Source organism: Hemitrygon akajei, chromosome 7, assembly GCF_048418815.1.
Source record: "Hemitrygon akajei chromosome 7, sHemAka1.3, whole genome shotgun sequence".
NCBI classification, from domain to species: domain Eukaryota; kingdom Metazoa; phylum Chordata; class Chondrichthyes; order Myliobatiformes; family Dasyatidae; genus Hemitrygon; species Hemitrygon akajei.
In genome coordinates, this window is record NC_133130.1 from 125,154,572 (window position 1) to 126,274,906 (window position 1,120,335).

The 1,120,335-nt window shown below is 42.3% G+C and overlaps 3 protein-coding genes and 1 pseudogene across 23 annotated transcripts in view; 3 read left to right on the forward strand and 1 right to left on the reverse strand.

The window, feature by feature from the left end:
- Positions 1-24,434, forward strand: part of LOC140730890 (catechol O-methyltransferase-like) — a 250,646-nt gene extending 226,212 nt beyond the window's left edge. For 3 of the 4 annotated variants that reach the window (XM_073051904.1, XM_073051903.1, XM_073051902.1), the window contains exons 4-5: positions 8,220-8,351; positions 24,089-24,434. In XM_073051904.1, coding sequence (XP_072908005.1) covers positions 8,220-8,351; positions 24,089-24,268 — 312 coding nt within the window. In that variant the 3' untranslated portion in view covers positions 24,269-24,434. The remainder of the gene's footprint in view (positions 1-8,219; positions 8,352-24,088) is intronic. The other variant, XM_073051905.1, reaches the window with a different exon arrangement.
- A 24,450-nt stretch (positions 24,435-48,884) lies between these two features.
- On the reverse strand, positions 48,885-587,590 carry arvcfb (ARVCF delta catenin family member b). 14 transcript variants are annotated; one of them, XM_073051883.1, is made up of 23 exons: positions 586,953-587,590; positions 488,939-488,996; positions 437,888-438,180; positions 387,565-387,660; positions 375,031-375,091; positions 374,656-374,905; positions 257,061-257,219; positions 237,009-237,604; positions 219,708-220,207; positions 189,395-189,578; positions 160,723-160,840; positions 142,821-142,992; positions 142,125-142,142; positions 138,821-138,892; positions 94,284-94,411; positions 90,079-90,229; positions 81,262-81,454; positions 75,288-75,399; positions 73,280-73,379; positions 65,409-65,456; positions 63,884-63,975; positions 61,790-61,902; positions 48,885-49,061 (listed from the first exon to the last, which is right to left on the reverse strand). In XM_073051883.1, exons 6-22 carry the CDS (start codon positions 374,863-374,865, stop codon positions 61,801-61,803), a joined length of 2,955 nt encoding a protein of 984 aa, XP_072907984.1. In that variant the 5' UTR covers positions 374,866-374,905; positions 375,031-375,091; positions 387,565-387,660; positions 437,888-438,180; positions 488,939-488,996; positions 586,953-587,590; the 3' UTR covers positions 48,885-49,061; positions 61,790-61,800. The 14 variants fall into 14 exon arrangements, 13 of the variants coding, with proteins under 13 accessions (XP_072907984.1, XP_072907985.1, XP_072907988.1 ...); XM_073051884.1 differs by lacking the exon at positions 437,888-438,180 and adding an exon at positions 479,037-479,277; XM_073051887.1 differs by lacking the exon at positions 586,953-587,590 and adding an exon at positions 585,428-585,649.
- On the forward strand, positions 424,877-424,959 carry LOC140731288 (U2 spliceosomal RNA; annotated as a pseudogene).
- Positions 587,591-587,946: 356 nt separating the features above from the next.
- Positions 587,947-846,946, forward strand: tango2 (transport and golgi organization 2 homolog (Drosophila)). Of its 5 annotated transcripts, none has more exons than XM_073051897.1 (9): positions 587,947-588,067; positions 725,503-725,616; positions 744,729-744,817; positions 793,294-793,413; positions 804,879-804,993; positions 822,583-822,653; positions 835,186-835,339; positions 839,968-840,072; positions 845,452-846,946. In XM_073051897.1, exons 2-9 carry the CDS (start codon positions 725,567-725,569, stop codon positions 845,570-845,572), a joined length of 825 nt encoding a protein of 274 aa, XP_072907998.1. In that variant the 5' UTR covers positions 587,947-588,067; positions 725,503-725,566; the 3' UTR covers positions 845,573-846,946. The 5 variants fall into 5 exon arrangements, with proteins under 5 accessions (XP_072907998.1, XP_072908001.1, XP_072908002.1 ...); XM_073051900.1 differs by having other exon boundaries at positions 822,586-822,653; XM_073051898.1 differs by lacking the exon at positions 587,947-588,067 and adding an exon at positions 675,851-675,920.
- The last annotated feature ends 273,389 nt before the right edge of the window (positions 846,947-1,120,335 follow it).

The window sequence follows — 1,120,335 nt, forward strand, 5'->3', positions numbered from 1 at the left end:
TCACCCCTTACTCTAGTAGAAAGCATCAACCTCCCCATCAACCCTCCCCCCTCTCCCTCACCCCTTACTCTAGTAGAAAGCATCAACCTCCCCATCAACCCACCCCCCTCTCCCTCACCCCTTACTCTAGTAGAATGCAACCTCCCCATTAACCGTCCCCCCTCTCCCTCACCCCTTACTCTAGTAGAAAGTATCAACCTCCCCATCAACCCTCCCCCCTCTCCCTCACCCCTTACTCTAGTAGATACCATCAACCTCCCCATTAACGCTCCCCCCTCTCCCTCACCCCTTACTCTAGGAGAAAGCATCAACCTCCCCATTAACCGTCCCCCCTCTCCCTCACCCCTTACTCTAGGAGAAAGCATCAACCTCCCCATCAACCCTCCCCCCTCTCCCTCACCCCTTACTTTAGTAGAAAGCATCAACCTTCCCATCAACGCTCCCCCCTCTCCCTCACCCCTTACTCTAGCAGAAAGCATCAACCTCCTCATCAACCCTCCCCCTCTCCCTCACCCCTTACTCTAGTAGATACCAACCTCCCCATCAACGCTCCCCCCTCTCCCTCACCCCTTACTCTAGTAGAAAGCATCAACCTCCCCATCAACCCTCCCTCCTCTCCCTCACCCCTTACTCGAGGAGAAAGCATCAACCTCCCCATCAACCCTCCCCCCTCTCCCTCACCCCTTACTCTAGTAGAAAGCATCAACCTCCCCATCAACCCTCCCCCTCTCCCTCACCCCTTACTCTAGTAGAAAGCATCAACCTCCCCATCAACCCTACCCCCCTACCTCACCCCTTACTCTAGGAGAAAGCATCAACCTCCCCGTTAACCGTCCCCCCCTCTCCCTCACCCCTCACTCTAGGAGAAAGCATCAACCTCCCCCTCAACCCTCCCCCCTCTCCCTCACCCCTTACTCTAGTAGAAAGCATCAACCTCCCCATCAACCCTCCCCCCTCTCCCTCACCCCTTACTCTAGTAGATACCATCAACCCTCCCCCCTCTCCCTCACCCCTTACTCCAGTAGATACCATCAACCTTCCCATCAACCCTCCCCCCTCTCCCTCACCCCGTACTCTAGTTGAAAGCATCAACCTCCCCATCAACCCTCCCTCCTCTTCCTCACCCCTTACTCCAGTAGATACCATCAACCTCCCCATCAACCCTCCCCCCTCTCCCTCACCCCTTACTCTAGTTGAAAGCATCAACCTCCCCATTAACCGTCCCCCTCTCCCTCACCCCTTACTCTAGTAGAAACCATCAACCTCCCCATCAACCCTTCCCCCTCTCCCTCACCCCTTACTCCAGTAGATACCATCAACCCTCCCCCCTCTCCCTCACCCCTTACTCCAGTAGATAACATCAACCTCCCCATCAACCCTCCCCCCTCTCCCTCTCCCCGTACTCTAGTTGAATGCATCAACCTCCCCATCAACCCTCCCCCTCTCCCTCACCCCTTACTCTAGTTGAAAGCATCAACCTCCCCATTAACCCTCCCCCTCTCCCTCACCCCTTACTCTAGTAGATACCACCAAACTCCCCATCAACCCTCCCCCCTCTCCCTCACCCCTTACTCTAGTAGAAAGCATCAACCTCCCCATCAACCCTCCCCCCTCTCCCTCACCCCTTACTCTAGTAGATACCATCAAACTCCCCATCAACCTTCCCCCCTCTCCCTCACCCCTTACTCTAGTAGATACCATCAACCCTCCCCCCTCTCCCTCACCCCTTACTCTAGTAGATACCATCAACCCTCCCCCCTCTCCCTCACCACTTACTCTAGTAGAAATCATCAACCTCCCCATCAACCCTCCCCCCTCTCCCTCACCCCGTACTCTAGTTGAAAGCATCAACCTCCCCATTAACCCTCCCCCTCTCCCTCACCCCTTACTCTAGTAGATACCATCGAACTCCCCATCAACCCTCCCCCCTCTCCCTCACCCCTTACTCCAGTAGATACCATCAACCTCCCCCTCAACCCTCCCCGCTCTCCCTCACCCCTTACTCTAGTTGAAAGCATCAACCTCCCCATTAACCGTCCCCCCTCTCCCTCACCCTTTACTCTAGTAGAAACCATCAACCTCCCCATCAACCCTTCCCCCTCTCCCTCACCCCTTACTCCAGTAGATACCATCAACCTCCCCATCAACCCTCCCCCCTCTCCCTCATCCCTTACTCCAGTAGATACCATCAACCTCCCCATTAACCGCCCCCTCTCTCCCTCACCCCTTACTCTAGGAGAAAGCATCATCCTCCCCATTAACCGTCCCCCCTCTCCCTCACCCCTTACTCTAGGAGAAAGCATCAACCTCCCCATCAACCCTCCCCCCTCTCCCTCACCCCTTACTCTAGTAGATACCATCAACCTCCCCATCAACCCTCCCCCCTCTCCCTCACCCCTTACTCCAGTAGATACCATCAACCCTCCCCCTCTCCCTCACCCATTACTCTAGTTGAAAGCATCAACCTCCCCATCAACCTTCCCCCCTCTCCCTCACCCCTTACTCTAGTTGAAAGCATCAACCTCCCCATCAACCCTCCCCCCTCTCCCTCACCCCTTACTCCAGTAGATACCATCAACCCTCCCCCCTCTCCCTCACCCATTACTCTAGTTGAAAGCATCAACCTCCCCATCAACCCTCCCCCCTCTCCCTCACCCCTTACTCTAGTTGAAAGCATCAACCTCCCCATCAACCCTCCCCCCTCTCCCTCACCCCTTACTCTAGGAGAAAGCATCAACCTCCCCATGAACCCTCCCCCCTCTCCCTCACCCCTTACTCTAGTAGAAAGCATCAACCTCCCCATCAACCCTCCCCCTTCCCCCTCACCCCTTACTCTAGTAGAAAGCATCGAACTCGCCATCAACCCTCCCCCTCTCCCTCACCCCTTAGTCTAGTAGAAAGCATCAACCTCCCCATCAACCCTCCCCCCTCTCCCTCACCCCTTACACTAGTAGAAAGCATCAACCTCCCCATCAACCCTCCCCCCTCTCCCTCACCCCTTACTCTAGTAGAAAGCATCAACCTCCCCATCAACCCTCCCCCTCTCCCTCACCCCTTACAGTAGTAGAAAGCATCAACCTCCCGATCAACCCTCCCCCCTCTCCCTCACCCCTTACTCTAGTAGAAAGCATCAACCTCCCCATCAACCCTCCCCCTCTCCCTCACCCCTTACTCTAGTAGAAAGCATCAACCTCCCCATCAACCCTCCCCCTTCCCCCTCACCCCTTACTCTAGTAGAAAGCATCAGCATCCCCGTTAACCCTTCCGCCTCTCCCTCACCCCTTACTCTAGTAGAAAGCATCAACCTCCCCATCTACCCTCCCCCTCTCCCTCACCCCTTACTCTAGTAGAACGCATCAACCTCCCCATCAACCCTACCCCCCTCCCTCACCCCTTACTCTAGTAGAAAGCATCAACCTCCCCATCAACCTTCCCCCTTCCCCCTCACCCCTTACTCTGGTAGAAAGCATCAGCCTCCCCGTTAACCCTTCCCCCTCTCCCTCACCCCTTACTCTAGTAGAAAGCATCAACCTCCCCATCAACCCTCCCCCCTCTCCCTCACCCCTTACTCTAGTAGATACCATCAACCTCCCCATCAACGCTCCCCCCCTCTCCCTCACCCCTTACTCTAGTAGAAAGCATCAACCTCCCCGTTAACCCTTCCCCCTCTCCCTCACCCCTTACTCTAGTAGAAAGCATCAACCTCTCCATCAACCCTCCCCCCTCCCCCCTTACTCTAGTAGAGAGCATCAACCTCCCCATCAACCCTTCCCCCTCTCCCTCACCCCTTACTCCAGTAGAAAGCATCAACCTCCCCATCAACCCTCCCCTGTCTCCCTCCCCCCTTACTCTAGTAGAAAGTATCAACCTCCCCATCAACCCTCCCCCTTCTCCGTCACCCCTTACTCTAGTAGAAAGCATCAACCTCTCCATCAACCCTCCCCCCTCCCCCCTTACTCTAGTAGAAAGCATCAACCTCCCCATCAACCCTCCCCTGTCTCCCTCCCCCCTTACTCTAGTAGAAAGTATCAACCTCCCCATCAACCCTCCCCCCTCTCCCTCACCCCTTTCTCTAGTAGAAAGCATCAACCTCCCCATCAACTCTCCCCCCGCTCCGTCACCCCTTACTCTAGTAGAAAGCATCAACCTCCCCTTCAACCCTCCCCCCTCTCCCTCACCCCTTACTCTAGTAGAAAGCATCATCCTCCCCATGAACCCTCCCCCCTCTCCCTCACCCCTTACTCTAGCAGAAAGCATCAACCTCCCCATCAACTCTCCCCCCCTCTCCCTCACCCCTTACTCTAGTAGAAAGCATCAACCTCCCCATCAACCCTCCCCCCTCTCCCTCACCCCTTACTCTAGCAGAAAGCATCAACCTCCCCATCAACTCTCCCCCCCCTCCCTCCCCCAACGTATTCCAGCAGAAAGCATCAACCTCCCCGTTACCCACCATGCAGTCAATAGCAAAGCCCCCCAAAGAGAGACCATGATCTGCAGTCCAGTTAAAACCATTGTTGACCCAACAGTTCGATGTGCCACAGGCTCTCTCGCACTAACAAGAATAGCGAGGCCTTGCCCCTTCCACAGCAAGTGGGGAGGCGAGATGATCTTCTAGCTTGCGACAGTGTCACCCTGAGATTATTTGCTCTGTGTGAACCAGTGCTTCACATCTACTGGCTACTCACTTCTTGAAGCACTTTAGGTGTATTTGAAGCACTTTGGGATATCCTGATATTCAGAAAATTATTCATATTTCAGATCCTATCCAACTCTTTTTCAAACATATCACATTTAAGGATCTTTCTGACATTACAGTCTGAAGCAATACTTAGTCAATCACACCCAACTTCAGAACCAGTAGTCTCTCCCCCAACTCTCACTAAGAGAGACAGAGAGAGAGAGAGAGAGAGATCTCTTGAGTGTAGAAGGTACATATTTTCCAACCCGCTTCTGGAACTATCAGCTGGTCAGCGAGCTCTGGGAGCAGGAACCCACTGCCACGAAGAACCACAGTTTGAGTGCAGCTATAAATGACGACTCTGACAGGATCCCGACCACCTTGAAAAGGAAAAAGAGAGACATTAAAGGCAGCAATTTAAGCTGTTTCACTGATGAGCCTGAAGAAATTGCCATCTTAGCACCTCCCCCAGTGATACTAAGCCTGATTCTGATACCTGCTTGAAGGATGAAAATGGGAGTGGGTAACTATGATTGGGAGACCTGTCCCATGTGCAGAAAGTCAACAACAGAAACTATACCATTTAAAGATAAAGATTGGCTTTGATTGTCACATGTAAGTTGAAACGTACAATGAAATGCGTCATTTTGCATCAATGACCAACAGTCTTGGATATGCTGGGGGCAGCCAACTCAAGTCACCATGTTTCCAGCACCAACACAACATGCCCGCAACTCTTTTAACTCAATGTTTCTGAGAAAAAATAGATAAAATTATTTGCCAGGATTCTAATGCCTCAAGGGAATTCAGGGAAGGAATGGGGAGGTACTAATTCTCCTGCAACAGGTTCATGTGGAATTTGAAGTGGAGATTGATAGGTACTTGATTATTAGGGCATCAAAAGTTACAGCAAGAAGGTAGGGGAATGGGGAAGAGGGATAATAATCACTCCTATGGGTCAGCACGGTAGTGTAGTTGTTAGCACAACACTTTACAGTACCAGTGACCCGGGTTCAATTCCCATCACATGGTAGTGTAGTGGTTAGCACAACACTTTACAGTACCAGTGACCCGGGTTCAATTCCCATCACACGGTAGTGTAGTTGTTAGCACAACACTTTACAGTACCAGTGACCCGGGTTCAATTCCCATCACATGGTAGTGTAGTGGTTAGCACAACACTTTACAGTACCAGTGACCCGGGTTCGATTCCCATCGCATGATAGTGTAGTGGTTAGCACAACACTTTACAGTACCAGTGACCCGGGTGCGATTCCAATCGCATGATAGTGTAGTGGTTAGCACAACGTTTTACAGTACCAGTGACCCGGGTTCAATTCCCATCACACGGTAGTGTAGTGGTTAGCACAACGCTTTACAGTACCAGTGACCCGGGTTCGATTCCCATCGCATGATAGTGTAGTGGTTAGCACAACGCTTTACAGTACCAGTGACCCGGGTTCGATTCCCATCGCATGATAGTGTAGTGGTTTGCACAACACTTTACAGTACCAGTGACCCGGGTTCGATTCCCATCGCATGATAGTGTAGTGGTTAGCACAACGCTTTACAGTACCAGTGACCCGGGTTCAATTCCCATCTTTTGATAGTGTAGTGGTTAGCACAACGCTTTATAGTACCAGTGACCCAGGTTCGATTCCCATCGCATGATAGTGTAGTGGTTTGCACAACACTTTACAGTACCAGTGACCCGGGTTCGATTCCCATCGCATGATAGTGTAGTGGTTTGCACAACGCTTTACAGTACCAGTGACCCGGGTTCGATTCCCATCGCATGATAGTGTAGTGGTTTGCACAACACTTTACAGTACCAGTGACCTGGGTTCGATTCCCATCGCATGATAGTGTAGTGGTTAGCACAACGCTTTACAGTACCAGCGACCCGGGTTCAATTCCCATCACACGGTAGTGTAGTGGTTAGCACAACGCTTTATAGTACCAGTGACCCGGGTTCGATTCCCATCGCACGGTAGTGTAGTGGTTAGCACAACACTTTACAGTACCAGTGACCCGGGTTCGATTCCCATCGCACGGTAGTGTAGTGGTTAGCACAACGTTTTACAGTACCAGTGACCCGGGTTTGATTCCCATCGCATGGTAGTGTAGTGGTTAGCACAACGTTTTACAGTACCAGTGACCCGGGTTCGATTCCCATCGCACGGTAGTGTAGTGGTTAGCACAACGTTTTACAGTACCAGTGACCCGGGTTCGATTCCCATCGCACGGTAGTGTAGTGGTTAGCACAACGTTTTACAGTACCAGTGACCCGGGTTCGATTCCCATCGCACGGTAGTGTAGTGGTTAGCACAACGCTTTACAGTACCAGTGACCCGGGTTCGATTCCCATCGCACGGTAGTGTAGTGGTTAGCACAACGTTTTACAGTACCAGTGACCCGGGTTCGATTCCCATCGCACGGTAGTGTAGTGGTTAGCACAACGTTTTACAGTACCAGTGACCCGGGTTCGATTCCCATCGCACGGTAGTGTAGTGGTTAGCACAACGTTTTACAGTACCAGTGACCCAGGTTCAATTCCCATCACACGGTAGTGTAGTGGTTAGCACAACGCTTTATAGTATCAGTGACCCGGGTTCAATTCCCATCACACGGTAGTGTAGTGGTTAGCACAACACTTTACAGTTGCAGCGACCAGGGTCCAATCTCTACGGCTGCCTATCAGGAGTTTATATGTTGTCCCTGTCACCGCATGGGTTTCCTCCGGGTGCTGCAATTTCCTCCCACACTCCAAAGATGTACCAGTTGGTTGGTTAGTTATTCATTGTAAATTGTTGTGTGATTAGGCGAGGGTTAAATCGAGGGATTGCTGGGTGGCACAGCTCGAAGGGCTGGATAATCGATTCGTGCTGGATCTCAATAAATAAATAAATAATCAGCCATGATCAAATGTCAGAGCAGACTTGATGGAATGAATGGCCTAACTTTGCTCCTATGCTCTTACGGAGCTCAGCCTCCTGTTAGCTTGAATTGCAATGCAAAGGGAAAGGGCTTTTTCTCGGAGAGAGCGAACAGCACAGTTTGATGTTGCAGTGTTTGCTGAGCTCGGCCATTAGCTTGCAGACATTTCACTGGTGAACAGTCCATGGCCTGAACACGCAGTTATGAACTCACACTAAATGCTGGTGGAACTCAGCAGGTCAGGCAGAGTCTGTGAAGGGGAACAAAGAGTCAACACTGTTAAGTCCTTGATCTCGGTCAGAAACATCGACTGTTTATCCCTCTCCACAGATGCTACCTGACCTGCTGAGTTCCTCCAGCATGTTGTGTGTTGCTCTAGATTTCCAGCATCTGCAGAATCTCTTGTGTTTTCCAGTTTATTAATCTACTGAAAGAGAAAAACTCTGTTACAGCTGCTGTTTCACGATGAAGCAGAGTTTCAATGTTGGGGCTCAGGTGGAATCTGGGTCTCGCCCTTTCTTGCCGTCTACATCCCGGTTTACTCACGCAGTCTTGTCCAATATTCCCCCCATCCCGTTGTCTGTCTCCGGCTTTGTGGCCTCAGGTGGAACTTCTGGAAGGTGCATCTGGTGATATTATTCCTCAGCTGAAGAATCAGCACAAGGTGGAGACGGTGGATTTTGTTTTCCTCGATCACTGGAAGGACCGTTACCAACCTGACACCCAGCTCCTGGAGGTAAGACTTTGGTTCACAGGAAGCTGCTGAAAAGAGGCTGTTGGGCCCACCAATCTCTTACTAGAAATTCAGTATCTCTTTCAGGGATGAGAGTAAGCAACAAACCACAGGAGTCTGAGCAGTACCTGTGACTTTACCGGAATAGAAATCACAGATCTGGTCAAATCACATCTCAAGACATCATTTACGGCATGCTCATACTCGTCACTATTTCGAAATGATAGTAGTTATTCGACCTGTCCTTAGAATCAGAATTACGTTGATCATCACCGACATGTGTCATGAAATTTGTGAACTGAACACCAGCAGTTCACTGCAATACATAATATAGAAAATAAATAAATTAGTTACATCAAGTATATATGTGTATATTAAATAGCTAAATTAGATATAGTGCAAAAACAGAAATAATATTAGAACAAAGTGAGGTAGTGTTCATGGGTTCAATGTCCATTCAGAAATCAGATGGCAGAGGGGAAGAAGCTGTTCCTGAATTGTTGAGTGGGTATCTTCAGGCTCCTGTACCTCCTTCCTGTTGGTAACAATGAAAAGAGGGCATGTCCTGGGTGATGGGGGTCCTTAATGATTGTCCTTTCTGAGGCATTGCTCCTTGAAGCAGTCTTGGATACTACAGAAGCTAGTACCCAAAATGGAACTAACGAATTTTACAACTTTCTGTAGGTTTTTTTGGTCCTGTTCAGTAGCCCCTCGCCTCACACTGATGTCACCTGTCAGAATGTTCTCCACAGTGCATCTGTAGAAGTTTTCAAATGTTTTGGGTGACAAACCAGATCTCCTCAAACTCCAAATGAAATATAGTCGCTGTCGTGCCTTCTTTGTATCTGCATCGACATGTTGGGTCCAGGTTAGATCCTCGGAGGTATTGACACCCAGGGACTTGGTCAAATGTGATTGCGGTCTTCCTGTCTGCAAACACTCGTGTGACGTAGCTGGCCAACTGCCCGGCAGCTCTGGGCCTAGGAGGTGTTGAGCCACCAAACAGCGAAGATGTGTGTGACCCAGACATCTATGTTGCTCTCCCTTATTCTCCATCTACAAGTGCTGGGTGACCAATGCGTGGAAGGAGGTTAAATCTTGAGTATTTTATTTTATATGTTTAAACACATTTTTCCGAGGAGGGTCTAGACTAACAAAGGGTCCATAGGTTTCACTGGACTGACAAAGGGTCCATAGGCTTCACCGGACTGACAAAGGGGCCCATAGGCTTCACCGGACTGATAAAGGGGCCCATAGGCTTCACCGGACTGATAAAGGGGCCCATAGGTTTCACCGGACTGACAAAGGGGCCCATAGGCTTCACTGGACTGACAAAGGGGCCCATAGGCTTCACCGGACTGATAAAGGGGCCCATAGGCTTCACCGGACTGATAAAGGGGCCCATAGGTTTCACCGGACTGACAAAGGGGTCCATATCATAAAAAAGGCTAAGATCCTCGATTCAGAGATGCAGCACAGTAAGATGTTCTTCTTGCCCAACGAGCCCATGCCACCTAATTAGGCTTCATGTCACAAATTAAACTACTAACCCATGCATTTTTGGACCGCAGAAGGAAACTGGAGCACCCAGAGGAAACTCATCTTAAATGTGATGTGGGTTTTTTTTTACCTTCATTTTTCTTTCTGAACCTGAACTTACTTTCTGGCTGAAAATATTTTTTTATTGAACTTCCTTGTGGCACTTTGATACATGACCTTTTACCTGTGTCATGCTAAGGGTGCCAAAAGTTATGGGGAGAAGGCAGGAGAATGGGCTTGAGAGAGAAAATGACTGAATGGCAGGGTGGACTCAATGGGAGAAGTAATCAACCTGCCAGTTTCTACACCTTCCCCTTACCCCACCTTCATATTCTGACTTCTGCCCCCTTCGTTATCAGTCCTGACAAAGTATCTTGACTGTTTATTCCTCTCCATAAATACTGCCTGGCCTACTGAGTTCCTCCAGCATTTTAAGTGTGTGTTCCTCTGGATTTCCAGCATCTGTGTTGTCAGATCTCTATTCATTTCCTGATCTTTGGGGTACTTCCAGCAGTCAGGAATGACAAACAGGCTTAATTCCTAGTATTCCGTTTACTTTAGAGTACAACCAAATATACAAATACTAAGCAATCTAAATAAAGAGTTGAGAATTGATGCTAAGAGGTGTATGGACGTGTGGACTATGGAATAAAGAAGACAAGAAGGAGCCTCTGAAAAATCCAGCACTCTTATAGATAAGAGAAATTCCTTAGATCGGAATAAACTAGTTAATAGGCCACATAATTAAAACAATTACAAAAACAAATAATAAAATAATAACAATCACTTGGGTAATGTGCTAGTACTTAGCCAATGAAAAATGAGGAAGATGATAAACCGTTAGTTTAGCTGCTATACCGCTTTCTGACAGTGAGTATGAAAAATACACAAGCTTGTTAAAAAATAAAAAAATCATATTAAAAGTATAATTAAAACAACAGTGGTTTCCAACAGTGTTTAAATATAATACTATATAAAGCCCTAAGTCCCATGCTCTACACCCTGTGATCCGAGAAGGACAAGTATTTGGAATTGAAACAGAAAATGCTGAAAGGATTCAGTAGGTCAGGCAGCACCTAACAAGGGACTGTTGATTTGAAATATTAACTCTGTTTTATTTTCTACAGATGCTGCCCGACCAGCTGAGTATTTTCTGTTTTTATTTCTGATTTCCAGTATCAGCCAATTTCCAGATCATGTTTTGTTCTGGTTGGTGAGGCCTTCTTGGATAATTCTGAGTTCAGTTTTTCGCTTCCCTATTTGTATTTTCCTGTGCAAACAGCTCCAAGTCTTCCAGCTGTTCAACTTAAAACTTGCAACGCACTCCCTATATTCATAGAACAGCACAGCACAGCACAGGAACAGGCCCTTCAGCCCACAATATTATGCCAATCCAGCTAAATCAAATTACCCCATAAAAATAATCCCTCCTGCATAGATAATGTCCATCTCTCTCCATCTTCCTCATTTTCATGTGTCTATCTAACTGTCTCTTTAAAGCCTCATCCATTATGTGCTGTGTCATATGACATGGGTGATCATGGTCTTTTGACCATGATTGTTCTTGGCAAATTTTTCCACGGAAAAGGTTTGCCGTTGCCTTCTTCTGGGCAGTGTCTGTACAAGACAGGTGACCCCAGCCGTTATCAATACTCTTCAGAGATTGTCTGCCTGGCGTCAGTGGTCACATAACCAGGACTTGTGATCTGCACTGGCTGCTCATACGACCGTCCACCACCTGCTCCCATGACTTCACGTGACCCTACGGGGGACTAATCAGGTGCTACACCTTGTCCAGTGGTGACCTGCCGGCTAGCGGAGGGAAGGAGCACCTTACACCTCCTCTGGTAGAGATGAACCTCCACCCCACCACCCAGACACTCCCTACACCTGCATTGATTCGCAGAGCCAGACAGCCGGGAAACAGGCCATTCAGCCCGGCTGGTTCTTGTTGACCCTGATTCCCATTTAAGCGAGACCCATTTCCCCATGTTTGATGCATGAGAATCAGGGTTCTCGTGGCTTGATGGTATTGGTCCATGGCATTAAAAGGGTTGGGAACCCCTGCGCTAAACAATTCCTATCCATTAGCCCACCCCAGCGCCTTTCAATAGTTCCATTTAATATCAGAGGAATGTATGTAATACACATCCTGAAACTCTTGCTCTTTGCAAACATCCATGAAAACAGAAGAATGAGTGTCAATAAAAATATTAGAATTCTGAACCCTCCCCTCCCCCTACACATTAGCAACAGCAAAACAATTACCTTCCCCATCCCTATTTCAGCAAAAACAATGGCATCAGCACCCTCCACCCACCAAGCCAGCAATAACAAAGCCCCCAAGACAGACCATGATCTGCAGTACAACAGAATCTCATTGTTCACCCGACAGTTCGACATACAGTGAGAAGGGACACATATACAAAACATTCACTGATATGCGATGATAAAGTCTGTCCCTTATTTATCCCCTGAGGTCTCTGACTCGAAAGTTGGCAACAAACTCTCCCACCAATGACAGGGAAAGCATGTTGTGCCAAGTTCAGAGGCCCTGACGTCTGTTCCACAGTTCCCAATCTTCCATTTTCACAGCTCATCCACGGAGCCGTGACGCCTCAGAACCCCGAAGGCACCCTCGTCTTCTAGGCTGCATCCTTGGGATCTCATAACGCCCCCAGGATGGGTCCCAGCAACACAAAGAACTAAAGTCTGAGTGTAATTCCACATCAGGGTCTCCAACAGAACTCCATTCACCCTGAAAAGGAAAAAGAAAGACATCTGCTGATGAGCTCGAAGGAGTCGCTGTTGTGCGCTATCGTAGCTCTGCCCCAGGATCCATTTTAACTGGGAGGGTCCAGTTTCCTCCCATATTCCAAAGCTAGAGTTCAGCTCAGTGAGTTGCCGGCATGTTATGTTGATGCTGGAAGTGTGACGACACTTGTGGCTGCCCCCAGCACATCCTCAGATTGTGTTGGTCACTGACGCAAAAATTTACGCATTTGACTGCAAATTTCGATGTTTCATTATAAATATGACTAATAAAGCTAATGTTTAAATCTCTCTTGGGTGGGAGGGTGGAGATACATCTCTACCAAAGGAGGTGTAAGGTGCTCCTTCCCTTCGCTAGCCTGCAGGTCACCCTTAGGCAAGGTGTAGCACCAATGACATAGGTAGGAAAGGGGAAGAGGTCCTGAAACGAGAGTATAGGGAGTTAGGAAGGCAGTTAAGAAGAAGGACCGCAAAGGTAGTAATTTTGGGATTACTGCCTGTGCCACGCGACAGTGAGAGTAGGAATGGAATTAGGTGGAGGATGAATGCGTGGTTGAGGGATTGGAGCAGGGGGCAGGGATTCAAGTTTCTGGATCATTGGGACCTCTTCTGGGACAGGCGTGACCTGTTCAAGAAGGACGGGTTACACTTGAATCCTGGGGGGACCAATATCCTAGCAGGGAGGTTTGCTAGGGCTACAGGGCAGACTTTAAACTAGTAAGATGGGGGGGGCGGAAATCAATTTGAGGAAACTATGGGAGAGGAGGTTAGTTCACCAGTAGAGCAAGTAAGTAGACAGTGTGTGAGGGAGGAAAGGCAGGTGATGGAGAAGGGATGCGCTCAGCCCGAAGATGTAGGGGAGAAGAAAGAAAAGGATAATAAATTTGAATGCATTGCTAGGGATGAAAAGAGAGGAGGAGGTGGAGAGTATCTTAAATGTATCTATTTTAATGCTAGGAGCATTGTAAGAAAGGTGGATGAGCTTAAAGCGTGGATTGATACCTGGAATTATGATGTTGTAGCTATTAGTGAAACATGGTTGCAGGAAGGGTGTGATTGGCAACTAAATATTCCTGGATTTAGTTGCTTCAGGTGTGATAGAGGAGGAGGTGTTGCATTGCTTGTCCGAGAAAATCTTATGGCGGTGCTTTGGAAGGATAGATTAGAGAGCTCCTCTAGAGAGGCTATTTGGGTGGAATTGAGGAATGGGAAAGGTGTAGTAACACTGATAGGAGTGTATTATAGGCCACCTAATGGGGAGCGTGAGTTGGAAGAGCAAATGTGTAAGGAGATAGCAGATATTTGTAGTAAACACGTGGTGATTGTGGGAGATTTTAATTTTCCACACATAGATTGGGAAGCTCATTCTGTAAAAGGGCTGGATGGTTTAGAGTTTGTGAAATGTGTGCAGGATAGTTTTTTGCAACAATACATAGAAGTACCGACTAGAGATGGGGCAGTGTTGGATCTCCTGTTAGGGAATGCGATAGGTCAGCTGACATGTATGTGTTGGGGAGCACTTCGGGTCCAGTGATCACAATAGCATTAGCTTCAATATAATTATGGAGAAGGACAGGACTGGACCTAGAGTTGAGATTTTTGATTGGAGAAAGGCTAACTTTGAGGAGATGCGCAGGGATTTAGAGAGAGTGGATTGGGTCAAGTTGTTTTATGGGAAGGATGTAATAGAGAAATGGAGGTCATTTAAGGGTGAAATTATGAGGGTACAGAATCTTTCTGTTCCTGTTCGGTTGAAAGGAAAGGTTAAAGGTTTGAAAGCGCCAGGTTTTCAAGGGATATTAGAAACTTGGTTCGAAAAAAGAAGGATGTCTACAATAGATATAGGCAGCATGGAGTAAAGGAATTGCTCGAGGAATATAAAGAATGTAAAAGGAAACTTAAGAAAGAGATTAGAAAAGCTAAAAGAAGTTACGAGTTTGGTTTGGCAAATAAGGTGGAAGTAAATCCGAAAGGCTTCTACAGTTATATTAAAAGCAAGAGGATAGTGAGGGATAAAATTGGTCCCTTAGAGAATCAGGGTGGTCAGCTATGTGTGGAGCCGAGGGAGATGGGAGAGATTTTGAACGATTTCTTCTCTTCGGTATTCACTAAGGAGAAGGATATTGAATGGTGTAAGGTGTGGGAAACAAGTAAGGAAGTTATGGAACCTATGACAATTAAAGAGGTGGAAGTACTGGCGCTTTTAAGAAATTTAAAAGTGGATAAATCTCCGGATCCTGACCGGATATTCCCCAGGACCTTGAGGGAAGTTTGTGTAGAGATAGCAGGAGCTCTGACGGAGATCTTTCAGATGTCATTAGAAACGGGGATTGTGCCGGAGGATTGGCGTATTGCTCATGTGGTTCCATTGTTTAAAAAGGGTTCTAGAAGTAAGCCTGGCAATTATAGACCTGTCAGTTTGACATCAGTGGTGGGTAAATTAATGGAAAGTAATGATAGTATTTATAATTATCTGGATAGACAGGATCTGATTAGGAGTAGCCAGCATGGATTTGTGCGTGGAAGGTCATGTTTGACAAACCTTATTGAATTTTTTGAAGTAGTTACGAGGAATGTTGATGAGGGTAAGGCAGTGGATGTAGTCTATATGGACTTCAGCAAGGCCTTTGACAAAGTTCCACATGGAAGGTTAGTTAAGAATGTTCAAATCTGGAGTAATAAAATGGATTCAACAGTGGCTAGATGGGAGATGCCAGAGAGTAGTGGTGGATAATTGTTTATCGGGATGGAGGCCGGTGACTAGCGGGGTGCCTCAGGGATCTGTTTTGGGCCCAATGTTGTTTGTAATATACATAAATGATCTGGATGATGGGGTGGTAAATTGGATTAGTAAGTATGCTGATGATACTAAGGTAGGAGGTGTTGTGGATAATGAGGTGGGTTTTCAAAGCTTGCAGGGAGATTTATGCCGGTTAGAAGAATGGGCTGAACGTTGGTAGATGGAGTTTAATACTGAGAAGTGTGAGGTTCCACATTTTGGCGGGAATAATCCAAATAGAACATACAGGGTAAATGGTAGGGCATTGAGGAATGCAGTGGAACAGAGAGATCTAGGAATAACAGTGCATAGTTCCCTGAAGGTGGAGTCTCATGTAGATAGGGTGGTGAAGAAGGCTTTTGGAACGCTGGCCTTTATAAATCAGAGCATTGAGTACAGAAGTTGGGATGTAATGTTAAAATTGTACAAGGCATTGGTAAGGCCAAATTTGGAATATTGTGTACAGTTCTGGTCACCAAATTATAGGAAAGATATCAATAAATTAGAGAGAGTGCAGAGACGATTTACTAGGATGTTACCTGGGTTTCAGCACTTAAGTTACAGAGAAAGGTTGAACAAGTTAGGTCTCTATTCATTGGAGCGTAGAAGGTTGAGGGGGGATTTGATGGAGGTATTTAAAATGTTGAGAGGGATAGATAGAGTTGACGTGAATAGGCTGTTTCCATTGAGAGTAGGGGAGATTCAAACGAGAGGACATGATTTGAGAGTTAGGGGGCAAAAGTTTAAGGGAAACACGAGGGGGTATTTCTTTACTCAGAGAGTGATAGCTGTGTGGAATGAGCTTCCTGTAGAAGTAGTAGAGGCCAGTTCAGTTGTGTCAGTTAAGGTAAAATTGGATAGGTATATGGACAGGAAAGGAGTGGAGGGTTATGGGCTGAGTGCGGGTAGGTGGGACTAGGTGAGATTAAGAGTTCGGCACGGACTAGGAGGGCCGGAATGGCCTGTTTCTGTGCTGTAATTGTTATATGGTTATAAGTGTATGGCATATATGTCATGAAATGTGTTTTTTGCAGCAGTACGGTGCAATACATAAAATTACTACAGTTCTGTGCACCCTAACTATATACACCTGAGACTTTTGCACAGTACTGTACGTCTTATGGCCTTAACATGCTGCCAAGCTAAATATATTTTGAACAAACACCAGGAAATCTGCAGATGCTGGAAATTCAAGCAACAACACACACAAAATGCTGGTGGAACGCAGCAGGCCAGGCAACATCCATAGGGAGAGGTGCTGTCGACGTTTCGGGCCGAGACCCTTCGTCAGGACTAACTGAATGAAAAGATAGTAAGAGATTTGAAAGTGGGGGTGAGGGGGAAATGCGAAATGATAGGAGAAGACAGGAGGGGGAGAGATGAAGCCAAGAGCTGAAAAGGTGATTGGCAAAAGGGATACAGAGCTGGAGAAGGAAAAGCATCATGGGACGGGAGGCCTAGAGAGAAAGAAAGGGGGAGGGGAGCACCAGAGGGAGATGGAGAACAGACAAAGTGATTGTGAGAGGAGCAGAGAGAGAAAGGAAAAAAGGAAGAGAAGGGGAAAAAGTTAAATAAATAATAAATAACTAAGGGATGGGGTAAGAAGGGGAGGAGGAGCATTAAGGGAAGTTAGAGAAATCAATGTTTACACCATCAGGTTGGAGGCTACCCAGACGGAATATCAGGTGCTGATCCTCCAACCTGAGTATGGCCCATTTTAATATATCTATCCATGGCGTCCTCTACTGTCAAGATGAAGCCACACTCAGGTTGGAGGAACAACACCTGATATTCTGTCTTGGTAGCCTCCAACCTGATGGCGTGAACATTGATTTCTCTAACTTCCGTTAATGCCCCTCCTCCCCTCCTTACACCATCCCATACTTATTGCTTGTTTGTTTGTTTGTTTATTTATTTATTCTCTCCTTTTTCTCTCTCTCTCTGCCCCTCTCACAATGGAGAACTCCTTGCCTGTTCTCCACCTCCCTCTGGTGCTCCCCTTCCCCTTTCTTTCTCCCTAGGCTTCCCGTCCCATGATCCTTTCCCTTCTCCAGCTCTGTATCCCTTTTGCCAATCACCGTTCTGGCTCTCAGCTTCACCCCACCCCCTCCTGTCTTCTATCATTTTGCATTTCCCCCTCCCCCTCCTACTTTCAAATCTCTTACTAACTTTCCTTTCGGTTAGTCCTGACGAAGGGTCTCAGCCTGAAATGTCGAGGGTGCTTCTCCTTATAGATGCTGCCTGGCCTGCTGCGTTCCACCAGCATTTTGTATATTTTGAGCAAAGTACATGGGTGAACAATGTTCTGAAACTAATCCTCCAAATCATTGTTTGTACAATGATAAATAGATTCATTTCCACAAATAACCACAGTAGTTTATATATCTAATCTACCCAAGAAAAGATGTCACAACTGTGGAATGAGTTTATCTTTTCTAAATCATGTGTATATAAAAGCTGCTTTACCTATGATTTCTTTCATTAACAGGAATTTGCAAAGGAAATTCATTGTTAATACTTCTGAATTCAACAGAAGTTCAAAGAAAACTAAACTAAATCAAAAATGTCATAATCACTTTCGCTTGTCCTAAACAAAATCCTCACCCACCAGCTGTTGATTTAATTGAAACCGACCATCATTTTTTAAAAATATAATCAACTGGTTACAATTGGATTTCACCAGGTGAAACACATCAATTTTACACAACTTTATACAAGGTAATTTGTTTTGTAAGATATCAAATAACTATTATTGCTTCTAAGAATCTCACTTATCTTTAACTGATAAGACATCCTGTTGATAAAAACCAGCTCCCTTTGGATATATATTTAATTTTACGAAGTTGGAATATTGCTGGAATTGGAATAAGATGTGAAAATTATCATCAGGCCTGCTATTTGCTTCACATTGAAGAATTCTGCCTGCCCAGCATTCGTTGCCTCAGCTGCTAATTCAATAACATGAAGCAGCTGCTCAGTGTGTCACATTCTCAATTGTCCTCCAAGAGGACCACAACCTTGTCATGAGGTTTGGAGGCTTGTGTGCCTCAATGACCCAGAGAGCTATGCTGGCTGGAATCAGGGCTTTATGCTTTGGCTCTCGGTAGGGTCACCCATGCCAAACAAGTCAAAGGGTAGAGGCCAGACTAAGAGTGGTCCACTGGTCTTCCAGGTTTAGGGGTTCAGCTCAGGGCCAACAACCCAGACTGGTCAAACAAAACTATTACGGAAACAGCAAAGAAGATGGAGGACCTTTATTGTTGCCCTAAGCGTCAGCAGCGTTAAGGGCAGTAAGAAAGTTACTCCATTGCCTGCATAATTAAATAAAATTCCACAATGCAGGAATAGATTCAAACCCCACTAGATGAGATACCCCAAGCCACAGGAAGATCTGTGGACTGAATGGCCATCCTAGTTTTGGAGTGCAATTGGTCGCAGGGAATTGTTCTCTCCGTTCTCCCTGGCTGATGAAGCAAAGCATCCACTGTTCCTTTTAACCACCCTGATCCAGCAGCCCTACTGCCAATGTGGAGTGGAGAGTGAGTTTGTAAATTTGGCAGGAGCAAAGGATGTTGGGTGGTGTGGGCCAGGTGACAGAGAAGGAGTGCCAGGGGTTGTTGTGGGTGCAGACACCAGACAAGGTCACTTGACTCCAAACAGTTGGTTTATTGATGATTACAGAATCTCTCCTTGGTGCTTCCCACTTCCTCCCCTCTCCCTGCCCCTTCTCACTCTCAGTCCACAATAGAGACCCATATCAGAATTAGGTTTATCATCACTCACGTATGTCATGAAATTTGTGTTTTTTGTGTGGGAGTAGTACAGTGCAATGCATAAAATTACTACAGTACTGTACAAAAGTCTTAGACACCCTGGCTATATGTATGTGCCTAAGACTTTTGCACAGTACCGTACATTACAAAATATGGAGGACCAAGTGTTGAGACTTGTAGAAAGCATCAATAACAGTCCTCTAGACAAAACCCTCTTGTTTCTTGCCACTGACCCAATCTTAATCAGAATCAGGTTTAATATGACTGACATACTGCATGTCGTGCAATTTGTTGTTTGAAATCCTAAATCTCCTTTGATTTGAGGAGATCTCGGGGCCATGAATAGGTGTGGGTCGAACAATGTTTGTACTCCAATTTCCTGGTGAAATTGGCCCCTCCTGCTCCAAGCCATTGATTTCAATAGTAACCAGCACTGATCATCAAGGACCCCATCAACCAGACCAGGCTCTCTTTCTCAATACTCCTATCAGACTCACACCACCAGGTTCAGGAACAGGTATTACCCTCAACCATCAGGCTCCTGAACCAGCATGCATAACTTCTTTAGAACATTGAATGTTTGTCAGTATCTGTTATTTATGGTTTTTCATAAATTCTGCTGCATTTCCTTATTTTCCTGTAAAGGACTGCAAGCAAATGAATCTCAGGCAACGTACCCTCTAAGCAATTTTCCTCTCAGTCTTCTGTGTTCCAAGGAATAATGTAGGTAGGTGACCAAAACTGCACGCAGTACTCCAAATTAGGCCTCACCAACATCTTATGAAGGCCAATGCCAAAAGCTTTCTTGACGACCCTATCTATCCGTGATGTCACTTCCAATGAATTATGGACCTGAGTTCCCAGATCCCTCTGTTCCACCGCACTCCTCAGTGCCCTACCATTCACTGTGTTAATTTCTATGTGTGCAAAATAGAAATATTTTGAGCTGTAAAGTTCTACAGTGAATTCACTCGCAGTTCCTATCTCTGGGAAATTGAATATTATTATTTTAATAATTTAATGTGCAATAATTCTAGTTTATTTTTTTTTAAGTGTCTTTTTTTTGCTGAGAAAGGTCCAAATACAAGGACAGACACATGGTGAGCATGTTCAGAATTGTGATTGTTGGAAGAAGGGAAGGTAAAGAGAGATGGAGAGAAAAAAAAGAGGAAAGGCAAGGGAGATTGGAATGGAACAGAGAGAGTTCAGTGGGAGAGCTGTATAAAACAATTTGGATTTATCCAGAAAATGTTGGCACCCTGGGATATCTAATCGATACCGAGCTGACAAGTGCTCACTGCTGTGAAGTCAGTTTGCACAGCCCATGCTCTTACAAACCTCAGCATGCACGGGACCAGGCAGTGACTTAATAAGCTTGATGCAGGAATAAATATTGGCCAAGACATACCCACTGCAGTCAAATTGATTGCCTACACATCAAGGCCAAGCTATTTAGGTGAGGCTGTGGAGAGGGTAATTTAACACCTTTAAAGTAATAATGCCTTCAAGGCAAGAAGATTGATACAACATTATTTCACCCACAATTCCTTTGTAGAATCAGACAGATGCTGGTCACCTTTCCATGAATGCTTAGGGTTAATTTCTATGTGTGCAAGTTCATAATGCCCGAGCAGCTCAATTTTCAATACTGGGTCTGGCAGAGAAGCAAGATCTACAAATAAGTATTCGATTTCATCGTTTACCAGGATGCTGCATGGTTCAGAGGGCATGTGCTTATCACGAGAGGCTGGATAAACATAAGTTGCTTTTTTCTGGAGAGGCAGAGGCTGAGGGGAGATCTGATGGAGGTTTACAAGATTATGAGAGGCAAAGACCCAACAGAGTGTTCCTCGTACAGGCCGATCTCTCTGCTCAATGTTGATGTAAAGATCTTAGCTAAAGTGTTGGGTCATAGATTAGAAACCGTTATTCCCTCCATTATCTCTGATGACCAAACAGGCTTTATTAAAAACCGTCTCCCTTTTTTTAACATTCGGCGTCTATTTAATATTTTATACTCAGTTCCAACTGGGACTCCTGAATGTGTTATCTCCCTTGATGCGGAGAAAGCATTTGACCGTATAGAGTGGAACTACCTTTTTGCAGTCTTAGAAAAATTTGACCTCGGCCAAAGTTTCATCTCTTGGATCCAATTGCTGTACCTGTGTCCTACTGCTTCTGTTCTAACTAACTTTCAGAAATCCCAAGTATTCAATCTCAAACGTGGCACCCGTCAGGGATGCCCCTTAAGTCCCTTTCTCTTTGATTTGGCTATAGAACCTCTGGCGATAGCGTTTTGAAAATGTCCTGAACTGACTGGGATTTGGAGAGGGGGTGTTGAGCATAAAGTCTCTCTCTATGCTGATGACCTACTACTCTTTCTCTCATATCCGTCTACATCCTTACCTCTAATGTTTTCACTTCTTGACCAGTTTAGCCAGATCTCTGGCTATAAACTTAATTTACATAAGAGTGAACTTTTCCCAATTAATAAAGAAGCACAAGAACTAATATTTCGTGATCTCCCTTTTAAAGTAGTCCATAATCAATTTACTTATCTTGGAATTACAGTCACAAGGAAGTTTAAAGATCTCTTTCGTGAAAACTTTGTCAATCTTTCATATGCTACAAAACAGAGTCTGGTACAATGGTCACCTCTATCTATGTCCTTGGTAGGTCGTATCAATGTTGTCAAAATGTATGTTCTCCCCAAATTCTTATACTTATTTCAATCTATCCCAATTTTTATTCCTAAATCTTTTTTTGATTCCTTAGGCTCTATTATTTTGTCATATCTGTGGCAGAATAAGCGCTCTAGAATTAATAAAATCCACCTCCAAAAATCTAAAAAAGAGGGTGGCATGGCTTTACCTAACTTTCGCTTATATTACTGGGCAGCTAATATATGTTGTGCTGCCTTCTGGTCTTTCTTCCACGGTCAACCTGAGTGCCCTAACTGGGTGGCAATGGAGTTGAGCTCCACTAAAGAATTATCTATATCTGCACTTCTTGCCTCTGCACTCCCTAGCAGTCTGCCCAGATCAATAGCTAATCCTCTGGTTAGACACACTTTGCATATATGGGCTCAGTTCAGAAAATGCTGTGGTTTCCAGGGGTTTTCCATTTCTAGCCCTGTCGCACATAATCATCTTTTTTTACCTACCACGTTCGATTCAGCATTCCATGTTTGGTACAGGAAGGGCATTAGACATTTTGAATATCTCTTCATTGATAACCGCTTCGCTTCTTTTCAACAGCTCTCTGTTAAGTTCAACCTGCCTAACGCTCACTTTTTCAGATATCTCCAAATCCGACACTTTACTGCTCCTTTAATTCCTAACTTTCCTGAAATGCCTGCGAAAAATGCTATGGACCTATTTCTCTCCATTAATCCACTAGGTAAAGGTTTAATTTCAATTATCCAAGATAAACTAGCAGCCTTACGACGGGCCCCTGTGGATAAAATTAAAATGGCCTGGGAGCAGGATTTAAATATCTCCTTATCCGAGGAGAGCTGGGACTCAGTTCTCAAATCGGTTAACTCAACCTCTCTTTGTGCTCGCCATTGTCTCTTACAGTTTAAGATTGTTCATAGAGCCCATATGTCTAAATCTAAACTATCTCGATTCTACCCTGGCATTAGTCCGCTCTGTGATAAATGCAAGAGGGGCGTGGCCTCTCTCATCCATATGTACTGGCTCTGTCCTAGCTTGGAGAAATTCTGGAAAGATGTCTTCACTACACTATCGGGTATCCTGAATCAGCACCTAGAACCTAACCCCTTAATTGCTCTGTTCGGTTTTTGGTGCGAGACAGATTTATGTCTGGGTCCGACCAAATGCCGAATACTATCCTTTGCCTCTCTCCTGGCGAGACGCTTGATCCTCCTTAGATGGAGAGATGTTGCCCCGCCCACTCATGCACAATGGCTTAACGACATTATGGCCTGCTTGGACCTCGAAAAAATTCATTATTCAGTTCTCAATTCGGATTTAAAGTTTCATAAGATCTGGGGGCCTTCTATCGAGTACTTTCATAACCTTCCTCTTGACTAGGGTTTTTTTTTTCTTTTCGGTCCCTTGCTTTCAGCTCCCTTTTTTTTCTGGTAGTAGGCATTATTATCCTCTGTTGCTAAGTGTATTCACAGTCTGGGAGTTTGACTGTCCGGACTTATACTCTTTATACTGTGTGGTGGTTGGTCTGGAATTATTGTTTTTTTTTGTGTTGTGGGGTTTGGGGAGGACACTAAGCTCACTTGTCTTTAATTTAGGTGCTTTTTTGTTAAATTCTCTTCCTCTGTAGCATATTGTTATTGTATGCTTAATCTTGCACTGTATTAATGCTCCTCACTGGGATTTGGGGTTTTTAATTTTGTAAAATGTTTTGAAGAACTAATAAAAAAATTAAAAAAAAAAAAAAAGTTTATGAGAGGCATAGATAGAGTGGACAGGGAGTATCTGTTTGCCAGGGTTGAAATGTCTAATACCAGAGGGCATGCATTGAAGGTGAGAGGGGTTGTGAGGGGTAAGTTTTTTACTCAGGGAGTGGTGGATGCCTGGAATGTGCTCTCCGGTGTGCTGGTAGAGGCAAATGGTGTGGAGTTATTTAAGAGATGTTTAGATAAACACAAAATGTGAGGAAAATGGAGGGATATGGATATTGTGTAGGTAGAAAGGATTAATGTTTTGGTGTTTTTTTAAAATTTGCTCTTTAGCTGGTTCAGCACAGCATTGTGGGCTGAAGGGCCTGTTCCTGTGCCGTACTGTTCAATATTCTACATTCATCGTTCGCATTGTACTCAGTGCCAGAATCATACTGCTCCTGAATCAAATTCTTGTCCTTCTGCATTTGTTGACCATTCTTTGCCTTCCCTCCAGGAATGTGGTCTGTTGAGAGAAGGCACAGTTCTCCTGGCAGACAACGTCATTTCTCCCGGAGCCCCGGAATTCCTGCAGTATGTGCGGAACAACCCTCGCTACGAGTGCACTCACTACGCTTCTCACCTGGAATATACAAAGTTAAAAGATGGGATGGAGAAGGCTGTTTTTAAGGGCTAAAATGTGCAAGAAAAGTAAGTTCAGAGTGGTTGTAAAAGTTCTCACGTGCTGTTATACCATATACTGTATATGCAAAGTGTGTACCCGTGATTACTTTCAGCCTCTGGCCATGCAGAACACCTCATGTTTGTGTTTCAATAATAAACCTCAGTCCCATTTGTTGGAACCTGTTGAGTTGTATCTTGAATCTTAATACTTAATGTAACACACACAAAATGCTGGAGAAATTCAGCAGGTCGGGCAGCATCTGTAGAAATGAATAAACAGTCAATATTTCGGGCTGAGACCCTTTATCAGGACTGGAAAGGAAAGGGGGAGGCGCCAGAATAAACAAGTGGTGGGGAGGGGAAGGAGGATAGCTAGAAGGTGATAGGTGAAGCTAAAAGAAATATTGCCTGCTACACCGCTGGCATTCAGGGCAGCAATGAAGATCCTCCATCTCTGGTGGTGTTCAGGGCTTCCTTCATCATGTCAGTAGCTTCCTCTCGGTTTTCATTACTGCCAGCCCAGGCAGGAGACTCGGGAATACCGTCACACTCAGATGCCGAAGGATTCCTCATCGCTGTTTCCATAACAGTTTTGTTTGACCAGTCAGGGTTGTTAGCCCTGAGTTGAACCCCCGAACCTGGAGGACCGGTGAACCACTCTTAGTCTGGCTTTACTCTTTGACATGTTTGGCATCGGTGACCCTGCCAAGAACCAAAGCACGAAGCCCTGACTCCAGCCAACATAGTTCTCCAGGTCATTGAGGCACGCAAGCCTCCAAACCCAGTGACAAGGGTATCCTCTTGGAGGATAGGTGAAGCCAGGTGGGTAGGAAAGGTAAAGGGGTGGGGAGAAAGGAATCTGATAGGAGAGGAGAGTGGACCAAGGAGAAGGAGGGGATCCGGAGGGGTGTGATAAGCAAGTGAGATGAGGTAAAAGTCAGAGTGGAGAATAGATGGGAGGAGAATGGAATTTTTTTTACCGGAAGGAGAAATCAATATTTATGCCATTAGGTTGGAGGCTACCCAAATGGAATATAAGGTGTAGCTCCTCCAAACTGAGGGGGGGGGGGCCTCATCTTGACACAAGAGGAGTCCATGGACCGACAAGTCCGAACAGGAATGAGAATTAGAATTAAAATATTTGGCCACCGGGAAGTTCAGCTTTTGGTGTATGGAGCTGAAGTACTCATTGAAATGGCCCCCAGTTTACACCAGGGCTTCCCAGGCCACATCGGGACAACTGGACACAACAGACTACCCCAACAGATTTGCGGGGAAGTTTTGCCTCACCTGCAAAGACTGTTTGGGGCCATCAGTACTTAATGGAACAGACACAATCTCTGGAGGAGCTCAACAGGTCAAGCAGCATTTATGGAAAAGAGTAAACAGTTGAAGTTTCAGGCCAAGACCCTTCATTGGGTCTGGAAAGGAAGGAAGAAGGAGTCAGACTAAGAAGGTGGGGGAGGGAAGGAAGAAGTACAGGTGGCAGGTGAGAGGTGAAACTGAAAGGAGGGAGGAATGAAGTAAAGAGCTAGGAAGCTGATCGATGAAAGAGATAAAGGGCTGGAGAACAGGGAATCTTATAGGAGAGGACAGAAGACCATGGAAGAGAGGGAAGGGAGAGGAGCATCAGAGGGAGGAGATGGGCAGATAGGAAGATTAGATGAGAGAGGGAAATCAGAATGAGGAATGGTGAAGGAGAGGGGAGTTCATGACCGAAAGTTCATGTCATTAGGTAGGAGGCTATCCAGGTGGAATATAAGGTGTTGGTCCTCCACACTGAGGGTGGCCTCATCTTGGCACAAGAGGAAGCCTTGACTGACATGTTGGAAAGGGAATGGGAATGGGAATTAAAGTGTTTGGCCAGTGGGATGTTCCAATTTTGGCCAATGGAATGAAACTGCTCGACCAACATGGCCCCCCAATTTACAATGGGTCTCAACAATGCAGAGGAGGCCCAACGAAAGTACCCGACACAATAGATGACCCCAGCGGATTTGCAGATAAAGTGTTACCTCACCAGGAAGGACAGCTTGGGGCCTTCAGTGCTTAATGTGTCCTCTGCTCTTGATTATAAACAACGTGGAACATAGCAAGTCCACCCACCCATGGTGGATTCCTCTGAGTCAGATTGGAAAAGGAGCAAAAATAACAAATTGCAAATGGTTGAACAATGGTAGATTGGTGTGAGCTTGGTGAAGACCAAGGTAGTAATTGTTGACTTCACAAAGATGCAGGTGAACCATATGCATGGCTCCTCCATACAGAGAGTTAAGTGTGCCAAGTTCCTGGGAATTCACATCACGGATGAGCTCACCTGGTCCCTCAATGTCACCTCCCTGAACAAGAAGGCATAGTAGTGTCTGCACTTCCTATGGAGACTGAGGGAAGAGAGGCTCCCCCTCCCTCTACCATCTTAACTGAATTTTACAGGAGTACATTGCATCTCCACCTGGTCTGGGAGCAGCCAAACGTCGGACCAGTAGTCCCTACAAAGGAAAGTGAGAACAGCTGCGAGGATCATAGAGGTCTCCCTACAAATCATCAGGTACATTTACCCGTGCCTATAAAATGTATTCACCCCCTTTGGAAGTTTCCACATTTTATTGTTTTTCACCATTGAGTCACGATGGATTTAAATTGGTATTTTTTGACACTGATCAACAGAAAGAAACACTTTTGTGTGTAAGTAAAAACAGATCTCTACAAAGTGATCTAAATTAATTACAAATATAAAGCACAGAATAATTGTGGGACATGAACACAGAAAGCACAGCATTCTTCTCTTTAATATGACACAACAAATCGTCACTGGTGCAGCCTATTGGTTTTAGCAGTCACATAATTAGTTAAATAGAGATCTGTTTTTGGAGACCTGTGCACAAAGTGTTTCAATTTATTGTAGTGAGTCAGTATCCTGGCAAAAACTACACCACGAAAACAAAAGAACACTCCAAGCACTCTGCAAAAAGGTTTTTGAAATGCACAAGTCAGGAGATGGATACAAGAAAATTTCCAAATCACTGAATATCCCTCAGAGTACAGTTAAGTCAATCATCAAGAAACAAAAAGAATATAGCATAGCTGTAAATCTGCCTAGAGCAGGCCATCCTCCAAAACTGAGTGACTGTGCAAGAAGGGGACTAGTGAGGGAGGCCACCAAGAGACCTGTGACATCTCCGGAGGAGTTACAAGTTTCAGTGGCTGAGATGGGAGAGACTCACATACAACAACTGTTGCCCAGGTGTTTCACCAGTCGCAGCTTTATGGGAGAGTGGCAAAGAGAAAGCCACTGTTGGGAAGAACTCACATGAAATCTCAGCTAGAGTTTGCCAGAAGGCACGTGGGAGACTCTGCAGTCAGCTGGAAGAAAGTTCATTCTATAGTCTGATGAAACCAAAATTGAGCCTTTTGGCCATCAGACTAAATGCTATGATTGACAAAAGCCAAATATGACACATTATCAAAAACACACCACCTCTACCATGAAGCATGGTGGTGGCTGCATCATGCTGTGGGGATGCTTCACTGCAGCAGGCCCTGGAAGGCTTGTGAAAGTAGAGGGTAAAATGAATTGCAGCAAAATACAGGGAAATCCTGGAGAAAAACCTGATGCAGTCTGCAAGAGAACTGCGACTTTGAAGAAGATTTGTTTTCCAGCAAGGCAATGACCCCAAGCATAAAGCCAAAGCTACACAGGAATGGCTTAAAAACAACAATGTTAATGTCCTGGAGTGGCCAAGATAGAATTCAGACCTCAGTCCAATTGAGAATTTGTGGCTGGACTCAAAAAGGACTGTTCACTCACGATCCCCATGCAATCTAAGGGAGCTTTAGCAGTTTTGTAAAGAAGAATGGGGTAAAATTGCAGTGTCTAGATGCGCAAAGCAGACCTATCCACACAGACTCAAGGCTGTAATTGCTGCCAAAGGTGCATCTCTACTAAATACTGACTTGAATGGAGTGAATAATTATGCAATCAATTGTTGTGTGTATTATACTTGTAATTAATTTAGATCACTTTGTAGAGATCTATTTTCACTTTGACACAAGAGAGTCTTTTTCTGTTGATCAGAATCCACTGTGATTCAATGTCGTAAAACAATAAAACATAAAAACTTCCAAATTGATTTAATACTTTTTATAGGCTCTGTATCAGGAGTGCTGTGTATGCAGGACCCTTGGTGTTATCAAGGATCCTACCCATCCATCCAGCATCCTCTTTGACTTTCTACCAATGGGGGGTGGGGACCAATATTCTTGTGGGCAGATTTACTAGAGCTGTTGGGAGTGGATTAAGCTAATATGGCAGGGCGATGGGGACCAGGATGATAGAAATGAGGATGAGCCAACAGGTTTACAAGTAAATGATGGGTATAATATGAATGTAAGGAATGATTGGGTACAAATGCAGACAGAGCAATGAGTTAAATTGTGCCACAGAGGCAAAATTCAAAAGGGTGAAGAATGCAGGACTGAAGGTGCTGTATTTAAATGCACAAATTCAGAATAAGGTGGACGAACCTGTGGTGCAATTAGAGATTGGTTGGTGTGACACTATGGGCATCTCTGAATTGTGGCTGAAAGAAAGCCATAGTTAGGAGCTTAACATCAAAGGATATACTTTATATCGAAAGGCAGGCATGAAGGCATAGGTAGTGGTGTGGCTCGGTTGGCAAGAGGTGGAGTTACATCTTTAGAAAGAGGTGACATTGTGTCAGAGAATGGTGAATCTTCATCGGTGGAGTTAAGAAATTGCAAGGGTAAAATTACCATTATGGGAATCATATATAGACCTCCAAATAAGAGCCAAGATGTGGGGTTGAGATTGCAAAGGGAGCTGGAAAGGCATGTAATGGCACAATTGTAATGGGGGACTTCAATATGAAAGGACATTGGGAAAATCAGGTTGGTGTCAGATTGCAAGAGAGGGAATTTGTTGAATGCCTACAAGATGACTCTTTAGAGCAGCTTGTGCTTGAGTCTACTCAGGGAAAGGCTATCTTAGATTGTGTGTTGTGTAATAACCCAGATCTTATTAGAGAACTTAAAGTAAAGGAAACCTTAGGGGACAGTGATCAGAATATGATTGAATTCATACCGCAGTTTGAGAGGGAGAAGCATAACTCACATGTATCAGTATCGCAATGGAACAAAGGGAATTACAGAGGCATGAGAGAGGAGCTTGCCCAGGTGGATTGGAGGGGGATACCGGCAAGGATGATGGCAGAGCAGGGGTGGCTGAAGTTTCTGGGAATAGTTCACAAGGTGCAGGATAGACATGTCCCACAGACGCAGAAGCTCAGAAGTCTCAAATGGCAGGGGTAGGCAATCATGATTGACAAAGGAAGTTAAGAGCTGCATGAAAGCCAAGGAAAGGGCATATAAGGCAGCAAAAGTGAGTGGGAAGTTGGATGATTGGGGAGCTTTTAAAATCCAACAAAAGGCAACTAAAAAGCTATAAGAAAGGAAAAGATGAAATAGGAGCACAGACTGGCCAATAATATAAAGCAGGATGCTAAAGGTTTTTCAGTTATATAAAGAGTAAAAGGGAGGTGAGCGTTGATATTGGATGACTGGAAAATGATGCTGGTGAGGTAGTAATGGGGGACAAAGAAATGGCAGATGAAATTAATGAGTTTGTCACATCAGCCTTCACTGTGGAAGATGCTAGCAGTGTACCAGAGGTTCATGAGTGTCAGGGAGCAGGAGTGAGTGTCATTGCTATTACAAAGGAAAAAGTGCTAAGCAAGCTCCAAGGTCTTAAGGTGGATAAGTCACCTGGACCAGAGGACTACATCCCAGAGTCCTGAGAGAGGTTGCTGAAGAGATAATGGATGCATTGGTCATGATCTTTCAAGAATCACTTGATTCTGACATGGTCCAGGAAGGCTGGAAGATTGCAAATGTCACTCTGCTCTTTAAAAAGGGAGGAAGGCAAAAGAAAGGAAATTATAGGCCAGTTAGCCTAACTTCAGTGATTGGGAAAGTGTTGGAGTCTATTAACAAGGATGATGTTTCTGGACTTGGAGACTAATGATAAAATAAGTCAAAGTCAGCATGGTTTCTGTGAAGGGAAATCTTGCCTGACAAACCTGTTAGAGTTCTTCAAGGAAGTAACAAGCAGGGTGGAGAAAGGAGAGGCAGTGGGTGTTATTTACTTGGATTTTCAGAAGGCATTTGATAAGGTGCCACACATGAGGATGCTTAACAAGACTGTTATGCCTGCAGCCCCCTCCTTTGTGAGAATCACAAGATCACTATTGGGTTGGGTCAGGGGACCCAGGAAATGAGAGAGAGACGTGCAGAATGTCTCGTTCCCCGGTGATGTAAAGCCACGGGACATGGCCATTGTCTCTTAGAGACACATTTGTGGATTGAGATGCTATGCTGCGTGAACGCCCTCAGGCAAAAGTGGGCTGGGTGAGAAAGAGATTGCATCACCCCAACCTGATTGACATCTACAACCCTGCAAGTCAGGATAAAAGAGGGTCTGTAGGAACAGCCCCTCAGACGCACCAGAAGGAACGCTAGCGATCCCGTAATAGCGGGAAGCCATTTGAAGGAGGCCATGTGCGTTCAGTTCCGTTGCTTGGGACTGGTGGCTGGGACCACGGAAAACGGCTTTTAGCTAGCAACGGGGAAATCAACTCCCCCGACTCAAAGGACTGGCATCATAAAAGACCTGGGCAAGTTTAAAACCGTCTCTCTTAAACCCAAAGAGCTGCAGCTTGAATGACAGTGACTTTTATATTTCCATCGGACAATACAGTATCCCCTAGACAACGATAGAGCTATTTCCTATTGATTATTATTATACCCACGCTTTTAGAGTTAGTATTGATGAAGTATATTATCTGTATGTTTGCATTAATATTATTTTGTGTCTTTTTATCAATAAATACTGTTAAAAATAGTACCATCAGACTTCAACAGACCTCTCTATCTTTGCTGGTAAGTGACCCAGTTACGGGGTACGTAACAAGATAAAATCCTACGGCATACAGGAAAAATACTGGCATGGATAGCAGAATGGCTGACAGTCAGGAGGCAGTGAGTGGGAATAAAGGGAACCTTTTCTGGTTGGCTGCCAGTGACTAGTGGTGTTCCTCAGCGGTCAGTATTGGGACTGCTACTTTTCACGTTGCTTGTCAGTGATTCAGATAATGGAATTGATTGCTTTATGGCAAAGTTTGCAGATGATACAAAGATAGGTGGAGGGGTAGGTGGTGCTGAGGAAGCAATGCGATTGCAGCAGGACTTAGACAAATTAGAAGAATGAGCAAAAAAGTGCAGATGGAATACAGTGTTGGGAAATGTACAATAATGCATTTTGGTAAAAGAAACAAAAGTGCAGACTAGTATCTAAATGCAGAGAAGGTTCAAACATCAGAGGTGCAGAGGGACATGGGAGTCCTCGTGCAAGACTCCCAGAAGGTTAATTTACAAGTTGAGTCTGTGGTAAAGAAGGCAAATGCAATATAACCATATAACAATTACAGCACGGAAACAGGTCATCTCAGCCCTTCTAGTCCGTGCCAAACGCTTACTCTCACCTAGTCCCACCGACCTGCACTCAGCCCATAACCCTCTATTCCTTTCCTGTCCATATACCTATCCAATTTTACTTTAAATGACAATACCGAACCTGCCTCTACCACTTCTACTGGAAGCCCGTTCCACACAGCTAACACTCTCTGAGTAAAGAAATTCCCCCTCATGTTATCCTTAAACTTTTGCCCCCTTACTCTCAACTCATGTCCTCTTGTTTGAATCTCCCCTACTCTCAACGGAAAGAGCCTATCCACATCAACTCTATTTATCCCCCTCATAGTTTTAAATACCTCTATCAAGTCCCCCCTCAAACTTCTACGCTCCAAAGAGCATAAATGTTGGCATTTATTTCAAGGGGAATTGAATATAAAGCAAGGAGATAATGCTGAGGCTTTATATGACACTAGGCAGGCCTCATTTGGAGTATTGTCAACAGTTTTAGCCCCATATCTCAGAGAGGATGTGTTATCATTAGAGAGAGTCCAGAGGAGGTTCACGAGGACGATTCTGGAAATGAAGGAGTTAACATATGAGGAGCATTTGGCAGCTTTGAGCCTGTACTCACTGGAATTTAGAAAACTACGTAGGGATCTCATTTAAACCTACCAAAAGTTGAAAGGGCTAAATAAGGTGGATGTGGAGAGGTTGTTTTGTCTAGTGGGGGTATCTAGCACTAGAGGGCTGGGCCTCAAAATTGAGAGGTGACCCTTTAGAAAAGAGGTAAGGAGGAATTTTTTTGAGCCAGAGAGTAATGAATCTATGGAATGCTGTGCTGTGGAGTATATGGGTATATTTAAGGCGGAGGTTGATTGTTTCCTGATCGGTCAGGGCATCAAGGGATATGGCGAGAAGCCAGGTGTATGGGGTTGAGTGGAATCCAAGATCAACCATGATGGAGTGGTGGAACAGACTTGATGGGCTGAATGGCCTAATTCTGCTCCTTTGTCTTATGGTCTTAGCATGCAGAATAATCCAATGCAAAAAGCCAGGAACGGTCAGGATGAGAAGCAGATTCCTCAGGCTATTAGGCTTTTGAACTACTTGCCGTATTGCATTCAAAGTGTCACCGGTTAATCTGCTGTGTATCTTATAATATTTAATTCATGCACTTTACTTATTTATGCGTAATTCATCTTTAGATTTTATTCTTAACTTTGCACCATGGTTCGGAGAATCGTTGTCTCATTTGGCAGTATACAGTATATAGTTAAATGACAAAAATCTTGACTTGACTTGACTAGTAAAATTGTACCCAATCTGGTTCCTAAGTGTGCAGTAGCAGGGCCAAAGAGGGTGACTGGAATTCCTACTGTGATCAAGTTGAGCTTGATGTGAGAAGAGTCAAGGCTGTGCTTTGTGAAACACATATCTCATTCTGATCCAATCCCTTCATCTTTACCTCTGTCAGATAAGAGGCTTTTGTTGCATATCTCTGGTGGAACATTAGTTGAAAACACCATCTGTCACAGCTAACAGCCAAGCTTAAGGATCTCCATCCAGGGCAGGCTTTGCCAAATGTGACCGAGCTAACAGTTGGGATAATTAACCTTAGAACAAGGTCAGGGCAAAGCTACAAAGAAAATTTTTAGAAATCTTTACATTAATAAAGTATCCTCCACAGAATAAGACAAGTCAAACGAACAGGTTTAATCCTCAGCCAGTAGAGGAATGGGCTCCTGAATGGACTGCAGTGATGACTGGCTTCCTGGCTGTGGACTCACTTTCATGAACTTCAGTTCTGAAGGTTACTTGCTTATTTTTACTGTTCACACAACTTGTTTTTTGTCCGGCATTTTGGGTGTTTGATGGTCCAATTTCCCTCAGCTCAACTGGTCTTCAAATAATATACTGATTCCATATTTTCATGCACCCCAATGAAGTAATTTCTGAACTTGAAAGTTAAAGTTCAAAATAAATTTTATTATCCAAATACATATATGTCACCATATACAACCCTGAGATTCATTTCCCTGCAGGTGTACTCAGTAAAACTAGAGAATAGTAACTATAACACGATCAATGAAAGATCAAACAGAGTGCAGAAGACAACAAACTGTGCAAATGTGAATATAAATAAACAGCAATAAATAATGAGAACATGAGATAACAAGATAAAGTGTCTTTAAAGTGAGACCATTAGTTGTGGGAACATTTCAATAGATGGGCAAGTGAGTGTGGTTATCTCCATTTGTTCAGATATATATATACACACACACATACATATATATATATATATAACTATGAAAATATTAGAAGTACACAAGGGAGAAAGGGAAATGGTTGGGGGGGGGGAAAGAGGTCGAAATTAGGATGGAAATAAGCTGCAGAAAGTTGTGAACTCAGCCGGCTCATCTTGGGCACCAGCCTCCCCTGCACCCAGGACATCTTCCAGGAGCGAAGCCCCCAAACAAGGTGGCATCCATCATTAAGGACCCCATCACGCAGAACATGCCCTTTTCTCATTGTTACCATCAGGGTGGGGGTACAGGAGCCTGAAGACACTCACTCAGTGATTCAGGAACTACTCCTTCCTATCTGCCATATGATTTCTGAATGGATAGTGAACCTTGTTCAGGAAGGCACAGAGTCGACTGTACTTCCTAAGAAGATTGGCGTCATTCAATGTCTGTAGTGAGATGCTGAAGATGTTCTATAGGTCAGTTGTGGAGAGCGCCCTCTTCTTTGTGGTGGCGTGTTGGGGAGGAAGCATTAAGAAGAGGGACGCCTCACGTCTTAATAAGCTGGTAAGGAAGGCGGGCTCTGTCGTGGGCAAAGTACTGGAGAGTTTAACATCGGTAGCTGAGCGAAGGGTGCTGAGTAGGCTACGGTCAATTATGGATAACTCTGAACATCCTCTACATAGCACCATCCAGAGACAGAGAAGCAGTTTCAGCGACAGGTTACTATCGATGCAATGCTCCTCAGACAGGATGAAGAGGTCAATACTCCCCAATGCCATTAGGCTTTACAATTCTACCGCCAGGACTTAAGAACTTTTTAAAAGCTATTATTAATGCTTTTTGAGATAGTGATTTAGATGCATATCATATTTTTTACTGAGTTAAGTATTGTATGTAATTAGTTTTGCTACAACAAGTGTATGGGACATTGGAAAAAAGTTGAATTTCCCCATGGGGATGAATAAAGTATCTATCTATCTATCTATCCATGAACACTACCTCACTATATATATGAAGTTAAATTAAATAGGTAGTGTAAAAAATAGTGATGGAGCTAACTGAGTTTATAATTCTCTGCAATTTGTTTTGATCCTGTACCGTAGCCCCCCCCCCCCCCCATACAGACAGTGATGCAGCCAGTCAGAATGCTCTCCATGGTACATCTGTAGAAATTTGCCAGTGTGTTTGGTGACAAACCAAATCTCCTCAAACTCCTAAAGAAATATAGCCACTGGCGTGTCTTCTTTATAATTGCATTGATATGTTGAAGCAGGTTTCAAAGATTACAGGGGGATCTTGATCAGCTAAGTGGCAAATGAATTTCAATACGGATAAATATGAGGAGATGCATTTTGGGAAGTCAAACGTATGAATGGTAGGGCTTGAGGGGTTATAATAGAATAGAAGGATGTAAGACCATGAGACTGTGCAGAAGTCTTATGCATGTATGTATAGCCAGGGTGCCTAAGAGTTTTGCACAGTACTGTATTTGTCAATGTGGAGAGCAGAGCGAGTTTGTAAATCTGGCAGGAGCAAAGTATTTTGAGAAACTTGAGGGTGCAGCACCATGGGAGGCGCGTGGTAAAGGTGGCAGAGGAGTGCCAGGAGCAGCGGGGAGGGGTTGTGCATGGGTGGGTGCAGACACAAACAGCCCTGAGACACCAAACAAAGTCATGTGATTCCAAACAATTGGTTTATTGATCATTACAGAATGTCTCTCTGGTGCTTCCTGCTCCCTCCCCTCTCCCTTCCCCTTTTCCCAACCATGATTCCCCTCTCCCTGCCCCCTTCCCACTCTCAGTCTGCAATAGAGACCCATATCAGAATCAGGTTTATCATCATTCACAAATGTCATGAAATTTATTCATTTTTGTGGCAGCAGTATGGTGCAACACATTAAATTACCACAGTACTGTGCAAAAGCATTTTGTGTTCACATACTGAACATGCTGTGTTAGGGACAGTCCATAAGTGTTGCCACACATTCTGGCGCAAACATCGAATGCCCACACTTCTGAAACGCTTGCTTCTAAAAGAAATGAACCTAGCAGAGACATCCCTCACCGTGACAACCTGCACAATGCCAACACCTTTGAAGAGACATTAAGAGTTTGAGGAGATTTGATATGTCACCAAAGACACTCACAAATCTCTGCAGATGTACCATGTGGAGATTTCTAACTGGCTGCATCAATTCGAAATAAGTTGCAGAGATTTGTAAACTCAGACAGCTCCATCATGGGCATTAGCCTCCAGAACATCTTCAAGCAGTGATGCCTGAAAAAGGTGGCATCCATCATTAAGGACCCCCATCACCCAGGACACGCCCTCTCCTCATTGTTACCATCAGGGAGGAGATACAGGAGCCTGAAAGCACACACTCAGTGATTCAATAACAGCTTCTTCCCCTCTGACATCTGATTTCTGAATGGACATTGAACCCATGAACACTACCTCACTAATTAAAAAAAAAATATTTTGCACTCCTAACTTAATTTAACTATTTAGTGCATATATACTTCCTGTAATACACATTTTTTCTCTATTATTATGTATTGCAATATATTGCTGCCACAGAGACAACAAATTTCATGACCTATTCCAGTGATATTAACCCTGGTTCTGATTCTTAACCATCACCTGTAATACTAATACAATTTTTAATCAGTTCCAGTCATTGAAGATAAACAGGAAACTGTTCAGTGCTGCTGTTTTGGAGTAATGTCGGCTGAAGCAGTTCATATAACATTCACATGAATATATACTTGGACTCTGAATGACAATCCCATGAAATTGATCTCATCTGCTGAAATAAGCACTGAAGTGAATTTCTCTGGGGAACGGGTTTACATCTCCAGATTGCTTTTGCTTTATTACGAGAACCTTCACTAAGTGAGTTAACATTTCTAGATTTAATAATTGAATGCTGGAGACTCAGTACTGAGTGATTCTTCAGTTCCAAATACTGAAATCAAATTGCAAAACCAATTATTTGAGAGGAAGTAAATATACTTGTAGTTTCAGAAAATTAAATTTTAATGGACGAATTGTTTTTTAATTAGCATTGGTTACTGCATCTATTCCAATTAAGTATCTAATTATATTATTTCTTAATTGTATTTAATTCTGGACTCTAGGAGATAATTGCTGAGAATATTTCTGCCATTTAGGAAGTAGAACAATATAATATGGTATACAATGTTGTGCCGACCTTTTAGCCTGCTCTAAGTTCAACCTTAACAGATTCCTCCTACATAGCCCTCCATTTTTCATTTGTCCACATGCCTGTACTCATAGAGCTGTCCAGCTAATGACATTTTATCCCCAAAGACATTTGTACAAAGTCCATAGATTTACCACCAGGGACAATTTCTAAACTGAGTCATTGGATTAGAAATGACACAAGGTCATTTTTTTCCTGTTTTTACACCCCCTCTGTTACCAGATGCGGCAGAAACTCGTTCTAATCTCACCATCCATCTTGGGGATGAGGTGCTTGGAACTGGAAGAGTTACTTTCCGTCTCAGTTTTGTGCATTATGGCCAGGTCAAGTTCCTGTGAGTGTTTTTCCAGGAATTGATAGGCCACACTGCAGTCATATTTACTGCCATCATATTTTCTTGGGTCATTTTGCAGAAGCGAAGGACTCCTGATGCTTACCCATAGTTGCAGCTCTGGGGCAGCACCCCTCAGACCAAGGGTGGATATAATCCGGGGCTAATCTGTATCATATCCTACTGGGAACAGCCATTTACATCACAGGCAGGAGAATGGGGTTAAGAGAGATAACAACTCAGCCGTGATAGAATGGTGGAACGGGTTTGATGGGCCAAATGGCTTGATGTTGCTCCTATGTCATAGAGTTACAGAAAACTACAGCACAGAACAGGCCATTCAGCCCATTTAGCATTTATGTAGCTCAGTGTTTAGCCAAGGTTGATGCCAGGTTAACTGGTGTATACCACACTTAGGTCTCTGCACATTTATTGTGTTTAATTTCCTTGACATTGGTATGATAGAGGTTCCTGAAGGTTGTTATAGCTGGGGTAGGTAGTTAGGATAAGCTGTCACTACCTATTAAATGCTCCCAATGGTATGCATCTCAAATAGCCTCTGACAACCAGCTCCTGGCCTTCATGTTGGCCAAGTGGAATCATTTCTGAGAGGACAAGGGGTTAAGATGAGTTACTGGCACCTTCTGGCAGATGATGGTTGGCAGCTCACGTGGGAAGGAGGAAGACTCTTATCTCAAACCACTGCTGCCTTCTTGCTATACAAAGGCTTTGGGAGTAAATCCAGAGCTGGAGTCCGTAAGGCAGTCCTATGTTGAACTCAGTATTGACTGACAACTCCTGCCCACTGCATCAATCTCTGCCATTCCTTTGGGTTCATCATGAGTGTGGAGAGGGGTAGCCTACTACTTGGGGAACAACTTGCTCTCCATATTGTAACTGCTCTGGTTTCAATCTAGACCGCAAAGACGCAACATCCATGGTCAACCCTGACCAACAAAGGCCGCAGAGATATGATGGAGGAGAATGGTGTTGAGATGAGAAGACATTTCCTTAAGCCAGAGGATGATGAATCTGTGGAATTCGTTGCCACAGGCAGCTTTGGAGGCCAAGTCATCGGGTATATTTAAAGCAGAGGTGGACGGATTCTTGATCAGTAAAGGTGTCTCAGATAGGAGAAAGGTGTTGAAAGGGAAAAGAGCTGTGATTGAATGGCAGAACAGACTCAATGGGCGGAATGGCCTAATTCTGTTCATTGACTGTTTGTCCCATTCTGGATTTAAGGCCTTGTGCATCAAAGTAGTTGGCCAACTCCACAGGCTGAATAGTCCTCAACTCAAAGTTACAACCTGCAGGTTGTAGGCTGATACAATAATTTATATTAGTTGAACTGAATAAAACACAGTAGTGTAGCGGTTAGCACAATGCTTTACAGTACCAGCGACCTGGGTTCAATTCCCATCGCACGGTAGTGTAGTGGTTAGCACAACGCTTTACAGTACCAGCAACCCGGGTTCAATTCCCATCGCACGTTAGTGTAGTGGTTAGCACAACGCTTTACAGTACCAGCGACCCGGGTTCAATTTCCATCGCACGGTAGTGTAGTGGTTAGCACAACGCTTTACAGTACCAGTGACCTGGGTTCAATTCCCATCGCACAGTAGTGTAGTGGTTAGCACAACGCTTTACAGTACCAGCGACCCGGGTTCAATTCCCATCGCACGGTAGTGTAGTGGTTAGAACAACGCTTTACAGTACCAGCGACCCGGGTTCAATTCCCATCACACGGTAGTGTAGCGGTTAGCACAACGCTTTACAGTACCAGCAACTCAGTTCTGCCGAACGGTTTCAGCCCCAAGACGTCGACTGTACTTTCTTCCATAGATGCTGCCTGGCCTACTGAGTTGCCCCAGCATTTTGAGTGTGTGAACCAGGTTCAATTCTCTTCGCATGGTGTCGTAGTGGTTAGCACGATGCTTTACAGTGCAGACAACCTGGGTTCATTTCCCGCCACTGCCCATAAGGAGTTTGTGCATTCTCCTCATGATCACACGGGTTTCCTCCGGGTGCTTCAGTTCCCTCCCACAATGCAAAGACATAGCAGCTGGCAGATTAATTGGTCATTGTAAACTGTCCAGTGCTTAGGCTAGGGTTCAATCAGGAGTTGCTGGGCATCGTGGCTGGAAGGGCCAGAAGGGCCTATTCCATGCTGTATCCCAATAAATAAATAAATATCATTAAATATGGGGAAGGGACCTCGTGCTTATCCCCAGTGGCTGTAACCATGGTTGGATCCCAGTAACCAAGAAAGCACACATTAAATAAACCTGATGAAACACATGAGCACATTACTCATGTGATATAATTGTCTTAATTATGTAGCCTATTAACTAATTCATTCCTATCTGAGGAACTTTTTTATCTTATCTATGAAAGAGAGGGGTTTTTCAGAGGCACCATCTTGGCTTCTTCTTTATCTGTTTGATTTAACATCAAGACACCTCTTGGCATCTATTTTGGTAGCCACTTCCCATTCCGACATGTCAGTCTGTCACCTCCTCCAATGTCGCAATGAGGCCTCACTCAGGGTGGAGGAGCAACACCCTACATTCCATCTGGGTAACCTCCAACCTGATGACATGAACATTGATTTCTTGAACTTACGGTAATTTACCCCCCTCCTCTTTACCATTCCTGTTTCCCTCTCACCTTTTTCCTTACCCGCCAATCACATCCCTCTAGAGGGTATTTTCCTCCTCCCCTTTTCTCCATGGTCTCCTACCCTCTCCAGCCATTTATCTCTTTCACCAATTAACTTCAGTTCTTTACTTCACCCATCCCCCTCCCAGTTTCATTTATCACCTTGGACTTCTTCCTCCCTTCACCCACCTTCTTAATCTGACTTCTTATCTTCCTTGCCCCCCAGTCCTGATGAAGGATCTCTGCCTGAAACATTAGCTGTTTGTTTATTTCTATAGATGTTGCCTGGTCTGCTGAGTTCTTCCAGCATTCTGTGTGTGTTGCTCTGGATTCCCAGCATCTGTAGACTACATGTTTTTTTTTACCTCTGAGCATTACTTATCAAAGTTTTATTTAGTTTGTTTAATATTTGTATGTTTGTTTGTACTCTTAAATAAACTGAAATATTGGAATTAAGACTGCTCATCATTCCTGACTCCCCAAAGAAATCTTTGATTGGAGTACAGTGCAGACACAGTAAAAGTGTTCCCACGCATTCAGGCAAAGAGCTTTAAAAACTAGCTTCCGTAGAAGAGGGGTACCCCATGTAGCAGAGCGGTCATCGTGGGAGTGGTCTGAGTCAGAGTGGTAAGGCTTGGATCAACAGGGGTTCCGCGAGAACTGGTGGAGGTAAGGTAAGTAGGCAAGTTCATTCCTCATTATATATTATTATTTAACTCTTGAGAGAACAGAGGATATGTTCTGTTCTGGGTATCAGATGTGGGATTTCTGGGAGACTCCCAGCCTCTCTGATGGTCACATCTGCACCAGATGCAGCTCCTTAGAGACCGTTTTAGGGAACTGGAGCTGCAGCTCAATAACCTTCGGCCTGTTAGGGAAAGTAAAGAGATGATAGACAGGAGCTACAAGGAGGTAGCCACCCTGGAGCCACAGGAGACAAATACGTGGCTGTCAGGAAAGGGAAGGGAGAATGTCAGATAGAGGAGACCACCCCTGTGGCCAACCCCTTCAACAAAAAGTACTCCATTTTGAGTACTGTTGGTGGGGGGTACACCTACCTGGGGGAAGCAACAGCAGCTGTGCCTCTGGCACAGAGGCTCAGAAGAGTAGGGAACTGAAGAGGACAACAGCAATAATAGGGAACTGTATAGTTAGGGGGACAGATGACGATTCAGTGGATGTGATAAAGGCCACAGATGGGTCGTTTGTCTCCCAGCTGCCAGGGTCCACAATGCTTCTGAACACATCCACAATAGCCTGAAAAGGGTGGGTGAGCAGCCATAAGTCATAATACATATTGGTACCAACAACATGGGTAGAAACCAGAATACAGGGAGTTAGGACAGAAGCTGAGAAGCAGGACCTCAAGGGTAGTAATCTCAGGATTGCTGCCTTTGCCACACAACAGTGAGGATAGGAATAGAAATGAGGTGGCAGATACATGTGTGGCTGAAGGATTGCAGCAAGGCCAGGGATTCATATTTCTGGACAAAAGGGATGGGTTGCATGCATCCGTAGTGGTTTAAACTAACATGACAGGGGGATGGGAACCAGTATGATAGAGCTGAGGATGAGCCAGCAGGTTTACAAGCAGATGATGGGTGTAACATGAATGTAAGCAATGACAAGCCCATGATTGAGTACAAATGCAGACAGAGTAAAAAGATAAGTTGTATCACAGAGGCAAAATTCAAAAGGGCGAAGAATGCTAGACCTAAGGTTCTGTATTTAAATATGCATAGCATTCAGAATAAGGTGGATGAACTCATGGCGCAATTAGAGATTGGTCAGTGTGATGTGAGCATCACTGAGTCGTGGCTAAAAGAAGGCCATAGTTGGGAGCTTAACACTACTTAGTATTGAATGGACAAATGATCTATGCAGGAAGGCATAGGTGGTGGTGTGGCCCTGTTGGTAAGAGGTGAATTTACATCTTTAGAAAGAGGGTCAGAGAATATCAAATCTTCGTGGGTAGAATTAAGGTGGAGCCAGGGTTTTAAAAAAAATCATATGGGAATCCTATATAGGCCTCCAAATAGTAGCCAAGATGTAGGGTTGAGATTGCAAAGGGAGCTGGACAAGGCATGTAATAGGGAAATGACACTATTGTAATGGGGGGTCTTGAATATGCAAGGGGATTGGGAAAATCAGGTTGGTATTGGATTGCAAGAGAGGGAATTTGTTGAATGCTACAAGGTGGTTTGTTAGAGCAGCTTGTGCTTGAGCCTATTTGTTGAAAGGCCATCTTAGATATGGTGTTGTGTATTAACCCTGATCCTATTTGGGAGCTTAACGTAAAGGAACCCTTAGGAGGCAGTGATCATAACATGGTTGAATACATACTGCAATTTCAGAGGGAGGAGCATAACGCACCTGTATCAGTATCACAATGGAATAAAGGGAATTACAGATGCATGAGACAGGAGTTTGCCCAAGTGGATTGAGGAGATACTGGCGGGGATGATGGCAGAATAGAGATGGCTGAGGTTTCTGGAATAGTTCACAAGGCACAGGATCGATATGTCCCACAGAAGAAGTTGTTCTCAAATGGCAGGGGTAAGCAACTGTGGCTGAAAAGGGAAGTTAAGGACTGCATAAAAGCCAAGAGAAGAAAATATAAGGCAGAAAAAGTGAGTGGGAAGTTGGATGATTGGGAAGCTTCCAAAATCTAACAAAAAGCAAATTTAAAAAGTTATAAGAAGGGAAAAGATGAAATATGAGGGCAAACTAGCCAATAATATAAAGCAGGATACTAAAAGTTATATAAAAGTAAAAGGGAAGTGAGAGTTGATATTGAAAAATGATGCCAGTGAAGTAGTAATGGGGGACAAAGAAATGGCAGATGAACTCAATGGGTACTTTGCATCTGTCTTCACTGTGGAGACCGGGTGTCAGAGTTCAATGCAAGTCAGGGAGCAGGAGTGAGTGCCATTGCTATTACAAAGAAAAAAGTGCTAGGCAAACTCAAAAGTCTTAAGGTGGATAAGTTACCTGGACCAGATGGACTACATCCCAGAGACCTGAGAGAGGTTGCTGAAGAGATAATTATGGATGCATTGATAAATAGATAGATAGATAGATACTTTATTCATCCCCATGGGGAAATTCAACATTTTTTCCAATGTCCCATACACTTATTGTAGCAAAACTAATTACATACAATACTTAACTCAGTAAAAATATGATATGCATCTAAAATCACCCTCTCAAAAAGCATTAATAATAGCTTTTAAAAAGTTCTTAAGTAGTTTACTTAAATACATTGAGTCCTAACCCCGGCACTTTAACATATCTTACTTCTGGCGGTTGAATTGTAAAGCCGAATGGCATTGGGGAGTATTGATCTCTTCATCCTGTCTGAGGAGCATTGCATCGATAGCAACCTGTTGCTGAAACTGCTTCTCTGTCTCTGGATGGTGCTATGTAGAGGATGTTCAGGGTTTTCCATAATTGACCGTAGCCTACTCAGCACCCTTCGCTCTGCTACCGATGTTATACTCTCCAGTACTTTGCCCACGACAGAGCCCGCCTTCCTTACCAACTTATTAAGACGTGAGGCGCCCCTCTTCTTAATGCTGCCTCCCCAACACGCCACCACAAAGAAGAGGGAGCTCTCCACAACTGACCTATAGAACATCTTCAGCATCTCACTACAAACATTGAATGACGCCAACCTTCTAAGGAAGTACAGTTGACTCTGTGCCTTCCTGCACAAGGCATCTGTGTTGGCAGTCCAGTCTAGCTTCTCGTCTAACTGTACTCCCAGATACTTGTAGGTCTTAACCTGCTCCACACATTCTCCATTAATGATCACTGGCTCCATATGAGGCCTAGATCTCCTAAAGTCCACCACCATCTCCTTGGTCTTGGTGATATTGAGACGCAGGTCATGATGATCAAGAGTTATTTGATTTTGGCATGGTCCCAGAGGACTGGAAGATTGCAAATGTCACTTCACTCTAAGAAGGGAGGAAGGCAAAATTGAAAGAAAATTATAGGCCAGTTAGCCTAATTTCACTGGTCGGAGTCTATTATAAAGGATGAGATTTCTGAGTATTTGGAGACTAATGATAAAGTCAAAGTCAGCATAGTTTCTTTGAAGGGAAATCTTGCCTGACAAATCTGTTAGAGTTCTTCAAGGAAATAACAAGCAGGAGAGGCAGTGGTTGTCATTTACTTGGATTTTCAGAAGGAATTTGGTAAGATGCCACATGAGGCTGCTTAACAAGATTAAAATCCTATGGCATTACAGGAAAGATACTGGCATGGATAGAGGAATGGCTGACAGGCAGGAAGCAGCGAGTGCGAATAAAAGGGGCCTTTTCTGCTTGATTGCTGTTGTTCCTCGGGGTCAGTATTGGGACTGTTACTTTTCACAATGCTTGTCAATGATTTGGATAATGGAATTTCTGGCAAAGTTCGGAGATGATACGAAGATAGATAGAGGGGTAGGTAATGCTGAGGAAGCAATATGATTCCAGCAAGACTTAGACAAATTGAAAGAATGGGCAAAAAAAACATGGCAGAAGGAATACAGTGTTGGGAAATGCATGATAATGCATTTTGGTAAAAGGGACAAAAGTGCAGACTATTATCTAAATGGGGAGAAGGTTCAAACATCAGAGGTCCAGAGTGACTTAGGAGTTCTTGTACAAGACTCCCAAAAGGTTCATTTACAGGTAGAGTCTGTGGTAAAGAAGGGAAATGCAATGTTGGTGTTTATTTCGAGGGGACAGAATATAAAAACAAGGAGATAATGCTGAGCCTTTTTAAGACACTAGTCAGGCCACACTTGGATTATTGTCAACAGTTTTAGGTTCCATATTTCAGAAAGGATGTGCTATCATTGGAGAGAGTCCAGAGGCTCACAAGGATAATTCGGGAGATGAAGGGGTTAAGAGCATAAGAGGAGAATTTGGCAGCTTTAGACTGTACTCACTGGAATTTAGACAAATGTGTGTGTGTGGGGGGTGGGGGGAGGAGAGAATCTCATTTAAACCTACCAAATGTTGAAAGGGCTAGATCAGGCGGATGTGGAGAGGATATTTCCTATGGTGGGGGTATCCAGAATTAGAGGGCACATCCTTAAATTTGAGAGGTGACCTTTAAGAACAGAGTTGAGGAGGAATTTTGTTATAGCCAGAGAGTAATGAATCTGTGGAATGCTCTGCTGCAGACAGCAGTGGAGGCCAAATCCACTGAGTCCAACAATTAAAGTGGATGTTGATCATTTCCTGATCAGTCAGGGCATCAAAGGATATGGTGAGAAGGCAGGTGTATGGAGTTGAGTGGGATCTGGGATCAGCCATGACAGAATGGCAGAACAGACTCGATGGGCTGAATGGCCTAATTCTGCTCCTATGTCTTATGGGAGGGGGTGGGTTAGTAGGTGGAGGTGTTGATCAGCCTTATTACTTGGGGAAAGTAATTGTTTTTCAGTCTGGTGGTCCTGGTGTGGATACTATGTAACCTCCTCTCTCAGGGGAGTGGGACAACAATCCATGAACAGGGTGGGTGGGATCATTCATGGTCATGCTATTAGATAAAATAAAAACAATGTTGGAAGCACAAGGGATTCTGCAGATGCTGGAAATCTTGTGCAACATACACAAAATGCTGGAGGAACTCAGCAGTGTGGCAGCAGCTATGGAGAGGAATAAACAGTCAATGTTTCGGGCCAAGTGTTGGCCCAAAACTAAATGGTTGGAAACTCTGCGAAAAAGACAACTACCTGGAAAGGTAAAATAATTAACTTTTCAGTCCCAAAATCTTAAAGAGTTCCAGAACTGCTAAGTGCTTCCAAAGTTTTCTATTTTAATTTCAGATTTTTAGCATTACAATTTTCTTAATTCTCATTATCTGGCCCAATGTGCATTAAAAAAAATCTGCATTTGAGGCATGGGGACAAGCCACCAAAAAACATAATCAAACATGAACGTTTTAAAAAAAGGTCTTTTATGAAAAGAAAGATGTTTCATGAGGGAATTCAAAAGACTTTGGCCATTGAAACATGGCAGCCAATGGATGATAAAAGAAGATTATGGTCTCATGTCTTTCCTGTAATAGAACATTACAGCACAGTACAGGCCCTTCAGCCCTCCATGTTGTGCCAGCCCATATAATCCTTAAAAGTACTAAACCCACACTACCCCATAACCCTCTATTTTTCTTTCATCCATGTGTCTGTCCAAGAGGCTCTTAAATACCCCTAATGTTTTAGCCTCCACCACAATCCCTGGCAAGTCATTCCAGGCACTCACAACCCTCTGTGTAAAAAACTAACCCCTGATGTCTCCCTTAAATTTCCCTCTCTTAATTCTGTACATATGCCCTCTGGTGTTTGCTATTGGTGCCCTGGGAAGCAGGTACTGACTATCCACCCTATCTATGCCTCTCATAATCTTGTAGACCTCTATCAAGTCCCCTCTCATTCTTCTATGCTCCAAAGAGAAAAGTCCCAGCTCTGCTAACCTTGCTTCATATAATTTGTTCTCCAAACCAGACAACATCCTGGTAAATGTCCTCTGCACCCTCCCATAGCTTCCACATCCTTCCTAAAATGAGGCGACCAGAATTGAATACAATGTAGGTGATATGAATGAAAGGTAGAATACTCAATCTTATACGTTCTTGAAAACACTTCAATCATCATGGTATGTATTTGTGAGAAAGAAGCAGAGACTTCAGGCAGGGTAAGTAAAAGATCCTTCAACATGAGCACAACTGGAAGGCAGCACAAGCTCAAATGCTGAGCCTGGCTCGGCAATGAGAAGGATTTATCGCTGATTGAAGAGCTTAGCTGATCATTGGACATTAATTTGCAGAAATAAGCTATGCACGCCCAAAGAACAATCTGAAGCAGCAATAATTTCAAGGCATTGTTTATTGAAAACACACCAAGTTGATAATTCTACAAACCTGGTTTAACAAGCTTTCTATTTGCTGCAGGGTATTAGTGGAATTAAACATAATATATTCGGTCTCTGTAGCATAGGGCTAAGAAAGCATAAGTCATTGTTAAATGTAATTTATATTACAGTGTAATGCAATGCAATATCCACCAGTATAAACTACAGTTATGCTAAGAGTAATATATATTATATATATATTTATAAAAACACATTATCTTTTTCTACCATGAAAAGTTTAAGGCACATGATAGTACAAACACATTTGCCACTAACAACCAGAAGTTTCCAGAAATCCAAACAGTAATATCTACAACCAGAATGGCCGACCTCGCTTACTGATTCTTCAAAGCAGTCAACTGCAGCACGGACTACACAAAAGAAACAGAATTAAAGATCACAGACAGCTCTTATAAGTGTACTTAAGAGACCACCTCCATTTTCCTACCCTTTGGTAACAGAAGAGAATTAACAGCAAACGTCGCGTCTCTGCCGTTCGACGGCTCTGTTTTGGCAACTGCCGTTTCCCAGTTTCATCCATCAGGTAGATTATCCGAAAGAAAACTTCAAAATTATCCCCCCCTTTTCCCCCAAAATAAAATGTTTTTAAAAAATCACAGTTCTGCTTCAACATGGCATTGCAAACGTCAAGCCAATCAGTATTGTTAGACAATGATGGATATGTACTGTACATGTCAGTTATTATGAATGCTGAGTAAACTTCAATTATTTTTTATCAAGTGGTTGGCGATTAACCTGTGTGGTCTCCAGTGACGTGGGATGAAACTTCAGAGTTCAAAACTCAGCTGCTATTAGTAAAAAATCAACTGGAACTTCACAAGTATTTTTGGAGTAAAATGATGTATTACAGTTCAAAGTACAGACACAATTTTAATTGCACCGGAACAGCATTGTTAATTCTTGGATATGCACTGTGGGTATGTTTGTGGGGCAGGAGGGAAGGGGGGGAAAAAGTCTTTCTGCTGCATTGCAACACTGGTCTAATCCAGCACCGCTCAGTGTCATGCTGGTCTTGAAGTTACAAAACAAAGTGAAGAGGGTCATAAATCAGAGCATTCCCAATAATAATTCTGGGCTTCATCATAATTCCACAGGCAGTAAAAATCCAAACCGGAACAGGGTAACATTTACAAAATGGGGAAAAGGTTATGCCACCTGGGAATTAAAATTTCCTTTCACATTCAAAGAACTGGCATAATTCTGCCCCATTCAATTGAAATATTTTGTACTTTCTTAATGAAACTTGTAATATCTCAGTTATAGCTGTATATACACACGAATTCAAAAAATCCAGCGGTCTATGTAAGGTTAGGTCACTCAGGTGATTAACTTCAACGCTTTCTTGCTTCACATATCAAACTCCTTCCTCTGACTTACTTTCTTCCAGTAACTGCACGACATCTTCAGCCTCATTCTGAATAAAAACCCATCATAAAGTGAACACAAATTTAAACTTGATTTTTACAATCCAAAAAAGTTCTAGCAAAGGGTTTCTATTGTGGAAAAACTACTCTGAATCCAGTCGGAAAAGCATAGAAAAGTTGTATTGTTTATAAAAAAGAAACACGCTCTTGGCTTCCCTTCTCTTCACCACATCACATTCTCTGCACCTTTCACATTCCTCTTCCAAAAGATAAATGGATCCAACCAGACTAAAGCAAAGTTTTGGCTTGGGACCGCCGCATTTGGAGACTGGCTTGCAACAGCTGACTCCTTCCCTTCCCTCCCCACCCCAACCCGAACCCTCCCCCCACCCTCTCTTGTATCCCTGGAAACACGTAGCACTTTAAAATTGGAACATCTGGGACTTGTCTGCTCCTCTGTCAATTTAATTGATGGCTTCAATGAAATGAAGTCCTCCAAATCGAACGGCAATGGTGAACAATGAGATAGATCCTTGGTATAATGTTCATGACTGTTGCATTTCATGCCTGGAATAAATTGGTTTGAGAAAACAGAAACAGGTTACACAATGTAGAAATGGATCAGCATCTTCAAATTACATCTGATCCTGTTGTCACTGGACTCAATACCATCAGTCATACATCCCAGCTTTTCTTTTACTTATTGGGCAATGCTACCTGGTGAGTCCGCACTGCCCAATTACACCATGTGATCAATTAGCCTACTAACCGGTCCCTCTCTGGAATTCGGGACGATACTACATTTTAGAGTTCAAGAGTTATGTTGCAACTTTATAAAACTCTGGTTAGGCCATATCTGGAGTACTGTGTACAGTTCTGGTCACCCTAAGGATGTTCAGGCTTTGGAGAGGGTGCAGTAGAGGTTTACCAGGGTGCTCCCTGGTTTAGAGGGCATCTGTCATCATGAGAGGCTAGATAAACTTGGGTTGTTTTCTCTGGAGTGCTGGAGGCTGAGGGGAGATTTGGTAGAGGTTTACAAGATTATGAGAGGCATAGATAGAGAGTATCTGTTTCCTAGGGTTGAAATGTCTAATACCAGAGGGCATGGATTGAAAATGAGAGGTGATACGTTGAAAGGGGATATGAGGGGTGAGTTTTTTTTTAAACTCAGAGAATGGTGGATGCCTGGAATGGGGGTTGAAGTAAATACATTAGAGGCTTTTAAGAGACATTTGGATAGGCACATGGATGTGAGGAAGATGGCGGGATATGGACATGGTGTAGGTAGGAGGGATTAGAGTTTGGGTGTTTTTGATTTGCTTGTCAGCTGGTTCAGCACAACATTGGGGGCCAAATGGCCTGTTACCGTGCTGTACTTCTCTGTGTTCTATGCCTATGTGGTCACATAGGAAACATGCAAACTCCTTACAGACAGTGGTGGAATTGAACCCAGGTCACTAACCACTATGAAACCATGATGTGTCACCCTCCCAAAAGTTTTGACAAAAATGATTTTGACAATCAGGATAAAAATCCTCCTCTTTGAAATAATTCCTTGCAATTTTTTGGTAAGCAGTTCTCCAGAAATTTCCCAGCCCATAATATTAAGGTATCCTGGATTATTGCATGAATTTTAAGATTACTGAAACTCAGAACTGAATAATACCAAATGATCCCTATTTTGTCATTTACCTTGCTAGCATTCTTGAGCATAGTTTCTGCAAATTTAAGCACCATTTCCTATAAAACATTCCTTCATTAAACATATTCTCTAATTCAAGCAGCCTAAGAGGAGATTTACCAGGATGCCGCCTGGAACTGAGAGCATGCCTTATGAGGAAAGGCTGACAAGCGAGGGCTTTTCTTTTTGGAGTGAAGGAGGACAAGAGGTGACTTGATAGAGGTAGATAAGATGATAAGAGTGGACAGAGAAAGACATTTTCCCAGGGCAGAAATGACTAATACGAGGGCATAATTTTAAAGTGATTGTTGGCAAGAAGCATTAGGGACTCAGATAGGCTCATGGATGAAAGTAAAATGAAGGGCTATGTAGGAGGGAAGGATTAGAAGAGGCTAAAAGGTCAGTACAACATTGTGGGATGAAGAGCCTGTGATGTGTTCCATAGACCAGGAAAAATAGAATGACATTGATGAAACAGAAAATGATGTTTATCTAAATTAGAACAGTCCAAAATTGAGATATTTTGTGTCTTGGGGAATAAAGTCTACGCATTAAGATGCTACAGGATCAATTTTCTTTTTGCCAAAACAGCTAACTAAATGTCAGTACTCCAATACCAAGTACACTGGATCAGAATTAAGCGTTCAGAACTGTAACACTTTTTAGTATCCATGAACTGAGGAGAGGGCTAATCTACAGAACTGAGCAAAAGCCTTAGACATTATATGTGCCTAGGCTTTTGCACAGCACTGTAGTAATTTTATGTATTGCACTGTACTGCTGCCACAAAAAAACTAATTTCTTGACATATGTGAGTGATGATAAACCTGATTCTGATATGGGTCTCTATTGTGCACTGAGGGTGGGAAGGGGGTAGGAAGAGGGGAATCATGGTTGGGAAAAGGGGAAGGCAGAGGGGAGGGAGTGGGAAGCACCAGAGAGACATTCTGTAATGATCAATCATCCAATTCTTTGGAATCAAATGACCTTGCTTGGTGTCTCAGGACTGGGTGAGTCTGCACCGTCACCCCTAACCGCCACCCCCGATGTTCCTTCTCTGCCACCTGTCCCATACCCCTCCCATGGCACACCATCCTCACCATTCCCAACATCCTTTGCTGCCACCGGATTTACAAACTCGCATTGACAAATACGGTACCCTGCAAAAGTTTTAGGCACCCTAATTATATATGTGTCTTAAGGCTTTTGCGTAGGACTGTAAGTGGATAGACCTGTTTATACCAGCTGAACTTGTGGGCGACCACTTACGATCGATAATATGTGATCAAATTATCTACCATTTAACAAAACTGTGTAACCAATAGCAATTGACAAGGCTTATTAAATGGACACCACGTTTATCCAGTTGAATGGATTTCTCAATAGATGTGTTTGATACAAAGAAATGTTCTGGAAGGTCAGTGTTAAAGGAATTTGATATCTTTGGCAGTTTTCCTATAAAATTTACAGACTAACAAGAGATGTGGCAGACCAGTAGAGAGATTAGAGGGACAAAAAAATGTTAACTGAATGACCATGCGGACTTGGACCCCGGACAGAAAAATGGTGCTTGCATAATGGAGAAATTGATTAGTGGATAACAATGCAAACACAATTTTTCTACAACTGCAAGTAGATTAAAGATATTTTAGGCCTATTTATGAAAGTATACAAGATAAAAAGGAAGGTAACTGTGGAGTTCTACAAGTCATGTGTAGCAAAGTTTCTCTGGGCTGAGAAGAGAGACAAGACAACAATGATTTGACTTGAAAGTCCAAAGACCGAACTGAAAGTTATTAAAGGAATTTTTAAAAAGTAAAGTCATACCCTTTTTTCTGTGCCTTCAACAAATGAGTGCACTAACTTGCAAAAAGGAGCAATCCCAACTCCAGTTTTTGATTCAGACACCCATTGCTGGAATGGTCTGGCAAAAATAACATTCCCTTAACTGAACAACTTACTGTATAAAAGTCAAGATTTTTAAAATCCATTTCATGCTGACCTACAAAGGTAATTTAGAAGTAAATTCATACTTTAAATTCAATCTATTCAATCCATGGCATTTATAAATTTAGGAAAGAGGCAAGTTACAAATAAAGCAATAATGATTCAATTTGTAGACAACATTACATAAAGGTGAAAATCTATCAATGTTAAACCAATTAGAGATCAGATCCAAGCAATTTAAATTTGGCAACAGCCTAGGCTGATATTTCACTAAATATTAATGGAATGCTACACCGTCTGGAGCACGGGGGACGACGACAGATAAACTGTTGCAAGGCCTTCACTTTCTGTGGAGGAAAATGTAAAAGATACCAAATGCTGCTGTGCCTAAATTTACCTGGTCCATCTCTGACACTTCTCTCCCCTTTCATGATCTCTAGAGACAAACTGTTTACCAATCTCTTTTATAAACCTACCAACTCCCATGGCTATCTTGACTATACCTCTTCCTGCCCTGTCTCCTGTAAAAGTGCCACTCCCTTTTCTCAGTAACTTCATCTCCCAGAACAAGGCTTTCCTTCCCAGGGCAGAGATGTGCTCCTTCAAAGAACAGGGTTTCTCTTCCCCTGCCATTGATGCTGCCCTCACCCACATTTCCTCCATTTCCCGAACATTTGTGTTCACCTCAACTTCCAGGTGCCTTAACAGGATAGAGTTTCTTGTCCTCACCTACCACCCATGAGCCTTCATGCTCAGTACGTCATTCTCTGTAACTTCTGCCATCTTCATCGGGACCCATGAGTACATCTTTAATTCCCACTATTCTCTGCTTTCTGCAAGGATCACTCCTTCTGTGATTCTCTTGTCAATTTGTCTCTTCCCACTAATTTCTCTTCTGGCACTTTCCCCTGCACGTGGCCAAATTACTATACCTAGCCATTCACCTTCTCCCTCACCTCCATTCAGGGCCCCAAACAGTCCCTCCAGGTAAGACAACACTTCATCTGCGAATCTTTTGGGATCATTTACTGATGTGGGGATCGCTTCGCTGATTAACTTTACTCCATATGGAAAAAGCAGGATTTACCAATGGTCAACCACTTTAATTCCAATCCACATTCTGATTCTGACATGCCATGATGAGGCCACTTTCAGATTACAGGAGCAACCCCTCATAGTTTGCCTGGGTAGCCTCCAACCCGAAGGCATGAACATCGATTTCTCCAACTTCCAGTGATTTTTCCTTCTCTACCCCCTTCTTCAATTCCCCCCTCTCTTACCTCTTCTCCTCACCTGCCCATCACCTTCCCCTTGGTGCCACTCTTCCTTCCCTTTCTCCCATAATCTACTCTCTCCTATCAGATCTCTTCTTCTCCAGCCCTTTACTTTTTCCACCTATCACCTCCCAACTTCTTTACTTCAATCCCCTCACCACTCACCTGGCCTCACCTATCAGCTTCTAACTTGTAATCCTTCCTTTCCAGTCCTGAAGGAGGATCTCAACCCAAAATGTTGACTGTTTATTTCTCTCCATAGATGCTTCCTGATCTGATGAGTTCCACCAGTATTTTGTGTGTTGCTGCTGAAAGATTGACTATTTTGCTTCCCTGAACTATCAAGAACAGTTTTAGCAGCTACTCAGCAGATTTTGTTTCATTGATCATTGATTATTCATCTTTCACTTTAGGTCAATGTTTATGAATTGAAGAGGCAGCTGAAACAAACCACTTTATTATCTCAAGATGTGCCAAAACAAGCACATAGGTAACCACAAAGGCCCAGAAAGAGAGGACGCGGAAAGGATGTTTCCAATAGTGGAAGCGTCTTGTACATGAGGAGTGTTTGATGCCCTGTACTCACTAATTGCAGCTCAGAAGAATGGGGAGGGGGTGCCGGGAGAGGGGAAATGGAATCTCACTGAAACCTTAGGAATATTGAAAGGCCTAGATTGAGTGGATGTGCAGAGGTTGTTTCCAATAGCGGGGAAGTTTTGGACCAGAGGCACCGCCTCAGAATACAAATACATCCCTTTAGAACAGAGATGAGGAGGGATTTGTTTAGCTGAAAGGTGGTGAATCTGTGAAATTGATTGCCACAGGCGGCTGTGGGGAGGGCAAAGCGTTGGGTATACCTAAAGCAGAGTTTGGTAGGCTCCTGATCAGTCAAGGCATGAAAGATTATGGGCAGAAAGCAGGAGAATGGGGTTGTGAAGGATAATAGATCAGCAATAATCCAATGGCAGAATTGATGGGCCAAGTGGTCTAATTCTGCTCCCATGTCTTATGTCTAATTTTCCCACCACAGGTCAGCACAACACACCCAAATCTGTGCAAGTCATCCAGGAGCTCAGGGTCCTTTGAAGTCTAGGGAAAAAATACATCTCAAATTGAAAACTATCGAAATGAAAAGGATATTTATGATCTGTTGTTGACTCAGCCAAAGACCGAGGTATCTGCTTTACTGGCTCTCCAGGCAAAGAGGCAGCAGTCTGAAAAGTCGTTGATTCTTGGGTTTAAACAGTGAGGCAAATTTAAAGGTCAGGATAACATCAAAATTAAAGTAGAGCATCTGAACTGGAACCAACACCAGCAGTGCTGGAGTGAATTTTGACTGGCAGCAGGGAAAAGAACATTAAATGTGAACTGTATCAACAATGGGCAAGAGCAACTCTCAGCCTTTTCTGTCACGATGATATGAACACAGAGTGGATTCAATGATACTAACTATTTGATATCATTTGCAAACCTTTAAACTAAGACAATAATAACAAAACCAGTTGCTGATTTTGCTTGTAAATCCAATTTAATTGTTAAGTTTTGTCCATATTACTAGTGACCTTGAAACGGTGGGTAATTTGAGACTTAATAGTGAATTCAAAAGTTTCAAGATTCTTGTAGCAGCCAGACTCCTGAAAAGTTTTCTTTGAACTAATTGAATAGAAACCAAAGGCATTCTCTAATGAGAGACTTGGCACAGTATCTGCAAAGTATAAAAAGTTACTGACTGTATGCCTGGCCACTAACAGAATGAGAGTGGCCTCTTGGTGGCAGAAGAGGAGGCCATGGACCATATGGGATAGGAATTAAAATGGCTGGCCACCAGGAAATCCTGCTTTTTGTTTTGTACCACTCTCAGGTTTGAGGACAAACATCTCATATTCCTGTAGCCTGCAACCTGATGGCAAGAATATTAACTTCTCCAACTTCCAGTAACTTTTTCCCCTTCACCCTCCCCTCTTCTTTAATACCCCACTTTGTATATTTTACCTCTTCTCTTCACCTGTCAATCACCTTCCCCAGTGCCCCCCTCCTCCCCTTTCTCCCATGGTCCACTCTGCTCTCCTATCGGATTCCTTCTTCCCCAGCCTTTCCACCTATCAGCTTCCAGCTTCTGACTTCATTCCCCCATCCCCCACCACGTGTCTTCACTTATCAACTTCTGGCATCTTCCCCTTTCCTTTCCAGTCCTGATGAAGAGTCTTGGCCCGGAACATTGACTGTTTATTCCTCTCCATAGATGTTTCCTGACCTGCTGAGTTCCGCCAGTATTTTGTGTGTACTGATCTAGATTTCCAACACCTGCAGAATCTCGGGTTTATGATTAGCTGGTTAAATCAGCTTGGACAGGACACCAGGGCATCAGGAGCATCACTCCAAGCCAGGAGTTCCCAACCTTTTTTATGCTGTGGACCAATACCATTAGCAAAGGGATTGGTGAACACCCAGTTGTGAAGATCCACACTAAGCAATAAGTAGAAGCTGCAAGTGTTAGTGATGGCACAGTTACAGATTGAGTGAGCAACCTGTACCTGGTCCACAGGCCGGAAAGAGAGGGACAGATGATAGGCACAGATCGAATGGACAGCCAAGGACCTTCTCCCCAGGAAAAATGGCTAATACAAAAAGGGTGTAATTTGTGAAAGGGTGTGATTGGAAGAAATTTGGGGGGGGGGGGGGTAGATTGTTTTAAAACACACAGCGAGTGGTAGGTACATGGAATGCACTGCTGGGTGGTGGTAGAGGCAGATACATTAGGGACATTAAAGAGACTCTGAGATAGGCAAATGGACTATAGAAAAATGAAGGCTATGGAGGAGGGAGGGAGGGTTAGATTGATCTTGTAGTAGATTAAGCAGTTGGCATAACAATGTAGGCCGATGGGCCTGAACTGTGCTGTAATGTTCTATGACTCCCAGAGGGCAAAAGCATAGAAATTATTGGATTACTTTCACTATTTGTGAGATGGATGCTCCCAATAAAGGGTAATATTGCTTGGACATGATATATTGGCATCATTACAAGATAAACGTATGAATTAGAGCAGCCATGGCCCAAGTGAATATGCTAGAGGTTCCTTAAGGTAGTTATAACCAGGGGTGGTAATGGGGATAAGCTCCCACTACCTATTAAATGCCCCCAGTGGCTTGTATCTCAAGTAGCTTCTGACAACTAAGTCCAGCTCCTGGACTTCATATGCGGCTTAGCTACTAAACCCAGTGCAACTGTTTCTACTGACAGGAGAACTGGCACCTTAAAACCAGATGCTTTAGACAGATGAAACTTGTCAGCTGTGGTCGGCAGCTCATGGAGGAGAAGGAAAGCTCTGATCTCAAACCTCTGCTGCCTTGTGGCTATGCCCACTCATGGGGATGAACCCTGAGCAAAACTCTGGAGCTGGATCAGTTTCTGCCGTTCCTTTGGGTTCATCAGATGCGTGGAGGGGGTGAGCCTACTGCATAGGCATCAGCTTGCTCTCCATATTGTACTGCCCTGGCTCGCGTAGCTAGACAGCTAGGATGCAACATCCGCGGTCGACGGTCGGCCCTGACCAATGGAGGCTAGATAGCCTATCATTGTCTGTAAAGAATTTTTTTTTGTAGCCATTTTAAGACTGTACTAGAGACCTATTGTGATTTAAAGAAACTGATCAGGACAGTATATCGCCTATTTCATACTGCGACTTCAGTACAGCACTGTTCAGGCCCTTTGATGCACAATGTTTAACCTCCTCCAAGGTCAGTCTAACCCTCCCTCCTACATAGCCCTCCATTTTTCTTTCATCCATGTGCCAGTTGAAAAGTGTCTTAAACTAACGCATCTGCCTCTGCCACCGCCTTTGGCAGTGAGTTCCATGTAACTGGTCCTTCCCTGTGGACACAAGGCGATGCAGTGTGACCTGTCAGCACCGTACTGTGATCAGAAACATTTATTCTCATTGTACAATCCAGGAGGACTGGAACTACGACATAAATAAAAACCCAAGAAAAATAATCTTCCAAAAGCAAGATTACTGTACATTGTAAAGCAAACATTTGCTCAAGATTACTGTACATTGTAAATTACATTTGTTCAAGAACTTTCAAAGGACAACTTACGAGTTCCTCAAAACCCTGAATGTAGGGGGTCATCTTGTGAGGAGGGGTGGGGGGGACCTTTAAAAATTGACTGTTTCTAAAGTGATTTGGCAGAAATGGAAGGGTTACCAAATGCATGTTAAGCACAAATATAGACAGAGCAAGATGTATCTGTAACACAAGGAAGTCTGCAGGTACTGAATATCCAAAGCAACACAAACAAAATGCTGGATTAACTCAGCAGGTCAGGCAGCATCTATAGAAATGAATAAACAGACGACATATCAAGCAAAGACCCTTCTTCAGGGCTGAGAAAGAAGGGGGAAGATGCCAGAATAACAAACACAAAGTGCACTGCAGATGCTGGGGTCAAAGCAACATGTACAACATGCTGCAGGAACTCAGCAGGTCGGGCAGCATCCGTGGAAACGAGCAATCAACGTTTCAGGCCGAGACCCTTCGTCAGGACTGAAGAGGGAGGGGGCAGGGGCCTATAAAGAAGGTGGTGGGGGGAGGGTGGGAAGGAGGAGGCTGGTAGGTATTAGGTGAAAAACCATTAAGGGGAAAGATCAAGGGGTGGGGCAGGGGAAGCAGGGAGGGGATAGGCAGGAAAGGTGAAGAAGGAATGTAAGGGGAAAGCACTATGGGTAGTAGAAGAAGGCAGAATCATGAGAGAGTTGATAGACAGTTGGAGGAGGAGGCAGAGTGAAACTGGGATGGGGAAGGGAGAGGGAGGGAATTATCAGAAGTTAGAGAATTCAATGTTCATGCCAAGGGGCTGGAGACTACCCAGACGGTATATGAGGTGTTGCTCCTCCAACCTGAGTTTGGCCTCATCATGGCAGTAGAGGAGGCCATGTATGGACATATCTGAATGGGAATATGAAGCAGAGTTGAAGTGGGTGGCAACCAGGAGATCCTGTCCGTTGTGGCGGACGGAGTGGAGGTGCTCGACGAAGCGGCCCCCCAATCTGCGTCGCCGATGTAGAGGAGGCCGCACCAGGAGCACCGGATGCAATAGGTGACCCCAACAGACTCACATGTGAAGTGTTGCCTCACCTGGAAGGACTGTTCGGGGCCCTGAATGGTGGGAAGAGAGGAGGTGTAGAGACAGGTGTAGCACTAATGCCTGCAGGGATAAGTGCCAGGTGGGAGATCTATGGGAAGGGACGTGTGGACCAGGCAGTCACGGAGGGAACGATCCCTGCGAAAAGTGGAGAGGGGTAGAGAGGGAAAGATGTGCTTAGTGGTGGGGTCCTGTTGAAGGTGGCAGAAGTTGCAGGGATAATATGCTGGATCTGCAGGGTGGTGGGGTGGTAGGCGAGGACAAGGGGAACTCTGTCCCTGTTGTGGTGACGGGAGGATGGGATGAGGGCCAAAGTGCGGGAAATGGAGGAGATGCGGGTGAGGGCATCATTGATGACGGCAGAAGGGAAACCACGAACCTTAAAGTAAGAGGGCATTTGAGATGTCCTGGACTGAAAAGCCTCAACCTGGCAGCAGATACGGCGGAGATGGGAGGAACTGGGAATAGGGAATAGCATTTTTGCATTTGGCAGGGTGGGAAGAGGTATAATCAAGGTAGTTATGGGAGTCAGTGGGTTTATAGAAGATGTCAGTGGACAGTCTATCTCCAGAGATGGAGACTGAGAGATCAAAAAAGGGGAGAGAAGTGTCCGAGATGGACCAAGTGAATTTGAGGGCTGGGTGAAAGTTAGAGGCAAAGTCGATGAAATTGACGAGCTCAGCATGGGTGCAGGAAGCAGCACCTTCTTCACCTTTCCTGCCTATCCCCTCCCTGCTTCCCCTTCCCCTTCCCCGCCCCTTGATCTTTCCTCTGATTGGTTTTTCACCTGGCACCTACCAGCCTCCTCCTTCCCACCCTCCCCCACCTTCTTTATAGGGCTCCTGCCCCTTCCCTCTTCAGTCCTGATGAAGGGTCTCAGCCCGAAACGTTGACTGCTCGTTTCTGTGGTTCCTGCCCAATCTGCTGAGTTCCTCCAGCGTGTTGTACGTGTTGCCAGAATAACAAGGTGGGGGAGGGGAAGGAGGATGGCTGGAAGGTGATAGGTGAAGCCAGGTGGGTGGGAAAGGTAAAGGGCTGGAGAGGAAGGAATCTGATGGGAGAAAAGGTAGGAGGGGATGACCCAGAGGGAAGTGATAGGCAGGAAGTATCTGTGTTATTTGCGAGAGCTGAAAGATCCAGTCAAAAAGCCACACAATTCCGCCAGTGGCTCTTCAGAAAAATCTTATAATTAGCAACCTGAAGTTGCAGTTTGGAATGGTTCCTGATCTGTTTCTTTAAATAACAAGTAGGTGTATAGTACAAAGGGTTAAAACAACTACAAAAAAACTGTGATCAGAATCAGATTTAATATCGCAGGCCTAAGATGTGAAATTTGTTGTTATGTGGCAGCACATTGCAATACATAATAATAAACTAAATTACAGTAAGTAGATATATATTTAAAAAGTTTGTGCAAAAAGAGAAAAAATAGTGAGGTAGTGTTCATGGGTTCACTGTCTGTTCAGAAATCGGATGGCAGAGGGGAAGAAGCTGTCCCTGAATCATCGCCTGTGTGTTTTCAGGCTCCTGTACCTCCTCCCTGATGAGAAGAGGGCACGTCCTGGGTGGTGAAGGTCCTTAATGATGGGTGCAGCCTTTTTGAGGCATCAAAAAGGACAAGGGTAAGCTGTCTAGCACCTCAAGAATATTCATTAAAACTGTGGCAGCGCTAACTTGTATCCGTATCTTGTAATGTGGTGATCTGTCAGGTCTAAGCACCTTGACATAACCTGATGCAAGAAATTCTTTACATCCTTTCACTCCACTGAGAGTTAACAACAATCCTTTACACCCTGGGGGTGTCCAACAGTCAGGACATAAATAACCTGATCACTTATAAACTTAAATATGAGAAAATCTGCAGATGCTGGAAATCCAAAGCACCACACACACAAAATGCTGAAGGAACTTAGCAGGTCAGGCAGCATCTATGGAGAAGAGTAAACAGTCAACGTTTTGAGCTGAGACTCTTCACCATTCCCCATTCTTGCATTCCTCTCACACCTTCTCTTCTTACCTGTCCATCAGCTCCCTCTGGTGCTCCTCCCCTTCCTTTTCTTCCATGGTCTTCTGTCCTCTCCTATCAGCCCTTCATCTTTTCAACCAATAAACTCCGCCACTCTTTACTTCACCCCTCCCCCTATCCTGGTACTTCTTCCTCCCCTCCCCCCACCTTCTTAGTCTGACTCCTCCCCTTCCTTTCTAGTCCTGAGGAAGGGTCTCAACCTGAAACATCAACTGTTTACCCCTATCCACGGATGCTGTGTGGCCTGCTTGTGAGTTCCTCCAGCATCTTGTGTGTGTTGCTTCTAATTTTTAATGGCAGCTGGGGGTAGCAATTTTGGACAACAGACACCAATGATCTGCTCCACATCACTACTATGGAATCATTGCTTGGTCCTGCTGGAAGTTAAATGGAATACTGTTCAAATTCATGTGGCTGAACTTGCACTCTTGATAAATTTGATATATTACCAAGTCAGCTGACAGGAGAGGAAAAGAAATTGTTGACAAAAATTTGAGGCATCAAATGTTTTCTGTCGTAGTCAGAAACAGAATATTACAATAAGTGTTACATATATTCTCAGTTGATCTAGCTATTTGCAATAATGTCCTTCTGACTGATGTGGCAAAACCAGGAAAGCTAGTGGATTCGGCCCAGTCCATCACAGGCAAAGCCCTCCCAGCCACTGAGCACATCTACATGAACTGTTGTAAGAAAGCAGCCTCCACCACCAAGGCCATGCTCTTTTCTTCAGCTACAGTCAGGTAGAAGATACAAGTGCCTCAAGACTCACACCACCAGGTTCAGAAGCAGTTACTCAACCATCAGGCCCCTGAACAGAAGAGGATATACTCATCTATTCAGATATTCTCACAACCAATGATTTCACTTCAAAGACTCTTTATCACGCTGTTTCATGTGCGTGTTATTTATTGCTGTTTAGTTATACTTGCAGAATTTGTTGTGTTTTGCACTCAGGGTGATCTTTCATTGAACCTGTTTGCAGTTACTGTTTTACAGATTTGCTGAGAATGTCCACAGGAAAATGAATCTCAGGGATGTATATAGTGACATAAATGTACACTGATAATAAAGTTTACTTTGAAGCTTTCTGAACTTTGAAGCAATCCAGCGCAAATTCGTCTCTGCAACTTTAAAACAAGTTACACGATTTACAATTTTACTTTAATGTGATCGGAGGTTATCACTTCACAGACTATGATTGCAACCCAAAGACACCTACCATGCATGCACTTAGACCCAGGAGTCAACGGGCTGAGGTTTAGTGTCATGAGCATCCACAAGATTCACTGAGGCCCTATTAATCCTGTCAAAGTTTCTCTTATTTGTATCATTCTGTGGCAACAGGGAAAGGGTTAATTGCAAGAGAGCTGGCCTTAAAACAGGTATAGATAAAGGCAAGTTAGTCAAAAAATGAAAGCAATAAAGTATACTCAACAGTTCGAAGATCAAGACCACATAAAAATTTCTCATATGGAATTTGCATTAGAATTTAGCAAGATACAGTGTTGACATACAACAATCTTTTAATTTTTTTTCAAAACACAAAAGGTGAAGGCAGAGAAAATACTTCACTTGATATCTTAACATATTAACATAAACTATTAAAATATTACAGTGAAGTTTCAAATCAATGAAAGGTCTTGATTGAAAATAATGTGAAAATCCCTTTGCACCAGGGGTTCCCAACCTTTTTTTTTATGTCATGGAGCCTTATCATTAACTGAGGGGTCCATATATCCCACATTGGGAACCCCTGGTTTGCACCAACACAGAATATTTAACAATTTAAATATGCAGAATTTATAAAGCATTTGATTCTCCAGAATATTTAATTCTCCTTTCCCTTCAAGTTTAATTTTTGAACTTATTTTTCCAAACATCCTTGAAAAATAATTTTAGAAAAGGGTTAACTTAAAAATTTGAACAATCATTTTGTTGTATAAGATTAGGTCAAAAACCATTCCACCTCAAAGACTGCATCTGACTGTGCTTGGTCCAACTACACCATTTCCCAAGTGCAAAAGCCATCTTGCAGCAACTTCAACAGAAAGTAATTAAAGAATAAAATCTGCAGCTGAAAAAAATACTAGGTTGGACTGCAGATTATTCAGAAGTTATTTTACAACATCTTTAATGGAGTGTGTCATGATTATTCTAACCACAAGATGTTATGTTGAAGCTGTATAAGGCTTCAAATTAGTAGGGCTAATTTGGGGTATTATGTACATCCACCTGCGGGTAAGCTGTAAATAATGTTGAAAGAGAACAGAGAAAATTTACAAGGATTTTTGCTGAGTCTGGAGGACCTGAGTCATAAGGGAAGACTGAATATGTTAGGACTTTATTCCTTGGAACGTAGAAGATTAAGAGAAGATCTGACAGAGGTATACAAAATTATGAAGGGTATCGACAGAGTAAATGCAAGCAGGGTGAGAGGTGAAAAGTTTAAGGGGAACATGAGGGGGAACTACTTCACTCAGAAGGTGGTGAGAGTGTGGAATGAGCTGCTAGCACAAGTGGTGCACAAGTGCTTGATTTCAACTCTTAAGAGAAGTTTGGATCAGAGGGTTATGGAGGGCTATGGTCCTGGTGCAGGTCAATGGGAATAGGCAGTTTCAATGACTTGGCATGGACTAGATGGCTTGAAGGGCTTCTTTCTGAGCTGTACTTTGCTCTGACTCCACAAGACCATACTGATCTACCAGATGAAACCACTTTATTTTTAAAAAATACTTAGCTTACTAGTAATGCCGTCAATTTTAGAAACTAATTTTTTGCTGTTTCCAAATCTGAATGTGACTTACTAGCTTGTAAACCTGGAATGGTTTTGCAGAGGACTGTTGCAATGAAAGGAGATCAAACATGCTTCTCTCAAAAGTTGATAGAACCCCATGAAGCTCAGAGATACTTTGAAAATACATTTTTGTGTGGCCTTGACATTTCTGGAGCAAACTGAGGATGCAGTTCATGCAAAATTTATGCACACACTTAAACATTGTTCTGAATGAGGAAACGTTAAACATTCATGCAAATAGCTAACGTATTAAATGCAGAAAGGATAACTGCAGGATAAGAGATTTGTAAGGGAGCAAGAAAGCAGATAAAGCATAGAGGTTATCACCAACTATGACAGTGAAAACAAGTGTCATTTTTCCCTTCAGAACTGCTTTTACAAACAGATGCCATAAACAACAGCCATTGCCAACAAAACATGCTACAAAGGCAATGTCGAAATGATTGTCCCAACAAGACCTGCCTCCTATGTGTGACAGCATTTTAATTCATTGCACTGGAAGACTGTAATGAACCCTACCCGCAATGGTTGCCGTTCAAAGGCGTCCCCAGAAATATCTGTAGTCTTGTACTTGCGCTCTTTCTCGCTCTGATCAAGAGTAGAATACGTATCTGTGGTGACAAATATATAATTCAAATAAGCATTCTGCAGTATAAAAATTAATTTGTCATCCAGTGCTGTTTATATCATAAAGAACATCACATTTTCAGTTAAAGAAACCAGACAAATTCCCATCCAGTTAAGGCTTAGCACCCAGTGCATGTGAAGACAATGGAATAACCAAGGCACCGCCCCTGCTCCCTCAAGCAGATTTTGAACAAAATTAGTTAAGCCACGTATAAGAAAGAGGCAGGTATAGAATGCCAGAGGGTAACAAATCTGTGGAGTTCATTGCCACAGGCAGTTGTGCAGTCCAGTCATTGGGTATATATAAAGCAGAAGTTGATGGGAAATTAATTAGTAAGGGTGTCGAAGATTATGGGGTGAAGGCGAGGAGAAGAAAGCCATGATCAAATGGTGGAGCAGACTTGATGGACTGAAATGCCGAAATCTGCCCCTATGTCTTATACAATGCAGTGAAAAGATATAGTCATCTGATGGACATAATACACTAAGTCTTAGGATATCAAAATGCCCATTGTAGAAAAATTCTTAGACAAGATATTATGAAAGTAACAGGGGTGGTATGGTAGTGTAACACTAATTCAACTCCAGTGATCTGGGTTCAATTCTGTTGCTGCCCTTAAGGAGCTTGTACACTCACCCCATGACCACTGGGTGTTCAACTCCTTCTATATTGCAAAAGTATATGGGTTAGTACATTAATTGGTCACGTGGGTGTAAATGGGTGTTACGGGCTCGCTGGACCAGAAGGGCTTGTTAATGTGCCATATCGCTAAATAAAAGTCTGAAGTACATATCAATAAAATCAGTGGAATTCAACATATTACAAAGTGCTTAATCCAAACTTAAAATGACAAGTCAAAATAATTTGCAACTTTATCTATTTTCCAAGTTCAGTTAGAAAGTGCTATAGGAAAATTTGATCGATGGTTCTCCATCTGAAATGTTAACTGTGCATCTCTCTACAGATACTGTTTTGTGTTCTAAGCATTTCCTGCCTTACTTTTTTCTTCAGGTCTCAAGTACCAGGAGTGTGTTGCATTTATGTCGTAGCACAGCTTATTGCAGTACCATATTGCACAGCCAGAGGGCGCAGTTGAACTGCTATGAAATGCCCCTGTAGCTACTTCAAACACTGCAATGTAAGTTGAAAACAGACCACACCCTAAAATATCTGAGCTCTAATTAGGGAATTTAAATCACTTACTGAGGACTCCATCTCAAATTAAAGCAAAATATTTGTTAGCTTATTTATTTGGTGCCAAATTAAAATATAGTTGTTGAGAAGAATAAAATGCATGCTGCCTTATAGATTAGGTGTTGAAATATCATTTCTGCCTGCTTAAAGCGTGGACATGAGGAACGCAAGCAAGAGGAATTCTTGAGGACAAGAGCAAGAGGAATTCAAAGCCATATTTACCTGGACCAAACTGTTCCATGGGTATCATTTCACCAGACCATTTGTTACCTAAAAACAGAACTGACCATGAGGCTCCTAGTATGGAAAAAAGCTACGTGCTGTGCTGAAGCCAGTAAACTTCCAGCATCCAATGTCAAAACCTTGAGGAACTGCAGGGCATTTCTGAGGTTCTAAGAATCTGACAGTTCAAATATTTTAATCGCTTCAGAAATACGTGGCAATCACAAATCTGTTTAGGAAGCATGGCTTGATACAGAGAAAGAACGAGAAATACCCTTAATTACAAATTCAAAAACAAACTCACTGCTTATTCCTGCCTGTAAACTTCATTCCATCTTCACAGGGTTTATTTTTTGTCTTTATACCTTTCCACAATTGGCAGACAATACATTCCTTTCCCTTCGTTTTCTGATCAGACATAAGACAACTGCAACTAATCTGCTTCCTCAACTGTACAGCATTACCAATACATGCTTTATTGTGGCTGCTAGTGCAGTGGTTAGTGAGATCACTTTGCAGTGCCAGTGACCACCCATTAGAGTTCGGTTCCCACCACTGCCTGGACCTGTGACCACATGGGTTTCCACAAGGTGGTCCAGCTTCCTCCCGTATTCCAAAGATGAAGAGTTAGGATTAGGGTTAGTAAGTTGTGGGCATGACATGTTAGCGTAGTGCCCGTTCTTTGCTGATTTGACAATGTAAATGAATTTCACTGTATGAGTCGAAGTGTCAATGTACATGTGATTAACAAAGCTAATCTTTATCTTTCCTCTTTAATGGATGAAGGAAAGCCAAGGTCTACCCTTTGGGTAGAAGATATCTACATTGACCTCATTCATTAAATACAACTCATCAAGAACTCTATGGCCCAACAGCTGCCTCACTTTTAAATTTACTTCAAGGTGTCACAGAACTGTCATTCCAAAACACTCAAAACAAATAAAAATAATTAATTTGAAATAATTAGACCATCTGCTGGTGACATTCAAAACAGATTAGAACATTATCACTAATAAAAAATAATTATGTAAATGGTTTTCCTTCCTTGGTTAGCTATGAGAGAACAGAGACTGAGTCACCGTTAGTAAGGCTGAGAGGTGACCTTACGTTGAAGGTATTCACACTGTAAATGCCAAGTTTGCCCCAGAACTGCAGCAAAATACATCCTGGGCTGCAAGCATGCAGCTACAAATGGCTGCTCGATTTACATCTCATTACAGATGGTCACCCTCTGGTATTCCGAGGGCAAGGGTTCCCTTGCTAAATGATATGGTCCAAGGCATAGAAGGGGTTGGGAACCCCTGGTGTAGGGATTCCATCCAACACTAGTTTCATCCCGTCACTCTCCCAACATCAGCCATTCTCCCAAAAATGCCTTTCGCATTCTGTTTCGGACCCTGCATTAAAATAATGCTCAAACCCCGTTTTAATACTAAGCTCATCTCAGATTCATGTCCCTGGCATCTACTTTAGAATCAGAATCAGTTTTAATAACACTGGTATACATCGTGAAATTTATTAACTTTGCAGCAGCTGTTCAATGCAATACATTATAACAGATAAAACTAAATTACAGTACGTATATAAAGTAGTTAAATTAAATGAGTAGTGCAAAAAATAGGAAATATAAAAAGTGGTGAGGTAATGTTCATCCAGCGTCTACTCAGAAATTGGATGGCAGAGGGGAAGAAGCTGTTCCTGAATAGTTGAGCGTGTGTCTTCAGGCTCCTGTGCCTCTGTCCTGATGGCAGCAATGAGATGATATTGTATCTATTAGTGTGACTTGGTTGCATGAGGGTCAGGACTGGCAGCTCAATATTCTAGGATTCCGAGCTGGAGGGATTAAAGGAAAATGTTACAGCAGTGCTCTGTCAGGACAGGCTGGAGCATGCAAATAGTGAGGTGTTACGGGTGGAACTGAAAGATATGATCATGTTAATGGGGCTATGTTACAGACCATCCTACAGTCCTAGGGATTTAGAGAGATCACAAACTGTTGCAAGAAACGCAAGGTTGTTGTAGTAGGTGATTCTAACTTTCCACTGGGAATCCCATACTGTAAAAGGGACTAGATGGGATAGAGTTTGTCAGATGTGTTCAGGAAAGTTTCCTTCGTCAATATGTAGAAGTCCCAACGAGAGAGTGTGAGATACTGGATTTGCTGAGAGACGGCACGTGACAGAAGGTTGTGTAGGGAAATGCTTTGCATCCAGTGACCACAGTGCCATTAGTTTCAAAATAAATATGCAAAAAGACAAGTCTGGTCAATGGATTGAGATTCTAAAATGGAGAAAGGCCAATTTTGATGGTATCAGAAATGCTCTGGCAAGTGTGATTGGGACAGGCTGTTTTCTGGTAAAGGTGTACTTGGTAAGTGGGAAGCCTTCAAAAATGAAATCTTGAGTGTACAAAGCTTGTATGCGTCAGAATAAAAGGTAACTATAACAAGTATAGGGAACCTTGGTTTTCAATAGATCTTGAGACCCTAGTTAAGAGATAAAGGGAAGTACATAGCAGGTATAGGCAGATGGGAACAGGTGTTTGAGGAGTATAAGAAATGCAACAGAACACTTCAGAAAGAAATCAGGAAGGCTAAAAGTAGGCGTGAAGTTGCCTTAGCAGACAAAGCGGAAGAGAATCCTAAGGGATTCCACAGTTATTTTAAGAGCAAAAGGACTGCAAAGGACAAAATTGGTCCTCTGGAAGATCAGATTGATAATCCATGCGTGCAGCCAAAACAGATGGGGGAGATCTTAAATGAATTCTTTGCATCTGTATTTGCTCAGGAGGCTGACATAGAGTCTATAGAATTGAGGCACAGCGGCATCAACTTCATGGACTCTGTACAGATCATAGAGGAGGCGTTTACTACCCTGAGGTAAATCAGGGTGGTTAAATCCCCAAGGCCTGACAAGGTTTCCCCTTGGACCCTACAGGAGGCAAGTGCAGAAATTGCCAGAGCCCGAGCACAGATATTTAAATGATTCTTACCAACAGGAGAGGTCCCAGAGGATTGCAGGGTAGCCAATGTTGTTCCACTATATAAAAAGGCTCTAAACATAAACCAGGAAAGTACAGGCTAGTGAGTCCAACATCAGTTGTGGGAAAGTTATTGGAAAGTGTTCTCAGGGACTGGATATACAAGTATTTGGATGGACATGGACTGAGTAAGGATAGTCATCATGGTAGGTCATGTCTAGCCAATCCTATAGGAGTTTTTTTGTGGAAGTTACCAGGAACGTAGATAAAGGCAAGGCAGTGGATGTTGTCTACTTGGACTTTAGTAAGGTATTTGACAAGGTCCTGCATGGGAAGCTGGTCAAGAGGATTCAGTCGTTCAGCATTCAAGCTGAGGTAGTAAATTGGATTAGACATTGGCTTTGTGGGGGAAGCCAGAGAGTGGTAGTAGATGGTTGTCTTTCTGACTGGAGGCCTGTGATTAGTGGGGTACCACAGGGATCGGTACTGGGTTCATTGTTGCTTGTCATCGTTATCAATGATCTGGATGATAATGTAGTTAACTAGATCAGCAAATTTGTGGATGACACCAAGAATAGTGGTGTAGTGGACAGTGAGGAAGGCCATCATGGCTTGCAGAGAGGCCTTCATCAGCCGGAAAAATGGGCTGAAAAATGGCAGATGGAATTCAATGCAGACAAGTGCGAGGTGCTGCATGACCTTTGACACCGTCACTGATCAAGAACCACTTTAAATTAAACATACCCAAAGTTTTGGCCTTCCAAGTTTGATTTGTGGCAATGAATTCCACATATTTGCCACCATCTGGTTAAAGAAATTCCTCCTCATCTCTGTTCTACTCTGAAACTGTGCCCTCCAGTCCTAGACTCTCCCACTATTGGGAACATAATCTCCATTTCATCTACGCTTTACATCCTTGCTTTTATATTCGAAATGAATGATATTGTATTTGCCTTCCTTACTCCCAACCCATGGTGGTGGGGTAGAGATATGTCTTTACCAAAGGAGGTATAAGGCGCTCCTTCCCTCCACTAGCCTGCAGGTCACCCTTGGGCAAGGTGTAGCACCTGCTTAGCCTCCCCCCACCTCCCCCCCCCCACCACCACCACTGATCAGGGCCACGTGAAGCCAAGGGAGCAAGTCGTGGATGCTGCATATCACAATTCCTGGCTATGCAACCACTGATGCCAAGCAGACAATCTCTGAAGGGTATTGATAAAGACAATGCCCAGAAGGCAATGGCAAACATTTCTGTAATAAAAATTTCCAAAAACTATCATGGTCATGGAATTACCAGGATTGCCCACATCATATGATATGGCACATAACAAACAAATGAATTACTAACTCAACTTGCAAGTATAACTTTAGGGAATCCTGCACAAGGACTCCCAAGTCCCTTTGCACCTCCGATTTCGGAATTTGCTCCAACTTAGAAAATAGTCCACATCCATTTTGTTCATTCAGTGATTTTGGTCGAAGAGAGATTCAAAACTTGCCAATAGACAAACTGAAATTGCAACGAGTCAAGCAAAAAATCTTTATTCTTATTAAACAGGATATCATCATTTCACTGGACTAAGTAAAAATACAGTTGAGCTTCATGTCCATAGGGGTCCAGAAGACCGCTAACACAACAAAAAGCACCTCATTTCTTCTTTGACTTCCCTTGCAAGTGGGTTAGATTCTTGCAGAACTAAGTTGCAATGTAATAACATTGAAAAGTTTAATTGACTGTCTAGTACAAGGTTATGGAGCAACAATGGGTGAACTTGGGAAACTAATCGCCTCTTCACTGAAGTTCTTTGGGAAATTGTAAGGGAAAGCAAACCCTTAAATATTAAAGAAAACAGTTCAACATGCAGCTTTGTACAAATCAAATGCTTCATTAAAATTTCAAACACTGGAAAACAGCTTGATTCTAAAATAATGCACATAAAATGCTGGAGGAACACAGCAGGTCAGACATCTATGGAAATGAACAAACAAACAGTTGATGTTTTGGGCCAAGACATTTCTTCAAGACTGGAAAGTCCTAATGTCAACAAGTTTATTCATTTCCATAGATGCTGCTTGACCTGCTGAGTTAGTTCAGCAATTTGTGTGTTTCTTTGGATTTCCAGCATCGACAGAATTTCTCACGTTTTTGATTGTAAAATGCATACAAGTTGAACAGCAGGTTGCAGTTTCTTCTACAACAGGGGCAGAACTGAGCTTGCTGGGACTGGAGGCTTATCTATGCTAGACCTGGACACTTCCTCTGTAAGCTCAAGGTTTATTAAATAACAGAAATAAGCACATTTATCATTCCAGGTCTGTTGCTAAGTTCCAGACAAAAGGTGGAGCATGATCAGGGGGTTAATCTATCTGATCCTCCATCAGCCAGGATCCAAATACACATTCATATGATTGGGAGTTACAGTTCCTGAGGCTGAGAAGGAAATACTCATCTTCAATAGTCATGGTTCCTTAAGGTTGCTACTGCCGGGGTGGTAATGAGGGCAAGCTCCCACTACCTATTAAATGCTCCCAATGCCACGGGTCCCAAATACCCAGCTCCTGGCCTTCATGTGTGGCATAGCTACTAAGCCCAGCAGCACCATTTCTACTGACAGAAGAGGCAAAGGCAGGTTACTGGCATCTTAAAACCAGCTGCTTCGGGCAGATGGGGCTCATCAGCTATGGTTGGCAGCTCAGCTAGAAGGAAAACTCTGACCTCAAACCTCTGCTGCCTTTTGGCTATACCCACTCACGGGGAAGGCTTAGGGAGTGAACCTCGAGGGAAAAATCCAGAGCTGGTCCCTAAGGCAGTCCTGCATTGAGTTCAATGCTGACCGGCAACTCTGGCGACACTGCTGGTACCAAACTGTATCGGTCTCTGCCGTTCCTTTGGATTCATCAGATGCGTGGAGAAGGGGGAGCTTGCTATGTGGGTAACAGCTTGCTCTCCATATTGTACTGTCCAGGCTTGTGTATCTAGACAGCTAGGATGCAGTATCCATGGTCAACCTTGACCGACGGAGGCCTCAGACAGTCATCTTCAAAAGGCGGTACCTCAAAAAGAGCAGCACCCATCATTAAGGACCTTCACCACCCAGGACATGCCTCTTCTCATGGCTACCATCACGGAGGAGATACAGGAGCCTGAAGGCACACACTCAATGATTCAAGAACGGCTTTTTCCTCTCTGCCATCTGATTTCTGAATCAAGTGAACCTATGAACACTTCGGTTTTTTCCCCCTTTTCTGGCTCTCATTTTTGTACTACTTATTTAATTTAATAAGTAATGATTCAGACTCACTCGCAGTTTTCTTTGTTGATTACTAGAATGTTACCTGGGTTTCAGCACCTAAGTTACAGGGAAAGATTGAACAAGTTAGGTCTTTATTCTTTGGAGCATAGAAGATTGAGGGGGTACTTGATAGAGGTATTTAAAATTATGAGGGGGATAGAGAAAGTTGACGTGGATAGGCTTTTTCCATTGAGAGTAGGGGAGATTCAAACAAGAGGACATGATTTGAGAGTTAAGGGGGCAAAAGTTTAAGGGTAACACGAGGGGGAATTTCTTTACTCAGAGAGTGATAGCTGTGTGGAATGAGCTTCCAGTAGAAGTGGTAGAGGCAGGTTCGGTATTGTCATTTAAAGTAAAATTGGGTAGGTATATGGACAGGAAAGGAATGGAGGGTTATGGGCTGAGTGCAGGCCAGTGGGACCAGGTGAATGTAAGCGTCGGCACGGACTAGAAGGGCTAAGGTGGCCTGTTTCTGTGCTGTAATTGTTATACGGTTATATTACGACAAGGTGTTGGATGTTGCTTGTTATAAGGCAACTGCAGAATCATTACTTGAGACAGTAGTGTCCCAGAATGAACTGGACTCTGATACACTGGCGGACTGTTTGCCAGTCTTTATGTATAGTTTTTCATAAATTCTATAGTATTCCTTTTTTTTATAAATGCCTTCAAGAAATTGGATTGCAAATTAGTATATGGTGACGTATGTAGTTTGATAATAAATTTACTTTGAACACGTCGACTGAGTCAGTTGAAGCTCCTCAACAACATGGTGACATTAACAGATAAATAGCTAGAACATTGCATAGGAAGACAATGATCTATAAAGAAGGTTCTGCCAGACAATTTAATATAAATACATAAAATTATTGATAAGGTTTAAATAATGGATGATATTTAATAGACCTCAGAATAGAAAGTTCAGGCATGGTAGCATAGTGGTTAGCACAACGCTTTACAGTACAGGCAACCCTGGTTCAATTCCCGCTGCTGCCTGTAAGGAGTTTGTACATTCTCCCCGTGACTGTGCGGATTTCCTCTAGGTGCTCTGGTTTCCTCCCACAGTCCAAAGACGTACTGGTTGGTAGATTATTTGGTCATTGTAAGTTGTTCTGTGGTTAGGCTAGGATTAAATCAGTGGGTTATCAGGCAGCATGACTCGAAGGCCAGAAGGGTCTGTTCTACATTGTATCTTAATAAATAAACAAATAAATAAAAGGCAGGGAAATTCCTGTCAATCAAATGTGCATTGCTGCAAGTGACTCAGACTGATTCCATCCACTTAATTCATTCATAATCATGCCCTACTCACTAAATTTCATTGAAGAATATTACATTACTTGTACTGAGAAGTTTCCTCTAAAGTTAATGAGTAAATTGGTTTGGTTTGCCAAGAAACAGGTCTTTGCCATCAATCATGCCCCCCTCCCCAACGCCCCAACCTCTCTAACAACTCATTGGCTGACAATTATGTGACTGCAGTCTGTTTTTAAGATTTACCATTTTCCAAAATTCAAAACCAAATTGCAGGCAGACTGCAAAAATCAACAGATAAAACAGAGATAGAACAATACTTAAATGCTGGCAATTGACTCTCACCATCTTTCTGGTTCCTTTCAATTAATGGCAGGGTGCTGTCATCATAACCACTTGACTTTCCACCAGTTTTAGCTCCTTTGGGAAGCGTAGTCACATTTGGCTACATATAGCAAAAATGAAAGTAGTTTAACAATCTCACTTACCCAACAAAAACACCTTAAAAATCTGTTTTATTTATGGTTTCACATGTGCCAAGCACACACTAATAATGAACCAATAATCCAAGTCTAAAACATTGGGAGGAAAGAAATTGTCAATGTTTTGAGTTAAAAGCCTGTCAATCAGAAACAATAACAATTTCTTTCCTCCCACAGATGCTGCTCAACCCACTAGGGTTCCTCCAACAGACTGTTTGTTGCAACAGATTGTATATTCACATATTCTGCAAGAAACCAGTTTGTAGACATCATTAAGAATCAGAGCTCTGATTTATTGGCACACTCCCAATCTCAGACTAAGAGGAGATCTCGGGATTGTTAAGATCCTATTGGGAATCCAATTTTTCTGAGCTCTTAACAGGTGAGAAACACATCAACACCAAATCAGGGATTACAATTCGCTGATGAAGGGTTTCTCCTGAAACATCGACTGTTTATTCTTTTTCATAGACGCTGTCTGACCTTCTGAGTCTCTCCAGCTTTTTGCGTGTGGGCATGCGCATGCGTGTTGTTTTGGATTTCCAGCATCTCCAGACTTTCTTGTGTTTATCACAGATTTCTGAATTATTCAAAATTATTTGAATATATTACAACATTACATAGTATTGGCTGACACAAATCCCAGGCTTCTTTAATTCAGAGATTAAAATTATTTTTTCTGTTCCCAATTTCAGGCCAACAACTGCCAACTACCACTTAAATGATTAAAATCAAAGAACTGCATGTGTTGAAATCCAAAATAAAAATAGAAAATGTTGAAAACACTCGGCTGATCAGGTAGCTTGTCTAAAGGAAGAAACAGAGTACGTTTCAGGTCAAAGACCCTTTGCCAGATGCTGTGTGTCTTTAGCACTTAGACTGTAAGTGTTTGCCAAGGAACCCTTGACATCACATTTAAAATCATTTGCCTGTATATCAAGTTGGCATTAAAACAAATCTTCTGTTCAGATTCAAAATTGATATTCTCTTCTGTGCCTAATGATGCATCAGGCGGCAATCTTGCCATTTCTTTAACATTTGTCTTTTTTAGTTTTTATGAGGCCAAGCTGCTAGCTCAATCCTCAACACAACACAGATAGAAAGTGTTCAAGGAGCTGGCCAGATTCAAACCCAAGACCACTCGCCTCAAAGTCCAGTGCAGACTTCACTACACTATCAGCCGGTCAGATTTAAAATGCATTCATGGCAAATATTTCTCATTCTGATGATCGGTCCACATTAACGGTATTTTCCTCTTATTATTGCTGCCTGGTTTGTAGAGAATTTCCAGCACATTTATTTTTATATTTACTGTCACCTTTGCCCTCTTGTCTTGGAACGCAAAGATTTTTTAAATTTAGATAATAAAAGTCAAACAAGGGACTTTAGAGGTGGGTTAAATAAGGGGACTGTAGACCTTGCTACAAGTTCAAGTTTAATGCTCTACAGTGCAACCAGTTGCCAAGTAGGGTTCAATTTCTGCTGCTGTCTGTAAGGAGTTTGCATGCTCTCCCTGTGACCGTGTGGGTTTCCTCCGGGTGCTCCAGTTTCTATCCACATTGCAAAGACACACATCCTCGGACTGTGTTGGTCGTTGGCACAAAAGATGCGTTTTGTCTTGCTTTGATGTTTCAACGTGAGAAAATGAAGCTAAATCTTTAATGCAGTGTAAATGGCTCGTTAAACTGAAACATTACATCATGAGAGGGTCTTGTAGCATCTGATGAATGAGTTCATAATACACTAATGGTATAACTCCACAATTTGCTATAACCTTGTGTATTGTACTCAGCTAATCTATCCTCCAAAGTAGCACCACAAACATGCAGGGATAATCAAACCTTCAGTTATATTGAAAAGATGACCCATACCTGAAAGTGGGACTTGTTCCAACCATCTTTATGCAAAGGGTTTCTCAACTCCTTGTAACTCCATACAGTTTGCAAGACATGGGCCGCAGCCTTCATCTCCCTCACTGACTGGCTAAAATGTTGAAGTCAAATAAATACAGATGGGTTAAGTGCTATAAAATTAAACCTAAGCTCAGGCAGGTCCAATGTATAGGATCGACAGCCTTGGATTGGACATTGGAACTGCCTTTGTTTCAGTATCTATGGGACAATCATTAGTTCTTGAAAAATGCATGTAAGAAACAGAGATAAGAAAAAAAAAATGAGCCTGAGATTTGTACTCTTTAATATCAGAGAATGTATACAGTACAATATATAACCTGAAACTCTGACTCTTCACAGAGTATCTACAAAACAAGAAACCTTGTCAAGAGTGCAAATGTCAAGTTGTATACTGCATAGATTCTCTGATGCTAAATGAACTTTTGAAAGGTGCTGGAAAATTACAGAAGGGACCAAACGCTGAGCAGCCAAGCTTTCAATGCAGGAAGGCTAAATCGAGACTCATCACTGATGATGAGCAATGGATCCCATCAATCAGCTAAAATTCTAATTTGGCTATAACCCATTTTGGATAAAACATAGCTTTTATTAAATATCAGCAAATTTAAAAGCAACTCTCCTTCTAAGGAGATATTGGAATGTGTGATATCCTTAGATGCTAAGAAAGCTTTTGATCAGGTTGAATGGCACTATTTATTTAAAATTTTAGAAAAATTTAATTTTGGGCCCAATTTTACTCAATGGATTAAATTATTTATCTCCTTCTGCTCAGGTTCTTACTAATTCTCAGAATTCTAAACCATTTAAACTTCAACGTGGAACTAGTCAAGGTTGTCCTTTGAGCCCTTTGCTCTTTGACCTGGCCTTAGAACCCTTAGCTATTGCCTTTCGAGAATCTAGTGATATCACTGGTATTTTGCGGACGGGTACTACCCACAAAGTTTGACTTTATGCGGATGACTTATTTTTATTTCTAACGTTGAGACTCTGTTACCTTCTGCACTTTCTCTACTCTCTCGTCTTAGCCAGTTTTCTGGACATAAATTGAACCTACATAAGAGTGAACTTTTTCCTTTGAATAATTTGGTATCAACTAATACTAATTTTCCTTTTAAAATTGTAAGAAACCAATTTACTTATTTGGGTGTAACAATTACAAAGAATTATAAGTAACTATTTAAAGAAAATTTTCTTACTTTATTAAATTATATAAAAAGAACATTATCAAATTGGTTGCTTCTTTCGTTATCATTGATTGGTTGAATTAATTCTATTAAAATGAATATCTTACCCAAATTTATATATCTCTTCCAGGCCTTACCCATCTTTATTCCTAAATCCTTTTTAGATTCTCTTGACTCTATTTTATTCTCTTATATATGGAAAAATAAACGTTCTCGACTGAATAAAGTTCATCTCCAGAAAGTTAAAAAGAATGGAGGTTTAGCTTTACCAAATTTTAGGTTTAATTATTGGGCAGTTAATATACAGAATCTTACGTTTTGGTTATATTATATTAATCATGAGGACTGTCCAGGGTGGGTTTCTTTAGAAGCTAACTCTGTTGATAAATTCTCTATCATCTCTCTTTTGGGATCTTCACTTCCTTTATCTTTAAGTAAAATAATGTGGTAGTTAAACATATCTTGAGGATCGGGATACAATTTAGAAAACACTGGTTTATTGAGATTTTCCCTTTCTAGTCCCATTTTCCAATTATTTTTTAAGCCCCCCATGACTGATATAGTTTTTAAACAATGGGATAAGACTGAGTATTAAATGTTTCCAGGATCTGTTTGTTGGAGGAAGTCTTTCTTCGTTTGAACAACTGTCAACTAAATATAGTTTACCAAAAATCCACTTTTTTTGAATATTTACAAATTAAGAGACTTTTTGTGATCTCAATTATATACATTTCCTAAAAGTCCTGATAAGAGCTTGTTAGATGAAGTTCTTAATTTGAAATCTTCTTATAATGGTTCGATATCCAATATTTATGATATGTTGATGGGAATGAGAAATGATTCTTTAGACAATCAAACATTTTTGGGAACAAGATTTACAGACTTCAAATTTCTGAAGAAACTTGGAATGAAATTTTTAAACTGGTTATAATGCCCATCATTCCCTCCTACAATTTAAAGAGGTCCATAGAGCTTATATGACCAAGGATAAGCTATCTCGTTTTTATATGGATATATTTCCCTACTGTGATAGGTGTAACAATGGAGAAGCTTCATTCGTATGTTTTGGACATGCCCAAGTCTTGAACAATATTGGAAGGAGGTATTCCAAAATTTTTCTGTACTTTTAAAAGTAAATTTTAAGCCTCATCCTTTGACTGCCTTATTTGGTATTGTTGTTGGGAAAGATATAATTTTGAAAACATCTGACCTGCACATTCTGGATTTAATCTCTCTTATGGCGAGGAGGATGCTCCTGCTTAAATGGAAGGATACTGCTCCGCCTAATCACGCTCAGTGGTTACGGGAAGTTATGGCATGCTTAAATTTAGAAAAGATTCACTGTTCAATCTCTGAATCTAACCAAGATTTTCAAAATTTGTGGGGACCGTTTTTGAATTATTTTCAAAGCCTTTGATTTCCTGTTAAAGTACAGGTGCTGGTTAATAGAATATTTCATTATCTGATAAGGTTTTTTCCCTCTTTTTCTGTTTACTAAACAGCTTCGGCTTTGGTAGTGGGTATAGATTTTTTTCTATATATATATATATTCATCTCTCAACATACAAATTAATCTAATCTACATGAATATAGGGTAAGGTGATTCAAATATAGTGTATTTGGTATTATTATATAACCATATAACGATTACAGCACGGAAACAGGCCATTCGGCCCTTCTAGTCCATGCCGAACGCTTACTCTCACATAGTCCCACCAACCTGTACTCAGCCTATAACCCTCCATTCCTTTCCTGTTCATATACCTATCTAATTTTACTTTAAATGACAATATCGAACCTGCTTCTACCACTTCTACTGGAAGCTCGTTCCACACAGCTACCACTCTCTGAGTAAAGAAATTCCCCCTTGTGTTAGCCTTAAACTTTTGCCCCCTAACTCCCAAATCATGTCCTCTTGTTTGAATCTCCCCTACTCTCAATGGAAAAAGTCTATCCACGTCAACTCGCTCTATCCCCCTCATTATTTTAAATACCTCTATCAAGTACCCCCTCAACCTTCTATGCTCCAAAGAATAAAGACCTAAATTGTTCAACCTTTCTTTGTAATTTAGATGCTGAAACCCAGGTAACATTCTAGTAAATCTCCTCTGTACTCTCTATTTTGTTGACATCTTTCCTATAATTTGGTGACCAGAACTGTACACAGTACTCCAAATTCAGCCTTACCAATACCTTGTACAATTTTAACATTACATCCCAACTCCTGTACTCAATGCTCTGATTTATAAAGGCCAGCATGCCAAAAGCTTTCTTCACCACCCTATCCACATGAGATTCCACCATCAGGGAACTATGCACCATTATTCCTAGATCTCTCTGTTCTACTGCTTTCTTCAATGCCCTACCACTTACCATGTATGTCCTATTTGGATTATTCTAACAAAATGTAGCACCTCACACATCAGCATTAAACTCCATCTGCTTTCTTTCAGCCCACTCTTCTAACTGGCCTAAATCTCTCTGCAAGCTTTGAAAACCTACTTCATTATCCAAAACGCCACCTATCTTAGTACCATCTGCATACTTACTACTCCAATTTACCACCCCATCATCCAGATCATTAATGTATATGACAAACAACATTAGACCCAGTACAGATCCCTGAGGCACACCACTAATCACCGGCCTCCAACCTGACAAACAGTTATCCACCACTACTCTCTGGCATCTCCCATCCAGCCACTGTTGAATCCATCTTACTACTTCAATATTAATACCTAAAGATTGAACCTTCCTAACTAACCTTCCGTGTGGAACCTTGTCAAAGGCCTTACTGAAGTCCATATAGACAACATCCACTGCTTTACCCTCATCAAGTTTCTCGTAACCTCTTCAAAAAATTCAGTAAGATTTGTCAAACGTATTATATTCCATGCATTATATCTTTCTTTTGTTTTATAATATGTATTTTCTTGAACTCTGTATTCTTCTATGTAGAAATTAATTAATAAAAATATTGAAAAAGAAAAGCAACACATCTTGATTTTGTATAAAAACATGCAGAGCTTTAGGAATACATGAAATAAGAGGAGATTGTTAGAAATGATGGAGACAGAATGAGATCTTGGTCAAACTATTGGACAGGAGCTCAATGCATCATCGATTTGGATTTTCTTTTAAACAAAATGAGCTTTTGGTCTGTAGATGTTTCAGAATAATTAATATTCCTCCACTAAAAGAAACAAAGCCTTCAAATTCATAAAAATAATTCACATGTAAATTCCTTAGAATATCTCAAGTTTCCCAGATAATTCACAAGCACAAATGCCAACTACATTAAAAAATAAAACTAATTTTGCTCAGAAATGAAGAATCTGGTAGAGGAACAAAAAGATTTGAGAGGAAAAATAAATCAACAAAATCAGCCTGAGAGTTTTTAAAAAGCCAAAATAAGCACAAAGGTTTAATTTTACAGAAGGGTTATGAGTGGGTGGAACAAGCTGCTAGTACAAGTGATGCATGCGAGCTCGATTTAAATTCTTAAGTGAGGTTTGGACAGGTACGTGGATAGTAAGGTATGGAAGGCTCTGGTCCTGGTGCAGATCGATGGGACCTACACCCAGAGAGGCATTTTAAATGGTTCAGCACAAACTAGATGGATTAAAGGGACAATTTTTGTGCTGTACTTTTCTATGACTCTACAAACAGAAGTTGTAAGAGGTGAAATTATGTTCCATATAAAGCTTGAGTACTGTGTGCTTATTTGGTACTTTAAGGTGCTGTGTACTTTTTAATGCTTTCTAAATTCTGGCAACCAGATTATAGAAGGTATTATAAAGTACAATAGAATAGAGAAATATAGAAGCCTGGAAAGACTGCAGTGAAGATTTACAGGAATGGTAACACCCATCAGTCATGGATTTAAAGGCAACATCTCTTTTTCCTCTTTAAGGGAATGACTAATGCATTTAAATTTAAGCTGCCAGACAGAATAAGGCACTGGGAGTGTGATAATCAAAACAAGATGATGACTAAGATATCAAAAAGAAAATTATTCAATTGAAGTTTGTCATTCAATCATACATAATCCCCATGAATACAGCCAAACAAGACAGCATTACACCGAGGCCAAGGTGCAAAACACAGCAAGTACAAGACAGCAAGCACATGTGAGGTATCTGTAAAACACAGCCATGCAGAGAGAAATAGTCCAGACCCTGAATCCATGTACGCCACAGAAATCTGTGGGTAAAGAACATTCCTTGCCCACAGAATGCAGAACTCACCACGACAGTGAGAAAGAGGGCCTGTTGAGATATCGATGTGTTGGGATGAACAGTATTTTTTGATGGACTCTTTTGGTGGTTTAAGATTGCTTGGTGGGTGGTGGGAGGAAGGCTAATGCTTTCTGCTGGAACAAGTGGAGAGAGGGGGAGAGGGAGGGGTGATGCTTTTGCTGTTGCCTGTGCATGGGAGGGGGAGCAGGGCTTGGAGTTCTAACATTTTTCTGTCATTCATTCCTTTTTATTTCTGCTTCATGAATGTCTGCAAAGAATAAGAACTTCAGGTTGTACAGAGTATACATTCTCTGCCATTAAATTGAACATTGACACAGAATGGCTAGGTTAAATGGACATCTAAAAGCAGATTGGACGAGCCAGAAAGGGAGAAGTAAGGTTATGCTGATGGGTTGAGAACAATGGGAAGAAATTAATTAAAGCTGCCAAATTCCTGTTGAGCAAAGCAGACTGCTTCTCTGCTGTAGTATTGTAAGTAATTGAGTTCACCTTGACTTGTTAATTGCCACCAGCTTTTCAATGCCCTGTGCTTGAATGAGGGACCTTGCATTTGACGAACTGTCGGTCACAATCTCATGGATAGTGTTGAGTATCGCCACTATCGTGTCTTCTTCAAGGTTCTTGGCAGGTCTTTGTTGGCCACCTGACAGATTGCTAACCAGATCATGCATGGCATAATTACCTGCAGAGGAAACCAACAATAAATTCATATTCAAATATTTTATTTCCTTCAAAGAAATTCCAAGGGAGCAGAAAGTGATTGTCATAAAAATAGGCCTTTCAGCCTAGTGATCCCATGCTGACCATCAAAGATCCATTAATCCCATTTCATTCTCAAGTTCCCATCAACTCTCCACCACCCCCCCTCCACTGAGACAACCATTTGCTGTAACACCAATGACCATATACAGTGGCCCATTAACCTAACCCCCCCACCCCCACACACACACACACACACATACACATTTTGAGACATGGGAGGAAACCCATGCATTCCCAGGGAGAACAAGCAAACTCCACAGAGATGAGATCTGGGGTCAGAACTGAACATGATTTCTGATGCTGTAATTGACGAACTGATCACAAGACCATAAGACATAGGAGCAGAATTAGTCCATTCGGCACAACGAGTCTGCTCCACCATTCCATTAGGGCTAATTTATTATACTATAAAAAATCCCTCTCAACCACACTCTTCTGCCTTCTTGTTTGACACCCTGGCAAACAAAGAACCTATTAACCTCCATTCTGAATATACCCAATGACTTGTCCTCCACAGACTCACTGCCTATGGCAATGAATTCCACAGACTCACCAATCTTTGGCTATAGAAATTCCTCCTCATCTGTTCAAAACAGACGTTCCTCTATTCTGAGGCTGTGGCCTCTAGTCCTAGACTCCGCCACTATAGGAAATATCCTCTCCACATCTATTCTATCTAGGCGTTTCAATATTCAATAGGTTTGGAAAGTTGAATTTGAAGTCAGAATACAGGGTTAATGGCAGGATTTTTAGCAGGGTGTAGGAGCAGAGGACAGGTGCTATCACGAGAAGCTGGATAAACTCTGGAGTGCTGGAAGCCGAGGGGAGACCTGATAAAGTTTTACAATATCATGAGAGGCAATAGATAGAGTGGACAGAGTATCTGTTTCCCAGGGGTAAAATATCTAATACCAGAGGGCATGCATTGAAGATGAGAGGGGGTAGGTTCAAAGGGGTTGTGAGAGGTAAGTTTTTTTTGTGAGACTGGTGGATGTTTGGATGTGCTGCCTGGTATGGTGGTAGAGGTAAATACATTGGAAGCTTTTAAGAGACATTTGGATAGGCACATGGATGTGAGGAAGGTGTAGTGATTATAGACTAATGCATCAGTGATAGGGTGTTTCTCATTTGCTTTTTAACTGCTTCAGCACATCACTGTGGGCCGAATGGCCTGTACTGTTCTGTGTTCTGCATTCTAACAGAGGGATCTTGGGGTCCGTGCTCATAGATTCCTCATAGTAGCCACACAATTTGATAAGAGTTGTTAATAAATCACTCTGAAAGTACAAAGTGAATTTACCTTAAGAGTTGGGTCAGGAGGCATATTATTGACAACAATGCTGAATATGAAAATTAAACTGTCAAATTAAAATTAAACTTTATGTCAGGTTATCCATTAAACAGAATAAATCAGGTTGATTAGTTCTAGTTTCTCTTGTAATGATGTGTTGGCCTTTATTAGCCAGGGGATTGAGTTCAAGAATCACGTTGTAATGTTGCAGCTCTGTAAAACCTTGGTTAGACCACAATTGGAATATTGTGTTCAGTCTAGTTCCTCATCATAAGAAGGATATGGAAGCTTTAGAGAGGGTCCAGAAGGAAGTAACCAGGTGTTGCCTATATTATACGGATAGGTTATGAGCTAGAGTTTTTCTCTTTGGAGCAAAGGAGGATGGGCGATGATATGATAGAGGTATACATGAATAGATGCATAGATTGAGGTGAAAACAGGGACACTTTCCCAAAGAGGAAATGGCTAATATGAGGGGACATAATTTTAAGGGGATTGGACAAAAGTATGGCGGGAGGGAAATGTCAGAGGTATGTTTTTTTTTAAAACTCAGGGTTGTGGATGTGTGGAATACCCTGCCAGGGGTGGTGATAGTGGCAGATATAGTAGGGGCATTAAAAAAATTCTTAGGCACATGGATGATAGAAAAATGGAGGGTCAGGAAGGAGGGAAGGGTTTAACTGGTCTTAGAGCAGCTTAAAAGGACGGCACAGTATTGTGAGCCAAAGGGCCTGTCCTGTGATGAGTATGGTCTATATTCTTTTACCTGTACCATCTTTATATACAGTACTGTGTACAAGTCTTAGACACATGCATACAGCTAAGGTGCCTAAGACTTTTGCTTATTACTGTAGTAATTTTATGTACTGATTCTGATATGGGTCTCTATTGTTGACTAAGAGTGGGAAGGGGACAGGGAGAGGGGAATCATGGGAGGGAGCGGGAAGCACCAGAGAGACATTCTGTACTGATCAATAAACCAACTGTTTGGGATCAAATGATGCCTGGTGTCCGCATCCACACCCCACCCTTGACACTCCTTCTCTGCCATCTGTCACACACCCCTTCTGTGGCGCTCTCCCCTCACTATTCCCAGCATCCTTTGCTCCCATCAGATTCACCAACTCACTCTCCACTTCATGTTGGCAAACACAGTACCGTGTAAAAGTCTTAGGCACCCTAAGACATTCTGTGTCGAAGACTTTTGCACAGTACTGTATGTTGCAATGAAATTACCTGTGTGGTTTTTCCACTGTACCCTGGAAGTTATGACATTAATGAACCAATTCAATTCAACAAATAATACGTACACAACGCTGGAAGAACTCAGCAGGTCAGGCAGCATCCATGAGAAAGAGGAGCCAACGTTTCGGGTCGAGACCCTTCATCAGGACTCAGCCCGAAACGTTGGCTACTCTTTTCTCACAGATGCTGCCTGACCTGCTGAGTTCTTCCAGCGTTGTGTTTCTATTCCTTGATCCACAGCATCTGCAGTTGTATTTTTGTGTTTCAATTCAACAAATATCCATTACACTTGGCATCACCTCAGATGGCTAGACCAAGTGGAGCTGGAAAATTTTATACTGCACTTCTGTGTTAATGGGGAACAAAACTGAAATAAAATTAGTTCCTTAATGCTGTTCAACTTGGCTAGTCTCGAATACAAGACTAAACAAATTATGAAGTACATTCAACAAAAGTAAGCGAGCTTGTAGAAAATTAAGGAAGATGGCAGTGCAGATACAGACAGGAAACTGAATAGAGGATTAAAATTTAAATCAGATATAATCTTATAAAATGACACCAATAGTACTGCCTCTGCACTAAAAATACAGGGGCCCTGTACGAGAAGGGACAGAGCCGACTGTACTTTCTGAGGTGACTCTGGTCATTCAATGTCTGCACTACTATGCTGCAGATGTTCTACAACTCAGTGCTGGCCAACATTCTATTCCACGCTGTGGTCTGCCGGGACAGCCGACGCCAAGAAGATGGATAAGCTCGTCAGTAATGCTGATTCTGTTCTGGGGGTGGAACTGGATTCCCTGGTGGTTGTGTCTGAGAGGAGGATGCTGCAGAAGCTATGGAGCATTATAGACAATCCCCTCTCACCCCCTCCATGACAGACTAGACAAATGGAGAGCACCTTTAATAACAGACTGAGCAAGCTACACCACTGAACCACAGGAGATCCTTTCCCTGTGGCTATAAGACTCTACAACTCCTCTTCATTAAGTAGATAAGTATATGGTTTCAATGCATATCATATTTTGCACTATTATATTTTAATGCACATTTTGTATTTTTTTGTACCTCAATGCTTACATTTTGTAATTTTGAAGTATATATTTCTGACTGAGCAAACTTGCAACAGTAATTTCCTTTGGGATAAATAAAGTTTTAACTTATCTTATTTTGTGCCTTTTATCTACTGCGTTGTTAAGAGAATATGGGCAGCACAGTAACATAGTGGTTAGCACAACACTTTACAGTACAGGCGACGCGGATACAATTCCCACCACTGCCTGTAAGGAGCTTTCTCCCTATGACTGCGTAGGTTTCCTCCAGGTCCTCCTGTTTCCTCGCGGTCTGAAGATATACTGGTTGGTAGGTTGATTGGCCATTGTGCACTGTCCCGTGATTAAGCAGGTTAAATCGGAATTGCTAGGTGGTGCGGCTCAAAGAGCCAATTCCTTGCCACATCTCAATAAACAAATAAATAAAACAGTGGCCTGTGTTTCAACAAGGTAAAACAAAATTCAAATAATTTGTTATTTTTCAACTCTAAATACTCCAAAAAAGAATCAAGGTTGCACCAGAAAGCATGAAGCCAGTCAACTATCTCCTCCCAAGACATTGCAGTCACCCATTCAGAGCTATAGAAACGCAACAGGGCTGTGTGGATATCCTTACTGCCCGTTATGCTGTTGGTGTTTAGGACAGTAATGAAGCTCCTCCATCTCTGGCTGTGTCCAGGGCTTCTTTCATCGTGTCAGTAGCTTCCTTCTGGTTTTCACTACAGTCAGTCATACAAGTCCCACATGGAGACTCAGGAATACCGTTACACTCAGAAGTAGAGGATTCTTCATTGCTGTTTCCGTAAGAATTTTGCTTTACCAGTCGGGGTTGTTAGTCCTGAGCTGAACCCCCAAACCCAGAGGACTGGTGGATCACTCTTAGTCTGTCCTCTACCCTTTGACCTGTTTGGCGTGGGTGACCCTACAAAGAGCCAAAGCATAAAGCCCTGACTCCAGCCAACATACTGCACTTCTCCAGGTAATTGAGGCCTGCAAGCCTCCGAACCATAACAATGTTGTGGTCCTCTTGGAGGTGGATCTCCTCAGTTGCTATGAAAGATGTAACAAAATCGCCCTGCGGATTTTCTTTTTCCTTTTGCAGCTGTCTGACGGGTAGCCTGGTACAAGTTTAAAACATCCTGCTTCAACACTCTCCAACAGCCTTTCGCAATCAAGAACCAGATTCAAAATCCCCAGTAAAATTGGATTAGAAGGGGAAGGGAGTTTTTGTCATTGCTGAACAGGGCACCATGTCATGTGCAACCTGTCAGTTAGGAAGGAGAGAAAGTACAGACAGGCCTTTTCCTCCCTGGCAAGAGAAACAACACAAGTCTGCAGCCAACTGGCCCATCAATTCATCCTCAACTGGTTCTATAATCGCCTCCATGGTTTCTTCTTGGCCCGTTGCCTCGTTTAATTGCAACAGTAAAACAGTATGTGCTGAGGACCTCCAAAGCCATTGTTCATACCATGCTGTCATCAGATGAGAGATGTTTCACTTGGACAGGATGAGACAATCATGACAGTTTCCCTTTGCCAGGACCTTCAGTTCCCCACTATAATGCAGTCTATTCAAGTATATCAAAACAAAATTGGCAAAACTGAGACAGGCCAGCCCAGTTCAATTAATAACAGAACTGGGCTTAGAATTTAAATAAATGCCCTCTGAATTTCAATAAATGCATTAAACTTTACTAAAATATGCCTTTTGATTTGGTGTTTCTATACTCTGTGTCTTTGCTCATTTGTTCTTGCTGCCGTTTGCGCGGTATTTTTAGTGCGGGGTGGGAGGGGATGTTTGACATTCGATGTTTTTCTCTGGGCAGGTTGGTTAAATGACCCTTTGCTTCATGACTGTCTGTGTGAAGATGAATTTCAGAGTTGCATACTGCATACATACATCAATCATAACTGTACTCCGAACCTGCCCCTACAGCAGTGCAATCAGCTCAATAATATTATAGGGTCCCAGTGAACTTCAGGGAACCAGACACACAGGGACTGCTGAGGCAAGCTGATAGACAAACTAGGATCATACCACAGTGACATATTGGGAAAGATTATGTGGGATGGGAAGTGGGAGGCAGTAGAAAATAGATCACTACAGCAGAGTACAGGCCCTTCAGTTCACAATATTATACCGATCTTATAATCTACTCCAAGATCAATCCAGCCCTTCCCTCCATATAACCCTCCATTTTTCTATCAACTGTGAAGAGAATTCAGTGATGAGAGAGGAAGAATCCAAAGAGAGAAATTATACTAATGGATTAATCATTAAGGGCAGCACAGTAGTGCAGTGGTTAGTACAACACTTTACAGTACCAGTGACCCGGGTTCAATTCCCATCACACGGTAGTGTAGTGGTTAGCACAACGCTTTACAGTACCAGTGACCCGGGTTCAATTCCCATCGTACGGTAGTGTAGTGGTTAGCACAACGCTTTACAGTACCAGTGACCCGGGTTCAATTCCCATCGCACGGTAGTGTAGTGGTTAGCACAACACTTTACAGTACCAGTGACCCGGGTTCAATTCCCATCACACGGTAGTGTAGTGGTTAGCACAACACTTTACAGTACCAGTGACCTGGGTTCAATTCCCATCGCACGGTAGTGTAGTGGTTAACACAACACTTTACAGTACCAGTGACCCGGGTTCAATTCCCATCACACGGTAGTGTAGTGGTTAGCACAACACTTTACAGTACCAGCGGCCCAAGTTTAATTCTCACTGCAGCCTGTGAGGAGTTTGTACATTCTCCCTGCAACCGCATGGGTTTCCTCCCACAGTCCAAAGACATACTGGTTGGTAGGTTAATTGGCCATTGTAAATTGTCCTGTAACTGGAATTACTCTAGGGGTTGCTGGGCAGCATGGCTCAAAGAGTTGGAAGGGCCTATTCCACACTGTATGTCAATAAGTAAAAGATACAGTTCTAATAGTGTACAGTAAAAAATATGTAGGCATGTTAGGAAAACAAGTAAAAATTATTCTAGGGGACTTCAATCACCCCAATATTGATTAGAAAGAGAAACAAAATATAGCAAAGAAGGAACTGACGATCTTTGAATATATACACAACACATTCAAATCCAATACTTAAAAATCCTAGCAAGGCAAGATTCATTATTCAAGTGGAATTAAAGCAGAGCTGGAATGGGAAAAGTAAGGGAACATTTAACCCAGAGGTTTGCAACCTTTTTATATGGCATGGACCAATGCCATTAAGCAAGGGGTCCGTGGATTCCAGGTTGGGAACCCGATCTAAACCATAATGGTCAATATAATGGATGATCTGTATGATATATGCTGTTGTCAAGCTGTATCGGCCCTTGCCCTTCCCTTGGACAACATCAGTGGCATGGAGAGGGGAGACTAGCAGCATGGGCAACTGCTGGTCTTCCATACAACCTTGCCCAGGCCTGCACCCTGGAGAGGACACTCCAAGACTCTCCAGGCACAGATCCATCGTCTCGCAAGACTAACGGATGCTACAAAAAAAAGGATGATAACAGGATACATAATAGGGAAGGGTCAAGAGTCTGGGTCTCAGCTCTATTGCGAAATGAAAGACAAGATGTGAGAATTAATGTATCCAGATGTGGACAAGAGCATATCCGCAGACCATGCGGAAAACCAGCAAGCTAACTTGAAACAAACACCTTCATTTAGGGAAAATGGAACTGTTCCACAGGCCATGGTTAAAGCATTGCTGCACATTGAAGAGGGAGAGGTGAACAGTGGAATATATGTATTGATTTGACTGGGGAAAGGTGGGTGGAGTTTTGGGTATTGCATGTACACTAACATCCTTGATTTCCTCATTCACAGACCCCCAAGTCAGTTCCGATTGGGAACAACAACATCTCCACAATTTCCATCAGCACAGGTGCATCACAGGCTGTGTGCTTAGTCCTCTATTCTACTACTTTACACTTATGTCTGTGGCTAAGCACAGCTCCAATGCCACATTCAAGTTTGCAGATGACACCACTGTTGTAGGTCGAATCAAAGGTGGTGACAGATCAGCCAATAGGAGGGAGATTGAAAATCTGGCTGAGTGCTGCCACAACAATCTCTTACTGAAGACCAAGGGGCTGATTGTTTACTTCAGAAGGAAAAAAAATGAGCCATGAGCTAGTCCTCACTGGGGGATCAGAGGTGGAGAGGGTTAGCAATTTTAAATTCCTGTGTTACTATTTCGGAGGACCTGTCCTGGGCCCAACACGTTAAGTGCAATCATGAAGGAAGCACAGCAGTGCCCCGACTTTCTTAGGAGTTTGCAAAGATTTGGCATAACATCTATAACTTTGACTAACTTCTACAGATGTGTGGTGGAGAGTGTATTGACAACAATACTCCTGAATGGAAAACCCTACAAAAAGTAGTGAATATGGCCCAGTCCATCACAGATAAAGCCCTCCCCACCATTGACTACATCTACATAAAACACTGTTACAGGAGAGCAGCATCCATCATCAGGGTTGCCCCTCACCAGCACCCATGTCATACTTTCTTCTCGTTGATACCATCAGGAAGAAGGTACAGGAGCCTCAGGAACAGTCATTACCCCTCAACAATCAAGTGTTTGAACCAAAGGGGATAACTTCACTTCCCATCACTGAACTGTTCCCAAAACCAATGGACTCACTTTCAAGAACTCTTCATCTCATGTTCTCAAAACTTATTGTTTATTTATTTTTTCTTTTGTACTTGCAGTTTGTCGTCTATTGCACACTGGTTCTCCACCCTATTGGTGCAGTCTTTCATTAATTATTTTATAGTTATTGGATTTATTGAGTATGAAATGAATCTCACGGTTGTACAAGGTGATATAAATATACTTTGATAATAAATTTATGTTGAACATGGGCTGACAAAATAGCTTGTTGTCCTACTGCATGACCAAGGAATAAACGTTTTTAAACTGAGGACATTCATCTTTGGAACCATACCTATGAGATCCTTATTACGCCCATCCACTGAGAGATTCCGTAACGCTATTGCCACTGCTCGTACAACCTTATCAGAATCTGATCTCAGCAGTTCCACCAGGATCGGGAGGCCTTTCTCTTTACGCACAGTCGAGCGAATGTAATTCGACCACTGGAATTACAAGGAAAGTAACCACAACTTTGAATCATCCTCATGCTGGAGAAAACAAGTATCGTTTAAGCCACTATTTACAGTAGGTTAGTGATGCTCTGTAGTACAGGAAGAGGGTTACTCAATTAATTTTATTTGACCCTCATCCACATCAAACAGCAAGACAGACAACAAAGGGAATTTGCAAAAAACTCTGTCTTTAAATGCAAAATCAGACAATCAAATCTAAATGGGGGAAAAAAAACTTCCAGTAACCCAATATTTCTTTATTGATCAAGCTACTAGTTAGCGGTTTGCATAAACATGTTTTCCCATAAACATGATCAACAAGGTTAAGGGTGAAAGGTGAAAAATTTAAGGGGAACAGGAGGGGAAACCTCTTCACTCAGAGGGTTGAGTGTGGAATATACAGCCAGCACAAGTGGTATATGTGAGCTTGATTTCAACGTTTAAGAGAAGTTTGAATAGGTACATGGATGGTAGGGGTACAGAGGGCTATGGTCCCAGTGCAGGTTGATGCAAGCAGGCAGTTTAAATGGTTTTGACATAGATAGGCTGAAAGGCCTGTTTCTTTGCTGTACTTCTCCATGACTCTAAAACATATCAGCATCATCCTGTGCCATGCGTAAGGTGTGGACAATCATGGCACCTACTCTACCAAATGACAGACACCTGCTTCTATTTCTTGAAGAATTTAAGAACATGTTTTTCTACTCACTTGCAGGTAATTGTGTCTCTATAACCAACATGGCAAGCTAAAAATTTCCACTGCATGATAACGCAGTGGTCGGCACAATGCTTTACAGTACCAGTGAACTGGGTTCAATTCCCACCGCTGTAAGGAGTTTGTATGTTCTCCCCGTGACCATGTGGGTTTCCTCTGGGTTACATGTTTTAGAATCATAGAACCATAGTCTTTAGGCCCCCAAATAGCCCTCGGAACACCGAGGAGCAGGTAAGTAGGCAGATTTTAGAATGGTGCAGGAAATACAGGGTAGTAGTTATGGGTGATTTCAACTTCCCTCATATTGACTGGCACCTCCTGAGTGCAAGGGGGATAGATGGGGCTGAATTTGTCAGGCGTGTTCAAGGAAGATTCCTGACACAGTATGTGGAATGGCCGACGAGAGGAGAGGCTATACTGGATCTAGTTCTGGGTAATGAACCTGGTTGGGTGACAGACCTTTTGGTGGGGGAGCATTTTGGTGAGAGTGACCACAACTCCCTTAGCTTCAGCATAGCTATGGAAAGGGATAAAATCAGTTGAAATGGTAAAATACTTAACTGGGGAAGGGGTAACTTTGAAGGGATGAGGCAGGAACTAGCAAGAGTAAATTGGAAACAGATGTTCAAAGAGGAAAGCAAGGAAGTAATGTAGGAGAAGTTTAGGGACCACTTGAGCTGGGTTCAGGATAGGTTTGTCCCACTGAGGCAATGAAAAAATGGTAGGAAAAGGGAACTGTGGCTGAAGAAACATGTGAGGCAACTTGTCAAGAGGAAAAAGCACATGTTAGATATATGAAGCAGGAAGTAGGAGGGGCTCATGAGAAATATAGGGTAGCCAGGAAGGAGCTAAAGAAAGGACTTAGGAGAGCTCAAAGGGGGCATGAGAAGGCCTTGGCATGTAGGATTAAGGAGAACCTCAAGGCGTTCTATGCGCATGTGAAGAACAGGAGGATGACGAGAACCAAGGTGGGACCGCTAAAGAATGAAGAGGGCAACATGTGCCTGGAGGTGGAGGAGGTTGGGGAGGTCCTACATGAATACTTTGTTTCAGTATTCACAAGTGAAAACGATCTTGATCAGGGTGAGGTTGAAACAGGGCAGGCCTGTGTGCTAGACAATGTGGAGATTATGGAGTGCTGGATCTTCTTAAAAGCATCAAGATTGATAAATCCCCAGGGCCGGATAATGTACACCCCAGGTTGTTGTGGGAATTGAGAAGAGATCGCTGGAGCATTAGCTCTGATCTTTGAATCCTCTTTGGCTACAGGGGAAGTGCCAGAGGACTGGAGAATGGCAAATGTCATTCCCTTGTTTAAAAAAAGGTAATAGGGAGAAACCTGGGAACTATAGACCAGTAAGTCTTATGTCGGTGGTCTGCAAACTACTGGAAAGGATTCTTAAGGATAGGATCTACGAGCATTTGGAGAAGTACAGTCTACTCATGGATAGTCAACATGGCTTTGTGAAGGGAAGATCGTGCCTCACGAGCCTGACTGAGTTTTTTGAAGAGGTAACAAAAGAAATTGATGAGGGTAGGGCAGTAGATGTCGTCTACATGGACTTTAGCAAAGCATTTGACAAGATCTTTCACGAGAGACTCATCCAGAAAGTCATGAGGCATGGGATAAGTGGAACCTTGGCTGTTTGGATAAAAATTGGCTTAAAGGAAGAAAGCAGAGGATAATTGTGGAAGGAAAGTATTCTGCCTGGAGGTCGGTGACTAGTGGAGTGCCGCAGGGATCTGTCCTGGGACCCCTGCTATTTGTGATTGTTATAAATGACCTGGTTGTAAAAGTGGAAGGATGGGTGAGTAAGTTTGCGGATGACACAAAGATTGGAGGAGTTGTGGATGGAGCTGCAGGTTGTCGAAGGTTACAAGTAGATATAGACAGGCTGCAGAGTTGGGCAGAAAAATGGCAGATGGAGTTCAATCTGGATAAGTGTGAGGTGATGCATTTTGGAAGGACAAACCAGAAGACTGAGTACAGTGTTAATGGTCAGTTACTTACGAGTGTGGATGAACAAAGGGACCTTGGGGTTCAAATCCATACATCCCTCAAGGTCACTGCGCAGGTTGATAGGGTAGTTAAGAAGGCCTATGGGACGTTAGGCTTCATTAACGGGGGATTGAGTTCAAGAGTTGTGAGGTCATGTTGCAACTCTACAAATCTCTGGTGAGACCACACTTAGAGTATTGTGTTCAATTCTGGTCACCTCATTATAAGAAGGATGTGGAAGAGGAGATTTACCAGGATGTTGCCTAGTTTGGAGAACAAGTCATATGAAGCAAGGTTAGCAGAGCAGGGACTTTTGTCTTTGGAGTGTAGAAGAATGAGAGGGGACTTGATAGAGATCTACAAGATTATGAGAGGCATAGATAGGGTGGATAGTCAGTACCTGTCTCCCAAGGCACCAACAGCAAACACCGGAGGGCATATGTACAAAATTAAGGGAGGGAAGATTAGGGGAGACATCAGGGGTAAGTTTATTTTTTCTTCTTTTACACAGAGGGTTGTGAGTGCCTGGAATGTCTTGCCAGGGATGGTGGTGGAGGCTACATTAGGGGTATTTAAGAGCTTCTTGGACAGGCACATGGATGAAAGAAAAATATATGGGGTAGTGTGGGTTTAGTACTTTTTTTAAGGATTATATGGGTCGGCACAACATGGAGAGCTGAAGGGCCTGTACTGTGCTGTAGTGTTCTATGGTTCTAAGTTATAGAGACCTCTGCTTGGTGAGAAGGGTCATTGGCGATTGGGGTTGTGTATAGTAATTGAAACAGATAATTCTCAGCAACACACACAAAATGCTGGAGGAACTCAAGCAGCATCTGTGGAAAAGTGTAAACAGTCCTTTTTTTAATGCAGGTTTACAAAAGATGTCAGTTGACAGTTTGTCTCCAGAGATGGAGAAAGAGATCAAGAAAGGGAAGAGAAATGTCAGAGATGGCCCAAGTAAAGTTAAGAACAGGGTGGAAGTTAGAGGCAACATTGATAAAATTGACAAGCTCAGCAGCACCAATGTAGCAGAGGAAGAGTTGGGGAGTATTATTGAGGAAGGCTTCAAATGTAGACTGTTCTCCATAGGCGACCAAGACCCGGGGCCCACGCGAGTGCCCATGGCTATCCTTCAGGTTTGGAGAAAGACGGAGGAGCCGAAGGAAAATTTGTTCACGGTGAGGACCAGTTCTGCAAGGTGGTGGAGGGGGACAGGTTGGCTCTTTCTCGTTTAAATGGGATCAGTAGGTTTCTAAGATGTTAGTTGACAGCTTGTGTTCAGATAATTTGTTGATAGATATTTCTCAGTGTCATTATACATTTACACTCACTGTCCATTGCCCAGCACTCAGATTTTGCAGGGCGCCTGCTGCTGCCTCCAACGTGTTGTAGTTTCGGCTTTCTGTGAGCAAGGACAGGTAGAGTCGCACCACTTCAGGCTGGTACAGCAGCTCATAACCTGGAGAGAGAAAAAGTGACATTTAATCTAGATACAATGAACTGAACTTACTGTCTGTTCCATGGAAACAGGTTCACGGGCTCAATGAGTGAGATACAAGAATAAACACACTAATCCATTTATTTACAGACAGTAAAAGATTCAACCAAACATCAAAGTTCCCCAGGTTACACAAACTACAACTAAATATTCAACAAGCAGATACTTAACTAAGAGTGCCTGTGGGTGCTCCTGTATCTGCCAGCAAACGTTCCCAATGGTTTTTTAGTGACCTCAGTGTGAGAATGGATGCCTGGGGCCAAAGGAAGGAGGCCAAGCCTCCCACACACGTTATTCTTATACCAGAGTTGCCTGAAACCGGACCCTTGTGCCACGGCACATAAGGGAACCAATGGGAAAGAGCTGTTGTGTACTTCAACAGGCCAATCAATAAAAGCAGCTTTCGACCAACAAGTAAACATAACACTGTCAACTTCATTGTAAAAATAAAAAGAGCACAAACACACAGAAGTGCCAATTAGAGTGAATAGAACTGGTGAGCAAGCAGCATTAAAGGTGATGCAGGAACAAGGCATAAGGGCATTATCATATGGGTCTTAACCTGCCAATGAGTGGAGGCAGAGCAGAGTTCCTGCTATAAATATGGGAGCTAATGTCACAGTGACATTTACTCCAATGACAACACATGGATGAAAAGACAAATAATACATCTTATTTTCAGTTATTTATCTAGTTATGTATTTCTTTTGCACAACTTGTCTTCTCATGCACATTGCTTATTTATCAGCATAGCTACAAAACTAATCCAAAACAATTGCTGCTAGCCTGTAACCTTCATGGGGTTGTTATACTTGCATGATGCGTCCTCAGCTCTAATGAAATGATTCTTCCAGAGAGCTGAATTCATTTATTTGACCCTTTATTGGCAACTAGCAAACATACAATTAAGCATTATTGAGCAATATTAAGCTGTCAGCAAAGATTTGACCTCTGCCAGTCCCAAGCCACAAACTGCCAAGAAATAACCAAGAATACATAACTAATTCCCTTTGGTTTTACCACTCCCCCACTCACGTGACTAGTTACTATAATAACCATGCAACACCAAAAACATCAGTCTTTGTTTATATGTAGTTTTTTGAAAATTGTATCATATTTATTTATTTTCCTGTAAAAGGCTGCAAGAAAATGAATTCCATTGTAGTAAATGGTGACATACATGTTCTTGGATAATAAACTTACTTTGACTACAGCTGTTAGTACAAAAAGAAGTTTGTTAAAATATAGGGAATGTGGCCACTGAAGAGACAATAATAGGACTCTTCATATCATCATGTGCCATGTCGTATGTTGTGGGTGATCATGGTCTTGACCATGATTGTTCTTGGCAAATTTTTCTATTCTTTACAAGACAGGTGGCCCAGCCATTATCAATACTTTTCAGAGATTGTCTGCCTGGTGTCAGTGGTCACATAACCAGGACTTGTGATCTGCACCAGCTGCTCAAACGACCATCCACCACCTGCTCCCATGGCTTCACGTGACCCTGATCGGGGGCTAAGCAGGTGCGACACCTTGCCCAAGGGTGACCTGCAGGTTAGCGGAGGAAAGGAGCGCCTTACACCTCCTTTAGTAGATCCATATCCCAACCCACCACCCAACATTTCATATAGAAAGGACTGAATATGGCTCAATACAGGTCTGTGGAACAGCAACAGCAACTGTATGAACAATTAATATTTATCTAAATCCTGCAACTAGTAGGAAAATACATTTTTACAGCATCCCTTTGCAGTACTTTCTGAAGCTCCCACAAAGAGCAATGTGATAACCTGCCCTTCAGTAATGGGAATTGACGAATAAATATGGATAGGGACACTCAAGTTAATAGATCTGGGCTTCACAACAATGGCTGGAGTTTGTTTACATTCCCCCTCAGTGCTTGTACATCTCAATGAAAGACAGCACCCACCACAATTAAGAACTTCCTCAAGATTGAACAGAGGCATCAACCTAGATTAGTTGATCAAAGGCAGAGGAAATTAAAAGTAAACAGGTATCTACAGATTTTTATTTAGAGATACAGTGTAGAACAGGGTCCAACAAGTTTAAATTAACTTTTAAACTGGAATGTCTTTGGACAGTGGTAGGGTACCGGAGCACTCATGGGAAGAACGTACAACTTTCTCACAGAGGATGCCGGAATTGCTGAATGACTAGGGTGAATCAAGGATGGTGACAAATCAGCATAGAGGAGGGAGAATGAGAATCTGGCTGAGCAGTGCCACAACAACATCTCACTCAATATCAACAAGACCAAGAACCTGATTATTGACTTCAGGAAGAGGAAACCTGAGGTCCTTGAGCCAGTCCTCATCAGGGATCAGAGGTGGAGAGGGTCACTAACTTTAAATTCCTCAGTGTTACCATTTCAGAAGACCTGTCCTGGGCCCAGCGCTAAATGCAATTACAAAGAAAACACAGCAATGTCTCTACTTCCTTAGTAGTTGCAAAGGTTCGCCATGACATTTAAAACTTCAAAAAACTTCTATGGATGTATAGTGGAGAATATATTGACTGGTTGCATCACAGCCTGCTATGGAAACACCAATGCCCTTTGAAAGGAAAATCCTACAGAAAGCAGTGGAATTGGCCCAGTCCATCACAGATAAAGCCCTCCCAACCATTGAGCACGTCTACACGGAGCACTGTCATAGGAAAGCAGCGCCCATCATCAATGACCCACACCACCAGGTTCAGAAACAGTAATTACCCGATTCATAAGGCTCCTGAACCAGTGAGGAGAACTTCATTCAACTTAAACTCCACAACCCTATCTCTTCCAGCTCCACATAGATACATCTCTCAACTCTACCCTCAAACCTAACCCTAATGTCCAAGGCAACACACGCCCCCCACTAAACTTAAGCACACCCCAATTAACCCTGGCCACACCCCCAAAAACCCGTAGACGTGTAAGGAGGAGGAAGATCCAATAAAGACTTGGACATGGTCAATGAAGGCGTGGGCCAGATCAAAGAATACGTACACGTCGCTGGAAGAGCTCAGCGGGTCAGGCAGCATCCGTGAGAAAAGAGTAGCCAATGTTTCGGGCCGAGACCCTTCATCAGGAATGGGGGGGGAAAGAGAGGGCTGAAGCCCAGTAATAGAGATAGGGGAGGGGGAAGGGCTAGAGGCACCAGGTGGAGAACCAATCAGAGGAAGGATAAAGGGGGGAGGGGATAAGCATGAAAGAACTGCAGAGGTAAAGGAACAGAAAGTTGAAAGGGGAGAGAGGCAGAGAGGGACTTAGGATAGGGGAAGGGGGAGGGAGAGGGAATTACCGGAAATTGGAGAATTCAGTGTTCATACCACCAGGCTGGAGGCTACCCAGACAGCAGATGAGGTGTTGCTCCTCCAACCTGAGTTTGGCCTCATCATGGCAGTAGAGGAGGCCATGTATGGACATATATAGATGGGAATGAGAGGCAGAGTTGAAGTGGGTGGCAACTGGGAGGTCCTGTCTATTGTGACGGACGGAGCAGAGGTGCTCGACGAAGCGGTCCCCCAATCTGCGTCGGGTCTCGCCAATGCAGAGGAGTTGCATGACACAGAATCTCGAGTGATGAGATCAAGAAGCACAAGAGAGATGATTTTCCCACTGCCCGAATAATTTTAACCTAACCTCACGGTGACACGATCTTCATTCTCCTGGTCCACGAAATGCCAATAAAAAAGCCAAGATACCAACAAGGTGACAGAGAATCAGTAAGTTAAATCTAAGATGGGCCCACAGAAAACAAGTCACCACTAAACTCAGTGACAGGGTGGCGTGAAATTAAATCTCCAGCAAACCCTGTTAATTTAACCCATGCAATCCCAGGCATACAGACGCAAAATAAAGACCAGTATAAATTTAAAGTAGGGAATATGAACCTTCCTTTAAGATAAAGCCTCATAACTAGGCCTCAGAACAACCTACTCCCCAAATGGTCAATTTAGAACCAAGTAACGAGGTCTAAGATACCATAACCCTCAAAATTACATGCCTCTCATTATCTTGGTCCATGGGATAAACACAAGCCAGGCCTGATCAACCCTGGCTGGGTCACCCGGGTGAGGGTATCTAATGATTAAAGACCTGAAACACCCAATGATCCCAAGTTGCATTACTGAGGGCTGTTGATTTAACAATTATTCTCACAGGTAGATTAAACCATACAGATACAGCTGTGTAGATATGCATCAACGGTCCATAAGATGGGTTTAAATTGATGACAACCAAAGGAATAGGCCCATTTCAAGATTGCCAGCATGATTTGTAGAAGACATATAATGGCTGGCAAAATTCACAAAAAAAGCTGCAAGTTATGGTGAACAGATGACCTTCAGACCAGGGGATGCAATAAGTGAGATCTTTTCTTCCAGATGTAAACAGATGAGGAAACTTGCCAAGTTAAACTCGTGTATTTAGAGAAACAGATGAATTATATAACTATAGTTGTAAGGTACAGGGAAAAATGTGAAAAATCTACACATACCTGACATAAGAAAACTAGTGTTCTGCAGTACCAGTGACCCAGGTTCAATTCCTGCCACTGCCTGTAAGGAGTTTGCATGCTCTCCCCATGATCGTGTGGGTTTCTTTCAGGATTCAAACATCAGTAGAATATTTTGAAATTGGGCTAATTTAAATAAATCATAACGAATATTGTGCAGAAGATATGGTGCATATGAATAACTTGTTTTCATTCAAAGTGCTTATCGAAATATGAGATCTATTTAAAATTACAAAGCAAACCGGGGGGGGGGGGGGGGGGGGGGAGAGAGAAGAGACTTTTTGAATGAATTAAAATTTAAATATTAGTGCCAAAACAATAAAGACATTGCCAAAGTCGTATATTTTATACAAAAGCAGATTATTCGTGCATGGATGCGCTCTCAACATCAGTAGGAAAAGCAAAAATAAGTTTTTGTTTAAAAAGGAAATGGATAAATATTTGAAGAAGTTAAAAGCTACGCAGACAAAGAACGTGGGTAAAAGGCCAAGGACAGCCCTTGGAGAGCTGACATAGACACAATGGCTGATAGAATTGTATAGCACAAAAAGAAGCCTATGATCCTATTGTGTCCTTACAAAGTGAGCCCAGAAGATTAAATAAATTGATCCGTTTGGTTGGCTAATGATTCTGGATGCATTCAAGGGACATTTATAGAATAGTACCAATCAAATAACTTTCTTTGTGGGGGGGGGGGGGGGGAACCAAAGATATTTGCAGGAAGCATCTATATCCAACTCTTGAGGGTGAGCAAAGGATTAGTAAAATCTAGATTCAATCCATCATTCCACAGCGCGATTCCTGTTAAAGGAGTCAATGCATGAGATGCCAGCAATTGTTTTAAAGTCCAAAGGACAAAGTAAATTTCATTTTCAAAGTACATATATGTCACTACATACAACCCCCGAGATTCATTTTCCTGTGGGCATACTCAGCAAATCTGTAGAATAGTAACTATAACAGGATCAATGAAAGATCAACTAGAATGCAAAAGATAATAAACTGTGTAAATGTAAATATGAATAAATAGCAGCAAATAATAAGAACATGAGATACTGAGATAAAGTGTCCTTAAACTGAGATCATTTGTTATGGGAACACCTCAATGGATGGGCAAGTGAGTGTAGTTATCTCCTCTTGTTCAAGAGCCTGATGGTTGAGGGGTACAGCGGCCCTCTTTATCCGTGGGGGATTGGTTCTGAGACCCCCCGCAGATACCAAAATACGTGGATGCTCAAGTCCCTTATTTAACCTGTCTTCGTGCAGTGGACATTAGGACCTGGCATCGCAGCTCTGAATCTGCAGTGTTTCTGTTCACGAAAAGAATCATGATCACGATTGAAAATAAGGTGGAAGTAATAAAGCAATCGGAAAGAGGTGAAATGCCATCGGTCATTGGAAAAGTATTAGGCTACAGTCGGTCAACGATCGGAACCATTTTAATGGAGAATGTGAAAGGCCCTGTCCCGATGAAAGCTACAATTATTACTAAGCAATGCAGTGGTTTAATTATTGAAATACGCATGTTTCTTAAGTGTCTTATATGCATAGAAAGGTAAAATACGTACTATATACTAAGAAAAACGTTTGACTAACTGACGCTAAATAATACCGGATGTACCTGCTCCGGCTTAAAATCCGACTTAAAGACGGACTCAGGAATGGAACTCATTCATAACCCGGGGACTGCCTGTACTTTTGACTCATTTCTAGATTACTTATAATAGCTAATACAATGTAAATGCTATGTAAATAGTTGTTGTACTGTATTGTTTAGGGAATATAGACAAGAAAAAAATAGTCTGTACATGCTCAAACAACGAGTGCTGGAGAGAGAACTTCCGGGTTTTCCCGATCCGTGGTTGGTTGAATCTGCGCATGCGGAATCCGCGGATAAGGAGGGCCGACTGTACTAACTGTTCTTGAACCAGGTGGTGTGAGTCCTGAGGCTCCCGTACCTTCTTCCTGGTGACAGCAGCGAGAAAAGTGCATGGCCTGGGTGGTGAGGATCTCTGATGATGAAAGCTGCTTTCCTATGACAGCGTTTCATGTAGATGTGCTCAATGATTGGGAGAGCTTTACTTGCGACATACTGGGTTGAATCCACGAGCTTTTGTAGTATTTGCTGTTCAAAGGCATTGGTGTTTCCATACCAGGATGTGAGGCAGCCAGCCAATACTCTCTCCACTACACATCTATGGAAGTTTGTCAGCTCTAGATGTCATGTCCAATTTCCACAATTCCTAAGGAAGTAAAGGCACTGTCGTGCTTTCTTCACAATTGTACTGATGTGCTGGGACCAGGACAGGTCCTCTGAAATAGTAACACCCAGGAATTTAAAGTCGCTAATCCTCTCCACCTCTGATCCTCCAAAGAGGACTGACTCATGGATCTCTGGTTTTTCTCTCAAGTGTAGAATCAGTTCCTTGGTCTAGCTGACATTCAGTGTGAGGTTGTTGTTGTGGCACCAATGAGCCAAATTTTCAAACTCCCTCCTAAATGCTGATCCATCTCCATCTTTGATTTGGCCCACAACAGTGGCGTCAAAAGCAAACCTGAATATGGCATTGGAGATATACTTCACTACACAGTCATGAGTGTAAAGCAAGTAGAGCAAGGGGCTAAGCACACTGCCTTGTGGTGCACCTGTGCAAACTGACTGGGTCTACACACATTTTACAAATGTGGCAGCTATGTGATTTTAATCCAACCATCACATTGATTTTAATTGGTTTCAAGTGGCACAGATCTCCAGGTACACTTCTCTTGCCTACAGACACACTGCAGTGTCAAATACAACATACATACAGATAACATTGTGTCCCAAAGTTAAATTTTGCAGTGAAACTCAGAGGGGCTTGTTGTACAGGATGGATGAAGAGCTTTTCTTGAAATGGAAAATGGAAATTAAGTTCTCCCCACCACCTCCAAAAAGAAATAGTCAATGAAGTACTTGGTTGGCACCCAAGTGATAAATGTTTCTTCAGAGAAATTCATTGTCTCAGGAGCTTTAAGAAAGGATTTCAGGAAAGAGAGCAGCTTGAAAAATTATTAATGATAACCTTTGCTCTCTGACTGCCAAGAACTTTACAACAATGACTCCAGTTTCGACTTGTGAAGCCAGAATGATCATGAATCATGAAGTGTTCAATAAGCGGATTCCTCAGCCTTAAATATAACTTATACCTTGCTGAACCATTGAACAATCCATAAAAGTTGATACTGAAGGTTAAGGAACACAGCTTACCGAATACTTCAGGTTCTATTACAATTATGAACAAATTCTTTTGGATTATTGCTGCTGAATATGTTGTTTTTCTCTCCCTCCAACGGTTCATTCATGCACACAATAGACAAGTGGATTTCAATCATTTCTGTAACGTTTATAATTGCCCACTTCCTTAATTAAATTAAAATATGCACGAATATAGCATTTCAGGAGCAAAATTAACACTAACTTTATGAATACAGTATCACCTACTCATCGACATTTAAACAAAATGGAAAATATTAAGATAAACAGGATTGTCTTAGTTGAGCGTGTGAATGTGGATCCAGAACAATCATCCCATGCCATCAATCTACAAGCCAACACTCAGGGACTTGGGATATATTGTTATTTTTTGTGACTGTATACTCTTCTGCTTTCGGCATTATACGTGCCTTGATCTGTGTGTGACTGTGTGTGTTGCACCTTGGACCCAAAGGAAGGCTGTTTTGTTTGTCTATATTCAAATGTATAGTTGAATGACAACTAAACCTGAACTACAAAGTCAATTCTACGTTGAGGTAATTTACCCATAACTCCGCAGATTGCAACATTGAAACAGCGAGCTGTTGGTCTCCCTCTGTGGAAGGAGTGAGACCTCTGAGAGAGAGAGGGAGAGGGAGAGAGAGAGAGAGAGAGAGAATGTGGGATGTTGAACTGCTGGGATGAGCAGTTGTTTTTGATGGACTCTAGATCATGGTCTCATGGGGGTTTGCTATTACTTGGATGGTGGGTAATAGGGGGGCGGAGGTGTTTTCTGCTGGAACAAGTAAGAGGAGGATCGATGCGTTGTTTCTGCTGCTGCTTGTGCGTGGGGGGGAGGTGGGCTTTGGGTTTCTAATGTTTTCTGTCATTCATTCTTTGGAGGTTTTCTTCGGCTTTGTGGATGTCTGTGAAGAGCAAGAATTTCAGGTTGTAGAGTGTATACATGCTCTGATATTAAACGGAACCATTGAACTATGTTTTAATAGCTCCTGAATGAATTTTTTGAGGATGTGACTAAACACATCGATAAAGATAGAGCAGTAGATGTAGTGTACATGAATTTTAGCAAGACATTTGTTAAGGTACCCCATACAAGGCTTATTGAGAAAGTAGAGAGGCATGGGATTCAAGGGGACATTGCTTTGTGGATCCAGAACTGACTTGCCCACAGAAGGCAAAGAGTGGTTGTAGACTGGTCATATTCTGCATGAAGGTCAGTGACCAGTGGAGTGCCTCAGGGATCTGTTCTGGGACCCCTACTCTTTGTGATTTTTTATAAATAACCTGGATGAGGAAGTGGAGGGATGGGTTAGTAAATTTGCTGATGACACAAAGGTTGGAGGTGTTATGGATAGTGTGGAGGGCAGTCTGAGGTTACAGCGGGACATTGATAGGATGCAAAACTGGGCTGAGAAGTGGCAGATGGAGTTCAACCCAGATAAGTGTGAGGTGGTTCATTTTGGTAGATCAAATATGATGGCAGAATATAGTATTAATGGTAAGACTCTTGGCAGTGTGGAGGATCAGAGGGACCTTGGAGTCCGAGTCCATAGGATACTCAAAGCTTCTACGCAGGTTGACTCTGTGGATAAGAAAGCATACAGTGTATTGGCTTTCATCAATCGTGGGATTAAGGTCAGGAGCCAAGAGGTAATGTTACAGCTATATAGGACCCTGGTCAGACGCCACTAAGTACTGTGCTCAGTTCTGGTCACATCACTATAAGAAGGATGTGGAAACCATAGAAAGGGTGCATTGGAGATTTACAAGGATGTTAATCCTGGATTGGGGAGCATGCCTTATGAGAATTGGTTGAGTGAACTCGGCCTTTTTTCCTTGGAGCGATGGAGGATGAGAGGTGACCTGATAGAGGTGTATAAGATGCTGAGAGGCATTGATCATGTCAGAGGCCTTTTCCCAGGGCTGAAATGGCTAGCACGAGAGGGCACAGTTTTAAGGTGCTTGGAAGTAGGTACAGAGGAGAGGTCAGGGGTAAGCTTATTTTGCGCAGAGAGTGCTGAGTGCGTGAAATGGGTTGCCGGCAACGGTAGTGGAGGCAGATACAATACGGACTTTTAAGAGACTCCTGGATAGGTACATGGAGCTCAGAAAAATGGAGGGCTATGGGTAACCCTAGGTAATTTCAAAGGTAAAGACATGTTCGGCACAGCTTTGTGGGCCAAAGGGCCTGTATTGTGTTGTAGGTTTTCTATGTTTCTAACTCATTTTACAAAGGTTAAGCTCATTTATTGCAGCATAAAGCACAGGTACTCCAGCGTTCTGCCGAAAAGTCTTAGAAGACAGTCGAAGTCATATTTATCGAACAGCGACAAGAACTTAAGAGTCATTTACTGCAGGTTAACCACAGGGAACAAAATGGCAACTGGGGAGGTGTCCCTGGCCTGGAAAATCGCATTTTAATCATCCTGCAAAAATAGAATACCAGGAACACATGAAATGCCTCATCAGAAAAGAACAGTTTGTTGTAAAAATATCCATCCATTCAGCCTTCCCTCAATGATTCTAGTATTTCATTATTGAATTGTATCCAGAAAACTTCGCTAGGAAAGCAAAAGTCCTCATTTACATCTCAAAAACATCTATTCATGAGATCATCAGCTGGCAATAGGATTGTTCGAAAGACTACATATCTTTGCTTGGCAAACACGAGGAAATTTGCAGATGCTGGAAATTCAAACAACACACACAAAATGCTGATGGAACGCAGCAGGTCAGGCAGCATCTATAGGGAGAAGTGCTGTCGACGTTTCGGGCCGAGACTCTTCGTCAGGACTAACGAAGGGTCTTGGCTCGAAACGTAGTGCTTCTCCCTATAGGTGCTGCCTGACCTGCTGCATCCCACCAGCATTTTGTGCGTGTTACTACATATTTTTGCTTGGTTGATAACTTTTTATTTATTTATTGAGATAGGGCATGGAATAGGCCGTTCTTGCCCTTCAAGCCACACTGCACAGCAATCCCCTGACTTAACCCTGGCCTAATCATGAGACAATTTACAATGACCAATTAACCTACCAACCGGTACATCTTTGGACTGTGGGAGAAAACCGGAGCACCCGGAGGAAAACCATGTGGTCACGGGGAGAATGTACAAACTCCTTGCAGGCAGCGGAGCGAATTGAACCTAGGTCGCGCTGTGCTGCAAAGCATTGTGCTAAGTTAAAGTAAACATTTTATCTTTGTAAGATTTGTAAACTTAATATTCTTTCTACATTGACCAGTTAAATTGTAATTCAATTTGAATGTACAATTCTCACATGTGAAAATTAGATTGTTCCCATACAACATAAGAACAAGCCACAGAATCTAACAATTGCACACAAGATGTTTCAAGAGAAACCAGAGAATCACCCATATGGAATGGCAGCTGAGGTATTTAAAGAATTGTGTGTTCTTCAGAACTAACATCTATATAAGGTAATGCATAGAATCAGTACAGCAGGTTAGAGTCAGACGGCAACAGCGGAGAACTAGATACTTCTGATTTTCAAGACTAAGCACCCACCTCCACATTTATACACTATGTTACTCTCCCTCACATTCCCACCAACCTATAATCACCCTTTCCACAACCACCCAGCTAGGGATCTTTTATAATTGCGAGTAAGCCCAACATCTTGCATATTTTTGGGATGTGAGAGAAAACCAAAGCACCTAGGAAAGATCCATGTGGTCGCAGGAAAAGTCAAAGTCACCATATACTGCCTCCAGATTCACTTCTTGTGGGCATTTACAGGAAAATAAAGAAATACAATCCTCCAATCCACACTTTGTCATAAGGTTTGGAGGCTTGTGTGCCTCAATGAGCCAATGCTGGCTGGAGTCAGGGCTTTATGCTTTGGCTCTTGGTAGGGTCAACCATGCCAAACAGGTCGAAGGGTAGAGGACAGACTAAGAATAGTTTACCGGTCTCCCAAGTTCGAGGGTTCAGGGCTAACAACTCTGATTGGTAAAAGAAAACTGTTACGGAAACAGCAGTGAAGAATCCTTCTATATCTGTGTAACTGAGGACCCTGAACCATGCCTGTGGCACAACAGAGAAGATGGCCAAGGACAGATAGAGGAACTTCATTGCTGCCCTAAATGCCAGCTGTGTAACGGGCACGAAGTAAGCAAAGAAATACAATGGAATTTATGAAAAACTATACACAAATAAAGACATAAATACAAAAATCTTAAATAAATAATGAGAATATGAGTTGTATAGCCTTTGAAAATGAATCTAAGTTGTGGAATCAGTTGAGTTGAGATGAGTGAAGCTACCCACACTGGTTCAGGAGCCTGATGATTGAGGGGTAATAACTGTTGGTGTGGAACCTAAAGCTCCTGTGCTAATTCCCGATGGTATTAATGAGAAGACAGCATGACCTGGATGGTGGGTGTCTTTGATGATGAATGCTCCTTAATAACAGGCAGAATAACAGTCTGGCATGGACTAGATGGGCCAAAGTGTGCTGTAGTGCACTATGACTCTATACAACAGAGGGGGCAATGGCACAGCCTCACATCACCATGTGCCTGAGTTTAGATGCTGATCCTTTACCTGTTTGGAGTTTGAGTCTTTAGGAGTTTCCCTGGGAATTATGCTCTCTTCCCACATCACAAACGCCATACTGGCTGGCAGGTTAACTGACTATTGCAAAATTATTTACTTATTTAGAGATACAGAGTGGAACAGGCCCTTTGAACCGTGCCACGAACAGTCGTTGATTTAACCCTAGCCTAATCACAGGACAATTTACAATGACCAATTAACTTATTAACCGATACATCTTTGGAATGTGAAGGAAGCCAGCTCATTCCATGGGGAGGACAGACAAACTCCTTACAGAGTGCGCTGGGATTGAACTCCCCAAGCTGTAATAGTGTCGTTCTAACTGTCAGGCTACTGTGGCGCCCATTACCCCTAGTGCTGGTGTGCTGAAAATTTATGGGCATGCAGGATCACTGTAATCAATGAAGGAATAGGAGTGAGACTGTTGTGTTGACAACCAGCCGATCCATGTTGTATGATTATGATATCTAATGCTACATCACTACAAAAGCAGCAGAAAAATTGATTCTTAACAACTCTTAATTATTTCTATAAAGTTATAAATATAGCAAAGGCAACCAGACATTGGGAGATAGGAGACAGAAACAGATGGCTGTTTTTCATTGGGAAAGTAAATAATTGGATACATTGAGACTAGATCTCTCTCCTCTCTGGACCTACCCTAGGACTACTACCATTCATGAATCCTCCAAGGACCCACCCTAGGACTACTACCATTCATGAATCCTCCAAGGACCCACCCTAGGACTACTACCATTCATGATCTGCAGGCATTGGCAGTCAGCTGTTACAAGTAATCCAGTGATGCCCATTGCTACATTCACACTACTTCCCTCAACATCTTCATACTTTTCAGGCTGACTGACTGATCTGTTATCTGAGAAAGGTCTCCACGCCCTTCAATTAAAAAATCTCTAGGATCAATCAACATACAAAACTTGGGATGCTGAGGAATAAATACACCCGCATTTCTGTTGCACTTTTTCTGGATAGTCTGGATATTCAATGTATGGCACAGCCAAATGAGTAGAGTTTGGTTCAACTTGGCCTCAGCAAGGAGATGAGCAGTGATCATGAACAGTGTTTAGTTGGTGATATTTTAATGATAAATACTGGCTTGTGATATCAAGGAGAATTCCCCTGATTACAGAGCTTTTATATCTGTTTGAATTGCCAATTTAACCTCATCCTCAGATGCCAAATTTACAAAAAATAGATTCAAATGCAATAAAGCAAAAATATTTGTTATAAATGAAGAGTATATAATGGGGAATTTACAGCATCATTGCTTTGGGAGAGTGCAATTTAAATTAATTCCTGTTGTGATTTTTCTGTTAAAAAGGCTCAACTTTTATTCTCAGCATTAAGTGCTGAAAACAAAAAACTACCCCAGAGAAGAACAAATCTTCACATTTCCTTTCAGCAAGCTTCATTATATAACTGTCAATTATCTCAACTATTTCTCAAATAAATAGAAAAAATTTATGCTTTAGAAATGATTTGCTGTTATATTAATGTACAAAACACAGACGGTGTATGCCCAGACAATCTTCACTTCAATATTATTCTGAATTACGATGAACCAGCAGGGACCAAATAAAGTTTTTTTAAAAATTCAATCTTGCAGAGTAGCCACCGATCAAGTGGTACTTTATGTCTCTCCAGTGACAAATGTTGTATGTACAGACTTAAAATCATGCACTATTGTGGCAAAAAGCCCTGAACAAGCTCAATAGCCATACAATTTATCCAATTCAACTGATGGTATTCTGATATTAACATTTGCTAAAATTGGAACTGAACATTTGGTGGAAATTGATGCAATATATTTTTCTACATTCCTAAGCTATCAAGAATGGTCATGTTGTGATAACACTGGATATAGCAGTATCATTTAGCGCTACCAGCCTCTAGCTCTCTGCTGCTGGAGAAACTGTCCGTGAATGGCGGTCTCTCGCTCTCTGCTCCCAAAGGAAGGTCCTTGCATTTGAGTGACCCCTCTCTCCCTCGATATCGTCGGCGGATGGTGCTGAAGCAAGGTTTAATTGCCAAGATTTGTACTCTAATTCAGGTTTATGATGTGTTCTAGTTTCTAGTTCTATTCGCTCTTTCTTGTCACCACGTTTGTGTGACTTCTGAATGCAGATAATGAACCTCTGAGCTAAACTGAACTGAAATATGCCTTTTGATTTTGTGTTTTACATTCTCAGTTTTTGATCATTTTCTTTTGTTGCCAGTTGCATGGCTCTTATTGCATGTGGGGGAGGGGTTTTTCCATAGTTTTCTTTGTTTTGTGACTGTGGAGAAGACGACTCTCAGGGTTGTACTTACTTTGATAATAAATGTACTTTGAATCTTTTGAATCTTCTGAAACCAAGTCATTAATTATATTTCCTCAGTCAGAAACTTAGGTCGCACATTGTACATTGGTCATTTGTTGGTCTTTATTTACGTATAGTTTTTCCAGAAATTCTATTGTATTTCTTTATTTTCCTGTGAATGACTGCAAAAAAACTATCTCAAGGTAGTATATGGTAACAAATACGTACTTTTGATAATAAATTTGACTTCGAAGTCATGCAAGAATATTAATTAAATTTAAACAAGAATATCAGTCGCAATTTAAATGAAAAACTTGTTCAAACCATTTGTATCTGAACACCACAATACTAGAGTATTGTTACTATGACTGCACCAATATACAGATGCAGAGTATGACATACTTGGCGGCAGGGTAGTGTAACGTTAGCTCAACATTTTACGGTATGAGTGACTCAGGTTCAATTCACAGTTTGCATGTTCTCCCCGTGACTGTCTGGGATTTCCTCCGGGTGCTCCAGTTTCCTCCCACAGTCCAAAGACATACTGGTTAGCAGGTTAATTGGCCATTTTAAATTGTCCCATGATTAGGCTCATATTAAATTGGGGGACTGCTGGGCAGCATGTCACGAAGGGTATTCCGCGCTTTATTTCAATAAATAAATGTCAGTAGCTGCAAAAGCGGGAAACATTCCAAATTTTGAAATACGCATCAAAGAAAGTACACCACCCTTTCTCATAGTTGTTTGGCTCCACCTCAGAAACTGTGGGATTTCTTGGTCTTGTTCTTGATTCATAAGAAAGTGATCTAAAATCTTAAATTGTTGGTGCTCTGTATGGCTGATAGCTACAGACCAACAAATGATTACAAATGGATCCTGTGTCACTATCTATAATTGAACATAAATTGAATAATTCTCCACATTTTACTGACACCCATACTATCCTGATGCTCTAACTCTTGAAGTACAATGAGTATTGCAATTGTCCTGAAATTCCAAGTTAAATGACAATTAAGTGACACATTCCATTGACTAGAACCACAAAAACATTAACCAGAAATTAAGTTTTGAAAGTTTCCATTGATTTTCAACTTCTTTAAGTCAGAGTGTAATTGGATTCATTGGAAAGAGATTTGGAGAGGAGAAGGTTACTGAATAAGTAAATACCGTAGATTCCGGATTTTAAGCCGCTACTTTTTTCCCACATTTTGAACAGCTTTGAACTTTGCGGCCTTTAAAACGGAGCAGCTAATACATGATTTTTTTCATGCCGCCTCGTAAACATTTTGCCTCGTAATAGTAGACCAATAAAATTGATGAGTAGTTCACAGAGGTCCAATGAAATTGTACGATAAATCAAGCACACTTTCACAATTAAATTATTGTAAATCAGTCATTTGTACTCACCCTCATCAACATGGAAAACACTCGAAGAAAAGCATTGTGCTGCCTTTATGGCAGTTATTTAGTTTATAATATTTTCGCTTAGTAATTCATTTTCTAGTTAAAGTTAGAAGAGTTTTAACTATATTTGTTTTCTGTACTACATCGTGGGATGCTATGACGTCACACCCGGTTTCGCCGCGTCTTGTGGGAAAAATGCCGTTTGCATTTGCGATAAACGGAAAGGAGGGGGGGAGCGCATTACGCGAGCGGCATTGGATCTGAGCGAACGCTGCTTTTAAGTTACAGGCGATCAATAACTTTTCCTGGTAGGCTGCAGTATATATATTTTTTACCAGTCGTTAGGAGATATTGGAATGTTGTTCAGTAAAGAAGTATACGCAACGTATATTTAAAAGTAGCCGCGTTACGGGCACAGTTCGAAAAAAAGCATTTGCAATATGTATTTGTTTTTGTTACCATATGGATTTAATTAAAATTCAATCATGACTGAATTAAGTTTTGCAAAACATAGACATGAAATTAAATCATCGAGTAAAATACCAACAACTGAAACATCAGGGAGTCAAGTTGTGAGGCAGGATTGACTTAAGAGGTCATTTTCACATACTAAGTTAGAAAAGAGAAGCAAGAGTAGTCTACAGTCCTTTGAACAAGCACACTATTCAGCAAGATCATGTGCATCTTCATGCCACTCTAAAAGCAGAAATTGACAGGTTCATGCTTGGAGCATCAAAGTTTAAAGGTGAAGGCAAGAGAATGGGGTTGAGAGGGATAAGAAATCAGCCATGATGGAATGAAAGAAAAAGAATAAAGGGCCAAATGGCCTAATTCTGCTCTTGTGTCTTATGGTTCAGAGAGATATGGGCCAAATATGCAAAAATGAAGCAGCTAGGTGGGAATCTTTGTCAGCAGCAACGGGTTGGGCTGAAAGGTCTGTTTCCCTGCTGTACATAGTCCCAAGTCTACTAAATAACTCCTCTCATGGCAAAACCCCATCCCTTGAAGCATAATGACATCTACATGAAGGAGTATCGTGGCAAGGAAGGATATATATCTATAGATTTATGCACATAACACAAATTTATAAATTATATAAAATATAAATATAAAAACACTGGAGGGAAGTCTCAGCAAGTATTCTCTAACTGCCTCTTTTCTAAATTCTATCTATACTGTTAATCTGACCCTCCCTCCCTGCCATGTACTCCTTCATGCAGGTTCTATTATGATGTTCCAGAAGGAGGGATTGCCTCGAGGATACTGTGCTGAACCCTCAAGCTCCTAGGCCTCTGGTAGAGGACCCGACATTGAGGGGAAAAATATGTAAAAACACCACCCATAAGGGCTGAGAAAAAAATTATATACAGTTGCCCGCCCTTTATAAAGGTTCCTATGAAACCTTTCTTAAGCAGAAATGGCGTAAAGTGAAGAACTGTGGTGACCCACTTTCTGCGCGGGCGAACCGGCTCACAAATAGCCAGCACACAGGGGGAGACTTTGGTAATGCATCTCTGGCGTCATTTCTGCCCGGAGAGGGCGGGCGCTAGGGATTAAATGCCAGCACCACGAAGTTTGAATAAACTAGTCTCGTAACGACTTACTGACTGCGTGTCATTATTTCAGCGCTGTGTGTAGCACATCACTACAGAACCATAATTTATATGGGAAAAGTTTTCGGAAAAGCGAAAATCCTCTTTGTAATGCAAAAACAGATTACTAATGTAGGTGTTTCGTAAAAAAGAAGTGGCGTAAAGCGAACATTTGTAAAGCGGGGGACACCTACAGCTAGATTTCTTTTGTGTGACTGTATGTTTGCTTGTTGTTTTGAACGTGCTGTGTATGTTTTGCATCTAGGCTCCCGTTCAACTGTAATCGTCTATGGTTGAATGATAATTAAACTTGAACATGAATACTTGATTGTGTTAAGTACGGTCAGTCATCAAGATTCAAACATGTCATCAGAACTTTGGCTGCAGACAAGTAACAACAGCAATCTTTGGAATTCCAGCATCTGCAGAATTTCTCCCGTTTATGAATTCCATAAAAACGTTGGAAAGAAATTAAAAGTCTGTGGTTTGCAATATACTAAGCAGGAAAATGGTCGAAGTCAATAGTAATTAAAACAAAGCAAAGCAAAGCAGTTCACCTTTAATTGCTTGTGAGCATAAACTACTCAGTGGCATTCTGACAGATCCAAAATGCATTCCACATTTAACCATACACACTGAAACCAATTAGTGGGCAGGGGATGGGTGAATCCTTGGGCTCCTGCGAGGAAGGGAGTGCCAAGTTTGAAACTGTAACAAAAAGCAAGGTCAAAATAGACAAAAGAAAATGTTGAACTAAGAAAGTATGTGGCAATTTTAGTGGCTCCAATGGAACAGAGAACAAAATTTGAAATGAGAGAATGGTTTCAAGATTATAGTTCTACCGAGAACTTAGAAAATAACTTTTCAAAAGGATGAAAACTATAAATTTTGGTCTTAGTTTTGTAGCGGTTTTTTTGTAACGTAATTAAAATTGGTAAAGTGGTTGAAATTACTTAAAAAGTTCCATAAAACTTACACAGAAAATTAAATGTATTGAAGCAAAGAAATTATAGAAAATAAACTGAAACTCAAAAGGCAATAGAAAAACTAAAAATATAATAGTATTTCTAGCTATAGAGATGGCTATGGAGGGCTATGGTCCTGGTGCAGGTCAATGGGAATAGGCAGTTTAAAAGGTTTTAGCATGGACAGGATGGACTGATGGGCCTGGTTCTGTGCTGTACTTTTCTATGACTCTGAGAGCTTGCAAATGTAGATAAAAAAAGTACAAGGCAAAGCCTTCTGAAATCAGTTAGATTTAAATTACTGAGCTCAAGAGATGTGATGACATATCCCAGATATCCCATAAAATATTAAGACCATAAGATATAGGAACAGAATTAGGCCATACCGCCCAATGAGTCCACTTTGCCATTGCATTGTGGCTGATTTATTATTTCTCTTAACCCCTTTTGTCAATTTTCCCATAACCTTTGACACCCTTACTAATCAAGAACTCGTTAGCCTCTGCATGTTGGCCTAGAAGCATGACAACATTTGCAGGCTGTCCTTGGCACATCTTAGACTATGCTGGTCATTAACACAAATGTTGCATTGCACTGTAATATTTTGAAACATGTGACAAATAAAGCCAACAATAATCTTGTAGTGCAGTCAGAGACTGGCAGGCACGACCTTGTGAGCATCACCGAGTTGTGGCTGAAAGATTATAGTTGGAAGCTTACCTCCAAGAATACATGTTGTATCGAAAGAACAGGCAGGTAGGTAGAGGGGACCGGATGGCTCTGTTGGTTAAAAAATGAAATCAAATCCCCACTGTTTACGAATCTTTATATATTTGGAATGTGGGAGGAAACCAGAGCAGCTGGAGGAAACTCCAACTTGCAGTCACGTGGATAGTGATGGAAATTGAACCCTGATTTAAGATCAATGGCACTGAAAAGTGATTGTCCTAATTCAAAGCAACCATGCTAATAATAGTAATTCCAATATTCAAGATATCAAAGATAAAGCAATATTGCTGAACCCAACACCCCTGCTCAACAACACTGCACAGATACACAAGTGATAAGAAATGGCAGGCCTCACAAATTTACTGGAATTTCTTTTAACCAAAGAGACTAAATGGATTAACTTGGCCTCGCAGAACACACTTAATGAAAGTTCTGTAAAAAGCTTGAACAGATGATCAAAATGAACAGGATTGAAGGTTCTTGGCTCAGGATTTAAGATTAAGATTAGCTTTCCATGTCATGTGTACATCAAAACATAGGAGACATTTGTGTCGTTTGCTTCCGTAACCAACATGAAATATGCTGGGGGCAGCTCGCAAGTGATGCCATGCTTCTGGTGCCAACACAGCATGCCCACAACTATGAACCCTGAATAATCTGTACATCTCTGGAGCACCTGGAGGAAACCCAAGTGGTCATGGGGAGAACATACAAACTCCTTACAGACAGCGATGGGAACTGAACCCCGATTGCCGTGAAGTGGTCACGGGGAAAAATGTAGAAATGTACATACTCCTTAGAGACAGTGACCGGAATTGTGACTGATCGCAGTGAAGCAGAGGCAGGGAGAATGTGTGAACATAGAAACTCCTGACAGACAGCGATGGGATTTGAGCCCCGATTACAAGAGCTGTGAAGTGCTAACATGTTGCCCTCATGGCAGCACTGTGCAGCAACTAATTCAGAAGTCTCCACAAGGAAGATGGTGGTTATTTCATCCATTCAGAAAAATCTCTCGCACTGCTCCAGATTCAACACAAAATAGGAACAGGAGTAAGCCACCTTGTTCCTCAAGTCTACCTCACCATCCCCTATCAGAGCTACTGTAGCGATGTGCTACATACAGCGCTGAAATAACGACACGCAGTCGGTAAGTCGTTTCGAGACTAGTTTATTCAAACTTCGCGGCGCTGGCATTTAATCCCTAGCGCCCGCCCACTCCGGGTGGAAATGACTTCAGAGGTGCATTACCAAAGTCTCCCCCCGCGTGCTGGCTATATGTGAGCTGGTTCGCCTGCGCAGAAAGTGGGTCGCTACACTACTTCATCATCCATATTACAGCTTCTAACTTTTAGGCAATTTTTCAGCTTTCTTATTCTCATTCAACATGGAAGCCCTTTAATGTTAATAATGAATAGGACATTAGGATTGCCGCCATGCAGCAATTGTCTATGAGTATTATCAATATGCATTAAATTCTCTATTGATAATAATTGCTTTATCATTATTTTCTCTGAATTACATCAGAATCTGAATCAGAATCAGGTTTAATATCACTAGCATATGCCGTGAAATTGTTAGTTTTGCAGCAGCAGTAAAATCCAATACATGATAATAGGAAACAAAACTGAAGTACAAGAAGTATATATTTATATTAAATAGTTAAAATAAAAGAAAGTAGTGAGTAGGTGGGTTCATTCAGAAATCGGATGGCAGAGGAGAAGAAACTGTTCCTGAATCACTGACTGTTTGTCTCCAGGCCTCTGTACCTTCTCTGATGGTAGCAATCAGAACAGGGCACATCCTGGGTGATGGGGGTCCACAATGATGGATGCTGCCCTACTGAGGTACCTCTCCCTGAAGGTTTCTTGGACACTACAGAGGCAAGTACCCATGATGGAGCTGACTAATTTTACAACTCTCTGCAGTAGCCTCCCCACCCAATACCTGATGGTGATGCAGCCAGACAGAAAGCACTGAGATCAAAATATCCATTTTGTCTAAGTCTCCTAATGTTTTATCTGTTAATACACACAAAATTCTGGAAGAACTCAGCAGGCCAGGCAACATCTAGGGAAAAGAGTAAACAGTCGATGTTTCGGGCCGAGAACCTGCTTCAGGACTGAATACCTTCTCTTGTTTTATCTGTTAACTTGGTTCAGATTTTAAATCTAAGACCTTACTATGGGGTTAAGCTCCCAGTAGATGGCATCTCACTGAAAAATACCCCAAATTCCCTCAAGTTAACATTACAAAAATTCTATCTTCTAATTCCTCATGCCTCCCTACAGTTTTCTGAAATCATTAGAAAATCTGGAGTTTAAAAAGCAACATTCATGCATAATTGTATTTCCACATTAAAATATATCAGAATAGATCTTTTCCACAGGCCACTTGGTATGCCATTGTTCAATGATCAGGGAGAAGCTCCAGAACTTGGGCCTCTGTACCACCCTCTGTAACTGGATCCTCTACTTCCTAGCTGGAAGACCATAATCTGAGCAAATGGGAAATAACATCACCTCGCTGATGATCACAACGCTGGAGCACCTCAGAGATGTGTGCTTAGCCCACTGCTCTACTCTCTCTATACCCATGGCTATGTGGCCAAGCAGTGCTCAAATACCATCTTTTAATTTGCAGATGACACAACTATTGTTGGCAGAATTTCAGACGGCGATGAAAGTTGTATAGGAGCAAGATCTATCAGCTAGTTGAATGGTATTGCGGCAGCAACCTTGCACTCAGTGTCAGTAAGACCAAAGATCTGATTGTGGACTTGCGAAAGGGTAAGACAAGGGAATGCACACCAGTCCTCTTAGAGGGATCAGAAGCAGAAAGAGTGAGCAATGTCAAGTTCCTCGGTGTCAATTTCTCTGTATCACTAACCTGGATCCAACATATCAATGCAGCTACAAAGAGGGTATTATAGCGGCTACATTTCATTTGGATTTTCAGGAAATTTGGTATCTCACTAAAGACACTCGCAAATTTCTACAGATGTACTGTGGAGATTATACTAATTGGCTAGGCCACCATCTGGTATGTGGGGGGTGTCTATTGCACAGGATCAAAACAAGCTACAGAGAGAGTTGAGAACATTCAGTTCCATCATGGGCACTAGCCTCTGTAGCATCCAGGCCATCTTCAAGGAGCGATGGCTCAAAAGAGCCAAGTGTCCATCATTAAGGCCACCATCAGCAAGGTCATGCCTTGTTCTCATTGTTACCACCAGGAAGGTTAAACAGAAGCCGGAATACACTACTCAACGATTTAGGAACAGCTTCTTCCCCTCTGCCATCCGATTTCTGAATGGACATTGAAGCCATGAACAGACAGATAGACATACTTTATTGATCCCGAGGGAAATTGGGTTTCATTACAGCCGCACCAAGAATAGTGAAGAAATATAGCAATATAAAACCATAAATAATTAAATAATAATAAGTTAATCATGCCAAGTGGAAATAAGTCCAGGACCAGCCTATTGGCTCAGGGTGTCTGATACTCCGAGGGAGGAGTTGTAAAATTTGATGGCCACAGGTAGGAATGACTTCCTATACTGCTCAGTGTTACATCTCGGTGGAATGAATCTCTGGCTGAATGTACTCCTGTGCCTAACCAGTACATTATGGAATAGATGGGAGACACTGTCCAAGATGGCATGCAACTTGGACAGCATCCTCTTTTCAGACACCACTGTCAGAGAGTCCAGTTCCACCCCCACATCATCACTGGCCTTATGAATGAGTTTGTTGATTCTGTTGGTGTCTGTTACCCTCAGATCCCATGAACACTACCTCATTACATTTTTATTTCTATTTTTACACTGTTTTATACATGCATATATATTTTATTTTGTTAACCATCTTCCTGAACTGCTCTATTCTTTGGGAAGGTACTCACACAATACTGTTAGGTATGGGGCTCCAGAACTTAGACCCAGTGATGACATCAGGAAGGTACAAGAGACTGCAGACGCTGGAATCTGGAGTAGCAAACAACCTGCTGGAGGAACTTCAGAAGATTCAGCAGCATAGAGGGAGGGAAAGGAAGTTTTGGAATGAGATCCTGCATCAGGAGATGATTTGAGAACCTGCAAATGGTTGTTCCCCAAGGAACCTACCGCACTTTTCCGTTTTAGTGTTAAGACGCTCCTCGGGTGGGAGGTGCTGTCAGATTAGAGCAGGGGGTCCCAACCTGGGGACCATGGACCCCTCAGTTAATGGTACGGGTCCATGGCATAAAGAAGGTTGGTAACTCCTGGACTAGTAACATCCAGCAGTGTGCGCCAGGGCCTCAACTAAATGTTTCAGTTGAGGGATATTAAGTTAATAAAGCAGGCTGCATTTGTCACAGATGGTTTCAGGTTTGAAAATTTTGTAGCTGCTCTTAGTTGGTCTAGTGAAGAGCATGTCATCACACTCCTGACCCACACCGTGTAGAAAACGGAGAGCCATTATGGGGTCAATCACTCCATGAGCTACCCAGTCCCTGATGCTTCTGCAGCCCCAGTATGACCTGGGCTCGTCCAGTTCTGCTTCCTTTCAGTGGTGGTCACCAGTACAATTTATGGTGGGAGTTCCAACAACCATAATGACATCGAATATCTTTAAAACTAGCAAGCAGAAGTGACTGGATCATATTTATCAAAACAAAGACTGCATAACTTTTTCCAAAGTCCATTGAGGTGACTTGTGGTTTGCTTTATTACTTGCATTTTTGAATTTCTCAAATTAATGTGCTTGGTCTTGCTGAATGAGCTCTGAAATGTTCTGTCCAATTTGTAAGTGCACATAGCAAATATCTGCAGTGGGTGGCATAATTAAACCTAACTTGCTTCCTTCCAAAATAAAAATTCGACCTGAGTCACAGAGAACATTCTGGATGGAGAATGCAAGCCAATTTGACCCTCTGTTAATTGGGGTCAAATATCTAAAGAGAGTGGCATTCCATCTAATATCCAGCTAAATGCAGCAGCAAAGACTTTATTCTGTCAGACTAATGGCTCCTGTAGTCCTTTGGAATTCATTTTACTCCACCAGACCACAATTAAGGCCCAGGCTTCCTTCTGGACCAGACTAACATTAACATCCCAATAACCTGAAATTAACAGATTCCATGGTGAAGCTAAAATGGTGCTAATTGGCTGCTTCTTCAAGCTCATCTCTGGAAACAGTTTAAATTCTCTCTTTTTGTTCTTTTTAAGGTGTCTGGGGAAGTCCATGATCTGCAACTGCTCTGGAAACAGCGGTTTTTCACAGTGGATGAGTTTCTGCTCCTGGAGCTCGCTGACCGGCCATTTTCTGACATTCTCCAGGAGCGGCTCAGAAGGTGCAGGCCTCCAGATGGCCAATTCCATGCCAGTGTCACCGACTGAAGCATCACAAGAGAAGGAACATCTGAATTTCAGGGTGGTAGATGCAGCTGACAGAGGTCTCTGTACTTGAGTAATTGCTCTCTCTCTCTCGCAATGTTGGGGAGAGTTTGCTGCGATTCTCGAGGCAGAGAATCTCGGAATAAAAAGTGACGTAGCAGACTGTAACATCGCAACACCAGCTGTTTGTTAGTCTCCCCTTTTGCTGTGATATAGGCTCGGTGTCCTGTATTAGTGAGTGTGTGACAGTGAGAGAGTGAGAGAGAGACATTGAGAGATGTCAAACTGTCAGGTAAACAATAGTTTCTGTTGACTGCAAATTATGGTCTCTCTCTGGGGTTTTGCTGTTGTTTGGTGGGTAGTGGACTGATGCTTTCTGCTGAAATGGGTGGGGGGAAGACAGGAGGTTGATGCTTTGCTGATGCTTGAGCGTGAGAGGAGGGGAGAGGGGGCTTTCAGGTTCTAACATTTTTCTGTCATTCATTCTTTGGAGTTCCCTTCTGTTTTCCACGGATGTCTGTGAATAGTAAGAAATTCAGGCTGTATACTGTATAAGTTCTCTAATATTAAAATGGAACCGTTGAGTACTTCTCAGAGAGACTGAAGGTGATGGTGGGGGTGCTCATGGCTCTGCAACAAGCTTTAACTGGGTGGGAATGCAGCTCATTTGGGGGAGGAAAAAAAGGCGAAAAGTTATCATAAACAAATTGTCTAAACTGTACTTCAATATTAAATTTCTTTCTCAGAAACCAAGCTGCTGACACTGACATTTCTAACCAAATGTTGATTTGGCCCAAACAAAGAAACTTTCCAACTAAAAATATGAGAATGTGCATTCCCATGGGCATCAAAGATTATCCTGGAATATCTGTATTCAAATTCATAACAGATTTCTCTGAAATCTTTCTTGAGGCAGCAGCCAACAAGATACTGTGTTAAAGAATTTGCTATACAAGCATAAGTAAAGAAGTGAATAAGTACCAATTTTTTAAGTTCTATCACCCACAACTAAATTCTGAAGGTGCCTCTTTAATAGCCACAGCTACTAAGCTTCATCTAAACACAGCTGCAACTTCATCTAAAAGTTCTCTTTGCAATATCTTACTTTAAAAACACAGGAACATCACAACTATCATGCAACCATGTATATCTTCTAAACCTATGCCCTGTCCACACTGCCTTTCTTTATCTGTCAAATAAATGGTACAAGTAAAGCAACATTAAAGTTACAGGGTGAATTATAAAAGATTATTAAATAGATGCCAAAAAGTTCTGGAGCCAAATAATCCAGAACTATTCATGCACATAATTCAAGGATTCAAGATTGTTTATTGCTATTTTCTGTACACAAGTGGAAAGGAGAATGAATAAGCAGTGTTACAAACAGACTGTTTGTCTCCCCTCTTGCTGTGGAAGGAGTGATGTAACTCTCTCCCTTGTTAGTGAGAAAGAGCCTGTGGGATATCGATCTGTTGGGATGAACAGTAGGTTTTGACAGGCTATGGATCATAGGCTCTCCTGTTGCTTGCGCATGGGAGGGACAGGGGCTTTAGGGTACTAATGTTTTTCTGTCATTCAGTTTTGTTTTGTTTTCCTGTCTGTGAAGAGTAAGAATTTCAGCTTGTATACTGTATACATTCTCTGATATTAAATGGAATTATTGCTGCTGCTGATCTGAGAGAAAGAGAGAAATTGCCTTTCAACTCACAAGACCATCAACTTTTTTTGTTTTGATGTTTCTGCAGCAGGCAGTTTCTTTTTTACAAGGTCGAGTTGCTAGTTCAACATTCAACCCAGCATGGATGGAAAGTGTGCATTGGAGCTGGCTGGATTTGAACTCCGCCCCAAAGTCCAGCATTGATGCCTCTACGCTACCAGCCAGCCGCTGATCTGATGCAGCATAAAAAACACAATAAGTAAGGTGCTCTTTCCCTCCACTAGCCTGCACAGGATTGAAGCAAGCTGCAGAAAGTTGTAAAAACTTAGGTCAGCTTCATCACGGGCACTAGCCTCTGTAGCATCCAGGACATCTTCAAGGAGTGGCGTGTCAGGAAGGCTGCATCCATCATTAAGGACCTCCACCACCCAAGACACACCCTCTTCTCATTGTTACCATCAGGAAGGAGGTACAGAAGCCTGAAGGCACACACTCAATGATTCAGGAACAGCTTCTTCCCCTCTGCCATCTGATTTCTGAACAGACACCGAACCTATGAACACTACCTCACCACTTTTGCACTACTTATTTAATTTAGCTATTTAATATATACATGCTTACTCTAATTCAGTTTTCTTTTCCTCATTATCATGTATTGCACTGTACAGCTGCCACGAAGTTAACAAATTTCACGACATATGACGGTGATATTAAACCTAATTCTGGTAAGCTGTGGACTTGTGGATCTTCATAACTTTAACAACCTTGTTCTTCCAAAAATTCAGAGCAAATTAACTTTTTTCAGCTCAAGTGAATCAAGCTCCTAGATGTAATGTTGGGATTAAATCATTATGATTGAAGCAGCTCCTGGTTTATTTTCTTTCAGAACGTCACAAAGCAAGAAGAGACCAAGAATTTGGCTACACAATTACAAAACTCCTTAAAATTGAATTTATCCAGTTCACAAATGAACCTGCTAGCCTCAAAACAACACAGCAATAATTTAATACAATTCTAAGATTAACATTTTGTTAAATTACCTCAGTGCTTCAAAGTTTCTAAGTCTTGCAATTTTTTCATGAACTAAACTTCATTCCACATTCAGCAAGTAAGCCAGATGTGCACTCATTTAGAGACGTTTCACTGCTGTGTAAGTTTAAAAAATCTAGTCCAGCACAGTACTGAGGCTATGCTACAGAGTGACTGACACAAGTGCTCAAATGGGCTTAAAATCATGGTCCACCTTCTCTCTTAGCTGGATAGAATTCAGTTCATATTTCATAATGCAGTTATGGACGTTTCCCACACCAATATTGACAGCATTATATAAGGATTAAACTTACACAAGTAATACACTTTAGTGATTATTTCTTTGTTCTGAGGTTTTGAGAGGTGCTACAGAAATCAAAGTCCTTATTTGGAGGTATTAAAGCACACCAGTGGTTAAGGCTTCATACTGATCTTCTGAAATCAAGTTAAAGATAAAGATTAGCTTTATTTGTCACGTGTAGAGTACAGTATAAAAGTCTCAGGCACATATATATAGCTAGGGTGCCAGAGACTTTTGCACAGTACTGTATTTGTCAATGTGGAATGGAAGCAATTTTGTAAATCTGGTGTGAGCTACGGATATGAGGAATGGCAAGGGTAGAGCACCACAGGAGGGGTGTGGGTCAGATGGCAGTCAGGAATGCTGGAGTGGGGGGGGGGGGAGGTGGCATGGGTGCAGACCTACCCTGAGACACCAGGCAAGGTCATTTGATTCCAAACAATTGGTTTGTTGATTATTACAGAATGTCTTTCTGGTGTGTCCTGCTCCTTCCTCTTCGCCCTTCCCCTTTTCCTCAACCATGCCCTCTCAACCTCTCCCTGCCCCTTTGTACTCTCAGTCCACAAATGACCCATATCAGAAATCAGGCTGAACATCACTCCTGTATCATAAAATTTGATGTCTTTTTGTGGCAGCAGTATAATGCAACGCATACAGTTACTACGGTACTGTGCAAAGGTCTGAAGCTCCCTAACTATATATTTGTGGCTACAACTATATCAAAACATACAGTGAAATGTACATTCCCTCTATATGAGACACATTCCGAGGATTGCGCTAGTGGGCAACCACGCTTCCACTGCCAGCTTAGGATGCCCACAACTCACAAATCTTACTGTATGTCTTCGGAAGGCAAGAAGAAACTGGAGCAGCCAGAGGGATTCCGGAGAGCAGATAAACTGGTCACAGGCAGCAATGGGAAATGACTCTGATCGGTGATCGAGGGCACTGTAAAGTGATTCGCTAACTATCGCTATATTGTGCCACACAGTACTATGTACCATGCTGACTACTAGAACAGACCATAGGCATGCAGCATCTTCCACAATGCATGAAATTCAGTCAAAATCTGATCATATACTCACATCTTTGAAAGAGACTTAAATTTTCTAACAAAGAAATTGATACAACCAATTACTATTTAAAATCTACTTATTTTTCAGCAATGCATTTATATATTTAACCAATTTACTTGACTGGATTGAAAGGCATATCGTGTGATGAGCTTTAGATGGCTCTGGGCCTCTACTCATTGGAATTCACAAGAATGATGGGGGACCTCACTGAACCCTATTGAATGTTGAAAGGTCTTGATAAAGTGAATATGGAGAGGATGTTTCCTATGGTGGGAGAGTCCAAGACCAGAGGACACAGCCTCAGACTAGAGGGGTATCCTTTTAGAATGGAGATAAGGAGAAATGTGGTGAATCTGTGGAACTTCTTGCTACAGGCGGCTGCGGAAGCCAAGTCAGTGGGTATACTTAAGGCAGAGGTTGATAGATTCTTGATTGGCCATGGTATGAAGGGATATGGGGTGAAGACAGGGAATGGATTAGCCATAATGAAATGGTGGAGCAGTCCCTATTGGCCAGATAGTCTAATTCTGCTCCTATATCTTATGGTCTTACAGACTGATGCTTGATAATGATCAGTCTATAACTTTTGATTTGGCCTTTAATACTGTAGCCAATTTTTCCCTGCTGCTTAACAAATTCAAAACCCACTTTCAGGAAACCTGCACATTTATTTTTCCATTAACTCCTGTCGGTGGGAAACATTGAACAAGCCAGCACAGTCTAACACATCATCTCTGTTCGTTCTGACAAAATCATACAAATATTACACAAAGATAGACTGTCCAGCCCATTGCTGGAAAAGCTCAGTGGATTATGTAGCAACTATGGGCTGTCTATTTCCCTACACAGATGCTGTATGAGCCCGTGAATTTCTCCAGCAGTATTCTTTTGTCCAGATCACAGCATCTTCAGTGTCTGGTGTCTCTTCAGCCACTAATTCCATACTAGCCATCAAGCACACAATTTACACAATTTTAAGTATTAACATCTAACAGATAAGGACTTTGGCAACCAAAGACAAGCAAAGCACATTGTTGTCACATGGCCCCTCATCCCATTAACAAATTACCCTGGGGACTGAAAGAACATCACATTTCTTTTGTCCATCTTGTTCCATGGATTTCTAAATACTATATAGAGATTAAATGAAGTTCAAAGAAAAGGAAAATTGTGCAACCCTTTTGTGAGACTATTTGAATTGGTAAGTTTCACTATGCTGTAATAAATTTTTCACAAAGCTTTTAGGGTTATGTTTAACAGCAGGAATAATGAGCTGACATGAATACTCGAGCTTCCAGCTTGCAAAATACTTGCTGAGGGGAACAATTCTAGTGGCACATTTCAGAAGCTATTTTATATGTTTCAACAGAAGAATGCCAGAGGAAAGCAGCATCTATCATCAAGGTTTCTCACCATTCAGGGCATGCTCCCTGCTGCCAGCGGGCAGGTGGTACAGGAGACCTTGGTCCCATTCCACCAGGTTCAAGAACAGTTTTTACCTCTCAACCATCAGGTTTTTGAACTAAATGGGATAACATTACTCACCTCAATGCTGAACTGATCACTGAACACATGCCATGGACTTACTTTCAAGGGCTCTAGAACTCATGCCCTCAATATTAATTATTCATCTATTTATTAATTATTTTGTATTTACACAGTTTGTCTACTTCTGCACATTAGTTGCTGGTAAGTCTTTATTTGTTTGTAGTTTTTCACTGATTCTCTTGTATTTCTTAATTCCACTGTGAATGACAATAAATTTACTGTGAATACTTTGATTTGGATGACAGACCAATATTTTGTTGCAGTTTCTTAAGGCTGTTATAGCCAGGGGTAGTAATGGGGACAAGCTATTAAATGCTCCCAATGGTGTGTGCCTCAAATACCCTCCAACAATCAAGTCCAGCTCCTGGCCTTCTACAAAGCCTGGTGGAACCATTTCTACTGACAGGAGAAGGGGCAAAAGTGGGTTACTGGTGCCTTAAAACCAGTCGCTTTGAGCAGATGGAGCTTGTCAGCTGTGACTGGCAGCTCATCTGGAGAAGAAAAACTCTGATCTATGTTGTGGTTGTAACCATTCACAGGGAAGGCTTTAGGAGTACATTTTGAGGAAAACTCCAGAACTGGAATCCCTAAGGCAGTCCTACATTTATTTCAACACTAACTGGCAACTCAGATGCATGGAGAGGGGGAACCTGCTACATGGGCAAAAGCTTGCTCTCCATATCACAGTGTCCTAGCATGCATATCTAGACAACATCCGTGGTCAACCTTGACTAACAGAGGCCCTTGCCATATTTTGCTGCCCACTGTGATCATGCAGGAACAACTTCAGAGAAAGAAAATGATTCAAATTCCATTGCAGTGCATTTCAGTTAATTGGGCCATCGATTAATCATGGAAGCTGCTTATTTGCAACAATTCTTAAAGAACAAAAACTGATCAGAAAAATAGCCGGGATTTTCTTCATTCATTTGGGAGACGAGGCTGTGTAATTGGGGCAGGCAACTGTTGCCCAAAAATTTCTAACTACTGTCAGTCATGTGCAGTTGTATGCCATTAAACACTTCACCACATTCAGAGTGATCCATTTTTAAATAGCATCAGTTGCATGTGTTTGTGTTCAAAAAGCAGCGATTTTTGTCACTGGTAGTTAGCAAGAAATAAGCGGTAAGATAATTCAGAACCGTTTTGCTCACTGCAGTTTCAAGCACTCAGGCTTGGAGAAGTCAGAATTAGCTGGGAGTGAAAATGAAACGAGTGCACTTCTTCAACAAGTTGGGGACTACAAAGAATTTGAAGGTATCAACAATCATCTTGAATGGTACAATGAAAATGGAAGATTTGGAGGATGTAATCGTCAAAAGCATTGTTTGAGGGCAGAGTATTACCTACTGTGTCTGCACTGATCTTGTTCATTTACATTATAGTTGGATCAGTCCTTGGAGCTATGATGTGGTGGCCATTACAGACACTTGGATGGCTCAGGGACAGGATTGGTTACTTCAAGTGCCGGGTTTTAGATGCTTCAGAAAAGACGGGGAGGGAGGCAAAAGAGGTGGGGGCGTAGCACTGTTGATCAGAGTTAGTGTCATGGCTGTAGAAAAGGTGGACGCCATGGAGGGATTGTCTACGGAGTCTCTGTGGGTGGAGGTTAGGAACAGGAAGGGGTCAATAACTTTACTGAGTGTTTTTAATAAGCCACCCAACAGTAACAGGGATATCGAGGAGCAGATGGGGAAAACAGATCCAGGAAAGGTGTAATAATAACAGAGTTGTCATGCTGGGAGATTTTAATTTCCCAAATATCGACTGGCATCTCTCTAGAGCAAGGGGGTTTAGATGGGATGGAGTTTGTTAGGTGTGTTTAGGAAGGTTTCTTGACACAATAAGCCTACAAGAGGAGAAGCTGTACTTAATTTGGTATTGGGAAATGAAGCTGGTCAGGTGTCAAGTCTCTCAGTGGGAGAGCATTTTGGAGATAGTGATCATAATTCTATCTCCTTTACAATAGCATTGGAGAGAGATAGGAACAGACAAGTTAGAAAAGCGTTTAATTGGAGTAAGAGGAATTATGAAGCTACTGGCAGGACATTGGAAGCTTAAATGGGGAACATATGTTCTCAGGGAAATGTACAGAAGAAATGTGGCAAATATTCAGGGGATATTTGTGTGGAGTTCTGCATAGGTACGTTCCAATGAGACAGGGAAGTTATGATAGGGTACAGGAACTGTGGTGTACAAAGGATGTAATAAATCTAGTCAAGGGAGGAGATTGCTGAGCCTCTGGCAATGTTCTTTGAATCATCAGTGTGAACAGGAGAGGTTCCAGAGGATTGGAGGGTTGCAGATGTTGTTTCTTTATTCAAGAAAGGGAGTAGAGATAGCCCAAGAAATTATAGATCAGTGAGTCTTACTTTAGTGGTCGGTAAGTTGATGGAGAAGATCCTGAGAGGCGGGATCTCAGGGATCTGTTCTGGGACCCCTTCTCTTTATGATTTTTATAAATGACCAGGATGCGGAAGTAAGGGATGGGTTAGTAAGTTTGCTGATGACATAAAGGTTGGAGATGTTGTGGACAGTGTGGAGGGCTGTCAGAGGTTACAGCAGGACATTGATAGGATGCAAAACTGGGCTGAGAAGTGGCAGATGGAGTTCAACCCAGATAAGTGTGATGTGGTTCATTTTGGTAGGTCAAATATGATGGCATAATATAGTATTAATGGTAAGACTCTTGGCAGTGTGGAGGATCAAAGGGATCTTTGGGTTCGAGTCCACAGGACACTCAAAGCAGCTGCGCAGGTTGACTCTGTGGTTGAGAAGGCTAACGGTGTATTGGCCTTCATTAATCGTGGAATTGAATTTAGGAGCCGAGAGGTAATGTTGCAGCTATATAGGACCCTGGTCAGACCCCACTTGGAGTACTATGCTCAGTTCTGGTCACCTCACTACAGGAAGGATGTGGAAGCCATAGAAAGGTTGCAGAGGAGATTTACAAGGATGTTCGGCACAACACTGTGCTGTATTGTTCTATGTTCTATTGAAATGAATGATCTTTATTGTCATTACAATGAAACTCTGGCTTCCTCTCAGGCAATCAAACAAAGCGGTAGATAAAAACAAGACAGTAATAGAAAAACAGTATTAAATAGATAGTAGCAGAAAATAAGTTGCAGCAGCAGCACCAGAATATCACAATAATGCACAAAGTGCAGTTAGTGCAAGTATTTGAGTCCTATGTTCTATGTTGCCTGGACTGGGGAGCATGCCTTATGAAACTAGGTGGAGTGAACTCGGCCTCTTCTCCTTAGAGTGATGGAAGATGAGAGGTGACCTGATAGAGGTGTATAAAATGATGAGAGGCATTGATCGTGTGGATAGTCAGAGGCTTTTTCCCAGGGCTGAAATGGTTGCCACAAGAGGACGCAGGTTTAAGGTGCTGGGGAGTAGATACAGAGGAGATTTCAGGGGGGAGTTTTTTTACTCAGAGAGTGGTGAGTGCGTGGAATGGGCTGCCAGCAACGGTGGTGGAGGCAGATACGATAGGGTCTTTTAAGAGATTTTTGGATAGGTAAATGGAACTTGGGAAAATAGAGGGCTATGGGTAAGCCTTGTAATTTCTAAGGTAGAGACATGTTCAGGACAACTTTGTGGGCCGAAGGGCCTGTATTATGCTGTAGGTTTTCGAAGCTTCTAAATTTTACAGTCAATCAAAAGAGGGCAGCAGCGTATACTGGATGAATTCCTCCGCTGATGACTATTAGGAACTAATACAGTTTTATAGTACTGCAGTAGAACTGGTAGCATTTTAATTTGCTCTGCAGTTCATTTAAATACATCATTTGTTATCAGTTAAATGATAGTTTATCTTTTTTTAATATAGCTTTTCAACTATTTTCATAAAACTTCTGCTAATTGGGGCAGCCTCTTAATTGGGCCAAAATGTACTGGTCCTAAATTAAACGGAATCCATTGTATTACCAACAAAACTATAAACAAAGGCAAGTCATACTGAATTTAATAGCTGGAAGGGGAAATTCAAAAGAAATGCACATACTATGCAGAATCACAATTCCTCAGACTAATTCGGTTGGACGTATTTGTATTGTAGTCAGAGACAGAACATAGTTCAGACATAGTTGTCAAAAATCATTCATCCATTAAACACATTGTTCACAAGTATTCAAGAGGAAAAAATGACTGATAATCACAGTTCCATCTCTCAGGCGAACAACAGGCAAATGTATTGCAGAATACATGAACTTGTCAGCATATCACAGGGGACTTCAGAAATGAAAACTCACTGCATGATGTTCAATGAAACAAAGCGGTGCATTCATTTGTTCAGTTAAGTGGAAAACAACGAATTTGTCCTTACAAATTTACTTCATTCCAAGCAGATCTTAATCTACAAGTCCAATTCCAGTTTTGCACTCTGCTCGCCAGTCTTTGTTCTTTCAAACATTTGAACTGTTCGAAGTAAATTTTATTATTAAAGAACATATATGTCACCATATACAATGCTGAGTTTCATTTTCCTGTGGGCATACTCAGCAAATCCACAGAACAACAACTATAACAGGATCAATGAAAGTCAGAGTGTGACAACAAACTGTGCAAATGCAAATATAAATAAATAGAAATAAATAATAAGAACATAAGATAATGAGATAGAGTTCTTAAAGTGAGATCACTGGTTCTGGGAAATCTCAAAGAATGGGTAAGTGAGTGTTGAGCATGATGGTTGAGGGGTAGTAACTGTTTTTGAACCTGGTTGTGTTATTCCTGAGGTTCTTGTTCCTTCTACCTGAGGGCAGCAGTGAGAAAAGAGCATGGTCTGGGTGGTGGGTATCTCTGATGATGGAAGCTGCTTTCCTATGACAGCGTTTCATGTAGATGTGCTCAATGATTGGGAGGGTTTTACCCATGATATACTGGGATGAATCTACTACCTTCTTTTAGAATTTTCCATTCAACGACATTGGTGTTTCCATTTTAGGCCATGATCAGCTAGTCAGTACATATATCTATAGAAGTTTGTCAAAGTCTTTGATGTCACGTTGAATCACTGCAGACTTCTAAGGAAGTGCAGGTGCTGTCGTGCTTTCTTCACAATTGTACTTGTGCGTTGGGTCCAAGACAGGTCCTCTGATCTAAGATGCAGGAATTTAAAGTTGCTGATCCTCTGATGAAGACTGGCCCATGGGCCTTTGGCTTCCCTCTCCTGAAGTCTACACTTAGTTCCTTGGCCCATGGATAAGAAATATTTAGAGAGACGTAGCCCATCTGCAGGCACATGGGACTCGCTTGGAGTAGGCAACTTAGTTGGCATGAACATATTGCGCCAAAGTGCCTGTTTCTGTGCTGTATAACTCAAACTCTAATAGTATACTGAAGTAAAAGATAAAGTTATTAAAAACTGGGGAATTAGTTATTCAACAGAGAACTGTATATGATAAAGAGAAAGAACACACCTCAAACACAACACAACACTTCGGGTCAGCAATATTGGAAATTCAATTTCCAGTTTCTCTGTACACTCGAAGTGAACCAATGGTGTTTTTGAGGGCTACTGTTAAAGTGAGTACGTCTGTCAATTATCCCCTGGAGTTACTTTATCAGTGTTGTGAAAGCAAGGAGATGTGTTAATAGGACTGGCCACCCAGAGTGGTCACAATTTGAGACTGGGGAAAATGGACTTCTCGCTCCTAATTGTGAGCCATCAGTCTTAGTGTAGAATTAGCAGAATCCTGATTTCTGCAGTGCTGATTGAAGACTGGTTCCTTAAGGTTGCTATAGCCAGGGGTGGTAGTGGGGATAAGCTCCCATTGCCTATTAAAAACTCCCAATTGACTGCCTCTCATATAGCCACTGACAACCAAGTCCCGCTACTGGCCTTCACGTGTCACTTAACTACTAAGCCCAGTGGAACAGTTTCTACTGACATGAGAAGGGTTACTGGCACCTTACAACATCACTTCAAGTAGATGGGGCTTGTACACAAGTGGTTGGAAGCTCATTGAGGAGAAGGAAAACTCTGAGCTCATACTCTCAGATGCCACGGAAACCAGCATAAGCACTGGCCTGATGAGCCTATAAGGCTCAGGACAGACTTTAACTAACTAACCAGGAAAAAGTTAGTCATGGTCAGCTCAGACTCATATTAGAGATAAAACTAAATTTTCAGTGAGAACAACTAACCCAGGGGTTCCAAACCTTTGTTATGTCATGGACACCTACCATTAACTGAGGGCTGTGTGGACCCCAGGTTGGGAACCCCTGAATTAACCGATAAAAAAAGACAGACTCAAGTAACCTGACACCTGCAACTGAAAACCAGAAGTTTCTAGAAAATGAAGAATCAACTGTACCATAATAACTGAAAAATACTTTGAACAACTACATGTAAATATTGAAATACAAGCAAGTGCAGAAAAATTAAATTCCAAGAAAAATAACAATTCTATATCCAAATCCAGCAGAGAGTACTGGTGGATAACTGTTTGTCAGATTGGAGGCCAGTGACTAGTGGTGTGCCTCAGGGATCTGTATTGGGTCCAATGTTGTTTGTCATATACATTAATGATCTGGATGATAGGGTGGTAAATTGGATTAGTAAGTATGCAGATGATACTAAAGTAGGAGGCGTTGTGGATAATGAAGTAGATTTTCAAAGCTTGCAGAGAGATTTTGGCCAGTTAGGGGAGTGGGTTGAACGATGGCAGATGGAGTTTAATGCTGATAAGTGTGAGGTGCTACATTTTGGTAGGAATAATCCAAATAGGACATACATGGTAAATGGTAGGGCGTTGAAGAATGCAGCAGAACAGAGTGGTCTAGGAATAATGGTACATAGTTCCCTGAAGGTGGAATCTCACGTGGATAGGGTGGTGAAGAAAGCTTTTGGTATGTTGGCCTTTATAAATCAGAGCATTGAGTATAGGAGTTGGGATGTAATGTTAAAATTGTACAAGGCATTGGTAAGGCTGAATTTGGAGTATTGTGTACAGTTCTGGTCACCGAATTATAGGAAAGATATCAACAAAATAGAGAGAGTACAGAGAAGATTTACTAGAATGTTACCTGGGTTTCAGCACCTAAGTTACAGGGAAAGGTTGAACAAGTTAGGTCTTTATTCTTTGGAGCATAGAAGGTTGAGGGGGTACTTGATAGAGGTATTTAAAATAATGAGGGGGATAGAGCGAGTTGACGTGGATAGACTTTTTCCATTGAGAGTAGGGGAGATTCAAACAAGAGGACATGATTTGGGAGTTAGGGGGCAAAAGTTTAAGGGGAACACGAGGGGTAATTTCTTTACTCAGAGAGTGGTAGCTGTGTGGAATGAGCTTCCAGTAGAAGTGGTAGAGGCAGGTTCTGTATTGTCATTTAAAGTAAAATTGGATAGGTATATGGACAGGAAAGGAGTGGAGGGTTATGGGCTGAGTGCGGGCCAGTGGGACTAGAAGAGTGTAAGCGTCGGCACGGATTAGAAGGGCCGAGATGGCCTATTTCCGTGTTGTAATTGTTATATGGTTATAGGACAGAACCTCTTTGTTAATAGTCATCAAGACAATGCAAGGAAATGGTTCACATTTTGAGACAGCCACAGAACTGCGCCCTGCAGTAGTGAAGCATGTGGTGCAAAAGAGATGGACAACTGTGGGCTAATTGTAATTTGAGATCTAGTTCAATGAGGAAAGAGGCCAAATGAGATGGATCACAATCTTGTTGAAATTGAAAAATGTTCAACAAGCTAAAAAATCAAAAAAAAAAGTCAGATGCTTGGAATCTGCAATAAAAACAATAAAAGTTGGAAAGACTCAGTAGGTTAGGCAGCATCTATGGGAAGAAAAGCAGTTAACTTTTCAGGTCAATGACCTGTGTCAGAACCGTTAATGCTTACACCATGTAAAAATACTTTGGCTTCCTGACAATTTACCCAATCTATCCTTGAGATAGGGTTCATTTTGTACAAGATTTGGAATTATTTCAATGACCAGCTTTTATATTCAGCAGCCACTCCAGAGAGAGTCCTTTGCACTTCAATGACACATTCTGATTTGGAGCCAAAATTCCAGGGCTTTCCTGAAAACTACAGATAAGGTGCTAAAAATACACTGTCCAGGCTGTACATACTATCGCTTCATTACTTCCTTCCCTCAACTTGAAGTATGGCATATCCTTTACTCCCTCAAGCCTTGGACGCCTTTCCTGTCAACATAGTTATTTGGTCGTTATGTGCCCTGTTGTATGATATGGGCAATCATGGTCTTTCAATGACCATGATTGTTCTTGGCAAATTCTTCTACAGAAGTGATTTGCCATTGCCTCTTCTGAACAGTGTCTTTAAAAGACCCGGCCATTGTCAATATTCAGGGTTGTCTGCCTGGTGTCAATGGTTGCATAAAAAGATCTTGTGATATGCACCAGCTGCTCATATGACCATCTACCACCTGCTCCCATGGTTCACATGACGCTAATCCGGGGTGGTGGGGGGGGGGGGGGGGGGAGAAAGCAGGTGCTACAGACTCACGCATCCCAATTAAAGTTCAAAGTACATTCATTATCGAAGTATGCATACAATTGTTCAATGGATCCATTTAATATCAGAGAATGTATACAATGTACAACTTGAAATTCTTACATTCTTACTCCACGAATCAGAAGGAAAGAATGCATGACAGGAAAAACATTAGAACCCCAAGGCACCCCTCCCACACACAAGCAGAAACAAAAACATCAACCCTCCCCTCCTTATTCCAGCAGAAAGCATCAGCATCACCATGCAAGCGATAACAAAATCCTCAAAGAGAGTCCATCAAAAACCACTGTCCACCCTACAGTTTGACATGCCATAGGCTCTTTCTCTCTCTCTCTCTCTCTCTCTCTCTCTCTCTCCCTCTCTCATTGACAAGGGAGAGAGGTGAAGCACTCCTTCCACAGCAAAAAGACCAACAGCTTGCTCTTTTGATGTTAACAGCCTGCACAGCCACTTTTATTTCGAGTTCCCCAACTTGAGAATCAACAGCAAAATTATACAACCTTGAGATGTGTCTTCTAACAGCAGCAACAAAGAACCTTTTCAATCTGGTCCGGGCCCTAAATTGTTGTCCAAACATTGGGTTCTGTCACTTCACTATGTCTGGGACCTGGACCTGCCCATACCCAACCTTTCCAATTGGGCCCAATGCCTAAATCTTCAGCAAAAAAAAAATCACCTTATATTTAAAAAGCAATAATTACTCCACGAACAGAATCACGATTATCGCCTTTACTGGAAGAGCAAATAGTTATCAAATGACTATGGCAACAAATGTGATGCTCCCATTCAATATTTTGCATTCCCTTCAGCTGTTCCCAATAGTTTACGACCAAATTTTAAATGTTACTGTTTCTGCCTCAGCTGACACCAGATGACCTTTCTATGTTTAAATAATGCACTGAGATTTAGTTTGAAGTGCTAATGGCAATTAGAGCTGATGCTGGCCTGTACTAACCAGTATTCAACAATTATGATTAATTTTCCACAATTTCATATGCCTCTATTTCAAATGCCATTAATAGGAGACACCAGGAACTGTAGATGCTGGAATATGGAGCTACAATCAATCTGCTGGAAGAACTTGGCGGGTAAATCAGCACTTCCGAGGGGATAAAGAGTTGTCAACATTTTGGGTTGAAACCTTTCATCTACGGATGCTTCATGACCCACTGAGACTGTTTCTTACTCCAGATTCCAGCTGCATTTTAACAGTTGAAAAGTAGCACAAGTACAATCCTCCATCAATCGGAATCAGCCATAGGTATTGTGTCCTAGCTTTCTACGTACACAGAAGACAGGTAAACTGTACAATATGGAGAGCCCATGTAACAGGCTTCCCCTCTCCACGCAGCTGATAATCGAAAGGAATAGCAGAGACCGATACAGTTCGGCACCGGTGGCGTTGCAGGAATTGCCAGTCTGCATTAACCTCAACATAGGGACTCCAACTCTAGATTTTCCCCTCGGACTTTACTCCTGCAGCCTTCCCTGTGTGTGAGGTTTGAGATCAGAGTTTCCTTCTCTTAGGTGTGCTGCCAAACACTTCTTATTCCTTTGTGATTTTTTTTCGTTTTCCTTGTGAATTTGGAATTACAGCCAAGGAAATGGGACACAACATTTCAGCTATGGAGCTAACATTTCTATTTCAAAGCCACCCAGGCGTCCAGCCAAGTAATAACTCTGGCATATACCTTGACATACAATAAATAACCAGATACGTAACAGGCAGAGAAATTGTAGAGAAAACTCTCCATATGCTGAAGTGAGACAAGAACCAAATACAGCAGAAAGAATGATAGCTGTGGTGGCTGAAGTCTGTCTCCTTTCTAGGACTTTGATGCCAAAATTTGCCAGGCTATGAATGACATCTGCCTCATCAATGACTTTCTCTACATCTTCAAATGGGAAGCATGAACTTCTCTAATGATTACACTGCATTTTATTCCACTCAACTCAGTTCCAATTGCATCGTTGGTTGATAACTTATATAACCAAATTGACAATTCATTCTCATTACCAACATGATGTGGTTACAAGTGCATGTTTGTGCTGTCTACAAGATGTGCTGCAGATGATTGCTTCATCTATTTTTAATGGCCTCCAAGAGGATCATAACCTCTTCATGGCTTGAAGGCTCACCTGCCTCAAAGACCCAGAGAGCTATGCTGGCTGGAGTTAGGGCTTTATGCTTTGGATCTTGCTAGGGTCAGCCATGCCAAACAAGTCAAAGGGTAGAGGCCAGTCTAAGAGTGGTCCACTGGTCTCCCAGGTTCAGGGGCTCAGCTCAGACCTAGTAACCCTGACTGGTAAACAAAATTGTTACGGAAACAGCAATGAAGAATCCTTCCACATCTGAGTGCAACAATATTCCTGGGTCTCCACCAGGGTCAGTAGAGTAAACCAAAAGGAAGCTACCGACATGATGAAAGAAGCCCCGAACATCACCAGAGATGGAGGACCTTCATTGCTTCCCTAAACGCTAATGGCATAACAAGCAGTAGGAATCTCTAATGGCGCACCCTAAATCCCCAATCTACCACTCAGGAGAAAAGCAGGCAGAAATTGTACCATCTAGTTCAAATTCAGTCACACACCATGTTGAGTTGCAATACTCAATCTAAATACATGAACTCTCTGCTTACAGCATGAATGCACCTTCATTTTTAAGAACTTTGGCAGTTCAAGGAGTAACATGCTTGTCACTTCTTCATACAGAATTGGGTTTGTACAATAAATAACATTTTTACCAGTAAAATATCCACATTCCTTGTTTGAGCTAAAAAAAAAGCATCCACGAAAAGCAAGGATGTAATATTGAAGTTTTATAAAGCACTGGTAAAGCCTCACTTGGATTGTGAGCAGTTTTAGGCCCCTTATCTAAGTAAGGATATGCCGACATTGGAGAGGGTTCAAAGGTGGCTTATGAAAATGATTCCAGGTTGAAAGGCTTGGCATATGAAGACCGTCTGATGGCTTTGGACTTATACTAACTGGAATTCAGAAGACTGAAAGGTGACTTAATTGAAAACTATCGAATATTGAAAGGCCTCGATAGAGTGGATGTGGAGAGTCTAAGACCAGAGTACACTGTCTCAGAATTTAGGAACATCTACTTAGAACAGAGATGAGGAGGGATTTCTTTAGCCAGATAATAGTGAATCATGTGGCCACAGGCAGCTGTGGATGTTAAGCCATTGGGTGCATTTAAGGCAGATGTTGGTAAGATTCTTGATTTGTCAGGACATGAAAGGATACAGCAAAAAGGCAGGAGATTGGAGCTGAGAGGGAAAGTGGCCCAATTCTGCTTTTATATCTTATGCTCTATTACTGTTTTATTTCCAGCTAATATTCACTCCAAGCAGTCTTTTGTTCTTAAGCAGTGGAGTAAACAGAATACAATAATTGAAGGAGGCCCATTCTCTATGCTTACGTAGCAAATACAAGATCCACTTTATGATTCCTATAAACCAGTGCTCATCTTTTGTAAAAACAACATCCAGATGATATGGAAAGCACCTGACCTTTTTGAAACTACCCGCTGCAAGAGCAGATAACCTTGCCGAAATCCTCACTGTATGGAAGATTGCAACATCGGGACAGTGAGCCGCTGATCTGTTCTTGTTGCAGGAACGTGACCTCTCTATTCCTCGATGGAGAGAGAGAACCTGTCTGAGATACCAAACTGCTGGGTTATGTACTGTAGTTTTTTTGATGGACAGTAGGTCAAGTTCTCTTTGGGACTCCTGCTATTGCTTGCATGGTTGGGGGCAGTGCTTCTGCTGGTGCAAGCAGGGAGGAGGGGAAGGGGGAGGGTCAATGCTCCTGATGATGCTTGTGTGGGGGAGGGGAGGGGTGGGATTCTGATTTTACTATCATTCATTCTTCGGGGGGGTTTCTTGTTTCATGGATGTCTGTGAAGTGTAAAAATTTCAGGTTGTATACATTCTCTGATATTCCGATATTAAATTGAACTAGTTGATTTGAACCATTAAGCAGATGAAATCAGCAGAGGTCGATTTAGGATACTCCTTTCTGACTTAAAAAAATGTAAATGATTTCAGCAATGCAGTTCAAAGGAATACTTGAAGGATACTACTTGGTCGTACTTGTCAGGTAGGAATAGCATAGTGGTTAGCACAATGCTTTATAGTAGAGGCGACTCAGGTTCAATTCCCGCCGCCCGTAAGGAGTCTGTACATTCTCCCTGTGACTGCGTGGGTTTCCTCTGGGTACTCCGGTTTCTACCACAGTCCAAAGGTGTATTGGTTGGTAGGTTAACTGGTCATTGTAAATTGTCTTATAATTAAGGTTAGGGAGATTACTGGGCGGTGTACCTCAATAAATAAACAGCAGAGAGATTACAACAACTACAATCTCTGAAATCCAATATTTGGTTTATGTGCTTGCTCAAAGCATTGTATTATATTCCTTGCTGTTTGGATACATTTCTTTAAAAATGCAACCAAGTATTTAAGTATGTACAAAACAGTATGAAGCAAAATTGTTTTTGGCTCATCCCCATTACATAACCTTACAGTTATATACTCATTAGAAAACAACCTTCAACATTAAAGAACAAGCAGAACAGAGCTGAATTCACAAACACAGAATTGGTTTATCATGAGTCTGTGTTAAATTTAACTGATGTTAGTCAAAGGTCAAATAGCATACATAGTACACAACAACGCCCATGGAACAGAAAAGGGTACAGAAAGTGGTGGATACAGCCTAGTTCATCACAGGCAAAGCTCTCCTCACCAAAATGGTTAAATTAAATAAATTGTGCAAAAATAGAAATCAAAAGTAGTGAGGTACTGTTCATGGATTCCATGTCCATTCAGAAATTGGATGACAGAGAGGAAGAATCTGTTTCTGAATCTTTGAGTGTGTGCCTTCAGGCTCCTGCACCTCTTCCCTGATAGTAGCAATGAAAAGAGGGCATGTCCTGGGTGGTGGGGGTCCTTAAACATGGATGCCACCTTTTTGAGGCACTGCTCCTCGAAGATGTCTTGGATATTATGGAGGCTGATGCCCATGATGGAGCTGACAAAGTTTACAACTCTCTTTGGCTTTTTTCGATATTGTACAATAGTTACCCCTGCCCCCCCCCCCACCCCACCCCACCATACCAGCCAGTTGGAATGTTCTCTTCTGTACATCTGTAGAAATTTGTTATTTCTGCAGTGAAATTTCACATTTTTCCTAACATAATTTGGTATGAACTTTTAATATTGTTCATAAATCGCAACAGTAAATGATGAATAAGGGTCATGAAATAGCCTGGCATTCATTCAGCAAGTTCCATTCACATTAAGGTGCGACTGAAGAACCTTATTTTAAAATAATGCATAATGTACAAATGTGTGAGAGGTTGAATCTTGCAAAATCTAACTTAAATCCTTTAGAGCAGCGGATCCGAACCTTTTCATTAAATGTCATGGACCCCTACCATTAAGTATCCCAGGTTGGGAACCCCTGCATTAGAGCAAGGAGAGCACCCGGATATTTTAGTGTATGCAAGATACCTTTCACTGGTTCAATCCGTTTTGGCAAGTCCAAAGTATCGAAATTTTTGTCAGTGTCCACATTCCTTTTGCCTAAGCATGGAGGAGAAACACAAAGGCAGGATGTCACTGAATTGCAAACATTTTTTTCAAAAGCATTCAGATGACGACGTTTGATGTAATGCATTTCCTTACTTTAACAATCAATGCCAAAAATCTCAGCAAATACACATAGACACAATACAGTGGTAATTAACTCGGCCATTTGCTTGCCTGTTTACAACAGGCAGTGTATGCTATTTAGTCCTTCAAATTTTCTCCAAAGTAGACCAAAGCTGAAATGCATCTCAATATCCTTTCATGATTTCACAATTATTAATGTTTTGAAATTTTCAATATGCCTGGCCAAAGAGCATTTATTTTTTTGGGAAAGGAAGTTTACAATACCTTGTGTTAAGGAACTGTTTACTGAATTCACCTTCGTAGCCTAGATTTCATTTTCCCCAAAGGAATGAGTAATTACTTTAATCCTGTTCAACACTTCAATCACATGACCTCATAAATTTTATATTTGAGTTATACAAGTCACACAATACAAGCATTCCTTGTTAAAAGCAATGATTTTGCATTAGATCCAATTCAAGGAAGACATATCCATTGAGGTGAACTATTAAGTTGTCTAATTGGAGCTTTATAGACAGTACTGTGCAAAAGATACCTACAGCTCGGGTGCCTAAGAATTTTGCACGGCATTTTTTGTCAACATGTAACAGGGAGTGAGTCTGCAAATCTGGCAGGAGCTAAGGATGTTGGGAATGGCAAAGGAGGAGCGCCATGGGAGGGGTGTAGGACACATGGCAGAGGAGTGCCAGGGGTGGGGGGGGGGTGGGGCAGGTGCAGACACACCCAGCCCTAAGATACCAGGCAAGGTCATGTGATTACAAATAATTGGTTTATTGGTCCTCACAGAATGTCTCTCTGGTGCTTCTGACTCCCTCCCCTCTCCCTTCCCCCTTTTCCAACCATGATCCCCACTCCCTGCCCCCTTCCCACTCTCAGTCCACAATAGAGACTCATATCAGAATCAGGTTTATCATCACTCACTTATGCCATGAAATTTGTTTCTTTATATATAAACACAAGAAAAAATTTTAACTTGACATTTTATTGAAAACTCTTGAACTATATAGTACTGTACAAAAGTCCTGGGTATATATACAGTTGCAAAAAATGTTTGTGAATCCTTTGCAATTACCTGATTTTCTGCATTAATTTCTCATAAAATGTGGTCTGATCTTCATCTAAGCCACAATAATAGACAAATACATTCTGCCTAAACTAACAATTGTACTTTTCATGTCTTTACTGAACACATTGTTTAATCATTCACAGTCCAGAATGAAAAAAGTATGAACTCTTGTATCTAATAATTGGTAGAACCCCCTTTAGCAGCAATAACCTCCAAAAACATTTCCTGTAGCCACTGATCAGAGTTGCACAACAGCAAGGACTTTTAGACCATTCCTCCATACAAAACTGTTTCAGTCCATCAATATTTCGGGGATATCTTGCATGAAAAGCTCTCTGCAGGTCATTCCACAGCATCTCAATTAGGTTAAGGTCTGGGATCTGACTTGGCTATTCTGAAACACAAATTTTCTTCTTTTTAAACAACACTGTTGTTGATTTACTCTTGTGTTTTGAATCATTGTTTTGTTTCATCATCCAACTTCTATTAAGCTTCAGGTGACTGACTGCTACCCTGACATTCTCTTGTAAAATGCCTTGACACAATTTTGAATTTATTGCTTCCTCAATGATTGCAAGCTGTCCAGGACCTGAGGCAGCAAAGCAGCCCCAAACCATGATGCTCCTTCCATCATGCTTCACAGTTGGGATGAGTTTTTGCTGTTGGTCTGCAGTGTCTTTCTGCTAAAAAAAACAATTTCACTTTTGTCTTATCTGTTCACAGAACATTGTCCCAGAAGTATTGTAGAACATCCAGGTGGTCTTTTGCAAACTTGAGACATGCAGCAATGTTTTTTGGAGAGCAGTGGTTTCCTCCATGGTGTCCTTCCATGAACTCTATTCTTATGGTGGACACATGAAAAGAGACTTTAGCAAGTTCTAGAGATTTCTGCAGATCTTTTGCTGCTCCCCTTGGGTTCTTTTTCACCTCCTTCAGCATTGCACATTGTGCTCTTGGTGTGATCTTTAAAGAATGCACACTTCTGGAGACTGAATTTATTGTAGACAAATTCCCTTACTGTGGACTGATGAACACTCAGGTCTTTAGAAATGCTTCTGTAGCCTTTTCCAGCTTCATGCATCTCTACAGTTCTTCTTCTAAGGTCCTCCGAAAGTTGTTTTGATGAAGTCAGTGTGCACATAAACAGATCTTTCTTGAGAAGTACAGGCTCCGTCAGTAATCTGACTCTGGGTCCTTTTTACAGGGCAAGGCATCTCTACAATCCATTGATTGCAACAACTGACTCCAAATAGCTTTTGTAGAAAGCATTAACCCACAGGTTCACATACTTCTTTGAACCAAGACTGTGATTGTTTAAAAGGTGTACTCAATATTGACAAGAAGTAGTATAATTGTTTGTGTGTTATTAGCTTAGGCAGATTATGTTTGCCTATTATTTTGACTTGGATGAAGATCAGACCACATTTTATGAGTAATTAATGCAGAAAACCAGGTAACTTACAAAGGGTTCACAAAGTTTTTTTGCAACTGTATATATACCAATGACTTTTGTACAGTACCATATGGTTCAAGAGTTTTCAATAAAGTGTCAAGTTAAAATTACTACAGAACTGTGCAAAAAAGTGTTAGGCATCCTAGCTATGGGGAGGAAGGAAACTACGGTAGGTGGTTTGACATGTTTTGTAGGATGGCAATGTACTGTATATGTGCATGTCACATCATAGCCAGGCTGTACAAGTGCCTTGTTTGTAAACCCATTTCATGGGAAAGGCAGGTCTGATAATGTGGCATTTATATAATTATTATAATATATGTGCCTAAGGTTTTGCACATTACTGTATATTTGAGTGTTACAAGTCACAAGATATAAGTGCTCCCAATTAAAAGCAATGATTTTGCATTAAATCCAATTCAAGGCCAACATATGTATTGAAGTGAAGTATCAGTTGTCCAACTTTACATAACTGTACAACTTCCACACTGTTATAGTAAAGTACAATACTGGAATTATTCTCAATTAATTCACAATAGCTCACACACCACATCAACCTGAACAAATTAACTGTTTTAGGAACAAAAATCAGCCAAACAACAACAGAAAGAAAGGCGTCTTACCTTGATTAAACCACTCCTCTAAATGGTATAACAGCAAACAAGAAAAGTGCAGAGAAGAAAGGAACAGTCAAATGACACATGAAAAAAAGCATTTGAGATTTACTAACTGGGAAAAGAGTCACCTTTGGCAATGACAATTTAAAAACATTAAACCTTTCTATTCCATTTCAATGCCGTCAGCTGAATGATTTATCTCAAGTGGTTTCCAATCCTAATATTGTTTTACAAATATACAAGCTTGGATACCATATGCCAAATTGAGGACAAAACATTAAAGTATCAAATGAATGTTTTTGACAGCTATCACCAGAACCATCACGGGGGGTGGGGGGAGACATTCTCTTCCAAACTTGTACAGTACACTGAAAAAAAATCTTTTGGCCATTGTTCATGGCTGCAATAATATATCACAGAGACAGGCAGTTAACAAGACAGCCTTCGAGATAATTGGACAGGGAGACAAGGATGGCCCAGTGGGAGTTGCAGCTTCATGCGTTTACATGCAATCTTTGTACTTGTGCTACACTTCAACTGAGACCAAGCAAAACTAATATTTATTTCCAATTAAAAATATTTCCTCTTATTTTTCCTTGCAGTCCGATCTTCCTAATAATCCAACTAATGTGCTTGTAGAAGCATTGATACACGAGGCAACAAGTTGCAAGCCTTTTCTCTATTTCACTGCCACATTCTTACCTTTTGCCTTCTTTCCGCCAAAACAACCAGAATCATCTTTCTTTTTCTTCTGCGCACCCCCGGTTCCAGTTTGTTGCTCGGTGAATGGTTCACGAAACTTGTCAGCTCCTGGTACTTCTCTGTGGACTTGGTAGGAGAGGTTCCTCATAATGCATACACAATTCTCAACTGACTGGTAGATACAAAAAATAAATTAGGCCACAATGAGTATCAATGCCACACATTTCAAATGGATTAGAAACACTCAGACTAACCTGGGAGATATTTTATTCAATTATTCTTGGCCACAGTCTGTGCAGATTGGAAATAACATCTTCAGCTCAATGATAACCAATACTGGTGTACCTTAGTGATGTGTGCTCTACTCTCTCTACACCCATGACTGTGTCTAGGCACAACTTCAATGCCATCTATAAATTTGCTGTTACACACAATAATTATTACACACAAAATGCTGGAGGAACTCAGCAGGCCAGGCAGCATCTATGGAAAAAAAGTACAGTTGACGTTTTAGGCCGAATCTCAGAGGGTGATGAGAGGGCATACAGGAGTGAGATGTATCAGCTAGTTGAGTGGTATCACAGAAACAACCTTACACTCAATGTCGGTAAAACCGAAGTAACTGATTGTGAACATCAGAAAGGGCAAGATGAGGGAACACACACCAATCCTCTGAGGGATCAGAAGTGGAAAGAGTCAGCAATTTCAAGTTTCTGGGTGTTAGCATCTCTGAGGACATAACCTGGTCCCAGCATATTGATGCAGCTATCAGAAGGCAAGACAGCAGTATATTTAATTAGGAGTTTGAAGAGATTTGGTACATCACCTAAAACTCTTGAAAATTTCTAAAGATGTACCGTGGAGAGCTTTCTGACTGACTGCACCACTCAGGACATGCCCTCTTCTTGTTGTTACCACCAGGGAGGAGGTACAGAAGCCTGAAGGCACATACTCAACAATTCAGGAACAGCTTCTACCCCTCTGCCATCCGATATCTGAATGGACATTGAACCCATTTTTCACTACTTTTCATTTTTATTTTTGCACTATTTATTTAACTATTTTATATATATATGTTTACTGTAATTCACAGCTTTTTCTCTATTAAGTATTACATTGTACTGCTACCGCAGAGTCAACAAATTTCATGATGGTGTGGTGGCCTGCACACGCGGGACTCAAAGCGCCATTGGGAGCTGTCCCTGCTCAGGGCCGACCTTCCGGGGATAGTTAGGTCATGGGTCATGGGTCAGAGGGGCCCATGGAAGGGAAGATTTAAGCGTGCGATTTTGAATCAGTAAAGGCATTCCGAGTTCAGCTCTCTCTGCCTCCATGTGTTTCTTTAGTAGCGCACTGCACGCGACTACATTGGTGACCCCGATGTTCCAGACGGCATCTGGAGCCGGCGACTCAGCAACCAGCTATGAGTTCGAGCAACTCGCACAGCGCGGTCTCTCTGAAGCTCCCGACTTTCCGGGCCACTCATCCCCACGTTTGGTTCGAGCAGGCTGAAGCCCAGTTCAATATCAGAGACATTACAGCCGACACCATGCGGTACTACTACGTGGTCAGCACGCTAGACCAGGAGTCGGCAGGCCAGATCATCGATTTCCTATGCCAGCCACCAACAGAGGACAGGTACACTAAGCTTAAAGCGCTCCTGATCCGTACCTTCAGACTCTCCCTCCACGAACGGGCCATCCGGCTCCTACACATGGACGGCCTGGGCGACCGCACGCCATTCGAGCTCATGAATGATATGCTGGCGCTCATGGACGGTCATAAGCTGTGCCTTTTATTTGAACAGCTGCTCCTTGAGCAAATGCCACAGAACATTCGCCTCCTCCTCGCGAGTGAGGATTTCAGCGACCCACGCGGGGTCACGGCTAAAGCAGACGTCCTTTGGCAGAGCAAGCAACGTGGAGCAGCCTCCATTGGCCTAGCCACGATCGTGTGCCCCAAAGCCCAGGCCCTGCAACCGAAGCCGTCGAGACCCATGGGGGAAAAGATGAAAGTTTGGAACAATGGTGTTTCTATCACCAAAGAGGGGGCTCAAGCGCGCGCCGCTGCCGTCCACCATGTGCTTTTTGGGAAATGCCAGGGCCAGCCGTCGCTAATGGCTACGATGGCTGGCCACCGAGACAGCCTCCTGACCCTCTGGGACCGACACTTCGGATGGTGCTTCCTGGGAGACACCGGGGCCGAAGTCAGCGTATCCCCCCCCCCCCCCCCCTTGAACATAGACACTTGTAACACGGTCCCAGGCCCCAAACTTACCACTGCAAATGGCACCAGTATTCGGATGTACGGCTCGCGAACTATCTCACTGCATTTCAGGTCCAGCCATTTCACTTGGACTTTCACATTGGCAGCAGTGTCACAGCCACTACTAGGGGCAGATTTCCCATGAGCCAACTGCCTCCTGGTCGACCTAAAAGGCCGGCGTTTGGTCCACGCCGAGATGTTCAAGCCTTTCCAGCTCGGAGAAGCCAAGCTATCGGCCCTCCACCTGGATTCCTTGACCCTCTCGGGTAACGAATTCGCCAGGGTGTTGGTGGAATTCCCCTCCATAGTTACCCCGCAGTTCTCCACGGCCGACCCCAAGCACAGCGTGCAGCACCACATCCCCACGCAAGGACAGCCACTGCACGTCTGAGCTCGCAGGCTCCCACCCGACAAGCTCCACCTCGCCAAGGAGGAGTTCCGTAAGATGGAAGAGCTGGGATCGTACGCTGCTCAGACAGCCCGTGGGCATCCCTGCTGCACGTGGTGCTCAAGTCCACAGGAGGATGGAGGCCCTGAGGAGACTACAGAAGGCTCAACAACGCCACAACTGCCGACAGATACCCGGTACCCCACACCCAGGACTTCATGGCGAACCTGCACGGAGCGACCATCTTCTCGAAAATCGACCTGATCAGAGGATACCATCAGATCCCAGTGCACCCCAACAACATGTCCAAGACAGCCCTCATCACCTCATTTGGCTTGTTTGAATTCCTGACGATGCCTTTCGGTCTCAAGAATTCAGCCCAAACTTTCTAAAGGCTCATGGACTTTGTGGGACAGAGCCTGGATTTCGTTTTCATTTACTTGGACGATATCCTGGTGGCCAGCAGTTCGCACCAAGAGCACGTGGCACATTTGCGCCAGCTCTGCCAACGCCTGAGCAACCACGGACTGGCAATCAATCTGGCGAAGTGCCAGTTCGGGCTAACGGAGATCGACTTCTTGGGCCACAGAGTCAACCGACATGGCGCAGTTCCCCTACTGGACAAGGTCCAGGCCATCCGCCAGTTCCCCAAGCCCAGCACGGTCAAGGGCCTGCAGGGGTTCGTAGGGATGGTCAACTTTTATCATCAGTTCGTTCTGGCAGTGGCATAAATCATGAGACCCTTGTTCAGCCTGATGGCCGGCAAGGCCAAAGAAGTGACATGGGACGCGGAGTCCACGGAGGCGTTCGAGCAGACCAAGGAGGCGCTGGCAAAGGCAGCCCTCCCCCTTCACCCGAGAGTCGATGTACCCACGGCACTCACAGTCGATGCTTCCGACACGGCCGTAGGCGGAGTCCTGGAGCAGCTCGTCGAGGACCAGTGGCAAGCACTCACTTTCTTCAGCCATTAGAGGTGAAGTACAGCGCTTTCGACAGAGTTGTTGGCGCTCTAACTGGCTGTCCAGCATTTCCGGTACTTGCTCGAGGGAAGGGAGTTCACTGTGTATATGGACCACAAGCCCCTCACCTTCGCACTGGCCAAGGTATCGGACCCATGGTCGGCTCGGCAGCGGAGGCACATGTCCTTTATTTCAGAATTCACCACGGACGTCTGCCACAACGCAGGGAAGAACAACATCGTCACCGACACACTGTCTCGCCCCTGCCTCCACTCAGTAGGCCTATCGTCCTCAGAAATAGACTATGCAGCACTGGCGGAAGCACAACGGTCCAACACCGAGATCCCGGCTTACCGCACCACCGTTTCGGGGCTCCAGTTCTCCATAAGCCGGGCAGCGGATCGACTCCTGTGTGACGTGTCTACCGGCAAACCCCGACCGGTGGTACCAGCAGCATGGAGGCACCGGGTGTTCGACACGCTGCACAACCTGGCCCACCTGTCCATCTGGCATCCATTAAGCTGGTAGCGGACAGATTTGTCTGGCACGGTTTGCACAAACAGGTCAGACACTGGGCCAGGACCTGCGTGCACTGCCAGACCGCTAAAGTCCAGCGACACGTGAAGGCTCCCCTCCAGCAGTTCCAGCCAACGCACAGGAGGTTCCAACTCATCCACGTGGACATCGTCGGCCCCCTGCCAATCTCCCGGGGCACCAGGTATATCTTTACCATGGTAGACAGGTTCACCAGATGACTGGAAGCCGTACCGCTGGCAGACACGTCCACTGAGTCCTGCGCCAGGACGCTCATTGCAAACTGGATCATCAGGTTCGGCCTCCCAACGGACATCATCTCCGACAGAGGGGCGCAGTTCACGTCTGGTTTGTGGAAAACACTGGCACAGCTCCTGGGCACCCAGCTGCATCACACCATAATGTACCATTCCCAGTCCAACAGTTTGGTAGAGCGATTCCACCGGCATCTCAAGTCGGCCCTGATGGCGCGCCTCAGGGGCCCCAACTGGACAGATGAGCTTCCCTGGGTCCTACTGGGCATCTGCACAGCCCCCGAGGAGGACCTGGACACCTCCTCAGCGGAATTGGTCTATGGCGCCCTCCCTGACGGTCCCAGGCGAGTTCGTAGCAGAGGCCTGAAGAAACTCCATCAGCGGTGCTAATGAGGTTGCGGGACAAGGTAGGGACCCCGGCACCGGTCCCGACCTCCAGGGATGGTCCCACGCTGTAGTTCTCAAGAAAGATTTGTTAACGTGTACTATGCCTCCATCAAAACAACTTTCAGAGGACCTTAGAAGAATAGTAGAGAAGCATGAAGCTGGAAAAAGGGTACAAAAGCATTTCTAAAGAACAGAGTGTTCATCAGTCCATGGTAAGGGAAATGACTACAAGTGGAGGAAATTCAGTACTGTTGCTGTTTTCCCCAGGGGTGGTGTCCTGCAAAGATCTCACCAAGAGCACAACGTGCAATGCTAAAGAAGGTGAAAAAGAACCCAAGGGTAACAGCAAAAGACCTGCTAAAATCTATAGAACTTGCTAAGGTCTCTGTTCAAGTGTCCACTATAAGAAAAGCACTGAATAAGAATGGTGTTCATGGAAGGACACAATGGAGGAAACCACTGCTCTCCAAAAAACATTGGTGCATGTCTCAAGTTTGCAAAAGACCACCTGGATGCTCTACAACACTTCTGGGACAATGGACAATGTTCTGTGAACACATAAAACAAAAGTCGAACTTTTTTTTGGTAGAAATGCACACCATGTATTGAAGAAAAGAGACACAAACTCATCCCAGCTGCGAAACATGGTGGAAGGAGCATCATGGTTTGGGGCACCAACATCCCAGAGATGAAGCAGTTGTATAAGGTGGAAAGGTCTAAAATACATCCAAGCTGATGTGCAGGACTGATCAACAGTTACCGGAAATGTTTGGTTGAAGCGTTTCATTGGAGCGTAGAAGGTTGAGGGGGGATTTGATCGAGGTATTTAAAATGTTGAGAGGGATAGATAGAGTTGACGTGAATAGGCTGTTTCCATTGAGAGTAGGGGAGATTCAAACGAGAGGACATGATTTGAGAGTTAGGGGGCAAAAGTTTAAGGGAAACACGAGGGGGTATTTCTTTACTCAGAGAGTGATAGCTGTGTGGAATGAGCTTCCTGTAGAAGTAGTAGAGGCCAGATCAGTTGTGTCATTTAAGGTAAAATTGGATAGGTATATGGATAGGAAAGGAGTGGAGGGTTATGGGCTGAGTGCGGGTAGGTGGGACTAGGTGAGATTAAGAGTTCGGCACGGACTAGGAGGGCCGGAATGGCCTGTTTCCGTGCTGTGATTGTTATATGGTTATATGGTTATATGGTTAAAGTTATTGCTATACAAGGGGGTCACACCCATTACTGAAAGCAAAGGTTCACATACTTTTCAAACAAATACATGTAATATTGGGTGATCTTTCTTAACAAATAAATGAACAAGTATGTTTATTGAATTGGGTTCTCTTTCTCTAGTTTTAGGATTTGTGTTAAGATCTGATATCATATTTATGCAGAAGTAGAGAAAGTTGTAAGGATTCACAAACCACTGTACATTCTGGTGGCTTGATGATAAGATGCTCCATAATACTGGTAACTTAATGCAGGAGATACACTGACCAATATAGCAGTTTACATATTACACATGCTCTACCTTAAGAAGAATAATGGCTTAACAGAATAGTTCAGAATCAGAATCAGATTTAATATCAGTGGCATAACGTCATGAAATTTGTTGTTTTGCAGTAGCAGTACAAATCAACACAAAAACCTGTAAATTATAAAAAGAAATATATATATTAAATTCAATAAGTAGTGCAAAAAGAGAGAAAAATAGAGCAGAGAAGGTAGTGATCATGGGTTGGTTCATTGTCCCTTCAGAAATCTGCTGGCAGAGCATGTCAGATATGTCAATATTGTCAGATCTTTCTCCTTTAATAATGACAATGATAATGATAGATAAAGAGGAATCAATTTATAGGTGGAGATTTAATTCAATATTATTAAAACGTCAAGATTTTTGTGATTTTATGAGAAAGCAGATTCAGTTCTTTTTAGATATAAATTCACATTCAGTTGATGAGAAATTTATAGTGTGGGAAGCAATGAAGGCATATTTGAGAGGTCAGATAATAAGTTATACTTCTAAAATTAAGAAGGAATATATGATAGAAATAGATCAATTGGAAAAAGAGATTACAAAATTAGAAAAAGAATCTCAAAGAAATATGACAGAAGAAAAACGAAGACAACTTATTAATAAAAAGTTACAATATAATACACTCCAAACATATCGAACAGAAAAAGCAATTATGAGAACTAAACAGAGATATTATGAACTAGGTGAAAGATCACATAAGGTTCTTGCATGGCAGTTAAAAACAGACTTCTAAAACAATAAATGCAATTTGAACAAGAGTAAATAAAATTACTTATAAACCTTTAGAAATTAATGAAGCTTTTAAGAATTTTTATTCTGAGTTGTATAAATCAGAATCACAAAATGACAATGTCAAGATAGAAAGGTTTTTATCACAAATAACTCTTCCAAAATTAAATACGGAAGAACAGGAGAGATTAGATATGCCTTTTACATTGAAAGAGGTCGAAGAAGCCCTAGGATCATTTCAAAGTAATAAATCTCCAGGAGAAGATGGTTTTCCGCCTGAATTCTATAAAAAGTTTAAAGATTTATTAATTCCTCCTTTTATGGAGTTAATACACCAAGCGGAAAGAACGCATAAACTTCCAGAATCTTTTTCGACAGCTATTTTAATAGTATTGCCAAAAAAAGATAGAGATCTTTTAAAGCCAACATCATATAGACCTATTTCTTTATTAAACACTGATTATAAAATAATAGCAAAAATCTTATCTAATAGATTATCTAAATGCTTACCAAAATTAGTACATATGGATCAAACAGGATTTATTAAAAATAGACAATCGGCAGATAATGTAACCCAGTTATTTAGTATAATTCATTTAGCGCAAAAGAGGGAGGAAATGAGTGTGGCAGTTGCTTTAGATGCAGAAAAAGCATTTGATAGATTGGAATGGGATTTTTTATTTAAGGTATTGGAAAAATATGGATTAGGAGTATTTTTTATAAAATGGATTAAAACCTTAAATACTAATCCCAAAGCTAAAGTAGTGACAAATGGTCAAATTTCAACACCATTTCAGTTAACAAGGTCAACTAGGCAAGGTTGTCTATTATCACCTGCTTTATTTGTGTTGGCGATAGAGCCATTAGCTGAATTGATTAGAATGGACCCAGACATTAAGGGTTTCAGAGTTAATCAGGAAGAATATAAGATTAACTTATTTGCTGATGATGTTCTGCTTTATCTAACAAATCCATTGCACTCGTTGCGTAAATTATCCTATAGATTAGAAGAATATGGGAAAATATCAGGTTATAAAATAAATTGGGATAAAAGTGAAATTTTACCTCTTACTAAAGGAGATTATAGTCAATGTCGATTAATAACCCAATTTAGATGGCCGGCAAATGGTATAAAATATTTAGGTATAAGAGTTGATAATGACATAAAGAACTTATACAAATTAAATTATTTACCACTATTGAAAAAAATTCAAGAAGATCTTGATAAATGGATGGTATTACCAATAACATTAGTAGATAGATAGATACACTTATTGTAGCAAAACTAATTACCGTAGATGTCGGATTATAAGCCGCTACTTTTTCCCCACATTTTGAACAGCTTTGAACTCTGCGGCCTTTAATACGGTGCGGCTAATTAATGATTTTTTTCATGCCGCCAAAAACATTTTGCCTCGTAACAGTAGACCAATAAAATTGATGAGTAGTTCACAGAGGTCCAATGAAATTGTACGATAAATCAAGCGCACTTTCACAATTAAATTATTGTAAATCAGTCATTTGTACTCACCCTCATCAACATGGAAAACACTCGAAGAAAAGCATTGTGCTGCCTTTATGGCAGTTATTTAGTTTATAATATTTTCGCTTAGTAATTCATTTTCTAGTTAAAGTTAGAAGTGTTTTAACTATATTTGTTTTCTGTACTACATCGCGGGATGCTATGACGTCACACCCGGTTTCGCCGCGTCTTGTGGGAAAAATGCCGTTTGCGATAAACGGGAAGGAGGGGGGGAGCGCATTACGCGAGCGGCATTGGATCTGAGCGAACGCTGCTTTTAAGTTAAAGGCGATCAATAACTTTTCCTGGTAGGCTGCAGTATATATATTTTTTACCAGTCGTTAGGAGATATTGGAATGTTGTTCAGTAAAAAAGTATACGCAACGTATATTTAAAAGTAACCGCGTTACAGGCACGGTTCGAAAAAAAGCATTTGCAATATGTATTTGTTTATGTTACCATATGGATTTAATTAAAAGTTAAAAAATCCTCACGTGTAATATCTTTCTGTGTAAATATCTCATATTACAACGTGGGACACCTGCGGCCGAAAATCCGGTGCGGCCTGTACAAGTAAAAAATTGATTTTCTTTCTAAAATTAGAGCCAGCGGCTTTTAATCAGGTGCGCTCTGTAGTCCGGAATCTACGGTACATACAATACTTAACTCAGTATAAATATGATATGCATCTAAAATCACCCTCTCAAAAAGCATTAATAAATAGCTTTTAAAAAGTTCTTAAATAGTTTACTAAAATACATTGAATGGTAACTTAAGCTCAGTCCTAACCCCGGCACTTTAACATATCTTACCCCTGGCGGTTGAATTGTAAAGCCGAATGGCATTGGGGAGTAATGATCTCTTCATCCTGACTGAGGAGCATTGCATTGATAACAACCTGCCGCTGAAGCTGCTTCTCTGTCTCTGGATGGTGCTATGCAGAAGGGTTTTCCATAAAAATGAATATATTCCCTAGACTACAATACTTATTTCAATCACTACCAGTACAATTACCCCAGAAGTTTTTTCAAGAGCTAAATAAATTTGTGAGGAAGTTTCTTTGGAAAGGTAAGATGTCAAGAATATCGTTGGAAAAATTGACATGGAAATTTGATCTAGGAGGGTTACAACTTCCAAATTTTAAGAATTATTATAAAGTAAATCAACTTAGATTTATTGCATCTTTTTTTGAGAAATATAGACCGGCATGGATTAGAATAGAACTAGATAAAATAGGAGAAAACACACCAGAAGATTTTATATATAAATGGGAATCTAAATGGATACGGGAAAAGAAAGAATCTCCTATATTAAAACATTTCATTGACTTATGGAATAAGATAAATGTTGACGATGAGACAAAGAAATCCTTATTAGCAAAGAGATCTTTAATTCAAAATAGACTTATTCCTTTTACAATGGATAATCAATCTTTATATAATTGGTTTCAAAAAGGGATTAGATATATAGGAGATTGTTTTGAAGGAGGTATATTAATGTCATTCGATCAATTAAAGAATAAGTATAAAGTATCAAACAACACTCTTCTTTGTTACTTTCAACTAAGGGCTTATTTAAGAGAAAAATTAGGTCAAACAATGTTATTGCCGAAATCTAATGAAATAGAAACTTTAATTCAAAAAGGAAAGATTAAAAAATTTATCTCTTGTATGTATAATTTGATTCAAAAACAGGCAATTAAAAAAGGAGTCCATAAGTCAAGACAAAAATGGGAAAGTGACTTGAATATTAAAATTGAAGAAAAAAATTGGTCAAGACTATGTCTTGAGAGTATGACAAATACAATAAATGTCCGATTAAGATTAGTGCAATACAATTTTTTACATCAATTATATATTACACCACAAAAAATAAATAAATTAAACCCAAATTTATCTGATCAGTGTTTCCGATGTAACCAAGAAATTGGTACTTTTTTACATTCTACTTGGTCTTGCTCTAAAATTCAACCTTTTTGGACAAATTTAAGAGTTTTATTGGAACAAATTATTGGAATACAACTTCCACATAATCCAATATTACTTTTACTAGGCGATATTGAAGGGATAAAACCGATATCCAAATTGAATAAATATCAGAAAGAATTTATAAAAATTGCATTGGCAGTAGCCAAAAAGGCTATTGCAGTTACTTGGAAATTGGATACATATTTAAGTATAGATCGTTGGAAGAAAGAAATTTATGGCTGTATTCCACTTGAAAAAATTACTTATAATTTAAGAGATAAATATGAAACATTTTTGAAAATTTGGCGCCCTTATTTACAAAAGATAGGATTAAATATATAGGTGCTCCGAAGATGAAATAATTGGTCACTTGGGGAAAGAAATAAATATATATACTAAAGTTATTACGAACTCCATGGAGCATGTGGGGATCTTCCAATATCCAGGCATTCTTTCTTTTTTTTTCTTTCTTTCTTCTTTTTATTTCTATAGGGATGTTAGGGGGGAGGGGTTAAGGGGAGGGGGGGATGGGTAATATACATTTTCTTTTTCATACACTTTTATTCTGTAATTACTTGAAAACACAATAAAAAAAGTTTAATAAAAAAAAAATCTGCTGGCAGAGCATGTCATCAGGCCTCGGTACCTCCTCTGCAATGGTAACAATAAGAGGGCATGTCCTGGGTGAGGGTGGTCCTTAATGAAGGATGACATCTTTTTGAGGCATCAACTTTTGAAGATATGATCAATGCTAGGGAGTCTAATGCCCATGATGGAGCTGGCTGAGTTTCAACTTTCTGCAGCTTTTTCCAGTCCCTGTGCAGAGGCCCCTCCATACCAGATGGTGTTTCAACCAGATAGAATGTGCTCCATGGTACATCTGTAGAAATTTGCCAGTATCTTTGGAGACATACTCCCAATGAGATATAGCCACTGTCGTTCTTTCTCACAACTGTAATTTTTAAATTTGGTCATTGGTTTCAAAGTTCAAAGTAAATTATCAAAGTAAGTACGAGTCCCACATACAACACTGAGATTCATTTTCCTGTGGGTATATACAGTAAATATAAAGAAGCACAATATAATCAATGAAATTCAGCACACAAGATGGTCAAACAACCAATGCATAAAAGACAATAAACTGTGCAAATAAAAAAGAAAAAAAATATCATGTTAATACAGATTGTATGAACGCGTAGCCTAAGCCAGCATACAATCAAACCTTTCATAGTCATTTGTTTTTGAACAGAGTAAGGGCTTCACTGCCAACTGGATGTTTATTACATGGACAGTTGCTATACCACTGTAACAGCCAAGCCTCTTGGACGTATTCCTTTTCTGTGCAGTAAACAGGTCTACAGCTATGAAAGCGTCAGACATAATACCTACTCAATGTTCAACAACTGCTTTATTCTAAATTAAGATATCAACTAAGCCATTAATTTTTATTTCTATCTGGGGCAGTGGAAACCTGATTGGTTGAGGACTAACCAATCAGGAGGAATGGATGACAAGAGTTGAGTATATGTACCACTGGACGAGATGTGCCTAGGCATTATCTCTGATAAGATGGCAGAGTTTGACATCAAAATATTGGTTAAAATCAACACCTGTATCAGCTGGAAGCCCACACACGCTGGAAAGCACTAGACCCTGTTTGGTTTTCAATTAGTTAAATAATATGACAATACTCTAATTTTTTTTCCCAAAATGTATCTCGAAAGCCTTCACGCAGTTACAGAACAGTCCCATCAATGTCATCAGTCATTCACAAACACTTCAACTCAATGTACTGTTAGGGTGCATTCTGGAGTTAGAGGATATAACAGATATTAAGTTTGACAGCAGCCATTCTTCAGACATGAACATGGAATGTAGATTAAATTTAAAAAGCAGCCCTGAACAACATTTTTCCTGGAGCTGTGGACACCAATTGATCAAAAACCAGACAATGCTGATTAACATTCACTTTGGGTATCTGAAGTGTGGGTCCGAAGGAGGTGGTGTGTGAAAAATATATGTAATTCAAAGGAAGCATTGTAACTATAAAATTGTTCTGCTGTTACCCTTGATCTTTTGCATCTAAAATGTCATGTAATATTGGATCAAATGGACCTCTTCCCAAAACAGTCCGTCATTGTGTTGAATAAAACACTTCCGTATCCACTAGCTTCAATGTTTCTCCAGTGACATTGTTCAATGTTACAACGATAACTTCTGGTACAGCAGTGGCTAATGTAATCCTCTTACAGCATCAGTGACTGATTGGAAGCTCAAAGTTAAATTCCTGTAGCTAGCTGTAATGTGTTTGCACATTTTCACTGTGACTATGTGGCTTTCTGTCAGCCCTCTAGTTTCCTCTCATATTCCAAAAACATACAGGTTGGGGTTACTAAGCTGTAATCATTCTAGAAGCAAAGCAACACTCGTAGGCTGCCCTCAGCGCACTGTGTTGGTCTTTGACACAAGGGAAGCATTTCACTGTGGATTGCTACGTTTCGATGAACACGATAAATAGAGCTAATATATATCTTTAAAACTGGTCATTCTTGATCAAGAATCCTGAAGTTCTGAGACTTTATTGTAGTATGTCAGTCCTTGCTCTCCAACACTTGTCCTTGGAAATTTCTTCAGTTAACTTCAGACTTCCATGGAGAAATTCTAATTGCTCCCAATTTTTTAAAAAAATTTGGTAATTGGTTTCAAAGTTCAAAGTAAGTTATCAAAGTACATACATGGCACCATATGCAACCCTGAGATTCATTTTCTTGCAGGCATTCACAGTAAGTGCAAAGAAACACAAAGAATCAATGAAATACTGCACACAAGGTCAAACAACCAATGTACTAAATAAATAAACAAGCAAGCAAGCTTAAAAATTGAGAATATGAGATGAAGAGTCCTTGAAAGTGAGTCCATTGGTTGTGTTCAGTTTAGCATTGGGGTGAGTAAAGTTAACCCCTCCGACAGGTCAAAGATTTTCTTTTCCATAAACAGCTATCCACATCCTTTGCCAGTGTTAATTAACTTTCCTTAAAATTATTCTTTTCTCAACTAAAGATTAATCATGTTAATGCAAATTTCATGAATGCACAGCCTAAGCCACCATACCATCAAATCTTCCAGAGGCATTTGTTTTTGAACAGGAAGGATGCCCCTATTCCATTCCACAGAGATGGTAAACCTTCAAGAGGCTGGCAAAATCAATATGGAGTTTTGGCTGAATTAGCCTTTACTTGAGGCAAACCCAGTCAGTAAAACACAACAATCCAGCGCAGTGGGGATTGTAATGGTGCTAGACTTGCTTCCATTTATACAGCAACATACTTTAAATTCACTTTATAAATAGAAGTTATATAGTAGCATAATAAATTTTACAGTGGAATAGGTGAGTTTTGCAACAGCTCTGGGAAACTGAGCCATGTAAGGCAGATGCCAAACCATCAAAATTTCTCAATAAAACAATGCCAAGTTATAGGAGTTTGGCTCAGTTTTGCTTTTAAATGATTTCTCTAGTTGACATGATCTGGCAAAGTGGAGAAATCTTTAATCTGTTTAACAGCAAAGGTAAATTAAACACAAGAATTTCCCAGGCAGAAGGTTCCTAATATTAGAAATTGATAATGCCTCAGAATGATTCTAGCTTTTTAATGATGCAACAAAATAAAAATTTTCAAAGCGAAGTACAACCATCATGCTTTTAACAATGGGTCTAATTTACATCCAAATCAAACTGCAAATCTTTTTTCATGCACACATTCAATGTATGTTGGTGGAAGTGTGAAACGGGGTTTGTTTGGCAGCCAGATGTTGTACAGCTGCCGCTAGGCTGCCAGTTGTGGGCAGCAGACTGTTGCACAGCTGAAAATCTAAGGAAATGACATCCACTGCCTCTCCTTTGTCCACCCTGCTTGTAACTTCTTTAAAGCATTCCAAAAGATTTGTCAGACAACATTTCCCTTTACCGAAACCATGCTGACTTTGACTTATTATACCATTGGTCTCCAAGTACCCCGAAAACTCATCCTTTATAGTAGACTCCCACCACTGAGGTCAGGCTAACTGGCTAAAGATTTCTTTTATTTTATCTTCCTCCCTTCTTAAAGAGTGGTGTGACATTTGCGATCTTCCAGTCCTCCGGGACCATGTATCCGTTATCTCTTCAGCAACCTCTCTCAGGACTCTGGGATGTAGCCCATCTGGCCCAGGTGACTTATCCACCTTAAGACCTTTCAGTTTGTCTAGCACTTTTCCCTTTATAATAGCAACAGCACTCTCTCCTGCTCCCTGACACTCAGGGACCTCTGGCACACACCTAGAATCTTCCACAGTGAAGACTCATGCAAAGTACTTAAGTACTTTTCTTTGTCCCCCATTATTACCTTACCCTGCATATGCAGCGCTCCTCGTAAAGGTCCTCAATGGATGGTAGGGAGACCCCTATGATCCTCTTAGCTGTTCTCACAGTCCTTTGTAGGGTCTTCCAGTCCAATGCTCAACCACTCTCATGGATAGAGATGCAGCTTGCCAAGAACCTGTCAATGGTGGTCCTGTAAAATGCAGTTAAGATGGGGGGGGGGGCAGCCTTGTTTGCATCAATCTCTTTCGGACGTGGAGTGCTGCTTTGCCTTCTTGTTCAGGAAAGTGATATAAAGGGATCAGGTGAGGTTATCTCAGGAACTTGGTGCACTTAACTCTCTCTACGCAGAAGCCACATATTTGCAGAGGGGGATAGTTCATCTGCAGCTTCCTGAGGTCCACAATGATTTCCTTTGTCTTCCTCATGTTCAGGCTTACGTTATTCTTCTCACACCAGTCTAACAGCCACTCCACCTCCTCTCTATACTCCGTCTCATCATCGTTCTTGATAAGAACAACCACTGTTGTCATCTGCAAGCTCGATGCCAGTGCTCAGCGTAATGGGACGAGAGACATTGCTGCCCACATGGACTGACTATGGCCTTACTGTTAAGAAGTCCATATCTAGTTGCAGAGGGAAGTGTTGAGACCCAGCAAGGACAGTTTCCCCAGCAGTTCCTGGGGTAGGATAGTGTTGAATGCTGAACTGAAGTCTATAAAACAGCAGTCTGGCATACAAGAACCCACTTTCCAGGTGGGACAGGACAGAGTGGAGGGCAGATGCTATTGCATCATCAGTGAATCAATTTGAGCGATAAATGAACTGGAAAGGGTCCAATGTAGCAGGAGAAAAGCTTTTATGTGCTTCATGACCAGCCAGTCAAAGCATTTCATTATGGTTGATGTTAATGCCACTGGACAATAGTCATTTAGGCAGGTCCCTGTCACACTGGACTGATGGCTGCCAAATTGAAAACCAAGGGGACAATAGATTATTCCAGAGAGATGTTGAACATATCCATCAGCTGGGCTGCATGGTCTTTCAGAACCCGCCCTAGTATATTATCGGGACCTGCAGCTTTACGTGGGTTGACTCTGGGCAGGGTCTTCCACGCCTTAGCTTCAGCCAGACAGAGTACCTGCTCCCCTTGGGGGAGGGGTGCCTTCCTCACCAGCACTTTGCCCTGTGCATCAAACCGTCCGTAGAAGACATTCAGCTTTTCAGGGAGTGAAGCATCCTAGTCACTGACATGCAGTAGAAACTTGTAGTCTATAATCCTCTGAACTTCCTCCCACATGCATCTCATGTCTCTGGAATTGCAGAAGTGGCAGTAAATTCTCTGAGAATGCACCCAATTCGCCTTCCTGATGGAGTGAGAAAGCACAGCTCTCGTTTCCCTGAGATCTAAGAGCAGCATCACAATCCCTCAGCTTGCCATGGACCTCTGCAGTAAGCCATGGTTTCTGATTTGACAGTGTCTGGATTTATTTCATGATAGTAACATCCTCTGTACTCTTCTCTATTTAGTTGGCCACAGAATCCACATATTACTTGATGTTAGCATGGTTGCCATAGAGAGCAGCCTCCCTGAACCTTCAGGCCAAGTTTTCACCACCTCTAGAACTAGTTTGACCCACCTGATCACTGGTTTGTTTTTGCTGGAATTAACATGACATACAAGTGATCTAAGAGTCCAATGTGGGTTCAAGGGACTGTCTTTAGATTCGCATGGTTAAAATGGCCTGTGTAAATGAAGATACCATCGTGGTGTTTGGTTTGAAAGTCACTGGCACTGTAGAGCTCAGTCTGTCCCTCACCAGCATTAGTAGAGAGAGATATATATGCAGCTACTAACATGATTGCAGCGAACTTCCTCAGCATATAAAACTGTCTGCATTTCACAATTATGAACTCAATCATCAGTGAACAGTGGGATGCCACAGCTATAACGTCTATACACCAGTTCTTATAGATGTAAGCCTACCACTCACTATGTAATTGATAGTGGCCAAATAACTGATCAACCTACATGCGTTTGTGACACGGAAGGAATTGGAAGCACAAGGAGGAAGCCCGTCGAATTACATATACTATGAATTTATACACTCAATGGCCACTTTATAAGGTACACCTGCTCATTAATGAGAATATCTAATTAGCCAATCATGTGGCAGCAACTCCGTGTACAAAAGCATGCAGACATGGTCAAGAGGTTCAGTTGCTCCAGTTGCTGCTCAGAGCAAACATCATAATGGAGAAGATATGTAATCGAAATGACTTTGACCGTAGAATGATTGTTACTCACAAAGCCCAACACAACATCGCCATTGTGAAAGGTGGAAATGGGTAAGGCTGGCCAACAAGGCTCTGGTGAAGCTGAAGAGACCAATGGATATGATACAATGTATTACAGGAATATTGATAAACTCCAACCATAGCATCAACTTTATATAAAGCAGATGGGAGGTCATCAATGGCCTACGTTCCACGGAGACCAAGGACCCAGAAAGACCAGACTGGGTAACTTAAGCACCTCAGGAATTGCTGATCTTTTGGGATTTTCACACACAACAGTCTCTAGAGTTTACAGCGAATGGTGGGAAAAAAGCAAAACATCCAGTGAGTGCCAGCTCTGTGGGAGAAAATGCCTTGTTAATGAGCGAAATTACAGGAGAATGGCCAGACAGGTTCAAGCTGACAGGAAGACCAAGTAACTCAAATAACCACACGTTACAACAGTAGTGTGCAGAAGAGCATCTCTGAATTCACAACATGTCAAACCTTAAAGCAGATGGACTGCAGTAGCAGAAAACCACACTGGGTCCACCTAATGCAGTGGTGAATGAGTGTATTTCATAAACAGTAGCAGAAAACCACACTGGGTCCACCTAATGCAGTGGTGAATGAGTGTATTTCATAAACAGCAGCAGCAGCTTAATATTGAATAATATGTAGTCTGTGAAGCAGAGGTTTTTTCTTATAAATATGCAACTGTAACTGTGCATTACCTTCCGGTCCATGTCCTTCTTACCCACTGCTGACTGCAGTGCGTGCAGAAGTGCGTCAACCAAACCCTCGCATTCGCGAAGCCTTCGACGAGCATCACTCCCATCTGAACTCACATTCCTACAAAATAAAAAAGAAAATAACAACAAAAGGAAAATAAATTCATATTGCCTAAAGGGAGCCCAGAAATAGGAGCTTAATAAATTCTTACTCTGATTTACTTAAATGCATTTGAACACTTTTAGAAATAATGAGGCTGTTCAGCCTTGATTCTGTTTTCAACGCACCACTTCAATGATTGCCTATTTGAAAAGCTAAGGCAAGTGGCATAATTTGAGTTTTATATTTAGCATTATAAAGAGTCCATACAGCTAGTTCAGTTTGGATTTTACAAAGAGTGAAAATTATACAGGAATCTCTTGTTCATTATGTGCCATGTCGTATAGCGTGGGCAATCATGGTCTTTCTTTTTGTTCTTGGCAAATTTTTCAACAGAAGAGGTTTGCCATTGCCTTCTTCTGGGCAGTGTCTTTACAAGATGGATGACCCCAGCCATTAACAATACTCTTCAGAGATCGTCTGCCTGGCATCAGTAGTGGCATAGCCAGGGCTTGTGATCTGCACCAGCTGCTCATACGACCATCCACCACCTGCTCCCATGGCTTCACATGACCCTGATTAGGGGCCAAGTAGGTAGTACACCTTGCCCAAGGGTGACCTGCAGAGGAAAGGAGTACCTTACACTTCCTTTGGTAGGGATGCATCTCTACCCTGCCACCCTTTTACAACTCGAGGTGCTGGAGTTCAGAGCTCAATTTCAATGACACCTGTACCGAGTTTGTATGTCCTATCCATGAATGCATGGGTACACTCCAGGTGCTCCGGATTCCTCCCATCATCCAAAAACCTACAGATTAGTAAGTTAATTAGTCATTATAAATTGTCCTGTGATCAGAAAGGTATGTTACATCTGGAATTTTCTGGTTAGCGGGCAATTTCCTTCCACGCCGCTCTGTCGTATTGGGAAATCGTGTACGAGGCAAGTTACATCAGTGATTTGCCATTGCCTTCTGCTGGGTGAGTTTTCTTTTAAGAGATCACCAGCTCTTCACCCAGCACGGATGGAGAGTGTGCAAGGGTGCCGGTCCTGTGATTAGGGTAGTTTAAATAGGTGGATTGCTGGACAGCCTGGCTAGTGGGCCGGAAAGATATCTTCCATGTGGCATCGTTAAATAAAAGACAGACAGAGCAGAATTAGCATCATCACTACTTCACCATGGGTGGTGGGGTGGAGATACATCTCTACCAAAGGAGGTTTAAGGCACTCCTTCTCTCCGCTAGCCTGCAGGCCGCCCTTGGGCAAGCTGTAGCATCTGGTTCACTTCCCAGTCAGGGTCATGGGAGCAAGTGGTGGATGGTTGTATGAGCAGCTGATGCATATCATAAGTCTTGGTTATGTGTTCACTGACACCAGGCAGACAATCTCTGAAAAGTATTGATAATGACTGAGGTTACCAGTCACATAAAGACACTGCCCAGAAGAAGGCAATGGCAAACCACTTCTGCAGAAAAATCTGCTAAGATCAATCATGGTCAAAGACTATGATCACTGACAGCATATGAAACATAATGATGATGGTGACAACTGCCTCTCCAAATGATAACTTGCTGAACTTTCCATATCTGTTAATGGATATCATCTTTTTACATTGTTAAATAGCAAAGATGGGTTCATTATCATTCCATTTCATGGCCTTCATGTAAATATGGTAGATAGATAGATACTTTATTCATCCCCATGGGGAAATTCAACATTTTTTCCAATGTCCCATACACTTATTGTTGCAAAACTAATTACATACAATACTTAACTCAGTAAAAATATGATATGCATCTAAAGTCACCCTCTCAAAAAGCATTAATAATAGCTTTTAAAAAGTTCTTAAGTACTTAAAATGAAGTATATTTACCATTCATTTTCACCAATTGGAGAAAGCATGCCTTGAAGTTGTTTCCCCAAGAACGATGCCTCAATTTTTAAACTCTCACAAGTTTTAAAATTGCTCCCTGACTCCACCTTTGCCATCCCAGTCCCCCATTTCAGTTGTACCATCTCCTCAAATCCTGCACTCCTCCAGTCTGGGTCTCTAACATTTCTCACAGCACTATCAGCAGCTGCCTTGTCACTAAGCTCAAATTCCCTCCTTAAACCTCTCCATCTCCTTGCCTCACATAGAACAGAACAGCAGAATACAGGCCCTTTGGCTCATGTGGTTGTGCTGGCTTTTTAACCTACCCTAAGATCACTCTCAGACATAAGAGATACTGCAGCTGCTGGAAATCTAAAGTAACACACACAGTGTGCTGGAGGAACTCAGCAGGTCAGGCAGCATCTATGGATGGGAATAAGCAGTCGATATTTTAGGCCGAGACCTTTCATCAGGACTGCACTGTTACTTTGTTCAACATTGATTTACAGTGCAATGATCTGATCTGTATAAACAGTAAGCAGGAAAAGCTTTTCATTGTATCTCAGTATGAGAATAATAAACAGTCAATGAACTCCAGTTCCTCCAAGGAAGGAATTACTTAAAATCCACACAACTGTCTGTTCAGATTTTATTTTAAAAAAAGTACATTTGTGAAGCATACAGATATTCAGGAAAAGTGTCGTGAGTACATGGAAACAAAATTTAAAGGAAATGTTGGGCTAAGTTTTTAAAAATATATACACAGAGTGGTCAGTGCCTGGAACACACTGTCAGGATTGGTAACGGAAGCTAATACAATTGTCGCATTTATGATGTGTACAGACAGGCACATGAACACACAAGCATTGCAGGGATATCACGCAGGTATCGATTTCTTGAATTTCTGGTAATGTCACCTACCCCCCCTTCACCATTCCCCATCCTGTTTCTCTCTCTCTCACTTCATCTCCACACCTGCCTCTGGTGTCCTCTCCTCTTCCCCTTCTTCCATGGTCTTCTGTCCTCTCCTATCAGACTCCCTCTTCTCCAGCCCTTTATCTCTTTCAGCAATCTATTTCCCAGCTCTTGACTTCACCCCTCCCCCTCTCCCAGATTCACCTATCAACCAGTATTTTGTACTTCTTCTTCCCTTCCCTCCCACCTTCTTACTCTGACTCCTTCCCTTCGTTTCCAGTCCCAATGAAGGGTCTCAGCCCGAAACGTCGACTGTTTGCTCTTTTCCGTTGATGCTACCTGATCTGCTGCGTTCTTCCAGCATTTTGTGTGTGTTGCTTTGGATTTCCACCATCTGCAGATTTTCTTGTGTTATTGCGATATTGTGCAGGCAGAGAGATTTAGTTTAATTTGGTAAGACCAATTCCTGTACTGTACTGTTCTACATTCTATAAAACTGCAAATTAAATTGTCAAACTTATCCAAAGCCATTTCAAGCAAGTGCATGTGCTACATTCTTCACCATGACATTTAAAGTAGAGGTGAGCTCAACCTCAGGGGGTGAAGTGATCACGGGTAAAGCCCTTCCCACCACTCCGCACATCTACATGAAGTGTTGTCGCAGGAGAGCAACATCCATCATCAGGAAGAAGGTAAAAGAGCCTCAGGACTCAAACACAAAGTTCAGGAACAGTTATTACCCCTCAACCATCAAGCCAAAGAGCCCACCCACCACGAATAGTCCCTCTGCTCCCTCTCCCATCAAGCAGAAGATACAGAAGTCTGAAATCATGTATCACCAGGCTCAAGGACAGCTTCTACTCCACTGTGATGTGACTTTTGAAAGTACCCCTTGCATGATAAAATGGACTCCTGGCCTCCCAATCTTCCTCATTATGACCATGCATTTAACCATTTACCTGCACAGCACTTTTCAAGAGCTTTTACACTTTATTCTGCATTGTAATCAACTTACCCAATTCTAGCTCAATGCACTGTGTAATGTAATGATTTGATCTGTATAAATATTGGGCAAGACAAGCTTTTCACTGTGTCTCACTACAGGTGGTAATAGTACACCAATCCTCCATAATCAAACAACGAATTAATACATTAGTTATTGAGATACCATGCAGAATAAGCCCTTCGAGCTGCGCCACCATAAGTGCCTCCATTTACTCCTAGCCTAATCACAGGACAATTTACAATGACCAAATAACCTACCAACTGGTATGTCTTTGGAACGTAGGAGGAAACCGGAGCACGTGGAGGAAACCCAAGTGGACACAGGGAGAAGGTTGAAACTCCTTACAAGTAGCAGTGGGAATTGTACCTGGCTACGGATACCGTAAAGTGTTATGCTAACCACATTGCTACTGTGCCTCCCCAGTTAGCAGATCAAAGATAAATATGCCCATGAATCAGTGATCTTATCAATATCAATATGTGCTGATTATCTTGTATGTGTTACACTTATCTTATATGTGTTCTTTGTGTTGTGTGTGACCGTTAGCACCGTGTTTTGCACCTCAGCCCCAGAATAAAACGCCTTGTTTAAAAGTATTCTTGGGTATTCATTATGGTTGAATGACAATTAAACTTGCACAAGAAAGTCTGCAGATACTGGAAATCCAAAGCAATACACAAAATGCTGGAGGAACTCAGCCAGTCAGGCAGCATCTATGGAAAGGAATAAACAATTGATGTTTCAGGTCGAGATGCTTCTTCAGGACTGGAAAAGAAGGGGAGAAGTCAGAGTAAAAAGGTGGTGGTGGGAGGAACAAGAGGAAGATGTACAAGTGGCAGATGATAGGTGAAACTGGGAGAAGGATTGGGGTGAAATAAAGAGCTGGGAAGTTGCTTAGTGAAAGAGATAAAGGACTGGAAAAGCGGGAATGTGATAGGAGAGAACAGAAAACCATGGAAGAAAGGGAAGGGGAGGAGCACCAGGGGGAGGTGATGGGCCGATAAGGAGGTAAGGTTAGAGAGGGAAACAGGAATGGGGAGTGGTGAATGATGAAGAAGAGGAAGGGAGGGGAGTGGAGGGAGGCAATTACCAGAAGTTTGAGAATTTGATGTTCACACCATCAGGTTGGAGGCTATCTAGCTTAAACATTTAAACTTGAAATTGACTTGAATTGAAAATGGAGTCAACACTTTAATGGAACTAAAATCAGTAAGTTCAATCCATCGAAGCACAATAAGCCCTTGGTAGATATAAACCAAGCAGTCTTTTTTTTTTAAATACTGCAGTGCGTAAAATACAAATAGCAGCTCAGGGATAAATATCTTTCTCTTCCTTTAAATTACTTGAAATATAGAATGTATTCAACCATTTACAAAAATTGCTTTTTTTTCAGTTTCTAACTGTGATGCGATTTACCATTCGCGAGTGATGAAAAGCAATTATATAGCTGGTTTACCATTAATATTGAAGAAACTCTTTTCCAGGGCAATAACCTAGCACTCACGGCAATTCGAACAGACAAATATTTAGAATATAAAATTAAAACAAACTGACTCAATATTAGCTAAAATTTGCTAAATAAATACTTAGACAAGCTAAATCAATTAACAACCCTTCTGATTATGACTTGAACAAACATCAATAGACCTTTTCTCAAATTATTCATGTTATTAAATCATTTTCCTCACTCAGGCTTAATCTGGGTAAACTGCTAATCCTGAAAACTTTTTTTAGAACTGGCAAAAGAGACAACAGTAAATTTAGGAATAGATAATGCTTTTGAGCAACACATGGACGATGGCATACACACTGAATGCCGTTCGGATGGAAACACAAAGAATAGATCTTTGATTCACACATTCTCAAAACAATGCTTTCTATCTGTTTTGGCACGCTGCACTGATCTCTCCTCACCCGTGATTCAAAGAAATTTGCTTCTTTGCACCCCGGGAGAGAAATAGTTGGTAATTTCCAGCAACATTTGTGGGAATTGTGCTCTTGTGCACATCTAATCTTATTTTTAGGTGTAATTTGAACAACTGCAATAATGACATGAAACAACATTGTTAATTACTTTTCTTTAAGTAATGCCTGCACTACCATCAAGTTAAAAAGGCAACAGAGAAGACTTAAATCTTCTGTTTTGAGAACTGTGCGCCATTTAACTTTATATTTACCTTGTAAATGAAACTTCCTAGGTCATTGAAAGAACAGCAGGCTGGATACTTTTAGCCTGCCTATCACCTTCCCATGGGGGCTCCCCTCTTTCCCTTTCTCCCACGGTCTACGCAAAGTTCAAAGAAAATTCTATTATTAAAGTGTATATATGTCACCATATACAACCCAGAGATTATTTTTCTTGTGGGCATACTCAACAAATTTACAGAACAGTAACTATAACAGGATTAATGACAGATCACCCAGAGTGCAGAAAACAACAAACTGTGCAAATGCAAATATAAACAAATAGCAATAAATAACAAGAACATGAGATAAAGAGTCATTAAAAGGGAGTCCATTGGTTGCGGGAACATTTCAATGATGGACCAAATGAAGTCAAGTGTAGTTATCTCTTTGAGTTGAGCAGCAAATGTTCGTGAACCTGGTGGTGCAATTCTTGGGGCTCTCTTCTTCTCTCCTCTCCTCTCAGATTCCTCGTTCTTCAGCCCTTTACCGTTTCCACCTTTTGCCCCCCAGCTTCTTGTTTCATGCTCCTTCCCCCACCCACCTAGCTTCATCTATCACCTTCTTGCTCGCCCTCCTTCCTCTGTCTGCACCTTCTTCATCTGGTTTTTTTCTCCTTCCATTCCAGTCCTGATGAAGGGTCTCGAATTGCTCTGGAATTCCAGCATCTGCAGAATCTTGTGTTTATACTTTTAGGCTTTCAATCATTTGCAGAAGCACGCAGCTGCAAAATTCCTTCTCTGGCTGGCTCAAATCCAAGTAGTGCGAATTGTTTAATCTCCCTACTGACAACTGTTAATACCACAGCATTGGTCGATTCTCTTCCAATTTGTTCCACATGGTTTTAATGGTGTGGACTCATATCAAGTAGCTACATCTAGTGTTCCAAAGCCACCAATAGCACAGTTCTTGGTTGAGGGTGTACATTTTAAGGAATACCCTTTCCCCTGTAAGATAAATATTCCCAAATCCAGCCATATCTAAATTACTGTCAGAGATCTGAATTCACAGTCCTGATCAGGTGACCAATACAACAGCAGAGTTGAGGAGATTTGGTATGTTACCAACAACACTCGTAAATTTCTACAAATGTATCATGGAGAGCATTTAATTGTCTGCACCACTCCCTGGCATGAAAGGGCCACTGCACAGGATCAAGGAAGGCTGCAGAAAGTTTTAAACTCAGCCAGCTCTATCATGGGCACTAGTCTCCCCAGTATCCAGGCCATCTTCATGAAGCATTGCCTCAAATAGGTGGCATCCATCATTAAGGACCCCCATCACCTAAAACATGCCCTCTTCTCACTGCTACCATCAGAGTAGAGGTTCAGAAGCCAGAAGGCCCACACTCAACAACTCAGGAATAGCTTCTACCCCTCTGCTATCAGATTTCTGAATGGACATTGAACCTATGAAGAGTGAGTGACTGTGTGTGTGTGTGTGTGTGTGTGTGTGTGTGTGTGTGTGTGTGTGTGTGTGTGTGTGTGTGTGTGTGTGTGTGTGTGTGTGTGTGTGTGTGTGTGTGTGTGTGTGTGTGTGTGTGTGTGCGCGTGCGCGCGCACATATATATACTATATATAAAATAAAATCTATACTGTTATAGTATATATATATATTTAATACAATATATATTTTTTATTTTGTATTGCAATGTACTGCTGCTACATAAAAACAGATTTCACAACATATGCCGGTGATATTAAACCTGATTCTGATAACTGCTAACCATAATGCATTGATTCTGCTGTTTTCCACAATAGATTCTACACCATAAACACAAGAGATTCTGCAAATGCTGAAGATCTAAAGTAACACACAAAATTCTGGAGGAACTCAGCAGGTCAGACAGCATCTATGGAAGGGAATAAAGAGTTGCTGTTTTGGGCTGAGCCCCTTCATCAGGACTCCACTCCAAAATTCCCCACATACAGTGCTATTATTTATGTCATATTTAGCTGGTGTTGAGCGTTCTCTGGGAATAGGTCACCCGATGAACCTTTGGGTTTGAGTGAAATGGACTGATGATTGGCGGAAACTTCTAAATAAATAAAGGCAACTGTTTTACTGAAGTTGCAAAAAAAAGTGGTGTGTTCCAACTTGATTTCCTCTTTGGTTATATAATGGTGCCATTGTTCCTATCACAAGGTCTTTGTATAATTCATGAATATAAATGATTACTCCTTGGAGTTCACAACCTCAGATATTCAACTCTGAGAGAATCAAGCAGAGCGGATCCACTTCTACTGTTTGCGCTTGGGCTGCAAGCCAAACACATGTCACATTGCTGGGATTCTACAAGTGAGCTTTCAGTCACATTAGAATTATGTTGGAACGGCAGGCTCCCTTCAAAGCATTAAAACCACATAGACATTTTGCACATTTTCACGCTCCAAGTACATTTTTAAGATCATTTACATAGTATGCAGATATGAAAGGCTCATTCTGAATAGTTTTTCTGCTTATTATGTGAGGTAACTGGATTTTAGCTTTTCAATATTAGAAATGCCAGATCAGCAAGATAAATGTCAAATCAATGATGACCATTTCTAAAGACATGATTCAACTCTTCAATATTTGGATTCAAGTACAGAAGCTATAAATCCCCCAAAGAAAATTGTTACAGCTTGCCTATGTTTTAATTGAAGATTCATTTTCAAATGGTTCAATTTAATATCAGGGAACATATACAGTACACAACTGGAAATTCTTACTCTTCACAGACATACACGAAACAGAAGAAATACCCCAAAGAATGAATGACAGGAGAAAGTCAGAACCCCAAAAGTACCCCCACCCATGCACAGGCAGCAGCAAAAGCATCAACCCCCCAACCACACAAACAATAGTAAGGCCCCCAAAGACACTACGATCTAGTCCATCAAAAATTACCGTTCATCCCAACACCCCCCCCCCCCCCACTCACTAGAAACTAAATTTAAAATCAGATAATAGAAGTGAATTGTACATGGTTAAAAGAAACTCCGATCAATGAGCAAACTTTTCTGACTTGACTGCATTTCAACTGGTCATTCCAACAACAATCTGAGTTCAACTCAAATTCAGTTTCTTAACACAGTACCGTAATTACAACAGCTCCTAGTTGGCTATTTGACAACCACAGCTGCGATCACAGCACAGGAATTCGACAACTTCAAAATATGACACCTGCAAGGTGTTTTGACATAAAACTGCAACTCAGAGATGCGTATGAATCTCCCAGTTATAAACAATCTCCAGCATTTTAATTTCTGTTTGAATATTTACGGTCAGAGTTATTGACATTGTTAGTCAGCACATCTAGAGCAAGATCTCAAAAAGCATAAACAATCTGTGGCAACTGGAAGGAAGTTCACATACGAGGGGAGATTTTAGAGGTATGTAAAATTATGAGGGGTATAGACAGGGTAAATGCAAGCAAGCTTTTCCCACTGAGGTTGGGGGAGACTACAACTAGAGGTCATGGGTTAAAGATGAAAGGTGAAAAGTTTAAAGGGAACAGCAGGGAAAACTTCTTTACTCAGAGGGTCATGAAAGTGTGGAACGAGCTGCATACAAGCTTGATTCCAATGATTAAGAGAAATTTGGATAGATACATGGATAGTAGGGGCATGGAGGGCTTTGTCCCAGTACAGGTCAATGGGAGTGGGCAGGTTAAATGCTTCGGCATGGGAAGGGCCTGTTTCTGTGCTGAAGTTTTCCATGACCCTATTTCTTGAAAGTGGCAGCACAAGTAGATAGGATCATAAAGAAAACTTTTGGCTCATTGGCCTTCATAAATCAAGACACAAAGTACAGGAGTTGAGATGTTATGTTGAAATTGTATAAGAAGTTGGTGAGGCCAAATTTGGAGTATTGTGTGCAGTTCAGGTCACATACCTATGGGGAAGATTAAGATTGAAAGAGTGTAGAGAAAGCTTACAATGCTGTTGCCAGGACGAGAATGTGAGTTACAGGAAATAGGTTATTTCGTGAAGTGCAGGAGAATAAGTGGAGATTTTATAGAGGCATGAAAAACAGACGTGTATGGTTAGGATGACTATCTGCAGGCTTTGTCCACTGAGCTGGGTGAAACAAGAACTAGAGGTCATGAGTCTCGAGTGAGAGATGGGATATTTGAGGGAAAGCTGAGGGGGGTAGTATGAGTGTGGAATGAGCTCCCAACAGAAGTGGTGGATGCAATTTCAACTGGAGCATTTAAGGGAAGTTTGAAGAGGTACGTATATGAATGAATATGGATAACATAGGACTAAGTGGAGATAGATGGAAATAAGCACAGGCCAGCACAGACTAGATGGGCCAAGGAGCTTGTTTTTGTTTCTGTGCTGTAGTGCTCAATGATTGTAATCATCTTTTTCATCTTCAAAATTGCTGGTAAACCTGGCTCACAAGACTACTTGCTGGGACAGAGCTCAATACCGGGTAGGGCCAAGAAGCAGTGAGGACTGATGGCAACGTTTATCTAGTAAACAGTCAATTCAAATTCAAAAAATATTGCCAGAAATTCAAAGAACATTGTGAAAAAGCAGCATCCATCATCAGAGATCCTCACCAACCAGGCCATGCTCTTTTCTCACCGCTGCCATCATGGAGAAGGTACAAGAGCCTCAGTACTTGCAGCACCGGGTTAAAGATCAATTACTACCCCTCAAGGGATAACTACACTTACTTGCCCATCCATTCAGATGTTCCCACAACTAATAATCACACTTTAAGGACACTTCATCGTGTTATTTCATGTTGTCATTATTTATTGCTATTTATTTATATTTTGCATTTGCAGTTTGTTGTCTTCTGCACTCTGGTTAACATTTCCCTGATCCTGTTATAGTTACTCTCCTACTGACTTGCTGACTATGCCCATAGGAAAAAGAATCTCAGGGCTGTATATGGTGACATATATGTACTCTAATTCTAACATTTATTTTGAACTTTGAAACTTAAAATCTCTCCATGTTTGGATTTTTACAAAACTTCAGCCGGAACAAAGAAACTGCATACCATAACTTAAGCGTTGAATAAACGGGCTTTGAAAATTTCAGTTGATTCTCCCTCCTCAACATTATTCATCCAAAGGCTTGTAGGAGGAAAACTAAATATATTTTAAATTTAGCTAACTAATGCTCTAATTCCCTAAAGGAATAAGCTGATCATGGTATCCTAAAAATGGGTCTAGTGCAGTACGCTGCAGTTTAGCATGGATGTAGCATGAAAGACAAATCACCTATTAACCACAGCAGAATCCACACGACAAAGTATATCACTTGTGATAGAAACTTCCAATGGAATCATATACCACTACACAACACAAGACTGTCCTAATATTCAACACTAAAGATGGTGTTGTCATTCTTGGATTAAGCTAGCACATTGATCATACACTGACCAACTTTCCCAAAATAATCTTTGATTTGTGCCATTACAGAATCTAATTAAGGCAACTGCTTCCTTCAGTTAATTTTCCCAATTATTTATGAATTTCAAGATTTCACAGAATCAAGAAATTCAAAATCAACTATCATTTTAAACATTCGCACCACGGAAGTGTGACGCTATTACAACACGGGGTGTTGGTGTTCAATCCCAGAATCCTCTGCAAGGAGTTTGTTTGTCCTCTCCGTGGAAAGCATGGGCTTCCTCCAGATGCACCGGTTACAGTTTTAAGGATGAGGTCTCAGGGTACTTGGAGGAAAATGATAAAATAGGCCATAGTCAGCATGGTTTCCTTAAGGGAAAATCTTGTCTGACAAATTTCTTTGAAGAAATAACAAGGATATACAAAGTAGAATCAGTTGATATTGTGTACTTAGATTTTCAGGTCTTTGACAAGGTGCCTCATGAAGCTGCTTGAAAAGCTAGAGCCCATGGTATTCCAGGAAAGATTCTAGCATGGAAAAAGCAGTGGCTGATTGGTAGAAGGCAAAAGGAGCCTTTCCTGGCTTGCTGCCAGGGACTAGTGGTGCTCCACAGGGGCTTGTGTTGGGATCGATTCTTTTAAGTTATAGTCAATGATTCAGATGATGGAATTGATGGCATTGCTGCCAAGTTTGCAAATGATATGAAGATAGGTGGAGGGGCAGGTGGTTTTGAGGAAGTAGAGCAGCTACAGTAAGACTTAGACAGATTAGGAGAATGGGCAAAGAAATGGCAAATGGAATACAGTGTTGGGAAGTGTCTGGTCATGTATGTTGGTTGAGGAAATGAAAGGGTTGACTATTTTCTAAATGGAGACAAAATACAAAAACTGAGGTACAGAGGAACTTGGGAGTCCTTTTGCAGGATTCCCTAAAGGTTAATTTTCAGGTTGAGTCTGTGTGAGGAAGGCAAATGCGATGTTAGCATTCATTTCAAGAGGACTAGAATATAAAAACAAGGATGTAATGTTAAAGCTTTATAAAGCATTGAGGAGGTCTCATTTGGAGTATTACGTGCAGGTTTGGACACCTCATCTCAGAAATGATGTACTGAAACTGGAGAGGGTTCAAAGAAGAGTCACGAAAATGACTCTAGGATTGAACAGCTTGTCATAGGAAAAGCATTTTATGGCTCTGGGCCTGCATTCACTAGAATTCAGAAGTTTGAGAGGTGTCCTCATTGAACCCTGTTGAATGGTGAAAGATCCTGATAGAGTGGATGTGGTGGGACAGTCTAAGCCCAGAGGACAGCCTCAGAACAGAGGAGCATCCTCTTAGAACAGAGAGTGCTGAATCTGTGGAATTCTTTGCCACAGGCAACTGTGGAGGCCAAGTCTTTATATACATTTAAGATAGAGGTTAGTAGATTCTTGATAGGTCAGGGCATGAAGGGATGTGGGGAGAAGGCAGGACACTGGGGCTGAAAGGAAAATTGGATCAGCCATGATAAAATGACAGAGCTGACTGGATGAGCCAAATGGCCTAATTCTGCTCCTTATGGTCTTATAGCAATAAGTAATAAGAGGGTATGTCCTGGGTGATGGGGGTCTTTTATAATGGACACCACCTTTTTGAGCCACCTTGAAGATGTCCTGATTACTACGGAAGCCAGCGCCCATGATGGAGCTGACTGGGTTTACAGCTCCCTGCAGTTTACTTTGATCCTGTGCAGTAGCAACCTCCCCCACACCCCTTACCAGATGGTGATGCCATCAGTATGTTCTACACAGTACACCTGTAGAAATTTGAGTGTTTTTGGTGACATACCAAATCTCCTCAAACTCCTAATGAGATTTAGACGCCCACACTGTACAGAGTTCCATACCAAATGCTGGTAGCCTGCAGCAGTGTGATCTGGCTTGAAGCATTGGACCTTGATAAATGACTGCCTGTTTAAATAAAAAACCTTTCATTTTAGTTGAACGAACATTAAATCATAATTAAAATAGGGTGGCAGTTTCATGCCATAAAGCTTAATGGAAATCTGAAACACACGTCCCTAAAATGTCAAATTAAATTTTAAAACCGCAGAGCTATTAGCTTTTCTTGGGTAACAATCTCAAGAGATTGTAATGGCAGTGACACAGTAACAAAGTAGAGCTCTTCTCTGATCTAACTAAATGACAGAGAAGGTGAACGAGTTCTCTCTCTCCTTACAAAGCTTTCCCCATTTCCAGCTCTGCCTCTCCCTGGCTCTAGAGAACCTGCAAATGCAAACACTGTTGAGCAAGCTTCCAGCCTCCCTTCCTCTCCCACTTCAACCAAGAAATTCTAAAACGAAAAATCCTGCAGTCATCTAAGAATCTATCTTATGCCATAACATTACTGAATCCTGCTGCTGGAGCAAGTCCTACAAGGAGGTTCTGTGACATTGAAGCCTAGAGAACCGCGTTGGGTGGATGGGACGGAGGAAAGGAGCTTGATTTTTGCTGTTGTTGTCTGCAGAGCATTGTGGGGACAGTATGTTGACACCAGAAAGTGTGGCGATATTTGTGGGCTGCCCCCAGCACGTCCTTGGACTGTGTTGACTATTAATGTAATTGATGCATTTCACCAAACGTTTCAATGTAAAATTTCAAAATTCAAATTTCAAAGTAGATTTATTATCAAATAACTTGCATGTCATCCTGTCTGATGCTCATGAACCAGTTCCTCAGCCATGGGTAAATTGCCTTGTGGGCACCCTCAGGAGAGATGAAAGCTATGGGAGTAAACCAAGACAGAAAAGCCTGAACATCCATCTGGCAGCTCCTGCAGCCAAGCTGGAGCTAAATGCATTGCTTCATAAGCTTTCCTTTGGACTACACCAGCCAGGCTAATGGGGATAACTTGACCACTGGGTTTCCAAGATCTCCATACCTTCTGCCCAGGATTGTGACCTGTAGAGATCACTTCAGCGCTGCTGTTAACAGCGAAAGAACCAACTTACAGACTGATCCAGAGCACACACTAAATAGTCCTTCGAGACAGAAGGATGCCATCAATTATCATATACCTGTTTACAGCTGCCAGGAGATGGGCATTAGGACCTGGTGCACTCCACTGGGGTTGGTGTGGTGTGGCATCCAGGCCAGAGTCGGTGCTGCCTTCCTCCCTCCAGTGTTCATTCGGCAGAAGACAAGCTGTATTGTGGTCGACTGCAGATTTATGCGGCATTCATGGACCCAGGGTCAGGACTATTTTTTGTCTGTGGGTATACTTTACTGATACAAGTACAAGATAGCAAGCACATGTAAGGTACTTGCTTTGCGCTGTGTGTGACTGTTGGTACTGTGTTTTACACATAACCAATGTACAAAAGATGACAAATTGTGCAAATCACAAAAACGACAATTACAAGAAATTACAAAAATGATAGTGCACCCTATCCTTGTTATATGCGGGGATACGTTCCTTGCAGTCGACGCATAGTATGGAAAATGCATAATGCGAATAATTATTTAAATGGAGAAAATAGGGATGCGTTCCAGAGGGCTTCCTAAGTCTGTTTTATCTGTAATTTATTCACATTTTCATACCAATACGACACAAAAGCAGTACCACAAGGCACATTCATATTATATTTCATCAATTTAAGGTAATATTTAATGTAATAAATCATAGAAAGCTAACATACTAGGGCGTGGTAGGTCACGTTTAACAAATCCAGTAGAGTTTTTCCGAGGAGGTTACCAGGAAAGTGGATGAAGGGAAAGCAGTGGATGTTGTCTACATGGACCTCAGTAAGGCCTTTGACAAGGTCCCGCATGGGAGGTTAGTTAAGAAGATTCAGTCGCTAGGTATACATGGTGAGCCCCTCCCCGATCAGGGTCATGTGAAGCTACGGAGCAGCTGGTGCAGATCACAACTCCTGGCTATGTGACCACTGACACCAGGCAATCTCTGAAGAGTACTGATAATAGCTGGGGTCATCCGTCTTGTAAGGACACTGCCCAGAAGGTAACGGCAAATCACTTCTGTTGAAGAATTTGCCATGAACAACCACGGTCCTGAGGCCATGATGGCCCACGGCACCTAACGATGATGATGAAATTAAATAACTGACCTCTAAAGACAGCAAAGAAGCTTTTTAAAAATTAAATACCACTTATCATGATAAAAATCCCAGGCATATTTTGGACTCTCTAAAAAAAATGCCGAGGCTTTGATGTTTTTAGATTGCTGGCCATAGCCTTCTCTTTCATCTAAAACATATAAAACCACAATATAAACAGAATTCCTACACAGTTCTGCTTAAACTAAGCTGAAAGCAAGTCAGGTGCAAATCATTAGAGTCTGACATCTTCACTAAACGTCAAGACAAGTGAGGAAAGCAGTAATATTTTAGATGGATAGATGACCACAAAGACTAATTGTACAAATCCAAACATCCAGAATTCAGCAACCACATTGCACAATTTTCCCTTCAACAAAGGGTATGGAGAAATAATTTCAAAAACCTTACAACATTCTTTTATTCTTCTGTATCACACAACACTTAGAGGATGCAATCACAATGTTCAGATAATTCAGTTTTACAATATGACCCAACAAGAGATATTGGGGGAGTTTTGTATGTGTGATAGAGCACCATTCCTACAACCATTAGGATATCAATGAAAAGGGAACAGCAATTTTAAACCTTCATCTTAATCCATCAAACATAAAATTCAATATATTAAAGAATATTTTGAAATTTGTATTGAATTCTCCAACAGGACCACAACTTTGTTGTGGCTTGGAGGCCAGTGTGCCTCAATGACTCGGAGAGCTACGTTAGCTGGAGTCAGGGCTTTATGCTTTGATTCTTAGTTGGGTCACCCATGCCAAACAGGTCAAAGGGTAAAGGCCAGACTAAGAGTTGTCCAACGGTTCTGACTGGTAAAAAAAAATTGTTATGGAAACAGCAATGAAGAATCCTTCTACATCTGAGTATGATGGCATTCCTAAGTGCTCACCCAAGACTTGCATGAGTGACAGTACTGAAAATTGAGAGAAAGCTACTGATACGATGAAGGAACATGCCAGAAATGGAGGATCTTCATTGCTGCCCTAAATACTGGCAATGCAACAGCAGTAAGTATACAGTCGGCCCTCCTTATCCGCAGGTTCAGCATGCGGTGATTCCACCAACCACGGATCGGGAAAACCTGGAAGTTCTCTCTCCAGCACTCGTTATTTGAGCATGTACAGACTATTTTTTCTTGTCATTATTCCCTAAACAATACAGTATAACAAATATTTACATAGCATTTACATTGTATTAGGTATTATAAGTAATCTAGAGATGATTTAAAAGTACAGGCAGTCCCCGGGTTATGAATGAGTTCCGTTCCTGAGTCCGTCTTTAAGTCGGATTTGAAGTCGGAACAGGTACATCCGGTATTATTTAGTGTCAGTTAGTCAAACGTTTGTCTTAGTATATAGTATATATTTTACCTTTCTATGCATATAAAACAGTGAAGAAATAATTAAACCACTGTGTTGCTTAGTAATAATTGTAGCTTTCATCGGGGCAGGGCCTTTCACATTCTCCATTAAAATTGTTCCAATTGTTGACCGACTGTAGCCTAACGCTTTTCAAATGAGCAATGGTGTTTCACCTCTTTCCGATCGCTTTATTATTTCCACTTTATTTTCAATCGTGATCGTGATTATTTTCGTGAACAGAAACACTGCAGATCCAGAGCTGTGCCTGCTCCTAAAGTCCACCGCACTGGTCAGGCTAAATAAGGGACATAAGCATCCATGTTTATTGGTACCTGCGGGGGGTCCCGGAACCAATCCCTTGCAGATAAGGAGGACCGACTGTATATTGAATAAGTAATGCCGTTTCTTTCACCAGTTTCCATGTATGCTTGAATGATAATTAAACTTGAATTTGAATTTATTTGAATAAAATCATAGCCAGATAACAACAAAGGGAATTTTATCTCTTATCAGTAGTGTGGTGTCTGAAATAAGTAGCCACAGGAATCAACATTTTCTTAAGTGTACTTCAGATCTAACATGCATTCAGGCTGTTCAAAATCAAAGCGAAATTAAGAGTGGATCTGCGGGTCTATTCTTATTTTTAGTAGCAGGTACTTGGCTGCTTGGGGCAAAGTGACAGAGTTGCACCAAATTAGGAAATAGTTCAAAACTGTCCACATTGTCATAGAAAAGAACAGGACAGAACCAGGCCCTTCAGCTCATCTAGTCCATGCCAAACCATTTAATTTGTCTGCTCCCACTGACCTGCACCAGAACCATAGCCTTCTATCCACTTACCATCCACATACCTATCCAAACTTCTTAAGCACCGAAATTCAGTTTGCATGTATCAATTGCACTGGCAACTTATTCCACACTCTTGTGACCTTCTGAGTAAAGTTTTCCCTCATGTTCACCTTAAACTTTTTACCTTTCACCCATAATCCATGTCCTCTAGTTGTAGTCCCATCCAACCTCAGCTGAAAAAGCCTGCATGCATTTATCCTATTGATACTCCTCATAATTTTGTATACTTCTATCGTATTTCCCCTCAGTCTTCTATGTTCCAAGGAATAAAGTTTCCTTATAACTCAGGTCCTCCAGACCCAGCAACATCCTTGTAAATTTTCTCTGTACTTTTTCAACCTTATTTACAACTTTCCTGTAGGCAGGTGACCAAAACTGCACTAAAACCTCTGCGAGATTTGCACTAGCTTTAAGCTCTGTTCAAGTGTGTTCCTTTTCATTTCATTCACAGGATGTGGTTGTTAATGGTAAAGTCATGTATAATTAGGCATTAAGTTTGTTGTGAGTCTTGCCTTAAAAGTGTTGCTGTGCACATGGTGAAGGCTCTCTTCATCCCCAAGTTAAATGAGTAACAAATTTGCCAATGAAAAGTTACAGCAAGAGATAAAACTGAAATATACTCATTCTGTCCTTCCAGCTAATGAGAAATATTGTTCAAACAGTTTCAAACACAACCAAATTATTAAAGCTAGTCAAGAGCTTCACAACAGAAAGACATTCTTAATAGCAATTTATTCAAAATACTTCAAGGTTTAATATACTTTTTGTCTCAAAACTTAAATTTTTACCCATCTCCCTTTCCTTTCTGAATCCTTCATTCAACAGTCCCATTTCATTACCTAAAAGAAAGGGACTCCTTTGCCAATACAATCCAAAGGGTGAATCAGAATTTAAAAACTCATTTGTCATCATGCTCTTTGCAAAATATTTTCTGTACAACTACCACACCTGAAGTCATATCCCATGTACCTTATTAACATCTAACCAACAGTAAGTTGTATTTTCAGATCTGTCCTGTGGGTTGTCACAACAGTGGTGGAAGATGACCAATAAACATTAATCGAGAGTTTATTTTATTAACATCTGTTGATTTGAACTTATTTGACTTTAAAATGTCAGCATTGCCTGCAATGTTCAGTCTTAATTCAGGCTCAAGTGGCTCAGAATAAACCATGCGAAATATGTGCTAGGGCAAAGACACCGATGTCATTCAAGGAAGAGCTGTACCTGTTAGAAACTGAGTAAAAAGCTTGAGGATGTGGTTATGACTTACAGGAATGGGCGATCTGAATATTGTCTATTTACCAGAGCTAATGAGCAATATTTTATGAACATCTGTTGTGGATTTAACAGAGTATTATACTAGGGCAAAAATAATTTAAACAGCTGGGCCTGAAGAAAGAAATCTCCTGAAAACATTGGTGAGCTTTGTTTATACCACAAGAGCATAACAAAAAGGAGCAGATTTAGGCCATTTGGCTTTATCAAGCCTGCACCACCATTTCATCATGGCTGATCCATCTTCCCTCTCAGCCTTCTCCTCATAACCCTTCAAGCCCTGACGAATCAAGAATCCATCAACCTCTGCCTTAAAAATACACAATGACTTGGCCTCCACAGTTGCCTATGCCAACAAATTGCACAGATTCACCATTCTCCGGCTGAATAAATTTCTCATCTCCATTCTAAAGGGCACCCCTCTATTCTTCTGGTCCACCACCATAGAAATCAACCTACTCTACAAAGGCCTTTCAACATTCAATAGGTTTCAATGAGATTACCCCTCATTCTTCTGAATTCCAGTGAACAGAAGCTCTTCATATGACAAGCCTTTCAATCCTGGAATTATTTTTGTGAACTTCCTTTGAACCCTCTCCAACCAGCACATCCTTTCTTAGCTAGAGGACCCAAAAATGCTCACAATACTCCAAATGAGGCTTCACCCGTATTTTACATAGCATCAACATTACATCCTTTCTTTTATATTCCAATCCTCTCGAAATGAATGCTAACATTGCATTTGCCTTCCTCATTACTGACTCAACCTGCAAATTAACCTTCAGGGAATCCTGCACAAGGACTCCCGAGTTCTTTTGTTTATATAGAGGGAAATTAAGCCACTTTACAGAATCTTATGTTTGCATCCATGGCTTAAGATTAAAGAGAGATCCAAATAATTTTAGGAAAAAAAATTCAAGAAAGAATGACAATAGGCTATGTCAGTTATGATCATGGAGTGATACAGGTGTCCATGCGTATAACATTGTGCTTCTAATAAAAGGAATTGGATTATGCAGGATTAAAACTAAAAATTATACATAGAGCTCACTATCCAATGGACTAATGGCTGCATCATAGCCTGGTACAGAAACACCAGTGCCTTTGAATGGATAATCCAACAAAAGTCAGTGGATTTAGCCCAGTACATCACGGGTAAAGCCCTCCCTACCACTGAGCACATCTACATGAAACAATGTCACAGGAAAGCAGCATCCTCCGTCAGGGACCCCCACCACACAGGACATGCTCTTATCTCACTGCTGCCATAAGGTAGAAGGTACAGGAGCCTCAGGACTCACACCACAAATTTCACATATTTACTGCCCGTTACACTTGCTGGTGTTTAGGGCAGCAACAAAACTTCTCCACCTATCTGTTCTTGGCCATTCAGATGTAGAAGGATTCTTCACTGCTGTTTTCTAACTTTTTTTTTTAAACCATTCAAAGTTGTTAGCCCCAAACCTGGAGGACTGGTCTGACCTCTACCCTTTGACCTGTTCGGCATGGCTGACCCTACCAAAGCAGAAAGCCCTGACTCCAGCCAGCATAGCTCACCAGGTCATTGAGGCACACAGGTCTCTAAACCATCACAAGATTGTGGTCTTCTTGGAGGACAACCAGGTTCAAGAACAGTTATTACCCCTCAACCATCAGGCTCTTGAATAGTTGGGGACAACTGCATTCCCTTGAAATGTTCTTACAACCAATGATCTCACTTTATCTCATTATTTACAGCTATTTATTTATATTTTCAATTGCACAGTTTGTTGTCTTCTGCACGCGAGTTGATCTTTCATTGATCCTGTTATACTGTAGTTAGATTTTATAGATTTGCTGAGTATGCCCGCAGGAAAATGAATCTCAGGGTTGTTTGTATATGGTGACACACATACACTTTGATAGTAAAATTTAATTTGAACATTGAAATTTAATGGCAATCTACTTCAGGAAACAATCAATCAAAGGTGATAGGGCAGCAAGGACTGCAGATGCATCAATATTCCTGCATCTGCGTTATTTGGCTTAACCACCTACATGGTCAGAACTCTACATTCATACCATTCTCAGCACGGATTTCCCGAATCCCTTATTCATGACTATCCTGCACTTATGGATGGAAATTTTGATCATCCTTATGTACACCAACAAAGCTCAGAATTTAAGTCTTACATATCACCAATTAGACAGTTTTCTATAGAGACACAGTAAACCAAATACACAGGGTTAATTTTTAAAAAAATAAAAGAACTATTAAAATGCACATAGAATCTAAAGCAGGAGTTCCCAATCTTTTGTATGTCATGGACCCCTCCAAGAGGACCACAACCTTTCATTGTGTTTGGAGGCACGTGTACCTCAATGACCCAGAGAGCTATGCTGGCTAGAGTTAGGGCTCTTGGGAGGGTCACCCATGCCAAACAGGTCAAAGAGTAGAGGCCAGACTAAGAGTGGTTCATGGGTTCAGCTCAGGGCTAATGACTCTGACTGATTGGAAACAGCAATGAAGAATCCTTCTACATCTGAGTGTGACAGTATTCCTGAGTCTCCACCCGGGACTTGAGTGACTGACAGTAGTGAAAACTGAGAGGAAGCTTCTGACATGATGAGGGAAGTTCTGAGCACTGCCAGACATGGAGGACCCTCATTGCTACCCTAATCACCAGGGTGTAACTGCAGTAAATTAAAGAATTAAATTAATGTGATCTGACGGCCATTGTAGAGACAGATTACAGGGAATATAAAGGAGAATATGCAATCAGGAATATTGAAAATTGAGGAAGAACAGAAGGAACAGTGAACATAACAACTTGCTGGAGAAGCTTCTCAAGCCAAGCAGCATCTGTGATGGGAGATGGAGTGGGGTTTGCAGTGACATCTCAACCAATAAGAAATGAGAAGTACAGCTAAGCAGACAATTTAGTTGTAGAATCCATTGAGATGGAGATAGACAATAGCAAGGGAACGGAAAGCAGTTCTGCGGGAGTACCCAAAATAGTAGCCACTGTGTCGGAAAGAGTAGATACCAAAAAATAATGGACTACGTATTAACCATGGATATCTCTAATCTTCATGCAGTTTGTGCCAATCAAATTTAAAATGGTAGACACAAGAATGAATTCATAGAAACTATCCAGAATAGTTTCTCAGAACAATACCTCAGAAAGCAGTAAGGGATCGTGCTATTTTGGAGCTGCATTTATAAACAAGTTTAATAAATTATCTGAGAGTAAAAGATCCCCTAGGAAGTAATAATCACAGCCTGAAGGATACTTTCCCCCCATTCAGCTGACATGAGAAACTTGGGTCTAAAATAATTGTATTAAGTGAAAGGACTAAGGACAGATTGCTGAACCGGACTGGCCAAATAAATCAGCTGCAAAGACAATATAAAACCAGTGGGGAGATGTTTAATGGGACAATTCATAACTCCCACAAAACAAGATCACACCAAGGAGGAAAAATTCAAAAGGTGTGGGAGGGCAGCTGTAGGTTTTTGCAAGGAATGAACCAACCATAGCTAACCAAGGAAGTTAAAGTAGAAAGCTCACAAGATGGCAAAATAAATTGAGTAGTTTAACTCCCTGATAAGTTTAGAAACCAAAAGAGTAGAAAAAAAGTCAGAATATAAACTGAAGAAAACTGGCAAGAAATATTATATTTTAAAAACTTCAATAAAGAACCGAAAATGAGCGGACATCTCAGAAAATAAGGTTGGGGAAATGGTTTTGAGTTAAATATAGTTGCAATGAAAAATTTGTGAACTCTGCGCAATTACCTGATTTTCTGCATTAACTACTCATAAAATGTGCTCTGATCTTCATTTAAGTCACAATAATAGACAAAAACAACATGCCTAAACCAATAACATTGGTGTCCTGGCTGATGGTGGGGTGAGAGAGCTGTGTGGCCTTGGTAGTAGCCAGGACAAGTTCTCAAGCCACAGTGTCACTTGTTTGCAGCTGCCCAAGTCAGAATCGATACGTTCCACCGGAGTGCCAGAGGCAGTGTAGTGTGGATGCACATGCTGGAATCAGTGCTGCCCTCCAGTGTTTGCTCAGCAGAAGACAAGATGAATGTTGTTTGACTGCAGACTGTTGCAACATTCATGGACTCGGGGACTTGGACTATACTTTTTGTGTGACTGCATTTTACTGCTGTCTTATATGCGATATGTGAATGTTGTGCTGCGTGTGAATATTGGTCGTGTTTTGCACCCTGGCCCTGGAGGAACACCGTTTCGTTTGGCTGTATTCATGTATGGTTGAATGATAATTAAACTTGAACAGCACTGGAGATAAAATGTGAGCATGGACAGAGAATTGAGTAGGAAGCACTGATCAGCGACACAAAGATTATTTTCAGGTAAACCTGCTACTCGTGTGGTGCCACAGGTATCAGTGCTGGGATGGGACCACAACATCTTACAATAGATATTAATGAGTTAGGAGTGTAACCAAATTTGTAGATGATACCTAACTGGTATAGCAAATCAAGCTATGCTGAGGATACAAAGATATTGAAAAGCTAAGTAATTAGGCAAAATGTGGCTAAATATTGTGTAATGTGGCAAGTTATGAAACATGAAATAAAGACAAACTACAGAAAACTAGAACACAAAAAGAATTTGTGGTGGGGGTCCTCTCATAAAATAGAGTAAGCAAGCAATTTAGTTACAACAAGGAATCAGGAAGGCAAAAGCAACGTGGCTTTTATTACAAGGGAATTGGACATAAAAGTAAGAATGTCTTACTCTGCGTAGGACACAAGTGATGCCACATCTAACGCACAGTGTGCAGTTTTCAAAGATTCAAAGCACATTTATTATCAAAAGTATGTATGCAACCCTGAGATTCATCTTTCCACAGACAGCCATGAAGCAAAGAACACTATGGAACCTGTTCAAAGAAAATCACCCCATCCCCCTCCATGTTAAAAAAAAGAGCAAAAAAACCAGAAAATAAAAAACACAAAATCGATAAGAGTCCAGGCACGGTCAGTTCATTTCAATCAGCTCTGTGCTGTTCAGTATCTGCAGGCTGCCCTGATCAAAATCACCCAACACAGCAACGGTAAAAAAAGGAGAACAAGAAACTGGAAATACATCATAATGTGAACTGCAGAGTTCGATTCACAAACAGCATTGAACAAACCTTCCCAAAGACCCAGGACTCAGCACAATCCTCTGGTCGCACTGAGCGAGAGGGAGTGAGACCAGTCCAGTGCAGCCACCTTCCTCTGGGAGCAGTGCGTGAGAGGGAGTGAGACCAGTCCAGTGCAGCCACCTTCCTCTGGGAGCAGTGCGTGAGAGGGAGTGAGACCAGTCCAGTGCAGCCACCTTCCTCTGGTCGCACTGAGCGAGAGGGAGTGAGACCAGTCCAGTGCAGCCACCTTCCTCTGGGAGCAGTGCGTGAGAGGGAGTGAGACCAGTCCAGTGCAGCCACCTTCCTCTGGTCGCACTGAGTGAGAGGGAGTGAGACCAGTCCAGTGCAGCCACCTTCCTCTGGGAGCAGTGCGTGAGAGGGAGTGAGACCAGTCCACCTTCCTCTGGGAGCAGTGCGTGATAGCAAGAGAGAGTGCATCACATGCAGACACCCTTCTCTGGCAGCAGTGAGCAAGTGGCTGGTAGACAACACTAAACACCCACTCGCCTTCCTCTCACAGTTTCACTGAATGACAGGCATCTTTATTGAGCCAAGGAGCTGGTTAAGAGTAAATCTGGGAGGACATTTCCTCTCATGGGTGTATTTTAGACCAAATGGCAGTTGCAGAACAAGGATGGGCTGAGACAAGGAAGAATATCTCTTCTGAAATAGCCCAGAGTCTTAGGAATTCTTTGCTCTAGAAAACTTGGGAGATTGAATACTTCAACATAAATTTAAAATGAGACAGATTTTTAAATCAGAAAGAGGTAAGTGGACTTCAGGCAAACTGGATTACCTTGAATAAAGGACCAGGCTCAAGAAGCCAAAGAGTCTACTCATCTCCATTTCCCATTTATCTGTTTCAGAGTTACAGTCTCTTTCGTATACCTCGCCCCACCTCCACACTACTATATTGTGATAATACTAGCCAGAAAAGCATCTGCAAGAGCTTCTCTTCTCATGTCTATACATAACTTCAGGACTCATGTATTTGACCTTTCATGATCATTTATTTCATTCTACTGTTAATCACTGAAGGTACGAGTCAAGTAATAAACATTCACTTTCGCATGGCTGCTGTCAGTGTCCAGCAGGTTGTTGTCAGACTTCCTGTCCAACAACCAGCTTGGGCAGCATGGTGGTGTAGAGGTTAGCACTACACTTTACAGTAAGGTGACCTGGATTCAACTCCCGTGGTTTCCTTCGGGTTCTCCGATTTCCTCCCACAGTCCAAAGACGTACCGGTTGTAAGGATAAATGCTCATTGGAAATGGTCCTGTGAAAAGGCTAGTATTAAACTGGGGGATTGCTGGGTGGCCGGATGGGCCTATTCCGTGCAGTACAGGCAGTCCCCAGGTTACGTACGAGTTCCGTTCCTGAGTCCGTCTTTAAGTCGGATTTGTACGTAAGTCGGAACAAGTACATCCGGTATTATTTAGAGTCAGTTAGTCAAACGTTTGTCTTAGTACATAGTATATATTTTACCTTTCCATGCATATGAAACACTTAAGAAACATATGTATTCCAATAACGAAACCACTGCGTTGCTTAGTAATAACTGTAGCTTTCATTGGGGCTTTCACATGCTCCATTATTCTCACTTGATCCATTATCCTTTAAAATTGTTCCAATCATTGACCGACTAAAACCTAACGCTTTTCCAATGACTGATGGCATTTCACCTCTTTCCAAACGCTTTATTATTTCCACTTTATTTTCAATCGCGATAGCTTCCCGTCAATGGAACAGAAACACTGTGGGTGGCGGGTCCCGAGCTCCGCTGGGTCCTAAGGACCACTGCACTGAAATCCCCGGGTTCTAAACTCCGCTGCACTGAGACAGGTTAAATGGGACAAGTGGGGGCTGTGCTGGGTTTGGGTATTTGATCCTCCACAATATTCCGCGTGGGAATTTAAACTGGAGGTGGCAGTGTTATTTTTAAACGAGGTCAAGTTGCAAGCTCGACATCAACCCGACATGGGAGCAGTCTGTCACTGGATTGAACTCGGAAACCTCCGTTTCCAAGCCCGGCGCTGATCTCACTGTGCCACCAGCCGACTGGAATGGGGGGGGGGGGGGGGAGAGGGTGGTGTCAGGGTGAATCTTGCTAAGAAAAAGTTAAGCCAAATACAAACTTACACACTCAACACAGTGTCAATGGCAATGACTTAAAATGGCAGATGGTGTCGCGATCCAACAAAATGGTGGACGGCGGTCTCCTTCCTCAGTTCGAGTTGTCTGTAAGTCGGATGTTCATAACTCAGGGACTACCTGTATCTCAATTTAATTTAAAAAATGAACAGAAATTTCCTACACTGAAATGTGGGCAAGACCACACTGAAGACCTTCAATCTCAATCACAAGACTATTTACACAGTTGTAAAATCTACCAGTTGCGCTGGCACTATTCTGGAACTGATTGAAGCTGTTTGCAACACTGTCAGATTTGGGCCATAGATCAACACCATTTCTCTTTAACTTGACCCTTCCCCTTGACCCCCACCCTATCCCCATCATTTCTGCTACTTGTTTCTTCAACTGGGCAATTCCAATATCATGCAATTAAATTGCAGCCAGCAACCTCCCTATAAACTTGCACATCCAAAAGTCTACAGATCCCATCACAAAAGATATCATCATTCCAAATTTCCTCTGATTTGTTCAAAGATTTGCTCAAAGAGTTTTTGTTCAAAGATCAAAAACTTAACTTCTCAGCCTTAGTTTCAAATCCATCCGAGACTTATACCCAGAGTCAGGTTTAATATCACTGGCATATGTCGTGAAGTTTGTTGTTGTTGCGGCAGCAGTACATTGCTATACGTAATAATAGGGAAAAAAAGGAATTACAGTAAATACATATATTAAATAGTTAAATTAAATAAGTAGTACAAAGAAAGAAATAAAAAAGTAGTGTTCAAGGTTCAATGTCCATTCAGAAATCGCTTGACAGAGGGGAAGAAGCTGTTCTGAAATCATTGAGTGCATGACTTCAGGCTTCTGTACCTCCTCCCTGATGTTAGCAATCAGAACGAGGCATAACCTGGATGATGGGGATTCTAAATGATGGATGCCAACTTTTTGAGGCATCGCTCCTTGAAAGTTGAAAGCTCCTGGGTACCACAGAAGCTAGTGCCCATGATGGAACTGGCTAAGTTTACAACTCCCCCCCCCCCCCAATAGAAATCTGCAAGTCTTTCTGGTGACATACCAAATCACCTCAAACTCCGAATGAAATATAGCCATAGTCGCAAGACTTCTTTGTAGCTGCATCAATATGTTGGGTCCAAGTTAAATCCTCAGAGATAATGACACACAGATACCTGATCTCCAAATTTATATCCTCTGTTCCTATAGTCACAGAGATATTACCATTCCAAATAAGGTCTTTTGAGCATCGCCAAATTTAATTAACATCGTCCTATCTGCTAGACTCAACTTCAGAAACACATCCCTACAGCTCTTCTCTGTACCTTTTGATCCTCTTGGAGTCTTTGATGATGGAAACAGCCTCTTTGGCCCAATCCATCACAATGAACACAATGCCTTTCTGAAATAGCTCTATTGGCCCACATCTCTCAAAACCATTGAGGCCAGGTACACAGATAAGAATATGGGCCAGGTGCAGGCAACTGGGACTGGCTTGGATGGTATGGAACAATTGGAACAGTTCCTGCATAAACTCTAGGACAGGGGTTCACAACCTTTTGTCAATACAATGGACTCTGACCAATACCCTGACCAACCTGGCCCGAGGACCACAGGTTGGGAAGACCTGGTCTAGGACTTCAAGTGTCATGAAAAGTACCTTTAAAAGTTTTTTTTGGATAAAGTTAAGATACAAATACATTGTTCTATTATTATAAATATGGCATTACAAATCATCTTGGGAGAAAACAAAAATCTTTAAACTGGAATATCAGAAAATTATGTCAACATATTTTAAAAGATGGGGGGGAAATAGCAGCATTTTTAATGGTATTTATAGAGCCTTGAATTCTTTCTCCCACCGTGAAGGCAGACATAGTATAATGTGGGCAGCATGGTAGCATAGAGGTCAGCACAATGCTTCATAGTACCAGCAACCCCGAATTCAATTCCCGCTGCCGTCTGTAACGAGTTTGTACATTCTCCCTGCGACCGTGTGGAGTTCTGTTGAGTGCTCAGGTTTCCTCCCACAGTTCAAACATGTACTGGATGGAAGATTAATTGGTCCCGCGGTTGGGACAGCATTAAATTGGTGGGTTGTTGTGTGGTGCCACGCTGTATCACAATAAATAAAAATGTGCTCTCACATCACAAAATGTCTTTGTCATTCAGGATCTCAGTTTGATATCCAACTAAAAGATAGCAATTTAGCCAATACAGTGGCAGCTGAAGAATTAGCTCAAACCCTGCAATAGTGTAGGATATTAAGCAACAACCTTCTGTTTCCAAAGCTATAATGCTACCAACTGAGCCATGATGAATCAAAAAAACCCTAAGAAACACAAAAAACCCAGCAAATTCACCTCAGACATCCTGATGTGTTTTTGAAGACTGTTGTCCATTCAGCATCACGTGGCTTGGAATCCTCGTTGGGTTCATTCTCCCAGCCCGAATGTGGGATGATGACCTCGTTTGTGAGAGTCTGGAGGCCGTGATTAATAATCACAATTTTGAGGGGTTCATAAGATGACAGGTTCCACAGTGTACCTACAACAAGAATCAAAACACCTTGTCATAGCATGAAGACGATTGTGCATTGTGCATCTACGCAACAGCAAATGTATGCAAAGGAATCACAGAAGATAGAACAGTACAGCCCTTCACCTCACAATGATTTGTTGGCACAGCTAAAAAGTAAATCAATAACACCCCAACAAAAAAACCCTCCTACCTACACAACCTCCATATCCCTCTATCGTCCTCACATCCATGTGCCTATCTAAACATCTCTTAAAAGCCTCAGATGTATTTGCATCTACCACCATACCAGGCAGCACATTCCAGGCATTCATCACTCTAAAAAAACTTACTCCTCACATCCCCATGAACCTACCTCCCCTCATCTTCAATGCATCCCCTCTGGTATTAGGCATTTCCACCCTGGGAAACAGATACTCCATGTCAACACTATTTTGGCTCCATCATGTTATCAGCCTTCATAGTATCCAAAATATCTTTATGGAACAATGCATCAAAAAGGTGGTGTCCATCATTAAAGACCCCCCCCCCCCACAACCCAGGACATACCTTCTTCTCATTGTTACCATTTTGGAGGAGGTACAGAAGTCTAAAGCACACACTCAAGGATTCAAAAACAGCTTTTTCTTCTCTGCTATCTGATTTCTGTATGGACATTGAACCTATGATCACTACCTCACTATTGTTCCTATTTCTGTTTTTGAACTACTTATTTAACTATTTGATATACACATATATACGCAAGTGCAATTTTTAAAAAATATATTTTCATGTATTGCATTATACTACTGTTGCAAAGTTAACAAATTCCATGACATATGCCAGTGACATTAAATCTGGAGGGTAGGGAAAGGAAGAGGATGGCAACAGTGATAGGGGATTCTATAGTTAGTGGGCCAGACAGGCAATTCTGTGTGTGCAGGAAAGAAATGCGGATGGTAGTTTGCCTGCCAGGTGCCAGGGTCTGGGATGTTTCTGATCGCGTCCATGATATCTTAAAGTGGGAAGGTGAACAACCAGAGGTTGTGGTACATATTGTTACCAATGACAAGGTAGGAAAAGGGAGGAGGTTCTGAAAAATGACAACAGTGAGTTAGGAAGAAAGTTAAGAAGTAGGACCTCAAAGGTAGTAATCTCTGTTACGACGGGCCCCTGTGGATAAAATTAAAATGGCCTGGGAGCAGGATTTAAATATCTCCTTATCCGAGGAGAGCTGGACTCAGTTCTCAAATCGGTTAACTCAACCTCCCTTTGTGCTCGCCATTGCCTCTTACAGTTTAAGATTGTTCATAGAGCCCATATGTCTAAATCTAAACTATCTCGATTCTACCCTGGCATTAGTCCGCTCTGTGATAAATGCAAGAGGGGCGTGGCCTCTCTCATCCACATGTACTGGTTCTGTCCTAGCTTGGAGAAATTCTGGAAAGATGTCTTCACTACATTATCGGGTATTCTGAATCAGCACCTAGAACCTAACCCCTTAATTGCTCTGTTCGGTTTTTGGGGCGAGACAGATTTATGTCTGGGTCCGACCAAATGCCGAATACTATCCTTTGCCTCTCTCCTGGCGAGACGCTTGATCCTCCTTAGATGGAGAGATGTTGCCCCGCCCACTCATGCGCAATGGCTTAATGACATTATGGCCTGCTTGGACCTTGGAAAAATTCATTATTCAGTTCTTAATTCGGATCTAAAGTTCCATAAGGTCTGGGGACCTTTTATCGAGTACTTTCATAACCTCCCTCCTGATTAGGGTTTTTTTTTCTTTCTTTTTTTTCTTCTTTTCGGTCCCTTGCTTTCAGCTCCCTTTTTTTTTCTGGTAGTAGGCATTATTATCTTCTGTTGCTAAGTGTATTCACAGTCTGGGAGTTTGACTCTCCGGACTTATACTCTTTATACTGTGTGGTGTTTGGTCTGGAGTTGTTGTTGTTTTTTTTCTTGTGTTGTGGGGCTTGGGGAGGACACTAAGCTCACTTGTCTTTAATTTAGGTGCTTTTTTGTTAAATTCTCTTCCTTTGTAGCATATTGTTATTGTATGCTTAATCTTGCACTGTATTAATGCTCCTCATTGGGATTTGGGGTTTTTAATTTTGTAAAATGTTTTGAAAAACTAATTTAAAAATTTTTTTTAAAAAAAGGTAGTAATCTCGGGATCACTGCCTGTGTCACGTGATAGTGAGTATAGGAATAGAATGCGGTGGAGGATAAATGCGTGGCTGAGGGATTGGAGCAGGGGGCAGGGATTCAGATTTCTGGATCATTGGGACCTCTTCTGGGGCAGGTGTGACCTGTACAAAAAGGACGGGTTGCACTTGAATCTGAGGGGGACCAATATCTTGGCGAGGAGGTTTGCAAAAGCTCTTGGGGAGAGTTTCAACTAGAATTGCTGGGGGGGTGGGAATCAAACTGAAGTGACGGAAGAAAGGGAGGTTGGCTCACAAATAGAGAAAGCTTGGAGAGTGCGAAAGGGAGGATAGGCAGGTGATAGAGAAGGAATGCACTCAGACCAATGGTTTGAGATGGGTCTATTTTAATGTGAGGAGTGTTATGAATAAAGCAGATGAGCTTAGAGTGTGGATCAGCACTTGGAGCTATGATGTTGTGGCCATTACAAAGACTTGGATAGTGCATGGGCAGGAATGACTATTTCAAAGTGCCAAGCTTTAGAAAGGAGAGGGAGGGAGGCAAAAGAGGTGGGGCGTGAGACTGTGGATCAGAGATAGTGTCACGGCTGCAGAAAAGGAGGAAGGCATGGAGGGGTTGTCCACGGAGTCTCTGTGGGTGGAAGTTAGGAATAGGAAGGGGTCAATAACTCTACTGGATTTTTAAAATTTTTATAGACCACCCAAAAGTAACAGAGACATCGAGGAGCAGATAGGGAGACAGATTCTGGGAAGGAGTAATAATAACAGGGTTGTAATGGGTGGGAGATTTTAATTTCCCAAATATTGATTGGCATTTCCCTCGAATGAGGGGTTTAGATGGGGTGGAGTTTGTTAGGTTCAGGAAAGTTTCTTAACACAATATGTAGACAAGCCGACAAAGTGGAGAGGCTGTACTTGATCTGGTATTTGGAAATGCATCTGGTCAGTTATCAGGACTCTCAGTGGGAGAGCATTTTGGAGATGGTGATCACAATTCTATCTCCTTTACTATAGCATTTGAGAGGGAGAGGGAATGACAAGTTAGGGAAACATTTAATTTGAGTAAGGGGAAATATGAAGCTATCAGGCAGGAACTTGGAAGCATAAATTGGAAACAAATGTTCTCAGGGAAGAAATGTTCAGGGGATATTTGCGTGGGGTTCTGTGTAGGTACGTTCCAATGAGACAGGGAAAGGATAGTAGGGTTTGCTGTTTGCTGTTGTGTGCTGGGGCAGCAGGCTGAGGGTAGCAAACACCAACAGAATCAACAAATTCATTCGTAAGGCCAGTGATGTTGTGGGGGTGGAACTGGACTCTCTGACGGTGGTGGCTGAAAAGAAGATGCTGTCCAAGTTGCATGCCATCTTGGATGACGACTCCCATCCACCCCATAATGTACTGGTTAGGCACAGGAGTACATTCAGCCAGAGACTCATTCCACCGAGATGCAACACTGAGCGTCATAGGAAGTCATTCCTACCTGTGGCCATCAAACTTTACAACTCCTCCCTCGGAGTGTCAGACACCCTGAGCCAATAGGCTGGTCCTGGACTTATTTTTTCCACTTGGCATGATTAACTTATTATTTAATTACTTATGGTTTTATATTGCTATATTTCTTCACTATTCTTGGTGGTGCGGCTTTAACGAAACCCAATTTCCCTCAGGATCAATAAAGTATGTCTGTCTGTCTGTCTGGTTCAGGAATCTAGTCAAGAAGAAAAGAAAAGCTTATGAAAGATTCAAAAAACTAGGTAATGATGGAGATCTAGAAGACTATAAGGCTAACAGGAAGAAGCTTAAGAATGCATGAGAATGCAAGGGGCCACGAGAAGGCCTTGGCGGACAGGATTAAGGAAAACCCCAAGGCAATCTACAAGTATGTGAAGAGCAAGAGGACAAGACTTAAGAGGAGAGGACCAATCAAGTGTGACAGTGGAAAAGTGCGTATGGAACCGGAGGAGATGGCAGAGGTATTTAATGAATACTTTGTTTCAGTATTCACTACGGAAAAGGAACTTGGTGATTGTTGGATCTTGACTTGCAGCAGACTGAAAAGCTTGAGCATGTAGATATTAAGGAACAGGATGTGCTGGAGCTTTTGGAAAGCATCAAGTTGGATAAGTCACCAAGACCGGATAGGATGTACCCCAGGCTACTGTGGGAGGTGAGGGAGGAGATTGCTGAGCCTCTGGCAATGATCTCTGCATCATCAATGTGGACGGGAGTGGTTCCAGAGGATTGGAGGGTTGCGGATGTTGTTCCATAATTCAAGAAAAGGGAGCAGGGATAGCCCAGGAAATTATAGACCAGTGACTTACTTCAGTGGTTGGTAAGTTGATGGAGAAGATCCTGAGAGGCAGGATTTATGAACATTTGGAGAGGCATAATTTGATTAGGAATAGTCAGCATGGCTTTGTCAATGGCAGGTCGTGCCTTACAAGCCTGATTAAATATTTTGAGGATGTGACTAAACACATTGATGAGGGTAGAGCCGTAGATGTAGTATATATGGATTTCAGCAAGGCATTTGATAAGGTACCCCATGCAAGGCTTATTGAGAAAGTAGGAAGGCATGGGATCCAAGGAGACATTCCAAGGGAAGGCAGAGAGTGGTTTGTAGACAGGTCATATTCTGCATGGAGGCTGGTGACCTCAGGGATCTGTTCTGGGACCCCTACTCTTTGTGATTTTTATAAATGACCTGGATGAGGAAGTGGAGGGATTGGTTAGTAAATTTGCTGATGACACAAAGGTTGGAGATGTTGAGGATAGTGTGGAGAGCTGTCAGAGGTTACAGCGGGACATTGATAGGATGCAAAACTGGGTTGAGAAGTGGCAGATGGAGTTCAACCCAGATAAGTGTGAAGTGGTTCATTTTGGTAGGTCAAATATGATGGCAGAATGTAGCATTAATGGCAAGACTCTTGGCAGTGTGGAGGATCAGAGGGATCTTGGGGTCCAAGTCCATAGGACACTCAAAGCTGCTAGGCAGGTTGTTTCTGTGGTTAAGAAGGTGTACGGATTACTTGGAAATCTGATTTATATTTAACTATGGATTGTTGGAATAATGAAATACATAGTTGTATTCCACTTGAAAAAATTACATACAATCTAAGAAATGAATATGATATATTTTTGAAAATTTGGCTCCCATACCTACAAAAGATAGGATTAAATACATAGGTCCTTTGAAGATAATATTATAAAGTAATTGGGGAAAGTAAAAATAAATATTAAAATTATTTTGAACTCCATGGAGCATGTGTGGATCCTCCGATATCCAGGCAATCTTTCTCTTCTTTCTTTCTTTTCTCTCTTTAGATAAGGGTTAAGGGGGGGGGGGAGTTAAGGGGAGGGGGAGGGTTAGTATTATTTTCTTTTTCTTACTATTTTATCATACATTTATTCTTTGTAATTTTCTAAAAATTTAATTAATAAATAAAAAAAGGTGTACGGAGCATTGGCCTTCATCAATCGTGAGATTGAGTTTAGCTGAGAGGTAATGTTGTAGCTATATAGGACCCTGGTCAGACCTCACTTGGAGTACTGTGCTCAATTCTGGTCACCTCACTACAGGAAGGACATGGAAACTATATAAAAGGTGCAGAGGAGACTTACAAGGATGTTGCTTCGATTGGGGAGCATGTCTTATGAGAATAGGTTGAGTGAACTCAGCCTTTTCTCCTTGGAGCGATGGAGGATGAGAGGTGACCTGATAGAGGTGTATAAGATGATGAGAGGCATTGATAGTATGTGTGGATAGTCAGAGGCTTTTCCTCAGGGCTGAAATGGCTAGCATGAGAGAGCACAGTTTTAAGGTGCTTGGAAGTAGGTACTCAGGAGATGTCAGGGGTGGGTTGGTTGGTTATTTATTTATTTACGCACGCAGAGAGTGTTGAGTGCGTGGAATGGGCTGCCGGCAGCGGTGGTGGAGGCAGAAATAATAGGGTCTTTTAAGAGACTCCTGGATGGATACATGGAGCTTAGAAAAATAGAGAGCTATGGGTAAGCCTAGGTAGTTCTAAGGTAAGGACATGTTTGGCACAGCATTGTGGGCCGAAGGACCTGTATTGTGCTGTAGGTTTTCTATGTTTCTATGCCTCTCAATCTTATAAACCTCTATCAGATCTCCCCTCAGCCTCTGCTGCTCCAAAGAAAACAAGTTTATCCAGCCTCTCATGACAGCATCTTGGTAAACTGCACACTCTCCAAAGCATCAACATCCTTCCTCTAGTTGAGCGACTGGAACTGTACACAATCCTCCAGATGTGGCCTAACTCGAGTTTTATAAAGTTGCAACATAACCTCTTGAATCATCGAACAATGCAGCACAGAAAACTATTATTCAGTTCACTGTGAGTGTGCCAGTTCTGCAATTAGTATATAATTTACCACAGTCCCAACTCCAAACCCCCTGCCCTTTCCTAGAAATCTCAGATGCAATTGCACAACTCATCTACAACCAAATGACTGAATCATATCAAAATTCTATGCTTAACATTTATCTAAATGACTGAAGCAGCTGTAAAGATCTACAAGCACATTCAGAACATGTTCTACTTCAGTGTTCATTCCCTGGTTACCATTACCACATTGCCAATTCTTCTCAAAGGGATCCTCAGCGATCGGTTTCTCACAGATCTTTTTACATCAATGATGAAATGTCTCATGCAAAATGCAAGACCTGCTAGCTGCCCTAGTTTAAGCAACACTTAGACTGACAGATATTCATAACTCCCAAGGATCACATCTCCGGTGTTTCAAATGGAAAAAAAAAGTCATTTTATTCCAATTAGAATACAACAAGAATAAATTAAAGGCTCAGGATTTCAAGGAACAAATTACGAACAGGTAGCAGAAGTGTTCCTTTGTATGCTTATTGATCAAAAGGCTAAAAGTACGTTAAGATGGATTGTTAAGCCCAGAGTTGTACACTTCTTTTATATGTTTTAAGGAATGAATCAGTATCCTAATCAGAATCAGGTTTAATATCACCAGCACACATTGTGAAATTTGTGGTCTGCAGCAGCAGTACAATGCAATGTATAATAGAGGAAAATAAACTAAATAGTGCAAAAACAGTAATTTTTTAAAAAGTGAGATCGTGTTCATAGGTTCAATGTTTATTCATAAATCAGATGGTAGAGGGGAAGAAACTGATCCTGAATCATTGAGTGTCTCTCTTCAGGCTTCTGTATCTCCTACCATACAGTAACATTGAGAAGATCAAAACAGAACAGTAACTTCATTCAACTTAATTTAACTATGCCTGCCAAACACATCAAACATTCAGTGATTTAGCCTTCGGTCTTGTGCCAATTCAGAAAATGGATATTGGGATCCTGAATGGATTTTATTACCAGCTTCTTTGTTGTAGAATTCTTCATTCAGCACATTCACTCGATCTGCCATAAAGACAGAATTTCCCAGTCTGGTGGTTACTCATTTCAATTCAATTTCCCATTTCTATTCTAATATATCGGTCCATGGACTCCTCTACTGCCCTGATAGGTCACACTCAGGTTGGGGGAGCAACACATCACATTCCATCTGGGTAGCCTCCAACCTGGTGGCATGAACTTCAATTTTTTTCAACTTCTAGTAATTTTTCCCACCACCCTCGCAATCCTCTTTTCCAACCCCCAATTCTGGTTTCCCTCTCACTCCTCATCTCCACCAGCCCATCACCTTCCTCTGGTACCCCTCCTCCTTCCCTTTCTCCCATGGTCCACCATCCTCTCCTATCATATTCCTTCTTCTTCTTCAGCTCTTAACCTCTTCCACCTATCACCTCCCAGCTTCTCACTTCATTCATCTCCCTCACCCACCACCATCCTCCTCACTGTTCTCACATATCACCTGCCAACTTGTATCCTTGCCCTTCCCCCACTTTCTTACTCTGGCTTCAACCACTTCTTTTCCAGTCCCGATGAAGGACCTCTGCCTGAAATGTCGACTGTTCATTTTCCTTCATAAATGCTGCGTGACCTGCTGCATATACTCAAAATATTAAATAGTTAAATTAAATAAGTAGTGCAAAAATAGAAAAGAAAATAATAGTGGGGTAGTGCTCATGGGTTCAAAACCCATTCAGTAATCAGATAGCAGAGGGAAAGAAGCTATTCCGGATTCATTAATTGTGTGTTTTCAGGCATCTGTACCTCCTACTGATGGCAACAATGAGAAGAGGGCATGACATGTGTGATGGTGGTCCTTAATGATAAATGTCACCTTCTTGAGCCAACACTCCTTGAAGATGTCCTGGATACTACGGAGGCCTGTGTCCATGACGGAGCTGACAGATGAAGGAATGTAGGCCAGTTGCAGAATTAGTGTGAGGGCCTAAAATCAAGTACTGAGTACTCTTCAAGATGAATTACTATCACAGCTCCCACAGCTGTGACCAAAGCTTGATAAAGTAATCACTTTTTAAACTAAAACGAGTGCAAAAAACAATTCACATCAAGTTTGGACCACACACACATACAAATCGAGTTACTGGCCGCTTCCAATTTGAGTGAGGTTTAACTGTGATTACCCGTCTGGATTGGAAGCAAATCCAAAATGATACAGCTGATGAATTACACACACAAAATGCCAGAGGAACTCAGCAGGTCAGGCAGCAGCTTTGAAGGGGAATAAACAGACAATGTTTCACGCCAAGACGCATCATCTTCACCGGAAGGGGGCAGAAGCCACAAGAAGATGGTGGGAGTAGGGGAAGTAGTAAGGTGGGGGGTGGGGGGCAGGGATGAAAAAGGACCAAATGTTAGAAACTGATGCACATGTCATCAGGTTGAAGGCTACCCAGATGGAATAGGAAGTGTTGTTCCTTCATCCCAGTTTAGCCTTATCACGGCAGTAGAAAATGAGAACGGAAAGTCGAATTGAAATGGGTTGTCAACAGGAGATCCTGCCCCTTGCTGCAGTTCAAGTGGTCCCCAATCTGCATTGAGTCAAACTGATGTAGAGGAGACTACACCAGGAGTACCGGATATATTAGATGACCCCAGCAGACTCACAGGTGAAATGTCATCTACCTGGAAGGATTGTTTGGAGCCCCCAGTGATTGTGAGGGAGAAGGTTAAGCAACAAGTATAGCACCTGTCCTGCTTGCAGGGGTAAGTGTCAGGAAAGAGATTAGCGGTGAGGTATGTGGTCAAGGGAGTCAGATGGAAAACAATATCTTCGTATAGCAAAGTCAGGGGATGAAGGGAGGGAGAGAAAGTTGTGCTTAGCAGTAAGATCCCATTGGAGCTGGTGGAAGTTATGGAGAATGATGTGCTAGATATTAAGTCTCATGGGTTGGTAGGTTAAAACAAGGGGAACCCTATCCCTGTTTTGGCAGCATAACAATGGGATGAGAGCCAATGCTTGGGAAATGCAACAGATGCAGAAGGTAGTATCATCAGTGGTGGACGAGAAACCCCATTCTTAGAAAAAAAAAGAGAGAACATCTCAGATGCTGTAGAATGGAAAGCCTCATTCTGAGAATGGAGATGGAAGATCTGAGAGAAGGTGATAACATTTTTACAAGTGACAGGGAGGGAACAGGTTTAGTCAAGATAACTGAACATCAGTAGGTTTTTAAAAGATAACAGCAGATGGTCCTTCTCCAGAGATGGAGAAAGTGAGATCTAGGAAATGGAGAGAGGTATCAAAGATTTGTGAGAGTAAGCGTTCGGTACGGGCTAGAAGGGCCGAATTGGCCTGTTTCCGTGCTGTAATTGTCATGTGGTTATATGGTCCAAGTAAAGTTGAGGACAGGATTGAAGCTGGAGGCAAAGTTGAAGAACTCTACATTGGTGCAGGAAGCAGCACCAATGCAGTCATCAATGTAGCATAGAAGTGTTACCAGCGCAGGCTTGGAACATGCACTGTTCTATGTAGCCAACAGAAGGCAGGTATAGCTGGAGCCTGTGGCCACACCTTGGATTTGGAGGAAGTGGGTAGAGCTAAAAGAGAATTTGTTGAGGGTGAGGACCAATTCACCAGACGAGGGTGGTGGTGGTAGAGGAAATCTTTTTAGATCTGTTATCAAGAAAGAAACAGTGACCTTTAAGGACTTCCTGATGGAGAATGGAAGCGTGCAGGGACCGGGTACCTGTAGTGAAAATAAGGTTATCGGAACTAGAGAACTGAAAGTGATTGAAGTGACAGAGAGCACATTAAGTGTCACAGATGTTGGTAGGAAGGGACTGAACTGCAAAAGACAAAACATAGCGAGGTATGCGGACAAAAGTTCATTAGAGCAGGAACAGGCAAAAACAATAGGCTTACCAGAAGAATTTGGTTTGTGGATGATGAATTAATCTGTGTAAGATTCGAGTAGCAGAGGTACTGTATCAAACTCATCAGAACATGTCTGTTGAGGAGATAATCACAACTCCTGTTCTCCCTGCATCAATAAGCACTCATCCAAACACAAGATTTCTAGTTATAGTGCTGTACCTAAGATCACTCACTTTGCATTCAGAAGCCTTATAGCCTGATGCATATTAAATTCACGTTGAGAGCCAACAAGAGCTTGAAAACTGCCAGTAGGAACAAGTTCAGAGCACGATTCCATTCATCAATGAAGCAATGTTGCAATTTTGTATTCATTGCAAGTGGTAAAATAAATTACAAAATTCATGTTTAATAATATTGCCAAGCAAAACTCAGAATTAAATTTATATCTCTAGATCTCACAACTGACAACCCACATCAAAGAAATTCCTTTTATTCCACCTCCTGTCTTCCTGCTCAGACAAACTTATTTTCTCTTTGTCAGTTCTGATCAAGAGTGTTGGATCTGAAAGGACTGTTGGTACTCATTTCAACTCAATTTCCCATTTCTATTCTAACATATCGGTCCATGGACTCCTCTACTGCCGTGATAGGTCACACTCAGGTTGGGGGAGCAACACATCATATTCCATCTGGGTAGCCTCCAACCTGGTGGCATGAACTTCAATTTTTTTCAACTTCCAGTAATTTCTCCCACCACCCTCGCAATCCTCGTTTCCAACCCCCAATTCTGGTTTCCCTCTCACTCCTCTTGTCCCCACCAGCCCATCACCTTCCTCTGGTACCCCTCCTCCTTCCCTTTCTCCCATGGTCCACCATCCTCTCCTATCATATTCCTTCTTCTTCTTCAGCCCTTAACCTCTTCCACCTATCACCTCCCAGCTTCTCACTTCATTCGTCTCCCTCACCCACCACCATCCTCCTCACTGTTCTCACATATCACCTGCCAACTTGTATCCTTGCCCTTCCCCCACTTTCTTACTCTGGCTTCAACCACTTCTTTTCCAGTCCCGATGAAGGACCTCAGCCTGAAATGTTGACTGTTCATTTTCCTTCATAAATGCTGCGTGACCTGCTACATATACTCAATATATACTGTATATACTAAAGTATCTACACAATATTTTAAATAGTTAAATTAAATAAGTAGTGCAAAAATAGAAATAAAAATAATAGTGAGGTAGTGTTCATGGGTTCAAAACCCATTCAATAATCAGATAGCAGAGAGAAAGAAGTTATTCCGGATTCATTAATTGTGTGTTTTCAGGCATCTGTACCTCCTACTGATGGTAACAATGAGAAGAGGGCATGACATGTGTGATGGTGGTCCTTAATGATAAATGTCACCTTCTTGAGCCAACGCTCCTTGAAGATGTCCTGGATACTACGGAGGCTGGTGTCCATGACGGAGCTGACAGATGAAGGAATGTAGGCCGGTTGCAGAATTAGTGTGAGGGCCTAAAATCAAGTACTGAGTACTCTTCAAGATGAATTACTATCACATCTCCCACAGCTGTGACCAAAGCTTGATAAAGTAATCACTTTTTAAACTAAAATGAGTGCAAAAAACAATTCACATCAAGTTTGGACCACACACACATACAAATCGAGTTACTGGCCGCTTCCAATTTGAGTGAGGTTTAACTGTGATTACCCGTCTGGATTGGAAGCAAATCCAAAATGATACAGCTGATGAATTACACACACAAAATGCCGGAGGAACTCAGCAGGTCAGGCAGCAGCTTCGAAGGGGAATAAACAGTCAATATTTCAGGCCAAGATGCATCATCTTCACCGGAAGGGGGCAGAAGCCACAAGAAGATGGTGGGAGTAGGGGAAGTAGTAAGGTGGGGGGTGGGGGGCAGGGATGAAAAAGGACCAAATGTTAGAAACTGATGCACATGTCATCAGGTTGAAGGCTACCCAGATGGAATAGGAAGTGTTGTTCCTTCATCCCAGTTTAGCCTTATCACGGCAGTAGAAAATGAGAACGGAAAGTCGAATTGAAATGGGTTGTCAACAGGAGATCCTGCCCCTTGCTGCAGATAAAGTGGTCCCCAATCTGCATTGAATCAAACTGATGCAGAGGAGACTACATCAGGAGTACTGGATATAGTAGATGATCCCAGCAGACTCACAGGTGAAATGTCATCTACCTGGAAGGATTGTTTGGAGCCCCGAATGATTGTGTGGGAGAAGGTTAGGGAACAAGTTTCACCTATCCTGCTTGCAGGGATAAGTGCCAGGAGGGATAAGGCACTGCTGAGGCCTCACTTGGTGTATTGTGAAAAGTTCTGGGCCCCTTATCTAAGAAAGGATGTGCTGACATTGCAGAGATTCACAAAAATTATTCTAGGTTTGAAAGACATATCATATGAGGAGCATTTGATGGCTCTGGGCCTCTACTCACTGGAATTCAGAAGAATGAGGGATGACCTCATTGAAACCTACCGAATGTTGAAAGGCCTCAACAGAGTTGATGTAGAGAAAATGTTTCCTATGGTGGGGGCGTCTAAGACCAGAGGACACAGCCTCAGGATAGAGGGATGCCCATTTAGAACAGAGATGAGGGGGAGTTTGTTCAGCCAGAAAGTGGTGAATCTGTGGAATTCATTGCCACAGAAGGCTCTGGAGGCCAAGTTATTGGGCATGTTTAAGCCAGAGGTTGATAATTCTTAATTAGTCAGGGCCTGAAGAGAGACGGAGAGAAGGCAGGAGATTTGGGCTGACTGGGAAAATGAAATGGCAGAGCAGACTGAATGAGCTATTTAGCCTGATTCTGTTCCTATACTTTATGACCTATGCTTGTATTTCACAAGACTAAAGAGCACTCAGCAGAAATACTCACCACAGAAAGTTTCATTCAAAAATAATGAGCATGCTGGTAAACAGCACAATAGGAAGAAGGACAAGGAAGGAAGATTTTACTCAGCTTATAAATCCCAAAGTCCAAAATCATCAAGTACTGGTATCCTGCAGCCTATCACTCAGTAACCACACCCACAGACAATATCCGCCTTCAAAAAAATTACTGGCTCTGGCTCTCATTTGCAAGCAGCATCTTAAAAAGACAGCTGGAAATCGTTCATCAAGATGACATTTGAAGACAACTAGTCTATTTCAGCCACATTGCAGCATTAATCCATTTACTGTTGGGGGAAACCACATATATATGCGGAAGGACATCTTTTAAAACTTCGCTATCGTTGTCCTTTAAAGGACAAATTCAACCAACAAAGCTAAAAATAATTTTGTAAACCATTTTATTGAATTCTCAAAAACATTTCCATCAGTCACAAGGTGAGCATAAAATCCAGCATCAGATCTTGCCAAGCAGCAATGTTACAGTTTCAGGACAGGACAAGATTGCGGTGGATTACAGCAATATCACATTGAAATGATAAATCCGTACTAATCCTTAGGTTTTTGCAATTCTGCAAAGGGAAACTAATCATTACTGAGAGAGATGCTCAGCATCACTCATTGTCTAATATGCCATGCTTGAAAATTTTCATTTGAAAGTTAAAGATGCTATTTGTAATATAAATGAGCAATACTTAGGAGATATCTGGCAAATTACTGAGGACTTGGGCAGCTCATATCATTGAAACCTTGTCTTACAATAACCCTACAGCCTTCTGAGGGCAACATGGGGCATAGCCTATGCACCAGTCAAAGCAGCTGAGCCTTTGTAAGAGCTTTTAATTAAAGAAACATAAAATCATAGAAAACCTACAGCACAATACAGGCCCCTCGGCCCACAATGTTGTGCTGAACATGTATTTACTTTAGAAATTACCTAGGGTTACCCATAGCCCTCTATTTTTCTAAGCTCCATGTATCATTAACTGATCTGGAAATCTATTAATATTATTTTAAAATGAATATTAAAAATAAGTGCATTGAACCGAGGTGAAAACTCAAGTAACTGAGTGTTGGAGCAGTGTCACGGCTTTCTGTCACTGACCTCTGTACTTGAACGATCTCCCTTGTTGGGGGGAGGAGGGGCAGGAAGAGGTGATGGATACACTCCTGTCTGTAACTCTATAAAGAATTTGCCTTTCAGCGACTGAACATGAGCAACTCATGGCAAACTCAGGTCAATCCCTTCTGGTGAGATTCTGCTGGCGTGACACGAGATTAACCAAAACGGTCAACAATGGGTAAATTCTGCAAGGGAGTATGAAATACAATTCTGCTTGAAACCAAAATAAACAACAGTTTTCCATCAGCTCCTAAAATCTCAAATGCACAGGTACTGATTTCCATTATGCCAATGATCTGTTTGAAATTACTTTTAAGTCATTCATCAACCTCCCTGTAATAAAGCGGATCAGCTTGGTAAGGATAATACAGACAACCTAAGCAGTTTTGCTAAACTATTGAGTTTAGAGACTTTACAACATTCAGATTCAGATTTATTTAATCGTTTGTACATCAAAACATAACAGTGAAATGTATGTTACTTTCAGAAGGAGAATCAGGTTTGATAACACTGGCACGTATCATGAGATTTATTATCTTTGTGGCAGCAGTAGAAAGCATACTGCATGTACACATATATATTCACTAAATACTTAAATTCAATAAGTAGTGCAAAAATAAAAATAAGAAAGTAGTGAGGTAGTGTTCATGGGTTCAATGTCCATTCAGAAATCTGATGGCATAAAAGAAGCTGTTCTTGAATTGTCGAGTCCGTGTGTGTTTTCACATTTCTTTGCCTCCCTCCTGATGGTAGCAGTGAGAATCAGGCATGTTGTGGGCATTGGAGGACTTTGATGATGTACACCGCATCTCTAAAAATTTGCGAGTGTCTTTGGTGACGTACCAAATCTTCTCAAACGCCTAATGAAGTATAACTGCTGTTGTGTGTGGCTGCATCAAGGTGTTGGGTCCAGGTTCGACCCTCAGAGATATTGACATTCAGGAGCTTGAAATGATGGCACTGTGGCGACCCACTTCCTAGCGCACTCGAACCGGCTCACAAATAGCCAGCGCGCAGGCACAAAGGCCAGGTCCGCAACAAAGGGAAAAAAGCCTGCGGGGGTTTGTGAGTACGTGTCCCTTAGAGCATCCGCGCCTGGGGAGGGCGGGATGAGGGAGGCTTTAAAGCAAGGCTGTGAAGTTCGAATAAAATCATCTTTAATTGCAGTTTACCGACTCCGTGTCGTTATTTTAGCGCTGCGTGTAGCACACCGCTACAGCACGCCTTTTGCAGCAGCCTCTCTAGGTCCAACAAATGCTGCTAATGGTGTGTCCTAAACTTATTTTTTGTGATTGCAAGACCTAGATAGACATTGGTAATATAAAATACCCGCAGGTCCGGTTCATTGATTCATTTGCAAATCTGACGGCGGGGGAACTGCGTGACCTTGGTTGTTGCACAGACCAGGACCTCAGGCCAGTGCATTCCCTGTTACAGCCACCCAGAGAGAAGGTGCTGGAGGTGGTGTGGAAGGGGAGAGCAGTGTGGTGGGGGCACTGTAAATATCATCTGTGCTGGGTTGAGACTGGTCCCTCCCACAGGTACAGCTTTCCCATGTTCACTCCCAGGAAGAAAAGCTGACCCAGTGCAAGACAAACTGATTTGCCTTCGTCTGAGATGAGGAACTGCTGCACACTTGTTCATGCAGAAACATGGCTCCAGGACAACACCCCATATAACCATATAACCATATAACAATCACAGCACGGAAACAGGCCATTCCGGCCCTCCTAGTCCGTGCCGAACTCTTAGTTCCCACCTACCCGCACTCAGCCCATAACCCTCCACTCCTTTCCTGTCCATATACCTATCCAATTTTACCTTAAATGACACAACTGAACTGGCCTCTACTACTTCTACAGGAAGCTCATTCCACACAGCTATCACTCTCTGAGTAAAGAAATACCCCCTCGTGTTTCCCTTAAACTTTTGCCCCCTAACTCTCAAATCATGTCCTCTCGTTTGAATCTCCCCTACTCTCAATGGAAACAGCCTATTCACGTCAACTCTATCTATCCCTCTCAACATTTTAAATACCTCCATCAAATCCCCCCTCAACCTTCTACGCTCCAATGAATAGAGACCTAACTTGTTCAACCTTTCTCTGTAACTTAAGTGCTGAAACCCAGGTAACATCCTAGTAAATCGTCTCTGCACTCTCTCTAATTTATTGATATCTTTCCTATAATTCGGTGACCAGAACTGTACACAATATTCCAAATTTGGCCTTACCAATGCCTTGTACAATTTTAACATTACATCCCAACTTCTGTACTCAATGCTCTGATTTATAAAGGCCAGCGTTCCAAAAGCCTTCTTCACCACCCTATCTACATGAGACTCCACCTTCAGGGAACTATGCACTGTTATTCCTAGATCTCTCTGTTCCACTGCATTCCTCAATGCCCTACCATTTACCCTGTATGTTCTATTTGGATTATTCCTGCCAAAATGTAGAACCTCACACTTCTCAGTATTAAACTCCATCTGCCAACGTTCAGCCCATTCTTCTAACCGGCATAAATCTCCCTGCAAGCTTTGAAAACCCACCTCATTATCCACAACACCTCCTACCTTAGTATCATCAGCATACTTACTAATCCAATTTACCACCCCATCATCCAGATCATTTATGTATATTACAAATAACATTGGGCCCAAAACAGATCCCTGAGGCACCCCGCTAGTCACCGGCCTCCATCCCGATAAACAATTATCCACCACTACTCTCTGGCATCTCCCATCTAGCCACTGTTGAATCCATTTTATTACTCCAGCATTAATACCTAACGACTGAACCTTCTTAACTAACCTTCCATGTGGAACTTTGTCAAAGGCCTTGCTGAAGTCCATATAGACAACATCCACTGCCTTACCCTCGTCAACATTCCTCATAACTACTTCAAAAAATTCAATAAGGTTTGTCAAACATGACCTTCCACGCACAAATCCATGCTGGCTACTCCTAATCAGATCCTGTCTATCCAGATAATTATAAATACTATCTCTAAGAATACTTTCCATTAATTTACCCACCACTGATATCAAACTGACAGGTCTATAATTGCCAGGCTTACTTCTAGAACCCTTTTTAAACAATGGAACCACATGAGAAATACGCCAATCCTCCGGCACAATCCCCGTTTCTAATGACATCTGAAAGATCTCCGTCAGAGCTCCTGCTATCTCTACACAAACTTCCCTCAAGGTCCTGGGGAATATCCGGTCAGGATCCGGAGATTTATCCACTTTTAAATTTCTTAAAAGCGCCAGTACTTCCACCTCTTTAATTGTCATAGGTTCCATAACTTCCTTACTTGTTTCCCACACCTTACACCATTCAATATCCTTCTCCTTAGTGAATACCGAAGAGAAGAAATCGTTCAAAATCTCTCCCATCTCCCTCGGCTCCACACATAGCTGACCACCCTGATTCTCTAAGGGACCAATTTTATCCCTCACTATCCTCTTGCTTTTAATATAACTGTAGAAGCCTTTCGGATTTACTTCCACCTTATTTGCCAAACCAAACTCGTAACTTCTTTTAGCTTTTCTAATCTGTTTCTTAAGTTTCCTTTTACATTCTTTATATTCCTCGAGCAATTCCTTTACTCCATGCTGCCTATATCTATTGTAGACATCCCTCTTTTTTCGAACCAAGTTTCTAATATCCCTTGAAAACCATGGCGCTTTCAAACCTTTAACCTTTCCTTTCAACCGAACAGGAACATAAAGATTCTGTACCCTCATAATTTCACCCTTAAATGACCTCCATTTCTCTATTACATCCTTCCCATAAAACAACTTGACCCAATCCACTCTCTCTAAATCCCTGCGCATCTCCTCAAAGTTAGCCTTTCTCCAATCAAAAATCTCAACTCTAGGTCCAGTCCTGTCCTTCTCCATAATTATATTGAAGCTAATGCTATTGTGATCACTGGACCCGAAGTGCTCCCCAACACATACATCTGTCAGCTGACCTATCGCATTCCCTAACAGGAGATCCAACACTGCCCCATCTCTAGTCGGTACTTCTATGTATTGTTGCAAAAAGCTATCCTGCACACATTTCACAAACTCTAAACCATCCAGCCCTTTTACAGAATGAGCTTCCCAATCTATGTGTGGAAAATTAAAATCTCCCACAATCACCACCTTGTGTTTACTACAAATATCTGCTATCTCCTTACACATTTGCTCTTCCAACTCACGCTCCCCATTAGGTGGCCTATAATACACTCCTATCAGTGTTACTATACCTTTCCCATTCCTCAATTCCACCCAAATAGCCTCCCTAGAGGAGCTCTGTAATCTATCCTTCCAAAGCACCGCCATAAGATTTTCTCGGACAAGCAATGCAACACCTCCTCCTCTATCACACCTGAAGCAACTAAATCCAGGAATATTTAGTTGCCAATCACACCCTTCCTGCAACCATGTTTCACTAATAGCTACAACATCATAATTCCAGGTATCAATCCACACTTTAAGCTCACCCACCTTTCTTACAATGCTCCTAGCATTAAAATAGATACATTTAAGATACTCTCCACCTCCTCCTCTCTTTTCATCCCTAGCAATGCATTCAAATTTATTATCCTTTTCTTTCTTCTCCCCTACAACTTCGGGCTGAGCGCATCCCTTCTCCATCACCTGCCTTTCCTCCCTCACACACTGTCTACTTACTTGCTCTACTGGTGAACTAACCTCCTCTCCCATAGTTTCCTCAAATTGATTTCCGCCCCCCCATCTTACTAGTTTAAAGTCTGCCCCGTAGCCCTAGCAAACCTCCCCGCTAGGATATTGGTCCCCCCAGGATTCAAGTGTAACCCGTCCTTCTTGAACAGGTCACGCCTGCCCCAGAAGAGGTCCCAATGATCCAGAAACTTGAATCCCTGCCCCCTGCTCCAATCCCTCAACCACGCATTCATCCTCCACCTAATTCCATTCCTACTCTCACTGTCGCGTGGCACAGGCAGTAATCCTGAGATTACTACCTTTGCGGTCCTTCTTCTTAACTGCCTTCCTAACTCCCTATACTCTCGTTTCAGGACCTCTTCCCCTTTCCTACCTATGTCATTGGTACCTACATGTACCACGACCTCTGGCTCCTCACCCTCCCACTTCAGGATATCTTGGACGCGATCAGAAACGTCCTGGACCCTGGCACCAGGGAGGCAAACTACCATCCGGGACTCCCGATCACCTGCACAGAACCACCTGTCTGAACCCCTGACTATCGAGTCCCCTATTACTATGGTCCTCTTTCTTCTATCCCTACCCTTCTGAGCTACAGGGCCGTCCTCTGTGCCAGAGGCCCGGCCACTGTCACTTCCTCCAGGTAGGCTGTCCCCCCCAACAGTGCTCAAACATGAGTACTTATTGTCAAGGGGTACAGCCACTGGGGTACTCTCTAGTACCTGCCCCTTCCCCTTCCTGACCGTGACCCACCTATCTGCCTCCCGTGGCCCCGGAGTGACCACCTGCCTGTAACTCCTCTCTATCACCTCCTCACTCTCCCTGACCAGGCGAAGGTCATCGAGCTGCAGCTCCAGTTCCCTAATTCGGTCCCTCAGGAGCTGCAGTTCGGCGCACCTGGCGCAGATGTGGACGTCCGGGAGGCTCGGAGACTCCAGGATCTCCCACATCCGACACCAAGAACACCCATATGCCATCAATCCCTGGCTATTCCACTCAAGAACTTGTGCAAATATTTTTGTGACTGTATGTACTGTATCTTGCACCTTGGCCCTGAAGGAACAGTGTTTTGCTTAACTGTATACATGTGTATTATTGAATAACAATTGAACCATATATCTGCATGGTACGGAAACAGCAAAACCCTTGAAAGGAAAATCCTACAAAAATTAATAGATATTGCCCAGTCTATCATGGTAAAGCCCTCCCCAACATTCAGCACATCTACACGTAATGCTGTCACAGGGAAGCAACATCCATCATCAGGGATCCCCACCACCCAGGTCATGCTCTCTTCTCACTGCTGCCATGAGGAAGAAGGTACAGAAGCCTCAGGACTCACACCACCACATTCAGAAATAGTTATTACCCCTCAACCGTCAGGCTCTTGGACCAGAGGGGAAAACTTCACTTGCCCCATCACTGAAATGTGCCCACAACCTCTTCACATTATTTCAAAATTTATTGCTTATTTATTATTATTTCTTTGTTTTTGTATTTGCACATTTATTATCTTCTGCACTTTGGTTGAACGTCCAAGTTGAGCGGTCTTTCATTGATTCTGTTTATGATTTATTGAGCTTGCCCATAGGAAAAAGTATCTCAGGGCTGTACATGGTGACACATATATACACTTTGATAATAAATTTACATTGATCTTTAAACTTCAACTTGAAATACAACCAACATGCCCAAGGATACACTGGGGGCAGTTTGCAAGTTTCTTATTCCTCCATTGTCAATTCAGATACACAGTGGTCCACATCAATCACACAGCATATAGTCGGCCCTCCATATCTGCGAGGGATTGGTTCCGGGACCCCTTGCAGATACCAAAATTCGTGGATGCTCAAGTCCCTTATTTAACCTGTCTCAATGCGGTGGACATTAGGACCCAGCGGCAGAAATCTGAATCCGCAGTGTTTCTGTTCACGAAAATAATCACGATAATGATTGAAAATAAAATGGAAATAATAAAGCAATTGGAAAGAGGTGAAACGCCATCGGTCATTGGAAAAGTGTTAGGCTACGTCGGTCAATGATCGGAACAATTTTAAAAGATAAAGTGAGAAAGGCCCTGCCCCGATGAAAGCTACAATTATTACTAAGCAACGCAAGTCCCAAGTCCCAAGAACTTCCATTCCCGAGCCCGGTGCTGAAACATGCGTTCTTAAGTGTTTTATATGCATAGAAAGGTAAAATATATACTATATACGAATGCAAACGTTTGACTAACTGATGCTAAATAATACCAGATGTACCTGTTTCGACTTACTTAGTAAGAACTTCCAATTTTTTTTGATCCTGATCCATGATAACCCACGCACATCCTCCTGTATACTTTAAATCATCCCTAGGTTACCTATAATACCTAATACAATGTAAAAGCTACGTAAAATAATTGTTATACTGTGGCGACCCACTTTCTGCGCAGGCGAACCGGCTCACAAATAGCCAGCGCGCGGGGGGAGACTTTGGTAATGCACCTCTGACGTAATTTCTGCCCGGAGTGGGTGGGCGCTAGGGATTAAATGCCAGCGCCGCGAAGTTTGAATAAACTAGTCTCGAAACGACTTACCGACTGCGTGTCCGTTATTTCAGCGCTGTGTGTAGCACATCGCTACAATACTGCATTGTTTAAGGAATAATGACAAGAAAAAAAAGTCTATACACGCTCAAATAACAAGTGCTGGAAGAGCACTTCTGGGTTTTTGCGATTCGCGGTTGGTTGAATTGGCGCATGCGGAATTCGCAGATAAGGAGGGCCGACCGTAACTAGTACATTGGCAAATATAAACAACAATTTTGCATACTGGGTCCCTAATTAAGCACGCAAGGTCAGGAAATCAGCATGCAAAATGGTCGTCCTGTTTGATTCACCCGTTTCATTGCTGCTGGGTAGTGTTCATGAGGGGAAGACATAAGCAGAGTTAACAACCGATCTCAGTCTACGATTGCACTGAAGTGCACAACCCTTCTAAGAAGCACCACACCTGTTTTAATACTACTGAGGTAGTTCACAAGAAAAACAAATACTGCAGAATTACAAGCTATACTCAAGAAGTCTCAAGAGCACACTAGATAGATAGATAGATAGATAGATACTTTATTCATCCCCATGGGGAAATTCAACATTTTTTCCAATGTCCCATACACTTATTGTAGCAAAACTAATTACATACAATACTTAACTCAGTAAAAATATGATATGCATCTAAAATCACCCTCTCAAAAAGCATTAATAATAGCTCTTAAAAAGTTCTTAAGTAGTTTACTTAAATACATTGAGTCCTAACCCCGGCACTTTAACATATCTTACTCCTGGCGGTTGAATTGTAAAGCCGAATGGCATTGGGGAGTATTGATCTCTTCATCCTGTCTGAGGAGCATTGCATCGATAGCAACCTGTCGCTGAAACTGCTTCTCTGTCTCTGAATGGTGCTATGTAGAGGATGTTCAGGGTTTTCCATAATTGACCGTAGCCTACTCAGCACCCTTCGCTCTGCTACCGATGTTATACTCTCCAGTACTTTGCCCACGACAGAGCCCGCCTTCCTTATCAGCTTATTAAGACGTGAGGCGTCCCTCTTCTTAATGCTGCCTCCCCAACACGCCACCACAAAGAAGAGGGCGCTCTCCACAACTGACCTATAGAACATCTTCAGCATCTCACTACAGACATTGAATGACGCCAACCTTCTAAGGAAGTACAGTCGACTCTGTGCCTTCCTGCACAAGGCATCTGTGTTGGCAGTCCAGTCTAGCTTCTCGTCTAACTGTACTCCCAGATACTTGTAGGTCTTAACCTGCTCCACATTCTCCATTAATGATCACTGGCTCCATATGAGGCCTAGATCTCCTAAAGTCCACCACCATCTCCTTGGTCTTGGTGATATTGAGACGCAGGTAGTTTGAGTTGCACCATATCACAAAGTCCTGTATCAGTTTCCTATACTCTTCCTCCTGTCCATTCCTGACACACCCCACTATGGCCGTGTCATCAGCGAACTTCTGCACATGGCAGGACTCCGAGTTATATTGGAAGTCTGATGTGTACAGGGTGAACAGGACCGGAGAGAGTACGGTTCCCTGCGGTGCTCCTGTGCTGCTGACCACCGTGTCAGACCTACAGTCTCCCAACCGCACATACTGAGGTCTATCTGTCAAGTAGTCCACTATCCAATCCACCATGTGAGAGTCGACTCCCATCTCCGTTAGTTTGTGCCTTAAGATCTTGGGCTGGATGGTGTTAAAGGCACTAGAGAAGTCCAGGAATGTAATCCTCACAGCACCACTGACCCCATCCAGGTAAGAGAGGGATTTGTGCAGCAAATACGTGATAGCATCCTCCACTCCCACCTTCTCCTTATACGCAAACTGAAAAGGATCCCGGGCGTGCCTGGTTTGTGCCCTCAGATTCTGTATTATCAGCCGCTCCATGGTCTTCATCACGTGCGACGTCAAGGCAACAGGTCTGAAGTCATTCAACTCCTTTGGTTGTGGTTTCTTCGGTACAGGGACAATACAGGATGTTTTCCACTGTCTGGGTACTCTTCTCTGCTCCAGGCTCATGTTGAAGATGCGCTGTAGTGGTTCTCCCAGCTCAGTTGCACAGGCCCTCAGTAATCGTGGGGAAAAACAAAGAGAAAATCTACAGATGCTGGAAATCAAAGTAATACACAAAATGCTGGAGGAACTCAGTAGGCCAGGCAGCACCTATGGAGAAGAGTGACCAGTCGATGTTTCAGACCAAAACCCTTAGTCAGAATTCAAGAGAACTCCAGCTCTCTTCAAAGTGCAGTACTCTTATTTTACTGAGTGCAAACACAGCAATTTCATTCCAGCAGGTAGGAACTTGCTCCAGATTGAGTGAATTACCATGCCAGAGGAACATCAATGCACACTTTCATTCAGGTCAATTTGATTGACATTTGCTCAGTTACGAATATCGGGAAACCATAAAATAGGGGAGTTAAAACAGTTAAGAGGATACTTAGTCAAAGAAAACTACAGCACAGAAACAGGCCCTAGGATGCCATAGGTTGCCTCCCACAGGGTCTGAAGAAACACTTTGTCAGGCCCTGGGGATTTGTCAGCCCTAATTTACTTCAAGACACCTCCTCCTCTGTAATCGGTAGCGAGTCCTTGATCTCACTGCTGCTTTGCCTCATTACTACAGACTCTGTGGTCATCTCTCAAGCAAATACAAGTGCAAAAACTCCATCTGAGATCTCCTTCATCCCTTCTGGCTCCATGCATGGATTACCACCTGATCTTCCAGAGGAGAAATTTGTCCTTTACAAATACAAATGAAACTTTTCATCTAACAATGTACATTTGAGGACAGCATGGATTCAGATGACACATAGGCACAGAAGCAGTCACTTGCAGTAAAAGATCCCGCTCTTCAGAATTTTAATACCTTAGTTTACTTCCCAAATGTTGAAAAACCTGTTGCCTATAGAACTTCTATAGAATACCAACTGTATTTTCAAATGTACTCTTTAAGTGAGCCATTTCAAGGCTGCCTTCTAATCATCTGAGGATGCTCACATTAATTGAAAAGCATTTCATGCCATGGATACAGTTTTGCAATAGGCATCACATCTTTGGAGACATTCCAAATGCATTAAACTTTAGAAATATGCCCTAAATAGACTACCCAAATCCTATAGTACATGTCAGTCCCAGAAAAGCAACTCAACAACAAACAATGAAATGCACAGCAGACAATTTTGGAAAACATTTAATTGGGGCAGGGGAAATATGATGCAATTAGGCAGGAATTAGGAGCAGATGTTCTCAGAGAAATGCACAGCAGAAATGTAGCAAATATTCAGGAAACATTTGCATGGCATTCTACATAGGTATGTTCCATTGAGGCAAGGAAAGGATGGTCGGGTAAAAGAACCATGCTGTACAAAGGATGTAGAAAATCTAGTTAAGAAAAGAAAAGCTTATGAAAGGTTGAAGAAACTAGGTACTGTTGGAGCTCTGGAAAATTACAGGAGTGCCAGGAAGGAGCTCCAGAATGAAATTAGGAGACTAGAAGGGGCTAAGGAGAAGGCCTTGGCGAACAAGAGGAAGGAAAACCCCAAGGCATTCTACACATATGTGAAGAGCAAGAGGATGAGCCATGTGAGAATAGGACCAATCAGGAGTAATAGTGGAAACACGTGCATGGAGCTAGAGGAGGGAAGAAGAGGTACAGTACTTAATAAGTACTTTGCTTCAGTATTTACCAGTGAAAAGGACCATGGCAATTGTGGGGATGACTTACAGCAGACTGAAAGGCTTGAGTGTATAGACATTAAGAAAGAGGATGTGCTAGAGTTTTTGGAAGGTATTAAGTTAGATAAGTCGCCAGGACTGGACGAGATACCGTGAGAAGCAAGGAAGGAGATTGCTGAGCCTCTGTCGATGATCATCAATAGGGACAGCAGAGATACCAGAGGATTGGAAGATTGCAAATGTTGTTCCCTTGTTCAAGAAAGAAAGTAGAGATAACCCAGGAAATTATAGACCAGTGAGTCTTATTTCAGTGGTGGACAAGTTGTTGGAGAAGATTCTGAGAGGCAGGATTTACAAGCATTTGGAGAGACATAATCTGATCAGGGATAGTCAGCATGGCTTTGTTGAGGGCCTTACAAACCTGAATGAATTCTTTGAGGATGCAATAAAACACATTGATGATGGTAGAACTGTGGATATAGATTTCAGTAAGGCATTTGGTAAGGTTCCCCATGCGAGGCTCATTCAGAAAGTAATGAGGCATGGGATCCAAGGAGACCTTGCTTTGTGGATCCAGAACTGGCTTGACCACAGAAGGGAAAGGGTGGTTGTGGATGGTTCGTGTTCTGCATGGTGGATGGTGACGAGTGGTGTCCGCAGGGATCTGCTCTGGGACCCCGCTTCTTGGTGATTTTTATAAATGACCTGGATGAGGAAGTAGAAGGGTAGGTTAGTAAGTTTGCTAATAACACAGAGGTCAGGGGTGTTGTGGATAGTCTGGAGGGTTGCCAGAGGTTGCAGCGTGACATCGACAGGATGCAGAACTGGGCTAAGAAGTGGCAGATGGAGTTTGACGCAGATAAGTGTGAAGTGGTTTATTTTGGTAGGTCAAATTTGAAGACAGAATATAGTATTAATGGTAAGACTCTTGGCAGTTTGGAGGTTATACAAGATCTTGGGGTCCACGTTCACAGGACACTCAAAGCTGCTGAGCAGGTTGACAGTGTTCTTAAGGTGGCGAATGGTGTTGACCTTCATTAACAATGGGATTGAGTTCAAGAGCCTTCAGGTAATGTTACAGCTAACGTAAATTCCGCTGCATAAGCTGAGAATTTGGCCCTAAATTTTGGTCCTAAAGTTAGGAGGTTGGCTTATACAGAGGGTGCCAACTTTGGAAAAACGAATACATGGAAGACAGGTCATATTTATTGGCTGTTTTTGAGTCAAATTTATTCCACTGTCGATGCATGAACTCTTTGAATGGTTTGTTTAAACTCACATCTAGTGGCTGGAGCACGGACATCAAACCACCGGGAATGACTGCAATGTCCGTATTTTCAGCTTTCAATGCTGCTTTTGTCTCACCTGACAAGTGCGTTTTAAACATGTCCCAGATAAGTAGCAACTTTTCCTTCCTGAAACCTTCGGAACGTCAACACCACACCTCTTTAACCCACTTCAAGCAACTGGCTTCGTCCATCCAAGCAGTAGCGTTCTTGAATGTAAACAACACCCTGTGGGAATTTTCTGAACAATCTTTGTTTTTTTGCCTCAACACAAGATCACACCTATTCATAAATCGGGTGCACCAACTTTGCGTAGCTTTGAAATTTTCGCTGACTTCACGGTGTTTTTCGGCCCATTTCAACGCTTGAACTCGAATCATTTCGCTGGTAACAATGTATCCAGACAATCGCTGGTGATTCACCCACTCTAAAACTTTTTCTTCAGGTTCTGACCGCTGGCATGTTTTTCTGCGGTTTGCACATTTCATCTTCGGCATTTCCCTCAGCGTGTCCTCTGCCTTTCTCCACTCTCTCACTTGTTTCTCGTTTACACTAAACTTCTTAGCAGCTGCAGAATTATTTGTTCCTTTAGCAAAATCAACAACCTTCAGCTTGAAGCCAGCATCATATCGTATTTGTTTTAATTTTTTGTACATGGTGGTCGCAAACTCAATACTGAGTACACGTACTGATCCCGCCACCCCGTGTTATGTTTTAACGAGATTACGATGGGCACTAAATGGTTTCACAGGGGTTACATTTCAGAGGATTCGTTACCATTGGGAACCTAATCCAAAACTTCCCTCCCTGATTTATTTATTAAGAATTTGCGTGTAACGCTCTACAATGTGTAGTCCTGTTTTCTTATCAGGTACTGGTTCACAAAATTTCCAGGTTCCAGATCCCGCAAAGCTGAGTACCGGCATGTGAGATCTTGTGACCTTTTCCAGTTAAATCAAAAACCTCTACAAAAGGGGTCGGCTTATACACCAGAATTTACAGTATATATGACCTTAGTTAGACCCCACTAGGAGTACTGTGCTTAGTTCTGGTCACCTCACTACAGGAAGGATGTGTATACTACAGAGAGTACAGAGGAGATTTACAAGGCTGGTGCCTCGATTAGAGAGCATGCCTTATGTGAACAGGTTGAGTGAACTTGGCCTTTTCTCCTTGATGCGACGGAGGATAAGAGGTGACCTGATAGTGGTGTATGAGATGCATTTGATAGCCAGAAGCTTTTTCCCAAAGCTGCAATGCCTAAAATGAGGGGGCATAGTTTTAAGGTGCTTGAAAGTTGGTACAAGGGGAATGTCAGAGGTAAGTTTTTTCACACAGAGAGTGGTAGGTGTTTGGAATGCACTGCCAGCGAAAGTGGTAGAGGTGGATACAATAGGGTCTTTTAAGAGACTCTTAGATAGGTACGTGGAGCTTAGACAAATACAGGGCAATGCTGTAGGGAAACTCTAGGCAGCTTCTAGAGTAGGTTACATGGTCAGCACATCATTGTGGGCCAAAGGGCCTATAATGTGCTGTAGATTTCTATGTTCTATGAAATCTACCTGTGCTGTTGACGGTATACATGAAGCATCGGACTCAGTACTGCTGTGGAAAGTAAGGTGGGGCCAGAATTCTGATGAAGTGCCTCTGCCCGAAATAAGACCATAAGATCTAGAAGCAGAATTGGGCCCATCAAGACTGCTCTGCCATTTCATTGTGGCTAATCCATTTTCCCTCTCATTCCCAATTTCCTGCCTTCATGCCCATCTAATCAAGAATCTATCAACTGCCTTAAATATACCCAATGACTCGGCCTCCATAGCCCCGTGGCAACAAATTCCACAGATTCACCACTCTGGCTAAAGAAATTCTTCCTCATCTCCATGCTAAAAGGACACCCCTCTATTCTGAGGCTACCTCCTCTGCTCTTCGACTCCCCTACCATAAGAATTATCCCCTCAACATCCACTCTATCGAGGCTTTTCAATAAGGTCACCTCCTCATTCTTCTGAATTCCAGTGAGTAGAGGCCCAGAGCCATCAAACACTCCTCATAGGACAAGCCTTTCAATCACCAAATCATTTTTGTGAACTCCTTTGAACCGTTTCGAATGTCAGCATATCCTTTCTTAGATAAGAGTCCACAATACTCCACAAATGTCGGCTCTTTATACCTCTCCATAGATACTATCTAACCTGCTGAGCTCCTCTGTGGAAATCTTAGAAATCTTAAATATAAGACATAGAAATGTAATATCGATGAGAAAAGACTGTTCCTTCAACCAAAGACTGAGAAGAAACATTTCAACAGCTTTCCTCATTCTCCTTCTCTCCTTCAATGTAATCAAGCATCACCAGTAATCTCTCCCTATGTGGTCAGGAAAAAGTGACTTCAGGTCATGGCCTTGTAAAGACTTGGCTTTTCATATCTGCCAGTTGGCAAAGAGCCACACACAGCATGTAAACGCTTGAGCCTTAACAATAAACTGTATCATTTCCAACTTTGAACAAGCTCTCTGAAAATTCTCTAGCAGATGGGGACTGCTAAAGTGTATGGTTGGCAATGAAAACAATTTACAGAAAACTACCAGCTGGGAACATTTGAGAATGACGTACAAGCACTATTGCTCCTAGGCTGCGCAGTAACTGAAATGCTCCCGCGCAGCTGGAATTTCCTTCTTTATAATGTTAATAGAAGTCTGAAATCTGTTAATATAATTGTGACATACTCTATAACTGTATTAACAAATATAGTCCATACATTTTCCAAATAAAAAATATACTACAACCTTTACTTTGAAACATTTTAAAGTTTCAACAATGTACATTGTCAGTGTTTCAAATTACAACAGCCACAAATTATAACAACAAACACAGAATGGAAGTCGGTAGCTCATTGTTAATAAACTGTCAGCCTGCTAGACACCAACACCACCTAGTCAAAACATTTTACTTCTGCCATTCTGTCAGTCACTTTGACTACCTGACATTGTTGATATGTGTTGTGAGGTGTGGTTTGTGTTCTTTTCAAAAATTTTTAAAATTAAAGAATTGTTAGAACAAGGCAAAATTCATTTCTATAAAATTGTCTGCATGTGTGTATTTTATTAAAATTATGACTTACCTTGATAAATTTTCACAGTATTTATTGGTAATGGATTTGTAATACAGATAAGAAAAAGTTTACAAAACATAAAAGATTTTCTTTGTTGTACATAAGGGTACATCACTATACCTTTCAATGAATAAAATCAAAAATATGTGATTTTTCGATTTTCATTCTAAATATTCATAGTATGCATGCTACAAAAAAAAACATTTAAAGTGCCCTACAGGCTATGCAAAAATGTCCTGCTCAGATCAATGGTTGGTCTGTGCAGCTGTAAAGAGGGAATGTTGCATACAAGGCCAAACTGTTAGACACAGCCAATGCTATGTAAGTTCAACCTTTCAAATGCAGGAATTAATCTCAATTTTCTAGAGTGAATGCTTGCTCTACTCACCTGTAATTAGTTCTCTAACTTCCATGTCATTGGTCTTCCGTAGCAAACGAACCAGTGCAGGAATTCCATCACAGTTCTTGATTGCCACTTTGCTGTCATGATCCTTGCCATAAGATATATTTCTCAGAGCACCGCAGGCCCGACGATGGACATCTGGCTTTGGGTGATCCAGAAGTCCCACTAGAATAGGAATGCCTTTCAGCTGTCTTACTTCCTTCTTTATTTTGTCATTTTCATAGCACAGATGCTGCAGGTAGGCTGCGGCATTCGATTTAACGGGGTCGAGGTGATGGCTGAGCATTGCAATAACCTCCGGCAGATCCGGATCACGCCACCGGGGATCTTTCCGGATGCTGTCTATTGAAGGTGAGCGCCTCCCAAGCCGGTCGAGGCTGGCCATGCTGCCCCTTTCAGGCTGAGCGAGTGGTGCATTGTACACTCCCGTCAAGTACGGCATCCGATCTTCAATGATTTCTGCTTCAATCGGGTCTTCATAGCCTCTGAAATAGAACCAGAAAGATGAACCACTGTGCAAAGAACCTTTCTGCCAACCTCAACTGAAGAACAGTCCATTATTTTGCAATTACTATCAGACGAAACACATAGTTCATAAAACAAAATATGGAATTGGTACAGAATTTAGGGCAGCATTGTAGCATAGAAGTCAGCAAGCCGGGTTCAATTCTACCACTGTCTGTAAGGAGGATGCAAGTTCTTCCTGTGACCATGTATATATCCCTCCAGATGCTCTGCTTTTCTCCCACATTCCAAAGATGCATGGATTAGTAGGTTAATAGGCCGCATGGGTACTATTGGGTGTTGAGGGCTCATTGGGTCAGAAGCGCTTGTTACCGTGCTGAATCAGGCAACACGGTAGAGCAGCGGTTAGCACAACACTTTACAGTACAGGCGATCAAGGTTCAATTCCCACCACTGCCTGTAGGAAGTTTGTGTGTTCTCCCCGTGACCACGAGGGTTTCTTCTGGATGCTCCAGTTTCCTCCAGCAGTGCAAAGTACCAGTTGGTAGGTTAATTGGTCATTGTAAATTGTCCTGTGATTAGGCTAGGGGTAAATTGGGGTGGCTGAGTGGCGTGGCTGAAAGGACTGAAAGGGCCTGCTCTTTGCTGTGTACATCTATTGATAGATAGAGGAATAGAGATTGATAGACACAGATAGACAGACGTAGAAATAGACAGGTATATTGATAAACAGAGACAGATAGACTGACAGATATAGAAAAACAGAGATGGCCAGACAGAAAGACAGAGGGAGATGAATAAAATTGGGGAAAGCAGGAAACAGGATCAACACTTAAGTGACAGGTTAAAGCAGACCAACCAGTATTATCAACAAAATGGTTTATTGACCTTGATATGCCATACACACTTGAAGTGTAGTGAGAACCTTTCGATGCATTCAGGCACATTGTGATTTATGGAATGTTTACTGTCTTGACTCAAATGCTATTTACAAAATAATTTTCAGACTCCTCCTTATCTGTTACCAGGTTTGATGAAATATACATTCTGTTTCCTTAAAACTGTATTCAACACTCCATAACAGTGAGAGATGAACTGTTTGAAGGATGAGGACACAACTTGTGCTTATCCTTCAGAGTCAGAATTAGGATCAGAAGTGGAGAGAGTGAACAATTTCAAGTTCTTGGCTGTCACTATTTCTGAGGCCAACTTGGAACCAATATATTGATTATTGATGCAACTACAAAGCAGGTACAACAGTGGCTATATTTCATTAGGCATTTGAGGAGATTTTGTACGTCACCAAATACACTTGCAAATTTCTACTGATGTACAGCAGAGAGCATTCACCGTCTGGTATCAGGTGAAGGGGTGTACTGTACAGGATCGAAGTAAGTCACAGAAAGTTGTAAACTCTCAGCTCTATTATGGGCACTAGCCTCTACAGCATCGAGGACATGTTCAAGAAGCAATGCCTCAAAAAGGAGGTGCCCGTCATTAAGGACCCCCTCCAATCACCCAGGACATGCCCTCTTCTCATTGCTACCATCAGGAAGGAAGTACAGAAGCCTGAAAGCACATACTCAATGATTCAGGGACAGCTCCTTCCCATCTGCAATCAAATTTCTGAATGGACATTGAACCTATGAACACTACCTCACTACTTTCTTAATTAAACACACACACATACAAATAAATACAAGCACAAATGCACACCTGTATATACACGAACACACACTCGTGCACACTGAGGCTCACACACTCAGGCTCGCACGTGCGCACACTCTCACTCGTGTATACATTCACTCTCACATGCTCATTTACACATACACACTTACTTTTTTTCTCACCCCTTATGGGTGGTTTGCACGTGTATTTTCCCTCAATCTCAGGTCCTCTACCAGAGGCCTAGGAACTTGAGGGTTTGGCACAATGTCCTAGTACTACGCTCTTCTGGTCCGAGATCTCAGGTGTTGTTCCCGGGATTTGTTGGAGCCTCTCTCCCAGTCCAGGTGTCACAACTCCAAGTGCTCCCATCACCACTGGGATTACTCTGACTTTAACCTCCCACATCCTTTCTATCTGCTCTTTCAAGCCCCGGTATTTCTCCAGCTTCCCATATTCTTTCTTTTTGACGTTACTGTCATTTGGGATTGCCACGTCTATTACTATTGCTTTCTTCTGTTTCCTGTCCAGTATTACTATGTCTGGTTGGCTGGCCAGTACCTGCTTATCAGTCTGTATTTGGAAGTCCCGCAGGATCTGAGCTCTGTCGTTCTCCATACCTTCTCGGGTGTTTCTTGTCTGGATTCCAGTGAGTAGAGTGAGCAATCCATACTCAGCACAGATGTTCCTGTATGTAATTCCTGCAACCTGATTGTGCCATTCAGTGTGTGCTGTCCCTGCCTGCACATTGCACCCAGCTACTATGTGCTGGATAGTTTCAGCAAATTCCTTGCACAGTCTTGCCTGGTGTGACAGACCCCTGCTCGTATTGCTCTTCCACTGAGTGCCTGTTCTTGTGCAGCCATGAGCACAGCCTCTGTGTTGTGCCTCAGCCCTGTCATTTCCAGCCATTGGTAGCACTTTCTTATGTCAGCCACCTCTGATATCTGGCAATGGTTCATCCTGTGCAGTGGCTTGTCCTGGCCATGACCTGTGGTCCTCCGGCTCTGCTTCACCCACTTCCATGTCCCTGCCTGCTGTCTGAGGTATTCTCCAAGCAGGTCGGCCTTAGGGACCACCTTCCTGACATACACATGGAGGTTTTGCATTTATTCCAGGACTGTGGCCTCTGTACATATATACACATACACGCGCACACAAAACAAATTTCATGACATATGCCACTGATATTAAACCTGATTCTGATTCTCTTGTGGCAATGTTATCCCAAAGTACAAGGTTTTGTCCAACTCCCTCCACTCTTTCTCAATGAATAATCTTAGCTCTAGCTCAGAATAAATTTTGACCACATGAAATTTACAAAACCTTTAATCTGTACTAAAGTCAAGTGCAGTCCTTTAATTGAACCCGAAGAGGCAAGATTTTAATTCACTACTATAACCATATAATGATTACAGCACGGAAACAGGCCATCTTGGCCCTTCTAGTCCGTGCCAAACGCTTACTCTCACCTAGTCCCACCGACCTGCACTCAGCCCATAACCCTCCATTCCTTTCCTGTCCATATACCTATCCAATTTTACTTTAAATGACAAACCTGCCTCTACCACTTCTACTGGAAGCTCGTTCCACAGTTACCACTCTCTGAGTAAAGAAGCTCCCCCTTGTGTTACCCTTAAACTTTTGCCCTCTAACTCTCAACTCATGTCCTCTTGTTTGAATCTCCCCTACTCTCAATGGAAAAAGCCTATCCACGTCAACTCTATCTATCCCCCTCATAATTTTAAATACCTCTATCAAGTCCCCCCTCAACCCTCTACGCTCCAAAGAATAAATACCTAACTTGTTCAACCTTTCTCTGTAACTTAGGTGCTGAAACCTAGGTAACATTCTAGTAAATCTCCTCTGTACTCTATTTTGTTGAGATCTTTCCTATAATTCGGTGACCAGAACTGTACACAATTCTCCAAATTTGGCCTCAGCACCACCCTATCCACCTGAGATTCCACCTTCAGGGAACTATGCACTCCACAGACTTTTATTTTTATTTTATTGAGATATAGCATGGAATAGGCCCTTCAAGACATGCTGCCTAGTAATCTCCCAGTTTAATGCTAGCCCAATCACGGGACAGTTAACAACCACCAGTTAACTTACCAACCGCTACATCGTTGGTCTGTGGAAGGAAACAGGAACTTCCAGAGGAAACCCCACGCAGTCACCGGGAGAACATACAAATTTCTTACAGGCAGCTGCGGGAATTGAACTCATGTCACCAGTACTGTGACGTGTTGTGTTAATCACTATGCTACCATGCCGCCCTCTTCATGAAGTTCTCAATTCTTTACAAACGGATGCTAAAGGTGAAGATTTAAACTAGCAATATTTAGAATCAGTGAAATGAAATAGTTAAGCTTCAGCTGGTGATTATCGGAATTAGTCCAGAAAGCACTGTTTCTGCCCACAGGGTCTCAGCTCAATTCAATGTCTCATCTTTGCTGAAGGCCATGTTCAAAAGATTGAATTCCTACTAGTGACTCAGGACACGTCCAATGCAGAAAATCACCAACAATGCAGCATTGATTTCGCAATTAGGCAGAGCACAGCTGCCGCCAAAAGAGACAGGTGTAGCTTTTGGTGCAAGGAACTGAAGTCAAAATAATCAAATTGAACTTGGCTTCACTTGTGGCTATAGTTTGGGAACATTTCAAACCACCACAGAATGAGAATCAAACCACTTTCTCCCCCAGAACTTGATATGCATAAATTTATAAATTTGGTCCAATAAAAAAATACAGAAGTATGTTTTTAAAATCATTCAAGAGCTTAGCTGAATTCGGAATGGGAAAGTTCCTTTACATTTCCTGCTTAATTGAATGTTTATATCAATCTTCCCTTGCCATTTGAACTGTTACTAAATTCAAGCAATTGTAACTAAGACTCCTGATAAACAGAGTCAGCAACTTACAAAGTAACAGTGTCAGCTTTCAAGGGCAGATGCAGTTCTTCAAATGAACTAAAGGAACAGGTCCCCTTCCCACTCCACCCACACTGCAAACTGCTGAACAAAGATATTCAATTGCCAAAATTTACATACTTGTATCTATTTGGCCATGACTATCAAGTCAAGGTTATATAAAAAATACTCCCAAGAGCAAGAACAGAGGCGTTCTGCTGTCCTAACTGTACCAGGAGTGAATCTAGGACCATTTTATGTCTGAGCTGTCAAATTCGGCTCCAATAATATATGGAAAGTATGTTTCTTCAAACCGATTTATTGCACCCCTATCCCTCACACAGAATTCCTATGTCATTCTGGAGGAAGTCTCTATATGCCCTCCCCTCAGAATGCATGGGGCTTCCCACGATGCTCCTGTTTTCTCCCACAATCCAAAGATGAACCAGCTAGGTTAATTGGACATTGTAAATTGTCCTGTGATCAGGTTAGGTTTAATCGGGATCGTGGGGTTGCTGGAGCGACGTGGCTCAAAGGGCCTACTCCGTGCTGTATCACTAAACAAATAGATAAAAATCAATACTGTTATATTTCTCTCTTGCTCCGATGAGATGCATGGGAATGAATACCATTTTGTTTTAATCAAAATGTGTTTTTCACATTTGTGTTTTAACAATGTTTACCCTGGTCAACATGTTGGTCATGGAGGAATTAAAATATGGAAGAAAACATTGAACTTGAATAGGCCAAGGGCAGTGAAAGTAGACAAACCAATTGTCTTTGTTCCTACCTTGTGTTTGAAGGAATGGAGGTTCCCATTTTGTGAAGCTGCTCTGTAGCATCCATCTTGTGAACAGTTTGAGAACTTACTCAAGGATAATCTAATCAGAGCAAATCAATGTGGACACAAGGAGTTTCTGCTATCGATCTGCTAAACCCGAAATTATTCTCAGATAAGCTGTGTATCGAGTACAATGGCAAGTTTACAGAAGTAATCTCATTATTTTGGTCTAGTATCTGGGGGATCTAATTTGACTAGTTTGAACCAGAGTCAAAGAGAATAACAGAAGTCCCCAAGGCATGAAGTTGTGTAGCTCTTGGACCAGAGACAATAAGAAGCTGTTATAGTCAGTCAGATGACCACAACCAAACACAGTCTCCACACCATGATGAAGCTATACCAGAGCTGTATTCTACCCACAATCTCATACAGATCAGAATCCCAGCGCACGACAGAATGACCATGCCAAGCTGTCTTCACTCCACAGCACACTCCAAGGGACCTCCAGAAGATCCTCCATATTTTCAGGCCAAGAAAGATCTCCCACCACACTCTACTCCTCCAGTATCACCAAAAGGATGCAGCCACAATCATGAGGAAACTCTGGAGATGGATTGAGCACCTGATAAGAGAGGCCAACTCTATCATCAAGATAGCACTTCACTGGATCCATGAAGGGCGGAGGAAACTCGGGAGACCAAAAACAACTTGGAGCTGTAACGTAGAGGCAGGAATGAGGACCCTGAATCACACCTGGGGCACAAAAGAGAAGATGACCAAGGACAGACAGAAATGGAGGAGTTTTCTTGCTGCCCTAATCACCAGCAGCATAATAGGCAGAGAGAGAGATGACCTCAAACCAACAAGAATGAAGCTCATCATTTGAAATGATAAGCGTTTAAAATAATGAGCTTCAAATGCAAAGGCACGACAACTCCGGAGACTGACCATCTCAAGGAAGAACCGTTATGCCAGGGGTTGAGAGAAGCAAAAATAGATCATCCAGCCAATGGGAGATCCCCTATATTGGGGTTACAAATTTGAGAAGAGGTCTGAGTGAGTATTGGTTCAGAGGAAACAGAAGAATTCATGTACCAAGTTGTTGGCTTGAGGTCAACGTAGTTACATTGTTGTTTGTGCAGAAAGTGCGAACATCTATTAATTTCCCTAACCTAATCCATTGATGAATAGTCAACAAATAAACACCGGGATTATTTATGTAGTGGGCTTCGCACATGCTTAATACAGCATCTCTCAGATACACTAACTTAAAATCGCTCATTATCCAGTGAAACCCAAAGAAAGGTAGGAACTTAAAATTAATACAAAGAGGGTGGGGAAGTGGGAATGTTGAGTGGGAAATGATAAGGAGTCAGGTTAGATAGATGGGGTAAAAGGCAGAGGCCTTGTACCTCATCAGCACCACAAAAAAACTGTGTAAAAACCAGGAGATGTTGACTCTTAATAAAACTCCAAGGATACCATGAGAAGTTTGGAGTGGATGTGGGAGAGTCTGTGACCCAGAGGGTACAGCCTCAGAATAGAGTGAGGTCTATTTAGAATGGAGATGAAGAGCAATTTCTTTAGCCAGAAGGTGGTGAATCTGTGGAATTTGTTGCTGCAGATGGCTGTGGAGACCAGGTATTTAAGGCAGAGGTTGATTGATTCTTGATTGGTCAGAGCATGAAGGAATACAGGGACATGTCAGGACATTGGGCTGAGAGGGAAATTAAGCAAATGACAATCGGGATGATGTACAAAACAAACAAAATGCATCAGACAGTCAAGCAGGTCAAAGTTCCTCAGTGGAGCCTGTTAGGGCACATTTTGGAGTTAGGGTATATAGCAAAATTATTTTCATCAGCAACCAATCTTTAGACATGAATGTGGATTGGAGACAGAATTTAAAATGCACCCCTCAACACTAGTTTTCTTGGAACCATGGACTAGAGTTGATTGCAAACCAGACAATAGTGATCAACATTTATTTTGGCTGTCTGGAGCATGGGTGCAAAGAAGGAAGTGTGTGAAAACTATATGTAAGGAAGCACTGCAGGTACATTATACAAAAGAATAGCCTGTACCTTTGATCTTGAGCATGTAAAAATATCATGTAATATTGGGTCAGGATGCCTGTTGCTCGTTTTTGTTGAATAAAATAGTTCTACATCCACTAGCTTCAGTGTCTCTCTGGTGACTTTGTTCACGTTACAGCAAAGATGTTAGATGATGCCTGATATTTCCCTTCCTTTTTGGATTGTGACCACACTGACAAGGTCAACAGGTATTACCCATTCTGCACTTCCTCTCAACTGTTGTCTCATGTACCTTGTGGTGCCCTTTGGCAGGCAGGCAGGCAGAACAGTTCAATAGCATTCTCTCTTTCTCCAGAACTGCCAACAGAAAATCAAATAGGTGGATCTCCTTTTTTTTGGCCATTTAATAGCACGGATGGGTTAATTTAAAGCAAATCACATGCCAAAACTGAAAGAATGTTGTACTGTTGCTTCAGACCTCTGAACAGGCATTTCCTTAGGAAAAGAAATTAGGGTTAGAGTAAGGGTGGAAATATTTGTTAAACAAATCACCATTTCTGGGATTAAGCTAGATAAAACGGCACTGACTTCCCCAAACCATTTACTTTATTTAAGAAACATGCACAAATGTCCAGCACTGCACACAATCTCTTTAAACCAGGGACTCCCAACCTGGAGCCCACAGACCTCTCTGTTAATGGTAGTGCTCCATGGCATAAAAAAGTTGAGAACCTCTGATTTAAACCCATTTGAAACTATAATAAGTTGCTGATATTCAAAGTTATATTGGCCAAACAAAAAAAAAGCTTCTTGAATGTGAAAACTGATAATGCAAGGAACTTTGACGATAACTATACACACAAAATGCTGGATGGACTCTGCAGGCCAGGTAGCATATTTGGAAAAAAGTACAGTTGACGTTTTGGGCCAAATTCCTCCGGCATTTTATGTGTTGCTTCGATTTCCAGCATCTGCAGATTTTGACTACAGCTGCTGCATACCAAAATAACTGCACTTACTAAAAAGCTCTAAAATTGCAGATCTTGTTAATCCAATATGCTCCTATAAAGAGTGATGTGCAATGGCTTTTAGTTAAACCTTCCTATTTTTAAGCATCAAACCACAATATCCCTTTTTGTGCTTGATCTGCACAAATAAGATATCCTGAATTACTTGCTAAAAGGCAACAAAAAATCTTGACATAGGCAATGACAAAGTTTCTTATTCTGAATAATCTACAATATGCAAGAAGACACAAGATCTTGGCTTGCTTTCAGATCTGCTGATTCTTATTAAAATAGTTATGACTTTGGCAGTATGCTGCACAGTCTATGGCTGAGCAAGTTATTTGGCACAGCACAGGTAGAAAGGAAAGAACCCACTTCTAGATAGTTCCTTGATTGTATCCCCAAGTTTAATACAGCAGGAAATTCAGACACATCAGTGTCCCATAATCAAAGGTTCAGAAAACATTAATCACAAACTCAAAAAGCATTAGATGAAACATTCCCTACTCCTCTTCAGATAATGCAAACAGAATCTTTCATCTTCACTGTGGAACTGGTGGAGTATTTCTTTTCTCTTTCATCTATTCTGCCAGTTCATGCGCCGTTCCCTCAAAAGTGCTCTCAAGTACCTGCCCAGAATGTCCTGATGAAGGGTCTCCGTCCAAAACGTTGACAGCTGCCTGGCCTGCTGTGTTCCACCAGCATTTTGTGTGTGTTGCTTGAATTTCCAGCATCTGCAGATTTCCTCGTGTTTGCCAAACAACAGAAGTCTTTTCCTCAACACTCTCTCCTATACCGAATGAATTTACTCTTGCAGAGGTCATTCTAACTGCTTCCATAATGCCATTCTCCCACAGCACTCTTTAACATTCCACTGGGACATTTCTATGCCTCAAGCCCAGGATAACCTTTTCTTCCAAATTCCTTTCCATCTATCTCTACTACTCTACGCTACTTCCCCTACCTACCCCCCACCACCACACCCCTTTGTCACTTTCTGTCAGGATGTAGTTTTCCACGTTTCTGCTCCCCTTTACCATTTTCTTTATCTTGCAATTGCTACTTCACTATACAGTACTGTGCAAAAGTTTTTGCCACATATACAGCTAGGGAGCCTAAGACTTTTGTACAGTACTGTAGTAATTTTATGTATTGCACTGTACTGCTACTGCAAAAAAAAATCATGACTTGTGAGTGATGATAAACCTGATTCTGATATGGGTCTCTATTATGGAAAGGAAACAGGGAGAGGGAAATCATAGTTGGGAAAGGGGGATGGAAGAGGGGAGGGAGTGGGAAGCACCACAGAGAAATTCTGTAAAGATTAGTAAGACAATTGTATGGATCAAATTACCTTACCTGGTGTCTCAAGGCTAGGTGTGCCATGCCAACCCCCCCACACCCCAAGCACTTTTTCGCTGCCACCACATACCTCCCAGAATATACATACATACCACCTTCGCCAGTCCCAACAGCCTTTGCTCCCGCCAGATTTACAAACTTGCTCGCTGCTCCGCATTGACAAATACAGTACTGTGCAAAAGCCTTTAGGCACCCTAGAGATTTATATGTATCCATGACCTTTGCAGAGTACCATATATCAAGTCAGCAAGACAATTAAGGTAATGGTTTGAGATTGAATATTGTCAGATGCCCGAAAGCACATGCACAGTCTACAGCTCTGGAAACAAAAAATTAAATTGTCCTTCAGACACATTTTAACAACCACTATGATAAAATAATAGGTGGCAGGCAAATTATGTTGGAGATTATTTGGAGTTAACACACCTTTAAAATTCTGGAGGAAGGAGTAATAGAGACAATTGAATTTGCAGCCATGAAATTAATCTTGAGCTCATGCCAAGGGCTCATTTTTAAAATACAATGAAAGACCACTTGGTTCAAATTTTATTATTTTAAATGATTGTGTGGCAACCCACTTTCTGCGCAGGCGAACCGGCTCACAAATAGCCAGCGCGCGGGGAGAGACTTTGGTAATGCACCTCTGATTTCATTTCCGCCCGGAGAGGGCAGGCGCTAGGGATTAAATGCCAGCGCCGCGAAGTTTGAATAAACTAGTCTCGAAACGACTTACCGACTGCGTGTCGTTATTTCAGCGCTGTGTGTAGCACATCGCTACACTGGTGACCCCGACGGTCCAAACGGGATTTGGACCAAAGATGACCGACTCTTCATCTGTTCATACAGTTTCGCTAAAACTGCCGACTTTCTGGACGCTGCGACCACGCGTGTGGTTTAGCCAAGAAGAAGCCCAGTTCCAGATTCGGCAGATATCCTCTGATTCCACGCGTTACTATCACGTGGTGAGCGCCCTTGACCAGGAGACGGCCACCCAGGTTGCGGATTGGCAAATATGAAGCATTCAAGGCGCTGCTCATTGGGACCTTTGGCCTCTCACGGTGTGAGCGGGGTGCCCGCCAGCTTCACCTGGACGGTTTGGGAGACAGACTGCCATGGGGCATTGATGAACGAGATGCTGTCCCTGGCTGACGGACACAAGCCCTGCCTCATGTTTGAGCAAGCGTTCCTAGAGCGACTGCCCGGGGACATACATCTGCTGCTGGTCGACGCAGATTTCAGTGACCCCCAGAAGGTGGCGACCCAGGCAGACGTGCTGTGGAAAGCCAAGAGGGAGGTAATCCGTTGGTCAGATTACCAGGCCACGCGCCCAACAGCGGACCAGACCAGGCCCGGCAGGGGGGCGCACACAACACAGAGGCAGGAGTGAGGAGGCCAGTGAACAGTGGTGTTTCTACCACCAGCGGTGGGGCACAGAAGCCCGCCGTTGTCGCCGGCCCTGCAAGGACCAGGGCCAGCTGCCACTAATGACTATGGTGGCTGGCCACCAGGACAGCCCCCTGTACATCTGGGACAAACAGTCGGGACACCGCTTCTTGGTCGACACCGGAGCAGAGATCAGCGTCTTGCCCCCAACGGGGTACGACACCTGCAACAGGAAGCCAGGACCCACCCTGAGGGCCGCAAACGGCAGCATGATTCGGACCTACGGCACCCGCACAGTGCAGCTGCAGTTCGGCACCAGCTGGTTCACGTGGGACTTCACACTGGCCGCGGTGGCCCAACCACTCCTGGGGGCGGACTTCTTGCGAGCTCACAGCCTGCTGGTCGACTTGCAAGGGAAAAGACTGGTACATGCCGAGACATTCCAGATGTTCTCCCTGGGTGAAGCCAAGTTGCTGGCCTCACACCTGGACTCCATCACGCTGTCGGACAACGAATTCACCAGAATCCTGGCGGATTTTCCATCGATTCTGGCACCGCAGTTCACGGTAGCCATGCCCAGACACGGGGTACAGCACCACATTCCGACCCAGGGACCACCCCTCCATGCCCGTGCACGAAGGCTCCCCCCGGAAAAGCTCCGCCTGGTGAAGGAGGAGTTCAAGAGGATGGAGGAATCTACGAAGGTTCGATAGCCCATGGGCCTCCCCCCGCACATGGTGCCCAAAGCAGCCGGGGGTTGGAGACCATGAGGCGACTACCGCAGACTGAACGAGGCTACCACTCCAGACCGCTACCCCGTGCCGCACATACAGGACTTTGCAAAAAACCTGCAAGGGGCAAGAATATTTTCCAAAGTAGACCTCGTCCAGGGATACCATCAAATCCCGGTGCACCCTGAAGACATCCCCAAAACAGCACTTATCACCACTTTCGGCCTGTTCGAGTTCCTCCGAATGCCGTTCGGCCTGAAGAATGCCACACAGACGTTCCAGCGGCTAATGGACATGGTGGGACGCGACCTGGACTTTGCGTTCATCTATTTGGACGACATCCTTATAGCCAGCAGTTGTCGTCAGGAGCATCTGTCCCACCTCCACCAGCTCTACTCCCACCTGAGTGATTTCGGCCTCACGATCAACCCGCCAAATGCCAGTTCGGTCTCGATACCATTGACTTCCTGGGCCACAGGATTGCCAAAGACAGAGCAACACTTCTGCCCGCCAAGGTAGATGCAATCTGCCACTTTGCCCGGCCCAACACGGTCAAAGGCCTGCAGGAGTTCGTTGGTATGGTGAACTTCTACCGCCGTTTCCTCCCCTCAGCAGCCCGTATCATGCACCCTTTGTACACCCTGATGTCGGGTAAAGGCAAGGACATTACTTGGGACGAGGAGGCCGCGGCCGCTTTCGTTAAAGCCAAGGAAGCCTTGGCAGATGCCGCGATGCTGGTGCACCCCAGAACGGACGTTCCGACCGCACTCACGGTGGATGCATCCAACACAGCAGTCGATGGGGTGCTGGAGGAACTCATCGAGGGGCGCTGGCAACCCCTGGCATTCTTCAGCAAGCACCTACAACCACCCGAACTCAAGTACAGTGCTTTTGACTGGAAGCTGTTGGCACTGTATCTGACATCCGATATTTCAGGTACTTCTTAGAAGGCATTCTGCATTCAGAATGTTCACTGCATTCACAGACCACAAACCATTGACCTTCGCATTCACGAAGGTGTCCGATCCCTGGTCGGCTCGCCAGCAGTGACATCTGTCCTACATCCTCGAGTACACGACGGACATCCAGCATGTCTCGGGAAAGGACAACGTCATAGCGGACGCTCTCTCCAGACCAGCTGTCCAGGCCCTGTCCCTGGGGGTGGACTATGCAGCACTGGCAGAGGTGCAGCAGGCAGACGACGAGATGCCCAGCTACAGGACCGCAGTCTCAGGTTTGCAGCTGCAGGATTTTCTTGAAGGCCCAGGTGATAGGACCCTCCTGTGCGACGTGGCTACCGGCCAACCTCGTCCCATCGTCCCGGCAGCCTGGAGGCGGCGAGTTTTCGACTCCATACACGGTTTGGCACACCCATCTATCAGGACAACAGTCCGGCTGGTCTCCAGCAAGTTCGCGTGGCACTGACTTTGCAAGCAGGTCAGTGAATGGGCCAGAACATGCGCGCAGTGCCAAACAGCCAAGGTGCAGCGGCACACTAAAGCCCCGCCGCAGCAGTTCGAACCCACCCACTGGAGGTTCGACCACATTCATGTGGATATCGTGGGCCCCCTACCAGTGTCCCGAGGAGCGCGGTACCTCCTAACTATGGTAGACCGGTTCACGAGGTGGCCAGAGGCGGTCCTGCTCACCGACACATCTGCCGATTCCGGCGCCCGAGCGCTGATTGCAACCTGGGTAGCACGTTTCGGGGTACCGGCCCACATTACCTCCAACAGAGGCGCCCAGTTCACCTCCAGCCTGTGGTCGGCTGTGGCCAGCCTGTTGGGAATGCAGCTACACCACACAACTACCTACCACCCACAGTCAAACAGACTGGTGGAACGCTTCCACTGTCACTTGGAAGTCGGCTCTCATGGCCTGCCTGAGCGGACCTAACTGGGTGGACGAGCTTCCCTGGGTCCTGCTTGGAATTCGTACAGCACCCAAAGAGGATCTGCACGCCTCGTCGGCCGAGTTGGTGTACGGCGCGCCCCTGGCTGTCCTGGGAGAGTTCATACCAGCCCCAAGGGGGCAAGAGGAAGAACCCGCAGCAGTCCTGGACAGGCTACACGAAAGGCTCGGCAACCTGGGCCCCGTACCGACTTCACAGCAAGGACGGACCCCGACCCATGTACCCAAAGACCTGCAGAACTCTAAGTTTGTGTTTGTACAAAGGGGCGGACACTGGACACCGCTACAGCGGCCGTACGAGGGGCTGTTCATGGTGATCAACAACAACGGGTCCACGTACATTCTCGACATTGGGGGGAGAGGGGTGGTTTTCACGGTGGACCGACTCAAACCAGCCCATGTAGACTTGGCACAGCCGGTCGAAGTTCAGGCACCACAGCGCAGAGGCAGACCTCCCAAACAGAGGCTGATCCAGACTATGGACATCAGGGGGTGTATCGCCAGTTCTGGGGGGGGGGTTTGTGGCGACCCACTTTCTGCGCAGGCAAACCGGCTCACAAATAGCAACGCGCGGGGGGAGACTTTGGTAATGCACCTCTGATGCCATTTCCACCCGGAGAGGGCGGGCACTAGGGATTAAATGCCAGCGCCGCGAAGTTTGAATAAACTAGTCTCGAAACAACTTACCGACTGTGTGTCGTTATTTCAGCGCTGTGTGTAGCACATCGCTACAATTGCATATTTCAGTATCTTCTAGGTATCAGCAATAGACTGAATCATTAACATAGAACAAAGAACAGTATAGCACAGGAACAGGCCATTCATCCCACAATGTTGTGCTGAACTAATTACATTAGTAATCAAATAACCAAGTACAGTACTATGCAAAAGTCAGTGCGTGTGTGTATGAGTGGCTAAGACTTCTGCATTGTACTGCACTATATGTGTTAATGTGGAGCGGAGAGTGAGTTTGTAAATCTGACAGGAGCAAAGGATGTTGGGAATGGCGAGAGGGGAGTGCTATAACCCTTCAATCCCTTCCACTCATATTCCTCTCCAAATGCCCCAAATATTGCAATTATACCCACCCTGAGCACTTCCTCTGGCAGCTCATTCCAGATACACCCTACCCTCTGTATAAAGATGTTACCTCTCAGGTATCTTTTAAATCTCTGTGGCCTCTAACTTTGATTTCAGAGCCCTGGGGAAAAGAATATAAACCTCCACCTTATCCATACCCCTCATGATTTATACACCTTTATTCTTTCCTTTCATTCTAGAGGTGAGCAGAAAAGATGTGTCATCTAGCAAAGATCCAGGAGAAAGTGTAGATACAAATCCCACCAAGATTTTCTTCAGCTCAGAGTATTTTAAAGGTTTGGTCCAACACTTGGTTTCCCATAGCATCTTGCAACAGGAATTGTTATGTATGAGTACAAGAGATGGGATGTTATGTTGACGTTGCATAAGATGGTGGTGAGGCTTAATTAAGAGTACTGTGTGAAGTTCGGGTAACCTACCTAAGATATCAATAAGGTTGAAAGAGTACCAAGAAAATTTACAAGGATGTTGCTGAGTCTTGAGGCTATAGGGAAAGGTTCAATAGTTTCGGACTTCATTTCCTGGAGAATAGGAGAATGAGGGGAGACTTGATAGAGGTATACAAAATTAGGAGGGATATTGATAAGGTAAATGCCAGCAGACTTTTTCCACTAAGGCAAGTTGAGACTCAAACTAGAGATCATGGGTTGAGGGTGAAAGGTGAAATGTTTAAGGGGAACATGAGGGGGAATTTCTTCACTTAGAGGGTGGTGAGAGTGTCGACAGAGCTGACATTGCAAGTGGTGGATGTGGTTCAATTTCGACATGTTGGATAAGGACATGGAGGGTGGGGTATGGAGGCCTATGTCCAGATTGATAGGACGAGGCAGAATAATAGTCTGGGATGGACTGGATGGGCCAAAAGGCCTGCTATATTGCTCTATGAATTCTGGTCATTGCTCTGGTCAACTTTGGCTCACCATGAATTTTGCATTCTTGCCAAAACCATGACTACAAACATTGATTATTTTACAACTATTTAGGATCAATGTCAGAATAAACTGGATTAATAAATATCACTTTACATGCACTTAAAAGCAAGTCAAACCACTTGAACAAAATGATCATTGTTTTGACATTTGGTGCTGTATCCCAACACTCTGAAAACTCTAGCTATGCAAGGTTACATGGTACAAGTATGGTATTAGACATATCAACGCTGGGGGAAAAGGTACTGGCTGTTAACTTATCTGATCCCCAAACTGATTCAGAATCAGATTTAGTATCGCCAGTATATGCCCTAATACATAAATGTATATTAAATAATTTAAAAGTAGTGCAAAAACAGAAATTAAAAAGGTTGTAATGAGGTAGTGCTCATGGGTTCAATGTCTATTTAGAAATTGGATGATAGAGGGGAAGAAGCTGGTATTGAATCGTTGAAAGTGTGCTTTCAGGCTTCTGTCAATCCTTCCTGATGGTAGTAAGGAGAAAAGGGCATGTCCTGGGTCCTTAATGATGGACACCGACTTCCCAAGGCACCACTCCTTAAAGATGTCATGAATACTATGGAGGCTAGTACTCATGATGGAGCTGACCAATTTTACCGCTTTCTGCAGTTTACTTCGATCCTGTACGGTAGCACTTCTCCCCCCATAACAGATGGTGATTCAGCAGGTTAAGGTGACTGGAATTAAGAATTTTTCAGACATGTAACTCTGGGGAAAGGAAAGAACAACACTATACCAACATTATTATTACTACAATAAATTGCAATTAGCACAGCAAGGGGCATTAAATAATAAGCTACAAGCTTATACTAATGTTGCTGAGAAACAATTACAAACTATTTGGAAAAAAAGGAAAACATTATTAGAATGGTCAAACCTCTGACAAAATACCAGCTTTCACATCTCAGGCACCTGCAGCGTATTGTAGAATGCATAGCAAAGCTAGTAACATCACCATAACTTAATTATAATTTTACCTCCTTGGTCTCCTTCCATTAGCCCTTGTGGGTGCTCTTCGACCTGCTGTGGAGTAATCAGGTTCTGGCTCCCCATCCAGTTCGTACCCATCATCATCAGGTCCTAGACTTCTGTGGTCATCTTCAAGTCCATACGGCTCTGGCTGGAAACGCTCTGGCTGAGACCGATTCAGGTCAAGGGTGCCATCTGGTTGCACTTGTGGCTGGGCAACAGGATATTTATTTCTGCTAGGCAGTGTGTAGGTTTCATCTGGTCTGTAGTTGTCACGTGGCATATAGGCATAGCGAGGGCGGTAATGGACTCCTCGTGACAAGCTCCCGTAGTTATCAGATACATCTGCAAATCCATCCTGGCCTGTGTATGAGCGATACAGGTCATGATGATTATCATACGAATCTGGATAACTGTTGTAGACTCTAGTTAAAGTGGAGTTGGCCTGCGGTGTGATGTAGCGGTCTCCATTTTTCATGTATCTTCTGTCGATGGAATCTGTACAACTGCCAGCAGGGGAGGAACCCTCCAGGGGCAATCCATCTGGACCAAGTGGTACTTGGCGAACTGTTCGAGTTGTCACAGTTTTAACCACTTTAGTAACCTGCAGATTTACAAAATTAATAAGGGATCATTGATATACAAATCACGAAGAACTTTGTACAGTAAAAATGTTTATTATTAACTCACTACAAAGTATACTACAGAGAAACTAAATGTAGGTACTAGTTGATTATCAACGTAGCAAAAAGTAAATATTGGCAACTTGCAGTCCTCCAAGCTTATGATAATAGCTTATTTTATTATAGTACTGATGGTAACCTTACATGAACATGCACCACGTACTTTATGTCAACCTGTCAATCTTCAGGCCATGCCACTCAGGGACCTTTGCTAACATTATTGTGTAACTGTTTATGTGGGATCAGAACTATATGTGCTGTGTACGACTATACAGTACTGTGCACAAGCTTCAGTGATGATGCAGGTCTGTATTGTGGACTGCGAATGGGAAGGCGGGCAGCAAGAGGGGAATCATGGTTTGGAAAAGGGAATGGAGAGGGGAGAGAGCAGGAAGCCCCAGAGAGATATTCTGAAATGATCAATAAACCAGCCGTTTGAAATCAAATGACCTTCCCTGTGTCCCAGGGCTGTGTGCATCTGCTCCCCTGCCATATCCACACTCCCCCCCCCCCCCCCCCCAACCCCGGCACTCTTGCTCTGCCACCTATCCTACACCCCTCCTGCGGCGCTCCACCCTCGCCATTCCCAACATCCTTTGCTCCCACTAGATACACAAACTCACTCTCTGTTGACAAATACAGTATCGTGTAGTCGTAGGCACCCTAGCTAAGATTTTTAAACACCAACAGAAAACTGATCTCTGCAAACAATTAAGGTTCCCTGACTACATCACTTCACTATCCCTGAGGCCGAACATGGTCATTCCGTCAGAAACCTTGAAGCAGCTGGTCGCAGTAGAACTTCGGGCACTCTCGTTATATATACACATACACACTAATTAAAACAAATACATTGCACAGTACCGTATGTAATGTGTTTTGCACCTTGGCACCAAAGGAACAATATTTAATTTAATTGTATCCATGAGTATGGTTGAATGACAATGAACTTTAACTTGAAATTGAAGATATTTATAATAAAAGATCAAACAATTTTAAATGTGTTAGGAATGAAAAGATTGATATGAATTTTTTTCTTTCTGTTGATGAACAGGATTATTTGAATGTACAATTATAAACAGTAGATTTGTTGTGCAAGCATACAAATGAAATGCCAGTGATTAGCAAACAAGGAATTGGCAGAAAATACCTCTAATGTTGTCGTCTTGTTGAAAGATTCGCTGATCTGATATGTAACTGGATTTATATTACAACATGTCCGACTAGATGTTCAATCTATTTAAACATAATGATTTTTACCACACTAGGGACAGAATATTTCATGCAGAAATGGCAATCTTTTTCTCCAATGTCCTTGGGGTAGAGAGAAAATACACTGATTGCCTAAGGGAACCAACCTCTTAATAAGAAATCGAGCAGGTAACCCTCCAAGCAGTGCTCCACCTGAAAACTTACACCGCAGGCTATTCAAGTGCCTGAGAATTCTGACATCTCACTTGGAGTACAGTTCGATGGATTGGAAAGAGCAGCAACCCTGGGTTATTTATGCCCCACAACTCTCTCAACCAAGAGTACACAGAAAGAGAACTAAAACAGTGCAGGCCATTGATCTGTACAGCTCAGCAAGTTGCTGTATGAATCAGCTGAGTTATTGGAGGGGAGGGGGTGCTGAAACATTTTGGAACACCACCAGATTTCAATGGAACATCTTGTCATAACTCCTCCAGTTAAAGCACATTTGGCCTCAATATTAAGAGGGCACTAGAGTAAGAACAAATAATTTAGTGAGCAGAGTCTGGACTATTAATTTGGGAAACAAGTATGAATTGCTCCTCTGGGAACTGAGGAAGATGAAGTCTTGGTCTAACTTAAATCAGAATTCATAGCTTTGTCCATGTATTAGTTGAAGTCAAATTAGTGGATTAATGTAAAGCTCCATCTATCACTCATCCCCTTCAGTGAAATCAATCTGTCTTCCGGTCAGTCTAAACTGGATACCCTAACAAAAATAAGATTGTAACCCATGCTCAGATGTGGGCCAGAACTGAGTCAGCTCAAGGTTATCGAGGCAGAGGCAAATTGGAATAATTGGCATCAGTTTCTTCAAAACCATTTTAAAAAGCTCAAACTCCTAATTTTTTGGCCATGCAAAATATGCATTTCCTATAGCTACTTAACGGTTCATTTATTATCAAAGTATGTATGCAGTATACAACAGACTTGTACTCTCTAGATTGCCACTAAACAAAGAAAACTATGGAGCTGTTCAAAGAAAAAAATCAACTAACTTCCCCACACAAAAAAAAACTTACAAATCACACCAAATTTAAATCTCTTGTCCATTTTTACACAAACTTGCAAAAAACTAGATCTTAAACTCAAAGAGATTGTACAGATGCTGAAAGACCAGACCAAACACACACACAAAAGGAGGAGGAATTCAGCAGGTCAGACACCATCTATGGTGAGGAACATTTGTTTAGGCCTTATAAGGCATTGGTCAGATCTTACTTGGGATATTGTGAATAGTTTTGGGCCCCTTTTCATAGAAAGGATGCACTGGCAGTGGAGCGGGTTAACATACGAAGAATCTTGACACGCTAGAGTTTAGGATAATGAGGGAAGATCTCATTGACACCTATCAGATGTTGAAATGCTTCGATAGTGTGGACATGCAACTGATTTTTCCAATCACGGGAGAGTCCAGGACCAAAAAGCACAGTTTCAGAATACAAGTATGCCTCTTTGAAAGAGATGAGAAGGAATTTCTTTATCCGGAGGATGTTGAATCTGGAATTCTTTGTTCAACACAGCCGGGGAGGCCAAGTCACTGAGTACATTTATAGAGGAGATTGACAGGTCCTTGGTTAGTCAGGGCATCAAAGTTTAAGGGGAGAAGGCAGGAGAATGGGTTGAGGGGAAAAATAAATCAGCCATGACCAAATGGCAGAGCAAACTCAATGGGCTGAATGGCCCAATTCTGCACCTATGTCTAATGGTCTGTGTGTTGCCTTTATGGCATTTGTTTAGTTTATAATATTTTCGCTTTAGTAATTCGTTTGCTGTCATTTTCTAGTTAAAGTTAAGATTGTTTAAAGTAAATTCGTCGTCTGTGATATATCGCGGCATGCGATGATGTCACACCCGGTTTCGCCGCGTCTTGTGGGAAAATACCGGTTTGGAGAAACGGGAAGGAGGGGGCTCACATGTGCAGGATCAGCGCACAAAAAGTTTTCTTTCTACGCACTAGAAACATCAGTGAAGCAACGCCGTAAGTTCATGAGATAATCGATATGTTGAATTAAAAATGTTAACGCTGATTGATAACGGTTGATAAGGTTTATGTTTTTGTTATTTAAAGAGTTGCGGATAGTTTGTGTTGAAGTGTATTTAAAGCAGTCAATGGCGTAGGTAGATTCTGACTGTATGTTGCACTTTAATGTAATGTAGTTGTAGTTTTACTTTTGCAAGTATTTACGATGTAAATGTGATATCGAGAAGGAAACAAATACTGTACATATTTTGTATTGTTTTATCAACCGTTTTCACCATACGTTAATGTGGAAGAGTGAACAGTAAACGGTTAATCTTACTGTGATCCTGTCTTCATTGACTACGGTTTACCTCGGTGTTTAGTTCAGAGTTCTCTTACACCTGAGCGAGAACACTACAGTCTGAACAAGTTGATTTTTCAAGGCTGAACAGGCTCAACCTGAATTATCTCCATAGATGCTGCCTGATGTGCTCAGTTTCTCCAGCATTTTGTGTGTTACAAAATTAAATATGATACTTCTTCCAATTCAGCAGTGAAGGAAATTTATCTCATTTACACCAAAGACCAGCATCTGTGTGAATAGCAATCATTTTTTATGCTGAGGTGCTGTATAAGACGGAAATATTCAATGTGTGCTCTCTGTGTCTAAGACATAGTTATTCATCAATCTTTCCGCACCCACAATTATGTATGTGAATACATACAATAACTAATAGTTCACTATATCAAGACTACTAATGATAATGATGTTATTCCTCTAACCAGGTAAATTCATCAACTCTATACCCGACATTTATTTTTTCTAATTTGGTGATGTCTCAGTTTGTTAGCAAAACACAAGTACAGGTTGAGTACTCCCTACTTGAAAGAACTGGGCCAAAAGATTTTGGAATATATGATGAGATAGCTTGGAATCACCATTATTCACAACTCTGAATTTATGGACCACAGTCATTGTCTTACAGCCTCCAAGAGGACCACAACCTTGCCGTTGGGTTTGGAAACTTATGTGCCTCAATGACCCGAACAGTTATGCTGGCTGGAGTCAGAGCTTTAGCTCTTGGGAGATTTACCCTGCCAAACAGCAGAAGCCAGACTAAGAGAATTCCACCGGTCCTCCAGGTAAGAGGATTCAACTCAGGGCTAATAACCCTGACTAGTCAAATAAAACTGTTAGAGAAACAGCAATAAAGAATCCTTCTACATCTGAGCTACTCGGACCTTCACTGCTGCCCCAAACACCAGCAGCATAACGGGCAGTAGAGAGAGTCTTTGTGCCTTAGTTATTCATCATACATATGTACTTGGAGTAAAAATTATTATATTAATGGTATATAATGTATGCAGGGTAACAAAAACAGCACAGCACCGACGGGAGGATACTTGAATTAGCTACTGAATGACAATAAACAATGGCAGGCTTTCAGTCCCCACTTACGATATGTGTTTTGATTAAAAGGTTACAGTACACAGCATTTGTATTTTATTTTTCTTTGTTTTAAGTATAAGAACTTAAAACATCCTATACTTGTTCTGTTGTTAGACTTTCATCAGAAGATGCTTCAAAAATTTAATGCTGTGTCTTAAATTTCTGCAGCAAGCCTACTGAATATTCACGATTACCTTCAAATTTCAGTTTGCCGTGATAAATCTTTGCTTGTTTCATGATCAGCATACCATTAAACATCATAGGCTGACTCTAATGCTGACAATATGCAATCCAGAGCTTCATTATTCAGTGTTTTTCATTAACTTCTGTTCATTTGTAAGGTCACTTCTCAGAACGGCAGTGCACACAGATTTGCTTATCACTGGGAAAACTTCCTAGCGCCTTCTGGAACTTTCCATTTGGGATACTGTGTCACCACTCAAAGTGGCACAGTAGCACATGTTACAGTACAGGCGACCCGGGCTCAAATCCCACCGTTGCCTGTAAGGAGTTTGTGTACGTTCTCCCAATGACCATATGGGTTTCCCCTGGGTGATCTGGTTTCCTGCCACAGTCCAAAGACGTACAGGTTGGTAGGTTAACTGGTCATTGTAAATTGTCCCGTGATTAGGCTAGCATTGTAACTGGTGGGTCACTGTGCAGCATAGCTCGAAGGCCAGCAGAGCCTACTCCATGCTGTATCCCAATAAATAAATAAATATGTTCAGGTTTCAAAGGTTTTTGGACTTCGGAAGTTCAGATAAGGGCTGTATTATTAGTTTTTCATGGGAGAGGAAAAGAAAAGCACATGGATTTGTGGATATCTTCAACCACATTAATGGTCTCATTGCAAGGAATCTAATCACGACCCGGTTCCTTGCCGACGTCACCAACTGAAGCGTCACGGGAGACTGAAACACCCAGACAGCAGATGGTGTGCAGTGCTGTTGGAAGAAAGCCCCTGTACTCAAGCGATCCTCTCTCTTTTTTATGGTGAGTGAGAGCATGTCAGTCCTCAAGTCAGGGGTTCGGGGAAGTCATCAAAACAGTGAGCTGCTGGTCAGCTGCTCTCGATGTTGTCACAGGAGTGATCTCTCTCTCTCCCTCCCTCTCCCCATCACCAGTGAGAGAGAGGGCTTCTCTGAGATACCAAAGTGTTGGGGTGGACTGTAGTTTCTGATGGACTCTAGATCAAGGTCTCTTTGGAGGATTTGCTATTGCCTGCATTGTGTTGAGTTTGGGGTGAGGTAGAGGGGGTGGGTGCTTTTGCTGTTGCTTGTGTGTAGAAAAGGAGGGGACTTAGAGATTCTGATGTTTCTGTCATTGTTTCTTTTGGGTTTTTTGGTTTTATAGATATCTGCAAATATAAGAATTTCAGGTTGCAAACTGTATACATTCTCAAATATTAAATTGAACCAGACGTACGTCTCTTTACCATAACGAACCAGAGATTTATTACCACTAATACAATGATATAATATGACATTTATATGGATGGATCTAAATTTCATGAAGAACCATATCAAGAGGCCATCCTGCCACATGCAAAAATGCTATTCCCTATTCCCTATTCCTCCATCTCTGCCGCATCTGCTCCCAGGATGAGGCTTTCCATTCCAGGACATCTCAAATGTCCTCTTTCTTTAAGGATCGTGGTTTCCCTTCTGCCGTCATCAATGATGCCCTCACCTGCATGTCCTCCATTTCCCGCACTTCGGCCCTCATCCCATCCTCCCGTCACCACAACAGGGACAGAGTTCCCCTTGTCCTCACCTACCACCCCACCAGCTTCCGGATCCAACATACTATCCTCTGCAACTTCTGCCACTTTCAACAAGACCCCACCACTAAGCACATCTTTCCCTCTCTACCTCCTCCGCTTTCCGCAGGGATCATTCCCTCCCCACAGATCTCCCACCTGGCACTTATCCCTGCAGGCGTAAGTGCTACACCTGTCCCTACACCACCTCTCTTACCACCATTCAGGGCCCCAAACAGTCTTTCCAGGTGAGGCAACTCTTCACTTGCGAGTCTGTTGGGGTCATCTTTTGCATCCGGTGCGGCCTCATCTACGTTGGCGAGACCTGATGCAGATTGGGGGAAGTGCTTCATCAAGCACCTCCACTCTGTCCGCCACAACAGACAGGATCTCCCAGTTGCCACCCACTTCAACTCGGCTTCACATTCCCATTCGGATATGTCCATACATGGCCTCCTCTACTGCCATGATGAGGCCAAACTCAGGTTGGAGAAGCAACACCTCATATACCATCTGGGTAGTCTCCAGCCCCTTGGCATGAACACTGAATTCTCCAACTTCCGGTAATTCCCTCACCATCCCTTCTCCCATCCCAGTTTCACTCTGCCTCCTCCTCCAGCTGTCTATCACCTCCCTCCTGGCTCTGCCTCTTTCTACTACCCATAGTGCTTTCCCCTTACATTCCTTCTTCACCTTTCCTGCCTATCCCCTCCCCCACCCCTTGATCTTTTCTCTGAGTGGTTTTTCACCTGGCACCTACCAGCCTTCTCCTTCCCACCCCCCACCTTCTTTATAGGGCCCCTGCCCCCTCCTCTTCAGTCCTGACGAAGGGTCTCGGCCCCAAATGTTGACTGTTTGTTTCCATGGATGCTGCCCGACCTGCTGAGTTCCTCCAGCGTGTTGTACATGTTGCTTTGACCCCAGCATCTGCAGAGTATTTTGTGAAATAGAAAAGCAGTAGGAGCAAAGCAACTGGCTCACAGTAGGCCAGAGGTTTAACGTTAGGAGTGGGAGAAGTTTCTATCTATTCATTCCCCAACAGAAGCATTGCTTTTTCACTCCTTATTCACAATGCCATGCCATTGAGAGCTAGGATGTTATAGCATGACTTTCATGTCATTTTTTAATGGAATTTGGCTGGCGGTATAGTTGATGTCACAACACCTTAGTGACTGCAGTACAAGCACATGTTTCACAGTTGAGAACAGCCAGGAAACAAGTTGAATAAGAAAAGAGAAAATGATGTCTATGAAACCAACAAGACATGAACCAACTTCACAAGACTACTACAGGCACATGTGGAGGGGCATATCATTCAAACTGATTTCTGGAAACACAAGCATCTTTTTGCCCCAGGCTGTGATGGATTAGTTGTCAAAGAAGAGAGAGACCTCCACAGGACAGTCATTAAAACATCAGCTGATCATAACACAGATAATTAATAGCACATTGAACATAGGGGCAGGATGACAATATGGACTGAAAGAAAATCACAGACATTTATACATGGTGCACATTTATTATGAATAAAGATTTTTTAAAATAAAAAACAGACAATCCAATGAACACCTTGTTCTACTCGAGTTTAATATCAGCCTTGTTTTTAAGCTTTTGTTCTTCAATGCTTTACAGTAATATTCTCAAAGTATTAAATGTGTGTCCATGCATGATCTAATAGCATTATTGTTACAGGTGATAGAACCTCCATTTCATGCACTTCTGTTGCTGTCTTTAAAAAGAGTGAACCCTCGCAAGGTGGAAGGCCCCAATGACAATGGAGGTAAGGCTTTGAAAACTGGTGCCAACTAACTGGCGGGAGTATTCAAGGATATTTTCAACCTCTCATTGCTATGAACGGAAGTTCCCACTGTTTCAAAAAAGCAACAATTATACCAGTGCCTAAGAAGAATAATGTGAGTTGCCTTACTACCGCCCAGTAGCACTCACATCAACAGTGATAAAATGCTTCTAAAGGTTGGTCATGACTAGACTGAACTCCTGCCTCAGCAAGGATCTGGACCCATTGCAATTTGCCTATTGCCACAATAGCTCAACAGCAGACATAATCTCTTCACAGGCCTTTGACCACCTGGACAATACAAACAGCTATGTCAGGATGCTTTTCATCAACTATAGCTCAGCACTCAACAACACCATTCCCACAATCCTGACTGAGAAGTTGCAGAACCTGGGCCTCTGTACCTCCCTCTGCAATTGGATCCTCAACTTCCTAACCAGAAGACCACAATCTGTGCTGACTGGTGATAACATCTCCTCCTCGCTGATGATCAACACTGGCGAACCTCAGGGGTGCATGCTTAGCCCACTGCTCTACTCTCTCTATACCCATGACTGTGTGACTAGGCATAACTCAAATACCATCTATAAATTTGATGATACAACCATTGTTGGTAGACTCTCAGATGGAGACAAGAGGGCATACAGCAGTGAGATATACCAACTAGTGGAGTGGCGTCACAGAGACTACCTAGCACTCAACGTCAGTAAGGTGAAAGAACTGATTGTGGACTTCAGGACGCAAGACGAAGGAACACATACCAATCCTCACAGAAGGATCAGAAATGGAGAGAGTGAGCAGCTTCAAGTTCCTGGGTGTCGAGATCTCTAAGGACCTAGCCTGGTCCCAACATATAGATGAAGCTATAAAGGTGGCAAGACAGCGACTATACTTCATTAGGAGTTTGAAGAGATTTAGTATGTCAACCAGAACACCCAAAAACATCTATAGATGTACCGTGGAGAGCATTCTGACAGGCTGCATCACTGTCTGGTACGGAGGGGCTACTGCACAGGACTGAAAGAAGCTGCAGAATGTTGTAAATCTAGTCAGCTCCATCTTGGCTACTAGCCTACAAAGTACCCAGGACATCTTTAGGAAGCAGTGTTTCAGAAAGGCAGCATCCATTATTAAGGACCTCCAGCACACAGGGGCCTCCATGCCCTTTTCTCACTGTTACCATCAGGAGGGAGGTACAGAAGCCTGAAGGCACACACTCAGCTGTTCAGGAACAGCTTTTTCCCCTCTGCTATCAGATTCCTAAGTGGACATTGAATCTTTGGACAATAACTCACTTGTTTAAAAATATACACAGTATTTCTGTTTTTGCACGTTTTTCAAAAATCTATTCAATATACGTAACTGATTTACTTATTTATTATTTTAATTTTATTTTTTCTCTCTGTTAGATTATGTATTACATTGAACTGCTGCTGCTATGTTAACAAATTTCACGTCACATGCCGGTGATAATAAACCTGATTCTGATTTTATCTGCAGAAATTCTCGGATGACTCAGTAATAGTCGGGTGTATAAAGGAAGGAAAAGAGGATGAATACAGGATCCTGGTGAATGGTGCAAGCTGAATCATCTGCAGCTCAACATCAGTAACACAAAGGAGATGGTGATGGACTTCAGGAAGACTAAGCCTGCACTGCTTCCTGTTGCTATTGATGGAGAGGATGTGGATGTAGTGAGGGGGTCAGACTTGAGTGAAGCATGACAATTGCACTGCACCAAAGAGTGCGAGATGAGGTCATTCTTACCCTCGACCGCTGGGCTCTATAATGAGTCAACCTATAGCTAGGGAAGTGATGACTACTATTAATCTGTGTTTACTGGAGATCTGTCTAAGCTCTGTTTACCACACCCTTCTATCATAGACACCGTGTACAATACTACCATCACTTCTTATCCGGAGGGTGTGAATGTGCACCCATTACTGTATAATATTACGCTAGTTCAGTGTGAACTTGTAAATCTTGTAATCTTTAACTTGTAAATCTTGTACATCTTATTTTTAAAGTAACTTTTTTATTCTTTCTTACTTCTCTTCTAATATTTGTGTATCTGTGCTTCTGGGTCAATAAAGTATCTATCTTTGATGTTTCTTTTCTGCAAAAGCCCTTCTTGTAGATGAGCTCAATGGTGAGAAGGGCTTTACCCATGATGGACTGGGGTGTGCATGCGTGTGAGCCCTTAACTCCTGGTGGAGTCGTCGGGACGCCATCATGACAAGCTTTTTGCACCGATCTTTTTCGTGATTGCTTATCATAAGGCGTGTCATGAGCATCTGAAAGCTGGTGGAGCCCTTCCAGATGTTTTTTTTAAAAAAACGAGGTCGAGTTGCTAGCTCGACACTCAACCCAGACAGGGATGGAGAGCATGCAAGGGAGCCAGCCGGATTCGAACTCGGGACCTCTCGTCCCAAAGTCCAGACTGCGGCTTATCTACTACTTATTGTATTGATGTTTCCATACCAGGCTATACCACTCAGTGTACTTTCCACCACACATCAGGAGAAGTTAGATGTCATGCTGAATCTTTGCAAACTCCTAAGAAAGTAGAGGCCTTTTTTTGTAATGGCACTTACCAAGTCAAGTCACTTTTTATTGTCATTTCGACCATAAATGCTGGTACAGTACACAGCAAAAATGAGATGTTTTTCAGGACCATGGTGCTACATGAAACAGTACAAAAACTACACTGAACTACGTAAAATCAACACAGAAAAAAAACTATACTAGACTACAGACCTACCCAGGACTGCATAAAGTGCACAAAACAATGCAGGCATTACAATAAATAATAAACAAGACAATAGGCACAGTAGAGGGCAGTAAGTTAGTGTCAGTCCAGGCTCTGGGTATTGACGAGTCTGATGGCTTGGGGGAAGAAACTGTTACATCGTCTGGTCGTGACAGCCTGAATGCTGCGGTGCCTTTTCCCAGACGGCAGGAGGGAGAAGAGTTTGTATGAGGGGTGTGTTGGGTCCTTCATAATGCTGTTTGCTTTGCGGATGCAGTGTGTAGTGTAAATGTCTGTAAAAGACCCCGATGATCTTCTCAGCTGATCTCACTATCCGCTGCAGGGTCTTGTGATCTGAGATGGTGCAGTTTCTGAACCAGGGAGTCACGGGTAGATAGGGTAACAAAGAGAGCTTTTGGTACACTGGCCTTTATAAATCAAAGTATTGAGTATAAGAGTTGGAATGTTACAGTGAGGTTGTATAAAACATTGGTGAGGCCAAATTTGGAGTATTGTGTCACCGAATTACAGGAAGGATATTAATAAGGTTGAAAGAGTGCAGAGAAGGTTTACAAGGATGTTGCTAGGACTTGAGAAACTGAGTTACAGAGAAAGGTTGAACAGGTTAGCAGTTTATTCCCTGGAGCGTAGAAGAATGAGGGGAGACTTGATAGGGGTATATAAAATTATGATGGGTATAGATAGAGTGAATGCAAGCAGGCTTTTTCCACTGAGGCTAGGGGAGAAAAAAACCAGAGGAGATGGGTTAAGGGTGAAGGGGGAAAAGTTTAAAGGGAACATTGGGGGGGGGGGGGGGGGGGCTTCTTCACACAGAGAGTAGTGGGAGTGTGGAATGAGCTGCCAGATGAAGTTGTAAATGCGGGCTCACTTTTAACATTTAAGAAAAACTTGGATAGGTACATGGATGAGAGGTGTATGGAGGGATATGGGCCAGGTGCAGATCAGTGGGACTAGGCAGAAAAATGGTTTGGTACAGCCAAGAAGGGCCAAAAGGCCTGTTTCTGTGCTGTAATGTTCTATGGTTCTATGCTGATTTGTCTCCACTTTTGATTCAGCCCACAATACTGGTCTCACCAGCAAACTTAAATATGGCATTGGAGCTGTACTTATCCTCACATAAGTATAAAGCAAGTAGAGCAGAGGGCTAAGCACATAGCCCTGGGTGCACTTGTGCTGAAAGAGATGGAGGAAATGTTGTTGCTAATCCAAGCTGAGTAGAGCCTGAAAGTGAGGAACGAAGATCCAGTTGCACAAGGAGGTATGAGGGTTAGGTCTTGAAGCGTATTGACTAGTTTTGAGGGAATTATGCTATTGAATGGCAAGTTATAGTCGATAAAGAGAATCCTGATGTATATGTTTCAACTCCTCGTGGAGTTGCTTTGCTAAATGTAACCTGTATGCAAGTGCAACCCAAGGTCAGCCTTGCTAATTAACAGTCAGTTAAGTCTCATTCATCAGGAAAGTGAAGAACGATGGCATTAATTCACTTACTGTACGCTGAGACTTCCAGTGTGGCTTTTGCCAGAATTATAACTCCAGACCACAATCACAGACTTTGTCCATCACAGCTTGGTTCAAATATGAACCAAAGCTGCAAGTTGGACAAAAAGGACAGCATTTGAAAGAGTAACATGCACAAAATTCTGGAGGAACACAGAAGATCAGGCAACATCTATTTGAAGGACTGGGACTAAGGAACATGGCCCAAAACATCAACTGCTTATTCCTTTCCATGGATGCTGCCTGACCTGCTGAATTCCTCCAGCATTCTGTGTGTCACAGAACATGGTAATCTGAAGTTAACAGGAGTCAAAGGATACACACAGATTTTCTTGCTGGAATAACCCCAGCCACACAAAGATCCCTGAAAATTAATACATTCTGTGCCATGTATAATCCAACTCCCAGTAATCCCTTTTCTAGACTTCCCACATCTCTGCAAACAAGTCACTGAAAATTCAGAGAACATTCCACAAATCCCATAATGGAACACTGGCCTCAATTATCAGGTCATAATAAGAGCTGACAGTGTTTGGATAGCAGAGAGTTTTGTTATTTAGTCAGTGACAGAGCTAGGAGATCCATTGCCTTATGGCACCATAGATACAAACACACACACACGGTTCTTTATTGTAGAATACTGTGATTGAGATTATATATAAAAATCACAGTAGCGGTCACACAAAAAAACTAATTCCATGTCATATGTGAGTGATGTTAAACCCGATTCTGATATGGGTCTCTATTGCAGACAGAGAGGGAAGGGGGAAGGGAGAGGGGAATCATGGTTGGGAAAGTGGGAAGGGAGAGGGGAGGGCGTGGGAAGCACCAGAGAGGCATTCTTTATTGATCAATAAACCAGTTGCTAGGAATCTAATGACCCTGCCTGGTGTCTCAGGGCTGGGTGTGTCTGTACCCCCCACCCCGGCACTCCTTCTCTGCCACCTGTCCCACACCTCTCCCACAGTGTTTCACCCTCACCGTTCCCAACATCCTTTTCTCCTGCCAGATTTACAAACTCACTTCTCCACTCCATGTTGACAAATACAGTACTGTGCAAAAGTCTTGGACACCCTGGCTAAATATATGTGCCTAAGGCTTTTGCACAGTACTGTATATCCATAAAGTGACGCTAGGCATAGGAGTGACTGACAGAAAATGATGGTGCAGTAGTGTTAGTAGGTGGACATGTTGATCAACCTTGCTGCTTGGGAAGAGTGACTGTTTTTGAGTCTGGTGGTCCTGCCATAGATGGTAAGTAGCCTCCTCCCCATTAGGTGAGAGACAAATAGTCCATGAGCACATGACCTATGACCACATGGGTTTCATCTCAGTCCTTTATCCACGGATGTGTGGTTTGATCAGTTAACTGGCTGAAGTAAACTACCTCTGTGCAAGTGAGGGGAAGAATTTCAGGGGTCATTGATGGGAAATTTGGGAGAAAATTGTGGGTGGTTTGGGTACAATTAGTGTGAAAGTAGTGGTTGGTAGTTCTCAAGGTAAAGAACCCATTTCTGTCCTGTTTTTTTTTCCTCTGTCCCTCTCCAGCTCCCCGCTACATCCTCCCCCTCCCAAACTACAACTCTAAATCACCTTGGATTCAGCTGTTACCTACCCTCCTCACTCATATACCACCATTCCTTTTATTTCACTGGACCACATTAACCTCTCTAATTTGAAGTAGGTGACTCAATACTGGCAGAATAGAGGTGGACATCTGAAAGGCAACTATGGATCTGTCCTGAAGAAGGGTCTTGACCTGAAACGTCAACTCTTTACTGTTTTCCACAGATGCTGCCTGACCTGCTGAGTTCCTCCAGCATTTTGTGTGTGTTGAAATGAAAACAGATTCCACAAAAATGCTACTATTATTTGAGGTGAAACCCAGTGGAATAGACAAGATGAATCCAGTTGTGAATGCGATTGATTTGGACTTTAAGGAGCATGGGAGGAATTTACCAAAAAAACACTCGGGAATGTTGGAATAGAGTGGCTTGGTTTGAGGACAGACAAAGAGAATGACTAAGCATGTCTTTTTCAGGTTGGGTGGCAGTGACCAGTGGAGGGGCAAAGGAATCTATATTAATGATTTGGGAAAGGGACAAAGTGTAGTCTGTGCAAATGACTGAAGATAAAGGTTGGTAACAGTGTGGGATGTTAGGAGTTGGTAAAGATCTCTCAAGCTGTTAAAAGCAAACTTCGTAAACAGCAAAGACACGGCAGATCATAACCAATGCTGCTAACAAAGTTGTCCGTTATGGTGGAAAAACAAAATAGATTCAGATTCAGGTTTAATGTTACTGGCATATGTCATGAAATCTGTTAAATTTGTGGCAGCAATACATAATAGAAGAAAAACATGAATTGAAGATTATATATTTAATAGTTAAATTAAATTGGTAGTGCAAAAATTAAAATAAAAAAGTAGCGAGATAGTGTTCATGGATTCAATGCCCATTCAGAAATCAGGTGGCAAGAGGGGAACAAGCTGTTCCTGAATTGTTGAAGGTGTGCCTTCAGGCTTCCGTACCTCCTCCCTGATGGTAGCAAGGCATGACTTGGGTAATGGGAGTCCTTAAATGATGGACGCCACTTTTTTGAGGCATCGCTCTTTGAAGATGTCCTGCATGCTACAGAGGCTAGTACCCATGATAGAGCTGACTAAGTTTACAACTCTCTGCAACTTAGCTCAATCCTGCACTGTAGCCCCCCAACTCCTCCCTCCCCATACCAGATGGTGACACAACCAATTAGAATACTCTCCATGGTACATCTGTAGAAATTAGTGAGTGTCTTTGGTGACACAGCAAATCTCCTCAAGCTCCTAAGAAATATAGATGCTATCATGCCTTCTTTGCAGTTGCATCGAAATGTTGGGCCCAGGACAGATCTGCAGAGATACTGACACCCAGGAACTTCATGGTGCTTACTATTTCCACTTCTGATTCCTGTATGAGGACAGGTGCGCTCTCCCTTGCCTTACCCTTTCTGAAGTCCACAAATAGTTCTTTGATTTTATTGACGTTGAGTGCATCTCTTTGCTGAGACATCACTCAACTGATAAATCTCACACCTGTATGCCCTCTCAGCGCCACCTAAAACTCTGCCAACAAGAGTTGTATCGTCAGTAAAATTATAAATGGCATTAGAGCTACAGTCATGGGTGTAGAGAGAGTTGGTTAGTGGGCAAAGCACACATCTCTGAGGTGGGCCAGTGTTGATTGTCAACAAAGTTGTTTTCGATCCACACAGGCTGTGGTCTGCTGGGTTAGGAAGTCAAGGATCTAGTTGCAGAGGGAGGTACAGAGGTCCAGGTTCTGGAGCTTTTCAATCATAACTGTAGGTATGATTGTGTTAAACGCTGAGCTGTGTTCAAAATAAACAGCATCCTGGCATATATATTTGTATTGTGATTCTAAGTATTTTTGAATGGGAAGAAATTAAAAGGTGATTTGTTCAGAGGGACAGAGATTTCCTTCCATACACATTGCTAAGACTAACAAGCTGGTGCAGCCAGTAAAGACAAAGGCAAACTGCATATTGATTTTTATTAGCATAGTCTTGGGCTACATTATTTGTTTTGTATGTATGCTTTCTGCTATCATAACCATATGTGCTGTGTGCTATGGGTAATGTGTTTTAGACCTTGGCCCAGAGAAATGCTGTTTCACTTGGCTGTAATTCATGTGTATGGTTGAATGATAATTAAACTTGAGCTTGAACTTACTACAAGAGCATTTGTCTAACTTTCTGCTAATTATAAGAGCCCCAATAGACTGCACCTGGAATATTGTGTACAGATATGGCTTTCTCCAAAACCATAAAGAGGGAGTGCATCAAGAGTTCACCATATTTATTCACTGGATGAGTTTTATGAGAACAGATTATATCTATTCTAAACAGAATTCAGAAGAATAGAATATTTTTCACTGAAGCAAAGTTCTTACAGCTCTGTTGGCCGGAGTCAGGGCTTTATGCTTTGGCTCTTGTTAGGACTCCCATGCCAAACAAGTCAAAGGTCAGAAGCCAGACTGACAGTGGTCCATCGGTGCTCCAAGTTCGGGGTTCAGGGGCTCAGGGCTAACAACACTGACTGGTTACAGAAAGAGCAATGTAGAGTCTTTCTGCATCTGAGTGCAACAGTATTCCGAGTCTCCACTCGGAATTTGCATTACTGACAGTGGTGAAAAGAGCGAGGAAGCTACTGACACGATAAAGGTACCTCTGAACATCAGAGACGGAGGGCCACCGGCTTAACAGGCAGTAAGTCACATACTAGTAACATTCATTTTAGTTCACCTTCCAGCATACACACTATGTTATTCTTTAGTTAGCTGGCATTAATATCTCAGCAGATATAGCTATGGGTATCACAGGTACAATTAAAATGTTAAATCCTATTATCTCTTTTCTACAAATCGTTGATTAGTCACAGTTCATTACTATATCACAATTAAGTCACGGGAAATGCTCCTTTGGTAAATACTGTTTTAAATGGTCAGATTTGTCTGATCATTTGGGAATTGTTGCTTTTTAACAAATGGGAATGAAGCTGACATCAACGTGAAACTGCTGACACAAGGACTAATGCTGATCGTCAAGCTGCAACATTACATATCCTTTTCTCTGATAAAGACAAGGTCTCACTCTTCTACTTATTTCTTTACTCACTTACTGCCTGTTCCATCGCTGGCATTTAGGGCAACAATTAAAGTCCTCCATCTCTGGCAGTGTTCAGTTCTTTCTTCATCAAGTCAGTAGCTTGGTTTTCACTATTGTCAGTCATACAAGTCCTGGATTACGACACAGGGATACCGTTGCACTCAGATGTGGAAAGATTCTTCATTGCTGTTTCCTAAACAATTTTGTCTGACCAGACAGGTTGCTAGCCCTGAGCTGAAACTTCAAACTTGGAGGACCAGCGGACCACTCTTAGTCTGGCCTCTACCATGTTTGGCATGAGCTCAAGGCCCTAACTCCAGCCAACTTAGCTCTCTAGGTCATTAAGACATCTTTAAACTCTATGACAAAGTTGTGGTCTGTTTGGAGGACTTACTACTTTGGGAGCAAACAACAGCTATTACAGGTTCACCATCGATATATATTGAACATAAATCGGAAGATGTGTGGCTCGGGCGGTTGATGGTTGGGTTGAATTCTTCCCTGATCTTGACAAGTTACTTGCAAATGTTTTGTTACCATGTGAGGAGACATTATCAGTGCGCTGTTGATTGTGGTGTGTTCTCTGAATGATTAGCCTTCATGTACTTCTCAATCATTTCATAAACTCATTTGTGATGTGGGCAGGTAATCACATCAATGATTGACTGTGGGCATAGCGACAAAATGTTTGCTAGTAAACGTTCAAGATTCAACCCAACCATATATTAAACAAGGAAAGGAAAATCTTCAAGACCATCCCTCAGCAACATGTCAGGTCATATATCCGTGACAATGTAAATCACAACAATCTCAATCTCATCATGGGAGCCTATGCCAAAAATACTATTTTTAAAAAATAGCTGGAATGAACCATAATGATCAAATTGAATTTGTGTTACAAGCAAATAGACGTAATTTCTCTGCTCCAGACCTTTGTGGAGGTAAGTATCATTTTTGGATGAATGATTTGAGAATTATGGGGGTGAGTTAGATCAGCCATGATCTTACAGGATTGGCAGAGCAGGTTCAAAGGGTTGGCCATCTGCTCTTATTCCTGTTCCTTACATTAAGACCACAAGACATACGAGCAGAATTAGGATCATGGTTGACTTGTTTCCCCTCTCAAACCCATCTCCTACCTTCTCCCTGTAACCTTACTACTTATATAACTATCAACCTCCCTTTTAAATATACCTAATTATTTAGTCTTCACTGCTGTCTGTGGCAATGAATTTCACAAGTTCAGCATCCTCTCGCTAAAAAAAAGCTCCTCTTCTAGGTTCTAATATGGTTCTGGTTAAACAAATGTGTCATTCCATCAAATAGAATAAAAAAGTTGGTTTCAAAGTTTAATACTAAGTACAACACTCAACGGCCACTTTATTAGGTACACAAGCTCATTAATGCAAATATCTAACTGGCTAATCATGTGGCTGCAAATCAATGCATTAAAAAACAGTGGAGGCTACCTCAGTAAATATATTTAAGACAAGGCTGGATAGATTTTTGCATAGTAAGGGAATTAAGGGTTATGGGGAAAAGGCAGGTAGGTGGAGATGAGTCCATTGCCAGATCAGCCATGATTTTATTGAATGGCGGAGCAGGCTCAACAGGCCAGATGGCCCACTTCTGCTCCTACTTCTTATGTAAAACGTGCAGACATGGTCAAAAGGTCCAGGTGTTACTCAGCCCAAACATCAGAATTGCGACTGACAGTGGAGTGATTGTTGGTGCCAGACAGCGTGGTTTGAGGATCTCAGAAAGTGTTGGTCTCCTACAATTTCACACACAATCTAGAGAGTTTCCAGAGGATGGCGCAAAAAAAACAATAAAACAAAAATAAAACATCCAGTGAGTGCCAGTTCTGTTTGTGAAACTTAATTATAAATGAGAGGTCAGAGGAAAATGGTTCAAACTGACAGGAAGACAACAATAACTCAAGTAACTACGTGCTACTACAGTGGTGTGCAGAAGATCATCTCTGGAAGTGGATAGGCTACAGCAGCAGAAGACCATGAACATAATAAAGTGGCCACTAAGCGTACATTAATAATCCTTCTATTATACTGCCAACATGGGACAACAGAAGCTGGAGAAAAATCTGCTTTTGGGCTGAGGTTGGTGCAACATTCTGAACATAGTGGGGGCGTGGCAGTATACAAGACAAACCATCCTAACATCCAAGTAGAATAACTGTGCTCTCTTAATAATCATATTTTCTTACCTTAGTTTCTGTTCGTCTTGTAGTTCCATCATCGGATGTCACCACTGACACGTGGGAGGTGGGAGTGCCTGGGTCCTCCTCAACAGTAACAGTCTCTTCCACCAACTCGTGTGGTTCCTGCATTGTTGCTTTACAAGTCTGATTATTTGGACTTTGCTCCTGGAAATTAAACATGACATTCTATAAGCTGTGGTGTACTACATGATCTTATTCTTACAAACTGTTAACTCATGTCTTCATTAGGGATCTTGACTACTCAACAGTTCAGAAACAGATTTCATCCCAGCATTTTTTCCCCCACTTAAGATTCATGAGTGAAAGTAGAGTTTATAATGAGAACAGAAGCTCAGGGTCAGGTTGTATGATGTGCTTCAGTAACTCTGCCATCCACAGTCCCAAGCCAGGCTGTGAAAGGAGGAGGATTGTGCATGGGGCTAGCAACTCCATCCTGTAAAATCCCAGTACTACCGAAATGCCAACAGAAGCTCCAAAGACCTCACCCCTGGGACAGGAAGGATCTGCAATTGGCTACAACAGGGGACAACCTGAAAGACTGGACCAAGACAGAGAACTCAGGCATAGGCTGCTGACAGCAGTTAGCCTCAACAGAGTTGATGGGCTTAAGTAAGTATGCTTCAATAGTCTTGGCATTAGGAAATACGGTAGTTTTTTTGTGAAGAAATCTGACAGGTCTTTCCTTGGCAGTTCAACAGCATTCTAAAGCCTGGTAACAAATCTCTAATTGCCAGAGTGAGTCACTTTGACAGCTGTTTCTGTTTACAACATGAAGAGATGAAATTCTGACATTTTTGGGGTCACAAATGTTGCACAAGATTCTTTTAAATATTCCACACCAATCCAAAAATTCTCACAGTTAAACTAGTTGTATTTAATGTCCCTCCTACAGCTGGTAAATACCTCTAAATCCACATTCTCAGTCAATCACTGGCCAGGCAATGTTAAGCCTTACAAAACTTCCAAAATTCCTCATCAACATCCTAGCAATAGCTCACAATGTTCTGTGCTGTCAGTCAGTGGATGAATGCAAAACTTGTTCTGGCTGGGTAGTGTCATAACAGCAAGCTCTCACTCAATGTCAGAAAGACCAAGGAACTGATTATAGACTTGAAAGGAGGGAAACCAGAGGTACACGTGCCAGTCCTCATCGGAGAATCAGAGGTGGTGAGGGTTAGCAACATCAAATACGAGGGTGTTACTATTTCAGAGGACCTGGCCTGGACCCAGCATACAAGAGCAATTGTGAAAAAAAGCATGACAGCACCTCTCCTTCCTTAGGAGCTTGCAGAGATTCAGCATGACATCTAAAACTTCGACAACTTTCTTGAGTCTTGACGAGACAAGTTTGACAACTTGTCTGAATGGGCAACTCTCCACTCAGTGGAGAGTTTATTGACTGGCTGCATCACGGCATGGTATGGAAGCATCAATGCCTTTGAATGGAAAATCCTACAAAAACCCAGTACCTCATGGGTAAAGCCCTTCCAACTATTGAGCACATCTACATGAAATGCTGTCATATTAAACTGGTAACCATCATCAGGGATCCCCACCACCTAGGACATGCTCTCTTCCCACTACTGCCATCAGGTAGAAGGTACAAGAGCCTCAGGACTCACATCAGCACATTCAAGAACAGTTATTACCCCTCAACCATCAGGCTCGTGAACAAAAGGAAAAAACTACATTCACTTGCCCCATCATTGAGACCAGAATCAGGTTTATTATCACCGGCATGTGATGTGAAATTTGTTAACTTAGCAGCACCAATTCAATGCAGATAATCTAGCAGAGCAAAAAATATATACAATAATAATAAATGAAATAATCATCATAATAATAAAGTAAATCAATTACGTATATCGAATATATTAAAAACAAGCAAAAACAGAAATGCTAGTCTTTTTTGTCTTCTGCACTCTGCTTGATCTTTCAATGATCCTGTTATAGTTACTATTCTATAGATTTGCTGAATATGCCCACAAGAAAATTAATCTCAGGGTTGTATCTGGTGACGTGTATGCAATCTGATAATAAAATTAACTTTGAACTTTGTATAAGTTGATGTAGCTACTACTTTTCTCAGTTATTAAAAAAAACTCCAGAATCAATTTACCCGTGAGCTGAAAATACATTGTGAGCTGGCACAATACACCATCATAAGGTAATAGTGACAAAGATTGATAAATAAAAGCTTACACAACCTTATTCTCCTACAAGAGAAAAGCACCTGCAATTTAAAGCCACACCTGACTGCATTGCTTATTGTGTAGGGGAATTCCAGCTGCTAGAATTGTAAATAATTCCAGCAGCCTTGTATGGGATGCAGAGAGAAAGAAGAATCGTACTGCTCCAGTTTTGAGTGTATAAAATAGATTATATACCTCCAAATATGACTTCTACACCTTCTTTCTTTTGCCTCTAAATTATTTTTAAAAATTCAGTTCATATCAATCCTCCAAGAGGACCGCAACCATGTCATGGTTTGGAGGCTTGTGTCCCTCAATAACCCTGAGAGCTATGCTGGCTGGAGTCAGGGCTTTGTGCTTTGGCTCTTGGTAGGGTCACCCATGCAAAACAGGTCAAAGGGTAGAGGCCAGACTAAGAGTGGTCCACTGGTCCTCCAGGTTTGGGGGTTCAGTTCAGGGCTAACAACCCAGACTGGTCAAACAAAACTGTTACGGAAACAGCAATGAAGAATCCTTCTATATCTGAGTGTGACAGTATTTCCGAGTCTCCACCCAGGACTTGCTTGACTGATAGTAGCACTGCTCCAGGAAATTACTAACTCCATCTCTAACTGAAGATAGTTAAATAAAGCCAGGGCTTCACATTGCAAAGCAACTTGTGAGTGTCCAAACATCTATTTCAAGAATGCAGCAAGTATTTCTTAGTCAAAGAGCCACACGCATGGGCAAAGATTATTTCTTAATGCAAAGGCCACACACATACAGAGAATATTCACCAAACGCCCACACAGATGCTTCTTACTTAAATACTCTCAGACCTTAAAATGATATGCTTCAATGTACTGTATGTAGCAGCATAAACTCTGAACGAAGTCAAAGACTTTCATGTTTGACTTTAAAAAAAATCAAATGTAGTGTGCTCTTGAATGCAAAATTATGAGTTGGATTACTATTGTCTCATGTGAAAAAATCTTTTGATATTGTTTACAAATCAATTCATTGTGACCGTATATTGAGGAAGCACAAGGCAAAACAGTAAAAGAGGAAAAGTGTTACAGTATAGAGTAAGTGCAGAGTAAATTGACGGTAAGGTACAAGGTCACAAAGATGTAGATTGTGAAGTCAAGAGTCCAGCTTATTGTAGTGGGGATTGTTCAATCATCTTCTAACAATGGGGTAGAAGCTGTCCTCGATCCTAGTATGATTTCGGGCTTTTGTATCTTCACCTTATGGGGGGGGGGGGGGGGGGGGGCGGTGGGGTTGAAGGGAATGGAGGAAACAAAGTGCCCAAGGTGAGTGGGGTCTTTGATTATGCTGGCTGCTTTACTAAGGCAGCACGAAGTGTAGACAGAGTCCATGGAGGTGAGATGAGGTTTTCATGAAGCGCTGAACTGTGATCAGTGCATCATGTAAACCAACGAAAGAAATAGCGCCGTTTATCTGCAGAGCAGCTGTCCTACCAAGCAGTGATACATTCAGAGAGGGTCCTGAAGAAGGGTTTCGGCCTGAAACATTGACAGTTTACTCATTTCCTTAGATAACCTGCTGAGTTCCTCCAGCATTTTGTTGTGTTGCTTTGGATTTCCAACATTTGCAGACTTTGTCATGTTTAGGATATTCTCTATGATGCACTGATAAAAATTGGTGACAGTCAAAGTGGGTATGCCAAATTTCTTTGGCCTTTTGACTACGCAGAGATGTTAGTGAGCTTTTTCAGCCATGGCATCAACATGATTGTACAAGACAGGCCAATGGTGACATTCAGACCTAGCAATTTGAAGCTCTCAATCCTCTTGATCTTTGTACATGCCACTGCATTCTCTACCCACCCCCCCCCCCTACTGAAGTCAATGACTAACATTTTTGTTTTTCTAACATTGAGGTAAAGGCTGATGTTATAATGCCACGTCAACAGCCTCCATCTCCTTCCTGTATTCCAACTCGGCATTATTTAAAATACAACCCACTACGGGTTGTAGTTATCTGCAGTTTGATGTGGTGTTTTCAGGGCAATTGAGCGAACTGGCGCTCAGCTGTCTCTGAGGAGGTTCCAAGAGGCCAAGAAGCCGGGCCCATGATCAACTCCTTTCCTCGGCCATCTCAGCAACCAACACGTTGAGGAAGTTTGAAACATCGAGGTGAGTGCAGAAGGTGAGAGGGTTCAGCACCGTCTACCAGCCTCTTGTTCGCTGCTGCTGGAGGAAGGTGTCATGTGACAGTCCCTCTCCCCCCCCCCACCCCCCTTACACACACACACAGAAGTTCCAGTTCTGTGGATTGGACTACAATCTTTCAATTCTGTGTCTTTAATATTGTGTTTTCACTCATTCTTTCTTTTTGCCACTTGCACAATGAGGGCTGTTGATTTTTTTTTCTTTGAAATAATTCCATGGTTTAACACACACAATGGTGGAGGAACTCAGCAGGCCAGGCAATACCTATAGAAAAGAGTAAACTGTAGACATTTCAGTCAAGACCCTTCAACAGGACTGCAAAGAAAGAGAGAGAATTCCTGATGTTCTTTCCAGTCCTGACAAAGGGTATTGGCCTGAAATGTCGACTGTTAACTCTTTTCCAGAGATGTTGCCTGACTTGCGGGGTTCCTCCAGCCTTTTGTATGCGTTGCTTTAGATTTCCAGCAACTACAGATTTTCTTGTGTTAGCTCCATGGTTTTCTTTGTTTCATGGTTGTGTGGAGACGACAAATGTCAGTGCTGTATACTGTATATATACTTTGATAATAAATGTACTTTAAACTTTTGAAATGTTGAATCCCAGGTGTAGGAGTCTGGAGATGAGTTTGCTTGGAATTGTAGTATTGAAGGCAGTTATGCAATCAACAAACATGTCTAACATAAGCATCCTGACTGTCCAGATGCTCCAGAGTTGAGTACAAAGCCAGGGATATGGTGTCTGCCATAGACCTGTTACAGCAATAGGCAGATAGTAGCAGATAGAGGTTATCTGGGTTTAATACATGCTATGCCCAGATCCCTGAAGCACTTTATGATGGTGCATGTCAGAACCACCAGATGGTAGTCATCAAGGCACGTTACCCTGTTATTCCTAAGTACAGCTAATGTTAACTTCATGCAAGCACTCCTTGCATTAACCTTCAGTGGCTAGCCCATAAAATCAACACTGCATAACTTTAGTATAAATAGGCAAGCTTCTCACAGACTGGCTAATACAAAAGATCAGCAGCTAATTATGCTTTCTGTACAATTTCTTGCAGTCAGCTACACTGTGCATTTGGTTACGACATTAATTAACTTCTCTTCCCCACAAAAAAATTGTCACACTTCATTCAGAGCCAGCCATTTCTGAGACAGCACTGTGCAGAAATTGGTCACCACATCCCCATCTGACTAGTAATGAATGACTGCTATTGGGAAATTAGGGGATTGCAAACACATTGTATCAAAATGTCTATTATCACATTGATGTGGTGCTGGAGACCAATACGGGCCAGATAGGGTGAAGGAAGAAAATTTCCTTCCCACGACAGACAACAAACCAGGAGAGCACAGACACACAAGTAATTAATTTATTGACACATAGGGTAACCTTCAATTACTCAATATGCGTTCCATATTTTGCAAGATGACACCAGTGAATAGCGACATCCTACAGACGGTTCACAAAACTATTTCTTTTACTACTTCTTTCAAATATAACTAAACTGCATGTGACTGGAACCAGAGATTTATACTTTGATAGTATGTTTTAGAGCTAATTGAGCAACCTGGCGAACTTGCTGTCTCCGAGGGAGTTCAATAAGGCATAGAGCGGAGTGTGCAGCCTGGGGTCCTGGGAGCTTGGACACAGGCACGAGCCCATGATCAACTCCATTGCTTCTCACCGACTGAGGTGTCAAAGGTGCAAACCCATGATCAACAATATCGTTTCTCACCATGGAAGTGTCAAGGGCTTGGTTAAAGTTGACAAAGACAAGAGCGGAGAACGGGCAGGTTTTCGGTGCTGTCTGCCTCGCCATTTTGCCAGCTGATGTCAGAGGAAAGTGCAGGAGTCTAGGGACCCACACTGCCAGATTGATCAGTGAGGCTATGGACTCGTTTTGGCGGACTTTAAGGTTCATGTTGCAGGGGTCCCTGGATTCTGGTCACTCTTTTTATTTCATTGTTTTTCAGCGGTTTGATGGAGCGGATTGATGTGGACTGGGGAGCTTTGGCAAGGAATGGCCCTGGGGCTTGCGTGGGCTAGCAGTGCAGCACTGAGCTGAACTAAACTGAACACTACCTGTGTGATGTTTGATACTTATGTGTTGCTCGCTCTCTTGTTGCAATTTACACAATGTGCTTTTTTTTCTGCGCTTTAGTTGCTTGATGTTTTCTTGAATTGGTTCTACGGTGTTTCTTTGTTTTACTCCCTGCGAGAGGATGAATCTCGGGCTTGCATTCTGTATACATACTTTGATAATAAATCAATTTTGAATCTTTGATTTAATTAACTTCCTGAATCACATCAGCATACAGCTCAAGCCTCTAGGCAATTGGTTTGCAACTTAACAGGCCACTAATTGGAAAGTACGTGGAATGATGTTTACCAAGCATTCCAAGCAGTTTTTTTGCTCTCATCAACGCACCAACACCATCTGATGTAGTTGGTGGTAGAGTAGAGCTTTCACACTTCATCCAAGACATTCAAAGATTCAAGATTGAAAGTACATTTATTATCAAAATATGTATGCGGGGGGGGGGGGGGGGCGTCACGTGATGATGTAGGGTCGAGATGTTGGGAATCCAGCTCCCTCGTAAAAAGTAATGAAATAGGGTTTAAATGAAGAAGAATTAATAAATACCTACTAGAAACTATTTATAAGTAACTCAGGATTATTTTTGGATATGGCTCCTAAATCGAAACAGAAGAAAGCTACTACTTTGAAGACTGCACAAATCGGCGGGGAAGAAGGCCTAACCGTATCAGCGAAGCCTTGGACTCAAGTTGGATCTCCTCCCGGCGAAGTGCTTCTGATGATGCGGGACAGGAAGTTGCAGCAATGTCGGCGGTCTCTAAGAAGAAACAGCAAGAACAACGCATGCGCGAAGAAACAAGTATGCATGAACAGATATTAACAAAACTACAAATCCCAACTACGGCTGGAAGTGAATCGGAAGTGGAATCCGTCTCTTTGGGAAATACAGAGGATGAAGAAAGAGATTAAAGGAGACATAAGAGATATCCTGATATATATGATGAATGAATTAAAAGCTATAAGAACAGATATATAAGGATGCAGAATACACTCGATAATGTGGTGGAAAAACAAAAGAAGGTGGATAATAAAGTTAAAGGGATGGAAGTAAAAATGGAAGAAAACACTGAAAGAATAGATAAGATAGAAGACAATAATCTTGCCTGGACAATAGAAAGAAAACGGATGTTGGAAAAAATAGATGCGCTTGAAAACTCTAGTAGACGAAATAATATTAAAATTGTTGGTCTTATGGAAGGTACAATGGGAGAAAATCCAAGGAAGCCAAGTAATTGAAATTGAAAGAGCACACAGAGCTTTAAGACCAAGACCTCAACAAGATCAAAATCCAAGATCAATTTTGATAAAATGCTTAAGGTATCAAGATAAGAAATGATCTTGAAGGCAGCTACTCAAGGTGCTAAAAAGTGAAATGGGCCATTGATAATAGAAGGGAAAAGAGTTTTTTTTATCCAGACATAAGTTATGATCTTCTGAAGAGGCGGAAGGAATTTAATCCAGTGAAAAAATCATTATGGGAAAAGGGCTTTAAATTTTTATTGAGCTACCCAGCAAAATTGATCATTTTCCTGGATAATGAAGAAAGATGATCTTTCGTTGATTACCGGAAAGCAGAGAAATTTGTACAAGAATTATTTGATGTCCACGAAGAGGACTAAAGAATTATAGAAATGAAGTGGACTAATGATGAAGACTGAAATAAGGTTGGACTTGATGGACATTTATAAGGAAAACAAAATTAGTTGAGGAGTATTAATTGGGAGTAGAGACATTAATTATTTTCTTTTTTTCTTCATTAATATATTTTCTTTCTTTTTTGCGGGGGAGCTGGAGGAGCTCCTGATCGATGGCTGCGAGTTTCACGTATACAATCATGGCGATTGCCATGACCCGTAAAATGGGGGGGGGGGGGGGGGGGGTAATGTTGTGTTCTTTTTATTCGCAACATTAGTGGGGGGGTATGTTGTTTTTTTCTTATATATTAGTTTTTGCCTGGATGGTTGGGGAGAAACTCATAGCAACATGGAGAATTTTAAAGAGTTCCCAAGGTATTATGAATGATTAATTTACTTAATTTTTAAAGTTTTAATGTTAATGGACTTAATGGACCTGTGAAAAGAAAAAGAGTTTTAACATATATTAAGAAAATGAAAGGAGATATAGCTTTTTTACAAGAAACACATTTAACAGAAACAGAACATAAGAAATTAAAGAGAGATTGGGTTGGAAATGTCATTGCAGCTTCATTTAATTCAAAATCGAGAGGAGTTGCAATTTTGGTTAATAAAACTTTACCAATTAAAATACAAAATGTAGTAATTTATTCTGTGGGGAGATATGTGATTATACATTGTCAAATTTTTCAGAATTATGGACTTTTATGAACATTTATGCACCAAATGAAAATGATGCAAAATTCATACAAGAAGTTTTTTTGAATTTGGCTGATGCACATGATAAAATATTAATAGGTGGAGATATTAATTTTTGTTTAGATCCAGTTTTGGATAGGTCAACTAAAGTTGCTACAAAATCAAAAGTAATAAAATTAACTTTATCATTAATGAAAGATTTAAACCTGATTGATATATGGAGAAAAATTAATCCAAGAGAAAGAGATTATTCATTTTATTCAAAGAGACATAAAACTTACTCAAGAATTGATTTTTTATTATCAAAAAATATTCAGGATAGAGTGAAAAGTGTGGAATATAAAGCAAGAATACTGTCAGATCATTCCCCCTTGATAATGACAATGATAATGATGGATAAGGAGGAATCGATCTATAGATGGATATTTAATTCAATTTTATTAAAACGTCAAGATTTTTGTGATTTTATTGAAAAACAGATTCAATTTTTCTTGGATACAAATTTACATTCAGTTGAAGATAAAATTGTATTATGGGAAGCAATGAAAGCATATTTAAGGGGTCAGATTATAAGTTATACATCTAAAATTAAGAAGGAATACATGGCAGAAATAGATCAATTGGAAAATGATATCATAAAGTTAGAAAAAGAATCTCAAAGATATATGACAGAAGAAAAATGAAGACAACTTGTTAATAAAAAATTACAATATAATACACTCCAGACATATCGTACAGAAAAAGTAATTATGAGAACTAAACAGAAATATTATGAATTAGGTGAAAGATCACAAGATTCTTGCTTGGCAGTTGAAAACAGAACAGGCTTCTAAAACAATAAATGCAATTAGAACAAGTGTAAATAAGGTTACTTATAAACCTTTAGAAATTAATGAAACTTAAAAAATTTTTTATACTGAACTATATCAATCAGAATCACAAAATAAGATTGCTGAGATAGATAAATTTTTATCACAAATAACCCTTCCAAAATTAAATTTGGAAGAACAGAAAGGATTAGATATGCCCTTTACATTAAAAGAGGTTGAAGAAGCTTTAGGATCACTTCAGAGTAATAAATCCCCAGGAGAAGATGGTTTTCCTCCTGAATTTTATAAAAAAATTTAGAGATTTATTAATTCCTCCTTTTATGGAATTAATATATCAAGTGGAAAGAATGCATAAACTCCCACAATCTTTTTTAACAGCGATCATAACTGTATTGCCAAAAAAAGATAGAGATCCTTTAAAACCAACATCATATAGACCTATTTCTTTGTTGAGTACAGATTATAAAATAATAGCAACAATTTTATCTAATAGAATATCTAAATATTTACCAAAATTAATACATATGGATCAAACAGGTTTTATTAAAAACAGACAATCAATGGATTGTAAGTACTAAGTAAAACCCAGTTACTTAGTATAATTCATTTGGCACAAAGAAGAGAGGAAATGAGTGTGGCAGTTGCTTTGGATGCAGAAAAAGCATTTGATAGATTGGAATGGGATTTTTTTATTTAAGGTATTGGAAAAATATAGATAGATAGATAGATAGATACTTTATTCATCCCCATGGGGAAATTCAACATTTTTTCCAATGTCCCATACACTTGTAGCAAAACTAATTACATACAATACTTAACTCAGTAAAAATATGATATGCATCTAAATCACTCTCTCAAAAAGCATTAATAATAGCTTTTAAAAAGTTCTTAAGTAGTTTACTTAAATACATTAAATACAATCAACCCCGGCACTTTAACATATCTTACTCCTGGCGGTTGAATTGTAGAGTTAGGAAAATCTTTTATACAATGGATTAAAACTTTAAATACTAATCCTCAAGCTAAAGTAGTTACAAATGGTCAGATTTCAACACCATTTTGCTTAACGAGGTCAACTAGACAAGGCTGCCCATTATCACCTGCTTTATTTGTATTGGCAATAGAACCATTAGCTGAATTAATTAGAACAGATTCAGACATTGGGGGCTTTAGAGTTAATCATGAAGAATATAAGATTAATTTATTTGCTGATGATGTTTTGATTTATTTAACAAACGCATTGCAATCTTTGCAAAGATTATCTTTTAGATTAGAAGAATATGGGAAAGTATCAGGGAAGTAAATTGGGATAAAAATGAAATTTTACCCCTTACCAAAGGAAACTATAATCAATGTTGATTAGTAACTCAATTTCGATGGTCAATAAATGGGATAAAATATTTAGGTATTAGAGTTGATAATGATGTAAAAAATTTATATAAACAAAATTATTTGCCATTATTAAAAAAAATAAAAGAGGATCTTGATAAATGGATGATGCTACCAATATAACATTGATAGGTAGAGTTAATGCTGTAAAAATGAATATATTTCCTAGATTGCAATATTTATTCCAAACTTTACCAATACAATTACCTCAGAAGTTTTTTCAAGAACTGAATAAATATGTAAGGAAATTTCTTTGGAAAGGAAAGATGTCAAGAATATCATTGGAAAAATTGACGTGTAAATTTGATTTAGGAGGGTTACAACTTCCAAATTTTTAGAATTATTATAAAGCAAATCAACTTAGATTTATTGCAACTTTTTTTGATGAAAAAAACCCGGCATGGATTAGAATAGAATTAGATAAGATAGGAGAAAACATACCAGAAGGTTTTATATATAAATGGGAATCCAAATGGATACGGGAAAAAAAAAGAATCTCCTATAAAGACACTTGATTGATCTATGGAATAAGGTAAATATGGATGATGAGATAAAGAAATCTTTATTAGCAAAAAGAACTTTAATTCAAAATAGGCTTATTCCTTTTATAATGGATAATAAACTTTTACATAATTGGTTCCAAAAGGGGATTAAATATATAGGTGATTGTTTTGAAGGAGGTATATTGATGTCGTTTGATCAATTAAAAAATAAATATAAAATATCAAACAACACTCTTTTCTGTTATTTTCAATTAAAGGCTTATTTATGAGAAAAGCTGGGTCAAACAATGTTGATGCCAAAACCTAGTGAAATAGAAATATTAATTCAAAAAGGAAAAATTAAAAAATTTACATCTTGTATGTACAATTTGATTCAAAAACAGACAATTGAATCTGGAATTCATAAATCAAGACAAAAATGGGAATCTGATTTGAATGTTAAAATTGATGGAAAAAGTTGGTCAAGATTATGTTCTGATAGTATGATAAATACAATAAATGTTCGACTTAGATTAATACAATATAATTTTTTACATCAATTATATATAACACCACAGAAAATAAATAGATTAAATTCAAATATGTCTGACCAATGTTTTTGATGTAATCAAGAAATTGGTACTTTTTTACATTCTACTTGGTCTTGTTTTAAAATTCAACCATTTTGGATAAATTTAAGACTTTTATTGGAACAAATTATTGGAGTACAACTCCCACATACTCCAATGTTATTTTTATTAGGAGATATTGAAGGGATAATACCGAAACTTAAATTAAATAAGTATCAGAAAAAATTTATAAAAATTGCATTGGCAGTAGCTAAAAAAGTTATCGCAGTTACTTGGAAATCTGATTTATATTTAACTATGGATCGTTGGAATAATGAAATATATAGTTGTATTCCACTTGAAAAAATTACATATAATCTAAGAAATGAATATGACATATTTTTGAAAATTTGGCTCCCATACCTACAAAAGATGGGATTAAATATATAGGTCCTTTGAAGATAAAATTATAAAGTAATTGGGGAAAGTAAAAATAAATATTAAAATTATTTTGAACTCCATGGAGCATGTGGGGACCCTCCGATATCCAGGCAATCTTTTTTCTTATTTCTTTTTCTTTTTTTTCTTTCTTTAGATAAGGGTTAAGGGGGGGGGGTTAAGGGGAGGGGGGAGGATCAATATTATTTTTCTTTTTTTTTCATTACATTTATTCTTTGTAATTTTCTTAAATAAATAAATAAATAAATAGAAAGAAAGAAAGAAATATGTATGCAGCACACAAACCTGAGATTTACCTTCCCCACAGACTGCCACAAAACAAAAAAACACCATGGAACCCATTCAAAAAAAAACATTAGCACTTCCCCCCACCCAGGTGGGAAAAAACAAATCCGATTAAATGGCATAGTGGTTAACACAGGTGACTCAAATTCAATTCCCACCACTGTATGTAAGGACTTTGTACATTCCCCCTTGTGACGACGTGGCTCTTTCCAGTTTCCTCCCACATTCCAAAGACGTACCAGTAGTACAATAATTGATCATTGTAAATTGTCCCATGATTACGGTAGGATTAAATCAGTGGATTGCTGGGCAGTATGGCTCAAAGGGCTGGGAGTGCCTATTCCATGCTGTATCAAAATAAAATATTTTTAAAAACCAGTGAATAACAGAGTATAAAACACAAATTCACAAACATCTAGGCATATCAGTTCAGCTTGGCCAAGTTCAATCCAGCACCACGTTGTTGATTATCTGCAGGCTGGCCTGATCAAAATCACTCAAAATAGCAACAAGAAACAACCAAAAACTAGAAACTCAAGCAGCAGAAAGAAACGTAGGTAGAGTAACTCCATCGCAGAACACCATGTGCCAACTCGTCAAATCTCAAGCAATGTAATTTTACAGTTACTACTTAGATTAGTAACCCAACCAGGATCTCTGCCAGTCCTGGCTTTATTGTATAAACAACTAATCTCACTTCAACATTCGTGTTAAACTTGTTTTCAGATGAAAGGATACTCTATTTCAAACAATAGTGTTTTATCCCAGTGCAACTCAACTTCCTGTTCGCTTGCCCACTACAGACGCTCCCACATTGAGTTGTAAACATTTGCTGTGTTTTATACAGGATGGGATAAAGTCAACTGTATTGAACCAAAGGAAGTAATCATTGCAACAAAACCAACACAAGATCTCTTTGTCAACAATGTTTGCTGTATGGTCACAGTCAAAAGGGCTCTCCTTTAATTGGTGTTTGGGGGGGGGGGGGGGGAGGAAAGGAAAGGGGAAGGCACCATGAAAGATCTGGGCCGGATACTGGTAAACAGATTTGAATGAATAATGACACAACAGGAAATTAGCCACATCAACCTTTGATTCATCATGGTAATGAAGATGACAATGACGACTATTGATGCTGCATTATGCACAGACAAAATACATTCTACAATGCAGTGTGGTGGTGGTGGGGGGGGGGGGGGGTCAGGGTTGCTATCAACAGCCCAGGCCCTCTGGTCAATTGTTTTGTAATTTAACTAGCAGGTCATTAATTGCTAGTTAATCAAACTGGAAATTATGTTAACATAACTTATAACATGCAATGTTGAAACTTTATAAAGCACCGCTGAGGCCTAAGTATTGTGAGCAGTTCTGAGCCCCTTACCTGAGAAAGGATGGGCTGATATTGGAGAGCGTTCCATGGACATTCATGAGAATGATTCCAGGATTGAATGGCTTGTCATTTGAAAAGCATCTGATGGCTCTGGGCCTATATTCACTAGAATTCAGAAGAATGAGGGGTGACCTAATTGAAACCTATCGAATGATGAAAGGCCTTGATAGAGTGCATACGGAGAGGACATTTCCTATGTTGGAAGAGTCAAAACCGAGGACATAGTCTCAGAATAGAGGAGCATTCTTTTAAAATAGAGATTTGGAGGAATGTCGTGAGCCAGAGAGTGGTGAATCTATGGAATTTGTTGCCACAGGCAGCTGTGGATGCCAAGTCATTGGGTATATTTAAGGCAGAGGTTGATAAGATTCTTAATTGGTCAGGACATGAAGGGATACAGGGAGAAAGCAGGAGACTAGGGTTTAGGGGGAAAATGGATTAGCCATGATGAAATTGCAAAGCAGACTCAATGGGTCAAATGGTTAATTCTGCACCTATATCCTATAAGCAACGGCATAAATCTCCATTGGGCTAGAAGGACTTGGTGTAAATCTCAATTATCAATGTGTGCAAATCAGGGCTCAAAAAATATCAAATTAAGTTGCCTAACAATTGTCTGGAAGTGAGCATTTTAAATGTCCAGGGGTAACCATCTAGCATCAATGGGATGAGTCAGAGCCTGTACAGGAATACACAGAGGGGGTAGTGTAATTAACCCTCAAGCCCACAAAGATACAACAAACCTGCCCATGGGTCTGGTAAGACTGTTGGACAATACATACCCTAAGTAGCAAACAATGGGGCAAGAATAAAGGAAATTCTCTCCAATATTCTAATCGATAGCACTGGACAACAAATTTTTTCAGAAGTGTTGCTTCTTCAGAAATTTTGTTTTGTTTATGATAGACAGCTTGAAGCTGATCACAAATACAATTTCAAATACTTGTATCACGTAGGAATTTGGAGAAAGAAGAAATTAACTTTCATGTGTTTAACTGCATAACAGTGTTGATGTTTTGCAGGAATTCAGCTAAACTAAAAATCTTTTGTTGATGATTTTGTTTGTATTCGGTGTCTGAGGCTTCTCACTTAAGTATCTAACAATAATCAGCCAACATTGATGGATTCCAGTTGCTCTGATACTGTTTCTCCATGACTGCAATGTCCTGGTAAAACCTTCCACCCTGCTTGTCACTGACAGCACCAAGATTTGCAGAGAGGAAGTCTAAATGGGAATGCAGAAAATGAATCTTTAGTAACATGTTGCACTTCATGGTTTTGTACATTTGAAGCATGTTTCAATCAGCTGCACATAGTTTGGTGCTCCGTACTTGCCCAGAAATTTTTCAGCAACATTCTTTACTGCCTTCCATGCGATTTTCTCCAGTCCCTCTTCAAACTGCCTGTCATTGATAATCTGTTTGATTCATGGACCAACAAAAAATGCCTTCCCTAATCTTGGTATCAGTTATTCTGACTTGAATTATCAATTAATAAATAAAGGCAATTTTTAAGAAAATGGAACTTTCATAGTGATTTTCATATGATCAGTAGCCCAAATCCATCAGATACACCCAAAGGTATTCAGGAAGCAAAATCTTTGTTGTCCAGTTTAACCAATTAGAACTTTGGCTGTGAAGCAACTTCTAGTGCAAGGCAAGCAAATGCTTTGAGAATGATCACCTTGCCTTAATGATATATGTAAAGAAACAGGCAGCTTATGTTCAAATTGAAACATGTACATTTTCTCCAGATTTGACAAGAAACGAAATCAATTGCTTTAATCAAAACTGATATGTCTGTAGACATGCAGTTCATCCAACTTGAAGGTGACCTTCTCCTCAACAAGAAGACTGCAAAGTTTGCATGTCTCTGAAACAAAGAATCAATTGCTGCAAAGAAATCAATTTGTTTTATATTGTACTGACAACTTCTCGAGCAATCAGCAAAATCACACTGATTGCTTATTAATGTTAAACACAGCTTCTTCCCCCCAAAAATTAGAGACATTAATAGGAACAAAATTTAAGGTAATTTTAATATTTATTAATAACACATCTTACAATGTCCTATTAAAACCTCACCAAACATTGAGAAACATGCACCATAGTCCATTACCATGTGAAAAGCAAATTAACACTTCCCTATTATCTTCAGCAATGTGCTGGGAAAAATGCAAGATAGCTTCATCATGAATTTATTAGATGCTTCAACGAGAGACTCAAAATAGATCATAAATTGTACACATCCAAAAAAATCAATTTATGCCTATTTTAATGATGATGTTAAGATGATTTTGTGAAAGGATAAAGTATCATAACAGAGCACATATGAAGATATTGAGCATGGGTGAAGCTTAATTTTAGGTATTTATCCTGATTGTGAAACCAACTGCTGGCAGCACCAACAGGAATCAGTCACCCGACACAGCTCTAAAACTTTAATCATTCACAAAGACTGGGACTTGTCTGACCACAAGACTATAAAGCCATAAAATATAGGAGGAGGATTAGGCCATTTGACCCATCAAGTTTGCTCCGCCATTTCATCACGGCTGATCCATTCCCCTCTCAGCCCCAATCTCCTGCCTTCTCCCCATATTCCTTCATGCACTGACTTATCAAGAATATATCAACCTCTGTCTTAAGTATACACAACGATTTGGCCTCCACAGCTGCCTATGGCTACAAATTCCACAGATTTATCACTCTTTGGCTAAAGAGATTCCTCAGCTCCGTTCTAAATGGACATCCCTCTATTTTGAGGCTGTGTCCTCTGTACTGAGATTACCCTAACATCGGAAACATCCTCTCCAAATCTACTCTAACAGGGCCTTTCAGCATTCGATAGTTTTCAATGAGGTCCCTTGCCCTCAATTCTTCTGAATTACAGTAAGTACAGGCCTGGAGCCATCAAAATGCTAATCTGTCGACCCACCCCAATGCCTGCTTTTGGGGCATGAGGCCCAGTCCTCTCAAATACAGGCAGCTATAGAATATTAGTAAAAACACAACCAAATATATCTGCATATACTCCCAACCCCTCAACCCAATTGAAATTTTCAATTTTTCACAACCGTGTTGCATGGTCCCGGTAGAGTACAATGGTTCGGACACATCTCCTGCGGCAGCTGGAAAACAAGTCACCCCAGAGGTTGAGGCCAGAATTCATTGAGTCCTGCCAAAAATAGGCAGTTGACCACAACACAGTTTGCCTTCAGCAGAGCGAAATCTGTGAGGGAAGCTCTGACTCCATTCTGGAGGCTGCACCAGACTACCCTTGTCTCCTCACTCTGCTGGTTGCAAATAGGCGACAGTCACCATGGCTTCAGGCCTAATCCTTGCTCCCACCATCCACCCCTGCTCTCACCCAATAAGTCAACGAAATCGAACATGCGGTGCACTGGATTAACAATGTCCAAAGCGGTCTTGCAATCACAAGAGAAGCAACCACGATGGTCACTCGCTATTTGACTGTTAACCTCCATCGACTCAGGCAGAATACTGCACAGCTCCTTTATTATCTCCACCATGGTGTAGACCTACAGTCCTTTTAAGTTCTTAATATATAGCAGGATCTTGTGATCATTAGAAGTACATTAAGTAGAATGGACGCTGTCTTACTGGAAAGGTATAAAGTATTTTTCACAACCACGGGGCCTTCCAACATACCAAGCAACCAATAATAATAGCCTTGAAATGTAGTCAATACTACAAAACAAAGTACCACAAACAGGCTAGATTCTGTTTTTTTTTGGTTATGCTAGTTGACAATTAGTACACAAAACTTATTCTATCGCTCTTTAAACAGTGTAATGTAAGTTTTGTTTACAATCCAAGAAGGGGCCGTGATATTTAATTGCAATCTGAAAAACTGGAAAACCAGAACAAAATTCAAGCTGAAATCCAGAGTAAAGTTTGAGCATTCAAAATGTCACACAAAGTGATTCCAAAACACGGGCATCAGAAATTAGTGCAAGCCAAAGGCTTCACAGCTCAAAGTGGAGGTTCTGATCTCCTCCGTTCCACTCTTTGCCAAGTACCTCATAAGCCCTAACACCAAGCCAGCTAAGGTTTCAAACACTTTTTGATCTCAGGAATCCAAATATTATAGCTGAATTGCACAAAAACAGCATTGTGTCTGAATTGTATTAGGGCGGCATGTTAGCATAGTGGTTAGCACAACACTTTATAGTTCAGGTGACCCAGGTTCAACTCCTACTGCTGTCTGTCAGGAGATTGTACATTCTCCTTGTGATCACATGGGTTCCCTCCGAGTGTTCCAGTTTCCTCCCACAGTCCAAAGATGTACCAGTTGGTAGGTTAATTGGTCATTGTAAACTGTCCCCTGATTAGGCTGGGATTGAATCTGGGAATTGCAGGGTAGCATGGCTCGGAGGGCCAGAAAGGCCGATTTTGTGCTGTATCTCAATAAATAAAGCAAAGTGAGACTCTTGCAAAATTAGAAGCCCACCTTTATTTAGTAGTCATAATCATTCTTAGACATCCTTACATCTAAATAAAAAGCTTCAATAAAAGATGAAGCAGCCACAGTCTCCGCTTCTAATCCACTCCAATGCTCAAAGTGAGCACTTCAGTGTTGAGATCTCAGATTATGTTTAATTATACTGTAGACTGAATTATTCAATCCTCATTTTGAAATTAGCTAAATCTAAATGAACCTATTTCTATCACGAGTGGGGTCTAATTAAAAAGGTACCTATCTTTCTGAACTGCTTCCAATTAGAAAACAGCTGAGCACACATCGTGCCGAGGACAGGGGTGAAATCCATCCACTCATTTGATAATTTCTCACTTGCAGCCAGTTCAATAAAACTAATAGAAGTGGGGAGAAAAAGTCATGCTCAGCACATAAGGCAGAGTCTAAATCTTCTGTATTTTTTCCCAATCCGACTATAATTACTTTTGGTGCTCCACGGTTTATTCTGCTAGCCCAATTAGCAGTTTCAATAACTTTTAATGGGGTCTTAAATTTAAAAGCACACAATTGCAGAATGCTTGAACAAAAAGCCTGAGCATTTATGATTATGCCAAAAGTAATTTTCATTCTCAAATCTCTGCCAGATGGAAAGTCGTCCATGTTAGCAGTGCTGCAAAGCAAGCTAAGGAATACAGGTGCATAATGAAGCAAAATGAGAGGCATACGGAACAATGTCCCTGTTGTAAATTGGAGGGAGCTGCTTTGTTGAGCACCCCGCACCATCTGCCACAAGTGGGACTCACCAGTGCCCAAACATTTTCCAATTCCCATTCCAACGTGTCAGTCCATGGTCTCCTCTTGTACCAAGATAAGGCCACCCTCAGAGTGGAGGAGTAACACCTTCTATTCCGAGTTTTATTCATATCATCAGGTAGCCCTCCAATCTGATGATATGAATATCCATTTCTCCTACTGGTGAACAAATTCCACACTCCTTCCTCTTTTCCCACCTCTGATATTTTACTTCTACTCACCTATCGAGCAATTCCCACCAGGCCCCCCCTCCTCTTTTTCTTTTGTCCACTCTCCTCTCTTATCAGATTCTTTCTTCTCTAATCCTTGACCCACTCACCTGGCTTCAACCTATCACCTTCCAGGGAGCCTCTTACCCCTCTCCCCACCTTTTAATTCAGACATTCTCTCCCCCACCCCCATCAGTCCTGAAGAAGGCTCTCGGCCCACAACATTGACTGTTTACTCTTTTCTATAGATGCTGCCTGACCTGCTGAGTTCCTCCCATGTGTGTTACTCTGGATTTCCAGCATCTGTGTAGCTGTGCATAACAACTTAAGGCTTCAAAATCATTACAAGTCTACAAAGGCTTTTTCAAAAAAAAAACCAGTACATGGCTTAGGTAAATAACTCCAAAGGAGAGACAAGACTAAAATTCAACAAGTACAGACAACTTCTGTGGCATTGGATATCTACCCCCTTTGCTGTAAAATGGGTGACATCTCTCTGTCCCTTGTTAGAGGGTGTGAGAGAGCGAGAGAGAGAGAGAGCGCAGGCTCGAGGGGGCATGTTGAACTGTCCGTAAGCAACAGCTTTTGTTGACTGCAGATCATGGTCTCTCTTTGGGTGCTTTGCTGCTGCTTGGTGGATAGTGGATGCTGATGCTTTTTGCTGAAATAGGTGGGGGAGGTTGGTGCTTTGCTACTGCTTGTACGTGGGGGGGGGGGGAGTTGATGGCTTTGGGGTTCTAACATTTTTCTGTCATTCATTGTTTAGAGGTTCTGTTTCTCGTGGATGTCTGCAAACAGCAAGGATTTCAGGTTATATATACTCTCTGATAATAAGTGGAACCATTGAACAACAGAATCAAATTGCCAATGATAAACACGGCCCTCCAAAACTTCCCTGTATCTATTTTATAACTTGAAGTTCTATTATGCACCATTAATTGGATAATGCAACTACTTTCAGAAGTACTTGAGCTTCTGTTAATAATTATCCAATTGGCTGCAGAACATGTCATTTGTAGGTGCTTAACATTCAAGTGTACCCTTGCATGTACAGCTAAGTGGAAATAAAACCTGCACAAAACAAGCTGTAAAATATTTCACATTTGTTGTTCAAGTTTGGATCTTTATAGGCTCAGCAGCAACGGAGGTACTGTGACAAGAAATGTTTGAAGTATAACCCAAGTATCTTGAGAAATAGTTTTGAACGTGTTAAAAGTTATTCTAATAATAAGGAACAGATTTTTCACACACTATATAAAAAACTGCTTCATCCAACATTGCCCAATTAATTTCCAAAAAAATAACATCAGAGCAAGAACCAAAAAGCTTTTCAGCCCCTTGTGCCTACTCCATCACTCAATAAGGTCACAGGCAATCTTTTACCTCTGCTTGACTGCCTTGCATTAATCTCAAATCCTCGATAGCCATTGACCTTTGTAATGAATATACTCAGCAACTCGGCCTCTCAAATGACAGAATTTTTCTGCAGGAACTGGGATTCCCAGTTCTGGACGCACCAAATGGGGAGACATCAAGTCCCATCTGTCTAATCAAATCCTTCTACTAGTCAAACCCTATGCTACAATAGCTAACTTTCAAGCTGCAGATTGTAAATAGCAATACCATGGTCAGAGGATACACATTGCCAAAAACAACAATTTAGGTCAATCATATTTAGCAGGGAATTGATATGACAACTCAAATGGCTGCCACCAGTGCTACAACTCTGACAGAAACAATTCCCTGAGCACTTGGCAAAATGTATCACATGCCAACACAGCAGCTCACTTCAACAGAGCTGCCTTTGAAGCATTCCATGCAGTCGCTTTTTGTCACCCTAGAAAATAGACAAAAAATAGCATTGAAGGTTCAAACATGGCCTTGACCACAACTCTTTAGTGAGAGTCCTGACGAAGGGTCTCGGCCCCAAACATCGACAGTGCTTCTCCTTATAAATGCGGACTGGCCTGCTGCGTTCCACCAGCATTTTGTGTGTGTGTTGTTTGAATTTCCAGCATCTGCAGATTTCCACTTGTTTGCACTTTAATGAGAGGACTGGGTCTCAAGCCGTGGTGTTGTCCGATGATGGGGGGCTGCAATTGGACTTGGAGCGGTGTGAGACTGATGGTACTGTGGATTTGCATCTTGATTCTGGAGTAATGTCTTGTTTGACTGCCTACATGAGTATTAATGTATGGTTGAATGACAATTAAAATTGAATTGAATAACATGGCAAATCAAATAGTGAATGAACTATATTTAGTGGATCTTGGATAAAATACAACAAAGCAACAACTGGTCTTTGAATGTAATGATTTGAGCAGCACAAGTGTTGTGGCTGATGAACTTTCTGTTGAATTGAATAACCATACGTAGATCATGTTTGAAGAAAACTTACTGACATGAAATGTTAGCAGTTTTCCTCTCCGCAGATGATGTCTGAACTGTTGAGTACATTCAGAGAAAAACTAATTCAGTTGCTTCTCAAATTGTCATTTTTGCTTTGACAACCAATTTACTGCTATAATGTTGAGTTCCAATCTTTCTTTCTCTGCCTGCCTATTTTCACAAATGCAAAACTGCCCAATTCTGATCATGCTTTGATTCAGCTGCTGCTGAAACTCTCAACATGCCTTGGATACAAACAAGTGCACGTGTAGCCTTATCATTCATTGGGATTACCACTGCCGAGACCTCCAAAATCACATCTCAGGGTCAACTTTGCATTAATATTGTAAGCTACAGAACAGATTAACATGTGACACTTCAAATGGGATGCAATAGGGAGGTCAGAAGCCTACTGGCTTGTTGGAAGAAACTGTTTCCACATCCTGACCATTCTTGTCTTTATGCATCAGAGTCTCCTGCCTGATGGTAGAAAGTCAAAGAGAATACTGGATGGATGGGTGGAATCCTTGATAAAACCAAAGGACCTACGTACGAAGCCCTCCTGATAAAGGTTCAAAGGCTCATTTTATTATTAAAGTATTATGCAGAACACAACTTTGAGATTCATCTTCTCCAGGTAGCCATGAAATATAGGAAAATCATAGAGCTGTTAAATGAAAAGACATCAGTCCCACCTCTCCCACACGAAAAAGGGAAATAAAAACTTGTAAACCCCAAAAACCCCCCAGCACAAAAACTAACACATTGAACACCCAGAAAATGGCAGTTAGAACATCAAACCCCCTACTTGCTACCTTGTAAAAAACTAACACATCACCTACAAAGGAAAAAACACAAGAACATCAACCCCAAATCCCTCTCTCATACATGGAAAAACACCAAGAACATCAGATCCTAAATCCCCAAACCCTCCTGGATGGATGGTAGGGAGGGCCCTGTGATCCTCTCAGCCCTATCTAATATAAAAAGGCAAAAGTCAGAATTATGATAGAATACTCTCAAATTACCTGAATAAATACAGCTCCAAGATCTCTCAAGAAGCCCATAGCACTCACAAAGCTCAAATCCATTCAGAGGAAAGAAGCCTGTCTGTTTGGTACCAAATCCACAAGTTCTTGCACAATCATACTCAGTGTGCCACACATGCTTTACAATTATTATTCCACTCTTCTTATCAATATTATTCCAAACACCATGAGCAACTGAACCTTTACACTATACAGTGGATTCCAGTTATTTGGTCCATTTGTTAATTGGAGTAGCCATTTATTTGGGACCACTCAAAGAACAAAAATGAATTGAGAAAAATAGCCAGGATTCCCTTAGTTTCTTTGGGACATTATGCTGCTTAATTAAGAAGGGAGACTGTTGCCAGTTTTTAACTCACATCATTTGTGTACACCATGCTTAGAACGAACAGTTTTAAATAGCATCAGGTGCATTGTTTGTGTTCAAAAACACAGTGAATTTTGTCACTGATAGTTGGCGAGAAATAAGCAAAAAGACAATTCAGATCTGCTTTGCTTACAAAACATTTGAGGCTTGGAGATACCAGAAACAATTGCAAATGAAAATGAAATGATTTTGCAACTTCAATGAATAATTTAAATGCATCAATCATCTTGAAGGTTGTAATGAAAATGAAGATTTGAAGGATGCAATCATTGAAAGCATTGCATGAAGGCAGTCCTTTATCTACACTAGGTGTCTGCACAGATTTTCTTCATTAAAAGTCAATTAAAACAACACAGCAGTGAATACTGGATGAATTCCTCTGTTGATAACTATTAGGAACTAGTACAGTTTTATCATACTGGATAGTTATTGGTAGTGTTCTCATTTGTTCTGCATTTAATTTAAATAGATAGTTACTCAGTTAAATTGCAGTGGTCTTTCTTTTTTATATCTTTAACTATTTCCATGAAACTTGAACTAATTGGGGAAGCAGCTTAATTGGTCCAAAACATACGCGCCCAGATGTGCCCCAATCCACTGTATTTCATTTAAACTCAAAGTAGAGATTTCATTTCTCTTTGACCGTTTCCAGCTGCTTTGATAGACGAGTTTGCCATCAAAAGTGAAACTATTTTAATATTTTGGCCTTCTGGTGGTATTACAAAATTAATTGATTAGTTTCCACAAATTCTCCTGTATGCTGATAAAACTATTACTTAACTCTTTAATGGTCTTGTTAATTCTAATTTGACCTAATTGCCAAATGAAAAGTGATTATTAACAGAAAAATCAAAGGTTTTATTTAAATTCTGCAAGCCCACTAATACATCTACAATCCCCTTTTAAGCAAACTTAACAATATTAACTTGATTGAATCAAAACTCCAATAGGAACTGGCTGATGCATAACTTGAATTAATTGGTCATAGTTTATTGCATGCTTAAGTATTGAATCACAGTAAAAGAGAGCAATGGCAGCTTTTAATAATGTGAGGAATTGGAGAGTAATCTAAATCTTATCCATTAGTCCTAGAGAATTAAATGTTCTAACAGGGATGTTTTGCTATCATTATAGAGGTCAGTGGTGAAACCATATCTGGGGAATAGATTCAACATTACTTTCTTAAATGGACCAATATAAGGAATTCTGAGAATATTTATTGGACCAATACCTGAAACAGCAAGTTGGTTTACAAGGAAAGTTGAACAGCTTAGGCTTGATTTTTGGAAGAATAAGGTGTCTTGATCACATGATATTGGAGGGTCTTGACATGGTAGATAAAAAGGATTCTTTCTCTATGAGAGGATCTAAAACCAGAGTTCCCTTTCCAGATCAAGATTAAACTTTTTCACTGGGTTTCAATAGAGTTTGAAACTCTGTCAAAAGAGTGTGGAAGCAGATTCTTTGAATACTTAAGGCAAAGATGGACAGATAGTTGATAAGCAAGTGTGTAAAAGGAGGAAACTAGGCAAGTTAAAATTACAATTCAATCATCTATATTAAATACAGAACAGCCTCAAGAGATTGAGTTGTCCTTTCCTGCATCTAATTTGCATGTTGATAAATTTCTGTGACATTTCATTCACTGAGACACCTTAAATACTCCCATCATTCTTGCTAACTGCATTCACTTTAAGATTTTGGTAAGATAGCAGCACTCTCAGACACAGCGGCCTTTCTACATCCAATCAAAGATATAATTGTTTGTCCTTTACATCTTTTTCATGATTGCAAGACGTTGCTGGTTATCAAGAACATCAAGTACTGGCAAGTACTGCAGATCTACCCCACTAGCGAGTTGTTGGATAGCCGTAGAGCTGGACTTGTTGCGTACTATGTTAAACCTACTTCAGCACCCAGTGCATGATCCAATGGACATTGCTTATGATGACCTTGGATGATTTTGTTGTGATTGCAAAACCTTGTTGGACATTAATATAGAATGCTGCAAGTCCAATCCACTGGTTCATTGGCAAAATCAATGGCGGGGTTGGCTATGTACTGCTGGATTCTACACTGGTCCTTCCCATCAGTGCTGCTCTCCAGTATTTACTCAGTAGGAAACAAGCTGGTTTGCATTCATCTACAGCTTCACTGCACTATACGAGGAACTACTGTGGATTTGATCTTACAGAAACGTGGCTCTGGGACAACATTCATGCATCATCAATCTACAGGTCATGACACTCACAGACCTGGGCCAGATCATTATTTTTTTCTTAACTATGATTTTCTGCCATCATAATTATATGTGTGCTGTGTGTCTGTTGTTTCTGTGTGCATCTTCACCCCAGAGGAACACTGCTTCATTTGGCTATATTCATATGGATGAATGAAAGACAATTAAACTAACTTTTCTTGGCTGCCATATTTAATCAAGCTTCAAATAATTTATTTGTAACAGACAAGTCTCAAAGGAGAATTAGTATTGATTTCTAAATGTGCAAGACACTTTATGAATATTAGTTTACAATGAATGACAGCTCCCAAGCTACAGAGTGTACAATCACAAGACCAAAACAAAAAGGAGCAGTATTCGGCAATTTGGCCCATCAAGTCTGTTCCGCCATTTCATTATGGCTGATTCATTTTTCCTCTCAAATCCAATCAGAATCAGGTTTATTATCACCAGTATGTGACATGAAATTTGTTAACTTAGCAGCAGCAGTTCAATGCAATACATAATCTAGCAGAGAGAGAAAAACAATAATAAAATAAAACAAAACATCAACAAGTAAATCAATTATGTATATTGAATAATTATTTTAAAATGTGCAAATACAGAAATATTGTATATTAAAAATAGTGAGGATAGTGTCCAAAGGTTCAAAGACCATTTAGGAATTGGATAGCAGAGGGGAAGATGATATTCCTGAATCACTGAGCTTATGCCTTCAGGCTTCTGTATCTCCTACCTGATGGTAACAGTGAGAAAAGGATGTTCCCTGGGTGCTGGAAGTCTTTAATAATAGACACCACCTTTCTGAGACACCGCTCCCTGAAGATGTCCTGGGTACTTTGTAGGCTAGTGCCCAAGATGGAGCTGATTAAATTTACAACTTTCTGCAGCTTTTTTCAGTTCTGTGCAGGTGCCCCTCCATACCAGACAGTGATGCAGCCTGTCAGAATGCTCTCCACAGTACAACTATAGGAGATTTTGAGTGTATTTGTTGACATGCCAAATTGCTTCAAACTCCTAATAAAGTATAGCTGCTGTCTTGCCTTCTTTATAACTACATCAATATGCTGGGACCAGGTTAGATCCTCAAAGACCTTGACATCCAGGAACTTGAAGCTGCTTACTCTCTCCTCTTCTGATCCCCCTATGAGAATTGGTATGTGTTCCTTCGTCTTACCCTTCCTGAAGTCCACAATCAGCTCTTTCATCTTACTGACATTGAGTGCCAGCTTGTTGCTGTGGCACCATTCCACTATTCGGCATATCTCACTCCTGCACGCCCTCTCATTATCACCTGAGATTCTACCAACAATGGCTGTATCGTCAGCAGATTTGTAGATGGTATTTGAGCTATACCTAGCCACACAGTCATATGTATACAGAGAGTGGAGCAGTGGGCTAAGCACACACCCCTGAGGTGCGCCAGTGTTGAACGTCAGTGAAGAGGATATGTTATCACCAATCTGCACAGATTGTGGTCTTCCGGTTAAGAAGTCGAGGATTCAATTACAGAGGGAGGTACAGAGGCCCAGGTTCTGCAACTTCTCAATCAGGATTGTGGGAATGATGGTATTAAATGCTGAGCTATAGTCGATAAACAGCATCCTGACATAGGTGTTTGTGTTGTCTAGGTGGTCTAAAGCCATGTGGAGAGCCATGGACATTGCATCTGCCTTTGACCTATTGTGATGATAGGCAAACTACAATGGGTCCAGGTCCTTGCTGAGGCAGGAGTTCAGTCTAGTCATGACCAACCTCTCAAAGCATTTCATCAATGTCCTGTCTTCTCCCCATATCCTAACTAATCTATCAAACTCTGCCTTAAATAAACCCAATGATTTGGCTTCCAGAGTTGCCTGTGGCAATGAATTACACAGATTCATCACTCTCCGGCTAAATAAATTCCTCATCTAGATGCCCCTCTATTTTGAGGCTGTGTCCTCTGGTCTTAGACTCCCCCATAGCAGTAAGCATCCTCTCCACATCCACTTTTTTCAGACCTTTCAACATTTAGTAGATTTTAATGAGATCACCCTCATTCTTCTGAATTCCAGTGAGTAGAGGCCCAGAGCCATCAAACTCTCCTTATATGACAAGCCTTTCCATCCCAGAATAATCTTTATGGACCTCATTTGAACCCTCTCCAATGTCAGTACATCCTTTTTTAGATAAGGGGCCGAAAACTGCTTACAATACTCCAAGAGGCCTCACCAGTGCTTTGCAAAGCCTCAACATTACATCCTCGTCACCAAGTCTTAATATACCAAACTCTTTCAATGCTCAACAGCAATGCAATCAAGTTACTTTTTAAAAAAAGTAACACTATTTAGAAATTACCACTGGATTTTTGGATTTCTGCAGATTAGCAGCAACTAAACAATGAAGAATTATTGCCAGACTTCAAGGCATTGTATAAAGGAATGCAGTCTAAGACTTGATTAAAACAGGTAAACATCTCCATTTATAGAACATTAAAACAAGCAAGACTAAATTCTCATTTCACAAGTATAATTACACAAGATTGAGCAATTTCCCTCTTTATAACTTGGCAACAAACTTAATTTTACAGTAAAACTTCAAAATGATGATAATGAGCACTTTGATTGGTGGCTGTCATTTCATTGCTGCTTTGCATAAAAAAGCATAAATTATCAGATTCAAAGTACATTTATTATCAAATATGTATGCAGTGTACAACCCTGAGATTCGTCCTCCCACAGAGAGCCACAAAACCAAGAAAACCATGGAACCGTCAAAGAAAAACATCAAACTATCAATGCGCAAAAAAAGAACAAATTGAACTAACAGCAAGAAAAATGAGTGAAAAACACAGAATGTAAAACATCAAAAATCCAAGTCAATGAAACAGTCCAGGAATATTCAGTTTCAATTCAATATGGTGCTGTGTCATTTGTTGAGCGCTGTCTGCAGAGCCACTCTGCCCTGATTAAAATCATACATAACAGTTGCAAAAAAAAGGAGCCACCAGACACAAACCACTTCAGTAACCCTTGCCCAAGACCCCAGCACCATCCTCTGGGTGCAGTGAGCGAAAGCAAGAGCCAATCAAACGCAGACACCTTCCTCCTCCAGCAGCAGCGAGCTGGAGGGAGAGAGAGACAGGTCACACACAAGAGATGGCACCAAACACCCATGTGCCTTCTACTCTTCCCCTCATTGATTTCAATCTTGCTCAACACTTTAATCAATGAGATCAGCAAGAAATGGAGTCGATCATCGGGTTTCTTGCTGTCAGGTAATACATTTAGCTTGAAAACTCATTGAACTCCTTCGGATACAGCAAAGCGCCAGATTGCTCAATCTGCCCAAAATCACATTTTCAAAATGTAGATAACAGGCTCCAATAATAGCTGAATCATATTTGAAAGCAGCAGTAGTAAAAGAAGTAAAGGAGGTAGTTTTGTGAACTGTCTAAAGGATATTACCTTTGGTCGCACTGTTCACTGGCACTATCTTCTTTCCAGATCCTAAACAGAAATTTACACACCAACTAAACAGTAGAGCCTTGGAGAGTGCAGTAGGACAGAAAGACCCCAGAAATACAGCTACATTGATTCCAGAAAGAGGCAACACAGGAAGACGGGTTGATAAAGGCAGCATTTGCACACTTGCCTTCATCAATCAGGGCACTGAGTATAGGAACTGGTACAAACTGCTGGCAAGTCTGCATTTACAGTTATGTTCATTTCTGGGTATCCAACTATAGGGAGGATGTCATTCAGTTGTAGAGCATTCAGAAAAGATTCATGAGGATGTTACTGGAACAGGAAGCTGGAGTTTAAAAAAAACAAGACCATAAGATATAGAAGCAGAATCAGGTCTTTTAGACCATTTCATTAGACTGATCTATTTTCCCTCTTAACCCAAATCTCCTGCCTTCTCCCCATATTCCTTCATACCCTGACTAATCAAGAATCTATCAACCTCGGCTTTAAATAGACACAATGGCTTGGCCTCCACAGCTGCCTGTAGCAACTAATTCCATAGATCCACCATTCTCTAGCTAAAGAAATTCCTCCTCACCCCTCTATTCTGAGGCTAGGTGAGCTGGACCTGGTTTGTTTATGCCAAACTTGACCTGTTTAACGACGTTGTTGCAAGACGATCATCTACCTTCTCCCCTTTCACTTTTTTATTTTATTTTCCCTGACCTTCAACTAGCTCTTTTTAAAATTTTGTCCACTTTGCATTCAGCTCAGCCACAGGCTTCCTTGGCCAAATGTTAATTAAGTGATTAATTCCATTCTGATAAGCCTCTTCAAATCTGCCATGATTCAGTTTTCAAAAATCCACATTAATCACACTGCATTCCGTAAACATCAATCCAACTCATTACCCTTCGAGTACTCTCACATCCTGTTACCATGCAAATTGCAATTTTTAAAATATCCACAATTATCATTTAAGAGCCTTTCTCTGAAATTCAATGGTTGAATTTAACATCATACAATGTACAATAGACAACTTGAAATCCTTACTCTTTGCAGACATCCACGAAACAGAGAAATCCAAAAGAATGGATGACAGAAAAACACTGGAACTCCAAAAGCTCCCTCCCACACACAGGCAGCAAGAAAGCATCAACCCTGCCCCTGCTTGTAGTGGCAGATAGCATCAGCACCCCCCACCCACAAAGCAAGCAATGGTAAAGCCCACGAAGCGAGACCATGATCAACAAGAGAGACAGTGGGCTCTTTCTAACAAGGGACAAAGAGGTGGTACCCCTTTCCACAGTAAGAGAGGAGATGTACAAACCACTGGTTTGATGTTACAGTCCAAGTCCAAAGCAATGACCATTCGACTCGAGAACCAGCAGATGACAGTAAGTGGGAGGGCACAAGGCTGGGCAGGAGAGAGCACAAGAGCGTGTGGGGAGAGAGTGCGGGAGAGCGAGATTGCTCGAGTGCGGAAGCCTCCCACAGCTGCACTACCACTTGCGATTTTCCAGTGTCCCTCGTGACACTTCAGATGGTGACACTGATGAGGAATCAGATCCACAGGGCAGCCTGAAATCCCAGGACACATCTCCAAGTCACACACCTTCCAGGCTGCTGTCTTTGCAATAAATCACCCATCAACAAAGAAAAGTTGTGTCCAAAATGGCCTCAAATTCTCCATTATTCTAGTCCATGATCAAGACCAAGAACCCTTTATGTCTTGAACAATTTGCATTATTAGAGCACATTTATTTTTAAATAGTGTTAGGAAGATGAGCACAGCAGTGGGATCACGTGTTCAAAACGGGAGTACCACTCAAACTTTTGGATGTTTACAAAGCTGTTATGTAAACTCAAAATATATTCACTCTAAATTAAGAGTTGTCACCTAACCAAGAGCTAATGCAGATCAACAAGCACAGAGGTGGTGGATGAAGAGGATAAATCCAAATTAGATCTTGTTTTTTCTCTCCTTTCACTTGAACGTCCGGTCTTGGTCTTTTATCTTTGTCTTTAATTGGGTTCTTTTGGGTTTTCTTGCTTTGTGGCTACCTGTTATCAAACAAATCTCAAGGTTGTTTAAGTTATACATTCTTTGTTAATAAATGTACTTTGAATATCTGAATCTTTGAAGTAGTACAGTTGTCAAGCTAAGATTACAAAGACCACAGGCCAACACAAGACTGAACACTGAAGTTGAAAAAGAACAATGGTAAAAATAATTTCAGAAAATGGGTGAGAATTAATGAAGCAGAATTGGGAGACCCTGGTTCGTGACCACTCAAAGGTTGAAAAGGAGCATTTTGAATGGTGTTCAGAATCTCAAGGGGGTACATTAGGAGTGCACAGGTAGGGGAAAGAGAGTACCGCCTCACAGCTGACCCGCCCACCAACTCCATTAGCCATCTGCTGAAAAAGAGCAGAGTTCTGCCTGATTACTGATAGAATATGGAATGTATACCTTGACTCAGAATTTTAAAAAAGATGCCATTGTTACAAACCCACCAAGAGAACCACAGCCTTGTCGTTGGGTTTGGAGGGTGATGCCTCAATGACCCAGAGAGCTACGTTGGCTTTTGGTTGGGTCACCCATGCTATAAGGTGGAAGGGTAGAGGACAGACTAAGAGTGGCCCACCTGTTCTCTAGGTTCGGGGGCTCAGCTCAGGGCTAACAACTCTTGACTGGTAAAGCAAAACTGTTATGGAAATAGCAATGAAGAATCTTTCTACATCTGAGTGTGATGGTATTCCTGAGCCTCCACTTGGGACTTGCATGACTGACAGCAGTGAAAACAGAGAGGAAGTTACTGACAAGATGAAGGAATTCTTGAACACCGTCACAGATGAAACACCTTCATTGCCGACCTAAACGGCAGCAGCCAAACAGGCAGTAATAGGTGGGACTATTACAAACCATCAGTTTCAGCCTCAGACAAAGGCCATAATAAAGAAAAAGGCTTTATTTTTCCATGAGATTTCATTAGAGGACATTCTCATTCTATTTTGGTACATTCTCTGGAGGAGTAATGTGATAAAGCAGAGGCAGTAGATGAGTTGGGAGTGATATTGCAAGGGAGACTGGACAACAAAGATTTTGCTTCCTGAATACTTTTTGGTGTATCTTATGGATTTTGGGCTGGTGATCATGAAAATCACCATGAAATTTCCTATCAATTTTTTAGAAATTGTCTATATTTGTTAGAAATTGTCTCTTAAGTCAGAATAACTGGATGCCAAGATTAAGGAAGGCATTTTAGTTGGTCCACATATCAAACAGGTTATCGATGACTAGCAATTCAAAGAACTTCTAGTGGGACTGGAGAAAATCACATGCAAAATCATTCAAGACATTTTCTTGGCAACTACAGAGCACTAAACTGCATGCAGCTGGTTGACAACATGCTTCAAGCATACAAAACCATGAAGTTCAGCACATCACTAAAAGTTTCTTTTCTGTATTCTTATTTAGACTTTCTCTGCAAATCTTGGCACTGTCAATGACAAGCGTGGTGAAAGGTTTCACCAGGACATTGTGGTCACTGAGCAATGGTGTCAGGGACATAAGTGAGAAGCCTCAGGCACCAAGTAGAAACGAAAATCACCACCAAAATCTTTTTAGCCTTGTTGAACTATTACAAACTGTCAGTACTGTTATGCAATTAAACACATTATATTCAATAAAAGTTAACAACTTGTTTTTACAAATTTCTATGTAGTCTGAAATTATATTTGTGTTCAGCTTCCAGCTGTCTATAATAAACAAAAAAAGTGGGGAAATCTGTTGGATGACAGCAACTCTGTTAATCATGAGAAGACCAAACAGACCTCCACTCAGGAATATCTTGGAACAACTGTTACATCTCCATGGATTTCATTGCACTGAGAGAATAAGACCAGTGGGGTTTTAATTTTGCTCAGAGCACAGCTAATTTTCTTTCTTTAAGATGAGGTGGGACAGGTGCAATGGGAGCAAAAGTCCTTTTTTTATACATATTGAGAAATCACAACAGAATCCAGTTTTGAACATTGCCATCCAGAATTTCAATTAGAATTCCCAAGTTTTAATTGTGGATCATGATGCAATGATGCCAGCTGCTTCCCGAGACGCACATGTGGCAATAAGTTTCAAAACAAAATCTGTGAATAGTTCGATCAAACCGGTATAAATGGATGTGATGCAACAATTTCAATCCCATTCAGCCAGCTTGAACACCCAAAAGATGATGGCATTCGTAACATAGTAGTACAGTTATAAAGGCTGCTACCTCACAGATCCAGCAACCTAGACTCAATCTAGTATACTGGTACTGTCAGTGTGGAATTCATACAGTCTGTGAATCATGTGGACCTCCCCCAAGTGCTCTGGTTTCACACCGCAAAAGACCTGAGAATTGGTGGGTTGATTGGTCTCTATAGGTCATCCCCAGTGGTAGAATCTGAGGGCAAATGATGCAAATGTGGTAAAATTGATTGAAGGGCAAAAGCAGTGAATGGATTGCTCAGAGCCAGCGGGGTGGGGGAGGGGGGGGTTTGGTAGGGCACGACAGTCCATATAGAAATGAAATATGAAAATAATGGAGTTTGCACCATCTGCCTCTAACAGGAAAAAATCATTGCTTCTGGCTAACAACAATTCTGAAAAGCAAAACCAATTGTGCTTTTCAATATTAATTTATGAGGGCTTCACCGAGAGACCAGCTGAGGATGACAACTTTGAAAACTGCTCTCTTCCAAACTGCATTCTTCCGCTGTGCAGAATCAAAGCACATATTCAAAAGTATATATACATTATACAGCTTTAAGATTAGTCTCCTTACAGGCCGTCACAAAGCAAAATAATCTATTTTTAAAAAAGACTGTCGAACACCCAATGGTAGAATGAAAAAAAAATGATGCAAACAATAAAAGCAAGCAAATAGCACTCAGAACTGAAGTCTCACTAAGAGAGTCTGTCCGCCATTTTAAGTCATTGCTGTTGACACGGTGTTGAGTGTGTAACTTTGTATTTGGCTTAAATTTTTCTTAGCAAGATTCACCCTGACCCCCCCCTCCCCCCCCCCCACTTTTCCGGTCGGCTGGTGGTGCAGTGAGATCAGCGCCGGGCTCGAGAACAGAGGTTTCCGAGTTTGATCCAGTGACAGACCGCTCCTGAGCACGCTCTCCATCCGTGTCGGGTTAATGTCAAGCTCGCAATTCGACCTCGTAAAAAAAAAACACTGCCACTTCCAGTTTAAATTCCCACACGGAATATTGTGGAGGATCAAATACCCAAACCCAACACAACCCCCACTTGTCCCATTTAACCTGTCTCAGTGAGGTGGACCGTAGGACCCGGGGAATTCAGAGCAGTGGCCCTTAGGACCTGGCAGAGCTCGGGACCCACTCAGTGTTTCCTTTCCATTGACAGGAAGTGATCACGATTGAAATTAAAGTGGAAATAATAAAGCGTTTGGAAAGAGGTGAAACGTCATCGGTCATTGGAAAAGCATTAGGCTACAGTCGGTCAACAATTGGAACAATTTTAAAACATAAAGGATAAAGTGAGAATAATGGAGAATGTGAAAGGCCCTGCCCTAATGAAAGCTACAATTATTACTGAGCAACTCTGTGGTTTAATTATTGGAATACATACGTTTCTTAAGTGTTTCATATGCATAGAAAGGTAAAATATATACTATATACTAAGACAAACGTTTGACTAACTGACGCTAAATAATACCGGATGTACTTGTTCCGACTTATGTACAAATCTGACTTAAAGGAGGACTCAGGAACGGAACTCCTTCGTAACCCAGGGACTGCCTGTACATACACACACACACTATAATTCAGTTTTCTTTTTCTCTATTATTATGAATTACACTGTAATGCTGCCGCAAAGTTAACAAACTTCACAACATAAGTCGATGATAATAAACCTGATTCTGATTCGGAGCAGCGAGCTGAACTGCTCCATCCCTCGCCCTGGGCTCTGACAAGGTGTCAATTTGCTTTCCAATTTGGCCCAGCACTTAAATTACCATCCAAACATCAGGCTCAGTCGAATCAAACTGTAGATGCAAATTTTAGGGCAACTAGGCACCTGCGGCTAGTGTACAGTCATTTCTAATTGGCGCTCTTCACACAACTTCAAAACTTCCTGAGACAGCACGATTCACAAAATCAGTTAATAAAACATGGCTTAATGTCATAAGCAAATACTTTGACATCGGCCCATAGATAAACAATCCAAAACAGAAACAAGCTGGATCAGCATACTGGCTTTAAGCTTTTCTTAATCCTTACCTCCTGCACTTTGCAATAGAAACTAACTTAAGATATAAAGGTCAAAATACATCAAATATATATATACATTATACCACCTTAAGATTAGTCTTCTTAGAGGCAGCCACAAAACAATGTAACACGAAAACAAAAAAAACACCCAAATCTGCAGAGACAAAAAAAATCATGCAAACAATAAACGCAAGCACTTTTGAACTTAAGTCCACAGAGCCCGTCCACAGTCCCTGAGTTCAGCACAGAGCAGAGCAGCGAACTGAACCAGCCTGTCCCTCACCTTGGGTCCTGACACCCTGACCTTTTTGATCTAGCCGGGCGCTTAAGTTGTTCAAACATCGGGTTCAGTCGTTTTCATACACTCTTGGACCTTGACCCTGCCGACTGAATTTGGCCTGCACCGACCTTTCTGATTTAGCCCATTGCTTAAATGGATTGAACCTCAGGTCTTCCTTGCTCTTGGTAATGGGCCCACTGCCTTGCCTTAGTTCTACCATGTTAAATTGCCTCCAAGTCCAATGGGAAGTTACATGCTATTGTTTGCGATGATCATTTATCAGTAAAAGAATGATTAACACAGTAAAAGGCTGCAATACATTTTTTAAAACATGTAAACTTCTCTCCCCCCCCCAGATCGTTGCTTAACACTTTCCTTTGCAGTTTTACTCAAAGCGACTCAATTATGTGTTAGTGTTTATTAACTCTGATCAAATTAAACTCATCTTGTTGCTCAGTAATATCCATCAGCTGTCTATGGAGGAAAAAAGCAATAGGAAGCGGAAGGTGATTGACACTGAAGTCATGGAGTAATTTCAACTAATATGACAATCAGATCAATCGCCAGTACACTCAAATTCAACAGTCAACAAATCCATCCTACCTTGTCCACAGGTCAGAATATCTCATTAAATCAGTGCCGTCAGAATCCTATCCACATTTCCAAACAACTTGATGAAACACTCAATTAGCTTCTTTCAGCCATAGTGAAAAACAAAATCCAAATAAATGACAAGATGGTAAATCTCAGTAAAACTGAATCTCAATGCTGCACAAGACCTGTGCTTTCATTGCTACATGATCCCTCCTTTAACAATAATGAAATGCCGTATCACATTACCCTCCGAGAGGACCCATAACCTTGTCATTGCGTTTGGAGGCTTGCGTGCCTCAATGACCAGGAGAACTATGTTGGCTGGAGTAAAGGCTTTATGCTTTGGCTCTTGGTTGGGTTACCCTGGCTAAACAGGTCAAAGGGTAGAGGTCAGAATACAAGTGGTCCACCAGTCCTCCATATTCAGGGGTACAGCCTGGGGCAACAACCCTAACTGGTAAAACAAAACTGTTATGGAGGCAGCAATGAAGAATCCTTCTAAATGTGAGTGTGATGGAATGTGAGTCTCCAGCTGGGACTTGCATGATTGACAGTAGTGAGAATTGAGGAAGCTACTGACATGATGAAGGAAGCCCTGAACACCACCAGAGATGGAGGACCTTCATGGCTGCCCTGAACACCAGTGGTGTAACGGGCAGATAAGATGTCACACCTCAACATTTTTTATCCCTTGGGTCAATACCATGAAACAAGGGATCCATGGACCCCAGGTTAGGAACCATAGAACATTACAGCACAGAAACAGGCTTTTTGGCCCTTCTTGGCTGTGCTAAACCATTTTTCTGCCTAGTCCCACTGACCTGCACCTGGACCATATCCCTCCATACACCTCTCATCCATGTACCTGTCCAAGTTTTTCTTAAATATTAAAAGTGAGCCAGCATTTACAGCTTCATCTAGCAGCTCGTTTCACACTCCCACCACTCTCTATGTGAAGAAGCCCCCCCTAATGTTCCCTTTAAACTTTTCACCCTTCACCACTAACCCATGTCCTCCGGTTTTTTTTCCTCCCCTAGCCTCAGTGGAAAAAGCCTGCTTGCATTCACTCTCTCTATACCCATCATTATTTTATATACCTCTATGAAGTCTCCCCTCATTCTTCTACGCTTCAGGGAATAAAGTCCTAACCTTTCTCTGTAACTCAGTTTCTCAAGACCTGGCAACATCCTTGTAAACCTTCTCTGCACTCTTTCAACCTTATTAATGACCTTCCTGTAATTCGGTGACCAAAACTGCACACAGTCAGTGAGCAATGGAGCATAGGTACAGGCGCTTCAGCTCAACAAGTCCATACTAAGACATCCACCCATTTTGTCCTAATTTTCAACATTCACACCATATACTTCTCTAAGTCCCTCCCCTCCATGTACCTATCCAAGTGCCTCTACCTGCCTCAACCACTTCCTCTGGCAGTTCATTACAAACAAATCTTCTAAATCATTCATTCCCCTCCCACTCTAAATATACCCATGTTCCATAGTTTGTGACTCGTCTTCCTTCAGGAAATGATGATTACCACGCACCTGATCTGTGACTTTATAAACCTCTGTGAGGTTGCTCCTCCTTCTCCAAACCCTCCAAGGAATAAAGGTCTAACCTGGTCAACCTTTCTTTTCACACTCGTGAGTCATTAATCATTCTTGTAATAGGGTAACTAAAGCACTGGGAATGTGGTCTTACCAGTGACTTGTACAACTACAACATTCTGTCCCAATTCTTCTACTTGATGCTCTAACTGAAGGCAATTATTCTAAATTTCAGACAGCCGCAAATACACTGATCATGCCTTGTGCATTCGCATCTAACTTATTTATAGGAATAACGAATAAACAAGGGTCTCAACGCTGACCTGTACAGCACACCAGCAGCCATTCCAAGAAACAACTTTCAAGTTGAAGTTTATTGCCATCTGACTGCACATATATACAAGCAAATGAAAGAATGTGCATCTGGACCGCAGTGGACCCACAATACATACACTATATCATGCATAGCACAAAGCAAAATATTATCACTATTTAGTGAATAAAATATCATTCGAAAGGCATGTGAAGTGTACAGCACAGGTAAACAGTACAGTAAACTTGAAGGGTCCTGAAGTCTTGAAGGGTCTTGACACGTAACATTGACTTTCTATTCTTTTCCATAAATGCTGCCTACCCTGCTGAGATCCTCCAACATTTTGTGTTACAGTAAATAGTGTACAGCTTGATGTCCTAGTGACAAAATCTCAGTGGTGGCAGGGTATTCATTAGATTCACAGCTTGAGGGAAGAAGCCATTATCCAATCATGCAGTCCTAGCCCTGATGATCTTCTACCTCCTTCCTGATGGTCGTGGGTCAAAGAAATTGTAGGATGGATGGCAGGAATCCTCATCAACCACATTCCTCCACATATTATCTCTGAACCAATTTTGAATCCACCAAAGTAGCTCTGCCTGGATTTCACCTAACCTTCCGCACCAGATTGCCACAAGGGACTTTGTTGAAGCCCTTGTTAAAGTCTAATTAGGCAACATCCCTACTCTCATCTATCCTTTTGGTTACCTCTTCAAAAAAAAACTCCTAAGGGTTCATCAAGCTTGACTTTCCATTAACAAAGCCATGTTGATTTCTTAGAATCTGATTCTGAGAAATCATCTGTTCTCCAAAACATTTCCACTTGTTTCCTTTATCTCCTGAGCAGCCATGATCGTCTCCATGAGATGCTAAAACTCTCTGTATACTCATTTGCTTGTTTTGTGCAGGGTCTTACATCATTGACGATTACAGTCATTCCATGACCATGATTGCTCTTGGCAAATTTTTCTACACAAGTGGTCAGCTGTTGCCTTCTCCTGTGCAGTGTCTTTGCAAGACAGGTGATCCCAGCCATTATCAATACTCTACAGAGATTGTCTGCCTGGCATCAGTGGTCACATAACCAGGGCTTGTGAGATGCACCAGCTGCTCATACGACCATCCACCACCTGTTCCCATTGCTTCACAAGACCCTGACTGGAGGAGCTAAGCAGGTGCTACACCTTGCCCAAGGGTGACCTGCAGGCTAGTGGTGAGAAGGAGCACCTTACACCTCCTTTGGTAGAAACACATCTCCACCATGCCATCTTGTACATTATCACATTTAAAATGATCAGATTGCATACAAAACAGGAAATTCTGAGGACAGATTCAGAGAGAACATTTCTCCTGGCTGATATGTCTAAAAACAGGGACAGACCATTCAGACATTTCTTCAAAGGTCCCTGTACTTGAGCAATCCCTCCCTCTCTTTCGAAGGATCATTGGGGACCCGAGTCAAAGTCTATTCCAAAATCTATTCCAGCTGCTACCATCCAGGAAACAGTACCGCAGCATAGAAGTCAGGACCAACAGGCTCCAGGACAGCTTCTTCCACCCCGCCATCAGACTGATTAATTCACATTGATTTGAGTGCACTCTATATTACATGAATTGCCCTATTTATTATAAATTATTATGATTGCACATTTTGAGAGAGACATAACAAAGATTTTTGCTCTTCTTGTATGTGAAGGATGTAAGAAATAAAGTCAATTCAATGGAGTGAGAGTGCCTGTCGGTCCTCAAGTTGGGGTAACTCGGGGAACCAAAGCGGAATATTAAAACTGAATTGCTGCTCTTCACTCTAGTTGTTGCAGGAGCGACTGCTTCTCTCTCTCTCTCTCTCTCTCCCCCTCCCCCTCTCCCTCTCCCTCTCCCTCCCTCGAGCACTTATCTGAGATACCGAAGTGTTCGTAGATGAACTGTCGTTTAATGGACTCCGGATCAATGGACTCTTTGGTGCTTCTGCTGTTGCAAGCATGGGTGGGGGGGGTTTCAGGGCTTCGATGTTTCTATCGTTCTATGGGCTTTCTTTGTTTCTGTGAAGAATAAGAATTTCACGTTGTATACTACTTACATTCTCCGATAATAAATGTACTTCTGAAACATTGAAACATTGAATGTTTGTTATTCTGTATGTAGGTTGTGGAGACTCGGTCATGGAGGTCAGTCAACGAAGATCTGGGAACATGGGGATAATGCAGGAAATAACTTAATGGTATCATCTTAATGAATGGTAGCTTAGCCTCAAAGGGGCAAATGCCTTTCCTACTCCATTTCCTGCTTGTGGTTGTGACGTTCCTGCCAGCAAATGGAAATACTGCACAACAGCAGCCACTGTGAGAATTGGAAAGGGATCTCTACACCTTTTCAAAAGAAATATGGCAACATTTAGGGTGGGTTACTAGAGAGAGAAAAAAATTCTGTACCATTGGGGTACATTGTTGAACCATAGTTGAAAAAACTACTGTACCATTTTAAGATGATGTTAAGATGTATGGGGTGTCCAGGAGGGGTAGCATCTCTGGTGAAGGGTCTTGTCATGTCCATTCTGGGGCAGCTCACTCACCTTTGATCCCCACCAGACACTCAGCTCTCACCCCAGTACACTGCATCAACAGGCAGGCTAAACCAGGGGAGGATAGTCGGCAGGCCTCATACCCTGGTGAGTTAGGGATATGCCTGTCCAAGCACAAAGTCAGCTCCGGTGGACTAGACGGATAAGATCTGCAGTAAGATCCAACTGCCAGGAAGGAGGTACTGCAATACTCCTTGGAGAGTGAAGTACACGACAAGGCACATAAGATATCATGATCATCCATTGGTATCAAGTAAGATCCCAGTTTGAGAGATTTGTTTGTACCACTGGACCCAGACTTCCGAGGTCAGGAGAGTGGAACTGCCCCACACAGGTTTCCTGTCGTTGTCAACATGACTGACAACCACTACACAATAAGCAGAACACTATCATATTCAAATTTACCAATTCTGACCCTGATTTGCACAGAACTGCAATTTTGAAGAATATTCTTCACAAATATTTTCTGAAGTTGACTTCATACATATTCATTATAGTTTTATTTTTGGGTAAATGAGAATTTGGGATTGAATTGCTGAGTGAACTTCTAGTATACACGAGGCTAAGAAAACAACTGACTCTTGTAGAGTCTCCAAATTCTCAATTGGCGTTGTTAATTGAACCCAGCAGCCGTGGATTCCACCCTTTGTGAAATTCTCAAAGGACAGCTGCAATAACCATAATTAGTCGGAACGAGAAATATGCCTGGATTCCCATTTACTGACAGCCCAAGAGCCTTCATGCAAAGTGTGACAAGGATATGCCTCTAAGTTAAACACTTCTGTGTATCGCATCCCATTATTTAAGTACTAAAGGAGTACACACATCTTACAAGTTCATTGCCACTAGTTTCCACCTAGTAATGAGACCACATAGTAATCAAAATGCTAATAACTTTAAAAAGCAAAAAAATCAAATCAGCAAAGGATGTGCTGACATTGGAAAGGGTTCAAAGGAGGTTCACAAAAATGAGTATATGATTGAAAGATTGAGGAACATTGAATGGCTCTGGGCCTCTACTCACTGGAATTCAGAAAAATAAGGATTGATCTGATTAAAAACTATCTAATGTTGAAAAGCAATGATAGAGTGGATGTGGACAGGATGTTTCTTGTGGTGGGGGAGTATAGGACCAGAGGATACTGCCTCAAAATAGAGGAGCGTCCCTTTAGAATGGAGATGAGGAAGGATTTATTTAGCCAGAGTCGTGATTCTATGGAATTCATTACCACTGCCAGCTACGAAGGCCAAGTTATTGGTTATATTTAAGGTGGAGGTTGATGGATTCTTGACTGGTCAAGACATGAAGGGATATGGGAAAAAGGGAGGAGATTGGAGTTGAGGGGGAAAATGGATCAGCCATGATGAAAAGGTAGAGCAAACTCAATGAGCATAATGGCCTGATTCTGCTCCTATATCTTACTTCAGAGCTCAATAAAAAGGAAAGAGGAAAGACAACATTTGTAATATTTAACTAACGACGTCATCTAGAATATTGGTATTTTCCACAATCATGTCAAAACTCACATTCCACAACAGAACAGCTATTTGACAAATTGTTCATATCTTTACGTAAACTTCAAAGAACAAGTTAAGAGCATATAAAAGTAATCCCATGAATCTCAAGGAACATCTTCCATCTGAGCTCAATGCAGCTTTCAGGACTCAATATAAATTTTCCATCTTAAGGTATTTCACTCGGACTTTCTGCACAAGAATAGCTGTTTATCCAGTCAACATTTTAAGACTATAAGATATGGGAGAAGAATTAGTCCATTTGGCCTATTGAGTCTGCTCCTCCATTTTATCGTGACTGATCTAATTTCCCTTTTCAGCCCCATCGCCTGCTTTCTCCCTGTATCCCTTCATGCTCTGACTAATCATGAATCTATTAACCTTGCTTTAAATATACCCAATTACTTGGCTTCTGTGGCAATAAATTCTAAAGATACGCCACTTTCTGGCTAATGAAATTCCTCATCTATGTTTTAATTGGATGCCCCTCTATCCTAAGGCTGTGTCCTCTGGTCTCAAGACTTCTCCACCACTGGAAACATCCTCTCCACATCCACTCTATCGAGGCCTTTCAACATTTGAAAAGTTTCATTGCTATCTGCCCTCACTCATTTTTTCTTATTTTAAGTGTTCTCTGGCAATGGTGAATAAATGCCCAGCCTCATAATCCACAACACATACAAACAAGGCAGTCTAACCTGTGTGTAAAAGCCACTTTAGGCAATTTGGTCTCAGTCTATAAAAGATATTTCCTTGTTCTAACCCATCCCTTTACCTATAAATTAATGTACTTTCTCTTTCTCAGTACTGATACAGAATCTCTGGCCTGCAATCATCAACTGTTTCACTTTCCATAGGTTCTGCCTAAATTATTCAATATTTTACAGCATTTTCTACTTCAATCAGAATTATGTTCCATTAGCAATTTTTTAAAGAACTATAATTTAAAATGCAACGATCACATTAAGAAGTTTAACACCATATCCTTGTGGGACCCCAAAGGAAATTACGCTTATTAAATATCTACCCAAGATTTCACTGCAAGTTTAACAATCCAAAATCCTCAGAACACTGCTGTATTCATCAAAATCACAATATGCCCTCAAATGGTACCCAAGCTAGTTATGATTTATTAATGCAGGAAGGCTTTCTATCTTTTACTTTCAAAAAACTGCAGCCTGCCACCCACCCATCTCACTTAAGTTGATAATTTAAAGCTAGCTGGTCTTATTGTACAGTTGTCTTCTTCTTGGGTCCTTAGTACCCAGGCCATCAATGACCTCCTGCTTCCATTGTCCTCTGTTCTGAGCCAGTCTCTCAAGGGTTTAATTTCAGCCTCAATGTCTCTCGTCCATGTGTTCTTTGCACGTTGCTGTTTCCTCTTTCCTTGGGGATTCCATTTTATTTACTTATTGGGATACAACATGGAATTGGCCCTTCAGGCCTTTTGAGCCTTACTGCCCGACAACCCTCCGATTTAATCCAAGCATAATCATGGGACAATTTACAATGACCAATTAATCTACCAACTGATACATCTTTGGACCGTGGGAAGAAACCAGAGCACCTGGAGGAAATTCACGTGATCACAGGGAGAACATACAAACTCCTTACACACAGCAGCAAGAATTAAACCTGGGTCAGCTGTACTGGAAAGTGATGTACTAACCACTACACTAGAATGTTTCCTCATATTAATGCCTGTCTCATGATGTTGTTGGTTGGCTTCTGAGGTGTGGCGAATCATTTCCATTTGTGTACTTGTATCTCTATGGATTCCTGGTTGGTGTTTTCCCACAGTATCTGGCTGGTTCCTCTGTCAGTCCAACTGATCCTTCTCAGGCACGTGTTGATAAAAGCCTGAGGTTTCTATAGTACCTTTGCTGTTCTCCAGCTTTCAGAGCCATATAGGATCACGGTTTTAATACTTGAGTTGAAGATTCTGATTTTGGCTTTCCTTGATATGACTCTGGATGTCCATGACCACACTTACTTCAAGATATTGACTACTACGCGGGCCTCGTTGATTCTGGCTTTGACACTGTCATCCATTCCACCATATATATTCACAATAGCCAAATCAATATAACTTGACTGATTTTAGGTAGAGGCAAAAGAGAGAAAAAAAATCTCATTTGGTGTTACTACATTTCATTTACAAAGAGACACTAACTACAAAACAGAACTGTATCTCAAAATTTTCCTTCACTTGTGCCATCTTGCCATAAACTGTCCAGAGAAATTCTCCTCCTACAACTTCTACCCTCACCCATCATAACAATCCACATTTCAGATTTATCCTTTTTTAATCTCCATGTAAATTCTGGGTTTGCTGCTGAATTTGAACTAACTACACCATAGAGGCAACTACACACAGGTTGGTGAGGCCCTGCTTTCCAGCCTTTGAAGGTTAACTAACATTAATTTTCTACCGGAACTAGTTCTGTTGCAGTTGGTACACCTGAATAATCCTCTCTGGACTGAATACCATACTTGTTTTTTTTTGCTTTACATCTCAATCAACTTGTTTGAGATTTCTTGCAATAAAGCTATGAGAGACCATTTAAAAATGCAATACTTTACATATTCTTGCACCTCTGCTGTCTGGTGACAGCAATTAGGGGAAAAAAGTCATATGGCTTCACACTGTAATGCTAAATGTTTTTAATTTATGATTATGAAACTTTCACTGCAGCTGCCTTTAAGCCTTGATATTAAATATCACTTTCCCGCCAATGACAAATTTATATGCCTACTCAAAAAACAAATCTCAGGTAATCACTGAGTCATACATATTAAAACTGTTTATGCCTAAATAATCCAAGACGTACCCTATCATTATCCCCGAGAATGATAGTGGGACATTTATACAAAGTGACAGGAACACAAATAAACATTTGGTTTCTCAGACAAGAAAAATGAAGGCATCAACCGTCACGAAAATACTGACCCAATTCGAACAAACAAACAAATCTTCTGATTCACCCTCAGGGTGAATACATAAGATATTCCATCGAGTACCCTATCATCTTCTAGTTAGCCTCCACCCTCTGCCCACCTTTTTATTCTGGTGTCTTCCCCCTTCTTCTTCCGTCCTGAAGAAGGGGCTTAGCCCAAAATGTCAACTGTTTGTTCTTCTCCATTGATGTTGCCTGACCTGCTGAGATCCTCCAGCATTTTGTGTGCGTGTTCCTACTAATTTGAACTTTGACTTTTGTCTTTTCAGTCACAAATTTTCCTGATGGTATCTCATAATGGTATTTTATCATTTCTCAATCAAGCCCATGTGCCGAGAGGATCATTACAAATCAAGAGCAAAATGAACTCATTATAAAAGGAAAGAGCAATAAATGATTAATTGTGACAAAGCCTGCGGCATGATGCATATTTTTGCTGATTTAACTTTCTTAAATTACTTAGAAAAATTATTGCATTTTTCTGATTTCCTGGAAGGTGCAAACACTTAGAAAGAGAGTCAAGTTGACCGTAAATGTTGTCAATTGTCAGATATTTCGCATTTAACACAGTGGATATACAATAATTCCCCATTTTTATAAAATACAAGCTACAATTATGAATTCACAATAGAAAAATATGGAATAGCCAGAAACAAAGCATCTCAAGATATGACATCAGAATCAGAGTCAGTAATAATATAAATATTAAATAGTTAAGTTAAAAATGGTGCAAAAAGAATTTTTAAAAAAGTGAGGTAGTGCTCAAGTGTTTAATGTCCATTTAGGAATCAGATGGCAGAGTGGAAGCTGTTCCTGAATCGCTGAGTGTGTGCCTTCAGGCTTCTGTACCTCCTCCCTGATGGCAGAGGGGAAGAAGCTGTTCCAGAATTGTTGAGTGTGTGTCTTCAGGCTCCTGTACCTCCTCCCTGATGGCAGAGGGGAAGAAGCTGTTCCTGAATCGCTGAGTGTGTGCCTTCAGGCTTCTGTACCTTCTATCTGATGGTAACAGTGAGAAAAGGGCATGCCCTGGGTGCTGGAGGTCCTTAATAATGGACGCTGCCTTTTTGAGACGCTACTCCCTGAAGATGTCCTGGGTACTTTGTAGGCTAGTAGCCAAGATGGAGCTGACTACATTTACACCTCCTGCAGCTTCTTTCAGTCCTGTACTGTAGTTTCCCCCCCCCCCCCCCAAATACCAAACTGTGATGCAGCCTGTCAGAATGCTCTCCACGGTACATCTGTAGAAGCTTTTGTATGTAGTTGTTGACATACCAAAATTTATTCAAACTCCTAATAAAGTATAGCCACAGTCTTGCCTTCTTTATAACTGCATCAATATGTCGGGACCAGGTTAGATCCCCAGAGATCTTGACACCCAGGAATTTGAAACTTCTCGCTCTCTCCACTTCTGACCCCTCTATAAGGATTGGTATGTGTTCGTTTATCTTACCCTCCCTGAAGTGTCAACAATCAGCTCTTTTGTCTTACTCACGTCGAGTGCCAGGTTGTTGCTGCCACACCACTTCACTGTTTGGCATATCTCACTCCTGTATGCCCACCTGAGATTCTACTAACAATGGTTGTATAGGAACAGAATTAGGCCATACGGCCCATCGAGCCTACTCTGCCATTTCATCACAGCAGATCCATCTTCCCTCTCAGACCTAACCTCCTGGCTTGTCCCCATATCCCTTCATGCCCTGACCAATCAAGAATTTATCAACCTCTGCCTGAAGTATAGCCAATGACTTGCCTCCACAGCTGCCTGTGGCAACAAATTCCAATTATTCACCATTCTCCACCAAAAAAAAAATGCCTCATCTCGGTTCTAAATAGAAACATAGAATACCTACAACACAATACAGGCCCTTCGGCCCAAAATGCTGTGCCGAACATGTACTTTAGAAATCATCTCAGGTTACCCATAGCCCTCTATTTTTCTAAGCTCCATGTACCTATCCAGAGTCTCTTAAAAGACGCTATTGTACCCACCTCCACCACCGTTGCCGGCAGCCCATTCCACGCACTCACCACTCTCTGCATAAAAAATGTACCCCTTACATCCCCTCTGTACCTACTTCCAAGCACCTTAAACACATACCCTCTCGAGCTAGCCATTTCAGCCCTGGGAAAAAGCCTCTGACTATCCATATGGATCAATGTCTCTCATCATCTTATACACTTCTATCAGGTCACCTCTCATCCTCAGTCACTCCAAGGAGAAAAGGCCAAGTTCACTCAACCTATTCTCATAAGGCATGCTCCCCAATCCAGGCAACATCCTTGTAAATCTCCTCTGCACCCTTTCTAAAGTTTCCACATTCTTCCTATAGTGAGGTGACCAGAACTGAGCACAGTACTCCAAGTGGGGTCTGACCAGGATTCTATACATTACCTCTCAGCTCTTGAACTTAATCCAATGGTTGATGAAGGCCAATGCACCAAATGCCTTCTTAACCATAGAGTCAACCTGTGCAGCTGCTTTGAGTGTCCTATGGACACAGACCCCATGATCCCTCTGATCCTCCACACTGCCAAGAGTCTTGCCATTAATGCTATATTCTGCCATCATATTTGACCTACCAAATTGAATCACCTCACTCTTATCTGGGTTGAACTCCAACTGCCACTTCTCGGCCCAGTTTTGCATCCTATCAATGTCCCGCTGTAACCTTTGACAGCCCTCCACACTATCCACAACACCCCCAACCTTTGTGTCATCAGCAAATTTACTAACCCATCCCTCCACTTCCTCATCCAGGTCATTTATAAAAATCACAAAGATAAGATGTAGTAGAACAAATGCCTGAGGTACACCACTGGTCACGAACCTCCGTGCAGAATATGACCCATCTACAACCACTCTTTGCCATCTGTGGGCAAGCCAATTTTGGATCCCACGTCTCCTTACTTTCTCAACCTGCTATTCCTGCTAACCTGCTATTCCTTCGGAATGTGTCTAAGACTACACAATTTTTTTGATTCTGGAAACATGAGATTGCAGAAGCACTGGTTATCATCTTCTGAAACATCAAAATCCTGAACAGTTCTGGTAGACTGCAAGACCACAAGGCATAGGAGTAGAATGAGGCCATTCAGGAATCTATATTACCATTCTATCATGGTGGAGTTATTTCCCCACTCAACCCCATTCTCCTGCCTCTGTCTGGAACTTTTGATGCCCTGACTAATCAAGGATGTACTAGCCTCTATTTTAAATATACCCAATGACTTAGCCTCACAGCCGTCTGTGATAATGAATTCCATAGATACACCAACCTCTGGGTAAAGGCATTCCTCATCTGCACAAAAGGACAAACTTCTATTCTGAGGATGTACCCTCTGATTAGCCCAGCGAATAGAGATCGAGAACCATAAAGCTCCTCATATGGTAACCCCTTCATTCCTTGCATCATTCTCATGAATCTCCTCTGGACCCTCTCCAACGCCAGCATATCCCTTCTTAGATATAGGGACCAAAACTACTTACAATACTCCAATGCCTTCCAGTCTTTCAGGGACCAGAAATGGCAATTTCAATTTCCTGGATATCAGCATCTATGAAGATCTATCCTGAGCCCAACACATCAGTGCAGTTATGACAGCAGCAATATTTCGTTCAGAGTTTAAGGAGATTTGGTACGTCATCAAATTAACTCAAATTTCTACAGATGTACCGTGGAGAGGATTCTAACTGGCTGCATCACCATCCGATATTTGGGGGGGGGGGGGTCTTTAAGGACCTTTTTCTCATGGCTACCATCAGGATGGAAGTGCAAAAGCCTGAAGGCACACACTCAATGATTTAGGAACAGCACGCCTTCCCCTCTGTCATCTAATATTTGAATGGACAGTGATTCCATAAACAGTACATTACTACTTTTAAAAAAAATCTTTGCAATACTTATTTAATGCACATATACATAGTGTAGTTCATGTTTTTAATTATGTATTGCAATGTACTGGTGCCACAGAAACAACATATTTCACAATGTATGCCGGTGATATTAAACCCAATTCTGATTTTAAAATCTCAGCATTACATCCTTGCTTTTATAACCATCCCCCTCAAAATTAATGCCTACATTGCATTTGCCTTCCTGACTAAGTTAAGTCCTCAATTAAAGAAAGATGAAAGAAAATTGCAAACTGCCAATCAGCTGACTCAATGTCAATTTGAGGGGATTTGCAGGAAGTGGCACTGAACAACGGTGAACAGACCCTTTGATAGATATTGATTCTGTTCAATCATTCGGTTATTTTCCCAAAGGTCATCTGGAAAAGAAAGGACAATAAAGGAGTCATTTTAAATGGGAGAAGCTTGAGTGATGCAAGCAATCAGAGGGCTGAGGTGTCCCAGTTCATTCATCACAGTCTACACTGCAGATTCAGCAAACAATTCGGCATGTCAGAGTATAAATATCTCCCACCAATTAAAACCAGAGACCACATCTGGAATGCTTTAGACTTCAGTGAATCCTGGGGTAGTAGGTTTATTGCTTGATGGAGTGTTCTGGGCTCTCCAGTACAGTATAATCTCAATGAAGCACAATGCTTAATAGGCTTACAAGGGGAAATACTTCCATCCGCTGCAGCGTCCAGCACCAGGAGTCAGGTTCTCAAAAGAGGGAGATGGCTATTCAGGGCAGAGGTGAGGAGAAATTTCTTCACAGGGAAGCTCTTCACTGGCAGAGCAGATTTGATGGGCCAAATGGCCTAATTACACTCCTTATCTTGTCACCTGAATCTGTAAATTCAGATTCATTTTTAATAATCCAATGCGCATTTAAACATGCACATTTGTGCTAACAGACAACACAATTCAGGATGTGCTGGGACAGCTCATAAGTGTCACTGCACATTCCAGTGGCAACGTAGCAAGCTCACAATCTTTGGCAAAATAACACCAAACACAACAAGCAACAACAGCCAAACAAGCCTGTTCCTCCCTAACCACAAATACCCACGTCTGCTGGTGATTAGGGCAGCAATGAAGATTCTCCATCTCTGACAGTGTTCAGGGCTCCCTTCATTGTGTCAGTAGCTTCCTCTCTGTTTTCACTACTGTCAGTCATGCAAGTCCCAGGTGGAGACATAGGAATACTGTCACATTCAGATGTAGAAAGAGCCTTCATTGCTGTTTCCATAACATTTTTGTTTTTCTAGCCAGGGTTGTTAGCCCTGAGCCGAACCCTGATCCTGGAGGACTGGTGAACCTCTACCCTTTGACCTGTTTGGCACAAGTGACCCTACCAAGAGCCAAAGCATAAAGCCCCGACTCTAGCCAACATCTCTCCAGGTCATTGAGGCATGCAAGTCTTCAAACCCTACAAGATTACAGTCCTCTTGAAGGAACCACATGTACACAGTCCTCTAACTCTAGAACAGACCGTCTACAGCCACCAGCCTCCAGGGGACTCGCTGATTCACAGAGTTTTCTACCAAAACAGTCTGATAAGATCCAGATATTGTGTATATTCCAGACAGATCAATACACGTTTGCATTTTAAGGAATCAGGGATTATGGCATTTGTTGTGTATTTAATAAATCAATTATATCTGAGTGTATATTGTTATGCCCTCGGCCCCCTCCTGTGAGAATCGCCCCCCTCCTGTGAGAATAGTCAAGGGGGGGTCAACTGACCCAAGAGAGAGAGAGACGTGCGGAAAACCACGTTCTCCCAAGAAGCAGAATAAAGGCTACATTGACTATTGTCCCATGGAGACCACGTGAAAAGCCCTCGGGCAAAGTGGGCTGGTTGAGAGAGAGATCGCATCACCTGCAACCTTGATTGACACCTGCGATCCCGTGAAGAAGTATAAAGGAGGGTCTGGGGGGGGGGAACCCTCAGACGCACCAAGGAAGCACGATACCGATTCCCGTGGGAGCGGGAAGCCATTTTGAAGGAAGCCACGTGCGTTAAATTCCAACTTTTGAATCTGTGGCTAGAACCAACGAAAGACTGCTTTTAACTAACAACGGGGAAGCCTGCTCCCCTGATTCCAAGGATTTGCTCTGCAAAGACAACGGGCAAGTGTTCATCTTTCCTAAATCATCTCTCTCTCTCTACAACGTGAAAACCCCAGCGGTTCCCAAAAGGGAAAAGCCTGCAAACTTCTGAGTGACTCTTTATATTTCAATTGGACTCAGTATTACCCCTAGACAACTATAGAGCTTATTTCTGATTGATTATTATTACACCGGTGTTTTAGATGGAGTTTTGACGATGTATATGATCTGAATGTTTTGGTATTAACCATACGTTTGTGCCCTTTTTGAATAAAACGTTTGAAAATAGTAGCATCCCACTCAGCTGATCCATCTATCTTTGCTGGTAAGTTACCTGGTTACGGGGTTACGTAACAATATGCACTGTGCCAAAAAAAGTATCCACTCCCTTAGAAGATTTCATGTTTTATTGTTTTACAATATTGAATCACAGTGCACTTAACTTGGTTTTTTTGGACACTGATCAACAGAAAAAGACTCGTGTCAAAATGAAAACAAATTTCTACAAGTTTGTCTAAATTTTAAACACAAATAATTGATTGCATACTCATCCCCCTCAAGTTAGTATTTAGTAGATGCACCTTTGGCAGCAATTACAGCCTTGAGTCTGTGTGGATAGGTCTGTATCAGCTTTGCACATCTGGACATTGCAATTTATCCCCCATTCTTCTTTACTAAACTGCTCAAACTCTGTCAGATTGCATGTGGATCATGAGTGAATAGGCCTTTTAATTCCAGCCACAAATTCTCAATTGGATTGAGATCTGTACTCTCCAGGACATCAACTTTGTTGTTTTTAAGCCTGTGTAGCTTTGGTTTTATGCTTGGAGTCATTGTCTTGCTGGAAAACAAATCTCTCAAGTTGCAGTTCTCTTGCAGACTGCATCAGATTTTCCTCTGGAATTTCCCTGCATTTTGCTGCATTAATTTTACCATCTGCAATCAAAAGCCTTCCAGGGCCTGCTGCCATGAAGCATCCCCACAGCCGAGATTTCATGTGAGTTTTTTTCCCCCCTAACAGTGCCTTTCTCTGTCACTCTCCCAGAAAGTTGCAACTGGTGAAGCACCCAGGCAACAGTAGTTGTATGCGCAGTCTCTTCCACCTCAGCCATTGAAGCTTGTGACTCCTCCAGAGATGTCATAGGTCTCTTGATAGGCATTCCTCACAAGTCTCCTTCTTGCACAGTCACTCCATTTTTGAGGGCAGCCTGCTCTGGGCAGATTTACAGCTGTGTCATATTCTTTTCATTTTTTGATGATTGACTTAACTGTACTCCAAGGGGTATTCAGCGACTTGGAAATTTTCTTGTATCCATCTCCTGACTCGTGGTTTTCAATAACCTTTTTGTGGGGTTGCTTGGAGTGTTCTTTTGTCTTCATGGTGTAGTTTTTGCCAGGATACTGACTCACCAGCAGATGGACCTTCCCGATACAGGTGTATTTTTACTCCAATCAATCGAAACACCGTGACTGCACACAGGTGATCTCTAATTATGTGACTTCTCAAACCAATTGGCTGAACCAGAGATGTTTTGATTTATCATATAAAAGGGAGTGAATACTTATGCAGTTAATTATTGTGTTTTATATTTGTAATTAATTTAGATCACTTCATAGAGATGTTTTCACTTTGACACGCAAGAGCCCTTCTGTTGATCAGTGTCCAAAGAAAAGCCAATTGAATCCACTGTGATTCAATGCTGCAGAACAATAAAACATGAATACTTCCAAGGGGGTGAATATTTTTTATAGGTACGGTATACCCTGTTTGATTAAGTTCTCCTGGTCATTTAAATAATTCACTATGGACTGAAAAAAATATATAGATTCACACATACACACACACACAACACATTAGATGCTTATGTCATCACACTGCCACGTGATACTCATGTGCCTTGCCTGAAGAAATAGAGGAAGCTACATCACCATTTTCAGGCTCCTGTGTCTCCCTTATGAACTTACAAACCATGTCACAGGCAAGTGGCACCAAGGTCACAGAGCACCCATAATATAGATTTGAACAAGGTTTACTACTTCTTTTCATTCTCTTGGTCCTTTCACATTCCCAAATTAAAAATCAAGATTAAATGTATTCCGGTACTTAGACACCATGAAATAGAATATGGCACTCAATGAACTTTCCCTCTAAACCTGTCACATCACCAAAGCTCAAACATGTCATCACTGGCTTTCACTCTGGTCCCCTTGATAATTTTGGTTTTGCATTATATTTAGAGTCTTCAAAATAAGCACATAATGGTAAAAAAGGGGTCATGTTACTTTCACATGATTACTATTTAGTTGCAGAGAATCACATTAAAATAAGGTCTCTTTCAAAGTTTGACTTGGCAGCATTCAGTAAAACACCACAAATATACAAGTTGACAAATTCCAACTAATTCTAAAAATGTGCACAGAAATAAAGTAGTTTATGTGTTCAACTTTGGTAGCAAGCAGAATCACGGCCAACAGGAAAAAAAATATAAAACTAAGTTGGCAAGAAATGTTTAATTCGACCCATCTATCCTTGTGATGAACTCTCTCCAGCTTGAAGGACAGCATGCCAGAGAAATTTAAACCATATCGCCTTGAAAACTGAGTTCATGAGAGTACATAAGTTCAAATCTATTTCCATGCATTGTAATTGTGAGCTTCATATGCTAATCAGAAATTGTTGATACGTGCTTGGCTTTTAAGTGTTTGGTAATACAATTCCAAGCCCCATAAAAAAAAGGAAATAATTCAATATCACACCAACACAGAAAAGAACGCACTGTGTCACAATGTACTTTTTTTCTGATATTAATACAAACATCGCCCCTCCTCTCACTTATTGGATCAGTGCCCCCACAATGAATCATCTTCAAAAGAGAATTCTCAAGGGAGGAAACAAGAATTCACACACTCTGCCTTGTCTCCAACATTTCAACAAGGTTATGAGAGCAGAAAATTGAGGGAACGAAAATTACTGCAGAGCCTGCCATTTGGAACAAAGTTCAAATGTAATATCTATGCCAAGATGAGGCCACCCTCAGGGTGGAAGAGCAACGCTTTATATTTGATCTGGGTAGCCTCCAACCTGATGACATTATTCCAGTAAACTAAATCCCCCCTCCCCCAACTTCCTTTATTCCCCACAATGACCACTTATCTCTTCTCACCTACCTATCACCTCCTCCGGGTCCCCTCTTCCTTCCCTTTCTCCCCTCCCATCAGATTCCTTCCTCTCCAGCTATTAACCTTTCCCATCCACCTGGCTTCACCTTCCAGCTAGCCTCCTTCCCCTGCCCCACCTTTGCATTCTGGCAAATTTCCCCCTCCTTCTCAGTCCAGAGGTGTCTCAGCCCAAAATGTCGACTGTCTATTCATTTCCATAATTGCCGCCTGACCTGCTGAGATCCTCCAGCATTTTGTGTGTGCTGTATAAAATTTTCCAAGTTCAAGGTTGAGACCTGAAAATACCCAAGAAACCAGTTGAAATTCAAGATTCACGATTACTTAATGTCATTTTCAGTACACAAGTGTAAAGGAGAGTGAAGTAATTGTTCATCTGGATCCAATGCAGCATTAAAAAAAGATTTAAAAAAAAACACAAAAATAAAATAAAACAATAAATATAAACACATGAGATGGCTTATATACTTGACTGATTGTATGTCCATAAAGTGGTGCTGGGCACAGGAGTATCTGTACATTAGGTGACTAGCAGGAAACTGACTGGTGGCTGGAGATGTGGATGGGGTGGGTTAGTGGGTTTCAAAAGTTTCAAAGGTACATTTAATGTCAGAGAAATGTTCACAATATACATCCTGAAATATTTTCTCTTCGCAACCATCCACAAAAACAGAGTACCCCAGAGAATGAATGACAGTTAAGCGCTAGAATCCCAAAGCACCCCCCCCAAGTTCCACTGCCTCTGCGTAAGCAGCAGCAAAGCAACCAGTGCACCCCACCGAGCACTCAAGCATGCGGCAAAACATCAATAAAGACACAGACTTGCAGTACCCCAAAGACTACTCGTTCAGTCAGTAATTAGATAGATAGATAGATAGATACTTTATTCATCCCCATGGGGAAATTCAACATTTTTTCCAATGTCCCATACACTTATTGTAGCAAAACTAATTACATACAATACTTAACTCAGTAAAAATATGATATGCATCTAAAATCACCCTCTCAAAAAGCATTAATAATAGCTTTTAAAAAGTTCTTAAGTAGTTTACTTAAATACATTGAGTCCTAACCCCGGCACTTTAACATATCTTACTCCTGGCGGTTGAATTGTAAAGCTGAATGGCATTGGGGAGTATTGATCTCTTCATCCTGTCTGAGGAGCATTGCATCGATAGCAACCTGTCACTGAAACTGCTTCTCTGTCTCTGGATGGTGCTATGTAGAGGATGTTCAGGGTTTTCCATAATTGACCGTAGCCTACTCAGCGCCCTTCGCTCTGCTACCGATGTTATACTCTCCAGTACTTTGCCCACGACAGAGCCCGCCTTCCTTACCAGCTTATTAAGACGTGAGGCGTCCCTCTTCTTAATGCTGCCTCCCCAACATGCCACCACAAAGAAGAGGGCGCTCTCCACAACTGACCTATAGAACATCTTCAGCATCTCACTACAGACATTGAATGACGCCAACCTTCTAAGGAAGTACAGTCGACTCTGTGCCTTCCTGCACAAGGCATCTGTGTTGGCAGTCCAGTCTAGCTTCTCGTCTAACTATACTCCCAGATACTTGTAGGTCTTAACCTGCTCCACACATTCTCCATTAATGATCACTGGCTCCATATGAGGCCTAGATCTCCTAAAGTCCACCACCATCTCCTTGGTCTTGGTGATATTGAGACGCAGGTAGTTTGAGTTGCACCATATCACAAAGTCCTGTATCAGTTTCCTATACTCTTCCTCCTGTCCATTCCTGACACACCCCACTATGGCCCTGTCATCAGCGAACTTCTGCACATGGCAGGACTCCGAGTTATATTGGAAGTCTGATGTGTACAGGGTGAACAGGACCGGAGAGAGCACTCTCTCCCTCTCTACCCCTCTCCCTCCCCCCCCCACCATAAGGCAGTAAGGATTGCCTTATACCCACCTTTGATAGAGGCACATCTCCACCCTGCTACTCCACACACAATGAGACAATACTACCTTGATTTCTGTTTACATGGCTGTGTTTCAATTACTGTTGATTTTGATCATCTTATCCTCATGGTCATGCCAGTTCTAGCTCAGAGACATCCCTCGCCATCCCTGCAGCTTTACAATCTTTTGCTCCCTCCTCAGTTCTAACAAAGAAGCTCTGACCTGAAATTTAATTGTTTCTGTGGCTATGAATGCTGCCTGGCTTTCTGAATATTTCCACAATTTTCTGTTTGTATTAAATAGAACATCTGCCATTTAAAAAAAATCAGATTTATTATGGGAAGATCAGTTCACACAGGCAAGTAACATCTAACTGAGAAGCAACAAACAATGACCATTTCCAAAGAGGGTATCTGACCACTGATCTCTAACATGAAGTGACATAACTACCACCCATCTTCAATCGCACAGGATCAGTCACAAAGCAAATCAGATGCTGGCTGCCGCACAACAAATGTACTGGTCTCTGATCACCAAGACGGTATAATGTCACTTGGGCTACGTAAGCACTGAATTGGCATGTGCACTTTCCTGGATATGGGCATGCCCGCAAGGGGTGAAGAGGAGAAAGTAAAGTTGTTTAAACAAATGAAAAACTCGTCTTTGAAAAACACAAAATGTTGGTGGCCAGCAGGCCAGGCAGCATCTATAGAAAAGAGTCATCAGTCGATGTTTCATCAGGACTGGAAAAAAAAGATGAGGTCAGAATAAGGTGTGGGGAGAGAAGGAAGTAGTACAGGGTGGGAGGTGATAGCTGAAACCAGAAGAGTGGGAGGGGTGAAGTAAAGAGGTGGGAAGTTGATATGTGAAAGAAATAAAGGGCTGGAGAAGGGGGAATCTGATAGGAGAGGGTAGAAGACCGTGAAAGAAAAGGGAGGAGGAATACCAGAGAGAGGGATGGGCAGGTAAGGAGATATGGTGAGAGGGGGTTAAATGGGAATAGTGAAGATGGGGAGGGGGAATCAATTACCAGAAGCTTGAGAAATCAATGTTCATGCCAACAGGTTGGAAGTACACAGACGGAATATAAAGTGCTGCTCCTCCAGTCTGAATGTGGCCTCACCACAACTGTAGGAGGCCATAGACTGACATGTCAGAATGGGATTGGGAAGTAGAATTAAAATGAATGGCCACCGGGAGATTCTGCTCTTTCTGGCAGATGGAGCATAGGTGCTTGGTGAAGTGGTCTCCCAATCCCATTTCAATTCTACTTCCCATTTCCATTCCAACATGCCAGTAGTCCATGGCATGAACACTGATTTCTTAAACTTCCAGTAATTGACCTCCCGACCTTCACTATTCCCATTTCCCTCTCTTGCATTATCTTCTTACCTGCCTATCACTTCTCTCTGGTGCTCATCCTCTTTTCCTTTCTTCCATGGACTTCTACCATCTCCTATCAGATTCCCCCTTCTCTAACCCTTTACATCTTTCACCTATTAACTTCCCAGCTTTTTAACCACCCATCCCCCTCCCAGTTTCACCTATCACTTACCACTTTGTACTTTTTCCTCCCATATCTCCAATTTCTTGCCTCTTCTTTTCTTCCCCCCCCCCCCCCACCCCCGGTCCTGATGAAGGGTCTTGGCCTGAAACGTTGACAGTTTACTCTTTCCCATAGATGCTGCTTGGCCTGCACAGCTCCTCCAGCATTTTGTGTATGTTGCTTGGATTTCCAGCATCTGGAGATTTTCTCATCTAAAAACTTGTCTTTGTCTTTGAGTGTTAACAACGTAGCCCTTAAAACGAAGAATAATTCAGAAGCCTTAGTTTTAAGTTAACCAAGCTAGTTCTACACAAGGTCAGGTCAAATTGACACAGATTCTTAATTTTTACTATTTTTCTCTCCCCGCCCCAAAAGTAGTGGTCAATGTATGTTATTGCATAGAAGTCAGTTTCAGCATCTTTGGGAAGGAACAAGATAATCTGAGAGGAATAGATAGAAGTTTTACGAGGCTGAGTGACCTTGCAGAAAACAGTAAATGCAATGCCAAGAATATCCCAAATGGCTACAACGTCAGATGAAGTTGAAGGTGGGCCAAGGCAAATTAAACTGGACAACACACAGCTGTTCACTCTACAATATTACTGAGTTGAATCACAGACCTCAAGAATAAATAGGTATTGATTCATTTTGTTCCTCAGGGAAGAGAAAATGAAAATGGTCCAAAAGTGTGCAGGGCCAATCTAAAAATAGATGTTGTGGGCTAAATAGCCTTCAAAGTCAAAAGCCAAAGTACATTTATTCAAAGATTCAAAGTACAAATCATTATCAAAGAATGTACAAATTATACACCTTGAAATTTGTCTGCTTATAGGCAGCCACGAAGCAAGAAACCTGAAGAACCTAATTTTAAAAGAGACCAAAACCACTGCACAGAGAAAGAGAGAAAAAAAAGATCATGCAAGCAACAGAATTCCCACCAAGATTGAGTCCTTAGATCCGCTCCATGGATTAGACCCAATCCTCACAGTTCACAGCTTCGGCGCCATGTACAGAGGAAGGAACATCACAGGAGAGCAAGTGAAATCAGCCCGACCCTTGCCTCCGGTCCCAACACTGGGCTTTCCAGTCCATCTGGACTGGTGCTGAAGTAGTCCAAGCACTTGCTCTAGGACCCGAACCATGGCACAGCGACATTATCAAAGTATGTACACGACATATAGTCTTGAGATTTATCTCCTTACTGGCAGCCACAAAACAAAGAAACCAAATGGAACCCATTAAAAAAATACCGTCAAACACCAAATGTTCAGGATGAAGAAACACAAATCATGCAAACAACTGAAGTTCATGAAAGTGAGTCCACAGCCACGAAGTCAGTCATTACTGCATTCTTAGTTCAGTGTAAAGAGTAAACCTCACAGAACAGCAAGCCAAAAGTCCTGTGTGAAATATATTGGGTGTTTGATGGCCTTTTCTTTTAAAAATAGGTCTTCCTGTTGGATGTCTTTGTTTTGTGGCTGCCTGTATTCACACATGGCTATGATGTACGGGCAAATTAAATCTGGTTTCTATTCAGAGAATACATACTTGCGACTTCCCTGAGACAATTTTTTTTAATGACAGCAATAAAGAGGAAACAAATTTCTGGGGCCAGCAAAGGGAAGCTGAATTAATAGCTGATATAAAAATGACAAAAATCACTGAAGCACACTTGATTAATAACAATCTACTAACATTAATTCATATGGCCAAACGTAACAGTTCTTCACAAAGAACTATATGCAATGGTCCTGCTGGAGTTTGCAAGAAATAATTTTAAAATATTCTTAAGAACAAGCAAACCCCAGGATTTTAAATTTTATTTTTCTATGTAATACCTCTAGTAGTGTCCATTAATACACAATCACAAGCAGGGAAATATATTAAGGCTTCCTTTATTTACTGATAATCTAGCAAACTAATTGCATGGGCATCAGGTGAAATCAGGATCAACTGGCAAGTTCCCAACAATGCCACCATCTGGACTCGTTTTAATAACAATCAGTTGGGCCAAGTTTCAAAGGTGACCTATTAAGTATGTTAAATTTCTGCACACTGAAATCCCAGGCACTATCATTAAGTAAAACAGTATTAAGGATCTAAAAAGGGTACAGAAATTATATATAAACATGGTGATACGAACTGTATCAGTCGACACCATCATAGGTACTAGCCTCCATAGTATCCAATACATCTTCAAGGATTGGTACCTCAGAAAGACTGCGTCCATTTTTAAGAACCCCCATCCTCTAGGACATGCCCTCTTCTCATTGTTACCAGCAGGGAAGAGGCACAGAAACCTGAAGGCACACACTCAGAGATTCAGGAACAGCTTCTTTCCCTCTGCCATACAATTCCTAAATAGACAATAAGGCTGTGAACACTACCTCACTTGTTTATTATTTGTTTTTGTACCATTTTAAACTTAACTATTTAATATTTATATTGTACTGACTGTAATTTATTTTTTCTATTTATAATGTATTGCATTGTACTGCTACACTTAACTAGTTAACAAATTTCACGACATATGCTGGGTGATATAAAATCCAAATCTGATTCTGTATTGATTGAGGGATAATTGTTTCTTATTGTCAGCAGGTACTGACACAAGTTGTCAAAATAAGTATAAAGTACTACAAAAATTAAAGCACTAACAAAGTTCAAAGTACGTTTATCATCAAAATATGTATGCAGTATACAACCGAGATTCATCTTCCCACAGTCACGAAACAAAGAAAACAGTGGAAACGTGCAAAGAAAAACATCAAACCACAGCCCTCACCAAAGAAAGAGGAAAAAGGTACATCCAAAGAACACATGAAGGAGAGATGTTGAGGCCGGAATTAAACAATGGGGACACTCCTGGTCAACCGTTGAGAAACTGGGTCAGAACAGAGGATGGAGATGGGAGGTCAGTGATGGCCAATGCTCCACTGAAAAATAAGAGCTCAACAACAACCCCCACCACCCACACAAAACAAATGACGTGTGAAAAACGCAGAATATAAAACACCAGCCCACAAAGTCATCGAAAGTGTCCAGTCATATTCAAATCAGTTCAATTCAATCTAGCGCTGTGAACCAGAACCACATTACAGCAAATCATGTTAGATTTGTTAGAAAGTGCAGTGCAGATGCAAGGAACAAGGTAGCAGATTGAGAAATCAAGATTATGGACCAAGACACCTCAGATAATACCACAACTTCATGTTTATTTATCACATGTACACTGAAACATACAGTGAAACATGTCAATTGCACTAACTACCAACACACTCAAGGATGTGGTGAGGGCAACTCACAAGCATCACCATACATTCCGATGCTAACAAAGCATGTCCACAATGTTTAGCCGACAAACACCAATGGAACAGCAGTGAAACCAGCCCCTCTCCCACCCACACCTCCGAAACAGCACTGTGGGATCTTTCATATCTGCCTATGAAGATGCATGCATGGTGTAATAGTAAAAAGAATGCAACACCTCCAACCATCCAGCAGCACTCCCTCAAGAGAGGGCCACACTCAGTTGTATCAAACCAGAACTGGCAGACCGGGGAGTACTTCAGAATCAGAATAAATATCACCGGCATGTGTTGTGAAATATGTTAACTTTGCAGCAGCAGTACATTGCAATACATAACAGAGAAAAAAAACTGAGTTACAGTGTGCACCTTTATTATAAATATAAATATTTACATTTATTTATAAATATTAAATACTTAAATTAAATAAGTAGTGCAAAAAAAAGTAGTGACGTGGTGTTCATGGGTTCGATATCCATTCAGAAATCATAAGACAGAAGTGAAGAAGCAGTTCTTGAATTGTTGAGTGTGTGCCTTCAGGCTCCTTGTACCTCCTCCCAATGGTAGCAATAAGAGGGCAAGTCCTGTGTGATGGGGGGGCCTTAATGCTTTTTGAGGCATCGCTCGTTGAAGATGTCCTGGATACTATGGTGCCTAATGCCCATGATGGTGATAGTGATGGTAAGAATTGGAGGAGATGGCAGTTGAATGCGTGGCTGAGGAGTTGGTGCAGGGGGCAGGGTTTTAGATTTTTGGACCATTGGGTTCTCTTCTGGGGAAGGTGGGACCTGTACAGATTGGATGGGTTGCACGTGAACTCGAGGGGGAGCAATATCCTTGCTGGTAGGTTTGCTAGCATGGTTCGGGAGGGTTTAAACTAATTTGCAAGGGGGATGGGACCCGGAGCAATAGAGCAGTGAAAGAAGTGCATGGAGTAAAGCCAGATCTAACAAATACAGAGGCTTTGAGGAAAGAGAAGCAGAATAAAGGGTGTAAAGGTAGTAAGGTAGAAGGGCTAAAGTGTGTGTACTTCAATGCAAGAAGCATCAGGAACAAAGGTGATGAACTGAGAGCTTGGATACATACATGGATTCTCAATATTCCTGGATTTCAGTGCTTTAAAAGGGATAGAGAGGGGGGAAAAGGGGAGGAGGGGTGTCATTACTGGTCAGGGATACTATTACAGCTGCAGAAAGGGTGGGTATTGTAGCAGGATCCTCTTTTGAGTCAGTATGGGTGGAAGTCAGGAACAGGAAGGGAGCAGTTACTTTACTGGGGGTATTCTATAGGCCCCCTGGTAGCAGCAGAGATACCGAGGAGCAGATTGGGAGGCAGATTTTGGAAAGGTGCAAAAAATAACAGGGTTGTTATCATGGGTGACTTTAACTTCCCTAATGTTGATTGGCACTTGATTAGTTCCAAGGGTTTAGATGGGGCACAGTTTGTTAAGTGTGTCTAGGATGGATTCCTGTCACAGTATGTTGACAGGCCGACTAGGGGGAATGCCACACTAGATCTAGTATTGGGTAACAGATCAGGTCAGGTCACAGATCTGTCGGTGGGTGAGCATCTGGGGGACAGTGATCACCGCTCTCTGGCCTTTGGCATTATCATGGAAAAGGATAGAATCAGAGAGGACAGGAAAATTTTTAACTGGGGAAGGGCAAATTATGAGGCTATAAGGCTAGAACTTGCGGGTGTGAATTCGGATGATGTTTTTGCAGGGAAATGTACTATGGACATGTGGTCGATGTTTAGGGATATCTTGTAGGATGTTAGGGATAAATTTGTCCCGGTGAGGAAGATAAAGAATGGTAGGGTGAAGGAACCATGGGTGACAAGTGAAGTGGAAAATCTAGTCAGGTGGAAGGCAGCATACACGAGGTTTAGGAAGCAAGGATCAGATGGGTCTATTGAGGAATATAGGGTAGCAAGAAAGGAGCTTAAGAAGGGGCTGAGAAGAGAAAGAAGGGAGCATGAGAAGGCCTTGGTGAGTAGGGTAAAGGAAAACACCAAGGCATTCTTCAATTATCTGAAGAAAAAAAGGATGACAGGAATGAAGGTAGGACCGATTAGAGATAAAAGTGGGAAGATGTGCCTGGAGGCTGTGGAAGTGAGCGAGGTCCTCAATGAATACTTCTTTTCGGTATTCACCATGAGAGGGAACTTGATGACGGTGAGGACAATATGAGTGAGGTTGATGTTCTGGAGCATGTTAATATTAAAGGAAAGGAGGTGTTGGAGTTGTTAAAATATATTAGGACATAAGTCCCCGGGGACTGACGGAATATTCCCCAGGCTGCTCCACGAGGCAAGGGAAGAGATTGCTGAAACTCTGGCTAGGATCTTTATGTCATCATTGTCCACGAGAATGGTACCGCAGGATTGGAGGTAGGCGAATGTTGTCCCCTTGTTCAAAAAAGTTAGTAGGGATAGTCCAGGTAATTACAGACCTGTGAGCCTTAAGTCTATGGTGGGAAAGCTGTTAGAAAAGATTCTTAGAGATAGGATCTATGGGCATTTAGAGAATCATGGTCTGATCAGGGACAGTCAGCATGGCTTTGTGAAGGGCAGATTGTGCCTAACAAGCCTGATAGAGTTCTTTGAGGAGGTGACCAGGCATATAGATGAGGGTAGTGCAGTGGATGTGATCTACATGGATTTTAGTAAGGCATTTGACAAGGTTCCACATGGTAGGCTTATTCAGAAAGTCAGAAGGCATGGGATCCAGGGAAGTTTGGCCAGGTGGATTCAGAATTGGCTTGCTTGCAGAAGGCAAAGGGTCGTGGTGGAGGGAGTACATTCAGATTGGAGGGTTGTGACTAGTGGTGTCCCACAAGGATCTGTTCTGGGACCTCTACTTTTTGTGATTTTTATTAACGAACTGGATGTGGCGGTAGAAGGGTGGGTTGGCAAGTTTGCAGACGATACAAAGGTTGGTGGTGTTGTAGGTAGTGTAGAGGATTGTCGAAGATTGCAGAGAGACATTGATAGGATGCAGAAGTGGGGCTGAGAAGTGGCAGATGGGGTTCAACCCGGAGAAGCGTGAGGTGGTACACTTTGGAAGGACAAACTCCAAGGCAGAGTACAAAGTAAATGGCAGGATACTTGGTAGTGTGGAGGAGCAGAGGGATCTGGGGGTACATGTCCATAGATCCCTGAAAGTTGCCTCACAGGTAGATAGGGTAGTTAAGAAAGCTTATGGGGTGTTAGCATTCATAAGTTGAGGGATAGAATTTAAGAGACGCGATGTAATGATGCAGCTGTATAAAACTCTAGTTAGGTCACACTTGGAGTACTGTGTCCAGTTCTGGTCGCCTCAGTATCGGAAGGATGTGGAAGCATTGGAAAGGGTACAGAGGAGATTTACCAGGATGCTGCCTGGTTTAGAGAGTATGGATTATGATCAGAGATTAAGGGAGCTAGGGCTTTACTCTTTAGAGAGGAGGATGATGAGATGAGACATGATAGAGGTGTACAAGATATTAAGAGGAATAGACAGAGTGGACAGCCAGCACCTCTTCCCCAGGGCACCACTGCTCAGTACAAGAGGACATGGCTTTAAGGTAAGGGGAGGGAATTTCAAGGGGGATATTAGAGGAAGATTTTTCACTCAGAGAGTGGTTGGTGCGTGGAATGCACTGCCTGAGTCAGTGGTGGAGGCAGATACACTAGTGAAGTTTAAGAGACTACTAGATAGGTATATGGAGGAGTTTAAGGTGGGGGGTTATATGGGAGGCAGAGTTTAAGGGTCGGCACAACATTGTGGGCCAAAAGTCCTGTAATGTGCTGTACTATTTTATGTTCTATGACTAAGTTTAGAACTCTCTGCAGCTTACTTCGACCCTGTGCAGTAGCCTACCCCACCCCCAACTCGTACCAGATGGTGATGCAGCCAGTTGGAATGCCCTTCACGGTACATCTGTTGAAATTTGCAAGTATTTTTAGTGGTTTACCAAAACTCCTCAAACTCCCAATGAAATATAGCAGTTATGAAGTACCCCAATGAGTACTTGTAACTGAAGAACAAGTACATACGGCATAAATTTAGCATGCTGTTAGTTGAGTTTAAACTTTCAATTTAAGTTGCTAGTGACGCTTGATTCGCAAATAATTAGTTTGCAGGGGTAAATGGCAATGATCAAATCTCAGTGAACATTACTATTTATTACTTGGGTCATTTAATTCAAAAGTAGGAGGCTATGCTTCAGTAGCTTAAGATGCCAATAATACATATTTAGAGTACAGTGGGCCCTGGGTTATGTAATTCTGAGATCAGTCTGAAACCTGACGTTTCCAGAAGGCAGAAATTAACAATGTTCAGAAGCCTAAAGGCTGATTTATACATGTGCGTACGGGCTACTCTGCAGCCTATGCCATAGCTCTGATTTTCACTTCTGCATTGCTCTACGCTGTAGTGAGCATGCTTTGGTGTGCGCCGAAACGTTAGTTGGCGGTGGGGTTTCTATGCCACAGTGTTGAGTTCCCTCATGAGAGACATGGATGAGGAAATACATTTCAAACATTTTCACATGTCAGCAGGCAGATTTGACGATTTGGTTAATCTATTTCGCATCGGTGTACAGACATGGTGGAGAAGAAGCAACTGGAAATGCGTCGGAGAAGATATGATGCTACTAAGCGGACCAATCACAGTGGTTGCGGTTTGCATTGCAGCAATGCGCGAGTTACTTTTTGGGAGAGGTGCACACTACCCTATGGCGTAGATGCGATGCACAAGTATAAATCAGCCTTAAGCCTCAACACTTGGGGAATGATTTGCAAAGAGTAGACTGGGAAAGTCAGAGATGGTGATGGGAGTTATTACTAACAAATGTTTGCCTGAAAGCAGCCAGGGTGAAGATGTGGGGGAAGGGAGGCAAAATGTTAATCAGCAAAATAATACCACTACTGTCAATTCAATACAAGTGTGTAAGAACAAGAGGTAATTTGGGCTTTGTAACATTTGATCTTACCTGAATTAAAGTTTGAAAAGTGTATTAAATTTTTCTATGGGTGATTTCTGATTGTTTCCTGCTGAAAAGATTCAATTTACCTGAGAGCTCTATCTGTAATAAAGTTGGGCTTCCCCAAGTTAAAGTTCACCACAGCCTGCAAGTCTCAATACTATGTACAATACTGGTCGTCTTTAAACTTCTTTAGGGTAGGCATCCCTTGAAGACTTTGCAGTAGAGCAGCAAATCATATGCAGATGCTGAGTCCAGAGCAACTCTCACAAAATGTCAATGCACTGCCCAACTCGCTGAGTTCTTCCAGAATTGTGTTTGTTATTCTGCACTTCCAGCATCTGCAAAGTCTTCTGTTCTGTCCTGAAGAAGCGCCTCACCTGAAACATCAACTGATTATTAAATTTCCATAGATGGTGCTTGAACTGCTGGATTTCTCCAGCATTTCATGCACCGGATTTCTAGCATCTGCAGAATTCTTGTGTTTGTTTTAGACCACAATACCATAAGATATAGAAGCAGAATTAGGTCATTTGGCCAATTGAGTCTGCTCCACCATATCATCATGGCTGATCCATTTTCTCTCTCAGCCCCAATCTCCTGCTTTCTCCTTGTATCCCTTCAGGCCCTGACTAATCAAGAATCTTAACCTCTACCTTAAATATACCCAGTAACTTGGCATCCACAACTGCCTGCGGCAATGAATTCCACAGATTCACCACTCTGGCTAAAGAAATCCCTTACCTTTGTTTTAAAAGAACATCCATTTATTTTAACGCTATGTTCTCTGGTCTTAGACTCCCCCATCATAGCAAATATCCTCTCCACATTCATTCTATCGAGGCCTTTCACCATTCAATAGGTTTCAATGAGATCACCCCTCATTCTTCTGAATTCCAATGAGTAAAGGCCAAGAACCATCAAATGCTCCTCACAAGACAAGCCTTTCGATCCTGGAATCCTTTCCATGAACCTTTCATTTAGGCTTATGTAAGATAAAGCAACATCTTCTCTGAGATTGACTTTGAAACATTCTTTCTCAAAAGGCAGTGGAAATAGACCTTTAGAACAGTTTTTAAGTTGGTAAAAAAATAACCAAAGAGGATGAAAGGTTGATTGTGATTACATAAACCACAGAAAGACAAGCAGGCTGGAGAGACCAAATAGCATGGTCCTGCTACAAAAATGCTTATGCTAAAATGATAGAGAGTTTACTGAAAAGATAAAGAAGAACTGCTTCTCATTAGAGAGCTGACAATAATCAGAAAATCTTCAAACTGCAGTCAAATTCAGGAAATACAATCAAGTAAAAGGTAGAATAAATTTGTAATTCAACCAAACCGTTAATAATTGCAGAGTTATTTTAAGTGTTCCATTAGTGCACGATCAATGCAGAAGAGGAGCTCATTCAGGACTGCTTCATAAATGATCAGTTTCAAGCCCATTTGTCTGCCCTATCCCCAATTAAAAAACAAACCCATCTTCCACACCTCTTAGAGCACTTAACTTGTTTACAGAATATGTGAGATGCGAAATGATGGTAAGACAGTTGACTGCTAGGTACTCAACACAGAAATCAAGACAGACAACAAATAAAGGCTGTTCATGACAATATTGAGTATTTGTTGGGGGTGGGTCACAAGGTTAATATCTACAGCTTCTTAAAATAAAAGATATGTGCACCATCCTTCACTGTTCAGTTCAAAATATACCCAGCTATCGCATCAAGATGTTAAAAAGTTTTGTCCCTACTTCTCTGCATTCAAGAGTCTACGAGGTTATAGATTCAGATAGCTTCATCATTGGTACTATCCTCCCCACCAGTGGGGACATCTCAAGAGGCAGCACCTCAAGAAAGACCCTCACCGCTAAAGGACAAGACCTCTTCTTGTTACCACCATCAGCAAGATAGTTCAGCAGTCTGAAGACACACACTCAAAAATCCAGGCACATGTTGTTACCCCTCCACTAGATTTCTGAACCGTCAATAAACATTACAGCTTTAGTGATGTCTGAGGTAAGTTTTTCCACAGTGTTGGATGTGAGGAATGCACTGCCAGCAAAGGTGGTAGGGTGGATACAACAGGGTCTTTTAAGAGACTCTTAGAATGGTACGTAGAGCTTAGAAAAATAGAGGGTTATGCGATAGATAAATCCTAGGCAGCTTCTAGAGTTGGCTACATGGTTGGCACAACATTGTGGGCAAAAGTACCTGTAATGTGCTGTAGCATTTCTACGGTTCATTATTGTTTTTTGAGGCACTATTTTTGCAATGTGGTGGATTCCAGTTAATTGAGGCAACCACTTAGTTTGGACAAAAAAAAGCAAATCAAGAAAATTGCCGACATTCCCATCATATATTTGTGACACTGTACCGCTGAACTGGGACAGGACACTTGTTGAACAGGTTGTAACTACCATCAGTCATAAGCACTTGAGCTGTCGTTAGATGCTACACCATGCTTAGAGTGAACAATTTTTAAATAAGGTCAGCTGCACATGTTTTGTGTTAAAAAAAACTGATCTTTGTCACTGATAGCTGAAAGTACAGTTCTTCGACAGGCGGGCTAAACTCTGAAGAGATAGAGACAATACCTCTCCTAGCATAGAAAGTCATCTTTGTCAGACTGGACCAATAAGGTCTAGAGTAAGATCCAATGGCCAGGAAGGGGGTTCTGCAACATTCCATGGAGAGCAAAGGGCACGATGAGGCACAGTAGTAGTCATGGTTATCCACTGCATCCAGGGAAGACCACAACTGTGACGACTACTTGCCCTACTGGACCTGGCTTCTGAGGTCAAGAGAGTGGAACTGCCCCAGTGCATTGGCATTTCCACTTTAAAATCTCTCCTGCACAGGTTTCCTGTCACTGTAGATATGATGGGCAATGACCAGTAGCATTGAGAGTTCTAATTGGTTCTGTATTTCATTGAAATAAATAATTTGTTACTCAGTTAGGTGGTAGTTTGTCTTTTTTTTAAATATACTTTTTTTTTAAAAAAAACCATTTTCATGAAACTTTGGCTAATTAGGGCAGCCACTAGGTGGGCAAAAATGTTCTGGTCTTGATGTGCCCCAATTAACCGGAATCCACTGTCTACAGTAACATTATGCTTTGCACTGTACTGCTGCTGCAAAAGAACAAATTTCTTGAACATTGAAGGGATAAATCTGATTCTGACTCTTAACAGAGAAAGGACAAACGTGCAAATGGAAATTAAGTCATTTAAAACCCGAGATTAGATAACAATCTCTTACTTTGGTGAAATCTATTTCTTTTATATATAATTATTGCTTATCACAATTTCCTGTGCTTCTGAAATCCACAGGCATGCATGTAAACTTGAATAGAGGTATGCATTTATTGTAAGCTATTAAAACTAGGCAGTGACTAGAATACAGACAGATAAGAGGCAACTGCAATGCTCACGGAATGAACTGGCAAATGCTTTTCCTGTTCACACAACACAAGAGATTCAGCAGATGCTGGAAATCCAAAGAAACTCGCACAAAATGCTGGAGGAATTCAGCAGGTCAGGTAGCATCTATAGAGAGGAATGAACAGTTGACATTTCGAGCAGAGACCTTTCTTCAGGACTAGAAAGGATGGGGGAAAGATGCCAGAATAAAAAGACTGATTGGGGGGGGGGGGGGGTGTCAGAAGAGAGGTGGATAGCTAGAACTTGACAGGTGGGTGGGAAAGGCAAGGGCTGGAGGAGAACAGTGGACCACAGGAGAAAAGGAACAAGGAGGAAACACAGGGGGAGGTGATGAGACATATTAGAAGTAGTAAGAGGCTAGACAGGAGAAATTGAAGAATTTTTTCAAGAGTCTTTCTCAAAAGTGGGAATTTAAAAAAAAAATCTATATATATAAATAAGGAGAAATCGATGTTTATGCCATTTGGTTGGAAGCTACCCTGAGGGGGTACCCAATTTCCCTTGGGATCAATAAAGTATGTCTGTCTGTATACAAGACGTTGCTCCTTCACCCCAAGGGCGGTCTCATCTTGGCACAAGAGGAGGCCATGAACCAACATGTCAGAACAGAAATGGGAATTTAAATTAAAACCACAAGATTATTCTTTGTAACTTGGGTGCAAAGTTAATTAGATGCACCTGCTTCTGAGTTTTCACCCATGAGTGTGTTAATGTTAGAAACATATTGAGGTTAAAGTTAACCAACCTACATTTACGTAGTACAACTAACATTATAAACAACAAGATAAAGTTCAGCAACAATGAAGAACTGTTGGACAGATAGTCAACATGACAGATTTATAGGAAAAAAAACAGAAAACCTACAGCACAATACAGGCCCTTCGGCCCACAAAGCTGCGCCGAACATGTCCTTACATTTACCTAAGGTTACCCATAGCCCTCTATTTTTCTAAGCTCCATGTACCTATGTGGGAGTCCCTTAAAAGACCCTATCGTATCCACTTCCACCACCAGCAGCCCATTCCATGCACTCACCACTCTGTGTAAAAAACTTATCCCTGACATCTCCTCTGTACCTACTTCCAAGCATCTTAAAACTATGCCCTCTCTTGCTAGCCATTTCAGCCCTGGGAAAAAGCCTCTGACTATCTACATGATCGATGCCTCATGGAACATTTCAGAAGAGGTACAGAGGCAGAAAGATTTGGGGAAGGAGCCCAAAATTAAGACCTAGACAGCTTGTCTGCCAAGAATGATGGCAAAAAATCAAAATCAATGGAGTAAAATCAAAAGGTATCCAGGCCAAGGTCAATCAGGACTGGTCAATACAGGGAACTGAACATTTTAAAATGAAGGTTTTACTTATCCATCAACTGATGTAGGTCAGTCGACACTGGGGGTGAAAAGTGAGCAGGGCATCATACTGCAGCATGGCTGTTAGCTCAACACTTTACAGTACAGGCAGCCTGGGTTCAATTCCTGCTGCTGTCTGCAAGGAGTCTGTGACAGATCGAGTTTCCTCTGGGTGCTCCAGTTTCCTCCCACAGTCCAAAGACATACCAGTTAGTAGGTTAACTGGTCATTGTAAATTGCCCTGTGATTAGGTTGGAATTAAGATCAGGGGTTTGCTAGGCTGCACAGCTTGAAGGGCAGGAAGGACCCATTCTGTGCTGTATCTGAATAAAACAATTTTTTTTCCAAAAAGACAGGATTTGGGCACCATTTTGATTGAGCCGATTCTTATGTTCGAAGGGAGACTGGCCAGGACCACAATCAAATAACCTGACGCATGTGTCAGGTTTCAGCAATCAGTTTACAGAGATCTTATCGATGATCAGAGATGGCAAAAGGTTTGAAGGGACACCTTGAATCAGTTTTCCCTATGTTCGAAACACAGTGTTTTAACTAATCAAAAATCAAAGAAACAAATAAAATCAGGAGGAAATTAAGAATGTAATCATGTCTTCCCTTCACAAACTGAATAAGCACCAGCTTACCAACCCTGCTGACAATTCACGGGTGTTCTCAAGCAACAAAGATGCTCCAATACACATTTATAAATGAAACTTATCTCCTGAGTTCAGATAGAACATATCAATGCAGCTACAAAAAAGGCAAGACATCAGCTATATTTCATTAAGAGTTTGAGGAGATTTGGTATGTCACCAAAAAACCTCGATGTACTGTGGAGAGCATCCTAATTGGCTGCATCACTGTCTGGTACGGGGGAGGGGTTGCTACTGCACAGGATCAAAATAAACTCCAGAGATTATAAAATTAGTCAGTTCCATCACAAGCACTAACCTCAGTAGTATCCAGATATCTTCAAGAAGTGGTACCTCAGAAAGGTGGGATCCATCGTTAAGACTATTACACAGGACATGCCCTCTTCTCATTGCTTTCATCAGGAAGTCGGTACAGAAGTCTAAAGGCACACACTCAGTGATTCAGGAACAGCTTCTTCCCCTCTGCCATCCGATTTCTGAATGTACATTGAACCCATGAACACTCCCTCACTATTTTTGCACTACTTATTTAATTTGACTATTACATACATATTTTATTGTAATTCAGTTTTATCTTCTATATGGTTATGTACTGCTGCCGCAAAGTTAACAAATTTTATGACAGATGCTGGTGATATTAAACCTGATGATTCTGACAATTAGCTGTACAGGCAACCCTCCTTATCCACGGGGGATTGGTTCCAGGACACCCCCCCCCCCCCAACTGATACCAAAAAACGCAGATGCTCAAATCCCTTATTTAACCTGTCTCAGTGCAGGTGGACTTTAGGACCCGGGGGAGCTCCTGTCCTGCCGCCCGCGGCTGCTGCTGAATCCACAGTGTTTATGTTCCGTTGATGTTAAACGATCACAATTGAAAATAAAGTGGAAACAATAAAACGATCGGAAAGAGGTCAAACACCATCGGTCATTGGAAAAGCATTAGGCTAGAGTTGGTCAACGATCGGAACAATTCTAAAGGATAAAGTGAGAATGTGAAAGGCCCTGCCCTGATGAAAGCTACAATTATTACTAAGCAACACAGTGGTTTAATTATTGAAATACACATATTTCTTAAGTGTTTTATATGCACAGAAAGGTAAAATGTATACTATATTCTAAGACAAAAATTGATTAACTGACGCTAAGTAATACCGGATGTACCTGTTCCAACTTACGTACAAATCCAACTTAAAGACTGCCTGTATTTTAAATCATTTCTAGATTACTTATAGTACCTAATACAATGTAAATGTTATGTAAATAGTTGTTATACTGTATTGTTTAAGGAATAATGACAAAAAAAAATAAGTCTGTACATGCTCAAACAACGAGTGCTGGAGTAAGAACTTCCATTTTTTTTCAATCCCGATCCACAGTAACCTATGCACATCCTCCTGTATACTTTAAATCATCTCCAGATTATTATAATACCTAATACAATGTAAATGCTATGTAAATAGTTGCTATACTGTATTGCTTAGGGAATAATAACAAGAAAAATAGTCTGTACATGCTCAAACAATGAGTTCTAGAAAGAAAACTTCCAGGTTTTCCCGATCCGTGATTGGTTGAATCCATGCATGCAGAACCTGCGGATAAGGAGGGCCGACTGTATAACTAAAAGGTCTGAAGAAGGGAACTGGCCTGAAACATCGACTGTTTATTCATTTCCATAGATGCTGCCTGACCTGTTGAATTCCTCCAGCATTTCATGCATGTTGCTCTGGATTTCCACCATCTGCAGACTTCCTTGTGTTTATGAATTTTTGACAGTTTTTGCCTTCAGATACAAGTTCAAAGCTGGTTTATGCAGCTCAAAACTCACTTGCTTTGAAAGTTGTTTGCCTGTATATCCAACTTAAAAGAGATTAAAAATAATTGTATTATACAGTTGGTTGGGTGACAGTGATGGTGGGAAATGCAATCTGAATTCATTGTACCAGGGAATAAAATTAACTCCAAGCCCAGACTCTTTGGAAGCCCTCAAGTGAATGTTTCAAAGTAGTTTTGAAAGGCCTTAATTTAGTTGAGCATTAAAAAAAAATCCACTTCCATTTTTGTTTATAAGAGAAAAAACTATTGTCAGAAAGCATAACAGGAAGCTAAAGGAGAGGGTGGCCTATGAACACAAAGTGGCCTAACTGTACAAAATAATAAATGTGCATAAACAAAAATATGGCTACAGAAATTTTCTGAAGTAAATACTGCTAGCAAAGCAACAAGTCAAATAAGGTGGAAGCATGTAAAAAATAATAAATTAACCTAAAGTAACTGCACATGGACAAACAAAATCTCCTAAAGCCACAGGGGTGTGGTTACATTCCAAATGACAACACTGGACAAAGAAGATTTTGCTTCCTGAATACACTTTTGGATGTATGTTATGGATTTTGGGGGGCTGATCATGAAAACCATGACATTTTCCGATCAAGCACAATTTTTTAAATTTAAAAAAACCTATGTTTGTTTTTCATAATTCAAGTCAAAATAACTGACACCAAGATTAAGGTAGGCATTTTTGTTGGTCCACAAATCAAACAGGTCATCAATGACAGGCTATTTGAAGAACTTCTAGTGGGACTGGTGTTACGTACCCGTGACACGTGACAGTGGTACCCTTGTCACGTGACTGGGGTTGAAGTTATACTGGACTTGAGGTAATGGTCTTGTGATGGTGGAGTGATGTCATTTTCCCACCAGTAGAGGTCATGTGACAGGTTTTTTCTACAGTGTATAAAAGGAAGACCCACCCTGTCAGGTGGGGCAGTTCGTGGCGGAATTTGCCAAGATGACTTCATGTCCCTGCGTGATTTAATGTGATGACGCAGTTTAGTTGAAAAATGAAGTTTTATATAATGCCTAAAGTTTAAAAGGTCATCGACAACAGTTTCTTTGCTGTGGAGAGTGAAGATAAAAGTTTGGAAGATAAAACTCGAGGAGAATCGATTTTCGACGGTGGATTGGTCTCGACCTTATTTGATCTTCATTCGGAAGGATTTCGTTGACTGTTCTCGTGTTAATCTCTGCTGGGAATAGCGGGAGATTGAGGACAGAGTGTGGAAGAAGAGGTTAGTGCCATTAAACCATTACGTTTTATAAAATTCTTTGTGGGAAAGTTCGACGCCGGGGAATCGAAGGACAACGACGTTGAAGAGAATTTAAATCGCTTTAAAAAGTCTCTCCTTTTAAAAGGACTGTGAGCTTTTGAACTTTCGGCATACCGCTTTAAAGAACTGTTTACTTTCGGCATACCGCTTTAAAGAACTGTTTACTTTCGGCATACCGCTTTAAAGAACTGTTTTTTTTTCAATACCGCTTTAAGGACTGTTTGAATTGCAGCACTATTAAGAACTGTGAATGTGTCGCACAGCACCTGAGTTCCGGTTACGTTTGAGTTTGTTTACTTTTGAGGGGGTTTGTTTTCAGTGTTTAATAAACGTGTTATTTGTTGTAAAAACCATTGCCTAACTCATCTATATTTATTGTTGCCTGAATACGTAACACCGGGAAAAAAAATCACATACAAGGCATTCAAGGATGTTGAAAATTTTCCTGTCAACTATACAGCACCAAAATACGTGCAGCTGGTTGACAACATGCTTCAAGCATACAAATCCATGAAGTGCAACATGTCACTAAAGATTCATTTTCTGCATTCCCATTTAGACTTCTCCGCTGCCAATTCTGGCGCTATCAGTGACAAGCACAGTGAAAGGTTTCACCAGGGCATTGTGGTCATGGAGAAAGTTTATCAGGGCAACAGGAATCCATCAATGCTGGCTGATTATTGTTGGACATTTAAGTGAGAAGCCTCAGAGACCAAGTACAAATGAAAATCATAAGCAAAAGATTTTTAGCTCATTTGAACTATTATAAAGCATCAGCGTTGTTATACAATTAAATGCAATATATTCAATGATAGCTCATTTCTTGTTTCACCAAATTCCTACATGATACACATGGCTCAGTGTTAATGGACCTGACGTAAAAAGTAAGTCAGTCACTGCAAGCAAAAACTGCAAATATGAGAAATCCAAAATTAAAAACAGAAAAACCTGGAAGCAGTCAGGTCACGCAGAGAGAAACAAGGTTAATTTTGATCAAAACAAAAGTTGCAGAGAAGGTGGGGAGAGGAATGAGCATAGCAAAAGAGGTATCTGTGATAGAGTCAAGCCAAGGTTGATGGGTGGAGAGGGAAGTGTAGAAACTGTTGAGGTCATCTGATCAATAGGTTAAATGGGGGCAGTTAAAGACTGAAAATACAAAGTGTAATAAATTGCAGGGCTCTACACTAAACCCAGCAGCGTCAAGTTGCATTAATGGAGAGAGAAAAAAACTAAGCCACCATCATGACTTGTAGCAGGTACTGCCAATACTAATACAGACCAGAGGAAGCTATCTAAAGTTAGAAGATTCAATGCTGAATCCAGAACAAAAGTAGGCTCCTTGAAACTCTTGAACTAAGATAGTTATGCTGTGCATTCCTTCTAACCCCCTTTTCACATCTCATTCTTTTAAACTTCAAGTTTAGCTTGTCTAATCATTGCTCATGAGCGTCTAGCCTCTGAACTGAATTCCAGGTATCAGTCTTGTTTTTAAATTTCATGAACATTACTTTTGGAAACTCTTATCTGGGTTGAAGAAAGCCCAACGTCCCTATTTAATTCTCTTGCAGCTAAAGTCTGAGAATACCTATTATTAAAGATAAATATACACTAATATTGAATGGCATACAAATCCAACATATACAAATCAAATTTACTAGCCATTTTTATGAGGAATGAAAGGTTAATTTTATATTTAAAGTCTTCCTACAAATGAAATATCAGTGACATGGGGTCTGGGAATAATGTAGACTTTACAAGCTTCAGAGACCCTATTTGATTAGTGGGAGACAACCACACAAACAGCAATATCTCACATGGAGCACAAATTCAACCTCAGATTCAAAGATCTCATCTTGTGCTATTGTTGCACTTGGCTAATTACACACCAAAATTAACCATATTGTGGTGGTCAATGCAATGCTCTTACAGCTCGGGGCATTATGAAGCTCAGAGTTCAGTTCCAGCGTCATCTGTAAGCAGTGTACATTCTCCCCATAACCGCATAGGTTTCCTCTAAGTGCTCTGGTTTCCTCCCACAGTCCAAAGACGTATTGGTTGTTAGGTTAGTTGGTCATTGTAAATTGTCCTGTGTTTAGGCTAAGGTTAAACAGGTGAGCTGCTAGGCAGTGCTGCTCGTTGGGGCAGAAAGGCCTTTTTCACACTGTACCTCAAAATAAATATCAACTACATGTGGCCTGGGAGTCATGCAGAGTTTACAAGTTTCAGAGATTGACACATCTTATATACACTCTTTATTTAAGGTTTCCAGTATCTGCAGTTGTCTTTTTTAAATTTTCATTTACTCTAACATTCTCACTGACTACATTTTACAAGACACACCCACACAAATAGCAATATTTTACACTGAGCACAAAATCAACCTCAGATTCATAAATCTCATCTTTGAATACCATTGAACGTGACTAAGTACACACTGAATCAACCAGAACGTTATGGGAGCAGAGTTGAATCCCCAAATACCACTCAGTAATCAAGGATATTTTAAAATTTGTATTGTGAATGAATTGACTTCCGATGTATTATCAGAAATTCTCCTTTTTATTTACAGGTGTCCCCCGCTTTCACATTACAAAGAGGAGTTTCGTTTTCACGAAAACTTTTCCCCATATAAATTAATGGTTCTTCACTTTATGCCATTTCGGCCTAAGTAAGGTTTCATAGGAATGCTCTACCTTTGTAAGGGGTGGGGGGGGGGGGGGGGGGGGGGCACCTGTATATAGAGATACAGTACGGAACAGACCCTTCCAGCCCAAAGAGCTGCACCATACAGCAATCCATCTATTTAACATTTGTAGGTTTGGCGGCTTGCATGTGTCACTGACCCGGACAGCTATGTTGGCTGGAGTCAGAGCTTTATGCTTTTGAGCTCGGTAGGATCACCGATGCCAAACGGGTCAAAGGGTAGAGGCCAGATTAAGAGTGGTCTATCGGTCCTCCAGGTTTGGGGGTTCAGCTCATTGCTTACAACCATGACTGGTAAAACAAAACTGCTACAGAAACAGCAAAGAAGAATTCCTCTTTCTGTGTGTGATGGTATTCCAGAATCTCCACCCAGGACTTGCATGACTGACAGCAGGGAAATCTGATCTATTGACATATTGGAGGAAGCCCTGAACACCACCAGAGATGGAGAACCTTAATTGCTGCCCTAAATGCCAGCAGCGTAACAGACAGTAGTTATTACAGGGCAATCTGCAAGACCAATTAACCTGCTAATCGGCAATTCTTTGGCTATAGGAGGAAACTGGAGCACCTTGAAAAAATTCACATAGTTCATGAGGAAAATGTATGAACTGCTCACAGACAGCACTGGAAATAAACTCCAAATACCAGAACACCACAAGCTGTAATAGCATCATGCTAACTGCTGTGCTTTACCATGACACTCAAATATTTCAGTGCATTTCTGATGTGGAGGAACTAATTTGACAATTATTGTTACAAATGCAGCAACTTAGTGAAAATGTAGCTCGGCCACTCTATGCACTTATTGAATTCGTGACCACAAATATAAGTTTAAGTATATCAATGGCACAGCATTCAAATGCTATCATCAAGGATTCTGTTAGCTGGCATGATAAGACCACAAAGCCTCCGGTCATCAATGGAAATGTAGTTATTAAAGATGAAATTTTGGTTTTATTGAAGTGGATCTTGCTTGCTGCATCACAGCTTGACTTCACTGTTATTCATCGCATAATTTTCTCTCCAGCTTGTGAAAATTGGAAGCAATAAAAGCAACAAGAATGTCTATTAATGTTGATGATCTTATCTGTGAGCCAGGCCTTGGAACCTGCAACAAGGCAAGTCTACAAAGCTTCACATGACTGAAACTAGTTCCTGGACATTTATTTTCTCTTTTCGCTCAGCACTTTGGATCGTACTGCTCAAAGTCAACAAAATAAAAGATCTGAGATCATGCACATGCTCCTCTCCACATCAAGGTTGACCTTCAACTAATTTGCCATGAACATCAGCAATTACCTGTCCTATTCCAACCATGCTAATTTCACAGCCAAGAAAGCTCACTAAAGCTTCAATGTCCTCAAGAGGCTAAAGAGATTCAGCGCTTCCAAAGTACAAAGTAAATTATTATCAAAATACATGCATGTCATCATATACAACCTTGAGATTCATTTTCTTGTGGGCGTACTCATTAAATCCATATTAGAATAATAACCATATCAGAATCAATGAAAGCCCACACCAACTTGAGCATTCAACCAGCATGCAAAAGATCTTACCAATTTTCAATTGATGGACCATAAAAAGCATTATGCCTGGGTGCAAAACTGTTCAGCACATGACTGCAAGAAACTGAAGAGTTGTGGACACAGCTTAGCACATCATGGAAACCAGCCTCTGCTCTATGGGTTGCTTACACTTCGCACTAGCTCAGTAAACCAGCCAACTTAATCAAAGACCTCACCAATCCAAACTAGGCATTCTCTCTTCTCTCTCCCATTGAGCAGAAGATACAAAAGCCTGAAAGTACGTACCACTCAGTTCAAGGACAGCTTCCATCCCACTGTTATCAGACTTTTGAACAAACCTTTTGTACAATAAGATGGTCACTTGGCCTCACAATCTACCTTATTATGACCATGCACTTAATTGTTTATCTGCGCTGTACTTTTTCAGTAGCTTTTAACAATTTTATTCTGCATTATTACCATTCTACATTATTCTAGCTCAATGTACTGTGTAATAATCTGATCTGTATAAACAGTATGCAAGACAAGCTCTTCACTGGATCTTAGTACATGTGACAATAATAAACCAATACCAATAACCTGTTGTCTCTTGTGTAACAAATAAAATTACCTGTTAGTCACAAATACATAAGTCTGCAGATGCTGGAAATCCAAAGCAACAATGCTAGAGGAACTAGCATCTATAAAAAAAAGAGTAAACCCCTTCCTTCTCAGTGCTGAAAAAGGCTCTCTGCCTGAAATGTCAACTGTGTATTCATTTCCATAGATGCTGCCTGACCTGCTGAGTTCCTCCAGCATTTTGTGTGTGTTGCTTTACTTAGTCTGCTTTTCAATAATAATTCAATAACTGAACCCCACAGCAAGCTGCTACATACTGCAGTACATCTGATCAAACCTTCAAATTGTGTCTCTTTTAATAATATAAATGAGAACTGCGCATCATTTAGCAATACAAAATCCCTGAATCATAAGCTGGAAACAAGTGAACAATGCATACAAACTGCCAAGGTGCATCCATAAAAGCCTAAGTAACACACACAAAATGCTGGAGGAACTCAGCAGGTCAGGTAGCATTCATAGAAATGAATAAACAGTTAATGTTTCAGGCCAAGACTCTTCTTCAGGATTGAGAAGTAGGAAGATGCCAGATGGGAAAGGTCAAGGGCTGAAGAAGAAAGATTTTGATAAGCAAGGAGAATGGGCAATAGGAGAAAGAGGAGGGAATGCAGGGGGAATTAATAAGCAGGTGAGAAAAGGTCAGAGTGGGGAATAAAGGCAGGGAAGGGGAAATTTGTTCACCAGGAGAAATCAATATTCATGCCATCAGGTTGGAGATGGTAAAAACATGGGGGGGGGGGGTGGCAGAGGAAGTTTGCAGTAGCAAATTAATCTATCAGCTTCCCTTGATTATGTGGAAAGAATCCAAAGCACTCAGAAGCTCAAACAACCTTAAGGAAACAACATGCAAAGATTGAACTCTTGAGGCACAAGCTCTGTCTGGTGTACTTCTGAGCATGCCACAATACAACGTGAAGGAAATATATCCCCTGATACAAGCCACTGATACAATATATATATCCCCTGATATAGCCACTGATACAAAAACTTTATTTATTATTCTTTATTGTGAAAGAAAGATCAAGAGGCATACGTTCAAGATCAGAAGATTCTGAATGATGATGTGGGATGAACAGCAGCTCATTGTCAATTTCTAGACAATGAGGTGGGCATGTCACTTAGGATTGCTGGATGACAATTAGTTTGCAACATTATTACACCGAGACTCAAATGTCCCGGACATCTTCAGAACTGAAGGATTGAACTGACTTTATTACATATAGTGTGCACAACAGGACAGTCAATATAGCATGGAAATACAATTGCATCAGCACGAATTAATTAGTCTGATAGCCTGGTGGAAGAAGTTGTCCCAGAACCTATTGGTACTGGCTTTTATGCTCCAGTACCATTTCCCGAATGGTAGCAGCTGGAACAGTTTGTGGTTGGGGTGGCTCGGGTCCCCAGTGATCCCTTGGGCCCTTTTTATCTCTGTAAATGTCCCGAATAGTGGGAAGTTCATATCTACAGATGTGCTGGGCTGTTCGCACCACTCTCTGCAGAGTCCTGAGATGCAGGGAAATAAGTTCCCATACCAGACAGTGATACAGCCAGTCAGGATGCTCTCAATTGTACCACTGTAGAAAGTCCTTAGGATTTGGGGACCCATACAAACTTCTTCAACCATCTGAGGTGAAAGAGGCACTGTTGTGCTTTTTTCAAACACACAGCCTGTATGTACAGACAACATGAGATCCTCTGTGATGTGTATGCAGAGGAACTAAAAGCTGTTCACCCTCTCAGCCCCAGATCCATTGATGTCAATAGGGGTTAGCCTGTCTCCATTCCTCATAAATCAGAGTGGAATTCACAATTGCATTGAAATAAACTTAAAATTGCTATGGTCAAATCCAGTCAAATACAAAGAACAGCGTACAAACAGCAAACACGAACACCACTTTGTTGGTTTAAACCTCTCTTTTGGCACTGACTGACAGCTGTCAGTCTCTGTGCGATGCTTATAGTAATTCATCTTTTTTTTCTATTATTATGTATTGCATCGCTTTGTAGCCACAAAGACAACAAATTTTATGACATATGCCAGGGATATTAAATCGAATTCTGATTGCTACTTATTTAATGTTGCACCTATGATGCTGCTGCAAATACATTTTTTCCATTGCACCAATGCATATGGCAATAAACTCATCTTTGACATTCATACAGGCATTTCATTTCAGACAGCCCGTTATGTCAGATGCCACAATGTGAAGTCGCACTTCATCATTACTATGTCACAGTGAGTTATTATTTGATTCAGCATATCCAAGAAAAATAACAAACGGTTTAAAAAGACAAAACGAAGGGTTTTACAACGACAGCAATGTTTAATGATTTTTTTACTTGACTTGAGACCCTACAATATGTAAAAACAAAGAGAAAGTGAGAGACAACAAAAGCAAACTGCCTCCTCCAGTCAGCCGTAAAAAGAAAAATGAAAGCAAACTTAATAGAATTTTCCAGACTATGCAAAGATAGAACAGGCCCATTATGGTTTATATACTTTTAAGAGTTTATTGAATCATGCAATACAGCAATGGGTCCATTGGCCCACCATGCTTATTCAAGATTACTTAATACTATTTCCACCAAAGGATAATGAAATAATTATTACTCCTGATCCAATGCAGCACAGAAAAACAATAATAAGAAACACAATAAATATAAATACTCAGGAGAGCCTATACTGTAGATAGATTCTATACCCATAAAATGACAAAGCACAGGAGCATCTGAACACAAGGCTACTGACGAGAAATCAGAAACATAATCAGGTTTAATATTACCAGCATATGCGAAATGTGTTGGTTTGCAGGAGCAGTACATTGCAATATATACTTATAAATTACAATTTCAATTCAGGTGTTCGGCGTAGGTGATCACATCTCTCCATCCATCATGGTCCCTGACCCTCCAAATTGCAGTTGTTGCCTCCCCTGTTTCTAACAACAATGTTAATCCTGTTACGAATGTGCCACAACTCTGAGGGGCCGAAGGGTACAAAGTAGCCCCTTCCTTTTTGAGAATCGCAAGATCGCTATTAATTCGGGTCTGGGACCCAGGAAATGAGAGAGAGACACGCAGAATCCACAAGGTTTTGGAATGTGTCCTGGCCTCAGTGAAAACAAAGCCACTGATAACGGCCATTGTCTCTTGGAGACGGAATTGTGTATTGAGTACTGTACTATTCATTGAAGCCCTCAGGGGATGACCAGAGTGGGCTGGTTGAGGGATTGCATCATCCCAACCTGATTGACATCTGAGACCCCGTGAGTAAGGATAAAAGAGGGTCTGGGGAACAACCCCTTTAGATGCACCAGGAGAAACGCTAGAAATCCTGTGACAGCGTTTAATAGCGACAGCCGGTGGGGGCCCGCGTGTGTCCTTTCCCTTTGCCGGGATTGGGGCCTTACCACGGAAGAACGGCTTTAGCTAAAGGAGAAATCAACACCAATGGAACTCTGGAAGGATCGACATCATAAAAAGGAAAAGCTGGCAAGTTTCTAAAAACTCTCTCTTGACTCCCACCAAAGGCTGCAGCCTGAATGAACTTGAGTGACTTTTATATTTCCATCAGACAATACATTATCCCCTAGACAACGATACAGCTATTTCTTATTGATTATTGTTATACCCGCACTTTTAGATCTAGTATTGATATATATATTATCTGTATGTTTGCATTGATATTATTTTTGTGTATTTTTACCAATAAATACTGTTAAAATAGTACCATCAGACTTCAACGGACCTCTCTATCTTTGCTGGTAAGTGACCCAGTTACGGGGTTCGTAACAATCCATCTATCATTTTCATTCTGTCTGCTTCTTTTTCCTTCCAGCTTTCCAGTTGTAACTAAACATTCTGATGTCTCTGTTCACATGATGTGTCCAAAGAATTTTGATTGCTGCTTTCTGATCTTTTTTAAGTAACGTACGTTTTGTTTTTGTTCTCTGTAGAACTTCTTTGTTGGTTATCCTGTCCGTATATGATATGCATAGAATTCTTCTGAGGAACCACATCTCTGCTGCATTGATTCTTTTCTCCATTGCATTTGTGATAGTCCATGACTCGCAGCCATTCATCAATATAGGAAGAATGCAGTGTAAATAAAAATTAATTTGTGCAAAAAAACTGGAAAAATACTAAGGAAGAAGAAAATTCAATTAAATTAGTGCAAAAAGAGAGCAAAAAAAACTTCAGGTGGTGTGCTCAGGTTCATTGTCTATTCAGAAATCTGATGGCAGAGGGAAAGCAGCTTTTCATAAAGCATTGAGTGTGTCGGACTCCTGTACCTCCTCCCTGTTGGCAACGATGAGGTAAGAGCCACGTCCTGGATGATGGGGTCCTTGATCATGGATGCAGCTTTTTTTGTAGCATCACCTTTCGAGAGTGTCCTGGATGCTGGGGAGGTTCGTGCCCATGATGGAGCTGACTGAGTTTACAACTTTCTGCAGCTTTTTTCCAATCCTGTGCAGCGGCTCCTCCACACCAGTTAGTGATGCAACCAGTTAGAATGCTCTCCACAGTCTATCTGTAGGAGTTGCAAATGTCATTGGTGACATACCAATTCTCCTCAAACTCCTGATGAAGTATAGCTGCTATCATGCCTTCTTTGTAACTGCATCAATATGTTGGGCCCAAAAAATGATATAGTGTGGTGGGAGCGGGGGGGGGGGGTGAAAGAGTGAGTTAGTAGGTGAAGGTGTTGATCAGCTTTAATGTTTGGGGAAGTAACTTGTTTTAGAGTCTGGTGCTCCTGACATTGATGCTACATAGTCTCCTTCCTAATGGGAGTGGAACAAACAGTCCATGAGCAGAATGGGCGGGATCCTTCATGATGTTACCAACTCTTTTCTGATACCACTCTGTACGTTCTTGATGGCGGTAGACTGGTGCCAGTGATGCGCTGGGCAGATTTGACTACCTGTTGTAGAGCCTTGTTATTTGCCAGAATGCAGTTTAAGTCCCTATCTATACTAATCCTAGTTTGTAGCCCTTGTCACCAAAAGGTAAAAGTGGCCAAGTGCTCATCTTATACTTATCAGTCAAAATGTTATGACGTACTTGCCTCCATAACCATTTCAGACAGGGGATTCCAGATTTTAAGCATCCTTTCTTTGAGTGAAAAACATTAATCCCCCAACCCTCAAAACCTTTGCCCTCTGGTTTTGGAAATCCTGAAAAAAGAAACCAATGTGTCTTTCTTTTCAAGTATTAAAAATATTTACAACATTCTTCAAATAATTCTTCAAAAACTGCTACAAAATTAGTATTGCTCCAAGCTTTCATTTTTTTGAAATTAAGTTTTTGATTAACTGAATTATATTCAAATACTGCAAATGAAATTTAAGTGCAAATTGGTTTTTTAAAAAAACCTTCTCAATTGCTCAGTCAAATTTAGGTCTACTGAGGATAATATAAATTTTCTGACCCACTTAATGGCGCAACTGCCATTGCAGAATTTATCCAGGGCTGTAAAATCTACAAAAGGTTAAATTCTTTCAATGGATACTTGCACCCAAAAATAATTTTATACTGTCTTGCTTTATCAATGATTACTGGACCAGGACTTCATCGCATTTTGCAATTTAAACAGCGAAGCAATCAATTTCACCATGAGAAAAATCGGCATTTAGAGCTACATTTTGTCACTGATCCATAATGAGTAAGGAAATGTTCCCCAAACTTGCCAAGGACAAACTCTGCTTTGAAGTGATACAAAACTAATGTTCAGCTATAAGGTCTGTAAGGGAAATAATCCAACCTGTTGACTTGTGGGGAGATACTGTTGTAACTGTGAACAAGGTCATCGGAGAGACACTGAAGCTGCTGGGTCACCTGCCTGACCCAATATTATATGATATTTACATATCTTAAAGATCAGTGGTAACAACAGGACAATTCTATAGCCACAATGTATCTATAATGCTTCCTTTGAATTACATAGTTTTCAAACATCTCCTCCTTTGCACCCATACTCCAGACACCCAAAATTAATGTAAATCCACACTGTCTCTCGGCCACATTCATGCATATGTGAGCATCTGAGGTCTCAGTGGAGCGTTTGATCCCAACCTGCAGCTCCAGGAAACCCATTGCTCTGAGCTGTGTTTTAAATTCAGTGCACAATCCGCATACAAAACTAAAGAATGACTGCTGTTGAAATTAACATTTGCTATACACCCTAACAATACTATAAAAACACTCTTCCCACTGCACTTTAAAATCAATCAATCATCATTTGTGTTGGGTCTGAGGAAATCAGTTCTAACATTTCAATTAGTAGCAATTACTCAGGACTCTCTTCCAATCAGCTGTACATCAAGTTTTTCTCCAACTGGTAACCAAATGTCCAATTGAAACACGCAGACCCACTTTCTTGTCAGTAATCCAAGAATATACAACTGCCCTGAGAATCAGCCTTTAGCTTGATGGCTACTGAAGTGAAACTCAGCCAAGGGTAAAATCTATTTGCAATCAAGTGTGTACAATCAGCAGCATATGACACCAGCCTCCAAAGTGAACACCTGGCTAAAACATGTGAATGTTGGTCTTGAATATCTATTTCATTTTGTCTCAATATGACAGCATGCCTCAGGGTTATCAATCTTCTTCTAAGCACTGCTCGCACCATCCATGCTGGGGATACACATTTAGAAATGTGACAACTGTTTCATAAAATATCCTTTAAAGCAGGGGTTTCCTACACTTTTTATGCCACGGACCTCTATCATTAACTAGGGGTTCCTGAACCCCAGGTTGGAAAACCCTGCTTTAAAAGGGTCTTTATGTCAGCATCTGAATCTACAACACATTGAAAGTTCAGAGTATATTTATTATCAAAGATTCTTCTCCTTACAGGCAGCCACAAAACAAAGAAATACAAAAGAACCTATTAAAAATAGTGCCAAGCACCCAATATGTGTGTGTGTGTGGGGAGGGGGGGGGGGGGGAGAATCGTGCAAACAATAAAAGTAAGCAAATAACATTCAGAACAAAAGTGATCCACTGACACAAAGCCCGAAGCGGGCCACAGCCTCTGCTCAGTGCAGAGCTGAGTAAACGTCATGGAGCCCTCAAACACTGAGCCCAGAGCCAATGGAGCAGACTTCAAAGCAGATTATCATGAACAGTCACTGAGCAAAACCATGTTAAAAGTTGGATACATTCAAATGTCAGTAATATTTTCTTTTGAAAGTGCTCATCTGCTCTCCACAATGCAAACCAAGGAAGATCAGACTGAAAAGGGAACTAAATAGACAACCAAAATCCTCAAAACATTTGGGTCTGGGCATTTGGTTTTGGATTTAATGTACACAAAATTGTTTCTTGGGCTGTTATCATCGCGATTTAAGGCTTTGAATCACAAGTATCTGGGTACAAGGAAATTGAGATAAAGAAGATTTGACTTTAGGGTATCCAAAGGCAACAGAACCTCAGCTTCAATAGTAAGCATTCCAGTTGACATGCAAATGATTAAATCATGTCACACAAGGACAAGGAAGGAAAACTGTCGGACCAATGAAACTGCTTTCAACAATTATTGTCCAGCACACAGAATAATTAACTTCAACTTAAACCAGTAAGAGTTTACAAACAATCTCATGAAAAAGTGTAAAATATTAAATAATATTCAAGTTGTTTCAAACCTACACTCACTGCAATTTCATATTTTAACTGAAAATGGAGGATCATCAGAATGAGCTCATAGATTAGGTGGAATAATACACATCAATTTCTTACGAAACTGACTGCAACACTGAAACTGAGCCCACTAATTAGGCTCGTCCATCATCTGCAGCTGTTAAACCCCGATGCATTCTGCAAATGAAGAAGTCTGACATACAACAGTGAGTTGTATTTTCAACACCGCCTCTGCTTCCTCTACCATACTCCATATAACCAAATACAGCCAGCAATTAGATGAAATTCATCTGTAAACCATACAGCATACTCGTTCTTCGAATCATTCCAGATTTCAGCCCTCGTGGATAAGACATTTACCTTTGCTTTGGATGTTGCAAACTTTTCTAACTGTTCAAACTTAATTCTTGCACAGGACAGCAATAGATTTTCCAACTCAGCGACCACATTTTCTACCTTTGAAGGAATTAGGAAGGAATCACTGAGCATTAAAAGAAACAGTTATTTATTTTTATGTATTTTGAGATACAGCGCAGAACAGGTCCTTCCAGCCCAATGAGCTGCACTGCCCAGCTACCCACCTCTAAAACACGAGCTTAATCACGGGGCAATTTGCAGTGATCGATTAAACTACTAACCAGTCTGTCTTTGGACTGACGGAGGAAACTGGAACCCTTAGAAGTTGAGCTGCCCTGATACACATCTTAATTCATCACCATAATTAAGGAACATTTTTCAATCAATTGTCTATAATCTTGTAAGAAAGTTTTCAGTTTAATATTAACAAATCCACTACAAACTGAAATAAATCAAACAGAAACCAAATCTTTGGTGCTGGTGAAATTTTCACAACTTTTTCCAGCATTTTCGTTTCTCCTTTGCACACAAAAACCTTACCACAAGCCTCCAGTGCTTACATTCTTTACACCCACCAGCTCCATTTATCAGGCTTCCCTAATAACTAGCATCAACAGATTATAATTCTAAAATCTCACTCATGCAGCCTCTTACCTTCACTTTAGTCTTCAAACAAGTCACTTAAATTCCTTGTATGCAGTTTAGTACTCAAATTGCAGCCATTCCACACACGAAAAAAAACAGCTTGGAGGACCGGCTCCTCTGCGGGGTCGATTCAGAGGTCAGTGTCAAGTATTTTTAAATGTTCCTTTCTGTTGAAACGCTGGTATTCTTTCTGCAAGTAATCCCTATTGTGCGCTTCATCCACCAACCTTTTCATTCCAAGCAGCAGTCAATCTCTAGCTGAGCTATTGATACATTTTGCTATAACAGCGCATTATATTCAGCACGTTTAGTCAACAGCAAAATAGTCACAACCAAAAATTCCAACTCATGCCAGATCTGGCCACGCCCTAATCACCAGAAACCGAGGACAGTACAAAACCAGTGTATTCTTAAAGCTTAGATCACAGAATTGAATACACAGCTGCTGTCCAAGGGCTTATAGTGAAGGTGCTAACAAACTCTTCAATACTGACAGAGTTTGTGGTCTCAACAATCTTCCAGATCTTCTACAAAGTCTTCTTAAAATGGAAAAAGCAAAACCTAAATCTGTTAAACACGAGAAAGTCTGCAGATGCTGGAAATCCACAACAACACACACAAAATGCTGGAGGAACTTAACAGGCCAAACAACATCTATGGAAATGTGTAAACAGTCAACGTTTTGGGTCAAGACCCTTCTTTAGGACTGAGAAGGAAGGGAGATGATGCCAGAATAAAAAGGTGGGGGGAGGGAAAGGAGGATAGCTGGAGGTGAAGCCAAGTGGATAGGAAAGATAAAGGACTGGAGAAAGAATCTCATAGGAAAGGAGAGTGGACCATAGGAGAAAGGGAAGGACATGGGACCCAGGGGGAAGTAAAAGGCAGTGAGCAAAGGTCGAATGAGAAATGGGGAGGTGGGGGGGGGGTGAGAGAATATATTGAGAAGAAGGAGAAATAGATATTCATGCCATCAGATTGGAAGCTATCTTGACAGAACACAAGGTGTGATACCTGAAGGTTACTGCAAATGTCCATACACAAAAACAATTATTGAGGAAAATTTTGTCCAAATAATTTGACACTATTGCTTGAAGATACAAGTATCAATGAATGCATTGCATTTGATAAATTGTACATGTATTTCCTAGAGCATACTTTAGAACAATACAACACAGGAACAGCCCATTGGGCCTACAATGTTGTGCTGAACCAGCTAAAAAGCAAATTAATAAAAACATCCAAACACTAATCCCTCCTACCTACACAAAGTACATATAGCTCCATCTTCCTCACATCCAAGCGCCTATCCAAATGTCTCTTAAAAGCCTCTAATATATTTGCCTCTACCACTATTGAAGGCAGTGCATTTCAGGCATTCACGACTCTGAGTAAAAAAAAAAACTTACCCCTCATGCCCCCTTTGAACCAAACCCCTCTCACCTTCAAAGCATACCCTCTGGTATTAGACAGTTCAACCCTGGGAAACAGATACTCCCTTATCCACTCTATCTGTGCATCTCATAATCCTATAAACCTCTATCAGAACTTTCCTCAGCACCTACTGCTCCAGAGAAAACAATACACGTTTATTCAGCCTCTAATGATCCAATGTTGCAGGCTACTCTAAAACTAAAGTCTGAGGGGCTGAATGAGGAGTGGTAAACTCAATGCAAGACTGACAGTGCAAAGACTAATGCAGACACTTGGATTTTGAGACTGAAAGGCTGCAAAGTTTGTTCATAATTTAAAGCTAAATTTAATGGACACACAGTTGACAGCTAAATAAAAAATATAGCTGTACGACTGAAAGAGATAAAACAAATATATGACCTCAGTCAGTACAAAAAACAGCAAATGGAATGTGATCCAAAGAATTCCAAGGCCATGCATTGAGGGAATGTGCAACAAGACAATGGAAATACAATAAATAGGCTACTGAGTGTTGCAAATTAGGACCTTGAACCATACGACATGAAAGAGTTGACAAGACTTTCAAAAAAATAAATCATGTTAGAAAGATGGGCAAAGTTAAGGTTATTATTTTTGCAACAGAAGAGGGTAAAGCCATAAGACATAGGAGCACAGTTAAGCCACTCTGCTCCACCATTTCATAATGATTGATCCATTTCACTCTTAACTCAATTTTACCACCTTCTCCCCATAACCTTTCATACTCTGACTAATCAAGAATATATCAACCTTCACCTTAAATACACTTAATTACCTGACCTTCACAGCCACCTGTGGCAACAAATTCCACAGATTCATCACCCTCTGGCAAAGAAATTCCTTCTAATTTCTATTCTGAGGTTGTGTCCTCTGGTCCTACACTCCCCCACCATAGGGAACCTCCTCTCAACATGCACTCTTATCTAGGGCTTTTGTCATTCAATAAGATTCAATGACATCCCCCCCCCCCTTGCCCTTATAAATTCCAGTAAGTAAAGACCCAGAGTCCATCAATCACTCTTCATACGATAAGCCTTTCAATCCCAGAACTGTTCTCATGACCCTCCTCTCAACTCTCTCCAATGTCAGCACAGGATATTTAATTGAGGTGCATTACAAAAATGTAAATAGAAAGACAAAATCCAGGGAACATACAGATTTAAACGATTGGTGGAAATTGAGGGGGGAAAAGAAAGATTATTTTCCAAGAGTAGTGGATGTGTGGAATTCATTGCTTATAAGAGTTGTAATGTCAGAAATCTTCATCATGTTTACATACGTTTGAATGCTTCTTTTTTTAAAAAAAAGAACAGTGACCTGTGGGACTATGTAATAATTGCTGGACAGAACAGAAAAGGCTCCTTCAACATTGCAGTATCTGCCATCAAGGACCCTCACCATGCGTTTCTACCAACATGGTGGTGTTACAGGAGCCTGAAGAACCACACTCAACATTTCAGAAACAGCTTCTTCCTCCTCAGTCTTTAGATTTCTGAATAGTCTATGAGCACGACCTTGTTATTCTGCTTTTGCGCAACTCACATATTTTCTAAGTATTTTTTTGAATTGCACTGTACTGCAAAACAAAATTTCATAACATATGTTTGTGATAATAAATCGAATTCTGATTCCACAATGATTTGACATTTGCAGTTCATGGTTATGGATGAAAGAATTTTTGTACACTTGTATTTGTTTAGACTACGATAGCCAAAAATTCAAATCCATTCAAAGGCAATTTTGCACTTGGTCACACACAATCATTCATAGTGTGTCATGTGTACCTACATGCCTGTGACACTGCAGCAAGTTTTTCATTGTGCCTGTACACATGGCAATAAAGTTGTCATATTTCTGTTTAAAAGACAAATGTCCCTAGGTGTGAAAGTAACAAATAAATCTAACAGAAATGCAATACAAGCTTTGTGTCAAAATCATCTTTTAAAACATATTCAGAATCAGATTTAATAGCACCAGTATATACCACAATTTTTGGTGATTTTGTGATAGCAGTACATTGCCATACATAATAATGGAGAAAAAAGAATGAACTACAGTAAGTATATATGCTAAATAGTTCAATTAAGTAGTGCAAACAAAAGAAGTATGAGGTTCATGGGTTCACTGTCCATTCTGAAAAAGGATGACAGAGGGGAAGAAACTGTTCTTGAATCATTGAGTGTGTGCCTTCAAGCTTCTGTGCCTCCTTCCTGATTGTAGCAATGGCAACAAGGCATGTCCTGGGCGATGGGGATGGGGATGGGGGGGGTCCTAAATGATGGAACCACCTTTATGAAGCATTGCTCCTTGAAGATACCCTGGATACTGTGGAGGCTAGTGCCATGATGGAACTGACTAAGTTTACAATTTTCTGTGGCTTATTTCGATCCTGTGCAGTAGCACCCCCATACAGACAGTGATGCAGCCAGTTAGAATGCTCTCCACAGTACATCTGTAGAAATTTGCAAGCATCTTTGGCGACATACTAAATCTCCTCAAACTCACAATGAAATATAGCCACTGTCGTGCCTTCTTTGCAGCTGCATTGATATGTTGGGTCCAGGTTATGCACAAGAACTTCATAATGTTGTATTTCATGTATGTCAGTGCCAAGATTTTGCTCTCAATTTTGAATTTTTCCAATTTGAGAAAACTCTGCTGCCAACTTCTTTACTTGGCATTTCATGTTAGCACAATAATTGACACTATTAGACTGCTAAGCATCTGAATTTAAAATGCAATTTCTCAAATGCCAAAGTCACCCCAAAACTGCTGTTCTTCAAACTGCTCCTAAAATTGTTATTTGTAAATGTGATGTAGTCATCTATTCTTCTATTTAATGCTGATTAGTATTTGAATCCAAGGTACTAGCTCAGAGCAGAACTTCAGTTTTTAAGTGAAACAATTTAAAAATCTAAAGACTAAAATTTCAGTTTGGAGGTCCAATTCCATTTGCCTCAAAAAGGTGGCATCCATCATTAAGGACACCCATCACCCAGGTCATGCCTTGTTCTCCTTGCTACCATCAGGAAGGTGGTACAGGAGCCTGAAGACACACGCTGAACAATTCAGGAACAGCTTCTTCTCCTCTGCCATCCAATTTCTGAATGGACATTGAGCGTATGAACACTAAAACATCCCCCAGAACAGTCAACTGAAATGACAAATTAAAACATCTTCTAAAACATTTATACTTTGTGTTTTAGAAAGCTCCCAATGAACAAATATAAGCTTAAGTATAGATGCATTACCCAATTATAGAATTCTACTCTTTCATGCTGTTGCCTTCAACATTTCACAGGGTCAGACACAATTTCTTTCAAGTTAATATTTGCTCTTCCAAATGGTTATAGATGCCGAATATCACTTAGTTTCTCCAACATAGTCACTCCTTCTGTCTATCATCTGTCCATTTGCAGATGACAGTCTGAACCAATTTTCTTCAAATAGAGTGTGCCCTCGAGGCCTAGACTCACTGCCTTAGTTGCACAATAGTCAAATTTCATGCTTCAAGTCTCTCTTCTCTGATTTAAGGGCTTGAATAACAGCTTGCAATCCATCAGCATTTAGCAATTTGATCACTGGTGCCTTTGATGGCTCCACTTTCAGTCCTCTGGTCCTAACATACAGTTGGACGCCCAACATGAAATATCCATCTCTGCATTTTCTTTAGGCTCTTTCTCAACAACATTGTTAAATACCAAATCCTTTCAAATATTTAAATTATGCTAGGCACCTGGTTTTCATGTTTTCTACTGTCACGTGCTCATCACCCAATCAGAAATTCTTTCCTCTACTTCAGTCCCAGACATCCCCAATCATCAACATTTTCTCTTTACCCCTGCAGTCAATACTCTTCTGAATTTCTCTCGTTATGCTAATTATGTCCTTTGCGGTACGAAACACCATGTAAATGAGAGATACCAGAGGAGAATGGCCAGACTGGTTCAAGTTGACTGGAAGGTGACAGTAACTCAAATAAACACGTGTTAAGACAGTAGTGTTCCGAAGGGCATCTCGAAACAAACAACACGTCAAATCTTGAAGTGGATGGGCTACAGCAGCAGAAGACCATACACACATAGTGGCCACTTTATTTGTACAATCCTCTACCTAATAAAGTGGCCACTGAGTGCATCTTACAGCAAGCCCAGGTCTTTAAATACTTCCCATTCCCTCTTCAAAGGAATCCCAATTCAAAGCTTAAAGAGGCACAAGGTTTTCGTGATCGGTACACTGGATTAAGAAATATTAAAAGACCACTTTAAAAGCTGGCCAGAACACATTTCATATCTATTACTTTTATCGGGGGGATACAGCAGACCTGTCAACTTCAACAAGCTACTGCAGCATAGCACACAGTTCTAACATTTGACAGTTACCAATTATGGTAGCAACAAGGGCTCTCGCATCCACAGCTATGCCAATTATTCACAGACTCCAAGATCAAATTCACTGAGTGTTTGTTTAAAAGCTCAGGAATGCATCAGGATAAAATATGGCCAGGGTTGGAATGAAGCATTATCCTAACCTTTTCCACATCAGTAACAGTGCGTTGGGCGTCAAGCCATGGTAATGTACTGTACTATAATGCTTATTTATTTACTGAGATACAGTGCAGAATAGGCTTCTTTAGCCCTTCGACCCACACCGCCCAACATCCGATTTAATTGCAGCCTAATCACAAGACAACTTACCATTAACCTACCGACCAGTACATCTTTGGAATGTGGGAAGAAACCAAAGCACCTGGAGGAAACCCATGTGGTCTCGAGGAGAACTTAAACTTCTTCGAGACAGTGGTGGGAATTGAACCCAGTTTGCTGGTACCGTAATGCATTATGCTACCAATACGCTACTGAGTGGTCTAAGATGTGACAACTACTAAAGTGATTTATTAACATTATCTAAATTTCTGAAGTTACCCATTGCTAATTTTCCCCCAGACTCCTTTTAAATGGGATTTTTTTTTTGTTAACATGATCTGGTGTCAGATTTAATCCATTTATTACTTTGTATCTGGTTTATGAAGAAACTCATTATGATCGCTGCAAACATATAGAAACTCACACAAAATGCTAGAGGAACTCAGCAAGCAAGGCAGCATCTTTGGAAAAGAGTAAACAGTTTCGAGCTGAGACCCTTCTTCAGGATTAAGGAGGAAGGGGCAAGATGTCTGGATTTAAAACGGGGGTGTGGGATGAGAAGGAGACTAGCTAGAAGGTGAGAGGTAAAGCCAGGTGGGTGGGAAAGGTCAAGAGCTGGAGAGGAAGGAATCTGATAAGAGTGGAGAGTGGACCACAGGAGAAAGGGAAGGTGGGGGGTGGGAAGCTTCTGCTGCTTCTTGTGCAAAGGGGGAGGAGAGCTTTGATGTTTCTATCATTCATTCTTTGGGGGGTTTATTGTTTCATGGATGTCTGTGAAGAGTAAGAATTTCTGGTTGTATATGATGAACATTTGAACAGCTGAGGTCTATCCAGAGCTTCAGAACCATGAAACCAAAGCTATGAATGACATAGTCAGCTTTCTGAAGACAAAAAGTCAAGGAGGGTGATGAGGGAGCAATTCCACAAAATTTCATAGCATGGTTTCATCCCATCTTAAACAACCTGGATTTTCATATTAGTAAAATTTCAAATCAGTTTATAAAGAGAATCCAAAGCCCTTCTTTAAAATCTGTGGGTTTGAAGAGACTACAAATAACTAGCTTTACTCTTTGAATCTTAAAGCATAATCAGAATGATATTATCTACAATAAACCTTTTTTAAAAAATTTTTTATTAGTTTTTCAAAACATTTTACAAATTAAAAACCCCAAATCCCACAATAAACTTTTTTGTAGGCCTTGGTGATATTTATGTTAACCACCATCATAGGGTTAGCACTGAGTTCCTATGAGGAGCCAGACCAGCAAATTACAGAACCCAACTTGAATAAGACTTAGTTTGCACACATGGTTACATTCAGATGAGATTCAAAGCACATTTATTATCCAAGAATGTATAAATTATACACATTGAAATTTAAACACAAAGTACACTGCAGATGCTGTGGTCAAATCAACACGTACAAGCTGGAGAAACTCAGCAGGTCGGCAGCATCCGTGGAAACGAGCAATCAACGTTTCAGGCCGAGACCCTTCATCAGGACTGAAGAGGGAGGGGACAGGGGCCCTATAAAGAAGGTGGGGGGAGGGTGGGAAGGAGAAGGTTGGTAGGTGTCAGGTGAAAAACCAATTAGAAGAATGATCAAGGGGTGGGGGAGGGGAAGCAGGGAGGGGATAGGCAGAAAAGGAGAGGAAGGAATTTAAGGGGAAAGCACTCTGGGTAGTAGAAGGCAGAATCATGAGAGAGGTGATAGGCAGCTGGAAGAGGAGACAGAGTGAAAGTGGGATGGGGAAGGGAGAGGGAGGGAATTACTGGGTTAGAGAATTTGATGTTCATGCCAAGGAGCTGGAGACTACCCAGATGGTTGCTCCTCCAACCTGAGTTTGACCTCATCATGGCAGTAGAGGAGGCCATGTATGGCCATATCCAAATGGGAATGTGAAGCAGAGTTGAAGTGGGTGGCAACCGGAAGATTCTGTCTGTTGTGGCGGACGGAGCGGAGGTGCTCACCGAAGTGGTCCCCCAATCTGTGTCGGGTCTCGCTGATGTAGAGGAGGCCACACCGGGAGCACCGGATACAATAGATGACCCCAACAGGCTCATAAATGAAGTGTTGTCTCACCTGGAAGGACTGTTTGGGGCCCTGAATGGTGGTAAGAGAGGAGGTTAGAGGACGGTATATGAGGTGTTGCTCCTCAGGTTTAGGAGGAGCACCTCATATTACGTCTGGGTATTCTCTAGCCCCTTGGTATGAACATCGAATTCTCCAACTTTTGGTAATTCCCTCCCTCTCCCTTCCCCCATCCCACTTTCACTCTGCCTCCTCTTCCAGCTGCCTATCTCATGATTCTGCCTTCTTCTACTACCCATAGTGCTTTCCCCTTACATTCCTTCTTCACCTTTCTTGCCTATCCCCTCCCTGCTTCCCCTCCCGCACCCCTTGATCTTTCCTCTGATTGGTTTTTCACCTGGCACCTATCAGCCTTCTCCTTCCCACCCTCCCCCCACCACTTTCTTTATAGGGTCCTTGCCCCTTCCTCCTTCAGTTCTGACGAAGGGTCTCGGCCCAAAACGTTGACTGCTCGTTTCCACGGATGCTGCCCGACTTTTCACATTGAAATTTGTCTGCTCTCGGCAGCTACAGATAAAGACATAAATGCATGGGATTGCAAGAGGCTGCAAAAGTTTGTCGACTCAGACATTGCTATTACAGCAACAACCCTCCTTATGATTGAGAACATCTTCAGGATGAGTTGCCTCAAGAAGGCAGCATACAGCATTAACATTCAGCTGTTCAATTTAATATCAGAGAATGTATACAGTGTACAACCTGAAATTCTTACTCTCTACAAACATCCACAAAACATTAAATTGTACCTTTGAACAGGAAAAAAAACCCCAAAGAACTGGTGTCCAGTCAGCGACACTAGTGAGGAATCAGGCTATCCACAAGACCATCAACATCTAGAAAACACCGTACTCTCATTTCTATTATCAGGGAAGGGGTAGAAGACCCTGCTGAACAATTTGGGAACAAGAAGCCTTTTCTCTTCTACCATCAGATTTCTGAACCACCCATGAGCAACACCCTCATTCTTTTTTACACTATAATGTAATTTACAGTAATTTTATGTCTTGGCCTAGTACTGCTGTTTCTCAACATTGAACTTCACGTCAGATAATACAGTGATAATAAACCTGATTCTGACTATTATTGTAAAACAAAACTCCAGGTAGGGGAAATAATAGTTTGAGGGAATGTAATTAAATGAGATCTGAAAAATAATCCCATCAAAAACATCAGGGATTTGAGCAAAGCTCATTTTCCCCCACTTCCTTTGAGCACTACATTGGATAATAAAATTACCCTTACAGTCAAGGAAAGTCACAACTCAAGCATGGAACTCCCTACTTTGATTGAAAGACGTGACAATGTGGTTCACCTTCTACTCAAAACTAATACAAGGGAAATAACACAAGCTATGCAGCACTGTAATGATTAATTCCATTAGAATTTTATTTAATTATTTGAGATACAGTGTGATATAAGACTCTTCTGGACCTTCGAGCCATACCGTCAGCAATCCCCCAATTTAACCCCAGCCTAATCACAATTTTCAATGACCAATTAACCTACCAACCAGTACGTCTTTAGACTGTGGGAGGAGTCTGGAGCATGTGGATGAAACCTACACGGTCACAGGAAGAATGTACAAACCCTTTACAGGTAGCGGTGGGAATTAAACCTGAGTCACTTGTACTGTAAAGCATTGTGCTAATCACTACGCTACCATTAAAATTACTTCTCATCAGCACATAATGCTTGCTAATATTGTGGCAGTGGGGATTCACAGCAATACAAGGGCTGTTGCACATTTAGTGTTCAATATAAACCAGTCATTGAATGAATGCAACTAACCCCAAATGTTATTTAACATTTCAACAAAAAGTCACATCAACTGACTGTTTGTGGGATTCAGCTGTTGGAGAAATGGCTGCTGCTTTTGCTGAGAAGGAAATTACTGTACTTAAAATTCCTGAAACATGCTGAGGTGCAGAAACTGAAATTTTGCAATGAAAATGCATTTTGACACAAAGCTGACTTAATAACAATACCTTCAGCAATAAATTCCAGTTATTGCACTTAAGTGTTCAGTCCCAGTGCCACTTCTAATTAAGACAGTTTCAAAGTAGGCCAAAACTGACTGATATTGTTTGGTGAGATTTTTATTTGCAAGTGAATGTAAGCTGCATGTAGTAACTGCAAAATTATAAACTGCTGATAGAGAAAAGTTAAATTTAAGCTACAGCGCTCATTAGTCATGGAACATAACACTTGACTTGCACTCGTATACCTATGCAGGCCACGAAGCACATGCTAAGACAATTCTCTCCCTTGTCCAGCAGTTGTTGACACACGCAAGTGGCTCAATTATCTAAACCAAAACCAAAATTCCAGCATGAGAACAGGTGCTGCCAAAACAGACTTAGTTTCCAAAAATGCCTCCTTAGCTGAAGTCTGAAGCATTTAAAAAGCTCAAGTCAAAGATACTGTGTGTTGACTGACTGTATTCATGATCTGGTTAAAACTAAATTCTTGAGCCCGATTCCAAACACCAAGAAGCACAAAACATCTTTTTTAAAGTGCTAATTCAAAACTATGCTGCAAGTTCACTTTCCAAGTCAGAATCGAGCCTGATGTAAATTTTGGTAACAATAATGTTAGAAATAACCAAGAGCACAAAGTATTTTTAAAAAAGTGGAACTCCAACATTCATTAAAGTGCTTATAGGGCAGCACGGTAGCATGCTTTCTAGTAGCAGCGAACCAGGTTAAATTCCTGTCACTATCTGTAAGAGGTTTGTATCCTCTCCCTGTGACCATGTGGTTTCCTCCCACAGTCCCAAGATGTACTAGTGGGGAGGTTAGTTGGTCATTGCAAATTGTCCTGTTAGGGTTAAATCAGGGGTTGCTGGGCTGAAGGGCCAGGAGCATGGATATTAGTGTTTATTGCAATAGAGGGGACACAGACCATAGAGTTAAACATTGTTTGCCCATCACAACTATGGCTATACCAGACTCAAAAACAGTTACTTTCACCAAGCAGTAAGGCTGCTAAAAAATTTCACCCACTAACTCATCCCTCCACAGATCCAATATCACTACTTTTTCTGCAGATGCTGGAAATCCAAAGCAACACACACAAAATGCTGGAGGAACTAAGAAGGTCAGGTAACATCTATGGAAATGAATAGACAGTCGATGTTTCAGGCTGAGACCCTGACCTGCAGGGTCCTCCAACATTTTGTCCGTGTTGCTTTATTATATCCTGTCAATCTCCTTGTGTACAGACACTACTGTTTCTAGGCAATGCACACGAAGAAGAGTAAACAGTTGACATTTCAGGCCAAGACCCTTTATCAGGATGGGAAAGGGAGACAAATTAGCATAAGGTGGAGGGAGGGGAGGAAGTAGTACAGGGTGATGAGTGAAACCGGGACAGGGAGGGGGTTTGAAGTAAGAGGTGAGAAGTTGGTGAAAGAGATACAGGGCTGGAGAAAGTGTGGGGGGGCGGGGGGGACTTTGACAGAAGACAGAAAACCATGGGAAAAAGGGGGAGGAGCACCAGAGGAAAGTGTTGGGCAGATAAGAGAGGGAAACAGGAATGGGGAATGGTGAAGGGGGGTGGCAGGCTCAAGTATTGGAAGTTCGAGAAATCAATGTCCCTGCCATCAGGTTGGAACACGAAGCATCGCTCTTCCAACCCGAGTGAGACCTCATCACGACAGTAGAGATGGATATATTGGAATGGGAATGGGAAGTTGAATTGAAATGGGTGGCCACCAAGAGATCCCACTTGTTGTGGCAGTGTGCTCGGTGAAGCGGTCTCCCAACATCTGTCGGACCTCACCGATATACAGAAGACCACACTGGGAGCAGCAGATGACCCCAACAGACTCACAGGTGAAGTGTCGCCTCATTTGGAAGGACTGTTTAGGGCCTTTACCAAGCATTACTCTATGGACATACCCATGTATAAAAGCTACCTTAAGAACTTGTATTTTTTTATTATTATGATATTTATCTTATTGTGTGTTATTTTTGTGCTGCATCAGATCCAGAGTAACAAATATTTCATTCTCTCTAACACTTGCAGACTGGAAATGATGTTAAAACAATCTTGAATTAACCTGCCAGTCTACTGAACTGCCATCATGCAGGAAATTATCTAATGCATCTAATGCAATATTCACACTTCCACATCAGCAGCAAGATCAAAAGTCAAGGCAGTAGCTGGGCTCACAACACATTTCCAACTACAGAGGAGCCAAACAGCATAAGTTGCAAACAGCTGACAAGCTGCCTTCAAGATCCTAACACACCCCACTTTAAATCATGGGATGTTTTGTCATGGATCATTCTGAACACTGAAAACCATCCTACAATCACTCCCACTCTTTGCGATTAGAGATTTCGCTCGAAGCAGTTGCCTGATCCAAAAGCACACAGCTCATCTTCAGAACTGAAGCACCACATCTTTATTCAGATGACTCATGTCACAATGCAAGATCAAATACCAGCATTTCACTAAAGATATTTCCCACTTAATCCTTAATTGCAAAGAGTTGAAGAGACTAAAAATAAGGTAAAATTATGGACAAACATAATCACTCAAGAATATAGACAAATCCTCAAAATAAAAACAAGATTTTAAGATAAACTCTACTTGTCACACATACATCAAAACATACAGTGAAATGTATCATTTGAGTGCAAGGATTGCGTTGGGGGCAGCAAGTTTCATCATGCTTCTGGTACCAACAAACTCACTAATCCTAACCTGTCCGTCTTTGAAGTGACGCAGGAAACTGGAGCACTCAGAGAAACTCACTTGGTCACAGGGAAAATGCACACAAGCTTCTTACAGACAAGCCAGGAATTGAACTGCAATCTTACGGTTGGTGCTGTAAAGCACTACATTTAACTGTTCCACTACTGTGCCATCGTACCAATCCTACCTGGCTTGTTTCAATCTTTGTCTGACGAGGGGTGATTCACAAGTTTCTGACCTAAGCTAGGAGTCAATTTTAGAAAACCTAGCACATTTATTTTCCCTACATTTACACACTTAGCCCAGCGGTCGTGGAGCATACGGATCCTTCTTTGTCGAAGTCGGCGTCTTGGACCTCCAGAAGTGATTCACGGCATGGGGTGATTGATAAGTTTGTGGCCTAAGTAGAAGGAGATGGGTTATTAACTTCAAACTTTCTGCATTTTCACTCAAAGAGTTGAACTGCATGTGCATGTAACGAGAGCTGTATAAATCATCTCCTTCTACCTTAGGCCACAAACTTATCAATCAACCCTGCTATGGACCACCTGGAGGCCAAGGCGCTCTCGTTACAAATTATAATGCCAAGTTAATAACTCATCTTCCTCTTCGGGCCACAAACTTATCAATTACCCCTGCTGTGGACATTTTCTGGAGGTGCTCCACAACCGCTGGACTAAATATGTACACGTAGAAGGGGTCTAAGTTGAAAAATAAATGTGCTAGGTTTTCTAAAATTGACGCCTTCTACCATAAGCCACGAATTTATCAATCACCCCTTGTACTTTGAGATGTTTGAAGTCACTTGTTGTTGTTCATCCTTCGGAGTCGAAGACGACCACGACTTCTGTCAGGTGGAGGGTTTGTGACTGTGGGTCCGGAGGTGACTGGTGAGGCCAATCCAGGCCCTGAAAGCTTGCCCACATGTGGGACACATGAGGGTAGGTGCTGCAGTGGAAGTGGAGGTAGCTCGAGCCTTGCGCGCGGCGCGTTTCCTCTGAGCCTCTGCGGTGCGTCTGATTTCTGCTGCATACGCTCCTTTAGTGGTCCTGCTCCACCAGGTTGGGCGGTCCAGTGCAAGTGATTCCCAGTTACTGGGATTGATGCTGAGGTCTTTGAGGGACTCTTTGAGGCAGTCTTTGAAATGTTTCTTCTGCCCTCCAACTGAGCGCTTACCCTGGCTCAGCTCTCCATACAGCAGCTGTTTTGGTAGTCGACTGTCAGACATCCTGATGACCTGGCCAGCCCATCTGGCTTGGGCTTTCTGTAGGAGGGTGTAGATGCTGTGGGTGCTAGCCCGCTCCAGGACCTCCGTGTCTGGGACTTTGTCCTGCCATCGTACGTGGAGAAGTCTGCGGAGGCAGCTCAAGTGGAAGTGGTTGAGCTGTTTAGCGTGTCTGCTGTAGACAGTCCAGGTCTCGCTGGCATAGAGGAGGGTGGTGAGAACAACTGCTCGGTAGACCTTCAGCTTGGTGGTAAGGCTGAGTCCTCTCTGCTCCCATACATTCTCACGGAGTCTCCCAAAGGCAGCACTGGCTTTGGCAATTCTGTTGCTGATCTCTGCATCTATGTTCACCGCTCGTGATAGAGTACTGCCCAGATAAGGTCGACTGCCAGTAGCTTCTGCCCCTTTACTGTGATGTGTGGTTCCTAGTAGGGTTTTCCAGGTGCGGGCTGGTACATAACTTCGGTCTTTTTGGTGCTGATTGTAAGTCCAAAGTTGTCACAGGCTCATGAAAGGCAGTCCATTTCTCGCTGCATCTTCTGCTCTGTGCTGGCGTTGAGGGCACAATCATCAGCGAATAAGAGGTCTCTGACAACGGTCTCCTTTACATTTGTAACAGCCTGTAGACGCCAGAGGTTGAATAGCCCACTGGCCAGTCCTGTATCTGACGTGTATACCATCCTGACAATCGCGGAAGGCATCAGTCAGCATAGCAGAGAAGACCATGCTAAAGAGTGTAGGGGCGAGAACACATCCTTGCTTCACACCATTCATCACTGGGAAGGCTTCTGACTCGTCACCATCATCCAAATCTTTCACCATCATGCCATCGTGGAACTGCCGAACAATCGTGATGAACCTGCTAGGGCAGCCAAACTTCTCCATTATCTTCCATAAGCCATCTCTGCTGACCGTATCAAATGCCTTGGTCAGATCGACGAAGGTCATAAAGAGGTCGCTGTGCTGCTCGACATTTTTCCTGGAGTTGGCGTGCAGCAAATATCATGTCGACAGTTCCACGCTCTGCATGGAAGCCACACTGGCTTTCTGGGAGGAGACCTTGCTCAAGGTGTTGGAGAAGGCGATTAAGCAGGATGCGAGCCAAGACCTTCCCAGCTATGGACAGGAGGGAGATGCCTCGGTGATTGTCACAAGACTGGCGGTTGCCTTTCCTCTTGTAGATGTGGACTATGCTGGCATCTTTCAACTGTTGCAGGACCTTTCCTTCGTTCCACATAGACTAGAAGAGCTCAGTCAGCTTCTGCATCATGAATGGGCCTCCTGCTTTGTAGACTTCATTAGGGATTGCATCTGATCCTGATGCTTTGCTACAAGAAAGTTGCCTGATGGCTTTTCTGACTTCTTCTGTGTCAAGGTCCAGGTTGATCTCCACCTGAGGTAGGCGAGCAATGGCCTCATCATTGATTCCAGCAGGGCAGTTGAGGACCTGGTTGAAGTGTTCAGCCTATCTCTCCAAAATCTGCTTTTTCTCTGTCAGCAGCCGAGTCCCATCTGCACTGAGCAGGGGGGAGGAGCCAGAGGACTGAGGTCCATACATAGCCTTCAAAGCATTGTAGAAACGCTTGGTGTCATGACTGTCTGCGTAGCCCTGGATCTCATCGGCCTTATTGCTGAACCAGACATCCTGCATCTCACGGAGTTTCTTCTGCACTTTCCATCTTGCACTGGCGAAGGCATCTATCTTTGCTTGTGATGTGGGATCATTCTGGGGCGCTCTGAACAGTTGGTGTTTCTCTGACAACAGTGCCTGTATCTTCTCGTCGTTCTCACCGAACCAGTCTTGATGTCTATGGATTGCTGGTCCGAGGTGTTTGAGAGCAGTAGAGTAAACTGCATCTCTGAAAGCCGTCCACTGCTCTTCAATGCTGGTGTGGTCATCCTGGGGTGTGTCAAGCAGCCTCCTATCTAGGTCTTCACGAAATTCTTCTGCAACTACGCTGCTCTTCAGCTTGGAGACATTGAACCTCTTTGCAGTCTTCTGACCTTGGGGTCTTCTCACAGGCCGGATGCGAAGTTTAAACTTGGACACTATGAGTCGATGATCCGTCCAGCAGTCGGCACCACACATGGCCTTTGTCACTCTCACGTCTTGCCAGTCCCTCTTTCTGGTGATGACATAGTCGATCAGATGCCAGTGCCTGGAGCGTGGATGCATCCAAGATGTCTTGTTACGGTGTTGGTGTTGACAAGGTCATGCGTAGCGCATGTCTTGAGGAGCAGCAGGCCATTGCTGTTACACTTGCCAATACCATGTCTTCCAAGAATCCCTTCCCAGGTCTGGTAATCTGTCCCCACTCTAGCATTAAAGTCCCCGAGGAAAATAAGCTTCTCTGACTGTGGGACTGCTGCTATGAGGGCGTCAAGTTCTTCATAGAACTTATCTTTGATGTCATCTGAGTTGGTCATCATTGGGGCATATGCGCTGATCAGCATTGCACTCCTCTTATTGTCAAGTGGGAGCTGAAGCGTCATCAGGCAATCGTTGATGCCCTCTGGAAGCTTGGCAAATTTTCGAGCGAGGTGGGATCGGATGGCAAATCCAACACCAGCCTCTCGTCGTTCAGTGCTGCTGTGACCGCTCCAGAAGAAGGTGTACCCACCACCACGTTCTGTAAACTGGCCCTTGTCTGCTAGGTGTGTTTCGCTGAGTGCTGCAAAGTGAAGGTGCTCAACCTTAGCACGTGGAACGTGCGAACTCTGCCTGACGTCACCAAGTCTGTCAGACCAGAAAGAAGAACAGCACTGGTCGCCAAAGAACTAACCAGGCAACATCTGCCATTTTCACTGAATACTCAAAGACTGAAGTAGAGTGCATGTAGAAAGAACATTTCCAATAGTGAAAGAGAACAGAAGGATGTCCCTTTAGAATCAGACGAGAAAGAATGCCCTTACCCAGAGGGTCGTGAATCTATGGTATTCATTGCCTGACAGCTGTGGGTGCCAAGTCACTGGATATATTTAAAATGGATTAGTCTGGGTGTCAAAGGTTATGGGGAGAAGAGAGTTGAGGATAGTAAATCAGCCATAATGGTATGGAGGAGTATACTTGATGGGCCAAATGGCCCACCCCACCCCCATGTCTTTTAGTCTTAAGATTTCTATATTGAGTGTGAGAATGTTTATCTATACCAGAGGTCCAATAAATACATTATAATTGATTATTGGCAAAAGAAAAATATTTAGATATCAACATTAATTCAAAGGCAAAGTGTTTAATTTTGATAATCAAAGGAAACATTACCTTTTCCAAGTAATTTGCAGAACTTGAAGTAATTTTTATCTTTAATTACTATATTATACTACCATAATAAATTAAGGCACAGCCCATGACACTATGAATACATATCACGCACAAGAAAATACTTGCTTCGATTTCAGTCCACTGCATAAACTTACTCAGCAGCTCATTTCCATGAACTGATTAGATGTCAAGGGTTACCGCCAGCTGATGCAAATGAAAATCAATCTTCTCACTCTCAGTAAAATCTCACTCAAGATCACAATACCCCATACAAACATGTTATCCCTTGCTCTGGCAGCACTGTTCAGTCACACATACATTCAATGGCCACTTTATTAGGTACCTTCCTGTACCTAATAAAGTGACCACTGAGTGCACATTTGTGGTCTACTGCTTCAAGGTTTGACATGTTGTCCAATCACAAGAAAATCTGCAGACGCTGGAAATCCAAAGCAAGACACACAAAATGCTGGAGGAACTCAGGTGGTCAGGAGGCATCTATAGAAAAGAGAAAACTGTCGATATTTTGGCCCAAGACCTTCATCAGACCACGACTTTCCCCCTTCTTACCACTTCTGATGAAGGGTCTCAGCCCGAAATGACTGTTTACTCTGTTCCACAGATGCTCCCTGCCCTGCTGAGCTTCTCCAGTATTTTGTGTGTTGCTTTCAACATGTGTGTTCCCACCTCTCCAATAATTTTAGTAACTTCAATCCCAAGTATTTAATCTCAAACGTGGCACCCGTCAGGGATGCCCCTTAAGTCCCTTTCTCTTTGATTTGGCTATAGAACCTCTGGTGATAGCATTTCGAAATTGTCCTGAATTGACCGGGATTTGGAGAGGGGGTGTTGAGCATAAAGTCTCTCTCTATGCTGATGACTTATTACTCTTTCTCTCAAATCCGTCTACATCCTTACCTCTAATGTTTTCACTTCTTGACCAGTTTAGCCAGATCTCTGGCTATAAACTCAACTTACATAAGAGTGAACTTTTCCCAATTAATAAAGAAGCACAAGAACTAATATTTCGTGATCTCCCTTTTAAAGTAGTCCATAATCAATTTACTTATCTTGGAATTACAGTCACAAGGAAGTTTAAAGATCTCTTTCGTGAAAACTTTGTCAATCTTTCATATGCTACAAAACAGAGTCTGGTACAATGGTCACCTCTATCTATGTCCTTGGTAGGTCGTATTAATGTTGTTAAAATGTATGTTCTCCCCAAATTTTTATACTTATTTCAATCTATCCCAATTTTTATTCCTAAATCTTTTTTTGATTCCTTAGACTCTATTATTTTGTCATATCTGTGGCAGAATAAGCGCTCTAGAATTAATAAAATCCACCTCCAAAAATCTAAAAAAGAGGGTGGCATGGCTTTACCTAACTTTCGCTTATATTACTGGGCAGCTAATATACGTTGTGCTGCCTTCTGGTCTTTCTTCCACGGTCAACCCGAGTGCCCTAACTGGGTGGCAATGGAGTTGAGTTCCACTAAAGAATTATCTATATCTGCATTTCTTGGCTCTGCACTCCCTAACAGTCTGCCCAGATCAATAGCTAATCCTCTGGTTAGACACACTTTGCGTATATGGGCTCAGTTCAGGAAATGCTATGGTTTCCAGGGGTCTTCCATTTCTAGCCCTGTCGCACATAATCACCTTTTTTTACCTACTACGTACGATTCAGCATTCCATGTTTGGTACAGGAAGGGCATTAGACATTTTGAAGATCTCTTCATTGATAATCGCTTTGCTTCTTTTCAGCAGCTCTCCGTTAAGTTCAACCTGCCTAACACTCACTTTTTCAGATATCTCCAAATCCGACACTTTACTGCTCCTTTAATTCCTAACTTTCCTGAAATGCCTGCGAAAAATGCTATGGACCTATTTCTTTCCATTAATCCACTAGGTAAAGGTTTAATTTCAATTATCCGAGATAAACTAGCAGCCTTACGACGGGCTCCTGTGGATAAAATTAAAATGGCCTGGGAGCAGGATTTAAATACCTCCTTATCCGAGGAGAGCTGGGACTCAGTTCTCAAATCGGTTAACTCAACCTCCCTTTGTGCTCGCCATTGCCTCTTACAGTTTAAGATTGTTCATAGAGCCCATATGTCTAAATCTAAACTATCTCGATTCTACCCTGGCATTAGTCCGCTCTGTGATAAATGCAAGAGGGGCGTGGCCTCTCTCATCCACATGTACTGGTTCTGTCCTAGCTTGGAGAAATTCTGGAAAGATGTCTTCACTACATTATCGGGTATTCTGAATCAGCACCTAGAACCTAACCCCTTAATTGCTCTGTTCGGTTTTTGGGGCGAGACAGATTTATGTCTGGGTCCGACCAAATGCCGAATACTATCCTTTGCCTCTCTCCTGGCGAGACGCTTGATCCTCCTTAGATGGAGAGATGTTGCCCCGCCCACTCATGCGCAATGGCTTAATGACATTATGGCCTGCTTGGACCTCGAAAAAATTCATTATTCAGTTCTTAATTCGGATCTAAAGTTCCATAAGGTCTGGGGACCTTTTATCGAGTACTTTCATAACCTTCCTCTTGACTAGGGTTTTTTTTTCTTTTTTTTTCCTTCTTTTCAGTCCCTTGCTTTCAGCTCCCTTTTTTTTTCTGGTAGTAGGCATTATTATCCTCTGTTACTAAGTGTATTCACAGTCTGGGAGTTTGACTGTCCAGACTTATACTCTTTATACTGTGTGGTGGTTGGTCTGGAGTTGTTTTTTTCTTGTGTTGTGGGGCTTGGGGAGGACACTAAGCTCACTTGTCTTTAATTTAGGTGCTTTTTTATTAAATTCTCTTCGTTTGTAGCATATTGTTATTGTATGCTTAATCTTGCACTGTATTAATGCTCCTCATTGGGATTTGGGGTTTTTAATTTTGTAAAATGTTTTGAAAAACTAATTAAAAAAAATTTTTAAAAAACAAAAACAAATAATTTTAGTAACTTCTCCCTCCCACTTTACATTCATGATAATTTTTTTGGGAATTCAGCTCAATTTTCAAGGCTGCTCTCTTGATTACAAGATAGCATTCCCCATTTCACCACCCAAGGTCATCAGAAAGCCAGGTTTTCTAGCCAAGTGCCAAACCATCAAATCCAAACATCCTAATTGCTTTGCAGTGGATTTGCAGAAAAACCTGTGAGCAAACAAACTTGGGGAAGCAGTAAATCATGACCAGTTTCTCCCTCTGCTGAACAAGCAGTGAAAGTAAAAAATGTAATGCACCATGGATGTGGGACTTCAGCAGCCAGAGGGGCGAGGGGCGAGGGGCGAGGGGAGAACTGAACCAGTACAAACAAGGCGGTTACAGATGCTAGAAAAGGGCCCGTGAGTACAGTGATTACTTGATAATGCTAATGAGAACACAGAATTGTAAATCAAAAGAGTCAGACTATTGTAATGCTAACAGCATGGATGAGGTAAAGAAAGTCTCCATACTTCCTAGCTTAAGGAGTACTAGAACATACAGTCGCTTACGCAACTCCTGAAGCCAGCAAGCAAGACATTCAATGAAATTGTTGCAACTTTACAATCACTTGAGCCCAAAACTGTTAATAATAGCTGGGAGATTTAGATTTCACAAAATGAACAACAGGATGAAAGCATTTCTGAATACACTGCAGAACTACATAAACTTTCCCAATACTGTGACTACAGAGATGGACTTTCTGATGCATTAAGGGAAAGGTTTGTATGTGGCATGCATAATCAAAGCACTCAAAAGAGGCTACTGTCAGAAAGAAACCAAAGGTTAGTATGGGCATTCACCATTGCAATATTGTTGGAGACAGCAGCAAAGAATGCAACAGACCTGTAGAAAAAAAATTAGAAAGTGAAATGCATAAAATGTCCCTGAATGGCGCAAAAAGCCAAAAACTTTACCGATGTGGCAAATCCTTCCATGATGCAAATAACTGATGTTCCAAAGAAATAGTTTGCAGAATGTGTTACAGACAAGGCCACATAGAGAGCGTGCAAGTCAGACAAAAAGCAGAACCAAAGAGAAAAAAGAGTGAAAAGTTTCAAACACAAAACTAAACAAATGTATAAAGTGACTGAATGTGAAACTGATTCAGACAACACAGAAGGTGACAAAAGTGTGTTGTCATGCCTAGAACTATATTTTTGAAGCACATTGCAAAGTCATGTGGATCACAACAGATATGCTGGTGTAAAACTGAAAATGGAGCTGGGTACAGGTAAGCTTTGTCTATAATTTCAGAGGCTGATTACAACAAACTGTTTACTAACCTACCTTTAGAAAATACCTCAGTGACACTAAAGACCCACACAGGCTCTGGTTAGTGCTACCGTTTGGGCTGCAGTTATCTGTTGATGACACATTGAGAGATTTGATTGTGTGCCAGTCTGATTGGACTTTTCTCAATCATTCACATCCGAAAAGTGCTGGCCCTCCTCTTTTCAATACACAAAGCTCGAACTGCTGTGTTTGGCCTCTGTAGATTACATACAAAGACAAAATGAAACTGAATATGATTTATGGAGCTTGGAGGCATCCAGCATTCTCTCCAAGGTTAAGTGGAGCAAACTGAGCCATGCCCATTGTACCAGTGATCAAGAAAGGGAAGGTCAGAGCTGTTCACATACATGTAGATTTCAAGGTAACATCAACCCAGCGCTGCATACTGTGCAGTGTCCCTTGTCACGAATAAAGACATTTTTGCATCTTTGGCAAGTGGGGAGAAGTTTTCAAAGATTGACTTGTCATCAGGCTGAGTGAGTACAGTCTGTGCACAAAGAGAGAGAAGTGCGAGTTTTTCAAGAATGAAATCTGATTGTGGATATGTTATTGCTAAGCATGGCTTACGTAAGTATTACAGGCACCCAAATCGGAAAATGTGTCACAACTTAGATCATACTTGGGCCTTGTAAACGACTATCGCCAGTTTCTCCCAAACATTGCTACAGTGCTGCACCCACTGAATGCATTGTTGTAGACAGAAGCAAAATGGGAATTGTCAGAAAGATGTGTGATGTCACATCCGTGTGACATTGGTGCAGTTCTGACACACACTATAAAAGATGGATCTGAACCTTCCGATAGCATTTGCTCCAAGATCACTGACAAGAACATAACATAACTATGCACATTTTGATTCAGAGGCCCTTAGTCTAGTATGGGGAATAAAGAAGTTCCACCACTAGCTCTATGGACAAAAGTTTACTCTGGTGACAGATTACCAGTCCCTTGTATTTATTTTCAATCCCAAGAAGAAAATCCCAGTGATGACTGCTACTTTCTGTGATCCAGCAGAGGTGTTTCACACATCATTGGTGGACCAGCTGCCAGTAACAAATTCTAAAATACAGAGAGAAACAAAGAATGACCCAACATTGTCAAAAGTCTATGATATCACTATGCAAGGATGGCCAGCTCTTGTCAAATTCTATGTTTCTACAGTGCTTAGTGAGAAGAGACCAATAGTCAATGGATGGAGATTGTGTTCTGGTTCCCTCTAAACTGCGCACCAGAGTGTTAGAAAATTTGCATGAAGGATACCTGGGTACCTGGGATAAAGAACCTTGCCCAGAGCTACATGTGGTGGCCGGGGATAGATAGACAGATTGAAGACTTCACCAAAAGCCATTCAGAATGCCACAAAGTTCAAAACACACCCGCAGGCACCTTCACACCTGTGGGAGTGGCCGTCTTCACCATGGCAGAGTGCATATTGATTTTACTGGGGCATTCACTGACCCCCCCATGTTTCTGATTGCTGTGGATGCTCATTTGAAGTGGCCAGAGGTCATACCAATGAAGTCAACCACATCAGTTAAGACTGTTTCTACAGTACACATTGGAAGAGCGCGGATGATTCAGGAAGGAAAATGACATAAAACATTTCAAGTAAGATCCTTACTACCTAGCAATGAATAGCTTAGTTGAAAGATTTATCCAGACCTTCAAGAAGTCCATCAAAGTATGGGCAAGGAGGACATTTCTCTACAGCATAAGGTGGCCAACTTCCTTTTTGTGTATTGGAACTCTGTTCATGTGACATCAAATCAAACACTTACAATGCTGTTCATGAGCAGGAATCTGATTCGCAGAGACCAGTTGAAACCAGATCTATGGAGAGAACCGCAGAACAAACAGTTCTGCCAGTTGCCAAGTAAATCACCAAGAAGCTTTGAGGTTGGACAGGAAGTCCTAGTGCATGATTATTGAGAAGACAAGTGGACACCCAGTAGGATATCTACAAGAACTGTACCACTGACATACACAGTGGATATTGGACATCATACATGTGTCCCTCTCGATCTTCACGGGTAGAGACTAGGAGAGTAGGCCATGCCACTTTACAGCCCATTATTGTTCCTGCATCTCCCTAACCTCTACCCATGAAGCTCACCGCACATCCAGTGATGGGATTCCCTACCCACATCACCAGTGAGTTTCCGAAATAATGATCAATCAGTTGATTGGTGAGTATACAAAAGATAAGCATTCAGAGGACACACCTCAATCAGCAGCACACTAAGAATGTCTCCTCACATGCAAGTAAATTGCCAAGATCAGAGAACAACTCCACACAACCATCCACCACGCAAGCTAAACATCTTTCGAATTATTTCCAACGGCAGAATTCTCAGCAGTTTGGAGGAAGAGAGGATACACTAAATGCTAGTGCCCTTGATAGTGATGACTATGTTTACAACCCTCTGCAGCTTATTTCGATCCTGTGTAATACTCTTTCCATTTTTGATCCCTCAGTGAGGACTGGTGTGTGTTTCCTCATCTTACCCTTTCTGAAATCCACAATCAACTCTTCTGTCTTACTTATGTTGAGTGCAAGGTTGTTCATCTCATTGGAAAGAGCCTCAAAACACGTACTTTCTTTTCTCATTTGTTTCTCGTTGATTCATTATTCTCAGCAATGTGTAGAAGACTTGAAAAAATAATTTTCGTTTCTTGCTACCCTCACTACTGCTCGAGATTAAAGTTAATCAAAGCAAAACAAAAACAGGTGTCTTTGCACTCCACAAGTTGTCAAGGTAGGTAGTTGCAGAGCTTTCCCTGGGGTTGATTTGCATTCCGCTGAAAGTGAATTCCTAGCTGACAAGGTCTCTGACATTCTTAAGTATATTATGCAAAATGCTTTTCCTTCAAAAAATATCCAAGGGTATGAACCACAAACCAGAATGACATACATGAAACAGAAAGGAGATAGCTATATTGATCACTGCATGGACAGGCAGTTGTGAATTTAACTTATTCAGTTTCTGGGTCTGGAGGAGTTGTAAAGAGAGAAGACGAGATTAATTACGATAGGAGGTAGCACACATGCAACCCAAATGTCACTCTTGCCCAAAAAATTCTGTGGTCCAGATTTTCCGCAAATCATAACACTATCAATGATCACCACTCTGCCATGAAGCCAACAAATTGCTGGATTATTAACTTAAATATTTAAAGTTGCTGGTCCATTGCCCACAGAGGATACATTGCTTCCACAATGCCAATGTTTCAAAGCAATTAAGGGTGTCAAGTTTCTGGTAGTCAGTTTATGGCAAAATACCTGGATTACATTTAATACCTTGCTGCTTAGTGTCCAAGCAAATTTTTAAATAATATTTTAACCGAACTATTGACTGTCTCGCAAACTTTATGATCCTAAGTGCAGATAATTCATTTCAAAATATATATACATAGAACTTCTCCTTCGACATTATAAACACAAGAAAGTCTGCAGGTGCTGGAAATCCAAAGCAACGCACACACACAAAATGCTGAAGGAACTCAACAGTTCAGGCAGTATTTATGGAAAAGAATAAACAGTTGATGTTTCAGGCCGAGTCCTGAAGAAAGCCGACTGTTTACTCTTTTCCATCAATGTTCCTCGAGCATTTTGTGTTTTGTTTTAACTTTAGGGGCAGCACAGTAGCGTGATGGTTAGCATAATGCTTTACAGTACAGGTAATGTGGGTTCAATTCCCGCTGCTGCCTACAAGGAATTTGGACGTTTGCCCCATGAATGCATGGGTTTCTTTTGGGTGCTCCAGTTTCCTCCCACAGTTCAAAGATTTAATTAGATATTGTAAATGATCCCGAGATTAGGCTAGGATTAAATCAGAGGATTGCTAGGCAGCATGGCTTGAAGGGCCTATTCCATGCTGTAACTCAAAAAAATCATGTCCATATGTCTACTTAAAGCTTTGTAAAATGCTTAAAACATCATATAGAAGTGGCACTATTTCATCGGTGAACTAAAACCTCCTGAAATCTTTAGTTTCTGCATGCCAGAGATCTCCAAACCAGATTCCCAATAGCAACTGTCATTGGAGAAAAGAAAGTCCTGACAATGGAGAACATCAGACCTTTGTTTTCACCCATTCAAACAAATCAGCAGCTTCTCAGTTGACTGAAATTTCAGGTCTATATTATCAATCATCCCTTCCGTACTTCACCTTAAGAATGCACTCTCTGTTGATTTAAATATTAACAGCTCTTAACAGGGGAAAAAAATACAAATGCAGCTCACTTTCAAACTTGTCCTGTCTCTAGGGAATTGAGTACAAATTAGTATAGTGCCACAGCAATTTGTAATTTCAATATGCTGCGCTAGATTGGTTGATTTGATTAGCCTTCAACTGCTTAATAAATGAATAATTAACTTCCTCCTGTTCATGCAATAAGCAACAAACCCAGTTCTATTGCAGTTCGACGTTTTGTCAGTCGAGACATGCTGATACCGTGTAACATTTAAGATTATTGGGTGACCATAATCTTTCATCACCGTACGTGGAGTCATCATCAGTGCAGTGTTGACTGTGCTGTATCCTCTGAATGCTTGGCCTTTATATATGTATCAATCAGCTGATAGGCCATCATTGCGGAAACTCAATTACAATGTGGGGAGGAAATCTCATTAATGATTAGCTGCATGGCGAACTTTGTGCGTTGTGGTCTGGAGTTTTGCCCACAATGGCTCATTAATAGGATTGAAGTCTACATGTTTGTTTATAGAATTGTTCACGGAAAACCACACTTCCAGGTATTCTCCTGCATTCTGTATGTTTGCTTGCACCATGACTTTCACTTAGCCCAGTCGAATGTGTGATTCTCTTGATTTTCTTCAGCTGATTGAAAAGTATATAAAGGCCAAGCATTCAGAAGACACACCACAATTAACAATGACTCCACATATGGTGACAAACTATTTGGAAGTAAATTGCCAAGATCAGAACACAACTCGCAACCATCAACTTCCTGAGCTACACATTTTATGAATTATTTCCAATGTTTAGGATCTTCAGAACCACGGCATATCCTTTGTTTATTTGTTCAAGTCCTTTTTGCCATTTCTTTAGACCAAGTCAGAACTGCATCCATTTCCATCAATTCCACAATCTTTAATACCCTTATTAAGAAAGGTTTAACTCCAATGGGAGTTCATCTTGCATTTTGTCCACCCACACTGTCAGCAATAAGAATTTTGTACTAAAAATGATTCTTCCCCCCTCTGAAATCATAGCTGCAACTGTAGTGGAGGTCAAAATTTCTTTTAAAAATATCTGCTTTTACTGTCCAATTCCATCAGTTCGGGAATTATCATTTTGAGCTTAAAGATAAAAGTTGTATATTTGTAATTCAGAATTACATTCACTGAAGTGCAATTAAAAGACAGAGCTTCAGTATTTTTAAGATTTAGATATAGAGATAGAGTGCAGTAACAGGCCCTTGAAGTTGAATGAGCCTGTGCCGCCCAGTGACACCTGTGTGACCAATTAACCTACTCATCTGTACATTTTTGGAATGTGGGAGGAAACCAGAGCATCTGGAAGAAACTAATATGATGACAGGGAGAATATACAAACTCCTTACAGTCAGCAGTGAAATTGAACCCGGATCGCTATTGCTATAATAATTGTATTATGCTAACCATTCCGCTACCTTGCCACCAACTGAGTTTTAGACTCAAGCTTTTACAAGTGGAGATCCCAACCTGGGGATCCATGGACCCCTTGCTTAATGGTATTGGTCCATAACAAAAAAGCTTGAAAACTTCAGCTTTAAAGTAAGTCGAATAAAAATATTAGGAGCTACTTTCCCATTTCCTCCCACACCTCTAGACTGAGCTGGTAGATTAACAGGAAACTGTAAATGACTTAAGTAAATTAATGGCATAAAGAACGCAAAGGAGTTGGTAGCCACAAGAGAATAAGCTGGACAGAGGGGGAAATGGGAGAAGTAAGTTTGGTCCCTGGAAAATGGCATGAATCTCATGGATTGAGTTCAAAGTTCAAAGTAAACTTCATTATCAGATTACACATGTCACCACATACAACCCTGTGATTCATTTTCCTGTGGGCATACTCAATCTATAGAATAGTAACTCTAAAGGATCAATGGAAGATCAACCAGAGTACAAAAGATAACAAACTGTACAAATGTAAATAAATAGCAATAAATAATGAGAACATGAAATAACAAGATAAGGAGTCCTTAAAGTGAGATCATTGGTTGTGGGAACATCTCAATGATGGGGCAAGTAAGTATCCACTTTTATTCAAGAGCCTGATGTTTGAGCGATTGTAACTGTTGAACCTAATGGTGTGAGTCCTGAGGCTCATGTACCTTCTACCTGATTGCAGCAGTGAGAAGAAAGCATGGTCTGGATGGTAGGGATCTCTGATGATGGATTCATCCCTATTTTGCTGGAAGTTTTCAGCTTTGAGAGAGGAGTCAAATATTATGCTGTAATTTGAAAGGGCTATGCACTAAATTTAGCTTTTTTCAACTGTTTGCTGGCCAAAGCAAGATCAGAGCATAGCCGAGGTGGTGAGTATCTCTCATGATGGATTCCTATAATGCTTTCCTATGGCAGGGTTTCATGCAGATCTGCTCAATTGAAGGACTTTACCTGTGATATACTGGGCTGGATCCATCATCTTCTGTAGGATTTTCATTAGATTTTGAGGAACAGTTTCAAAGCTTTGTGAACAGGGCAAAATTACTCAGTATCCTCTGGCTGACTTCACAAAGTCTGCTTCTCAAAGTTGGGTTTCTTGTCACATTCAAAGACTCAAAGTATGCACAGGCACAAAACATCACACAATAATTTTAAAATACAGCAGGATTTTAATTTAAAAAAAATATATTTTATTGAGATGCAGCATGGAATAGGCCCTTGTGGCCCTTGGAGCTGCGCAAGCCCAGCATTCCCCAGATTTAATCCTAGCCTAATTACGGGACAATTTACAATGGCCAATTAACCTATCAACTGGTTTGTCTTTGAGATGTGGGAGAAAACCAGAGCACCTGGAGGAAGCCTACGCAATAACGGGAAGAATGTACAAACTCCTTACAGGCAGCAGCAGAAATTGAATCCAGGTTGCTGGAACTGTAAAGCATTGTGCTAACTACACTACCATGCTGTCTTTAAGTATAATCAGCCAAGCCACCTTGAAACTTTAGCTCAACAAACCAGAACTCCTCTTGCATGAGAAAGAAAGACTGGCTTTCAAGTCATTCCTGACTGCACAGCTAAATTCCTGTGGAGAATTTTCACCATAAACACAACACACACAGATGAGCCATGACAAAGAATGTTAGTTATAGTTGTTAATTAATTATACAATATTATCCTAATGATATTTTTACAGAGACAATCAGCTTTTGATAAAGTCAATAAATGTATTGCCACAGTGCAATAACAAGTTTACAGACCTCAGTATTTGACTTGGAATTCTTATTATCATAAACAGTCTTTAGGTCTAACAGTGAGTGCCAATTGAATACAAGCCAGATGTATCATAATTTTTGTAGAAGATAACCATTTTTGACTCCAAACTATTGCACAGTACAGGCTCTGCAGCCGACCCTTTAACCTACTTCAAGAGCAATCTAACCCTTCCATTTTTTCTTTTCTCCATATGCCTATCTAACAGTCTCTTAAACAACTTTAAACAATTTCTGTCATGTGAAGATTAAAGGCAAAGTTACCTGTAACACTAGATGCTGCCATGCAAAGGACTCACTGTTGCCAATGTGGGATATACTCGCTCTGTCTGAGGGAATATTGGCACGCTCAAGTTGCATGGATACATTACGACGCTCCTCCTCAAGTGCTCTGGTCAACTTCTCAAACCGGGCTTCCTGTTCTTTAACCGAAGCTAGAATGCTAGCAGCAGATCTTACATCGTAATCATCCATGATCGTCCTGAGGCTCTTGCCTGCTGACTGATCAGGCAACCTTTGGGTTAAGGGTTAGAGGTTAGTAGTTCAGTGGAAGTTAGACAATCAAAAAGGGAATGCTCATTCATACTTAATAAATACAGTTTAGTCAAATAGCTTCTGAAGTTAAAGACCTGGAATCACCTGCTACAGTTGCAAGGAAGAATTGGAAAGCAGACCAACAGTCTCAAGCAGTATCAGGAAGCTGCAGAGAAAACCAAGGGAAGGAAAGAGAAAGAGGTTATAGCATGAAAACAGTTAATTATCAGGTAAGTAATTGAGGTTAGAATAATACGAGTTTTATGCACATGCAAAGCAAGAAGCAACTTTAAATGATAAAGGACATGCAGGGGGAAAAAGCAGTAATTTTTTGAAGCCACTTATGAAATTCCACAAAGGAAGCTCTTAATCTTAAACTACTCAACATTTATAACAAAATCCCTGTATCTTGTTTAAAATGATAAGCCTGCATCAAGAATTTTTAAACACTTGGTTGTTTATTGCCAAGAAGAAAACTAAAAAGTTTACAAAATAACTGGCAAATCATTCAAAACTTATGACTGTGTGGCACTTTAGGCTACTGAAAACCCCAAGTGTAGCAATACTAACTGCAGTTAAAGACCTGGAGGGGAGAAAAGTTGTTGAATCAAAGTCCCAAAACAATGCCAAACGTTCAGATTGAAAGACATGGCAAAGATGACAAAATGCTCCAGTTTTGGTTTTCAGTGAAACAGAGCCTTGATCATTTTTTTTAAAATGGGAAGAATTGGGTCAAAAAGCATATTTATTCACTTAAAGCAATTTTTTTGATGAAATCAAGAGCACAAATCATCACAAGGAGTGACAAGGCTGTAAGGGGACAGTGTTGAAGGAAAATTATTAACAATTAACAAAATATGCTTAAGGGTAAGGGAGATGTTGAAGAATGGAAAAGCAACAGAACAGGAATAATTATAGAAAACAAAATTTTTCAACAATTAACGACTAATTAATGACACTGGGAAAGTGAAAGTCATAAATATTTTGGAAAGAATGATGCCAATTTGACAATGGAACACAGCAATGGTGTCAATGCTCAGTGAGGAATTTAATTTGTTGACTGACAAGCTAAGATAGGCTTCAGTAGAACTACTTTAGCCTTGCTCTTTCTAGTCATCTTCCATTTAGTAGTCTTAGGAATGATAAGACTATAGCAACACCGAAGTAAGATCATCAAATTGAATTGTAGAAAGCAATAGATCTATCATACCTTGACCAACACTACACCTCTTAGCCAGCTGGTAAATAGAAATTCCTCTAAAAGATTATCTTTCATTTATAATATATTCCATTTTCTTTACATTAATCTTCATTCCTGTTGTAGTTAGAGAACATCAGGACCCTGTTTGACTCCAAACGTAACTGTTGAGCAAACAGTAATCACCCATTTCTGGACAGTCCTGGTCTCTACTTGAGCATAACCGTTCCTTTTGTTTCCCTTCCCTCTTCTCTCTGAATTCAAAATACCTTTGTCTTCTCAGTTTTCTAGTTCTGATACAAGGTCTGTTAACCCAAAAACCCTCCAGGAGGACCACAACCTTGCCATGGTCAGGAGGCCTGTATGCCTCAGTGACCCAGAGAGCTATGTCAGCTGGACTCAAGGCCTTGTGTTTTAGCTCTTGGTAAGGTCACAAATGCCAAACAGGTCAAAGAGTAGGGGCCAGACTAAGAGTGTCCTCCGGATTCGAAGTTCAGCTCAGGGCCAACAACCCTGACTGGTAAAACAAAATTGTTACAGAAAGAGCAATGAAGAATCCTTCTACAAAATCAGAATTATTCTCATCAGCATGTGATGTGAAATGAGTGCAACAGGATTACTGAGTCTCCACCTGGGACCTCCATGGCTGAAAGTAGTGAAAACCAAGAGAATGCTATGACATGATGAAGGAAGCCCTGGACACTGCCAGAGATGGAGGACCTTTATTGCTGCCCTAAACACCAGCAGCATAAGTAACCAAAAATACTTGTTTCTCCAACAATGTTGACTCATCTGCCAAGCATCTCCAGTATTTGCGATTTTTAAATCCCAAGCTCTCTGGACTTGGGTGGACAGTGGCCCAGGACCACTGTGAATGAGTTTGTGATTTCATGCAGCAAACCAACATGAGGGAATCTTCTGCACTGTGATAAGATTCTCCTCTGGCATATGGACAAAAAAGATGGCTGACAAAAATTAAGAAATCTGATCAGAAAAGATTTGCCATTGTCACCAAAAGCATGAGATGAATATTGGAAGAATGAGAAAGGATTGCAAGGAGCTACAAGACAACTTTGTTATGATTGATAAAGAGGGTCACCAACTCAAAAGCACCCTCAACAAAAGCAAATATTTTGAAAGCTAAGTTACTTTAACACAAAACACGTGGCTTTGCATCAATATTGATTGAACATTATTGATTTATTTAAACATTTGATAGTCAAGGCTTGAATCTTCCTTTCAACTACTGACAGGATTATTTATTGATTGATTGAGATACAGCACAGAATCGGCCCTTCCAGCCACGTCACCTGCCAATCCCTCAATTTAATCTGAGTCTAATCACGGGACAATTTACAATGACCAATTAACCTCCTGATCGGTATGTCTTTGGACTGTGGGAGGAAATGGGAGCACCCGGAGGAAACCCACGTGGTCAAAGGGAGAACATACAAACTCCTTAGAGGCAATGGCAGGAATTAAATTCAAGTCACCTCTTCTGTAAAGTGTTGTGTTGACCACTACACTACAATGTCGCACATTATGGAATTCAGTGCAACCATTTTGTCTTGATTTGCACATACTTGAGCCTAAAGTGGATAAAATTAGATAAGCACACTATTTCTACACAAATTCAGAAACAGACTACTCTGTCTGCCTCAGCAGAATGTTCCACTCCAAGACATAGCCTCTCCTGGAGAGTAAAGCCTTTATCTATGCAAGCTCTGAGCACCACAATAAGGCTGGGAACTACACCATCATCATCCTTCATTTCTAATTCTCATCTAGTTATCAGACAATACCCTCAAGTCTTTGATTGGAGTATTGCACAGACACAACAGAAGCATTTCCGTACAGATCCAGTGAAGAGCGTTAAAAACTCAGTTTCTATGAAGGAGAGGTACCACCAAGTGGAGCGGCCATCGGAGTAGTCCAAGTCAAAGCTGTAAGGCTCAGCAAGGCTTCAGCGAGAACAGGTGGAGGCAAGTACCCAAGTTCATTCCTTACTTTTTATACTTTTTCCTGAATTAACTCAAGAGAATAGTGGACATATGTCATGGTACATATTGGTACCAATGAGATAGGTGGAAAAGGGGAGGAGTTCCTGAAAACAGGACCTCAAGGGTAGTAATCCCAGGATTGCTGCCTGTGCCACACTTCAGTGAGATTAGGAATAGAATGGGGCGGATAAATGTGTGGCTGAACAACTGGAGCTGGGGGCAAGAATTCAGATTTCTGGATCATTGGGACCTCTTCTGGGGCAGGTGTGACCTGCACAAAAGGGATAGGTTGTACCTGAATCTCAGGGGAACCAATATCCTTGCAGGCAAGTTTGCTAGAGCTTTTGGGAGTATTTTTTCCAACCATATTTTTTTTTAAAAAAATAAAGAGAACATAGTATAAAGGAGAATTGTGCAGTGCATAACAAATGTATCAAATGTACAATTCACATTTATGAAAGAGGTGCACCCTTAGTACAAACATGCTTTAACGTCTCACCCCTCCCAGTCCCCAACTCCAAGCCATCAATGCATTGGCAAAAAGGGTTAAACAGAACCTTTGTCCCCACAGAGAAGGTGTGAGGTGTATTTTTCTAATACATATGCTGTAGTATGATAACAAATTTGAGTCCAAAGAGTTTTACTGGAAAATGCTGGAGGTCAGGGATTTATGTACTGAGGAAAGGGAGAGAGAATGGACCTTTAGTCTGGCTAGGAATTTTCAAAATATTCAAGAAAAGATCCCCACACCTTTTGGAACTTCATGTCCGAATTGAGGATTGAATAGTGGATCTTCATGGAGTAGGCTGGACATGATGTCCCTGAGCCACTGAGTGTGGGTGGGGGGGGGGGGGCAGCATCCCTCCACCTGAACAAAATTGCATGCCTGGCCAACAGAGAAGCAAAAGACAGTGTGCAACATTTAGTCGGACTTAGGTGCATGTCCCCCTCTCCGGAGGTGCCGAAAAGAGCAATCAAAGGGTTGGGTTCCAAATTGTAATTAAGTATTTGGGATCGAGTTTGGAAAACATCTTTCCAGTATTTTCCCAAACTAGGGCATGTCCAGTACATATGGATAAGGGAAGCCTCGCCACTTTTGCATTTGTCGCAACAGGGATTAACACCTGGGTAAATGTGAGATAATTTAGTTTTACACATGGGCCCTGTGTACAACCATGAACTGTAATAGGCATGGCGGGCACATAAGGGAGTTGTTTAAATTAATATGGCAAGGGTATGGAAACCACTATGACAGAGCTGAGGATGAGCTAGCAGGTTTACAAGTAGGTGATTATAATATTTAATAGAATTTATGGAAGGACAAGCCAATGATTGGGTACAAATGCAGACAGAATTAAATTGTACCACAGGCAAAATTCATAAGGGCAAAGAATGCAAGATTGAAGGTGCTGTATTTAAATGTACTTACATTTGAAATAAGATGGATGAACTCATGGCGTGATTAGAAATTGGTTAGAGATTAGAGCCAGGCAGGAAGGCATAGGCAGTGGTGTGGCTCTTTTGGTAAGAGATGGAATTACATCTTTAGAAAGAGGTGACATAGGGTCAGAGAATGTTGAATCTTTGTGGGTGAAATTAAGAAACAGAAAGGGTAAAAAACACCATTATGGGAATCACATATAGGTCTCCAAATAGTAGCCAAGATGTGAGGTTAAGTTTGCAAAGGGAGCTGGAAAGGGCATGTAATAAGGGTAATATTATAATTGTAATGCTGTCTTCAAAATGCAAGGGGATTAGGAAAATCAGGTTGGTGTCAGATCGCAAGGGAGGGAATTTGTTCAATGCCTACAAGATGGCTTTTTAGACCAGCTTGTGCTCCAGCCTACTCAGAGTAAGGCCAACTTAGATTGGGTGCTGTGTAATTACCCAGATTTTATTAGCCAGCTTAACATATAGGAACCAGTGATCATAATATGATTGAATTCATACTGCAATTGGAGAGGGAGAAGCACAAGTGACATGTATCAGTACCGCAATGGAATAAAGGGAATTACAGAGAGATGAGTAAAGAGCTTGCCCAGGTGGATACTGGTGGGGTGATGGCAGAACAGGGGTCGCTGAAGTTTCTGGGAATAGGTCACAAGGTGCAAGATACATATGTCCCACAGAAGTAGTAGTTCTCAAATGGCAGGGCTAGACAACCGTGGCTAACAAGGGAAGTTAAGGACTGCATGAAAGCCAAGGAAAGGGAATATAAGGTACCAAAATGAATGGTAAGTTAGATGACTGGAAAGCATTTAAAATCCAACAAAAGGCAACTAACAAAGCTCTAAGGGATAAGATGACATACAAGGGCAAACTAGACAGTTAACATAAAGCAGGATACCAAAAAGGTTTTTCAGTCATGTAAAGAATAAAGGGGAGGCAATACTGGACCACTGGAAAATGCTGCTGCTGAGGTAGCAATGGTGGACACAGAAATGGCAGATTAAATTAATGAGTACTTTGCATCTGTCTATCAAAGGTCTATCACAGAGCTGTTGTCCAAAACCATTCATGAATACCTATTTTTCTTTTCAGTAATTTTCCCCTTTCCACTCTGGCCTCTTAACTCCTCTCCTCACCAACCTCCTAACCCTCACCAACTCCTGGCGGCCCCCCACTTCCCTTTCTCCCATGGTCCATTCTCCAATCAGACTTTCTCCAGTTCTCTGCCTTTTCCACCTATGACCTCCCAGCTTCTTACTTCAGCTCCCTCCCCACCCATCTGGCTTCACCTATCAACTTCCAGTTTGTCTTCCTTCCCTTACCCCTACCTTTTATTTCTGGTATCTTCCCTGTCCTTTCAAGTTCTGATCAAGGGCCTTGACTCAAAATATCAACTGTTGATTCATTTACAGAGATGTTGTCTGACGTGTTGAGTTCCTCCAGCATTTTGTGTGTTTTGCACTGCTCATTCTCAGCTGCCCTGTTACAATGACTTCTGCATTTTACTTATACCTTTTCCACAATTGAAAGAGCTCTTCTATCCCATTCATCCTGACACTTAGCATGCACTCCAGATGAAAGAAAATGAAAAGAACTAAGTTTACTAAGTTGAAAAATGGCTACAAACACCAGAACACCACGTAATAATACCAGATATCTAAATCAACCAAAATACTTAAGTCAATGTATTAAGTACAGGAGATGGGATGTTATGTTGAAATTGTACAAGACATTGATGAGGCCTTATGTAGAGCATTTTGTGAAGTTTTGGTCATCTACCTACAGGAGAGATGTAAATAAGGTTGAAAGAGTACAGAGAAAATTCACAAAGATGTTGCTGGGTCTGGAGGACCAGAGTTAAAAGGAAATATTAAATAGATTAGGACTTTATTCTTTGGAGCATAGAAGATTGAGTGGAGATTTGATAGGTGTATACAAAATGATGAGGGTACAGAGAGAGTAAATGCAAGCATGTTTTTCCACTGAGACTACAATCAGAGGTCATGGGTTAACGGTGAAAGGTGAAAAGTTTAAGGGGAAAATGAGGGGAAACTTCTTCACTAAGAGGTTGTGAGAGTGTGGAATGAGCTGCTGGCACAAGTGGTTTCTGTGCTGTACTTTACTATGACTCTATAAGCAGTGCAACACAGAATTAAAATCGCTCCCGAGAGTCAAACGACTAGTAATTCATAATTGTAATGCAGCCCAATATGCCAAAGTTAAAATATCTTTTAAGAAACTTTCCATCACCATCTTAAAAACAATAAAACACAACCAAAGCACATGCAATGAGGTATGACACCTATGCACTAAAGTTTATTAAATCTGGTGACAAAAGGAGGTTTTAAGATAGGGAGAGACATGATGAAGGTTTTTGTATGAGGCTCTGAAACTTCTGAGAAGACATACACTATTTGCAGACTGACTAAAACAGAAAGCAAAGAGTACAGATATCAGAACTGCAGGACTGGTGTGGTTACAGATAAGCAAATGGTCGAAGTCCTTGTGGAACACAAAACAGGACAGGAATTCAAACAAAGGAAATGAGAGACCAATGCCAACCAGAACAAGGGTGAAGAATGATTAGGATCTGCTGAGTTTTTCCTGCCAGACCAGTAATCTGATGAACTCATCCCCCAAATCTAGCTGCATTTATTGAAAAACAAAGGTAACTGCATCAAGTCTCAATGCTCCCCCCACTCGACATTTAAGTTATGCTCTAAAATCTGCAATATCTTCTTGGATAGCTTTATATACACTAATAGATTACTGCTCTAAATCTCACCGAAAGCACTAATTCAGCACTTGTCCCATTCTCTCAACTGTTCTTTCACAAACGCATGTGAAGAACTGGGTTCTTTGCTCCAATTGTTTGCTAAGCCACAATAACTGAAACACTATACATCATCTAGGACACACATCAGTTAAAAACTGTACTTTTCTGATTGGCCATCAAATGTCACATTAAAACATGGTGCTAACAGTCACAAATGCTGTGTAAGACATTGGTGAGGTCTAATTTGGAGTACTGTGTGCAGTAACCCAGCAACTCCATGCCATATACGAAGTGACGGGCCATATACGAAGTTTGGATAAGTACATGGATGGGTGGGGTGTGGAGAACTACGGTCCAGGTGTGGGTCAAAAGGGACACAGCAGCTCGGCATGGATTAGATGGATTAAAATGACTGTTTGTGTATTCTCTGACTCTCAACTCCTCAGCTCAACTTGATGGCACCAAGTTCCTCCTCAACTGCTGAACTTGGTCGAGTCCAAAAGCAGAGCCAGAGATCAAACTTGGTGCCATCAAATCAGTGTAATTCTTAATTCACATCTGCAGGGGACAACCACTCACATCAGTAACAAGTTGTCACATGCACCGCAGCAACCAGTCTCTCCCTGTGGTACCATTGATGGCATCTAGCCCAACAGCTCTGCCACGTGGCCAAGTCTTCGGTGTCATGGCTTGGTACCGAGACTGAAAATGAATCTCACAGATCAGGACGGAGTTTAAGTTATATTAGGAAGTGACAGGCTGAGCAACGTTATTGGGCTTAAACAAAGAGGATTATACGTGTCTGGCACCCAATAACTTTTCCTGAAAATAAGCAAGCTTAAATGTAGGGTTCGATAAGTAGTCTTCACTACATTGCTTTAAGACTGGACAACATGTCAAAACTAACACAAGAATGATTAATATGAGGTACTCTTGTATACACCCGTGAGATTGTTGCTGTTCCTCTCTGTACCTCATGGTGCATCTATCTTTCTTTAGCATTTATCTGGGTTTTTAGGCTGAATTGCTAGCTCAATGCTCAACCCAGCAAGGATGAAAAATGTTCAAGGAGCCAGCTGGATTCGAACCTGGGACCACTCATCTTGAAATCTAGTGCAGATACAACTACACTACTGGCTGGTTACCCATGAGATTACATCCCTGTAAACAAAAATCTATTCAGGGACCCAAGAAGTGGCAGATAATGAAAAGAAATGGATTTTCTTTTACTGAATTGCATAATATTTGGAGAAGAAACAAAATAATTAGATTCTCCTTGAATCATCCTTCATGATTAATGGAAGTGTATAAAACAACTGCAGATTTGAATAAAATGTGCCACATTTTACAGTACATAAAGCAATGTCATATATATTGACGATGATGGCGCAAACAGAATCCTCATCTTCATGCACACACAACAAGCATTAAGATGCATCTGTTCTGGTGTCACTCACCTTCATATTCAGGACACGAGGTGAATTTCAATGCTTCATGAGACAAATGACTAATTGCGAAAAGATTACTGCAGGCATCCAACCCAGCTCAACTAAAATATCAACCATAACAGCACTAATTCACTGAGATCTTATAGGCACAGACTAAAACCTTTCAACTTAAAATCCACTTTCCATGTACCAAATACAACCTGATTTCCCATCCATCATAAATGGGAAAGTACACAATGATTGAAACCAAACATTCAGTACTTGTGTCGTATCCTGCATTTGAAAAGAACTGATTTAAAATGAGAGAATGTGCTATTATTTAAACTCTCCTAATATACAGAAAAAACACTGTGTTCAAGTATGTCTCAAATAAGTAAACATGTTCCAACAAAGGACTGTGAGAACGATAAAAGACCATAGCAGTTTCCCTACCATCCATTGAGGTCATTTATCAAGACTTGTGCATACACAGGGCCCTTTGTATTATCATGGATCCCATACATCCAGCATCCTCTTTGACTTTCTACCATCAGGCAGAAGACTTCGATGCACACAGACAAGAACAATCAGGATGGGAAACAGTTTCTTCCCTCAGGTCATTAGGCTTCTGAACTCCCTGCCGTATCTCATTCGTAATGTTGCCAGTTAATTTGTTCTGTATCCTACAACATTTAATTTATGCACTTTACTTTGTTTAACAATATATGCATATTTCATTTGTAGATTTAATTATTACTTTAAGTTATTGTGTATTATGTGTACTACTGTGCTATACACCTTGGTAAGGAGAAAAGTTGTTTCATTTGATGGTATACATGTATATATTAAATGATGTCAAACTTGACTTAATTTTTTACCAAAGAATGGTTTTATTGAACAGGATGCTGCATTGCTCTCAAACAGGGATTCCCAGCTGGGGTCCATGGACCCATCAGTTAATCGTAACAGTCCATGTCATAAAAAAGGATGGGATCCCCTGTTTTAAATAGAGAACTTTCCTTCTTAATTTTAATATTGGTGGTGCTCAGCTCAAGCTACATTAGAATTCACTTATCCCAACTCCCATAACAAATTCAAACCCATGAAGATCACTTATCAAACCTTTCACTCTTCCTTTCAGCTTGGTTGCCAGAATGATTTTCCCCCTTTCATACATTGTTGAAGAGACATCGTTAATCACCCTGTGATTGCTAAACAGCAAAGGACCACAGTCAACGCTCCAAATATGTTAAGCTAGTCTGAAATGGAATGTAGAGCAAGCTTAAAAATAAAAAGCTAATGAAAGATGAATCATTAAGTATTATGTCTAGCAGTAACATATTTTATTGAGTTCAAATAGTAAGTTGTACTCGTTTGTCAATCTTCAAAATATTGGAAAATGTACCTGTGGCTTTCATTGCTCAAGCCTGGACTTTATTATAGCATGGCTGTATCTTACCGATATTTTTATGTTCTTGCCATCTTGTATGTGCAAAGTGTGCTTTGTAATGTGTGTGACTGTTGGTACTGTGTTTTGCACCTTGGCCCCAGAGTAACACTGAATCATTTGGCTATATTTATAGGTATTTATGCATGGTTGAATGACAACTGAATTGAATCAAATCAAATCTGTCTTTCTGTATATCTTTTTCCCCCTCTATGTGCTTTGTGCTGTGTGACTTTGTACTGTGTTTTGTACACCTTGGCCCTGGAGTAACACCATCTCATTTGGCTGGATTCATAGGTATTCATGTATGGTTGAAAGAGAATTAAACTTGAACTGAATTGAATTTAAGGATGTATGCTGGTCAAGATACTGTCACAAAAAGATACCTGTTGTACTTTTCCGTGCCAAGAACTTAAGACTATAATTTTATCTTCCTTCGATGGATTCACTTATCAAAAGGTACATTTAACTTCACACAGACTTCAAGATTTCATGACATAAACTGAACTTGCCAATTGAGCAGCAAGATTATTTCCAAGGAAAAAGGAGCTAATTGCTTTCTTCTCACTGCTGCCATCGGGAAGTAGGTTTAGGAGCTCAGGACTCAAACTTCAATTATCAGACTCCTGAAACAAACTCACTCAACTTCACTTGCCCCATCACTGAAATGTTCCCACAAGCAATGGACTCACTTTCAAGGACTCTTCAGCTCATGTTCTCAAATTTATTGCTTACTTATTATTATTATTATTATTATTATTTCTTTCCTTTTGTACTTGCAGGTGTTGTCTTGTGCACTGGTTGAACACCCAAGTTGGTGCGGTTTTCATTGATTCTATTATGGATATTATTCCATTATGTATTTATTGAGTATGCCCACAAGAAAATTAATCTCAGGGCTGTATATGATGACATATATGTACTTGATAATTTACTTTAAACATTAGTATTTAAATTTGTTCTCCATTAAGAGAAGATAAAATCATGGAACAGTTTCAGTCCAACTCACATGATGAGCAACAGCCCTGAATTCAGTTAATCACCAGGTCCATGACTAATGAAGGAAATACAGAAATGTCACACTAATGGAACTCTTCAGAAACCATGGGGAAATATAGATCACTGGTACAATAGAAACGGTATTAACTATTAAACAAGACCCTTGTCCAACTACAAGCTTATCACTGCAATGCTTAAAACTCTTCACTCAATCCTGAACACAACTCTTTATCCTTGCACAAGAACAATTTAGTTTTAATTAACATATATAACTAGAGTAGTTTTTATGACTTCACCACCCTAACCATCTGATAATAACCTCATTTTATTTACGCTACTTTGATATTAATATCACTGGCTACAGTCGGAAGAAGGCTCCTGTACTGTAACAATCCCCCCCCCCCTGTCTTTTCATGGAGATTGAGAGCCTGTTGGTTCTCAAGACAGTGGGGGGGGGGGGGGGGGAGAGGAGGTGGAAAACCAACATGGAATATTGTAACATCGGAACAGTGAGTTGCTTGTCTGCACTCTCATTGTTGCAGGAGAGAGCACCCTCTCTCTTGATAGAGCCTGTCTGGGATACCCAAGTGCTGGATTATGGACCTTTTGCTGGACCTCCGGATCAAGGTCTGTTTACGGGATTTTTGCTGTTGCTTGCAGTGGGGAGAGGGGAGGTGCTTCTACTAGCACGTGGGGGGGGGGGGAGAGGGCTGATGCTTCTGCTGTGTAAAGGGAGGGGAGGGATTCACAGGTCTGATGTTTCTGTCATTCATTCTATGGGCTTATCCTTTGTGAAGTACGAATTTCAGGTTGTATACTGTATACATTCACTGATATTACAATGAACCATTGAATTTTATCATTTATAATAATTTTACATCTTTGCAGTGTACTGTTATCACACATGTCAGTGACTAATCACAAAAAAAGAGTAGAATGATCAACATAAAGTGTGGGAATGAAAACAATGTAAAATTCAGTTTTTAATGTAACATTCCAAGCAACCTGCAACAAAAGAAAACAAAGCATCTTTACAAGAGCATGCTTTTAAAAAAATACACAACACAATCAAAATAATTGATTTGTGTCCAAGGGAAATAGTTAAATTCCAATAGCATACGGTCTCACTTAGAGGATGTTCAACAGTATTTTATAGGTGAAGAACCATCTGCCCTACTTTCATGAACCATTCTTCGCTTCCCTTAACTTGATCATCCTTTAAAAGTTTGTGGATTCAGTTATTAAACATGAAGTGGAAAAGATCTGCTGCAGGAATGTGAAGATATGAAGTGCCCCCAAGGGCTTTAAGCCTGCACTCTGCAGATAAAAATATTAACGCTTACCTTATGCCACTTGTTCTAGAGGAAAATTTACTTCTGTAAGAAACAGAACATTTGCTCCAGGACTGGTCAGCGCAGACTTTTGGCAAATTTTTTGCTCTGGGGAAAGGGTGGGGGGGGGGGGGGGGGAGGTGGTAAAAGAGAGAAACAAAAGAAACACATTAGAGCCCAATATCTATTTCCTTTTGGGAAGAAAAACAACCAAAAAAAACATTGACCTTTAAACAGCAGTTAGCCCATAAGACATAGGAGCAGAATTAGGCCATTCAGCCCATTGAGTCTGCTCTGCCATTTCATCATGACTGATGAACACCGTCTCAACACCATTCTCCTGCCTTCTCCCATGGTCCTTGACAGCCTGAAACTATGAACCACCACTTTAAATACCAAATCACTTGGCCTCCACAACCATCTGTGGCAATGAATTCCACAGATTCACCACTCTCTGACTAAAGAGAATCCTCATGTCTTCTAAAGGGGCACCCTTGTACTCTAAAGCCCCTCTGGTCCTGGACTCTCCTACTATAGAAAGCCACTTCTACATGCCCACTATCTAGGCCTTACAGTTGAACCTGTTGGGTTTTTCTTCCACTTGTCCTTCACAAGAAAATCTGCTTTCAAGTGCAAGCATGCAAAATGTGTGCCCAACCCGATACTTCAGGTGCTGATACTTAGGTAAGCAATGAACTCCAATTCAAGCAGATTGGGTACGGAACACAATCTACCGTGCACCGATTCTCCATTGCAAAGCTGATATTTAAAAAGAAACCTAAAAGAACATATGAAGTAGTATTCATGGCATCAATGTCGATTCAGAAATTTAATGACAGAGGGGAAGAAGTTGTTCCTAAATCACTGAGTGTGCACCTTCAGGTTCCTGTGCCACCTCCCTGATGGTAACAGTAAGGATGCATGTCTTAGGTGATGGGGGTTCGTAATAATGGACGCTGGGTTTTTGAGGACCCTTGAAAATGTCCTGGATGCTGGGGAGGCTGGTGCCCATGATGAAACTGGCCAAGTTCACAACTTTTTGCAGCTTATTTTTATCCTTTGCAGTACACCCACCCTCATATCAGAGGGCGATGCTGCCAGTTAGAATGCTCTCCACGGTAGATCTATAGAAGTTTGCAAGGGTCTTTGGTGACATGCCAAATCTCTTCAAGCTCCTAATGAAATATAGTCGCTATCAGGCCTTCTTTGTATCTGCATCGATATGTTGGGCCCAGGATAGATCCTCAGAGATACTTGAAATTGCTCACCGTTTCCACTTCTAATCTCTCCATGAGGACTGGTGAAAAAAGATTTCACTAAGGACAGTCTTCTGTTCAGTAAACTTGTGTCCAAGGTGAACCTTGAAACAGTTGAATTGAACACCGCCCTCATCCAGAACAAGTATCATAATTGCATTCTGGGTGACTATATTTCCATGACAACTTAATCACAGTACAGTTTCAATGTTAACTGATAATGTTGGTGTATCAAATCCAGCAGTGGTTAACATATACCATTAGCCTTCAGCAGGGACACCTCATGTCATATTGCCACAGTATAGTACTCGTAGTAAAACAAAAGCAAGATCTCAGTTGCAACTGAAATTGGAAGAGTTCAGTCTTCTTATAAATAGTGAATTTCTCAATTATGAGCAACTTCTCTGTAACATTACTGCCCATGGAACAGAAATTGCTCTCGGTCAACAGTTTGGTTCCAGACCATAAAACAATGCCCACACATGACCATAAAACATACTGCTCCTTGAAAACAACAGTTGCCTTTTTCACCAACAGAGTGCCAGCGAGATTTGCTCTGTAAAAAAACATGATTGAAGTGAAACCCAGTGAATATTGAAAGGCCTAGATAGATTAAACGTAGAGAGGATATTTCCTATATTGGGGGAGTACAGGACCAGAGGACACAGCCCCAGATTAGAAAGATGTTTAGAAGAGGCAAGGAGGAATTTCTTTATCCAGAGTGATGAATCTGTGGAATTCACTGCCACAGATGGCTGTGAGGGCAAGTCATTGGATATATTTAAAGCGGATGTTGATAGGTTCTTGATTTAGTCAGGCTGTCAAAGGTTGTTTTCTGTGCAGCTTAGTTAGCCTACAAACCAATGGTTATCATCACATGCCATGTCATATGACATAGATGATCATGGTTTGCCATTGCCATTCTTCTGGGCAGTGTCTTTACAACACGGGTGACCTTAGCCATGATCAATACTCTTCAGAGATTGTCTGCCTGGCGTCAGTGGCCGCGTAACCAGGACCTGTGATATGCACCAGCTGCTCAAACGACCATCAACCACCTGCTCCCATGGCTTCACATGACTGATTGGATTGATGGGGGGTGCAGCTAAGCAAGTAGTACACAAGGGTGACCTACAACTTGTAGCACCTTGCAACCTCGTATCATGGAGACACATCTCCCTCCCATGGTCCAAAAGCCTAAAGTCCAAACACTAATTGGAAAACTAAGATAACCAACACCCACTGTTCCTTTATCATTCCCAGGCAACCCAAATTCCTCTCCAACCCTTCCCATACCCTTCTGACCAAGGGTCTCATTATCCTCTTGCTCGTGGATCCATCTGCCCATCAACTTTCAGATCTGATTCCACCCATAAGCCTCTAACCCTAACAACCCTTTTCCATCCACCTACTAAATGCTGTTTCATCCTTCCTCTCCCAGTTTCATCCATAGAATAGCAAATGCTTGCAAGAATTTCATAAATATTTTGACAAGACTTGCTTCAGTGAATCAAGTGGCCATTTTATGACCAAATAAGAGTAGGAGACAATTCTGTGCATTGAAATGAAATTTTATCACTGACCAATTGTAGTACTTGAGTGTCTGACAGCAGATCATGGCACAAGAAAGCACAAATCAAATGACAAAAATGGAAGACATAGTTGACATTCCATCTGATAAATAACTTGAGTTTTCATTTTACCATTCAAAAACAAAACCAAACATAGGTTTAAGGTACAAAAAAAATGTCTGCACAGCATTAAACTACATGCAATTTAGCAGGATAACTCATGTCATTAGCTTTTCAAAAATTTTTACCTTCATTGTGCCCGCTCTCAAAAATGATGGTATGCAACTTGACAAAGCGTACATTATTCCTCAGCTAAGTTTTTACCTTAAACACAAGAGTGTCTGCAGATTTAACATGCACAAAGTGCTGGAGATCAGCAGGTCAAGCAACATCTATAGAAGGGAATAAAAAGTTGATGTTCCAAGCCAAGATCCTTCATCAGGTCAGGAAAGGAAGCCAGAATAAGGTTTGGGGGGGGGGGGGGGGGGGGAAGAAGAGTGAGAGAGACGGGGGAAGGAGTACAAGCAGGGAGGTGATCGGTGAAATGAGGTAAGAGAGAAGGTGTGTAGGTCAAGTGGAGGAAATTAAGAAGGTAGGTGGAGGCAAAAGGCTGAAGAAGGAACCTGACAGGAGAGTGAACAATGGAAGAAAGGGAAAGAGGAGAGGCACCAGAGGAAGGTGATGGGAAGAGAAGGGTTAAGAAGGGAGTCAGAATGGGAAATGGATAAAAGAGAGAATGAGGATGGGAGGATTACCAAAAGTCAGATAAATAGATACTCATGTCATCAACTTGGAGGCTACCCAGTTGGAATATGCCGCATTGCTCCTCCAACCCGAGTGTGGCCTCACTGTGGCTGGACAGGAGTTCTGAAGAATGGTTGATGCCTCCTTTTTTGTTGTAAATTAAAACCCATTACTTGACAATTAAAAACAATTCATCTTAACTTGAAAAAAATATAAATTTGAATTTCTTTTGCACCTCTCATTCCCTCAGAAAATTTAGAAAATTTCAAAATAAGGCCATTAAGACTAGGAGCAGAACCAGGCCAATTGGCCCATTGAGTCTGCTCCACTATTACATTATGGCTGATTTATTATCCCTCTCAACCCCATTCTCTTGCCTTCTTCCCATAATCTTTTAATGCCCTTACCAATCAAGAACCTATCAACCTCTACTTTAAATATACCCAATGATATCAGTGGCAATGAACACCACAGATTCACAACCCTCTGGCTGAAGAAATTCCTTCTAGTCTCTGTGCTAAAGGGGTGTTCTTGTATTCTGAGGCTGTGCCACCTGGTCCCAGACTCCCCCACTTAGAAACCATCCTCCCCATGTCCACTCTGGTCCCAAACTCCCTCACTATAGAAATCACCTTCACCATATTCACTCAATTTTGGCCTTTCAATATTGGATAGGTTTCAGACTCCAGCAAGTACAGATCCAGACCCTGTAACATTTCTCAAAATGCTGTTAAATGTTCTAGTACAGGAAACATCATTGCAAACTTGCCTTTAAAGCAGAAATTCCCAACCTGAGGTTTATGGACCCCTTGCTTAACGGTATTGGTCCATGGCATAAAAAATGTTGGAAAACTCCTGCTTTAAAAGTGATGTTTTACTAATGGCTCAAGAACAAAATATTTCCAAGGCACTGGACAGAATTGTCCTGCTCATTTGAATAGCCACTATGGAATGTAATGTATTTTTTAATGTAGTGATTAACCTCCATCTAATATTTCACTTAGAAGATGAAAAATTCAGCACACTCTCAAGTTTCAATACCGCAATCCCTGGAGTGGGGCATCCACCCCAATATTTCCTCACTCAGCCAAGAAAGTAACCATGGACCCTAGACTGACATCAATTGTTAAACAGTTTTTAATATTGCATGAATCAGGATTTGCAACAAGTTTGCTTGAAATATTCGTATTAATCTGAATCTCTCTATAGCAAGATAAATACAGATTTTGAAAGCACTAGGTTTTCAAATGATTAAATGGAAAAAAAATGTACTTCAGGTTCTTACTAAACTCAGATTTTATTCTAAAATGTGTCACATTCCAGACACACTTGAAAATGCAAATAATATCGAAAGCTACACTACAATCCGCTGAAGAGATGTGGTTCAAATCTTCAAAGCAAATATATGTTAATCTTCTAAACATGCTTAGTTCAAGCTTTGCTGCTCATTTTAAAGACTCTAAGAACTGATGAAATAGAAGCAGGAGACTGACAGTCAGTGACACATGTCTGCTTCACCATTCTGTAAGATTATGGCTGACTTTTGAGTTGAGGAGGCGGAGCTAAGTAGTTGTGGCGCCCAAAGGCAATTCCTTTGCTTGCATCTTTGAAAACAGCTCTATTTCCATGTTTAATATCTCTTTTTTCCCTTTCAGGGTTCCTTTGAAGACCCTGACCTGGAGTTACATGCTGACTACGGTTCTTTGCGGGAATGGGACGCTCGAGGTTCCACAATCAGCCGCTATTCGACATGCCAAAGGCTTGGCTTAAGATTTTGGCTTGGATTCGTAAGTTTGGGATCGCGAAGAACTGGAAACAGGTGGCTCAAGAGACATGTGTTGTTGGGGGAGTGGGAACATCTGCTGTGTGCCTGAGGACCCAGGATCCTTGTGATCTTCAGGCAGAGAACCCGAAAAAAAGCGAAGTAACGGACTTTTAACATCGTAAACCAGCGAGTTGTTTGTCATGTCTCCCCACTCGTTGGAAAATGGAGTCACCTCTTTCTTCCTTATTAGGAGAAAGAGAGAGAGCCTGCAGCATGTCAAATTATCGGGTGAACAATGTAGTCTTTGGGGTAACTGCAAGTCTGTGTCTTTGATTTTGCTTTGTTCACACTGGTAGCAGGTGCACTTTATTTTGCCAGTGGGGGAGGGGGATTGTTGCTCGCTGCCGCTTATGCGAGGCAGGAAGGGGAGCTGGGGGGGTGCTTTGGGGTTCTAACATTTAACCGTCTTTCATTCTTGGGACACTTCTCTGTTTAATGTATGGTTGTGAAGAAAAAGCATTTCAGGATGTATAGTGTAAATTGGACCTTTGAAACCTTCCATCTCAATGACCATTTCCTATCTTTATTTAATTTACCATATACAATTACTGTACCCCAAAATCTATGTTCTTCAGTATGCTCATCTATTGAGCCTCCACATCTCCCTCGAGGAGAGAATTAAAAGGACTCTTCCCTTCATAGGTGAAGAAACTTATCTGCCAAGAATAGTAGGACTTTCATTTTGACATTGGTCTTGAAACTTGAGAACACAGCCAGGGAAACATCATCTCACAAAATAACATGTTGATTTCTACCCTTGCCCCCCCCCCACCCCCAAACCCCACAAATGAATTCACCTCTCAATTTTAACCCAAGTTGTGGATTTCAATTCAAGTTTAATTGTCACTTAACCATACATGAATATGCATAAATACAACCAAATGAGACAGCGTTACTCCAGGGTCAAAGTGCAAAACACACTGCTAACAATCACACAAAGCACAATTAGTAAGATGGAAAGCTACAGCCATTCAACAAGAGACCAAACTCAAGCTATTCAACTCAGCTAAAACCTGCAGTTCGTCTTCTGCCAGGACACCAGTGGGCGTGGGAAGCACCGACGCCAGCCTGGACATCGCTCCACATCGACCCTCCGGGGAAGCACAACGGTTTTGATGCTCTCTCCTGACAGCTGCAAACAAGTAACACCGTAGCTTGAGGCCTAGATGCCGCACATATAAGATAGCATACAGAACTGGGCTGAGAAGTGGCAGATGGAGTTCGACGCAGATGAGTGTGAGGTGGTTCATTTTGGTAGGTCAAATTTGAAGACAGAATATAGTACTAATTGCAAGACTCTTAGCAGTGTGGCATTTTATTATCCAGGGCTATTAGCGAACTGCAGAACGCACATCCTGATGGTCTGTTTATTGTCGCCGGTGATTTTAACCACGCGAACCTTAAGTCAGTGCTCCCCAAATTCCATCAGTATGTGGACTTTGCATCGAGGAGGGAAAACGCATTGGACCTGGTTTACACAAACATCCCCGACGCGTACCGGGCAGAGCCCCGCCCCCACCTCGGATACTCAGACCACATCTCTGTTATGCTAATCCCAGCATACAAGACTGCTCGTCAGGCGCTCCAGACCAGTTCAGAAGCAGGTGAAAACCTGGCCAGCAGGAGCCATCTCTGCTCTTCAAGACTGCTTTGAGAACACTGACTGGCACATGTTCAGGGAGGCTGCAACCGATGGCGACTCTACCAACTTAGAGGAGTACACAGCATCAGTGACCAGCTACATCAGCAAGTGCATTGATGATGTTACTCTGTCCAAGACCATCACTATACGTGCCAACCAGAAGCCATGGATGACCGCAGAGGTGCGTGCGCTGCTGAGGTCCCGCGACTCCGCCTTCAGAGCAGGCGACAAGGCAGCTTTAACAACAGCAAGGGCCAAACTGTCCCGAGCCATCAGAGGGGCAAAGCGTGCACATGCCCAGCAAATCCACAGTTACTTCCAGGACAGCGTTGACACGCGGCGCATGTGGAAGGGCATCCAGGACATCACCAATTACAAGACAACATCACCTGACTGTGCAGATGATGCCTCCCTCCCAAATGCGCTGAATAACTTCTACACCCGGTTTGAGGCGGAAAATGACATGGCGGTGAGGAAGTCCACCCCTCCTGCGAATGACCAGGTGCTGTGTCTCTCCGTGGCCGACGTGAGAAGAACCTTGTGCAGGGTCAACCCACGGAAGGATGCTAGACCAGACAACATCCCTGGTAGAGTGCTCAGAGGATGTGCAGACCAGCTAGCAGATGTTCTCACTGACATCTTCAACATCTCCCTGAGCAACGCCACCATTCCAACGTGCTTCAAGGCCGCCACCATCGTCCCCGTGCCGAAGAAGTCTTCAGTGTCCTGCCTAAATGACTACCGTCCTGTTGCACTTACATCCATCATCATGAAGTGTTTCGAGAGGCACGTTATGAGGCATATCAAGACCCTGCTGCCCCCCTCACTGGACCCCCTGCAGTTTGCGTACCATCCCAACTGCTCAACAGATGACGCCATTGCCACCACCCTCCACCTGGCCCTAACCCACCTGGACAAAAAAAGACACATACGTTCGGATGCTGTTCATAGACTTTAGTTCAGCATTCAACACAATCATCGCTCAGAAACTGATTGGAAAGCCGACCCATGACTGTGCTGCAACACACAGCTCGAACCATATCATCAAGTTCGCTGATGACACCACCGTGGTGGGTCTCATCAGCAAGAATGATGAGTCAGCTTACAGAGAGGAGGTGCAGCGGCTAACGGACTGCTGCAGAGCCAACAACCTGTCTCTGAATGTGAACAAAAGAGATGGTTGTTGACTTCAGGAGGGCACGGAGCAACCACTCCCCGCTGAACATCGACGGCTCCTCGGTAGAGATTGTAAAGAGCACCTGACGGAGAATCTCACCTGATCCCTCAACACCAGCTCCATAGCAAAGAAAGCCCAGCAGCGACTCTACTTTTTGCGAAGGCTGAGGAAAGTCCATCTCCCACCCCCCATCCTCATCACATTCTACAGGGGTTGTATTGAGAGCGTCCTGAGCAACTGCATCACTGCCTGGTTCTGAAATTGTACCATCTCGGATCGCAAGACCCTGCAACGGATAGTGAGGTCAGCTGAGATCATCAACGGGGTCTCTCTTCCCGCCATTATGGACATTTACACTACACGTTACATCTGCAAAGGAAACAGCATTATGAAGGACCCCATGCACCCCTCATACAATCTCTTCTCCCTCCTGCCGTCTGAGAAAAGGCTCCGAAGCATTCGGGCTCTTACGACCAGACTATATAACAGTTTCTTCCCCCAAGCTATCAGACTCCTCAATACCTGAAGCCTGGACTGACACCTTGCCCTACTGTCCTGTTTATTATTTATTGTAATGCCGGTACTGTTCTTGTGCACTTTATGCAGTCCAGTGTAGGTCTGTAGTCTAGTGTAGCTTTCTGTGTTTTTTTTATTACGTAGTTCAGTCTAGTTTTTTGTACTGTGTCATGTAAACCATGGTCCTGAAAAACGTTGTCTCATTTTTACTATGCACTGTACCAGCAGTTATGGTCGAAATGACAATAAAAGTTGACTTGACTTGACTTGACTTGAAAGCAGCATCCATTGTCAAAAAATCCCACCACCCAGGTCATGTTCTCTTCTCGCTACTGCCATCAGGAAAGAGGTACTGCCTCAGGATCCACACCTCCAGGTTCAGGAACTGTCATTACCTGTCAATCACTTTGAACCAAAGGCGATAACTTCACTTCCCCATCACTGAAATGGTCCCATGGACTCAATTTCAAGGACTTTATCTCATGCTCTCAAGATTTATTGTTATTTTATTTATTTATTTTTTTTGTTCATTGTACTTGCACAGTGGTTAACTTTCATTGATTCTATTATGGTTCTTGGATCTATTGAGTATGCCTGCAAGAAAATGAATCTCAGGGTTGTATATGGTGACAGATATGTACTTTGATAATGAATTTACAAATGACTGTTTTATTCCTACATCACTTTCTGATTATAATCCCTCCCCTCAAAAAAAATCACACCAGGTACGATAGCACGAACCCAATGTGCCCCATAGTATGGTTCATTACTAATGAATTTCAGAAAGTTCAAATGCAACATTACCACTGCATGCCCTTTACCTCTCATGGTGGTTAAAGCTTTAAAAGAAATCATTCAAACTGTTCCTTTCATACATCCACATTATATCTGCAAAATCCTGTTGTTTTAAAATTTCTATTCCTTCTTCCTTGAATGGGTTCCAGTTTTTCCTATAGTTGTCATGAGGCAAACTAATCTGTAACCACCTCCATTGGTTACCAGCCCCCCCCCCCCCCCCCGACCTTTCTCTTCTCCTTACACAAATAATAAGGGGTTAACATTTGTGATATTTGAGCCTGTGGGAATCTGGAGAACTTCAGAAGATGCATCAGAATTCTCCATTGCCATCACTTTCAAAACCTTGAAAAGTAATTTAAGATTGCCACGTTTCCTCAATGCTTACATTTTTTGCCCCAGCTCTTTCTAGGTCTTGCATGATTGTTCATTTCTTCTGCCTCAATCAAAACTCTCATAAACTTAAAATTCCTCCTCCTCAACATATCTGAAGCTTTTAACATCTTACTTTACATATTTCTTACTAAGGTAAATTGTGTTCTATTTTCCCTCTCAGTTTCTTGGTCTTACTATGCTGGATTTTCCAAAATCCCAGGCAAAATGTGGCAACACTGGAAGCCTTTCCTAGAGATACAAAACATTTTTCACTCTCCTTGCAATTTTCAGTTGGTCTACTTTGCCCATTTGCCTTAAAAAGGTGATATATTTATTAGTATAAACTACATACTAATTCTACTGGTGATATCCAGAATCATAGAAAAGTACATTACAGAAACAGGCCCTACAGCCTATCTAGTCCATGCTAAGCCATTTTAACTGCCTACTGCCATTGAACTGCATCGAGACCACAGGCCTCCATATTGGTCCAACCATATACCTAAACAAACTTCTCTTAAACAAAGAAATCAAAGCTGTATGCACCACATGTGTTGGCAACTTGTTCCACACTCTCACCACCCTGTGAGTGAAGTTTACCCTCGTGTTCCCTTTAATTATTTCACCCAGTCTAGTTGTAGCCCCACCCAACCTTAGTTGAAAAACCTTGCTTGCATTTACCCTATTCTACACCCATCATAATTTTGTATTGGTGAAAGAGATAAAGGGCTGAAGGAGGAATCTGATAGAGAACAGAAGGCCGTGGAAGAAAGGGAAGGGGGAGCTGTACCAGAAGAAAGTGAGAGGGGGAAATGGGAATGGGGAAATGGGAATGGGGAATGGTGAAGCAGGGGAGTGGAGAGGCATCACTGGAAATTGGAGAAATCAGTCCTCATGCCTTCAGCTTGGAGGCTCCTCAGATGGAGCACAAGGTGTTGCGCCTCGATCCCAAGTGTGGCTTCATCACGACAATAGAGGCGGTCAGGGACTGACATGTCGGAATGAAAAGTAGAATTAAAAATGGTGGCTACTGTAAAGTCCTTTTTCTAGTAGATGGAGTGCAGGTGCTCAGTGAAGTGGTCTCCCAATCTACATCAGATCTTGCCAATATACAGGAGGCCACACTGGGTGCACCAGATACAGTGGATGACCCCAACAGACTCACAGGTGAAGTGACACCTCACCTGGAAGGACTGTTTGGGGGCCTGAATGGCAATTTGTTCTGCTTGCAAGGATAAGTGCCAGGAGGGAGATCTGTGGGGAGGGACAATTGACAAGGGAATTGCTTAGGGAGCTATACCTGCAGAAAGTGGCAGGAGAGAAAGATGTGCTTGGTGGTGGGATCCCATTTGAGATAGAGGAAGTTACAAATAATTATATGCTGGATGCAGAGGCTGGTGGGGTGGTAAGTGAGAACAAGAGGAACCTTATCCCTGGTGGGGTGGTGACAGAATGGTGTGAGGGCATACATGCACAAAATGGAAGAGATGTGACTGAAGGCAGCATTGTTGGTGGAGGAAGAGAAGCCCCTTTCTTTGAAAGAGGGGGCAACTGGGCATTCTGGAATTAAAAGCCACACCCTGAGAGCAGATGCGGCAAAGACAGGGGAACTGAGAGAAGGGACTGGCATTTTTACAAGCAACAGGGTGGGAACAGGTATAGTCCTGGCAGCTGTGAGAATCAGTGGGTTTAGATAGATAGATAGATAGATAGATAGATACTTTATTCATCCCCATGGGGAAATTCAACTTTTTTTCCAATGTCCCATACACTTGTTGTAGCAAAACTAATTACATACAATACTTAACAGTAAAAAATATGATATGCATCTAAATCACTATCTCAAAAAGCATTAATAATAGCTTTTAAAAAGTTCTTAAGTCCTGGCGGTTGAATTGTAAAGCCTAATGGCATTGGGGAGTATTGACCTCTTCATCCTGTCTGAGGAGCATTGCATTGATAGTAACCTGTCGCTGAAACTGCTTCTCTGTCTCTGGATGGTGCTATGTAGAGGATGTTCAGAGTTTTCCATAATTGACCGTAGCCTACTCAGCGCCCTTCGCTCAGCTACCGATGTTAAACTCTCCAGTACTTTGCCCACGACAGAGCCCGCCTTCCTTACCAGCTTATTAAGACGTGAGGCGTCCCTCTTCTTAATGCTTCCTCCCCAACACGCCACCACAAAGAAGAGGGCGCTCTCCACAACTGACCTATAGAACATCTTCAGCATCTCACTACAGACATTGAATGACGCCAACCTTCTAAGGAAGTACAGTCGACTCTGTGCCTTCCTGCACAAGGCATCTGTGTTGGCAGTCCAGTCTAGCTTCTCGTCTAACTGTACTCCCAGATACTTGTAGGTCTTAACCTGCTCCACACATTCTCCATTAATGATCACTGGCTCCATATGAGGCCTAGATCTCCTAAAGTCCACCACCATCTCCTTGGTCTTGGTGATATTGAGACGCAGGTAGTTTGAGTTGCACCATATCACAAAGTCCTGTATCAGTTTCCTATACTCCTCCTCCTGTCCATTCCTGACACACCCCACTATGGCCGTGTCATCAGCGAACTTCTGTACATGGCAGGACTCCGAGTTATATTGGAAGTCTGATATGTACAGGGTGAACAGGACCGGAGAGAGTACGGTTCCCTGCGGCGCTCCTGTGCTGCTGACCACCGTGTCAGACCTACAGTCTCCCAACCGCACATTCTGAGGTCTATCTGTCAAGTAGTCCACTATCCAATCCACCATGTGAGAGTCTACTCCCATCTCCGTTAGTTTGTGTAGATATCAGTAGATAAGCTGCCTCCAGAGATAGACAGAGGGATTGAAATTTGAGGGCTGGGTGGAAATTCAAGGCAAAGTTGATGAATTCGACAAGCTCTGAATGGGTACAAGTAGTAGAACCAATGCAATCAATGTAGCATAGGAAAAGATGTAGGATTGGAACAGACTGTTCTACATTTAAATCGAAGCAAGTGGTGGAGAGGGAAGAGGTAAAAGAAGCTCGGAGAGAAGCTGTTTTTTTTTTAAACTGATCAGGGCAAAGAGGCTAGACTGCGCAGGCATGTGACATAGCGCGCCAAAGGTTTAAAAGAAAGACTGCCATATACAGCGGCCATCGTCGGAGTGGACTGAGGCAGAGTGGGACGGCTTTGGCTAGAACAGGCAGAGGCGAGGTTGAATGGGGCACGACTGTGCAAACACGTGAAAATCGGCCTCTGAGAGCAGCGGGGGAATTTAAAAAGTGAGCAGAGGCCGAGTACGAGCTTCACTCCAGGTGATGTAAGGCTGGGTAACTCCTTTAATTAATCTAATTAGCTTAGGAGTAGGTAATGGAGGCAGCAGTTAGGGCAGTTGAGTGCTCCGTTTGCAGTATGTGGGAAGTCAGGGCGAGCACAGCTGTCCCTGATGACTATACCTGCAAAAGGTGCATCCAGCCGCAGCTCCTGACAAACCGTGTTAGGGAACTGGATGAACTTCGGATCATTCGGGAGGCAGAGGCAGAAATAGACAGCAGTTTCAGGGAGATAGTCACCCCTAGGAGTCAGGTAGTTGGGTGACTGTCAGGAGAGGGAAGGGGAATAGACAGGAAGAACAGAGCACCCCTGTGGCCATTCCCACCAGGGACAAGTTGCAGTGGTTGCGTCTCTGGCACCGAGACTGGACCCTCAGCTCAGAAGGGAAGGAGGGAAAAGAGGAGAGCAGTAGTGATAGGGGATTTGATAGTTAGGGGGACAGATAGGAGGTTCTGTGGAAAAGATTGAGAATCCTGGATGGTCTATTGCCTCCCTGGTGCCAGGGTCCGCGATATCTCGGATCAAGTTCTCAGTATTCTCAGGAGGGAGGGTGAGCAGCCGGATGTTGTGGTCCATGTCGGGACCAATGACGTGGGTAGGAAGAGTGAGGAGGTCCTGAAAGGTGAGTTTAGGGAGCTAGGTGCCAAGTTAAAGGACAGGACCTCCAGGATTGCTACCAGTGCCACGTGCAGGTGGGTTTAGAAATTGTAAGATAGTGCAGATCAACACGTGGCTCAAGACATGGTGCAGGACGGAGGGCTTCAGATTTATAGATAATTGGGCAGTTTTCCAGGAAAGGTGAGACTTGTTCCGGCGGGACAGTTTACATCTGAACTGGAGGGGGACAAATATTCTTGCGGGTAGGTTTGCTAGAGAGGCTCCAGTGGATTTAAACTAGATACGAGGGGGGAGGGGAACCAGAGTGTACGAACAGATGTATGGGAGAAGGAAGAAAAAGACAGTAAAGTTCTTTGTACTGTTAGAGATAAACAGAGAGGAAGAGGTGGAGAATTTCTTAAATGCATTTATTTTAATGCTAGGAGCATTGTGGAAGAGCTTAGAGCATGGATTGATACCTGGAAATATGATGTTGTAGCTATTAGTGAAACATGGTTGCGGGAGGGGTGTGATTGACAACTAAATATTCCTGGATTTTGTTGCTTCAGGTGTGATAGAATCAGAGGGACAAGAGGGGGAGGTGTTGCATTGCTTGTCAGAGAAAATATTACAGCAGTGTTCTGGCAGTACAGATTAGAGGGCTCGTCTAGGGAGGCTATTTGGGTGGAATTGAGGAATGGGAAAGGTGTAGTAACACTTATAGGGGTGTATTATAGACCAACTAATGGGGAGCGAGAATTGGAGGAGCAGATTTGCAAGGAGATAGCAGATGTTTGTAGTAAGCACAGGGTTGTAATTGTGGGAGATTTTAATTTTCCACACATAGACTGGGAAGCCCATACTGTAAAAGGGATGGATGGTTTGGAGTTTGTAAAATGTGTGCAGGATAGTTTTATGCAGCAATACATAGAGGTACCGACTAGAGAAGGGGTAGTGTTGGATCTTCTGTTAGGGAATGAAATAGGTCAGGTGACAGAGGTATGTGTTGGAGAGCACTTCGGGTCCAGTGATCACAATGCCATTAGTTTCAATATAATTATGGAGAAGGATAGGACTGGACCCAGGGTTGAGATTTTTGATTGGAGAAAGGCTAACTTTGACGAGATGCGAAAGAATTTAGAAGGAGTGGATTGGGACAATTTGTTTTATGGGAAGAGTGCAATAGAGAAATGGAGGTCATTTAAAGGTGAAATTTTGAAGGTACAGAATCATTATGTTCCTGTTAGGTTGAAAGGAAAGGTTAAAAGTCTGAAAGAACCATAGTTTACAAGGGATATTGGAAACTTGGTTAGGAAAAAGAGAGAGATCTACAATAAATATAGGCAGCATGGAGTAAATGAGGTGCTCAAGGAATATAAAGAATGTTAAGAAGAATCTTAAGAAATTAGAAAAGCTAAAAGATACGAGGTTGCTTTGGCAAGTAAGGTGAAAATAAATCCAAAAGGTTTCTACAGTTATATTAATAGCAAAAGGATAGTGAGGGATAAAATTGGTCCCTTAGACAATCAGAGTGGACAGCTACATGTGGAGCCAAAAGAGATGGGGGAGATTTTGAACAATTTCTTTTCTTCAGTATTCACTAAGGAGAAGGATATTGAATTGTGTAAGGTAAGGGAAACAAGTAGGGAAGTTATGGAAACTATGACGATTGAAGAGGAGGAAGTACTGGCACTTTTAAGGAATATAAAAGTGGATAAATCTCTGGGTCCTGACAGAATATTCCCTAGGACCTTGAGGGAAGTTAGTGTAGCAATAGCAGGGGCTCTGACAGAAATATTTCAAATGTCATTAGAAACAGGGATGGTGCCAGAGGATTGGCGTATTGCTCATGTGGTTCCATTGTTTAAAAAGTGTTCTAAGAGTAAACCTAGCAATTATAGGCCTGTCAGTTTGACGTCAGTGGTGGGTAAATTAATGGAAAATATTCTTAGAGATGGTATATATAATTATCTGGGTAGACAGGGTCTGATTAGGAACAGTCAACATGGATTTGTGCGTGGAAGGTCATGTTTGACAAATCTTATTGAATTTTTTGAAGAAGTTACAAGGAAAGTTGACGAGGGTAAAGCAGCGGATGTTGTCTATATGGACTTCAGTAAGGCCTTTGACAAGGTTCCACAAGGAAGGTTAGTTAGGAAGGTTCAATCGTTAGGTATTAATATTGAAGTAGTAAAATGGATTCAAACAGTGGCTGGTTGGGAGATGCCAGAGAGTACTGGTGGATAACTGTTTGTCAGGTTGGAGGCCAGTGACTAGTGGTGTGCCTCAGGGATCTGTACTGGGTCTAATGTTGTTTGTCATATACATTAATGATCTGGATGATGGGGTGGTAGATTGGATTAGTAAGTATGCAGATGATACTAAGGTAGGTGGTGTTGTGGATAATGAAGGTTTTCAAAGCTTGCAGAGAGATTTAGGCCAGTTAGAAGAGTGGGCTGAATGATGGCAGATGGAGTTTAATGCTGATGTGTGAGGTGCTACATTTTGGTAGGAATAATCCAAATAGGACATACATGGTAAATGGTAGGGCATTGAAGAATGCAGTAGAACAGAGTGGTCTAGGAATAATGGTACATAGTTCCCTGAAGGTGGAATCTCATGTGGGTAGGGTGGTGAAGAAAGCTTTTGGTATACTGGCCTTTATAAATCAGAGCATTGAGTATAGGAGTTGGGATGTAATGTTAAAATTGTACAAGGCATTGATAAGGCCAAATTTGGAGTATTGTGTACAATTCTGGTCACCAAATTATAGGAAAGATGTCAACAAAATAGAGAGTACAGAGGAGATTTACTAGAGTGTTACCTGGGTTTCAGCACCTAAGTTATAGGGAAAGGCTGAACAAGTTAGGTCTTTATTCTTTGGAGCATAGAAGGTTGAGGGGGGACTTGATAGAGGTATTTAAAATTATGAGGGGGATAGATAGAGTTGACGTGGATAGGCTTTTTCTATTGAGAGTAGGGGAGATTCAAACATGAGGACCTGAGTTGAGAGTTAGGGCGCAAAAGTTTAATGGTAACACGAGGGGGAATTTCTTTACTCAGAGAGTGGTAGCTGTGTGGAACGAGCTTCCAGTAGAAGTGGTAGAGGTAGGTTCGGTATTGTCATTTAAAGTAAAATTGGATAGGTATATGGACAGGAAAGGAATGGAGAGTTATGGGCTGAGTGAGGGCCAGTGGGACTAGCTGAGAGTAAGCGTTTGGCACGGACTAGAAGGGCCGAGATGGCCTGTTTCCGTGCTGTAATTGTTATATGGTTATACTGTACATAGCCGACATAAAGCAGGCATAGCTGGGACCCATGTGAGTGCCCATGGCTACACCTTTTGTTTGAAGGAAATGGGAGGAACCAAAGGAGAAATTGAAAGTGAGGTCCAGTTCCACCAAATGGAGGAAAGAGGCGGTGGAAGGGAACTGGTTAAGTCTGGTATCCAGAAAGGAACAGAGCTTTGAGTCCTGATGGGGTTGGAGGTGAATAGGGACTGGACATCCATAGTGAAAATAAGATGATCGAGGCCAGGGAACTTGAAATAATTGAAAAGATTAAGAGAGTGTGAAGTGTCAAAGGTGTAGGTAGGAAGGGACTGAACCAGGGCGAGGGGAAGAAAACTGAGTCGAGGTATGCAGATATAGGTATGTGACTAACTGAAACAATGGATCTACCGTCAAGCAGATTTATGGATCTTGGGTAGGAGGTGGAAACAGGAAATGTAGGGTGAGGGAAGTACAAGGTTGGTGGCAGTGGATGGGAGATCCCCGGAGTAAGTAACGTTGGTGATGGTGTGGAAGACAGTGGCATGGTGCTCCTCCATGGGGTAAGTAAGAAAGAGAAGGTATCTGACAGTTGTCACCTGCCCTCAGCACCCTCCTTTTCTGCGAATTTGATGGCGAGTTACACTACGATGAAATATGAGGGCAAGCTTTCTCCATCATATGCATTTAACATGCACCAATTCTGGAACAGGGCATGAATCATTTACCGGTATCTTCATGTCTGAACAATTCAGCACAAACATCCATCATTAGGAAGCCCCACTACCCAGTCCACGCTCTGCCATCAGGTATTGATTTATTTCTTACATCCTTCACATACTTGGAGTAAAAATCTTTACATTACATCTAAATCTGCAATCATAGTAATTTATAATAAATAGAACAATGTAACATAGAATACGCTCAGGTCAGCTTGAGTTCATCAGTCTGATGGCCTAGTAGAAGAAGCTATCCCAGAGTCTGTTGGTCCTGGTTTTTATGCTGTGGTACCACTTCCCAGATGGTAGCAGCTGGAATAGATTGTGGTTGCGGTGACTCAGGTCCCCAATGATCATATCGGCCCTTTTTATACACCTGTCTGTAAATGTCTGAATCACGGGAAGTTCACAACTACTGTGCTGTCCACACCACTCTCTACAGAATCCTGCGATTAAGGGAGGTACAGTTCCCATACAAGGTAGTGATGTCGCCAGTCAGGATCCTCTCATTTGTGTCCCTGTGGAAAGTTCTTTGGATTTGGGGGCCCATACCAAACTTCCTCATCCATCTGCGGTGAAAGGGGAGCTGTGGTGCCTTTTCACAACACATGACCACATGAGATCCTCGGTGATGTGGATGCCAAGAAACTTAGAGTTGTTTGCCCTCTCAACCCCACATCCACTGATGTCAATAGGGGTTAGTCCGTCTCCATTCCTCTTGTAATCCACAAGCAGCTCCTTTATTTTTGTGACATTGAGGGAGAGGTTATTTTCCTGACACCACTGCATTAGACAGATGACTTCAGAGGGTTGAAGGTGAGGGAGCCCACTCTTACCACCTGCTGGCGATCTGACAGGAAGTCCAGGATCCAGCTGCACAAGGCAGGGTTAAGGCTGAGGTCTGAGCTACTTGTTGAGCCTGGATGGAATTATGGTGTTAAATGCTGAACTGTAGTCCAAGAACATCATTCTCACATAAGCTTCAAGGTGTGTAGGACATCTTCAAGGTGCAAACTCTCAAAAAGACAACATCCATCATTAAGGACAAATACATATACTTACAAACTTATCGTAATTCACCTTTTTTCTATTATTATATATCACAATGTACAGCTGCTACAAAGTCAACGAATTTCACAACATACACCAGTGATAATAAACCAGATTCTGAACTATCCCTCGTTGATAGATTTATCTTGTCTTACCTAGACTCTAAGTAAATTTCTATACATGTACTGCGTAGAACATTTTGGCTGGTTTTATTACCAATTGGTATGGTGGCTCCAATGTGCATCCATCAAGAGATGTTCCAGAGGGTGATAAGCTTAGTCAACTCCTTCATGGGCATAACCATCCCCACTATCAAGAGCATTTATTTAAAAAAGAGGTGCTGCCATAAAAAGGCAAGATTTTTCATTAAGGACACTCACAACCTGGGACTTGCCCTGTTCTCAATACTACCACAAATAGAAGGGACAGGAGCCTTAAAACCCACTCAATATTTTAGAAACAGTTTCTTTCCCTTCATCAGAACATTACTGCACCGTCTACGAACACCACCTCTAGTCCTTATTCTTTCCCAACAGATATCCAGTAGTCAAATACAACAGATTTAACAATTGGAAGATGACAAATACAAGTTGTTGCTGTCTTGAAAAGAGTAAATTTTTCCTAATTTTAAGCTACCAAGGAACTGAAGTTGACAGCTCTTCTCAGCAAAAGCTGGTAAAGCATCTAGGAATTTAGACACTGAAACCTGCTACATCTGGACAACAGGCTAGGTGATTTTGTGAATCCACTGCATAATACATTAGCAGGTTTGTTTTTTTTTAATTTTGGGAGTCCATGACAGCTATTTTTCTGCAAATTTCTACAAGAAAACACTGTATCAGGTGCCTTTTTATTAAGATCACAAAACATAGGAGCAAAATCAGGCCATTCAGCCCATCAAGTCTCCTCTGCTATCCATTTCAATCCCATTCTCCTGCCCTCTCTCTGTAACCTTTGACACCCTGATTAATCAAGAACCAATCAAACTCTGACTTAATGACTTGACCTGCTTTGCTGCCTGTGGCAATGAGAATTCCATAGATACGCCTCCCTTTGGCTAAACAAATGTTTCCTCATCCATGGATGTCCCTCTATTCTGAGGTTGTGCCTTCCACTCCAAGACTCCTCCACATAAGGAAACATCCTCTCCACAGCCACTATGTAGGACTTGCGGTAGTACAGTCGGCCCTCCTTATCCGTGAGCTCTGCATGCGCGAATTCAACCAACCACGATTCGAGAAAACCCGGAGGTGCTCTTCCAGCACTTGTTGTTTGAGCATGTATAGACTTTATTTTCTTGTCATTATTCCCTAAACAATGCAGTATAACAACTATTTTACATTGTATTTACATTGTATTAGGTATTATAAGTAATCTAGAGATGATTTAAATTATACAGGAGGATGTACGTAGGTTATCGTGGACTGGGATCGAAAAAACAAACGGAAGTTCTCTTACGAACAGGTACATCCGGTATTATTTAGCGTTAGTTAATCAAACGTTTGTCTTAGTATATAGTATATATTTTACCTTTCTATGCATATAAACCAATTAAGAAACATACGTTTCAGCACCGGGCATTACAGTGACAGATCGCTCCTGAGTGCGCTGTCCATCCGTGCTGGGTTGATGTGGAGGATCAAAAGGCCAATAATTAAACCACTGCGTTGCTTAGTAATAATTGTAGTTTTCATCAGGGCAGGGTCTTTCTCACTTTATCCTTTAAAATTGTTCCGATCGTTGACCGACGTAGCCTAACGCTTTTCCAATGACCGATGGAGTTTCACCTCTTTCCATTCGCTTTATTATTTCCACTTTATTTTCAATCGTGATCGTTATTATTTTCGTGAACAGAAACACTGCAGATTCAGAGCTCCGCTGCCAGGTCCTAATGTCCACCGCACTGAGACAGGTTAAATAAGGTCTGGGGTTCTGCTGGGTCCTAAGGTCCACCGCATTAAGAAAGGTTGAATAATAGACTTGAACATCCGCATTTTTTGGTATCCGCGAGGGGTCCCGGAACCAATCCCACGGATAAGGATGGCCGACTGTATTTGATTTGTTTCAATGAGAAATCCGCCCACCCACCCTATTCTTTTAAATTCCAGTGAAGGCAGGTCCTGGGCCATCAAACACTCACATGGCCAAGTATTTCACTTCAGGAATAATTACTCTGAACCCTCTCCAATGCCAGCACATCTTTCTGATAAGTGGCCCAAAACCACTCACAATACTCCAAGCAGGTCTAACCAATGTCTTATAAAGCCTCAACATTACATCCTTGTTTTTGTATTCTTGTCCTCTCGAAATGAATGCTAACATTGCATTTGCCTTCCTTACCAGAGACTCGATCTGCAACTTAATCTTTAGAGAATCTAGCACTAGGATTCCCAAGTTCCTTTGCACCTCTGATTTCTCCCCATTTAGAAAATAGTCCATGCCTTTATTCCTTCAATGAAAATGTATAACCATGCACTTCCCTACACTGTATTCCTTCTGCCACTCCTTTGCCCAATCTGCCCAAGTCTTTCTGCAAAGTCCTCGGTTCCTCAACAGTACCTGCCCATCCATGCTGCTTTGAATCATCTGCAAACTTGGCCACAAAGCCATCAATTTTGTTATCCAAGTCACTGACATATAACAGAGAAACACTGAAAAACCTACAGCACAATACAGGCCCTTCGGCCCACAATCCTGTGCCGAGCATGTACTTACTTTAGAAATTATCTAGGGTTACCCATAGCCCTCTATTTTTCTAAGCTCATGTACCTATCCAGGAGTCTCTTAAAAGACCCTATTGTATCCGTGAAAAGATGTGGTCTCAATGCTGACCCCTGCGGAATACCACTTGTCACTGGCCTCCAATCAAGAAGTTCCTCCATTATTTCCATTTTTTGCTTCCTGCATGCCAGCCAGTCTTTAAATCCTTGGTAATATCTTTCCTGTCATAACATGGGCTGCCTTATGTGTGACATCCCACTTTGTCATTCCTTACAATTTCCTTAACAAATTGCAACAGACATGTCAGAGAATATTTCCCCTCAAGGAAACCATGTTGACTTTGACTTATTTTGTCATGTGCCTTCAAGTATCCTGAAAACTCATCCTTAATGATAGACTCCAACATCTTCCCAACCCCCAGGGTCAAACTAACTCAACTATCATTTCTCCTCTTCTGCCTCCCACCCTCAAAGAGTGGAGTGACATTTGCAATTTTCCAGTCCTCCAGTACCATTCCAGAATCTTGTGATTCTTCTAAGATCATTACTAATGCCTCCACAATCTCTTCAGCTACCTTTTTTTGGAACACTGGGGTGTAGTCCACCTGGTCCAGGTGACTTATCAGCCTTCAGACCTTTCAGCTTCCCAAGCACTTGCTCCTTGGTACACACTCACTTCTGCCCCCAACACTTCTGCATTTCTGGTATTCTGCAAGTGATTTCCACAATGAAGACTAATACCAAATACTTCCTTAGCTCATCTGCGAGTTCTTCCCTACACCCTCCCACCCCAAGATCATTTTACAGTGGTCCAATATCCAGTCTCGTGTCTCTTTTACTTTCATATCTGAAAAATTTCTTTATATCCTTTTATATTACTGGCCAGTTTACCTCTTTTCATCTTTTCTGTCTACGGCTTTTTAGTTGCCTTCTATTGGCTTTTAAAAACTTCACATCAACTTTTGCTATATTATATGCCCTCTCTTTTGCTTCTATGCTGTCCAAAGGAGTTGAATGACTTCAGACCTGTTGCCTTGACATCGCACGTGATGAAGACCATGGAGCGGCTGATAATACAGAATCTGAGGCCACAAACCAGGCACGCCCAGGATCCTCTTCAGTTTGCGTATAAGGAGAAGGTGGGAGTGGAGGATGCTATCACGTATTTGCTGCACAAATCACTCTCTCACCTAGATGGGGTCAGTTGTGCTGTGAGGATTACATTCCTTGACTTCTCTAGTGCCTTTAACACCATCCAGCCCAAGATCTTAAGGCACAAACTAACGGAGATGGGAGTAGACTCTCACATGGTGGATTGGATAGTGGACTACTTGACAGATAGACCTCAGTATGTGCGGTTGGGAGACTGTAGGTCTGACACGGTGGTCAGCAGCACAGGAGCGCCGCAGGGAACCGTACTCTCTCCGGTCCTGTTCACCCTGTACACATCAGACTTCCAATATAACTCGGAGTCCTGCCATGTGCAGAAGTTCGCTGATGACACGGCCATAGTGGGGTGTGTCAGGAATGGACAGGAGGAGGAGTATAGGAAACTGATACAGGACTTTGTGATATGGTGCAACTCAAACTACCTGCGTCTCAATATCACCAAGACCAAGGAGATGGTGGTGGACTTTAGGAGATCTAGGCCTCATATGGAGCCAGTGATCATTAATGGAGAATGTGTGGAGCAGGTTAAGACCTACAAGTATCTGGGAGTACAGTTAGACGAGAAGCTAGACTGGACTGCCAACACAGATGCCTTGTGCAGGAAGGCACAGAGTCGACTGTACTTCCTTAGAAGGTTGGCGTCATTCAATGTCTGTAGTGAGATGCTGAAGATGTTCTATAGGTCAGTTGTGGAGAGCGCCCTCTTCTTTGTGGTGGCATGTTGGGGAGGAAGCATTAAGAAGAGTGACGCCTCATGTCTTAATAAGCTGGTAAGGAAGGCGGGCTCTGTCGTGGGCAAAGTACTGAAGAGTTTAACATCGGTAGCTGAGCGAAGGGTGCTGAGTAGGCTACGGTCAATTATGGATAACTCTGAACATCCTCTACATAGCACCATCCAGAGACAGAGAAGCAGTTTCAGCGACAGATTACTATCGATGCAATGCTCCTCAGACAGGATGAAGAGGTCAATACTCCCCAATGCCATTAGGCTTTACAATTCAACCGCCAGGACTTAAGAACTTTTTAAAAGCTATTATTAATGCTTTTTGAGATAGTGATTTAGATGCATATCATATTTTTTACTGAGTTAAGTATTGTATGTAATTAGTTTTGCTACAAGTGTATGGGACATTGGAAAAAAGTTGAATTTCCCCATGGGGATGAATAAAGTATCTATCTATCTATCTTTAACTTCACTTGTCAGTCACACTTACCTCATCCTTCGTTTCGAATACTACTTCATCTTTGGGAAGAATCTTTCTTGCGCATTCCGAACTACCCCCAGAAACTCCATCTGTTGCTATTCTGCCATCATCGCAGATAGTGCCCCTTCCAATTAACATTAGCCAGCTCCTATCTCATGCCTCAGTATTCCTTTACTCCACTGTAATGCCGATACATCTGATTTTTGCTTTTCTTTCTCAAAGTATGGGGTGAATTCTATCATACTATCACTGCCTCTTAAAGATTCCTTTCACTTAATCTCCCTAATCAAATCTGGTTCATTACACCACATTCAATCCAGAATTGCCGTTCCCATAGCAGGCTCAACCACAAGGTATTCTGAAAAGCCATTTCATAGACATCCTACAAATTCCCTCTTTTAGGATTCAGCACCAACCCGATTTTCCCAATCTGCCTGCATATTGAAATCCCCCATGACTAGAGTGACACTGCCATTTTGATGTGCCTTTTCCATCTCCCATTGTAATTTGAAGCCCACATCCTGGCTACTGTTCAGAGGCCTCCATACAAGTCCCATCAGACCCCTTGAAGAAATTTAAATCAAGTCCCATCAAGAAGTTTAGCAGGGGTTAAGCAGCTTTGAGAATCATGAGAACCCTCTACTCCTTGAAGTACTGGTAGGAAGCAGTCAAGATTCTCCTTCCTTTAGGGTGATCACAAAACGAGCTCCATTTCAGGGAAAGGACTCTTCATCTCTGTTTCTCAATATTTATTGGTTAATTATAATTTTTTCTTCTTCCGTATTTGCAGTGGTTGTTTGTCCACCCTGTTGGCAGCAGTTTTGCATTACAGGTGTCCCTCATTTTTCGAACGTTCGCTTTACGACACCTTGCTGTTACGAAAGACCTACATTAGTTACCTGTTTTCACTAACAGAAGGTGTTTTCACTGTTACGAAAAAAGGCAGCGTGCGCCCCAAGCAGCCAAGCTCCTCCCTCGGAACTGCATTCTAGCTGCCATTGCTTAAACACATGCCTGTGAGCATCCGTGCTTTATCTCGATTTATTTTGTGCATCCGTTAGCAAGATGAGTTCTAAGGTTTCAGAAAAGCCTAAAAGAGCGCGTAAGGCTGGTACACTTAGTGTAAAACTAGACATAATTAAGTGTTTCGATCGTGGTGAACGAAGCATGGATAAAGTGAGTTTGGCTTGTGGAAGCTGACGAAGATGATGTTGAAGAGGTTTTGGCATCCCATAACCAAGAACTGATAGATGAAGAGCTAATGCAATTCAAAGAGGAAAGGATAATAATCAAAACCGAATGCAGTAGCGAACGGACTGAAAGTGCAGTCGTCCAGGAAATGAATGTGAAGCAACTGCAATTGACAACGCTGCAATGATTGTAGAAAAGTATGACTTTAATTTTGAAATGGTATGTAGATTTAGGGCATATTTGTAGGTTATTTGAGTGCTTACAAAGAACTTGTATGATACAAAAATGCATGAGGTGAAGCAGTCAAGCATACTGTCATTTTTCAAGCCTTCTACATCAGCCACAGCAGACCATATAACCATATAACAATTACAGCACGGAAACAGGCCATCTCGGCCCTTCTAGTCCGTGCCGACGCTTACTCTCACCTAGTCCCACTGGCCCGCACTCAGCCCATAACCCTCTATTCCTTTCCTGTCCATATACCTACCCAATTTTACTTTAAATGACAATACCGAACCTGCCTCTACCACTTCTACTGGAAGCTCATTCCACACAGCTACCACTCTGAGTAAAGAAATTCCCCCTCGTGTTACCCTTAAACTTTTGCCCCCCTAACTCTCAAATCATGTCGACGAACCTTGACCTTCAACATCGAGGCAGGCAGACATAGAAGATGATCTGCCTGCCCTGATGGAAACAGACGACAATGAGATGACACTGTCCCACCACCCCAACCTCCGACGACTCAGCCTAACACATCATCATCATCAGTGTGCTCGCTGTCTTCCCGATTCCGGTAAGTGATACTACACTGTACATACATTATTTCTACTTTATATAGGCTGTGTATTTTTATGTTATTTGGTTTGATCTGACAGCTTCATAGCTTAAAGATTACTGGAGAGAGGGCTTCTGCTGAGAGCGCTTGCGTGAGATTGTCGCTACCATGGACAGAGCTGCAATTGCAGAAAAGTATTTCTACTTTATATAGGCTGTGTATTTATCATATAATTCCTGCTTTTGCTATAAGTTACTGTTATTCTAGGTTTTATGTGTTATTTGGCATGATTTGGTAGGTTATTTTTTGGGTCTGCGAACACTTACCATCTTTTCCCATATAAGTAAATGGTAACTGCTTCTTCATTTTACAACATTCCGGCTTGCGAACAGTTTCATAGGAACGCTCTACCTTCGGACGGCGAGGGAAAGCTGTAATTCTATTACAGCTTTTGGATGTATTTTGTATTTGAATAATTCTTTGTCCTTTGCACACTGGTTGAATGCTCAATATGCTGCAGTCTTTCATTGATTCTATTATGGCTATTGGATTTATTGAGTATGGCTGCAAGGAAACAAATCTCGGTTATATACGATGACATACGTACTTTGCTAATAAGTGTACTTTGAAATAGGAATCTCCTTCTACAGTTAATAGGATGAATGCTCAGTTTCAAATTAGTTTATTGTTATATGTACTTGGATGCAGCAAAATCTCTTGCTTGCGTGAAGCTCAAACTCTATGTGGTAATAATAAAAGCCTGTAAAACATCGAGTGCAAAGCAACAGAATGGTGCAAAAATGGTAGTGTAATCTGAAGTAGTGTTAAGAGAAATGATTAAGTGACAATAACTGAAATAGGTGCACAAGAATGTGAAATGGTTCACATAGAAGTCAAAGATTCAGAAGCTAGACAGCATTGGAGAAGCAACTGTTCTTTGTTTTGGTCATCTGGGGTCCAAGTGGCCTCGGGTCTTCTGGAATGCCTCATTCTATCAAGATTGAATCCAGACACAGTTTATTCATCTGCTACTAACTTTTTATGACCTGGTTTAGAAAAACCAATGCCAAATGGCCTCAGAAAATCCTACAAAAGGTTGTGGATTCGACCCAGTACATTGCATGCAAAGCCCTCCCAATCACTGAGTACATCCATTTGAAATGCTATCATAGGAAAGCAGCATCCATCAGAGATCCTCACCACCCAGACAATGCTCTTTTCCCGCAGCTGCCATCAGGTAGAAGGTATAAGAGCCTCAGGACTTGCACCACCAGGTTCAAGAACAGTTACTACCCCTCAACAAAAAGGGTTAACTTCACTCATTTGCCCATCCACTGAAATGTTCCCACAACCTATTATCTCACTTTAAGGACTCTTTACCTCATTTTTATTATTTATTGCTATTTCTATTTGCATTTGTACAGGTTGTTGTCTTCTGCAATCTGGCTGATCTTTCATTGACCTCGTTATAGTTACATAGATTTGTTGAGCATGCCTACAGGAAAATTAATCTCAGGGTTGTATGTGCTTACATACACTTACTCTGATAATAAAATTTACTTTGAACAACTCAACCAAACCAACTCTTTTCACCCCATCTATAATACGTCTACAGTAACAGAAAAGGAAATGCCCACACAGACATTTCTATAATTGCTTCCCAGAAATAACAAACATCAGCATGAAATACAGATGAAGAATATCACTAACTTCTGAGATGTAGCCACCAGCTCAAATTCCCTAGGGGCCACTTATGGAAACGAAAGATACATTATCAAAATCTAGTAAACACTTCCAAAAAGCCCAAACATATTTTTGTAAAAATGAGCCGAAACGATGAGAAGCAGCAACAAGATGATCACCAGCTGCTGCTGACAAAGCACTGATTATTTTTAACGCTCATTTGAAGCTTCGCTCTGGATTTGGCCACAATAAAAAAAAAAACAGACACACGCACACAATATGAATTCTATGTTGCTTGCTCTTTCTTCTTAGGAAGCAAACAGAAATGGAGCTGCATTTTCATATTAAGATTAGTTCAGTAAAAGAAATTAGTTTCAGTAAAACATGCCATTTCTAGAAATGATCTGTTCATTACCAACTCCTGTTCACAACTTGAGGACCACAGGTCACTTGCTCAATGTTATTGGTCCCTGGCACAAAAAAAATGGTTGGAAACCCCTGTTACCTAGATGAATCCTAAACTAGGACATGCACTGTATCCAGAAAGAACATGAAACAATGGGAAAGAGAGTCAACTGAATACAAGAGAAATGTTCAGGTACAAACCTTCAAGTGAAATATGCCCAAACTATAATCCCAGTAGAATGCTACTACCACAAGCTATTCCTATTAACTGTTCAAACTCAAACCAATTTAGTTTCCATTCCTAACCACTGCGCTCATAACAAGAATCCTCTATGTTACATGTGCATTCAAAATACAGTATCAATGTATACTTCCTTAAGGCAGCCAGAAAGAAACCTCAAAAGAGCCTATTAGGCTCAAAAGATAACTCAAAAGAGTTAATTTCCTTTGATTTATCTTTTGCTGTAAACAAGTAGTCGCTAGATCTCTAGCATACAAATAAAACACAATTTAAGAGCTTTATTTCTCTCCCGGTTTCAGCTATCACCTGCCATTTTCTACTTCTTCCTCCCCTTCCCCCACCTTCTTTCACCCTTTCCAGTCCTGATGAAGGGTCTTGCCCTGAAATGTTGACTCTTTATTCCCATCCATAGATGCTGTCTGACCTGCAGAGCTCCTCCAGCACAGTGTATTGCTCTAGATTTCCAGCATCTGCAGTACCTCTTGAGCCTATGTACATATCAATATGTAATATTTACATAACATTTGAATATTCTTTTCACTTTTTGGGTTAATATGAAAATAATGGCACTCCAGATAAGATCAGAACAGTTTCAATGGGCAGTTTTAAGAGTCTTGAAAACATAAAAAAGTGATTTGAGTACATCTACAGGAAATGCTACAGCAGGAAAGCAGAATCCAGAGATTGCCACCACCCAGGTCCATTCAGGATATGTTTTGCTTTCATGGTAATTTCTATCTGAATACTTTGAAGCATTTGTATCTCAGCACACCGATTGCACTAGAACTTTTACACAAGCCAAAATCTGAAAACAAATTTAGTAGACAATCTATTGTGATAGCTAGTGTCAAGACAGTCATGATCAGCACCTGTACTAGTTTAGCACAATAACTGAACTGTGCCCCAAAGCATATTTAACAAAATGTTAGCACATACTAATTGCTGGAAGAACTCAGCATCTTTGCATCTTTGGAACTCCACTGGGATCATAACCCTGCATACCCCTACCATCCACGTACCTATCCAAACTTCTCTTAATCGTTGAAATCAAGCTCACATGCAAAACTTGTGTTGGCAGCATGTCACACACTCTCACCACCCTCTGAGTGCAGAAGTTTCCCCTCATGTTCCCTTTAACTTAATCTTCCACTTGCCAAGGAATAAAATCTGAACCCATTTAATCTTTCCTCTTAACTTGGGTCCATCAGCTCTGGCAGTATCCTTGTAAATTTCCTCTGTACTCTTTCAGCCTTATTTACATGTTTCCTGCATGTAGGTGACCAAAACAAACTTTCACCCTTAACCCAAGACAACGGGTTATAATCTGACATAACCTCACTGGATAAAGTCTGCTTATATTTGCCCTAACCACACTACTCAATTCTGTACATCTCTATCAACTCTGCCCTCAGTCCTCGACGTTCCAAGCAATGAAGTCAATAAGACCATAAGATATAGGAGCAGAAGTAAGCCATTCAGCCCATTGGTTCTGCCCAAATCTATTTAATCTTCCTTTATAATCCAGGCCCTCCAGCCCCAGTCAGGTCCTTGTAAATTTTCTGTACTCTTTCAACCTTATTTACATCTTTCCTGTAGGTAGGTGAACAAAACTGTGCACAGCATGTTAGAGAGTCTCAACCCAAAAGATAGACTGCTCATTTTCCTCCAAAGATGCTGGCTGACCTGCTGAGTTCCTCCAGCATTTTTGAGAGTGGCTCTGGATTCTCTGACTACAGAATCTCTTTGTTTTTTAACAAAATTATATCAAACAAAAAACGTGTATGTTCTAAATATCAACACACACAAAATGCTGGTGGAACACAGCAGGCCAGGCAGCATTTTGTGTGTTGTTGTTGTTTGAATTTCCAGCATCTGCAGATTTCCTCGTGCAAGTTCTAAATATATTCACTTTTTATATATTCACATGAGAACAGCCAAGATTACATTTTTATTTGTCCTTCCTATTTTGATTCTGGGATAAGCATCATTTCATGCACTGATGAATAAATCAAATAATGACAATGGCTGCAATCTTCTCTAGTTGAAATGCAAGGATTAATATGCTCATTAATTCAAACAATAAAAACTATACTAATTTACCAAAGTCAATTCATTGAGGAAATTTTACAATAAAATTAATACAAATTGGGTTCACATAGTGGAGACCTATCATCATATGCCGTGTGGAATGACATGGACAATCAATATCTCAGATAGATAGATAGATAGATAGATAGATACTTTATTCATCCCCATGGGGAAATTCAACTTTTTTTTCCAATGTCCCATACACTTGTTGTAGCAAAACTAATTACATACAATACTTAACTCAGTAAAAAATATGATATGCATCTAAATCACTATCTCAAAAAGCATTAATAATAGCTTTTAAAAAGTTCTTAAGTCCTGGCGGTTGAATTGTAAAGCCTAATGGCATTGGGGAGTATTGACCTCTTCATCCTGTCTGAGGAGCACTGCATCGATAGTAACCTGTCGCTGAAACTGCTTCTCTGTCTCTGGATGGTGCTATGTAGAGGATGTTCAGAGTTATCCATAATTGACCGTAGCCTACTCAGCGCCCTTCGCTCAGCTACCGATGTTAAACTCTCCAGTACTTTGCCCACGACAGAGCCCGCCTTCCTTACCAGCTTATTAAGACTTGAGGCGTCCCTCTTCTTAATGCTTCCTCCCCAACACGCCACCACAAAGAAGAGGGCGCTCTCCACAACTGACCTATAGAACATCTTCAGCATCTCACTACAGACATTGAATGATGCCAACCTTCTAAGGAAGTACAGTCGACTCTGTGCCTTCCTGCACAAGGCATCTGTGTTGGCAGTCCAGTCTAGCTTCTCGTCTAACTGTACTCCCAGATACTTGTAGGTCTTAACCTGCTCCACACATTCTCCATTAATGATCACTGGCTCCATATGAGGCCTAGATCTCCTAAAGTCCACCACCATCTCCTTGGTCTTGGTGATATTGAGACGCAGGTAGTTTGAGTTGCACCATATCACAAAGTCCTGTATCAGTTTCCTATACTCCTCCTCCTGTCCATTCCTGACACACCTCACTATGGCCGTGTCATCAGCGAACTTCTGCACATGGCAGGACTCCGAGTTATATTGGAAGTCTGATGTGTACAGGGTGAACAGGACCGGAGAGAGTACGGTTCCCTGCGGCGCTCCTGTGCTGCTGACCACCGTGTCAGACCTACAGTCTCCCAACCGCACATACTGAGGTCTATCTGGCAAGTAGTCCACTATCCAATCCACCATGTGAGAGTCTACTCCCATCTCCGTTAGTTTGTGCCTTAAGATCTTGGGCTGGATGGTGTTAAAGGCACTAGAGAAGTCAAGGAATGTAGTCAATCATGACTATGATTGTTAGAACCATAGAACATTACAGCACAGAAACAGGCCTTTTGGCCCTTCTTGGCTGTACTGAACCATTTTTCAGCCTAGTCCCACTGACCTGCACCTGGACCATATCCCTCCATACACCTCTCATCCATGTACTTGTCCAAGATTTTCTTAAATCTTAAAAGTGAGCCCGCATTTACAACTTCATCTGGTATCTCATTCCACACTCCCACCACTCTCTGTGTGAAGAAGCCTCCCCAATGTTCCCTTTAAACTTTTCCCCTTCACCCTTAACCCATGTCCTCTGGTTTTTTTCTCCCCTAGCCTCAGTGGAAAAAGCCTGCTTGCATTCACTCTTTCTATACCCATCATAATTTTATACACGTCTATCAAGTCTCCCCTCATTCTTCTACGCTCCAGGGAATAAAGTCCTAACCTGTTCAACCTTTCTCTGTAACTCAGTTTCTCAAGTCCCAGCAACATCCTTGTAAACCTTCTCTGCACTCTTTCAACCTTATTAATATCCTTCCTGTAATTCGGTGACCAAAACTGCACACAGTACTCCAAATTTGGCCTCACCAGTGCCTTATACAACCTCACCATAACATTCCAACTCATATACTCCATACTTTGATTTATAAAGGCCAAGATACCAAAAGCTCTCTTTACTACTCTATCTACCTATCTATCTATCTTGGCAATTTTTTTTCCCACCGAACAGGTTTACCATTGCCTTCTTTTGAGCAGTGTCTTTACAAGACGGGTGACCCCAGCCATTATTAATACACTTCAGAGATTGTCTGCCTGGTGTCAGTGGCTGCATAACCAGGACTTATGACATGTACCTGCTGCCCATATGACCATCCACCACCTACTCCCATGGCTTCACGTGACCTTGATCAAGAGGGTTGGGCAAAGCAGGTATAACGCATTATCCTAGAGACACCTGCAAGCCATCACCTTACACCCCCTTTGGTACTTATTTCCACCCCGCCCACCAAGGAGAAAAATAGACATTACGAAATAATTATTGAAGAGTTTAGATGCAAAACCAAGAAGACAGTGATGGATGAATGAATGTTCAAACAGTTTAAAAATTCATTCAAAATGTGGGATTAGCAGCTAAGTTTACATTTCTGGAACAGAATATCATGCATCACAAAGTAATTAGTACTGGCAGGAATGAGAGGGAGAGATGGAAAAACAAGATTTAGTTTTAAGTGTTCTCCTGAAGATGACTGACAAAATACTTCTCATTTTGTGGAGTTTTGCAGACAAAGATATTTGTAAAAGCTGCAAGCCCTCTAGCTCAGAACAGGATAATTCTATCTGCGATTACATACAGGTCAAATTCATCAGATGAAAACAATCACATACATGCATTAAAATGATTTATACCATAAGAAATAGGAGCAGAATTAGACCATCTAACCCATGGAGTCTGCTCCGCCATTCAATCATGGCTGATCCTTTTCTTCTCCCCCTCAACTCCAGTTCCCAGCCTTCTCCCTGTGGCCTTTGATGCCATGTCCAATCAAGAACCCACCAATCTCTGCCTTGAATACACCCATGACCTGGCCTCCTCAGCTGCATTGACAACAAATTCCACAAATTCACCACCCTTTGGCCAAAGAAATTTCTCTGCATCTGTTTTGAAAGGCCACTCCCTATCCGTAGGCTGTGCCCTCGTGTTCTGGATTATCCCACCACGGGAAACATCCTTTCCACATCTACTCTGTTTAGGCCTTTCAACATTTGAAAGTTTTCAATGAGATCCCCCTCCCCACCCTTCTGAATTCCAGCAAGTACAGACCCAGGGCCATCAAACGTTCCTTATATGATAAACCTTTCATTCTTGGAGTCATCCTTGTGAACCTCCTCTGGACCCTCTCCAATGCCAGCACCTCTCTTCTAATGAGGCACCCAAAACTGTTCACAATACTCAAGGTGAGGCCTCACCAGTGCCAACACAGATGCCTTGTGCAGGAAGGCACAGAGTCGACTGTACTTCCTAAGAAGGTTGGCGTCATTCAATGTCTGTAGTGAGATGCTGAACATGTTCTATAGGTCAGTTGTGGAGAGCGCCCTCTTCTTTGTGGTGGCGTGTTGGGGAGGAAGCATTAAGAAGAGGGACGCCTCACGTCTTAATAAGCTGGTAAGGAAGGCGGGCTCTGTCGTGGGCAAAGTACTCGAGAGTTTAACATCGGTAGCTGAGCGAAGGGCGCTGAGTAGGCTACAGTCAATTATGGATAACTCTGAACATCCTCTACATAGCACCATCCAGAGACAGAGAAGCAGTTTCAGCGACAGGTTACTATCGATGCAATGCTCCTCAGACAGGATGAAGAGGTCAATACTCCCCAATGCCATTAGGCTTTACAATTCTACCGCCAGGACTTAAGAACTTTTTAAAAGCTATTATTAATGCTTTTTGAGATAGTGATTTAGATGCATATCATATTTTTTACTGAGTTAAGTATTGTATGTAATTAGTTTTGCTACAACAAGTGTATGGGACATTGGAAAAAAAGTTGAATTTCCCCATGGGGATGAATAAAGTATCTATCTATCTATCTTGCTCTTGTATTCTGGACCTCTTGAAATTAATGCTAACATGGCATTTACCTTCTTCACCACCGACTCAATCTGCAATTTTTAGGGTGTTCTGCATAAGGACTCCCAAGTGTCTTTGCATCACAGATTTTTGGATCTTCTCCCCGTTTAGAAAAAAGAGTCCACACATTCATTTCTACTACGAAAGTGCATGACCATACATTTTCCAACACTGTATTTCATTTGTCACTTTCTTGCCCATTCTCCTAATCTGTCTAAATCCTTCTGTATCCTACCTGTTTCCTCAACACTAACTGCCCTGCCTCCAACCTTCATACCATTTGCAAACTTAGCAAAAAAGCCATCTATTCCATCATCTAAATCATTTATATACAGCATAAAAGAAGTGGTCCCAACACCGACCCTTGCAGAACACCATCTGTCACTGGCAGCCAACCAGACAAGGATCCTTTTATTTCCACTCACTGCCTCTTACCATAAATCAGCCAATGCTCTAACCATGTTAGCAACTTTCCTGTAATACCATGGGTTCTTAACTTGGTAAGCAGCCTTGTGTGGCACCTTGTCAAAGGCCTTCTGAAAGTCCAAATATACAACATGCACTACATCCCTTTATCTATCCTACTTGTAATCTCCTCAAAGAATTAGTCAGGCAGGATTTTCCTTGAAGGAAACCATGCTGACTTTGTCCCATCTTGTCCTGTGACAACAACTACTCTACAATCTCATCCTTAACAATTGATTAACATCTTCCCAACCACTGAGGTCAGGCTAACTGGTCTACAATTTCCTTTCTGCTGTTTTCCTCCTTTCTTAAAAGAGTGGAGTGACATTTACAATTTTCCGGTCCTCTGGAACCATGCCAGAGTCCAAAGGTTTTAAAACGTCATTTCTAATGCCACCACAACCTCTAACACTACCTCTTTCAGAACCCTAGGGTGCTGTTCATCTGGTTCAGGTGACTTATGTACCTCTGGATCTTTCAGCTTTTTGAGCACCTTCTCTCTTGTAATAGTAACTCCACCCACTTCTCTTCCTTCACACACTACATCAGGCATACTGCTAGTGTCTTCCACAGTGAAGACTGATGCAAAAAAATTATTTAGTTCATCAGGCATCTCCTTGACCCCCATTATTAGTTCTCCTCCCTCATTTTCAAGTGGTCCTAGATCCATTCTCATTTCTCTTATTTTTAATCATACCTGAACAAAAAACTTATTATCCACTTTGATATTCTTGGCTAGCTTTCTTTCATATTTCATCTTTTCCCTTCTAATGATTTTTAAAGACCTCTGTAGGTTTTTAAAAACTTCCCAATCCTCTATCTTCCCACTACTTTTTGCTTTGATGTATGCCCTGCACTTTTTTTATTTTTCCCAGAAACGCACACCATTGCTGCTCTGCTGACATCCCTGCCAGCAGCTCCTTCCAATTTACTTTGTCCAACTCTCCTCTCATACCACTAATTTCACTTACTCCACTGAAACACTGCTTCATCAGACTTCACTTTCTCCCTATCAAACGGCAAGTGGAACTCAATCATATCATGATCACTGGTTCCTAAGGGTTTTTTTTTTACCTTAAGCTCCCTAATCGCCTCCAGTTCAGTACCCAACACCCAATCCAGTATAGCTGATCCCCTAGTAAGCTCAACGACAAACTGCTCTAAAATGCCATCCCTTAGGCATGCCACAAATTCACTCTCGAGATCTATTACTAGATAGATAGATAGATACTTTATTCATCCCCATGGGGAAATTCAACATTTTTTCCAATGTCCCATACACTTATTGTAGCAAAACTAATTACATACAATACTTAACTCAGTAAAAATATGATATGCATCTAAAATCACCCTCTCAAAAAGCATTAATACGGTAATAGCTTTTAAAAAGTTCTTAAGTACTTAAATACATTGAGTCCTAACCCCGGCACTTTAACATATCTTACTCCTGGCGGTTGAATTGTAAAGCCGAACGGCATTGGGGAGTATTGATCTCTTCATCCTGTCTGAGGAGCATTGCATCGATAGCAACCTGTCGCTGAACTGCTTCTCTGTCTCTGGATGGTGCTATGTAGAGGATGCTCAGGGTTTTCCATAATTGACTGTAGCCTACTCAGCGCCCTTCGCTCTGCTACCGATGTTATACTCTCCAGTACTTTGCCCACGACAGAGCCTGCCTTCCTTACCAGCTTATTAAGACGTGAGGCGTCCCTCTTCTTAATGCTGCCTCCCCAACACGCCACCACAAAGAAGAGGGCGCTCTCCACAACTGACCTATAGAACATCTTCAGCATCTCACTACAGACATTGAATGACGCCAACCTTCTAAGGAAGTACAGTCGACTCTGTGCCTTCCTGCACAAGGCATCTGTGTTGGCAGTCCAGTCTAGCTTCTCGTCTAACTGTACTCCCAGATACTTGTAGGTCTTAACCTGCTCCACACATTCTCCATTAATGATCACTGGCTCCATATGAGGCCTAGATCTCCTAAAGTCCACCACCATCTCCTTGGTCTTGGTGATACTGAGACGCAGGTAGTTTGAGTTGCACCATATCACAAAGTCCTGTATCAGTTTCCTATACTCTTCCTCCTGTCCATTCCTGACACACCCCACTATGGCCGTGTCATCAGCGAACTTCTGCACATGGCAGGACTCCGAGTTATATTGGAAGTCTGATGTGTACAGGGTGAACAGGACCGGAGACAGCACGGTCCCCTGCGGCGCTCCTGTGCTGCTGACCACCGTGTCAGACCTACAGTCTCCCAACCGCACATACTGAGGTCTATCTGTCAAGTAGTCCACTATCCAATCCACCATGTGAGAGTCTACTCCCATCTCCGTTAGTTTGTGCCTTAAGATCTTGGGCTGGATGGTGTTAAAGGCACTAGAGAAGTCCAGGAATGTAATCCTCACAGCACCACTGACCCCATCCAGGTGAGAGAGGGATTTGTGCAGCAAATGTTAAAATCTCCCATGACTACCACAACACTGCCCTTTTGACACACTTTTTCTATTCTCTGTAGTAATCAGTGATCTATCTCCCAGCCACTGTGGGGAGGCCTATATATAACTGCCATCAACATCCTTTTAGCCTTGCATTTTCTTAACTCAACTCACAAAGATTCAACATCTTCCAATCCTATGTCATCGCTTCTCGGCCTTTTGGCTAAGATCAAGTATAGTATCCAATCCTATGTCACATCTTTCTACTGATTTGATGCCATTCTTTCCAGTAGAGCCGCACCACCCCCCTTCCAATACACCCGATATAACATGTAACCTTGGACATTCAGCTCCCAACTACAACTGTCCTTCAGCCACGATTCAGTGATGGCCACAACATTATACTTGGCAATCTGTCCTACCCTGGGTCCCTTCACTCCGGTTCCCACTCCCCTGCCAAATTAGCTTCAACACTCCCCAACAGCTCTAACAAACCTGCCCACAAGAATATTGGACCCCTCAGGCTCAGGTGCAACAGGCTGTACCTCCCCCAGAATGATCCAAGAACCTGAAGCCCTGCCCCCTGCACCATCTTCTCAGCCACACACTTATTTGCCAAATCATCCTATTTCTACCCTCGCTAGCATGTGGCACAGGCACCAATCCAGAAACTACTACCTGGGAGGTCCTGCTTCTCAGCTTTCTACCTAGGTATCTAAAATTCTCTTTTCAGGAACTCTTTGCTTTTCCTTCCTATGTCATTGGTACCAGTATGTAGGAAGTCATCTGGCTGCTCTCCCTCCCTCTTTAAAATGTTGTGGACACAATCTGAGATGTCCCTGACCCTGAGGAGGCCACACACTATCCGGGTGTCCTGTTCACGTCCACAGAATCTCCTCTCTGTTCCCCTCACTATCGAGTCCCCTATCACTACTGCTCCCTTCTTCTCTCCCTTTCCCTTCTGCATGACAGACCCATGCTCAGTGCCTGAGACCCAGTCGCTGTGGCATTCTCCCGGGAGATCATCCCCCACAAAAGTATCCAAGGTGGTATACTTATTTTTGAGGGGAATGGCCACAGGTGTGCTCTGCTCTAACTGCCTATTTCCATTTCATGTGACAGTCACCAGGCTACTCGCCTCCTGCAACTTCAAGATGACTACTTCCCTGCAACTTTACTCAACTACGTCCTCACTCTCCCGTACATGTCAAATGTCGTCTAGTTGCTGCTCCAAATCCCTAACATAGTCTTCAAGGAGCTGCAGCCGGACACACTTCACGTAGATGTAGTTCCCAAGGAGACTCTGGGTTTCCCAGTTCTTCAACATCCGGCACGAAGAACACACCACAGCCATTTAAATGTTACAAGAGGAAAAAAAGGAAACCTTAACCAACACTTTACACAGAACTGACGCCTCTTCTGAGCCGAAACCTCTTTTGCCATCTACTCTTTCCCACTACTCGCTTTACACTTATGACTGTGACCAAGCACAACTTCAATGCCATTTTTAAGTTTGCTGATGACACCACTGTCGTTGGCCAAATCAAAGGTGGTCACAAAATCAGCACATAGGACTGAGGCTGAAAATCTGGCTGAGTGGTGCCACAACAATCGCTCAACTCTATGTCAGCAAGACCAAAGGGCCGTTTATTGATCTCAGGAGGAGGAAACCAGAGGTCCATGAGCCAGCCCTTATCAGGGGATCAGAGACAGAGATGGTCAGCAACTTTAAATTCCTTGGTATGATCATTTCAGTGGACCTTTCCCAGGCCCAGCACATCCACTTCCTTTGAAGCTTGCAAAGATCTAGCATATTTAAAATGTTGGCCAACTTCTGTAGATATGTAGTGTAGAGTATATTGACTGAATGCATTACAGCCTGGTATGGAAACACCAATGCCCTTGCACAGAAAATCCTACAAAATGTAGTGGATACGACCCAGTCCATTACAGGTAAAGACCCTCCCCCAATTCCTATGTAACACTGTTGCAGGAAAGCAGTATCCATCTCCAGAATCCACAGCACCCAGGTCGTGCTCTCTTCTCGCTGTTGCCATCAGGAAGTTGGTACAGGACTCTCAGGAACAGTTATTGCCCCTCCACCATCAGGCACTTGAACCAAAGGGGAAAACTTCACTCAATTTCACTTGCCCCATCACTGAACTGTTCCCATAACCAATGGACTTGCATTCAAGGATTTACTAATATTTTTTACTTTTGCATTGTGAACAACAGATGACACAATTGCCACAGCTCTTCACACCGTCCTTACACATCTGGAGAAAAGGGATGCTTATGTGAGAATGTTGTTCTTGGACTACACTTCAGCATTCAACAATATAATTCCCTTCAGGCTTGACTAGAAACTCGGAGACCTCAGCCTTTACCCTACCTTTTACAGCCGGATCCTGGTCTTCCTGTCAGGTCACCAGCAGGTGGCAAGAGTGGACTTCCTCACCTCTGCCCCTCAATACAGGAGCCCCCCAGAGCTGTGTCCTTCACTCCTTTACCCTCTGTACACCCATGGCTGTGCCACCACACACAGCTCCAATCTAAAAATTTAATTTGCAGATGATACTACATTGATTGGCCTCATCTCAATTAATAATGAGGCAGCCTACAGAGAAGTCATCACCCTGACACAGCAGTGTCAAGAAAACAACCTCGCTATCAATGTTGCAAAAACAAAGGAGCTGGTTGTGGACTACAGAAAGAACAGAGACAGGCAAACCCCTATTGACATCAATGGATCTGGGTTTGAGAGGGTGAACACCTTAAGCTCCTTGGTATACACATTACCAAGGATCTCACTTGGTCTGTACATACCGACTGTATGGTAAAACAAAAACAGCAGCTCAGACGGCCAAAGAAGTTCGGCATGAGTCCCCAAATCCCAAGGACTTTCTACAGAGGCACAATTGTGCATCCTGACTGGCTGGATCACTGCCTGGTTTGGGAAACGTACTTCCCTCTATCGCAGGATTCTGCAGAGAGGGGTGCAGACAGCTCAGTGCATCTGTGGATATGAGCTTCCCACTATTCAGGACACTTACAGTGATAGGTGCATAGAAAAGGCCCAAAGAATCATTGGGTACCTGAGCCACCCCAACCACAAACTGCTCCAGCTGCTACCATCCAGGAAATGGTACCACAGCATTAAAGCCGGGACCAACAGGCTCTGAGACAGCTTCTTCCACCAGGCATCAGACTGACACAATTGCATTTTCTAAACTATATTGACTGTTCTGTTGAATATCTTACTGTACATAATTTATTACAAATTACTATAATTTGCACAGTCAGAAGTAATGTACATATTTTTACTCATTTATATGAAGGATACAAGGAATAAAGTCAATTCAATTTGTCGTCTTTGGCACATTGGTTGGTTGTCACCCTGATCGGTGCAGTCTTTCATGCATTTTATTCAGGTTCTCCAATTTGCATTGTACTGCTGCTGCAAAGACCACAAACTTCACGCCATATTATGGTGATATTAAACCTGATTTGATTGTATACAGATGCTCTTGTGCTTGTGTCACTTTATGGACATACAATCAGTCTGTACTTACAAGATAGTGTATGTATTTATATTATATTTTCATTGTAATTTTTTTGCTGCATCAGATCTGGAGTAAAATTTTTGCTTGCCTTGTGTACTGGTAATTACATTAAATAATCTTTAATCGTAATAGTCACAATATTAAGGCAGTGTTTTAACAAACTAAGAAATAGAGATCATTTACAACTTCAATAAGTCCATCCATTGACTTTGGCTTTATGCTTCTGAGCAAAATGTATTGGTGTTTTTCTTCGATCAATTTAGGTAATTAGGCTCAGAGTAAAATCAGGAGATTACTGGGTGGTGTGGTTCAAAGGCCTGAAAGGTCTTTTCCACGCTGTATCCCAATAAAAATAAAATAAATTACCCTTGTGTAGATGAGTAACAGTACCAGTAGAAGCTTGTGGAAAGGGTGGTGGTATGGTTGGAGGGGGAGGGGGAGGGGGAGGGGGGGGGAGGGGGAGGGGGAGGGGGAGGGGGAGGGGGAGGGGGAGGGGGAGGGGGAGGGGGAGAGGGAGAGGGAGAGGGAGAGGGAGAGGGAGAGGGAGAGGGAGAGGGAGAGGGAGAGGGAGAGGGAGAGGGAGAGGGAGAGGGAGAGGGAGAGGGAGAGGGAGAGGGAGAGGGAGAGGGAGAGGGAGAGGGAGAGGGAGAGGGAGAGAGAGAGAGAGAGAGAACGCATTTCAAGGGGATTAAATGTGGGGATGGGATTGCACCGTGTGCCAGTGTAGACTCAACAGGCCAAATGGCCTTCTCCTACACTGAGGAAAGCAAAACCAAGCATCTAGTTACGGTAATGAACAACTCTTTCTGTTCACTTAATACCTTTTCTGCCCTCATGATAAACCAGAATATTTTCATATCAATGAATTGCACCTAAAGTGCAATCATCATGTTTAATAGACAATGTGAACACTCAATCTACCAATGGATTAAAATAAAAGTAATGACCAAAGGAATATGAGCAAAATTCACCCCATAAGTGATGCCATGGCATTTGAAATCACTGGTGAAACTCACAGTCATGTGGAGCCCCCATCGTGCCTCTGAATTCGTACAAAGCCCTGAAAGAGTTTGAGATGAGTTGAGGCTCCAGCCTCACTTCACATGAACAGTGGATAGTCAGTGGTGTGCCACCAAAAGCCTATTTACTAATGAGGCCTCTCCACATCTCACTGCATGCATCTTGAGTGGAATGAATCCATTTGGTTCTCTCTGTATGCTCAAGACTGAAAAGTGGGTATTAAGGACTACAGCCTGGCTATGGAGCTCAGTTCAACTCTATTCAGTCCATGAGTAAGAGACAGCTGAGAGGGACATAAAGTAAATTTGAAAAAAAAAACTTCAAGTACAAGCGCATGGTAGTGTAGTGGTTAGCACAGTACAGGCAACCCAAGTTTAATTCCTGCCGCTGCCTATAAGGAGTTTGGACATTCTCACCATGACCATCTGGGTGCTCTGCTTTCCTCCCGCAATCCAAAGATGCACTATTTGGTACGTTCAATCACAAACAAGAGAAAATTTGCAGATGCTGGAAATCCAAGCAACACACAAAGTGCTGGAGGAACTCAGCAGGGCAGATAGCATCCATGGAAAACAAGAGTATGGTCAACATTTTGGGCTGATTTTCTCTTGTTTGTGAAGCTAGTGATCAAGCCATTTCCAATAATATAAAAATAGTCAATGGCTGCTGCACTTCCAAAAAAAAAAATCAATCCTAAATAGATCTGTTTTAGATTCTATTTAAATTGATTTATACTTTGCAATCGCAATCTGAAATTGTTAATTGAGCTGTTTGGGATCGCTAAAAATAGTCAGGAAGGGAAATCCAAATCTAAATCACAATCTGAAAATTATGTCTAATTTGTGAGTTGTTTGGTGGAAGATGGGGAGAAAATCTATCTAGATGTTCAACTGAAGACCAGAACAATTTCCAATATATTAATAAACTCATAAAATGAGCAGAAATTTACAAAATGAATTTCACAGTGTTGAGAAACACAAGGTGCTTATATTCTAATATAAATGTGTTAGATGAACAAAAAAGGGATCTGAGGTATAAGTGCAAGATGTACCACAGGAGTGAAGGAGAGAGTATGGCCACAGAAGTTTATATTCTCACACCACACTGTAAGCAGCTTTGACTGAAGGGCAAGAAGTTTTACAAGTGAAACACAAGAAATGCAACATTCTCTCTCAGGAATGGATGAACAGTGATTCCTTGAAAGGCAAGTCCTTGTGGTACTTGGTGAAAAGAAGCAGCTCACCGTCTCAATGTGCAAAGGCAGTTTTGGACTCTGACCAAGAAGTCAATAAAGGGAATCTGCAAAAATGCTGATATCATTAGGTAGAGTTTGTGGAACTCAATGCACTAGAAATAGTTGAGGCCATGAGAATGGATGCAACCAAAGGGGTTTGATGAACAAGCAAAGAAGAATGGAAGAAATCTTTATGCTGTTAGGTGTGAGAGGGGTAAATGGGCGGGCACTGAAGTATTAATACAAGTACTATTGGATTATTCTTGTAAAGACACTGCCTAGAAGAAAGCAATGGCAAACCACTTCTGTAGAACTTGCTAAAAACAATCATGACCATAGATCATGATTGCTCACATCATATGACATGACATATAATGATGATGATTATTTGACAGGGTGAAATGTTCAGTTTCTCGGCTGTATGCTTTTGAACCAAACTTCAACCATATCCATTTAAAATCAGCAATCAGCAGTCTCCAATTAGGGCTTAATGAAAGTCCTATCAACGCACATATCATAAAGTGTAAACAGTATCACATTCCACCCAAAATTTTCCATTTACACATAAAAGCTAGATTTAAAGCAACTGATGAGGCAAATTGTTTAAAACTGCAAATGTTGAAAATATCAAGTAAAAACTAACTGCTGGCACAACTCAACATGTCAGACAGCATCTGTGGAAAGAAATTCACATTTCAGGTCCAGGACCTGTATTAGAACTGAGTTTCAACAGCATTTGGTTTTTAATTTTCAAGTCCAATCACTTTTCAACATTAATTGATACTTCTATCATAGTGCTCAAAAAAAATTAACACTATTTATTTGTTTCTTGGAGTGACTTGCAAGAAATAAGATATTTCAATTATAGCAATGGGGACTTAGTGGAATCATGCCTCACCATACAAATTGTCTTTGAAATCAGATATGCAACTGCTTCTTCACAAGACATCAATTTGAAAATACCAAGCAAACGGCAATGAAGCAAAAAGTTAAACTATATTATATGAAACCTAGAACTTCCTATTTCTTTAGCTCCTTTACTGAAGCAAAAAATGCCAACATGCTTTGAGAAGTCATGACCAAGTAAGAGTTTGTTTCTATGCTGCATTACAAATATTTGTTTTTAAGTTCAAAATAAACTCTCTTATCAAAGTACCTACAGTATGTGTCACCAGATGCAACCCAAGATTACTTTTCCTGTGAGGATACTCCATATATCTTATAGAATAATAACCATAACAGCATCAAGGAAAGACTGCCCAATTTGGGTGTTCAACCTGAATGCAGAAGACAACAAACTGTGGAAATACAAAAAGAAAGGTAAAAATAATACTAAGTAAAACAATAAGCGATAAATATCAAGAACATGAGATAATGAATCCTTGAAAGTGGTTGTGGAAACATGTCAATGATGGGGCAAGTGAAGTTGAGTGAAGTTATCCCCTTAGGCTCAAGAGCTTGATGGTTGAGGGGGCTTCTGTACCTTCTTCCTGAGGCAGCAGTGAGAAGAGAGCACGTCCTGGGTGGCAGAGGCTCTGATGTGGGATGCTGCTTTCCTGCGACATCGTTTCAAGTAAATGTGCTCAATGGCTGCTACACTTCAAAAGAATCATCAACTACATTAAGCAGAAATTTATTTCTATACCATCCCAAAATAATGGAAAGACATTGGTTCCCTTTTCATTTTAATTTACAGGGATTTTGGTATCACCATTAAAGCTAAAGTTACAACTGAGTTGTGATCTGCCTATTTGATCCACAGTAATTCTGCTAATGAAGCAGTGTTATTGGGGAGATGGTAAGAGTGGGCTCCCTCACCTCTGCCCCTCTGACCCTCAACACAGGTGCCCCTCAGGGCCGTGTACTAAGCCCATTCCTTTACCCTTTGTATACCCATGACTGTGTCACCACCCACAGCTCCAATTTGCTAATTAAATTTGCTGACAACACTACACTGGCCTAATATCAGATAGAGGCAGCCTACAGAGAGGAAGTCATCACACTGACACAGTGGTGTCAAGAAAACAACCTCTCAAGAAAACAACAACTTCGCAAAAACAAAGGAGCTGGTTATGGACTACAGGAGAAATGGAGACAGGCTAACCCCTATAGACATCAATGGATCTGGGGTTGAGAGGGTAAACAACTTTAAGTTCCTCGGCATAAAAATCACCAAGGATCTCACGTGGTCTGTACATACTGGCTCTGTGGTGAAAAAGGCACAACAGTGCCTCATTCACCTCAGATGGTTGAAAAAGTTTGGTATGGCCCCCCAAATTCTAAGAACTTTCTATAGGGGCACAATTGAGAGCATCCTGACTGGCTGCATCACTGCCTGGTATGGGAACTGTACCTCCCTCAATCACAGGACTCTGCAGAGAGTGGTGCAGACAGTCCAGTACATCTGCAGGTGTGAACTTCCCACTATTCAGGACATTTACAAAGACAGGTGTGTAAAAAGGGCCTGAAGGACCATTGGAGACCTGAGTCACCCCAACCACAAACTGTTCCAGCTGTTACCATCTGGGAAATGGTACTGCATAAAAGCCAGGACCAACAGGCTCTGGGACAGCTCCTTCCACCAGGCAATCAGAATGCTTCATACTGATACCAACTGTATTTCTATGTTATATTGACTACCCTATTGTACATAATATTAATTATAAATTACTGTAATTGTACATTTGAACAATTTTTACTCTGTATATATATATATGAAGGATACAATTAATTCAATTCACCTCAACATAATTTAATCCTACAGAATGAGCAATTTTTCCAGAACACAAGAGGTTCCACAGTTGCTGGAAATCCAGAGTAATGCACACAAAATGCTAGAGGAAGTCAGCAAATCAGGCAACATTTATGAAGTACAGTCAACATTTCAGACTACAACCCTTCACTGGGACTCACATTGTGAGCAATATTTATAGGTCAGGATGTTTTAAGAATCGAAAGGAAAGACCTTGCAATCCCCTGCTTTTCTTATCCTTCCTAGTGACAGATCACAGGATTCGAGACATACACTGTAACTGCTGTGAGGGAATCGAAACTCAGATTGTTGGATGCGACACCAATCAAGTAGATTGCTGTGTCTTGGAACTGCACTCATTCAAGAGTAGAATATTGCATCACAATGCACCACTATTAAGGGAAATACTTTGCATTGCCATGAGAAAAGTCACACACCTAAGGATATGCACCAGTGACCCACTAGTGTTGCCACTGAATCTAGATTTTAGTTTGTGGAAGTGTTCAGGGACTTTGCAACTGCTGGTGTTATTATTGAATACAGGTGGTTAGTGAAGTCTTGCTCCCCCATGCCAATGTGGCAAAATATGACTTGCCACTGATTTATGGACATTCTCACAATACCTGCTATGTGTAGGTGTGGATTATTATTTTTTTCAAATTGAGGACTTGTGAAAGGAATCAAATCAACCAAACCTCAAACCTTAAGTCATATCTGGAACAATTCACCACTGATCAAGCACACATGAGATGACTGCATATAGCTGGGTCATACTGGCAGCCCTGGGAATAGTCTACAATGATGTTCTGGGTCGATTGACCACAAACAGCCACAACCATCTCCTCTTACATGATCAAAATAAAAGCATTTTCCCTTGTTGCCCCATGACTTGATTTCTGCAGAGTCAAAATCAAAGACACTCAATCCCACTTCATTGTCAGACCCTCAATAGCCCAACTGTAAATGACCTAATAGATGGCTTCAGCAATTTGCTTTCATTTCAGTTTTTGACATGTTTTAGGTTTAAAATGTGTAAATTCCTGGCTTACTTCACAAAACCAATCAAAAGCCTCCACCACCTCAACTTGACAATAACATCATCACGTGCCATTTCACATGACATGAGCGATCACGGTCTCACGGTCATGATTGTTCTTGGCAAGTTTTCTGCAGAAGTAGCTTCCCATTGCCTTCTCCTGGGCAGTGTCTCTACAATACGGGTGAACCCAGCCCAGCCATTATCAATACTCTGATTGCCTGGAGTCAGTGGTCACATAATCAGGATTTGTGATATGCACCAACTGTTCAATGACCATCCACCACTTGCTCCCATGGCCTCGTATGACCCTGATTGGTGCGGACTGAGGGGGTAGTGGGAAGCAAAGCAGGTGCCGCACCTTGCCCAAGGATGACCTGCAGGCTAATGGAAGGAAGAGGTGTCTTACATCTGCTTTGGTAGAGATTTAACTCCATCCTGTCACCCCATAAACACACCAATCATGAATCATCAGGGGTGATACAGTAGCATTGTGGTCAGCACAATGCTTTACAGTACCAGTGACTCATGTTCAATTCCCAACGCTGTCTGTAAGAAGTTTCTAAGTTCTTTCCGTGACCATATGGGTTTTCTCTGGGTGCTCTGGTTTCCTTGCACAGTCCAAAGATGTACTGGTTGGTAGGTTAATTAATCATTGTAAATTGCTGTCTCCAACAGGATCTCACCACCAAGCACATCTCCCTCTCCTCCCCCACACTTTCTGCAGGGATCACTCCCTACTCTACTCCCTTGTCCATTCATCCCTCCCTACTGATCTCCCTTCTGGGAATTGCCCTTGCAAGTGGAACAAGTGCTACACCTGCCAACACCTCCTCCCTCACTGCCATTAACACCTTGGATAGTCCTTCCAGGTGACATTTCACCTGCGAGTGCGTTGGGGTTATAAACAGTGTCTGGTACTCCCTGTGTGGCCTCCTATATATCAGCGACACCCGATGTAGATTGCAAGACCATTTTGCTAGCACCAGCGCTCCATCCACCAGAAGAAGCAGGATCTCCCAGTGGTCACCCACTTTAATTCCACTTCCTATTCCCATTCTGATGTATCAATCCATGGCCTCCTCCATTGTTGCAATGAGACCACACTCAGGTTGAAACAACACCTTATATTCCATCTGGGTAGCCTCCAACCTGATGGCATAAACATCAATTTCTCAAACTTCTGGTAATGCCACCCCCTTCACTATTCCCCATCCTTTTTTCCTCTCTCACTTTATCTCCTTGCCTGCCCCATTACCTCCCTCTGTTGCACCTCCCCCCCTTTTCTCTCTTCTATGGCCTTGTCTTCTATTAGATTCTCTCTTCTCCAACCCTGTACCTCTTTCACCAATCAACTTCCCGGCTCTTTACTTCATCCCTACCCCTCCCGGTTTCAATGATCACCTTGTGTTTCTCTCTCCCCTCATCTTTTTAAAACTACTCATCTTTTTTCCTCCAGTCCTACTGAAGGATTCACCCCGAAACACCTACTGTAAATTTTCTCCCCATAGATGCTGTCTGGCCTGCTGAGGTCTTCCAACATTTTGTGTGTTGATTGGATTATAAACTGTCCAGTGGTAGGCTAAGGTTAAATCGGCGAGTGCTGGGCAGCACGGCTCGAAAGGCCAGAAGCACCTATTCCGCGCTGTATCTCAATCAAACAATAAAAGATATGTTATTTAAATTGAAGAAAATTACAATCTAACAGTTTGCAATGAAGTACAGTAAGTACAAACTAACAATTTAAATCAGGAGGTTTGGAGATGAGCAGCCCCACAACCTTAAATTCAAAACCCAGTGTTGAATTTACATCCAATTTACACCCTGAAACTAAAATTTTAAGATAAATATTTATGGAATTTGGAGTCCCAAGGCAACTATTCTCTAACAAAACTCTTGTTAAATGAACTCTGACATAATAGACACTAAATTAACTAGCTACGTTCCCACAAAGCAATCCATAATATATACTTTTGCATACTCAATCATTCCATTAAAATTCAAAAGCACTTAACCAACTGGTCAATGGTTCAAATGGTTAAATTTCAAATCAAATGGTTCAATTTAATATCACGAAAAGTATACAACATAAAATCTGAAATTCTTACTCTTCACAGACATCCACCGAACAAGAACACCCATAGAATGAATGATAGAAACATCAGAACCCCCAAGACCCCTCCCATCGCACAAGTAGCAACAGAAGCACTGATCATTACCCTCTCTCCACTTGCACCGGCCCCCCCCCCAACCATGCAAACAGTAGCAAAAGCCCCCACCCCCCAAAGAGACCTTGATCTAAAGTCTAGCAAAAACTACAGTCCATTAGTCCATTATCCAGCACTGTGGTATCTCAGTCAGGCTCTCGCTCTCCAGCAAAAGACAGGGGTCACTCCTGCCACAAGAGCAGAGATCAGCAACCCACTGTTCTGATGTTACAATCAGTTATCTGGAATAGTTCTTTATTAAAAAAGTTATTTCACTCTTTAAAATCAATTTCCGTCACATTAAAACCAAATTCTTTTCATTTGCCAACACTGCCAACACTGTTGTTGCAATATGATTAAGTAACATGGTAACAAGACAACAAACATTCCCTCAATGTCAGCAGAATAAAAGAGTTGGTCATCAACTTCAGAGGGGGTGGGGCAGTGCATGTGCTAATGTCTACTTATTTCTGGCTTCATCAACAATAGGATAGGAAAGCAGCTTCCTATCATAGGGATCCCAACCACCAAGGCCATTATCTCTTCTCACTGCTGCCATTAGGAAGGTGGTAGAAGAACCTCAGGACTTGCACACAAGGGTCAAGGACAATTATTACCCTCAACCATCAGGCTCTTTAACAAAAGGGGATAACTATACTCAACTTCAATTACCCCAAAAATTAAAATGCTTCCACAACTACTGGACTCACTTTCAAGGACTCTCCATCTCATGTTCTCAATATTTATTACTTACTTATTATTATAATTTTTTTTGTATTTGCAGCTTGTTGTTTTTTGCACTCTAGTTGAATGACCTAGTTGGGTGGACTTTCATTGATTCTGTTATAGTTACTAACTTTCATAAATTTGTTGAGTATGCCAACAAGAAAATGAATCTCAGGGTTGTATATAGTGACATGTACAAACCTTGATAAAGTTACATTGAACTTTGGTTGGACTAGGATAGCCTATTGATGATTGCTCCTAAGAACTTGAAGCTCTCAACCCTTTCACAGTGATACTGGTGGGCTTTCTTGTGACAGCTACTTCCTTAGGAAGCCAAACAAAAAATTTCAAGCACCATCGACTATTACCAATTTTTATTGATACACCACAGAAAGCATGTTATCCAGATGCATTACAATTTGGTATATGGCATCTACTCTGTCCTTGAACATCACAAACTGCAGGATCTGTGGACTCATCTCAGCCTGTTCTCCATGGAATCTGTCAAACTTCTCACTGCATCAGACAAGCAGCCAATGGAATTAAAGATCCCACCCACCTCTGACGTTCTCTCTCCCTTCTCTTCAGACAGAAATTACAAAAGCCCGAATGCACGTACCACCAGGCTCAAGGACAGTTCCCTAGTACAATAAGATGGACTCAAACTCGCATCTACCTTTTTATAGTCTTGTACTTTATTGACTACCTCCACTGTACTTCCTCTTCAGCTGTTGCACCTTATTCTGCATTGTTGTTGCCGTTGCTCTCTGCACCTTCTGGTGCATTGGCACAACCTTATTTATTCTTTAACATTTGTCTGTTTTAGGAGGTTGAGTTGCAGCATGGATGGAAAGCGTGCAAGGAGCCGGCTGGATTCAAACACAGGACCACTTGCCTCAAAGTGCAGCACAAATATCACTGCACCACTGGCCAGCTGTTATTGTTCTCCATGTAGGGTTATGTTTTGATCTGTATAAAAATAGAAAAGAGTCATCAGGACCATCACAGAGGCTGCTGAGTGAGCCATAAATGGCTAAGGATCAATAGGTGTGACCTGTGGATCAGTGCTGCTGAGACACAAACCAGGGCCTGATCAACCCTGGCTGCGTCACCTGATGACTCCAGGTTACACTGACTATGTGTCCCAGTGCATCAGAGCATGTATTTCAGCATCAAGACAAGTGCTCCACTGCATCATAAAACCAATTACAATTCACCAAGTTATAAATGATTGCCTTTGTGAATATGAAAAAGTGAATCCTTTCATCTTCATCTTCTCAACCTGACAGCAACCACAAAGTATATCAAGGATCTATTCCTATAAAACTCCTAATCCAAATGCAAAAAAAAGTTTCATTTCATCAAATGAATCTGACTGCTCTTCAAGATTTTATTCCTTGACAAAAGAAATTTATCAGTTTTGTTTATCAGAATCAGGTTTACCATCACCAACATGTCATGATATTTGTTAACTTTGCAGTAGTTCAAAGCTATATGAAAATAGAGAGAAATGAAAACAGAATTACAGTATATGGTGTATGTATATATCTGAATATACATATACACACACACATATATGCGGTGCCAATAAAAAGTATTCATGTCCCTGGAAGTTTTCATGTTTTATTGTTTTACAACATTGAATCACTGATCAACAAAAAAAACTCTTTCATGTCCAAGTGAAAACAGATCTCTACAAAGTGATCTAAATTAATCACAAATATAAAGCACAAAATAATTTATTGCTTAAGTATTCAACCCCCCACACCCCCAGGCCCCCAAGCAGCTTTTGGCAGCAATTACTGCCTTCATACATCTCTATCAGCTTTGCCCATCTGGACCCCGCAATTTTTTCTCTATTCTTCTTTACAAAACTGCTCAAGCTCTGACAGATTGTATGGGGATCATGAGTGCCCTTTTCAAGTCTAGTCAAAAGTTCTCAATTGGACTGAGGTCTGAATTCTATCTTGGCCACTCTAGGACATTAAATTTTTTGTTTTTAAGCCTTTCCTATGTAGCTTTGGCTTTATGCTTGGGGTCATTGTCTTGCTGGAAAACAAATTCTCTCCCAAGTTGCAGATCTCTTGCAGACTGCATCAGGATTTCCCTGTATTTTGCTGCATTCATTTTACCCTCTACCTTCACAAGCCTTCCAGGGCCTGCTGCAGTGAAGCATTCCCACAGCATGATGTGGTCACCACCGTGCATCATGTAGGGATGGTGTGTTTTTCATGATGTGCCTACGCCAAACAATGTTTAGTCTGATGGCCAAAAAGCTCAATATTTGTTTCAGACGATAGAACCTTCTTCCAGCTGACTTCAGAATCTCACACATGCCTTCTGGCAAACTCTAGCCAAGATTTCATGAGAGTTCCCCCCACCCCCCCAACAGTGGCGTTAGCTTTGTCACTACCCCAGTACTTCACCAGTGGCAGCTTTAAGGGAAACAGTTGTTGTATGTATAACCTCTCCCATCTCAGCCACTGAAGCTTGCAACTCCTGCAGATTTGTCATAGGTCTCTTGGTGGCCTCTCTCACTAGTCCCCTTCTTGCACGGTCACTCAGTTTTGGAGGACGGCCTGCTCTAGGCAGATTTACAGCTGTGCCATATTCTTTCCATTTCTTGACTGACTGATTTAACTGCACTCCAAGGTGACTTAGAAATTTTCTTGTATTTATCTCCTGACTTACTTTTCAATAACCTTTGGAGTGGTCTTTTGTCTTCATGGTGTAGGTTTCGCTAGGATACTGACTCACCAGCAGTTGGGTCTTCCAGATACAGGTGTATTTTTACGATAATCAATTGAAACACTGACTTCTCCAAAAACAGATCTCCATTTAACGAATTACAGTCAGCCCTCCTTATCCGCGGGGGATTGGTTCCGGGACCCCTCCGCGGGATACCAAAAATCGTGGATGCTCAAGTCCCTTATGCAACCTGTCTCAATACGGTGGACCTTAGGACCCAGCGGAACACCAAACCTTATTTAACCTCTCAGTGCAGTGGACATTAGGACCCGGCGCCAGAGCTCTGAATGCACAGTGTTTCTGTTCACGAAAATAATCACGATTGAAAATAATAAAGCGATCGGAAAGAGGTGAAACGCCATCGGTCATTGGAAAAGTGTTAGACTACGTTAGGTTAACGATCGGAACAATATTAAAGGATAAAGTGAGAAAGGCTCTGCCCCGATGAAAGCTACAATTATTACTAAGCAACGCAATGGTTTAATTATTGGGTTTTTGGGGTTTTGATCCTCACATCAACCCGGCATGGTGGAAAGCGCACTCAGGAGCAATCTGTCCCAAGTCCTGAGAACTTCCGTTCCCAAGCCCGGCACTGAAACATACGTTCTTAAGTGTTTTATATGCATAGAAAGGTAAAATATATACTAAGACAAACGTTTGATTAACTGACGCTAAATAATACCGAATGTACCTGATCCATCTTACTTAGTAAAAGAACTTACGATTTTTTTCGATCCCGATCCACAATAACCCATGCACATCCTTCCGTATACTTTAAATCATCTCCAGATTACTTATAATACTAATACAATGTAAATGCTATGTAAAATGGTTGTTATACTGCATTGTTTAGTGAATAATGACAAAAAAAGTCTGCACATGCTCGAACAAGTGCTGGAAGAGCACTTCCGGGTTTTCGTGATCCGCGGTTGGTTGAATTCGTGCATGCGGAATTCGCGGATAAGGAGGGCCGACTGTATGTGGCTTCTAAAACCAACTGGCTGTACCAGCAAAGATTTGGTGTGTCATATTGGGGGGGGGGGGGGTGGGGGGGGGGCTCTGAATACTTATGCAATCAATTATTTTGTGTTTATATTTGTAATTAATTTAGATCACTTTGTAGAGAGCTGTTTTCACTTTGACACAAAAGATTTTTTTCCTGTTGATTAGTGTCAAAAAAAGCCAAAGTAAATCCACTGTGATTCAATGTTGTAAAACAATAAAACATGAGAATTCTGGGTGGGGGGGGTTGAATATGTTTTATCACATTAAATAAGTACTGCTGAAACAGAATTTAAAAAAGTAGTGATGTCGTGCTCTTGGGTTCAATGTCCACTCATAAGTCAGATGGCAGAGGAGAAGCTGTTCCTGAATCATGAGTGTGTGCCTTCAGGCTTCTATATCTCCTCCTTGTTGGAGGCAATGAAAACAAGGCATGGCCTGGGTGATGGGGGGTTGTTAATGATAGACACTGCCTTGAAGATGTTCTGGATAATCCAGAGACTGGTGCCCATGATGGAAATGATTAAATTTACAAATCTCTGCAGTTTATTTTGATCCTGTGCAGGGCCCCTCCCCATATGAGACGGTGATACAACCAGTTAGAATGCTCTCCATGGTAATCTATAGAAATTTGCGAGTAGAGCATGTAGTACAACGTGGAAGCTCAACACTGACAAGCCATTGATCCACATTTGGTGACAGAATGCAGAACATCCATTAGCTATAGAGTAATTTACATGAGAAGAACGTCAAAATCTTCAGGATGGTAAATTATGAGCTTTTGACTACCAGTTGCAACAATAAATACTGACACATTTAATTAGCAAGCCAACCATATTTATTCTAAATCACTTGTTCGGTTCTCTTACTGGAATTCAGTGATGTCTAAAAACAAATTAAATTTACCACACTCCATTTAATTATTATTGCTGTATAAATTTTTAGCAAGGTAAATATACAGCTGGCGAAGCAACTGTTGGTTAAGTGGCTCAGGAACACAAATCTGTGTTTGACGTCCAATCTGCTATCCAATTTACAAGTCGATATTGTCAGCTGTGCACACATCTACAATCACCAGTTGATGGGGTTCATCAGAATTTTAACTTGCATGTTGTGCTCTGAAGAACCATCTGGTGTGTCATTCACAATCAGACAGATAAAATTGATATACTCTGGAAACTAGATTCAGAAATTGATCCTGACCTGATACCTTTTGCTTACTTCATTTGATCCAACCAGAATGTCATCTGCCATATTCGCCAAATTTTTACAGATGTACTGTGGAGAGCATTTTAACTGGTTGCATCACTGTCTGGTACAGAGAGGGCCACTGCACAGGATTGGAAGCAGCTCCAGAATGTTGCAAACTCAGCCAGCTCCATCATGGGCACTAGACTTAAAAGGGCACCCCAGGTTATAAATAGTTTCATAAAAAAGCTTTTGGCACATCAATGTATTGAATACAGGAGATGGGTTGAAGTTGTTTAAGATGCCAGTGAAGCCTAATTGTGTGTGTTGCGTGCAGTTTTAGTCACCTACCTGCAGGTTGAAAGCGTACAGAGAAAATTTACAAAGATGTTGCCAGGTCTGGAGGACACAAGTTTAAGGAAAGATTAAATAGGTTAAAACTCTATTCCCTGAAATGTAGAAGTTTGAGAGGAGATTGAATTTGACAAAATTATGAGGGATTTAGAGAAGGTAAACAGAAGCAGGCTTTTTCCACTGAGGTTGGGTGGGACTACAACCAGAGGTCATGGGTTAAGGGTGAAAAGTGAAAAGTTTAAGGAAAATGAAATGAGAGGAAACTTCTTCACTCAGACGGTGGTGAGCGTGTGGAATGAGCTGCCAGCACATGCAAACTCAATTTCAACATTTAAAAAGGAGTTTGGATAGGTACATGGATGATAGAGGTTCAGAGGGTCTATGGTCCCAGTGTAGGTTGATGGGAGTAAGCAGTTTAAATAGTTCAACACAGCCTAGATGGGCTGAAGGTACTATTTTCCTTTAACTCTGAAGTATCTTTAACGAAATTCATGCCAATGCCTAATATGGTAGAACAAAGGTTCACAACTTCCTTTTAATGCCATGGACCAATACTGTTAAGAAAGGAGTCTGTGGACACCAGATTGGGAACCCTGTGAAAGAAATTTCTAGTTTTAATGAGAAAACAGCCATTAATGGATTGAATTCAATGGCAATGCTGAACTAAGCATCTTTTTAGATTAATCCAGCAGTTGAAAGAAAGCAAACAGCATCTTTGACCAATTCCCTTTTCTCTCTGTGTGGCTGATACACAATTAATTCACTTTTTTCTCCAGCAACTTGCTCATCAAAATATATAATACAACCAAGTTAATGTAAAGCAGAATATTGCACAGTCAATCAAATTTGCTGCACCTACCACATTCACCAATTGCACAGTTCTAGTTCACATTTTCCCCAAAAGGACAAAGATTTACAACATTGCCAATAAATTTGAAGAACTTAGTTGACAATTGATAAATCATGTTTAATCCCAAGTTACAAATTTCCAAATTTAGAGGCAAACTGTAGAAGTATGCAAATTGAAATTTACCATTCAAATCAAATTTCAAAATTCAAAACAATTTCAGATGTTTTTACTTTACAAGATTGAGTAACTGTTCTACTTAATTCTAATCTCCACAACATTAAACTATAGTAACTAATACATATTTATGGTGGTGTGTATGGGGCGTCAGGGAGGGGTTGCATCTCTGGTAAGGGGACCCACCGGGTTCATTCTGGGGCAGCTCACAACTTCAGTTCCCACTGGACACTCAGCTCTCACCCATGGCTCCAAGTAGCTGTTTGCGTGCAACAGTCCTCAACCCAGTCAGACGGGCTAAACCCGGTGCGCTGGCTAGATGAGATCAACAGTGAGATCCAACAGACAGAAGGTGGTTCTGCAACACTCTTTGAAGAGTAATGGGCATGAGTAGTCACGGACATCCACTGCAACCCAATTTGTGATGACTATGCTTACAAACTGGATTTGGGACTTCTGAGGTTGAGAGTGTGGAACTGCCCCAGTGCAACAGATTTTGCACCAAGACTTTTATACTGTATTCGTCAATGTCAATCAGATGAGTTTGTAAATCTGGCAGGAGCAAAAGATGTTGAGAATGGCAAAGACAGAGTGCTGCAGGAGGGGGAGTGGGCCAGGTGGCAGAGGAGGTGCCAGGAGCAGCAGGAGATTGGCACTGATGCAGATACACCCAGTCCTGAGACACCAGGCGAAGCAATTTGATTCCAAACAATTAGTTTATCATTACAGAATGTCATGTTTCCCACCACACACACTGACACGCAATTACCTAGTTTCATAGTCTACCTTTGGATATGGCTGAAGCAAGGGTCAGGGTCAATTGACTAAATACTTAGCATTACATTTCACTAACTTCCATCCCAAATAATTTTACATATATAGGCACTATTTTACTGTTGCAGCATGAAAATATTACTGTTAACAATTGACACACTGGGATTTAAACTTTGGAGTTTTAATGACACAAAAAAGATCAAATGGAGAAAATCTTTTATGTTCATTGATAGAGGTGTGGGATCCAGGGAAATTTGGCCAGGTGGATTCAGAATTGGCTTGCCTGCAGAAGGCAGAGGGTCGTGGTGGAGGGAGTACATTCAGATTAGAGGGTTGTGACTAATGGTGTCCCACAAGGATCTGTTCTGGGACCTCTACTTCTTGTGATTTTTATTAACAACCTGGATGTGGGGGGGGTAGAAGGTTGGGTTGGCAAGTTTGCAGACGACACAAAGGTTGGTGGTGTTGTAGATAGTGCAGAGGATTGTCAAAGATTGCAGAGAGACATTGATAGGATGCAGAAGTGGGCTCAGAAGTGGCAGATGGAGTTCAACACCGAGAAGTGTGAGGTGGTACACTTTGGAAGGACAAACTCCAAGGCAGAGTACAAAGTAAATGGCAGGATACTTGGTAGTGTAGAGGAGCAGACGGATCTGGGGGTACATGTCCACAGATCTCTGAAAGTTGCCTCACAGGTAGATAGGGTAGTTAAGAAAGCTTATGGGGGTGCTAGATTTCATAAGTCGAGGGATAGAGTTTAAGAGTCGCGAGGTAATGATGCAGCTCTACAAAACTCTGGTTAGGCCACACTTGGAGTACTGTGTCCAGTTCTGGTTGCCTCACTCTCGGAAGGATGTGGAAGCATTGGAAAGGGTACAGAGGAGATTTACCAGGATGCTGCCTGGTTTAGAGAGTATGCATTATAATCAGAGATTAAGGGAGCTAGGGGCTTTACTCTTTGGAGAGAAGGAGGATGAGAGGAGACATGATAGAGGTGTACAAGATATTAAGAGGAATAGATAGAGTGGATAGCCAGCGCCTCTTCCCCAGGGCACCACTGCTCAGTACATGGCTTTAAGGTAAGGGGAGGGAAGTTCAAGGGGGATATTAGAGGAAGGTTTTTTTTTTACTCAGGAGTGGTTGGTGCGTGGAATGCACAGCCTGAGTCAGTGGTGGAGGCAGATACACCAGTGAAAGTTAAGAGACTACTAGACTGGTATACGGAGGAATTTAAGGTGGGGGATTATATGGGAGCAGGGTTTGAGGGCTGGCACAACATTATGGGCCAAAGGGCCTGTAATGTGCTGTACTATTCTATGTTCTATGTAACTCCATGTCAGCAATATGATAAACCTGCAGAATTTGTTACTTCCAGAGAGCCCACATATCTTTGGTGGGCTGGATGCAGAGGCCTCTGCATCCAGCCCACGGCAAGAGGGATAAGAAACTCAAACAAGACATTCTGCAGGAAATCCAGAGCAACACACACAAATGCTGAAGGAACTCAGAAGGGTCAGACAGCATCTACAGAGAGGAATAAAGACTTGACATTTCTAGCCAAGATGCAGGCTTGATGAAAGTCCAAAACTTTGACTTCTTTCATTCCTTTCCAAAGATACTGGCTGACCTGCCGAGTTCCTCCAGCATTTTGTGTGTTTCACTAGGTTGGGAAATTGAAGATTTACAAGGAAACAAACAAACATTTTGCAGAAGAGCTGATTTGCACATTCTCTGATACACACTGTGGCAAGTCGTTTTGCAATACACCACAATTACATCAGATTTACAGCAATCTGAGTGAGGCTTTTGAGAATCATGTGTGATGCACTATAAGAATGGCAAAAATCAGAATGCACGGTGATTTAGTTGTACTTAACCATGCCAAATGTTGATCATTTACATATTTCTTTTAAATTGCCAAAATGTCTAAATTGGATCAAAATCCAAATTTTTTAAAAAAAAGGGCTTCAATCCCCAAGGACAATTTGTGGCACTGTATCGCCATTTACCACACAATCTGCCAGAATAATATACCTGTTACAAATGAAGTGCTAAGTTTATGAGCAGAACTTTGTGTAACCCAAATCTTCCAAACTCAGAAACTTGAATAAAACTACAGTTATGATCAGATATTTTCACACTGACGCTGAGAGTAAGGGGAAACGTGGTTAACATTTAATATTTTGAGGAGATCTGGTATGTCACTAAAACCTCTTGCAGATTTTTATAGATGTACAATGGAGAACATTCTGACTCGTTACTTCACAGCCTGAGATAGAGGCTCTGTTGGGGTGTTTATTAATTTCAACAGCAACCAGCCTTCTGCTTTCAATGTGGATTGAAGACTGAATTTAAAACACAGCTCAGAACAATTAGACCTGTGGGGCCTGTTGCTCATTTTTGCTGAATAAACAACTACCGGTTTCCCCCGCTATCCGAAAGTAGAGCATTCCTATGAAATGGTTCGCAAGCCAAAATGTTGTAAAACAAAGAAGCAATCACCATTAATTTATATGGGAAAAACTTTTGAGCATTCCCAGACCCAAAAAAACCTACCAAATCATACCAATAGCACATAAAACCTAAAATAACACTAACATATAATAAAAGCAGGAATGCTAAGATAAATACACAGTAGAAATAATGTACAGTGTCATTTCACTTACCAGAATTGGGAAGATTTAGCCAAAACCAATTTGTAGAAAAAAATCAGAATGTACACGCATGTGCACACAACTGCCCGCGCAAGGCTTCACTGTCATGGTAGTCTTTCTCGGGGTAAACACGTTTAAAGCGGGGTACTTTTTGTAAAAGCGAAAATCCTCTTCGGATTTCTTTCAGTTAGCGAAAACAGGTACTAATGTAGGTCTTTCGTAAAAGCGAAGTGGCGTAAAGTGAACTTTTGTAAAGCAGGGGACACCTGTTCTAGCTTCAGTGCATCTCCAGTGACTTTGTTCACACCATGACTGCTCCAATGCACAGGATTACACAAGGCTGCAAAGAGTTGTAGAATCTACCAGCTCCATCACAGGCACAACCCTCCCACCTCTGGGGACATCTTCAAGAGGGACGCATCCCAAGAAGGGAGATTTCATCATGAACGACCATCACCATCCGCGACATGCCCTTTTCTCATTACTACCATAGGAGAAGAGGTATTGTAGCCTAAAGACCAACACTCAATATTTAGAAACAGATTCTTTGCTCTGCAAAGAGTGCTAAATGGTCCATGAACAGTACTTCATTATTTTTTTTTTAAATAGTAGCTTTTATGTTTGCACTGTACCGCTGCTTCAAAACAAACATACATGTCATGCAAGTCAGTGATAATATTTGATTCTGAGAATCAATTAATCACAATTAGAAAATTGGCTAAGATGGTGTAGTGAATGAGGAAAGAATTCTCCAATTTTTTTCTTTACTGATCTCAATGACAGCGCTCAATTAAAGGGCTGCAGAGTTCATAGCCTCTTACTTTTATAATTAACAGTACACTCATTTGAAATGGCTGATCCTTTGAGGCAAATATCCATTTCATATTCATGGGGGGGGGGGGAGAGTGAGGGGCAATAGATAAATCTTCAGTGGTTATGATACAAGCTCAAGCAGCAGAAAAATCTGTAGTTTAAGAAAATTCAGTCCCTTCATTCCTAAACACAGCAAATGATTTAGAAAGACAAGATGGTGGTACATTTCCAAATGCTTACATGACAAAAGCTAATGAAATAAACTAAATTGAGGTGGCAAAGACAATCAATCTCCTTATTTGCAGGCCACTGGCATGCTTGAAAACATCAGAACAAATCACTGAATGGACTTTTCACTGCAGTGGAATCATAGATTAAATTTTAACCAACAGTTAAAGCTTAACCTGCACTGGTGCTGGTTTTTTTATTACAAGCACACAAATTAAATTCAGTACCGTATGCAATTTTATTAGTTGTGGGTATACAAATCTCAAGCACAAACATGTTGCCCTTTTCACAGAAACCATGGACGATGACTGGCACATCTCAAAGCCATAATTGGTTTCATTCTGTTTCTCAGAATGTTGAACTGCAGAGATCTCGTACAGCTTCACAATTAAATAGATCAACTTCATTATTCCGCCTATGATGCGGGCTTTGCTAGCAAGGAGATCCAAGACAATAACGGTGAGCCACAATAACAGGAGTTCTCAACCTGGGGTCAACAGACCCCTTGCTTAAAATGGTATATTAAAAAAAAGGTTGGGAAGCCCTGCACAGCAGCAATCCTAAAAGTGATGACACACCCACATTGTCCAAAAAGTAGGAATGTCCAGAATAATGCCCCAATGACAGTCAGGGAATGGCAATGCTCATCAGGTTTGTTGTGTGATTTGGAGAGCAACTGTTATGATTGTGCTCTGTATGTTTTTTCAACTTCATAGCCTTCAAAATTTGGCAGTTTGTGCAGTTCCTTTTGTAGCTGGTGCACACCAATGAAGTACTTACCAAATGGGTTGTATTTAAAAGCTTGAAATGTCCTTTGTTGACAAATACTAGTTACTGCAAAATACTCAGAGGCCTGGCCCTATGGTTACCATCATCTCTGTGCCTCGTCCAAATAAATTTTTGGCCTGTTTTGATGTTGGGGATTTTCGTTGGGATAGCAATATACACTTGAAAAACCGCCTACAAGATTGTTACCACTTATCAGAACGCACTTACATGTGCATGTCTCCTGCCACATCAGGGCACATACGTGGTGTTGCTGTAACATGGCAGTCAAACATTTTTTTTAAATTTAGAAGTGCAAGTGAAATCGTTTGGGTCTCAGATGCCAAATTAAACGAGGTTTGTATTTAATATTGCAGATCTTTCTCTTTGCTACCCATAGGAAACTGTCATCTTCTGGGCTCAGCAGTGATTTATAGAGCAGTGTTGAGAGATGTGCACTAATGCCAAGATCTTAATGATGAGGAAAATTTTAAACTAGCACTGTGTTGCAATTATAACATTTAGGGCATATGATTCCTGTTATGTACAACAGATACACAAAGCATACATTTACCATATTAGTTCTTACATGCCTACTTCACAATCATAAATTTAACTTTAAGAATGTAAGTTACAACAACTTGCACATTTTGTTCTTCTTTGCAGCAGCACGATAGCATAGTGATTAGCACAGGGGTCACCAACCTTTTTTGCACTGCGGACCGCTTTAATATTGACAATAATCTTGCAGACCGGTGGGGGAGGGGGGGCAGTGTAGGTGTTAATATCGACCAGAATATAGGTGATAAGTCAACTATAAGTCACTTATAAATGGCTAATACACTCAATTTCATTTCTAAAAGGGTTTATCTAACGAGTTTAATATTAAACGCAGCGCATGTTTTCCTCGTATGAACATATAAAATCATTGCAACACACCAGTGAGAGGACAAGGTAAGGGCAGGAGGTCCCCGTACCGGGGCCACAGCGGTCACAGTCCAGAGAGAGCAACCAACCAAGGGAGGAGTGTGACAGGGCATGCGCCCGCCGCCCTTGCTCTGCTACTTACGAAATCCTGAGCCCAAATTAGGTTGTCTGCGAATATTTTAGCACTGGGCTCCCCACGAACATTCGGTGTGCTAAACAGATTTAGAGGCAATGCTCATCTGTCCGTGCTCCAGGCCAGTAGCAACGGCACTTCTCGCCCGAGGCCAACCAGTGATCCCTGGCACAAGGGTATCAGTGCGTTTAGGCGACTGATGACCTCTCGTGCGTTCAAGTTCAACAGTGGGCGTGACAGGGAATGAGGAAAGGTGCAGCTGAGCCATATCGCCAAATCATATGGTTTCCTCGCGGCCCAGTACTGGATTAGCACAATGCTTTATGGTACCAGCGACCCAGGTTCAATTCCCACTGCTGCCTGGAAGGAGTCTGTATGCTTTCCCCATGACCACGTGCGTTCCCTCTGGGTGCTCCAGTTTCAAAGACAGAGGTTGATGGGATAATTGGTCATTGTAAATTGTCCTGTGATTAGGCCAGGATTAAACTGGGGTACTACTGGGTGGTGCGGCTCAGTGTGCTGCAAGGGTTTACTGCACGCTGTACATCAGTAAATAATTGTAAAGTGGCCAAAATAGAGTTTCTAATAAATACTTCTCTGCTGCATTCACTGTTGCAATATAGAAAGTGTGACAGCCACCTTGGCCAAGCTCCAAAATAGCAAAGGAATCAATGAACAGATAAACTACTAAAAAGTCTTGATTGAGAAATAAACATTGGCCGGACACAATGAAAATGCACAGTAAAACCTGAATGTCTTCTGCTTGTGAGGACAATTAACAGACCTAACTAACAGGCATGCTACTTAATTTTTCTTCCCCTGTGATATCCTTTCAAACACAAGATTTGGCAGCACAATCTTGTGTAACCATGTAGCTAACTGGTAGATCTGTAAAAAGAATGGAAGGAAAAGAAGCCAACTATCACAAGTCGAACCAGATGGTTAATGTTTCTTACAGGGTTTACCTGTGGATGAAGCAAGAAAGGTCTCCCTGACGGAGGAGCATAAAACCATTTTGAGTAAGAGATGGGCCATGTAGGACACTGCAGACACCAGATGGTCAAGGAAAAGGAAACAGAACTGTGGAATAGATGTCCTTTAGTCACAAACCTTGGATTGATGATTGCAGGCAGGACATGTGGGTACTGGATAGTGGTAAGTCATCAAATTCAGGAAGAAAAATATTCACAGGCAATTTCAGAATTATGAGCCGTAATAATCTGGGACCTACCAAAGCAAGGGTGAGAACCATGAGCCTCAGGCTCAGAAAAGCTCCAGAGAACCTGGATCAGATCCACCAACCGTAATAAAGAGTTTTAAAAACAAAACTACAATGACTGATGCTTTGTCTGGTACATCAGCTGACTAGAAGAGTCAAAACATCTTCTACTTAAAAAATAAATGCCTTACTGAGCATGGTCCATATTGCTCAATTACCTTTCAAAAACAGGTTTATATGAATTCAGTGACCAAGTTGAGAAGAATTCTAAAGAATCACTGCCCTTTGCAACAAGAACACAATGAGATTCTGAAGATGCTGGAAATCGAGAGTACTCCGCCACCTCCTCCTTCCCCCACCACCTTATCCTGATTTCCTCCCCTGTCCTTTCCCATCATGGTCTGAAACGTTCATTCTTTATTCCTTTCTATGAATGCTGCCAGACCTGCTGAGTTCCTCCAGCATTTTGTGAAGGGGACTGATAATGGCTGGGGTCACCTGTCTTGCGAAGGGACTGCCCAGAAGGCAGCAAAGGCAAAAACCACTTCTGTAGAAGAACTTGCTAAGAGGAATCCATTTGTCATGGATAAAGAATAAGAACAACAGCATACAAATTAAAGACATTTATGATTGCCTATGCCATATGACACAGCACATAATAATGACGGTAGCTATATCCTTCATTACAACTTTGTCCAATTTCCCTGCTATTGACATGTACCCAACAGGCTAACTTTCTGTTTTCTCTTCATTTCCTTTCTTTAAGACTAGGGTCTCCTTTGGCAGACTGATCTGCCGGAACATCTGTGGAAGATGATACCTCCTAAGTATTCACTGCAGCCACCTTTTTCAAGCTTCTGGGATAAAGACCAATGAGTCTTTGGGATTTACCAGCTTGGCATCTCATAATTTCTAGTACTAATTTCCTTCAGTTCCTTATTCTAACTAAACACTTAGTTTTTTTAGTATTTCCAGCTGCTTCTAGGAAAGATCAGGGAAGACAGAAAACAGTTATTTATTTCTGATGCACCATCAATAACTCTCGGAGACGTGAGGCGAAAGATAGGCTTTTATTAGCTGGAAGTGCCTCCAATCGCCTTTATACAGGGGTCTGTGGGAGGAGCCACAGGAGCAGTCAGCAGAGGGGCGTGTCCAGACAAGTATATGTAGTTCACCACAATTTCCACTGTTACTTCCCTGTTACAAATCCATCTGCCTATCTATCAGGGACCCACATTTTTCTTTGGTTTTTTTCCTTCCATATACCTAATAGACCAAGCCAAGTAAACGTGTCTTATCAGTTTACACTTGCAGCTGCCCTTGATGGACTTCTTAGCTTGTCTTTCAAACTTGCTATCAATACAAAAGATTTCTAAAAGGGCCTGTGTGGTGTGTGCACACGTATGTATGTATGTATGTATGTGTGTGTATATTTATCTATATCCCGCCTTTTTTTATGTATGTGTGACTACCTATACACATGCTTACTGTAATTCACTTTTTTTCTATTATTATGTACTGCATTACATTGCTGCTGCAAAGACAACAATTTTCACGACATAAGCCGGTGATATTAAACCTGTTCTGATGGAATCATGACTGAATACTTGGGACGTGATGCAGCAAAATCTTGGGGCCGAGATGATTAGCCACCAAGAAACAATCACTTACACAGAACAGTTGATAATTTAATGGAGAGCCTGCATTCACTTACAGGAGTGGCTCTGCTGAGCTTCCAGCTACCTGTCAATTTTGTTCTCCATCTTTCTCCCACCCTTCTCTGTTGTCTCCTGCACTGTGCTAACTTACGTCGATACAAGTTTGAAGAACAGCATCTTATATTCCCTCTGGACACTCTGCTGCCTTCCAAAATCAATATTGAAATTTTTACAGTTTCAGCTATCTTATTTCTCTGTTTGTATTAGAACTGGCTGCTTTTACTGTGGGTTATTCGTCTATATTGATTTCAGTTTTCTTCTAAAACATGTGGCGTGACATGCACTTACTTCCTCCAGAGCAGGAGTTCTCAACCTTTTTACACTATGGACCAATACCATTCAGCAAGGGATCCGTGGACCCATATTGGAAACCCCCGCTTCAAACTGACTGAAGGACATTTAATTTTGAGCAGCCACATGCACTGAGTCAATCCTACTTCCCAGTCTGCAGTGCCATGTAACACAATGGAGATTATCTTTATCATTAACAAAGAGTTTTGACGTTACAAGAGCTGTGGCGGTCACTTCAGTCTTTGACATTGTGTATGATAGAACCTGCCAAAAATGGAATAGTAAGACAAGCTCAAGTAGGTTTAGGCCTCATTTTAAATTGCTCATTACTTGCTATAAACCCATTCTGGTAGCCAATATTTTTCTTCACTCATACAAGTGCCCGCAGTCTTAACTGGAGCAAGTCACCGATCGTGGAGCTATAACAATGGGTCAGAATCACATATGCTGTTAGTTGCTCACCCAGCTACACTTTTCCCAACTGTACTCAGAACCCAGCTGAATATTCTGTGGTTAAGTGCATAATGCCATGCAGCAAAGCTAGTTATGTGAAGGGCCATAAAATGACTACCCTAAACAATTTCTATCCCTATTGCTGGTGCCAATGTGTTGGTCAACATCTTTTGCTATGATGAGGCCACTTTCAGGGCGAAGGAGCAATACCTCATATTCTGTCTTGTCGCCCCCAACCTGATGGAATGAACATCATTTTCCCCTTCCAGTAATTTTTTCCTCCGCTTCTATGTTGGCCTCTTACCTCTTCCCCCTTCCCCAAGAAGCCTCTGCTTCTTCCTTTTCTCCCATGGTCCACTCCTCTCAGACTCTTTCTTCTTCAGCCCTTTACCTTTCCCATCCACCTGGCTTCACCTATCGCCTACAGCAACAGACAAAATGCTGGAGGAACTTAGCAAGCCAAGACAAGACCCTTCGTCAGGGCTATCTTCTAGGATGTCTTCCTTCCCCTCCTATTTTTATATTCAGGTGTCTTCCCCTTTCCTTTCAGTCCTGAAGCAGAGTCTTAGCCTGAAACATCGACTGTTTACTCTTTTCCATAGAGGCTGCTTGACCCGATAAGTTTCTCCAGCATTTTGTTTTGTATTTCCAGTATCTGGAGTATTTTGTGCTTAGCCTAAATATCTATTGCCTTCACTACCAAAGGATTACAATGAGTACATCAACCACTAATGGACTCTCCAGTTGTACATTTGTATGATCCAGATTGAGAGCGGCAGCAGAAAATACCATCCCAATATTCTCTCCCACGCCGACCTGGAAACTTATTTCCCAATGCCACTAAGTCAGTATTATCACACTCATGTCCAGAAACATTGTGCGTGTTTCTGAAACACGTCCAACACAGACTCACAAACACTGTTAATGGCAACAAAAATGGGCAATGCTGTGACTGTGAACAAACTTACCAGACAGACACCAAAACTAGTGGATATAGAATTCTTTATCAGCAAGAAAATAAGCAGCAGGCATCATGTTCAAGACTCTCAAAAGAAGCAGCCTGCCTGACCTAATATTACATGACTTTTTTATATATTAAATATCAAAGGACAATTCTATGGTTATAATGTATCTACAATGAATTACATAATTACATATACAGGTTTCCCCCGCAATCTGAAGGTACAGCGTTCCTATGAAACCGTTTGTAATCCGCAATGTTGTCAAGCGAAGAAGCAATTACCATTAATTTATATGGGAAAAATTTTTGAGCGTTCCCAGACCCAAAAAATAACCTAACAAATTAAAGCAAATAACACATAAAACCTAAAATAACGCTAACATATAGTAAAAGCAGGAATGATATAAATACACCCTATACAAAATAGAAATATTGTAGGTACGGTGTAGTTTCACTTAACAAACTCCGGAAGACAACTAGCCAAAATCGATTTGGGAGAGAAAAAAACTGGCACGTACACGCATATGTACGCAGATGTGTACACACGTACACGTATGCTCAAACAACTGCCCGCACAAGGTTTCACAGTCATTGCAGTCTTTCTTGGGGTAAACACACGTATAAAGCGGGTGTCTTCTTTTCGTAAAAGCAAAAATCCTCTTTGGTTAGCGAAAACCATTTCCAAGATGGCGGCGCGATGCAGCTTGCAGCAGCCACTCTGGAGCTGATTATCTGTTATTTGTGAAGCGGGGTGCCGTTCGCAATTATAATCGATTGAAAACGGATGTGAGAGCACGGAGGAACACCGGGAAATCTCCGGGAAGACCTTCTTCGTTGCTGCTGCTGCTGCTGCGAGGTCCGGGACTCTGCTGGGAAGAACAGGCCCCCAGTCCTCGGGGTCACGTTGGCGGGGCCGTCTTAATACGCTCAGCAGAGGATGGTGCTCGGAGAAGCTGTGCTGGAGGGGATAGTCGTCGGCTCGGAGTCCGCTGCGGTCAGGTCACTTTCGGTGTGAGCTGCATCTGCGAGGCTGAGTCGGGCGGCGCAGTGGCAGTCCATAGTGGGGGTATTCCCTTCTGCCGCCAGCGTGGGATGGCAAGTCTGACGAGACCCTGGGGACTTGTGGAAACTGTGTGGTGATTTCTTTTGAACTTATAGTCCTTTAACATCTTTGGATTATTTTTACTGTGCCCATGGTCTGTTTTTTTTTTAAAATCAATTATGCTACTTTGCACTGTTGTAACTATGTGGTTTTGTGCAGGTCTTGTAGCTTTAGTTTTTGGTCTTGTTTGTCTGGTGGATTTGGAGCTCCTTTCCGGGAAACGCGCTAAGACGGTAGTGCAATATTAATACGCAGCAGCCTCTCCGGACTCTGGATTGTGAATTGCCAAACGTTATGTGGATTTTCTGGTGTAGTCTGTTTTGTCATTTACTTTTGTGATATCATTCTGGAGGAACGTTGTCTCATTTTTTTAAACTGCATTGCATTTGTGGTTTCTAAGTGACAAAAAGTGCTTTTTGAGATAGTGATTTAGATGCATATCATATTTTTTTACTGAGTTAAGTATTGTATGTAATTAGTTTTGCTACAACAAGTGTATGGGACATTGGAAAAAAAGTTGAATTTCCCCATGGGGATGAATAAAGTATCTATCTATCTAATAAACTGAATCTGAATCTGGAATCTGAAAACAGGTACTAATGCAGGTCTTTCGTAACAGCGAGTTGTCGTAAAGCGAACGTTTGAAAAGCGGGGGCTGCCTGTATTTGAATTACATGTTTTCAAATATCTCCATCTTCACACCATACTCCACACATCCAAAATGAATGTTATATTAGCTGCATTCATGCACTGGCACGAGAGGTCAAATTGAGTATCTGTTTGCAATCAACCCTAAAATACAGCTCCAGGATGGCAATTGTTCAGAGCCACATTTTACTTTCAATCTACAATCCATGCTCAGGTCTGAAGACTGGTTGCTACTGAAAGAAGTATTTGGTATATACCATAACTCTAGCATATGCCCCAACAGGTAATATCAAATTGGCCCCATCAGCAACAACCATACCACATCAAATCATAGCCAGCCTGTTGAATCCATCACCTTTCAGAACATCCAATCTATCCATCAGCAGCACATCAATTCATGAGCTATTCGCTTGCTTAGCCACCATCTACCCCATAGGTAGTTCATCCCCAGACCTCAAAGTACCATTAACTGTTCTTAACCCAAACAGTTTGCAAGTTGGAAATACAAGTGGCAAAACATGCCTGCGGCCAGCAAATCCACACTGCCAGTCTCCCAAATACTCATTTCTACCCAAAACCTGCACACAAGCTGACTGTTCATCAACAGAGAAGACCTGTATGGAACTATACCAACCCCACACTGGCCTCAGCCACAAGACTACAAAACTGGAGTGGAAGTTGTTCTCAACGTTAAGGGACTGCTTAAAAGCAACAGAAATGAAGTATAGATATTTTCCCATGAAGACAAGCATCTATCCAGCCACAAACGGTTAAAATGCACAACATGAAACATGTTCAACTTGGATTCAAATGCTTTTATCCATACTATCTTGCATTTTTTTTTACCATATACTTCACAAATACAGTAAACATCTCAGACACATATCTCAAGGATGCCCAAGACAGTTGCACAGTACAGGTGGCCCGTTTTTCGAACGTTCACTTTACTACAGCTCACTGTTACAAAAGACCTACATTAGTACCTGTTTTCGCTAACCCAAGAGGATTTTAGCTTTTACGGGAAAAAAGACGCCCGCTTTATATGTGTGTTTACCCCGAGAAAGACTACCATGACCATGAAGCCTTGTGCGGGCAGTTGTGCGCACATGCGTGCACATGTCGATTTTTTTTTCTCCACATCAATTTTGGCTCGCTGTCTTCCTGATTCTGATAAGTGAAACTACACCATACACACAATATTTCTATTTTGTATAGGGTGTATATTTATATCATTCCTGCTTTTACTATATGTTCATGTTATTTTAGGTTTTATGTGTTATTTGGTTTGATTTGGTAGGTTATTTTTTGGGTCTGGGACCACTCAAAAAATTTTCCCATATAAATTAATGGTAATTGCGGTTTCATAGGAACGCTCTACCTTCGGATAGCGGGGGAAACCTGTGCTTGTTAAATATTCGTCAACGTGGAGCAGAGAGCGAGTTTATAAATCTGGCGGCAACAAATATTGAGAATGGCAAGGGTGGAGTGCCATGGGAGGGGTGTGGGACAGATGAAAGAGGAGTGCTGGGGTGGAGGGGGTGACTTTAGTGCAGACACCGAGGCCATTTGATTCCAAACAAATGGAGTATTATAATTACAGAATGCCTTTCTGGTGCTTTCCGCTCCCTTCCTCTTCTCCCAACAATGATTCCTCTCTCCCTGCCCCTTCCAATTCTCAGTCCACAATAGAGACCCAAACCTGAATCAGTTTTATCATCACTCACATATGTCATGAAATGTTTTTTTTTGGCAGCAGCAGAGTGCAATACATAAAATTACTATAGTACTGAGCAAAAGTCTTAAGCACACTGGCTACACATACACACAGCTAAGATTGTTGCAAATTACACTTTTTAAAATAAAAACAGCAATTTCTACTTTGATGAATCCCAACTATAAAAGTCTATCTCTTGCTTTGAGGAAGCTCAAAAACTTTATGCACAAGGCAGCTTCCGCTGCTATCCTCAATAGGATTAAATCTACTCAAGTTGCACCATTTAACTTCCCAAAGCAGTGATTAAAATGATTTGTGCTATAAATCTACTCTCCAAATTACAGGGATAACCTAGATATTAATACATAGAAATATACTTAGTCAGCAACATGACTCAATTTAATCTACCAGACAAAAATGAAACCTTATAACACTACCTAACATTTTAAGTCATTAAACATACCTTTGAGCTTCTTAAGACTTTAATTAAAAAAGTAATATGCCAACATAGAGGGTACTTGCACAAATTACTTCAATGCACATCAACAGAATGAACTACAGGGCATTTTTCATAAAATTCTCCCACAACATTTAAGCTACCATGCTTGTAATGACCATGCATCTTGAGTAACTCAAATGATCTTAACCTTTTCTAGCATCTACCAGAAAGCATTAATTGTCATAAAGAGTATAATCTTGTTAGCTTTTGACCTTAACAGAACAGGTATCTATATAAAACACAAAATGCCTGAGAAACTCAGTAGGCCAGGCAGCATCTATGAAAAAGAGTAAACAGTTGACATTTCAAGCTGAGACCCTTCATCAGATGGGTGGAGGTGAGGAAGCAGTACAAGGTGGTGAGTGAAAGGTGAAACCATTGAGGGGGAGGTGATGAAGTAAAGAGCTAAGAAGTTGATTGATGAGAAAGATACAGGGCTGGAGAAAGGGGAGAGGACATAAGCTCAAGGGAGAAAGAAGTGGGGAGGAGCACAAGGTGGTGATGGGCAGGCAAGGAGATCATGAGAAGGGGGAACAAGAATGGGGAATGATGAAGGTGGAGGGGGGAGGCAGGGGGAATTACCAGAAGCTTGAGAAATCGATGTTCATGCCATCAGGTTGGTGGCTATCCAAATGGAGAACAAGGTGTTGTTGCTCCTCCAACCCGAGTGTGGCCTCATCATGGCAGTTGAGCGGGCATGGACTGACATGTCAGAATGGGAACGGGAATGGGAAGTAGAATTGAAATGTGTGGGCACTGGGAGATCCTGCTTTTTGCGGAGAAGGTGCTTGGCAAAGCAGACTCCAAATCTACGTCAGAGCTAAACAAGTCCTTCCTGCATTTTGTGTATGTTGCTTTGGATTTCCAGAATCTTAAGATTTTCTCGTTTGGGTATCTACATAATTATATTTTAAAATGCAAAGATTTAATGCTGGTCCTCTTCCAAATAATTCAAATAGCTGCATAACCAACTACAAACCAACAGCGAGAAGTTTGTGAAAACAACCGGGAAACTGAGATTTTCCCTTTCTTGGCCAAAATTTGCCAAGAGAGAAGTATAAATAAAACCAAAGTTTAGCTTTCTCCAGGTTTTGTGAACACTGTTGTTAAAGTTCAAAGTACATTTAATATCCGAGTATGTATACAGTATACAGCCTGAAATTCCTCTTTAGTCATCCACGAAATATTGAATCCCTGAAGCCCCTCTCTCTTTGCACAAGCAACAGCAAAAGGATCAACTCCCTCCTCCACCCCTACCTATGTCAGCAGAACCACCAACACACCCCACACCATACAAACAGCAGAAGAGAATCCACTAAAACTACAGGAAATGCAAGCTCTCTGCCTGTTTTGAAAGCAGAAGACTGCAGCTACAAACAAGGCACAACAGCGGCTATATTTCATTTGGAGCTTGAGGAGGTTGATATGTCATCTAAAACATTCACAAATTTCTGTAGATGAACCATGAAGAGTATTTGTAACTGACTGATCACTGTCAGATATTTGGGGGGGGGGGGGGGGAAGAAACACTACTGCATAAGGAAATGACAAAGCAAGCTTCATGGGTTAGTAAACTTCGTCAGCTCCATCATGGGCACCAGCCTCTGTAGCAGCCATGACAGCTTCAAGGAGTGATGTCGCAAAAAGAAAGCTTCCATCATTAAAGACTCCACCACCCAAGGCATGCCTTCTTCTCATTGCTCCATCAGGGAGGAGATACAGAAGCCAAAAGGCACACACTCAACAATTCAGGAACAACTTCGTCCCCTCTGCCATCCGATTTCTACCTCACTACTTTATCTCTATTTTTGCACTGCTTATTTAACTACTTAATGTACTGTAATTCATTTTTCTCTAATATGTATTACATTGTACCGTTACCTCAAAGTTAACAAATTTCACGACATATGCCAGTGATACTAAACCCGATTTGGATTCTGGTTCTAGGCATTAAAATTCAAAGGAAACCTTAATTGCAGAAGTCAGCGATTCCAACTGGAACCATCAGCTCTCAACCTTGAATTAGTATTGGTGAATATGGTAGGTCAAAAGTGACCGAGTGACAGATGGACACTGGAACCGGAGCCCAGACCTCAAGCCACATCAGACTTGTAGGATATGAGACACCAGTGATTTCAATGAGGATTTGCAAGCTGCGAATTCAGAGACAGAGGAAAATTATTTCATTTTATTTAGAGATGCAGCACAGCAAAAAGCCCTTCTAGCCCAATGACCAATTAACCTAATAACCCACACATTTTTGGACTGTGGGAGGTTAGTGGAGCACCCAAAGGAAAGCCACACGGTCATGGGGAGATTGTATAAACTCCTCACAACAGCAGCAAGAAGTAACCCAGGTTGCTGGTGCTGTAATAGTATTACACTAACCACTATGCTACCATGCCAAACACTGCATTAATATTTTTATAATGAACTTATATCTAAGATACTTCTCATTTCCCGATATATATAGCTCATTTATTTATTTTACTTTCGTATTTACAGTTTCTTCTCCTTGGCACATTGGTTATTTGTTCAACCAATTGGATTCTATCACAAACAGAAAATCTGCAGATGCTGAAAATCCAAACAACATGCACAAAATGGAGGAACTCAGCAGGCCAGGCAGCATCTATGGAAAGGAGTACAGTCAGTGTTTTGGGCTGAGACCCTTCAGCAGGACTAGAGAAAAAACAATGTGGAATTAAAGCTGGGTGGGGGAAGGGGAGGAAGAAACAAGGTGAAAGGTCAAACCTAGAGAGGGCGAGGGGAGAGGTAAAGAGCTGGCAAGTTGATTGGTGAAAGATACAGGGCTGGAGAAGGGGAAATCTAATAGGAGAGGACAAAAGGCTGTGGAAGAAAGGAAAAGGGGAGAGGAGCACCAGAGGAAGGCAATGGAGAGGCAAGGAGAAAAGGTAAGAGGAGGAAAAAGGGGATGGGGATTAGAGAAGGGGGAAACCATTACTGGAAGTTCAAGAAATCGATGCTTATGCTATCAGGTTGGAAGCTTGCAAGGAACTCAGCAGGTCAGGAGGCATCCATGGAAAAGAAAAAACAGGTAATATGTCAGGCCTAGACCCTTCTCCAGGACTTAGAGGAAAGGGAGGAGATGCCTGTATTAAAAGGTGAGGTGAGGGGAGGGGAAAGAGGCTTGCTAGAAGGTGACAGGTAAAGCCAGATGAGTGAGAAAGGTAAAGGGATGAGGAAGAAATCTGATCAGAGAGAAGAGTGGACAATAGAAAAGGAAGTGGGAGGGAAGTAATAGGCAGGTAAGAAGTAGTAAAGATCAAAGTGAAGGTGAAAGGAAGGAGGGGTGGGGATAGGTATTTTATTCAGAAGAGGAAATCTATATTCATATCATCAGGTCGGAGGGCAGCCAGATGGAATACAAGGCATTGCTCCTCCTCCCTGAAGGTAGCCTCTTTATTGTGATTGATAGGAAAGATTTCCTGCAACAATCCTTGTAACAGCAGAGCTGAATGAGTTTATTCAAAAAGGTGCTCCACTGCTTATTCAGTGGATTGTGGGGAGGATATGCCAGATTGTCCATAATGGATAACAGTTTGCTTAGTGACTTCCTCTCCACCAACAACTCAAGAGTCCAAGTTGTCGCGAAGGATGTTTCCAGCCTTTTTGATGAGTTTTGCTCCAATGCTGCTCCCTCAAAATAAAGCAGGAAAGAAGGCTGCACTCGCAGGGGTGAATAGAAATTAAAATGTAATTCCGTTTTTTCCCCCTCTTTGATTAGGTATTACAATGCATTGCTGCCACAAAGTTCACCAATTTCACAACATAAGCCAGTGAATTAAACCTGATTCTGAATAAAGAGCAAGAACTATGGAGAAACTGCCCTGCAGGTAGACAATAAGGTGAAAGACCAAAAAAAGTTAAACTGATGTCAAGAATTCATCAAATGGTACTGGGAAACTGTCCTAAGCCTGGTGTTAAGTCATTTTAGGCTTTTGTATCTTCTGCTCGATGGGAGAGGGGAAGAGAGATTGGCCAGGGAAGGTGTGATCTTTGAATATGCTTGATGATTTACTGAGGCAGTGAGAATCTGTAAAAGGGAGACTGGTTTCCCCTATTGTGCTGAGCTGAATCCACATTCTGCCACTTTTTGCAGTCACAAGCAGAACAGTTGCTACATGAAGCCATTATACTTCCTGAGAGCATGTGTTCTATGATGCAGCGATAAAAAAAATTGCTGAGTGTTGCCAAATTTCTTAAGCCTCTTGAGGAAGTAGAGGCATTGAGGAGCTTTCCTGACTGTGATACCAGTACGGTTGGACCAGAACAGTGATATTCACACCTCAGAACTTAAAGCTCTCAACCTCATCACTGATGTGGACAGGAGCAGGTGCAGAGGCCCCTACCTGAAGCCACTGACCAACTCATTTGTTTACCCAACACTGAGGGAAAGGTTCTCAATGACATCATGTCACTACGATCTCCTTTCTACATTCTAACTCATTGTTATTTGAGATGTGGCCCACTGCAGGGCATCATCTGCAAACTTGCAGATGGAGTTAAAGCAAAATCTGGTCACACAGTCACGAGGGTACAAGAAGTAGAGTGGTGGGGGGGGAGGGGAAGAGAGGTGAGGATGCTACCTCGTGGAGCACCAGTGTTTAAAACAGGGGTTCCCAACCTGGGGTGCCTGCACCCCCAAGGGGCGCAAGATGGAATTTCAGGGGGTGCGACAAAGAGTGGCTTGTGTCCTCGAGTGACGAGTCACGAGTATTCACTCAGCCAGCTGCCAGTGTGCCTTGAGAAGTGGTAGTAATGTTTGTCCCAAACACACTCCAGTCTCCCACTGCCCGAGTCAGCGTTGAAGATTCTCAGTGTTACCTGGGAGTTACACCTCAGAGTTGAGGAGTCTCATCAATGTTAGTTAGAAGGTTACATCTCAGAGTTAAAAATCATCTCATAATGCTAAAATCTTTATACATCCCGAATCAACCATCGAGTAACGACTTCGCATTAAAACCAAACCTGCAGACAGTAGGTAAATTATTCAATTATAAAATTTTTAAAAGCGGCAATTTGATAAAAAGCAGCTGAAGTCATTCATTCGTATGTCTCAACGCATTAAAGAAGTTTTTGAATTTCAAAGGTTTTTTCTTGAATCGTTGATAATTTTGAATTGTGTTAGTTGAGGAGGTATCATGGTCAGCACCGAGGACTTTGAGTTGTGTGATGGGAGTTCACATCTCCAGTAATCATCAGAAATAGGTGTGTAAATTCAGTAGAGAGTAGCCTAATAAGTCGCATTGCATCCCCATAGCATTTCCACCCGACGATTTATCTTGGCGTAACCGCAGATAATATCATTATATAATATTCAAAAGCGTATTTCTCGCGATACTTTGCTACAGGCGTGTCTGGTTGAGTAAAGTGGTCATCCCTGACTTAGTCAGATAGTTTTTCCTCACATTAGCTCATATTTTTCTCTTTTACCCTTAAATCCTTCATCATGTCAAAAAGAAGGAAATAGAATGATGACTATGTGTGCTTTCGTTTCACTTGCACAACAGGAAATGATGGCTTGCAAAAACCCCAGTCTATTCTTTGTAGCGTTGTGTTTTCCAACTCAAATCTTAAGCCCTGCAAGCTTCAAGAGAACTTCAAGAACAAGCATGGTGGAGCTGATGTTGAAGGACATGATGTTGGGTCATTGAAAATCAAAAGAGCTCGTTTTGATTCACAAGGAACTCTTCCAAAATTAGGTTTTGTTACTGTTGAAAAACCACTACTTCTTGCTTCATACCAAGTGGCATATAAAGTGGCCAAATCCAAAAAGCCCCATGCAATTGCGGAAGATCTCATCAAGCCATGTGCACTGGAAATGGCAACAATTATCCTGGGCAAAGAAGCAAAAAAAAAATTTGAACAGGTTCCCCTATCAAATAGTGTCATTCACAACTGAATCAGCGATTTGAGTGAAGATATTTTGGACCAAGTCATCTCAGATGTCAGAGCTAGTCCTCTTAAAATCTCTATTCAGGTTGGATGAGTCAACTGATGTCTCCAGTTGGATGTTCCACAACACTTTTTACCAGAAATGCACACTGATGTTTGGAGGAACAAGGGCACTGCACACCAACACCAAAACCTCATCCCAACTGTGAAGCACGGTGGAAAGAGCATCATAGTTTGGGACTGCTTTGCTGTTTCAGGGCCCGGACAGTTTGCAATTGTTGAGGAAACAAATTCAAATTTGTATTAAGACATTGTACAGGAGAATACCACGGTAGCGATCCGTTACTTGAAGCTTAATGGCAGTTGGATGATGCAACAAGACAAATGATCCACAAGACAAGTGTAGATCGACAACTGAATGGTTTAAAAATAAGAATATTTGAGCGTTAGAACGAAAGTCAGAGTCCACACCTTAACCTACTTGAGATGCTGTGGCATGACCGGAAGAAGGCTCTTTATGCAAAGTATCCCAAAAATATTGATGAACTAGAACAGTTTCATATGGAGGAATGGTCTAAAATTCCTCCTCGCAATTATGCAAGTCTGATCAGCAACTACAGGAAACATTTGGAGGTTATTGCTCCTAAAGGAGGTTCTAATATTATTATTATTATATATTTATTAAATACAAGGGTTCACAAACTTTTTCGAGCCTTAGCTGTGAACGATGAAACAATGTGTTTAATAAAGACATGGAAAGTACAATCGCTTGTATTTTGTTAGTTTAGGCAGATTGCGTTTGTCTATTATTGTGACTTAGATGAAGATCAGACCATGTCTCTTTTTTCATATGTTAAATAAGTAGAGCAAAACTAGAATTAAAAAGTAGTGAGTTAGCATTCATGGGTTTAATGTCCATCCAGAAGTCGAATGGCACGGGGTGTGGGGGGGGGGGGGGTGGGGAGGGAGAAGCTGTTCCTGAATTGAGTGTGGGCCTACAGGCTCCTGTACCTCCTTCCTGATAGTGGCAATGAGTACAGGCACTTCACTACAGTAGATGTCAGTCACTGGGAGGTAGTAGATAAGCTACATTACCTTGATTTTCTTAAGTACCAGCATGATATTGTCTTAAAGCAGGTGGGAACCAGACTGAAGCAGGGCGAGGTTAAAAAAAATGTCTGAAAATATCCCTGCCAGTTGATCTGCAGAGTACTTAATGAAAGAGCCAAGGACACCACTTGGACCAGCTGTTTTCCATAGGTTCACTTTCCAGAAGACTGATCTTACACGCACAATAGTGACTGCGAGTTCAGGTGCATTGGAGGCAGTCTGGCCGGGTGTTCAAAAGGTGCCTTGTGAAAGGATGCGCTATTGACAGTGATGCTGCCCAACTTTGGTTTTGTTAAAAGATGTTAAATTTTAAAATGAGGAAGTGGTCAAGGATCAGAATCAGGTTTAATATCACCAGCACATGAAATTTGTAAAGTAAAAATAAAAAGTAGGAGATAGTGTTCATGGGTTCAATCTTTATTCAGAAATTAACTGACAGAGATGAAGCAGCTGTTGAGTGTGTCTCTCCTTCCTGATGACAGCAATGAGAAGATGGCATGTTCTGGGTGAGAGGGGTACAAACACAACACTGAGGCATTTGAATAGTTACATGGAGGGGTAAGGGTTTGGACTTATTAGCCAAATGCAAGTAACTGGTTTAGTTAACTGGTCTTTTTCAGCTTGGAGCAACCTGATAGAGGTGTATAAGATAATGAGGGGCATTGATCATGTGGACAGCCAGAGGCTTTTTCCCCAGGGCTGAAATGGCTAACATGAGGGGGTATAGTTTTAAGGTGCTTGGAAATAGGTATCAAGGGGATGTCAGGGGTAAGTTCTTCCACACAGAGTGGTGGGTGCGTGGAATGTACTGCCGGAGGCGGTGACAGAAGCAAATACAATAGGGTCTTTTAAGAACTCTTAGGTATATGAAACTTAGAAAAATACAGAGCAATGCGCTAGGGAGATTCTCGGCAGTTTCTGGAGTAGGTTACATGGTCGGAGGAGAGAGCAGGACATCCTTTTAGAATACAGATGGGAGGGAATTTCTTTAGCAAGAGTAGTGAATCTGGAATTTGTTGTGTTACGAAGGATGAACAACTCTGATGGGCAGAAGGGTGCAGAGTTGCCCATGCCCCCCTTTTGGAGAATCGCAAACCGTTACTATTTCAATGCTGCTAAAAGGAGAGTAAGAGAGACAAAAGAAAACATGCCAGGACAGCTGTTACTGATAACAGCTCATGAGAGAGAATGAGAGAGAGACACAGATAAGAGGTAAACAAGTTGGAACATCTGCTACTGATAAGAGAGGAGAGGAGCCATTGATTTACTGTTATTGTCTTTTGGAGAAGGATTGTTTACTTGGTACTATTCTGTTCATTGAAATTCCTCGGTGGACAGCTGGAGTGGGCTGGTTTGATGGGCTAAGTCATTCAAAACTGATTGACATTTGAGACCCCGTGAGTGGGGATAAAAGTGAGGTCTGGGGTGACACCCCTCAGACGCACCAGGAGACACGCTAGTGAGCATTAGACACCCACGAGAAAGTGTGGGGCATTGGAGACCAAACGAAGGATCGGTAAATTTTAACTCACAGTGTTTATAGCAGGGCCGGTGGGGGCTTGTGTGTGTGTCCACCCTTGCCTAGGTGACGAGTCCACCACGGAAGAACAGTCTAGCTAAAGGACGGAGGGGTCATACTTGAATGGCCACAGCAACAACACATCAACGGATCAAGATCGTAAAGGAAGGTTTGCAAGACAATAGCTGTTACTGTTTGCGCTCTCTCTCTCCAACAATTACAACACATCAACCAACAACTACCTCAGCCTGCATGAACTGAACTGAACTTTATATTTCCATGTGACAATTCATTATCCCCTAGACAACAATAGAGCTTGTTTATTATTGGTTACTATTATACCCACACTTTTAGGTTTAGTATTGCTAATGTATATTATCTGTATATTTGCATTGATATTGTTTTGTATATTTTTACTAATAAACACTGTTGAAAATAGTACCACCAGACTCCAACGGACACTTCTATCTTTGCTGGTAAGACACCCAGTTACGGGGTACGTAACAGTTGCCACAGGTAGTTGTGGAGGCAGTTTTTTTTGTATATTTAAGGCAGAGGTTGACAGATTCTTAATTGGTCGGGGCATGAAGGCATACAGGGAGAAGGCAGTAGATTCGGTCTCGCGGGAAAATGGATCAGCCGTGATGAAATGCCGGAGCAGACTCGATGGGCCAAATGGCCTAATTCTGCTCCTATATCTTATGGCCTGACTAAACATTTTAATTTGTTGTAGAAACAGACATCATGTGTAATGACATGAAGACTCCCACATGAACAAACAGGGAACAGGGGTATCACATGTAGGCAGATGAGATGAATTCAATTTGGGATCATGGTCTGCACAGACGTTCTGGGACTAAGAGCCTGTTCCTGTGCTGTTCAAAATTCTATGGAAGAACTTCTTCATTCTTAGAATTTGTTCAGACTGACTGACCACAGTATTACTAAGGTAAAGCGAAATAAATACACATTGAAGGAAAGCCAACTGCCATGGCACAAGTAAGCTGACCTTGGACAGGTCAAGCAGGTCTCTCTTCTTCAATGTTATTTCAGACAGGAGCTGTACTTAAAGCAGTGAACAACTTGAAAGAAATACAATTCTTGTCAGCAACAAAAGCAACACTTTGACATCAAACATCAGTAAATCTCTGGTCCATTGACAACCAGCAGTGGACACAATCCAATGCAGTTTTGTCCCAGAGAGACAAGATATTCTGCCTGTTTCCTATGGAACATTCAAAACAGACCGAGGAAAAATTCCACTTACAGTGCAAATAGGAAAATAGGCATATTAGAACACAATAAGCATTTATCCAAGTAGTATTTATTAACTTTTTTTAAAAAGATTCTTCATTAGGAAATGAAAGCTAACACTTTTGCCACATAGAAAATAATGGGGGAGAAAATGAAAAAAAAATTACACCCCAATTGCTAAGGAAGCTTCTGGGTTCAATGACCACACATTTCCTTAATACAAAAAGGTATTGTCAAATCAACTATTCCATTGAGACAATACTATGATAATTTTGAAAATTCATCAAATATGCAGTACCAAATTAAAGTGCCCAAGCAAAAAAAGACAGAAGGAGCTGCTCTGGGAGTACTGAAACACTAACTAGTCTTGAACAGTCACAATTTTAACTCAATTGTACAGAACAAACTTCCCAACAACTGCGAAGAATTTTATCAAAAAGTACAGGTTTATTTATAGAATAGAACAGAACTTTGTCATTTCTCAAGACGAAATTGCGGTGCTACTCCAGTCCGTGCAAAACAGGTATTTATAATGCCTGTGGTATGTTAGAGTATATTCTGGATTTGGGGTGTATAGCAAAATATTAACTTCAGCAACCAAACTTTAGACCTGAATGTGGACTGTAGATTAAATTTTAAATGCAGCTCTGGACAATAGGTTCCCAGAACTGTAAACAGAAGTCAACTGAAAAAAAACCAAACAATGCTGATTAACAATCACTTTGAATAATCTTATTTGACAAAATAGACATTCTCTGAAGGAAGAGGTCTGCTCGACCCAATACTATATGACATTTTATATGGTAAAGATTACAGGACAATTGTATATTTACAATGTATCTACAATGCTTCCTTTGAGTTATAAATAACTTTCACACCACCTTCTTCGCACCCACACTCCAGACACTCAAAGTGATTGTTAATCAGCATCATTTGGTTTTTCAATCAACTTCTGTTCACAGTTCTAGGAACCTTTTGTCCAGAACTGCATTTAAAATTTAATTTATAGTCCATATTCAGGTCTAAAGATTGGTCACTGAAGTTAGTTGGAGTTAACATTTTGCTGTACACCCCAAGTCCAGAATATGCCCTAACATACGCATTCATTGTAAATATTTGTTTTGTACAGATTGAAGTAATCACAATCTCATTATCTTGAGCAATGACAATAAAGTTCTGTTCTATAAATATACTTTTATACCATTGATAAAATACTTAGCCAATGTTAGGAAGTTTCTTCTTCAGGATTCTGCCCAGCACATCAATGGTCTATTCATTTTCATAGATGCTACCTGACCTGCTCTGCCTTGCACCAAGCATTCTAACCTTTCCCCTTACCTGGGAAAAGGATAGACTTTCTTCTCTCATCATTTTGTATAGTTGTAACAGGTCAGCCTCCCAGCTTCCAAAACTCCAGCAAAAACAAACCCTCCTTACAGCTAATACACCCCATTCCAAGCAACATCCTCTGCTACCTCTGCTCCAGCTTGGAGGCCAAAGTTAGTTACAATGAAAACGAGACCATGTTTAAGTGGCAACAAAAAAAAGTGAAGACACAAAATATAAAACACAAAATCAAAATCAGTACAGTCCGGCTCAGTAGAGTGACAACATTTTCATGGCTTTTAGATACTCTGACAGATATAAAGGATTGGCAAATGGTCCCACCGATCCTTTGCCCCCTTCATCAAGGAATTCAATCACCTGAAGATGCAGGAATAAACATTCAATGTACATTTATTATCGAAGTATGTATGCAGTATACAACCCTGAGATTAATCTTCCCACAGACAGCCATGAAACATCAAACTCCAAAGGGCAAAAAAAATCCTACAAATGGCAAAAAAAAGTGATAAAACACAGAATAATAAAAAAAACAATCAAGCCACAAAGTCAATGAAATAGTTCAGAAATGTTCAGTTCCAACTCAGTTCAGTTCAATCTGGTGCTGTGTTGTTCATTGACTGCAGACCAGAGGCAGTCCACCCCAATCAAAATCTTACAAAAGAACAACAAAAAAAGCAATAAGCAGAAACACATCAAACATGAACTATACGGTCTAGTCCACAAACCACATCATTTCAACCTTGCCCAAGGCACCACCACCATCCTCCAGATGCAACAAGTAAGACCAATCAAACACAGGCACCATCCTCCGGATATGGAACATGGTAAGATCAAAAAAAGTAATAAGAACTGGATACATCACCAAATATTCCTGCACATTTTTATAGCAACACACACAAAATGCTGGAGGAACTCAGCAGGCCAGGCAGCATTCACTGGGGGGGGGGGGGGGGGGGGGGCAGAGTACAGTTGACATTCTAGGCTGTGACCCTTCAGCAGGATTGGAGGGGGAAGAATGATACGGAGTAGAGTTAAAAGGTTGGGGGTGGGGGAAAAACACAAAGTGATAAGTGAGACTGGGGGGGGGGGGGGGGTGAAGTCAAGAGCCAGGAAGTTGATTGGTGAAAGAGATACAGGGTTGGGGAAGAGGAATCTAATAGGAAAGGACAGGTGCCATTGGAAGAAAGAAAAGGGGGAGAAAAAGGAGACCACCCGACAAGGAGATAAGAGAAAAGTGAGAGAAGGCAAAGGGGATGGGGAACGGTGAAGTGGTTGGGGGGAGGGAGGCATTGCCAGAAGTTCAAGAAATTGATATTCATGCCATCAGGTTGGAGGCTACCCAGATGGAATACAAGGTGTTGTTCCTCCAACCTGAGCATGGCCTCATCGCAACAGTAGAGGAGCGATGGATTGACATAACATAATGAAAATGGGAAGAGGAATTAAAATGGATAGCAAGTGGGAGATAACACTTTTTCCTGGCGGACAGAGGGGGAGTCTCTTCACTCAGAGGGTGGTGAGAGTTTGGAACGAGCTACCAGCAGAAGTGATGGATGCGAGTTTTACTTCAACATGCAAGATAAATTTGGATAAGTACATGAATGGGACTAGGCAGAAAAATAATTTGGCATGGATAGATGGGCCAAAGGGCCTGCTCTGTGTTGTAGCATTCTGCAACATGCAGAAGGTTCTATCCAAAGCCACTTAATCCACAAGCTTGAGATCAAATGACTCAGTTATATATAATTTAAAGATGGAGGTTATCTGCAAACATTTTGCACCCAAGTTGACAAAACAATCACATGTGTCAATCTGCCAAAGGTCCAGGATGCTATGAAATTAACCACAGTAACAGAATTTGCAAAGTGCACATTTTCTGATTAAATGCTTCTCCCATATTTACGGCTCACATTCTGGCTGGCCTTGCACAAGCAGAGGAAAGTTGTCTTTAATTGCAGCGGGCTCCACAGTATTAAATGCAGTGAAGTTCAAGAGCTGCCAAGCTACATGGGGCTCATGGAAACACATGAATTATGTAGATGGTGACAGCAAACTGCATTTGCACATTAAAATGTCCGGATCTGCTCAGATGTAAATGAAGTTTTATGACCACAGTAAAATGATATTCTATCTTACAACAGAAAGGATGCATTCAGCATATGGAACTCATGTAGAGTTTCTGTGAGCAATCAAACTTAAGTTTCCATCCCAGCTTTCTCCACATGAAATATCTTCAAATTCACATCCAGAAGGGCAGAGAACATGAAGCTTTGCATTAGTCAGAACAAAATTCCCTGTTAAAATTCCAAACAAGACTGCCTTACTTTTTAAAAAAAAAACTATGTAGGAACTATCTATCTTTATTTATTGAGATACTGCGCGGAATTGGCCCTTCCAGCATTTCGAGCCATGCTGCTTAGCAACCCCAATTTAACCCTAGCCTAATCATGGGACAATTTCCAGTGACCAATTAACCTACCAAATGGTACATCTTTGCACTATGGGTGGAAACCAGAGAACCTGGAAGAAACCCATGCAGTTATTATGAAGATACAAACTCCTTACAGACAGCAGCAGGAATTGAACCCAGGTTGCCAATAAAGTGTTATGCTAACCACGATAACATTTGCTTTGTATTGTGTTGCACTTTTATCATATTTATTCTGGAAACTATTCACATTAGTGGAGGCATGGTAAAAGTGAAGGGAATAAGTTGCGTATTCTTACTTATTATTTCTGGCAGTCTGTAGCTCAGGACTAGTGAAGATCATATCTTTGCTGACCGCTGACCACTCAATAATGATTAATTGTATGTTTGCTACCTCCAAGTTGTGGTTTGGAGGCTTGCGTGCCTCAATGACCCGGACAGCCATGTTGACTGCAGTTTGTTCTACCACACTCCTCAGTGCCCTACCGTTCACTGTGTAAGACCTACCCTGGTTGGTCCTACCAGAGAAGCGCAAAACCTTGTGCTTGTCTGCATTAAATTTCATCTGCCATTTTTCAGCCCATTTTTCCACTGATGCAGATCCCTCTACAAGCCATGAAAACCTCCCTCACTGTCACTACACCTCCAATCTTGGTGTCATCTGCAAACTTGCTGAGCCAGTCAACCACATTATCACCTAGATCATTCATATACATGACAAAAGGACCAACACCAATCCCTACCGTACGCCACTAGTCGCAAGCCTCCAGTCAGATACATGCACCTCTACAACCACTCTCTGGCTTCTCCCACAAAGCCAATGCCTTAATCCAATATACTACCTTATCCTGAATGCTGAGTGATTGAACCTTCTTCACCAGCCTCCCATGCAAAACTTTGTCAAATACCTTACTAAAGTCCATGTAGATAACATCCACTTTCCTGGCAACTTGCTTGAAAAACTCAACTACGCCTTGGTTGGCTGGTTAATAGACGTTGCCCCTAGTGTGTTGGTGAATTTGGTGGTAGTGGTGCTAGCCGGAAAGAATTAGTGAGAGAGTGGGGGAATTGCAAAATAGTGTTTAATTAAAGTGAATGGGTACTTAACGGAACAGACTCAGTTGGCTAAAGCGCCCGTTTTCATGCCGTGGAACAACTCAGGAAGAAGAAATAAATAAATAGCAATCATAGACATTACAGCCAGGCATCCAGTAAGGCAAGCATGAGGTAGGACATTTTGCAACAGTAAAGAAATTCAAATGATAGCAACTACAGAGCATCACTATTTCTAAACCTGCAACTTTTTAAAATGGTAACACCACGACCGGCCTGTTATAAACAAGTCAAAAGGAGAGGGGAATCTGAGATGGCAGCCCAGATTATCAAAGTGCCCTCATGTTGCACATCGAAATTTCTGGTTTTATGGCATTGACTTGCCTTTTTCTGATTAAAAACTGCTCCTGAAGTTAAACTAGATGAATCAAACGATCAAGGAGATCTAAACACAGTTGCAGGTAGACTAGAAATAACAATGGAGTTGAAAAGAAAGAGGTACAGTTGGCCCTTCTTATCCGTGAGGGATTGTTTCTGGGACGCCCCTGCGGATACCAAAATTTGCGGATGCTCAAGTCCCTTATTTAACCTGTCTCAGTGCGGTGGACATTAGGACCTGGCGTCACAGCTCTGAATCCGCAGTGTTTCTGTTCATGAAAATAATCACAATCATGATTGAAAATAAAGTGGAAATAATAAAGCGATCGGAAAGAGGTGAAACGCCATCGGTCACTGGAAAAGTGTTAGGCTACGTCGGTCAATGATTGGAACAATTTTAAAGGATAAAGTGAGAAAGGCTCCGCCCCGATGAAAGCTACAATTATTACTAAGCAACGCAGTGATTTAATTACTGGGTTTTGGGTTTTTGATCCTCCACATCAACCCAGCACGATGGACAGCGCACTCGATAGTGATCTGTCACTAGATCGAACTCCGGAACCTCCGGAGCCCGGCGCTGAAACATACATTCCCAAGTGTTTTATATGCACAGAAAGGTAAAATATATACTATATACGAATGCAAACATTTGACTAACTGATGCTAAATAATACCAGATGTACCTATTCAGACTTACTTAGTAAGAGAACTTTCTATTTTTTTCCAATCCTGATCCATGATAACCCATGCACATCCTCCCATATACTTTAAATCATCTCCAGATTACTTATGATACCTAATACAATGTAAATGCTATGTAAATAGTTGTTATACTGCATTGTTTAGGGAATAATGACAAGAAAATAAAGTCTATACATGCTCAAACAACAAGTGCTGGAAGAGCACTTCCGGGTTTTCTCGATTCGCGGTTGGTTGAATTCGCAGATAAGGAGGGTCGACTGTACAAATAGTTCTAATGATGAAATAGATACAGAGGAAAACACAGGACTATATTGTTTTTAATCAATTGTTATTACTAATTTTTTTTATCAATGCAGCATTGATGACCTGTCTGGGTGAATCACATCTTTCTATGACATAACCACAAGAAACTGCAGAGTGTTATTGAAACAGCTTGGCTCATCACAGAAACCAGACTCTGACTACACTTCAATAAAGCAGGCAGCATAACCAAAAATTCCACCCAGGACTTGCTTTTTTTGGTATGTCAACTTTGAGTCCACAGACCCCTTGCTCAATGGTATTAGAACATGGCATAAAAAGGTTAGGAGCCCCTGAATCAGCAAAAGATACAAAAGCTTGAAAACACATACCACCAGGCACAAGGACAGCTTCCATCCCATCGCCAGACTCCAAACTACACTTCTTGTACAATAAGGTGGACTCAGCCTCACAGCCGACCTGGTTGTGATCTTTTATTTTATTGTTTACTCACACTATACTTTGTTACTGTTACAGTTCATCTGCATTATTATTGTTTTACCTTGTCCTACCTCAATGCACTGTGTAATGTTTTGATCTGGGTGGCTGGATGGAGATACTTCTCTACCAAAGGAGGCAAAAAGTGCTCCTTCCCTCCACTAACCTGCCAGTCACCCTTGTGCAAAGCTGTAGCACCTACTTATACCCCTGATCAGGGTCACGTGAAGCCATGGGAGCAGGTGGTGAATGGTCAAATGAGCAGCTGGTGCAATCACAAGTTCTGGTTATGCAACCACTGACAAAAGGTAGACAATCTCTGAAAAGTATTGATGATGGCTGGGGTCACCCTTGGACAAGGTGGTAGACGATCATATGAGCAGCTGGCACAAATCACAAACTCTGGTTATATGACCACTGACAACAGGCAGACAATTTCCAAAGAGTAGTGATGATGGCTGAGGTCACCCGTATTGTAAAGATGCTGCCCAAAAGGCAGCAATGGCAAATCACTTCTGCAGAACAGTAACGGTGATGGTGACAGTGGTGATGGATCTGATCAGTATGAACAAACTTTTCACTGCATCTTGGTATACGTGACAATAATGGACCAATACTACACTAAAACACAGAGCTGGGCTCAACTTCAGATCATGTCCTGTAAGTATGTGTAGAGTAGAAAACAGTGAAAGTGGGCTTTGGAACTGTTCTGAGAAGAGGCTAACTTTTCGCTTGACAACAAATGAAAACTGTAACCATTCAAATAGAGCACCAATAAAGGAATTAGCATGATTCTGGAAGGTTGGTGGGGGGTGGTAAAAGAAAACAAAAAACATGTGTTGTTTTCTGTGAACAACAGCTACTTTAGGAAACACCTTTATTGTGAGTCATCTTAATTAGATTAGCATTGCCTACCTGCACATATACAATCATACACAAATTGGGCTCAAGCACAGGTATACTTGCCCTCTGCCACCTTCCTGGCCATGAATCACTTTGTTACGGATTATATACAAAATTATGGATAGCATAATTTTGGATGAACTAAAATGAGGGCCAATCTTCAGCAAATAAAACCTGAACACAATTTAACTTCCAACTGATTACCTTATGGCTTATGAAACCACAAACTGTGGATGGATTTGTTTGCATGTCATACCTGTTGACAACGAGAGACTTAGGGGTATCTTTTGTGAAATTACATGCAATGGATGTGGGACATTCTGCATCTGTCCCATTGAAACAACATTGGGAAAGGCATGAGATTAGGGGTCCCCCACCCTTTTATATGCCATGAAAGCCTGCCATTAACCAAGGGGCTCGTGGACACCAGTTTAGAAACCCTTGCACTAGATGAATGTTCCTGCTGTTAACACACTGTTAAAGGTGCAACCCTGCTACAGTTCAGGACAGATCTGTTTGTCATTTCATGTTCTGGTTAGTTGTATAATCATGGAGTCATCCTTCAGCACTGGGAAATGTGGAATTTGTTGCCATAACTGGCTGTGGAGGCTAGGTCACTAAGTGTATTTAAGGCAGAGGTTGATAGGTTCTGGATTAATCAGGGCGTGAAGAGTTATGGGGAGAAGGCAGGAGAATGGGATTGAGAGAGAAATGTATCAGCCATGATGGAACAGCAAAGCAGACTCGATCGGTCAAATGGTCCAATCCTGCTCCCATGTCTTATGGTCACTTTGAACCAAGGGGGTATATTTTGGAAGTCCAGAGTTTGTACTGAGGCTTACGGAACAAACACTGGTATTGTATATTCAAAGGAATCCTGCTAGCAAGGATTGTCGCCATTGTAAACCTGTAAATTTATCCAAATACATTTCAAATGTTAATGTAGATGATTAGAGCAATTGAACTGGTAGTTAATAGTATCTTTGTGTTAAAGTAGTATAAAACAGTGTCAGGAAAGTTAAATTCTCTGGTACTCTCTCCCCTCCCCCCAGAGGTTTGCTGAGTGAATAAATAAAAACTTTTATATTTCCTATCACAAATAGAAATATCTGCAGATGCTGGAAATCAGAAGTAGAGAAAAAAAGATGAGAAGTCAGGTAAGAAGATGGGGGGAGGGCGGTGGAAGGAGGGGGAAGAAATACAAGGTAGTAAGTGATAGGTGAAATTCCAGAACTAAGGAGAAGTCCTCCTCCTTCAAAGAAAGGGGCTTCCCTTCCTCCACCACATTTTTCATTAAGTACATGTTTGCCTTCACTCCATCTTCCTGCCACCCCACAAAGGATGGGGTTCCTCTTGTCCTCACCTACCACCCCACCAACCTCCATGGCCAACACACAATTCTCTACCTTCTGCCATCTCTAACAGGATCCCACCAAGCACATCTTCCTCCCCCCTCCTTTCTTGCTTTCCAGAGGGTTCGCTCCTTACGTGATTCTCTTGTCCATTCATCCCTTTCTACTGATCTCCCTCCTGGCATTTATCCTTGGAACAAGTGCTACACCTCCTCCCTCACTAACATTCAGGACCACACACAGTCCACCTTCCAGGTGAGGCGACACTTAACCTGTGAGTTTATTGGGTCATTTACTGTATTTGGTGCTCCGGATGTGGCCTTCTTTGTATCGGAGAGACAGACTGGGAGACCGTGCCGCCGAGCACCTACGCTCCATCTACCAGAGAAAGTGAGATCTCTCAGTGGCCACCCATTTTACTTCAACTTCCCATTCCTATTCCGACATGTCAGTCCATGGCCTCCTCTACAGCCATGATGAGATTGAAGGAGCAACACCTTATATTCCAATTGGGTAGCCTCCAAGTTGATGGTATAAACATCGATTTATCAAACTTCTGGTAATGCCCCCACTATTCTCCCTCACCATTCCCCATTCCCTTCCTCACCTTATCTTCTTACCTGCCTATTACCTCTTTCTGGCACTCCTCCCTCCCTCTTCACTTTCTTTCATAGCCTTCCATCCTCTCCTGTCAGATTCCCCTTCGCCAGCCCTTTATCTCTTTCATCAATTGACTTCCCAGCTCTTACTTCACTCCACCCCTCAATCCCAACTTTACCTTATTACCTGCAACCTTGAATTTCATCCTCCCTTCCCCCCCCCCACCTTCTTACTCTGATCTCATCTCCTTTCTCCTTTTCTGATGAAGTGTCTCAAGCTGAAACATCAACTATTTACTCTTTTCCACAGATGCTGCCTGGCCATCCAAGTTCCTCCAGTATTTTGTGTGTGTTGATGTAGTATTTCCTAGTCGCAGCTTCTGTGGAGCACAGTTTTAGTCAGTCACAACACTTTCACAGTGTTTCCTTGACTCCAGCAGACCTTCACACTCTTTCTCTCCCGATCAAAGCTGCCAGCTGCACACTCACCCCGTTTCCGAACTGCAGGAGCTGCATTCTAAGCTGATGGGAATCACAGCTGACTCAAAGGGCACTTCAATGAAGAACACTGTCTTGTACATGAGTCAGAGAGAAAGACGACAAAAATAAGACAGACAAGTAGAAGAAATTCAAAGGTCAAGTTCTGACTGGGCTCAAAACTGGCAGATTCTTCATGGCAACAGAATGCAACTCTAAGAATGATAAATGAAGACACTTATTTTTGGAGTTACAGTACTGCAGCAGTTAGCGCAATGCTATTACAGCTCAGTGCATTCTGGAGTTCAGCATTTAATTCCAGTGCTGTTCTCTGGGGAGTCTCTGTATGTCCTCCCAATGGATTACATACATTTTCCCCGGGTGCTTCAGTTTTCTCCCACATTCTGAAGATGTACAGTAGGCTAATAGGCCATTGTAAATTGTCCATTAAAGGGTTAGGGTTAATCTGAGTGTGAGGTTGCTGGCGAAGCATGGCTTTAAAGGCCGGGAAGGCCTACTCCATGCTGTAGCAATAGATAGACAGAATTTGTAAAGTACTTAAATATTGCCAAAGTGAACAAAATAATCAAAGCTCAGAAAAAGCCAAATGCAAGCCAAAATATACGAATGTCACTGTTTAATCAAAGCAATAGCAAAGTAACAATTGTTGCAGGAACCAATGGTTGCATATACATATCACATATTTTTACTAATGTCCTGCAAGTAGTTAGCATTTGACAGTGTATTAGCAATGTGTTGTCAAATACTATCAAACAATGGATATCACGGTAGCACAATTACATCACCAGCAACCTGGGGTTCATATATCACCTCTGTCTGTAAGGAGTCTGTACATCCTCCCAGTGACTGCGTAGGTTTTCTCTGTGCTCCAGTTTCCTCCCACATTCCAAAGGCAAAGCCCGGGCCCCCGACAGTTGGAAGTGGCAGCAAAGCCTCCCCCGTCACGAGGCCCGACCTGGAGCGCCCGACGACGCGACCCACCGATCAATCCCCGCGGGACGCGTCCACCAACCTCAAAGAGCTGCCAACAACACACTGCATCGATGGAAACCTGAAAAGATGCACAAAATACTGAGGAAGCGTGGGAAAAGAGCTGGGCTGCTGGTCAGATTGAAGCGGAGGGGCTTTAGGATCCCTCTGCCCACCATCCTACTAGCTAATGTGCAAGCCATAGAGAACAAGTTGGATTATCTTAAAGGGAGACTCACCTACTGCAGGGAGATGCAGAACTGCTGTGTATTCTGTTTCAGAGACCTGGGTCTCCCCTGCCACCCCTGACTGTGCCATCCGACCAGAGGGATTTTCAATCCATTGGATGGACCGCATGGCATCTTCGGGCAAGACGAAGGGAGGTGGTGTCTGCCTGCTGATCAACACTGCGTGGTGCTCGGACACAGTGGCACTGACAAGCTACTGCAGTCCGGACCTGGAACATCTGTCGGTGAAGTGTCGTCCCTATTATCTGCCACAGGAATTCACCTCGGTCATACTGACAGCGGTCTACATTCCCCCCCAGGCGGACGTGGAGTGTGCTGTGAATACACTGTTTGCCAACATCAGTGAACTTGAGACGAGGTATCCGGAGGCTTTGCTCATTACAACTGGAGACTTTAACCAGGCCAACCTCAGAAAAGCGCTGCCAAAGTTATACCAGCCATGTCTCCTGCTCCACTAGAGGCCCGAGTATACTTGACCACTGCTACACAGCAGTCAAGGATGCCTACCATTCCGTCCAACGACCTCACTTGGGAAAATTGGACCATCAGGCCGTATTCCTCCTCCCAGCTTACAAACAGAAACTGAAGCGGGAGGTCACGGTGTCAAAAGTGGTGTCGCGTTGGACAGAGGAAACGGATGAGATCCTCCGTGACTGCTTTGAATCGGTAGACTGGTTAGTTTTCAGGGACTTGGCAGCTAACCTTGATGAGTATGCCTCAGCTGTCATGGACTTTATCTGGAAATGCACAGAGGACTGTGTGTCTCGCAAGACGATCCGGGTATTCCCTAACCGGAAACCTTGGATGAATTATGAGGTCCAGTCCCTTTTGAAGGCTAGAGCCGCAGCTTTTAAGTCCAGAGATACCAGTCGCTACATGGAATCCAGGCGTGAACTCCGGAAAGCCATTAAGGGTGCCAAGAGGTAATATCAAGCCAAGTTGGAAGCCCAGGCTAACCAGAGGGATGTCAGTAGACTATGGCAGGGTCAAAGTGAGATCTCTGGGCGCAAAGAAAAGGCTGGGAATATCAATAACTGTAGTGCTTCTCTTCCTGACGAACTTAACGTATTCTACGCAAGTTTCGAACAGAAGAGGAGCGTCCCGTCCCCTCTGGATGAACCGGACCTGGTGACATCGAGATTCATCGTCACCGAGGAAGATGTTAGAAGCACCTTCCTGAAGATAAATCCAAGGAAGGCGATGGGCCAAGATGTCATCCTGGGACGGGTTCTCCGGGCCTGTGCAAGGGAGCTAGCTGGAGTGTTTGCTGACATCTTCAACTGCTCCCTGCTTCAGTCTAAGATCCCCTCGTGTTTTAAGAAGGCAACGATAATCCCGGTGCCGAAGAAAAGCAAGGTGGCATGCTTGAATGACTACCAACCTGTGGCTCTAACATCAATTGCTATGAAGTGCTTCGAGCGATTGGTTATGGCACACATCAACCATAACCTACTGGTCAACCTCAACGCTTTGCAATTCGCCTACCGGAGCAACAGGCCAACTGCAGATGCCATCTCTCTGGCACTACATTCCTCCTTAGAACACCTGGAGAACAAAGACGCATATGTAAGACTCCTTTTCATCGACCACAGCTCTGTTTTTAATACCATCATTCCAAATAAACTGATTCCTAAGCTCTGGAACCTGAGTCTTAGCACTCAGATCTGCAGCTGGATCTTCAACTTCCTCACAGACAGGACCCAAGCTGTAAAAATAGGGGGCAAGCTCTCCTCTACAATCACTCTGAGCACCAGTGCCCCACAAGGCTGTGTACTCAGCCCCCTGCTGTACTCACTGTACACCCATGATTGTGTAGCCCAAGTTTCCATCAAACTCAATATATAAGTTTGTTGATGACACCACAATTATGGGCCGTATCTTGGGTAATGATGAGTCTGAGTACAGAGAGGAAATTAAGAACCTGGTGGCATGGTGCGAAGACAATAACTTATCCCTCAATGTCAGCAAGACGAAGGAATTGGTTGTTGACTTCAGAAGGAGTAGCGGACCGCACGACCCCATCTATATCGGTGGTGCGCAGGTGGAACAGGTCAAAAGCTTTAATTTCCTCAGGGTGAATATCACAAATGACCTGACTTGGTCAAACCAAGCAGAGTCCACTGCCAAGAAGGCCCACCAGCGCCTTTACTTCCTGAGAAAGCTGAAGAAATTTGGCCTGTCCCCTAAAACCCTCACTAATTTTTTTTTTATATAGGTGCACCGTAGAAAGCATTCTTCTAGGGTGCATCACAACCTGGTATGGAAGTTGTCCTGTCCAAGACCAGAAGAATCTGCAGATCATGAACATAGCCCAGCACATCACACAAATCAATCTTCCATCCTTGGACTCACTTTACACCACACGCTATCAGAGCAGTGCTACCAGGATAATGAAGGACACAACCCACCCAGCCAACACACTTTTTGTCCCACTTCCCTCCGGGAGAAGGTTCAGGAGCATGAAGATTTGTACGGCTAGATTTGGGAACAGCTTCTTTCCAACTGTGATAAGACTGCTGAAGAGATCCTGACCCGGATCTGGGCCGTACCTTCAATATATCTGGACCTGACTTGCACTACCTTACTTTCCCTTTTCTATTTTCTAATTACGATTTATAATTTAAATTTTTTATTATATTTATTTTGATTTAGAAACATAGAAACATAGAAAATAGGTGCAGGAGTAGACCATTCGGCCCTTCGAGCATGTACCGCCATTCAGTACGATCATGGCTGATCATCCAATTCAGAACCCTGTACCTGCTTTCTCTCCATACCCCCTGATCCCTTTAGCCACAAGGGCCATATCTAACTTCCTCTTAAATATAGCCAATGAACTGGCCTCAACTGTTTCCTGTGGCAGAGAATTCCACAGATTCACCACTCTCTGTGCGAAGAAGCTTTTCCTCATCTCGGTCCTAAAAGGCTTCCCCATTATCCTTAAACTGTGACCCCTTGTTCTGGACTTCCCCAACATCTTCAGGGAGCGCGAAGCGCAAAAACAAATATCACTCTGGTGATTGTATGCTCTAGTATCAATTGTTTGGTGACAATAAAGTAAACTAAGTTAATTCCTCACATAGGTGTAATAGGGTGACGAGGGCTCATTGCCTGTTACCATGCTGTATTTGTGCTGTGGTGTATTAAATTTTGTAAAAATAACAGGTGGGAGTATGAACAAATCCAAATGACACCAAATCTTTGAGGTTGCAGCATGTAGGGTGTCTGCACAAGTTAAATACTGTTGGTTTGTTAATGGCGACTGGATTCTTGCACTGGAGATTTGTTAAATGTCTGCTAATAGTGGCTGCATGATCCTCTCTTAGCCTCAAGGCACCAGTGGCATGAAAACAAAAGTCCAAAGAGTTCCAGTCTCAGCATGCTTCTGGATTGATCCCGTTTATTGGGACACCTTTCGTTTGGTTCTTGGGACTTCACCTAGACCAAGGAATCATGATTGATTGGTGCCTAGGACAGGCCCAAGGTGGTTTCGCGAGTTGGAAATCTAGGTCTCCTCTGACAACAGCAACAACTAAGTCACCCAACGATGGCAACAATCAAATGGAAACTAAAGATTGTGAGCCCTGAGATCTTTGCAACTGCTTACATGGTATTTAATATGGTTTTATATATGCTTTCTGTTTTATAATGAATTAGGCTCATTACTTTTGCTGTGCTTGTACGAGGGGTGATTGATATATTTGAAGCCTAAGGTAAAAGGAGTCAATTTTCGTATACCTAGCACATTTATTTTTCAACATAGTCCCCTCCTACATTTACACACTTAGTCCAGCGGTTGTGGAACATACGGATCTTGGACCTCCAGAAAGTATCCACAGCAGGGGTGATTGATAAGTTTGTGGCCTAAGGCAGAAGGAAATGAGTTATACAGCTCGTTACATGCACATCTCAACTCTGAGTGATTATGCAGAAAGTTTGAAGTTAATAACTCATCTCCTTCTACCTTAGGGCACAAACTTATCAATCACCCCGATGAGTTATTAACCATTGGAAGCTGTATCTAAAACAATGTGTCAAGAGTACAGGAAGGAGACGGAGAGCTTAGTGACATGGTGTCATGAGAACAACCCTTCCTTCACGTCAACAAATGAGCTGGTCAGTGACTTTGGTACTGGAGTGGAAGAAAGAGACTAAGACAGTGCACATGCTCCCATCAAATTCAACGGCATTTAGGTTGGGAGGGATTCAGAGTTAACTTTAACTTTTGTTTAAAGTATCTAATTCACCAATTAGTACGTTTGAATTTATTTTTACACTTGATTTAGGATGCAACTAGAATTTTAAACTAATTCTGCAGATACTGGAATTTGAGAGCAATACACACACACAAAATGCACTAGGAACTCTCCAGGAGTCCCTTCTCCAGGACTTAAAAAGGAAGGGGAAGACTCCAGAATAAAAAGATGGGGGAAGGGGAAGGCGGATTGCTGAAAGGTGGTACTGAAGCCAGGTGGGTAGGAAAAGTAAAGAGCTGGAGAGGAAGGAATCTGATAGGAGAGCAGAGTGGACCATAGGAGAAAGAGAAGGAGGAGAGGGCAGAGAGAGAGGTGATAGACAGGCAAGGGGTAAGAGACCGGAGTGGGGAATAGAAAAGAAGAGAGGGAGGGAAATTTTATTTACTAGAAGGAAAAAATGATATTCGCTCCATCAGGCTGGAGGCTACCCAGACAGAACACTGATTTCTCTGACTTCCAGCAATCCCCCCCCCACCACATCATTCCCCATTCCTTTTCTCACCTCATCTCCTTATCTGCCCATCACCTCCCTCTGGTGGCTCCTCCCCTTTTATTTCTTCCATGGCCTTCTGTCCTCTATCAGATTCCCCCTTCGCCAGCCCTGTATCTCTTTCACCAATCACCTTCCCAGCTCTTAACATCACCCCTCCCCTCCATCTTCAACTCTGACTCTAATCTTTTTTTTCCCTCCAGTCCTGAAGAAGGTTCTTGGCATCAAAACTTTGATTATACTCTTTTCCATAGATACTGCCTGGCCTGTTGAGTTCCTCCAGAATTTTGTGTGTGTTGCTTGGATTTCCAGCATCTGCAGGTTTTCTGTTATTTCAGAATACAAGGTGCTGCTCCTCCATCCTGAGAACAAGAGGTGGTCATGGACTGACATTTATTTACTGGAATTTACAGATTCAAGCTTACATATCCCTTGTGCATTTCTCTTTCAGTGTTTTTATAAAGTTTCCCAACAAGCTCATGAAACTCAAAATGAAGTCAGAGGGTCATTTTGACCTATCAATCAAATCCAAAATGCTACTGTGAACAAAATAAATGATTGATGCATCTGATAGTTACTCAAACGTAAATCTGAAGTTCAAATCTGCAGGCACACTGTTCCATCAATTCCCTTATATGTAGTGGGAGGCCAACACAAACTACTTAGCTTCATTTCACCACCGATGATTTATTATTTTGTCTTGCACCAAACTGAAGAATTTAAAAATGTTTCCCAGTGCCACAACTCAAGAACCATGAATGGAATACTGGAATAACCAGCCAGGTAATCCACAACCATATTGTACACTTGCTTACAAAAAGGCATGTGCGCTTTGCTGTTGTCTATATTTGAAATGTGTGGAATAGCTTTTAGTGAAACAGAGAACAAAATTATAAATTCACCACACTGACATATGTTATGCCGCCGGCCCCCTCCTTTGTGAGAATCTCAAGAACCCTAGTCAAGAGGGGGGTCAGCTGACCCAAAAGAGGAAGGGACGTGCTGAATAGACACAGGGAAATGGGAGAGAGAGAGAGAGACCACGTTCTCCCAAGAAGCAGAATAAAGGTGACCTTGACTATTGTCTCATGGAGACCACGTGAAAAGCCCTCGGGCAAAGTGGGCTGGTTGAGAGAGAGATCGCATCACCTGCAACCTGATTGACACCTGCGATCCCGTGAAGAAGTATAAAGGAGGGTCTGAGGGGGGGGGGAACCCTCAGATGCACCCAGGAGACGAAGGAAGCACGATATCGATTCCCGTGGGAGCGGGACGCCATTTTGAAGGAAGCCACGTGCGTTAGATTCCGAATTCGAATCTGTGGCTAGAACCAACAGAAGACTGCTTTTAACTAACAACGGGGAAGCCTGCTCCCCTGATTCCAAGGATTTGCTCTGCCAAGACGACGGGCAAGTGTTTATCTTTTCTAAATCAACTCTCTCTCTCTCTACAACGTGAAAACCCCAGGGGTTCCCAAAAGGGAAAAGCCTGCAAACTGCTGAGTGACTCTTTATATTTCAATTGGACTCAGTATTACCCCTAGACAACTGTAGAGCTTATTTCTGATTGATTATGGTTACACCGGTGTTTTAGATTAAGTTTTGACGAGGTATATGATCTGAATGTTTTGTATTAACCATACGTTTGTGCCCTTGTTGAATAAAACGTTTGAAAATAGTGGCATCCGACTCAGCTGATCCATCTATCTTTGCTGGTAAGTTACCTGGTTACGGGGTTACGTAACACATAAAACTCAGCAAACAACTGGACTTTTCTTAAAGTATGTGCAGCATCTACTCAAATAAACCAACAATGCTCAGAGACTAAGCGGGGGGGGGGGGGGGGGTTGACCTTGTATGACGGGCTTTCCAGTCCAAATAACAATAAGGATCCAAAAATCAAAGAATACATTCAGTCCTCGATTAAGAAACTAGCAAAACAAATTATCTCAAAGTGACAAAAGTAAGTAATGAAACTAAAACTAGGGATAAAACAATATAAACAGATGTGGCATATTAAACATATTTAAGTGAGTTTGCTTAATTATGTTGAAGAAAGCTTAAGTGATTGTAAATGTAATTAAGTGGTCAACAAAAAAATGATAACACCGCTAGCTTACTTCCTTAGCTAGACTAAACACAAAAGCATGAATACGTAACTAAAACTCTTCAACTTCCCATGCCCCTACCCAACTGACTAACTACCATAATAAATGTGGAACACAAAATACAATACAGATAGAAAATAGATGCATAGCTCACAATTTAACTGTTTAATACCATAGAACACTACAGCACAGTACAGGCCCTTCAGCCCTCCATGTTGTGCCAACCCATATAATCCTTTAAAAAAGTACTAAACCCACAACCTTCCATTTTCTTTCATCCATGTACCTGTCCAAGAGGCTCTTAAATACCCCTAATGTTTTAGCTTCCACCACCATCCCTGGCAAGTCATTCCAGGCACTCACAACCCTCTGTGTAAAAAAACTTACCCCTGATGTCTCCCCGAAACTTCCCTCCCTTAATTTTGTACATGTGCCCTCTGGTGTTTGCTATTGGTGCCCTGGGAAACAGGAACTGACTTATCCACCCTATCTATGCCTCTCACAATCTTGTATTATCATTAGATTCCAACTTGGATTGTTAAAATAAAAATTGTTAATAACATAAAAACACTGCCGTTTGTAAATTACTTAAAATCTAGAAATATAAAGGAATAAAGTTTGAGCAACACACACAAATTGCTGGTGGAACTCAGCAGTCCAGGCAGCATCTATGGAAAAGAGTAAACCTTAGAAATTTGAGCCAGAAGAGTGAGAGTGCACTAGAATGTGCGAGTGTCTTGGATTTCCAAGATCTGCAGATTTTCCTGTCTCGAGCTAGAAATGACAATGTTGTCATTTGGTACATAATGAATTCTTGGTCAGCAAGGGAAAATAAAATGTTATTAAGTGGTGAATAAAAGTTATAAAATGCTGAACAGTTAGTCATTAAAATCTTGATTGGAAGAGGTCCTTAGAGACAAGAGTGTTATCATCGCTACTGACTTTTAATTAAAAATAATGGATGTCAAGTAAAAAACCACAGTTCAGGGTGAACAAACACTGATTCAGAGGTAGGTTCTGAGTATCCTCAACAAGAATGAAAATAGCAATTCCAGAAGACAATTGTTAAAGCTACATCTCCCCAACAGTGATCAATAAACCTGCAAATTTACAATTGCATTTCTGGAACAAAACTGAAATTATTTATTTATTTTTTTAAAAAAGCTTCTTCATTAGGAAAGGATGAAGTATAAAGACAGGTTCAATTAAAGGTGAACAAACTGACAAATCAACTACGATGATCCATGAAGGAACATTAAAAATAAATCTGAATTGTCACATGACTTCAGCATCAGAAGCAGTGAGCTGGGCCCAACCCCCTCTGCCCCCGCTTTAGTGAACTAATTTAAAAAGTACAGCGTGGGAAAGGAGGATAAAGAATGCTTCATTGTTGTTCAATTGGCAATTAACAAAAGACAATTAATGTTTACAATCAACTCCCTCCTCCCCATGCCAAAACACTGAATGGGAACCATGTTTTACACATTATACGTTTTACATATTTACACACGGCACAGTGTTGAAACACCAAGGTTCAGAAAGTGTCCTGTACTTCACACTTGATCATACTTTGCTATATACACATATATAGTACAGTACAGCACAGAAACAGATCCTTTGGCCCATCTAGTCTGTACCAAAACATTTAAACTGCCTGCTGTCATCAATCTGCATTGGGACCACAGCGCTCTACACTCCTGCCATCCATTTACCCATCCAAATTTCTCTTAAAATCTGACATTGAGCTCACATGCATCATTTGTGCTGGTAGCTCATTCCACACTCTCATGACCCACTGAGAGAAGCTGTTTCCTCTCATGTGCCCTTTTAAACATTTCACCCTTTACCCATGACCTCTAGTTGTAGTCTCTCCCACCCTCAATGGAAAAAGCCTGCTTGCATTTACACTATCTATACCCCTCATAATTTTGTATACCCCCATCAAATCCCCTTCCCAATTCTTAGGTTGCAAGGAATTATGTCCTAACCTATTCAATCTTTCCTCAACTCAGGTCCTCCAATCCCAACAAAATCCTTCCAAATTTTCTCTTTACTCTCTTTACATATTTCCTGTTGGTAAGTGAACAAAACTGCACATAATACTCAAATTAGGCTCACTACTGTCTTCTACAACTTCAACATAACATACCATCTCCTTTACTCAATATATTGATTTATGAAGGTGCCAAAAGCTTTATTTACGATCCTACCTACCTGTGACACAACTTTCAATGAACTATGGACCGGTATTCCCAGATCCCTTTGTTCCACCACACACTCAGTGCCCGACCGTTCACTGTGTGAGACCTACCTGGTTGGTCCTACTGAAGTGCAACACAACACACTTGTCTGCATTAAATTCCATCAGCCAGTTTTCAGATCACTTTTCTAACTGATCCAGATCTGTCCACAAGCCACGATTACCTTCCTTGCTGCCCATTACACCTTTGATTGTGGTGTCACCCGCATATTTATTGATCCAGTTAACATTATCATCCTGATCATTGATATAGATGACAAACATCTAGTCTGATATTATCTAGACTGTAGCAGCACATGACTGAAGCTCAGTAACCAGTGTCCATCCAGTTTGGCATAATTTATTCTTAAATAACCATAATTTTAAATGATATTCCACTTACCTAATTCTATTTGTCTTGGGAAAAAGCTCTGATATGGAGTAGTTATACAAGCTGATGCCTGAAGAAAAGAAAAAAAGCAATTTATTAATTATTGATTAGATTATGGCAAACCTAAATCACATATTCAAGATATGTAAAGGTGTGATCGATAAGTTTTATTGCAATAGAGAATGGATTGTGTGAGAAAAATAAAATTTTGTTTCACAGGATTAAGAATTCACCCAAATCATCATGGTGAAATGCAAGACTCGTGTGTCTACATTTATTTACAATGATTTACAAACATTTTTAAAAAGGCCAGAAACAGAACTTTGCAAAATCAACATATCATTTTTAACCAAGGTCACATTTCATTGCTCCATATCAGTGCTTGCTCACAATCAGCTTCATGTTACTCATTACAAAAGGATTTGAGCATCTGGCCCTGCAGGATTTTTGTCTACCTGGCACAAATTGTAGCTATTGTAGCTGCCAGAAATTACCACCATTCTATTGCATTAAAACAATTCCAGACACTCAAAATATACCGAGCAACAATCCCCCCCCCCCAAAAAAAAGTTGATTCCTCAGAATTGTTTTTTGTTTAGGATATAGCACTTGAAGTTGAACACAACTATAATTTCAGATGCTCCGTCCTTCCACGAGCCTGCAGGTCACAACTGCGCATGTTTCGGCAACTGCTTAGCCCCTGGATCAGGATCATGCAAAGCCATGAGAGCAGGTGGTGAATAGTCATATTGAGCAGCTGGTGCAAGTCCTGGTTATGTGATCACTGATGGCAGGCAGACAACCTCTGAAAAGTATTGATAATGGCTGGGGTTCACACATCTTGACACTACCCAGGAGAATACAACGGCAAACTACTTCTGTAAAAAATTTTACCAAGAAAAATCATGTGCATGGGTAGAGAATTCTAAGATTAAAAACAGATGAAAGATCTTGATTGCACATGTCATACAACACTGCACATGATGGTGATTTTTTTTAAAAAACTTCCTCCTGGGTGCAAGCAGATCAAGGAGATAACCTGATCTGTTTATTAATCTATTGATTAAAAGGTCCTGAATAATTGTCTCAGTCCAAAACATTGATTGTTTATTCATTTCTATAGATGCTGCCTGACCTGCTGAGTTCCTACAACAGCATTTTGGGTGTGATGCTCAAGGGTTAAACAGCTTTCATTCTATTAGTTGATAACAACCCTGTTGCAAACTGAGTTAAAAGGAGGAAATTTGGGAAAGAAACAAGATGTGCTGGAGATTCTCTACAGGTCAGGCAGCAGTTGTGGAGAAAGGAAGAGTAAACATCTCAGTTCAGTGACCTTCAAGTGTCTGTAATATTTCAGACTGCTCTTGTACTAAGTTCAAATGAAGAATCAGTGATCTGAAACACTAACTTCAGTTTTGATTCTCTTCATAGTACTGCCAAATACCCCCAGTATTTCCTGTTTTTATGTTGACATATCAGATTCAAAATATTTTCCCCCACCCTTAGGCTAAAGGAGGAAATTGATTAAACTTTCCCCCAATCGGAAACATCACAAAAACAAGTTCAGGCAAATCCAGGGAAAACCATTTCATCACTTCAACATATTTTGAAACACTAATTCTTTTCAAAGGAATTACTTACACTGTAGATTTGAAATTGTAAATCTTTGTACCAGACAAGTGTACATAGAGCAACCAGAGCAACTGGTTTGCTGCTGCTCTGCCGCTGACTGTGCATGGGGGAGGAGCTTTAAGGTTCTAACATTTAACAGTTATTCATTCTTTGGGGCACTACTGTTTTTGTGGATGTTTGCAAAGAAAAAGAATTTCTGGATGTATATTGTATACGTTTCTCTGACATTAAATGTACTTTTCAGATATTTTGAAAAGAACATGACACTTTCAAAGCCTGATGTTCAATGGCTTCTCTTAACACAAATGTGACTGAATAACAACCTCTGGCCTTAAGAAATGTGTACAACTATAGTGAGCTCAATACAGTTCAACTTAGAGCAACTCTTTTCCATGGTTCTATATGACACAAAGCTCTGAACCTTTTTTTAAGAAAAAAGAAAGTACAGTCAGCCCTCCCTATCCGTGAGGGATTGGTTCCGGGACTTCCGCGGATACCAAAAAACACGGATGCTCAAGTCCCTTATATAAAATGGCGTAGTATTTGCATATAACCTACATACATCCTCCCATATACTTTAAATCATCTCTCAATTACTTATAATACTTAATACAATGCAAATGTTATGTAAATAGTTGTTATACTGTAATGTTTAGTGAATATTGACAAAAAGAAATCTGCATATTCCTCTCACTCATAACACAAGCAGCGAACAAACGAGACGCGAGGCAAACAATGATTAAACAACAAGTAAAACTTGTAATACCTGTACAGTAGTTGTTATACTGTCTTGTTTCGGGAATAAGGACACTTTGGAGGAGGCTCAATAATACTAAAATCAGGAACTATGGAAGTTGAGGGCTGAGAATCTTCAAGCGTAGAACGTCAAGACTTCAGAATTGCAGGTACTTTAGTTAGAAACATTGTTATAGGAAGCTGTCTCTTCTTTTTCCTTGCATCATCAAACAAATCTTGCAGTGGTTGTAGGCATGTTGTTATCCCTTGGGTGACACGGAGGCTTCATTCCCTTGAAGGATCATAGTCAAGGATAATATCCTTTAACACTTGCGCCTGTTGAAAAACTGCTGCAAATTTTTCGTGTCCAAATTGATGATTCTGCCTCCTCTAAATCATCATCTTCTGTAGAGGATTTCAGCAGATCTTCGAGTTCCTCGTAGGTAAGGGTTTCTCTATGCTCTTCTATGTGTTCCTCGACGTTGTCCTTGATCGTGTCAGAGAAGCCTTCCCTGCCAACTTCCCTTGCAACATTCAAGATATCCCTGACTTCTGCATCGATAGTGGGGATCCCCTGAAATCACTGACTGTCTCACTCCACAGTGGGTTCCAACATGCATTGACTGTCTCGGGCTTTACAGCGTCTACAGCCTCTGCAATAGCACAATTGCATCTGTAATTGTGAATTTCTTCCATAAACTCATGATGCTGCAGTCAGGGTTAGCATAAAAGGGCAACATGAATCCTCCCGAAGGTGAGGCGAGTGTAAGTCGCCTTAATGTACTTGATGAGGCCTTGATAAATTGGCTGCAGCAGTGATGTAGTGTTAGGAGGCAGGAACATCACTTCCACATTATTGTCGGCGAAGCAGAGAGATTGGGGATGGCCGGGAGCATTGTCAATTATGAGGAGGGTCTTGAATGGCAGCCCCTTCTCTTCGAGGTATTTCTTCACTTCAGGAATGAAGCACTGGTGGAACCATTCCAAGAACAAGATCGCCGTCGCCCAAGCCTTCTTGCTGTGTTGCCAGAACACGGGAGGGCAATTTTTGTTTTTGTCCTTAAGGGCCTGGGGATTGTTTGATCGGTAGACGAGTCCTGGCTTGATCATGCGACTGGCTGCGTTGCAGAGTAAGGCGATCTTTCCAAGCCTTGAACCCCAGGGCCTGCTGAGCACCCTTATGGTTGCAGGTACGATTGGGCATCTTCTTCCAGAACAAGCCTGTTTCATCACAGTTGAAGACTTGCTCTGGAAGGTAGCCCTTCTCTTCTATGAGTTTCTTGAGCTCCTCTGGGAACACTGCTGTGGCCTTGGCATTAGCCGATGCCCCCGTGATCTTTACGTTCTTGAGGTGTTTTACATAGCCAGCCAGCCCTTACTGGCCTTAAACTCTTCTCTCTCACTCTCATCAACCCCGTCACTGTAGTGCTTATAGAGACCAAGAGCTTTTGCACATATAATTTGGCCATCAACAGGGAAATGCTTCTGTGACATGTCCTCTAGCCACACACTTAACGCTTTCTCAGTCTTTGCAAGCACTTTATCACAAACCAGAGAGACCATTTTTGCCAATGTAGGGGCAGCACTAAAACTTTCAAAAAATTCAGCTTCTTTCTGCTTTATTGTGTGAATGGTCGATTTGTTCTTACCGACCTTACAGCCCACTTCAGAAAGTGGCATGCCACTTTTCAAAAGATCTAATATTTCTACTTTCTCAGCGAGACGTAGCACTTTAGCCTTTGAGGAATTGCTTTGACCACATATTCGCTTTTTAGGAGCAATTTTTTCCACAGGAACAAAGTAGTGAATGAACAAGATGCGAGGCAAACAATGCTCGAACGAGTGCTGGAAGTGCTGGGTTTTCTTGATTCGCGGTTGGTTGAATTCACGCATGTGGAATGCACGGATAAGGAGGGCCGACTGTACTTTAATTTTTATCTAAACTTACCCTCGCCTTCTTTGCATTATTTATGAGCTCAGAGAAAAGGTGAACCAATCTGGCTCTCTTAATGTTATCATGCTGACATTAATGTTATCATGCTTACATCTAAAACCTTGACAAACTTCAATAGATGTGCAGTGGAGAGCCTATTGACTGGCTGCTTTACAGCCTCATATGGAAACATCAATGCCCTTGAATGGAAAATCATACAAAACAGCAGTGTATCCAGCCCAGTTCATCTCAGGTAATGCCCTCCTCACCTATTGAGCACATCTACACGAAGTGTTGTCACAGGAAAGCAGCATCCATCATCAGGGACCCCCACCACCCAGGACAGGCTCTCCTCTCTCGGTCGGTAGATGGACGGATGGACGGATGGACGGATGGACAGATGGACAGATGGACAGATGGACAGATGGACAGATGGACAGATGGACAGATGGACAGATGGACAGATGGACAGATGGACAGATGGATAGATAGATAGATACTTTATTCATCCCCATGGGGAAATTCAACTTTTTTTCCAATGTCCCATACACTTGTTGTAGCAAAACTAATTACATACAATACTTAACTCAGTAGAAAATATGATATGCATCTAAATCACTATCTCAAAAAGCATTAATAATAGCTTTTAAAAAGTTCTTAAGTCCTGGCGGTTGAATTGTAAAGCCTAATGGCATTGGGGAGTATTGACCTCTTCATCCTGTCTGAGGAGCATTGCATCGATAGTAACCTGTCGCTGAAACTGCTTCTCTGTCTCTGGATGGTGCTATGTAGAGGATGTTCAGAGTTTTCCATAATTGACCGTAGCCTACTCAGCGCCCTTCGCTCAGCTACCGATGTTAAACTCTCCAGTACTTTGCCCACGACAGAGCCCGCCTTCCTTACCAGCTTATTAAGACGTGAGGCGTCCCTCTTCTTAATGCTTCCTCCCCAACATGCCACCACAAAGAAGAGGACGCTCTCCACAACTGACCTATAGAACATCTTCAGCATCTCACTACAGACATTGAATGACGCCAACCTTCTAAGGAAGTACAGTCGACTCTGTGCCTTCCTGCACAAGGCATCTGTGTTGGCAGTCCAGTCTAGCTTCTCGTCTAACTGTACTCCCAGATACTTGTAGGTCTTAACCTGCTCCACACATTCTCCATTAATGATCACTGGCTCCATATGAGGCCTAGATCTCCTAAAGTCCACCACCATCTCCTTGGTCTTGGTGATATTGAGACGCAGGTAGTTTGAGTTGCACCATATCACAAAGTCCTGTATCAGTTTCCTATACTCCTCCTCCTGTCCATTCCTGACACACCCCACTATGGCCGTGTCATCAGCGAACTTCTGCACATGGCAGGACTCCGAGTTATATTGGAAGTCTGATGTGTACAGGGTGAACAGGACCGGAGAGAGTACGGTTCCCTGCGGCGCTCCTGTGCTGCTGACCACCGTGTCAGACCTACAGTCTCCCAACCGCACATACTGAGGTCTATCTGTCAAGTAGTCCACTATCCAATCCACCATGTGAGAGTCTACTCCCATCTCTGTTAGTTTGTGCCTTAAGATCTTGGGCTGGATGGTGTTAAAGGCACTAGAGAAGTCAAGGAATGTAATCCTCACAGCACAACTGACCCCATCTAGGTGAGAGAGTGAGGGTAGTATAAGAGCTTCAGGACTCACACCACCAGCTTCAGGAACAATTATTACCCCCTCAACCATCAGAAACATGAACCAAAGAATATAACTTCACTGAGCTTCACTCACTAACTCATTGAAATGTTCCCACAACCTATGGACTCACTTTAAAGGACTGTTTCCTGCCTCTAACGTGTTCAATCCCATAATAATCTTGTATGTTTCAATCAGATCCCCTCTCATCCTTCTAAATTCCAGTGTATACAAGCCCAGTCGCTCCAATCTTTCAACATATGACAGTCCCGCCATCCCGTGAATTAACCTCGTGAACCTACGCTGCACTCCCTCAATAGCAAGAACACCCTTCCTCAAATTTGGAGACCAGAACTGCACACAATACTCCAGGTGTGGTCTCACCAGGGCCCTGTACAGCTGCAGAAGGACCTCTTTGCTCCTATACTCAACTCCCCTTGTTATGAAGGCCAACATGCCATTAGCTTTCTTCACTACCTGCTGTACCTGCATGCTTACTTTCAGTGACTAATGAACAAGGACACATAGATCTCGTTGTACTTCCCCTTTCCTAACTTGACACCAGTCAGATAGTAATCTGCCTTCCTGTTCTTGCCACCAAAATGGATAATCTCACATTTATCCACATTAAACTGCATCTGCCATGCATCTGCCCACTCACCCAACCTGTCCAAGTCACCCTGCATTATCATAACATCCTCCTCATATTTCACACTGCCACCCAGCTTTGTGTCATCTGCAAATTTGCTAATGTTACTTTTAATCCCCTCATCTAAATAATTAATGTATATTGTAAATAGCTGTGGTCCCAGCACCGAGCCTTGCGGTACCCCACTAGTCACTACCTGCCATTCTGAAAGGAACCCGTTAATCTCTACTGTTTGTTTCCTATCTGCCAACCAATTTTCTATCCATGTCGATGCCCTACCCCCAAATACCACATGCCCACTAATCTCCTGTGTGGGACCTTATCAAAGGCTTTCTGAAAGTCCTGGTACACTACATCCACTGGCTCTCTCTCGCCATTTTCATAGTTACATCCTCAAAAAATTCCAGAAGATTAGTCAAGCATAAATCCATGCTGACTCAGACCGATCCTGTTACTGCTATCCAAATGTGCAGCTATTTCATCTTTTATAATTGGTTCCAGCATCTTCCCCACCACTGATGGTCTATAATTCCCTGTTTTCTCTCTCCCTCCTTTCTTAAAAAGTGGGATAACATTAGTTACCCCCCAATCCACAGGAACTGATCCTGAATCTATAGAACATTGGAAAATGATTACCAATGTGTCCACAATTTCTAGAGCCACCTCCTTAAGTGCCCTGGGATGCAGACCATCAGGCCCTGGGGATTTATCAGCCTTCAGTCCCATCAGTCTACCCAACACCATTTTCTGCCTAATGTGAATTTCCTTCAGCTCCTCCATTACCCTAGGTCCTCTGGCCACTATTACATCTGGGAGATTTTTTGTGTCTTCCCTAGTGAAGACAGATCCAAAGTACCTGTTCAAGTCGTCTGCCATTTCCTTGTTCCCCATAATAAATTCACTCGTTTCTGTCTTCAAGGGCGCAACTTTGGTCTGAACCGATTTTTTTCCTCTTCACATTCCAAAGAAGCTTTTACTATCCTCCTTTATATTCTTGGCTAGCTTACCTTTGTACCTCATCTGTTCTTCCCGTATTGCCTTTTTAGTCATCTTCTGTTGCTCTTTAAAAGTCTCCCAGTCCTCTGGCTTCCCATTCATCTTTGCTATGTTATACTTCTCTTTTATTTTTATACTGTCCTTGACTTCCCTTGTCAGCCGCCCCTTACTCCTCTTAGAATCTTTCTTCCTCTTTGGAATGAACTGATCCTGCACCTTCTGTATTATTCCCAAAAATACTTGCCATTATTGTTCCACTGTCATCCCTGCTAGGGTATCTTTCTAGTCAACTTTGGCCAGCTCCTCCCTCATAGCTCCAAAGTCCCCTTTGGTCAACTGTAATACTGACACTTCTGATTTTCCCTTCTCTCTCTCAAATTGTAGATTAAAGCTTATCATATTATGGTCACTACCTCCTAATGGCTCCTTTACCTCCAGTTCCCTTATCAAATCCAGTTCATTACACAACATTAAATCCAGAATTGCCTTCTCCTTGGTAGGCTCCAGTACAAGCTGCTCTAAGAATCCATTTCGGAGGCACTCCACAAACTCCCTTTCTTGGAGTCCAGTATTAACCTGATTTTCCCAGTCTACCTGCATGTTGAAATCCCCCATAACAACCGTAGCATCACCTTTGTGACATGCCAATTTTAACTCTTGATTCAACTTGCACCCTATATCCAGGCTACTGATTGGGGGTCTGTAGATAACTCCCGTAAGGGTCTTTTTGCTCTTACAATTTCTCAGTTCTATCCACACTGACTCTACATCTCCTGATTCTATGTCACCCCTTGCAAGGGACTGAATTTCATTCCTCACCAACAGAGCCACCCCACCCCCTCTGCCCACCTGTCTGTCCTTTCAATAGGACGTATAACCTTGAATATTCATTTCCCAGTCCTGGTCCTCTTGCAGCCATGTCTCTGTTGTTCCTACAACATCATACTTGCCAAGTGACACAAATACTTTAATAATAAATTTACTTTGAACTTTTAATAAGGTTGCTTGTGGTCTTTAAGAATTTTATACTGCTTTAGTGAGCACAGGAATGATACAATCTAAGTATTTCAAAGACAAATCTAATAGCTTAAAGGAATTTGCTTCTAGCAAAATGCTACAAGTGATAACAGAAGAGGAAGGAAACCTTGAACAAGGTGGTTCAGGGATTGTAGCATAAAGATTTGCTGTCTGAAACAGATCAGATGTATGGTCAAAAGGAAGAGGAAATGAAGTATTTGTAGCTGTATTTGTAAAATCAGAATTCTTGCATCAATGCCAAAAAAATGGACAAATTCAGCCAAAGGGCCAAGTTTCATATTGCAATATTTTCAAAACAAAACATATCAAAAACATTTTTTCCAATTCCCACAAGATTCAGGATGATGCACTTCCACTTGAGGCTAATGAGGTCAATGCAGCATCTGCAGACTCTGCCATTGCTGCTCACAAGTAATGCATTAATAACTTGGAAGATACATCCTCATTCTATCATTAATGTGAAGCTTCTGCATGCTTCCAGAGATTGGACAAAATTGTTCTCCAATGCAGCATCAGGTTTAAAATCACTGGGATATGTCGCAAAATTTGACGTATGATGCAATGTATAACAGAAAGATAAACTAGTGCAAAAAAAAGGGAAAAAAGTAGTGAGACAGTGTTCATGGGTTCAGTGTCCATTCAGAAATCAGATGGCAGAGGGGAAGGAAGAAGCTATTCCTGAATCACTGAATATGTGACTTGAGTCTCCTGGTGGCAATGACAAGAGGGCATGTCCTGAGTGATCAGGTTATTAATGATGGATGCCACCTTTTTGAGGCATCACTCTTTGACGATGTCCTGGATACTACAGAGGCTAGTACCCATGTTAGAGCTGACTAAGTTTACAAATTTCTACAGATTATATCAATCCTGTGTTGCAGCCACCTCCACCCCATACCAGATGGTAATGCAGCCAGTCAGAATGCTCTTGATGGCAGAAATTTGAGTGTTTTAGGTGACATACCAAATCTCCTCAAACTCCTAATGAAATATAGCCACTGTTGTGCCTTCTTTGTAGCTATCGATATGTTGGGCCCAGGACAAACCTTCAGAAACACTGACACTAAGGAACTTGAAATTGCTCACCATTCCCACTTCTGATCCCTCAATGAAGACTGGTTTGTGTTCTCTCATCTTTTCCTTTCTGAAGTACACTGTAATTCGTTGGACTTACTGATGCTGACTGTAATGTCATCCTCAATGCTCCTAGAGAGATCATGGACAAAAAAACTCCCATAGACTTGTGGGAATGTCACACATCTTCAAAAGTTTGACAACATGGTTTATTCTTTTCCTCTGTTCACCTGGTTATCTTCTGCCACAATGATGTCAACAAACATCTGCCCCTTCCACAAGTCTGGTCATCACGGACATTAACAACTTTGTCCATCTACAGAGTTGACAGTGTAATAAGACCATCAGTGCTGGGTATGTTGGCTTGGGAGAGAATTATGATATTGGTTTGACTTTCCTTCCAATGGATTTGAAGAAATTTGCTGAAACAGCAGTGACAGTAGGTATTCAGGTGCTCTAAGGTGCATGTTACCAACAATCAAAATTAAAACCCTAGAGAGAACAGGGATCATTACTGCTTGATAAACTATGTGCTACATTCAAGGATTGGATCGTCCAACACTTTGCAAAAGACAGCTCATGACCTTTGGCCCATTCAAAGGTTACGTTGAATTTCATTAATAATGCCTTCACTGAAAGGTTTTGTAAAATGGAAACTGGCCTACATTCTCCAAGGTCCAGATGTACATTATCAAATTATGTATACAAGATACAACTCAGACTCATCCTGCCGACAGCCATAAAACAAAGAAACACAATGGAACCCGTTCGAGAGAACATCAAAACACCATAAATAACATAAATGGCAAAAAAATTAAATCAGACAACACAGAACATCAACCCAGGAGACCAGTAATATTCAGTTTAGTACAGTTCAACATTGTGTTGTTAGCCCATCATAGGCCGCAGGGCAAAGTGAGCCCATGCTGATTGCCCCAACCGAACCAATCAAAAACAGCGAAAGAATAACTAGAATCCAGGAACACATACAACATGAACCCCAAAATCCACCAAAATAAGTCTGTAGCCTCTCCAAACAATCATTGCAAAGTGAATCCAAGGACTACCCCCTCTCTCCCATAATGCCATTGCCCATTCCATCTTCAACACTTCCTCATGATGATTGTGGCCATGTCCTCTTGATGACACTGAAGGAGTAGAGTGCAATTGGAGATCTTTTTTGGCCAGAAAATATGCAGGATCTTCCAGAGGCTCATGGTCTGGAATGACAACAGCTTTGCAAGATCACTCTGTCAAATGCCAGCATTCTGATCCATACAAGAGTGTGGACAGAACACAGTTCTGATACAGCTTCATCTTGGTGTGGACATCCTTAGCTCTAGGGTGGAGGCAATGTAGACTGAAGTTTTCTGCCTATCCTGTAAATTAGATCCACTCAAGCAGATATCCGTTGGGTTTCTTCCAGGACTACGATAATTAAGAGAGCAGTATTGGGACAACATAGCATTGATTGACATCATACTGTATTGCATGGAATTTGTTCAGCAGCTGTCAGCTTATTTCACAACCTGGACAATCATGAGGAAGATGCAAGACAACTAGTTTCTACAGGGAAATTCAATTTGCAATTAATGCACTGCAGTAACTCTCAACCGAGTCAAAGACTTTTGAAATCAAAAAGGCCGAGTCGTTTCTGAACACAAGAGATTCTGAAGATACAGGAAATCTTGAGCAACACCCACAAATATTTCAGGAATTCAGTAGGTCAGGCAGCATATATGAAGGGGCAACATGCACCACAGATGCAAAAATTACAGACTTTATGTAGTGCTTGTATAAACCCCATTTCCAGAAAAGTTGGGATATTTTCCAAAATGCAATAAAAACAAAAATCTGTGATACGTTAATTCACGTGAACCTTTATTTAACTGACAAAAGTACAAAGAAAAGATTTTCAATAGTTTTATGGACCAACTTAATTGTATTTTGTAAATGTACACAAATTTAGAATTTGATGGCTGCAACACACTCAACAAAAGTTGGGACAGAGGTATGTTATGTTTACCATTGTGTTTCATCACCTTTCCTTTTAATAGCACTTTTTAATCGTTTTGGAACTGAGGATACTAATTGTAGTAGATTTGCAATTGGAAATTTTGTCCATTCTTGCTTGATACAAGACTTCAGCTGCTCAACAGTCCGTGGTCTCCGTTGTCTGATTCTCCTCTTCATGATGCGCCATACATTTTCAATAGGAGATAGATCTGGACTGGCAGCAGGCCAGTCAAGCACACGCACTCTGTGTCTACAAAGCCACGCTGTTGTAGCCCGTGCAGAATGTGGTCTGGCATTGTCCTGCTGAAATAAGCATGGATGTCCCGGGAAGAGACATCGCCTTGATGGCAACATATGTCTCTCTAAAATCCTAATATATGCCTCAGAGTCAATGGTACCTTCACATACATGCAACTCACCCATACCATGGGCACTAATGCACCCCCATACCATCACAGATGCTGGCTTTTGCACCTTTTGCTGATAACAATCAGGATGGTCATTTTCATCTTTGGCACGGAGAACTCGACGCCTGTTTTTCCCGAAAACTAGCTGAAATGTGGACTCATCTGACCACAGCACACAGTTCCACAGTCCTTCGGTCCATCTGAGATGAGCTCGGGCCCAGAGAACTCACCAGCGTTTCTGCATAGAGTTGATGTATGGCTTCCTCCTTGCGTCATACAGTTTCAAGTTGCATTTCTGGATGCAGCGATGGACTGTGTTAAGTGACAATGGTTTTCCAAAGTACTCCCGAGCCCAGGTGGCTATAATTGTCACAGTAGCATGACAGTTTCTTAGGCAGTGCCGCCTGAGGGTTCGAAGATCACACGCATTCGACAGTGGTTTCCGACCTTGCCCTTTACGCACTGAGATGTCTCTGAATTCTCTGAATCTTTTCACAATATTATGTACTCTAGATGTTCAAAGACCTAAATTCTGTGCAATCTTGCGTTGCGAAATGTTCCTTTTGAACTGACTAACAATTCTCTCACAAATTTTGGCACAAAGAGGTTAGCCACGACCCATCCTTGCTTGCAAAGATTGTTCCTTGATGGACACTACTTTTATACCCAGTCATGATACCTCACCTGCTACCAATTAGCCTGCTTAATGTGGAGTCTTCCAAACCGGTGTTACTTGAATATTCTGTGCACTTTTCAATCTTATTTTAACTCTGTCCCAACTTTTGTTGAGTGTGTTGCAGCCATCAAATTTTAAATTTGTGTATATTTACAAAATACAATTAAGTTGGTCCATAAAACTATTGAAAATCTTTTCTTTGTACTTTTGTCAGTTAAATAAACGTTCACATGAATTAACATATCACAGATTTTTGTTTTTATTGCATTTTGGAAAATATCCCAACTTTTCTGGAAATGGGGTTTGTATATCCAGCTCTCTGTGGTTACATTATCTTCCCCTGAAGATCCCTCCAAGAGGATTAGATCAACTCAATTGTCACATGTACCTTGAAACATTAAAAGCCAGTCAAATGCGTCATTTGCATCAAATCAAATTAGCGAGGATTGTGCTGGGCAGCCCGCAATGTTGTCACAGTTTTGGTGCCAGCACAGCATACTTGCAACTCACTAATCCTAACCTGTACATCTTTGGAATGTGGGCGGAATCTGGACGAAACCCAAGTAGATACAAGGGGAACATACAGGCTCTTCATAGACAGCAGCAGGGAATCGAACCTCAATCTCACAACCGGTGCTGTAAAGCGAAGCACACCAGCTTTGCAACCATGACGCCCCAAGTCAAGTTTATTGTCATTTAGCTATGTACATGTATACTGTCAAACAAGACATTTCTCCAAACATTAGTACACGCAACACCACGTCACACACAATAACTTATGAAAGGATAAAATCTACAAGTAAATTATGCATAAATATACAAAGCTAAGTGCTTAAATTAAATATTGTAGGATACAGAACAGATAAATCAGTGACTCTTCGAATGTGATGGAGGAGGGAGTTCAGAAGCCTAATGGCCCAAGAAATTATTTCTCATTCTGACCGTTCCCAATTTTATGCATCAAAGTCTCCTGTCTTTTGGCAGAACATCAAAGAGGATGCTGGATGGTTGGGATCCTTGACAATATCAAGGGCCCTGCTTATGCAGCACTCCTGATCAGTGCCCCGGATGGACACTAGGAAGACCCCCATAATCTTCCCAAATGTTCTCACAGTCCTTTGTAAGGACTTGCAGTCCAATACTCAGCTGCTCCCATACCAGATTAAGATGCAACTTGTAAGGATGCTTTTGTAGCAGTGTGCTACACGCAGCGCTGAAATAATGACACGGAGTCAGTGAGCTGCAGTTGCAAAAGAGGTTTATTCAAACTTCGCGGCCGATGCATATTCACAGTCCCGTCCCGTGCGCGGGCTTTTCCCCTTGCTGGTGAAGCAGGCTTGGCGCCTTCTTTGGGACCGGCCTCAATGCCGGCGTGGGCTGCTTTGTGAGCCAGTTCAAGTACGCTGGGAAGTGGGTCGCCACACTTGTAATGGTGCTCCTATATAATTCAGTTAAGGGGAAGCCTTACTTGCTTCAATGGCCTTTGGAACAGCACAGACAGGATACTGCAAGTATGGTCAGTGCATTACTTTTCAATGCCACTTCTGTCATTCACTAATGACCTGTGATCACAAGTAATTGAAATAATGAAAGATTTCGATCAAAGGCTATGTAAGTGAGATGACACATGTTCCATCTTCTAAAATGGTGCAACACAATGGAAGTAGACAAGTTCTTTTTGTTAGGCCCCAGCTACATTTCTCCTTTTATCAATTGGTTTTAAACTAAAAACCTGCTAAACACATTTTTCACCAGACCATAACAAACACCAAAATATCTCTGCCACGTAGCTGACCTTAAATGAGAATACAGAACTGTAAAAGCAACCTTCTGCACACACCCTTACATTCCAGTACACACACACACACATTCTGCTATAGTCGAGTAATTCAGCATGGAAATATGTCCTTTGGCTCAAATGGTCTTTGTCAATTACATTCTCCCTGCTAGTCCCAATTGCCCATATTTGGCCAATAACACTTCCTCTCCCCTACCAACCCAAATGCCTCTTAAATGGTGCCACTGTCCACCCTTCCTGTCAGCTCATTCCAGATACAGCCCTGTGAGAACAAATGATTTCTTAATTCTCTGCAACACACAAAATGCTGGAGAAACACAACAGGTCAGGCAGTATCTATAATGTTTTGGCCCAAGAGCCTTTATCAGGACTAATTCTCTTTCAAATCACTTCCCTCTTAACTTTTCTTTGCCCTCTAGTTTTTGGCTGCCCACCTTCCCCACATCCCTTCATGACTTCATAAACTATTGTGAGGTCACCCCCTCATTCTCCTACATTCCAAGGAATAAAGTTCCAGTGTGGCCAAGTTCTCCCCTCTACTGCAGATAACATTTTCTTAAATTTTTCCTGCATCTTCTCCAGCATGATAACAGGATGACCAAAATTGCACACAAGATGCTAAGTGTAGCCTGGCAATTTATGTATCTGCGAGACAATGTCCCTTCTCCTGAACTCTAAACCTGACTGATGAAAGCCAGCATGCTAAATACCTTTTTCACCACTGACGTGTGCAGCCGCTTTCAGTGAACTGTACACTGAACAGTAGTATTCCCAGGTCATTGTTCTACAACACTTGTCAGTGCTCTGCCAAGTACCCTGACTCCAATGTCCAAAATGCATCACCTCACACCAAGGCAAGTCGAAATCTATTTGTTACTCCTCAGCCCACCTCCAAGTCATTTATTGTAACGTGCTTCACTATCAACAGCATACATCTCCCTCTCCAGTTTAGTATCATCAGTAAACTCGCTATTCACACCATGTATCTACTTGCATCCTGAGGCAATTATAAATGCATACATACCAGAGACAAGAGGAGCTAAGTTTTCCTCCTGTTGAAAGTGAGGGGGGGGGGCATTCAAAACAAGAGGCATAAGTTTAACTTGGGTGGTAGGGTGTAGAGTTGTCTCTACCAAAGGAGGTTTAAGGTGCTCCTTCTGTAGGTCACCCTTGAGCAATGTGTAGCACCTGCTTAGCTGCCTGATCACGGTCATGGGAGCAGGTGGTGGATGGTCGTACGAGCAGCTGATGCACATCACAAGTCCTGGTTATGCAACCGACACCAAGCAATCTCTAAAGAGTATTAATAACGACTGGGGTCACCCGTCTTGTAAAGAGACTGTCCAGAAGGCAGCAATGGCAAACCATTTCTGCAGCAAAATTTGCCAAGAACAATCATGATCAAAGACCATGATCGCCTATGTCACAGGACATGCCAGATAACGAGGGCAGGTTTAACATCAGAGGCAAAAGATCTACAAAGGATACAGGAGGCAGCTTCACACAAAGGGTGGTATGTACTTAGAAACACTGCCAGAAATACTCATTGAGTTGTTCATATTAACAACATTTAAAATCCATTGAGGCAAGTACATGGATGAGAGCGGTTTACAGGGCTATGGACCAAATTCAGGCAAATGGGATGAGCTTGCTGGCACCACACCACATCAGCATGGACCAGTTGGGCTGAAAGGCCTGTTTGCATACTGTATGAATGTGACTGGTGTCTCTGCAATTCTTTTAGTTATACTTTCTTTTATATATTTACAATTCTATTTGTTCTGATGAAACATCATTGTGTGAAAACACTTTCTCCAGTCTGACCTGCAAAGTATTTCTATGCTTTTTAAATTGAGATAAATTTAGAATTCCAACATCTGTAGTTTTAGTTTTAAATTGGGTTTGATAAATGCAAAGAATTAGCGAACTAGTGGCTATCTTTAAAGTGATGGAAACCTGAAATAAAAGAAAAAGCTATTAAGCGAGATTGCTATTAAGTTAAATCAAGTTCAGATAAAGAGTCGCACATCTCAGAAACAGCACCTTGGCCCATACTGTCCATGCCAAACAAGATGTCCATTAAAGCCAGTTCCATTAGATCATATTCAGTTCATATCCTCTAAGCTGTTCCAATCATGTCTTTTAATTATTGTTAGCATACCTGCCTCATCCACAGAAAGAAACGTGCACTGTTCTTTCCCTCCACTGATGCTGCTGCATTCCTCTAACAGTTATTTTTTTGCTCGATGTAGCATCTGCAGTCTCTTAGCTCTCCAGTAAACCAAGTTCATGTTTCAGTTCAGTAACCTTTCAGAGCCAGGCAAAGGTTTGAAAGTACAGGCATATTTTGAATTGCAGAGATTACTAGTGGAATTTAAGCAGGACCCATGTTAAGCTCTGACATGCACATATTTTAAATTTGCCCCAGAAATACTGAGATGGCCATCAGAAGTAACTTATATATCTGAGGGTTAACACCAGAACTCCAGTGCAGGCTTGGATAAACTGAAATAGAATGGGAATTTCAGTCTGTGCACTCGGTGTCAAATACGGAATAGTAATGGCACGTGAAGTATCAGGAAAATAGACCCAACCTATTTGTTCATTCTGCAAATTCACCATCAATTATTGTGAAAATACTATGTTGAGATCAGTAGCTTATATAAATATACAGTGAGTAGACATACCTGGTTTGGTGCAATGGCATACATCAGAGTGAAAACTACAAGCTTAAGAGGCATCACAAACATGAGAAGATCTGCAAATGCTGGAAATCCAAAGTGAAACAAAAAAAATGCTACAGGAACTCAGCAGGCCAGGCCGCAGCTATGGAAAAGAGTAAACCAGTCGACATTTTGGGCTGAGACCCTTGATCAGGACTGAGAGGTGGAATGGCGTCACATAACCAGCTAGGGAATCAAAAGATGGGATTCAGAAAATGGTGTTCAGCAGGTTTAGGGGACTTAGAAAAGCCTCAGAGGGATGGGGGTAAAGAATCACTTGCTTCCACTCCTTTTCCATGCACTCTGAAGTGGTTGTTGAGTCAATGTGTTTGAGGAGAGGTAGCTGGTAATATGGAAGTGGCATTCATCTTCCAGCATTTTTTGCTGAAATTCTTGGGCGACTGGGGGCTCAGTGACCTCATGAATGCTCGTCTATTTTCCAAATGAGATGAATTTAGGTCTCCAGTGCATCTTTGGAATAATTGGTTAGAGTTAGCACATCATTTTACAGATGTACTGAAGTACAACTACACAATAGTGTATCAATGGAACTATACACAATATTTTCCCCTCCAAGAAAATGCATAAAAATATATACTGTAATAACATTCTTTCCAACACACTCCTTCATTTAGCAAATGCCAACTTTCAAAGTCGGCATTTTGATCCAGCTTACAAACTCAGTCCATCAAGTAGTGGAATGGACAGCAAAACAGCAAGAGAAATGGAGGTTCCATCATCTATCATAACACATAACCTTTTCCAACTGCACAGAAGCCTTAGAACCATGCACTAAGAGCTCTCAAGAGGAATTCTTCCCACACACAGCTGGCCTCAAACTCAAGTACATTCCAGGTCTGCCAAACAATAACAAATGCTATTTTTCTCATGAACACATCTACCAAAGGCTCAATCCCAGTAGAGACTTGGCTCAATAAAAGATCGCATATGATAACAATCAGAAGGAAACAAGTCCAAATACAGCAGATTCCAGCTATTTAGACTTTCAGTTAATCAGGGCAGGTACTTATTTGGGACTCTGTGCCTCTTAATTGGGACAGGAAACTGCTGATGAACTGCTTCTAACTAATGTCAGTCGTATGCACTCTGTGGCCATTATTTACTACAGTGTGGCGCGTGGCCAAGTGATTAAGGCGCTCGTCTAGTTATCTGAAGGTCGCTAGTTTGAGCCTTGGCTGAGGCTGCGTGTGTGTATGATTAGGAATAGTCAGCATGGATTTGTGCGTGGAAGGTCATGTTTGACAAATCTTATTGAATTTTTTGAAGAGGTTACGAGGAAAGTTGATGAGGGTAAAGCAGTGGAGGTTGTCTATATGGACTTCAGTAAGGCCTTTGACAAGGTTCCACACAGAAGATTAGTTAGGAAGGTTCAATCGTTAGGTATTAATATTGAAGTAGTAAAATGGATTCAACAGTGGCTGAATGGGAGATGCCAGAGAGTAGTGGTGGATAATTGTTTGTCAGATTGGAGACCGGTGACAGGTGGTGTGCCTCAGGGATCTGTATTGGGTCCAATGCTGTTTGTCATATACATTAATGATCTGGATGATAGGGTGGTAAATTGGATTAGTAAATATGCAGATGAAACTAAGGTAGGTGGCATTGTGGATAATGAAGTAGGTTTTCAAAGCTTGCAGAGAGATTTTAGCCAGTTAGAAGAGTGGGCTGAACAATGGCAGATGGAGTTTAATACTGATAAGTGTGAGGTGCTTCATTTTGGTAGAAATAATCAAAATAGGACATACATGGTAAATGGTAGGGCATTGAAGAATGCAGTAGAACAGAGTGATCTAGGAATAATGGTGCATGGTTCCCTGAAAGTGGAAACTCATGTGGATAGGGTGGTGAAGAAAGCTTTTGGTAAGTTGGCCTTTATAAATCAGAGCATTAAGTATAAGAGTTGGGATGTAATGTTAAGATTGTACAAGGCATTGATAAGGCCAAATTTGGAGTTTTGTGTACAGTTCTGGTCACCGAATTATAGCAAAGATATCAACAAAACAGAGAGTACAGAGGAGATTTACTAGAGTGTTACCTGGGTTTCAGCACCTAAGTTATAGGGAAAGGTTGAACAAGTTAGGTCTTTATTCTTTGGAGCGTAGAAGGTTGAGGGGGGACTTGATAGAGGTATTTAAAATTATGAGGGGGATAGACAGAGTTGACGTGGATAGGCTTTTTCCATTGAGAGTCGGGGAGATTCAAGCAAGAGGACATGATTTGGGAGTTAGGGGGCAAAAGTTTAAGGGTAACACGAGGGGGAATTTCTATACTCAGAGATTGGTAGCTGTGTGGAACCAGCTTCCAGTAGAAGTGGCAGAGGCAGGTTCGGTATTGTCATTTAAAGTAAAATTGGATAGGTATATGGACAGGAAAGGAATGGAGGGTTATGGGTTGAGTGCGGGCCAGTGGAACTAGTTGAGTGTAAGCGTCAGCACGGACTAGAAGGGCTGAGATGGCCTGTTTCCATGCTGTAATTGTTATATGGTTATATGTGTCCTTGAGCAAGGCACTTAACCACACATTGCTCTGTGATGACACCAGTACCAAGCTGTACAGGTCCTAATGCCCTTCCCTTAGACAACATTGGTGGCGTGGAGAGGGGAGACTTGCAGCTTGGGCAACTGCCAGTCTTCCATTAAAAAAAACCTTGCCCAGGCTTGCGCCCTGGAAACTTTCCAAGGTGCAAATCCATGGTCTATCAAAACTAACGGAGGCCTACTACTATGTACTACACCATGCCTAAGAGTGATCAGTTTTTAAAAAGTCAGTTGCTCTTTTCTGTTCAAAAAGCAGTGATTGTTTTCACTGATAGTTGGCAAGTAATAAGCAGTAAGACAATTCAGAACAGTTTTACTCACTGTGGTTTCAAGCATTCAGGCTTGATGATGCCAGAAATGGCTGGGATTAAAAATGAAACAATTTCACTACTCAAGTACTGTCAATTGTCTTGAATGTTATAATGAAAAAGATTCGAGCAGTCAATATCAAATTTGAATTGTTCTAAGGCTAGCTCAGACGGCAGTCTCTTTTTCCAAGATTCTTACATGTTTGGCCGAATAAAGACCTCTATATCCACCAGCTTCAGTGTCTCTCTGGTGACTTAATTCACAGTCACAACACAAGTTATCTCCAGGTTCTCCAGTTTTGTTCCACTGTCCAAAGATTAGTAGGTTAATTGGTCATTGTAAATTGTCCTGTGATCTCACTAGGTTAAATTAGGGGTAGCTTGGCAGCTCAGCTTGAAGGGATAGAAGGGCCTATTCTATGCTGTAGCTCTGCAAAAAATAAATTGTGGACAAGGTATGTGCATTTATAGGATTATCAATCTTAACTCTTTCAGGATGAAAATACAGTTCAAGTAGAAGTCCCCAAAGACCATGCACAGTTGCACTTCGATCCAAGTAGAAGAATCAGCTTAAGGTATCATTCAGCTCTTTGTCAATGACTGAAATACAAGGTACAGTGTTTCTCAAGCCTGTGGCTATAGTAATGTTGAGCTACGGTGAATTATATGTCAACAAGGTAGGAAATTGGAAGACACACACATCAGGGATCATTCGCAAAAATCAACTCAATGTATTAATCCTCAAACAAGTTGATTGTGGAAGACAGTTCCAAAGGAAACCATAGGCATTCAACTGCTTCCAGGCAAATCCTACATTTACTGGGACCGCTCCAAGTCAATGATTTGCCGAGTTACAGATGCAGGCACATCTGTCACTCCATTCTAACTGGAGTCCATAAGATACAGGAGCAGAAGTAGGCCATTCGGCCCATCAAGTCTGCTCCACGATTCAATCATGAGCTGATCAAATTCTTCCGGTCATCCCCACTCCCCTGCCTTCTCCCCATACCCCTTGATGCCCTGGATAATCAAGAACCTATCTATCTCTGTCTTAAATGCACCCAATGACTTGGCCTCAACAGCTGCTCATGGCAACAAATTTCAGATTTACCACCCTTTGACTAAAGTAATTTCTCTGCATCTCTGTTCTAAGTGGACGTCCTTTAATTCAAAAGTCGTGCCCTCTTGTCCTAGATTCCCCTACCATGGGCGTCTAGCAGCAAAGCCAGATCACTCTGACATTTTACTGAGATGCAGCATAGAATAGGCCCCTCCAGCTACCCTGCCCAGCATCCCTCCCAATTTAACCCTAGCCTAATCACACAACAATTTATTATGACCAATTGACCTACCAACTGATATGTCTTTGACAGGGTGGAAACCAGAGCACCCAGAGGAAACCCACACGGTCATGGGGAGAACGTACAAACTCCTTACGGGCAGTGGTGGAAATAGAACTCTAGTCACCTCACTGTAAAGCACTGTGCTAACCACTGTGCTACCATGCCACCCAACAGATGAGACGTGAGAAAGTATTATTTGTTTCACTTAATATTAACATTTTCATTTTGCTCGGATGTTTTTATAATTTTAGAACAGTAGTAAATTTAAAGCAATCCAAATTGCTTACAACTATCTCTGAATACTTAACATCTATTAGCATTGATATCATAAGCACCATATCAAATGCTATCTGAGGCCCCAACCATTTTTAAAGTTATTTTATCATATGTCTCGTTTTGGGTGGGGCATGTTGGTAAAAAAGGAGATGGGAGCCCTCATTTAGCCCTCTATATCCAGCCTAGCTAGTTCTTGGAAAGCTGAATGGACATATCAAACTGATTCTCCAAGGCAGGCCAATACTACAATTGATGTGCAGAAATTAGTTCATCTTGACTCATGCCATACTTTTTCTCCTTTATAACACTTATCACTTGAGTTTATTACAATTGGCTCATGCCAACTACCACAACTATTTTTAATAGAACTGAATAGATTCAAAGAGTTTAAAATTATTTGTTAGAAAAATTAAGTGTGGACCTTCATAAGTAAAAACTATTCCATCCTGGAAGATTGTTGGCATGGTAACCAGATCCAGGATAGCCATTGCATGGTGTTAGTTCAGCTCGACCCGTTAGGAGTTTTCATTCAGTATTCTGAAATAGCCAAGCATTTTCATGTAGAACTGCTATTTCAAAAAAATAGTAAAAGTATTCAACTTAAAGTGAAAAATACAAGGAAAGAATTAGAAGTATTTCTTAAATTAAATATTAATTTGATACCCAAGTTGCAAAAATAATGAAGTGTGTTAGGAAAATACCAGATGTTAAAGTAGCACCAGACTACAAGGCGAGTGGTCCCGAGTTCAAATCCAGCTTGTTGAGCTGAGTTGAGCGTCAACCTCAAAAAAAAACAACACCCAAATGCTAAAGAAATGGCAAGGTTGCTGTCTTATGTGCCACAAGGTATGGAAAGGAATAATAAAGGCAGTTTGCATACGTAATTACTTCCAAGATTTACAGATGTTATGGTCAAAAATTTACTCCACAAAATCTGTACATTTTTACAGGACATACTCTTTTCTTGCTGCTGTCATCAGAAGATACAAGAGCCTTTGGACTTTCACCATGAAGTTTAGAAATATTTACTACCTCTCAACAATCACGCTCTTGAACCAAGAGGAGATAACTTCGCTTGCACCATTACTGAAATGTTCCCACAAACTCTGGACTCCCTTTCAAGGACTCTACATCTCATGTTCTCGATATTTATTGCTTATTTATTCATTATTAATTCTTTCTTTTTGCATGTATTGTCTTCTGCAGTCTGGTTGAATGCCATCATTGGGTAGTCATTCATTGATTCTGTGTAGTTATTATTCTATAGATTTGTTGAGTATGCCCACAAGACAATGAACCTCAGGGTTGTATATGTTAACATACATGTACTTTGATAATAAATTTACTTTTAACTTTGAAGACAACATATACCATTTAGTGACAAGCATATAACTATACTAGTAGCTGTAGTTTCCGCATACAGTTCTTTTAAAGTCAAACATTGAGTCTCATTGGAAATACGTAACTTTATTACATTTTCTGGATTTTCAACATCAATCTTACAATATTGTCATTGACTTCATTAGAGTGCATCTGTCCCTCAGTTAACATAAAACCAAGATCTGGCATTTCAAAATAGGCTCAATATTTAATACTGGAGCGGATGGGGGGGCACGCGCAGAGGGGTGGGTGGGACGTAAAACAAATTTTTTAAAAATATTTAATACTGCACTTGATATCTATTTAAACTTGTCTCGACATTTCTTCCTGGATTTAGAGGGCACTCATAAGCAGTTAGTCAACAAATTCCAAGAACAAACATCTTGCAACAGCATGGTTGACTTAGCCCCCAGTCCCCAGATTTTCGCAAGGAGGGGATGCACAGTCAGCTTAGCTGGGAACAACTTAAATGCTATGGCTTGGATGTAACAGACTTGGACAAAAACTTGGTCCAAGGAAAGAGAGAGTACATGCACAAGGAAGAAAGTGAATCATTCATCAAAAGAGCCAACTTGTTGAGTTTGTTCATTAACCATATTCTTCACTATCCCAATTGGATTATCATTATTGACACACATCATGAAATTGGCTGTTTTGTGACAACACTAGCGCAAGACATTAAAATCACTACAAGTTACAAGAATAAATAAATAGTGCAAAATAACAAACAGGCATTCAAAACTCTCATGGCAAAGGGAAAGAAGATGTTCCTACAATGTTGAATGTGAGTCTTCTGGCTCCTATAGCACCTCCTTGATGGTAATAAGAAGCTAGGTCCCATCTGGCCTTAGTAATCACTTACTGTCTTATTTTGGCACTGCCTCTTAAAGACATCCTCCATGGAGGAAGGGTTGCGCCCATGATGGAGCTGGATGAGTCTAAAACCCTCTGCAGCATCTTGCAATCCTGGGCACCACACTGGGCATCTTGCAATCAGTTGGAATGCTCTCTACATGTGCAGTACTATTTGGTGGCACATCAAATCTCTCAAAACTCCGATTGAAATAGCTATTGGCAAGCTTTCATGAGCATTTGATGGGCCTCATTGAAACCCAATCTAATGTCGAAAGGCATTACATACATCACATACAGTGGATGTGAAGAGGATGTTTCTTTTGGTGGGGGAGTCTTAAGACCAGAGAACACAGCCTGTCCATGGCCTGTACAGGGATGTCCATTTCAAATAGAGATAAAAAGGTGTTTCTGAAGCCAAAGAGCAGTGAATCTATGGAATATCTATGAAATTCGTTGCCACAGACAGCTGTGGAGCCAAGTCATGGGGCATGTTTTAGGCAGTGGTTGATAGATTCTTGATTAGTCAGGGTGTGAAGGGATACAAAGAGAAAGCAGGAGGTTGGGGCCAAGAGAGAAATGGATCAGCCATGATAAAATGGCAGAACAGACTCAATAGGCCAAATGGCCCACTTTTACCCCTCTATCTTATGGTGATGGCATCAATGTGTTGGCACCCAGTAATGTTGGTGAAAGAGATAATTAAAAAGCAATTAAAAGTTAGATCTTCAGAATATATTTAGAGTAATAATGAACAGTAGCGTAGTCGTTAGCACAACGCTCTACAGTACAAGTAACGAAGGTTCAATTCCTGCAGCTGCCTGTAATGAGTTTGTATGTTCTCCCCATGACCATATGGGCTTCCTCTGGGTGCTCTGGTTTCCTCCCAGCCTCCACTGCCACCTTCAGCAAAGAATTCCACATATTCACCACTCTTTGGCTAAAGAAATTCCTCCACATCTCCGTTCCAAATGGACGTCCCTCTATTCTGAGGCTGTTTCCTCTGGTCTTTGACTCACCCCACCAAAGGAAACATCCTCTCCACATCCATTTTGTCTAGGCCTTTCAACATTCAATAGATTTGGTAGGTTAATTGTCCCATGATTAAGCTCAGATTGCTTGGTGGCACAAACTGAAAAGCTGGAAGCACATATTCTGCACTATATCTCGATAAGATAAATAAAAGATTCCTGTCTGCATTCATGTGGAACTAAAACCAATTACTCAATGTCACATTTTGCCAATTGTACTGTACTACCTGTCTTTTGTATGCACTTTAATAAAAATTTACTTTTCAGTTGGAGGGATCTCAAAGTGGAGGTCAAAAGGAGCAACCAACAAACACTGGTCTTTGGTTTATTGCTGTGTCTATCTGAATAAAAGCAAGTTCAACATTTCCGATATTCAAAACATCAACTCAGAATCCAGCCAAACATACATACACAAAATCATCAGTTCTCCCTATAGATCGAGCTGAAACAGACTTACCTTCAGAAATGCACAAAGCTGCCTGCTGTAAACAAGCACTAATGTTCATGCCTTACCATAATTGGGGCTAATCAAGTATGTGTTAATATTTGTTACATCAAATTATCTATTCTCTCTCTGCCTCAGCTAACGAAATCCAAGGACAAGTTCATATTACTAACATACACAAATCAAGTTCAACAGGCTGCAGTTCACATGGCAACACAGATTTTTTTTTTAATATTTCAAAATCATGTTTTCTTCAGTCAACCAACTCTCACAGACAGTGAGGGAGGGTAAGCCCAGGTTACAAAATGTCAGAGGCAAGTTGTTTTTTCTGTAGAGTGGTAAGTGCACGGAGTGAGGGATGTTGGTAGAGGCACATACATTATGGACATTTACGAAGTTCTTACGTGGTTGAAATAAAATTTGAGGGTTATACAGGAGGGAAGGATTACAGCAATCTTAGAGTAGGTTAAAGAGTCAGCTGAAGGCCTTGTACTGTGCTATGGTGTTCTATGTCCTAATTAAGTATATCAGCTCCTAATAGCATTTTATTTCTCAAAATATTCCTCTAATCAAGTGCCCAAATGTATAACTGGCCTTAATCTCAGAGCTAAATTAGAAAGCATACTTGCAGTTTTTATATTGGGTACCTTACTATTTGAATCTAGGTACAAGGCTGAAAATTTTAGCACCCAACTAGTACCTTGGATGAGGGCTGAAGGAGCTGTAACCAGCTGAAGTGGGAATCACAGATAGCTTCATTTGTGATCCCTCCAAGAGTATCATAACTTTGTCATGTTTTGAACACTTGCTTGCCTCAATGACCTGGAGAGCAACGCTGGCTGGAATCAGGGCTTTATGCTTTGGCTCTTGGTAGGATCACCCATACTAAACAGGCCAAAGGGAAAGAGGCCGGACTACGAGTGGATCACCAGTCCTGCAGGTTCCGGGATTCAGCTCCGTACCAAGAACCCTGACTGGTAAAACAAAACTGTTACAGAAACAGCAATGATGATTCCTGCTACCTCTGAATGTAACAGTATTCCTGAGTTTCCACTAAGGACTTGCATGAATGACAGGAGTGAAAATCTAGAAGAGGAAACCCTGAACACTGCCATAGATGGAGGACCTTCATTGCTGTCCTAAACATCAGTGGCGTAATGGACAGTAAGCAAGTCACTTGCAGACTAAGGAGTTGAGTCCCAGCCCTCAGAGTTCACTGATGAGCATGCTTGGAATTATAGTGTTGAAGGCAGACCTGTAGTCAATAAACAACAGTCTAGCTAAGGTGTCTTAACCATCTACCGTAGATTCCGGACTACAGAGCGCACCTGATTAAAAGCCGCTGGCTCTAATTTTAGAAATAAAATCAATTTTTTACTTGTAAAGGCCGCACCGGATTTTCGGCCGCAGGTGTCCCACGTTGTAATATGAGATATTTACACAGAAAGATATTACACGTGAGGATTTTTTAACTTTTAATTAAATCCATATGGTAACAAAAACAAATACATATTGCAAATGCTTTTTTTCGAACCGTGCCCGTAACGCGGCTACTTTTAAATATACGTTGCGTATACTTCTTTACTGAACAACATTCCAATATCTCCTAACGACTGGTAAAAAATATATATACTGCAGCCTACCAGGAAAAGTTATTGATCGCCTTTAACTTAAAAGCAGCGTTTCGCTCAGATCTAATGCCGCTCCGCCGCTCGACCCCCACCTTTCCGTTTATCGCAAACGGCATTTTTCCCACAAGACACCGCGAAACCGGGTGTGACGTCATAGCATCCCGCGATGTAGTACAGAAAACAAATATAGTTAAAACTCTTCTAACTTTAACTAGAAAATGAATTACTAAGCGAAAATATTATAAACTAAATAACTGCCATAAGGCAGCACAATGCTTCGAGTGTTTTCCATGTTGATGAGGGTGAGTACAAATGACTGATTTACAATAATTTAATTGTGAAAGTGCGCTTGATTTATCGTACAATTTCATTGGACCTCTGTGAACTACTCATCAATTTTATTGGTCTACTGTTATGAGGCAAAATGTTTACGAGGCGGCATGAAAAAAATCATGTATTAGCCGCTCCGGATTAAAGGCCGCAAAGTTCAAAGCTGTTCAAAATGTGGGAAAAAAGTAGCGGCTTAAAATCCGGAATCTACGGTAGATGTTCCAAAAATGAATGTAGGGCCAGGAAGATAGTATTCCCCATAGACTTGTTATAGCAATAGGCAAAATGCAGTGGGTTGAGATTGCATGGGAGGCTGGGTTAATGTCCATCATGACTAGCCTATCAAAATGTCATTAACTGTTGTACCTTGTTTTCCCTTGGGTACCAGGATTACAGGAACTTCAGATTAAAGCAGACTGCGTATACCAGTCGATCTGAACAGATACAAAACAATGGCTGTCAGGGAGGTTGGTGAAGATTTTCACCAATAAAATCTAACTGAATCACAAGAGGTAGGGTAGAGCTATGTCTCCACTAAAGGATGTGTAAGGCACTCCTTCCTCTGCTAGCCTGCAGGTCAGCCTTGAGCAAGGTGTAGCACCCACTTAGCCCACCGATCAGGGTCACATGAAGCCATATGAGCAGCTGATGCATATCACAAGTCCTGATTATCAGCCTTGTAAAGACACAGCCCAGAAGGTAGGAATGGCAAAACATTTTCATCGGTTGTACCACAATTCAGAAGCATTAAGGACACTTGCAAAACAAGTTACTTATCATTATGGCCTTTATAAACCTTGCACAACAGTAATTTTGAAATTATTTCACAAGGACTGTATTGGTTAAAGATGGCCACAGCTACTTGCAAGGTTAATCTGGAATGTGCACTGAACACTGGCCTTCCCAGCACCCTTATAAACAAATCAAAAGAAAAATCATGAACCCAAGATATGTCCAAGAAATATAGCCATTTTAACATAGAACTGTATAGCACAGGAACAGGCCATTTGGTCCACAATATACCAGCTAAAAAGTAAAAAAAAATCCAAACACTAATTCCTCCTACCTACACAATGTCCATCTTTTGTTACATCCATGTGCCTATCCAAGCAACTCTTAAAGCCTCACTGTACCAAATAGCACATTCCAGTCATCCACCACTCTGAGTAAAAATACTTGCCCCTTACATCCCCTTTAAACCAACCCCCTCTCACCTTCAATGCATGTCCTCTGGTGTTAAGACATTTCAACCCTGGGAAACAGATACTCTGTCCACTCTACAATGATCATACTGTAAACCTCTATCCAATCTCCCCTCAGCCTCTGCCATTTCAGAGAAAACCCAAGGTTATCCAGGCAATACCCACAAAATGCTGGATGAACTCAGTCAGCCAGGCAGCATCTGTGGAAAAGAATAAACAGTTAATGTTTCAAGCTGAGACCATTCATTAGGACTGGGGGGGGGGGGGGGGGGGGAAAGAAAGATGAGAAGTCAAACTAAGATGGTAGGGTGGAGGAAGTACAAGGTAGCAGGTGATAGGCGAACCCAGGAGAGGTGGAGGGGCTTTAGTAAAGAGCTGGGAAGTTGAATGGTGAAAGAGATGGGAAGGGAAGTCTGATAGGAGAGGACCCAGGACAAGAGAAGAAAGGTAAAGGGGAGGAGCACCAGAGGGAGGTGATAGGCAGGTGAGGGGGAAAATGGGAATGGGGACTGGTAAAGGGGTGGGGAGGGGGGGGGGTTAGCAATTACCATAAGTTTGAGAAATCAAATGTTCATTCTGTCAGGTTGATAGCAACCCAGGCTGAATACAAGGTGTTGCTCTTCCAACCTGAACTTGGCCTTATTGTAGCAGTAGAGGCAGCCATTGAATAACATGTCAGAGTGAGAATGGGAAGTAGAATTGAAATGGGTGACCACCAGGAGATCCTGCTTTTTAGGTGGACCAGGTGCTCAGCCAATCTACGTCAGGTCTCATGGATATACAGGAGGCCAGACTGGGAGAACTGGGCACAAGATAACCCCAAAAGACTCACAGGTGAAGTGAAGTGTCAGCTCATCTGGAAGGACTGTCTGAGACCCAGGTTTATCCAGCCTCTTGTGATAGCACACGTCCTCTAAACCAAGCAGCATCCTGGTAAACCTTTTCTGCACCCTCTCCAAACCCTCAACATCCCATAATATTGTATTTTATGCAGCAGGGACATTTTATTCAGTTTGTATTCTTTACACTGGCATGTTATCAAATTTTTTTTAATGAATACTAAAGAATGTTTTCATGTCATAACTACCATCTCGTGAATGAGGTATTAAACCAGAAACAACACACAAAAAACTCAGGCAGCACCATTGAGAACAAACAGTCAACCCGTTATCAGCACTTGAAAGATTCTAGCTTCTTTCCCTTTCCTTCCCAGTTGTGATGAAGGGTCTCTCCCCAAAACATATTGCTCTCCATAGATTCTGACTATCTGACTAACCAACACCAGAGTGTTGGAGGAACTCAGCAGGTCAGCCAGCTATGATATGGAAAACAGCAAACAGTCGACATTTCAGGCAGAGACCCTGCAGAATCTATAGCATCTTGTCTGCTTACAGGAATCTATCTCACAATTGAAAGGCCAGTATTCACACCAATGAAAACAATTAAAGTATTTTTCCCCTTATACGATCTACCTAGGTGTAAATTGCTCATCATTTACTACTTAATCATTACAACAATTCAAATCCATTAGTTCACAACCACGGGATATTTTCCCTAAAATTAGATTCTCAACTTCCGGCCAAATGGTATAAATAAATCACTGGCATAGCATTCAAATTCCAATCATTACACATCACAAGCAGACTAGGAAATTCTTTCTCTAGCTCTACACCACTTCAGCAAGAACCCAAAAAATAACCACTTTAAAAAGCTTAATTTTAAAATCATTTTTACTTTGAAATTCTCTTCAACTCATAACAAAACCAGCAAGGTTTCTTTTCCCTAATTTATTACCATAGAGAAGTATTACAGGGAAGATCCGACCATTAACAAAGGTGAAATTGCAGGCTTTATTGATTGAGATACAGCACAGAATCGGCAATTTGAGCCACACTGCCTAACAAACCCCAGATTTAATCCTAGCCTAATCACAGGACAATTTTCCAAAACCAATTAACCTACCAACCAGTAGGTCTTTCAACTGTAATTGGAAACCAGAGCACCCAGAGGAAAACCATGAGGTCATGGGGAGAAGGTACAAACTCCTCACAGGCAGCAGTGGGAGCCCTGGTCACAGGAACAGTGAAGTGTTGTGCACTACCATGCTGCCCACTGTAACCTGGTATCCATTATATTGTAGCAAAGTGTTCAATTATGCTACTCAGTGAAAACTAATACTGTATTGCACAAAATTACAGAACAGCACGGAGAAGCCACATCACATCATAGTCAGAACAAAACTAAAATTGTGTTATCAGACAAGTGTCTTCAAGTACCCAAACAATGTCTTCACAAAAGAAAAACATAACCCAGATCCTTCAGAAAAGGTGCTGATACTCCAACACATTGCATGCATCAAGAACAGAGACAAAAGAAATACTGCACATGCTGGATATCTTGAGCAGCGCACACAAAATGCCAGGAGTTCCACAGGTCAGGCACCATTTATGGAGAGGAATAAGCAGTTGATGTTTCAGGCTGAAACCGATGAAGTACTGATGGAGGGCCTCAGCCCAAAATGTCAACCGTCTATTCCCTTAAAGAGATGCACGTTAAAAAGAAGCAAGTGACCAGGCTCTATTAAAGATAAAGTTTATACTCGTCACAAAGCAAGTTTTTCCCCATCCAGCTAAACAAATTCAAGCCTATTTATAGTGGCAGTCCCTTTCAACAAAATGACAAATAGGCCTTCACTTTTGAGTCAGATTGCTACAGCCTAGTCCCACTGACCCACACTTGGGACCTTACCCCTCTCCATACCCTGCCCATCTATGTACTTATCCAAACTTCTCTAAATGCTGCAATTGAGCTGGCACCCACCACTTCCACTGGCATGATAGCACCCTTTCAAATGTGCCAAGAAAAACTGATCAACTATGAATTTAAATTAACTCTCGGAACAAAGGCCACGAATTTATGTGAACAATGACAGCATGGGTGTGACATTTGATTACTATTTTCCCCAAAATTCAGCTCCTCTAGATAGAGGGTATACTTTGCAGCCCAAAACTTGCTGGAGAACAGCCTGTCCAAACAGTGGCATCAGCCACCAACAACACGATGAACACCAAGTCCAAAACATCTCTGAGAGCCTGAACAGACGGTGAAGTCCCATCTTCAGCTTTGCCAAGTGCAACTCCAACAAATTTCTATAAGTGTACTGTGGAGAGCACTCTAATTAGTTACATCACCATCTGGGATGAAAGTACCACTGCACAGAATCAGAAAGAGCAACAGAAAGTTGCAACTCAGTCAGCTCCATCATAGGCTCAAGCCTTCCCAACATAGAGGACACTTTCAAAAGGCCATATCCATCATTAAGAAGCCAGGACAAGTTATTTTCTCATTGCCACCATCAGGAAGGAGATACAGAAGCCTGAAGGCGCACACAACATTTTAGGAAAACCTTCTATCCCTCTGCCATCAGATTCCTGAATGGACATTGAACCCATGTACATGTTCAACCTTACCACTTATTTATTTTAAACCATTTAGAAAAATTATTACTTCTGGTAATATAGTTTATCATGTACAGGCAGTCCCCGGGTTACAAATGAGTTCCGTTCCCAAGTCCGTCTCTAAGTCAGATTTGTATGCAAGTCGGAACAGGTACATCCAGTATTATTTAGCATCAGTTAGTCAAATGTCTGTCTTAGTACACCCTATCCTCGTTATATGCGTCTTCAGACAATGCTGATTCACAGTTACCTATTTTAGAGGAACCTATTTTTACCAACGTCTTCTTATATGCGTCCAAAACTCAGTTATGCGAGGAGCACTGTTTTCCTGCCAATACAAGTCACATGCACAAGCCTCACAGTCTCACTGTTGGGATGAGAAGCACCGCTTTCCCATATACATCAGGTTTGGCTTGCATTGGTTTTGGCAAGGTCTGGATGTGCAATCTTGCACTCTTAAACTTTTCTTGGTTTTACCTACGGTGCAGTGATTTTGTGCCTGAAATATTTAACTATGCCTCCTAAGCGTCCAATGTCATGTCTGGGCCATCAGACGAGCGGCAGAGACCACTTTAACACTTGAAAAAAACGTTGGAAATTATAAACAGCGCGGCATCAGGTGAAGGTAACACAGCTCAGGCAGCATCCGTTGAAAGGAGCAGTCAACATTTCGGGCCGAGACCCTTCATCAGGACTAAAGAAGGAAGGGGCAGGGGCCCTATAAAGATGGTGGGGGGAGTGTGGAAAACCAATCAGAGGAAAGACAAAGGGGTGGGGGAGGGGAAGCAGAGAGGGGATAGGCAGGAGAGGTGAAGGAATCTAAGGGGAAAGCACTATGGGTAGTAGTAGAAGGCAGAATCATGAGATAGCTATCACCTCTCTCATGATTCTGCCTTCTACTACCCATAGTGCTTTCCCCTTAGGATTCCTTCTTCACCTCTCCTGCCTATCCCCTCCCTGCTTCCCCTCCCCCACCCCTTGATCTTTCCTCTGGTTTTTCACCTGGCACATTCCACCCTCCCCCCACCTTCTATATAGGACCCCTGCCCCCTCCTTCTTTAGTCCTGACGAAGGGTCTCGGCCCAAAACGTTGACTGCTCCTTTCAACAGATGCTGCCTGACCTGCTGAGTTCATCCAGCTTTTTTGTACGTCTTGATTTGACCACAGCATCTGCAGTGTACTTTGTGTGGGAACAGAATCTTGTCTTTAAAGTTCTTCTGTTGCTTGACAATGCACCAGCCCATCCTAAACATTTGGACAGCATTCATCCTAACTTAACAGTGCGTTTCCTGCCGCCTAACACAACATCACTGATTCAACCACTCGACAGTACATTACAAGCTCAGGATATACCCATGCAATGCCGACGACTGAAATGCTTACCAATAAATCAGAGCAAATTGTTTGCTTGAAGAATAGATTTGGAATCCTGGCTGATGAGATCCACTGCATTCAGGCCTGTTAAAAGTGCTAAGGGCAGTTCTTACCCCTAACTGCAGAGTGAACTTGTTCACTGCAAAGGAAATCAAATATTCTCAAGTATGCCACAAGTAGACTAGAGATTTATTTTGGTGGAGGTATCTTTGGGGTGCTGGGATGATGAACATTTTTAAGTTGATGGGAGAGGTGAGCAAAAGCACTGAGGGTATTGTCCAATTGGTAGAGATTCAAGGGCCGTGTCAATAAAAGTGAAGAAGAATTTATATTTGCATTAGATGTATGTAACAATGAAGGAAAAGCATTATAATCGTTTTGGGGATGGTAAAATTTTCAGCAGAGTCAAATGGGTTTCCAGGACTATGAGGGATACTGTGAACAGATGGTACCTACAGCACGGGACAGGCCAGTCAGCCTGCTATTTAGTACTGATCTTGATGTCAATTTATACTGAATGTCCTCCTTCTGTGTTTTACCCATGTCCCTCCGTACCCTTCATATTCATGAGTATATTTAAAAGCCTCAAACTCCACCAACCTGTCTACTTTGACCCCTGGTGACTTATTCCAGACACCTTCAAAACTAATAAAAACTAGCTCCTCCTGTAACCTTTAAACTTCTGCCTTCTAACCTTAAAAAGATGCCCTCTAGTGTTTGATTTTTGAACACGGGGGGGTGGTGGAAGAAAGATTCTGATTGTCTACTCTATCTATACCAATCTATACCACCCAGTTTTAAAAACCGCCAAGTCTCCCTTCAGCCTCTGGCACTCTAGGGGAAAGCAACCCAGGTTTGCCCAGCATCCTCGTATCCTCTAATCCTGGTAAATCTCTTCTGCATCCTCTCCAGTCTCCACATTCCTCCTTTAAAGGGTCAATCAGAACTGCATGGAATACTCCAAGTGCAGTCTAACTAAGGTTTAAAAATAGCTGCAGCAAGACTTTTTATTCCCCCTACCAATGATGGCATGCCATAAGCCTTCTTTACCACCTTACCACCTTCAGCAAACTATGGGCCTGGACCCCAAGATTCTTTGTAGTTCAATGCTCTTAAAGGATCTACCAGTGACATCCTCACTTATTTCAGCTGACCTCCCAAAGTGCAACACCTCACACTCGTTCAGATTAAATTCCACCTGCCACTTCTCTGCCCATATTCGCAATGCATCTACAAACGTTGTATATCCTGCCCACAACTCCACCAATCTTAGTACTACAGTAGTGCTGGAAAGTTTGTGAACCCTTCAGAATTTCTCTATTTCTGCATAAATATGACTAAGATGTGATCAGATCTTCACAAGTCCTAAAGAGAATTCAACTAAGCATAACATTATACTTTTTCATTTATTTATTGAGTAAAACAATTCAGTACTACGTGTATTTGTTGGAAAAAGTATGTGAACCTTTGCTTTTGGTAACTGGTGTGACCCTCCCTTGTACAGCAATAACTTCAACAAAACGTTTCCAGTAACCATTGATCAGTTCTGCATTTTGGCTTGGAGGAATGTTAAGGATATTCTTCCTTACAAAACTGCTTCAACACTGGGATGTTGGTGGGCTTCCTTGTATGAACTGCTTGCTTCAAGTCCTTCGACAACATTTCAATAGGAGCAAGATCAGGACTTTGACTTGGCCATTCCAAAACGTGAAATTTCTTCTGCTTTAACTATTCTTTGCTACATTGACTTCTGTTTTATAAGGTTGTCGTTTGGCTGCATGACTCACTTTCTATTGAGCTTCAGTTCATGGATGGATACCTTGACATTTTCCTGTAGAATTTGCTGGTACAATTCAGAATTCACAGTTTGATCAATGCTGGCAAGCCACCCTGGTCCCGAGGCACCAAAGCAGGCCCAAACCACTGCATGTTTCACAGATGGGCTGAGGTTCCTATGCTGGAATGCAGTATTTGCTTTTCATCAAGCAGAACGCTTCTCATCTGCAGCTCCCTGGATGGTAACCTGGGGTTCTTTGTGACCTCCTGGAATATTACACACTTTGCTTTTTTTGTTGGTCACCACTCCTGGGGAGTGTAACAACAATGTTGAATTTCCTCCACTTGTACACCATCTGGCTGACTGAAGATTGGTGGAGCCCAAACTGTTTAGAAATGGTTTTGTATAATTTTCCAGCCTGGTGAGCATCAACAACTTTTTTCTGAGGCCCCAGAAATCTTTGATCAAGGCATGGCACACCTCCAAAATCTTCAGGCAAAGATCAAACTTCAATAGTGAAAACCCAGGTTTATTTTCTTAAATACGGCAGGGCCTCCAACACTCACTCACACAATTGTCATCCCATTGACAACAAAACACCTGACTAATTTCCCCTTTAAATGAACTGATAATCCTGCAGGTTCACATTCTTTTACCAACAAATACAGATAATACTGGATCATTCTTTTCAATAAATAAGTATAATGTTTTTGTGTTATTTGTTTAATTGGGTTCTCTATCTAGTTTTAGGACTTGCATGAAGATCTGATCACATTTTAGGTTATATTTATGCAGAAATAGACAAAATTCTGAAAGGGTTCCAAGCTTTCTAGTACCACTGTATGCATAAACTTGCTAATCGATCCATCTACATTTTCATTCAAGTGATTGATAACGAGGACACAGCAGTGATCATTATTAAACACATTAGTCACAGACCTCAGCCAAAATAAGTCTTCCATCCTGACTTCTAATGGCAAGCCAGTTCTGAATTCAAACTTGCAATATAGCCTGAATCCCAAGTAATTTTATCTTCTGAATCAACCATGATGGACCTTATCAAATGCCTTGCTAAAATCCTTGCAGGTAGCATCCACCACCTTAGCCTCAATTTCCTTTAACCTTTCCTCAAAAACTCTATCAAATGTGCAAGGTGTGACCTGTCCTGCATAAAGCCATGCTGACTGTCTCTGAGCAGGCCATGCCTTTCCAAAGGCACAAATCCTATCCCTCAGTATCCTCTCCAATATCTTCTTTTCTGGCACACTAGCATATAATTATCTGCATTATCCCTACTTCCTTTGTTGAACAAAGGCACATTTGCTACCTTGTCTGAAGCTTGTGAGGGCAGAGATTTTTGTCAAAGCCTCAGTAATCTCGAACACATCTTTTTCAATATTCTGGAAAATGTGCCTTCAGACCCTGGAGAGTTAGCCACCTTAATCTTTTCAGAAAATCCAGCACTGCTTCCTCTTCAATCTGAAAATATCCCATCACATTAACATATACCGTAGATTCCGGACTACAGAGCGCACCTGATTAAAAGCCGCTGGCTCTAATTTTAGAAAGAAAATCAATTTTTTACTTGTACAGGCCGCACCGGATTTTCGGCCGCAGGTGTCCCACGTTGTAATATGAGATATTTACACAGAAAGATATTACACGTGAGGATTTTTTAACTTTTGATTAAATCCATATGGTAACATAAACAAATACATATTGCAAATGCTTTTTTTCGAACCGTGCCTGTAACGCGGCTACTTTTAAATATACGTTGCGTATACTTTTTTACTGAACAACATTCCAATATCTCCTAACGACTGGTAAAAAATATATATACTGCAGCCTACCAGGAAAAGTTATTGATCGCCTTTAACTTAAAAGCAGCGTTCGCTCAGATCCAATGCCGCTCGCGTAATGCGCTCCCCCCCTCCTTCCCGTTTATCGCAAACGGCATTTTTCCCACAAGACACCGCGAAACCGGGTGTGATGTCATAGCATCCCGCGATGTAGTACAGAAAACAAATATAGTTAAAACACTTCTAACTTTAACTAGAAAATGAATTACTAAGCGAAAATATTATAAACTAAATAACTGCCATAAAGGCAGCACAATGCTTTTCTTCGAGTGTTTTCCATGTTGATGAGGGTGAGTACAAATGACTGATTTACAATAATTTAATTGTGAAAGTGCACTTGATTTATCGTACAATTTCATTGGACCTCTGTGAACTACTCATCAATTTTATTGGTCTACTGTTACGAGGCAAAATGTTTTTGGCGGCATGAAAAAAATCATGCATTAGCCGCACCGTATTAAAGGCCGCAGTGTTCAAAGCTGTTCAAAATGTGGGAAAAAAGTAGCGGCTTATTATTATTATCTACGGTAACTGTTTTTGCTCTCCTCCAAATCCTTCTCAGCAAACAACATACTAATTTAATACGTTAACCACTTGCTCTGACTCCAGGCACAAATTCTTTCCAGTAGGTGTTATGTGACAACTGACACCAGGCAAACAAACGATTTCTGAAGAGTAGTGACACTCATCTTGTGAGGACACTGCCCAGAAGGCAGCAAACCATTTCTGTAGAATAATTTGTCCCAAGAACAAACATGGTCCAAGACCATGACCACCTAAGTAATATGACACAACACACAATGATGACAATAGTATACACAAAGTACACTGCAGATGCTGTGGTCAAAGCAACAGGTACAACACACTGGAGGAACTCAGCAGGTCGGGCAGCATACGTGGAAACAAACAGTCAATGTTTCAGGCTAAGACCCTTTGTCAGGACTGGAGTGGGAGGTGGCAGGGCCCTATAAAGAAGGTGGGGGGGGGGAGGGTGGGAAGGAGGAGGCTGGTAGGTACCAGGTGAAAAACCAATCAGAGGAAAGATCAAGGGGTGGGGGAGGGGATAGGCAGGAAAGGTGAAGAAGGAATCTAAGGGGAAAGCACTATGGGTAGCAGTAGAAGGCAGAATCATGAGAGAGGTGATAGGCAGCTGGAGGAGGCAGAGTGAAACTGGGATGGGGGAAGGAAGAGGGAGGGAATTACCGGAAGTTGGAGAATTCAATGTTCATACCAAGGGGTTGGAGACTACCCTGATGGTATATGAGGTGTTGCTCCTCCAGCCTGAGTTTGGCCTCATCATGGCAGTAGAGGAGGCTATGTACGGACATATCCAAATGGGAATGTGAAGCAGAGTTGAAGTGGGCGGCAATCGGGAGATCATGTCTGTTGTGGTGGATGGAGCAGAGGTGCTTGACAAAGCGGTCCCCAATCTGTGTCGGATCTCACCGATGTAGAGGCAATGTACTTCACATCTCTGCTTCACATTCCCATTCGGATATATCGGTACATGGCCTCCTCCATGATGAGGCTGAACTCAGGTTGGAGGAGTAACACCTCATATACTGTCTGGGTAGTCTCCAGCCCCTTGGCATGAACACTGAATTCTCTAACTTCTGATAATTCCCTCCCTCTTCCTTCCCCCATCCCACTTTCACTCTGCCTTCTCCTCCAGCTGCCTATCACCTGTCTCATGATTCTGTCTTCTTCTACTACACATAGTGATTTCCCCTTGCATTCCTTCACCTTTTCTGCCTATCCTCTCCCTGCTTCCCCTCCCCCACTCCTTGATCTTTCTTCTTATTGGTTTTTCACCTGCACCTACGAGCCATCTCCTTCCCACCCTCCCCCCACCTTCTTTATAGGGCCCCTACCCCCCTCCCTCTTCAGTGATGACGATAGCATACTGCTTGTGTAAATTCATCTTTCTTATTTTGGAGCTCCAGTCAAATTGCCTCTGCAGATAAGCCCTCCAGTGCATTAAGTATTGCTGTAGGAATAATAGAATTCTTCCATTCTTTTACCGTCTCTACAGCATGTCTAAAACGATGGAGATCACAACTTTGAGCTGCCAGCCCTGTCCCTCACACAACCAGGTCTCAGTAATGGCAACAACATAATTACACAGACTGATCCAGACTATGTTCAGTCTCCTTACTCATCATAGTTCTGGTGCTGAAATAAATTTATTTCAGCCCACCAGGCGCAATGTTTCTGCACCTGTCCCTTGCTATCCATCCTTGCTGTTTTACTCATCATACCATCTTTCTTGCCCTGAACACCACTTATTGCCCTGCTCAAACACAAGGAAATCTGCAAATGCTGGAAATTCAAGCAACACACACAAAATGCTGGTGGAACGCAGCAGGCCAGGCAGCATCTATAGGAAGTACAGTCGATGTTTCGGGCCGAGACCCTTCGTCAGGACTAGGAACAATGGTGCTCAAACAGGGATCAATTGCAAACAAAGAAACACCCCATTGATCTGAAATGTTTGCACATGCATGAATGCAGCCCAGAGTCAGTGGGAATTAACATTCATTTTGGGCGTGTGGAATGATGCAATGAGAACCTAGGTGCTTGAAAATTATATGCAATTTAAAGGAAGCGTTCTAGATACACTGTAACTATAAAGTTGTCCCATATTTATCTTTGAAATTTAGCATATAAAAATGTGATGTAATATTGGGTCAGGTCAGGAAGCCTCTTTTAAGAGCGTCTCCAGTTTGACGCCTGCTTGTGTGCTGAATAAAAACTATCGTCAGCTTCAGTGTCTTCCGATGACTTTGTTCCCAGTCACATCACTCTGCAGCTGTTGCACTTTATTGTGTATTCAGTCATAGCTTTACTTTCTTGTATCTGAATGCATGGTATGATTTGATCTGTACAAATTTTTATGTGCATCTCAGTACACATGACAATAATAAACCAATTCCAAAAGATTCATACCAATACTCAAAGAAAAATAAAGGACCCATTGGACTCACTTAAGACATAGTAAATAGTAGACATTCAAAAATAAGGCTGAGATTAACATACATGCAAAATAACAAGACCCATAAAAATCAACTGAAACAGGTTTAATATCACCAGCATATGCCCTGAAATTTGTTAGCATTGCAGTAGCAGTATAATGAAATAAATAGGAGAGAAAAAAATGAATTAAAGTATACATTAAATAGTTAAATTAAGTAGTGCAAAAACAGAAATAACAAAAAAGTCTGAGGTTGCGTCCACAGGTTCAACGTCCATTCAGCTGTTCCTGAATCATGCCTTCAGGCTTCTGTACCTCCTGCCGGATGGTAGCAATGAGAAGAGGCACGCTGGACAACTGCGGCTCTTTTGGAAACTCAGGATTGTATAATGCATGAGACTGATATTTGTTGTGTCTGTTAAGGTTTCCTGGCATGCTACTGAAGTGGAAATCTGAAGAACAATGAGGTCTTCGGCATTAATGCACATTTTCGAGGAAAGGGCAAGGTTAGCAATTCACCAACAATCACGGTTCACATTTTCACCCTCTGAATGAGATAAATTGCCTTGCCGCAGGGAATCTCTGTGGCCTCGATCGAACAGGACATCAAGTTTATGCGCTTCAACAACACACCAGACTATGTTTTTATCAATAAGAGCTTGCAGGTTTTTAAACAGCACATTTATATTGCTAAACTACTATACACAGTGGTAGTGGTGGCAGCAGTTCAGTCCCCTGGAACTATATACATCAATGTCATCTTTTTGGAGCTACTGTCTGGAATGCACAACACAAGCTTTTTGTTCAACACCAAGCGTCTAGCCATCTTTGATGCTGAAAGAATGCATATAGATGAGCACATTTCTCAGCCTACAACACAAAATACTCTGCAAATGTTGCTAATCCAGAGCAACACAACACACACAGCTGGAGGAATTCAACAGGGCACCACTGGCATGTATTATGAACTTTGTTAATTTAGCAGCAGCAGTTCAATGCAATACATAGTAATAGCAAAAAAAATATTATTGTAAGAATGTATATTAATTAAATTAATCAAGCAGTACAAAAACAGACATAAAAAGTAATGAAGTAGTGTTCTTGGGTTCAAAGTCCATGCACAGAAGTCTGATGGCAAAGAAGCTGTTCCTGGATTGTTGAGTGTGTGCTTTCAGGCTCCTGCAACCTCCTTCTTGATGGTAACAATGAGAAGAGGGTATGTCCTGGCTGATAGGAGTTATTAATGATGGATGCTGACATTTTGAAGATATCTTGGATACCATGGAGGTTAGTGGCCATGACAGAGATGACTGATTTTACAACGCTCTGCAGCTTACCTTGACCCTGTGCAGTAGCTCCCCCCACCCCTTACCAAACAGTGATGCAGCCAGTTAGAATGCTTTCCAATGTTTTTGCTTACATACTAAATCATCTCAAAACCCTAATGAAATATGGGGCAACACACACACACACAAAATGCTGGAGGAACTCAGCAGGCCAGGCAGCATCTACGGAAAGGAACAAACAGTTGACAAATTGTGCCAAGACCCTTCATCAGTTTACTTATTTTCTTAAGACCAAATTTTTTTTTGATTTGTTACTATACCTGTACAGATGCCCACAAAAAACTCCTATGAAAACTACACCATTTAATTTACGGAAACAAGTGTCTAACAGTTTTCCATACCTGTTTCTTTCAGTGACAATTTCTAATTGGCCCACATTTATTCCCTGCACCACTCATATGGAGGATCAATTTGACTAAGTAATTTGACAACAACCCAATACCTCATCAAAGCAGATGTTTAATATAATTGAAATGAGTGATCACAGAGTAGAAGTAAAAGGACAAAATGGTTTTCTCCAATCCATCTGATGGTCCCTAGCCCAAATGAAATTACTTAGCCAAAATTATTTATTTAAAGCTCCAAGTATTAGAACTGTTCAATCAGATTTCTTTTCATACTTCAGTAAAATCTTATTTATTCTCCAGATATTTATGAAAATTTCATAATACAGTGACAAGGGCACATTATTGGATGACACTAGACTAGGAACCTAATTTATTTTAGATCAATAGCTTTTAACTAAAAAGTTTAGCTGTCTGATCCTTCAGAAACACCAGCAGCTCATCAGGGAATGAATAATCAGGCACCTTGTTACTCTCCCCATATTCTCAGGAACTCACTCACTTACCTTCAAATGGGAAGAAACTGGAGTATCAGTCTTAAAGAGAACACAAACTCCACACAGACAGCACCAAAGGGAAGAATTGGATAAAGATCATGGTGGCTGTAAGGCAACAGCTTGATGAGCTGCACTACAGTACCATTCTTAAACAAAATTGTTCTTCATGTAACAACTAACAGTGATGTGTACACAAAATCCAACACTTTGTTATGGTCTCCTCTGATTACTCACAAAATGTAAAAAAAAAGATCCACCACTTCTCTAAAACTGATGACTGAGAACACAACTTCTAAGTTTATTAATGAAAACCTCTTCTGGACAAGTAGACTGAAGGACTAAGAATAAGCAACAGCCCAGACACAAGGATGAAAATGTTCAAAATACTGCTTTACACCTTCAGCATCACTTGCTTTTGTAACGTCCAACGTAGAAACTACAGTCACAGCATGTAAGGCCTCAGAGTGGGCAGGGTTGATAAATGAAATGCTCCACTTCTGCTATTATCGTAATTTTTAAACTTTCCTAATAGTGACTGTCAGTGGCAGGGTGGAGATACGACTCTACCAAAGGTGGTGTAAGCTGCTCCTTCCCACTGCTAGTCTGAAGATCACCCTTGGACAAGGTGTATGTAGTACCTGCTTAACCCTCACCCTCCAATCAAGGTCACATGAAGCCATAGGAGCAGGTGGTAGATGCTTGGTATGAGCAGCTGGTGTATATCACAAGTCCTGGTTATGCGACCATTGATGGCAGGCAATCTTTGCAGAGTATTGATAATGGTTGGGGCCACCTGCCTTGTAAAGACACTGCCTAGAAGGCAATGGCAAATCATTTATATAGAAAAAATTGCCAAGAACGAACATTGTCATGGAAACACCATGATCATCCATGTCATACGACACAACACATAATGAACAAGTATTGACTGGGACTGCTTTAGAGTTGAAGGAATAGATGGGACCAGGAAAAATCTCTGAAGCAGTAATGTTAGGGTAGGGAGGCTCGACAGTGGAGAAGTACTTTGAGACCAATGACCACAACACTATTAATTTTAAGACAGTCATGTAAAAAGATACGACTGGTCATCAAGTCCTAAATTGGAGGTAGGCATTGGACAGAAACTCTTAGTTGATTAGTTTAAATTTTATGTCACATGTACCAAAACACAGCAAAAAGCTTTCATGTCTACTGTTTGTACAGAACAAAGTGCAAAAGCCCTCAAAGACAGTGTTGTGGAGGTAAACAATAAAGTGCAATGTCATAGCAAGATAGATTAAGAGGCCCATGTGCAATAAAAGCTGGTGTTGAGTCTGGTCGTATGTGGTTTCAGGCTTTTGCACCTTCTGCCCAATGGGACAGGGGTGAGAACAGCCAGGAGAATGATTGGGAAAGACTGTTTGCAGGAAAAAGGAACACATGGCAAGTGGGTGGCTTTTACAAGTGAAGTAGCAGGAGTTGAGGGCCAGCATTTTTGTGTTAGAGTAAGGGCAAGGCTGGCAATAGGTGCCTTGTGATGGAAAGTCCAGCCAGGGGGGAAAAAGAGGCATATGCCAGATGTAGGCAGATGGAATCAAGCAAGTCCGTCAAGTGGAAAGAATGCAAAAGAACACTTGAGAAAAGGCAGGCACAAATGAGCCTTAAGATATTGCAAGCTAAAAACACAGAACAGTACAGCACAGGAAGAGGTCCTTAACCTCATATTTAAATTAGTAATCAAATGCCCAACTAATTATTTGTCTCTACACAATTTCCATATCCTTCCAGTTCTTGCACAGTCCCAAAAGATTTTAAGAGAAAAAGGGTAACTAGGTTGAAAGTAGTACCCCTTAAGGATCAATAATCTACACATGATACAGAGAAATACAGCACAGATGCAGACCCCTTAGACCAAACAGTCCACACTGATCACTGTACCCATTCATATAGTCCCAATCTCCTGCATTCAGCCCATATCCCTCCAGCCCCTTCCTCCATGAACCCACCCAAACTGCTTCTTAAATTATACTATTACGCCCACCTCAATCTCCTCCTCTTGTGGCTCATTTCATATAACCATCAGTCTCTGCATGACGTTGACCCTCAAGTCCATTTAAATTTTCCCCCTCTCATCACAAATGGGTGACAGTTCAGGACTGTGGAGAACTCAATACTGATGAAGGATCTCAGCCAGAAATGTTGACTGTTCATTTTCCTTAACAGGTGTGCTATTCCTCCAGCACTGCGTGTGTCACTCACAACAGATACAAGTTCCTGATCAGACATGTATGCTGCTTGCTTCTACCGCTGACACCATCCTGGTGCAACCTAGCAAGTCAGACAGCATCTATGGAAATGAACAAACAGTCAATGTTTCAAGCTGAGACTCTTCTTCAAGACTGAGGGGGAAGGGGCAAGATGCCTGGAATACAAGTTGGAGAGTTGAAAAGAGGCTAGCTGGAAGGTCATATGGGGTGGGAAAGGTCAAGGACTGGAGAAGAAAGAATCTGATAGGAGGAATGAGTGGACAATAGGAGAAAGGAACAGGGAGGGGGCCCAAGGGGAAGTAATAGGCGGGTGAGTAGTAAAAGGTCAGTGTGGGGGAATAGAGGGGAGGGGGATTCCCCCCCCCCCACACACACACACACGAGGGAGAAATCAATGTGCATGCCATCAGGTTGGAGGGTACCCAGACAGAATACAGGTGCTGCTCCTCCACCAAAGTTGGCCTCATCTTGGCACACAAGACAGCCATGGACTGACATGTCAGAATGAGCATGGGAATCAGAATTGAAATGTTTGGCCACCAGCAAGTTCTGCCTGCAGTAGATGGTGCGGCGAAGCTCAATGAAATAGTCCCCAATTTATGACAGGTCTCACCAATGCAGAGAAGGTTGCACCAGGACCACTGGATACAAGATGTGGCCCCAGCAGATTTGCAGGCAAAACACTACCTCACCTGGAAGGACTGTTTGAGGCCCTGAACGGAGGGGAGGGTACTCTCTTGCCTTAAATCATCATCCAGAAATTTGTGACTCAGACATTTTGAATTCTTCCACTTGGATTGCTCAATGCATAATAGAACTCTTTGCTGATCAATGTCCCCAAATGATTTTTCTTAGATTAATGATTGATCTAAAGTTCTCAAATTCATCCCCTGCCTGATCTAAAAAGGCTATTTAGTCAAAAGCATTCAACTAATTTCAATTACTCACCCTGCCAATCAAATTTAAATTTCTAGATATCGAAGTCTGAGAATCCTGGAGGCCTGGAAACAACCTGTCCAGGGTTGGAAGTCTGTCTAGGCATTTGAGGGCGGATGGTGAGAGACTAGAGAAAGGCTTGTTTTGGCTGTTGCTGTTTTTGTTTTTGTCTGCTGGTGCTTTGTATTCTTCTGTGGAACAATGAGGGTATGCTACGTTGGCACCTAAATGTGTGGCAACACTTACAGGCTGCCCCCAGCACATCATATAACTACAGCACAGAAACAGGCCATCTCAACCCTTTTAGTCCGTGCCGAACGCTTACTCTCAACCTAGTCTCACTGGCCCGCACTCAGCCCATAACCCTCCATTCCTATCCTGTCCATATACCTATCCAATTTTACTTTAAATGACAATACCGAACCTGCCTCTACCACTTCTACTGGAAGCTCATTCCACACAGCTACCACTCTGAGTAAAGAAATTCCCCCTCGTGTTACCCTTAAACTTTTGCCCCCTAACTCTCAACTCATGTCCTCGTTTGAATCTCCCCAACTCTCAATGGAAAAAGTCTATCCACGTCAACTCTATCTATCCGGCTCATAGTTTTAAATACCTCTATCATGTCCCCCTCAACCTTCTACGTGCCAAAGAATAAAGAATAAATACCTGTAATTTAGGTGCTGAAACCCAGGTAACAATCTAGTAAATCTTCTGTACTCTCTTTATTTTGTTGACATCTTTCCTATAATTGGGTGACCAGAACTGTACACAATACTCCAAATTCGGCCTTACCAATGCCTTGTACAATCTTAACATTACATCCCAACTCCTATACTCAATGCTCTGATTTATAAAGGCCAGCATACCAAAAGCTTTCTTCACTACCCTATCCACATGAGATTCCACCTTCAGGGAACTATGCACCATTATTCCTAGATCACTCTGTTCTACTGCATTCATAAATGCCCTGCCATTTACCATGCATGTCCTATTAGGATTATTCCTACCAAAATGTAGCACCGCACAACTTATCAGCATTAAACTCCATCTGCCATCTTTCAGCCCACTCTTCTAACTGGCCTAAATTTCTCTGCAAGCTTTGAAAACCTTCATTATCCACAACGCCACCTACCTTAGTATCAACTGCATATTTACTAATCCAATTTACCACCCCATCATCTAGATCATTAATGTATATGACAAACAACATTGGACCCAGTACAGATCCCTGAGGCACACCACTAGTCACTGGCCTCCAACCTGACAAACAGTTATCCACCACTACTCTCTGGCATCTCCCATCCAGCCACTGTTGAATCCATTTTACTACTTCAATATTAATACCTAACGATTGAACCTTCCTAACTAACCTTCCGTGTGGAACCTTGTCAAAGGCCTTACTGAAGTCCATATAGACAATTATCCGCTGCTTTACCTCGTCAACTTTCCTCGTAACCTCTTCAATAATTCAATAAAATTTGTCAAACATGGCCTTCCATGCACAAATCCATGCTGACTGTTCCTAATCAGACCCTGTCTATCCAGATAATTATATATACCATCTCTAAGAATATTTTCCATTAATTTACCCACCACTGACGACAAACTGACAGGCCTATAATTGCTAGGTTTACTCTTAAAACCCTTTTTAAACAATGGAACCATATGAGCAATACGCCAATCCTCCGATACCATCCACGTTTCTAATGACATTTGAAATATTTCTGTCAGAGCCCCTGCTATTTCTACACTAACTTCCCTCAAGGTCCTCGGGAATATCCTGTCAGGACCTGGAGATTTATCCACTTTTATATTCCTTAAAAGCGCCAGTACTTCCTCCTCTTCAATTGTCATAGTTTCCATAACTTGCCTACTTGTTTCCCTTACCTTACACAATTCAATATCCTTCTCCTTAGTGAATACCAAAAGAAATTGTTCAAAATTTCCCCCATCTCTTTCAGCTCCACACAGCTGTCCACTCTGATTCTCTAAGGGACCAATTTTATCCCTCACTATCCTTTTGCTATTAATATAACTATAGAAACCCTTTGGATTTATTTTCACCTTACTTGCCAAAGCAATCTCGTATCTTCTTTTAGCTTTTCTAATTTCTTTCTTAAGATTCTTCTTACATTCTTTATATTCCTCGAGCACCTCATTTACTCCATGCTGCCTATATTTATTGTAGATCTCTCTCTTTTTCCTAACCAAGTTTCCAATATCCCTCGAAAACCATGGTTCTCTCAAACTTTTAACCTTCCCTTTCAACCTAACAGGAACATAAAGATTCTGTACCCTCAAAATTTCACCTTTAAATGACCTCCATTTCTCTATTACACCCTTCCCATAAAACAAATTGTCCCAATCCACTCCTCCTAAATTCTTTCGCATCTCCTCAAAGTTAGCCTTTCTCCAATCAAAAATCTCATCCCTGGGTCCAGTCCTATCCTTCTCCAAAATTATATTGAAACTAATGGCATTGTGATCACTGGACCCGAAGTGCTCCCAAACACATACCTCCGTCACCTGACCTATTTCATTCCCTAACAGAAGATCCAATACTGCCCCTTCTCTAGTCAGTACCTCTATATATTGCTACAAAAAACTATCCTGCACACATTTTACAAACTCCAAACCATCCATCCCTTTTACAGTATGGGCTTCCCAGTCTGTGTGGGGAAAATTAAACAAAATCCAGGAATATTAGTTGCCAATCACACCCCTCCTGCAATCATGTTTCACTAATAGTTACATCATCATATTTCCAGGTATCAATCCATGCTCTAAGTTCATCCACAATGCTCCTAGCATTAAAATAAATGCATTTAAGAAATTCTCCACCTCTTCCTCTGTTTATCTCTAACAGTACAAAGAACTTTACTGTCTTTTTCTTCCTTCTCCCATACATCTGTGCGTACACTCTGGTTCCCCTCCCCCCTCGTATCTAGTTTAAATCTACTGGAGCCTCTCTAGCAAACCCACCCGCAAGAATATTTGTCCCCCTCCAGTTCAGATGTAAACCGTCCTGCTGGAACAGGTCCCACCTTCCCTGGAAAACTGCCCAATTATCTATAAATCTGAAGCCCTCCCTCCTGCACCATGTCTTCCGCCACATGTTGATCTGCACTATCTTACTATTTCTAAACCCACCTGCACGTGGCATTGGTAGCAATCCTGAGATTGCTATCCTGGAGATCCTGTCCTTTAACTTGGCACCTAGCTCCCTAAACTCACCTTTCAGGACCTCCTCACTCTTCCTACCCACGTCATTGGTCCCTACATGGACCACGACATCTGGCTGCTCACCCTCCCTCTTGAGAATTCTGAGTACTCGATCCGAGATATCGTGGACTCTGGCACCAGGGAGGCAACAGACCATCCAGGATTCTCAATCTCTTCCAGAGAACCTCCTATCTGTCCCCCTAACTATCGAATCCCCTATCACTACTGCTCTCCTCTTTTCCCTCCTTCCCCTCTGAGCTGAGGGTCCAGTCTCGGTGCCAGAGACGCAACCACTGCAACTTGTCCCTGGTAGGTCACCCCCACTGACAGTATCCAAAACGGTGTACTTATTTTTGATGGGAACAGCCACAGGGGTGCTCTATTCTTCCTGTCTATTCCCCTTCCAACTACCTGTCTCCTGACTCCTAGGGGTGACCATCTCCCTGAAACTCCTGTCTATTTCTGCCTCTGCCTCCTGAATGATCCGAAGTTCATCCAGCTCCAGTTCCCTTACACGGTTTGTCAGGAGCTGCAGCTGGATGCACCTTTTACAGGTGTAGTCATCAGGGACAGCTGTGCTCGCCCTGACTTCCCACATACTGCAAACGGAGCACTCAACTGCCCTAACTGCTGCCTCCATTACCTACTCCTAAACTAATTAGATTAATTAAAGGAGCTTACCCAGCCTTACCTCACCTGGAGTGAAGCTCGTACTCAGCCTCTGCTCGCTTTTTAAATTCTCGGAGGCCGACTTTCATACGTTTGCACAGTCGTGCCCCGTTCAACCTCGCCTCTGCCTGTTCTCACCGAAGCTTGATTAAGCCAAAGCCGTCACACTCTGCCTCAGTCCACTCCGACAGTGGCCACTACGACGATGGCTGCTGTATATAGTGGTCTTTCTTTTAAACCTTTGGCATGTTACGTCACGCGCCTGCGCAGTCTAGCCTCTTTACTCCCATCAGTTTAAAAAAAAAAGCAGCTTCTCTCCGAGCTTCTTTTACCTCTTCCCTCTCCGCCTCTTGCTTCGATTTAAATCCTTAGGTATGTTGGTTGTAACACAAATAAAACATTTCAATGTATGCTTCAAAGTACATGTGATAAATCTGAATCACGTCAAATACATTGGGAATAGTGCTCATTTCATACAAGTTATTTTTATTTTTCATAGTCATTTTAACACATTTCACATGCAAGAGCCAGTGACAAATTTAGCCCTGAAGCAGTTGCCAGATTTCTTGTGTATAGATAGGCACAGTTTGAATAACAATGAAGGAAATGTCAGAGGCAAAGGAATGTAAGCACAACGGACTGATCCATATGCCATGAAAAAAATCCTCAAGTGCTTGTACTGCATAGTGGATTTTAATGAGTAAACTCAGCTCTGCAAACTGACTTGTGAACAGATTTCCAAACTGCATGCATATTGAAAATGCCCATAGTCAAGATCCTGGGTGTCAATATCTCTGAGGCTCTATCCTTAGTGCCTCATCCTTATCCACATCAATGTGGTTACAAAAGAGGCACAACAGCGGCTATTATTTCATTTGGAGAGAGAGGAGATTTGGCATACCACCAAAGGCACTCACAAATATTTACAGACGTACCATGGAGAGCATTCTAACTGGCTGCATCACTGTTTATTGGGGGGGGGGGGGGGGTGGGTGGTGAAGGAGCAATAAGCTGAGGAAGTTGTAAACCCATAGGTACTAGACTCTGCAGCATCCAGGACATCTTCAAGGAGTGATGCCTCTTTAAAAAAAAAAGGCAGCATCCATCATTAAGGACCACCATCACCCAGGAAATGTCCCCCTTCCCCCTTCTCAGGGAGGAAGTATGGAGGCCTGAAGGCACACACTCAATAATTCAGTAATGGATTCTTCCCCTCTGCCAACTATTTTCTGAATGGACATTGAACCCATGAACACTACCTCACTACTTTCTACCCCCCTCTGTATGCAGTATTTGACTTTTAATATACACATCTTACTGTAATTTACAGTAGTTGTAATGTATTACATTGTACAATCATCAAGTTTCACAACATATGCCAGTGATGTTAAACCCAGACACATCAAGTTGCAATTTTGAACTTTGTGCTAATACAGATCAGAAATTTCAAACTCTGACTATCACCACTGGTGGTGTTTCAGTAAAATTATCGATTAGGTTGGGTTGAGTTGGCAGTTTACTTGTAAATGTTTCATCACCATACGAGGAAACATCATCACTGTACTGTTAATTTGTGGTGTGTCCTCCAAATGCCCAGCCTTTAAATACTATCAGCCAGCTGGTAGACATCATTTTGGAAACACAATTACAATGTGGGGAAGAAATCTCATCACTGATTGGCTGAGTGGTGAACATAGTGCACTGCGGTCTGGAATTTTGCCTGCATCAGCTCATAAGTAGGATCGAGGTCTACATGTCTTTTTACAGGAAAAAAAGATCAGCAATAAGATTTCTGCCCCACATCACAACTGAGACTATGGCCACACTAGACCGGATAAATCTGTAACCAGAGCCCTTTCTCTTCGTTTTGACCCTCTGTCCACACTGAAACTGCGTTTTCCTTCCCCAAAAACAGAGCTTTTCAGAAACGCCCTCCAGAGTGCATAATTTTGAAAATGCCGGATTGGCCGGAGCTGTGTGGACGAGGTAACCAGAGAAATCTAAAAACGCTGTCATGACGTGCCGGGACAGATGGCGGCCGCAACGCAGCAGTTCAATGGAACCTAACAATTTCAGAACAGACAGCAATGAGACTGAAGCCAGAAGAGTTAGAAATGTACTCACCAAATACTTCGATCCATAACTTACTAAATAAGTATACTCACTTTGCCCTGTTTTCTGTCCTTGCTTGTATGAGGTGGTTTACCTATTTATGCAAGTACTTCTCTGACATAGATGTGTAACAGCCTAATGTAACATTGTATGGAAATACAAGATAACACTCATACAGACATGTTCTATACATTTAACAAGGTGAGTCAGTCAGAGTTAGTCAGTTTTTCAATATTCATTGTTAGCCAGGTCATACTGTCCTTGAACTCCGTCAGTTGCCTCCATACGCTTCAGTATTTGTTTTTTTTTTTAAAGTTTTAAGTCCTCCTGCGCGAGAATCAAGAGCTGTCCATCGTTTTGCAATTTCTTTTTAAGTTTTTCTAGTCTGTAACTTCACAAACGCGCACTTTCACAGCGAGATTCGACACCAAACATGTTGCTTGTTTTCTGTAGATGTGTCCTGAGCATGCCCACTAGGAGGAGATTCGCCCAAATACCCATTTTAATGTGGACAGAGGTATTTTCAAAAACGCTTGGTGTGGATGCCTATCATTTTTACACAAAACCAGCGTTTTCAAGATTAGCCAGTCTAGTGTGGACATAGCCTCAGTTTCTGAGATGATAACCCATCAGCTGATTGAAAAGTATACAAGTGCCAAGCTTTTGGAGGTCATACCACCATCAAGAGCACACCAACGATGTCTCCCCATACAATGATGAAACATTTGCAAGTAAATTTCCAAAATTGGAGAACAACTCAACTAACAATCACCTTCCACTTCAACTACACATCTTCTAAATTGTCAATTAGTGTACATTTTACTTACTCAGGAAAGAGACTTTTTAAACCAAAAATCTGTTGACAGTACTAAATTAATATGCTCCCTTAATACAATAAGATGTGCTTTCAGCTCAACAAACAGTATAGCACAACAAATCAGTACAAAGCTCCGGTGTAAATTAATGTCAAAATAACCAGGTGTGCCAGAATTGATTAAGAGGCTGAACCAAATTGAAAAGAACAAATCTCCCGTACTAAAGCAAGGAAAAGAAAATAGACAATTTGGATGCAACAAGGTCACAAATAGAATTCAAAAGACAGTAAGCTAAACTTCCTTATTGGAAACAGACTGCTAAATTAGGCTAGTAAAGGAGGATTGGGGTTACTAAAGATTATCAATGAAGTGCAAAGAAAATTTATTATCGAAGTATGTATACCATATACAATCCAGAGATTCATCTCCTTACAGGCAGCCACAAATAAAAAAAACCTTTTTTTAAAAAAAAGGCCATCAACACCCAATGTACAATAAAAAGAACAAATTGTGCAAACAATAAACAGCAAGCAAATAACATTCAGACTGAAGTTCACAAAAGTGAGTCCACAGCCACAAGGCCAGTTCATTGTAGCCGGTCCAGGAGCCAGCCATTAGCTGCTGGCGACAGCCAGAGCTCAGCATGTTCCTCACTTTCGGGCCCAACTCAATCCATACCCAACCTTTTCAATGTGGCTCAGACCTTAAACCGGTCAGACATTGGCTTTTCCCGCACTCTTGTGCCCAGGTCCCATGACTCGCCTCAGATCTACCACTTCCAATCGTCTCCAGGTCCACCTCAGCAATAGCCAAACATTGGCTTGTTCCTCATTCTCAGGCCAGGACCCCCTACTGCCTCAATTCAGCCCATAAACACCACAACTGTCCTGCAACTTCGAGACTTGAATAGGTTTGAACTGCATTCCTTAGAACGTAGAAGATTGCGAGGATATTCGAAAGTGGTATCGATAGAGTAAATGCAGGCCCCACCGAGGTTGGGTGGGACAACAATCAGAGATTATGGGTTAAGGGTGAAAGGTGAGAAGTTCAAGGGGAACACAAAGGGAAGCTTCTTCACTCAGAGGGTGGTGAGAATGTGGAATAAGCTGCCAGCACAAGTAGTGAGCTCGATTTCAACATTTAAGAGAAGTTTGGATGGGTATGGAGGGGTCTGGTTCTGGTGCAGTTTGAATGGCTTCAGCACAGACTAAATAGTCTAAAGGTCCTGTTTCTGTGCTGTGCTTCTGTCCACAACACAAAAAAAGTGGTAGGTCATACAGGAGGTTCAAAAGCACAATTCCAAAAGGGAATTTACAGGCTATTGACTGCAGTGATCATGGTCCAGATAAAGTATGATTAATAGCTCACAATTTGAAACAATGAAAACCAAGTATCACATGTTTAAAAACGATTTTACTGGATGCAACAGGCAAATTGTCAGTAAAGTGCTGTCTTGACATTTTCTAAGCAGAAATCCCCAAAATATCTTTGGGATACTGACATACTTTGTCACACTACAGTTGGCACAGCTCTGTTTTGTAACTAACAAAAATACTTGTTACAATAAAAGACTAAACTAAGTCACTTACAGTTGTCTAATTTTATAGTGGATTCAGTTAACTGAGACACAGTCAGACCAACACATTTTAGCCTAGTTAAGCAGCTGCCCAATTAGCCAACATTTTATATATAGTTCAAATGTTTAAAAAAAAAGACAAACTACCATTTAACTGACTAACAATTTATGGATTTAAATGAAATACAGAACAAATTGGAACTCTACCAATACTACTGTAGTACCATAATTCTGCATGTCAGTGACCAGTGGTGTTCTGCAGGGATCTGTTCTGGGACGCCTTCTCTTTGTGATTTTTATAATTGACCAGGATGAAGAAATGGGTTAATAAGTTTGCAGATGACACAAAAGTTGAGAATAGTCTGGAGGGTTATCAGAGGTTACAGCAGGACATCAATAGGATGCAGAACTAGGTTGAGAAGTGGCAGATGGAGTTCAACCTAGAATAGTGTGAGGTGGTTCATTCTGGTAGGTCCAATTTGAAGACAGAATGTAACTTTAATGGTAAGATTCTTGGCAGTGTGGCAGATCTGAGAGATCTTGGGGTCTGTGTCCATAGGACACTCAAAGATGCTGTGCAGGTTGGCATGTGGTGTGTTGGCCTTCAACCATGGGATTGAGTTCCAGAGCTGATAGGTACTGTTACAGCTATTCAAGAACTTGGTCAGATCCCACTCGGAGTACTGTGTTCAGTTCTGGTCACCTCACTACGGGAAGGCTGTGGATACTATAGAGTGCAGAGTAGATTTACAAGGATGTTGCCTGGATTTGAGAGCGTACCTAATGAGAATAGGTTGCATGTACTAGACCTTTTCTCCTCGGGGCAATGGAAGATGAGAGGTGACCTGATAGAGGTGTACAAGATGATGAGGGGCATTGATTGGGTAAATAGCCAGAGGCTTTTTCCCCCAGGGCTGATATGGCTAACACGAGGGGACTGAGTTTTAAGCTGCTTGGAAATAGGCACGAAGGAGATGTCAGGGTTAAGTTTTCCCCCACACAGAGTGCTGTGGGTGTGTGGAATGCACTGCTGGTAGTAGTCAAAGCAGATACAATAGGGTCTTTTAAGAGCCTTTTAGATAGGTAGCGAAGGGCGCTGAGTAGGCTACGGTCAATTATGGAAAACCCTGAACATCCTCTACATAGCACCATCCAGAGACAGAGAAGCAGTTTCAGCGACAGGTTATTGTCGATGCAATGCTCCTCAGACAGGATGAAGAGGTCAATACTCCCCAATGCCATTAGGCTTTACAATTCAACTGCCAGGACTTAAGAACTTTTTTTTAAAGCTATTATTAATGCTTTTTGAGTTAGTGATTTAGATGCATATCATATTATTACTGAGTTAAGTATTGTATGTAATGAGTTTTTGCTACAACAAGTGTATGGGACATTGGAAAAAATGTTGAATTTCCCCATGGGGATGAATAAAGTATCTATCTATCTATCTATGGAGATTAGAAAAATAGAGGGCTATGCGCTAGGGAAATTCTAGGTAGCTTCTAGAATAGGTTACATGGTTGGCACAACATTGTGGGCCGGAGGGCCTGTAATGTACTGCAGAATTTCAATGTTCTATAAGACTGTGTACTAGTTCCTGATAGAGGAATTTATCCATTTGCCTGTAAATGAACAAATTCAGCACCGACACCTCGTGCCTTCATACAATGCTGGTAATAATTAGAGCTTCCAAATCTTGATTTTTATAGTAACATTCAAGACACTTGTTGATACCTTCATTTTCTTTGTAGTTCCTAATTTGTTGAAGTAGTGAAATCATTTTTGTTTACCCCCAGCCGCATCTGGCATCTCCCAAACTTCACTGCTTGAAATCGCAGTGAACAACAGTTCTGAATTTTCCTATTGCTCATCTCTCACCAACTATCAGTGACAAAAACTCATGTTTTTTTTAAACACAGACACATACGCTATTTTAAAAACTGCTCACTCGATGCAGTGTTGTGTCTTGTTTCCACCCAAGAGCAAGTGACTGATGCTGGTTAGAATCTGTTCGGCAACAGTCTCCTCTCCCAATTAAGCACCACGGTTTCAAAAATAAATGAAGGAAATCATGACTATCTCAATTAGTTTTTGTTATTTCAGAGTTGTCCCAAATAGGTGGTTACTCCGATTAACTGATGGTCCAACTAAATAGAATCTACTACATATTATTACATAAATGCATATAAACTCACACGTTTCCAATTTAGTAAACAAAATTACAAAAATTATCAGAAAGAGAAGAACTAACCTTGGTCCTCTATTTAAAAACTAGATGGAATGTCAGACAATGAAATGAACTCTAATACAATGTGTATATAAAAACAAATCCTCATCTGTGTCTAGCCATGCAAGAGGGGAAAAACAATATCATTTCCTTTAATAGCAGTCACAGCTACCCACAATATCATTTATAATTATAGATTCTCAGTTTCAAATGAGTGAGGCTACATAATTACTTCCAATGCTAGTCCAAGCTCCACTTTCTCCATGTTTAGCAGTACCCAGCATTCATAAGAAATAGGAGCAGGAGTAGGCTATCCAGCCCATCAAGCCTACTCCACCATTCAATAAGATCACAGCTGATCTGTCTGTAAACTCAGCTCCATCTACCTGCCTTTTCCCCATAACCCCTAATTCCATTACTAAGTAAAAACCTACCTAACTGTTTCTTAAATATATTTAGTGAAAAAGCCTCAACTGCTTCCCTGGGCAGAGAATTCCATAGATTCACCATTCTCTGGGAAAAAGTTTCTTCTTATCTCAGTCCTAAATCTTCTCCCCTGAATCTTGAGACAATGTCCCCTAGTTCTAGTCTCACCTACCAATGGAAACAACTTTCCTACTTCAATCTTATCTATCTCTTTCAAAATTTTGTATGTTTCTATAAGATCCCCTCTCATTCTTCTTAACTCCAGAGAGTATAGTCCCAGGCAGCTCAATCTCTCCTCATAGGTTAACCCCTTCATCCCTGGAATCAACTTGGTGAACCTCCTCTGCACCGTCTCCAAAGCCAGTATATCCCTCCTCAAGAATGGAGACCAGAACTGCACACAGTACTCCAGGTGCGGTCTTACCAGTACCATGTATAGTTGCAGCATAACCTTCCTGCTCTTGAATTCAATCCCTGTAGCAATGAAGGCCAGCATTCCATTTGCCTTCTTAATATCTTGTTGTACCTGCAAGCCAACTTTTTGTGATTCAAGGACAAGCACTCCCAAGTCCCTCTGCACAACAACATGCTGCAAACTTTCACCGTTTAAGTAATAATCTGCTCTTCTATTATTCCTTCTAAAGTGGATGACCTCGCATTTACCAACATTGTATTCTACCTGCCAGACCTTGGCCCACTCATTTAACCTATCTATATCCCTTTGCAGACTCTCCACATCCTCTGTACAATTTGCTTTTCCACTCAGTTTACTGTCATTCGCAAATTTTGCTATGCTGCACTCAGTCCCCTCTTCCAAATCATCAATGTAAATAGTAAACAGCTGCGGGCCCAGCACCAACCCCTGCGGCACCCCACTCACCACTGAATGTCAACCGGAGAAACACCCATTTATACCAACTCTCTGCCTTTTATTGGTTAACCAATCCACCATCCATGCCAATACACTTCCTCCGACTCCAAGTATCCGTAACTTATTTATAAGTCTCTTGTACAGCATCTTATCGAACGCCTTCTGGAAATCCAAGTATACAACAGCCACCCGTTCCCCTCTATCCACTGCACTCATTATGCCCACAAAGAACTCCAGTAAGTTTGTCAAACAGGACCTACCCTTTCTGAATCCATGGTGCATCTGTCTAATGGAACCACTCCTTTCTAAATTTTTGCTGTTTCTTCCTTAATGACAGCTTCAAGCATTTTCCCAGCTACAGATATTTAAGCTAACTGACCTATAGTTGCTTGTCTTTTGCCTACATCCTTTTTTAAAAAATGGCTTCATATGTTATGTATTTCTCTTTCATCAAACACAGCCTGATCTACTGATTGTGTTTTTATTTCAGATTCCTCCAAGTCTATTCACCCAGAATTACCTACAGAAATCCAAGTGTGGATTTTACAAAAGCATACACAATTGCAACAAGGAGACAAAAGAGACATCAAATGCTGGAAATCTGGAATAACACAAAAATGCTGGAGGATCTCAACAGGTCAGGTAGCATCTATGGAGGGAAATGAACAGTTGATGTCCCAGGTCAAGACGCTTCATCAGGAATAGAAAGAATGGAGATTGTTGATATATTGAGGTGGGGAGAGGGGGCAGGGTAGGAAAGGGTGGAGCAAGAACTCCACTGATAGGTTGTAATGCTCAATGAGGTTCGCGAGTCTGCCTGGTGAGACAGAAAACACTGACTGCAAGTATATCATTTACAAACAGTAAAAATTTCAACCAAACATTCAACAAACATACTTAGTTAAAAGCACATGCAGAGCATACCTTCCCCAATAGCCATTGTGCACCACTTGCTTTAAACAAAGGGAGAGAGCGCAAGAACCTCCCATACCTCGGATATTTGAAATTAGACACCAGGCAGCTAACCAATGGGAAAAGCAGCTGCAGTTTCTAAACTAACTACCATAATCATGACTGAAGCGACTTTTGACAATCAGAATAAGCTATGCCACCCCCCCCCCCCCAGCACATAGGTAAATGACAGGTGGCATGGGAGTGATGCAAGGTGGATGTGAAAGGTGGAAGAGACAAATGAGTGAAGATGAAATCTAGCAGCAAAGGACAATGGACCAAAAAGAAGGAGATGAAGAGGGGAACCACTGGGAGAAATGTGGGGGATGATGTGTAGATTGAGAGGGTGGGGAAAGGGAAAAGGGAAGAGTTCACGGAGTCAGACTTCATCATATTTCACACCTCTGCATGGGATCCTAATGTACCATTTGTACTTCCGATTACCTGTGGTATCATTAATATCAGTAAATACCAATATCATTCTGTACATAAACATTTCTTAGTTTATCTCAAAGTATTAAATATGTTATTCCTCAAGCAAATAACTTGCATTTGCACATATTATATTCAATTTACCACCTTCTAGCCCATTCATCTGAACTATATAGTTATTTGCAGACTGAGCTCTCGAAATTCTTTGCCCACCCCCCCCCCCCCCCCCCCCCCCCACCAAGCTTTACATTAGTAGAAAACTTGGATCAATACAGGGCCTTTTCAAATTCATACAAGTTGTGCAGACAGCAAGCCCAGACTACCTACAAGAAATAGCTTGGAAACTTAGACAAGACCCAGTTACTCCAAATCTCTTTTGCCCTTAAACTAATTCTTCATGCAGGTATGGTTCTCCCAATCCTTCAAGTTCATACAGGAGTGAGACTATATCAGCTGGTTGAGTGGCATCACCGCAACAACCTTGCATTTAATACTAGTAACAAGAGGACCGATTGTGGACTTCAGAAAGGCCAAGGGTACATACACCAGTTCTCAGAGGGATCAGAAATGGAAAGGGTAAGCAATTTCAAGTTCCTAGGTGTGATCATCTCGGAGGATCTATCCTGGGCCCAACATATTGATGTGGTTATAAAGAAGGCATGATGATGGCTACATTTCATTTGGAGTTTGAGGAGATTTGGCGTGTCACCAAAGACACTTGTGAATTTCTACAGATGTACTGTGAGCATTTTAACTGGTTGCATCACCATCTGGTGTGTGGGGGGGGGGGGGGGGAGTTTACTGCACACAATCTAAAGCAGCTGCAGAATGCTGTGAACCCAGTCAGCTCCATTATGGGCACTCACTTCCGTAGTACAGGTTTCCCTCGCAATCCAAAGGTAGAGTGTTCCTATGAAAGTGTTTGTAAACCAAAATGTCATAAAGCAAAGAAACAATTACCATTAATTTATATGGGGAAAAATTTGAGCGTTCCCAGACCCAAAAAATAACCTACCAAATCAAACAAAACCTAAAATAACACTAATATATAGTAAAAGCAGGAATGATATAAATATACACCCTATATAAAATAGAAATATTGTATGTACGGCGTAGTTTCACTTATCAGAATCGGGAAGACAGCGAGCCAAAATCAATTTGGAGAAAAAAAAAATCGACACGTACACGCATACGCACACAACTGCCCGCACAAGGTTTCACGGTCATTGTAGTCTTTCCTGGGGGTAAACACACGTATAAAACTGGCATCTTTTTTTGTAAAAGTGAAAATCCTCTTTGGTTAGTGAAAACAGGTACTAATGTAGGTCTTTCGTAACAGCGAGCTGTCATAAAGCGAATGTTAAAAAAAAAACGGGGGCCACCTGCATTCAGGACATCAAGGAGCAATGCCTCAAAAAGGTGGTATCCATCAAGGATGCCCCCATCACTCAGGATATGCCCCCTTCTCATTGCTACATCAGAAATGAGGTACAGAAGCCTGAAGGCTTACACTCAAAGATTCAGGAACAGCTTCTACCCCTGTCATCTTATTTCTGAATGCTACCTACATAAACACTACCTCACTATTTATTTTATACACGTACATATACAAACATTTATTGTAATTCAATTTTTATTATGTACCGTAGATGTCGGATTATAAGCCGCTACTTTTTTCCCATGCTTTGAACAGCATTGAACACAGCGGCTTATAATAAGGTGCGGCTAATAGATGGTTTTTTCCCATGCCGCCAAAACATTTTGCCTCGTAACAGTAGACCAATAAAATTGATGAGTAGTTCACAGAGGTCCAATGAAATTGTACGATAAATCAAGCGCACTTTCACAATTAAGTTATTGTAAATCAGTCATTTGTACTCACCCTCATCAACATGGAAAACACTTGAAGAAAAGCATATGATGCATCTTTTAATTTAAAGGCGATCAATCTGGCGGTTGAAGAAGGAAATCGAGCTGCTGCGCGTAATCTTGGCATACATGAATCGATGGTGAGACGGTGGAGACGCCAGCGCGAAGAACTGAATCAATGCAAAAAGACGACAAAAGCTTTCAGAGGTAATCACAGCAGATGGCCCGAACTTGAAAACTTTCTTGAAGACTGGGTTAACACACAGAGAGCAGGCGGCCGCAGTGTTTCCACCGTGCAGATCAGACTGAAGGCTAAAGCAATCGCCACCAAAATGAAAATCGAAGATTTTAGAGGTGGGCCATCGTGGTGTTTTAGATTTATGAGACGAAAAGGCCTGTCCATCAGGGTACGCACGACTCTCTGTCAGCAGCTCCCTCCCGACCATGAGGAAAAACTTGCTAACTTCCGCACATTCACTCAAACAAAGATAGCGGAGAATTCCATCGGGCCAGATGAAATCATAAATATGGATGAAGTACCTTTGATGTTTGACCTGCCTCTCACTCGGACTGTTAATAAAAAAGGTGACTCGTCCATCATACTGAAAACAAGTGGCCATGAGAGAACGCATTTTACTTGTGTTCTGAGCTGCACAGCATCCGGACTAAAGCTTCCACCGATGGTGATTTTTAAGCGGCTGACAATGCCAAAGGAAAAATTCCCAAAAGAAATCATGGTGAAAGTCAATAAGAAAGGTTGGATGATGGAGAGTCTAATGAAGGATTGGCTCAGAGAGTGCTACGCCAAGCGACCGGGGGGATTTTTTCACATAAAAAAAGCGTTGCTCGTTATGGACAGCATGAGGGCTCATATAACAGATTCAGTGAAAGCTGCCATCAAGAGTACAAACTCAATTCCAGCTGTGATTCCTGGGGGCACCACGAAGTATTTGCAGCCACTGGACATCAGCGTGAACCGGGCATTTAAAGTGGCACTACGCATTGAGTGGGAGACTTGGATGACGAGCGGCGAGAAATCCTTTACCAAAACAGGCCACATGCGAAGAGCATCTTTAACTCAAGTCTGCCAGTGGATCCTAAATGCTTGGAGCCATGTCACAACATCCACCATCACCAACGGGTTTCGAAAGGCTGGACTGCTGCGTGATGAAGAGGATCGCGTGCGCTCAAGTGAGAGCGACAACGAAGAGATTGAAGTGAGTGATGAGATCCTGAGGTTGTTCAATTCGGACACTGAAGAAGAGGACTTTGATGGTTTTAGTGCGCAGGAGGAAGATGAAGAAGGCGATCAATAACTTTTCCTGGTAGGCTGCAGAATATATATATTTTTTAACCAGTCGTTAGGAGATGTTGGAATGTTGTTCATGCACTGTTCAGTAAAAAAGTATACCCAACGTAATTTGTGTGTTACCGATAGGTATGTATTTTAAAAGTAGCCGTGTTACAGGCACGGTTCGAAAAAAAGCATTTGCAATATGTATTTGTTTATGTTACCATACGGATTTAATTAAAAGTTTAAAAAATCCTCACGTGTGTTAGGATTTAATTTGGGACTGCCGCTTCAGGTCAGGAATGGCTCACGTGATATTAGACAGCAGTACAAGGGAGGGAGGGAGCGAAACTGAGGATTCCGCTGCACCGAAACTGCTAGCGATTCAGTAAACAAAAAAAACAGTAAAACTCGTGTGTGAATGGTATCGGGCCAATAAGGACACAAGTGTCCGATGTTACCAAATACCGGTAGGTATAACAAAGTTTAGCCTTACCAAATATGTGTAGCGAGGGTTTGGTTTGGGGGAAAAAGGAGTATAAATAAGAGCAGAATGTAAGGGGAAGGCAAAACGCGTTCTGCAATAAAGCCACGCTGCACTGTAATCCGGTGTTGGTTGTCTCTCTTCCAAAACGAACACAGGGCAGAATTTGAAGCCCAACACGTGTAATATCTTTCTGTGTAAATATCTCATATTACAACGTGGGACACCTGCGGCCGAAAATCCAGTGCGCCGAAAATCCGGTCCGCCGGAAATCCAGTGCGCCGGAAATCCGGTGCGGCCTAAAATCCGGTGCGGCCTAAAATCCGGTGCGGCCTAAAATCCGGTGCGGCCTAAAATCCAGTGCGGCCTGTACAATTAAAAAATTGATTTTATTTCTAAAATTAGAGCCAGCGGCTTTTAATCAGGTGCGCTCTGTAGTCCGGAATCTACGGTATTTCAATGCACTGATACCGTAAAAACAAAGTTCACAACGTATCCTAGAGATATTAAACCCAATTCATTCAATAAACTTAGTGAAATGTTATAATTTTCCCCACATTATAACCATGAACCTCATTTACTCTGATCAAAATGAAAAACAAGTTATCAAACAGAATTTTCTTTTAGTTGAATGTTTCCTCTGCCTAAAAGTAATTATTTTTCAAGCAACTTTGGCAGAAGTTTTGGAGGCAGTGGATAGCAAGACTGTTTAAGCAGCATTTTCCACCGCTCAACAATGTAATTAAAAACAATGATGGCACAATTGTTTAAAATGTGATCAAAATTATTTTTTAATTAAGAAAGCTTGACAACTGTAATGTGCAAATCAATCCCAGCCAATCACTCTCAGACATTTGTAATTCACTACCAAGGCTTCAGTTTGTCAATAAAGCGAGAAGACAATGAACTGCAGGGATACACCAGCTGGTCCTTTAAGGCTACACTAAAGTCATTAACTGATTTGCTACCTCAACTCCCCTTTGCTGTCCTACATCCCTCAATTCCCCAAACATTTATCTGGTTTCAATCAGCTTAATGATTGACCGTGTTCCTCAGGTAGAAAATTCCATTGACTTAAGCTTTAACACAAACTTGTACAATTGCAGACAAAATTTCCCCATCATTTCTATATGGCCAACTCTTTATTCTGAAACTGTGACCACTGGTGATAGACACCTTATCCAGAGGAAACATGCTCACTGCATCAAACATAATGGCACTATTAAGTACTATATTTCAGAGAGATCAGCCATCATTATTTTAAGTACAAGAGATTATGGTAAAGTTCAAGTACATTATCAGTGTATACATGATACAATTTTCAGATTTTTCACTGAACAGGCAGCCATAAAACAAAGAAACAAAAAAGAAAGACTGTCAAACACCCAACATGCAGGGGGAAAAAATAATGCAAGCAAACTGAAGCCCATAGAGTGTCCATCCACAGACTTTTAGTTCAGTACAGAGCAGAACAAGCTCAGCTAGCCCAACCCTCACCTCCAGTCCTTTCCAGCTCAGCTCAGCAACTAACTAGCCGCCCAGACATCAGGTTCAGCTGCTCTGATATACTCTGGGGCCTGGACCCCACCACCTCGATACGGCCTGCATCCAGCCTTTCTGATGTGGCACAACACTTCAATCACCATCCAAAGGTCAGGTTCAGCTGCATCAATACACTCTGGGACCCAAACTTTTTCCTCACAGCAAAACTGTCATTGCAAATACATCCTCTTTTAGGTTTGGTGCCATACTACACCAAATACTCCCAGCAGTGGTCTCACCAGAGCCCCATTTAATTCTAGGAACAACTTTACACAAAATTAATCTCAGGGTTATAGTGCATATATATGCACTTCGATAATAAATAGACTTTGAACTCATTTGCTTTCCCAATCACTTGTTGTGTCTGGCTGGCTGCTTCAGCCAAAAAAAACAGTCCCTATGGTATTTAGATAGTAATCTATGGTAGATTACTATCTAAATGGAGTCAAGTTAGGAAAAGGGGAAGTAAAACGAGATCTAGGTGTTCTTGTACATCAGCCAATGAAAGTAAGCATGCAGGTGCAGTGAAGAAAGCTAATGGCATGCTGGCTTTTATAACAAGAGGAACTAAGTATAGGAGTAAAGAGGTCCTTCTGCAGCTGTACAGGGCCCTGGTGAAAACCCACCTGGAGTATTGTGTGCAGTTTTGGTCTCCAAATTTGAGGAAGGACATTCTTGCTATTGAAGGAGTGTAGCGTAGGTTCACAAGGTTAATTCCCGGAATGGCGGGACTGTCATATGTTGAAAGGTTGGAGCGACTGGGCTTGTATACACTGGAATTTAGAAGGATGAGAGGGGATCTTATTGAAACATGTAAGATTAAGGGATTGGACACGCTGGAGGCAGGAAGCATGTTCCTGCTGATGGGCGAGTCCAGAACTAGAGGCCACAGTTTAAGAATAATGGGTAGACTATTTAGAACAGAGATTTTGGAAAAACTTTTTCACCCAGAGAGTGGTGGATATGTGGAATGCTGTGCCCCAGAAGGCAGTGGAGGCCAAGCCTCTGGATGCATTCAAGAGAGAGTTAGATAGAGCTCTTATAGATAGCGGGGTCAAGGGATATGGGGAGAGGGCAGGAATGGGGTACTGATTGTGTATGATCAGCCATGATCACAGTGAATGGTGGTGCTGGCTAGAAGGGCCAAATGGCCTACTCCTGCACCTACTGTCTATTGTATCATTATACAAACTATGCTGAACTAACCAAGTGCTGCTTATTCCTATGCTACTTTCTGTCCATTATCAATTTTTCAAAAACGCATTTGAAATTGATCATGGGCAAAGATTGGGGATAATATACAGTACTGTGCAAAAAGTCTTAGGCATACACAATATAGATTATAGCTAGGGTATCTAAAAGTTATGCATAGTACTGTATATTATGTATTCCAAGTTTAATAACACTTAATACTACTGAGCTAATACAAATCCAAGTACTGTTTCCCAACCAGCTTCCTATTAAACCAATATACAGTACTGTATATACTGTATATGGGTAGCCTAGCTATATCTATATTGTGCATGCCCAAGTCTTTTTGCACAGTACTGTACATCATCTCCAATTCCTTATTCTCCAACCTAACTAGAAGCCTCCTGAACACCTCAATTCACCAAATCCACTGCCCCCTCCCTTAGCCATTCTAAGTCACATGCTCAAAGAAAACGAATCTCGGAGTATAAGGTGACATATACATACTAAAATAATAAGTTTACTTTGAACTAAATAAATTAGTCATATTTTTAATTATTCTACAAAATTCTTTATTTCTTTCCATTTCAACGCCCTTTTTATAGATGCCAACAGGTTAATAGTTCCATTTTCCCCTTAGCTACGATATTTTAATTTCCCGTGACAGACTGGACTACTTTTCCTATTAGCTTGTGCCTGAAAGTGATTTTTATTTTACAAATTATTACTTCCTTTGCCAGCCACTAATTGCCTACTACCATAATCTGTGCAGATTCCCAATCAGCTTCAGCAAGCTTGCTCATCATGTTTGTGGTATCCTTTACTTCGATTAAATCCTTAGTTCTGGGTTGAAGCACATCACTTTTTCTGTACAAATTCCACAGCATTGGAGAAGAGCTCCCATCATCTCATCATAATAGCTCCATAAAGAAAGCTTTCGGCACATTGGCCTTCACAAACCAAAGTACTGAGTACAGGAGATGGGATGCTATGCAAGACCTTGGTGAGACCTAATTTGGAGTATTGTTTGTAGTTCTGGTCACCTACCAACATGAAAGATGTAAATAAGGTTGAAAGACTACAGAGAAAATTTACAGGGATGTTGCCAGATATGGAGGACTTGAGTTATAAGGAAAGAATGAATAGGTCAGGAACGCCAAAGATTGAGAGGAGATTTGATAGAGGTAGTATTATAGCCAGCTGGTGGTGTAGTGGCATCCACACCAGACTTCAAGATGAGCGGTCACAGATACAAATCCAGCTGACTTCCTGCACTTTGTAAAATCAGTGCTGGGCTGAGTATCGAGTTCACAACTCTGCCTTGTGTAAAAAAAAGTCAAATGCTGAAGAAATGGCAAGGTTGCTACCCAATGTGCCACAAGGTGCAGAGAGGAGCAACAATACAAAATTATGAGGGGTAGAAATAGGACAAATGCAAGCAGGCATTTTCCAGAGGTTGGGTTGGACTGCAACCTGAGGTCATGCTTTAACAGTGAAAGCTGAAAAGTTTAATGGGAAATGCGATGGGCAACTTCTTTATTCTGTGCATGGTGAGAGTGTGGAACAAGCTGCCAGCACAAGAGGTGCACACAAGCTCAATTTCAATATAGAAGTTTGGATAGGTACAAGGATGGGAGGGGCATGGAGGTCTATGGTCCTGGTGCAGGTCAATGGGAGTAGGTAGTTTAAAATAGCTCAGCATGGACTAGATGGGCCAAAGGGTCTGGTTCTGTGCTGTATTTTTCTATGACTATTCTCACTGCATATTAAATCCAAAATAATTTTTCTGTCCAGAAAAATACTGCGTAGTCTGAACTGCGTAGTCTAATACTGGTCTGAACCAGTCTTCCACTGGTTACTGCTAATTTGACTTGATTAAATTATATGTAGATTTAAGTCCTTCATGTTTGTGATATTAACTATCATATGCTCTTCAAATTTCCTAATTCGTGCCATGTTTATAACTACTTTTAGTCTACTAAACAACAGCAACAACCAATGCTGCTGGTCTCCCTGGTCCCACTGTTGCAGGACAGGGTGATATCTCTCTCCCCTCAATGGGGAGAGGGAGAGCCTGCCTGAAGTACCCGTGCTGGGTTCGTTGGACTCTAGATAATGATCTTTGGGGGAGAGGCTTTTGCTATTGCTTGCATAGGGGGGTGGCGGGGTGGTTCTGCTGGCGCATCTGTGGATAGGGGCAAAGTCGATACATCTGCTGCTTGTGCATGGGAGGGGGTGTGCTTTGGGATTCTGATGTTTCAATCATTCATTCTATGGGGTTTCTTGTTTTATGGATGTCTGTGAAGAGAAAAAATTTCAGGTTGTATACATTCTCTGATATCAAATTGAACCATTTGTTTTCTTCCTTTCACCGTTGCTTAGCTCCACCAAATGATTCTAATTCCATGTCATTTGCCTATCTAAATTAATTTCTCACTGATCTAGAGACATCATCCCTTACTAAGAGTGCTACCCAATCCCCTTCATTCCCACCCTTATTGGTTTTGCATGTGTTAAATACACTGCAATATTCAGGTCCCACCATTGGTCACTATGTAACCAGACTTCTGGAAGAGGAATGAGATTACTCCATTATTTCATTAATCAGATTTGCTATGAAATATAAAATACCATCTGAATTTTCCAACTTTGTTATATTTATGCTTCAGTCAATTCTGCTCACCACTTCAACCAGTTCCCACTTTGGAAGGAATTTCAGGAAGGAGCGTACAAAGCTAACATAGTACAACACAGGAATGGGTCACTTGGCCCACGATGTTGTGCCAGATCAGCTGAAAAGGAAATCAAAAGCATCCAAACACCAATCCCTCCATCTTCCTCACATTCATGTGTCTATCCAAATATCTCTTAAAAGCCTCTATCATACCAGGCAGCGCATTCCAAGCATTCAACACACTGAGTAAAAAGACTTAACCCTAACATCCCCTTTGAATTTACCTTCAATGCATGCTCTCTGGCATTGGACATTGCAACCCTGGGAAACAGATACTCCCTGTCTATTCTATCCATGCCTCTCATGATCTTGAAATCCTCCATCAGATCTCCCCACAGCCAGAGTAAACAACCCAAGATTGTCCAGCCTCTCATTATAGCAAATGCCCTCTAAACCAGGCAGCATCCTAGTAAACTAGTTCTGCACCCACTCCAAAGCCTCAACATCCTAGGGCAACCAGAACTGTATGCAATACTCCAGATGTGGCCTACCCGTCAAATTAATTTGACCCCCAATTGCCCCAGCAAAGCCTCTGTAAACCAAGTGTCCCAGTTCTACTATGGCGTAATCTGTTCCATTTGTATAGAATATTTAACATTACAGCATGTGAACCGGCCCCTTGACCCACGATGTCTATGCCAAATTTAGTGTTTGGTTCCCAGCTGCTCCATATGCTGCCATGACATTTCAAATCTGATATACTTCCCTTCAAACTTACAATTTCCCTTACATAAATTACATCTGCACTTCAGCAGGGAAGAAAAGCAACCCTTTTATCAATTGGTTCAACAGATAAAATGAAAGTGGCAATCTTTGAAACCAAGATTCCCTTACGAAATGGGGCACCACAGTAGCATAGCAGTTATCGTGATGACGCTATTACAACTTTGGGCAGAGTTTGGAATTCAATCCTGACATCCTCTATATGGAATTTGTACATCGTCCCTGTAGAATATGTGCATTTTCTCTGATAGCTCCAGTTTCCACCCATAGTCCAAAGGCAAACCGGACTATTACTTCTTATTACTGCCCATTATGCCACTGGTGTTTAGGGCAGCGATGACAGTTCTTTATCTCTGGCAGCAGCAACCTGGCACTCAACTTCAGTAAGACAAAAGAGCTGATATTGGACTTCAGGAAGGGTAAGGCAAAGGAAAACATACTAATCCTCAAAGGGATCAGAAGTGGAGAGAGTAAGCAGCTTCAAATTCCTGGGTATCAAGATCTCTGAGGATCTAACCTGGTCCCAATATATAAATACAATCATAAAGGCGGCAAGACAGCAGCTATACTTTATTAGGAGTTTGAAGTAATTTGGCATGTCAACAATTACAGTCTACAGTAAACTTCTATAGTTGTACCGTGGAGATAATTCTGACAGGCTGCATCACTGTTTGGTATGGAGGGGCTACTGCACAGGACCGAAAGAAGCTGCAGAAGGTTGTAAATCTAGTCAGCTCCATCTTGGGCACTAGCCTACAAAGTACCCAGGACATCTTTAGGGAGTGGTGTCTCAGAAAGGCAGCGTCTATCATTAAAGACCTCCAGCACCCAGGGAACGCCCTTTTCTCACTGTTACCATCAGGTAGGAGATACAGAAGCCTGAAGGCACAAGCTCAGCAATTCAGGAACAGCTTCTTTCCCTCTGACAGCTGAGTCCTAAATGGACATAGCTTTAGACACTACCTCAGAATTTTAATATACAGTATTTCTGTTTTTGCACATTTTTAAATAATTTATTCAATACAAGTAATTGACTTGTTTATTGTTTATTTATTATTTTATTCTTCCTCTGCTAGATTATGTGTTACATTGAACTGCTGCTGCTATGTTAACAAGTTTCACATCACATGCCGGTGATAATAAACCTGATTCTGATGATGCTCAGGGCTTCGTTCATCAAGTTAACTGGTTAATGTAAATGGTCCCATGATTAGGCTAGGGTTAATTTTTATTATTTATTGAGATACAGTGCAGCATTGTTGGCCCTTTGAGCAGTGCCGCCTAGCAATCCCCCAAATTTAATCCTACCCTGACCACGGGACAAGTTAAAATCAGCTGGGTTCCTGGCGGCGTGGCTCAAAGAGCCTATGCTGTATCTCTAAATAAGTGAAAGCTGAGTACCATTTGACAAGGTAAAAATAACTTGTGCTTCAAATGCCAAATTGAAAAGAACAGAGGCTCAAAAAAATACTTGTCACAATAACTAAAGTGAGAGAACATTTTTATTTTCACTATCTACAAAAACATGAATTGGTATTCACTGCACAATGTCAAATGATGAGAACACATGCAACAATTCTGTGTGTAACAGTAACCATTGTCAATAAAATGGTTTAAGAAAAAAAAATTGGTGCTTGCAAAAATATTTTCAACCATTTTCCTTTCCACTGTCTGCTTTGAGGCTGTACAAATTACAAATGGGGATATGGAAACTCACACTCATTCCTGCACTAATTTGAAATTATCTTCAACTATTTAGTTTCAATCTCTGATTCTAAAAGAATAATTGATGAGAGCCAATAATTTGAAGCATGCTGCAAGTCAACTAGTAGGAATGACTGATTACATACCTAACATTCACTAATCACCTTGCATTGCAAAGGTCTGTTAACCCTGAAAATTTAAATAAAAGTAGCAATTACTGGGGATATAATCAACCTGCTATGTTAAGTATTCCTTTCTCCACAGATGCTGTCCAACCTGCCAGGTATCTCTAACATTTAGGTTTTAAATGAAATGCCTTGTGTGCGCAAGGATATCATAGCATAAGAAGCAGTTGGAATGCGCAAGGGACATTAATAGAGTGGATGGGGAGAAAATGTTTGAGAGAGAATCTGAAACTGGTGGGGTGAGATTACTGTAAAAAAGTCATTCATTAATAGATGGGAGATCACATTCTTATTCTCAGAGGGTTGAGTATCTTTGGAGTAATAACTTCAAAGCATATTACAAATAAAGTGATTGAATGTTCTATAACTGTTAACACAGAACAGAACACCACAGAAACAGGCCAGGCCTTTGGCCCACAATGTTGTGCCAAACCGGTTGAACAGTAATCAAAAACATCCAAACACTAATGCCTTCTACCTACACAATGCCCATATCCCTCCATCTTCCTCACATACAAAATCAGGTTTATTATCACCGGCATGTGATGTGAAATTTGTTAACTTAGCAGCAGCAGTCCAATTCAATACATAATCTAGCAGAGCAACAAAATAATAAAACAAAAATAATAAACAAACAAATCAATTACAAAAAACTGCTAAAATAGAAATATTGTATATTTAAAAAAAGTGAGGTAGTGTCCAAACATTCAATACCCATTTAGGAATTGGATGGCAGAGGGGAAGAAGCTGTTCCTATATCGCCAACTGTGCGCCTTCAGGCTTCTGTACCTCCTACATGATGGTAACAGTGAGAAAAGGGCATGCCCTGGGTGCTGGAGATTCTTAATGATGGACACTGCCTTTCTGAGGCACCGCTTCCTAAAGATGTCCTGGGTACTTTGTAGGCTAGTGCCCAAGATGCAGCTGACTAGGTTTACAACCTACTGCAGTTTCTTTCGGTCCTGTGCAGTAGCCCCTCCATACCAGCCAGTGATGCAGCCTGTCAGAATGCTCTCTGTGGTACAACTATAAAAGTTTTTGAATGTATTTGTTGACAAGCCAAACCTCTTCAAACTCCTAATAAAGTATAGCCACTGTCTTGCCTTCTTTATAACTACATCGATAGGTTGGGACCAGGTTAGATCCTCAGAGATCTTGACACCCAGGAACTTGAAGCTGCTCACTCTCTCCACTTCTGATCCCTCTGAGGATTGGTATGTGTTCCTTCATCTTACTCTTCCTGAAGTCCACAATCAGCTCTTCGTCTTACTGACATTGAGTGCCAGGTTGTTGCTACAGCCTCCACTCCAGCAGTTGGCATATCTCACTCCTGTACGCCCTCTCGTCACCAAATACACAGTGTTTGTATTGTCAGCAAATTTATAGATGGTATCTGAGCTATGCCTAGCCACACAGTCATGTGTATAGAGAGAGTAGGGCTAAGCACACACCCCCAAGGTATGCCAGTGTTGATGGTCAGCGAGGAGGATGTTATCACCAATCGGTACAGATTGTGGTCTTCCGGTTAGGAAGTTGAGGATCCCATTTCACAGGGAGGTACAGAGGTCCAGGTTCTGCAACTTCTCAATCAGGATTGTGGGAATGATGGTATTAAATGCTGAGCTATAGTCGATAAACAGCATCCTGACATAAGTGTTTGGGTTGTCCAGGTAGTCTAAAGCCGTGTGGAGAGCCTTTGAGATGCCTATCCAAACATCTTTTAAAAGCCTCCAATGTATTTGCCTCTACCACTATACTAGGCTGTGCATTCCAGGCATCCACCAAGTAAAAAAAAAATACCCCTCACATCCCCCTTGAAACCACCCCCTTTCACCTTCATACACGTCCTCTGGAATTGGACATTTTCACCCTGGGAACAGATAGTCCCAGTCTACTCTAACTACAGGTGCAAGAAAAGTTTGTGAACCCTTTGCAATCACCTGTTTTACTGAATTATTCAAAATGTGGTCTGAATCTCATCTAAGTCACAATGATAGACAAAGACAATCTGCCTAAACTAATAACAATTGTATTTCTTCTCACCAATACTGAATACATCACAGTCCAGGTTCAGAAAAAATATATGAACCTCTGGGGTAATGCCTTCTACAAAAGCTATTTGGAGTCAAGTGTTCCACTCAATGAGATGTGATTGGAGGTGTGGTTTGTAGAGATGCCCTGCCCTATTAAAAACACAAAGTAAGGTTACTGACAGAGCCTGCTCTTCTCAAGAAAGATCTGTTTATGTGCACCATGCCCCCATCAAAACAACTTTCAGAGGACCTTAGAAGAATTGTAGAGATGCACAAAGCTGGAAAAGGTTACAGAAGCATTTCTAAAGACCCAAGTGTTCATCAGTCCACAGTAAAAGAAACTGTCAACAAATGGAGGAAATTCAGTCCTGTTGCTCCTCTCCCTTGGAGTGGGCACCCTGCAAATATCATGCCAAGAGCGCAACATGCAATGCTGAAGGAGGTCAAAAATAACCCATGGGTAACAGCAAAAGACCTGCAGAAATCTCTAGAACTTGCTAAATTCTCTGTTCATGTGTCTGCTGTAAGAAAAACACTGAACAAGAATTGTGTTCAGGGAAAGACACCACAGAAGAAACTACTACTCTCCAAAAATAAACAAATAAATAAATAACTGTGTTTCTCGAGTTTGCAAAAACCACCTTTATGTTCCACAACTCTTCTGGGACAATGTTCTGTGAACAGAAGAGACAAAAGTTGAACTTCTTGGCAGAAATGTACACCACTATGTATTGTGGCAAAAGTGCACTACACACCAATAGCTTATCCCAACTGTAATGTATGGTGGAAGAAGCATTATGGTTTGGAGCTGTTTTGCTGCCTCAGGACCTGGACAGCTTGCAATCATTGAAGGACCAATAAACTCAATTGATTCAAGACATTTTACAAGAGAAGGTCAGGGTAGCAGTCCATCACCTGAAGCTTAATAGAAGTTGAATAGTGCAACAAGACAATGATCCAAATCAACAACAAAATGATTAAAAAGGACATTGTGTTTTGGAATAGCCAAGTCAGAATCCAGACCTTAACCCAATTGAAATGCTGTGGCATGACCTGAAGAGAGCTGTTCATGCAAGAAAACCCAGAAATACTGATAAATTAAAACAGTTTTGTATGGAGGAATAGTCTAAAATTCTTCCTCGCCACATTGCAAATCTGATTGGCAGGTACAGGAAATGTTTAGTGGAAGTTAAGGGAGGTTCTACCAGTTATTAAATGCAATGGTTCACATACTTTTCCCAGCCTGGACTGTGAATGATTAAACAATGTGCTCAATAAAGACATGAAAAGTATGGTGTTAGTTTAGGCAGATTTTGTTTGTTAACTATCATGACTTAGATGAAGATCAGACCACAATTTATGCAGAAAACCCAGGTTCACAAACTTTTCTTACAACCGTGTGCCTCGCAATCTTTAAAACCTCTATCAGGTCTCCCCTCAGCCTCTGTCGCTCCAAAGAAAACCCAAGTTTGTTCAGTCTCTCATGATAGCACATACCCTCTAAACCAGTCAGCACCCTAGGAAACCTCTTCTGCACCCTCTCCAAAGTATCAATCAGAACTTTAAGCAGAACTCCAGATGTGGCCTAACCAGAGTTCAGAAAGTTGCAACACAATCACCCGAGTTTTGAACTCAATGCCTCGACTAATAAAAAAAAACAAGCATTAGGCCTTCTTAACCACCCTATTGACCTGTGTAGCTACTTTCAAGGAGCTATGAACCTGGAACCAAGATCTCTCTGCTCAGCAATGCTGTTAAGGATTTTGCCCTCAGGTGTACTATCTCCTTGCATTTGCCCTACCAAAGTTGCAACATCTCACAATTATCTGGACTAAACTCCATTTGCCACTTCTCTGCCCATATCTGCAACTAATCACACTATATTCTTTGCCAGTCTTCTATGCTATCCACAACTCCACCAATCTTGGTATCATCTGTGAATTTACTAACCCACTCACGTTCATACGTACAATTACATCTCCCTGGAGAAGTATTTGAATACCAAGTAGTTTTCAAACCACAAAGTCACAAAATATTGATAGCTGCCTCACATTCTGAGAAAAGGATACCCAACAGCTGGCTCTGTATCAATTTAACTTCTGTACTACATGATGTTAACAAATATCTTCATAGTAGCACATGCAAAAATTTGATCCCAGGAATCAGCTTTAATTCCTGTTTTCCAGGGTAAAATTGATGTATATAATGACATTGCAAACAGGTTTCTGCATGGCAAACTCCAGATAGCACACAAATTTCTTGTTTTTCTAATAAAAACTGAAGATGTTTATACTCTGATAAAAGTGGCAACAATTCATAGTGTACAGTAGCTGTTCTGTTCTACCTATTGCCCCCCACGTGCTCTGGGGACGCACTTGCCTTGCAGTTCTCAAAACTACCGTAGATTCCGGACTACAGAGCGCACCTGATTAAAAGCCGCTGGCTCTAATTTTAGAAATAAAATCAATTTTTTACTTGTAAAGGCCGCACCGGATTTTAGGCCGCACCGGATTTTCGGCCGCAGGTGTCCCACGTTGTAATATGAGATATTTACACAGAAAGATATTACACGTGAGGATTTTTTAACTTTTAATTAAATCCATATGGTAACAAAAACAAATACATATTGCAAATGCTTTTTTTCGAACCGTGCCCGTAACGCGGCTACTTTTAAATATACGTTGCGTATACTTCTTTACTGAACAACATTCCAATATCTCCTAACGACTGGTAAAAAATATATATACTGCAGCCTACCAGGAAAAGTTATTGATCGCCTTTAACATAAAAGCAGCGTTTTCGCTCCGCCGCTCCCCCCCGCCGTCCCGTTTTATCGCAAACAGCATTTAAAAGCAGCGTTTCGCTCGGCTAATGTGCTCGCCCCCTCCTTCCCATTTATCGCAAACTGGTATCCCACAAGACGCGGCGAAACCGGGTGTGACGTCATAGCATCCCGCGATGTAGTACAGAAAACAAATATAGTTAAAACTCTTCTAACTTTAACTAGAAAATGAATTACTAAGCGAAAATATTATAAACTAAATAACTGCCATAAAGGCAGCACAATGCTTTTCTTTGAGTGTTTTCCATGTTGATGAGGGTGAGTACAAATGACTGATTTACAATAATTTAATTGTGAAAGTGCGCTTGATTTATCGTACAATTTCATTGGACCTCTGTGAACTACTCATCAATTTTATTGGTCTACTGTTACGAGGCAAAATGTTTTCGGCGGCATGAAAAAAAATCATGCATTAGCCGCTCCGTTTTAAAGGCCGCAAAGTTCAAAGCTGTTCAAAATGTGGGAAAAAAGTAGCGGCTTAAAATCCGGAATCTACGGTAATACATGACAGCAGCTAAATTTCATTAACAGTTTGAGAAGATGTGGAACGTCACCAAAAACACTAATTTCTACAGATGTACCGTGGAGGGCATTCCACTGGCTGCATCATTGTCTGGTATACCGTGGGGAGGGGGGGGGGGGGGCAGCTACTGATGTACAGGATCGAAGTAAACTGCAGAGTTTTAAACTTTGTCAGCTCTATCATAAACATAATTCTCTGTAGTATCAAAGCCATCTTCAAGGACCATTGCCTCAAAAACACGGCGTCCATCATTACAGAACCCCATCAAAAAGGTCAAGCCTTGTTCTCATTGTTACCATCAGGAAGTTACAGAAGCCTGAAGGCACACACTCAACGATTCAGAAAATGCTTCTTCCCCTCTGCCATCTGATTTCTGATTGAACACTGAACCCCTGAATGCTACTTCAGTAGACAGACCTTCTACATTCTTACAGCTTTTTTTGTACCAAAATAAATACTAAGTTTTCCAAACCTACCAACTAAATATTTTATTGTTTGCCATGGAGGGAGGGCATGGAGAAGACTGGTTAACAGGAATTCCTGTGTACCACTGAATACCATTTGAAGTTTTGTCTCTCGTGTGGCTGAATTATTGAGGATGTATTTTCACCGCATACAGTCCTTTTCCACACTACTCTCCTCTGTGCTCTCTTTAGAAACAATGGATCTTCCTCCTCTGTAATGTATATTTATCTGAACAGATGTCAGTAACTTCACTCAAACACACCCTTGCTTCCTTAGTTATTTATAAACTCTCATTGGAGCAACAAGAAATATTACTGCTCAAGAGGAATGAGATGAATTTTTAAAATATCCAGCTGGCCCATTTTTTAAAAACACTGAAGTTAGATCACATGTTGATCACTTAATTTCAGTGGAAAGGCCAACTAACAAACTCAATCTACCAGTAACATCCTTTGAGAAAAGGAAAGTAACAACTCCAGCAAAGAAATTAGATGTTTTCAAAAGCAGCTGTTGAAATACAATCTCAACAAACTTAACTTTGAGCTTAATTTCCATCAAATTAGTAAATCAGATTTCGGAATTTTAACTGTGCGACTTGAACAAATGTGCATCAGTCATGGCTACAACAGAATAATCATCTCAAACATGTACTGAATTGAGAATTGGTCCACATATTGTATCATCATTATACGCCACGTTGTATGACGATGCACACATACATACTCAGGTACCTGTGGGTCCTCACCATAGGCATACCCTCACCATCAATAGTTACAGGGAGGAGTGCAAGCTTGGTCATTTATCATCACCATCTCCTTTGTCTTACTGATGTTGAGCTGCAGATGATTCAGCTTGCACCATTCGACAAAGTCCTCCACCAAGACACTATACTCATTCTTCTGTCCTTCCTTTATATACTCGACTATTGCCGAGTCAGCAAAGAATTTCTGCAGATGATATGACTGTGTTGTATCTAAAGTCTGAGGTATACAGGAAGGGAGCCAATACAGTGGGGCCCCATCGCTGTTTACACCCATGTCTGACACACGGCACTGAAGCCACACAAACTGTGGTCTGCCAGTCAGGTAGTCCATTATCCAGGATACCAATGAGGTGCCAATCTGCATTGAACAGAGCTTTTCCCTGAGCAATGAAGGCTGTATGGTATTGAAGGCACTCGAGAAATCGGGGGGGGGGGGGGGGGGGGAGAGAGAAACAATCCTTACAGTGCTCACATGGTCTTGACCATGAGTCCTTGAAAAAAAATTTCTACAGAAGTGGTTTGCCATTGCTTCTTCTGGGCAGTGTCCTTACAAGAAAGGTGACCGCAGCCATTATCAGTACTCTTCAGAGATTGTCGGCCTGGCATCAGTGGCTGTGTGACCAGGTCTTGTGATGTGCACCACCACTAGGCAAGGTAGCATTGTGGGGTCTGAGAGTATTCTAATGCACACCAAGCCCCATTCAGTCATGCTGAAGTACTGAAAGAATGGCATTCTATAACAAGGCACTGCTTCATAGAGTCATTTACAGTAGTTTCTTGCTTTACAAGATTAAAGATCTTAAAATTCACTGTTTTAAAAAGATGGAAATTGAAATCAGAAAACTGGGGGGAAAAATCCGCAAACACTGAATATCCAAAGCAACACACAAAATGCTAGAGGAACTCAGCAGGCCAGGCAGCTTCTATGGAGAAGCATAAACAGTCAACGTTCTGGGCAGAGACCCTTCTTCAAGGCTGGAAAGAGGGGAACAGTCAGAGAAAGCTGATGTGGGGGAGGGAGAAGAGGAGGAAGTTGTACAAGGTGAAACTTGGAGAGGGCAAGAGTGAAGAAAAGAGCTGGGAAATTAATGAAAGAGGTAAAGGGCTGGAGAGGGGGGTGGAATCTGATAGGAGAGGACAGAATACCACAGAATGAAGGGGAGGGAACACTAGAGGGAGGTGATGGGCAGGTCAGGAGATAAAGTGAGAGGGAAACAGGAATGGGGAATGGTGAAGGGGGGAAATTACTGGAGGGTCAAGAAAGTGTTCATGTCATCAGGTTGGAGACTAACCAAGGTGTTGCTCCTCCAACACGAGTGTGGGCTCATCATGGCAGTAGAGGCGGCCATGGACTGACATGCTGCTACAGGCATCCCCTTACCTGCCCATCACCTCCCTCTGATGTTCCTCCCCCTTTCCTTCCATGATCTTCTGATCCCTCCCATTAGATTCCCCTTTTCCAGCCCTCATCTTTTCCACCAATCAACTTCCCAGTTCACCCCCTCACTTGGTTTCACCTATCACCTGCAACCTAGTACTTCTTCCTCCCCTCCCCCCATCATCTTACTCTGACTTCTCCCCCTTCCTTTCTAGTCCTGATCAAGATTCTCAGCCCAAAACATTGACTGTTTACTCTTTTTCCATAGATGCTGCCTGGCCTGCTGAGTTCCTCCAACTTTTTAATGTGTTGCCATAGAGGTGAAGAGCTTGGGACCATCACAGTTGAAGTTACTAAGGTCACAGTGATTACATTTGAGAGAAGGCTCACGAGGCCAGAGCTGAGGATTACACAACTGGAAGTTAACCTTAGTGTATTTTAAATTATTAAATATGCAAAACCCAAAAAGTGACCAAATTTGCCAGTAGGATCAACACCCATCTGCACCTTTCAGTATGGTGCTTCCACTTAAGGAATGACATTTACAAGTTATCGTTGGGGCACAACTTCACCAGGCACTGTAGCTTACTGGTTAGCATGATGCTCTACAGTACCAGCAACTCAGGTTCAATTCCCATTGCTGTCGGTAAGCAGTTTGTACCTTCTCCCCATAACCATGTGGGTTTTCTCCAGGTGCTCTGGTTTCCTCCCACAGTCCAAAAACGTACTATTTGGTAGGTTAACTGGTCGTTATAAATTGTCCCATGATTAAGCTAGGGTTAAATCAGGAGATTGCTGGGTGGCATGGCTCAAACGGCTGGAAGGGCCTGTTCTGTGCTGCAGGTCAATGAATAAATAAAAATAGAAAACTTTAATTCCAATTTAAGTGAACTTGTTAGTGCACTAGTGGCAGCTTTCTATCAATACAACACTGAGATACAGTTTTTCCCCAGGATTTATCAAACACCTGGTTTTTGATTCTAAAATTTCAAGACTTATTCATGCATTCTTAAATCTCTTAAAAATCTGACTGATGTCACAATAATTAAACAAAAGATCCACACACTAATGTGTGGTGCGGTCATGCAAATAAGCAGATAATGCTGAACAGCATCTTTAGTGAGCTTCACAATTTCCCAAATTCTACAGAAGTAATAAACAAAGTTCAAAGTACCGTAGATTCCGGATTATAAGCCGCTACTTTTTTCCCACATTTTGAACAGCTTTGAACTCTGCGGCCTATAATCCAGAGCGGCTAATACATGGTTTTTTTTTCATGCCGCCTCGTAAACATTTTGCCTCGTAACAGTAGACCAATAAAATTGATGAGTAGTTCACAGAGGTCCAATGAAATTGTACGATAAATCAAGCGCACTTTCACAATTAAATTATTGTAAATCAGTCATTTGTACTCACCCTCATCAACATGGAAAATACTCGAAGCAAGACCCGAGCGCGTCAGACCCGATTAGACCCGATCGCAATGCGCAAGCGTCAGACCCGATTAGACCCGAGCGCATTGCGCAAGCGTCAGACCCGATTAGACCCGATCGCAATGCGCAAGCGTCAGACCCGATTAGACCCGAGCGCATTGCGCAAGCGCGTCAGACCCGATTAGACCCGATCGCATTGCGCAAGCGTGTCAGACCCGATTAGACCCGATCGCAATGCGCAAGCGTCAGACCCGATTAGACCCGATCGCATTGCGCAAGCGTGTCAGACCCGATTAGACCCGATCGCAATGCGCAAGCGTCAGACCCGATTAGACCCGATCGCATTGCGCAAGCGTCAGACCCGATTAGACCCGATCGCATTGCGCAAGCGTGTCAGACCCGATTAGACCCGATCGCAATGCGCAAGCGTCAGACCCGATTGCATTGCGCAAGCGTCAGACCCGATTAGACCCGATCGAAAACGCTGCTTTTAAGTTAAAGTCGATCAATAACTTTTCCTGGTAGGCTGCAATATATATATTTTTACCAGTCGCTAGGAGATATTGGAATGTTGTTCGTGCTGTTCAGTAAAAAAGTATATGCAACGTAATTTGTGTTACCGATACGTATGTATATTTAAAAGTAGCGGTGCGGCCTAAAATCCGGTGCGGCCTTTACAATTAAAAAATTGATTTTATTTCTAAAATTAGAGCCTGCGGCTAATAATCAGGTGCGCTCTGTAGTCCGGAATCTACGGTAGATTTATCATCAAAGCACATATATGTCACCATTTACAACCCCGAGATTCATTTTCTTGTGGGCATACTCAATAAATCCATCAAACGCAACAGAAGTAATGAAAGACTGCACCAACAGGGTGGCAACAAGTGTGCAAAAGAAAAAAGGAATAGTGATAGAATCATAGGAAAATACAGCATAGAAACTAGCCCTTTGGCCCATCTAGTCTATGCCAAACTATTTAAACTGCCACTCCCATTATTAATAAACAAACAATAGAGTACATGAGAGAAGAGTCTTTGAGAATTATGGGAACATTTCAATGATGGGATAGTGAAGTTGAGTGAAGTTATCCACTCTAGTTCAAGAGCCTGATGTCTGGGGGTTAATCATTGTTCCTGAAGCGGGTAGTGGGAGTCCTGAGGCTCCTGTACTTTCTTCCTAATGACAGCAGTAAGAAAAGAGCATGGCCTGGGTAGTGGAGGTCCTATGCCCAAATAATGCAAAGCTTCGCACCACAGATTATGTTTTTTTTATATGCCAGATTACAGCATTTTGGACACTTTCTGCAGACTTAAACACAATAAAAACTGTAAACCCTAGCAGCCCTATCATACAACTTAAAATAACTTGCTTAGCTGTCATTTGGGTGTTCTGCAAAGAGCATTTTGCATTTATTCATGCAAAGAAATGTTACAAATAATGTCCTTCTCCCTGAAATTTGTCCAATATCACCTTTCATTTTGCCACTATCTACTCATATTCACTTACATAATGATGACATAACTGAACATTTGAGAGGCATTATACAATAATGGTAGGATTCTAATCTATAATCTTTATCTCAAGAAAGTTTGCAGTGGCAGCAGCTAGCTTCAGTGCATCCTGCTACACACACACTTTATGGTATCAGTGACCCGGGTTTAATTTTCCCACCACTGCCTGTAAGGAGAATGTGTGGGTTTCTTCTGGGTGCTTCAATTTCCTCTCAAAGTCCAAAGATGGACTGGTTCCTGGGTTAATTGGTCATTGTAAATTGTCCCATGCTTAGGCTAGGGTCAATTCGGGAGCTGCTGGATGGCATGCTCAGAGGTCCAGAAGGTATCTATTCCATGTGTTTCTCAGTAAATCAATAGCATTAATTTGTAAACATTTCCTTGCACTGGAAGATGACCACTCATATGACTAATTACCATAATGAGCACACAACACAAAATACAATGCAAAGAACAGACAGATGGCACCTACACTGATCAAGAATACACAAGGTCCAAAACACCAGAATAACCTTTTCAAAACAGTGCCAGGGAACTCACAACATCCCAGGTCTTAAGCATATCAGAAAGGCAACATTTTGGTCAGCGCCATGTTCCTTCAAGAACATACACATGTACAGTTATAAATTTTCTTGCTCAATGGTCTAAATTGATTAAGCACTAAAGTAGCAATAAGTACCATAATTATTGGGCACAAATATCTTTATACATGATATCATCTCAGCATCTTTTAAGTTCATAAGGTTTTAAACTATGAAGCTGACTTTTTTAAATAATAAACATTTTATATTTATGTTTCATGACAAGAGTCATTTGCCATTGAATTTATACACTCAGAAATCACATCAATCACACTGCCCTACCCATATCCTGGTAGCCTATTCTCCCTCCATGAACCATCAACAGCACCCTGTCTACACTAAGGGCAAGTTACAAAGGTTAATTACCCTACCAACTAGCACATCTTTGGGAAAGTAGACAACGAGAACACCCAAGAAGAAACCCAGTGGCACTAAGCACTGCACCATCTGTCAAAGTCTTCACAGTGCTTGACATGGTCCCTTACAATGACTACGTTGACTCAAATCAAAATTTAATGCTTGCCAAATAGCCCTCAAGGAGGGTTACAACCTTGTCATTGGGTTTGGAGGCTTGGATGCCTCAATGTTCCAAAGAGCTACATTGGCTGGAGTCAGGGCTTTGTGCTTTGGCTCTTAGTGGGGTCACCCATGCCAAACAGGTCAAAGGATAGTGGCCAGACTAAGTGGTCCATTAGTCCTTTAGGTTTGAGGGTTCAATCTCAGGATTAACAACCCTGACTGGTAAAATAAAACTGCTATGGAAACAGCAATGAAGAATCCTTTTCCTCTGAAAGCGTACATATCCCAAACATAGCAAAGTACTTTCTACTTATAAGATCTCAAGGCCTCAACTGAATTGGTCGAGGTCAACCACAGATGGTGCATTCCAGCTGTCTATGTGATAGCAAAGCCAGAGCAGTACAATATTCAAAGCAAGCTGTTGCACATGCAGCAAGCTCCCCCCCTCCATGCAGCTGATGGATCCAAAGAAATGCAATGTAGGGACTCCAGCTCCAGATTTATCCTCTGGGCTTACTCCCAAAGCCTTCTGCGTATAACCACAAGCCCCATCTGCCTGAAGTGACTGGTCTTAAGGTGCCAGTAACCCACATTTGCCCCTTCTCCTGTCACTGAACGGTTCCACAAGGCTTAGTAGCCAAGCCCCACATGACCAACAAGTGCTAGACATGGTTGTCAGAGGTTATTTGAGACTCACGCCATTGGGAGCATTGACAGCTTATCCCCATATCTCTCCCAACTATAATCTTAGATAACCACAAGATCTCTACACAAAATAAAAGGTTTTCCTGCATAAATTATTCAAAATTTAGTACACATTAAAATATTTATTGCTACACAACAACAAATTTATCTCAGATTTGGATGACTTGGTCGTAGAAAAGCATGTGCTGAAACTGCCTACTGCCATCCAGCTGCACTGGGATCATAGCCCTCCATACTTCTACCAACCATGTACCAATCCAAACTTCCCTTTAATGTTGAATTCCAGCTTGCATGCACCACTTGCACTGGCAGCTTGTTCTACACTCTCATGACCCTCTAAGTTCCCCCCACGTTCCCCTTAAACTTTTCACCCTTAACCCATGACCTCCGATTGCAATCCCACCCAACCTCAATGGAAAAAGCCTGCTTGCATTTACCTCATCTATGTCCCTCATTTTCTTGTTTGCACTAAGTTGACCGCCAGTGGCAAGACCCAAGTTTCTAGCCATTACTTTCTCTTGTCTCCTAAAGAATCTTTTGTCAGATTAGCCAAATTTAACAATATAGGGAACTGTTCAGGAAATTCATCTGTTGATTTCAGAAGAGCTCCACTGCAAGTCAAAGGCAAGTCACCCAGGCCCTTCATCTATAAACATGAACTCAAAAGAGATGAATAAAAAGCGAGGCTAATACAATCACCCTCAAAAATATATGCACAACTGTTTTTATCAAAGTTTTCACAATACATCAGACATCAATTAAACCAGTTCTGCATAAGTGACTGGGCACTTGGGTGCCATTTCAACTTAATTACCTTGAGCCAATGTACAGACCCAGTTAATTAAGAAAACCATTAGTAAGGAATTCCACTTTTAATTGCTTCATGATATAAAAACCACATTATCTGATGATACCTGAAGCAGAAAAAAGAAACTGATCCAAAAAAATCAAAAACAATTGCTGCTAACCTGCGACCATCACGGGGTTGTTAAACTTGTATGACTCACCCTCAACTCCAAAGAAATGACTGTTCCAAAGAGTCAAATTCCTTATTTTGATCCTTTATTAGCAAACATACAATCTTGAAGCAATATTAAACGGTATTAAGTGGTCAGCAAAGACATGACATCCATTGTTCCAAGCTATAAATTGATACAAAATAAACAATACAAAACTTACTCCCTTCACTTAGACCACACCCAACTCATGTGACGAGCTGCCATAAATGCGCAGCACAAAATGCCAGTTCCTACAATATGCATTATTCAACAGAAATAGTGATACAGTAGCAAAGAACATGGGAGAAGGCAGAGCTTAGGAGGGTTAATGGTGCCCAATGGCGATTCCTTTGCTTGCATCTTTGGAAACAGCTCTATTTCCATCCTTAATATCGCTATATTTTCCTTTCAGAGTTCTTTTGAAGACCCTGACCTGGTATTACATACTGACTACAGTTCACTGCTGGAATGGGACCCGCTCTTGGGGTTCCATAACTGGCCGTAGTTCAGCACACCCAAGCCTTGGCCTAACTGTCTGGCTCGAATTCGGAAGCCAAGGATCTCGAGGCTCTGGAGATGGGCAGATCTAGGGTTGGTGTCACGACAGGAGACCCTTGTATCGTCAGGGGAGTCAGGGTATCTGCTATGTGGCTGGAGACCTGGGATCTTTGCGATCTTCAGGCACAGAGCTTGAAAAAAAGCGATGTAACAGACTTCTAACATTGTAAACCAGCGAGTTGTTTGTCATACAAAAAAGCAGGATGAACTCAGCAGGTTGGGCAGCATCCGTTGACTGCTCCTTTCATCCAACTGCTGAGTTCATCCAACTTTTTTTATACGTCTTAATTTGACCACAGCATCTGCAGTGTACTTTCTGTTTACGAGTTGTTTGTCGTGTCTCCCCACTCGCTGGGAAAATGGACACACCTCTTTCTCCCTTATTAGGAGAGAGAACCTGCGTTATGTCAAATACCAGTTGAAGCACCAAGTCTTTGGGGTAACTGCACGTCTGTGTCTTTGCTGTAACTTTGCTCACGCTTGAGTGCTCGGTGGTAGTTCCGATGCTTTTTTATTGCAGGTGGGGGGAGGGGGAGCTGGGGGGAACTTTGGGGTTCTAATGTTTAACTGTCGTTCATTCTTTGGGGCACTACCGTTTTCGTGGATGGTTGCAAAGAAAAAGCTTTTCAGGATGTATATTGTATACATTTCTCTGACATTAAATTGGACCTTTGAACCTTTGTATGAGCACCATTTCCAAGCAGATGGAAATTTGATGCCATGAACTACAACAGCAACTTTAAAATTCTAATAAAGAGAATGCTGGAAATATTCAGAAGGTCAGGCAGCACCTGGAACAGACACACTTCAGGTGATAACCCTTCATCTCAGTTAGATTTGAGTTTTTAAACTAAGTAGGGATGAGAGAGTTGAGGTGAAAAAGGAAGCTGCAGAACAAATATAACAATGCGCAAAGCAGGAGAGATCAAAAGATTACAGGCACCCGTCATGGTGGTTTACAAGAGTCAACAAAAGGTGAGCCAAGCAAAGATGTAAAAAGTAACAGAAAATTCAATTCCTCCAGCTGCAGTCCAATAACAATACACAGTTACAATCTAAATTCATTAAATCCCCAAGACCACAACTGGTGCAGTTCGTTGCAACAAGCTCCACTCTAATACAGATGGGGCAAAGCTGGGTCAAGCAACAAATATCCATTAAAGGAGCTGGAAGAACTCTGTGGGTCAGGCTCCATACTTGGAAGGAAATAAGACTGTACATCAGTACTGGAAAGACCATAAGGTATAGGAGCAGAATCAGGCCATCTGGCCCATCAAGTCTGTCATGGCTGATCCCTTTTTAAAATCTCGTCAACCCCAGTTCCAAGCCTTCTCCTCGTAACCTTTGATGCCATGTCCAATCAAAAACCTATCAATCTCTGCCTTAAGTACACCCAATGACCTGGCCTCCACAGCTGCATCAAATTCCACAAATTACCACCCTTTGGCTAAAGAAATTTCTCCGCATCTGTTTTGAGAGTACCTCTCTATCCCAAGGCTGTGCCATTTTGTTGTAGACTCTCCCTGCATGGGAAACATCCTTTCCACATCTACTCTATCTAGGCCTTTCAACATTCGAAAAGTTTCAATGAGATCCCCCCTCATTCTTCTGAATTCCAAGCAAGTGCAGAGCCAGAGCCATTAAACGTTCCTCATATGAAAACCCCTTCATTCCTAGAATCATCCATGTGAACCTCCTCTGGACCTTCTCCAATGCTAGCACATCTTTTCTAAAATGAGGGGCCCAAAACTGTTCACAATACCCAAGGTGAGGCCTCACCAGTGCCTTGTAAAGCCTCAGTATCACATCCTTGCTCTTGTATTCTAGACCTCTTGAAATTAATGCTAACGTGGCATTTGCTTTCATCACCACCGACTCAGCCTGCAAGTTAACCTCCAGGGTGTTCTGCACAAGGGCTCCCAAGTGTCTTTGCAACTCAGATTTTTGGATTTTCTCCCCATTAGAAAATAGTCTACACATTTATTTCTACTACCAAAGTGCATGACCATGCATTTTCCAACACTATTTCATTTGCCACTTTTTTGCCCATTCTCCTAATCTGTCTAAGTCTTTCTGTAGCCTACCTGTGTCCTCAACACTACCTGCCACTCCACCAATCTTTGTATCATCTGAAAACTTGGCAACAAAGCCATTTATTCAATCACCCAAATCATTTATATACAGCAAAAAGAAGTGCTCCCAACACCGACCCTAGCAGAACACCACTAGTCATTGGCAGCCAACCAGAAAAGGATCCTTTTATTCCTACTTGCTGCCTCCTACCAATCAGCCGATGTTCTAACCATGTTAGAAACTTTCCAATAAGTCCAGATATACAACATCCACTACACCCCTTTTTCCCTGAAGGAAACCATGTTGACTTTGTCCTATCTTGTCCTGTGTTACCAAGTACTCCATCACCTCATCCTTAACAACTGACTTTAACATCTACCTAACCACTGAGGTCAAGCTAATTGGTCTATAATTTTCTTTCTGCTGCCTTCCTCTTTTCTTAAAGAATGGAGTAACATTTACAATTTTCCAGTCTCTGACACCATGCCAGAGTCCCAAGGATTTTTGAAAGATCACTTCTAATGCCACCACAGTCTCCAACGCTACCTCCTCAGCTTGTTGAGCACCTTCTCTCTTGTAACAGTAACTGCACCCACTTCTCTTCCTTCACACACAACTCGGGTAAAGTGAAGACTGACGCAAAATACTCATGTAGTTCATCAACCAGGGAGAAAGAAAGGGGAGATTGCCACTATAATAAGTTAGCGGGAAGGCAAAAAGGTGGAGCAAGATGTGATAGGTGTATCCAGGTAAGGGGACAGATAAGCAGGTGTAGGAAGGGGAGAGTGGAAATGATTGAGAAGCTGAAAGGGGAGAGATAAAGCATCAAGGGGCTGGAGAAGATGAATTCTGATCAGAAAGAACAGTAGACCATGGAATAAAGGAAGTGAACCCAAGGGAGGAATGTGTAAATGAGCGGGAGATCAAGAGCTGGAGAGGAAAAAACTGGCCATACTCTTAATTTAAAATTCTCTGGCAGCAGCATATGCCAACTGAAAGATGCACAAAGGTTCTCCCCATATACAAAAAAAAACATTAAATCTAGCTAACTAAATAGTTAAGATGTTAGACATTTCCTGATCTGTAGTTTGATTTGGAAAATGAGTTCAGGGAAATACACTAACAGAATCAGTTTTAATATCACTTACACAACCCAAAAATCTAACCTGAAAGTGTCTTCAGGTTCCTACACCTCCTTCCTGATGGTAGTGACAAGAAAAGGGCATGTCCCGGATGGTGTGGGATCCTCAGGGATGCACACCTCCTTCTTGGAGGCACGACCCCTTGAAGATGCCCTCAATGGTGTGGAGGGTGAGCTCACCCTTTCCACTGCTGACCCCTCAAAGAGGGATGGTGTGTGTTCCCCTGATTTCCCCTCAATGAAGTCGCAGCTGGTGTAGCAATGAGCAAGGTCATTCCTATGCTTGCAAGGTAGTGCCATAAAGAAAAGGATTGCTGGGCACTTCAAAGGCCAAAAAGAAAAAAACTTGGAGAAAAATATAGCCATAGGACACTACAGCACAGTAACAGACCATTTGGCCAATCTGGTTTGTACAGAACCTGCCTAAACCCATTGACCAGCACCCAGACCATAGCCATTGTCAATGTGTGATGGTAACCTCATGCAGGAGGGGCCAGAAACACTGATGGACAGCCAGCCGGTGGTGTAGTGGCATCTGCATCAGAGTTCAAGGCGAGTGGTCCTGGGTTCGAATCTGGATGGCTCCTTGCACACTTTCCATCCGTGCTGGGTTAAGCAATGAGCCAACAACTCGGCCTCATAAAAAAGACAAATGCAAAAGATACGGCAAGGTTGCTACCCAATGTGTCACAAGGCGCGCAAAGGAACAACGACACTGATGGAATTGAAGCAGACCTTGGTACAGCTCTGGGAAAGCAGGAAGGGACAGTGTACAAGTTCTGGGCCAGAAGTTTGAATTTATAATCGTTTTAGGAATCCTTCAACCAAGGTAGAGGGAAAACACAACCCGAGATGAATTAATAAATCAGAAGCAATGAAATGAGAAAACAAAACTGAACATACTTCCTATCTTCCAGAAAGATAAGAAAAAGTAAGAAAGTTAAGATTTATTTCACATATGGGTAACCCTAGGTAATTTCTAAGATAAGGACATGTTCGGCACAGCTTTGTGGGCTGAAGGGCTTGTATTATGCTGTAGGTTTTCTGTTTCTATATGGGTGAATAGCATTTCTCAGAATTGTTAAAATGGGGAATTAAAACAAAAAAATTAAACAAAGATTTGGGAAAGCAAAGATAAAAATTTTAGAGCTTATGGCAAGAACAGAAACTACTCCAATGTAGCTTGTGAATTTTAAAAAATTTTCCCACTCTTGGGATGTGTTCAGTCAGCATTTCCTATCCGTACTCAAATGACTCCATCAGTGGCTTGCCACCAAAGTTTGATAACCTCAAGTTTAAAAAAAAATGAGAAGTGATTTCAGTGAAATGTGCAGGTTTCTTACCTAGCTCCACAAGAAAGATACGGCAAAATTCATTATGGTTAGACCACTCAAGGCAATGAAAGGAAATGTCTTCACACAACATCTTTTAAATGCTCTGACCAAGAGGCCAAATAGTTGAGTATATTTAAGGCAGATCAATTGACTTGGATTTTAAGGAAATCTAGAGAAATGAGGTTAATACAAAAACATAGCACTGAGGTTAAAGATTAGCCATGATTTAATTTAATCTAGAGCGGGCACAAGGTGTCCAATGGGCTACTCACACTTCTACTTTCTTGCTCGAAAAGATTCGGACACTTTGCTGCTGGTCTGGGCTGATGAGTTCCTTCCTTTCAGGCAACAGCAAAGTAAATGACTTTTAAAAAAATGATAATCCAGCTGCATCTTAGTCAACTTTCCTGATGCTAATCCTACAGCTGCCATTTTAGGATTCAAATTAGGGTACCTGTCCAGTTCTTCAGATTTTAGTCCAGCTCATTCATTATATGCCATGTTGTATGATGTGGACAATCATTGTCTTTCTATGATCATGCTGGTCCTTGACAAATTTTTCTACAGAAGTAACTTGCCCTGGCCTTCTTCTGGGCAGACTTTTTACAATCTGATGACCCCGGCCACTATCAATACACTGCAGAGATTGTCTGCCTGGCATCAGTGGTCACATAACCAGGATTTGTGATATGCACCAGCTGCTCAAACAACCATCCATCACCTTCACGTGACCCTGACTGGGGGGTGGGGAGGGAAAGAGGCCAAGCAGATGCAACACCTTGTCCAAGGATGACCTGTCAGCTAACAGAGGGAAGCAATGCCTTACACCTCCTTTGGTAGGGATGCATTTCCGCCTTGCCACCTTAGTCTAGTCTAACCTAGTCCAGTAGTTACACAATTATAAGGGGGAGGACCAATGACAACTACTGTAATGAATGCATCACATCCTCCATAATGAATTTTGGTTTTCTCAAAGGAACAAAGTATGTGGAATAAGCAGGTCCCAAAGTAGTTGAAATTGAGAAGAGGCCAGTATTTTCCCCTCACCCCATCATTTTCCCATTTGCAGCTCTGGATCTCCCCATCATTCACACATTCCTCCCTCTGGTTCACCTCCTTCACTTTATTCCATGGTCTACTGCTCTGTCCTATCAGATTCCTTCTCCAGTCCTTTGATAATTCATCTTTTACCTTTCAGCTTCTCAATTCATTTCCACTCTTCCACCGCCCCCCCCCGCCACCTGCTTATCCTTCCTCATCACCTGCCATCTCCCCTCTTTCTTTCTACTTCTGAAGAACAATCTCATTTCCTCCCAAATATGGAGCCTAACCCACTGAGTTCCTGAAGCTCCTTTATTTGTTGTCATGGAAACTGAAGGACACAGTGCATCCTAATAGGATAAAAGTGTAGAAGAACTAAAGAGCAGAAGTAAACACAGATATAGCCAGAAAACTCGCTTAAGTGTTGTACAGTGAAAGAAGGATGAAGCAAAGAAAAATAAAGTACATAAAAAATTAGCTGTGAGCAATAGGCCAAAATGCTTGATGAGACTTCAGTTGTTTTTCAATCTTGGCTAGAAGTCAGAACAGATTAATCTATCTCATTACTTTTCAAAACTAGCAGAGCAATACCAGGGACAATAGAAATCTAAAATAACAAATGCTATAAACACTCAGCAGTCTAGTCTACTCTAAATTGGTGGACAAGTGCTGGGGCAAATGAACTGTGTGACCCAAACTACCAATCATCTGAATACTCTGTCCCCATCCTATCTGTGCTCAAGACTTCAAACACCATTCCAATGACAAACTTAGGAGGACAATTCTTCATCTTGTGGCTTGGTTCAGCTTTCACATAAAGAACAGGTTTGAAACCTTTTTTAATTGACATTTCCATTATCTTCCTTTGCTAATTTCTGAATATTAATCTAGACCAACTCTACTTTATTACTACCCTCTACTGACCTGCACAACCACCCCTGAAAGTTAGACTCTTGCCTTTCACTCTATTTCAGATCTTCATCCTCAAGTTTTCTGCTTGTCTCCACACCTTAAAGGCTGGTCATCTTCAACTGCTTAAAAGAAATCTCATCACAAGTAGTTCAGTTTATCTTTGTCAATGCTAGCTCAGTATTTCACAGTCATAGAACACTACAGCAAGTTAACAGGCCCTTTGGCCCATCTGGCTTGTGCCAAACCTGACTAGTCCCATTGACCTGCAGCCAGACAATAGCTGTAAAGTCAGTATTGTGATGGTAAAGTCATGCAGAATGGGCCAGATAAACTATTTCTACTACAGACGAACGGATCTGAAACAGACAGGGAACCTTGATGCAATTCTGAGCAAGCAGGAAGGAACAGTGAACAAATTCTGGCACCAGAGCTTGGAATTTCCAATTCCTTTAGGACTCCTTCAAACTACCGTAGATTCCGGATTTTAAGCCGCTACTTTTTTCCCACATTTTGAACAGCTTTGAACTTTGCGGCCTTTAATACGGTGCAGCTAATGCATTATTTTTTTTCATGCCGCCTCGTAAACATTTTGCCTCGTAACAGTAGACCAATAAAATTGATGAGTAGTTCACAGAGGTCCAATGAAATTGTACGATAAATCAAGCGCACTTTCACAATTAAATTATTGTAAATCAGTCATTTGTACTCACCCTCATCAACATGGAAAACACTCGAAGCATTGTGCTGCCTTATGGCAGTTATTTAGTTTATAATATTTTCGCTTAGTAATTCATTTTCTAGTTAAAGTTAGAAGAGTTTTAACTATATTTGTTTTCTGTACTACATCGTGGGATGCTATGACGTCACACCCGGTTTCGCCGCGTCTTGTGGGAAAACGCCGGTTTGCGATAAACAGGACGGCGGGGGGGAGCGGCATTACGCGAGCGGAGCGGCGGAGCCAAAACGCTGCTTTTAAGTTAAAGGCGATCAATAACTTTTCCTGGTAGGCTGCAGTATATATATTTTTTACCAGTCGTTAGGAGATATTGGAATGTTGTTCAGTAAAGAAGTATACGCAACGTATATTTAAAAGTAGCCGCGTTACGGGCACGGTTCGAAAAAAAGCATTTGCAATATGTATTTGTTTTTGTTACCATATGGATTTAATTAAAAGTTAAAAAATCCTCACGTGTAATATCTTTCTGTGTAAATATCTCATATTACAACGTGGGACACCTGCGGCCGAAAATCCGGTGCGGCCTTTACAAGTAAAAAATTGATTTTATTTCTAAAATTAGAGCCAGCGGCTTTTAATCAGGTGCGCTCTGTAGTCCGGAATCTACGGTAAGTCAGAGGGAAGACACACCTGCATGCTGTTTTCAATAATGGCCTGCACAAATCAGTTGCTGAATTTACTTCCATGGTGAAAGCAGCATCCATCATCAAGGACCTACACCATCCAGGCCATCACGTTCTGAACCTGTGTGGCCAGCTTTTAAGGATTCTACAACTCATGTTCTCAGTAGTATTTATTACTAATTATTTATTTACTTATTGAGACATTGTGGAATAGACCCTTCAAGCCACTGTCCAGCAACACCTTGATCCAATCCTTGCCTAATCACAGAACAATTTACAACCAATTAATTTACCGACCGGTACGTCTTTGGACTGTGGGAGGAAACCCACGTGGTCATGGGGAGAACACGCAGCATTGGGAATTGAACCCGAGTTTCTGGGTTTTGTATATGCAGTTTGTCTTCTTTCGCACACTGGTTGCTTGTCAACCTCTGATCGCATCTCAATTCCATTGATTTTATCGTACTACTTAGTTTTACTGTCAATGCATAAAGAAAATGAATCTCAGGGTAGTACGTGGTTACATACATACACAGATGACAAATTTATTTTTGAACTTTGAAAGATCAGGGCGGCACAGTAATGTAGTGATTAGCACAACACTTTACAGTACAGCTGACCTGCTGTTGCCGCCTGTTCTCCTGAGCTTCTCCTGGGTGCTCCAGTTTCCTCCCACATTCCAAACGAATGCTGGTTGGCAGGTTAATTGGTCATTTTCTTTGTTCTCTGATTAGGCTAGGATTAAATAGGCAGATCGCTGAGTGGTGTGACTCGAAGGGCCTATTCCTCACTGTATCTCAATAAATTACGCTTGTGCAAATAACTTAACCAGCACATCTTGGGAAATACTAAAGATATTAAAATATCAAGTCACTCTTCACAATCATAAACAAGATTCTGTAGTTGCTGGAAATCTTGAGCATCACAAAATACTAGACAAACTCAAATCAGATAGCATCGATGCAGAAGAATAAACAGTCGACAGGTCTCTGCCTGAAATGTCGACTGTTTATTCCACTTCAGAGATGCTGCCTGACTTGCTGAGTTCCTCCAGCATTTTGTCTTTGAGATTTTTCACAATCAACTAGCTTTTCTATCTTCTCATCACTTGTTTCAAACAGAATCTAATCTTAGTTTGTTGCCCTTCAACTGAACACGAGGTTCATATCTTGAGCTTTTCAAAGAGATAAGCATGATAAATCAGGCACAGCCCCAGAGACAGATGTGGGAAAATTCACAACATCCTTGTCTAAAAGGGAATTTTTATCTGACATTGGAAACAGCCAATTCCCACTCCAGAGACATCAGCATGGGAAATACCAACTTTGCTGTGCAATACAAAGAGGGAATGCCGCACTGTTAATAGTCAGCTTCATAAGATAACCAAACTAATTTTATTATAACATGGTATCTCAGCTTGATATTAAACTTCATCATCTCTATTTTGAAGAACACATAAGTTACCAGTCGTATCTTTCTTCCAAAACCAGATTATCTAGTAATATCACATTGTTGAGATTCGTATGCTGCATCTTCCATATCCTGTCAGCGACAACCCTTCATAAACATTTGTGACACATCCACAGTCTTAGACACATTGGGTGCCTAAACTTTTGCACAGTACTGAATTTGCCAATATGGAGCAGAGTGAGAGTTTGCAGGAGTAAAGGAGTGCCAGGGGCAGGGGTGGGGAGGGGGAAAGAGATAGATAGATAGATACTTTATTCATCCCCATGGGGAAATTCAACTTTTTTCCAATGTCCCATACACTTGTTGTAGCAAAACTACCGTAGATTCCGGACTACAGAGTGCACCTGATTAAAAGCCGCTGGCTCTAATTTTAGAAAGAAAATCAATTTTTTACTTGTACAGGCCGCACCGGATTTTCGGCCGCAGGTATCCCACGTTGTAATATGAGATATTTACACAGAAAGATATTACACGTGAGGATTTTTTAACTTTTAATTAAATCCATATGGTAACATAAACAAATACATATTGCAAATGCTTTTTTTCGAACCGTGCCTGTAACGCGGCTACTTTTAAATATACGTTGCGTATACTTTTTTACTGAACAACATTCCAATATCTCCTAACGACTGGTAAAAAATATATATACTGCAGCCTACCAGGAAAAGTTATTGATCGCCTTTAACTTAAAAGCAGCGTTCGCTCAGATCCACCGCTCCGCCGCTCGCCCCCCTCCTTCCCGTTTATCGCAAACTGGCATTTTTCCCCACAAGACTCGGCGAAACCGGGTGTGACGTCATAGCATCCCGCGATGTAGTACAGAAAACAAATATAGTTAAAACACTTCTAACTTTAACTAGAAAATGAATTACTAAGCGAAAATATTATAAACTAAATAACTGCCATAAAGGCAGCACAATGCTTTTCTTCGAGTGTTTTCCATGTTGATGAGGGTGAGTACAAATGACTGATTTACAATAATTTAATTGTGAAAGTGCGCTTGATTTATCGTACAATTTCATTGGACCTCTGTGAACTACTCATCAATTTTATTGGTCTACTGTTACGAGGCAAAATGCTTTTGGCGGCATGAAAAAAAAACATGCATTAGCCGCACCGTATTAAAGGCCGCAGAGTTCAAAGCTGTTCAAAATGTGGGAAAAAAGTAGCGGCTTATAATCCGACATCTACGGTAATTACATACAATACTTAACTCAGTAAAAAATATGATATGCATCTAAATCACTATCTCAAAAAGCATTAATAATAGCTTTTAAAAAGTTCTTAAGTCCTGGCGGTAGAATTGTAAAGCCTAATGGCATTGGGGAGTATTGACCTCTTCATCCTGTCTGAGGAGCATTGCATCGATAGTAACCTGTCGCTGAAACTGCTTCTCTGTCTCTGGATGGTGCTATGTAGAGGATGTTCAGAGTTATCCATAATTGACCGTAGCCTACTCAGCGCCCTTCGCTCAGCTACCGATGTTAAACTCTCCAGTACTTTGCCCACGACAGAGCCCGCCTTCCTTACCAGCTTATTAAGACGTGAGGCATCCCTCTTCTTAATGCTTCCTCCCCAACACGCCACCACAAAGAAGAGGGCGCTCTCCACAACTGACCTATAGAACATCTTCAGCATCTCACTAGAGACATTGAATGACGCCAACCTTCTTAGGAAGTACAGTCGACTCTGTGCCTTCCTGCACAAGGCATCTGTGTTGGCAGTCCAGTCTAGCTTCTCGTCTAACTGTACACCCAGATACTTGTAGGTCTTAACCTGCTCCACACATTCTCCATTAATGATCACTGGCTCCATATGAGGTGCAGGCACACCTAGCCCTGAGACACCAGGTAAGATCCATTGATTGGAAATTGGAAATAATTGGTTTACTGATCATTACAGAATGTCTCTTTGGTGGCTTCTCATTCCCTCCCCTCTCCCTTCCCCTTTTCCCAACCATGATTCCCCTCTCCCTGCCCCCTTCCCACTCTCAGTCCACAAGAGACCCATATCAGAATCAGGTTTATCACTCAAATGTCATGAAATCTGATTTTTTATTTGCGGCAGCAGAGCAGCGCAAAAGTCTCAGACTATCTCTGTATACATACACACAAGAGCAGTACTGTAGTAAGTTTGATTACTAGGGCGCCTAAGACTCTTGCATAACTACTGTAAACATTAGGCATTGAAAACGAAATCTAACTGCAGCTCATTTGATCCAGTTCAAGTTGCACTGATGATTTTGTAAAATAACAATATAGTATTAGTCTTAGAACTAAAATTTAAATACATTCCAAAAAAAAGGAAAACCTGTAGATGCTGGAAATCCAAAGCAACACACAGAAAAATGCAAACGTCGATGTTTCGGCACCAGATCGGGTCAATCAATTAATTCCTTTAGCACTCCAAGAATGCTCCTCGGTTCAGAATGAAGCAGATAACAGAGGCGACGTTCAAACGTTCAGGTGAGAAGCCGAAATATTCCATCACACCGTTCTGAAGATGCGCGTCTTCCCAACTCAACTTACCGCCTGAAACATCTGCTTGGACAGAACTGCAAACTCCAGCGTTTTGTGCATGTGCAAATTGACACGAAAGAATTTCATTGGTCGTGAAGGAGTCCGGGACCTCCTCGGATTATTAAACGTACTATTTAAATGCAAATTCTTTTCAACATTTAACGCACGAGAAGAAATATACAATTGTTCCTTTCAGTAATGACACATTTAGCTTGCTTGCATTTAGAAACCGGTACCATACAAGACTTCCCAAACGCTTCACAGGAGTCGTTCAACAAAATGGCAAGGTGTTATATAGGGAGACGAACAATTTGGTCAAAACCAGACATTAAAAAAACAAATCAAATAGTAAACTCCGGGTAATTCCCATTTCTGTATTTTACACCAACTTCCAACATAATGTACATTCGCTCTACAATCACTACGCCGGTTCACCTGCCACGATCGGCATAAAAGTGTCATTGTTACACCAACAAAATCCATTACCGTATAGAAGTGGCAGGGGCGGAGTCCTGGATCGTTTATAATGTAAACACTGATAGCGTTATAGTTCACTTTCGTCCATAAACCTTTCCAGAAGTCAACATGTCGATTAAACAGAGCAAAATTTTTAACCATCTTTGTACTTCGCAGAAAGGAATTTCAAAATTCCATTATTGCGGAGGGGGGAAGCACTTAAACGTTTTAAAATATCGACATTTACTATTAGGTTCTTTTATAATACACGGATTTTTTAAATAATCTCCAAAGTCATTCCAAACTTGGTGGGAAAGGGTGAGAGGAAGAACTGAATGCTGGGTTGGGATTTTTTTTAAAAAACAGCAACTATCTTTTCGCATTGCAACAAAATGCCACTATGAATAACTTGAAATCGCAATTTACTATCACATAACAAAACATTTTTAAAAACAAAATCTATTAACCAAGTAGAGTTGTTTCAACTCTAATGGAAACCAATCATAATATTTTTAAAATAGATTTCACGCCATTACATTGTCTCATCAATTCCACTGAAACAAAAGATACAATGATAAACAGGCAGGCAAACAAGTGTCCACCTTAGCACATTCTGATGATCCCTTCGTTGTGCATGAGTGGATTGCGGTTTATGCCTGCTTTTGTCTGAGGGAGATGGGTGCAAAAAAAAATTAGGAATCAGTTAACAGGTAGTTGGGGAATCATTCCAATGCACAAACAAGGATAAAAGGAAGCCCGGTACAAACAATCGTGAGTGCAAGAAAACGATCGAAATACAGGATTCTCAAAGAAAATTCTCCCTTTAAAAATTGTTTAAAGTCGTTGGTTGTAGACCATACCTGGATTGCGGTGACCCAGTTTTGGAGATTTCACTGCTCGTTCGCACCTCCTCGGACAGGCGCCTCTCTACTCGTCGTTCCAGACAGATCAATTACCAACACCTTTTGTTAACTTGTGCCGGACCCTCTCTCCTTTCGCCACACCACAGCAGCTCGGTCGGCTCAGGCCCTCTGCTCCTTTTGTCGCTGCTCCCAGCCTCACTTATAACGGCGAGGGGCGCAGAATGGTTTGGATAAAATAAACTAAAACTCTTCGTCTTTGGACTGAATAACGAAGAAAACACCAGCGGGATCGAAAAGGTTCTGTCGGCTGCTCCTGAAGTGCGTTTATCGCTTCCTTTTTTTCTTAAGAAACCTGCAGCTGAGTTTTCCCTAAGGCGATTTCTCCACCGATTAATAACGTTACCTGAGCAAAAGGGGAGGGCACGGCTGGCGAGCTCGAGCTCCCGCCCCCGCACTAAATTCAATTAAGGGAGAGAGAACGAGAGGCAAGAAATACCCTCGCAACGGCGAGGAAGAACTATGAATCTCGACCGATTAGAAACCGCTGTTGATGCTTCGCTTCACTCCGCTCCTCCTCCTACTGTGGCGGGGAGCGGCTAAATCCCCACTCAGCTTTCCTGGCCCCAACTCACACGACGCCGATCATAATCCGCCCCCACCGCGCTCATACATTCGCCAATCACAAACCGGTATAATGTGACTGCTATCGGTACTAACCTATAGACTATCAGGATGTGATGACTGGCACCACTCTAATCCAATCGCCATTTTACTCCTGTGACTACTGGCTGATGATTGACTAGGGAGTTCATTAATCATCGGCATCCACATTCTGACCCAATGAAATCCAACATAAGAAGAGGCACGATGTGCAAAGTTCATCAATTGAAAGACAGGATTTGCTTTGAATGACATGGAGATAATCCAATAGGAAGAGGGGTTTCGTAAATATTTTCCAATTAGGAGAAGAAATGGGTGTTGGCTGTGTTGTCATCGAGGCCCTTTCCACCTATAGCGGTGTAGCTTGCTGGGCCTGTGCACTGCGTACAAGTATTCCTTGCGGGATTCTGAGGAAATTGGTCAGCCAAGTGTGTGCGATAATCAGGACAACAGTAAGAAACATTTTTATCTTTTGACATTATTTATCTGTTTACCAAAATCTAGTAAAGGCGTGGTTGGCATTTCGGCTCAAATCAGCTCCTTAATCAGTCCCACCAAAAAGTCCTAATTTTTCCCCATTTACCGTTAAATTTCTAAGTTTCGCTAATAAGTTGGATTCAAAACAGGTTATCCATTGATTTCTTACTCGAAATGTCTCCTTTCGGAGTGTTTTATCTTCCAGTTTAATAAGCACGACGCTGCTCAGGTATCAGTTTTCGGTTTTACTCTAGTCAAACGTTCTTTAAAGCTGTAAATAATATTCAGAGTAAAAGACCAAAAATAAAACAGATGCTAAACGCTTCACATATTTTAAAAACTTTTATCTTTAAATTTACATTTTTATTTAACGTGATCCAACTATGGAGGGAAATCTATCCCAACATCCATAGCAGACATGAAAGCTTTCTATTAATTCTAGTTTAATTTAGAATAGGCAACTAATTTCGAGTAGCGGGATTCCACTAATTGCTAATAAACCCTGGGTATGTCTTGGGGAAACTTGATCAACGTGTTCTGTACAATTCATTGTTAAATATCAAGGAATTGTTGGTTTTGTTTATTAAAACAGCCATACTGCAAAGATCAAAGTAGGTATTTCAAAGACAAACATTTTTATGTAGAAGTTAGCTGTCTGTTTGAATTGCCAAATTGAGAAAATATAACGCAATAACCTTCACAAGTACAAAACAATGTATTTTTTATTGTGATCTCATAAATCTAATAAATTTAATAGTGCAAATTATTCAGAATCAAATGATGTAATAATATAACACTATATCAATAAGTCAGTTGCAATATCAAGTAAACTACATCATACTGGTACCAAACCCGGGATGTCTATGACATTGTGTTATCAGTCATATGATAAATACAGTCAGATTTGGGACTGTGTGGTAGTGTAGTGGTCAGCTAAATGTTTTACAGTGTCAGCGACCCAGGTTCATTGCCCACTGCTATCTGTAAGGTGTTTTACGTTCTACCTGTAACCACGTGGGTTTCCTCCCACGGTCCATGAACGTACCGGTGAGTGAGTAAGATTAAATGGTCATTGTAAGTTATCCTGTGATTAGGGTTAAATCGGGGGTTGCTGGGCAACATGGTTTGAAGGGCCGGAAGGGCCTATTCTGCGCTGATCTCAATTAAAAAAAACCATATATATCCAAGTGCATATATGTCACTGTAGACAACCCTGAGATTTGTTTTCTTGTGAGTATTCACATTAAACACAAAGAAATACAATACAATCAATGAAAGACCGCAGACAACAAGACGAACAAACAACCAATGTGCAAAAGGGTACAAAACTGTGCAAATACAAAATGAAAACAACACAAAGAAAATAAAATAATAAATAAGCAATAAATATGGAGAAGTTCAGATGAAAAGTCTTTGAAAGTGATTTGGTTCTGAGGTCGGGGATTGCTGAAGAAAAACGACAATGAGGGATAAGAGTGAGATGGTAAAATCTGAGAGAGGACGTACCCGAGAGAGGGTCCATGCATCCAACCCCATCATGACAGGCTTTTCTTTCTTTCTTTGTGCTCAAGTGGGCTTTCTTTGAATTGTGAAAAACTGCTTTTATGTGGGTGGTTTATACTTTTTTGCAAGCCAGATGTGCAAAATAACTTTTTTTCAGGTCCAAGTGTGAAATGAATGTTTGATGACAGCACAGTACAGATCCATGAGCCTCAGCAAATAAGCAAGTTGTAATGATGGTATGTAACAACCACTACCATCTCCAAACTCTCCAACATGGTTGAAATATCCCATTACTGCTCCATCACCCAGACCTCAATAATCTTCCTTGCAGACTGTGCCAGGAACTTGACTCATTACTAACAACAGAGGTGATATTATAGAGCACAAAAAATAAGGAACTCCAGGAGGTACTAGAGTCCCAGTGTTAATATTGTCTTCCTTTTCTTGGAAATAGATGTTGTGCTGCTGGTCAAGAACAGAACAACACTGTGCAGGCTCTTCAGCCCATGATGTGCTAATCTTCCCTCCTACATATCCTTCCATTCTTTTATCATCCACATGCCAATCTATGGGTTTCTTAAATTTCCTAGTGTATCTGATTCCATCAGCACCCTGGCAGCACATTCCACACACCCACCTCTCTATGCTTTTTAAACTCTGACATCCTTACATACTTTCTTCCAATCATGTTAAAATTATTCCCCCTCAGATTAGCTATTTCCTCCCTGGGGAAAAGGCCTCTCTCTGGCCATCCACTCGATCTACACCTCTATCAAGTCACCTTTTATCCTCCTTCATTCCAAAGAGAAAAACCTTGGGTCACTCAACTTATTGTAGGTTTGTGCTGGTCCTTGCCACATTTTGTGTATTGACACCTCAATCCACTGTTCCAAGTGCTGCTTTTCCAGTGAGGAGCTCTGTATAATTTAAAATGAATGTTCAGTATCTCATGGCAGGTTTTGAATAAAAAAAACTTTCTATCCTGACCAATACCTATTCCTCAACCGGTATCAATAAAACAAGTTAATCAGTAATATATTTCATTGCCATTTATGGGACATTGCACTTAGTTACAATCTCCAAATTCATTGGAAGAATACAAGACCCAATGTCACTGCCTTCTCCTTGGCTAATGTTCCAGGTATCGAAGTGCAATTACTTTCTGTCCACTTTTTTTTAATCAAATATGATGTCCATGTAGGAAGGGGTCAATAACTTTACTGAGTGTTTTTTATAGGCCGCCGAATAGTAACAGGGATATCGAGCAGATAGGGAAACAGATCCTGGAAAGATCTGGAATAATAACAGAATTGTTGTGATGGGAGATTTTAATTTCCCAAATATCGATTGGCATCTCCTTGGAGCAAGGGGTTTAGATGGGGTGGAGTTTGTTAAGTGTGTTCAGGAAGGTTTCTTGACACAATATGTAGATAAGCCTACAAGAGGAGAGGCTGTACTTGATTTGGTATAGGGAAATGAACCTGGTCAGATGTCAGATCTCTCAATGGGAGAGCATTTTGGAGATAGTGATCATAATTCTATCTCCTTTACAATAGCATTGGAGAGAGATAGGAACAGACAAGTTAGAAAAGTGTTTAATTGGATTAAGGGGAATTACGAGGCTATCAGGCAGGAAATTGGAAAGAGATGTTCTCAGGGATATTTGTGTGCATTTCTGCATAGGTACGTTTCAATGAGACGGAAGTTATGGTAGGGTACAGGAACCATGGTGTACAAAGCCTGTAATAAATTTACACAAGGTTCAGAGAGCTGGGTAATGTTAGAGATCTAGAAGATTATAAGGCTAACTGGAAGGATTTTAAGAAAGGAATTAGGGGAGCCAGAGGGAGCCATGAGAAGGCCTTGGCGGGCAGGATTAAGGAAAACCCCAAGGCATTCTACAAGTATGTGAAGAGCAAGAGGATAAGACATGAAAGAATAGGACCTATCAAGTGTGACAGTGGGAAAGTGCATACGGAACCGGAGGAAATAGCAGAGGTACTTAATGAATACTTAAGTATTCACTATGGAAAAGGATCTTGGTGACAGAAGTGATGACTTGCAGCAGACTGAAAAGCTTGAGCATGTAGATATTAAGAAAGAGGATGTGCTGGAGCCTTTGGAAAGCATCAAGTTGGATAAGTCGCCGGGACCAGATGAGATGTACCCCAGGGCTACTGTGGGAGGCGAGGGAGGAGATTGCTGAGCCTCTGGCGATGATCTTTGCATCATCAATGGGGACGGGAGAGGTTCTGGAGGATTGGAGGGTTGCAAATGTTGTTCGTTTATTCAAGAAAGGGAGTAGAGATAGCCCAGGAAATTATAGACCAGTGAGTCTTACCTCAGTGGTTGGTAAGTTGATGGAGAAGATCCTGAGAGGCAGGATTTATAAACATTTGGAGAGAGATAATATGATTAGGAATAGTCAGCATGGCTTTGTCAAGGGCAGGTCATGAGCCTGATTGAATTTTTTGAGGATGTGACTAAACACATTGATGAAGGAAGAGCAGTAGGTGTAGTGTATATGGATTTCAGCAAGGCATTTGATAAGGTACCCCATGCAAGGCTTATTGAGAAAGTAAGGAGGAATGAGATCCAAGGGAACATTGCTTTGTGAATCTAGAAATGGCTTGCCCACAGAAGGCAAAGAGTGGTTGTAGACGGGTCATATTCTGCATAGAGGTTGGTCACCAGTGGTGTGCCTCAAAGAAATGTTCTAGGACCCTTACTCTTCGTGATTTTTATAAATGACCTGGATGAGGAAGTGGAGGGATGGGTTAGTAAGTTTGCTGGTGACACAAAGGTTAGAGGTGTTATGGATAGTGTGGAGGGCTGTCAGAGGTTACAGCGGGACATTGATATGATGTAAAACTGGGCTGAGAAGTGGCAGATGGAGTTCAACCCAGATAAGTGTGAAGTGGTTCATTTTGGTAGGTCAAATATGATGGCAGAATATAGTATTAATGGTAAGACTCTTGGCAGTGTGGAGGATCAGAGGGATCTTGGGGTCCAAATCCATAGGACATTCAAAGCAGCTGCGCAGGTTGACTCTGTGGTTAAGAAGGTGTACGATGTATTGGCCTTCATCAATCGTGAAACTGAAGTTAGGAGCTGAGAGGTAATGTTGCAGCTATATAGGACCCTAGTCAGACCCCGCTTGGAGTACTGTGCTCAGTTCTGGTCACCTCACTACAGGAAGGATGTGGAAGCCATAGAAAGGGTGCAGAGGATATTTACAAGGATGTTGCCTGGATTGGGGAGCATGCCTTATGAGAATAGGTTGAGTGAACTCGGCCTTTTCTCCTTGGAATGATGGAGGATGAGAGGTGACCTGATAGAGCTATATAAGACTATGAGAGGCATTGATCATGTGGATAGTCAGAGGCTTTTTCCCAGGGCTGAAATGGTTGCCACAAGAGGACACAGGTTTAAGGTACTGGGGAGTAGGTACAGAAGAGATGTCAGGGTTAAATTTTTTACGCAGAGAGTGGTAAGTGCGTCGAATGGACTGCCAGCAACGGTGGTGGAGGCGGATACAATAGGGTCTTTTAAGAGACTTTTGGATAGGTACATGGAACTTAGAAAAAGAGGGCTATGGGTAAGCCCAGTAATTTCTACGGTAAGGACATGTTTGGCACAACTTTGTGGGCTGAAGGGCCTGTATTTTGCCATAGGTTTTCTATGTTTCCATGAGACCTAACTCACAAAACAGACACACTGTTCAAAGTTCAAAATAAATTTTATCATCATTTTATCATCAGGGCTCATCAAGCATGATTGGCAGCTCATCTAAGAAAAGGAAAACTCTGATCTCAAACCTTCCTCTGCCTTGTAACTTTACCAACTCATGGGAAAGGCTTCAGGAATAAATCCAAAATGTCCCTGAGGCAGTCCCTGCACTGGAATTCCTATGTTGAGCTCAACACTGACTGGCAACTCCTGCGACGCTGCTGGTGCCAACTGTATCAGTCTCTGCCATTCCTTTGGATTCATCAGATGCGTGGAGAAGGGGTACTTTCTACAAAAGCAACAGCTTGCTCTCATATTGTACTACCCTGGCTTGATATCTGGACAGCTAGTATGCAACATCCATGTTTGACTCTGACCTACAGAGGCCTCGTCATGAATAAAGATGCAGCGTGGCCAGGCAGCATTCTTGTAAATCTCTTCTGCATCCTCTTCAGCTTGACAATATCTATCCTATAACCAGGCTATCAGAACTGTATGCAATACTCCCAAGTGCACCCTCACCAATGCCATAGAGTATACTGCAACATGTGTGTCTACTCCTACCCTGATTGATGAAAGCCAGCTTGCTAAGTGCCTTCTTCACCATTTAGTCTATGTGTGCAGCTGCTTTCAGTGAACTGTACTCTTGTTCCCCTAGGTCCCTCTGTTACACAACAATCATTAGCGCCCTGCTATCCACTGTATAGGTCCTAAGCTGGTTTGATTGTTGAAAATGTGTCCTGCAACACTTATCTAAAGTTGAAATCCATCTGCCATTCTTTAGCCCTTCTCCCTAACTGACAAACATCTCTTTGCAATTCATTATAACCTGCTTCACTGTCAACACAGCTCTCTAATTTAATATCAGGAGTAAACTTGCTATTCATGTCATGTACATTCATATCCAAAGCAACAACATAAACAAAGAATAACAGAGCTGCCAACACTAACCCCTGGGGCACCTCACTGATCCATGCATCCAATCGGAAAATCAAATTTAAACCATCACCTCGCTGGCTCCCTCCTCCCAACCCCCCTGGATCCCATATGACTGAGCCTTCCATGTGGGAACTTGTCAAAGGCCACATGGACAACATCAACTGTCTTACCTTCATGTATCCTCTTATTTACCTCTTTGCATAACTTCAAAGAGGCAGAAATAATGTCCATGACCTCCCATACATAAAACTTTGCTGATTATTCCTGATTAGGCCATGATTATCTAAGTGATGGTGAATTTTGTCCCTCAAAATTCCCTCCAGTAACTTCTCTACAACTGAAGGCAGACTCATCAGATTGGAGTTCCCCGGCCTGTCCTTGCTACCCTTCTTCAGCATTAGAACAATAGCTACCTTCCCAAGTCTTCTGCAACTTCACCAGTGGCTAACAATGAAGCAAATGTCTCCACATGACATCTTCCCTGGCCTCCCTTGAAATTCAGGGGTGCATTTGATCAGTCCCTGGAGATCTGCTCACCTTCAAGGTTGCAGATGCTTTCCTTGTAATATACATATGATCTAAGAGCTCACTACTTTCTCTGATATCCATGATATTCTCTTTCATAACACTGATGAGAAATAGATTTAAAAATCTCAGCCATCTTTTGCAGCTCCCCGCGGATGGTTTTTAAGAGGATCTAGTCTCATCCTTTTCCTGCTAATATAGCTGAAGAAACTTGTGACTATCTTTATCCCGCATCCTACCTCCCAAATCCATCTGATACCCGACTTGGCCTACAGCGGGTTAGTGGTGTGACGCTGAACTGAACTAAACTGAATACTACTGGACTCCTGGTTTGATGTTTGATATCCTATGTGTTGTCCACTTCCTTTTTGCCATTTGCACAGTTTGTTCTATTTGCATAATGTTTGATGTGTTCTTGAATGAGTTCCATGGTGTTTCTTTGTTTCATGGCTGCCTATGGGAGGACGAATCTCAAGAGTTGTGTGTATATACTTTGATAGTAAATGTACTTTGAATCTGTTTTCCCCTCCTGATTTCTCTCTTAATCCTGCTCTTAAACTTTACATATTTATCCAGAGATTTATTCCAACCCAGCTGCCTAAGCCTGATGTACACTTCTGTTTTCTTGCCAAAGCCTCAATGTTGTCAGCCAAGTCTACCCTTCACCCTAACAGGAACATGTTGCCCCTAGATTCTTGATATGACCTTTCAAAAGCTTTCCATTTGCCACCTTTTCCTTTTCCTTTATATAGAGTCACCCAGCTGGCTATATCCTAATTAATGCCTCAAAGTTGGCCCTGTTCCAGTTCAGGAATTTAACTTGTGGATCTGTTCTATGTTTTTTTTAATAGCAATTTAAAATTTATTTGTACTGTGTGTTGTGTAGGTTCCTCTATAGATTGTGTGAGGAAACACTCTCAAGTGCACTGTACAGATTATGCCCCATCCAAGCCCCTTGCACTTGGGTGGCCCAATCAGTAATCACCTTCATTATCAATCATCATCATCATTATGTACCGTGTCAACTGACGTGGGCGATCAAGGTCTTTGACCATGATTGATCTTGGCAATTTTTTTAATGGAAGTTTGCCATTGTCTTCTTCTGGTGGTATCTTTACTAGGTGGATAACCCATCATCAATACTCTTCAGCGATTGCCTGCCTGGCGTCATTGGTCACATAACCAGGACTTGTGACATGCACCACTTGCTCCCATTGCTTCACATGACTGTGATTGGAGGGATAAGCAGAAATTACACCTTGCCCAAGGATGACCTGCAGTTAGCGGAGGGAAGGAGTATTTTACACCTCTGTTGGTAGAGAAATGTCTCCACCTTACCACCCACAATAATAGGATAATTGTAATCTCCCACTAGCACTGCCCTTCTCTCTACCTTGCAGTTTCGCTTCTCACAATTACATGCAATTTCTGTAATTCCCACTATTTGGGGATATTTATAATATTACTGTATCATGGTAATCATCCCCTTCTTACTTCAGAGTTCTACCTAAATGGCCTCATTAGATGATTCTTCAAGAATATCCTCTCTGTGAAAAGAAGAACAACCCTCTTACCTGTTTTGCTGTGACGCTTAAAACATTGGTATCCTGGAACATTGGGCTGTCAGTCCTGCCCTTCTCTCAGCCATGTTTCTATAATGGCCTATATATCCCAGACCCTAGACACAACCATGCCCTCAGTTCATCTGCTTTAACTGTTAAGCTATGTGCAATGAAATAGATGCAATTTAAAACGGGTGGACCTATCTGCCATGGCTGTACTCTTTGTTGCATATACTCATGTCATTTCACTGGCTTGGCTCTCTGGAGTCCTTCTTGTCGATCTAGTTTAAACCCTCCATGGTATTTAGAGCAAATTTCCACACTAGTGAGTCTCTGGCCATTGAGAGGAAGCATTCAGAATCCTATTGAGATTGAAAATATGGCTGAGTGGTGTCATAACAGTCTCTCACTCAATGTCAGCAAGACTAAGGAGCTGATTATAGACTTCAGGAGAAGGAAAGCAGAGGTCAATGAGTCAGTCCACATCAGAGGATCAGAGGTAGAGAGGGTTAGCAACTTTAAATTCCTAGTTACTATTTCAGAGGATCTGTCCTGGGCCTAATACATAAGTGCAATTCTAAAGATGTGTAATGGAGAGTATATTGACTGTCTACACTACAGCCTGGTATGGAAACACCAATGCTTTTGAACAGAAAGTCCTTAAACAGTTATTGGATATGGCCCTGTCTGTCATTGGTAAAGCCCTCATAACCAATGAGTAATCTAAATGAAATGCTATCACAGGAAAGCAGGATATATCATTTGGATACCCACCACCCAGAACATGCTCTCTTTTTGCTGTTGTCATCAGGAAGAAGGTACAAGAGCCTCAGGACTCTCAACACGAGCTTGAAGAAAAGTTACTACCCCTCAACCAGAGGGCTGTTGAATCAAAGGGGATAATTTCAATCAACTTCATTTGTCCCATCATTGAAATGTTGCCACAGCCAATGGACTCACTTTTAAGAACTCTTCATCACATGTTCTTGATATTTTTGTATTTTATTGTTTCATCATTTTGCATTTGCACAGTTTGTTGTATTCTGCACTCTGGTTGAACACCCTAGTTGGGCAGTCTGTCAATGATTCTGTTACAGTTATTATTCCATAGATATGTTGAGTATGCTCAGAAGAAAATTATTCTCAGGATTGTATTTGGTGACATATATGACTTGGATAATAAAATTTACTGTGAACTTTTAAGAAACTCAAGTCCAAATAACCATGCATCCAAAAGCAAATGAAGACCTTGCAGAAGGAACTGAACTAGAGTGGAAGCATGTTATCCCCTCTGGCAGGGCACCATCTGAACTGCTGTATGCAGATTAGCTGCAGGATTCTCCTGAGTGACAAAAGACTGCATTTCAGAATTATTTCCTTGCCCGTGAAGTGTTTTTAGCCATCCTTAGATCTTTAAAGTCTATATCAATGCAGGTTCCTTCTTTTCCTGAGCCAGAGATTTAAAACTTATCCAACCACAGCAAGTTATAAAATTGGATTTAATAAATCATCAGAATTGTGGGCTGACATCAGGAGTAAAATATTCATGAAAGCTGCTGAATTATTGTAGAAATCTGTCTAGTTCATAGAAAGGGATTTGCCTCTTCCCATAAAACTCAGGCAATATAATCCTCAAACCCCATACTGCTGTGTGGATCCTTATGAAGTTATCTATCATGCCACTCAGTTGTCAAGGCATTGAGGTGAAATCCCTTTCCTATAATCAGTACATGCCAAAAATTCAGCTTAGTAAATTTTCCATTTATAGCAAATACAGATCATGCTCCAATCTGATGTGCAAGTTCACCATTTGCTTTTTCAATCCACTGGTTTCTCTTTAAGTCAGGTAAAATTCTTAAGTCCAGTGGGGTTGTTGGTCGGCATGGTAGCGTCATGGTTAGCACAGCACTTTACAGTACCAGCGACATGGGTTCAATTCCCACCGCTGCCTGTAATGAATTTGTATGTTCTCGTCTTGACTGCGTAGATTTCCTCCCACAGTCCAAAGATGTACAGTTGGTAGGTTAATGGTCATTGGAAATTGTCTCATGATTAGGTTCAAGTTAATTCGGGGGATTGCTTGGCAAGGCAACTTCAAGGGCCGGAAGGGCCTATTCCAAACTGTATGACAGTAAATAAATATAATTAGAACTGGGGTGGGGAGAGGGAAGAATGCAGATTTAAGGAGGGGGAGGTAAAGAATTAACATTGTGTTAGAAGAGGTAATGAATTGAGAGGGGAGTGGAAGGAGAAGTTAACTGAAAGAAAAGAGAATGGTATAAGAGAACAAAGGATAAAAGGGTGAGTGAGCTATCAGAAAAAAATAGATGGAAGAGGTATGTAGGGTCTACTGGACAGGATTGGAAAAAAGCTGCAGAGGGCTGCAAACTCAGCCAGACCCATCACGGCACTAGAATCCGCAGCCTCAAGGGAAAGCCTCAAAAAGGCAGCATCCATCATTAAGGAATCCCATCACCCCCTGTGCCTGTTCCCTTCATCAGTCACTTATGCAACTGATTATTTTGTGTTTTCTATTTGTAATTCATTTAGATCACTTTGTAGAGGTCTGTTTTCACTTTGACACGAAAGATTCTTTTTCTGTTGATCAGTGTCAAAAAAGTCCACTGTGATTGAATGTTGTAAAACAAGAGAACTTCCAAGGAAGGTGAATACTTTTTATAGGCACTGTACAAGAGCCTGAAGACACACTCAACGTATTAGGAATGGCTTCTTCCCCTCTGCCATCAGATTTCTGAACAGACAATGAATCAACCCATCACTATTTTTGCACTCACTTGTTCATTATGTGCCATTTTGTATGACATGGGTGATCATGGTCTATCCATGACTGAGATAGTTCTTGGCAAATTCTAATTCTGCAACTGCCATTGTGGGATTCAAATTAGGGCACCTGTCCAGTCCTTCAGAGTCTAGTCCAGTTTGTACATTATGTGCCCCATGGTATGACGTGGCCAATCAGGGTCTTTCTATGCCCATGATGGTTCTTGCCAAATTTTTCTGCAGACGTGGTTTCCCTTGCCACCTTCTGGGCTGTGTCTTTACAAGATGTGTGACCATCCCCCAGCCATTATCAATATTCTTCAGAGATTGTCTGTCTGGCATCAGTGGTCACATAACCAGGACTTGTGATATGCACCGGCTGCCCATACGACCATCCACCACCTGCTCCCGTGGCTTCATGTGACCCTGGTTTGGGTGGGGCGGGGGAGCTTGGCAGGTGCTACACCTTGCCCAAGGTTGACCTGCAGGCTAGTGGAGGGAAGGAACGCCTTACATCTCCTTTGCTGGAGATGTATCTCCACCCAGCCACATTATTTGTGCACTACTTATTTAATTTGATTTTTTTTTGTATCTATGTTTCTTATTATAATTTATAGTAATGTTTTATGCATTGCACTGTACTGTTGCCGCAGAACAAAACAAACCACAATATTTGTCAGTGATATTAAACCTGATTCTGACTCTGAAAAAGGAAGGAGGGGGAGGACATCAAGGAAAGAGAAATAATGAACGATGATGACTTTCACAGAGAGTCTGGTGACCCTTATCTGGTGATCTTAACCAAACCACGATTTCTATTCCAGTACAAAGGGGAAGGTGTGTTATGCTGACTTATCACTTGGTAACACAGAGCATTATTAGGGTTTAAGATGGAGGTGGCAGAGGAGTGTTAGCCATATTGATAGATGTGGGGAATGGAAAGGGAAGGTGGAAATCCTCCTTCAACTAGCTTTTCAAAAGGCAAGAATAATTGGTGACTGATGAAGGGAATAGGCACAGAGTCAGATACAGGTGGCCCCCGTTTTTCAAACGTTCACTTTATGACAGCTGGCTGTTACAAAAGGCCTACATTAGTACCTGTTTTTGCTAACCAAAGAGGATTTTTGCTTTTATGAAAAAAAGACACCCGCTTTATACATGTTTACCCTGAGAAAGACTACCATGACCGTGAAGCCTTGTGCGAGCAGTTGTGTGCGCATGCGTGTATGCTGGTATGCATGTACGTGCGTAGGTGTGTACGTGCTGATTTTTTTCCTCCAAATCGATTTTGGTTCACTGTCTTCCTGATTTTGATAAGTGAAACTACACCGTACGTACAATATTTCTACTTTATATAGGGTGTATATTTATCATATAATTCCTGCTTTTACTATATGTTCATGTTATTTTAGGTTTTATGTGTTATTTGGTTTGATTTGGTAGGTTACTTTTTGGGTCTGGGAATGCTCAAAAATTTTCCCATATAAATTAATGGTAATTGCTTCTTCACTTTCCGCCATTTCGGCTTACAACTGGTTTCATAGGAACACTCTACCTTCGGATAGCTGGGGAAATCTGTAAGTGGGCTCCGCTTTGTGAATGTTGTAACACAAATTGTGGAATTCTCAGGTGAACTCTCACTCAATTTTCATTCCTGGTGTTAAAATCATGCGTGATTTTTTTTCTTTTATTCACATTTTTCTGCTTGGTTTTATGACGGTAACGGCTGTATTCACTGCACAGAGAGGAAATTATTTATTTATGTATTGAGATACAGCACAGAATAGACCCTTCTGGCCCTTTGAGTCATGCCACCCAGCAATCTCCCAATTTAATCCCAGTCTAATCATGGGACAATTTAAGATCACCAGTTAACCTAGTAGCAGGCCAGTGGTGTAGTGGCATCAGCACCAGACTCTGAGGCAAGTGAATCCAGGTTCAGATCCGGTCAGCTCCTTGTACACTTTTTATTCTTGCCGGGTTGAGTGTCAAGCTAGCAACCCGGCCTCCTTAAAAAAAAAACCAGACAAAATCTTAAAGAGAATGCAAGGTTGCATTTTACAAGGTGCGGAGAGGAATAACGAACAATTATCCTACTAACTTGGACTGTGGGAGGAAACCGGAGCACCCATAGGAAACTCGTATGGCCATAGGGAAAATGTACACACTCCTTACAGGCAGTGCTGGGATTGAACTCGGGTCACCTGTACTGTAAAGTGTTGTGCTAACCACTACGTTACTGCACTGCCCTATACATTTCTAATGATGGAATAGGAAAAAGGTTGTTGCTAACAAGAATTTCTTTCTTGGTCCCAGAACAAATATTTGTAGGTTTATATGGAAAGAGTATTATTATGAACTTTGGATTATCAGCCATGGACTTCTCTAATGGTTGCTAAAGCAGTTTTTCACCAAAAAAAAAGCATGTATCCATATACATCTCTGAAATTCGTCTTCCCTAGATAGCCACAAAACAAAGAAAGAACATGGAAGTCTTTCCGAGAGAAACATCAAACCCACCCCACCCCTGTACAAAAAAGAACAGCATCCTGATCATCAACTCCCAAAACCCCTACCTTCGCACAAAACAGAACCAGAACATCAACTCCTTAATGACCCCTCGCCCACACAAAAAAACTAACAGAATACAACAGCACATCAACCCCCCCAAACCCCCTCCCCTCGCACAAGAAAACAGAAAAGGAACAGGCAATTTTAAATAAATATGCAGAATATAAAAACGGTAAGTCTGAAAAAGTTCGCGGTCCATAAATGCAATCGTCCAACCCATAACCAGAACCACGGTAACATTTTCCTTCGTCAACGAAGAGCGAGGCACCACACAAGCACAGAGGCCTACCCGCCTGCCACAGCAAGCCACACAGCGATAGGCCGCTCACAGATTCCTTCTCTGGAAGGCAGTCAGCGGTGAACTCTCGCACACCCTCTGTGTACGCCTCAGGGTCTCAATCTTCCATGACGCTTTAATTGGTGAAATGGAGTCAAACATCGGCTCCGACTCCATCTCAAAGTTTCTTCACATCAAGGCTGTCCAAGTACATGTTCACTTCCCAGAATCTTCTTGGAGACAGCAAAACTCTTGATTACACAATCGATCTTCAAACTGTAGATCACAGGCTCTAACAGTCCCAGAAACACATTTAAGGTGAAAAACAGGTATAAAAGAAGTAAAATAGACATTTTCTTGAGCTGTCTGGAAGATGGCCACCGAGGGAGAGTTGTATGCTGGCACCATCTTGTCCAGAAGTTCTTACTGATTTCATTGGAGAATTGGGTATGAATTAGATCCATAGACCATAGTATTTGTTTATTCCCTTTGCATTCAGCCTAGTCCAGGAAGTATTCTGTTTTGCATTTTGTCTATAATGTCTTAAGTGCAAGGTTTGCATTGTTTGAGTTGCATTGAGGTTGAAGAATTAACTTTAAATGAAAAAACAAGTAAATGTGTTCAACTTTGTGATAAAATGAGGAAGGAGACATAGGAAAGAATGGATCAACAAATTAATTATCTCTGGTACTAGAAATCACTGATGGGAAGGGAGGGGTAATGTATGACACCACAAAATGGAGAAAGGTTGTGATTATTAAATCAATGTGTCTGACATGCTTTCCATCTTCATCACAATAAGATGATGTAATGACTGTGTAATACCTCCTGGGGGGCAGTGGAGGATATGTCTGAATAGTTGCCATTGTTGTGCATTCTAAGGATGACAACACAATTTCTGAATGTTATTGATAATGGTCTGGGTCACCCGTCTTGTAAAGACACTGCCCAGAAGAAGGCAATGGCAAACCACTTCTGTGGAAAACATTGCCAAGAACAATCATGGTAATGGATAGAGAAACATTGTGAAGTGGGTTCCCAATCCTTCTCTCGGTAGACAGATTAAAGACAGACGGAAGATCATGATCACCAATATCTTACAACACAGCACCTAATGATGATGATCAATGGGATAAGTGCAGGGAGTGGTGGCAGCGTGGGCAACGCTGCCAGGGGTGATGGTACACGTAGCTACATTTAAGATACTCTTCGGGTGGCGGGGTGGAGATACTCCTCCCCTCTGCTTGGGCAAGGTGTGACACCTGCTTAGCTCTGCCAGTCAGGGTCACATGAAGCCATAGAAGCCATAGGTGGATGTTCATGTAAGCAACTGGTGCAGATCACAAGTGCTGGTTATGTGACCACTGATGCCAGGCAGACAATCTCTGAAGAGTAATGATAATGGCTGGGGTCATCCGTCTTGTAAAGACACTACCCAGAAGAAGGCAATGGAACATGATGATGATGATGTCTTGATGACTTCATCCTTTTCGTACCTACTCCCACTTCACTAACCACCTGATTATGACTCCAGTCCACTCCAATCCTCCTCAAAGTCCTCCCCACACCATTGCTGCATCCATAATTAAGTCTGCTCTTTTGCCAATCCCTCCACATCTCCCCACCACTAACTCTAACATCAGTTAAATGTGCAGAAGTACTTTTTAAAAAAAATTTAGGGATACCATGCAAAACAGCCCTTCCGGTCCTTTGAGCAGCATCACCCAACAACCCACTGATTTAACTCTAACCTAATCACAAGATGATTTACAATGACAATTAACCTACCAGCAGGTGTGCCTTTGGACTGTGGGAGGTAACTGGAGCACCCTGAGAATTGTCAGGATCAATCCAGGTTTGGTTGAGAGCAAAGGAGTAGTATTTAAATCAGTGGTTCCCAACCTTTTTTTGGCCATGCCCCACCTAATCACCTCTAAAATCCTGATGCCCCCTGTGGTGATATATAATTCTTATTATTCAAAAAGTGAACTATTCACCTGGAGGAAGCCTAAAAGACCATTAACTTGGTTTAAACAAGCTTCCAAAGAACATGGCATTCATGAAAGAGAAAAGTAAAAGAACCAAAGGACTGTTAAAGTTCTGAGGAAGAAATTACTAAGAAATTGTAAAAGAAAAAAGAACATTAAGTGATATTAAAATAATAATAATAATTAATAAATAAATGCCGATTCGTTTCTACAGCATACAAAGACAGATACACCGTTTTAAAGAGATGACGCAATGTACACACCTTCACACCACCAAGAACCGAAAGCTACTGCAAAAAGCAGCATTGGCGCGACCTCGTACGAGTTTCTTACGCGTTTGGACTTGTTCATTCGTTCCTTCCTACATCAGTCAATTCATTAATTTAATTATGAAAGCCATTTGATGGTTGTAATGATGGTGATACACTATATATACAGTACATACACAATTACACATGTACATACACACAAGTATTTATGTATGCATACTGTATATACACATATGTATTAACTCGCACACACACTCATACTCACACAGACTTACTAGAAAAAATTCACTGTTAATAACTCATTCTCGAATTGCCCCCCTTAAAAATCAAATCACCCTCCTGTGGGGCGTACGCCCCACGTTGGGAACCACTGATTTAAATGGATTGAATGATAAGGAAGATACTGTTATGGAAAATTTAAAATCCTGTTTTCAGTTCAACTGAGAAAAACAGGGTTAAATCCTACAGACATTATATGAAGGGAAAGCTAGTGGGAATATTTACCCTAACATGCACCACTAAAAGCCGATTTCAGCTATGAGTGGATTGGCTCCAAATTACTAATGCATTTGAGTTTTTTTTAAAAAGCATTTTAATTATTAATAGTGTTAAAGTGCTTAAGTAATTTATATCTGTGCCACTCACAGCAGGGACCAGCACTTAGCAGTTCAGAGAATGGTGTAGCAGCATTTAGGTCAGGAGGTGCTGCTTCCCTGAACTGGATGAAGAAATGGCAGTGTTGAATTGGGGTTGGGGAAAGAGAAGCTGCTGTGATTGGTATTCAAGTCCAAGTTTATCATCATTTAACTCTATACATGTATGCTTCCAAACAATACAGTGTTTCTCCAGATCAAGGTGCACAACACAATATAGATAACACACACACAACACATATAGTAATATTACCACAAAGAAATTAACAAATAATAAGGTGCATATATGATACACATTAAAAAGTAAACAGTGTAATGAGGCCTGGGTGGTGACAGGGAGTTCAGTAATCTGACAGCCTGTGGGAAGAAGCTGTTTCTCATCCTAACAATCCTTAGTACCTCCTGCCTGATGGTAGTGGGGAGTGGGGAGGAGGTCAAAGAGATCGTTGGATGGGAGGGACCATTGACAATGCTCAGGGCCCTGCATTTGCAGTACTCCTGATAAGTATATTGGATAGGTGAGAGACCCACTGATCCTCTCAGCTGGGGATACCCAACCTTTTTAATGCCATTGAGTCTTGCCATCTGTGGATCCAGGTTAAGAGCCCCTGCTGTCCACTGACCTCACATGCCTTTGTAGGGTCTTGTGGTCAGATGCCTAACAATTCCCATATCAAACAGTGATCCAGCTGATCAGACGCTCTCAATGGTGCTTCTGTAAAAGTTGGTTAGTAGAATTGAGGGTGGGGGAGCAGGGAGCCATGTTGTCATGTTTCAGCTGCTGTGTTTACATGCACTGTCTCTCAACATCTTAGCTTCTCTTCGGTCCTCCTCTAAAGTGCTTCTTCAATTCTTCTTTCTTGATTAAGTTCATAAAATACAGTAGCAAAAATAGGCCATTCAGTCCATTGAGGCTGCTTCACCATTCAATCATGGCTGATCGATTTTTTTCCCTCTCAATCCCATTCTCCCCATAACCTTTAACACCTTCACTAATCAAGAACCTGTCGACATGCAATTTAAATATACCCAATGGATTGGCCTCCACAGCCATCTGTGGCAATGAATTCCACAGATTCACCACCCTAGTCACCACCTTAAGTTTTTAATGATCTGCGTAAATATGTCCTAGGAGTTGGATTTGGTATCATTCCTGTGAATCATGTTGGGATGTTTTGCTATGTTACAGAGATTGAAAGATGAGTTTTATTTTACATTGAAACATACAATGAAACGTGCCATTTGTGCGAACAACCAACACAGTCCAAGGATATGCCGGGGCCAACCCACAAGTGTCACCATGCTTCCACTGCCAACGTAGCGTGCCCATTCTGGCATCTTCCTTTCCAGAGCTGAACAAAGGTCTCAGCCTGAAACATCAACTGTTTATTCATTTCCATAGATGCTGCTTGACCTGCTGTTCCTCCAGCATTTTGTGTATGTTACCAACCCTAATCCTTGCATCTTTGCAGTGTGGGAGGAAACTGGAACACCCAGAGGAAATCCATGTGGTCAAGGAAGAACGTACATACTCCTTACAAACAGAAGTGGTAATTGAACGTGGATCACTGGTGTTATAAAATATTATGCTGAATGCTCTTCTACTGTGCCATCTATATCATTGGCTGATGAGGCGGCACAGTAGCCTAATGGTTAGCACAACACTTTACACTACCAGTGACCCAGGTTCAGTTCCCAACACTACCCTTAAGGAGTTTGTACGTTCTCCCCGTGACCGCGTGGGGTTCCTCTGGGTGCTCCGGTTTCCGTCCGCAGTCCAAATACCTGCCGGTTGGTAGGTTAATTCGCCATTGTAAATTGTCCTGTGATTAGTCTAGGATTAAATCGGGCATGATTGGGCAGCTTGGCTCAAAGGGCCGGAAAAGCCTATTACGCACTGTATAAATAAAACTGTTATTGCTCTCACATGCATTCCCCATCCCAGTAAGAAAAAGTGGATTTCAGCACTCACTAAGGGCAGCCCAGTCGTATGTTTGATAGTCACGAAGACCTGGGTTCAATCCTGAGCTTGGGTACAATGTACATGGAACTTTTCTTTCTCTGACTGCTGCATCCCGCCTCCCCCCAGATGTTCCGGTTTCTTCTTGTATTCCAAGGACACAAGGGTTGTAAATTGTCCAAAGTGCACAACTGAGTGGTGAAAACTTGGGAGAGTTGATGGGAATATAGGAACAATTTTAAAAATGTGATTCATCCAAATAATGCCTGATGTTGGGTCAATGGGCTTGTTTCAAAGTTCAAAGTAAATTTTATTATCAAAGTACATATATGTCATATATCTCCCTGAGATAACTTTCTTGTGGGCATACTCAGCAATAATAACTGTAACAGAATCAATGAAAGACCATCCAACTAGGGTGTTCAACTGGAGTGCAGAAGACGACTAACTGTGCAAATGTAAAAAGAAGTAATGATAATAAATACATTAGCAAAAATATTGAGAATATGAGATGAGTCCTTCATTCTGAACTTTGTTGGAAGGATCTAACCCCTTAGTAATAATGACTACAGAGGCACAGAGAGAATCTGACTGTATCGACAAGTACCCTTTATTGTGTGTGTGTGTGTGTGTGTGCACCCTTAACTCTTGGTGGAGTCGTCGGGGCACCATCATGACAAGCTTGGTTTTTTTTTTACAAGGTGGAGTTGCTAGCTCGACGTTCAACCCAGCTGTGGATGGAGAGTGTGCAAGGGAGCCGGCTGGATTCGAACTCAGGACCTCTTGCCCTGAAGTCCAGTCCTGATGCCACTACGCCACCAGCCGGCAACCTTTATTATCTCAACTAAAATACAGATGGGTTTACAAGCTACAAACAGTGTGCACACTTACTATGATTTGCTGACCTTCTATGAACGGTCAATGAAGTGAAAAGGTATTACCCGGGAGAGGAGTCTACACTGGCCATGAGTTCCTCATCTTCCATTTCCAATCACACATACAGCAATTCAGGAACAGCTTCTTTCCCTTTGCCATCTGATTTCTGAATGGACACTGAACTCATGAACACTGCTTCACTACTTTTTTTGTTTATTTTTACTTAACTGTTTAATAGACATATACTCACATTTATTTCATTGTAATGCTGTCGTAAAGTTAACAAATTTCACGGCATATGCTGGTGATACTAAACCTAATTTTGATTGTGAGCAAGTCTGTTGGTTGTGGAAACATTTCAAAAATGAGGCAAGTGAAGTTGAGTGAAGTTATCCCCTTTGGTTCAAGAGCCTGATGGTTGAAGGTGGTAACCGTTCGAAACCTGGTGGTGCAAGTCCTGAGGCTCCTGTACCACCTTCCTGATGGCAGCAGCGAGAAGAGAACATGACCTGGGTGTTTCGGTGCTGTATGTCTGTTTGATTCTACCAAGTGTTGTCTTGGCACTAGGAATCAAGAAATTGGAATGTTGCCAATGTCAAGGAGCAAAATAAACTGGAGTGTTGTGCCTCATGCCTTAAGGTAGTGATGAGATAATCTTGCCACATCATTGCCTTATCACCAAGAGGGAAACTGGGAACACCAGCAAGTTAGGAGGGGTGTTATGGTCATCTGTTGCTTATATCTGTTTTGTTCTTGGAGGTCTTGGACACGTAAAGCCTTGGATCAACTGCCAAAATCCGGTAGCTTTTATTTAGTGGTAATCCGGAGCCGGAGTCTTGCGTTGAGTTTAATGCTGACTGGCAACTCCTGTAGTGCTGCTGATGCCAAACTGTACTAGTCTCTGTTGTTCCTTTAGATTCTTCAGAAGTGTGGAGAGGGGGGAGTTTGCTTCATGGGGAACAGCTTGCTCTCCATATTGTACTGCCCTTGCTTACATATCTAGACAGCTAAGACCCTGTTCAATGAAGGCCTCAGAAAGAAGGAGAGCTGAGGTTGTTCTTTGATCAGAAAGTTGAAGGGGCACAAGGTGTTCAAAGACTAGAAATTGTATTTTTTTAAAAATCAAAGGTAGCAAGAGCTTTTTTTTCCCCTTGCAAACATCTGTCTTACGTTTGTCAATTCACTACCTGAGAGGGTGGTGGAAACAGATGTGATCATGTTTTCCTCACACTTAAAGGAAAGAAATCGCAATGATAAGGGAACAAGAACTGGGAGTGGGGATAAAATGAAGAGCAGTTAGTGCAACGCTATTGCAGCTCAGGGAGTTGAAGTTCAGAGTTCAATTCCATAAGAAGTCTGTACATCCTCCCTGTAGAATGCATGAGTTTTCTCCGAGTGCTCCGGATTCCTCCTATATTCTAAACACGTACAGTTAGTAGGTTAATTGTCCCATGATTAGGCGAGGGTTAAATCGATGGTTGCCTGGCTGTGCGGCTCGAAAGGCCATAAGGGTCTATTCTGTTGTATCTCAATAAATAAACTTCTGTAGCAAAAAGAAGGCTTGGTGAGCCAAATGGCTTCTTATGCCATTATGGTTTTCTATCCATTTATTATGTGTCTAACTCCAGTGATCACTTGATGCTGAGCTGAAACACTAGAGAGGCTATCTCTAATTTCCTCTTACTTCCTTACGTGACAGAAATTACACTAAAGAAAACGGTAATTGGAAAATTTTTCACTTGGAAAGAGTTTAATGTTGGTTCACTAAATGTGACAGACTAAACTGTACAGGAGCTGACATGCAGACAGCTTGTTAGTTGCTGCTTTAAGACATAACATCAGACAAGTGCAGTCCGATCACCTCCATTGAGTCTGTTGTCAGGCAGCATCTATGGAAATGAATAAACAGTCAACATTTCAGGCTGAGACTCCTCATCGGGACCAGAAATGAAGTGGGAAGGTGCCAGAATAAGAAGTTGAAGGAAGGAAGGATGACTAGCTAGAAGGTGATAGGTGAACAGGTAGGTTGGGGAGAAAATAAGAAGCTGGGATGTGATAGGTGGAAAAGGTAAAGGGCTGAAGACAAAGGAATCTGATAGGAAAGGAGAATGGATCATGGGAGAAATGGAGGGAGGAGGGGCACCAGGGGGTGGTGATAGGCAGGAGAGAAGAAGAGGTAAGGGTATAATTGTCCTGCACTTTGTTGTAGAGTTTAAATAAGCAGTGTGAAGACATTGCAGTCATCATTCTGGTGACTATACTGATAGAAAAGCATTATAGCTTCAAATATAATGCCTTTGTTATTGTTGTAAAAACACTGAAAACTAAGAAAGTAAAAAACATTTTTGTGTGTTACTGTGATTTATTGCTTCTCTGAGAAGCAGTCCCAGTGTGCTTCACAGATAACAAATTGCTTTGAAGTTCAGGGGGAAGCACATGCATCAGTAGTTCTGCGCACTTTTATGTGAAGGTGCGGTCAGCCATTCCAACCTTCTCTTTACCCCTTCATTTTGAAAATCTTCCTCAATTCCAGTCCTCAGCCTTCACTTGTTCGAAAAACAATTTGACATGCATCTACTGTAAAATACTTTGCCATTCTTTCCACATCAATAATAGCAGTTGTGGTAGACCCACAAGGTAGTTGGTGATCAGTGATGTTAGAGTCCCACCCACAGCAGCTGTTAGTTTCACTACAACAGCTTCCAAAATCCTGTGGTTTTCTGGTGTATAAGGTCCCACATGTACACGCAGTTGTACTGAGCTCAGAAGAAAGTTGCAGACTGTTTCATGGATGCTAATTCTGTAGCTGTGAAAGAGAACATGTAAGAAAATTATTAAATAAAGGGAGAAGGGCAGTACTCACCATAAAGCTGCATTCAAGTCCCAGCTGGAACAGGGGAATTTTAAATTCAGTTAAGTAATATGGAATTTTTTTTAAAAATCACCCTCCAATAACAGCAGTCATGAAACTATTGAGCTGTCATTTTAAAACAGTGGTTTCTCTGATGTCCCTTTTCATTGCAGTGGTTGTGTAACTCTAGAGAGCCTCAGCAATAAGACTCCACGACCTTTGAATGGTCCAATAAGCCTTTCAGTTATAACACTGACACCTTCAAGACCTGGTTGACAGCAGTTCACAATGTGGTTCACTAAAGGTGAAGAGGGGAATAGTGGGGCAGAGGCACTGCACAGAATTGAAGTAAGCTGCAGAGAGTTGTAAACATAATCAGCTCCATCATGGGCACGAGCCTCCCCAGCAGCCGGACATCTTCAAGCAGCGATGCCTCAAAAAGGTGGCATCCATCATTAGGGATCTCCTAGCTTCTCCTTACTACCATCAGGGAGGAGGTACACACTCTATGATTCAGCAGTAGCTTCTTCCCCACTGCCATCAGATTTCTGAATGGACATTGAACCCATGAACACCACCTCACTACTTTTTTCTCTTTTTACACTATTTTGGTCAAGCTAGGATGATTCTCTCTGGAGCAAAGAAGATGACTTGATAGATGTATATAAGATGATGAAAGCCATAGATCAAGTGAGCAGCCAGTGACATTTTTCCCAGAGTGTAAAAAGACAAATGAAGGAGCGTCCTGCACCATTGAGTACATCTACATGGAGCATTGTCACAGGAAAGCAGGATCCATCCAGGCCACGCTCTCTTCTCACTGCTGCCACCAGGAAGTCTCAGGACTCACACCACCAGGTTCAGGAACAGATATTATCCCTCAACCATCAGGCTCCTGAACCAGAGTGGATAACTTCACTCACCCCATCACTAAACCGTTCCCACAACCTATGGACTCACTTTCAAGGACTCTTCAACTCATGTTCTCGTTATTTATTGCTTATTTATTTGTTATTAGTATTATTTATTTCTTGTTGTATTTGCACAATTTGTTGTCTTCTCCATTCTGGTTGAATTCCCAAGTTGGTGCGATCTTTCATTGATTCTATAGTGATTATTGGATTTATTGAGTATGTCCACAAGAAAATAAATCTCAAGGTTGTATATGGTGACATATATGTACTTTGATAATGAATTTACTTTGAATTGATAAGGTGATTGGAGGAAAGTACAGGGAGGATGTCAGAGGTAAGTTTTTTACAGAGTGTAAGTTCTTTCTCCATCAATAATAGCAATTGAGGTAGATCCCCACTGCCCACGACCAGTGAGGTGTTAGCTTCTGTTAGAGCCCCACCCACTACAGCTGTTAGATTTACTACAGTCTCGCAACAATGTCTTCCAAAGCCCTGTGGTTTTCTGGTGCATAATGTGCCACATGTTTTCACTTTGGCAAACACATTTCTACTGAGCCCTAAAGAAAGTGGTAGGTGTCAAAGGTGGTAGTAGAGATAGGTACTTGAGGGATATTTAAGAGTCTCTTGGATAGTCACATGGATGATAGGAAACTATGTGGGAAGGAAAATAGAGGGATTGATGTTAGAGTAGGTTAAAAGGTTGGCAGAACATTGTGGGCCAAAGTTCTGTGCTGTACTCTTCTATGATCTATGTTCTTACAATCTTTTTGCACTTTCTGGTTTATTGAAGTGATCTGACAAAAGTGCAGGTGGTGAGACACCAGCCGAACCTGATCCTATCCTCCTCTGAACTTTTCACACTTTTAACACAGATAGTGGGTGTATTGATGGAGAACAGAAATGGGAGGAAAGTTTAAAGGAAGTTTATGTAACAAGTTGCTTAAACAGAGAGTGGATAGTGACAAGGGAAGTGGTGGAACCAGGTGCAATTGCAAGGTTAAGAAGCTCTTGGCCAAGCCCTTGAACATGCAGTTTAAATTGGCATTGTGGTCGGCACAAGTATCTTGGGCTGAGAGGCCTGTTTCTTTGCTGTGCTATTCTAAGTTTGAACTGAGGCTGTGGGAGATTGTCTGGGAGGTTTCTCTTGTGATCCCATTACAGACCCTTTTGGACATTGATAATGTAAGGTGCCTCTGGTCTGTTTCCCTTGTTTGTTGGTGAGATAGGTGGCGTGGAAGCTTCATAGCCTCGATTGTAATGTGGGCTAAGCCTCAGGCTACGGACTTGCCTGGTGTTGCTGTGCAGGTGAGACACTGGAGGCGGTGTAGTGTGGCATCTATGCTTGGTTGCAGGACTAGCCTCTCCCATCGGTGCTGCCCTACAGACTTCGACTGGTGGAATGACAGGCTGGATTACTGGGAACTGTAGGACGTGTCACTCAGAGTGTTGGACTATATATATTTTTTTCTTGCTCCCTATTTTGAGTGAACTGCGTATGTTTTGCATCCTGGCTTTAGAGGCATGCTGTCTCATTTGCGTGTGTACATGTATGGTTGAATGATAATTAAACTTGATTTGATTTGGCATTGTATTAATTCTAAAGTACTTTTCAACCTTTCAATTAGAAAGGCACTAATCAATGAAGTACAGACAGCAGGGAGAAACCACTGACTAACTTAACTGACTTGTTTAAGGAGCTATCAGGGAGGATTAATAAGGGTGCTCCTGATGTGTCCTTCTCTATATTGTCATAAATTGGAGTACCACTTCGTTGAGCATCTCTGCACCATCCACCAGAAGAGGTATTTACCCTCAGTCCCCTCTTCCAGATTGTTAATGTATATCATGAACAGTTGCGGGCCCAGCAGTTGGGCAAACGTTTTAATTCTGATTTGCACTCCAATTCCAAAATCTTGGTTGTGTCCTCCTCTTGTGCCAAGAGAAGGCCACTCTCAGGGTAGAGGAGCAATACCTTGTATTTCAGCGACAGGTTACTGTCGATGCAATGCTCCTCAGACAGGATGAAGAGGTCAATACTCCCCAATGCCATTAGGCTTTACAATTCAACTGCCAGGACTTAAGAACTTTTTTTTTTTTTAAAGCTATTATTAATGCTTTTTGATTTAGTGATTTAGATGCATATCATATTATTACTGAGTTAAGTATTGTATGTAATGAGTTTTTGCTACAACAAGTGTATGGGACATTGGAAAAAATGTTGAATTTCCCCATGGGGATGAATAAAGTATCTATCTATCTATCTATCTATCTATCTATTCTGTTTGGGTAACTTCCAATCTGATGGTATGAATATCGATTTCTTCCGGTCATCAAATTTCCCCTACCCCCCCCCCCCCCCCCACCATCCCCATTCCCCACTGTGACCTTTTACCTCTTCTCACCTGCCTATTACTTCCCACTGGGTCCCTTTCTCCTTCCCTTTCTCCTATGGTCCACTCTCCTATCAGATTCCTTCCTCTCCAGCTCTTGACCTTTCGTACCCACCTGGCTTCATCTATCACCTTCCAGTTAGCCTCCTTCCCCTCCCCCCACCGTCCCCCTTCTTTCTCAGTCCTGAAGAAGGGTCTCGACTTGAAATGTCAACTGTTTATTAATTTCCATGGATGCAGCCTGACTCCAGCATTTTGTGTGTGTTGCTTGGGGTTGATAAGGGGGCTGCATCAATGTAATCTTCTGGCTCAGAAGAGGGCCATTTGTTGCACCGTGTTCATGTCAAACTTACATGGAACATTACAGTACAATATAGGCCCTTCGGCCTGTGATATCGTGGTGACCTTTTAACCTACTCTAAGGTCAAACGAACCTTACCTGCTACATAGCCCTCCATTTTCAATCATCCACATGCCTATCTGAGTGGTTCTTTCTTGTCCTTAATATATCTGCCTCTACCACCATCCTGGTAGGGCATTCCATGTATCCACTTTCCCTGTGTTAATAAAAAAAAATCCACTTTTACCCATCCACACTAAATCCATTTGCCCTTACAAGAAACGTATTAATCTCTGCCTTGCCTATTCAAGAGACTATCTAAAAGCATCTTTAAAAAAGTAACCTTCTCTCTCAATGCATTCCAGATATCAAACATTGTCTGAGTAAACCAAAATTGTACCCCTCCAATCCCCTTTAAAACTCCTTCCTGTCACCTTAAATCTATATCTTCTTGTTCTTGATATCAGTACCATTACCATAGGACAGAAATGTTTGTCTGTCTCCATTACCGTAGCCTGAGGCCTAGTCTGCCCTATGACTGAGGCCATGCAGCTCCCCCACTTCGCCAATAAACCAATGAACTGGACTTGCAACGTTCCACACCACCAATGTCCAACAGGGTCTTGTGATCACATGGAGCGTGAGTAAGGCAGTCAGAACTGTTCGATTGTACATCTCTAATTAATAGGATTAGAGTCAGATTAACTCCATAAAGCCCCATAGACTGTATCCTTGAGTATTTAAGGACAAGGCCTTAGAAGTAGTAGGTGCACTGGTGGTCATTTACAATATCCAATAGACACCTTTGAGTTCTTTGAGAATATAATGAACGCAGTGGATAGAGGGAGACAGATGGATGTTATTTACTTGGATGTCCAGAAGGCGTTCAATAATGTGCCACATAAAAGACTTGTCCAGAAGATAAGGATGCATAGAATTGAGGATTGGTTAGCCAATTTGGCAATCAGTGGTGAGCAGTGTGCCACAGGGGTCGGTGCTGGGCCCACAATTGTTCATGATATACATTAATGATCTGGAAGAGGGGACTGAGGGTAGTGTTGATGACACTAAATTGAATGGAAAAGCAAATTGTGCAGAGTATATGGAGAGGCTGCAGAGAGATATGGATAGGTTAAGTGAGTGAACTAGGGTCCAGTAGATGGAGTACAATGTTGGTAATGTGAGGACACCCACTTTGGAAGGAAAAATGGAAGATCAGTTTATTATTTAAATGGTAGAAAATTGTAACATGCTGCTATGCGGAGGGACTTGGGAATGCTTGTGCATGAATTGCAAAAGGTTGGTTTGCAAGTGCAGCAGGCTATTAAGAAGGCAAATGGTACATTGGCCTTCATTGTTAGAGGGATTGAATTTCAGAGCAGGGAGGTTATTCTGCAATTGTACAGGGTACTGGTAAGGCCTCATCTAGAGTACTGCATGCAATTCTGGTCTCCTTACTTGAAGGAGGATATACTGGCTTTGGAGTTGGTGCAGAGGACATTCACCAGGTTGATTCCAGAGATGAGGGGCTTAGACTATGAAGAGAGATTGAGTCGCCTGGGACTGTATTCACTGGAATTCAGAAGGATGAGAGGACATCTTATAGAAACATATAAAATTATGAACAGGATAGATAAGCTGGAGGCAGGAAAGTTGTTTCCTAGACTAGAACTAGGAGACATAGCCTCAAAATTCAGAGGGGTAAATTTAAGACGGAGATGAGGAGAAACTGCTTTTCCCAAAGAGTGGGGAATCTGTGGAATTGTCTACTCAATGAAGCTGTGGAGGCTACCTCAGTAAATATACTTAAGACAAGGTTAGATAGATTTTTGCATAGTTGGGGAATTAAGGGTTATGGGGAAAAGGCAGGTAAGTGGAGATGAGTCCATGGCCAGATCAACCATGATCTTATTGAATAGTGGAGCAGGCATGATGGGCCAGATGGCCTACTCCTGCTCCTATTTCTTATGTTCTTAATGGATTGCACAGTCTAGATGGGCCAAAAGGCCTGGTTTCTATAGTGTAGTATTCTATGACTCTAACTCACTGCAAGTACAATTTGTTAGAAAATCACAAACACAGAAAATCTGCAGATGCTGGGAATCCAAAGCAACACACACAAAATGTTGGAGGACCTCAGCAGGCCAGGCAGCATCTATGGAAATGAATTAACAGTCAATGTTTCAGCTGAGACCCTTCTTATGACTCTGAATGCTCCTGAAGAAGGGTCTCGGCCAAAACATTGACTCTTTACTCTCTTCCATAGATGCTGCCTGACTTGCTGAGTTCCTCCAGCATTTTGAGTGTGTTCCTATGTGTTAGAGGCAGCTTGCAGTAACCATAAGGTATAGGAACAGAACTAGGCAATTCGGCCTATTTGAATCTTCTCTGCTGTTCAATCATAGTTGATTGATCTTCCCTCTCAATTCCATTCTCCTGCCGTCTCCCTGTAACCTCTGATGTCAAGACTAATCAAGAACAGCTTTAACTATACCCAGTAACTTGCCCTCCTCAGCCATCTGTGGCAATGAATTCCACAGGTTCACCACCTTCAGGCTAAAGAAATCTTTGTCATCTCTGTTCTAAAGGAATGTCCATATACTTTGAGGCTGTGCTCACTGGTCCTAGATTCTCCTAATGTATCTGCCAGCCTGCACATCTTTGGGATGTATAATGAAACTGGAAGAAATTCACACGATCAGAGAGAGAATATGCAAACTCTACACATAGAGTGCATGAAGTCAGGACTGAATCCAGGCGTAAGGTGGTGGCTATACAAACTGTACCATGCTGCCTCTATTCTTGTGATGGGACAAAACTCGTGAAGATTCCAAGATGGCGGCGCGACGCAGCTTGCAGCGGCCACTCAGGAGCTGATTATCTGTTATTTGTGAAGTGGGGTGCCGTGTGCAATCATAATTGATTGAAAACGGATGTGGGAGCACGGAGGAACATCGGGAAATCTCCAGGAAGACCTTCTTCGTTGCTGCTGCTGCTGTGAGGTCCGAGACTCTGCTGGGAAGAACAGACCCCCAGTCCTTGGGGTCACGTTGCCGATGGCCATTGGCGAGGCCGTCTTAATACGCTCGGCAGAGGATGGTGTTCAGAGAAGCTGTGCCAGAGGGGATGGTTGTCGGCTCGGAGGTTCGACAGACTCGGAGTCTGCTGCGGTCAGGTCGCTTTCGGTGTGTGCTGCGTCTGCGAGGCTGAGTCGGGTGGCGCCGTGGAAGTCCATAGCGGGGGTATTCCCTTCTGCCGCCGGTGTGGGATGGCGAGTCTGTCGGGACCCTGGGGACTTGTGGAAACTGTGTGGTGATTTCTTTTGAACTTATAGTCCTTTAACATCTTTGGACTATTTTTACTGTGCCCATGGTCTTTTTTTTTTATCAATTATGCTATTGTTTGCACTGTTGTAACTATATGTTGTAACTATGTGGTTTTGTGCAGGTCTTGTAGCTTTAGTTTTTGGTCTTGTTTGTCTGGTGGGATTGGAGCTCCTTTCTGGGGGAACGCGCTAAGATGGTAGCGCGATATTAATATGCAGCAGCCTCTCCGGACTCTGGATTGGGGATTGCCAAACATTATGTGGATTTTCTGGTGTAGTCTGTTTTGTCATATGCTTTTGTGATATTCTGGGGGAATGTTGTCTCATTTTTTAACTGCATTGCATTTGTGGTTTCTAAATGACAATAAACTGAATCTGAACTCATGTTAACTGCCTACTGTCAGCTAACTATTACTTGGATTGCACTACCTGTATGTATAATTTATATTTATCATTATTATTGTTATGAGCAGAGAGACAACATCTGCCGGAAGTAAATTCCTTGTATGTGCATAGGTACTTGGCGATTAAAGTCTGATTCTGATTCTGATGTGATGTTGCTACTTAGAAACAAATGTGTGAAAACACACATTAACCTCTTAAAAGGTATTGGTAGTGAAGTACATTAATAGTATCCATCATAATTTGGGGGACTACTTCGTTGAGTACCTCCATTCCATCTGCCACAAGCGGAACTTCCTGGTGGTCAAACATTTTAATTCCCATTCCCATTCTTGTCAGTCCATGGCCTCCTCTTGTGACAAGGTTGAGGAGCAACACCTTGTATTCCATCTGGGTAGCCTCCAACCTGAAGGCATGAATATTGATTTTTCCTCCTGGTAAATAAATTCCACCCCCCCTCTTCAGTTTCCCCAGACTGACATTTCACCTCTTCTCACCAGCCTATTACTTCCCCCTGGGTCCCCTGCTCCTTCCCTTCCTCGTGTGGTCCACTCTCCTCTCCCATTAGATTCCTTCCTCTCCAGCCCTTATCTTTCCCACCCAGCTGGCTTCACCTTCACTTTCTAACTAGCCCCCTTCCCTCCCCCCCCCCCCCCCCCCCCCACATTTTTATTCTGGCATGTTCCCCCTTCCTTCTCAGTCCTGAAGAAACGTCTCTGCCTGAAACATTGAATGTTAATTAATTTCCATAGATGCTGTCTGACTTGCTGAGATCTTCCAGAATTTTGTTTGTGTTGCACTATTTAAAGATGTGGTAACAAAGCATTTGGAAAGTAGTGACCAGTGGGGTCAAAGTTTCATGGGTTTAGGAAAGGAGATTAGTGTCTAAAAATGTTAGTGTCTTTTTTTTTATTAGGTGGGGGAGGAGCAAATAATAGTGTTGTAAAAACAGCACAAAGATCTCATACAGAAGTTTAGTGAGTGCATTGAAACAAAGGATTGGGGTAATGCATTGATTTGGATAGAGAACTGATTGATAGACAAGAAACTCAGCATCATAACAAGCTGCATTACTGCATGGTACAGAAATTGCACTGTGGTGGACAGGAAAGCTCTATATTGGGTAGTTAAAATTGCCCAATGCAACACCATCAAGGACATATTTACAGAAAGGTCAATCATAAACACAAGAAAGTCTGTAGATGCTGGACATCCAATGCAACATAGAGAAAACACTGGTGGAACTCAGCAGGTCAGGTAGCATCTATGGAAAAGAATAAACAGTTGAAGTTTTGGGCCGAGACCATTCTTAAAAAAAAATAAAATAAATAAATACAGAAGATCATCTGCCTTTTAAGGTAGCAATGAAGGTCCTCCATCTCTGGTGGTGTTCAGGGCTTCCTTCATCATGTCAGTAGCTTCCTCTCGGTTTTCACTACTGTCAGTCATGCAAGTCCTGGGTGGAGACTGTTGCCCTCAGATTAGGGTTCTTCAATGCTGTTTCCGTAACAATTTTTTTTTGACCAGCCAGAGTTGTTAGCCCTGAGCTGAACCCTCAAACTTGGAGGGTTCACTCTTAGTCTGGTCTCTACCCTTTGACATGAGTGACCCTACCAAGAGCCAAAGCATGAAGCCCTTACTCCAGCCAACATAGCTCTCTGGATCATTGAGGTATGCAAGCCTCCAAACCACAAGAGTGTTGTTCTCTTGGAGGAGGACATGCAGAAATGTGCCAGTAAAAGGGCCAATAACATCATGAAGGATCCCACCCACCCTGCTCATGGACGACTTATGTCGCTCCCATCAGGGAGGAGGCTACGTAGCATCCATGCCAGGACCTCCAGACTCAAACAGTTACTTTCTCCAAACAGTAAGGCTGATCAATACCTCTACCCATTAACACATTCCTCATCACCCCCAACAACCACTACCTATCATTTCCTGTCAGAGTCACCTTATGTACTCCTGTGCATAGCATCACTTTTTTTAAACATCTCTTTATTGTTTTTACGGAATAAAGCATCACTTTATGGAGATACAAATCTATGTACATATATAAGCTATCGTGTGTATTTTTATTTATTGGGTTTTAAAGATTATTATTGTGTCCTTTATCTTGTTTTTTTTGTGCTACATTGGATCCAGTGTAACAGTTATTTTATTCTCCTTTACACTTGTATATTGGAAATTATATTAAACAATTTTGAATCTGGAAGTGTGGGGAAAAGTGAGCCTATATTCAGAATAGCAGGTGGTGACATGACCTACAGTGCTTGGACTTCAGCTACACAAAATGTAAGTAAATGAATTGGGTAATATAATCCCCTCAGTTTTGCAGACAACACAAAGCTGGGTTCGAAGTGTGAACTGGGAAGGATGCAGAGCCTTCACAGTTACTTCAGCATATTGAGTGGGCGGACAAACACAGTCTTTACTGTCTTAAGAAACCGCTACCAACTTAAGCATATGAATATTTAAAGTATATCATCGTGACCAGTTTTGGTGATGTTAGATATGGGCAAAATTGGATTTCTCAGTACTGCTAATGCAAAGCAACAAATTTCATGACACAAACACTAAGAAATTCTGCAGATGCTGGAAATCCAACACACACAAAATGCTGCAGGGACTCAGCAGATCAGGCCGCATCTATGGAAATTAATAAACAGTTGATGTTTCAGGTCGAGACCCTGCTTCAGGACTGGAAAGGAAAGAGAAAGATGACAGAATAAAAGGAGCAGAGGGGAAGGAGGATAGCTAGAAGGTGATGGGTAGGAATGGAAAAGGGCTAGAGAGGAAGAAATCTGATAGGAAAGGAGAATGCTCCATAGGGGAAAGGGAAGGAGGAGAGGATCCAGGCGGAGGTGAGAAAAGGTAAGGGACCAGAATGAGGAAGAGAAGAAAAGGGGAGTGGGAGATAAAACTCTTTTACCGGAAGGAGAAATTAATGTTCATGCCATCAGGTTGGAGGTAATCCAGACAGGATGTAAGGTGTTGTTCCTCCACACTGAGGGGGGGGGCCTCATTGTGGCACAAGAAGAGGCCATGGACCTACATGTTGGGATGGGAATCAGAATTAAAATATTTCACCACAGTTAAGTTGCACTTTAGGTGGATGGAGCAGATGTGCTCAGAGTGTGAAAAATTTCACAACATGTGTCAATGATATTAAATCTGATTCTGAATTGTTTCCAGGGTTGGTTCTCTGTGCAGCATCGAAATTATGCATTTTAACTTCTATGTTTGTCTGAAAATTTGGGCAGGGTCCATGGTCCAACTTGCAAGCAAATACACAATGGATGCTGACGATCTGAAATAAATATCAGAACACTCAGCTAGAGCAAAAGACAAAATGTGCTGAACTGGAAAGGATTCAGAGGAGGTTCACAAAAGTAATTGCAAGATTGACTAGCTTGCATAGCAAGATGGCTCTGGGCCTGTATTCACTAGAATTCAGAAGAATGAGGGGTGACCTCATTGAAACCTGTTGAAGAATGAAAGACCTTGATAGAGTGGATATGGAGATATTTCCTATGGTGGAAGAGTCTAGGACCAGAGGTCACAGCCTCAGAATGGATATGAGGAGGAACTTCTTTAGCCAGAGAGTGAATCTGTGAAATTCGTTGCCACAGATGGCTGTGGAGGCCAAGTCTTTACAAATATTTTAGGCAGAGGTTGATAGAATCTTGATTGGTCAGGGCATGAAGACATACAGAGAGAAGACAGGAGATTAGTGCTGGTAGGGAAAATGGATCAGCTATGATGAAATGGCAGAGCAGACTTGATTTTAAAAGAATGGCCTAATGGCCTAATTTTGCTCTTGTATCTTATGGTCTTCTGGCAGAGGAACTCAGCAGGTCACTCAACCAGAGATAGTTGAGAAATTTAGCAGAGTCTGAGGATACAAAAGCTGTACTAATGCTTTAGTCTGTTGACCTTTCATGGGTAGGAGAAATAGTTGGAGATTAAAAATAAGTTTAGTAATGTGGAGAAAAGAGCATAAGGAGGATAAAATGTAAAGGAAATTCAGGAGTGGGCAAGAGCGCAAAATGACAAACAGGATGATAAGGCGTAAATCTGAATTTATGAACGATTGTCTGAAATTATCAAGAAATGTGTGAGAAATATGAATATGATGCAGGAAATTGTCCATTCTTAAATTGTTTAGCTGTGTGCTCAGAAGACAATTGTTCATTATATGCAACATTATATGATGTGGATGATCATGGTCTATCCACGACCATGATTGTTCTTGACAATTTTTTCGACAGAAGTGGTTTGCCATTTCCTTCTTCTGGGCAGTGTATTTTACAAGATGGGCAACCCCCCACCCCCACCCCCACCCAAGCCATAATCAATAGTCTTCAGAGATTGGTGTCTGATGTCTGGTGTCAGTGGTTGCAGAACCAGGACTTGTGATATGCACCAGCTGCTCCCATAGTTTCATGTGACCCTGATCAGGAGCTAATCAAGTGCTACACATTGCCCAAGGGTGACCTGCAGGCTAGTGGAGTGAAGAAGCACCTGACACCTCCTTTGGTAGAGACACGTCTCCACCCCACCAACAACTCAGAAGACTATTATGTTTAATTTGAAAACTACTTTGACAGTGCAGCACTCTCTGTTGTGCATGGTGTGGGTTCTAATTTCCAGAATTAGTCTTGAATTCTGACTTTATGACTCAGTACCATTGAGCACAGCTGGCTCTTCAGTAAGAAGATAAGTACTGTGGATTCTGTTCATAGAGCCATTGGTTAATCAGGGCAGCCACTTATTTGGGCAACTCTTAAAGAACAAAAACTAATCAAGAAAATAGCTGGTATTCCCTTTATTTAGTTGGGGCATTATACACTTAATTGTTTCCAAACAGTCCCAATTAAGTAATCCACTGTACACATCTTTTGTACCATTAAGTACTACTCTGCTTAGTGTGATCAGTTTTTAAATAGGGTCAGTTGGTTCAAAGGTCCAATTTAATGTCAGAGAAATGTATACAATATACATCCTGAAATTCGTTCTCTTTGCAACCATCCACGAAAACAGTAGTGCCCCAAAGAATGAATGACAGTTAAATGTTAGCCCCCCCCGTTACTCCTTCAACGTGTAAGCAGCAGCAAAGCAACAATCCCCTCTCCTCCACCAGCAAAAAAAGCACCAGTGCCCCGCACCGAGTACTCAAGCGTGCAGCAAAGCATCAATAAAGACATAGACTTGCAGGGCCTCAAAGACGATTCGTTCACCCGATAATTCAACATATCACAGGCTCTCTCTCTCCCGAATAAGGGAAAAAGAAGTGTCTCACAGCGAGAGGAGAGACATAACAACCAATTCACTAATTTATGATGTTAAAAGTCTGTTGCGTCAGTTTTTCTGAGCTCTGTGTACAAAGAACTTGGGTCTCTGGACACACAGCCAGCAGACAGCTTGCTGCTTTCAATCTTCAGACTCCCACGACACACCATTTTTCTGCAGAGGTACTGTCCATGAGTCCGCCCGCCTCCAGAGCCGTGAAATCCCATAACCATGAAGGCACGCTAGTCTTCTAGGCCGCGTCCTTGGTATATCAAATAGCGGCCGGTCGTGATGTCCCCAAGAGCGAGTCCCACTTCTGCAAAGAATTGAAGTCAGCATGTAACTCCAGGCCAGGGTCTTCAAACAAACCCTGAAAGGGAAAAATAGAGATATTAAAGATGGAAATAGAGCTGTTTCCAAAGATGCAAGCAAAGGAGTCACCATTAGGCACTACCATCTCCTAAGCACCTAAGTCTCAAGAAGTCTCTGTTGGGTGTGTTTGTGTTCAAAAAGCAGTGATCATTGTCACTAAGAGTTGGCAAGAAATAAACAGCAAGACAATTCAGACCTGTTTTGTTCATCGCCGTTTCAAACACTCATGTTTGGAGATGCCAGAAACGTCCAGGAGTGAAAAGTAAATGATATCACTACTTCAAGTTAGAAACTATGAAGAATTTGAAGATATCAACAATCATCTTGAATGTTACAATGAAAATGAAGATTTGGAGGACGCAGTCATCTATTGTCCTGTATGAAGGTGGTCCATAATCTGCACAAGGTGTTGGTGTTGATTTTGTTCATTGCATACACTGGATGAAATTCCTCCATTGATAACTATTAGGAACTAAAACACAGTTTTATAGTACTGTAGTGCTACTGGTAATGTTCAAATTTATTATGTATTTCATTCAAATACATAATTTACTCAATTTGTCTTTTTTATATTTCTGTGAAACTTTGGCTAATGGCACCACTGCTTAATTGGTCCAAAATGTATTGGCCAGTGGTGTCCCAATTAACCAGAATCCACTGTAATTTTTTAAAATGTGAAATGTAGCATGTTCAACAGGGATGTGGATTCTCTTGCAGATTTGATACCGGAGGGCAACTGAGCTGGTGTTTTACCAATGTCATTGGCAAGATTATGCCCTCAGATATTTTAGCTTTGTATTTTTTAAGCCTGCGCTGTTTCCCAAAGAATAACAACACTTTTGTTTGTTCATTTTATAGTCATATAAATTGAGAGCCTTTTTACCTTACTCTAAAGGCCCATCATGAGCTGTTCAAAAACTGTTCCTAATTTTATTCTTTTCATTGTCTTAGATTATTCAGTGTTATATGGATGTTGCTTGCAGTTTCTGCTCCTACTGTACTTCTGTCTTTGCCCTTGAATCTTAGATGGCGTTGTTTGCCTTTGGCAAAATGATTCTTTCTGAGACCTGGGTCTGAATCTTTGTGTTCCAGTGAGGTCTTTCTGGTTGAAATCCCATCAGAAAAAAAATGAAAAACTTCCATAAAAATTCAGTTTGGTGGCCTTGAATCAACAAAAGGTTGCAAGAATTTTTTTCACAATTGCAGTAAATGTGTCACCTAATTGTGAAGTGAACCCCCTGCATAACATTTAAAATATGAACTTGGCCTCTGGGGCTCGGAGATTAAGCTTCACCAGGCATGGGTGCAGCAAAACACCTTTGTGTCATGTCTGAGGATTGTGACACACGGCAGATTAGTTCCACATATCTACCTCACTGGTTCAGGTTTTGATCCACAAACCAATTTAAACCCTTTTAAATCCATTTCATCAAAAGGTCTTACCACCTTCAAAGCTATTGACACTTGGTTTGTTATAGACACAGTGCATTATAAAATGGGGAAATCAAAGACTTGCAACCACAGTGACTCAGCTGTGAGAACCCAGATGACTTCGCTAATCCATTCTTATTTGCACTAATTGGAGAATTGTACATTACAGAGAGAGAGAGAGAGAAGCTATCAGAATCAGGTTGAATATCACTCGCATGTATCGTGAAATTTGTTAACTTTGCAGCAGTACAATAATAGAGAAAAAACTGAATTATAGTAAGTATATATCTGTATATTAAATAGTTAAGTTAAATAAGCAGACTGCAAGAAAGCAGGAGAAAGAGCAGGCCATTCGGCTCCTAAAGCCTTCCCTATCATTCAATATGATCCCAGGAATAAAAGGGTTAACATATGAAAAACATTTGATGGCTCTGGGCCTGTACTTAACTGGAGTTTAGAAGATGAGGGGGATCTCATTGAAACCTATTGAATATTGAAAGGCCTAGATAGAGTGGATGTGGAGAGGATGTTTCCAATGTTGGAGCATCTCAGAATAGAGCAGTGATTTCCGACCTGGGGTCCAAGTCAAGTCAAGTCACTTTTATTGTCATTTCGACCATAACTGCTGGTACAGTACATAGTAAAAATGAGACAATGTTTTTCAGGACCATGGTGTTACATGACACAGTACAAAAACTAGACTGAACTACGTTTTAAAAACAACAACACAGAAAGCTACACTAGACTACAGGCATTTTTTTAAAAAAAAGGTTATGGACAGTGGCAGGAATTGAACCCGGGTCTCTGGTGAGTGGTAATAGTGTTTTGCTAACTGCTACACCACCTTGATTTATTCCTGCTACTATATTTGCTTACAGAGTCTTGCAAGTTTCCCCCTTAAATCATAGACTCAAGAGGTACTGCAGATGCTGGAAATGTAGAGCAATATACACAATGTGCTGAAGGAGCTCAGCAGGTCAGACAACATCTGTGGATGAGAATAAACAGTTGACATTTCGGACACCCTTAAGTTATTGTATTTATTGGGTTGTAATGCACATTTAATGAAAAAAGTATTGGTGTTTTGTTGCATCATTTGTGATTGAACTGCAGATAAACTCCCAGTACCGATATTGACTTTAATTATGTTGGGCTTGGGCATTGTGCCAAATATCTTTGTCACTTCACTGATTCAAGAAAGCAAATTTGGGCATCCCTGTGATGTGAGGTGTACTTTTCTTTTGCTAACGTTGACAAAATGGGAGTTTAAATTGTTTAAAATTTCTTCCTCAGCAGCACTCCATCTCTTTGGTGTTTCACTGTTTTGAAGAAACCACATACTATTATGTGGTTCTTTGCCATTCCCACACAAAATTTTCTTTTTTTATATATGAAGACTGTTTCTCTTTCAAAGCTTCACAGTATTTACAAGGCAAGTTAAATTGGTAGTAAAAGATGTCAGAGTCATAAACAAGATTGTGTGAACGTTCTTCTTCATGATGGCCTTGGAATACGCATGGCAATTGACCCCCAGGCAAACCGTGATCACTGAACACTGGCACAGAATGAATTCCTGTCCTGCATTCAGCCAAGACTATATATTCTTAGGGTGGGAAAAAAGCAATAATGCAAACAATAGTTTCACAGCTTTATATAAATCAGAAGTTTACATCACAGTTCTAAACAACACAAGCTTTGTTTCCAAAAGTAACTTGATCAAGGCATTCAAATCATTTATTCATTAGGTTTATTCAGTCTTTTGCTCTGAAGTATCTTATTGGCCAATATTTATACTCATTTGGGTTCTGATCATTTGTGTCCTGGTCTTGTAAACATTGGAGTTTGTGTGAAAAGCCCGAGTTCAGTTCTGGTTCAATTCACTGAAATTTGACTCCTAATGAAATACCAGATTCTAATCTCTAAGTATTTTGAAGGCTTTGAGTTCACTCCTTTATTTAATTTCACACAGAATATTAATAGACTTTTTTTGCATAACTTAACCAGACAGTTCCAATTATTTTTATTTGTTGGATCTCAAAGACTACCATTTAAAATAACACAACCGAGCAGAGTTTAGAATTTTTGCACCAATGGAGGATGAGGTTTTCTAAACCACCAGAAGTTCAAAAATAGTGAATTTTTGAATGTAATTGACAGAATGACGTTAGAGCAAACAGAAGTTGTTTAATTGGGACTTTCCAACATGAACAGTTGGATCCAAAGGTCATGCTGTAAGCCACATGGATGTCAAAATTTGTCTGTTTCTTTCTAAAATCTTGGTATATCTGGCTCATCCAGTGCAGAATCACATCTCTATCAAGTCTCTGCACAATTGCAGCCACTGTAATATATCAATCATCATCATTCTGTGTTGTGTTGTTTGATGTGTGTGATCATGGTCTTTCCATCACCATGACTGTACTTGGCAAATTTTTTGACAGAATTGGTTTGCCATTGCCGCCTTCTGGGTGGTGTCTTTACAAGATGGGTGACCCCAGCCATTATCAATACTCTTCAGAGATTGTCTGGGGTCAGTGGTCGCATAACTAGGACTTGTGATATGCATCAGCTGCTCATATGACCATCCACAACCTGCTCCCATGGCTTTACATGCTACACCTCGCTCAAGAATGAACTGCAGGCTAGCAGAGGGAAGAAGTGCCTTACACCTCCTAAAATAAATGCAGCAAAATACAGGGAAATCCTAGAGGAAAACTTGAAGCAGTCTGTAAGAGAACTGCGACTTGAGAAGATTTGTTTTCCAGCGAGACAAACACCCCAAGCATAAAGCCAAAGCTACACAGAAGTGGCTTAAAAAAAAAACTAAATTAATGTCCTGGAGTGGCCAAATCAGAGTCCAGACCTCAATCCAACTGAGAATCTGTGTCTGGCCTTGAAAAGGGCTGTTCAGTCACAATCCCCATGCAATCTGACAGAGCTTGAGCAGTTTTGTAAAGAAGAATGAGGAAAACTTGCAGTGTCCGGATGTGCAAAGCTGATAGAGACCTATCCACACAGACTCAAGTCTATAATTACTGCCAAAGGTGCATCTACCAGATACAGATTTAAATGGGGTGAATACTTACGCAATAAATTATTTTGTGTTTTATATTTGTAATTAATTTAGATCACTTTATTAGAGATCTGTTTTCACTTTGACAAGAAAGGGTCTTTTTCTGTTGATCAATGTCAAAAAAACATCCACTGTAACTCAATTTTGTAAAACATGAAAACGTCCAAAAGAGTGAATATTTTTTATAGGCACTGCAAATGAAAGACAGAACAAATTAGAACACTGCCAGTATTACTACAGTACTATGAAACTATGTATTAGTTCATTATGGTTACTGATGGAGGAATTCATTGTGTGTGTGCTGGTGTGTTCTTTTGATTGACTGTAATTGAACAAAATCAATACAGACACCTGGTGCAGATAATGGACTGCCTTCATTGCTTTCCGGCATGAAGTAATGTTATAATGCAACAATACATTTTCTGGCATCCTGTGTAGTCACTAGCTCAGGTTCAGATGTGCTATCCTCATGACTTTCCTTGTCTTCAGATTCCCTGCCTTGGTGTTTTGATGATTACATCCCCGAACCCTTCATTTTCATTGTAACATTCAAGGTGATTGTTGATACTTTCAAATTCTGCATAGTTCATCTCATTTTCACTCCTGGCCATTTCTAGCATCTCCAAGCCTGAATTCTTAAAACCACAGCGAGCAAAACAGTTCTGCATTGTATTGCTGCTTATTTCTCACCAGCTATCACTGCAAAACTATACTGTCTGTAAAAGGTTGATCCTCGCACTTACTTCCTTGCCTGTTTAAGAAGATGTCAACTTCCCAAGATACAACATCTTTAAATTTTTTTATGATTCCCAAATCCATTGGCTACACCAAAGATGTTGTACTGGCAGGTGGAAATGAGGTGTTTCTCAGGCATTCTACATGAGGGTGTGATGCACAATTATCAGCAAGCAGAAGAATTTTGCTTGGTTTCTGCTATGGCTCCATATCGCATACCCTCAGCTATTTCTTGAAAATTTCAGAATTCATCCATGCATTCTTATTAGTATCATACACAATTGGTAAAATATTCATTCTTAGCCCTTTAAAACATCAAGGTTTAATGCCTTTCCCAACAGCCAACAACTTCTTTATCAGTTCCTGATGTATTTGCACAACACAACAGAGTTGTGTGATCCATTGCTTTCTTTGAATCTGATAGTGTTGCATGTTTGTAGCAAAGGGAACCATCTAGTGTGGCGTGATTTTAAAAAAAAAAAAGGCCTGTTTTCATTGGCATTGTAGATATCTGCACAAAATTATTGAAGTAAGTCAGGGAGTTTTGTAGATTTCTATGGTTTTTTTTCACTTGGAGCATCAGCACTACCTTTCTCGCCCTGTACTTTCTTGAATTTAATGTGGTGTCTGCATTTCCATTGAGAAAATCAACCATCTGTTGATTTAAAAATCTTTGTAACCTGCTTCTTAGCTAGCTCCTCTGACTTGTTTTTAAAAACACTGGTCTACTGACAGGGCCGGCTGGTAGTGTAGTGGCATCAGCGCCGGACTTTGGAGTGAAGGCTCCCAAGTTCGAATCCAAAAACCTGGAAAGGGATGGGCTTCGCCAGGTTTCAGATGCCCAAGATGATGAGCAATCACCAAAAAGATTGGTGCAAAAAGCTTGTCTTGATGGCGCCCAGACGAATCTACCGGGAGTTAAGGGCGCACACACACACTACTGACATGCACACCTCGTTCAGTTACAGTTCAGAAAACAATTGATTGAGGGCCTCTTCAACATCTGGATCCTTATCTTCACACTTTCATTTTTGGGATGTCCTCTGTTGTCCCTCACGTAATGCCCAATCTTCTCACAATTTATCTTGTTGATGTATCAAGTGTGCAGTTGTAGATTTCAACACTCTAGTTTTTCTGCCAGCTGATAATGAGTGGTGTGAGGATGATGACTTTTAATTTGGTCCAGTCGGGCAGTTTTTTCAGCTTAGTCAAATCTTTTCATTGCATATTGGCAAGCATCTCAAATTTTTTTATGGAATTAAAAATCAAAAATCACTGCTTTTGAATCAGCGTCCATTGACCCAAATGGATAACATAACACAAGTGCACACAAATGACACAACTGTTTGCTCGCACATGGCTGACCATATCCAGCTCCAATGAAGTGACATAGTGTCTTAAATAAATACAGAGAATCTTGGCTATTTTGTCAATTTGTTTTTGTTATTTGGGTGGATGCTTCCCTGGTGTCATGGATTATTGATTAACTGACTGGCAGACCACAGTACGTGCGCTTGCAACACTGTGTGTCAGACAGAGTGGTCAGCAGCATTGGGGCTCCACAAGGGACTGTCCTGTCTCCTTTTCTCTTCACCATCTACACCTCGGACTTCAACTACTGCACAGTCTTGCCATCTTCAGAAGTTTTCTGATGACTCTGCCATAGTTGGATGCATCAGCAAGGGAGATGAGGCTGAGTACAGGGCTACGGTGGGAAACTTTGTCACATGGTGCGAACAGAATCATCTGTAGCTTAATGTGAAAAAGACTAAGGAGCTGGTGGTGGACCTGAGGAGGGCTAAGGCACCGGTGACCCCTGTTTCCATCCAAGGGGTCAGTGTGAACATGGTGGAGGATTACAAATACCTGGGGATACGAATTGACAATAAACTGGCCTGGTCAAAGAACACTGAAGCTGTCTACAAGAAGGGTCAGAGCCGTCTCTACTTCCTGAGGAGATTGAGGTCCTTTAACATCTGCTGGATGATGCTGAGGATGTTCTGTGAGTCTGTGGTGGCCAGTGCTATCATGTTTGCTGTTGTGTGCTGGGGCAGCAGGCTGAGGGTAGCAGACACCAACAGAATTAACAAACTCATTCGTAAGGCCAGTGATGTTGTGGGGGTGGAACTGGACTCTGTCCAAGTTGCATGCCATCTTGGATGACGACTCCCATCCACTCCATAATGTACTGGTTAGGCACAGGAGTACGTTCAGTCAGAGACTCATTCCACCGAGATGCAACACTGAGCGTCATAGGAAGTCATTCCTGCCTGTGGCCATCAAACTTTACAACTCCTCCCTCGGTGTGTCAGACACCCTGAGCCAATAAAAAACACAAAATGCTGGCAGAACTCAGCAGGCCAGACAGCATCTATGGGAGGAGGTAGTGACGACGTTTCGGGCCGAAACCCAATAGACTGGTCCTGGACTTACTTCCACTTGGAATAATTTACTTATTATTATTTAATTATTTATGGTTTATATTGCTATATTTCTACACTATTCTTGGTTGGTGCGACAGTAACGAAACCCAATTTCCCTCGGGATCAATAAAGTATGTCTGTCTATATTTAAGAGTTGCCCCAAATAAGAATGAGAATCAGGGTTATTATCACTTGCATGTGACATAAAATTTGTTATCTGAGCAGCAGCAATACATATAGAAGAAAAAAATAAAATAACAATCAATTACAGTATACGTATATCGAATAGATTTTAAATCGTGCAAAAATCAGAAATACTATATATTAAAAATGTGAGGTAGTGTCCAAGAGTTCAATGTCCATTTAGGAATCGGCTGGCAGAGGGGAAGAAGCTGTTCCTGAATCGCTGAGGGTGTGCCTTCAGGCTTCTGTACCTCCTACCCGATGGTAACAGCCCTGGGTGCAGGAAGTCCTTAATAATGGATGCTGCCTTTCTGAGACACCACTTCTTGAAGGTGTCCTGGGTACTTTGTAGGCTAGTATCCAAGATAGAGCCAACTAAATTTATAACCCTCTGTAGCTTCTTTCGGCCCTGTGCAGTAGCACGCCCCTCCCATACCAGCCAGTGATGCAGCCTGTCAGAATGCTCTCCACGGTACATCTTTAGAAGTTTTTGAGTATATTTGTTGACATACCAAATCTCTTCAAACTCTTAACGAAGTATAGCTGCTGTCTTGCCTTCTTTATAATTACATCGATATGTTGGACCAGGTTAGATCCTCACAGATCTTGACACCCAGGAACTTGAAAATGCTCACACTCTCCACTTCTGATCCCTCTATGAGGAATGGTATGTGTTCCTTTGTCTTACCCTTCTGGAAGTCCACAGTCCACACAGGGCCTGTATTGTGCCCTAGGTTTTCTATGTTTCTATATCGATGCACATACAAAGAAGGCATGATAGCAGCTAGATTTCGTAAGGAGTTTGAGGAGATTTGGTACGTCATCAAAAACACTCACGAATTTCTACAGATGTACAATGGTGAGCAGTCTAACTGGCTGTGTCACTGTCTGGTATGGGAGGGGATGGGTGAGTCCACTACACTGGATTGAAAGAAGCTGCAGAAAACTTTGAATTCCATTACAGGCACTAATCTCTGCAGTATACTTAATAACTATAATTCTATTTTTATTATTATGTATTGCATTTTAATGCTGCTGCAAAAACAACAAATTTCACGACATAATGCTGGCGATAGTAATTTTGATTCTGAAATATTTTTGTCACACTAGCATCTTTGGATGGTTGGAAAATCCAAACTAAAACAGGTGGGCAATGGATTGATCCTCGCTGCAGAGAATGAATATTGATAATTCACTGGATTCTCTTTGGGATCTGCCCTGTTTGGTTGTTGCTGGGTGAGATGGAGGTGATTCAAAGCAAAATAAGTGAATGTTAAGGCAGCAGGTCCTGGGCATGATGACAAGGAACAAGTCAATGTTTGACTGATTTAAGCACCGGGCCAGATTGGAAAGGTCGAGTAAAGGCTGAATTGAGGCAGCAAGGACCATGCATGAGAGTGTACAAAAGAAGTAGAGTGGGTCCAAGAGTGAGGAACAACCTGATGTTTGTTGGTTTAAGTGAAAAGAATAGTGTGTCAGGGCCAGGCCAGTGTTCATCTCACACAAGGCTTACTTATCTCTGTGCCTAACTGAGTCTGTGGCCAGCAACTGGGCTGGGTGCAGTGTACTGGCTTCATGCTGTCACTTCCATGAACTTCAATTCTGAATGTTATTTGATTACATCTTATTGTTTACATGTATTTTTTCATTGTTTGTTATTTTTTAATGGCTTCAATTGTGTTTCTTTGTTTTGTGTCTGGCTATAAGGAGAAGAATCTCAACGTTGTATATAATATGCACACTTTGATAATAAATACTTTGAACTGTCTCATATCATTCTACAAGATAGTCGATGACTTTGCACCTGTCACTTTTTCAGAATTAATAACTCCAATGGGAAATAGAAAATTCCATCCTTCTGAGGCCTAACATTTTACCAAATCTGCATGTTCCTTTGAAATTACTCAGCTTGAATCAATGCTTGACTATTTCTTAATTATTGTAAATTTTTGCACCACTTCAAGTAAGAGTAAATACCACAAGACAATCCCACAAGATCTATTCACTGGTGGCCCAGCCGTTTCCACGGTGACTGCTGGTAGAGAGGTACTTATGGCTAACACTGTAAATGTCAGCTCCAGCTCTCCATATCCTCTTGGTATGTGACCTTTTTTTGGGTTGAGCAGTAGTCTTCGGAATCTTACTCTAAGGCAGATGAGGAATTTCAAGCTAATTGGTAGTGAAAGAGAAGGTACTGAAATTCCAGGAAGAGAGAGCACTTTCTTGCTCCTGCATGCCACTGATGTTTTCCAGCTACCTGGCATCTAATGGTGGGGGGGGGGGGGTGTCACCAGCTGGAGTAACTCAGGTCACTACGCACCATTATGACTTTTAAGACCCAGTTAGCTCCACGTCAGGTTTTTTTAAAATTTAGAGCTACTACATGGAATAGGCCCTTCCAACCCTTCGAGCTGGGCAACCCACCGATATTCATTGCATAATCACAGGACAATTTATAATAACCAATTAACCAGCCAACTGGTATGTCTTTGGACTGTGAGAGGAAACGAGCATCCAGAGGAAACCCATGCACACACGGAAAGGAACGTACAAACTAGCTTACAGACAATGCCAGAATCGAATGCTGAACTCTGGCAATAGTTGAACTCTGAACTCTGAGCTGTAATAGCGTCACACTAACCGCTATGCTATCATTGTTGCCACCTCCCTGAACAGCAACAGCCTGACCCCAGTTGCTAACAATCTTGTCCTGAATGGTACCTGTGTATATGAGCATCCCAAAATGTCAACAGTTTATTCCTCTCCATAGATCAGGAGTTCCCAATCTAGGCTCCATGGACCCTTCGGTTAACGGTAGGGGTCCATGGTGTAAAAAAGGTTTGGAACCCCTGACTTGGATCCTGCCTGACTTACTGAATTCCTAATTACCTATCACCTCACATCTTGTTCTCTTTCCTGTCCCTCCACCTTCTGATTCTAGCTTCTTCCCACTTCCTTTCCAGTCCTGATGAAGGGTCTTGGCCCAAAATATCGATTGCTTATTCCTCTCTATAGATATTGTCTGACCTGCTGATGTCCTATTCACTTATCACCTGCAGTTTGTACCCTCCCCCCCCCCCAACCCATCTTCATATTCTGGCTTCTTCCCCTTCTCAGTCCTGATGAGGAGTCTCTGTTCAAAATGATGGCTGCTTATTCTTCTCCATAGATGCTGCCTGACTTACAAAGTTCTTGGAACATTTTGTATGTTTTTTTTCTGCACGTTAGTTAGTCCGCTCCCTGGTAATGGCAAAGGTTTATTTGGACTAGACTGAGAATCCAGTGGATCAGATTTTGTCTGCCCTTAGCTGCTAAACTGTGGGCATGTTGGTGTTGAGGTGCCCACCACTTCCTGACCACACACTCTTAAGAAAGGTTAGATAAGAAACATTGTTTGCTCTTTGGCATCTCTTGTAGAACCTAACACAGGTTGGACAATGTGCCAAGTATGTTAACATGACTCTACACAGACTTCTTGTGTATCCATTCAGAGCAGAAATTTGTCCTTGGTGAGCGAGGTTTTTTGTATAACTTCTGACGGAGGAAGATGACACCAGCAATCAGTACGACCAAAGGCGATGTCCTGCAGACAGTTCACAAAACTATTTCTTTTACTACTTTCAAGTATGATTTTGCTACTGTGGGAATCTGTGATTTACATTTTGATGGTGAATTTTTGGGCTAATTGAGCAATCCGGCACTTTGCTGTCTCCGTGTGAGTTCAGTAAGGTTTCAAGTGGAGCGAGCAGCCTGGAGATGGGGTGTGAGCCCTCGATTGACTTCATTTCTCATTCATCACACTGATTAAAGCGTTGAGCACGATTGAAATCATTGAGGATGAGAGCGGGTGCTCAGCACTGTTTGCCTGACTAATAGTGCCAGATTCAGGAGTTTTGGGCAAGGTTTAATCGAAGCAGTTTGTGAATTGGACTCTGTAATGATGTGTTTCTGCTTTCTGATTACTCTTTTTATTGCTATTTTATGTAATTTTGACCAGGGTGGACTGGCTCTGCAGCCTGCGGTCAATGAGTGACACAGAGCTAAATTGAATTGAACTTAACTGAACATTCCTGGATTGTTTCAATGACTGTGTGCTTTGATTCTTTTCATATTCTAGTTTTTTTTTCTTGTTTTTTTGCTATTTGCATGATTTGTTTTTTGTGCATTTGATATTTTGTTTGAATGGGTTTCATGGTATTTCTTTGTGGGAAGATGAATCTCAGGGTTGTACACAGCAAACGTATTTTGTTAATAAAAGTACTTTGAATCTTTGAATATTTAACTACCTGCTATTGCCAACTGTCTTCCTGTGTGAAATAATTACTTTTTTAAATCTTGCAGTGAATGTATCTGAGATAGTGATGCCAGATGGAGTGATGCAGTAATATCATTGTATTGTTTTTAGAGGAGGGTGGTTGATTAGGTGCAGTGAGTGGGTATTTACTCTTGTGGGTCTGTAGTAATGATGACCAGACAAAAAATATTGATAAGGACATTGCACTATTTTGGAGGAATGTTAAAAAAAATTCTGCACACCTTCATAAAGAATTCATTGTTATTCATTGTTGGCATATTTTGTTGGTTCTGGAATGTGTGGCAACACTTGCGAGCTGCCCCCAGCACACACTTATATTGTATTAGTTGTTACCGCAAATGATACATCTCCCAGTATGTTTTGATGTACATGTGATAAGTAAATTAATCTGAATTTGTTATTTGTTCCGGAGGGATGTAAGGGGCCAGTTAAAGTGTCATATCTTTTATTTATCCATCAGAATAGAAGGATGAGACCCTTCTTCCTGAAGCATCAACTATTTATTCATTTCCACCGATGCTTCCTGACCTGTTGAGTTCCTCCACTATTTTGTGTGTGTTACTTTGGATATCCAGCATCTGCAGACTTTTTGTGTTTAGACTAAAAGGACGTCCCTTTAGCCAGAGTGGGGTGATTCTGTGGAATTCATTGCCATTAACAGTTGTGGAACCCAAGTCAGTGGGAGTATTTAAAATAAAGGTTGATTGGTTCTTGATTAGTAAGGGTGTCGAAGGTTTCAAGGTGAAGGCAGAAGAATGGGTTTGAGTGGGATAATCAGTTGGTCATGATGAAATGGCAGAGCAAACTCAATGGGCCAAATAGCATAATTCTACTCATGTCTTATGGTCTTATATTCTCCAGTCCATTCCAGGTAGTGAGACCAAGGTGGACCTTATCCCAATTTAAGAGGACCCAATCTTCAAGCTTGGTATGGCTTTGCCATAAGCTAGAATTTTCCTGGGAGAGCCTGTTGGTGATTATACCCTATAATTCAATGGAGAAAGCTCAAAGCAAAATGCCATCACGATCTGACATGTATAAGTTTGGGTTGCTGTTACAAAGTTAATGAACTTTCATACAGTCAACTTGCACTTGTACTAAAATTGCAATTGGCAGCCATGATGCACGTGAATCAGTATAAGCAGGCACAACCTCATATTTACTTTAGCAAAGATGATTACTGATTTAATTTTAATGCTCAATTTCAACATTTAAGAGAGTTTGGATAGGTACATGAATGATAGGGGTATGGAGGGATATGGTTTCTGTGGAAGTTGATGGGATGAGGCGGATGAGGGGAGTGAACCATGGGAGAATGTGATTGGAAAGGGGAGTGGACCATGGGAGAACGTGATTGGAGAGGAGAGTGCTCCTTTTTTTCTTCTTCCATGGTCCACTCTCCTCTTCAATTAGATTTTTTTCCCAGCCCTTTACATTTTCCACCGATCAACTCCCAGTTTCTTACTTCATCCCTCCTCCCCCGCCCACTGAGCTTCACCTATCACCTTCTAGCTTGTCCTCCTCCCCCTCACTTTCTTATTCTGGAATCTCCTCCTCCTTTTCCAGTCCCAATGAAGGGTCTTGGCACGAAACATAGACTTTATTTATTTCCATGCTGCATTCTTTTTGTGCTGCTTTGAAAAGGCAGCCATTCAACTTCAGCGTCAGGTTGTCAGTAATTTCTTTTTCCCAACTGCATATTGTCATGTTACGGGTATTTGTCATATAAATCGGTTGTCAAGGTTTGAAAGGAATATGTGTGTTATAACTAATATTTACATGGGTCGTTCTGTGATGTACAAAAATCTAGCAGTTTTGATGACATAGTGTTGCAGAATGTGTAATATTCAGAGCATTAGATAAAATTTTTAGTTTAAATCAGTATGTCATTAACAACTCCAATCTGCTGTGGGCTTTTCCACATAAGATTATTTCAGCACTGAAGGGTGCCATTTAGGTATCTCTACCTTAAGTGGCCCTTGGGGATTGAGGAAGGTCTGTTTCTCCTGTGGTCCTGATGTGACACAGGTGGGACCTAGGCATTAAAACAGATGGGATAGAAGGAGCCTGATGGGATGAGTGGGTAGCAGTCTGTGAGGTGGTGTGTTTCATTCCATCATATACCACAGACATCTTTGTGTTCCTCCATTTTTTGCCTTAAGGTTTTCAGCATCATATACTCATACTCATTCTCCTTTTTGAATGGCCATAGGCTGTGCTTGCCCAGGAGTCAGCAGGGATGTTGCATTTGAGAACATCCTTGAACCTTTTCCACATGTGTGTCTGGTCACCACTTGCTATGACAGAGTTTGGAATAGAGTATCTGTTCCAGGAATCTGTTGTTGAACATGACTGCTACGAAGGGTGATTTGGCCAATTAGCATAATAGTTCCATGTCAGCATCAAATGTGTCTCTTATTCCCCCCCCCCCCACCACACCCCACTATTTCTCCATAATCTTGTAAAGTCCTCACTTCAAATATCTATCCAATTCCCTTTTGAAAGCTGTACTTAAAAATCTAAATTCAGGCAGTGCATTCCGAGTTGTCACTACTATTTTTAGGGTTTTTTTAAATTTAAGTAGAAAGTTCTGTGATTGCTGGATCTTTGCTGAGTATTTTCAATTTGTGTCCCATGATTCTTAACTTTGTGCTCTTATGAAAACTATTTCCGTCTATTTGCCCTATTTAAATCAATCATGATTTTGTAAACCTTTGTCTTTGCTCCTTTTGGAATTCTTTGCTTCAGGAATAGTCTTGGGATTCCCTCATTAATCCTTCTCACTGAAATCCTTCATCCTTGGAACCAATAGACTCATAAAGCACATCAGTACAGAAACAGACCCTTTGGGCCATATAATCTGTGTCGAACCATTATTCTACCTAGTCCTATGAACTCACATCTGGACCATAGTCTTCTGTACCGCTCCCATCTACGTATTAATCCAAACCTGCTACCACCACTTCCGCTGGCAGCTTGTTCCACACTCTGAATGAAGAAGCTCATTCAGGTTCCCCTTAAATATTTCACCTTTCACGCTTAACTTCTGACAACTAGTTTTAGTGTCACCCAACCTCAGTGGAAAAAGCCTGCATCCATTTACCCATCTATACCTCTCAGAATTTTGTATACCTCTATCAACTCTTCCCTCATTGTCCTACACTTCAGGGAATAAAGTCCTGACCTACTCAACCTTTCCCAAAAAACTCAGAAACATCCTGGTAAATTTTCTCTGCACTCTTTCAATCTTATTGCCATATTTTTTATAAGTAGGAGACCAGAACTACACACAAAAGTCCTCATCTATTCAATCTTGTCCTCTAAATCATGTCTTCAAGTCCCAGAAGCATCCTTGTAAATTTTCTCTACACCCTTTCAATCTTATTGACATCTTTCCTGTAGGTAGATGACCAGAACTTCACCCAATATTCCAAATCAGGCCTTATCTATGTCCTTGTATATAACTTCAACACAACATCCTAACTCCTGTACTCAGTACTCTCATTTATGATGGCCTTTGTGCCAAAAACAACACATGCAAAATGCTGGATGAACTCAGCAGGTCAAGCAGCAGCTTTGAAAATGAATAGATAGTTGATGTTTCACACCAAGATTCTTCTTCAGGACTGAAAAGGAAAAGGGAAGATACCAGAATAAAAGGTGAGGAGAGGGTAAAGAAGCTAGCTGAAAGCTGATGGGTAAAGCCAAGTGGGTGGGAAAGGTAAAGGACTGGAGAGGAAGGAATCTAATAAAAGAGGAGAGTGGACCATAGGAGAAAGGGAAGAAGGAGGGGACCCAACAGGAAGTAATAGACAGGTGAAAAGATGTAAAAGGTCAGAGTGGGGAATAGAGGAGAGGTAGTGGGAAATTTGCACCAACGCCTCTAATCACAACCCCAGCAATCGAGCAGTTTTTCCTCTGTCTTAATTAAACTTCTCTTCTTCCAATGACTTGTGGTGATCTATTATAATCAAATGTTGGACCATTCTTCTGAACTCAATAGCTGTCTGATTCTTATCATTTAAAACTGCTTCAAGGAATGTGGAAAAATAGCAAGTGCTTCTGATGGGAACTTATCTTCTGTGAAGTCCATGTCGTTTCACTGAAGAGTAATTAGCTTGAGAGGAAAAGATTGATGATCAGCTGACCAAAATATTTTATTTGGTATTAGAAGCAGCTTTTAACTGAGTTAAGGGAAAAAAGCTTTCAGAGAGGCTAATGGGAGATAAAGAATGTTGAATGAACAGCAGAAAATAGCTCTTGGATCTAGACATCTTTTTGTCAAGTGGTGACTACAATCAGACTTGTAAACACTGTAGATGCTGGAAATCCAGAGCAACACACACAAAATGCTGGAGGAACTCAGCATGTCAGGCAGCACTTATGGAAAAGAGTAAACAGTTGATGTTTTGGGCCCAGATCCTTCATCAGGACTGGAAAGGAATGGGGAAGAAGTCAGAATCAAACCTGATAGTGGAAGCAGCCAAAATTTTTTTTTAAATCATGGAGCTTTTTTTAAGTGGCAAACCACACTCGATTATTTAGTGCAGTGGTTTACAATACCAGCCACCCGAATTCAATTCCCACCACTGTCAGTAGGGAGTTTGTATGCTCTCCCCGTGACCACATGGGTTTCCTTCAGGTGCTCTGATTTTCTCCCATAGCTACCGGCTGATAGATTAATTGGTTATTGTAAATTGTATTGTGACTAGGCTATAGTTAAATTGGAGGTTTCTGGGTGTCACTGCTCAAAGGGCTATGAGGGCCTGTTCTGCACTAAATAAACAAATACATTTTATGGAGATACAGTGTGGATTTAATCCTAGACTAATCGTTTCATGCTGAGACCCATCATAAGGACTGGAAAGATGGGGGAAGATGCCAGAATAAAAAGGTGGGGGCAGGGGAAGGAGGACAAGCTGGAAGGTGATAAGTGAAGCTGGGTTGGTTGGCGCAGTAGGAATGAAGTAAGAAGCTAGGCAGTGATAGGTGGAAAAGGCAAAGGGCTGACGAAGAAGGAATCTGATACAAGAGGAGAGTGGACCATGGGAGAAAGGGAGGGCCAAGTGGCACCAGGGACAGGTGATGGGTAGGTAAGGAGAAGTTATAAGAGGGGGCTAGTGTTGGGAAATGAAGTGGTGGTGGGGGGGGGTGGGGGGGAATCACCGGAAGTTGACAAAATCAGTGTCAGGACGTGGTTCCTGGAGCGAGGAAATGTAGAACTCATGGATGCATCCGTAGAATAAATTGGTGACTATGATGAAGAAAATATTTGCATATGCAGAGAGGTATAGACCTTATGAAATTTTCTTGCCTTGGTGATGAAGTTATTCAGTCATTATCTGTCGAGGACAAGATTGATTTTTAAATATACTAGCAATAAGAAAATACAAGAATTGGGCAGGAAAATTGACTTAAGACCATAAGACAAAGGAGCAGATTAGGCTATTCAGCCCATTGAGACTGCTACGCCAGTTGATCATGAATGATCTATTTCCCTCTCAACCACGTTTTCCCACCTTCTTCCCATAACCTTTCATGCCCTGACTATTCAAGAATCTATCAACCTCTGTCTTAAATATACCCAATGACTTGGCCTCCACAGCTGCCTGTGGCAACAACTTACACAGGTTCACCACCCTCTGGTTAAAGAAATTCCTCCTCATCTCTGTTCTGGATGTCTGTCTATTCTGAGGCTGTGCCCTCTGGTCCTTGACTTCCCCACTATTGGTACCATCATCTCCACATCCATTCTATCTAGCCCTTTCAAACATTCGATAGGTTTCAATGAGACTCACCCCTCATTCTTCTAAATAACAGCAAATACAGGCCCAGAGCCATCAAACGCTCCTCACGTGATAAACCTTTCATTCTCGGAATCATTTTCATGAAGTCCTTTGAATCCTCTCCAATGTCAGCACATCTTTTCTTATATCGGGGCCCAAATCTTCTCACCATATTCCAAGTGAGGCCTCACCAGTACCTTATAAAGCCTCAGCATTACATCCTTGTTTTTATATTCTAGTCCTCTCAAAATGAATGCTAACATTGTGTTTGTCTTCCTCATCACCAAATTATCCTGCAAGTTAACCTTTAGGGAATCCTGCACAGGCATTCCCAAATTCCTTTGAACCTCAGTTTTGAATTTCCTCCCTGATAAGAAAATAGTCTGTGTTTTTATTCCTTCTATCAGAGTGCATGACCATACACTTCTTCAGTCTGCCACTTCTTTACCCTTTTTCCAAATCTGTCTAAATCCTTCTGCAGCCTCCCTGCTTCCTCAACACTGCCTTCCCTTCATTTATCTTTGTATCATCTGCACTCTTTGCAACAAAGTCATCAATTCGTCATCCAGCTCATTGACATAAAGCATAAAGAAGCAGCCCCAATACCAATCCCTGCAGAACACCACTAGTCACTGGCAGCCGACTAGAATAAGCTTCCATTATTCCCAGCCTTTGCCTCTTGCCAATCAGCCAATGCTCTATCCATGCTAGAATCTTTCCTGTAGCACCATGGGGTCTTATCTTGTTAAACAGCCTCATGTGCAGCACCTTGTCAAAGCCCTTCTGGAAATCCAAGTACACAACTTCCACTGATTATGCTTTGTCTATCCTGCTTGTTATTTCCTCAAACAATTCTAACAGATTTGTCAGGCAAAATTTTTCCTTAAGAAAACCATGCCTACTTTGGCCTATTTTATCATGTGCCTCCAAATACCCTGAAACCTCATCCTTAACAATCAACTCCAACATCTCTCCAACCAATAAGGTCAGACTAACTAACTTCTCAATTTCCTTTATTCTGCCTCCTTCCCTTCTTGCAAGAGTGGTGTAACATTTGCAATTTTCCAGTCCTCTGGAACCATGCCAGAATCAATTGATTCTTGAAAGATCATTACTAATGCCTCCACAATCTCTTCAGCTACTTTTTTCAGAACCCTGGGGTGTAACTTGTCTACCTTCAGACATTTCAGCTTCCCAAGCACTATTCTCTAGTAATAGTAACTGCACTCACTTCTGCCCCGACACTCTCAAAGGTTCAATTTATTATCAAAGTATGTATGTAGAATACAACTCTGAGATTTGTCTTCTCTAGGTAGCCATGAAATACAGAAGAAATGGAAGTTAAAGAAAAGACATCAGCCCCACACGAAAAAGAAACAAAACTTGCAAACCATAAGCCTTCTAAACCCTCCCTCGCACAAAAAGATCACCCACACAGAAAATGGCAGCTAGAACACCAAACCTCTAACTCCCAACTCTCTCCTATGCAAAAAGACCAGCAGCAATAACATCAAACCTCCAACCCCCTCTCTCGCACAGAAAAAAAACAGCAGGTCACCCACACTGAAAGACGCCAACAAGAGAATCAGACCCCAAATCCCTAACCCCTCCCTCACACAAAAACGAATGTATTGCCCACCCAGAAAACAGCAACAAGAAAGAAAACTGAAGGAGACTATATAAACTATAGTCCACATCAGTAGTCACACAAGTCTCAGAATCTCAAAAACTTCCTCCGTCAGCATCGAGGAGAGTGACAGCTGAAACTCAGTCCTTCCGTGGGGAGCGACCACTGGTCAAAGCAGCCTTCGTGGAGAGGGACTGCAGATCCAGCCTCCTTCACATTTGCCTCGATGTTACATCTTCCTTGACGCTTTGATCGTCGAGAAATGGAAGTCAATCATGGCCCTGCGCCCCATCTCTGGTCTTCTACTTGAGGCAGCGTGGGCTTGCGGTCCTCTCCTAGAATTTTCTTGGTGACAGCAGAGCACTAGATCACTTGATCAAGCTCCAAACTGTCATAGGCTCCAACAGTTTCCAAAACACAATTAAGAAGATAAAAAGAATAAGAAGAAGGCATAGAAAAAGTGGAATAATTAACTATCTGGAAGATGTTGCCCAAGGAATTATTGTTTGCTGTGGTCATCTTGACAGGTTCTTGAACTTCAGTCATACTGTTAGTATCTTGCACCATGAAAAATAATGCAAAATACTTATTTAATTCACCCGCCATTTCCTTGTCCCCCATTAGTCCTTGTCCTCCAGCATCATTTTCCGATGGTCCGGTATCTACTCTCCCCTCTGTTTTACTCTTTATATGTCTGAAAAAACGTTTGATATCCTCTTTGATAATATTGGCTAGTTTACCTTCATGTTTCATCTTTTCCTTCCATTTGACTTTATTAGTTGCCTTCTGTTGGTTTTTAAAATCTTCCCAATTTTCTAACTTCCCCTAATTTTTGTTCTATTATATGCCCTCTCTTTGGCTTTTATGTTAGCTTTGACTTCCCTTGTCAGCCATGGTTGCGTTATCCTGCACTTAGAATACTTGTTCTTCGGGATGTATCTATCCTGTTCTTTCCGAGTTGCTCCCAGAAACTCCAGCTATTGATGCTCTGGCATCAACCCTGCTACTGTTCCCGTCCAATCAATTTTGGCCAGCTCCTTGCTCATGCCTCTATAATTCCCTTTACAGTATTGTCAAATGTCAAATCACTTTTATTGTCATTTCGACCATAACTGCTGGTACCAGTACACAGTAAAAATGAGACACTGTTTTTCAGGACCATGGTGTTACATGAAACAGTACAAAAACTAGACTGAACTATGTAAAAAAAAACAGAAAAAAGCTACACTAGACTACAGACCTACCCAGGACTGCATAAAGTGTGCAGAAATTATTATTATATATGTAAAAGTATGATATATGAATGCACAAAGTATAAGGGATAAAGTAGATGAGCTTGAGGCTCAGTTGGAAATTGGCAAGTACGATGTTGTGGGAATAACAGAGACATGGCTTCAAGCGAACAGGGCCTGGGAAATGAATATTCAAGGATGTACATCTTATCGAAAGGACAGACTGATTGGCAGAGGGGGTGGGGTGGCTCTGTTGGTGAGGAATGATATTCAGTCCCTTGCGAGGGGCGACATAGAATCAGGGGATGTAGAGTCAGTATGGATAGAACTGAGAAATTCTAAGGGTAGAAAGACCCTAATGGGAGTTATCTACAGTCCCCCAAACAGTAGTCTGGATGTAGGGTGTAAGTTGAATGAAGAGTTAAAATTGGCATGTCACAAAGATATTGATACAGTTCTCGTGGGAGAATCAGAATGGTACTGGACCCCAAGAAAGGGAGTTTGTGGAGGGCCTCCGAGATGGATTCTTAGAACAGCTTGTACTGGAGCCTACCAGGGAGAAGGCAATTCTAGATTTAGTGTTGTGCAATGAACCGGATTTGATCAGGGACCTCGAGGTAAAGGAGCCATTAGGAGGTAGTGACCATAATATGATATGTTTTAACCTACAATTTGAGAAGGAGAAGGGAAAATCAGATGTGTCAGTATTACAGTTGAACAAAGGGAACTATGGAGCTATGAGGGAGGAGCTGGCCAAAGTTCAATGGAACAATACCCTAGCAGGGAAGACAGTGGAACAACAATGGCAGGTATTTCTGGGAATAATGCAGAAGGTGCAGGATTGGTTCATTCCAAAGAGGAAGAAAGATCCTAAGAGGGGTAAGGGGTGGCTGACAAGGGAAGTCAAGGACAGTATAAAAATAAAAGAGAAGTATAACATAGCAAAGATGAGCGGGAAGCCAGAGGACTGGGAAGCTTTTAAAGAGCAACAGAAGATAACAAAACAGGCAATACGCAGAGAAAAAATGAGGTACGAAGGTAAACTAGCCAAGAATATAAAGGAGGATAGTAAAAGCTTCTTTAGGTATGTGAAAAGCAAAAAAAATTTAAGACCAAAATTGGGCCATTGAAGTCAGAAACGGGTGAATTTATTATGGGGAACAAGGAAATGGCAGATGAGTTGAACAGGTTCTTTGGATCTGTCTTCACTAGCGAAGACACAAACAATCTCCCAGATGTAATAGTGGCCAAAGGAACTAGGGTAATGGATGAACTGAATGAAATTTATATTAGGCAAGAAACGGTGTTGGATAGACTGTTGGGGCTGATAAGTCCCCAGGACCTGATGGTCTGCATCCCAGGGTACTTAAGGAGGTGCTTTAGAAATCTTGGACGCATTGGTAATCATTTTCCAATGTTCTATAGATTTAGGATCAGTTCCTGCAGATTGGAGGGTGGCTAATGTTGTCCCACTTTTCAAAAAAGGAGGGAAAGAGAAAACAGGGAATTATAGACCGGTTAGCCTGCTGTCAGTAGTGGGAAAGATGCTGGAGTCAATTATAAAAGAGGAAATTACGACACATTTGGATAGCAGTAGAAGGATCAGTCCGAGTCAGCATGGATTTATGAAGGGAAAATCATGCTTGACTAATCTTCTGGAGTTTTTTGAGGATGTAACTATGAAAATGGACAAGGGAGAGTCAGTGGATGTAGTGTACCTGGACTTCCAGAAAGCTTTTGATAAAGTCCCACATAGGAGATTAGTGGGCAAAATTAGGGCACATGGTATTGGGGGCAGAGTACTGACATGGATTGAAAATTGGCTGGCTGACAGGAAACAAAGAGTAGCGATTAACGGGTCCCTTTCGGAATGGCAGGCTGTGACCAGTGGGGTACCGCAAGGTTTGGTGCTGGGACCATAGCTGTTTGCAATATACATTAATGATTTAGATGAAGGGATTAAAAGTAACATTAGCAAATTTGCTGATGACACAAAGCTGGGTGGCGGTGTGAAATGTCAAGAGGATGTTATGAGAATACAGGGTGACTTGGACAGGTTGGGTGAGTGGGCAAATGTATGGCAGATGCAGTTTAATGTGGATAAATGTGAGGTTATCCACTTTGGAGGCAAGAACAGGAAGGCAGATTACTATCTAAATAGAGTCAAGTTAGGAAAAGGGGAAGAACAATGAGATCTAGGTGTTCTTGTACATCAGTCAATGAAAGCAAGCATGCAGGTACAGCAGGCAGTGAAGAAAGCTAATGGCATGCTGGCCTTTATAACAAGAGGAATTGAGTATAGGAGTAAAGAGGTCCTTCTGCAGCTGTACAGGGCCCTGGTGAGACCCCACCTGGAGTATTGTGTGCAGTTTTGGTCTCCAAATTTGAGGAAGGACATTCTTGCTATTGAGGGAGTGCAGCGTAGGTTCACAAGGTTAATTCCCGGAATGGCGGGACTGCCATATGTTGAAAGATTGGAGCGACTGGGCTTGTATACACTGGAATTTAGAAGGATGAGAGGGGATCTGATTGAAACATATAAGATTATTAAGGGATTGGACACGCTGGAGGCAGGAAGCATGTTCCCGCTGATGGGTGAGTCCAAAACTAGAGGCCACAGTTTAAGAATAAGGGGTAGGCCATTTAGAACAGAGATGTGGAAAAACTTTTTCACTCAGAGTGGTGGATATGTGGAATGCTCTGCCCCATACGGCAGTGGAGGCCAAGTCTCTGGAAGCTTTCAAGAGAGAGTTAGATAGAGCTCTTATAGATAGCGGGGTCAAGGGATATGGGGAGAGGGCAGGAACGGGGTACTGATTGTGTATGATCAGCCATGATCACAGTGAATGGTGGTGCTGGCTAGAAGGGCTGAATGGCCTACTCCTGCACCTACTCTCTATTGTCTAAAACAGTGCAGGCATTACAATAAATAATAAACAAGACAATAGGGCAGCAAGGTTGTCAGTCCAGGCTCTGGGAATTGAGGAGTCTGATAGCTTGAGGGAAGAAACTGTTACATAGTCTGGTCATTAGAGCCCGAATGCTTCGGTGTCTTTTCCCAGATGGCAGGAGGGAGAAGAGTTTGTATGAAGGGTGCATGGGGTCCTTCATAATGCTGTTTGCTTTGCAGATGCAGCATGTAGTGTAAATGTCTGTAATGGCAGGAAGAGAGACCCCTATGATCTTCTCAGCTGACCTCACTATCCAGTGCAGGATCTTGCGATCCGAGATGGTGCAATTCTCGAACCAGGCAGTGATGCAGCCGCTCAGGATGCTCTCAATACAACCCCTGTAGAATGTGATGAGGATGGGGGGTGGGAGATGGACTTTCCTCAGCCTTCGCAAAAAGTAGAGTCGCTGCTGGGCTTTCTTTGCTATGGAGCTGGTGTTGAGGGACCAGGTGAGATTCTCCACCAGGTGAACACCAAAAAATTTGGTGCTCTTAACGATCTCTACCGAGGAGCTGTCGATGTTCAGCGGGGAGTGGTCACTCCATGTCCTCCTGAAGTCAACAACCATCTCTTTTGTTTTGTTCACATTAAGAGACAGGTTGTTGGCTCTGCACCAGTCTGTTAGCCGCTGCACCTCCTCTCTGTGTGCTGACTGGTTGTTCTTGATGATGTGGTTCGAGCTGTGTTGCAGCGCAGTCATGGGTCAGCAGAGTGAACAGCAGTGGACTGAGCACACAGCCTTGGGGGGCCCCCATGCTCAGTGTGATGGTGCTGGAGATGCTGCCTCCTATCCAGATTAACTGAGGTCTCCCAGTCAAGAAGTCTAGTATCCAGTTACAGAGGGAGGTATTCAGGCCCAGTAGGCTCAGCTTTCCAATCAGTTTCTGAGGGATGATTGTGTTGAATGCTGAACTGAAGTCTATGAACAGCATCCGAACGTATGTGTCTTTTTTGTCCAGGTGGGTTAGGGCCAGGTGGAGGGTGACGGCAATGGCATCGTCTGTTGAGCGGTTGGGACGGTATGCAAACTGCAGGGGGTCCAGTGAGTGGGGCAGCAGGGTCTTGATGTGTCTCATGAGGAGCCTCTCAAAATACTTCATGATGATGGATGTGAGTGCAATGGGATGGTAGTCATTGTTGTGATGGAAATGAGAAAGGTTCTTTGGGTCTCAAGGCAAGAGCTCTGGACACACAGTTTTAATAATAAGGAGTTTATTTACAAGGGGAGAAAAAGCTTGGGAACAACACAAGCGGCTACAGTATTCATACAAACGCACTTAGAATAGAGGAGCATGGGAAAAGTCGGGTCTGCAGTACAATACATGGGAAAACGGTGTGGGGATGGAGTACAGGTACACATACAAGCAGGGGAAAGTAACTACAATACTTGCCCCTCCTTGGCTATGGGCAAGCACGGCTCTTTGCTAAAGGGACAACAATAAACGCTCCCACAACCCTATTCAATGCACACCTTACCACGTGTCTCCAGCGCTGTTCTGCAGTCTTCAGCCTGGAGTGAAGCAGGGTGGTCCCTCGAGGATGGCAAAAGAGAGCGAGCCAAGTACATGTAGCACCCTTTATAGGTCGGGGGGCCAACGGCTTCATGCTAGACAGGTTAATCCAATTAAAGTGGCCAGTGGTTAAGTGTGCATTGATTAGTTGGGAGGGACGAAATGTTGACTGGCAGGTGGTGTGACCTCTGACCAGGTGAGGGCAGTGCTGTCACGGGACAGGCACGGGTCTCTGGTTACAGTCATTTAGGCAGGACACTGAAGGCTTCTTCGGCACAGGGATGATGGTGGCAGCCTTGTAGCACGTTGGAACTGTTGCTTGGATAGCCCAGTTTAGTAAAGCTTTTAATCTGTCATTTTCTCCATTGGAATGAACAAGGATCTGGAATTTTATGAAAAGCCAGCATTCTACTGTCAACAGTTTACAAAACTGGGCTCTGAGGTGCAATGAATAATTTTAGAATAATTTAGAATAGCTTTTAGAATAATGTTGCTAATATGTTTGAGAAGTCCTCTGTTACTGGAGCTGCGGTCACCCAGGCAGGAGTCAAGTGGAATTGATCAGAGGTCTGTGACCTGCAAACCAGCCCAAATTTGACCTTGTGAGCATAAGGAAAGTCATTGATGAAGCAGCCAAAGACATTGCCTGGTAAACTCCTGCAGCAATGTCCTGAGGCTGGAATGATTGACATCTAACAACCACAACCATCTGCTTTTGTGCAAGTTATGCCTCCAGCATTGGAGTGTGATCTCCCTTGATGCCTGTTGACTTCAGTTTCACCAAGGCTCCTTGATGCCACGCTCTGTCAAACACTACCTTGCTGTCAAGGACAGTCACTTTCTCCTTGTCTCTGGAATTAAGCTTTCTGGTGCAAAGCTATTATGAGGTCTGATACTAAATAGTCTTGATAGAACCCCAGTGTAAATTTTGATATCACCGGTATATGTCGTGAAATTTGTTAACTTAGCAGCAGTACAATGCAATATATAAAAATAAGGAAAAAACAGTGTATGTTTATATAGTAGTGCAAAAATAGAAATAAAAGTAGTAAGGTAATATTCATGAATTCAATGTTCAGAAATCGGACGGCAGAGGGGAAGAGGCTTTCCCTGAATCATTGAGTGTGTGTCTTCAGGCTTCTGTAACTCCTTCCTGATGGTGGCGATGAGAACAAGGCATGGGCTGGGCGTTGAGGGTCCTTAATGATAGACACTGCCTTTTTGAGACATCACTCCTTGAAGATGTCCTGGATACTACAGAGGCTAGTGCCAATTAAGTTTACAACTATCTGCAGCTTACTTCGATCCTGTGTAGTAGACCCACCCCCACTTCCCCAAATCAGATGGTGATGCAGCCAGTTATCATGCTGTCCTTGATACATCTGTAGAAATGTGTGAGTGTTTTCGTGGATGAACCAGGAGGTACGTCATCTGCTGAAGGCTAGATCTGTGGCATTCAAGTCTGGCAACCCAGGCCTGTACCAGAAAACCAGGTATGATTTGTGGAGGGCTATTTCAAAGGCAAAGAAACAATTTCAAATGAGGTTGGAGGCGATATCAGATGCACGGCAACTCTGGCAGGGACTGCAAGACATTACTTCCTACGAAGCGAAACTCCCAATAGTATGAATGGCAGCGATGCTTCACTACCAGATGAACACAATGCCTTCTCCTCCCGCTTTGAAAGGGAGAACACAACTACAGCTGTGAAGATCCCTGCTGCACCTGATGACCCTGTGATCTTTGTCTCAGAGGCCGATGTTAGACAATCTTTAAAGAGAGTGAACCCTCGCAAGGCAGAATAACTGGAGTAACTGGTAAGGCTCTGAAAACCTGTGCCAGCCAACTAGTGGGAGTATTCAAGGACATTTTCAACCTCTCACTGCTACGGGCGGAAGTTCCCACTTGCTTCAAAAAGGCAACAATTATTCCAGTGCCAAAGAAGAATAATGTGGCTGCCTTAATGACTATCGCCTGGTAGCATTCACATTGGCAGTGATGAAATGCTTTGAGAGGTTGGTCACGACTAGACTGAACTCCTGCCTCAGCAAGGATCTGGACCCATTGCAATTTACCTATCACCACAATAGGTCAATGGCAGACGCAATCTCAATGGCTCCATATGGCTTTAGACCACCTGGACAACACAAATACCTATATCATGATGTTGTTCATTGACTATAGGTCAGCATTTAATATCATCATTCCCACAATCCTGATTGAGAAGTTGCAGAACCTGGGTCTCCGTACCTCCCTCTGCAATTGGATCCTCGACTTCCTAACCGGAAAACCACAGTCTGTGTGGATTGGTGGTAACATATCCTCTTCACTGACGATCAACACTGGCACACCTCAGGGGTGTGTGCTTAGCCCACTGCTCTACTCTATATACACATGACTGTGTGGCTAGGTATAGCTCAGATACCATCTATAAATTTGCTGATGATACAGCCATTGTTGGTAGAATCTCTGGTGGTGACGAGAGGGCGTACAAGAGGGGGTATGCCGACTAGTGGAGTGGTGCCGCAGCAACAACCTGGCATTCAACATGAGTAAGACAAAAGAGCTAATTGTGGACAAATGGATCAGAAGTGGAGAGAGTGAGCAGCTTCAAGTTTCTGGGTGTCAGGATCTCTGAGGATGTAACCTGATCCCACCATATTGATGTAGTCATAAAGAAGGCAAGACGGCGGTTATACTTTATTAGGGGTTTGAAGAGATTTGGCATGTCAACAAATACACTCAAAAACTTCCATAGTTGTACTGTAGAGAGCATTCTGACAGGCTGTATCACTGTCTGGTATGGAGGGGTTACTGCACAGGACTGAAAGAAGCTGCAGAAGATTGTAAATCTAGTCAACTCCATCTTGGGTACTAGCCTACAAAGTACCCAGGATGTCTTTAGGGAGCGGTGTCTCAGGTATCGTCCATTATTAAGGAGTTCAGCACCCAGGGCATGCCCTTTTCTCACTGTTATCATCAGGTAGGAGATACAGAAGCCTGAAGGCACACACTCAACGATTCAGGAACAGCTTCTTCCCCTCTGTCATCTGATTCCTAAATGGACTTTGAAGCTTTGGACACTACCTCACTTTTTAAAATATACATTATTTCTGTTTTTGCTCATTTAAAAAAATCTATTCAATATACATAATTGATTTACTTGTTTATTTATTATTATGTTTTATTTTATTTATTATTTTTTTCTCTCTATGCTAGATTATGTAATACATTGATCTGCTGTTGCTAAGTTAACAAATTTCATGTCACATGCCGGTGATAATAAACCTGATTCTGATTCTGATAACAAATCTTCTCAAACTCACTCTTCTTTCCACTTCTATTTGCAGAATTTCAGATGGTGGCGGGATGGTGTACAGGAGCGAGATACATCAGCTTAGTTGAGTAATGTCGCAGAAACAACCTTACACTCAATGTAAGTAAGACCAAAGAACTGATTGTTGCTGCGACACTTCTCAACTAGTTGATATATCTCACTCCTGTACACCCTATTGCCACCATCTGAAATTCTGCTAATTCGAGAAATCCAGAACAACACACAAAATGCTGGAGGAATTCAGTAGGTCAGGCCGCATCTATGGAGAGGAATAGTTGACATTTCACATTGAGACCTTTCATCAGGACTGGAAAGGAAAGAGGAAGAAATCAGAATAAGAGTGTGTGGAGGAGGGGAAGGAGTACAAGCTAGATGATGATTTTTTTGATAAACACAAGAGATTTTGCAGATACTGCAAGTCCAGAGTAACACACATAAGACGCTGCAGGAACTCAGCAGGTCAGGCAGCATCAATGGAAAGGAATAAACAATTGATGTTTCGGCTGAGGCTCTTCATCAGATGATTTATAAATAGCTTTTGGTAATTTTCGATGAATAAATGAGAAAAATAAATAATCACTTAGTATCTGAATCTGCTGTCATTTGCTAAGATCATGGCTGATCTTACACTGACTTTCTTAAGCATGTTATTTACTGCAGAATTACTTTGTCTCAAAAGCCCTTTGGGATGTCTTTTAAGCTCTTGTATGAATCTCTCATCCATCAAGTTTTTCTTCATCTCCTTCACTTCCTCCCTATCCTTGAGCCCTTCAGGATTCAGAAACCAATTAAGCTTGCATATATTCAAACACTGAGCATCCACAACCTTCAGCACTGATTTCACAGATCAACACAATCTTGAATAAAGCATTTCTCAATTTAAAATGGCATTTATGGGAATTGAATTTCATCGGTGACTTTTCATGCTGCTTTTCAGAGGCAGACAGAGCAGCACAGTAGTGCAGTGGTTAGCAAAACGCTTTGCAGTACAGATGGGTGTTGATGTTCTTGTTTTGTTACTTTTTGGGTGGGAGAAAGGGATTTGGGGGCTGATGTCCTTGTTGCATTCTGTGCAAGCGGAAGGGGTTTTAGGGTTATTGATCGTGTTGCCATTTGTTTTTTGTGTGGGGGAGGGGTGGGCTTAATGTTCCTCTTTGAATGACCCCATGGATTTTCTTTGTTTTGTGACTATCTGGGGAAGACGAATCTCAGAGCGGCATACTGCATACGGTCTTTGATAATAAATGAACCTTTGACCCTTTTGAAACTTCAACATGGGTTCAATTCCCACCACCGCCTGTAAGGAGTTTGTGTGTTCTCCCCGTGACTGTATGAGTTTCCCCCAGGTGCTTCACTTTCCTCCCACAGTCCAACGACATGCCAGTTGATAGATTATTTAGTCATTGTAAATTGTCCTGTGATTAGGCTAGGGTTAAATTGGGGGATTATTTGACAGCATGGCCAATTCCGCTCTGTATCTCAATAAAAGAAAAATATTCACAATCAGACTCGCTCTTAAATATAGCAAACGAAAGTAAGAAAATTAAGTAAAAATGTCCTTTTCATATATATAAATGATTGACTTCCAATCTCTCTGTCTTAGGAATGTGGTTTGTAATTGTAAACCTGAAAGCAGGGATCCATCTAATGTTAATAGACCTTAAGAATTTTAAATTACATTTGATCCTTTTGCCTCCAGTCAACCACTTTTGATGCCCTTATTCTCGAAGAAATCTGAATCTCAGGAATGTGGAGCAACACGCAAAAGCACTGGAGTAGCCCAGTGACAGGGGAGGGAGGGAGGAGAGCTGGGAAGTGATAGACTGAAATGACAAAGAGTCTCCATTAGCTGCCTTTCACCCCATTATCTGGATCGACTTACCACCCGCCAGCTCTTGCTTCACTACTCTTCTTGCAACCCCACCTTTCTGTACTGGCTTTCTCTCCTCTTACTTTCAGTCCCAATGAAGGATCTCAAACTGAATCATTGACTGACCCTCCCTCTATAGCTGATACCTGATTTGCTGAGTTTCTTGAGTGAATTGTGTGTAGCTCCAGATTTCCAGCAATTGCATTCTCTAGTGTCTCTGTCTCTCTGTCTTAGGAATGTGGTTTGTAATTGTAAACCTGAAACCAGGGATCCATTGGTTATGTGTCATACGATGAGGGTGATGGTGGTCTTTCCGTGACTATGATTGTTCTTGGCGTATTTTTCTACAGTAGTTTGCCATTGCTACTTTCTGGGCAGTGTCTCCAGCCATTATCAGTTCTCTTCAGAGACTGTCTGCCTGATGTCAGTGGTCGCATAACCAAGACTTGTGATATGCACTTCCTGCTCCCATGGCTTCACATGACCCTGACTGGGGGGAACTAAGCAGGTGCAGGTCCAAGGGTAATCTGCAGGCTAGCAGAGGGAGGGAGGGCCTTGCACCGCCTTTGGTAGAGACGTATCTCCACTCCGCCACTCTATCCGTCTAATAGCCTTTAAGAATTATAGAGTGATAATCAGATCATCTTGCCCCTCTGCTAGTATCTGACAATGGAAGTTTGAACTGGGGAAAATGTTTATTTATTTATTGAGATATAGCACAGAACAGGCCCTTCAGGCCCTTCGAGCCGTGCTACCCAGCAATCCCCCGATTGAATCCCAGCCTAATCACGGGACAATTTACAATGACTAATTAACCTACCAACCGATACATCTTTAGACTGTGGGAGGAAACTGTAGCACCCAGAGAAAACCCATGCTGTCAGTAGGAAAACGTACAAACTCCTTACAGGCAGCGGCAGGAATTGAACCCGAATCACCTATAAGGTAAAGTGTTGTGACAACCATTACACTGCCGTGCCTGGTGACAAATTTGACAATCTTTACGATTACTTCACTGATTTGTGATACAGTAGCCTAACTGCTCCATATTGCTGTAAGGTTAGGGTTCAATTACCACTGCTGGCTAAACATTCTCCCTGAGTCTGCATGAATTTCGTCCAGGCGCTTCACTTTCCTCCCACAATCCAGAGGCGCCGCACGGTTAGGATGAGTGAGTTGTGGCATGCTGTTGGTGCCGGAAGCATGGTGACACTTGCCAGTGCAGTCCTCACTGATTTGAATAGATGCAAAACATTGTATTTCACTGTGTTTTTCAATGTACACATGACAAATATTGCTAAAGGAACTGATTGTAAACTTCAAGAGAGGGAAACCACGAGGCAGTCATCATCAGAGGATTAGAGGAGAGGGTTTGTAACTCTAAATTGGATGTTACTATCTCAGAGGACCTGTCTGGATCCTACATATAAATGTAATTGCAAAGCAAGCACAACAGCTCCTCTACTTCCTTAGGAGTCTGGAGATTTGGCATTACATCAAAAACTTTGATAAGCCTTTGTAGATGTAGAGTGGAGAGCATATTGACTAGATGCATCATGGTCTGATATGGGAAAAACCTTTAAATGGAAAATTCTGTAAAAGTTAGTGGATTCGGCCTAGTACATCATGGGTAAAATCCTCCTAACCACTGAGCACATCTACATGAAATGTTATAGGAAAGCAGCATCGATCATCAAAGATCTTCACCACCCAGGCCATGCTCTTTTCTCACTACTGCCATCAGGTAGAAGGTACAAGAGCCTCAGGACTCTCATCTCTTCTTCGGCTGTCCATCGATTTTCGATGATGACTGAGGCCTGGGCAAGGTTGTATGGAAGACCTGCAGTTGCCCATGCTGCAAGTCTCCCCTCTCCACGCCACCGATGTTGTCCAAGGGAAGGGCATTAGGACCCAAGCAGCTTGGCACCGGTGTCGTCGCAGAGCAATGTGTGGCAAGTGCCTCACTCAAGGACACAATATGCTGACTCAGCTAAGGCTCGAAGTAGTGACCTTCAGATCACTAGACTGAGGCCTTATCCACTTGGCCATGCAATTCTTATCATGAGGTTCAAGAACAGTTACTTCCCCTCAACTATCAGGCTTTTGAACGAAAGGGGATAACTACACTCAGCTATTGAGATGTTCCCCACAACCAATGATCTAACTTTAAGGAGTCTTCATTTTGTTACTTATTGCTATTTATTTATATTTGCACTTGAACAATTTGTTGTCTTCTACGCTTTACCTGATCTTCTGTTCATCCTGTTATAGTTACTATTGTAAAGATTTGCTGAGTGTGCCCGCAGGAAAATGAATCTCAGGGTTGAATATGGGGTGACATATATGTACTCTGATAATAAAATTTACTTTCAACTTTATCTTTAAAACTGGTATTTCTCCATGTTATCACTGTGATAGAAGTTCCAAAATGCATCACTTCAAAGTTGTGTCTTTCTTTATTAATTGCTGCCCTAATCTTCCTGCAAAACAAAATTCTGAGTTTAATTTGGTTCTCCAGAATTGGCACATTAATCAGCTTTGAAGGACATTATAGTGTATTGATCAGAATCCTGTTTTTGCAGATCTGTCAGATGGCACATTCCATAAATTACTTGATTTGAACTGAGGGACTATTCAAGTCAAGAAAAATATTTGTCTACAGAAAGAGGCAGAAAATGGGGGTTTAATGAAGTGTTAAAGTACCATTCACGTCATTATACAACCCTGAGATTCATTTTCTTGTGGGTATACTCAATAAATCTATGAATCGATGAAAGATCGCACCACCTTGGAAGTTTAACCAGTGTGCAGAAGACAACAAACTGTGCAAATACAAAAAGAAATAGCAATAATAAATAAATAAGCAATAAATATCGAGAACACAAGATGGAGAAATCCTTGAAAGTGAGCCCATTGGTTGTGGGAACATTTCAATGATGGTGAGAGGTAGTGATTGTTCCTGAAGTTGGTGGTGTGAGTCCTAAGGCTTCTGTACCTCAAAAATCAATGAAGCACTTTGTGATTTTTTAAAAAAATATAAAACATGAGAGGCACAGTGTCTGATCAAGAATAAGCATAACCTATGCAAGTATTCCAGAACACACAGTTCTTTGTCTTTTCAGTATCGCCATGGAATATTCCATTCACGTGGTACAGCACAGTCTAACTGTTTCTTGTAGGGAGGTTGACCACAAGCTATTCCAAGATGATTCCTGTTGGATAATGGTTCCTATTGGATTCTTCCCCAAGCAATCTCAAAATTACTTGACAGAATTCCTCATCAGAAGTTACAAGCACCAACATTATGTTTGGTTGACATTGACAAAGGCACTCCATATCATGTTTGATGCCCAGCCAAGTTTGTTGTCATTACGTGCTGCCCACGGGTGGCTCTGGTAAGAACAAGATTGTAAACCATTTCCATTCTGGAGTGCACATTTGCCATGCAGGTCTAGAAGGGATTTACTTTGTTAAGGGTCATCCAGAGCAGCCGAACAACATAGGACCCTGTCTCACCCTTGGAACAACTCCTAAAACACACTCAGATAGGCATCTCAAACACAAGAAGATCTACAGATGCCGGAAATCCAAAGCAACAAACACAAAGCCATGGAGGAACTCAGGAGGCCAGGAAGCATCTATAGAAAAGAGTAAACAGTCGACGTTTCAGGCCGAGACCCTTCATCTGGCATCTGTCGCTGATGGACAACCATGAACCCTGTTAATCTCCCTCTAAGCTGTTGGCCTTCTAAGGCAAGACTGAACGTTGCAAACATGTATGTTCTAGTGTCCAGGACACTGTGTTGAGGCATGCATTGAAGCTTGGTGAAATGGTTGTGAAGTTCTTGCAGAAAAAGGATCTAGTGCTTTCCCAGCATATATGAAGAATAAATTGTTTTTGGGCTTCCAGCCGGGTACAGGTATCCATTTTAACCAAAATTTTGATGAGAAACATTTGTCAATAAAATGCCATTTAAAATCAATACCTGCTCCTGGCTGGAAGCCCAAGAAGAGCTCTTATCTGAAGAAAGTCTGTAATTCAAACCCCTACTAGCTTTGGACTCTTGGCTGCAGCTTGTATGTGTGTAGCCCATCCACTTCAGGATTTGACATGCTGTGCATTCAGAGATGCTCTTCATCACACCACAGTTGGAGCATACATTTATTTGAGTTCCTGTCAGCTTGAACCAGTCTGGCCATTCTCCTGACCACTCATTAACAAGGCATTTTTGCCCACTGAACTGCCAATCAGTGGCATGTATTTTTGATTTTCAAATCATTCTCTGTAAACTCTATCCAGTGTTCCCTATTTCTTTTCTGCAATGGACCTATACCATTAAGCAGGAGGGTCTGTGGACCCCTTCTCGAGAGACTGTTCTGCATGAAAATCCCCGGAGATCAGCAGTTTCTGAAACACACAACCCACCCCATCTGATATCAACAATCATTTCACAGTCGAAGTCACTTAGATCACATTTCTTCCCTATTCTGATGTTTGGTCTAATCTCTTTACCATGACTGTGTGATTTATGCATTGAGTTCCTGCCGCTTGACTGGCTGATTAGGCTTTTGCATTAATGAACAGTATACCTAATAAAGCGGTCACTGAGAGAGTGTATGTACAGTTCTGTGCGTTGGGTAGTTCGGGAGCCTAAGACCTTTACACAGTATTGTAGATATTTTATATGTTGAATTGTACTGCTACTACAAAAAAAAAGCAAATTTCATGCCATATGTGAGTGATGATAAACCTGATTCTGATCTGGGTCTCTATTGTGGACTGAGAATGGGACTGGGGCAGGGAGAGGGAACTCATGGTTGGGAAAAGGGGAATGGAGAGTAGAGGGAGCAGGAAGCACCAGAGAGACATTCTGTAATGATCAATAAACCTTCAAGTGACATTGCCTAGTGTCTGCACCCACAGCACCCTCCCCCCCCCCCCCCCCGGGCATTCCTTCTCTGCCACCGGTCTCAACCCCTCCAGTGGCGCACCACCTTCGCCATTCCCAACATCCTTTACTCTCGCCAGATTTACGAACTCTGTCTCTGCTCCACAGATAAATACTGTACTGTGCAAAAGTCTCAGGTACCCTCACTATATTATACTGTATATGGCTAAGACTTTTGCACAGTACTGTACATATATAAAATATACATTATATCATAGCTTATAACCAGGGAAATATTTAAAATAAAAATTAACATCATACTGATATCATGAATGTCCTAAGCAAATGGAATGGAATGCCTTGTATGGGATCATGTGGGGAACATGTGTACTGTTTAACATTTACAGAATTTATGAATAGTCTATATACTTGCTAACCATTACGCTACGGTGTTTAAGGCAGCAATGAAGGTTCTCTGTCTATACAGAGGGATTTTCATTTCTGTTTCAGTAATAGTTTTTGTTATACCAGTTAGGGTTGTTAGCCGTGAGCTGAACCCCCGAGCCTGGATGATTGGTGGACCTTTACCCTTTGACCTGTGTTATGCCGTTGGCCCCCTCCTTTGTGAAAATCGCAAGAACTCTAGTTAAGGGGGGTCAACTGACCCAAGAGAGAGAGACGTGCGGAAGACCACGTTCTCCCAAGAAGCAGAATAAAGGTGACTTTGACTATTGTCTCATGGAGACCACGTGAAAAGCCCTCGGGCAAAGTGGGCTGGTTGAGAGAGAGATCGCATTACCTGCAACTTGATTGACACCTGCGATCCCGTGAAGAAGTATAAAGGCGGGTCTGAGGGGAGGACCCTCAGAAGCACCCAGACGCACCCAGTAGACACGAGATCGATTCCCGTGGGAGCGGGACGCCATTTTGAAGGAAGCCACGTGCGGTAGATTCTGAATTTGAATCTGTGGCTAAAACCAACGAAAGACTGCTTTTAAACAACAACGGGGAAGTCTGCTCCCCTGGTTCCAAGGATTTGCTCTGCCAAGACAACGGGCAAGTGTGTATCTTTTCTAAATCGTCTCTCTCTCTCTCTCTACAACGTGAAGATCCCAGCGGTTCCCAAAAGGAAAAGCCGGCAAAATTCTGAGTGACTCTTTATATTTCCGTTGGACTCAGTATTAACCCCTAGACAACTGTAGAGCTTATTTCTGATTGATTATGGTTACACCGGTGTTTTAGATTGAGTTTTGACGATCTGAATGTTTTGTATTAACCATACGTTTGTGCCCTTGTTGAATAAAACGTTTGAAAATAGTGGCATCCGACTCAGCTGATCCATCTATCTTTGCTGGTAAGTTACCTGGTTACGGGGTTTTCGTAACACCTGTTTAGCATGGGTGACCCTACTAAAAGCCAAACCACAAGACCCTGCCTCTAGCAAAGATAGCTGTCCAGGTCATTGAGGCAGGCAAACCTCCAAACCCTATACTGTAACATAGTTGTGGTCCTCTTGGAGGAATAGTGTATATATCTGAGTGAATAAATTCTTACACCTTTGCTTCACAAATTACCTCACCATTGATCTACTTTGCAGTATTCTGTCTTGGACCAATCTTCTGGTGGCTGTTGAGGTATTAACTTTATTAAAGCAAATAAGGCTATTAGTTTGCTGTCAAATTTAGTCCTGAAAGTACGTTGATTTATTGATGTTGGTACAGGAACTACAGAAATACAAGTAGTTTGGTTGGAAGAGAAATTAGCTCATCGTGGGAGTAATTCTCTCCTCACTGAATAGTTCATGAAATTTCATCTGTAACGTGGAGGAAGGCAAGACCTTAATTTAACATTTCCTTGGTTCAATTACTGTTCATTGTTGAGGAGTTCGTCAGCACAGCGCTGACAGATTTTTCATCCTTCTGTGGATTTTTCTGTGCATACTTGCCTACCCTTGTGAAACAGTTCCTGCTGGTATGACTTTGAAACCACATTGTGCTGGCATCCTCAGAATATATTGCTTCCTTGTAGCTATTTTAATAAGAAGAGGGAATAGTTAATCGGCACATGCTAGAATTTCATTGTGGACATGGGCGACATGGTAGCATAGCTGTTAGCATCAGTGATCAGGGTTCAATTCCTGCTGTTGGCCACAAGGAGTTTCTACATTCTCCCTGAGATTGTCTGGGTTTCCTCCCATGTTCCAAAGTACAGGTCGGGTTAGCAAGTTGTGAGCATGCTGTGTTAGCACTAGAAGCGTGGTGACACTTGTGGGCTGTCCTGGTACATATTTGAACTGTGTTGGTCATAGACATAGATTACTCTCTGCATACATGGCTCTTCCTCAGAGAGGGTTAAGTGCACCAAGTTGCTGGGAGTTCACATCACGGATGACTTCACCTGGTCCCTTAATATAACCTCCCTGAATAAGAAGGTACAGCAGCGTTTCCACTTCCTAAGGGGATTGAGGCAAGCGAGGGTTACCCCCCTTCCCCAACCCCACCCACCCCGCACCATCTTAACTGAATATTACAGGAACACCATTGACAGTGTCCTGACAAGTTGCACCTCCACCTGGTATGGGAACAGCAGAGCATCAGACCAAGAGTCCCTCCAAAGGACTGTGAGAACAGCCGAGAGATTCATGGGGGTCTCCCTACCATCTATCGGGACAGTTATGAGGAGTGCTGCGTACGCAGTGACCGTAGTATTATCAAGGATCCCACCCATCCATCCAGCATCCTCTTTGACTTTCTACCATTAAGCAGGAGACTTTGATGTATAAAGACAGGAACAGTCAAGATGGGAAACAGCTTCTTCCCTCAGGCTATTAAGCTTTTGAACTCCCTGCTGCATCACATTCGAAGTGTCACTGGTTAATCTGTTCTGTATCTTACAATGTTTAATTCATGCACTTTACTTTCTTTGTTTATGTGTAATTCATTTGTAGATTTCATTCTTACTTTCCATAGTTATTGTGTGTTATATGTGTGTCATGTGTATTACTGTGCTTTACACCCTGGTTTGGAGAAACATCTCATTTGATGGTATACCTGTATGTATTAAAATGATAATGAACTTGACTTAATTTGACACATTTCACTGCATCTTTCAATGTACACATGACAAATAAAGCTAATATTTTCCTTACATGTGTTTCATTTTTTCCTTTTGTTCTAGTTATTCCTGCCTTTACCCCATTCACCCTAGGAGAATGATATAACCGACAAAAAGAAACATAATGTGTTCAAGGCCGTGTCCAAGATGCAAACACAAAAACCATGTGAATTGTCATTTTGTAGTCTACCTGAAGCCTCCATCAGTCGGGGTCAACCATGGATGTTGCGTCCTAGCTGTCTAGATAGGCGTGCCAGAGCAGTACAACCTGAAGGGCAAGCTGTTGACCATATATCAAGCTTCTCCTCTCCACGCATCTGATGAACTCAAAGGAACAGCAGATAGCTTGGCACCAAAAGCATTGCAGGAGTGGCCAGTCAGCATTGAACTCAGTGTAGGACTGCCTTAGACTCCAGCTCTGGATTTTTCCCTCGGGGTTTACTCCCGAAACATTCCCCATGGCAGCAGAGATTTGAGATCAGAGTTTTTCTTCTTCTAGATGAGTTGCCGCCCACGACTGATGAGCCCCATCCGCCTGAATCGACTGGTTTTAAGGCATCGCTAACCCCCCTTTGCCCTCTCCAGTCAGCAGAAATGGTAGTGCTTAGTAGCAGCCACATGTGAAGGCCAGAAGCTGGACTTGGTTGTCAGAGGCTATTGAGGCACACACCATTGGGGGCATTTAATAGGTAATGGGAGCTTGTCTCCATTATCACCCCTAGCTATAACAACCTTAAGGAACCTACCATGTGCAGAAAATAAACAGGAAAAGGCACCTTCCCTACTGTTCTGAACACTCTCCTGATGGAATTCTGTGTGCTGTGATTTCATTCTGCAAACACTGGTTATGCAAATTTGCAGCACTAGTCTCATGGTCCACGCATTAGAGATGGAGATAGAGTATGTACTTCTCTGAAATTGTTTTGTAAAAAAAACCTTATTGGTCCTCAAATTTAAAATGACTTTTTCTCAGTGGAGGAGAATTTCTAATCCAAGTAACTGACTGAAGTTTGATTCTTATGCTTGTTTTTTTTCCATTTTCTAGCTACATGAACTGCATTTCTTAACACAAAAATGCATTTATTATAATTCCAGAGACATTTTGTACTCTGATGCAAAATTAGTAAAAGGCTTATTGTAGTCTAGCCTGGCTGTGCATATGTTTCCTAATCTTCATTCCTATCATTGAAAACATTCTTAAAACAGACGGGCTCTTGAAGTCATCTGTTGATGTGTAAGTATGGACCCAATGCACCCTAAGCCAATCTGGCTTTAAATTATAATGGTATTTGTTATTCTTCTGTCTCGCTGATTAAGTTATTTTTGTCTCAACAAAGTATTTCCTCCTAGCAGCTGTTGAAAGCCTTCATTTTTTATCCTCCCTAAGTAGTGCTAGACATTGTGATACAGCTGTTTTTAAAAAAAGGCTTTATTTTAAACCATAAGACTTAAGAGCAGAATTAGACCATTTGGCCCATCAAGTCTGCTCCAGCACTCAATTGTGGCTGATTTATTATCCCTCTCAACCTCATTCTCCTGCCTTCTACCTGTAACCTTTGATGCCCTGACTAATCAAGAAATTCTCAACCTCTGCTTTAAATATCCCCAATGACTTGACCTCCTCAACCACCTGTGGCAATGAATTCCGTAGTTTCACCACCCAGTGCATAAAGAAATCCCTGTTCTGAGGCTCTGCCCTTTCATTCCAGTATCACCCCACTACAGGAAACATCCTCTCCACATCCACTCTATCTAGACCTTTCAATATTTGATTCAATATTTCAATGAGATCCTTTCATTTCTCTGTATATTTTCAATACTGTGAAGCCATCATTGTCATCATTATGTGCTGTGTCATATGACATGGGTAATCATGGTCTATAACAGTGTTTCCCAATCTGTTTTAGCTCAATGCCACCTTAAAGCACTTTCGTACTTACCCATGCCCCCCCCCCAAAGCATCTTCGCACTTGCCAACACCCCTCTTAGGCATAATATACTTTCCAGCACATGCATAGTGCAAAAACATGTCTACCATATGCTAATATGAGAAAAATTATTTTGCTTTAAATTTCTATTTGTCTTTAAACTTAGCTTACACAGTACCTGAGCACTGTACAGCAGCTTCAATATCAATGTGATGCTTGAGCTTGATAGATTTTAGCAGGAGTTGAAATAACTGGTTCAAGTTGTGATAGCCGACAAAAGCTGACATTTTTGAAAAGCATTTTTGCTGCTTCTTAATTCTGAATTTTGATAATTCCTTTTTGCAACCTCTCTTCGTGTTCTTCCACCTTGCAAAGAAATGGGTTAATTTCTCAGTCCAGAATTTCCAAATCGTTCAAATCCTTGGATTGGTTTTGACAATCCTTTTGTGACTGCAGGTATAAGCAGTACACTTGCAAATAACTGTCTGTGAAAGCAAGTGCCATACTTTCCATACAGGGAAACAGTGAGAATATTCTTCTCCCAGCGTTTTTCAGAGTTCAAACTTTTGAGGGTGTCTTTATGGAAGTGTTTCTGCAACCTTGATGGTTTCATAGCTTCATTAGACAGTACAGTATTACAAGTAAGACACGTGGGGCATCGCTAATCTGACAGGAATGGAATAAAATCATACTCCAGATATGTAAATTGTATTGACACTCTTTCTGTAGTTTCTGTTTCTTAGATGGATTAGAATTCCCAGGCTCCACTACCTTTAGACTTATAGAGGTTGCTCCATACATATTTATCGATCATTAACAGGGCTAAATTAAAATAAAAGGTTAACACAAACTGGGAATGCCTGTCAGATGTTGATAATGGCAGTGAGTTGACATGGATGGAACGATGGTAGCGATATGCAAAGGAATGGAGAGGCGAAAATGAAGACAATCACTACAACAAAAGTCAAGTTGACAACGATTAAGATTGCAATCTGAACGTTAGTTGGGGAGAGCTGGTGTTCGGCAAGCTATCTTTATAATATTCTAGTTAGCACAATCGACTAGTCACATAAGTTTTCATAATCCCCAAAGATGGTTCTTGAGCACAGATATGAAGTCGAGGTTGTTTTGAACACCTCAAGGAATCCTTGGGGTTGGCAGGCTCACTGACTGGCTCTATTTCACCATATGGTTCCGGCCAGCACTGCATTGTCACGCAACCTGTTTTCTGTAGAGAAAGTTGAGAGGGTGTACCTGGTTTACCAACTGTTAGATTGCATGAACTCATTTCGTGCCACGTGTCAAGGGCAACTGTTGGGCATCCTGATTGCTAATTTATGCATCCCAATAATGTCAGATCAGTTGGTAAGGTCAGATGAGATTGACGAGTTTCTGACAAAATGTGACGAGTGCTCACCGCCTGCAGAGAAGGAGCTTCTTCACCCCGAGGGTGTGGGAGTGTGGAATAAGCTGCTAGCACAAGTGGTGCTTGTGAGCTCGATTTCAACATTTGAGAGAAGTTTGGATAGGTACTTGGAGGGCTATGGTCCCATTTCAGGTCAATGGGAGTAGCAAGTTTAAATGGTTCGGCATGGTCTAGATGGGCCAAAGGGTCTGTTTCTGTGCTGTACTTTTCTATTACTCAATGCTTCACCATCTTCATTTTAGTCTCGTATTGAAACCCCATTGTCCGTCCCTCCTGATTGCTCAGTCCTCATCCAGTCAGGTTTCTGATTGGAACATCGGTTAAAATTGATACCTGTACTCGGCTAGAATCCTGAGAAGAGTTTATTTGGTTCTTAAATATCCATAATGTCATCTTCCTCCACCAACCCTTGCAGAGTGCATCATGCATCTACCACTCTGTCTGTGTCTGTGTTTATTCATTTCCATTGATGCTGCTTGACCTGTTGAGTTCCTCCAGCATTTTGTGTGTGTTGCTTTAGAATTATGCACCTTCATATTATCAATTTTTATCCTGGCAAAAAGACTGGTTGTCTACTCAATCTATGTATCTTATCTTGTACACCTCTAACCAGTCCCCTCTCATCCTCCATCACTCCAAAGAGAAAAGCCTTAGCTCACTGAACCTATTCAGATAAAACATGCTCACTATGCAGGCAGTAAATTGAAAAATGTAGTTTCAGTCCAAGTTAACTCACTTCTTCAAACGCCTTAGTCTTCTAATTTATGTACAATACTGGTTCTTATGTGGGACATTGTAAAAAACATTTTAGAAATGTGAATATATTATACTGATGGATTCCTCTCTCAATTCACCCCATCATATTCTTAAAGAATTCAACAAATTTCCAAACATGACTTGCCTTTTATAATAACATGTTAATTGGATTTGATTATGTTCAGATTTATTAACCAATTAGTAACAATTTAATTTGTAACCAAAACCATGAAAGATATTGCAATTAAAACAGTACAAGCGAAATGCTGGAGGAACTCAGCAGGTCAGGCAACGTCTATGGAAAAGAGTAAACGGTCAATGTTTCAGGCCAAAAATGACAGTTTACTCTTTTCCATAGATGCTGCCTTGACCATAAGACATAGGAGCAGAACTAGGCCATTTAGTCCATCGAGTCTCCTTTGCCATTCCATCATGGATATGGTCTAGGTGCAGGTCAGTGGGACTAGGCAGAAAAATGGTTCGGCACAGCCAAGAAGGGCCAAAAGGCCTATTTCTATGCTGTAATGTTCTGTGACTGATCTCAGATCACACTCAACCCCATACACCTGCATCTCCCCATATCCTCTGATGCCCTGACCGATCAGGAAATTATCAACTTCCATTTTAAATATACGCATGAACTTGGCCTCCATCACAGTCTGTGGCAGGGCATTCCACAAATTCACTACTCTCTGGCTAAAAAAATTCCTCTTTAACTCTGTTCTAAAAGGGCACCCCTCAATTCTGAGGCTGTGCACTCTAGTTCTGGATACCCCCACCACAGGAAACATCCTCTCCACATCCACCCTATCTAGTCCTTTCAACGTTCAGTAGGTTTCAATGAGACCTCCCCCCACCCCACGTCCTTCTAAATTCCAGTCAGTACAGGCCCAGAGATGCCAAACACTCCTCATTTGTTAACTCCTTCATTCCTGGAATCATCGTCATGAACCTCCTTTGGACTCTCTCCAATGACAACACATCCTTTCTGAGATATGGGGACTAAAACTGTTGACAATACTCCAAATGCAGCCTGACTAGTGTCTTTAAAAAGCCTCAGCATTATCTCTGCTTTTATATTCTATTCCCCTTGAAATAAATGCTGACGTTGCATTTGCCTTCTTTACCACAGACTCAAACTGTAAATTAACCTCCTAGAGGCATGCACGAGGATTCTTAAGTCCCTCTGCACCTGTGATGTTTGAATTTTTGCCTCATTTAAATAATAGTCTGCACTTTTGTTCTTTTTACCAAAATGCATTACCATACATTTCCCAAAACTGTATTCCATTTGCCACTTTTTTGCTCATTTTTCTGGTTGCTGACCTGCTGAGTTCCTCCAGCATTTTGTGTGTGTTGCTTCAATACAACTTAAATTCTTCGAGCTGACTGGTTTATCCTACCCATGTGACGTAAAGTTCTCAGTAAATGAAATGTTTATTATTCTTTCAACAATAACTTAACACATATATTAAACACAGTGTTCCACCTAGAGTTAAAAAGAAATCACGTAGTAAAATGTCGCCATGGTCAAACAATTCTGTCCACAAGCTCAAGACATCATACAGAGTAGCTGAGAGAAAATGGAGGAAAACTGGACTAGTAGAAGTCAAACATAATATTTTCAAGGAAAATCCAGCCTCCTTTAACACAACTGTACGCTCTGCAAGAAGAGCCCATTTTTATAAGATTATTACAGAGAATAGTGGTGATTCAAGAATGTTGTTCTTGACTGTAAACCAACTGTTGAACCCTGTCACAACCTATAATGTTCTCAGTCAAGCATCTACCACAAAATGTGAAGAATTTGCAATGTATTTAATCAACAAAATTACTTCCATTATGTACAGTATAGCTACAGATACTGATAACCTCTGAAGCCAACCTTGTAAAAAGAAGGCAGGCATGTTAAAAATTACAAGTATTTCTGATTCAGGACTCTTTAAGATTAAAACAAAGAGTAAACTGTCTGCTTGCTCTATTGACACTACCCCTACCACATTTTTAAGAACTCTTCTAATTGTGTTTACAATTCTGTTAGGAAAAGACTTAACATATTCCTTGAAACTGGAGTTTTTCCCAATGCCTTCTAAATTACAGCTGTCAAGCCACTACTTAAAAAAGCCCAACCTGATAATGAGGCACTAGCTAATTACAGGCCTATGTCAAATCTTCCCTTCCTGGGCAAGTTTCTTGAGAAGGTTAATTTCAACCAACTCAAAATACTTTCTGAATGAGAATATTCAAAATGGGATATTGCAGATTGAGTTGGAGAGTTCCTTGTGGACTCTATGCACTAGCTTCAAAAGCAAGTGGAGCCTGGTGGAACTTTTTTGCAGAACAGGTAATTGCTTAGATTATTTCTAATTTAGCAAGGGCCAAAAAAAAGATCTGAGGTGTATGTGGAGCCACCATTGTTGGAATGGTTAGGGTGGGAGGCTTTGGCTCAGCTGGCAGAGGCTCAAGGTACTGAGTCTTTTGGAATTATTTAGCTGATTGTGGAACTTCGACAGAGAAATGGCAGATGGAGTTTAACCCAGCCAAATGTGAAGTGTTGCACCTTGGTAGATCAATTCCCTCCATTGTTTGTAAGGGGTTTGTACATTCTCCCCATGACTGCGTGTGTTTATTCTGGGTGCTTTGGTTTCCTACCACAGTCCAATGACATACTGATCAGAAGATTAATTGATCATTATAAATTGTTCCATGATTAGTCCGGAGTAATGTTGGGGATTGCTAGGTTTGAAGTGCGGAAAGGTCCTTTCCTGCATTGTATCTCAATAAATAATTAAAAGCAAAAAGACAGTACACTGTTAAGGGCAAGATCCTTTAGCAGGGGTGTCAAACTCATTTTAGGTCACGGGCCGGATTGAGCAAAATGCAGCTTCATGCGGGCCGGATCAGTCGGACGCGTGCGAACGCAGCTTTCGTTGCCTCCGTTTTTTCAGCCTGCTCTCATGTGTCTCAGTCTCTGCTATAACTACAAAGTGTTTCACTTTACAAATTCTGTTTCTTATGAAGAAGACTGCCGAATAAACACTAAAAACCCTGAAAACCTGGTACCTGAATAAACTCAGCATTAGCCATATCATACGCCATAGGCGCTTCGATACTGGGGCCAGCTTTAATAGTAATTAGATATTATCTCGCGGGCCAAAGATAATTCCACCGCGGGCCTTGAGTTTGACATATATGCTTTACAGTGTTGAGGAGCAGAGGGTTCTTGTGGTCCAAGTTCATAGCTCCGTGAGAGTGACTACAAAGGTTGATAGAGTGGTTAAGAAAGCAAGTGACATGCTTGCCTTTATTAGTTGAGGCATTGAGTTCAAAAGTCAGGAAGTTACATTGCAGCTTTATAAAACTCTGGTTAGGCAGCATCTGGAGTATTACATTTGGTTCTGATCGTTCCATTATTGGAAGGATGTTGAGGCTTTGGAGAGGTTGCAGAAGAGGTTTACCAGGGTATTGGCTGGATGAGAGGGAATGTGCTATAACGAGAGGTTGGACAGACTTGGATCGGTTTCTCTGGAGCAGCAAAAACTGAAGGAAGATCTGATAGAGTTTTATAAAATTATGAGAGGGAAAGGTAGAGTAGGCAGGAAATATCTTTTTTCCCAGGAGTGAAATGCCTAATACCAGAGGGCACATGTTTAAGGTGAGAGGGAGTAGTTTCAAAAGAGATGTGAGAAGCAGGTTTTTTTTACACAGAGTGGTGGGTGCCTGGAATGTGCTGCTTGGGGTGGTGGTAGAAGGATAAACATTAGAGACTATTAAGAGCTGTTTAGGTAGCCACATGAATGTGAGGAAATGGAAGGATATGGGCATTATATAGGCAAAAGAGATTATTTAGTTAACCATTTGATTATTAATTGGTTCAGCTCAACATTGTGGGCCAAAGGGCCTGTTCTGGCATTGTAGTGTTCTCTGTTCTATGGTTTAAAGAAGTAACATGACAATGGAAAATATTGTTGATGCTGGAACTCTGAAATGACAGCAGGAAATTGCAAACCGTTATCAATATGTGAAGTTGTTGAAAGTGCTGAGTTCAGCTGCTCGAATGGCTTTCCTCGATTCTGCGTTCAGTTTAACTGAAAAGCCTTGGGTAACTGAAGGCAGAGGTCAGAGTGGGACGGTGAACTTCAATGGCAGGCAACCAGATATTCAGTGTCATAATGCCTGACTCGGGAATTGAATTTGTGATGGCTGTGGGAGTTAGTGAGCTTGTACTGAACATTGTCAAAGGGAGCTGAGAGAGTTAGACCTTGAAGGGTGAAAATTGGAAGCAAAACCAATCAAATATTCTAGTTTTGGGAAAGAACATGAAATAGCAGTGACACCGCCATCAATCATCTTAACTCTATGCTTTGAAAGTGCAAATCAAGATCTATTGAAGCTATGGCAATTTTATGTAGGCAACTAATATACACTCTACTAGGTACAGGAAGTGTGGCTTCCATGGTCTTCTGCTGTAGCCCATCCACTTCAAGATTTGACATGTTGTGCAATTAGAGATGCTCTTCTGCATACCACTGTTGTAATGCGTGGTTATTTGAGTTACTATCACCTTCCTGTCAGGTTGAAGCAGTCTGACCCTTCTCCTCTGATCTCTTTCATTAACAATGCGTTTTCACCCACAGAACTGATGCTCACTGGATGTTTTTTTTGTTTTCGCACTTTTCTCTGTAAACTATAACTCAGGGATTCCCAACCTATTTTGTGAAGCAACAGGTCTGTGAACCCCATGTTGGGAACCCCTGCTCTAGAAACTGTTGTGAGTGAAAAATCCATGAAATCAGTAGTTTCTGAGATACTCAAAGCACCCTGTCTAGCACCAGCAATCATTCCACGGTCAAAGTCAATTACATTTCTTCCCCATTCTGATGTTTGATCTGGACAACAAATGAACTTCTTGACCATGTCTGCATTGAGTTGCTGCCATATGATTGGCTGATTAAATATTTGTATTATTGAGCAGGTGTACAGTTATACCTAATAAAATGGCCATCAAGTGTATTCCAACATCAGAAGTTTAGGACAATTACTTGCAACTTGTCATTATTCCTTTGACAGCTTCTGGCAAGTTAGACATATAAAGATAAAATAAAATATGAAATTGGCAATGTGAAAGACAAGCAACACACACAAAATGCTGGTGGAACGCAGCAGGCCAGACAGCATCTATAGGAAGAAGTACAGTCGACGTTTTGGGCTGAGACCCTTCATCAGGACTAACTGAAAGAAAAGATAGTACTTTCAGTTAGTCCTGATGAATTTCCAGCATCTGCAGATTTCCTCATGTTTGAGAATGTGAAAGACACCACATTTTATTTCCTTACCTCCAACAAACTTGTGGACAGCGTAGAAACTGTATCTCTTTTGGCCACCATCCCCAAGTCCCCTGAATCACCTACGTGGCTCAAGTTGTAGGGAGGCTGGGCTTTGTCTGTAGCACTCTGAGTCCAGTGTCCAGGAGAAGCCTTTATATTGTAAGAAATGTTGAGCCAATCCATCGGGATGGTTGTTGCACAAAATCCACTGTCTGGGCAGGTCTGTCATCGATCCTGTTATAGTTACTATTCCATAGATTTGTTAAGTATGCCTACAAGAAAATGATTTTCAAGGTTGTATATGGTGACAAATAAATTGATATAGCAAGAAACAGTGAATAGAGGTCCCAATAAACAGTGAAACAACACGCTCCATCTCTCCCACACATAGTATGCCTTGGACCTTTTAGGGTCCTTAGCAGCATTATTTTTCATTTGGAGGGTGGATGTGATGTTACAGAAGAAATAGTTTGGTGTAAGAATGTTTTTTAACTAGAGAAGAATAAGAATGGAGGACTGGTGAGCCTTTATTCAAGTAAAGGTACAGACTTTTGGAAAATTAAGAACAATTTAATTTGATGCCTTCTGGGGACAGTCCCCCTTGTGGATGTTATCCCAAGGCTTTATAAGGGATTGGTCAGACTGCAATTGGTGTATTATGCAACAAACATAAAATGCTGGAGGGACTCAGCAGGCCAGGTATCAACTATGGAAAAGAGTAAACAGTTAAAGTTTCAGGCCGAGACCCTTCATAATTATTGTGAGCAATTTTGGGCCCCTTAAAGGATGTGCTGACATTGGAAAGGGTCCAGAGGTGGTTCACAAGAATGATCCTGGGAATGAAAGGCTTAACATGTGAGGAGCATTTGATGGCTCTGTGCTTGTACTCCCCGGACTTTAGAAGAATGAGGGGAATCTCTTTGAAACCTATTGAATATTGAAAAGCTTAGATAAGGGATGTGACGAGAATGTTTCCTATAGTAGGGGAGTCCAGGACCAGAGGGCACAGCCTTAGAATAGAGCGACATCCCTTTAGAACAGTGAAGAGGAGGAATTTCTTTAGTTGGAGGGTGGTGAATCTGTGGAATTCATTGCCATAGATAGTTGTGAAGACCAAGTCACTGGGTATATTTAAAGCAGAGGTTGATTGGTTCTAGGTTCTGGGAGGAAGGCAGCAGAATAGGGTTGAGAGAGATAATAAGTGCATAATTTATTAATTCCTTCAACCCTATTCTCCTGCCTTCTCCCCATAACCTAGAACCAATCAACCTCTGCTTCATTGTATTTCTTTGTTCTACTGTGAATGCCTGCAAGAAAATAAATCTCATGGTAGTATATGGTGACATGTAGTAAACTTTGATAATAAATTTGCTTTGAGCTTTGAACTTTGAAATCAGCCATGATGGAACGGCCTCATTCTGCTCCTATGTCAGAATCAGAATCAGAATTAGCTTCAGTATCACCAGCATATGTTGTGAAATTTGTTGTTTTCGGCAGCAGTACATTGCAATACATAATATAAATTACAATGGTAGAGGGGAATAAGCTGTTCCTGAAGTGTTGAGTATGTGCCTTCAGGCCCCTGTACCTCCTTCCAGATGGTAGCAATAAGAAAAGGGCATGTCCTGTATGGGGGGGGGGGGGGGGGGGTCTTTAATGATGGATGCCATCTTTTTGAGGCATCGCTCCTTGAAGACATCCCAGATACTACAGAGTCCGTGATGAAGATGACTGAATTTACAACTTCCTGCAGCTTCTTCCGATCCTGTGCAGCGGTCCCACCCCACCCCTCCCCTCCCCCCCATGCCAGACGGTGATGCAACCAGTTAGTATGCTGTCCACGGTACATCTGTGACTCTGTTACGGAGTCGAGGAGTAAAAGATAACTGTGCAGCTTTGGGGTCCATGGGTTTAGAGATCATGGAGGAGGTGATGTCAATGACTGAACACAATGTATATTGGGGAGGCCATGGTTCACAAGGAAGCATAACCAGTTTCCAAGTTGACAAAGAGCCTCCTGACTCTGGTGGTCAACTTCCCAAACAATTATAGTACTACCTGGCCAGAAGTTTTAATGAAGGTGACAAAAGAGACCGCAAATGGGACGCCATGATAGTGTAGTGGTTAGCGCAATGCTATTACAGCTCAGGATGTCAGAGTTCGGAGTTCAATCCTGGCGTCCTCTGTAGGCAGTTTGTACATCTTCCCCCCCCCCCAGTAATGCGTAGGTTTCCTCCGAGTGCTCTGGTTAATTGGTCATTGTAAATTGTCCCGTAATTCGGTTAGGGTTAAATCGGGTTGCTGGGCGGCATGGCTTGAACTTAGATAAAATAGATTTTTAAAAAAAGGCATTTCCTGTAGCACAGCAGTTAGTGTGACACCGTGTAGCTCGGAGTGGTGGAGTTTGCAGTTTAATTAGGCTGCCACATGCCCTGTGAATGTGTGGGTTTCCTCCCTCATTTTGAAGACATACTGATTTGTGGGTTAATTGGCGATTGTAAATTCTCTTGTGAGCAGGCTAGAATCAAATCAGTGGGGCTGCTGGACAGTATGGCTTGAAGAGCCTATTTTGTGCTGTATCTCTAAATAAATAAATTCTGGAACTGGAGTGAAAAAGAAACAAACTTCTAGAGATCAGGGCTGAGGGGGAAAATCGATCAGCCGTGATGAAATGGTGGAGCAGACTCAATGGGCAAATGACCCAGTTCTGCCCCTATATCGTATGGTCTTATGGTCTAATAATTGGCCATTGCAAAGTGCTCAGCAAGACAAGCGGTATCAATGGAGAGGCATAAACAGTCAACGTTTCAGGCCAAGACCCATCATCAGGATGGGAGAAGAAGGGGGATGAAGCCAGAAAAAGAAGATGGGGCGAGAGAAGGAGAACAAGCTGGCAGATGATAGGTGAGACCAGGTGAGGGTGAAGATGGATGAGTGGGGTTGGGGGGGAGAAGTGAGAAGTTGGGAGGTGATAGGTGGCAGAGATGAAGTGCTGAAGAAAGAGGAAACTGTTAGAGAGTGAAGCATGGGAGAAAGGATTGGAGGAGGGTCACCAGAGGTGAAGAGGAGAGAAGGGGTGAGAGAGGAGTCGAAATGTGGAGTGGAAAAAGAGAGGGGGGAGGGGGATGAATTTACTGGAAATTGATATTCATGCCATCAGATTGAAGGCTACCCAGATGGAATTTGAGGTGTTGCTCCTCCAGCCTGAAGATGGCCACATCATGACCAAGGAGGTTGTAGAGTAACCTATCAGAATGGGAAATCTTCTTCAGTTCTTCAACGCTTATTATAGAGATACAGCAATACTATTGAAACTGCTCTCCTTAAGTCTCTTCAACTCTTTCGATCACAGACATTGCCTTTGTCTTACCCATCCAGCCCTACCTTCTCTCTAACTGCGTATAACTTGAATCTCTTTCCCAGTTCTGACAGAGGGTCTGTTTCTCTTTCCTTTGGTTTCTACTTGCCCAAATGATTTGTGTTATTTCCTCTTCTTTATTTCCCCAATCTGGCCTCTAACCTCTTCTTTCCTGCCTGTCACCACCCACTTGTGCCCCTCCTCCTTCCTTTTCTCCCATGGTCCACCCTCCTCTCCGATCAGATGTCTTTTTCTCCAGCCCTTTGCCTCTTCTGCCTATCACCTCCCAGTTTCTTACTTCAACCCCCCCCCCCCACCCTCCACCATATACCTGGCTTTACCTGTCACCTTCCAGTTTGACCTCCATCTCCACCCCCTCCCCCTCCAACTTTTTATTCTGGCTTCTTTCCCCCTTCCTTTCCAGTCCTGATGAAGGGTCTGGGCCAGAAACTGTGACTGTTCATTCATTTACCAAAGATGCTGCCTGACCTGCTGAATTCTTCCAGCATTTTGTGTGTGTTGGTCTGGATTTGCATTTCACATGTCCAGCATTTTACAGGTTTCTTGTTATACAATGTTTACGTAAGAGACACAAGATCAAAGTCTAACCATTTAGATCAGGGGTTCCCAACCTGGGGTTCACGGACCCCTCAGTGAATGGTAGGGGTCCATAACATTAAAAAGGTTGTGAATCCCTGATCTAGATAATACCTGTCAAAGTGCTGCTTCAGATTGTTGAAACAGTTAAAAATACTTTTAATTCTAATTGTATTAATATTTCTGAACGTTAAAGGACATTTTACCCATTTTATGAAGGGAAAAAGCAAGCTGATAATATTATGTGTTGGCAGATGAAGACAACCCTGCTGTGCAAGTATATCGCTTCTATTTTTGTGTTAATATCTCTGCCCACTGCATTGACAATCAGCCGTGTTGTTTAACTCCCACTCTCCCACACACAAAGAAATCCTCTCTGCTTGCAACACACACAACATGCTGGAGGAGCTCAGCAGCTCAAGCAGTATCCATGGAAAGAAGTAAGTAGCAAACATTTTGGACTGAGACCCTTCATCAGGGCCGAGAAGGAAGGGATAAGATTCCAGAATAAAAAGGTGGAGAGGGAAGGGTAAGGAGGAGAACTGGAAGGTGGTAGGTGAAGCCATTTGGGTGGGAGAGGCCAAAGGCTGGAGAGGAAGGAAGCTGGTTGACAATTAGTAGTGAGTGGTATGCCACAGGGCTCGGTGTTGGGCCCATAATTGTTCACAATATATAATGATCTGGAAGAGGAAACTGCGCGTAGTGTGTCTAGGTTTGCTGATGACACTAAATTGAATGGCAAAGTAAATTGTGCAGAGGATACAGAAAGTATGCAGAGAGATATAGTTAGGATAAGTGAGTGAGCAAGGGTCTGGCAGATGGAGTACAATGTTGGTAAATGTGAGGTCATCCACTTTGGAAGGAAAAATGGAAGATCAGGTTATTATTTAAATGGTAAAAGATTGCAGCATGCTGCTGTGAAGAAGGACTTGGCTGTGCTTGTGCATGAATTGCAAAAGGTTGCTTTGCAAGTGCAGCAGGCTATCAAGAAGGAGAGATTTGAGTCACCTGGGACTGTACTCCCTGGAATTCAGAAGAATGAGAGATCTTATAGAAACATACGAAATTAAGAAAGGGATAGATAAGATAGAGGCAGGAAAGTTGTTTCCATGGCTAGACTAGAACTAGGGGACATAGCCTCAAGATTCAGGGGAGTAAAATTTAGAACGGAGATGAGGAGGAACTGCTTTTCCCAAAGAGTGGTGAATCTGTGGAATTCTCTGCCCAATGAAGCAGCGAAGGCTGCCTCAGTAAATATATTTAAGACAAGGTTGGATAGACCTTTGCATAGTAAGGGAATTAAGGGTTATGAGGTAAAAGGCAGGTAAGTGGAGATGAGTCCATGATCAGATCAGCCATGATCTTATTGAATGGTGGAGCAGGCTCAATGGGCCAGATGGCTTACTCCTGCTTCAATTTCTTATGTTCTTATGATAGAAGAGGAGAGTTGGGCCATAGGGAAGGAGGAGGGGACCCAGGGGAAAGTAGTAGGAAGGTGAGAAGGTCAGACTGGGGAATAGAGGAAGGGGGCAAAATGTGTTTACCAGAAGGAGAAATCAATGTTTATGCCATCAGGTTGGAGGCTACTCAGACAGAATATAAGAATTTGCTCCTCCACCCTGAAAGTGGCCTCATCTTGGCACAAGAGGAGGCCGTGGACTGACATGTTGGAACTTCTCTGGTAGAGAAGTCCACGGAACGACATGTTAAAATGGGAATAGGGAGTGGAATTAAAATGGTTGGTAACCGTGACATCCTTCCTATAGTGGATGGAGTGAAGGTGCTTACAGTAACCGTTTGCAACTGTCTTACCTGTCTCGATTCTAATATTTCTTCATTTTTCTGAGGGTGAAGGTGGGAGTCAAAACAATCTATGTCCTGTAAATCATATAGCTTATTTGAATGTTAGTTATAATGACTTGCACCTAAAATGAGAAATGAGTCTTGCTACCTGTAATGGAGAGCAGTCCATAAAGATTTTGAAAACAGGAAACTATTGCTACCACCAACATCGTGTTCGGTCCCAATAAATTTCTGAAGGATAGCCGAGAGCATTGGTGGGCACATTGTGTCACATTCAGTGCTTTGCCAGAGAAAATTGATCACAGATGTCAGGTACATAATTAGGTGTTTTAAAATGTTATTCATCATCTTGCAGTGGAATAATGTAAAAGCAAATGTGAAAGTGTATGATTATCAACAATTTTAGTAATTTATAGAGTAGATAAATGTCACAGGATTTGCCCGTGCTCTATTAACTGGAGAGTGTTAGTGTTCATACAAGAGACTTTGGATAGAATAATAGGCATAGAACAGCTGGCAGGAGTATAATTGGGTAAGATATTTAGTTGCTAAAAACAGGTATTGTATGGTGTAGTGACTAACTATTGATTCAAATATCTGAAACGTTATACCATCACCAAGTGGATATATTTTGGTTTTGGAAGTATTCTCTTTTTGCATAATTAAAAATATTCAGAATCAGAATCAGGTTTAATATTACTGGCATATGTCATGACATTTTTTAATGTAATACATGATAAATATAGGAGAAAAACTGAATTACAGTAAGTATTTGTATTAAATAGTTAAAATAAGTGCAAAAGCAGAAATAAATTTTTAAAAAGGAGTGAGGTAGTGTTCATGGGTTCAATGTCCGTTCAGAAATCGAATGGCAGAGGGGAAGAAGCTGTTCCTGAATCATTGAGTGAGTGCCTTCAGGCTTCTGTACCTACTTCCTGATGCTAACAATGAGAGCAAGGCATGTCCTGGGTGGTGGGTGTCCTTTATGATGGACACCGCCCTCCTGAGGCCCATCCTTGGGGATATCTTGAATACTTGTAGGCTACTATGCATTTTGGAAAGTTACAACTTTCTGAAACTTACTTCGATCCTGTGTAGTAGCACCCCCCCTCCACCATACCAGACAGTGATGCAGCCAGTCAAAATGCTGTCTACATCTGCAGAAGTTTTTGAGTGTTAATTCTCTTTCAATGAGTTTACATATTAATATATTTGTGTTAATATAGATGAAATGTTAAACTGATCTCTGGAACCAAGATTAGTTTTTATTTAATCATTGGTTTGAAAAAATTTATGAATAGAATTGGTTCTGTGGCATCTGTTTATTTATAATAACCCTGGCACATGTACATATGTGAATGAACTCAGGGTTTGGATCGCATCTGACTCCACTTTGATCTACTCCAAATGCTTATGGCACTTCCAGCTCTACCCCAGCCACAAAATGCTGTTGTAACTGGCTGAAGTGTCACATGTAAATTGTAAGGTTTTTCCTGGAGAGGAAGAGAAGAGTGAGGACTGGTGAACAATGCAGCAGAGGAAGGAAAGCAAATTCCTTAATTTGAGTGGTTCCATTTTGTGCAGTAACATTGTCTATGATGTTTATGTTTGTAGGACCATATGTCTGTCTTTTTAACCACATCTATATTAACTGCCCATTATGCCACTACAGTTTAGGGCATCATCTCTGGTGGTACTCATCATGTCAGTAGCTACATTTTTGTTTCCATTGCTGTCAGTCGTGCAAGTTCTGGGTGGAGACTCAGGAATACTGTCACACTCAATAGAAGACTTCTTCTTTGCTGTTTTCGTTACAGTTTTGTTTTACCAGTCAGGATTGTTAACCCTGAGGTCAGTCCCCGAACCTGGAGGAAAGTGGACCACCCTTAGTCTGGCCTCTACTCTGTGAACTGTTTGGCATGGATTACCCTACCAAGAGTCAAAGCATAAAGCCCTAACTGCAGCCAACGTAGTTTTCTGGGTCATTGACGCATGCAAGGCTCCAGACTCTACGACAAGTTTGGTGTCCCCTTGGAGGATTGAAGTCTGTGTTGCAGATATATATTTTTTTTGTGGTAGTTAGCCATATGGGCAGGGGTGTGGTAGAAGTGAAGAGTTTTAATTTTGTGTTCATGTTGTTTAGAGTCATTCTGGTTAGTTTAGAACTAGGGAGTAGGTCAGGGTGATGTCTTTTTGTTGACTGTCTAATTTTGTTTAACCATTAGTGTTTAACTTTGCTTAATTTAATTAGTTTTATTGCTTCAAGATTATTTGTTTTGCTAGTTACATAATAAAGGACCAAGTATATTTCTTCAACTTTGAACATTATTATTATTATTATTATTATTATTATTATTATTATTATTAGATTCTATGGAAGAAGTGTCAACCAGGATTAACCCTCCCCTGTGTTAAGTCTCTAAACAGTGTTGGTTTGTTCGAGTAGCTGCTATAATGTTGTTTCTGCATTGTGGATGCCTAGAAATAACATTTTGTTGTTGCCAGAAGTTTCTTTTTGAGTTCTGATGTTTTTGATCCAAGGTTCTTTTGGAAGTTATGTGTGAGGCATAAAACTCGTTGCTTCACAATCATTTTATCTAAGTGTTAAGAGATCAATGAGATCAGAAAGGAAGAGTAGAGAGTCTATTAACAAAGAAGAAAGGATGGAATGAAAAGGAAGGATAAAAGAACTTTACTGTAAGAGACGTTCCATTCAAATTTGTAGATAAGAGTTAAACAATCAGATAGCCCCTTTTCAAATAACACGATACCTAAGAAGCTTCCAGAATCATAAAAAGAACTGTAACCACTAGGAAATATACTGAACAATTACAAGTGTATATAGGTAGTTATATAAAAATACAAGCAGGCATAAATTGTGAAATTGCAAGGAAATTCACTGCCTAATCCTGCAATGTGAATTCAGGAGGAGCAGAAAAGGCAGAGACAAAAAAGTAGAACAAAAGAGCACAGTGTAGAGATTATGAAGCACCTTAAGTGGGCACAGATGTTCCTAAAACTAATTTCTTCCCAATTCTCATATTGATTGTTCTCCCTGCAGCTAATTTACAATGCACAGACCATCTCTCTGTTTAAAAGGTTACAGGACAGTATCTGATATGAGTGGGTACAGTTCCCAAACCCACTTTACCACAATGGTTGGAGATGATAGGTTTTTAACTACAATGCTATCACATATTCTGTCTTGGGTAGCGAAAGAACAGGTGTAGTTTCAATTAGGACTTGTTGAACCTTGGTCAGAGGCATAAAACATTGCATTTGCCTTCCTCACCACTGACTCAACCTGCAAGTTAACCTAAAGGGGAGGGAACCCCAATTTTTTCGCGCCATGGACCAATACCATTAAGCAAGGTAACCCATGGACCGCAGGTTGGGAACCCCTGCTTTAGGGAATCCTGTATGAGGACTCCCAAGTTGCTTTGTACCTCTGATTTCAGAATTTTCCCCTCATTTAGAAAATAATCTACACCTTGATTCCTCTACTAAAGTGCATACCCGTACACTTCCCTGTACTGAATTCCATCCCAAAGTTCAATGTAAGTTTTATTAACAGAATACATATGTATTACCACATACAACCCTGAGATTTGTTTTCCTGTGGGCATACTCAGGAAATCTAAAGAATCGTAACAATAACAGGATCACCGAAAAATCAAGTGGAGCATAGAAGACAACAAACTGTGCAAATGCAAATATAAATGAATAGCAGTAAATAACAAGACCATGAAATAACAAGATAAAGAGTCTTTAAAGTGAGATGATTGGTTGTGGGAACATCCATTTGCCATTTCTTTGCCATTCATCTGATCTAAGTCCCTCTGCAGGCTCCCTACATTGTCAACACTACCTGACCCTCAACCTATCTTTGTATCAACTGCAAACTTGGCCACCGTGCTGTCAATTCTGTTATCCAAATCACAGGCATATAATGAGTAAAGAAGCCGTCCCAACACTGACCTCTTCAGAACACCAGTAGCCACCGATAGGCAACCTGAAACCATTTGAGTCTTTCCCCACCTGCCCAAGTCTACCACATTGCAAAATACCACTGTCACTTACAGTCCAGTCTTCTGAGGCCGAATCCTGATGTGATGCAAACAGATTGCCTTTTTGAGCAAAATAAATTACTGTAATTTACCAGACAAATAGCTCTACCTATGCTTATGCAGCTGAAGAATCAAATGTACAGAGACTATGAAAGAGAAAGGGAAACAGGAATGAGGAATGGTGAAGGAGGAGGGGGGCAATTACCAGAGATTCGAACAATCGATGTTCATGCTATCAGGTTGGAGGCCACCCAGACAGAATACAAGGAGTTGCTTCTCTCTTGGTTTTACCTGTCATCTGCCACCTTTTCTTCTTCCTCCCCTCCCCCCATCTTCTTACTCTGACTTTGTCCCCATTCCTTTCCAGTCCTGAAGAAAGGTTTAGGCCCAAAATGTCAACAGCTTATTCATTTCCACAGAGGCTGTCTGACCTGTTGAATTCCTCCAGCATTTTGTGTGTGTTGCTTTGGACTTCTAACATCTGCAGATTTTCTCAAATTTGTGACTATCAAACAGAACTTTGAAGTCATTCTGTACAGTAAACATTGCCATAATAAGAATGCCCATGATTTGATTACTTATTTTGCATTCACTCCTTGGCTGTGTTGTGAGAATAAATCTGCAGTTTTGAACTTTGACTATTTTACTAAGCTGCAACAATAAGAAGAATAAGGAAGGGAGGCAGGGAACTCCTGAGAAATGACACCACACTCATCTACTTGGAATTTAGTGGGCTTGAGGAAAATGTGGATCATGCCTGAGGCATGGAATGAAGTTGTACGTACTTGTTTTACCTATTTTTGGGCTGCGACTTCAGTCCAAGGTCACCTTTACCGTAAGGATGAGGCCACACTCAGGTTGGAGGAGCAACACCTCATATTTAGTCTGGGTAGCCTCCAACCTGATGGCATGAACATTGATTTCTTTAAATTCCAGTATTGTAACCGGCCGTCACCCCCCACCCCCAACCACTCCCTATCTCCTTACCTGTCCATCACCTCCCTCTGGTGCTCCTCCCCCTTCCCCTTCTTCCATGGTCTTCTGCCCTCTCCTATCAGATTCCCCCTTCTCCAGCCCTTTATCTCTTTCAGCAATCTATTTCCCAGCTCTTTACTTCACCCCTCCCCCTCTCCTGGTTTCTCCTGCCACTTTGTACTTTGTCCTCCCTTGCCACCACCTTCCTACTTTGACGTTCCAGTCCTGAAGAAATGTCTCAGCCCGAAATGTCGACTGTTTATTCTTTTCCGTAGATGCTGCCTGGCCTGCTGAGTTCCTCCAGTATTTTGTGTGTGTGTGTTGTTTGCATTTCAGCTGAACACTTTTCTTTGCAAATCTAAATGATTCTGAACCTGGTGGAGTGTGGAGCTTCGTTGGAAAAGAAATATCAACCTGTTTGATTTTTGGCATCAAACACTCCCAGGTTAATAGGCAAACAGGCAGAGGTTTAAAACAATGCATTTATTGTCTTGCGTTTATAGTTTCTGGTCATGTAACTGAAAAATATTTTATTTAATGATAATCCAGTCCAGGTCTTAAGGGACTGAGTTATAGGGAGTGGTTGAACAGGCTAGAAGGATATTTTTCTTTGGAGCATTGGAGACTGAGAGATGACCTTATTGAGATCATAGTCATAGAAAAGTACAGCTCAGATACAGGCCCTTTGGCCCATCTAGCCAATGCCTAACAATTTAAATTCCTACCCCAGTAACCTATACCAGGATCATAGCCCTCCATACCTATTCCTCCATGTACCTATCCAAACTTCTCTTAAACATTGAAATCAAACTTGCAGCTCATTCCACACTCTAATGACCCTCTAAATGAAGAAGTTTCCCTTCATCTTCTCCTTAAACTTTCACCTTTCACCCTTAACCCATGACCTCATGCTGTAGTCCCACAAAGCCTGAAAAAACCTGCTTGCACTTACTCTATCTGCACCCCGAATAATTTTGTATACACCTACCAAATCCCCTCTCTATCTTCTACGTTCCAAGGAATAAAGTCCTAACCTCTTCAATCTTTCCTTATAACTCAGGTCCTGCAGACCTAGCAAAATTCTTGAAAATTTTCTCTGTACTCCTGTAGGTAGGTGACCAAAACTGCACACAATACTCCAAATTAGGCCTTACCAATTTATTTATTGATTTATTTATTGAGATAGTGTGGAATAGGCTGTTCGAGTCACGCTGTCCAATTTTTTAAACCTAGTCTAATCATGGGACAATTTACAATGACTAAATAATCTACCAATGGGTATGTCTTTGAACTGTGGGAGGAAACAGGTATAATGAGCAACACACACAAAACGCTGGAGGAACTCCCCAAGTCAGGCTGCATTTATGGAGGGGAATAACCTGTTAATGTTTTGAGCCAAGGTTCTTCATCAGTACCAAAACATCAAAGGTTTATTCCCCTCCATAGATGCTGCCTGACCTGCTGAGTTGCTCTAGCATTTTGTGTGTGTTGCCCTAGATTTACAGTATCTGCAGAATCTTTTGTGTTTCTGAGGCAGGTATAATAATAACTTTTAAAAGATAGTTGGACAGGTACATGGATGGGAAAGATTTTGAAGGTTATGGACCAAAAATGCAGGCAAATATGATTAGATTGGATGGACATCTTGGTCTGCAAGATCAGAAGGACTCCTTGACTCTGAAAACTTAGATGAAGTAATTCAAGACCTCAGTAGGACCTAATAACACAAAGTTAGTACATAGGCACAGGAGGAGAATGGGAAGACCAATTTAATGTTGGTCAGCTTTTATCAAAGTGAAATAGAGAGCATACTGACATACAGAATGACAGTGTGGCTCTCTAGCTGCAGTAAGGCAGATCACAAACCATTCCCAACTGGTGATTAGGACAGCTCAGCACATCATTTGGACTCAACGACCGGACCATGAGATAATCTACAACTCTTGATGTCCTCCATGTGCTCGTAACATTATTAAAAACCCATCCAACCCCGGATATTCTCTGTTTAATCTCCTGCCGTCTGGAAGGAGATACAGAAACATCATAGTCAAGTCAGTAAGTCTGAAAAACAGCTTCTTCCCAGGGTCTGTTGTGTAGCTGAATAATGCTACACCCCAACTTATGGCTTTTGAGTGTTATGGACTATCAAAATCACTTGTTGCATGTGAATATGGGAATTTTTTAAATTAAGCTTACAGCATGCACTGTAAATATGTGTTTTACACGGACTGGAGTAGCACCACAACCTCATTCTCATTGTCTTCACCAATGACAATAAAGTTCAATTCTATTCTATTAGATGTGAGGGTAAATAGATTAAAGGTCGGGACATTCTGATGTAACTTAACAGGACACTAGTAAGATTATATTTGGAGTACTGCTTACTGTGTTGGTCCTCATAGAATCATAGAAAAGTACAGCATGAAAGCAGGCCGCTTGACCCATCTAGTCAGTGCCAGATCAGTGAAAATGCCTGCTCCCATTGACCTGCACCTGGACTATAGCCCTCTATACCCCTACCATCCATGCACTTATCCAAACTTCTTTGAAATGTTGAAATCGAGCTTGCATGCTCCACTTGTGCCGGCAGCTTGTCCCACACTCTCATGACCCTCTGAGTGAAGACATTCCCTCTCATGTTCCTCTTAAACTTTTCACCTTTTATCCTTAACCCATGTCCTCTAATTGTCATCTCACCCAGCCTCAGTGGAAAAAGCTTGCTTGCCTTTACTCATAATTTTGTATACAGTATCTCTAACAAATCTCCTCTTAATTTTCCATGTTCCTAACCTGTTCAATCTTTTCTTGTAACTCAGGTCTTAAGAGCTGAGTATAAGGTTGTACTCTTTCAACCTTTTTACATCTCCTTTAGGTAGGTGACCAAAACTGCACACAATATTCCAAATTAGGCCTCAACAATGTCTTAATTTTTAAGGAATGTCTTTAAAGAACAAAGTTCTTGCATTGAAGGCAGTCCACAAACATTTCACCAGGTTATCTTGACGGATGGAGAAGTTGATGTAATAAAGAAAACTGGAGCTGTGGGGCTTTTCCTTTCTGGAGGGAATTGACAGAGTAGATGCTAAGACAGTGCTCCCCCCCCCCCCCCCCCCCCGATTGCACATAAAATTAGCATGACACGTTAGAGATGTTAGAGGCATGACTGCACTCAAAATTAGATTCCCGACAGGAGGGAACGTGAGCTCTCTCAATTTATATTTGATGTACTTAAAGCTAGTGCTTTGCAGAAGGTTGTTCTGCAGTAATTGTAGCTCAGAAAACAATTTACATGTTCAGTTATCGATGATTGGCCATTTTTGTGGCATTAGTGTTTAATAAGAAGTCACAAGCTTTCCAGTTATTGTCATGTTTTTTAGATACAGCACAGAATAGTCCTTCTAGCCCTTCGAGCCATGTCACTCAGCAATCCCCTGATTTAACCTTAGCCTAATCACGGAACAATTTACAATGACCAATTAACCTACCAGCCAGTACGTCTTTAGACTGTGGAAGGAAACCCACGTGTTCATGGGGAGAACATACTTACTCCTTACAGATGGGAGTGGGAATTGAACTTGGGCTACCTGTACTGTAAAGTGTTTTGCTAACCACTACACTACCGTGCTGACGTACACTTCATTGATTTCAAGAGGTACTCTCGATGAGTACTTTACACGCCATCTGAAGGAATTCAAATGTGCCTTGTAGCAACCTCTAGATTCCCTGTTTACAGAATTCTCTAAACTCCATAAGAATAAATCCCACAGCATAGAGAGCGTTTTACCAGTTTTATAAGCAACTCAATTCCCACTGTTGTCTACAAGGGTTTTATACATTCTCCCCTGGACCATGTGGGTTACTTCCGGATTCCTCCACATCCCAAAGCCATGTGGGTTAGAGTTAGTAAATTGTGGGGATGCTATGTTGCCGCTGAAAGCACGGCGACACTTGTGGGCTCCCCCAGGACATCGTAGTACTGTTATTCATTGACACAAAACAACACATTTCACTGTACATAGAACATAGGTCATTCAGCCCACAATGTTGTGCCGAACCAGCTCAAAAACACCAAATAATAATTCCTCCCTCCTACACTATGTCCCTAACCCTCCATTTTCCTTACATCTATGTGTCTATCCAAATGTCTCTTAAACACCTCTAATATATTTGCCTCTACCAGTGAGCAAGTTCCAAGGCATCAACCACCCTCTAAGTAAAAAACTTGGCTCTCCCATCCCCCTTGAACCTGCCCCCTTTCACTTTCAATGCATGCCCTCTAGTATTAGACATATGTTTTGACGTACATGTGACAATATACACAAATTGCTGGAGGAACTCAGCAGACCAGGCAGTATCTGTGGAAAAGAGTACTAGATAGCTAATTTATCTATCGCTTTCTGGTTTTTTTTGTGGATTTGGCCAGACAGCTCTCTGCCACTCCTTGAAGAGCTGATGGTTGACTTCTCTCTACTTCAAAGTTCATAGTAAATTTTATTATCAAAGTACATCTCTCTCACTATATACAACCCTGAGATTCATTTTTGTGCTGGCATATGCAGCAAATCTATAGAATAGTGACTATAACAGGATCAATGAAAGATCAACCAGAGTGCAGAAGACAACAAACTGTACAAATGCAAATATAAATAAATAGCAATAAATAATGAGAACACGAGATAAAGAGATAAAGAATCCTTAAAGTGAAATAATTGGTTGTGGGAACGTTGCAATGATAGGACAAGTGAGGTTGAGTGTAGTTATCCCCTTTGGTTCAAGAGCATGTTGTTTGAGGAGTAGTAACAGTTTTTGTGCCTGGTGGTGAGAGTCCTGAGGCTCCTGTGCCTTCTACCTGATGGCAGCCATGAGAAGAGAGCCTGAGCTGGGTGATGGGGATCTCCAATGATGGATGTTGCTTTCCCATGACAGTGTTTCATGTAAATGTGCTCAATGGTTGGGAGGGCTTCACCAGCGATATACTGGGCTGAACCCATTGCCTTTTGTTGGATTTTTCTGTTCAAAAGCATTGGTGTTTCCATACCAGGCCGTGAAACAGCTAGTCAATGTACTGCACTGTGGTCAGATTGGATTTAGTTTCCTGCTGTGGGTAATGAAATAGCCGCAAAGGTTATGCACTAAACTCTGAGGGTTAGACTGCACAATTGTCTGAATCTGCTAACACTGAGTCACTATAATAGATGTCATGCAAATGTGTCCTGAAGGAAATCTACTTCAAAAGGTCACCTTCTCTCCTTCCATGTCATAATTTACTTGATCTTGCTTGCAACACAATAAATCTGCCAGTAACCTGCGGCATGAAATATTGACAGTTGTAAACAGGTTAGGTTCTTTTGCAACTGAGAGGAATCATTTAGAGTACACTGTTAGTTTGTTGAGTTCGTATAGAATGGGAATGCCATTTCAGTTTTGCACAGCAATCTCACGCTGCCCTGTGTCTTTGAGCAACCATCCTGGGTGATTGATATCTGGCGGAGAACACAGCGTAATGAATGGAGGAAAGGGTCTTTGTTGAAACCAAGCCCAAAAGCATTCTGGTTGTCATCTGAGCCCCTTTGAATTAACTGTTACTGTGAAATCATATCCTGGTGTCTTTGAAATTGTGACAATGTGGTGTGTCTTGGTGTGCCATTTAAAATAGAACTCAGGTCACAAATTGAGGTCACGCTCATTTTGATTTAAAAGTATAAACTCTGTTGATGGAAGTACTAGAGCAAAAAAAAAACTTGACTTGTTAACGGATTTAAATATCTCATTTTACTGCTGTTTGCAAATGTTATTCATAAAATTTGATTGGTGTGTGCTTTCTGCTCTTGTGTGCTCATTAGAAAGAAGCTTGAAGTCCTTCAGCGCCTTCTCAGATCCTTCCCATTTTGAACAGTCAGTCCTCTGATTTTCATGTGTTTTTCTCAAGGAGGCTTTGAGAACATCCTTGAAGGATTTTTTTTGCCTTTCTTTTCAATCTTCTATTGTAACCCACCCCACCAGCCACCAACTACTTTATCATTTTCTGTCAGTCAGAATCAGAATCAGGTTTAATCTCACTGGTATATGTCATGAAATTTGTTGACTTTGCAGCAGAATACAATGCAATACTCAATTATAGAGAAGGAAACTGTGGATTACAGTATGTGTGTGTGTGTATATGTATATATATATATATATGTATGTGTGTGTGTGTGTATATGTATATATATATATATATATATATATGTATGTGTGTGTGTGTATATATATATGTATATATATATATATATGTATATATATACACACACACACACACACACACACACACACACACACACACACACACACACATATATATATATATACAGTCGGCCCTCCTTATCCGCGGTTTCCGCATGTGCGGATTCAGCCAACCGCAGATCGGGAAAACCCGGAAGTTCTCTCTCCCGCACTCATTGTTTGAGCATGTACAGACTATTTTTTCTTGTCGTTATTCCTTAAACAATACAGTATAACAACTATTTACATAGAATTTACATTGTATTAGGTATTATAAGTAATCTAGAGATTATTTAAAAGTACAGGCAGTCCCCGGGTTATGAATGAGTTCCATTCCTGAGTTCGTCTTTAAGTCGGATTTGAAGTCGGAACAGGTACATCCGGTATTATTAGCGTCAATTAGTCAAACGTTTTTCTTAGTATATAGTATATATTTTACCTTTCTATGCATATAAAACAGTTAAGAAACACATGTATTTCAATAATTAAACCACTGCGTTGCTTAGTAATAATTGTAGCTTTCATTGGGGCAGGGCCTTTCACATGCTTCATTAAAATTGTTCTGATTGTTGACCGACTGTAGCCTAACACTTTTCCAATGACCGATGGCATTTCACCTCTTTCTGATCGCTTTATTACTTCCACCTTATTTTCAATCATGATCGTGATTATTTTCATGAACAGAAACATTGCGGATTCAGAGCTGCGCCAGGTCCTAAAGTCCACCTCACTAAGACAGGTTAAATAAAGTCCAGGGTTCTGCTGGGTCCTGAAGACCACTGCACTGAGACAAGTTAAATATGGGACTTGAGCATCCACGATTTTTGGTATCCACAGGGGATAATTCCTGTTACTCCTCTGTAGTAATTCCCGTTAACCTGTCCAGCTCGTTTGTACAAGTTACCCTGTCTCACTCTGTAGAATTTACCCTGTTGCCCTGGCCTGTCTCTCTCTGCAGACATTCTGTCAACCACATTTTGCTCCATTAAAGTTCAATGTACATTTATTAATGAAAGTATGTATGCATTATGTATACAGAAAGCATGTACATACATGCAGTATGTACCCTGTCTCCAATCCCCTGTGGATAAGGAGGGCCAACTGTATATAATTAAATAAGCAGTGCAAAAATAGAAATAAAATAGTAGTGGGGTAGTGTTCATAGGTTCAATGGCCATTCAGAAATCAGATGGCAGAGGGGAAGAAACTATTCCTGAATTGTTGTGAGCCTTCAGGCTTCAGTGCCTCCTTCCTGACAGTAATATTGAGTTCAAGACATGTCCTGAGTGATGGTGGAGGGCGGGAGGGTCCTTAATGATGGATGCTGCCTCCTTGAAGATGTCCCATATACTGCAGAGCCCATGAATACGGAATACTGCGAGTGCCCATGATGGAACCGACTAAGTTTACAACTCTCTGCAACTTGTTCAGTAGCCCCACACCCCCATACAGACAGTGATGCAGCCAGTTAGAATGCTCACCACAGTACATCAGTAGGAATTTGTAAGTGTTTTTGGTGACATGCCAAATCTCCTCAAACCCATAATGAAATATATCTGTTGTGCCTTCGTTGTATCTGCATTGATATGTTGGCTGTTCATGTACAGACACTCCTGTACCAAGTGTCACTTTATGGACGTACAAACAATCTAATAAGCTTTCTTATTTATTTATAGATGTTGTGTTTTTCTTATTTATTATTGTGTTCCTGATCTTAATGTGTTTTCTTTTGTGCTGCATTGGATCTAGAGTAACAATTATTTTGTTCTCCTTTACTTTGTGTACTAGAAATGACATTAAGCAACCTTGGTATTTCTTGACATATCATAAACAGAATTCAGATCAGAGTGTCTGTTTTGGGAATCTGGTGTTGGACATGCAAACAAGGGGTCCATTCTCCAGAGCTCTTTGAGAGCAATCAGAGCATCAACTCTGGATACGTTGCTTAAGAGAGGACGCTGAAGTTGGTTTGCTTACCTGCCTTTTGCAGCGTTGCAGTATTTTGAAATGCCTGTTCGAGGTAGTTTAGGTCTCTGAAGCATACCGGGGGTGAAGACCTCTGGATTGTGTTATTATTCATTGCCACGGATGGCGATGGAGGTCTAGTCATTTTGTATATTTAAAGCAGAGATTGATAGGTTCGTTATTAATAAGGATGTCAAGGGTTACGGGAGGAAGGCAAGAGAATGGGTTGAGAGGGATAACAAATCAATCATGATGGAATGGTGGAGCAGACTCGATGGGCTGAATGGCCTAATTCTGTTATTATGTATGATGGTTTTATGGTCTTACTATGCTTCCCAAATTCCATAGTTGCAGAAGGGGTCATGGAATAATGAGAGTGAAACTGGATGATATCTTTCCCTTCCATGATGGAATGGTGGAGCAGACTTTGATGGGCTGAATGGCTTAATTCTACTCCTCTGATTATGGTCTTTTTATTGTACAGCATAGATTATCTACTTCCTTGTGCCATGAAAGTCTGGAAAAGGATTCAATAGTGCTTGTCAAGGTTAGCCCTGAACAGCTGCATAACAGAAGTTTCTGTGATCTCTGGGCTATTCCCAGGGAGAGCATACTGTAATGAACATCAAGTGCCGCTGGAAGATCATCATCTCAGTGAAAGATGTGCTTTGATCTGTCTGAATCTCATTGGCTTCCAGTTTAAGGAGATGTCCACAAGCAAATTCTGCCAACTGGAATATTACGGGGTACTGTATAGGATTATGTATGTACTGAGTGTTAGATACGTGGGTTGTGACCAAAGAAAAAAAATGACTGGAGTCACTGAGCAGTTTAGTGCAAGGATGTTTATTTTGTGGATCAAAGATGAAACTTGGAGAAATTAGCGAAAATAGTGAAAAGAAAACTGCCAATATTTACAAAAGATATCTACTAGAAAGCACAATAATAGCTTTGCAATCATTTTAGTCCATTGTGAACTCCTGGCAGACCCTGTCTCTGAGGACGAAGAGCTTTTTTTAAAGACCCTATGACATACTGTATTTAATTCAATGGTTCAGTGGTTCAATTTAATGTCAGACAATGCATACAATAGATAACCTAGAATCCTTATTTCATGGGTATCTACGAAGAGTAAGAATTTCAGGTTATATCTTCAATTAGAACATAGAATATAGAATTGTACAGTATAGGCCCTTCAGCCCACAATGTTGTGCTGACCCTGAAACCCTGCCTCCCATATAACCCACCCCACCTTAAATTCCTCCATATACCTGTCTAGTAGTCTCTTAAATTTTACTAGTGTATCTGTCTCCACCACTGACTCAGGCAGTGCATTCCACGCACCAACCACTCTCTGAGTAAAAAAACCTTCCTCTAATATCCCCCTTGAACTTCCCACCCCTTACCTTAAAGCCATGTCCTCTTGTACTGAGGAAGATGCACTGGCTGTCCACTCTATCTATGCCTCTTAATATCTTGTTATACCTCTATCATGTCTCCTCTCATCCTCCTTCTCTCCAAAGAGAGAAGTTCCCTAGTTCCCTTAATCTCTGATCATAACGCATACTCTCTAAACCAGGCAGCATCCTGGTAAATCTCCTCTACCCTTTCCAATGCTTCCACATCCATCCTATAGTGAGGTAACCAGAGCTGTACACAGTACTCCAAGTGTGGCTTCACTAGAGTTTCATAGAGCTGCATCACTACAACACGTCTCTTAAACTCTGTCCCTCAACTTATGAAAGCTAACACCCCATAAGCTTTCTTAACTACCCTATCTACCTGTGAGGCAACTTTCAGGGATCTGTGGACATGTACCCCCAGATCCCTCTGCTCCTCCACACTACCAAGTATCCTGCCATTTACTTTATACTCTGCCTTGGAGTTTGACCTTCCAAAGTGTACCACCTCACACTTCTCCGGGTTGAACTCCATCTGCAACTTCTCAGCCCATTCCTGCATCCTATCAATGTCTCTCTGCAGTCTTTGATAATCCTTTACACTATCCACAACACCACCAACCTTTGTGTCATCTGCAAACTTGACAACCCACCCTTCTACCCCTACATCCATGTCGTTAATAAAAATAATGAAAAGTAGAGGTCCCAGAACTGATCCTTGTGGGACAACACTAGTCACAACTCTCCAATCCGAATGTATTCCCTCCACCACAACCCTCTGCTTTCTGCAGGCAAGCCAATTCTGAATCCACCTGGCCAAACTTCCCTGGATCCCATGCCTTCTGACTTTCTGAATAAGCCTACCACGTGGAACCTTATCAAATGCCTTACTAAAATCCATGTAGATCACATCCACTGCACCACCCTCATCTATATGCCTGGTCACCTCCTCAAAGAACTCTAACAGGCTAGTTAGACACAATCTGCCCTTTACAAAGACATGCTGACTGTCCCTGATCAGATCATGATTTTCTAAATGCCCATAGCTCCTATCTCTAAGAATCTTTTCCAACAGCTTTCCCACCATGGGTGTAAGGCTCACTGGTCTATAATTACCCGGACTATCCCTACTACCTTTTTTGAATAAGGGGACAATATTCGCCTCCCTCCAATCCACTGGTACCATTCCCGCAGACAACGAGGACATAAAAATCCTAGCCAGAGTCTCAGCAATCTCTTCCCTCACCTCGTGGAACAGCCTGGGGAATATTCCATCAGGCCCTGGGGACTTATCCGTCCTAATGTATTTTAACAACTCCAACACCTCCTCTCCCTTAATATCAACATGCTCCAGAACTTTAACCTCACTCATATTGTCCTCACCGTCATCAAGTTCCCTCTCATTGGTGAATACCGAAGAGAAGTATTCATTGAGGACCTCGCTCACTTCCACAGCCTCCAGGCACATTTTCCCACCTTTATCTCTAATCGGTCCTACCTTCACTCCTGTCATCCTTTTGTTCTTCACATAATTGAAGAATGCCTTGGGGTATTCCGTTGCCCTACTCGCCAAGGCCTTTTCATGCCCCCTTCTTGCTCTCCTCAGCCCCTTCTTAAGCTCCTTTCTTGCTACCCTATATTCCTCAATAGCCCCATCTGATCCTTGCTTCCTAAACCTCATGTATGCTGCCTTCTTCCACCTGACTAAATTTTCCACCTCACTTGTCACCCATGGTTCCTTCACTCTACCATTCTTAATCTTCCTCACCGGGACAAATTTATCCCTAACATCCTGCAAGAGATCTCTAGACATTGACCACATGTCCATAGTACATTTCCCTGCAAAAACATCATCCCAATTTACACCCACAAGTTCTAGCCTCATAGTTTCATAATTTGCCCTTCCCCAATTAAAATTTTTCCTGCCCTCTCCGATTCTATCCTTTTCCATGATAATGCTAAAGGCCAGGGAGCGGTGATCACTGTCCCCCAGATGCTCACCCACTGACAGATCTGTGACCTGACCCGGTTCATTACCTAATACTAGATCCAGTATGGCATTCCCCCTAGTCGGCCTGTCAACATACTGTGACAGGAATCCGTCCTGGACACTTTTAACAAACTCTGCCCCATCTAAACCATTGGAACTAATCAGGTGCCAATCAATATTAAGGAAGTTAAAGTCACCCAAAATAACAACTCTGTTATTTTTGCACCTTTCCAAAATCTGCCTCCCAATCTGCTCCTCGGTATCTTTGCTGTTACCAGGGGGCCTATAGAATACTCCCAATAGAGTAACTGCTCCCTTCCTGTTCCTGACTTCCACCCATACTGACTCAAAAGAGAATCCTGCTCATTACCCACCCTTTCTGTAGCTGTAATAGTATCCCTGACCAGTAATGCCACCCTCCTCCCCTTTCCCCCCCTCTCTATCCCTATTAAAACACTGAAATCCAGGAATATTGAGAATCCATTCCCGCCCTGGTGCCAGCCAAGTCTCTGTAATGGCCACTACATCATAATTCCATGTATGTATCCAAGCTCTCAGTTCATCACCTTTGTTCCTGATGCTTCTTGCATTGAAGTACACACACTTTAGCCCTTCTACCTTACTACCTTTACACCCTTTATTCTGCTGCTCTTTCCTCAAAGCCTCTCTATATGTTAGATCTGGCTTTACTCCATGCACTATACTTGTAGTTCTCACATGACCTTCATCCTCCTCCACCTCACTATCTGCTCTAACACTCTGATTCCCCTCTCCCTGCAAATCTAGTTTAAACCCCCTCCCCCCCCCCCCCCCCAGAGCAGCACTAGCCAACTTTCCCGCAAGGATATTAGTCCCCCTCGAGTTCAGGTGCAAACCATCCCATCGGAACAGGTCTCACCTTCCCTGGAACAAGGCCCAATTGTCCAAAAACATGAAGCTCTCCCTCCTGCACGAACTCCTTAGCCACATATTTAGCTGCATTATCTTCCTATTTCTAGCCTCACTAGCACGTGGCACTGGTAGCATTCCTGAGATTGCAACCTTGGAGGTCCTGTCCTTCAACTTTTCCCTAAACTGTCTTTGCAGAACCTTCTCCTCCTTCCTATCCACATCATTGGTCCCTACATGGACCACGACATCTGGCTACTCACCCTCCCTCTTGAGAATACTGAGAACTTGATCCGAGATATCGCGGAGTCTGGCACCAGGGAGGTACCAGACCATCTGAGATTCTCGATCTCTCCCACAGAACCTCTTATTTGTAACCCCTAACTATCAAATCCCCTATCACTACTGCTCTTCTCTTTTCTCTCCTTCCCTTCTGAGCTGAGGGTCCAGTTTCAGTGCCAGAGGTGCGACCACTGCAACTTGTCCCTGGTAGATCGTCCCTACCACCAGTATCCAAAACGGTATACTTACTGTTGGTGGGAATGACCACAGGGGTGCTCTGCTCTTCCTGTCTATTCCCCTTCCCTCTCCTGACAGTCACCCAACTACCTGTCACCGGACTCCTAGAGGTGACTATCTTCCTGAAATTCCTGTCTATTTCTGCCTCTGCGTTACGAATGATCCAAAGTTCATCCAGCTCCAGTTCCCTAACTCGGTTTGTCAGGAGCTGCAGCTGGATGCACCTTTTGCAGGTATAGTCATCAGGGACAATTGTGCTCGCCCTGACTTCCCACAAACTATAAACGGAGCACTCGACTGCCCTAACTGCTGCATCCATTACCTACTTCTAAGCTAATTAAATTAATTAAAGGAGCTTACCCGGCCTTACCTCACTGGAGCAAGTTCATTCTCAGCCTCTGCTCGCCGAAGCCTCTCGAGCCAAAGCCTTCCTACTCTGTCTCCCACTACTCCGTCGCCCGCTCCATTAATCTGTTCGCTTTTTAAACTCTCCCGCTGTCTCAGAGGCCGACCTTCACGTGCTTGCACAGTCGTGCCCCGTTCAAACTGCCGAAGAAATTACTCACAAAGTTAACTTAAGTCAACACATGAATTAGAGGATGATGCACCCCACAATGTAGTTACAATCATATTACAAAATAAACAGAAGTACCTACCTACGTTAAATACAGTATACATGCAACATGTACACATTCTCGTTACTAAAGAAATGGAATATTCCACCAAGTATGGTGGGAAAGGCACCATAAGATGCATCAGCTTGGTTTATGACCCATTATGAGAACATCCCAGGGAGGGCATTGAAGTCGGTACACGCTGTGCATCGACTGCAGAATGACAAGACAATGTGTATGTGAGAGAGAATGAATGTATGTAAAGAGTACATCTCCCAAGTGCTCTCCATCACTCTGAGGAACACAGTGAAGCTCAATGCAGACACTGCCAAGGCTCTGTGTGGGAAGGACCAGGACACCACTGAAATCTGAATGGCTGATGTCTGTGTGGCAGCCCTTCACATGTGCACTATTGGTGGTGGAAACGTGAGGAGCAATAATACATTATCATAGGAGCTATTGAATTGATGGTACAACAAGATCAAACTGAAATTTCATATCAAAGTATGTATACACCCAGTGGCCACTATATTAGGTACCTCCTGTAGTGGTCACTATGTGTATGTTTGTGGTCTTCTGCTGCTGTAGCCATCCACTTCAAGGTACAAAGTATTGTGCATTCAGAGAAGATCTGCACTGGCTGTCTGGCTTCTGATCACAAGGTGTTTTCGTCCACAGAACTGCCACTCACAAGATTTTTTTTGTTGTTTTTTTGCACCATTCTCTGTAAACTCTAGGGATTCTTCTGCGTGAAAATCCCAAGGGATCAGCAGTTTCTGAGATACTCAAACCACTCCATATGGCACCAAAAATCATTCTACGGCCAAATACACCCTTCATTAGAACATGAAGATTCTTGAAGTTTTTAATAATATTCCTTATCTGGTGTGACTCACGCTAACCGTATCTCATCTAAGTGGTTAGGGGATTCGTTCCACATTCTGTAGTTTGGCTTGAACAACAACTAAACCTCTTGACCATGTCTGCAGGCTTTTATGCATTGAGTTGCTGCCACGTGATTGGCTGATTAGATATTTACATTAACGGGCAGATGTACAGTTGTATCTAACAAGGTGGCCACTGAATGTATGCCACCTTGAGATTCATTTTCTTGCAGGCATTTACAGAAAAATGAAGAATTAAAAGCTATACCTACACCATGGTGCTGGGCAGCTTGGTAACATAGTGTAATGCTATTACAGCACCCGCAACCTAGGTTCAATTCTCGCCACTGTCTGTAAGGAGCTTGGACACCCTGCCCTGCCCATGGCTGTATGGGTTTGTCTGGGCTCTCTGGTTTCCTCTCACATCCAAAGACGTATGGCTCAGCAGGTTAATTAGTCACAAGGGTGTAAATGGGTGGTGCAGGCTCATTGGGTTGGAAGGGTCTGCTACCATGCTGTATCTCTAAGTAAACAAAGATTAACAAAAGGATGTAAGAAATGACATACTGATTATATTTACTATCATAGAGTTAAACAGGCCCTTCAGCCCATCCAGTCCATGCTGAAACATTTAAACTGACTACTCTCATCGACCTGCATCTAGACGATAGCCCTCTGTACCTCCCCCCACCCCGCAATCCATGTACTTATCCAAATTTCTCTTGATTGTTGAAACCAAAATCACATCCACCACTTGCGCTGGCAACTCATTCCACACTCTCACCATTCCCTGAGTGAAGAAGTTTCCCCTCATGTTCCCCTTAAACTCTTCACCTTTCACCTTTAACGCATGACCTCTAGTTCTAGTCTCACCCAATCTCAGGTGCCTGCTTGCATTTACCCTATCTATAGCTCTCATAATTTTGTATACCTCGATCAAATCTCTCCTCAATCTCCTATGTTCCAAGAAATAAGGTCTGAACCTGTTCAATCTTCCCTTGTAATTCAGGTCCTTCATCCCAGCAACATCCTTGTAAATTTCCTCTGCACTCTTTCAACCTTATTTACATCTCTCCTGTAGCTAGGTGACCAAAACTGCACACAATTTATTGATTATAAATTAATTATCTTTGAAATATTTAGCAATTCCTGCAGAGCATTGTACTTTGCTCCTCATCTTCCTTTTAGCTTTGAACTGCTTAGCTCATTGAAAAAAGTTATGCAGAGATTTTTTTCTCCTTCCATGAAATGACAAATATGCACCTCTCAGCTATTTATTCTTTGTGACAACAGTCCTATGAAGCCCAACCATCAAACCTATGGGCTTAATATCGCAAACCTGCAATCTTGTTGTCTTGAGCATTGGCAATAAAGTTCTATTTTATTCTACTCTACCGTATAAGTTGAGAAAATGGTGACTTGGGGCATGTGTACTTTTCCACCCGTGAATATATTCTTGCACCCAGTCTATAATTACCAAAAATATTTTTGTTAGCATAAAATCAAATTGTTGTCATGATGTTGCCATGTAATTCTGATTTAAAAAGTAGAATCCTTGATAGTAGTAGTGTATGCTCTGAATCAGAAGGACCAGAACCAGGTTTATGTCATGAAATTTGTTGTCTATACAGCAACAGTACAGTACAATGCAATGCATAATAATAGAGAAAGTTATGAATTACAGGTGCTTCCCCCCCCCCTTACAAAGGTAGAGCATTCCTATGAAACCTTTCTTAAGCTGAAATGGTGTAAAGCAAAAATTATTAATTTATATGGCAAAAATTTTTGTAAAAGCAAAAATCCTCTTTGTAATGCGAAAACAGGTCACTTATGTAGGTCTTCTGTAAAAGCGAAGTGACGTAAAGCGAACATTCGTAAAGTGGGGGACACCTGTACCTCCCTCTGGTGCTTTCCCATTTCTTCCATAATCTTCTGTCCTCTCCTATCAGATCCTCCCTTCTTCAGTCCTGTATCTCTCTCACCATTCAACTTCCCAGCTCTTTCCTTTACCCCTCACCCCTCTTACATTCTCCTATCACCTTGCTTCTTCCTCCCCACCACCCACCTTTTTGTCTGGCTTCTTCCCTTTCTTCCCAGTCTTGAGGAAGGATCTCAGCCTGAAACGTCAACTGTTTACACTTTTTCGTAGATGATGTCTGGCCTGCTGAGATCCACCGGCATTTTATCTGTGTTACTTCACTACTTTTTTATTTCCATTTTTGCAATACTTAATTTAACTATTTTATATGTATACTTTTCCCACAGTTTTTTCTCTATTATATGCTATTGCATTGTGCTGCTGCCGCAAAGTCAGAAAGTTTCGCGACATACGATGGTGAAATTAAACCTGATTCTGATGTGGCTCTTCAAGTCTGACCTGCCATTCACGAGGAGCGATGACGGAGCCTGTGCCTGGTCCACTGACTAACTTTAACACCATATCTACTTGTGCCCAAGATTCCATCAATCTCAGCTGACTTTGAGAATTCCAAAGGTTTTCATTCCCAAGTGAAGTCTATTCATCAGATCTCTGTCCTAACTGGATAATTTCCTGAAGATGTTCTAAGTAAATTTATTATCAAAGTACTTATATGTTCCTAGATACTGGCTTTTCAGGTGGTGGAGTAGAGATACTTCTCTACCAAAGGAGGTGTTAGGCACACTTTCCCTCCACTAGCATGCAGGTCACCCTTCAGCAAGGTGTAGCACATCATACAACATGGCACATAATGATGATGAATGATGATAATACCCTGGGATTAATTTTCTTGCAAGCATTTACTGGAAAAATTAAGTACAATATAATTTACAAAAAAATATGTATACATAAACAAAGACCAAAAAACAATCAATGTGCAAAAGAAGACAAATTGAGCAAATAAAAAGTAACATTGAGAACGTGATTTTGTAGATAATGGAATCCATCCAGAGTTGTGTGGTGAGTGAATTTATCCACACTGGTTCAAGAGCTTGATGGCTAGAATGTAATGACTGTTCCTAAACCTGGTGGTATGAGACCTAAGGCTTTGTACCTCCTGCCCAATGGTAGTTGCAAGAAGTGAGTATGGCCTGGATGGTGTGTGTCTTTGATACAAGAGAAATACTGCAGTTGCACAGAACGTGCTGGGTGAGCTCAGCAGGTCAGGCTGCATCTGTGGATGGGAATAAACAGTAAATGTTTCAGGCTGAGATCCTTCATCAGGACTGGAAAGGAAGGGGAAGAGTCAGTGTAAGAAGGTAGGGGGAGGGAAGGGAGAACTGCAAGAGGGGTGAAGCAAAGAGCTAGGAAGTTGATTGGTGGAAGAGGTAAAAGGCTGGAGAAGGGGGAGTCTGATAGGAGAAGACAGAAGACCATGGAGAAAAGAGGAAGGGAGAAGAGCACCAAAGGGAGGTGATGAGCAGGTAAGGAGATAATGTGAGTGAGAGAACCAAGAATGGAGAATGGTGGGAAGAAACAGGGTAGTTACTGGAAGTTCAAGAAATTGATGTGCATGCCATCAGGTTGGAGGCTACCCAGACGGAATATAAGGTGGTGTTCCTACAACCTAATTATGGCCTTATCGTGACAGTAGAGGAGGCCATGGACTGACATGTCAAAATGGGAATGGAAAGTAGAATTGAAACTACCAGGAGATCCCACTTTTTGCAATGGACAGAGCAAAGGTGTTTGATGAAGCGGTCTCCCAATCTGTGTCCAGTTGCACCAGAATACAGGTTTATTTACATCCAGAGAGGCATGTCTTTGATGTTGGATACTGCTTTCTCGTGGCAGTGCTCCAAATAAATGAGTTCAATAGTGGAAGTGTCTCCTTTTTATACCGTTAGGAGACATCTTTATAGCAATATCTGTAGCATTGAGTAATTAAGGGGCATAACATTTCACACTGTGTTTAACATTTGCTAATGAAATCAAGATTTCCTTTCAAAAATCATTTAAGGTCACTGGTAAATTGAATGACCTGTGGTTTCCATTCTGAATCCAAGCCAGACACCTTGGATCCAGAACACACTGTTGCATTACACTGTACTGCTGCTCCAAAGCAACAAATTTCACACATGGGAGTGTAGTGGTTAGTGTGATGCTATCAGAGCTCAGAGCTTCAGAATTCAGAGATTTCTATAAGGAAATTGTCCCATAATTAGGTCAGGGTTAAATTGGGTTGCTGGGCAGCTCTACTCAGAGGGCCAGAAGGACCTATTCTGCGCTGTATCTCTAAATAAATAAAAAATAAAATATGTCTATGGTATTAAACCTGATTCCTGGGCAGAATCAGTCAGGTGTAGCAGGTGAGTAGGTTGTTTAGATTCTTTTGTACTCTTTCCAATTGGACTTGGCATCTGCATGTTCAGTGCCTTCTGGTTTGCTGCTTTTGTACTCTGCAAGCCTGAGATTCTCCTGAGAAGCTGAGTACATTATCTTCCTGCTCTAATTACTTTACACTTATGACTGTGTGGCTAAGTACAGCTCCAATGCCATATTCAAGTTTGCTGATGACACCACTGTCATGCGCCGAATCAAAGGTGGTGACATATCAGCCTACCGGAGGGAGATTGAAAAATCTGGCTGAGTGGTTGGTGCCACAGCAACAACTTCTTACTCAATGTCAGCAAGACCAAGGAGCTGATTATTGACTTCAGGAGGAGGAAACCTGAGGTCCATGAGCCAGTCCTCATCATGGGATCAGAGGTGGAGAGGGTCAGCAACTTTAAATTCCTCACATTATCATTAAGAGGATCTGTCCTGGGTCTAGCACGTCAGTGCATTGACGAAGAAAGCGTGGCAATGCCTCTACTTACTTAAGAGTTTGCGCAGGTTCAACATGACATTTAAAAATTTAACAATCATCTACAGATGTGTGGTGGAGAGTATATTGACTGGCTGCACCACAGCCTGGTTTGGAAACACCAACGCCCATGAGCGGAAAATCCTACAAAAAGTAGTGGATACAGCCCAGTCCTTCATGGGTAAAGCCCTCCCAAGCATTGAACACATCTACATGCAGTGCTGTCTCCTCTCTGCTCCCATCAGGAAGGTGATACAGGAGCCTCAGGACCAACACCCACCAGGTTCAGGAACAGTTATTACCCCTCAACCAGCAAGCTCTTGAACCAGAGGGGATAACTTCACTCAACTTCTCTTGCCCTATCACTAAACTGTTCCCACAACTTTCAAGGCTTCTTCAATAAATATGAAATGTTTATTTATTATTATTACCTTTTCTGTTTTGTATTTTCCCAGTTTATTGTCTTTGCACATTGGTTGTTTGTCTCTTGTGCTGCGTGTGGTCTTTCATTCATCTGTGGTGGTTCTTGGATTTACCATATATTCCACAAGAAAACTAACCTCAGGGTTGTATATGGTGACATATATATGTACTTTGATGGTGGCTGTCCACCGTGTCCAAAGATGAGAGGAAACCTATGCAGGAGAGTTCTTAAAGTGCAAAAACCATTTGCACTGGGACAGTTCCACTCTCTCAACCTCAGAAGTCCAGTCCAGTGGTACGAATACACGTCACAAAGTAGGGGCTTCCTTGGTTGCAGGGGGTGACCGTAATGTTTTATGTGGCTTGTCATTCCCTTCACTCTCCATGGAGTGTTGTAGTACCACCTTCCTGCCCGTTGGATCTCACTGTAGATCTCCTTTGCCAGTCCACCGGAGTTGACTTTGCCCACTAGGGTAGGCACCTGGGATAGGGTATGAGGCCACCAGCTCTCCTCACCTTGTTTAGCCCACCTGTCGAAGTGGTGTACCGGTGTGGCTGCTGATGCGTGAAACGGCCACTTGGGGTCACAAGTAAACGCTGAGTGTCCAGTGGGAACCAAAGGTGAGTGAGCTGCCCCGGAATGGACACAATAAGCCACTTCATCGGAGGAGTTGCCCTGTCCTGGACACATCATACACCCCTGTAGTTTGATAATAAATTTACTTTGAACGTTGAGGACAGCTGAAGTGTCAGTGACCTGGGTTCACTTCCCACCACTGCCTGTAAAGAGTTTGTATGTTCTCCCTGTGACAGTGTGGATTTCCTCTGGGTGCTCCAGTGTCTTCCCACAGTCCAAGAAATGTACCATTTGGAGGTTAATTGGTCATTGTAAATCATGTTGTGATTAGGCTAGGGTTAAATTGGGGGATTGCTGGGCAGTGTGGCTTGAAGGGCCTGTTCTGCACTATATCTCAATAAATAAATAAATTGTTTCATGAATGGGCTAAAAATTGCATGTTAAGAGAGTGCAGGAAACAAAACCAGGTGGGCTACAGAGCCAAGTTATCGGATTATCAAAACTTCAAAATAAATTTTTGTCAAAGTACATATTTGTCACCATATATAACCCTGAGCTTTGTTTTCTTGTGGGCATCAATGAATAATTGAAAGACTGCCCCACTTGAGCTTTCAACCTGGAGGGAACAAACTGCAAATACAAAAATAAATAAATAATAATAATGATTAATAAATAAGCAATAAACATCAAGAACATTAGATGAAGAGGTCTTGAAAATGAATCCATAGGTTGTGGGAACATTTCACTGATGGGGCAAGTGACGTTGAGTGAAGTTATTCCCTTTTGTTCATGAGTAACTGTTCCTGAATCTAATGATATGAGTCCTGAGGCTCCTGTACCTTCTTCCTGACGGCAGCAGTGAGAAGAGAGCTTGACCTGGGTGGTGGGGGTCACTGATAATGGATGCTGCTTTCCTGCAACAGCATTTCACATAGGTGTGCTCAGTGGTGGGGAGAGCTTTACTGTGATGGACTTTTGTAGGATTTTCCATTCAAGGTGTTTCCATACCATGCTGTGACGCAGCCTATTGTAATGGGCACAAATTGTAACTATGGTATGTTTGTTAAGTTAATAAGGACTATTAGAGAGAAGGTAAACAGAAAGACACAAAAGCTGGAAAAATTGCAAAGCTGTAAGAAGTGCATAGCAGCTCAGGTATTGTCCATGGTCAGTGGAGAACTGAGCCAATATTACGTGCTTAACACCTACTGTTGAACTAGCCTGTAATGATCCAGACAAAGAAAGTGAGCCAGTCGTAGTGCATTTCAGTACCAAGTTCAGAGGGCTGCATTCTGCCCATATGGAAGATGAGGTGTTCTATCTCAGCTTGCACTGGGCCTTATTTATACAGTTGGAGAGCAAATTAAAGGTAGTAGCAAGCCTCAGAGATGCCCCAGGGGACTGAATGCATCATTTGCCTGCTGTTTGCTGCACTTATCAATCAGCTATTCAAGTGTGTTTATATATTAATACTTACCCCTTTAATAGTCCTTTCTGTTTTTCTAACTTCAGATTTGTTCAAGTTATACTACCTCTGCTGTAATACACACAATGTGCTCGAGGAGCTCAGCAGGTCGGGTAGCATCTATGGAGAGGAATAAACAGTTAGTATTTTGGGCTGATGAAGGGTCTCAGCCCAAAACATTGACTGTTTACAAAACATCCCATCCATAGATGCTGCCTGACCTGCTGAACTCCTCCAGCACATTGTTGTATTGTCTAGATTTTCAGTGTCTACCGTACCTCTTGTGTCTATGATATTCTGCATCTGCCACGTTTTTTTGTTCACTTTTTTAATCTTGCCAAGTCACCTTGAAATCTCTTTCTCTCCCCACAATGCACAATCCCAGTTTTGTTTAATTTTAAACAACTGCAAAATCAATAAACAAGAGATTCTGCAAATACTGTACTGGAAGTGGCAGGGCCCAGGTCTGAGAGCAAAGAATGGCCTGAGGTTCGGCTGATTTAAGCATTGGGCCAAATTGAAAAGGTGAGGGTGTCAGGGGTGGAGGAGAGGGATGGGTATCAGTTCACCTTGCTGCTCCACGAGGTTTACTCGTCTCTGCACTAAACTGAGGCTGTGGCCTGCAGCTAATGAATTAGCTGCAGTGATGACTGGCTTCATGGCTATGGACTCAATTTTGAGAACTTCAGTTGTTTGTACAATTTGGGTTTTTTTTCCTGCACGTTAGGTATTTAACGGTCTTTTTTTTAAAAATGGATTGTTTCTTTGTTTTGTGGCTGCTGGTAATGAGACGAATCTCACGGTTGTATATACTGAACATGATTGGCATCTGTCTCGAAAGACAATGAGTGATGATGATCATCATCACAAGCCTGGGTGGAAGGTACAGAGATCCTGAGATGCCCAGTCATCACGATCCCCCTCTCATCTTCGCTAGAGCAGTCCAAAGGAAAGTTTACGAAGCGATACGTATGGCACCAGCTTGGCTGCAGGAACTGCTGGAAGGATGTTCAATGATGTCCAGCTGCCTTAGGGGCTTCACTCTGAATTTACTACCGTAGGCTTCACCAAGCAGTGAGGCTATTTACCCGTAGCTGGGGATCTGATACACGAGCACCTGGACACGTCCACACACTGGTGAGCCTGCGTGCTATGTGTGCAAGGGCCAGACCTCCTCCCCATCCTCAGTAACTCAGCCTGAGTCGGAAAGGAGTTTAGTTTCTGTGTGTCACCAGTGAGGCACTACATGTGGCTTGCTGTTGGAGAGGCTATGTACTGGCAGGAAAAGACTTGCACATTCAGCGCTCTCTTTCGCAAGACTGATAATAAATGTACTTTGAACGTTGAAATCTTGGACAACACACACAAAATGCTGACGAACTTGGGTCAGGCAGCATCTGCGGAGGTGGATAAACAATTGCCGTTTTGGGCTTGAGACCCTTCATCAGAACTGGAAGGGAGGAGGCAGAAGGCAGGTAAGAAGGTGGGGGAAGGAAGAAGTACAAGCTGGGAGATGATAGGTAACATCATGTAAGGGGGAAGGTCGGTAGGTTGGGGAGGGAGGATTGAAATAAGAAGCTGGGTAGTGATAGGTGGAAGAGGTAAGGGATTGAAGAAGAAGGAACATGACAGGAGAGGATAATGGGCCTTTGAAGAAAGGTAATGTACCAAATACAGTATTAGAATTTGTAGTCCCATTTTGAGATTATCAGTATGGTCCCATTTTCTACCACCTGGCTTTGAGCACTGTATTTCTCTGCCATTTCAAGTGCCCATCTCAATATTTACTCTAAATGCTATGAGAAGGCTGTTTCTAACACCCATGTGCAGTGTATTTTAGATTTCAAATGTCCTCTGGAAATATTCTGATATTATTCTCCTCAAAAGTCTTCAGTTAACCCTTATCAACGCACCTGGTTTCCTCCTTGGAAAATTCATTCAGACTTTATTCTCATAACGCCCATCAACTTTCCCTGTGATTCCTCTAACTTGCCTCTATCTACACTGGGGGGTAGCTTCAGGTTGCAATTAACTTATCAACATGTGGGAGGAAGCTGAAAAATTCAGTGGAATATGATCAAATCTGGGTTTCTGGAACTGTGAGGCATCAGTACGGACTGCTGTACTGCAGTGCTGGCCCTTTTGCTATTAGTAATTGATATTGGTGGTCTGTATCCTTACACCAATGTATACCATTAACAACTGAGACCATAAGACATAGGAGCAGAATTAGACCATTCTGCCCATCAAGTCTGTTTTGCCATTCAGTCATAGCCGATTTATTATCCCTCTCAACCCTATTCTCCTGCTTTCTCCACATAGCCTTTGACACACTTTCTAATAAAAAAAACCTATCAACCTCCATTTGAAATTCATATAATCTAAAAACTAAAAACAGCTGTCTGTGGCAATTAACTCCACAGACTCGCCACCAACTGGCTATAGAAATTCCTCCTCATCTCTGTTCTAAAAGGGACATTGTAGGAGCCGTGTATCTGTTCTCCATCTGCTTTGTACTCTGTGTTGGATGTTTATTATGGTAACTGGTCACATGAGTGGGGATGCATTAAAGGCAAGCAGAATAAGTTATGTATTCTTGCTTATTTCATGGCAGTTTGTAGCTTGGAACCAGTGGAGGTCACATCTTTGCTGACCACTTAATATCATTGTGATAACTCAATTATGCTTAATTGTATCTTTGCTAATTGCCAATAAAGGACTTGACTCTTTGAAACAGTCATTTCATTGGAGTTGAGGGTGCATCATGCAAGTATAACAACCCCATGTGGTTGTAGGCTAGCGTCAATTGTTCTGATTTTGAACCAGTTTTGCTGCTATAGAAGTTCGTCTGTTCTGAGGCTGTGCTCTCTAGTCCGAGGCACTCCCACTAGTGAAATGTTTTTTCCCTGTCCATTTTGTCTTTGCCTTTCAATGAGATCTGCCCTTCATTCTTCTAAATAATTTAGGACAGGCATTCCTAACCTGGGGGGGGGTGGGTGGTGTGTGTGTGTGTGTGTGTGTGTGTGTGTGTGTGTGTGTGTGTCCATATACAAGTCTGAGATTTGTTATCTTGCAGGCATACTCAATGGGGCAGGTGCCTACCTGTGGTTACTGGAATTATTGAGGTGTTCTTCCTTTTCTTCCTGACATCAATCATTTTCCATGTTGGTGAACAATCCGTACACCAGGAACTCCTTATTGATCCTGAGTGTGGTTTCATAAATGATGTCTGTAGTTATTGGCAACAGACGACCCATGAGATTCAAAGGGCTCTCGCTTCTGTCAGCCTGCAGTGCCAGAGTCAGATCATGTGGCCGAAGCAGCTGCCTCCCTCTTGCTGTTAGGTTGAACGTTAGAAGCGATTTCTCTGAGCTCATCGTCAAATGAATGAGTCAGGCAAATTGTCTGCAAAGTTCAGTGAAAACAGAGAGCATGTCAGTCTAGTTTGATTTCTCCTCTTGTAGCCTTTCAAATAATAAATCACTCTGGCAGCTGGTCCTTAGATCATGGATCATGAACACAGTATTTAATTTTATTGCAGTTAAACGTAGAGACTTGTAGTTAGGAACCCTCCAGGCTGCCTTTCTGCTTCACCATGCCAGCATCAGTCAAAAGTGACATGAACATGCCTCTAAGTGTGTGTATGCCAGGCAGCCACTGCTTTGTACTGGTTACACACAAACACTGTGCCCGTTGCAGTTCTCAATCCGGCATCTCCTTTGGGTAGAGTTGGGACTTTGACCCATCATGTTGTGCTAACCTTCTAACCTCATCTAAGATCAATCAACCAATCTAACCCTTCCATCCTACATCAAAGATCAAAGTAAATTTTATTCTCAAAGTATATATACACCATTCACAAACCTGAGATTCACTTTTCTGCGGCATACTCAGCAAATCTACAGATTAGTAACGATAACAGGATCAATGGATGATCAACCAGAGTGCAGAAGCCAACAAGCTATACAAATGCAAATATATATAAGTAGCAATCTGATGCCCTGGTAAAGATTTTACTGCTAATGTTGTAAGGTATTTCATGTAATGGTTTTTCTGTAGAAGCAGTGTGTTCTACTGGCAGTGCTTGGGTTAAAGATAGGATGATTAGGAATGTTGTGTTATCCAGTCAGGAGGGTGGAACTGGGAGAAGGTTTGAGAGAATGCTGGAATGAGGTTTTGTGACGGACACTGAGGTGAGTCGAAATCTTTTTTGGTGGGAGGTAAAGAGAGAAGCTTGAGAGAACTGTTGTAGGATTCGATCTGGCAGGAATGCCAAGAGGGGGAATTCTACCGGGGATCGGCGAATATATTGCCAAATATTAGCAAAACGGGGTTTGGGTGGGTCAGACATCCCAACCTCCCAGGTTTGGTCGGACTAAAGTCCGTATAAACTCTGGAGTCTCAGTTCCACCCTGAGAAAGTGGTTTTCTCACCATGGAGTAAAGTGGCTGTTAGCAAGGGGCTAACGAGCCACCTTTCTAAAGATGCCCAGTAAACAAGGATTTCAGCAGTAAATAAATAAACAGAAGGTTCAAAATAAAATTTATTATCAGAGAGTATGTACGTGTCACCACATAAACCATGAGATTCTTTTGCTGGGGAGAGCATGAAATAACAAGAATAAGAATCCTTAAAATGAGATCATAGGTTGTAGGAACATCTCAGTAGATGAGTGTAGTTGTCCATCTTCGTTCACAAGCCTGATGGTTGAGGGGCAGTAACTGCTCTTGAATCTGATGGTACAAGTCCTGAGGTTCCTGTACCTTCTACCTGATGGCAGCAGTGAGAAAACAGCATGGTCTGAGTAGTGGTGATTGCTGTTGATGGGTGCTGCTTTCCCACATGGTTTCATGCAGATGTGCTCAATGGTTGGGAGGGCTTTATCTGTGATGTACTGTGCCAAATCATAGGATTTTCCGTTCAAAGGCATTAGTGTTTCCATACCAGCTCATGATGCAGCCAGTCAATACTCTTTCCACTACACATCTACAGAGGTTTGTCAAAGTTTTAGAAGTCATGTCGAATCTCCGCAGACTTCAAAGGAAGTAGAGGCACTGCTGTGCTTTCTTTGCAATTGCACTTATGTGCTGGGTCCAGGACGGATCCCCGACATAGTTACACATAGGAATTTAAAGTTGCTAACCTTCCACCTCTGATCCTCCGATGAGGACTGGCTCATGGACCTCCAGTTTCCGTCTGCTGAAGTCTGCAATCAGTTCCTTTGTCTTGCTAACATTGAGTGAGAGGTGCCTATCTAACAATGAGCCTATCTAAGAGTCTCTTAAATGCCCCTTATGTATCTGCCTCTACAATCACTCATGACAGGGCATTCCACGCACCTACCACTCTCTCTGTAATTGGCCTGTGGGGCAGTGGCATCTGCACTAGACTTCACAGCGAGTGGTCCTGGGTCAAACATAGGCAACTCTTTGCATCTGTCCTGGGTTGAGCGACGAGCTAGCAATAGACAATAGACAGTAGATGCAGGAGTAGGCCATTCGGCCCTTCTAGCCAGCACCACCATTCAGTGTGATCATGGCTGATCATACACAATCAGTACCCTGTTCCTGCCCTCTCCCCATATCCCTTGACCCCGCTATCTATAAGAGCTCTATCTAACTCTCTCTTGAATGCATCCAGAGACTTGGCCTCCACTGCCGTATGGGGCAGAGCATTCCATGTATCCACCACTCTCTGGGTGAAAAAGTTTTTCCGCATCTCCGTTCTAAATGGCCTACCCCTTATTCTTAAACTGTGGCCTCTAGTTCTGGACTCACCCATCAACAGGAACATGCTTCCTGCCTCCAGCGTGTCCAATCCCTTAATAATCTTATATGTTTCAATCAGATCCCCTCTCATCCTTCTAAATTCCAGTGTATACAAGCTCAGTTGCTCCAATCTTTCAACATATGACAGTCCCGCCATTCCGGGAAATAATCTTGTGAACCTACGCTGCACTCCCTCAATAGCAAGAATGTCCTTCCTCAAATTTGGAGACCAAAACTGCACACAATACTCCAGGTGGGGTCTCAGCTGCAGAAGGACCTCTTTACTCCTATACTCAATTCCTCTTGTTATAAAGGCCAGCATGCCATTAGCTTTCTTCACTGCCTGCTGTACCTGCATGCTTGCTTTCATTGACTGATGTACAAGAACACCTAGATCTCGTTGTACTCCTCCGTTTCCTAACTTGACTCTATTTAGATAGTAATCTGCCTTCCTGTTCTTGCCACCAAAGTGGATAACCTCACAGTTATCCACATTAAACTGCATCCGCCATACATTTGCCCCTTCACCCAACCTGTCTAAGTCACCCTGTATTCTCATAACATCCTCCTGACATTTTACACTGCCACCCAGCTTTGTGTCATCAGCAAATTTGCTAATGTTACTTTTAATCCCTTCATCTAAATCATTAATGTATATTGTAAACAGCTGCGGTCCCAGCACCGAACCTTGTGGTACCCCACTGGTCACAGCCTGCTTGGCCTCTTTTTTAAAAATGAAGGAAGAGGCCTGTTTGATCCAATATTACATGACATTTTATATGCTGAAGATCAAAGGTAACAGCAGGACAATTTTATAGTTACAGTGTATCTACAGTGCTTCCTTTGAATTACATGTAGTTTTCAAACACCCATATTCCAGACACCCTAAATGAATTTTAATCCACATTGTCTGGTTTTCAATTAAACTCCAGGAAAACTATTGTTCAGAGCTGCATTTTAAATTTAATCTACAAATTTGAAGATTGGTTGCTGAAGTTAATGTTTGCTATATACCCTGTCTCCAGAATATGCCCTAACAATCTTGAGACATAACCAAGAATTCTGGTGTTCATTACATTCAGTAGGAGCTTGCTATGCACAAAGGTGGCAAACTACATTAGAAAATTAAAATGTGAAGGATTAACGAGATTAGCTTTATTTGTCACATGTACATTGGAAATTGAAGTGTACAGTGAAATGCATCATTTGTGTCATATTTGTGATCTGCTGGGAACAGCCTGCAGGGGTTGCCACACTTCTGGCACCAATGTAGCATGCCCATAACTCCCTAGGCCTAATCCCTTGTTAAGATTTGTTGCGTGGGAGGCAACCGCACCACCTGGAGAAAACTCAAGCGGTCATGGGGAGAACGCACAAACTCCTTACAAATGGCAATTGAACCCGGATCAGTCATCGATGGTGCTATAAAGCGATTGTTCCAACCACTACACTGCCACTACAGTAATTAACTGGAATCCCTAAGTAGCTGATTGGCTGCAAACATTCTGGGACATTTTGTTACCATGAAAGGTACTGCAGTATATAAATGCAGGTTTAAAAATAAAGACTGTCCAAGTTTGTTGGAATGATCCATATAAAGTGAGATGGTCAGCAAACAGGAATATGTCTCTTCATGGAGATTAGGCAGTGAGAGAATGTCAGAATGATGTGCAGCAAATAGTTACATTTCTCTCTATATAGTAAAGTCTCTATTCAAAGGGTCACTGTCATTCTGTGCCATGTCCTATAATATAGGCGATCATGGTCTCATGATCATGATTGTTCTTGGTAAATTTTTCTTTCGAAGTGGTTTGCTACTGCCGCCTTCTGGGCAGTGTCTTTACAAGACTGATGACCCCAGCCATTACCAGTAATTCTTCTGAGTGGCTACCTGGCATCAAGTAGTCACATAACCAGGACTTGTGGTATGCACCAGCCGCTCATACGACCAACTTCCAACTGCTCCCATGGCTTCCGTGACCCTGATCGCGAGGGGGAGGGTGAGGCTAAGCAGGTGCTACATCTTGCCCAAGGGTGACCTGCAGCCTAGTGGGAGGAAGGAGCACCTTATATTTTGGTAGAGACATATTTCCACCCCACCACCTAATCGGTAGGGGACATAAAATACAACATTCTAATGGGCAAGTGCTGTCATAGGCTACTTTTATTAACTCAATCTTATTTCACTTGCCACTTGTCAACAAATAATTTACATTAAACATTGGTCTTTCATCTTGTGATATTTAAATTGAAGTTATTAAATCGATTTAACTGGAAATATGGGCAGAATAACTTTAAATAAAGAGGATTCAACAAGATGTATCCTGCTTTGCTGACCCATCTTCAGCACGTGCGAATTCATGGTCAGCTCATGATGATTATTTTACATATCTCCCTACATTCAATTCCTTCCACTTTCTGTAAAGAGTTTGTATGTCCTCTCCGTGACTACCTGGGTTTTCCTCCAAGTGTCCCTGTATCCTCCCTTGTTCCAAAGTTAAGGTTAGTAAGATGTGGACATGTTGTGTTGGCACTGGAGGCATGGTGACTTCCAGCGTATGTTCTGATTGATTTAGTTGTTGACACAAGCGACACATTTCACTGCATATTTGGAATGTAGGGATCGGACTGGGAGGGCCCCTCTCACCGCCAGCCAGGCGAGGTCTTGGTGCCTGGTGGTGAGGTCTGGCGATGAGGCATTCTACCAGATGAACTGGACTGTCTGCTCAGGGAACCACCCCACTGTGTCCATCACGTCCTTCTCCTGCAGTGCCTGCAGGACCTTACGTGCTGACCACTGCCTGATGGCCCTGTGGTCAAAGGCGTTGACCTGAAAGAACATGCGGCAACGACCAGCTGACAGGGGTGTTGCGCGGGAAAGGGGCCAGACCCATCCTTCGTAGCCAGGGCGACAGGTAGAACCTGGGCACGTAGTGGTACTTGGTGCCCACATACCTGGGATCCACACACAACCTGATGCAGCCACACAATAAGCTGGCCATCAGGGTGAGGGCGACATTGGGGACGTTTTTGCCCCCGTTGTCCAGGGACTTGTGCATGGTGGTCCGTCTGACCCACTCCATCTTGGATCCCCAGACGAATCTGAAGACGGCTCGGGTGATTTCCGAGCTGAAGGAGCGGGGGACTGGCCACACCTGCGCCAAGTACAGCAGCCCTGAGAGCACCTCACACCTGATGACCAGGTTCTTGCCCGCTATCGATAGGGAGCGCCCTCCCCACAGCCCCAGTTTCTGTTTCACCTTGGCAGTCCGCACCTGCCAGTTCTTGTTGCACGCCTCGGTCCCTCCGAACCAGATCCCCAACACCTTCATGTGATCAGCCCTGATGGTGAAGGGGACGCTGGATCGGTCGGGCCAGTTGCCGAAGAGCATGGCTTTGTTCTTCGTGCAGTTGACCCTGGTCCCCGACGTCTGCTCGAACTGTTCGCAGATGCCGATCAGCCTGCGAACTGACCTCGGATCAGAGCAGAAGACGGTGACGTCGTCCATGTACAAGGAGATTTTGACTTGGGTCCCTCCACTGCCTGGCAGCATCACCCCTCTTATGCCCCCATCCCTCCTGATGGCTTCGGCAAAGGGTTCTATGCAGCACACGAACAAGACGGGAGAGAGGGCAGCCCTGCCTGACTCCAGACCTGATGGGGAAGCTGTCTGTTTCCCACCCGTTGACTTGGACTGCTCTACAGATGTCCGTGTAGAGCAGTTTGATCCAATTCCAGATTCCTTCCCCAAATCCCATTTTGGAGAGTACATCCGCCATGTACTTGTGCAATAGCCTATCGAAGGCTTTCTCCTGGTCCAAGCTGACCAGGCAGGCGTCCACCCCCCCTGTCCTGCATGTAGGCAATGGTGTCCCTCAGCAGCGCGAGGCTGTCTGAGATCTTCCTGCCCGGTACAGCACAGGTTCGGTCCAGGTGGATCCCCGCTCCAGTGCAGACTTGACGCTGTTGGCGATAGCCTTGGACAGGATCTTGTAGTCCACATTCAGGAGTGAGATGGGCCTCCAATTTCTAATGTCTTCCCTCTCCCCCTTCTGCTTGTAGATGAGGGTGATGAAGCCCTTCCGCATGGATTCTGACATGCTGCCTGCCAGGAGCGTAGCGTTGTACACTTCCAGCAGGTCGGGGCCCATCCGGTTCCACAGAGCCGAATACAACTCGACCGGTAAGCCGTCGCTTCCGGGAGTCTTACCCGACTCAAAGGAATGGACGGAGCCAGTCAGCTCGTCCAGGGTCAGTGGCTGCTCCAGACTCTCCCGCTTGCCGTCGTCTAAGACCTGCGTGATAGACGACAGGAAGTTGCGGGAGGCTGTGGAGTCTGTGGCCTTTTCTCCGTACAGACCGGCATAGAAGGACCTGCAGATCCTCAGTATGTCTGTCTGCGAGGACGCGACTGAGCCGTCCTCTTCCCTAAGGTTGTGGATCACAGAGCTCCCCCTGTGCACCTTTTGGAAGAAGAATCGTGAGCACGTCTCATCCTGCTCCACGGTTTGGACCCTCGATCGGAAGATGATCTTGGAGGACTCGGCGGCAAAGTGCTGGGCCTGTCGGCCCTTCACCTCCCGCAGTTCCTCCCTGACATCCACCCCCCTCGACTGCAGAAGGAGGAGTTGCTGCAACTCTGTCTGGAGTGTACACAGTTGCTCTCTGGATGCCCTTGCGTATGAAGAACCTCTTAATGTTCTCCTCAGTGGCTTCCCACCAGTGAACCGGGGAATCAAAGGAGGCTTTCAAGGTTCTCCAACCTGTGTACTCCTTCTCTAGTTCCTCGATGTTCTTTGGGGTCAGCAGCTTGACGTTCCCTCCTGTACGCCCGGAACATCGTCTCCACACCCCTCTGCCCACGGGAGGACTGCAGTGAGGAGGAATTGGTGACCCACCCCTTTGCTCACTGTGGGTTCGCAGAGAAGGTGTGGAGGAAGATGGAAGGGGCTGTGTCGAGGTTCATCCCCAGCAGCTGCGTAACAGAGGACTGTCTGATCTACGGGCTGTTCCCGGGGACGCACACTGAGACCAACATCTGATGCTGCTGGCAGATCATCAACTCGGTCAAAGACGCTCTTTGGTCAGCCCGAAACTTGATGGTCTACCAGCACACGGAGTTGTCCGTGGGGGAATGCTGCCGACTGGCACATTCTCGGCTGCAGGAGTACGCGCTGAGGGACGCATTCAAACTCGGTGCAGTCACCGCAAGGGCCCGGTGGGGAAGGACCACAGTCTAGGGTTCTTCTCCCGTGGGAGTTGAGGGGTAGGAGGGGGGTTGGGGGTATACCCCCGAATGTAAATATGAAAGAACAAAGTCCCACGTGGGTGGCAAAATGTTTGAACTTTGAAAATGTAAAGACAGTAATGGTACCAACTGTAAAGAATTGAAAGTCTTTGAATGGTTATTGTATATAATTAATTAAAAAAATTGTAATGTAGGGACAAATAAAGCTAATCTTTAAGATCTTTATATTAGATAAAATGTATTTAAGACTTCCCATTGGAGGAGTCACAGTGGAGCTTCAGTTAACCACACTGAACACTTAAAAATGGAAAATGCTAGTTAGGCACCATCAATGAAATGGACCACAGGAGACTGTAGACTGTTGGAATCTAGAGCAAAGGACAAAATGGAGGAACTCAGCAGGTCAGGCAGCATCTGTAAAGGGAATTGGACAGTGTTCATTTTGGGGTGAGAGCCTTCATCTGGGCCAAAATGCCTGCTACCCGAAACCTTGACTCTGTTTTACTCTTAATACACATTCTCAGATCTGTTGAGTACCGTATTTCAAATATGTAGGAGGAATGTATCTATTTTTCTGTCTGTCTGTATTTTATTTGTGTCGCGCATTTATTTCTCACTTGGGTTGGGACGTGGTAGATGTGAAGAGTTACTGCCGAATCACAGTAATTCTCGATTCCCAGGTTCTCATAGGACTTCAAGAATGCGTGAGAAATTTTGATTCTTCATGAAGTTTAAACAAGGGACAAATGCTAAGCAAACAAAACAATGGTGATAAAAAGCAGATGAAACACATGAGAGATTAAAAGTTGCAAACAAGAGACAATCTGCAGATGCTGGAAATCCAACCAACACACTCAAAATGCTGGATGAACTCAGCAGGCCAGGCAGCATCTATGGGAAAAAAGTGCAGTTGACGTTTCAGGCCAAAACCCTTCAGTAGGATTAAAGAAAAATAGCTGAGGAGTGGATTTAAAAGGTGGAGGGGGGAAGGGAGAGAGAAACACCAGGTGATAGGTGAAACCTGGAGGGGGGAGGGATGAAGCAAAGAGCTGGGAAGTCAATTGGTGAAGAGACAGAAGGCCTTGGAAGAAAGAAAAAGGGGGAAGAAGCACCAAAGGGAGGCGATGGGCAGGCAAGGAGATAAGGTGAGAGAGGGAAAAGGAGATGGGAAGTGGTGAAGGGGAGGTGAGAAGTTTGAGAAATCGATGTTCATGCCATCAAGTTGGAGGCTACCCAAACAGAATATAAGATGTTGCTCCTCCAACTGTGTGTGGCCTCATTACGACAGTGGAAGAGGCCATGATTGGACATATTGGAATGTGAAGTGGAATTAAGTGGCCACTGAGAGATCCCACTTGTTCTGATTGTCAAGGTGAAGTATCACCTCCCTCCCCACTGATCCTCTTGACACTTATCCTTGTAAGCAGAACAAGTGATACACTTGCCCCTACACCATTGATACACAGGGCCCTACTCCACCATTGGTAACTGCCTTTTTTAAACTCCATTTTCCCCCTTTCATCCTGTAACCCTTCACCCTTTTACCAATCAGATTTATCTATCTCTGCCGTAATACACCCAGTGACTTGGCTTCCAAAGCCCTCTGTGACAATGAATTCCACAGATTCACCACCCTGTGGCTGAAGAAATTCATCAGTTTATTCTGAGGCTGTGGCCTTGGATTCTAGACTCTCTACTAATGGAAACGTCCTTTCCAGGGTGGCGCAGTAGCACCCTGCCGCCGCTGTCTGTAAGGGGTTTGTACGTTTTGTATGTTCTTCCTGTGACCGTGTGGGTTTCCTCCAGGTGCGACAATTTCCTCCCACGGTCCAAAGATGTACCCATTGGTAGGTTAATTGGTCATTGTAAATTGTCTTGTGATTAGGTTAGGATTAAGTTGGGGGATTGAAATGCCGGAAGGGCCTACTCCGCGCTGTTTCTCAATAAATATACAAAATTAATATCCACTCTTTAGTATCCTGTTAGTTTCAATGAGTTCTATATGCCCCCCCCCCCACATCTCCTCTTCCTGAAGTCTATTGAGTCTAGACCCAGTGACATCAAATGTTCCTCATTTATTACAATTTTGTGAAACTCCTTTGGACCCTCTCCAGGTTCTTGACATGGAGCCCAAAATTGCTCACAATATTCCAAACACAGTCTAACCAACACCTTATAAAACTCAGCAGTATAACTTGCTTTTATACTCTAGTCCTTTTCCATCAAATGAGCAGGGTCAAGAAGAAATAGAGGAATGAAGGGTGTGCTGTCCAGGCTGAAAATGGAAATAGTGCTAGTCACAAGAACGTTTAATCAATATGCTGGTGAACTTGTACATCTGGCTTCTTCACTATCCTGTAGCTTAATGGAATCAAATACAATAGAAGTGATCTCAATATGGCTAACAATAGCAATAAAACAAATCTCTGCAGTACTTTTGACAGGAAAATCCTTCGGGTGGTGCTCTTGAATCAGGTGAAAAGACTCTTCTGTACCTGTCGAGTGAAATTACAAGATAGCACATTTCTGAGCTGGGTTATTCTTTATCTTGTTCCATCATTTATACCAACACTTCTTAAATGAGCTCCTGTACCTCCCTCTGCAACTTCTTCACCAAAAGATGATGATTTGTATGGATCAAAAATAACAACTCTACCTCGCTGATAATCATCACTGGCGCCCCTCAAGGATGTGTGCTTAGCCCGCTGCTCTACTCTCTCTATACCCATGACTGTTTGGCTAGGCACAACTCAAATGCCATCTATAAATTTGCTGACAACACAACTATTGTTGGCTGAATTTCAGTTGATGATGAGTAGGCGTACAGGAATGAGATAGATCAGCTGGTTGAATGGTGTTGTAGCAACAACCTCGCACTCAGTGTCAGTAAGACCAAAGTATTGACTGTGGACTTCAGGAAGATGAGGGAACACACACCAGTCCTCATAGAAGGATCAGAAGTGGACAGGGTGATCAATTTCAAGTTCCTGGGTGTCAACATCTCTGAGGATCTATCCTAGGCCGAATATATCAATGCAATTACAAAGAAAGTAAGAGAGTGACTATATTTCATTAGTTTCAGGTTTGGTTTGTCACCAAAGACACAAATTTCTACAGATGTACTGTGGAGAACATTCTGACTGGCTGCATCACTGTCATACTATTGGGGGGGGGGGGGGGGCGACGCACAGGATTGAAATAAGCTGCAGAAATCATGTGCACTAGCCTCCATAGTATCCAAGACAGCTTCAAGGAGCAGTGCCTCAAAAAGGCAGCATCCATCATTAAGGACCCCCATCACCTTGGTCATGCTTTGGTCTCATTGCTACCAGCAGGGAGAAGATACAGGAGCCTGAAAGCACACACTCAACAATTCAGAAACAGCTTCATCCCCTTTGCCGTCAGATTCAGAGGTACATTTATTATCGAAGTATGCAACTCTGAAATTCTTCTTCTCCGGGTAGCCATGAAACCAAGAAAGAAAAGAAAGGCAGCACACTCATCAACCCCCAAATCCCTGCGTAAACGTGCGTTTAAAAGACAGGCAGCCGGTGCTCAACTTCTGCATTCACCTTGATGATTCAGTCTCCCTTGCCGCTTTAATCAGCGAACAATTGAAGCTCTAATCAGCGAAATGGAGTTGAACCTCGGCTTGTGCCCGACTTGCATCCTGCCCACCATCTGGTTCGCTCACGTTGCCTCTACCTTCCAGAATCCTCTGAGTCTGCAGTGCTGGAATACCCAAACAATCTCCAAACAGTAAATCACAGGCTCCAACATTTCTAGGATCACATCCAAAATGACAAACATTCATAAAAAGACATAAAAGAAGTGAAATATATGGTTTCATGATCTATCCAGAAGATGCCAAACAAAGGAGTGTTGTACACAGGCACCATCTTGACCGGACAAATATTTGAATGGACATTGAACTCATAAACATTATCTCACTAGTTCTTTTTTTCTCTTTTCACACTTTTTATTTAACTTTTAAAAATATATATGTATTTCTTACAGTTTTATTACATTGTATTACAATGTATTGCTGCAGCATAAAATCAAATTTCACAACATATGCTAATGATATCAAACCTGATTGTGATTCTGAAAATGCATTAACTGTTCCTTCTCCTTAGTTTGGGATGTGGGATTTTGTTTTCCATTGATCAGCCCCAAGTGTCACCACACATTCCAGTGCCAGCACAGCATGCCCACAGTGCTCAGTAGAACAACACAGAACACAGCAAGCAACCAGACAGCAGTATAACAAAGCAGCACACACAAATTGCTGGAGGAACTCAGCAGGTCAGGCAGCATCTATGGAAATGAATAGATCATCGACATTTTGGGCCAAGACCCTTCTTCACGACTGAGAAGGAAGGGGGAAGATGCCAGGATAAAAAGGTGAGGGGCGGGGAAAGAGGCTGGTTGGAAGGTGATAGGTGAAACCAGGTGGGTAGGAAAAGTCAAGGGCTGGAGAGGAAGGAATCTAGTAGGAGAGGAGAGTGGACCATGGGAAAAAAGGAAGGAGGAGGGGACCCGAGAGAAGTAATAGGCAGGTGAGAAGAAATAAAAGGTCAGAGTGGGGATTAGAGGAAATGGGGAGGGACAAAATTAAGTTTACTGGAAGGAGGAATCTATATTTATGCCATTAGGGTGGAGGATCCCAGACAGAATATAAGGTGTTGCTTCTCTACCCTGGCATGAGGAAGCCATGGACCAGCATGTCGGAATGGAATTAAATTATATACAAATCCCTTTCCTCCTTCCCACCCATGCACGTATACAGTCCTTTAACCCCAGGACAGGCTGCCTTCTGTGGCCTCCACTGCCACCAGCAAACACAGAGATTCATACACTGGCCTCTGGCTAGTGGGCCTCAACTTCCAGACTTCCAATTTGATCTCTGGTGCCTTGATCCTCAGCATCGATCCCAGTACATGCCAATCACCAACACTCAGTCTCGAACTTCGAACTCACTAATTACTCTATTTCCCCAAAAAGAAGTTCAGTTCCTTTTCTTTAAAGTATTATTGGATCAGCCTTGTTGTACAGTGACAGGCAATGATTTTCCACCAGACCTCGGTCAGTAATGTGTAATCCCAGATGTGGCTCCACTGGTATATTTGAAGTGGCTCATCAACATGGTCCTTATGTTATAGATGTCTGTGAACTTTTAACATAAGACTGAGGCTTTAAAAGGCATTGGTCAGACTGGACTTGGAGTATTGTTAGCAATTTTTTGCCCTTTATCTAAGAGAAGAGGTTCATGAGAATGATCCCAGGAATAAAAAGGTTAATGTATGAAGAGCGTTTAATGATCTGGACCTGTACTCGCTGGTGTTTAGAAGAATGAGGGGGGAACTTCATTGAAACCTATTGAATGTTGAAAATCCTCAATAGAGTAGATGTGGAGAAGATGTTTTCTATGGTGGGGGTGTCTGAGACCAGAGGACACAGACTCAGAATAGAACAGAGATGAAACATAGAAACATAGAAAACCTACAGCACATAAAGGCCCGTCAGCCCACGATGCTGTGCTGAACATGCACTTACTTTAAAAATCACCTTGGGTTACCCATAGGGGCTGGTCGGAGGCACGAAGTTGTCGGAAGTTTTCGGACGGACTCACAGTTGGCTGTGCTCGGGTGCTTCCAGAGGCTGCATCGGGAAGTTTTGCCACGTTGGAGGTTTCTTCCTTCTGCCATCTGCGTGAGATGATGGGCTATCTGGGACTTTGAGACTTTTTTTTACCGTGCCCATGGTCTGCTCTTATCAAATTATGGTATTGCTTTGCACTGTTGTAACTGTATGTTATAATTATGTGGTTTTTTGGTCAGTTAGTCTTGGTCTGTCTTGTGTTTATGTGATATCATACTGGAGGAACATTGAATTTCCCCTTGGGGATGAATAAAGTATCTATCTATCTATCTATCTATCTATATCTGCCTCCACTACCATCGCCAGCAGCCCATTCCACACACTCACCACCCTCTGCGTAAAAAAACTTGCCCCTGACATCTCCTCTGTACCTACTTCCAAACACCTTAAAACTGTGCCCTCTCATGTTAGTGATGAAGAAGAATGTTTTTAGCCAGAGAGTGGTGAATCTGTGGAATTCACTGTATAGGTCAAGTCACTGGGTATGTCTAAATTGTTGAAAATTCAGGGCAAGAAAGATTACAGGGAAAAGACAGGAGAATGGGGTTGGGAGGGATAATAAGTAAGCCATGATGGAATACATATATGACACCATGTACAACCCTGAGATTTATGGTCTTACGGGGAAACTCAATAAATCCATAGAAAAATAACCATAACAGAATAAATGAAAGGCCACACCAACTTGGGTATTCAACTGGTGTGCAAGAAACAACAATCTATGCAACTAATTGATACATTCATTAATAGACAAATATGCAATCAAGCAAGTGAGTCCATAGATTGTGGGAACATTTCTTTGATGGGGGCAAATTAAGTTATCCCCTTTGGTTCAAGAGCCTAATGGTTGAGGGGGAATAATTCAATGGGCCAAATAGCCAGGCAGCATCTATGGAAAAAAGTTCTGCTTACAAGGGTAAGTGTCAGGAGGGATGAATGGACAAAGGAATCGCGTAGGGAGCGAACTTTGCAAAAAGCAGAAAGTGAAGGGGAGGGAAAGATTTGCTTGGTAGTGGGATCCTGTTGGAAATGGAGATCCTATTTGCATTCTTCAGTACATTCTGCTGTCTATGAAGTGAAAGAACACGGGAAACAGACCAGAAAACTAAGTTGAGTGGATGGCTGGGCTAGCTTGATTGTCTGAATGGCCATGTCTTGTTTCTTGTTGCTTGTGCAAGGTTGCTTTTTGGAATTGTAACCGGTAGCAACTAATGCAAATTAGTGAAACAGAAGGGAATAATCCAGCAAGATGCGAAATAAATGGATGCGTATTTGTGAAGTTCCTACAAATTGCTGCCTGTTTCACACTGAACGTGACTCATTTATTTGTACCTGGAGGCAATTAACTAATTAAACGCACAAATCAAGGTTTGATAAATATTCATGTCTTCAAGAGCTGATTTGTGTTCCTAAAATGAATAAGGCTGGTGCATAGTTTAAACAGTTGAATAGAGCACAACTTTATTGTCATTGCTCAAGACAACGAGGAGATGGTGGTGCTACTCCAGTCTGTGCAAAACAAATATTTACAAAGCATGCAGAATGGCTTAATTTTTTTAAAAATTCCATATTTACATGCAGCAAGTGACTTTGATAATCCATAACATTCAAAGGCCATTGGCAGGCCAGGGTGTAGTATTATTCATCTGCATAACAGCCCTCTGGAAGAAACTGTTCTTCAGTCTTAACTGTCTTGGCTACGATGTTTCTTATCTCAGACGGCAGGAGCTTAAACAGTGCCTGGGATAAGATGGGTCTTTAATGATGTTATGTGTGGACTGCAGGCATTGAGAATTGTAGATTGTCTCCAAGTCCAGTATGTGCTGAGCCATTCTAATAATCTATTGGAGTGCTTTGTGATATGTCTTGCTGTAGCAAGAGTACCACGCTGTCAGTATTCTCTATAACATACATCAATTACATTTGGCCAGCAAATTTTGGGGCAGAATAGCTCTCCTTAAGCACCTTAGGTTTTCCTACTATCGAGGTTATATTGTCGGACCAAGAGAGAAAAAGAGAGTCCTCAGCATGGGAAATCCCATTTTCCTGTCCTTTTGATAGTGGAAACCATGCCCCAAAGTCAGAGTGGAGTTCATTTTCACCTGCGTGTATGTACAGCTGCAATGAAAAGCTGACGTACAGCAGTATTACAGGCAGAGCATCAGATAAGCAGCACACTTTCAAATTAACAGAAATCCTGAAAAAGCCCCAGTGCTAATTTGCTACATTAGTTTTCAGACCCAATATATTTGCAGAATCTCATTGAAACCAACCGCATTTCAAAATTGCATTGATCTTTGAGATATGAATTTCAAGACAGCAGACTGACTTTTGGTTAGTCAGCTGGCCTGAATCAGAATCAAGTTTAATGTTAGCAGCATATGTCATAAAATTTGTTGTTATGCGGCAGCAGTACATTGTAATACATAATAATAAAAATGGTAAATTGCAATAAAAATATATATTTATTAAGTGAAATAAGTGAAAAAAGATATTTAAAAAGTAGTGTGATAGTGTTCATGGGTTCAATGTTTATTCGGATATCGGATGGCAGAGGAGAAGAGGCTGTTCCTCAATCATTGAGTGTGTGTTTTCAGTCTCCTGTACCTCCTCCCTGATGGTAGGAACGAGAAGAGGGCATGTCCTGGGTGATAGGGCTCTTAATGATGGATACTGCCTTTCTAAGGCATCGCTCCTTGAAAATGTCCTGGATACTACAGAGGCTAGTGCCTGTGATGGAGCTGACTACTTTACCGCTCTCTGCAGTTTACTTTGATCCTGTGCAATAGCCCCCTGCCCCCACCTGCATACCAGATGGTGATGCAGCCAGTTCGAATGCTCTCCATAGTACATCTGTAGAAACTGGTAAATTTCTTTAGTGACATGCCAAATCTCCTCAAATTCGTAATGAAATATCACCACTGTCATGCCTTTTTTGTAACTGCATCAATATGTTGGGCCCAGGGTAGATCCTCAGAGATGTTGACACCCAGGAAGTGGGTGTCTGGACTTGCCCCATAAACCAGACAACACCCCTTTGTGGCATTGACACACAAAAAAGCATTGTACATCTTGCTAATTAGACCAATTCTCATTAAGTGTAATAGTTGCTCGTCAGTCTCTGTCTATGGATGGAGATCTAAGCTGTGAGATCTGAAGCAATGCTTCCTTGAAAGTCGCATTTGAAGCCACTAATTAGCATATAAACTGTGAGGTGTATTCTTGTCACTTGCAGAAACAGCCAGCCAAAACTAATATTAACCCTGTATGTGAAAAGCTGTGTAATGGATGACTTAGCAAGGTAGTGGTGGGGCAGAGGATGGGAAGTGATTACTGAGGGGGCTGGGGAGGGTGATAGAAATACATAATTTTGACTTGTTTCTTTCAGTGTGTTCTTCTTCTTGGGCCCTTAGCTCCAAAGTGGAGCACAAGTCATTGATGACCTCCTGTCTCAAACATCCTTTGAAGTAGATGGTATGGTTGGAGTTCATCAATGCATCTGTGAGGCATTGCATCCATGATACAGGGGTTTGGCCTATACAGCTCCACCAGAACCCTGACAATAGTCAAGTCAAAATTATTGTTATTTAACTATATATATGTATACCGTCAAACGAGACAATATTTGTTCAGACCAGGGTGTAAAGCACAGTAGTACTGTACACATAACACACATGTAATACACAATAGCTTTGGAAAGTAAGAATTAAATCTTCAAATGAATTACGCATAGATAAACAAAGTAAAGTGCATAAATTAAATATTATAGGGTACAGAACAAATTAACTGGTGACACTCCGAATGTGATGCGGCAGGGAATTCACAAGCCTAATAGCCATAGGGTAAATGCTGTTTCCCATCCTGACTGTTCCTGTCTTTATGCATTGGAGTCTCCTGCCTGATGGTAGAAAGTCAAAGAGGATGCTGGATCGATGGGCGGGATCCTTGATAATACTAAGGGCCCTGTGTACATGGTGCTCCTGATAAATGACCTCAATGGATGGTAGGGAGAATCCTGTGATCCTCTTGGCTGTTCTCACAGTCCTTTGTAGAGACTTACTGTCCCATGCTCTGCTGCTCCCATACCAGGTGGAGATGCCAGATGTGGCAGGGAAAATGGCAGTGTGTAGCAGGAGAAATTAGTATATAGCCATGTTTAAGTATAAGAAATAAGACATTTATTTACTTGATATTAATTGATATACAATGCGGAATTCGTCCTCCCGGCACTTCAAGCCACGCTGACCAGCAATCCCCCAATGTAGTCCTAACCAAATCACAGGACAGTTTACAATGACCAATTAATCTACTAACCGGCACATCATTAGACTGTGGAAGGAAACCGGAGCACCTGGAGGAAACTCACACAGTCACGGGGAGAACATACAAACTCCTTGCAGGCAGCAGCGGGAACTGAACCCATAAAGCATTGTGCCACGCTAAGTTAAATATAGGAAGAGACAGGCCATTCTGCTCCTCGATTCCATCATGGCTGAGTTACTTTTCCTCTCCACCGCGTTCTTGTGCCTTCCATCTGCAACCTTTGATACCCATACTAATAAAGTACATTTGTGTGATTTTCTTTTTAAATAATGTTCATTTTGTATTTGTCACAAAGTGGGCTATGTAACTTTGTTCAGCTCTTGTGCTGCTGGAAGTCAGTGCTGTGAATGTTAACTGGCTTTATCAAGATCTCAGAGTATCACTAATTTGAATCCTTTTTCCACAGCCCCTGTTCCGGTCACCTTGGTTTATCTCAGGCTTTGAAGAATTGAAGTTAATTCGAGGTCTCCATGTGTATCATCTTCTTCCACTTCAATCCAAACTCATCTTTTGCGTACAGGTATTTTAGATGCATGCCCCCCAAATGGCAAATGTTTCCTGTAGAATTTCAAATTCAAATTCAAATTCCAATCAAATTCAAGTTTAATTATCATTCAACCATACGTGGATACAGCTGAACAAAACAGCGTTCCTCCCAGGGCAAGGTGCAAAACATACACAGTACATTCAAAATAGTGAGCAAAACAAAAACATATCTACTTGGTTGTACAGAATTCCTGGCAGTGCACAGCCTCTCATTCCACCGATCGAACACTGGAGCACAGTACTGACAGGAGAGTCCAGTCCCCAACCCAGCACTGGATTCTCTCCTGGACTGAAGCAGCAGGCAAGCCCCATCTTGAGGCCTAGTCCTTGCTACAACCAAGCCATTGCAGCCCCACCCCCGCCTGGCACACCACCAAAGGAAACTGGCCTGCAGAGTCAGGGTCATACTGGTAAAAGTGGGGCCTGAATGCTGAGACAGAAATCTGGACATTCAGTGTTTCCATTCAGAGATCCTTCATATGTAAAAGATGATGCAATTAATTATCTATTTTCTTAATAACACAGACACATCCCAGTATTTCTGTATTCCAATGAGTTTCAATTGATATCAGAATCACTGACATATGTCATGCAATTTGTTGTTATATGGCAGCAGTACATTGGGATACATAATAAAAACTGTAAATTACATTATGGAGTATATATCTCAATATATATTAAAAAGTTAAATCAAATAAGTAGTGCAAAAAAAAGTGCAGTGGTGTTCATGGGTTCAATGTTCATTCAGAAATCGGATGGCAGAGGGGAAGAAGGTGTTCCTGAATCACTGAGTGTGTGCTTTCAGCTATGAGATAGAGCAAATCCTGGGTGATAAGGATTCTTAATAATGGATGTCACATTTTTGAGGCATTGGTCCTTGAAGATGTCCTGGATGCTGGGGAGGCTACTGCTCATGATAGAACTGACTAAGTTTACAACTTTCTGCAGCTTATATTGATTCTTTGCAGTGGCCCCACCCCTCCAAATGAGTTGGTGTGCAGTCAGTTAGAATGCTCTTCACAGTACATCTGTAGAAATTTGTGAGTGACCGGTGACATACCCAGACCTTCTCAAACTCCCAATGTAATATAGCTGCTGTCTTGCATCGATACACTGGGCCCAAGATAGATCCTCAGAAGATGTAAGATATCCTAGAGATTTGCCTGAGGATTTATCCCTGACCTCTGTTTTACTGTACTTGATTTACTGTAATTGATTTACCTATTTATTATTCTTATTACTTCATTTTTTTCTTCTTCTATATTATGTATTGCATTGAACTGCTGCTGCTAGGTTAACAAATTTCATGACACATGCCGGTGATAATACCTTATTCTGATTCTGATTCTGTAAAGTACTATGCCTGTTGCTGTGCTACCGTGCCATGCCATTCTAGTTGTGTGTTGAAGAAGTTTATCATTTATATCGCTTGGTGTGCTTTAACACTGGAATTCCATGCACAGAAAGCCCCAAGCTGATTTAAGGCCATGTCAATTTTGTGCAGATTTGACTGTGCCGTATTTTGTATCAATACTTCGACCTGCCTTGCTTCACTGTGACTCGTAATTCTTCTTTCACTCTGTACTCAATAAAGAGAAATTTGTTCCAGTTCATTATCTTGAAGATATTGCCTTTGATTCCTTGCTGAAACACTGAGTCAGCAACTACACCCTCTCCTGGGAAGCTGAATCTCACAGAATCCGGTCAAGATGGTGCCAACGAACAACACTTCATCAGGCGACATCTTCCAGATAATCTATTAAACTGTTTATGTCACATCTTCTACATCTAATTTTTATTTTAAATATGTCTCTGGTACTGTTAGAGCCTGTGATTTGGTACTTTGCTGACTCTGAGAAAATTCGCTGACAGAAGGCTTCTGCATTCGAATGGTCTCTTTCCCTGTCTCTCCCCTCTCCCCTCCCCTCTCTCCCCTTCTCTCCCCTCTCCCCTCCCCTCTCTCCCCCCCCCCCTCCCTCTCTCGCTCTCCCTTGATGCTGTCAATGTATGATATCGAAGTTCTGCTATTTATGGATTGGACTGTGATTCAAACAGGATTCTTTCAGTCTTCTGTGTTTTCACCCATTCTATCTTGTTGCCATTTGTGCAATTTGTTGGTTTTTTTGTGCATGATGGAGGAGGGGTTGATGCTTTTCTTTGAATGGCTCCATGATTTTGTCTGGAGAAATCGAATATTAGAGTTGTATACTGCATACATACTTGCTAATAAGTGTACCTTTGAACCTTAACTGGTTATCAGATTGATGTTGAATTTCATCTGGATACCTGCTCAGTAGCAAGTTTCATATCTTCATTTCCTTTATACCAGCTGAGTCCTCACCTCCTTCTATCCATCTGCAGAAAACTTCACCCAAAACTGCTCTAAAGTACTCTTAGCTAATTGGACGTAGAACATAGAAAATTGAACATTACAACGCGCAATGCTGTGCCGACCTTTTTATCTACTCTAATATCAATCTAACCCTTCCCTCCTGCATAGCCCTCCATATTTTGTATGATGCATGTGCCGATCTAAGAATTTCTTAAATGCCCCGAATGTATCTGCCACCACCCCTGCATGCCGTTCCACGCACCCACCACTCTCTTGTGTAAAGAGACATCCCCCTCCTATACTTTTCCCCAATCACCTTAAAATTATGCTATCATATTAGCATTTCCACCCTGGGAAAAAGTCTCTGGCTATGAACGAGATCTATGCCTCTTATCATCTTGCACACCTCTGTCAGGTCACCTTCTCATTCTCCTACACGACAAAGAGAAAAGCCCCAGCTCGCTCAACCTATCCTCATAAGACATGCACTCTAATCCAGACAGTATCCTGGTAATCATCCTTAAATTCCAGCTCCCACCAGATTCTAAGAAGGCACCACTCCAGCTCCCACGGAGTTAATAGTGCCCAGTTAAGCAAGACCTTAGTTTTGAACTACCTGCAAAGTATTTTCCCATGTTCATTTCTGTAATTTCCTTCTACCCAACCACTCTAATCTCTGCGCTCCTCTTACTCTTGGCTCTTACACATCATAGGTTCCATTTACTGTGCCCTGGCACAAATACGGTCCTGTAGTTTAATACAGATATTTCCTTGCAGAACTCCAGCTCTTCAGATACTCAGATAGCTGTGGCTTCTTATGTCATGCTCATTCAAAATCCTTTAGTTTGTGATAGAAATGTGATTTGTGGTTGTTACATCTATACTTGAAGAAATACCCCAAGACTAACAGAGTCATAGAAAGATACAGCAAAGAAACTGGCCCTTTTGCCCATCTAGTCTGTGCTGAAACATTTATACTGCCTACTTAAGTATTAATGATTTAAGCAACAATAACTTATATCACACCCTCAACATTGTAATACATCAAGGTTTTCACTGGATTGTTAAGTAAAATTTGACCACCCAAATTTTTGTGGTTGGCTTTTGGCTGCCACGTCACGTGCTCATGAATTTGCCGCTCCCTTCTGCTTTGTACTTACTTACTGACAGATATGCCTGCCATTTAAGGCAGCAATGAAAATCCTTCATCTCTGGCGATGGTCAGGGCTTCCTGCATCATGTCAGTAGCTTCCTCTTGGTTTTCACTACTGTTAGTCATGCAAGTCCGGGATGGAGTCTCAGAAATACTGTCTCACCCAATTAAAAACAGATTTTCAATTCTTCGACTTATTATTTCTTAACTATCAATTAAACAATTGTTTCTTTTCCATCTCCAATACTTTATACTTTACTACCCATTATGTCGCTGGCACTTAGGGCAGCAATGAAAGTCCTCCATCCCTGTCTGTCCTTGGCTACTCAGATGTAGAAGGATTCTTCATTGCTGTTTTCATAACAATTTTGTTTTATCAGTCAGGGTTGTTAGTCCTGAGCTGAACCCCCAAACCTGGAGGACCGGTGGACCACTCTTAGTCTAGCCTCTGCCCTTTGACCTGTTTGGCATGGGTGATCATCCCAAGAGCCAAAGCATAAAACTCTGACTCCAGCCAACATAGCTGTCACACAAGCCTCCAAACTACAACAGGGTTATGGTCCTCTTGGAGGATTCTGCTTCATAAGACTCCTTAAACCTGCATTCATGGCAAAGCTTTTAGAATTTTAATTTCTCCTTACATGGTTTGTCAAATGTTAATCATCCAGCGAAACATCTTGGGGTAAAAGGCCCTTCTGGCCCTTCGAGCCACACTGCCCAGCAATCCCCGACTTAACCTAGCCTAACCTAGCAGGTCTTCGGACTGTGGAAGAAATGGGAGTACCCAGAGGAAACCCATGGAGTCACAGGGATTCCTTACAGGGAATGTCAGGAATCGAAGCTGGTTACCTGTACTGTAAAGCATTGTGCTAACCACCACGCTACTGTTTTGTTGAGGATATAATATAAATGATGTTAGTGTTAGTTAATTGATTAATTTTGGGGTATTTCTTCAAGTGTTGATGTAACAACGGCAACACGGTAGCATAGTGATTGGCACATCACTCTTCAGCACCACCTGTAAGCTCGGGGCTCGATTCCTGCTGATGTCTCTCTCCTCGAAGCCGGCCGGTGATGTAGTGGCATCCACACTGGACTTCGAGGCAAGTGGTCCTGGGTTTGAATCCTCCCAGCTCCCTGCATGCTTTCCATCTGTGTTGGGTTGAGTGTGAGCCAGCAACTCTGCCTCATAAAAAAAACAGACAAATGCTAAAGAAAAGGGAAGGTTGGCGCCCGATGTGCCACAAGGCGTGGAGAGGACCTCAACTCAACAACATTGTCCCCGTAATTGCATGGTTTTCCTCTGGGTCCCCCCACATTCCAAGGACGTATGCATTAGGGTTCGTGGATTGTGGACATGCTACTACAGTATGTCCCTGGAAGTGTGGCAGTCCTCACTGGTTTGATTTGACACAGACGACGTATTTCACTGTATGCTTTGATGTACAGGTGACAGATAAAGCTCATCAATCTTTAAAAGCACCTCATATTTCTTCCATAAACTAAAAGATTTTGAACGAGCCCGACATAAAAAGTCTGAACTAACTGAGCATGTTGAGAACTGCAGTTCAGCAAGGAAATATCAGCATTAAGCTCCAGGACTATATTTTTGCAATTTCAGGGTGAGGATTTTGTTCTGGCATTTTTCTTCATACTCATATTTTTCATTTAAGTGTGGTGAAAATGCCTATGTGTGTTAACAAGATGACAATTCCAATGTTTAATGCTTTGCTGCTCAGTGCCCATGAAACAGTCAGCAAATCTGGGTCAGGCTGATCTCACAAAGCACCTGGCTCACAACATCAAAAGTCTGCTTTCCATACATGATCAATTTGCTTTTCAATTCAATATACAGAGCTTGCTTTCTTCTATGTGCTCTCTCAGGATAAGATTGCCACAGCTGCCCTTTTTTTTGGTCTAGAGTTCTCAAACTCAATAAAGTTAAGTTGAATCTATTACCCAGAGGATGTGTGAGCAGATACGTTTATTTTATATTATTTAGCAATACAGCACAGTAACAGACCTTTCCAGCCCAATGAGCTCGCGTTGTCCAATTTCACCCACGGGACTAACTAGCCTGTACAGTGCTCTGCAAAAGTCTCAGGCACATGTATGTAGCTAGGGTGCCTAAGACTTTTGCACAGTACTGTATTTGTCAACGTGGAGCAGAGAGTGAGTTTCTAAATCTGGGGGGAGCAAAGGATGTTGGAAATGGCGGTTGGAGCACTGCGTGAGGGTTGTGAATCAGGTGGCAGAGAAGGAGTGCCAGAGTGGGAGGGGACTGGCACGGGTAATGACACACCCAGCCCTGAGACACCAGGCAAGCTCATTTGATTCTAAACAGCTGGTTAATTAATCATTACAGAATGTCTCTCTGGTTCTTCCAGCTCCTTCCCTTTTTCCCAACCATGATTCCCCTCTCCCTGCCCCCTTCTCCCTGTCCACAATAGAGACCCATATCAGAATCAAGTTTATCATCAATCACGTATGTCAGGAAATTTCTGTTTTTTGTGGCCGCAGTACAGTGCAATGCATAAAATTACTGCAGTACTGTGCTAAAATCATAGGCACCCTAGCAATATATATGTACCTAGAACTTTTGCACAGTACTTATATGTCATTGGACTGTGGGAGGAAACTGGAGCACCCAGAAGAAACCCATGGCGTCACAGGGAGAACACGCAGACTCCTTACAAGCAGCGACGGGAATTGAACCGGGGTCTGCCTCCCAGCCATTCTCCAGAAGATAGAGATTAACACATTGTGTCTCCTCACTTTATAGATCTGTTTCATAACTTTTACACTTTGGCAAACCCACCTATGTCCCCACCTCAATTCATCTGAATCCAAAAGTGAGTTTCTCATCACATATTTTGCACGACCATTTGCCTGTACTGCACTTTTTCAGCAGCCTTTACACTTTACTTTGCATTGTTATTGTTCACCTTATTCTAGCTCAATGCATTGTGTAATGATTTAATCTGTATGACAGCTTTCACTTGCTAATAGCATAGTTCATCCTTGGGTAAAGGCCTCCCCACCATTAAGCATATCTACACGGTGTTGTCGGAGGAAAGCTGGATCCATCATCAGGGACCCCCACCACCCAGGACATGCTCTCTCTTCATTGCTGCCATCAGAAAGGATATACAGGAACCTCAGGATTCACACCACCAGGTTCAGGAACAGTTATTACCCCTCAACTAAAGGGGCTAACTTCACCCAACTTCACTTGTCTCATCATTAAAATGTTTCCACAACCTATGGATTCGCTTTCAAGGGATCATCATCTCATGGTCTCGATACTCATTACTTATTTATCTATTATTATTATTATTTATTATTGCTATTTATTTATTTTTGTATTTGCACAGTTTGTTGTCTTTTGCACACTGGTTGAATGCCCAACTTGGTGCAAATTTTCATTGATTCTGTTATGGTTATTTCTCTACGGATTTATTGAGTATGCCCATAAGACAATGAACCTCAGGACTGTATGTGGTAACATATAGTATCAGAATCAGGTTTATTATCCCCGGCATGTGTCATGAAATTTGTTAACTTAGCAGCAGCAGATCAGTACAATACATAATATAGAAGAAAATAAATCAATCAATTACAGTATATGTATATTGAATAGATTAAAAATCATGCAAAAACAGAAATAGTATATATTTAAGAAGTAAGGTAATGTTCACAGGTTCAAAAAGAAGCTGTTCCTGAATTGCTGAGTGTGTGCCTTCAGGCTTCTATACCTCCTACCTGATGGTAACAGTGAGAAAAGGGCATGCCCTGGGTGCTGGAGATCCTTAATAATGGATACTGCATTTCTAAGACACCACTCCTTAAAAATGTCCTGGGTACTTTGTAGACTAGTACCCAAGATGGAGCGGACTAAATTTACGCCCCTCTGCAGCAGCTTTCAGTCCAGCGCAGTAGCGCCCCCCCCACACCAGACAGTGATGCAGCCTGTCAGAATGCTCTTCATGGTACATCTATAGAAGTTTTTGAGTGTTTTTGTTGACATACTCAATCTCTTCAAGCTTCTAATGAATATAATTTGATATTAAAATTACTTTGAACTCTGGAAAATCTGTTGCAAATCTACACTCGTCTAGTTGTTGCCTGTGATCATGCCTGTTTTAAGTTGCTGCTCCATGGGTAGTTTGGCCTTCATCTGAAATTCCATCCTTAAACCTTCTAAAGGTTTAAAGATTCTTCTAAAGTTATACCACTTTGAACACAGTCATCTATCTTAAGCAAGTCTCCAAACAATTCCGAGTCTGATTTAACACTTAACTTAGAATCTTAAACCTTAGAACCTTAAAATACCTTCGAATCTTATTTTACACCAGGGGTACAATAAACACATGAGTTGTTGCTGTCTGAATGGCATTGCATTTTTTAAAATTCTTGACATCACTCTCATGGCACAGTGCAGCAGCATTGAAATTATACAGAGACAACTCCTCGTATTTCTGTGGAATAAATAGCTGTCAGGTTTTGCAAGGCATACTTATTGTTCTAAGCTCCACTCCCATTCTTTATATAGGTATAAGACCTTTGGGCAAGGGTCACAGTTTAATCTTCTTCCATTCTTTGGGATTGATTCACAGGAGATTACCAGCGGCAATGGGTCTAATGTATTAGCAGGCTCAAATCGTAAATTAGCAGTATCACTGTCTGCAGTCTATAATTATCACCATGATTTGAGCAATTATTGATTCTTGAGGGTCTTGATTTATTTTTTTCTCTCTTGCCGTTGCATTTGGTTTTGTACTTTCTGCTGGTTTGAATCTAGATTTTCATCTCAACTCGAACTATCAAATGGATTCATAGATGACAAAATCTGCAGATGCTGGAAATCCAAGCAATACACACAAAATGCTGGGGGAGCTCTGCAGGTCAAGCAGCATCTGTGGAGAAGAGTAAACAGTCGAAATTTCATCAGGACCTGATGAAGAGTCTCGGCCCAAAACATTGACTGTTTACTCTTTTCCTTAGATGTTGTCTGGCCTTGTGACTTCCTCTAGTATTTTGTATGTATTGCTTGGATTTCCTGCATCTGCAGATTTTTTTGTGTTTGTCCAAAATGAGTCACCCCTTTTGCCTGTAGCAGCAGCATTGCCTGATACACCCCTAGCATTTATAGCAGCAATGAAGGTCCTCCATCTCTGGCGGTGTTCAGGGCTTCCTTCATCACGCCAATAGTTTCCTCTCGGTTTTCACTACTGTCGCTGATGCAAGTTTCAGGTGGATACTCAGGAATACCCCCACACTCAGATGTAGAAAGATTCTTCATTGCTGTTTCTGTAACAGTTATGTTTTACCAGTCAGGGTTGTTAGCCATGAGCTGAACCCCCAAACCCAGAAGACCGGTAGACCATTCTTAGTCTGACCGCTACCCTTTGACCTGTTTAACATGACTGACCCTACGAAGAGCCAAAGCATAAAGCCCTGACTCCAGCCAACATAGATAGCTGGGTCATTGAGGCACACAGGCCTCTGAATCATGACAAGATTTTGATGCATTCAGCCCATATTCCTACCTTTCTTATGCCATGGACCAATGCCATTAAACAAGGGGTTCATGGACCCCAGGTTGGGAACCTCAACCCTTTCCTAAACTTGAACCTGTCTAAATGTCTTTCCAACATTGTAAATGTATCCTACACCGTTATTTCCTCTGGCAGCTTGTTTTGTATACCCACCCTCACCTGCCCCTCGAGTCCATTGTGACTGACTAAAACTGAACCAGACAGAAGCTGTAACTGGGAAATGTAGTCTTTATTCACATAGCGAACCTCCTGGAGAAAGAGATTGAGGGAGGATCCAAGATATAGTGTTACTCTCCTGATGCTATATTTTATACTTCAACACAAAGATAATAAACACAGTTTCAATTGCTATAATCACCTACTTTCATAATCAGGATCTGATCATAATCAGGAGCTGATTATTGACATCAGCAGCAGAAAATCGGCAGTCCATGACCCAGTCCTCATTGGAGAATCAGAGATGGAGAGGATCTGCAACTTTTAGTTCCTTGCAGTTATCATTTCAGTGGACCTATCCTGGGTCTACACTTAAGTGCAATAATGAAAAAAACACGACAGCACCTCTACTTACAAGTTTGCAAAGAATTGTCATGATATCTAAAATTGACAAACTTCTATAGATGTATGATGAAGAGTATATTGACTGGCTGCATCACAGCCTGGTATGGAAACACCAAAGCCCTTGAATGAAAACTCCCACAGAATGTCGGGGAGGGTTTTACAGTCCATCACAGGTAAAAGTCCTCCCTTCCACTGATCACACCTGCAAGGAACATTGCCATAGGAAAGCAGCATCCATCAGGGACCCCCCACCATCCAAGACATGCTCTCTTCTCACTGCTGCCATCCATCGGGATTCACACCACTAGTTTCAGGAATAATTATTACCCCTCAACCATCAGGCTCGTGAACCAGAGGGGATAACTTCACTCACCCCACCACCAAACTCACTTTCAAGGACTCTTCATCTCACGTTCTCGATATTTATTGCTTATTTATTTGCTTTCTTTTTGTCTTTTGCACATTGGTGGTTGTTGGCTCTGTTGGTGTGGTCTGTCATTGGTTTTATTATGATTATTGGATTTATTGAGTGTGTCTGCAAGAAAATGAATGTCAAGGTTGTATATGATGACATATATGCATTTGATAATAAATTTACTTAGAACTTTAAACTTTAACACTGGGTAAATTTACAGAATTACATATTTACAACCCATCTTGCAGAACTGCTTTGAATATTCAACAACACATGCAAATGAAGGGTCTCAGCTTGAAACATCAACAGTTTACTCATTTGCCTGGCCTGCTGAGTTCCTCCAGCATGTTGTGTGTGTTGCCTTGGATTTCCAGTATCTGCAGATTTTCTTGTGTTTTTGAATATTCAGTACTGGTGTCTGTTCTAAAGGCCTCAGTACAAGCTCTGAACACCCAAAATATACCCCTTTTGTTACAGTTTTGAAGGATGGCTCCCTGAATACACAACTAACTAGAGGTTAAGTGACAAAATAGACCTGTCTTCAATTGTAACACAAACAAAATGCTGGTGGAAGACAGCAATCCAGACAGCATCAGCTTTCCAGTCCTGAAGAAGGGATATGGCACAAATCGTCAACTGTTTACTCTTTTCCATAGATGCTGCCTTGCCTGCTGAGTTCCTCCACCATTTTGTGCGTGCTGTTCTGGATTTCCAGAATCTGCAGATTTTCTCGTGTTTGTGCTTTCTTGAACTGTGGCAGGGTTTAACAATGTGCAATTAGCAGGAACATTCATCTGTTGTCTTTCCCTGTGTTGTTTCAATGGGACAGAATCAAAATGTCCTACACTCAACGATTGATTTCATATTTAGGAGTTAAATTGTGCACGTTTTTATTTCCTGAAAATGGGTTCTCCTTGTAGTCAATCCATAATCATGGTACCATAATTTAATCATTCCAGAAAGCTACACTTTAATGCAACAGGCACAAAATGCTGGAGAAACTCAGCAGGCAGCATCTAAGGAAAACAGTAAACAGTTGAATTACAGGCCAAGACTCATGTTAAAGATGCACTGTAGACTTTTCTTACACTGTTATGACCCCAGCCCCCTCCTTTGTGAGATTTTTATTAGGTACAGCTGTAGACCTGTTCATTAATGCAAATATCTAATCAGCCAATCATGTGGTGACAACTCGGTGCATAAAAGAATGCAGACATGGTCAAAAGGTTCAGTCGCTGTTCACACCAAACATCAGAAGATTCAAAAGATTCAAAGTACATTTACTATCAAAGTATGTATGCAGTTTACATCCCTGAGGTTTGTCTTCCCCACAGACAGCAATGTAACAAAGAAAGACAATGGAACCCATTCAAGGAAAACATCAAACACCCAAACCACAAAAGCAGAGAACAAATCAGGCAAGCAGCAAAAAACGAGTGAAAAGCTCAGAATACAAAACACCCCTCCACAGAGTCATGGACAAGGGAGAGCCAGTGGATGTAGTGTATCTGGACTTCCAGAAAGCTTTTGATAAAGTCCCACATAGGAGATTAGTGGACAAAATTAGGGCACATGGTATTAGGGGCAGAGTACTGACGTGGATTGAAAATTGGCTGGCTGACAGGAAACAAAGAGTAGCGATTAACGGGTTCCTTTCGGAATGGCAGGCTGTGACCAGTGGGGTACCGCAAGGTTTGGTGCTGGGACCGCAGCTGTTTACAATATACATTAATGATTTAGATGAAGGGATTAAAAGTAACATTAGCAAATTTGCTGATGACACAAAGCTGGGTGGCAGTGTGAAATGTCAGGAGGATGTTATGAGAATGCAGGGTGACTTGGGCAGGTTGGGTGAGTGGGCAGATGTATGGCAGATGCAGTTTAATGTGGATAAATGTGAGGTTATCCACTTTGGTGGCAAGAACAGGAAGGCAGATTACTATCTAAATGGAGTCAAGTTAGGAAAAGGGGAAGTACAACGAGATCTAGGTGTTCTTGTACATCAGTCAATAAAAGCAAGCATGCAGGTACAGCAGGCAGTGAAGAAAGCTAATGGCATGCTGGCCTTTATAACAAGAGGAATTGAGTATAGGAGTAAAGAGGTCCTTCTGCAGCTGTACAGGGCCCTGGTGAGACCCCACCTGGAGTACTGTGTGCAGTTTTGGTCTCCAAATTTGAGGAAGGACATTCTTGCTATTGAGGGAGTGCAGCGTAGGTTCACAAGGTTAATTCCCGGAATGGCGGGACTGTCATATGTTGAAAGATTGGAGCGACTGAGCTTGTATACACTGGAATTTAGAAGGATGAGAGGGGATCTGATTGAAACATATAAGATTATTAAGGGATTGGACACACTGGAGGCAGGAAACATGTTCCCACTGATGGGTGAGTCCAAAACTAGAGGCCACAGTTTAAGAATAAGGGGTAGGCCATTTAGAACGGAGATGCGGAAAAACTTTTTCACCCAGAGAGTGGTGGATATGTGGAATGCTCTGCCCCAGAAGGCAGTGGAGGCCAAGTCTCTGGATACATTCAAGAGAGAGTTAGATAGAGCTCTTATAGATAGCGAGGTCAAGGGATATGGGGAGAGGGCAGGAACAGGGTACTGATTGTGTATGATCACAGTGAATGGCGGTGCTGGCTAGAAGGGCCGAATGGCCTACTCCTGCACCTACTGTCTATTGTCTATTGAACAGTCTAGGAATGAAATCGTTTCCAATGGTAGCAGAATCACACTTAAAGGAAGAAGTAAAGGAAGTCGTTTTATAAAATGTCTGAAAGACATTGACTGTGGTCGCGTTGTTTGCTGGTGCCATCTTCTCCAGATGGGGAAAACATGTGAATTAAGTGACTTTGACCGTGGAATGATTGTTCCTTCTAGGCTGGGTTGTTTGAGTATGTCAGAAACTGCTGATCAGAGAATGGTGCGATAAACAAAACAAAAAAATCCAACAATTGATCTGTGGGGAAAATGTTTTGTTAATGAGAGAAGTCAGAGGAGAACGGCCTGGCTGGTTCAAGCTGACAGAAACCGACAGTGACTCAAATAACCACACGGTACAACAGAGGTGTGCAGAGGAGCATCTGAATGTACAACACATCAAAACTTTTAGCAGCAGAAGACTACACTGAGTTTTACTGCTGCAAATAATAATGTGGCCAGTGAGTGTATGTCCTCGATTTTTAGACTTATCTCAGCCCCTCCCTATTCTATAAGCCTCTGATAAGTCCAAAGTCAATCAGACTACATACATGCATTTTCCTGTGGGCATACTCAGTAAATCTAAAGAATAGTAACTATGACAGCAGCAGTGAAAGATCAAGTAGAATACAGAAGACAGCAAAACGTGCAAATGCAAATAAAAATAAATAGTAATAAACAAAAACATGAAACAACAAGATAAAACGTCCTTAAAGTGAGATCTTTGGTTGTAGGACCATGGGCAAGTTAGTTTAGTTATCCCCTTCTTTTCAAAAACCTGATAGTTGAGGGGTAGTAACTGTTATTGAACCTGGTGGTGAGTCCTGAGATTCTTGTACCTTCTCCCTGATGGCAGTAGCAAGAAAAGAGCATGGCCTGGGTGGTGGGGATCACTGATATTGGATGCTGCTTTCCAATGTTAGCATTTCTTGTATTTGTGCTCAATGCTTGGGAGGGCTTTTCCCATGATTTGGGATGGCTTTACCTGTAATAAGGTCACCCTTCAGCCTCATTTGCTCCAGTGAAATTAGCAGCTTATCAACCATTGCAAAATGCCCAATTGATTCAAAACTGCACACTTAATGTTACAAAAGCTTATCAATTTGTTCATCTTTCATTGCCTTTGTACTACGTATGCACATTGATCTTAAACATGCAAAATTCTGCAGATGCTGGAAATACAAAGCAAATCAGCCCCTTTTCTCTCCAGTCCTTAAGAAGGGTCTCAGCCTGAAACATCAAGTGTTTATTCATTTATTTATTTATCTGTCTATTTATTTTATTGAGTTACAGTGTGAAATAGGCCCTTCCAGCCCTTTGAGCCACGCCAACCAGCAATCTCCGGATTTAATCTTAGCCTAATCATGAGACAATTTACAATGACCAGTTAACCTACCAACTGATACATTGTTGGACTGTGGGAGGAAACCCACACGGTCACAGGGAGAACATACAAACTCCTTACAGGCAGCAGTGAGAATTGAACCTCGGACGCCTGTTCTGTATAGCATTGTGCTATACATTGTGTATAGCATTGTTCCTGCTGCATTTTGTGTGTGTTACACATTGATCTGCTATGTGCTGAATCCCTCCTTGGTGCCTCTTGCACTATCTGCAGTCTCCAATGTAAGTTAACTGCTTTTTCTCCCTGAAGTCTCCTCTATGTTTCTTTTCGACATTTAACTATAACTAGGTCTAAAAACAAAGGAGACCCTAAGTACAAGATTCTGCAGATACTGGAAATCCAGAGTGACGCACCAAATACTGAAGGAACTCAGGAGATCAGGCAGCATCGACGCAGAGAAATAAAGAGATACTGTTTCAGATTGCGATCCTTAATCAAGCGGGAAGAAGCCTGAATAAGAAAGTTGGGAAGGGAAAGTACATGTTGGCAGGTGATTGATAAAGCCAGGTGGGAGGGAAGGTTGGGAATTGTGAGGCTAAGCACATTTCCACTGCGATATTTAAATTTGCTGATGACACCACTGTCGTTGACCAAAGCAAAGGTGATGAATTAGCCTATCGGAGGGAGATTGAAAATCTGGCTGAGTGGAGCTACAACAGCATCCTCATGCTCAGTCAGCAAGCCCAAGCAGCTGTTTATTGACTTCAGGTGGAAGAAACTGGAGGTTCATGCGGGGATCAAAGGTGGAGAGGGTCAGTAACTTTGAATTCCCTGGTATTATCATTTCAGGGGATCTGTCCCAGGTCCACCATGAAAGTGCCATTACAAAGAAGGCATGGCAGCACCTCTGTCTCCTTAGCAGTTTGCGAAGATTCAGCATGACATCTAAAACTTCGACAAACTTCGGCAGATGTATATTGACTGGTTACATCTTGGCCTGGCATGGAAACATTAATACCCTTGAACAGAAAGTGCTACAAAAAGCAGTAGATACAGCCCAGTCCATCACGGGTAAAGCCCTCCCAACCATTAAGTGCATCTATATGGAGTACTGTCATAGGAAAGCAGCATCCATCATCAGGGACCTCACCACCCAGGTCATGTTCTTTTCTCACTGCTCCCATCAGGTAGAAGGTACAGGAACCTCAGGACTCTCACCACCAGGTTTAGGAACGGTTATTCCCACTTAGCCTTGAACCAGATGGGATAACATCAGTCAACTTTGGATAGTATCGAAGACTCCCAAAGAAGACAGCATGATTTAGATCATTTACGAATATAGGCAGAGAAATGACATATGGAGTTTAACCCAGATAAATGTGAGGTGTTGCACCTTGGTCGGGCAAATGCAAGGCGACAGTATACTGTTAAGGGAAGTATCCTTACCAGTGTTGCTGACTAGAGAAATCTTTGGATTCAAGTTCATAGCTTCCTCAAAATGGCTACACAGGTCAATAAGGTGGTTAGAAGGTTTATGGAATACTTGCTTCTATTAGTTGAGGCATTTAGTCCAAAAATCAGAGGTTATTTTGCAACTTTATAAAACTCTGGTTAGGCCACATCTGGAGTATTGCATACAGTTCTGGTCACCCCATTATAAGGAAGCATGTTGAGGCTTTGGATAAGGTGCTGGATTCAGAGGGCATATGTTATCATGAGAGGCTGGATAAACCCTGGGCTGTTTTCTCTGGAGTGGTGGAGGTTGAGGGGAGATCTAATAGAGGTTTATAAGATTATGAGAGGCATACATAGAGTAGATAGGGAGTATCTATTTCCCAGGATTGAAATGTCTAATACCAGAGGACATGCATTGAAGGTGAGAGGGGGTAAGCTCAAAGGGGATGTGAGGGGTAAAGTTTTTGCTCGGAGTGGCGGATGCCTGGAATGCACTGCCTGGTATAATGGTAGAGGCAAATACATTGGAGGTGTTTAAAAGATGCTTAGATTGGCGCATGGATGTGAGGAAGATGAACCTTGTGTAGATAGGAGGGATTAGTTTTTGGGTGTGTTTGATTTGCTTTTTAGCTGGTTTGGCATTATATTGTGGGCCAAAGGGCCTATTCCTTGTGCTGTACTATGCCTTATGTTCTATGCTCTCTGTTCTAAATTCACTCACCCCATCACTGAACTGTATCCACAAAGGACTCTTCATCTCATGATCTTAATATTTGTTGCCTATTTATTTATTTATTTATTTGTTTGTTTGTTTGTTTTTTTATTATTATTTCTTTTGTATTTGCACAGTTTGTTGTCTTGGGCACATTGGTTGTTCATCCTGTTGCGTGCAATCATTCATTGATTCTGTTGTGTTTCTTGGATTTACTGGGTATGCCCACAAGTAAATGAATCTCAGGGTTGTATATGGTTTCATGTATGTACTTTGATAATAAATTTACCTTGAACTTAGTGGGAAGAAAGATGAAGTGAGAAACTGGGAGGTGCAAGTAGAATAGGTAAAGGGCCGAAGAAGAAGAAGGAATTTGATAGAAGAGGAGAGTGGACCATGGAGAAAAGGGAAGGAGGAGGGGCACTAGAGGGAGTTGATAAGCAGGTGAGGAGTTCAGAAGGGGTAAGAGGGGAGCCAGAATGAGGAATGAAAAAAGAGAGGAGGAGGAGGAGGGAAAAAATGACCAGAAGTTAAAGAGTTAAATGTTCATGCCATCGGGTTGGAGATGACCCAAACAGAATCTGAGTTGTCTCATCGCGGCTGTAGTTGAATAGGAAGTAGAATTAAGAGGGATGGCCGCTAGAAAATCCCACCTACTGTGGCAGCTGGAATGAGGGTGCTGAATGAGTTCAAGAACCGGGAGGTAATGTTGCAGCTATATAGGACCTTGATCAGACCCCACTTGCAGTACTGCACTCAGTTCTGGTCACCTCACTACAGGAAGTTATGTGGAAACTATAGAAAGGGTGCGGAGGATATTTACAAGGATGTTGCCTGGATTGGGGAGCATGCCTTATGACAGTAGGTTGAGTGAACTTGGTCTTTCCTCCTTGGAGCGACAGAGGATGAGAGGTGACCTGATAGAGGTGTATAAGATGATCAGAGGCATTGATCGTATGGATAGTCAGAGGCTTTTTCCCAGGGCTGAAGTGGCTAACACAAGAGGGCACAGTTTTAAGGTGCTTGGAAATACGGTAGGTATCAAGGAGATGTCAGGGGTAAGTTTTTCCGCACAGAGTGGTGGGTGTGTGGAATGTACTGCCAGCGACGGTGATGGAGGTGTATACAATAGGTTCTTTTAAGAGACTCTTAGATAGGTAAAGCAGCTTAGAAAAATAGAGGGCTATGGTTAACCCTAGGTAATTTCAAAAGTAAGTACATGTTCAGCACAGCATTGTGGGCCAAAAGGCCTGCATTGTGCCCTAGGTTTTCTAGGTTTCTATGTTTCTAATCCAGACAGTGTCCTGGTAAATCTCCTCTGCACCCTCTCTAAATCTTCCATGTCCTTCCTTTAATGAGATGACCAGAACTGAACACAATATTTTAAATAACACATGCAAAATGCTGGAGGAACTTAGCAAGTCAGACAGCATCTATCTGAATGAATAGGTTGTCAACTTTTCTGGCCGAGACTCTTCTTCAGGACTGCAAAGGAAGGGGGAAGATGCCAGATCAAAAAAATGGGGGGAGGGGAAGGAGATGAGCTGGAGGGGAAGAGATGAAGCCAGCTGAGTGGCAAATGGCAAGGGCTAGAGAGAAAGGAATCAGGTAGGAGGGGAGTCAGGAGGAAGTTATAGGCAGATGAGAAAAGGTAAAAGGTCAGAGTGGGGAATAGAGAAATGGGGGAGAATTTGTTTATCGAAAGGAGCCATCAGGTTGTAGGGTGTAGCCAGGGTTTTATAGAGATGCATTATTACCACATGGCACTTGAACTCAGTCCCCTGACTGATGAAGACCAACACACTATATGTCTCCTTCACTACTCTGTCAGTTTCTGCAGCAATTAGTTTCATGGGTGAAATAGTCTTTCAAGTTTGTTCTGCTTGTACATCCTACAATGAAAAGCTCTTTCAGTATAAATATCTTTCTTCAGTATATTTCTATCTTTGTACTTTGCGGATGTTTGTACTTTGACGAACTTCCATAGATATGTTGTGGAGAGTGTATTGACTGGGTGTATAACTGCCTAGCATGGAAACACCAATGCCTTTGAATGGAAAATCCTACAAAAGGTAGTGGATTCAGCCCTGTACATCACAGGTAAAGCCCTCCCCACCATTGAACATGTCTTCATGAAACACCACCATAGGAAAGCAGCATCAATCATCACAGATCCCACCACCCAGGCCATGCTCTTTTCTCGCTGCTGCCATCTGGAAGAAGGTACAAGAGCCTCAGAACTCGCACCACCAGGTTCAGGAACAGTTATTACCCCACAACCATCAGGCTCATGAACAGAAGGGAATAACAACACTCATGTGCCCATCCACTAAGATATCCCCACAACAAATGATCTCACTTCAAGGACTCTGTATTCCATTATCTCATGTTCTCGTTATTTATTGCTATTTATTTATATTTGCACAGTTTGTTGTCCTCTGCTCTCTGGTTGATCTTTCATTGATCCTGATATAGTTTTTCTATAAATTCTATAGATTTGTTGAGTATTCCCGCAGGAAAATGAACCTTAGGGTTGTATTTTAAAAATTACTTTATTGAGATACAGTGTGGAATAGGCCCTTTGAGCTGCGGCGCCCAGCAATCAAGTCCAGTCAAGTCAATTCACTTTTATTGTCATTTCGACCATAACTGCTGGTACAGTACATAGTAAAAATGAGACAACGTTTTTCAGGACCATGGTGTTACATGGGAGGTAACATGGGAGGGAGGTAAATCCCTCGATTTAACCCTAACCTAATCACGGGACAATTTACAATGAGCAATTAAGCTGCTAACCAGTACATCTTTGGACCGTGGAAAGGAATTTATTTTGAACTTTGAACTTTTTTTGCAGGTTAATCCTGGCAGCAAACAGAGATGAATTTTATTCTAGACCATCAAAGCCAGCAGAGTTCTGGACAAACAACCACAACATCTTAAGTGGTAAGGATCTCTCCTCACTGCATCTGTAGCCCTACAAATGGTTCAGGTGTAGCAAGCATAATCAGTGTGTATTTTCTTTTGTTGTATCAGAATCAGAATCTGAACCAGGTTTAATATCACCAGCGTATGTCGTGAAATTTGTTAACTTAGCAGCGGCAGTACAATGCAATACATGATAATAGAGGGGAAAAATAAATTACAGTAAGTATGTATATGTATATTAAATGGTTAAGTTAAAATAAGTTGTGCAAAAATAGAAATAAATTAAAAAATTGTATTGTAGTAGTGTTCATATGTTCAATGTCCATTCAGAAATCAGATGGCATAGGAGAAGAAGCTGTTCCTGAATCACTGAGTGTGTGTCTTCAGGCTTCTGTACCTCCTTCCTGATGGTAGCGATGAGAAGAGGGCATGTCCTGGGGGTGGGGGTCCTTAATAATGGATGCCACCCCCCTGAGGCAACACTTCTTGGATACTATGGAGGCTGGTGCCCATTTCACACATGTCTGCTCTCACCCCATCCTCCCAGTACCCTACCAGGGTTCCTCTTTCCTCAACTACCACCCCACCAGCCTCCATGTCCAGCAGATTATTCTTCGGAACTTCTGCCATCTCCAATGGGATTCTACCACCAAGCACATCTTTCCCTCCGCCTCTCCCCCCGCCACTTTCTGCTTTCCACAGGGATCTCTCACCACTGATCTCCCCCCTGGCACTTGCAAGTGGAACAAGTGCTATGCCTGTCCCTACACCTCCACCCTCACTACCACACTGGGCCCCGAACAGTCCTTCCAGGTGAGGCGACATTTCACCTGTGAGTCTGCTGGGGGTCATTTGCTGTGCTTGGTGCTCCTGGTGAGACCCAGTGTAAACTGAGAGACTGCTTCACTGAGCACCCACACTTGGTCCGCCAGAACAAGTGGGATCTCCCATTGGCCACCCATTTTAATTCCACTTCCCATTCCCATTCCAATATGTCCATCCATGGCCTCCTCCACTGTCCTGATGAGGCCACACTTAGTGTGGAGGAACAACACCTTATATTCTGTCTGGGCAGCTTCCAACCTGTTGGCATGGACATCAATTTTTCAAACGTCTGTAAATGTCCCTCCCCCACCCCCCCTTCACCATTCCCCATCCTCTTTTCCCTCTCTCACCTCCATCACCTCCTCTGGTGTTCCTCCCCCCCTTTTTTTCTTCCATGGCCTTCTGTCCTCTTCTATTAGCATCTCCGTTCTCCATCCCTGTATCTTTTTCACCAATCAACTTCCCAGCTCTTTACTTCGTCCCTCCCCTTCAGGTTTCACCTGTCACCTTCTCTGTCTCCTCCCCCAACCTTTTAAACCTACTCCCCAGCTTTTTGTCTCCAGTCCTGCCAAAGTGTCTCGACCCAAAATGTCAACTGTACTCTTTTCCATAGATGCTCTCTGGCCTGCTGAGTTCCCTTAGAACAGGTTTCCCCCACTATTCGAAGGTAGAGCATTCTTACGAAACGGTTCGTAAGCCGGAATGTCGTAAAGTGAAGAAGCAATTACCATTTATTTATCTAGGAAAAATTTGTGAGCGTTCGCAGACCCAAACAAAACCTACCAAATCATGCCAAATAACACATAAAACCTAAAATAACAGTAACATATAGTAAAAGCAGGAATGATCTGATAAATACACAGCCTATCTAATGTAGGAATACTTTTCTACAATTATTGCAGCACTGTCCACCGCAGCAAAAATCTCACGCAAGCACTCCGGGCAGAAACACACGGCACAAGGGCTCCTGGCAGAAACACACGGCACAAGGGCTCCCGGCAGAAACACACGGCGCAAGGGCTCCCGGCAGAAACACACGGCGCAAGGGCTCCCGGCAGAAACACACGGCACAAGGACTCCCGGCAGAAACACACGGCACAAGGACTCCCGGCAGAAACACACGGCACAAGGGCTCCCGGCAGAAACACACAGCGCAAGCGCTCCGGGCAGAAACACACGGCACAAGGGCTCCTGGCAGAAGCACTCTTTCCAGTAACCTTTAAGCTATGAAGCTACCAAATAACACATAAAAATACAGAGCCTATATAAAGTAGAAATAATATACGTCCAGTGTACTTTCACTTACCGGAATCGGGAAGACAGTGAGCACACTGATGATGGTGTGTTAGGCTGAGTCGTCGGAGGTTGGGGTGGCGGAAGGTAGAAGAGACTGGGGTATCATCTCATCGTCGCCTGTTTCCATCAGGGCAGGCAGGTCACCTTCTTCTATGTCTGCCTGCCTCGATGTCAAAGGTCAAGTTTCGTCGTCTGCTGTGGCTGATATGGAAGGCTTGAAAAACGACAGTAGGCTTGACTGCTTAGCCTCGCGCATTTTTCTATCATCCACTTCTTTGTAAGCACTCAAATGATGCTGCAAATATGCCCTAAACCTATGTACCCTTTCAAAATTAAAGTCATACTTTTCTGTAATCATTGCACCGTTGTCAATCGTAGCAAAAATCTCACGCAATTGCTCCACGTTCAGTTCCTGGATGACTTCACTTTTGGGCTGTTTGCTATTGCGTTTGGCTTCAGTTGTTATCCTTTCCTCTTCATCAGCTCTTCATCTGTCAGTTCTTGCTCATGGGATGCCAAAACCTCTTCAATATCATCTTCGTCAGCTTCCACAAACCCTTAGCCAAACTCACTATATCCTTATTTCTTTCACCACAATCAAAACGCTTACCGTAGATTCCGGATTTTAAGCCGCTACATTTTTCCCACATTTTGAACAGCTTTGAACACTGCGGCCTTTAATACGGTGCGGCTAATGCATGATTTTTTTCATGCCGCCAAAAACATTTTGCCTCGTAACAGTAGACCAATAAAATTGATGAGTAGTTCACAGAGGTCCAATGAAATTGTACGATAAATCAAGCGCAGTTTCACAATTAAATTATTGTAAATCAGTCATTTGTACTCACCCTTATCAACATGGAAAACACTCGAAGCATTGTGCTGCCTTATGGCAGTTATTTAGTTTATAATATTTTCGCTTAGTAATTCATTTTCTAGTTAAAGTTAGAAGAGTTTTAACTATATTTGTTTTCTGTACTACATCGCGGGATGCTATGACGTCACACCCGGTTTCGCGGTGTCTTGTGGGAAAAATGCCGTTTGCGATAAACGGAAAGGCGGGGGTCGAGCGGCGGAGCGAAACGCTGCTTTTAAGTTAAAGGCGATCAATAACTTTTCCTGGTAGGCTGCAGTATATATATTTTTTACCAGTCGTTAGGAGATATTGGAATGTTGTTCAGTAAAGAAGTATACGCAACGTATATTTAAAAGTAGCCGCGTTACGGGCACGGTTCGAAAAAAAGCATTTGCAATATGTATTTGTTTTTGTTACCATATGGATTTAATTAAAAGTTAAAAAATCCTCACGTGTAATATCTTTCTGTGTAAATATCTCATATTACAACGTGGGACACCTGCGGCCTAAAATCCGGTGCGGCCTAAAATCCGGTGCGGCCTTTACAATTAAAAAATTGATTTTATTTCTAAAATTAGAGCCAGCGGCTTTTAATCAGGTGCGCTCTGTAGTCCGGAATCTACGGTAATTATGTCTAGTTTTACACTAAGTGTAACACCCTTTTCCGATACCTTAGAACTCATCTTGCTAACGGATGCAGAAAATAAATTGACATAAAGCACAGATGCTCATGGGGACATGTTTAAGCAATGCCGGCTAGAATGCAGTTCTGGGGGAGGAACTTGGCTGCTTGGCGCGCGCTACCTTTTTTTGTAACAGTGAAAACACCTTCTGTTAGTGAGAACAGGTAACTAATGTAGGTCTTTCGTAACAGCGAGGTGTCGTAAAGCAAACGTTTGAAAAACAGGACACCTGTATTAACTATTATGTGTGTTACTTGGATTTCCAGCGTCTGCAGAATTGTTCTTGTTAATGTCCTGACGTTTGTTGTTTTGTGGCAGCAGTAGAGTTGTTGTTCCCTTTCACGCCTTGTGGTGCTCAGACAGCAACCTTGCTGTTTCTGTAGCATTTTTGTCTGGTTTTTACGAAGCTCAGTGGCAAGGTGGACTCTCAGTCCAGCACGGATGGAAAGCATGCAAGGAGCCAGCCGGGTTCAAACCCAGGACCACTCACCTCGAAGTCCAGTGCAGGCGCCATTTACACCACTGGCTGGCTAGCAGTACAGTGCAAGGTTTAAAATATGCTCTTAAGTTTCAGTAAGAAATAAATACAGTAACTGTGCAAAAGTCTTAGGTACTTGTAAATAAATTATGTAAGGCAAAGATGCTTTCAAAAATAATTAAATGAAAAGTTTCTAAACATCAAAATAACTTACTATAAACAGTAAAAAGCTAAACCAAATCAATATTTGGTGTGACCACCCTTTGCTTTTAAAACTGCATTAATTCTCTTCAGTACACTGTCGTGCAATTTTATTAGAAAATCGGCTGGTAGGTTGTTCCAAGCATCTTGAAGAACTTACCACAGTTCTTATACAGACTCCCACGACTAGACTATGTAACAGTTTCTTCCCCAAGCTATCAGAGTCCACAATACCTGATGCCTGGACTGATACCTTGCCCTATTGTCCTGTTTATTATTTATTGTAATGCCTACACTGTTTTTGTGCACTTTATGCAGTCCTGTGTAGGTCTCTAGTCTAGTGTAGCTTTCTCTGTGTTGTTTTTTTTTACATAGTTTAGTTTTTATACTGTGTTGTGGAACACCATGGCCCTGAAAAATGTTGTCTTATTTTTACTGTATACTGTACCAGCAGTTATGGTCGAAATGACAATAAAAGTGACTTGACTTGACTTTGGCTGTCTCATTTACTTCTGTCTCTCCAGGTAGTCACAGGCAGTCTCGGTGATGTTGAGATCAGGGCTCTGTGGAGGCCATACCAGCTGAAACCATATAAAAAATCTAGAATGCCTAATACTTTTACACAGTACTGGATATGTAAGAGTGAGGTAGCGTTCATGGCTCAGAAATCTGATTGTGGAGGGAAGAAGCTGTTCCTAAAACACCAAAAGAGATAGGAGCAGAACTGGGGCATTGAATCTGTTCCGTCATTTCATCTTGGCTGATCCATTTCCCTCTCAACCCCATTCTCCTGCCTTCTCACTGTAACATTTCATGCCCTGAGCAATCAAGAATCTATTAACCTCCTCCTTAAATACACCCATAAACCCTACCTCCACAGATACCTGGGGCAACAAATTCCACAGATTCACCACCCTCTGGCTAAAGAAATTCCTCCTCATCACTATTCTAAATGGACATCTCTCTCTTCTGAGGCTGTGCCATCTGATTCTAGACTCACCCTCTATAGGAAACATCCTCATAATGATCAAAGTTCTATCTCCTTTACAATAGCATTGGAGAGAGATAGGAACAGACAGGTTAGAAAAGCGTTTAATTGGAGTAAGGGGAATTATGAGGCTATCAGGCAGGAAATTGGAAGCTTAAATTGGGAACAGATGTTCTCAGGGAAAAGTATGGAAGAAATGTGGCAGATGTTAAAGAGATATTGTGTACAGTTCTGGTCACTGAATTATATTGTGTACAGTTCTGGCCACCGAATTATAGGAAAGATGTCAACAAAACAGAGAGAGTACAGAGAAGATTTACTAGAATGTTACCTGGGTTTCAGCACCTAAGTTACAAGGAAAGGTTGAACAAGTTAGGTCTTTATTCTTTGGAGTGTAGAAGGTTGAGGGGGGACTTGATAGAGGTATTTAAAATTATGAGGGGGATAGATAGAGTTGACGTGGATAGGCTTTTTCCATTGAGAGTAGGGGAGATTCAAACAAGAGGACATGAGTTGAGAGTTAGGGGACAAAAGTTTAAGGGGAACACAAGGGGGAATTTCTTTACTCAGAGAGTGGTAGCTGTGTGGAACGAGCTTCCAGTAAAAGTGGTAGAGGCAGGTTTGGTATTGTCATTTAAAGTAAAATTGGATAGGTATATGGACAGGAAAGGAATGGAGGGTTATGGGCTGAGTGCGGGCCAGTGGGACAAGATGGCCTGTTTCCGTGCTGTAATTGTTATTTGGTTATATGGTTATATTTGTGTGGAGTTCTGCATAGGTACATTCTAATGAGACAGGGAAGTTATGGTAGGGGACAGGAACAATGGTGTACGAAGGCTTTAATAAATCTAGTCAAGAAGAAAATAAAAGCTTAAAAGGTTCAGAGAGCTAGGTAATGTTAGCGATCTAGAAGATTATAAGGCTAACAGAAAGGAGCTTAAGGAGGAAATTAGGAGAGCCTGAAGGGGCCATGAGAAGGCCTTGGCGGGCAGGATCGAGGAAAATCCCAAGGCATTCTACAAGTATGTGAAGAGCAAGAGGATAAGACGTGGAAGTATAGGACCTATCAAGTGTGACAGTGGGAAAGTGTGTATGGAACCGGAGGAAATAGCAGAGGTACTTAATGAATACTTTACTTCAGTATTCACTCTGGAAAAGGATCTTGGTGATTGTGGTGATGACTTTCAGCAGACTGAAAAGCTTGAGCATGTAGATATTAAGAAAGAGGATGAGCTGGAGCTTTTGGAAAGCATCAAGTTAGGTAAGTCACCAGGACCGGATGAGAGGTACCCCAGGCTACTGTGGGAGGCAAGGGAGGAGATTGCAGAGCCTCTGACAATGATCTTTGCATCATCAGTGGGACGGGAGAGATTCCAGATGATTGGAGGGTTGTGGATGTTGTTCCTTTATTCAAGAAAGGGAGTAGAGATAGCCCAGGAAATGATAGACCAGTGAGTCTTACTTCAGTGATTGGTAAGTTGATGGAGAAGATCCTGAGGATTTATGATCATTTGAAAAGGTATAATATGATTAGGAATAGTCAGCTTGGCTTTGTCAAGGGCAGGTTGTGCCTTACGACCCTGATGGAATTTTTTGAGGATGTGACTAAACACATTGATGAAGGAAGAGCAGTAGATGTAGTGTATATGGATTTCAGCAAGGCATTTGATAAGGTACCCCATGCAAGGCTTATTGAGAAAGTAAGGAGGCATAGGATCCAAGGGGACATTGCTTTGTGGATCCAGAACTGGCTTGCCCACGGAAGGCAAAGAGTGGTTGTAGACGGGTCATATTCTGCATGGAGGTTGGTGGCCAGGGATCTGTGCTGGGACCCTTACTCTTAGTGATTTTTATAAGTGACCTGGATGGGGAAGTGCGTTAGCAAGTTTGCTGATGACACAAAGGTTGGAGGTGTTATGGATAGTGTGGAGGGCTGTCAGAGATTACAGCGGAACATTGATAGGATGCAAAACTGGACTGAGAAGTGGCAGATGGAGTTCAACCCAGATAAGTGTGAAGTGTGAACTCTGAACATCCTCTACATAGCACCATCCAGAGACAGAGAAGCAGTTTCAGCGACAGGTTACTATCGATGCAATGCTCCTCAGACAGGATGAAGAGATCAATACTCCCCAATGCCATTAGGCTTTACAATTCAACCGCCAGGACTTAAGAACTTTTTAAAAGCTATTATTAATGCTTTTTGAGATAGTGATTTAGATGCATATCATATTTTTTACTGAGTTAAGTATTGTATGTAATTAGTTTTGCTACAACAAGTGTATGGGACATTGGAAAAAAAAAAGTTGAATTTCCCCATGGGGATGAATAAAGTATCTATCTATCTATCTATCTGATTCATTTTGGTAGGTCAAATATGATGGCAGAATATAGTATTAATGGTAAGAGTCTTGGCAGTGTGGAGGATCAGAGGGATCTTGGGGTCCAAGTCCATAGGACACTCAAAGCAGCTGCACAGGCTGACTCTGTGGTTAAGAAGGTGTACGGAGCATTGGCCTTCATCAATTGTGGAATTGAATTTAGGAGCCAAGAGGTAATGTTGCAGCTATATAGGACCCTGGTCAGACCCACTTGGAGTACTGTGCTCAGTTCTGGTCACCTCACTACAGGAAGGATGTAGAAACCATAGAAAGGGTGCACAGGAGATTGAGTGAACTCGGCCTCTTCTCCTTGGAGCGACGGAGGATGAAATGTGACCTGATAGAGGTGTATAAGATGATGAGAGGCATAATCGTGTGGATATTCAGAGGCTTTTTCCCAGGGCTGAAATGGTTGCCACAAGACGACATAGGTTTAAGATGCTGAGGAGTAGGTACAGAGGAGATGTCAAGGGTAAGTTTTCTTGCGCAAGAGAATGGTGAGTGCATGGAATGGGCTGCCAGCAATGGTGGTGGAGGCAGGTATTATAGGGTCTTTTAAGAGACTTTTGGTTAGGTACATAGAGCTTAGAAAAATAGAGGGCTATGGGTAACCCTAGTAATTTCTAAGTTAGGGACATGTTCGGCACAGCTTTGTGGGCCAAAGGGCCTCTATTGTGTTGTAGGTTTTCTATGTTCTATGTTTCCTCATCTATTCATTTAGGTCTTTTGACATTCGATAGGTTTCATTAAGATCCCATTTCTCACCCCCCCCCCCCCCCCCATTCTTCTAAGTTGCAGTGAGTACAGATCCAAAGCCATCAAATGCTCCTCATATGAAAACCCTTTCATTCCTGGAATCATTCCTGTGAATCACCTCGGAACCCTCGCCAATGTCAGCACATGCTCTCTTAGATAATGCCTCACTAGGTCTTATAAAGTCTCAGCATTACGTCCTTGCTTTTATATTCTTGTCCTCTCGAAATGAATGTTAATATTGTATTTGCCTTCCTCACCACTGACTCAACTTGGAAGTTAACCTTCCGGGAATCCAGCACAAGGACTCCTGAGTCTTTGCACTTTGTACTTTTCCATTTTTTGCCTGTTTAGAAAATAGTTTGCACTTATATTTCTTCTTCCAAAGTGCACGACCATACACTTCCCAACACTGTATTCCATCTGCCATTTCTTTGCCCATTCTCCTAATTTGTCTAAGTCCTTCTGCATCCTCCCTGCTTCTTCAGTCTGCCCCTCCAACTGTCTTCGTATCATCTGCGAACTTGGCCACAAAGCCATTGAATCTGTCATCCAAATCATTGACATACAACAGAAAAAGAAGCGATCCCAACACTGACCCCAGCAGAGCACCACAAATCATTGGCAGCCAAATTGAAAAGGCTCACTTTATTCTCAGTCTTTGTCTCCTGCCAATCAGCCAATGCCCTATCTATTCTTGTATCTTTCCTGTAATACTATGGGCTCTTTTTTATCTTGCTAAGCAGCTTCATGCGTGACACCTTGTCAACAACCTTCTGAAATCCAAGTAAACAACATCCACTGATTTCCTTTGTTTATCCTGTTTGTAATTTCCTCTAATAATTCCAACAGATCTGTCAGGCAAGATTTTTCTTAAAGGAAACCATGCTGACTTTGTTTTATAATGTGCCTCCAAGTCCCAATGCCCTTGAACTGAAAATCTAACAGAAAAGTGTGGATATGGTTCAGTCCATCATGGGTAAAGCCCTCCCACCATAGTGTACATCTGCACTGAGCGTTATCACAGGAAAGCAGCATCCTTCATCAGTGAACCCCACTACCCAGGTCATGCTCTCCTCTCACTGCTGACATCAGGAAGAAGGTCGCCATCAGGTCTATTTGTTTGTTTATTTATTTGTATTTTTATTGTTTCTCAGCTCAAGCTGGTAAAACCTGAGGTACAGGCATAGCCAAGAACAGTCATTTCTCAATTGCCAGGAACTTTTAGACTATTCCAGTGGCGCTTAGTATTGTGGCTTCCTGGAAATTTACATAAATATTGCTGTGTAGGCCTGATTGTTTAATGCTATTGGGTAGTGACTTTGGGATGATATCAGTTGTATATATTACTACTGGGACAATGTATACGCTGTTCATGTTCCATAGTCTTTCAATTTCCTCTTTTAATTCAGCATATTTCTGGTGTTTTTCACTTATTGATTTCTGAATGTTATGTGTGTTTAGAATGGCTGCATCCATTAACTAAGTTGTTCTTGCTTGTTTATCCTGTAATGTTATACCCGGACAGTTATTACAGATTGTCCTATCTGTAATAATGGATCAGTCATAATATAAGTTGTGGGACTCTGACTCTAAAACTGGATTAGGATTGTATTGAAAGTAAGGTATGGTTTCTTTTCTGAATTTGTATTTTAAAATAAGATTATGGTGTATGATGTTTGTTACTTTATTGTGCTTGTGTAAGTAATCAGATTGAGTTAAACTGCTGTAGGATCCTGTAATGTGTTGGATTGTTTCTGGTTTCTCTTGGCATCTTCTGCATTTATCATTTGCATTTATTGGTCTTTTATTATCTATTTTTTGTATGTTAACAACCTGGAACTGTATTTCCACATGGAAATCATCTGCTTCTGGGAAGAGGTTTCCAACTTTGAGCTAGGCATTCAACGTTTCCTTGTTGACACCTAGTCTGCTCAGATCATGAGGATATCTTCCACAGAGGACCATCCTCTTCCATTGGTTAACTTTTTCTTCTTCAGTGATAATTTCTTCATTTTTCTGAGTTATACTTTCATTTAAGTTTAGTGGTGTGTACTTCATATCAGAATTGCATATGCCTGCCTGGAGTGCTAAATCCTGATTTTGATGATGGAAGTATATCCTTAGAAATTTTATCTAACTGTTGTGTAAATTTTTATGTCTGCTATTCCTCTTCCTCCTTATGACCTAGGTAATGTTAATCAAAGCACATTTGAGTGTACAGAGTTGTTTCTAAAATTTGTCATCTCAGTTCGTATTTTTCTTTGTAAATTTTCCAGATTGGTTTTGGACCAAGATATTACGCTAAAAGAATACGTTAATATGGGTACAGAAAAGTGTTTGTTGCCTTTGTCATATTTGCTATATTTTTACTATTCTCTGTTTGGCAGATTTTCTTAAGCCTTCAAATAAATTCTATTGAAAGTTGTTTCCTTTATCACATTATGATCTATTTTCTTTGCTTGTTGGTATCCCAGCTGTTTCGTATTAATCCGTCTGTGGTATTGTATCCAGTTGCTCTGTTTTATGTTCTGCAGGTCTATTGCACCTTTCTTAATGTTTAATGTTCTGTGTTTATCTAGACCAAAGTTCATGTTTATATCCTCAGAAAATAGTTGGACTATTTGAATTAATAGCTTTAGCTTCAGTGAAGGAGTGTATAATTTCAAATTGTCCATGTGTGTGAAGGTGTAATTCATTTGGTTGTTTCTGATTTGATACCCTATTTTCACAAGAAAAGCAAATTGGAAGATGCAGTCTTAAATGTTTGAACCGTTTAGCAGGTCAAACAGAATGTGTGGGACATGCAGCAGAGTTTCTGTTTCAGTTTGGTCAACTTTCATCAGAATTTTTCCAAGTTAGAAAGCAATTAACCCGCTAAACTAAACACAACCTGGGGTGGTTCAGTAGCACAGTATTTAGCATAACTTTATTATAGGAGCCATGATGTTCTCTGTCTGCATTGCATTCCGTGTTGTGGGATTATTATGCTTATTATGGTAACTAGTCACATGAGTGGGGGCGTGGTAAAAGCAAAGGGAAAGGGCCTTTTGTAGTTTGGGGACCGGCAGATGTCATATCTTTCATTGACCACTCAATAATGCTCAACTATGCTTAGCTTACACTTTGGTACACCTAAATTTCATCGTTTCAAGATTGTATGTTTGCTAATTGCTGATGAAGCATGGAATACATATCCTCGACTTTTGGAGCAATCGCTATTGGAGTGAGGGCACATCATGCAAGTTTCACAATTCCGTAGGTTCGCCAGCAGCGGCAATTGTTTTGATTTGGCTACTACAGTGACCTGGGTTCAATTCTGCCACTGTCTGTAAAGAGTTTGTACATTCTCCCTTTGAGGAGCTGTAGATGTTTGAGTGCAGCTGTAGATCAAGGACTCCGATAGGACCCCATCCACCTTGAAAAGGAAAGAAGAGACATTAGAGAGAAGAATTTTAAACTGTTTCGCAGATGGGCTGAGAGAAGTTGCCCTCAGGCATCGTATTTAGCTCTTCCCTCCTTGAGTTAGTAGGTTAATTGTTCCTATGGCTAGAATTGGGTAGCGTGGGCTCATTGGGCCAAAAGGGCCTGTTACTTAATTAAATCTAGATGTGTTTTACGTTGCAGAGAAGGTGGAGGGGTGGAGAGGATGGGTCTATGATCGGGAGGACACAATGAGGACCTTGAGTAATTTAACTTGTAGTGAAGATGGACTGTTTTCATATCTCTTTATGACCTGACTCTTCTTATCTCTGTAAACTCCTTCAACTCTGCAACCTTCCAAGATAACTACTTCTTCTTGGGCCCTTAGCTTTCAGTGGAGCACAGGTCACTAATGACCTCCTGTCTCCATCATCGAAAGTTGATGGTAGAGTTGGAGTTCATCACATTGTATCCACTGTACAGGTGATTGGCCCATACAGCTTCACAAGCCTCTCACAAAAGAGACCTAGGGTTGGACTTGGAGAGGGCTCCAAGTTAACTGTCCTGCTTCAATTCTGGCCCCTGATTGTCCCTGATTTTAATTGCTTAATCTTTGGTATTTATACTTTAAATTATATGCACCTGAAGTTTTGAGGTTTTGTCACTAAATCCCTGTTTTTCAGCCTCCATCTCCTCATTTAAGCTCATCCTTTTAAAACCACTTCCTTGTCCTTGTATTTTGTCACCTATTCTCATATCTCTTCAGGCAATCAATTTTTTTTATTTTTTTTAAAAAAGTTATTAGTTTTTCAAAACATTTTACAAAATTAAAAACCCCAAATCCCAATGAGGAACATTAATACAGTGCAAGATTAAGCATACAATAACAATATGCTACAAAGGAAGAGAATTTAACAAAAAAGCACCTAAATTAAAGACAAGTGAGCTTAGTGTCCTCCCCAAGCCCCACAACACAAGAAAAAAACAACTCCAGACCAACCACCACACAGTATAAAGAGTATAAGTCCGGACAGTCACACTCCCAGACTGTGAATACACTTAGTAACAGAGGATAATAATGCCTACTACCAGAAAAAAAAGGGAGCTGAAAGCAAGGGACCGAAAAGAAGAAAAAAAAAGAAAAAAAAAACCCTAGTCAAGAGGAAGGTTATGAAAGTACTCGATAAAAGGTCCCCAGACCTTATGGAACTTTAGATCCGAATTAAGAACTGAATAATGAATTTTTTTGAGGTCCAAGCAGGCCATAATGTCGTTAAGCCATTGCGCATGAGTGGGCGGGGCAACATCTCTCCATCTAAGGAGGATCAAGCGTCTCGCCAGGAGAGAGGCAAAGGATAGTATTCGGCATTTGGTCGGACCCAGACATAAATCTGTCTCGCCCCAAAAACCGAACAGAGCAATTAAGGGGTTAGGTTCTAGGTGCTGATTCAGAATACCCGATAATGTAGTGAAGACATCTTTCCAGAATTTCTCCAAGCTAGGACAGAACCAGTACATATGGATGAGAGAGGCCACGCCCCTCTTGCATTTATCACAGAGCGGACTAATGCCAGGGTAGAAGGCAATCAAATTTTAATTGCAAATATTCTTGAGAAGCTCTTTGGAATATTTTGCTGTGTTCAATGCTGTCTAAATGCAATTTTTTGATGTTACTTTTGTTGCTGGAAGAGCTTGAGACCTGGTGCCAGGCAAACAACCTCTTCCTTAATGTCAACAAGACAAAGGAGATAGATTTCCATGGTCTTCTGTCTGCTCCAATCATGTTACCCCTTCGCTAACCCTTTATTTCTTTCACCTATCAACTTCTCAGTTCTTTACCTTACTCCCTCCCCCTCTTCCAGTTTCACCTATCACCTGCCACCTTCCTCCCCTCCCCCACCTTCTTATTCTGCCTTCTCCCTTTCCTTTCCCGTCCTGATGAAGGGTTTCAGTTCAAAACGTTGACTATTTTCTCTTTTCCATAGATGCTGCCTGGCCTTCTGAGTTCCTTCAGCATTTTGTATAGGTTGCTTTGGATTTCCAGCATCTATAGATTTTCTCATGATGGTTATCACTTTCAGGAGAACTCGCACCACTCACCCCCTCTATTTGTTGTGTTGTGGTGTATTAAATTTTGTAAAAATATTAGATGAAAGTCTGAACAATTCCAAGTAACACTTCAGCTCTTTGTGAGCGTGCAGCCTGTGAACTGTCACGGTATCTGTGCAAGTTAAACACTGTAGTTTTGTTAAATGTTTGTCAATAGCAGCTGGACTCTTTCTTGGCCTCAAGGCACCAGTAGCATGAGCACAAAAGACCAAAGAGTTTATCTGCCTCTAGGTGTCTCTCAATGCTTGTGGATTGAACCTCTGTTTATTGGGGTACCTTTTGCTCGGTTCTGGGGACTTAACCTAGACCAAGGAATCGTGATCGATCAGTGCCTAGGACAGACCCTGGGTGATTTCAGAGTCAGAATTCAGAGTTCCCCTAGCAACAGTGGCCATGCTCTCTTCTCACTGCTGAAGGAGGGACAAGAGCCTTTGGTCCTACACCATCAGAGGTTCAGGAGCAGTTATTACCCTTGAACCATCAGGCTGCTGAACCAGTTTGGATAACTTCACTCACCTCAACACCAAACTGAATCCATAATGTATGGACACACTTTCAGGGACTCTACAACTCATGTTCTCAATATTATTATTTATTATTATTATTATTAGGTTTTTTTCTCAGTTCAAGCTGGTAAAACCTGAGATACAGGCAGAGCCAAGCACACTTATTTCTCAATTGTGAGGAACTTTCAGACTATTCTAGTGGTGTTTAGTATTGTGGCTTTCTGGAGTTTTACATAAATATTGCTGCGTAGGCCTAGTTGTGACTTTGGGGATGATACCAGTTGTAGATATTACTACTGGGACAATGTATACCCTGTTCATGTTCCACACTCTTTCAATTTCCTCTTTTAATTTCTGGTGTTTTTCACTTACTGATTTTTGTAAGTTATGTGTGCTTGGAATGGCTGCATCCGTTAACTAAGTTGTTCTTGCTTGTTTATCCTGTATTATTAAATCCGGATGGTTATAGTGGATTGTCCTGTCTCTAATAACTGATCAGTCATAATATAATTTGTGGAACTTTGACTCTAAAACTGGATCAGGCTTGTTTTTATAGTAAGGTTGGTTTCTTTTATGAGTTTGTATTTTAAAGCAAGATTTTGATGAATGATGTTGGCCACTTTATTATTATTTTATATTTACAAAATTTGTCTTATACACATTGATTGCTTGTCCATCTTTATTTGTGTATAGTTTTTCACCGATTCTAGTATGGTTCTTTGTATCTTGTGTGAATGCCTGTTATATGTACATAGTGACATATACATACTTCGATAATAAATTTACTTTGAGTTTTGATCCACTCAGTCCAGAATTTCTGCCCCAGTCAGTAACACTGTTTCTATGTTACCCAGAGCATTTTAGAAACAGAGAGGACAGGGTTGGATCTGGACTCTGATTTCTCCGATAACACATGGCTATTTAACTTTAATTGTGAATAACGCCCGTGTGTGTACAACTGCAATGTATGTATTACCAGGCTCAAAGACAGCTTCATTCCCACTGCTATCCAATACCAAGAAAAGATGGACTCTTGACTTCACAATCAACCTTGTCATGGCTCTTGCACCTTATTGTCAACCTGCACTGCACTTTCACTGTAACTGTAGTACTTTATTCTGAACTCTGTTACTGTTTTACCTTCTACTACCTTAATGCAGTGTATGAACTCTATGTACAGTAAGACATTTTTCACTGTACCCTGGTAAATGCGATAATAATAAACTAATTTACCGATTTATCTTACCAATTAGTTTACTCATCAGGACAATTGCGCACGAATTCCTACAGAATAGCTACCTGGGAAAGAAAATTAATTGGGTCCAACGAAAAAACCCAGGAAACCTAACAACAAGGAAACCTGTCATTACTGCTTATCTCCCTTATATCTCCACGGTTTCTCAAAGGATTTCCAGGATCCAGATGAGTACCATTTGCAAACCTGTAAGGAAGTTCCAATCCCAGTTTATGTGGGTCAAGGATGACCTGGAACTCAGGTCGGCTGGCATTTATATGATTCCCTGTGAATGTGGAGCAGCACGCATCAGTGAAGTGGAAACCCATATTAAGGAGCACAGAAAGTGTATCTGTTTGGGTTACCCGGAGAAATCGGCAGTACCAGAACATAGTATACACAATGGCCACAGGATTGACGTCAACAGCACAAAATGCCATGCCAATTGCTTTTGGGACCGCCTGATGTAGAAACCCATTGAAATAAGAATAGAGAGTAAGAATTTTACCAAGATGAAGGCCTCGCTCTTAAGTAAAATCCGGAATACAATTGTATACAAAATGAGACAGTGAAAACCTGATTGGTTGAGGACTAACCAATGAGGAGGGCAGGACGACGTGAGTATATATGCCACCAGATTAAATGTTCCCAGACATCATCCCTGATGAAGATGACAGAGCTTGTTATTGAAATGTCTGTTAAAATTGACACCTGAACCCAGTTAGAAGTCCGAGAAGAGTTTATGCACATGAATAAACTAATTTACTCAATTAATTGAGCTATTGTGAAGACTGGGAGTTGTAACATCAGAATGGGCAGGTATCTCTTCTGTCAGCGCAGGTGCACCACAAGACTGTGTGCTTAGCCCCCTGCTCTACTCGTTTCACACCTATGTAAGCACAGCTCCAATGCCATGTTCAAGTTTACTGATGACTCCATTGTTATTGGCCAAATCAAAGGTGGTGATGAATCAGTATACAGGAGGGAGATTGAAAATCTGGCTGAGTGGTGCCATAACAACAACCTCTCACTAAGTGTCAGCAAGACCAAGGAGCTGATTATAGACTTCAGGAGAAGGAAAACAGAGCTCATCAGAGGATCAGAGCTGGAGAGGGTAAGCAACTTTAAATTCCTAGGTGTTATTATTTCAGAGGACCAGTTCTGAACCAACATGTAAGTGCAACACGAAGAAAGCACGGCAGCAAAGTGTTTGTGGAGGTTCAGCATGAAATCTAAAATGTTTACAAACTTCCAGTAATGTGTAGTGGAGAGTAAATTGGCTGCATCACAGCCTGGTATGGAAAGACTAATGCCCTTGAATAGAAAATCCTACAAAAAGTTGTGGATATTCCACATGAGTAAAACCCTCCCAACCATTGAGCTCATCTGCATGAAATGCTGTCACAGGAAAACAGCATCCATCCTTAGGGACCCCAGTCATCCAGGACATGCTCTCCTCTCACTGCTGTCATCAGGCAGAAGGTACAGGAGCCTCAGGACTCACACCACAAGGTTCAGGAGCATATACTACACCTCAACCATCAGGTTTTTGAACCAAAGGGGAAAACTTCACTTGTCCCATCATTGAAATGTTTTCACTACCAGTGGACTCACTTTCAAGGACTCTTCATCTCATATTCTCGATATTTATTTGTTTATTAATTTATGATTATTGTGTTTTTATGTATTTGCACAGTTTGTTGTCTTCTGCAGTCCAGTTGAGCACCCTAGTTGGATGGTCTTTCATTGATTCTGTAATAGTTATTATTCTATAGATTTTTTTGAGTATGCCTGCAAGAAAATGAATCTCCAGTTTGTATATGGTGAAGATATGTACTTTGATAATAAAGTTTAATTTTAACTTTGAATTTTTGAGAAAGCAAGGGGCAGATTAAAGAGTAGCTTTATTTGTCATATTTGCATCAAAATATACAGTGAAATACGTCATTTGCATCAAATCAGTTAGGATTGCTAGGGACAAGTGTCACTGTGCTTCTAGTAACAGCATGGTATTTCTATAACTCTTTAATTCTAACTAATGGAATGTGGAAGGAAACCGGTGCACCTTGAGGAAGCCCATGGCATCACGGGAGAACATACAAGCTCATTTCAGATAGTGATGGGAATCGAACCCTATTCTTACAGCATTGCACTAACCATGCCATAGGTTGGAGCTGTTGTGGAAAGTGCGTGACTGCTAGATCTTGTTGGTATGTTAATATAATACCCATGAGGTGGATGGGTAAAGATGCTTTTGTAGTGGTGTTTGGTTCATTATTGCCACGTATACTGAGATACAGCGAAAAGCTTTTCTTCTTACTATCCAAACAAATAATTTCATTCATAAGTTTACTGAAGTATTTTTTATACAGCACAGAACAGTACAGCATAATACAGGCCCTTCAGCCCACAATGTTGTAAATCAAAAATCCCAAACACCCTCCCACCTACACAATGCCCATATCACTCCATCTTCCTTGTATTCATGTGCCAGTCTAAATGTCTCTAAAAAGTTGAGTGATGGGGCAAGTGAATTTAGAACAGAGAACGTAGAACATAGAGCATAGTACAGCACAGGAACAGGCCCTTCGGTCCACAGTGTTGTGCAAAACCAGCCAAAAAACACCCAGACACTAATCCCTCCTTCCTACACAGTGTCCATTCCCCTCCATCTTCCTCACATACATGTGCCTATCTAAACATCTTTTAAAAGCCTCGAATGTATTTGCCTCTACCACCATACCAGGCAGCACATTCCAGGCACCCACCACTCTCTGAGTAAAAAAAACCTACAGGGAAACATAGAAAACCTACAGCACAATACAGGCCCTTCAGCCCACAAAGCTGCACCAAACATGTCCTTACCCTAGAACTACCCAGGCTTACCCATAGCCCTCTGTTTTTCTAAGCTCCATGTATCCATCCAGGAGTCTCTTAAAACACCCTCTTGTTTCCGCCTCCACCATCGCTACCGGCAGCCCATTCCACACACTCACCACTCGCTGCATAAAAAACTTACCCCTGACATCTCCTCTGTACCTACTTCCAAGCACCTTAAAAATATGCCCTCTCGTGTTACCCTTGGAACCTACCCCTTCTCACCTGCAATGCATGCCCTCTGGTATTAGAGATCTCAACCCAGGGAAACAGATCCTCTCCGTCTACTCTATCTATGCCTCTCATAATCTTACAAACCCCTATCAGATCTCCCCTCAGCCTCTGGTGCTCCAAATTTATCCATCCTCTCATGATAGCGCATGCCCTCTAAACCAGGCTGCGTCCTGGTAAACCTCTTCTGCACCCTCACTAATGCCTCAACATCCTTCCTATGGTGGGGCGACCAGAACTGTACGCAATACTCTAGCTGCAGCCCAACCAGAGTTTTATTGCAGAGGTTTTGCAGTGAAGTGCAAGGGCCACATCAAGATTGTGTTGTGGTGTATTTTTTTTAAATATTAGATGAAAGCCTGAATAATTCCAAGTGATGCTTTAGCTCTTTGTGAGCATGGAGGGGATCTGTAGGTTTGTTAAATGTTTGCTAGTAGCAGCTGGACTCTTTCTTAGCCTCAGGCACTAGTGGTCTTTTGAGAACAAAAGACCGAAGAACTTATCCATCTGCGTATCTCTTACTGCTTGTGGATTGAGCCCTATTTATTGAGGCACCTTTCACTCAGTTCTTGGGACTTCATCTGGACCAGGGATTGCGATCGATAGGTGCCTAGCACAGACCCGGGGCGATTCCATGAGTTGGAATTCGGAGTTCCCCTGACAACAGTAACAGTCAAGTGGCAGCTGAGAATCGTGAGCCCTGAATTCTTTGTGGAAATCTTTGTAGCTTACTACATAGTATTTAATGTGGTTTATTCGTGCTTTCTGTTTTGTCATAGTAAATTATGCTCAAGTTACAGTGCTTTGCTGTGCTTGTTCACTTATTACCATATCTCTAGGACTCAAAGTGATTTTGGTCTTTTGGGTCTGATCAACCCAACCATTACAAAGATAGACTGAGAGATGAGGAGTTCATCCGTATCACACAAGGAGAACCTTACAGGAGTCTGTGCCTCTCAGGTAAGGAACAGGAGAGATAAAAACTGCATCCATTTTCCCCTCTGTTGCAACAGTTGAGGTCATCTTTATCAAGACACTTGTCTACCTGCCTCATTACCACAGATGATAAATTGCAAGATAACAAAATATGCATGCACCATACATGTTCACTGACTTTCCTAACATAAAGAGCAACCTCTCCAGTGAACTGCCTGCTACTTGCAATTAATTTTTCATTCTGATATATAACATTTGTATCATTTGTATTTTGAAATACTGGTAGGGGGCATCCCACTTACAATGCTGGGAAGTTTTTCTTCTGTACAGGTTCTGAAAGCAAATATTTAAATTTAGACCCGATTCTTCATCTTTTGGCAGGAGACTTACTTTAAGAAGGTCACAATTCAGCTTTTACTCCCTGGTGGCAGAAGTAACCTCCCTTGAGCAGAAGGGCAATCCAAATAGATGAGGCTCTTTCTATCTCTGTCACAGAAGCTGAGGATTGAACAAGTGAGAGAGTTGGCCATCATTCAAGGAAGGTGTAGCTCATCAATTACTGCAATCTTTATCCAGGAAGAGCAGGTTGTATCAGGGCAAGCCACGATGCTGTAGTGCTATTACAGTGCCAGTGACCCGCGTTCAATTCCACCACTGTCATAAGGAATTTGTACATTCTCCAGGCGTCTACATGAAACACTATTGTAGAAAGCAGTGTCCATCATCAGAGATCCCCACCACCCAGGTCATGCTCTCTTCTCACTGCTACCATTGAGGTAAACGGTACAAGACCCTCAGGACTCGCACCACCGGGTTCAAGAACAGTTACTGCCCCTCAATCATCAGTCAAGTCAAGTCAAGTCACTTTTTATTGTCATTTCGACCATAACTGCTGGTACAGTACACGGTAAAAATGAGGCAACGTTTTTTAGGACCATGGTGCTACATGAAACAATACAAAAACTACACTAACTACGTAAAAACAACACAGGGGTCCTTCATAATGCTCTTTGCTTTGTGGATGCAGCGTGTAGTGTAAATGTCTGTAATGGCGGGAAGAGAGACCCCAATGATCTTCTCAGCTGACCTCACTATCCGCTGAGGGGTCTTGCGATCCGAGATGGTGCAATTTCTGAACCAGGCAATGATACAGCTGCTCAGGATGCTCTCAATACAACCCCTGTAGAATGTGATGAGGATGGGAGGTGGAAGATGGACTTGTTGAGGGACCAGGTGAGATTCTTCGCCGGGTGAACACCAAGAAATTTGGTGCTCTTAAAGATCTCTACTGAGGAGCTGTCAATGTTCAGCTGGGAGTCGTCACTCCATGCTCTCCTGAAATCAATAACCATCTCTTTTGTTCACATTCAGAGATAATACAAGGGGTATTATCTCTTAAATACAAGGGGGTTTATCTTTCATTGACCCTGTTATAGTTACTTTTGTATAGATTTGCTGAGTATGCCCACAAGAAATTGAGTCTCAGGGTTGTATATGGTAACATATATGTATTTTGATAATAAATTTATTTTGAATTTTGATTATGTGGGTTTCCTCTGAGTGCTCCAGTTTCCTCCCACATTCCAAAGACGTATGGGTTAGTAGGTTAATTAGTCATGTGGGTGTAATTGGGTGGCACAGATTCGTCTGGGCCCAAGGGTCTGTAACTGTGCTGTTTCTCCAAATAAATAAAATATCAGCAGCATACTTTTTCTTTTTCGGAGTCTGTTTCACCAAGGAAGCATAAAGAAGAACAGTCACCACTTATTTGCTTCTTTTTGAAGATTAGCTTTATTTGTCATGTGTACGTTGAAACATACAGTGAAATACATCTTTTGCATCAAAAACAAACACTGTCTGAATATGCACTTGGGGCAGCTTGCAAGTATCACTATGCTTCTGCCACTAAAGTCATATGCCCACATGTTACTAGTCTTACTAATCCGTAAATTTTTGGAATGTGGGAGGAATCTGGAAGAAACCCATGCAGTCATGGGGAGAGCATAGAAGTTTCTTACGGGGAGTGACATGAATTGAACCTGGATCACTGATTGCTTGCTCTTTAAGATGTTACACTAACCACTATGCTGTAGTACTGTGCGAAAGTCTTGGGCACATACACTGTATATAGTGAGGGTGTCTAAGACTTGTACACAGTATTGTATTTGTCAACATGGAGCAGAGTGTGACTTTGTAAATCTGGTGAGAGCAAAGGAGGTTGGGAATGACGAGGGTGGAATGCCGCAGGAGGGGTGTGGAAGGAGTGACAGAGACAGGGGGGGTGGGGGGAAGAGTGATGCGGGTGTGGACACACCCAGCCCTGAGACACCAGGCAAGGTCATTTGATTCCAGACAATTGGTTTGTTGATCATTACAGAATCTCTCACTGGTACTTCCCGCTCCCTCCTCCCTCCCTTCCCCTTTTCACAACCATGATTCCCCTCTCCCTGCCCCCTTCCCTCTCTTAGTCTGCAATAGAGACCCATATCTGAATCAGGTTTATCATCAGAACTCCTCCTCTGCCACCTGTCCCACATCCTTTCTGTGGTGCTTCATTCTCACCATTCCCAACAACATCCTTTGCTGCTACCATATTTACAAACTCACTCTCCACTCCCTGTTGACAAGTAAAGTACTGTGTAAAAGTCCGAGGCACCCCAGCTCTATGTATGTGCCTGACATTTGCACAGTACCATATGTATAATTACAGTGTTCACCCCACCCTGTAGAGATGGTTTCACTTTGACACGAAAGAGTCTTTTTCTGTTCACCAGTGTCAAAAAAGACAAATTAAACCCACAATGATTTAATGTTGTAAAACAATTAAGCAGAAAAACTTCCAAGGGGAGTGAATCCTTTTTATAAGCACTGTAAGTAAGTAATGCAAAAAGAGAGTGAAAATGAAAGCAAGTGAGGTAGTGTATGTGGGTGGTGGGAGTCCTGAGGCTCTTGTGCCCACTTCCTGATGGCAGCAGTCAGACGACTGGGAGTTGGGGGTTCTTGATGATACATGCTGCCTTTCTGTGACAACAATCTGTCTATGAGGGGTGATTGATATGTTCGTAGCCTAAGTTTAGAAGGGGTCAATTTTAGAAAACCTAGCACATTTATTTTTCAACATAGTCCCCTCCTACATTTACACACTTAGTCCAGTGGTTGTGGAGCATACAGACCTTGGACATCCAGAAAGTGTCCACTGCTGGGGTGATTGATAAGCTTGTGGCCTAAGGTAGAAGGAGATGAGTTATACAGCTCTCGTTACATGTACATGCAGGTCAACTCTTTGAGTGATTATGCAGAAAGTTTGAAGTTAATAACTCATTGGTGGTGATTGATAAGTTTGTGGCCTAAGGTAGAAGGAGATGAGTTATTAACTTTAAACTTTCTGCATAATCACTCAAAGAGTTGACCTGCATGTGCATGTAACGAGAGCTGTATAACTCATCTTCTTCTACCTTAGGCCATGAACTTATCAATCACCCATCTGTGGACACTTCCTGGATGTCCAAGATCCATATGCTCCACGGCCGCTGGACTAAGTGTGTAAATGTAGGAGGGGACTATGTTAAAAAATAAATGTGCTAGGTTTTCTAAAATTGACTCCTACTTTAGGCCACGAACATATCAATCACCCCTCATAGATGTACCTAGTAGTGTAAAAGACTTTACATTTGACGGACTAGACATTTTCCACTACTTTTTGTAGGCTTTTCTGTACAAGGACATTGATATTTCCATACCAGGTTATGATGCAACTACTGTCCACCACATATCTATAAAAGTTTGTCAAAGTTTTAGATGACATGCTGAATCTTTGCAAACCTCTAAGGAGGTTTTCTACCGTGCCTTCTTTGTAATGGAACTTACATGCTGGACCCTGGACAGATCCTCTGAAATAATAACACCAAGAATTTAAATTTGCTGACCCTGTCCCCCTCTGATCCCCTGATGAGGTCCTCTGGTTTCCTCCTCCTGAATCAATAATCATCTCCTTGGTCTTGCTGGCATTGAGTGAGAGGTTGTTGTTGAGGCACCACCTAGTCAGATATTCAATCTCCTTCCTGTATGCTGACTTGTCACCACCTCTGATTCAGCCAACAACAATAGTGTCATTAGCAAACTTAAACATGGCATTGGAGCTGTGCTTAGCCACACAGTCATAAGTTGAAAGCAAGAAGGACGGGCTGAGCATACAGCCTTGTGGTGCACCTGTGCTGATGTACAGGAGGTGAGAAGGATAAGATTTAGAGGGGACCTGACAGGAATGCTTTTTACACAAATGGTGCAATGTTTCTGCACCTGTGTGCTGATGTTGAAGCTTTTTGTAATGTATGGATCTATTTCTTTTAGAGCAGTGACTTCTCTTACTTACCTATGCACATTGATCTGTTGTCAGTACTGTACACATATTGCTCTGCTCTCTCACTGCAATGTAAATACACCAGTTAAAGCCATCTGTCGAGTGTGTGTCTTTATTTATTTGATATGCAGTTGTACAGACATAACAAAATGACGACAAGTGCAAACCTGAATGTCAGAGAATATCACCAGCTACACGGACAGTTACAGGATGATTGTGGGACGAGACAGTGAGAGGAAAGAGTTAAACATACAGAGTAGGCCATCATGGACACTAACAAAGGGATGCATGAGGAACTGCATAGAACACAGTGAAAGATGCACATCTAGCAAAATTAGAGTGAAAATAAAATGGCAATGACTTTAGTCGGGAAAATTGATGAATTTGTTAGTGCTAATGAAGGCTGGGAGTTGTATATCAAGAGGCTGGAACTGTATTGTAAGATGAACGATGTGGATGAAGAAAATAAACTGCCACACTTCTTAGTTTAATGGGTGCTAAAGCGTACAGGCTTTTAAGCAACTTAGGAACACCTAAAAAGACAACAAACAAGATGTTCGATGAAATTGTTATAATGTTACAAAATCACTTGAGCCCCAAACTGCTGTTAATAGCTGAGAGATTTAGATTTCACAAAAGGAACCAGAAAGGATGAAAGCATTTGTGAATACATTGCAGAACTGCGTAAAGTCTGTGACTTTAGAGATTGACTTTCTGGTGTATTAGGAGACAGGCTTGTATGTGGCATGCATAGTCAAAGCATTCAAAGAGGCTACTGTCAGAAAGAGGCCTGACCTTAGAACAGACATTGGCCATTGCAATATCATTAGAGACTGCAGCAAAGGATGCGACAGAACTACAGAAAAAGAGTTTAGAATGTGAAACTCACAGAATGTCTCAGAATGGTGCAAAAAGCCAAAAAAGTTATAATTGTGGCAAATCCTCCCATGATGCAAATGACTGTTCAAAGAAAAGGTCTGCAGAAAGTGTCACAGACAAGGTCACATACAGGGAGTGTACAAGGTCACATACAGGGAGTGTGCAAGGTCACATACAAGGACACAGACAAGGTCACATACAGGGAGAGTACATGGTCACATACAGGGAGTGTGCAAGGTCACATACAGGGAGAGTGCAAGGTCACATACAGGGAGAGTACATGGTCATACAGGGAGTGTGCAGGGTCACATACAGGGAGAGTACGTGGTCACATACAGGGAGTGTGCAAGGTCACATACAGGGAGAGTACAAGGTCACATACAGGGAGAGTACATGGTCACATACAGGGAGTGTGTAAGGTCACATACATGGTCACATACAATGAGTGTGCAAGGTCACATACAGGGAGCGTGCAAGGTCACATACAGGGAGAGTACATGGTCACATACAGGGAGTGTGCAAGGTCACATACAGAGAGAGTGCAAGGTCACATACAGGGAGAGTGCAAGGTCACATGCAGGGAGTGTGCAAGGTCACATACAGGGAGAGTGCAAGGTCACATACAGGGAGAGTACATGGTCACATACAGGGAGTGTGCAAGGTCACATACAGGGAGAGTGCGAGGTCACATACAGGGAGAGTACATGGTCACATACAGGGAGAGTGCAAGGTCACATACAGGGAGAGTGCAAGGTCACATACAGGGAGAGTGCAAGGTCACATACAGGAAGTGTGCAAGGTCACATACAGGGAGAGTACATGGTCACATACAGGGATTGTGCAAGGTCGCATACAGGGAGAGTGCAAGGTCGCATACAGGGAGAGTACATGGTCACATACAGGGACACAGACATGGTCACATACAGGGACACAGAGAAGGTCACATACAGGGAGTGTGCAAGGTCACATACAGGGAGAGTGCAAGGTCACATACAGGGAGAGTACATGGTCACATACAGGGAGAGTGCAAGGTCGCATACAAGGTCACATACAGGGAGAGTACATGGTCACATACAGGGAGAGTGCAAGGTCACATACAGGGAGAGTACATGGTCACATACAGGGAGAGTGCAAGGTCGCATACAGGGAGAGTGCAAGGTCACATACAGGGAGAATACATGGTCACATACAGGGAGTGTGCAAGGCAGACAAAAAGCACAACCAAAGATAAAAACCACTCAAGTGAAAAGTTTTAAACACAAAACTAAGCAAATACGTAAAGTAACCAAATGTGAAGCAGAGTCAGACAACACAGAGTCTGACAAAGGTGAGCTGTCATGCCTAGAACTGCAATGTATTACTGAAGCAGATCACTAAAGATGTGTCTGATGTAAAACTGAAAATGGAACTGGATACAGTGCTAGCTTTGTCTATAATTTCAGAGGCTGACTGCAACAGACTGTTTTCAAAGCTACCACTAGAAAAGACCTCAGTGATGATAAAGACCTACACAGGCAAAAAATGTCTCCCAAACCCTAAAATGAAAGTGAATGTGACGTATGGAGGCCAAACACAACAGTTAGAGCTTCATGTATGGAAAAGTGGAAGGCCAGCACTTCTTCTTTTAGAGCAACGATTCCCCTCACCACTATGTATGGACTGATAACTTTTCTATGTACATTGATCTGTTGTCTACACATGCATATTCATTTTTTCTCTCCCTCTGTCTCATTCTCTCTCATTCTCTTTCTATCTCTCTCTTTCATTCTCTCATTCTCTCTCTCTCTCTCATTCATTCTCTCTCTTATTCTCTTTCCCTCTCCTTCTCTCTCATTCTGTCTCTCATAAGCACTCTCTCACTCTCTCTCATTCTCTCTGTCTCTTTCATTCTCTCATTCTCTCTCTCTCTCATTCATTCTCTCTCTTATTCTCTTTCCCTCTCCTTCTCTCTCATTCTGTCTCTCTCATAAGCACTCTCTCACTCTCTCTCATTCTCTCTGTCTCTTTCATTCTCTCTCTCTCTCTCTCGCTCTCATTCTCCCACATGTGTGCTTTTGTTTAATTGATATGTAGTTGCTCAGACACAACACTTTTCATTGCACCTGTGCATACAGGGACTTGTGCAGATGACAATAAACTCCACTTTGACTTTGTATTTGCAGTGATCTGCCAGAGGAAAAGGAATGGGTGGGTACAATCACAATATTTAAAAGGCAAGTGGACAGGATCATGAAATGGAAAGGTTCAGAGCAAGGGCTTCCAACCTGAGCTCCACGGACTTCATGCTTAATGGTATTGGACCACAGCTATAAAGGGTTGGGAACCCCGAGCTTAGAGGGATATAGGGCAAATGCAGAAAACTGAGACTAATAGGCAAATCATGAGAGAATCAGGTGGAAAGGATCTCTGCTTTATAATTCTGTAATAACAATTTGGGGTATTGATTCTGCTGGCTGTCCGGCTGTCTGCAGTGGATTGGGGGTAAAGGAATCAAGCTTTTCTGTCTTTACCAACCAACCCCGAGTTAATTCCCAATCCTTGTACCATCTAGTTCATTTGGGATATTTCTGCTATGCCTCTGCTTCTCCCACTCCAGACTGATGAGAGACAATGACCTTTGACATTGTCAGACTGTGTGTTTACTCGGCAGTTAGGAACATTTGCCTGATTTGTCTTGTGCATTTATATTTAATCCATCAGGCTTTTTTGACGTGATAACAATTATTACATATCACTTGTTCAGCAAAACGTTTTTTCTTTATGTCATGAACAATAACTTTTTTATTTAGAGATACAGCGTGAAACAGCCTCTTCTGGCCCTTTGAGCTACACTGCCTAGCAACCCCCACCTGATTTAATCCTAGTCTAATCACGGGACAATTTACAATGACCAATTAACCTATCAACCGGTATGTCCTTGGACTGTGGGAGGAAACCACAGCACACAGGCATGGGGAAAACATACAAGCTCATTCCAGGCAGAGGTGGGATTTGAACCTGGGTCACCTGTACTGTAAAGTGTGCTAACCATACGCTACCATGCCACCCTATGTTCTCAAGATAAACATTTAAAGACCGGATTTGGGGAAAGGATCACTCTAACAAAGGATTTCAATTGTGGTATATTCCCAGAAGTCTAATTAAAACCAAGGTTTTGCAGACCTTACAGTCTGATCCCATGTTAATGTCATTTCTTAGATTGTTCTAAAAACAGTTTGCTGACTTGTCTCAATGTTCGTTCAGAACCTCACACCCTTGTGCTGCTCTCAGACGATAGAGAAGGATTTGATGGGCCCTTCCTTTCTGGGTGTTCACAGCAAGGATCAACTTTATTCACCATAAACTTTTACATGTATTGGGAATTTGCCCTGGTATTACCAACATGCTATGAGAAACAACGGCATTCAGCAATCGTTCATTCGTTACGTGCCATATTTTAAGACATAGGTAGTTATAATCGTTCCATGACCATGATTGTTCCTGACAGATTTTTCTACCAAAGTGATTTGCTATTTCCTTCTTCTGGGCAGTGCCTTTACAAGATGGGTAACTCCAGTTATTATCAATACTCTTCAGAGGTTGTCTGCCTGGTGTCAGAGGTTGCATAATCTGGATTTATGATATGCACCAGGAGCTCATATGACCATCCACCATCTGCTCCCATGGCTTCATGTGACCCTGATTGGGGGATTAAGCAGGTGCTACACCTTGTCCAAGAGTGACCTGCTGGCTAACGAAGGGAAAGAGTGCCTTACACCTCCGACTTGGTTCAACAGTAATTATATTTTTAAAAAGTTGGAGATTGGAGTACAGATATATAATAAAATGTACATAAAAACATAAATGCCAGAATGTATTAACAATGTAAACAGCTTTTTAAAAGTATTTTACAGTGTTTACGATGCAATATAGTAACAGGTGTAACAGATAGAAGGAGGTGGGGATGCTAACTAAAATGGTTGATTAACTCCCTGGGAAGAAACTTTTATGATGGTGTGAGGTTTTTGTTTTAATAGTCCTATTGCACTTTCCAGAAGGGAGCTTTTGGAAAAGGCATTTGGCACGGTGGTCGGTGTCTCTGCAAGTGTTAAAATACAGGCAATCTGGTCAAGATGTTAAAATTTATGGAGGACAAATTTGTAATCGGATGTGGTGAGAAATGCCAAACATTGTGTGAGGCTAACAAATCCGTGTTAAATGTTGTGATTCTGTGCTAAATTAAACCTGTGATGAATCAGTAACTCACTGAAACTCTCAGTCTTCTAAGAGGCTGGTGGGTTCCACCTTATCACCTCCCAGCTTCTGACATCATCCCCCTCTCCCATCCACCTGGCTCCACCTATCACCTCCCAGCTTCTGACTTCAACCCCCTTTCCCATCTACCTGGCTCCACCTATCACCTCCCAGCTTCTGACATCATCCCCCTCTCCCATTCACCTGGCTCCACCTATCACCTCCCAGCTTCTGACTTCAACCCCCTTTCCCATCTACCTGGCTCCACCTATCACCTCCCAGCTTCTGACATCATCCACCTGGCTCCACCTATCACCTCCCAGCTTCTGACATCATCCCCCTCTCCCATCCACCTGGCTCCACCTATCACATCCCAGCTTCTGACTTCATCCCCCTCTCCCATCCACCTGGCTCCACCTATCACCTCCCAGCTTCTGACTTCGTCCCCCTCTCCCATCCACCTGACTTCACCTATTACCTCCCAGCTTCTGACATCATCCCCCTCTCCCATCCACCTGGCTCCACCTATCACCTCCCAGCTTCTGACTTCATCCCCCTCTCCCATCCACCTGGATCCACCTATCACCTCCCAGCTTTTGACTTCATCCCCCTCTCCCATCCACCTGGCTCCACCTATCACCTCCCAGCTTCTGACTTCATCCCCCTCTCCCATCCACCTGGCTCCACCTATCACCTCCCAGCTTCTGACTTCATCCCCCTCTCCCATCCACCTGGCTCCACCTATCACCTCCCAGCTTCTGACTTCATCCCCCCTCTCCCATCCACCTGGCTCCACCTATCACCTCCCAGCTTCTGACTTCGTCCCCCTCTCCCATCCACCTGGCTCCACCTATCACCTCCCAGCTTCTGACTTCATCCCCCTCTCCCATCCACCTGGCTCCACCTATCACCTCCCAGCTTCTGACTTCATCCCCCTCTCCCATCCACCTGGCTCCACCTATCACATCCCAGCTTCTGACTTCATCCCCCTCTCCCATCCACCTGGCTCCACCTATCACCTCCCAGCTTCTGACTTCGTCCCCCTCTCCCATCCACCTGGCTCCACCTATCACCTCCCAGCTTCTGACTTCGTCCCCCTCTCCCATCCACCTGACTTCACCTATTACCTCCCAGCTTCTGACATCATCCCCCTCTCCCATCCACCTGGCTCCACCTATCACCTCCCAGCTTCTGACTTCATCCCCCTCTCCCATCCACCTGGATCCACCTATCACCTCCCAGCTTTTGACTTCATCCCCCTCTCCCATCCACCTGGCTCCACCTATCACCTCCCAGCTTCTGACTTCATCCCCCTCTCCCATCCACCTGGCTCCACCTATCACCTCCCAGCTTCTGACTTCATCCCCCCTCTCCCATCCACCTGGCTCCACCTATCACCTCCCAGCTTCTGACTTCGTCCCCCTCTCCCATCCACCTGGCTCCACCTATCACCTCCCAGCTTCTGACTTCATCCCCCTCTCCCATCCACCTGGCTCCACCTATCACCTCCCAGCTTCTGACTTCATCCCCCTCTCCCATCCACCTGGCTCCACCTATCACATCCCAGCTTCTGACTTCATCCCCCTCTCCCATCCACCTGGCTCCACCTATCACCTCCCAGCTTCTGACTTCGTCCCCCTCTCCCATCCACCTGACTTCACCTATTACCTCCCAGCTTCTGACATCATCCCCCTCTCCCATCCACCTGGCTCCACCTATCACCTCCCAGCTTCTGACATCATCCCCCTCTCCCATCCACCTGGCTCCACCTATCACCTCCCAGCTTCTGACATCATCCACCTGGCTCCACCTATCACATCCCAGCTTCTGACTTCATCCCCCTCTCCCATCCACCTGGCTCCACCTATCACCTCCCAGCTTCTGACCGTCCCCCTCTCCCATCCACCTGACTTCACCTATTACCTCCCAGCTTCTGACATCATCCCCCTCTCCCATCCACCTGGCTCCACCTATCACCTCCCAGCTTCTGACTTCATCCCCCTCTCCCATCCACCTGGCTCCACCTATCACCTCCCAGCTTCTGACTTCATCCCCCTCTCCCATCCACCTGGATCCACCTATCACCTCCCAGCTTTTGACTTCATCCCCCTCTCCCATCCACCTGGCTCCACCTATCACCTCCCAGCTTCTGACTTCATCCCCCTCTCCCATCCACCTGGCTCCACCTATCACCTCTCAGCTTCTGACTTCATCCCCCTCTCCCATCCACCTGGCTCCACCTATCACCTCCCAGCTTCTGACTTCATCCCCCCTCTCCCATCCACCTGGCTCCACCTATCACCTCCCAGCTTCTGACTTCGTCCCCCTCTCCCATCCACCTGGCTCCACCTATCACCTCCCAGCTTCTGACTTCATCCCCCTCTCCCATCCACCTGGCTCCACCTATCACCTCCCAGCTTCTGACTTCATCCCCCTCTCCCATCCACCTGGCTCCACCTATCACATCCCAGCTTCTGACTTCATCCCCCTCTCCCATCCACCTGGCTCCACCTATCACCTCCCAGCTTCTGACTTCGTCCCCCTCTCCCATCCACCTGACTTCACCTATTACCTCCCAGCTTCTGACATCATCCCCCTCTCCCATCCACCTGGCTCCACCTATCACCTCCCAGCTTCTGACTTCATCCCCCTCTCCCATCCACCTGGCTCCACCTATCACCTCCCAGCTTCTGACTTCATCCCCCTCTCCCATCCACCTGGATCCACCTATCACCTCCCAGCTTTTGACTTCATCCCCCTCTCCCATCCACCTGGCTCCACCTATCACCTCCCAGCTTCTGACTTCATCCCCCTCTCCCATCCACCTGGCTCCACCTATCACCTCCCAGCTTCTGACTTCATCCCCCTCTCCCATCCACCTGGCTCCACCTATCACCTCCCAGCTTCTGACTTCATCCCCCCTCTCCCATCCACCTGGCTCCACCTATCACCTCCCAGCTTCTGACTTCATCCCCCTCTCCCATCCACCTGGCTCCACCTATCACCTCCCAGCTTCTGACTTCATCCCCCTCTCCCATCCACCTGGCTCCACCTATCACCTCCCAGCTTCTGACTTCATCCCCCTCTCCCATCCACCTGGTTCCACCTATCACCTCCCAGCTTCTGACTACATCCCCCTCTCCCATCCACCTGGCTCCACCTATCACCTCCCAGCTTCTGACTTCGTCCCCCTCTCCCATCCACCTGGCTCCACCTATCACCTCCCAGCTTCTGACTTCATCCCCCTCTCCACCTGGCTCCACCTATCACCTCCCAGCTTCTGACTTCATCCCCTGTTCCCATCCACCTGGCTCCACCTATCACCTCCCAGCTTCTGACTTCATCCCCTGTTCCCATCCACCTGGCTCCACCTATCACCTCCCAGCTTCTGACTTCATCCCCCTCTCCCATCCACCTGGCTCCACCTATCACCTCCCAGCTTCTGACTTCATCCCCCTCTCCCATCCACCTGGCTCCACCTATCACCTCCCAGCTTCTGACTTCATCCCCCTCTCCCATCCACCTAGCTCCACCTATCACCTCCCAGCTTCTGACTTCGTCCCCCTCTCCCATTCACCTGGCTTCACCTATCTCCTTCCAGCTTCTGACTTCATCCCCCTCTCCCATCCACCTGGCTTCACCTATCTCCTTCTAGTTTGTTGTCCTTCTTTTCCCCCCTCCACCTTCTTACTCTAGCACATCCCACCTTCATTTCCAGTCCAGGTGAAGGGACTTGGCCCAGAACATTGACTGTTGATCAACTTCCATGGATGCTGTCTGACCTGCTGAGTTCCTCCAGTGTTTTTGTGTGTATTGCTCTGGATTTTCAGCATCTGTAGGGTCTCTAGTGTTAATCTGATAAATCCTGTTAGGAGAAGGACTGAAATAGTGAACGTGGCATTTTTGTCATTTATGATACAAAGGTAAGTCTCCACTTTGAATTAAATGGGCTCATTACAACAGGAAAGTTCTCAACCCAAAATGTTGACTGTCAATTTCCCTTCATAGATGCTGCCTGAACCTTTGAGTTCCTCCAACATTTTGTGTGTTGCATGTTTATTTTCATATGTATAATCCTTTATATTTATATAATTCTTTATTCTCCACAATTGTTGAATTTTTTTCTTGCACACTGCATCCTCACCAACACACCACAGCAAGTTCCTAATACGTGTAAATGTATGTGGCAAATAGAGTTGATCCTTGGTTACAATGGTTCTTGCTATGGATGTCAAAGCTGAACAGATCACAACTGGCTCAGCTTTGTCTTTGACGCAGACAATCAGCTTGTGTGGAAATCAAAGTTATTCATCGATTTCTTGAACTTACAGTAATTGCCCCCCCTTCACCATTTCCCATTCCTGTTTCCCTCTCTCTCTCATCATCTCCTTATCTACCCATCACCTCCTTCTGGTGCTCCTCTGCTTTCCCTTTCTTCCATGGTCTTCCACCCTCTCCTATCAGAAGATTCTTCCTTCTCTAGCCCTTTATCTATCTCTTTCACCAGTCAACTTCCCAGCTCATTCCTTCACCCGGTTTCACCTATCACCTCCCACCTTGTACTACTTCCTTCCCTCCCCCCATCTTATTCCCCCCCCAGTCCTGAAGAAGGGTCTCAGCATGAAACGTCGACTATTTATACTTTTTCCATAGATGCTGACTGACCTGCTGAGTTCCCCCTGCATTTCATGTGTGTTGCTTTGGATTTCTAGCATCTGCAGATTTTCTCTTTTTGTGTTCAAGGCTATTGAATCGGTAGTACAAGGATGAGTATCACAATGTCCTAGTGTCATACTATTGTACTTGGTCTCACCATTAAACTGTTTACTCTCCTCCATAGATGCTGCCTGACTTACTGAGTTCCTCCAGCATTTGTACCTTTTTCTGCTTGGGTCGTTGTCGAAGGATAAGCAACTGATCCTCACAACGACACCTTAAAAAAGCTACAAGCCCGAAGGGAATGGTATAGCCAGCAAATCTTTCAGTGACTGAAGAGATTCTGCAGATGCTGGAAATCCAGAGTAACACACACACACAAAATGATAGAGGATATCAGCAGGTCAGGCAGCACCTATTGAGAGGTATGAACAGTCGATGTTTCGGGCCAAGACATTTCATCAGGACTCGTGGGTCTTGGGTCAAAACGTCGACTGTTTATTCCTCTCCATAGATGCTGCCTGACTTGCTGAGTTCCTCCAGCATTTTGTGTGTGTTAGTCTCTTTCAGTGACCTGTCAGAAAATTGTGAATGAGGTCCTATTTGAGTTCTGGCTATTCACTCATTTCCAGCACATAGTTCCAATTTCTTATTTTATTTATCAGCCAGCAACCGCTTGTGTAATTTTTATTGTGTGTGCTGTTCCCAAAACCATGCCTCCTTCAGATCAATCAGAAAGGAATAAGTTGAATTTTACCCAAAGGAACCTGCAGGCAGATTTTGATTTTACAGGAGTTTCATAAATCTCTGGGGAATGCTCCTTCATCAATGTCACAGTATCTGAACAGCTCTGAAATGATTGCTCACGTAGAAAAAGACTAGAATTATATGGAGGTACGTAGTCACATTGTGTCAGTTCCAAGATTAGTATGACGATGAATGAGTAACTCACTAAAATGGCCTGTCTTTTAAGAGGAATGAGGCAGTGTAGTCCATGTTACTGATATAATTCATGTCTTCTATCATGATGTTAGAAAGCATCATAAGGTCAGGCCTCAAGGTGTCCATTCCAGGCAGTTTTGAAAGAATTGCAGCATTAATTTTGGAAGTGATGATGCGTGACAGCAGACTAATCTGAAAAATTGATGGTTAAAGGTGATCTGAAGTGTCACGTTTGGAGTCTCGTGGCTTTGCAAGTTGAAATTTCAACGGTTACGATACAAAAGGGCCAAATTTTCACTCCTCTCTCTGCAATGCTGAAGTTGTGAGACTGCACTGGCTGCTGTGCTTTGTGTCTGCGAGAGCCCCGCTGATATGATGAACTGATACCAAAGCTTTGGTCCTACTCTGGACTGCTCCAAGGATTCTGATCTGAGGACTCAGTTTGGTTTGGAATGCTGTTGCTCACTTATATTGTTAGCATGATTTGTGTGTTCTTTTTCCCTCTTTCTCCACACTATAGCTGCTAGTCTTTATTTTTTTAATTGGGTTCTTTCGGGTTTCTTGCTTTTGTGGCTGCCTGTAAGCAGACAAATCTCAAGGTTGTATAATCTATACATTCTTTGATAATAAATACATTTTGAATCTTGAAACTTGGGGATTCGTCTCAAGACAGACTAATGTAGCCGGATGCTGACTGTAGGCTAAATGCAGCCCGTGTGAAAATGATTAAAAAAAAGAAATCATTGTTTTCATCTTCAACACCCAACAAACACCACACGAGTAGATGCAGAATTCAGAGTGTGATTCATATTTGTTCATTGGTTGTCTGAAGCTAGCTCCACAGATGGTTGTTCCAGATGGGATTCTCGCTATAATTTAATTACATTTCTCAACAGCTTGGCTCTAATGTTGGAGTCACTTTATCTTCGTGATATGAGGATTTTTTTTGTGGAAGATAATATACAAACACAACTGAATACTCTTGTCGACCAGTAAAACAAAACCCATGTTCAAGCTGATGGTAATCTTACTCACCCAGCACAAAAAAAAACAGAAAATCCATTTTATTTGAGATCTATACCACATACTTGCTATCTCTATTAAAACATCTGGATTCAGGGTAGGTTTAAGGCTTTGCCTGCAATAATTAATTGAAGATTTTTATCTCTTATTTTGCAGTAAGCTGGAATTAAATTTGAATCTTTTATCAGTTTTAATTGAAAAGTAAAAGATTGTCTGGGAATTGTTTTCCAAAAACGTAGGATCTGTCAATTTTTTCACACATTTATTGATCAAACGTCCTGTAGCTTGAGGTAATTTCTAAGTGTGATGAATGCTGCAAGTTCCAGTTTGTTCTGCACAATTATTAAAAAACAAGTAACACACACAAAATGCCGGAGGAACTCAGCAGGTGAGGCAGCATCTATGGAGGGAAATGAACAGTCAGTACTTTGGGCCGAGACCCTTCATCAGGACTGGAAAGGAAGGGGGAAGAAGCCAGAATAAGAAGGTACAGTGCGAGGAGAGCACAAGCTGGCAGGTGATAAGTGAGAGCAGGTGAGGGGTAAGATCAGTGGTTGAGGCATGAGGGAAAAGAAAGATACTGGTAGGTGGTAAAGGTCTGAAAGAGAAGGAATCTGATAGAAGAGGACAATGAACCATGGAATAAAGGGAAGATTGTGGGGAACCAGTGGAAGGTGATGGGCAGTTCATGAGGAGGGGGCAGAAGAGAAGTGGTGACAGGGTGATCAGAATGGAGGAATTTTTTAAAGGGAGTAGGGAAACAGAGGGGAGTGATTACTGTAATTTGGAGAAATTGATGTTTGTGTTATCAAGTTGAAGACTACAGATGGAATACAAGGTGAATATGAGGACTTTACCCTCCATAGATGCTGCCTGACCTACTGAGTTCGTCCAGTATTTCGTGTGTTGCTTTAGATAGAAGAACAATTTGTTTACGTTAGTATGATCCTCATTAGCTACAGTCTACTATCACTGCAGGACTTGTATGAATCCAGGGCAAAGAATCAGGCAGAAAAGTACATTGTAGACATTACCCACACCGTAAACTGTCTTTTCAGGAAGGTCCATTCTGGAAAGTGTTATGTGGTGAATTATGTTGATAATTCGACTATGGATGGTCCCAATCCTGGCTGCGCAAGAAAGATGGTCGGAAATGGAGCTAGCAGCCCTGTCCCATAAAATCCCAGAGCTACAGAAACACGAGTGGAAGCTCCAAAGGTCTCTTCCCTGGGGGAGGATTGATCTTTAAAGATGGGCTACACCTGACGACCATGTAAAAGACTGGCCCAAGACAGAGAATTTTGGTGAGATGATGTAGACAGTCTCTGGCCTGGTCAGGGTGATAGAATTGAAAGGATGTGCAGACATTGGAGATTCAAAAATGATTCCAGGATTGAAAAGCTTATCATATGAGGAGTGTTTAATGGCTCTGGGCCTGTACTCATTGGAATTCAGAAGAATGAGGGGTACTCATATTGAAACCTATTGAATGTTGAAAAACTTCAATAGAGTGGATGTGGAGAGGATATTTCCTACAGAGAGTGAGTCTAAGACCAGAGGATGCAGCCTCAGAATAGAGGGACGTCCATTTAGAATTGAAATGAGGAAGTATTTCTTCAGCCAGAGAGTGGTGAGTCTGGGGAATTCATTGTCACAGGTGGTGTGTGGATGCCAAGTCATTGGGTGTATTTAAGGCAGAGGTTGATAGATTATTGATTAGTCAGGGCATGAAGGGGTACAGGGAGAAGAGAGGAGATTGGGGCCAAAAGGGAAAATGGATCAGCCATGATGAAATGGCAGAGCAGACTTGATGGGCCAAATGGCCTAATTCTGCTCGTATATCTTATGGTCTAAGAATAAAGTTGATCTTGGATCCTTAATATTCTCCAGGGTGAACCAGATAGCGATTTGTCTGTGAAACTCCCAGTGACTGTCAAATTAAGAGCTGTACATTCGCCTCTACTTCCTGACCCTTGTTTCACTTATGATCTTTTGTTAAATATGCACAAGATAGTTTCATCCCACTTTAGGAACTGAATTTGAACCCAAGCATTAGACTAAAGTTCACATTCAATTAATTGCCCCTAACATTTTTTAAATTACTTTGGCAAATTCAGATCTTTAAGGCTGGACTAGAGCTGAACCAAGGATGTTCAAAGTAAATTTATTATCAAAATATACAACCTTGAGTTTTATCTCCTTATATGCAGCCACAAAGCAGGACGACCCAATTTAACCCATTAAAAATAAGAAACACACTCAAAATGCTGGAGGAGCTCAGCGAGCCAGGCAGCATCTATGGAAAAGAGTATATAGGTTTCCCCCGCTATCTGAAGGTAGAGCGTTCCTATGAAACAGTTCGTAAGCCAGAATGTCGTAAAGTGAATAAGCAATTACCAGTTATTAATATGGGAAAAATTTGAGAGCGTTCCCAGACCCAAAAAACAACCTACAAAATCATGCCAAATAACACATAAACCTAAAATAACTGTAACATATACTATCAGGAATGATATGATAAATACACAGCCTATATAAAGTAGAAATATTTTTCTGCAATCATTGCAGCTCTGTGTAGTGTAGCGAAAATCTCACTATGTAGCGTATAATCTCACTATGTAACGCTACTAGCGTAGCGGAACCACTCTCTCCAGTAACCTTTAAGCTATGAAGCTGCCAAATCATACCAAATAACACATAAAAATACACAGCCTATATAAAGTAGAAATAATGTATGTACAGTGTAGTTTCACTTACCGGAATCGGGAAGACAGTGAGCACACTGAGGATGGTGTGTTAGATAGAGTCACTGGAGGTTGGGGTGCTTCGCAATTTTTTCCAATAAATTGCTGATTCGTCACAGTTAAACACTTGCTTATACGAATAACCACCTTCTTTAATTATTTTCTTCAGTTCTACTGGGAACTTTTCGGCAGCTTCAGTATCAGCCAAAGCACTCTCTCCAGTAAACGTTAAACTATGAAGCTGCCGAAAAGTTCCCAGCAGACTAAAAGAGACCACTTTGCTACGAGCAGAACCAATAGTAACATCGGCAGCTTTCAAGATTCTTTCTCTCTGCGTGTAAATAGTGCGAATGGTGGATGCAGGCAAGTTCAATGTGTGAACACGATCGAAACGCTTAATTACATCCAGTTTTACGCTAAGCGTAACACCCTTACGAGCTCTCTTAGGCTTTTCCAATACCTTAGGACACATCTTGCTAATGGATGCACAAAATAAATTGAGATGAAGCACAGACGGTCACAGACATGTGTTTAAGCAATGGCGGCTTGATGCTGAATGTAGTTCTGGGGGAGGAGCCTGGCTGCTTGGGGCGCGTGCTGCCTTTTTTCTTAAAAGTGAGAACTCTGGTTAGCGAAAACAGGTAACTAATGTAAGTCTTTTGTAAAAGCGAGGTGTCATAAAGTGAACTTTAGGAAAATGGGGGCCACTTGTAGTCGGCGTTTTGGGCCGAGACTCTTCAGCAGAACAGTACATGCAGACATCCCACCTCTCCCGGAAACTCCGGGAGTCTCCCACATACGGATAGCAGCTCCCTGACACCCGCAAATTATATACGATATCCCGGAAATCGATTTTTTGAGATTGAGCGAGCGAGAGGGAGACAGAGAGAGAGAGAGAAAGACAGAGCGAGTGAGTGACAGAGAGAGCATCCTGATGGGTCTCTCTTTGTGCTAAGTGGACCTATCAGTTTTCTCTGTGGGCGAGCTTTACAGTCAACCTCTCTCTCTTTCATTGTCCATCAGTTCAGTTTAGTGTCCTGCAGCGCCATGGCAGAGTGTTCCAAAAAAAAGCATACTTCACCCCAGACTACACTAAAGTGTACCCCTGCCTAATAGGGGTCACTGTGTTGCTGGCTGCACTGTTTGCAAAAGTGACTTTTCTATTGCCCATGGTGGGTTGAATGACTGTAAAAGACATAAATTGAGGTGAGTTTAACAGGTGTCATTCATTTATTAGCATAGCTAATGTTATTTAAACTTGCTGGCTAGCTGCTAAGGAGCTACTGTATTGATGTCCTACATGATGAGGCCAAACTCCCTGTAGACTTACTTAAAGTTGTAACAGAATAAAAAAACGACTCCATGATAATATAATTTTGAATCTTGTGAATCTGATGCCTTGCAAAATTAACAAATTCATTGGCACAGACTGCTATGAGGTTGAGACTTCCGACAAAATGCTCAAATCTGCCAAGCAAGCCACATCACAGTACAAGGAAAGTTTGCAAAAGAAGTAGAAAAGCTATTTGTATTAGCATTTAGCTATTAGCATTGAGACAACCAACAAAATTCTCAGCAAGGAATATATATGTGTGTGTGAAGTTTCAATATGTGATCAAATAAATTGTTGTGTTCTTTCATAATCAAATGTCCTGTATACATACACCCTTGGAGGTCGACCGGGGGGGCGGGGGTGGATATGGGGTTGTGGGGGGCGGGGGGTGGTGGTGCTACCTCCCTGAAATGAGTTTTTGCTGGGTGAGATGTCTGGTATATGTGCTGATGAATTTTGCACAGTACTGTAGATAGGAAAGATGTAGAGGAATATGGGAAATGGAAAGAAATAAGCCTAACTCAGGTAAGGCCTTGGTTGTCACAGGCAAGTTGGGGCGAAGGGCCTGTTTCCTTATTTCAGTTTTCTGTATAATTCGAATGCTAGAATGAGAAGCGTATTTTGTGAAAGTGTGAACCTGAAGACAACTGAATGAAAATAATGTATCTTGTCAGTAATCAAAGGATAAGTTTTCTGTCAAATCAGAATTGGGTTTAATATCACCGACATTTATCATGAAATTTATATCCTTTGAGGTAGCAGTACATTGCAATACATAATAGGAAAAAAGTGTATTATATATATACAAACGTTTGTACAAACTTTGTATATGGATTCAATGTCTATTTAGAAATTGGATGGGTAGAGGGGAAGAAGATGTTCCCGAATCATTGAGTGTGTGCCTTTTGGCTTCTGTACCTCCTTCCTGATAGTAGCAATGGAAAAGGGCATGTCCTGGGTGATGGAGGTGGTGAAGCTAGTGCCCATGATGGACCTGACTGAGTTCACAACTTTCTTCAGTTTATTTAATCCTGTGCAGTGCCCCCCACCCTTCATACCAGACAGTAGTTCAGCCTGTTAGAATGCTCTCCACAGTACATGTATAGAAATTTGCAAGGGTCTTTGGTGACGTAACGAATCTCCTCAAACTTCTAATGAAGTAGAGCCACTATTGTACTTTCTTTGTAGCTGCATCGACATGTTCGGTCCAGGATAGACCCTCAGGGATATTGACACACAGGAATGTGAAGCTTCTGATCCCTCCGTGAGGACTGGTGGTGTGTGTTACCTCGTCTTACCCTTTCTGAAGTCTACAATCAGTTCTTTGGTCTTACTGACGCTGAGTACAAGGTTGTTACTGCGACAGCACTCAATTGTATTGTCAGCAAATTTATAGATGACCTTTGAGCTGTGCCTAGCCACACAGTCATGTGTATAGAGCAGTGGGTGAAGCACACACGTCTGAAAGGTGGAGATGTTATTTTTGATCTGCTCAGGTTGTGCACAATTTGATGCATTTCCTGGTGGTATTCCTTTTGGTAAAGCCAGTTCAGGATGCTTTCTTCAGTTACTTTTGTAGCTGCTCGCTCTCATCTGCCAATTGTCTTTGAGAGGGAGCATTCCACTTGGGGAAGTGCTCCACCTGCTGGTTTGCCGGAGAATTGATAATGGTTTTCCTTAGAAGAAGGCTGAGAGCAAGCCAGATCCAGAATTTTCCATTTTAATGCTAATGTTTTGATACCTATGTTAATATAATTGAATTACCCTGTAATTAGTTACTTGTTAATGACTATAATTTATAAATTTTCTAAATAATAACCATATCACAACCTTTACTTTGAAACATTTTAGAGCTTCAACATATTTACATTGTCAGTGTATTAAGTTACAACACTGTTACAAATTGTAACAATAAAGACAGAATGGAAGTTGGTAGCTCATTGTCACCATCCCTCTGAACGCCAACACGTGTTAAAGTGCTGTGCAGCTCTCAGGCCATGTAAAAATGTCCTGCTCAGAGCAATGGGTGGTCTGCACAGCTGAAAATATTAGAGGGAAAGTTGATCTGGTCTCATTTGAAAGGAACAAATATAACACCATAAAGCTCACTCCATATCAACCCAGCCAGTCTGTTTGTGGTAATGGGAAAACTACAGAAGGACACCCAGACCAAGAAACGGGAAAATGAAATCCTATGACACTTTTCTCCAGCCCTTGAAAGCAGTAGTGATCGATGTGTTCATCATCCATTATCCATCTGGTATAGACAATAGACAGTAGGTGCAGGAGTAGGCCATTCAGCCCTTCTAGCCAGCACCGCCATTCACTGTGATCATGGCTGATCATACACAATCAGTTCCTGCCCTCTCCCCATATCCCTTGACCCCGCTATCTATAAGAGCTCTATTAATGTATACATTTAGGATCTGAACAATAATTTCCAGTTTATGGCTTGCAAATGTATTTTATACATTTACAGTATAGTGCAAAAGTCTTAGATGCATATATATAGCTACCGTGCCTAAGTACTGTACTTATCAATGTGGGGCAGAGAGAGAGAGTTTGTAACTCTGGCAGGAGCAAAGGATGTTGGGAATGGTGAGGGTGGAACGCTGTGGGAGGGGTGTGGGACAGGTGACAGAAAAGAGTGCAAGAGGTGAGGCTACGGGGGGGAGGGGGGTGGTGTTGGCGCAGGTGCAGACACACCCAGCCCTGACACCTGGCAAAGTCATTTGATTCCAAACTATTGCAGTACTGTGCAAAAGTCTTAGGCACCCTAGCTATATTTACATGCCAAAGACATTTGCACAGTATTGTAGTAATTTTATGTATTGTACTGTACTGCCGCCACAAAAAAAACAAATTTCATGACATATGTGAGTAATGATAAGCCTGATTCTGACATGGGTCTCTATTGTGGACTGAGAGTGGGAAGGGGGCAGGGAGAGGGGAATCATGTTGGGAAAAGGGAAAGAGAGCAGGAAGCACCAAAGAGACGTTCTGTAATGATTAATAAACCAATTGTTGGAATGAAATCACCTTGCCAGATGTGTCTCAGGGCTGGGTGTGTCTGCACCCCCCCCCCCCCCCGCACTCCCACCCCCACACCCCTGCCCCGGCACTCTTTTCAGCCACCTGTCCCACACCCCTCCCGTGGCACTCCACCCTCACCATTCCCAGCATCGTTTGCTCCCACCAGAATTACAAACTCATTCTCCTCTCCTCGCTGATAAATGCAGTCCTGTGCAAAAATCTTAGTCACCCCAGCTATATATATGCGCCTAAGACTTTTGCACTGGACTGTATACATAAATCCCAACACTTAACTTTAAGCAGTACTTGTTTGGTTATAAAATGACTTGACATTTCCTGAGTTGTTGAAGGTTCTATATCAACAAGCCACCAATTTGTCCCAACTACCAATTATCTTTGAAAAGGAGTGTCCTGAAGACTTCCATGCTTGTACCTGCCTTGATGCAATCCAAGCTCCTCTGTAAGCTGAATAATGGTGGTTTCCCAGTTTGCTGCTCATGGCGACTCCCTTCACCCTCAGCATTCTGACCACAGCACAACAATAACTATCACATCGCAGCACAAATCTGAGCATTCCAGACAGACAGACTTGCTTTATTGATCCCGGGGGAAATTGGGTTTCCTTACAGCCGCACCAACCAAGAATAGTGTAGAAATATAGCAATATAAGACCATAAGTAATTAAATAATAATAAGTTAATCATGCCAAGTGGAAATAAGTCCAGGACCAGCCTATTGGCTCAGGGTGTCTGATACTCCGAGGGAGGAGTTGTAAAGTTTGATGGCCACAGGTAGGAATGACTTCCTATGACACTCAGTGTTACATCTCGGTGGAATGAGTCTCTGGCTGAATGTACTCCTGTGCCTAACCAGTACATTATGGAGTGGATGGGAGACATTGTCCAAGATGGTATGCAACTTGGACAGCATCCTCTTTTCAGACACCACCGTCAGAGAGTCCAGTTCCACCCCCCACAACATCACTGGCCTTACGAATGAGTTTGTTGATTCTGTTGGTGTCTGCTACCCTCAGCCTGCTGCCCCAGCACACAACAGCAAACATGATAGCACTGGCCACCACAGACTAGTAGAACATCCTCAGCATCGTCCAGCAGATGTTAAAGGACTTCAGTCTCCTCGGGAAATAGAGACGGCTCTGACCCTTCTTGTAGACAGCCTTTGACCAGTATTGTCAATTCGTACCCCCAGGTATTTGTAATCCTCCACCATGTCCACACTGACCCCTTGGTTGGAAACAGGGGTCACCGGTGACTTAGCCCTCCTCAGGTCCACCACCAGCTCCTTAGTCTTTTTCACATTAAGTGTTTCTGAAACTTCTGAGGTTCAAAGACAAAATCAAGTTTATCGTCGTCTGCACAAGTATACGTATGCACAGGTGCAATGAAAAATCATAGACATATAGCAGTGTCTAAGCAGCATTCACAAGAAATACATTAATCAAATGTAATTAAACAAATTTTACAAGAAAGAACACGATTAGAACAAAGAAAATACTTTAGTGCCAAGTAATCAACATCTCTGAGGATCTGTCCTGGCCCAACATATCGATGCAGCTACAAAGAAGGCACAGCATGGCTATGTTTCATTGGGAGTTTGAGAACATTAGGAATGTCACCAAAGACACTGACAGATTTCTACAGATGTACCATAGAGAGCATTCTGACTAAATGCATCTCTGTCTAGTATGGGGGCACTGCACAAGACCGAAGTAAGCTGCAGAGAGTTGTAAACTTAGTCAGTTCCATCGTAGGCACCAGCCTCTGTAGTACCCAAGACCTTTTCAAGGAGCAGTGCCTCAAAATGGGGGCATCCATCATTGAGGACCCCCCCCTCAAATCATCCAGGACATGCCCACTTCTCATTGCTACCATCAGGGAGGAGGTACAGAAGCCTGAAGACACACACTCAACAATTCAGGAGCAGCTTCCACTCTGCCATCCGATTTTTTAATGGACACTTACTGTAACTCGTAGTTTTTATTATTATGTATTGCAATATACTCCTGCCACATAACAACAAATTTTACGGCAAATTTCATGATATCAAAACAGATTCTGATTCTGATAGTTAAACTGGTGTTAAACCCAACTTTTACTTTCCTTGTCTGTGTTCTTTTCTCTTGAGTTAACAATGACAAATATGGAGACTTAAGGCCTCGACATTGAAATCCAATCCTGTGCATATCTTCATCCTATAGGGATAGTTAGGAAGATAGCAAGTAGGATCCCTGGAAGATTAGCACCTTTCTAATTTGGCGCTGGTGTGAATTTTAGTGCCTACTATTGCCAGCCCCGCATCATCACTTAGAGCAGTGATGATCAGGCATTCAGTGGAGTTGTTTCTATTCCACCTGTTAATTGGTCCAGAAGATTGATGTGATTGGAAGACTCTGAGTATTTCCTCTGGGGGAATTGAAATTCTTCTTTTAGCAGGAGTATCTGTTATTCCCCCATAATTAATGTCTCAAATATATTTGTATTCTTATAAGTTGCTTCTAACAAAGCCATACATTACTCAGAGACAAGAACAGCTAAGAAAGGAACACAATTAGGCCGTTCCATCCCATAAACCAGTTCCACTCATCAATTAAACCATTTTGTGCATGTGTGTATGTGTGTGTGAGAAAGAGGGAAAATATGTTTGCTTGCCTGTGAGACTTTTCTCCTTGGATATCGTTACTTGGTAAAAATCTTTACTTCTCAGTAAATTTTTCAATTGATCCAGCATCCACTGAATTCCAAAATCACTCTATCCATTGTGTAAACAAATGCCTCCTTATCTCACATCTAAATGGCCCATTCCTACGTTTCTGTGGCTCACGCCTGCCCTAGCATGCGAAGTCAGCTCTGGCAGACTGGGCGGATGACATCTGCAGTGAGATCCAATGGCTAGGAAGACAGTTCTGCAACACTCCATGGAGAGCGAAGGGCATGACAAGGCACAGAAGGTGTCATGGTCATCCCCTGCAAGAACGAAGACCCCAATTTGTGACGCTGCTTTGTACTACTGGACCTGGACATCTGAGGTTGAGAGAGTAGAACTGCTCCAGTACAAGGGCTTTTGCACTTTAAAAACTCTCCCACAAAGGTTTCTTGCCATCATCATAGATGGTGGACAACTGCTTTTCTATACTTATCCAATTCGTCTGAAGGTAGAATTGAGTTTCTCCCATAAGAGCGTGCATCTGCTCCCAATATGATTCCAGACATGTTGCTTCCTATATTCTAACCATTCTAACTTGTGTGAAATTCCAGGTGGAACTCCCTGCTTTGAGTTTATATAAACATTTTGTTTATGTCTGTAACTGTTGCTGAATTTGCTGAGAGGTTGTTGTTAACCCTCTCTTTTCCATTTCACTGATTTACCTTATATTTGTTGGTGTCTGATTGATTGACATACAGTGTGGAACAGGCCCTCCTAGCCCTTGATGCCACATCACCCAGCAGTCCCAGCGATCCCCTGATTTAATCCTAGCATAATCACAGGACAACTTACACCGATCAATTAACGGACTGTGGAAGGAAACCGAAGCACCCCCAGAGGAAACCCACATAGTCACAGGGAGAAAGTATGAACTCCTTACAGGCAGCGGCGAGAATTGAACCCTGTACTGTAAAGTGTTGTGCTGACCACTATGCTACCATGCTGCCCTATGGTTTCTGCCATCTTGTCCCTCTGCCATTAGATTTCTGAATGGACAATCAACGCATGTACACTATCTCACTTTTTTTTGCTCTCATTTTGCACTACATATTTAATTTAATTTCAAAAAAATATTTCTTATAGTAATTTATAGTTTTTTTAATGTGTGATAGTTGTCCATCGTGTCCAACGATGTCAGAAACCTGTGCGGGAGAATTTTTAAATTGGAAAAGCTGCTGCACGGGCGGCAGTTCTACTCATTCCATGGCAGAAGTCTGGATCCAGTGGTACAAATAAGTGTCACAAGCTGGTGACTTCCTTGGTTGCAGTGGATGACCATGACGGCTTCTGTGTCCTGTCACACCCTTTGCTCTCCACGGAGCGTTGTAGAGCTGCCTTCCTGGCTGTTGGATCTCACTGTAGATCTCATCTGCCCAGTCTGCCGGAGCTGACTTCACATGCAAGGACAGGCGTGGCCCTGTCTCACCAGGGCATGAGATCTGCTAGCTACCCTCACCTGGTTTAGCCTGGCTATCGAAGCAGTGTACTGGGCTGTGACCACTGTTGCATGAAAGTAGATAGGTAGAGCCACAGGTGAGAGCTGAGTGTCAAATGAGGACTAAAGTCTGCCCTGGAATGGGCACAGCAAGCCCCCTCACCAGAGGTGCTACCCCTCCCTCGAGACCCCTTACACCTCATTGCACTGTACTGCTGCTGCAAAACATCAGATTTCACAACATGTGCCAGGGGCATTAAACCTGATTCTGATTAAGAAAGAGGTAACAAGTTCTATCGCTTCATCTGGAATTAATCAACCTTCTGTCTGGCTTCCAGAAAGTTATTCTCAAATATGTTATTCTGGTGAATCCCTTGTTCTGCTCCCTGTTTCTTGAAGTTCAGAGTTAAAAGTACATTTATTATCAAGGTATGTATACATTCTCATCAGAATCTCAGATCGTGATGAAAGCTGGCGTGAGTCATACAGGCTAATGGAGTGGTACCGCAGCAACAGCCTTGCACTCAGTGTCAGTAAGACTAAAGAGCTGATTGTGAACTTCAGAAAGCGTAAACACATACTAGTCCTCATAGAGGGATTAGAAGTGGAGAGAGTGAGCAATTTCAAGTTTCTGAGTGTTAATATCTCTGAGGATCTAACCTGGTCCTAACATATTGATGCAGCTATAAAGACAGCAAGACAGCGGTTATATTTCATTAGGAGTTTGAGGAGAGTTGGTATGTCACCTAAAACACTCGAAGATTTCTACAGATGTATTGTGGAGAGCATTCTGACAGGCTGTAGCACCATCTGGTATGGGGGGGGGGGGTGCTACTATACAGGATCGAAGTAAGCTGCAGAGAGCTGTTAAATTCAAGGAGTGGTACCTCAAAAAGGTGGTGTCCATCATTAAGGACCCCCACCATCCAGGACATGCCCTTTTCTCACTGCTACTATCAGGAAGGAGGTACAGAAGCCTGAAGACACACACTCAATGATTCAGGAACAGCTTCTTCCCCTCTGCCATCCGATTCTAAATGGATATTGAAATCATGAACACTACTTTTTATTTCTTTTTTTTGCATTGCTTATTTAATATATCTATCCCCCCCCATATTTATCATGTATTGCATTATAGTGCTGCCTCAAAGTTAGCAAATTTCACGACGTATGCTGATGATATTAAACCAGATTCTGATTTTGATCCACTATATAACCTTGAGTCCACATGATTGAATTCCAATTTGTTTTTGACGTTGACTGTGATCAGTATCTGCGTTCTCAACTAAATCATATGAGTTGTAATGTAAACAAGTGTGTCTGTTTTTTTCTTCTGTTTCATGAATGACCTCCAGGACTGGATATGGAAAAAGGGAAAGAAGGAGGAACATGGTTGGGTATAAGCAAGAAAGGCAAGTGTGCCGCACTGACCAATTATCTTCAACCCTCTAGCAACGCGGAGGGACTTGGCAGAGGTAAGACAGACAATTGAGAAGCCTCTACTTGGAGATGCAATCTGTTTTTTACTGCACACAACTTTTCCACAGTTCTGGTCGTGCTTAGATGGAATTAAACAAACTAGTCAGATTTGATGTTGGAGGTATCTATATTCTTCTGCCCAGTTATTTGTGTCTTATGCTGAAGAAGTAGATAATTATTTCAATAACAATTCATTCAGCACTTTTAGTGAAACGCTGGTCCAGAAGTTTGGCTGGAGAGTAATGTTTTAAGGAGAGCCTTAGAAGAGTAAAGTGCTGTTGAGAGGTGGTTTGTAGGGAGAATTCCAGAGGGTGTGGCCTTGGCATTGGAAAGAACTACTCGAACAATGAAATTGCAAAGCTCAAAGGCGGAGGAATACAGGAAACTTCCACAGTTCTAGGGCTGAAAAAAAACTACAGAGATAAGGAATAATCAGGCCAGAGGGATTTCAAAATGGCTAAGCACATTACAATTGAGGAGTTGGATGAGAGTAATTAAATTTCTTTAATGATAGAATCATCTAATTTTCTTACCAGCACAATGATACTATAAATGTAGCATTAGCCATTTTCTTCACATTCAGATTCATTTATTAATCACATGTGGATCAAAGCATGCTGTAAAATATGTTGTTTGCATTAACAACTAGCAATACCTGTCAGCATTAGTGCATGCAAGCTGAATTTCAATGTTTAAGGCAAGTTTTAATAGCTACATGGATGGTAGGAGTATAGAAGGCTATGGTCCCAGTGCAGGTCGATGAGAGTAAGCAGTTTAAATGGTTCGGCACTGACTAGATGGGCTGAAGGGCCTGTTTCTGTGCTGTACTTTTCTATGACTCTATATCCTAAGGAACAAAATAACAACAGTGAAACATGTGCCATTCCTCCCTGCCACCCAGTCAGAACTCCAACCCTACTTACACACCCAGTCAGAACTCCAACCCCACTTACACACCCAGTCAGAACTCCAACCCCACTTACACACCCAGTCAGAACTCCAACCCCTCTTACACACCCAGTCAGAACTCCAACCCCACTTACACACCCAGTCAGAACTCCAACCCCAGGAGAGGCTTCTAGGCCTTCAGCCTCCAGTGAACTCGCAAAAACAGGCCTCCAGCCTCCCCAGTGGATTTCAGACTCATAGACCCAGGGCTTCAGTCATCGGGCTACTATGTCCAGACTTCAATTGACCTTCTGGCTTCGGTCGTCGGTATCGACTCCAGCACTAGCCGATGACAGGACTCAAAACACCAGACCTTGAACTCTGGACTCTTATCAGTAATGTCAGCTTATTTCACTTTTTTGTGTGGTTCAGTTCTCGGGATCAGCGCATCCCTGGTACAACCCTTGCCAGATTGTCCTTGAGAAGGGGGTCGGTGATGTGTTGTCCTGGAATGCTGCAGACTCACTGGTGATGGTATTCCCATCACACTGTTCAAAGTTCAAAGTATTTATTGTCAGATTATGTGTAATATACACAACCTTGAGATTAGTCTTCTGACAGGCAACCAGAAAAACAAAACAACACAATAGAACCCATTAAAACAAAACTCCGTCAAGCAGCCGAAGTGCAAAAAAAGAACAAACTATGCAAACAATGAAAAGTGAATGATAACTCCATAGCCATGAAGCCAGTCCAGGAGCCACAACCTCAGTTCAGCGCAGAGATGAGTAAATCTCATAGAGCAGTGAGCTAAACACCATCCTATCCCTCGCCTGCAACCCCAACACCCTGACCTTTTCAATCTGGCCCGACAATTACATCATCTCTTTCCTCACTCTCAAGCCCGGGCTTTGACACTTCAAATTGGCCCCAAGTACCACTCCAGCATTGTCCAAACAACAGCTTGTCCCTTGCCCTCAGGCCTGGGCTCTACCACACCATGCTTCTTTCGAGACTCCATTTTGCCAAATACCCCAGAACACCACAAACATGCCAGGTCTTACAGGCGGTTTAGAAGCACAACTCTGAAAGGCAATTTGCAGGCTATTAATTGCAGTGATCATTGTCCAGAAAAATTATGATTAATAGAGTAGTTAGTTCCTTTGTTTGCTGCCAGCAAAACGTTGCTGTGTCTCACCAGTACCATCTTAAACCGCATCCAGGTGACTGAACAGACCTAGCAGACTATAATTCGGGGTACCATAACTTGGAGGTGTTGCAGGTTGAGTGGAGAGTTCCAGGATTTAGACCCAGTATCATTAGCAAACTAAAGCCTTAGCAACAACCACCAGCTGACAAGACCAGAACTATCCTAACTGACCAACACACTCTTGTTATTCTGACTGGAATTGAGGTTGCACTTTGGGTTCTGAGATGACTACTGAAGCCAATATGGAAACCATAAACTCAATAAAGTTCAAAATAAACTTATTATCAAAGTACATATCTTCACCATATACAAACTGGAGATTCATTTCCTTGCAGGCATACTCAAAAAATCTATGGAATAATAACCATAACAGAATCAATGAAAGTCTGCACAGATTTGGGCATTCAACCAGTGTGGAAAAGATAACAAACTGCGCAAATACAAAAAGAAAGAAAGAATAATAAATAAATAAATAAACAAACAAACAAACAAACGAACAAGCAAGCAAGCAATAAATATTGAGAACATGAGATGAAGAGTCCTTGATAGTGAGTCCATTGGTTGTGGGAACATATCAGTGATGGGGCAAGTGAAAATGAGTGAAATTATCCCCTTTGGTTCAAGAACCTGATGGTTGAAGGGTAGTAACTTTCCTGAACCTGGTGGTTTGAGTCCTGAGCTTCCTGAACTCACTTCCTGATGGCAGCAGTGAGAGGAGAACATGACCTGTGTGGTGGGGGTTCCTACTGATGGATGCTACTTTCCTGCAACAGTGTTTCCTGTAGTAGATGGGGTGGGAGATGCCTGATAGGATGTCCATGGCTCTGTATGCTCCCAATTAATTGTTTGGAGGTTCTCAGTGCCATCAGGAATTCTCCTTAACTTTGGACAGGCACAAGCAGTGATTTCCATGAGTCAAACGGGATGCATTTTTTCCCAATGAGGTCTGGTAATGCCTTCCTACTGAACCGTGTTTGTTTCAGGAATTTGATGTCAGGCATGTGAACGACCTGGACTGCCCAGCAGAGTATAATTACGGTGCCAATGCTTGGGGGTGTTGGCATGAGATGACTTGGTTTATCTCAGGGGTTTGGAGGAATGAAAATCTGCTGACCAAGAAGATGTGAAATTTGTTGTTTTGTGGCAGAAGTACAATGCAAAGATATAAAATTACTAAAAATTACAAAGTAAGTACATAGTGCAGAAAAGGGAAGAATGAGGTAGAGTTCATGGACCTTCAAAAATGGTGACAGAGACGAAAGATATGTGCCTGAATCTTTAGACTCCTGTACCTCCTTCCTGATGGCAGTAATGAGGAAAGGACATCCCAGATGATGTGGATCCTCAGCAATGGATGCCGCCTTCTCGAGCTACAGCCTCTTGTAGATATCCTCAATGGAGGGGAGGGTTGTGCCCATGATGGAGCATTCTGGGGAGGTTTGAGGTATTGATCTTTAAAGATCCTTTCATAGAAGACAGAACACTACAGCACTGTACAGGCATTTCTACCCAGCTTATCGTGACAACATTTTAATCTTCTCTAAGAATAATCTGACCCTTCCCTCCAGATAACCCTCCATTTTTCTATAATCTTTGTGCCTATCTGACAATCTCTTAAATCAGAATCAGGTTTAATATCATTGGGATATGTGATGAAATGTATTAACTTTGTGGCAGCAATACATGATACCACAGAGAAAGAAAAGCAGAATTACAGTATGTATATGCATATTAAATAGTTAAAATAAGTAATAACTAAAGAAGTATATACACTTTAGACTTTTGCACAGTACTGTAGGCAGCTTTCAAGCCTCAGTTATTTTTTAATTAGTTGTTAATGGAGAATATCACTTGCCAAGGTCATTATTAAAACCCAGGTTCACTTCCAGACTGAAATCCTTGTTGAGAATCCATCAGTTGATGAAGGCTTGTAATTGGAGCTGTTCTCCCAGTCCCTCTCACACATTGAGGGCAAATGTTTGCCAGTACAAATTTTCCTAAATAATCATATGTAATTTTTCTTTTTTTTTGTTGTTTTAAGATTAGAAACCAACTAAACACCTGCTACCCTTTCATGAATCTATTTTTAGTGCCCACCAGCACCTGGAGACTGACCTGTTTTTGTGTGTTCTGTGGCACAGATAAACTGTAGCTCTGCCCTCCTGTCTGTCACTCCAGTTGCCTGGAAGATAAAGTGGAGAGCAGCAGGATAAGCCACATTAGGGAATTGTTTTGCTAATAAATTATTTTTCAAAATCGCCTTCCGGAGGTTGTATTAAATTTACATTTCAAAAAGTTCTTTTAAGAGATTGAATTAAATGAAGGCCATGAATTAAAGATGTATTTGGTCCTTTTTTTTAGTTTTGAGATGTTTCTTATACAATATTAAGCATTGGAATGCTACCAATAGCATAGCCCAGCTCTCTCAGAATGGAGATAAAATAAGGTTAACTTTATTCGTCACATGTATGTAAAACATAAAGTGAAATATGCATTTATGTTGACAACCAACACAATCTGGGGGTGTGCTGGGGGAGGAGGGCACCCCACAAGTGTTGCCATGCTTCTAGCACCAACATTGCATGCCTATAACTTACTAACCCTATCCTGTACGTCTTTGGAGTGTGGAGTACCCGGAGGAAACCCACACAGTCAAGGGGAGAGTGTACGAACTCCTTACAGATGCAGCAGCAATTGAACCCCTGTTGTTTGTCCTCTAAGGAACTGCGGCACCAGAAGATTGACTATTCAGAGCTGGCCATTTAGGCCCTTATATCCCTCATATAGAATTCACACTGCACAAACAGGTTTCTCAGCCCACTGGTTATCTCCTCAAAAAATCCCAACGGATTAGTCGTGCACGATTTCCCCATAAAGAAACCTTGCTGACTTTGGCCTTTTTTTTAATATCGCATCCCTCCTTGGGTCAGCACAGTAGCATAGTGGTTAGCAGAATGCTTTACAGTACCAGTGACCTGGGATCAATTCCCACCACTGCCTGTAAGGAGTTTGTATGTTCTCCCCGTGACCACTGGGCGCTCCAGCTGCTCCGTTTTCCTCCCATGGTCCAAAAGATGTACTGGTTTGTAGGTTAGTTGATCACTTGTAAATTGTCTCGTGATTAGATCGGGGGCTGCAGGGCAGCATGGCTTGAAGGGCCTATTCCACACTGTCTCTCAATAGATATAGCGCCATGAACCTTCATCCTTCATAATGGACTCCATTATTAACTTAGCAGCTGTGAGTTCCCTACAAATTCAACGTTAGTTTTCTTCCAGATAAAATGTTCCCTTAGAATCTCCTGTTTATTGATGATTATTTTATAGTTATAGCCCCTATTTTTAGAATTCTTTATAAATAATAACACAAGCGCATTATGTAGGAGGTAATTTATTCTCATTGATAGAAGACTGGCTGGCAAATAGAACCAGAGAACAGGCGAAGTGTTTTCTTGTCTGGCTGTAGAGCTTAACGAGAAGCGTCTCCCAGGGACTGGTGCTGGGAGCTCAGTGCTTTACAATTCATGTATATGTGACTTAGATGAAGGTATAATTATTAAGGCATTAAGATATAATTAAAAATTTGCTGTTGCCACAAGGCGAAGTGAGAGAGAAAATTAAGAAGAAAGTGTAATGAGGCTCCCCAAACTGATGTTGATAAGATTGCAAGTGGGCAGAAATTTGGTAAAAGGAGTGAAAATGTGATTTTCATTTTGGCATGTAAAAAACACACGAAATGCTGGAGGAACTCAGCAGGTCAGGCAGCATCTATGGAAGTCTCTGAACAGATGCTGTTGACTGCCGCTGGGATAGAGATTGGCAGTCACCAGGGTGGCAAGGGGCTACATTTGGGCAGGAGTCGCTGTTGCTCCACAACACCCCCACCCCCACTCTGGTGTTCACTCAGCAGAACAACGGTCTCGGTCTGGACTGTTAACATATATATTTTGCGTGATTGTATTTTACTGATAACCTATATGTGCTTGCTAACTTGTGCATGTGTAGGGACCAGGCCTCAAGCCATGGTGTTGCCTGTTTACAGCTGCCAGGGTGAGGCTTCAGGGCCAGTGCCACTGGGGGGGGGGGGGCAGCAGACAAGCTCTGTTGTGGTCGTCTGCAGATTTCGGAGGCATTGGATGGCTTGAACTGGTTTGCTTTTATTGTGTGGCTCTATCTTATACATGCTATGTGTGCTTTGCGCTGTGTGTGACTGGTGGTACAGTGTTTTACACGACCCCGGAGTAATGCTGTCTCGTTTGGCTGTATTCATGTATGATTGAATACCAATTAAACTTGAATTGAATTGAATGAAGAAATAACATTTCAGGCCAAGACCCTTACCCAAAAAGTTGACTCTTTATTCCTTTTCATAGTTGTTGCCTGACCCGCTGAATTCCTCCAGCATTTTACGCGTGTTACTCTGGACTTCCAGCATCTGCAGAATCTCGTGTTTCTGTTCATGTTATCGAACTGTTAGATTGACAAGTTCTGCAATGTGGAAGGAACTGTGCACCCTGGTTCATAAGGCACAGAAGGCTAGAGTGCCGGGACAGCATGTAATTAGGAAAGCTGGCAGACCATGATAGTTTACTGCTGGAGAAATTGAAGTCCTGTGCAGAAATTTGTACAAGAATTTTATATATATATATATATATTTTTTTAAAATATATATATATATATATGTGTGTGTGAGTGTGGTGTGTGAGTGTGTGTGTGTGTATATGGCATTGATTACCACATTTGGAGGACTACATATGGTTATTAGTCTTCATGGGTAGACTCTACCCCACCACCTCTCCCTCTCCCTCTCTCCCCCACCACCTTCCTTCCTGTCCACCTCTCCCTCCCCCTCCAACCTCCCCTCTTGTGTGTGTGCCAAATAAATATTTTTATATCTACCAGCTGCGTCTCTCCAGTGGCTTCTTCATAGTCACATCACTCAGCAAGGAGTCACTTTACATCCTCCCCATGGAATGCATGGGTTTTCTCCATTGCCTCCAGCTTCCTACCTCAGTCCAAAGACACTGGACATTGTAAATGGTCCCATGATAAGGCTAGGGTTAAATTAGGGTTGTCGGCTGTTACTGGGGTGCTGAGGTTTGAAGGCCAGAAGGGCCTACTCCACGCTTTATCTCTAAGTAAATAAACTGGCTTGGCAACACTGGCAGGCTGCACAGTTCAATCATCGCTGATTTGATTTGATGCTGACAACACATTTCACTGCATGTCTTGATGTACGTGTGACAAATAAAGCTAATTTTTCTTTCTTTCTTTCTTTCTTCCTTTCTAATCTGTCTATATTTAAGGTTGGATATGTTTGGAGCAGCTAGGGGAATGTTTTCTAGCTTATTTGCCAGAATGGCAAGGTTGCCTTTTGAGAAAAGGCTGATTTTATGTCTATGGATTTCAAAGGGCTGAGAAAGGATAATGAAAATGTACAACATACAATTGTATTCGGTGAAGATGAACTATTATGGAGAAGGTGATTCCTCTGGGGGAGAAACTAAATTAAGGGATTGTTGTGACTGTGAGCAAAGTCACCAGAGAGACACAGCTGGTAGATATAAAAGCCTTTATTCGGGACTCACACAAACTGAGAGCCACTGGAGTCAGGAGAGAGAGACCCAACGTTGCAGCACATTTTTATATGTTAAAGAACAAAAGGAATAGGGCAAATTATATAGTCACAATGCCCTTATAGTGCTTCTTTTTGAGTTACATGATATTATCCAAATTTCAGGATCTTCCCACCAATGCACCCAAAATGAATGTTAATTACTGTGGTGCCTGAGTCTTATTTGTCTTATTCACGTAATGGGGTGTTGGTTGCATTCAGAATATGCAGGCCCCTCAGTCAATTGGATGTCTCTTCATCTGCCTCTTACAGTAAATGTTCTGGTCTCTGGTTGTATTCATACAATGGAATATTGATCGCCTTCATGCATATGCAGACATAAATCAGTAAATTGGGTGTTCCCTGGTCTGCAACTTACTCTAAACTGCAGCTTCGGGAAGACCGTTGTTCCAAGTTGCATTTTAAATTCAACCTGCAATCCATATTCAGATCTGGAGGTTGTTTGCTGTTGACATTAATATTTGCTATATACCCTAACACCAGAATATGCCCTAACAAGGATCACCCATGTAAGGCAGAATTGCAGTAAAGGTTTGTGAGTCTTTGTAATTCTTCTTCAAAGGGCAGTGGAAGCAGAGACTATTTAATTAAGGTAAACAGGTACTTTTGCCAAGAACAATCATGGCACAGCACATAATGATGGTGATGAAATACGAACTTGATAAGCAAGGGTGTACGGTCACCATGGAGCGGACAGGAGAGTTGCAGTTACCATCAAATCAGCTATGATTTTATTTAAGGAACTCAGCAGGTCAGGCAGCTTCTATGGAGGGGAGTGGACAGGCAATGTTTTGATAATGACAGGCCAGGTGAAGGGTCTTGAACTGAAACATGTAAAGGTTAGCTTTATTTGCCACATGTATTTTGAAACCAGAGTGGAATGTGTTGTTTGCATCAAGACTGCTAGGGCACCCCACAAATACCACCATACTTCTGGTGCCAATATTGCATGCCCACAACTTAATAACCCTCACCCGTATATGTCTTTATAATGTGGGAGGAAACCCACACGGCACTGGGGAGAACAAACACACTTCTCACAGACAGAGCCGGGAATTGAATCCCAATCCAACAGCATTGCAGTTAGCACAAAGCTTTCCAGTACCAGTGAGCAGGGTTCAAATCCCACCAATGCCTGTAAGGAGTTTGTATGTTCTCCCCATGACCACGTGGGTTTCCTCTGCTTGCTCTGGTTTCCTTCCACAGTCCAAAGATGTACCGGTTGGAAGATTAATTGGTCACTGTAAATTGTCCTTTGATTAGGCTAGGGTTAAATCCAGGGATTGCTGGGTGGTGCAGCTCGAGGGGCTGGAAGGGACTGTTCAATGCTGCATCACAGTAAATTTTAAAAAAAACAAAGAAAAGCTGTATGCTATCGTATATCCTGTCCATCTCTCCTCATAGATGCTGCCTGACCCGCTGAGTCCCTCCAACACCTTGTGTGTTGTTCTAGATTCCTGCACCTGCTGTTCCTTGTGTTTTCACAACTTCATTCAACTCAGCATAGGCTTGACTTACAAACTGCACACTCAAGTCATTTTCCTTGGATTATGTGAAACCACCAGTCCTAGTTGGATCTCATGAAATTGGACTGGACATTTCCCTGCCCAACTTACCCTTGTACATTTGGGACACACAGTACTACTCGGAAAACACGTCCACCACAAACGAATTGTGTATGCAAACCTCTAATGTGTTGTTTGTGATATACTTGTCTCCAATTCCACAGTATATTTGTGGCATCCGTCACCCTGGACATGCCCTCTTCTCATTGCTACCATCAGGAAGGAAGCTAAAGACACATACTCGACTCCGAAGCAAGCTATTTTCCCTCTTGCATGGACATTTCTGAATGGACATTGTATCCATGAACACTATGTTTTTATTCCTGTTTTTGCACTACTTATTTAATTTAACTAGTGTATATATAATTCACAGTTGTTTTTGTTCTTTAAATTATCATATATTGCAATGTACTGCTGCAGCAAAGTTAACAAATTTCACATTTGCCAGTGATATTAAACCTGATTCTCATTCTGATCCATTTGCAAAATTACTGGTTTATGCACCAAGTTACAGTCTTACATACTGTTCATACCAGGGGTTCCCAAACTCATTTATGCCATAGACTGACCCAATTTTTCCAGTAACGGTAGCCACCTTTGCCTGAGAAATGCCTCCAACCAATGGAGTGATTTCTCCTTGATACTGATGCTGTTGTGGACAGATATTTGGGGTGATGTGTTGACTACTGTCTTATTCCTGAGTTCTTGCATTAATCATATTTGTTGACTTGGGCAATGGGGTGATCAGGCTTGCTGGTAATTAGGATTGATTGATCACCTTAACCTCAATGAATTTTCCACCACCCTGACTTCTTAAGTAGGCTTCTCAACTGTGGGGCAGTATCAGAACAAAGTTCTGTCCCATCCCACTCACTGTTTCAATACTAATGTGCTGCAAAGCTTAAAAATCTAGGCAACAAAGTGGAGAAAGGAAGATACAGAGCATGAATTCTTCTTTAAACAAAATGTCCTCTTTATATGCTTAACCTTGCAGAGTAGACCAAGTGTGGTGCTGCTCAATTAAAGAGTTTACTAGTTGTAAAGTGATTTCACTTTAGTCTTACAGTCTTAACCGTTTATGCAGAAATGCTTCTATAATCTTGAAATATTGGAATCAGAATCAGGTTTAATATCACCAACATTTGTCGTGAAATTTGTTAACCTTGTGGCAGTAGTACCATGCAATACATGATAATAGAGAAAAAACTGAATTACTGTATGAATATATGTATTAAATCATTAAATGTAATAAGTAGTGCAAAAATAGAAATAAAAAGTAGCGAGGTAGTGTTCCTGGGTTCAATGTCCATCCAGAAATTGGATGACAGAGGGGAAGAAGCTGTGCTGAATCATTGAGTGTGTGTCTTCAGGTTCCTGTACCTCCTTCCTGATGGTAGCAATGAGAAAAGGGCATGTCCTGGGTGACGGGGTCCTTAGTGATAGGCACCATCTTTTTGAGGCACTGCTCCTTGAAGATGTCCTGGATACTGGGGAGACTAGTGCCATGATGAAGCTGACTAAGTTTACAATTCTCTGCAGCTTACTTTTATCCTGTGCAGTAGCCCCTTCCACCACCTCTTCACCTCCACATACCAAACAGTGATGCAGCCAGTTAGAATGCTCTCCATGGTACATTTGTAGAAATTTGCAAGTGTCTTTGGTGATGTAACAAATCTCCTCAAGCTCCTAATGAATATATAAAATCTGTACATTTATTTAATATACTGCAAACTGTGTCTAACATTGTAAGCATTTATATAAGCATACAAGACCCAAAGTATTATTGAGGATCCCTACCACCCATCCCACAATCTCTTTGACCCACTACTGTCAGGAAGAAGGTACAGGAGCATCAGGACTAGGTAACAGACTGAGTAACAGCTCCTTCCCACAAGCTGTGAGACTAATGAGTAAACACAAATGAGTACCCTGCCACCACTGTCAGTGACCTCAGCTGTTTGCTGTTTACCCATGTTGTTCATTTCACATGCATTTTGAATTATACTTTATTAACTTATTTGTAGTAATATTTAGGTTTATGTGCTGTATGTGATATAATTATTGTGGTCCAGAGAAATGTTGTTTTGTTTGTTTGTATATATGTACAGCTAGATGACAATAAACTTGAACTTAACCATGTGATTTAAAAAAATTGTTATTGAAGGCTTTCTGGTGCCAAACTTTCTGACTCAAGATATCGATGGATTGAGCTACTTAAAGAAAATTTCATTGGAAGGACATCTCTATAATGGTTTTAACTTGTTAACTGCAGACTTCAGGTAAGTTCCAACCAATAACTTACGTTGGGTACTGCTGACTTTGGTTAAATAAAACGTGGATAAGTATTGAAAGAGTTTGACCATTTAATCCCTCTAGCTATCAGTACTTTGCATCGATATAAGGAACATTTTGGTCACTCCGAAGACGTATAAAAAGGGGGTTTGGGCTGAAAGTCTTTTCTCAGACACTTTTAGCAGTAAGGCTTTGGACAGGTGCTTGGAAAGGGTAGGTCAGCATGGACGGGCTGGGCTAAAGGGCCTGTTTCCGTGCTCTACAGCTCCGTACTTATGGAACTACAGGTGACAGAATACCCATCTTTCATTTCTTCTCTTCCCACCACCCAGGGACCCAAACAATTTTTCTAGGTGAAGCAATCATTCAGTGGTTCAATGGCTGAATTTAACATCAGAGAATGTATACAGTATACAAACTGAAATCCTTACTCTTCGCAGACATCCACGAAACAGAAGAAAAACCCCAAAGAATGAATGGCAGAAATATTTATCAGCGCAAAGTCTTCTCCACCCTCCCACGGACAAGCAGTAGCAAAACAGCACCCCTCCCCTCCCCCCACTTGTTCCAGCAAAACTTACTCTTCTTCCAATCTCGCGTGCTGTATTTAGTGTTCATGATATAGTGGCCTCTCCGTTGTAAGAACCACATGCAGACTGAGCGATCACTTTACACAGCACCTGTGCTCGATCCACCGGAGCAGTCTGAAGCCTCCTCTTTTCTGCAATGTTAGTTCACTATCCTGCTCCCACTCTGACCTTCTGCCGGCGGCCTCTCTCACTGTTACATTGAGGCCTATCGTAGGCTTGAGGTGTAGCACCTCATCTTCTGTTGCAGCCTTTCAAACTCAACCCCAGGTTATGCATATTCAGGAAATTCACTTTCATTGTCTGTATCCGAAAGTGGCAATTCCTGATGCAAGTCATTCATCTGTGATATTGGTTCAATTATTTCTGAACTCAGCCAGAATTCAAAACCAACCAATTTACATGGTCTCTGTGCATGTGGAATAGTGCCCTGATAGTGTGGAAGCAAACATCCTCTGCTTTTAAATAACTTTTCTGCAGAATGCTGAGGATTGGAAAACAAGGATGATGCATAAAAAAAGGCTCTTTACGAACTCATTGACAGGCACAGAACAACACAGCACAGTACAGGCCCTTCAGCCCACAATGTTGTTCCACTCACACCTTCAGCCTACTCCAAGGTCAATCTAACCCTTCACATAGCCCTCTATCTTTCTTGCATACTTGTGCCCATCTAATGTATCTGCCATTAGCATCACCCCTGGCATTGTGTTCCATGCACCCACCACTCTCTGTGTAAAACACCTACCTCAAACATCCCCCTTAAACTTTCCTCCAGTCACCTTAAAATTATGCCTCCTCATATAGACACTGTTGAAGGAGATAAGGAACAGAGCTGTCAAATTCTGTTGATTATATTTATTTATTGAGGTAAAGCACTGAATAGGCCCTTCAGCCCTTCAAGCTGTGCGCCCAGCAATCCCTGAATTTAACCCTGGCCTAATCAAAGGACAATTTACAATGACCAATTAACCTACAAACCAGTACGTCTTTGGATTTTGGGAGGAAACCGGAGCACCCGGAGGAAACCCACGCAGGCATGGGGTTAATGTACAAACTCCTTACAGGTAGCAGTGGGAATTAAACGCCGGTCACTTGAACTGTAAAGCATTGTGCTTACCTTTACCGCCCTGTCCTACATTTCTTCTATTAAATAAGACCATAAGATATAGGAACAGAATAAGGCTATTCAGCCCTCAGTCTGCTCCTCAATTCTATCATGGCTTATTATCACTCTCAACCCCTTTCTCCTGCCTTTTCCCTCATTCACTAATCTCTGCTAAAGAAATTCTGCATCATCTCTGTTCTAAGTTGACATTCCTCTATTCTGAGATCTCTTCCCCTCATTCTTCTAGACTCCAGTGAGTAGTGGCCCTGAGTCATCCAGTGCTCTGGATACATTAGTCCTTCAATTCCCCGAATCATTCTTTCCAAGACTATGATTGTTCTTAGCAAATTTTACTACAGAAGTGGTTTGCCAGTGACTTCTTCTGGACAGTGTCTTTACAAGATGCGTGACCCTGGCAGTTATCAAGAGAGATTGTCTGCCTGGTCACATAACCAGGACTTGTGATCTGCACCAACTGCTCCTACGACCATCCACCACCTGTCCTCATGGCTTCACATGACCCTGATTAGGGTGTGGGGCACTAAACAGATGCTCCAAAGGTGACTTGAAGGCCAGCAGAGGGAAAGAGCGCCTTACACCTCCTTTAGAACAGACATATCTCCACCCTGCCACCCAACAGAATTGAGCAGAGGAGGCAAAGTCTTTGGAACGCACACAAAATGCTGGAGGAACTCAGCAGGCCAGGTAACATCTATGGAAAAGAGTGAACAGTCGACGTTTCAGACTGAGACCCTTCATCAGGTCTTTGTCAGAAATGAGTGTGTGCACATAGTGGAAAGAAACTCACTACTGATTTTTCTGCTTGGAAGAATGCCTTTACTTTTCTAGTTGTGACCTGTTATCAACAGTGCTGTTGTATGGAAGTAACCACAGCCCAGTAAGAATTCTTATGCTCCAAAATCTTCTCAGTCTTTTAACCTGTTCCCAGTTAACTTGTTTGGAAAGAAATTCTGATTGAAAGACCAACCAGATGTTGTCAATTTTAAAAAAATGTCTGGGTCTTGTAATTAAAAAAGAGCTACGTTTTATTAGAGAAATAATGAATACGTTGAAGGCCTCAATGTTGTAGAAGATAAAGATTGATGTGGAAAGAAGGTGAATTTTTAAGTAATTTTCTGAATGTTTAATAATATATTTTCAACATGCAGGTGATTTGGGGAACTTGCTTCAATGAATTTCTTTGGTTTCTTTGCTGTCTTTAGCATGCTGGAGTTTCAGAGTGTCAGCTATCTTGTATCTAGTGCACACTCGTCTTCTGTCTTGTATACGATTAAAGTAGAGAAACCCCACAGCTTAAGTCGTGTTTGAAATAAATGGGTTGCTGCTGCAGTCACCGTACCCCACCCTCGGGGATGGCCAGTGCCAGCTGCCAAAATTAAGAAGCTATAGGGATTTGTTCTGGGTAATTTTAATGCAGTTGAAGATGGAAAAAAGCAACATGTTAAAGTGTGATTGAATTTTGAGTTTCTATATCTATCATCTTTTTTCTCAAGAATACAGAGAGAGTACTATGTTATTCACTCTTGTGAAAATGATGGCAATTAAGGATAAGCACTCAAAATTCTCCCTGAATAAATTTAATTCTGCTAGACGCGAAATCAGAAAAGACCAGACAAGCAGCTTATTCATGCAATGTACGACAAAAGCCTGTATATGTGTTTTAAAGCTGAGTTTTATTGACGGTTGGAGCATTTTCTGAGTGATTTTTATTAAAAGTACTTACTCTTTTCTGATATAAAACAAATCCGAACAGAGTCCCTTTGAGATTTTTCCATTAAAATGTTTTGGTTTTACTGCTTTCTCGGCGACAGTTGTCATGGCTCTCCCCATGAGACCGCCACGGTGCCATTAATTGTGGGGTGCCTGGCACAACTTTCCCAGCCTGTACTGTGATCCATAGTGGATCTCAGCCAAGAGAGATTGCTGATCCTCCAGTCTCCCGAGTATAATCTCTTTGACAGAACAAAACCTTTACTAGATTTGAGTGGAGGAGGGATTGAAGGATAGTCTCCTGGAAAGGAAGCTTCCCCCTCTAAGTCTTCATGGTTGAAGTTATTATTTTGAAAGAATGTTCAAGTTCAAGTTCAATTGTAATTCAACCATACACATGAATACATCCATCCGAAACAGCATTCCTCTTGGGCCAAGGTGCAGAGCAGTCACACACAGTACACAACACATAATTCTGATAGCAGATATTATGGTGCATTCCTCCAGGGGCAGGGTGGTATGACTTCCAGGCTGGAACCAGTGCTGCTCCTCCCAGTATTCGCCCGGCAGAAGAAAAGCTGCTGTGTGGTCCACTGCAGATTTCTGCAACATTCATGGACAGGGTCTGGACTTTATTTTGGGTGGCTGAATCGTATTGACATCTTACATGTGCTTGCTATCTTGTACATGCTATGTGTGACTGACGGTACTGTGCTTCCAACTTGGCCCGGAGTAATGCTGTCTCGTTTGGCTGTATTCATGTATGGTTGAATGATAAACTTGAATTTAATTGAATGCCATTACGAAATGTAATATTAAAAAAGTAATATCACCCAAGTCCCTGAGTGTCATGGCCTGTAGACTGATGGTGTATGAATGTTGTCCTGGAGCCACGTTTCTGCAAGAACAGCCTGTAGCAGTTACATATCATGCAATCCAGCCGCAGATGAAGCAATCCACTTTGTCTTCCACTGAGCGAATACTGGAGGGCAGCACCTAAGGAAGGGGCCAACCCACAACCCAGCGCAGATTCAGTAGCACGTTGCCAGCTTAGGCGTCCTCTTCCTTGGTGGCTGCAATAGGCGACCTGAGGCATGAATGAGGGCCTGGTCCACTCCACAACCTAGGCCCTGCAGCTCCCTCGCTGTCACTCACCAGTGAACCAGCAAATTGGACTTGCAGTATTTAACATAACCAATGTCTTCTGATCACAACATAAACTTTTACAGTCACCCATTAGATCGTGCACCGCCTCCAATGGTGACTGAAGCAGGCTGTAACACAGTGGGCAACAAGTCCATCTCCATCACTATCCAGCAACTCGTTAGTGGGGTGGACCTACAGTTCTTGAGGTTCTTGATAACCAGATTGAGAAAAAGAACGCTAATAGATTTGTGCTGAAATGTTGGATTGATTAGGGCACTGATTCTTTTAAAATAAAAATCCTTCGTATTTTTTTGGCCAAGAAAGAACTGCAACCACACCCTACTCCTTCAGTGTCACCAAGAGGACATGGTCACAATCATCGTGAGGAACTATTGGAGATGGATTTAGCACGTGATGAGAAGAGAGGTCGTCTCTATCATCAGGACAGCCCTTCATTGGATCCCTGAAGGGTGGAGGAAATGCGAGAGACCGAACGCAACTTGACGCCATACTGTAGAGACAGAAATGAGGACACTGAACCACACCTGGAGCAGAATAGAGAAGATGCCTAAGGACAGACAGAGATGGAGAACCTTTATTGCTGCCCTATACAGCAGTAGGGTAACAAGCATTTGACGATGATGGTCTATTAAACCAATAGGAACACTATTGACTTTGAAATGTTGCAGAGACAATGATGCAGAATTGGTATTTAACTCTCTGTGCTTAGGATCGCTCTCATTTAGGTTTTCAGTGCTGCTTTTTTGGCTGTGATAATGACCTCAATATCATCACTTTGATTCTATCCTCTTTTCAGCACCATCCTACCTCCACCTTTGGACAGACCACTCCCTTGTGTAAAGAACGACAGAAGTTAAACCTACCTCCTTCATGTTCTCCTCTCCCCCTCCACCCACTTTACACTCCCTGTCGTCCACACTCGTCTCAACCCACTCCGTCTCCTCCTCCCCCCACTGCATTCCCTTCCCTTTTTAACATCTACACACACAACACATTTGCATGCATATGGAAGGAATTCTTACAAAACAGTTGGAGGCTTGAAACTTTTAAATGTATGTTACAGACTTTTTTTTGAACCTTTGAGCAGGATTTTTCACAGCTTTGAACTTCCAGCTGTGATTTGTAAAGAAAGGCACCCTTTTGCAAAGAAGTGCAAGAAATCAGAGTGCTGATCCTAGAGAGAAGTTCATGTACAAACAAAGATCGCATTCAGCTGAAGTATCCACTGGATTTTGTCCAACAAATAGCTTCAAATGAACTAGTCGTATCCAAGCATCTGAAGTGAATTTAGAGTGGGTGCTACTGGTAGTGACAGCTGAAAGCACAGGTTGAGAATAGTACCTTGAAGTTCAGAGAACCGGAAAGCTGATGTTTCAGCTGTATTGGTTCAGGGGCTCCCAGATTCCTTTCAGTGAAGTTGAGAATGTACAGGGTACTTATTCACTCATTTCAGATGGCCAAGTACTACTTTAGGACGAGTTCAGACAAAGAATTTAAACCTGCCTTCCCAGGAAGACATTACAAGCATCAGCAGAGATCTGCACACAACATGAAGCCAAAGCTGATTCCAGCTTGTATCCATACACCACTACCATTAACAAGGGGTCTGTGCACCCCAGATTGGGAACCCCTGCAATGTCCTGCATTGACAAAGCACCTTCAACTTACTAATCATCCCAAAATATCTTAGTGTTGGAAGCCACTGTTTTTCTTTAAATAAAACTTTTTATAAGTTTTGTTCTTTTTAACAAGCTTGTGTATTTTTCACACTCCGGGCAGAAAGTGGTACGTTGTTAGCTAAACTAGTGGTACATTAGCTAAACTAACAGTTTGTCACCTTTCTCATTTTTCATTGACTAAGTGTTAGCCAATTACCCACATAATATAATTGTTTTAATTATGTAGCCTATTAACTAATTCATTCCTATCCAAGAAATTTCTTTTATCTATAAAAGTGATATTTTCTATTTTTTCTTCCATTGTCTTGTCCCCTTAGCATTAAGTCCCCTCTTAGCATAATTTCTCAACTCTTGATTTAGCTTGCTTGATATTTATATATTTGTTTAGACTCTAAAATAAACTGAAATCTTGGAATTAAAACTGCACATCATTCCTGACTCCCAGAAGAACCCTAAGGATCAGAAATTAAACAGATCCAATATTAGATTACATTCAAAATTATGTTAGTGTAGCGATGTGCTACACACAGCGCTGAAATAATGACACGCAGTCGGTAAATCGTTTCGAGACTAGTTTATTCAAACTTTGCGGCGCTGGCATTTAATCCCTAGCGCCTGCCCTCTCCGGGCGGAAATGACGTCAGAGGTGCATTACCAAAGTCTCCCCCCACACGCTGGCTATTTGTGAGCCGGTTTGCCTGCGCAGAAAGTGGGTCGCCACATAACCCCTTCCCCCCCAGAACCGGCGATACACCCCCCAATGTCCACAGTCTGGATCAGCCTCTGTTTGGGAGGTCTGCCTCTGCGCCGTGGTGCCTGAACCTCGACCGGCTGCGCCAAGTCCACATGGGCTGGTTTGAGTCAGTCCACCATGAAAACCTCCTCTCTCCCCCCAATGTCCAGAATGTACGTGGACCCATTGTTGTTGATCACCTTGAATGGCCCCTCGTACGGCCGCTGTAGCGGTGCCCGGTGTCCGCCCCTTCGTACAAACACAAACTTACAGTTCTGCAGGTCTTTGGGTACATGGGTCGGGGTCTGTCCGTGTTGTGAAGTTGGTACGGGGGCCAGGTTGCCGAGCCTTTCGTGTAGCCTGTCCAGGACTGCTGCGGGTTCTTCCTCTTGCCCCTTTGGGGCTGGTATGAACTCTTTTGGGACAGCCAGGGGCACGCCGTACACCAACAAGGCGTGCAGATCCTCTTTGGGCGCTGTACGAATTCCAAGCAGGACCCAGGGAAGCTCGTCCACCCAGTTAGGTCCTCTCAGGCGGGCCATGAGAGCCGACTTCAAGTGACGGTGGAAGCGTTCCACCAGTCCGTTCGACTGTGGGTGGTAGGCAGTTGTGTGGTGTAGCTGTGTTCCCAACAGGCTGACCACAGCTGACCACAGGCTGGAGGTGAACTGGGCGCCTCTGTCGGAGGTAATGTGGGCCGGTACCCCGAAGCGTGCTACCCAGGTTGCGATCAGTGCTCGGGCGCAGGAATCGGCAGATGTGTCGGTGAGCGGGACCGCCTCTGGCCACCTCGTGAACTGGTCTACCATAGTTAGGAGGTACCGCGCTCCTCGGGACACTGGTAGGGGGCCCACGATATCCACATGAATGCGGTCGAACCTCCGGTGGGTGGGTTCGAACTGCTGCGGTGGGGCTTTAGATTGCAGCTGCACCTTGGCTGTTTAGCACTGCGTGCACGTTCTGGCCCATTCACTGACCTGCTTGCGAAGTCCATGCCACGCAAACTTTCTGGAGTCCAGCCGGACGGTTGGCCTGATAGATGGGTGTGCCAAATCGTGTATGGAGTCGAAAACTCACCGCCTCCAGGCTGCCGGGACGATGGGGCGAGGTTGGCCGGTAGCCACGTCGCACAGGAGGGTCCTCTTACCTGGGCCTACGAGAAAGTCCTGCAGCTGCAAACCCAAGACTGCGGTCCTGTAGCTGGGCATCTCGTCGTCAGTGCTGCATAATCCACCCCCAGGGACAGGGCCCGGACAGCTGGTCTGGAGAGTGCATCCACCACGACGTTGCCCTTTCCCGAGACATGCTGGATGTCCGTCGTGTACTCGGAGATGTAGGACAGATGTCGCTGCTGGTGAGCCAACCAGGGATCGGACACCTTCGTGAACGCGAAGGTCAACGGTTTGTGGTCCGTGAACGCAGTGAACGGCCTGCCTTCTAAGAAGTACCTGAAATGCTGGATTGCCAGATACAGTGTCAACAGCTCCCGGTCGAAAGCACTGTACTTGAGTTCGGGTGGTCGTAGGTGCTTGCTGAAGTACGCCAGGGGTTGCCAGCGCCCCTCGATGAGCTGCTCCAGCACCCCACCGACTCCTGTGTCGGATGCATCCACCGTGAGGGCGGTCAGAACGTCTGTTCTGGGGTGCACCAGCATCGCGGCATCTGCCAAGGCTTCCTTGGCTTTAACGAAAGCGGCCGCGGCCTCCTCGTCCCAAGTAATGTCCTTGCCTTTACCGGACATCAGGGTGTACAAAGGGCGCATGATACGGGCTGCTGAGGGGAGGAAATGGTGGTAGAAGTTCACCATACCAACGAACTCCTGCAGGCCTTTGACCGTGTTGGGCCGGGCAAAGTGGCGGATCGCATCTACCTTGGCGGGCAGAGGTGTCTGCAGGTCTTTGGTAATCCTGCAGCCCAGGAAGTCAATGGTATCGAGACCAAACTGGCATTTGGCCGGGTTGATCGTGAGACCGAAATCACTCAGGCGGAAGTAGAGCTGGTGGATTTGGGACAGATGCTCCTGGCGACAACTGCTGGCTATAAGGATGTCGTCCAAATAGATGAACGCAAAGTCCAGGTCACGTCCCACCACGTCCATTAGCTGCTGGAACGTCTGTGCGGCATTCTTCAGGCCGAACAGCATTCGGAGGAACTCGAACAGGCCGAACGGGGTGATGAGTGCTGTTTTGGGGATGTCTTCAGGGTGCACCGGGATTTGATGGTATCCCCGGACGAGGTCTACTTTGGAAAAGATTCTTGCCCCGTGCAGGTTTGCTGCAAAGTCCTGTATGTGCGGCACGGGGTAGCGGTCTGGAGTGGTAGCCTCGGTCAGTCTGCGGTAGTTGCCGCATGGTCTCCAACCGCCGGCTGCTTAGGGCACCACGTGCAGGGGTGAGGCCCATGGGCTGTCGGACCTCGGTATGATCCCCAATTCCTCCATCCTCTTGAACTCCTCCTTCGCCAAGTGGAGCTTTTCCGGGGGGAGCCTTCGTGCACGAGCGTGGAGGGGTGGTCCCTTGGTCGGGATGTGGTGCTGAACCCCGTGTGTCTGGGCATGGCTGCCATGAACTGCGGTGCCAGAATCGATGGAAAGTCCGCCAGGATTCTGGTGAATTCGTTGTCCGACAGTGTGATGGAGTCCAGGTGTGGGGCCGGCACTTGGCTTCACCCAGGGAGAACGTCTGGAAAGTCTCTGCATGTACCAGTCTTTTCCCTTGCAAGTCGACCAGCAGGCTGTGAGCTCGCAAGAAGTCCGCCCCCAGGAGTGGTTGGGCCACCGCGGCCAGTGTGAAGTCCCACGTGAACCGGCTGGCGCCGAACTGCAACTGCACTGTGCGGCTGCCGTAGGTCCGTATCGTGCTGCCGTTTGCGGCCCTCAGGGTAGGTCCTGGCTTCCTGTTGCAGGTGTCGTACCCCATTGGGGGCAAGACGCTGATCTCCACTCTGGTGTCAACCAAGAAGCGGCGTCCCGACTGTTTGTCCCAGACGTACAAGAGGCTGTCCTGGTGGCCAGCCGCCATTGTCATTAGCAGCAGCTGGCCCTGGCCCTGGCCCTTACAGGACGGGCGACAACGGCGGGCTTCTGTGCCCCACCGCTGGTGGTAGAAACACCACTGTTCACTGGCCTCCTCACTCCTGCCTCTGTGTTGTGTGCGCCCCCCTGCCGGGCCTGGTCTAGTCCGCTGTTGGGCGCGTGGCCTGGTAACCTGACCAACTCTCCCCCTTGGCTTTCCACAGCACGTCTGCCCGGGCCGCCACCTTCCGGGGGTCGCTGAAATCTGCGTCGGCCAGCAGCAGATGTATGTCCTCGGGCAGTTGCTCTAGGAACGCTTGCTCGAACATGAGGCAGGGCTGTGTCCGTCAGCCAGGGACAGCATCTCGTTCATCAATGCTGACGGCAGTCTGTCTCCCAAACCGTCTAGATGAAGCAGGCGGGCACCTCGCTCACGCCGCGAGAGGCCAAAGGTCCCAATGAGCAGCGCCTTGAATGCTTCATATTTGCCTTCTTCCAGGGGCGACTGTATGAAATCCGCAACCTGGGCAGCCGTCTCCTGGTCAAGGGCGCTCACCATGTGGTAGTAACGCGTGGAATCAGAGGATATCTGCCGAATCTGGAACTGGGCTTCTGCTTGGATAAACCACACGCGTGGTCGCAGCGTCCAGAAAGTCGGCAGTTTTAGCGAAACTGTATGAACAGATGAAGAGTCGGTCATCTTTGGTCCAAATCCCGTTTGGACCGTCGGGGTCACCAATGTGCTACACACAGCGCTGAAATAACGACACGCAGTCGGTAAATCGTTTGGAGACTAGTTTATTCAAACTTCACGGCGCTGGCATTTAATCCCTAGCGCCTGCCCTCTCCAGGCGGAAATGACGTCAGAGGTGCATTACCAAAGTCTCCCCCCGCGCGCTGGCTATTTGTGAGCCGGTTCGCCTGCGCAGAAAGTGGGTCGCCACATTAGCTTTATTTCTCACATGTTGAAACATTGAAACATACAAATCAAGTCAAGTCACTTTTTATTGTCATTTTGACCATAACTGCTGGTACAGTACACAGTAAAAATGAGACAACATTTTTCAGGGCCATGGTGTTACATGACACAGTACAAAAACTAGACTGAACTATGTAAAAAACAACACAGAAAAAAAGCTACACTAGACTACAGACCTACCCAGGACTACATAAAGTGCACAAAACGATGCAGGCATTACAATAAATAATAAACAAAGACAATAGAGCAGTAAGGTGTCAGTCCAGGCTCTGGGCATTGAGGAGTCTGATAGCTTGATACAGTGAAACATACAACCAATACAGTGTGAGGTTGTGCTAGGGGCAGCCCTCGAATGTTGCCATGCTTCTGGCATTATCGTAGCACACCCACAGCTAGCTAATTTATCCATCTCTTTGGACTGTGGGAGGAAACGAGAGCACCTGGAGGAAAGTCATGGGGAGAACAACATACACCTTCCAGACAATGGTGGGAATTGAACCTCAATCGCTGGCGCAGTAATGTGTTCCACTAGCTGCTACACTACCACGTCACCCTCGCAGCATCTCCTAATAAGAGTTTGACCAAAATTGAAGGAAATTATAAGGTTGTTTTAAGAAGCATCTTACAGGATGAGATAGGTTTAGCCAGGGAGTAACAATGCAGCTGCTTTCGATGGAGAGTGATACGAAGCAGCTTTAAATAGAGCACCACAAGACTCCGAGAGAAAAGTCTCCTTAAGGTGGGATTAGTGTAATAATGGGAGCTTGATGGTTGGCATATGGATTTAATGGGCCAAAGGGCCTGATCCCATGCTGCTCTTCAACACTAAATATATATTTTCTTTGAATGTTTCTTCTTCTATTACACTTAGCCTTTCAGTCCATGCCCTATGAAAGACCTGTCAGATTCATCCCAATGCCCTTAACAAGTACTTCATGCCATCTTAAAAGTTTCTTATTCCAGTCAGTTAACCTGTTCAAAGTTCAAAGTAAATTTATTATCAAAGTACATATGCATCACCATATACAGCATTGAGATTCATTTTATTGTGGGCATACATAATAAATCTATGGAATAATAACCATAACAGAATCAATGAAAGACTGCACCAACTAGGGCATTCAACCAGTGTGCAGAAGGCTAAAAAACTGTGCAAATACAAAAAGAAATAAATAATAATAAGTAAATAAGCAATAAATATCAAGAACCTGAGATGAGAGTTCTTAAAAGTGAGTCCATTGGTAGTGGGAACGTTTCAGTGATGGGGTAAGTGAAGTTATCTCCTGTGGTTCAAGAGCCTGACGGTTGAAGGGTAGTAATTGTTCCTGAACCTGGTGGTGTGAGTCACGAGGCTCCTGTACCTTCTTCCTGATGGCAGCAGCGAGAAGAGAGCATGTCCTGGGTAGTGGGTGTTCCCGATAATGGATGCTGATTTCCTGCAACTGCATTTCATGTAGATGTGCTCAATATTTGAGAGGGCTTTACTTGTGCTGCACTGGTCCAGGTTCACTACCTTTTGTAGGATTTTCCATTCAAAGGCATTAGTGTTTCCATACCAAGTTGTGATGCAGCCAGTCAATTTACTCTCTACTACACATCTATTCTAGTTAGACCCCCCTCCCCACCCTCCTCTATGTATTGCCCCCATCACTACACAGCACTGTAAACCATTTCTTATAATGCTGTTTATATTGTAAATACATGTAGTTATTTATGTAATTCTGGTTCAATAGTCAATTTAATATCAAAGAATGTATACAGTATACAACCTAAAATACTTACTCTTCACAAACAGATTCTGGAAAGGAATAATAATAATAGGGCTGTTGTGGGAGATTTTAATTTCCCAAATATTGATTGGCGTATCCCTAGAGTGAGGGGTTTAGATGAGGTGGAGCTTGTTAGGTGTGTTCAGGAAGGTTTCTTGACACAATATGTAGAAAAGCCTACAAGAGGAGAGGCTGTACTTGATCTGGTATTGGGAAATGAACCTGTTCAGGTGTCAGATCTCTCAGTGGGAGAGCACTGTGGAGATGGTGATCGCAATTCTATCTCCTTTACCACAGCATTGGAGAGAGATAGGAACAGACAAGTTAGAAAAACGTTTAATTGGAATAAGGGGAAACATGAGGCTGTCAGGCAGGAACTTGGAAGCATAAATTGTTAACAGATGTTCTTAGGAAACATCTGTTTCTTAGGATGTTCTTAGGAAAAAATGTGGCAAATGTTCAGGGGATATTTGAGTGGAGTTCTGCATAGGTATGTTCCAATGAGACAGGGAAAGGATGGTAGGGTACAGGAACTGTGGTGTACAAAGGCTGTTGTAAATCTAATCAAGAAAAGAAGAGCTAACGAAAGGTTCAGAAAAACTAAGTAATTATAGAGATATAGAAGATTATAAGGCTAGCAGGAAGGAGCTTAAGAATAAAATTAGGAGTACCAGAAGGGGCCATGAGAAGGTCTTGGCGGGCAGAATTAAGGGAAAACCTCAAGGCATTCTGTAAGTATGTGAAGAGCAAGAGAATAAAGTGTGAGAGAATAGGACCAATCAAGTGTGACAGTGGAAAAGTGTGTATGGAACTGGAGGAGATAGCAGAGGCACTTAATGAGTACTTTGCTTCAGTATTCACTACGGAAAAGGACCTTGGCAATTGTAGGAATGACTTACAGTGGACTGAAAAGCTTGAGCATGTAGATATTAAGAAAGAGGATGTGCAGGAGCTTTTGGAAAGCATCAAGTTGGTTAAGTCACTGGGACCAGACGAGATGTACCCCATGCTACTGTGGGAAGCAAGGGAGGAGATTACTGAGCCTCTGGCGATTATCTTTGCATCATCAATGAGGATAGAAGAGATTCCAGAGGATTGGAGGGTTGCAGATGTTGTTGCCTTATTCAAGAAAGAGAGTAGGGATAGCCCAGCAAAGTATAGACCAGTGAGTCTTACTTCAGTGGTTGGTAAGTTGATGGAGAAGATCCTGAGAGGCAGGATTTATGAACATTTTGAGAGGTATAATATGATTAGGAATAGTCAGCATGGCTTTGTCAAAGGCAGGTCGTGCCTTATGAGCCTGATAGAATTTTTTGAGGATGTGACTGAACACATTGATGACGGTAGAGCAGTAGATGTAGTGTATATGGATTTCAGCAAGGCATTTGACAAGGTACCCCATGCAAGGCTTATTGAGAAAGTATGGAGGCATGGGATCCAAGGGGACATTGCTTTGTGGATCCAGAACTGGCTTGCCCACAGAAGGCAAAGAGTGGTTGTAGACGGGTCATATTCTGCATGGAGGTCGGTCACAAGTGGAATGCCTCAGGGATCTGTTCTGGGACCCCTACTCTTTGTGATTTTTATAAATGACCTGGATGAGGAAGTGGAGGGATGGGTTAGTAAATTTGCTGATGACACAAAGGTTGGGGGTATTGTCAGAGATGACAGCAGGACATTGATAAGATGCAAAATGGCTGAGAAGTGGCAGATGGAGTTCAACCCAAATAAGTGTGAGGTGGTTCATTTTGGTAGGTCAAATATAATGGCAGAATGGCATTAATGGCAAGACTCTTGGCAGTGTGGAGGATCAGAGGGATCTTGGGGTCCAAGTCCATAGGACGTTCAAAGCTGCTGCGCAGGTTGATTCTGTGGTTAAAAAGGCATACGGTGCATTGGGGTTGAGATTAAGAGCCGAGAGATAATGTTGCAACTATATTGGACCCTGGTCAGACCCCACTTGGAGTATTGTGCTCATTTTTGGTTGCCTCACTACAGCAAGGACGTAGAAACCATAGAAAGTTTGCAGGGGAGTTTTACAAGGATCTTGCCTGGATTGGGGAGCATGCCTTATGAGAATAGGTTGAGTGAACTCAGCCTTTTCTCCTTGGAGCGACGGAGAATGAGAGGTGACTTGATAGAGGTGTACAAGATGATGAGATTGATCATGGGTATAGTCAGAAGCTTTTTTCCATGGCTGAAATGGCTAGCATGAGAGGGCATAGTTTTAAGGTGGTTGGAAGTAGGTACAGAGATGTCAGGGGTAAGATTTTCATGCAGAGAGTGGTGAGTGCGTGGAATGGGCTGTCGGCGATGGCGGTGGAGGCGGAAATGATAGGGTCTTTTCAGAGACACCTGGATGGATACATGGAGCTTAGAAAAATAGAGGGCTATGGGTAAGCCTAGCTAGTTCGTGTAGGGACATGTTTGGCATAGCTTTGTGGGCCGAATGGCCTGTATTGTGCTGTAGGTTTTCTATGTTTCTATGACATCCACGAAACAGAAAAAAAACCCAAAAAATGAATGACAGAAAATGTTAGAGCCCCCAAAGCTCCCCTCACCCATGCACATGCAGTATCAACCCTCTCCCCACTTGCTCTAACAAAAGCATCAACCCCCACCACTCACCTTGCAAGCAACAACAAAGCCCCCAGAGACCATGATCTAGAGTCCATCAAAAATAACTGTCCATCCCCACAGTTCAACATCTCAGTCAGTCTCACTCTCTCACTAGCAAGGGAGAAAGAGTTATGGCTCCTGCTGCAATGACAGGGGAGACCAACAGCTTGCTTTTCCGCTGTTACAGTCTGCCGCATTGCTTGTCCGAGTTCCCCAACTCAAGGACCAACAGACTGTCACTCACCATGAAAAGAGAAAGAGATACTACTTGAGTACACATTGTAGTCCAAACCTATACTTTAAACATAATTTTATATAATTCTTTATTATTTATAATTGTTGAGTGCTGTTTTTCTGTTGTATCTCATCCTAATACTTCACAACAAATTCATAATACATGTAAATGTATATGGCAAATAAAGTTGATCCTTGATTTTTCTCCTTTAGTTCAGGAAATGTTTCCCTTTCGAATTTTCATCAACTTTCTTCTAAAAATTACAAGATTTACAACCGTTTCCGTGACCCCTTCAAGAAGGAATACTCCAAGTCGTAAATTCTCAGCAAAAAGTACATCCCCAGATTGTGAAAAATTTTCAATTCTTTTGCCGCATCAAGCATGAAATAGTACAATCCTAAACAGACAGTAAACATCGCCAGAATGATAAGTGAAGTATTACAAATATGCAATTTGTAACAGTTATCACAAACATTTAGAGGATTATTTGACCTTTTAAGGAAAGATTGCTGATAGCTAAGTACATCCTCATGCCTAACTGCACAAAGTTGCTAATTAAAAACACCCAACTCAATGGCCTTCTTAGCACAGTGACATTGGTTCAATAGACTTACATTAATTAGAATGCACCTAAAACTTCAGATTGATGTTGCCCTCCCGCTGCTACTGATCTGCTTCTCCGCACTGCTAAGCTATGACATCAGTGGAACAGATTGTTATGAACAGGACAGGCGATCAATGCTTCTTTCCCACATCAGCACAAGCAACGTTCAAATAAAAAGGCTGCATTTGGAAACTCACAGAGATGGAAGTAAAAGGTTGCTTTTGTTGTGACTGCACCAGTCGATTATTATGTCTGTCTGTCAGTGTTTTTATCATGCCTTGTCTTTGCACTCTACATTTTACATAAAATACTCTGCAAAAGTCGTAGGCATATACTGTGAATATAGCTAGGGTGCCTAAGGCTTTTGCACGATACTGGTGTAATTTTGTTCAATCCCTATAGCTTCATTTAACAATCCTTCTCTTTTTTGTAATGATAAGCCTTACTAAGGTGTAACTTGTGGCTCCGCTGAGCAGCTTTCTGGAGAAAGCTTTTTGAACTTAATGAATAAATTCACTGCACACTGCATCACAGGCACCAGCCTGCCCACCATGAAGGGCACCAGATATACAGATAGGTGCTGGAAAAAGGCCAGTAACATCATGAAGGATCTCACCCACCCTGCTCATGAACCATTTGTCTTACTCCCATCAGGGAGAAAGCAAAGTAGCATCCATACCAGGACCATCAGAGTCAAAAACAGTTATTTTCCCCAAGCAGTAAGGCTGATCAACATCTCCACCCACTAACCCACTCCTCCACAACCCCAAACACCACTACTTTATCATTTCCTGTCAGAGTCATCTTATGTACAGACACTCCTGTGCCTAGTGTCACTTTGTGGATATACAATTAATCTATGTATATAAACTACCTTAAGTATTTATATTTGTTTTTTTATCATTGTGTTCCTCATCTGAGTGTGTTTTTTGTGCTGCATTGGACTGGAGTAACAATTATTTTGTTCTCCTTTACACTTGTTTACTGGAAATGACATTAAACAGTCTTGAATTTTGAACTTCTACAACTAACCAGGAGGAACACCACAGGCAAGCTGCCACTAAATGGCCATTTACATTGAAAGTAACTGAGAAAAACAAGGCTTGGATTTAGAATTCTTAAAGCATGTCTGAGCCCCAGACTGAACCTCGGTAATCTACACCCAACTGTATTGCAAAACAAGCTGCTGTGATAATCGTCAAAACAATTTGAACAACTGTTCCACAACGTCCTAATGATCACAGAAACACTCCAAAGAAAATGCATTCCATTTAAAAGTGCCACATTTATTGTGATCATAAATCCTGTACAAAGCAAAGAGGTTTTTAAAGCCAAATTGTATTTCCTTCCAGCAGTACCAAAGGAGATATGATGTGTTATTATGGGAATAAAAGTCACGAGGAGCCCAGAGTACTGGATCCAGGTCTGTGTAAAATTTCTTGAATTATTGTTTTGAAATTTGGCAACACACAAAAATCAGTGTTTGTTTATGTCTGCCTACCTGTCGCATGAATTTGTGTCAGTCTCTCCAATTTGGCTATGACTTCAGGGAGATCCATCTAAATAAAAACTGGCTGATCTCAACCTTTGAGGGATTAAACCTGAATTCATATATTCCCTGTGCCAGGCAAGATGGCCTCACTCTCTTATTCTATAAAAACAGCAAACATTTATCTAAAATTAAACCATTAGACATGGAAGCAGAATTAGGCCATTCGGCCCATTCAAAATTACACCCTTACTAATCAAAGTTCAAAGTCAATTTTACTTTTAAAGTATGTATTTATCACCAATCACAACCCTGAGATTCATTTTATTGCAGGCAGGCTCAGCAAATCTATGGAAAAGTAACTATAACAGGATCAATGAAAGATCAACCAGAGTGCGGAAGACAACAAACTGTGCAAATGCAAATATAAATAAATAGCAATAAATGACGTGAACATGAAATAATAAAATAAAGAGTCCTTAAAGTGAGATCATTGGTTCTGGGAACATCTCAGTGGATGGGCAAATGAGTATCATTATCTCCTTTTGTTCAAGAGCCTGATGGTTGAAGGGTAGTATCTGTTCTTGAACCTGGTGGTGAAAGTCCTGAGGCTCTTGTACCATCTACCTGATGCCAGCAGCAAGAAAAGAGCATGGCCTGGGTGGTGAGGATCTCTAACGATGGATGCTGTTTTCCTATGACAGTGTTTCATGTAGATGTGCTCAGTCAAGAACCTATCAACATTTGCCTTAAATATACCCAATGACTTGGCCTCCACAGCTGTCTATGGCAATGAATTCCACAAATTCACCACCACCTGGCTAAAGAAATTCCTTCCTCACCTTTGTTCTAATTGGATGCCCCTCTATTCTGAGACTGTTCTCACTGGTCCTTGACTCACCCACAATAGGCATCATCCTTTCCACATCCACTTTATCTAGGCCTTTCAATGTTCAAAAGGGTTCAGTGAAATTCCCCCTCCCCATTCTTTAATACTCCACAAGTACAGACACAGAGCTCCTCATATTTTAACCTCTTCATTCCTAGGACCATATTGAATGTCAGGGCAGGCTTGAGGAGCCAAGTGACCCACTCTTTCTCCTGCTTTCTTGTAGCCTTCTGTACACATGATGTAATATGATTTTGAAATATTGAATATTTATCTTCAGAAAATAAGTATTTTATTATTGGCAATATTTTCACATTGGTGGTGTTGTTAACAGCAAGAAAGACTATCAGAGCTTGCAGTGAGATCTGGACCGGCTGAAAAATGGCAGATGGAATTTAATGCAGACAAGTGTGAGGTGTTGTACTTTGGTAGGACCAACCAGGGTAGGTCTTACACGATGAAATGTAGGGAACTGAGGGGTGTGGTAGAACAAAGGGATCTGGGAATACAGGTCCAGACTTCATGGCAGCACAGGTAGATAGGGACATAAAGAAAGCTTTTGGCACAATGACCTTCATAAATCAAAGTATTGAGTATAAGAGTATATTGAGTATATGATATTATGTTGAAGTTGTATGCGACATTAGTGAAGCCTAATTTGGAGTATTGTGTGCAGTTTTGGTCAGCCCCCCAAAAGGAAAGATGTAAATAAGGTTGAAAGAGTACTGAGAAAATTTACCAGGATGTTGCCGAGACTGGAGGATCAGAGTTGTAAGGAGAGATTGGATAGGTTAGAACTTTATTCCTTGGAATGTAGAAGATTGAGAGGAGTTTTGATAGAGGTATACGAAATTATGAGGGGTATAGATAGAGTAAATGCAAGCAGATTGTTTCAACTGAGGCTGGATGGGTCTACAACCAGAGGTCATGGGTTAAGTTTGAAAGGTGAAAAGTTTAAGGAGAATATGAAGAGAAACTTCTTTACTCAGAGGGTCATGAGATTGTGGAACGAGCTGCCAGCACAATGTGTGTGTGAGCTTGATGTCAAATTTAAGAGAAGTTTGATAGGTAGGTGGATGGCAGGGGTATGGAGGGCTGTGGTCCGGGTGCAGGTCAATGGGAGTAGGCAGTTTAAATGGTTCAGCATGGACTAGATGGGCTGAATGGTCTCTTTCTGTGCTGTACTTCTCTATGACATGTGTATGGAATGATCTTAGTGTAATCTGCAAATTAAATAGAGATTGTAGGTTCAGCTTAGGTGAACGGTACAAAAAGCAGCATTTCTCATCTGCAGAATCAGCACAGTCCTGGTCTTTACACAGACAGAATCCCTCACCCTTATCAATCAGGCTTCAAAATAAAATGCTGGCACTGTGTTGAGAGAGACTGTTATAATCCACACCACAGGGTTCCATGTGAAATGGCCACTGCAAGATGCCAAAGTGACTGTTTGTACTGTCTGAACAAGACAGAGGTGCAAGCCACATGCTGAGATGTTCCGAGCATCAATTGTTGCTGACTCTGAGCAGTTTTTACTGGAAGTTTGTTCTTTCAGAAAAAGCCTTTATTCTTTGTAAAAACTACTATTTCATTATCTTTACCCCTGGCCTTTGCTCTTTAGTCTCTGCCTATATGCAAGTAGAATAGCCAGATGGTCAGATTTCCTGAAATGCAATCAAGGATGAAATGATAGGCATTCTTGATGGTAGTGTGGCATTAGGGTTGAGTGTTTTGGGTCATCTAGTGCTGCAGGTTGGGTATCAGGATGGAGATACATCTCTACCAAAGGAAGTATAAGGCGCTCCTTCCCTCCGGTAGTCTACCTATCACCTCTGGGCAAGGTGTCACACCTGCTTTAGACCCCCCCCCCCCCACCACCCCAGAACAGAGTCAGGGAAACCATGGGAGCGGGTGGTGGATGGTCGTATGACAAGTCCTGGTTATGCGACCGCTGACGCCAGGCAGGCAATCTCTGAAGAGTATTGATAATGGCTGGGGTCACCCATCTTGTAAAGACACTGCCCAGAAGAAGGAAATGGCAAACCACTTCTGTAGAAAAATTTACCAAAAACAATCACAGTCAAAGACCATGATCACCTATGTCATACAACATGGCACATAATGATGATGGTGCTGCAGGTGATGTGCTGATGGTTTTTGGGCAAATCTGATCGATATTCCATCACAGGCAAAGGCCTCTCCACCACTGAGTATGTTTCCATGGAACATTACCTCAAGAAAGCAGCATCCATCATAAAAGACATGCACCCCCTCCCCCAACCCCACCATCCAGCCCATGTTCTCTTCTTGCTACCACCATCAGGCAGCAGATAGGTCCCACACCACCAGCTTCAGGAACAGTAATTACTCTATAACTATCAGGCTCCTGAACCGGTGTGGATAACTTCACTGCAAACTCTGAACTGATTCCATGGCCTACAGACTGTTCTCATTTTTATTTTCACTGTTTTGTCACCTTTTGCACTTAGGTTGTTCATCAGTTTTTGTTGATGTACAGTTTTTCATAAGTGCTCATGGGTTCAGTGTCCATTTAGAAATCAGATGGCAGAGGGGAAGAAGCTGTTCCTGAATCACTGAGTGTGTGTCTTCAGGCTCCTGTACCTCCTCCCTGATGGCAGAGGGGAAGAAGCTGTTCCTGAATCACTGAGTGTGTGCCTTCAGGCTTCTGTACCCCCTTCCTGATGGTAACAATAAGAACAAGACCTGTCTTGGGTGGTGGAGGTCCTTAATGATGGCCACCGCCCTCCTGAGGCACCACTTCATGATGTTTTGGATACTACGGAGGCTAGTGCCCATGATGGGCCTCATTAATTTTACAGCTTTCTGCAACAAACATTTAACAAACCTACAGTGTTTAACTTGTAGACATCCTACACTCTCCAATCTCACAAAGGGCTAAAGTTCAGACTTTAATATAATATTTTAATAAAATTTAACACACCACAACCCAGATGGTCGGTACACTGCCTCAAGTTCAGAAGAACGTGAGAAGATCTCATTCAAATTTCCAAAATGCTTTGAGGTTAACAGGTTGATTCCTCACCTGGTGAATGTCTAGAAACCGTTGCAAGTGCTAAATTAAGGGATTGACTATGACAGAGAGTGGTAAGCATGCTGCAGGAGTGGTGGTACAGGCCGATACTTTAGGAACATATAAGAGTCTTTTCATACGCACATGATTGAATCTAAAATGGTGGGCTATGGGGGAGGGAAGGGTTAGATTGATCTTAGAGTAGGTTAAAGGGTCAGCACAACATTATTGGTCTAAGGGCCTGTTCTGTGCTCTATGTTCTGTTAGATATGAACTAAAAAATATCTTAAGGCCATATATAGGAGCAGAATTAGGCCATTTAGGCCCATTGAGTCTGCTCTGCCATTTCATCATGGCTGATCCACTTCCCTCTCTCAATTCAGAGGGTAGCGGATCTTGGGAATTCTTACCCAGTACTGTAGTGACTCAATTGATTATGTGTTCAAGGCAGGTCAAAGATATCAAGGGATTCAGAGGATATAGATGGGGCATAAAAGTGGCATAGACATCAGCTGTGCTTTTATTGAAAGGCAAAATTCTATGAGAGGTTAAATGCTCATTTCTAGTTGTCATATCTCTGTGCCCCACAGTAAAATGGAAAAGTCGAATCCTTTGCTGAACAAAATTTACACTTCCAAGTGTCGCACACAATGGAAATTTGAATCATGCTTTCTGGATGTGTGACATAACTCCACATGGAAGCTTTTTAAGTTCAACTTAAAGTTTACTGTTCTCGTAGGCATTCAAGTCATAAATGTCATGAAAATCAGTCTTTTTTGGAGATACTGCACAGACTCAGACCCTTTAATGCGAGCTGAATCAGAATCAGATTTAATATCATGAGGATATGCCGTGAAATTTGTCGTTATGTGGCAGCAGTACAATGTAATACGTAATAATAAAAACTGTGAATTACAGCTATATATATATAGTTCTTATTGAAATTCTCAGTTTTTATTATTATGTATTAAACAAGTAATACAAAAAGAATGTAGTGCGGTAGTGTTCGCGGGTTCAATGTTCATTCAGAAATCAGATGGCAGGAGGGAAGAAACTGTTCCTGAATTGTTGAGTGTGTGCCTTCAGGTCCGTGTACCTCCTCCCTGATGGTAGCAATGAGAAGAGGGCATGTCCTGGGTGATGAGGGTCCTTAATGATGGGCACTGGCCCACCTTTTTGAGGCACTGCTCCTTGAAGATGTCCTGGATACTATGGAGGCTAGTGCCCATGATGGAGCTGACTAAGTTTACAATTCTCTGCATCTTACTTTGATCCTGTGCAGTAGCTTCCCAACATACCAAACAGTGATTCAGCCAGTTAGAATGCTCTCCACAGTACATCTGTAGAAATTTGCAAGTGTCTTTGGTGACATAGCAGATCTCCTCAAACTCCTGATGAGATATAGCTGCTGTCATACCTTCTTTGTAACTCCATTGATATGTTGGACCCAGGATAGATCCTCACAGATACTGACTCCAAGGAATTTGAAACTGTTTACTCTTTCCTCAACTGATACCTTGATGAGGACTGGTGTGTGTTTTCTTGTCTTGCCCTGTCTGAAGTCCACAATCTATTCTTTGGTTTTACTGATGTAGTGTGCAAGGAATTGCTGACACTGTAATAGCATTACTCTGGCAGCTACACATTGCCCATCCCTAGTTACCCTTGAGAAGGTGGTGATGAGCTGCCTTCTTGAACCGCTGCAGTCCCTGAGGTGTGGGAATACCCACAGTGCTGTTAGGGAGGGAATTGAATGATTTTGACCCAATGAGAATGAAGGAACGGCGATATGTTTCTAAGTCAGGATGGTGAGTGACTTGGAGGGGGATTTCCAACAGTGGTGTTCGCAGGTATCTGCTGTTCTTGTCCTTCTAGATGGTAGTGGTCGTGGGTCTGGAAGGCGCTGCCTTAGGATGCTGTTAGGAGTTTGAGGAGATTTGGTTTGTCACATAAAACACTCAAAAACTTCTGCAGATGTACAGCAGAGAACATTCTGGCTGGCTGATGGGGGTGTGGTGAGCTACTGCAAAGGATCAAAATAAGTTGCAAAAGATTAGTCAGCACCACCATGACTGCAGATAATTCAGCCATAGGGAAGGCCATTCAACTGCAGACAATTCAGCCGTAGGGAAGGCCATTCAACTGCAGACAATTCAGCCACAGGGAAGGCCATTCAACTGCGGACAATTCAGCCACAGGGAAGGCCATTCAACTGCGGATAATTCAGCCACAGGTAAGGCCATTCAACTGCAGACAATTCAGCCATAGGGAAGGCCATTCATCTGCAGATAATTCAGCCATAAGGAAGGCCATTCAACTGCAGACAATTCAGCCACAGGTAAGGCCATTCAACTGCGGATAATTCAGCCACAGGTAAGGCCATTCAACTGCAGACAATTCAGCCATAGGGAAGGCCATTCAACTGCAGACAATTCAGCCACAGGGAAGGCCATTCAACTGCAGACAATTCAGCCACAGGGAAGGCCATTCAACTGCAGACAATTCAGCCGTAGGGAAGGCCATTCATCTGCAGACAATTCAGCCGTAGGGAAGGCCATTCATCTGCAGACAATTCAGCCGTAGGGAAGGCCATTCAACTGCAGACAATTCAGCCACAGGGAAGGCCATTCAACTGCAGACAATTCAGCCACAGGGAAGGCCATTCAACTGCAGACAATTCAGCCGTAGGGAAGGCCATTCAACTGCAGACAATTCAGCCACAGGTAAGGCCATTCAACTGCAGACAATTCAGCCACAGGGAAGGCCATTCAACTGCAGATAATTCAGCCACAGGTAAGGCCATTCAACTGCGGATAATTCAGCCACAGGTAAGGCCATTCAACTGCAGACAATTCAGCCACAGGGAAGGCCATTCAACTGCAGACAATTCAGCCACAGGGAAGGCCATTCAACTGCAGATAATTCAGCCACAGGTAAGGCCATTCAACTGCGGATAATTCAGCCACAGGTAAGGCCATTCAACTGCAGACAATTCAGCCACAGGGAAGGCCATTCAACTGCAGACAATTCAGCCATAGGGAAGGCCATTCAACTGCAGACAATTCAGCCATAGGGAAGGCCATTCAGCTGCAGATAATTCAGCCATAGGGAAGGCCATTCAACTGCAGACAATTCAGCCATAGGGAAGGCCATTCAACTGCAGACAATTCAGCCATAGGGAAGGCCATTCAACTGCAGACAATTCAGCCACAGGGAAGGCCATTCAACTGCAGACAATTCAGCCATAGGGAAGGCCATTCAGCTGCAGACAATTCAGCCATAGGGAAGGCCATTCAGCTGCAGACAATTCAGCCACAGGGAAGGCCATTCAACTGCAGACAATTTAGCCATGCAGCAGGCTTCAATTTGCAGCCATAGCACAAAATGAGGACAAGCACAAGTTAGCATAAGCTTCAATTAACAAAAATTATGTATACAGTACTGTGCCATAGTCTTCGACATATATATAGCTAGGGTTCCTAAGACAGTAATGTAGTAATTTTATGCATTGCACTGTACTGCTGTCACAAACAAAACAAATTTCATGACATATGTCAGTGATGATAAACCTGATTCTGATATGGGTTTCTGTTGTGGACTGAGAGTGGGAAGGGGACAGGGAGAAAGGAAAAATGGTTGGGAAAAGGGGAAGGGAGAGGAGAGGTTGCAGGAAGCACCAGAGGGACATTCTGTAATTATCAGTAAACCAATTGTATGGAAGCAAATGACCTTGTCTGGTGTCTCAGGGCTGGGTGTGTCTGCACCCACATCATCCCACCCACCCCAGCACTCTTTTTCTGCCACCTGTCCTACTCCCCTACTCCACCCTCACCATTCCCAACATTCTTTGCTCCTGCCAGCTTTACAAATTCAATTGCTGCTCCACGTTGACAAATACAGTATTTAGGCACCCTAGCTATATATGTATATATAATGTGCCCAAGACTTTTACACAATACTGTAACTTGCACATGTGTGCAATAAACAACAAAACAGAAACAACAATCCCAGTGCAAGATTGACTGAGAGGAAGAGAAAAATAATCGGTGATAATGTTAGGGTTTTTCAAGTCAGTTCAAGACCTTGATGGCAATGGGGAAGGAAGTGTTGTTGAACCATGAGGGCTCTTCAGGCTCCTGTATGTCCTGCCTGATGGCAGCATCTAGGGGAGGACAGCCTAAATGGCGGGGACACCCAGTGATGGATCCTGAGATGTCACATCTTGTAGCCTAATCATGGGACCGCTTACAATGAACCTACCAGCCAGTACGTCTTTGTGAGAGGAGGAAACCTGGAGGAAATCCAGGCCGTCGTGGGGAGAATGAAGACTCTGCTTACAGACAGGCTTAGGAATTGAGCTCCAGTTGTCTGTACTGTGAAGTGTAGTACTAAACCTACACATCCGTGCTGCTAAATAAATAGAGAGAGAGAGAAGGAGGGGTTCTTGTGAGTTGTTGAAGTTATGCTCATCCAGGCAAGTTCTCTTTAAAGCTCTGTTCCATTGGTGTCATCTTCCATTGATGCAATGTCCAGTTGTGTGTCTGACGAGTAGAGTACTGCCACTCCTATCACGTGATTTACCAATTCGGAGTCTCATTCATCAACAATTTCCACTCAGAACTGCCAGCATGGCAGAAATTTACACTTATGCATCTTAAAACTGAATGCAGTTAATACCCAGGGTGTCTTCTTGGGTGCTAAGTTGGTGATTTCTACAAAATATGTTGCTCTGATTTGTGTTGGACTTGAATCACAATTGACATTGCCACAATTTGCCCATTCACAGCTGGTTCTAAGAACTTTGCTTCAAGTATTAATTTAGAGATACAGCTCAGTAACAGGCCCTTCCATCCCAGCAAGTCTGTACAGCCCAATGACCCACATGTGACCAGTTAACCTACTAATCAAAACATTCATTTGAATGTGGGAAGAATCCAGAGAACCTGGAGGATACGAGGACAGCGTACAAGCTCCTTACTGACAGCGGTGGGAATTGAACCTAGATGGCTGGTGCTGTAATAGCATTGTGCTAACTGCTGCAATACTGTGCCACCCCTTAAAGTTCAAAGTACATTTATTATCAATGTATGAAAATGACATACAACCTTGAGACTCATTTTCTTACAGGCAGTCACAAACCAAAGAAACCCAATAGAATCCATTAAAAAAAGACCATTGATCCCCAATAGCAGAAAAAGACACATTGTGCAAACAATAGAAGTAAGCAAATAAACATTCAGAACTGAAGTTCATGAAAGTAAGACCACAGCCACAAAGCCAACCCAGGAGCACGTTAGTTAGAGGCTACAGCCTCAGTCATGCCAGAGATGAGTAAACCTCGCAGAGCAGCAAGCTGAACAAGTCCATCCCTCGCCTCCTGCTCCAACATCCTGACCTTTTCAACAACCGGTCGCTCATCACTCTCAGATGCAGGCCCTGCTGCTTTGATATGGTCTTGGGCCTGGTGCCGCATAGTAATGATTAGAAACATAGAAAACCTAGATCACAATACAGGCCCCTCGGCCCACAAAGCTGTGCCGAACATGGCCTTACCTTAGAAATGACCTTGGGTTACCCATAGCCCTCTATTTTTCTAAGCTCCATGTACCTATCCAGGAGTCTCTTAAAAGACCCTATCGTTTCGGCTTCCATCACTGCCGCCGGCAGCCCATTCCACACTCTCAAAACTCTCTGCGTAAAAAATTTACCCCTGACATCTCCTCTGTACTTACTTCCAAGCACCTTAAAACTCTTGTGCTAGTCATTTCAGCCCTGGGAAAAAGCCTCTGACTATACCCACGATCAATGCCGCTCATCATCTTGTACACCTCTATCAGGTCACTCTCATCCTCCATCGCTCCAAGGAAAAAAGGCTGAGTTTACTCAACCTATTCTCATAAGGCATGCTCCCCAAACCAGGTGACATCCTTGTAAATCTCCTCTGCACCCTCTCTATGGTTTCCACTTCCTTCCTACAGTGAGGCAACCAGAATTGAGCACAGTACTCCAAGTGGGGTCTAACCAGAGTCCAATATAGCTGCAACATTACCTAGTGGCTCTTAAACTCAGTCCCATGATTGATGAAGGCCAATGCACTGTCTGCCTTCTTAACTACAAAGTCAACCTGCGCAGCAGCTTTGAGTGTCCTGTGGACTCTGACCCCAAGATCCCTCTGATCCTCCACACTGCCAAGAGTCTTGCCATTAATGCTATATTCTGCCATCATATTTGACCACCAAAATGAACCACTTCACACTTATCTGGGTTGAACTCCATCTGCCACTTCTCAGCCCAGTTTTGCATCCTATCAATGTCCCGCTGTAACCTCTGACAGCCCTTCACATGATCCACAACACCCCCAACCTTTGTGTCATCAGCAAATTTACTAACCCATCCCTCCAGTTCTGGATCCACAAAGCAATGTCCCCTTGGATCCTATGCCTCCTTACTTTCTCAATAAGCCTTGCATGGGGTACCTTATCAAATGCCTTGCTGAAATCCACAAACACTACATCTACTGCTCTACCTTCATCGATGTGTTTAGTCACATCCTCAAAACATTCAATCAGGGTCGTAAGGCACTACCTGCCTTTAACAAAGCCATGCTGACTATTCCTAATCATATTATACCTCTCCAAATGTTCATAAAATCCTTCCTCTCAGAATCTTCTCCATCAACTTACCAACCTCTAAAGTAAGACTCACTAGTCTCTAATTTCCTGGGCTATCTCTACTCTCTTTCTTGAATAAGGGAACAACATCTGCAACCCTCCAATCCTCCGGAGCCACTCCTGTCCCCATTGATGATGCAAAGATCATTGCTAGAAACTCAGCAATCTCCTCCCTTGCCTCCCACAGTAGCCTGGGGTATATCTCGTCTGGTCCTGGTGACTTATCCAATTTGATGCTTTCCAAAAGCTCCAGCACATCCTCTTCCTTAATATCTATGTGCTCAAGCTTTTCAGTCCGCTGTAAGTCATTCCTACAATTGCCAAGATCCATTTCCGTAGTGAATACTGAAGCAAAGTACTCATTAAGTACCTCTGCCATCTCCTCTGATTCCATACACACTTTTCCACTGTCACACTTGATTGGTCCTATTCTCTCACGTCTTATCCTTTTGCTCTTCACATACTTGTAGAATGCCTTGGGGTTTTCCTTAATCCTTTCCACCAAGGCCTTTTCATGGCCCCTTCTGGCTCTCCTAATTTCATTCTCAAGCTCCTTCCTGCTCGCCTTATAATCTTCTAGATCTCTATCATTACCTAGTTTTTTGAACCTTTTGTTAGCTTCTTGACTAGATTTATAACTGCCTTTGTACACCATGGTTCCTGTACACTATCATCCTTTCCCTGTCTCATTGGACCATATCTACACAGAACCCCACACAAAAATCCCCTGAACATTTGCCACATTTCTTCCGTACGTTTCCCTGAGAACATCTGTTTCCATTTATGCTTCCAAGTTCCTGCCTGATAGCCTCATATTTCCCCTTACTCCAATTAAACGCTTTTCTAACTTGTCTGTTCCTATCCCTCTCTAATGCTGTGGTAAAGGAGATAGAATTGACAGACAGACAGACAGACAGACAGACATACTTTATTGATCCCGAGGGAAATTGTTTTGTTACAGCCGCACCAACCAAGAATAGTGAAGAAATATAGCAATATAAAACCATAAATAATTAAATAATAAGTTAATCATGCCGTGGAAATAAGTCCAAGACCAGCCTATTGGCTAAGGGTGTCTGACACTCCGAGGGAGGAGTTGTAAAGTTTGATGGCCACAGGTAGGAATGACTTCCTATGACACTCAGTGTTACATCTCGGTGGAATGAGTCTCTGGTTGAATGTACTCCTGTGCCTCACCAGTACATTATGGAGTGGATGGGAGTCATTGTCCAAGATGGCATGCAACTTGTGATCACCATCTCCAAAATGCTTTCCCACTGAGAGATCTGACACCTGACCAGGTTCATTTCCCAATACCAGATCAAGTACAGCCTCTCCTCTTGTAGACTTATCTACATATTGTGTCAAGAAACCTTTCTGAACACACCTAACAAATTCTACCCCATCTAAACCCCTTGCTCTAAGGGGATGCCAATCGATATTTTGGAAATTAAAATCTCCCACCACAACAGCCCTGTTGTTATTACACCTTTCCAGAATCTGTCTCCTCCTGTAGATAATAGTCCTGTAATAGTCCCTGTACTATTGGGTGGTCTGTAAAAAAACACCCAGTAGAGTTATTGACCCCTTCCTGTTCCTAAACTTCCACCCACAGAGACTCCGTAGACAATCCGTCCATAAGTTCCTCCTTTTCTGCAGCCTTGACATTATCTCTGATCAGCAGTACAATGCCCCCACCTCTTTTGCCTCCCTCCTTGTCCTTTCTGTAACATCTAAAGCCTTTTGTTGAAAAGTGGGGAGATTTGATATCCTATATATTACAAGTATAGAGGGAGAGTTTTGTGCAAACAATATTAATGCCGCCTTTCTTTGGTTTCATCTGTGTCTTCCTAGGTATTTATGGGCTTTGCAACAGTCTTCTTGAGACCCCATGGAAGAAACTTGTTCACGGGAAAAAGCTTTTCACAGAAACCATTCAGAAAAGCTGTTCACTTTCTCCAAAGAACTTGACGCAAGAACTCCTCAATGTGATGAGTAATGAAGAAAAGTATGCTTTCTTTTACAAAGTTCAAAGTAAATTTATTATCAAAGTAATATATGTCACCATATGAAACCCTGAGTTTAATTTTCTTGCGGGTATACTCAATAAATCTAGAATAAAATCAATGAAAGACCACACTAATTTGGGCATTCAGCTACTGTGCACCTTTTGTAGGATGTTTGTCTTTAACCTGCTAATACTATTTATTCCACATTAATATCAGCTCTTCCACTGGCCTGCTAAGTCACAGCAGCACCATTTGAAGAGCAAACATTCCATTAGTTTTACCGGGTCCCAGTTTGGGTAACCTTTCCGTTCAAGTCAGCTTGGACTACTGTAATCTTTCCATCTAGAAAGTAAGTTTGACCAAACATTGGACATGGCTCTGATAGTCCCTACATCCAAGTAATGCAGATCAGCTGGGGTCATCTAATATTTTGTCCAGTGCTCCCGACGTGGTCTCCTCTACATTGGTGAGGCATATCATAAATTAGGGGACCGCTTTGTTGAGCTTCCACTCCATCCAGTGAAAGCGAAACTTCCTGGTGGCCAAACATTTTAGTTCCTATTTCCATTCTAATTCTGGCGTGTCAGTCCATGGCCTCCTCTTGTGCCAGTGTGGAGGAGCAACACCTTGTATTCCATCTGGGCAGCCTCCAACCTGATGGCATGAATCTCAATTTCTCCTGATAAAAAAATTTCCCTCTACTCCCTCACCTTCCTCAATTTCCTCAATCTGACCTTTTACCACTTCTCACCTGCCTATCATTTCCCCGGGTCTCCTCCTCTGCTCCTTCCCTTTCTCCTTTGTTCCACTCTCCTGTCCTCCTTCTCCAACCCTTGACCTTTCCCACCCACCTATCACCTTCCAGCTAGCCTCCTTACCTTCCCCCACCTTTTTATTCTGGTATCTTCCTTCTTTCTTCTCAGTCCTGAAGAAGGGTCTCACCCCAAAATGTTAACTGTCTTTTCCATAGATGCTGCCTGACCTGCTGAGTTCCTCCAGCATTTTGTGTGCGTTGTTTTGGATTTCCAGCATCTGCAGACTTTCTCGTGTGTATTATCCAAACAATGGTCACAGTAAGGGGTCACCTGTGGCTCACTTATGTGGGACACATGATTTAACAAATTACTGAATAAAGATTAGTTTTATTTGTCACATGTACACTGAAGCATACAGTGAAATGTGTCATTTGCAGCAATGACCTACATAGTCCGAGGATTGTGCTGAGAACATCCCTTAAGTGTTGCTCTGCTTCAGGCACCAAAACAGCATGCCCATAACTTAATAATCTTAACTGGTACATCTTTGGAATGTGGGAGGAAGCCCACACAGTCATGGGGAGAATGTACAAACTCCTCACAAACAGTGGTGGGAAATGAACCCCAATTGTGGTGCTGTAAAACATTATGCCAACTACTACACCACCATGCTGTCTGCTGCTCAATAAGTACAAATTAAGTTGAATTATGATCGTTTCATTTGTATATGTCCTTATATTTTAATCAGGTTAACATGTGAGCAAGTAATTTGTCCACATTTAATTTCCTATGACTCTGGGGAAAATGGTCGCTATATACTTGGACACGGACATACAAGAGTGGGGTGGGCATTTGGCTTCAGTGCCAAAGAGATTGGTTTAAATCCCATTTTTTAATGTTTTCCAAGCCCAAGCTTTTCTAAGGATTTAATGGTACTGTTTCAGCCTTTTGAAACTTCAACTCCATTTCCAAAGTTATAGTTTTAAACCCTACTCCAGAACTCCTGGAAAAGATGGCATCCATCATTAAGGACACCCATCACCCAGGATATGCTCTCTTCTCATTGCTACCATCAGAGAGGAAAGACAGGAGCCTAAAGACACACATTCAATGTTTTAGGAACAGCTTCTTTCCCTCCACAATCAGATTTTTGAAAGGGCAAAGAACCAACCCAAGAACACTACCTCACTATTTTTGCACCAACCCCCACTTGGAAGTTTTCATGTTTTATTGTTTTACAACATTGAATTACAGTGGATTTAATTTGGCTTCTTTAATGCTGATCAACAGAAAAGACTCTTTCATATCAAAGTGAAAAATAATTCTACAAATTGGTCTAAATTTATTATAATTATTAAACACAAAGTAATCTATTGCATCATTACTCAGCCCCTTCAAGTCAGAATTTGGTAGGTGCACCTTTGGCAGCAATTACAACCTCGAGTCTGTGTGGATAGGTCTCTATCAGCTTTGCACATCTGGACACTGCAATTTTACCCCTTTCTTCTTTACAAACCTGCACAAGCTCTGTCAGATTGCATGGGGATCGTGAGTGAACAACCCTTTTCTATTCCAGCCACAAATTATCAATTTGATTGAGGTCTGGACTCTAACTTGGCCACTATAGGTCATTAACTTTGTTGATTTTAAGCCATTCCTGTGTAGCTTTGGCTTTGTGTCATTGTCTTGCTGGAAAACCTTCTTTCAAGTTGCAGTTCTCTTGCAGACTACATTAGGTTTTCCTCCTGGATATCCCTGTATTTGCTGCAATTCATTTTATCCTCTACCTTCACAAGCCTTCCAGGGCCTGCTGCAATGAAGCATCCCCACAGCATGATGCAGCTACCACCATGCTTCACTGTAGGAATGGTGTGTTTTTGATGATGTATGGTTTTTGATGATCATATGATGTATTATGATGGCTAGAAAGCTCAATTTAGTTTCATCAGACCTTAGAATCTTCCTGCAGCTGACCTCAGAGTCTCCCACATGCCTTCTGGCAAACTAGCCAAGATTTCATGTGAATTTTTTCCAACAGTGGCTTTCTCTTCACCACTCTCCCATTAAGCTACAACTGTTGAAGCACCCGGGCAACAGTTGACATATGCACAGTGTCTCCCATCTCAGTCACTGAAACTTGCAACTCCTCCAGAGTTGTCATAGGTCTCTTGGTGGCCTCCCTCACTAATCCCCTTCTTGCACAGTCGCTCAGTTTTAGAGGGCGGCATGCTCTAGTCAGATTTACAGCTGTGCCATATTCTTTCCATTTCTTAATGATTGACTTAACCGTACTCCAAGGGATATTCAGTGATTCGGAAATTTTCTTGCATCCATCTCCTGACTTGTGCTTTTCAGTAGCCTTTTTCGCGGAGTAGCTTGGAGTGTTCTTTTGTCTTCGTGGTGTAGGTTTTGCCAGGATACTGACTCACCAACAGTTGGACCTTCCAGGTACAGTTGTATTTTTACGACGGTCGATTGAAACACTTTGACTGCACACAGGTTTATATATAGTTAGGATACCTTAACTAATTGTGATTTCTAAAACCAATTGGCTGCACCAGTGATAATTTGCTGTGTCATATTAAAGGGGGTGAATACTTATGCAATCAATTATTTTGTGTTTTATATTTGTAAATAATTTAGATCACTTTGTAGAGATCTGTTTTCATTTTGACACAGTGTCAAAAAAAAAGCCAGATGAATCCACTGAGATCCAATGTTGTAAAACAATAAAACATAAAAACTATCAGTGGGGTTGAATACTTTTTATGGGCACTGTACATACAGTACTCTGCAAAAGGCAGATGTAAAAAATATGTAAAGTGAAGATATTTTCATAAATAAAAAATAAATCAGATCTATATTTAGTGTGATAACCCTTTGCCTTTAAAACTGCATCATTCTGTTAGGTACACGGTCATGCAGGCTGGTAGGTTGTTCCAAGTGACTTGGCACAGTTAGTCATAGAAAAGTACAACACAAAAACAGGCCCTTCAGCCCATTTAGTCTCATTTAAATGGTTTCATTTAAACTGCCTACTTCCATCAACCTGCACCCGGACCACAACCCTCCATACCCCTGCCATCCATGTACTCATCCAAACTTCTCAAGCATTGAAATTGAGCTCATATGCACCACTTGTGCTGGCAGCTCATGACCCTCTGAGTAAAGAAGTTTCCCCTCGTGTTGTCCTTAAACTTTTCACCTTTCACCTTTAACCCATGAACTCTGGTTGTAGTCCCACCCAAGCCCAGTGGAAAACAATGTGCTTACATTTATATCTATACCCCTCATAGTTTTATATGTCTCTATCAAATCTCCTCTCAATCTTCTATGTTCCATGGAATATAGTCTCAACCTATTTAATCTGTACTTGTAGCTCCAGACCCAGCAACATCCTTGTAAATTTTCTCTGTACTGTTTCAACTTTATTTACATCCTTCCTGTAGGTAGGTAACAAAAACTGCAAACAGTACTCCCAAATAGGCCTCACCAATGTTTTATACAACTTCAACATGACTTTCTTCTGCAGACTTTGGCAGTCTCATTTGCTTCTGTCTCTGTAGGTTATCCTAGACAGTCTCGGTGATGTTGAGGTCAGGGCTCTGTGGAGTCCATGCCATCTGAAACCATATAAAAAAGCTAGGGTGCCTAAGACTTTTGCAATGAACTGCTGCTGCAAACAACATATTTCACAATATATGTCAGTGATATTAGATCTAGTTCTGGTTCTGATTCTTACTGAGTCAGGCTTGCTCTGTTAGATTGGAAAGAAAGTTCCATTGATTTATTGCAGGTAATTAAATTCGAAGCAGTGCAGAACCATTACTGTTTGCAGCTCTGATGGTGGCATTTTGTCATTTTATTCCCAGCCAATTGCCAGCTGCTGATATCGAGGAACAGGGTCAGGACTTCATCCGTCCGATTTTAAAGGAGTTCTCAGCATTGTTCATTCGCAGTCCCTTATATGGCACTCGGTGAGTTGTGAACTGTCATTCCCTATCGAAGTGTGTTATCATTAAGCTATCAACAGAGTTAAATACAAATATATTAACTGTACCCAGACAGACACAAGACCATAAGATATAGGAGCAGATTCAGACTATTTGGCCCATTGAGTCTACTCCACCATTTCACCATACCTGATCCATTTTCCCTCTTATCTTCAATCTCCTGCCTTCTCCCCGTATCCCCTCATGCCCTGACTAATCAAGAATCTATCAACCTCTGCCTTAAATATACCCACTGACCTGGCCTCCACAGCTGTCTGCGCAATGAATTCCACAGATTCACCAGCTCTGGCTAAGGAAATTCCTCCTCATCTCCATCCTAAAAGAAAGCCCCTCTTTTCTGAGGCTGTGCCTTCTAGTGTTAGACTCCTCCACCATAGGAAACATCCTCTCCACATCCACTGTATTGAGGCCTTTCAACAGATTTCAGTGAGGTCACTCCTCATTCTTCTGAATTCCAGTGAGTAGAGGCCCGGAGCCATCAAACACTCTTCATATGATAAGCCATTCAATCCTGGACCTCAATCTGAAATAAGTATCTGGTTTCCTTCTCTTGGGACCATTTTCCAGTAAGACTTTGTGGAGTCTTGGCACTTAACCTGTCAATCCTCTCTGGAATGTTTTGTATCCTTGTGGGAATGCCTCTGTCCTCTGTGGATCTCCAGGATAAATCCCTAGTTCTCACAGTCAATCATGGTGAGCTTACACACCACAGCCCCCGAAGTAATTGTACATCAAATTATGCTGGCCAAAATTGCACAAAAACCATCTATGTACAATTGCAGTAAGATTGCTTGCAGTGCCTGTACCGGTTCTCATGTGAACACGACGAGGGAACTGTTACGCTCTTTGTGGTCTGATAGGCATGCAAGTACAGCATGCAATTGTAATGGCAGCGTTCTCTTTTCTAGAAAGTGTTGGAATACAAGGCAGGGAGTGTGCCATTATATTTAAGAACCTTCCTGAGGATATTTGAATGTTCACAGGGATTTGTTGGAAGTGCAGTCATTTGAGAAGGAAGCTTACAGAAACTTCAGCATTTATCTGCTCTTCAGAAGTTCTGATTTTTGCACCTTTAGGTATAAATTCCACTGCCCAATCCCATTCCGATATGTCGGTTTTTTGTTTCCTCTGCTGTGTCGAGTGCTCCTGATGTGGCCTCCTCTATATTTGTGAGGCACTACGTAGATTGGGGGATCATTTGGTCCAGCATTTTCGCTCACCAAAGCAGGATCTCATGGTGGCCATCTATTTTAATTCCAATCCCTACTCCCATTCCAAAATATCAGTTTACAGTCTCCTCTATTGCCACAATGAGGCCACCCTCAGGTTGGAGGAGTAACACCTCATATTCCATCTGGATAGTCTCCAACCTGATGGCATGAACGTCAATTTCTCTAACTTCTTGGAAACTTTCCCCCCTCTCCCTTCTCTCTTTTTTAGGTTCCCCCATTTTCACTTCTCTTTTACCCCTTCTCCTCACCTGCCCTTCACATCCCTCTGGTGCCCCCACTCCTTCCCTTTCACCCATAGGTCCACTCATTTCTCCTCTTAGATTCCTTCTTCTTCAGCCCTTTACTGCTTCACCTATCACCTCCTGGTTTTCCCCCAACCCACCAACCTACCTTCCCCCTCACCTGGCTTCCCCTGTCACCTTCTCACTTGTACTCCTTCCCCTCCCCCATCTTCCTATTCTGGCTTCTTCCCCTTTCCTTTCCGGTCCTGATTAAATGTCTTGGCCCAAAACATCGAAAATTTCTCTTTTTATTTCAGATTTCCAACCTCTGCACTATGATTGACACGAGATTCTGCAGATGCTGGACATCCAGAGTAACGTGCACAAAGTGCTGGAGGAGCAGAGCGGGTCAGGCAGCATCTGGAGAGACTTTCACCAGGTCATCCCGATTAAGAGTCTCAGCCCAAAGCATTGACTGTACATTCATTTCCATAGATGCTACTTGATCTGCTGAGTTCCTCCAGCAAGTTGTGTGTGTGGCTCTGGATTTCCAGCATCTGCAGGATCTCTTGTGTTTACAGGTTCCCTGTGTCTTCTGCACTTGCCCATTTTCCCATCTCACTTTGACTCAGCTGGATGTGATGTGAAAGCATTTCCACCTCTCCGTCCCTTGCCAGCACTCGATTTCAAATCAAGGGTGAGAGTTTTAAAATTGTTTAACCAGAGGTCAACATACATGGGCATCAGTTGAATGGGAAGAGCAGCGGTTTTGGATGTACTTTGCGGATGGTTCAGTAGTGTAGTGGTTAGCATCATGCCTTACGAAGCTAGAAATCAGGGTTCAATTCCCACTGCTGTCTGTAAGGAGTATTTAGTATGTTCTCCCTGTGACTGTGCAGGTTTCATCAGAATGCTCCAGTTTTCCTCCCACGTTCCACAGAATGTATAGGTTCGGGTTAATGAGTTAAGGGCATGCTATGTTGGCACCAGAAGCGTGGCAACACTTGTGGGCTGCCCCCAGCACATCCTTGGTCTGTGTTGCTCATAAACAACACATTTAATCTATTCTAGATGTCAGGAAGTTGGTTCAGAGGATATTAAATTCGTCTGAACATGAGAGGCTTGTGTGAGGGCAGCAGAGAAGGAACTGAATGTGGCAAACATAGAGGAAAAAAAAGTCCAGAGCCCTAGATTTTAAGAAGGGTTTGGAATTTGGAGATAAGGGAATAAAGTATTAGTAAGGGAATTCAGGTCGATAGCTAAGGAAGTTTTAGGACCACACTGTGCTGGTCAGGTCCAGCTGGAGGTGTCGTTGATTAGTGTGCGATGTAGTTGTTAATAGTTTAAAAAATTATGATCTCGTGGTTATTGTGCTCTGATCTAAAGTTCTGGAGGATGGTGAACCCCAGAATGATAAGGAATTTGTGAAAAGAGAATTTGATTGCTAGTCTTTTTGCAGAGGAACACACACAGGATACTGGAGGAACTGAACAGGTCAGACAGTATCTATGGAAATGAATAAACTGTCAATAGTCTCAGCCTGAGACGTCTACTGTATACTCTTTTCCAGAGATGCTGTCAAATCTGCTGAGTTCCTCCAGTGTCGCGTCGCTTTGGATTTACAACATCTGCAGACTTTCTCATGTTTATAAAGATTAAAATCAACCTTCATCCGTGCTTGTTGGCGAATTTGGAAACCGATGTTTTTGGCAGATTAATTTGCTGTTAGTAGTGCTAGAGGCCTTGACAGCCCTGAATGTAAAGAATTGAGAGGGTTCACTCTTACTGAACCCTCACTGAAATTATTCATTTCTTAACAATCAGCAAGAGCGAGTTTATAAATCTGGTGTGAGCAAAGGATGTTGGGAATGGAGAGGGTAGAGCGCCACAGCAGGGGTGTGGGGCCGGTGGCAGAGAAAGAGTGCCAGGGAAGGTGGTGTTGGCATGAGTGCAGACACATCCAGTCCTGAGACACCAAGCAAGATCATTTGATTCCAAACAACTGGTTTATTGATCATTACAGAATGTCTCTCTGATGCTTCCTACTCCCTCCTCTCGCCCTTCCCTTCCCCTTTTCCCAACCATGATTCCCTCTCCCTGCCCCCTTCCCACTCTCAGTCCACAATAGAGACCCATATCAGAATCAGGTTTATCATCACTCACATAGGTCATGATTATTTTTTATTCTGGCAGCAGTACAGTGTAATACATAAAATTACTGCAGTACTGTGTTAAAGTCTTGAGTTCCCTAGCTGTATGTAGGTGCCTAAGACCCTCACGCAGTATTGTATTTGCACGCTGACAATGGTTGCTTGGGTAAAATACCACAGAAGAACCAGAGTCTCAGAACTTGGTGAAGGAGAGAGTTTTTTTTTTTACCAATCATTGCATGAGGGGCATATCTCGTATTTCCACTGTCCAGGATCAAAGTATTCTTTGTAATCAGCATTTTTTCTGATTAACAGTTAAGAACGGTTTGCTGAGTCTCTAATTGTCTGCACATGAATCTTTAAAGATTTAATTCCCTGAAACTGTTTACAATGTATGTCAGTACCAAACAAGGTAACCTCCAAGAGGACCACAGCCTTGTTGTGTTTTGGAGGCTTGCGTGCCTCAGTGACCTGGAGAGCTCTGCTGGCTGGAGTCAGGGCTTTATGGTTTGGCTCTTGGTGGGGTCACCCATGCCAAACAGGTCAAAGGGTAGAGGACAGACTAAGAGTGGTTCACCAGTTCTCCAGGTTCAGGGGTTCAGCTCAGGGCGAACAACCCTGACTGGTCAAACAAAACTGTTACAGAAAAAGCAATGATTTTCCCGAGTCTCCAGCCGGGGCTTGGATGACTGACAGTGGTGAAAACCGAGACAAAGCTACTGACATGATGAAGGAAGCCTGGAACAACAGTGTAACGGGCAGTAAGTAAGAACTACAGTAACACATAAAATGCTGGAGGAATTCAGCAGGCCAGACAGCACCTACGGAAATAAATAAACAGTTGACCAAGGCCTTTCTTCAGTCCTGACGATAGATGGTAGATTCCTCACAATAGATGCTGCCAGACCTGCTGAGTTCCTCTTGCATTTTGTGTGTTGCTCTGAATTTGCAGCATCTGCAGAATCCCTCGTGTTTATGGTACTCTGTACTACATGAAATATTAATAATCTCCAGTTGTTTATAGTAAAACAGAAGAATTTGAAAATGTAAGTATTTCTGTGGTCACAGATTTTGATGGACTTGGGAATTCTCATGGTGTTAGTTACTTATTTACTGCCTGTTATACCCGCTGGCATTTAGGCAGCAATGAAGGTCCTCCATCTCCAGCGGTGTTCAGGCCTACCTTCATCGCGTCTGTAGCTTCGCCTCGGTCAGTCATGCAAGTCCCGGAATACTGTCACACTCACGTGCAGAAGGACTCTTCATTGTTGTTTCTTAACAATTCTGTTTTACCAGTCAGGGCTGTTTTCCCTGAGCTGAACCCCTGAACGCGGAGGACTGGTGGACCACTCTTAGTCTGATCTTTATCCTTTGACCTGTTTGGCATGGGTGACCCTACCGAGAGCCAACGCACTGACTCCAGCCAGCAGAGCTCTCTGGAGGTCATTGAGGACCACAAACCTCCAAAACCTATGATGTTTGTGGTATTACTTCATGATTAAGTATTTCACCAAAGTTGTTAAGAGTAAACTACATAGTTTAATTTAACAACCGTTTCTTTTTTTTTTGATTAGCTGCTCTTAAAAAAGGCACTTGGCTCATCAGTGGTCGTTTTCTGGGACATGGTGCCTTTTTATATGGCTTTTCTTATTTGCTTATGTTTACTTTCTGTTTCGTGTCATTACTAAACTCCAGAGTTCTTTGAAGTTTACTGAAACATCTGACTTATCTTATTGTCAGGACAAGCACCATCATCCTTGTCGACGCTGAAGGGCATGTAACCTTCACAGAGCGTTGCCTGCTCAAGCCAGGCACCAGCCAATGGAAGCTCAGCTCCTACCAGTTTGATCTTCAGATGTGACGACTTTCCATCCAGCACACAATGGAAAAGAAAGGAACTGGAAATAAAGTTGACTGGAAATGAAAGCATATTTTGGAGAACATGCAGGTTTCTTGGACACTGTAAATAGTTGATTGAGACATACCACATCCTAGCAACTACCCTGATTTCAAAGAGGCTTTGCTACTCAGTATTCTGTGCAACGTCTGGTGTTTTTTTTGTGTGAGCGTACATTTCCACAAATATATTTCAATGTGTATGTGGCTGTGGCTTTGTCTGAGCGTGTGTCCCTGGATGTTTCTGAGAGTGCAGTTGTGTCTGCGTGGCTGGATGAATGTGTGAACTAGTGAGTGCATCTGGAAAACTTTTCCTCTGGCTTGGTTAATTATTCAATGGAATTGCATTCTTAGCAATATACAAAGTGATGTTTTGTTCTATATGAATAAGAATAATCTACTGAGTATTACTAATGCTCGAGTATTGAATATCTATTGAGTATTACTAATGCTCGAGTTTTGAATATCTACTGAGTATTACTTATTTGTCTGTCAAATGCAGATTGATCAACTGAGAATATTTGGAAAATATGTACAATTTTCTTCCTCACCTTGTTTTAGTTATGAACTTTCCTCCATCTCGTTTGGAGGGATTCATAATGCATTGAGTACAAACAGAAAATGCTGGAACACTTATCAACACCCTGAAGCATCAGCTCTGTTTCATTGCCTACAGATGCTGCCTGGACCTGCAAGTGTTTGCAGCAATTTCTCTTTTTGTCTCAAATTTTCAGCATTTGCACTCTTATAGACGCAAGAGAATCTGCAGATGCTGGAAATCCAGAATAACACACACACACAAAATGTTGGAGGAACACAGCAGGTCAGGCAGTATCTATGGAAATGTTTCAGGCCGAGACCCTTCATCAGGATATTCCTCTCCATAGATGCTGCCTGACCTGCTGTGTTCCTCCACCATTTTGTATGTAGCATTTTAATTGATTTTCAGTTTCTTACTCCCTGGATTTCACATAACTGTGTAATGAGTTACCAAGGGATGTATAGTGGGGAAAAATTTGCTCCTCAATTATTTGTATGCACCCTCTCTTTGCCTTTTGGGAAGGACATATCCCAGAGTAATCACGATACTCCTACATTGCTTTATACCAAAGAATCAACACCGGAGTGCTACTGACCTCTTAACTAAGCCACGTTATCAAGGAATTATTATTTATTTTTGTTTTTCTCAGGACTGCTTACCATAAAATACCTATTGATAGCAATATTGCCAGGTGTCAAGATTATTCCTTTATATAATGGGAAGAGAATTAAAAAATGGATGGTTTTGCAAAAATTGTGTTTGCCATAAATTAGTATTAAATAACATGCTACCACCAAATGCGCTTTTGTTATACTTAATGTTTTGTGTCGATCTCCAGCCAACAATGAGGGTAGGTAGCTGTAGCCTTACACTTGAATCATTATCACAGTATCTGCAGCTCACTGTAATGGTTGCCAATGTCTGTGTAGAAAATAGAATTAAATGTGAGAGATGTCAAGCTGCTAATGGTGCAGTGTGTTGCATCTTTCTGACTCAATCAAACCGATTGTGTGGCTCCTTAGGTGGTCTCGGCAGAGGCTAGGAATGCAGAAGTAAAAGAGTTAAATTCCACAGCTTGTGCTGAGTTAATCGACTTCGACTGTGACACTGACGGAAAGTGGCCAGAGTTCCCAAACCTGAAAAAGTCTGCGGATGCTGGAAATGCAGAGCAACACTCACAGAATGCTGGAGGAACTCAGCAGGTCAGGCAGTTTCTATAGAAATGAATAAACAGTCGACATTTTGAGCCAAGACCCTTCATCAAGACTCACCGAAAACTTCATCCTGATGTAGGATCTTGGCCCAAAATGTCATCTCTTTACTCTTTTCTGTAGACACTGCCTGGCTGTTGCCTTTCTCCAGCATTTTATGAGAGTTCTCAAACCTGTTGGACCAGCCAGAAGTCCTGAAGTAGGGTCTCAGGGGTGCTGAAATGGCAGAAGAACTCCCCCACGAGTCTCTCACCGGTGGTGGCGCCGCTCTGACCACTTTGTGAAGTAATCCTTGGCCACGAGGATGTAGCAGTTTCTGACATCAGTGTGGGGGAATGAGCCCAGGATGTCCACCCCAACACGCTCCACTGGGGCCCTCATCGGTTACTGCTGCATTGGCACCTTTAGACTGGTGCCCCTGACCCCTTCTGGGAGGTGCAGCTGTGCACGGAGAGCTCCACGTCCTGTCTGCACCCAGGTCAATAAAAGCGTCCGCACGGCTTGCCCTGTGGCTTCACCACCCAAAGATTGCTGACCCCACCAGCCCATGCACCGACTGTAGCACTGTGGTCCCTGGGGACTACCTGCAGCAGGAGCTGTCTGTTGCTGTCGAAAAATAGCAACCCGTTGTGCATCTCCAGCGTTCCCCACTGAGAGTATAAGATCCGGGGCGGGGCCCATGCCCACTCCAGCTGCCATCCTATGCCCAGCCGCCCCCTTACCGCGGGCAGCACAGGGTCACTCTCCTGTTCACTGCACAGCTGCTGCTGGTCAATGGTGGGAGGCCTGCCTCGCTGCCGGCTACATCCTGAAGCACTGCCTCCGCCGCTTACCGTGGCTCCACTTCTCATCCCTGGCTGCAAAGTTGTTGGTCCCAGACATCTTTCAGCCACCACCACTGGTCCTGATCCAAGCCCTCGCTGCTCTGCTGCCATACTTCCCGCACTGCCGGGGTGGTCACACTGGAGGCCGGCACTGTAGTGCTACTGATGTTGTTACACTACGCCAATGCGGTTGCTGATGACGGGGGCACGGTGAGATGCGCTGTAGTGGCCGGTGATGGTGTGCGTCACCAGTCGCAGGTTTCAGCATGGTGTTCTGCGTTGCGTTGGGCCACTGCGAGACTGGTGGAGGTTGTTGCTGCTCCCTGGTGCTGCCCTGCCAGGGAGTCATGGCTTGAGAGACCTGGAACATGTACGTGGGCACACCCCTCCCCCCCAACAGCGGCACAGCAGGTCTAGGCCAATGGATGTTGATGAGCTTTTCCCCACAGCGATGCACAGCCACCTCTTCCCTCTCATCGCCGCACAGTCACTGGTCACTGTAGCCAGTTGAACCGCTATCATTGTCCACTGAGGCAGGGACAGCTGGTCTGTTTTGGGGAGGACACCCAGACGTACACTGCAGATGCTGTGGTCAAATCAACACGTACAACACGCTGGAGGAACTCAGCAGGTCGGGCAGCATCGGTGGAAACGAGCAGTCAACATTTCGGCCGAGACCCTTCGTCAGGACTGAGGAAGGAGGGGGCAGGGGCCCTATAAAGAAGGTTGGGGGGAGGGTGGAAGGTGTCTGGTGAAAAACCATTAAGGGGAAAGATCATGGGGTGGGGCAGGGAAAGCAGGGAGGGGATAGGCAGGAGAGGTGAAGAAGGAATGTAAGGGGAAAGCACTATGGGTAGTAGAAGAAGGCAGAATCTCATGATTCTCCCTGCTTCCCTTCCCCCACCCCTTAATCTTTCCTCTGGTTTTTCACCTGGCACCCACCAGCTTTCTCCTGCTCATTTCCACGGATGCTGCCTGTCCTGCTGAGTTCCTCCAGTGTGTTGTATGGGATGATGGTGATGGTTGACCCCATGTCCACCAACGCCTGGCATCTGATGGCCTCCACCACGAAGCCTTGCTCTTCACCCAAATGGCCCACCCGGGGAGGCAACAACGGAGGGATTCTGCTGGAGGTCTTGGCGTTTCCTGAATGCTGCACAGAGCTGTGACATGGTGCTGGTGTGGGGTAGTTCCAGGCCGCTTTGCCTGCCTCGCCACGCCGGTCACTGAGATTGCTCTGTAGCACGAGGTGGGGCTGGTGCCTTGCTGGTCGGGTCTGTCTCACGGGCTGCTCCTCGTCAGGTTCCTCCTCTGTCTCAGTGACACAAGCCCGGGCTCGCGGCATTGGGGGCAACGCTGGAACGCCTTGGGGGAATAACATTGCTTCTGCCCTCTCTCCCTCTGCCACTGATGATGGTGACGTCAGGCAAACATACTGCTGAAGGCACTCCAGTGTCAGCGCCTTTACAAAGGGGTGGAGGGCAAGCTCTTCCTGGGCCTTGGGTGGGAACTAGGGGTGGTCATGCTGAGCACAGTGGTGGCGAACTGCTGCAAGTGCCCCCAACACTTCTACTACATGGCGCCGTCTGCTGCCCAGTTCTTCCCTCCTTGCTTCCTCCAATGGCCTCCACTCGAAACACCACTCCAGCGCCACTATGAGGGCCCTGTAGTCACGCTGCTCTGCTGGCATTAGGTCAGAAAGGGCCAGCAGGACATCACCCCCCAGCACCAGGGCAAGGTGCCCCACCACCTCGGTGGGGTCCCACCCGTTGTGTCTTGTGTCAAGCAAGGCTCCAAGCGCTGGTACCATTGCATCTGGGGAGCTTCAGAGTGACCTGAATTGCTGGTGCCTGTTGGTCTTCCTCTTTCTCCAGATGCATTGGTGGTGCCTGCTGCATAGCTCGTCCCCCCATGGCTGCGGCACCCTGGGCTGCCCGGCGTGGGCCGTGAGGGAGGCAGGTGCCTGGGTGCGCTCGCCCCATTGGGGCTCCCTGCGAAGGCATGCCGTTCAGTTCCCAGGTTCTCGCCCCCGAGTTGGCATCGCATCTTCGGGACCCCGGCCCGAGGGTGCGGGGGATGCATACTACTTGGTCCCTTGGCTTATTCCTCATGTCTTAGCTCTCCGTCCAACACCAATGTGGTGAGCATTGATGACCATGATGACAGACAGGAAGAGCTTGTTGATCTCAACTGCCATTTTTATTGTGACAAGCACAATAGCAGACAGAATGCCATGGCTCGGTGAGAACTCACTCAGTCACATACAGACCGGGCGGGGAAGGTGATTATTACACAGCCTGGTTACAGTCAGGGTGGCACACAAACAAGCAATGGTATAACCCGAGCTAAAATAAGTGAACTTGAACATCACACCGTAATTCCACTGAACACACACCACAAACACTTTTTAAACTGAGCAGTAAGTAGCTCCACTAGGAATACTGGGGTGAGCTGCCAGCCACACCCCTGGATCGCCACAATAAGAAGTGCAAAAAAATAGGAAATTTTTAAAAAAGCACAAGGTAGTGTTCATGGGTTCAGTGTCCATTCAGAAATCAGATGTCCCTGAATGTTACTGTAGGATTCTGTACCTCCTGCCTGACGGTAACAATGAGAAGAGGGTGATGGGGGTGCTTAATGGTGGACGCTGCCTTTTTGAGGCATTGCTCCTTGAAGATGTCCTGGATACTACGGAGGCTAGTGCCCGTGATGCAGCTGACTAATTTAACATCTCGCTGCAGTTTACTTTTATCTTGTGTGGTACTGCCCCCCCCCACCCCCCATGCCAGACAGTGTGGCGGCTGGTTTGAATGCCCTCCACAGTACATCTGTAGAAATTTGCAAGTGTTTTTGGCGACATTCCAAAAGTGACCGCTTAGTTTATCTCGAGAGTGGATATTGAAGACAAAATATTGGAAAGTGGAGAATGTATTTTGAGGTTGGAAAGAAGCTGGGTACATCAACAAAGGAGTGAATGAGATTTTCAGCAACTGTTTGACTCCCAACAGACGTTCCTTTCTGATGCTTCAAAGTTTCCCACGCAGAGATGTCATGCTGACTGTTAAGGATAAATACTACTCACATTTCATAAACTTTTATTCAGTTCATTTCGGGATGATTGTCAAGCGGAGAATTCTTTTGCACATTGGAAATAATATCTGGCTGACCGCCAATGAACTTTTATTCTGTAAGAGTTTTAATTTGCTTGTGTACATCTACAGATGCACCGTGGAGAGCATTCTAACTGGCTGCATAACCGTCTGGTATGGGAGGTGGGATGGTGGGGGGAACTACTGCACAGGATCGAAATAAGCTGCAGGGAGTTGTAAGCTCAGTCAGCTCCATCATGGGCACTAGCCTCCCCAGCATCCAGGACATTTTCAAGGAACAATGCATTAAAAAGGCGGCGTCCATCATTAAGGACCCCCATCACCCTGGACATACCTTGTTCTCGTTGCTACCATCAGAAAGGAGGTACAGGAACATGAAGACCCACACTCAGTGATTCAGGAACAGCGTCTTTCCCTTTGCCATCTGATTTCTGAATAGACATTGAACCCATGAACAGTACCTCACTACTTAATTTTATTTTTGCACTAATTGCTGGGTCCCTGTCACGCAGCCGGTCTTCCATGAGGTTCACACACGCTGCCTTGGAATCCTCTCGGAGACTGCAGAGTGCTGGAACACCCAAATGATCTCCAAACAGCAAATCCCAGTTACATAATCATATCCAAGATGATATGCTGGTGATATTAAACCTCATTCTGAGTCAAAACATGATGCAGGCCAATCTGTTCCTTGGTCAGCTCTTCAATCAAACTTTGCCTGACTTTCTCCTTCATTTTATTTGCCTGCATTATTTATAGTGGGAGAAAGAAATTAGCTTTATTTGTCACATGTACATCAAAACATTGAAACATACAGCGTGTAGAAGCCATGTATCTATTTATTCTCTGTATTGAACTTGAGCATCCCCACTCTGGGTTCAGGTCATTTGTCACGTGGGTTTGGGTGGCGGTAGAAATAAGTGAATATGGTCATTTGGTGGCATAGAAAGGGGGTGAGTAGGGAGCACATTTATTTTGTTGACCACTCTTTGTTTGAGTTGATCCATTTATGCTAGTCTTTGACTGCTCATCTATGTTTGAATTGATCCAGTTACGCTCGTCTTTGACTGGTCATCTATGTTTGAATTTGATCAAGTTATACTCGTCTTTGACTGGTCATCTATGTTTGAATTGATCCATTTATGCTAATCTTTGACTGGTCATCTATGTTTGAATTGATCCATTTATGCTAGTCTTTGACTGGTCATCTATGTTTGAATTGATCCATTTATGCTAGTCTTTGACTGGTCATCTATGTTTGAATTTGATCCAAGTGTGCTCGTCTCACTCATTTTTGTGTTAAGTGAATTACAGAAGAGTTGAATGATTTTATTGTTGGTCTGTAATAAAGGATTAGGCATACTCTTTTGACTTGGTTGAAAGCACGTCAACAGTGGGATGCTTTGTTTGCATCAAATCAAATCAGCGAGGATCGTGCTGGAGGCAGCCCGCAAATGTCACCACGCATCCGGACTCCAACATAAGATGCCCGCAACTCATGAACTCTAACCAGTACGTCTTTGAATGTGGGAGGAAACCGGAGCATCCAGAGGAAACCCACATGGTCACAAGGAGAACGTACAAACTCCTCACAGACAGCGGTGGGAAATGAACCCAGACTGGTGATTACTGGTGCTGTAAAGCACTGTGCTTTGCAACGGGCCACCCAGGTAGGTGTTTTCATTTCTCATGCAAACCCTCGAAATACTGGTTTCAGATGTAAAAGTTTTTAACGACAAATCAACAACCTCCACGAGCTTTAAGGCAGCTGGTGTGTTTACTATTCACTGGCTGCTGTCAGAGGAAGGCCCCTGTACTCGAGCAATCCCTCTCTCTCTTCCTCTCTTTTGGTGGAGAGTGAGATCCTGTTGGTCCTCGAGACGGGGAAGCAACAGGAATGACTGTAACATCAGAACCGCAAATTCATGATCTCCACTCTCATTGTTGCTTGATGGAGCTCCCTCTCCCTCACGGATGGGGAGAGAGCTGGGTTACCGACTCTGGGGCGAGCTGTCTTTGGTTTGCTTCTGCTGTTGCTTGTACAGTGGGGGAGGGGGGGTCAATACGTTTGCTGCTGCTTGTGTGAAGGGGGGTGGGCTTCAGGGTTCAATGTCTCATTCTTCTTTTCTGGATGTCTGTGAAGAGTACGAATTTCAGATTATATACTGTATACATTCTCTGATATTAAATTAATCTTTGAACCTTAAATAAATGACCTCATGAGAGCTTTAAGATTATTGTTCTAGTTTTCCACACCAGACGACGCTACTCTTTCCTCTGAAAATCCTTAACCACTGTAAAATGAATCAGTGAAATCATTTACCCCTGAAATCATCCTTTGTAATTCTATATCCCTTGCAAAGCCGGTATATCATTCCTGAAGTTCATAACTGCACATGAGACCCCAGGCAATCTAACCAAGGAAAACATTTCATTTCTTATCATTTGACGTCGAGCCGTGGAGCTTGAATGTCACCCAGCAGGAGTGCTCACTAACCTTTGCAGTAAAGCTCAGTATTTCGAACCTTGAAGGGAGACGTGGTTGGAGAGGACATGGCTAATAGTTAAAATAGGAATTATTGAACTAGTCTTCAATCTGCTCACAAATCTATTAACACTTGCAAACACTGATTAGTTTCGAAATCAGGTGGTACAGCTGTGAGGCAGGGATCGAGTGGGTGGCCAGAAACTTTTCCCAGGGCAGAAATGGCTAATACCAGGGAGGAATAACTTTAGGGTGATTGACGGAAAGTATCAGGGGGATGTCAAAGGAAATCTTTTCATGTAGAATGGCAGGTACATGGAGCATGCTACCAGAGCAGGGGTAGCCAGCCAGGGTACACAGACCCCTTGCTTAATGGTGTTGTTCCATGGCATTAAAAAGTTGGGAACCTGTAGTGTTGGGGTATGCCTTATTTGCCTGTCAAAAGCCACTTCCACCATGTTGATTGTTGATTGGTCAGTTTGAAATCTGCAGCAGCTCTTCCCATCAGTTGCCTTGTGTGCCACAGCTCTGGTGTCTGGTTTAAAACACACCGGGTACAAGAGTAACACGTGTGAGAGGTTCTCTTTACCTTTGTGCCCAGAACCATTGGGAACGTATGCTCCACGCGCACTTTAGCTAAGTCTCTGTTGGATATATAGTTCCGGTGTGTGTGTAACTTGAGGGAACATAGATGTTTGGTCAGATTTGTAAATAAATGATTAGTGTGCTTATTGGTAGTCAGTATTGTTTGTCTCACCAAACCCCTGTGGTAGAGGCAGGGGTTGAGACATTTAAGAGACTCTTAGATAGGCATACTCTCCAAGAGGACCACGACCTTGTTGTTGGGTTCAGAGGCTCACATGCTCAATGACCCGGAGAGCTACGTTGGCTGGAGTCAGGGCTTTTTGCTTTGGCTCTTGGTTGGGTCACCCATGCAAACAGATTAAAGGGTAGAGCCAGACTAAAAGTGGTCCACCAGTCCTCCAGGTTTGGTGGTTCAGCTCAGGGCTAACAACCCTGACTGGTGAAACAATTATTATGCAAACGGCAATGAAGAATCTTTCTACGTCTGTGTGCAATGGTATGGACAGACAGAGATGGAGGCCCGTTGTTGCTGCCCTAAATGCCAGTGGCATAATGGGCTATAACTAAGTAAGGTAGGCCAATGGATGAAAGAAACATGGAGGGCTACGTGGGAGGAAGCATTAGATTGACTTAGAGTAGGTTAAAATGTCGGCACAACATCCTGTGCTGTACTGTTCTATGTTAGCAAAGCCTGCTCTACGGTGAAATATTAACCATGGTTATTGCACAGAGCCAACAGTCACTTGACATAAGTGAACTGGAATCTGATAACTATTTTTGTACGACGACCAGCTTGTGCAGATATATTCACATCCAGTAAATTAGTGCTTGGTACAACACTTTACCAGCGACCCAAATGCATTTCCCACCACTGCCTGTGAGGAGTTTGTACGTTCTCCCTGAGACCACATGGGTTTCCTCTGAGTGCTCTGGTTTCCTCCTACAGTCCAAAGATGTTTATAGTTGGTGGGTTAATTGGTCATTGTAAATTGTTCCCTCATTAGGCTAGGGTTAATTCAGGGATTGCTGGGCGGTCTGGTTTGAAGGGTCAGAAGGGCCCATTCCATGCTGTATCTTAATAAATAAACAAATAAATATGTTTGGTCAATATTGTGATACACCAAATACGACATGGCAATGGAGTATTCCAGCACTATTGACCAAAGGTACCAGAAACATATTGAGGTCATTTTGAGAGAGCTGAGACAAAAGACTGCCTTACTCACAGGTGACCCCGAACCGCAACCTTTATTTGGATAATAAACAAGAGAAAACCTACAGATGCTGGAAATCCGGAGCTACACACACAAAATGCTGGAGGAGCATCCATGAAAACAAATAAACAGTTGACATTTCTAGCCGAAACTCTTTATCAGGACTGAGAAGGAAGGGGGAAATGCCAGAATAAAAAAGTGGGGAGAAGGGAAAGAGGCTAACTAGAAGGTGACAGGTGAAGTGAGGTGGGTGGGCAAGGTGAAGGGCTGGAGAGGAAGGAATCTGATAGGAGAGGAGAGTGGACCATAGGAGAAAGGGAAAGAGGAGGGGACCCAAGGGGAGGTGATACGCAGGTGAGAAGAGATAGAAGGTCAGAGTGGGGAATAGAGAGAGGGGTGGGGGGGATTTGTTTACCAGAAAGATTGTGTTAATTGGTTTCAAATCAACTCTTTCCGATGTGCTTTGAAACACCAGGTTTTACGAATCACTTAGCTGTCCTCCTCCTGCATACAGGCAGCAGCTAAAGAGCAAGGCTCCAGAGATAAGGACAACAAAGAGGTGGTCACAGGGGGCAGAGATGGCTTTGAATCGGTGGACTGGGGCATGTTCAAGGACTCATCAGAGGATCTGAACTAGTACACCACAGTTGTCACAGATTTTTATGAAAACAGTCACTCTCACAGCATCACTCAAAGTCTTCCCCAACCAGATGCCCTGGATGAAGCATGAGATCCACAATCTAGTGGCATTCAGGTCTGGTGACTAAGTAAGGTACAGGAGATCCAGGTACGATCTCCAGAAAGCCATCTCGTGCGAGGTGGTAATTCTGGAATCACAGAATGATGCTGTGGCAGGGTGTGAATGCTATCACCTCCTACAAGGTGAAACCAATTGTCCTAGGTGATGCCAGTGCTTCACTCCCAGATGAGTTCAATGCCTTCTATGCTCATTTTGATCATTAAAACATGACGGAAACTTCACAAACACCCACAGCCCCCGATGACCCTGTGATTTTTTATTTATTGAGAGATATGGCATGGGACAGGCCCTCTGACTCAATGAGCCGTGCCACCCAGCAACTCACTGATTTAACTCTAGCCTAATCACCGGATAATATCGGGCTGTGGGAGGAAACTGGAGGACTCAGAAGAAACTCTGGTCTCTGAGTGGCTTTGGACTTGAAGGTTACCTTCTCCTGTCATGCCATTACAACCTGCCCATGTTTTATTTAAAGTTTTGAGAACGATGTTAGAGCAGAAGATTGTAACATTGGAACAGCGGGCTGCTGATCTACTTCTCTCTTTGTTGCAGGAGCAACCTCTCGCTCCCTCGATGCAGAGAGGGAGTCTGTCTGAGATACCGAAGTGCTGGGTTGTGAACTGTAGTTTCGATAGACTCTGGGAGGCTTCATCTGGCGTGGGTGTGGGAGGATGCTGTTGCTGTGCTTGTGTGAAGGGACGGGGGCTTTAGGGCTTCGATGTTTCTATCATTCATTCTCTGGGGTTTCTTGTTTCATGGTTGTCTGTGAAGAGTGTGATTTCAGGTTGTATACTGTATCCATTTTCAGATATTAAATGAACCTTTGAATAAAAAGGGCAATTGAGCAGATGTTCAAGGTCAGGTCAAGTTGAAGTTTATTGGCCCTGACTGTACGTGTATACACCAAACAAAACAACGTTCCTCTGGACCGTGGCGCTGCCATAATATATACAGTATATCACACACAACACATAAAACAAAATATTACTACAAAAATAATTCAAAATGCATGTAGTGCACAGCACAGGTAAACAGTAATCAGCTCGGTGTCCAAGTGACAAGACTTCGGTGGTGGCAGGGTATTCATTAGTCTCACAGCCTGAGGGAAGAATCTGTTACCCAGTCCTTACGTTTCTGTACCTCCTTCCTGACAGTAGTGAGTCAAAGACATTGTGGGATGGGTGGTAGGGTGCTTCAGGCCTTGTTGGGTTATATAAATGTCAAAACATTTGGATGTGAACTAAGTGCAGAGAGGGAGAGACTGAAATGGGTCAACAGTTCTCTGACTTTAATGCAAACTTTTGCAGAATATAAAGGAAAGGAAAAGCAATCAACACTAAGCCTCTCAAATGAAAACTCTCAAACTGAAATTTAGCACCAGCACTGCGGCTGGAAACAATATCTAAATACTCAGTGAATTCTGCTCCTTTACAGCTTCAGTCGAAGTGGTAGACTTCCTTCCCAGACAAGAGCGAGGGTAAACGGGGAGTGTAAATGTTGCTGTGCTTTTGGTCAGAATGAAACGAAGCTGCGTTAAATACCATCATAATGAAACAGTAATTAGCTGGAACGTGCATATTTATGAGAGCAATTGCTAAACCTGTTCCACCGCCCGCCTGCATTGGGTGTAGACCCCACAGCAGTTTCTGTGATTGTGGCAATAAATGCTTACAATGTTAGACACAGCTTGAAGAATATTAAATAACTACAGTACTCAAGCACTTCTACATGAACAGAGAACATTGTAATAACACAGCGAACTCACTTTACAACTGAGGAAAATTCTTGAAATTGAGTAGCACCACACTTTGTCTATTGCAGAAAGGACAGTCTGGATGGTGCTCCTGTAGAAAGTGGTCGGAATGAGAGTTCTCCTCAAGTTAAGCAATCTTGATTTATTTCCAGAACCATTCACCTAATTGGTATCATCATTCAAGACTTCTCTTTCCAAGTGTCATTACATTCTTTTTGAAATTAATCAGGCAGAATTATTAACAAAACATTGAATATGTTGATTTTGTGATTTGGAATTGCGGATATTTTTACAATAATACTGCAGAATAACTTCCTGGAAATCACAGTTGACCATTTATTTCTAATACAATGTTACGTTTAAATAATTCTCCAACTGAGTTGAGTGCTGTTGAAAATACTGCCTTATTCTCAACTTGTCTTCTGCTGAATGAGATGTCCATTTAGAATGGAGGTGAGGAAGAATTTCTTTAGCCAGAGGGTGGTGCATGTGTGGAATTTGTTGCCACATGTGGCTGTGGAGGCCAAGTCATTGGGTGTATTTAAGCCAGAAATTGAAAGGTTGTCAAAGGTTATGTGGAGAAGGCAGGAGAATGAAGTTGAGAGGGATAATAGGTCAGCCATGATGAAATGGCAGAGCAAATTCGATGGGCTGAATAGCCTAATTCTGCTCCTATATCTTATGGTCTTAAAGAAAATTAATTAGCTTCAATATTTTAATAGCTTTCGTCTATAGACAGAAATTCTCTTAAGTTACTTGCATTCGACCAATGTTATGTTGTTGGAAATGAGCATAGATCGGGGTTCTCAACCTGGGGTCCATAGCCTTTCAGTTAATGGTTAGGCTTCATGGCATTAAAAAGGTTGGGAAACCCCTGGTATACAGTATCTGGTGCCATGGGTAGCATAGCAATAGCCCGGCACTATTACAGCAAGGAGCGTTGAATTCAGAGTTAAATTTCGACGCTGACTGTACATCCTTCGCATGACCGGGTTTCCTTCAGGTGCTCCGATTTTCTCCAACAGTCCAAAGATGCATCAATTAGTAGGTCAATTGGTCATTGTAAATTACTCTGTGATTAGGCTGGGGTTAAATAGGTGGGTTTCTGGGCGGTGTAGTCATTGTAAATTACCCTGTGATTAGGCTGGGGTTAAATAGGTGGGTTTCTGGGCGGTGTGGTCATTGCAAATTACCCTGTGATTAGGCTGGGGTTAAGTAGGTGGTTGTCTGGGTGGTGTGGTCATTGTAAATTACTTTGTGCTTAGTCTGGGTTAAGTAGGTGGATTGCTGGGTGGCCCGGCTCGATGACTGGAAGGGGCTCTTGTGTTCTGTATAAATAAATCCAGTTAAATATTGCCACAACAGCAGAAGAAGACATGAGAAATTTCCCTCTTAGCATTCAAAGTAAATTTATTATCAAAGTACAATAATGTCACCATATACAACCCTGAGATTCAATTTCTTGTGGGCATACTCAATGAGTCCAAAACCATAACAGAATTAATGAAAGAACATACCAACCTGGGCATTTAACTTGCGTGCGAAAGACAAACCGTGCAAGGACAAAAATAATAATAATAAATAAGCAATAAACACCAAGAACATGAGATGAAGAGTCCTTGAAAGTGAGTCCATAGGGTGTGGGAACATTTCAATGATGGGGCAAGTGAAGTTGAGTGAAGTTATCCTTTTTGATTCGAGAGCCAGATGGTTGACTGGAAAGGAAGGAGGAAGAAGTCAGAATAAGAAGCTGGAGAGAGAGGAGGAAGAAGTACAAGGTGGCAGTGAAACTGTGAGAAGGGGAGGGGTGAAGTAAAGAGCCGGGAAGTTGATTGGTGGAAAAGATAATGGCCTGGAAAAAGAGGAATCTGATAAGCGAGGGCAAAGACTATGGAAGGAAGGGACTGGGGAGGAGCACCAGAGAGAGGTGATGGCAGGTAAGAAGGGAAGGTGTGAGAGGGTAACAGGAATGGGGGGCAATTATCAGAAGTTCGAGAAATCAATGTTCATGCTGTCAGGTTTGAGGCTACCCAGATAGAATATAAGGTGTTGCCTCTCCAACCTTAGTGGACCTTCTTGTGGCCGTAGGAGAGGCATGGACTGACTTATTGTAATGGGAAGTGGAATTGAAATGGGTGGCACCAGGAAATCCCATTTTTTGTAACATTTCAGAATGGGAATGGGAAGTAGAATTAAAATGGATGGACATTTTGGATGGTTCTGTGGCACAGGATAGTGCAGTTGTCTCTGATGCAGTGAATTGGGGTTGATTCTGACCTGCAGTGCTGACAATTTGGAGATCCCATATCCTCCCTGTGACAGTGTTGATTTCCCTGAGATGTTCCCATTTCCTCCCACGTTTTGGGACTTTGCAATTCCAAGGTGTAATGTATGGATCTATTTCTTTTAGTGCAAAGACTCCCCTCAGCACTAATTATTGACTGCTCACATACACATGCACATTGATTTTCAAGGTGAATATACACATTAACTTCTTCTGTGAGTGCATGGCTTTATTGTAGTTGTACAGACACAACAAATTGGCGATGGGTCCAAACTTGAATGACAGCAAATAACAGCAACTGCACTGACAGTTATGAAACAACAGAATTTGGAGGAAGGGAGAGATAATGAGAGGGAAGAGTGAACCAATATGGAGAAGGTGATCGTGGATGACAGAAAAGGGCACGTGAGCACAGTGTACAGTACACACAACTTGCAAAACGAAAGTAAGAACGTGATGATGGCCTTTATCAGGAAAGCTGATGAATTTGATAGGCTAACGAGGACGGGGCATCATATATTGAGAGGGTCGAACTGTATTGTAATGCTAACGATGTGGATGAGGTTAAAAAAAGTCTCCACACTTCTTAGCTTAATGGGTGCTCGAATGTATAGTCTCTTATGTAACTCAATAACTCCCGAAAAGCTTACAAGCAAGACTTTCGATGAAATTGATGCAATTTTTGCAAAATCACTTGAGCCCAAAACCTATAGTAATAGCTGGGAGATTTAGATTTCACAAAAGGAACCAGTTAAAAGATGAAAGCATTTCAGAATATATTGTAGAACTGCGTAAGATTTCCCAAAACTGTGACTTTAGAGATGCACCTTCTGATGCATTAAGGGACAGGTTTGTATGCGGCATGCATAGTCAAAGCACTCAAAAGAAGCTACTGTCAGAAAGACACCTAACCTTAGAATGGGCATTAACCTTTGCAATATCATTAGAGAATGCAGCAAAGGATGCAGCAGAACTACAGAACAATAGTTTAGAATGAGAAACACACAAAATGTCTCTGAATGGTGTGATGTAGCAAATCCTCCCATGATGCAAATGGCTGTTGGTTCAAAGAAAAAGTTTGTAGAAAGTGTTACAGGCATTCCACATAGAGAGGGTGCAAGTCAGACAAAGAGCTCAACGAAAGAGAAAATCCACAGAGTGAAAAGTTTCAATCACAAAACTAAACAAATGCATAAAGTGACTGAATGTGAAACTGAATCAGACAACACAGAGTCTGACAAAGGTGAGCTGTCGTGCCTAGAACTGCATGGTCGCAAAATCATATGGATCACAATAGATGTATCTGGTGTAAAATTAAAAATGGAGCCAGATACAGAATTAGCTTTGTAATTTCAGAGGCTGATGACAACAGATTGTTAGAGCTTTATGTGTTGAAAAGTGGAGAGCCAGCACTTTTCAGACATGAATGGTTGAGAAAAATCCAACTCGACTGACACAAAATCAAAGCTCTCAACTTGTCATCAACAGACAACTGCAGCCCAAACGGTAGCACTAACCGAGACTGTCACAGCTGCTTAATACTAATGAGGTGTTGAAGAAGGCTATTGGTAAACTCAAAGACATGAAGGCAGAACTGAAATGGATGAAGTAGCAACACCAAGATTCCATAAAGCGTGCCCAGTGCCTTACACGCTACATCATAAAGTGGATGCTGAACTTCCTTGGAGGCATCTGACATTCTCTCCAAGGTTGGAGCGATTGGGCCAGGCCCGTTGTTGTGGTGATCAAGAAAGGGAAGGCCGGAGCTGCGGGCATCAACCCTGTGCTGTGTACTGTGCAGTATGCCCTGTCATGAATAGAAGACATCTTTGCATCTTTGGCAGGCGGGGAGAGGTTTTCAAAGATTGACTTGTCACAATCCTATCTGCAAATGGCGATTAAGAAGTCAAGCAAGAAGTCCCTCACAATCAACACTTACAAAGGACTGTTCCAGTATAATCATCTTGTCTTTGACATCACATCACCTCCAGTAGTTTGGCAAAGAGCAATAGATCAGGTGCTCCAAGATATCCCAGGAACACAATGTTACCTTGATGACACCATTATGACTGGCAAAAATGATGAAGAGTACCTCCAGAACCTTGGTGAAGTGCTTAGCAGACTGAGTGAGTATGGTCTGCACACAAAGAGAGAGAAATATGAGTTTTTCAAGAATGAAATCTCATATTGTGGACATGTCATTGACAAGCATGGTTTACATAAGTCACAAGAGGAGACTGAAGCAGTGCAACAGACACCCAAACCGGAAAATGTGTCACAACTCAAGTCATACTTGGGCCTTGTAAACTACTACCACCGGTTTCTCCCAGACATTGTTACAGTGCTGCACCCATTGAATGCATTGTTACAGACAGGAACAAAGTGGGAGCAAAGTCAGAAAGAGCGTTCAAGGAAACAAAGAGACTAATAACATCTGATGAACTGCTCACGCATTATGACCCATCCCTGCCCATCAGACTGGCATGTGATGCATCCCTGTGTGGCATTGGAGCCGTTCTGTCACATTTTATGAAAGATGGATCTGAACATCCAATTGCATTTGCTTCAAGCTCACTGACGAATGCAGAACGCAACCACACACAGATTGATTGAGAGGCTCTTAGTCTAGTATGGGGAGTAAAGCATTTCCACCACTAACTTTACAGACAAAGGTTTACTCTAGTGATAGATCACCAGCCCTGTGTATCCATTTTCAATCCCAGGAAGGGAATCCCAGTGAAGACTACTACAATATTGGGCACTTTTTCTAAGAGCCCACTCTTATGACGTAGTGTTCAAGGGTACCAAGCAACACAGCAATGCTGATGGCTTGTCATGTCTTCCACTGTTGGCAACTGAAGAAGAAAAGTCTTCATACTGTGATCCAGCAGAGGTGTTCCACACTGCATTAGTGGACCAGTTGCAGGTAACAAGTTCTGAAATACAAAGGGAATCAAGGAATGGCCTGACATTGTCAGAAGTCAATGACATTGCCATGCAAGGATGGCCAGATCATGGTAACCCTGTGCTTCCAGAGTTCTCAGTGAGACCAGTCCAACTGTCAGTATGTGTGGATCTCGTGTTGTGGTTCCCTCTAAACTGTGCACCAGAGTGCTAAAAAATCTGCATGAAGAACACCTGGGTATAGTCAAGATGAAGAGTCTCGCCTGGAGCTACGTGTGGTGGCCAGGAATAGATAGAATGAAGACTTGGCCAAAAGCTGTTCAGGATGCTACAAAGTTAAAAATGCACCCCCACAGGCACTGTTACACCCATGGGAGTAACCTTCGTCACCGTGGCAAAGAATGCATCTTCACTTTGCTGGGCCATTCATGGACTCCATGTTTCTGATTGCTATGGTTGCTCATTCAAAGTGGCCAGAGGTTATGCCAATAAAGTCAACCATATCATCAAAGTCTGTCACCACTGACGACTATCTTCACCAGAAAAGGCTTACCAGAGCAAATTGTGAGTGTCAATGGCCACAATACATGTCAGAAGAGTTCAGACAATTCATGAAGAGAAATAGCATCGGATATTTCCAGTCATCTCCTCACCACCCAGCAACAAATGGGGAGGCTGAAATGTTTATCCAGACCTACAAGAAGTCCATTAAAGCTATGAACGAGGACGTTTCTCTTCAGCACAAGGTGGACAACTTCCTTTTTGTGTATCAGAACTCTGTTCATGCAATGACAAACACCTGCCATGCTGTTCATGAGCAGGAATCTGATATCTCACATAGACCTCCTAAAACCAGATCTACAGAATAAGCAGTTCAGCCAGTTGCCAAGTAAATCAGCAAGGAGCTTCAAGGTTGCACAGGAAATCTTAGCACATGATTACCAAGGAGACAGGTGGACACCCAGTAGGATAGCTGGAAAAACTGTACCACTGATATACACAGTGAATATTGGAGATCATACATGGAGATATCATGTGGACCAGATACTGGATGCTGAGCCAAAGAACACACCCGAGTCAATTGCATCCAACAAGACGGACACATTGCATCCACCAGACTTGCCTCTCAGTGATGATCACGTCACCAACCTGCAACACAGGAAGTTGTCTTTGATAAGGACTCCCCGAGGCCACTCCCCGGTCCAGAGGCACCATCCTGAAAGAAACAAGAAAACCACCCAAAAGACTGGATCTTTAGTACAGTGAAGTCAGTTATGGGCTGTTATTGTGAAAGCATGCTTACTTGAATATGGTCTGTCAGAGGGAAATTGAATGTTTTGTTATATATACAGTTTAAATCTAAAGGGGGAGGAAGTGTAATGTATGGATCTATTTCTTTTAGCGCAATGACTCCCTCAGCACTAATTATTGACTGAGAACTTGTGCATGCACATTGATTTGTAGCTCTCTCTGCAAAGTGAATATACACGTTAACTTCTTCTCCAAATGTGTGCCTTTATTTATCTGACATGTAGTTGTACCAACATAACACAAGATGAGTAATTTCTTTTAATGAGGTATTAGTTGGAATACAACAGTCCTTCCAGTGTGGACGTTCACAGATTACAGGGCTTAGGTCCTCAACTACTGTTTGAAAATCTGGAGCATTAGCATGGAATGGAAAGTAAATTCTTCACTTGCCTGGGTCTTTCTCTCTCATAATCCATTCTCAGCAGAGGATCCACTCAGGTTACAGCAAGCTTCTGTTCCTGTGAACTGTTTGTAACTCGGACAGCTTGCAGGTTGGAAGTGCAACTGCAGACTGAGCTCCTACCCAGCAGAAGATGAAGGCGGCTCCACAGTAGCCAGCAGATCAGTCCAGCCAGTCTCCCATTAGTTAGTTCACATTTATGGGCGACATAAGTGAAGCATTTGTAAACTGGAGAGGGTCTGTACTGTATTAAGCAAAAGTCTTAGGCACATATCTACAGCTATGTTTCCAGGTGCATATATAACCCTAAGGTTCGGCCAGCATATGTCTACGGGACGACAGCCTCTGGCCCAGCCAAACTGAGAAATCTCGTTTGTATGGATGCTGCGTGATGTGTTGCCCGGCCACAAATCCGAACCACAAAATATCAGACAGTACACCATATGCAATTAACTTTATAAATCCTAACCTGACTATAGGGTTAGTAAAGAAAATAAAAAGAAAAAGGGCCCATTTTAATGAACAGTCTAAAGTACACATTGGAGCTCACGGAATCGTCCATTCGATGCCCATCGACCTTCTTCGAGTGTTGCTGACCGTCGGACACTCGCACCAAGTTCACTCCGTCTGGTTGTCCACCAACTCTTTCCATTCGTGTCCTCTCTCTTCATCTCTCGCCGACAAAAGACCGCGAAATCCCTGCTCCCAGACCCACAAGAAAGAACAACATGCCTCTCATTGGCTAGAATACATTCCCAAGCCCCTGTTATCTCCCATGTCGTCATTGCTGCTACGGAGAAACCATTACCTTAGCAGTGAAACATTACAGAGAGGCCATTACATTAGCAGTGAAACCTCACAGCACATTACACTCTCCCCCCACCATATTTAGTTATGTCCTCATGACGTTGAGCTAATTCACCAACCCTTCCTGCAAAACACAAAGTCCAATCCAGATGTAAAAGGCAGTGACACAGCTCCCCAAAAAGGTCGGGGTTACACTCTATTCCCTGGGTGCTATGTAGGCCAGCCTATCCAGTGGTCCCCTGATTCTCTGAAACCTCCGTACCCTTTCACTTAACACTTCAGGTTCAGGCACTTCCGGTCTACCTGACAAGGCCTCCCCCGCCCTATCGCTCGTGCCCACCTGCAACCCAGACCCCTTTGTCCTGTGGCCAATTCCCATTTCATCCCTTGCAGGGTCCCGCTGTAACCCAGGCTCACCTGGCTCAGCGGGAGAAGGGCCGGGAGTCTCTTCCTCAACTAATGGGGAGCTAACAAAAGGCAGCATGTACCACACATCCAAGTCCTCATCCTCAGAATCAGTATCCCTCTCGGGTGGGGGCTGGCCTAACCTCTCCTGCTGTGGGCCCTGCGTTTCCGCAGAGTCCTCTTACTAGGTGTAGGCTCCAAGTCGGGCTTTGGGTCGACCTGCACCTCTTGCCCCAGGGGCAACAGGTGGTTCCCATGGAGAATCTTGACAGGCCTGTTCCCATCCTCTGGCTTCACCCGGAAAACTGGCAGGTTTGGCATCTGACTCTCCACCACATAGGGCGTATCTGCCCAGCGGTCAGCTAACTAATGTTTCCTACGTAGCCCCAAATTCCTTATGAGGACCTGGTCTCCTGGCAGGAGTTGGGAGAACCTCACCTTTTGATTCTGCTTGGCAACCGCCACCCCAGCTAATTCATAAGTCCTTTTCAGCTCTCTTCTCATCAGACACAAACCTCAGATAAGTCTTTGGTGATAAGTCACCCTCATCAGTCCCAAAACAAAGGTCAATGGGCAACCTTGCCTCACACCCAAACATCAGATAATATGGCGAGTACCCAGTAGCTTCATTTTGAGTACAGTTGTAACTGTGAACCAGATGCCCAATATGTTGACTCCACCTGCTCTTCTTGCTGATCTCTAGGGTCCCAAGCATGTCTAGCAAGGTCCGATTAAACCTCTCGGGCTGGGGATCATCCTGCGGGTAATAGGGCATGGTCCTGAATTTCTCCACACCAAGCATGCCCAGTAACTCACGGATGAGTCTGCTCTCAAAATCCCATCCCTGATCACTATGAATCCGCCATAATCAATGAAATACTTCTCCCATAATACTTTGGCCACCAGGGATGCCCTCCGGTCCTGGGTAGGAAAAGCCTGAGCATATCTGGTGCAGTGGTCCGTGATGACTAAGCCATTCGCCGTGTTGCTGGCATCAGGTTCTATTGACCATACACACCAAGTCCAGGGGCACCACACTCTGCAAGTGGGACAAGGGAGCTGCCTGCGTAGGCAGTGTCTTCCGCCGTATGCATCAAATGCACGACTTGCAGTATTCTTCCACCTCCGACTTCATTCCGGGCCAGTAAAACTGGTCTCTGAGCAATCCATAGGTCTTCTCTACCCCCAAATGTCCAGAATCATCATGAAGTGACTTCAACCAATCCTCCGACCCTTCTCCGGCAGAACCAGCTGGCAATGCCAAGGTCAGTTTGGGGGTGACGTGAGCCAGTATAAGATTTGGCTCCGCAACTCCAACTAGGCCATTCTCTCAATAATGGACGCACCGACACATGTTTCACCTTCTCCACCTGAGCCATGTTTCCCTTTCCGACCGCTGACCAGATGGTACCGTTACCCGGATCATCTCACTGAGCAGCTGCCACTTCCCCAGACTCAATTCCAGTAGCTGATTTGTCTTCAGAGCAGACAGGTTACAGTAAACTTGGGGGACGGCATCATCAGAAGCTCCTAATTGACCTACTGGTCGATCCTGCCCCACCTTTCCCTCTGCCTTCATGGTGATGGCAAACTGACACATGCCTTCACCCCTGGGGCAGGAACGCTCTCCCACTCCTCGTCTCTGTCCAATCCCTCATGCGCCCGTCAGAACAAAGCATCGGCCGGTACTTCAGGCTGACAACGCCGCCAACCACTGACGGCCTGTGCTATCTAGTTTAGCCATCAAACGGCCCCGTAGAGGTAGTCACTCAGCTTATCCACCACCGCCCACTCAACGCCAGAAATTCCAACTTGTGCGTGGGATAATTTTTCTCGGAGGGCAACAGAATCCGGCTGACAAATGCAATGGGCCTCAACCCAGAGCTAACAGACATTTGGCAGAACTGGCACTTGTCCAGGGAAAGTTTTAACGCTTCAGCTTTCAGGCAACCGAGCACCTTCAGCAACCTCGCTTCATGTTCCTCCAAGGTGGACCCAAACTCTACAAGGTCATCCAGATATACCAATACCTCAAGCAAGTTCATATCCCCCACCGTCTTCTCCATGACCTGCTGGAAGGTTGCAGGGACTCCTGATATGACCTGGGGCATCCTTTTGAACTGAAAGAATCCCAGGGGACATATAAAAGCCGTCTTCTCTTTTTCGGCCTCATTCATGGGGATCTGGTAATATCCACTCCTCAAATCCAGCACACTAAACCTCTTTGCACCACTCCAGTACATCTTCGATCCTCGGGACTGTATACTGGTCAGGGATGGTGCGCCTGTTCCGAGTCTTATAGTCCACACACATTCGTACCTTCCTGTTCTTCCAGGCCACTACTATTGGGGACACATAGGGGCTTCGAGACTCAGTAATGATCCCAACTTCCTTCAACTTACACAAATGCTGCCGAACATCCTCCACCTCTGCAGGGACCAGTCTTCGTAAACTCTCTCTTACCTGAGTGTCCTCGGTCATCTGGATAGCGTGACGAATGCTCTTGGAACAACCCACATCTGATAAAAGTGGGCAGTTCCACCTCCGTTATGTCAGCACTAGTCTGAACCCGCCATTTTATCAAACCTCCACGCTACAACCTCAACTTTGACAACAGCTTTAACCGTACTCAAAAATCGAACTACGAATATCCTCCCCACTCAACACTCACACATTAGTTACTGTAAACCCCGTGGAGGTGGTATCCAGACCAGCACAGAACCCACTGGTTCAATGCTCAGGGCAATCTCACAGCATCCAACAGAATCAATCCTGGGATGATACCCCTACAATTGTAACTCTCAGGTTCGACCAGCATGCGTTTGTCTAGAGTAAGACAGCCTCTGGCCCAGCCAAACTGAGAAACCTCATTTGTGTGAATGCTACTTGATCTGTTGCCCAGTTACAAACCCGAACCGCAGAATATCAGACAGTACACTGTATGCAATTAAATGACTGAACTTTATAAATCTTAATCTGACTATAGGGTTTGTAACGAAAAGAAAAAGAAAAAGAGCCCATTTTAATGAAACAGTCAAATGTGCATGTTAGAGCTCACAGAATCATCCATTCGTTCCCCATCGACCTTCTCCGAGCATCACTGACTGTCAGACCCTCGCTCCAAGTCCACTCCATCCAGCAGCCTACCAGCTCTTTCCATTCGTGTCTTCTCTCTTCATCTCTCACCGACAAAAGACCGCGAAATCCCTGCTCCCAGACCCACAAGAAAGAACAACATGCCTCTCATTGGCTAGAATACATTCCCAAGCCCCTGTTATCTCTAGTCATAACCCAAACATTGCTGCTACAGAGAAACCATTACCTCAGCAGTGAAACATTACAGAGAAGCCATTACATTAGCAGTGAAACCTTGCAGCGTGTTACACATACATATAACTATGTTTGTCAATGTGGAGATGAGAGCAAATTTGTAAATCTAGCAGGAGCAAAGGATTTTGGGAATGGTGAGTGTGGAGCACTGTGGGAGGTGGGACAGGGGGCGGAGAAGGAGTGATGAAGGAGCAGTGGGAAGGTGGGTGGTGGAGGTGATGCGGGTGCCGACACACTCAACCCTGAGTCACCTGGCAAGATTATTTAATTCCAAATTATTGGTGTATGGATCATTATAGAATATCTCTCTGGTGCTTTCTGCTCCCCCACCACTCCCTTCCACTTTTCCCAAATATGATTCCCCTCTCCCTGCCCCTTTTCCCACTCTCAGTCCACAATAGAGACCCATATCAGATTCTAGTTTATCATCACTCACATAGGTCATGAAATTTATTGTTTTTCTGCGGCAACACTACAATGCAATACATAAAGTTACTGCAGTACTGTGCAAAAGTCTTAGGTACCCTAGCTCTATATGTGCCTAAGACTTTCACACAGTACTGTAGAGTTATAGAGTATTACAGCACAGAAACTGGCCCTTCAGCCCATCCAGATTCTGCTAAACTATGATGCTGCCTAGTCCCATTGACATACACCCAGACCACATTTAATGTATTTAGTGTTTCAGTAGCATTGGAGTACGTATTGTTTGATTAATCATTCTTGTTTGTTTAAATAATTTAAATAGTTGAGAGGTTAATTAGTCATTGTAAATTCTCCTGTGATTAGGCTAGCGTTAAATTGGGGGATAGCTGGGCAGTGTGGCTTGAAGGGCCTGTTCCACTCTGTATCTCAAAAGAAACAAATTTTTTATATGTTAAAATACATGAATTGCATATGTCATCACGTTACCACGGGATACGTGTGCGCCTCTCTTAAAGTAAACACACAGTTCAATTCACATTTCAGACTCCTGTGACTCCCTTTGAATTAGTTTAATGTTTTGAAGCTACCCGGACTATAGCCCCCCATAACCCTCCCATCCACGGACCTATCCAAATTTGTCTCAAATGTTGAAATCAAACCCGCATGCGTTTTGCTTTCTGTATTGATATGAGTTCATATTGCAATGAACACCTCCTGAATCTCATTTGAAGAAAAATAATTCTTCAATATTGTGAAGAAATTTACACTTGGGAGATCGCTTGGCCGAGTATCTTCATTCCATCTGCTAGAAAAAGCGGAATCTCCCAGTGACCACCCATTTCAATTCTACATCCATTCCCATTCCGATATGTCAGTCCATGGGCTCCTCTACTGTCACGATGAGGCCACACTCAGATTGGAGAAGCAACACCTCATATTCCATCTGGGTCGCCTCAAACCGATAGCATGAACATCGACTTCTCAAACTTCCAGTAATTCACCACACTCCCCCTCCACTCCTTCACAATTCACCATTCCTGCTTCCCTCTCTTATCTCATCTCCTTAACTGCCCATCACCTCCCTGTGGTGCTCCCCCTTCCCTTTCTTCCATGGTCTTCTGTCATCTCCTATCAGATTCCCCCTCCTCCAGCCCTTTATCTCTTTCACCAATCAACTTCCCAGCTCTTTATTTCACCCCTTCCCCTCTCCCGGTTTCACCTATGCCCTGTCACCTTGTACTCATTCCTCCCCTCCCCCGCAAACTCTTACTCTGACACCTCTGAAAGAGAGCCTGGCAAACTGCCGTTAGATTACCCATAGAGAAGGTCTGTGGCCAAGCGTAATGAATGGCTATAGCCATTTAGAATCTCTAAGTCAAGCTACAGGACATGACAGATGCTTGGTGGCTCCGCTAAGGTTTCCACGGATCTGGGTGCAGATAGAGAATGGAAAGGTCAGAACAAAACCACAGACACGAGGAAGTCTGCAGATGCCAGAAATCCAGAGCAACACGCACAGAATACCGGAGGAACTCAGCAGGCCAGGCAACATCTATGGAAACAGTCAAAGTTTCGGGCTGAGATCTTTCTTCGGGACTGAGAGGGAAGGAGTAAGATGCCTGAATTAAAATGTGGGAGAGTGGGGTCGAAGGGGAAGGAGGGTAGCTGGAAGGTGACAGGTGAAGCCAGGTTGGTGGGAAAGGTAAAGAGTTGGAGAAGAACAAATCTGATAGGAGAGGAGAGTGGACCACAGGAGAGAGGGAAGGAGGAAGGGACCCAGGGAAGTGATAGACAGGCGAGAAGTAGTGAAAGGTCAGAGTGGAGAACTGAGGGGGGGGGGGGGAACATTTGTTCACTGGAAGGAGAAATCAATATTCATGCCATCATGTTGGAGGCTATCCTGATGGAATATAACTTGTTACTCTGCAGTCCAGTATTAAATGGAGGTTGCTTGCATTCTTTCAAATTTATCATAAGACATGGGAACAGAATTAGGTCATTTCATCATGGCTGATCCATTTTCCCTCTCTGCCCCAATCTCCTGCCTTCTCCTCATATCCCTTCATACCTTGATTAATCACAAATCTATCAACCTCTGCCTTCAATATACCCTAAGACTTGGCCTCCACAGCTGCCTGTTTACCTCTCTCTGGCTAAAGAATTTTTTCCTCATCTTCATTCTAAAAGGATGTCCCTCTGTCCTGAGGCAAGGTCCTCTGGTCTAAATTCTCCCCATCGTAGTAAACATCCTCTACGCATCCACTCTATCGAAGCCTTTCAATATTCGATAGATGTTTGATATTATATGCTACTGATGTGTAGAAATGATCTTCAATAGACACATCTCAAGCATGAGAAACTTCTATTTTATATAGATTATTCAATTATCAAAGAAACAAGAGGTCAGAATCAGGTTTAATATCACTGGCGTGTGTTGTGAGATCTGTTGTTTTGCTGCAGCAGTACATTGCAATATGTAATAATAAAAACTGTAAATTACAGTACAAAGTATATAAATGTTTTAAAAAGTTAAATAATTAATGCAAAAAGAGAAAAATAAGGAAAAAGTAGTGATGTACCATCAATAACTCACTCTGAGACGTAAGAAACGAGATATCGGCTTTTATTGACTGGAAGAATGAACAACACTACATCCTGGAGAATGAGGCCGGGCTCAGGCCTCAATCGCCTTTATACAGGGGTCTGTGGGAGGAGCCACAGGAGCAGTCAGCAGGGGTCTGTGGGAGGAGCCACAGGAGCAGTCCAGACAGGTATATGTAGTTCACCACAAGTAGCAAGGTAACAAATAGTGAGGCAGTGTTCGTGGGTTCAATGTCCATTCAGAAATTGGATGACAGCGGAGAAGAAGCTGTTCCTAATTAGTTGAGTGTGTGTCTTCAGGCTCCTGTACCTCCTTCCTGATGGTAGCAATGAGAGTCCTTAATGATGGACAAAAACTTCTTGAGCCATGATTCTTTGAAATGGCCTGGATACTGGGGAGGCTGGTGTCCCGGATGGAGCTGACTGAGTTCACAACTTCCTGCAGCTTAATTCAATCTTGTGCAATGCCCTCTGCACCCCCCCCCCCCACCCCCGTACCAGATAACAATGCAGTTAGAAAGCTCTCCATGGTACATCTGTAGAAATTTGCAAATGTCTTTGGTGATATACCAACCTCCTCAAACTCCTAATGAAATATAGCTGTTGTAACTGCTTAGTAAATGCATCGATATGTTGGGCCCAGGATAGATCTTCAGAGATATTGACTCCTTTGTGTGTCCCTCTCCCTCATTCAAGGACTCATCTGTGGATCTGAATGAATACACTACAGTTGTCTCAGACTTTATAAAAGCAGTCATAGATGAGTGTGTCCCCACAAAATCATTCAGAGTCGTCACTAACCAGAAGCCCTGGATGAACCATGAGATCTACAATCTACAGAAGGTCAGATCAGAGGCATTCAGGTCTGGCAACCAAGTAAGAAACACATAAAATAAAATAATCCACGTGGCCACGGGGAAAACATACAAACTCCATACAGAGGATGCCGGAATTGAACTCTGAACTCTGAACTCTATATATACTGTATGCATAGTTGCAATGAGAATGTTATTTGCAGCACCATCACAGGACAGTAGCATTAGACATGTAAGACGTAAGGTAGTGGAAAGGGTCTCCAGTATCATAACCTAGTTTAATACCACTGGCACATGTCATGAAATTTGTTAACTTTGTGGCAGCAGTACAATTCAGTACATGCTAAATATAGAAAAAAACCTAAATTATAGTAAGTATATATGTATATTAAATAGTTAAATTAAAATAATTTGTACAAAAACATAAATCTTAAAAAGTAGTGAGGGTTCAATGTCCATTCAGAACTCAGATGGCAGAGGGGAAGCAGTTGTTCCTGAATCGTTGAGTGTGTGTCTTCAAGTTCCTGTACCTCCTCCCTGATGGTAGCAACGAGAAGAGGGCAGGTCCTGGGTAATGGGGGTTTCAAGATTTTGGGGATGAACATCATTGAGAAGCTCTCTTGGTTCATCAACACAACATCAATAGCAGGGAAGGCACAACAGTGACTAGACTACCTGAGGTGCTTAAGGAGAACTAATCCGCCCCAGAAATATTGCAGGCCAACTTGAATCAATGTGCGATAGAGCATACTGACACCAGAGTGACAGTGTGGGACTCTAGCTGCAGCAAGACAGATCACAAAACACTCCAACTCTCAGCACATCACTGGGACTCAACCACTGGACCTGGAGACAATCTACAACTCTCAATGCCTACGGCATAATCGTGATATCATTAAAGACCCATCCCATCCCAGGCATTGTCTGTCCAATCTCCTGCCATCTGGTAGGAGATAGAGAATCATCTTAGCCAAGACAGTAAGACTGAAAAACAGCTTCTTCTCGAGGGCTGTTGTGCAGCTGAATAATGCTACACCGGCCTGGCTTGCCAATGGCCTTTGAGTGTTATGGACTATCAAAGCCACTTGTTATATTTAAACATGGGATTTTGTTTTAAAATTACGCCATACCGCATGCATTGTAAATATCTGTTTTGCACAGACTGGAGTAGCACTGCAATCACGTCTTGAGCAATGACAATAAAATTCTGTTCTATTCATAAGAAAAACAAATTGACTATGCAAGTTATACAAAATTATTTAATAGGTAAATGGAATATTAAATAATTTTGAATAATTTATATTGTAGTGCAAGTGCCAATAGGGTTAATATTCTGAGGTAGTGATTAGGGTTGGCAGGTTGGTTCAAAGAACGAATGGTTGAGGGAATTAAGATGAAAGGGTTAGCCTTCTTTGTCACATGTACATCAAAACATAGAGTGAAATGTATCATTTGTGCCCACGTCCAACACAGATGGGGCATCCCACAAATGTTGCCAACATAGAATGCCCATAGCTGACTAACCCCAAGTGTAGTCTAGGTCCTTGGAATGTGTGAGGAAACCAGAGCACCAGGAGGAACCCCACACAATCCAGGGAGAATGTACTAACTCCTACGGATAGTGGCGGCATTGAACCTGGATCACTGGCGCTGTGAAGTGTTACGCTAACCGCTACGCTACTGTGTGTCACACTGTAGTGACCCAATCTTTTCCTGATGTCCCATGAAAACAAATTCCCATGTGCTTGCAGTAGGAAAAAGTTCAATAGGGGGGGATAAGCTCTGTGCATATCAGTATCAGAATTCTGATTTTGATTTAAAGAATCAGGTTTAATATCACTGGCATATGTCATGAAATTTGTTAACTTAGTAGCAGCAGTTCAATGAAAGACATAATAATAGAGCAAAAAGAGAAAAATGTGAATTACAGTAAGTGTATATATACAGTAAAATAGTTAAATAAAATGCAAAATTAGGAAATTAAAAAAGTAGGAGTAGAGTTCATGGGTTCAATGTCTATTCAGAAATCTGATGGCAGAGGGGAAGAAGCTGTCCCTGAATCACTGAGTGTGTGTCTTCAGGCTTCTGTACCTCCTTCCTGAATATTATAGAGCCCAGTGCCATGATGGAGCTGACTTGTTTTAAAACTTAAATAAATATAAAAATTTAAACAACACACACAAAATGCTGGTGGAACACAGCAGGCCAGGCAGCATCTATAAGGAGAAGCACTGTCGACGTTTCTGGCCGAGACCCTTCGTCAGGACTAACTGAAAGGAAAGATAGTAAGAGATTTAAAAGTAGTGGGGGGAGGGGGAAATGCAAAATGATAGGAGAAGACCAGAGGGGGTGGGATGAAGCTAAGAGCTGGAAGGGTGATTGGCAAAAGTGATACAGAGCTGGAGAAGGGAAAGGGTCATGGGATGGGAGGCCTCTGGAGAAAGAAAGGGGGAGGAGAGTACCAGAGGGAGATGGAGAACAGGCAGAGTGATGGGCAGAGAGAGAAAAAAAACAAAAAAAAAACTAAATATATCAGGGATGGGGTAAGAAGGGGAGGAGAGGCATTAACGGAAGTTAGAGAAGTCAATGTTCATGCCATCAGGTTGGAGACTACCCAACCTGAGTGTGGCTTCATCTTGATAGTAGAGGAGGCCATGGATAGACATATCAGAATGGGAATGGGATGTGGAATTAAAATGTGTGGCCACTGGGAGATCCTGCTTTCTCTGGCGGACCGAGCGTAGGTGTTCAGCGAAACGGTCTCCCAGTCTGCGTCGGGTCTCACCAATATATAGAAGGCCACACCGGGAGCACCGGAAGCAGTATACCACACCAGCTGACTCACAGGTGAAGTGTCGCCTCACCTGGAAGGACTGTCTGGGGCCCTGAATGGTGGTGAGGGAGGAAGTGTAAGGGCAGGTGTAGCACTTGTTCTGCTTTCAAGGATAAAGGCCAGGAGGGAGATCGGTGGGAAGGGATGCATGGGATGAGTGGATAAGGGAGTCGCATAGGGAGTGATCCCTGCGGAAAGCAGAAAGCGGGAGGGGGGAGGGAAAAATGTGCTTGGTAGTGGGATCCCATTGGAGGTGGCGGAAGTTATGGAGAATTATACGTTGGACCTGGAGGCTGGTGGGGTGGTAGGTGAGGACAAGGGGAACCCTATCCCGAGTGGGGTGGCGGGCGGATGGGGTGAGGGCAGATGTGCAGGAAATGGGAGAGATGCGTTTGAGAGCAGAGTTGATGGTGGAAGAAGGGAAGCCCCTTTGTTTAAAAAAGGAAGACATCTCCTTCATCCTGGAATGAAAAGCCTCATCCTGAGAGCAGATGCGGCGGAGATGGAGGAATTGTGAGAAGGGGATAGAATTTTTGCAAGAGACAGGGTGGGAAGAGGAATAGTCCAAGTAGCTGTGAGAGTCTGTAGGCTTATAGTAGATATCAGTAGATAAAAAGGTGTGGTCTTTTATATATTGGTGAGACCCGACACAGACTGGGAGACCGTTTCGCTGAACACCTACGCTCAGTCCGCCAGAGAAAGCAGGATCTCCCAGTGGCCACAGATTTTAATTCCATGTCCCATTCCCATTCTGATATGTCTATCCATGCCCTCCTCTACTATCAAGATGAAGCCACACTCAGGTTGGAGGAACAACACCTTATATACTGGCTGGGTAGCCTCCAACCTGATGGCATGAACATTGACTTATCTAACTTCCATTAATGCCCCTTCTCCCCTTCTTACCCTATCCCTGACATATTCAGTTGTTTGTTTTTTATCTCTCTCTCTCTCTGCCCATCACTCTGCCTGTTCTCCATCTCCCTATGGTGCTCCCCCCTCCCCCTTTCTTTCTCCTGAGGCCTCCCGTCCCATGATCCTTTCCCTTCTCCAGCTCTGTATCACTTTCGCCAATCACCTTTCCAGCTCTTAGCTTCATCCCACCCCCTCCGGTCTTCTCCTATCATTTCGCATTTCCCCCTCCCCCCACTACTTTCAAATCTCTGAGTATCTTTCCCTTCAGTTAGTCCTGACGAAGGGTCTCGGCCAGAAACGTTGACAGCGCTTCTCCTTATAGATGCTGCCTGGCCTGCTGTGTTCCACCAGCATTTTGTGTGTGTTGTTTTTATAAAAATTTAAACGAGAAATAGGTTATGGTGAAGAGAACAGAGTTGATGCTTTAGGTTTGAGGTGTGAATGTATTCTGATAAGGGGCATCTGACCTGAACTATTTCTTTTCCCACAGATGCTGATTGACCTGCTGACTATTTCCAATATTGTCTGTAAGAACTTACACTGGCAAAATAAATTCATAACTCCTTTAATTCTTATGAAATTTTACTGCAATAAAGATTTTTAAAAAGGTTTTTAATTATGTTGTTTGAAATACAAAGTTTTTTAGTGCCTGCTTTGTAAACGTTATTTTTGGAAAGAAAAATCTTGACTCATCCTTGTCACATATTTTAAAGACAGTTCTAGTGGTAACTGAGATTTAGCTCTGCGGCTTCTGGTTCAGTTGTATGGCTCCCTTGGGACTCTGTGTTCTGACTAGTAATTATCCTCCGGCTGTCAGCGTTTCATTCCTGTGAACTGTTTGTAACCCTGACAGTGTGCAAGCCCAAAACACAGCTGAGACCCGCATTCCCACATGGCAGCAGCTGGCACATCCATTCCACCAGTCTCTCACACGTTCACACGTAGAAAGCTCCAAATCCCATTCTCTGGTTCACTGGTGACACCAACGGCAGGGGAGCTGTGGGGACCCGGTTGTTACGTGGACCAGGCCCTCATGCCTGGGAGTCGCCTGTTGCAGCTGCCAGGGAAGCAGATGCCAGAGCTGGCTGTATGCTGCTGGATTCTGTGCTGGGTTGGGACTGGCCCCTTCTGTTGGTACTACCCTCTGGTGTACGCTCGATAGAAGACAGGTTGGGTTGCCATCGTCTGCGGTTGCACTTGTTCTAAAATGAGGAACTGGTGCGGGCTTGTTCTTGCAGAAACATGGCTCCAGGACAACATCCATGAACCATCGACCTACAGGCCATGACACTCAGGGACTTGGGCTACATTATATTTATTTGTTCGTTCTGTGTTTTCCACCATAGCTGTTTCATTTGGCTGTATTCATGCGCATGGTTGAATGACAACTTGAATCTATAGTTTTGTGCAAAAGGCTTAGTCATCTATCTCTGTCCTTCCATCTATATCTATCCTTCCATCTATCTCTGTCCTTCCATCTATATCTATCCTTCCATCTATATCTATCCTTCCATCTATCTCTGTCCTTCCATCTATATCTATCCTTCGGGTGCCCAAGACTTTTGCACACTACTGTATTTGTCAACGAGGAGTGTAAAATGAGTTTGTAACTCTGGCAGAAGCAAAGGATGTTGGGAATAGCGAGGATGGAGGGCCATGGGAGATGTGTGGGACAGGTGGCAGAGAAAGGGGAGGGGATGATGCAGGTGCAGACACACCCAGCCCTGAGACACCAGGCAAGGTCAGTTGATTCCAAACAATTGGTTTATGATCATTACAGAATGTCTCTCTGGTGCTTTCCATTCCCTCCCCTCTCCCTTCCCCTTTTCCCAACCATGATTCCCCTCTCCCTGCCCCCGTCCCACTCTCAGTCCACAATAGAGACCCAGATCAGAATCAGGCTTATCATCACTCACATACATCATGAAATTTGTTTTTTTTTACACAGTAGTACAGTGAAATACATAAAATTACTGTGCAAATGTCTTAGGCACCCCTTTTGCACAGTTCTGTGCATTCAGGCTGCACGTTAGGTGTTTGTAACGTTAGGTGTTAAAACAATATATTAAGCCCTTACTGTGTAGCCTTCAAAATCAAAGTTGAAAAGTATTGTCTAAGTACCATCTACCATATTGAGATTAATGGATTCACAGGCAAAGAAATCAAAGAAATAGCTGAAGGCACACACTCAGTGATTCAGGAACAGCTTCTTCCCCTCTGTCATCTGATTTCAGAATGGGCACTGAACCCATGAACACTATCTCATTTCTATCTTTGCACTACTCATTTTAATTTCACTATTTAATAAACATATTTTCTCTATATTTATTATCATGTATTACACTGTACTGCTGCTGTAAAGTTAACAAAATTTCACAACATATGCTGGTGGTATTAAACCTGATTCTGGAATTTACAAACAAATTATTGCCAACTAGCTGGTCTGTCGTGAATCTTTAAAGGAGCCATGCTAGTTATCCATATTCTGGGGAGTTAGAGCACCTAAACCTCGCAAGCTAGTGCGATGGGCGAGTGTTGTAACAGGACACCCACCCCTATGTCCAACTCCTGATGGTCCTGCCTGCCCGGAGATAGGATGATTGTAGTCATAGATGAGAGCCAATCCAAGATGTCTCTTTCTCCTCCAGTCCGTATTCTTCCTGGTCCATGAGATATTGCCGAACACCTCAAACAGTATGTATATCCAAAATTCTCCTCACGGTGAAGACTTGCTCCCCATCAATGAAGTTGGATGGTGTTGGGGCCAGTGGGCTGGCGGCCACAGGTTTTAACTTGGAAATATTGGAAGTGGGACTGACCGAGGCTCTTGTGGAGTTGCAAGGTGAAAGCTGCCGGGTTTTTATCTGCAATTTGAGAAGGATAAGGGCGGCTCGGAGGTGTCAGTGTTGCAGTTAAACAGGGGAAGCTATGGAACCATGAGGGAGGAGCTGGCCAAAGTTGACTGGACGGATAGCCTAGCAGAAAAGACAGTGGAACAGCAATGGCAGGTATTCTTGGGAATAATGCACAAGGTGCAAAATCAGTTCATCCCCCGGAGAAGGAAGGATTCAAAGGGAGGAAAGGGGCCACAGTGGTTGACAAAGGAAGTCAGAGATTGCATAGCATTAAAAAAAAGGAAATATGACAGAGCTAAGGTGAGTGGGAGGACAGATGATTGGGAAGTTTTTAAGGAACAACAGAACTTAACTAAAAAGGCAATACGGGGAGAAAAAATGAGGTACGAATGCAAGCTAGCCAGGATATAAAGGAAGATAGCAAAAGCTTTTTTAGGTATGTGAAGAGAAAGAAGATAGTTAAGAACAATGTTGGGCCCTTGAAGAATGAATTGGGTGAAATTGTTATGGGAAATAGAGAAATGGCAGAAGAATTTAATGAGTACTTTAGATCTGTTTTCACTAAGGAAGACACAAGCAATCTCCCAGATGTATGGATGGGCCAAGGACATAGGGTAACAGAGGAAATGAAACAGATTGACATTCGGAAGGAAACGGTGATGAGAAGACTGATGGGACTGAAGGCTGACAAATCCCCAGGTCCAGATGGTCTGCATCCTAGGGTACTAAAGGAGGTGGCCCTGGAAATTGCGGATGCATTGGTAATCATTTTCCAATGTTCCTTAGATTCAGGATCAGTTCCTGAGGATTAGAGAATGGCTAATGTTATCCCACTTTTTAAGAAAGGAGGGAGGGAGAAAACAGAGAACTATCGACTTGTCAGCCTGACATCGGTGGTGGGGAAGATGCTAGAGTCCATTATTAAGGATGAAATAGTGGCATATCTAGATAGCAGTGATTGGATCGGGCCGAGCCAGCATGGATTTACCAAGGGTAAATCATGCTTGACTAATCTGTTGGAATTTTTTGAGGATGTAACCAGGAAATTAGACGGGGGAGATCCAGTGGATGTAGTGTACCTCAATTTTCAGAAGGCATTTGATAAGGTCCCACATAGGAGATTGGTGGGTAAAATCAAAGCTCAGGGCATCGGGGGGAAGACATTGGCATGGATAGAAAACTGGTTGGCAGATAGAAAGCAAAGGGTAGCGGTGAATGGGTGTTTCTCGGAATGGCAGGTGGTGACTAGTGGCGTGTCACAGGGCTCGGTATTGGGACCACAGCTGTTTACAATTTATGTCAACGATTTGGATGAAGGCATTGAAAATAACATCAGCAAATTTGCTGATGATACTAAGCTGGGTGGCAGTGTGGCAGTGTGACATGTGACATGTGATGAGGATGTTAGGAGAATTCAGGGTGACTTGGATAGGCTGGGTGAGTGGGCAGATACTTGGCAGATGACGTTTAATGTGAATAAGTGTGAGGTTACTTTGGGAGTAAGAACAGGAAGGCAGATTATTATCTGAACGGTGTAGAGTTAGGTAAGGGAGAAATACAAAGAGATCTAGGAGTCCTTGTTCATCAGTCACTGAAGGTGAATGAGCAAGTGCAGCAGGCAGTGAAGAAGGCTAATGGAATGTTGGCCTTTATTACAAAGGGAATTGAGTACAAGAGCAAGGAAATCCTCTTGCATTTGTACAGAGCCCTGGTGAGACCACACCTGGAGTATTGTGTACAGGTTTGGTCTCCAGGGTTAAGGAAGGACATCCTGGCTGTAGAGGAAGTGCAGCGTAGATTCACGAGGTTAATTCCTGGGATGTCTGGACTGTCTTACGCAGAGAGGTTAGAGAGACTGGGCTTGTACATGCTGGAATTAAGGAGATTGAGAGGGGATCTGATTGAAACATATAAGATTATTAAGAGATTGGACAAGATAGAGGCAGGAAATATGTTCCAGATGCTGGGAGAGTCCAGTACCAGAGGGCATGGTTTGAGAATAAGGGGTAGGTCATTTAGGACAGAGTTAAGGAAAAAACTTCTTCTCCCAGAGAGTTGTGGGGGTCTGGAATGCACTACCTCGGAAGGTAGTGGAGGCCAATTCTCTGGATGCTTTCAAGAAGGAGCTAGATAGGTATCTTATTGATAGGGGAATCAAGGGATATGGGGACAAGGCAGGAACCGGGTATTGATAGGAATTGATCAGCCATGATCTCAAAATGGCGATGCAGGCTCGAAGGGCCGAATGGTCTACTTCTGCACCTATTGTCTATTGTCTATTGTTTACTTTCCCGAGAATCCTGAAGGCGCCAATTTCCTGAACTCTACTCGGAGAGGCAAATCCTGAGCTGATAGCCCGACCTGTTGTCCCGGCTGCAAAACTGGTCCCTGTCTTCTCTTGTGGTTAGCCTTTATTTCAGCCTTCAGTGTAGAAAATCTCCCTTGCCCTGGTCAATCTCTTCTTGCAGCATCAGACAAGTTCTTCAGCTGCAGGAACCCCGATGTCGGCCACTTGCTCAGGGAAGAGGTGGAGAATACACAAATTGGCATTCGAAAGGGGATATCCTCTGCCTATATCAAATGGTCACTCCACTCATTTGGTCTTTCAGAGGCCAGGCAGGCATTTTAGGGTACATCCCATATCTTGGGTCTGGCCGTTGGACTGTGGGTGAAACCCAGAGGAAAGACTTGCTATTACCCAAGTTTGCAAAACACCCTCAGGAAACATGATGCGAATTGTGTCAAATCATGGTCTGCAATGTCCACTGGAAAACCATGGATCCTGAAGACCTGCTACAGGACAATCTTGGCCATCTCCACCACAGATGGAAGTCTGTCCAAGTCAATGAATTTGCAGGCCTTTGAAAAACAATCCACAGTTACCATGATTGTAGTCTTCCCCTCGGAAGGAAGAAGACCTGTGACTAAGTCCATGACGATGTGCGCCCATGTTCTGTCCAGAACAGGCAGGGGTGAAGAAGCCCTTGAGGCCAGGTATGGGACTCCTTGTTCTGGGTGTACACCTGACACACCTGCACATACTGCCAATCTTCCATCATCATTCCAGGCCACCAATACCTCCTCTAGATAAACTCGAGGGTCTTGGCAATGCCTGGGTGAGCACTCATTCTCAATGAATGTCCTCACTGGGGTACCGGGGACCAGATGGAACTTGGGATGAACAGCCAACCTGGAGGACTGCTCTTAGGAATCTCCCCTTGCACTTGGGCCTTGCAAAGAAGTGTCGATTCCCCGATGAATTGGCACTACCACCTTGGCCTGGGGCAAAATGGTGGTCAGCTGCTCCTCTTGTTCCAGCCCATCAAACTGATGGGCCAAGGTATCTGGCTTCTTAAGTCAGGATGAAATTAAAGTGGTTAAAGAACAAAGAGCACCTGGTCTGCCTGCAGCTCAGCCTCTTGCCCTCCTGAACACAAACCAAGTTCTTGTGTTCTGTCCAAACGATAAAAGGGTTCTTGGCCCTCTAGCCAGTGCCATCATTCTTCGAAAGTTAACAACTGCAAGAAGCTCCTGACGCCCGATGCTACGTTTCACCGTTGGGGATAGCCGCCTGAAAAAGAACGCACACGTTTATTGTCCGAATGTGTCCGTTGAGACAATACCCACTCCATTGACCAAGGTGTCCACCTCCATGAGGCCCGCGTGTGACCTGCTTCCCCGTAGGAACAGCAGCACCCTTCACTCCAACACCAGGATCTCTCTTCAGCAGAGATTCTTAAGTGGTCGATGTGTATGCGCTCGACAGGATCCTGAGCAGGAAAGATGGAGGGGGTGGGGGGGGGGGGGTGGTTGAAACTACAATGCATTGAGTCCGGGCTGGGGCTAGCCCTCTTCAACCTCTCGATGTTGTCCCACTTACGCTCTGCCAGATGATTATCAAGACGAATGGATTGGTCTATTGGAACCTCCAAGTCCTCAGCTGGTTCTCCCAAGGCAAAGGCTTCCTCATTCCAGCCACTCTCTTGGGCCAAGGTCCGAAATTCTGTCGCATAGTTGTCCACTGACCTTCACTCTGTCAAAACTTCATCAGACGGTCAGAGCCTCGGCTGGCTCTGACGAGGTGATGGAACACCTTCCTCCGAATGGAAGCAAATCTCCGACCTGCATTCCCAATGTGCTGCCCAAGCCGGGGCACTTCCATTCAGGAGAGGGATAATGAAGGGCACCTTTCTACGCTCCGAAGGGAACCAGGACAGCTGGAGTTCAAATACTAATGAGCGTCAGACCAGAGACCCGCAGCAAGGACCCGGGTCATCGTTGAATCTCTCCGGGGTTGGAAGATGGACTGGCTCCACAGAGTGACCGACAGCCTCACCTGAGTGACTTCGTCTTCCTCCCTGCCATGGTTGGCAACGGCGTCCTGGAGGCCACGTATCTCCAGGCTCTGTCTTGAAATGTTTTCACGATGGCTGGCCACAGCTGGTGAAAAGCTCCAATACCTACTGGGTCCATGTTGGCTCAATCGTACTGTGATGAGAGTCCTTGACGACAATGGCTTTGACCCAAATGCTGGTACATCTGCAGCAAAGATCGATACAGGGTTTCAAACTGGATCACGAACTGAGCACAAAGCAAACTCCAGACAAAATCACTGGTAGGTTTACAATTGAGCACTCAGCCTCACTTCGGGTGCTCCTTAAATGCTCAATCCTTGGTGCTCAAAACATAATTGCCAATTAGCAAGACTGTCCTGAATCTTTAAAGTTATTCTTACTCTGGGAAGCTGGCGGAGCTGGGTGCATGTAGTAACAGTAACAGATTGTTGTGGCACCACTCAGCCAAGTTTCCAATATCCATCCAATATGAGGCCATAAGACATAGGAGCAGAATTAGGCCATATGGCCCCTCGTGTCTGCTCCGCCATTCATTCATTTTTTTCTCTCCTCCTCAACCCCAGTTCCCAGCCTTCTCCCCATAACCTTTGATGCTATGTCCAAACAAGAACCTATCAATCTCTGCCTAAGTACACCCAATGACCTGGCCTCAAATTCCACAAATTCACCACCCTTTGGCTAAAGACATTTCTCTGCATCTCTATTTTGAAAGGGTGCCCCTCTATATGCTGTGCATCAAAATTGTTGCTGTGTATGCCAATTTACAATCATGATTTTAAAGTTCAAAGTAAATTTATTATCAAAGTACATATACTACCCTGAAATCCATTTTCTTGTGGGCACACTCAATAAATCTATAGAATAATAACCATAACAGAATCAATGAGCAACTGCACCAATTTGGTCATTGAACCAATGTGCAAAAACAACAAACTGTGCAAAGACTAAAAGATAGAAATAATAAGAATAAATAAATAAGCAATAAATATCGAGACCACGAGAGTCCTTGAAATTGAGTCCATAGGTAGTGGGAACATTTCAATGATGGGGCAGATGAAGTTGAGTGAAGTTATCCCCTTCGGTTCAAGAGCCGGATGGTTGAGGGATAATAACTGTTTCTGAACCTGGTGGTGTGAGTCCTGAAGCTCTTGTCCATTCTACCTGATGGCAGCAGCAAGAAAAGGGCATGACCTGGGCGGTGGGGGCCCCTGCTGATGGTTGCTGCTCTCCCATGACAGTGTTTCATGTACACGTTTGTACATCAGAAAGTCAGCAGATGCTGGAAATCCAAAGCAACACACACACAATGCTGGAGGAACTCAGCAGGTCAGGCAGTATCTATGGAAATCAATAAACAGTTGATGTTATGTAGATGATTCATGTAGATGTGATCAATGGTTGGGATGGCTTTACCTGTGATGGACTGGGTAAGATTTTCCATTCAACCTGATTCTGGTGTTTATGCCAATCACACAGATTTTCAGTGGACCTAGTGTACTGTGGAATGTCCTGAAAGCCATTATAAAAATGCAAGTCTTTCCATCTGCCATAAAGGAAGCCGTCAGGGTCAATCATTGTTGTTTGACATGACCAGGTGATTAGCAAACACGAGGAAATCTGCAGATGCTGGAATTTCAAGCAACACACACAAAATGCTGGTGGAACACAGCAGGCCAGGCAGCATCTATAGGGTGAAGCACTGTCGACATTTCACGCCGAGACCCTTCGTCAGGACTAACTGAAAGGAAAGATAGTAAGAGATTTGAAAGTAGGAGGGAGAAGCCGAAATGCAAAATGATAGGAGAAGACCGGAGGGGGTGGGATGAAGCTAAGAGCTGGAAAGGTGATTGGCAAAAGGGATACAGAGCTGGAGAAGGGAAAGGATCATGGGATGGGAGGCCTAGGGAGAAAGAAAGGGGGAGGGGAGCACCAGAGGGAGATGGAGGACAGGCAGAGTGATGGGCAGAGAGAGAAAAAATAGAGGGGGGTTAAACTAAATATATCAGGGATGTGGTAAGAAGGGGAGGAGAGGCATTAATGGAAGTTAGAGAAGTCAATGTTCATGCCATCAGGTTGGAGGCTACCCAGACAGTATATAATGTGTTGTTCCTCCAACCTGAGTATGGCTTCATCTTGACAGTAGAGGAGGCCATGTCCACCCTATAGATGCTGCCTGGCCTGCTGCGTTCCACCAGCATTTTGTGTGTGTTGTCAGGTGATTAGCTAATTGGGTTGTCAGTAACATCAATACAATTTTGCTTTCTTCTACAAATGCTTCCTGGCAACTGCATTTTATTTTGTTGTTTCAGATTTACAATAGTTGGATTTTCCAGCTAATAGTTTGAGCTGTTTTTGTTTATTTTCCCCTCTCCTGCCTTTGATTTGCTGAGCATTTCCATCAGTTTTGACTTTTTTTCAGATTTCTGAATCAGAATCAGGCCCTTCCGGAAAGATGGTGTGTTTGGATGCAACAGCTTCTCTGGTGCTAACCAAAGAAGTTTTTGCCTTTTTTAAAAACATCTTTTTTTACTTTCACAAAATATTGCTGGACATTAAGAACTTCAAGTACTGCAGGCCTACCCCATCAGCGAGATGCTTGTAGGCAGTGGAGCTGGACTTCCTGCACACTGTTACTGTCTGCTACCAAAAGGCTTTGGAGTCAGTGTGCAGTGAGTGATTGTCTTGGACATTTCTCTTGTAATTGCAAGATCCTGTTTGCCAATGGTAATGTAAAATACTACCATGAGTCAGTTTTCCTTGCTGATGGGGGAGATAGACAGCGAGAGAGCTGTGTGGCCTCAAGCCGTGGGTTTGCCTGACCAGCAGAGGAGATGGCTGAGGCCCATAGTACATCATCCATGCTGAGCTAGGGCGGGGGAGGTGCTGTTCCCTCCTATCAGTGTTGCCCTCTAGTGTTTACTCAGGGGAAGACAGGCTGGACTGCATGCATGCATGCATACTTTCACCTGCATACTGCTGAGACCTGCTTGTTCTTGCGGCTAACACACATACATCATTAATTTGCAAGACATGTCACTCAGGGACATACACACTAATATATACACACACACACACATATATTCTTTGTGTGTGTGTGTGACTATATGTTGTTATCTTTGTACTGAGTATGACTGTTGGTGCTGTGTTTTGCACCTTGGTCCTGGAGGAATGCTGTTTCATTTGGCTGCATTCATGGGTATTCATGTATGGTTGAATGATAATTAAACTTGAACTTGTACTTAATATTGCAGGCATATGTTGTGAATTTGTTGTTTAGCAATAGATTTCAGTACATAGTAAAACAAATCCTATAAATTACAATAAGAAATATATTTTCAAAAATAAATAAGTAGTACAAAAGCTATTCAGTTAGTATACATGCATTCAATGTCCATTCAGAATTGGATGGCATAGGGGAGGAAGCTGTTCCTGAATCATTGAGTGTGTGCCTGGAAGACTGGCTGGAAACATATGCGTTGCGAGGAGAAGAGGCAAGCTCCATGCCTGACAATCCAACCCTCCTCTCAAGCTCTCTACTCTCTCCTTCTCTCATTCTCCACCCGCACTTTCCTGCTTTCCTCCCCCACTGTTCACAGCACCCTCTGTTCATAGCGCACACTCTGTTCACAGCGCCCACACTCTGTTCTCATTACCCACTGTTCTGTTAGGAACGCGGCCGGATGGACCCAAACGCAGGACGTAGACACTGAAGTACTAGGGGGAGGGCAGGATGGGGTTGCCATGGCACTTAAGGGTAGAGCTGGGGTTCAGATAGATAGAGTTCAGGCAGGCAGAGCAGAGTGGGGTCCCCGGGGTTCAGGCTGGCAGGCAGACAGATCTAGGTGGCTAGATAGGCTGGCAGAGAGCCCTCCCTGGGCGGGCCACATATGTCCCAGGTAGGGCCGCCTCCCAGGCGGAAACACCGGAGGCCTGGGCAAGACGCGAACCCCTAGGCGGGTGTGGGACACAGTCCCAGGGTTCGGGCGGAAGAGGAGGACGGTGCAGAACCCCTACCGGGCAGCGGCCGGTCAGCTGGACCTGTCCGCCGGAGGCAAGGGATAGGAATGGGCATAGGTCCAGGGTGACCAACACAACAGCCATGATAGCGGGAAAATCGGGAATGGCTGGCAGACAGCGCAACCGCGCAAACAACACAAATGAGTGGAGAAGCGGGACCAGCGCGTGGGAAGAAAGGTGGGGGAGAGCGGAACAACCTGGCAGTACTGGTACGGGACAGAGAAGCACGATGAGGAGTAGATCTGAGCCCGGGCAGGATCACAGAAACAGGAAACGGAACAAAACGACCACCCGCCTGGTCCCAGTCCCAAGGCCCCTTATAAACACCTGCAGGTCAATGAGTCACAGGTGTGCCTCCTTGAGCCAGGAGGGTCCTGACTAGATCATGGGAGATGGGAGGGACAACTGCAGGACCCGGAGTCCGGAGCCCTCAAGACCCAGAACGCAGATTATGGGCCAGAACCTGATATTTTCACAGTACCCACACTGTTCACATTTGCACTGTTGTCATTACCCACTCTCTTCACAGTACACACTCTGTTCACATTACACACTGTTGTCATTACACATTGTTGTCATTACACACTCAGTTCACATTGCCTACACTTTGTTCACATTCGCACTGTTGTCATTACATACTCTGTTCACATTGCCCACACTCTGTTCACATTCGCACTGTTGTCATTACATACTTTGTTGTCATTACACACACTGTTGTCATTACACACATTGTACATATTAGGCAATGTTCACAGTACCCACACTGTTCTCATTACCCACTGTGTTCTCATTACACACTGTTGTCATTACAAACTGTTGTCATTACACACTCTGTTCACATTCACACTGTTGTCATTACACACTCTGTTCACTTTGCCCACACTCTGTTCACATTCGCACTGTTGTCATTACCCACTCTGTTAACATTGCCCACACTGTTGTCATTACACACACTGTTCATATTAGACAATGTTCACAGTACCCACACTGTTCACATTCGCACTGTTGTTATTACCCACTCTGTTCACAGCGCACACTCTGTTCACATAACGCAATGTTCACATTACACACACTGTTCACAGTAGGCACTCTGTTCACATTCGCACTGTTGTCATTAACCACTCTGTTCATATTAGGCTCTGTTCACAGTACACCCTCTGTTCACATACGCACTGTTGTGTTACGAATGTGCCACAACTCTGAGGGGCCGAAGGGTACAAAGTCGCCCCCTCCTTTTTGAGAATCGCAAGATCGCTATTAATTTGGGTCTGGGACCCAGGAAATGAGAGAGAGACACGCAGAATCCACAAGGTTTTGGAATGTGTCCTGGCCTCAGCGAAAACAAAGCCACTGATAACGGCCATTGTCTCTTGGAGACGGAATTGTGTATTGAGTACTGTACTATTCATTGAAGCCCTCAGGGGATGACCAGAGTGGGCTGGTTGAGGGATTGCATCATCCCAACCTGATTGACATCTGAGACCCCGTGAGTAAGGATAAAAGAGGGTCTGGGGAACAACCCCTTTAGACGCACCAGGAGAAACGCTAGAAACCCCGTGACAGCGTTTAATAGCGACAGCCGGTGGGGGGCTCGCGTGCGTCCTTTCCCTTTGCCTGGGATTGGCGGCCTCACCATGGAAGAATGGCTTTAGCTAAAGGAGAGGCCACAAGTGAACGGCCACCCCAACGGGACTCCTGAAAGATCGACATCATAAAGGTTGGAAAACCCGTAGCGGTACCTGTTCCCATTCTATTCCTATTTCTCTCTCTCTCCAACAAAGTGCAACACAGCGACAACCAAAAGGCTGCAGCCTGAATGAACTGAGTGACTTTTATATTTCCATCGGACAATACATTATCCCCTAGACAACGATAGAGCTATTTCTTATTGATTATTATTATACCCGCACTTTTAGATTTAGTATTGACGACGTATATTATCTGTATGTTTGCATTGATATTATTTTTGTGTATTTTTACTAATAAATACTGTTAAAAATAGTACCATCAGACTTCAACGGACCTCTCTATCTTTGCTGGTAAGTGACCCAGTTACGGGGTTCGTAACAGTTGTCATTACCCACTCTGTTCACATTCCCACTGTGGTCATTACCCACTCTGTTCACAGCGCACACTCTGTTCACATAACGCAATGTTCACATTACACACACTGTTCACATTACACACACTGTTCATATTAGACACTGTTCATAGTACACACTCATTTCGCATTTGCACTGGTGTCATTACCCAATCTGTTCACATTCACACCGTTGTCATTACCCACTCTGTTCACATTCACACCGTTATCATTACCCACTCTCTTCACAGTACCCAATGTTCTCATAACCCAATTTTCACATTAGCCACCCTGTTCACAGTACACACTCTGTTCACAGTACACCCACTTTTCTCATTACACCCGCTGTGTTCTCATTACACCCGCTGTGTTCTCATTACCCCCACTGTGTTCTCATTACCCACTGTGTTCTCATTACCCCCACTGTGTTCACATTACCCCCACTGTTCAGATTACCTCTGTTCATATTACCCACTCTGTTCACAGTACACAATGTTCTCACAACCCAATTTTCACAGTACACACTCTGTTCATATTAGGCACTGTTCACAGTACACACTCATTTCACATTTGCACTGGTGTCATTACACACTCTGTTCACATTACCCACTCTGTTCACATTCCCACTGTGGTCATTACCCACTCTGTTAACAGCACACACTCTGTTCAAAGCGCACACTGTTCACATTACACACTGTTCTCATTACCCACTCAGTTCTCATTACCCTCTGTTCACATTACCCACTCTGTTCACATTGCCCACTGTTCTCATTACACACTATTCACATTAGCCACTCTGTTTTCATTGTCCGCTCTGTTCTTATTACCCACTCTGTTCACATTATCCACTGTTCACATTACCCTCTGTTCTCACTACCCGCTGTTCTCATTACCACACTGTTCACATTACCCACTCTATTCTCTTTACCCACTGTTCACATTACACACTCTGTTCACATTACCCACTCTTTTCACATTACCCACTCTGTTCTCATTTCCCACTGTTCACATTACCCACTGTTCACATTACCCATTCTGTTCTCATTTCCCACTGTTCACATTACACACTGTTCACAGTACCCACTGTTAACATTACCCACTCTGTTCACAGTAGCCACTCTGTTCTCATTTCCCACTGTTCACATTACCCATTCTGTTCTCATTTCCCACTGTTCACATTACACATTGTTCACAGTACCCACTGTTTACATTACCCACTCTGTTCACAGTAGCCACTCTGTTCTCATTTCCCAATGTTCACATTACACACTGTTCACTTTAACGTCTATTCACATTACCCACACTGTTCACAGTAGCCAATCTGTTCTCATTTCCCACTGTTCACATTACACACTGTTCACAGTACCCACAGTTTACATTATACACTGTTCAGATTACCTCCTCTGTTCACATTACCCTCTGTACTCATTACGCACTCTGTTCTCACTAACCCCACAGTTCACTTTACCCTCTGTTCACATACCCACTGATAACATTACCCATTCAGTTCTCATTTCCCAATATTCACATTACACACTGTTCCCTTTACTGTCTATTCACATTACCTACACTGTTCACAGTAGCCACTCTGTTCTCATTTCCCACTGTTCAAATTACACACTGTTCACAGTACCCACTGTTTACATTAAACACTGTTCAGATTACCTCCTCTGTTCACATTACCCTCTGTACTCATTACGCACTCTGTTCTCACTAACCCCATAGTTCACTTTACCCTCTGTTCACATACCCACAGATAACATTACCCATTCTGTTCACATTACACACTGTTCACATTACCCCCACTGTTCACAATATCCACTCTCTTCACATTACCCTCTGTTCACATTACCCACTCTGTTCACATTGCCCACTCTGTTCACATTACCCACTGTTCACATTTCCCACTGTTCACACTACCCACTGTTCACATTATGCACTCTGTTCACATTACTCACTCTGTTCACATTACCCACTGTTCACATTATGCACTCTGTTTATATTACCCACTCTGTTCTCTTTACCCACAGTTCACATTACCCACTGTACACATTACCCACTGTACACATTACCCACTGTGTTCACAATACTCTCTCTTTTCTCATTTCCCAGTGTTAACATTACACACTGTTAACTTTACTGTCTGTTCACATTATGCTCTTTTCACATTACCCACTCTGTTCACATTACCCACTGTTCACTTTAACGTCTATTCACATTACCCACACTGTTCACAGTAGCCAATTTGTTCTAATTTCCCACTGTTCACATTACACACTGTTCACAGTACCCACAGTTTACATTATACACTGTTCAGATTACCTCCTCTGTTCACATTACCCTCTGTACTCATTACGCACTCTGTTCTCACTAACCCCACAGTTCACTTTACCCTCTGTTCACATACCCACTGATAACATTACCCATTCAGTTCTCATTTCCCAATGTTCACATTACACACTGTTCACTTTACCGTCTATTCACATTACCTACACTGTTCACAGTAGCCACTCTGTTCTCATTTCCCACTGTTCAAATTACACACTGTTCACAGTACCCACTGTTTACATTAAACACTGTTCAGATTACCTCCTCTGTTCACATTACCCTCTGTACTCATTACGCACTCTGTTCTCACTAACCCCATAGTTCACTTTACCCTCTGTTCACATACCCACTGATAACATTACCCATTCTGTTCACATTACCCTCTGTTCACATTACCCACTCTGTTCACATTGCCCACTCTGTTCACATTACCCACTGTTCACATTTCCCACTGTTCACACTACCCACTGTTCACATTATGCACTCTGTTCACATTACCCACTCTGTTCTTATTACCCACTCTGTTCACATTACCCACTGTTCACATTATGCACTCTGTTTATATTACCCACTCTGTTCTCTTTACCCACAGTTCACATTACCCACTGTACACATTACCCACTGTACACATTACCCACTGTGTTCACAATACTCTCTCTTTTCTCATTTCCCAGTGTTAACATTACACACTGTTAACTTTACCGTCTGTTCACATTATGCTCTTTTCACATTACCCACTCTGTTCACATTACCCACTGTTCACATTACCCACTGTTCTCATTACTCACTCTGTTCACATTACCCACTCTGTTCACATTGTCCACTCTGTTCACATTACACACTGTTCACATTACCCCCTCTGTTCACATTACCCACTCTGTTCTTATTACCCACTCTGTTCATATTACCCACTGTTCATATTACACACTCTGTTCATATTACTCACTCTGTTCTCTTTACCCACTGTTCACATTACCCACAGTACACATTACCCACACTGTTCACATTACTCACTCTTTTCTCATTTCCCAATGTTCACATTACCCACTGTTAAATTTACCGTCCGTTCACATTACCCACTGTTCACATTACCCATTCTGTTCTCATTTCCCACTGTTCACATTGCACACTGTTCACAGTACCCACTATTTACATTACCCACTCTGTTCATATTACCCACTGTTCACATTACACTCTATTCACATTAGCCTCTCTGTTCACAATACCCACTATATACACATTGCCCACTGTTCTCATTACACACTATTCACATTAGACACTCTGTTTTCATTACCAACTCTGTTCACATTAGCCAGTCTGTTCTTTTTATGCACTCTGTTCACATTACCCACACTGTTCACAGTGCACACTCTGTTCACATTACCCACTGATAACATTACCCACTCTGCTCACATTACCCACTGTTCACATTAACCACTGTTCACATTACCCACTCTGTTCACATTACCCACTGTTCACATTACACACAGTTCACAGTACCCACTGTTTACATTACCCACTCTGTTCACTGTAGCCACTCTGTTCTCATTTCCCACTGTTCACATTACACACTGTTCACAGTACCCACAGTTTACATTATACACTGTTCAGATTACCTCCTCTGTTCACGTTACCCTCTGTACTCATTACGCACTCTGTTCTCACTAACCCCACAGTTCACTTTACCCTCTGTTCACAGACCCACTGATAACATTACCCATTCTGTTCACATTACCCCCACTGTTCACATTATCCACTCTCTTCACATTAGCCACTGTTCACATTACACACTCTGTTCACGTTACCCACTGTTCACATTACCCACTGTTCTCATTACCCACTCTGTTCTCATTACCCTCTGTTCACATTACCCTCTGTTCACATTACCCACTCTGTTCACATTGCCCACTCTGTTCACATTACCCACTGTTCACATTTCCCACTGTTCACATTACCCACTGTTCACATTATGCACTCTGTTCACATTAACCACTGTTCACATTACCCACTCTGTTCACATTACCCACTGTTCACATTACACACAGTTCACAGTACCCACTGTTTACATTACCCACTCTGTTCACTGTAGCCACTCTGTTCTCATTTCCCACTGTTCACATTACACACTGTTCACTTTACCGTCTATTCACATTACCCGCACTGATCACAGTAGCCACTCTGTTCTCATTTCCCACTGTTCACATTACACACTGTTCACAGTACCCACAGTTTACATTATACACTGTTCAGATTACCTCCTCTGTTCACGTTACCCTCTGTACTCATTACGCACTCTGTTCTCACTAACCCCACAGTTCACTTTACCCTCTGTTCACAGACCCACTGATAACATTACCCATTCTGTTCACATTACCCCCACTGTTCACATTATCCACTCTCTTCACATTAGCCACTGTTCACATTACACACTCTGTTCACGTTACCCACTGTTCACATTACCCACTGTTCTCATTACCCACTCTGTTCTCATTACCCTCTGTTCACATTACCCTCTGTTCACATTACCCACTCTGTTCACATTGCCCACTCTGTTCACATTACCCACTGTTCACATTTCCCACTGTTCACATTACCCACTGTTCACATTATGCACTCTGTTCACATTAACCACTGTTCACATTACCCACTCTGTTCACATTACCCACTGTTCACATTACACACAGTTCACAGTACCCACTGTTTACATTACCCACTCTGTTCACTGTAGCCACTCTGTTCTCATTTCCCACTGTTCACATTACACACTGTTCACTTTACCGTCTATTCACATTACCCGCACTGATCACAGTAGCCACTCTGTTCTCATTTCCCACTGTTCACATTACACACTGTTCACAGTACCCACAGTTTACATTATACACTGTTCAGATTACCTCCTCTGTTCACGTTACCCTCTGTACTCATTACGCACTCTGTTCTCACTAACCCCACAGTTCACTATACCCTCTGTTCACAGACCCACTGATAACATTACCCATTCTGTTCACATTACCCCCACTGTACACATTATCCACTCTCTTCACATTAGCCACTGTTCACATTACACACTCTGTTCACGTTACCCACTGTTCACATTACCCACTGTTCTCATTACCCACTGTTCTCATTACCCACTCTGTTCTCATTACCCTCTGTTCACATTACCCTCTGTTCACATTACCCACTCTGTTCACATTGCCCACTCTGTTCACATTACCCACTGTTCACATTTCCCACTGTTCACATTACCCACTGTTCACATTATGCACTCTGTTCACATTACACACTGTTCCAATTACCCCTCTGTTCACATTGCCCACTCTGTTCTTATTACCCACTCTGTTCACATTACCCATTGTTCACAGTACCCACTGTACACATTACCCACTGTGTTCACATTACTCACTCTTTTCTCATTTCCCAATGTTCACATTACACACTGTTAACTTTACTGTCTGTTCACAATACGCTCTTTTCACATTACCCACTCTGTTCACATGGTCCACTGTTCTCATTACACACTATTCACATTAGCGACTCTGTTCTCATGACCCACTCCATTCACATTACACACTGTTCATATTAACCAGTCTGTTCACATTACCCACTGATAACATTACCCACTCTGCTCACATTACCCACTGTTCACAATAACCACTGTTCACATTACCCACTCTGTTCACATTGCCCATTCTTCTCATTACACACTATTCACATTACCCACTCTGTTCATATTGCCCACTCGGTTCTCATTACCGACTCTGTTCTCATTACCCTCTGTTCACATTACCCACTCTGTTCACATTGCCCACTGTTCTCATTACACACTATTCACATTAGCCACTCTGTTTTCATTGTCCACTCTGTTCTTATTACCCACTCTGTTCACATTTCCCACTGTTCACATTACCCACTCTGTTCACATTGCCCACTCTGTTCACATTACCCACTGTTCACATTTCCCACTGTTCACATTACCCACTGTTCACATTATGCACTCTGTTCACATTACACACTGTTCGCATTACCCCTCTGTTCACATTACCCACTCTGTTCTTATTACCCACTCTGTTCACATTACCCACTGTTCACAGTACCCACTGTACACATTACCCACTGTGTTCACATTATTCACTCTTTTCTCATTTCCCAATGTTCACATTACACATTGTTAACTTTACTGTCTGTTCACATTACGCTCTTTTCACATTACCCACTCTGTTCACATGGTCCACTGTTCTCATTACACACTATTCACATTACCCACTCTGTTCTGAATTCCCACTCTGTTCTCATGACCCACTCCGTTCACATTACACACTGTTCACATTACCCAGTCTGTTCACATTACCCACTGATAACATTACCCACTCTGCTCACATTACCCACTGTTCACATTAACCACTGTTCACATTACCCACTCTGTTCACATTGCCCATTGTTCTCATTACACACTATTCACATTACCCACTCTGTTCATATTGCCCACTCTGTTCTCATTACCCACTCTGTTCTGATTTCCCACTGTTCACATTACACACTGTTCACAGTACCCACTGTTAACATTACCCATTCTGTTCACAGTAGCCACTCTGTTCTCATTTCCCACTGTTCACATTACCCATTCTGTTCTCATTTCCCACTGTTCACATTACACACTGTTCACAGTACCCACTGTTTACATTACCCACTCTGTTCACAGTAGCCACTCTGTTCTCATTTCCCAATGTTCACATTACACACTGTTCACTTTACCGTCTATTCACATTACCCACACTGTTCACAGTAGCCACTCTGTTCTCATTTCCCACTGTTCAACAAACCCACGCTGTTCACATTGCCCATTGTTCTCATTACACACTATTCACATTACCCCCTCTGTTCATATTGCTCACTCTGTTCTCATTACCCACTCTGTTCTCATTACCCTCTGTTCACATTACCCACTCTGTTCACATTACCCACTGTTTACATTACCCACTCTGTTCACAGTAGCCACTCTGTTCTCATTTCCCAATGTTCACATTACCCACTGTTCTCATTACCCACTCTGTTCTCATTACCCTCTGTTCACATTACCCTCTGTTCACATTACCCTCTGTTCACATTACCCACTCTGTTCACATTGCCCACTCTGTTCACATTACCCACTGTTCACATTTCCCACTGTTCACATTTCCCACTGTTCACATTACCCACTGTTCACATTATGCACTCTGTTCACATTACACACTGTTCACATTACCCCTCTGTTCACATTACCCACTCTGTTCTTATTACCCACTCTGTTCACATTACCCATTGTTCACAGTACCCACTGTACACATTACCCACTGTGTTCACATTACTCACTCTTTTCTCGTTTCCCAATGTTCACATTACACACTGTTAACTTTACTGTCTGTTCACATTACGCTCTTTTCACATTACCCACTCTGTTCACATGGTCCACTGTTCTCATTACACACTAATCACTTTAGCGACTCTGTTCTCATGACCCACTCCATTCACATTACACACTGTTCACATTAACCAGTCTGTTCACATTACCCACTGATAACATTACCCACTCTGCTCACATTACCCACTGTTCACAATAACCACTGTTCACATTACCCACTCTGTTCACATTGCCCATTCTTCTCATTACACACTATTCACATTACCCACTCTGTTCATATTGCCCACTCGGTTCTCATTACCCACTCAGTTCTCATTACCCTCTGTTCACATTACCCACTCTGTTCACATTGCCCACTGTTCTCATTACACACTATTCACATTAGCCACTCTGTTTTCATTGTCCGCTCTGTTCTTATTACCCACTCTGTTCACATTATCCACTGTTCACATTACCCTCTGTTCTCACTACCCGCTGTTCTCATTACCACTCTGTTCACATTACCCATCTATTCTCTTTACCCACTGTTCACATTACACACTCTGTTCACATTACCCACTCTTTTCACATTACCCACTCTGTTCTCATTTCCCACTGTTCACATTACACACTGTTCACAGTACCCACTGTTAACATTACCCACTCTGTTCACAGTAGCCACTCTGTTCTCATTTCCCACTGTTCACATTACCCATTCTGTTCTCATTTCCCACTGTTCACATTACACATTGTTCACAGTACCCACTGTTTACATTACCCACTCTGTTCACAGTAGCCACTCTGTTCTCATTTCCCAATGTTCACATTACACACTGTTCACTTTAACGTCTATTCACATTACCCACACTGTTCACAGTAGCCAATCTGTTCTCATTTCCCACTGTTCACATTACACACTGTTCACAGTACCCACTGTTAACATTACCCACTCTGTTCACAGTAGCCACTCTGTTCTCATTTCCCACTGTTCACATTACCCATTCTGTTCTCATTTCCCACTGTTCACATTACACATTGTTCACAGTACCCACTGTTTACATTACCCACTCTGTTCACAGTAGCCACTCTGTTCTCATTTCCCAATGTTCACATTACACACTGTTCACTTTAACGTCTATTCACATTACCCACACTGTTCACAGTAGCCAATCTGTTCTCATTTCCCACTGTTGACATTACACACTGTTCACAGTACCCACAGTTTACATTATACACTGTTCAGATTACCTCCTCTGTTCACATTACCCTCTGTACTCATTACGCACTCTGTTCTCACTAACCCCACAGTTCACTTTACCCTCTGTTCACATACCCACTGATAACATTACCCATTCAGTTCTCATTTCCCAATATTCACATTACACACTGTTCCCTTTACTGTCTATTCACATTACCTACACTGTTCACAGTAGCCACTCTGTTCTCATTTCCCACTGTTCAAATTACACACTGTTCACAGTACCCACTGTTTACATTAAACACTGTTCAGATTACCTCCTCTGTTCACATTACCCTCTGTACTCATTAGGCACTCTGTTCTCACTAACCCCATGGTTCACTTTACCCTCTGTTCACATACCCACAGATAACATTACCCATTCTGTTCACATTACACACTGTTCACATTACCCCCACTGTTCACAATATCCACTCTCTTCACATTACCCTCTGTTCACATTACCCACTCTGTTCACATTGCCCACTCTGTTCACATTACCCACTGTTCACATTTCCCACTGTTCACACTACCCACTGTTCACATTATGCACTCTGTTCACATTATGCACTCTGTTCACATTACACACTGTTCACATTACCCCTCTGTTCACATTGCCCACTCTGTTCTTATTACCCACTCTGTTCACATTACCCATTGTTCACAGTACCCACTGTACACATTACCCACTGTGTTCACATTACTCACTCTTTTCTCATTTCCCAATGTTCACATTACACACTGTTAACTTTACTGTCTGTTCACAATACGCTCTTTTCACATTACCCACTCTGTTCACATGGTCCACTGTTCTCATTACACACTATTCACATTAGCGACTCTGTTCTCATGACCCACTCCATTCACATTACACACTGTTCATATTAACCAGTCTGTTCACATTACCCACTGATAACATTACCCACTCTGCTCACATTACCCACTGTTCACAATAACCACTGTTCACATTACCCACTCTGTTCACATTGCCCATTCTTCTCATTACACACTATTCACATTACCCACTCTGTTCATATTGCCCACTCGGTTCTCATTACCGACTCTGTTCTCATTACCCTCTGTTCACATTACCCACTCTGTTCACATTGCCCACTGTTCTCATTACACACTATTCACATTAGCCACTCTGTTTTCATTGTCCACTCTGTTCTTATTACCCACTCTGTTCACATTTCCCACTGTTCACATTACCCACTCTGTTCACATTGCCCACTCTGTTCACATTACCCACTGTTCACATTTCCCACTGTTCACATTACCCACTGTTCACATTATGCACTCTGTTCACATTACACACTGTTCGCATTACCCCTCTGTTCACATTACCCACTCTGTTCTTATTACCCACTCTGTTCACATTACCCACTGTTCACAGTACCCACTGTACACATTACCCACTGTGTTCACATTATTCACTCTTTTCTCATTTCCCAATGTTCACATTACACATTGTTAACTTTACTGTCTGTTCACATTACGCTCTTTTCACATTACCCACTCTGTTCACATGGTCCACTGTTCTCATTACACACTATTCACATTACCCACTCTGTTCTGAATTCCCACTCTGTTCTCATGACCCACTCCGTTCACATTACACACTGTTCACATTACCCAGTCTGTTCACATTACCCACTGATAACATTACCCACTCTGCTCACATTACCCACTGTTCACATTAACCACTGTTCACATTACCCACTCTGTTCACATTGCCCATTGTTCTCATTACACACTATTCACATTACCCACTCTGTTCATATTGCCCACTCTGTTCTCATTACCCACTCTGTTCTGATTTCCCACTGTTCACATTACACACTGTTCACAGTACCCACTGTTAACATTACCCATTCTGTTCACAGTAGCCACTCTGTTCTCATTTCCCACTGTTCACATTACCCATTCTGTTCTCATTTCCCACTGTTCACATTACACACTGTTCACAGTACCCACTGTTTACATTACCCACTCTGTTCACAGTAGCCACTCTGTTCTCATTTCCCAATGTTCACATTACACACTGTTCACTTTACCGTCTATTCACATTACCCACACTGTTCACAGTAGCCACTCTGTTCTCATTTCCCACTGTTCAACAAACCCACGCTGTTCACATTGCCCATTGTTCTCATTACACACTATTCACATTACCCTCTCTGTTCATATTGCTCACTCTGTTCTCATTACCCACTCTGTTCTCATTACCCTCTGTTCACATTACCCACTCTGTTCACATTACCCACTGTTTACATTACCCACTCTGTTCACAGTAGCCACTCTGTTCTCATTTCCCAATGTTCACATTACCCACTGTTCTCATTACCCACTCTGTTCTCATTACCCTCTGTTCACATTACCCTCTGTTCACATTACCCTCTGTTCACATTACCCACTCTGTTCACATTGCCCACTCTGTTCACATTACCCACTGTTCACATTTCCCACTGTTCACATTACCCACTGTTCACATTATGCACTCTGTTCACATTACACACTGTTCACATTACCCCTCTGTTCACATTACCCACTCTGTTCTTATTACCCACTCTGTTCACATTACCCATTGTTCACAGTACCCACTGTACACATTACCCACTGTGTTCACATTACTCACTCTTTTCTCGTTTCCCAATGTTCACATTACACACTGTTAACTTTACTGTCTGTTCACATTACGCTCTTTTCACATTACCCACTCTGTTCACATGGTCCACTGTTCTCATTACACACTATTCACTTTAGCGACTCTGTTCTCATGACCCACTCCATTCACATTACACACTGTTCACATTAACCAGTCTGTTCACATTACCCACTGATAACATTACCCACTCTGCTCACATTACCCACTGTTCACAATAACCACTGTTCACATTACCCACTCTGTTCACATTGCCCATTCTTCTCATTACACACTATTCACATTACCCACTCTGTTCATATTGCCCACTCGGTTCTCATTACCCACTCAGTTCTCATTACCCTCTGTTCACATTACCCACTCTGTTCTCATTTCCCACTGTTCACATTACCCACTGTTCACATTACCCATTCTGTTCTCATTTCCCACTGTTCACATTACACACTGTTCACAGTACCCACTGTTAACATTACCCACTCTGTTCACAGTAGCCACTCTGTTCTCATTTCCCAATGTTCACATTACACACTGTTCACTTTAACGTCTATTCACATTACCCACACTGTTCACAGTAGCCAATCTGTTCTCATTTCCCACTGTTCACATTACACACTGTTCACAGTACCCACAGTTTACATTATACACTGTTCAGATTACCTCCTCTGTTCACATTACCCTCTGTACTCATTACGCACTCTGTTCTCACTAACCCCACAGTTCACTTTACCCTCTGTTCACATACCCACTGATAACATTACCCATTCAGTTCTCATTTCCCAATATTCACATTACACACTGTTCCCTTTACTGTCTATTCACATTACCTACACTGTTCACAGTAGCCACTCTGTTCTCATTTCCCACTGTTCAAATTACACACTGTTCACAGTACCCACTGTTTACATTAAACACTGTTCAGATTACCTCCTCTGTTCACATTACCCTCTGTACTCATTACGCACTCTGTTCTCACTAACCCCACAGTTCACTTTACCCTCTGTTCACATACCCACTGATAACATTACCCATTCAGTTCTCATTTCCCAATGTTCACATTACACACTGTTCACTTTACCGTCTATTCACATTACCTACACTGTTCACAGTAGCCACTCTGTTCTCATTTCCCACTGTTCAAATTACACACTGTTCACAGTACCCACTGTTTACATTAAACACTGTTCAGATTACCTCCTCTGTTCACATTACCCTCTGTACTCATTACGCACTCTGTTCTCACTAACCCCATAGTTCACTTTACCCTCTGTTCACATACCCACTGATAACATTACCCATTCTGTTCACATTACCCTCTGTTCACATTACCCACTCTGTTCACATTGCCCACTCTGTTCACATTACCCACTGTTCACATTTCCCACTGTTCACACTACCCACTGTTCACATTATGCACTCTGTTCACATTACCCACTCTGTTCTTATTACCCACTCTGTTCACATTACCCACTGTTCACATTATGCACTCTGTTTATATTACCCACTCTGTTCTCTTTACCCACAGTTCACATTACCCACTGTACACATTACCCACTGTACACATTACCCACTGTGTTCACAATACTCTCTCTTTTCTCATTTCCCAGTGTTAACATTACACACTGTTAACTTTACCGTCTGTTCACATTATGCTCTTTTCACATTACCCACTCTGTTCACATTACCCACTGTTCACATTACCCACTGTTCTCATTACTCACTCTGTTCACATTACCCACTCTGTTCACATTGTCCACTCTGTTCACATTACACACTGTTCACATTACCCCCTCTGTTCACATTACCCACTCTGTTCTTATTACCCACTCTGTTCATATTACCCACTGTTCATATTACACACTCTGTTCATATTACTCACTCTGTTCTTTTACCCACTGTTCACATTACCCACAGTACACATTACCCACACTGTTCACATTACTCACTCTTTTCTCATTTCCCAATGTTCACATTACCCACTGTTAAATTTACCGTCCGTTCACATTACCCACTGTTCACATTACCCATTCTGTTCTCATTTCCCACTGTTCACATTGCACACTGTTCACAGTACCCACTATTTACATTACCCACTCTGTTCATATTACCCACTGTTCACATTACACTCTATTCACATTAGCCTCTCTGTTCACAATACCCACTATATACACATTGCCCACTGTTCTCATTACACACTATTCACATTAGACACTCTGTTTTCATTACCAACTCTGTTCACATTAGCCAGTCTGTTCTTTTTATGCACTCTGTTCACATTACCCACACTGTTCACAGTGCACACTCTGTTCACATTACCCACTGATAACATTACCCACTCTGCTCACATTACCCACTGTTCACATTAACCACTGTTCACATTACCCACTCTGTTCACATTACCCACTGTTCACATTACACACAGTTCACAGTACCCACTGTTTACATTACCCACTCTGTTCACTGTAGCCACTCTGTTCTCATTTCCCACTGTTCACATTACACACTGTTCACAGTACCCACAGTTTACATTATACACTGTTCAGATTACCTCCTCTGTTCACGTTACCCTCTGTACTCATTACGCACTCTGTTCTCACTAACCCCACAGTTCACTTTACCCTCTGTTCACAGACCCACTGATAACATTACCCATTCTGTTCACATTACCCCCACTGTTCACATTATCCACTCTCTTCACATTAGCCACTGTTCACATTACACACTCTGTTCACGTTACCCACTGTTCACATTACCCACTGTTCTCATTACCCACTCTGTTCTCATTACCCTCTGTTCACATTACCCTCTGTTCACATTACCCACTCTGTTCACATTGCCCACTCTGTTCACATTACCCACTGTTCACATTTCCCACTGTTCACATTACCCACTGTTCACATTATGCACTCTGTTCACATTAACCACTGTTCACATTACCCACTCTGTTCACATTACCCACTGTTCACATTACACACAGTTCACAGTACCCACTGTTTACATTACCCACTCTGTTCACTGTAGCCACTCTGTTCTCATTTCCCACTGTTCACATTACACACTGTTCACTTTACCGTCTATTCACATTACCCGCACTGATCACAGTAGCCACTCTGTTCTCATTTCCCACTGTTCACATTACACACTGTTCACAGTACCCACAGTTTACATTATACACTGTTCAGATTACCTCCTCTGTTCACGTTACCCTCTGTACTCATTACGCACTCTGTTCTCACTAACCCCACAGTTCACTATACCCTCTGTTCACAGACCCACTGATAACATTACCCATTCTGTTCACATTACCCCCACTGTACACATTATCCACTCTCTTCACATTAGCCACTGTTCACATTACACACTCTGTTCACGTTACCCACTGTTCACATTACCCACTGTTCTCATTACCCACTGTTCTCATTACCCACTCTGTTCTCATTACCCTCTGTTCACATTACCCTCTGTTCACATTACCCACTCTGTTCACATTGCCCACTCTGTTCACATTACCCACTGTTCACATTTCCCACTGTTCACATTACCCACTGTTCACATTATGCACTCAGTTCACATTACACACTGTTCACATTACCCCTCTGTTCACATTGCCCACTCTGTTCTTATTACCCACTCTGTTCACATTACCCATTGTTCACAGTACCCACTGTACACATTACCCACTGTGTTCACATTACTCACTCTTTTCTCATTTCCCAATGTTCACATTACACACTGTTAACTTTACTGTCTGTTCACAATACGCTCTTTTCACATTACCCACTCTGTTCACATGGTCCACTGTTCTCATTACACACTATTCACATTAGCGACTCTGTTCTCATGACCCACTCCATTCACATTACACACTGTTCATATTAACCAGTCTGTTCACATTACCCACTGATAACATTACCCACTCTGCTCACATTACCCACTGTTCACAATAACCACTGTTCACATTACCCACTCTGTTCACATTGCCCATTCTTCTCATTACACACTATTCACATTACCCACTCTGTTCATATTGCCCACTCGGTTCTCATTACCGACTCTGTTTTCATTACCCTCTGTTCACATTACCCACTCTGTTCACATTGCCCACTGTTCTCATTACACACTATTCACATTAGCCACTCTGTTTTCATTGTCCACTCTGTTCTTATTACCCACTCTGTTCACATTTCCCACTGTTCACATTACCCACTCTGTTCACATTGCCCACTCTGTTCACATTACCCACTGTTCACATTTCCCACTGTTCACATTACCCACTGTTCACATTATGCACTCTGTTCACATTACACACTGTTCGCATTACCCCTCTGTTCACATTACCCACTCTGTTCTTATTACCCACTCTGTTCACATTACCCACTGTTCACAGTACCCACTGTACACATTACCCACTGTGTTCACATTATTCACTCTTTTCTCATTTCCCAATGTTCACATTACACATTGTTAACTTTACTGTCTGTTCACATTACGCTCTTTTCACATTACCCACTCTGTTCACATGGTCCACTGTTCTCATTACACACTATTCACATTACCCACTCTGTTCTGAATTCCCACTCTGTTCTCATGACCCACTCCGTTCACATTACACACTGTTCACATTACCCAGTCTGTTCACATTACCCACTGATAACATTACCCACTCTGCTCACATTACCCACTGTTCACATTAACCACTGTTCACATTACCCACTCTGTTCACATTGCCCATTGTTCTCATTACACACTATTCACATTACCCACTCTGTTCATATTGCCCACTCTGTTCTCATTACCCACTCTGTTCTGATTTCCCACTGTTCACATTACACACTGTTCACAGTACCCACTGTTAACATTACCCATTCTGTTCACAGTAGCCACTCTGTTCTCATTTCCCACTGTTCACATTACCCATTCTGTTCTCATTTCCCACTGTTCACATTACACACTGTTCACAGTACCCACTGTTTACATTACCCACTCTGTTCACAGTAGCCACTCTGTTCTCATTTCCCAATGTTCACATTACACACTGTTCACTTTACCGTCTATTCACATTACCCACACTGTTCACAGTAGCCACTCTGTTCTCATTTCCCACTGTTCAACAAACCCACGCTGTTCACATTGCCCATTGTTCTCATTACACACTATTCACATTACCCCCTCTGTTCATATTGCTCACTCTGTTCTCATTACCCACTCTGTTCTCATTACCCTCTGTTCACATTACCCACTCTGTTCACATTACCCACTGTTTACATTACCCACTCTGTTCACAGTAGCCACTCTGTTCTCATTTCCCAATGTTCACATTACCCACTGTTCTCATTACCCACTCTGTTCTCATTACCCTCTGTTCACATTACCCTCTGTTCACATTACCCTCTGTTCACATTACCCACTCTGTTCACATTGCCCACTCTGTTCACATTACCCACTGTTCACATTTCCCACTGTTCACATTACCCACTGTTCACATTATGCACTCTGTTCACATTACACACTGTTCACATTACCCCTCTGTTCACATTACCCACTCTGTTCTTATTACCCACTCTGTTCACATTACCCATTGTTCACAGTACCCACTGTACACATTACCCACTGTGTTCACATTACTCACTCTTTTCTCGTTTCCCAATGTTCACATTACACACTGTTAACTTTACTGTCTGTTCACATTACGCTCTTTTCACATTACCCACTCTGTTCACATGGTCCACTGTTCTCATTACACACTATTCACTTTAGCGACTCTGTTCTCATGACCCACTCCATTCACATTACACACTGTTCACATTAACCAGTCTGTTCACATTACCCACTGATAACATTACCAACTCTGCTCACATTACCCACTGTTCACAATAACCACTGTTCACATTACCCACTCTGTTCACATTGCCCATTCTTCTCATTACACACTATTCACATTACCCACTCTGTTCATATTGCCCACTCGGTTCTCATTACCCACTCAGTTCTCATTACCCTCTGTTCACATTACCCACTCTGTTCACATTGCCCACTGTTCTCATTACACACTATTCACATTAGCCACTCTGTTTTCATTGTCCGCTCTGTTCTTATTACCCACTCTGTTCACATTATCCACTGTTCACATTACCCTCTGTTCTCACTACCCGCTGTTCTCATTACCACTCTGTTCACATTACCCATCTATTCTCTTTACCCACTGTTCACATTACACACTCTGTTCACATTACCCACTCTTTTCACATTACCCACTCTGTTCTCATTTCCCACTGTTCACATTACCCACTGTTCACATTACCCATTCTGTTCTCATTTCCCACTGTTCACATTACACACTGTTCACAGTACCCACTGTTAACATTACCCACTCTGTTCACAGTAGCCACTCTGTTCTCATTTCCCACTGTTCACATTACCCATTCTGTTCTCATTTCCCACTGTTCACATTACACATTGTTCACAGTACCCACTGTTTACATTACCCACTCTGTTCACAGTAGCCACTCTGTTCTCATTTCCCAATGTTCACATTACACACTGTTCACTTTAACGTCTATTCACATTACCCACACTGTTCACAGTAGCCAATCTGTTCTCATTTCCCACTGTTCACATTACACACTGTTCACAGTACCCACTGTTAACATTACCCACTCTGTTCACAGTAGCCACTCTGTTCTCATTTCCCACTGTTCACATTACCCATTCTGTTCTCATTTCCCACTGTTCACATTACACATTGTTCACAGTACCCACTGTTTACATTACCCACTCTGTTCACAGTAGCCACTCTGTTCTCATTTCCCAATGTTCACATTACACACTGTTCACTTTAACGTCTATTCACATTACCCACACTGTTCACAGTAGCCAATCTGTTCTCATTTCCCACTGTTGACATTACACACTGTTCACAGTACCCACAGTTTACATTATACACTGTTCAGATTACCTCCTCTGTTCACATTACCCTCTGTACTCATTACGCACTCTGTTCTCACTAACCCCACAGTTCACTTTACCCTCTGTTCACATACCCACTGATAACATTACCCATTCAGTTCTCATTTCCCAATATTCACATTACACACTGTTCCCTTTACTGTCTATTCACATTACCTACACTGTTCACAGTAGCCACTCTGTTCTCATTTCCCACTGTTCAAATTACACACTGTTCACAGTACCCACTGTTTACATTAAACACTGTTCAGATTACCTCCTCTGTTCACATTACCCTCTGTACTCATTACGCACTCTGTTCTCACTAACCCCATGGTTCACTTTACCCTCTGTTCACATACCCACAGATAACATTACCCATTCTGTTCACATTACACACTGTTCACATTACCCCCACTGTTCACAATATCCACTCTCTTCACATTACCCTCTGTTCACATTACCCACTCTGTTCACATTGCCCACTCTGTTCACATTACCCACTGTTCACATTTCCCACTGTTCACACTACCCACTGTTCACATTATGCACTCTGTTCACATTACCCATTGTTCACAGTACCCACTGTACACATTACCCACTGTGTTCACATTACTCACTCTTTTCTCATTTCCCAATGTTCACATTACACACTGTTAACTTTACTGTCTGTTCACAATACGCTCTTTTCACATTACCCACTCTGTTCACATGGTCCACTGTTCTCATTACACACTATTCACATTAGCGACTCTGTTCTCATGACCCACTCCATTCACATTACACACTGTTCATATTAACCAGTCTGTTCACATTACCCACTGATAACATTACCCACTCTGCTCACATTACCCACTGTTCACAATAACCACTGTTCACATTACCCACTCTGTTCACATTGCCCATTCTTCTCATTACACACTATTCACATTACCCACTCTGTTCATATTGCCCACTCGGTTCTCATTACCGACTCTGTTCTCATTACCCTCTGTTCACATTACCCACTCTGTTCACATTGCCCACTGTTCTCATTACACACTATTCACATTAGCCACTCTGTTTTCATTGTCCACTCTGTTCTTATTACCCACTCTGTTCACATTTCCCACTGTTCACATTACCCACTCTGTTCACATTGCCCACTCTGTTCACATTACCCACTGTTCACATTTCCCACTGTTCACATTACCCACTGTTCACATTATGCACTCTGTTCACATTACACACTGTTCGCATTACCCCTCTGTTCACATTACCCACTCTGTTCTTATTACCCACTCTGTTCACATTACCCACTGTTCACAGTACCCACTGTACACATTACCCACTGTGTTCACATTATTCACTCTTTTCTCATTTCCCAATGTTCACATTACACATTGTTAACTTTACTGTCTGTTCACATTACGCTCTTTTCACATTACCCACTCTGTTCACATGGTCCACTGTTCTCATTACACACTATTCACATTACCCACTCTGTTCTGAATTCCCACTCTGTTCTCATGACCCACTCCGTTCACATTACACACTGTTCACATTACCCAGTCTGTTCACATTACCCACTGATAACATTACCCACTCTGCTCACATTACCCACTGTTCACATTAACCACTGTTCACATTACCCACTCTGTTCACATTGCCCATTGTTCTCATTACACACTATTCACATTACCCACTCTGTTCATATTGCCCACTCTGTTCTCATTACCCACTCTGTTCTGATTTCCCACTGTTCACATTACACACTGTTCACAGTACCCACTGTTAACATTACCCATTCTGTTCACAGTAGCCACTCTGTTCTCATTTCCCACTGTTCACATTACCCATTCTGTTCTCATTTCCCACTGTTCACATTACACACTGTTCACAGTACCCACTGTTTACATTACCCACTCTGTTCACAGTAGCCACTCTGTTCTCATTTCCCAATGTTCACATTACACACTGTTCACTTTACCGTCTATTCACATTACCCACACTGTTCACAGTAGCCACTCTGTTCTCATTTCCCACTGTTCAACAAACCCACGCTGTTCACATTGCCCATTGTTCTCATTACACACTATTCACATTACCCCCTCTGTTCATATTGCTCACTCTGTTCTCATTACCCACTCTGTTCTCATTACCCTCTGTTCACATTACCCACTCTGTTCACATTACCCACTGTTTACATTACCCACTCTGTTCACAGTAGCCACTCTGTTCTCATTTCCCAATGTTCACATTACCCACTGTTCTCATTACCCACTCTGTTCTCATTACCCTCTGTTCACATTACCCTCTGTTCACATTACCCTCTGTTCACATTACCCACTCTGTTCACATTGCCCACTCTGTTCACATTACCCACTGTTCACATTTCCCACTGTTCACATTACCCACTGTTCACATTATGCACTCTGTTCACATTACACACTGTTCACATTACCCCTCTGTTCACATTACCCACTCTGTTCTTATTACCCACTCTGTTCACATTACCCATTGTTCACAGTACCCACTGTACACATTACCCACTGTGTTCACATTACTCACTCTTTTCTCGTTTCCCAATGTTCACATTACACACTGTTAACTTTACTGTCTGTTCACATTACGCTCTTTTCACATTACCCACTCTGTTCACATGGTCCACTGTTCTCATTACACACTATTCACTTTAGCGACTCTGTTCTCATGACCCACTCCATTCACATTACACACTGTTCACATTAACCAGTCTGTTCACATTACCCACTGATAACATTACCCACTCTGCTCACATTACCCACTGTTCACAATAACCACTGTTCACATTACCCACTCTGTTCACATTGCCCATTCTTCTCATTACACACTATTCACATTACCCACTCTGTTCATATTGCCCACTCGGTTCTCATTACCCACTCAGTTCTCATTACCCTCTGTTCACATTACCCACTCTGTTCACATTGCCCACTGTTCTCATTACACACTATTCACATTAGCCACTCTGTTTTCATTGTCCGCTCTGTTCTTATTACCCACTCTGTTCACATTATCCACTGTTCACATTACCCTCTGTTCTCACTACCCGCTGTTCTCATTACCACTCTGTTCACATTACCCACTCTATTCTCTTTACCCACTGTTCACATTACACACTCTGTTCACATTACCCACTCTTTTCACATTACCCACTCTGTTCTCATTTCCCACTGTTCACATTACCCACTGTTCACATTACCCATTCTGTTCTCATTTCCCACTGTTCACATTACACACTGTTCACAGTACCCACTGTTAACATTACCCACTCTGTTCACAGTCGCCACTCTGTTCTCATTTCCCACTGTTCACATTACCCATTCTGTTCTCATTTCCCACTGTTCACATTACACATTGTTCACAGTACCCACTGTTTACATTACCCACTCTGTTCACAGTAGCCACTCTGTTCTCATTTCCCAATGTTCACATTACACACTGTTCACTTTAACGTCTATTCACATTACCCACACTGTTCACAGTAGCCAATCTGTTCTCATTTCCCACTGTTCACATTACACACTGTTCACAGTACCCACAGTTTACATTATACACTGTTCAGATTACCTCCTCTGTTCACATTACCCTCTGTACTCATTACGCACTCTGTTCTCACTAACCCCACAGTTCACTTTACCCTCTGTTCACATACCCACTGATAACATTACCCATTCAGTTCTCATTTCCCAATATTCACATTACACACTGTTCCCTTTACTGTCTATTCACATTACCTACACTGTTCACAGTAGCCACTCTGTTCTCATTTCCCACTGTTCAAATTACACACTGTTCACAGTACCCACTGTTTACATTAAACACTGTTCAGATTACCTCCTCTGTTCACATTACCCTCTGTACTCATTACGCACTCTGTTCTCACTAACCCCATGGTTCACTTTACCCTCTGTTCACATACCCACAGATAACATTACCCATTCTGTTCACATTACACACTGTTCACATTACCCCCACTGTTCACAATATCCACTCTCTTCACATTACCCTCTGTTCACATTACCCACTCTGTTCACATTGCCCACTCTGTTCACATTACCCACTGTTCACATTTCCCACTGTTCACACTACCCACTGTTCACATTATGCACTCTGTTCACATTACTCACTCTGTTCACATTACCCACTGTTCACATTATGCACTCTGTTTATATTACCCACTCTGTTCTCTTTACCCACAGTTCACATTACCCACTGTACACATTACCCACTGTACACATTACCCACTGTGTTCACAATACTCTCTCTTTTCTCATTTCCCAGTGTTAACATTACACACTGTTAACTTTACTGTCTGTTCACATTATGCTCTTTTCACATTACCCACTCTGTTCACATTACCCACTGTTCACTTTAACGTCTATTCACATTACCCACACTGTTCACAGTAGCCAATTTGTTCTAATTTCCCACTGTTCACATTACACACTGTTCACAGTACCCACAGTTTACATTATACACTGTTCAGATTACCTCCTCTGTTCACATTACCCTCTGTACTCATTACGCACTCTGTTCTCAGTAACCCCACAGTTCACTTTACCCTCTGTTCACATACCCACTGATAACATTACCCATTCAGTTCTCATTTCCCAATGTTCACATTACACACTGTTCACTTTACCGTCTATTCACATTACCCGCACTGATCACAGTAGCCACTCTGTTCTCATTTCCCACTGTTCACATTACACACTGTTCACAGTACCCACAGTTTACATTATACACTGTTCAGATTACCTCCTCTGTTCACGTTACCCTCTGTACTCATTACGCACTCTGTTCTCACTAACCCCACAGTTCACTATACCCTCTGTTCACAGACCCACTGATAACATTACCCATTCTGTTCACATTACCCCCACTGTACACATTATCCACTCTCTTCACATTAGCCACTGTTCACATTACACACTCTGTTCACGTTACCCACTGTTCACATTACCCACTGTTCTCATTACCCACTCTGTTCTCATTACCCTCTGTTCACATTACCCTCTGTTCACATAACCCTCTGTTCACATTACCCACTCTGTTCACATTACCCTCTGTTCACATTTCCCACTGTTCACATTACCCACTCTGTTCACATTGCCCACTGTTCTCATTACACACTATTCACATTAGCCACTCTGTTTTCATTGTCCACTCTGTTCTTATTACCCACTCTGTTCACATTTCCCACTGTTCACATTACCCACTCTGTTCACATTGCCCACTCTGTTCACATTACCCACTGTTCACATTTCCCACTGTTCACATTACCCACTGTTCACATTATGCACTCTGTTCACATTACACACTGTTCGCATTACCCCTCTGTTCACATTGCCCACTCTGTTCTTATTACCCACTCTGTTCACATTACCCATTGTTCACAGTACCCACTGTACACATTACCCACTGTGTTCACATTACTCACTCTTTTCTCATTTCCCAATGTTCACATTACACACTGTTAACTTTACTGTCTGTTCACAATACGCTCTTTTCACATTACCCACTCTGTTCACATGGTCCACTGTTCTCATTACACACTATTCACATTAGCGACTCTGTTCTCATGACCCACTCCATTCACATTACACACTGTTCATATTAACCAGTCTGTTCACATTACCCACTGATAACATTACCCACTCTGCTCACATTACCCACTGTTCACAATAACCACTGTTCACATTACCCACTCTGTTCACATTGCCCATTCTTCTCATTACACACTATTCACATTACCCACTCTGTTCATATTGCCCACTCGGTTCTCATTACCGACTCTGTTCTCATTACCCTCTGTTCACATTACCCACTCTGTTCACATTGCCCACTGTTCTCATTACACACTATTCACATTAGCCACTCTGTTTTCATTGTCCACTCTGTTCTTATTACCCACTCTGTTCACATTTCCCACTGTTCACATTACCCACTCTGTTCACATTGCCCACTCTGTTCACATTACCCACTGTTCACATTTCCCACTGTTCACATTACCCACTGTTCACATTATGCACTCTGTTCACATTACACACTGTTCGCATTACCCCTCTGTTCACATTGCCCACTCTGTTCTTATTACCCACTCTGTTCACATTACCCATTGTTCACAGTACCCACTGTACACATTACCCACTGTGTTCACATTACTCACTCTTTTCTCATTTCCCAATGTTCACATTACACACTGTTAACTTTACTGTCTGTTCACAATACGCTCTTTTCACATTACCCACTCTGTTCACATGGTCCACTGTTCTCATTACACACTATTCACATTAGCGACTCTGTTCTCATGACCCACTCCATTCACATTACACACTGTTCACATTAACCAGTCTGTTCACATTACCCACTGATAACATTACCCACTCTGCTCACATTACCCACTGTTCACAATAACCACTGTTCACATTACCCACTCTGCTCACATTGCCCATTCTTCACATTACACACTATTCACATTACCCACTCTGTTCATATTGCCCACTCGGTTCTCATTACCGACTCTGTTCTCATTACCCTCTGTTCACATTACCCACTCTGTTCACATTGCCCACTGTTCTCATTACACACTATTCACATTAGCCACTCTGTTTTCATTGTCCACTCTGTTCTTATTACCCACTCTGTTCACATTTCCCACTGTTCACATTACCCACTCTGTTCACATTGCCCACTCTGTTCACATTACCCACTGTTCACATTTCCCACTGTTCACATTACCCACTGTTCACATTATGCACTCTGTTCACATTACACACTGTTCGCATTACCCCTCTGTTCACATTACCCACTCTGTTCTTATTACCCACTCTGTTCACATTACCCACTGTTCACAGTACCCACTGTACACATTACCCACTGTGTTCACATTATTCACTCTTTTCTCATTTCCCAATGTTCACATTACACATTGTTAACTTTACTGTCTGTTCACATTACGCTCTTTTCACATTACCCACTCTGTTCACATGGTCCACTGTTCTCATTACACACTATTCACATTACCCACTCTGTTCTGAATTCCCACTCTGTTCTCATGACCCACTCCGTTCACATTACACACTGTTCACATTACCCAGTCTGTTCACATTACCCACTGATAACATTACCCACTCTGCTCACATTACCCACTGTTCACATTAACCACTGTTCACATTACCCACTCTGTTCACATTGCCCATTGTTCTCATTACACACTATTCACATTACCCACTCTGTTCATATTGCCCACTCTGTTCTCATTACCCACTCTGTTCTGATTTCCCACTGTTCACATTACACACTGTTCACAGTACCCACTGTTAACATTACCCATTCTGTTCACAGTAGCCACTCTGTTCTCATTTCCCACTGTTCACATTACCCATTCTGTTCTCATTTCCCACTGTTCACATTACACACTGTTCACAGTACCCACTGTTTACATTACCCACTCTGTTCACAGTAGCCACTCTGTTCTCATTTCCCAATGTTCACATTACACACTGTTCACTTTACCGTCTATTCACATTACCCACACTGTTCACAGTAGCCACTCTGTTCTCATTTCCCAATGTTCACATTACACACTGTTCACTTTACCGTCTATTCACATTACCCACACTGTTCACAGTAGCCACTCTGTTCTCATTTCCCACTGTTCAACAAACCCACGCTGTTCACATTGCCCATTGTTCTCATTACACACTATTCACATTACCCCCTCTGTTCATATTGCTCACTCTGTTCTCATTACCCACTCTGTTCTCATTACCCTCTGTTCACATTACCCACTCTGTTCACATTACCCACTGTTTACATTACCCACTCTGTTCACAGTAGCCACTCTGTTCTCATTTCCCAATGTTCACATTACCCACTGTTCTCATTACCCACTCTGTTCTCATTACCCTCTGTTCACATTACCCTCTGTTCACATTACCCTCTGTTCACATTACCCACTCTGTTCACATTGCCCACTCTGTTCACATTACCCACTGTTCACATTTCCCACTGTTCAACTTACCCACTGTTCACATTATGCACTCTGTTCACATTACACACTGTTCACATTACCCCTCTGTTCACATTACCCACTCTGTTCTTATTACCCACTCTGTTCACATTACCCATTGTTCACAGTACCCACTGTACACATTACCCACTGTGTTCACATTACTCACTCTTTTCTCGTTTCCCAATGTTCACATTACACACTGTTAACTTTACTGTCTGTTCACATTACGCTCTTTTCACATTACCCACTCTGTTCACATGGTCCACTGTTCTCATTACACACTATTCACTTTAGCGACTCTGTTCTCATGACCCACTCCATTCACATTACACACTGTTCACATTAACCAGTCTGTTCACATTACCCACTGATAACATTACCAACTCTGCTCACATTACCCACTGTTCACAATAACCACTGTTCACATTACCCACTCTGTTCACATTGCCCATTCTTCTCATTACACACTATTCACATTACCCACTCTGTTCATATTGCCCACTCGGTTCTCATTACCCACTCAGTTCTCATTACCCTCTGTTCACATTACCCACTCTGTTCACATTGCCCACTGTTCTCATTACACACTATTCACATTAGCCACTCTGTTTTCATTGTCCGCTCTGTTCTTATTACCCACTCTGTTCACATTATCCACTGTTCACATTACCCTCTGTTCTCACTACCCGCTGTTCTCATTACCACTCTGTTCACATTACCCATCTATTCTCTTTACCCACTGTTCACATTACACACTCTGTTCACATTACCCACTCTTTTCACATTACCCACTCTGTTCTCATTTCCCACTGTTCACATTACCCACTGTTCACATTACCCATTCTGTTCTCATTTCCCACTGTTCACATTACACACTGTTCACAGTACCCACTGTTAACATTACCCACTCTGTTCACAGTAGCCACTCTGTTCTCATTTCCCACTGTTCACATTACCCATTCTGTTCTCATTTCCCACTGTTCACATTACACATTGTTCACAGTACCCACTGTTTACATTACCCACTCTGTTCACAGTAGCCACTCTGTTCTCATTTCCCAATGTTCACATTACACACTGTTCACTTTAACGTCTATTCACATTACCCACACTGTTCACAGTAGCCAATCTGTTCTCATTTCCCACTGTTCACATTACACACTGTTCACAGTACCCACTGTTAACATTACCCACTCTGTTCACAGTAGCCACTCTGTTCTCATTTCCCACTGTTCACATTACCCATTCTGTTCTCATTTCCCACTGTTCACATTACACATTGTTCACAGTACCCACTGTTTACATTACCCACTCTGTTCACAGTAGCCACTCTGTTCTCATTTCCCAATGTTCACATTACACACTGTTCACTTTAACGTCTATTCACATTACCCACACTGTTCACAGTAGCCAATCTGTTCTCATTTCCCACTGTTGACATTACACACTGTTCACAGTACCCACAGTTTACATTATACACTGTTCAGATTACCTCCTCTGTTCACATTACCCTCTGTACTCATTACGCACTCTGTTCTCACTAACCCCACAGTTCACTTTACCCTCTGTTCACATACCCACTGATAACATTACCCATTCAGTTCTCATTTCCCAATATTCACATTACACACTGTTCCCTTTACTGTCTATTCACATTACCTACACTGTTCACAGTAGCCACTCTGTTCTCATTTCCCACTGTTCAAATTACACACTGTTCACAGTACCCACTGTTTACATTAAACACTGTTCAGATTACCTCCTCTGTTCACATTACCCTCTGTACTCATTACGCACTCTGTTCTCACTAACCCCATGGTTCACTTTACCCTCTGTTCACATACCCACAGATAACATTACCCATTCTGTTCACATTACACACTGTTCACATTACCCCCACTGTTCACAATATCCACTCTCTTCACATTACCCTCTGTTCACATTACCCACTCTGTTCACATTGCCCACTCTGTTCACATTACCCACTGTTCACATTTCCCACTGTTCACACTACCCACTGTTCACATTATGCACTCTGTTCACATTATGCACTCTGTTCACATTACACACTGTTCACATTACCCCTCTGTTCACATTGCCCACTCTGTTCTTATTACCCACTCTGTTCACATTACCCATTGTTCACAGTACCCACTGTACACATTACCCACTGTGTTCACATTACTCACTCTTTTCTCATTTCCCAATGTTCACATTACACACTGTTAACTTTACTGTCTGTTCACAATACGCTCTTTTCACATTACCCACTCTGTTCACATGGTCCACTGTTCTCATTACACACTATTCACATTAGCGACTCTTTTCTCATGACCCACTCCATTCACATTACACACTGTTCATATTAACCAGTCTGTTCACATTACCCACTGATAACATTACCCACTCTGCTCACATTACCCACTGTTCACAATAACCACTGTTCACATTACCCACTCTGTTCACATTGCCCATTCTTCTCATTACACACTATTCACATTACCCACTCTGTTCATATTGCCCACTCGGTTCTCATTACCGACTCTGTTCTCATTACCCTCTGTTCACATTACCCACTCTGTTCACATTGCCCACTGTTCTCATTACACACTATTCACATTAGCCACTCTGTTTTCATTGTCCACTCTGTTCTTATTACCCACTCTGTTCACATTTCCCACTGTTCACATTACCCACTCTGTTCACATTGCCCACTCTGTTCACATTACCCACTGTTCACATTTCCCACTGTTCACATTACCCACTGTTCACATTATGCACTCTGTTCACATTACACACTGTTCGCATTACCCCTCTGTTCACATTACCCACTCTGTTCTTATTACCCACTCTGTTCACATTACCCACTGTTCACAGTACCCACTGTACACATTACCCACTGTGTTCACATTATTCACTCTTTTCTCATTTCCCAATGTTCACATTACACATTGTTAACTTTACTGTCTGTTCACATTACGCTCTTTTCACATTACCCACTCTGTTCACATGGTCCACTGTTCTCATTACACACTATTCACATTACCCACTCTGTTCTGAATTCCCACTCTGTTCTCATGACCCACTCCGTTCACATTACACACTGTTCACATTACCCAGTCTGTTCACATTACCCACTGATAACATTACCCACTCTGCTCACATTACCCACTGTTCACATTAACCACTGTTCACATTACCCACTCTGTTCACATTGCCCATTGTTCTCATTACACACTATTCACATTACCCACTCTGTTCATATTGCCCACTCTGTTCTCATTACCCACTCTGTTCTGATTTCCCACTGTTCACATTACACACTGTTCACAGTACCCACTGTTAACATTACCCATTCTGTTCACAGTAGCCACTCTGTTCTCATTTCCCACTGTTCACATTACCCATTCTGTTCTCATTTCCCACTGTTCACATTACACACTGTTCACAGTACCCACTGTTTACATTACCCACTCTGTTCACAGTAGCCACTCTGTTCTCATTTCCCAATGTTCACATTACACACTGTTCACTTTACCGTCTATTCACATTACCCACACTGTTCACAGTAGCCACTCTGTTCTCATTTCCCACTGTTCAACAAACCCACGCTGTTCACATTGCCCATTGTTCTCATTACACACTATTCACATTACCCCCTCTGTTCATATTGCTCACTCTGTTCTCATTACCCACTCTGTTCTCATTACCCTCTGTTCACATTACCCACTCTGTTCACATTACCCACTGTTTACATTACCCACTCTGTTCACAGTAGCCACTCTGTTCTCATTTCCCAATGTTCACATTACCCACTGTTCTCATTACCCACTCTGTTCTCATTACCCTCTGTTCACATTACCCTCTGTTCACATTACCCTCTGTTCACATTACCCACTCTGTTCACATTGCCCACTCTGTTCACATTACCCACTGTTCACATTTCCCACTGTTCACATTACCCACTGTTCACATTATGCACTCTGTTCACATTACACACTGTTCACATTACCCCTCTGTTCACATTACCCACTCTGTTCTTATTACCCACTCTGTTCACATTACCCATTGTTCACAGTACCCACTGTACACATTACCCACTGTGTTCACATTACTCACTCTTTTCTCGTTTCCCAATGTTCACATTACACACTGTTAACTTTACTGTCTGTTCACATTACGCTCTTTTCACATTACCCACTCTGTTCACATGGTCCACTGTTCTCATTACACACTATTCACTTTAGCGACTCTGTTCTCATGACCCACTCCATTCACATTACACACTGTTCACATTAACCAGTCTGTTCACATTACCCACTGATAACATTACCCACTCTGCTCACATTACCCACTGTTCACAATAACCACTGTTCACATTACCCACTCTGTTCACATTGCCCATTCTTCTCATTACACACTATTCACATTACCCACTCTGTTCATATTGCCCACTCGGTTCTCATTACCCACTCAGTTCTCATTACCCTCTGTTCACATTACCCACTCTGTTCACATTGCCCACTGTTCTCATTACACACTATTCACATTAGCCACTCTGTTTTCATTGTCCGCTCTGTTCTTATTACCCACTCTGTTCACATTATCCACTGTTCACATTACCCTCTGTTCTCACTACCCGCTGTTCTCATTACCACTCTGTTCACATTACCCATCTATTCTCTTTACCCACTGTTCACATTACACACTCTGTTCACATTACCCACTCTTTTCACATTACCCACTCTGTTCTCATTTCCCACTGTTCACATTACCCACTGTTCACATTACCCATTCTGTTCTCATTTCCCACTGTTCACATTACACACTGTTCACAGTACCCACTGTTAACATTACCCACTCTGTTCACAGTAGCCACTCTGTTCTCATTTCCCACTGTTCACATTACCCATTCTGTTCTCATTTCCCACTGTTCACATTACACATTGTTCACAGTACCCACTGTTTACATTACCCACTCTGTTCACAGTAGCCACTCTGTTCTCATTTCCCAATGTTCACATTACACACTGTTCACTTTAACGTCTATTCACATTACCCACACTGTTCACAGTAGCCAATCTGTTCTCATTTCCCACTGTTCACATTACACACTGTTCACAGTACCCACAGTTTACATTATACACTGTTCAGATTACCTCCTCTGTTCACATTACCCTCTGTACTCATTACGCACTCTGTTCTCACTAACCCCACAGTTCACTTTACCCTCTGTTCACATACCCACTGATAACATTACCCATTCAGTTCTCATTTCCCAATATTCACATTACACACTGTTCCCTTTACTGTCTATTCACATTACCTACACTGTTCACAGTAGCCACTCTGTTCTCATTTCCCACTGTTCAAATTACACACTGTTCACAGTACCCACTGTTTACATTAAACACTGTTCAGATTACCTCCTCTGTTCACATTACCCTCTGTACTCATTACGCACTCTGTTCTCACTAACCCCATGGTTCACTTTACCCTCTGTTCACATACCCACAGATAACATTACCCATTCTGTTCACATTACACACTGTTCACATTACCCCCACTGTTCACAATATCCACTCTCTTCACATTACCCTCTGTTCACATTACCCACTCTGTTCACATTGCCCACTCTGTTCACATTACCCACTGTTCACATTTCCCACTGTTCACACTACCCACTGTTCACATTATGCACTCTGTTCACATTACTCACTCTGTTCACATTACCCACTGTTCACATTATGCACTCTGTTTATATTACCCACTCTGTTCTCTTTACCCACAGTTCACATTACCCACTGTACACATTACCCACTGTACACATTACCCACTGTGTTCACAATACTCTCTCTTTTCTCATTTCCCAGTGTTAACATTACACACTGTTAACTTTACTGTCTGTTCACATTATGCTCTTTTCACATTACCCACTCTGTTCACATTACCCACTGTTCACTTTAACGTCTATTCACATTACCCACACTGTTCACAGTAGCCAATTTGTTCTAATTTCCCACTGTTCACATTACACACTGTTCACAGTACCCACAGTTTACATTATACACTGTTCAGATTACCTCCTCTGTTCACATTACCCTCTGTACTCATTACGCACTCTGTTCTCACTAACCCCACAGTTCACTTTACCCTCTGTTCACATACCCACTGATAACATTACCCATTCAGTTCTCATTTCCCAATGTTCACATTACACACTGTTCACTTTACCGTCTATTCACATTACCCGCACTGATCACAGTAGCCACTCTGTTCTCATTTCCCACTGTTCACATTACACACTGTTCACAGTACCCACAGTTTACATTATACACTGTTCAGATTACCTCCTCTGTTCACGTTACCCTCTGTACTCATTACGCACTCTGTTCTCACTAACCCCACAGTTCACTATACCCTCTGTTCACAGACCCACTGATAACATTACCCATTCTGTTCACATTACCCCCACTGTACACATTATCCACTCTCTTCACATTAGCCACTGTTCACATTACACACTCTGTTCACGTTACCCACTGTTCACATTACCCACTGTTCTCATTACCCACTCTGTTCTCATTACCCTCTGTTCACATTACCCTCTGTTCACATAACCCTCTGTTCACATTACCCACTCTGTTCACATTGCCCACTCTGTTCACATTACCCACTGTTCACATTTCCCACTGTTCACATTACCCACTGTTCACATTATGCACTCTGTTCACATTACACACTGTTCACATTACCCCTCTGTTCACATTGCCCACTCTGTTCTTATTACCCACTCTGTTCACATTACCCATTGTTCACAGTACCCACTGTACACATTACCCACTGTGTTCACATTACTCACTCTTTTCTCATTTCCCAATGTTCACATTACACACTGTTAACTTTACTGTCTGTTCACAATACGCTCTTTTCACATTACCCACTCTGTTCACATGGTCCACTGTTCTCATTACACACTATTCACATTAGCGACTCTGTTCTCATGACCCACTCCATTCACATTACACACTGTTCACATTAACCAGTCTGTTCACATTACCCACTGATAACATTACCCACTCTGCTCACATTACCCACTGTTCACAATAACCACTGTTCACATTACCCACTCTGCTCACATTGCCCATTCTTCTCATTACACACTATTCACATTACCCACTCTGTTCATATTGCCCACTCGGTTCTCATTACCGACTCTGTTCTCATTACCCTCTGTTCACATTACCCACTCTGTTCACATTGCCCACTGTTCTCATTACACACTATTCACATTAGCCACTCTGTTTTCATTGTCCACTCTGTTCTTATTACCCACTCTGTTCACATTTCCCACTGTTCACATTACCCACTCTGTTCACATTGCCCACTCTGTTCACATTACCCACTGTTCACATTTCCCACTGTTCACATTACCCACTGTTCACATTATGCACTCTGTTCACATTACACACTGTTCGCATTACCCCTCTGTTCACATTACCCACTCTGTTCTTATTACCCACTCTGTTCACATTACCCACTGTTCACAGTACCCACTGTACACATTACCCACTGTGTTCACATTATTCACTCTTTTCTCATTTCCCAATGTTCACATTACACATTGTTAACTTTACTGTCTGTTCACATTACGCTCTTTTCACATTACCCACTCTGTTCACATGGTCCACTGTTCTCATTACACACTATTCACATTACCCACTCTGTTCTGAATTCCCACTCTGTTCTCATGACCCACTCCGTTCACATTACACACTGTTCACATTACCCAGTCTGTTCACATTACCCACTGATAACATTACCCACTCTGCTCACATTACCCACTGTTCACATTAACCACTGTTCACATTACCCACTCTGTTCACATTGCCCATTGTTCTCATTACACACTATTCACATTACCCACTCTGTTCATATTGCCCACTCTGTTCTCATTACCCACTCTGTTCTGATTTCCCACTGTTCACATTACACACTGTTCACAGTACCCACTGTTAACATTACCCATTCTGTTCACAGTAGCCACTCTGTTCTCATTTCCCACTGTTCACATTACCCATTCTGTTCTCATTTCCCACTGTTCACATTACACACTGTTCACAGTACCCACTGTTTACATTACCCACTCTGTTCACAGTAGCCACTCTGTTCTCATTTCCCAATGTTCACATTACACACTGTTCACTTTACCGTCTATTCACATTACCCACACTGTTCACAGTAGCCACTCTGTTCTCATTTCCCACTGTTCAACAAACCCACGCTGTTCACATTGCCCATTGTTCTCATTACACACTATTCACATTACCCCCTCTGTTCATATTGCTCACTCTGTTCTCATTACCCACTCTGTTCTCATTACCCTCTGTTCACATTACCCACTCTGTTCACATTACCCACTGTTTACATTACCCACTCTGTTCACAGTAGCCACTCTGTTCTCATTTCCCAATGTTCACATTACCCACTGTTCTCATTACCCACTCTGTTCTCATTACCCTCTGTTCACATTACCCTCTGTTCACATTACCCTCTGTTCACATTACCCACTCTGTTCACATTGCCCACTCTGTTCACATTACCCACTGTTCACATTTCCCACTGTTCACATTACCCACTGTTCACATTATGCACTCTGTTCACATTACACACTGTTCACATTACCCCTCTGTTCACATTACCCACTCTGTTCTTATTACCCACTCTGTTCACATTACCCATTGTTCACAGTACCCACTGTACACATTACCCACTGTGTTCACATTACTCACTCTTTTCTCGTTTCCCAATGTTCACATTACACACTGTTAACTTTACTGTCTGTTCACATTACGCTCTTTTCACATTACCCACTCTGTTCACATGGTCCACTGTTCTCATTACACACTATTCACTTTAGCGACTCTGTTCTCATGACCCACTCCATTCACATTACACACTGTTCACATTAACCAGTCTGTTCACATTACCCACTGATAACATTACCCACTCTGCTCACATTACCCACTGTTCACAATAACCACTGTTCACATTACCCACTCTGTTCACATTGCCCATTCTTCTCATTACACACTATTCACATTACCCACTCTGTTCATATTGCCCACTCGGTTCTCATTACCCACTCAGTTCTCATTACCCTCTGTTCACATTACCCACTCTGTTCACATTGCCCACTGTTCTCATTACACACTATTCACATTAGCCACTCTGTTTTCATTGTCCGCTCTGTTCTTATTACCCACTCTGTTCACATTATCCACTGTTCACATTACCCTCTGTTCTCACTACCCGCTGTTCTCATTACCACTCTGTTCACATTACCCACTCTATTCTCTTTACCCACTGTTCACATTACACACTCTGTTCACATTACCCACTCTTTTCACATTACCCACTCTGTTCTCATTTCCCACTGTTCACATTACCCACTGTTCACATTACCCATTCTGTTCTCATTTCCCACTGTTCACATTACACACTGTTCACAGTACCCACTGTTAACATTACCCACTCTGTTCACAGTAGCCACTCTGTTCTCATTTCCCACTGTTCACAGTAGCCAATCTGTTCTCATTTCCCACTGTTCACATTACACACTGTTCACAGTACCCACAGTTTACATTATACACTGTTCAGATTACCTCCTCTGTTCACATTACCCTCTGTACTCATTACGCACTCTGTTCTCACTAACCCCACAGTTCACTTTACCCTCTGTTCACATACCCACTGATAACATTACCCATTCAGTTCTCATTTCCCAATATTCACATTACACACTGTTCCCTTTACTGTCTATTCACATTACCTACACTGTTCACAGTAGCCACTCTGTTCTCATTTCCCACTGTTCAAATTACACACTGTTCACAGTACCCACTGTTTACATTAAACACTGTTCAGATTACCTCCTCTGTTCACATTACCCTCTGTACTCATTACGCACTCTGTTCTCACTAACCCCATGGTTCACTTTACCCTCTGTTCACATACCCACAGATAACATTACCCATTCTGTTCACATTACACACTGTTCACATTACCCCCACTGTTCACAATATCCACTCTCTTCACATTACCCTCTGTTCACATTACCCACTCTGTTCACATTGCCCACTCTGTTCACATTACCCACTGTTCACATTTCCCACTGTTCACACTACCCACTGTTCACATTATGCACTCTGTTCACATTACTCACTCTGTTCACATTACCCACTGTTCACATTATGCACTCTGTTTATATTACCCACTCTGTTCTCTTTACCCACAGTTCACATTACCCACTGTACACATTACCCACTGTACACATTACCCACTGTGTTCACAATACTCTCTCTTTTCTCATTTCCCAGTGTTAACATTACACACTGTTAACTTTACTGTCTGTTCACATTATGCTCTTTTCACATTACCCACTCTGTTCACATTACCCACTGTTCACTTTAACGTCTATTCACATTACCCACACTGTTCACAGTAGCCAATTTGTTCTAATTTCCCACTGTTCACATTACACACTGTTCACAGTACCCACAGTTTACATTATACACTGTTCAGATTACCTCCTCTGTTCACATTACCCTCTGTACTCATTACGCACTCTGTTCTCACTAACCCCACAGTTCACTTTACCCTCTGTTCACATACCCACTGATAACATTACCCATTCAGTCCTCATTTCCCAATGTTCACATTACACACTGTTCACTTTACCGTCTATTCACATTACCCGCACTGATCACAGTAGCCACTCTGTTCTCATTTCCCACTGTTCACATTACACACTGTTCACAGTACCCACAGTTTACATTATACACTGTTCAGATTACCTCCTCTGTTCACGTTACCCTCTGTACTCATTACGCACTCTGTTCTCACTAACCCCACAGTTCACTATACCCTCTGTTCACAGACCCACTGATAACATTACCCATTCTGTTCACATTACCCCCACTGTACACATTATCCACTCTCTTCACATTAGCCACTGTTCACATTACACACTCTGTTCACGTTACCCACTGTTCACATTACCCACTGTTCTCATTACCCACTCTGTTCTCATTACCCTCTGTTCACATTACCCTCTGTTCACATAACCCTCTGTTCACATTACCCACTCTGTTCACATTGCCCACTCTGTTCACATTACCCACTGTTCACATTTCCCACTGTTCACATTACCCACTGTTCACATTATGCACTCTGTTCACATTACACACTGTTCACATTACCCCTCTGTTCACATTGCCCACTCTGTTCTTATTACCCACTCTGTTCACATTACCCATTGTTCACAGTACCCACTGTACACATTACCCACTGTGTTCACATTACTCACTCTTTTCTCATTTCCCAATGTTCACATTACACACTGTTAACTTTACTGTCTGTTCACAATACGCTCTTTTCACATTACCCACTCTGTTCACATGGTCCACTGTTCTCATTACACACTATTCACATTAGCGACTCTGTTCTCATGACCCACTCCATTCACATTACACACTGTTCACATTAACCAGTCTGTTCACATTACCCACTGATAACATTACCCACTCTGCTCACATTACCCACTGTTCACAATAACCACTGTTCACATTACCCACTCTGCTCACATTGCCCATTCTTCTCATTACACACTATTCACATTACCCACTCTGTTCATATTGCCCACTCGGTTCTCATTACCGACTCTGTTCTCATTACCCTCTGTTCACATTACCCACTCTGTTCACATTGCCCACTGTTCTCATTACACACTATTCACATTAGCCACTCTGTTTTCATTGTCCACTCTGTTCTTATTACCCACTCTGTTCACATTTCCCACTGTTCACATTACCCACTCTGTTCACATTGCCCACTCTGTTCACATTACCCACTGTTCACATTTCCCACTGTTCACATTACCCACTGTTCACATTATGCACTCTGTTCACATTACACACTGTTCGCATTACCCCTCTGTTCACATTACCCACTCTGTTCTTATTACCCACTCTGTTCACATTACCCACTGTTCACAGTACCCACTGTACACATTACCCACTGTGTTCACATTATTCACTCTTTTCTCATTTCCCAATGTTCACATTACACATTGTTAACTTTACTGTCTGTTCACATTACGCTCTTTTCACATTACCCACTCTGTTCACATGGTCCACTGTTCTCATTACACACTATTCACATTACCCACTCTGTTCTGAATTCCCACTCTGTTCTCATGACCCACTCCGTTCACATTACACACTGTTCACATTACCCAGTCTGTTCACATTACCCACTGATAACATTACCCACTCTGCTCACATTACCCACTGTTCACATTAACCACTGTTCACATTACCCACTCTGTTCACATTGCCCATTGTTCTCATTACACACTATTCACATTACCCACTCTGTTCATATTGCCCACTCTGTTCTCATTACCCACTCTGTTCTGATTTCCCACTGTTCACATTACACACTGTTCACAGTACCCACTGTTAACATTACCCATTCTGTTCACAGTAGCCACTCTGTTCTCATTTCCCACTGTTCACATTACCAATTCTGTTCTCATTTCCCACTGTTCACATTACACACTGTTCACAGTACCCACTGTTTACATTACCCACTCTGTTCACAGTAGCCACTCTGTTCTCATTTCCCAATGTTCACATTACACACTGTTCACTTTACCGTCTATTCACATTACCCACACTGTTCACAGTAGCCACTCTGTTCTCATTTCCCACTGTTCAACAAACCCACGCTGTTCACATTGCCCATTGTTCTCATTACACACTATTCACATTACCCCCTCTGTTCATATTGCTCACTCTGTTCTCATTACCCACTCTGTTCTCATTACCCTCTGTTCACATTACCCACTCTGTTCACATTACCCACTGTTTACATTACCCACTCTGTTCACAGTAGCCACTCTGTTCTCATTTCCCAATGTTCACATTACCCACTGTTCTCATTACCCACTCTGTTCTCATTACCCTCTGTTCACATTACCCTCTGTTCACATTACCCTCTGTTCACATTACCCACTCTGTTCACATTGCCCACTCTGTTCACATTACCCACTGTTCACATTTCCCACTGTTCACATTACCCACTGTTCACATTATGCACTCTGTTCACATTACACACTGTTCACATTACCCCTCTGTTCACATTACCCACTCTGTTCTTATTACCCACTCTGTTCACATTACCCATTGTTCACAGTACCCACTGTACACATTACCCACTGTGTTCACATTACTCACTCTTTTCTCGTTTCCCAATGTTCACATTACACACTGTTAACTTTACTGTCTGTTCACATTACGCTCTTTTCACATTACCCACTCTGTTCACATGGTCCACTGTTCTCATTACACACTATTCACATTAGCGACTCTGTTCTCATGACCCACTCCATTCACATTACACACTGTTCACATTAACCAGTCTGTTCACATTACCCACTGATAACATTACCCACTCTGCTCACATTACCCACTGTTCACAATAACCACTGTTCACATTACCCACTCTGTTCACATTGCCCATTCTTCTCATTACACACTATTCACATTACCCACTCTGTTCATATTGCCCACTCGGTTCTCATTACCGACTCTGTTCTCATTACCCTCTGTTCACATTACCCACTCTGTTCACATTGCCCACTGTTCTCATTACACACTATTCACATTAGCCACTCTGTTTTCATTGTCCACTCTGTTCTTATTACCCACTCTGTTCACATTTCCCACTCTGTTCACATTGCCCATTCTTCTCATTACACACTATTCACATTACCCACTCTGTTCATATTGCCCACTCGGTTCTCATTACCGACTCTGTTCTCATTACCCTCTGTTCACATTACCCACTCTGTTCACATTGCCCATTGTTCTCATTACACACTATTCACATTACCCACTCTGTTCATATTGCCCACTCTGTTCTCATTACCCACTCTGTTCTGATTTCCCACTGTTCACAGTACCCACTGTTAACATTACCCACTCTGTTCACATTGCCCATTCTTCTCATTACACACTATTCACATTACCCACTCTGTTCATATTGCCCACTCGGTTCTCATTACCGACTCTGTTCTCATTACCCTCTGTTCACATTACCCACTCTGTTCACATTGCCCATTGTTCTCATTACACACTATTCACATTACCCACTCTGTTCATATTGCCCACTCTGTTCTCACTACCCACTCTGTTCTGATTTCCCACTGTTCACATTACACACTGTTCACAGTACCCACTGTTAACATTACCCATTCTGTTCACAGTAGCCACTCTGTTCTCATTTCCCACTGTTCACATTACCCACTCTGTTCACATTGCCCATTGTTCTCATTGCACACTATTCACATTACCCACTCTGTTCATATTGCCCACTCTGTTCTCATTACCCACTCTGTTCTGATTTCCCACTGTTCACATTACACGCTGTTCACAGTACCCACTGTTAACATTACCCATTCTGTTCACAGTAGCCACTCTGTTCTCATTTCCCACTGTTCACATTACCCATTCTGTTCTCATTTCCCACTGTTCACATTACACACTGTTCACAGTACCCACTGTTTACATTACCCACTCTGTTCACAGTAGCCACTCTGTTCTCATTTCCCAATGTTCACATTACACACTGTTCACTTTAACGTCTATTCACATTACCCACACTGTTCACAGTAGCCACTCTGTTCTCATTTCCCACTGTTCACCAAACCCACGCTGTTCATATTGCCCACTCTGTTCTCATTACCCACTCTGTTCTCATTACCCTCTGTTTACATTACCCACTCTGTTCACAGTAGCCACTCTGTTCTCATTTCCCAATGTTCACATTACCCACTGTTCTCATTACCCACTCTGTTCTCATTACCCTCTGTTCACATTACCCTCTGTTCACATTACCCACTCTGTTCACATTGCCCACTCTGTTCACATTACCCACTGTTCACATTTCCCACTGTTCACATTACCCTCTGTTCACATTACACACTGTTCACATTACCCCTCTGTTCACATTACCCACTCTGTTCTTATTACCCACTCTGTTCACATTACCCATTGTTCACAGTACCCACTGTACACATTACCCACTGTGTTCACATTACTCAATCTTTTCTCATTTCCCAATGTTCACATTACACACTGTTAACTTTACTGTCTGTTCACATTACACTCTTTTCACATTACCCACTCTGTTCACATGGTCCACTGTTCTCATTACACACTATTCACATTAGCGACTCTGTTCTCATGACCCACTCCATTCACATTACACACTGTTCACATTAACCAGTCTGTTCACATTACCCACTGATCTCATTACCCACTCTGTTCTCATTACACTCTGTTCACATTACCCACTCTGTTCACATTGCCCATTCTTCTCATTACACACTATTCACATTACCCACTCTGTTCATATTGCCCACTCGGTTCTCATTACCGACTCTGTTCTCATTACCCTCTGTTCACATTACCCACTCTGTTCACATTGCCCACTGTTCTCATTACACACTATTCACATTAGCCACTCTGTTTTCATTGTCCACTCTGTTCTTATTACCCACTCTGTTCACATTTCCCACTCTGTTCACATTGCCCATTCTTCTCATTACACACTATTCACATTACCCACTCTGTTCATATTGCCCACTCGGTTCTCATTACCGACTCTGTTCTCATTACCCTCTGTTCACATTACCCACTCTGTTCACATTGCCCATTGTTCTCATTACACACTATTCACATTACCCACTCTGTTCATATTGCCCACTCTGTTCTCATTACCCACTCTGTTCTGATTTCCCACTGTTCACATTACACACTGTTCACAGTACCCACTGTTAACATTACCCACTCTGTTCACATTGCCCATTCTTCTCATTACACACTATTCACATTACCCACTCTGTTCATATTGCCCACTCGGTTCTCATTACCGACTCTGTTCTCATTACCCTCTGTTCACATTACCCACTCTGTTCACATTGCCCATTGTTCTCATTACACACTATTCACATTACCCACTCTGTTCATATTGCCCACTCTGTTCTCATTACCCACTCTGTTCTGATTTCCCACTGTTCACATTACACGCTGTTCACAGTACCCACTGTTAACATTACCCATTCTGTTCACAGTAGCCACTCTGTTCTCATTTCCCACTGTTCACATTACCCATTCTGTTCTCATTTCCCACTGTTCACATTACACACTGTTCACAGTACCCACTGTTTACATTACCCACTCTGTTCACAGTAGCCACTCTGTTCTCATTTCCCAATGTTCACATTACACACTGTTCACTTTAACGTCTATTCACATTACCCACACTGTTCACAGTAGCCACTCTGTTCTCATTTCCCACTGTTCACCAAACCCACGCTGTTCACATTGCCCATTGTTCTCATTACACACTATTCACATTACCCCCTCTGTTCATATTGCCCACTCTGTTCTCATTACCCACTCTGTTCTCATTACCCTCTGTTCACATTACCCACTCTGTTCACATTGCCCATTGTTCTCATTACACACTATTCACATTACCCACTCTGTTCATATTGCCCACTCTGTTCTCACTACCCACTCTGTTCTGATTTCCCACTGTTCACATTACCCACTGTACACATTACCCACTGTGTTCACATTACTCACTCTTTTCTCATTTCCCAATGTTCACATTACACACGGTTAACTTTACTGTCTGTTCACATTACGCTCTTTTCACATTACCCACTCTGTTCACATGGTCCACTGTTCTCATTACACACTATTCACATTAGCGACTCTGTTCTCATGACCCACTCCATTCACATTACACACTGTTCACATTAACCAGTCTGTTCACATTACCCACTGATCTCATTACCCACTCTGTTCTCATTACACTCTGTTCACATTACCCACTCTGTTCACATTGCCCATTCTTCTCATTACACACTATTCACATTACCCACTCTGTTCATATTGCCCACTCGGTTCTCATTACCGACTCTGTTCTCATTACCCTCTGTTCACATTACCCACTCTGTTCACATTGCCCACTGTTCTCATTACACACTATTCACATTAGCCACTCTGTTTTCATTGTCCACTCTGTTCTTATTACCCACTCTGTTCACATTTCCCACTCTGTTCACATTGCCCATTCTTCTCATTACACACTATTCACATTACCCACTCTGTTCATATTGCCCACTCTGTTCTCATTACCCACTCTGTTCTGATTTCCCACTGTTCACATTACACACTGTTCACAGTACCCACTGTTAACATTACCCACTCTGTTCACATTGCCCATTCTTCTCATTACACACTATTCACATTACCCACTCTGTTCATATTGCCCACTCGGTTCTCATTACCGACTCTGTTCTCATTACCCTCTGTTCACATTACCCACTCTGTTCACATTGCCCATTGTTCTCATTACACACTATTCACATTACCCACTCTGTTCATATTGCCCACTCTGTTCTCACTACCCACTCTGTTCTGATTTCCCACTGTTCACATTACACACTGTTCACAGTACCCACTGTTAACATTACCCATTCTGTTCACAGTAGCCACTCTGTTCTCATTTCCCAATGTTCACATTACACACTGTTAACTTTACTGTCTGTTCACATTACGCTCTTTTCACATTACCCACTCTGTTCACATGGTCCACTGTTCTCATTACACACTATTCACATTAGCGACTCTGTTCTCATGACCCACTCCATTCACATTACACACTGTTCACATTAACCAGTCTGTTCACATTACCCACTGATCTCATTACCCACTCTGTTCTCATTACACTCTGTTCACATTACCCACTCTGTTCACATTGCCCATTCTTCTCATTACACACTATTCACATTACCCACTCTGTTCATATTGCCCACTCGGTTCTCATTACCGACTCTGTTCTCATTACCCTCTGTTCACATTACCCACTCTGTTCACATTGCCCACTGTTCTCATTACACACTATTCACATTAGCCACTCTGTTTTCATTGTCCACTCTGTTCTTATTACCCACTCTGTTCACATTTCCCACTCTGTTCACATTGCCCATTCTTCTCATTACACACTATTCACATTACCCACTCTGTTCATATTGCCCACTCGGTTCTCATTACCGACTCTGTTCTCATTACCCTCTGTTCACATTACCCACTCTGTTCACATTGCCCATTGTTCTCATTACACACTATTCACATTACCCACTCTGTTCATATTGCCCACTCTGTTCTCATTACCCACTCTGTTCTGATTTCCCACTGTTCACATTACACACTGTTCACAGTACCCACTGTTAACATTACCCACTCTGTTCACATTGCCCATTCTTCTCATTACACACTATTCACATTACCCACTCTGTTCATATTGCCCACTCGGTTCTCATTACCGACTCTGTTCTCATTACCCTCTGTTCACATTACCCACTCTGTTCACATTGCCCATTGTTCTCATTACACACTATTCACATTACCCACTCTGTTCATATTGCCCACTCTGTTCTCACTACCCACTCTGTTCTGATTTCCCACTGTTCACATTACACACTGTTCACAGTACCCACTGTTAACATTACCCATTCTGTTCACAGTAGCCACTCTGTTCTCATTTCCCACTGTTCACATTACCCACTCTGTTCACATTGCCCATTGTTCTCATTACACACTATTCACATTACCCACTCTGTTCATATTGCCCACTCTGTTCTCATTACCCACTCTGTTCTGATTTCCCACTGTTCACATTACACGCTGTTCACAGTACCCACTGTTAACATTACCCATTCTGTTCACAGTAGCCACTCTGTTCTCATTTCCCACTGTTCACATTACCCATTCTGTTCTCATTTCCCACTGTTCACATTACACACTGTTCACAGTACCCACTGTTTACATTACCCACTCTGTTCACAGTAGCCACTCTGTTCTCATTTCCCAATGTTCACATTACACACTGTTCACTTTACCGTCTATTCACATTACCCACACTGTTCACAGTAGCCACTCTGTTCTCATTTCCCACTGTTCACCAAACCCACGCTGTTCACATTGCCCATTGTTCTCATTACACACTATTCACATTACCCCCTCTGTTCATATTGCCCACTCTGTTCTCATTACCCACTCTGTTCTCATTACCCTCTGTTTACATTACCCACTCTGTTCACAGTAGCCACTCTGTTCTCATTTCCCAATGTTCACATTACCCACTGTTCTCATTACCCACTCTGTTCTCATTACCCTCTGTTCACATTACCCTCTGTTCACATTACCCTCTGTTCACATTACCCACTCTGTTCACATTGCCCACTCTGTTCACATTACCCACTGTTCACATTTCCCACTGTTCACATTACCCTCTGTTCACATTACACACTGTTCACATTACCCCTCTGTTCACATTACCCACTCTGTTCTTATTACCCACTCTGTTCACATTACCCATTGTTCACAGTACCCACTGTACACATTACCCACTGTGTTCACATTACTCACTCTTTTCTCATTTCCCAATGTTCACATTACACACTGTTAACTTTACTGTCTGTTCACATTACGCTCTTTTCACATTACCCACTCTGTTCACATGGTCCACTGTTCTCATTACACACTATTCACATTAGCGACTCTGTTCTCATGATCCACTCCATTCACATTACACACTGTTCACATTAACCAGTCTGTTCACATTACCCACTGATAACATTACCCACTCTGCTCACATTACCCACTGTTCACAATAACCACTGTTCACATTACCCACTCTGTTCACATTGCCCATTCTTCTCATTACACACTATTCACATTACCCACTCTGTTCACATGGTCCACTGTTCTCATTACACACTATTCACATTAGCCACTCTGTTCTGAATTCCAACTCTGTTCTCATGACCCACTCCATTCACATTACACACTGTTCACATAACCCAGTCTGTTCACATTACCCACTGATAACATTACCCACTCTGCTCACATTACCCACTGTTCACATTAACCACTGTTCACATTACCCACTCTTTTCACATTGCCCATTGTTCTCATTACACACTATTCACATTACCCACTCTGTTCATATTGCCCACTCTGTTCTCATTACCCACTCTGTTCTGATTTCCCACTGTTCACATTACACACTGTTCACAGTACCCACTGTTAACATTACCCATTCAGTTCACAGTAGCCACTCTGTTCTTATTTCCCACTGTTCACATTACCCATTCTGTTCTCATTTCCCACTGTTCACATTACACACTGTTCACAGTACCCACTGTTTACATTACCCACTCTGTTCACAGTAGCCACTCTGTTCTCATTTCCCAATGTTCACATTACACACTGTTCACTTTACCGTCTATTCACATTACCCACACTGTTCACAGTAGCCACTCTGTTCTCATTTCCCACTGTTCACCAAACCCACGCTGTTCACATTGCCCATTGTTCTCATTACACACTATTCACATTACCCACTCTGTTCATATTGCCCACTCTGTTCTCACTACCCACTCTGTTCTGATTTCCCACTGTTCACATTACACACTGTTCACAGTACCCACTGTTAACATTACCCATTCTGTTCACAGTAGCCACTCTGTTCTCATTTCCCACTGTTCACATTACCCACTCTGTTCACATTGCCCATTGTTCTCATTACACACTATTCACATTACCCACTCTGTTCATATTGCCCACTCTGTTCTCATTACCCACTCTGTTCTGATTTCCCACTGTTCACATTACACGCTGTTCACAGTACCCACTGTTAACATTACCCATTCTGTTCACAGTAGCCACTCTGTTCTCATTTCCCACTGTTCACATTACCCATTCTGTTCTCATTTCCCACTGTTCACATTACACACTGTTCACAGTACCCACTGTTTACATTACCCACTCTGTTCACAGTAGCCACTCTGTTCTCATTTCCCAATGTTCACATTACACACTGTTCACTTTACCGTCTATTCACATTACCCACACTGTTCACAGTAGCCACTCTGTTCTCATTTCCCACTGTTCACCAAACCCACGCTGTTCACATTGCCCATTGTTCTCATTACACACTATTCACATTACCCCCTCTGTTCATATTGCCCACTCTGTTCTCATTACCCACTCTGTTCTCATTACCCTCTGTTTACATTACCCACTCTGTTCACAGTAGCCACTCTGTTCTCATTTCCCAATGTTCACATTACCCACTGTTCTCATTACCCACTCTGTTCTCATTACCCTCTGTTCACATTACCCTCTGTTCACATTACCCTCTGTTCACATTACCCACTCTGTTCACATTGCCCACTCTGTTCACATTACCCACTGTTCACATTTCCCACTGTTCACATTACCCTCTGTTCACATTACACACTGTTCACATTACCCCTCTGTTCACATTACCCACTCTGTTCTTATTACCCACTCTGTTCACATTACCCATTGTTCACAGTACCCACTGTACACATTACCCACTGTGTTCACATTACTCACTCTTTTCTCATTTCCCAATGTTCACATTACACACTGTTAACTTTACTGTCTGTTCACATTACGCTCTTTTCACATTACCCACTCTGTTCACATGGTCCACTGTTCTCATTACACACTATTCACATTAGCGACTCTGTTCTCATGATCCACTCCATTCACATTACACACTGTTCACATTAACCAGTCTGTTCACATTACCCACTGATAACATTACCCACTCTGCTCACATTACCCACTGTTCACAATAACCACTGTTCACATTACCCACTCTGTTCACATTGCCCATTCTTCTCATTACACACTATTCACATTACCCACTCTGTTCACATGGTCCACTGTTCTCATTACACACTATTCACATTAGCCACTCTGTTCTGAATTCCAACTCTGTTCTCATGACCCACTCCATTCACATTACACACTGTTCACATAACCCAGTCTGTTCACATTACCCACTGATAACATTACCCACTCTGCTCACATTACCCACTGTTCACATTAACCACTGTTCACATTACCCACTCTTTTCACATTGCCCATTGTTCTCATTACACACTATTCACATTACCCACTCTGTTCATATTGCCCACTCTGTTCTCATTACCCACTCTGTTCTGATTTCCCACTGTTCACATTACACACTGTTCACAGTACCCACTGTTAACATTACCCATTCAGTTCACAGTAGCCACTCTGTTCTTATTTCCCACTGTTCACATTACCCATTCTGTTCTCATTTCCCACTGTTCACATTACACACTGTTCACAGTACCCACTGTTTACATTACCCACTCTGTTCACAGTAGCCACTCTGTTCTCATTTCCCAATGTTCACATTACACACTGTTCACTTTACCGTCTATTCACATTACCCACACTGTTCACAGTAGCCACTCTGTTCTCATTTCCCACTGTTCACCAAACCCACGCTGTTCACATTGCCCATTGTTCTCATTACACACTATTCACATTACCACCTCTGTTCATATTGCCCACTCTGTTCTCATTACCCACTCTGTTCTCATTACCCTCTGTTCACATTACCCACTCTGTTCACATTACCCACTGTTTACATTACCCACTCTGTTCACAGTAGCCACTCTGTTCTCATTTCCCAATGTTCACATTACACACTGTTCACTTTACCGTCTATTCACTTTACCTACACTGTGAACAGTAGCCACTCTGTTCTCATTTCCCACTGTTCAAATTACACACTGTTCACAGTACCCACTGTTTACATTATACACTGTTCAGATTACCTCCTCTGTTCACATTACCCTCTGTACTTATTACACACTCTGTTCTCACTAACCCCATAGTTCACTTTACCCTCTGTTCACATACCCACTGATAACATTACCCATTCTGTTCACATTACACACTGTTCACATTACCCCCACTGTTCACAATATCCACTCTCTTCACATTACCCTCTGTTCACATTACCCTCTGTTCACATTACCCACTCTGTTCACATTGCCCACTCTGTTCACATTACCCACTGTTCACATTTCCCACTGTTCACACTACCCACTGTTCACATTATGCACTCTGTTCACATTACCCACTCTGTTCTTATTACCCACTCTGTTCACATTACCCACTGTTCACATTATGCACTCTGTTTATATTACCCACTCTGTTCTCTTTACCCACAGTTCACATTACCCAGTGTGTTCACATTACTCACTCTTTTCTCATTTCCCAATGTTCACATTACACATTGTTAACTTTACTGTCTGTTCACATTACCTACACTGTTCACAGTAGCCACTTTGTTCTCATTTCCCACTGTTCAAATTACACACTGTTCACAGTACCCACAGTTTACATTATACACTGTTCAGATTACCTCCTCTGTTCACATTACCCTCTGTACTCATTACGCACTCTGTTCTCACTAACCCCACAGTTCACCTTTCCCTCTGTTCACATACCCACTGATAACATTACCCATTCAGTTCTCATTTCCCAATGTTCACATTACACACTCTGTTCACATTACCCACTGTTTACATTACCCACTCTGTTCACAGTAGCCACTCTGTTCTCATTTCCCAATGTTCACATTACACACTGTTCACTTTACCGTCTATTCACATTACCTACACTGTTCACAGTAGCCACTCTGTTCTCATTTCCCACTGTTCAAATTACACACTGTTCACAGTAACCACTGTTTACATTATACACTGTTCAGATTACCTCCTCTGTTCACATTACCCTCTGTACTCATTACGCACTCTGTTCTCACTAACCCCATAGTTCACTTTACCCTCTGTTCACATACCCACTAATAACATTACCCATTCTGTTCACATTACACACTGTTCACATTACCCCCACTGTTCACAATATCCACTCTCTTCACATTACCCTCTGTTCACATTACCCTCTGTTCACATTACCCACTCTGTTCACATTGCCCACTCTGTTCACATTACCCACAGTTCACATTTCCCACTGTTCACACTACCCACTGTTCACATTATGCACTCTGTTCACATTACCCACTCTGTTCTTATTACCCACTCTGTTCACATTACCCACTGTTCACATTATGCACTCTGTTTATATTACCCACTCTGTTCTCTTTACCCACAGTTCACATTACCCACTGTGTTCACATTACTCACTCTTTTCTCATTTCCCAATGTTCACATTACACATTGTTAACTTTACTGTCTGTTCACATTACCTACACTGTTCACAGTAGCCACTCTGTTCTCATTTCCCAATGTTCAAATTACACACTGTTCACAGTACCCACAGTTTACATTATACACTGTTCAGATTACCTCCTCTGTTCACATTACCCTCTGTACTCATTACGCACTCTGTTCTCACAAACCCCACAGTTCACCTTTCCCTCTGTTCACATACCCACTGATAACATTACCCATTCAGTTCTCATTTCCCAATGTTCACATTACACACTCTGTTCACATTACCCACTGTTTACATTACCCACTCTGTTCACAGTAGCCACTCTGTTCTCATTTCCCAATGTTCACATTACACACTGTTCACTTTACCGTCTATTCACATTACCTACACTGTTCACAGTAGCCACTCTGTTCTCATTTCCCACTGTTCAAATTACACACTGTTCACAGTAACCACTGTTTACATTATACACTGTTCAGATTACCTCCTCTGTTCACATTACCCTCTGTACTCATTACGCACTCTGTTCTCACTAACCCCATAGTTCACTTTACCCTCTGTTCACATACCCACTGATAACATTACCCATTCTGTTCACATTACACACTGTTCACATTACCCCCACTGTTCACAATATCCACTCTCTTCACATTACCCTCTGTTCACATTACCCTCTGTTCACATTACCCACTCTGTTCACATTGCCCACTCTGTTCACATTACCCACAGTTCACATTTCCCACTTTTCACACTACCCACTGTTCACATTATGCACTCTGTTCACATTACCCACTCTGTTCTTATTACCCACTCTGTTCACATTACCCACTGTTCACATTATGCACTCTGTTTATATTACCCACTCTGTTCTCTTTACCCACAGTTCACATTACCCACTGTGTTCACATTACTCACTCTTTTCTCATTTCCCAATGTTCACATTACACATTGTTAACTTTACTGTCTGTTCACATTACCTACACTATTCACAGTAGCCACTCTGTTCTCATTTCCCACTGTTCAAATTACACACTGTTCACAGTACCCACAGTTTACATTATACACTGTTCAGATTACCTCCTCTGTTCACATTACCCTCTGTACTCATTACGCACTCTGTTCTCACTAACCCCACAGTTCACTTTTCCCTCTGTTCACATACCCACTGATAACATTACCCATTCAGTTCTCATTTCCCAATGTTCACATTACACACTCTGTTCACATTACCCACTGTTTACATTACCCACTCTGTTCACAGTAGCCACTCTGTTCTCATTTCCCAATGTTCACATTACACACTGTTCACTTTACCGTCTATTCACTTTTCCTACACTGTGAACAGTAGCCACTCTGTTCTCATTTCCCACTGTTCAAATTACACACTGTTCACAGTACCCACTGTTTACATTATACACTGTTCAGATTACCTCCTCTGTTCACATTACCCTCTGTACTTATTACACACTCTGTTCTCACTAACCCCATAGTTCACTTTACCCTCTGTTCACATACCCACTGATAACATTACCCATTCTGTTCACATTACACACTGTTCACATTACCCCCACTGTTCACAATATCCACTCTCTTCACATTACCCTCTGTTCACATTACCCTCTGTTCACATTACCCACTCTGTTCACATTGCCCACTCTGTTCACATTACCCACAGTTCACATTTCCCACTGTTCACACTACCCACTGTTCACATTATGCACTCTGTTCACATTACCCACTCTGTTCTTATTACCCACTCTGTTCACATTACCCACTGTTCACATTATGCACTCTGTTTATATTACCCACTCTGTTCTCATTTCCCAATGTTCACATTACACACTGTTCACTTTACCGTCTATTCACATTACCTACACTGTTCACAGTAGCCACTCTGTTCTCATTTCCCACTGTTCAAATTACACACTGTTCACAGTAACCACTGTTTACATTATACACTGTTCAGATTACCTCCTCTGTTCACATTACCCTCTGTACTCATTACGCACTCTGTTCTCATTAACCCCACAGTTCACTTTTCCCTCTGTTCACATACCCACTGATAACATTACCCATTCAGTTCTCATTTCCCAATGTTCACATTACACACTGTTCACTTTACCGTCCATTCACATTACCTGCACTGTTCACAGTAGCCACTCTGTTCTCATTTCCCACTGTTCAAATTACACAATGTACACATTACCCACTCTGTTCACATTGTCCACTCTGTTCACATTACACACTGTTCACATTACCCCCTCGGTTCACATTACCCACTGTTCATATTACCCACTCTGTTCTCTTTACCCACTGTTCACATTACCCACTGTACACATTACCCACACTGTTCACATTACTCACTCTTTTCTCATTTCCCAATGTTCACATTACCCACTGTTAACTTTACCGTCTGTTCACATTACCCATTCTGTTCTCATTTCCCACTGTTCACATTACACACTATTCACATTAGCCTCTCTGTTCACAATACCCACTATATAAACATTGCCCACTGTTCTCATTACACACTATTCACATTAGCCACTCTGTTCTCATTACCCACTCTGTTCACATTACCCAGTCTGTTCTTTTTATGCACTCTGTTCACAATACACACTGTTCACAATACACACTGTTCACATTACACACACTGTTCACATTACCCACTGATAACATTCCCCACTCTGCTCACATTACCCACTGTTCACATTAACCACTGTTCACATTACCCACTCTGTTCACATTACCCACTGTTCACATTACACACAGTTCACAGTACCCACTGTTTACATTACCCACTCTGTTCACTGTAGCCACTCTGTTCTCATTTCCCACTGTTCACATTACACACTGTTCACTTTACCGTCTATTCACATGACCCGCACATATCACAGTAGCCACTCTGTTCTCATTTCCCACTGTTCACATTACACACTGTTCACAGTACCCACAGTTTACATTATACACTGTTCAGATTACCTCCTCTGTTCACATTACCCTCTGTACTCATTACGCACTCTGTTCTCACTAACCCCACAGTTCCCTTTACCCTGTGTTCACATACCCACTGATAACATTACCCATTCAGTTCTCATTTCCCAATGTTCACATTACACACTGTTCACTTTACCGTCTATTCACATTACCCACACTGTTCACAGTAGCCACTCTGTTCTCATTTCCCACTGTTCAAATTACACACTGTTCACAGGACCCACTGTTTACATTATACACTGTTCAGATTACCTCCTCTGTTCACATTACCCTCTGTACTCATTACGCACTCTGTTCTCAGTAACCCCACAGTTCACTTTACCCTCTGTTCACATACCCACTGATAACATTACCCATTCTGTTCACATTACACACTGTTCACATTACCCCCAGTCTTCACAATATCCACTCTCTTCACATTACCCTCTGTTCACATTACCCTCTGTTCACATTACCCACTGTACACAGTACCCACAGTACACATTACCCACTGTGTTCACATTACTCACTCTTTTCTCATTTCCCAATGTTCACATTACACACTGTTAACTTTACCGTCTGTTCACATTATGCTCTTTTCACATTACCCACTCTGTTCACATTGCCCACTTTTCTCATTACACACTATTCACATTAGCCACTCTGTTCTCAATTCCCACTCTGTTCATATTACCCACTCTGTTCATATTAACCACTGTTCACATTATCCTCTGTTCTCACTAGCCGCTGTACTCATTACCCACTCTGTTCACATTACCTACTGTTCACATTGCCCACTGTTCACATTACACACTCTGTTCATATTACCCACTCTGTTCTCTTTACCCACTGTTCACATTACCCACTGTACACATTACCCACTCTGTTCACATTACTCACTCTTTTCTCATTTCCCAATGTTCACATTGCCCACTGTTCTCATTACCCACTCTGTTCTCATTACCCTATGTTCACATTACCCACTCTGTTCACATTGCCCACTGTTCTCATTACACACTATTCACATTAGCCATTCTGTTTTCATTATCAACTCTGTTCTTATTACCCACTCTGTTCACATTGTCCACTGTTCACATTACCCTCTGTTCACATTACCACTCTGTTCACATTACCCACTCTATTCTCTTTACCCACTGTTCACATTACCCACTCTGTTCACATTACTGACCCTTTTCTCATGTCCCAATTTTCACATTACACACTGTTCACTTTTCCGACTATTCACATTACCCACTGTTCACATTACCCACACTGTTCACAGTAGCCATTCTGTTCTCATTTCCCACTGTTCATATTACACACTGTTCACAGTACCCACAGTTTACATTATACACTGCTCAGATTACCCACTCTGTCTATATTACCCACTCTGTTCACATTACCCACTGTTCATATTACCCACTCTGTTCACATTACCCACTGTTCACATTACACTCTGTTCATATTACCCACTCTGTTCACATTACCCACTCTGTTCTTATTACCCACTCTGTTCACATTACCCACTGTTCGCATTACACACTCTGTTCATATTACCCACTCTGTTCTCTTTACCCACTGTTCACATTACCCACTGTACACATTACCCACTCTGTTCACATTACTCACTCTTTTCTCATTTCCCAATGTTCACATTACCCATGTTAACTTTACCGTCCGTTCACATTACCCACTGTTCACATTACCCATTCTGTTCTCATTTCCCACTCTGTTCATATTACCCACTGTTCACATTACACACTATTCACATTAGCCTCTCTGTTCACAATACCCACTATATACACATTGCCCTCTGTTCTCATTACGCACTCTGTTCACATTAACCACTGTTCACATTACACAGTCTGTTCTTTTTATGCACTCTGTTCACATTACCCACACTGTTCACATTACACACTCTGTTCACATTACCCACTGATAACATTACACACTCTGCTCACATTACCCACTGTTCACATTAACCACTGTTCACATTACCCACTCTGTTCACATTACCCACTGTTCACGTTACACACAGTTCACAGTACCCACTGTTTACATTACCCACTCTGTTCACAGTAGTCACTCTGTTCTCATTTCCCACTGTTAACATTACACACTGTTCACAGTGCCCACTGTTTTCATTATACACTGCTCAGATTACCCACTCTGTCTATATTACCCACTCTGTTCACATTACCCACTGTTCATATTACCCACTCTGTTCACATTACCCACTGTTCACATTACACACTCTGTTCATATTACTCACTCTGTTCACATTACCCACTCTGTTCTTATTACCCACTCTGTTCACATTACCCACTGTTCACATTACACACTCTGTTCATATTACCCACTCTGTTCTCTTTACCCACTGTTCACATTACCCACTGTACACATTACCCACTCTGTTCACATTACTCACTCTTTTCTCATTTCCCAATGTTCACATTACCCATGTTAACTTTACCGTCCGTTCACATTACCCACTGTTCACATTACCCATTCTGTTCTCATTTCCCACTCTGTTCATATTACCCACTGTTCACATTACACACTATTCACATTAGCCTCTCTGTTCACAATACCCACTATATACACATTGCCCTCTGTTCTCATTACGCACTCTGTTCACATTAACCACTGTTCACATTACCCATTCTGTTCTTTTTATGCACTCTGTTCACATTACCCACACTGTTCACAGTGCACACTCTGTTCACATTAGACACTGTTCACATTACACACTCTGTTCACATTACCCACTGATAACATTACACACTCTGCTCACATTACCCACTGTTCACATTAACCACTGTTCACATTAACCACTGTTCACATTACCCACTCTGTCTATATTACCCACTCTGTTCACATTACCCACTGTTCATATTACCCACTCTGTTCACATTACCCACTGTTCACATTACACACTCTGTTCATATTACCCACGCTGTTCACATTACCCACTCTGTTCTTATTACCCACTCTGTTCACATTACCCACTGTTCACATTACACACTCTGTTCATATTACCCACTCTGTTCTCTTTACCCACTGTTCACATTACCCACTGTACACATTACCCACTCTGTTCACATTACTCACTCTTTTCTCATTTCCCAATGTTCACATTACCCATGTTAACTTTACCGTCCGTTCACATTACCCACTGTTCACATTACCCATTCTGTTCTCATTTCCCACTCTGTTCATATTACCCACTGTTCACATTACACACTATTCACATTAGCCTCTCTGTTCACAATACCCACTATATACACATTGCCCTCTGTTCTCATTACGCACTCTGTTCACATTAACCACTGTTCACATTACCCAGTCTGTTCTTTTTATGCACTCTGTTCACATTACCCACACTGTTCACAGTGCACACTCTGTTCACATTAGACACTGTTCACATTACACACTCTGTTCACATTACCCACTGATAACATTACACACTCTGCTCACATTACCCACTGTTCACATTAACCACTGTTCACATTAACCACTGTTCACATTACCCACTCTGTTCACATTACCCACTGTTCACATTACACACAGTTCACAGTACCCACTCTGTTCACATTACCCACTGTTCACGTTACACACAGTTTACAGTACCCACTGTTTACATTACCCACTCTGTTCACAGTAGTCACTCTGTTCTCATTTCCCACTGTTAACATTACACACTGTTCACAGTGCCCACTGTTTTCATTATACACTGTTCAGATTACCTCCTCTGTTCACATTACCCTCTGTACTCATTACGCACTCTGTTCTCACTAACCCCACAGTTCACTTTACCCTCTGTTCACAGACCCACTGATAACATTACCCATTCAGTTCTCATTTCCCAATGTTCACATTACACACTGTTCACTTTACCGTCTATTCACATTACCCACACTGTTCACATTATCCACTCTCATCACATTACCCACTGTTCACATTACCCACTCTGTTCACGTTACCCACTGTTCACATTACCCACTGTTCTCATTACCCACTCTGTTCTCATTACCCTCTGTTCACATTACCCACTCTGTTCACATTGCCCACTGTTCTCATTACACACTATTCACATTAGCCACTCTGTTTTCATTGTCCACTCTGTTCTTATTACCCACTCTGTTCACATTATCCACTGTTTACATTACCCGCTGTTCTCACTACCCGCTGTTCTCATTACCACTCTGTTCACATTACCCACTCTATTCTCTTTACCCACTGTTCACATTACACACTCTGTTCACATTACCCACTCTGTTCACATTACCCACTCTGTTCTCATTTCCCACTGTTCACATTACCCACTGTTCACATTACCCATTCTGTTCTCATTTCCCACTGTTCACATTACACACTGTTCACAGTACCCACTGTTTACATTATACACCGTTCAGATTACCTCCTCTGTTCACGTTACCCTATGTACTCATTACCCACTCTGTTCTCACTAACCCCACAGTTCACTTAACCCTCTGTTCACAGACCCACTGATAACATTACCCATTCTGTTCACATTACCCCCACTGTTCACATTATCCACTCTCTTCACATTACCCACTGTTCACATTACCCACTCTGTTCACGTTACCCACTGTTCACATTACCCACTGTTCTCATTACCCACTCTGTTCTCATTTTCCACTGTTCACATTACCCATTCTGTTCTCATTACCCACTGTACACATTACCCACTCTGTTCACATTACTCACTCTTTTCTCATTTCCCAATGTTCACATTACCCATGTTAACTTTACCGTCCGTTCACATTACCCACTGTTCACATTACCCATTCTGTTCTCATTTCCCACTCTGTTCATATTACCCACTGTTCACATTACACACTATTCACATTAGCCTCTCTGTTCACAATACCCACTATATACACATTGCCCTCTGTTCTCATTACGCACTCTGTTCACATTAACCACTGTTCACATTACCCAGTCTGTTCTTTTTATGCACTCTGTTCACATTACCCACACTGTTCACAGTGCACACTCTGTTCACATTAGACACTGTTCACATTACACACTCTGTTCACATTACCCACTGATAACATTACACACTCTGCTCACATTACCCACTGTTCACATTAACCACTGTTCACATTACCCACTCTGTTCACATTACCCACTGTTCACGTTACACACAGTTCACAGTACCCACTGTTTACATTACCCACTCTGTTCACAGTAGTCACTCTGTTCTCATTTCCCACTGTTAACATTACACACTGTTCACAGTGCCCACTGTTTTCATTATACACTGCTCAGATTACCCACTCTGTCTATATTACCCACTCTGTTCACATTACCCACTGTTCATATTACCCACTCTGTTCACATTACCCACTGTTCACATTACACACTCTGTTCATATTACTCACTCTGTTCACATTACCCACTCTGTTCTTATTACCCACTCTGTTCACATTACCCACTGTTCACATTACACACTCTGTTCATATTACCCACTCTGTTCTCTTTACCCACTGTTCACATTACCCACTGTACACATTACCCACTCTGTTCACATTACTCACTCTTTTCTCATTTCCCAATGTTCACATTACCCATGTTAACTTTACCGTCCGTTCACATTACCCACTGTTCACATTACCCATTCTGTTCTCATTTCCCACTCTGTTCATATTACCCACTGTTCACATTACACACTATTCACATTAGCCTCTCTGTTCACAATACCCACTATATACACATTGCCCTCTGTTCTCATTACGCACTCTGTTCACATTAACCACTGTTCACATTACCCATTCTGTTCTTTTTATGCACTCTGTTCACATTACCCACACTGTTCACAGTGCACACTCTGTTCACATTAGACACTGTTCACATTACACACTCTGTTCACATTACCCACTGATAACATTACACACTCTGCTCACATTACCCACTGTTCACATTAACCACTGTTCACATTAACCACTGTTCACATTACCCACTCTGTCTATATTACCCACTCTGTTCACATTACCCACTGTTCATATTACCCACTCTGTTCACATTACCCACTGTTCACATTACACACTCTGTTCATATTACCCACTCTGTTCACATTACCCACTCTGTTCTTATTACCCACTCTGTTCACATTACCCACTGTTCACATTACACACTCTGTTCATATTACCCACTCTGTTCTCTTTACCCACTGTTCACATTACCCACTGTACACATTACCCACTCTGTTCACATTACTCACTCTTTTCTCATTTCCCAATGTTCACATTACCCATGTTAACTTTACCGTCCGTTCACATTACCCACTGTTCACATTACCCATTCTGTTCTCATTTCCCACTCTGTTCATATTACCCACTGTTCACATTACACACTATTCACATTAGCCTCTCTGTTCACAATACCCACTATATACACATTGCCCTCTGTTCTCATTACGCACTCTGTTCACATTAACCACTGTTCACATTACCCAGTCTGTTCTTTTTATGCACTCTGTTCACATTACCCACACTGTTCACAGTGCACACTCTGTTCACATTAGACACTGTTCACATTACACACTCTGTTCACATTACCCACTGATAACATTACACACTCTGCTCACATTACCCACTGTTCACATTAACCACTGTTCACATTAACCACTGTTCACATTACCCACTCTGTTCACATTACCCACTGTTCACGTTACACACAGTTCACAGTACCCACTCTGTTCACATTACCCACTGTTCACGTTACACACAGTTTACAGTACCCACTGTTTACATTACCCACTCTGTTCACAGTAGTCACTCTGTTCTCATTTCCCACTGTTAACATTACACACTGTTCACAGTGCCCACTGTTTTCATTAAACACTGTTCAGATGACCTCCTCTGTTCACATTACCCTCTGTACTCATTACGCACTCTGTTCTCACTAACCCCACAGTTCACTTTACCCTCTGTTCACAGACCCACTGATAACATTACCCATTCAGTTCTCATTTCCCAATGTTCACATTACACACTGTTCACTTTACCGTCTATTCACATTACCCACACTGTTCACATTATCCACTCTCTTCACATTACCCACTGTTCACATTACCCACTCTGTTCACGTTACCCACTGTTCACATTACCCACTGTTCTCATTACCCACTCTGTTCTCATTACCCTCTGTTCACATTACCCACTCTGTTCACATTGCCCACTGTTCTCATTACACACTATTCACATTAGCCACTCTGTTTTCATTGTCCACTCTGTTCTTATTACCCACTCTGTTCACATTATCCACTGTTTACATTACCCGCTGTTCTCACTACCCGCTGTTCTCATTACCACTCTGTTCACATTACCCACTCTATTCTCTTTACCCACTGTTCACATTACACACTCTGTTCACATTACCCACTCTGTTCACATTACCCACTCTGTTCTCATTTCCCACTGTTCACATTACCCACTGTTCACATTACCCATTCTGTTCTCATTTCCCACTGTTCACATTACACACTGTTCACAGTACCCACTGTTTACATTATACACCGTTCAGATTACCTCCTCTGTTCACGTTACCCTCTGTACTCATTACCCACTCTGTTCTCACTAACCCCACAGTTCACTTAACCCTCTGTTCACAGACCCACTGATAACATTACCCATTCTGTTCACATTACCCCCACTGTTCACATTATCCACTCTCTTCACATTACCCACTGTTCACATTACCCACTCTGTTCACGTTACCCACTGTTCACATTACCCACTGTTCTCATTACCCACTCTGTTCTCATTTTCCACTGTTCACATTACCCATTCTGTTCTCATTTCCCACTGTTCACATTACACACTGTACACAGTACCCACTGTTAACATTACCCACTCTGTTCACAGTAGCCACTCTGTTCTCATTACCCACTCTGTTCTCATTACCCTCTGTTCACATTACCCACTCTGTTCACATTGCCCAGTGTTCTCATTACCCACTCTGTTCTCATTACCCTCTATTCACATTACCCACTCTGTTCACATTGCCCACTGTTCTCATTACACACTATTCACATTAGCCACTCTGTTTTCATTGTCCGCTCTGTTCTTATTACCCACTCTGTTCACATTATCCACTGTTCACATTACCCTCTGTTATCACTACCCTCTGTTCTCATTACCACTCTGTTCACATTACCCACTCTATTCTCTTTACCCACTCTGTTCTCATTTTCCACTGTTCACATTACCCATTCTGTTCTCATTTCCCACTGTTCACATTACTCACTGTTCACAGTACCCACTGTTTACATTACCCACTCTGTTCACAGTAGCCACTCTGTTCTCATTTCCCACTGTTCACATTACACACTGTTCACAGTACCCACAGTTTACATTATACACTGTTCAGATTACCTCCTCTGTTCACATTACCCTCTGTGCTCATTACGCACTCTCTTCTCACTAACCCCACAGTTCACTTTACCCTCTGTTCACATACCCACTGATAACAATACCCATTCAGTTCTCATTTCCCAATGTTCACATTACACACTGTTCACTTTACCTTCTATTCACATTACCCACACTGTTCACAGTAGCCACTCTGTTCTCATTTCCCACTGTTCACATTACACACTGTTCACAGTACCCACTGTTTACATTATAAACTGTTCAGATTACCTCCTCTGTTCACGTTACCCTCTGTACTCATGACGCACTCTGTTCTCACTAACCCCACAGTTCACTTTACCCTCTGTACACAGACCCACTGATAACATTACCCATTCTGTTCACATTACCCCCACTGTTCACATTATCCACTCTCTTCACATTACCCACTGTTCACATTACCCACTCTGTTCACGTTACCCACTGTTCACATTACCCACTGTTCTCATTACCCACTCTGTTCTCATTACCCTCTGTTCACATTACCCATTCTGTTCTCATTTCCCACTGTTCACATTACTCACTGTTCACAGTACCCACTGTTTACATTACCCACTCTGTTCACAGTAGCCACTCGGTTCTCATTTCCCACTGTTCACATTACACACTGTTCACAGTACCCACAGTTTACATTATACACTGTTCAGATTACCTCCTCTGTTCACATTACCCTCTGTGCTCATTACGCACTCTCTTCTCACTAACCCCACAGTTCACTTTACCCTCTGTTCACATACCCACTGATAACAATACCCATTCAGTTCTCATTTCCCAATGTTCACATTACACACTGTTCACTTTACCTTCTATTCACATTACCCACACTGTTCACAGTAGCCACTCTGTTCTCATTTCCCACTGTTCACATTACACACTGTTCACAGTACCCACTGTTTACATTATAAACTGTTCAGATTACCTCCTCTGTTCACGTTACCCTCTGTACTCATGACGCACTCTGTTCTCACTAACCCCACAGTTCACTTTACCCTCTGTACACAGACCCACTGATAACATTAACCATTCTGTTCACATTACCCCCACTGTTCACATTATCCACTCTCTTCACATTACCCACTGTTCACATTACCCACTGTTCTCATTACCCACTCTGTTCTCATTACCCTCTGTTCACATTACCCACTCTGTTCACATTGCCCACTGTTCTCATTACCCACTCTGTTCTCATTACCCTCTGTTCACATTACCCACTCTGTTCACATTGCCCACTGTTCTCATTACACACTATTCACATTAGCCACTCTGTTTTCATTGTCCACTCTGTTCGTATTACCCACTCTATTCACATTATCCACTGTTCACATTACCCTCTGTTCTCACTACCCGCTGTTCTCATTACCACTCTGTTCACATTACCCACTCTATTCTCTTTACCCACTGTTCACATTACACACTCTGTTCACATTAACCACTCTGTTCACATTACCCACTCTGTTCTCATTTCCCACTGTTCACATTACCCACTGTTCACATTACCCATTCTGTTCTCATTTCCCACTGTTCACATTACACTCTGTTCACATTACCCACTCTGTTCACATTACCCACTCTGTTCTCATTTCCTACTGTTCACATTACCCACTGTTCACATTACCCATTCTGTTCTCATTTCCCACTGTTCACATTACACACTGTTCACAGTACCCACTGTTTACATTACCCATTCTGTACACAGTAGCCACTCTGTTCTCATTTCCCAATGATCACATTACACACTGTTCACTTTACCGTCTATTCACATTACCCACACTGTTCACATTGCCCACTGTTCTCATTACCCACTCTGTTCTCATTTCCCACTGTTCACCAAACCCACGCAGTTCACATTGCCCATTGTTCTCATTACACACTATTCACATTACCCCCTCTGTTCATATTGCCCACTCTGTTCTCATTACCCTCTGTTCACATTACCCACTCTGTTCACATTGCCCACTGTTCTCATTACCCACTCTGTTCTCATTACACTCTGTTCACATTACCCACTCTGTTCACATTGCCTACTGTTCTCATTACACACTATTCACATTAGCCACTCTGTTTTCATTGTCCGCTCTGTTCTTATTACCCACTCTGTTCACATTATCCACTGTTCACATTACCCTCTGTTCTCACTACCCGCTGTTCTCATTACCACTCTGTTCACATTACCCACTCTATTCTCTTTACCCACTGTTCACATTACACACTCTGTTCACATTACCCACTCTTTTGACATTACCCACTCTGTTCTCATTTCCCACTGTTCACATTACCCACTGTTCACATTACGCATTCTGTTCTCATTTCCCAGTGTTCACATTACACACTGTTCACAGTACCCACTGTTAACATTACCCACTCTGTTCACAGTAGCTACTCTGTTCACATTACCCATTCAGTTCTCATTTCCCACTGTTCACTTTACACACTGTTCACAGTACCCATTGTTCTAATTACCCACTCTGTTCTCATTACCCTCTGTTTACATTACCCACTCTGTTCACATTGTCCACTGTTCTCATTACACACTATTCACATTAGCCACTCTGTTTTCATTGTCCACTCTGTTCTTATTAACCACTCTGTTCACATTATCCACTGTTCACATTACCCTCTGTTCTCACTACCCGCTGTTCTCATTACCACTCTGTTCACATTACCCACTCTATTCTCTTTACCCACTGTTCACATTACACACTGTTCACAGTACCCACTGTTTACATTATACACTGTTCAGATTACCTCCTCTGTTCACATTACCCTCTGTATTCATTACGCACTCTGTTCTCACTAACCCCACAGTTCACTTTACCCTCTGTTCACATACCCACTGATAACATTACTCATTCAGTTCTCATTTCCCAATGTTCACATTACACACTGTTCACTTTACCGTCTATTCACATTACCCACACTGTTCACAGTAGCCACTCTGTTCTCATTTCCCACTGCTCACATTACACAATGTTCACATTACCCACTGTTTACATTATACACTGTTCAGATTACCTCCTCTGTTCACGTTACCCTCTGTACTCATGATGCATTTTGTTCTCACTAACCCCACAGTTCACTTTACCCTCTGTTCACAGACCCACTGATAACATTACCCATTCTGTTCACATTACCCCCACTGTTCACATTATCCACTCTCTTCACATTACCCACTGTTCACATTACCCACTCTGTTCACGTTACCCACTGTTCACATTACCCACTGTTCTCATTACCCACTCTGTTCTCATTACCCTCTGTTAACATTACCCTCTGTTCACATTACCCACACTGTTCACATTGCCCACTCTGTTCACATTACCCACTGTTCACATTTCCCACTGTTCACATTATGCACTCTGTTCAGATTACACACTGTTCACATTACCCCTCTGTTCACATTACCCACTCTGTTCTTATAACCCACTCTGTTCACATTACCCACTGTTCACAGTACCCACTGTACACATTACCCACTGTGTTCACATTACACACTCTTTTCTCATTTCCCAATGTTCACATTACACACTCTGTTCACATGGTCCACTGTTCTCATTACACACTATTCACATTAGCGACTTTGTTCTCAATTCACACACAGTTCTCATGACCCACTCCGTTCACATTACACACTGTTCACATTAACCAGTCTGTTCACATTACCCACTGATAACATTACCCACTCTGCTCACATTACCCACTGTTCACAATAAACACTGTTCACATTACCCACTCTGTTCACATTGCCCATTCTTCTCATTACACACTATTCACATTACCCACTCTGTTCACATTGACCACTCTGTTCACATTACCCACTGTTCACATTTCCCACTGTTCACATTACCCACTGTTCACATTATCCACTCTGTTCATATTACCCACTCTGTTCACATTACCCACTGTTCACATTACCCACTCTGTTCACATTGCTCACAGTTCTCATTACCCAATCGGTTCACATTAGCCAATCTGTTTTCATTGTCCACTCTGTTCTTATTACCCACTCTGTTCACATTATCCACTGTTCACATTACCCTCTGTTCTCACTACCCGCTGTTCTCATTACCACTCTGTTCACATTACCCACTCTATTCTCTTTACCCACTGTTCACATTACACACTGTTCACAGTACCCACTGTTTACATTATACACTGTTCAGATTACCTCCTCTGTTCACATTACCCTCTGTATTCATTACGCACTCTGTTCTCACTAACCCCACAGTTCACTTTACCCTCTGTTCACATACCCACTGATAACATTACTCATTCAGTTCTCATTTCCCAATGTTCACATTACACACTGTTCACTTTACCGTCTATTCACATTACCCACACTGTTCACAGTAGCCACTCTGTTCTCATTTCGCACTGTTCACATTACACACTGTTCACAGTACCCACTGTTTACATTATACACTGTTCAGATTACCTCCTCTGTTCACGTTACCCTCTGTACTCATGATGGACTCTGTTCTCACTAACCCCACAGTTCACTTTACCCTCTGTTCACAGACCCACTGATAACATTACCCATTCTGTTCACATTACCCCCACTGTTCACATTATCCACTCTCTTCACATTACCCACTGTTCACATTACCCACTCTGTTCACGTTACCCACTGTTCACATTACCCACTGTTCTCATTACCCACTCTGTTCTCAATACCCTCTGTTCACATTACCCACTCTGTTCACATTGCCCACTGTTCTCATTACCCACTCTGTTCTCATTAACCTCTGTTCACATTACCCACTCTGTTCACATTGCCCACTGTTCTCATTACACACTATTCACATTAGCCACTCTGTTTTCATTGTCCACTCTGTTCTTATTACCCACTCTATTCACATTATCCACTGTTCACATTACCCTCTGTTCTCACTACCCGCTGTTCTCATTACCACTCTGTTCACATTACCCACTCTATTCTCTTTACCCACTGTTCACATTACACACTCTGTTCACATTAACCACTCTGTTCACATTACCCACACTGTTCTCATTTCCCACTGTTCACATTACCCACTGTTCACATTACCCATTCTGTTCTCATTTCCCACTGTTCACATTACACTCTGTTCACATTACCCACTCTGTTCACATTACCCACTCTGTTCTCATTTCCCACTGTTCACATTACCCACTGTTCACATTACCCATTCTGTTCTCATTTCCCACTGTTCACATTACACACTGTTCACAGTACCCACTGTTTACATTACCCATTCTGTACACAGTAGCCACTCTGTTCTCATTTCCCAATGATCACATTACACACTGTTCACTTTACCGTCTATTCACATTACCCACACTGTTCACATTGCCCACTGTTCTCATTACCCACACTGTTCTCATTTCCCACTGTTCACCAAACCCACGCAGTTCACATTGCCCATTGTTCTCATTACACACTATTCACATTACCCCCTCTGTTCATATTGCCCACTCTGTTCTCATTACCCTCTGTTCACATTACCCACTCTGTTCACATTGCCCACTGTTCTCATTACCCACTCTGTTCTCATTACACTCTGTTCACATTATCCACTCTGTTCATATTACCCACTCTGTTCACTTTACCCACTGTTCACATTACCCACTCTGTTCACATTGCTCACAGTTCTCATTACCCAATCTGTTCACATTAGCCAATCTGTTTTCATTGTCCACTCTGTTCTTATTACCCACTCTGTTCACATTATCCACTGTTCACATTACCCTCTGTTCTCACTACCCGCTGTTCTCATTACCACTCTGTTCACATTACCCACTCTATTCTCTTTACCCACTGTTCACATTACACACTGTTCACAGTACCCACTGTTTACATTATACACTGTTCAGATTACCTCCTCTGTTCACATTACCCTCTGTATTCATTACTCACTCTGTTCTCACTAACCCCACAGTTCACTTTACCCTCTGTTCACATACCCACTGATAACATTACTCATTCAGTTCTCATTTCCCAATGTTCACATTACACACTGTTCACTTTACCGTCTATTCACATTACCCACACTGTTCACAGTAGCCACTCTGTTCTCATTTCCCACTGCTCACATTACACAATGTTCACAGTACCCACTGTTTACATTATACACTGTTCAGATTACCTCCTCTGTTCACGTTACCCTCTGTACTCATGATGCACTCTGTTCTCACTAACCCCACAGTTCACTTTACCCTCTGTTCACAGACCCACTGATAACATTACCCATTCTGTTCACATTACCCCCACTGTTCACATTATCCACTCTCTTCACATTACCCACTGTTCACATTACCCACTCTGTTCTCAATACCCTCTGTTCACGTTACCCACTGTTCACATTACCCACTGTTCTCATTACCCACTCTGTTCTCAATACCCTCTGTTCACATTACCCACTCTGTTCACATTGCCCACTGTTCTCATTACCCACTCTGTTCTCATTACCCTCTGTTCACATTACCCACTCTGTTCACATTGCCCACTGTTCTCATTACACACTATTCACATTAGCCACTCTGTTTTCATTGTCCACTCTGTTCTTATTACCCACTCTATTCACATTATCCACTGTTCACATTACCCTCTGTTCTCACTACCCGCTGTTCTCATTACCACTCTGTTCACATTACCCACTCTATTCTCTTTACCCACTGTTCACATTACACACTCTGTTCACATTAACCACTCTGTTCACATTACCCACTCTGTTCTCATTTCCCACTGTTCACATTACCCACTGTTCACATTACCCATTCTGTTCTCATTTCCCACTGTTCACATTACACTCTGTTCACATTACCCACTCTGTTCACATTACCCACTCTGTTCTCATTTCCCACTGTTCACATTACCCACTGTTCACATTACCCATTCTGTTCTCATTTCCCACTGTTCACATTACACACTGTTCACAGTACCCACTGTTTACATTACCCACTCTGTTCACAGTAGCCACTCTGTTCTCATTTCCCAATGTTCACATTACACACTGTTCACTTTAACGTCTATTCACATTACCCACACTGTTCACAGTAGCCACTCTGTTCTCATTTCCCACTGTTCACCAAACCCACGCTGTTCACATTGCCCATTGTTCTCATTACACACTATTCACATTACCCCCTCTGTTCATATTGCCCACTCTGTTCTCATTACCCACTCTGTTCTCATTAACCTCTGTTTACATTACCCACTCTGTTCACAGTAGCCACTCTGTTCTCATTTCCCAATGTTCACATTACCCACTGTTCTCATTACCCACTCTGTTCTCATTACCCTCTGTTCACATTACCCTCTGTTCACATTACCCACTCTGTTCACATTGCCCACTCTGTTCACATTACCCACTGTTCACATTTCCCACTGTTCACATTACCCTCTGTTCACATTACACACTGTTCACATTACCCCTCTGTTCACATTACCCACTCTGTTCTTATTACCCACTCTGTTCACATTACCCATTGTTCACAGTACCCACTGTACACATTACCCACTGTGTTCACATTACTCACTCTTTTCTCATTTCCCAATGTTCACATTACACACTGTTAACTTTACTGTCTGTTCACATTACGCTCTTTTCACATTACCCACTCTGTTCACATGGTCCACTGTTCTCATTACACACTATTCACATTAGCGACTCTGCTCTCATGACCCACTCCATTCACATCACACACTGTTCACATTAACCAGTCTGTTCACATTACCCACTGATAACATTACCCACTCTGCTCACATTACCCACTGTTCACAATAACCACTGTTCACATTACCCACTCTGTTCACATTGCCCATTCTTCTCATTACACACTATTCACATTACCCACTCTGTTCACATGGTCCACTGTTCTCATTACACACTATTCACATTAGCCACTCTGTTCTGAATTCCCACTCTGTTCTCATGACCCACTCCGTTCACATTACACACTGTTCACATAACCCAGTCTGTTCACATTACCCACTGATAACATTACCCACTCTGCTCACATTACCCACTGTTCACATTAACCACTGTTCACATTACCCACTCTGTTCACATTGCCCATTGTTCTCATTACACACTATTCACATTACCCACTCTGTTCATATTGCCCACTCTGTTCTCATTACCCACTCTGTTCTGATTTCCCACTGTTTACATTACACACTGTTCACAGTACCCACTGTTAACATTACCCATTCAGTTCACAGTAGCCACTCTGTTCTCATTTCCCACTGTTCACATTACCCATTCTGTTCTCATTTCCCACTGTTCACATTACACACTGTTCACAGTACCCACTGTTTACATTACCCACTCTGTTCACAGTAGCCACTCTGTTCTCATTTCCCAATGTTCACATTACACACTGTTCACTTTACCGTCTATTCACATTACCCACACTGTTCACAGTAGCCACTCTGTTCTCATTTCCCACTGTTCACCAAACCCACGCTGTTCACATTGCCCATTGTTCTCATTACACACTATTCACATTACCACCTCTGTTCATATTGCCCACTCTGTTCTCATTACCCACTCTGTTCTCATTACCCTCTGTTCACATTACCCACTCTGTTCACATTACCCACTGTTTACATTACCCACTCTGTTCACAGTAGCCACTCTGTTCTCATTTCCCAATGTTCACATTACACACTGTTCACTTTACTGTCTATTCACTTTACCTACACTGTGCACAGTAGCCACTCTGTTCTCATTTCCCACTGTTCAAATTACACACTGTTCACAGTACCCACTGTTTACATTATACACTGTTCAGATTACCTCCTCTGTTCACATTACCCTCTGTACTTATTACACACTCTGTTCTCACTAACCCCATAGTTCACTTTACCCTCTGTTCACATACCCACTGATAACATTACCCATTCTGTTCACATTACACACTGTTCACATTACCCCCACTGTTCAAAATATCCACTCTCTTCACATTACCCTCTGTTCACATTACCCTCTGTTCACATTACCCACTCTGTTCACATTGCCCACTCTGTTCACATTACCCACTCTGTTCACATTTCCCACTCTGTTCACATTGCCCATTCTTCTCATTACACACTATTCACATTACCCACTCTGTTCATATTGCCCACTCGGTTCTCATTACCGACTCTGTGCTCATTACCCTCTGTTCACATTACCCACTCTGTTCACATTGCCCATTGTTCTCATTACACACTATTCACATTACCCACTCTGTTCATATTGCCCACTCTGTTCTCATTACCCACTCTGTTCTGATTTCTCACTGTTCACATTACACACTGTTCACAGTACCCACTGTTAACATTACCCACTCTGTTCACATTGCCCATTCTTCTCATTACACACTATTCACATTACCCACTCTGTTCATATTGCCCACTCGGTTCTCATTACCGACTCTGTTCTCATTACCCTCTGTTCACATTACCCACTCTGTTCACATTGCCCATTGTTCTCATTACACACTATTCACATTACCCAGTCTGTTCATATTGCCCACTCTGTTCTCACTACCCACTCTGTTCTGATTTCCCACTGTTCACATTACACACTGTTCACAGTACCCACTGTTAACATTGCCCACTCTGTTCACATTACCCACTGTTCACATATCCCACTGTTCACATTACCCTCTGTTCACATTACACACTGTTCACATTACCCCTCTGTTCACATTACCCACTCTGTTCTTATTACCCACTCTGTTCACATTACCCATTGTTCACAGTACCCACTGTACACATTACCCACTGTGTTCACATTACTCACTCTTTTCTCATTTCCCAATGTTCACATTACACACTGTTAACTTTACTGTCTGTTCACATTACGCTCTTTTCACATTACCCACTCTGTTCACATGGTCCACTGTTCTCATTACACACTATTCACATTAGCGACTCTGTTCTCATGACCCACTCCATTCACATTACACACTGTTCACATTAACCAGTCTGTTCACATTACCCACTGATCTCATTACCCACTCTGTTCTCATTACACTCTGTTCACATTACCCACTCTGTTCACATTGCCCATTCTTCTCATTACACACTATTCACATTACCCACTCTGTTCATATTGCCCACTCGGTTCTCATTACCGACTCTGTTCTCATTACCCTCTGTTCATATTACCCACTCTGTTCACATTGCCCACTGTTCTCATTACACACTATTCACATTAGCCACTCTGTTTTCATTGTCCACTCTGTTCTTATTACCCACTCTGTTCACATTTCCCACTCTGTTCACATTGCCCATTCTTCTCATTACACACTATTCACATTACCCACTCTGTTCATATTGCCCACTCGGTTCTCATTACCGACTCTGTTCTCATTACCCTCTGTTCACATTACCCACTCTGTTCACATTGCCCATTGTTCTCATTAAACAGTATTCACATTACCCACTCTGTTCATATTGCCCACTCTGTTCTCATTACCCACTCTGTTCTGATTTCCCACTGTTCACATTACACACTGTTCACAGTACCCACTGTTAACATTACCCACTCTGTTCACATTGCCCATTCTTCTCATTACACACTATTCACATTACCCACTCTGTTCATATTGCCCACTCGGTTCTCATTACCGACTCTGTTCTCATTACCCTCTGTTCACATTACCCACTCTGTTCACATTGCCCATTGTTCTCATTACACACTATTCACATTACCCACTCTGTTCATATTGCCCACTCTGTTCTCACTACCCACTCTGTTCTGATTTCCCACTGTTCACATTACACACTGTTCACAGTACCCACTGTTAACATTACCCATTCTGTTCACAGTAGCCACTCTGTTCTCATTTCCCACTGTTCACATTACCCACTCTGTTCACATTGCCCATTGTTCTCATTACACACTATTCACATTACCCACTCTGTTCATATTGCCCACTCTGTTCTCATTACCCACTCTGTTCTGATTTCCCACTGTTCACATTACACGCTGTTCACAGTACCCACTGTTAACATTACCCATTCTGTTCACAGTAGCCACTCTGTTCTCATTTCCCACTGTTCACATTACCCATTCTGTTCTCATTTCCCACTGTTCACATTACACACTGTTCACAGTACCCACTGTTTACATTACCCACTCTGTTCACAGTAGCCACTCTGTTCTCATTTCCCAATGTTCACATTACACACTGTTCACTTTACCGTCTATTCACATTACCCACACTGTTCACAGTAGCCACTCTGTTCTCATTTCCCACTGTTCACCAAACCCACGCTGTTCACATTGCCCATTGTTCTCATTACACACTATTCACATTACCCCCTCTGTTCATATTGCCCACTCTGTTCTCATTACCCACTCTGTTCTCATTACCCTCTGTTTACATTACCCACTCTGTTCACAGTAGCCACTCTGTTCTCATTTCCCAATGTTCACATTACCCACTGTTCTCATTACCCACTCTGTTCTCATTACCCTCTGTTCACATTACCCTCTGTTCACATTACCCTCTGTTCACATTACCCACTCTGTTCACATTGCCCACTCTGTTCACATTACCCACTGTTCACATTTCCCACTGTTCACATTACCCTCTGTTCACATTACACACTGTTCACATTACCCCTCTGTTCACATTACCCACTCTGTTCTTATTACCCACTCTGTTCACATTACCCATTGTTCACAGTACCCACTGTACACATTACCCACTGTGTTCACATTACTCACTCTTTTCTCATTTCCCAATGTTCACATTACACACTGTTAACTTTACTGTCTGTTCACATTACGCTCTTTTCACATTACCCACTCTGTTCACATGGTCCACTGTTCTCATTACACACTATTCACATTAGCGACTCTGTTCTCATGATCCACTCCATTCACATTACACACTGTTCACATTAACCAGTCTGTTCACATTACCCACTGATAACATTACCCACTCTGCTCACATTACCCACTGTTCACAATAACCACTGTTCACATTACCCACTCTGTTCACATTGCCCATTCTTCTCATTACACACTATTCACATTACCCACTCTGTTCACATGGTCCACTGTTCTCATTACACACTATTCACATTAGCCACTCTGTTCTGAATTCCCACTCTGTTCTCATGACCCACTCCATTCACATTACACACTGTTCACATAACCCAGTCTGTTCACATTACCCACTGATAACATTACCCACTCTGCTCACATTACCCACTGTTCACATTAACCACTGTTCACATTACCCACTCTTTTCACATTGCCCATTGTTCTCATTACCCACTCTGTTCTGATTTCCCACTGTTCACATTACACACTGTTCACAGTACCCACTGTTAACATTACCCATTCAGTTCACAGTAGCCACTCTGTTCTTATTTCCCACTGTTCACATTACCCATTCTGTTCTCATTTCCCACTGTTCACATTACACACTGTTCACAGTACCCACTGTTTACATTACCCACTCTGTTCACAGTAGCCACTCTGTTCTCATTTCCCAATGTTCACATTACACACTGTTCACTTTACCGTCTATTCACATTACCCACACTGTTCACAGTAGCCACTCTGTTCTCATTTCCCACTGTTCACCAAACCCACGCTGTTCACATTGCCCATTGTTCTCATTACACACTATTCACATAACCACCTCTGTTCATATTGCCCACTCTGTTCTCATTACCCACTCTGTTCTCATTACCCTCTGTTCACATTACCCACTCTGTTCACATTACCCACTGTTTACATTACCCACTCTGTTCACAGTAGCCACTCTGTTCTCATTTCCCAATGTTCACATTACACACTGTTCACTTTACCGTCTATTCACTTTTCCTACACTGTGAACAGTAGCCACTCTGTTCTCATTTCCCACTGTTCAAATTACACACTGTTCACAGTACCCACTGTTTACATTATACACTGTTCAGATTACCTCCTCTGTTCACATTACCCTCTGTACTTATTACACACTCTGTTCTCACTAACCCCATAGTTCACTTTACCCTCTGTTCACATACCCACTGATAACATTACCCATTCTGTTCACATTACACACTGTTCACATTACCCCCACTGTTCACAATATCCACTCTCTTCACATTACCCTCTGTTCACATTACCCTCTGTTCACATTACCCACTCTGTTCACATTGCCCACTCTGTTCACATTACCCACAGTTCACATTTCCCACTGTTCACACTACCCACTGTTCACATTATGCACTCTGTTCACATTACCCACTCTGTTCTTATTACCCACTCTGTTCACATTACCCACTGTTCACATTATGCACTCTGTTTATATTACCCACTCTGTTCTCTTTACCCACAGTTCACATTACCCACTGTGTTCACATTACTCACTCTTTTCTCATTTCCCAATGTTCACATTACACATTGTTAACTTTACTGTCTGTTCACATTACCTACACTGTTCACAGTAGCCACTCTGTTCTCATTTCCCACTGTTCAAATTACACACTGTTCACAGTACCCACAGTTTACATTATACACTGTTCAGATTACCTCCTCTGTTCACATTACCCTCTGTACTCATTACGCACTCTGTTCTCACTAACCCCACAGTTCACCTTTCCCTCTGTTCACATACCCACTGATAACATTACCCATTCAGTTCTCATTTCCCAATGTTCACATTACACACTCTGTTCACATTACCCACTGTTTACATTACCCACTCTGTTCACAGTAGCCACTCTGTTCTCATTTCCCAATGTTCACATTACACACTGTTCACTTTACCGTCTATTCACATTACCTACACTGTTCACAGTAGCCACTCTGTTCTCATTTCCCACTGTTCAAATTACACACTGTTCACAGTAACCACTGTTTACATTATACACTGTTCAGATTACCTCCTCTGTTCACATTACCCTCTGTACTCATTACGCACTCTGTTCTCACTAACCCCATAGTTCACTTTACCCTCTGTTCACATACCCACTGATAACATTACCCATTCTGTTCACATTACCCCCACTGTTCACAATATCCACTCTCTTCACATTACCCTCTGTTCACATTACCCTCTGTTCACATTACCCACTCTGTTCACATTGCCCACTCTGTTCACATTACCCACAGTTCACATTTCCCACTGTTCACACTACCCACTGTTCACATTATGCACTCTGTTCACATTACCCACTCTGTTCTTATTACCCACTCTGTTCACATTACCCACTGTTCACATTATGCACTCTGTTTATATTACCCACTCTGTTCTCTTTACCCACAGTTCACATTACCCACTGTGTTCACATTACTCACTCTTTTCTCATTTCCCAATGTTCACATTACACATTGTTAACTTTACTGTCTGTTCACATTACCTACACTATTCACAGTAGCCACTCTGTTCTCATTTCCCACTGTTCAAATTACACACTGTTCACAGTACCCACTGTTAACATTACCCACTCTGTTCACATTGCCCATTCTTCTCATTACACACTATTCACATTACCCACTCTGTTCATATTACCCACTCGGTTCTCATTACCGACTCTGTTCTCATTACCCTCTGTTCACATTACCCACTCTGTTCACATTGCCCATTGTTCTCATTACACACTATTCACATTACCCACTCTGTTCATATTGCCCACTCTGTTCTCACTACCCACTCTGTTCTGATTTCCCACTGTTCACATTACACACTGTTCACAGTACCCACTGTTAACATTACCCATTCTGTTCACAGTAGCCACTCTGTTCTCATTTGCCACTGTTCACATTACCCACTCTGTTCACATTGCCCATTGTTCTCATTACACACTATTCACATTACCCACTCTGTTCATATTGCCCACTCTGTTCTCATTACCCACTCTGTTCTGATTTCCCACTGTTCACATTACACGCTGTTCACAGTACCCACTGTTAACATTACCCATTCTGTTCACAGTAGCCACTCTGTTCTCATTTCCCACTGTTCACATTACCCATTCTGTTCTCATTTCCCACTGTTCACATTACACACTGTTCACAGTACCCACTGTTTACATTACCCACTCTGTTCACAGTAGCCACTCTGTTCTCATTTCCCAATGTTCACATTACACACTGTTCACTTTACCGTCTATTCACATTACCCACACTGTTCACAGTAGCCACTCTGTTCTCATTTCCCACTGTTCACCAAACCCACGCTGTTCACATTGCCCATTGTTCTCATTACACACTATTCACATTACCCCCTCTGTTCATATTGCCCACTCTGTTCTCATTACCCACTCTGTTCTCATTACCCTCTGTTTACATTACCCACTCTGTTCACAGTAGCCACTCTGTTCTCATTTCCCAATGTTCACATTACCCACTGTTCTCATTACCCACTCTGTTCTCATTACCCTCTGTTCACATTACCCTCTGTTCACATTACCCTCTGTTCACATTACCCACTCTGTTCACATTGCCCACTCTGTTCACATTACCCACTGTTCACATTTCCCACTGTTCACATTACCCTCTGTTCACATTACACACTGTTCACATTACCCCTCTGTTCACATTACCCACTCTGTTCTTATTACCCACTCTGTTCACATTACCCATTGTTCACAGTACCCACTGTACACATTACCCACTGTGTTCACATTACTCACTCTTTTCTCATTTCCCAATGTTCACATTACACACTGTTAACTTTACTGTCTGTTCACATTACGCTCTTTTCACATTACCCACTCTGTTCACATGGTCCACTGTTCTCATTACACACTATTCACATTAGCGACTCTGTTCTCATGACCCTCTCCATTCACATCACACACTGTTCACATTAACCAGTCTGTTCACATTACCCACTGATAACATTACCCACTATTCACATTACCACCTCTGTTCATATTGCCCACTCTGTTCTCATTACCCACTCTGTTCTCATTACCCTCTGTTCACATTACCCACTCTGTTCTTATTACCCACTCTGTTCACATTACCCATTGTTCACAGTACCCACTGTACACATTACCCACTGTGTTCACATTACTCACTCTTTTCTCATTTCCCAATGTTCACATTACACACTGTTAACTTTACTGTCTGTTCACATTACGCTCTTTTCACATTACCCACTCTGTTCACATGGTCCACTGTTCTCATTACACACTATTCACATTAGCGACTCTGTTCTCATGATCCACTCCATTCACATTACACACTGTTCACATTAACCAGTCTGTTCACATTACCCACTGATAACATTACCCACTCTGCTCACATTACCCACTCTTCACAATAACCACTGTTCACATTACCCACTCTGTTCACATTGCCCATTCTTCTCATTACACACTATTCACATTACCCACTCTGTTCACATGGTCCACTGTTCTCATTACACACTATTCACATTAGCCACTCTGTTCTGAATTCCCACTCTGTTCTCATGACCCACTCCATTCACATTACACACTGTTCACATAACCCAGTCTGTTCACATTACCCACTGATAACATTACCCACTCTGCTCACATTACCCACTGTTCACATTAACCACTGTTCACATTACCCACTCTTTTCACATTGCCCATTGTTCTCATTACACACTATTCACATTACCCACTCTGTTCATATTGCCCACTCTGTTCTCATTACCCACTCTGTTCTGATTTCCCACTGTTCACATTACACACTGTTCACAGTACCCACTGTTAACATTACCCATTCAGTTCACAGTAGCCACTCTGTTCTTATTTCCCACTGTTCACATTACCCATTCTGTTCTCATTTCCCACTGTTCACATTACACACTGTTCACAGTACCCACTGTTTACATTACCCACTCTGTTCACAGTAGCCACTCTGTTCTCATTTCCCAATGTTCACATTACACACTGTTCACTTTACCGTCTATTCACATTACCCACACTGTTCACAGTAGCCACTCTGTTCTCATTTCCCACTGTTCACCAAACCCACGCTGTTCACATTGCCCATTGTTCTCATTACACACTATTCACATAACCACCTCTGTTCATATTGCCCACTCTGTTCTCATTACCCACTCTGTTCTCATTACCCTCTGTTCACATTACCCACTCTGTTCACATTACCCACTGTTTACATTACCCACTCTGTTCACAGTAGCCACTCTGTTCTCATTTCCCAATGTTCACATTACACACTGTTCACTTTACCGTCTATTCACTTTTCCTACACTGTGAACAGTAGCCACTCTGTTCTCATTTCCCACTGTTCAAATTACACACTGTTCACAGTACCCACTGTTTACATTATACACTGTTCAGATTACCTCCTCTGTTCACATTACCCTCTGTACTTATTACACACTCTGTTCTCACTAACCCCATAGTTCACTTTACCCTCTGTTCACATACCCACTGATAACATTACCCATTCTGTTCACATTACACACTGTTCACATTACCCCCACTGTTCACAATATCCACTCTCTTCACATTACCCTCTGTTCACATTACCCTCTGTTCACATTACCCACTCTGTTCACATTGCCCACTCTGTTCACATTACCCACAGTTCACATTTCCCACTGTTCACACTACCCACTGTTCACATTATGCACTCTGTTCACATTACCCACTCTGTTCTTATTACCCACTCTGTTCACATTACCCACTGTTCACATTATGCACTCTGTTTATATTACCCACTCTGTTCTCTTTACCCACAGTTCACATTACCCACTGTGTTCACATTACTCACTCTTTTCTCATTTCCCAATGTTCACATTACACATTGTTAACTTTACTGTCTGTTCACATTACCTACACTGTTCACAGTAGCCACTCTGTTCTCATTTCCCACTGTTCAAATTACACACTGTTCACAGTACCCACAGTTTACATTATACACTGTTCAGATTACCTCCTCTGTTCACATTACCCTCTGTACTCATTACGCACTCTGTTCTCACTAACCCCACAGTTCACCTTTCCCTCTGTTCACATACCCACTGATAACATTACCCATTCAGTTCTCATTTCCCAATGTTCACATTACACACTCTGTTCACATTACCCACTGTTTACATTACCCACTCTGTTCACAGTAGCCACTCTGTTCTCATTTCCCAATGTTCACATTACACACTGTTCACTTTACCGTCTATTCACATTACCTACACTGTTCACAGTAGCCACTCTGTTCTCATTTCCCACTGTTCAAATTACACACTGTTCACAGTAACCACTGTTTACATTATACACTGTTCAGATTACCTCCTCTGTTCACATTACCCTCTGTACTCATTACGCACTCTGTTCTCACTAACCCCATAGTTCACTTTACCCTCTGTTCACATACCCACTGATAACATTACCCATTCTGTTCACATTACCCCCACTGTTCACAATATCCACTCTCTTCACATTACCCTCTGTTCACATTACCCTCTGTTCACATTACCCACTCTGTTCACATTGCCCACTCTGTTCACATTACCCACAGTTCACATTTCCCACTGTTCACACTACCCACTGTTCACATTATGCACTCTGTTCACATTACCCACTCTGTTCTTATTACCCACTCTGTTCACATTACCCACTGTTCACATTATGCACTCTGTTTATATTACCCACTCTGTTCTCTTTACCCACAGTTCACATTACCCACTGTGTTCACATTACTCACTCTTTTCTCATTTCCCAATGTTCACATTACACATTGTTAACTTTACTGTCTGTTCACATTACCTACACTATTCACAGTAGCCACTCTGTTCTCATTTCCCACTGTTCAAATTACACACTGTTCACAGTACCCACAGTTTACATTATACACTGTTCAGATTACCTCCTCTGTTCACATTACCCTCTGTACTCATTACGCACTCTGTTCTCACTAACCCCACAGTTCACTTTTCCCTCTGTTCACATACCCACTGATAACATTACCCATTCAGTTCTCATTTCCCAATGTTCACATTACACACTCTGTTCACATTACCCACTGTTTACATTACCCACTCTGTTCGCAGTAGCCACTCTGTTCTCATTTCCCAATGTTCACATTACACACTGTTCACTTTACCGTCTATTCACATTACCTACACTGTTCACAGTAGCCACTCTGTTCTCATTTCCCACTGTTCAAATTACACACTGTTCACAGTAACCACTGTTTACATTATACACTGTTCAGATTACCTCCTCTGTTCACATTACCCTCTGTACTCATTACGCACTCTGTTCTCACTAACCCCATAGTTCACTTTACCCTCTGTTCACATACCCACTGATAACATTACCCATTCTGTTCACATTACACACTGTTCACATTACCCTCTGTTCACATTACCCACTCTGTTCACATTGCCCACTCTGTTCACATTACCCACAGTTCACATTTCCCACTGTTCACACTACCCACTGTTCACATTATGCACTCTGTTCACATTACCCACTCTGTTCTTATTACCCACTCTGTTCACATTACCCACTGTTCACATTATGCACTCTGTTTATATTACCCACTCTGTTCTCATTTCCCAATGTTCACATTACACACTGTTCACTTTACCGTCTATTCACATTACCTACACTGTTCACAGTAGCCACTCTGTTCTCATTTCCCACTGTTCAAATTACACACTGTTCACAGTAACCACTGTTTACATTATACACTGTTCAGATTACCTCCTCTGTTCACATTACCCTCTGTACTCATTACGCACTCTGTTCTCATTAACCCCACAGTTCACTTTTCCCTCTGTTCACATACCCACTGATAACATTACCCATTCAGTTCTCATTTCCCAATATTCACATTACACACTGTTCACTTTACCGTCCATTCACATTACCTGCACTGTTCACAGTAGCCACTCTGTTCTCATTTCCCACTGTTCAAATTACACACTGTACACATTACCCACTCTGTTCACATTGTCCACTCTGTTCACATTACACACTGTTCACATTACCCCCTCTGTTCACATTACCCACTGTTCATATTACCCACTCTGTTCTCTTTACCCACTGTTCACATTACCCACTGTACACATTACCCACACTGTTCACATTACTCACTCTTTTCTCATTTCCCAATGTTCACATTACCCACTGTTAACTTTACCGTCTGTTCACATTACCACTGTTCACATTACCCATTCTGTTCTCATTTCCCACTGTTCACATTACACACTATTCACATTAGCCTCTCTGTTCACAATACCCACTATATAAACATTGCCCACTGTTCTCATTACACACTATTCACATTAGCCACTCTGTTCTCATTACCCACTCTGTTCACATTACCCAGTCTGTTCTTTTTATGCACTCTGTTCACATTACCCACACTGTTCACAGTGCACACTCTGTTCACAATACACACTGTTCACAATACACACTGTTCACATTACACACACTGTTCACATTACCCACTGATAACATTCCCCACTCTGCTCACATTACCCACTGTTCACATTAACCACTGTTCACATTACCCACTCTGTTCACATTACCCACTGTTCACATTACACACAGTTCACAGTACCCACTGTTTACATTACCCACTCTGTTCACTGTAGCCACTCTGTTCTCATTTCCCACTGTTCACATTACACACTGTTCACTTTACCGTCTATTCACATGACCCGCACATATCACAGTAGCCACTCTGTTCTCATTTCCCACTGTTCACATTACACACTGTTCACAGTACCCACAGTTTACATTATACACTGTTCAGATTACCTCCTCTGTTCACATTACCCTCTGTACTCATTACGCACTCTGTTCTCACTAACCCCACAGTTCCCTTTACCCTGTGTTCACATACCCACTGATAACATTACCCATTCAGTTCTCATTTCCCAATGTTCACATTACACACTGTTCACTTTACCGTCTATTCACATTACCCACACTGTTCACAGTAGCCACTCTGTTCTCATTTCCCACTGTTCAAATTACACACTGTTCACAGGACCCACTGTTTACATTATACACTGTTCAGATTACCTCCTCTGTTCACATTACCCTCTGTACTCATTACGCACTCTGTTCTCAGTAACCCCACAGTTCACTTTACCCTCTGTTCACATACCCACTGATAACATTACCCATTCTGTTCACATTACACACTGTTCACATTACCCCCAGTCTTCACAATATCCACTCTCTTCACATTACCCTCTGTTCACATTACCCTCTGTTCACATTACCCACTGTACACAGTACCCACAGTACACATTACCCACTGTGTTCACATTACTCACTCTTTTCTCATTTCCCAATGTTCACATTACACACTGTTAACTTTACCGTCTGTTCACATTATGCTCTTTTCACATTACCCACTCTGTTCACATTGCCCACTTTTCTCATTACACACTATTCACATTAGCCACTCTGTTCTCAATTCCCACTCTGTTCATATTACCCACTCTGTTCATATTAACCACTGTTCACATTATCCTCTGTTCTCACTAGCCGCTGTACTCATTACCCACTCTGTTCACATTACCTACTGTTCACATTGCCCACTGTTCACATTACACACTCTGTTCATATTACCCACTCTGTTCTCTTTACCCACTGTTCACATTACCCACTGTACACATTACCCACTCTGTTCACATTACTCACTCTTTTCTCATTTCCCAATGTTCACATTGCCCACTGTTCTCATTACCCACTCTGTTCTCATTACCCTATGTTCACATTACCCACTCTGTTCACATTGCCCACTGTTCTCATTACACACTATTCACATTAGCCATTCTGTTTTCATTATCAACTCTGTTCTTATTACCCACTCTGTTCACATTGTCCACTGTTCACATTACCCTCTGTTCACATTACCACTCTGTTCACATTACCCACTCTATTCTCTTTACCCACTGTTCACATTACCCACTCTGTTCACATTACTGACCCTTTTCTCATGTCCCAATTTTCACATTACACACTGTTCACTTTTCCGACTATTCACATTACCCACTGTTCACATTACCCACACTGTTCACAGTAGCCATTCTGTTCTCATTTCCCACTGTTCATATTACACACTGTTCAAAGTACCCACAGTTTACATTATACACTGCTCAGATTACCCACTCTGTCTATATTACCCACTCTGTTCACATTACCCACTGTTCATATTACCCACTCTGTTCACATTACCCACTGTTCACATTACACTCTGTTCATATTACCCACTCTGTTCACATTACCCACTCTGTTCTTATTACCCACTCTGTTCACATTACCCACTGTTCACATTACACACTCTGTTCATATTACCCACTCTGATCTCTTTACCCACTGTTCACATTACCCACTGTACACATTACCCACTCTGTTCACATTACTCACTCTTTTCTCATTTCCCAATGTTCACATTACCCATGTTAACTTTACCGTCCGTTCACATTACCCACTGTTCACATTACCCATTCTGTTCTCATTTCCCACTCTGTTCATATTACCCACTGTTCACATTACACACTATTCACATTAGCCTCTCTGTTCACAATACCCACTATATACACATTGCCCTCTGTTCTCATTACGCACTCTGTTCACATTAACCACTGTTCACATTACCCAGTCTGTTCTTTTTATGCACTCTGTTCACATTACCCACACTGTTCACAGTGCACACTCTGTTCACATTAGACACTGTTCACATTACACACTCTGTTCACATTACCCACTGATAACATTACACACTCTGCTCACATTACCCACTGTTCACATTAACCACTGTTCACATTACCCACTCTGTTCACATTACCCACTGTTCACGTTACACACAGTTCACAGTACCCACTGTTTACATTACCCACTCTGTTCACAGTAGTCACTCTGTTCTCATTTCCCACTGTTAACATTACACACTGTTCACAGTGCCCACTGTTTTCATTATACACTGCTCAGATTACCCACTCTGTCTATATTACCCACTCTGTTCACATTACCCACTGTTCATATTACCCACTCTGTTCACATTACCCACTGTTCACATTACACACTCTGTTCATATTACTCACTCTGTTCACATTACCCACTCTGTTCTTATTACCCACTCTGTTCACATTACCCACTGTTCACATTACACACTCTGTTCATATTACCCACTCTGTTCTCTTTACCCACTGTTCACATTACCCACTGTACACATTACCCACTCTGTTCACATTACTCACTCTTTTCTCATTTCCCAATGTTCACATTACCCATGTTAACTTTACCGTCCGTTCACATTACCCACTGTTCACATTACCCATTCTGTTCTCATTTCCCACTCTGTTCATATTACCCACTGTTCACATTACACACTATTCACATTAGCCTCTCTGTTCACAATACCCACTATATACACATTGCCCTCTGTTCTCATTACGCACTCTGTTCACATTAACCACTGTTCACATTACCCATTCTGTTCTTTTTATGCACTCTGTTCACATTACCCACACTGTTCACAGTGCACACTCTGTTCACATTAGACACTGTTCACATTACACACTCTGTTCACATTACCCACTGATAACATTACACACTCTGCTCACATTACCCACTGTTCACATTAACCACTGTTCACATTAACCACTGTTCACATTACCCACTCTGTCTATATTACCCACTCTGTTCACATTACCCACTGTTCATATTACCCACTCTGTTCACATTACCCACTGTTCACATTACACACTCTGTTCATATTACCCACTCTGTTCACATTACCCACTCTGTTCTTATTACCCACTCTGTTCACATTACCCACTGTTCACATTACACACTCTGTTCATATTACCCACTCTGTTCTCTTTACCCACTGTTCACATTACCCACTGTACACATTACCCACTCTGTTCACATTACTCACTCTTTTCTCATTTCCCAATGTTCACATTACCCATGTTAACTTTACCATCCGTTCACATTACCCACTGTTCACATTACCCATTCTGTTCTCATTTCCCACTCTGTTCATATTACCCACTGTTCACATTACACACTATTCACATTAGCCTCTCTGTTCACAATACCCACTATATACACATTGCCCTCTGTTCTCATTACGCACTCTGTTCACATTAACCACTGTTCACATTACCCAGTCTGTTCTTTTTATGCACTCTGTTCACATTACCCACACTGTTCACAGTGCACACTCTGTTCACATTAGACACTGTTCACATTACACACTCTGTTCACATTACCCACTGATAACATTACACACTCTGCTCACATTACCCACTGTTCACATTAACCACTGTTCACATTAACCACTGTTCACATTACCCACTCTGTTCACATTACCCACTGTTCACGTTACACACAGTTCACAGTACCCACTCTGTTCACATTACCCACTGTTCACGTTACACACAGTTTACAGTACCCACTGTTTACATTACCCACTCTGTTCACAGTAGTCACTCTGTTCTCATTTCCCACTGTTAACATTACACACTGTTCACAGTGCCCACTGTTTTCATTATACACTGTTCAGATGACCTCCTCTGTTCACATTACCCTCTGTACTCATTACGCACTCTGTTCTCACTAACCCCACAGTTCACTTCACCCTCTGTTCACAGACCCACTGATAACATTACCCATTCAGTTCTCATTTCCCAATGTTCACATTACACACTGTTCACTTTACCGTCTATTCACATTACCCACACTGTTCACATTATCCACTCTCTTCACATTACCCACTGTTCACATTACCCACTCTGTTCACGTTACCCACTGTTCACATTACCCACTGTTCTCATTACCCACTCTGTTCTCATTACCCTCTGTTCACATTACCCACTCTGTTCACATTGCCCACTGTTCTCATTACACACTATTCACATTAGCCACTCTGTTTTCATTGTCCACTCTGTTCTTATTACCCACTCTGTTCACATTATCCACTGTTTACATTACCCGCTGTTCTCACTACCCGCTGTTCTCATTACCACTCTGTTCACATTACCCACTCTATTCTCTTTACCCACTGTTCACATTACACACTCTGTTCACATTACCCACTCTGTTCACATTACCCACTCTGTTCTCATTTCCCACTGTTCACATTACCCACTGTTCACATTACCCATTCTGTTCTCATTTCCCACTGTTCACATTACACACTGTTCACAGTACCCACTGTTTACATTATACACCGTTCAGATTACCTCCTCTGTTCACGTTACCCTCTGTACTCATTACCCACTCTGTTCTCACTAACCCCACAGTTCACTTAACCCTCTGTTCACAGACCCACTGATAACATTACCCATTCTGTTCACATTACCCCCACTGTTCACATTATCCACTCTCTTCACATTACCCACTGTTCACATTACCCACTCTGTTCACGTTACCCACTGTTCACATTACCCACTGTTCTCATTACCCACTCTGTTCTCATTTTCCACTGTTCACATTACCCATTCTGTTCTCATTTCCCACTGTTCACATTACACACTGTACACAGTACCCACTGTTAACATTACCCACTCTGTTCACAGTAGCCACTCTGTTCTCATTACCCACTCTGTTCTCATTACCCTCTGTTCACATTACCCACTCTGTTCACATTGCCCAGTGTTCTCATTACCCACTCTGTTCTCATTACCCTCTATTCACATTACCCACTCTGTTCACATTGCCCACTGTTCTCATTACACACTATTCACATTAGCCACTCTGTTTTCATTGTCCGCTCTGTTCTTATTACCCACTCTGTTCACATTATCCACTGTTCACATTACCCTCTGTTATCACTACCCTCTGTTCTCATTACCACTCTGTTCACATTACCCACTCTATTCTCTTTACCCACTCTGTTCTCATTTTCCACTGTTCACATTACCCATTCTGTTCTCATTTCCCACTGTTCACATTACTCACTGTTCACAGTACCCACTGTTTACATTACCCACTCTGTTCACAGTAGCCACTCTGTTCTCATTTCCCACTGTTCACATTACACACTGTTCACAGTACCCACAGTTTACATTATACACTGTTCAGATTACCTCCTCTGTTCACATTACCCTCTGTGCTCATTACGCACTCTCTTCTCACTAACCCCACAGTTCACTTTACCCTCTGTTCACATACCCACTGATAACAATACCCATTCAGTTCTCATTTCCCAATGTTCACATTACACACTGTTCACTTTACCTTCTATTCACATTACCCACACTGTTCACAGTAGCCACTCTGTTCTCATTTCCCACTGTTCACATTACACACTGTTCACAGTACCCACTGTTTACATTATAAACTGTTCAGATTACCTCCTCTGTTCACGTTACCCTCTGTACTCATGACGCACTCTGTTCTCACTAACCCCACAGTTCACTTTACCCTCTGTACACAGACCCACTGATAACATTACCCAATCTGTTCACATTACCCCCACTGTTCACATTATCCACTCTCTTCACATTACCCACTGTTCACATTACCCACTCTGTTCACGTTACCCACTGTTCACATTACCCACTGTTCTCATTACCCACTCTGTTCTCATTACCCTCTGTTCACATTACCCATTCTGTTCTCATTTCCCACTGTTCACATTACTCACTGTTCACAGTACCCACTGTTTACATTACCCACTCTGTTCACAGTAGCCACTCGGTTCTCATTTCCCACTGTTCACATTACACACTGTTCACAGTACCCACAGTTTACATTATACACTGTTCAGATTACCTCCTCTGTTCACATTACCCTCTGTGCTCATTACGCACTCTCTTCTCACTAACCCCACAGTTCACTTTACCCTCTGTTCACATACCCACTGATAACAATACCCATTCAGTTCTCATTTCCCAATGTTCACATTACACACTGTTCACTTTACCTTCTATTCACATTACCCACACTGTTCACAGTAGCCACTCTGTTCTCATTTCCCACTGTTCACATTACACACTGTTCACAGTACCCACTGTTTACATTATAAACTGTTCAGATTACCTCCTCTGTTCACGTTACCCTCTGTACTCATGACGCACTCTGTTCTCACTAACCCCACAGTTCACTTTACCCTCTGTACACAGACCCACTGATAACATTACCCATTCTGTTCACATTACCCCCACTGTTCACATTATCCACTCTCTTCACATTACCCACTGTTCACATTACCCACTGTTCTCATTACCCACTCTGTTCTCATTACCCTCTGTTCACATTACCCACTCTGTTCACATTGCCCACTGTTCTCATTACCCACTCTGTTCTCATTACCCTCTGTTCACATTACCCACTCTGTTCACATTGCCCACTGTTCTCATTACACACTATTCACATTAGCCACTCTGTTTTCATTGTCCACTCTGTTCGTATTACCCACTCTATTCACATTATCCACTGTTCACATTACCCTCTGTTCTCACTACCCGCTGTTCTCATTACCACTCTGTTCACATTACCCACTCTATTCTCTTTACCCACTGTTCACATTACACACTCTGTTCACATTAACCACTCTGTTCACATTACCCACTCTGTTCTCATTTCCCACTGTTCACATTACCCACTGTTCACATTACCCATTCTGTTCTCATTTCCCACTGTTCACATTACACTCTGTTCACATTACCCACTCTGTTCACATTACCCACTCTGTTCTCATTTCCTACTGTTCACATTACCCACTGTTCACATTACCCATTCTGTTCTCATTTCCCACTGTTCACATTACACACTGTTCACAGTACCCACTGTTTACATTACCCATTCTGTACACAGTAGCCACTCTGTTCTCATTTCCCAATGATCACATTACACACTGTTCACTTTACCGTCTATTCACATTACCCACACTGTTCACATTGCCCACTGTTCTCATTACCCACTCTGTTCTCATTTCCCACTGTTCACCAAACCCACGCAGTTCACATTGCCCATTGTTCTCATTACACACTATTCACATTACCCCCTCTGTTCATATTGCCCACTCTGTTCTCATTACCCTCTGTTCACATTACCCACTCTGTTCACATTGCCCACTGTTCTCATTACCCACTCTGTTCTCATTACACTCTGTTCACATTACCCACTCTGTTCACATTGCCTACTGTTCTCATTACACACTATTCACATTAGCCACTCTGTTTTCATTGTCCGCTCTGTTCTTATTACCCACTCTGTTCACATTATCCACTGTTCACATTACCCTCTGTTCTCACTACCCGCTGTTCTCATTACCACTCTGTTCACATTACCCACTCTATTCTCTTTACCCACTGTTCACATTACACACTCTGTTCACATTACCCACTCTTTTGACATTACCCACTCTGTTCTCATTTCCCACTGTTCACATTACCCACTGTTCACATTACGCATTCTGTTCTCATTTCCCAGTGTTCACATTACACACTGTTCACAGTACCCACTGTTAACATTACCCACTCTGTTCACAGTAGCTACTCTGTTCTCATTTCCCACTGTTCACATTACCCATTCAGTTCTCATTTCCCACTGTTCACTTTACACACTGTTCACAGTACCCATTGTTCTCATTACCCACTCTGTTCTCATTACCCTCTGTTTACATTACCCACTCTGTTCACATTGTCCACTGTTCTCATTACACACTATTCACATTAGCCACTCTGTTTTCATTGTCCACTCTGTTCTTATTAACCACTCTGTTCACATTATCCACTGTTCACATTACCCTCTGTTCTCACTACCCGCTGTTCTCATTACCACTCTGTTCACATTACCCACTCTATTCTCTTTACCCACTGTTCACATTACACACTGTTCACAGTACCCACTGTTTACATTATACACTGTTCAGATTACCTCCTCTGTTCACATTACCCTCTGTATTCATTACGCACTCTGTTCTCACTAACCCCACAGTTCACTTTACCCTCTGTTCACATACCCACTGATAACATTACTCATTCAGTTCTCATTTCCCAATGTTCACATTACACACTGTTCACTTTACCGTCTATTCACATTACCCACACTGTTCACAGTAGCCACTCTGTTCTCATTTCCCACTGCTCACATTACACAATGTTCACAGTACCCACTGTTTACATTATACACTGTTCAGATTACCTCCTCTGTTCACGTTACCCTCTGTACTCATGATGCATTTTGTTCTCACTAACCCCACAGTTCACTTTACCCTCTGTTCACAGACCCACTGATAACATTACCCATTCTGTTCACATTACCCCCACTGTTCACATTATCCACTCTCTTCACATTACCCACTGTTCACATTACCCACTCTGTTCACGTTACCCACTGTTCACATTACCCACTGTTCTCATTACCCACTCTGTTCTCATTACCCTCTGTTAACATTACCCTCTGTTCACATTACCCACACTGTTCACATTGCCCACTCTGTTCACATTACCCACTGTTCACATTTCCCACTGTTCACATTATGCACTCTGTTCAGATTACACACTGTTCACATTACCCCTCTGTTCACATTACCCACTCTGTTCTTATTACCCACTCTGTTCACATTACCCACTGTTCACAGTACCCACTGTACACATTACCCACTGTGTTCACATTACACACTCTTTTCTCATTTCCCAATGTTCACATTACACACTCTGTTCACATGGTCCACTGTTCTCATTACACACTATTCACATTAGCGACTTTGTTCTCAATTCACACACAGTTCTCATGACCCACTCCGTTCACATTACACACTGTTCACATTAACCAGTCTGTTCACATTACCCACTGATAACATTACCCACTCTGCTCACATTACCCACTGTTCACAATAAACACTGTTCACATTACCCACTCTGTTCACATTGCCCATTCTTCTCATTACACACTATTCACATTACCCACTCTGTTCACATTGACCACTCTGTTCACATTACCCACTGTTCACATTTCCCACTGTTCACATTACCCACTGTTCACATTATCCACTCTGTTCATATTACCCACTCTGTTCACATTACCCACTGTTCACATTACCCACTCTGTTCACATTGCTCACAGTTCTCATTACCCAATCGGTTCACATTAGCCAATCTGTTTTCATTGTCCACTCTGTTCTTATTACCCACTCTGTTCACATTATCCACTGTTCACATTACCCTCTGTTCTCACTACCCGCTGTTCTCATTACCACACTGTTCACATTACCCACTCTATTCTCTTTACCCACTGTTCACATTACACACTGTTCACAGTACCCACTGTTTACATTATACACTGTTCAGATTACCTCCTCTGTTCACATTACCCTCTGTATTCATTACGCACTCTGTTCTCACTAACCCCACAGTTCACTTTACCCTCTGTTCACATACCCACTGATAACATTACTCATTCAGTTCTCATTTCCCAATGTTCACATTACACACTGTTCACTTTACCGTCTATTCACATTACCCACACTGTTCACAGTAGCCACTCTGTTCTCATTTCGCACTGTTCACATTACACACTGTTCACAGTACCCACTGTTTACATTATACACTGTTCAGATTACCTCCTCTGTTCACGTTACCCTCTGTACTCATGATGGACTCTGTTCTCACTAACCCCACAGTTCACTTTACCCTCTGTTCACAGACCCACTGATAACATTACCCATTCTGTTCACATTACCCCCACTGTTCACATTATCCACTCTCTTCACATTACCCACTGTTCACATTACCCACTCTGTTCACGTTACCCACTGTTCACATTACCCACTGTTCTCATTACCCACTCTGTTCTCAATACCCTCTGTTCACATTACCCACTCTGTTCACATTGCCCACTGTTCTCATTACCCACTCTGTTCTCATTACCCTCTGTTCACATTACCCACTCTGTTCACATTGCCCACTGTTCTCATTACACACTATTCACATTAGCCACTCTGTTTTCATTGTCCACTCTGTTCTTATTACCCACTCTATTCACATTATCCACTGTTCACATTACCCTCTGTTCTCACTACCCGCTGTTCTCATTACCACTCTGTTCACATTACCCACTCTATTCTCTTTACCCACTGTTCACATTACACACTCTGTTCACATTAACCACTCTGTTCACATTACCCACTCTGTTCTCATTTCCCACTGTTCACATTACCCACTGTTCACATTACCCATTCTGTTCTCATTTCCCACTGTTCACATTACACTCTGTTCACATTACCCACTCTGTTCACATTACCCACTCTGTTCTCATTTCCCACTGTTCACATTACCCACTGTTCACATTACCCATTCTGTTCTCATTTCCCACTGTTCACATTACACACTGTTCACAGTACCCACTGTTTACATTACCCATTCTGTACACAGTAGCCACTCTGTTCTCATTTCCCAATGATCACATTACACACTGTTCACTTTACCGTCTATTCACATTACCCACACTGTTCACATTGCCCACTGTTCTCATTACCCACACTGTTCTCATTTCCCACTGTTCACCAAACCCACGCAGTTCACATTGCCCATTGTTCTCATTACACACTATTCACATTACCCCCTCTGTTCATATTGCCCACTCTGTTCTCATTACCCTCTGTTCACATTACCCACTCTGTTCACATTGCCCACTGTTCTCATTACCCACTCTGTTCTCATTACACTCTGTTCACATTATCCACTCTGTTCATATTACCCACTCTGTTCACTTTACCCACTGTTCACATTACCCACTCTGTTCACATTGCTCACAGTTCTCATTACCCAATCTGTTCACATTAGCCAATCTGTTTTCATTGTCCACTCTGTTCTTATTACCCACTCTGTTCACATTATCCACTGTTCACATTACCCTCTGTTCTCACTACCCGCTGTTCTCATTACCACTCTGTTCACATTACCCACTCTATTCTCTTTACCCACTGTTCACATTACACACTCTGTTCACATTACCCACTCTTTTGACATTACCCACTCTGTTCTCATTTCCCACTGTTCACATTACCCACTGTTCACATTACGCATTCTGTTCTCATTTCCCAGTGTTCACATTACACACTGTTCACAGTACCCACTGTTAACATTACCCACTCTGTTCACAGTAGCTACTCTGTTCTCATTTCCCACTGTTCACATTACCCATTCAGTTCTCATTTCCCACTGTTCACTTTACACACTGTTCACAGTACCCATTGTTCTCATTACCCACTCTGTTCTCATTACCCTCTGTTTACATTACCCACTCTGTTCACATTGTCCACTGTTCTCATTACACACTATTCACATTAGCCACTCTGTTTTCATTGTCCACTCTGTTCTTATTAACCACTCTGTTCACATTATCCACTGTTCACATTACCCTCTGTTCTCACTACCCGCTGTTCTCATTACCACTCTGTTCACATTACCCACTCTATTCTCTTTACCCACTGTTCACATTACACACTGTTCACAGTACCCACTGTTTACATTATACACTGTTCAGATTACCTCCTCTGTTCACATTACCCTCTGTATTCATTACGCACTCTGTTCTCACTAACCCCACAGTTCACTTTACCCTCTGTTCACATACCCACTGATAACATTACTCATTCAGTTCTCATTTCCCAATGTTCACATTACACACTGTTCACTTTACCGTCTATTCACATTACCCACACTGTTCACAGTAGCCACTCTGTTCTCATTTCCCACTGCTCACATTACACAATGTTCACAGTACCCACTGTTTACATTATACACTGTTCAGATTACCTCCTCTGTTCACGTTACCCTCTGTACTCATGATGCATTTTGTTCTCACTAACCCCACAGTTCACTTTACCCTCTGTTCACAGACCCACTGATAACATTACCCATTCTGTTCACATTACCCCCACTGTTCACATTATCCACTCTCTTCACATTACCCACTGTTCACATTACCCACTCTGTTCACGTTACCCACTGTTCACATTACCCACTGTTCTCATTACCCACTCTGTTCTCATTACCCTCTGTTAACATTACCCTCTGTTCACATTACCCACACTGTTCACATTGCCCACTCTGTTCACATTACCCACTGTTCACATTTCCCACTGTTCACATTATGCACTCTGTTCAGATTACACACTGTTCACATTACCCCTCTGTTCACATTACCCACTCTGTTCTTATTACCCACTCTGTTCACATTACCCACTGTTCACAGTACCCACTGTACACATTACCCACTGTGTTCACATTACACACTCTTTTCTCATTTCCCAATGTTCACATTACACACTCTGTTCACATGGTCCACTGTTCTCATTACACACTATTCACATTAGCGACTTTGTTCTCAATTCACACACAGTTCTCATGACCCACTCCGTTCACATTACACACTGTTCACATTAACCAGTCTGTTCACATTACCCACTGATAACATTACCCACTCTGCTCACATTACCCACTGTTCACAATAAACACTGTTCACATTACCCACTCTGTTCACATTGCCCATTCTTCTCATTACACACTATTCACATTACCCACTCTGTTCACATTGACCACTCTGTTCACATTACCCACTGTTCACATTTCCCACTGTTCACATTACCCACTGTTCACATTATCCACTCTGTTCATATTACCCACTCTGTTCACATTACCCACTGTTCACATTACCCACTCTGTTCACATTGCTCACAGTTCTCATTACCCAATCGGTTCACATTAGCCAATCTGTTTTCATTGTCCACTCTGTTCTTATTACCCACTCTGTTCACATTATCCACTGTTCACATTACCCTCTGTTCTCACTACCCGCTGTTCTCATTACCACACTGTTCACATTACCCACTCTATTCTCTTTACCCACTGTTCACATTACACACTGTTCACAGTACCCACTGTTTACATTATACACTGTTCAGATTACCTCCTCTGTTCACATTACCCTCTGTATTCATTACGCACTCTGTTCTCACTAACCCCACAGTTCACTTTACCCTCTGTTCACATACCCACTGATAACATTACTCATTCAGTTCTCATTTCCCAATGTTCACATTACACACTGTTCACTTTACCGTCTATTCACATTACCCACACTGTTCACAGTAGCCACTCTGTTCTCATTTCGCACTGTTCACATTACACACTGTTCACAGTACCCACTGTTTACATTATACACTGTTCAGATTACCTCCTCTGTTCACGTTACCCTCTGTACTCATGATGGACTCTGTTCTCACTAACCCCACAGTTCACTTTACCCTCTGTTCACAGACCCACTGATAACATTACCCATTCTGTTCACATTACCCCCACTGTTCACATTATCCACTCTCTTCACATTACCCACTGTTCACATTACCCACTCTGTTCACGTTACCCACTGTTCACATTACCCACTGTTCTCATTACCCACTCTGTTCTCAATACCCTCTGTTCACATTACCCACTCTGTTCACATTGCCCACTGTTCTCATTACCCACTCTGTTCTCATTACCCTCTGTTCACATTACCCACTCTGTTCACATTGCCCACTGTTCTCATTACACACTATTCACATTAGCCACTCTGTTTTCATTGTCCACTCTGTTCTTATTACCCACTCTATTCACATTATCCACTGTTCACATTACCCTCTGTTCTCACTACCCGCTGTTCTCATTACCACTCTGTTCACATTACCCACTCTATTCTCTTTACCCACTGTTCACATTACACACTCTGTTCACATTAACCACTCTGTTCACATTACCCACTCTGTTCTCATTTCCCACTGTTCACATTACCCACTGTTCACATTACCCATTCTGTTCTCATTTCCCACTGTTCACATTACACTCTGTTCACATTACCCACTCTGTTCACATTACCCACTCTGTTCTCATTTCCCACTGTTCACATTACCCACTGTTCACATTACCCATTCTGTTCTCATTTCCCACTGTTCACATTACACACTGTTCACAGTACCCACTGTTTACATTACCCATTCTGTACACAGTAGCCACTCTGTTCTCATTTCCCAATGATCACATTACACACTGTTCACTTTACCGTCTATTCACATTACCCACACTGTTCACATTGCCCACTGTTCTCATTACCCACACTGTTCTCATTTCCCACTGTTCACCAAACCCACGCAGTTCACATTGCCCATTGTTCTCATTACACACTATTCACATTACCCCCTCTGTTCATATTGCCCACTCTGTTCTCATTACCCTCTGTTCACATTACCCACTCTGTTCACATTGCCCACTGTTCTCATTACCCACTCTGTTCTCATTACACTCTGTTCACATTATCCACTCTGTTCATATTACCCACTCTGTTCACTTTACCCACTGTTCACATTACCCACTCTGTTCACATTGCTCACAGTTCTCATTACCCAATCTGTTCACATTAGCCAATCTGTTTTCATTGTCCACTCTGTTCTTATTACCCACTCTGTTCACATTATCCACTGTTCACATTACCCTCTGTTCTCACTACCCGCTGTTCTCATTACCACTCTGTTCACATTACCCACTCTATTCTCTTTACCCACTGTTCACATTACACACTGTTCACAGTACCCACTGTTTACATTATACACTGTTCAGATTACCTCCTCTGTTCACATTACCCTCTGTATTCATTACTCACTCTGTTCTCACTAACCCCACAGTTCACTTTACCCTCTGTTCACATACCCACTGATAACATTACTCATTCAGTTCTCATTTCCCAATGTTCACATTACACACTGTTCACTTTACCGTCTATTCACATTACCCACACTGTTCACAGTAGCCACTCTGTTCTCACTTCCCACTGCTCACATTACACAATGTTCACAGTACCCACTGTTTACATTATACACTGTTCAGATTACCTCCTCTGTTCACGTTACCCTCTGTACTCATGATGCACTCTGTTCTCACTAACCCCACAGTTCACTTTACCCTCTGTTCACAGACCCACTGATAACATTACCCATTCTGTTCACATTACCCCCACTGTTCACATTATCCACTCTCTTCACATTACCCACTGTTCACATTACCCACTCTGTTCTCAATACCCTCTGTTCACGTTACCCACTGTTCACATTACCCACTGTTCTCATTACCCACTCTGTTCTCAATACCCTCTGTTCACATTACCCACTCTGTTCACATTGCCCACTGTTCTCATTACCCACTCTGTTCTCATTACCCTCTGTTCACATTACCCACTCTGTTCACATTGCCCACTGTTCTCATTACACACTATTCACATTAGCCACTCTGTTTTCATTGTCCACTCTGTTCTTATTACCCACTCTATTCACATTATCCACTGTTCACATTACCCTCTGTTCTCACTACCCGCTGTTCTCATTACCACTCTGTTCACATTACCCACTCTATTCTCTTTACCCACTGTTCACATTACACACTCTGTTCACATTAACCACTCTGTTCACATTACCCACTCTGTTCTCATTTCCCACTGTTCACATTACCCACTGTTCACATTACCCATTCTGTTCTCATTTCCCACTGTTCACATTACACTCTGTTCACATTACCCACTCTGTTCACATTACCCACTCTGTTCTCATTTCCCACTGTTCACATTACCCACTGTTCACATTACCCATTCTGTTCTCATTTCCCACTGTTCACATTACACACTGTTCACAGTACCCACTGTTTACATTACCCATTCTGTACACAGTAGCCACTCTGTTCTCATTTCCCAATGATCACATTACACACTGTTCACTTTACCGTCTATTCACATTACCCACACTGTTCACATTGCCCACTGTTCTCATTACCCACTCTGTTCTCATTTCCCACTGTTCACCAAACCCACGCAGTTCACATTGCCCATTGTTCTCATTACACACTATTCACATTACCCCCTCTGTTCATATTGCCCACTCTGTTCTCATTACCCTCTGTTCACATTACCCACTCTGTTCACATTGCCCACTGTTCTCATTACCCACTCTGTTCTCATTGCCCACTGTTCTCATTACACACTATTCACATTAGCCACTCTGTTTTCATTGTCCGCTCTGTTCTTATTACCCACTCTGTTCACATTATCCACTGTTCACATTACCCTCTGTTCTCACTACCCGCTGTTCTCATTACCACTCTGTTCACATTACCCACTCTATTCTCTTTACCCACTGTTCACATTACACACTCTGTTCACATTACCCACTCTTTTGACATTACCCACTCTGTTCTCATTTCCCACTGTTCACATTACCCACTGTTCACATTACGCATTCTGTTCTCATTTCCCAGTGTTCACATTACACACTGTTCACAGTACCCACTGTTAACATTACCCACTCTGTTCACAGTAGCTACTCTGTTCTCATTTCCCACTGTTCACATTACCCATTCAGTTCTCATTTCCCACTGTTCACTTTACACACTGTTCACAGTACCCATTGTTCTCATTACCCACTCTGTTCTCATTACCCTCTGTTTACATTACCCACTCTGTTCACATTGTCCACTGTTCTCATTACACACTATTCACATTAGCCACTCTGTTTTCATTGTCCACTCTGTTCTTATTAACCACTCTGTTCACATTATCCACTGTTCACATTACCCTCTGTTCTCACTACCCGCTGTTCTCATTACCACTCTGTTCACATTACCCACTCTATTCTCTTTACCCACTGTTCACATTACACACTGTTCACAGTACCCACTGTTTACATTATACACTGTTCAGATTACCTTCTCTGTTCACATTACCCTCTGTATTCATTACGCACTCTGTTCTCACTAACCCCACAGTTCACTTTACCCTCTGTTCACATACCCACTGATAACATTACTCATTCAGTTCTCATTTCCCAATGTTCACATTACACACTGTTCACTTTACCGTCTATTCACATTACCCACACTGTTCACAGTAGCCACTCTGTTCTCATTTCCCACTGCTCACATTACACAATGTTCACAGTACCCACTGTTTACATTATACACTGTTCAGATTACCTCCTCTGTTCACGTTACCCTCTGTACTCATGATGCACTCTGTTCTCACTAACCCCACAGTTCACTTTACCCTCTGTTCACAGACCCACTGATAACATTACCCATTCTGTTCACATTACCCCCACTGTTCACATTATCCACTCTCTTCACATTACCCACTGTTCACATTACCCACTCTGTTCACGTTACCCACTGTTCACATTACCCACTGTTCTCATTACCCACTCTGTTCTCATTACCCTCTGTTCACATTACCCTCTGTTCACATTACCCACTCTGTTCACATTGCCCACTCTGTTCACATTACCCACTGTTCACATTTCCCACTGTTCACATTATGCACTCTGTTCAGATTACACACTGTTCACATTACCCCTCTGTTCACATTACCCACTCTGTTCTTATTACCCACTCTGTTCACATTACCCACTGTTCACAGTACCCACTGTACACATTACCCACTGTGTTCACATTACTCACTCTTTTCTCATTTCCCAATGTTCACATTACACACTGTTAACTTTATTGTCTGTTCACATTACGCTCTTTTCACATTACCCACTCTGTTCACATGGTCCACTGTTCTCATTACCACTCTGTTCACATTACCCACTCTATTCTCTTTACCCACTGTTCACATTACACACTCTGTTCACATTACCCACTCTTTTGACATTACCCACTCTGTTCACATTACCCACTGTTCACAGTACCCACTGTACACATTACCCACTGTGTTCACATTACTCACTCTTTTCTTTTTTCCCAATGTTCACATTACACACTGTTAACTTTACTGTCTGTTCACATTATGCTCTTTTCACATTACCCACTCTGTTCTCATGACCCACTCCGTTCACATTACACACTGTTCACATTAACCAGTCTGTTCATATTACCCACTGATAACATTACCCACTCTGCTCACATTACCCACTGTTCACAATAACCACTGATCACATTACCCACTCTGTTCACATTGCCCATTCTTCTCATTACACACTATCAACATCACCCACTCTGTTCATTTTGCCCACTCTGTTCTCATTACCCACTCTGTTCTCATTACCCTCTGTTCACATTACCCACTCTGTTCACATTGCCCACTGTTCTCATTACCCACTCTGTTCTCATTACCCTCTGTTCACATTACCCACTCTGTTCACATTGCCCACTGTTCTCATTACACACTATTCACATTAGCCACTCTGTTTTCATTGTCCACTCTGTTCTTATTACCCACTCTATTCACATTATCCACTGTTCACATTACCCTCTGTTCTCACTACCCGCTGTTCTCATTACCACTCTGTTCACATTACCCACTCTATTCTCTTTACCCACTGTTCACATTACACACTCTGTTCACATTAACCACTCTGTTCACATTACCCACTCTGTTCTCATTTCCCACTGTTCACATTACCCACTGTTCACATTACCCATTCTGTTCTCATTTCCCACTGTTCACATTACACTCTGTTCACATTACCCACTCTGTTCACATTACCCACTCTGTTCTCATTTCCCACTGTTCACATTACCCACTGTTCACATGACCCATTCTGTTCTCATTTCCCACTGTTCACATTACACACTGTTCACAGTACCCACTGTTTACATTACCCATTCTGTACACAGTAGCCACTCTGTTCTCATTTCCCAATGATCACATTACACACTGTTCACTTTACCGTCTATTCACATTACCCACACATATCACAGTAGCCACTCTGTTCTCATTTCCCACTGTTCACATTACACACTGTTCACAGTACCCACAGTTTACATTATACACTGTTCAGATTACCTCCTCTGTTCACATTACCCTCTGTACTCATTACGCACTCTGTTCTCAGTAACCCCACAGTTCACTTTACCCTCTGTTCACATACCCACTGATAACATTACCCATTCTGTTCACATTACACACTGTTCACATTACCCCCAGTCTTCACAATATCCACTCTCTTCACATTACCCTCTGTTCACATTACCCTCTGTTCACATTACCCACTGTACACAGTACCCACAGTACACATTACCCACTGTGTTCACATTACTCACTCTTTTCTCATTTCCCAATGTTCACATTACACACTGTTAACTTTACCGTCTGTTCACATTATGCTCTTTTCACATTACCCACTCTGTTCACATTGCCCACTTTTCTCATTACACACTATTCACATTAGCCACTCTGTTCTCAATTCCCACTCTGTTCATATTACCCACTCTGTTCATATTAACCACTGTTCACATTATCCTCTGTTCTCACTAGCCGCTGTACTCATTACCCACTCTGTTCACATTACCTACTGTTCACATTGCCCACTGTTCACATTACACACTCTGTTCATATTACCCACTCTGTTCTCTTTACCCACTGTTCACATTACCCACTGTACACATTACCCACTCTGTTCACATTACTCACTCTTTTCTCATTTCCCAATGTTCACATTGCCCACTGTTCTCATTACCCACTCTGTTCTCATTACCCTATGTTCACATTACCCACTCTGTTCACATTGCCCACTGTTCTCATTACACACTATTCACATTAGCCATTCTGTTTTCATTATCAACTCTGTTCTTATTACCCACTCTGTTCACATTGTCCACTGTTCACATTACCCTCTGTTCACATTACCACTCTGTTCACATTACCCACTCTATTCTCTTTACCCACTGTTCACATTACCCACTCTGTTCACATTACTGACCCTTTTCTCATGTCCCAATTTTCACATTACACACTGTTCACTTTTCCGACTATTCACATTACCCACTGTTCACATTACCCACACTGTTCACAGTAGCCATTCTGTTCTCATTTCCCACTGTTCATATTACACACTGTTCACAGTACCCACAGTTTACATTATACACTGCTCAGATTACCCACTCTGTCTATATTACCCACTCTGTTCACATTACCCACTGTTCATATTACCCACTCTGTTCACATTACCCACTGTTCACATTACACTCTGTTCATATTACCCACTCTGTTCACATTACCCACTCTGTTCTTATTACCCACTCTGTTCACATTACCCACTGTTCACATTACACACTCTGTTCATATTACCCACTCTGTTCTCTTTACCCACTGTTCACATTACCCACTGTACACATTACCCACTCTGTTCACATTACTCACTCTTTTCTCATTTCCCAATGTTCACATTACCCATGTTAACTTTACCGTCCGTTCACATTACCCACTGTTCACATTACCCATTCTGTTCTCATTTCCCACTCTGTTCATATTACCCACTGTTCACATTACACACTATTCACATTAGCCTCTCTGTTCACAATACCCACTATATACACATTGCCCTCTGTTCTCATTACGCACTCTGTTCACATTAACCACTGTTCACATTACCCAGTCTGTTCTTTTTATGCACTCTGTTCACATTACCCACACTGTTCACAGTGCACACTCTGTTCACATTAGACACTGTTCACATTACACACTCTGTTCACATTACCCACTGATAACATTACACACTCTGCTCACATTACCCACTGTTCACATTAACCACTGTTCACATTACCCACTCTGTTCACATTACCCACTGTTCACGTTACACACAGTTCACAGTACCCACTGTTTACATTACCCACTCTGTTCACAGTAGTCACTCTGTTCTCATTTCCCACTGTTAACATTACACACTGTTCACAGTGCCCACTGTTTTCATTATACACTGCTCAGATTACCCACTCTGTCTATATTACCCACTCTGTTCACATTACCCACTGTTCATATTACCCACTCTGTTCACATTACCCACTGTTCACATTACACACTCTGTTCATATTACTCACTCTGTTCACATTACCCACTCTGTTCTTATTACCCACTCTGTTCACATTACCCACTGTTCACATTACACACTCTGTTCATATTACCCACTCTGTTCTCTTTACCCACTGTTCACATTACCCACTGTACACATTACCCACTCTGTTCACATTACTCACTCTTTTCTCATTTCCCAATGTTCACATTACCCATGTTAACTTTACCGTCCGTTCACATTACCCACTGTTCACATTACCCATTCTGTTCTCATTTCCCACTCTGTTCATATTACCCACTGTTCACATTACACACTATTCACATTAGCCTCTCTGTTCACAATACCCACTATATACACATTGCCCTCTGTTCTCATTACGCACTCTGTTCACATTAACCACTGTTCACATTACCCATTCTGTTCTTTTTATGCACTCTGTTCACATTACCCACACTGTTCACAGTGCACACTCTGTTCACATTAGACACTGTTCACATTACACACTCTGTTCACATTACCCACTGATAACATTACACACTCTGCTCACATTACCCACTGTTCACATTAACCACTGTTCACATTAACCACTGTTCACATTACCCACTCTGTCTATATTACCCACTCTGTTCACATTACCCACTGTTCATATTACCCACTCTGTTCACATTACCCACTGTTCACATTACACACTCTGTTCATATTACCCACTCTGTTCACATTACCCACTCTGTTCTTATTACCCACTCTGTTCACATTACCCACTGTTCACATTACACACTCTGTTCATATTACCCACTCTGTTCTCTTTACCCACTGTTCACATTACCCACTGTACACATTACCCACTCTGTTCACATTACTCACTCTTTTCTCATTTCCCAATGTTCACATTACCCATGTTAACTTTACCGTCCGTTCACATTACCCACTGTTCACATTACCCATTCTGTTCTCATTTCCCACTCTGTTCATATTACCCACTGTTCACATTACACACTATTCACATTAGCCTCTCTGTTCACAATACCCACTATATACACATTGCCCTCTGTTCTCATTACGCACTCTGTTCACATTAACCACTGTTCACATTACCCAGTCTGTTCTTTTTATGCACTCTGTTCACATTACCCACACTGTTCACAGTGCACACTCTGTTCACATTAGACACTGTTCACATTACACACTCTGTTCACATTACCCACTGATAACATTACACACTCTGCTCACATTACCCACTGTTCACATTAACCACTGTTCACATTAACCACTGTTCACATTACCCACTCTGTTCACATTACCCACTGTTCACGTTACACACAGTTCACAGTACCCACTCTGTTCACATTACCCACTGTTCACGTTACACACAGTTTACAGTACCCACTGTTTACATTACCCACTCTGTTCACAGTAGTCACTCTGTTCTCATTTCCCACTGTTAACATTACACACTGTTCACAGTGCCCACTGTTTTCATTATACACTGTTCAGATGACCTCCTCTGTTCACATTACCCTCTGTACTCATTACGCACTCTGTTCTCACTAACCCCACAGTTCACTTTACCCTCTGTTCACAGACCCACTGATAACATTACCCATTCAGTTCTCATTTCCCAATGTTCACATTACACACTGTTCACTTTACCGTCTATTCACATTACCCACACTGTTCACATTATCCACTCTCTTCACATTACCCACTGTTCACATTACCCACTCTGTTCACGTTACCCACTGTTCACATTACCCACTGTTCTCATTACCCACTGGTCTCATTACCCACTCTGTTCTCATTACCCTCTGTTCACATTACCCACACTGTTCACATTATCCACTCTCTTCACATTACCCACTGTTCACATTACCCACTCTGTTCACGTTACCCACTGTTCACATTACCCACTGTTCTCATTACCCACTCTGTTCTCATTACCCTCTGTTCACATTACCCACTCTGTTCACATTGCCCACTGTTCTCATTACACACTATTCACATTAGCCACTCTGTTTTCATTGTCCACTCTGTTCTTATTACCCACTCTGTTCACATTATCCACTGTTTACATTACCCGCTGTTCTCACTACCCGCTGTTCTCATTACCACTCTGTTCACATTACCCACTCTATTCTCTTTACCCACTGTTCACATTACACACTCTGTTCACATTACCCACTCTGTTCACATTACCCACTCTGTTCTCATTTCCCACTGTTCACATTACCCACTGTTCACATTACCCATTCTGTTCTCATTTCCCACTGTTCACATTACACACTGTTCACAGCACCCACTGTTTACATTATACACCGTTCAGATTACCTCCTCTGTTCACGTTACCCTCTGTACTCATGATGCATTTTGTTCTCACTAACCCCACAGTTCACTTAACCCTCTGTTCACAGACCCACTGATAACATTACCCATTCTGTTCACATTACCCCCACTGTTCACATTATCCACTCTCTTCACATTACCCACTGTTCACATTACCCACTCTGTTCACGTTACCCACTGTTCACATTACCCACTGTTCTCATTACCCACTCTGTTCTCATTTTCCACTGTTCACATTACCCATTCTGTTCTCATTTCCCACTGTTCACATTACACACTGTACACAGTACCCACTGTTAACATTACCCACTCTGTTCACAGTAGACACTCTGTTCTCATTACCCACTCTGTTCTCATTACCCTCTGTTCACATTACCCACTCTGTTCACATTGCCCAGTGTTCTCATTACCCACTCTGTTCTCATTACCCTCTATTCACATTACCCACTCTGTTCACATTGCCCACTGTTCTCATTACACACTATTCACATTAGCCACTCTGTTTTCATTGTCCGCTCTGTTCTTATTACCCACTCTGTTCACATTATCCACTGTTCACATTACCCTCTGTTATCACTACCCTCTGTTCTCATTACCACTCTGTTCACATTACCCACTCTATTCTCTTTACCCACTCTGTTCTCATTTTCCACTGTTCACATTACCCATTCTGTTCTCATTTCCCACTGTTCACATTACTCACTGTTCACAGTACCCACTGTTTACATTACCCACTCTGTTCACAGTAGCCACTCTGTTCTCATTTCCCACTGTTCACATTACACACTGTTCACAGTACCCACAGTTTACATTATACACTGTTCAGATTACCTCCTCTGTTCACATTACCCTCTGTGCTCATTACGCACTCTCTTCTCACTAACCCCACAGTTCACTTTACCCTCTGTTCACATACCCACTGATAACAATACCCATTCAGTTCTCATTTCCCAATGTTCACATTACACACTGTTCACTTTACCTTCTATTCACATTACCCACACTGTTCACAGTAGCCACTCTGTTCTCATTTCCCACTGTTCACATTACACACTGTTCACAGTACCCACTGTTTACATTATAAACTGTTCAGATTACCTCCTCTGTTCACGTTACCCTCTGTACTCATGACGCACTCTGTTCTCACTAACCCCACAGTTCACTTTACCCTCTGTACACAGACCCACTGATAACATTACCCATTCTGTTCACATTACCCCCACTGTTCACATTATCCACTCTCTTCACATTACCCACTGTTCACATTACCCACTCTGTTCACGTTACCCACTGTTCACATTACCCACTGTTCTCATTACCCACTCTGTTCTCATTACCCTCTGTTCACATTACCCATTCTGTTCTCATTTCCCACTGTTCACATTACTCACTGTTCACAGTACCCACTGTTTACATTACCCACTCTGTTCACAGTAGCCACTCGGTTCTCATTTCCCACTGTTCACATTACACACTGTTCACAGTACCCACAGTTTACATTATACACTGTTCAGATTACCTCCTCTGTTCACATTACCCTCTGTGCTCATTACGCACTCTCTTCTCACTAACCCCACAGTTCACTTTACCCTCTGTTCACATACCCACTGATAACAATACCCATTCAGTTCTCATTTCCCAATGTTCACATTACACACTGTTCACTTTACCTTCTATTCACATTACCCACACTGTTCACAGTAGCCACTCTGTTCTCATTTCCCACTGTTCACATTACACACTGTTCACAGTACCCACTGTTTACATTATAAACTGTTCAGATTACCTCCTCTGTTCACGTTACCCTCTGTACTCATGACGCACTCTGTTCTCACTAACCCCACAGTTCACTTTACCCTCTGTACACAGACCCACTGATAACATTACCCATTCTGTTCACATTACCCCCACTGTTCACATTATCCACTCTCTTCACATTACCCACTGTTCACATTACCCACTCTGTTCACGTTACCCACTGTTCACATTACCCACTGTTCTCATTACCCACTCTGTTCTCATTACCCTCTGTTCACATTACCCATTCTGTTCTCATTTCCCACTGTTCACATTACTCACTGTTCACAGTACCCACTGTTTACATTACCCACTCTGTTCACAGTAGCCACTCGGTTCTCATTTCCCACTGTTCACATTACACACTGTTCACAGTACCCACAGTTTACATTATACACTGTTCAGATTACCTCCTCTGTTCACATTACCCTCTGTGCTCATTACGCACTCTCTTCTCACTAACCCCACAGTTCACTTTACCCTCTGTTCACATACCCACTGATAACAATACCCATTCAGTTCTCATTTCCCAATGTTCACATTACACACTGTTCACTTTACCTTCTATTCACATTACCCACACTGTTCACAGTAGCCACTCTGTTCTCATTTCCCACTGTTCACATTACACACTGTTCACAGTACCCACTGTTTACATTATAAACTGTTCAGATTACCTCCTCTGTTCACGTTACCCTCTGTACTCATGACGCACTCTGTTCTCACTAACCCCACAGTTCACTTTACCCTCTGTACACAGACCCACTGATAACATTACCCATTCTGTTCACATTACCCCCACTGTTCACATTATCCACTCTCTTCACATTACCCACTGTTCACATTACCCACTGTTCTCATTACCCACTCTGTTCTCATTACCCTCTGTTCACATTACCCACTCTGTTCACATTGCCCACTGTTCTCATTACCCACTCTGTTCTCATTACCCTCTGTTCACATTACCCACTCTGTTCACATTGCCCACTGTTCTCATTACACACTATTCACATTAGCCACTCTGTTTTCATTGTCCACTCTGTTCGTATTACCCACTCTATTCACATTATCCACTGTTCACATTACCCTCTGTTCTCACTACCCGCTGTTCTCATTACCACTCTGTTCACATTACCCACTCTATTCTCTTTACCCACTGTTCACATTACACACTCTGTTCACATTAACCACTCTGTTCACATTACCCACTCTGTTCTCATTTCCCACTGTTCACATTACCCACTGTTCACATTACCCATTCTGTTCTCATTTCCCACTGTTCACATTACACTCTGTTCACATTACCCACTCTGTTCTCATTTCCTACTGTTCACATTACCCACTGTTCACATTACCCATTCTGTTCTCATTTCCCACTGTTCACATTACACACTGTTCACAGTACCCACTGTTTACATTACCCATTCTGTACACAGTAGCCACTCTGTTCTCATTTCCCAATGATCACATTACACACTGTTCACTTTACCGTCTATTCACATTACCCACACTGTTCACATTGCCCACTGTTCTCATTACCCACTCTGTTCTCATTTCCCACTGTTCACCAAACCCACGCAGTTCACATTGCCCATTGTTCTCATTACACACTATTCACATTACCCCCTCTGTTCATATTGCCCACTCTGTTCTCATTACCCTCTGTTCACATTACCCACTCTGTTCACATTGCCCACTGTTCTCATTACCCACTCTGTTCTCATTACACTCTGTTCACATTACCCACTCTGTTCACATTGCCTACTGTTCTCATTACACACTATTCACATTAGCCACTCTGTTTTCATTGTCCGCTCTGTTCTTATTACCCACTCTGTTCACATTATCCACTGTTCACATTACCCTCTGTTCTCACTACCCGCTGTTCTCATTACCACTCTGTTCACATTACCCACTCTATTCTCTTTACCCACTGTTCACATTACACACTCTGTTCACATTACCCACTCTTTTGACATTACCCACTCTGTTCTCATTTCCCACTGTTCACATTACCCACTGTTCACATTACGCATTCTGTTCTCATTTCCCAGTGTTCACATTACACACTGTTCACAGTACCCACTGTTAACATTACCCACTCTGTTCACAGTAGCTACTCTGTTCTCATTTCCCACTGTTCACATTACCCATTCAGTTCTCATTTCCCACTGTTCACTTTACACACTGTTCACAGTACCCATTGTTCTCATTACCCACTCTGTTCTCATTACCCTCTGTTTACATTACCCACTCTGTTCACATTGTCCACTGTTCTCATTACACACTATTCACATTAGCCACTCTGTTTTCATTGTCCACTCTGTTCTTATTAACCACTCTGTTCACATTATCCACTGTTCACATTACCCTCTGTTCTCACTACCCGCTGTTCTCATTACCACTCTGTTCACATTACCCACTCTATTCTCTTTACCCACTGTTCACATTACACACTGTTCACAGTACCCACTGTTTACAATATACACTGTTCAGATTACCTCCTCTGTTCACATTACCCTCTGTATTCATTACGCACTCTGTTCTCACTAACCCCACAGTTCACTTTACCCTCTGTTCACATACCCACTGATAACATTACTCATTCAGTTCTCATTTCCCAATGTTCACATTACACACTGTTCACTTTACCGTCTATTCACATTACCCACACTGTTCACAGTAGCCACTCTGTTCTCATTTCCCACTGCTCACATTACACAATGTTCACAGTACCCACTGTTTACATTATACACTGTTCAGATTACCTCCTCTGTTCACGTTACCCTCTGTACTCATGATGCATTTTGTTCTCACTAACCCCACAGTTCACTTTACCCTCTGTTCACAGACCCACTGATAACATTACCCATTCTGTTCACATTACCCCCACTGTTCACATTATCCACTCTCTTCACATTACCCACTGTTCACATTACCCACTCTGTTCACGTTACCCACTGTTCACATTACCCACTGTTCTCATTACCCACTCTGTTCTCATTACCCTCTGTTCACATTACCCACTCTGTTCACATTGCCCACTGTTCTCATTACACACTATTCACATTAGCCACTCTGTTTTCATTGTCCACTCTGTTCTTATTACCCACTCTGTTCACATTATCCACTGTTTACATTACCCGCTGTTCTCACTACCCGCTGTTCTCATTACCACTCTGTTCACATTACCCACTCTATTCTCTTTACCCACTGTTCACATTACACACTCTGTTCACATTACCCACTCTGTTCACATTACCCACTCTGTTCTCATTTCCCACTGTTCACATTACCCACTCTGTTCACGTTACCCACTGTTCACATTACCCACTGTTCTCATTACCCACTGGTCTCATTACCCACTCTGTTCTCATTACCCTCTGTTCACATTACCCACACTGTTCACATTATCCACTCTCTTCACATTACCCACTGTTCACATTACCCACTCTGTTCACGTTACCCACTGTTCACATTACCCACTGTTCTCATTACCCACTCTGTTCTCATTACCCTCTGTTCACATTACCCACTCTGTTCACATTGCCCACTGTTCTCATTACACACTATTCACATTAGCCACTCTGTTTTCATTGTCCACTCTGTTCTTATTACCCACTCTGTTCACATTATCCACTGTTTACATTACCCGCTGTTCTCACTACCCGCTGTTCTCATTACCACTCTGTTCACATTACCCACTCTATTCTCTTTACCCACTGTTCACATTACACACTCTGTTCACATTACCCACTCTGTTCACATTACCCACTCTGTTCTCATTTCCCACTGTTCACATTACCCACTGTTCACATTACCCATTCTGTTCTCATTTCCCACTGTTCACATTACACACTGTTCACAGTACCCACTGTTTACATTATACACCGTTCAGATTACCTCCTCTGTTCACGTTACCCTCTGTACTCATTACCCACTCTGTTCTCACTAACCCCACAGTTCACTTAACCCTCTGTTCACAGACCCACTGATAACATTACCCATTCTGTTCACATTACCCCCACTGTTCACATTATCCACTCTCTTCACATTACCCACTGTTCACATTACCCACTCTGTTCACGTTACCCACTGTTCACATTACCCACTGTTCTCATTACCCACTCTGTTCTCATTTTCCACTGTTCACATTACCCATTCTGTTCTCATTTCCCACTGTTCACATTACACACTGTACACAGTACCCACTGTTAACATTACCCACTCTGTTCACAGTAGCCACTCTGTTCTCATTACCCACTCTGTTCTCATTACCCTCTGTTCACATTACCCACTCTGTTCACATTGCCCAGTGTTCTCATTACCCACTCTGTTCTCATTACCCTCTATTCACATTACCCACTCTGTTCACATTGCCCACTGTTCTCATTACACACTATTCACATTAGCCACTCTGTTTTCATTGTCCGCTCTGTTCTTATTACCCACTCTGTTCACATTATCCACTGTTCACATTACCCTCTGTTATCACTACCCTCTGTTCTCATTACCACTCTGTTCACATTACCCACTCTATTCCCTTTACCCACTCTGTTCTCATTTTCCACTGTTCACATTACCCATTCTGTTCTCATTTCCCACTGTTCACATTACTCACTGTTCACAGTACCCACTGTTTACATTACCCACTCTGTTCACAGTAGCCACTCTGTTCTCATTTCCCACTGTTCACATTACACACTGTTCACAGTACCCACAGTTTACATTATACACTGTTCAGATTACCTCCTCTGTTCACATTACCCTCTGTGCTCATTACGCACTCTCTTCTCACTAACCCCACAGTTCACTTTACCCTCTGTTCACATACCCACTGATAACAATACCCATTCAGTTCTCATTTCCCACTGTTCACATTACCCACTGTTCTCATTACCCACTCTGTTCTCATTTTCCACTGTTCACATTACCCATTCTGTTCTCATTTCCCACTGTTCACATTACACACTGTACACAGTACCCACTGTTAACATTACCCACTCTGTTCACAGTAGCCACTCTGTTCTCATTACCCACTCTGTTCTCATTACCCTCTGTTCACATTACCCACTCTGTTCACATTGCCCAGTGTTCTCATTACCCACTCTGTTCTCATTACCCTCTATTCACATTACCCACTCTGTTCACATTGCCCACTGTTCTCATTACACACTATTCACATTAGCCACTCTGTTTTCATTGTCCGCTCTGTTCTTATTACCCACTCTGTTCACATTATCCACTGTTCACATTACCCTCTGTTATCACTACCCTCTGTTCTCATTACCACTCTGTTCACATTACCCACTCTATTCCCTTTACCCACTCTGTTCTCATTTTCCACTGTTCACATTACCCATTCTGTTCTCATTTCCCACTGTTCACATTACTCACTGTTCACAGTACCCACTGTTTACATTACCCACTCTGTTCACAGTAGCCACTCTGTTCTCATTTCCCACTGTTCACATTACACACTGTTCACAGTACCCACAGTTTACATTATACACTGTTCAGATTACCTCCTCTGTTCACATTACCCTCTGTGCTCATTACGCACTCTCTTCTCACTAACCCCACAGTTCACTTTACCCTCTGTTCACATACCCACTGATAACAATACCCATTCAGTTCTCATTTCCCAATGTTCACATAACACACTGTTCACTTTACCTTCTATTCACATTACCCACACTGTTCACAGTAGCCACTCTGTTCTCATTTCCCACTGTTCACATTACACACTGTTCACAGTACCCACTGTTTACATTATAAACTGTTCAGATTACCTCCTCTGTTCACGTTACCCTCTGTACTCATGACGCACTCTGTTCTCACTAACCCCACAGTTCACTTTACCCTCTGTACACAGACCCACTGATAACATTACCCATTCTGTTCTCATTACCCCCACTGTTCACATTATCCACTCTCTTCACATTACCCACTGTTCACATTACCCACTCTGTTCACGTTACCCACTGTTCACATTACCCACTGTTCTCATTACCCACTCTGTTCTCATTACCCTCTGTTCACATTACCCATTCTGTTCTCATTTCCCACTGTTCACATTACTCACTGTTCACAGTACCCACTGTTTACATTACCCACTCTGTTCACAGTAGCCACTCGGTTCTCATTTCCCACTGTTCACATTACACACTGTTCACAGTACCCACAGTTTACATTATACACTGTTCAGATTACCTCCTCTGTTCACATTACCCTCTGTGCTCATTACGCACTCTCTTCTCACTAACCCCACAGTTCACTTTACCCTCTGTTCACATACCCACTGATAACAATACCCATTCAGTTCTCATTTCCCAATGTTCACATTACACACTGTTCACTTTACCTTCTATTCACATTACCCACACTGTTCACAGTAGCCACTCTGTTCTCATTTCCCACTGTTCACATTACACACTGTTCACAGTACCCACTGTTTACATTATAAACTGTTCAGATTACCTCCTCTGTTCACGTTACCCTCTGTACTCATGACGCACTCTGTTCTCACTAACCCCACAGTTCACTTTACCCTCTGTACACAGACCCACTGATAACATTACCCATTCTGTTCACATTACCCCCACTGTTCACATTATCCACTCTCTTCACATTACCCACTGTTCACATTACCCACTCTGTTCACGTTACCCACTGTTCACATTACCCACTGTTCTCATTACCCACTCTGTTCTCATTACCCTCTGTTCACATTACCCATTCTGTTCTCATTTCCCACTGTTCACATTACTCACTGTTCACAGTACCCACTGTTTACATTACCCACTCTGTTCACAGTAGCCACTCGGTTCTCATTTCCCACTGTTCACATTACACACTGTTCACAGTACCCACAGTTTACATTATACACTGTTCAGATTACCTCCTCTGTTCACATTACCCTCTGTGCTCATTACGCACTCTCTTCTCACTAACCCCACAGTTCACTTTACCCTCTGTTCACATACCCACTGATAACAATACCCATTCAGTTCTCATTTCCCAATGTTCACATTACACACTGTTCACTTTACCTTCTATTCACATTACCCACACTGTTCACAGTAGCCACTCTGTTCTCATTTCCCACTGTTCACATTACACACTGTTCACAGTACCCACTGTTTACATTATAAACTGTTCAGATTACCTCCTCTGTTCACGTTACCCTCTGTACTCATGACGCACTCTGTTCTCACTAACCCCACAGTTCACTTTACCCTCTGTACACAGACCCACTGATAACATTACCCATTCTGTTCACATTACCCCCACTGTTCACATTATCCACTCTCTTCACATTACCCACTGTTCACATTACCCACTGTTCTCATTACCCACTCTGTTCTCATTACCCTCTGTTCACATTGCCCACTGTTCTCATTACACACTATTCACATTAGCCACTCTGTTTTCATTGTCCACTCTGTTCGTATTACCCACTCTATTCACATTATCCACTGTTCACATTACCCTCTGTTCTCACTACCCGCTGTTCTCATTACCACTCTGTTCACATTACCCACTCTATTCTCTTTACCCACTGTTCACATTACACACTCTGTTCACATTAACCACTCTGTTCACATTACCCACTCTGTTCTCATTTCCCACTGTTCACATTACCCACTGTTCACATTACCCATTCTGTTCTCATTTCCCACTGTTCACATTACACTCTGTTCACATTACCCACTCTGTTCACATTACCCACTCTGTTCTCATTTCCTACTGTTCACATTACCCACTGTTCACATTACCCATTCTGTTCTCATTTCCCACTGTTCACATTACACACTGTTCACAGTACCCACTGTTTACATTACCCATTCTGTACACAGTAGCCACTCTGTTCTCATTTCCCAATGATCACATTACACACTGTTCACTTTACCGTCTATTCACATTACCCACACTGTTCACATTGCCCACTGTTCTCATTACCCACTCTGTTCTCATTTCCCACTGTTCACCAAACCCACGCAGTTCACATTGCCCATTGTTCTCATTACACACTATTCACATTACCCCCTCTGTTCATATTGCCCACTCTGTTCTCATTACCCTCTGTTCACATTACCCACTCTGTTCACATTGCCCACTGTTCTCATTACCCACTCTGTTCTCATTACACTCTGTTCACATTACCCACTCTGTTCACATTGCCTACTGTTCTCATTACACACTATTCACATTAGCCACTCTGTTTTCATTGTCCGCTCTGTTCTTATTACCCACTCTGTTCTCTTTACCCACTGTTCACATTACACACTCTGTTCACATTACCCACTCTTTTGACATTACCCACTCTGTTCTCATTTCCCACTGTTCACATTACCCACTGTTCACATTACGCATTCTGTTCTCATTTCCCAGTGTTCACATTACACACTGTTCACAGTACCCACTGTTAACATTACCCACTCTGTTCACAGTAGCTACTCTGTTCTCATTTCCCACTGTTCACATTACCCATTCAGTTCTCATTTCCCACTGTTCACTTTACACACTGTTCACAGTACCCATTGTTCTCATTACCCACTCTGTTCTCATTACCCTCTGTTTACATTACCCACTCTGTTCACATTGTCCACTGTTCTCATTACACACTATTCACATTAGCCACTCTGTTTTCATTGTCCACTCTGTTCTTATTAACCACTCTGTTCACATTATCCACTGTTCACATTACCCTCTGTTCTCACTACCCGCTGTTCTCATTACCACTCTGTTCACATTACCCACTCTATTCTCTTTACCCACTGTTCACATTACACACTGTTCACAGTACCCACTGTTTACAATATACACTGTTCAGATTACCTCCTCTGTTCACATTACCCTCTGTATTCATTACGCACTCTGTTCTCACTAACCCCACAGTTCACTTTACCCTCTGTTCACATACCCACTGATAACATTACTCATTCAGTTCTCATTTCCCAATGTTCACATTACACACTGTTCACTTTACCGTCTATTCACATTACCCACACTGTTCACAGTAGCCACTCTGTTCTCATTTCCCTCTGCTCACATTACACAATGTTCACAGTACCCACTGTTTACATTATACACTGTTCAGATTACCTCCTCTGTTCACGTTACCCTCTGTACTCATGATGCATTTTGTTCTCACTAACCCCACAGTTCACTTTACCCTCTGTTCACAGACCCACTGATAACATTACCCATTCTGTTCACATTACCCCCACTGTTCACATTATCCACTCTCTTCACATTACCCACTGTTCACATTACCCACTCTGTTCACGTTACCCACTGTTCACATTACCCACTGTTCTCATTACCCACTCTGTTCTCATTACCCTCTGTTAACATTACCCTCTGTTCACATTACCCACACTGTTCACATTGCCCACTCTGTTCACATTACCCACTGTTCACATTTCCCACTGTTCACATTATGCACTCTGTTCAGATTACACACTGTTCACATTACCCCTCTGTTCACATTACCCACTCTGTTCTTATTACCCACTCTGTTCACATTACCCACTGTTCACAGTACCCACTGTACACATTACCCACTGTGTTCACATTACACACTCTTTTCTCATTTCCCAATGTTCACATTACACACTCTGTTCACATGGTCCACTGTTCTCATTACACACTATTCACATTAGCGACTTTGTTCTCAATTCACACACAGTTCTCATGACCCACTCCGTTCACATTACACACTGTTCACATTAACCAGTCTGTTCACATTACCCACTGATAACATTACCCACTCTGCTCACATTACCCACTGTTCACAATAAACACTGTTCACATTACCCACTCTGTTCACATTGCCCATTCTTCTCATTACACACTATTCACATTACCCACTCTGTTCACATTGACCACTCTGTTCACATTACCCACTGTTCACATTTCCCACTGTTCACATTACCCACTGTTCACATTATCCACTCTGTTCATATTACCCACTCTGTTCACATTACCCACTGTTCACATTACCCACTCTGTTCACATTGCTCACAGTTCTCATTACCCAATCGGTTCACATTAGCCAATCTGTTTTCATTGTCCACTCTGTTCTTATTACCCACTCTGTTCACATTATCCACTGTTCACATTACCCTCTGTTCTCACTACCCGCTGTTCTCATTACCACTCTGTTCACATTACCCACTCTATTCTCTTTACCCACTGTTCACATTACACACTGTTCACAGTACCCACAGTTTACATTATACACTGTTCAGATTACCTCCTCTGTTCACATTACCCTCTGTATTCATTACGCACTCTGTTCTCACTAACCCCACAGTTCACTTTACCCTCTGTTCACATACCCACTGATAACATTACTCATTCAGTTCTCATTTCCCAATGTTCACATTACACACTGTTCACTTTACCGTCTATTCACATTACCCACACTGTTCACAGTAGCCACTCTGTTCTCATTTCGCACTGTTCACATTACACACTGTTCACAGTACCCACTGTTTACATTATACACTGTTCAGATTACCTCCTCTGTTCAGGTTACCCTCTGTACTCATGATGGACTCTGTTCTCACTAACCCCACAGTTCACTTTACCCTCTGTTCACAGACCCACTGATAACATTACCCATTCTGTTCACATTACCCCCACTGTTCACATTATCCACTCTCTTCACATTACCCACTGTTCACATTACCCACTCTGTTCACGTTACCCACTGTTCACATTACCCACTGTTCTCATTACCCACTCTGTTCTCAATACCCTCTGTTCACATTACCCACTCTGTTCACATTGCCCACTGTTCTCATTACCCACTCTGTTCTCATTACCCTCTGTTCACATTACCCACTCTGTTCACATTGCCCACTGTTCTCATTACACACTATTCACATTAGCCACTCTGTTTTCATTGTCCACTCTGTTCTTATTACCCACTCTATTCACATTATCCACTGTTCACATTACCCTCTGTTCTCACTACCCGCTGTTCTCATTACCACTCTGTTCACATTACCCACTCTATTCTCTTTACCCACTGTTCACATTACACACTCTGTTCACATTAACCACTCTGTTCACATTACCCACTCTGTTCTCATTTCCCACTGTTCACATTACCCACTGTTCACATTACCCATTCTGTTCTCATTTCCCACTGTTCACATTACACTCTGTTCACATTACCCACTCTGTTCACATTACCCACTCTGTTCTCATTTCCCACTGTTCACATTACCCACTGTTCACATTACCCATTCTGTTCTCATTTCCCACTGTTCACATTACACACTGTTCACAGTACCCACTGTTTACATTACCCATTCTGTACACAGTAGCCACTCTGTTCTCATTTCCCAATGATCACATTACACACTGTTCACTTTACCGTCTATTCACATTACCCACACTGTTCACATTGCCCACTGTTCTCATTACCCACACTGTTCTCATTTCCCACTGTTCACCAAACCCACGCAGTTCACATTGCCCATTGTTCTCATTACACACTATTCACATTACCCCCTCTGTTCATATTGCCCACTCTGTTCTCATTACCCTCTGTTCACATTACCCACTCTGTTCACATTGCCCACTGTTCTCATTACCCACTCTGTTCTCATTACACTCTGTTCACATTATCCACTCTGTTCATATTACCCACTCTGTTCACTTTACCCACTGTTCACATTACCCACTCTGTTCACATTGCTCACAGTTCTCATTACCCAATCTGTTCACATTAGCCAATCTGTTTTCATTGTCCACTCTGTTCTTATTACCCACTCTGTTCACATTATCCACTGTTCACATTACCCTCTGTTCTCACTACCCGCTGTTCTCATTACCACTCTGTTCACATTACCCACTCTATTCTCTTTACCCACTGTTCACATTACACACTGTTCACAGTACCCACTGTTTACATTATACACTGTTCAGATTACCTCCTCTGTTCACATTACCCTCTGTATTCATTACTCACTCTGTTCTCACTAACCCCACAGTTCACTTTACCCTCTGTTCACATACCCACTGATAACATTACTCATTCAGTTCTCATTTCCCAATGTTCACATTACACACTGTTCACTTTACCGTCTATTCACATTACCCACACTGTTCACAGTAGCCACTCTGTTCTCATTTCCCACTGCTCACATTACACAATGTTCACAGTACCCACTGTTTACATTATACACTGTTCAGATTACCTCCTCTGTTCACGTTACCCTCTGTACTCATGATGCACTCTGTTCTCACTAACCCCACAGTTCACTTTACCCTCTGTTCACAGACCCACTGATAACATTACCCATTCTGTTCACATTACCCCCACTGTTCACATTATCCACTCTCTTCACATTACCCACTGTTCACATTACCCACTCTGTTCTCAATACCCTCTGTTCACGTTACCCACTGTTCACATTACCCACTGTTCTCATTACCCACTCTGTTCTCAATACCCTCTGTTCACATTACCCACTCTGTTCACATTGCCCACTGTTCTCATTACCCACTCTGTTCTCATTACCCTCTGTTCACATTACCCACTCTGTTCACATTGCCCACTGTTCTCATTACACACTATTCACATTAGCCACTCTGTTTTCATTGTCCACTCTGTTCTTATTACCCACTCTATTCACATTATCCACTGTTCACATTACCCTCTGTTCTCACTACCCGCTGTTCTCATTACCACTCTGTTCACATTACCCACTCTATTCTCTTTACCCACTGTTCACATTACACACTCTGTTCACATTAACCACTCTGTTCACATTACCCACTCTGTTCTCATTTCCCACTGTTCACATTACCCACTGTTCACATTACCCATTCTGTTCTCATTTCCCACTGTTCACATTACACTCTGTTCACATTACCCACTCTGTTCACATTACCCACTCTGTTCTCATTTCCCACTGTTCACATTACCCACTGTTCACATTACCCATTCTGTTCTCATTTCCCACTGTTCACATTACACACTGTTCACAGTACCCACTGTTTACATTACCCATTCTGTACACAGTAGCCACTCTGTTCTCATTTCCCAATGATCACATTACACACTGTTCACTTTACCGTCTATTCACATTACCCACACTGTTCACATTGCCCACTGTTCTCATTACCCACTCTGTTCTCATTTCCCACTGTTCACCAAACCCACGCAGTTCACATTGCCCATTGTTCTCATTACACACTATTCACATTACCCCCTCTGTTCATATTGCCCACTCTGTTCTCATTACCCTCTGTTCACATTACCCACTCTGTTCACATTGCCCACTGTTCTCATTACCCACTCTGTTCTCATTGCCCACTGTTCTCATTACACACTATTCACATTAGCCACTCTGTTTTCATTGTCCGCTCTGTTCTTATTACCCACTCTGTTCACATTATCCACTGTTCACATTACCCTCTGTTCTCACTACCCGCTGTTCTCATTACCACTCTGTTCACATTACCCACTCTATTCTCTTTACCCACTGTTCACATTACACACTCTGTTCACATTACCCACTCTTTTGACATTACCCACTGTTCACAGTACCCACTGTACACATTACCCACTGTGTTCACATTACTCACTCTTTTCTTATTTCCCAATGTTCACATTACACACTGTTAACTTTACTGTCTGTTCACATTACGCTCTTTTCACATTACCCACTCTGTTCTCATGACCCACTCCGTTCACATTACACACTGTTCACATTAACCAGTCTGTTCATATTACCCACTGATAACATTACCCACTCTGCTCACATTACCCACTGTTCACAATAACCACTGATCACATTACCCACTCTGTTCACATTGCCCATTCTTCTCATTACACACTATCAACATTACCCACTCTGTTCATTTTGCCCACTCTGTTCTCATTACCCACTCTGTTCTCATTACCCTCTGTTCACATTACCCACTCTGTTCACATTGCCCACTGTTCTCATTACCCACTCTGTTCTCATTACCCTCTGTTCACATTACCCACTCTGTTCACATTGCCCACTGTTCTCATTACACACTATTCACATTAGCCACTCTTTTCATTGTCCACTCTGTTCTTATTACCCACTCTATTCACATTATCCACTGTTCATATTACCCTCTGTTCTCACTACCCGCTGTTCTCATTACCACTCTGTTCACATTACCCACTCTATTCTCTTTACCCACTGTTCACATTACACACTCTGTTCACATTAACCACTCTGTTCACATTACCCACTCTGTTCTCATTTCCCACTGTTCACATTACCCACTGTTCACATTACCCATTCTGTTCTCATTTCCCACTGTTCACATTACACTCTGTTCACATTACCCACTCTGTTCACATTACCCACTCTGTTCTCATTTCCCACTGTTCACATTACCCACTGTTCACATTACCCATTCTGTTCTCATTTCCCACTGTTCACATTACACACTGTTCACAGTACCCACTGTTTACATTACCCATTCTGTACACAGTAGCCACTCTGTTCTCATTTCCCAATGATCACATTACACACTGTTCACTTTACCGTCTATTCACATTACACACACTGTTCACATTGCCCACTGTTCTCATTACCCACTCTGTTCTCATTTCCCACTGTTCACCAAACCCACGCAGTTCACATTGCCCATTGTTCTCATTACACACTATTCACATTACCCCCTCTGTTCATATTGCCCACTCTGTTCTCATTACCCTCTGTTCACATTACCCACTCTGTTCACATTGCCCACTGTTCTCATTACCCACTCTGTTCTCATTACACTCTGTTCACATTACCCACTCTGTTCACATTGCCCACTGTTCTCATTACACACTATTCACATTAGCCACTCTGTTTTCATTGTCCGCTCTGTTCTTATTACCCACTCTGTTCACATTATCCACTGTTCACATTACCCTCTGTTCTCACTACCCACTGTTCTCATTACCACTCTGTTCACATTACCCACTCTATTCTCTTTACCCACTGTTCACATTACACACTCTGTTCACATTACCCACTCTTTTGACATTACCCACTCTGTTCTCATTTCCCACTGTTCACATTACCCACTGTTCACATTACGCATTCTGTTCTCATTTCCCAGTGTTCACATTACACACTGTTCACAGTACCCACTGTTAACATTACCCACTCTGTTCACAGTAGCTACTCTGTTCTCATTTCCCACTGTTCACATTACCCATTCAGTTCTCATTTCCCACTGTTCACTTTACACACTGTTCACAGTACCCACTGTTCTCATTACCCACTCTGTTCTCATTACCCTCTGTTTACATTACCCACTCTGTTCACATTGTCCACTGTTCTCATTACACACTGTTCACATTATCCACTCTCTTCACATTACCCACTGTTCACATTACCCACTCTGTTCTCAATACCCTCTGTTCACGTTACCCACTGTTCACATTACCCACTGTTCTCATTACCCACTCTGTTCTCAATACCCTCTGTTCACATTACCCACTCTGTTCACATTGCCCACTGTTCTCATTACCCACTCTGTTCTCATTACCCTCTGTTCACATTACCCACTCTGTTCACATTGCCCACTGTTCTCATTACACACTATTCACATTAGCCACTCTGTTTTCATTGTCCACTCTGTTCTTATTACCCACTCTATTCACATTATCCACTGTTCACATTACCCTCTGTTCTCACTACCCGCTGTTCTCATTACCACTCTGTTCACATTACCCACTCTATTCTCTTTACCCACTGTTCACATTACACACTCTGTTCACATTAACCACTCTGTTCACATTACCCACTCTGTTCTCATTTCCCACTGTTCACATTACCCACTGTTCACATTACCCATTCTGTTCTCATTTCCCACTGTTCACATTACACTCTGTTCACATTACCCACTCTGTTCACATTACCCACTCTGTTCTCATTTCCCACTGTTCACATTACCCACTGTTCACATTACCCATTCTGTTCTCATTTCCCACTGTTCACATTACACACTGTTCACAGTACCCACTGTTTACATTACCCATTCTGTACACAGTAGCCACTCTGTTCTCATTTCCCAATGATCACATTACACACTGTTCACTTTACCGTCTATTCACATTACCCACACTGTTCACATTGCCCACTGTTCTCATTACCCACTCTGTTCTCATTTCCCACTGTTCACCAAACCCACGCAGTTCACATTGCCCATTGTTCTCATTACACACTATTCACATTACCCCCTCTGTTCATATTGCCCACTCTGTTCTCATTACCCTCTGTTCACATTACCCACTCTGTTCACATTGCCCACTGTTCTCATTACCCACTCTGTTCTCATTGCCCACTGTTCTCATTACACACTATTCACATTAGCCACTCTGTTTTCATTGTCCGCTCTGTTCTTATTACCCACTCTGTTCACATTATCCACTGTTCACATTACCCTCTGTTCTCACTACCCGCTGTTCTCATTACCACTCTGTTCACATTACCCACTCTATTCTCTTTACCCACTGTTCACATTACACACTCTGTTCACATTACCCACTCTTTTGACATTACCCACTGTTCACAGTACCCACTGTACACATTACCCACTGTGTTCACATTACTCACTCTTTTCTTATTTCCCAATGTTCACATTACACACTGTTAACTTTACTGTCTGTTCACATTACGCTCTTTTCACATTACCCACTCTGTTCTCATGACCCACTCCGTTCACATTACACACTGTTCACATTAACCAGTCTGTTCATATTACCCACTGATAACATTACCCACTCTGCTCACATTACCCACTGTTCACAATAACCACTGATCACATTACCCACTCTGTTCACATTGCCCATTCTTCTCATTACACACTATCAACATTACCCACTCTGTTCATTTTGCCCACTCTGTTCTCATTACCCACTCTGTTCTCATTACCCTCTGTTCACATTACCCACTCTGTTCACATTGCCCACTGTTCTCATTACCCACTCTGTTCTCATTACCCTCTGTTCACATTACCCACTCTGTTCACATTGCCCACTGTTCTCATTACACACTATTCACATTAGCCACTCTTTTCATTGTCCACTCTGTTCTTATTACCCACTCTATTCACATTATCCACTGTTCATATTACCCTCTGTTCTCACTACCCGCTGTTCTCATTACCACTCTGTTCACATTACCCACTCTATTCTCTTTACCCACTGTTCACATTACACACTCTGTTCACATTAACCACTCTGTTCACATTACCCACTCTGTTCTCATTTCCCACTGTTCACATTACCCACTGTTCACATTACCCATTCTGTTCTCATTTCCCACTGTTCACATTACACTCTGTTCACATTACCCACTCTGTTCACATTACCCACTCTGTTCTCATTTCCCACTGTTCACATTACCCACTGTTCACATTACCCATTCTGTTCTCATTTCCCACTGTTCACATTACACACTGTTCACAGTACCCACTGTTTACATTACCCATTCTGTACACAGTAGCCACTCTGTTCTCATTTCCCAATGATCACATTACACACTGTTCACTTTACCGTCTATTCACATTACACACACTGTTCACATTGCCCACTGTTCTCATTACCCACTCTGTTCTCATTTCCCACTGTTCACCAAACCCACGCAGTTCACATTGCCCATTGTTCTCATTACACACTATTCACATTACCCCCTCTGTTCATATTGCCCACTCTGTTCTCATTACCCTCTGTTCACATTACCCACTCTGTTCACATTGCCCACTGTTCTCATTACCCACTCTGTTCTCATTACACTCTGTTCACATTACCCACTCTGTTCACATTGCCCACTGTTCTCATTACACACTATTCACATTAGCCACTCTGTTTTCATTGTCCGCTCTGTTCTTATTACCCACTCTGTTCACATTATCCACTGTTCACATTACCCTCTGTTCTCACTACCCACTGTTCTCATTACCACTCTGTTCACATTACCCACTCTATTCTCTTTACCCACTGTTCACATTACACACTCTGTTCACATTACCCACTCTTTTGACATTACCCACTCTGTTCTCATTTCCCACTGTTCACATTACCCACTGTTCACATTACGCATTCTGTTCTCATTTCCCAGTGTTCACATTACACACTGTTCACAGTACCCACTGTTAACATTACCCACTCTGTTCACAGTAGCTACTCTGTTCTCATTTCCCACTGTTCACATTACCCATTCAGTTCTCATTTCCCACTGTTCACTTTACACACTGTTCACAGTACCCACTGTTCTCATTACCCACTCTGTTCTCATTACCCTCTGTTTACATTACCCACTCTGTTCACATTGTCCACTGTTCTCATTACACACTATTCACATTAGCCACTCTGTTTTCATTGTCCACTCTGTTCTTATTAACCACTCTGTTCACATTATCCACTGTTCACATTACCCTCTGTTCTCACTACCCGCTGTTCTCATTACCACTCTGTTCACATTACCCACTCTATTCTCTTTACCCACTGTTCACATTACACACTGTTCACAGTACCCACTGTTTACATTATACACTGTTCAGATTACCTTCTCTGTTCACATTACCCTCTGTATTCATTACGCACTCTGTTCTCACTAACCCCACAGTTCACTTTACCCTCTGTTCACATACCCACTGATAACATTACTCATTCAGTTCTCATTTCCCAATGTTCACATTACACACTGTTCACTTTACCGTCTATTCACATTACCCACACTGTTCACAGTAGCCACTCTGTTCTCATTTCCCACTGCTCACATTACACAATGTTCACAGTACCCACTGTTTACATTATACACTGTTCAGATTACCTCCTCTGTTCACGTTACCCTCTGTACTCATGATGCACTCTGTTCTCACTAACCCCACAGTTCACTTTACCCTCTGTTCACAGACCCACTGATAACATTACCCATTCTGTTCACATTACCCCCACTGTTCACATTATCCACTCTCTTCACATTACCCACTGTTCACATTACCCACTCTGTTCACGTTACCCACTGTTCACATTACCCACTGTTCTCATTACCCACTCTGTTCTCATTACCCTCTGTTCACATTACCCTCTGTTCACATTACCCACTCTGTTCACATTGCCCACTCTGTTCACATTACCCACTGTTCACATTTCCCACTGTTCACATTATGCACTCTGTTCAGATTACACACTGTTCACATTACCCCTCTGTTCACATTACCCACTCTGTTCTTATTACCCACTCTGTTCACATTACCCACTGTTCACAGTACCCACTGTACACATTACCCACTGTGTTCACATTACTCACTCTTTTCTCATTTCCCAATGTTCACATTACACACTGTTAACTTTATTGTCTGTTCACATTACGCTCTTTTCACATTACCCACTCTGTTCACATGGTCCACTGTTCTCATTACCACTCTGTTCACATTACCCACTCTATTCTCTTTACCCACTGTTCACATTACACACTCTGTTCACATTACCCACTCTTTTGACATTACCCACTCTGTTCACATTACCCACTGTTCACAGTACCCACTGTACACATTACCCACTGTGTTCACATTACTCACTCTTTTCTTATTTCCCAATGTTCACATTACACACTGTTAACTTTACTGTCTGTTCACATTACGCTCTTTTCACATTACCCACTCTGTTCTCATGACCCACTCCGTTCACATTACACACTGTTCACATTAACCAGTCTGTTCATATTACCCACTGATAACATTACCCACTCTGCTCACATTACCCACTGTTCACAATAACCACTGATCACATTACCCACTCTGTTCACATTGCCCATTCTTCTCATTACACACTATCAACATTACCCACTCTGTTCATTTTGCCCACTCTGTTCTCATTACCCACTCTGTTCTCATTACCCTCTGTTCACATTACCCACTCTGTTCACATTGCCCACTGTTCTCATTACCCACTCTGTTCTCATTACCCTCTGTTCACATTACCCACTCTGTTCACATTGCCCACTGTTCTCATTACACACTATTCACATTAGCCACTCTGTTTTCATTGTCCACTCTGTTCTTATTACCCACTCTATTCACATTATCCACTGTTCATATTACCCTCTGTTCTCACTACCCGCTGTTCTCATTACCACTCTGTTCACATTACCCACTCTATTCTCTTTACCCACTGTTCACATTACACACTCTGTTCACATTAACCACTCTGTTCTCATTTCCCACTGTTCACATTACCCACTGTTCACATTACCCATTCTGTTCTCATTTCCCACTGTTCACATTACACTCTGTTCACATTACACTCTGTTCACATTACCCACTCTGTTCACATTACCCACTCTGTTCTCATTTCCCACTGTTCACATTACCCACTGTTCACATTACCCATTCTGTTCTCATTTCCCACTGTTCACATTACACACTGTTCACAGTACCCACTGTTTACATTACCCATTCTGTACACAGTAGCCACTCTGTTCTCATTTCCCAATGATCACATTACACACTGTTCACTTTACCGTCTATTCACATTACCCACACTGTTCACAGTAGCCACTCTGTTCTCATTTCCCACTGCTCACATTACACAATGTTCACAGTACCCACTGTTTACATTATACACTGTTCAGATTACCTCCTCTGTTCACATTACCCTCTGTATTCATTACGCACTCTGTTCTCACTAACCCCACAGTTCACTTTACCCTCTGTTCACATACCCACTGATATCATTACTCATTCAGTTCTCATTTCCCAATGTTCACATTACACACTGTTCACTTTACCGTCTATTCACATTACCCACACTGTTCACAGTAGCCACTCTGTTCTCATTTCCCACTGCTCACATTACACAATGTTCACAGTACCCACTGTTTACATTATACACTGTTCAGATTACCTCCTCTGTTCACGTTACCCTCTGTACTCATGATGCACTCTGTTCTCACTAACCCCACAGTTCACTTTACCCTCTGTTCACAGACCCACTGATAACATTACCCATTCTGTTCACATTACCCCCACTGTTCACATTATCCACTCTCTTCACATTACCCACTGTTCACATTACCCACTCTGTTCACGTTACCCACTGTTCACATTACCCACTGTTCTCATTACCCACTCTGTTCTCATTACCCTCTGTTCACATTACCCTCTGTTCACATTACCCACTCTGTTCACATTGCCCACTCTGTTCACATTACCCACTGTTCACATTTCCCACTGTTCACATTATGCACTCTGTTCAGATTACACACTGTTCACATTACCCCTCTGTTCACATTACCCACTCTGTTCTTATTACCCACTCTGTTCACATTACCCACAGTTCACAGTACCCACTGTACACATTACCCACTGTGTTCACATTACTCACTCTTTTCACATTTCCCAATGTTCACATTACACACTCTGTTCACATGGTCCACTGTTCTCATTACACACTATTCACATTAGCGACTCTGTTCTCAATTCACACACAGTTCTCATGACCCACTCCGTTCACATTACACACTGTTCACATTAACCAGTCTGTTCACATTACCCACTGATAACATTACCCACTCAGCTCACATTACCCACTGTTCACAATAAACACTGTTCACATTACCCACTCTGTTCACATTGCCCATTCTTCTCATTACACACTATTCACATTACCCACTCTGTTCACATTGACCACTCTGTTCACATTACCCACTGTTCACATTTCCCACTGCTCACATTACCCACTGTTCACATTATCCACTCTGTTCATATTACCCACTCTGTTCACATTACCCACTGTTCACATTACCCACTCTGTTCACATTGCTCACAGTTCTCATTACCCAATCTGTTCACATTAGCCAATCTGTTTTCATTGTCCACTCTGTTCTTATTACCCACTCTGTTCACATTATCCACTGTTCACATTACCCTCTGTTCTCACTACCCGCTGTTCTGATTACCACTCTGTTCACATTACCCACTCTATTCTCTTTACCCACTGTTCACATTACACCCTCGGTTCACATTACCCACTGGGTTCACATTACCCACTCTGTTCTCATTTCCCACTGTTCACATTACCCACTGTTCACATTACCCATTATGTTCTCATTTCCCACTGTTCACATTACACACTGTACACAGTACCCACTGTTAACATTACCCACTCTGTTCACAGTAGCCACTCTGTTCTCAATTCCCACTGTTCACATTACCCATTCTGTTCTCATTTCCCACTGTTCACATTACACACTGTTCACAGTACCCACTGTTTACATTACCCACTCTGTTCACAGTAGCCACTCTGTTCTCATTTCCCACTGTTTACATTACACACTGTTCACAGTACCCACAGTTTACATTATACACTGTTCAGATTACCTCCTCTGATCACATTACCCTCTGTACTCATTACGCACTCTGTTCTCACTAACCCCACAGTTCACTTTACCCTCTGTTCACATACCCAGTGATAACATTACCGATTCAGTTCTCATTTCCCAATGATCACATTACACACTGTTCACTGTACCGTCTATTCACATTACCCACACTGTTCACATTGCCCACTGTTCTCATTACCCACTCTGTTCTCATTTCCCACTGTTCACCAAACCCACGCAGTTCACATTGCCCATTGTTCTCATTACACACTATTCACATTAACCCCTCTGTTCATATTGCCCACTCTGTTCTCATTACCCTCTGTTCACATTACCCACTCTGTTCACATTGCCCACTGTTCTCATTACCCACTCTGTTCTCATTACACTCTGTTCACATTACCCACTCTGTTCACATTGCCCACTGTTCTCATTACACACTATTCACATTAGCCACTCTGTTTTCATTGTCCGCTCTGTTCTTATTACCCACTCTGTTCACATTATCCACTGTTCACATTACCCTCTGTTCTCACTACCCACTGTTCTCATTACCACTCTGTTCACATTACCCACTCTATTCTCTTTACCCACTGTTCACATTACACACTCCGTTCACATTACCCACTCTTTTGACATTACCCACTCTGTTCTCATTTCCCACTGTTCACATTACCCACTGTTCACATTACGCATTCTGTTCTCATTTCCCAGTGTTCACATTACACACTGTTCACAGTACCCACTGTTAACATTACCCACTCTGTTCACAGTAGCTACTCTGTTCTCATTTCCCACTGTTCACATTACCCATTCAGTTCTCATTTCCCACTGTTCACTTTACACACTGTTCACAGTACCCACTGTTCTCATTACCCACTCTGTTCTCATTACCCTCTGTTCACATTACCCACTCTGTTCACATTGTCCACTGTTCTCATTACACACTATTCACATTAGCCACTCTGTTTTCATTGTCCACTCTGTTCTTATTAACCACTCTGTTCACATTATCCACTGTTCACATTACCCTCTGTTCTCACTACCCGCTGTTCTCATTACCACTCTGTTCACATTACCCACTCTATTCTCTTTACCCACTGTTCACATTACACACTGTTCACAGTACCCACTGTTTACATTATACACTGTTCAGATTACCTCCTCTGTTCACATTACCCTCTGTATTCATTACGCACTCTGTTCTCACTAACCCCACAGTTCACTTTACCCTCTGTTCACATACCCACTGATATCATTACTCATTCAGTTCTCATTTCCCAATGTTCACATTACACACTGTTCACTTTACCGTCTATTCACATTACCCACACTGTTCACAGTAGCCACTCTGTTCTCATTTCCCACTGCTCACATTACACAATGTTCACAGTACCCACTGTTTACATTATACACTATTCAGATTACCTCCTCTGTTCACGTTACCCTCTGTACTCATGATGCACTCTGTTCTCACTAACCCCACAGTTCACTTTACCCTCTGTTCACAGACCCACTGATAACATTACCCATTCTGTTCACATTACCCCCACTGTTCACATTATCCACTCTCTTCACATTACCCACTGTTCACATTACCCACTCTGTTCACGTTACCCACTGTTCACATTACCCACTGTTCTCATTACCCACTCTGTTCTCATTACCCTCTGTTCACATTACCCTCTGTTCACATTACCCACTCTGTTCACATTGCCCACTCTGTTCACATTACCCACTGTTCACATTTCCCACTGTACACATTATGCACTCTGTTCAGATTACACACTGTTCACATTAACCCTCTGTTCACATTACCCACTCTGTTCTTATTACCCACTCTGTTCACATTACCCACAGTTCACAGTACACACTGTACACATTACCCACTGTGTTCACATTACTCACTCTTTTCACATTTCCCAATGTTCACATTACACACTCTGTTCACATGGTCCACTGTTCTCATTACACACTATTCACATTAGCGACTCTGTTCTCAATTCACACACAGTTCTCATGACCCACTCCGTTCACATTACACACTGTTCACATTAACCAGTCTGTTCACATTACCCACTGATAACATTACCCACTCAGCTCACATTACCCACTGTTCACAATAAACACTGTTCACATTACCCACTCTGTTCACATTGCCCATTCTTCTCATTACACACTATTCACATTACCCACTCTGTTCACATTGACCACTCTGTTCACATTACCCACTGTTCACATTTCCCACTGTTCACATTACCCACTGTTCACATTATCCACTCTGTTCATATTACCCACTCTGTTCACATTACCCACTGTTCACATTACCCACTCTGTTCACATTGCTCACAGTTCTCATTACCCAATCTGTTCACATTAGCCAATCTGTTTTCATTGTCCACTCTGTTCTTATTACCCACTCTGTTCACATTATCCACTGTTCACATTACCCTCTGTTCTCACTACCCGCTGTTCTGATTACCACTCTGTTCACATTACCCACTCTATATTCTTTACACACTGTTCACATTACACCCTCTGTTCACATTACCCACTGGGTTCACATTACCCACTCTGTTCTCATTTCCCACTGTTCACATTACCCACTGTTCACATTACCCATTATGTTCTCATTTCCCACTGTTCACATTACACACTGTACACAGTACCCACTGTTAACATTACCCACTCTGTTCACAGTAGCCACTCTGTTCTCAATTCCCACTGTTCACATTACCCATTCTGTTCTCATTTCCCACTGTTCACATTACACACTGTTCACAGTACCCACTGTTTACATTACCCACTCTGTTCACAGTAGCCACTCTGTTCTCATTTCCCACTGTTTACATTACACACTGTTCACAGTACCCACAGTTTACATTATACACTGTTCAGATTACCTCCTCTGATCACATTACCCTCTGTACTCATTACGCACACTGTTCTCACTAACCCCACAGTTCACTTTACCCTCTGTTCACATACCCAGTGATAACATTACCGATTCAGTTCTCATTTCCCAATGATCACATTACACACTGTTCACTTTACCGTCTATTCACATTACCCACACTGTTCACAGTAGCCACTCTGTTCTCATTTCCCACTGTTCACCAAACCCACGCTGTTCACATTGCCCATTGTTCTCATTACACACTATTCACATTACCCCCTCTGTTCATATTGCCCACTCTGTTCTCATTACCCTCTGTTCACATTACCCACTGTTCTCATTACACACTCTGTTCACATTATCCACTGTTCACATTACCCTCTGTTCTCACTACCCGCTGTTCTCATTACCACTCTGTTCACATTACCCACTCTATTCTCTTTACCCACTGTTCACATTACACACTCTGTTCACATTACCCACTCTTTCCACATTACCCACTCTGTTCTCATTTCCCACTGTTCACATTACCCACTGTGCACATTACCCATTCTGTTCTCATTTCCCACTGTTCACATTACACACGGTTCACAGTACCCACTGTTAACATTACCCACTCTGTTCACATTGCCCACTGTTCTCATTACACACTATTCACATTAGCCACTCTGTTTTCATTGTCCAATCTGTTCTTATTACCCACTCCGTTCACATTTCCCACTGTTCACATTACCCACTGTTCACATTATGCACTCTGTTCACATTACACACTGTTCACAGTACCCACTGTACACATTACCCACTGTGTTCACATTACCCATTCTGTTCTCATTTCCCAATGTTCACATTACACACTGTTAACTTTACTGTCTGTTCACATTACGCTCTTTTCACTTTACCCACTCTGTTCACATGGTCCACTGTTCTCATTACACAGTATTCACATTAGCGACTCTGTTCTCAATTCCCACTCTGTTCTCATGACCCACTCCGTTCACATTACACACTGTTCACATTAACCAGTCTGTTCACATTACCCACTGATAACATTACCCACTCTGCTCACATTACCCACTGTTCACAATAACCACTGTTCCCATTACCCACTTTGTTCACATTGCCCATTCTTCTCAATACACACTATTCACATTACCCACTCTGTTCATATTGCCCAACTCTGTTCTCATTACCCACTCTGTTCTCATTACCCTCTGTTCACATTACCCACTCTGTTCACATTGCCCACTGTTCTCATTACCCACTCTGTTCTCATTACCCTCTGTTCACATTACCCACTCTGTTCACATTGCCCACTGTTCTCATTACACACTATTCACATTAGCCACTCTGTTTTCATTGTCCACTCTGTTCTTATTACCCACTCTGTTCACATTATCCACTGTTCACATTACCCTCTGTTCTCACTACCCGCTGTTCTCATTACCACTCTGTTCACATTACCCACTCTATTCTCTTTACCCACTGTTCACATTACACACTCTGTTCACATTACCCACTCTGTTCACATTACCCACTCTGTTCTCATTTCCCACTGTTCACATTACCCATTCTGTTCTCATTTCCCACTGTTCACATTACACACTGTTCACAGTACCCACATTTTACATTATACACTGTTCAGATTACCTCCTGTGTTCACATTACCCTCTGTACTCATTACGCACTCTGTTCTCACTAACCCCACAGTACACTTTACCTTCTGTTCACAGACCCACTGATAACATTAACCATTCTTTTCACATTACCCCCACTGTTCACATTATACACTCTCTTCACATTACCCACTGTTCACATTACCCACTCTGTTCTCATTACCCTCTGTTCACATTACCCTCTGTTCACATTACCCACTCTGTTCACATTACCCACTGTTCACATTTCCCACTGTTCACATTACCCACTGTTCACATTATGCACTCTGTTCACATTACACACTGTTCACATTACCCCTCTGTTCACATTACCCACTCTGTTCTTATTACCCACTCTGTTCACATTACCCACTGTTCACAGTACCCACTGTACACATTACCCACTGTGTTCACATTACTCACTCTTTTCTCATTTCCCAATGTTCACAATAAACACTGTTAACTTTACTGTCTGTTCACATTATACTCTTTTCACATCACCCACTCTGTTCACATGGTCCACTGTTCTCATTACACACTATTCACATTAGCGACTCTGTTCTCAATTCCCACACTGTTCTCATGACCCACTCCGTTCACATTACACACTGTTCACATTAACCAGTATGTTAACATTACCCAGTGATAACATTACCCACTCTGCTCACATTACCCACTGTTCACAATAACCACTGTTCACATTACCGACTCTGTTCACATTGCCCATTCTTCTCATTACACACTATTCACATTACCCACTCTGTTCATATTGCCCACTCTGTTCTCATTACACACTCTGTTCTGATTACCCTCTGTTCACATTAGCCACTCTGTTCACATTGCCAACTGTTCTCATTACCCACTCTGTTCTCATTACCCTCTATTCACATTACCCACTCTGTTCACATTGCCCACTGTTCTCATTACCACTCTGTTCACATTACCCACTCTATTCTCTTTACCCACTGATCACATTACACACTCTGTTCACATAACGCACTCTGTTCACATTACCCACTCTGTTCTCATTTCCCACTGTTCACATTACCCACGGTTCACATTACCCATTCTGTTCTCATTTCCCACTGTTCACATTACACAGTGTACACAGTACCCACTGTTAACATTACCCACTCTGTTCACAGCAGCCACTCTGTTCTCATTTCCCACTGTTCACATTACACACTGTTCACAGTACCCACAGTTTACATTATACACTGTTCAGATTACCTCCTCTGTTCACATTACCCTCTGTACTCATTACGCACTCTGTTATCACTAACCCCACAGTTCACTTTACCCTCTGTTCACATACCCAGTGATAACATTACCGATTCAGTTCTCATTTCCCAATGATCACATTACACACTCTGTTCTCATTACCCACTCTGTTCTCATTGCACTCTGTTCACATTACCCACTCTGTTCACATTGCCCACTGTTCTCATTACACACTATTCACATTAGCCACTCTGTTTTCATTGTCCGCTCTGTTCTTATTACCCACTCTATTCACATTATCCACTGTTCACATTACCCTCTGTTCTCACTACCCGCTGTTCTCTTTACCCACTGTTCACATTACACACTCTGTTCACATTACCCACTCTTTTCACATTACCCACTCTGTTCTCATTTCCCACTGTTCACATTACCCACTGTTCACATTACCCATTCTGTTCTCATTTCCCAGTGTTCACATTACACACTGTTCACAGTACCCACTGTTAACAATACCCACTCTGTTCACAGTAGCCACTCTGTTCTCATTTCCCACTGTTCACATTACCCATTCAGTTCTCATTTCCCACTGTTCACATTACACACTGTTCACAGTACCCACTGTTCTCATTACCCACTCTGTTCTCATTACCCTCTGTTCACATTACCCACTCTGTTCACATTGCCCACTGTTCTCATTACACACTATTCACATTAGCCACTCTGTTTTCATTGTCCACTCTGTTCTTATTACCCACTCTGTTCACATTATCCACTGTTCACATTACCCTCTGTTCTCACTACCCATCTGTTCTCATTACCACTCTGTTCACATTACCCACTCTATTCTCTTTACCCACTGTTCACATTACACATTGTTCACAGTACCCACTGTTTACATTATACACTGTTCAGATTACCTCCTCTGTTCACATTACCCTCTGTATTCATTACGCACTCTGTTCTCACTAACCCCACAGTTCACTTTAACCTCTGTTCACATACCCACTGATAACATTACTCATTCAGTTCTCATTTCCCAATGTTCACATTACACACTGTTCACTTTACCGTCTATTCACATTACCCACACTGTTCACAGTAGCCACTCTGTTCTCATTTCCCACTGCTCACATTACACAATGTTCACAGTACCCACTGTTTACATTATACACTGTTCAGATTACCTCCTCTGTTCACGTTACCCTCTGTACTCATGATGCACTCTGTTCTCACTAACCCCACAGTTCACTTTACCCTCTGTTCACAGACCCACTGATAACATTACCCATTCTGTTCACATTACCCCCACTGTTCACATTATCCACTCTCTTCACATTACCCACTGTGCACATTACCCACTCTGTTCACGTTACCCACTGTTCACATTACCCACTGTTCTCATTACCCACTCTGTTCTCATTACCCTCTGTTCACATTACCCTCTGTTCACATTACCCACTCTGTTCACATTGCCCACTCTGTTCACATTACCCACTGTTCACATTTCCCACTGTTCACATTATGCACTCTGTTCAGATTACACACTGTTCACATTACCCCTCTGTTCACATTACCCACTCTGTTCTTATTACCCACTCTGTTCACATTACCCACTGTTCACAGTACCCACTGTACACATTACCCACTGTGTTCACATTACTCACTCTTTTCACATTTCCCAATGTTCACATTACACACTCTGTTCACATGGTCCACTGTTCTCATTACACACTATTCACATTAGCGACTCTGTTCTCAATTCACACACAGTTCTCATGACCCACTCCGTTCACATTACACACTGTTCACATTAACCAGTCTGTTCACATTACCCACTGATAACATTACCCACTCAGATCACATTACCCACTGTTCACAATAAACACTGTTCACATTACCCACTCTGTTCACATTGCCCATTCTTCTCATTACACACTATTCACATTACCCACTGTTCACATTGACCACTCTGTTCACATTACACACTGTTCACATTACCCCTCTGTTCACATTACCCACTCTGTTCTTATTACCCACTCTGTTCACATTACCCACTGTTCACAGTACCCACTGTACACATTACCCACTGTGTTCACATTACTCACTCTTTTCTCATTTCCCAATGTTCACATTACACACTCTGTTCACATGGTCCACTGTTCTCATTACACACTATTCACATTAGCGACTCTGTTCTCAATTCCCACACTGTTCTCATGACCCACTCCGTTCACATTACACACTGTTCACATTAACCAGTATGTTAACATTACCCAGTGATAACATTACCCACTCTGCTCACATTACCCACTGTTCACAATAACCACTGTTCACATTACCGACTCTGTTCACATTGCCCATTCTTCTCATTACACACTATTCACATTACCCACTCTGTTCATATTGCCCACTCTGTTCTCATTACACACTCTGTTCTGATTACCCTCTGTTCACATTACCCACTGTTCTCATTACACACTCTGTTCACATTATCCACTGTTCACATTACCCTCTGTTCTCACTACCCGCTGTTCTCATTACCACTCTGTTCACATTACCCACTCTATTCTCTTTACCCACTGTTCACATTACACACTCTGTTCACATTACCCACTCTTTCCACATTACCCACTCTGTTCTCATTACCCTCTGTTCACATTACCCACTGTTCTCATTACACACTCTGTTCACATTATCCACTGTTCACATTACCCTCTGTTCTCACTACCCGCTGTTCTCATTACCACTCTGTTCACATTACCCACTCTATTCTCTTTACCCACTGTTCACATTACACACTCTGTTCACATTACCCACTCTTTCCACATTACCCACTCTGTTCTCATTTCCCACTGTTCACATTACCCACCGTTCACATTACCCATTCTGTTCTCATTTCCCACTGTTCACATTACACACTGTTCACAGTACCCACTGTTAACATTACCCACTCTGTTCACATTGCCCACTGTTCTCATTACACACTATTCACATTAGCCACTCTGTTTTCATTGTCCGCTCTGTTCTTATTACCCACTCTATTCACATTATCCACTGTTCACATTACCCTCTGTTCTCACTACCCGCTGTTCTCTTTACCCACTGTTCACATTACACACTCTGTTCACATTACCCACTCTTTTCACATTACCCACTCTGTTCTCATTTCCCACTGTTCACATTACCCACTGTTCACATTACCCATTCTGTTCTCATTTCCCAGTGTTCACATTACACACTGTTCACAGTACCCACTGTTAACAATACCCACTCTGTTCACAGTAGCCACTCTGTTCTCATTTCCCACTGTTCACATTACCCATTCAGTTCTCATTTCCCACTGTTCACATTACACACTGTTCACAGTACCCACTGTTCTCATTACCCACTCTGTTCTCATTACCCTCTGTTCACATTACCCACTCTGTTCACATTGCCCACTGTTCTCATTACACACTATTCACATTAGCCACTCTGTTTTCATTGTCCACTCTGTTCTTATTACCCACTCTGTTCACATTATCCACTGTTCACATTACCCTCTGTTCTCACTACCCATCTGTTCTCATTACCACTCTGTTCACATTACCCACTCTATTCTCTTTACCCACTGTTCACATTACACATTGTTCACAGTACCCACTGTTTACATTATACACTGTTCAGATTACCTCCTCTGTTCACATTACCCTCTGTATTCATTACGCACTCTGTTCTCACTAACCCCACAGTTCACTTTAACCTCTGTTCACATACCCACTGATAACATTACTCATTCAGTTCTCATTTCCCAATGTTCACATTACACACTGTTCACTTTACCGTCTATTCACATTACCCACACTGTTCACAGTAGCCACTCTGTTCTCATTTCCCACTGCTCACATTACACAATGTTCACAGTACCCACTGTTTACATTATACACTGTTCAGATTACCTCCTCTGTTCACGTTACCCTCTGTACTCATGATGCACTCTGTTCTCACTAACCCCACAGTTCACTTTACCCTCTGTTCACAGACCCACTGATAACATTACCCATTCTGTTCACATTACCCCCACTGTTCACATTATCCACTCTCTTCACATTACCCACTGTTCACATTACCCACTCTGTTCACGTTACCCACTGTTCACATTACCCACTGTTCTCATTACCCACTCTGTTCTCATTACCCTCTGTTCACATTACCCTCTGTTCACATTACCCACTCTGTTCACATTGCCCACTCTGTTCACATTACCCACTGTTCACATTTCCCACTGTTCACATTATGCACTCTGTTCAGATTACACACTGTTCACATTACCCCTCTGTTCACATTACCCACTCTGTTCTTATTACCCACTCTGTTCACATTACCCACAGTTCACAGTACCCACTGTACACATTACCCACTGTGTTCACATTACTCACTCTTTTCACATTTCCCAATGTTCACATTACACACTCTGTTCACATGGTCCACTGTTCTCATTACACACTATTCACATTAGCGACTCTGTTCTCAATTCACACACAGTTCTCATGACCCACTCCGTTCACATTACACACTGTTCACATTAACCAGTCTGTTCACATTACCCACTGATAACATTACCCACTCAGATCACATTACCCACTGTTCACAATAAACACTGTTCACATTACCCACTCTGTTCACATTGCCCATTCTTCTCATTACACACTATTCACATTACCCACTCTGTTCACATTGACCACTCTGTTCACATTACACACTGTTCACATTACCCCTCTGTTCACATTACCCACTCTGTTCTTATTACCCACTCTGTTCACATTACCCACTGTTCACAGTACCCACTGTACACATTACCCACTGTGTTCACATTACTCACTCTTTTCTCATTTCCCAATGTTCACATTACACACTCTGTTCACCTGGTCCACTGTTCTCATTACACACTATTCACATTAGCGACTCTGTTCTCAATTCCCACACTGTTCTCATGACCCACTCCGTTCACATTACACACTGTTCACATTAACCAGTATGTTAACATTACCCACTGTTAACATTACCCACTCTGTTCACATTGCCCACTGTTCTCATTACACACTATTCACATTAGCCACTCTGTTTTCATTGTCCGCTCTGTTCTTATTACCCACTCTATTCACATTATCCACTGTTCACATTACCCTCTGTTCTCACTACCCGCTGTTCTCTTTACCCACTGTTCACATTACACACTCTGTTCACATTACCCACTCTTTTCACATTACCCACTCTGTTCTCATTTCCCACTGTTCACATTACCCACTGTTCACATTACCCATTCTGTTCTCATTTCCCAGTGTTCACATTACACACTGTTCACAGTACCCACTGTTAACAATACCCACTCTGTTCACAGTAGCCACTCTGTTCTCATTTCCCACTGTTCACATTACCCATTCAGTTCTCATTTCCCACTGTTCACATTACACACTGTTCACAGTACCCACTGTTCTCATTACCCACTCTGTTCTCATTACCCTCTGTTCACATTACCCACTCTGTTCACATTGCCCACTGTTCTCATTACACACTATTCACATTAGCCACTCTGTTTTCATTGTCCACTCTGTTCTTATTACCCACTCTGTTCACATTATCCACTGTTCACATTACCCTCTGTTCTCACTACCCATCTGTTCTCATTACCACTCTGTTCACATTACCCACTCTATTCTCTTTACCCACTGTTCACATTACACATTGTTCACAGTACCCACTGTTTACATTATACACTGTTCAGATTACCTCCTCTGTTCACATTACCCTCTGTATTCATTACGCACTCTGTTCTCACTAACCCCACAGTTCACTTTAACCTCTGTTCACATACCCACTGATAACATTACTCATTCAGTTCTCATTTCCCAATGTTCACATTACACACTGTTCACTTTACCGTCTATTCACATTACCCACACTGTTCACAGTAGCCACTCTGTTCTCATTTCCCACTGCTCACATTACACAATGTTCACAGTACCCACTGTTTACATTATACACTGTTCAGATTACCTCCTCTGTTCACGTTACCCTCTGTACTCATGATGCACTCTGTTCTCACTAACCCCACAGTTCACTTTACCCTCTGTTCACAGACCCACTGATAACATTACCCATTCTGTTCACATTACCCCCACTGTTCACATTATCCACTCTCTTCACATTACCCACTGTTCACATTACCCACTCTGTTCACGTTACCCACTGTTCACATTACCCACTGTTCTCATTACCCACTCTGTTCTCATTACCCTCTGTTCACATTACCCTCTGTTCACATTACCCACTCTGTTCACATTGCCCACTCTGTTCACATTACCCACTGTTCACATTTCCCACTGTTCACATTATGCACTCTGTTCAGATTACACACTGTTCACATTACCCCTCTGTTCACATTACCCACTCTGTTCTTATTACCCACTCTGTTCACATTACCCACAGTTCACAGTACCCACTGTACACATTACCCACTGTGTTCACATTACTCACTCTTTTCACATTTCCCAATGTTCACATTACACACTCTGTTCACATGGTCCACTGTTCTCATTACACACTATTCACATTAGCGACTCTGTTCTCAATTCACACACAGTTCTCATGACCCACTCCGTTCACATTACACACTGTTCACATTAACCAGTCTGTTCACATTACCCACTGATAACATTACCCACTCAGATCACATTACCCACTGTTCACAATAAACACTGTTCACATTACCCACTCTGTTCACATTGCCCATTCTTCTCATTACACACTATTCACATTACCCACTCTGTTCACATTGACCACTCTGTTCACATTACACACTGTTCACATTACCCCTCTGTTCACATTACCCACTCTGTTCTTATTACCCACTCTGTTCACATTACCCACTGTTCACAGTACCCACTGTACACATTACCCACTGTGTTCACATTACTCACTCTTTTCTCATTTCCCAATGTTCACATTACACACTCTGTTCACCTGGTCCACTGTTCTCATTACACACTATTCACATTAGCGACTCTGTTCTCAATTCCCACACTGTTCTCATGACCCACTCCGTTCACATTACACACTGTTCACATTAACCAGTATGTTAACATTACCCAGTGATAACATTACCCACTCTGCTCACATTACCCACTGTTCACAATAACCACTGTTCACATTACCGACTCTGTTCACATTGCCCATTCTTCTCATTACACACTATTCACATTACCCACTCTGTTCATATTGCCCACTCTATTCTCATTACACACTCTGTTCTGATTACCCTCTGTTCACATTACCCACTGTTCTCATTACACACTCTGTTCACATTATCCACTGTTCACATTACCCTCTGTTCTCACTACCCGCTGTTCTCATTACCACTCTGTTCACATTACCCACTCTATTCTCTTTACCCACTGTTCACATTACACACTCTGTTCACATTACCCACTCTTTCCACATTACCCACTCTGTTCTCATTACCCTCTGTTCACATTACCCACTGTTCTCATTACACACTCTGTTCACATTATCCACTGTTCACATTACCCTCTGTTCTCACTACCCGCTGTTCTCATTACCACTCTGTTCACATTACCCACTCTATTCTCTTTACCCACTGTTCACATTACACACTCTGTTCACATTACCCACTCTTTCCACATTACCCACTCTGTTCTCATTTCCCACTGTTCACATTACCCACTGTTCACATTACCCATTCTGTTCTCATTTCCCACTGTTCACATTACACACTGTTCACAGTACCCACTGTTAACATTACCCACTCTGTTCACATTGCCCACTGTTCTCATTACACACTATTCACATTAGCCACTCTGTTTTCATTGTCCAATCTGTTCTTATTACCCACTCCGTTCACATTTCCCACTGTTCACATTACCCACTGTTCACATTATGCACTCTGTTCACATTACACACTGTTCACAGTACCCACTGTACACATTACCCACTGTGTTCACATTACCCATTCTGTTCTCATTTCCCAATGTTCACATTACACACTGTTAACTTTACTGTATGTTCACATTACGCTCTTTTCACTTTACCCACTCTGTTCACATGGTCCACTGTTCTCATTACACAGTATTCACATTAGCGACTCTGTTCTCAATTCCCACTCTGTTCTCATGACCCACTCCGTTCACATTACACACTGTTCACATTAACCAGTCTGTTCACATTACCCACTGATAACATTACCCACTCTGCTCACATTACCCACTGTTCACAATAACCACTGTTCCCATTACCCACTTTGTTCACATTGCCCATTCTTCTCAATACACACTATTCACATTACCCACTCTGTTCATATTGCCCAACTCTGTTCTCATTACCCACTCTGTTCTCATTACCCTCTGTTCACATTACCCACTCTGTTCACATTGCCCACTGTTCTCATTACCCACTCTGTTCTCATTACCCTCTGTTCACATTACCCACTCTGTTCACATTGCCCACTGTTCTCATTACACACTATTCACATTAGCCACTCTGTTTTCATTGTCCACTCTGTTCTTATTACCCACTCTGTTCACATTATCCACTGTTCACATTACCCTCTGTTCTCACTACCCGCTGTTCTCATTACCACTCTGTTCACATTACCCACTCTATTCTCTTTACCCACTGTTCACATTACACACTCTGTTCACATTACCCACTCTGTTCACATTACCCACTCTGTTCTCATTTCCCACTGTTCACATTACCCATTCTGTTCTCATTTCCCACTGTTCACATTACACACTGTTCACAGTACCCACATTTTACATTATACACTGTTCAGATTACCTCCTGTGTTCACATTACCCTCTGTACTCATTACGCACTCTGTTCTCACTAACCCCACAGTTCACTTTACCTTCTGTTCACAGACCCACTGATAACATTAACCATTCTTTTCACATTACCCCCACTGTTCACATTATCCACTCTCTTCACATTACCCACTGTTCACATTACCCACTCTGTTCTCATTACCCTCTGTTCACATTACCCTCTGTTCACATTACCCACTCTGTTCACATTACCCACTGTTCACATTTCCCACTGTTCACATTACCCACTGTTCACATTATGCACTCTGTTCACATTACACACTGTTCACATTACCCACTCTGTTCATATTGCCCACTCTATTCTCATTACACACTCTGTTCTGATTACCCTCTGTTCACATTACCCACTGTTCTCATTACACACTCTGTTCACATTATCCACTGTTCACATTACCCTCTGTTCTCACTACCCGCTGTTCTCATTACCACTCTGTTCACATTACCCACTCTATTCTCTTTACCCACTGTTCACATTACACACTCTGTTCACATTACCCACTCTTTCCACATTACCCACTCTGTTCTCATTACCCTCTGTTCACATTACCCACTGTTCTCATTACACACTCTGTTCACATTATCCACTGTTCACATTACCCTCTGTTCTCACTACCCGCTGTTCTCATTACCACTCTGTTCACATTACCCACTCTATTCTCTTTACCCACTGTTCACATTACACACTCTGTTCACATTACCCACTCTTTCCACATTACCCACTCTGTTCTCATTTCCCACTGTTCACATTACCCACTGTTCACATTACCCATTCTGTTCTCATTTCCCACTGTTCACATTACACACTGTTCACAGTACCCACTGTTAACATTACCCACTCTGTTCACATTGCCCACTGTTCTCATTACACACTATTCACATTAGCCACTCTGTTTTCATTGTCCAATCTGTTCTTATTACCCACTCCGTTCACATTTCCCACTGTTCACATTACCCACTGTTCACATTATGCACTCTGTTCACATTACACACTGTTCACAGTACCCACTGTACACATTACCCACTGTGTTCACATTACCCATTCTGTTCTCATTTCCCAATGTTCACATTACACACTGTTAACTTTACTGTATGTTCACATTACGCTCTTTTCACTTTACCCACTCTGTTCACATGGTCCACTGTTCTCATTACACAGTATTCACATTAGCGACTCTGTTCTCAATTCCCACTCTGTTCTCATGACCCACTCCGTTCACATTACACACTGTTCACATTAACCAGTCTGTTCACATTACCCACTGATAACATTACCCACTCTGCTCACATTACCCACTGTTCACAATAACCACTGTTCCCATTACCCACTTTGTTCACATTGCCCATTCTTCTCAATACACACTATTCACATTACCCACTCTGTTCATATTGCCCAACTCTGTTCTCATTACCCTCTGTTCACATTACCCACTCTGTTCACATTGCCCACTGTTCTCATTACCCACTCTGTTCTCATTACCCTCTGTTCACATTACCCTCTCTGTTCACATTGCCCACTGTTCTCATTACACACTATTCACATTAGCCACTCTGTTTTCATTGTCCACTCTGTTCTTATTACCCACTCTGTTCACATTATCCACTGTTCACATTACCCTCTGTTCTCACTACCCGCTGTTCTCATTACCACTCTGTTCACATTACCCACTCTATTCTCTTTACCCACTGTTCACATTACACACTCTGTTCACATTACCCACTCTGTTCACATTACCCACTCTGTTCTCATTTCCCACTGTTCACATTACCCATTCTGTTCTCATTTCCCACTGTTCACATTACACACTGTTCACAGTACCCACATTTTACATTATACACTGTTCAGATTACCTCCTGTGTTCACATTACCCTCTGTACTCATTACGCACTCTGTTCTCACTAACCCCACAGTTCACTTTACCTTCTGTTCACAGACCCACTGATAACATTAACCATTCTTTTCACATTACCCCCACTGTTCACATTATCCACTCTCTTCACATTACCCACTGTTCACATTACCCACTCTGTTCTCATTACCCTCTGTTCACATTACCCTCTGTTCACATTACCCACTCTGTTCACATTACCCACTGTTCACATTTCCCACTGTTCACATTACCCACTGTTCACATTATGCACTCTGTTCACATTACACACTGTTCACATTACCCCTCTGTTCACATTACCCACTCTGTTCTTATTACCCACTCTGTTCACATTACCCACTGTTCACAGTACCCACTGTACACATTACCCACTGTGTTCACATTACTCACTCTTTTCTCATTTCCCAATGTTCACAATAAACACTGTTAACTTTACTGTCTGTTCACATTATACTCTTTTCACATCACCCACTCTGTTCACATGGTCCACTGTTCTCATTACACACTATTCACATTAGCGACTCTGTTCTCAATTCCCACACTGTTCTCATGACCCACTCCGTTCACATTACACACTGTTCACATTAACCAGTATGTTAACATTACCCAGTGATAACATTACCCACTCTGCTCACATTACCCACTGTTCACAATAACCACTGTTCACATTACCGACTCTGTTCACATTGCCCATTCTTCTCATTACACACTATTCACATTACCCACTCTGTTCATATTGCCCACTCTGTTCTCATTACACACTCTGTTCTGATTACCCTCTGTTCACATTAGCCACTCTGTTCACATTGCCAACTGTTCTCATTACCCACTCTGTTCTCATTACCCTCTATTCACATTACCCACTCTGTTCACATTGCCCACTGTTCTCATTACCACTCTGTTCACATTACCCACTCTATTCTCTTTACCCACTGATCACATTACACACTCTGTTCACATAACGCACTCTGTTCACATTACCCACTCTGTTCTCATTTCCCACTGTTCACATTACCCACTGTTCACATTACCCATTCTGTTCTCATTTCCCACTGTTCACATTACACAGTGTACACAGTACCCACTGTTAACATTACCCACTCTGTTCACAGCAGCCACTCTGTTCTCATTTCCCACTGTTCACATTACACACTGTTCACAGTACCCACAGTTTACATTATACACTGTTCAGATTACCTCCTCTGTTCACATTACCCTCTGTACTCATTACGCACTCTGTTATCACTAACCCCACAGTTCACTTTACCCTCTGTTCACATACCCAGTGATAACATTACCGATTCAGTTCTCATTTCCCAATGATCACATTACACACTCTGTTCTCATTACCCACTCTGTTCTCATTGCACTCTGTTCACATTACCCACTCTGTTCACATTGCCCACTGTTCTCATTACACACTATTCACATTAGCCACTCTGTTTTCATTGTCCGCTCTGTTCTTATTACCCACTCTATTCACATTATCCACTGTTCACATTACCCTCTGTTCTCACTACCCGCTGTTCTCTTTACCCACTGTTCACATTACACACTCTGTTCACATTACCCACTCTTTTCACATTACCCACTCTGTTCTCATTTCCCACTGTTCACATTACCCACTGTTCACATTACCCATTCTGTTCTCATTTCCCAGTGTTCACATTACACACTGTTCACAGTACCCACTGTTAACAATACCCACTCTGTTCACAGTAGCCACTCTGTTCTCATTTCCCACTGTTCACATTACCCATTCAGTTCTCATTTCCCACTGTTCACATTACACACTGTTCACAGTACCCACTGTTCTCATTACCCACTCTGTTCTCATTACCCTCTGTTCACATTACCCACTCTGTTCACATTGCCCACTGTTCTCATTACACACTATTCACATTAGCCACTCTGTTTTCATTGTCCACTCTGTTCTTATTACCCACTCTGTTCACATTATCCACTGTTCACATTACCCTCTGTTCTCACTACCCATCTGTTCTCATTACCACTCTGTTCACATTACCCACTCTATTCTCTTTACCCACTGTTCACATTACACATTGTTCACAGTACCCACTGTTTACATTATACACTGTTCAGATTACCTCCTCTGTTCACATTACCCTCTGTATTCATTACGCACTCTGTTCTCACTAACCCCACAGTTCACTTTAACCTCTGTTCACATACCCACTGATAACATTACTCATTCAGTTCTCATTTCCCAATGTTCACATTACACACTGTTCACTTTACCGTCTATTCACATTACCCACACTGTTCACAGTAGCCACTCTGTTCTCATTTCCCACTGCTCACATTACACAATGTTCACAGTACCCACTGTTTACATTATACACTGTTCAGATTACCTCCTCTGTTCACGTTACCCTCTGTACTCATGATGCACTCTGTTCTCACTAACCCCACAGTTCACTTTACCCTCTGTTCACAGACCCACTGATAACATTACCCATTCTGTTCACATTACCCCCACTGTTCACATTATCCACTCTCTTCACATTACCCACTGTTCACATTACCCACTCTGTTCACGTTACCCACTGTTCACATTACCCACTGTTCTCATTACCCACTCTGTTCTCATTACCCTCTGTTCACATTACCCTCTGTTCACATTACCCACTCTGTTCACATTGCCCACTCTGTTCACATTACCCACTGTTCACATTTCCAACTGTTCACATTATGCACTCTGTTCAGATTACACACTGTTCACATTACCCCTCTGTTCACATTACCCACTCTGTTCTTATTACCCACTCTGTTCACATTACCCACAGTTCACAGTACCCACTGTACACATTACCCACTGTGTTCACATTACTCACTCTTTTCACATTTCCCAATGTTCACATTACACACTCTGTTCACATGGTCCACTGTTCTCATTACACACTATTCACATTAGCGACTCTGTTCTCAATTCACACACAGTTCTCATGACCCACTCCGTTCACATTACACACTGTTCACATTAACCAGTCTGTTCACATTACCCACTGATAACATTACCCACTCAGCTCACATTACCCACTGTTCACAATAAACACTGTTCACATTACCCACTCTGTTCACATTGCCCATTCTTCTCATTACACACTATTCACATTACCCACTCTGTTCACATTGACCACTCTGTTCACATTACACACTGTTCACATTACCCCTCTGTTCACATTACCCACTCTGTTCTTATTACCCACTCTGTTCACATTACCCACTGTTCACAGTACCCACTGTACACATTACCCACTGTGTTCACATTACTCACTCTTTTCTCATTTCCCAATATTCACATGGTCCACTGTTCTCATTACACACTATTCACATTAGCGACTCTGTTCTCAATTCCCACACTGTTCTCATGACCCACTCCGTTCACATTACACACTGTTCACATTAACCAGTATGTTAACATTACGCAGTGATAACATTACCCACTCTGCTCACATTACCCACTGTTCACAATAACCACTGTTCACATTACCGACTCTGTTCACATTGCCCATTCTTCTCATTACACACTATTCACATTACCCACTCTGTTCATATTGCCCACTCTGTTCTCATTACACACTCTGTTCTGATTACCCTCTGTTCACATTAGCCACTCTGTTCACATTGCCAACTGTTCTCATTACCCACTCTGTTCTCATTACCCTCTATTCACATTACCCACTCTGTTCACATTGCCCACTGTTCTCATTACCACTCTGTTCACATTACCCACTCTATTCTCTTTACCCACTGATCACATTACACACTCTGTTCACATAACGCACTCTGTTCACATTACCCACTCTGTTCTCATTTCCCACTGTTCACATTACCCACTGTTCACATTACCCATTCTGTTCTCATTTCCCACTGTTCACATTACACAGTGTACACAGTACCCACTGTTAACATTACCCACTCTGTTCACAGCAGCCACTCTGTTCTCATTTCCCACTGTTCACATTACACACTGTTCACAGTACCCACAGTTTACATTATACACTGTTCAGATTACCTCCTCTGTTCACATTACCCTCTGAACTCATTACGCACTCTGTTATCACTAACCCCACAGTTCACTTTACCCTCTGTTCACATACCCAGTGATAACATTACCGATTCAGTTCTCATTTCCCAATGATCACAGTACACACTCTGTTCTCATTACCCACTCTGTTCTCATTGCACTCTGTTCACATTACCCACTCTGTTCACATTGCCCACTGTTCTCATTACACACTATTCACATTAGCCACTCTGTTTTCATTGTCCGCTCTGTTCTTATTACCCACTCTATTCACATTATCCACTGTTCACATTACCCTCTGTTCTCACTACCCGCTGTTCTCTTTACCCACTGTTCACATTACACACTCTGTTCACATTACCCACTCTTTTCACATTACCCACTCTGTTCTCATTTCCCATTGTTCACATTACCCACTGTTCACATTACCCATTCTGTTCTCATTTCCCAGTGTTCACATTACACACTGTTCACAGTACCCACTGTTAACAATACCCACTCTGTTCACAGTAGCCACTCTGTTCTCATTTCCCACTGTTCACATTACCCATTCAGTTCTCATTTCCCACTGTTCACATTACACACTGTTCACAGTACCCACTGTTCTCATTACCCACTCTGTTCTCATTACCCTCTGTTCACATTACCCACTCTGTTCACATTGCCCACTGTTCTCATTACACACTATTCACATTAGCCACTCTGTTTTCATTGTCCACTCTGTTCTTATTACCCACTCTGTTCACATTACCCTCTGTTCTCACTACCCATCTGTTCTCATTACCACTCTGTTCACATTACCCACTCTATTCTCTTTACCCACTGTTCACATTACACACTGTTCACAGTACCCACTGTTTACATTATACACTGATCAGATTACCTCCTCTGTTCACATTACCCTCTGTATTCATTACGCACTCTGTTCTCACTAACCCCACAGTTCACTTTAACCTCTGTTCACATACCCACTGATAACATTACTCATTCAGTTCTCATTTCCCAATGTTCACATTACACACTGTTCACTTTACCGTCTATTCACATTACCCACACTGTTCACAGTAGCCACTCTGTTCTCATTTCCCACTGTTCACATTACCCATTCAGTTCTCATTTCCCACTGTTCACATTACACACTGTTCACAGTACCCACTGTTCTCATTACCCACTCTGTTCTCATTACCCTCTGTTCACATTACCCACTCTGTTCACATTGCCCACTGTTCTCATTACACACTATTCACATTAGCCACTCTGTTTTCATTGTCCACTCTGTTCTTATTACCCACTCTGTTCACATTATCCACTGTTCACATTACCCTCTGTTCTCACTACCCATCTGTTCTCATTACCACTCTGTTCACATTACCCACTCTATTCTCTTTACCCACTGTTCACATTACACATTGTTCACAGTACCCACTGTTTACATTATACACTGTTCAGATTACCTCCTCTGTTCACATTACCCTCTGTATTCATTACGCACTCTGTTCTCACTAACCCCACAGTTCACTTTAACCTCTGTTCACATACCCACTGATAACATTACTCATTCAGTTCTCATTTCCCAATGTTCACATTACACACTGTTCACTTTACCGTCTATTCACATTACCCACACTGTTCACAGTAGCCACTCTGTTCTCATTTCCCACTGCTCACATTACACAATGTTCACAGTACCCACTGTTTACATTATACACTGTTCAGATTACCTCCTCTGTTCACGTTACCCTCTGTACTCATGATGCACTCTGTTCTCACTAACCCCACAGATCACTTTACCCTCTGTTCACAGACCCACTGATAACATTACCCATTCTGTTCACATTACCCCCACTGTTCACATTATCCACTCTCTTCACATTACCCACTGTTCACATTACCCACTCTGTTCACGTTACCCACTGTTCACATTACCCACTGTTCTCATTACCCACTCTGTTCTCATTACCCTCTGTTCACATTACCCTCTGTTCACATTACCCACTCTGTTCACATTGCCCACTCTGTTCACATTACCCACTGTTCACATTTCCAACTGTTCACATTATGCACTCTGTTCAGATTACACACTGTTCACATTACCCCTCTGTTCACATTACCCACTCTGTTCTTATTACCCACTCTGTTCACATTACCCACAGTTCACAGTACCCACTGTACACATTACCCACTGTGTTCACATTACTCACTCTTTTCACATTTCCCAATGTTCACATTACACACTCTGTTCACATGGTCCACTGTTCTCATTACACACTATTCACATTAGCGACTCTGTTCTCAATTCACACACAGTTCTCATGACCCACTCCGTTCACATTACACACTGTTCACATTAACCAGTCTGTTCACATTACCCACTGATAACATTACCCACTCAGCTCACATTACCCACTGTTCACAATAAACACTGTTCACATTACCCACTCTGTTCACATTGCCCATTCTTCTCATTACACACTATTCACATTACCCACTCTGTTCATATTGCCCACTCTGTTCTCATTACACACTCTGTTCTGATTACCCTCTGTTCACATTAGCCACTCTGTTCACATTGCCAACTGTTCTCATTACCCACTCTGTTCTCATTACCCTCTATTCACATTACCCACTCTGTTCACATTGCCCACTGTTCTCATTACCACTCTGTTCACATTACCCACTCTATTCTCTTTACCCACTGATCACATTACACACTCTGTTCACATAACGCACTCTGTTCACATTACCCACTCTGTTCTCATTTCCCACTGTTCACATTACCCACTGTTCACATTACCCATTCTGTTCTCATTTCCCACTGTTCACATTACACAGTGTACACAGTACCCACTGTTAACATTACCCACTCTGTTCACAGCAGCCACTCTGTTCTCATTTCCCACTGTTCACATTACACACTGTTCACAGTACCCACAGTTTACATTATACACTGTTCAGATTACCTCCTCTGTTCACATTACCCTCTGTACTCATTACGCACTCTGTTATCACTAACCCCACAGTTCACTTTACCCTCTGTTCACATACCCAGTGATAACATTACCGATTCAGTTCTCATTTCCCAATGATCACAGTACACACTCTGTTCTCATTACCCACTCTGTTCTCATTGCACTCTGTTCACATTACCCACTCTGTTCACATTGCCCACTGTTCTCATTACACACTATTCACATTAGCCACTCTGTTTTCATTGTCCGCTCTGTTCTTATTACCCACTCTATTCACATTATCCACTGTTCACATTACCCTCTGTTCTCACTACCCGCTGTTCTCTTTACCCACTGTTCACATTACACACTCTGTTCACATTACCCACTCTTTTCACATTACCCACTCTGTTCTCATTTCCCATTGTTCACATTACCCACTGTTCACATTACCCATTCTGTTCTCATTTCCCAGTGTTCACATTACACACTGTTCACAGTACCCACTGTTAACAATACCCACTCTGTTCACAGTAGCCACTCTGTTCTCATTTCCCACTGTTCACATTACCCATTCAGTTCTCATTTCCCACTGTTCACATTACACACTGTTCACAGTACCCACTGTTCTCATTACCCACTCTGTTCTCATTACCCTCTGTTCACATTACCCACTCTGTTCACATTGCCCACTGTTCTCATTACACACTATTCACATTAGCCACTCTGTTTTCATTGTCCACTCTGTTCTTATTACCCACTCTGTTCACATTACCCTCTGTTCTCACTACCCATCTGTTCTCATTACCACTCTGTTCACATTACCCACTCTATTCTCTTTACGCACTGTTCACATTACACACTGTTCACAGTACCCACTGTTTACATTATACACTGTTCAGATTACCTCCTCTGTTCACATTACCCTCTGTATTCATTACGCACTCTGTTCTCACTAACCCCACAGTTCACTTTAACCTCTGTTCACATACCCACTGATAACATTACTCATTCAGTTCTCATTTCCCAATGTTCACATTACACACTGTTCACTTTACCGTCTATTCACATTACCCACACTGTTCACAGTAGCCACTCTGTTCTCATTTCCCACTGTTCACATTACACACTGTTCACAGTACGCACTGTTTACATTATACACTGTTCAGATTACCTCCTCTGTTCACGTTACCCTCTGTACTCATGACTCACTCTCTTCTCACTAACCCCACAGTTCACTTTACCCTCTGTTCACAGACCCACTGATAACATTAACCATTCTGTTCACATTACCCCCACTGTTCACATTATCCACTCTCTTCACATTACCCACTGTTCACATTACCCACTCTGTTCACGTTACCCACTGTTCACATTACCCACTGTTCTCATTACCCACTCTGTTCTCATTACCCTCTGTTCACATTACCCACTGTTCACATTTCCCACTGTTCACATTATGCAGTCTGTTCAGATTACACACTGTTCACATTACCCCTCTGTTCACATTACCCACTCTGTTCTTATTACCCACTCTGTTCACATTACCCACTGTTCACAGTACCCACTGTACACATTACCCACTGTGTTCACATTACTCACTCTTTTCTCATTTTCCAATGTTCACATTACACACTCTGTTCACATGGTCCACTGTTCACATTACACACTGTTCACAGTACCCACTGTTTACATTACCCACTCTGTTCACAGTAGCCACTCTGTTCTCATTTCCCACTGTTCACATTACACACTGTTCACAGTACCCACAGTTTACATTATACACTGTTCAGATTACCTCCTCTGATCACATTACACTCTGTACTCATTACGCACTCTGTTCTCACTAACCCCACAGTTCACTTTACCCTCTGTTCACATACCCAGTGATAACATTACCGATTCAGTTCTCATTTCCCAATGATCACATTACACACTGTTCACTTTACCGTCTATTCACATTACCCACACTGTTCACAGTAGCCACTCTGTTCTCATTTCCCACTGTTCACCAAACCCACGCTGTTCACATTGCCCATTGTTCTCATTACACACTATTCACATTACCCCCTCTGTTCATATTGCCCACTCTGTTCTCATTACCCACTCTGTTCTCATTACCCTCTGTTCACATTACCCACTCTGTTCACATTACCCACTGTTCTCATTACCCACTCTGTTCTCATTACTCACTCTGTTCTCATTACCCTCTGTTCACATTACCCACTGTTCTCATTACACACTCTGTTCACATTATCCACTGTTCACATTACCCTCTGTTCTCACTACCCGCTGTTCTCATTACCAGTCTGTTCACATTACCCACTCGTTCCACATTACCCACTCTGTTCTCATTTCCCACTGTTCACATTACCCACTGTTCACATTACCCATTCTGTTCTCATTTCCCACTGTTCACATTACACACTCTGTTCACATGGTCCACTGTTCACATTACACACTGTTCACAGTACCCACTCTGTTCTCATTTCCCACTGTTCACATTACCCACTGTTAACATTACCCACTCTGTTCACATTACCCACTGTTCTCATTACACACTATTCACATTAGCCACTCTGTTTTCATTGACCAATCTGTTCTTATTACCCACTCCGTTCACATTTCCCACTGTTCACATTATGCACTCTGTTCACATTACACACTGTTCACAGTACCCACTGTACACATTACCCACTGTGTTCACATTACTCACTCTTTTCTCATTTCCCAATGTTCACATTACACACTGTTAACTTTACTGTCTGTTCACATTACGCTCTTTTCACTTTACCCACTCTGTTCACATGGTCCACTGTTCTCATTACACAGTATTCACATTAGCGACTCTGTTCTCAATTCCCACTCTGTTCTCATGACCCACTCCATTCACATTACACACTGTTCACAGTAGCCACTCTGTTCTCATTTCCCACTGTTCACATTACACACTGTTCACAGTACGCACTGTTTACATTATACACTGTTCAGATTACCTCCTCTGTTCACGTTACCCTCTGTACTCATGACTCACTCTCTTCTCACTAACCCCACAGTTCACTTTACCCTCTGTTCACAGACCCACTGATAACATTAACCATTCTGTTCACATTACCCCCACTGTTCACATTATCCACTCTCTTCACATTACCCACTGTTCACATTACCCACTCTGTTCACGTTACCCACTGTTCACATTACCCACTGTTCTCATTACCCACTCTGTTCTCATTACCCTCTGTTCACATTACCCACTGTTCACATTTCCCACTGTTCACATTATGCAGTCTGTTCAGATTACACACTGTTCACATTACCCCTCTGTTCACATTACCCACTCTGTTCTTATTACCCACTCTGTTCACATTACCCACTGTTCACAGTACCCACTGTACACATTACCCACTGTGTTCACATTACTCACTCTTTTCTCATTTTCCAATGTTCACATTACACACTCTGTTCACATGGTCCACTGTTCACATTACACACTGTTCACAGTACCCACTGTTTACATTACCCACTCTGTTCACAGTAGCCACTCTGTTCTCATTTCCCACTGTTCACATTACACACTGTTCACAGTACCCACAGTTTACATTATACACTGTTCAGATTACCTCCTCTGATCACATTACACTCTGTACTCATTACGCACTCTGTTCTCACTAACCCCACAGTTCACTTTACCCTCTGTTCACATACCCAGTGATAACATTACCGATTCAGTTCTCATTTCCCAATGATCACATTACACACTGTTCACTTTACCGTCTATTCACATTACCCACACTGTTCACAGTAGCCACTCTGTTCTCATTTCCCACTGTTCACCAAACCCACGCTGTTCACATTGCCCATTGTTCTCATTACACACTATTCACATTACCCCCTCTGTTCATATTGCCCACTCTGTTCTCATTACCCACTCTGTTCTCATTACCCTCTGTTCACATTACCCACTCTGTTCACATTACCCACTGTTCTCATTACCCACTCTGTTCTCATTACTCACTCTGTTCTCATTACCCTCTGTTCACATTACCCACTGTTCTCATTACACACTCTGTTCACATTATCCACTGTTCACATTACCCTCTGTTCTCACTACCCGCTGTTCTCATTACCAGTCTGTTCACATTACCCACTCGTTCCACATTACCCACTCTGTTCTCATTTCCCACTGTTCACATTACCCACTGTTCACATTACCCATTCTGTTCTCATTTCCCACTGTTCACATTACACACTGTTCACAGTACGCACTGTTAACATTACCCACTCTGTTCACATTACCCACTGTTCTCATTACACACTATTCACATTAGCCACTCTGTTTTCATTGACCAATCTGTTCTTATTACCCACTCCGTTCACATTTCCCACTGTTCACATTATGCACTCTGTTCACATTACACACTGTTCACAGTACCCACTGTACACATTACCCACTGTGTTCACATTACTCACTCTTTTCTCATTTCCCAATGTTCACATTACACACTGTTAACTTTACTGTCTGTTCACATTACGCTCTTTTCACTTTACCCACTCTGTTCACATGGTCCACTGTTCTCATTACACAGTATTCACATTAGCGACTCTGTTCTCAATTCCCACTCTGTTCTCATGACCCACTCCATTCACATTACACACTGTTCACATTAACCAGTCTGTTCACATTACCCACTGATAACATTACCCACTCTGCTCACATTACCCACTGTTCACAATAACCACTGTTCACATTACCCACTTTGTTCACATTGCCCATTCTTCTCATTACACACTATTCACATTACCCACTCTGTTCATATTGCCCACTCTGTTCTCATTACCCACTCTGTTCTCATTACCCTCTGTTCACATTACCCACTCTGTTCACATTGCCCACTGTTCTCATTACCCACTCTGTTCTCATTACTCTCTGTTCACATTACCCAATCTGTTCACATTGCCCACTGTTCTCATTACACACTATTCACATTAGCCACTCTGTTTTCATTGTCCACTCTGTTCTTATTACCCACTCTGTTCACATTATCCACTGTTCACATTACCCTCTGTTCTCACTACCCGCTGTTCTCATTGCCACTCTGTTCACATTACCCACTCTGTTCTTATTACCCACTCTGTTCACATTACCCACTGTTCACAGTACCCACTGTACACATTACCCACTGTGTTCACATTACTCACTCTTTTCTCATTTCCCAATGTTCACATTACACACTCTGTTCACATGGTCCACTGTTCTCATTACACACTATTCACATTAGCGACTCTGTTCTCAATTCCCACACTGTTCTCATGACCCACTCCGTTCACATTACACACTGTTCACATTAACCAGTCGGTTCACATTACCCACTGATAACATTACCCACTCTGCTCACATTACCCACTGTTCACAATAAACACTGTTTACATTACCCACTCTGTTCACATTGCCCATTCTTCTCATTACACACTATTCACATTACCCACTCTGTTCATATTGCCCACTCTGTTCTCATTACCCACTCTGTTCTCATTACCCTCTGTTCTCATTAGCCACTCTGTTCACATTGCCCACTGTTCTCATTACCCACTCTGTTCTCATTACCCTCTGTTCACATTACCCACTCTGTTCACATTGCCCACTGTTCTCATTACACACTATTCACATTAGCCACTCTGTTTTCATTGTCCACTCTGTTCTTATTACCCACTCTGTTCACTTTATCCACTGTTCACATTACCCTCTGTTCTCACTACCCACTGTTCTCATTACCACTCTGTTCACATTACCCACTCTGTTCTCATTTCCCACTGTTCACATTACCTACTGTTCACATTACCCATTCTGTTCTCATTTCCCACTGTTCACATTACACACTGTACACAGTACCCACTGTTAACATTACCCACTCTGTTCACAGTAGCCACTCTGTTCTCAATTCCCACTGTTCACATTACCCATTCTGTTCGCATTTCCCACTGTTCTCATTACACACTATTCACATTAGCCACTCTGTTTTCATTGTCCACTCTGCTCTTATTACCCACTCTGTTCACATTATTCACTGTTCACATTACCCTCTGTTCTCACTACCCGCTGTTCTCATTACCACTCTGTTAACATTACCCACTCTATTCTCTTTACCCACTGTACACATTACACACTGTTCACAGTACCCACTGTTTACATTATACACTGTTCAGATTACCTCCTCTGTTCACATTACCCTCTGTATTCATTACGCACTCTGTTCTCACTAACCCCACAGTTCACTTTACCCTCTGTTCACATACCCACTGATAATATTACTCATTCAGTTCTCATTTCCCAATGTTCACATTACACACTGTTCACTTTACCGTCTATTCACATTACCCACACTGTTCACAGTAGCCACTCTGTTCTCATTTCCCACTGTTCACATTACACACTGTACACAGTACCCACTGTTAACATTACCCACTCTGTTCACAGTAGCCACTCTGTTCTCAATTCCCACTGTTCACATTACCCATTCTGTTCTCATTTCCCACTGTTCACATTACACACTGTTCACAGTACCCACTGTTTACATTACCCACTCTGTTCACAGTAGCCACTCTGTTCTCATTTCCCACTGTTCACATTACACACTGTTCACAGTACCCACAGTTTACATTATACACTGTTCAGATTACCTCCTCTGATCACATTACCCTCTGTACTCATTACGCACTCTGTTCTCACTAACCCCACAGTTCACTTTACCCTCTGTTCACATACCCAGTGATAACATTACCGATTCAGTTCTCATTTCCCAATGATCACATTACACACTGTTCACTTTACCGTCTATTCACATTACCCACACTGTTCACAGTAGCCACTCTGTTCTCATTTCCCACTGTTCACCAAACCCACGCTGTTCACATTGCCCATTGTTCTCATTACACACTATTCACATTACCCCCTCTGTTCATATTGCCCACTCTGTTCTCATTACCCACTCTGTTCTCATTACCCTCTGTTCACATTACCCACTCTGTTCACATTACCCACTGTTCTCATTACACACTCTGTTCACATTATCCACTGTTCACATTACCCTCTGTTCTCACTACCCGCTGTTCTCATTACCACTCTGTTCACATTACCCACTCTATTCTCTTTACCCACTGTTCACATTACACACTCTGTTCACATTACCCACTCTTTCCACATTACCCACTCTGTTCTCATTTCCCACTGTTCACATTACCCACTGTTCACATTACCCATTCTGTTCTCATTTCCCACTGTTCACATTACACACTGTTCACAGTACCCCTGTTAACATTACCCACTCTGTTCACATTGCCCACTGTTCTCATTACACACTATTCACATTAGCCACTCTGTTTTCATTGTCCAATCTGTTCTTATTACCCACTCCGTTCACATTTCCCACTGTTCACATTACACACTGTTCACAGTACCCACTGTTCTCATTACCCACTCTGTTCTCATTACCCTCTGTTCACATTACCCACTCTGTTCACATTGCCCACTGTTCTCATTACACACTATTCACATTAGCCACTCTGTTTTCATTGTCCACTCTGTTCTTATTACCCACTCTGTTCACATTATCCACTGTTCACATTACCCTCTGTTCTCACTACCCATCTGTTCTCATTACCACTCTGTTCACATTACCCACTCTATTCTCTTTACCCACTGTTCACATTACACACTGTTCACAGTACCCACTGTTTACATTATACACTGTTCAGATTACCTCCTCTGTTCACATTACCCTCTGTATTCATTACGCACTCTGTTCTCACTAACCCCACAGTTCACTTTAACCTCTGTTCACATACCCACTGATAACATTACTCATTCAGTTCTCATTTCCCAATGTTCACATTACACACTGTTCACTTTACCGTCTATTCACATTACCCACACTGTTCACAGTAGCCACTCTGTTCTCATTTCCCACTGTTCACATTACACACTGTTCACAGTACGCACTGTTTACATTCTACACTGTTCAGATTACCTCCTCTGTTCACGTTACCCTCTGTACTCATGACTCACTCTGTTCTCACTAACCCCACAGTTCACTTTACCCTCTGTTCACAGACCCACTGATAACATTAACCATTCTGTTCACATTACCCCCACTGTTCACATTATCCACTCTCTTCACATTACCCACTGTTCACATTACCCACTCTGTTCACGTTACCCACTGTTCACATTACCCACTGTTCTCATTACCCACTCTGTTCTCATTACCCTCTGTTCACATTACCCTCTGTTCACATTACCCACTCTGTTCACATTGCCCGCTCTGTTCACATTACCCACAGTTCACATTTCCCACTGTTCACATTATGCACTCTGTTCAGATTACACACTGTTCACATTACCCCTCTGTTCACATTACCCACTCTGTTCTTATTACCCACTCTGTTCACATTACCCACTGTTCACAGTACCCACTGTACACATTACCCACTGTGTTCACATTACTCACTCTTTTCACATTTCCCAATGTTCACATTACACACTCTGTTCACATGGTCCACTGTTCTCATTACACACTATTCACATTAGCGACTCTGTTCTCAATTCCCACACTGTTCTCATGACCCACTCCGTTCACATTACACACTGTTCACATTAACCAGTCTGTTCACATTACCCACTGATAACATTACCCACTCTGCTCACATTACCCACTGTTCACAATAAACACTGTTTACATTACCCACTCTGTTCACATTGCCCATTCTTCTCATTACACACTATTCACATTACCCACTCTGTTCATATTGCCCACTCTGTTCTCATTACCCACTCTGTTCTCATTACCCTCTGTTCTCATTAGCCACTCTGTTCACATTGCCCACTGTTCTCATTACCCACTCTGTTCTCATTACCCTCTGTTCACATTACCCACTCTGTTCACATTGCCCACTGTTCTCATTACACACTATTCACATTAGCCACTCGGTTTTCATTGTCCACTCTGTTCTTATTACCCACTCTGTTCACATTATCCACTGTTCACATTACCCTCTGTTCTCACTACCCACTGTTCTCATTACCACTCTGTTCACATTACCCACTCTGTTCTCATTTCCCACTGTTCACATTACCTACTGTTCACATTACCCATTCTGTTCTCATTTCCCACTGTTCACATTACACACTGTACACAGTACCCACTGTTAACATTACCCACCCTGTTCACAGTAGCCACTCTGTTCTCAATTCCCACTGTTCACATTACCCATTCTGTTCGCATTTCCCACTGTTCTCATTACACACTATTCACATTAGCCACTCTGTTTTCATTGTCCACTCTGTTCTTATTACCCACTCTATTCACATTATTCACTGTTCACATTACCCTCTGTTCTCACTACCCGCTGTTCTCATTACCACTCTGTTCACATAACCCACTCTATTCTCTTTACCCACTGTACACATTACACACTGTTCACAGTACCCACTGTTTACATTATACACTGTTCAGATTACCTCCTCTGTTCACATTACCCTCTGTATTCATTACGCACTCTGTTCTCACTAACCCCACAGTTCACTTTACCCTCTGTTCACATACCCACTGATAATATTACTCATTCAGTTCTCATTTCCCAATGTTCACATTACACACTGTTCACTTTACCGTCTATTCACATTACCCACACTGTTCACAGTAGCCACTCTGTTCTCATTTCCCACTGTTCACATTACACACTGTACACAGTACCCACTGTTAACATTACCCACTCTGTTCTCAATTCCCACTGTTCACATTACCCATTCTGTTCTCATTTCCCACTGTTCACATTACACACTGTTCACAGTACCCACTGTTTACATTACCCACTCTGTTCACAGTAGCCACTCTGTTCTCATTTCCCACTGTTCACATTACACACTGTTCACAGTACCCACAGTTTACATTATACACTGTTCAGATTACCTCCTCTGATCACATTACACTCTGTACTCATTACGCACTCTGTTCTCACTAACCCCACAGTTCACTTTACCCTCTGTTCACATACCCAGTGATAACATTACCGATTCAGTTCTCATTTCCCAATGATCACATTACACACTGTTCACTTTACCGTCTATTCACATTACCCACACTGTTCACAGTAGCCACTCTGTTCTCATTTCCCACTGTTCACCAAACCCACGCTGTTCACATTGTCCATTGTTCTCATTACACACTATTCACATTACCCCCTCTGTTCATATTGCCCACTCTGTTCTCATTACCCACTCTGTTCTCATTACCCTCTGTTCACATTACCCACTCTGTTCACATTACCCACTGTTCTCATTACCCACTCTGTTCTCATTACCCACTCTGTTCTCATTACCCTCTGTTCACATTACCCACTGTTCTCATTACACACTCTGTTCACATTATCCACTGTTCACATTACCCTCTGTTCTCACTACCCGCTGTTCTCATTACCAGTCTGTTCACATTACCCACTCGTTCCACATTACCCACTCTGTTCTTATTACCCACTCTGTTCACATTATCCACTGTTCACATTACCCTCTGTTCTCACTACCCACTGTTCTCATTACCACTCTGTTCACATTACCCACTCTGTTCTCATTTCCCACTGTTCACATTACCTACTGTTCACATTACCCATTCTGTTCTCATTTCCCACTGTTCACATTACACACTGTACACAGTACCCACTGTTAACATTACCCACTCTGTTCACAGTAGCCACTCTGTTCTCAATTCCCACTGTTCACATTACCCATTCTGTTCGCATTTCCCACTGTTCTCATTACACACTATTCACATTAGCCACTCTGTTTTCATTGTCCACTCTGCTCTTATTACCCACTCTGTTCACATTATTCACTGTTCACATTACCCTCTGTTCTCACTACCCGCTGTTCTCATTACCACTCTGTTCACATTACCCACTCTATTCTCTTTACCCACTGTTCTCATTACCCACTCTGTTCTCATTACCCTCTGTTTACATTATACACTGTTCAGATTACCTCCTCTGTTCACATTACCCTCTGTATTCATTACGCACTCTGTTCTCACTAACCCCACAGTTCACTTTAACCTCTGTTCACATACCCACTGATAACATTACTCATTCAGTTCTCATTTCCCAATGTTCACATTACACACTGTTCACTTTACCGTCTATTCACATTACCCACACTGTTCACAGTAGCCACTCTGTTCTCATTTCCCACTGTTCACATTACACACTGTACACAGTACCCACTGTTAACATTACCCACTCTGTTCACAGTAGCCACTCTGTTCTCAATTCCCACTGTTCACATTACCCATTCTGTTCTCATTTCCCACTGTTCACATTACACACTGTTCACAGTACCCACTGTTTACATTACCCACTCTGTTCACAGTAGCCACTCTGTTCTCATTTCCCACTGTTCACATTACACACTGTTCACAGTACCCACAGTTTACATTATACACTGTTCAGATTACCTCCTCTGATCACATTACCCTCTGTACTCATTACGCACTCTGTTCTCACTAACCCCACAGTTCACTTTACCCTCTGTTCACATACCCAGTGATAACATTACCGATTCAGTTCTCATTTCCCAATGATCACATTACACACTGTTCACTTTACCGTCTATTCACATTACCCACACTGTTCACAGTAGCCACTCTGTTCTCATTTCCCACTGTTCACCAAACCCACGCTGTTCACATTGCCCATTGTTCTCATTACACACTATTCACATTACCCCCTCTGTTCATATTGCCCACTCTGTTCTCATTACCCACTCTGTTCTCATTACCCTCTGTTCACATTACCCACTCTGTTCACATTACCCACTGTTCTCATTACACACTCTGTTCACATTATCCACTGTTCACATTACCCTCTGTTCTCACTACCCGCTGTTCTCATTACCACTCTGTTCACATTACCCACTCTATTCTCTTTACCCACTGTTCACATTACACACTCTGTTCACATTACCCACTCTTTCCACATTACCCACTCTGTTCTCATTTCCCACTGTTCACATTACCCACTGTTCACATTACCCATTCTGTTCTCATTTCCCACTGTTCACATTACACACTGTTCACAGTACCCACTGTTAACATTACCCACTCTGTTCACATTGCCCACTGTTCTCATTACACACTATTCACATTAGCCACTCTGTTTTCATTGTCCAATCTGTTCTTATTACCCACTCCGTTCACATTTCCCACTGTTCACATTACACACTGTTCACAGTACCCACTGTTCTCATTACCCACTCTGTTCTCATTACCCTCTGTTCACATTACCCACTCTGTTCACATTGCCCACTGTTCTCATTACACACTATTCACATTAGCCACTCTGTTTTCATTGTCCACTCTGTTCTTATTACCCACTCTGTTCACATTACCCTCTGTTCTCACTACCCATCTGTTCTCATTACCACTCTGTTCACATTACCCACTCTATTCTCTTTACGCACTGTTCACATTACACACTGTTCACAGTACCCACTGTTTACATTATACACTGTTCAGATTACCTCCTCTGTTCACATTACCCTCTGTATTCATTACGCACTCTGTTCTCACTAACCCCACAGTTCACTTTAACCTCTGTTCACATACCCACTGATAACATTACTCATTCAGTTCTCATTTCCCAATGTTCACATTACACACTGTTCACTTTACCGTCTATTCACATTACCCACACTGTTCACAGTATCCACTCTGTTCTCATTTCCCACTGTTCACATTACACACTGTTCACAGTACGCACTGTTTACATTATACACTGTTCAGATTACCTCCTCTGTTCACGTTACCCTCTGTACTCATGACTCACTCTGTTCTCACTAACCCCACAGTTCACTTTACCCTCTGTTCACAGACCCACTGATAACATTAACCATTCTGTTCACATTACCCCCACTGTTCACATTATCCACTCTCTTCACATTACCCACTGTTCACATTACCCACTCTGTTCACGTTACCCACTGTTCACATTACCCACTGTTCTCATTACCCACTCTGTTCTCATTACCCTCTGTTCACATTACCCTCTGTTCACATTACCCACTCTGTTCACATTGCCCACTCTGTTCACATTACCCACTGTTCACATTTCCCACTGTTCACATTATGCACTCTGTTCAGATTACACACTGTTCACATTACCCCTCTGTTCACATTACCCACTCTGTTCTTATTACCCACTCTGTTCACATTACCCACAGTTCACAGTACCCACTGTACACATTACCCACTGTGTTCACATTACTCACTCTTTTCACATTTCCCAATGTTCACATTACACACTCTGTTCACATGGTCCACTGTTCTCATTACACACTATTCACATTAGCGACTCTGTTCTCAATTCACACACAGTTCTCATGACCCACTCCGTTCACATTACACACTGTTCACATTAACCAGTCTGTTCACATTACCCACTGATAACATTACCCACTCAGATCACATTACCCACTGTTCACAATAAACACTGTTCACATTACCCACTCTGTTCACATTGCCCATTCTTCTCATTACACACTATTCACATTACCCACTCTGTTCACATTGACCACTCTGTTCACATTACACACTGTTCACATTACCCCTCTGTTCACATTACCCACTCTGTTCTTATTACCCACTCTGTTCACATTACCCACTGTTCACAGTACCCACTGTACACATTACCCACTGTGTTCACATTACTCACTCTTTTCTCATTTCCCAATGTTCACATTACACACTCTGTTCACATGGTCCACTGTTCTCATTACACACTATTCACATTAGCGACTCTGTTCTCAATTCCCACACTGTTCTCATGACCCACTCCGTTCACATTACACACTGTTCACATTAACCAGTCTGTTCACATTACCCACTGATAACATTACCCACTCTGCTCACATTACCCACTGTTCACAATAAACACTGTTTACATTACCCACTCTGTTCACATTGCCCATTCTGCTTATTACACACTATTCACATTACCCACTCTGTTCATATTGCCCACTCTGTTCTCATTACCCACTCTGTTCTCATTATCCTCTGTTCTCATTAGCCACTCTGTTCACATTGCCCACTGTTCTCATTACCCACTCTGTTCTCATTACCCTCTGTTCACATTACCCACTCTGTTCACATTACACACTGTACACAGTACCCACTGTTAACATTACCCACTCTGTTCACAGTAGCCACTCTGTTCTCAATTCCCACTGTTCACATTACCCATTCTGTTCTCATTTCCCACTGTTCTCATTACACACTATTCACATTAGCCACTCTGTTTTCATTGTCCACTCTGTTCTTATTACCGACTCTGTTCACATTATTCACTGTTCACATTACCCTCTGTTCTCACTACCCGCTGTTCTCATTACCACTCTGTTCACATTACCCACTCTATTCTCTTTACCCACTGTACACATTACACACTGTTCACAGTACCCACTGTTTACATTATACACTGTTCAGATTACCTCCTCTGTTCACATTACCCTCTGTATTCATTACGCACTCTGTTCTCACTAACCCCACAGTTCACTTTACCCTCTGTTCACATACCCACTGATAACATTACTCATTCAGTTCTCATTTCCCAATGTTCACATTACACACTGTTCACTTTACCGTCTATTCACATTACCCACACTGTTCACAGTAGCCACTCTGTTCTCATTTCCCACTGTTCACATTACACACTGTACACAGTACCCACTGTTAACATTACCCACTCTGTTCACAGTAGCCACTCTGTTCTCAATTCCCACTGTTCACATTACCCATTCTGTTCTCATTTCCCACTGTTCACATTACACACTGTTCACAGTACCCACTGTTTACATTACCCACTCTGTTCACAGTAGCCACTCTGTTCTCATTTCCCACTGTTCACATTACACACTGTTCACAGTACCCTCAGTTTACATTATACACTGTTCAGATTACCTCCTCTAATCACATTACCCTCTGTACTCATTACGCACTCTGTTCTCACTAACCCCACAGTTCACTTTACCCTCTGTTCACATACCCAGTGATAACATTACCGATTCAGTTCTCATTTCCCAATGATCACATTACACACTGTTCACTTTACCGTCTATTCACATTACCCACACTGTTCACAGTAGCCACTCTGTTCTCATTTCCCACTGTTCACCAAACCCACGCTGTTCACATTGCCCATTGTTCTCATTACACACTATTCACATTACCCCCTCTGTTCATATTGCCCACTCTGTTCTCATTACCCACTCTGTTCTCATTACCCTCTGTTCACATTACCCACTGTTCTCATTACACACTCTGTTCACATTATCCACTGTTCACATTACCCTCTGTTCTCACTACCCGCTGTTCTCATTACCACTCTGTTCACATTACCCACTCTATTCTCTTTACCCACTGTTCACATTACACACTCTGTTCACATTACCCACTCTTTCCACATTACCCACTCTGTTCTCATTTCCCACTGTTCACATTACCCACTGTTCACATTACCCATTCTGTTCTCATTTCCCACTGTTCACATTACACACTGTTCACAGTACCCACTGTTAACATTACCCACTCTGTTCAGATTGCCCACTGTTCTCATTACACACTATTCACATTAGCCACTCTGTTTTCATTGTCCAATCTGTTCTTATTACCCACTCCGTTCACATTTCCCACTGTTCAGATTACCCACTGTTCACATTATGCACTCTGTTCACATTACACACTGTTCACAGTACCCACTGTACACATTACCCACTGTGTTCACATTACTCACTCTTTTCTCATTTCCCAATGTTCACATTACACACTGTTAACTTTACTGTCTGTTCACATTACGCTCTTTTCACTTTACCCACTCTGTTCACATGGTCCACTGTTCTCATTACACAGTATTCACATTAGCGACTCTGTTCTCAATTCCCACTCTGTTCTCATGACCCACTCCGTTCACATTACACACTGTTCACATTAACATGTCTGTTCACATTACCCACTGATAACATTACCCACTCTGCTCACATTACCCACTGTTCACAATAACCACTGTTCACATTACCCTCTTTGTTCACATTGCCCATTCTTCTCATTACACACTATTCACATTACCCACTCTGTTCATATTGCCCACTCTGTTCTCATTACCCACTCTGTTCTCATTACCCACTCTGTTCTCATTACCCTCTGTTCACATTACCCACTCTGTTCACATTGCCCACTGTTCTCATTACACACTATTCACATTAGCCACTCTGTTTTCATTGTCCACTCTGTTCTTATTACCCACTCTGTTCACATTATCCACTGTTCACATTACCCTCTGTTCTCACTACCCACTGTTCTCATTACCACTCTGTTCACATTACCCACTCTGTTCTCATTTCCCACTGTTCACATTACCTACTGTTCACATTACCCATTCTGTTCTCATTTCCCACTGTTCACATTACACACTGTACACAGTACCCACTGTTAACATTACCCACTCTATTCTCTTTACCCACTGTACACATTACACACTGTTCACAGTACCCACTGTTTACATTATACACTGTTCAGATTACCTCCTCTGTTCACATTACCCTCTGTATTCATTACGCACTCTGTTCTCACTAACCCCACAGTTCACTTTACCCTCTGTTCACATACCCACTGATAATATTACTCATTCAGTTCTCATTTCCCAATGTTCACATTACACACTGTTCACTTTACCGTCTATTCACATTACCCACACTGTTCACAGTAGCCACTCTGTTCTCATTTCCCACTGTTCACATTACACACTGTACACAGTACCCACTGTTAACATTACCCACTCTGTTCACAGTAGTGTTATGATACCGGCCCCCTCCTTTGTGAGAATTGTAAGAGCCCTAGTGAAGGGGGGGTCAATGACCCGAGAGAGAGAGCAAGAGAGAGAGAGAGACAGGCTGAATGGACACGGGAAATGGAAAGACAGCGACGTGCTGGATACCGCATTCCACTGGGACAAAAGCTGGAGACTGTGGCATTGTTCTCAGGAGACACCTGGGAACTGCAGACGTGCCAACTCGCAGGGACATTGTAAAGCCCTCGGGCAAAGTGGGCTGGTTGAGAGAGAGATTGCATCACCTGCAATCTGATTGACACCTGAGATCCCGTGAGGCAGTATAAAGAAGGGTCTGAAAGAGGACGACCCTCAGACGCACCAAGGAGACACCAAGAAGCACGATAACGCTTCCCGTGGGAACGGGAAGCCATTTTGAAATAAGCCACGTGCGTTAAATTCCGAATGCGGGGTTTGTGGCTGGAACCAACGGAAGATCGCTTTTAACTAACAACGGGGAAGATCGCTCCCCTGATTCCACGGATGTAAACGGCAAGTTTTTCCGTTTATCTCTCTCTCTCTCTCCAACACGTGAAACCAAAAGAGAAAAGCCTGCAGACTTCAGAGTGACTCTTTATATTTCCAATTGGACTCAGTATTATACCCTAGACAACGAAAGAGCTTATTTCTGAGTGATTATTAATGTACCTGCGTTTTAGATTGAGTATTGACGCATGAAATCTGAATGTTTGTATTAACCTTAATTTTTGTGCTCCTTTATTAATAAAACTTTTGAAAATAGTAGCATCCGACTCAGCTGATCCATCTATCTTTGCTGGTAAGTTACCTGGTTACGGGGTTTTCGTAACAAGTGGGGTTCTCGTCTCGGGATTTGACACCAAAAAGGGGGAGGTCAGTCAATTGGGATTGTAAGTCAAAAAAAAATAATTTGGATCTGGTACGCAGGTAGCCAGACAGAAAAACCAGCAAAGATGGACGTGTGTGAATTTATGGAAAACGCGACTGTGGCGGCGCTAGAGGTGAGCACCAAATCAGACTTGTTAAATTTGGCGAAGGGGTTAGAGATGGAAAACGAGCAGGATCAAGCTGAGAGGCAAAGACAGCATGAAATTCGGATCAGAGAGTTAGCAGCAGCCGAGAGAGCGGCAGCGGGGAGAGAAAGAGAGAGGGAGGAGCTAGGGAGAGAGCGGTTTAATGTTAGTCGGGAGCTGAGAGTAGTACCTCCGTTCGAAGAGACGGATGTTGATAGTTATTTCTTGCTTTTTGAAAAGGTGGCAGTGAATCAGAAGTGGCCGGGGGAGCAGTGGGTCGCGTTGTTGCGAAGTGTGTTAGCAGGAGGGAGGACCCGCCGACCGGCGAGTGCGGTGGCCCCGCCCCTAGAGTCCCAAAGCTATCGCGCATGCGCGGTCACTCGCAGCCTGTCGGAAAAAGCGGCTGAGAAAGAGGACAGTTTAAATGAAGCCAGCAGTAATCTGGCCAAGATGTTTTTACCGACCCTGTACCATGAGGGTTCCGAGGGTGGTAAAACAGAAAGCAGTATAGTAAAAGGGGGTAAGGGAGAGGAAATAGCCCTGCCCTTAGTGAAGAGAAAGGTCCTAGAGGTAGGAACTAAAGTTGAGAAACGGATAAAGTTGTTAATATGTCCAGAGTTGGACATGGTTAATCTGTCTGGTTTGGCAGAATTGTTTGAAGAAGTTCAGAGTTCTAAAGGTGTTCTCGATGGTCCCGAGAGTGAAATGAGGGCAGTCTTAGAGAGGAAGGGTATCCTTGCTGTGGAGAAGTCAGCTGAAATGGCCGAGGAGGTTGTTTCAGCTCGCAGGGTTGCGCCTTCCCCAACGGGGGGCTGCCTAGAAAGTAACTGGAAGGATCGGGGGACGTTAGAATTTGAAAAAGGTACGGGTATTGAAAGCCTGGAAGGGGCCAATGTCCCGTTTGAGTGTGTCCAAGATGGGGGCGCACGTGGTGCTGAACCTGGTAACAGAGCTCAGGGGAAGTCTGAGGTGTTTGATTCAGGGGGACGGGGCGGCCGTCTTTGTGGATCAGATAGGGTTGGTTCAGTAGGAAAAGGGTTAACCTTGGTAACCGTGGGAAGTGTGAGTTCCACGGTGTTTGTATTCGAGAGTGGGGCCAAGGTTAATGCCGAATTTAAGGGGGGAATGAGGATTGTTATTGAAGGAAACGGAAAGTCTGTAGTTCCCAAGTCGAAGGAAGAAATTTTAAACCTGGTAGATCGCTCACAGAGTGAGTCGGGAAATAGCGGGGCCCCCCACTCTATTGTTACGCCAGGGTGGGGTGTGAAGAGGTGGCATTCGAAATGCTACCTGAAAGAGGAGTTGGAATTAAAAACAAATAGCCTGAAGGGTCTTGACAGTTTGGGGCATGGTGTTGAAAAAATAGCCCCGATGAACGAGGCGGGCGGGAGTTCACCACGCCAAATTACTCAAAGTCCCAACGGGGGGACTCGCCAGAAAAGAGGTGACGGTTAATGGGGATGCCATTTTTTTTTAAAACAGCAAAGCAGGTTTTACGGGTTGCGCCAAAGCCTGTGAATAATAAAGACAGACCTTTGGAGACCTGCCGGCGAAGTAAACCGACCGAAACGATTAGTATTCGCATAAACTTTTGTAGATGCACCTAAGCTAAGATCACACCTCCTTAGTTATGTTGCTGAAGAAAGCAAATAAATAAGCTGGTTATTGAGCTGAAGTCTGATGCTGCTAGGCGTTAGCATGGCACGTGAGGTTAAGGTATTAAAGGAAAGGGGCACTGTACTTGTTAACTGTTTAGATGCTGACTTGAATGTATAACTGTATTACTCTGTAGTGAAAAGAAAAGCTTCTGTATTGTATTAGATTCAAAATTTCTGTAAGACTGTACCACTCTGGGTTTTAACCGCTGGTAAAAACCTTTTTAAGAGGGGAGGTGTTATGATACCGGCCCCCTCCTTTGTGAGAATTGTAAGAGCCCTAGTGAAGGGGGGGTCAATGACCCGAGAGAGAGAGCAAGAGAGAGAGAGAGACAGGCTGAATGGACACGGGAAATGGAAAGACAGCGACGTGCTGGATACCGCATTCCACTGGGACAAAAGCTGGAGACTGTGGCATTGTTCTCAGGAGACACCTGGGAACTGCAGACGTGCCAACTCGCAGGGACATTGTAAAGCCCTCGGGCAAAGTGGGCTGGTTGAGAGAGAGATTGCATCACCTGCAATCTGATTGACACCTGAGATCCCGTGAGGCAGTATAAAGAAGGGTCTGAAAGAGGACGACCCTCAGACGCACCAAGGAGACACCAAGAAGCACGATAACGCTTCCCGTGGGAACGGGAAGCCATTTTGAAATAAGCCACGTGCGTTAAATTCCGAATGCGGGGTTTGTGGCTGGAACCAACGGAAGATCGCTTTTAACTAACAACGGGGAAGATCGCTCCCCTGATTCCACGGATGTAAACGGCAAGTTTTTCCGTTTATCTCTCTCTCTCCAACACGTGAAACCAAAAGAGAAAAGCCTGCAGACTTCAGAGTGACTCTTTATATTTCCATTTGGACTCAGTATTATACCCTAGACAACGAAAGAGCTTATTTCTGAGTGATTATTAATGTACCTGCGTTTTAGATTGAGTATTGACGCATGAAATCTGAATGTTTGTATTAACCTTAATTTTTGTGCCCCTTTATTAATAAAACTTTTGAAAATAGTAGCATCCGACTCAGCTGATCCATCTATCTTTGCTGGTAAGTTACCTGGTTACGGGGTTTTCGTAACAGTAGCCACTCTGTTCTCAATTCCCACTGTTCACATTACCCATTCTGTTCACATTACACACTGTTCACATTACACACTGTTCACAGTACTCACTGTTTACATTACCCACTCTGTTCACAGTAGCCACTCTGTTCTCATTTCCCACTGTTCACATTTCACACTATTCACAGTACCCACAGTTTACATTATACACTGTTCAGATTACCTCCTCTAATCACATTACCCTCTGTACTCATTACGCACTCTGTTCTCACTAACCCCACAGTTCACTTTACCCTCTGTTCACATACCCAGTGATAACATTACCGATTCAGTTCTCATTTCCCAATGATCACATTACACACTGTTCACTTTACCGTCTATTCACATTACCCACACTGTTCACAGTAGCCACTCTGTTCTCATTTCCCACTGTTCACCAAACCCACGCTGTTCACATTGCCCATTGTTCTCATTACACACTATTCACATTACCCCCTCTGTTCATATTGCCCACTCTGTTCTCATTACCCACTCTGTTCTCATTACCCTCTGTTCACATTACCCACTCTGTTCACATTACCCACTCTGTTCACATTACCCACTCTGTTCACATTACCCACTGTTCTCATTACCCACTCTGTTCTCATTACCCTCTGTTCACATTACCCACTGTTCTCATTACACACTCTGTTCACATTATCCACTGTTCACATTACCCTCTGTTCTCACTACCCGCTGTTCTCATTACCACTCTGTTCACATTACCCACTCTATTCTCTTTACCCACTGTTCACATTACACACTCTGTTCACATTACCCACTCTTTCCACATTACCCACTCTGTTCTCATTTCCCACTGTTCACATTACCCATTCTGTTCTCATTTCCCACTGTTCACATTACACACTGTTCACAGTACCCACTGTTAACATTACCCACTCTGTTCAGATTGCCCACTGTTCTCATTACACACTATTCACATTAGCCACTCTGTTTTCATTGTCCAATCTGTTCTTATTACCCACTCTGTTCACATTTCGCACTGTTCAGATTACCCACTGTTCACATTATGCACTCTGTTCACATTACACACTGTTCACAGTACCCACTGTACACATTACCCACTGTGTTCACATTACTAACTCTTTTCTCATTTCCCAATGTTCACATTACACACTGTTAACTTTACTGTCTGTTCACATTACGCTCTTTTCACTTTACCCACTCTGTTCACATGGTCCACTGTTCTCATTACACAGTATTCACATTAGCGACTCTGTTCTCAATTCCCACTCTGTTCTCATGACCCACTCCGTTCACATTACACACTGTTCACATTAACATGTCTGTTCACATTACCCACTGATAACATTACCCACTCTGCTCACATTACCCACTGTTCACAATAACCACTGTTCACATTACCCACTTTGTTCACATTGCCCATTCTTCTCATTACACACTATTCACATTACCCACTCTGTTCATATTGCCCACTCTGTTCTCATTACCCACTCTGTTCTCATTACCCTCTGTTCACATTACCCACTCTGTTCACATTGCCCACTGTTCTCATTACCCACTCTGTTCTCATTACCCTCTGTTCACATTACCCACTCTGTTCACATTGCCCACTGTTCTCATTACACACTATTCACATTAGCCACTCTGTTTTCATTGTCCACTCTGTTCTTATTACCCACTCTGTTCACATTATCCACTGTTCACATTACCCTCTGTTCTCACTACCCGCTGTTCTCATTACCACTCTGTTCACATTACCCACTCTATTCTCTTTACCCACTGTTCACATTACACACTCTGTTCACATTACCCACTCTGTTCACATTACCCACTCTGTTCACATTACCCACTCTGTTCTCATTTCCCACTGTTCACATTACCCATTCTGTTCTCATTTACCACTGTTCACATTACACACTGTTCACAGTACCCACATTTTACATTATACACTGTTCAGATTACCTCCTGTGTTCACATTACCCTCTGTACTCATTACGCACTCTGTTCTCACTAACCCCACAGTTCACTTTACCTTTTGTTCACAGACCCACTGATAACATTAACCATTCTGTTCACATTACCCCCACTGTTCACATTATCCACTCTCTTCACATTACCCACTGTTCACATTACCCACTCTGTTCTCATTACCCTCTGTTCACATTACCCTCTGTTCACATTACCCTCTGTTCACATTTCCCACTGTTCACATTACCCACTGTTCACATTACCCACTGTTCACATTTCCCACTGTTCACATTACCCACTGTTCACAATATGCACTCTGTTCACATTACACACTGTTCACATTACCCCTCTGTTCACATTACCCACTCTGTTCTTATTACCCACTCTGGTCACATTACCCACTGTTCACAGTACCCACTGTACACATTACTCACTGTGTTCACATTACTCACTCTTTTCTCATTTCCCAATGTTCACAATAAACACTGTTAACTTTACTGTCTGTTCACATTATACTCTTTTCACATTACCCACTCGGTTCACATGGTCCACTGTTCTCATTACACACTATTCACATTAGCGACTCTGTTCTCAATTCCCACTCTGTTCTCATGACCCACTCCGTTCACATTACACACTGTTCACATTAACCAGTATGTTAACATTACCCAGTGATAACATTACCCACTCTGCTCACATTACCCACTGTTCACAATAACCACTGTTCACATTACCCACTCTGTTCACATTGCCCATTCTTCTCATTACACACTATTCACATTACCCACTCTGTTCATATTGCCCACTCTGTTCTCATTACCCACTCTGTTCTCATTACCCTCTGTTCTCATTAGCCACTCTGTTCACATTGCCCACTGTTCTCATTACCCACTCTGTTCTCATTACCCTCTGTTCACATTACCCACTCTGTTCACATTGCCCACTGTTCTCATTACACACTATTCACATTAGCCACTCTGTTTTCATTGTCCACTCTGTTCTTATTACCCACTCTGTTCACATTATCCACTGTTCACATTACCCTCTGTTCTCACTACCCACTGTTCTCATTACCACTCTGTTCACATTACCCACTCTGTTCTCATTTCCCACTGTTCACATTACCTACTCTGTTCACATTGCCCACTGTTCTCATTACACACTATTCACATTAGCCACTCTGTTCACATTACCCACTCTGTTCTCATTTCCCACTGTTCACATTACCCACTCTGTTCACATTGCCCACTGTTCTCATTACACACTATTCACATTAGCCACTCTGTTTTCATTGTCCACTCTGTTCTTATTACCCACTCTGTTCACATTATCCACTGTTCACATTACCCTCTGTTCTCACTACCCACTGTTCTCATTACCACTCTGTTCACATTACCCATTCTGTTCTCATTTCCCACTGTTCACATTACACACTGTACACAGTACCCACTGTTAACATTACCCACTCTGTTCACAGTAGCCACTCTGTTCTCAATTCCCACTGCTCACATTACCCATTCTGTTCGCATTTCCCACTGTTCTCATTACACACTATTCACATTAGCCACTCTGTTTTCATTGTCCACTCTGTTCTTATTACCCACTCTGTTCACATTATTCACTGTTCACATTACCCTCTGTTCTCACTACCCGCTGTTCTCATTACCACTCTGTTCACATTACCCACTCTATTCTCTTTACCCACTGTACACATTACACACTGTTCACAGTACCCACTGTTTACATTATACACTGTTCAGATTACCTCCTCTGTTCACATTACCCTCTGTATTCATTACGCACTCTGTTCTCACTAACACCACAGTTCACTTTACCCTCTGTTCACATACCCACTGATAATATTACTCATTCAGTTCTCATTTCCCAATGTTCACATTACACACTGTTCACTTTACCGTCTATTCACATTACCCACACTGTTCACAGTAGCCACTCTGTTCTCATTTCCCACTGTTCACATTACACACTGTACACAGTACCCACTGTTAACATTACCCACTCTGTTCACAGTAGCCACTCTGTTCTCAATTCCCACTGTTCACATTACCCATTCTGTTCTCATTTCCCACTGTTCACATTACACACTGTTCACAGTACCCACTGTTTACATTACCCACTCTGTTCACAGTAGCCACTCTGTTCTCATTTCCCACTGTTCACATTACACACTGTTCACAGTACCCACTGTTTACATTATACACTGTTCAGATTACCTCCTCTGTTCACGTTACCCTCTGTACTCATGACTCACTCTGTTCTCACTAACCCCACAGTTCACTTTACCCTCTGTTCACAGACCCACTGATAACATTAACCATTCTGTTCACATTACCCCCACTGTTCACATTATCCACTCTCTTCACATTACCCACTGTTCACATTACCCACTCTGTTCACGTTACCCACTGTTCACATTACCCACTGTTCTCATTACCCACTCTGTTCTCATTACCCTCTGTTCACATTACCCACTGTTCTCATTACCCACTCTGTTCTCATTACCCTCTGTTCACATTACCCTCTGTTCACATTACCCACTCTGTTCACATTGCCCGCTCTGTTCACATTACCCACTGTTCACATTTCCCACTGTTCACATTATGCACTCTGTTCAGATTACACACTGTTCACATTACCCCTCTGTTCACATTATCCACTCTGTTCTTATTACCCACTCTGTTCACATTACCCACTGTTCACAGTACCCACTGTACACATTACCCACTGTGTTCACATTACCCACTCTGTTCACATTACCCACTCTGTTCTCATTTCCCACTGTTCACATTACCCATTCTGTTCTCATTTACCACTGTTCACATTACACACTGTTCACAGTACCCACATTTTACATTATACACTGTTCAGATTACCTCCTGTGTTCACATTACCCTCTGTACTCATTACGCACTCTGTTCTCACTAACCCCACAGTTCACTTTACCTTTTGTTCACAGACCCACTGATAACATTAACCATTCTGTTCACATTACCCCCACTGTTCACATTATCCACTCTCTTCACATTACCCACTGTTCACATTACCCACTCTGTTCTCATTACCCTCTGTTCACATTACCCTCTGTTCACATTTCCCACTGTTCACATTACCCACTGTTCACATTACCCACTGTTCACATTTCCCACTGTTCACATTACCCACTGTTCACAATATGCACTCTGTTCACATTACACACTGTTCACATTACCCCTCTGTTCACATTACCCACTCTGTTCTTATTACCCACTCTGGTCACATTACCCACTGTTCACAGTACCCACTGTACACATTACTCACTGTGTTCACATTACTCACTCTTTTCTCATTTCCCAATGTTCACAATAAACACTGTTAACTTTACTGTCTGTTCACATTATACTCTTTTCACATTACCCACTCGGTTCACATGGTCCACTGTTCTCATTACACACTATTCACATTAGCGACTCTGTTCTCAATTCCCACTCTGTTCTCATGACCCACTCCGTTCACATTACACACTGTTCACATTAACCAGTATGTTAACATTACCCAGTGATAACATTACCCACTCTGCTCACATTACCCACTGTTCACAATAACCACTGTTCACATTACCCACTCTGTTCACATTGCCCATTCTTCTCATTACACACTATTCACATTACCCACTCTGTTCATATTGCCCACTCTGTTCTCATTACCCACTCTGTTCTCATTACCCTCTGTTCTCATTAGCCACTCTGTTCACATTGCCCACTGTTCTCATTACCCACTCTGTTCTCATTACCCTCTGTTCACATTACCCACTCTGTTCACATTGCCCACTGTTCTCATTACACACTATTCACATTAGCCACTCTGTTTTCATTGTCCACTCTGTTCTTATTACCCACTCTGTTCACATTATCCACTGTTCACATTACCCTCTGTTCTCACTACCCACTGTTCTCATTACCACTCTGTTCACATTACCCACTCTGTTCTCATTTCCCACTGTTCACATTACCTACTGTTCACATTACCCATTCTGTTCTCATTTCCCACTGTTCACATTACACACTGTACACAGTACCCACTGTTAACATTACCCACTCTGTTCACAGTAGCCACTCTGTTCTCAATTCCCACTGCTCACATTACCCATTCTGTTCGCATTTCCCACTGTTCTCATTACACACTATTCACATTAGCCACTCTGTTTTCATTGTCCACTCTGTTCTTATTACCCACTCTGTTCACATTATTCACTGTTCACATTACCCTCTGTTCTCACTACCCGCTGTTCTCATTACCACTCTGTTCACATTACCCACTCTATTCTCTTTACCCACTGTACACATTACACACTGTTCACAGTACCCACTGTTTACATTATACACTGTTCAGATTACCTCCTCTGTTCACATTACCCTCTGTATTCATTACGCACTCTGTTCTCACTAACACCACAGTTCACTTTACCCTCTGTTCACATACCCACTGATAATATTACTCATTCAGTTCTCATTTCCCAATGTTCACATTACACACTGTTCACTTTACCGTCTATTCACATTACCCACACTGTTCACAGTAGCCACTCTGTTCTCATTTCCCACTGTTCACATTACACACTGTACACAGTACCCACTGTTAACATTACCCACTCTGTTCACAGTAGCCACTCTGTTCTCAATTCCCACTGTTCACATTACCCATTCTGTTCTCATTTCCCACTGTTCACATTACACACTGTTCACAGTACCCACTGTTTACATTACCCACTCTGTTCACAGTAGCCACTCTGTTCTCATTTCCCACTGTTCACATTACACACTGTTCACAGTACCCACTGTTTACATTATACACTGTTCAGATTACCTCCTCTGTTCACGTTACCCTCTGTACTCATGACTCACTCTGTTCTCACTAACCCCACAGTTCACTTTACCCTCTGTTCACAGACCCACTGATAACATTAACCATTCTGTTCACATTACCCCCACTGTTCACATTATCCACTCTCTTCACATTACCCACTGTTCACATTACCCACTCTGTTCACGTTACCCACTGTTCACATTACCCACTGTTCTCATTACCCACTCTGTTCTCATTACCCTCTGTTCACATTACCCACTGTTCTCATTACCCACTCTGTTCTCATTACCCTCTGTTCACATTACCCTCTGTTCACATTACCCACTCTGTTCACATTGCCCGCTCTGTTCACATTACCCACTGTTCACATTTCCCACTGTTCACATTATGCACTCTGTTCAGATTACACACTGTTCACATTACCCCTCTGTTCACATTATCCACTCTGTTCTTATTACCCACTCTGTTCACATTACCCACTGTTCACAGTACCCACTGTACACATTACCCACTGTGTTCACATTACTCACTCTTTTCTCATTTCCCAATGTTCACATTACACACTCTGTTCACATGGTCCACTGTTCTCATTACACACTATTCACATTAGCGACTCTGTTCTCAATTCCCACACTGTTCTCATGACCCACTCCGTTCACATTACACACTGTTCACATTAACCAGTCTGTTCACGTTACCCACTCTTTTCAGATTACCCACTCTGTTCTCATTTCCCACTGTTCACATTACCCACTGTTCACATTACCCATTCTGTTCTCATTTCCCAGTGTTCACATTACACACTGTTCACAGTACCCACTGTTAACATTACCCACTCTGTTCACAGTAGCCACTCTGTTCTCATTTCCCACTGTTCACATTACCCATTCAGTTCTCAATTCCCACTGTTCACATTACACACTGTTCACAGTACCCACTGTTCTCATTACCCACTCTGTTCTCATTACCCTCTGTTCACTTTACCCACTCTGTTCACATTGCCCACTGTTCTCATTACACACTATTCACATTAGCCACTCTGTTTTCATTGTCCACTCTGTTCTTATTACCCACTCTGTTCACATTATTCACTGTTCACATTACCCTCTGTTCTCACTACCCGCTGTTCTCATTACCACTCTGTTCACATTACCCACTCTATTCTCTTTACCCACTGTTCACATTACACACTGTTCACAGTACCCACTGTTTACATTATACACTGTTCAGATTACCTCCTCTGTTCACATTACCCTCTGTATTCATTACGCACTCTGTTCTCACTAACCCCACAGTTCACTTTACCCTCTGTTCACATACCCACTGATAACATTACTCATTTAGTTCTCATTTCCCAATGTTCACATTACACACTGTTCACTTTACCGTCTATTCACAATACCCACACTGTTCACAGTAGCCACTCTGTTCTCATTTCCCACTGTTCACATTACACACTGTTCACAGTACCCACTGTTTACATTATACACTGTTCAGATTACCTCCTCTGTTCACGTTACCCTCTGTAGTCATGACTCGCTCTGTTCTCACTAACCCCACAGTTCACTTTACCCTCTGTTCACAGACCCACTGATAACATTACCCATTCTGTTCACATTACCCCCACTGTTCACATTATCCACTCTCTTCACATTACCCACTGTTCACATTACGCACTCTGTTCACGTTACCCACTGTTCACATTACCCACTGTTCTCATTACCCACTCTGTTCTCATTACCCTCTGTTCACATTACCCTCTGTTCACATTACCCACTCTGTTCACATTGCCAGCTCTGCTCACATTACCCACTGTTCACATTTCCCACTGTTCACATTATGCACTCTGTTCAGATTACACACTGTTCACATTTGCCCTCTGTTCACATTACCCACTCTGTTCTTATTACCCACTCTGTTCACATTACCCACTGTTCACAGTACCCACTGTACACATTACCCACTGTGTTCACATTACTCACTCTTTTCTCATTTCCCAATGTTCACATTACACACTCTGTTCACATGGTCCACTGTTCTCATTACACACTATTCACATTAGCGACTCTGTTCTCAATTCCCACACTGTTCTCATGACCCACTCCGTTCACATTACACACTGTTCACATTAACCAGTCTGTTCACATTACCCACTGATAACATTACCCACTCTGCTCACATTACCCACTGTTCACAATAAACACTGTTCACATTACCCACTCTGTTCACATTGCCCATTCATCTCATTACACACTATTCACATTACCCACTCTGTTCATATTGCCCATCTCTGTTCTCATAACCCACTCTGTTCTCATTACCCTCTGTTCACATTACCCACTCTGTTCACATTGCCCACTGTTCTCATTACACACTATTCACATTAGCCACTCTGTTTTCATTGTCCACTCTGTTCTTATTACCCACTCTGTTCACATTATCCATTGTTCACATTACCCTCTGTTCTCACTACCCGCTGTTCTCATTACCACTCTGTTCACATTACCCACTCTATTCTCTTTACCCACTGTTCACATTACACACTCTGTTCACATTACACACTCTGTTCACATTACCCACTCTGTTCTCATTTCCCATTGTTCACATTTCCCACTGTTCACATTACCCATTCTGTTCTCATTTCCCACTGTTCACATTACACACTGTTCACAGTACCCACTGTTAACATTACCCACTCTGTTCACATTGCCCACTGTTCTGATTACACACTATTCACATTAGCCACTCTGTTTTCATTGTCCACTCTGTTCTTATTACCCACTCTATTCACATTATTCACTGTTCACATTACCCTCTGTTCTCACTACCCGCTGTTCTCATTACCACTCTGTTCACATAACCCACTCTATTCTCTTTACCCACTGTACACATTACACACTGTTCACAGTACCCACTGTTTACATTATACACTGTTCAGATTACCTCCTCTGTTCACATTACCCTCTGTATTCATTACGCACTCTGTTCTCACTAACCCCACAGTACACTTTACCCTCTGTTCACATACCCACTGATAATATTACTCATTCAGTTCTCATTTCCCAATGTTCACATTACACACTGTTCACTTTACCGTCTATTCACATTACCCACACTGTTCACAGTAGCCACTCTGTTCTCATTTCCCACTGTTCACATTACACACTGTACACAGTACCCACTGTTAACATTACCCACTCTGTTCACAGTAGCCACTCTGTTCTCAATTCCCACTGTTCACATTACCCATTCTGTTCTCATTTCCCACTGTTCACATTACACACTGTTCACAGTACCCACTGTTTACATTACCCACTCTGTTCACAGTAGCCACTCTGTTCTCATTTCCCACTGTTCACATTACACACTGTTCACAGTACCCTCAGTTTACATTATACACTGTTCAGATTACCTCCTCTAATCACATTACCCTCTGTACTCATTACGCACTCTGTTCTCACTAACCCCACAGTTCACTTTACCCTCTGTTCACATACCCAGTGATAACATTACCGATTCAGTTCTCATTTCCCAATGATCACATTACACACTGTTCACTTTACCGTCTATTCACATTACCCACACTGTTCACAGTAGCCACTCTGTTCTCATTTCCCACTGTTCACCAAACCCACGCTGTTCACATTGCCCATTGTTCTCATTACACACTATTCACATTACCCCCTCTGTTCATATTGCCCACTCTGTTCTCATTACCCACTCTGTTCTCATTACCCTCTGTTCACATTACCCACTGTTCTCATTACACACTCTGTTCACATTATCCACTGTTCACATTACCCTCTGTTCTCACTACCCGCTGTTCTCATTACCACTCCGTTCACATTACCCACTCTATTCTCTTAACCCACTGTTCACATTACACACTCTGTTCACATTACCCACTCTTTCCACATTACCCACTCTGTTCTCATTTCCCACTGTTCACATTACCCACTGTTCACATTACCCATTCTGTTCTCATTTCCCACTGTTCACATTACACACTGTTCACAGTACCCACTGTTAACATTACCCACTCTGTTCAGATTGCCCACTGTTCTCATTACCCACTATTCACATTAGCCACTCTGTTTTCATTGTCCAATCTGTTCTTATTACCCACTCCGTTCACATTTCCCACTGTTCAGATTACCCACTGTTCACATTATGCACTCTGTTCACATTACACACTGTTCACAGTACCCACTGTACACATTACCCACTGTGTTCACATTACTCACTCTTTTCTCATTTCCCAATGTTCACATTACACACTGTTAACTTTACTGTCTGTTCACATTACGCTCTTTTCACTTTACCCACTCTGTTCACATGGTCCACTGTTCTCATTACACAGTATTCACATTAGCGACTCTGTTCTCAATTCCCACTCTGTTCTCATGACCCACTCCGTTCACATTACACACTGTTCACATTAACATGTCTGTTCACATTACCCACTGATAACATTACCCACTCTGCTCACATTACCCACTGTTCACAATAACCACTGTTCACATTACCCTCTTTGTTCACATTGCCCATTCTTCTCATTACACACTATTCACATTACCCACTCTGTTCATATTGCCCACTCTGTTCTCATTACCCACTCTGTTCTCATTACCCTCAGTTCTCATTAGCCACTCTGTTCACATTGCCCACTGTTCTCATTACCCACTCTGTTCTCATTACCCTCTGTTCACATTACCCACTCTGTTCACATTGCCCACTGTTCTCATTACACACTATTCACATTAGCCACTCTGTTTTCATTGTCCACTCTGTTCTTATTACCCACTCTGTTCACATTATCCACTGTTCACATTACCCTCTGTTCTCACTACCCACTGTTCTCATTAACACTCTGTTCACATTACCCACTCTGTTCTCATTTCCCACTGTTCACATTACCTACTGTTCACATTACCCATTCTGTTCTCATTTCCCACTGTTCACATTACACACTGTACACAGTACCCACTGTTAACATTACCCACTCTATTCTCTTTACCCACTGTACACATTACACACTGTTCACAGTACCCACTGTTTACATTATACACTGTTCAGATTACCTCCTCTGTTCACATTACCCTCTGTATTCATTACGCACTCTGTTCTCACTAACCCCACAGTTCACTTTACCCTCTGTTCACATACCCACTGATAATATTACTCATTCAGTTCTCATTTCCCAATGTTCACATTACACACTGTTCACTTTACCGTCTATTCACATTACCCACACTGTTCACAGTAGCCACTCTGTTCTCATTTCCCACTATTCACATTACACACTGTACACAGTACCCACTGTTAACATTACCCACTCTGTTCACAGTAGCCACTCTGTTCTCAATTCCCACTGTTCACATTACCCATTCTGTTCTCATTTCCCACTGTTCACATTACACACTGTTCACAGTACCCACTGTTTACATTACCCACTCTGTTCACAGTAGCCACTCTGTTCTCATTTCCCAATGTTCACATTACACACTGTTCACAGTACCCTCAGTTTACATTATACACTGTTCAGATTACCTCCTCTAATCACATTACCCTCTGTACTCATTACGCACTCTGTTCTCACTAACCCCACAGTTCACTTTACCCTCTGTTCACATACCCAGTGATAACATTACCGATTCAGTTCTCATTTCCCAATGATCACATTACACACTGTTCACTTTACCGTCTATTCACATTACCCACACTGTTCACAGTAGCCACTCTGTTCTCATTTCCCACTGTTCACCAAACCCACGCTGTTCACATTGCCCATTGTTCTCATTACACACTATTCACATTACCCCCTCTGTTCATATTGCCCACTCTGTTCTCATTACCCACTCTGTTCTCATTACCCTCTGTTCACATTACCCACTCTGTTCACATTACCCACTGTTCTCATTACCCACTCTGTTCTCATTACCCACTCTGTTCTCATTACCCTCTGTTCACATTACCCACTGTTCTCATTACACACTCTGTTCACATTATCCACTGTTCACATTACCCTCTGTTCTCACTACCCGCTGTTCTCATTACCACTCTGTTCACATTACCCACTCTATTCTCTTTACCACTGTTCACATTACACACTCTGTTCACATTACCCACTCTTTCCACATTACCCACTCTGTTCTCATTTCCCACTGTTCACATTACCCACTGTTCACATTACCCATTCTGTTCTCATTTCCCACTGTTCACATTACACACTGTTCACAGTACCCACTGTTAACATTACCCACTCTGTTCACATTGCCCACTGTTCTCATTACACACTATTCACATTAGCCACTCTGTTTTCATTGTCCAATCTGTTCTTATTACCCACTCCGTTCACATTTCCCACTGTTCAGATTACCCACTGTTCACATTATGCACTCTGTTCACATTACACACTGTTCACAGTACCCACTGTACACATTACCCACTGTGTTCACATTACTCACTCTTTTCTCATTTCCCAATGTTCACATTACACACTGTTAACTTTACTGTCTGTTCACATTACGCTCTTTTCACTTTACCCACTCTGTTCACATGGTCCACTGTTCTCATTACACAGTATTCACATTAGCGACTCTGTTCTCAATTCCCACTCTGTTCTCATGACCCACTCCGTTCACATTACACACTGTTCACATTAACATGTCTGTTCACATTACCCACTGATAACATTACCCACTCTGCTCACATTACCCACTGTTCACAATAACCACTGTTCACATTACCCACTTTGTTCACATTGCCCATTCTTCTCATTACACACTATTCTCATTACCCACTCTGTTCATATTGCCCACTCTGTTCTCATTACCCACTCTGTTCTCATTACCCTCTGTTCACATTACCCACTCTGTTCACATTGCCCACTGTTCTCATTACCCACTCTGTTCTCATTACCCTCTGTTCACATTACCCACTCTGTTCACATTGCCCACTGTTCTCATTACACACTATTCACATTAGCCACTCTGTTTTCATTGTCCACTCTGTTCTTATTACCCACTCTGTTCACATTATCCACTGTTCACATTACCCTCTGTTCTCACTACCCGCTGTTCTCATTACCACTCTGTTCACATTACACACTCTATTCTCTTTACCCACTGTTCACATTACACACTCTGTTCACATTACCCACTCTGTTCACATTACCTACTCTGTTCTCATTTCCCACTGTTCACATTACCCATTCTGTTCACATTTCCGCCTGTTCACATTACACACTGTACACAGTACCCACTGTTAACATTACACACTCTGTTCACAGTAGCCACTCTGTTCTCATTTCCCACTGTTCACATTACCCATTCTGTTCTCATTTACCACTGTTCACATTACACACTGTTCACAGTACCCACATTTTACATTATACACTGTTCAGATTACCTCCTGTGTTCACATTACCCTCTGTACTCATTACGCACTCTGTTCTCACTAACCCCACAGTTCACTTTACCTTCTGTTCACAGACCCACTGATAACATTAACCATTCTGTTCACATTACCCCCACTGTTCACATTATCCACTCTCTTCACATTACCCTCTGTTCACATTACCCTCTGTTCACATTACCCACTCTGTTCACAATAACCACTGTTCACATTACCCACTCTGTTCACATTGCCCATTCTTCTCATTACACACTATTCACATTACCCACTCTGTTCATATTGCCCACTCTGTTCTCATTACCCACTCTGTTCTCATTACCCTCTGTTCTCATTAGCCACTCTGTTCACATTGCCCACTGTTCTCATTACCCACTCTGTTCTCATTACCCTCTGTTCACATTACCCACTCTGTTCACATTGCCCACTGTTCTCATTACACACTATTCACATTAGCCACTCTGTTTTCATTGTCCACTCTGTTCTTATTACCCACTCTGTTCACATTATCCACTGTTCACATTACCCTCTGTTCTCACTACCCGCTGTTCTCATTACCACTCTGTTCACATTACCCACTCTATTCTCTTTACCCACTGTACACATTACACACTGTTCACAGTACCCACTGTTTACATTATACACTGTTCAGATTACCTCCTCTGTTCACATTACCCTCTGTATTCATTACGCACTCTGTTCTCACTAACACCACAGTTCACTTTACCCTCTGTTCACATACCCACTGATAATATTACTCATTCAGTTCTCATTTCCCAATGTTCACATTACACACTGTTCACTTTACCGTCTATTCACATTACCCACACTGTTCACAGTAGCCACTCTGTTCTCATTTCCCACTGTTCACATTACACACTGTACACAGTACCCACTGTTAACATTACCCACTCTGTTCACAGTAGCCACTCTGTTCTCAATTCCCACTGTTCACATTACCCATTCTGTTCTCATTTCCCACTGTTCACATTACACACTGTTCACAGTACCCACTGTTTACATTACCCACTCTGTTCACAGTAGCCACTCTGTTCTCATTTCCCACTGTTCACATTACACACTGTTCACAGTACCCACTGTTTACATTGTACACTGTTCAGATTACCTCCTCTGTTCACGTTACCCTCTGTACTCATGACTCACTCTGTTCTCACTAACCCCACAGTTCACTTTACCCTCTGTTCACAGACCCACTGATAACATTACTCATTCAGTTCTCATTTCCCAATGTTCACATTACACACTGTTCACTTTACCGTCTATTCACATTACCCACACTGTTCACAGTAGCCACTCTGTTCTCATTTCCCACTGTTCACATTACACAATGTTCACAGTACCCACTGTTTACATTATACACTGTTCAGATTACCTCCTCTGTTCACGTTACCCTCTGTAGTCATGACTCACTCTGTTCTCACTAACCCCACAGTTCACTTTACCCTCTGTTCACAGACCCACTGATAACATTACCCATTCTGTTCACATTACCCCCACTGTTCACATTATCCACTCTCTTCACATTACCCACTGTTCACATTACCCACTCTGTTCACGTTACCCACTGTTCACATTACCCACTGTTCTCATTACCCACTCTGTTCTCATTACCCTCTGTTCACATTACCCTCTGTTCACATTACCCACTCTGTTCACATTGCCAGCACTGCTCACATTACCCACTGTTCACATTTCCCACTGTTCACATTATGCACTCTGTTCAGATTACACACTGTTCACATTACCCCTCTGTTCACATTACCCACTCTGTTCTTATTACCCACTCTGTTCACATTACCCACTGTTCACAGTACCCACTGTACACATTACCCACTGTGTTCACATTACTCACTCTTTTCTCATTTCCCAATGTTCACATTACACACTCTGTTCACATGGTCCACTGTTCTCATTACACACTATTCACATTAGCGACTCTGTTCTCAATTCCCACACTGTTCTCATGACCCACTCCGTTCACATTACACACTGTTCACATTAACCAGTCTGTTCACATTACCCACTGATAACATTACCCACTCTGCTCACATTACCCACTGATCACAATAAACACTGTTCACATTACCCACTCTGTTCACATTGCCCATTCTTCTCATTACACACTATTCACATTACCCACTCTGTTCATATTGCCCAACTCTGTTCTCATTACCCACTCTGTTCTCATTACCCTCTGTTCACATTACCCACTCTGTTCACATTGCCCACTGTTCTCATTACACACTATTCACATTAGCCACTCTGTTTTCATTGTCCACTCTGTTCTTATTACCCACTCTGTTCACATTATCCATTGTTCACATTACCCTCTGTTCTCACTACCCGCTGTTCTCATTACCACTCTGTTCACATTACCCACTCTGTTCTCATTTCCCATTGTTCACATTACCCACTGTTCACATTACACATTCTGTTCTCATTTCCCACTGTTCACATTACACACTGTACACAGTACCCACTGTTAACATTACCCACTCTGTTCACAGTAGCCACTCTGTTCTCAATTCCCACTGTTCACATTACCCATTCTGTTCTCATTTGCAACTGTTCACATTACACACTGTTCACAGTACCCACTGTTAACATTACCCACTCTGTTCACAGTAGCCACTCTGTTCTCAATTCCCACTGTTCACATTACCCATTCTGTTCTCATTTCCCACTGTTCACTTTACACACTGTTCACATTTCCCACTGTTCACATTACCCACTGTTCACATTATGCACTCTGTTCTTATTACCCACTCTGTTCTTATTACCCACTCTGTTCACATTACCCACTGTTCACAGTACCCACTGTACACATTACCCACTGTGTTCACATTACTCACTCTTTTCTCATTTACCAATGTTCACATTACACACTGTTAACTTTACTGTCTGTTCACATTACGCTCTTTTCACATTACCCACTCTGTTCACATGGTCCACTGTTCTCATTACACACTATTCACATTAGCGACTCTGTTCATATTGCCCACTCTGTTCTCATTACTCACTCTGTTCTCATTACCCTCTGTTCACATTACCCACACTGTTCACATTGCCCACTGTTCTCATTACCCACTCTGTTCTCATTACCCTCTGTTCACATTACCCACTCTGTTCACATTGCCCACTGTTCTCATTACACACTATTCACATTAGCCACTCTGTTTTCATTGTCCACTCTGTTCTTATTACCCACTCCGTTCACACTTCCCACTGTTCACATTACCCACTGTTCACATTATGCACTCTGTTCACATTACACACTGTTCACTGTACCCACTGTACACATTACCCACTGTGTTCACATTACTCACTCTTTTCTCATTTCCCAATGTTCACATTACACACAGTTAACTTTACTGTCTGTTCACATTACCCTCTGTTCACATTACCCACTCTGTTCACATTGCCCACTGTTCTCATTACACACTATTCACATTAGCCACTCTGTTTTCATTGTCCACTCTGTTCTTATTACCCACTCTGTTCACATTATCCACTGTTCACATTACCCTCGGTTCTCACTACCCACTGTTCTCATTACCACTCTGTTCACATTACCCACTCTGTTCTCATTTCCCACTGTTCACATTACCTACTGTTCACATTACCCATTCTGTTCTCATTTCTCACTGTTCACATTACACACTGTACACAGTACCCACTGTTAACATTACCCACTCTGTTCACAGTAGCCACTCTGTTCTCAATTCCCACTGTTCACATTACCCATTCTGTTCGCATTTCCCACTGTTCTCATTACACACTATTCACATTAGCCACTCTGTTTTCATTGTCCACTCTGCTCTTATTACCCACTCTGTTCACATTATTCACTGTTCACATTACCCTATGTTCTCACTACCCGCTGTTCTCATTACCACTCTGTTCACATTACCCACTCTATTCTCTTTACCCACTGTACACATTACACACTGTTCACAGTACCCACTGTTTACATTATACACTGTTCAGATTACCTCCTCTGTTCACATTACCCTCTGTATTCATTACGCACTCTGTTCTCACTAACCCCACAGTTCACTTTACCCTCTGTTCACATACCCACTGATAATATTACTCATTCAGTTCTCATTTCCCAATGTTCACATTACACACTGTTCACTTTACCGTCTATTCACATTACCCACACTGTTCACAGTAGCCACTCTGTTCTCATTTCGCACTGTTCACATTACACACTGTTCACAGTACCCACTGTTAACATTATACACTGTTCAGATTACCTCCTCTGTTCACGTTACCCTCTGTAGTCATGACTCACTCTGTTCTCACTAACCCCACAGTTCACTTTACCCTCTGTTCACAGACCCACTGATAACATTACCCATTCTGTTCACATTACCCCCACTGTTCACATTATCCACTCTCTTCACATTACCCACTCTGTTCACCTTACCCACTGTTCACATTACCCATTCTGTTCTCATTTCCCACTGTTCACATTACACACTGTACACAGTACCCACTGTTAACATTACCCACTCTGTTCACAGCAGCCACTCTGTTCTCATTTCCCACTGTTCACATTACACACTGTTCACAGTACCCACAGTTTACATTATACACTGTTCAGATTACCTCCTCTGTTCACATTACCCTCTGTACTCATTACGCACTCTGTTCTCACTAACCCCACAGTTCACTTTACCCTCTGTTCACATACCCAGTGATAACATTACCGATTCAGTTCTCATTTCCCAATGATCACATTACACACTGTTCACTTAACCGTCTATTCACATTGCCCAGACTGTTCACAGTAGCCACTCTGTTCTCATTTCCCACTGTTCACCAAACCCACGCAGTTCACATTGCCCATTGTTCTCATTACACACTATTCACATTACCCCCTCTGTTCATATTGCCCACTCTGTTCTCATTACCCACTGTTCTCATTACCCACTCTGTTCTCATTACCCACTCTGTTCTCATTGCACTCTGTTCACATTACCCACTCTGTTCACATTGCCCACTGTTCTCATTACACACTATTCACATTAGCCACTCTGTTTTCATTGTCCGCTCTGTTCTTATTACCCACTCTATTCACATTATCCACTGTTCACATTACCCTCTGTTCTCACTACCCGCTGTTCTCTTTACCCACTGTTCACATTACACACTCTGTTCACATTACCCACTCTTTTCAGATTACCCACTCTGTTCTCATTTCCCACTGTTCACATTACCCACTGTTCACATTACCCATTCTGTTCTCATTTCCCAGTGTTCACATTACACACTGTTCACAGTACCCACTGTTAACATTACCCACTCTGTTCACAGTAGCCACTCTGTTCTCATTTTCCACTGTTCAGATTACCCATTCAGTTCTCAATTCCCACTGTTCACATTACACACTGTTCACAGTACCCACTGTTCTCATTACCCACTCTGTTCTCATTACCCTCTGTTCACATTACCCACTCTGTTCACATTGCCCACTGTTCTCATTACACACTATTCACATTAGCCACTCTGTTTTCATTGTCCACTCTGTTCTTATTACCCACTCTGTTCACATTATTCACTGTTCACATTACCCTCTGTTCTCACTACCCGCTGTTCTCATTACCACTCTGTTCACATTACCCACTCTATTCTCTTTACCCACTGTTCACATTACACACTGTTCACAGTACCCACTGTTTACATTATACACTGTTCAGATTACCTCCTCTGTTCACATTACCCTCTGTATTCATTACGCACTCTGTTCTCACTAACCCCACAGTTCACTTTACCCTCTGTTCACATACCCACTGATAACATTACTCATTCAGTTCTCATTTCCCAATGTTCACATTACACACTGTTCACTTTACCGTCTATTCACATTACCCACACTGTTCACAGAAGCCACTCTGTTCTCATTTCCCACTGTTCACATTACCCTCTGTTCTCACTACCCACTGTTCTCATTACCACTCTGTTCACATTACCCACTCTGTTCTCATTTCCCACTGTTCACATTACCTACTGTTCACATTACCCATTCTGTTCTCATTTCCCACTGTTCACATTACACACTGTACACAGTACCCACTGTTAACATTACCCACTCTGTTCAGAGTAGCCACTCTGTTCTCAATTCCCACTGTTCACATTACCCATTCTGTTCGCATTTCCCACTGTTCTCATTACACACTATTCACATTAGCCACTCTGTTTTCATTGTCCACTCTGTTCTTATTACCCACTCTGTTCACATTATTCACTGTTCACATTACCCTCTGTTCTCACTACCCGCTGTTCTCATTACCACTCTGTTCACATTACCCACTCTATTCTCTTTACCCACTGTACACATTACACACTGTTCACAGTACCCACTGTTTACATTATACACTGTTCAGATTACCTCCTCTGTTCACATTACCCTCTGTATTCATTACGCACTCTGTTCTCACTAACACCACAGTTCACTTTACCCTCTGTTCACATACCCACTGATAATATTACTCATTCAGTTCTCATTTCCCAATGTTCACATTACACACTGTTCACTTTACCGTCTATTCACATTACCCACACTGTTCACAGTAGCCACTCTGTTCTCATTTCCCACTGTTCACATTACACACTATACACAGTACCCACTGTTAACATTACCCACTCTGTTCACAGTAGCCACTCTGTTCTCAATTCCCACTGTTCACATTACCCATTCTGTTCTCATTTCCCACTGTTCACATTACACACTGTTCACAGTACCCACTGTTTACATTACCCACTCTGTTCACAGTAGCCACTCTGTTCTCATTTCCCACTGTTCACATTACACACTGTTCACAGTACCCACTGTTTACATTATACACTGTTCAGATTACCTCCTCTGTTCACGTTACCCTCTGTACTCATGACTCACTCTGTTCTCACTAACCCCACAGTTCACTTTACCCTCTGTTCACAGACCCACTGATAACATTAACCATTCTGTTCACATTACCCCCACTGTTCACATTACCCACTCTGTTCACGTTACCCACTGTTCACATTACCCACTGTTCTCATTACCCACTCTGTTCTCATTACCCTCTGTTCACATTACCCACTGTTCTCATTACCCACTCTGTTCTCATTACCCTCTGTTCACATTACCCTCTGTTCACATTACCCACTCTGTTCACATTGCCCGCTCTGTTCACATTACCCACTGTTCACATTTCCCACTGTTCACATTATGCACTCTGTTCAGATTACACACTGTTCACATTACCCCTCTGTTCACATTATCCACTCTGTTCTTATTACCCACTCTGTTCACATTACCCACTGTTCACAGTACCCACTGTACACATTACCCACTGTGTTCACATTACTCACTCTTTTCTCATTTCCCAATGTTCACATTACACACTCTGTTCACATGGTCCACTGTTCTCATTACACACTATTCACATTAGCGACTCTGTTCTCAATTCCCACACTGTTCTCATGACCCACTCCGTTCACATTACGCACTGTTCACATTAACCAGTCTGTTCACATTACCCACTCTTTTCAGATTACCCACTCTGTTCTCATTTCCCACTGTTCACATTACCCACTGTTCACATTACCCATTCTGTTCTCATTTCCCAGTGTTCACATTACACACTGTTCACAGTACCCACTGTTAACATTACCCACTCTGTTCACAGTAGCCACTCTGTTCTCATTTCCCACTGTTCACATTACCCATTCAGTTCTCAATTCCCACTGTTCACATTACACACTGTTCACAGTACCCACTGTTCTCATTACCCACTCTGTTCTCATTACCCTCTGTTCACATTACCCACTCTGTTCACATTGCCCACTGTTCTCATTACACACTATTCACATTAGCCACTCTGTTTTCATTGTCCACTCTGTTCTTATTACCCACTCTGTTCACATTATTCACTGTTCACATTACCCTCTGTTCTCACTACCCGCTGTTCTCATTACGACTCTGTTCACATTACCCACTCTATTCTCTTTACCCACTGTTCACATTACACACTGTTCACAGTACCCACTGTTTACATTATACACTGTTCAGATTACCTCCTCTGTTCACATTACCCTCTGTATTCATTACGCACTCTGTTCTCACTAACTCCACAGTTCACTTTACCCTCTGTTCACATACCCACTGATAACATTACTCATTCAGTTCTCATTTCCCAATGTTCACATTACACACTGTTCACTTTACCGTCTATTCACATTACCCACACTGTTCACAGTAGCCACTCTGTTCTCATTTCCCACTGTTCACATTACACACTGTTCACAGTACCCACTGTTTACATTATACACTGTTCAGATTACCTCCTCTGTTCACGTTACCCTCTGTAGTCATGACTCACTCTGTTCTCACTAACCCCACAGTTCACTTTACCCTGTGTTCACAGACCCACTGATAACATTACCCATTCTGTTCACATTACCCCCACTGTTCACATTATCCACTCTCTTCACATTACCCACTGTTCACATTACCCACTCTGTTCACGTTACCCACTGTTCACATTACCCACTGTTCTCATTACCCACTCTGTTCTCATTACCCTCTGTTCACATTACCCTCTGTTCACATTACCCACTCTGTTCACATTGCCAGCTCTGCTCACATTACCCACTGTTCACATTTCCCACTGTTCACATTATGCACTCTGTTCAGATTACACACTGTTCACATTACCCCTCTGTTCACATTACCCACTCTGTTCTTATTACCCTCTCTGTTCACATTACCCACTGTTCACAGTACCCACTGTACACATTACCCACTGTGTTCACATTACTCACTCTTTTCTCATTTCCCAATGTTCACATTACACACTCTGTTCACATGGTCCACTGTTCTTATTACACACTATTCACATTAGCGACTCTGTTCTCAATTCCCACACTGTTCTCATGACCCACTCCGTTCACATTACACACTGTTCACATTAACCAGTCTGTTCACATTACCCACTGATAACATTACCCACTCTGCTCACATTACCCACTGTTCACAATAAACACTGTTCACATTACCCACTCTGTTCACATTGCCCATTCTTCTCATTACACACTATTCACATTACCCACTCTGTTCATATTGCCCAACTCTGTTCTCATTACCCACTCTGTTCTCATTACCCTCTGTTCACATTACCCACTCTGTTCACATTGCCCACTGTTCTCATTACACACTATTCACATTAGCCACTCTGTTTTCATTGTCCACTCTGTTCTTATTACCCACTCTGTTCACATTATCCATTGTTCACATTACCCTCTGTTCTCACTACCCGCTGTTCTCATTACCACTCTGTTCACATTACCCACTCTATTCTCTTTACCCACTGTTCACATTACACACTCTGTTCACATTACACACTCTGTTCACATTACCCACTCTGTTCTCATTTCCCATTGTTCACATTACCCACTGTTCACATTACACATTCTGTTCTCATTTCCCACTGTTCACATTACACACTGTACACAGTACCCACTGTTAACATTACCCACTCTGTTCACAGTAGCCACTCTGTTCTCAATTCCCACTGTTCACATTACCCATTCTGTTCTCATTTCCCACTGTTCACATTACACACTGTTCACAGTACCCACTGTTAACATTACCCACTCTGTTCACAGTAGCCACTCTGTTCTCAATTCCCACTGTTCACATTACCCATTCTGTTCTCATTTCCCACTGTTCACTTTACCCACTGTTCACATTATGCACTCTGTTCACATTACACACTGTTCACATTACCCCTCTGTTCACATTACCCACTCTGTTCTTATTACCCACTCTGTTCACATTACCCACTGTTCACAGTACCCACTGTACACATTACCCACTGTGTTCACATTACTCACTCTTTTCTCATTTACCAATGTTCACATTACACACTGTTAACTTTACTGTCTGTTCACATTACGCTCTTTTCACATTACCCACTCTGTTCACATGGTCCACTGTTCTCATTACACACTATTCACATTAGCGACTCTGTTCATATTGCCCACTCTGTTCTCATTACTCACTCTGTTCTCATTACCCTCTGTTCACATTACCCACACTGTTCACATTGCCCACTGTTCTCATTACACACTCTGTTCACATTACCCTCTGTTCACATTACCCACTCTGTTCACATTGCCCACTCTGCTCACATTACCCACTGTTCACATTTCCCACTGTTCACATTATGCACTCTGTTCAGATTACACACTGTTCACATTACCCCTCTGTTCACATTACCCACTCTGTTCTTATTACCCACTCTGTTCACATTACCCACTGTTCACAGTACCCACTGTACACATTACCCACTGTGTTCACATTACTCACTCTTTTCTCATTTCCCAATGTTCACATTACACACTCTGTTCACATGGTCCACTGTTCTCATTACACACTATTCACATTAGCGACTCTGTTCTCAATTCCCACACTGTTCTCATGACCCACTCCATTCACATTACACACTGTTCACATTAACCAGTCTGTTCACATTACCCATTCTTCTCATTACACACTATTCACATTACCCACTCTGTTTATATTGCCCAACTCTGTTCTCATTACCCACTCTGTTCTCATTACCCTCTGTTCTCATTTGCCACTCTGTTAAAATTGCCTACTGTTCTCATTACCCACTCTGTTCTCATTACCCTCTGTTCACATTACCCACTCTGTTCACATTGCCCACTGTTCTCATTACACACTATTCACATTAGCCACTCTGTTTTCATTGTCCACTCTGTTCTTATTACCCACTCTGTTCACATTATCCATTGTTCACATTACCCTCTGTTCTCACTACCCGCTGTTCTCATTACCACTCTGTTCACATTACCCACTCTATTCTCTTTACCCACTGTTCACATTACACACTCTGTTCACATTACACACTCTGTTCACATTACCCACTCTGTTCTCATTTCCCATTGTTCACATTACCCACTGTTCACATTACACATTCTGTTCTCATTTCCCACTGTTCACATTACACACTGTACACAGTACCCACTGTTAACATTACCCACTCTGTTCACAGTAGCCACTCTGTTCTCAATTCCCACTGTTCACATTACCCATTCTGTTCTCATTTCCCACTGTTCACATTACACACTGTTCACAGTACCCACTGTTAACATTACCCACTCTGTTCACAGTAGCCACTCTGTTCTCAATTCCCACTGTTCACATTACCCATTCTGTTCTCATTTCCCACTGTTCACTTTACCCACTGTTCACATTATGCACTCTGTTCACATTACACACTGTTCACATTACCCCTCTGTTCACATTACCCACTCTGTTCTTATTACCCACTCTGTTCACATTACCCACTGTTCACAGTACCCACTGTACACATTACCCACTGTGTTCACATTACTCACTCTTTTCTCATTTACCAATGTTCACATTACACACTGTTAACTTTACTGTCTGTTCACATTACGCTCTTTTCACATTACCCACTCTGTTCACATGGTCCACTGTTCTCATTACACACTATTCACATTAGCGACTCTGTTCATATTGCCCACTCTGTTCTCATTACTCACTCTGTTCTCATTACCCTCTGTTCACATTACCCACACTGTTCACATTCCCACTGTTCTCATTACACCCTCTGTTCTCATTACCCTCTGTTCACATTACCCACTCTGTTCACATTGCCCACTGTTCTCATTACACACTATTTACATTAGCCACTCTGTTTTCATTGTCCACTCTGTTCTTATTACCCACTCCGTTCACACTTCCCACTGTTCACATTACCCACTGTTCACGTTATGCACTCTGTTCACATTACACACTGTTCACTGTACCCACTGTACACATTACCCACTGTGTTCACATTACTCACTCTTTTCTCATTTCCCAATGTTCACATTACACACTGTTAACTTTACTGTCTGTTCACATTACGCTCTTTTCACATTACCCACTCTGTTCACATGGTCCACTGTTCTCATTACGCACTATTCACATTAGCGACTCTGTTCTCAATTCCCACTCTGTTCTCATGACCCACTCCGTTCACATTACACACTGTTCACATTAACCAGTCTGTTCACATTACCCACTGATAACATTACCCACTCTGCTCACATTACCCACTGTTCACAATAACCACTGTTCACATTACCCACTCTGTTCACATTGCCCATTCTTCTCATTACACACTATTCACATTACCCACTCTGTTCATACTGCCCACTCTGTTCTCATTACCCACTCTGTTCTCATTACCCTCTGTTCACATTACCCACTCTGTTCACATTGCCCACTGTTCCCATTACCCACTCTGTTCTCATTACCCTCTGTTCACATTACCCACTCTGATCACATTGCCCACAGTTCTCATTACACACTATTCACATTAGCCACTCTGTTTTCATTGTCCACTCTGTTCTTATTACCCACTCTGTTCACATTATCCACTGTTCACATTACCCTCTGTTCTCACTACCCGCTGTTCTCATTACCACTCTGTTCACATTACCCACTCTATTCTCTTTACCCACTGTTCACATTACACACTCTGTTCTCATTTCCCACTGTTCACATTACACACTGTACACAGTACCCACTGTTAACATTACCCACTCTGTTCACAGTAGCCACTGTTCTCATTTCCCACTGTTCACATTACCCATTCTGTTCTCGTTTACCACTGTTCACATTACACACTGTTCACAGTACCCACTGATAACATTACCCATTCTGTTCACAGTAGCCACTCTGTTCTCATTTCCCACTGTTCACATTACACACTGTTCTCAGTACCCACATTTTACATTATACACTGCTCAGATTACCTCCTCTGTTCACATTACCCTCTGTACTCATTATGCACTCTGTTCTCACTAACCCCACAGTTCACTTTACACTCTGTTCACATGCCCACTGATAACATTACCCATTCTGTTCTCATTTCCCAATGTTCACATTACCCACTCTGTCTATATTACCCACTCTGTTCACATTACCCACTGTTCTTATTAACCACTCTGTTCACATTAACCTCTGTTCTCACTACCCGCTGTTCTCATTACCACTCTGTTCACATTAATCACTCTATTCTCTTTACCCACTGTTCACATTACACATTGTTCACATTACCCACTCTGTTCACATTCCTGACCCTTTTCTCATTTCCCGATGTTCACATTACACACTGTTCACTTTACAGTCTATTCACATTACCCACAGTTCACATTACCCACACTGTTCACAGTAGCCACTCTGTTCTCACTAACCCCACAGTTCACTTTACCCTCTGTTCACATACCCATTGATAACATTACCCATTCTGTTCACATTACCCACGGTTCACATTAACCACTGTTCACATTACCCACGGTTCACAGTACCCACTGTTTATATTATCCACTCTGTTCACAGTAGCCACTCTGTTCTCATTTTCCAATGTTCACATTACCCACTCTGTCTATATTACCCACTCTGTTCACATAACCCACTGTTCACATTACCCACTCTGTTCACATTACCCACTCTGTTCATATTACCCACTGTTCTCATTACCCACTCTGTTCTCATTACCCTCTGTTCACATTACCCTCTGTTCACATTACCCCAACTGTTCACATTATCCACTCTGTTCACATTACCCACTGTTCACATTACCCACTCTGTTCACATTATCCACTGTTCACATTAAGCTCTGTTCTCACTACCCACTGTTCTCATTACACACTATTCACATTAGCTACTCTATTCTCAATTCCCACTCTGTTCATATTACCCACTCTGTTCATATTATCCACTGTTCACATTACACGGTTCACAGTACCCACTGTTTACATTACCCACTCTGTTCACAGTAGCCACTCTGTTCTCATTTCCCACTGTTCACATTACACACTATTCACAGTACCCACTGTTTACATTATACACTGTTCAGATTACCTGCTCTGTTCACATTACCCTCTGTACTCATTACGCACTCTGTTCTCACAAACCCCACAGTTCACTTTACCCTCTGTTCACATGCCCACTGATAACATTACCCATTCTGTTCTCATTTCCCAATGTTCACATTACCCACTCTGTCTATATTACCCACTCTGTTTACATTACCCACTGTTCTTATTAACCACTGTTCACATTATCCACTGTTCACATTAACCTCTGTTCTCACTACCCGCTGTTCTCATTACCACTCTGTTCACATTAATCACTCTATTCTCTTTACCCACTGTTCACATTACACATTGTTCACATTACCCACTCTGTTCACATTCCTGACCCTTTTCTCATTTCCCTATGTTCACATTACACACTGTTCACATTACACACTCTGTTCACATTACCCACTCTGTTCATATTACCCACTCTGTTCACATTATCCACTGTTCTCATTACCCACTATTCACATTAGCCACTCTGTTCTCAATTCCCACTATGTTCTCAATTCCCACTCTGTTCATATTATCCACTGTTCACATTACTCTCTGTTATCACTAGCCGCTGTACTCATTACCCACTCTATTCACATTACACACTTTTCACATTACCCACTCTGTTCACATTACCCACACTGTTCACAGTAGCCACTCTGTTCTCACTAACCCCACAGTTCACTTTACCCTCTGTTCACATACCCATTGATAACATTACCCATTCTGTTCACATTACCCACGGTTCACATTAACCACTGTTCACATTACCCACGGTTCACAGTACCCACTGTTTATATTATCCACTCTGTTCACAGTAGCCACTCTGTTCTCATTTTCCAATGTTCACATTACCCACTCTGTCTATATTACCCACTCTGTTCACATAACCCACTGTTCACATTACCCACTCTGTTCACATTACCCACTCTGTTCATATTACCCACTGTTCTCATTACCCACTCTGTTCTCATTACCCTCTGTTCACATTACCCTCTGTTCACATTACCCCAACTGTTCACATTATCCACTCTGTTCACATTACCCACTGTTCACATTACCCACTCTGTTCACATTATCCACTGTTCACATTAAGCTCTGTTCTCACTACCCACTGTTCTCATTACACACTATTCACATTAGCTACTCTGTTCTCAATTCCCACTCTGTTCATATTACCCACTCTGTTCATATTATCCACTGTTCACATTACACGGTTCACAGTACCCACTGTTTACATTACCCACTCTGTTCACAGTAGCCACTCTGTTCTCATTTCCCACTGTTCACATTACACACTATTCACAGTACCCACTGTTTACATTATACACTGTTCAGATTACCTGCTCTGTTCACATTACCCTCTGTACTCATTACGCACTCTGTTCTCACAAACCCCACAGTTCACTTTACCCTCTGTTCACATGCCCACTGATAACATTACCCATTCTGTTCTCATTTCCCAATGTTCACATTACCCACTCTGTCTATATTACCCACTCTGTTTACATTACCCACTGTTCTTATTAACCACTCTGTTCACATTATCCACTGTTCACATTAACCTCTGTTCTCACTACCCGCTGTTCTCATTACCACTCTGTTCACGTTAATCACTCTATTCTCTTTACCCACTGTTCACATTACACATTGTTCACATTACCCACTCTGTTCACATTCCTGACCCTTTTCTCATTTCCCGATGTTCACATTACACACTGTTCACATTACACACTCTGTTCACATTACCCACTCTGTTCATATTACCCACTCTGTTCATATTACCCACTCTGTTCACATTACCCACTCTGTTCATATTACCCACTCTGTTCACATTATCCACTGTTCTCATTCCCACTATTCACATTAGCCACTCTGTTCTCAATTCCCACTATGTTCTCAATTCACACTCTGTTCATATTATCCACTGTTCACATTACTCTCTGTTATCACTAGCCGCTGTACTCATTACCCACTCTATTCACATTACACACTTTTCACATTACCCACTCTGTTCACATTACCCACACTGTTCACAGTAGCCACTCTGTTCTCACTAACCCCACAGTTCACTTTACCCTCTGTTCACATACCCATTGATAACATTACTCATTCTGTTCACATTACCCACGGTTCACATTAACCACTGTTCACATTACCCACTGTTCACAGTACCCACTGTTTATATTATCCACTCTGTTCACAGTAGCCACTCTGTTCTCATTTCCCAATGTTCACATTACCCACTCTGTCTATATTACCCACTCTGTTCACATAACCCACTGTTCTCATTACCCTCTGTTCACATTACCCTCTGTTCACATTACCCACTGTTCTGATTACCCACTCTGTTCTCATTACCTTCTGTTCACATTACCCTCTGTTCACATTACCCACTCTGTTCACATTGCCCACTCTGTTCACATTACCCACTGTTCATATTTCCACCTGTTCACATTACCCACTGTTCACATTACCCACTCTGTTCATATTACCCACTCTGTTCACATTACCCTCTATTCACATTACCCACAGTTCACATTAACCACACAGTTCACAGTAGCCACTCTGTTCTCACTAAACCCACAGTTCACTTTAACTTCTGTTCAGAGACCCATTGAAAACATTACTATTTCTGTTCACATTACCCACTGTTCACATTAACCACTGTTCACATTACCCACTAATCACAGTACCCACTGTTTACATTATCCACTGTTCAGATTACCTCCTCTGTTCACAGTACCCTCTGTACTCATTACGCACTCTGTTCTCACTAACCCCACAGTTCACTTTACACTCTGTTCACATGCCCACTGAATACATTACCCATTCTGTTCTCATTTCCCAATGTTCACATTACCCACTCTGTCTATATTACCCAATCTGTTCACATTACCCACTGTTCTTATTAACCACTCTGTTCACATTATCCACTGTTCAGATTAAACTCTGTTCTCACTACCCGCTGTTCTCATTACCACTCTGGTCACATTAATCACTCTATTCTCTTTACCCACTGTTCACATTACACATTGTTCACATTACCCACTCTGTTCACATTCCTGACCCTTTTCTCATTTCCCGATGTTCACATTACACACTGTTCACTTGACAGTCTATTGACATTACCCACAGTTCACATTACCCACACTGTTCACAGTAGCCACTCTGTTCTCACTAACCCCACAGTTCACTTTACCCTCTGTTCACATACCCATTGATAACATTACCCATTCTGTTCACATTACCCACGGTTCACATTAACCACTGTTCACATTACCCACTGTTCACAGTACCCACTGCTTATATTATCCACTCTGTTCACAGTAGCCACTCTGTTCTCATTTCCCAATGTTCACATTACCCACTCTGTCTATATTACCCACTCTGTTCACATAACCCACTGTTCACATTACCCACTCTGTTCACATTACCCACTCTGTTCATATTACCCACTGTTCTCATTACCCACTCTGTTCTCATTACCCTCTGTTCACATTACCCTCTGTTCACATTACCCCAACTGTTCACATTATCCACTCTGTTCACATTATCCACTGTTCACATTAAGCTCTGTTCTCACTACCCACTGTTCTCATTACACACTATTCACATTAGCTACTCTGTTCTCAATTCCCACTCTGTTCATATTACCCACTCTGTTCATATTATCCACTGTTCACATTACACGGTTCACAGTACCCACTGTTTACATTACCCACTCTGTTCACAGTAGCCACTCTGTTCTCATTTCCCACTGTTCACATTTCACACTATTCACAGTACCCACTGTTTACATTATACACTGTTCAGATTACCTCCTCTGTTCACATTACCCTCTGTACTCATGACGCACTCTGTTCTCACAAACCCCACAGTTCACTTTACCCTCTGTTCACATGCCCACTGATAACATTACCCATTCTGTTCTCATTTCCCAATGTTCACATTACCCACTCTGTCTATATTACCCACTCTGTTTACATTACCCACTGTTCTTATTAACCACTCTGTTCACATTATCCACTGTTCACATTAACCTCTGATCTCACTACCCGCTGTTCTCATTACCACTCTGTTCACATTAATCACTCTATTCTCTTTACCCACTGTTCACATTACACATTGTTCACATTACCCACTCTGTTCACATTCCTGGCCTTTTCTCATTTCCCGATGTTCACATTACACACTGTTCACATTACCCACTCTGTTCACATTACCCACTCTGTTCATATTACCCACTCTGTTCACATTATCCACTGTTCTCATTACCCACTATTCACATTAGCCACTCTGTTCTCAATTCCCACTATGTTCTCAATTCCCACTCTGTTCATATTATCCACTGTTCACATTACTCTCTGTTATCACTAGCCGCTGTACTCATTACCCACTCTATTCACATTACACACTTTTCACATTACCCACTCTGTTCACATTACCCACACTGTTCACAGTAGCCACTCTGTTCTGACTAACCCCACAGTTCACTTTACCCTCTGTTCACATACCCATTGATAACATTACCCATTCTGTTCACATTACCCACGGTTCACATTAACCACTGTTCACATTACCCACTGTTCACAGTACCCACTGTTTATATTATCCACTCTGTTCACAGTAGCCACTCTGTTCTCATTTCCCAATGTTCACATTACCCACTCTGTCTATATTACCCACTCTGTTCACATAACCCACTGTTCTCATTACCCTCTGTTCACATTACCCTCTGTTCACATTACCCACTGTTCTGATTACCCACTCTGTTCTCATTACCTTCTGTTCACATTACCCTCTGTTCACATTACCCACTCTGTTCACATTGTCCACTCTGTTCACATTACCCACTGTTCATATTTCCACCTGTTCACATTACCCACTGTTCACATTACCCACTCTGTTCATATTACCCACTCTGTTCACATTACCCACTGTTCACATTGCCCACTGTTCTCATTACCCACTCTGTTCTCATTACCCTCTGTTCACATTCCCACTGCTCACATTACCACTCACTTCATATTACCCACCCTGTTCATATTACAAACTCTATTCTCTTTACCCACTGTTCACATTACACACTGTTCACATTACCGTCTATTCACATTACCCACAGTTCACATTAACCACACAGTTCACAGTAGCCACTCTGTTCTCACTAACCCCACAGTTCACTTTAACTTCTGTTCAGAGACCCATTGAAAACATTACTATTTCTGTTCACATTACCCACTGTTCACATTAACCACTGTTCACATTACCCACTAATCACAGTACCCACTGTTTACATTATCCACTGTTCAGATTACCTCCTCTGTTCACAGTACCCTCTGTACTCATTACGCACTCTGTTCTCACTAACCCCACAGTTCACTTTACACTCTGTTCACATGCCCACTGAATACATTGCCCATTCTGTTCTCATTTCCCAATGTTCACATTACCCACTGTTCACATTACCCACACTGTTCACATTACCCACTCTGTTCATATTACCCACTCTGTTCACATTATCCACTGTTCACATTACTCTCTGTTATCACTAGCCGCTGTACTCATTACCCAATCTATTCACATTACACACTTTTCACATTACCCACTCTGTTCACATTACCCACACTGTTCACAGTATCCACTCTGTTCTCACTAACCCCACAGTTCACTTTACTCTCAGTTCACATACCCATTGATAACATTACCCATTCTGTTCACATTACCCACTGTTCACATTAACCACTGTTCACATTACCCACTGTTCGCAGTACCCACTGTTTACATTATCCACTCTGTTCACAGTAGCCACTCTGTTCTCATTTCCCACTGTTCACATTACACACTATTCACAGTACCCACTGTTTACATTATACACTGTTCATATTACCTCCTCTGTTCACATTACCCTCTGTACTCATTATGCACTCTGTTCTCACTAACCCCACAGTTCACTTTACACTCTGTTCACATGCCCACTGAATACATTACCCATTCTGTTCTCATTTCCCAATGTTCACATTACCCACTCTGTCTATATTACCCAATCTGTTCACATTACCCACTGTTCTTATTAACCACTCTGTTCACATTATCCACTGTTCACATTAACCTCTGTTCTCACTACCCGCTGTTCTCATTACCACTCTGTTCACATTAATCACTCTATTCTCTTTACCCACTGTTCACATTACACATTGTTCACATTACCCACTCTGTTCACATTCCTGACCCTTTTCTCATTTCCCGATGTTCACATTACACACTGTTCACTTGACAGTCTATTCACATTACCCACAGTTCACATTACCCACACTGTTCACAGTAGCCACTCTGTTCTCACTAACCCCACAGTTCACTTTACCCTCTGTTCACATACCCATTGATAACATTACCCATTCTGTTCACATTACCCACGGTTCACATTAACCACTGTTCACATTACCCACTGTTCACAGTACCCACTGCTTATATTATCCACTCTGTTCACAGTAGCCACTCTGTTCTCATTTCCCAATGTTCACATTACCCACTCTGTCTATATTACCCACTCTGTTCACATAACCCACTGTTCACATTACCCACTCTGTTCACATTAACCACTCTGTTCATATTACCCACTGTTCTCATTACCCACTCTGTTCTCATTACCCTCTGTTCACATTACCCTCTGTTCACATTACCCCAGCTGTTCATATTATCCACTCTGTTCACATTACCCACTGTTCACATTACCCACTCTGTTCACATTATCCACTGTTCACAGTAAGCTCTGTTCTCACTACCCACTGTTCTCATTACACACTATTCACATTAGCTACTCTGTTCTCAATTCCCACTCTGTTCATATTACCCACTCTGTTCATATTATCCACTGTTCACATTACACGGTTCACAGTACCCACTGTTTACATTACCCACTCTGTTCACAGTAGCCACTCTGTTCTCATTTCCCACTGTTCACATTACACACTATTCACAGTACCCACTGTTTACATTATACACTGTTCAGATTACCTGCTCTGTTCACATTACCCTCTGTACTCATTACGCACTCTGTTCTCACAAACCCCACAGTTCACTTTACCCTCTGTTCACATGCCCACTGATAACATTACCCATTCTGTTCTCATTTCCCAATGTTCACATTACCCACTCTGTCTATATTACCCACTCTGTTTACATTACCCACTGTTCTTATTAACCACTCTGTTCACATTAACCTCTGTTCTCACTACCTGCTGTTCTCATTACCACTCTGTTCACATTAATCACTCTATTCTCTTTACCCACTGTTCACATTACACATTGTTCACATTACCCACTCTGTTCACATTCCTGACCCTTTTCTCATTTCCCGATGTTCACATTACACACTGTTCACATTACCCACTCTGTTCACATTACCCACTCTGTTCATATTACCCACTCTGTTCACATTATCCACTGTTCTCATTACCCACTATTCACATTAGCCACTCTGTTCTCAATTCCCACTATGTTCTCAATTCCCACTCTGTTCATATTATCCACTGTTCACATTACTCTCTGTTATCACTAGCCGCTGTACTCATTACCCACTCTATTCACATTACACACTTTTCACATTACCCACTCTGTTCACATTACCCACACTGTTCACAGTAGCCACTCTGTTCTCACTAACCCCACAGTTCACTTTACCCTCTGTTCACATACCCATTGATAACATTACCCATTCTGTTCACATTACCCACGGTTCACATTAACCACTGTTCACATTACCCACTGTTCACAGTACCCACTGTTTATATTATCCACTCTGTTCACAGTAGCCACTCTGTTCTCATTTCCCAATGTTCACATTACCCACTCTGTCTATATTACCCACTCTGTTCACATAACCCACTGTTCTCATTACCCTCTGTTCACATTACCCTCTGTTCACATTACCCACTGTTCTGATTACCCACTCTGTTCTCATTACCTTCTGTTCACATTACCCTCTGTTCACATTACCCACTCTGTTCACATTGCCCACTCTGTTCACATTACCCACTGTTCATATTTCCACCTGTTCACATTACCCACTGTTCACATTACCCACTCTGTTCATATTACCCACTCTGTTCACATTACCCACTGTTCACATTGCCCACTGTTCTCATTACCCACTCTGTTCTCATTACCCTCTGTTCACATTCCCACTGCTCACATTACCACTCACTTCATATTACCCACCCTGTTCATATTACAAACTCTATTCTCTTTACCCACTGTTCACATTACACACTGTTCACTTTACCGTCTATTCACATTACCCACAGTTCACATTAACCACACAGTTCACAGTAGCCACTCTGTTCTCACTAACCCCACAGTTCACTTTAACTTCTGTTCAGAGACCCATTGAAAACATTACTATTTCTGTTCACATTACCCACTGTTCACATTAACCACTGTTCACATTACCCACTAATCACAGTACCCACTGTTTACATTATCCACTGTTCAGATTACCTCCTCTGTTCACAGTACCCTCTGTACTCATTACGCACTCTGTTCTCACTAACCCCACAGTTCACTTTACACTCTGTTCACATGCCCACTAAATACATTACCCATTCTGTTCTCATTTCCCAATGTTCACATTACCCACTGTTCACATTACCCACTCTGTTCACATTACCCACTCTGTTCATATTACCCACTCTGTTCACATTATCCACTGTTCTCATTACCCACTATTCACATTAGCCACTCTGTTCTCAATTCCCACTCTGTTCTCAATTCCCACTCTGTTCATATTATCCACTGTTCACATTACTCTCTGTTATCACTAGCCGCTGTACTCATTACCCAATCTATTCACATTACACACTTTTCACATTACCCACTCTGTTCACATTACCCACACTGTTCACAGTAGCCACTCTGTTCTCACTAACCCCACAGTTCACTTTACTCTCTGTTCACATACCCATTGATAACATTACCCATTCTGTTCACATTACCCACTGTTCACATTAACCACTGTTCACATTACCCACTGTTCGCAGTACCCACTGTTTACATTACCCACTCTGTTCACAGTAGCCACTCTGTTCTCATTTCCCACTGTTCACATTACACACTATTCACAGAACCCACTGCTTACATTATACACTGTTCATATTACCTCCTCTGTTCACATTATCCTCTGTACTCATTATGCACTCTGTTCTCACTAACCCCACAGTTCACTTTACACTCTGTTCACATGCCCACTGATAACATTACCCATTCTGTTCTCATTTCCCAATGTTCACATTACCCACTCTGTTCACATTACCCACTGTTCTTATTAACCACTCTGTTCACATTATCCACTGTTCACATTAACCTCTGTTCTCACTACCCGCTGTTCTCATTACCACTCTGTTCACATTAATCACTCTATTCTCTTTACCCACTGTTCACATTACACATTGTTCACATTACCCACTCTGTTCACATTCCTGACCCTTTTCTCATTTCCCGATGTTCACATTACACACTGTTCACATTATCCACTCTGTTCACATTACCCACTCTGTTCATATTACCCACTCTGTTCACATTATCCACTGTTCTCATTACCCACTATTCACATTAGCCACTCTGTTCTCAATTCCCACTATGTTCTCAATTCCCACTCTGTTCATATTATCCACTGTTCACATTACTCTCTGTTATCACTAGCCGCTGTACTCATTACCCACTCTATTCACATTACACACTTTTCACATTACCCACTCTGTTCACATTACCCACACTGTTCACAGTAGCCACTCTGTTCTCACTAACCCCACAGTTCACTTTACCCTCTGTTCACATACCCATTGATAACATTACCCATTCTGTTCACATTACCCACGGTTCACATTAACCACTGTTCACATTACCCACTGTTCACAGTACCCACTGTTTATATTATCCACTCTGTTCACAGTAGCCACTCTGTTCTCATTTCCCAATGTTCACATTACCCACTCTGTCTATATTACCCACTCTGTTCACATAACCCACTGTTCTCATTACCCTCTGTTCACATTACCCTCTGTTCACATTACCCACTGTTTATATTATCCACTCTGTTCACATTGCCCACTCTGTTCACATTACCCACTGTTCATATTTCCACCTGTTCACATTACCCGCTGTTCACATTACCCACTCTGTTCATATTACCCACTCTGTTCACATTACCCACTGTTCACATTGCCCACTGTTCTCATTACCCACTCTGTTCTCATTACCCTCTGTTCACATTCCCACTGCTCACATTACCACTCACTTCATATTACCCACCCTGTTCATATTACAAACTCTATTCTCTTTACCCACTGTTCACATTACACACTGTTCACTTTACCGTCTATTCACATTACCCACAGTTCACATTAACCACACAGTTCACAGTAGCCACTCTGTTCTCACTAACCCCACAGTTCACTTTAACTTCTGTTCAGAGACCCATTGAAAACATTACTATTTCTGTTCACATTACCCACTGTTCACATTAACCACTGTTCACATTACCCACTAATCACAGTACCCACTGTTTACATTATCCACTGTTCAGATTACCTCCTCTGTTCACAGTACCCTCTGTACTCATTACGCACTCTGTTCTCACTAACCCCACAGTTCACTTTACACTCTGTTCACATGCCCACTAAATACATTACCCATTCTGTTCTCATTTCCCAATGTTCACATTACCCACTGTTCACATTACCCACTCTGTTCACATTACCCACTCTGTTCATATTACCCACTCTGTTCACATTATCCACTGTTCTCATTACCCACTATTCACATTAGCCACTCTGTTCTCAATTCCCACTCTGTTCTCAATTCCCACTCTGTTCATATTATCCACTGTTCACATTACTCTCTGTTATCACTAGCCGCTGTACTCATTACCCAATCTATTCACATTACACACTTTTCACATTACCCACTCTGTTCACATTACCCACACTGTTCACAGTAGCCACTCTGTTCTCACTAACCCCACAGTTCACTTTACTCTCTGTTCACATACCCATTGATAACATTACCCATTCTGTTCACATTACCCACTGTTCACATTAACCACTGTTCACATTACCCACTGTTCGCAGTACCCACTGTTTACATTACCCACTCTGTTCACAGTAGCCACTCTGTTCTCATTTCCCACTGTTCACATTACACACTATTCACAGAACCCACTGCTTACATTATACACTGTTCATATTACCTCCTCTGTTCACATTACCCTCTGTACTCATTATGCACTCTGTTCTCACTAACCCCACAGTTCACTTTACACTCTGTTCACATGCCCACTGATAACATTACCCATTCTGTTCTCATTTCCCAATGTTCACATTACCCACTCTGTTCACATTACCCACTGTTCTTATTAACCACTCTGTTCACATTATCCACTGTTCACATTAACCTCTGTTCTCACTACCCGCTGTTCTCATTACCACTCTGTTCACATTAATCACTCTATTCTCTTTACCCACTGTTCACATTACACATTGTTCACATTACCCACTCTGTTCACATTACCCACACTGTTCACAGTAGCCACTCTGTTCTCACTAACCCCACAGTTCACTTTACTCTCTGTTCACATACCCATTGATAACATTACCCATTCTGTTCACATTACCCACTGTTCACATTAACCACTGTTCACATTACCCACTGTTCGCAGTACCCACTGTTTACATTACCCACTCTGTTCACAGTAGCCACTCTGTTCTCATTTCCCACTGTTCACATTACACACTATTCACAGAACCCACTGCTTACATTATACACTGTTCATATTACCTCCTCTGTTCACATTACCCTCTGTACTCATTATGCACTCTGTTCTCACTAACCCCACAGTTCACTTTACACTCTGTTCACATGCCCACTGATAACATTACCCATTCTGTTCTCATTTCCCAATGTTCACATTACCCACTCTGTTCACATTACCCACTGTTCTTATTAACCACTCTGTTCACATTATCCACTGTTCACATTAACCTCTGTTCTCACTACCCGCTGTTCTCATTACCACTCTGTTCACATTAATCACTCTATTCTCTTTACCCACTGTTCACATTACACATTGTTCACATTACCCACTCTGTTCACATTCCTGACCCTTTTCTCATTTCCCGATGTTCACATTACACACTGTTCACATTATCCACTCTGTTCACATTACCCACTCTGTTCATATTACCCACTCTGTTCACATTATCCACTGTTCTCATTACCCACTATTCACATTAGCCACTCTGTTCTCAATTCCCACTATGTTCTCAATTCCCACTCTGTTCATATTATCCACTGTTCACATTACTCTCTGTTATCACTAGCCGCTGTACTCATTACCCACTCTATTCACATTACACACTTTTCACATTACCCACTCTGTTCACATTACCCACACTGTTCACAGTAGCCACTCTGTTCTCACTAACCCCACAGTTCACTTTACCCTCTGTTCACATACCCATTGATAACATTACCCATTCTGTTCACATTACCCACGGTTCACATTAACCACTGTTCACATTACCCACTGTTCACAGTACCCACTGTTTATATTATCCACTCTGTTCACAGTAGCCACTCTGTTCTCATTTCCCAATGTTCACATTACCCACTCTGTCTATATTACCCACTCTGTTCACATAACCCACTGTTCTCATTACCCTCTGTTCACATTACCCTCTGTTCACATTACCCACTGTTTATATTATCCACTCTGTTCACATTGCCCACTCTGTTCACATTACCCACTGTTCATATTTCCACCTGTTCACATTACCCGCTGTTCACATTACCCACTCTGTTCATATTACCCACTCTGTTCACATTACCCACTGTTCACATTGCCCACTGTTCTCATTACCCACTCTGTTCTCATTACCCTCTGTTCACATTCCCACTGCTCACATTACCACTCACTTCATATTACCCACCCTGTTCATATTACAAACTCTATTCTCTTTACCCACTGTTCACATTACACACTGTTCACTTTACCGTCTATTCACATTACCCACAGTTCACATTAACCACACAGTTCACAGTAGCCACTCTGTTCTCACTAACCCCACAGTTCACTTTAACTTCTGTTCAGAGACCCATTGAAAACATTACTATTTCTGTTCACATTACCCACTGTTCACATTAACCACTGTTCACATTACCCACTAATCACAGTACCCACTGTTTACATTATCCACTGTTCAGATTACCTCCTCTGTTCACAGTACCCTCTGTACTCATTACGCACTCTGTTCTCACTAACCCCACAGTTCACTTTACACTCTGTTCACATGCCCACTGAATACATTACCCATTCTGTTCTCATTTCCCAATGTTCACATTACCCACTGTTCACATTACCCACTCTGTTCACATTACCCACTCTGTTCATATTACCCACTCTGTTCACATTATCCACTGTTCTCATTACCCACTATTCACATTAGCCACTCTGTTCTCAATTCCCACTCTGTTCTCAATTCCCACTCTGTTCATATTATCCACTGTTCACATTACTCTCTGTTATCACTAGCCGCTGTACTCATTACCCACTCTATTCACATTACACACTTTTCACATTACCCACTCTGTTCACATTACCCACACTGTTCACAGTAGCCACTCTGTTCTCACTAACCCCACAGTTCACTTTACCCTCTGTTCACATACCCATTGATAACATTACCCATTCTGTTCACATTACCCACGGTTCACATTAACCACTGTTCACATTACCCACTGTTCACAGTACCCACTGTTTATATTATCCACTCTGTTCACAGTAGCCACTCTGTTCTCATTTCCCAATGTTCACATTACCCACTCTGTCTATATTACCCACTCTGTTCACATAACCCACTGTTCTCATTACCCTCTGTTCACATTACCCTCTGTTCACATTACCCACTGTTCTGATTACCCACTCTGTTCTCATTACCTTCTGTTCACATTACCCTCTGTTCACATTACCCACTCTGTTCACATTGCCCACTCTGTTCACATTACCCACTGTTCATATTTCCACCTGTTCACATTACCCACTGTTCACATTACCCACTCTGTTCATATTACCCACTCTGTTCACATTACCCACTGTTCACATTGCCCACTGTTCTCATTACCCACTCTGTTCTCATTACCCTCTGTTCACATTCCCACTGCTCACATTACCACTCACTTCATATTACCCACCCTGTTCATATTACAAACTCTATTCTCTTTACCCACTGTTCACATTACACACTGTTCACTTTACCGTCTATTCACATTACCCACAGTTCACATTAACCACACAGTTCACAGTAGCCACTCTGTTCTCACTAACCCCACAGTTCACTTTAACTTCTGTTCAGAGACCCATTGAAAACATTACTATTTCTGTTCACATTACCCACTGTTCACATTAACCACTGTTCACATTACCCACTAATCACAGTACCCACTGTTTACATTATCCACTGTTCAGATTACCTCCTCTGTTCACAGTACCCTCTGTACTCATTACGCACTCTGTTCTCACTAACCCCACAGTTCACTTTACACTCTGTTCACATGCCCACTGAATACATTACCCATTCTGTTCTCATTTCCCAATGTTCACATTACCCACTGTTCACATTACCCACTCTGTTCACATTACCCACTCTGTTCATATTACCCACTCTGTTCACATTATCCACTGTTCTCATTACCCACTATTCACATTAGCCACTCTGTTCTCAATTCCCACTCTGTTCTCAATTCCCACTCTGTTCATATTATCCACTGTTCACATTACTCTCTGTTATCACTAGCCGCTGTACTCATTACCCAATCTATTCACATTACACACTTTTCACATTACTCACTCTGTTCACATTACCCACACTGTTCACAGTAGCCACTCTGTTCTCACTAACCCCACAGTTCACTTTACTCTCTGTTCACATACCCATTGATAACATTACCCATTCTGTTCACATTACCCACTGTTCACATTAACCACTGTTCACATTACCCACTGTTCGCAGTACCCACTGTTTACATTATCCACTCTGTTCACAGTAGCCACTCTGTTCTCATTTCCCACTGTTCACATTACACACTATTCACAGTACCCACTGCTTACATTATACACTGTTCATATTACCTCCTCTGTTCACATTACCCTCTGTATTCATTATGCACTCTGTTCTCACTAACCCCACAGTTCACTTTACACTCTGTTCACATGCCCACTGATAACATTACCCATTCTGTTCTCATTTCCCAATGTTCACATTACCCACTCTGTCTATATTACCCACTCTGTTCACATTACCCACTGTTCTTATTAACCACTTTGTTCACATTATCCACTGTTCACATTAACCTCTGTTCTCACTACCCGCTGTTCTCATTACCACTCTGTTCACATTAATCACTCTATTCTCTTTACCCACTGTTCACATTACACATTGTTCACATTACCCACTCTGTTCACATTCCTGACCCTTTTCTCATTTCCCGATGTTCACATTACACACTGTTCACATTACCCACTCTGTTCACATTACCCACTCTGTTCATATTACCCACTCTGTTCACATTATCCACTGTTCTCATTACCCACTATTCACATTAGCCACTCTGTTCTCAATTCCCACTATGTTCTCAATTCCCACTCTGTTCATATTATCCACTGTTCACATTACTCTCTGTTATCACTAGCCGCTGTACTCATTACCCACTCTATTCACATTACACACTTTTCACATTACCCACTCTGTTCACATTACCCACACTGTTCACAGTAGCCACTCTGTTCTCACTAACCCCACAGTTCACTTTACCCTCTGTTCACATACCCATTGATAACATTACCCATTCTGTTCACATTACCCACGGTTCACATTAACCACTGTTCACATTACCCACTGTTCACAGTACCCACTGTTTATATTATCCACTCTGTTCACAGTAGCCACTCTGTTCTCATTTCCCAATGTTCACATTACCCACTCTGTCTATATTACCCACTCTGTTCACATAACCCACTGTTCTCATTACCCTCTGTTCACATTACCCTCTGTTCACATTACCCACTGTTCTGATTACCCACTCTGTTCTCATTACCTTCTGTTCACATTACCCTCTGTTCACATTACCTACTCTGTTCACATTGCCCACTCTGTTCACATTACCCACTGTTCATATTTCCACCTGTTCACATTACCCACTGTTCACATTACCCACTCTGTTCATATTACCCACTCTGTTCACATTACCCACTGTTCACATTGCCCACTGTTCTCATTACCCACTCTGTTCTCATTACCCTCTGTTCACATTCCCACTGCTCACATTACCACTCACTTCATATTACCCACCCTGTTCATATTACAAACTCTATTCTCTTTACCCACTGTTCACATTACACACTGTTCACTTTACCGTCTATTCACATTACCCACAGTTCACATTAACCACACAGTTCACAGTATCCACTCTGTTCTCACTAACCCCACAGTTCACTTTAACTTCTGTTCAGAGACCCATTGAAAACATTACTATTTCTGTTCACATTACCCACTGTTCACATTAACCACTGTTCACATTACCCACTAATCACAGTACCCACTGTTTACATTATCCACTGTTCAGATTACCTCCTCTGTTCACAGTACCCTCTGTACTCATTACGCACTCTGTTCTCACTAACCCCACAGTTCACTTTACACTCTGTTCACATGCCGACTGAATACATTACCCATTCTGTTCTCATTTCCCAATGTTCACATTACCCACTGTTCACATTACCCACTCTGTTCACATTACCCACTCTGTTCATATTACCCACTCTGTTCACATTATCCACTGTTCTCATTACCCACTATTCACAGTAGCCACTCTGTTCTCACTAACCCCACAGTTCACTTTACTCTCTGTTCACATACCCATTGATAACATTACCCATTCTGTTCACATTGCCCACTGTTCACATTATCCACTGTTCACATTAAGCTCTGTTCTCACTACCCACTGTTCTCATTACACACTATTCACATTAGCTACTCTGTTCTCAATTCCCACTCTGTTCATATTACCCACTCTGTTCATATTATCCACTGTTCACATTACACGGTTCACAGTACCCACTGTTTACATTACCCACTCTGATCACAGTAGCCACTCTGTTCTCATTTCCCACTGTTCACATTACACACTATTCACAGTACCCACTGTTTACATTATACACTGTTCAGATTACCTGCTCTGTTCACATTACCCTCTGTACTCATTACGCACTCTGTTCTCACAAACCCCACAGTTCACTTTACCCTCTGTTCACATGCCCACTGATAACATTACCCATTCTATTCTCATTTCCCAATGTTCACATTACCCACTCTGACTATAATACCCACTCTGTTCACATTATCCACTGTTCTCATTACCCACTCGGTTCACATTACCCACTCTGTTCACATTATCAACTCTGTTCACATTACCCACTGTTCTCATTACCCAATCTATTCACATTACCCCCACTGTTCACATTATCCCCTCTGTTCTTATTACCCACTCTGTTCACATCAACCTCTTTTCATATTACGCACTCTTCGCCTTACCCACTGTAGACATTACCCACTCTGTTCACATTACCCACTTTGGTCTCATTTGCCACTCTGTTCTCATTACCCACTGTTGATTTTACCCACTCTGTTCACTTTACCCACTCTGTTATCATTTCCAATGTTCACATTACACACTGTTCACTTTACCCTCTGTTCACATTACTCACTCTTCACATTACCCACTCTGTTCACAATACCCACTGTACACATTACCCACTATGTTCACATTACCCACTCTGTTCACATTTCCGAATGTTCACATTGCACACTGATCATGTTACCCACTGTTCATATTACCCCATGTTCAAATTACCCACTCTGTTCACATTACCTGCTATTCACATTACCCACTGTTCTCATTACCAACTCTTTTCACGTTACCCACTATGTACTCATTACACACACTCTTCACATTACCCACCCAGTTCTCATTTCCTAATGTTCACATTACACACTGTTCACATTACCCCCACTGTTCATATTAGACACTCTGTTCTCATTATCCACTCTGTTCTTATTACCCACTCTGTTCACATTACCCACTTTGGTCTCATTTCCCACTCTGTTCTCATTACCCACTGTTGACTTTACCCACTGTACACATTACCCACTCTGTTCTCATTTCCCAATGTTCACATTACACACTGTTCACTTTACCCTCTGTTCTCATTACACACTCTGCTCATATTACCCACTCTGTTCACATTACCCACTCTGTTCTCATTTCCCAATGTTCACATTACACACTGTTCACTTTACCCTCTGTTCGCATTACTCTCTGTTCACATTACGCACTCTGTTCACATTACCCATTGTAGACATTGCCCACTTTGTTCACATTACCCACTCTGTTCTCATTTCCGAATGTTCACATTACACACTGATCACGTTACCCACTGGTCAAATTACCCACTCTGTTCACATTACCCGCTATTCACATTATCCACTGTTCTCATTACACACTCTTTTCACATTACACACTCTGTTCACATTTCCCACTGTTCACATTACCCACTGTTCACAGTATCCACTCTGTTCACAAAACCCACTGTTCACATTACCCACTCTGTTCTTACTACCCTCTCTGTTCACATTACCCTCTGTTCACATTACACACTCTGTTCATATTAACCAATCTATTCACATTACCTACTGTTCACATTACCCCCACTGTTCACATTACCCACTCTGTTCACATTACCCACTGTTCACATTACCCACTGTTCACATTGCCCCCACTGTTCACATTATCCCCTCTGTTCTTATTACCCACTCTGTTCACATCAACCTCTTTTCATATTACGCACTATTCTCATTACCAACTGTACACATTACCCAGTCTGTTCACATTACCCACTTTGGTCTCATTTCCCACTCTGTTCTCATTACCCACTGTTGATTTTCCCACTCTGTTCACTTTACCCACTCTGTTATCATTTCCAATGTTCACATTACACACTGTTCACTTTACCCTCTGTTCACATTACTCACTCTTCACATTTCCCAATCTGTTCACATTACCCACTGTACACATTACCCACTATATTCACATTACCCACTCTGTTCACATTTCCAAATGTTCACATTGCACACTGATCACTTTACCCACTGTTCATATTAACCCATGTTCAAATTACCCACTCAGTTCACATTATCTGCTATTCACATTACCCACTGTTCTCATGACCCACTGTTCTCATTACCAACTCTTTTCACATTACCCACTCTGTACTCATTACACACTCTGTTCACATTTCCCACTGTTCACATTACACACTGTTCACATTACTCACCCTGTTTTCATTTCCTAATGTTCTCATCACACACTGATCACATTATCCACTGTTAACATTACACAATGTTCACATTACCCACTCTGTTCACATTACCCAGTGTTCTCATTACCCACTCTGTTCTCATTACCCACTGTTCACATTACACACTATTCACTTTAGCCACTCTGTTCACATTACCCACTGTTCACATTACACACTATTCATATTAGCCACTCTGTTCTCATTACCCACTCTGTTCTTATTTCCCACTGTTCACATAATCCACTATGTTCACATTACACACTGTTCAAATTACCCCCACTGTTCTCATTACCCGCTATTCACATTACCCACTGTTCTCATTACCCACCGTTCCCATTACCCACTCTGTTCACATTACCCACCCTGTTCTCATTTCCTAATGTTTGCATTACACACTGACCATGTTATCCACTGTTCACATTACATAATGTTCACATTACCCACTCTGTTCTCATTACACACTATTCATATTAGCCACTCTGTTCTCATTACCCACTCTGTTCATATTACCCACTCTGTTCACATTACCTACTGTTGACATTACCCCCACTGTTCACATTATCCACTCTGTTCACATTATCCACTCTGTTCTTACTACCCACTCTGTTCACATTACCCTCTGTTCACATTACACACTCTGTTCATATCACCCAATCGATTCACATTACCCACTGTTCACATTACCCCCACTGTTCACATTATCCACTCTGTTCACATTACCCACTGTTCACATTGCCCCCACTGTTCACATTATCCCCTCTGTTCGTATTACCCACTCTGTTCACATCAACCTCTTTTCATGTTACGCACTGGTCGCATTACCCACTGTACACATTACCCACTTTGGCCTCATTTCCCACTCTGTTCTCATTACCCACTGTTGATTTTCCCACTCTGTTCACTTTACCCACTCTGTTATCATTTCCATTGTTCACATTACACACTGTTCACTTTACCCTCTGTTCACATTACTCACTATTAACATTTCCCAATCTGTTCACATTACCCACTGTACACATTACCCACTCTGTTCACTTTACCCACTCTGTTATCATTTCCAATGTTCACATTACACACTGTTCACTTTACCCTCTGTTCACATTACTCACTCTTCACATTACCCACTTTTTTCACATTACCCACTGTACACATTACCCACTATGTTCACATTACCCGCTCTGTTCACATTTCCGAATGTTCACATTGCACACTGATCACGTTACCCACTGTTCATATTACCCCATGTTCAAATTACCCACTCTGTTCACATTACCTGCTATTCACATTACCCACTGTTCTCATTACCAACTCTTTTCACATTACCCACTATGTACTCATTACACACACTGTTCACATTACCCACCCAGTTCTCCTTTACAAATGTTCACATTACACACTGTTCACATTACCCCCACTGTTCATATTACACACTCTGTTCTCATTATCCACTCTGTTCTTATTACACACTCTGTTCACATTACCCACTTTGGTCTCATTTCCCATTCTGTTCTCATTACCCACTGTTGACTTTACCCACTGTACACATTACCCACTCTGTTCTTGTTTCCTAATGTTCACATTACACACTGTTCACTTTACCCTCTGTTCACATTACTCACTGTTCACATTACCCACTCTGTTCACATTACCCACTGTACACATTACCCACTATGTTCACGTTACCCACTCTGTTCTCATTTCCGAATGTTCACATTACACACTGATCACGTTACCCACTGTTCAAATTACCCCATGTTCAAATTACCCACTCTGTTCACATTAACCACTCTGTTCACAATACCCACTGTTCACATTACCCACTCTGTTCTTGTTACCCACTCTGTTCACATTACCCACTGTTCACATTTCCCACTCTGTTCACAATACCCACTGTTCACATTACCAACTCTGTTCTTATTACCCACACTGTTCACATTACCCACTGTTCATATTACACACTCTGTTCACATTATCCACTCTGTTCTTATTACCCACTCTGTTCACATCAACCTCTTTTCATATTACGCACTGCTCGCATTACCCACTGTACACATTACCCAGTATGTTCACATTATCCACTGTTCACATTACACACTCTGTTCACATTACCTACTATTCACGTTACCCACTGTTCACATTACACACTCTGTTCACATTACCTACTATTCACGTTACCCACTCTTTTCAAATTACCCCCTATTCAAATTACCCGCTATTCACATTACCCACTGTTCTCATTACCCACCATTCTCATTACCCACTCTGTTCACATTACCCACCCTGTTCTCATTTCCTAATGTTTGCATTACACACTGATCACGTTATCCACTGTTCACAATACACAATGTTCACATTACCCACTGTTCTCATTACCCACTGTTCACATTATCCACTGTTCACATTATCCACTCTGTTCACATTTCCCACTGTTCACATTATCCACTCTGTTCACATTACCCACCCTGTTCTCATTTCCTAATGTTCGCATTACACACTGACCACGTTATCCACTGTTCACATTACACAATGTTCACATTACCCACTCTGTTCACATTACACACTATTCACATTAGCCACTCTGTTCTCATTTCCCACTCTGTTCATATTACCCATACTGTTCACATTATCCCCTATATTCACATTACCCACTGTTCACATTATCCACTCTGTTCTTATTACCCACTCTGTTCACATCTACCTCTTTTCATATTATGCACTGTTCGCATTACCCACTGTACACATTACCCACTCTGTTCACATTACCCAATTTGGTCTCAATTCCCACTCTGTTCTCATTACCCACTGTTGACTTTACCCACTGTACACATTACCCACTCTGTTCTCATTTCCCAATGTTCACATTACGCACTGTTCACTTTACCCTCTGTTCACATTACTCACTGTTCACATTACCCCCACTGATCACATTATCCACACTGTTCACATTATCCACTCTGTTCTTATCACCCACTCTGTTCACATTAACCTCTTTTCATATTACGCACTGTTCACATTACCCACTGAACACATTACCCACTCTGTTCACATTACCCACTTTGGTCTCATTTCCCACTCTGTTCTCATTACCCACTGTTGACTTTACCCACTGTACACATTACCCACTCTGTTCTTGTTTCCTAATGTTCACATTACACACTGTTCACTTTACCCTCTGTTCACATTACTCACTGTTCACATTACCCACTCTGTTCACATTACCCACTGTACACGTTACCCACTATGTTCACATTACCCACTCTGTTCTCATTTCCGAATGTTCACATTACACACTGATCACGTTACCCACTGTTCAAATTACCCCATGTTCAAATTACCCACTCTGTTCACATTAACCACTCTGTTCACAATACCCACTGTTCACATTACCCACTCTGTTCTTGTTACCCACTCTGTTCACATTACCCACTGTTCACATTTCCCACTCTGTTCACAATACCCACTGTTCACATTACCAACTCTGTTCTTATTACCCACTCTGTTCACATTACCCACTGTTCATATTACACACTCTGTTCACATTATCCACTCTGTTCTTATTACCCACTCTGTTCACATCAACCTCTTTTCATATTACGCACTGCTCGCATTACCCACTGTACACATTACCCACTATGTTCACATTATCCACTGTTCACATTACACACTCTGTTCACATTACCTACTATTCACGTTACCCACTCTTTTCAAATTACCCCCTATTCAAATTACCCGCTATTCACATTACCCACTGTTCTCATTACCCACCATTCTCATTACCCACTCTGTTCACATTACCCACCCTGTTCTCATTTCCTAATGTTTGCATTACAGACTGTTCACAATACACAATGTTCACATTACCCACTGTTCACATTATCCACTGTTCACATTATCCACTCTGTTCACATTTCCCACTGTTCACATTATCCTCTCTGTTCACATTACCCACCCTGTTCTCATTTCCTAATGTTCGCCTTACACACTGACCACGTTATCCACTGTTCACATTACACAATGTTCACATTACCCACTCTGTTCACATTACACACTATTCACATTAGCCACTCTGTTCTCATTTCCCACTCTGTTCATATTACCCAATCTGTTCACATTACCTACTGTTCACATTATCCCCTCTATTCACATTACCCACTGTTCACATTATCCACTCTGTTCTTATTACCCACTCTGTTCACATTTACCTCTTTTCATATTATGCACTGTTCGCATTACCCACTGTACACATTACCCACTCTGTTCACATTACCCAATTTGGTCTCAATTCCCACTCTGTTCTCATTACCCACTGTTGACTTTACCCACTGTACACATTACCCACTCTGTTCTCATTTCCCAATGTTCACATTACACACTGTTCACTTTACCCTCTGTTCACATTACTCACTGTTCACATTACCCACTCTGTTCACATTACCCACTCTGTTCTCATTTCCCAATGTTCACATTACACACTGATCACGTTATCCACTGTTCACAATACTCAATGTTCACATTACCCACTCTGTTCACGTTACACACTATTCACATTACCCACTCTGTTCACATTACCCACTTTGGTCTCATTTCCCACTCTGTTCTCATTACCCACTGTTGACTTTACCCACTGTACACATTACCCACTCTGTTCTCATTTCCCAATGCTCACATTACCTACTGTTCACATTACCCCCACTGTTCACATTATCCCCTCTATTCACATTACCCACTGTTTACATTATCCACTCTGTTCACATTATCCACTCTGTTCTTATTACCCACTCTGTTCACATCTCCCTCTTTTCATATTATGCACTGCTCGCATTACCCACTCTGTTCGCATTACCCACTCTGTTCACATTACCTACTGTTCACATTACCCCCACTGTTCACATTATCCACTCTGTTCACATTAACCTCTTTTCATATTACGCACTGTTCGCATTACCCACTGTACACATTACCCATTCTGTTCACATTACCCACTTTGGTCTCATTTCCCACTCTGTTCTCATTACCCACTGTTGACTTTACCCACTGTACACATTACCCACTCTGTTCACAATCCCCACTGTTCACATTACCAACTCTGTTCTTATTACCCACACTGTTCACATCAACCTCTTTTCATATTACGCACTGCTCGCATTACCCACTGTACACATTACCCACTATGTTCACATTATCCACTGTTGACATTACACACTCTGTTCACATTACCTACTATTCACATTACCCACTCTTTTCAAATTACCCCCTGTTCAAATTACCCGCTATTCACATTACCCACTGTTCTCATTACCCACCATTCTCATTACCCACTCTGTTCACATTACCCACCCTGTTCTCATTTCCTAATGTTTGCATTACACACTGATCACGTTATCCACTGTTCACAATACACAATGTTCACATTACCCACTGTTTTCATTACCCACTGTTCACATTATCCACTGTTCACATTATCCACTCTGTTCACATTTCCCACTGTTCACATTATCCACTCTGTTCACATTAGCCACCCTGTTCTCATTTCCTAATGTTCGCATTACACACTGACCACGTTATCCACTGTTCGCATTACCCACTGTACACATTACCCACTCTGTTCACATTACCCACTTTGGTCTCATTTCCCACTCTGTTCTCATTACCCACTGTTGACTTTACCCACTGTACACATTACCCACTCTGTTCTTGTTTCCTAATGTTCACATTACACACTGTTCACTTTACCCTCTGTTCACATTACTCACTGTTCACTTTACCCTCTGTTCACATTACTCACTGTTCACATTACCCACTCTGTTCACATTACCCGCTGTACACATTACCCACTATGTTCACATTACCGACTCTGTTCTCATTTCCCAATGTTCACATTACACACTGATCACATTACCCACTGTTCACAGTATCCACTCTGTTCATATTACACACTGTTCACATTACCCCCACTGTTCTCATTACCCACTGTTCACATTGCCCCCACTGTTCACATTATCCCCTCTGTTCTTATTACCCACTCTGTTCACATCAACCTCTTTTCATATTACGCACTGTTCGCATTACCCACTGTACACATTACCCACTCTGTTCACATTACCCACTTTGGTCTCATTTCCCACTCTGTTCTCATTACCCACTGTTGATTTTTCCCACTCTGTTCACATTACCCACTCTGTTATCATTTCCAATGTTCACATTACACACTGTTCACTTTACCCTCTGTTCACATTACTCACTCTTCGCATTACCCACTCTGTTCACATTACCCACTGTACACATTACCCACTATGTTCACATTACCGACTCTGTTCACATTTCCGAATGTTCACATTGCACACTGATCACGCTACCCACTGTTCATATTACCCCATGTTCAAATTACCCACTCTGTTCAAATTACCTGCTATTCACATTACCCACTGTTCCCATTACCAACTCTTTTCACATTACCCACTATGTACTCAATACACACACTGTTCACATTACCCACCCAGATCTCCTTTCCTAATGTTCACATTACACACTGTTCACATTACCCCCACTGTTCATATTACACACTCTGTTCTCATTATCCACTCTGTTCTTATTACCCACTCTGTTCACATTACCCACTTTAGTCTCATTTCCCACTCTGTTCTCATTACCCACTGTTGACTTTACCCACTGTACACATTACCCACTCTGTTCACATTACCCACTCTGTTCTCATTTCCCAATGTTCATATTACACACTGTTCACTTACCCTCTGTTCGCATTACTCATTGTTCACATTACCCACTCTGTTCACATTACCCATTGTACACATTACCCACTTTGTTCACATTACCAACTCTGTTCTCATTTCCGAATGTTCACATTACACACTGATCACGTTACCCACTGTTCAAATTACCCCATGTTCAAATTACCCACTCTGTCACATTACCCGCTATTCACCATACCCACTGTTCTCATTACCAACTCTTTTCACATTACCCACTCTGTACTCATTACACACACTGTTCACATTACCCACCCAGTTCTCCTTTACAAATGTTCACATTACACACTGTTCAAATTACCCCCACTGTTCTCATTACCCGCTATTCACATTACCCACTGTTCTCATTACCCACCGTTCCCATTACCCACTCTGTTCACATTACCCACCCTGTTCTCATTTCCTAATGTTTGCATTACACACTGACCATGTTATCCACTGTTCACATTACATAATGTTCACATTACCCACTCTGTTCTCATTACACACTATTCATATTAGCCACTCTGTTCTCATTACCCACTCTGTTCATATTACCCACTCTGTTCACATTACCTACTGTTGACATTACCCCCACTGTTCACATTATCCACTCTGTTCACATTATCCACTCTGTTCTTACTACCCACTCTGTTCACATTACCCTCTGTTCACATTACACACTCTGTTCATATCACCCAATCGATTCACATTACCCACTGTTCACATTACCCCCACTGTTCACATTATCCACTCTGTTCACATTACCCACTGTTCACATTGCCCCCACTGTTCACATTATCCCCTCTGTT

What these genes read in the sequence shown, in the direction of transcription:
- arvcfb (XM_073051882.1), bottom strand. Translation starts at nt 374,865, where the DNA reads ATGGATGATTACGATGTAAGATCTGCTGCTAGCATTCTAGCTTCGGTT. An exon ending in ACGGATTGAACCAGTGAAAG is followed by an intron (nt 94,412 to 138,820) that starts GTATCTTGCATA and finishes TTCTCTCTCCAG; the next exon opens with GTTATGAGCTGCTGTACCAG. An exon ending in GTGGCAATTAACAAGTCAAG is followed by an intron (nt 75,400 to 81,261) that starts GTGAACTCAATT and finishes TCAACATTTTAG; the next exon opens with CCAGTCAGTGAGGGAGATGA.
- tango2 (XM_073051897.1), top strand. Translation starts at nt 725,567, where the DNA reads ATGTGTATCATCTTCTTCCACTTCAATCCAAACTCATCTTTTGCGTAC. An exon ending in AACTCATCTTTTGCGTACAG is followed by an intron (nt 725,617 to 744,728) that starts GTATTTTAGATG and finishes CTTTTTTTGCAG; the next exon opens with GTTAATCCTGGCAGCAAACA. An exon ending in TTGTTAACTGCAGACTTCAG is followed by an intron (nt 804,994 to 822,582) that starts GTAAGTTCCAAC and finishes ATTTCCTTCCAG; the next exon opens with CAGTACCAAAGGAGATATGA.